A 1,153,433-nucleotide genomic window follows, 5' to 3' on the forward strand; every position below is an offset into this window, starting at 1 on the left:
GTGACCTTGGAAATTGCTGATTGTTCTGGTGAAACGGAAAACGCGGAATGTGAGGTGGAAAAGTCTGTGGCTGAACATTTGAGAAACGTTGGGCGCTGTGGCCTGGAAAATTGTGGTTGCTTCGTCGATTTCGCCACTCCCCTGGTGGGTTTGATTGATAGCTCTGCCCGTGCTCAACACTGCGCTGTGGGAAACCCGGTCGCGAGACGGCCTGCCCCCGTTCCAGCGCGCGGACAGTCTGGACCCTGGGTACTAAGGCCCGGAGATCAGACAGACTACACGCAGCAGGAAAAGCAGCAAGAGCCGCCCGCGTCGGTGCATTCAAACCGTTCAGCACCGTATCGAGCACATCGCGTTCTGAGAAGTCAGAGACTAACAATGCTGAGGCGGCAGAAATGGCGTCGACAAATTCGGAAAGAGATTCTGAGGGTCGTTGAATCCTGTAGACCATGGAAGAAATTATCGCATGCCTGACTTGCGCAGGGAGAAAAAAATCCCTAACACGCGAGATGACCTGCTCCAGATTGATGTGATCGGCGATTCCCTTGAGCCAAAATGACCTTAACTGTTCCGCAGTGCGGGGAAGAATCGCTAGCAAAACATCTTCGTCGTCAAACAAATCCAATTTTGATATTTTGGAAGCTGCAATCAAAAACTCGGCCAATTCACGAGGCTCCGAACCAGTAGTGACTGGCAAGTCCCTTACGAGATCGTCTAAAACCCTGTTTTTGCTCTGAACTGGGCGAGGGGGGGAACGACTCTTGGTCATGGCAGAAAAAACCTGTTGACCGACTGCGATCGCAGTTTGCTGAACCAACTGGGTTTGCTGAACCAATTCGCTTGAAGAGAATTTGCGCTGTCGGTGCTCTGGGTCGCGGCGCCGCTTGTGCCACTAGAGCCGGCGTCGTTTACCTCCTGATTCGTGCCGGGAGACTGAGTGGTGGTCAGGACCTGAGGAGATTTGTCGTCAGTTTGATTTGGAGCAATGGTCGTTGGACAGGTCAGGTCCGGCCTGGCATTGATGGGCAAGGGCTCGGTTCCGCCGTTCAATTGCAATGTTTTCAAAAATTCGCTTAACAAGGTCCTATTCACTGACAAGGTCGCTGAGGGTGCAATCCCCAAAACATGACACTGATTTGTCGCATCCTGCGCATTGAGAGTGCATACCCAGGAAGTGCCTGTTGGCAACTCCTCGGGAGAATATATTCTAGAAGGCATGTCGCCTAAACAACAAAGAAGCTTACAAAACAAATAAATATTTCTCTAAACACTAAACACCTACCGCCTACGGTTACCCCTTCACTTTCTCACTCGAAATTCAAAATTGAACAAGGGGAACCCCAGGCAACGCTACCGACACAAGAAATGAGGAATCGCAAAAAAAATAACTAAGCCCAAAAAAAAAATTAGCCTATGACTCAATCGCAGCTAGGTAATTCTCTGGAGCACACAAAAGTTTTTTTGTTTGTGACAAATTGCAAGTGCTTGCAATGAGGGATCAATCATTCTTGCGTGAGAGTTGGAGAAAGAGAGTTTTCTATTGATGGAATCAACGTCGCAAATGCGTCGCTATTTAAATGAATGTCATCACGACGCATTGACCTTCCATAATAGGCATGAAAATATTGCATGTGATTCAATTCGTCGGGGATGTCTATTACCTTAGTAAACTCTGAACGTAAAGTGCGCAAAAAACTGTTTGTTTGATGCAGACGGTTGATTGCTGAAAAGGAATTCCTTATCCTTGGATAATGCGGTAACGTCGTAAACACAACTACCATCCCAGGATAATTCCGACGTAATAATCTCAGAAAAGACAAAAAGGAGTTCTTAAAAACTGTAATTCCAACATTTGCTAAAAAATCATTATTACCTAAGAAAAACAACAGTGGCATGTGTGGCTGTATCGCAGTACTATTTAACTTAACAAAACTCTTGAGCTCGGATATTTTTGCTCCAGAAATGCCCTTGACTAAGATTGGTTGTAATCTTCCAGTTGAGTGTCGATTGGTTTGACAAAAATTGTAAAATCGAGTGGCATAAGAGTCACCGATTACCTGAATATTTAACGAAGATTTTTCTTGGTTCATGACCAACTCTTAAATTCACCTAACCTAATTGCAACTCGGTGAAACCCAAAACTGCTCAACCGACTACGAATAGAAGTGTAGATTCGTCGAATTTACCAAAGGCGATTGCTTAAAAAAAAACCCCACTTAACAAAATACAATTATACATAAACTGGCACAAAACCCTCCTAAATGTAGGCCTACACACAATTAAAAACTCTACTCAAAATGTTGTATTGGACACAAAACAAAATTTTTTTCTAATGAAATTGCAAATTGCATTCAAATATCTAATTTCCTTGCTTCAAAGTAAAATATATTTGTCGTAGGCTATGTCTCGAATTTCCAGCTAAAATGGGTAACCAAATTGTTATGAGTATACACACTAACTATACTATCTGGCCCATACCCCAGAGGTCCGTGGATCGTAACCACGCTCTGCTACCATATGTAGCGGGGGGCCGTTTGGTGAGGGGGTGCGGGGTTAAGGTATGGGATGGAGGAGGGAAATTCGGGTAATCAGAAGGGAATAAACAGGGTAATGCTAATAGGTTAGGAAAAGGTGTGTCTGGACCCAACTTAATTTCAGCGTGCTGAATCTGCTACCAATACAATTAGGAAGATTGCTGGGGACCAGAGGGACGGAGACCTTTTACCCAGATCAGAACACTTGCCTAGCCAGCTTTGATTTGAACTAATGGAACTAACTATTTAAATATAAACCTATCCTTCCACTACGAACTGAACTTGGGTAATTACTTACTAATTATTGATGAGCAAATGAGTGATATGTAATTGAATACTGAATGAGAAATAAGTATGAATTGATTTAAACTATTAAGTTACATTCTGGGAACATGTGGATTAGTATTCATGTTTCGAAAGGTTGGTGGCAGAGTGCCACCAACCGGCTAAGTTGTCAATTCCTACATTTCCATAGTCGGGTGAGCCAGAAGGGCTCCCCGCTAGTTACCTGACTTAGCCAGACATTTTCCCTACTTAATTTCTACATATTAACTAACTATGATAACTTATCCCAAACATCGAAGAGAAGTCCTGGATTTTACGGAGAGGTTTCCTGTGTAGAAGCCGGTTGTCGAAGAAGGAGGACAAGACTAGGAAAGGTGGGGATAGAGCATTGATGCAGTCGCGGTAGGCAACGAGATGAACATGCAGCCCGGCTTCGCGAACTGCACACACTATAAAAAATATAGCGTGCCGCTATGCGTCACAGTACCTTGGTAGTGCATTCATTTAGAAGCACCCACCACCTTTTGGTGTAACAATTTTTGGAGCAGTGTGCCTGACTACTCCTAAGCCTAGGCTACTGCTAGTCATAACCATAAGCCACTTTTACACGAGGCCAATCAGTTGGTGGGCAGGTTACTTGCTTCATGTAACTTGAAATACATTAAGTTTTTTAAGAGAGAGGCAAGGAACCTGCTTGATCTACTGGACTAGTCTCGCATAAACGCGGCTTAAGTGTGTTTTATTTATTCAACGGCAAACGCAGCCAATTTACAAATATACAACATGCAAAGATGGTTTACAGACATAGTATAACTAGAACTAGGATTATAATGCAAAAGCCCAAGAGAACATTTAACGTTCTATGGTTATATGTGTTCAATGTTACATTAAGATATTGTTTTTAAATTTTAATAACAAACAATACGAATAGAAATTTTTATACATCATTGTTACGAAGCAAATAAAAAAAAGTAAATTTAAAATTCCCATGTTATTCTAAATGGAGAAAAATAAACTGTTGTAGTTTCCTTGTTTATGAAAATATTTTTAACTTTTTTTATTTCTTGTTCCCCAACCATAAGAGTATAATTTCGTTAATTACCTTACCAAATTAAAACCTGATCAAACCCAGACAGCACACTTTCTCCTCAGGGCTTCCCACGGATATTGCGACAGGATATGCAAGATATCCCATAGTGGTCCTATGGTCAACCTGGGATATCCCAGGATATCCACAGGAATGCGTAATGTCCCCGCCCGGGGATGTCCTACGGATAAGCTCACAGCATATCCGTGGGACATCCGAGGTCATCCCAGGGTAGTCCTCAGGACATTCTCAGGACATATGGGACTACTATGGGATGTCCCTGGGATAAAGTGTGGTCTGGGCCTGAACATAAAAAACACAAAATAATATAGATTTAGTATGAGAAGCTTAATTATAAGTTTAGTAAATTGATTAAATGGTTAATAAACACAAATTTTGAAGAAAAAACGAGAAAACAGTTTTTGGCCCAGACGGGTCTCGAACCTGGTACCTCCGCCTTATGAGCCTCTTACCTTTCCTCCTGAGCTATCTGCGCTTGATGATTATGGGTGTTTTCAAGTGGTCAAAGAGTATCCGACAGTTGCAATGGTCGCAATACTTGTATTTTTGATACTACAGTATATAATATGATTCTGTTAATCTGTTTAGGCCTCAAGTAGTTGAATTGTTTTTCTGGTAGTTGAAGAGAGTACTGGTATTAGAATATAGATTATTTAATTACCATCAGATTAGCACTGTTATAATTGATTGTTATATGATTAAAATTAGTTTTTGATTGTTTTATTAATTTAAAGTTGAAATTAAATTCACATTTCACACAACTATGATAGAACTCTAGTTTTCCTGAACTCAGTGGTAGTAATATGTCAGTAAAGTTAAGTCAGCCCTTGCTAGCCACAGTATTAACAAGACATATTTTCAATCTGGGAAACCTTAAACTTTTAAAACAAATTATAAAACCTCAACATCTTAATGCGTGGGAATCTTATTTTTAGAAAAAAAACAGACCAAAATTATTTGTTAAATAATGAAGACGGCACAATTATAAATTCGGAATTACTGAAAATAATTATACCAAGAACAACACCGTAATACATCCAAAATTCAAAAGATTAATTTTTATAATATTTTTTTTTTATTTTTCCAATATCCTTTAAATCATCTGTTTTAACTTTGTTTAAAATTAATTTATCAAGTAAATATTTACTTTTTGTACTAGAGTAAACACAGCCTGAAGATGGAAACCTAGTTTCTGAAAGCGCTAGTGAAAAATACAAATTATTATATATTGGCCTTGTTGAACATTTAAATTTAGATATACATTTCATCTAGTGGTAGTATTTTTTTTCTTCAGCTTGTTACCGGGACATTACAGGATATCCAGTGGATTTTGTACATGTCCCGGGATGTCATGGGACATTCTGGGATATCCTATGGCATTCGTACATATCCCGGGACTTTACAGGATATCCTGAGGTTAACTTACAAATCCCGGGACATTACGGTATATTGTAGGATATCCTGTGGATTTCGTACTCGTCCCGGGATTTTGCGGGATATCCTGAGGATAGCGTACATATCCCGAGACATTCTCAGGACATATGGGACTACTATGGGATGTCCCTGGGATAAAGTGTGCTGTCCGGGAACTGGTCGATTTCAAATCACTCAGCCAGTTATTTGGCCACCTGGCTAGTTTGAAACCTGACCAAATTGGATGGATTTGGTCATGACCAAATACCAATGATTTTATTGGTAACAATTTTTCACGGCATTTTAAAAGAACCAAAGTTACCTCTTCCGTATCTTGACCACATTGCAAAAGATTTTTAGTGACTAGCACAAAAATTATCTACTGTAGATCAGAAACAGGAATGGACTGTATAAAACTTTGAGAAGAATAATTGGCGCACCCCGGTTCGTATCCAACACTACATTTAATTATAAACGATTTCAAAATTAAATCAGTCAAAGAAAAAAATACAGACCACAGTAAAGTACCGAGTTATCATTACATTTAATTTCTTTTATTTATATCCACTATGGCAGATCTAAGATGGCGGCCAAAAACGAGTTCCCTATTGAAATGAAGTACAACCCACAAAATAAACATCGGTGGTCGTCCCATGTCAATATCTAAAAAAAATTTTTATAAAATATGCATGTGGTATATTTTTTTCAAATTTGTCCAATGTTGGGAAAAGCCGCTATTCATTTTTAATTGTGATTTTAGGAGGTTTCTTGTAGACTGATTTTTGGCAACTTTTTAAGTACGATGGAGCATCAGTGTCAACGACACGTACATCGAATAATGCTTCCGTCTGAACCTCCCATACACCCCTACAAGCCAAGTCTGCTTTTAGTGCTGCAGCATCCAATGACCCTTGCTCAGAGATCATTGGTTCTCGAACACAGTTTCCCCATGCTAGCTTCATCAAGCTTCCAAGAGTATCCCTTACCTCATTATGTCTTCTTATTATCAACCCACCTGTGCGACAGTTAAGGGCATGTTCCATTCTGAAGTTTTTGCCACAACCATCACATGAAGAGGGGAGGTGTATTGGAGTTTTCCCATATCTTAGTGCAAGAGCATCTCTGAACTCCAGTGGGGAAAGATCTAAATTAAGTTTTTTTAATGGAATACATGACAGCCATTCACTGTGTTTCGCTTTAGTATTTGCTCCTCGCAAGATAATTTGTTGTTGTTTTAGAGGAAGATTTTGAATAGTCGATTTCAAAATGTTTTCTTCTTCTAATCTTCTCTCCTCTTTCAAGTCCTTTTTTGAGATAACCAAATGTTCTTCATGTTCTTGCATGCTTATTTTCCTCTTAGTTTTTAGAGAGTCTATGATGAATTTACAACATTTATTTGAAGCTCGGAACAATGCTTTTCCCTGAGCGGTAGGATCAACTAAACCAATTCCTCAATTTTTTACTTGCAGATGTAATATCTTTTGTTCATCTTGGTTTAGATGACAGCCAAATAAAGCAGGAAATAGGTTTTGTTCTATTGAGTTTTTTATCGGATAAAAATTAATGTCTTCACTTTCATCAACTCTTTGAAAAAAAATTCCATTCAGCTTGTATGAATTTTGTGGCAACAGTAAGTGCAGATTGTGGATATTTTTCAGCAACATTCGCCAGACTTACCAAATGACTATTCCACTTGTCTACCTTCTTTTTAATAAAGAAATCATTTTCTGTTTGGTCACATCCAATAAATCCTCCTAAAAAACTACCCCCAGTAACAATCTGTAATCCTGATATGTTGGCTAGGTCTAATATGTTGATGGTTCAGATCCTACAATCAAACGGGTTTTGTGAGCTTGTGGGTAAAATCCATTTTTAGGCCCAATTTCTTGTAATTTCTCCCACCATTTCATCACATTATAAAGTTCTCCTTGACATGATGAGTCATCCGCATACCATACTTGGTTTGTATCTGGGGTGGTTTTTAATTCATAAATTAATGGCAAAGTGGCTAATCCATACAATATTATAGATAATGGGTCTCCCTGAGTAACGCCTTCCATGCTATACAGTTGTTTTTTACTTCCTGGCATAATAAGTGCAGCCTTACTCTGGTATGTGTTGAAAATGAATCCTGCCATAACGCATGAACTCTGTTTATCCTGTTGAAGGCATTGTCAGCATCAACCATTATCATGCAGCTGTCTTCTTCAGTTTGACGTTTTTCTTCATATTGGTCTCTCATGAAATATTTGTGTAACTAGTGGTGAAAATGGCACTTTGCTGCACACGAGAGCAATGTTTACGCACGAGCCGCAGGCGAGTGCGGAATGATCTCGAGTGCAGCAAAGGCCTTTTTCACTCGTGTTACACATTATATTTCTCCTACAGTCACTATAAAGCATATAAATAATTAGTCTTTCAAACACTATACAACGCGTTTTTAGGTTCAGCTGGCAACACAAATGGTGCCCTAGAGAAAGTAGTACCCGCTGTCCGTATCACTCCGCTATTTTTCCTCGGCAAGAAATGTGCTCCGCGTTTTGAGAATATAGTTCCGTATGTTTTTGTAATTTGAAGGGGTTTCCGCGCCTAAAAAAATGCTTTAAAGGTATTTTATTGGTTATTAAGATCGTAGGAATGTTTTAAAAACGTTTAAAAGAAAAGTCCAGAAAGTTCAAAAATACCGAAACTATAAACACGAAATGACAGGTTAAATCGTAGTTATAATAGTTAGGCCCGGTTTCCCCAACTCATTTAAACCTAGTTTTAAGTTAAACGGCGATTTAAACTTAGTTTAACTTTGATTTGGGTTTCTCCAAATTTAAACTAGGTATTAATCTAAGTTTAAACTAAACCACCTCTCAACTTGGTTTAACTACTGGGGATAAAATAAACTGAGTTCAAATTAAAATTACAACAATAACATAACCTCAATTAATTCCAAAACAAATAGTAGGTGTTAAAACAGTAATAGTTGAATCAACTACTATAAATTAATTCAGAGGAAAATAGGCTTTGCTTAGGGCTAACTTATATTGTGAAGGCCTAATTAAGTTAAGTTTTATTTGTATTTTAATTTATTGTGTTTATTAAGTTCTTTTATTTTTACATTTAATTTTTTTTTTCAAGTTAGGCTAAGTTACTAATTACAGTATTTTCCCCTATATCTGGGTAAACTGAAATGGAAGAGTTGATTGAAATTTTTGAGGAAGTAGATGATGGAGATTTTGAAACTATAATACCCCGAACAAGAGGGCCTACAACAATCAGAGAGAGAATTGACCATTTTCATAAATGGAACGAATCGGAGTTTTTTGAAAGATTCAGGATGCGGAAGGAAACGGCGAGCATAGTTTTGAGCCTGATCAGAGAGAGGTTGACTACTAGGACCGACAAAAACCGCGCTGTGACTCCAGAAGAAAAGTTTCTCTGCACTTTAAGGTTCTATGCTTCTGACAGCTTCTTTATCAACATAGGTGAGTTGAGTGGGCTACACAAGTCAACTGTTAGTAAAATTATAAATGAAGTGTCAGTTGCAATCGCATGTTTATGCCCTCAATTCATCAAAATGGCTACGACTGAAGAAGATATCAAAAGAGTGAAAAGCGGGTTTTACAGTAAGGCGCGGTTCCCTAACTGTGTTGGTGCAATCGATTGCACACATGTCAAGATTCAATCGCCTGGAGGCCCTCAAGCTGAAGTCTACCGCAACAGAAAAGGCGTGTTTACTAAAAACGTACAAGCAATTTGTGACTCCACTCTGATGTTCAGGAACATCGTTGCTCGCTGGCCTGGCAACACACATGATGCACATATTTTCAATTCATCAAAAGTAAAGCGGGATTTCGAAAGCAATGAGTTTGGAAATGGAGTTTTGGTGGGAGATGCTGGATACGGGTGTACGAACTACATGATCACCCCTCTGGACAGTGTTACAACTCCAGAAGAGCAATTATTCCAAGAATCCCAAATCAGAACAAGAAATCCCATCGAACGATGCTTCGGAGTATGGAAACGGCGTTTCCCTGTTCTTTCCCTAGGGATTCGAGTGAAGGAAGAAAGGGTTGAAAGCATAATTGTTGCTGCAGCTGTTTTGCACAATGTCTGTATTTCTGAAAACGAAGCTGTCCCCCCTGTGAATGACGAAGTAGAGGCAGCAATTGCGGCCTTAGAAACACTAACTCCTCAAGTAGGCAGAGTTTGCCAACAAGCCCCAAGAAATGTCCCAGATCAGAACACTATTGTAAGGAACAACCTTATTAACAGATATTTTAGAAGTTTGCTGTAAATAAGCCAGTATCAACGTTTTTTTGTGAAATCCATTTATTAAATGTTTATTTTTTGTGTTCAAATATTTTCAATTTGTTGGCCATTTATAGGCCAGTAGGCCGTGTTAGGTTGTGTTGTATCTTGGTAACCAACTAGACTAAAAAAAATCCCTACCTTTGAGTTGTATAAAATCCAATTTGTAGATTTTAGGATGCAGCCTATATTGTATTTTTAAGTTGAAACACTGCTGACTAACCAAATCCAAGCGTGAACCTTTAATCATTAATCAAAATTAAAGATTAATAATAATTAATCAAATACTACTGCACTATGTTGAGGTTTGACGGCTGTAAGATTAAATAACACATCATAATAATAACTGAAATTTATTAAATAATGAACTTAATCATGCAATCACAATTTATACAAAAGTTTACACCATAATAGAGAGGAATAAATCAGCTATAGGTCACAACAAATGTTATAAATCACAGAAATAATTATTACAAGTCATAAAATGTTGTGATAGTGTTTAGCAACCTAAATTATTTAATTATTGCACAGATAATGATACAAGACCCTAGTCATCAATTTGAATCACAAGGGGACATTTACTTATAACTAAATATTGCAAGGGCGATTCTGAATCGGAATAAAATTAGATTGAATAAGGTAGATATCTATGGCCTATGCGGCATAATTGTTAAAAACTGGTGTAAAGCCAAAAATTAACAAGAATGTCTATGGGTCAAAGATTTAGCTGACCCTAAACATTATCCTAAAATACACATCATCACAAATGAATCAATAGATTGTACATGTAAAGTACAACAATTTTTATTACGGGCATAGAATCATTTGAAAGTCGGTAGGCTCGTAACGGTTAAAATTTAAAGTCCAGAATTAAAGTCAAATTGTTTTATACAGTCTATTGATGTAACGCTAGATCGAAATATTAAATTATTTGGCCAAGCTGGATTTTAATTAGCCTATTTTGGTAAAAGCTCAGTTCATGGAGTTGTTTTGAAATATTCATGAGGTTAATTAAATAAGTAGATAGCACCTGAGTACTGAAATTTGGAGGGTAGAAGCATTGTAGCCTCAGTAGCTAACGGTGGGACGCAGCAGTTAAGTTGGCACATCAGCAGAGGTTAGATTAGGTCCCGGATGACGCTTGGAGGTTGCACGACATTGTCAGTGTTGAACCCTTGTAGTAGGCTAGGTCTAGAAGTTCACATTCTCGTAGCTGTAGGTCAAGGTAGGAGCACTGGGCCTTGGACCACCATCCTATGCATTCTTCTTTTTGTACAAAACTTAACTGTAGAACATCTTAAATGGCGCAGTAGGTTGATGGAAAATGAGGCCTAACTTTCCGTTTCTGTCCCTTTTATAAAGTTTTTGGTCAGCCTTCTAGAAACTTCTATCCAGGCATTCAGCGTACTACACAGTGTACAGTTCGGCCAAAGTTTCTGTGCAGATCTGTTCCAGATCTGTTCGGGTCCAGGCAAGGGAGTTGGTGGGGATAATTTTGTAAAAACATTTCTGTCTTGCTACTCACTCATCACTAGCGTCTCATTTTCTTGGTCCGGAATGGATGAGAACCTTTTCTGCGAAGGAGTGGGGAATCGAGTGGGGAGAGCCCCTCACGTCGATTTAAGAAAAATGTTATATCTTATATCTAAACTATATTTTATAGTTTTTTAGCTATAAAACTAACTTTTTAATTATAAGGTAAACTTTTTAATCATAAAATTATTTTACAATGTTTAATTATAAAACTAAACTGTCATAACCTAACCCAACCAACCAAACTTAGTGATAATATAAAAAAGATATTTAGATAAAAATCGAATGAAGGTTTATTAATTTAAAAAAAATAGTTCTGTTCATCAATAAAATTATAAATGCCTCAAATTCTAACAAAAGATGTAGGCTACAGCTAAGCAGTATACACATTCAAGCAAAATGTTTTAAAAAAAAGCCTCTAGGACACCAGTCCGAGACGCTATCAACTACGCCACGAACGCCAATCCTAATACATCGTCTCGTTATGGTAATGGTGTTCCCTCAAGAGAAAAGTGACTCCATCTATAAAGAGGTTCTCATCCGTTGCTGGCTAGGAAAACGAGAAATAACTATAATGTAATTTGACAATGCCTATTCCTATGTACAACTTGGTCAATGGCAATAAACATTCTTATTCTAACTCACTCACCCCTACCTTCAGCACTGCCAATAACCAGTAGCTGTATGTTTTAGTTTGGCTAGTAGAGACCCGCCCACGCGCACAGAAGTTTTGGCCAAACTGTACCATCTGTCAACTTAGCTGTGACAAAATTTCTCAGTCCTGGCAACTGACATGGCTCAATCTAGGCCTAGGCCTACTTAAATTCATTATATAACACTGTTAAGCTCTATTCATTGTAATAACTGTTCAATTTCCAAATGAAGTTATGAAAGTCTTCTATTTTGAATTGTGTTATTTACTTACTCAAAACGCAAATGACACACAGAACATTTCAGAAATAAAAAGTACAATATATTTTGAAATTATTTAAAAGTGTAAAAAAAAAACATTGTCTTTACCAGTAATAATAATAATAATGGTGCAGAATGTAATACCAAACACCAAGAAGCATAATGCTGTTTTTTCTACAATCGAACACATGAATAATTTAGTTATTTTTTAAAAGAGCCAATTCCGTTGCCTGTTTTTCGATTTTCAAATTTAAAAGTGTCATTTTTTTTTGGTGCTCCTCTTCCAAATGCCTTAATTTAGCCTCATGCTCGTCTTCCAAAAATTGAATTTGTTTTGAGTACAAAGTCTTTTGAAGCTCAAGAACTTCTTTTTTGATGTTACTGATAGCTTCAACCTTCTTCCCAGCTACCGAGGCATCCAATACGGATTTCTTCTTTCTAAAAAAAAAAAAAAAATAGAAAAATTAACCTTATTACATTGAATATTATTGGTACGGTAATTTAATTCCACAATAATTGGGCGATTGACAAAAATTGTAATATTGTGGAAAGTTTGCCATTGTTTAACTTACAATCCAGAGTTGGTACTTTCAAATTAGTTAAGTTCCTGATAATGACAAACAAAATAGGCTACTATTTACAAAATATTTGACCTTTTTATCAACTCATGAAAAAAGTACGTTATATCGGACGAATAACTTATTCTTTATGATTATGGTAGGCTAATATTGTTTATGGTAATGCAGTTTTTCTGCGGAACTATACCTCAAAATGAAATAAAATTTATGTTACAGTCGAGTTAAGTGGCTTAAATTTTGTACTAAAATACAAGTGATATAAGCAATTGATTTTAATAATGCCACTGCAGATCGCTTGCGGAGCTAAGTTAAGTTAGGTTGCTGTACATTGTTATATTTTAGTAGGTATATTTAGTTACTGTAATCAGATAAGCTTATCATATATAATAACCTACATTAACCTAACCTATCCTAACCCCGCAGAGCGCTGTATTGTGGTATTCCTAATATCGTGGCCTCCGCATAATCAATAACTACCAACTTAGGCCAACCTTTGAACTGCCAATGGCGTAGAGGATGTCTTGCGAAGATCTCGCATGTTGAAGGGTTTAATATTAGCCCTAAACTGCTCCATCGGCTTGTCAGTTTCTTCCTCTTCTTCAACATATTCTTCAGTAGGCCTATCTTTCACAATTGGCAATGCAGGTTTTGGCAGCCCTATCCCTACTAGCCCGCCAAAAACCTTTTTGGTGGTAACATCAGCATTAGAACACTGATGCTGCTCCATCGAACTTTCATTTTCATCTTCATTCAGCATTTCTAACTCCAGCATGACTGGCAAGTGTTCAATGTCCATTTCGGTCTGTTCGGATGCTTTGTCCAAGGGGTTAGCATCAGAGTCGAACTGGGAACTTCCCCCAAACACGACTAGATCCCCTAATAATTCCTTAACTTTTAAGTCGGTGTCGGTTATCTCAACCTTTATTGGGGGTCCACTTCCAGTACCCATCGTGTATGATTTCTCATCGGCAAATTTTCTTTTAGTGGTTTTTTTAAGGTTTTCATACTTGTTTTTTAATGCTTTTGAGTCTCTGAAATAAACACCACTGGCTTCATTAAATTCAGCTTGTATGCGGTCCCATACAATGTCTTTGTCCCTATTGGACACATGGTCAGTCTTCTTGCACTCCAAAATGTCCCGATGACTTTTTACTAAATCCAAAAGTAATCTGATTTCACATTCTTTAAAATTTTTGCTTCTATCCTTATTCTTTTCCATCCTAGTTCAAAATCCACAAACTTTTAACTAGCCTAGAATAAGTTAACACTGATCAATTTCCTAAACTAAATTTAGAAATAAATACTGGATTTTTAAAAAGAAACTAAGATAATAGTAAGTAAAATAAAGAACTATCAATTAACAAATTAATACAAGAACTTAACGCCTGATGATAAAAAATAAACAGAACCTATTGTAACACTAGGCTTGTAGATTAGAATACGTACCAAGAACTCGAATGACGCCACGATATCGTTAGAACAGGATGTCCATGGTCTATTGTTGGCTGCCATTTGCTTTGCCTTCTGAATTTGATAATTACAAAATAATAATTTTTCTTGTTATAAAAGAAAACCAACTTGATAACATAACCTTAAACAATGATGTTATTCTAGCTGCATTCACACTTTGATCGTCTGCTCTACTGAGTTGTAGCGTAGCATAGCGAGCGTTTTAAGAAACACTAGCCCAAAGCCCACCGAAGATTGCTTACAAATACACATTCAGGATTGCCAACCGCTTGAATTGCCGTTTATCTTAAACGAAGCCAGTAAAATGTTGGAGAAACCGAACACACATTTTAAACGGAGTTTAAAAATAAACTAGTTTATTATAAACGAAGTTTAAGCCATTTTGGGGAAACCGGGCCGTAATCAGCTGCTCATAGTATTATTATCTTTAAGTGTTGCCAACCTATTTCCAAGCGTACACGGATTACGTGCATAATAGAACGACGCTGTTTTGTGTTGTTTCGTTGGAATCCTGATGTGCGGCAAAGTATAAACCGTACGGCAATAGTTATTTGTGCAACTAGTGAGAAAAGTGAGCAATTGACTCACTCGAGAGAAATCCTTACTCACGAGCCGTAGGCGAGTGAGAATGGTTTCTCGAGTGAGGCAATTGTACTTTGAACTCGAGTTGCACATTATACTTTTCCTACAGTTACCATAAAAAAATAAATTGGTGTAGAAACATAACCTAGTTTTACACAGAAGTGAACTTTTAATATAACATTTAATGTGAAGTGACAAATACAACAGTACAACAGCTGACCAGCTGATTTACAGCCAGTGCTGCCAACGTACTTCGCGCGCATACGACGTTGCCTGCATGTTACGCGCTCACTATTTCGTGCCTTCACGTTGCAAATCTGGAGTGAGACAAAGTAATTAGAGTGAGACAATGTTAACATTGTCTCACTGATGAGCGAATTGGCCACTTTGCTTTCTCAAATCAGTGAGAGAACATGTACATTGTTAGGTAACTGTAGGAAAAGTATAAACCGTACGGCAAAGTATAAATATGCAGCAATTAGCAGCTTTCTGTACTATAAACAGAACAAGGAAGCCAACTTTGTCGGGTGACTGTAGGAAAAGTAATTAACTGGCTGGGTAGCAGAGTGGTTATAGTGCTCGCCTACTAATCAACTAATCAGCTGAGCTGAAACCGGTCACCGCTCATCGGTGACATTTGATCACATTGACGGATTAAAGGTATTTTAACCTCTAGATTAATTTAAATTTGTGATCAGGAGGCAAAAAACAACAGAAATTTTTAATTAGTTATAAAATTAATTTTAAAATTTAGTATTATAAAACTAAACTGTCATAACCTAACCTAACCAACCAAACTTGCTGATATGAAAAATTTGTTGACAAAAAGTTAGTGCTACCAGCGGGATCCGAACCCGGGACATCCTGATCACCAAATCGAAATGCTACTAACTATGCCACGAACGCCGCTTACGGTAATCGTGTTGCCTCAAGAGTAGACATTAGCTACTAGAGATATGACGTCACTACACCTTTAGCCTAGTCCCTCCCGTGTGCCCATTCCTTCCGTTATCCGTTCGGCCGGCAGCGGCACGGCACTCGGCTCGGCAGCCATTTTCATTTTAGCTTTTAGCTGTCTGCCGTTTTTCACTTGGCTGAAGCTAGCTGACGACCATCTGACGAGTGCGAGATCGTAAAACTGTCTGTGGCAAACAAAAGGGTACCTTCTGTTCTCATGCTAATAGACCTGTACATAAGTTGTGGTGGAAGATGGTTCGGTAGTTATAGAATAAATTGTAACATTCAACGACTTGCACAACAATTGATTAAGTGGTATAAGCAATTAGAATTGATACATTGTATAAATAGTAGTCAAGTCTCGAATATTAAACCACTATATTATAGATTTATTGAACGAGAGCCATACAAAAAAGACACGGAATACGGCGTGTTAAGGAGTGGTTTTTGAATATCTAATAGAATAAATTGTAACATTCGACGACCTGCACAGCAATTAATCCAGTGGTATAAGCAATAGGATTGATACGAGTTATAAATAGTAGTCAAGTCTAGAATAGTAAATAACTAGAATATAGATTAATGAAACGAGAACCATACAAAAATGACGCTAAATGTAGCGTGTTAAGGGGTGGGTCAGCACTTGTAGGATTAGCTGTTTGGCCCCACCGTCCACTCTCGGTAATGTGCCGTGTTGTAGGGTGGTTGTGAGTTGTGGAATAAATTGCAACATTCAACGACCTGCACAGCAATTAATCCAGTGGTATAAGCAATTAAGGTTAATACATTGTATAAATAGTAGTCAACTCTTGGACAGTGAACAACTAGAATATAGATTTATTGAACGAGAGCAATACAAAAATGACCCTGAATATGGCGTGTTAAGGGGTGGTTCAGTTGTTATAGAATAAATTGCAACATTTGACGGACATGCATATAAATTAATCCAGTGGTATAAGCAATTAGGATTGATACATTGTATAAAGTGTAGTCAAATCTTGAATAGTAAACAACTAAAATATAGATTTAATGAACGAGAGCCATACAAAAATGACACTCAAAATGACGTATTAGGGGGTTGGGTCAGGACTTGTAGGATAAACTAGCGGTTTGGTCCCACCGTCCGCTCTCAAATGTGCCGTGTTGTAGGGTGGTTGTGAGTTGTGGAATAAACATAGTAGGACTGATACGTTATAATAATAAGGTTTGATTTCGGTAGCTTGACATCTTGGTGGTTGTAGATTGTCGGCTGCTGATTGTTGTAGATAATGTTTTTTGGCCACTTGTGTATGAAAACAACTAGATTCGTTATTGAACACAAAGCTGGTTGTTCATACATAAATGGCCTCTCGTGTGAGAGGCGCTAGGTATCTGAAACAAAATTGATTAATATATTCAATGATCTTTGCACACAAACAATTATCTAATATATATATATATACACTATGTAATACCATTCCTATATACCTTTAATACGTTTAATACCTGCTGCGACGTCGTTGGCCAGATTAACTTCTGGATAGACTGTGTCAAGGATGAACTAAAAATAATATATACACTATATACAAAATAATTACAATTTATAATTTCTTAGTCCTTTTATTTAATTTAATACCTTAGAATTGATAAACTAAATCTTTATTGTCATAAAACTATTTTACATAGCATCGACAAACGTCAAACGTCCAAACAATCTAATTAAGCAATAAACAAGTAGTATAATCCTGCAAAACATAAGTTAATAAATCTTACAAGTAAAAAACATCAACAATCATTTTTGAAGAATTCAAAAACCATTTACTATTCTCAATTTATTAAACCTTTATAGTCCAAACAATCTGATTTAGCAATAAACAAGTAGTATAATCCTGAAAAACATAAGTTAATAAATCTTACAAGTAAAAAACATCAACAATCATTTTTGAAGAATTCAAAAACCATTTAGTATTCTCAATTTATTAAACCTTTATAGTCCAAACAATCTGATTTAGCAATAAACAAGTAGTATAATCCTGAAAAACATAAGTTAATAAATCTTACAAGTAAAAAACATCAACAATCATTTTTGAAGAATTCAAAACCCATTTAGTATTCTCAATTAATTTATTAAACCTTTATAATAAATACTGTATGTAGTGAAAGCAATGTGGTTGTCTAGTTGCCTTCAAATTTTTACTATCGTCGTGTGTTCGCACTCAACCCAAGGTCACAAACTGTGAAATAGGCATAATACAAACCCAAACTCGATTTTATACTACCTCAGATCCTACTACTTGTTTACGTTCTCCAGAAGAATGTCGTTCAAAACTGCCATCCCTTTTGTATTTAGATGTATCAGGTCTTGTCGCCTGCTCTGGCCGTATCCCATGGTACTGAAAGAATGATGTGATCATTAGTATAATGTATAATATACCACATATGCGTAATGAGCAACTTAATATGAAGGGCTTAATATGTTCCAGTTTGAACACCAAAATAATATAAGACACTGAACAATGAGTATCACCATTATTTTATTTCCTAAAAGATACTTATTCCAAGATTACATTTTTTTCTTTTCATTTATAATCAAAATAATTTAAAATGTTAATGTTCCAGTTTGAACACTAAAATAATATAAGACACTGAACAATGAATATCACCATTATTTTATTTCCCAAAAGATACTTATTCTAAGATTAACAGTTTTTTGCTTTTCATTTATAATCCAAATAATGTAAAATTTAACTTTTGAATAAACTTACCTTTCGTAGCAGTCACGCGTGAACACCCCTCTTAGGTCGATGGGCTTAACACCTGAAAAAATTCAACGTGATTTAAACTAATATTTACACAATATAGTAACAAATATAATTCAATTTGGCAAGTCCCCATTCACTAACATTAGTAAGATTTCCACGCACGGCGATTTTACAAACGGCCCTCGAACGATTTCTTGTGAAGTCTAGAATATGAAAATAATGTTTGTTCTATATAGTCTTTTACATACAAATATATATTAGTTATTCCAAACAATGTTTTTAAATAAATAAAATGTATCCAAACTTACGACAAAGGTTTCTAGATAATGAGGTAAAAATGTAAAACATTTTCCATATAAATTTCAAATTAAAAGGAATTACCCTCTTTCTCTCCAAACGACATGATGTAATTGTTGGCCCATGGAAGAACATTTTGGTAGCGACTTCTCGTCGTCTCGTCCAGCGCCTCCTCTAGCCTTGGAATCTCCGGCACGGTGCAGAAGTACACTACTCTGTACCGCTTCCAAGCTTTCACCATCACTTTCCTCAAGGAAAACTTCAGTGGCTGCTTGGCTGGACTCTAAAACATACTCTTGTGGCTTGTTATTTGCTAAACACAGTACAAAGGTTATTTGAAATAAAATTGTCAAATTTCGAATGAAAAGTAAAATATCTGTAAACATGGCAATACGTAGACAAAACCCCGCTCCAGCGTAAGTCGCACGGGGAAACGTTAGTTCTAGGGGTTTGAAGTTATTTCCCAAAGCTTAATAGTCAGTCCTTGGAGTCTAGACGTTTATAGACTCGTAAAACCATTAAATAATTTCAAAGATAATTTAATATCTCACTCTCACCTCACAGTATACTAGATACTAAAATTATAGGAAGAATAATCAATAAGTAGAATCCCAATTATAAACCAAGTGTTATATTGTGTGCATCTATAATTTTTGGAAAAAATACCTCCGCTCTAGGCCTATTATATGAATGTTAAACGAAAGTAGCATTAACTACTACTACAGATAGCAATAACACAAATGCTGCAAAGGTTAGCGATATTGATGGTTGTATACAATAGCCCCTGAAAGTATTCACATCTTGAAATGCAAAGTCATTCGTCATCGCTACTCACAAGTCTAGTTCTATCGGAGCAGATCTGCAACACATCATTCGTCCCGATCATAATTACTGCTACGTCGTTGCAGGAGTTCCGGATCCAGGGATTCACCAACAGCTCTTTGGCAGTCTGTCCGCTTCTACACATTCCCCAACATGAAGGATAGCCTGTAACAAATCCCCTGAACAATAGTATTTCGACTTGCTGTACTGAAAATATGTCCCTGTTTAAGTAAGTTATGTACCAATCACTAGTCCATTTTATCAACATTTGTTAATGTGAAATATATAAAAATGCGTACCCTGATAGTTAGGAACTGAATCGGCATGTCGAAGACTGAAGCGAAGCATCATGGAGTCGCCGATCAGGTCTGCTCCTAAAAACTTAGGATTAGTAGTCATCTTAGAAAAAATTAGATCAACAACCAATCAGGCCTATTTGAAGTGGTAGTAAATTAGTAACAATTAACTATAAAATATTAACCTAAGGCGTTGGAACAGCTTCCAATGTCATACAAATGTTAACTAGTGATAAATTTACGTAAACAATATGAATGCAATAATAATTATTATTCTATGTAATTACTATTAGTTGATTACTATTACAAAATTACACAATAATTTAATAGTAAACAGCCACAAAAACTATGAAATTACTTATAAGTAGATAAAGTAAATCTTTATCACATGTGATAGTAAAAAGCGTATTAGGACAATAGCGCAGTGAAAGACAAAGGACTAATGATTTCTTAGAACTGTGTCACCCTTTTTATACCGCAGTTGACGGTAAAAGGGAGGGGGAGGGGCGTCGTTGTAATCTTCCGACCAACCAGCGACAATGAAGTTCCCCCTCCAAAATGGATCGCGCACGCCTATCGCCCGTTTCCCGTAACTCAGTATAAACAAGTAATTATTGGTAATTATTGTAATTATTATTACGAAAGTATGAATATTAAAGTGGGAAAATGCATTTTTTTACTAGATTTATACTTTATAATTACTAGCTGTTACCCACGGGCTCCACCCCGTTTACTACATAAGTATTAATACAACTATTGATTGGTTAAGTTAAGCTGAAATAAACAAAGCAGAATACAGTAATGGTAATACAAACAAATAATAACAGCTGAGGTATTTTTAACATTAGGTAAATGGAAAGTTCCCATTGTAAAGCAATTACGACCTTATAGGACAATTTATGAAATAATGGATAATGTTGCGCAAGGTTTCTCGTCATGACGAACATTTTAAGTATATGGTTTATGAGGGTGTGACTTGTAGCTTTCTCAAAAGTTCATGGGTACTTTTGGCATTATATATAGATTTAATTACTAAAAAAAATTAATCAACAGAACAAAGTTTGTTACGTCATCGTGTTATCGTAACTAAATATTAAAAATAAGAGAATTTTTCCAAAAATATTTGTAATTGGCGTAAAAATAACTAACCGTTGTCCCATAAAAATATTTTCAGTAATTTCTATACAATTTGCATTCTGGTTAATTAATTATACTTAGCAATATTCCTGGCAAAATAGGTCTACAGGCATACCATGTTAGTAGGTACATGTATACAGCAGCTAGCTACCGTGGTAAAAAGCTATTTAATTAAGTCCATAAGAGTCGTGTGCAAATTGTTGGCCATTTGAGTATGAAGACAACTAGATTTGATAATAGACACAGACCTGGTTGTTCATACAAAAATGGCCTCGCGAGAGGCACTAGGTAATCTGAAACATAAAATCAATTAATATGTTCATACAAGGATATAGGTATATGTTTATGTATTTTATTTTTTTATATTTTTTTACTTTTTATTATTTTTTTTACTTTTTATTATTTTTTTACTTTTTTTCAATGTGCCTAAAAGCTATGGTTTGATCAATTCAAACCGCGCACCGCACTTATGCCACCAGGCTGCTGTTAGCCCCTCCCCGGAAGCCTTTGCCTCCGAAGTCGGTCTCCCCAGGGGCCGTCAAAGCTAACTGCATACAATGCATAGTCCCTGTGTGGCACAGCCCTCCATAGTGCGCCCTTACATAAAACTTAACCTACTATTAAGATAATGCTTCTTTAAGGCAGTGCTATCGGTGGATCTTTGTGGTTGCAGAAACAATCGAGAATAACCATGTTATGTGATAGAATAATAAGTGTTGTATGAAGTTTGAAAAAAAATTAACACTTCATTAAACAGGCTGTTACTAGCGTAATGCTTTAACTTCCTGTCAATATTAAAAGCATTGCTGTGAAATCAATTAATTATTATCATGAAACAAGTGGTACAGTAAAAATTTATGAAACACTTATCAATAAACAGGCTGTTACTAGCGTAATGCTTTAACTTCCTGTCAATATGAAAAGCATTGCTGTGAAATCATTGAATTATTATCAGGAAAAAAGTCGTACAGTAAAAATCTATGAAACACTTTTCAATAAACAGGCTGTTACTAGCGTAATACTTTAACTTCCTGTCAATATTTAAAGCATTGCTGTGAAATCATTCAATTATTCTCATGAAAAAGTGGTACACTGAAACTAGTTGCCTATGATTACGGATACAATCAATACCTACCACAACTAGACTAACGTAGTAAACACAGATGACAAAGAAACTGGTACTCATTTGATTTTATAGTGTCATAGGACACGTTTGTTTCCAAGCAGGGATAGTGCAGCCAACGTCGACAAAGTTGGCATTGGCACCAATCGTGTCGTTTTTTTTCACCTGATCCACATAACAGACAGAGGCCTGTCATATTCGAGGATTTCAACAGGACACGGAGCTGCAACGATTTCCTGAAATCAGTGGGATCAAAGGAGCCAGGAATGTTAGTCAGACGCCCCATCCGCGATAGTTGTGACACGTAGAAAATGACAAATACTCCACAGTTCCAAGTGTCATGGGCTGGTTGGTTTGGAAATTGATTGGAAACAATTGCAAAGTTTTGAATGTCTATGAAATCATTACAAGCTATAGAATTTCTCTTCTGAAAAAAACGAACAACTAGAGAGCATTTACTTTTTGTGTACTCCTCATCTCTTCCATACGGATCGAAATGGGTCATTACTTTGTTTTCAAGGTCAACAACAAACAAAGAGAAATGATCAAATTCATGATAAGGCATGAAGACTAGTGACATTTTACTGAGTGCTATCGAAACTGGCTTTAACGTTACAGCAAACTTTTCTTTTAGGGCTAGCACTGTCTCTCCAATAGAAAAACAAAATTGATTGTTCTTTACAAAAGTTGCGTTACAAAAATCAATGATGGTGGAATTAAGCCTTTCATTTCCTGTTAATGTCCTAAAGCTGTTTTGACTTAGTCTTTCATCAAACTTCCCCATGTTCTTACTTTTGACAACTGCAACTACTAGTTCTTTCTTACTATTAACAATGGGGTGGTAATGATCAGGGATTCCAACCAACCCATTATCAAGCAAAGGAATATTCGCCTCTCTATCATGCGCAACTAGCGAATAGCACAGCCACCTGTAGACGTCAACATCAACGTTACCAAAGTCGTCTCCACAGTGCAAACCTTTTTTAAGGACGGTCTCTGTATAGAACAAAATGTAAATTCCACAGTTGAAACTATCGTATTGCTTTGGATAAGCCAAAGTACAAGAGTTGGTTGTCCAGCCATTTAAATTAATAATATTTCCAGATTCACTGTTCTTGTTTAGATGATCAAAAAAAGTTAGAATGTTACTTAAAACTGATTGAATGTGTGTTTCAATTAAGCTTGGATCAAAACAAAAGATTGATTTTAATTTTAAGTTTACAACAACAAGGCACCAATGATGGTTTTCATTTCGGACGTTGAATGGGATGATCAAGTACATTGCTCTAAGTAAGGATTCTACTGTGATAAAGGTACAACCAATGAAATCATGGCCGCCACCAACAATCCAGTAGCCAATACTTGAAGGAGTGCATACAACTTCTGTACTCTTTTCATACTTTTTGATCAGATTTCCCATTACAGCATCAATTGCTAAGTCAGTCAAAAGACCTTCATTTTCTAAGGACTTAAGATCATCTTTGTTTAACTTTAATTGTAATGGACCAACAGAGACCTTAGGTGAATGGGTAATCGGTTGAAAGGGGGTGGGTGAGTTTGGGATTGGTTGTTGTGGGGCGTCCGGTGTTTGGACGTCATCACAGAGGGTTGCGACGGGAAGTGCACTTTCAGAGTTACTGAGTGAAATAACAGTAGACGAGGCATCAACAGGTAGGATGGGAAGGGTGGCATCAGGTAAGGTGTCGGGAATGGTGGCTACAGTAATGCAAGATTTCATACGTTGTGACACAACATCAAGTACAGTGCTGTTAAAGAATGTTTTACGTTTTTTCTGCCTTTTTGCCCACACTTCCCTAACGTCCGGATCGTCTTCTTTCAACACTAGCTTCTTGTTAACCTGAAATCTTTCTTCTCGTTGACGTTTTCGGGACTTTGTTGGGCGATTACAGGCAAATTTAGGAATGTTTAAGGTCAATTCTGTACAAATTGAGAAGATCCTTTCCTTAAGCATTTTGACAAATCTTCCTACCTTTACATTGGTTTGATGGTCCAATATACTTTCCTTCACCTGCTTAAAATGATTTTCAACATTAGCATTGCTGAATCGGGAATTCGGATTAAGATCGTTTGTTGAGTGCTTAATCACAAATCCAGACCACAAAGGAGCATATGGCATGTATCTATTTAAAAACAATGTGGCAAATGTGGGACAATAAAAATGGTTGATTTCAAGCGGGGTCTCATTAATACAACAATCTGAACTGTTTTCCTCAATCGAACTCAACACATCTTTTTTTATCTCCATCCCAACGTCAAAAAAAGGACTCTTTTTGTAAAGAGGAAACCCTTCTTTGGCTGAAGAACTATTGGCTGAAGAACGAATCGACCGATCCGCGCCCTCCAAACTTCGACAGTCACCATCACGAACACACAACGCGCACTAACAACGCACAATGAAACACGAAAGAAACCACTACAACTTATGAGAACTCACTACAGTAGTCTAAAGCACAATATGAACTAATAATGATTTAAGAGTTAAAACCTCCTACCTAGACCATTACCCCTTCCAAACGCACGTGCCTGATGCGACAGCCAATAGGAAGAAACTCCGCCCCTTACTCATACATCCTAGAGTGTACTCGTCACTTGATTGGACTGTCATGTAGTACTGGTGTAGTGGAACAAAACATTTATTTATTTATTTTATGATGTCCTAATACACTATCTGCAAATGATAACATCTGAAAATGTATATTACAATATGTATATTTTTTAAATTGATTTTAAATATAACTGAGTTTTTGTAGGTAACAATTATCGATACCCTTGATACCGGTACTTTTCTCTAGAATACATGGCCACAATACAATCAATAATTATAAATAACTTTGATATCCGATAGCTTTTTGTAAGAAAAGCCAAACCAAGGGAGATCAACTGCCTCGGGACTTGATTAACGCGTTTAATTGGTCAAATGTAGCCACCGAAATAACTAGAGTCTTAACTAGGTTCTCGATCCATATAGCATAAGACAGAAGTACATTCAGGGCCGGATTTAGCATTTTTGCGCCCCTAGGCCCAAATAATTTTCCGCCCCCTAATCTGGTGACAGTTACTTTCCTTCAAACCTTTATTAAAAACTATATCATGCCCATTGACCTAAGTTAATTGCTTGAATACCACTCCTCATTGGAATCATTGCAAGTTTTTTTTTTTAAGGATTGACTTGTTTATAGAGCCTTAACAAAATGCCGTCTTAAACACTTTAGCAATTTTATGCTTTTAATAAATGCTCACGTTTGTGGCCGTGGGACTGAAACAAAACAACTCAACCCACCGAGCATTCCTGAGAAAAAAAAACATGGCCATTGATTCCAATTCCAGGCCAAAAAACATGAACTCCATACAGTACGGGATACTATAGATTAAACATACTCCTTTAGTAGATTTGTCATCATTTTGGATTAGCTGAAAACAATTCTTGTTATTTAATAGTACCTAGTATGTTTGATCTATGTTTAAACCTAGTTTATCCAAAATAAAACGATCTAATCATCAACAATAGGTCGTCTCCTGGTTATATTACAAGAAATTGAAACACACATCATAGAACTAACCCTAAAATAATGGAAACAAAATTACGTCAAAACTAACGTCCAGTGTCACCAACATGAACTAGACATGAAAAATTTTTGAATTAACAATGTCATAAGAAGTCGACTTGAGTTATATTTAATCTATGGTCGTACTGCATCTAGGTTATATATTTCCAAAGCAAAACAGAGAAATATTCCGGCCAACCGTCGATCCTTAGGTCTGAGGAGAAAATGACAGCATTATTGGTGCTTTGGAGGGTATTGAATTTTTCTAAAATCTAATGCAAACTGAGATTAATATTTTTTGGTTACCGTAATTTTAAAGGTGAATTCATCGTTGTTTTAATATTCAACACAACTTATTAACTTGATCCTGCAGATTGTTGTAAACTAATCAAAAGTCAAAAGATTAGTTAATAACTTTTGTTTTGTGAGGTGAGGGTAGGCCTAGTAACAATGTCTAGCACGCATGCGCCCCTAATCACTCTGATCAGTAGTGCCGAGCCCAAACCAGCATAGTGGCAGTGCAGTGGCAATACGATGCGTACCATCTTGGGCGCTCGTCAACGTCAACATTCCTACAGCCTACTCCCGTATAACCAATGTTCGTTACCAATTTTGTAACGAAATTGATGCGTAATTCTGAAAAATAGTTTAGATTTCCTAACAATTATTTCTTCTTACGAACTTCAGAATCACAATGCTTTGGAGTTTTTTTTATCAACTGTGACTATTTATTTTTTTATTTTTAGATAACCTAGGTATAAAAAAAAAATACTCTCGGCCGTGCGCCCTCTAGGACTTTGCGCCCATAGGCCCGGGCCTATCGGGCCTATTGGGAAATCCGGCCCTGAGTACATTGTAGTTCTGTTTACTTTTTACAAAAGAGAATTTAAAATTTACGATAATATGTCGTTGAATGTAACAATTATTCCATTAGACCTTGGTTGGTTGTACCCCATAACAACACGCCCTAATCAGTGTCATTTTTATATAGCTCTCGTTCAAAAAATTTAAATTCTAGGCCTAGTTGTTTACTATTCGAGATTTGACTTCTAATTATATAATGTATCAATCCTAATAGCTTATACCACTGGAATAATCGTTGTGCAGATCGTCGAATGTTGCAATTTATTCCGCATCTCACAACCACACTATAACACGGCATTTCCGTCGAGCGGACGTGGGGCTAGTTTACTCTAAGTCATGACTAATCCCTTATCACGCCATATTCAGAGTCATTTTTATATAGCTCTCGTTCTATAAATCTATATTATAGTTGTTTACAATTCGAGACTTTACAACTAATTATATAATGTATCGATCCTAATTGCTTATACCACTGGAATACTCGTTGTGCAGTCCGTCGAATGTTACGTTTTATTCTATAATAACTTCGAACAACCAATTAAAACGCCATATTCAGTGTCTATTTTGAATAGCTCTCGTTCAATAAATCTATATTATAGTTGTTTACAATTCGAGACTTTACAACTAATTATATAATGTATCGGTCCTAATTGCTTATACCACTGGAATAATCGTTGTGCAGTCCGTCGAATGTTACATTTTATTCTATAATACCTTCGAACAACCAATTAAAGCGCCATATTCAGTGTCTATTTTGAATGGCTCTCGTTCAATACAATTATATTCTAGTCGTTTACAATTCGAGACATGACTTCTGATTATATAATGTATCAATCCTAATTGCTTATACCACTGGAATAATCGTTGTGCAGGTCGTTGAATGTTGCAATTTATTCCGCATCTCACAACCACCCTACAACACGGCTCTTTCGACGAGCGGACGTGGGGCTAGTTTACTCTAAGTCCTGACCAACCCCTTATCACGCCATATTCAGTGTCATTTTTATATAGCTCTCGTTCTATTAATCTATATTATAGTTGTTTACAATTCGAGACTTGACTTCTAATTATATAATGTATCAACCCTTATTGCTTATACCACTGGAATAATCGTTGTGCAGTCCGTCGAATGTTACATTTTACTCTATAATACCTTCGAACAACCAATTAACACGCCATATTCAGTGTCTATTTTTAATGGCTCTCGTTCAATAAAATTATATTCTAGTTGTTTTATATTCGAGAGAGGGCGGCAATTTATATAATGTATCAATCCTAACAGCTTATACCACTTAATTAATTTGTGCGTGAATCGTCAAATGTTACAATTTATTTTATAACTTCTGAACCACCCCTTAACACGCTATATTCAGTGTCATTTTTATATAGCTCTCGTTCAATAAATCTATATTGTAGTTGTTTACAATTCGAGACATGACTTCTGATTATATAATGTATCAATCCTAATTGCTTATACCACTGGAATAATCGTTGTGCAGGTCGTTGAATGTTGCAATTTATTCCGCATCTCACAACCACCCTACAACACGGCTCTTTCGACGAGCGGACGTGGGGCTAGTTTACTCTAAGTCCTGACTAATCCCTTATCACGCCATATTCAGTGTCATTTTTATATAGCTCTCGTTCTGTAAATCTATATTATAGTTGTTTACAATTCGAGACTTGACTTCTAATTATATAATGTATCAACCCTTATTGCTTATACCACTTGAATAATCGTTGTGCAGTCCGTTGAATGTTACATTTTACTCTATAATACCTTCGATCAACCAATTAACACACCATATTCAGTGTCTATTTTGAATGGCTCTCGTTTAATAAAACTATATTCTAGTTGTTTAGTATTTGAGAGTGGACGGCAATTTGTATAATGTATCAATCCTAATAGCTTATACCACTAAATTAATTTGTGTGTAAGTCGTCGAATGTTACAATTTATTCTATAACCACTGGTCCACCCCTTAACATCCTATATTCAGTGTCATTTTTATATAGCTCTCGTTCAATAAATCTTTATTATAGTTGATTACTATTCGAGACTTGACAACAATTTATCCAATCCATCAATCCTCATTGCTTATACCACTGGATTATTCGTTGTGCCGGTCGTTGAATGTTGCAATTTATTCCGCATCTCACAACAGAACTACAACACGGCACTTTCGACGAGTGGACGCTGGGGCCAACAGCTAGTTTACTCTAAGTCCTGACCCACCCCTTAACACCCTTTATTCAGTGTCATTTTTATATAGCTCTCGTTCAATAAATCTATATTCTAGTTGTTTACGATTCCAGAGTTGACTGCTATTTATATAATGTATCAATACTAATTGCTTATACCACTTGATTAATTGTTGTACAGGTCGTCGAATGTTATAATTTATCCTATAACTCACAATCACCCACCAACACCCGGCCCATTCGATGAGCGGACGGTGGGGCCAAACAGCAATTTTTATCTACACGTCCATAACCATCCCTTAACACGCCATATTAAGTGTCATTTTTGTTTAGCTCTTGATAAATATATATTCTAGTTGTTAATATATAAATATACATTAATGTATAAATATATATTTAGTATAGTTGAAGTAATATTTGTCTTGTCACTTATTGACATATTTGGCTTATAACTAATTTATTAGCTACCTTTCACTCATGGAATAATTCCATACAACCATAAACAAAAATCTGATTTTTAGTACAACAACGTTCCAAAAGTAAGGAAATCCCGTCACCATCGCTTCAATATTAGTCATTGTACGCGAATGTGTTGACCTGCAAATGGAACGTTCTTGGAAGGGTCGGGCGCATACTTTAGAATATTACACATACGCTAGAAATGAATTCCAATCATCTCTACTGCATCTGTTGTAAGTTATGTTGTCCTACTCAAATATTTGAGGTCAACAAACATTTTTACTAAAACCCATAAGTTTGTCAAATTGTAGCTAAAATAAATTCATAATTAATATAATAAACTAAATGAATTGGTACAAAAATTATTATTTGACAAGCAGAATTATTGTATCTGATGAAAGATGTCTGAAGCTTAGAGGTCTACTATATTTTGACTTCAGCTCCATTTCCCTCGGCCTGTCGTAAATCATAGGGGCAAAAAACCCAGGTCGTCAGATAAACTCGTCAGCCAGCTTCAGCCTGGTTAGCCGTTTTCGTCTTGTCTTCGTCTTGGCTTTCTTTCTCTGTTCTCGTTCTCTCAGTTCTCTGTTAAACACTACTTCTCTCTAGTCAGTCCTCCTAGTCCTAGTCTCTGTTCTTTACTTCGTTGACGAAAATGACGACGTTCTTTTGGGGTTTTCAGTTTTAGGGTAGTTAGTTATGCAATAATTGTCGTTTTGGTTTAGGAGTTTTTTTATAGGCCCAGTTGTTGATTCTTAATTTTTGTGCTTCAAGTTGAGCATAGTAGGGCCATTGACTATGAATCCTTAAGGATTCATAGTCAATGGTAGGGCCTAGGCCAGATTTCAGATTATCGGCCCAAGTTACATTGAATAAGTTAGGGCTACTTTGTGATATAAAAAATAATGTTAGCCTAGGCTATGACGCAAAGAGTTGATTGAGTATGCTATCCATTTCGACGGCAAGCTAGCTTAATCCTTTGGCCTTTGATTGAAGTGTGCTGAAAATGTAAGTTTAGACTCAGGCTTAAAACTGTTAAACTTAGGCGGGCATACTTCCATATCTGTTGGCGCAAACAACCGAATGAGTAAGTTTAATATTGATTATTCGATTGTTTAATTTGATATATCGTTTGGTTAGTTAGGTTAGGTTAACCTTCCCTACCTATCCAACCAAACGATATAGGCTACCGGTATCGAATAATCAATATATCAATCAGTATTTTCATTTGGTTGTTTGTGCCAACAGATATGGAAGTGTAGGTACCCACTTAAGCTTAGGCTTATAAGATTATTGCCATTTATTAATAACAGGCCTAGGTGTTTTAGCCTTTGGACCAAATACTAGGCCTAGGCCTAGGACTAATTTTATCTTAAGCTGATTGTTCAAATATGAGCTGTAGACGCCTGTTCTTAAGTAAGTTTAGGCCTAATAGGGGTTATGAACTGGAAACCATTTTTCCTAGCAGCGATCCTCTAACTTCTAAGCAAGTTAACACGTCAACTTTAACGCTGACCCAATTTGGTTGACGCAGCATGATAGCATGGTCCGTTGGAAAATCATGTCGGGCTGGCACGCAGCCTTGATAGTGTTTTGCTGATCAGCCCCTATATGACGTATTGACATCTAGTGTCTCCTGATTGTAACTTGCTACTACGTCAGGACACATTCAATGCCTATTAGATAGTGTTTAGAATGCTGTTACAGTCGATTCATAAACAAGCGTGAGTTGGCTTGAAATGTGCTGACCCAGCTGGGTCGCCATAGGCCTAGGCCTAAATCTTTTCAACTTGTTAGGCTAACTTAAAAGTTAGGCCTACTTCTTTTTTACACATCACATTAGGCCTAACTTACTTGATGATACTTGACAGTAAAAGACTAAAATAGTTGAGTACAGTTTCTTAACTGGGCTATGCTAATATTGATTGAAACCTTGATTTGATTAAGTTAAACAGCTCAAACTCCGAACGGTTAGAGGAGGTTAGGTCATTCTATTGTAGGCTATTTTTATCCTATTTGGTTATATCCAGGCTTGATAAATTGTTTTACAAGGATTTATTATGAACGAATATTCAATTTGATGTCACAAACAACAAGTATCTCTTGGCAAATATTGTAAATTAAATTAACCTAGTACAAGTGCTGGACGTTTAAACCATGAATAGCCCAATACTGAACGGCGTACGTCCCAAATCCGCACGCTGGCTTCCCAAATCCGAACGAGTCTGGTCTCCACTCTACACTGGATTCTTTAAATTGAACCACTTTGAATTTTATTTTTAAATGCCGTTGGTATAAAAAGTAACATACAACATGAGCAGTAAGCGACGAAATAACTCGCAGTAGTATCAAACTACTAACTACTACGGCCACCAAGATTATGTGTTTTTGCCCAGTCGATTTAACAAAATATAGTATAACAATGCACAGTCCAAGGGAAAAAAACAAAGTAATAAGCTCATTAGTGGAATGCAAGTTACTGGTTTGCGTGACAGGACCTACCTCGATAGATATGCCTTGGTCTGCGTTGGTAAATCCTAGGCCGTCAATGATGTTCTGCAGACCCTGTTCGTCCACAGAAGAGTTGCCGTCTGCAATTATCCGGCCCTCGACGATTCCGGCCTGGTCACTTCCGTCTTCATCAAAGTCGATTGGAAAGGCCAGCATGTCGTCCACAATTTTTTCTTCAGCAGGTGTTAGGGCTGACGGCCGTTTAGGATCCGGAGTTGAAGTTGTAGAAGGGTCAAATGGAGGTTCGTTTTCTTTCTCCGGCGCTGAAATTTCACTTTTTAGGGTGGTAAGCTCATTCTTGATGGAATTCCGCACTTGAAATAATGACTTGTCTTCAACTTGGGTTTTTATCAAGACACAAGGCCATTCTGTCCCAAAGAATGTGTCAAAACATTAAAAGAAGTAGAACGAAAGTATCTCCAAAAGTAATCAATGACTATTTTGATGAGTTGAAGGACACTGTTACAGATGTTCCTCCCGATATGATAATCAATTATGATGAGACTGCGTTGTCCTTTTGTTGTGCAGCCCAGTCTGCACCAGGAAAGTTATTTTTAAATTTTGATACATTCTTCCCTTCTCTATCCAAATGATACTTAACAAAACACCGGACATCAAATGTACTCTGAGGATAACCCCATTCACCACACTTAGATAGGCTAGCACTGATTTCTTGCTCTAACTTTGAGTCCAACGCGGTCTGTCCCCCTTTCTTTTCAAAAGTAAACTCTCGTCCACTTCTTGCTTTTTTTGCGTATCGGTGCAGCGCTGATTTTGAGATTTTAAACTGCTCTTCAGCTTTTCTAATAGACATGCCTCTTGCCACGGCATCTAGTGCTCGTTTTATATCTTCTTCATCAACAGGGCGGTGATGTTTGGCCCCCGGATCTCTTTTATAAGTCCTCGGCATCTGAAATCAAACGACACAGATTAGGCTAAGTCTTAAAAATATACTTTAAGACTGCATAAATATCATTATAAAAACATGTAATAAGCAATTTCTTTCATTGAAGGTAACCTACGCAACAAACTATTTTATGTTAGATCACTTGGCTTTGACCACAAACAATGTCCCCATTCACCCCTTTTTTTCTTCGAAGTACGCTTTTTTTGTTTTAAAATTTGTAACATAATAAATTATTATCCTATTTCTACTTATATTATGTTATTTTACTCACCTTGAGGTATTTAAAAAGGCTAGATTAGTCTTGTTTCATAGAAACATCAACTTTTTTCACACCACAACAAACTTTTGAGGTTATGACAAATTCCTAAAAAGAAAACAAAACACAGAAGTTGTAAACATAGAGTAATAAAAGTCAACAAAGTTTTTTTCAGACACGTTTTCGTAGGGTATGTTACAGTCCACTCTTGGTAATTCAAACACTTGATAATTCAAAACTTTCGATAATTCAAAATGAAGGCTCAGTCCCTAGAGAATCTCTCAATATTTCAAATTTTTACCATGCATTTTGATACACTTGGTATTTCAAAGTCCAAATAGAGGGCAGGTCAATTTGTAACACGCAGTAATTCGAAGTTTCGTCGAAAAAACACTCTACAATTAGAAGTAACTCAGTAATTCGAAGTTTCGTCGGTTAACACTCTTTAATTCGAAGTCATGCTGTAATTCGAAGTTTCGTAAAAAAAACACTCTATAAATCAAAGTCACGCAGTAATTCGAAGTTTAGTCGGCAAAACACTCTATAATTCGAAGTGATCTCTTCCTGTTATAACAGGAAACTATACAGTACAGTACATCCTGTTCCCATGGTAGGCTAGTGTTGGGCGTTTTGATGTTTTTTTAGTTAGAGCAGTAGTCTGAGTTAGTTCGCTGACTTGTTTTTCTAAGTTGGCAATCCGATCTCTAGATTGCGCGACATCTCCTTGAGCACAAACGTAGTTGTCGACAGCTGATAGTTCAGCTATTGGCGAAATATATAGCGCTAAATAACAGATTTCTTTGCAACTACAGTAACTGAAAAATAAGCCGTTGATTGTTTAAAAGTGTACTAAAATACGGTATGATGTTTTATTGTAATGTGCTGTACCTTTGTATGTATTAAACAAACAAACTCTCTGTAATTCGAATGGTTTATTTTTCTCCCGATAAATCGAACTCTTGATAATTCAAATTGATATGCTTGGCCCACCAATTTCGAATTATCAAGAGTCTACTGTATGGCTTAACTTTTGACACTTTGTTTACCACTATTTGATAAAAAACATGTATGTAACAAAATAAAACACAAAATTTTTCTGTTTTTGTCCCTAATCACCTCGGCGTCCTTATTCACCCCATATTACGGTACCAAACAAATCAGAAATAATTATCATAGAGTAACTCATTTTCAGAAACAAAATCACTCGTAATTAACACAATAAAAATTGTAGAAACACACGACAGTTAACCTCCAATAGCACTCTTATAGATACCAACACAGATGATGCAATGCCACTTTTTCCAACAAAGTCGTACCAAACACGAAACTCAAAGTAAAGCAAAAGCAGTTTCTACATGTAGCCCGATTCATGACAAATTGTCTCATAGGTTATATGTCCCATTTGGAGGATCAGCTGGCCAGTAAACAAACATTTAGCAGACGTCCGATATATCGGACCTTGGCGGTTTTCGCAATAGCGCCGCTATCCGATATATCGGACCGTGGCAGCAAAAGGGTTAACCCATTGGAGTGATAAGCACATTACAAGCTGCCCCTAAGGATCCTATTACATTTCAACAAAATGTAAGGTTTTAATTAAAAACCTATTACACTCTTGTTTTTCAACCAAATGTGGTTTATATTACATTTTTCTTAATCCTTAAGAAATTCTCTATACCTTACAATGCTTTTTAACATTTTTTTCAGAAATTTTTTTTATTAATGTTATTCTCACAAATTTATAAAAATGTATACACAATTTTGAAAGTAAGCCATTTTTTTCATTCATAAAAGTGTTGGAATGCTTTAACTTTTATATATTTGTATAGAATATTTAATTCTCTACATAGAAAACTTTGATTTAATTAAATACAATATTTAGTTTTTTTTTTTCAAACAATATTTTCTAAAACGCTACAAGTGGTAAAAAGTTGGCAAAAACGTGCCCACTTGTCTTTTTTTAATTTCTGTAGGCATACATGTCTTGGTTATCAGAATAAACATAGCCAAGTTTCTACAAAATGTAGCCCTCAGTAGGCCTATGTATTTAATTAGATTTCTTGGTATGTAATATGTATACCTACAAAATAAAACTAATAAACTAGGCTAACTTAGCATGCGGTAGCGGAAAACCAGTAAGCTATTTTAGGCTAACTTACCAATGAGAGAAGATGTAAGTAATTTCCATTGTCATGTTTATTATAGTAACTGTTTAAAACATTTTTAAAATTCATATTTACACTATTAACAGTTCTTCTAACACTATTCTTCTTTTTCTAGTAGTCCCTTTTGGCGTGGTACGCTTCAAAGCACGTGTCCATATGGAGAGCGACTTGGCATTTCTTGCATATGTATTGTGTCTCTGACCGCATATCATTCTTAAAACAAACTTTGCAGTTTCTTGTGGGACGGTTGTTCTTTTCAGTTGGAGGAATAGCCATTGGAAAATGTGCCCAAGCTTTACTTTGAAGGCGCAGGGGATTGTCCTGCAAAGAACGGCGCCCCGGAGAACTTTTTTCTGGGAGTGTGACGTTTTCAATCATTTGTTCAACAATATTCAGTCTGTAGTCAGAGTAATGCATTTTCTTTTGATGAATTTTCCTCCAAATACAGAACAAATTGGAAATCGCCATGTCAATCAGATAACATTTTTTTTATAAGATTGACACAGCACCTCATAATTGTGTGGGATGCCAAAAACTGGTCTTGTACATCCACACCTAGCATGCACTTGTCTTCTCCAGTGTAAATTTTAAATGCAGCACAATATCCCGAAGAAGATTCACACAGTTTATAAAACTTTACACCAAAAAGGGGTTTTTTTTTTGGATTGTATTGAATGTAGCTCAAGCGAGCTCTAAGTTTCACTAAACTTTCATCTATTGCTACATCTTGTTCCATTGTATAGAAGTCCATAAACTTATTTTCTAGGTAGGAAATTACCGGTCTCAATTTCTTCAATTTATCTTTTGGATCTGTAAAATCAGGATCAGAGAAATGCAAAAATCGTGAAATAAGACAAAATTGCTTATATGTCATGACTTCTGAAAAAATAGTTGTTTCTACAATTTTCCTAGTCGACCAGTACATCTTTATCCTTGGCTTTTTTTACCTGGCCCATTAGAATATAAAGTGCCAGATATGCTTTTATTTTTGGCACTCACAACTTCTCATTAGCAAGCTTTCTTCTATTAGGGTCATTCAATTGGTCCTAGACATATATTTTTTTTTGGGGGGGGGATCACCGGGGGGCCTGGGGGGTAATATCAAAGGAATACTGCAACATTACAACACATTCAAGCATGTTTGATTTACAAAAACACCCTTTTAACTGGTGCCAATGTGCATGCTAAACAGAAATTGTCCAAAATCAGACCATGAACCAGAGAACTTATTTTATCTAAGAAGTGTTTGAACTAGCACCCAACACGACTGCATTATACCTGCACAGCAAACAACAGTTAACCTACACAAAGTACACTACCCAACTAACGATGCCGTCGGAGTCCCGTCACTGCTACCGCCTGAATAGTTGGTTCTCAGTGTTTTAATTTTTTTCTACGCCAGTGGCATTTTACAAGGGGTCAATGTGAGGATAAAGTTTTTTTGCAACTTTTTTGTGGTTGTGGTTGTGCCGGGAATTAAATCCGTCCCTTCCGCAGACCGCATCTAAGTCTGAGACACTACCATTGTTCTTGTTTTGTGGCTAGCAACATACCAATTGGGTAGTGTTATTCTTAAATATGATATCAGGTGCTCTAAATATGAATGATTTAATAATGGAATTTTAAAAAATCTCCTAATCCGTCAGGTGCCACGGCTGTTTGAACAGAGTATAGTGAGCAGAGTTATTCAGTTTACAGTCAGCAGAGTCAGGCAAAGCAGGAAACCCATTGTTCGCCTTCCGTTCCGTTTGGTTCTACAGTATTTCCAATGGTTTCTAGCGTACGTTATACACGAAATTTGACCTAAAGAAAGAGGAAATGACACTTATATGTAAGATATTACCTATTAAAGTGTAGTAGCCTATTTTAACTTAGTTTATTGTTATGATGACGATTTCTTATTAAAGCTGATTGCTAATATTAATACTTGCAGAAATATCTTTTTATTCTCTCACAAAGTCAAAATCCCGGACATTTGAAAGTATTGCCAAAAATCCCCCCGGACGTTTTTTTTGTACCCAAAAAGAGGACATGTCCGGGAAAAAGAGGACGTCTGGGATCCCTAGGCCTACTTGGTCCAGCCCTAGGAAATTCAATTGACTCAGGAAGAGACATAGATGTAGGCCTAGTTTCAATTGACTCAGAAACCAAAGGTACAAGACTAGACCTATCGCCTTGCCCCATTTCGATTTCAATGTCCATATCATCAATAGGTACTTCATCAAAACCTACACTATCACTTACAGCCTCACCTTGGTCTCTGTCTGAATTGGCTAACCCATCTTCACCGTCTGATTCCAAAGTGTCCTGAGGATCCAGCTCTTCAATTTCCCCAAAACAATCGCCTTGGTCTGAATTGGCTATCCCATCTTCACCATCTGATTCCACAAGATATTGAGGATCCAACTCTTCTACTTCCCCAAAACAATCATCACTAGAATCACTACTACGTTCTTGGTCACTGTCGCTTTCTTCAAATAAAATTCTATCTATTTCACTCGAATAAAAAAAATCGCCCCTACGAGCCATCATATAACCTTCAACCAAAACATTTCTGAAAAATAATTCGTCTTCTGTAATAGAACAACAACTAAAAACTAACAAAACACTATTGAAAAAACTGACACTTCATTGTTTTATTCGTCATAAAATCCAATATAAACACACTTATTATTATTTGAAAATGTAGACACACGTAATGTTTACAAACATGATAACACAATTTTGTTGTTTACAAATGTGAAATCTGACTAATACGCCGTCACTAAGCTAGCGACGTAGTGACCAACAGCTGCGAACAAAATTGGACCATATTACGCAATCAATATAAATATTACAGTGGTTTAAATACCTGCATTCAGTAATCCAATATGCTGCTTGTGGCAACTATAGTTTCGGTTCACAGGGAACCGTCTTCAGGCCGTACAAGGCGTCGTTATTCACTTCCATATATGAAGGTCGTCATTTAATAAATAAGTACATAGAACACGAACACATGAAAACGCACATTGACACAAACATTTAACATTAAAAAGACCGAGTACTCGGGAACACGAGACAGGTGACGCGACCGGGTGGAAGTTGTAGCTCGAACTGGTGGTCAGTGGTCTAACGGTATGACGTCAGCCATTGTCTCCTTATCACTGCCGGCTCGCATTCATTCCTTCTCTCTTCCTCCCCCATCCAGTATTTTGATTGCGGTGTTATAAATGGAATTCGATTGGAATGAGAGTTTGTCATTTAAAACATTTTGACCATCTGTTTTGACTGCCTTGTATATTTCAAATTCTTCATAAGTGTTAATGGTTGATCGGTCTTGGGAGAGATGTAAAACGCCCATATTACTATTTATGTTTACATAATTGTGGTTGAGTGAAATTAAATGCTCTGCGAAATTTGAAGTTTGTGGGCCTGTAGTTTTCTTGGGGATATGTTCTCTGAACCTCTTCCTGAAAGAGCGTGAAGTCTGTCCGATGTAATATTTTGGGCAATCCCTACAGTTTAATTTGTAAACCCCAGACTTGTCATAAACAGTGGAATCCGTTTGTTGCCGCTCTTTCAATAAGGATCCGAGCTTGTTTGTAGTTTTAAATGAAACTGTTATATTATTTCTGGTCATGACATTTTTAAAAGTGTGGCTTAATGACAAACCATATCTCTGCTAAGTATGGTTCGTTATATGCAGATTATGAGTGAAATCCCAACACATAAAAGTCGTAAGCACTTGAGATCAGACGCTTTCTAGATTTAATAGCAAGCCAAACATTGCGTTTGAGTGCACCCCCAATGGCATCTACGGCTCCTTTGCCATGTGATAGTGCGAAGAACAACCATTCCACATCTATGCTGAAATCTTTTTGCAGTGAGTATAGCAGATGAGCTGTGTACTTGTTCTTGAACTGCGATGAGGGGCCGTCTGAGAAAATAGTCAGTTCTTCAAGTTTTGGAAACCTATTTTTTAAACCTGTGACTATTTTATAAAGAAAAACCTTGAAGGATAATTTGCCATGTGACAAATCGTCACTGATAACAGTGTACGAAGTGGTTTTATCCCCAACCCATGCACAACTAGTGGACAATGTCACTTGTTCATGTGACCAGTGTGCGCTTTGTATCTCATCTTGTGAGATAATGGAAACATTTTCAGCAAAATCGATTTGAAGAACCCCAAAACTAGGTATGCCCTTCTTTCTCCTTATATCAGTTTCATCAGCCTGTACTCTTTTCACAAAGCAATGAACTTTAAACACTGGAAGCTGCTTCTTTATTTCAAGGATCAACAGTGAAACTGTGCCATAACATTCAGTTATTCTAGGCCTTTTCTCAATGTCTAACCATTGTTTCAATTTGATTTTTTTCAGGATCATAGTCTTCAGTATCCTTATCTACCAAAAACTGCTCAATATCCACATCTTTACATTTAATGCAGGTGCTTAACATGCACTCCTCATTGTTAAGACTACAAACGGCCCGGCTTATTACATCACTACCATTTGGGGTGAAATCAGTTTCCGTTACTCTGTATTTATCAGTGATTCTAACAAATAAATGAAATTTGCATGGTATTTACACATGCAAACAGTGTGTGGTATGTCTGAAACCAGCAAAACATTTTTGGGCCTTAAATTATAAAAAGCTGTTTTCTTAACATGTCTCAAATTAGTCTCTTCTATGAACTGTTGGTACAGCTCTTTTACAGACATTACAAAGTATCGTTTCTGCAAAAGTTTGCGTTTTTTGGTCTCTGGATCCTTTACTGATTTAGTATCCCTTTTACCAGGAGCTTGATAGCTGATATCTTCTCTACAATAAAAATTAGTAACAATCTGCCTATCTTCATCAGAAAGTATTTTTTTTCCTAAACAGAGGCTTCTTTGCTGACTGCAACAACTCTGGGAATTCATTGATTAATTTTCTTACAACAGCTTGCTTTTTAGATGGGCTTTTGGGCAGATTTTTTTAAAATTTATTGAAAGCTTTCCCTAAACTTTGAGGTTGTTTGAATGATCCAAGTTCTGAATTTAGGATACGCCCCCTAGTATTAGGGTAGTATTAGGGTATTAGAGGTATTAGTATCCTAGGGGGTGCTGAATTTAGGCCTACCTTCTTTTTTTCCCTTTGCTTACGCTTTCTTAACGTTTCTTGTTTCCTATATTTCTTCTGCAAATCTGGCCTTCCTTTCAGCTCTTCTCGCTGTTTTCTTCGTAGATTATTCATTCTTTGCCTTTCCTTTTCATGATACGCAGCTAGACGCTCTGGATCTGCTTTCAGTTTTTCGAAGTACCTCTGTTTCTTTGTTTTATCATTCATTTTCTGGAAAAACTTTCTTTGAATGAAAAGAAACCACGTCCCTCCACAGCGGGTGTAATTTAAAATTATTTCAAAATTAATTACAACAAACTTAAAATAAAAATACATTTATATACAAATTATACACTATGTACAAAAATGTCTACTGACGGGAACGAAACTTATGACATAACTTTTTCTTTGAATGAAAAGAAACCACGTCTCTCCACAGCGGGTGCACAAATTTGGACAATGTCTGTCAAAGGTACGTCAATGTCGAAGTCGTCTTCATCAGGCCATATAAATTTGTTTCCTTTACTACAAAGAAATTTTATTCTGGCTCTGTCATTTGTAATTGATTTTTATTTGGCCAGGAAAATATTGCTGTTTCCCTTCCACATCATAAGGGACGACGACCCAGCTATTGGCCATCAGATTTTCAAGGTCCTTAGGGGTTACAATGGGAATTTCTTCATCCTGGGAGTCACTGTCACTGTCATCTGGTGCTGTTGTCGGTCGTTTGTTGTTACTTCCTTCTTGTTTTATTGTGTTCTTTACTTGTCGTATCATTCGCCGCCGTTCCTTTTCTTCTTCCTTTTCCCTCTTCTTAGCTTCTCTTGCCTCCATGTACTGTCTGTAGCTTTCTCCCGTAATCACAGCTGGTGTTAGGTCTCTTCTTGACTTTTTTCTTGATTAATGTCGGGGAGGGATATTGCAGGCACCTTTTAAAAGGTGATGGCATACTAATGGATGTACAGCATTTTGATGGAGTGGTGTATGTTCCTGGTAGGGGCATTCCCGAAATAAAAAGTAAAAAACATAACACTTCAAATAAGCATCTTAATGTAAAAAAAAAACTATGAGTTGATAATAGAAAGATATGAATGTTTAACTTAATCATCTCGTTGCGTTGGTCTAAAGTATGTCTAATGAATAAATCCTCTAAGTTACCTGCAGAGCTCGTAGTTTCTGTTTGGCTGCATGATGGCTGGTTGTTCTCAGATGGGAGTTCACGTATCAATTCAGGATCAGGCTGCTCAGGAACATTGCTTTCAGGCATGCTCTCCAATATATCCGTGACAGACACCTGCAACAATAGGCATGTTTAACCATAATAACTTGGATGATAAAAAATATTTCACTATAATGAACACAGGTGGTTGATATGAATTTCTAACAGTGGTATTCAAGGGCTTGCTGTTAAGATGCGACCACCAACACGCCGCCTTGCATGTTAGCAATGAATTGCTGCCCCAACAACTTTGCCACCACGACAACCCCCAAATCGGATAAATGTGTGGTGTCAGGCTGTCGTGATGGTACGTTGTTGGGGTGTTACCTTTATGTGCTCCCCGTTTTCAACCGTGTAGGCTATCTTAACTTTACTTAATTTGTTTTAAGTTGCAGCACGAATGTTAAAATGAGTCTTGCATTTTTTACTTATATTTACTGTGTAATGTAACTTAATCAAATTATTAAACGGGACCTACCTCGATAGATATGCCTTGGTCTGCGTTGGTAAATCCTAGGCTGACAATGATGTTCTGCAGACCCTGTTCGTCCACGGAAGAGTTGCCGTCTGCAATTATCCGGCCCTCGACGATTCCGGCCTGGTCACTTCCGTCTTCATTAAAGTCGATTGGAAAGGCCAGCACGTCGTCCACAATCTCTTCTTCAGCAGGTGTTAGGGCTGACGGCCGTTTAGGATCCGGAGTTGAAGTTGTAGAAGGGTCAAATGGAGTTTCGTTTTCTTTCTCCGACGCTGAAATTTCACTTTTTAGGGTGGTAAGCTCATTCGTGATGGAATTCCACACTTGAAATAATGACTGGTCTTCAACTTCAATTTCTCCGCGGGTAAACTTCTGAACTTTCTCAAGCCCCATCTTAACCTCGAAATAGCTCAGATGAGCTCGGATTTCTTTGGCCTTTCTTTTAAGATTATTTGTCTTTGCAGGTGTAGTAGTTTTTTTGAGGATGAGGTTGTAGTGAACTTTTTCCGGGTCAAGGGTATCTGGGTGAATATTTCTAAACAGGTCAATTTTAAGACAAAAAATGGCAATCAAATTTTTTTTAAATTATTTTTTTATATTTTCAATTACATTTAACTATGTACTACACTACTTCAAAAGGTGCACTCATAAAAATCATTATTACGGGATATATAAAATATTTTTTAATTATCGCATGCCAGAGGAAGGACAGCAATGACCAGAGGAAAGACATTTCTTTAAATGACAGACTTTATAATGAATAAGTATATATAAATATATATATATATATTCAAAAATTAAAAGTTTGGTAAAATATAAACACACATATCTGTTTGAATGTAAATTTATTTATATAAACAACTTAACGGTAACAAACCCATATAAATCATAGTATAATTAGGTACGGTAGAGTATAATTTTGTCAGACTGCAATAAATCTAACAAGAACGTTACTTGAAAATGTAAAATGCATGAATATAAAACGCAGTTGTCACTTAAGATAAAAAACAACAATTCTCAAACTTATCAGTCTTTTATAAGTCTTATAGTGTTGACAACAAGTCTTTTTCATCTGTCTTACTATAGGCTAATTTGTCAAAGTGCGTTTCAACTGCGGCAAAAAATAAAAACCCACCTCATTGGCACACTTCATAAAGGGTGTACTAAATGTTTGATTATGTAGTACAGTAGATTTAAGACTTTTCAAAAACATCTAACTCAGTGGGAAAACGGAAATATACTCGTTGGCCTCTTAATACTTTAGTAGACGGCTTCAAAATACATCTAATTTCCTCGAATGTCACGACAGAATGGTCGTTTTCATCGAGTCGAAACAGCTGTTTTGAGTTAGGTAATTTACTGTTAACTATTCTAAGAAAATTAACTTTTACTTCCCCATCAAGTCTGTTACTAAGTCATGCTGACATACAGCAACATATTTGTACACGTTTGGCTTTTGTTTAGATTTGATTGTTGATTGTTCTTGAAGCTCAACAATAATGTACGTTTGGTCTTTAATTTCACTGGCTGAAAAGCAAGTTTTGGAGTTTTCCTGTTCCAAAGGTAACTGAGATAACAAACAGGGAGGTGTGCATTTGCGAGCATGTCCACCAAAATTCAAGTGATAGTAACACAAAGACTGTTGTGGAGAAGATTTCCTTGTGTGTGTGTTGTGAGAAACACATTTGGATTGACTTAGATTGTTTTTGTAGATGGATTGAATTTCATTAGACAATTCTGATGTGTTATACGTGCATGATTAGTTATACGTGAACCCTGTGTTTCTATGGAAGAAACAGAGGTAGTGGAATTTAGATGATTAGTTGTGATATCAATAATTTTGTCAGCCATCTCCGAAAGTTTATATAAGTTTTCATCACAAATTGAAAGAGTAGTTTGAGCATTGATCGGTAGTTGTTTCAACCAAAGAGCTTTTAAAAAATCGTCACTCACCTTATTCTGAGCCAGTGACCTCATTCTACTCAGAAGTTGCGAGGGTTTTTGGTCCCCAAGTTCCATACCTGTCAGAAGGGTTTGTATTTTTTTTGTGTCACTTTCATCATACAAGGAAATTAATTTAGTTTTTATTGCTATGTATTTGTTCTCTGCTGGTGGATCTGTGACAATCTCAGAGACTTGAGAATATCAGCGTCAATAGAACTTACCACCGTGTCGAACTTGGCTTGATCTGAGACAATTCGTGATCTTCGAAATTGAGCTTCAATTTGAACGAACCAAATTTTTGGGTCAGGTTTCCAGAATTGAGGAACTTTAATAGACAAGTTGGCTATTTCTTGGGTAACCAAATCTTCATTAATGTTCATGTTGTCTTATAAGGCTTCACCAATAAAGTAAATGATAAAAATCAATAGTTGTATGAATTAAAAGTTGTATTAAAACAATGTAAAAACTGAACTGTTTACAAATCAAAAATTAATAATAATAAAACCAACATATGTTAAATATTTAGTTAAAACAACTGTCTTTTAATATGGTGGTAAAGGCCATAAGGAAGAGTAGACACTACAATATTAACTCGTGACTTGAGAAGAAGTTTTACTTCAGCTAAATTTGCTGACATTGTGGACTTAACTGTTCGCTTGACACTTTTAGCGAATTTCCCGATAGGGAAGTAGCTATTACCGTAGGTCTCATGGTAAGACTTAGGCCCGGGACCGATTTACTTTTTCATTTTGATGTCCCCAGAGGCCAAAAACACCATTCGTTCAAATTTTTATATATGTATATATATATATATATATAGATTTATATATATATGTGTCCGTGAACACGATAACTTGAGTAATTTTTATCCGATTTTGATGAAATTTGGTTTGAAGGTGTAAGTCGGGATAAACTTGAATGAGTTCGCGATCCATCATGATCGGACCATGGGAACAGGGTTTTATGGGGTAAAAATTGGGTTTTCTCACTTTTGACCCTCAAAACACAAAATTTCCAAATTTTTCTCTAAACCTTCTTAAAGAGCTTAAAAAAACAAACAGTTCAGTATATCAAAGTGTTTTTGTACGGTTATTGGTTACGGAGAAAACTAAAAAAATTGTAAATTTAAAATTCTCATGTTATTCTTATGGAGAATATTTTAAAATGTTGTAGTTTGCTTGTTTATGGATCTCTTTTGATCAAACTTGGAAAATAGCCTATATTCATTTTATACTAAGCAATAATTATTTTACTTAAAACACACACTTTATTAGTTTCCTTGTAGCAGCAAACCTAGGTACTCGTTAAACCTAATGTTATTTAAATAGATCGATTGAAAATCAATTCAGCCAAATGGAAATTCGCTTAGACGGCAGGTTTGCTGCGGCGGGGGTATTTTTCTTTTATTACTCTCTTTTCCATTTAAGTTGATTGAAGTCCATTTAAAGAAATTAACATGAACATTTTTGTCTTCCGTTGTATATAAAATTTCTAATGATTTGCATTTGGTGCACTTGCTCGTCATGCATTGTTCACTTTCAGTAGAACATACTACAGATTTTATAAGTTCTGAAGTATCCTTGTATTCTATAGCATTCATTTTCTTCAAAGCAGAAACCAACAAATTTACGTTTTCTTTTTTAATACACGCACAGGTGTCACGATCTCTTGATGCTGGAGGGGCAACCCAACACGGCCTACACCTTGTAAAAGTTGTATACGAAATGCTGCAGTTGGTTTCATTCCTGATTTTTTTGTATAGATTTTTTAAGTTGTCTAGCAAAAGTCTCCTTTATTTTTTTACGCCCCCTCATTTTACATAATCTTTTTTTCCAAGTAGCATAGAAACGTCGTCTCCTTCAAAGATTTTTTTTATCTGTCTAGCTTCAACAACTTTTACCGTGTTGTATGTTTTCTTCTTATAGGTTTTAAAGCTGTCGTCATCACTTTTGTTATTTTTGCGGGTATAGCTGTAAAACTAGGAATAATAGATTCATTTCAATTCTATATCATTTCTATATCATCGTTTATCATTTTTTGGCTTCATTTTGAATTTTATATTTCCTTACAATGCTACCAATACTGTTTATTATGTGCCTATCTCTTCCTATTGCTTTCACCCGCTTAATATTTTTGGTTAATTGCTTTTCTAAAGCATACCCAACAAAAAGTCTTCTACGGACGTATAAGCGAACGTAAGAGCGGTAAAGTGTAGCTACGATAGTACACTCACCGGGAAGGATGTGTCTTACTTCGCTGGTGGCTAGGACGAGACTGACTCACTGAACTCTCCGTTGCTGCTTGCTCTTGGCTTCCCCCACCCCGCTCAAGGTCCGACACTAGTGCCTGGCGAGGCAGCGGCCGTTACGAGAATCGTCTTGGAGTGAGGAGGGGTTTACTTAGCCCAGTAACTTTCCACTCCTATTGTTGCGACTTCCATAATTCCAAATAAATAAGACAATCCTCTCTCCTCATTTAATACGGCTTTTATTCTGTATAACGTCAAAATTTTAAGGTGTCTATTTTGACCGTTAAATCCTTTTGGACCATGGAGAATCACATTCTGAGTCTTCTCCAAAACTTGGGTCATCCAATCCAAATTTATTTAAGTGTTCTTTAGATAATGGTTTGTTTACATTTAGCAATCATAACGAGGAAGTCGCCAGTCACCAGACGAGATAAGGAGCTCTGACTTGACCTTTGAGCTAACACTGAGTCCAGCTTATCCAGAATGATAAGATAATCTTTTTTGCTAGCTACCTGTTCTTCCAGGAAATTTATTTAATATTTCATCACTTACTTGTAATTTATTGTGTTACCCTTTTCCACAAGGCTATTAAAGTAATCAGAAATTTTTTACACATTTTCTAGACCAAATTAAACAAAGTGTATTTCACTGAAAAAACTCACAAAAAAAGAGCACATAAAACAGTCAACTTTACTTATGGGACTCTACCCCCACCAGGGTCATTCCACATGAATTCAACCAATGGTTTGAACCTTCATATTTCAAAAGTTGATGATTTTTGGTATACATGTTATACATATAATAGTACATAAAAAATACAACAAAGGTTCAATTTTTTCTGAGTTACCGTTTTTGAGTTACGGTTGTTCAAAAACGCAAAAAAAGCACAAGTTCACAATCTTAAAAAATTCACAGCTTAAGAACTATTAGACCTAGAGAGCCCAAATTTGTGTTGTTTTCTTTGGCTTTAATTTGACATACTACATGCCTCCATTTCCTTGATTGTATTTTTTTTTTTAAGTGTTAACATGTTTTTATAAATCTAAAAAAAAATCTTTACATCTAAAACCCAGATTTTGAACACAAAATTCACAGCCGGAAGTAAAACTAAGTATTTTATTTTATCTTAGTATTGTAGAAATTAAAATATTCCATCATTTTCTTAGAGTATTTTAAAGGATTAAGTAACATGCAGAACAAGTTTACCTGACAAGAAGTGCTCTTGGTAAAAACTTCTTTTATTTGAAACTTTTTCATCCTTAACAATTGGTTACATGCGGTTGGTACTTCTTCCAAGAAAACAAAATATCCATTTACTGTTGTTAAAATATCCATACTAACTTAGACTATTGTTAATTTTCACTAGCATTAGAGACTATAAACAAGTTCATAGTATATTTACAGTTTCGTTAATTTACATCTCACTAAACCTCCATACTCCGATAACGTTTCAAAAATGGATTTTTCTATGTTTTCAAAAATCTTTCTAGAGCATATGTTTCAGTTTTCAGTTTTACTCAAAAAATATACTCTTCCTGTTGGTGTCACTGGATGAACTAATTCGAAGGAATGTGTTGCTTGGTATTATTAATGTGTCACTTGCCTTGGGGTAGTAAAGTGAAGGTGCTGGACCTAAGAATGTAGAAAGCTGACTTTGAATTCATTAACATCACTTTTTTCAAGAATGCAAGCTAGCCACCAAGATTCCTCATATAAGACCATAGATAAAACATACTCATAAGACTGTGACATAACCTGACTCTATATTTTCTATATCTGTTGGTGTTAAGTAGTCAATGGTTGTTGTAGTTTCTGTTTGATGTTTTGAGCTAGAAAAATAGGGCTTTGCAAGAATATTGTTTTTTGACAATGGTGTAAATGTATGGAGTTTTTGAGTCCCTTCAATTGCTTTTGATTCTTTAAACCTTGAAAAAAGTTTCGTCTCAGCCTCTGCATAATCATCATTTGTGCAGTATTCAAAATCAATTCCAGTGATGTTGTCAACAGAAAACTGAAATAGCTGCTCTGGGGTTAAAATGTGTTCACTGTTATGCCTCTGTAAGCTGGATTTGGCAGCTTCTCCTTTTTTGCATTTTTTAAAACAACCGTAACTCAAACACGGTAACTCAGAAAAATGTAAAACTTTGTATTTTTTACCTGCTTTATAAGTAGAACAAGCCTACAAAAAATTATAAAATTCTAAATAGGTCAGGTTCAAAACAATTTTATTTTTGGTTGAATTCATGTGGAATGACCCACCATCATTTTGTCAAGTCCGGGTTAAGGTTACTGTGGTCTAAATTTCGGGATTGTGATAGAACTGTGTTCGTTCCTTACAAACCTCGCAGTCTGTAGCACAAGTATGTTGTCCTCCCTGTACGTTCTGAATTGTAGAGCAGGGTCCTGTATGAAGACCACAGGTAGTGTGTCTTCGCTCCAACGGGAGCAGGTTCGGACGACATCCAGGCTAGAAAGGTTGTGCTAGCTGGCAGCGAATTGCAATTTTCGGTACGGTGATAGCCTGTTTTTCCGTTAAATGTGGAATTAACTTAAATGGGTCATTCTCCACAAAACGTCGAATTCGACAAGGCAAAAAACAAAATTATAAAATTTTAATTTTTTAATTTTTAGTAATCAGTTTGTGTTCAACTAATATTCATTATTTAGACCATATAGCTCGCCCAGATGATACTTGTCCATTTTTTGCTTAAATTAATGTTTTTATTTATAAGTGTCCACGGACATGACCGCAATGTCCACGGACCTGATGTTTTAGGGAAATTAATAAAACTATACACACAATTAAAATAATTACACATTTATTGAAAGTAAAAGAAATACTTTGTAAAAGTAAAGGCTCTTATGTTTATAAAATTTGAAGAATAAGTAAGAACATATTTAAGAACTCTACTGGGACAACCACAGCATCAGGAAAATAAAACTATTCCGTCAAGTGTAAGCTTAATGAGTACAGCAACAAACTATTAATGATTTAGTTCAACAATTTATATTGTTGGGGTAGGTTTTCAAATACATACAACCCTCTGGAGTTTAACAAAGAAGGCTCTTTCAAAATAGATAATACTTCATCATTACTGACACAAGCCTCTGGCTCGGTTGAAAAGACGAATTTGTTTTTGGTGTCAGTACACCTTTTCATAAATCTCACTAGGTAACCCTGGCCTAGGCATTTTGAAACACAAGCTTTTCTACTTATTTAAAAGAAAAAAATATATTTTTTTTTTTTTTTGTTTCCACGGAGTTGTGACATGTCCACGGAGTAGAGACGTAACATGCGTTTGCTCTTCAATTGGGTAAAAATGTTGATATTCTTAGTATTTTTATGTAATGTTAAAAGTTTATTATCTAATGCTTACAAACAATGTTTTTAAATTCTTTTTAGGTGCTTCGTCATTAAAATCATTAAAGCAGGGAAGCGCAACAAATCTGTTTAAATTGGCGTACTCAAGTTTATGTAATTTATAAAACATTCATCATTTGGGAGGCTAAATCAAAACTAAGCAATAAATTAAGAACTCATTTAATGTTTACTGAAACTACATACATAGGTAACAAGTCTTTATAACAGGATATAAAATTCAAGAAGCTTCAGCTAAATAGGCCTACTACTTGAAAGCTAACCTAATAACTTGTAATTCTCAGGCAATTGTTTGAAAACGTACTGGCCTCTAGAATTTATTAAATCTGGTTGCTCCAAAGTAGCAACAACCTCATCTTTGGTAACTGATGCTTCAGGCTCACTGGAAAAAAAGAATTTGTTTTTAGTGTCAATGCACCTTCGCATGAATCTTATCTGGTAACCCCCGTTATTGAAACATTTTGTGACACAACCTGCATAGAAGTTCAAGGTTTTTTTCCCGAACACTTTAACGACAACAAAGTCATTGGTTTTCACATTGAGCTCTGGAGGGTTATCTGGATCAGAATCCGAATCACTGTATATGGCAGAGTATATTGGCTTTTTCTTCCGGAATGTCTTCTGTTTCTTAGCTGTAAAACAGTGAAGGAAAATCAATGCGTTTTTGTATTTGGAAAGTTAATAAGTAAATAAGTCTCGTAGGTAACTTATTTACTATAACTTATTTGGTGTAATCAATGTAAATTACACCAAAAAACCCATAGTTTATATATGAAAAGCTAAAACCCTCAGCTCCGTGGACATTTACTCAGCTCCGTGGTCATTAAATTGACCATGGAGTCCATGGAGCTGATGTCCATGGAGCTGAGGGATAGACCTTTAGCAGTAAATTTTGAGGTTATCACAGGGGGATGAGAATCACAGAATTATGTATTCTAGAGAACCTCATTCAGATACCATTTTTCAAAGATCTTTCTTTAAATATATTTATAAGTACAAGCCTTCTAATAGCTCAATGAAACTGTTGTAACTTGTAAAATTATTCATCTGTTCCTTTGAGAAAAGTAATAAATTAGCAAAATAAAAATCCAACAAAACAAATTAAAAAGGATACACTTAGCAGGTAGATTAGTGCAGACATTGTCATCACCTCCTTCTCCATCATGGTTTTTATCACCTGAAAAACTGGTTAAGGAAAACATTCAAATAATCATGCTACTTTAATATGCTTGGATAAAAACTGAGTGTGTCTTAAACAATAGTAGGAAAACCAAAACAAAATACAGAAAACAAATAAATTGGAACAGTTGTAAAGGTAGTTAATCGAACAGTAATTTATATGAAAAAGTAGACAGTAAAACATTTAGGCCCCTAACAGGTAAATTGAAACAGTAAAATCCTATGTATACTAATTTCCAAAGGATAGATTTGGGGGTTTGAATCATTATCTTCCCAATCTCATAGTGGTCGCATTCTTGATTGGCTTCACATAGAAGACAAGAGAGTCGTCTAGCTGAGATTTCATCTTTCATTTTTCTACTCCAGGCTATTTCGTGGACTTTCAAAATCCCCTTAAATTTTGGTAGTTCTAAACCATGGAATTCTGTATCTAATTTCAAGATATCTTCAGTATCTACTTTGAAGAGATGAACTCCTTTACAGTTTTGTTCTAGCACTCGTATCAAAGCATCAATACTGGGAATGTCTTTACCCCGAGCTACAACACAGTCTGCAGTTCGCTTAAGGACCCCACCAACCCCATCTGGGGCACCTTTCCCATGGTTGGCCTCGGAGAAGTGCCAATGCAATGTCTCTACATTTAGTTCTCTCGCTATAAATTTAGCAGCTAAAACAAACATCTTCCTGTTCCTGTACTGATTGGTCGGGCCATCACTCAAAAAATGAACTTTTTCCAGATTCGGAACATACTTTTTTATCTCCGTGAAAATAGATACTAGGTGGCCACAAATGGCGACAGAATCATGTCTTCTGTTTTCAGATAATGTGCACAGAGTCTGGCTGACAGTTCCATTTATGCCATGGTAATACAGTACAGAGGTGTGCATTGAAACTTGATCTCTGCTTCCTCCAAAGTGAAATGACTGGATCTCTTGGCCAAATTTGCAATTATAATTCTCTGAGAAATCTATATGCAAGAAAGCTTCATTTTCTTTTAAGGTCTTCTTTATTTGTCTGACAGCATGGTGTTGATGAATTATGTTATTAACATGCTGAACAAATTTATCAAACATGCTTTGAAACAAAATTTTCAGTTTTTTCTTAGAACAAGTTATTTCTTCCTTTGTTGTTTTCTTGCAAATCTTTTTTCTGCCTTTCATCTGCACTTCAACTTTCTTGTCAACCCATTGATATAAAGTGACACTGTCCTCTTCATTGTAATCTAAAAATGCTACCTTGTTTCCCTTACACTCCATGCATTTTTTCTCCAAACATTTCTCCTTTAAATATTCATTTTCACAAGTAATGTTCTTTATTAGGTCTTCAGGCGTTCTTTCTCTGATCATCTTTAGCGTGTTCATTTTTGAAACAATAAGGCTCATGTTAGTATGGATTTTGCAGAGACAAGTTTCCCTTGACCTGCAGTGAGGAATGACAATCCAAAACGGCCTTAATCGGCAGAAATGAGAATAGCTTATTTTGTTATGTTCCTCATAGCATGATATAAATTTTGTATACAAGTTTTTTAGTGAGTCGTTCAACTCCCTTTTCTGCTTTTTAGTTTTTGACCTTGTTATCGTATCTTTTTTTCCAGGGCATTGCCTGCTGTTTTCATCATCTTCCAGGAATGTCAATACATCCTGGCGTAGTTTGACTTTTTTTAATAAGTCTCTTTTTCTTACTAAATGAACTCCAGCGGTCCATTCTTGACCACTGATCTGAGTCCTCCAGGAAGTTAAGGATGCTACTTTATGGGACAGCTTGTATTTTTTAACAATTTTCCCACTGAGAGATTTTACCATTAGCCTTTTATGGCTGAGTTTTCTTTCTTTGGCAAAATTACTTTTAACTTGCATTTGCAAGACTTCAGAAAATAAAAGCTGTTTTTTTACTTCATTAGAACACTTTTGTCCGTTCAATAGTTTTTCAATTTTCTTCCTGGGCGTTAGGTCCAATACTTTGGCTTTTTTCAATCTATTTAGCCTCTGTTTGTATTTTGCCAATTTCCTTAAGAGCTTTTTATTTTCATCAGTTAGAGATTTCATTTCTTTTTTCATTTTTTCTCTGTTTTTTCTCCTCTTCTTTTTACCACTGTCAACCCTTGATGTTGATACCTCAACTTCATTTGAAACATTTAAAATAGGCATTGGGCTGTTAGGTGGCGTGTTATTCAAAAGTTCTTCCTCTATTTCTTTATTTTTTTTCAACCGTTCCCGGTAAGTCTGGGAACATTTCTTCCAGCCTTTTCTAACTTTTCTCTGTTCTCTTTCTGTCATTTCATGAATACTTTTTCTACTCCTTTTTTTCCTATCCCTATCTTTCTTCTTCTCTTCTTCATATTTGTCTGGATCAGTTTTTAATTTTTCCCTTGCACGTTGCATGCTCAACCTCTTTTGCTCTTTCCGTTTTAATAAGTATGCGTCTGAATTTTTCTTTTTCTTTTTGCCTGGCATTTTGACTGTCAAAGCCTGAAAAAAAATAAAAAAAATACCTAGAGGGTAAAATTGTAGACAATTTTGCTTTCAAATTAATATTCATGTTGAAATTTTTTAATCTTTCATGTTTTAATCATGAAACAGTTTATTACAATGTCACTTTTCCTCCAACTTATACTTTGAATTTAAGTTTTGAACATTCAGTTAATTTTGTATTTTAAAATATTAATAAACATAAAATATAAATTGTGTACTAAGTGTAATTAATGACTAAGTTAAGGCAACCAAATTGGCTTAAGTAGGCCTAGTTAAATTTTCTTTGTAAAAATTGTAATAAAATTTCTTTTAAGTTATTCTATAAATTGTGACAGAAATTAAATGTGTAATTTAAACTTTCTGGCATTAATATATGTTTGGGTGATAAATAATTAAGGGAACCTACATAAAAAAAGTTAAAATGTTATTATTTATTGACTTTCCTTTTAAAATAATGTCCGTGGACATTTTCATCATGTCCGTGGACATCGTGGTCCACGGACATGATGTCCACGGAAATGATGCCAAGCATGAGAATGATTGTCTACACCCAAAACCTTTTAGGTTATCTTAATAAAATGACTGTTTTGGTTTGAACACCTGTAATAGGATAGTACAAAAATAAAAACACAATAACAGTACAATTGTGTTTACAGTAATACTGACCACAGATCTGATGAGATGATCTTAACGTTGCCTCCTTTTCTCACAACAACAAGCAAAACAACACAAATTTCTTCACAGCACAACTCAAAGAACTGAATATATCCAAGATGGCTATCCCTCTTCTTGTACAAGTACTGCATTAGTCAAGTTCCACTACTAGAAAAGTCATTTAGAGACTAAAATTCAATTGTCCACAGACATGATGACAATTTTAGTGACAAGAGTTTTATAGAAATTTTGATAAAAATTATTTAATTAAAAATAAATTTAAGGGGGTGAGACGATTACTAACAGTTAATTATTGCAATATAATTATTTCCATAAGAAAAAAACATCTTTTTTTATTTTTTATTCACTTGCTAACTGTTAGAAACATGGTAGGTGACAGTCCACGGACATGACTTGTCATAGTCTGTGAACAAGAAATCTATGATAATTTTTCAAATTATTGAAAAAATAGCATATGTATGCTATAAAACAAATTTAATTAAAGATATTTTGTAAATATGAAAATCAAAGTCTTCTATATAATTTTTTTTTTCACAGGGATACTTAGTTTTTTGCGTTTAGTGGAGAATGACCCGTATACGTTGTCATTTTCATATATACCTATGATGTTTGCTGAGAGCCCTATTTTTTGTAGCCTTCGTGAGAAGCCCGGTCACAGACACGGATGGATATCGCTCCATTCATGGGGAGTGTACCTTGTAAATACTGGGAATTTTCATCGATTAGAGTAGCCTGTGGGTTTAGGATAGGGACTGTGACTCCATCGAATTCTTCTGATTCAATCTTTAATCCGAGGATGATCTCAGCATCAGACGCTGAAATGTGGGGTGCCGCAAGGATCGATCCTGGGGCCTCTACTTTTTCTCTGCTATATTAGAGGTATGCCAGGAGCGATTCCTGGAAACGGCGGGTCTATGTGTCCATTTGCTGATGATTGAAATGTGCTAATTCCGGGATGATCAAATCAACAGATTTAAAGGTTTTTAGGAGAGTCTTTTATCCACTAAAGAATTCCTTGACCGAAAAAATCTGCTTATTAACACAGAAAAATCCAATTTTATATCATTTTCCACTAAACAACGTAGACAAAATTTTGAACCAAACATTTGCATAAAATCAGAAAGATTAAACCAAGTAAAGCAAACAAAATGTCTTTCTTTGACTAATTATCGATAAACATCTATCTTGGGAGGGCCATGTGAATTATGTGGTTGAAAAGGTATCTTCCGGTATCCTTGCTCTGCGACAGATGTTCAGAATATGCAGTTTAGACACTTTAAGAGTTGTTTGTTTCTCATTAATACATTCACATATTTCATATGGAATTGTTCTATACAGGGCAACAACAAAAACTAATTTAGATAAAGTACTAATTAAGCAGAAAAAAGCTATCAGGGCGATGAAAAATCTTAAAAAGAAAGAGCTAGTCAAGAGCTTCTTTCATGAATTACAAATATTAACAGTTTATAGTCTTTATATTTATGAAACAATAATTTTTTCTAAACAGATCCAATTATCATCCATCTCAACAGGACAACTAGTATATAACACCAGATTAAAAATTAACCTACCTCGGCATAATCTCGGATTTTACACTAAAAAGACATCTAACATAGGGCTAAAATTTATCCAGTCTATACCAGCTCACATCCAAAAAGAAACAAAATTTAATAAATTCAAGCAGCTCTTAAAAGGATATTTTTTAAGAACTTCCTGCTACTCAGTAACAGAATTATTTAGTATTAGTAAAAAAACAGTTACAAGCCTAACTTAATTTGAATTCCAAATACTGTAATCCTTAAAGTCACCGTTTTGGTAAAAGTAAAAGTAAAGTAATTTTAGAACTCTTTTTATGTATTTAATTTGCAGTAAGCAATTTTGAATTAGCTTATGACTCTATTCAAGTTCATGTAATGTGAAACTATAATGAATAAAGAATGTTTTGACTTTGACTTTGATGATGGTATGGTTCAGGAGACCGAATGTGCGGTTGGAACCAGAATACATCAGCAAGGAGGTACGCTGATGGGGAGAACTTCAGATAATCTACTGGACCTTTTTTGGGATTGTAATTTGTAGGAGTAACGAGGTACTTTGCGGATCGTGTGTACTTTGACTGGGTACTTGAGAGTACCTTGGTAGGTTAGGCCGGAAGCAAGAAAGTTGATCTTTGATGCAAAGTTCTTGTCGTTAATCTTCTTATATGAGTGTTTCGGATTTACTGTTAAAGTAAGTGCGTGCCAGGTTGGAAGGGTGGCTCTTTCAAGGGAGTGGCTGAGGATGGTGAGGCCTGAAACTTTGGAGGATAGTTGTCCAAGGTTTTGGGACGATGGTTCTACTGACTCTATGTGGTGGCTGATGTTTTCAACAAACTCGACGATAATGGGCACATTGGCGCGGGTTCCGACGGTCAAGTAAAGTTAGGGGTTAACACTCTAGTTTTCAATGGTTGGGATGGCGATGGGGTAGTGTGACATGGTTGGACGTTCTGTGAGGACATGACCAATGACTGGCATTAGTGCATTCTCAAAACTGGCGCGAAACCAGTTATTGTGGCTGCAGGTATCGTTATCTTCAGTGAATTGGATTCCGATAGGTGGAGGACCAGGTGGAGGGGGTCCATGAGATCCGGGCGGTCCAGGGGGTCCAGGTGGTCTGGGCCGTCGAGGTGGTTCAGGCGGTGGTGGTGACCCTGCAGGTGGAGATGGTCCAGTACTTTCGGTGGTGCAGGTGCCAGAGCTGAAGGTGGAGGTGATCCGCATAGTCCAGTCGATGGCACAGCCCCAGAAGTCGAGTCGACACCAGGGCCAAAGGCAGGTAAATCGCCTGCAGCAGGTTCGGTCGTCTTCTTAGGTTTACCCCCTCTTAGTATGATCGTCGAGGTGACTGGAGTATTTTTTCTCTTGCGCTTTTTTTGTTTAGGACTGTCCGATCCTGAAGACAGAGCGTCCAGGTCCTTTTGAGTGTGAATGAACTCATCCTCTGAGTGCGAAAAGAGTGAGGATAAATCCGAGTCCTCATACAAAAACTCTCCCTCATCGAACAAATCTATATCGCTTAGACAGCATATTCTTCGTTATCAGTGTCCGCATGATTCACATTACTGATAGCTTGAATGGGTTCTGGTTCCAAACTGTTAGGCCATTGTTCATCACCTAGGCCTACCGTGTCCTCACCATCACTAGGTTAACTGTCCTGTAGTAAAAATTGTCTGATTCCAGAGAAATCTTAAGTCGTCCATTATGTATAAATAACAAAAAGTCACATAACAAAGTAATATAACCAACAACATAAGTAAACAATAAAATATAAATGCGAAACTTGGTGAACACTCATTCAAAACAAACAAAACGCAACGCAGCAGACGCCGTTACAGAGAATGTAACAGCTGAACATCGCCAAAAAACGTCAAAACGAATGACGTCACCAAAATTAGGGTTAGAAAGCACTATAAAAAATCACCTGTTTTCGAAAATTCCTACACGCTTATATAGAAACGCCCGATGATGTTTAATATATGAAAAATAAAGCCCGTAATCTCATCTTTACAACGGTATAGGTTATTAGTAATTTATTCCATCGTAACACGGCGAAATATGTGTTTGAGTGTGCCGATGACAAATTCGGCTCACCAACACTTGCCAAATTCAGATTTGCATTTTACAACCTTTTTTGTTTTCTTCTCATTGTTGATTCTTTCTTATTCTCTAAGTCTTTCGAGCATTTCACTGTCCGTCACAAACCTGACAAGAGAACACACATGTCCGTCTCCGTATTGTGAAAGTCTAATCTGAGCACTTTTCCTCTTGTTGGGGTTCGATGGTGGCGTTGTGGATTTGAAAAATTCTAAAAATGCGTCTTTCATGTCTGTTGGTGGCACTTGTGAACTGCTTGAAGAGCTTGCTTCTTCTTCTAATGGATAACTGTAGTTCTTTAGAGCAGTGAGCCTTCCCAGGCAAATTTACCTCCACAGATTCTAAAAGTCTCAGGTCTTCAGGTGAAGTTGGGATTTTATTCATTTGCTCTTCACAAGCAAGATTAACCAGTCTGGGCACTTGACTTGTTCATGCATCTCGGCGAGGAATTAGAAGAGGCTCTACTTGACCTTAGTGGAAGTATCAAATAGACGATCAAAAAAAAAAAATATATGGCGATACGTAGGATTTGGGATCCTACTAGTCGCTGCAATTGCTCCAAGCAAAATAGGCCTTAACGTTCGAAGCAAGATAAACGCCTGGCAAACATTGGACGTTCCTTGTTCCAAAATAACTGTCTCACATCCATGATACCTTTGATTGGCGGTAAATCACTAGGAACTGTTCCATTCATATCGGCTACCTTACTTTCTTCGATATCCTTGACGATTATTTTGGTGTCCCTGCTGCTACTGAAGTTGACCAAATCTTTTGCGCTGAGAAGTCCAATCAATAAATCATTTATTTATTTGTATATATAAATATATATATTTATACTCATTTTTATATGTGTATATACGTCCGTGAACGCGATAACTTGTTTAAAAATTATTTTAAGGGCTGCTGGAATTAGGTATAAATAAACCTTCCCACTCCTTCTAGCTTAATTTTTTGCCATGTAACAATGTTGTATTTTGGGAAGATTCAGTTGATTTTGTGTAAATACAGATGCATTAGTTTTATATATTAGTTTTAAGTCTTTATTTAACCATTGACAATATTTCGTTTTGTTATGATGTACTCATATGTAACTCAATAAATAAATAAATAAATAATAACTTTTTAATGTCCGATTTTGATGAAATTTGTTTTATAGGTGTAAGGCGGAATAAACTTAAATGAGTTCACGAACATGCATGATCGGAAGAGCTTAAAAAAACAAATAATTTAGTATATAATGTTAATTTAGTATATGGTCTCGTTATTTTTCAACTGTTGTCTGCTAGCAGCTTGCTTGATCCCTATCGCTTGATGATGAGTAAATAACACGATAACAAACACTGAAGAAGAAAGTAAGGCAGGATAGGAAGTTTGTCTTAGATAGAAATGAGTACTTTATTAATAATTTGTAAAACATACTAACTTAAATCATTGAACAAGTAAATTTTGAAGTGTTTAGCTTGTAATGTGTGCTTTTTTTTTAGTTTTTTAGTAAATACTAAAATAGGGGACGTCATCAAGATGGTGGATAGATCAGTTCGGCATCCATGTCGTGCGTGTTCTAAAGCCGTGAATAAAATTAAACCCGGTATTAAGTGTGAAGGATTATGTGAAAAAGTATTTCATGTTACTTGTGCGGGGCTAGGAAATAATGATTTTCGTGCTGTCCAGGATCTTGGTGACAAAATACGATGGATTTGTACGGATTGCGATGCAAGGTTAGCCAAGATTAAAACCTGTAATTTGACAATCGATGACTATTGCAACCTTTATGAATGTGTTGGCAAAATATTTTCCGTTTTGAATGAATTGACAAGTAATCATTTGATTATAAATGAAAAATTGAATTTAATGATTGACGAAAATAATTGCAGGTTAAATAAAAATGTGACTAAACCGGAAGATGACGTCATTATTGATGTGCAGACAGAACCATTGACAGAACATCATGATTTGAGCAGGGTTGCCATTCGTACTCATATTGAAGAACTAGATATTGAAGCGGATTTAAACCCAAATGAACCAGTCCAGAACGACAATACGTTAACTAATGTTGGTAATACGTCTACTGAAAGTGATCGTCCTTTAGCTGGGAAGAGTAGTGACGGATCCGCATCAGCTGCAAGCCTGGCAGAATCGGGATTGAAAAACAGTTATTCTGAAGTAGTGAAAAATGTTAACACTAGTCTGAAGGAAGATGTTGCAAGTAAATATCTTGGCGAAAATGATGGTTTTATTTTTCAGCGACTAAGAAAAGATCGTAATGTAAATAGGCCTAATCATAACAAGAGGGAATCTCGCTTCAAGAATCTTGAAAGTAGTAATGCTGGACATGAGCAGGTTAGGCCTAATAGGAAAAGTTTAGTACCTGCTAAACAACATAACGTGTTGCGAAATAAAGCGATCATAGGTAAAGCTAAATCTGCAGGACCACTTGTTGTGGCAGAGAGGAAGTCTTGGTTATTTATTTCTAGGTTGGGTCCCAGTGTAAAGGCCGAGTATTTGGTTGATTATATTAGTAGCTTGGACCAAATTGAGAGCACTCAGATCCGCTGTGAACAGATCCCTACTAAGAATAAAGAAGATTATTCGTCATTTAAGGTAGGTGTGCCTTTTGATCTTGCAGAGAAACTGCTCGATAGTGACTTGTGGCCTGAAGGAATTCTAATAACTAGGTTCTTGACGCCTCGTAACCGCAGACATTGGTCTAGGCCTAGCCTTGAAAACAAAGATAGAGATAGGCTTGACTCTCAAGGTAGTGCCTCAAAAAATGGGCAATAGGCCCTAGGCCTAGCTCATCTAGCCCTCGGATACGTAACTGTAATATTAGGTTTAAGCTTGATTTTATTAATATTAGGTCAGTTTTTAACAAGATTGAGGACTTGGAAGTTATTTTGCATAAGGACAAAAGCGATGTGTTGTGTGTTGCTGAGACATGGTTAAACAATGACAAGATTAATTCTTTCAAAGTTTCTGGCTACAAAACAATTTCTTGTTACAACAGACCAAACCGCACAGGTGGCGGTGTTGCATTGCTTTTAAATACTGACTCTAGGCTATGTATAAAGCCTCTGCATATATGTGACCAAGACAATATTTGTTGCGAAGGAACATTTGAGTTTTGTATGGGCCTACTGAAATATGAACATTTGAAGTTTATTATAATTGTAATTTATAGAACCCCGATGAAAGAAAATTATCTGGATTTTGTTGACCGCCTTGATTTATTGTTGTCTGTTCTGAGGAGCAAATTTGACTATCCCTTTTATATTTGTGCTGATTTAAATGTAAATAACCTTGAAAGCTCTTGGGAAAGGGATTTTTTAGAGGACCTGATTGAAAGCCATAACCTCAACAGTATTTTTAAGGGGCCTACCAGAATTTGTGGTGATTCAATCACTCAACTTGACTACCTAATTGTTGACAACTGTATAGCCAAGGAGTTTCATGCGCCCCGAGCTGACCCAACTTATGTTTCTGATCACCACTATCTGTCTGTTTATGTATTGTGTGACAGTGATGCTAAAATTAAAGAGCGCAGGACCTTTCGGAGGAAATTTAACGCTACCACTCTGGACACATTTCAAATATTAACGAGAAATGAGGATTGGGTGCATGTTGGCATTTTGCAAGATTTAGATATTGGCCTAGACATTGTTTTTGATAACTTTTATGAATTGTTTAAATATATCTTTGATGTAAGCTTTCCTGCCTTAACCTGTAAGAATAGAAATGAACCTAGCTCTTCTTGGATTGGTAATGATGTTGTACTCTCGCATGAGACTCTTTTGCAAATGTATTGGGACACAAGGTCGCAGGGTTGTTCAGAAGATGTTAAAAGGGCCTACAGAAGGGCCAAACGGCAGCATTCGTCTCTTGTTACTATGACAAAAAAGTCTTATTTTAGTAATAGAATTCTAAACTCAAAAAATACTAGTAAGGAGTCATGGGCTGTGGTCCGTGCACTTTGTGATGAAGATTATGAAACACATACTAACTTAAGCTTGAAAATTGATAATGTTGTTGTGACAAACCCCCAAACAATTGTAAATCACTTTTGTGAGTTCTTTTATGAGGAAATTTCTAGGTTGGCAAATGACAATTGTGCTCCTGAGCTCCCTGTTGACTTAGGTGAGGGACGCTTTTTTCTCACACATACTACTGTTGCTGAGGTGAGGGAGGTGGTAAATTCACTGGGATCCAAGAAAAGTTCAGGTGTTGATGAGATACCATGCAGCCTCCTCAAGCTTTGTAATGAAAATGTTATTGAAGCCCTCGCAAATTTAATAAATAAATCCTTTGAAACTGGCTGTTTTCCTACAAAGTTAAAAACATCTAAAGTAGTACCTGTGTATAAAAAGGCTGATCCACTTGCCGTTAGTAATTATCGCCCGATTTCTGTGCAACCATGTATAGGAAAAGTAATTGAAATCATTTTTTTGAAGAGATTCCTTAGGTTTATAGAATTAAATAATATATTGACTGAGAGTCAGTTTGGGTTCCGAAAACATATGTCTACATCTGATGCTGTCTTTGCCCTCCTGAGGAACATCTATAACCACCTGGATCTTTCTGAGAGCCTTTTATGCCTGTTTTACGACATGACCAAGGCCTTTGACCTACTAAACCATAGTGTCCTGCTTCGTAAACTACTTTCCCTGGGAATTGCAGGAAGACCTCTGCATTGGATATTCTCTTATTTGAGAGACCGCCACCTGGTCGTATCACTCAAGCATTTGGGGAATGATAATACTCTGCGCACATATAAGTCGGCTCCATCCCCTGCCATGAATGTGGGTGTCCCACAGGGATCAAACCTAGGGCCTCTATTGTTCTTGCTCTATGTTAATGACCTACCTGGCTCCATAACATCTGGGAATGTGTGGCTTTTTGCTGACGATGTATGTCACCTAATCTGTAACTCTGATCGTGTCAGTCTTATTGAAGATGCTCAATCTAGTCTAATTGAAATGCAAAATTGGTGTAACGAAAACTGCTTGATCTTGAACTCTGATAAGACAAACCTTATAGAATTTTACAATAGGAAAAAACCTGAACCAGCTCCTCAACTAGTGCTAGATGGGGTTGCACTCACTTCCCGTGAAAAAGTAAAATATCTTGGCCTGCACATAACTGAAAATCTAAAGTGGGATGTACATATTAATTCAATAGCTTCAAGATTAAGATCTGTAATCAATTTAATTACTAGGCTCCAGAAATTGGTCCAGACTGACATTTTGTTAAAAGTTTATTATGGATGTTTTCACAGTATAATATCTTATGGAATAGTATTTTGGGGAGGTAGTACCATGGCCAATAGGATCTTTCTCCTCCAGAAACGAATTATTAGGAGAATGTGTGGTGCTCAACGTCTTGCTCACAGTAGGCCCCTATTCAAGGACCTTGGAATTTTAACCCTCCCATCACTATTTATTTTAGAATCTGCCATCTTGGTGAGAAATAATCCGGACATCTTTTTCACAAACAATCTGGTCCATCAGTACAACACGAGAAGAGCTAATCAAGTACATGTACCCCAAGTTAACTCAACTTTGGCCAGCAAGAGCCCATATTTTAGTAGTGTCAAGATCTACAACTCACTACCAAGGAACATTATCCAAGAGCAAAATTTCAATAAATTTAAGAAGATGTTAAAAGAATATTTATGTGAAGCGGCCTATTTTAAAGTAGAAGATTTGTTCAATTAGGCCTATTATTGTTTTTCTACCCATTTGACGACCACGTCGCAGGAGCGATGCTAGTGGGACATCATCAAGTATCAAGTAAGTAAGTATCAAGTATATCAAAGTGTTTTTGTACGGTTATTGGAGAAAATTGTAAAAATGTAAAGGAGAAAATTAAAAAAAAACTGTAAATTTAAAATTCCTATGTTTATTCTTATGGAGAATAATGTGAAATGTTGTAGTTTGCTTGTTTATGGATATATTTTGATAAAACTTGGCAAATTTATTAAATTTAAACTAAGCTATTAAAATTTTACTAAAAAAAAACACACTTTATTAGTTTCCTTGTAGCAGCAAACCTAGGTACTCATTTAACCTAATGTTTTTTTTTATAGATTTAATTAAAATTAATTCAGACAAATGAAAATTCGCTTAGTTGGCAGGTTTACTGCGGAGGGGGTATCTTTTACTTCTTCGCAGATCTCTTTTAATTTGTTGGCTTGATGAAACATTCCAAAGACTTTTTTTTAATTACCCTGCTCTTAATGAGATGCCCTTTTGATTAGAGATAGTTTTTCCTCTTTCATTACTTTTTTTTACTTTTCAAGTCAATTTTTCTTTGCTTTTAGAAGCAATGAATGTATAAAACGGGTTTAAATAACAATGAAACATAAGCTTATGGAAATTTAAAAGCCTAATCTGAATTGTACATACATTTATCCATTAAAAAAAATTCTACAAGAAGCATATAAAACTTAATTAATTTGCAATAAAATGACCATATGAAATTGAAAATCCCAACCCTGGATCATACATACATTAATCGAATCAGATCAGAATTAAAAATCTGACAAGAAACAAGAAACAATGAACATAAAAGAGAATAAATTAACAATGAAGTATAGTCTTTTAAAACATATTCTGAATTGTACATCCAATCAAAAAATACGGCAAATACATTGAACATTAAAAAGGATTAGTTAAAAATAAAAACATAGCTTTTAAACATCGTCTCTGAATTTATTTACAGAAAGAAAGCAGACGGTTCATTTCCTTGATTTGTGAGCATAATTCGTTTGTAATTTGATCATTATTGATATTTGTCACTAAGCCTCCTTCCAACTGCATCAGGAGCAGAGCTTCCAAATTCTCATCGGTCATCGAAGCACGGATTCTTGTTTTTATGAGCTTGAGTTTAGAAAATGCTCGTTCACAGCTCACTTGTGTCATCGGTATAGTTAAAAGAAACTTGTATGCCTTGTGTAATTGCGGATACATAATAGAGTACATGTTGTACTGATACAGCAATTTGTATGGGCATTTAATGCAGGACTGACATTTTTTGTAACTTTTGCACTGGTAAATTTCTTTCAGTTCATCATCCGAACTGGCGCTTGGAATGTCAATGTCAATGTCCTTCTGGTATATTTCGGTTATGTTCAAGCTTGGCCATTGATCGATAAATAACTCTAGTTCTTCCGGAAGTTTGTCTTTTTCTATGTTAGGATCGCAAAATGACCCTTTTCCATGACAAAATTTCAAAGTCCTATAGTAAAAAAAATCTTAGATGCATGGGACTTATACCAAGTGATTTGGAATTTAATAAGGAAATCAATATAAATATATAAAACTTTTCTATGTTAGGATCAGAGAACATATTTTTCATATCCATGCTCTGGAATTTTAGTTTTTCTGGGCTCGGTAAATCTGGCAGGATCAAAACATGAAAGATCGAGGTAGACTCTCTTTTGATCAGAAAACCGTGTTTCCATACTGACGTTGATTCGGTCTACAATAACATAAAAGATATTGACTTTGAAACTCTCTTCATTTCTGAACATAGTTTTTAGGGCTTCATGACTTTCGTTAACAACGATCAGTGTACGCACTGTAGGCCAATAATTTTCTCTTCTACTGTACTTCTATTTTTAAAACATATCGTAAAACAATCGCACACAGGTCAAAACCAGAGACATCTGTGGTGATTGGTTGGTTTGACATTGAGACTCTTAGTGGTCGTGAGTGAGTGAAATTGAGACTCGAAATATGGTGCGACTTCATAAACGACAAGTTCTTGCAGAAGTTTGAAGCGTAGATATTAAAACAAAATAATCTAACCAACTAGGGTGAGGTGGGGTAAGTGCACTACGTAAAATCGAAAGTTAAAACTTTGACCTAGTCTGAGCACATAATTTTAAATGGTAGAAACTTCATATTTTTTCAAGAATGTTCTCTATTAGTCTTTAAAAAAAACTCTTAATTTTTATTATTTTTATTTTTTCTACCCAGTGTGTGGAAATAGTGGGGAAAGTGCATTTTTTGTCTCTATATCCCATGGTAAGTGTATTAGGAAAACAGTGAGGTTAGATCATATAGAACTTTTTGAGAGCTTTCTAACACTTTTTACAGAACTGAATTATCTCTTACAGTTTTTGTGGTAAGATTTCACATACCAAATTGGGTTTATCCATCTCCTGGTAGTGGGAATAAATGTTTTTGTTAAAAATGGGTATCCTTAACTGTCCTTATCACTTATTAAACATTAAAACAGTTTTATACGTTAATAATAAAGTTATAAAAAACACTTACTCACTCTAAAAGTCACTTATTTTTGATATTTACTCATTTTGTATTTACATTTTTTACATTAATTTCTATTGGATGTTGTATGAGGAGAATTGTATGTTAAAAACAATTTCTTCTCTGCGACCCAGTCAAGGTTCTGTTTAAATTTATATAATATCTTCAACTTTTACCTCGCCCACATCCTCATTATCAGGGAATTGGAAGATGCTGATCTTCTTGTTAGGTATTTTTCTCACATACCTTACTATTGGGTTACCGTCAGTATTAATTAACTGATTGAATTATCCCCACAAAATGTTTGACCGTTTTTTGTGGCAAACTTTACTAATACCCAGTCATTAGTTTTCTTACATTTTCAGGGTTGACTACTGTTGACTTCTGTTTCTTTTTCATATTCTTCCTCCCTTTGCATTTGAGACCACGATCTTCAATATCACTTGACTCGTCGCTTTTGAAGTTATTCCATCTCTATCTTCCATCTTCTTCTTTTTTAGCGAATTTCCCTATAAGGAAGTAGCTATTGCCGTAGGTGGCACGGTAAGACCTAGGCCCGGGCCCGATTTACTTTTTCATTTTGATGTCCCCAGAGGCTAAAAACACCATTCGTTCAAATTTGTATATGTGTATTAAACCCCGTATCTGAATTTATTTACAGAAAGAAAGCGGACCGCTAATCCTATCACTACTGCTCTCTGCTTCCGTGGTGAGTTACGCAAGGATCTAACAGTTGTCCACACAGCTTTTGACAAATTCTGCTTAAAGCTGTATGGAGTTGCAGGTGAAATATTGTTGGAGCAGCAACCTTTGATAAATTTGTAGGTTTTGCCTTTGCTCTCTGAAGTATTTTTATATTGCGTTCATAAATATTTTTTGCGCAGCTCTTTCTTTATCCGTCAGTTTTTTATTTTTTATTCTGCCTGATCTCTACAATACGTTTTCTGCCCCATTTCCAAATATTCATTAGGATTGGCAGCTTTCTGTTTTTCTCTCATCTTTTCATTCTTGACGCACTTGTAAATTTCAAAGAATCCACTAAGAACAACCTCGGTGAAAATTTAAATAAGCTAGGTTTATGCTTCATTGAGCCGTTTCCTTATGGCTCAACAAAGGCTAACATAAAATTTTGAATTATACCAGTTCCCACACAACACAAGAATATCCTTGGAATGTCCTGGGGATATCCCAGTGGGATATGGGGGATATCCTCTGTATATCCCGCAATGTCCTCAGGACTCCCTATGTCCGCCCAAATCCTGATCCTGGGATATCCCATATCCTTATAAACATTCCCAAATTTAATTGAATATGTTTTGGATACCCAAATAAGTAAAAAAAGCATCCAGAGTTATCCCATACTATAATATTCTGTCACAGCATTACTAGAGGACTACCACAAAAATATCCATGGACGATGCAGCAAACAAGCAGACTAAGTGAAACTCTGGTTGCTAGAGATTATTGAGCGGAGCGAAGCGAAGCGAGCGAAGCTCTTATACTACACTCCTGCTTTTGTTTTTTTAGTTGGAACATACTAACATATGAATACAAAATCTATCCAACTGGTTTATCTGTACAAAAAATAAAGATGAGTTTAAACCCAAATATCTCGTTTAATTTTGTTTGTTTTAACAAATTTTGTTGTATGGAAAAATCATTTTTAAATAGCTTTATACATTTAAACAAAACTATTCATGTAAGCTTTAAGAAAACAAATTATTAGCGGTTTGTTTTTTTAATTACATTTTTGACATCATTCAGTAAAAATTATACCCAATTACTATTGAACAAGTTCTTCTAACATTATCTTTCTAATATCATCTTATAAAAATAAACAAATGATTCCTTTCCTTTGATATGTGAAATGGAGAAATTGTGAAATAGTGTGATATGGAGAAATAACACTTTAATCATTTAAATACAAATTTACGTTACTTCAATTCAAAATTGTGAGTACAAAATTGATGCAACTCATATGGACATTTTATAAGGCGTGAAAACAGTTTTGTTATTTTCTAAATGGAAAGCATACAAAGTAGTTTTTTTTTTTACTTTTGTTTTTTTTTTCATAAAAGAGCACATTTATCTTATTACCTTAACATTAATTGGTTTATTTTTTATGATGTGAGCTAATCTTGTATGTATTTATAGTTAATAAGCTATTAATATCTTAGCTACATTTTGTATGATTATATGCCAAGAAACACTCATAAATAATTACCGATAGGAAAGTTTCTGTGAGGAAGATGTTCTACTAATAACATTAAAAACATAGTAAATGCGAAAAAGATAATATATAATCACGGAAACATGAGCCATTCTGTAAATTTAACGTTTTTCACTGTGGTGGGTAGGGTGTTTTACAATATTTTAATAAAACAAACCTGTTAAAGAAATCTCTGTATTTCACATAAAACATAGAAACATACATTCAAAACCATATGTGATGTGGAAAGCGAAAAGCGACTTCTTGTCAGATATGAAAAATCTTCAGTACGGCCGATATAAGAAATTAAGGTCAAAACAAAAATATCAAAATTCTGGGTTTTATCGCTTGTTATACCTCATTTAACATAGAACAGGACAGTATCGGTTAAAATATCGAATTCAAGATGTTGAAGGTCGAAATAAAATATATAATTTTGTTATCACGGTCTGAGAAAAGGTACCTCTTGTTGCTCAATGTTATTTTGCCATAACAGCAAGAGGTCCCATTTCTAATATTCACTTTTTAAACAGACAATAGTTCAAAAAATGAATTGTCTTGCATTCTAGTGGAAATTTAGAGAACTACAACAAATTTCAGTTTAAGGAGAAGAAAATATCTCACAAATTTTGCGGTCCCGACAAGAGGTACTTTTTCTTATCTTATGGAGAAATAACATACGGCCGCCGAAACGCGATTTTTACGTCTTGCTCCAATAAAACAATTATTTAAATAAAAACTACTTGGAGTTACAACAAAAATTGGTATTGCCTCCAAAGAGGATATTATACGCTTTCTTTTGATACCAAATTTAAATGCAAAAAAAAAAACTATTTTTATGTGTAGGCCTATTTGAAATTTAAAATAAGTTTTTCGCAAAATGACCCTTTTCCATAACAAAATTTCAAAGTCTATAATAAGAAGACTATAATAAAAAAAATCTTGGATGGGACTTATACCAAGTGATTTGGAATTTAATAAGGAAATCAATATAAGTATATGAAACTCAAAATCAAAAATTCCTGACAAGAGGTACCTGTTTGCTTTCCCCATCACATATAAACTTATTAATAAATTGTTGGAATCTTCTTAATACTTCAATACTTTTCAACTTCAAACATCTTCATCTGCTACTTCTTCTGCAGCTTAGTTTTTCCTGAAACACATGCATTGATATTTCATGTTTTTGCTTGGTAAAACCTAAAATTCATGGCTATTGGTCCCAGGTCTAGGTGTTACCATGAGAATTTTTATTTATCCATTAGTGCGATAACCCGAGCCAAAATGATCCAATTTTGATGAAATTTGGCACAACCGTGTAAACCTTCATATTCGAACGAGCTCACGAACCAGCATGATCGGATCATGGGAATGGTGGTTTATGGAGGGTCTTATGGATTGAAAATGGATATGTCTTATTTTGACCTTAAAAATGTAATCTTTGCAATTTATTTCTAAACCATTTTAGATAAAAAGGGATAATTCAGTACAGTAGAACCCCGGTTAACTGAAATAAAGGGGGGAGAACTGTTTCAGATAACCAATTTTTCAGGTAACCCGTCATATGCATAAAAATATCGTATGTATTATCACGCTTAGTGTGTAGGAAAAATGAATTTAATACTTAAAGTACATTTGGGGAATTTGATATACATTTTGATATTGGCAACACTGATTAGTTTTTGTGCTTACCACTCACAATACCTTTCCCCCACCCCTCCCTGACCCTCTGGTAGAGACAAAAAGTCATAAAACTAAAAGGCAGCTACTGGAGAAAAATCCAAGATGTAATAGAGAAGGGAATACTTACGCAGCTTCTCACCACTTTTCCACCACTTTTTTAACTGGAAGCTCAATTTGTGAGTTAGTGGCTTCCTTAAAATGAGCACGTACAATATCTAAACAAAAAACAAACCACTGTAGCCTATCAATTCTAAAATTATATTACTTAGGCTGTACAAAACATATTTATAAAGGTCCTATAGGTCCCCAGTGAGTTAATTACTTTCAAACCGTACAATTCTGCAAGACCGGATCTGGGTCTTACTTGTCCCTCAAAACCGTATGGGATCTCACTTGTCCCTCAAAACCGTATGGGATCTCACTTGTCCCTCAAAACCGTATGGGATCTCACTTGTCCCTCAAAACCGTATGGGATCTCACTTGTCCCTAAAACCGTATGGGGTCTCAACAGCAATTCCTGTTGGTACAGTTACCCGCTGTTCAAATAAAATAGCATTGCGGAGATAGGCTGTCCGAACCCCCTTAGGTACAGTGGACCGGGGATGTGAGCGTGTATGTCTACTCCTGAACTACCGGGTGTCGCATATTTGGGATGTGATATTGTTTTCGTATATTTCATGTGCTGCAACCCTTTTTACCCATACGCAAACAGCATTTTGAAATGTAAGATCTGAAAAAAAATAATAATAATAAAACATTTTATAAGAAAATAGTTACAAATCTAGTAAAACTGTAATAGGCTAACATAAGAACCGGTGTCGATGTTAAGCTAACTTCTCATTTCCACCAATGTGTAAATCTGGAAAAAATTTCAAATTAATAACACTATAAAGGAACGTTGAGTATATATTCATATTTAAATTGCCATATGATAAATTCAATCTTGATATTTTTACTTTTAATTGCAACAATGTGTGTATGTTACCACAACCACACCACTATTGCTCTCATTTTCAACCACAATTCGCTTAACCCCCTTAGCATGTTTTGCACAAACTGATTCAATAGACATTATGGAGTAAAGTTTGCTTCTCAATCGTAAATATTTTTTGAGAGCAATTCCTCCAAACTTATCTTTTATTCCCTACCTGTTTTTTACAAATTTCTATGTTCTGCCTAATTTTCTTAAACACATCATCACACATGATATGTGTATAGAATTTTTCAGCACCAAAAGTCTTATGGAAGATTTGATTGTGATACTTATACATCAATTTCTTAGATAGTTCTAGAACAATAGGACATATATTAATTAATAGGTTTAAACAAATTTACTTAAATTTTTCCCAAGTGTACCACTACTAACTCGTTTGAAAATATGGTTCTATCAATAAAGGTTGGATTTAAAATTAGTTTTGTTAGTCTACTAGTGTTGTTACAATTTAATTGCATGTTTAATCTATTTCTAATTTTCTCCATGGTTTTACCGAAAAATGAGTTATTTATTAATTTAAACAATTCCTTTTTGAAAGTATTGCTAGCAGCTGTTCTTAATTCTGTATTGTTTTCAATGTATTTCGATAACCCTTTTGACTGACGATACTTCATTGCTCTATGGATTTTTGATAAAATCAATCAATTTTTTAATGTATAATATATTTCTTTAATTTTCCAAAGTAGTTGTCAGTTCAAATTTTCCTTTTGGTTGTTTCTTTTTTTGTGCACTGTCTTTTTTCTGCACTGAAAGGAACATCTGAATGTTTCTTATGTAAATATGAAGCATATTCTAGATCAACTTCCAATATAATACCAGTTTCGTCCGTCTTTTTGTTTGATAAAATGTCATCTATAGTAAGTACTTTATTTCTTCAGTCTTACTGGTTGATAAAATATTATCTTTTAAGTACTTAATTTCTTCATTTGTACACCACTCAAAATCTTTGTATGTTTTACTTTAAGACATTGCGTATCCATATAAATTATTCACGTCAAACTACATTAGAAATGAAGATTTACCATTAAATTTCTCATGATGAGTAATATTTGTTTAAACATACTTATTTTTTGCTTCATTAAATCGTTTTGTTTTGTACACTGTGTAATCCCACCTCTTATGCCTTTTTCTAGCATTAAATAGCTTTCATAATCTAGTATATGATCTAGGGTTATGTTTGTCATTTTAAGACATGCATTCCGAGACAAACCGGGTGCTGTATAACACCAACCTGGATCGAGATTATAATTTGTACTACAAACAGCTCTAAAGTTTTCAAAAACATTAGTTAAAATTAGTACATCGGTAAGCAAATATAAATCGGAATATGATCCTATCGTTTGAATATTAAAAGTATTTCATACATTTCTAGTATGTTCATATTACTGCTGAGGAATATCTGAATTAGTTATTGAACTATATAAAACTGCTGAATTGGAGTTACAGTACATATCGAATTTCAAACTTTGGACATACTTTTTTGCTTAGTGAAATCTATATATATAATAGAGAATCTATATATATAATAGATAAAAAAATAAATAACTGGTAAGTTTAAAGATGTAAAAACCAGCTGTTACCCGCGGGTTTCACCTCGTTTGACTTCAATAAGTATTAATACTATTCAACTATTGATTGGCTAAGTTAAGCTGAAAAAACAAAATAGAATAAAAAATAAGAACAGCTGAGGCATTTTTAACATTAGGCATATGGCAAGTTCCCTTTAAAAAGGAATTACGACCTTGTATTACAATTTATGAAACTAGATAACATGTTGCTCGAAATCGAGCAAAAATGCAACTTGTAGTAAAATAATGAAGAAAAAACATGAACAGCCATACCTCAATCATAAAGTAACTCTAAAGTAATTTATATGACTTATAGGAATGTGATAAATATTAAAAAAATTATGAAAGTAATCTACGGTACAATATCTATATAATTAATACGCTACATGAAACTTTGTCGGTTGAACTCCTCCGCCATTTCTTAACCGATTTTATCCATTGACGTCTCATTGGAAAGAGCGTGTCGCGTAGATTTGCAAACTGGCCTTACATTTTTTTTGAAGTCCCTTGGGCTCTGCCCCAGTGGCTTTGAAAGTTTCCATGTTATCCTTATGGAGAACTTAATTGTTTACATTTTGATCAGCTGTATAATTCAATTGCTGTTATTTATTTTTCAATTCGAAACGCATTGAGTACATTATTTATTTACTATTTGAGTTTGTGTAAACATAACCCCTAAGACGGATGGTATTAGTATGGTTGTATCTTAAATTTGTGTATTTATTGTTGTTTTGTGTTGCTATGACGGATCGTGTTAGCATGATTGTAACTTAAATTTGTGCATGTATCGTTGTTTTGTGTAGCTATAATTTGTTTGTTTGCTGTTTCTTTCTTTTAAATGCCTCCGACGCGACGACAACGAAACATAGGCAGGAGGCGTAATCGTGACAACGACCGCAGCGCGTAAGGCTTTATATATATATATTCCAGAATATATATTCTCTTTGTACTGTATTTTGAAATTGGCTAGTATCTATCTATCTATCTATCTATATATATAATACGTGAAGCCGTTTTTTGTTAACGCAACTCCTCCCTTATTTATCGACCGATTTAATCGTTTAAGGTGTCAAAAGATTCGTCTTAATATGTAGTTTTGCAATAAGGTTTTAGAATTTTTAAATTCCTACTCTTAAGGGCGTGAGACCCTCTCAAAGGTCGGGTTTTCTCCATAAGAAATACACAGAACAAATTTAAAAACAAAAAAACAGCTGTTGATAAGAAGAAACTCATTAGCTTTTTATTGATGTTTGTAATATTCTGTAGGTTAAGACCAAGTTAAACAGTTAATAAGTTTTGTTGGAAGAACATAAAATGCCTCAAGTTCAAAGAAGAAATATTAAACACGGGAGGAGGACACAATTAATAATAAGATATCTTGTGCGTATGAGGAGAGTAGAAAGAGAGTGGCCTGGTCTGTCAGATACCCATCCAGATACACATTCACTTGGTAAGATGAATAAAAATTGCCAGCTCCGCTATGCAACTTACTTTGGAAGTGAAAAAATATACAAAGCTCATAGTGTTGTCACGGTGGGAAAGTAAACTTGCCTAATGTCAGATCAAATGAATGCATGCAAGAAATGTTTACTTCAGACACTGACAGATCGAATTATTTCAAAACATTTAGTAGAAACTATAATAATGCCTTGACTATGATAAGTTCAAGTACCCAGTAAGTTTATCCCAAATCTTGGCGGACCTTATGTTTTTATCGTAAACTTTTGTATTACTCTCTCTACTGCAATTGAGAAAAATCGTAAATGTATTGTTTACTACTATGTTATGTTGTCAGTTCCTCGGGCAAACTTATAAAGGTTTTTTGACTGAATTCACCAACACAATCCAGACATTTCAAGTAAAAAATAATAAGTTTCAAAAACTCATTTGCTATTGAGAGTTTTAGTGGCAATATTAGACCATACATAAGTGAAGGAATTAGTGTTTATGTATTGGACGATCAAGTAGTTACGGTCAAGTTTATTTTTATGATTCAGGAGAGCAAATAATATACGCTGTTCAAAAAGAGAAAATTAAAATTGCTATCCAAATATTATATTTACAAGAGTTATCCAACCTATTTCGACAAATGTATCCATACTTTCAAAACTTTTGGACAGGTATTAAGAGAAACTGCACTGAACAACATGACTCGTGAGAACGTTCTGATATGCGGGGCATATACTGTGACTGACAGACAACACGTTCAATTATATAAACCAACTAACCAACTTTCAATGGTGTTGCTGCTTTAGCCTATTCAAAGCAGATTATGGCTGTCCAGTTGGTAACCCAGAGTTTGTGGGTAAAAAATGGAGCACATGAAATGGTTGATATCACCCCACTTTTCAGGTTACTCTACGGAGAAAATTCGTTTGATTAGAGGGAAGTCTCAAATCAAAGAAATAAAATGACCCAAACTTAAATTACTCAACACAGTCTATCAGTAAGGCAACAGTTTTCTTTAATTCTCAATGCTGGAAAAACTTTGTTGTAACAATATGTTAACTCGAATTGAAACAGATTGTTTAGCATTCATTAGAAGTAATCAGTTAAAACTGAGAGCAAAAATAATGTAGGTGAACCTTTTATGAGGCAAATAGAGATATTTAAAATTAGTTTCTAACAAGTGTTTAAACAACTCTAAGATGTAACTAGAATTGTTCAAATTTAAGCATAACGTTTTCCTCGGAGTTATGTTTCATACTATGCGGCTCATCGAGCCGCACGGGTTCTCTAGTATATTTCTATTCTGTGCTAGGTTTAACTGTTATATCATATTTATCAATATTAAAATTCTGACAGATAAAGTGGGATATAGCTGCTGGAGTTATGCATAAAAACATGTAATAAACTAGGACATATAAATTGTAAATTACGACTGTTATGAACCGCACCTCTGAATCTAATACCTGTTAAATGACGGTGGTCTCCAACCTTGATTTAATCCTGATAAAAGTCAAGTTCACATTACATTTAGTTGATGAATTAAATTGATCTATTTCCTCGACAATCAAATCCTGAATTGGTAATTTCCTATCATAAATTTATTTAATTTATAAAGCCTCTTTCAATTTTTCAACAAACACTCTGGCAGAATCAGGACCTTAATAATGTCAATATATCATTAAGATATGACATGAATTACAGTAAATAAAATTAAAATGCAATTATTCTACAAAAAACAATCTCATAAAGTATTGGGTGCTAAGACATAGACAACAAATACATAACCTCTTAATCGCAATTAGTAAATTAAATCAATAAAAATATGGCGTCGACTCAAAAAGAGCAATTTTTTGCCGAAAGAGAGGAAGAAGATAGTGCAGTCAACCTCCACTCAACAGCTCGATAGGTGGTGAGTAGTTTTGGTTGGATAAGTCCACCGTCAATCGTTTCAAAAATACGAAACGATTGGACATAGAATGACTCAACACTCAACTCAACAGTCAACCATTTCAAAAATAGGGCCCCAGGTGTGAAGTACCATTGTTGAAAAACAAGCTAGAACAAAGGAAGAGAAATGTGCTTGTGGTAGAAGGGTCGATCCAAATGAAATCAACCAATAACAAAATATTTGATTGCTGACATAGTTTATTTAATTTTTATTTGCTTTTTTTCTGTTACTATATACTGTATATCTGAGAGCACAAGACAATATTTTCCAAAATTTTTTCATCAATGCTTTGTCTGCTAGCGGCCATTTTGTGTAAGAAGATTGCGCATTTCACGCGTTTTCAAGGGTTAGCGATTTGAGGGAACCTCCAAACAGGCTTTGCCTTGGAGGCCCTAGATTTTCTCCAGTAAAGTTATTGATCTTATTTGTTTTAATTACAATAGTAAAAATAACAAAACCAAGTAAGTTAGTGTATTTTATATAATTTTTAGTTTTGTTTTATATATTCAGTATCACATTATACAGTGATGGACTTTATTTTTTTTTTTATCGAACTAGATATATATATTTTGTTGTTGTTGTTGATGTAATACACTGTCAGTGACTATTGTAAATATTGTTATATTTTTTGGAGAAAATAAAATATTCTTATTCATATTCTTAATACTTTTTTGTAGCTGAAGATAAGAAACAGCTGATACATGTTGCATGTTGTTGTTAACAATTTGCAAGTGTGTTCAATATGATATGTGTGTTTCTAACGTTATGTGCTTAATCTGTACCATTAATATCAGAGAGTAAAGTGGTGCATGGATTTCATAACCATTATTTGCCTAGAGGCCGGAATATTAAACCACAAGTGGCTTTGCTGCTAGTAAATAAACATAGTCTTACTTTTCAAGTTTCGCATCCACTTCTGCGTGGCAGATTTTCTTTCTTGCAGAGTGACATGTCCAGTCATATCATGACTTATCAAAGTGCAGTATCTGGCACTAGAATAACTTTCAACAAACATAGTCTTACTTTTCAAGTTTTGCATCCACTTCTGCGTGGCAGATTTTCTTTCTTGCAGAGTGACATGTCCAGTCATATCATGACTTATCAAAGTGCAGTGTCTGGCACTAGAATAACTTTCAAATTTTCAGCCTGGGAATAAGAAAAAAGATTTAGGACCAATGTTTCCTTACACACATAATTAATATACAAATGTATTTAAATATTAAATGATAGAAACACCACATTGCATTGATACACATCAACATATTCTATAGCATTACCATAAATGTTCACTAATCATGTTTGTTGTTTGGCTTACTTGAATGGGAAAACTTTAAAATTGAAAAGCAAGTCAAGTGGCTAGCTCTAGGGGCTAATAAAGTAGGCTAATGGACCACAAAAGATAACACTGATTTTGTTTCTTAATTAAACCCTTCTAGGACTATATACCCGCAGGTGGATATATCAGCTAGCATTTTGTGCATAGCGGACGGTAGGCTATATCTGCTTATCTTTTGGGCTCCGCGGAGGGTAGGCGGATACATTTGCCTATCTTTCTGACGGTTATAATCATAGTTGATTGTCTATAGCATCATTAAACTTTGTAAAAACGTCCATTTATTCAATTATATATTTAACCGATTTACACTAGGAATGTGTATTGTATACAATAATGTACCATAATGTTGCCATTTTTACGATATTTAGATTTGTGTTATAAAGAGTTGCAATATGTTTTGCATTTTGTGACCTGACTGCGATCAGGAGACTGTGACATCATATCGTATGATTTCAATAAAGCTCCCGGATTGGCTACAACCCATCACGCCACTTTTCTCTCCACGTTTAACCGCCGATCCAAAAGTTTCCTTGCTCTCCAGTCCTCAAAATTCCAGCAAACCGTAACCATGTAGTCGGCTGGGTTTTATTTAATTCCCCAAATGGTGTTTTTATTTTTAATGATTGCAACCCAAACGTTTCAGTGGCGACGAAGTACGACGACTCAACGCGTGAAAAGTTTTTAAGTGATTTAAGTGACAATCGAAGTGCACCGTAGGAAGGTACGTGTGTTTACTGAAGAATTCGGCCAAGTTAATTTCGAACAGTGAGTGTGAGTGTGAACATTATTGCCGCTTGATGAAAACTTTATTGATAACTTTGGAACTGTATTAAATTTCAAGATGTCGTTCATCGGTGAGATCGGTCCTTTTGATAATTCAGAAGACACGTGGGACTCATTCATCGAACGATTTGAGTTGTTTGTTACATGTAGTCTAATAACCTTTTTTATTTATTAAGATATCAACTTGAAACAAAAATCATCTAATTCTAAATCAAACCATCTACAATTAATGTTATGACCAAAGTTTTTGTATCTTGTAAGCAAATTACTTAAAATTTGACTGAAAAATTAGGTTTCAATTAGAACAAATTGCCGACTTTATAAATTTATTTCCTATGGAAGGGATGAAAACACATCTTCAATATTTTTCCCCATAAGGATGTAACTGGTGCTTACACTTTGTAAAAATTTGAGATCTGTCATTTCCCTCCTTTACGTTTTACGAGCCTTAAAATATTGTCGTTTTAGCAAAAAATCGGTATTTCGGAGTGCTGTATCTCAAAAAGGACTAAACTTAAAAATTTGAAATTTTGTCAAAATATACTTCTAATAGATAATAATTTAAAATATAAAAATTCAACATTGTGTTTTGAGAATTGTAACCGAATTCCCAACTCCATTGATCAAAAGGGTGAAGCCCTTGGAAGCGCAAAATCAATGGTGGGATTCCGGCACAATATTGCTGAGGTGGAGGACCAACAATGACAACACAAGAGCTGGCTGGACACAAATATAAATTTATTCATTCAAAGATATGTCGCTGGGTGAAAATGCAAGTGTTCCAACTCCACTTTCTCAAGTTTTGCAAAAACTTGAAAACAAACTTTGATATTCTGTTGAAATCACATGATTTGCACTATTTACAATTAAATAATTCCACTATATTTATTAGTAACTGTATTCTAGTGAAAATTTACCATGGCAACTTATTATGTGATTTAATATTAAAAAATTATGTGTTTTTAAAGCAATGTTGGAGATAGAACAGTTGTTTTTCATACTACTATGGGTACACCTGTTCTATCTCCAGATATTAAAAATTATTAGCCTACCTAACAGTGACTTCTATGTCAAAATAAGATATTTAGTACAGATCATATTTTTTTGAAATGGTATTTTGTTGATAGGTAAAGTAAGAAAACAAGTTGTTAAAATAAAGAATAATTTTATTATGCCGAAATGAAACAATACAATAGCACGGTACCTAGTAAAAAGAACATTAAAATACAATACAGGCTAGCAAAGGCCTACCGGTAATTAAAAGACAAGGATCTTTTCAAGTCTTAGAATTGACTTATTAATAGTTGGTTAGTCTTAGTCCTTCAAATAACAGCTCAGCTATTCGTAGTGTTCCGAAACAAAGTTTCATAGAATGCTTTGTCTACTGCTGGCATAAACTTCAACATCGACTGCAAGGCTTTTTTCTTCTCTACTTGCAGAATAGGTTTTGAAGTGATAGGGTTGACAGAGGGAAGGCTAGGTCTCGTCTTAGCTTGAGCTTGAGGGCTAGTAGTAGTTTTTTTATTTAGCTGGCGAGGCGATTTTGAAATGTTGTCACGCCCTCTCAGTCCATCTTTTGCAATGTTGCATTTTACTAATTCTTCATTTAAGAAACTTGTTTTATATGTTACATCAAATAATTCGGTATTGGTAACAGTTATTTCTTTAATCTTAGTGTAGGGGATGATGGAATAGTTTAGTGACTTTGAAGCAGATTGAAAATCAAAAAAGTCTGAGGGTTTCATTTGAATTATATTAGTTTTTGTTGAGCTTTTGTTGGCTTTGTTTACCAGGACCCTTACCAATGAAAGGGGACTGAATATCTCTAAAGGTTTTAACCACCTCTCAATTTTGCTATGTATTGCGTCGACTTCTTGGACAACTCCATGACCTGGTTCAGAAAAACGTTGTACAATTTCAATTACTGTAGGGTTTTCCTTTAAAAATGATTTAAGTGCCATGCTCATTATGGAGTTTTTGTTTTGTGGTACGCATGAATCGGACCACAAAACAAACTTTTTGATTTCTCTGTTTTGAGCAAATACATGGTTTAAAATTTTAAAAACCGCACTTGCAAGATGGTTACCAGCTCTACCTGAAATCAACTCATGCCAAACCATACAATATAATTCTATTTGGCCCTTGTATGTTACATGTGCTGTAAGATTGTAGCAATTTAACTTTCTTTTATAAAAAAAGTTTGAAACTTCGGCCTTTGGAAGAGCAAAAACATTTTCCAAGTCAAAAGCTATAAAGCAGGTATTTGAGTCATTTACAGCTTTTATTGACACAGCTCTGTCTTTGTCTCGAACAAGTTTGACTGCATCCTTTTCTGTTTTGTGTAAGTTAAATCTTTCTGTTTCTGCCTGACTCGGTTCCAGATTACATTTAAAAGCTTCACAAGTGTCGCAGCGATCTTTTTTAGGCTTAAAAAACTCTAAATTGAACTCATGGTTAAAAATATGCCTATAGAGTGACTCTTTTACTGGATTTTCTACTGATGCTGAGTAAAGTCGATACATTTCAGCCAGAGATAAATCCCCTTCTAGGTATTCTTTGGTACTATCTTTTCGACAATAATGAGCCTCTATGCGGGGAAACGAGTTAATGTGGTCACGAACCTTTTCCTTCAACTCATCGTCAATATGACTTTTAGTATTTTTACCTTTTAAAGGGGATCGGGCCGTACCTGTTTGAGAATCATACACATTCTGAAAAAAGTAATATATCCTCCTTTGACTTATGTCCAAAGTTTTAAAGAAAAATTCTTTGCACACTCTAACGCGCATATCTTTTTCAGTTCCCAAGTAGTAGAAATAAGAAAACTTCCTATTATTTTCGTGTAATGTACGAGACCTTTGCTTAGTGTGTCTTTCGACAAACTTACTATAAAAATGACTTTTACCTGTATCACTGAGGGACCAGAATTTGTCGTGAATTTGTTTTCTTTCATCAGCACTAACTTGTGTGTCACATTTAAACTTGCATGCTCCTTTGCAATCACCTTGAATCCGTCTAGCTCTGTGAACCTTTCCTTTTCTATCTTCATATTCTTTTCCACTCTGTCTTTTTCTCTTCCTTACTTCCATTTTCCAGTTCTTCCTACAGACGTTTCTTTTTCGGCTCCTAACTTTTTTTCCTTGGTCACACATTTCATCACTCTCACTTCCTGGTGAGTCACTTATTTCCATATCACTATCACTGTTATCAATGTTCGGGGAGTCACTTAGGCCTATTTCCATACCGGTAGCATTAACACTGTTATCAATGCTCAAACTAGCAACAGCCTCTTCATCATTCACTTTGCTTTCACGTTCTGCATTATAGATACTACAGACACCAGAACCATCAACTAAAAGCGTAACTTCTTCACCAACTTGGATATCGTCTATAATGACACAATTATCATTGTGATTTGAATTGGCGGTGTCAGGTAATCCTGGGTCATCTTCAATGTCACTAAAATAAAGAAAATAAATAAAAATAACTGTGTTAAAACTTTAATTAAGCACTACTTTAGTAAACAAGACAGGAAAGCACAAATAAAAAAAACTGAACTTTCAATTTTAACAATAATTATGAATCACAGATTATGACCTCTTAGGCCCTATCGTACAGGTCACAACATTAAATGAATAGATCTAGGCCTAGCCTGTACTCCCAGATAATAACTAAAAGTTTAATAACACATTATTGGTATTGTTTGTGAAGCAAAATAACCTAAAACTTAGGCCTAACCTAAACAAAGTAAAGTCCAGAATATAAGGAATTAAAGAATATTCCTGTAAGTTTAGTAATGTAGGCATTCTTACCTTTCCATGAGGAATTCGTCATTTAATAGGGACATAATATTTTCTTCATCTAGTTTCGACATTATGTTAAATAACAGAAAAGTTACCAACATTTAACTCATAAGAACATAACCCATTCTCGCAATGTCTGCAGAAGGACTGAAGACTGAATTAACTGTATATTTGTATAAACAAACAATAACAATTTATTTGGAAAGCATGTGTTCCAACTCCAGTGAATACTCGATTCCTATTGGTCAGTGCCAAAAGTAGGGATGCATGTGTTCCATCTCTGGAGATAGACCACTAGCATTGTAATTTCTTCTGATTTTTTTGGAAATGGAACAAAGAGTAAACTGAGTTTTACCCATAAACCGGCTGTTTTTTGTTTTTTTTGATGTTTTAACATAGAGAAAGCATTGCAAATAGTTCAAAGTGATATATAACTCAATTTCTCAAAAAAATGGAGATGGAACAGTTGCATTCTCAACCAGCGATGTATATATAAAAGTAACAATAATAAATAACAATAATAAATAAACATTGCCCTAGCCAAGATATAATAATTCAAGTTTTAAAAATATTTAAAAATTTCTTTAATAAAAATACAAATTAATTTAAAATTGAGAATCGAGTTAAGTGACATTAGGCCTAAGTGACATTTTGCAAAAGCATTTAGTATACTAACTCAAACAAATTTAAAACAAATTAGCTTAGGTGGCCACCTTATAAAAATCATTTAAAACAATTAATTTAATGCCTTTAGTCCTAGGCCTACATTAAAATAAATAATTTTTACATTCAAACGAACATGAAAAACATTTACACATATCAACAAATGTGGTCGCCTCGCAAAAATATATTCCAAGCGGTTAACATTAACCGTCAAGGGCAAAAAAAAATTTTACCCTCAATCAAGGGGTGTGAAACAGAATTAAGAGAAAAGAATTTAAAATTTGAATAAAATATTAAGGATAAATTAAATTTAGAGAATGAAAGCCTAATTTGTTAAATTGCAGGTAAAAAGATTACAAGGTTTAGTTATATAAGTTAAATAAAAAAAGTGCCTATGTTGAGTGAGATTTCTTCATGATGGATGAGACTCTCCGAATGGACTGGACTGACCTGACCGTAAAACCTCGCTGTTGTCCAGGTGGGTTAGCAGGGAGTAGAAGTGAGCCAAGGGCATGGTGGCCGCTCCCCAGACACGGCAGCACGGTGTTAGGCCGGAGTAACTGTAGTCCTAGCGGTGTAGGTGGGTGGTGCACAGGGAGTGGTATGGCGCAGTTCCATCAGAAGTCAGTCCCACCGGAGAATGCTCATAAGGGTGCAGGTTCTAGCATTGTAAAGGTGGCAGGCCGCAGGTGGAGTCACCGACCCTGATACAAAGTATAGATCACTGACCTGGCCTAATTAAGGCTAACATGTCTCAGAGTCCACAATTTAGTTTGCACTAGGTCTGAATAAATCAAAAGAGCGTAAAACATTCTCCTTACCTGCAGTCAGCGACCACATTTTTACAAAAGCTGTTCTAGCGTCTAGCCTAACCAAACATTGTTTTCTAGAGAAAGGTAACATGATCTCACATGAATGAAAATGCATGAATGTGCTTGCTTACTATTCACAAGTTTAAGAACAAACAAAATGGATATTTAAAAGGTTATTATCTTGGCTAGGCTACTGTATTTGACCAGAGCAAAAATTTAGGCTAGCAAAAGTTACTAGCACAAACAAAATTAGAACTAGCCTAGAAACGTTTAACATGATTGGGTCCAGACCAGCTCACAGTTAAACACAAAAAATTACACAAAATGACTCAAAAAATTACACAGAAATGACGTTAACACTTTAACTTGGTCTTTTAACCTTAAACATGAAAATTGGCTCAACCTTTAATATCACTTGTACTGACCAAGTTAACTCAACGAGGCATGCACATTGTGTTATCTAGTGGACTCGAAACTCTCAGAAAACAGTACAATAAACATCAAAATGACTCTATAAAACATTTCTGAACGATAGTGAAACAGTGAAAATGAAACAAAATGAAATAAGCGAGGACTAGGCCTGGCGAATTCAACTTACCCGTGGTATGAAAACTCTACTCGCAGAAATGCTCCATTCCGAGCAGTTGGAAACGGGTCTATGAAACTAAAAACTTCAGGGTTCACAAAAGAAAACTCTTCCGGAAGAAAACCCCGTAGCCTTGGAACAATCTCAAACCCAAAGTCTGACAAAACGGGAGCCACAAAGTCACACGAACGAAACGTCAAGCAGAACGCAGCCAGTAGTACCAACCACGCAACAAATTAAACAGTGCCGTTGAGCATTGAGCACATACACACGGCACAGAATAAGTATTTTTTTTTCTTTTTTTTCTTAAAAGCCGATCATCATACTATGTTGCAGATATGGCGATTTCCGAATTGCCACATTAAAAAGAGTAGAACAGAAAAAAATAATTACTTAAGCCCTATATACCTTTTTCAGCATATTAAAAGGCCTAAATTGTATCCTAACTAACTTAAATAAATGAATATATAAATAAATGGAATCGTGTAGAAATGTTTAAAAATTCCAACAATGAGGACTAAAATATATTTAAAAAAATGTGTGTTGAAAACTAGATCTGTGTTAGCCTACTTACATTTTTGTTTATTTTTCTTGACTTGTGTAATACATGTTAAAGTAACAGTTACAAAATATTTTTGGTTTGTGTGCATAACAGTTCCTGGAGAGTTTTGGCAGAACTAACTTTGCTAATCTGTCCAAAAGACACCACTGTGTTGTGTAATCGCGATATTTCTTCAGATAACTTGATGCTTATGTTGTAGCCTCGACCTGTCATAGTTGTAAATTCCATTGGTAATAACTTCCTCAAAATCTTTGTCTCTGGTACCCAAACTCTGTCATCTTTAGAAATCTTAAATTAAGTATGAGGTCCATGGGGTAGAAGAAATTAATCAACAAGTCAGCGTTTTCAAGACTCACATCTTTGACTTCACCAATCCACCAGTTATGCTCATAAACACACACTACAATGTCATCTTCTCTGAAAAATGTTGTTTTGAAATATGGCAAAACAGAAACTCTGTGGTCACTGTAGGTGTCACTTCTTGAATGAATATAACACCGTATAGTGCTAGGATTCTGTGGAACAAACTTGTGATATGACCTTGTTTCTGGAACCTTTTCACAGGTTTTAAATCTTTGAATCAGATTTGCTTCATTTGATTCTACTTCTTCTTTTGGTACTAATATGTAGGAAATCCCTTTAATTTCTTCAGAACAAAATTTAAACATTTCTTCTGCCGAAGTTAGCTGGTCTGTATATGGTCTTCGCAAACTTGCCTTAGAAACAGCCCTTTTCGTACACCCTCCAATACCGTCACAGGCATTCTTGCCATGGGACGTGACAAAAAAATGCCATTCTGCTGAGAGACCAAAGTCTTTTAAATGATGAAAAACATTCAAATAGTTTTTTTTTTCTTATATTGACTGCCTGCTCCATCGCTAAAATAAATATTTTTTTTACAGTTGTAGCAGTTTTTTTTACATCCTCAGTCAAATGTTTTTGGAAACAGTGCGCAGTCACAGTACTATGATCCAGGCAGTCACTTATAATACAAAGGCTTCGGTGACAAATTTCACCATCATTCAAATAATAATAGGCAAAAGGGTGGAGTGTATCTTGGGGGTTATTCCAATGATAGCTCTGGATTTCGTCCTGAACGACAAAGGTGAAATTCTCAGAAAAATCTCCAAGAACTATGCAGATATCTTCAGTCATCGAATCTTTCAAGTCTTTTAAGTGCTTTGATTGTACTTTGGAGATAAGGTGATGTTTCTTTAGAGACGTTAGCTTCTCTATTAAAACTTCTCAGTTATCAAGTTCGCTCTATCAGTGCTAACCCATTGTTTGAATGTTATTTCATCTGGAAGTTCGAGTTCTTCTAGTTCATTTTGGAGAATTTCTTTTAATAAGTCAGGTCCTGGACATGAAGTGCATTCATCAAACATACAATCTTCGTTTTCAGTACTGCAGACCATAAAATCGAGTAAATCTTTGTAGTTTACATTTATTTTCAATCCCTCAGTCATAAGTTTTACATTCTGGTGGTATCGACATACGCACACACTATGTGTACCTGAAGCTCCTGGTAACACACACCATTTAGGTCTTAAGGCGCAAAATGAAGAGCGACCAATAATGTATTGAGGATATTTCTGTTTGAATTGTACAAATAACTCATTCAGAGTTTAATAAGAGTAACCTCTTTTGTTTGTATTGTTTTTTTTTTTCAATAGAAACACAATCTTTCTTCCCTGGACAAACTCTGCTATTGTCATCATCTTGATAAAATTCAATTACAGTGTTAACAACCTCTTCACTTAAAGGATTGCCTGTTTTTTTGGTCAAATCAGGAAGAATTCCCTGTGTTTTTACTAGATTCCTTTTTAGACGTACCAAATAATCACTTACTTAAAACTCTTCACAAATCTTTTTCTTTAACCAAGACACAGGTAGCAAACTAATAATTTTTATTTTTTCTTCCTTACTACTTAAGGAACATTTTTCTTTAAGTTTTTCTATTAATCTGTCATATTCGCTTTCATTAGAACCACTAGTAGAGGGGAGTACAACTTCGGTTAACTTTTCATCAAATGAAGTTTCTAGTTTTCTTTTGATTGCATTAGAAACTTTAAGAGTTTTCTTTTCTAAACCGGAGATTCGTTGGGACTTGTGTAGCTTTATTATTTTTGAGACTGGGGAAAAACAGAATTTAATTTATGTAAACTGTCAGTCTCACAAAATTCTACTGAATCAGCAGCAAATTCATTGTCATAGTCTGAGGGATTTTCTTCAGCAGTCTGGGATCAAATCAACATCAAATTGCTTTGGTCTTTTAAGATAGTCTAGCTGAATTTCTCTTAAATTTTTTTTTACTGCCTGCCTATGTTGCTGTACTGGTAAAGGATTGCAGCAAACTTTTCCAAAAATATGATTATATTTATCAACATATTTTTTAATTATATTATTATTAAATTTAGCAACTCTTAACTTTAACAAGATTTGTTCATCTTCAAGTAGGTCACTTACGTTAAAGATCTCCTTTGAAAATGGCAAGTAATATTGTTATGACAAATTTAATTGGAAAAAAACGCCGACACTACACTCCATTGTCTTGTATTTTTGACATAGTAAAAAAAACACAATTCTTAACAGCAATTTAGTTATTAATAAAACACGACTGGCACTGGTATAACAAAACCACTTACTAGCACTGCTACTGAATAAATGAGCTACAGCAATGGCAGTAATCCTGTTGAGACTTGCAACTTTCAGGTCCCAACATGATTAATTAGAGTCCACATCCAGATATCATTCTCCTGAGAAGTCTTGTTTCTTTCAACTCAGTGTTGAAATTACTTTAAATATCAAAGTATATTATTTTTATATAATATGTAAAGGTATTATGGAAAATAAATATTTAAACTATATTAGTAAATCGCCATATCTCTGACATAGGATGATAATCGGCTTTTAAGAAATAAAAAAAAAATACTTATGCTCAAAACACAATAATGAATTTTTTTATATTTCAATTACCATCTATTAGAAGTATATTTTGACAAAAGTTCAAATTTTTATGTTTAGTCCTTTTTGAGATACAGCACTCCGAAAAACTGATACTTTGCAAAAACGACATTATTTTCAGGCTCGTAAAACTTAAAGGATGGGAATTACAGATAAAGTTATTAGACTTATTGCTAACCCTTGAAAACGCGTGAAATGCACAATCTTCTTACGCAAAATGGCCGCTAGCAGACAAAGCATTGATGAAGAAATTTTGGAAAATATTGTCTTGTGTTCTCAGATATATATAGTAACAGAAAGTAAGCAAATAAAAATTAAATAAAATATGTCATTAACACCCATTAGTTGATTTCATTTGGATTGACCCGGAAGATCTAGATAGAGATGGATGTGGGAGCCAAGTCTCCAGTGATTAAATAGTCAAAAGTCTAGAAAATCAACATTCGTAGCATACATAAATATCGATGATAAAGAGTTATTAAGAAAGAAGATAAGTATTCAACAGAAATTGGTAATATCAAACTCAATAAACATTTAAATCATTAATTTCCAACCACCATTATACCATTGTGAATAGCCTAAATTCAAGTGACCGTTTCAAGCTAAGAACTTCTAGCCTAAATTTTTGACTCTCATTATTTAGTAGCCTACATTAGTATAAATTAAGTTAATTAGCCTATCAAAATGTCATACCCGGCACGAACCAACCCCTAGATTAAGATCGTTGCTCTCTAAATTGTTATCTAGCCCATCCATCTAAAGCCTAGACCAAACTATAAGTTAACTGACGTAGCCCATGAGATTATTGTAAAATAAGATATAGAACCGAAATATATCTTATTGTAATTTTATTGGAATTTCGATTATCTATTTTTAGGTAAGTTTATATTGATAAATTGAGTAAAAACATGGAGTAGGCTGCAAAATGGCGTCTTAACGAGTGCGCTATTGAAAATTCTGATCTAGGCCTATTGTAAATAACTTAAGTTAAGATAATTACTACCTTTAAACACAGCTTAACACAAAATAAACCTGCAAATGGACATTTAATAATATACAAGTCCATTGGGACTAACCATTTATTTAAATTAATATGGAAGACGATAAGAGTTGTGCCGAAACCGAAAGTTATTGTGGAAGTTAAAGAGAGTGGAGAAAAAAAACGACAGTGAATCAGACCCAGACGATAATTGTGGCGACTTAGCGAATGCTAATAAGCAAGATAATTTTCTGAGCACCGTAAATGACATACACATAAACGACACGAACACACAGCACAACGAAGGACACGATTTAGAAGACAACATTCGTACACAAAGCGTTACTACAGACAATGACAACACAGCGTCGACAGCGACAGTAGACGCACAAGACAACGCCGCCATGAATTCTGCACCGAATTCACAACAGCCAATAGGAGTCAGAGTACAGGAAATGGTGGAACGAGAACTAGACAGAGCAGAAAGATTTGTCATAGAGGAGAAGAAGAACGGCGGGGATGAAGATTCGTCGTCACAACGCAGCTGGTCACAACGACATGCAGACAAATCAGCTGATGTAAGTGACGTCACTATCAGAACCACCGCATCGACAACGAATACACACACGACTGCAATCACAGACATCGCATCATTGCCTCCAACCACTGCGAGTAGAATAAATATTGATGATCCTATTCTTCAATTAATTTGAATGGTTAAACAGAATAAAGTTTCACAAAACGGAACATTAAAATTAGAAATAAAATCTTAAATATCATATATAAAATTACAAAAATGATCATTAAAGATCAGAAATTCAGCATAAGATTCAACAGTGCTAGATTTCCCTTAGTAGTTATGGTAGGAGAGGATTTTATGGAGAATTGAAATGAAATTGAAAATTTTCATATATATGTATTTGTGATTGGAGTGGTACATGTGAATGAAAGTTGAGGGTTGGTGATGGATATTGTAAGAGAAAGAGAGAATTGAAGAGTGATAGAGAATGAAAGAGAAAATGGATGAGGAAGAGGGTAATGAAAGAGAGAGGGATAGAGAATGTGTAGGGGTGTGAGTGAGTGAGAGAGAGAGTGAATGAGAAAATGGGGGAGGAAGAGGGGTATTGAAAAGAGAGAGAGAGAATGTGGGTTGGGAGTGAGAGAGAGAGAGAGAGAGAGAGTGAAAGAGAAAATGGGGGAGGAAGAGGGGTATTGAAAGAGAGTGAGAGAGGAGATAGAGGAGTGATAGTGATAGAGAGAGAGAGAGAGTGAGAGGGTGATTGTTCATGATGATGATGATGATGTCATTGTGGGGGTTCCTGTTATGTTATGGGTTCGTGTGTGTGTGTGTGTGAGTGTGTGTGTTTTTATTACTGCTTTATTCTGTATTACTTGGTATAGTTTATTATCAATTACTCATTACTTAGGTGTTGTACATTTTAATAGATAGTAGTATGTTTTTGTAGTTTGTAAAATTAAAAGATTTGGGTAAATTCTTTAGTTGTGGTATGGTATCTTTCAATGTCCTGTACCCGTATGTTTTACTTCTTACTTTAACAAATTCTAGAATGGGATTATTAAGAGATGTATCTTTAAATTTACCTAAGAGAGTATTAGAAATGAAAGGTTGATCTTTTGTAAATGAAGTAGAAACACTAGTGAATACTTGTATTGCAAATGAATCATTGTCTGTGTATATTAAATTGAACGGTGGGAAGTACTTTTTCAAGTTATTGTAATACATGTGGTACATGTATCTCTTACTTAGATCTAGTATTGAAAATCCTACAGGTATGGGTTTCTTGCACTGGACCCTTTTCTTTTTCATGAATATGAATGTTAAACTTGCCTCGTCACTTATCTGTATAATAATGAATTTCCTCAACCTTCAATGGTATTTAGGAAAATATTATAGACTAGTTAGGCTGTGTTAAGTTTATTAAAACAAACTTTTGTTTAAATACTTAAAATACAATTGCATGCAATGTAGTTTGGGTTTTTTCTTTGAGATCTAGAATTTGTGATGCTGTTATAAAAACTATACACAAAACAGCAGTGTGTTGCTATCCTTGTGCTTAACATCTTGAACTTTGTGCGAGAGGGTTGGTTTAGATATCCACAAATATATCAGGGGTTTGGATCACTTCCCCTTATAGATATTTGTTATCTCTAAAGTTTGAAGTATAGATTCAAATAAAGATACTCACTGAAGAGGTATTTGTGTCCGGTAAACTTGCAGTTGTTGATGCCCAACAATATTCGGTGCTTGTCTCCTCTAGATTCGTGCTTGTCTCCTCTAGATTCATTCTGGGTTCTGACTGCATCTGAATAAATCAGAACAATATCTTTGTTAATTTTAATGAACATACTGTATAATAAACCTTCTAGATGCGTGTGAATATTGTAATCTATTTTGTTTTCAAGCTATTCAAAGATTTTTTAATTATTTGTAGGCTTGAATAACCACCTTTAAAGTTATTTTATGGTAAATTACAGTGTCAAACCTCATATACCTGTTTTTTATGATCTAATCTTTTGATTTTTACAATAGGCCTGGATCTTGATACTTGTGCATGGGCTTTTTCAGCCATTTTTTGGGTAAGACCCAATATTTACATTTGTTCGACTATTCTGTCAAACATATAACGTCTCTCCTCTTTTGGTGTTTTGTCTAACCATTCGAAGTATTTATTGTTGAGTATAACCGCCATTTCTAACACACCTAGAACAAAAATATAACTTATTAGTGTAGATAGTCATTTTAAATCAAAATTTCTCTATTACCTAAAAAACTCTTATAAATGTAAAACTTGTTATATACATTGAATTTTACTTCCGGAATAACATACTAAAAGTCCTCGAAAGATAGTGCTATGGTTGCCATCTTGAAAAATGGTGTCTGAAAATAATTTTTTCCCCTATAACTTAAAAACTATTCATACTATAAAAGAATATTAAATGTAAAGAATGTTCACCAAAGAAAGAGTTACAACTTTTGTATTATGAATGTTTCAATATAATTAATCATTTAGCCTTAAATGTAATATTTAGAAAATAAATTTGAAAATTCATAAAAAATATTAATTGTGATTAAAAGAGGTTTTAAATAATCTATTAAAACAATTATTTCATTATTTGTATTTAAAAAATGGAATTTCTTGAAAAGTTTCATAGCTTACTATTGACATAACTTTTCCATTATATTTATATTTGTTGTGACTTTTAAATGGTACACTGTTGGTGTTTTTGTTTATAGACTACCACAATAATCCCATACTGAGTTTATTATGGTACAAGGATAGGATTTGGTATATATGTTTTATTTACATACTGGAATAACATAACAAAAGCCTTGGCAATAAGACATTAAATACACATGTTGTTTTTGTGTTTTTGATAGAGTTTTTTTTTTAAAGAAAGCTGAGATATCAAACAGTTGTTGCTTGGGGACTATTAAAGATAATTAAATTATTTTAAACGTCAAATAAAATGAAAAATGAAAATAAAGAGGAAAAAATAAAGCATTTTTCTCATTATTTGATAAAATTCAGAATGATTTAGTATAATTCAGATTTTCATCAATTTTATAAGTAAGTAAGACAATTATCACTGTATCCTGTTAGATAATTGCCCTAACCTTATTCATCATATGGCTGAAGTTTTACTGTTTGCCAAGAGTTTCTGTGTTATTATTATTATTAGGCTCTAAGCTAGTTTATTATGGGAGTCTAGCAATAACATTTCAAATTTCATAGAAAATATAAATTGAAAGAATAAGTTATGTTACTAGTATAAAAGTGTTCACAACATTCTAATTTTTAAATTAAAATAATAAAATACATTTTTTAATAATATACTTAAATTTTGTTAATGCAATTCATGTTTTTTTACAATTGCAGGCAGTTGCTCCCTTTATCTATGGCAGTTGTAATAGATAAAGGAGTCTAAGTCTATTTTAAGAGTTAACTAGTCCTGGACTTATTTTTATGAGTTGGAGTGATGAGTTACTTAAGAAACACCATCATTGGTAGCCATATTTAGTCCCATAAGAACAACATTAACTTTGTAACACTATAATTTGATTCTTGTTTAAAAATTCCAGAAAAAAATGATTGTGAAATATCTACCACTTCAGACACAACAGATTAAATATATTATTGATAGTATAATGACCTTTCTTAAATCCAGTTTGAAATTATAAAAATTATTTTATTTCCAACTATCTACTTATTTAATCTATCATTCAATAAACCTGAGAACCTTTTACAAACATAATCAATTATTTTACTAGATTGCTTCAATACATTGAGGATTGAATTTTGGTGGCATATAGCTAAGTAAAATAATCAGTATTTCATCAACAATATTTTCCTCCTCTATATTAAATAATCTTAAGTATAATCTTTGCTCAATATTTTCCTTTTGTATTATATTGTGTAAATTGTTAGTGTACTATGAATGGTTTGTTACAAACATATGTGTAAATTCTTTTATTTACACTTATGATTTTGTTCAACTAACAAAGTAACTTATCTATCCATAATGCCTTTATTAAATTTTCAAATGGGTTGTGTAAAGAAATATAAATTCTCCTGAAGTAGTCCTTCCTAGACAACTATCATAAACTACATTTATAAGACTAAAAGTCCCCAGATTTAAAATTTAGACAAACTCTTATGTTAAATTTCAAGTATATATTACAATCAAATAAACAGATATAGTTCATATTAGAATATAACAAAAGATTACCATTTAATTTTATATTATTCAACTTTTTGGATACCAACAATTGTTATAAAGTATAATTCTAATATTTTAACATATAACTAGGCCTTTATTAAATTTTCAAATGGGTTGTGTAAAGAAATATAAATTTTCCTGAAGTAGTAACTGTCATCAACTACATTTATAAGACTACAAATCCCCAGATTCAAAATTTAGACAAAAATTTCAAGATATATATTACAATCAAATAAACAGATATAGTTCATATTAGAATATAGCAATGGATTGTCATTTAATTTTTTTATTAAACCCTTTGGATACCAACAATTGTTATTAAGTATAATTCTAATATTTTAACCTATAACTAGAACCTGTGCTAATTCAAAGTAATAAATTAAATATAATATCCAAGAAATTATCAATTTTTGATTTAATAATATACTATCTTGAGCTTAACTTATCAACCTATACAATTATTTTTAGTCTAAAATATAAAAAAAACATAAAAAATACTGGAGCAATTGGTTTGTAACCATAGAAAAACTTTTTAGAGAAACCCTTTAGAAAATGATTTTAATGTTTGTTGTTTACTTTGTGTTTACTTGAAAATCATCTGATTTAAAAACTTGATAGCTTAAATGAAAGCCAATATTTAACTAAAAGTTTTTAGACCAAAATATATAGAATTATAAACTTATAACTGGTAAAATGTATCTTAAATTGAAATAAGTATTCAAAAATGAATCAAATTATATTTTTTGGTTGAAGAAATACGATAGGTAAACATTTGCCAATGTTTGATATTAAATCTTTTTGTGCATACTTTTAATTTGGGACTTTAAACATGAAAATTGGTCAGGTAGAAGAGCTAAACAAACTTGAAAAAAAAGAAATTAAATTTAACATATATATGAATTATATGGACAGTAGATTTTGTATACATAAACCAAGTGAGATTATAGATTAATGTATGCCGATGTTTAATGATGAATCTATGCTTGTATACCTTTAATTTAAGACCTAATCATGAAATCGGTCATGTAGCAGAGCCAAACAAATTCAAAAAAGAAAAACAATTATGTATAAATAGATACTTATTTTGATATCTCTAATGTTGTACACTTTAAAGAACAACCATAAATATTATTTTGTAGCCCTAAACAAATTAAATTTAGTAATTTGTTTTGTTAAACCATAATTTAAATTATAACAAAATTTTTTGTTGTAGGTTGAAACAGTGAAATGGATAAAATATTAACTTACCACAGAAATCTTTCTTGTCCAATATGTGGGCAAGGTTTTTTAACTAGATCTACAATGAAGGTTCATTTATTATTACATACTGGAGAGAAACCCTTTAAATGTTGTACAAAATAGATCAAGTAAAGAGAAACCTTATAAGTGTATTACATGTGGGAAATCCTTTACAACAAAGTACGGTTTGAGGTACATACAGTTCTTCATTTAAATTTGAAACCTTATAAATGTACCTTATGTCTAAAATCCTTTGCACAAAGAAGTAATTTGAATGCACATGCAATGGTACATACAGGGGAGAAACCCCATAAGTGCAAAGTATGTGAAAAATCCTTTACAAGAAACTCCTGTTTGAAGAGGCATATAGTTAGTCATACCAATGTCAAACCTTATACATGTACCATATGTGGAAAATCCTTTAAACTAAAAGGTTATTTGAACAATCATACAATGATTCATACAAGAGAGAAATCCTATAAGTGCAAGATATGTGGTCACGGTTTTTTAAGAAAGGCAGAGATGAATAACCATACAAAGGTTCATACAGAAGAGAAATGTTACACTTGTAATACATGTGAAAAATCCTTTACACAAAAACATAGTTTGATCAACATATATTGCTCCATACAAAAGAGAACTGTTACACTTGTAATACATGTGGAAAATCCTTTGCACGAAAAAAAAATTTGATTAGACATGAATTGGTCCATATAGAGTAGAAATGCTAGAAATGTACATGTGGAAAGAATTTTAAAACGTTTGCTCAATTGAAGTCACATTCATTGGTTCATATAGATGAGAGACCTTATAATTGTACTACATGTGGAAAACATTTTAAAAGAAATAGTGATTTGAAGTCACTTACAGTGATTCATGCAAACGAGAAACCATATAGATGTGCAATATGCGGAAGAACCTTAACGAGAGCATACAGTATGAAGAGACATATATTACGTTACATGTAAAAGTTTTAAAATGTATCCATTAAAAATTTCACATGGATAAATGTTTTTAAAACCAAAAGAAATAAATATTTTTAAATATTGAGGTGTTTACTATTTCCTAATCTATTCAATTTACAAAATAAATGTTAACTACATTATACTTCTGTTTTTTGCTTCATACTTATATAATTTGCTACTATTATTTACTTAGGATACTAAAAGTATTCATGTCTACATTTTATGTAGTATTGTAAAATCTAAAACCATTTTGAACTATATTTTGTAGTGAAGATTAAGTGCAGTAATTCCTTATTGTGCAGTTGTAGTGAACAAATCAGTTTATCGGAGATCCTGCCGATAGCGCTCTAACCTAGAAATCACCTGTCAGCCAGTGTATGGTTGCTGTCTCTAACTGAGTGTATTATACCAATTTGCTTGTATTCTTTTATTTGAATTATTCTTTGTCATCATTCCTTGACAATACTTTCCTTAACTAATATGTAATCAGCATATAAAATCAAATATTTTTCATTTTACATTTAAAATTATTTTATTATTTTCTAGAATTTAGTTCATGATTTTATCTTGAATATAACTAAACAATTTTCTGAAATACAGTCTACAATTTTATCTTTAAAATAACTAAAAAGTTTGGCATTTATTCTATAGTGTAGCAATGTAATAGTTGGATAGTAACAATACATTTTATCCTTGTTGACTTCTATCTATGTTCGGGGTGCTGAACATTCTATATATTCCACATTGAACTTGACGAATACCATTGATGGTAGGCTGCACCACTGGCTGGCAGAGCAATAGTTTTGTCTGACAATAAACATAGATTATGATGAATCTCCCTTTGTTATTTGTAAAGAAAGTGTTAAACTAAATCACAAACTATTTGATGATAATTTAGATAGTAGTAACTTGTTTTATAAGTTTAGAGTCTTACACCAAAATATCAGGAGCTACATTAAAAATATATAATTATACTTCAGGGTATAAAAAACAAATTTCATTGTATTATTTTGACTGAGGCTTGGTTAAATGATAATAGTGATTTGTTGGCTATTGATGGCTATAACATATTTAGAAGCTACAACAACTTGAATCAGAACGATGGAATAGTAATAATATATATAGATAACTCATTATCAATTTCCTGTAGCCAGTTATTAATTGGTGGTATCACTATGAGTATTTCCTTGACTTTTACGTGGGCAGGTGTGAATTATTACTTAATTGCCATATATCACAGCCCTGTTTTGTATTTACAAATCTTTATTGATAGTTTACATGAATATATAACAAATTCAACAACTTGTTCTAGCATGAAAATAATTACAGGTGACATCAACTCTGACATTTTGTACCCTCAATTAAATTATTTAGCAGACAATTACTTAGACATACTGAGTGACTAGGATTCATCCAGTATATAGACATAGTAACAAGACCAATAAGTAACACATGTATCGATCATTATTTTGTCAAACTTCCACCCAATTTTACAACCAACTCAGCCGTTCTACAGACCTCAGTCACAGACCACTACAGTATTTGTCTCAAAATTAAAAATACTGCCAAAACCAATCTGAGAGTAAACAATGACTCTAAAAAACAATCTATTAGGAACGTGTTAGACAAGATCTCCTTGTTCAAATCATGGATTCGATCTATACATCAATAGATGTCCATTCCACTGTAAACAATTTTAATGATATACTTATTTCCACTGTTAAACGTAATCCATCTACTGTTACCACTACTGTACTGCTAAAACGTTCAAGATAATTAACTGTCTCTTAAAATCAATACATCATTGGGACAAATTAAGTAGGCTAACCAGTATATTTAAAACATAACCACTAGTTCCACACTACCATAATGATGAAACTGCCAGGAGCTAATACTCAGTACAACACTGTCAATTATTGCTGGCCACAGCCTGTAGTTGAAGGTGGTTGTGATAGTGGGATATTGTTATTTTTGAGGTAAAAATAAGTTTTCCTCATTTTTGACTTAAAAGTTAAAGCTAAAAAACTAATAATTTATTAGGCTATATTGAAATGTTTTCATAGGTTTAATAATAAATAATAATATTCCAAAAACATAATAATTAAAACTTCCTATTCTATCCTTATGAAGAATAAGTAATTGGTTGTAATTTGTTTGTTTTAAAAATGTTGTAGAAAACATAATAAAAACAAGTTCAACTTTTAAAAATGATAAGATATATTAATTATCTTATTGATCTGTTATATGCATCGTGGATATTTCTTTATACTTTGCAATTGTTTAAATTCGAGCAACAGATACACTAGTTTATATTAATTATACTTGTTCATAATCACTCTATCTACTATATTAGCTGCATTTGAGTGAAACCTTAAGAGTAACCATTGATTTTGGTAGGTTTTACATTGTACAGTATTAATTAATAACCTACAGTGTAAAACATATTTATTTATTTTATTGACTTTATGCTGGTCAATCTTTGTTTACATAAAAATTGTTTGTTTGTCATAGTTGATTCAAATAAATGAAGTATTCTAATATTATATATAGCCATGTGGTGGATTTTAAACTATATTATGGATTTGGAAAGTATTTTTATTTTATGTATTCTTCCCGTTATTAAAATATAAATATAGTAGGCCTATATGTGTTTTATATATTACAATTTAAAGACCTATCTATTCAAAACATGGGGGATAACATGATAACTTTAAAGATTATTAAAACAAAACCTAAATAGAATTTTAAACATTTTTTATGTGATAACAAATTTGAATGCTTAAATCTACCTATTTAAAACCAAAATAATAAATATCTAAATTTGTTTAGTTTAGCTAGACTGGGAATTTATAGTATATATTTGATTAAGAAGTGGTTAATTACAACAACAGGAATTATTGAACCAGTAAGTAAAATAAAGTAAATTGTTAAAATTTTATATTTTTAAAAATGTATAAACATATACATATACACGTACATATACATATACATATGGGGCGTTTTAAATGTAGGTTTTATTTTGTTTTAGATAATAACAATTATAATGGATTCAAACATTCTAGATTTGATGAATATAACAAAGAGAAAAATGACAAAGGAAAAAAAATATTTAGAAGAAGATCTGCGAAAATATTTATTCCTAAAGAATTTACTCAGATAAACGAGAGAAATATATTGGAAAGATTTTAACAAAACACCAATCCTTTTACCACTTAATTCCTAATCTTTAATTAGGGGGGAAGAAAAAATAATATCTCATAATAATTTACATAATTAATGTTTTAATAAGATCCCATTTAAATTAAATTAAAGGTCTATAGGTTGTTTGTAAATCTATCAGTGGATTACTGTGATTATTTAAAATAGTATATATAAAAAATTTGGCTATTTATAAAATTAATTAATAATATTATTAAAAGTCTATAGGTTATTTGTAAATCTATCACTGGATTATTGTGATTATTTAAAATAGTATATATAAAAAATTTGGCTATTTATAAAATTGATTAATAATATTAATTGATTACTTGTTTGGGAAAATTACAATTTAAAATTGGATCTAAAGTTTTATTAGTTTTTTGTTTGACCTCTCTACACCGACATAAATTTAATCCACATCCTCCCCCTACCACAACTCTTCATCCAAAGTAGACAGGGGGGAGAGGTTGGGTGTATATAAACCACCATCCCATCCTTCCATCTTTAGTATAGTGCACGTGAGTACCAGTGTTTTGTTGGTAAGTTTTCTACATAAGTGGTAAACTGTTAAAGTTTTTTAAGTTTCTCTATTTGTATAATACATGTGTTTAAACCATTGTTGTTAGATAAAGAGAAAATTACACTAAAAAAAAGATACATTAGACATTTTACAAACAAATCTAGATTGTTTCGCACAATTATTAAAAATCTTACTAAAAATATCCAAAATAAAAATAAACATTTAGTAATCCATATTAAAATTGTAACAAGATCTAATCATTTACATAGCCAGAATATTTAATATTGTAAACAAAAAGCATAAATTACTACCACAACTATATTGTAGATTAAAATCAATTGTTCACCTTTTAAGAAATTTAAATATTAAAATAAGAGATCTCAGAAAGTTGAAATTTAAATTTTATTTCTTTACTTGTATACATAAATAAACTGTACAATGGATGGCTCTTTATTTATGAAATTGCCAATTGAGCTTTTCTATTTAATATTTCAAATGTTGCCATTTGAACAATCATAATGAAAACATTGAAAACAAACAAATCCATATAAAATTATGGATTGGCAACTCTTCCACTAATTCAGGAATTAAAAAGAATGCAAGATGTTTTCCAGACCTGGTATGCAGATGATTCATCTTGTCAAGGATCCCTTAATAATGTGATACAATGGTGGCAAAAACTTAAAGAAATTGGTCCAAAATATGGATACTACCCTCAAGCAAAAAAAACCAAACTAATTTGGAACCATGATTTTGAAATTCCCCAAAAAGTTATGAAACAAATGGAGGGAATTGAAGTTGTTCATGGCAGCAAGTTTTTAGGAGGCTTTATTGGCTGCGAGGAAGAAAAGAAAAAGTTTGCAACAGAAAAGATCAATGCTTGGACCCAGCGTGTTGAAAATATTGCTGGGATTGCTGAAAAACATCCTCAATCAGCCCATACTGTTGCTACAAAATCATTACAAGCAGAATGGACTTTTTTCCAGAGAGTAGTAAAAGTTGAACCAGAAATGTTCAGTCCAATCCAGCACACTATTAGAACATCACTTTTCCCCAATCTGTTTGGATTACAAGAAGGCCTATGTAAAGAAGAGCATGAATTACTTCATCTAACAGTAAAAAGTGGAGGAATAGGGATGGCTGATCCAATAGTACAATCGAAACACATATATGAAACGTCAAAAAGAGGGTGTGAAGTTCTCTTACAATCTCTTGCATTAAAAACCTCTTTTGAGTTCAGTGAGCATGAAGATGCTTTAAAAAAAGCATTAAAGTTCCATAGAGAACAAAAGAAAACTGAAGAAAACAAATTATTAAATGAAAATTTAAAATATTTTTTACTACAAAGGCAAAATGTAATTCTACGAAATGCTGACCCTAAATCAAAACATGGCAGCTGGTTATCCTGTGTACCATTGAAGAAATTAAATTTAGACATGTCACCCCAAGAATTTAGGGATTCCCTGGCACTGAGATATGGTCGGACACCGATCCATTTACCAACCAAATGTGATGGCTGTGGGAAAGAATTTAATACAGACCATGCCCTTACATGTCCTGTAGGTGGCCTAATTATCAAACGACACAATGAAATTAGAGATGCTTTAGGAAACATTATGGAACAGGCATGGGGGAATTGTATCAAAGAACCCCTTATAGCAGAGAATAGAAATGCAAACGGGCCTGCAATTAAAGCTGACTTGGCATGTAGAGGAGTATGGGAGACACAGAGGGAAGCATTATTTGATATCCGTGTCGTAGACACCAATGCTCCCTCATATGCTTCCAAACCTCATGACAATGTCATACAAAATGCAGAAGAAGAAAAGAAAAGAAAGTATATTTCAGCCTGTGAGAGCCGGAATGCCTCTTTTACTCCTTTGATAACATCAGTCTGCGGAATCCTAGGCAAAGACTTTCAAACACTAATAAGAGCACTAGCTGAGAGATTGTCAGAAAAATGGGTTAAGCCTTACAGCCTGGTAGTTAATTGGATCAGAACGAGACTGACTTGCTCAATTTTAAGGGCAACAAGTATGTGCCTGAGAAGATCTTGAAAAAAATGGAGATCTGCTCGAGAATTCGAAGATGGAGCAGGCATCCAACATATTTATTGAAAGAATCAAAATTTTTTGTAATATCTGTAAATTTAGATTTATTTGTCTTGTAACTATCTATATTATATCTCTTTATGATTTAAATTAAAAAAAAAAAAAAAAAATTTGGAAAGGTGAAATTGATTAAAGATTAATATTTTTGGTTGAAAAATTTAAAATATAACAACATTATTCCCAGGCCAAATTTTGACAATTTTACTACTGCATATTTACAGTCTGAATTAATTTATTCTCCTGAGTATCTGTGATCATTTACAGGTAATCAACTTTTTTTAGTGTCACGTCTACCCTTGTGACTGGGGGGGGGGCTCGCTTGGGTGAGAGGTGGCGAGGTGTTGAAAACAGCACAACAAAATCAGCAGACGAACGAACTATTTATTGAAAATTAAAAACGAACTTCCCTAACTTAAACTCTAACAAATCAAAACTAATAATATTCCCTGCACTAAAATATCAAGGTACCGACCGACCCTCTACCCGATCACGTGACGACGCGACGCGGATGTACTGACACTCTCTGTACTCGGAGACCTTCTCGGCCCCGTGTCTCGCAGCTCACTGCCTCTGTCGTCGTCCAAGACACCACGGCTCGGGGATGCTGTCTCAGCAGTCTTCTCGACTTGCGTGGGATATGGGCCCCACGTCACACTCCCCCTGCTTGAAGATCTGCTAGGGGTGGCTGCAGATCTCCCTCTGAAGAAGTCCTCGTCTCGTCCTGGTAGAACATGACAGCTCTGGGTGTGTAGATGTGGCAGTCTTTCTAGAACATCAGGGTGACATGTCTCCGCAAGCTGCTTCAAAAGGGCGGTTTCATCCGCACTACGCTTCACTAACTCCTTCTGGTGCACTGCACTGTCCATAACATTGAAGAACTGGTGTGGTCTTGAAGTCTTTGGTTAACTTCTAGTGAAGTAGGCGTCATGTCCTTGGACGGGAACATAATTGTTTATGGCATCACATCACTTGGCGTTTATATTTTTCATTTGGAGACACACTCTGGCATTCACTTAAATTGTCCGTAGTAACAGCAACTCGATGAATCACGAACGTTCGGGTATCGGAATCGGCGGGACCTTGCCTAGCTAAATTACAAAGTTTTCCAAGGGTTGAGCTAAATAACATTTATCAACTGCACCATTATAAAGCAAATAGAAATGAACAATCATACAAGGTCTAGTCTAGCTGACCAGTTCAATAATTACAAGTTTAGATTATGAATATACATGGTGCAGGTCCTATCGGGGCCTACTCTCTACCTACTCTACCTACTCTACCTACTCTAACTTGCCTAACCCTTAACAACAAAACTGGATATATGAGAATAAAAAGCGGATAAAGATATACTGATAACTTGGTACCTGGTCCCTTATTACAAACATAATTCATTAAGGTTCAATTAGTAAAGATCATGTTTCAAAGTATAAGTTACATACAAAGACAACAATATCATATTTTACAGTTAACATATGCATACACTCTCGTAAATATATTCAATTCCTAACACTAGAGTAACATTGATCATTAAACATCAGAAATAAATAATCTCACATAACCAAAAAGAATATATGAATGCCATAGATAGAACATACAACAGATTTCATGCGTAATATAACAAAATTATCTGCATAATATAACGAGTTACTAGTTATGCACTGTGTCGCAGTTATCACGATGCAACGTGACTTCTGCTAATCAGTCAGCATATCGTCAGCGTCTCCGGTGCGCCTCAACCTACGCCCGGTCGTTCGCTCGCACGCTAGCGCACGGTCAGCGTTCTCATTTCCTGTCTCTATCGCTCAGCTCTACTGCGCAACGTCTAGCTACAATATTACATTTTCCTAAACTCTAAACATTATCAAACTTTAGCATTAAACTCTTGGCTACTGATAATTATAAAATGCCCAAAACTTAAACTAAAATTACATGGATCAGTTCTACACATAAGCACATTTTTTTTTTCTAGAGCCTATATATTCTGGCAGATATCGCAAAATTACTTGAATACAGGGTCAACAATAGATCTCGACAAACAATCAACTTTACATTTAACAGACCATCCTATAGTATTACAACAATGATTACCAAAAACCTTAATAAGAAGAAAATATTATCTAACTCTAACAAGTACAAATTATTTTGACAGATAATTATTCAACAAACTTCCAACAATACGTTTAGCGTTAACCTCGCTCATTGCACTATTGCTTAGCACGCATAAATTTATATATTAGCCTAACTTGTTCTTTAATTAACTTTACAGGAATAAACGATTATTTGCCTACGAGTGTACTTGCATCATAATTAATGTTTCCTATGTGACTGAATTATGACCAATGTTTCCTTCTTCGTTCTTGCAGAGTGACATGTCCAGTTATATCATGACTTATCAAAGTGCAGTGTTCTGGCACTGGAATAACTTTCTAATTGGCACTGGAATAACTTTCCAATTTTCATCCTGGGAATAAGAAAAAAGATTTAGGACCAATGTTTCCTTCTTCGTTCTTGCAGAGTGACATGTCCAGTTATATCATGACTTATCAAAGTGCAGTGTTCTGGCACTGGAATAACTTTCTAATTTTCAGCCTGGGAATAAGAAAAAAGATTTAGGACCAATGTTTCCTTCTTCGTTCTTGCAGAGTGACATGTCCAGTCATATCATGACTTATCAAAGTGCAGTGTTCTGGCACTAGAATAACTTTCTAATTTTCAGCCTGGGAATAAGAAAAATGATTTAGGACCAATGTTTCCTTCTTCGTTCTTGCAGAGTGACATGTCCAGTTATATCATGACTTATCAAAGTGCAGTGTTCTGGCACTGGAATAACTTTGTAATTTTCAGCCTGTGAATAAGAAAAAAGATTTAGGACCAATGTTTCCTTCTTCGTTCTTGCAGAGTGACATGTCCAGTTATATCATGACTTATCAAAGTGCAGTGTTCTGGCACTGGAATAACTTTCTAATTGGCACTGGAATAACTTTCTAATTTTCAGCCTGGGAATAATAAAAAAGATTTGGGACCAATGTTTCCTTCTTCGTTCTTGCAGAGTGACATGTCCAGTTATATCATGACTTATCAAAGTGCAGTGTTCTGGCACTAGAATAACTTTCTAATTTTCAGCCTGGGAATAAGAAAAAAGATTTAGGACCAAAGCAATACATCAAGACATCAAATATTACATAACAACTAACGGTAGTTAACATGACATGTAACATATTTAAACATTAAAATCAGGACAATATAAACAAGACATAAAATATAACACAGTTTTTCAATAAATGAGGGCCTTCTACGACATAATCTTTCTCTGCAAGAGAAAAAACCCCTCCTTTCATCATGTGGTGCCAACAGTTTCTGAACAATCTCTTTCAGAGGTACTGACTCGCCGAAATCATCCTCGTCCGGCCAAACATATTTGTTATACCTTTTGGACAAAAATTTGATTCCAACAGTTTCGCCTTGAATCTTTTTTATTTGTCCTGGAAAATACACTTTTTTTACTTTCCACTTCATACGGAACAACAACCCACGAATTGACACTGAGGTCATGCAGTTCTTCAGCAGTGATTTCAACAGGTTCCATGCTGTGAGGATCAACATCTTCTTCCTTCTCTTCTCTGTCGCTCAAACTCAACCTTCTCCTAGTGACGTTGGCCTCTTAGGCTTTCGGTATCTTCTTTTCTTCTCTAATGATTCTTTTCCTCTCTAATGATTCTTTTCCTCTCTTTCTCGCTCTCCTCTAGTTTTTATTCTTCTCTTTTTTTCGCGTATTCCTTAAAATTTGCACCACGGATCGTGGAAGGCATTTTACCATTTAGAGGTGTTGGAATCGTTAAACACCTTTTGAAAGGCAATGGCAGGTTGGGATTGTAAGGTAAGTTAGAGAGTTCGGACGTTGGGGTGACAGGAAAAACCTGAGACGGTGAAAAAGTTGAAGGAGATGGAATCGTTTGTAAGAAGGGCGAAAGCACCAGGAAGAAGGGAGGAATGCTCTGTCGTTTGATGACTGTCAATTATTATTATCAATTATCAATTATCAATTATTTAAGATGGGGTTAGTATACATTTCATTTTAGATTTTCTTTTTTTGATAAGATACTTGATGATCTTGTCTTTATATATATGTGTGATCTATATCTTACTTCTGCCACTTCACTAATCAATGCTCCCTTGTTTAGGCTTTGATACAACTCCAGGTTATTGTTATTATTAATTAATGTCAGCTGTAGGAGTGTTAGTAGGAGTAATGATCTCATTGCTCGTGATGATTTCCAGTTCCTTTCCCTCAATGTTAAGGTCAGGGAACATCAAAGGGTCGATGTCGAACCTCATCTTCTGTTGTTGCCTCTGCCACAACCATGCCTTGCATTTCCTCTTCCTGGATATCTAGGATCGTTGGGGGGAAAATACTGAACTAGAATAACTTAATAGTTTAATACAGAGTTTTGTCACATATTGGCACAGATTGTTATATGGAAATATGACCTGCTTTTTACTTTATATTTTTGTTCTGATTTTAACAACTTTTTGAAGATTTTTCTGGATTTATCGTAAACAAATTATTGTTGCAATTTTTTAAGGTTTAAATGAGTATAGTACAATAATTAAAAGTTTATTTACTTATTCAGATACCAAAGCTTTTCATAAAATATTTTTCCTTTTTGACAATTTTGTAAGTAAGACAATTATATCTTACTTAAAATTTTTAACTAACTTAGGCCTATTTGTAATAAGAAAATGTGTAATAATTGATAATTAATATAATCTGCATGTTTAAGGTCGTTTAAAATTTTATTTATAGCTGTTATGTTCCTTTGATTCATTTTGGACATGACTTTTCATAAGCAACCTTTATTCAATATAATCCATGTTTTGCTTTGGCTTGCACTAAAACAAAAACAACCAATCAACCAATTGTATAAACAATTTTATTACCTCATCTATAGGGTCGGATCATCAATGTTTAAACATCCTGCAGATTCCTCATTGGCTGGAGTTGGGAGGTTTACCTTATTGGAGGATTGGATTTTGCCCTCCCGCCGTTTGGCAATGCCTGCTTGAGGGCAGCCACGTCCTCCTTCACTGCCTTTCAGAAGTCGTACAGAGACTCGTCTCTCAGAAGGTTTGGTTGAATCGCCGTATTTTTCCGATCCAATCTTAAGCGTATTGAAGGTAGTTTGTAAGGTCCTTCAGTTTGTTCTCGAGGTGGTTTATGCTGCGGACTGATGTTGGAGGTTATATACATGTCTTTGATATAGGTTTAATTGTGAAATATACTGTTTTAGTTCTGCAATGGTGCATCTTACTTGCTCCTTACGCATAGCTTTGTTGGGTAAATTGTGTTATTGTTTTGTGGGTTAGTATACATTTCATTTTAGATTTTCTTTTTTTGATAAGATACTTGATGATCTTGTCTTTATATATATGTGTGATCTATATCTTACTTCTGCCACTTCACTAATCAATGCTCCCTTGTTTAGGCTTTGATACAACTCCGGGTTATTGTAGCCATTGTATCTCCATGCTCTGACAGCTATTGTATCTATTGTCCTCGCTTCACCTGCCATCCGGACTATTTACAATGCATGGTCAATGATTGCACTGATTTGAGCTGATCTATTATCTCCTTGGAGATTCTCAAGTGTCCCATTCCCGTATTCAATAGATATTCTTCAAGCGACAGAGAAAGGGATGGCTAACTTCTTTGCCTGGAACTCTAATGCCGCACTTGGGGGTTGGATGATTTTACACCATGGTGCTAGATGTCCTATGGATTCGTACTTGTTTTGAGCCGCCTGAATAAGCGGTAAGTACTTCGTCCATCCCAAGAGATCTGGGTTCAGAACTGAGATCCGACTAGAAATAACGTAATAGTTGGAGAACTCAGCGAACCTAAGAAGGTTGACAGTAATCTCCAAGCCTTTTGCAAGGAGATCATTACCAAAGTACAGAGCGTATATGTTCAAATAGAGCAGCCTACGTACTTGGAAGTCGATTTTTACATCACTGTAAGTTCTTTCAGCCACTGATCTCGATACCGTTAGGTCATCTAGCATATGATCATCTTTTGATAACCCCAAGGGTGCGCTGTAGGTTTGTCTCCTTCTTTTCACCCAGAATGTGTAATTATTTGACCCTAACTGCTTCCCGAGCATGTTAGAGTAAAGGGCAATTGCATAGGCACATAATGGGCTGCGATGGCATCCTCGTACATTGTGAGACCATTCATTTCAGCTTCCGCTACCTCCTAATAAAAAACAAGAAATCAGCCATGCTAACTTTGATAACATGCACCCCACAATCTTCCAGTTCGATAATTACGGTTCTTCTGATAGATTGATTGATAAGGATTGCTAAGCTGCAATATATGGAGAGACATGAGTAGTTATCTGTTCCATCGAATCAAATTAACTTAATAGTTGCTTCATTAGTGTCTCTTTTCCATCTGCTCCACCCTCATGCGTTATCAAGTATAATTCATGTCTTATGAATTTAGGCTTTATTCCAATTTCTAGTTCTGGATTGAGATAGTTGTGGCTAACCCATGAGACTGTACATAACAAAGGTTTTTATTTTACCTCGTGTGGCAAAGCTATAACAGTTACAAAAAGACTGTTTTTAACATAAGTTATTAATACCATATGTTGTAATCATGAAAAGTAAATAATGTGAGTTGGACGAGAGCAAAACGATAATGTTAACTGAAACACCGAAACGGCACACGGAAGATTTCTCAGGTGCCGTTTGACGTCACTAACTGCTGATGTCACTTTGAGGGAACACCAATACCGCAACGATACGGTAGGAGCCATCGGCCTCGGTGGTGTAGTGGATTGCGTGTCGGGCTGATAATCCTATTGTACCGGGTTCGAATCCCGCTGGTAGCATTGACTTTTTGACAACAATCTTTTCATATCAGCAAGTTTGGTTAGTTTGGTTAGGTTATGAAAGTTTAATTTTATAATTAAAAAATTATAAAATTCAATTTTAGGCATTTATAATTTCATTTTATGAACAAAACTATTTTTTAGATTAGTAAACCTTTATTCGATTTTTCCATTATCGGCACGTTTGGTTAGTTTGGTTAGGTTATGACAGTTTAATTTAATAATAGAAAAATTATAAAATTGTCTGTTTCTTCAGACGCAGCAGTTAGTGACGTCAGCAGTTAGTGACGTCAAACGGTACCTGAGAAATCTTCCGTGTGCCCCACCGCTGAAACACAAATACTTTAATTTTTAAAATAAAACTTCTTTCTCGCTTCCACATTTATATACTTATTTAAATTAGAACAACGATTACTAGAACGTGAATTAGAACTAACTTATAACTCCGCGACAATTGGTAGCAGAGCGTGGTTGTCGATGTCTTGATCAGAATCTTCTGAGAAGTTATCGTTATCCCGTCCTGATTTTATGTACTTTACGATTTGGTTAGTATACATTTCATTTTAGATTTTCTTTTTTCCATTTTCCAAGAAAATGGCTTTGTCTTATTTTGACCTTAAAAATGTAATCTTTGCAATTTATTTCTAAACCATTTTAGATAAAAAGGGATAATTTAGTACAGTAGAACCCCGGTTAACTGAAATAAAGGGGGGAGAACTGTTTTAGATAACCAATTTTTCAGGTAACCCGTCATATGCATAAAAATATCGTATGTATTATCACGCACAGTGTGTAGGTAAAATGAATTTAACACTTAAAGTACATTTGGGGAATTTGATATACATTTTGATATTGGCAACACTGATTAGTTTTTGTGCTTACCACTCACAATACCTTTCCCCCACCCCTCCCTGACCCTCTGGTAGAGACAAAAAGACATAAAACTAAAAGGCAGCTACTGGAGAAAAATCCAAGATGTAATAGAGAAGGGAATACTTACGCAGCTTCTCACCACTTTTCCACCACTTTTTTAACTGGAAGCTCAATTTGTGAGTCAGTGGCTTCCTTAAAATGAGCACGTACAATATCTAAACAAAAAACAAACCACTGTAGCCTATCAATTCTAAAATTATATTACTTAGGCTGTCCAAAACATATTTATAAAGGTCCTATAGGTCCCCAGTGAGTTAATTACTTTCAAACCGTACAATTCTGCAAGACCGGATCTGGGTCTTACTTGTCCCTCAAAACCGTATGGGATCTCACTTGTCCCTCAAAACCGTATGGGATCTCACTTGTCCCTCAAAACCGTATGGGATCTCACTTGTCCCTCAAAACCGTATGGGATCTCACTTGTCCCTCAAAACCGTATGGGATCTCACTTGTCCCTCAAAACCGTATGGGATCTCACTTGTCCCTCAAAACCGTATGGGAACTCACTTGACCCTCAAAACCGTATGGGATCTCACTTGACCCTCAAAACCGTATGGGATCTCACTTGTCCCTCAAAACCGTATGGGATCTCACTTGTCCCTAAAACCTTATGGGGTCTCAACAGCAATTCCTGTTGGTACAGTTACCCGCTGTTCAAATAAAATAGCATTGCGGAGATATTCTGTCCGAACCCCCTTAGGTTCAGTGGACCGGGGATGTGAGCGTGTATGTCTACTCCTGAACTACCGGGTGTCGCATATTTGGGATGTGATATTGTTTTCGTATATTTCATGTGCTGCAACCCTTTTTACCCATACGCAAACAGCATTTTGAAATGTAAGATCGGAAAAAAAAAATAATAAAACATTTTATAAGAAAATAGTTACAAATCTAGTAAAACTGTAATAGGCTAACATAAGAACCGGTGTCGATGTTAAGCTAACTTCTCATTTCCACCAATGTGTAAATCTGGAAAGATTTTTAAATTAATAACACTATAAAGGAACGTTGAGTATATATTCATATTTAAATTGCCATATGATAAATTCAATCTTGATATTTTTACTTTTAATTGCAACAATGTGTGTATGTTACCACTTCCACACCACTATTGCTCTCATTTTCAACCACAATTCGCTTAACCCCCTTAGCATGTTTTGCACAAACTGATTCAATAGACATTATGGAGTAAAGTTTGCTTCTCAATCGTAAATATTTTTTGAGAGCAATTCCTCCAAACTCATCTTTTATTCCCTACCTGTTTTTTACAAATTTCTGAAAAAATTTGTGGGTTTTATTGTAATTACTAGTATCAAACACATCTATGTTCTGCCTAATTTTCTTAAACACATCATCACACATGATATGTGTATAGAAATTTTCAGCACCAAAAATCTTAGGGAAGATTTGATTGTGATACTTATACATCAATTTCTTAGATAGTTCTAGAACAATAGGACATATATTAATTAATAGGTTTAAACAAATTTACTTAAATTTTTCCCAAGTGTACCACTACTAACTCGTTTGAAAATATGGTTCTATCAATAAAGGTTGGATTTAAAATTAGTTTTGTTAGTCTACTAGTGTTGTTACAATTTAATTGCATGTTTAATCTATTTCTTTTACCGAAAAATGAGTTATTTATTAATTCAAACAATTCCTTTTTGAAAGTATTGCTAGCAGCAGTTCTTAATTCTGTATTGTTTTCAATGTATTTCGATAACCCTTTTGACTGACGATACTTCATTGCTCTATGGATTTTTGATAAAATCAATCAATTTTTTAATGTATAATATATTTCTTTAATTTTCCAAAGTAGTTGACAGTTCAAATTTTCCTTTTGGTTGTTTCTTTTTTTGTGCACTGTCTTTTTTCTGCACTGAAAGGAACATCTGAATGTTTCTTATGTAAATATGAAGCATATTCTAGATCAACTTCCAATATAATACCAGTTTCGTCCGTCTTTTTGTTTGATAAAATGTCATCTATAGTAAGTACTTTATTTCTTCAGTCTTGCTGGTTGATAAAATATTATCTTTTAAGTACTTAATTTCTTCATTTGTACACCACTCAAAATCTTTGTATGTTTTACTTTAAGACATTGCGTATCCATATAAATTATTCACGTCAAACTACATTAGAAATGAAGATTTACCATTAAATTTCTCATGATGAGTAATATTTGTTTAAACATACTTATTTTTTGCTTCACTAAATCGTTTTGTACACTGTGTAATCCCACCTCTTATGCCTTTTTCTAGCATTAAATAGCTTTCATAATCTATTATATGATCTAGGGTTATGTTTGTCATTTTAAGACATGCATTCCGAGACAAACCGGGTGCTGTATAACACCAACCTGGATCGAGATTATAATTTGTACTACAAACAGCTCCAAAGTTTTCAAAAACATTAGTTAAAATTAGTACATCGGTAAGCAAATATAAATCGGAATATGATCCTATCGTTTGAATATTAAAAGTATTTAATACATTTCTGGTATGTTCATATTACTGCTGAGGAATATCTGAATTAGTTATTTAACTATATAAAACTGTTGAATTGGAGTTACAGTACATATCGAATTTCAAACTTTGGACATACTTTTTTGCTTAGTGAAATATATTTCTATTCTGTGCTAGGTTTAACTGTTATATCATATTTATCAATATTAAAATTCTGACAGATAAAGTGGGATATAGCTGCTGGAGTTATGCATAAAAACATGTAATAAACTAGGACATATAAATTGTAAATTACGACTGTTATGAACCGCACCTCTGAATCTAATACCTGTTAAATGACGGTGGTCTCCAACCTTGATTTAATCCTGATAAAAGTCAAGTTCACATTACATTTAGTTGATGAATTAAATTGATCTATTTCCTCGACAATCAAATCCTGAATTGGTAATTTCCTATCATAAATTTATTTAATTTATAAAGCCTCTTTCAATTTTTCAACAAACACTCTGGCAGAATCAGGACCTTAATAATGTCAATATATCATTAAGATATGACATGAATTACAGTAAATAAAATTAAAATGCAATTATTCTACAAAAAACAATCTCATAAAGTATTGGGTGCTAAGACATAGACAACAAATACATAACCTCTTAATCGCAATTAGTAAATTAAATCAATAAAAATATGGCGTCTACTCAAAAAGAGCAATTTTTTGCCGAAAGAGAGGAAGAAGAAAGTGCAGTCAACCTCCACTCAACAGCTCGATAGGTGGTGAGTAGTTTTGGTTGGATAAGTCCACCGTCAATCGTTTCAAAAATACGAAACGATTGGACATAGAATGACTCAACACTCAACTCAACAGTCAACCATTTCAAAAATAGGGCCCCAGGTGTGAAGTACCATTGTTGGAAAACAAGCTAGAACAAAGGAAGAGAAATGTGCTTGTGGTGGAAGGGTCGATCCAAATGAAATCAACCAATAAAAAAATATTTTATTGCTGACATAATTTATTTAATTTTTATTTGCTTATTTTCTGTTACTATATACTGTATATCTGAGAGCACAAGACAATATTTTCCAAAATTTTTTCATCAATGCTTTGTCTGCTAGCGGCCATTTTGTGTAAGAAGATTGCGCATTTCACGCGTTTTCAAGGGTTAGCGATTTGAGGGAACCTCCAAACAGGCTTTGCCTTGGAGGCCCTAGATTTTCTCCAGTAAAGTTATTGATCTTATTTGTTTTAATTACAATAGTAAAAATAACAAAACCAAGTAAGTTAGTGTATTTTATATAATTTTTAGTTATGTTTTATATATTCAGTATCACATTATAAAGTGATGGACTTTATTTTTTTTTTTATGGAACTAAATATATATATTTTGTTGTTGTTGTTGTTGATGTAATACACTGTCAGTGACTATTGTAAATATTGTTATATTTTTTGGAGAAAATAAAATATTCTTATTCTTATTCATATTCTTAATACTTTTTTGTAGCTGAAGATAAGAAACAGCTGATACATGTTGCATGTTGTTGTTAACAATTTGCAAGTGTGTTCAATATGATATGTGTGTTTCTAACGTTATGTGCTTAATCTGTACCATTAATATCAGAGAGTAAAGTGGTGCATGGACTTCATAACCATTATTCGCCTAGAGGCCGGAATATTAAACCACAAGTGGCTTTGCTGCTAGTAAATAAACATAGTCTTACTTTTCAAGTTTCGCATCCACTTCTGCGTGGCAGATTTTCTTTCTTGCAGAGTGACATGTCCAGTCATATCATGACTTATCAAAGTGCAGTGTCTGGCACTAGAATAACTTTCAACAAACATAGTCTTACTTTTCAAGTTTTGCATCCACTTCTGCGTGGCAGATTTTCTTTCTTGCAGAGTGACATGTCCAGTCATATCATGACTTATCAAAGTGCAGTGTCTGGCACTAGAATAACTTTCAACAAACATAGTCTTACTTTTCAAGTTTTGCATCCACTTCTGCGTGGCAGATTTTCTTTCTTGCAGAGTGACATGTCCAGTCATATCATGACTTATCAAAGTGCAGTGTCTGGCACTAGAATAACTTTCAACAAACATAGTCTTACTTTTCAAGTTTTGCATCCACTTCTGCGTGGCAGATTTTCTTTCTTGCAGAGTGACATGTCCAGTCATATCATGACTTATCAAAGTGCAGTGTTTCAATAAACATAGTCTTACTTTTCAAGTTTTGCATCCACTTCTGCGTGGCAGATTTTCTTTCTTGCAGAGTGACATGTCCAGTCATATTATGACTTATCAAAGTGCAGTGTCTGGCACTAGAATAACTTTCAAATTTTCAGCCTGGGAATAAGAAAAAAGATTTAGGACCAATGTTTCCTTACACACATAATTAATATACAAATGTATTTAAATATTAAATGATAGAACACACCACATTACATTGATACACATCAACATATTCTATAGCATTACCATAAATGTTCACTAATCATGTTTGTTGTTTAGCTTTCTTGAATGGGAAAACTTTAAAATTGAAAAGCAAGTCAAGTGGCTAGCTCTAGGGGCTAATAAAGTAGGCTAATGGACCACAAAAGATAACACTGATTTTGTTTCTTAATTGAACCCTTCTAGGACTATATACCCGCAGGTGGATATATCAGCTAGCATTTTGTGCATAACGGACGGTAGGCTATATCTGCTTATCTTTTGGGCTCCGCGGAGGGTAGGCGGATACATTTGCCTATCTTTCTGACGGTTATAATCATAGTTGATAGTCTATAGCATCATTAAACTTTGTAAAAACGTCCATTTATTCAATTATATATTTAACCGATTTACACTAGGCATGTGTATTGTATAGGGGAGAGTGGTACAAGGTGGGACACGGTATATAGTGGGACATTCCATATAACTTTTTTTTCTTCAAAGCCATGTGGCCAGTTTCCATCCAAAAGTGTTGTGCCAAGGCCAACAGTGTGTTTTAAGTTAGTTCTGAAGTTTCAGCCATGTTGGATAGAACTGAATGACAGACTGCTGCAACCAAAGTCTCAAAAGTTACATTTCTGAGGTAAGCAATCATTATTTTCTAATGAAATTAGTTTGATAAACAGGTTAAATATGATATGTATAACCTTAAAAACCCTTCTTTGTTCAATTGAAGGAGGTTAGGGCTGTCTGAGCTGCACTGTTTGGAGTAAAACTTAAAAACAACATAACCCTACATGTGGTACAAGGTGGGACAGTTATTTGTGGTATATAGTGGGACAATGTTAAATAATGTGGTACAAAGTGGGAAATCGGTACATAGTGGGACAAGCAATGATAATGGATTTATTATGCTATTATAGCGATTCATAATAGGTTTTATATACAAGAATACCCATATTAATGTATGCTGGTCCTCATCTGCTTGGTAGGCTACCTAGATTAGGACCTAGGATTGTTTAATAAATAAAAACCTTAAACCCTAACGCTTCTCTCCAAGATTCTAGGTTTACCCAGAAACACCACCATTGCCATAATTTTGTCTTAGGCCTAGGTATTTTTAAACTACCGGTATATAATAGGCTACTTCTGTTTTCAATTAAAAAATTTCTTTCTCCTTTATCTATAACATCAATACTGTTTTAGCGGTGTCGGGTCGGTTTTATACGAAAGTAGGCCTACATTTAACTCATAAAATATAGACATACCTATTCATTCATATCATAGTCATTCATTAAATAACATTATAGTGGAATTTAAAAAAAAATGTGTTATTTTAGGTCCACTATGCCGAAGATTCCCCGCAAGAAGTTTTTGGAGCATGAGAAAGATGGAGCAATTTCGAGGCTCGAAAAGTCTCTGGCAATGTCAGATGCAGTCGACGCTGTTGTAAATAGACATTTCACATTACGGCAGGCACAGTTGAAATTTGGTGTGAGTAAATCAGCCCTTCAAAGACATGTTGTTAAATACAATTCTCGGTCTGAAGAAGAGAAGAGCACGTGAGCAATTCTCCTATTTGGTAACATTTTGCTTTGAAAATTAAATTTTTTTTTATTAATGTATTATGTATTTTTTGCATTATTATTGTATTCTTTGCAAGAAAATAGCATCAGCAGTACACTTTACGGTCTTATATCTGACTTAAAGTACTTAAACTAAACTTATGTCTAAAATTTTCTCATTACCGTCCCCTTAAAAAGTCGTTAATTTACAGAAGGAAATAATTGATTTTTATTTACTCATTGTAAATAATTACTTCCATAAAGTGTTTCATAACAATAAAAAGATATAATTCAAACAAATTTTCAAATAAGCTTAGTCTAGACATGTTTTTCAACAATAAACGTTAAAAAATGTAGAATATTTTTATGTTTTTTTTTTACTTTTTAGTACCTAGAAATTTTTTAATGAAAAAAAGAAGTGAGGTACTTTTTTAGTGACCTCATGCCATGTTTAAATCAAATATAACTAAATTTATTTTTACATTTGCTTTGTTACAAGGTGTGTTTTTTTAATAAAGGGACGGTAATGAGTGTTAAGGGACGGTAATGAGTGTTAAGGGACGGTAATAACAAGGAAGGAAGATGAGTAAAGGTTGGAGCAATGAGCACAAAACAGCAACAATTTGTAAACGTTATTTAATGAAGGAAATTACACAAAAAGTCAACGTTAACATTTAGAGATTGTCATAACATGTAGTTACTTCCTTAAGAATGTTGGTCGGAAGTTGAAAATTACGACTAGAAATTCGGTACGGTGGCTCCCTTAATTGGCAGAGAATGCCGTCAATGTCAACCGTTTGGTTATCTGGTATGGCGGGCCAAATAAAGTTGTCACCATTTTTCGCCATGAAAGAAATGCTGATTTTCCTCCCGTCTTTTTTTTGGACGATACCTAGGAAAAATGAAAATATGTTAATGTACATTGAGAACCGAAAATCAGAAATTCTTTGTTTTTGTAACCAGAACTCAATTTGAAATACATATAATGTTGATTGATGATGATATTATGATGAAACATACCTGGATACCAATCATCGTCATAAACGACGGCTACCCATGATCCTTCATCAACATTGAGGACAGACTCTTCTGGGGCTGGGATCTTCGCTCCTGCTTCCTTATTAATAGTACCTTAAAACTAGGTTAAGGAATAGTACAAGAAGGTAAGATATAAAACAGACTATAAGAGAAAGTGCATAGTAATTAAACAATGTTACTTTAGTTGTAAAAGTTGGAAGTAGCTGTGCTGGTAGTTATGTAGTTAGTTAGTTTATTTAAGTTATTGTAGTGTGTTGTAGTTATTTTATTACTAAGAGTAAGATATTTAAATTTAGAAGGATACATGTTGATTCTTTGCTGGCTGTACTCCACACTTCGGGCTGTAGTTTATAGTGTTTACAACTACTTTTACACTGTAGACAGGAAAGGTACCTCAAGTGAAGGGTTTTTTCTTCATCTTTTTCCCAAACAGCCTGTCTTACTTTTAATGTGTTAGGTACTGCTGGTACTACATTTGGTGCACTTTCCATCAACAGTTTATCAATTTTGTTGATATCTTCAGTAGAAACCCTCTTAATTATGACTTTCTTCAAGTCTAAGAGTGTTTTAATGAGCTCATCCTCATTAGTAATATCCTTGCCTTGAAGAACCACCTTATCCGCGTGGCTTTTGAGCTGGCCACCAACAGCGTCTGCAATCCCTTTGCCATGACCTGGCTCTGTATAGTTCCAATAACCTCTGTTCATTCCCATAGCTTTCAAAAAAACTGTCAACAAAAACAAGGCTTTTCTATTTATGTATTGACTTGTGGGTCCATCAGATTGCAAATGTATGGTGTCTACGTTTGGGTTTTCATCTTTTATAACTTTAAGGATGGGTTTTAGGTGGGCCCACACAGCACAGGCGTCATGTCTGTTGTTACTCGAAATAGTGGCAAACTGTTGACCTTTTGGACGATTGCTGGTAAAATAAACACCTGTGTGGATTGTGATTTCGGGTTTACTACCTCCAAAGTGTGCACTTTGGACTTCTGATGAGTACTTGCACGTATAGTTTTCAGAGAAATCCATAACAACCATAGCTTCATTTTGCATTAACTTAGACCTTAAATCTTTCAAAGCTTTGAACTGATGACACATATTAAAAACGTGTATTTTGAACTGAACCAGCAACTTTGTAAAATGTTCTTTTAATTCCTGCACAGAACAACGAATAGTTTCTTTTACTGTTATATTTGAAGTGATTTCTTTGCCTTTCTTTTGTCTAACGATGTTTTTCTTTCTCCACTGCTGGTAGTTTGTCATGTCTTCATCATTCACATCTGCTGGCTGTAGAAATACTGGAAGCTTGTCTTTGGATCGCATGCAATCACGGTACATGCAGTCTTTATCGTCCTTGTCACAACATACGGAGTTGAGTAGTTCTGTCAAATTTTTTCTTTTCACAGTTGTAAACGGTGGATTTTGTTATACTTGTTAATGTTTTCATGATGAATTGTGACGCAAAATTCTAGGGGGGGGGGAATAAACTAATATTCACCTAAGTCAGGCTAGGCCTACCCCTAGAACTGGCCACACTCAAATTTCTTCCCCGGAGTGCTCAGAAGGAGCCGAGAAATATCCAGGGGTCGATACGAAGTTGTCACGGCTTTGACTGATCAATTTATTTAAATTTAATCGAAGGCTCAGAGCTCTAGAAGCGCTCAGGAAATCCTGCAGACGCTCAGTTGGAGTTATATCATCCCAGCCTTCGTTAACGGGTTTTGGTAAATTTTGCCTAACTTTTAGTATGACTCTGTAGGGCTGACAAGTATCCAATCTTAAGCCAATGTGATATAAATACTCGTAATGAACTTTAAAATATTTAACTAAAGGTCTAGGTAAATAATATAAAATCGAATATAATGTAAAAGCAATTCCTACAGAGTCGTCGGGTTCTAATTAATAAAATTGGACGGATAATTTAACGTGAGTGGTTTAAAATAAATTTAATATTAATTTTCGTAGCTGATTGTCCAAATCAGCCTGCTCCCAAGACTTGATTCTTTCACCCGCCAAAGACGGGGTTTAGAACTTAGACGACTAGTCTCGGGGTATTAAAACGTTGAGTCAATTAAAATAATATAAAATAATAATTACTCGTTAAGCGAACGGAGAAATCGCAATTTCGAAACCAGTTAATTAAAATAAAATAAACGATCGTCACCGCTAGTCACTGACAGGCAGGAACTGGCGGGTCAAGACTCGAGTTACGATATTAGATTTGGATAATTCGAATCGGTAATTTAAGAAAACTAAAAAGTAAAATTAGTTAAGTATGCGTATCCTATAATAAAGATAAAACAAAAATAACATAAAACGTAAAAAGGAGCCTCATGTACATGTGGAAAATCCTTTGCACGAAAAAAAAATTTGATTAGACATGAATTGGTCCATATAGAGTAGAAATGCTAGAAATGTACATGTGGAAAGAATTTTAAAACGTTTGCTCAATTGAAGTCACATTCATTGGTTCATATAGATGAGAGACCTTATAATTGTACTACATGTGGAAAACATTTTAAAAGAAATAGTGATTTGAAGTCACTTACAGTGATTCATGCAAACGAGAAACCATATAGATGTGCAATATGCGGAAGAACCTTAACGAGAGCATACAGTATGAAGAGACATATATTACGTTACATGTAAAAGTTTTAAAATGTATCCATTAAAAATTTCACATGGATAAATGTTTTTAAAACCAAAAGAAATAAATATTTTTAAATATTGAGGTGTTTACTATTTCCTAATCTATTCAATTTACAAAATAAATGTTAACTACATTATACTTCTGTTTTTTGCTTCATACTTATATAATTTGCTACTATTATTTACTTAGGATACTAAAAGTATTCATGTCTACATTTTATGTAGTATTGTAAAATCTAAAACCATTTTGAACTATATTTTGTAGTGAAGATTAAGTGCAGTAATTCCTTATTGTGCAGTTGTAGTGAACAAATCAGTTTATCGGAGATCCTGCCGATAGCGCTCTAACCTAGAAATCACCTGTCAGCCAGTGTATGGTTGCTGTCTCTAACTGAGTGTATTATACCAATTTGCTTGTATTCTTTTATTTGAATTATTCTTTGTCATCATTCCTTGACAATACTTTCCTTAACTAATATGTAATCAGCATATAAAATCAAATATTTTTCATTTTACATTTAAAATTATTTTATTATTTTCTAGAATTTAGTTCATGATTTTATCTTGAATATAACTAAACAATTTTCTGAAATACAGTCTACAATTTTATCTTTAAAATAACTAAAAAGTTTGGCATTTATTCTATAGTGTAGCAATGTAATAGTTGGATAGTAACAATACATTTTATCCTTGTTGACTTCTATCTATGTTCGGGGTGCTGAACATTCTATATATTCCACATTGAACTTGACGAATACCATTGATGGTAGGCTGCACCACTGGCTGGCAGAGCAATAGTTTTGTCTGACAATAAACATAGATTATGATGAATCTCCCTTTGTTATTTGTAAAGAAAGTGTTAAACTAAATCACAAACTATTTGATGATAATTTAGATAGTAGTAACTTGTTTTATAAGTTTAGAGTCTTACACCAAAATATCAGGAGCTACATTAAAAATATATAATTATACTTCAGGGTATAAAAAACAAATTTCATTGTATTATTTTGACTGAGGCTTGGTTAAATGATAATAGTGATTTGTTGGCTATTGATGGCTATAACATATTTAGAAGCTACAACAACTTGAATCAGAATGATGGAATAGTAATAATATATATAGATAACTCATTATCAATTTCCTGTAGCCAGTTATTAATTGGTGGTATCACTATGAGTATTTCCTTGACTTTTACGTGGGCAGGTGTGAATTATTACTTAATTGCCATATATCACAGCCCTGTTTTGTATTTACAAATCTTTATTGATAGTTTACATGAATATATAACAAATTCAACAACTTGTTCTAGCATGAAAATAATTACAGGTGACATCAACTCTGACATTTTGTACCCTCAATTAAATTATTTAGCAGACAATTACTTAGACATACTGAGTGACTAGGATTCATCCAGTATATAGACATAGTAACAAGACCAATAAGTAACACATGTATCGATCATTATTTTGTCAAACTTCCACCCAATTTTACAACCAACTCAGCCGTTCTACAGACCTCAGTCACAGACCACTACAGTATTTGTCTCAAAATTAAAAATACTGCCAAAACCAATCTGAGAGTAAACAATGACTCTAAAAAACAATCTATTAGGAACGTGTTAGACAAGATCTCCTTGTTCAAATCATGGATTCGATCTATACATCAATAGATGTCCATTCCACTGTAAACAATTTTAATGATATACTTATTTCCACTGTTAAACGTAATCCATCTACTGTTACCACTACTGTACTGCTAAAACGTTCAAGATAATTAACTGTCTCTTAAAATCAATACATCATTGGGACAAATTAAGTAGGCTAACCAGTATATTTAAAACATAACCACTAGTTCCACACTACCATAATGATGAAACTGCCAGGAGCTAATACTCAGTACAACACTGTCAATTATTGCTGGCCACAGCCTGTAGTTGAAGGTGGTTGTGATAGTGGGATATTGTTATTTTTGAGGTAAAAATAAGTTTTCCTCATTTTTGACTTAAAAGTTAAAGCTAAAAAACTAATAATTTATTAGGCTATATTGAAATGTTTTCATAGGTTTAATAATAAATAATAATATTCCAAAAACATAATAATTAAAACTTCCTATTCTATCCTTATGAAGAATAAGTAATTGGTTGTAATTTGTTTGTTTTAAAAATGTTGTAGAAAACATAATAAAAACAAGTTCAACTTTTAAAAATGATAAGATATATTAATTATCTTATTGATCTGTTATATGCATCGTGAATATTTCTTTATACTTTGCAATTGTTTAAATTCGAGCAACAGATACACTAGTTTATATTAATTATACTTGTTCATAATCACTCTATCTACTATATTAGCTGCATTTGAGTGAAACCTTAAGAGTAACCATTGATTTTGGTAGGTTTTACATTGTACAGTATTAATTAATAACCTACAGTGTAAAACATATTTATTTATTTTATTGACTTTATGCTGGTCAATCTTTGTTTACATAAAAATTGTTTGTTTGTCATAGTTGATTCAAATAAATGAAGTATTCTAATATTATATATAGCCATGTGGTGGATTTTAAACTATATTATGGATTTGGAAAGTATTTTTATTTTATGTATTCTTCCCGTTATTAAAATATAAATATAGTAGGCCTATATGTGTTTTATATATTACAATTTAAAGACCTATCTATTCAAAACATGGGGGATAACATGATAACTTTAAAGATTATTAAAACAAAACCTAAATAGAATTTTAAACATTTTTTATGTGATAACAAATTTGAATGCTTAAATCTACCTATTTAAAACCAAAATAATAAATATCTAAATTTGTTTAGTTTAGCTAGACTGGGAATTTATAGTATATATTTGATTAAGAAGTGGTTAATTACAACAACAGGAATTATTGAACCAGTAAGTAAAATAAAGTAAATTGTTAAAATTTTATATTTTTAAAAATGTATAAACATATACATATACACGTACATATACATATACATATGGGGCGTTTTAAATGTAGGTTTTATTTTGTTTTAGATAATAACAATTATAATGGATTCAAACATTCTAGATTTGATGAATATAACAAAGAGAAAAATGACAAAGGAAAAAAAATATTTAGAAGAAGATCTGCGAAAATATTTATTCCTAAAGAATTTACTCAGATAAACGAGAGAAATATATTGGAAAGATTTTAACAAAACACCAATCCTTTTACCACTTAATTCCTAATCTTTAATTAGGGGGGAAGAAAAAATAATATCTCATAATAATTTACATAATTAATGTTTTAATAAGATCCCATTTAAATTAAATTAAAGGTCTATAGGTTGTTTGTAAATCTATCAGTGGATTACTGTGATTATTTAAAATAGTATATATAAAAAATTTGGCTATTTATAAAATTAATTAATAATATTATTAAAAGTCTATAGGTTATTTGTAAATCTATCACTGGATTATTGTGATTATTTAAAATAGTATATATAAAAAATTTGGCTATTTATAAAATTGATTAATAATATTAATTGATTACTTGTTTGGGAAAATTACAATTTAAAATTGGATCTAAAGTTTTATTAGTTTTTTGTTTGACCTCTCTACACCGACATAAATTTAATCCACATCCCCCCCCCTACCACAACTCTTCATCCAAAGTAGACAGGGGGGAGAGGTTGGGTGTATATAAACCACCATCCCATCCTTCCATCTTTAGTATAGTGCACGTGAGTACCAGTGTTTTGTTGGTAAGTTTTCTACATAAGTGGTAAACTGTTAAAGTTTTTTAAGTTTCTCTATTTGTATAATACATGTGTTTAAACCATTGTTGTTAGATAAAGAGAAAATTACACTAAAAAAAAGATACATTAGACATTTTACAAACAAATCTAGATTGTTTCGCACAATTATTAAAAATCTTACTAAAAATATCCAAAATAAAAATAAACATTTAGTAATCCATATTAAAATTGTAACAAGATCTAATCATTTACATAGCCAGAATATTTAATATTGTAAACAAAAAGCATAAATTACTACCACAACTATATTGTAGATTAAAATCAATTGTTCACCTTTTAAGAAATTTAAATATTAAAATAAGAGATCTCAGAAAGTTGAAATTTAAATTTTATTTCTTTACTTGTATACATAAATAAACTGTACAATGGATGGCTCTTTATTTATGAAATTGCCAATTGAGCTTTTCTATTTAATATTTCAAATGTTGCCATTTGAACAATCATAATGAAAACATTGAAAACAAACAAATCCATATAAAATTATGGATTGGCAACTCTTCCACTAATTCAGGAATTAAAAAGAATGCAAGATGTTTTCCAGACCTGGTATGCAGATGATTCATCTTGTCAAGGATCCCTTAATAATGTGATACAATGGTGGCAAAAACTTAAAGAAATTGGTCCAAAATATGGATACTACCCTCAAGCAAAAAAAACCAAACTAATTTGGAACCATGATTTTGAAATTCCCCAAAAAGTTATGAAACAAATGGAGGGAATTGAAGTTGTTCATGGCAGCAAGTTTTTAGGAGGCTTTATTGGCTGCGAGGAAGAAAAGAAAAAGTTTGCAACAGAAAAGATCAATGCTTGGACCCAGCGTGTTGAAAATATTGCTGGGATTGCTGAAAAACATCCTCAATCAGCCCATACTGTTGCTACAAAATCATTACAAGCAGAATGGACTTTTTTCCAGAGAGTAGTAAAAGTTGAACCAGAAATGTTCAGTCCAATCCAGCACACTATTAGAACATCACTTTTCCCCAATCTGTTTGGATTACAAGAAGGCCTATGTAAAGAAGAGCATGAATTACTTCATCTAACAGTAAAAAGTGGAGGAATAGGGATGGCTGATCCAATAGTACAATCGAAACACATATATGAAACGTCAAAAAGAGGGTGTGAAGTTCTCTTACAATCTCTTGCATTAAAAACCTCTTTTGAGTTCAGTGAGCATGAAGATGCTTTAAAAAAAGCATTAAAGTTCCATAGAGAACAAAAGAAAACTGAAGAAAACAAATTATTAAATGAAAATTTAAAATATTTTTTACTACAAAGGCAAAATGTAATTCTACGAAATGCTGACCCTAAATCAAAACATGGCAGCTGGTTATCCTGTGTACCATTGAAGAAATTAAATTTAGACATGTCACCCCAAGAATTTAGGGATTCCCTGGCACTGAGATATGGTCGGACACCGATCCATTTACCAACCAAATGTGATGGCTGTGGGAAAGAATTTAATACAGACCATGCCCTTACATGTCCTGTAGGTGGCCTAATTATCAAACGACACAATGAAATTAGAGATGCTTTAGGAAACATTATGGAACAGGCATGGGGGAATTGTATCAAAGAACCCCTTATAGCAGAGAATAGAAATGCAAACGGGCCTGCAATTAAAGCTGACTTGGCATGTAGAGGAGTATGGGAGACACAGAGGGAAGCATTATTTGATATCCGTGTCGTAGACACCAATGCTCCCTCATATGCTTCCAAACCTCATGACAATGTCATACAAAATGCAGAAGAAGAAAAGAAAAGAAAGTATATTTCAGCCTGTGAGAGCCGGAATGCCTCTTTTACTCCTTTGATAACATCAGTCTGCGGAATCCTAGGCAAAGACTTTCAAACACTAATAAGAGCACTAGCTGAGAGATTGTCAGAAAAATGGGTTAAGCCTTACAGCCTGGTAGTTAATTGGATCAGAACGAGACTGACTTGCTCAATTTTAAGGGCAACAAGTATGTGCCTGAGAAGATCTCGAAAAAAATGGAGATCTGCTCGAGAATTCGAAGATGGAGCAGGCATCCAACATATTTATTGAAAGAATCAAAATTTTTTGTAATATCTGTAAATTTAGATTTATTTGTCTTGTAACTATCTATATTATATCTCTTTATGATTTAAATTAAAAAAAAAAAAAAAAAAATTTGGAAAGGTGAAATTGATTAAAGATTAATATTTTTGGTTGAAAAATTTAAAATATAACAACATTATTCCCAGGCCAAATTTTGACAATTTTACTACTGCATATTTACAGTCTGAATTAATTTATTCTCCTGAGTATCTGTGTTCATTTACAGGTAATCAACTTTTTTTAGTGTCACGTCTACCCTTGTGACTGGGGGGGGGGCTCGCTTGGGTGAGAGGTGGCGAGGTGTTGAAAACAGCACAACAAAATCAGCAGACGAACGAACTATTTATTGAAAATTAAAAACGAACTTCCCTAACTTAAACTCTAACAAATCAAAACTAATAATATTCCCTGCACTAAAATATCAAGGTACCGACCGACCCTCTACCCGATCACGTGACGACGCGACGCGGATGTACTGACACTCTCTGTACTCGGAGACCTTCTCGGCCCCGTGTCTCGCAGCTCACTGCCTCTGTCGTCGTCCAAGACACCACGGCTCGGGGATGCTGTCTCAGCAGTCTTCTCGACTTGCGTGGGATATGGGCCCCACGTCACACTCCCCCTGCTTGAAGATCTGCTAGGGGTGGCTGCAGATCTCCCTCTGAAGAAGTCCTCGTCTCGTCCTGGTAGAACATGACAGCTCTGGGTGTGTAGATGTGGCAGTCTTTCTAGAACATCAGGGTGACATGTCTCCGCAAGCTGCTTCAAAAGGGCGGTTTCATCCGCACTACGCTTCACTAACTCCTTCTGGTGCACTGCACTGTCCATAACATTGAAGAACTGGTGTGGTCTTGAAGTCTTTGGTTAACTTCTAGTGAAGTAGGCGTCATGTCCTTGGACGGGAACATAATTGTTTATGGCATCACATCACTTGGCGTTTATATTTTTCATTTGGAGACACACTCTGGCATTCACTTAAATTGTCCGTAGTAACAGCAACTCGATGAATCACGAACGTTCGGGTATCGGAATCGGCGGGACCTTGCCTAGCTAAATTACAAAGTTTTCCAAGGGTTGAGCTAAATAACATTTATCAACTGCACCATTATAAAGCAAATAGAAATGAACAATCATACAAGGTCTAGTCTAGCTGACCAGTTCAATAATTACAAGTTTAGATTATGAATATACATGGTGCAGGTCCTATCGGGGCCTACTCTCTACCTACTCTACCTACTCTAACTTGCCTAACCCTTAACAACAAAACTGGATATATGAGAATAAAAAGCGGATAAAGATATACTGATAACTTGGTACCTGGTCCCTTATTACAAACATAATTCATTAAGGTTCAATTAGTAAAGATCATGTTTCAAAGTATAAGTTACATACAAAGACAACAATATCATATTTTACAGTTAACATATGCATACACTCTCGTAAATATATTCAATTCCTAACACTAGAGTAACATTGATCATTAAACATCAGAAATAAATAATCTCACATAACCAAAAAGAATATATGAATGCCATAGATAGAACATACAACAGATTTCATGCGTAATATAACGAGTTACTAGTTATGCACTGTGTCGCAGTTATCACGATGCAACGTGACTTCTGCTAATCAGTCAGCATATCGTCAGCGTCTCCGGTGCGCCTCAACCTACGCCCGGTCGTTCGCTCGCACGCTAGCGCACGGTCAGCGTTCTCATTTCCTGTCTCTATCGCTCAGCTCTACTGCGCAACGTCTAGCTACAATATTACATTTTCCTAAACTCTAAACATTATCAAACTTTAGCATTAAACTCTTGGCTACTGATAATTATAAAATGCCCAAAACTTAAACTAAAATTACATGGATCAGTTCTACACATAAGCACATTTTTTTTTTCTAGAGCCTATATATTCTGGCAGATATCGCAAAATTACTTGAATACAGGGTCAACAATAGATCTCGACAAACAATCAACTTTACATTTAACAGACCATCCTATAGTATTACAACAATGATTACCAAAAACCTTAATAAGAAGAAAATATTATCTAACTCTAACAAGTACAAATTATTTTGACAGATAATTATTCAACAAACTTCCAACAATACGTTTAGCGTTAACCTCGCTCATTGCACTATTGCTTAGCACGCATAAATTTATATATTAGCCTAACTTGTTCTTTAATTAACTTTACAGGAATAAACGATTATTTGCCTACGAGTGTACTTGCATCATAATTAATGTTTCCTATGTGACTGAATTATGACCAATGTTTCCTTCTTCGTTCTTGCAGAGTGACATGTCCAGTTATATCATGACTTATCAAAGTGCAGTGTTCTGGCACTGGAATAACTTTCTAATTGGCACTGGAATAACTTTCCAATTTTCATCCTGGGAATAAGAAAAAAGATTTAGGACCAATGTTTCCTTCTTCGTTCTTGCAGAGTGACATGTCCAGTTATATCATGACTTATCAAAGTGCAGTGTTCTGGCACTGGAATAACTTTCTAATTTTCAGCCTGGGAATAAGAAAAAAGATTTAGGACCAATGTTTCCTTCTTCGTTCTTGCAGAGTGACATGTCCAGTCATATCATGACTTATCAAAGTGCAGTGTTCTGGCACTAGAATAACTTTCTAATTTTCAGCCTGGGAATAAGAAAAATGATTTAGGACCAATGTTTCCTTCTTCGTTCTTGCAGAGTGACATGTCCAGTTATATCATGACTTATCAAAGTGCAGTGTTCTGGCACTGGAATAACTTTGTAATTTTCAGCCTGTGAATAAGAAAAAAGATTTAGGACCAATGTTTCCTTCTTCGTTCTTGCAGAGTGACATGTCCAGTTATATCATGACTTATCAAAGTGCAGTGTTCTGGCACTGGAATAACTTTCTAATTGGCACTGGAATAACTTTCTAATTTTCAGCCTGGGAATAATAAAAAAGATTTGGGACCAATGTTTCCTTCTTCGTTCTTGCAGAGTGACATGTCCAGTTATATCATGACTTATCAAAGTGCAGTGTTCTGGCACTAGAATAACTTTCTAATTTTCAGCCTGGGAATAAGAAAAAAGATTTAGGACCAAAGCAATACATCAAGACATCAAATATTACATAACAACTAACGGTAGTTAACATGACATGTAACATATTTAAACATTAAAATCAGGACAATATAAACAAGACATAAAATATAACACAGTTTTTCAATAAATGAGGGCCTTCTACGACATAATCTTTCTCTGCAAGAGAAAAAACCCCTCCTTTCATCATGTGGTGCCAACAGTTTCTGAACAATCTCTTTCAGAGGTACTGACTCGCCGAAATCATCCTCGTCCGGCCAAACATATTTGTTATACCTTTTGGACAAAAATTTGATTCCAACAGTTTCGCCTTGAATCTTTTTTATTTGTCCTGGAAAATACACTTTTTTTACTTTCCACTTCATACGGAACAACAACCCACGAATTGACACTGAGGTCATGCAGTTCTTCAGCAGTGATTTCAACAGGTTCCATGCTGTGAGGATCAACATCTTCTTCCTTCTCTTCTCTGTCGCTCAAACTCAACCTTCTCCTAGTGACGTTGGCCTCTTAGGCTTTCGGTATCTTCTTTTCTTCTCTAATGATTCTTTTCCTCTCTAATGATTCTTTTCCTCTCTTTCTCGCTCTCCTCTAGTTTTTATTCTTCTCTTTTTTTCGCGTATTCCTTAAAATTTGCACCACGGATCGTGGAAGGCATTTTACCATTTAGAGGTGTTGGAATCGTTAAACACCTTTTGAAAGGCGATGGCAGGTTGGGATTGTAAGGTAAGTTAGAGAGTTCGGACGTTGGGGTGACAGGAAAAACCTGAGACGGTGAAAAAGTTGAAGGAGATGGAATCGTTTGTAAGAAGGGCGAAAGCACCAGGAAGAAGGGAGGAATGCTCTGTCGTTTGATGACTGTCAATTATTATTATCAATTATCAATTATCAATTATTTAAGATGGGGTTAGTATACATTTCATTTTAGATTTTCTTTTTTTGATAAGATACTTGATGATCTTGTCTTTATATATATGTGTGATCTATATCTTACTTCTGCCACTTCACTAATCAATGCTCCCTTGTTTAGGCTTTGATACAACTCCGGGTTATTGTTATTATTAATTAATGTCAGCTGTAGGAGTGTTAGTAGGAGTAATGATCTCATTGCTCGTGATGATTTCCAGTTCCTTTCCCTCAATGTTAAGGTCAGGGAACATCAAAGGGTCGATGTCGAACCTCATCTTCTGTTGTTGCCTCTGCCACAACCATGCCTTGCATTTCCTCTTCCTGGATATCTAGGATCGTTGGGGGGAAAATACTGAACTAGAATAACTTAATAGTTTAATACAGAGTTTTGTCACATATTGGCACAGATTGTTATATGGAAATATGACCTGCTTTTTACTTTATATTTTTGTTCTGATTTTAACAACTTTTTGAAGATTTTTCTGGATTTATCGTAAACAAATTATTGTTGCAATTTTTTAAGGTTTAAATGAGTATAGTACAATAATTAAAAGTTTATTTACTTATTCAGATACCAAAGCTTTTCATAAAATATTTTTCCTTTTTGACAATTTTGTAAGTAAGACAATTATATCTTACTTAAAATTTTTAACTAACTTAGGCCTATTTGTAATAAGAAAATGTGTAATAATTGATAATTAATATAATCTGCATGTTTAAGGTCGTTTAAAATTTTATTTATAGCTGTTATGTTCCTTTGATTCATTTTGGACATGACTTTTCATAAGCAACCTTTATTCAATATAATCCATGTTTTGCTTTGGCTTGCACTAAAACAAAAACAACCAATCAACCAATTGTATAAACAATTTTATTACCTCATCTATAGGGTCGGATCATCAATGTTTAAACATCCTGCAGATTCCTCATTGGCTGGAGTTGGGAGGTTTACCTTATTGGAGGATTGGATTTTGCCCTCCCGCCGTTTGGCAATGCCTGCTTGAGGGCAGCCACGTCCTCCTTCACTGCCTTTCAGAAGTCGTACAGAGACTCGTCTCTCAGAAGGTTTGGTTGAATCGCCGTATTTTTCCGATCCAATCTTAAGCGTATTGAAGGTAGTTTGTAAGGTCCTTCAGTTTGTTCTCGAGGTGGTTTATGCTGCGGACTGATGTTGGAGGTTATATACATGTCTTTGATATAGGTTTAATTGTGAAATATACTGTTTTAGTTCTGCAATGGTGCATCTTACTTGCTCCTTACGCATAGCTTTGTTGGGTAAATTTTGTTATTGTTTTGTGGTTTAGTATACATTTCATTTTAGATTTTCTTTTTTTGATAAGATACTTGATGATCTTGTCTTTATATATATGTGTGATCTATATCTTACTTCTGCCACTTCACTAATCAATGCTCCCTTGTTTAGGCTTTGATACAACTCCGGGTTATTGTAGCCATTGTATCTCCATGCTCTGACAGCTATTGTATCTATTGTCCTCGCTTCACCTGCCATCCGGACTATTTACAATGCATGGTCAATGATTGCACTGATTTGAGCTGATCTATTATCTCCTTGGAGATTCTCAAGTGTCCCATTCCCGTATTCAATAGATATTCTTCAAGCGACAGAGAAAGGGATGGCTAACTTCTTTGCCTGGAACTCTAATGCCGCACTTGGGGGTTGGATGATTTTACACCATGGTGCTAGATGTCCTATGGATTCGTACTTGTTTTGAGCCGCCTGTGGGAAGTACTTCGTCCATCCCAAGAGATCTGGGTTCAGAACTGAGATCCGACTAGAAATAACGTAATAGTTGGAGAACTCAGCGAACCTAAGAAGGTTGACAGTAATCTCCAAGCCTTTTGCAAGGAGATCATTACCAAAGTACAGAGCGTATATGTTCAAATAGAGCAGCCTACGTACTTGGAAGTCGATTTTTACATCACTGTAAGTTCTTTCAGCCACTGATCTCGATACCGTTAGGTCATCTAGCATATGATCATCTTTTGATAACCCCAAGGGTGCGCTGTAGGTTTGTCTCCTTCTTTTCACCCAGAATGTGTAATTATTTGACCCTAACTGCTTCCCGAGCATGTTAGAGTAAAGGGCAATTGCATAGGCACATAATGGGCTGCGATGGCATCCTCGTACATTGTGAGACCATTCATTTCAGCTTCCGCTACCTCCTAATAAAAAACAAGAAATCAGCCATGCTAACTTTGATAACATGCACCCCACAATCTTCCAGTTCGATAATTACGGTTCTTCTGATAGATTGATTGATAAGGATTGCTAAGCTGCAATATATGGAGAGACATGAGTAGTTATCTGTTCCATCGAATCAAATTAACTTAATAGTTGCTTCATTAGTGTCTCTTTTCCATCTGCTCCACCCTCATGCGTTATCAAGTATAATTCATGTCTTATGAATTTAGGCTTTATTCCAATTTCTAGTTCTGGATTGAGATAGTTGTGGCTAACCCATGAGACTGTACATAACAAAGGTTTTTATTTTACCTCGTGTGGCAAAGCTATAACAGTTACAAAAAGACTGTTTTTAACATAAGTTATTAATACCATATGTTGTAATCATGAAAAGTAAATAATGTGAGTTGGACGAGAGCAAAACGATAATGTTAACTGAAACACCAAAACGGCACACGGAAGATTTCTCAGGTGCCGTTTGACGTCACTAACTGCTGATGTCACTTTGAGGGAACACCAATACCGCAACGATACGGTAGGAGCCATCGGCCTCGGTGGTGTAGTGGATTGCGTGTCGGGCTGATAATCCTATTGTACCGGGTTCGAATCCCGCTGGTAGCATTGACTTTTTGACAACAATCTTTTCATATCAGCAAGTTTGGTTAGTTTGGTTAGGTTATGAAAGTTTAATTTTATAATTAAAAAATTATAAAATTCAATTTTAGGCATTTATAATTTCATTTTATGAACAAAACTATTTTTTAGATTAGTAAACCTTTATTCGATTTTTCCATTATCGGCACGTTTGGTTAGTTTGGTTAGGTTATGACAGTTTAATTTAATAATAGAAAAATTATAAAATTGTCTGTTTCTTCAGACGCAGCAGTTAGTGACGTCAGCAGTTAGTGACGTCAAACGGTACCTGAGAAATCTTCCGTGTGCCCCACCGCTGAAACACAAATACTTTAATTTTTAAAATAAAACTTCTTTCTCGCTTCCACATTTATATACTTATTTAAATTAGAACAACGATTACTAGAACGTGAATTAGAACTAACTTATAACTCCGCGACAATTGGTAGCAGAGCGTGGTTGTCGATGTCTTGATCAGAATCTTCTGAGAAGTTATCGTTATCCCGTCCTGATTTTATGTACTTTACGATTTGGTTAGTATACATTTCATTTTAGATTTTCTTTTTTCCATTTTCCAAGAAAATGGCTTTGTCTTATTTTGACCTTAAAAATGTAATCTTTGCAATTTATTTCTAAACCATTTTAGATAAAAAGGGATAATTTAGTACAGTAGAACCCCGGTTAACTGAAATAAAGGGGGGAGAACTGTTTTAGATAACCAATTTTTCAGGTAACCCGTCATATGCATAAAAATATCGTATGTATTATCACGCACAGTGTGTAGGTAAAATGAATTTAACACTTAAAGTACATTTGGGGAATTTGATATACATTTTGATATTGGCAACACTGATTAGTTTTTGTGCTTACCACTCACAATACCTTTCCCCCACCCCTCCCTGACCCTCTGGTAGAGACAAAAAGACATAAAACTAAAAGGCAGCTACTGGATAAAAATCCAAGATGTAATAGAGAAGGGAATACTTACGCAGCTTCTCACCACTTTTCCACCACTTTTTTAACTGGAAGCTCAATTTGTGAGTCAGTGGCTTCCTTAAAATGAGCACGTACAATATCTAAACAAAAAACAAACCACTGTAGCCTATCAATTCTAAAATTATATTACTTAGGCTGTCCAAAACATATTTATAAAGGTCCTATAGGTCCCCAGTGAGTTAATTACTTTCAAACCGTACAATTCTGCAAGACCGGATCTGGGTCTTACTTGTCCCTCAAAACCGTATGGGATCTCACTTGTCCCTCAAAACCGTATGGGATCTCACTTGTCCCTCAAAACCGTATGGGATCTCACTTGTCCCTCAAAACCGTATGGGATCTCACTTGTCCCTCAAAACCGTATGGGATCTCACTTGTCCCTCAAAACCGTATGGGAACTCACTTGACCCTCAAAACCGTATGGGATCTCACTTGACCCTCAAAACCGTATGGGATCTCACTTGACCCTCAAAACCGTATGGGATCTCACTTGTCCCTCAAAACCGTATGGGATCTCACTTGTCCCTAAAACCTTATGGGGTCTCAACAGCAATTCCTGTTGGTACAGTTACCCGCTGTTCAAATAAAATAGCATTGCGGAGATATTCTGTCCGAACCCCCTTAGGTTCAGTGGACCGGGGATGTGAGCGTGTATGTCTACTCCTGAACTACCGGGTGTCGCATATTTGGGATGTGATATTGTTTTCGTATATTTCATGTGCTGCAACCCTTTTTACCCATACGCAAACAGCATTTTGAAATGTAAGATCGGAAAAAAATAATAATAAAACATTTTATAAGAAAATAGTTACAAATCTAGTAAAACTGTAATAGGCTAACATAAGAACCGGTGTCGATGTTAAGCTAACTTCTCATTTCCACCAATGTGTAAATCTGGAAAGATTTTTAAATTAATAACACTATAAAGGAACGTTGAGTATATATTCATATTTAAATTGCCATATGATAAATTCAATCTTGATATTTTTACTTTTAATTGCAACAATGTGTGTATGTTACCACTTCCACACCACTATTGCTCTCATTTTCAACCACAATTCGCTTAACCCCCTTAGCATGTTTTGCACAAACTGATTCAATAGACATTATGGAGTAAAGTTTGCTTCTCAATCGTAAATATTTTTTGAGAGCAATTCCTCCAAACTCATCTTTTATTCCCTACCTGTTTTTTACAAATTTCTGAAAAAATTTGTGGGTTTTATTGTAATTACTAGTATCAAACACATCTATGTTCTGCCTAATTTTCTTAAACACATCATCACACATGATATGTGTATAGAAATTTTCAGCACCAAAAATCTTAGGGAAGATTTGATTGTGATACTTATACATCAATTTCTTAGATAGTTCTAGAACAATAGGACATATATTAATTAATAGGTTTAAACAAATTTACTTAAATTTTTCCCAAGTGTACCACTACTAACTCGTTTGAAAATATGGTTCTATCAATAAAGGTTGGATTTAAAATTAGTTTTGTTAGTCTACTAGTGTTGTTACAATTTAATTGCATGTTTAATCTATTTCTTTTACCGAAAAATGAGTTATTTATTAATTCAAACAATTCCTTTTTGAAAGTATTGCTAGCAGCAGTTCTTAATTCTGTATTGTTTTCAATGTATTTCGATAACCCTTTTGACTGACGATACTTCATTGCTCTATGGATTTTTGATAAAATCAATCAATTTTTTAATGTATAATATATTTCTTTAATTTTCCAAAGTAGTTGACAGTTCAAATTTTCCTTTTGGTTGTTTCTTTTTTTGTGCACTGTCTTTTTTCTGCACTGAAAGGAACATCTGAATGTTTCTTATGTAAATATGAAGCATATTCTAGATCAACTTCCAATATAATACCAGTTTCGTCCGTCTTTTTGTTTGATAAAATGTCATCTATAGTAAGTACTTTATTTCTTCAGTCTTGCTGGTTGATAAAATATTATCTTTTAAGTACTTAATTTCTTCATTTGTACACCACTCAAAATCTTTGTATGTTTTACTTTAAGACATTGCGTATCCATATAAATTATTCACGTCAAACTACATTAGAAATGAAGATTTACCATTAAATTTCTCATGATGAGTAATATTTGTTTAAACATACTTATTTTTTGCTTCACTAAATCGTTTTGTACACTGTGTAATCCCACCTCTTATGCCTTTTTCTAGCATTAAATAGCTTTCATAATCTATTATATGATCTAGGGTTATGTTTGTCATTTTAAGACATGCATTCCGAGACAAACCGGGTGCTGTATAACACCAACCTGGATCGAGATTATAATTTGTACTACAAACAGCTCCAAAGTTTTCAAAAACATTAGTTAAAATTAGTACATCGGTAAGCAAATATAAATCGGAATATGATCCTATCGTTTGAATATTAAAAGTATTTAATACATTTCTGGTATGTTCATATTACTGCTGAGGAATATCTGAATTAGTTATTTAACTATATAAAACTGTTGAATTGGAGTTACAGTACATATCGAATTTCAAACTTTGGACATACTTTTTTGCTTAGTGAAATATATTTCTATTCTGTGCTAGGTTTAACTGTTATATCATATTTATCAATATTAAAATTCTGACAGATAAAGTGGGATATAGCTGCTGGAGTTATGCATAAAAACATGTAATAAACTAGGACATATAAATTGTAAATTACGACTGTTATGAACCGCACCTCTGAATCTAATACCTGTTAAATGACGGTGGTCTCCAACCTTGATTTAATCCTGATAAAAGTCAAGTTCACATTACATTTAGTTGATGAATTAAATTGATCTATTTCCTCGACAATCAAATCCTGAATTGGTAATTTCCTATCATAAATTTATTTAATTTATAAAGCCTCTTTCAATTTTTCAACAAACACTCTGGCAGAATCAGGACCTTAATAATGTCAATATATCATTAAGATATGACATGAATTACAGTAAATAAAATTAAAATGCAATTATTCTACAAAAAACAATCTCATAAAGTATTGGGTGCTAAGACATAGACAACAAATACATAACCTCTTAATCGCAATTAGTAAATTAAATCAATAAAAATATGGCGTCTACTCAAAAAGAGCAATTTTTTGCCGAAAGAGAGGAAGAAGAAAGTGCAGTCAACCTCCACTCAACAGCTCGATAGGTGGTGAGTAGTTTTGGTTGGATAAGTCCACCGTCAATCGTTTCAAAAATACGAAACGATTGGACATAGAATGACTCAACACTCAACTCAACAGTCAACCATTTCAAAAATAGGGCCCCAGGTGTGAAGTACCATTGTTGGAAAACAAGCTAGAACAAAGGAAGAGAAATGTGCTTGTGGTGGAAGGGTCGATCCAAATGAAATCAACCAATAAAAAAATATTTTATTGCTGACATAATTTATTTAATTTTTATTTGCTTATTTTCTGTTACTATATACTGTATATCTGAGAGCACAAGACAATATTTTCCAAAATTTTTTCATCAATGCTTTGTCTGCTAGCGGCCATTTTGTGTAAGAAGATTGCGCATTTCACGCGTTTTCAAGGGTTAGCGATTTGAGGGAACCTCCAAACAGGCTTTGCCTTGGAGGCCCTAGATTTTCTCCAGTAAAGTTATTGATCTTATTTGTTTTAATTACAATAGTAAAAATAACAAAACCAAGTAAGTTAGTGTATTTTATATAATTTTTAGTTATGTTTTATATATTCAGTATCACATTATAAAGTGATGGACTTTATTTTTTTTTTTATGGAACTAAATATATATATTTTGTTGTTGTTGTTGTTGATGTAATACACTGTCAGTGACTATTGTAAATATTGTTATATTTTTTGGAGAAAATAAAATATTCTTATTCTTATTCATATTCTTAATACTTTTTTGTAGCTGAAGATAAGAAACAGCTGATACATGTTGCATGTTGTTGTTAACAATTTGCAAGTGTGTTCAATATGATATGTGTGTTTCTAACGTTATGTGCTTAATCTGTACCATTAATATCAGAGAGTAAAGTGGTGCATGGACTTCATAACCATTATTCGCCTAGAGGCCGGAATATTAAACCACAAGTGGCTTTGCTGCTAGTAAATAAACATAGTCTTACTTTTCAAGTTTCGCATCCACTTCTGCGTGGCAGATTTTCTTTCTTGCAGAGTGACATGTCCAGTCATATCATGACTTATCAAAGTGCAGTGTCTGGCACTAGAATAACTTTCAACAAACATAGTCTTACTTTTCAAGTTTTGCATCCACTTCTGCGTGGCAGATTTTCTTTCTTGCAGAGTGACATGTCCAGTCATATCATGACTTATCAAAGTGCAGTGTCTGGCACTAGAATAACTTTCAACAAACATAGTCTTACTTTTCAAGTTTTGCATCCACTTCTGCGTGGCAGATTTTCTTTCTTGCAGAGTGACATGTCCAGTCATATCATGACTTATCAAAGTGCAGTGTCTGGCACTAGAATAACTTTCAACAAACATAGTCTTACTTTTCAAGTTTTGCATCCACTTCTGCGTGGCAGATTTTCTTTCTTGCAGAGTGACATGTCCAGTCATATCATGACTTATCAAAGTGCAGTGTTTCAATAAACATAGTCTTACTTTTCAAGTTTTGCATCCACTTCTGCGTGGCAGATTTTCTTTCTTGCAGAGTGACATGTCCAGTCATATTATGACTTATCAAAGTGCAGTGTCTGGCACTAGAATAACTTTCAAATTTTCAGCCTGGGAATAAGAAAAAAGATTTAGGACCAATGTTTCCTTACACACATAATTAATATACAAATGTATTTAAATATTAAATGATAGAACACACCACATTACATTGATACACATCAACATATTCTATAGCATTACCATAAATGTTCACTAATCATGTTTGTTGTTTGGCTTTCTTGAATGGGAAAACTTTAAAATTGAAAAGCAAGTCAAGTGGCTAGCTCTAGGGGCTAATAAAGTAGGCTAATGGACCACAAAAGATAACACTGATTTTGTTTCTTAATTGAACCCTTCTAGGACTATATACCCGCAGGTGGATATATCAGCTAGCATTTTGTGCATAACGGACGGTAGGCTATATCTGCTTATCTTTTGGGCTCCGCGGAGGGTAGGCGGATACATTTGCCTATCTTTCTGACGGTTATAATCATAGTTGATAGTCTATAGCATCATTAAACTTTGTAAAAACGTCCATTTATTCAATTATATATTTAACCGATTTACACTAGGCATGTGTATTGTATAGGGGAGAGTGGTACAAGGTGGGACACGGTATATAGTGGGACATTCCATATAACTTTTTTTTCTTCAAAGCCATGTGGCCAGTTTCCATCCAAAAGTGTTGTGCCAAGGCCAACAGTGTGTTTTAAGTTAGTTCTGAAGTTTCAGCCATGTTGGATAGAACTGAATGACAGACTGCTGCAACCAAAGTCTCAAAAGTTACATTTCTGAGGTAAGCAATCATTATTTTCTAATGAAATTAGTTTGATAAACAGGTTAAATATGATATGTATAACCTTAAAAACCCTTCTTTGTTCAATTGAAGGAGGTTAGGGCTGTCTGAGCTGCACTGTTTGGAGTAAAACTTAAAAACAACATAACCCTACATGTGGTACAAGGTGGGACAGTTATTTGTGGTATATAGTGGGACAATGTTAAATAATGTGGTACAAAGTGGGAAATCGGTACATAGTGGGACAAGCAATGATAATGGATTTATTATGCTATTATAGCGATTCATAATAGGTTTTATATACAAGAATACCCATATTAATGTATGCTGGTCCTCATCTGCTTGGTAGGCTACCTAGATTAGGACCTAGGATTGTTTAATAAATAAAAACCTTAAACCCTAACGCTTCTCTCCAAGATTCTAGGTTTACCCAGAAACACCACCATTGCCATAATTTTGTCTTAGGCCTAGGTATTTTTAAACTACCGGTATATAATAGGCTACTTCTGTTTTCAATTAAAAAATTTCTTTCTCCTTTATCTATAACATCAATACTGTTTTAGCGGTGTCGGGTCGGTTTTATACGAAAGTAGGCCTACATTTAACTCATAAAATATAGACATACCTATTCATTCATATCATAGTCATTCATTAAATAACATTATAGTGGAATTTTAAAAAAATGTGTTATTTTAGGTCCACTATGCCGAAGATTCCCCGCAAGAAGTTTTTGGAGCATGAGAAAGATGGAGCAATTTCGAGGCTCGAAAAGTCTCTGGCAATGTCAGATGCAGTCGACGCTGTTGTAAATAGACATTTCACATTACGGCAGGCACAGTTGAAATTTGGTGTGAGTAAATCAGCCCTTCAAAGACATGTTGTTAAATACAATTCTCGGTCTGAAGAAGAGAAGAGCACGTGAGCAATTCTCCTATTTGGTAACATTTTGCTTTGAAAATTAAATTTTTTTTTATTAATGTATTATGTATTTTTTGCATTATTATTGTATTCTTTGCAAGAAAATAGCATCAGCAGTACACTTTACGGTCTTATATCTGACTTAAAGTACTTAAACTAAACTTATGTCTAAAATTTTCTCATTACCGTCCCCTTAAAAAGTCGTTAATTTACAGAAGGAAATAATTTATTTTTATTTACTCATTGTAAATAATTACTTCCATAAAGTGTTTCATAACAATAAAAAGATATAATTCAAACAAATTTTCAAATAAGCTTAGTCTAGACATGTTTTTCAACAATAAAGCTTAGTCTAGACATGTTTTTCAACAATAAACGTTAAAAAATGTAGAATATTTTTATGTTTTTTTTTTACTTTTTAGTACCTAGAAATTTTTTAATGAAAAAAAGAAGTGAGGTACTTTTTTAGTGACCTCATGCCATGTTTAAATCAAATATAACTAAATTTATTTTTACATTTGCTTTGTTACAAGGTGTGTTTTTTTAATAAAGGGACGGTAATGAGTGTTAAGGGACGGTAATGAGTGTTAAGGGACGGTAATAACAAGGAAGGAAGATGAGTAAAGGTTGGAGCAATGAGCACAAAACAGCAACAATTTGTAAACGTTATTTAATGAAGGAAATTACACAAAAAGTCAACGTTAACATTTAGAGATTGTCATAACATGTAGTTACTTCCTTAAGAATGTTGGTCGGAAGTTGAAAATTACGACTAGAAATTCGGTACGGTGGCTCCCTTAATTGGCAGAGAATGCCGTCAATGTCAACCGTTTGGTTATCTGGTATGGCGGGCCAAATAAAGTTGTCACCATTTTTCGCCATGAAAGAAATACTGATTTTCCTCCCGTCTTTTTTTTGGACGATACCTAGGAAAAATGAAAATATGTTAATGTACATTGAGAACCGAAAATCAGAAATTCTTTGTTTTTGTAACCAGAACTCAATTTGAAATACATATAATGTTGATTGATGATGATATTATGATGAAACATACCTGGATACCAATCATCGTCATAAACGACGGCTACCCATGATCCTTCATCAACATTGAGGACAGACTCTTCTGGGGCTGGGATCTTCGCTCCTGCTTCCTTATTAATAGTACCTTAAAACTAGGTTAAGGAATAGTACAAGAAGGTAAGATATAAAACAGACTATAAGAGAAAGTGCATAGTAATTAAACAATGTTACTTTAGTTGTAAAAGTTGGAAGTAGCTGTGCTGGTAGTTATGTAGTTAGTTAGTTTATTTAAGTTATTGTAGTGTGTTGTAGTTATTTTATTACTAAGAGTAAGATATTTAAATTTAGAAGGATACATGTTGATTCTTTGCTGGCTGTACTCCACACTTCGGGCTGTAGTTTATAGTGTTTACAACTACTTTTACACTGTAGACAGGAAAGGTACCTCAAGTGAAGGGTTTTTTCTTCATCTTTTTCCCAAACAGCCTGTCTTACTTTTAATGTGTTAGGTACTGCTGGTACTACATTTGGTGCACTTTCCATCAACAGTTTATCAATTTTGTTGATATCTTCAGTAGAAACCCTCTTAATTATGACTTTCTTCAAGTCTAAGAGTGTTTTAATGAGCTCATCCTCATTAGTAATATCCTTGCCTTGAAGAACCACCTTATCCGCGTGGCTTTTGAGCTGGCCACCAACAGCGTCTGCAATCCCTTTGCCATGACCTGGCTCTGTATAGTTCCAATAACCTCTGTTCATTCCCATAGCTTTCAAAAAAACTGTCAACAAAAACAAGGCTTTTCTATTTTTGTATTGACTTGTGGGTCCATCAGATTGCAAATGTATGGTGTCTACGTTTGGGTTTTCATCTTTTATAACTTTAAGGATGGGTTTTAGGTGGGCCCACACAGCACAGGCGTCATGTCTGTTGTTACTCGAAATAGTGGCAAACTGTTGACCTTTTGGACGATTGCTGGTAAAATAAACACCTGTGTGGATTGTGATTTCGGGTTTACTACCTCCAAAGTGTGCACTTTGGACTTCTGATGAGTACTTGCACGTATAGTTTTCAGAGAAATCCATAACAACCATAGCTTCATTTTGCATTAACTTAGACCTTAAATCTTTCAAAGCTTTGAACTGATGACACATATTAAAAACGTGTATTTTGAACTGAACCAGCAACTTTGTAAAATGTTCTTTTAATTCCTGCACAGAACAACGAATAGTTTCTTTTACTGTTATATTTATTTGAAGTGATTTCTTTGCCTTTCTTTTGTCTAACGATGTTTTTCTTTCTCCACTGCTGGTAGTTTGTCATGTCTTCATCATTCACATCTGCTGGCTGTAGAAATACTGGAAGCTTGTCTTTGGATCGCATGCAATCACGGTACATGCAGTCTTTATCGTCCTTGTCACAACATACGGAGTTGAGTAGTTCTGTCAAATTTTTTCTTTTCACAGTTGTAAACGGTGGATTTTGTTATACTTGTTAATGTTTTCATGATGAATTGTGACGCAAAATTCTAGGGGGGGGGGGGGAATAAACTAATATTCACCTAAGTCAGGCTAGGCCTACCCCTAGAACTGGCCACACTCAAATTTCTTCCCCGGAGTGCTCAGAAGGAGCCGAGAAATATCCAGGGGTCGATACGAAGTTGTCACGGCTTTGACTGATCAATTTATTTAAATTTAATCGAAGGCTCAGAGCTCTAGAAGCGCTCAGGAAATCCTGCAGACGCTCAGTTGGAGTTATATCATCCCAGCCTTCGTTAACGGGTTTTGGTAAATTTTGCCTAACTTTTAGTATGACTCTGTAGGGCTGACAAGTATCCAATCTTAAGCCAATGTGATATAAATACTCGTAATGAACTTTAAAATATTTAACTAAAGGTCTAGGTAAATAATATAAAATCGAATATAATGTAAAAGCAATTCCTACAGAGTCGTCGGGTTCTAATTAATAAAATTGGACGGATAATTTAACGTGAGTGGTTTAAAATAAATTTAATATTAATTTTCGTAGCTGATTGTCCAAATCAGCCTGCTCCCAAGACTTGATTCTTTCACCCGCCAAAGACGGGGTTTAGAACTTAGACGACTAGTCTCGGGGTATTAAAACGTTGAGTCAATTAAAATAATATAAAATAATAATTACTTGTTAAGCGAACGGAGAAATCGCAATTTCGAAACCAGTTAATTAAAATAAAATAAACGATCGTCACCGCTAGTCACTGACAGGCAGGAACTGGCGGGTCAAGACTCGAGTTACGATATTAGATTTGGATAATTCGAATCGGTAATTTAAGAAAACTAAAAAGTAAAATTAGTTAAGTATGCGTATCCTATAATAAAGATAAAACAAAAATAACATAAAACGTAAAAAGGAGCCTAACTGGTGTGTTAGCTAACCTTGGTAATCAATCGTAGGGTCGTATTCGTAAGTCGTGTGTGAGCTAGTCGGCGGTCAAACAGCGAATAATTCTTGTCCGGCTCAAATCATGATTTCCTCGGTCGAGGCTTAATCGCTCTGGTGGTGAGTTTGAGAACTAGCCAACAGCTGATCGGAAATTCACCTGTCGAGCCGGTCTAGTTGTCGTCTGTCGTTGGTCAACAAACACCATTTCGAGGTTAAGTGATGTTGTCATCGGCGTTAAATATTCGTAAAATCGGTCGTTTTAACTTTATTATGTGAAACAAAGTGCTATTATGAATAAATATGTAGTTGTGGATGTGTTTGTGTACTTCACTGTGAATAAAAATAGGCCTACGTTCTTTGGCCCATAGCCCAAGCTATGGCCAACACATAGGCCTCGGAGTAGGCTATTGTGGTTAAAAATCGGGTAAGTTCTGATGTTCATTTATTCGTAGTACGTTTTTACCCCCCTTAAAATTTGGTACCTTACAGAATACAAAGGCATGTATCTCGTGCTGAAGGCTTAGGATGTACCACCCAGAAAGGTCGGTACCGACAAAAAGTAGCATAAGATATTTTATATTTCGTCTCACAAAACTTTTTGTGTAAATTTTGAAGGGAATTCATCAAGTATCTCTTTCTCATGGTAACTTTTTTTTTGTGATCACGTCTTTCCTCCCAGGAGCAACGCAACTGTTGGAATCATCTTCTAGGAAGTTTCGTATGTCCTTTACTTGCCTATGTCCAATGCTTGTACCCCTTTTTTTTCTTTGGTTAACAATCAATCTTTTGCCTACTAAGTCTGTTCCCCTGTACTTAACCTCCGATCTCTTCAAAAATGACCTAGCTTCCTTCAAGCATCTATATTTTTTCAACTCTTGGCCAGCAACACACTTATAAAACATTTGCTTGTCAGCTTGGCTAGTTAATTGACAAGCTTTATTTTTTAGCTGACTTTGTAAGGCTTCTCCAAACAGCAATTTCTTCTTTACTTCCTTCATTCCCTTTTCTATTATCATGGTCACTTTCTTTCTTGGGGTTGGTGATCTGTTCGTCTTTACTTTCAGTAACTTGTAATACTTTTTTTTCCATTTCTCGGTTAATGCATTAGATTTTTTTAATTTGCCTGCTTGTTCTTGAATTTTTCTATACATTTTACTTCTATCGCGTCTAACTATTTTACGTCCTGACAATTTGTTTGACGATGAAGACTGGGGTATTGGTAAAAATTCGCCAGGTGAAGCTGGTGGGCTATCATTTAGGATAAATTGTTCTTCATTTTTTTCCATTTTCTTTCTATCACTGTACCTCTTCCAATTTTCTCTCCACTTTTTCCGCTGCTTTCTTTTCTCTCTTTTGGTCATCTGTGATATAGGTTTTATTTTTCCTTCAAGTCTTCTTCTTTTGTTTCTGTTTCTCTCGTACTCTCTTGATTTTTCCAGCTGTTCGGGATCTGCTCTTATTTTTTCTCTTTGTCTTCTTTTCTTTTCCCGCTCATACTCGCGCTTCTCTTCTGCTGTTTTTAGCGAATTTCCCATATAGGGAATAAGCTATTACCGTAGGTCTCATGGTAAGACCTAGACCCGGGACCGATTTACTTTTTCGTTTTGAGGTCCCCAGAGGCCAAAAACACCATCCGTTCAAATTCATATATATATATATATATTTATATATATATATATATATATATATATATATATATATATATATATTTATATATGTGTCCGTTAGCGCGATAACTCGAGCAAAATTGATCCGATTTTGATGAAATTTGGTACAAACGTGTAAACCTACATTTATTCGAACGAGTTCGCGAACCAGCATAATCGGACCATGGGATCAGGGGTTTATGGGAGGTTTTATGGGGTAAAAATGGGTTTTTCTCATTTTTGACCCTAAAAACTTTAAATTTCTAAATTTCTCTCTAGACCATTTTGAAGAGCTTAAAAAAACAAATAATTTAGTATATTGAAGTGTTTTTGAAAGTTCATTGACTACGGAGAAAACTAAAAAAATTGTAAATTTAAAATTCCCATGTTATTCTTATGGAGAATAAATAAACTGTTCTAGTTTGCTTGTTTATGGATATATTTTAATCAAATTTGGCAATTTGGTTTATTTCATACTAAGCTATCAATATTTCAATTGAAAAAACACACCTCAACATCTTCCCCGTAGCAGCAAACCTAACTACTCACTAAAATTAATGTTATTTAAAAATGGAAATAAATCTGAAAATTTATAGGGAATATTTTAGTAGAAATCAAGCCGCGTAAATGGAAATTCGCTTAGTATGCAGGTTTGCTGCGACGGGGGTATTTTTCTCTTTTTTAGTTGCAGTTCTAACTACTATTTTAGGGGTTTTCGAAGCTGCTTGACCAATTTGGCTGCTTCCAGCCTTACTTATAGAATTAATTTCAGGATTCTGCAATTTAGTCTTCTCCCTGTAATAGAAGGCAAAGAATTAGGGCGTCTAAAATAGCCTATAATTATTATTATTATAACAGTTGTCTGCAATTTCGCTCACCAAATTAGTAGGTAGACAGCAGGCAAAATTCACTGTAAAAGTTGTTTATATTTAAAGTATAAAAATTCCTATAATTTGAAACCTCAAACGTTAAAATCCGTCTAGCTTTTATAGAGTTATGACTGTGAACGGCTTCCTAAACTTGAAAATGTTATAACCAATATATTTTTTTAATGCCAAATTGCTATTAAATTTATGTTACACATTAGATCTAATAAAAAAAATTATCATGCAATATAATTACTTTCAAAGGTGTTAATTTAAATCAATACTCATAACCGTCCCTTTAGGTCTCACTACCGTCCCCTTAAACTCGGGACAGTAAGGGGACGGTAGTGAGCTGTACTTAAGATTTGCTTTCTATCACAGAGAGGGTTATGTTTAAAACCTTCATTTTGTATGCGAAACATTTGTTCCATATTCTACATAATTATTGATAACAACTTTTTAGCTTGGTTTTAATAATCATATTTAAATTTAACCTTTACAAATTACACATCTGCTGATCGGGAAAAGGGACGGTAGTGAGTTTTGAGGTGTTTAAAAAATCATCAAAAATTGAAAACAGTACCTATTGAACCAATACACTTTTGTAAATATAGACTACAATCCTATACATACAATAAAGCAGTTCAAATAAATAAAATACTTGTCAACATCATTTTTTACAACAGGGAATGAAAATGTCACGCTTTGAGAGAATGACTCACCTACAACTTTGAGCAAAAATTTGGTTTCAAAAGAGTGTTTTCCGACACTGCATGGACACTGCATATTGGTCCATGTTAGAGCAATATTTATTAGATGCAGCTAATATGTGTTACGGGTTGACAGATATGCAAGCTAGAAAGTTGGCATTTGAATTTGCTTCTGCCAACAACAGAGCTTGTCCAGAGACCTGGTATCAGAACCAATGCGCTGGGAAGGAGTGGATGTTGGGATTCAGAAATCGCCATTCTCGTTTATCATTGAGGACACCTGAGGCCACAAGTTTGAGCAGAGCCACAAGTTTCAACAAACATAATGTGTCATTGTTCTATAACAACCTGAAAAACGTCATCGAAAAACATAAATTTCAAGCTGGACAAATATACAACTGCGATGAATGTGGTACTACCACAGTTCATAAGCCGAGAAAAATAATTGCGCCAACTGGACAAAAACAAGTGGGGAAAGTAACATCGGGAGAACGTGGGATACTAGTTACAATGTGTGCTACAATTTGCGCAAATGGTACCTATGTTGCTCCATTTCTAGTTTTTCCTAGAATGCATTTCAAGCCCCACATGCTAAATGGAGCACCTGCAGGTACGAGAGGCTCAGCTTGCCCAACTGGTTGGATGACAAAGGACACTTTTGAACAATATCTAGATCACTTTATAAAAGAAACAAGATGCACCAAGGAAAATAAAGTGTTATTGATTCTAGATAACCACGAAAGTCGGTTCAGCATTAACTCATTGCAAAAGGCAAAGGATAATGGCGTAGTATTGCTTACGTTTCCCCCTCACTGCAGTCACAGAATGCAACCTTTAGACATAGCATGTTTTGGGCCTTTTAAAACATATTATAATCAGGCTGCAGACAACTGGATGATGACTCACCCTGGCATGCCCATATCAATTTATGACATCCCTCATCTGATTGGTCTTGCTTTCCCTAAAGCATTTGTTCCCACAAACATCCTATGTTGCTCCATTTCTAGTTTTTCCTAGAATGCATTTCAAGCCCCACATGCTAAATGGAGCACCTGCAGGTACGAGAGGCTCAGCTTGCCCAACTGGTTGGATGACAAAGGAGACTTTTGAACAATATCTAGATCACTTTATAAAAGAAACAAGATGCACCAAGGAAAATAAAGTGTTATTGATTCTAGATAACCACGAAAGTCGGTTCAGCATTAACTCATTGCAAAAGGCAAAGGATAATGGCGTAGTATTGCTTACGTTTCCCCCTCACTGCAGTCACAGAATGCAACCTTTAGACATAGCATGTTTTGGGCCTTTTAAAACATATTATAATCAGGCTGCAGACAACTGGATGATGACTCACCCTGGCATGCCCATATCAATTTATGACATCCCTCATCTGATTGGTCTTGCTTTCCCTAAAGCATTTGTTCCCACAAACATCCTGAAAGCATTCGAGAACACAGGGATTCATCCCTTCAATAAAGAGATATTTAATGAAGCGGATTTTCTTCAGGCGTACGTTACTGATAGACCAATTCAGGAAACTTCTGAAAGAGATGCTAATGCTATTCCCACGGAAATATCTAGTGATCAACCATCCTTTGATGATAACACATTTACATCTGTCCTTCCTGAATTTCCTGAACTTTCGACCACTGGAACATCAAACCAAGGGTTGTCGCCAAGTCTTCCAGGACCATCTAATCGGGAGCCTTATTTTCGGGAAACACCACAGAAGAACCTGGATGTAGGCCTACAAAGGTTAGTCACGCCAGAAGAGGTTCGTCCTCATGCCAAAGCACAGGCAAGGAAAAGCCAATCCAGGAAAGGAAGAAAAAAAGGGAAATCTATGGTATTGACGGACACACCAATTAAAGACCAAATTGAAGCGGAAATTACTGAACGAGAAGGGAAAAAGAAGCAGATGATGGAAAAAAGAAGTGCCAGATGGAAAAAAAACAATTGCAGCAAGAAAAAAAGAAGCTTAAACAGAAGAATGGGAGAAAGAATTTATTTGACTCAAGAAAAACCAAAGACAATTGTGAATCCAGTGACAGTGACCCAGTGGATCTCAAAGACTTATGTGAAGATTGGTCTGATAACTTGGAATTTTCAGATGAAGAACAACAATATGAAGAATTCGACCCACAATTAGATGACGTTCAGGTTGGACAATTTATTTTAGTAAAATACGCAACTAAGAAGTCCGTGAAGCACTATGTAGGAAGTATCGAAGAGATTTTCGATGTGGAAAGAGAGTGTACCGTATCATTTTTAAAGAAAGGTACCGGTATGTCTCATAGATTTTTTTCCCCTGAAAACAAAGACATTGATACTGTGCAGTATAATGACATCGTAGCAAAACTACCGAAACCAATGATGTCTGGTGGGAGTGAGAGAGCAGCGCTACAACTGCAGTTTCAATTTAATTGTGTACCTTATAGATTAGGCTAACAACTTCAGTTTTTATATATGGGTTTTTACAAGTCTCATGTAGGCCTATAATTAAATTTTAAATTTTGACTGAAACTGGCTTATTTATGTATACCTCCTTTATATAAAGTGAGAAGCATTTTACGTGATAAAATGCATAACAGGGTGTCCCACTTTGTACCATATGCTGTCCCACTTTGAACCATAGGCTGTCCCACCTTGTACTAGGGTCGGTACATGTTGGGACAAGTGGTATAAAGCGGGACAAATGGTTTTTGGCCTTTTAAATATAAGTTTATAATTTTGAAAAAAATATCAATAAAAGTGTTTTAAAAGTGCTTTATTAGCGAATTTCCCTATAGGGAAGTAGCTATTACCGTAGGTCTCATGGTAAGACTTAGGCCCGGGACCGATTTACTTTTTCATTTTGATGTCCACTGAGGCCAAAAACACCACTCGTTCAAATTTTTATATATGTATATATATATATATATATATATATATATATGTGTCCGTGAACACGATAACTTGAGTAATTTTTATCCGATTTTGATGAAATTTGGTTTGAAGGTGTAAGGCGGGATAAACTTGAATGAGTTCGCGATCCAGCATGATCGGACCATGGGAACAGGGTTATATGGGGGGTTTTATGGGGTAAAAATTGGTTTTTCTCACTTTTGACCCTCAAAACACAAAATTTCCCAATTTTTCTCTAAACCTTCTTAAAGAGCTTAAAAAAACAAACATATCAGTATATCAAAGTGTTTTTGTACGGTTATTGGTTACGGAGAAAACTAAAAAAATGGTAAATTTAAAATTCCCATGTTATTCTTATGGAGAATATTGTAAAATGTTGTAGTTTGCTTGTTTATGGATATCTTTTGATCAAACTTGGCAAATATATTCATTTTATACTAAGCAATAATTATTTTACTTAAAACACACACTTTATTAGTTTCCTTGTAGCAGCAAACCTAGGTACTCGTTAAACCTAATGTTATTTAAATAGATCAATTGAAAATCAATTCAGTCAAATGGAAATTCGCTTAGGCGTCAGGTTTGCTGCGGCGGGGGTATTTTTGTGTAAAGATTGTTCTTCTATGTCAACTAATATTGGAGAAAAAAATGTTTTAATTTTTCTGTCCCAGTATGTACCACTCTCCCAATAATGTACCATAATGTTGCCATTTTTACGATATTTAGATTTGTGTTATAAAGAGTTGCAATATGTTTTGCATTTGTGACCTGACTGCGATCAGGAGACTGTGACATCATATCGTATGATTTCAATAAAGCTCCCGGATTGGCTACAACCCATCACGCCACTTTTCTCTCCACGTTTAACCGCCGATCCAAACATTTCCTTGCTCTCCAGTCCTCAAAATTCCAGCAAACCGTAACCATGTAGTCGGCTGGGTTTTATTTAATTCCCCAAATGGTGTTTTTATTTTTAATGATTGCAACCCAAACGTTTCAGTGGCGACGAAGTACGAAAACGACTCAACGCGTGAAAAGTTTTTAAGTGATTTTAAGTGACAATCGAAGTGCACCGTAGGAAGGTACGTGTGTTTACTGAAGAATTCGGCCAAGTTAATTTCGAACAGTGAGTGTGAGTGTGAACATTATTGCCGCTTGATGAAAACTTTATTGATAACTTTGGAACTGTATTAAATTTCAAGATGTCGTTCATCGGTGAGATCGGTCCTTTTGATAATTCAGAAGAAACGTGGGACTCATTCATCGAACTATTTGAGTTCTTTGTTACATGTAGTCTAATAACCTTTTTTATTTATTAAAATTAACTTGAAACAAAAATCATCTAATTCTAAATCAAACCATCTACAATTAATGTTATGACCAAAGTTTTTGTATCTTGTAAGCAAATTACTTAAAATTTGACTGAAAAATTAGGTTTCAATTAGAACAATTTGCCGACTTTATAAATTTATTTCCTATGGAAGGGATGAAAACACATCTTCAATATTTTTCCCCACAAGGATGTAACTGGTGCTTACACTTTGTAAAAATTTGAGATCTGTCATTTCCATCCTTTAAGTTTTACGAGCCTTAAAATATTGTCGTTTTAGCAAAAAATCTGTATTTCGGAGTGCTGTATCTCAAAAAGGACTAAACTTAAAAATTTGAAATTTTGTCAAAATATACTTCTAATAGATAATAATTGAAAATATAAAAATTCAACATTGTGTTTTGAGAATAAGTATTTTTTTTCTTTTTTTTCTTAAAAGCCGATCATCATACTATGTTGCAGATATGGCGATTTCCGAATTGCCACATTAAAAAGAGTAGAACAGAAAAAAATAATTACTTAAGCCCTATATACCTTTATCAGCATATTAAAAGGCCTAAATTGTATCCTAACTAACTTAAATAAATGAATATATAAATAAATGGAATCGTGTAGAAATGTTTAAAAATTCCAACAATGAGGACTAAAATATATTTAAAAAAATGTGTGTTGAAAACTAGATCTGTGTTGGCCTACTTACATTTTTGTTTATTTTTCTTGACTTGTGTAATACATGTTAAAGTAACAGTTACAAAATATTTTTGGTTTCTGTGCATAACAGTTCCTGGAGAGTTTTGGCGGAACTAACTTTGCTAATCTGTCCAAAAGACACCACTGTGTTGTGTAATCGCGATATTTCTTCAGATAACTTGATGCTTATGTTGTAGCCTCGACCTGTCATAGTTGTAAATTCCATTGGTAATAACTTCCTCAAAATCTTTGTCTCTGGTACCCAAACTCTGTCATCTTTAGAAATCTTAAATTAAGTATGAGGTCCATGGGGTAGAAGAAATTAATCAACAAGTCAGCGTTTTCAAGACTCACATCTTTGACTTCACCAATCCACCAGTTATGCTCATAAACACACACTACAATGTCATCTTCTCTGAAAAATGTTGTTTCGAAATATGGCAAAACAGAAACTCTGTGGTCACTGTAGGTGTCACTTCTTGAATGAATATAACACCGTATAGTGCTAGGATTCTGTGGAACAAACTTGTGATATGACCTTGTTTCTGGAACCTTTTCACAGTTTTTAAATCTTTGAATCAGATTTGCTTCATTTGATTCTACTTCTTCTTTTGGTACTAATATGTAGGAAATCCCTTTAATTTCTTCAGTACAAAATTTAAACATTTCTTCTGCCGAAGTTAGCTGGTCTGTATATGGACATTTCTTCTGCCGAAGTTAGCTGGTCTGTATATGGTCTTCGCAAACTTGCCTTAGAAACAGCCCTTTTCGTACACCCTCCAATACCGTCACAGGCATTCTTGCCATGGGACGTGACAAAAAAATGCCATTCTGCTGATAGACCAAAGTCTTTTAAATGATGGAAAACATTCAAATAGTTTTTTTATTCTTATATTGACTGCCTGCTCCATCGCTAAAATAAATATTTTTTTTACAGTTGTAGCAGTTTTTTTTTACATCCTCAGTCAAATGTTTTTGGAAACAGTGCGCAGTCACAGTACTATGATCCAGGCAGTCACTTATAATACAAAGGCTTCGGTGACAAATTTCACCATCATTCAAATAATAATAGGCAAAAGGGTGGAGTGTATCTTGGGGGTTATTCCAATGATAGCTCTGGATTTCGTCCTGAACGACAAAGGTGAAATTCTCAGAAAAATCTCCAAGAACTATGCAGATATCTTCAGTCATCGAATCTTTCAAGTCTTTTAAGTGCTTTGATTGTACTTTGGAGATAAAGTGATGTTTCTTTAGAGACGTTAGCTTCTCTATTACAACTTCTCAGTTATCAAGTTCGCTCTATCAGTGCTAACCCATTGTTTGAATGTTATTTCATCTGGAAGTTCGAGTTCTTCTAGTTCATTTTGGAGAATTTCTTTTAATAAGTCAGGTCCTGGACATGAAGTGCATTCATCAAACATACAATCTTCGTTTTCAGTACTGCAGACCATAAAGTCGAGTAAATCTTTGTATTTTACATTTATTTTCAATCCCTCAGTCATAAGTTTTACATTCTGGTGGTATCGACATACGCACACACTATGTGTACCCGAAGCTCCTGGTAACACACAACATTTAGGTCTTAAGGCGCAAAATGAAGAGCGACCAATAATGTGTTGAGGATATTTCTGTTTGAATTGTACAAATAATTCATTCAGAGTTAATAAGAGTAACCTCTTTTGTTTGTATTGTTTTTTTTTTCAATAGAAACAATCTTTCTTCCCTGGACAAACTGCTATTTTCATCATCTTGATAAAATTCAATTACAGTGTTAACAACCTCTTCACTTAAAGGATTGCCTGTTTTTTTTGTCCAATCAGGAAGAATTCCCTGTGTTTTTACTAGATTCCTTGTTAGACATACCAAATAATCACTTACTTAAAACTCTTCACAAATCTTTTTCTTTAACTAAGACACAGGTAGCAAACTAATATTTTTTATTTTTTCTTCCTTACTACTTATGGCACATTTTTCTTCAAGTTTTTCTATTAATCTGTCATATTCGCTTTCATTAGAACCACTAGTAGAGGGGAGTACAACTTCGGTTAACTTTTCATCAAATGAAGTTTCTACATAGTTTTCTTTTGATTGCATTAGAAACTTTTAGAGTTTTCTTTTCTAAAGCGGAGATTCGTTGGGACTTGTGTAGCTTTATTATTTTTGAGACTGGGGAAAAACAGAATTTAATTTATGTAAACTGTCAGTCTCACAAAATTCTACTGAATCAGCAGCAAATTCATTGTCATAGTCTGAGGGATTTTCTTCAGCAGTAAATATTTTTTGTAGCATGAAGGGCAGAGGGATTTGCCTGGGATCAAATCAACACCAAATTGCTTTGGTCTTTTAAGATAGTCTAGCTGAATTTCTCTTAAATTTTTTTTTACTGCCTGCCTATGTTGCTGTACTGGTAAAGGATTGCAGCAAACTTTTCCAAAAATATGATTATATTTATCAACATATTTTTTAATTATATTATTATTAAATTTAGCAACTCTTAACTTTAACAAGATTTGTTCATCTTCAGGTAGGTCACTTACGTTAAAGATCTCCTTTGGAAATGGCAAGTAATATTGTTATGACAAATTTAATTGGAAAAAAACACCGACACTACACTCCATTGTCTTGTATTTTTGACATAGTAAAAAAAACACAATTCTTAACAGCAATTTAGTTATTAATAAAACAAGACTGGCACTGGTATAACACAACCACTTACTAGCACTGCTACTGAATAAATGAGCTACAGCAATGGCAGTAATCCTGTTGAGACTTGCAACTTTCAGGTCCCAACATGATTAATTAGAGTCCACATCCAGATATCATTCTCCTGAGAAGTCTTGTTTCTTTCAACTCAGTGTTGAAATTACTTTAAATATCAAAGTATATTATTTGTATATAATATGTAAAGGTATTATGGAAAATAAATATTTAAACTATATTAGTAAATCGCCATATCTCTGACATAGGATGATAATCGGCTTTTAAGAAATAAAGAAAAAAATACTTATGCTCAAAACACAATAATGAATTTTTATATTTCAATTACCATCTATTAGAAGTATATTTTGACAAAAGTTCAAATTTTTATGTTTAGTCCTTTTTGAGATACAGCACTCCGAAAAACTGATATTTTGCAAAAACGACATTATTTTCAGGCTCGTAAAACTTAAAGGATGGGAATTACAGATAAAGTTATTAGACTTATTGCTAACCCTTGAAAACGCGTGAAATGCGCAATCTTCTTACGCAAAATGGCCGCTAGCAGACAAAGCATTGATGAAGAAATTTTGGAAAATATTGTCTTGTGCTCTCAGATATATATAGTAACAGAAAGTTAGCAAATAAAAATTAAATAAATATATGTCATTAACACCCATTAGTTGATTTCATTTGGATTGACCCGGAAGATCTAGATAGAGATGGATGTGGGAGCCAAGTCTCCAGTGATTAAATAGTCAAAAGTCTAGAAAATCAACATTCGTAGCATACATAAATATCGATGATAAAGAGTTATTAAGAAAGAAGATAAGTATTCTACAGAAATTGGTAATATCAAACTCAATAAACATTTAAATCATTAATTTCCAACCACCATTATACCATTGTGAATAGCCTAAATTCAAGTGACCGTTTCAAGCTAAGAACTTCTAGCCTAAATTTTTGACTCTCATTATTTAGTAGCCTACATTAGTATAAATTAAGTTAATTAGCCTATCAAAATGTCATACCCGGCACGAACCAACCCCTAGATTAAGATCGTTGCTCTCTAAATTGTTATCTAGCCCATCCATCTAAAGCCTAGACCAAACTATAAGTTAACTGACGTAGCCCATAAGATTATTGTAAAATAAGATATAGAACCGAAATATATCTTATTGTAATTTTATTGGAATTTCGATTATCTATTTTTAGGTAAGTTTATATTGATAAATTGAGTAAAAACATGGAGTAGGCTGCAAAATGGCGTCCCAACGAGTGCGCTATTGAAAATTCTGATCTAGGCCTATTGTAAATAACTTAAGTTAAGATAATTACTACCTTTAAACACAGCTTAACACAAAACAAACCTGCAAATGGACAATAAATAATATACAACAACATTGGGACTAACCATTTATTTAAATCAATATGGAAGACGATAAGAGTTGTGCCGAAACCGAAAGTTATTGTGGAAGTTAAAGAGAGTGGAGAACAAAACGACACTGAATCAGACCCAGACGATAATTGTGGCGAATTAGCGAATGCTAATAAACAAGATAATTTTGTGAGCACCGTAAATGACATACACATAAACGACACGAACACACAGCACAACGAAGGACACGATTTAGAAACCAACATTCGTACACAAAGCTTTACTACAGACAATGATAACACAGCGTCTACAGCGACAGTAGACGCACAAGACAACGCCGCCATGAAATCCGCACCGAATTCACAACAGCCAATAGGAGTCAGAGTACAGGGAATGGTGGAACGAGAACTAGACAGAGCAGAAAGATTTGTCATAGAGGAGAAGAAGAACGGCGGGGATGAAGATTCGTCGTCACAACGCAGCTGGTCACAACGACATACAGACAAATCAACTGATGTAAGTGACGTCACTATCAGAACCACCGCATCGACAACGAATACACACACGACTGCAATCACAGACATCGCATCATTGCCTCCAACCACTGCGAGTAGAATAAATATTGATGATCCTATTCTTCAATTAATGTGAATGGTTAAACAGAATAATGCCTTAATAGTTTCACAAAACGAAACATTTAAATTATAGATAAAATCTAAAATGTCAGAAATAAAATTATAAAATGATCATTTAAGATCAGAAATTTAGCATAAGATTCAACAGTGCCAGATTTCCCTTGAAGAAAAAATCACATCCATTAAAACTAACCAAAAAGACATGCGTAAGGAAATTGACTAGATACCTTTAACTCAAATTCAACATTCCAAAGAGTGCCTTACAATGAAAGAAACATTTAAATCAGAAATATATGAACGTGATACCAAAAAAAAGTGAAGATTTAATCCAGACCTAGAAGAACAAAAATCCTCAATGAAGACCATGATAACTGTTATATATCCCAAAAATCTATCTTTTATTTTAATATTAATCAAATGACTGGAATAATTTCACATTGTAAATAATTCAATGTTTATCTTTCATTATTAAGAAATAAACATGTATCAAGAGTTGTGTTCATATATTTTGTATTAATTTGTATTTAATAATTTGGCGACGAGGATGGAATATGACTGTGTTAGAACCGTAGAAGCTTCGCAGAGTGTAGTACACATGTGGCGTCTTAACGGTACGGCAGGAGGAGTATGTGGCCGTGCGGTAAGATGACCAGAGGTAGAACGTCTGGACTTCAACGGATTGGGTATCAGAGGACACCCATGGGAGGAAGGTCGTCGTATTCGGTATAGAATCACTGTTTTCAGTTCGAGTAAGACACATTGTGCCGTTAAACGTTCCGTTTAACGTGTTCGTTCGCATTTACGCCAACAATGTTGGCTGCTGCGTTTCATCGAGAGATAACAAGAGGTCTTCTTAAGAGGTCTTCTTAAATAAGTAGGGAGGAATTGTTATATATCCCAAAAATCTATCTTTTATTTTAATATTAATCATATGACTGGAATAATTTCACATTGTAAATAATTCAATGTTTATCTTTCATTATTAAGAAATAAACATGTATCAAGAGTTGTGTTCATATATTTTGTATTAATTTGTATTTAATAATAACCCAAAATAGTACTCAAACTCTTGAATGGCATTACTAAAATTTAATGGCAGAGGACATAATCCTAAACAATTCATTGCTAAGCTGCACAAATACTATAAAAAGAGTATACTAAGGAAAGATTAGTTTAAGAAGTTTGATAAAATTGGAATAAGTTGACATAATTTGAGACACAGTTTTTATATTTCCATAGTAACAATTATAAGTTGAAAACAATAACAAATAAATTTTAAAATTTCTAAATTTAATACATCAATTTAATTCATGCCTTTGGCACAATCTTTCAATGTTCTACTCGGCCGTAACCCTGACTATTGTAGCACTTCTTAGGATTTTTCACAAATGTACGACAATTCAATTTATACGTTTGTATTAGCTTATGGGTATTGAGTTTGTATTAGTTCATTGTTGTACCTATTGTGCTCCATTGTTATCTGTTAATAGATATTTCAGTATTTTATGTTAAATAACTTGTTTAGGCAGTATTATTCATGTATGTATGTTATATTATAATTTTTGAGTAAAGTTCGTGATTAATGAAAATCAATGGTTGATGATCATGGATAGTCATGGAAATTAATGAGAAATTTTCTGTGGACACCCTGTTGAATTTTTTTAGTTAAGTTCGTGAGTCATGGAAGTCAATGGTTCATGGTCATGGAAAGTCATGGAAATTACCGAACAAAATGTCTGTAGACATCCTGAAATTTTCCCCTAAATCTGGGTAGGCTTCCAACCATGGCGGCGTCTGTACCGCTCTGGATTATGGTTTATGTATGCATTGCAGAGGGGGTGAACTCCTACATTGCACGTACACCAGAAATATTATGTACGACGCCTCTGTCCTAATTTCTTCATGCACACATTACACTCCCGATTGTTCCTGTTTGGCAATTTACTAATGTCATGTGGGCCAGGAATGTCACCAGCAGGACCAGCAATTGGCAAGGAAGGGAGAGCCGCATTAGCGAAAGATAGTTGATCAATTATACTGCCAACAAATTTGGATCTGGGCATCGGCTTGTTGCTATGCTGACACTTGTACAACAAGTACGCGTTCAGCGTGGCCATGTCAGTAAAATTATAAACTATCTTCCGCCAATACCTGATCGAAGTATGAGTGCAAGATAGATGGGAAACACTCTTATCTTTTAGATAAACCCCACTCTAGTGTTTGTTATAAACCTGGCTAACAAGAGGCATTGTTGATTTGTGGCCACTCGGACTGGTAGGTTCAGTGTTTTCAGCATGTATAGCAGTGGTGATTAGGTGAACCGGTTTCCTGATTGCACGCTCCCTGTATTTCACAAAGTGGTTCGGATTAAAAATTTAGAGCGAAACTTTCATTTTGTTGTACTTTAATACCAATAACGTTCCAGAAATTCAAAAACAAATAATTTAATTTGAAACAGTGCCTATTCAGCTTTACATTCATATATATTTACCATTTTATATCACTCTTATTGTAACCTTACATTTTATTCAAAACATGTCAACAAGTTATACAATGATGTACCCAGGTTTTAAAATGGAACAGTGATAGCCTAAACTCAAAACACTTTCCTCAACTTAATTACGCTGGTTTTTTGTCTGAATTCCTAAGTGCGCTTAACTTTTCGAAAAGTTGAGAAGTCATAACTTTGGCGTTGTTAAAATTAGTTCAAACCAACAAATTTTTGTTAAGGTTTAACAAAAATTCACATTCTCTGTTTTGCACTGGTTTCTTTTGGTTGTGTTGCTAGCCTAGTGGTTAGCGTCTCGGACTTTAGTGCGGGAGGGACAGGTTCAATCCCCGGCACATCCACTAAGCATATATTCTCTCGTGACTCTCGTGAAATGCCAGTGGCATAGGAAAATAAATAAAAAGCAAACTAAAAAGCAGTTACACAAAACTTAACTTAGAAACTGAAATTATTTAATCAAACTACAGCAAAGTTCTTTGAAGCTGTACCGGTAACCTTTTTGATGAGCCTTTTTACTTAGGGTTAACACTAATACCGAAACCCCACCTTGGCTGACGTTAACCGAAACCCCCCGGTCTGTGAGACCCCATTTGAAAAATAATGGACCCCGCTTATTAAGAATGGAAGAAGTAAACTTATAATGGTTGTTGTTGTTGTGGTGTCACAAGGAATCGGCGCTTCTATTTTCTTTACTACATCTTCCAAGTAAATATGTGATGCAGTCGTCATTTTCGGCCAGACATAGTAAGCACCAGTTTTGGCCAGATGCATTACTTTTACAATGGCCTCGTTAGGTGGATTTACGGCTTGGACTTCCCCAGGATACAAGGTGGTGTCTTACGGAACAACAACCCAATCTTGTTTTGGTGTAAGGTCACTAAGAGTAATGAGGCTTTCAGGCAAACTATTAGGGCTGACTTCATCTCTTCTTCGCTCTCTGATTGATTTCGGGGTCTCTCAAGGATCCTAACTTTCAGTTTAGGTTCATTTCCAGCACTGGTTTCTCCATCCAAAATGTAGTTATTATTTTCTGTCGGTGCAACAAAATGCACCGAATGTGTGTTTGGAACTGCCTTTGCTACATTGATCTGATTTTAACATTCGGTGAGACATAAAATGTTACACAAAAACTAACGGTAACTTACTTTAAAACATGACATGTAACATATTTAAACATTAAAATCAGGACAATATATACAATACATAAAATATTACACGGTTTTTAATAAATGAGGACCTTCTACGACATAATCTTTCTCTGCAAGAGAAAAAACCCCTCCTTTCATCATGTGGTGCCAACAGTTTCTGAACAATCTCTTTCAGAGGTACTGACTCGCCGACATCATCCTCGTCCGGCCAAACATATTTGTTATACCTTTTGGACAAAAATTTGATTCCAACAGTTTTGCCTTGAATAGTTTTTTATTTTTCCTGGGAAATGCACTTTTTTTACTTTCCACCTCATACGGAACAACAACCCACGAATTGACACTGAGGTCATGCAGTTCTTCAGCAGTGATTTCAACAGGTTCCATGCTGTGAGGATCAACATCTTCTTCCTTCTCTTCTCCGTCGCTCAAACTCAACCTTCTCCTAGTGACGTTGGCCTCTTTGGCTTTCGGTATCTTCTTTTCCTCTCTAATGATTCTTTTCTTCTCTTTCTCGCTCTCCTTCTCTAGTTTTTATTCTTCTCTCTTTTTCGCGTATTCCTTAAAATTTGCACCACGGATCGTGCAAGGCATTTTATCGCCGTTTGACCTTTTCTTCTTTCCATTTAGAGATGTTGGAAACGTTAAACACCTTTTGAAAGGCGATGGCAGGTTGGGATTGTAAGGTAAAAGAGAGTTCGGACATTGGGGTGACAGGAAAACCTGAGACGGTGAAAAAGTTGAAGGAGATGGAATCGTTTGTAAGAAGGGCGAAAGCACCAGGAAGAAGGGAGGAATGCTCTGTCGTTTGATGACTGTCAGCTGTAGGAGTGTTAGTAGGAGTAATGATCTCATTGCTCGTGATGATTTCTAGTTCCTTTCCCTCAATTTTAAGGTCAGGGAACATCAAAGGGTCGATGTCGACTACCTCATCTTCTGTTGTTGCCTCTGCCACAACCATGCCTTGCATTTCCTCTTCCTGGATATTGTAAGCTTTATTTAAGTATTGGTAATTAATTTAATTTGATAGAGCTCGCTTCACACAAGTTTGAGGTAAAGAAACAGTAAAACACAGACATTCTGTTACAAGAGGAATGTAATAAAGCAATTAAGAGAAAATAACAATTACAGAAACATTGAGTACAAATTGAACTAACAAACTTTTGTAAAAACAATAATTATAAATGGCAAAAGACCAGCAAAGAAAGGGTATTTTAAAAGAAAGAACTAAACCCAATATCAAAAGATTGAAGTCAAAAGACTAGGGAGATGGAGTGTTTTGAAAAATAAAATAATAAATGAAAAGTATGAATTAGAAATATAAAAGTAAATTGTTAAAATGAAATAAAATTTAAAGGAAAACTAATAAAACAAAACTAAGTTTAAACTTGAACAAACTCTCTCTAGGGAGAGAGATACAAAGGTTTAAAACATTCTCTTTTAATTATTTGTGAGTGAGCAAGCAGAATTAGAATTCAAATAAATTATGATTACAATGGATTTAAAATGATACATACATATTTCACTTGATGTTACACAACCTAACTTCTGCCACTGAAGTGACAACAGGCCATGGGATCTAAATTTCACATTCACACACTACACACGCGCGCGACACTTCAACGGAACATATTACGATTTTGGAGACTGGAGACTAACTCCCGTTAAGCCGAATTCTAGGAGACTGCCTAACTCTTCTTCAGGTAATTTAGAGGGTCGTGAAGATGCCCGAACCTCTCCGCCAATCGGGTGGTGATACGTCATACAGTCAGGGTCTTCTTACCGCTGATTGGTTTCTGTGAGTCCACGTGGTTAGCACACGTGTCGATGCTTCCAGAAGTTTATTGACTTCTTTTCTGTCTCTGTCACAGGAAAACGGATGCGTAGCTTGCACTTACTTTAGGGAACAAGCCCAAACTGTCTGATCATTGGAAAAGTACAGTAAACAGGAAATGATGATTAAGAATGACAGCTACAGCGATTGGGTATTGAAAATAGGAAATAATGGGTTGAATTACAAAGTTCGGGAAGCTTGAGAAATATGAACTGAAATATGTTTTAGGGTTTCAGGAATGGTAAAGCAATGAAATGAAATTTTTAATTAAAATTGAGTAAGTAGTTACGATATCTAGGATCGTCTGGGGGAAAAATACTGAACTAGAATAACTTAATAGTTTAATGCAGAGTAGACCTGTCACATATTGGCACAGATTGTTATATGGAAATATGACCTGCTTTTTACTTTATATTTTTTTTCTGATTTTAACAACTTTTTGAAGATTTTTCTGGATTTATCGTAAACAAATTATTGTTGCAATTTTTTTAGGTTTAAATGCGTATAGTACAATTACAAGTTTATTTACTTAAGTCTTTTCATAAAATATTTTTCCTTTTTGACAATTTTGTAAGTAAGACAATTATATTTTACTTAAAATTTTTAACTAACTTAGGCCTATTTGTAATAAGAAAATGTGTAATAATTGATAATTAATATAATCTGCATGTTTAAGGTCGTTTAAAATTTTATTTATAGCTGTTATGTTCCTTTGATTCATTTTGGACATGACTTTTCATAAGCAACCTTTATTCAATATAATCCATGTTTTGCTTTGGCTTGCACTAAAACTAAAACAACCAATCAACCAATTGTATAAACAATTTTATTACCTCATCTACAGGGTCGGATCATCAATGTTTAAACATCCTGCAGATTCCTCATTGGCTGGAGTTGGGAGGTTTACCTTATTGGAGGATTGGATTTTGCCCTCCCGCCGTTTGGCAATGCCTGCTTGAGGGCAGCCACGTCCTCCTTCACTGCCTTTCAGAAGTCGTACAGAGACTCGTCTCTCAGATGGCTTGGTTGAATCACTGTATTTTTCCCAATCCAATCTTCAGCGTATTGAAGGTAGTTTTTAATGTCCTTCAGTTTGTTCTCGAGGTAGTTTATGCTGCGGACTGATGCTTGAGGTTATATACATGTCTTTGATATAGGTTTAATTGTTCAATATACTGTTTTAGTTCTGCAATGGTGCATCTTACTTGCTCCTTACGCATAGCTTTGTTGGGTAAATTGTGTTATTGTTTTGTGACGTAATTTTCCTGTAGACGAAACGTGGGAAATTACGCCACCTGTACAATAAACAAAGTCCCAACCATATTGCTCCTGGTAGTAGATTGTTCCTGTAAAACCTATCTCAGGAGGATGTTGTTCGGATACGAGACTAAGCACTGTTCTTCGTAGATTTGAATTTAAGGTAAAGGAATAAATTGTCCTTCCTGGGTGTAAAAGTCTTTCTGAAATATCGGAAGAAAGACATTAGTTCCATCCTTAACGATTCAGATGATATTCAGAATACTAGCTATTGGCTCCGGGACATCTTGCAGTGATTGTATTATTGCTAATTTAAGAAATTCTCATCTTCTTGTTAGACTACGTATTGCATTTAAACTCCATCCTGATCCACGTCCCATAAAATTACTTTCTTATTTCACTATCTTTCGAAAAACATCATTGTAATACACTTCTAATTCAATTGACGTAAATATGGGTTCATTTTTAGTTTTAAATTATATTCACGTTTCTCAGTCTCTAAACTATTTTTTATGTACATACATTCCATAATAACATTACACTTTATAGATTTGCACTCATCAACTTTTTCATCAATTGTGTCAATTACAAAAGGTTTGCAATATTCAAAAAAGCTGGGGTAATCTAAATGTTCTTGTCAATTTGGAAGGTGAAATGTTTGTTCTCTGCACTTTGCAGCAGATTCAATCATCACGATTGGATCATAGCCGAATACATTTATTAAGTGTCGCGAACTTTTAAAATGATTGTCTTGGTTGCGATACCATAAATCACACATGCGCAGCGTTTGAGTGTTAGTGTAGAAATGTATTTCTTCATTGTTTAAGTTTATATTGCTACTTGAACGGCACTTGCGAAATTTAAATTTAATTTTTAAGTTCATAGTCCACTTTGCTGACAACAAAACTACACAGTTATTTTTCTGTTTACTGACCATTGTTGTGGCGCTGTGAGATTTTCCTGTTCAGCTCGGAAAGTCGCTTTGTGTGGTCCATTGATAACGTCTGTGCCAGCGCTGACACCTGTAACGGCATCAGCTTATTCGGAAAACTTTGCCTGCACTGAAGTGATCTTCGTGCAGTATGGCAACTTCATTCTATAAGTTATCTCGTCCCGCTTGGTATCTGAAATAAATGAAACAATTAAATAGTGGAAATAAATTATTATGAATCGACGCTTGCAAGACGAAGGGGCGTATCTCATTTTTTATAACTTTTCAGGAGGGCAGTTTTTGTGATTTCGCGTATCTATTTGTATACATTGTGGCTTTATTTATAATTGGATTTTAATGATTTTTTTGTTCAAAATACCTATTGAGTGGCTTGTTTATACGATTAGCATAACTATTGCATAGACTTATTATTTTGCAATAAAAAATAAAAGGCGAGATATGCCCTTTCGTCTTGCAATCGATTATTAAAGGTCGGTCACTGCATTTGACTTACGCCCTATGATAGACACCAATTTTAACCTTACCTTCTGAGTTTAAGCCATTTTGGTAATAATAACAACACAGAAAGTTATAAAAATGTGTTTATTATATATATATATATATATATTTAGAAACAACTAAAAATATTACTCCTAAGTTGAAAAATGTACCTTAACCCTAAACAGTACTAAAATATTTTAATATGATAAAAATTTAACCTTTTGTTAGAATTACCTGTACATTTATTTTTCAATTATTATAATAATCATAGTAATAATAAAGAATAAAAATAAAATGTGTGTATCGTGTATGTATCAATACAAAATGAATGTCTGATACAGGAAGAAATTGGGCGCAGAATCAACATAATTATTTTCATCAATCCACCTAATGAAACTGACTTACATTTTAGTATGTCCTGTTAATTGAGTTATAATAATAACAATAGCATTTTGTACTTTGTAAAATAATTACTGCTAATAATATTACTTAAATGATAAAAATTCTCAAGAATATTGAGCACAAAAAATGGCATCAACCTCATTGAAAAATATGGAATTGGCTTAAAAATAGTACATCAAAGTGTCCTACTAAATATTATACAGGGTTAGTAAAAAGTGTGGAGACCCCCTGTTATTTTTTTAACGGCCCATACTAGAAAAACAAAACTCGGCACACCATTATGGCATGTTATGAAGTACGTTTTGGGCATAACCACCACTTGGTGTTAATCCCCAAAATGGGGGATTTTGGGGGAAAATAAAAAACTTCAAATACAAAGACCCATCGAGTGACCCCTCATTTTGAAGGTCCTGGTAAAAGAAAACCAACAACGCAAACTAGAGGTATCTATCTCAGTTCAGTACAAAATGGCAGCCAATTGAAATTCTCATAAGTTCCCAAACCCAAAATGGGGGATTTTGGGAGAAACTCAAAAATTTTAAATGATAAGCCCCATCGAGTGACCCCTCATTTTGAAGGTCATAATAAAAGAAAACTAACAACGCAAACTATAGGTCTCTATCTTAACACAGTAAAATATGGCAGCCAATTGAATATAAAATTGCAAGTTATTTCCGATTTCTAAAGATTTCAATCAGCTTCCATTTTTTACTGGATTGAGATAGAAACCTCTAGTTTGCGTTGTTAGTTTTCTTTTACCAGGACCTTCAAAATGAGGGGTCACTTGATGGGGCTTATCATTTAAAACTTTTGAGTTACCCCCGAAATCCCCCATTTTGGGTTTGGTAAGCAAGTAACTATTAGGCTTAAAAAGTACTTCATAACATGCCAAAAAGGTGTGTAGAGTTTAGTTTTCCTAGTGTGAGCCGCTACAAAATTTACAGGGGGTCTCCAGACTTGGAAAGCTGCAAGTTAAATTTAACTTCTGAGAATTTCAATTGGCTGCCATTTTTTACTGAATTGAGATAAATACCTCTAGTTTGCGTTTTTGGTTTTCTTTTACCAGGACCTTCAAAATGAGGGGTCACTCAATAGGTCTTTGTATTTGAAATTTTTGAGTTTTCCCCAAAATCCCCCATTTTGGGGATGTATACCAAGTGACGGTTATGCCCAAAAAGTACTTCAGAACATGCCATAAAGGTGTGCCGAGTTTAGTTTTTCTAGTATGGGCCGTTAAAAAAATAACAGGGGGTCTCCACACTTTTTACTAACCCTGTATAAGAAATATTTTTATAACAATAGCAATAATAATAAAAATAATCATAACTGTTAATTAACAAGTTAATAAATACTGCTACCTTAATGAACGATGAATCAAGATTATTGTACACCTGATGGAAAAAGTAATAAGCTAGACAGTGTCTGTCAAATATCAGTTCTTACCAATACTCATAGCTTATGAACAACATTATTTTAACCAACTCTTATGCTGGTAATGCACTGATGGACACTTTTTAATGTGGCAGAGATTTGTAGAACAAAACATGTTCCGGATTTTTTATCACTGCTGTTGGACCACTGCAAAGTTTCATTAGGTCATCAAACTTAGCCTGGGATAACGGAGGAGGTTGCTTGTACAGCTTCTTAACTTTGACACCAGACAGGAATGTTCCTTTCTTATCTGATTTGGTAGATCCAATATTTTGGCTAGAGCGTTTCAAGGTTATGTGGCGGTACTCCTTTTGAAGGTGGCTGGTTTTGAAAAAGATTCTGTTCTCACTTTTTGAAACCATCAATTCACGCATTGTCGTCCAGTCGACTTTATTCCCAGCATCATCTTCCCTGACCTTAAGAACCCTTAAGATTTCGGAGACTTCCTTAGAATCTAGGATTTCTTCAGTCAAGAGCTGTTTGACTTTGTAAGGGTTTGACTTCCTGGCCAAACGGAAAATTGGTACAAGCTGCGATGGAACAAAAAGCTCTCCAGAAGTTTCAATTGCGTGAGTAATGCAACTGTGAGCTGAATCGCCCTCATTCTGTCCATGGTAAGGTTCAAAGAACAAAAGAGCGATTCGGTTTATGTTCTTGAAAGTAGACATGGAGAAAAGCATCATTGTGGGCAATATAGAATTTTTATTTTGCCCAGGGCAACCATCCGCAAAAAGCGTGACTTCCTCTACGCCTTCACTATCTATTGTGTTTTAAAAACTATGAAGGCAAGTGGCAATTTCACATGAGCCTCGTTTAGCTATCCCTTTATGCCAGGTAAAACAATAGCAGTCTTTCGTTTTTATGTTGTAGACTGTGAAGTTAAATAAATGCAATATCTATCAGGGATTATTATTTCTATAAATAATAATCTTACAATGGTTATTCCAAATAATCCATAACATATTTATAATTAATATTGTTATTATTTAGCATTATTCGTTTCAACATTATTAATACAGTTCGTCTCTATCCAGATAGTATTTAAAATGTTATCTATACGATATTAATTTAGGTTTATAATAAAGAAATTTTCTAAATATAAATCTCAACTAAAACAATTATTTCAGTTTACATTTATGATTATCATTTATTCATACAAGTCTATTGACACATTTAAAGCTCATATATCAAAATTAGATACTAAATCTAAAAGTTATTATGAACAAAAATATTTTAAAACTATCTTACCTCAACATTGTCCGGTTTTTCAAAATATCTTGATTTAGTTATTAAGCTGTAGATAGAGGCACCATTAGGGATATCTTGTGCAGCAAGGTGATTGGTTAGACAGTGGTGGGTTTGTGGTTATCCAACGCATGCTTTGAAAACAACTGCAACCCCTGCTGTCATGTTTCCAGGGTCAGACAAATCAGCAGAAATGCTATGACCGAATCCTACAGTTTTATCATGCTTATAGCATCTAATGACCTCTGCCGTATGGGTTTCTCTTATTTGTATCGGCTCAATCAAATTTTTAAATGTAGCACGTGTTGACTCTTGTGTTCCTTTGCTTGAAGAGAGTCCATCGTAAGCATTTGTAGATAATATTCTTGACAAGGTGTCTCGTACTACAAAACCTAAGTTTTGTAGTATGAACCTTTGATTTAAATGAATTTCATGCTTTGTAAAGTGGATGTTTTTAAACCTGTTGCCCTCCAGATCAATGAGATGAACGTTTTTTATTCTCTTTGTTATTGATCCAATAAAGTTGTTCATTTCGTCAATTTCTCTGTGCACTGGATCCATGATGTCAGCATCGAACCTCCTGGGAACAGTTGTGATAAGTAACGTTTTATTTTGACTTAGAAGGCTTCTTTCCAGGATTTTTTTAAAGTGTTTATTGAAGTACACTTTACCATCGTCAGTTTGTAGATGCTTTATGGTGTTTTTTATCTCTTTGAATAATAGTTTCCATGGCTTTGGCAACGGATGAGCCCAATTTGTCTTTAAGCTGAGCGGCATCTGCTAAAACAATTTATAAATTTTAATTAATAATTGAATCCTTTATTTATTTTACTACACGGTCTAACTTTGATTAACTCTGCTTGATACAAATCATTTATTCCCGAAACCACAGTAATTCTTCTTGGATGCAGTTCATTTATAATCTTGCGTTTTAGATCCATGGTTCTATGTTTACTCCCTTAGGTCCAAAGTGCAACTGGAAGATTACCCGTTTTCAAACTATTTATGTCATGTCTGCTTGAGATTAATCATTAGGAAAGCATTATCTGGTAATAGGCATAAGGGAATAGTTCCCTTTGTTTTCTTGCCAACCCTATCGTCCTCAACAATGTTACGATTAAATCGTTTAAATGAGTATAATTTTGACATGAGCGAAACATGTTCTTCCATAGGTACACCATTCGTTTCATCCTTAAACTTGCCTGATACTTTTTTATTTTTCTCCTCGTAGTTGGAATGATTCTTTGGGTAATCGAAAAAATCAAATTAATTCTTGTGTGGAAAGGTTCTTAAATCTTCATACATATCCAGCGTTTGATCCAATAGTTGAAAGCGTCAGTATCCATGTATGTAATACCAATGTTGTCCCTTCCGTAGTAAGCAACCATCTTGTTGTAATAGAAGCCGTGCGTCTTAGAAATGTCAAGTATAGACATACCTACATACAGAGGACGATCCATCTTTACAGTTGTTTTATTCATACACACTGCAACAAAGCTTTCGTTTATGACAATCGACGTTATAAAAATTTGTTGTTGAACTAGTCGTGCATTTGTAACTAGTTTTACATTTTTGTGTTTTCTTTCGTTTTCCAAGGTTTTGCCAAAAATTGCATTATTAAAAAAGTCCTTTTGAAAGGACGACGTAGCTGCTGCTCTTCGTGTTGCATTGGAATCAATATATGGTTTTAACCAACAGGATTGAGAAAACTAGATGGAAAACAGAAGTGATCAACATAACGTTGTTTGTTAAAAAGTGTCATCGGTTTTACCAAATCTTCATCAGATGATAAAACGTATTCCTTGCTAAGAAATTTCCTCGATGATTCTTCCACAGGTTTCTTTTGTCCTCCACATATACCTTCTTCTTTCATTGGTTTCTTTATTTCACTGCCAATAACATCTTCCACCATTATGTTTACTTCAACCTCATTTTCAGACTCCATTGAAGATTTTGTCTCCATTGCAGGTGTTTTATTTGCTTCAGAGTCACTTAATTCTAAATCATGTCCTAAAAGGCTTTTGAGCTTTTTCGATTCACTATTTTCATTTGTTTCAATTTTCCTTTTTGATGGTGCAAAAACTGGTTTTGGGTTTGTTAATTTTCGTATACCCGGATCTTCATCCATCATCACCACTTGTCTTCAAACTGTGCGCTGAAAATCACAAAGAGTTAATGTGTTTGTACTCTCAATCTCTGCATTGAGAAAAGGCACTTTCTTAAAAAACATGCCTTGTATATATATATATATATATATATATATATATTGTCCTATAAATAAAGAGTATATGTGTTTCAAGTGTTATTAGACGTATTTCTATTTATTTTTCGTAAAAGTCCCCAAAATTCACAAAAAATAGGCCTTACCCAAGATAAAGGTTGTTGACAAGCTAATATGTCAGATAGCGTTTATTGATAATTGTATTAATAATTGATCTAAGAAAACTAACAAACAATTTAACTAACTTACCTGTTTCGTTGGTTGAGTCCTCTTTGTTTTTTTCTTTCGGAGTAGGTGGAGTTTTTAGTTTTATTTTCTTTCCACTCCGTAGAGCCATTTGCTGAAATGAAAGTTAGGGTAAATTTTGTGTACTGCAGCACTAAAATGAGTTAAAATAGACAATTTGAAATTGAAAATATAATATTTTTAAACATCTCTTATTTATCTATATTATTAATACGCTACAAGGAACTTTTGGGAACAATAAGGCTTTTAGCGAATTTCCCATATATCTCTTTTGACTAACGTACCACCTACCAAACATGTATACCACCAATATAAAGTGACAAAGAAAGGTAATATGGTGTTTTTGTAAACAGAACTATCTTTAATATAATATACGGTATATATTTTATGTGAAATAACATGATGTTGTATGAAGAGTCACTTTGATCATTTGTATTTTTAATTTCTAGAGCTAGATATGAAGAAAATATTTTTTTAAAACATTTCCATTATTTCCAACTGACCCTACTACAGTTTGAATGAATTCCTGGATGACCATACTTTTAACAGAAGACAATAATATTCAAGAAGATAAAGAAAAAGATTACGCCTCCCCCAATCTTGATGATTGCGGAGGAGAAGAACAGCAGTAAGCAGTAATGGCATTACGTACACATTTATACTATCATGGGATTTGGGATAGGTCTGTGCATGTTATTCAGATTTAACCTGATGTTTTAACCTGAGGTTGGAGTCTATGACTACAGTGAGGAGGCATGGTAAGGAGATGAACCCCATGCTCTCTTGCTTCTAATACAACATTTATAATAATATGAGTTTCGTGATTGTCCATCACAACCAGAATTGGGTCTTCTTTACTTGGTTTTGTATGCTTTATTAGATGTTTAACGACTAGCAAAAAATGTTCAATGGTCATCCAGCCAGTTTGATGGGCTAGGCCCAAGCTTTGGCTAACATGAATTCTTTAAAATTCACGCGTGGGAAACCAAAAAGTGGTGGAACAGTATTTCCATAGCACTCATGATATTACACATGGTAACTAATTGTCCACGTTCAGGAGATGTTGCTTGGCCGACTTGTTTTAAACCACGTTGGGCAATCACTTTTGGTGGTTTATGCACCGTTGTCACCGCTGTTTCGTCAAGATTAAAGACACGATCTGGGCTAAACTTATGTTTATCATAAAGACTCTTTAAGTTTTTGTAAAACTCATTGACGTTGGTTCTATTAAATGATGTGGATCGGCTTAAACTGGTACTCTCCGGTGTTCTTAAAGTTAGCTGTTGTTGCCGACTTCTGAATCCAAACCACCATTTCTTACCAGCTAATTTAGAAGTTTTCCATGACTCTGGAAATTGAAGGCCAAGTCTCTCTGCATACTCATAAGCAAGTCTTCTAGCTTGTAGTGGTGTTAAGCCATAATTCATTTTTCCAGCTTTTATTAAATAAGAGCAAAGCATTTCTCTTGCTCATGTGTAAACACTTTACGGACGGTGGTGTTTCTAGCAAAGCTATATTCTTCACCATCTTCTAATTTTTTAGCTTTTGTACATGGCGATCAAGGGTAGATTTAGAAATGCCTAAATATCTTGCTACTGTGCGTGTTTTGTGGCCCTGGTTTACAACAAAATCCACAGCTGTTTTTATTTCTTCCTCAGTTATTCGTTTTCGGTCCGTTTTCTTCGGCCAAACTCTCGGCATGTTGATTACTATCTGCAACAAAATAGGTTATGCCTATATTAGCCTGTACAGCTTAATAACTAAATCAAGATATTTTGAAATACCGGACAAAACTAACTATGATGTCAAAGACCTTACTGAAGATTTCAAAATCATGGGGCTAAGGCATCTAATATGCTCCCAATGGGCTGTATTCGAGACAAAATAAGTCCGGATCACTTTATAAATAACATCCTTCATTTTCAAAAAAGTACAAAAGCTAAGGTCACTATAGGTTGTTATTCGCCCAAACCTCTTCAGATGCTAAAGAATGGTTTGACCTACAAGGACTTCATACTGCGGTTGAAACAACTAGTAAGCGAGATACCTAAAACCAACAAATCAATTTCTACTGATGCTGAAGCAATATCCATTGAACCTGTAGCTGATGTCTTTGATCTTGCGGAGACTGCCATTGATTCTACAAACTGTCAACACCGAGACACCTACTGCATCCGTCATTCCTGTACCATCTCACCTTACTTCAATAACAGCAAGCCAGTGTGTAAAATTGATTGTGGCACCCGCCGACCTCTCATATAAGAAGGCGCTAGAGCAGAGTAACAGTGATAGTGCTATGAGTGATCCAGTATGTTCAAGCCTCAGTGGCTCTATGGTTCAGTCACCTCACAAGACTTTAAACTTGTTGTAGTTAAATTAATGGTCTTCGGAGCGATTTGAGGCCAGGGAGTAAAGTGTTCTATGTTTGGAGTCGTAGTCTTCAGTTCGGGAGGTGCTAGTTGAAAGACGGAAATTTTCGGACCCTACTTTTTGATAAACTTTCCTCTTAGAAGGGAGAAACTGAGCCAAGCTAGGGGGCATCTGGGATGTTGGTAATGCTGCTTTAGTGTTAACCGTTGACATGTTCAACGCTTAAGTTGTCTGAAAATCAAAACAAAATAAGCAGATTACAACAATAAATTAAAACGCAGAACAGGACAAAATACACAATAGGCCTATTTAAAATCAAAGCTCACTCCAAACAGGACTAAGCGACTCAAAGTCGAAAGAAATCTTTATCTGGAAGTCCATGGAGTTTCCCCTTAACAAGATAAGGGACAATGACCCAGTTGTTAATGCTAAGATTTGCCAGATCTTCGTGCTCAATACGTAAAGGGTTGTCTTCGCTTCCGGATGAGTTTGGTTCTTATTCAATGCAAAACTGTTTTACAGTCCGTTTCTTGAAGTTTACATTCTCTTGTTTGATGGCTTTCTTCTTTTCTCTTATCAGTCTCCTTTGTTCTTTTTCTTCATCTAGTGTTTTTCTTCTCTTCTTTTTGTTGTATGTACAATTTATAGCTGTCCCCAGTTATTGCAGCAGGAGTAGGATCTCTGGACTTCTTCTTCTTTTTCAGGGATGTGGGAGTTGGGTAAGGAAGGCATCGCTTAAATGGAGAGGGAATAATTTTGGTAGGTGTTGATTGATTGATTTGTTTGGTGGTGATAAATTTACTGTGGTGTTGATGGGTTGATAGGATGTGGAAGATGTGGGTGTCAAGGTTCCGAGGAATCGTTAGGTGTCGGTGTAGATAGTATTTTTGCAGTCAGAGTAATTGTACCGGTCGCGAGAAAGGTCCAAGTGTCTACAGGAGGTATCGCTGTTAGTAGAGTATACGCTGTAGTGAAGAACATCTTCTATCTTCAATCTTCAAGCGTCCTTCTTCTCTCTTCTATCTTCTAACGAGCGGGTCGGCACAGATAAAAAATCTGTCTCTTGAGACGACAATGTCCGAACTATCCCGACGCTGCCGCCAATTCTAAGGGCACTTGGACGATGAGATTCTGAGCCTGTGATCCCATCACAGCGCTGTTCAATGGCTCGTTCTTGAATATTGACGTCACGTTAATTTCCGCTTGGACTGCTCGAAGCAAAGCGGTGAAAACCGGAAGTTCTTGATTATCAGAGGCAGGGTATTGTTCATGAGAAAACCTGCACCGGTTAAAAACCTCAACTGACCTGCGGAATAAATTTCAGCTTGGGCATAGCCCAACATGTTCGGGCTTGGTAGTCCGTGTCCTTCATCATCAGGTTGCATGTCGGCGGGAAGGTCCCAGTCGACATGAGCTTGTCTCTCCGCTTGAGGTACATTGGATGCACGAATACATTGCATAACATTGCGTGCAAAAATAGCCAGACAAGGATAATTCCTATATACAAAGTGGTTCTCAGCTGTGACCTGACCGAACCATCCAATTAACTCATGTTCACTGACATGGTATTGCCTGTCACGCATTCTGAACTGAATTTCGCGTCCATAGGGCATAGTTGTGTTGCCCATGCCATTCATATATATAGCCAGCGGACCTGGCACCTCCAAACCAAGGTAATCGATAATACGTATGAAATCTTGCTCTGCAAAGCTCGTTCTAAAACCGTTCTTCATGTGGAGTTTTATCATACGTTAAAATACGGTGATAGCGCAATAGTAGCGAAAGCGAGCGAGTGGCACTCGACGCGCAAAACCAGGCGTAGTAGCACGTAGTTCGTCAAATATCTGTAAAGTCAATTCAGTAAACCCCTCGCAACCCACGAAATACTCAGGTGAGTTGGATTCAGGACGTAGGTCCTGTGAAGCTTCAACAAAGATGGCTTCTCTGTATAGGGGATCGTTCTTCTCAGCACTCTCTACTTTTAAGAGGTGCATGTGTGGGGGAGGGCCTACATTTGGTTTCTCAGAACATCTAGGTGCATAAACATTCGCACCGGCTCCTCTCTTGGGTTGTACCGGACGATTACTTCGTTCCTGTCCACCGCTAGGAGGGGCACGTGGATCAAAATTGTCGAAATTTTGAAAGGACTGGTTGTTACTGTTTTATTAAAATTTCCACGTACACGTCCTCCATAATTATGGCCGCGACTAAAGTTCCATCGGCCTCTGTTCATTATGATTATCAAGCACGGCGTCCGCCTCTAATGCTGCGTAGAAACACTCTTGTTGAGACAAGATAAAAAGGACACGAGATAAAGGGGGGCGGGGATAGTTGTACCGGTCGCAAGAAAAGTCCAAGGGTCTACAGGAGGTATCGCTGCCACCACTACTCTAATTAAGGGAGAGTAGACCCTAATGACACAACGGAGATAAAAAGAGATGATAAAATAATTATTCGGGATGATGAAAATAAAATAATAGTTTTGATGCTGAAAACTTGAACTTAAGGTTTATTTGAATGTTATAGAACAATGTGTGTATATATATAGAGTTTGAGAAATGATGTGAACAGTATGATTGTTGAAGCGCGATTAATACCTAGATGACAATGCCCGTGTGCCCCCTCCCTATTCCAATACGGGATCAAGTAACTTCAATGCTTTTCTTTGTTCTTACACTTGCATTGAAATCACGTGATTTACCGTTAGATAAGCCTAAAGGCCGAAAAGAACTAAGGAAACTGTTACAACTTAAGTTAAATACAAAAGGAAAAAAACAACTAAATATTACACTTAATTTAGGGACGGTGACACGCTACAGTAGAGCGTAGAGGTGGTCATCGTGTGCAGTGGATGTAGATGGCTGGTTAAAGATGTCAGTTGAGTTATTGTCGGATATGATTATCAGACTTGTCACCACTTCTTCTACTCCAATTTCGACTTCTACTCCAATCTCGATGACCATGCCGGTTTCAAGGTTTGCAAATCCTAGATAATCAACAAGAATTTGCTATCCAGTATCGTCCAATGACTCGTCGCACAAGTAAAATGCTGGTTCGTCAGCATTGAATACCCGCTGTGGCTCTTCAAAGATGTTTAATGTGAACCTCTTCAAACCAACCACGCAGTTGTTTTTCTGTGACGTTGGCCCGGCTGGTTGTCAATGTCCGCGTCATTCTTTTTGCAACTTCAAGCTGACGACCAAGTAACAGCTGGTACCACTTTTCACCTGGTATGCTGTCCGTGAATGGGTTTGGCCTTTTCAATTCCTTTATCAGTTTGGAGACGTTGCCAATAAGCTGCTCCTTCACAACGGGGAAGCCTAATTATTGAATAAAAAGTGGATTTTGTTAAAAAAAAATTGGTTTTAGGCCTAATTAATTATTCCGATTATTTTTTCCTCTTTATTGCAAATCAAGCTTTATGCAATCATAATTAACTATTTACAAAGACTGCACATCAAATATGAAAGTCAGTTATGTTAATACTCTTCCTAAGATCTGGCACTAACACCTAAAAAAGAACAACAACTTACGAAATCAGAACAATTGTCTTATTTTAATTCCCTTACCTCTCCTAGCCTGATGAGTGTCTTCTTCCAAAATTGACATCAATATGGCATCAATTTGAATATGTTCAGGAAGAGAGTAGTGGAAGATACTGTTTCCACGAACAGTTAGTGAGTCAAACTCTGCTGTTGGTTTATTCTTCAGCTTTAACTTTACATTCTTCAGTTGAGTGTGCATATAATTATCTACTCCTGCAAAAAGTTGCCAACTGTTAGCGTTACAAAATACTAATTTTTAATTTCTGAAACTTAATTACAGTAGAAATTTTACCCTAAAACAGAGGCTTGCTTCTTTTTAAATTTACCGGTTATTTGATCATGACCTGCTTTTGTATTATACCATTATCAAATTAGCTCATCAGAAAAATAGGCTAATACACAGTTTTTCAAACTTTCCTGGGAAATAAGCTAAGCAACTTAACATTAGTTGAACAAGTTATAAAAGGGTTATTAACTTAAGAATTGAATTGAAAGGTCAAGTTAACTTAGTTCAGTTATAATTTCTGAGTCTTCATTTTACCGTCCATTCCAAACCTTCTACATGAAAGCTAATTGTTTACTGTATCTGGGACCTGTTGTATGATAGGAGCTTATTTCCAAGAGCAAAGCAAAACCTATACCCTCTTCTTGAAATACTTTTAATGACCAAGATAACATGGATAACTTATATCACCCTAGACTTAATAAACTTGTATCAAGTTAGTCTAAATTAGCCTAAGAAAAACTTTGATATCCAAATCTGTCGCATTTACAACAAATATTGAACCAAAAACTCAATCTATACCCAACTACAATCCATGACTACTATACTTTTGATAATCATAACATCTAAGTTTAGTTAACAACCTAACCAACCACATGATTAAATGACAATATTGAAAAATATAGGCCTAATATGAGTGCTTAGGTAGCCTACTCAGGGACATATTTCCGAATATGCAGATTAGGCACCCACCTAGGGCGGCAAATTTTAGGGACGGCAACATTTGGGGGTTAAAAAATTAAAAAGGTGGTTTTAATCTAAAACAATAAACATTTAGCAAATAATTCTAGGCAAAACAGCCATTTGAAATATTTTAATTAAGTATAAAATAATTTCAGAACGCATTAAAGTGAAACAAAAGTCAATTGTTTATTACACGGCTGTGAATAAATTCCTCTTCTGGATGTGGCCGACACATTCTATTTTCTTAATTTCCATTTCATCACCATAAGGCTTACTCTCAAACATATCCACAAAAGCTTTGGTATCTCCGTCTCCAATGTATTTTACATACCGTTCGTTATACTGTGGGAGAGACCGATTGAAGATTTGTATTGCCCTTGCCACTTCCATGGCGCCGCTTGTCCCATGGTAGTTAGATGAGCATTTGTCTTCATGTGGCCCAGTACTCATGAACTTACTGCTACAATTACAATATTTTGAGAAAATCTCTACGTCAACTACCTTTCCTGTGTCAAGAGAAGTGGCAGAAAAGATTCCAGCGATCTATGTCCACGCTTCTGCCATGATCCATCGATTGCGACTGACAGGTCTCTGGATCCACCATTAGCAACTACAGCATCTGACACAGCTAGGCTCATTGTATTTTTAGCAACTGCCTCTGAAGCAGTATAAGTTAATGGGAGGGCTAAGGTTTATAATTCCACAAAGCTTTTCAGCCGCTGCCCTACCTTTTCCTATAGCCCGCATACCATAAACTAATCTAAGGTTCAAGTCATATATAGTTTCATACTTTTTTCTTCTGCCACATTGTCTAACTTGGCTTCAACAAGATCACAATTGATCATAGTGGCTTTGGTCTCGCAATTTACACATTTTAGAACTATTTCGCAGGCTAGTCCAGCGATATGTTTTTTAATGAGTTCTAGTTAAAAAAAAAACACACATTGCATACTGCAATCTGATCCAAACAGGACTCTTACCTCCTCAGGTTGATAATGTTGTATTCAAAATCATCATCAATTTCATCATTCAATAACAATGAGGGGGTGACTTTAGATTTTGAGGAAGATCAGGTAAGTGTAGAACTTCCATCTTCAACCCTTACTGGAATCCTAGGCTGTTCAATATAATTTGAGGTACTAGATCTAGGTTCGATTCCCACAGGTTCATTTTGATTTCCAACAGTATATTTGTTTCCATGGAATCTCCTTTTCTTAGTAAGCCGTTTACTTTTCGTCATTTTTCACAACACAGTCACAATCACTATACTGAAATCTGATCACTGTAAACACAAAGCTGACTACTAATTGGTGTTATTGTTGACAAATACACTAGCTGATGACAGAATAAACAACAATGTGTTTATAGCAACAAAAAAAGATTATACAGGTTAGCCAACATGCTGAATCAAAATCAATACATAGAATCTGAACGTGTACTACATAAAAGCTGGCAAAATCCCAGCTAACAGTAGATGTACTAATATAAAAATTATATATTATTGTTATCGTATCTTATTAATTTTGGTATCATTTTAGCCACAAAGTTCTAATCTATAAAAATAAAAAATAAGACAAAAAATTTTAATTTTTCGTGTTTTTAAGCCAAGTGGTCCCCTTAAGCAACACCTGGCTCTAGTGACGTCACTCCCTCATCGAACAAATCTATATCGCTTAGGGTTACAGCATATTCTTCGTTATCAGAGTCCGCTTGATTCACATTAGTGATAGCTTGAATGGGTTCTGGTTCCAAACTGTTAGGCCATTGTCCATCACCTAGGCCTACCGTGCCCTCACCATCACTAGGTTAACTGTCCTGTAGTAAAAATTGTCTGATTCCAGAGAAATCTAAGTCGTCCATTATGTATAAATAACAAAAAGTCTTATAAAAAAGTAATACATAACCAACAACACTAGTAAACAATAAAATATAAATGCGAAACTTGGTGAACACTCACTCAAAACAAACAAAACGCAACGCAGCGCAGACGTCGTTACAGAGAATCTAACAGCTGAACATCGCCGAAAAACGATTGGTAGAATACGTATTGCATTACTGCTAAGAAATTTTCATCTTCTTGGTAGAATACGTATTGCTGGGCCTGGTTTTCCGAGATGTGTGATTGTTCTCGTTGCAACACAAATGTTTAGTTTCAAACAAAGCCAATCTAACACGATAGAAGCTGTAGATAGAACAGACATCGTAGGGAGGGTTGTTATAGATAAGAGTGTTGCGGTAAATCTGGTGAACGGCGAATCCAAAACGACGTGTATATGTAGTTAAATTAATGGTCTTCGGAGCGATTTGAGGCCAGGGAGTGACGTTTTCTTTCTATGTTCGGAGTCGTAGTCTTCAGTTCGGGAGGTGCTAGTTGAAAGACGGAAATCTTCGGACCCTCCTTTTTGATAAACTTTCCTCTTAGAAGGGAGAAACTGAGCCAAGCTAGGTGGCATCTGGGATGTTGGTAATGCTGCTTTAGTGCTAACCATTGACATGTTCAACGCTTAAGTTGTCTGGAAATCAAAACAAAACAAGCAGATTACAACAATAAATTAAAACGCAGAACAGGACAAAATACACAATAGGCCTATTTAAAATCAAAGCTAACTCCAAACAGGACTAAGTGACTCAAAGTCGAAAGAAATCTTTATCTGGAAGTCCCTGGAGTTTCCCCCTAACAAGATATGGGACAATGACCCAGTTGTTAATGCTAAGATTTGCCAGATCTTCGTGCTCAACACGTAAAGGGTTGTCTTTGCTTCCGGATGAGTTTGTTTCTTATTCAATGCAAATCTTTTTTACAGTTCGTTTCTTGATGTTTACATTCTCTTGTTTGATGGCTTTCTTCGTTTCTCTTATCAGTCTCCTTTGTTCTTTTTCTTCATCTAGTGTTTTTCTTCTCTTCTTTTCGTATGTACAATTTATAGCTGTCCCCAGTTATTGCAGCAGGAGTAGGATCTCTGGACTTCTTTTTTTTCAGGGATGTGGGAGTTGGGTAAGGAAGGCATCGCTTAAATGGAGAGGGAATAATTTTGGTAGTTGTTGATTGATTGATTGATTTGTTTGGTGGTGATAAATTTACTGTGGTGTTGATGGGTTGATAGGATGTGGAAGATGTGGGTGTCAAAGTTGTAGGTTCCGAGGAATCGTTAGGTGTCGGTGTAGATAGTATTTTTGCAGTCAGAGTAATTGTACCGGTCGCGAGAAAAGACCAAGTGTCTACAGGAGGTATCGCTGTTGGTAGAGTGGGTCGACTTCAACTACGCTGTAGCGAAGAACATCTTCTATCTTCAAGCGTCCTTCTTCTCTCTTCTATTTTCTAACGAGCGGGTCGGCACAGATAAAAAATCTGTCTCTTGAGACGACAATGTCCGAACTATCCCGACGCTTCTGCCAATTCTAAGGGCACTTGAACAATGAGATTCTGAGCCTGTGATCCCATCACAGCGCTGTTCAATGGCTCGTTCTTGAATATTGACGTCACGTTCATTCCGCTTGGACTGCTCGAAGCAAAGCGGTGAAAACCGGAAGTTCTTGATTATCAGAGGCAGGGTATTGTTCATGAGAAAACCTGCACCGGTTAAAAACCTCAACTGTCCTGCGGAATAAATTTCAGCTTGGGCATAGCCCAACATGTTCGGGCTTGGTAGTCCGTGTCCTTCATCATCAGGTTGCATGTAGGCGGGAAGGTCCCAGTCGACATGAGCTTGTCTCTCCGCTTGAGTTACATTGGATGCACGAATACATTGCATAACACTGCGTGCAAAAATAGCAAGACAAGGATAATTCCTATATACAAAGTGGTTCTCAGCTGTGGCCTGACCGAACCATCCAATTAACTCATGTTCACTGACATGGTATTGCCTGTCACGCATTCTGAACTGAATTTCGCGTCCAGAGGGCATAGTTGTGTTGCTCATGCCATTCATATATATAGCCAGCGGACCTGGCACCTCCAAACCAAGGTAATCGATACTACGTATGAAATCTTGCTCTGCAAAGCTCGTTCTAAACCCGTTCTTCATGTGGAATTTTATCATCATACGTTAAAATACGGTGATAGCGCAATAGTAGCGAAAGCGAGCGAGTGGCACTCGACGCGCAAAACCAGGCGTAGTAGCACGTAGTTCGTCAAATATCTGTAAAGTCAATTCAGTAAACCCCTCGCAACCCACGAAATACTCAGGTGAGTTGGATTCAGGACGTAGGTCCTGTGAAGCTTCAACAAAGATGGCTTCTCTGTATAGGGGATCGTTCTTCTCAGCACTCTCTACTTTTAAGAGGTGCATGGGTGGGGGAGGGCCTACATTTGGTTTCTCAGAACATCTAGGTGCATAAACATTCGCACCGGCTCCTCTCTTGGGTTGTACCGGACGATTACTTCGTTCCTGTCCACCGCTAGGAGGGGCACGTGGATCAAAATTGTCGAAATTTTGAACGGACTGGTTGTTACTGTTTTATTAAAATTTCCACGTACACGTCCTCCATAATTATGGCCGCGACTAAAGTTCAATCGGCCTCTGTTCATTATGATTATCAAGCACGGCGTCCGCCTCTAATGCTGCGTAGAAACACTCTTGTTGACACAAGATAAAAAGGACACGAGATAAAGGGGGGCGGGGATAGTTGTACCGGTCGCGAGAAAAGTCCAAGGGTCTACAGGAGGTATCGCTGCCACCACTACTCTAATTAAGGGAGAGTATACCCTAATGACACAACGGAGATAAAAAGAGATGATAAAATAAATACTCGGGATGATGAAAATAAAATAATAGTTTTGATGCTGAAAACTTGAACTTAAGGTTTATTTTGAATGTTATAGAACGATGTGTGTATATATATATAGAGTTTGAGAAATGATGTGAACAGTATGATTGTTGAAGCGCGATTAATACCTAGATGACAATGTCCGCGTGTCCCCTCCCTATTCCAATACGGGATCAAGTAACTTCAATGCATCTCTTTGTTCTTACACTTGCATTGAAATCACGTGATTTACCGTTAGATAAGCCTAAAGGCCGAAAAGAACTAAGGAAACTGTTACAACTTAACTTAAATACAAAAGGAAATAAACAACGAAATATTACACTTAATTTAGGGACGGTGACACGCTACAGTAGAGCGTAGAGGTGGTCATCGTGTGCAGTGGATGTAGATAGCTGGTCAAAGATGTCAGTTGAGTTATTGTCGGATATGATTGTCAGACTTGTCACCACTTCTTCTACTCGAATTTCGACTTCTACTCCAATCTCGATGACCATGCCGGTTTCAAGGTTTGCAAATCCTAGATAATCAACAAGAATTTGCTATCCAGTATCGTCCACTGACTCGTCGCACAAGTAAAATGCTGGTTCGTCAGCATTGAATACCCGCTGTGGCTCTTCAAAGATGTTTAATAGGTCCTTGCTTTGGAGATAGGCGTGAACCTCTTCAAACCAACCACGCAGTTGTTTTTCTGTGACGTTGGCCCGGCCGGTTGTCAATGTCCGCGTCACTCTTTTTGCAACTCCAAGCTGACTACCAAGTAACAGCTGGTACCATTTTTCACCTGGTATGCTGTCCGTGAATGGAACCGCAGGGGGCCCACGCTTGCGTGGGTTCGTGGCCTGGGCGACCACGCGGACCCTAGCTCTCCCAGAGGGGAGGTAATTGCCCGGTGTTGGAACCGGCACTTCAGGTAGACCACAAGCTATGGACGACTGGACAAGCCAGCCTCTTTGGGTTGTACCCAAAGTGAGAGTACCCAGTGACATTCCCTCCATTCAGGGTGGTGGGGTGTTCAGCTCTGCTAGTGTTGATTAAGTTCATAGATCTTTTACCTGCCTGTAGCTTGTGGTTGTGACTGAGTCCTACCTGTAGTGTACGACTGACATTTTGTGAGGCATATCCTCGACTTTGGAAGTAGCCTCGTCCTGGGAGGTGAAATACCTAGCCCCCAGAGGGGAGGTAAATGCTCCGTGTTGGTATCGGCATTTTCAAGTAGGCCACAGACATGGACGACTGGGCATTGGGTCCCAGTGACATTCCTTTATCCAGGATGGAGGGGTGTTTAGCTCTAGGAGAGATGGAAGTACATCATAATCTCTAACCTACCTGTGTCTGTGGTTCTTTGGGCTTCGGCCTGCTTGTTGTGTGCGACCAGCATTCAGTGGGCAAATCCTCGACTTTGGAAGTAACCTTTCCTGGAGGTGAAAACGGGCAAGTACCCGCAGCTCACGGGGACACTCAAGGGCAACGTAACTTTCCGCAGTGTGAGGGCAACGGTTTGTAGGTACTTATGCAAACCAATCCCTGTCTCTGAGCACGGACGGTATGGTTATCTTGAGTGTGGGGGGTTCTTCCCGGAACCTCAATTGAGTCAAGGGTGTCGCCACCTCTGGTGGATAGGTTCATCCGGGTGGGTCCCACTTCTATACCTGCCTCCTTTTGGGAAACCCTGATGGCCTGGCAGTGATGTTGGGTCTGACGGGCAAACGAAGTAGATCGGGTGCTGGGTCCGAGCCCGCCAGGGGTATCTGGGGATCTATCGCTCTGGTTATCTCTGGTTTCCCAGCAATGGGTAAGGCCTCGATCGGGCAGCGGTGTAAATGGGAGGCTGACGGTCCCCTTCCTCCTGGCTATAGATGGCGGGTTCTGCCTGTCAGGGATTAGATAGGTCCCGAGTGTTGCTTGCACTAAATGCGTCGGGGCGCTCTACCATGGACCTCTAGGTCTCGACCTAGTGGAACCCAGGTGGAGTGACGCTTAAACAAGCAGCCGGAATCCCTGGTTAGGATTGAGGGGCAACCCTCCTTCCGAAGGGTCTGCTTCGGCAGCCGGCGAGCCTGATGACCTTAAGTCATCCGCCCATGATGTGCTAAAGGTTGATGCATAAGCTTCGGCCTACATCATGGGGCCCGGGTATGTCCTAAAGGATAGGTACCGGGTATGCAGTCAGGGGGCTTCGGCTCTCATGACAAAACGAAATGGAATGAAATGGAATGAAAATGGAATGTCCGTGAATGGCTTTGGCCTTTTCAATTCCTTTGTCAGTTTGGAGACGTTGTCAATAAGCTGCTCCTTCAAAACGGGGGCCTTGGCGACGTCAAACACCCATTTCACGATGAGGTCTTCTTCATCGCTGGAGAGAACTGATAAGCGTCTCACAGGAGCTTCTTCCTTATATTTTCCCGTCAGCTTATTATGAAGCATGGTTTTAAAATCATGAAAATCTTGGAAGGATGCTGCAGAGGTCGAGTATCCGTCGTTCTTGATGGCATTCAGCGCCTTTCTTACATCCCCCTGGGTATACCTCTGCCGCGATGTAGGACGGTTTGGTGCAGGCATCTTCCTGTTAGAACCGATGACAATAATGAATTCACTTCAAAATTATTAATGCAATGTGTGAGGAAGTCTTTGGGTAGGCTGCAAATGCGTTTACTAAGATGCGTAAAAATAAATATTTTGTATTCAGTGCAGTGTTACAGTGAGTGAATGTTTAGGAAAATAAATGCCAAATTTGTAAATCACAATAAATTTTGAAATTTTAAAGTAAATTGCATACATAATCCACGTTATTTGCTAAATATTAGGTCGTTCGGAATTAGGATGCCTATCAAGCTTTATTCCCGAACGCTCGTTCCGAATATGGAAAAGCGCTGTTTTGGCATGCCTAATTCCGAACGGCTTCAAATCATTATTAAAATGTACTACAACATCATGCCGACTATTTATTATACTAGCAAATTTGTTAACAACACACTAGAAGTGGTTAACACATTAGGATACATTTTAATCAATGTTTGGCTTACCTTCCTTCCTTCTTGACAGAACAAGTACATCCCAGTCGACCTAACTTCTGCCGCCTACCAGCTGACCACAGCCTTTGTAATTATCAATTCCAACGTTCCAAAACTTACTTTTTTGTGTGTGGAGTGAAATAGACAAACTAGTTCAACATACTGGATCCAGTAGCCAGTCATATTTCTCTACATCTCGTTTATTGATTTATTGTTTTTTTGTGGGAAATAAACTTCATTATTCACAATCGTTGGAGTCAGTGATATATGTCTTTTTACACAGCTTTCACCTCAAGCTTATTATTTCAGTTTAAAAAGAGGTCGTTCGGTAATTGGTTATCGTGCGGCGTTTGGGTGGGTAACCTTAAGTAAACAATTTCTATAATTTCGTTATTTCAAGTAAGATAACTAACCTATCCATAGTTTCAACCTGGGTTCCATAGTTTGATTACCTGTTCATTTAGCCAATTCAGGCCATTGAGTGTTTGAATGTCTACTGTTTTTATATTTAGCCCAAAAGCTTCAACTAAAACTTGATCTGGTTCTTTTGGCTTGAATGAGCTGAATGCATCAGATAATGCATCAGCTGTTCAATAAGAGGACCAGATTGCATTCACCAAACAGAATTTTTATCGTCTCTTAAGTAATCAAGTATAACACAGTGACAGTTATTTTTAAGTATAGTCTACTAATAAATCCCTGGAAGGAACTCTGGAGGCAGCTAGAATCTTAAATTTGTAATCCCCTAAAAACGAATCTATCCCCTCGTGATCTAATTAAGTAAAGTATCTGTCCCCAAAAGAATTCCTCTTAGGCAAATTCTAATAAGAAACATCAAGGATGTCTCTGAACAAGCCTTGTTTAACTAGGCTCGTGTCAAAAAATTAACATAAAACGTGGGCTAGGCATAGGCATAACTTTTAAGTCAGTCTTAATTCTTACCCATGATAAAACTATGGATGGCCAGTCCAGGATGGATGGACCAGTAACTTTATTAGGTCTATTGTCATGGCTTGTTTTAGAACTCATTATAAATTATTTATTTTAAGTTATCACACTCAAATTATTGTTTATGTTTAATCACCAACAATGAGATGAACAGATGAATAAAAAAGCGAAAAAAGTACGCCAGTACGGAATTTGTTTGCAGTAAAGAGGAAATTCAGAGAGGAATTTGTAATACACTCACGTCATCGATTATAGGGCAATCTTAGTGTAAGTGTATTTAGTGTAAGGGTAAAAATCGTCTCAATTGAGTACAGGATGGTAATAAAATTCAGGACTGACGAGGTTAAACAAACTTGCAAATCCCAATTAACTTACAATCCCCTTAAAACAAATCTCCCAAATACTAAACTCACGATTAAAGGACCTAACCCCAAGACAGAGAAACCAGTACTCACCCAACTCTCCTGGGCACCTTGCCCCGGGCAACTGACCCCTTTCTCTACCTCAGGTGGCCTACTTATTGACCCGACAGCTACTGAGTGCAAAGCACCCAGTGTTTACCAAAACACCTCCAGCACGCTTCCTAGTTGGCAAGGTCACTATCTACAATTCAACCTCTACAACCTCTAATTTACATATACAAATATAAAACCCATATCTCTCTTACAGGTTGAAAGTCCATCCGAATGCCAATGTGGTGTCGGTGTGTAAACATTGTGGATTGTGGTGTGTAGACAATAAACATTGTAGTATTTCTAGTGCATATTTAAGTATAAAAGGCAAAGCCCTCACTGACTGACTCCCTCACTCACTCATCATTAATTCTCCCACTTCCCATTTACCTAGGAGGCTGAAATTCGGTACACCGATTCTTTGGGCATAAATAGGAAAACTAAGTAGTTTTTATTCTGATAGGGCTTTCGGGCTCCGCTCCAGTGGCTCTGGAGTTTCCCATGTTAACCTTATGATTTTTCATATTTAAAAGGAATTAATGAATCTTAACAGCTGTTTCCTTTAAACAAGTTGGTTCCTTTTGTTCTATGATGTTTAATAGCATTAAAGTTACAAGGATTACCAACAGGGTGCAGCACTATTCTTTTTTTTATGACACCAGCTAATCTGCAACCAAAAGGTGAGTGAGTGTAGCGAACGAACTTCAACCACGACGTGATTGAGCCATCGAATACTTATGAAGTTAAACGGGCAAAGTCCGCGGGTACAGCTAGTCCATATATAAAGCCAAAAGTACCCGTGAACTTTTGAGAAAACTGCAAGTCACACCCCGATAAACCATATACTTAAAATGTTCGTCTTGATGAGAAACCTTTCGCAAAACTATACATTATTTCATAAATCGCCCTTTAAGGCCGTAATTTCTTTCCGAAGGGAACTTTCCATATACCTAATGTTAAAATAAACCCCAGCTGTCCTTATTTGAATGTTATTCTTTCAATTTATTTCCTTATTAAAATCAGGTGTAATTATTTGTTTGCATTTCTGTATTCTGTTTTGTTTATTTCAGCTTAACCAATCAATAATTTTATTAACTCTTATGAATTAAAACGGGTGAAGCCTGTGGGTAACAGCTAGTTGTTCTTACTTATGAATGGTCTTAAAACCGTGTTTACACAAGACGTCTATGGCTTATTATCAGAACACATTTCGCTGAGTGTCGTCACCATATATTCAAGTTTTTCGCTGCCTGGCGAACTTCTTCATGCATTACTAGTGGTAACAAACCTTGCAGTTCTTTGATCTTCCTTTCCTTTCTTGGAAGAAAGTTTATTTCAGCTTAACTTAACCAATCAATAATTTTATTAACTCTTATGAATTAAAACGGGTGAAGCCTGTGGGTAACAGCTAGTTGTTCTTACTCATGAATGGTCTTGAAACCGTGTTTAAACAAGAAGTTTTTGGCTTATTATCAGAACACATTTTGCAGAGTGTCGTCACCATATTCAAGTTTTTCGCTGCCTGGCGAACTCCTTCATGCATTACTCTTTGGTAACAAAACTTGCAGTTCTTTGTTCTTCCTTTCCTTTCTTGGAAGAAATTTTTCAATCTGATGGGCTCTGCAATCCCTGCTGGGTCCAGGAACTAGTCCTGGAAAGGACCACTGCGGTCTGATGTTGGAGGTTATGTACATGTCTTTGATATAGGTTTAATTGTTCAATATACTGTTTTAGTTCTGCAATGGTGCATCTTACTTGCTCCTTAACTGTTACTTTCTTAGTCGTAGTTTTTCCTTTTTTATCCCAACTTTGAATCTTTGGCATTGGTAGAAACATGTAACATCATCTTCTACAATCTCTGTTAGGTTATCAAACACTACAGTTTGGCTTTCACATCTGGCACACTCCCTGTAGCTACATTCTTTGTTTGATGCATTACACAAGATATACTTTATATATCATACCGAACAAATTTGTTTCATTTACGATTTTCAGTCGTTTCAACTTTGCACGAAGAAACTTCATATTCTCATGTACAATACACAGACACGTGTCACGAGCACTCGTTTATTGGACCAATTATAGACATATTTACATGTATTGGTTACATTAAAATAGAACAATATACAATGGCATTTATCTTACAATAATAAAATGCCTACTATGTAGTTATTAGGCCTAATAACTATATAATAATATAGTTATTATATATTTTCTATATAGTTATTAGGCCTAATAACTCATTTTACGTTCATCAATCCACCATGGTCTGTGTCTGTAAAATGGTGATTTTGATATTCTAAAGTTTGTTACACAAAATATACTATGCAGGTTTTCCAGGGTATCTTGCAAGTACCTTGCCTGTTTTTTTTTATGTTTTTCCTTCTGATAAAATCGTCCGGGAGAAACGATTGAATGGCTTTTTTAAGGTAGCCTATGCTGGTAGATTTTTTTTTCGTTCAAATTTCCTTAAACTATTGTTGAACATTTGTGATTTTTTCTGACCTTTTCAAAAATCCTCTTGCGTCTTTTAACCCCTTGACTCCCATGTATTCAATTAGCTGTGTATTTCCCCCAGCCCATGTTTTTTTTGTTTTGTAGACTTTTAATAATAAACTAGCTGTGTACCCGTTCTACGCACGGGGATCTTATAATATTCAGTTGAAACCTTCTTATATAAAGAACAGCAGTTGGTTTGCATATTTTAAGATATGCTGGCCAAACTATTATACATAGCTTCATTTTATGTTGTTTTTTGTTGTTCCGGATCGGTATGACAATCAATAAAAGGTTAAATTACCTCTGTGTCTGCCGGTCGATCCTATAACGGTAGGCTTACTTTTATTTTTACTATCTGATCTCGTTTGCATGGCTCAATCACGTCCTGGTTGAAGTTCGTTCGCTACGCTCACTCACCTGTATGTTGGAGCTCGTTCGCTGCGCTCACTTTCCTTCAGGTTAGCTCGTTCGCTACGCTCACTTGCCTTCAGGTTAGCTCGTTCGCTACGCTCACTCGCCTCCAGGTTGCAAATTAGCTGTTGTCATAAATGTAAAAGAAATAATAGTGCTAGTGCTGCACCCTGTTGGTAATCCTTGTAACTTTAATGCTATTGAACATCACAGAACAGAACCAACTTGTTTAATTGAAACAGCTGTTAAGATTCAATAATTTCATTTCTCATAAGGTTAACATGGGCTTCCAGAAATTCCACGTCAAAAATCGACAAAAACTTGATTTTCAAGGGTTTACTGTTAAATATCTAACTGTCTCATATTCGATGAAATACGTCTAAAACCATCTCATATATGTATAGTATTTGGAAAATAAGTTTCAGGCGGGACAGTGCTATAGTTATTGAGGAGTAGTTGTAATAAAGTGCGTATTTTAGCGTTACCAAGAGAATGACAGATAGACAGACAGACAGACAGACAGAAATTGAGATAAGGTTTGATTCGGTTTCTCTGACCTATGAAATGTAAAAATAACCAAAAAGTTCATTATTCTAAGCAATGTACAGACAAAACTCTAATTTTATTTATATAGATTCGTTAAAAAATCTAATAATGAAGTAAACATACACATATATATATATATATATATATGGGAAGCCGGGGTAATAAGAGACAAAACCATTTTTATTAAAGGTATAAAGGTATTGATTAATTTAAAATAATTGTATGGTGCACAAAAAAATCAGAAGATTATGATAATATATTCAACAATATTAACAGTTTTTTTTTTTTTTGTAGAAAAGATTATTGAATTTTTGGCTTACCCCACTCTCTCATACCCCGTCGGTGTATTGCTCTTGCTACCCATATGAAACCAATGAAAAATATGAGGGGGTAATTAAGTAACAAGTCCAAAAAATTAAAAAAAAAATCTTGTTGTCAAGGCTCCCTTGATGATGTTGAGGAGTGGTGGGAAAAGCTCTCAAAATTAGGTCCAAAATATTGGTACTTTCCTCAAGTTAATAAAACAAAATTAATTTTTAATCATGATAATATTTCCAAACAATTTAAAAAGAAAATATCAGGTATGAAAATTTGTAAGGGTAGCAACATTTCTGAAAAGATCGGTTTATGGACCCAAAACATAGAAAATCTGGCAAATATTTCAAAGAAATATCCACAATCTGCTTTCACTGTGTGACGTAATTTTCCTGAACGGCGACACTTGGGAAATTACGCCACCGATCTGATAAACGAGGTTCCAGGAATCCTAGTCTGGTCACGGGGGAATTACCCAGGATTCGATAGTGATTCGGATAGCCTAAATTTGATAGTCCTGGTTAACAGAGCTCGAGACGAACGTTGCGGGTTACCCAATCACCACACTCGAAATCACCACTCTAGTCTGGGGCTTGTGGGGAAATTAATAATTTCAACTTGACTCTGTGGGCGAATATCTAAATGACACTCTACTAGCTAACTTAACGAGACAACAAGTAAGCTAAGTAGTCACCCCGCTTACCCACGGAGTTAAGTCGTCAACCTGCAACAAACAAGGTTAGTACAAGATAGGCCTAACCTAGCCTAACTCCCACATTAAACAAAGAAAAAACAAGTTGGCTTAAGTTGCCCAGGTGAGACATGAAATGGGATAAACTGAAACAAAAAAAAATAAAACTGCTCCTTGAGCCTAAATGAAACTAAAACTTAAAACTGTCTCTCGTGTTCAACTTGAACCAACTTCGACAGAACTTGTCCAGCAGAAACCTGTCTGCTGGAACAAACTTTGAGACGTTTAGGGAACTTTAAAAAGGGTCTAAGAATCAAAAAAGGAAGTCCCAAAACGGATTATGAAACGTTAATTAAAAAGCTATTTCACCAACTGCAGTACTTTACTCAAATTGTTAGTTAAGGCGTATGACTAGGTCTGCGAATCAGGCCTAGCCTTCAAGATCAACCAAGTTTCGTTCACTAAAACTGGTCAAGTAATATACGAAAACCAGAGAAGTTAACTACGAAACTCACCAGTCGACGAAATTGTAACCAACTACTTTCCTGCACACGTTCACTACAAAACTATTCGAACTTAAGCTTTCAGAGCTTGCGAAAACGTAACTTGTGCGTATTTGCTTAAACGAAACAACGATTAGACCGGAATCCTCTAGACACAGAATGACAATTCTCCTTCTTCTCACCTTCGTCCCAGATTCGAGACGAAGGTTAACTCGCCCGTTGATTGGCTAGCAGAACCAAAGTCAGCTGAGACCCGTGTCGGCGAAGGCAGGCGCATGACAGCTTCCACAAGCTTTATAGCCGCCTCACTCAAAAGGTGGCTCAGCTGCTCTTATTTTCTCCCGTAGCCCGCCCTCAGACGCAGTCGAACAACCAAACAACCAAACTGACACCAACGTCGTCTGCGGTCTTGAGTTTGAGGTTGGTACGATGTCAGTTTAGCTTCGCGACTAGGGCACAACAACAGCTTACATTCAGCTGTTTAAGTTTTGTGGTTTAGCCGTTATTTTACCCCCTACACATTTGACCCGTGACAACTGTAGTGACTAAATCTTCACAAATGGAATGGACTTTTTTCAAAGGGTAGTTGATACTAAATCTGAAACGTATTTACCTATACAACAAGCAATTAGAACATATTTTTTTCCAAATCTATTTTGCTCAGAAGTAAGCTATGAGGAATGTGAGATTCTACATTTACCAGTAAAAAAGGGAGGAATAGGAATAATAGACCCAACAAAGCAGTCAAATTATAAACGCTTATTTTTTACACATTTTACCATGTTTTACAAAAGTTTCAAAAGTTATAGGCTGTACATATCAGGATAATATCAATACTAACTGTGCAGAGAGACTTTATAAAGAAATTATTGAAATATCTTTAGTAGTTTTGGAGATATATGTACCTTAGTGTAAAAAAAACAATTTCTTCGGAAAAACGCATCTAAACCTAAAAGTTTTATGGTAATACATAGAACACTTACTTCTAATGCATTCCTGCACCATATGAGGGATTGTCAGGGTCCTCAAGGTCTTCAAAACCATCTTCAAGTCTCTTCTTGGCAATGGAAAGTTTCTTTCGGCACCTTTTCTCGATTTCTTGTTGAGCTTTTTCTGCTTTCGCTATCCGGCGTAGATCTTGCTGTTTCATTTCTGTCACACATCTTGACCCTGGATTGATACCACACTTTTCCAACACATTACACTTTACCACATTGCCCATGTTAAAAGATGCCACAGCCTCATAAACCCCAAGTTCTAATGTATTGAGCATTACAAATGTCGTTTTGGGTATACGCGACCAAATTACGCTATTGAGCGATTCACTCGGGTTTTGAGTCTGCCCATGGAGACATTTTCTAAGAAGTGCTTCATTAGACAAGTCTTTGAATATAGGCTTGATTACCTTCATGACTGGTTCAGGGAGGTGAGTATGGGCCTTGTGGTCGTAGGGTTTACCCTCAGAAATGGCTTTCTGGTACTTGCACCAGGAGTCCAGACCCGTAGGACACGCACCATGCGATGGGGATTCATTGGAGGACATAAGATGAAAGTATGTGGCCCACACTGCTACTTTCATTTTTGCTAGGCTATCAGTATTCCTTACTATGGCTAGGCCATAGTAGGTTTGGATCTCATCAATGATAACTTTCGTTAATCGCCCGCGGCCACCAATCGACTTTCCGTCTGGAAGAAATTACCTACCCATTTTCACTTTTAGATTGCGCAATCTGGTTCCCATCCTTTTTCTGACATGAGCAACACATTCTAGTTTTTCAGGTATCAACTCATCACCATAGGGCTTTTCTTTCAAAACAGTTGGGAACGCAGCACTGTCCCCGTCACCCAAATAAAACTTGTACCTGAGGCCCCTCGTAAACTCCGATTGATAAAACATGTCAACTGCACCAGCCACCTCCATCATACCACTTGCGCCATTGAAGTTTGCCTGACATTTATTCAAATTATGGTTATTGTCTAACCTATTCTTACATCTACAGAATTTGCTATATACTCTTACATCAACTACTTTTCCAGTATTGGCAGCTATTGCTGTCAGCACACCGTTCAAAGATGAGAATCCGCGTCGCTGCCACGTGCCGTCAAAAATTGCTGTCACATCTTTGTCCCCATCATTTTCCTGAACACATTCTTTGGCTGCTTCTTTCATTGATTCTTCACACACAGACTTAGTAGCAGTACAAAGTAGCTTGTTGTACCTCTTGAACGTTAGAGGCCTGGGCAAGTTCATGACACCGCACCAAGTTCGCGCACCTTGTTCTCCTTTTCCAATGGACCTAAACGCGTAGACAGTCCTTACATTGATTTCTGCTCTACCACCAGCCAGTTGTTTACTATTTTTTGAGGAAACCTCATAGCCACAGTCATTACACTTGATGCAAACAGTAAGGCTTAGGCCTAACCTGTTACGTTTGTGTATCGAAAGAGGTCCACTACATTTTACGCACACCGCGATTTCAGACAATAATGTCTCGAGATCAGATAGATTTATGATGTCATTACAGTACTCATTATCATTCTCAGCTTCAGCCTTATCATAATGATCTAGGCTAGAACCAATTTTCCTTTTTGAAGAACTCTCTGAAGCCTCAACAATGTCAGGGGTACTCACATCAAAGTCAACTAGGCCTAGATCCTGGTTAGTGTTTGTGCTAGTACTAGGCCTAGGTGTTCTTTCTAAGTCACAAACCAATTTCCTTAGTTGCTGTACTTGGATACCATTGAAAGAACGTTTTCTTTTTTTGAAAACTCTTGTTGGTGCCCTAGGCATTTTGTAATATAGTATAAAAACAAACTGAACACAAAATCACAATAATTGAATATGTTTTGGTTTCACTAGGTTACAATAACAAACTGCTTGTAAACAATAAATGCATTTTGCTTTGCAGACAGCTGAGTTGAATTATATCAGTGCTGCCAACACGACAAGTACCTAATAGTTTAGCCAGTAGAATAAACCATCCACACAGTACTATAATGTAAACATTTTTATGCTTTTCAGCGGATTTCTGAAACGCAATCGTGAGTACATGCTATAATAAAACTTACCATAACTTTGGAAATACTTGTCAGATATTGATAATTTTAACATATTTTTAAAGCTAATTAAATTTTGAATAAAAATTAAAAAAAAAGTTAAAATTTTGACCAAATTTAAGGCCGACCCCCCTTAAAGAGCCCTTGATAGCAGAAGGCAGTCATATCAACGAACCTGCACTAAAAGCTGATCTAGCTTGTAGAGGCGTATGGGAGACTCAGATGGAGGCATTGTTTGATGTTCGTGTCGTTGACACTGATGCTCCATCTTATATCTCCATCCCTCATCAACAAGCTATAAAAAAAGCTGAAGATGAAAAAAAGAAAGTATACTAAAGCTTGCGAACAACTACATGCATCATTTACTCCTCTTGTCACAAGTGTTGATGGGATTTTTGGGAATGAGTTTCAAATGTTTTTTAAGGTTATGGCTGAAAAACTATCAGAGAAATGGAAAAAACCATACAGTTTGGTAATAAGTTTTGTAAAAATGTGCAACTGGAAAGGGATCAGCACCTCTTACTCTTTGATTGCTTAACTCTTCCCCTTTCCAAACTTTCAAATTTAACCGCCTTTTAAAAAATAAATTGAACCAATCGTCTGATGGTTTGTTGTTCCATCTTTTCTTTAATTTATTGAAGAATAGGAACTCTTTAAATAAATTTAGAGTCTATTGTTTTGTAAGGCCTTCGCCATGTGTAGCACATGTTTCCAGATACTTGGAAAGAGAAGCCTCGTCTTCTTTAGAAGATTCCTGTTAGTCTCCTCCTCCAACTTTGTTTCCAGTAGGTTTTATAATGTTTTCCAAGAGTTGAAGCAGGCACATTAATTTGTTTGCCGCTGTTCTTATGGATACCCCCTTCTTCACTTCTCTAATCGCTTTTTGCTAGTCTTCAAGGTCACACTGACACCCAAGATTTTAAAAATATATTTTCTAGGCATTTTCAAGATAAACGCTTAAACTTTGCCCATTTAATTCACTGATCACTCACTTTTCAAACTATCATGCAGTCAAATATTCACTTAAAAACCTGAAACAAATAAAAATATGTATATTTTGAGGGGCCTTACCCCTCAATATTTTCAAAAAGGGGCAATAAGAGACGTGGTCGAAATTCACCTTACTGATCAGTATTCTCCATCATATTGGTCACAAAATAACACCCAACTGATGTCACAAACTCTATCTCAAATTTTACAAGAAAATTTCATTTGGAAAAAGTCACAAATTTGCGCAATAAGTTTGTTCGTAAGGGATTTTTCAAAGGTTCAGAAAAGGAAAATTTATCAGTAATATTAGATAAGTTAGTGTTTGGTAAGGAAGATAAAATGTTTAAAATGTCTATGGTTATTTTCTGATAATGTTAACATAATGTTTAAGTGGTTTCTTTACACTGTCTATTATAACCCCTGTATTCTATTACCTCGGCTTCCCCTATGCATTTTTCTTGTTCAGAAAGAACAAGGGAATATAGAAATACCAATAAGTTGGTCCTAAACTTAAAAAAAAATTAAGTAGGATAATATTTTAGAAAAAAATCTTCTACTTAAAAATTGTAAATAAAGTGATTCAAATACATCAATTTTATATTTTTGTAATTAATTTTTATTTACATATTTATAGAGAACTAGCTGTAACCCGCGGGCTTTGCCCCGTTTAACTTCTTAATTTTCAAGATTATCTCGTTCGCATGGCTCAATCATGTCCTGGATGAAGTTTGTTCGCTACGCTCACTCACCTTTAGGTTGGAGCTCGTTCGCTACGCTCACTCACCTTTAGGTTGGAGCTCGTTCGCTGCGCTCACTTGCCTTCAGGTTAGCTTGTTCGCTACGCTTACTCGCCTCCAGGTTGAAGTTCGTTCGCTACGCTCACTCACCTTTTGGTTGCAAATTAGCTGTTGTCATGAATGTAAAAGAAATAATAGTGCTGCACCCTGTTGGTAATCCTTGTAACTTTAATGCTATTGAACATCATAGAACAGAACCAACTTGTTTAATTGAAACAGCTGTTAATATTTAATAATTCCATTTCTCATAAGGTTAACATGGGAAACTCCAGAGCCACTGGGGCGGAGCCCGAAAGGATTTTTGAAATAAGAATATGCCTATATGTTAATCGGGAATGCGAGCTATCATCATGCCAAATTTCAGCCCAATCCAACCAGTATTTTTCACGTTCACTTGTCACAAACATCCATCCATACATCCATACATCCAAACTTTCTCATTTATAATATTAGTAGGATTTACCTCCCTACATAAAAATGATAACACATTTAAAATAATGCAAAAGGATTTTTGTTGTAGTTTTGCAGACTTAAATAATTGTAACCTGTAATATATTGTTTAGTCGTGATTATTTTTTCCCTTACTTCCTTGCCTATTTATTTGGAGTTCTCCTCCCTAAACTTCCTTAAAAACAGTCAAAATAAAATTATTATTTATTTAACTGCCAAGAAAATTGTAGAGGAAATACAAAATAAAATATCAGTATGACGTAGTAAATAATTGATATCAAAGAGTTTAACCGATTTTGGCATCGGACCGAAATGACGCGGCCTTTATTTACTGATCAAAATAGTACTACACAATTCAAAATATTTATTAATATAAAAATAGTACAATAAATAGTAAAATAGTACTTTTTATATTTTTGGACATTTTTTCCAAACTCTGAAATGTAACATTTTTGTTTGATGACAGTTCTATACACTTAAGCCTTGTCTCTTCTAACTTTTTTCCTCCCCCCTCTGTTTTTGAACGGATTCACGCTTTTCTTCTAAATTTGAATCAGGTGACGCTGGTGGTGGTTATCCATTGCGACAGATTCTGCCTTCTTCTTTTGCCTTAACTTTTTGGAAATCTTCCACCTGCTTGTCCTTAAATTTCTGGCTTCTCTGGGTGTTTTTCCGCAATTGGCTTTATTTTTTTCATTTTTAGACGATAATATTGTTCCAAGTCTTTCTGGCGTTTACGCTGCAGCTGTTCTTCAGTGAAATTCGCCCGACGCACTTGTTGACGTACGGTCCCGCCGGAGTTTTTCCGCATCTTGCGATTCCTTTTTTGACTCATTTGAAACGAATCAAAACATACTGATATAAGACAACCACAAAACTCTGTGACCTTGGAACAAATAGTCCATCTGGATATTAATATCAATCCCTTTTTTGTTGTAGGCTAATAATTTGTCATCATTAGTTTTATTTTAAATTATACTTTTTCCGCTTTTTCGCAATTAAATTCAATAATAGTTTGTATTTATGTCACTTTGTAAAATAATATTAAACTGATAAAAAGTTTAATGTGAACGTCCTTTTATGAAAAAATTCATAATTTTGGGTTTTATTTCTGACATTTTAAATAAAAAAAACAAAATCCCAATTTATAACCTGCTATTTAAAGTATGGCTACTGTAATAATAATATTACAGCATATTTCACTATTACATGATTGCAATTTATTGAAGTACGGTATACCAGTACATCTGTTTTGTGACAACATATATTTTGACCACATTTTTTATATTAATACAAATTGCAGCATAAATAGAAATGATATACATAACAAACTAAATAGAGAACGTTTTGTTTAGTTTCACTCCATAATACACTTCGTATATTAACTGACACAACTCACTCACTCACTCACTCCCATGGCCATTTATGCCCAAGGCGGGATTTGGCCGCACCAACAACTGCTCTCCATCTCTCTCGATCTTCTGCCTCTTCCACTTCTGCCCCCACCTCTCTGACGTCCTTGGAAACACTATCCCACCATCTCTTCTTGGGCCTTCCTAATGGTCGTTTCCCTTCTGGCTTTCCTATACTTGCTTCTTTTAGTAATGAACCTCGTTCTCTCCGTAGTGCGTGTCCTGCCCACCTTATTCTCCTTGCTTTCACGTGTGCTACTACATCATAATCATTGTACATATTCCTTATCTCCCTATTATGCCTTCTTCTCCATTCTCCATTTTCTTGTATTGGTCCATATATCATTCTTAAAATTTTGTTTTCAAAAACAATCATTTTGTTTTCTTCTTTTTTATTTAAAATCCAAGTTTCAGCTCCATATGTTAATACTGGTCGAATTATACTATGATATATTTTTATTTTCGTTTTATGTGAGAGAATCTTTGAAGTCAACAATTTCTTACAAGAATACATACATTTATTGGCCTGAGCAATCCTATAATTTATTTCCATTTCTTCACTATTGCTGCTTGATATAATTACCCCTAGATATTTAAATTGTTCAATAACTTCAAAAGTATGTCCATCTATACTAATTTCATTTGTCCTCACTTCATTTGGCTGTCTCGTGAAGTGTATATATTTTGTCTTCTCATCATTAATCTTTAGGCCCATTTTTTCTGATTTTTTTATGAACAGTCTGGTTAGCTCCTCTAGGTCATTTCTGTTTTTTGACAGAATTACTACATCGTCCGCAAAAGCTAGGATGTTTATTTTTGTTCCCATTTCTAAACCTATATTTGTTTGTCTTACTTGTTGGAGGGCCTCTTCTAAGGCTATGTTAAATAGTATAGGTGATATTCCATCACCTTGCCTTACGCCTGTTCTTACACTGACACAACATTAATGATAAATCGTCATTTCTGATTCATAAATCATATTCGGTCCAGCATCACTCATGAGTTCCGCTCCATGAGTTGGGTCCACCTCATTGCAACCAAATTTGCAGGTTATGTTTTAACTTCAACTTTTGTTTTGGTGAGATCAAAACTATTATAAGACAGTTTTCGTATTACTATTAATAAATTATCCGACCGAAATGGCATGCAATTAAGGTACTGTAAGAATCTTACCTGTATTTTACTGTTTACCTCAACAAGCAAATGATTAAACATTGTCAGATATGCACAGTAAGCAACACAAACTCCTGAAAAATCAGTCTCCCGTCAAACTTGTCGTCTGCTGTGATTGGCGGGACTTTTGACGTTTTAAAATTCCACTCTTATACGGCAGTACTTGTGGGTACAGTGATACTTTGCGTGATAAAAGTTGTTAATATTTTTTTATGACTAAATTAGTGTCTTTTATGGCATATATGCCTATAATCTAAACATTTTAAGAATCAAAATCTTTTAGAACAAAATTAATAACGTAGTTTTAAAGACACATTACTAATTATTATTGGCCTAAGGTTGAGGTCATGGACCGAAATGACGTTTTTATCATTGATTTTCATATTTTGTGTATTTTAAACTATTTCAAAAGGAAAATAAAGGGTAGTAGGTGTAGTAACTACTAAGAACAAGAAGAAAACATGGCGACATCTAATTACGCACCTTGCTAGACTCGAAGTGACGATCATCAAGACGGAAAACTCCTTGACCGATCGGCAGCCAATCAGGGAGCTCCACGCCGATGTAGGCAGTGCAGCCACCCAGTAACTTAATCTGTTTCCGGTTACTAATAATCTAATATGGTCCTATTGCTACTATATTACACTCGCCACCATTTAGATTAGGCCCACACTACTGCTGTAAGACCACAAATAACATACTCTTCTAACATAAAACTTTCTCTTCATAATAATTTCTTTTTTTCATTTTTATTAATTAAACCTTGATTCCAACTTAAAAATTCTTCTCATAAAACTAAAATAAACTCTTCTCACTTCTGCCTGAATAGCTTAAAGGTCTAGCTTTTCAGGCTTTTGAATTGTCCTTTTTGACCTTCTAAGATTGGGCGGGCTGCACTGCACTACCGCAGGTGAGTCTTCATGTCTTGGCTGGACCGCTGCAGTCTCAGAGTCCTTCAATGGAGATTGCCGCCTGGGCGAAACTTGCTGCCTCTCCTTGTCCTCTGAAGTTTCCCCTCGCTCGGGAAGTACTGGTTTCATGGGAGACCTTGGCTCACAACTTGGCACTGCTATCCCCTCCTCTTCCATGTTCACTCTAGACCTGAGGTGGTCAGCATGGCAACGCCTAACTTTTCCCAATACACTAACAAGATATATTACAGAACTTTTTACCTCCAGAACTTTTCCAGGTACCCAATCAATTTTCTCCTGCCTGACAGTTTTGACGAACACTTTCTCTCCAACTTCAAAGGACCTTGCCCTTCCCCTATGCCTATCCGAACTCTCCTTCTGTCTGTCCAGGTTCGTGTCAATACGAGCGTTGAGGTTAGGTTTGAGAAGTGCAAGCCTAGTTTTAGGTTTCCAGTTGAGAAACAATTCTGCCGGGGTAAGTCCTGTTACAGTGTTAGGTGTATTTCTGTATGTCATTAGGAAGTTATCAAGTTAATGTTGCAAAGTCAGAGAACCAGTACCACCTTCACTCAACACCTGTCTCAACAGGTTCTTCTTCACTTCTTGAACGCACCGCTCGGCCGCACCATTTGACGCAGGATGATAAGGAGGTGATAAGACAAACCTTACTCCATTCTTCTTTAAGAATTCTTTGAACTCAAAACTTGTAAAAGAAGGGCCATTATCAGATACTAGAGTGTCTGGAAGCCCATACGATGCAAAAAGTGAACGGAGACGCTCAATGGTCTTGAGAGAACTAGTAGATTTCATAACAAACACCTCGATCCACTTGGAAAAACTGTCTACTAGTACTAACATTTGTTGCCTAGAATTAGTATCTTCAGCGAAATCTATGTGCACCCGTTGCCATCTGCCATACACACGGGGCCACTGTTGGAGAGGGACTTTTGGAGCTGCATTCCTCGTACACTGACAAATATAACAAGAAGACACTGTTTCTTCAATACCTTGTTCTATACCGGGCCACCACACATAGCTACGTGATAACAGCTTCATCCGTGTAATGCCTGGATGTTGATCATGAAGCAATTCTAAAACTTGATTCCTCAATTTTGTCGGAATGACCACACGGGCCCCCCACAGAAGACAATTACTATCCACAGAAAGTTCATCTTTCCTTTTTACATAAGGCAATAACTCTTTATCCACAGCGCCATGCCAGCCGTGCCAAACATAATCTCTTACTTTAGATAATATAGGATCAGTACCAGTGAATTTAGCAATTTCCTTAGAAGTGATAGGTGATTCGGTACTCACCGTGCTGAAGCAGTTTAGTACCTCCACGCATTCCTGAGTGTGCGAGATAAAGTTGTTTTCCAGTTCCAGTGAATCACTTGCCGGTAACGGCAACCGGGATAAGGCATCGGCATGTGGCACATCAGACGCCTTGCGATATCTCACTTCGAAGTCATACGAAGCCAAAATCAGGGCCCATCTCTGTAGGCGCGCTGCGGCTAGGCTTGGAGTTCCTCGCTTTGAGCCAAAGATAGTAGCCAACGGCTGGTGGTCACTCTGTAATATGACATGTTTTCTCCCGTAAATATACTTATGAAATTTCTTAGCACCAAATACTAATGCTAGAGCTTCCCTATGAAGCTGAGAATAATTTTTCTCACTTTGACTTAGAGTTTTAGAGGCGAAAGCAATAGGCCTCTCTTCGCCATCAATCAAATGGGACAACACCGCCCCCACGCCTCGAGGGCTTGCATCACATGTAAGCACTAGTGGCTTATTGACATCATAATGTACAAGAATATCAGAAGATAACACCCAGTGTTTACTCTGTTTAAAAGTTTCAGCACATTTCCTAGACCAAACAAAAGGAACATCCTTTTTCAACAACTCTACAACACTCCAACTCAAAATTTAGTTATTTTGTTACCCTAGCTATTTTTTTGTAGAGCAATGAGCTATCTTCAGGGAGAGGTTCTTTGCCAGCCGATTTAATGAGTGGGGTTGTTTCTTATCTGAGCTTATTATGATTTTGTATTTTCTTTATTTATGTCTAGAAAGATGAGAGCGTGTCCCTACAATAATAAGTCAAGAGTTTATGCTGTAACAATTAAATATTTATTCGACAAATTTATTAAATCTAACATTCAGTCTTATTAAATAATTATCACGGTGATCTTTCTCACTTAACAATTTGCAAATATTTAACAATTCATAAATATTTAACTTGAAATTGAAAAAAAATCTACTTTAAATTATATCACAAAATATTAATGACTCAAGAATTCCCTAACTCGCAATAATGTAACCCCTGAGAAAGAAATTAAGTTTAGCTAATAAAAACCCTAATATGTAGTTTAATTTGCCAACTTTCAGCTCTTACCAACTCCAGCACAAAGCCGAGTGTAGTGTTTGCCGAATGTAGCTTTGAGGACTCTACTCTTCCAGCTAAAAAGCCGAGTTAACAAGAGAGAAGTCTTCTCTCTTTCAAAAATCCCGCCCTGCCATGATACCGGAGTACGTACCGCGCAGAAAAAACTATATGACGTAATGTGATTGTTTTACTTCCTCTCACTCAATTCTCAAACCGGGCCGGGTGCCGATGTCTGTCAAATGTCATGTCCTGGAGGTTATGTTAGTGATGATTGTAAATAGGCATCCGTATAAAGTTATTCTTAATATGAATTTAAACAATCTTACAGTAATTAAAACAAATCACAGTTATAGGATAATTTAAATAAAAGAATGATTAGTCGGAGTCTAATTTAATTATGGCCTTTGATGAAAGTAAAAGTTGTATCGGCAGACGTTATGATATCGAAACGGTAAGTGTACGTATTGTAGGTTATCTTAACTTAGTCAATAATGAAATTTGACTTAAATCTGCTATTAATTAGAGAGGTATTTATTAGAATTTTATTTATTATTACCTTGAAATTACAAAGCATCAAGAGGATCGGTGTTTATTGCAACTGTGCAACAACCTAGGCTATTTGGAATAACGTCTTTCATTGGTTATTGTTTGAGCCTATTAGAAAGCTTGATAGTAATCTAAATTTGGTTAATTGAGTAGGCCTATTATATTATTATTACGGCGGTAAATTTTGGTAACGTCGTAATTGTCCCCTCAATTTTGTGACGAAGCTAATTGTTATTGCGAGTTTCACAAAATTCTAATATCACAGAAAATTTTTAAAATTTTAGATAAATCAGTCTTGAAATGAGCAAAAAATAAAATAACTAATAGGAACATGAAATCTTACAACTAATAATACATAACAGTCTTTAGGTTGGAGTCTTGAAGAGTCCTCTAAAACTCCAGGGTGAAATCCTCTTCTAATTCCATCTCCAGGACGTCCTCCTCAGGATGGGCTTTAGGCGGGCTGAAGATGCTGGTCACCGGATCAATCCTTTGAATGGGCTCCTGGACCTTCATCTCGTGCAGGATGCGCAGCACCTCCCGGTCGCTGGAGTCTTCAGTTGGGGGTCCCTTTGGTGGTATGTCGCAAGGATGCAAGACATACTTCCGGGCGACGATAGGGTAGCCCAGCACCCTCTCCATTTCTGTAAGCCTCTTCTTGGCTTGGAAATCGGCGTACTTAGTGATGTCCGCATCCTCAGATAGCTGCTCACACCGTCTACCGAGCACCTCTCGCTGCTTCTGAGCCTCCAGCTTCCTGTTGTTGATCTCCAGGAGATTCGCTAGTTTCGTTCTCGGCTTGACGCCTGAAGCAAGCTGCACTCGTCTCGGGTCGTCAAGTGGGAGCTTGGCCAGCCACTTTCGGAAGGCTTCGTGGTGACGCTTTCCTCCTTTCTTTGGAATGTAGAAACTAGCTGCTGCCATCATCTGTTTTGCAAATTCAAAAGAAGATTAGTGTTGTGTTTATAATAATACATTTCATAAACTTTTTTTTTTTTTTTTTTATTATTCATTATTTTATATGTATTGTTATTGTTTTCTTTTAAGATTATTTGTTAATTTAAATGATTTTGTTTTGATTGTTTTATTTTATTTGTTGTGTTTTATTATTATTATTATTTTTTACTACCCTCATCCTCCTTTGTATCTTTGGCAGGTTTTGTTTTTTAAAAATATTTCTTCAGACTTTCTGTGTGATATGGACCCTTTATATTTAAACCACTCAAGTCACTTAAAATGTAAGTTGATTTTCCAATCTTTTGATGAATTTTGTATGGACCTTCAAAAATTTGGCAAAGGCTCTTTGTTTCACCTAATATTGCTCTAGATATCGGTGCAGCTTTTAACAAAACCTTCTTTCCAACTTCAAATTCTGTTATCTTGTGTTGCGTATTCAATTTTCTAGCTCTGTTTTCTTTCTTTCTTTCGGCTCTAGTTTTTGCTAACTCTAGCTTAACTACCCAATTCTGGTCATCTTCTCTATGTAACCCTAAGACATTGCTCCAAAATCTAACATTCCTTTTATTTAGATGCAGTTCGTTTGGGGTGAAACCTGTAGTTTCGTTTCGTACTTCATTTAGAAACTCATTAATTATGCTGATGTACTCAGGCCAAGTTTTCTGATTATTGTGGCAATAACTTCTTAAGCATCGCTTTGTCTCTTTTATTATACGCTCTGCTAAGTTGGGTTGTGGATGTCTAATTGGGGAAAACACTGGAGTAATGCCTTCTACCTTTAATTTGTTTAGCCAGAGCTTGCTATGAAACTGTGTAGCATTGTCACTTTGTATTTTCTTTGGTTTTCCATAATTAGGGACGTATTCTAAAAATATTTTGTTTAGTGCAATCTGACTAGTTGCTCTTTTAGTAGGAAATAGTTTAGTAAATTTTGTAAACACATCAACTACAACAAACACATATTGTAAGCCAGATCTTCCCATTGGTAAAGGTCCTAGAAAGTCTACGGCCAAAAGTTCGTTCTTTTCAGTCACACTGACACCACTTGTTTCTCCAAAGTTAGTTTTATTATTTGGCTTGCATTTTTGGCATGTTTCACATCGCTTTAATATAACTCTGATTTTCCTGGTCATATTCTTGAATATAAAGCTCTCATTTAAGATTTGGTAACACTTCTGAGGACCACAATGTAAATAATAAAAGTGACAACTCCATATCAAACTTTCTACTAACACTTCTGGTATTACAACCTTCCATACATCATTGTTGTTTTTCTTTAGTAAAAGTCCATCTTCTATTTCATAATTTAACAAAGGTTTTGGTAAAACTTCACCATCCTTCTCTCTTAACTTTTGTTGTATTATGTTGTTATATTGTGGGTCCAAATGTTGATGTTCCTTTAAATTTTCTAAGTCTAACATGGTTTGAGTATTTGCTTGTCTTTTCACAGTTGCAACCACTATTTTTGGTTCATCATCACCATTTCTTTCCTGTGACATATCACTTTTACAGTAGCGGCTTAAAGAATCTGCCACTATATTATCCTTACCCGGACATCCCTCTATTGTGTATTGGTATTCTTGTAAAGCAAGGACCCATCTAGTTAATCGTGAATTGAGCAATTTGCAAGTTTTTATGAAAGTTAGTGCCTTATGGTCGGTTATTATGCGCACCTTAGCTCCCATCACAATCTGTCTGGTCTTCTGAAGACAGAAAAGTATGGACAGAAACTCCTTTTCAGTAGTAAATAAATTTAGCTCATGTCCCCTCAGAACTCGACTCAAGAAAGCGATAGCCCCTTTTGTTCCATCGTCCTTTATCTGGTATAGGTGTCCACCAATAGCTTTATCTGATGCATCACATTGTAATATAAATTCTTTATTCAAATCTGGGTGAATTAAGGTATTTGTTTTTAAGAAAAGTTCCTTAGTGTTTTCAAAAGCTTCCTGTTCTTTACTTGTCCAAATAAATTTATTTTTCTCATGGCCCCCACAAGGGTGGGGCTGGTGCAACTCTGGTCACAGGGCCCGGGCCCTCAGGGGGCCCGGGCCTACCCATTTTTTAAAATTTTTTCCCCATTGAAGATCACTTTACAGCAGATCATAAATTGAAGATAAAAAATAATATATATATTTTACAAAAAACAAAGTTAAATAATTTAAAATGCATTAATTCTAGATTCTGAGGTAGTTTATATTTAAATACTATAGTTGCGTATGTTCTATACAACATCAGAACAGCCAGCTCGGGCCCCAGTGGCCGGCTCCACAAACTCGCTCTACCCTTTCCTCCCGCCAGGCGCCTAGCCCCTCCTACCTCACTCCCCCCATAATAAACAAAGTTTGGTTTTATAATTGAACTGATAGTTTCAAGAATGAATCCTTATAGTTATAAGTTAAAATAAAATTTGTAAAGCATTGAAAAATTGACATGTACTATGTACCATAGCTAAGGTGACCAGACTTCCCGTTTTAGGGGGACTGGTCCGTCCCGACAAATCCTCTCGGGACGCTTATTTGTCCCGTTTTATCAACATTTGGTCCCGGTTGCACTTTTATGTTTGGTATTCCATTTTCCATTTTTCAATTAATAATTGCAATCTAGGTTATTTGACACAAACTTAAAAATTCTTTACTTTTGGAGTTTTAAAAATATGAAAGATTGTAATAATTTTGACCTAAGTTTTCTTCCTAATTCGCTCGGTATAATACTGTACTAAAGCATGGATTGGATAGCATCGGCATCGACAGCATCGGTCATTCTCGGCGTTACTCGTGCACATTTGTTATTCTCCGTGACTACTCACGCAAGTTCGGCAGCTCAGGCATCCACTCCCAAAAAAATGTAGTATTGTTAAAATTCTTGATGGAAATTGTCACTGAATAAAATATGATTTCATTGGTGTAAGCTGTTAATCTCGATTTACGTAAGTTTTTTTCCTACTCCATATTACAAAGTACAATATTATAGCAGTTAAGATAGCCAAACCCTTTTCCAGGGAAATAAAATAGACAAAATATTAATAGGCATGGAGCTTTTGTGTATTGATATAATAGTTTTAATTGCTGAATTCCTGTAATTTTAAGTCTTATAAAACTCATTGAAGAACTCTTTTCTTCCTTAAAAAAGGCTGCAAAAGTGTCATTTACCACTCAATTAAATCCAAATTTAATACCTAGATTGCCTTAAAAACTCACTAAAATACATGACATTTTCAACATTTTCCCGGGGGAGAAATAGGCTGGGGGGTATTCCATACCCCCCGGTTGGTAGGGGGGCCCGAGCCAGATCCTGGTAACAGGGCCCACAATTAAATGTGGGGGCCATGATTTTTCTTTGAAGTTAGTGCCAGAAGTGGTTGTAATGTCTCTGAGTACCTCTCGACGAATCTGTTATAATAATTTATTGTGCCTAAGAATCCTCTGAGTTCTTTCTGATTTCTTGGTGTTCTTAAATTCAAAATTGCTTCAGTTTTTCTTGGGTCTGCCTCCAATCCTTCACCTGTTACTATATATCCTAGAAATGGGACTTTATCTCTACAGAACAATGATTTTTCAAATTTTATTGTCATGTTAGCTCCCTTCAGCTTAAGGAAAATAGTTTCTAAGTGTTTTAAATGAGTTTCAAAATCAGGTGAGTAGCAAAGAATGTCATCTGCGTAAACCATGGTAAAATCATCTACCTCATCGTCAAATACGAAACTTAGAGCACGAACCAAAGCCGCAGAAGAAGTATTCAAACCGAATGGAGTAACACAGTACTGGTAAGTTTTACCCATAAATTGAAATGCTGTATACTTTCTTGATTCTAGTGCTAGCTCAATTTGCCAAAATGCACTAGACAGATCTAAAGTGGTTAACCATTTTGTTTTTCTTCCTTTGAATAACAGTTCGTTTATGCCTCTATTCATAGTCTGGGGTAATAATTTCATTTATTCTCCTAGCATCTAAACATACTCTCACTTCTCCAGATTTTTTCATAACTGGTACAATGGGATTTATATATGGACTATCTCATCTTTCTATGATTCCATCTCCTTCCATTCTAGCTACTTCCTTTTTCACAGAATCTAGATATTTATATGGGATTGGGTAAGTTTGTTGCTTAAATGCTTTGTCATGTTTCACCTTAATCTCGTGTTTATATTTTGTGCAACGGCCAGGTTGGTTGGAAAATACTTCATTGTACTTTGAAAACAGTTCGGTTAACTTGTCTTTCTGTTCACTTGTTAAGTTTTCCTGAGTATTTATACTTGTCATCATGATTTCGTTATTGTTAGCTGTGTTTTTCTTAGTTTCTATTTCATCCCAATCTTTGTAAAGCTTGTCATTGTTATGTATTAATTTGCACTCGATAACTTTACTACTGACCTCCTCTAAATTTACAGATATGCTTTGATTCCCATGGTAAATTGATATCTTATTTCTTCCAAAGTCAAGGTTCATATTCAACTCTTTGATTGTATCCATTCCAAGTATAATTTCTCTTATTAGTCTTGGTATTACTAAGCATTGGAGCATAACAGTTGTATTTAAAATTGTGGCTTCAAGTAAAACTATTTTATTTATACGTTTACTTTTCTGACCTGTAGCAGTAGTAATATTTACGTTTGTTAGAGGTAATTGACCTATTATACTAATCTTATCTTGATTTGCTTCCAACCATTCAGTTTGTACACAAGTTACGTTACTACCAGAGTCAATCAGTGCATTAATTTCTATGTTCTGTAATTTCAATTTTATTTCAGGACATCTTACAATTTTACTATTTAGATTTTCAGGGACTTCTAAATCTTCTGTTAATAGAAATTCTCTATCACAATATACATTTCCTATTAATATTTTTTCGAAGTTAGTATTCTTTATGTCTGGTTCCTTTTCAGTTTTTATTTGAATTTCGGGCGGTGTGGTTGTGTTGTGCACCGAGGCTTCTACACATTCTCTTAGATTTCCTAACAGTTTTGTGTTGGGGCCCGATTCTCTGAAAGTCTCGGTGCTTTCTCGTTTAAAGACACTGGTTGAGAATTTCCCTGGTACACCATAGAGCATACTCTTCTTTGCTCCTCACTAGGATATCTATATGGCTCCTTTTGTGGATAGTTAGGTCTTGTTTCATTATTTCTCGGTCTGTAGTTTGGTCTTTCGCCATTGATGTTATCTTTGTGTGCTTGTGGCCTATCATATCTATGGTGATAGTTTTGTTCTGTTCGGTTTCTGTTGTTGTATCTGTCTCTACGTTCTATTTCTTGTCTGTAGTCTTCATTTCCTACGAGGTGTGTTTTACTGCGTTGTTGATTGTAGTTTTGGTTTGGCTTAGAGCTGTTATTTTGAAATTTTAAGCTTTTATTTTTCTCTTCGTTGTCCTCACGGTCTAACAATTTTTCCATAGCACTGATAGTGGTTATGCCCTGGACACTACAAGCATCCTGAATCTTTCGTCCAAAATGACCTGACAACAAGCTTATTATTTCCTCCTCGTCCAAAGTATTGGCTGACATCGAACGTAAGAGAACCGCCTTTTCCATAAAGTATTCGGTACGACTTAATCTACCTCCTGGCCTATACTCTTCCATCTCTATTCTCTGTTTTAATCCACGTTGAGTCTCCTTACTCCAGTATTTATTTATGAACGCTTTTTCAAAGTCGTCAATGTTACATATACTATCCTTTATGATTTGCCACCAAGAAGCTGCGGTACCAATAAAAATTCCTTCAAGTACTTCCTTTAGATCAGAATCCTCAAAACCTATCATGTTAGTTCGTTTTTTCTCTTCACGACTAAGGTATGCTTTTAGTTTGTTTAGGAATATCATTGGGTTTGTTTGTCGTCCGTCAAATTGCAAGTGTTTTAACGACTGTTCTGGGGACCCTTGGTATGTGATAATTATTTCCTTACTGTTTGTAGCCTCAATATACCTTTCTTTTGATTTTTGTTCCCTAATGGTGTCATTAGTGATTCCTATTAAGTCACTTTTTATTGTCTCTATCATTTGTGTTACGTTAGCATTTTGGGATTCTACAAGTTCTTCCATCCGGCGCATAATTTTTATCTTTCTTAGTTCACCTTCTGATTTTACCCTCCTTAAATCATCATCAATATAATTTATTTTTTGATCAATTGTGTAAGTTACCTTTTCCAATTGGTTTTCTACCTGTCTCTTTAATAGTTCAATTGTTCTATCTATGGTAAAGCTAAGTTCATATTTAGTCTCATCTACTTTTGCATTTAGTTTTTTAATCTCATCTCTAGTTTCCCTCATTTCGCCTCTCATTTCATTTAGTATTAACAAGATCTTGTCCATAGTTATAGTTTGAGATTGGGATGGTTTACTGTCGTTTTCTCTGTTTGATGGTGTTTTTTCTGTTATTCTTTGTGTTTTATTTATCGTCCCATCTGTCCCCTCTATTTGTAAGATCTCACTGCTAGTGCTGTCACTATCGTGGATTGAATTTTCATAGTTTGGGTGTGTTTCCTGACCTATAATTTCGCTAGGTTTTTGTGTGATGGTTTGATTTTCCTCTGGATTTCGTCTTGTTAAAAATTCAAAAGCTTCATTACTTTCTAATAATTTATTACTCGGTTTGATACTCGAACGCAAGTTATACTGACTGGTGTTGTCTTCCATTATTATTTATAAACCTATTTATCAGATTCTAGACATTCAAAGTATGTTAGTTTAATTAAGTTTCTATGTTGGTTACTCCGTACGATTACTACGTTGGTTAATCGGCTGCTACGTTGGGCGCCATTTTACAACACTCCAACTCAAAATTTAGTTATTTTGTTACCCTAGCTATTTTTTTGTAGAGCAATGAGCTATCTTCAGGGAGAGGTTCTTTGCCAGCCGATTTAATGAGTGGGGTTGTTTCTTATCTGAGCTTATTATGATTTTGTATTTTCTTTATTTATGTCTAGAAAGATGAGAGCGTGTCCCTACAATAATAAGTCAAGAGTTTATGCTGTAACAATTAAATATTTATTCGACAAATTTATTAAATCTAACATTCAGTCTTATTAAATAATTATCACGGTGATCTTTCTCACTTAACAATTTGCAAATATTTAACAATTCATAAATATTTAACTTGAAATTGAAAAAAAATCTACTTTAAATTATATCACAAAATATTAATGACTCAAGAATTCCCTAACTCGCAATAATGTAACCCCTGAGAAAGAAATTAAGTTTAGCTAATAAAAACCCTAATATGTAGTTTAATTTGCCAACTTTCAGCTCTTACCAACTCCAGCACAAAGCCGAGTGTAGTGTTTGCCGAATGTAGCTTTGAGGACTCTACTCTTCCAGCTAAAAAGCCGAGTTAACAAGAGAGAAGTCTTCTCTCTTTCAAAAATCCCGCCCTGCCATGATACCGGAGTACGTACCGCGCAGAAAAAACTATATGACGTAATGTGATTGTTTTACTTCCTCTCACTCAATTCTCAAACCGGGCCGGGTGCCGATGTCTGTCAAATGTCATGTCCTGGAGGTTATGTTAGTGATGATTGTAAATAGGCATCCGTATAAAGTTATTCTTAATATGAATTTAAACAATCTTACAGTAATTAAAACAAATCACAGTTATAGGATAATTTAAATAAAAGAATGATTAGTCGGAGTCTAATTTAATTATGGCCTTTGATGAAAGTAAAAGTTGTATCGGCAGACGTTATGATATCGAAACGGTAAGTGTACGTATTGTAGGTTATCTTAACTTAGTCAATAATGAAATTTGACTTAAATCTGCTATTAATTAGAGAGGTATTTATTAGAATTTTATTTATTATTACCTTGAAATTACAAAGCATCAAGAGGATCGGTGTTTATTGCAACTGTGCAACAACCTAGGCTATTTGGAATAACGTCTTTCATTGGTTATTGTTTGAGCCTATTAGAAAGCTTGATAGTAATCTAAATTTGGTTAATTGAGTAGGCCTATTATATTATTATTACGGCGGTAAATTTTGGTAACGTCGTAATTGTCCCCTCAATTTTGTGACGAAGCTAATTGTTATTGCGAGTTTCACAAAATTCTAATATCACAGAAAATTTTTAAAATTTTAGATAAATCAGTCTTGAAATGAGCAAAAAATAAAATAACTAATAGGAACATGAAATCTTACAACTAATAATACATAACAGTCTTTAGGTTGGAGTCTTGAAGAGTCCTCTAAAACTCCAGGGTGAAATCCTCTTCTAATTCCATCTCCAGGACGTCCTCCTCAGGATGGGCTTTAGGCGGGCTGAAGATGCTGGTCACCGGATCAATCCTTTGAATGGGCTCCTGGACCTTCATCTCGTGCAGGATGCGCAGCACCTCCCGGTCGCTGGAGTCTTCAGTTGGGGGTCCCTTTGGTGGTATGTCGCAAGGATGCAAGACATACTTCCGGGCGACGATAGGGTAGCCCAGCACCCTCTCCATTTCTGTAAGCCTCTTCTTGGCTTGGAAATCGGCGTACTTAGTGATGTCCGCCTCCTCAGATAGCTGCTCACACCGTCTACCGAGCACCTCTCGCTGCTTCTGAGCCTCCAGCTTCCTGTTGTTGATCTCCAGGAGATTCGCTAGTTTCGTTCTCGGCTTGACGCCTGAAGCAAGCTGCACTCGTCTCGGGTCGTCAAGTGGGAGCTTGGCCAGCCACTTTCGGAAGGCTTCGTGGTGACGCTTTCCTCCTTTCTTTGGAATGTAGAAACTAGCTGCTGCCATCATCTGTTTTGCAAATTCAAAAGAAGATTAGTGTTGTGTTTATAATAATACATTTCATAAACTTTTTTTTTTTTTTTTTTATTATTCATTATTTTATATGTATTGTTATTGTTTTCTTTTAAGATTATTTGTTAATTTAAATGATTTTGTTTTGATTGTTTTATTTTATTTGTTGTGTTTTATTATTATTATTATTTTTTACTACCCTCATCCTCCTTTGTATCTTTGGCAGGTTTTGTTTTTTAAAAATATTTCTTCAGACTTTCTGTGTGATATGGACCCTTTATATTTAAACCACTCAAGTCACTTAAAATGTAAGTTGATTTTCCAATCTTTTGATGAATTTTGTATGGACCTTCAAAAATTTGGCAAAGGCTCTTTGTTTCACCTAATATTGCTCTAGATATCGGTGCAGCTTTTAACAAAACCTTCTTTCCAACTTCAAATTCTGTTATCTTGTGTTGCGTATTCAATTTTCTAGCTCTGTTTTCTTTCTTTCTTTCGGCTCTAGTTTTTGCTAACTCTAGCTTAACTACCCAATTCTAGTCATCTTCTCTATGTAACCCTAAGACATTGCTCCAAAATCTAACATTCCTTTTATTTAGATGCAGTTCGTTTGGGGTGAAACCTGTAGTTTCGTTTCGTACTTCATTTAGAAACTCATTAATTATGCTGATGTACTCAGGCCAAGTTTTCTGATTATTGTGGCAATAACTTCTTAAGCATCGCTTTGTCTCTTTTATTATACGCTCTGCTAAGTTGGGTTGTGGATGTCTAATTGGGGAAAACACTGGAGTAATGCCTTCTACCTTTAATTTGTTTAGCCAGAGCTTGCTATGAAACTGTGTAGCATTGTCACTTTGTATTTTCTTTGGTTTTCCATAATTAGGGACGTATTCTAAAAATATTTTGTTTAGTGCAATCTGACTAGTTGCTCTTTTAGTAGGAAATAGTTTAGTAAATTTTGTAAACACATCAACTACAACAAACACATATTGTAAGCCAGATCTTCCCATTGGTAAAGGTCCTAGAAAGTCTACGGCCAAAAGTTCGTTCTTTTCAGTCACACTGACACCACTTGTTTCTCCAAAGTTAGTTTTATTATTTGGCTTGCATTTTTGGCATGTTTCACATCGCTTTAATATAACTCTGATTTTCCTGGTCATATTCTTGAATATAAAGCTCTCATTTAAGATTTGGTAACACTTCTGAGGACCACAATGTAAATAATAAAAGTGACAACTCCATATCAAACTTTCTACTAACACTTCTGGTATTACAACCTTCCATACATCATTGTTGTTTTTCTTTAGTAAAAGTCCATCTTCTATTTCATAATTTAACAAAGGTTTTGGTAAAACTTCACCATCCTTCTCTCTTAACTTTTGTTGTATTATGTTGTTATATTGTGGGTCCAAATGTTGATGTTCCTTTAAATTTTCTAAGTCTAACATGGTTTGAGTATTTGCTTGTCTTTTCACAGTTGCAACCACTATTTTTGGTTCATCATCACCATTTCTTTCCTGTGACATATCACTTTTACAGTAGCGGCTTAAAGAATCTGCCACTATATTATCCTTACCCGGACATCCCTCTATTGTGTATTGGTATTCTTGTAAAGCAAGGACCCATCTAGTTAATCGTGAATTGAGCAATTTGCAAGTTTTTATGAAAGTTAGTGCCTTATGGTCGGTTATTATGCGCACCTTAGCTCCCATCACAATCTGTCTGGTCTTCTGAAGACAGAAAAGTATGGACAGAAACTCCTTTTCAGTAGTAAATAAATTTAGCTCATGTCCCCTCAGAACTCGACTCAAGAAAGCGATAGCCCCTTTTGTTCCATCGTCCTTTATCTGGTATAGGTGTCCACCAATAGCTTTATCTGATGCATCACATTGTAATATAAATTCTTTATTCAAATCTGGGTGAATTAAGGTATTTGTTTTTAAGAAAAGTTCCTTAGTGTTTTCAAAAGCTTCCTGTTCTTTACTTGTCCAAATAAATTTATTTTTCTCATGGCCCCCACAAGGGTGGGGCTGGTGCAACTCTGGTCACAGGGCCCGGGCCTCAGGGGGCCCGGGCCCTCAGGGGGCCCGGGCCTACCCATTTTTTAAAATTTTTTCCCCATTGAAGATCACTTTACAGCAGATCATAAATTGAAGATAAAAAATAATATATATATTTTACAAAAAACAAAGTTAAATAATTTAAAATGCATTAATTCTAGATTCTGAGGTAGTTTATATTTAAATACTATAGTTGCGTATGTTCTATACAACATCAGAACAGCCAGCTCGGGCCCCAGTGGCCGGCTCCACAAACTCGCTCTACCCTTTCCTCCCGCCAGGCGCCTAGCCCCTCCTACCTCACTCCCCCCATAATAAACAAAGTTTGGTTTTATAATTGAACTGATAGTTTCAAGAATGAATCCTTATAGTTATAAGTTAAAATAAAATTTGTAAAGCATTGAAAAATTGACATGTACTATGTACCATAGCTAAGGTGACCAGACTTCCCGTTTTAGGGGGACTGGTCCGTCCCGACAAATCCTCTCGGGACGCTTATTTGTCCCGTTTTATCAACATTTGGTCCCGGTTGCACTTTTATGTTTGGTATTCCATTTTCCATTTTTCAATTAATAATTGCAATCTAGGTTATTTGACACAAACTTAAAAATTCTTTACTTTTGGAGTTTTAAAAATATGAAAGATTGTAATAATTTTGACCTAAGTTTTCTTCCTAATTCGCTCGGTATAATACTGTACTAAAGCATGGATTGGATAGCATCGGCATCGACAGCATCGGTCATTCTCGGCGTTACTCGTGCACATTTGTTATTCTCCGTGACTACTCACGCAAGTTCGGCAGCTCAGGCATCCACTCCCAAAAAAATGTAGTATTGTTAAAATTCTTGATGGAAATTGTCACTGAATAAAATATGATTTCATTGGTGTAAGCTGTTAATCTCGATTTACGTAAGTTTTTTTCCTACTCCATATTACAAAGTACAATATTATAGCAGTTAAGATAGCCAAACCCTTTTACAGGGAAATAAAATAGACAAAATATTAATAGGCATGGAGCTTTTGTGTATTGATATAATAGTTTTAATTGCTGAATTCCTGTAATTTTAAGTCTTATAAAACTCATTGAAGAACTCTTTTCTTCCTTAAAAAAGGCTGCAAAAGTGTCATTTACCACTCAATTAAATCCAAATTTAATACCTAGATTGCCTTAAAAACTCACTAAAATACATGACATTTTCAACATTTTCCCGGGGGAGAAATAGGCTGGGGGGTATTCCATACCCCCCGGTTGGTAGGGGGGCCCGAGCCAGATCCTGGTAACAGGGCCCACAATTAAATGTGGGGGCCATGATTTTTCTTTGAAGTTAGTGCCAGAAGTGGTTGTAATGTCTCTGAGTACCTCTCGACGAATCTGTTATAATAATTTATTGTGCCTAAGAATCCTCTGAGTTCTTTCTGATTTCTTGGTGTTCTTAAATTCAAAATTGCTTCAGTTTTTCTTGGGTCTGCCTCCAATCCTTCACCTGTTACTATATATCCTAGAAATGGGACTTTATCTCTACAGAACAATGATTTTTCAAATTTTATTGTCATGTTAGCTCCCTTCAGCTTAAGGAAAATAGTTTCTAAGTGTTTTAAATGAGTTTCAAAATCAGGTGAGTAGCAAAGAATGTCATCTGCGTAAACCATGGTAAAATCATCTACCTCATCGTCAAATACGAAACTTAGAGCACGAACCAAAGCCGCAGAAGAAGTATTCAAACCGAATGGAGTAACACAGTACTGGTAAGTTTTACCCATAAATTGAAATGCTGTATACTTTCTTGATTCTAGTGCTAGCTCAATTTGCCAAAATGCACTAGACAGATCTAAAGTGGTTAACCATTTTGTTTTTCTTCCTTTGAATAACAGTTCGTTTATGCCTCTATTCATAGTCTGGGGTAATAATTTCATTTATTCTCCTAGCATCTAAACATACTCTCACTTCTCCAGATTTTTTCATAACTGGTACAATGGGATTTATATATGGACTATCTCATCTTTCTATGATTCCATCTCCTTCCATTCTAGCTACTTCCTTTTTCACAGAATCTAGATATTTATATGGGATTGGGTAAGTTTGTTGCTTAAATGCTTTGTCATGTTTCACCTTAATCTCGTGTTTATATTTTGTGCAACGGCCAGGTTGGTTGGAAAATACTTCATTGTACTTTGAAAACAGTTCGGTTAACTTGTCTTTCTGTTCACTTGTTAAGTTTTCCTGAGTATTTATACTTGTCATCATGATTTCGTTATTGTTAGCTGTGTTTTTCTTAGTTTCTATTTCATCCCAATCTTTGTAAAGCTTGTCATTGTTATGTATTAATTTGCACTCGATAACTTTACTACTGACCTCCTCTAAATTTACAGATATGCTTTGATTCCCATGGTAAATTGATATCTTATTTCTTCCAAAGTCAAGGTTCATATTCAACTCTTTGATTGTATCCATTCCAAGTATAATTTCTCTTATTAGTCTTGGTATTACTAAGCATTGGAGCATAACAGTTGTATTTAAAATTGTGGCTTCAAGTAAAACTATTTTATTTATACGTTTACTTTTCTGACCTGTAGCAGTAGTAATATTTACGTTTGTTAGAGGTAATTGACCTATTATACTAATCTTATCTTGATTTGCTTCCAACCATTCAGTTTGTACACAAGTTACGTTACTACCAGAGTCAATCAGTGCATTAATTTCTATGTTCTGTAATTTCAATTTTATTTCAGGACATCTTACAATTTTACTATTTAGATTTTCAGGGACTTCTAAATCTTCTGTTAATAGAAATTCTCTATCACAATATACATTTCCTATTAATATTTTTTCGAAGTTAGTATTCTTTATGTCTGGTTCCTTTTCAGTTTTTATTTGAATTTCGGGCGGTGTGGTTGTGTTGTGCACCGAGGCTTCTACACATTCTCTTAGATTTCCTAACAGTTTTGTGTTGGGGCCCGATTCTCTGAAAGTCTCGGTGCTTTCTCGTTTAAAGACACTGGTTGAGAATTTCCCTGGTACACCATAGAGCATACTCTTCTTTGCTCCTCACTAGGATATCTATATGGCTCCTTTTGTGGATAGTTAGGTCTTGTTTCATTATTTCTCGGTCTGTAGTTTGGTCTTTCGCCATTGATGTTATCTTTGTGTGCTTGTGGCCTATCATATCTATGGTGATAGTTTTGTTCTGTTCGGTTTCTGTTGTTGTATCTGTCTCTACGTTCTATTTCTTGTCTGTAGTCTTCATTTCCTACGAGGTGTGTTTTACTGCGTTGTTGATTGTAGTTTTGGTTTGGCTTAGAGCTGTTATTTTGAAATTTTAAGCTTTTATTTTTCTCTTCGTTGTCCTCACGGTCTAACAATTTTTCCATAGCACTGATAGTGGTTATGCCCTGGACACTACAAGCATCCTGAATCTTTCGTCCAAAATGACCTGACAACAAGCTTATTATTTCCTCCTCGTCCAAAGTATTGGCTGACATCGAACGTAAGAGAACCGCCTTTTCCATAAAGTATTCGGTACGACTTAATCTACCTCCTGGCCTATACTCTTCCATCTCTATTCTCTGTTTTAATCCACGTTGAGTCTCCTTACTCCAGTATTTATTTATGAACGCTTTTTCAAAGTCGTCAATGTTACATATACTATCCTTTATGATTTGCCACCAAGAAGCTGCGGTACCAATAAAAATTCCTTCAAGTACTTCCTTTAGATCAGAATCCTCAAAACCTATCATGTTAGTTCGTTTTTTCTCTTCACGACTAAGGTATGCTTTTAGTTTGTTTAGGAATATCATTGGGTTTGTTTGTCGTCCGTCAAATTGCAAGTGTTTTAACGACTGTTCTGGGGACCCTTGGTATGTGATAATTATTTCCTTACTGTTTGTAGCCTCAATATACCTTTCTTTTGATTTTTGTTCCCTAATGGTGTCATTAGTGATTCCTATTAAGTCACTTTTTATTGTCTCTATCATTTGTGTTACGTTAGCATTTTGGGATTCTACAAGTTCTTCCATCCGGCGCATAATTTTTATCTTTCTTAGTTCACCTTCTGATTTTACCCTCCTTAAATCATCATCAATATAATTTATTTTTTGATCAATTGTGTAAGTTACCTTTTCCAATTGGTTTTCTACCTGTCTCTTTAATAGTTCAATTGTTCTATCTATGGTAAAGCTAAGTTCATATTTAGTCTCATCTACTTTTGCATTTAGTTTTTTAATCTCATCTCTAGTTTCCCTCATTTCGCCTCTCATTTCATTTAGTATTAACAAGATCTTGTCCATAGTTATAGTTTGAGATTGGGATGGTTTACTGTCGTTTTCTCTGTTTGATGGTGTTTTTTCTGTTATTCTTTGTGTTTTATTTATCGTCCCATCTGTCCCCTCTATTTGTAAGATCTCACTGCTAGTGCTGTCACTATCGTGGATTGAATTTTCATAGTTTGGGTGTGTTTCCTGACCTATAATTTCGCTAGGTTTTTGTGTGATGGTTTGATTTTCCTCTGGATTTCGTCTTGTTAAAAATTCAAAAGCTTCATTACTTTCTAATAATTTATTACTCGGTTTGATACTCGAACGCAAGTTATACTGACTGGTGTTGTCTTCCATTATTATTTATAAACCTATTTATCAGATTCTAGACATTCAAAGTATGTTAGTTTAATTAAGTTTCTATGTTGGTTACTCCGTACGGTTACTACGTTGGTTAATCGGCTGCTACGTTGGGCGCCATTTTACAACACTCCAACTCAAAATTTAGTTATTTTGTTACCCTAGCTATTTTTTTGTAGAGCAATGAGCTATCTTCAGGGAGAGGTTCTTTGACAGCCGATTTAATGAGTGGGGTTGTTTCTTATCTGAGCTTATTATGATTTTGTATTTTCTTTATTTATGTCTAGAAAGATGAGAGCGTGTCCCTACAATAATAAGTCAAGAGTTTATGCTGTAACAATTAAATATTTATTCGACAAATTTATTAAATCTAACATTCAGTCTTATTAAATAATTATCACGGTGATCTTTCTCACTTAACAATTTGCAAATATTTAACAATTCATAAATATTTAACTTGAAATTGAAAAAAAATCTACTTTAAATTATATCACAAAATATTAATGACTCAAGAATTCCCTAACTCGCAATAATGTAACCCCTGAGAAAGAAATTAAGTTTAGCTAATAAAAACCCTAATACTGTATGTAGTTTAATTTGCCAACTTTCAGCTCTTACCAACTCCAGCACAAAGCCGAGTGTAGTGTTTGCCGAATGTAGCTTTGAGGACTCTACTCTTCCAGCTAAAAAGCCGAGTTAACAAGAGAGAAGTCTTCTCTCTTTCAAAAATCCCGCCCTGCCATGATACCGGAGTACGTACCGCGCAGAAAAAACTATATGACGTAATGTGATTGTTTTACTTCCTCTCACTCAATTCTCAAACCGGGCCGGGTGCCGATGTCTGTCAAATGTCATGTCCTGGAGGTTATGTTAGTGATGATTGTAAATAGGCATCCGTATAAAGTTATTCTTAATATGAATTTAAACAATCTTACAGTAATTAAAACAAATCACAGTTATAGGATAATTTAAATAAAAGAATGATTAGTCGGAGTCTAATTTAATTATGGCCTTTGATGAAAGTAAAAGTTGTATCGGCAGACGTTATGATATCGAAACGGTAAGTGTACGTATTGTAGGTTATCTTAACTTAGTCAATAATGAAATTTGACTTAAATCTGCTATTAATTAGAGAGGTATTTATTAGAATTTTATTTATTATTACCTTGAAATTACAAAGCATCAAGAGGATCGGTGTTTATTGCAACTGTGCAACAACCTAGGCTATTTGGAATAACGTCTTTCATTGGTTATTGTTTGAGCCTATTAGAAAGCTTGATAGTAATCTAAATTTGGTTAATTGAGTAGGCCTATTATATTATTATTACGGCGGTAAATTTTGGTAACGTCGTAACTCATAGAAACAGTTCAGCTTATCAGAGAGATTGGAAATAAATCTACCATAGTAATTAATGAGTCCTATATATGATCTCAACTCCTCCTTACTTGATGGTTCCGGGGCATCCTTGATGGCTTCCACTAGCCCTTCTCGTGGACTTATACCTTCAGCCGACAACCTATAACCTAAATAGTCTACAACAGGTTGTAAAAATTTGCATTTACTATCGTTAACCTTCACTCCGTATTCTTGGAAGCGTTGAAGAACTTGCTCCAACCTAGACACTGCTTCAGGGTATGAATGTCCGCCAATCAAGACATCATCAAGGTACGCTACCGTACCGGGAAGATTTTTAATTATCTCATCAATAGCTGCCTGAAACAAAGCAGGTGCACTGGATAGGCCATATGGCAAACGAGTAAGACGAAATAATCCTTTATGTGTTGCCAAGGTTAACAGCTCCTGTGAATCCTCAGCGACCTCCAGTTGAAGATAGGCTGTCTGTAAATCAATAACAGAGAACACAGAACAACCAGATAATGAAGCAAAAATATCCTCGGGTTGAGGTAAAGGATAGTGTTCAGTTTGGATAACTTGGTTTAACGTTACCTTAAAGTCCCCGCATAGCCTAACTCCTGTAGGCTTAGGCACAACAACCAGTGGGGTTGCCCAGTCGGAACTCAAAACAGGATAAGCAATTCCATCATCCACCATCTTGTCTATTTCCTCTTCCACTTGTTTGCGAAGAGCGAACGGCACTGGACGAAATTTGCAGAACTTCGGTACAGCTCCATCTTTCAAAATTATATGTGTCTTCACACCCTTGATTGAACCTAATTTTCCTTCAAACACAGAAGAAAACTTTTGCCTTAAATGCTTAACATCCTCCTTGGCCCTAGGCTGAACCGAGTCAGCTGATTGAAGTGAAGTTAGGTTAGGTAACTTGTCAATAGAGTTTAGGCTAGGCCTATTAAAAACGTGCTCGTCGGAGCGGTTTACAGTTTTATCTTGAGAAAATATAGACTTCCAGTCTAAGGTTACATGTTCAAGCCAGTTTCTACCTAGCAACATTGGTTGACCCGTTTGGCCTAACTCTACAATAACTAACGGCAAGTCCTGATAAATTTGGTTGGCCGCTTTTACTCTAACCAAAATCTGTCCCAACACACTTACTTCATTTCCTGAATAGGTAAGTAGTTTTACATAACAAGGCTTTAAAGCCAGATGTGAAAAATATTTCCGATACGACTCAAAGGGGCAGACCGTAAGGGCGCTGCCTGTATTGAGCTCCATGGTCACATTATGGTTTTCAATCAGCAACCCTACTTCATAACCCGCCTTTCCATCTCCAAGGCCTACACTATACAGACATAAGTCCTGTAAAACTTCCGATGTCTCTTCAACATTGTGAACCTTAAACACTTTTTTGTTAGTCCTAGGCCTACTATCAGACACATCCTTTGACCTACACACCTTACCAAGGTGTCCAATTTTTTTACATATATTACATTTAAAATTGATATAAGGACATTCATGAGCCTTGTGCTCTTTCGCACAACGATAGCATTTTAGCTTATGAAATTGGCCAACTAGGCCTACCTCAGGTGACCTTGAAAACTTAGCTGATTTAACTCCATGCTTGGCACTTAGGCCTACTTTACGTGGACCTAGACTCATTTTATTTAAATCATGAACATGGTTCCCTGAACCTACAAAAAGACTAGTTTGTTTTTCAGCTTGCTCTAAGGTTAGTGCTAATGAAAAAGTTGAATCCAAATCTTGTTCATCACTGAGAAGTTTTTGCCTAATTGCCTCATTGTGGATTCCAGATATTAATTTATCCCTGAGTGCATCCTTAAGAAAGGCTTTGAAGTTACATGTGCTTGATAAATGCCTAATTGCTACCACAAAATCAGCAATACTTTCATTGGGACGCTGAAGACGTGAGTAGAACGTGTAGCGTTCGGCTACCACTAACCTTTTTGGAGAATAATGTGCTTCCAACACCTTTAACAGATCCTTATAATCCTTGGAATCTACCGAATCTGGTGATACTAAGTCCGTGAGAACAGCCAGAGCTTTTGGTCCAATTACAGTAATCAAAATGGATAACCCCGATCCTTCCTTTACACTGTTGGCCTTCAAGTAGTGTTTCAGCCTCATTAAATATGACGAAATATCCTCTTCATGAGGGTTAAATTCCCCCATACTCCCTATTGAACGGGACGACATGGTTCCTCAAATTAATTTTTCAACACTCCGCACTCGCGAAAAAGAAGTTGAACATAATTTGACTACGACTGCGCCATTTGTAGTAACTACTAAGAACAAGAAGAAAACATGGCGACATCTAATTACGCACCTTGCTAGACTCGAAGTGACGATCATCAAGACGGAAAACTCCTTGACCGATCGGCAGCCAATCAGGGAGCTCCACGCCGATGTAGGCAGTGCAGCCACCCAGTAACCAGTAACTTAATCTGTTTCCGGTTACTAATAATCTAATATGGTCCTATTGCTACTATATTACAGTAGGAGTAAATAATAACACATTGATGGTAAAAAGGTACTTAATTTTTCAAATTTGTCTTTATTTTGACTTTTATTGGGGAATTTAATTAGCCTTCCTTGTGAGAATGACCCTTATGTATTATTCTTGTTCAGAAAGAACAGGGGAATATAGAAATACCAATAAAATGTAAAAAAAAAAAAAAAAGTTTGATCCTTTGGTTAAAATCCTTTTATTTATAACATTGAAATAGTTACACATTTTTTAACAAGGAATTTATTATTGCATATTTGTAGATAGTTTATTTCCCTACATATACATATATATGATGAACAAGTATTTGAAAAAGAAAACAACACATTAGGCCTAGTAATAAATTGCACTTACAGATGAAAACTGGCGGAGGGTATACAAGTCCTTCATACATGGATGCACACAGATAGGTACTTAACCGCAGGGTCTGCACATGTAGTAGGTGTCTTGTCGTTTTGGAGGCTGTCTTGTTGTGTATTTGCATACGTGACATTTTCTCCTCGGTTGAGGGTTCTTGTCTGCGGGAGGAATAGGCTCTGTAAAATGCCTCTGGGTAAGACAGGGGTGTTTCGCCTGGGGAGGGTCGACCTCCTTAATGTATCGCACGTGTTGGGTTGTGTAGTTCAAGGATATCCCCAACCAATTCCTTCCTAAACTCTGACAAATGCGAAGTAGTGCCAGTCGTCACTTTCTTCAAGATATAGCATTTCTTATTGCTACATCAAAAAAATGAAAAATTATTTCTTGTACCATTTTGATGGACTTCCCAGAAGGGACGTTAAAAGAAAGTTCCATGTCTACTGCACCCATATTCATGATACTTCCAATGATACGAGGTTGAGTATCATTTGTCCTGTTTCTCAGTTAGTTTTACTAGTCGGAAGCATCTTACTTATGTAGTATACTTAGAAGTATATTTCTTGTGTTGCAGGAACCCCTAGGTTTTGTGCCATTTCTTCAGCCCGCCGAAAAAGTTTTGTGTACTCATTTTCTCCCTCTGTCCTCATTTTAGAAAGGTTTTGCTGGGAAAGTTCTATCTTTTTCATGGCTGAACTCAAATCAATGTTTTTGGTTTGTAAGTATTTTGATGTAATGTAGGTTTGCGAAAGAATTTTACTCATAACCGTTAGTGTAAAGATGAATTCAAATTTGCACACGCGTGTATGGAAGCTAGAAGATTTAGAACTATTATCATCACCCCACTCAATAATTCTTTCAAGAGCCACAACAATGAAATCGAAAGACTCTTCAAACACACTTACAGCATCATGCCTCCCTCGAAGCACTGGCGCTGCATGTGTATTGTGTAATGTGTACGCACCCATTTTACTGTGTTTCTAGGACGCGCGTTGCAACGTCCCCGTGTGCCGTGTGTGCAGGATGTATAGCCATGATTTAAAACAACGTTCAGCATTCAACATCGTGGTCCGTGGGAAACTAAAAAAAAAAAAACAAGAAAAAAATTTCGGGGCAGGGCCCGGCCCCCTTGTCCCCCTCCCCTGGATTAGCCATTGTCGTTAATCGATCCTTCCAGTAAGTTAAAAGTATTGGTTAATGGAAAGTGGGTCGATAGCTTTCCTTCTAGCATACTCCATAACATCTGTTTTTTCAAAGATAATCTATGTTTTTTTTTTGTTTAAAAACCAATCTTTCGCAGGGATGTTATCTTTGAAGTTAGTTTGTATGTTGTTCTGAGCCGGCCCCTCGCACAGCCCCCAGACGACCAACTAGTGGAAGCATGCCCCCCATAGTGACAGGGCGAGTGGTCGCCCCACATCCCTAACTAAAATGTGAAAGGCCGTGGGTGAACCTCAAAGACAAAACAACATATGAACAAAGCCTATAATATAAAACAAAATTCAAACAAATACAAATGTAACCATCCAAAGAATTACTCAAATAATTTTTTTCCCCAAAAAATACCCTCTTTAACTTACAAAACTGGTAACTGTAAAAATCAAGCCCGGCCATAATTAAAAGGATTTTATTATTTTTTTTACTTTAAATAAATAACAATAACTTAAAATATAAATAAATTATTTTTGGGGCCCTTTCAAATAATAGTCCTTTTTTAAAAAGTTCATGACTAGAAGAGGAAGAAGGTGCAATGTCTTCCCGGGTGACCCTCTTCGGAAGCAGCAGTCGAATAAAACCTCCCATTTGGAACCTCATCTTAAGTTCTGGTAATCCGCTTAAACCATTTTATGCCGGTACACACACACACCGACTAGGACTCATGTGTGTACGACTGTTCGTGTCGTACTGGCAAACGACAAAGTCGTATTAACCTCACGACAGTTGTCGTATCAATACACAACAGCGAACTCTACTGGCTTTAGGACTACTCATTTGTGAGGATGTACTGCAAACTTTCAAACTCTGCATCCACCTTTAGACACACATTAGACCACGCCTTCTCTATTATCACTGCAATCGGGAATACTGGAGTTCCAAAGCGCGGGATGCTCTTCTATGGTACTTATAAAATCGCCAGTGTTCAAATTGTCAACGAGTTTTTGACTGCATTCTGACACTTCCGAACCCTTTTGTTTTCTCTTGACACCACCATTCTTCTGCACAGAAATCTGCATTCCATCAACAGTCTGCTGTACCTCTGATTCATTCGCGGCTTGTTCTTCTACCACAGTATCCATCACACCGACCTTCCTCTGCCAGATTGCAATACAGACTGATGGGGGGAGTCTGAGTTTCCCAACGTGTTGCCCCGCAGTCGTGTCCCGAGATGCACTAGTGTGTATACACCGACGTGACAGCCGTATAACGCCATGTCCTGCTACGACTCAAAACAGTCGTGAGCTCATACGACACGACTTGCCTGTCGGACCCCCAGTCGGTGTAGGGCGCGTTTCGAAATTTGTCGTCCACGACTTTGACACCTCCACGACTGCTGTCGCACTAGTGTGTACACCCCCTAGCGACTGCCATTGCCTACTTTGTTTCTCTACTATATACGATTTTTTGAGTCGTACATGGGCACGACAAAAGTCGGTGTGTGTGTGTGTGTATGTGTGTACTGGCCCTTACTGAAATCTGAGGTTTGGACGAAAAACAGTAAATATACGACACAATGGTGAAAGATAAAAATTTAACATAATTAAAAACTCAAATCCTTGACAGGCACGGTTGACAGTCGCGGGCCTTCTGTCGAACATGTGACAGACGGCGGGCATTGACTGCAGGTTTGCTGCAAGACCCAAAACGAAACAGTTCCGGAGAAAAACCAACACTCACACTATATAAAAATGACATCGGTGGAGCGTGTGGACGTGTCACGGGCCAGTTCCTTTAACATATTCACCAACAATGTTAAATACCTAATTTGGGCTTAACCCATACCCCCATTTTTCCAAAATTTTCAGTCAATTGGCTAGCCTAATTTCATTTTTCTTTGGAATTGTTGTGCTCCTACCAAAGAGTTTTACTCTTGACTACTCAACCCTTTGTGGTATTGATAAAGGGTAGACACAGGAATATTGTATTTGTTAGCTGTCCCTCTCACTGTCGCCTTTCCTGAATTTATCTCTTGCATGGAGTCACTAACATCTTCTGATGAGTATTTCTCACCTTTTCGGTTTTTCTTTTATAATATCTAACCATATTGAGTTCTAAACTATAATTTGAAATAGCTTTAAATTAAGAGTAGACCAATATGTATCAACTTTAGTTTCACTTTTCTGAACACACAAAAAATTCAGGAAACCTGCTGCACGGACGTCTTCCCTATCTGAAGTGTCGAGTTCATCTTGATCAGGCTGATAGTTGTCGTCGCTGCGGGGCTATAGTCCCTGTAGATTGGGAAATCGGAAGAGTCTGGATGTGATCTTCAGGAAATACAACAAAGTCCTCATCCTCATCACTAAACGGTTCAATATCATCCGCAGAACTCAGATTAGTTTCGAGTGATGGGATATAAATGAAAGTAATGTGTATTGTGAGTTTAATGTGTCTAGGCCTACCTGTTCCACCTCCGTTGCCAACAGGACGAGGAGCGACCCTGCTGGGAATCGGGAGCAGTACTACCTGAGCTGGCTTTGGTCACGTATCCGTTCGTACCCTCTTCCACCCAAACAGGCTCTAGAGATGGGCGTGGAGGCTCCGGAAGAACACGATTCGCCAAGGTCGAGGACTGGGACCGGCCACATCCTACACGCCGCGTACGGTTGTCAACGGACCATATGTTTACGTTTGGTTAAGGCTTTGGCTCACACCGAAGATATGTCGCCGCACCACTAGTGTTTCCGGGTCAAGTGAGACTACAACACGTATCCAAGATGCGTGTTCGTTGGGTGGAACTTGGACGAAATAGTCGGCGTGGAGTTCTAGCAGAGGCATCAGGATCAAGGACACTACAACGGGTGGCGTCGTCCTGTAATCCAGCTACTTGGAGGTCACGGATTGTGGATATTTATAGGCATGCGCTGTGGATGGGATACTCCCTGGTGTGGATTAACGTCCGCACTAGTGAGTACTACTACTATCCGCAGTACTATCCTGATAATTAGACCAATTCGTATATACCAAGGAAAAATGTGGTTCGGATTCCACTATAAACTGTAGGTCCCTTAGTTGCCATTAGCTGTTTGGGCTATTAATTAACAGCTGTGTCTAAGGAATGTCGGCCTTAGTCACTAACAAGACTACAAGATCGCGCCACTCATCCTACACTCATCTCCATTCATACTTGGCTTAAAATACCTACATAGTATGGTCGCCATTTCATAAGAAAGTAAAAGTAAAGTATAAAGTACACGACTAACTTATGTGGGGTAGGGAGTGGATGGAAGGCAGAGAAAAAGGAAGCGATAAGGACACCCACAGATTCCTAGAATCGAGATAAACTCTAGCGCTCCAACGCAAAGATTTTGAGACTTCCCTGTGCCATTATAAAAATTAAAATTAAAACATTATACTATTGTAATATTATACAAATTAGAATTAAACTATTATAATTATACTATTTTGATATTATAAAAATATTATATGTATATGTATAAACAATTGAATTATTTACAATATGAAATTATTCTAGTCATATGATCAATATTAAAATAAAAGATATATTTTTGGAATGTATAACCCTATACAGGGTGTTGAAAATGTCTGGAACCAACATTATATCTGGTGAGTGGTTAAAGAAAAACAACTGATATTTTGTGTACGGATATACTATGGTTTTGCCTATCTTTTGGTGCCTTATGACATTTTTTACCACTTATAGGGAACGTCCTGTGGAGGATGCAGTAAAAAGTTTTAATGGAAGCCTATGGTAAATGATACATCATTTTAAAGGCCATTTTTTTCTGAGTAAGGAGCCGCAAGTTCCATCTCAAAAGGACCACCCTAGCAAAAATGGCGACTGTTTGAAATTTAAAAAAAACATTGCTATTTTAATGGTCCGGATTTGTTTCCTTTAAATGCTATTACAAGCCAGCTACGAAGTACAGTAGGTATCACGTAGTGAACTGAAAAATGACTTTTAAAGTGTTGAATAAGATTTAAAATTCTAATTATTAAATTTTTACGTAGAAAACAGATAAATAAAACAATGACTTACAGATTTGTAAATGAAGTATGGCCAATCCAGTTCCGAAGTGTTTATACAAAATTATAGTAAATGTTCAAAATGTTTTCCTTCCACAGTCTGACAATGTGCACTTCGAGTGTAGAAATGTGATACAGCATTGTGAAAAGCTTCTTCAGAAATTTTGCGTGTTTCTTCCATAATTCGCTGCCTCAGATCATCTAAGTCACGTGGTTGTGTTTTGTAAACATTATCTTTCAAATGCCCCCAAAAGAAATAGTCTAGTGGGGACAAATCAGGAGATCTTGGAGGCCATTCAACTGCTCCCCTTCGACCAATCCATTGTTGAGGGAATTTTTCATTCAAGTACTGTCGTACTTGTATTCCATAGTGAGGAGGTGCTCCGTCCTGCTGAAACCAGATGGTAGGCAGGTTTTGGCCAAATAGATTCTCAATAGCAGGAAGTATTTGATTCTGGAGCATATTTCGATAAATCTCAGAGTTTAAATTATCATTTATAAAGAAAGGCCCAATTACTTGGCGTCCACATATGCCAGCCCAGACATTTAATTTTTGAGGATGCTGGGTATGAGACTCTACCATCCAGTGAGGATTTTCACTTGCCCAATACCTACAGTTGTGCCTATTTACGTGCCCATGCAGGGTAAATGAGGCCTCGTCAGAAAAAACTAAACAATTTAAAAAATCACGATTTTCATCACACTTCCTCATCATTATTTCGCAAAACTCCATTCTCCTATCAAAATCATCTTCATTTAGTTCTTGTAATAAATGGATTTTATATGGCTTAAAATTGAGGGAAGTATGTGGATTTTCTACAAAACTCTGCAAGGTATCCAGGGAATGTTCGTCGTCTGTCACACTTTTTGGTCTTCCAGATTTTGGACGGTTCTTTACACTACCGGTCTCTTCAAACCGTTGAACAGTTTTTATGACTGTTGCGTGAGATATTGGATTCCTATCTGGAAATAAATCATTAAACAAGTCTCGCACTTCACGAAAGGGCCTGACACGGTCACCATAGCCTCGCATCATTAATAGCGTCACACGTTAACGTTCTGTTAATTCCATTGCAGTATACAACAACAAAGTAGAAGAACACACTATTACCTAGTCTGAACTCCACTCAGGAACAGAGTGAAAAGTTTATCTAACGACCTTGGAAAACCCAACTTCCCAAAACATGCAAACATTTTTGTTAAGAGAAAGCGGCTGCTATCAGAACTTTGACCTGTTATTCTCATTCTACAACCTAATGTAATCCATTTACAAACAAATAATACAGTTATAAAACATAATTGTCTTGCTGTACATTTAATAAACACTTACTGAAAAAAACATTTAACTAAATTGTTTGTGTTGTTTTACTAAACTTATTTTTAACAGAAATACCAATAAGCTTTCAATTATTTTCAAAAACTTCAAACAGTCGCCATTTTTGCTAGGGTGGTCCTTTTTAGATGAAACTTGTGGCTCCTTACTCAGAAAAAAATGGCCTTTAAAATGATGTATCATTTGCCATAGGCTTCCATTAAAACTTTTTACTGCATCCTCCACAGGACGTTCCCTATAAGTGGTAAAAAATGTCATAAGGCACCAAAAGATAGGTAAAACCATAGTATATCCGTACACAAAATATCAGTTGTTTTTCTTTAACCACTCACCAGATATAATGTTGGTTCCAGACATTTTCAACACCCTGTATACTCGGCCATGTATATAGGGTCGAGTAACATATATATATATATATATATTATATATATATATATTATATATATATATATATTATAGTATATGGAATAACACTACACCATTTTTATATCTGAACCCAACTACCATCATAATTAACAGTGATACCAAAAGATCCAGGAAAGTCAAATGTTTTGTTTTCTAGAGTTATGGAAGCTTTGCGGACTTCCGTTCTGGATTTCTCCAGACTTTCATAGGCTGTTTGGGTGTAGGTAGTGTGAATCTGTTCCATATGCCTTACAAACCATTTGCTTCATGTTGAGATGCATAGAGAAAATCTCCATTCCTCTGTGACCTTTGCCTAAAGCGGTGAAAGCCAGCACAACCCTACGGTTTACATCGTACGGCGGCCTCGAAGAGTTTGCCACTGATTGCCCTGCTAGGCGCGAAGTATCGAAACTTGTTTCAGCTTCACATGATATGTATTTTTATAATGAAACTGTTTGCATATCCTTTAGTGTTTTCCTTTTTTACTTCCAAGGTTTTACTTAAACACTCAGTACAAGGAAACTGCCATAAATATGTAGTAAAAAGTACTACATCTTCCAACATGTATTCAGGTCCTGTCTCGTTTGTTTTTACATGTTCATTGTAGCTGTTATAGAACCTAAACCCTGTTATAGGCTAATTTTTAGCAATAGGCTCACCTGCACAAGCATTTTCAGTAGAAGTTGAAGGTTGATTGATAAATTGATGACATCTAGACCTAGGCTCCAACACTCTTTTATTTGCAGCATTAGATTATTCACACTGTTCCATCCTGGTTCGTTTATCATGGTTTATTTTGTTCCTTGCGTCAATATTCTGCTTAGTTTTCTTTATTCTACTCATGTTATGTTATAAAACATCCCGTTTCATTAAATAATTATGACATAACAGTCACTATAAATATGTAGTTTACAACAAAAGGTTCACTACAACAGCAGAAGTCACAAACTGAAACTAACTTCTTATGCATAAACAAAAGTTGTGTTTTCATTACAGATGGTCAAACAGCTGTTGGTTTAGTGAAGTCAGTACAAAGAGTGTATTTCATATGTACAAAAATGTATAAACCAACTAATGTATAGGAATTAAAAAGTGAGCTATTCCTCCTGGCTAGGCTAATATTTGAGAGGGTATGCAGAGCCTGATATATATATATATATATATTTATTTATTTATTATTATTGCAAACAAAACCATTTATACCTTGTCATTTGTGGGTTTTCTGAAAGAATACATATCATAGAAAAATAACGCGTAAAAAAATATAAAAAAATAATGACAATTTTCAGTAGGGAATCCCCTTAAGACATATAACCGTTGCTGATATGGTCATTCCAAAGGCCTCACAACTTGCTTAGGTACTCATTTCCGGTCTCTTCAAGACAAATGTCGACGTCATCAACACAGAACAACGCTTCAACAAACCTGGAAACCGGATAATGACCTTTTCCATTATATTTTCTTGTTGGAGGTGCTGTCTGAAGTGATGTCCTCTTCTTTGGGGGAGGAGTAAATTATGATCTTGGTCTTGCTCGTTTCTTTGTGTTCTTCAAATTTTCATGGTGGGAGATGAGCTCTTTGAACATAATCCAGCAATTGATTATGGTCACAATTAAAAAATAAACGCAATATCACGTTTAGCTTTTTGTATTGTGAGGGTAATGCACAATCATGCAGTTAGTTAGATCGACTCCACCCCCAATAATAGTTGTGTATTTATTATACATAATGCAACTATAGATTGCCAGATCACATTTACATACCTTTTGACTTTTTTGTCAAATCTTATAATGTCAAATCTTATAACTGTGTCAACTAATTCGACACCAGCAAAGTTTGTGTACATAATGATTTGTGTACAGCCCATCCATCGAGTCCATCCATCGCACTATTGTCATGTTATCTTCAGAAGCTGCAAAACTGAAGGGTAATTCTTCGAATAGAGCAAGATTTGGCAATATTTAGTTCTAAATATCACTACCACAATGAAGATAAAATCAATGGCTATCCAGTGGTACCACCCGCAACATCCCAAGACGAAAATTACCCGAGCAGGGTAATGAGTAGGGAGTAAATTTCAGTTCTGGCACACGAATTTTGAAGAAAAACACTGTCTTTTCTGGCACACGAATTTTCAAGAAAAACACTCTCTTTTCTGTTACATAGCTTTTTGTTCCATCAGGCGAGTGCTTGCTGAAGCTGAGTAATCTTCTTAATCAAGGTGTTCATGCCTCCAGCATTTGTAACATCCTTACCGTGAAGAACGACAGAATCAGTCCGTTCTTTTTATTGTGCCACCGATTACGTCCATCGGACCCTTTCCATGTCCGGAAACAGAAAACTTCCAGGTTCACATCTTTTAATGTATGAAGGTTCCGTGTAGGTAGGATAGGTTTAATGTATGCTCTTATTTTTGTACTGAGAGCTGGGCCCATTTGACTAGAAGTGAAAAATGTCTATATGTTTGTAATTCTCAACAGTTGACTTTAAAACCGGCTCCAGATGTGCCCACACTCCATATGCTGCGTGTTCTAGATTAGGTGAAACGGCTGTATTTCTTGAGGAAGGATTTGGTTGTGACAAACGATGGTGTGAAGGGAAAGCTAGATTTTTGGATTTCTCCGAAATGTACTGCTTGGGGCTCAGAAGAAAACTTTGTAACATAATATTTTGAAAAATCCATGTGGATTATGATTTCATTCTTGCCAATGTTTTTTTTAGCGCAGCTATTTGTTTTTACTGGTGATTACAGTCAAAGGTATTAGCTTCAATGTTGTTAAACTGCTCCAAAAATATCTTAACAAGATTTGTCAAAGAACACTGAAAAACTCCTTTTGTTGTGAGAGATACAACCTTCTTTACATTCTTTATTACTCTTTCTTCTTTTTTCTTTATCTGTTGACGATACGACGTTTGTTGGGAAAGATCGAACGTGCTTAGACCAAGTATCAGTTTTGACTTGCATTTTACACACTTTCTATACGTACACTTGTGGTATTGTGTCCTGCAACAGGCCATGTTCAACAGTTTTGTAAACGAATTACTTGGTAGAACTTTCAGGAAATATAGCTTGTCTATAACAAGTTTCACTTTAGCATGTTCAATGCAAAGGCATGTCTCTCTATCTGATAATCTTGGCTTAACAATGTGAAACGGCCTTAGTTTCCTAAATAAATCGTAAGACAATTTAAAATTTATAATCCCTTAAAAAACTTGAGATAGGAGTTTTTCATTGTATCCAATAAAACTCTTTTTTGGACTTTGGCTTTTTCGGGTAACTGTGTCTTTTTTGCCAGGACACATTCGGCTGTTGCACAAGCATGGCATGGTTCACTTTTTTCAATGATTTTTTTCGCTTGGTTTGAGCGAGAGCTTTGTTTTAAAACTCTATTTTCCTAAGCAATCATTTTTTTTTTGCCTGCAACGTCTGGTTCTTTCTTTAGTATAGCGCCTGACTTTTTTAAGTTCATGGCGTGTCATATTTTTAACATTTTTCCATTCCCCCTTCTCTTCTTTTCCTCCTTGTATTTCCTATCATAATCTCTTTTGGCTTCTAACTGCTCTTCTGTGTGCACGGACGGTATGGTTATCTTGAGTGTGGGGGGTTCTTCCCGGAACCTCAATTGAGTCAAGGGTGTCGCCACCTCTGGTGGATAGGTTCATCCGGGTGGGTCCCACTTCTATACCTGCCTCCTTTTGGGAAACCCTGATGGCCTGGCAGTGATGTTGGGTCTGACGGGCAAACGAAGTAGATCGGGTGCTGGGTCCGAGCCCGCCAGGGGTATCTGGGGATCTATCGCTCTGGTTATCTCTGGTTTCCCAGCAACTGGGTAAGGCCTCGATCGGGTAGTGGTGTAAATGGGAGGTTGGGGTTCCCCCCGTCAGGGTGCTGACGGTCCCCTTCCTTCTGGCTATTGATGGCGGGTTTGCCTGTCAGGGATTAGATAGGTCCCGAGTGTTACTTGCACTAAATGCGTCGGGGCGCTCTACCATGGTCCTCTAGGTCCCGACCTAGTGGAACCCAGGTGGAGTGACGCTTAAACAAGTAGCCGGAAACCCTGGTTAGGATTGAGGGGCAACCCTCTTTCCGAAGGGTCTGCTTCGGCATCCGGTGAGCCTGATGACCTTAAGTCATCCGCCCATGATGTGCAAAAGGTTGATGCGTAAGCTTCGGCCTACATCATGGGGCCCGGGTAAGTCTCACGACAGGTACCGGGTATGTAGTCAGGGGGCTTCGGCTCTCATGACAAATAATGAAATGAAAAAAAAAAAAAAAATGAAATGCTCTTCTGTGAACTGTTTTCTTCTTTCTCTTTGTCTCTCTCTGTTATAAATCCTTATTTCTTCTGCAGCTTTTTTCTTCTTTTTACTACTTTATCTGTTATCCATTGCCAGAAAATTCATTTAAATAGTAATAAAAATTGTTTTTTTTTTCAAACTAAGGGAATAGGAAGCAAAATGGGAGTTTATTTAAAATAATTAAACACATAACGCAAACGAATGATAGAGAGTATAATAAAAAATAAAGCAGTACTACCGTTTGGGGACCGCTATCGTTAGAGGTTAAGTGACGAGAGTACTTTTTTGTCCTAATCCTCTTATAATAAGTTTATCATGAAAAAAACATAAATGTTTAAAAATAAAACAACTTAATCAATTAATGATGTACCGTCAACCGGGGTTAGATTGACCCCTTTTTTAATGTTTTTATTGATTAATTTTTATTTATATTGATTAATACTCACAATATATTTTTTTAATGTTACATAGGTACTGTGTGAATACATTCCAAGAGTTGATTTGTTTTTTATGGTCATAGGTTAGTCATAATTAAAATAATAAAAGGGGTCAATGTTACCCCGTGTCTTGGGGTGACATTGACCCCCCCACATTTATCCTATTAAAAACATACATAATAAAGCCCTGGGGTCAATGTTAGTAGTGTAAAGTGCAGCTTTGACCCCTGTAAAAGGGGTCAATGTTACTTAAGAACAACAGAGTGGTAACAACAACAAGGAGTGGAGATAACTGATATTTTTATGAACACACGTTATATTTGGTGAAAGAAATAACATTAATATCTATGGAAAAATCACATGTTAGGATGTAAAACAAGATGAAACATTACAAACACAATTTTTTGGGACTAAAAGCCTTAAATTTCCTTTACTAAAACCCTCCCAGGAAATTTATAGTAGAATTTGCGCCCATCAGATTCAAAAGTTGCTGGAGGCAACTTTCCAATAACGTCGACAAATGGGGCAGAAAATACATCGTTTTCTTTTGGAATAAAAGTGGTCTTGTTACTATCAATAGAATTCAGTCCCATTACTTCAACCAACTGTTCATTTTTGTGTATTTTTTGCACAATACAGGCATAATTAAAATAATTCTTCCCGCGCTTTCCACCGATTACTTTTACTATTACAAAGTCATTTGGATTGAGATGTTCACATTCACATTTTATCAGCAACACATCTTCAACTCTAGGATCCTCTGAGGTGTCAAAATCGCTATCATCACTTTCTCGTAGAATAGGCAACTTCATTAAGCTCTGTTCCTCATCACTCGATGATGAATCTTCATGAGTTGGTAAATTTCTCTTCTTTGGTTGTTTTTTAACACCACTGGTACAGGGCTGTGGATCGTCTGGATCATCTGGAATACCTGCAGATTGTTTGAATCTTTTTGCTAGGGCAGAGATCTTTTCTTTTGAAGGTCTTTTAGGCCTAGTGAGTTGTTTACCGCTCGCTGGTACAGCTGGTGTCAAATGTGTGGCTAAAACAGCTTTGCCTGGGCTGATATCAATTTTCTTTTTCTTTTGATTTAAGAGAGCAGGAGACCTTTTTTTTCACGTAGTGTCTTCAGGTAAGTCACTAAAGAGGGACCGCGTCTCGTTGTCCCGCCGTCTAGTTGTACCTACGTCTACTTGTACCTCGAGGCCTAGGGACAACTAGTCGTAGGTACAACTAGACGTAGGTACAAGTAGACGGTGGCACAACCGACTAGTTGTACCTGCAGATTTTTAGGAGGTACAACTAGACGTAGGTACAAGTAGACGTAGGTACCCTAGACGTGTATCCCACCGACAAGTAGTATCATCTAGCTTGTACGGATGCGACCAGTTGTCCCTACGACTAGTAGTCCCTACGACTAGTGGTCCCTCCGTCTAGTGGTCCCTACGTCTAGTTGTACCTACGACTAGTTGTACCTACGCGTATTTTGCGTCCTTATAGTCTAGTTGTATCTATCCTTCAATTCGTTACCCTGTTTAATTGATTACTACACGAGTACTTTTTAATAATACCCTTAATTAAATCAGGACTGCAGTGTTCCGAGTCAATTGAGTATGATTTGCAAATATTTTTCACCGCACTAAGATGTTTTAGTAGTTTTACAGACGTTAATTGGAGGCTGAAAGCTACGCATTGCTGTACAGGGTCGAAATGACAGCTATAGTTGTAATTAAAATTATCCAGCCCTAGTACCGAAAATCGCTTATTTAATTAAAACATTTATATATAGGCTATCATTAAATATACAAGCAGTAAATCCTTAATGAATTGCAATAGACCGCTGCCTAGCAATTATGTATTACTATTTTTGCTGATTCCTTTAAATATTTTTTCACATAACCTTAAAGTATTTGCATTGATTGGTCTGCATTTCTTTTAGTTTACAATGGATTTCCCAGTGAACAATGAACAATGAAGTTGAGGTCCAGCGGTTGAAAACTCGACAAAAACCATGCAATGTACAGACTTCTCTATTTAACGTACACTGTAAATAATACATGTGATTGGAATATTTTCCATTTGTTTTGATTTTATTTTCATAATTAGTTGTTATTTCGTCACCAGCATAGCAAGCCGTTAAACCCATGTTAGTTTTTAAAAAATTGTAATTCTTTTTTATGTCTTTTTAGCCTATTTTAATTTATAAAGGCATTCTGTAGATCGACAGGAAAATACATTTCCACCGATATGCGGATATTTTCTCTGTGATGTTCACGAGCTGATAAAAAGGTTGTAAAGAAACATGCTTGCCTATATTATTGATATATTCTCTCAGTTTTGTATAGTTTGGTGAAAAATAGCAATCGTACTACGGGCCGATTTCATCTTCATCTTGAACTTAAAAATGATCCCGAGCTGACATATAAGTCATTTTCGGCCCTAGGTACGAAATATACTCTTAAATTATCATAGGATCGGTGAATACTAAACTCTATCTTGGAATTGCATACACTCGCTCCTATCTTTAAGTTTACGTTGTTGTCCTACTATCTTACAAGTTTTGTTGTAAGTACCTATATCATGTATAAATAAATGTAAGTGTATTCTGTAAAGCTATAAACAAATATTAGTAAAATAGTTTTCCGGCAAACTATCGTTGAATGAATTAGTTTTAAGTAGTTAAATTAACCTCGACTCGTGCTATATGTTTAATGGAGTTTGTCCGGCAAAATACCATAGTAAAATTAAATCAAATAAATAAAATCAAAAGCAATTCATAACAAAAGAATAATAGATACAGAATTAACGTAATTTCTGAAAATCGACAGGGCCCACATATGCGAAGCCGCGTGGGGACCGAGTTGACTCAATAATTTGCAATTTGTCATAGTCTTGTAACACAATTAACTACCACTATTATAATTATCAATACTGGCATTTCAATGGTATTTCAATACTGAACTTTATTTACGTTTGCGTAGAAGGTAATTAAGATGTGTTAAGTGTGAAATAAATTAATTTGTCAAAGTATATGCATCAACAACCAAACTACGCCAGTTTACGTAATATCCATAAGAATAACAACATAAAGAAACATGCTTGCCTATATTATGGACTAGCTGTTGTACCCGTGCTTTGTAACGCGAAGAGAACACGAAATAGAAACATTTTGATCTTTACATCTGTTGATAAAATAGTTACACATAAGCCTTTTAAAAACAAAATTATGCCTTTATGGTCTTAATAGGATAGCTGTTGTCATAAATGTAAAAAAATAATAGTACTGCACCCTGTTGGTAAACCTTGTAACTTTTTAATGCTATTCAATATCATAGAACCAACTTGTATAGTTGAAACAGCTGACAAAATTCTTTTATTCCTTTTAAATACGATTACTCATAAGGTTAACATGGGAAACTCCAGAGCCACTGGGGCGGAGCCCGAAAGGACTTTAAGAATGCGTCTATGTTAATCGGGAATGTGAGCTATCATCATACCAAATTTCAGCCCAATCCGACCAGTATTTTTCGCGTTTACTTGTCACAAACATACATCCATCCATCCATACATCCAAACATTATCATTTATAATATTAGTAGTATATATTTTCTCAGTTTTGTATAGTTTGGTGAAAAATAGCAATCGTACCACGGTTCGATTTCATCTTCCTGACTAATACCATACAAAAACACTTCATTATACTCAATTACTTGTTTTTGTAAACTCTGAATTTATTTATTTAAGATAATTGTTTAAAGTTGTTGTTTAAGCTAGTTAATGTTAGTTTTCTACAGAAAGGTAGAGTTTTAGTGGAAAAAACAATGATAGCAGATCTTGACAAGAAATAAGGAAAACCAAAGTGTAATATGGATAAGGACTGACCAAGGGACACAAGTAGCCTACATTGTTATCAGGAACAGGGATTTCTCAATGAGCTGCAGACAAGCCAAATTTTCCTGGCTTTTGTAGCAAGTTGTTTATAAAAAATGGTTGTAAGATTGTATGATTTTAAAGAAATAAAATAAATCCCTTAAACTGGTGACAAGTTGAAGGGGAGATACAACTAGCCGTAGGTACAACTAGACGTAGGTACAAGTAGGCGTAGGTACAACTAGTCGTAGGTACAAGTAGTCGTAGGTACAAGTAGTCGTAGGTACAAGTAGTCGTAGGTACAAGTAGTCGTAGGTACAAGTAGACGCAGACGTATGAGGTACAAGTAGACGGTGGCGTACCCGACTAGTTGTACCTGTAGATTTTTAAGAGGTACAACTAGACGTAGAGACAACTAGTCGTAGGTACAACTAGACGTCCGCACCATCGTCAAGTAGTACCTACAGCTTTGGACGAGGTACAACTAGACGCCTGTCACCAAAATGCAGCAGGTACAACTAGACGCCGGTACAAGTAGACATCGCCCCACTAAAGATTGTGCTACAGCTTCTTTTCTCTCTTCATTGTCTTGTTCACTGGGAAGTTTGGCCAACACAATCTCCTTTTTGAGCGGAAATATTCCACATGCTTTGAAACCTTGCTGAAGATTACTTTTAATCTTTTCATCTAGGCTCAGAATGAGCTCATTAAGGAGAGTGGGAAACATTGTTTTTGGCACAGTTGAGTAGCGAGGATTACTGAGTTTGAACTCTGTCAGTATTTTTCTCCAACGAGTTTTGAGGGGATGGAAAAACCCAACGTCTAGCGGTTGAGCTAAATGTGTGGTGTTAGGTGGCATGCATACAAACTTAATGTCATTTTCTTCACAAAGTTGAAGGACTTCACTTGTAAAGTGTGAACTTAGGTTGTCTCCCAACATTATCTTAGTACCTGGCAGGTTTCGAGCATGGGGAAGCATTACCTTCTTAAACCAATCAGTGAAAACTGTACTGTCAAACCAACCGTGCTTCGTTCTGTTGTACAATGTCCCTCCCTTACAGCATCGTTCATTGCAACAAGGTGTACCCTTTGGTCCTCCTTGAGTCCATGAATCATATAGATTTTCACTCTTATATACAACATAAATTGGCAATAACACACCAGAAGCAGAACCACACATCATAATGGTGGTTGAGGATTTAGTGTGGTTGATAACTCGATCCGGATATTTAACACCACGGCGAAAAATAAGTTTCTTTCTTCCTGGATCGTCTGAAAGGTTCGACTCATCATAATTGAATATAGGCCTATTACATGCTGGGATGTCTTTGGCAGTAGATTCTAGGTTAGAAAAATATTTAATAAGTTGGTCTTTTGTTACTTCTGCCTTGCTACGTGTGAGATTGTTTCCAAGTCTGGATGTTAGAATGTGTTTATTTCGCTTTATAAATGATAGGGCCCATTCATTGCCTGGGCAATTGTCCTGGAATCTTTTTTCTGTGCGTCCAGTTGATTCAAGGTAAGTTTTTGTTAAAACTTTTATATCACTAATATCCAGTGGAAATCCCCAATCTGCTGTAGTTGCAATAGCATTTGCCAACAGTGATTCTTCTTCCGATGATAATACTGTTGGACATCCAACTTTAATAGGTCCGTTTTTCCTCAAATGACTTTTTATAGTGTTTTTAGAAACACCTAGTTTCCTAGCAGCACCCTTTATTGTCTCTTGATTGTTTTTTATTAAGGAAATAGTCTCTTCCAAAATGTTTTCATCAACATCAAGGTATCTTCTGGTACCTGGTGATCTTTGATATGATCTAGGCATATTTACCACTTATATTCTTGAAAAAGGTAATAAACTAGCATAAGAAACTATATTTCTTACTAATATAATTCATAATCACACTTAATAATTCATGTCACATCTATAAACAATGAAAACAGCAACTGCACATCACTTGGACAAATGAATGACTAATGTTTTGTTTGGTTAAGGTTAATAAAAAACCAATGACAACAAAGAAGTTAAATCACATGTTAATTAGGAAGCAGTGTTGCCAACTTAATTTCATAGAGCAAAATAATTATGATTATAAATCAACCTTTTTAGTAGCCCTGTTGCATTATATACATATAGAAGTAAAATTAATCACACCAGAATCAATAAAAGCTATGTGCAATTAGTAATCTGCAATTTTATCGAGGGGTCAAAGTTACCCAAAGACAAAACAAATAGGGGGTCAATGTTACAAGACCTTAAAAATTTTTTTTTTTTTAATCAAATGTGATTTATTTGCTTGTAATAAGTGCTTAGATATTCCTAAATATATATGTATTTTACCATATTAAATCCAGATAGTGCCAGTATAAACAGTTTTTGCTGGGCTGAGAAAGTTTTTTGCTATGAAATTAAACAGCAGTTTTACAGATAATTTTAATATATTTTTTATTAAATTTATAAAACTAATTTCTACTAACAATTATATGTTTTCAAACTGCTACAAACCTACTGTAAATTATCATATTTTTTATTTTCAATTTATTTATAATCTACTACTCAAAAAATAAAATAATAAAAAAAATTGACCCCGGGGTCAATGTTACCCCTGGGGGGTCAGAATTACCCCGCTTGACGGTATAATTTCTTTACGATCCAGATGGCAATCATAACAATTTCAAAAGTTGTATCGGCGGTCGCAAAGTTTGTAGCAGCGGTTGCATTTCATTTGCACTTACGGTAAACTAAGAAAGACAGAGATCGCCATATTGGTCTAAAATGAACTTTTCTGACCACTTATTATCGATGAATAATAGCAATTGGCTTGGATAAAAACAAATAACGCACGAAAACTTAAAATTCGCAAAGATTCGCATGTGTTTACTTTTGTATCAGTTATTTTTGGTAATGTGAGGCAACGCCATAAGCAAGAAGGTAGCCTACTTTATCACGCTGCATTTGCATCTTTTGTGCTATTTTACTGTCAGGGAACATATGCTTAAAAATACTTACATCACTGCCTGCAGTTCGCAGAGACTTATGCGTCATAACACTTTGTAAAGCCCATATAATTTCAGATTGTGTAACACTGTCATTAAACAAAAACCTTTTTAGCCCACCAAATGTGTTGGCATCTTCTTGAGTAACCATAATAGCCGTATCCGTAGAGCTTGAAGCACTTGAGTCCGTCGTTGTTGCTTGCTGTTCACTTTCTAAGGGTTTGGAACCAGACGGGACTGATTGTGACTCGCTAGGTCTAGTTAAAAAAACATTAACAGAAGCAGACTGTTGACGAGATCGCATGTTTTTCGTCTGTCATGTGATTCGTAACAGCGCGGCGGCCCATATTGCTCAAATTAAATATATTTTTTTGGCCAACTTTGCACTTAGCCACTTTAGTGTTTAGTGGTACACGCACAAGCCACGAACTAAATTAAACTTCGTTTAGCCAATTCTCTTGAAAAACTGTCAGTTTTGACATTGTTAATATTAGGAAGAAACGATTAATTAACAATGTAAACTAATATGAGACTCAAAACCAAATCATACTGAAATAAACGGTATCAGCATTCTGACACATACTTTCTCCCATAAGCTTGTCAACAACTTTTTTACCATGTGTAAGAGGTATATACGGAGATGGGATTTGTACAATTTTGTTCAGAATTTAAAGGACTATATCATACTAACTATTTTTAAGGACTATATCATTATACTATTTTTTTTTTTGAAAATCGTTCGGGCCATTTTTGGGAAAATCCGATTTTCCGTTATTTTATGGGGTTTTATGGGAAAATCTTATAGTATTTTATAGAAAATTTTATAGTATCGTATATGTTCGTATTTAAGTCTGTTTCCAAGATTCAGTCCTTCATTGCTTTGGAGTGAATGGAGGGGTTCAATGTAGCGCCTGATCATCTCATTGTTTGAGTTTAATAAAACCTGATAATCTCCAATTGTATATCTCACCAACAGATGTGGGCTGGATCGAGGAAGAAATTAACTAATTTCTTTGTGATAGGGCGGGGAAAGTTGCTTTTTATATTTTCGGAATCAAAGGAACAACCCAACTTCGTTGCCATAGATAAGTTTTATTTAGGCTGTACCATCACGGGTCAAGGATGCTGTCTGAATGCCTGCATCATGTAACAGTGAAATACACTGTTTGGCCAATCTATATTGTTGTTCACCATTGATTCTGTTTACCTATAACAAAGTAACCGACTGGAATTTTCCAAGCAGAATTAATGAATACTAGGTAGAACAGCAACACCTCTGAAGTTTAAGTGGTTAATGTGTGAAACCTTCTTTCGTATGTTTCAAGAGAGTCGTCGTTATTAAGATTTTATTATATTTCTATTACACGATATCTTGGAAGTACTTCTGAACTGTACATTTTTTTATCACTTTGTTCCCTATAACTTTTCGCATCAACTGATTTTTTTTCTTTGAGCCTTCTACTGACTTTTTAGCTTGTTCAACTTGTTTTCGAAGAACAAATCCAATGGAAAGCTTTTTTTTACATTAGGTGACACCTTTTCATGCCCTAATAATATACTGGAGTCTAAACCTTCGCTGTATCATCGCGATGTTGTCCCCTGGCGCTGCGGAGTGGGGGAAATGATTCTCCCTCCACCTCCCCTCTAGACGGCGTCCAAACAAGCCCGCGTTGTTTTACATGTATAAACCTATGCTGCATTTTTTCAATAAGTTAAAAATGAATATTTATAAAATTAAACTGTCATAAACTAACCTAACCAACCAAACTTGCTGATAATATAAAAAATATATAAAATAATAATCGAATGAAGGTTTACTAATCAAAAAAATAGTTCTGTTCATAAAATAAAATTATAAATGCCTTGAATTCAATTTTAGCATTTATTAATTATAAAATTAAACAGTCATAACCTAACCAAACCAACCAAACTTGCTGATAATGAAAAAATCAAAAGAAAGTTTACTAATAAAAAAAAAAATCTAAAACTATAATAGCTCAAATTTAAATTTATAATGTTTTAATTAACAAAATAAACTGTCATAACCTAACCAAACTTGCTGATAATGCAAAAATCTTAGACAAAAAGATAGTGCTATTGAGAGGATTCGAACCTGGTACCTTCAGATTTATAGCCCAGCACGTTATCCATTAGACCACCGAGGCCGGTGGCTACAAACCGTATCGTTGCAGTAATGGTGTTCCCTCAGCCAATAGAATGCTCTGCTTCCCCCACTCCGCAGTGCGAGGGGACAACATCGTGATGATTTAGCGAAGGTTTAGACTCCAATCTAATACTATAGCCACTTGTTTCCTTGGAGATGGCGAACCAACATTTTTAGCTTTCTTTTTTTCAAATCTTTGATTTCTTCTTTTTGTTTCTTCACTGTTACATAAACTTTGGTGCGAGACTTCTTCACTTTCTTTCTGCCAGTTTTTCTTTGAGTAGATTCTTATGACGATTCTCTGAAGAATTTGGTGGAGTGTCCGCTAAGGCCTCTTCAAGAGCCTTCTTTTTTTGTCTCTTCACTCTCTCCAATATTTTCGGACCTTACTTTCTTTCCGTCATATCACCAATTTTTTAAATTTTTTTCTGCCCTAAGTTAAGACATTTGTTCTCTGTCATACTTTCGTTTTTCTCCAATTTTTTCTTCCGATAGTTGTTCTCTTCTATGGCGCTGTCGATCCCACGATAATTGTTTATGTCTTTCATATTTGGCAGAATTTTTGGAATTGCGAGACATTTGCTACTGAAAATAAAAAATCACTGTTTTTTTTTACTAAAGACATATCAAAAAAATGATTTTTTAAATGTTTCTAAATAATAGTCCTTTCAGATTGCAATTGTCAGCACACAAATTGAATACTCACAAAACTCAAGTCAAGTTCAGTGTTTCGGAAAATTTCCATTTCCCGAGTTTTTGGTGGAAAAATGATTCATAATGTTTTACAAAGGCTATATGTTATTCATATTTATTGAAATGCACTTAAAATATATTGAATTATTCCAGAAACTAAACTATAGGTGATAATCAATAAACAGAGAACGATTATAAACAGTAGTCTTTGGCCTTTAAGTGCACGCAATATGTTTTGTAAAATAGCTTTTGTCCACGTACATATTACTGTATTGAGAAAAATGTAAATTCATTGGTTATGGATACATATTATATAGATGTTGGCAAATGAGCCTTATTATTGTACTAGGGTGCCTCTTCAACCTCGCCCCCTTCACGATCTTTTTTACTAAAAATACATAATATTAGGAAATAAATCTGTTCGTCAGGCGCACGCCGACAGATGTGGAGATTGGTGAAATAGCTTATCTACTCGTCCAACATTTATGAAATTGTTTCTTTTTTAATGTAATTGAAGAAAAGACTTGCTACTACAAACCACAGACGCGAGATGTGGGCTTTTTGTCTATGGTTGTCTTTTTGTATTTTGCTCTACTCAGTTAGTATCACAACAATCACGTACAACTACATCAGCTCAACAACCGAAACAGATAAAACGTTGGTTGAGTTTATATTATTTTACACAGTGCGCAGGCGCTGATGTAATATTCAGACCTCTCTGTAAGTCCCAGATTAGTCGTGAGGCTAGACACAAACCGGGTCGTGGGCTTTCGAACGTATACGAGGAAAGTAGAAGTATAAGCTTTATATTTTGCGGAATTGCTGGTACCACTGCTACGTGTAAGAATGTAAAATAGAGTAAATCTTATTAATCCTTTCAGTGCTAGGCCAATAATTCGTATTTCTTAAGACTTTTTTTCGCCTTTCAATTCCATTACCTGTTGTTGAATTTTAACTCTATTGCTGTCACTATTTTATTAATTAGGCTAATTTTGAATTATGAGATAATTAGACAATATATAACAATGATAAATCCCGGTATTTGTAGTTAACATTAAATAAAACTTAGTTTTTGTTGTAAATTTCCTGGTTTTCTTATACATTTTAATGTTCTTATAGCATTGTTTGAAAACAAAATCTCCTAAAATCAAAAGACATTTATTTTATAATGTAATATTTAATTTAACTTTAATTTAGATGGACGAGGTTATCTCATTATAGCCATTTTAGGAAAAAATAATGTTTTACACTGTTGTGTTTCAACTGAAAAATATCAGTTAAATATTCCGTGACTAACTAGTGCTGGTACCTAGTAACGCATTGAACAACCATCTGTAGCCTTATCTGTTCGCAATCCTTGGCGTCAGCTGAAATACCGGTTTTTGACTCAGTCTTAAAATATCTAGAATGAATGAGAATTAGAACAATGAAATTATGGGTTACCAACATATACAAACAAAACTTGATAAAATCAGCTGTTAAATAATATATAAAACATTTATAACCCCATAAATTCTACGAACAGCAACTATTTCAATTGTTATCAAGACTTTATGGACGCACGGTAACGATTCAATGAAGGTAGTTTTATTAATGTTTCTTTTTTGATGTAATTAAAGAAAAGACTTGCTACTACAAACCACAGAAGTGAGATGTGGGTTTTTTGTTTGTGGTTGTACACTGATATTTAGGTGTTCTCAAAGTCTATATACTAGAAATTTCTCAACAATTTAATAAAGGTAGCTTTATCACCTAAATGTCCGAAAGAGATTGCTTTGAACTTGTTCATGATTACAATGATAATCCCGAGTTTCATCTTTGAATTATATGTCTGATATTGACGTAACCGAGAAGTTTTAAGGTCGACGTAACCTGCGAGATATGACGACGACATATTGTGCGTGAGATTAAGTTGTAAAATCATAGCGGTAAAGTGCTGATGTTCATGCCTGTGTAGTGGTTATTTAAGTCAGTGAACAGGTTGTAGCCGTTCCTTTTGCAGACGCAAGTAAACATAACTTTATACAACTTTGTTTATTCGCTCATATACTCATGAGCGATTTTAAATAGTTAAAATACCAAAATTAATCTGTTCACGATGATGCAAAATTTCTAGGTTTGTACGTAGATACAAATTTAAATTAGAACAAAAGGATTGAAAATTTAATTAGTACACTGAATTCGGTTTGTTATCAAATGATACGTTTAAGAAATACAATTGACTTAAAAACTCGTTTGATGTTCTGCATACTTCTATTAATTTTTCAATATAATTCCGGGGCTTTGCATCAAACATTGATTTAATTTTAAATGTTTGATGGTAGAAGGAAATTTTGATAAATTTTGTATTGAAAACGTTGAGCATAGTTATGATACTAGGATTAAAACTAACTTTCAACATCCGCGGCACCGTCTTTCATTAGTAGAAAAAACCCGACATACATGGGCAAAAAACTATTTAATAAACTGTCGAAGAATTAAAGAACAAAATATAGTTCAAGCATTTCAAAAGCAGCCTTGCTTATTTTCTTTTAAGAAAACCCTATTACAGTATAGATGAGTTCAGTCTTTTATAACTCCTTAGTCTTAAGGTAGTTGTATTTTGACAATGTCACCTGTTTTATAGCATTGCTATATTATAAAAACGTTATATATCAGTAAACATTTATTTATTTATTTTATTTATTTATGTTATCTTCCAAAATTTCTAAAATATTGTAGTAATTGTAAGGTATACCGTCAAACGGGACTACTTTGTAAAACCTTTTTTGATTTTTGGCTGTAACTTTTTTTGTTTTAAGAGATAAGACCATGAGAAAAATTTCAAATTGTGCATTTAAGTTAGTACTTTTGAGTGCTACATTTGAAAAAATCTATTAAATACATTGGCAAAAATTTAAAAAAAATGGTGGCTATGAAAGTAGCCCCGCTATGGGGCTACTTTGTATAATGAACTTTAATGCCTTGTCACAATGTAACCACTGGTTAAAGGGGTTACTTTGATACTTCTATTGAAAGCTGTGTACATTATGATTATTTTGGTATGACTCTGGTTGTTCTACTTTTTATAGTTTTTGATCTACTACAGGTTTTTTAAAATGCCGTTCCGAGATTTCCTAACTTTACAGAGGTTTAAAAAAATCATATTCAACCTAAAACAAAGGATTAATGTGCCAACAAGACCAGTTTTTAGTGTAAAAAAGACTAGAATTTAAGGAAAAAATTAGATATAGTATGTAAGTACGTATTGTATTGTATTTTGTCATAGCCGTGAAATAGTGCTTTAGAAGCAAGGGTCGCAACTCGCTTTCAAACGTCTGGTCTGCTGAACGATGCTCGTGATTTTATTAGATGTTTAGTCCCTGGAACTTGTGTTTGAACACAACATGTCCTCTTCTGTTCAGGGAAGGCTCACTTAAAATGTTTATGATGTCATCATATGGAACATGGTCTTCATCAACGTAGGCCTAATCTGGCCACTTAAAAACTTGTTCTGTGTCGGTTACTCTAATAAATCGGACCTCACAAACCTGATTATGATAATCAATACTTAGGCCTATTATCTGGCCAACAAAGTGAAGTTGACGTGCCTTTTTTTATATACTTCACCACTACCCATGTTAGAACATAAACCAATAAAATAAAGAGTGTCAAAGTAGCCCCTGGAAGTAAAAACCTTGGACAATTTTGTGAAAAATTTTTTTTCCCTTAGGGTACTTAACAATTTATATTAATATGTATTTTTATCATCCCAGATAGATGGACTATTCATTAAAATATGCCATAAAAGATTGATAAAAGTGGGTAGGTTGTGCACAAGGTTATTAAAAGAAAAATATTTTTCAATTAAAAAAAATATTTTAGGTAAAAACAAAAGTTTTATCATTGTAGGTCCCCGCGAGTCAAAGTAGCCCCGGTTGACGGTACATGTAATAAATAGTTAATTTTAATAAATAGTTTTTGGATGCTGACTAGAGCTCACTCCCAGAGTAATCGTTTTATGGAGTAGTAGTAGAGGTCGTTGAGTAGCAGCCAATGGGAGAGGCGTTAGTTGGACTCTCCCCTGAATCCTCTAATGTAAGAGGACATTAATTACAATTCCCCCATTTTACTGGTACGGCTCTGTAAGGAAATTTTGCAAAATTCTAGTGTTAGCCTATGTGGTTTGATTGGTACCTTCACGATTAAGTTGTTTATTTAAATTGGGTAGATAGTTTGATTCATTAAAACCAAATATTTGGCGGATTTATAAGCATTTAACTTAAGCATTAAATGGCCAAACTTACTGTAATTCACTTTCTTCCTTTTTTTTTGTTCCACCTCTTCCTCCGCCTTGGACTCCCCCCTGAATCCTCCAATGTTGGAGGATATTAATTACAACGCTCCCATGGTATTGGTACTGCTCTGTAAGGAAACCTTGCTAAATTTTAGTGTTCCAAATATGTTAGTCTAACAAACAATAAAACTGTATGCTCTTACCTAGATTTTTGGATATCGAGATTGTAAACGAACTTCTATTTTAAATGAATAGAAGAAAATGAAGGCTGGATATCTTTTTTGGGCTTAGACGATTAGGATAGTAAAAGAATGAAAAAATAATGATAATAATTTTAAACATTTGATGTTTTTTTTACAATTATAATGTCATCTTGAGCCTGCAGATGAGGATGAGTTTCAGGATCTTGTTGAGTGACACTATCTGGATAATTGTTAGTGAACTAGCCATGTTGAGAAAAGAAAGTATATTAAAATATTTACTTATATCTGTCGTGGTGTTTTCCTGTCAAGTGCCGATCCATTTTTCAGACAGTTCAAATATTCTCTTTTCTCTGCAATACAAATCCTTAATAGTACACAATGTTTCTGAAATTTTCACTTTAAAAAATGAATCAATTTGGGGTAGCTATGACAACTCATTTTTTACTTTTAAAACCTTTATCATCCCTTTCGCAAATAAAAAAATCATTGATTTTTTAAATCTTTAAGAATATAGGAAAAATTTATAAGCATTCTAAATTATTTGATTTGTATCTTAAATGGGTGGTTATAATTACCCCTCAAAAGGCTGAAAATTGTGGAACTTAGGTTTATTTCTGTCCCTTTTTGGGATGAAACTGACAACACTTTTTCATCACTATGAACATGTGGGGAAATTGCGACCAGCCGGTGCTTTGAAATTTTGCTGATGGTTATAATTTGCCAAACGCACAATTTTTATTTCCGTTGCGGTTTTTTGATACGGGCGAAATGAGAGAATTCTATTGGCTGTCTTGGAGTGACGTCAAGTCACTCTCTTCTCTTGAGCGAACACCATTACCGCAACGATGCGAATTGAAGCCACAATGGCTTCAATTCACATCGTAAACTGATAGTTAACTGTGTAATTGGCGAATTTATATTTGAGTATATAAACAAATATGAAGATTATCTACTAACCTAGCAAAACCATTTCATATTGGTTTGACTATAGGTATTAAAGTGGTGAATATAAAACGCTTGGTTGTGGGCAATTGCACTGAATCCATGACAAGTGTAGTACACCCTACCTAGATTGTAAAGTAAAATTTAATGATTTTGGAAAATCAACTTTAAAGGCATCTTGTGTGTTAAGAATGGTTTTCTGGGGTATATTAATAGGGTTTACAAACAATTTTATAATAATACAGACTTTCGTTATGTATAAATTATGTAAAGATGGAAAAATGATTTTGGAACTGCAATCAGTGTGATAATTATATGGTATACGGAAGCGAGGTAAGTGCCACTTCTGGATATGAAACGGAACCTACAATTAGTCCTTTTTCGGAATATGTAGTAAGTTCCAGAAAAACTTAATAGACGGAACTATAGCAAGGGCCGTTTTTCTGCGTGAAACGGCACTAGTTATGACATCGGTTTTTGAGATATCTAGTAAGTACAAAAAAATATTATTATACGGAACCGAGGTAAGTGTCATTCCTATTTGTAAAACGGCACTTACAAACAGGTCCAACTAAAAATGAATATTGGAGAGACAATCGGCGTAGTGATCCTTTCTGTCGCTACATTCTGTCTTCTCGTCGTCTTCCTCGTCGCCGTCACCATCTGTTCACTCCCCGTATTCGTTGTTGTCACTATTCTGTTGTGCCTGGTGAACCGAATTCGGAATACCCGCTTTTGTCCTCGCCGTCGCCCGTTTTGTCGTTCTGTGACAGAGGATTCTGGACATTGTGTGGATTTCGTTTTTTCGGATTTTGCCAAATCTCTCTTTGGATTTGTCATTTTCACTGTCGCTCAAGTGTTAAAGGAAATTGGTCCTCTGTTAGGATGTCGGTTTCGCGCGGTGCAGCATATAAAGGTTTATGTAACTGGATACGAACGGTAACATTAGCCCCCCACTACTAACGGGCTAAGAGTTAAAATTTGACTCTAGTGATTAAAGGCTAGCATGTGCTAGCCAATGTGGTGTTCAGGCTTTGAGAAATAAACAAGGTCATAGAACACCAAGTGATTTGTTTAATCAAATTTTTCCTGTTGAACCCCTAATTCGGAATACCGGGCTTCGTCCTCTTCGCTGTCAATCGTTCTGTTGTTGAATTGCGTTATAGGTAACTGGTTCCTTGTAAAGACGTCGAATTGGCTTCATCCCGCCTCGACCTCGCCGTCGCTCGTTTCGGAAAGGGGAATCTCTGATAACTGGTCCAATGATGTTCCACCGAGAATATCGCTGTCTTAATATAAGGCCCCAACCATCGCCTTATACAGTGGTAGCCAACCATACGAGTGCTACCTCATTGTAGTCGTCCCTGTACATCACATTTTTCAAATCTTGCAGTCTTGTCACTTCTGAGGGGTGAAATTTAAATTGTTTTTGCCTTAAACTAATCTAACTAATATAAAACCTTTGCCAAACTCCCAAATAGTAATTAGTGTCCATCCTTAGTCTTTGCGTTTCTTTGGGCAGCGTGGACGGATCGGTCCGGTGTTTTTGAAATCGAACTTTATTAATGGAAATGACACCGTGCGTCTTTTGCAACACGTTGGGATTTGGTCGTTTACTATAGCGAGTGGCTAATAAAAGTCGGTATCTGTTTACCCCACGCATACGTTGCTGTAGTTCATACCCCCGGGTATTATGATAGCAGTCAGTTCTTAAGTGTTGGTGATTGGATGTTCAAATCGCCTGACCTTTTTCGATGAGAAAAAGTTGTTGCCATTTTCGAATTTGTGTTTGTGTGGTGTCCCCTGTGTGCTGTGGTGTCCCGTGTTCCTCCTGTTCTCTTCAAATCTGGCTAAATGGGTGGAAATGACTGGAACACCTTTGCGGCCCCTCTCGTGTCGTAAACGCAGCTCGCCGTCGTGACAACTGTTACCCCCGTAGTACTCAAGATTTCATCCGCCCACTTACAAACCTTTAAATTGATTTGATAGTAGTACTCCATACTGTTGGCGTTTCACTACAATTTTGTCTGTCAGGTTTGTTTTGGCGTTCGATTTGATCATTACAGCACCGTTGTCAGCTGTCAACTCTTGGAAGTCGAAGATTAACGCAGCTGGTCTGTGACACAACAGTGTTTCTACGGCAACTCTTATGCAACCCACCATTTTGTCGTTACCACCTGCGTTTGCAAGTCATGGTTACCTAATTTCCAATAGTCATCAAAGCTCTGTTGCCGCTTATCTTCGGGAATATTTTCACCACATTTAAATTTACACTTATGAGGAAAACCTACCAACTGTCTTTCCCCATGATGTTTGGCTTTTTGGTCTACATACTCTTTGCACTGTTCCTTTGTACATGGGCTTTTGTGCGCTTCCATTGATGTTCCCTTCTTAATTTTTTTCCTAGATTCTCTCCTCCTTGACGGTGTTTGTTCGTCTTCTGCTGCGGGGACCTCAGCATCTAGTTCATGAGGCTCTGCATTGCTGGGTTCATGATGAGTCTTATGAGGTTGCTCAGGTAACCCAGGATCATCTTGCGCTTCCATAGATGTTCCCTTCTTAATTTTTCCTAGATTCTCTCTTCCTACCTCAGTTTTTCTAGCACTGACCTGAATCAGTAAGAAGTAAAAAGTAAGAAACGGTTTCCTCAAAATATAAAACCTTTTTATTTTCATGTAGATTTACTATTATGAAAATGTTCTTGCTCAGGGGGGTACAGACTCGCTGCCGCAACCCAAAAGTGGTGAATCCTCTCATTTAAATTTGGATATTTGGTTTTGAATAGATACTCACCTAAATACCCCACAAAATGAGTACGTTTCCGTCCGTAACGGCGTATTTTGTACTTTACACCTCGCCAGGTTATTTCGATGGTGTTAGTGTGGGCGTGCTTATGTGGGTTCACAAACTCTGTGGAATGGTTAACGGTTTCATGTAAAAACCCCTCGTTTTCCTAACAGTCATACGCACGCCAACAATCACTAATTATTTTAATTTCCTGGCAAAATATGCGTTTTAATAATAACTAATAAAGTGTCCCTGTCTCGTTTGTCCACTGGCATAAAAAAGGTTTCCTTTGTCGTTCGGTCAATCCCCCCAAACACCCATTGCCCCTCCACCAATCGTCCTCTGTTATATTTCCGTTTACTGAACTTTGCTTCGTCAATCTCAACCACGTGACCAACACCGCCTAATCTAATATCACCGTTGGCCACGTGATCTACAAACACTTCCCTGCAAAAACTGTACCAATTAACTATGCTCCTTGAAGACAACACGAAATTATGCCTCAGAAATGTCTGTCGTGGCGGTGGAACACATAATATGGTTGCCACAATATAAAAAATGTCAGTCAACAAAAGTTTGGCCCTTTCAAAAAAGGTTCCTTTTCTAGCAATCGCAACGAATCTACACTTAACTTTCTTTGCGTTTATTCTTGGAGCGTATCTTTTCCCACACCTAAATTTAAAATCCCCTTCCAAATCGTTCACCACCAACTCATTACCGTCAAAAGGATTGCCGCAACGTCTTGTACGGCTGTAAACCCCGTGATCAACGTAAAATTGTAAAATATTAAATTCGTCTTTCCTTATTGATTCAACATAACTAACTTCACACCCTAAACAACCACCTGCCATCTAAACTTCACATAAAGATATAAAAATTAAATTTAAGCAATTAATCTATAATCTTTCACACTTTCTATATCTCGAAAACTGGCGGAATAATGCGGAATGATTTAATAGGTCAGATTAATGCTCAACAATGCTTATTGCGGAGTGATATAGGTCCATATCATGTGTTATAAACGCTGTTTCATAATAAACTACAAGATACAAGCTGTAACTTGAAATTTTCCATTTACATTAGATATGAATTTAGCAATCAGCTGATTTACTTATAATATTAGTTTGTAATTCATGTTCAGTTGTAACTCTTTTCAAAGTAGTTTAGAATATAAATATTTCCATGCATCCAAACCCATTTAAATATACAACTGGATTATAATCAATGAGTGCTAATTAGTTCTTATTTATTTAGTGCTAACCTATTTGGTTAGCCCTATTAGCCTTAAAAACTACCGTAATGAGACTTATTAAATAAAATGTATAACCAACAAATTGGCACTATTTTAACCTAACCTCACCCAACCAAACTTCTCGTACAGTTTAAAATTCGTTTATATTTCGTCGATCTAAAGGACACCCCCAGGTTAGAGTATTGTATAGTATAGATACTATAGTCCAGCGAAACTGGTTTGTAGTATTATACCATGCAATACTTCCCTCCTTTATTTTGAGGGTGCGAGTTATAGGCTGAAATAAAAACACAAAAATATGACACACACACTTTTACTTAAGTAAAAACTATATACAATTAGTGTTTAAAAATCAAAACATTAGGGGATGATCCTACTGAGCCTGTACATTTCAGACTGTACAGTTTGGATGAGTTCAGCTCACTTAGGTCCTTTGTGTTTAGTATTTCTACAAATCTTGATGGTAGAAACGTCACCCGCTTCTCCCCATGAGCCGTGGTGATTTCCAAGAGTATAGCGGGCCGGTTAAATTTGGTTTGGACCTCGCGTGCTGCAGTGATTTTCGCCGGCTCTTGAATTTCCCTGATGGGAATTTTAGGGATCTGTTATGCCACCTCACACGACCTAAGTTTTGTTTGTAGATCCATCTGTAAGATACAGCGAAACTATAATTTATGGATAGGGTTTGTGGGTGTTGTGTAATATATATAATGGCATTGGGTGTTAACGTTTGTGTGTGTAATTGGTATATAGTTTTTTTCAATGTGTGTTGGGAATCATGTTCAAATTCCAGGGTTCAATTCCCCGCATATCCACTAAACATTTATTCTTATGACCACATGTGTGAAAAATATTAGCTTTGTGATTGGGCACTATTCTAACGGGGTACGATTATATCTACGAGCCCGCTACACGGTGAAGGACTCAAAATCACCGAGGTGGTCTCTAATTATACTCCAGGTTAGAAAATAAACAAAGTTATGATTTAGAGTATTTATTGAAAAATCTGAACATTAGGGGACCTTCCGGTCTTCCCGGTACATTTAACCTTGTACCCGCCAGCTGCGATCGTGTATATCTCAGCTTTAGTCATGTTCAAAGTGGTAGGAACACAATGTGTGGTGTCCTGTCAAATATTATGTCTAGAATCACACTCGTGCCGTACTCCCGGTGAGAATGTAGCCTCGCACCAGTGATTGGATAACCAGCTGGATCGATCAAATCTGTTATAGCTGCCCTCGGCGGACCTCTGCTTACTTCCAAGTTGTTCAATTTTGACTTGAAGTCTTACATTGTACTGTAAATTAAAACCACAATGGATTTAGTTGATGTATCTACAGACTGGAATTATACATATAATTTAGGACAACGGGTAATAGTTTATGACGAGTTGGATTGTCTAATGTGATAAATTCGAAAGTTATACACAAGTAGTAAAGTGGTTGTGTTTCCAAATTGTACGTGTACCTTTTCAAGTAGAGAACATAATTTGTTTTCGCTACTGTATAGTCAAGATAATCGTATGGGGTCTGCCAGCATATGGTAGGTAAATATATTGTGTATAACTTGTACGAACAACTGTTAGACTTATGTAAAACAAATATAGATTTAAAAGAGTATTATACCATAGACTAAGCAACACGTTTTATCTATGATTATACTACATTGATTAAACAAATATATCTTAACTAAAAAGTCTGTATTTACTTTAACGAATGTTATAGGGATTTATAAAATTGAATGTTGATAATAAATACACGAGTCCCCTTAAAGTATGATAATTGTTAGCAGGTTCATGTACACATGTTTAAAGTAAATCCAAAATGTATTTAATACACCACTTTGTATGTCAATAAAACAAATATATTACTAAAAATACGTTTGTGTAGTGCATGCAAATAATGAAATTATTGGATATAATCAATCTACGAGTGTCTCTAAAGTATGTAGCCTACATTTGTTAGGAGAACGGTTTACATACAAAGTCAATCTGAAACGTATTTGTTTATAACACATTGTCGATAAAACAAATATATCTTTACTAAACTTTTGATATATTAAACAGTTTTTAACATTTTAACAGTTTAACAGTTTTTAGTATGGAAATTATAGGAAATAAAACCAGACTCAGAAATGTACTACAACACTTGCATAAACACAAGGGTAATTTATGAAACAATGGACGGTTTTGTGCAAGGTTTCTTGTTATAACAATCATTTTTAAGTGTACGGTTTATGAGTGAGTGACTTTTAGTTATCTTAAAAGCTTATGGGGAATGATGTTACAAACTACTAAGCTTGTAGATTCAAGTGTAACGACAACAGGCAACTTAAAAATATACACTAGCCAAGTGCAAGGATAACAGTGTCTACATAGCCAGTCAGAGTAAGTTGTATAAACATATTTATCTATTTCAGCGGGATTGATAGCGGCAGTGATGTGCTGTGAGACGACTCGGTGATACGAGGTGGACTCAGCTGAAAAAGAAAGCCTACAGCGGTTGTAAGCGGCATTCCAGCTGTGTGACGGAGATGGGGTTCGGAGGGTTGTATACTTCCCATGTTAAATTTACTATTTTGATGACCCGTTTTCTCAGAAACAACTATAGGTACAATGTTGATTTTTTTTACTTGTTTTATGCTATTTTTTGGGAACTTTAACACAAGGTTTGTTTATTTAGTCAATTTTTTTCGGCTTTATGATTATCGGCTTTATCATATTTTTCCAAGTTTTTTATTGTAAAAATATAATTGAGCTTCATAGTACAAAAACCTTGTGTTAAAGTTTGCTTTATAGCTCCAAGAATATGTGGTAAAAATTTCAGATCTGTATCTCAAGTAGTTTTTGAGATAACGGGATATATGTAAAAAAAAAACTGTTATACGGAAAAACGCGATTAAAATCACGTTAAAGTTCAAACACATAAATTACGTGTGACTTACTATATAACTGACCTGCTTAGTGCATTCCAGCACCATAGGCTGGTTGATCTGGGTCTTCTGCATCTGCAAAAGCTTCCTCCAGCTTCCTTTTAGCACTCTCACGGCGTTGCCTGGATTTTTTCATGAGGTTCGACAGCATTCGTTCTCCCCTCTGCACGCGTAGTCTGTCCATTTCACTAAAGACAACACTTGTATTTTGGCTCACAGTTGCTCCAAGCTCGTTTAGAACTAGGCATCTAGTCACATTGCCTTTGTTGAAGCTCAAAACAGCATCATAAACACCAGCCAACATGGTTTGCATGCCTATAAATACTGTTTTCGGAAGCCGCGACCAAATTACGGCATTCACCGATTCATTCGGATTCTGTGACTTTCCATGAAGGCATTTTTTCAACAAAGCAGGGTTAGACAAATCTTTAAATATACTTTTGATTTCTAACATCACCACCTCAGGAATGTGAGTGTGTTTGTTGTGGTCATATGACTCACCTTTAGCTACCGCCCGCTGATATTTGCACCAGCTGAGTTCGCCTATATCGCACAGCCCATGTTGAGGTTTTTCATTTGATGAAAGCAGGTGAGAATATGTAGCCCACACTGCTGTTCTCATTTTATTTACGTCACTACCAGGTTTAGCTGTCCTCCTTATAGCTAATCCATAACATTTTTGGATGAATAAAATCCGCTCGTCAGTAAGACGATTTCTCCCACCGATAGTTTTACCATCAGATAATTTTTTCTTTCCAAATTTTTTTTATATTTTTTAGGCGAGTACCCATTCTCTTTTGGACATGTCCACAGCACTCCATTTTCTCAATAACATAGTCATCTCCATATGGCCTACTATCATTCACAGAACTAAACGCACTGGAATCACCATCGCCCAAGTAATTTTTGTACTTTACGCCATACTCCGGCTCTGATCGACGAAATATTTCAATTGCTCCATGCACTTCCATAGCACCACTAGTTCCTATAAAGTTTGCTTTGCAATTTTCTGCATGAACACCCAGTAATTTATCTTTACAGTAACAGAATTTACTGATAACAGCAACATCAAGAACGCAGCCTGTGTCTACACTTGTTATAGTTACCACACCGTTATTTGAGGTATGACCTCTCTTCTGCCAGGTCCCGTCAACCGCCACTGTCAGTTCTCTACATCCATTATTTTCTAAAACAGCTTTCTCAACAGCTTCCTTCATTACCTTTTTACATACATCCTTGGTGGCTTTAGCAATGACTTCATTATACCGGTCGAATTTCGCCGGAGGCGGCGGCAAGTTCAGTATTGCACACAATGTTTTAGCCGAGGATTGTCCTTTTCCAATTGTGCGTAGACCGTACACAAGCCTAGTATTGATGTCATACAAATGAGTACCTTTTGTAAGATTAGAATTACTGTACAATACCTTTGAATCACAACTTTTACATTTTAATTCACAGTTTGTTGCCAACCCACCTAACCTATTTATGCTGTAAGCAAGTTCTGCACCACAGGATTTACAAGCACTTATGTCTAATATACTACTAAGAAGAGATTGAATATTCACTATGTCCAACACACTTTGGTTGTCATACTCACTATAACTAAGCCTTGTGTCCCCTATCTTTTGTTTAGATGAACTAGGCCTATTAGGTAAGTCACCAAAACCTATGTCTGGAGTGTTCAGTAAACCTAGGCCTACTGCTTGGATCAAAGGCTTTTTTGGAACTCCTACATTCTTCCTTCGCTTGAAAACTCCTTTTGGTTTTGTCATTTTCGTAAAATAACGTTAAAATAACTGAAAAGACCATTCACTTTCACTAACAAAACACGGTAACTGTGGTAACACAAACTGTAAAGAAACACAGACAGCAAAAACAATCAGAAAATTGTTCCAGATGTTTCTGCTAAAGTCAGTGTGACCAACCAGACAAACTGAAATCACTTATTAACCGAATTTATAATACTGTATACTATACTATACTATACTATGTAATATATACTATATGGCATGAACTTTTAGACAAATTCTAGCGTACTGCTGCGTTGTAAAGCGTACGTGGTTTGGCGCGACTGAAATATTTCGGGAAAAAAGCATGACATTGATCTAATAAAAGTTTAATAACTTTTTTTCTACCTGTCAGATATGTATGCAGGTGGTCTTAAATTAATTCTAAGGTGTTAAGGATAACAAAAACATTAAAAACAAAAAACTGAAAAAAAAATTAACCCTCTGAACCCCCTTACGCCTCCGCCGGCACCGCTGCCGCTTGCAGCATTAACCGCGCCGTCACCGCTGCCGCTGGGGTCAGTTCCGCTGCTGTCGCCGCTGCTGCTTTGGCCACCAGCTCCACTGTCGCCGCAGCCATCATCATCGTGGCAAACCCCGCCGCCACCGCCTCCTTAACCACTCACTCGCTGCGACCAAAAAACGCTCCCGGTCGCGTTTATTTTTCTGTCGCCGGTGGTCGCTGGTCATGAGTCGCTTAGTGTGGCCGCCTCCATTTAATTTATTGCTACGCACTTTCATTCATTGTCGCCAAGTGTGGCCCTAGCCGTGTACAAAATAGCGGATATCTGATTATCAAAGTGATTTTTAGAAAGAATTTATTCTTGATTTTCTTTATCACTGTGATTGTGAAGAGCAAACAAATGAATATAACACTAACACGAAAGCATTTAAGCAAAGGTTAGGTCGAATTGCAATACTGATAACGGTTACGTGGTGTATCTGGCAGAAGATGAGTCATGACTGTTTTGTTTTCATTCTCATTCGCTTCAGTGCCATCTTGATGGATTATGGGGAATTTTGTGGCAGTGCAAATGGTTTTGTCCTGATTGCGAACAGTCCAGATTGCGAACAAGGGTAAAATCGTCCAGACTGCGAACACATCAAAAATGCAGTAGACTACCTGAACATTAGGCGTCCAGACTGCGAACAAATATTTTGGAATCCGTAAAGATGGTTTAGTCGCTGTTGTTGAGCTTGAGTTGGGAATGTGATTGAATGATTGATGTTGTAATGTGTTTGTAATGTGTAATGTATATACATGTTATTTCGGATGTAAGATGTATGTAAGTATTGTATTTTTTTAGTTGTTATTTAAATTGCTCGTTAAATTGATGTTTTTTTAGGTAATGATTGAGTTTGGAATGTGATATTGGCAAATGCATGTTATTTCGGCTAATTGTGTTAAACTATAGTATTCATATGAAATTGTTGTTTTATTTCTTTTATTCTGAGATTGTTTAGTTGTTGTAGTTGCTTGTTTAAGTCAACTATATTGTAATTCTTTTTTCACCACAATATGATGTTTTTAGCTGTTTTATATACGTCAATTGGTGGGTGGAAGTTACGTTTTGCTGGCCATGCCAGCTGTCATCGTCATTTGAGGACCGAGCAGGTTTTTACATCCCTATGGCCGCAAAATCAGCTGCCCGCCTACTTTCTCAACACTTTAATGCACATTAATACACAATCAGTATCTATAGCATTTCAATAGAATTGTTTTATTGTTACCGCTGCCTAGCAACTATGTGTATAGTAATACACATAGTATAGTAATGTGTATAGTGTGGTGAAAAATCGGGTTCGTACCACGGCACCAAAACTATCTCGAGTCAGCAAAACCTAATTTTCGGCCCTAGGTACGAAATATACTATTAAATAAACAACCACTTTAAATATAATCAGAACGGATTTGTGAATCTGAAAGAATCTGTCACAAGCGGCTCTACGTACAATTATACTACGTCTCATAAAGATATGTGTCTTCAAGGACATTCATCCTCTCCATTATGTATATTACCAGTCTTAAGTTGTGATTTTGGCTAAATCATTCTGTTAAGGGTTTCTATAAAAGGGTTGAAAACCCCGACAACTCAAAATGTGTTCGCAATCAGGAATCCTCCCCACCCCACGGACGACCCCCTCCACCTCGTAGAACCAAACATGTTCGCAGTCTGGACTGTTCGCAGTCTGGACTGTTCGCAATCAGGAGGACACCGTGCAAAGGTTAAATGAGTCTTCACTAGAAGCAGAATCTACTGTACTACCGCATGTCTTTGTGGCGTTGTATCTACATGTAACACCGTATATCATGAAGGGATACTTCCTACTTCGTGAGGCCATGTGTTTTTGGCAATATTGTAAAGGAAGACTCGTGATCGTAGCTAGTCTTCACTCACAAGTAGACGGTTGATGGCATCAAATCCTAGACAACGCTGTAGTCTGTGCTACTCTAATGCTGTGGTCGTGTAATCCACTATTGATATAATTCGCTGTCCAGTATTCATCCGTTGTAATGGTACAGATACATATTTGTCACCAGTTGAGGTTGCACTCCCTATTTGTTGTGGAACAGTTCGTCCATTGCACATGGTCAGACATAGTATATAGCCGGTTTACAAGCTAATTTCACCACCGATAACGACGCGGTTGTTCTTGTTGAGCTACAAATATTGCTCTAGAATAAACTTGGGAAGTAGCCACACTTTGGGCAGTAGACTCTTGGTAAACTGAGGCATTGGACGCCTTTGACAGGGACCTGAGTTATGTAGTGGTTCCGTGCGCCACCACTCCAGGCTATGTATAAGTGGGGGGTTTAACTAGCCTGCTTTCTTGCAATACAACAAAGCAGAGTAAACAATCCAGGTAGGAACACGGCTGCGTATTCAGCAGACGGAGTCTAGAAGCATGATTGATCGCTGCAGTACATGAGCCAGTCCAAACGTGTGACATGTGGATGGGCTGCAAACCCTCTTTACAAGGTGCAGACTCTAGATTACAATTCTCTATTTTACATATACATTACATTTCTATTATTCAACGAGAATAACTGCGTCGCTATCTGTGGTGAAGAGCTTATAAACCGACCAGGGTTGTTTATACTAGACAAGGGCTGGCAAGAGTAAACCCCCACTGTACATAGTCTGAAGTGATGCAGCCCGGAATTACTACATAACTCTGGTACCTTTCAAAGGCCAGTGGACGCCAGCGACCGATCATGCTTCTAGACTCTGTTAGCTGAATACGCAGCTGTGTTCCTACCGGGATTGTTTACTCTGCTTTGTTGTATTGCAAGAAAGCAGGCAAATTAAACCCCCCACTTTACATAGCCTGGAGTGGTGGAGCACGCAACCACTACATAACTCAGGTCCCTGTCAAAGGCGTCCACTGCCTCAGTTTACCAAGAGTCTACTGCCCAAAGTGTGGCTACTTCCCAAGTTTATTCTAGAGCAATATTTGTAGCTCAACTAGAACAACTGCGGTTCTATCAGTGGTGAAAATAGCTTGTAAACCGGCTATACACTATGTCTGACCATGTGCCATGGACGAACTGTTCCACAACAAGTACGGAGTGCAACCTCAACTGGTGACAAATATGTATCTGTACCATTACAACGAATGAATACTGGACAGCGAATGAATACTGAATAGTGGATGACACGACCACAGCATTAGAGTACAGCCTACAGCGTTGTCTAGGATCTGATGCCATCAACCGTCTACTTGTGAGTGAAGACTGGCTACGATCACGAGTCTTCCTTTACAATATTGCCAAAAACACATGTCTTCACGAAGTAGGAAGTATCCCTTCATGATATACGGTGTTACATGTAGATACAACGCCACAAAGACATGCGGTAGTACTGTAGATTCTGCTCCTAGTGAAGACACTTGCTCATTTTGCACTCCCACAAAATTCCCCATAATCCATCAAGACGGCACTGAAGCGAATGAGAATGAAAACAAAACAGTCATGACTCATCTTCTGCCAGATACACCACGCAACCGTTATCAGTGTAACAATTCGGCCAAACCTTTGCTTAAATGTTTTCGTGTTCGTGTTAGTGTTCTATTTATTTGTCGGCTCTTCACAACCCCAGTGATAAAGAAAATCAAGAGTAACATTTTATCCAAAATCACTTCGATAATCAGATATCCAATACAGTATTTTGTATTTTTTTCGTATACATTTTTTATCTTTCCATATTTTCAACCCATCTTTATTAAAATTTGTATGTAAGAAATAAATTATTTTGATTGAACTACAAATTTCAACATGTTGGTCATAAATTTAACTTAAATTACTACATTAGAAGCCATTTCACAAACACTCTAGGCTAACCATTTATACGTGAACAGACATTTTTATCTTATTCTTGAGCCACCCAAGACAATTACATATATTCAGCAATATTAGTTTTTCCGCTTCAAAATCCTTCTCCATTGAAACGACCCAAGTCTCCCAATTCAAGTTCCCATTCCAAGACCACGCCTTTAATTGCGGACATCATCTTCATTGTGCTCATCGCCTTGAGCAACTTTTGTTCGCATCTTGCTTCAGCCTCGATGCAGGCTTTGACTTTGACATAAGACGTCTCAATCTGTAATGTATCTGTAATGTGTATGTGTAATGTAATAAATTATATGTGTAACTTAAGAAAACTTATCAAAGCAAAATATAACAAATCGGTTTTGATTTGACTATACACTGTAGGCTTGCCGCAACACCTGCGTTATTAAATGCCCAATTTTGAGTAAAGCACCCCTATTTTTATGTCCAAATTCTACACCTAACATAACGACCATATATTTTGTTTATTTGAATGATCAAACCTCAATTATTGTAATATAACATTTCTTATGTGTATTGTAACAGAATCGTTAAGATTTAATTTATCTAAATATATATTCTAATAGGGCTAGCTTAATCCAACAGATCAAAAGAATAGTAATAGTACTATCCTGACTAGAGAATCCCTATAGTCATAATTTGTTAGTTTAAATTCCACTACTACCATTGCGATTTTGTATAACACATTAACTTAAGTGCAGTTCCCATATAACACATTTACATCAATTTAACAATAAATTGATGTTCAAGAATGTTGAACTGAACATCGGACTCACAGAGGAACTTTTCACAGTTTTCGCTGTGTGATACTGGGCACCATCATGCATAAAAATATACCTCACTTTGGGGACCACGTTTAGCTTGTAGGATCAGCCTCCTTTGCAGCACATTCAAATATTGATCTTGCCTCATGGTGTTTTCGACCATGTAAAGCCATGAACAGATATTACACTCCATGACAACCGATGATGGACGCTTCACAAATTCATAAATGCAGTTTTCACCAAACTCTCCATTTTAGGCCCAACGCACATACTGAGAAGTTTTCTTGCGGATTTTGAATACTGATTCAACAGAAAAACTTTAGCTATAAATGAAAAAAATGAACAGTAAAGGTCTCAAATTTGAGCCTTGAGGCACCACTGAGTCCGGAGCACATGAAAAGAGCCCGAAATTTTAATCCCCAAAAAGGTTCACTAATCTTAAGCATGGAAAGAGCCCGGGTTTCCACAGGTACCTGAGGAGGAGGACGCTGAGTCATGTTCTGACATTTATTTTTCTATCAACAGCGTTTCGTTTCGCTTAATAAAGGCCCACGCAAAATTATATATAATACAGGGTGCGGCATAAAAACCGATCCATTTTCTGCAGGGCACTGTTCAGCGAAAGGTCGTCTGAAAGTGGTGGGAGTAGGTTCGTTGGAAGTTGAACAATGCCTACACAATGCCATTTTTTTAGTCATAGAGCTGTAGTCGCCTGAGCTATGTGAGATTGTTATGGAGTTGTTTTTAAAAAAATTTCGATTTATTCATTGCAACTCAGCGGTATCTGCAGTTTCATGCATTCTTTCAATTAAGGCGACGTGGAGAAGTTCCATTGCGTATCACAATGCGATGGGTTACTAGCTTTAGACCAACGGCTTCTGCGTTGAAAAGGAAGCTTAAAGGCCGCCCAAAGTCAGATCGGACGCCAGACAACTAACATTCGATAGAGTTCGTGCTGCTGGGGAAAAAAGTCCTCGCAGGCCCACCCGAAAACCAGCGGCTTGCCGAAAATGTCTGACTGCTCGGTTACACGAATTTTAAGGTTAATTTTCATCCCTACAGATTAATTATAATAATAATCTGTTTAATTGTATCCATACAGAGAATCTCAATGGAACCTCTTCATGTCGTCCTAATAAATAAAAGCACGGAACTGCCACTGAGTTGCAATGACTGATTTACTACTTTTTAAAAACAACTAGATAACAACCCCACGTAACTCATACAACCACAGCTCCATGATTACAAGAAATTGCATCGTATAGGCTATCCAACGAGCCTACTCCCACCACCCACAGACAGCCTATCGCTGAACAGTGCGCTGAAGAAAATAGATCGGGCTCTTTTCGCACCGTCCTAGGGACCTTGGAGGTCCGGGCGCTTTTCAAGCGTCTACCTGCGTTTTTGGTATTTTTTCATGTGCGCCCCCTGAGTCAACTTCTAATTGTTGTTCAGATACAAATTGTGTCCCTCAAAAGATACAATTTTTTACCCCTGAGATATGAACGGAAGAGTTTAATGAATCCTTCAGACAAACCGAAGAAGTTCAATCTTAATAGCAAAGCCTGATGATTAACTTTATACAAGGAATGTTCAAAGTCGTTGTAAATTAAATAAACTTGATTACCACTATTAATAACGTTAATGTTAACGTTAATAATGTTGCACATAACATAACGAATACAACGATTTAATTGAGCACTTAAACATAGACAAAGAGAATAATTCTTTTTGTCTATAATCGTATGCACATTCATGTTTGTACAAATTAAGACTATTAAACGTGCAATAAAAGTACAAACGTCACAAACATCGATATACATATGATGTGCATATCTTGATCAATTGATGATCAATTTGACATCCAATTGTAATTCAATTAAGGTAAAATTAAGGTCCACTTGGACATTTAGTGAACATCATATGCACATTCATGTTTGTACGAATTAAGACTATTAAATGTTCCATGAATGTACAAACTACACAAACATCGATTATGATGTGTACCATATATTTAGTCCAATTGATTATCAATTAGGTATACAATTTTAATTCAATTTATTTTTTAATTGGATATTAAGTGAAAATAGTTTAAAGTATCTGGTTTAATTTATTATACATTTCAACTATTAATTTGACATAAAAAATAAATCTATTTTTTCAACTTTTGGTGGGTAAAAACTCATAGTTAACAAAAACTATTTATTATATTCTAAGCAAGTTAAAACCATATTATGTAGAGAAGTACAGAAACATTAAAAATGTAATAAAATGGAAATAAATGTTTCTTCGTCAACTGCAATCCTAATCATTATGATTAGGAGTTTTGGCAGTTTTTATATTATTAAACTTACCGCTATAAAATACACATCAAACGAAAAAGCAACTCAAAGAGTTTATGCCTTCCAAAGACACAACATTTAACAAAATCAATCCAGCAGAACTGCAGATTTAATTGTACACAGTTAAAAAGTAATCTCCAACTTTTTTTACCACTAGAAATTTGGAGGTTACTTGACGTTTTTGCATATAACTTGAAAATACTCAATAAACGTAGCCTAAATTTGGCTTAAAATAAAAAAGTTGAAAATTAATGTTTGCTATGTTTATTGTCAACATTGAAGACGGGGATATTCAATTTTTTTTTTCATTTTGAGACAATTTTTGGTACCTTTCTTGAGTATTTTCAAAAAATGCAAAATAGTAGATTGTAAGAAATTTTATTCTCTTTCGGAATATTACCTTCTACTTGGGTCTATTTCCTCACCATTTAAAAGTTATTTGCAAAAAAGTCAATTAACCTCTAAATTTCTAGTGGTAAAAAAAGTTGGGAGATTACTTTTTAACTTTGTACAATTAAATCTACAGTTCTGTTGGATCAATTTTGTTAAATGATGTATCTTTGGAAGGAGTAAACTCTTTGAGTTGCTTTTTCGTTTGATGTGTATTTTATAGCGGCAAGTTAAATAGTTTAAAAGTTATAAAGCTATAAAACTGGGTCATTAATTTTGAATAACCCTGTAGATTAATTATCGGTATGATTGTATTAAGAACGTGTAATATTATTGACGTGACAACAAATCAGCTAGGTCAAAAAACATATTATCTTCAAATTTAAATGTCCTTGGCTCCTAAAGGTGCCGACAGTTCAATTGGTTGGTATGAAAAACACAAAATGTGAACACACCGGGTTGATAAGGACTCAGGGTTCCGGCGCGTTAACCATAGCGTTTTGTGCATTACATTAGGTTAGGCTACTAATTTCTTTTTACTATTGTTAACATTAAATAGTTACATACTGTCACATAGTCATACTCCTGCAGTGGCTCTGAGGACGGAGGAGGCCGTTGGGGCGGGCTTGGAGCAGCTGATGAGCGTACAGAGCCTGATGGAAACGGAACGCGCACCAACCTTGGAGCGTGAGGAGCCCCAGCAGAAGTCGGTGCAGACCGCGACCGACCACGGCCTATTCCAGGGATGGGTACCACCGGAAATGCTGAAGATGGAGCACTGCAGCGGATTGACGAGAGAGGAAGATATCCAGCTGCACCTGGAGGACTTGAGTTTGCTCTGGTTCCTAGCGGATAGATATACCGACGGACAGCCAAAGACTAAGTGTCTAGGGATATCACTACATGTACCCACTCCGGTTCAGTGTTTGGAGGTACGCGGGTGTAGCAATCGATGCCAAACTCTACAAGAGGAATGATGAGTAACACTCACACACGGGCAAGGACTAGGAGCAACTGAGGATAAGTAGTGCTGGTTAGGAAGTGACTTGCGGAGGCGTTAGGAAGAGGGTTTGATAAGGCACCCACACTCGCTCAAAACCATGTAAAAATAACTGTAGTGCCTAACTGAAAATTCAATTAGATGCGTTGATATTTATACATTCTGGTGTGATTATTTTGGGTGTAATTGAAATAGAGTTGCTGATGTATTAACTGTATACGAAATAAAATGGGGCACCCTTATATTACTATATTAATATGGTAGATGTAATATGTATGGAAATGAGACCATTTTGTACAGACTTTGTTAATAACCTATGATTAACCTTAATTTTAAACTTTTCACTTTTGGATGTATATTAATATATATAAACAAACTTAATGTAATTGAAAATGTAAATAAACCAAATTTATCAACTATATTCTAAGATTTTATGCGTGGAATTTGATATTTAGCATATAATATTTGTTGACCTTACTGGAATATAATCATGTTCTTGTAAAGCCTAGGCATCTTGTTTATTGCAGTATTGAGTCATTAATTAATTGTTGCTTATTTTGCGATGTAGCTACTACTAATTGTGTTGAAATAAATTACTGCATCAGTCAGAGACTTGAGGCGACCACCGGAAGGAGGTCGCTATCCGACTACTGATAACAACCCACTCGCGATGAACTGCGACCGACAGCTGATATACACCACCATACTAACAGGCTGTTATAGGAATTTGAAGTCCTGAAAATCAAACCCAAAGGGTATTTTCATTTTTGAGGTATTTCCAAAGGGTATGATTTCCTCTTTCGGTGGTGCGAATGTGATGATGAGCAATGTATATTTATTAAATTCAGAGTAAGGAAACAATAATAAGTCAAAATAAATCTTTTACTATAACTCTTTTATTAATTTTCAAAATTTATTGAAAGTTGTTATAAAGACTTTCTATCTGCTGAAACGCGCTCGTCTTACGGAAGTGTACTTCCTGTAGCGATGTCCCCCACTGTCCTGCAAACCCACAACCAATGAGGGCTCTCCTTTTCAAGGACACTCCATATATGGTAAATACAATTAATAAGGAATTGTAGAGGGGATAACTGTCACAGAACTCTTCTTATAATTTTTAGACATTTATTCCATCATCAACTTTCGAACGAGTAAGTAATTCCTCCCCCCTCTCGTCTCTCTCTCACTTTCTGGTTCACCTAGGTATTCTCTATCATGTAGTACTTCTATGTTAGTATTTAAGATTCTGAAAATTCAATAGTAATTTATCCTTTTAGAGATATACTTGTATATCCAACTTAAGCATATAAACTTATTTGAGTGTAAATTTCTTGATTCAATTTAAAATGTAAAATAAAACTTGTGTGAATCTTTAACGTTTTATTTCTTCTTTGGTTTTATCTTATTAACTTATTCAACCATGCTGGTCAGGCATAACAGGTGTTCATCATGTTCTGTTTTTATTGCTGTTTTTTCTATTTCGTCGTCAGTACTTGCGAACTTAGCTGTGAACCTGTCACATTTATTACACGTGTCATTCTTTAGGGTTTTAAACTTGAGATTATAACAGTTGTAAAATTTTTGTTCAATAAAGAGAAGCTAACAACTTCATTTTTCCCCTTCCATTGACATATAACTCGTACATTTGATTTATTGTCATGTGTGGGGGTAAGAATAAGGCTTCCGTTTCCCTTCTTCTGTAATGTCGTAATCAAATATCTTGTATACTATGTATGTATTATTACAATTTGTAATCATAACACTCAAGAATCACATACAAAAAAGTTTTAGGAAACTGTATAACATTAACACGAAAAGAGACATGTCTACCAAAATTGTCATATCATTAATGGTAATAGTAATCTACTATTTTGTGAACATGGCGATCGGATGTCACCTATGAGGGACGGCACATAGGGAGTTAGTTGGAAATGTTAAAGGTAAACAAATGTTGGCATTCATGTAAAATAAAAGGTCTTGTTGAACTAAATACCATTGCGCAAACCAGACCTCAAATGAACAATCGAGTAAAAAATTGCATTTACTTAAAGATTCATTGAATTTGCAATGCTAAGTTGGAATATGCAAAGTTTGAAAAACTTGTACAACGTTCAGCTAACATCAATTTAAATATTTAACCTATAGACACTTATATGAATGTACACTAAAAATCAAAACTAAACAATGTAAATTTACTTACGGGGTAAAGAACACAAGCAACTTCATAAGCTGTAACGTAGTCACCAGCTTTCCAAATGAAACAGAATATTCCTCGGTTAAAGCTTTCCAAGCTTTTTTTTTTGTTTTAATTGTTGCAGGCGTTTTAGACTTCTCCAAAACAACAGAGTGAAGAGAGAGTAGCCTAACAAACAAACTAAGGTCGATCTCCTTATCTTCTGAATCTCTCTGCTCATCATCACTGGACGACATTTCCTAATCGTAACCTGGACTTTGTAACTTGAAAACACTCCGTAACTTGTAACTATGGCACGCTCCTAGCACAGTAGTGGGTGGGAAGTTTGTTGTGGCAGGTCCGTAAGCATTATCTAAGAAATGACTAGTGCCTAGCACTTGCTATCTCTAGCTTTTGCTAAGGCTTTTCCGGACTGGGTCTAGAGTTTGCTCTAATTTTAAGACTTTGTTTATTCACACAGATTTTGATCAAATGCTAACACTAGTAGATATTGCTAGCTAGCAAATGCTAGTTTTTATTCACTTCTTCCAAGGAGTGTCCAAGCATCTGCAAGTTTACAGATCCATCTCTGTCAAAACAACGCGTATGGGATTTAGATTTTTGTTTGCAGCCCACTTGATTGGCACAAGATTTTCGTGCCTTTTTTATAGCTGGGACCAGGAACTGCATTTTGTTTACTAGTGGAGTTAAATTGGGATATTCCAATGTGTTTTCCTAGGCAGGAGCACTGGTTGTATAATAGAACGTTGAGTGCATGATGGATGCTGAGGAATCTAGGCCTGAATTCTCGTAATCAGAAAGATCTTCATCTGCATCTTCAGGGTTGTTATCCATGGTCAAATATTCAGAAGAGACCCTGCGGTTTCCAAATGTCTTTAGTTTCCTTCATTCTCTTTCCACATTTTCGGAAGATGTATTATGGTACTGTTCCATTCAAACCTCTACTTCCGTCCTATTTAAACAATCAAACCAAGCACCAATCAATCCTTCACATTGAAGGAACATTTTTAAACAATATTTATAAAAAAAAATAAATTGTGCTAAGCCGTCGGTGGAATAAATAATTATTATTTAATACCTATGTGCACAATCGTCGATAATTGGCACTAGAGGAGCTACGAATAAACATACACCTACAATAACATTATCATTCCTTACATTAACCAGCAGACCTTCGAAACTCCATTCAACCATGAATAGCATCCAAACTGAAAGAGTATATAATGTGTGTCAAAACTAGTTAGTTGGTAAATATTAATAAATCAATAGTAAATTAGTAATATATCTTCCAGTCAAACAAATCCATAGCATTTAAGTACAAAAACATATGATTTTTTCCCTTTATCCTCAGTAAATTTAATTTTCTTTTTAATTAGGTAGAACAATTTCTTATTGTTAGTAAATTCATTTAGATCATAAGTATCAATAGTATTTTTACCGAATATTTAGGGAATATATCAGTGATAACAAAGGCCAAAATAATTAAACATCAAACAAAACAATCTCCAAATTCACATCTGAGTCAACGTATCATCAACCGCATATCACCTTCAAACCCAACGCATTTCATCCAACATTAAGAGAACACCAACGATATAATTAGCGCCCCGAATTTAGTAAGGGCTCAAGAGCTAATTGCGAAACTACGTCACATCACATCACAACAGTATACCCTCAAGAACTTCAGAACATTGCTTCAGCCTCATTCTTCAGTTTACACAACTTCATTCTTCCAACTACTCAACTTCAAGAAACTTTTCAAACTTCAGCAACCTTCCATATTTACCAGCAATTACCACATTATAACCTCAAATGAGCCAAACCAAAAGGAGTGCAGAAAACTGTTGGAACATTTCCACACCGACACCGATGTCACAACGACACAATATCACGGCGAGCACAATAAAAAATAAAAAAACTTCCTTTATCCTTTCCAAACCCCTAAATCACCCCAAAACAAGAAAAAGAAAAAAACAACCCCATCGGGGGGAGGATGTAGCGAATCGCTACAATAGCGCAAGTCACGTGACGCCGATGCGCGCGCAGTCGGTCCGGCAAGCACGCGCGGCGAGCCATCATAGTGTAGTAGTGTGTCGACCGCCTGGAGCTGTACAACTTGACTGGATAAGTAGGTGTAGCATAAGATGTCTAGCTAATATATATAGGGGTTGGGGAAGGGTGTAGGCCAGGGCAATTTATTAGGTTCTCGAATGGTCGTGGTCTGGCAATCAATTTCACAAATTTAGAATTCACATTTGGTAAATCTAGTTACCTTTTTCTCGAATTAGAATAAGTCCAGATATAAATTTATATATATAAATTTCTCTGTTCACAATATAATAATTAGATATATTAAAGAACATAAAAGCTGGCTGTGATAGGCAGCTAAGGTAATATTGTGCACTTTGACGAGTTAGATAGTTTCCATGCAATAGAGTTGGGTAACGATAGGAAATGTGCGTGATTTGGTAGTGGTTAGAGGAAGATATATAGGGCCCAGGTATCTTCATTTACACTCATACTACTCCACATCATCACACATCTATATAATAAATATTTTATTTTATTAAGTTGTTTGAAAACTCTAACTACATTATCGATTGGTTTTTCCTTGCCTTTATCAATGTCCAATGTAGTAAGTAAAGAAAGATTCGTCTACTTCAACAAACCTGCAGTTTTGTTCATTGAATATTTGAAAATTTGTACCCTAAGCGATACGAATCAAAGTTTGAGTGCTAAGTTTATTTTATTTGATTACCTCAGATGCCAAAATGTTGGCAGAGCTCACGTGTTCAGTGGCAGAATGGAAAGTCTCCAGCATAGGAATGATGCTCTCAACCATAGCTCACTGTTTGTACGTCAACTGGCTTGGAAAATTTCCCAACTCTGCTTCTGCTAGGAGTAGAGCTGACCTCTGTTCTTTGAGACGCTACAACATATGCAGCGTAATGTTCCAGCGAGTTGGCTCATCCTGGACCAACCTATGCTGCTTTACATTAGCAGTGATCTGGCACTTTTTTACACCCCTTAGTTGCACCACTCGAATGTTTGAAGTGCCCAACTAATTTCTTTGCAGTAGACTGTAAGTTAAAGAAAAAAACTGTACTTTAAAGCACAGAGTGTTTAAGCACCAACTGTAAAGTGTGTGCGGAACTGGGAATTTGGAGAATAATGATCCTTCTAGGGCAGAGACTAAATTCCGAGCATTGCCCGGACTACTGTGATGACATTGATATCAACTCCCCAGCTTCTATGAGAGTCTGTCAGAAATCTTTGTACATGTTCCACTGTATGATTAATTTATGGGAAGGGAATTAGCTCTAGACACATATGTCCATATTCAAACTCTTTAGTTAGAGCAAAGTAGTGCAAGGACAATGTAATAGGTATTTGCTACTGATGACCACATGTCTGTGGTTATTCCAATATTGAATGCTCCAACCAGCTCTTTCTTGTTCCTGAAAACCATGTTATACATATCTGCTATTTTGCCTTTAGAAAAATGTTTCCGATCATGGATTTTGTACATCGGTTCCAAATTAGCAATCAGGTCTTTGAATCCTTTATTTCAACTATTGAGAAGGGCTGACTTTCTTTACAAATCATTTGAGCAATCAAGCAAGATAACATGCTCTTTGATCGCCTGCTTACATTTTGAATTGGCGTCAACAAAGTCAGATAATGTAGGCTGTGTACTGGTTTTCTTGTACAGACCACTTGTATATTCCAAACACCACTCGGTGCTTTTCATCAACTTTGTATAGTTTAATACTCAGTTAAGAGTTATAACTATTAGGCTTACAAGAACTTGCCTTATCATTTGGTTCATAAAAACAATAAGGATGAAAATTATGCCAAAATAGTAAAATTAAACTAATTAATTTGTTTACTTAAAAACACAATAATATATAGTCAAAAACAAGTCATCCACTTGTACACAATGCAGCCTGAGGATTCATATATTAATATAGGCAAGCATTTTTCTTTAAAACCTTTTTTCTCAGTTCACGTGCATCACAGAGAAAATTTACGAATACTGTTAGATATATATTTTCCTGTAGATGTGCAGAATCCCTTTATAAATTAAAATAGGCTCAAAAATGAGCACAAAAAATTAATTCCTTCATACACTGGAGCAAAACTTTTTAAGACCTTTCCTACCAATTGAAGAGAACCTCTCCTAGCATGTTCAAGACTAACTTTCATCCGAATGGCATCCATTATATGAGATGGATGCAGTATAAACCTCATATAAGAATAAAATTAATATTTCAAAAAGCGTTTATACAGTCGTGATCATTCTTATGTAGTATGATAATAAATACTCAAGATAAACGAGAAATAAATGGCATTCCCATACGATAGTTAAAATGGTGGTGTCTTAAAAAGGTGGACGTTTGGGCTGGTACCGATTTAACAATTCAGTTAACAAATCGTTAATTAAGATGAGTGGAAATAAGCAAGGTGTGATAAATGTTTACATTTTCGTTTAGGCTTGTAATAAAATGTTGTTTGCTTTTCATTTTTTAAGATTGTTGCCTCCTCCTCTCCATACCTCCATATACTCTCCATGCTCCTTACCTCACCATAGAGTTTTATACCATTGTGTCATTTTACTTTAATTATTTTAGATCAAAATATAAATTAGATGCTTAAATATACACCACAAACAAAGGGAACATAAATGTTTTTGTAATAAAAAAATACAAACAAAAGGGGCATAAACTTGTTTAAATAAAACAAACTAACCTAGTAAGAAAACAAAATAAACATAAACTTTTGAAAACAAAACAAACTTTTTTAATATAATGATATAAATAAACTAAACTAATTTTTTATTAACACTTAATAACCCGGGCCGCCGAGAGGGTGAGTAAAGAGGGCAATTGAAAATTTTTTTTGTAAAAAAAATCAAAAGAACAAAATTAAGACTATGGAAATTAACTATTATTGGATTGTGTTGTATTGTATTATTGAATTATTGGGTTTTTTGTAACTAAATAGTTTTGATTTAATATTTATTAATATTTATAAATTAGAAAATAGATTTTAGGTTTAAATCTAACCTAACTAACCAAATGAAATAATCGATGTATCAAATAATCTACATATTGATATTTTTCATTCGATATTTTCATTTAAATGACTGTTGGACGTAAATTAAAATGCAGCTAAGTTCTGTTATAAGCTTAAAAACCTATTGTGAATTGAAAAGTTCTCTCGGTGGCCCAGTTCAGAAAACAAACATGTTTTTACTAAACATAACGTAAACCTAGGAGTGGCGAAAATATACTGATGTAAAGCACATACTGAAAATCGGTTTCGCCACTCCTAGGGTTAACGTAAAAACTAATTAGGCAGTGGAATTTCCTGTGGTGGAGGTGGTGGTCGGGGGTAGCCAGGATCTACTCCTCCTCCTCCTCCTCCATTGTAACCTTCTCCTCCGTAGTAGTTGCCTTCTCCTTCATAATACTCTCCCTCTTCATCTCGTCCATCATTACGTCCACCTCTATCCCCTCTGCCACGTCCTCCTATCAGTAGGCGCAACAGCCTAATGACAACTCTAGAGTCTTTGTACTGGTCTGCAAAGAAAAACACATACCGTTTGCATTTGTTTCAATTGGCTACCATAATTCACCTAATAAGGGGATCAAACTTAGTTCGTTACGGTATGCTTTAAGTGCAATGGCAAATTTATCCATTAAAGATTTCACTTAAACCATTGACTATTGGATACTGTAGTAGCCGTCCGATCTATAACAGTGAATTATAACTTAGTAGGTTCTGGTTTATATGTTAAAATATTTAGAGCCCTCAAATCACCTATTACCATCAGCCGCTACTGCATTTATGAGATATTTTAAATTACAAAGATGTGTTATGATACTCAGAGAACGGATCTTCTCATTTCATTTTTCTTTCCGTTGCGGAACTTGGGTACATCAGCTAGTTTTTTGTATTTACTGTTTTATAAATTGAAAATAATTAATAGACGTCATGAATAATTAATATGGGGCAATTATATTCTACAATACATAGATCCACATACCATAGAGACCAGCAGCCAAGCCTGCGTCACACCACGTGACGGCTGTTAATATTTCCCGCACCCCATGGCACACTGAACGATGATCATTAATGAGCATCGCTTTCGCCGTGTTCAGGGCTCTGTTCATCCTGTAATGAAAAAATCATGTAACAATTTCAGGACTTTATTGCATTCTATCTTCTATATTATATTTTTCAATTAAATTAAAGCTCGTAACACCTAAGCTGGCCCTTGGCCTAGCGCGGGCAGTGTAGGCGGGGGGAGGGTGGAGGTAGGAAAAAGACCGGACTGCAAACATTTCCGCTGCCTCACGGGGTTGACTCCCCCTGTATCATGTACTTGAGCGTCTTCATTTTGGTCGCGAGGGCAGTTGATGCAACCCGCATGACGGGACATAACGTTTTTGAAATAGGTACTAGTAGCGATCGGCCAAGTGCCAGCTTAGATGTCACGAGCTGTAATGAAATGTAAAATGAACAAAAACAATTAATAAATTTAAACAATATGTAAACACTCTACAAATTTTATATTTTTAGAACATGTTATTGAGTAGTAACCTAAATGAGAATTAAAATTAAATATAGTTCAATAACTTTTTAGGTAACTACCCCTATGACGGTTTACACGCTTATACAAAATATAATAAAAATAATCTACCATTATTAGTCATAAGTGGCAATCATGGGGCTATCAAAATGAATTTTAAGATTACTTCGTCACAAAAACCTTTTTTACTGGTGGCAATTAAGTTATTGTGGGTATTTTGTCCCACAATTACTTAATTGCCTTGATGTTTTGTCTAAATGAGGCTTACTATATAAAATGAAGTAATTAAAACGATTTAGTTTAGTAATTTACAACACACAGGCCACGAACTATTGATACATTAACAACGTAAAGAGTAAACAATAATGGTTTGCTCAACAAATGTTTTATTAAAATACGTCATCATTTTACTACCACAAACTAATATTTTGGAATCCAAACAGGAAAAGCAAAACTTATACAGCAAGACATCAATTAAATTGAATACGACTGTAATAAATAACGTGCAAAACCAAAGATAACTAATTTGTAAATAGTGATGTGTTCGTATGTAAAAATGATTCTCGATGAAGAAAGAACCACCGGTTCTCAGGAAAAGAACCAGTACCAAAACCCAAGGTTAGGTAGGCCATGTATTCTAGGTAAAAGTACCGGTATTAATGATCGTCGTCGAAATTTGGTTATGAATAAATTGTCTAAGCATACGAACCCAAGAGATGGGCAATTGGACAATTGCCTATATGGTCCAGCGATTGTAGCTCATAGCGGGGAGAAGACACATTGGAAAAGCGAGTTGAGCATAATCCTTAACCTCTGTTACAATCACAGAGGATCACAGACCTTCCTGTGGTGGAGGTGGTGGTCGGGGGTAGCCAGGATCTACTCCTCCTCCATTGTAACCTTCTCCTCCGTAGTAGTTGCCTTCTCCTTCATAATACTCTCCCTCTTCATCTCGTCCATCATTACGTCCACCTCTATCCCCTCTGCCACGTCCTCCTATCAGTAGGCGCAACAGCCTAATGACAACTCTAGAGTCCTTGTAATGGTCTGCAAAGAAAAAACACATACCGTTTGCATTTGTTTCAATTGGCTACCATAATTCACCTAATAAGGGGATCAAACTTAGTTCGTTACGGTATGCTTTAAGTGCAATGACAAATTTATCCATTAAAGATTTCACTTAAACCATTGACTATTGGATACTGTAGTAGCCGTCCGATCTATAACAGTGAATTATAACTTAGTAGGTTCTGGTTTATATGTTAAAATATTCAGAGCTCTCAAATCACCTATTCCCATCAGCCGCTACTGCATTTATGAGATATTTTAAATTACAAAGATGTGTTATGATACTCAGGGAACGGATCTTCTCATTTCATTTTTCTTTCCGTTGCGGAACTTGGGTACATCAGCTAGTATTTTGTATTTACTGTTTTATAAATTGAAAATAATTAATAGACGTCATGAATAGTTAATATGGGGCAATTATATTCTACAATACATAGATCCACATACCATAGAGACCAGCAGCCAAGCCTGCGTCACACCACGTGACGGCTGTTAATATTTCCCGCACCCCATGGCACACTGAACGATGATCATTAATGAGCATCGCTTTCGCCGTGTTTAGGGCTCTGTTCATCCTGTAATGGAAAAATCATGTAACAATTTCAGTACTTTACTGCATTCTATCTTCTATATTATATTTTTCAATTAAATTAATGAAATGTAAAATGAACAAAAACAATTGATAGATTTAAAAAATATGTAAACACTCTACAAATTTTAGATTTTTAGAACATGTTATTGAGTAGTAACCTAAATGAGAATTAAAATTAAATATAGTTCAATAACTTTTTAGGTATGTCTAACTACCACTACGACGGTTTACACGCTTTTACAAAATATAATAAAAATAATCTAACATTATTAGTCAAGTGGCAATCATGGGGCTATCAAAATGAATTTTAAGATTACTTCGTCACAAAAACATTTTTTACTGGTGGCAATTAAGTTATTGTGGGTATTTTGTACCACAGTTACTTAATTGCCTTGATGTTTTGTCTAAATTTGTTTATGAATAAATACAGTTACAGTTAGTGTTACCAAACTTTGTCATAACAATTTATATTTGCTTAGTCTGAAGAGGCTTACTATATAAAATGAAGTACTAAATACGATTTAGTTTAGTAATTTACAACACACAGGCCACGAACTATTGATACATAAACAACGTAAAGCGTAAACAATCTATGGTTTGCTCAACAAATGTTTTATTAAAATACGTCATCATACTACCACAAACTAACATTTTGGAATTCAAACAGGAAAAGCAAAACTTATACAGCAAGACATCAATTAAATTGAATACGACTGTAATAAATAACGTGCAAAACCAACGATAACTAATTTGTAAATAGTGATGTGTTCGTACGTAAAAATGATTCTCGATTAAGAAAGAACCACCGGTTCTCAGGAAAAGAACCAGTAACAAAACCCAAGGTTACGTAGGCCTTGTATTCTAGGTAAAAGTACCGGTATCAATGATCGTCGTCGAAATTTGGTTATGAATAAATTGTCTAAGCATACGAACCCAAGAGATGGGCAATTGGACAATTGCCTATATGGTCCAGCGATTGTAGCACATAGCGGGGAGAAGACACATTGGAAAAGCGAGTTGAGCATAATCCTTAACCTCTGTTACAATCACCATGTCAGTTGTTACTTTACACTTATACTTACAACCGCCATTGACGTGTCAATGAGTTGAAACCTTCTTTGTAAGCTATTGGTAATGCTATTTAAAAAAATGTAAGTTTCCCAGCCATATACATCACTGATTCAAGGTCTTTTTCCCGGTTATCATAACTCTTCAAGAACAATGTTATACACAAAGAATCCCTATTTTCATTCACGGTTAATCTACTCATTATTGCAATAGATATTAATTAAATCTGTTATGTGAGTAAAAAATTTTTAATCTCACTTGGTTGGGATTTGCTTTCAAAATATGATCGGAAAAGGTTGTTGTAGGGGAGAGTGGGGCAAGATGGGGTACTTATCATTAAAAGGTAAATAAAATAATAAAAAACTCAGATTCATGAAATATACATTGAAAGATGTAATTGTACATCATTAGTGAACAAATTGCATATAAAAAAAGTTCATCTCCATGAAGGTAAGTATTACTAAAATTTTTTTTTCGTAAACAGAACAAAAATTCATCTTACCCCACCTGGTGGGGCAAGATGGGGTTTCCAGTGGGGTAAGATGGGGTAAGTACGGGGCATGATGGGGTTAGTCACTGACAGAGTCCACAAACATGAACTGCTTCTTCATCTTCGTCTTCCTCTCCTGCACAAGAGCAGTGAGCCCACCGTTGACAAACGACACACTGAATCCAGCCTTCAGAAGATTGTGAATATAAATAACCGCAGTACAGGCATTCTGCATCTGAAGCTTCCGATGAGGATGAACTGTCCCGTTTCCGCTTAGCACTGGTTTTTGTCACTTTAGCTTTCTTTTTTACTTGTTTGCTCTTATCATGGTTTGATGTATCTTGCAAGGTTTTACTTTTTTTGTTATAAGAGGACAGGTTTCTCTTTTGTAGCTCTGCTCCATTCCACAAACTTCTTAAACCATGTGGAAAAAATCTCTGACTGCATCCAACCACTTGCGGCCCATGCCCCAGGTGGAATCATTCATGAGCTGGTCGTTAGTTCGAGCCCTTGGAAATACAAACAAAGGGGGCATATAAGAACCAGCAGCATTAAAACACACGTCAATGGTAACTGTGTTGCCTCTTTCAGCAGATGATAGCACACCAACTTGTTTTCTACCCTTTAGTGAGAGTATTTTTGACCTATGTTTGGGAACAACAGTAACGCCGGTTTCGTCGCAGTTGTAGATCCTGTCGGCTGTTAACTTATGGGTATCCACGAGGCGAGTTAGCAAAGTGAAGAAATTAGTCACGTTGGGTTTGTTGAAGGCTGCTGCCCTAGCCGCACTAGTGGGCTCTGGTTTTCTAAGAGTTAACTGGGGATGTCTAGCCTTGAACCCGATTAACCAGTCTTTTCCAGCTACTTTTTTTCGGTAGAAAAGGTATGCTTTTTCCCCAGCCTCTCCGCCCATTGAAATGCAAGTATTCTGAAATCATAAGAGGTAAGCCCAAACAGCCTTTCCTCCATTTTAAACAAATAATCAGTTAATAGGTTTTCTTCTTCTGCGGTAAAAACCGTTGTGATTGGCCCAAGGTTCTTAACTAAAATAGGATTACTATTTTGTGGATAAATTGTACCACTTGGGCCTACTGTCAATACATCATCAGTTGTTTCGCCTTGTTCTCTAGCCTGTTTCACACGGCGTTCTAACGTTGATTAGGCACTTGAAAAGAGTCTGCTGCTTTTTTATAGCCCATTTCACCCCTCATAACAGCATCTATAGCATTTTTCATTGATTCAGGGTTCCATTCCCCTCGATTGGTCTTCATTTTGTACGTTCGAACCATCTCGAAATTGTGATAAATTCTTAGACAACAGTGAATTACAATTTAGTAGGTTCTGGTTTATATGTTAAAATATACAGAGCCCTCAAATCACCTATTACCATCAGCCGCTACTGCATTTATGAGATATTTTAAATTACAAAGATGTGTTATGATACTCAGGGAACGGATCTTCTCATTTCATTTTTCTTTCCGCTGCGGAACTTGGGTACATCAGCTAGTATTTTGTATTTACTGTTTTATAAATTGAAAATAATTAATAGACGTCATGAATAATTAATATGGGGTAATTATATTCTACAATACATAGATACACATACCATAGAATCATGCCCCATTGATAAATCCCCATCTTGCCCCACTCATACCTTTTTGATATTTAATGGTTCGTTTCAGGTTAGGATTGGACTTTGAAAGTGTCAACATTCGGCACAAAAACATGTGTACAAGACAAACTATTCACTCAAGATGGCCGCCACCTGTTGGAAGCTTACTTTACTATACCCTACTGCTAATACTGCCATTCTCCGCTAGGTTGCAGCACTTACAAGGTCAGGAGCTCACCTACCCCATCTTACCCCGGTACCCCCTATTTGTAAACAACATTTGTAAACATACCAGTGACAGCTAGAAAAAATAATCTTGATCCGTTTTTTTATAGATGATTATGTGATAAAAATTGGACAAAAACTTGAAAAAATCGCACATAACAGCATTTTTTAACGCCCGTAAATTTATTTACAAAGTAATGAGGCCATATTTTAACATCATAAAACCAAGTAGTTGTATAAGAAGGGAATGACATGAGCTATCACCATGCCGAATTTAAGCCTATTTCGAATTTAAGCCAATTCCAATCTAAGCCTATTCCGACGTATTCAATATGTTGATTGCACAATCTGATTTCACCTCAGTTATAGCTGTAGACAAATAATTTGTAAATTCCAGCCTATACATTTGAATAACACACGATCTTAAATTGTGCAATAGTGTAAACAAGGATTTTTAAAGATTATTTACTAATATTAATACTGAGTAATGGATTTCTCTTAATTTAGATATTTTTCATTGTTATGACTAAGGGTACTTACGTATTAAACGGAGGCCACATTTTGTCAGCGCGCTGCGGCGGTTATGTTAGGTTGGGTTATCGTAAATATTATGTGTGTAGGACTTTCCTCGCTTCGTTATGAATCGATACCAGACGAGTTATACTTTCTATTATGATAACCCAACCTAACATAACCGCCGCAGCGCGCTGACAAAATGTGGCCTCCGTTTAATACGTAAGTACCTGACTAAGATTTACACTCCCTAATAGCAGTAATATGTATAATAATATCAGATAAACTTACTTTAGAGAGGTTGATGTTAACAATGAGTATTTTTAATTAGTATCGTGTGTCTTGAGATGTCCTGTGTCTCATCTGATTCTGATGTCGATGTATCCAAGTTTCCATAACATGAACGTATGGCGTCTCATTTACAGGAACCAGGGGTAACACTCCCTGTAGTAATCCCTCTTGAGTACAAATGTCATAAGCATACAAAATGTCAAAGCTCTAAGTGGAATATCTTCTGAAATATATGTTCCTAAAGAAAAAAAATGTAAGTATCGGGAAATCGCAAAAAATAAGAAAAAGAGTCACTAATACCTTTTTAAAATTGTCCGGGACCATAGGATGGGTAATCTACTGCCTCCTCACCTTCATTTTTCCTTTTTTTACTTCTCCTTTGTTGTCTTGCCTCCTTTTTAACCTGCAGAACTGCTCTTTCAGCGTCTCTAATACGATCATTGTCGGCTTTCGCAAAACCTGTGATAGCATTCAAGCCCGGTATTATTCTCAGTTCATGAAGAACTCTAGCCCGTCCCATAGTTCCATCGTTGAATGTTATAACTGCATCCATTACTCCAATTCGCAGTGTACTTAGAACTACAAAATTTCTCAACAAAATTTATCTTTGGTATCCTAGACCAAATAACGTTGTTCAGACTCTCGTTGGGATTCTGAGTCCTCCCATGTGTACATTTTGAAAGTAAATCTTTTTTGGACAATGCAGTGGGTTTAGTTTTTATTAATTAGTTTTAAATAAAGGAGACATTTTTTAGTGACAGTAAAAGTTTCTATTCTCAAAAACATAACAACAACATATTTGTAAACAGATGTAAGATAAACATGAAGAATCATATGTTATTTTAAAAGCATAGAATATTAAATATCTAAACATCTTCCCCTTTGACAAATTAAATTTTTCTTTTTCTTATAAAAAATGAGTTTCTTCTGAATTGTTTTCCATTTTTATATTGCACTACGTATGATCTTGGAGTTTCACCAACTTTTACTATGATAGCTGACTCCCAGTTCTTGGTCCGAACATCTTGTACATAAATGGGATCCTTTTCATTATATACTGTTTCTTGTTTTGTCGTCTTATCATAATAAGATTTTTGATTGATTCTTTTTGTCTGCATTTGATCTGCTAAGTTAACTATTAATTTGACATAAAAAATAAATCTATTTTTTCAACTTTTGGTGGATAAAAAACTCATAGTAAAAAAAAAACTATTTATTATATTCTAAGCAAGTTAAAACCAAATTATGTAACGAAGTACAAAAACATTAAAATGAAATAAAATGGAAATTAAGGTTTCTTCGTCGACTGCAATCCTATTCATTGATGGTTTTGGCAGTAGCACTTTTTGCCCTAAACAAATATAATAGATTAATTATCGGTATGATTATAGTCAATATTAATCATGCTGGGGTCTTGAATGATTAGGACTGCCTGTCAAAGAGCAGAGTTTAACATTATTCATTTTTTTTATTATTTGCATAGGCCTAAGGCATAATTTCAAAATTTTCTAATAAGAACGTGTAATATTATTGACGTGACAACAAATCAGCTAGGTCAAAAAACACATTATCTTCAAATTTAAATGTCCTTGGCTCCTAAAGGTGCTGACAGTTTAATTGGTTGGTATGATAAGCACAAAATGTGAACACATCGGGTTAATAAGGACTCAGGGTTCCGGCGCGTCAACCATAGCGTTTTGTGCATTACATTAGGTTGGGCTACTAATTTCTTTTTACTATTGTAAACATTAAATAGTTACATACTGTCACATAGTCATACTCCTGCAGTGGCTCTGAGGACGGAGGAGGCCGTCGGGGCGGGCTTGGAGCAGCTGATGAGCGTACAGAGCCTGATGGAAATGGAACGCGCACCAACCTTGGAGCGTGAGGAGCCCCAGCCGAAGTCGGTGCAGACCGCGGCCGACCACGACCTATTCCAGGGATGGGTACCACCGGAAATGCTGAAGATGGAGCACTGCAGCGGATCGCCGAGTGAGGAAGATATCCAGCTGCACCTGGAGGACTTGAGTTTGCTCTGGTTCCTAGCGGATACATATATACCGACGGACAGCCAAAGACTAAGTGTCTAGGGATATCACTACATGTACCCACTCCGGTTCAGTGTTCGGAGGTACGCGGGTGTAGCAATCGATGCCAAACTCTACAAGAGGAATGATGAGTAACACTCACACACTGGCAAGGACTAGGAGCAACTGAGGACAAGTAGTGCTGGTTAGGGAGTGACTTGCGGAGGCGTTAGGAAGAGGGTTTGATAAGGCACCCAAACTCGCTTAAAACCATGAGATACTTACTCTAGTGCCTAACTGAAAATTCAAATAGATGCGATGATATTTATACATTCTGGGGTGATTATTTTGGGTGCAATTGAAATAGGGTTGCTGATGTAATTAACTGTATACGAAATAAAATAGGGCACCCTTATGTTACTATATTAATATGGTAGATGTAATATGTATGTACATGAGACCATTTTGTACAGACTTTGGTAATGGCCTATGATTAACCTTAATTTTATACTTTTCACTTTTGGATATATATTAATATAGGGTGTTTGGTACGTAGTGTGAAAATTTTCAACCGGTAAAACTATATGGAAAATGCAGAAAAATTATGTAAATTAAATGTCTAATATGTAACTCCTCTCAGAATGGGAGCCATTTTAAGTTTTTTTCAGAAAAACATGTTTTTAGCTTTGTTTTTTGGTGAAATATTGACAAAAAATTTAAAATTTTCCAAATATAACACCATTTTCAAAATCTATGTAATATTTTAAATAAGATATAATATGTTTTGTTTTTCTGGTTGTTAAATATTTTGTAATGCAGCTCGAATGAATTTAAATATTTCGATTCGCAAGAAAATAGTAAAAACGAAAAGCTGCCTAGATTAAAAAAAACGGTATGAGCTAGAGAGTGTCAAATGTTACAAAAACTTGCCCATTTAATGAGGATTCCAACGATACCAAACAACCTTGGAAATGCATAGGGAAAGTGTGGATAGTCAAATGAATAATGTTGAATAACACGGTTGACCTAAAATTCTTTCTCCCGTCTTTTATAAATTAATAGCTTATAGAATATGTTTTTGTAGAGATACACCTTCCTTTCTATCATATATCTTATATCTGTTCCAATTAATTGTGGATTTCAATCTGAAAATATTCAAATTATCAGTGTTTGAAAATCTTATCTTGTTCTCTTTTCCTTATCAGTAGTGAATGCAGTTTTATTTACTGCATAGGAGAAAGCTAAGCCCTTATCAAAATAATTCAAAAAATAAATTCAAACATGATTTCTACATTCAGTTTGGTCAGTTTACCTGTTGTGGTTGTGTCTTAGCCATCATGGATTTCTCGTGTCAAGAATATGCAGAGATGCATTTTATCTACGGTTATTGTAATACTTGCTGCAAGAAGAGAATACGAAGCCCGATACCCGGACCGACGAATCCCTAGCTCATCATTCTTTACAAGATTGCATCAGCGGCTTGTGGAGAGTGGCACGGTTAAAAAACCCCTACAAGGTAGGTCTTGTTTTACATGATGTGGGCGTAGAAGAATTAGTCTTGGATATTGTTCGTGGCAATCCGGAAACTAGTAATAGAGAGTTCTCCAGAGAAATCGGAGTGTCTAATTGGAAAGTGTGGAATATTTTACACAAAGATAAAATGCACCCCTTTAATTTTACTCCTGTTCAAGCTTTGGAAGAAACTGATTTTGATCGTCGAGTTCAATTTTGCCGATGGCTGCTAAACAGTGACATGGAACAGTACAGTTTTTTTTTAAAAGATTTTGTGGACCGACGAGTTTTTGTTCACGAGAGAAGGATCTTTTAACTGCCATTATATGCACCAATGGTCCGAAGAAAAACCCAAGGGCGACAAAGGAACGGTCATTTCAAAGACGCTTTCGAGTAAATGTCCGGGCAGGTCTGCTTGGAGACCAACTGATAGGTCCCTTCATTTTTGAGGAAACGTTGAGCGGTGACAGATATTTGCATTTTCTACAGCACACTCTTCCGACTCTTTTAGATGAAGTTGATGTCGAGCAAAGAAATACAATTATATTTCAACATGATGGTGCTCCACCTCACTACACAAATGAAGTGAGGGATTGGCTAAGCCTGAACTACCCTACGTCGATTGGACGAGGTGGGCCGGTCGCTTGGCCCCCTAGGTCACCTGACCTCACCCCAATGGATTTTTTTGTTTGGGGCTGTGACGCAAGCGCCACAGCTTCATGGCGTTACGCGCTAGAATGCCGTTCAACGGGTCTTTTTTCTTGGACCAACCTTTTTTCTAAGCTCAGCGGGCTCGCCTCTTCTCTCGCCCCTGTCTGCCCGATGCCGTGATTTGACTAACTTCGAGTCTTCAAACTTCGTACAGAATGAACAATCATCAAGCTAAGTTAACTTATTAGTTTTAAGTAAAATATAAAAATATGTTAGGCTAGAAGTAAATTTCAGGGGGGGGAGCCACTGGCTTCGCAGGTACGCTGGAAAATGTAGTAAATAACTATCAAGTTTGATTCCGCCTAACGGAATCAAACAATCTTTTTCATGTTTCGAAATAACATGTTCCAAGAGATTAAGTTGCCGGTAAAATGGATTGCTTAGTTCATCTACCAGTTACAATTCAACCAATTCTTGCTTCAATCAGGTTTTTCTTATATATATATTTATATATTAGTTTGGAAGGTGCCAATCAAAATTAGGGTATTTAAGTGTGTTAGTTAAATAAGTGTAATCAAAGCTGGCTTGGGCTGTCTTCCTGGTCTGGGTAAAAGGTCCAAATCTCTGGGCCCCATTACACATTTCCCGTAATCTAAAGAAATACTGACAACCAGAATAGCTAAAAACCATATCACAAGATTACCTACACCACAGGGCGTTCTTAAAAACGAAGTCTATTCTACGCCCATTCAGTCTGAGCAAGAGCTAAGAGTCAGAATAACAGCAGGTGTGGCAAAATTAAGACAAAAAACTTCTTTCAAAGTAACTGTTGGAGAAATTAGGAAAAGGTCAAGAATGTGCATTCGGAACGGCGGTAGGCAGTTTGAACATAAACTTTGATTATTTTGAAGTGGATGAAAAACGTTTCTTTAATCATGAGTGTTTGTTTTTATTAAATAAAAAGTATTTTTTGTGTGAAAAACTGTTATTCCACAACACAAGACTTAAGTAATTTTCAGCTTAAAAACTGTCCATAATGACAAATAAAAGTTCTTTTGTTTTTTACATTGTTTTTTTTCAACTGATTAAAAATTGTCTAAGTCTTAAACATGAACTTTGATGATTTTGGAGTGAATAAAAATATTTTTCTGAACTCATTATGTTTCTTTGTTTTAATTAATAAATAATTTTGTTTAGTGTGAAAAACTTTTTAAAATATCAGAGATAGCATTTTAGGTCAATTGTGTTTTTCAACATTATTCATTTGACTATCCACACTTTCCCTATGCATTTCCTAGGTTGTTTGGTATCGTTGGAATCCTCATTAAATGGGCAAGTTTTTGTGACATTTGACACTCTCTAGGTCTTACCGTTTTTTAGATCTAGGCAGCTTTTTGTTTTTACTATTTTCTTGCGAATCGAAATATTTAAATTTATTTGAGCTGCATTACAAATTATTTAACAACCAGAAAAACAAAACATATTATATCTTATTTAAAATTTTACATAGATTATATAAACAAACTAAATGTAATTGAAAATGTAAATAAACAAAATTTATCAACTATATTCTAAGATTTTATGTGTAGAATTTGATATTTAGCATATATTATTGGTTGACTTTACTAGAATATAATCATGTTCTTGTAAAGCTTATGCATCTTGCTTATTGCAGTATTGAGTCATTAATTGCTTATTTTGTGATGTAGTTACTATTAATTGTGTTGAAATAAATTACTGCATCAGTTAGAGACTTGAGGCGACCACCGGAAGGAGGTCGCTATTCAACTACTGATAACAACCCACTCGCGATGAACTGCGACCGACAGCTGATATACACCACCATACTAACAGGCTGTTATAGGAATTTGAAGTCCTGAAAATCAAACCCAAAGGGTATTTTCATTTTTGAGGTATTTCCAAAGGGTATGATTTCCTCTTTCGGTGGTGCGAATGTGATGATGAGCAATGTATATTTATTAAATTCAGAGTAAGGAAACAATAATAAGTCAAAATAAATCTTTTACTTATAACTCTTTTATTAATTTTCAAAATTTATTGAAAGTTGTTATAAAGACTTTCTATCTGCTGAAACGCGCTCGTCTTACGGAAGTGTACTTCCTGTAGCGATGTCCCCCAATGTCCTGCAAACCCACAACCAATGAGGGCTCTCCTTTTCAAGGACACTCAATATATGGTAAATACAATTAATAAGTAATTGTAGAGGGGATAACTGTCACAGAACTCTTCTTATAATTTTTAGAAATTCATTCCATCATCAACTTTCGAACGAGTAAGTAATTCCTCCCCCCTCTCGTCTCTCTCTCACTTTCTGGTTCACCTAGGTATTCTCTATCATGCAGTACTTCTATGTTAGTATTTCAGATTCTGGAAATTCAATAGTAATTTATCCTTTTAGAGATATACTTGTATATCCAACTTAAGCATATAAACTTATTTGAGTGTAAATTTCTTGATTCAATTTAAAATGTAAAATTAAACTTAAGTGAATCTTCAGCGTTTTATTTCTTCTTTGGTTTTATCTTATTAACTTATTCAACCATGCTGGTCAGGCATAACAGGTGTTCATCATGTTCTGTTTTTATTGCTGTTTTTTCTATTTCGTCGTCATTACTTGCGAACTCAGCTGTGAACCTGTCACATTTATTACACGTGTCATTCTTTAGGGTTTTAAACTTGAGATTATAACAGTTGTAAAATTTTTTTTCAATGAAGAGAAGCTAACAACTTCATTTTTCCCCTTCCATCGACATATAACTCGTACATTTTATTTATTGTCATGTGTGGGGGTAAGAATAAGGCTTCCGTTTCCCTTCTTCTGAAATGTCGTAATCAAATATCTTGTATACTATTTATGTATTATTACAATTTGTAATCATAACACTCAAGAATCAAGAATAACATACAAAAAAGTTTTAGGAAACTGTATAACATTAACACGAAAAGAGACATGTCTACCAAAATTGTCATATCATTAATGGTAATAGTAAGCTACTATTTTGTGAACATGGCGATCGGATGTCACCTATGAGGGACGGCACATAGGGAGTTAGTTGGAAATGTTAAAGGTAAACAAATGTTGGCATTTATGTAAAATAAAAGGTCTTGTTGAACTAAATACCATTGCGCAAACCAGACCTCAAATGAACAATCGAGTAAAAAATTGCATTTACTTAAAGATTCATTGAATTTGCAATGCTAAGTTGGAATATGCAAAGTTTGAAAAACTTGTACAACGTTCAGCTAACATCAATTTAAATATTTAACCTATAGACACTTATATGAATGTACACTAAAAATCAAAACTAAACAATGTAAATTTACTTACGGGGTAAAGAACATAAGCAACTTCATAAGCTGTACCGTAGTCTCCAGCTTTCCAAATGAAACAGAATATTCCTCGGTTAAAGCTTTCCAAGCTTTTTTTTTTTTTTTAATTGTTGCAGGCGCTTTAGACTTCTCCAAAACAACAGAGTGAAGAGAGAGTAGCCTAACAAACAAACTAAGGTCGATCTCCTTATCTTCTGAATCTCTCTGCTCATCATCACTGGACGACATTTCCTAATCGTAACCTGGACTTTGTAACTTGAAAACACTCCGTAACTTGTAACTATGGCACGCTCCTAGCACAGTAGTGGGTGGGAAGTTTGTTGTGGCAGGTCCGCAAGTATTATCTAAGAAATGACTAGTGCCTAGCACTTGCTATCCCTAGCTTTTGCTAAGGCTTTTCCGGACTGGGTCTAGAGTTTGCTCTAATTTTAAGACTTTGTTTATTCACACCGATTTTGATCAAATGCTAACAATAGTAGATATTGCTAGCTAGCAAATGCTAGTTTTTATTCACTTCTTCCAAGGAGTGTCCAAGCATCTGCAAGTTTACAGATCCATCTCTGTCAAAACAACGCGTATGGGATTTAGATTTTTGTTTGCAGCCCACTTGATTGGCACAAGATTTTCGTGCCTTTTTTATAGCTGGGACCAGGAACTGCATTTTGTTTACTAGTGGAGTTAAATTGGGATATTCCAATGTGTTTTCCTAGGCAGTAGCACTGGTTGTATAATAGAACGTTGAGTGCATGATGGATGCTGAGGAATCTAGGCCTGAATTCTCGTAATCAGAAAGATCTTCATCTGCATCTTCAGGGTTGTTATCCATGGTCAAATATTCAGAAGAGACCCTGCGGTTTCCAAATGTCTTTAGTTTCCTTCATTCTCTTTCCACATTTTCGGAAGATGTATTATGGTACTGTTCCATTCAAACCTCTACTTCCGTCCTATTTAAACAATCAAACCAAGCACCAATCAATCCTTCACATTGAAGGAACATTTTTAAACAATATTTATAAAAAAAAATAAATTGTGCTAAGCCGTCGGTGGAATAAATAATTATTATTTAATACCTATGTGCACAATCGTCGATAATTGGCACTAGAGGAGCTACGAATAAACATACACCTACAATAACATTATCATTCCTTACATTAACCAGCAGACCTTCGAAACTCCATTCAACCATGAATAGCATCCAAACTGAAAGAGTATATAATGTGTGTCAAAACTAGTTAGTTGGTAAATATTAATAAATCAATAGTAAATTAGTAATATATCTTCCAGTCAAACAAATCCATAGCATTTAAGTACAAAAACATATGATTTTTTCCCTTTATCCTCAGTAAATTTAATTTTCTTTTTAATTAGGTAGAACAATTTCTTATTGTTAGTAAATTCATTTAGATCATAAGTATCAATAGTATTTTTACCGAATATTTAGGGAATATATCAGTGATAACAAAGGCCAAAATAATTAAACATCAAACAAAACAATCTCCAAATTCACATCTGAGTCAACGTATCATCAACCGCATATCACCTTCAAACCCAACGCATTTCATCCAACATTAAGAGAACACCGACGATATAATTAGCGCCCCGAATTTAGTAAGGGCTCAAGAGCTAATTGCGAAACTACGTCACATCACATCACAACAGTATACCCTCAAGAACTTCAGAACATTGCTTCAGCCTCATTCTTCAGTTTACACAACTTCATTCTTCCAACTACTCAACTTCAAGAAACTTATCAAACTTCAGCAACCTTCCATATTTACCAGCAATTACCAGGCTTCAATACATCCATCAAACTTCAGCAACCTTTAGTATTTCAACAACATTCCCAAATTCATCATCATCAAATATATACCCAACTTCACCAGCCAACATATCTTGCTCAACCCAATTTAATGAAATCTATCACTGATATACGCCCGCCCACTTTAGATCAGGGTTAGATTAAGCAAGTCCACCAAACGATAGTTATGTTTAGAATGTCTTTCAAAACCATAGTCACCTTTAGTTTAGAAAAAAAATAGTTAATAGTTTGTAAGCAAGACCGACACACATTATAACCTCAAATGAGCCAAACCAAAAGGAGTGCAGAAAACTGCAATTCGTCGGATTCGTAGCAACGCAGTCGGATCGGATGGCATTCCAATTCGTTTTATAAAAGACATTCTCTTTGCTATACTCCCAACTGTCACATGCATTTTCAACACATCACTAAGGCAAAGCGTTTTCCCTATTTCTTGGAAGTCTGCCCTTATTCGTCCATTAAATAAGATCCCAGCCCCGGCATCTTGCCAGGATTTCAGGCCGATCAGTATATTGCCCGCATTATCAAAAGGCCTTGAAAGAATTGTGCACTGCCAAATGACGGATTTTCTGACTGACAACAACATACTTTGCAGCTTTCAGTCTGGTTTTCGAACGGCGCACAGCACAGAAACAGCACTATTACGTGTGACGGACGACATTAGACAAGCAATGGAACGTCGGCAGGGTACAATTTTAACACTATTTGATTTTTCGAAAGCTTTCGACTGCGTAAATCATAATCTTCTTCTGGAAAAGTTAAGGGCCATAGGGTTTTCAAATGGTGTATTGGACTGGCTGGGATCTTATCTGTCAGGCAGGCGGCAATGTGTTGAGGTTGATGACGTACGATCTGACTGGGAGACTGTTACTTGTGGTGTGCCTCAGGGGTCAATCCTTGGCCCTCTACTGTTTGTACTATACATAAATGACCTGAGCTCAGTCCTCACACACTGTAAATACCATATGTATGCCGACGACTTACAGATTTATACGCATTTCTCAGCAAAATATATCAATGACAGTGTTCTAAAAATCAACGAAGACATCGAGAAAATCATTACCTGGACTGAAAAACATGGACTTAGACTAAACCATACAAAAACAAGACCAATAATAATTTGTCATTTACGTTTACGAAACTCAATTGACTTTGACACAGTGAACTCAGTAACTATAAATGGGACAGCTTTACTTTACTATGACAAAGTGAAAAATCTAGGACTTACTATAAACTCGACGCTTACCTGGGGAGATGCAGTATTAGACATACGTAAAAAGGTGTTTGCATCAATCCACTCACTGAAGAAGTTACAGAATTTTTTACCTTTACACATAAAGTTACACCTAGTAAAATCACTTGTCTTCCCTCACTTCACTTACTGTAACTCTGTGATCAATGACATGACTGTAAATCTCGCTGATGCTCTCCAACGCACTCAGAACTACTGTTTAAGATTTGTTTATGATCTGAGACGTAATGAGCGCATCACTCCTTTTTATGTTGATTCTAAATTACTAAAACTATGTGACCTAAGATCAATAAAAATTCTTATGATAACCTATTCAATAGTAAAAACAAAATTTCCAAAATATTTTTTAAACGACTTCAAATTTGTAGCTGAAGAAAGTGTAAGAAACTCACGTTCTGCTTCAGTAACTTTGCGTATGCCTCATCATAGAACGGCAGTTTATGACAGAGCGTTTGTTGTTTCTGCTTGTCGCCTTTGGAATGATCTCCCTCTAGCCATAAAAACCCTTGATAGCCGTCCCCGGTTTGTGACAGCACTAAAAAATCTGTTTTCTGGACGTATGGCCATGGTTGGTATATCCTAGGCGTGCGCTTGGTTGATCACTGACAGGTGTGCGTGTGTGTGTGCTAGTTCTTGCGAGTGTGTGTTGTGTGTGTGCGTGTACGTGTGTAGGTGTGTGTGTGTGTGTGTGTGGGTGTTTATGTAAGGTGGTATGTTTTAAAAGTGTATTGTTTCTTTTTACATTAAATATTGTAAATAGATTATAGTATTTTATTTGTATTGTACATTGTTTTGTTTTATTTGTATGTTTAGATTTGTATAAACAGGTTAAGTGTAAGAGAGGGCCATGTGGCCCTAACTTTGCCTGACTAAATAAATCATTTTCATTTCATTTCATTTCAAAACTTTTGGAACATTTCCACACCGACACCGATGTCACAACGACACAATCTCACGGCGAGCACAATAAAAAATAAAAAAAACTTCCTTTATCCTTTCCAAACCCCTAAATCACCCCAAAACAAGAAAAAGGAAAAAACAACCCCATCGGGGGGAGGATGTAGCGAATCGCTACAATAGCGCAAGTCACGTGACGCCGATGCGCGCGCAGTCGGTCCGGCAAGCACGCGCGGCGAGCCATCATAGTGTAGTAGTGTGTCGACCGCCTGGAGCTGTACAACTTGACTGGATAAGTAGGTGTAGCATAAGATGTCTAGCTAATATATATAGGGGTTGGGGAAGGGTGTAGGCCAGGGCAATTTATTAGGTTCTCGAATGGTCGTGGTCTGACAATCAATTTCACAAATTTAAAATTCACATTTGGTAAATCTAGTTACCTTTTTCTCGAATTAGAATAAGTCCAGATATAAATTTATATATATAAATTTCTCTGTTCACAATATTATAATTAGATATATTAAAGAACATAAAAGCAGGCTGTGATAGGCAGCTAAGGTAATATTGTGCACTTTGACGAGTTAGATAGTTTCCATGCAATAGAGTTGGGTAACGACAGGAAATGTGCGTGATTTGGTAGTGGTTAGAGGAAGATATATAGGGCCCAGGTATCTTCATTTACACTCATACTACTCCACATCATCACACATCTATATAATAAATATTTTATTTTATTAAGTTGTTTGAAAACTCTAACTACATTATCGATTGGTTTTTCCTTGCCTTTATCAATGTCCAATGTAGTAAGTAAAGAAAGATTCGTCTACTTCAACAAACCTGCAGTTTTGTTCATTGAATATTTGAAAATTTGTACCCTAAGCGATACGAATCAAAGTTTGAGTGCTAAGTTTATTTTATTTGATTACCTCAGATGCCAAAATGTTGGCAGAGCTCACGTATAAATATTTTATTTTATTAAGTTGTTTGAAAACTCTAACTACATTATCGATTGGTTTTTCCTTGCCTTTATCAATGTCCAATGTAGTAAGTGAAGAAAGATTCGTCTACTTCAACAAACCTGCAGTTTTGTTCAGTGAATATTTGAAAATTTGTACCCTAAGCGATACGAATCAAAGTTTGAGTGCTAAGTTTATTTTATTTGATTACCTCAGATGCCAAAATGTTGGCAGAGCTCACGTGTTCAGTGGCAGAATGGAAAGTCTCCAGCATAGGAATGATGCTCTCAACCATAGCTCACTGTTTGTACGTCAACTGGCTTGGAAAATTTCCCAACTCTGCTTCTGCTAGGAGTAGAGCTGACCTCTGTTCTTTGAGACGCTACAACATATGCAGCGTACTGTTCCAGCGAGTTGGCTCATCCTGGACCAACCTATGCTGCTTCACATTAGCAGTGATCTGGCACTTTTTTACACCCCTTAGTTGCACCACTCGAATGTTTGAAGTGCCCAACTAATTTCTTTGCAGTAGACTGTAAGTTAAAGAAAAAAACTGTACTTTAAAGCACAGAGTGTTTAAGCACCAACTGTAAAGTGTGTGCGGAACTGGGAATTTGGAGAATAATGATCCTTCTAGGCCAGAGACTAAATTCCGAGCATTGTCCCGGACTACTGTGATGACTTTGATATCAACTCCCCAGCTTTTTTAAGTGTCTGTAAGAAATCTTCGTACATGTTCCCCAGTATGATTAATGTATGGGAAGGGAATTACCTCTAGACACATATGTCCATATTCAAACTCTTTAGTTGTGTAGAGCAAAGTAGTGCAACGACCATGTAATAGGTATTTGCTACTGATGTCCACATGTCTGTGGTTATTCGAACATGGAATACATCAACAATTTCTTTCTTCTTTCTGAAACTCATGTTATCCATATCCGTTATTTCGCCTTTAGAAAAATGTTTCCGATCAGGGAATTTGTACATCGGTTCCAAATTAGCAATCTGGTCTTTAAATCCTTTATCCTCAACTATTGAGAAGGGCTGACTGTCTTTACAAATCATTTGAGCAATCAAGCAAGATAGCATGCCTGCTCTTTGATCGCTTGGCTTACATTTTGATTTGGCGTCAACAGAGTCAGATAATGTAGGCTGTGTACTGGTTTTCTTGTACAGACCACTTGTATATTCCAAACACCACTCGGTGCTTTTCATCAACTTTGTATAGTTAAATACTCAGTTAAGCCTTATAACTATTAGGCTTACAAGAACTTTTGTGTAGTGGTTTTCTTACGAATTAAACAAATTAAAGACTAAGACCAAGGTTGACAACGTGGGGATAGTGTAATTATTTCAGAGGAAAAAACAAATAACAAAAAAACATAGCTTATAAAAATCATAATTTGTGTGTTTCTTATAACTATTTGTATGGATAATACTACAAGAGAACACAAGAGATATATATGTCTAATATTAGAATGTCTAAGAAAAACATAGCTTACATAAAAAAAAAACTTATTTGTGTGTTTCACAGATTTTTTTTCCAAATATGACTACATAAAAGAATCCCTACACATAAAAAATATAATTCTCTTTTTTTATAGAACCTGTAAAGGGCATGACTACATAAAAAAAGACAACGTGGGGATAGTGTAATTATTTCAGAGGAAAAAACAAATAACAAAAAAACATAGCTTATAAAAATCATAATTTGTGTGTTTCTTATAACTATTTGTATGGATAATACTACAAGAGAACACAAGAGATATATATGTCTAATATTAGAATGTCTAAGAAAAACATAGCTTACATAAAAAAAAAACTTATTTGTGTGTTTCACAGATTTTTTTTCCAAATATGACTACATAAAAGAATCCCTACACATAAAAAATATAATTCTCTTTTTTTATAGAACCTGTAAAGGGCATGACTACATAAAAAAATAAGTAGAGTACATAAAAAAACCTAGTTTATTTGTTTTTACTGAACTGTTTTAATTTTCATGACTATTAAATACATAAAAAAATTGCCTCTAATCGTACACTTTTAAATACGTGTAATTGTGCTTGTGTATTAATTCCGTTTCTCGACATATCCTTCCTCTGCGGTTTATGGTTCAAAAACTTCAAAGATTGACGATTTTTGAATAATATGATTTTGAGATTGTTCATCATTTTTTTTTTTTTTTAATCAGTGTTGTTAAATAATAAAATACTGTTTCATTATTTGTATTTTTGCATGACAGTTTGATGAAGCAGATAGACATAAATCACATAGCGAGATATCATTGGCATTTAATAGAACGTAGCTTAGCGTAATTAAAGAGCAAATAGGGTCATTTGCTGCGTAGTTAGACAATTAACGTGGTAAAGACTACTTGTATATTCCAAACACCACTCGGTGCTTTTCATCAACTTTGTAGAGTTTAATACTCAGTTAAGCCTTATAACTATTAGGCTTACAAGAACTTGCTTTATCATTTCGTTCATAAAGACAATAAGGATGAAAATTATGCCAAAATAGTAAAATTAAACTAATAAATTGGTTTACTTAAAAACACAAAAATATATAGTAAAAAACAAGTCATCCACTTGTACACAATGCAGCCTGAGAATTTATATATTAAAATAGGCAAGCATTTTTCTTTAAAACCTTTTTTTTCACAGGTCACGTGCATTACAGAGAAAATCTACGCATACTGTTAGATATATATTTTCCTGTATATATTTTTCATCGCACTTTCATAATCATCTGCAAAATTTAAAATGTTTTAATGAATAAATAAATCCTTTAATTTCATTAGGCATCACAGTCATGCAACAGACATGGTTAATATAAACCTATTTGTGATAAGGTCATCTGTTAAGGATTTAATTTGCTGAGCGTTTGCCCTATCCGACTACTGATGGTCTTTACAATTACTCCCTCGTTAACAGCCCATTTGGACAGCACCTAAATAATATTACAAATAACAGCATTTCAAATTTTGATTAAAACAAATTGATAATAACAGTACAGTAGCATTGGAGATCGAGTTTGCGTGTTTAGTGCTACGGACTACGAGGGTGTTGATATAGGTGATTTGAAAAGTGGATAATATACGTGATACGGTAAATCACCATCAGCATGTGTTTTTTTTTTTTTTTGGTGTTTTTACATATGGTGTATGTTTAATTATTTACCTTAAGTTTAATTTTTTACCTTAAATTTTAATGTTTTCAAGTCTGAAATTCAGGTCAAAGAATGACAGGCTGTACAGAGCTCAGCCTAAGGCTAATCTTAATAACCCAAAAATCCTAGTAACCCCTGCACATGAAACAAAGTTAAAACATTGAAACACTATAATAAAGGTTTTAGTTTGGCATAGCGACTTTATATTATTTAAAGTTAGGCATAGCCTTCAACATAAGCGTAAAAGGACAAAGGTGATTGTTTTGTTTTCTTTCAACAAAATATCAATCAGTTGGCACTTAGGTTAGGTTTATTGAGTTTATATAATTTCATTGTAGGCTATAAGCAAATTAGTAGTTTTAATTTACGATAGTATAATAAAACCAATTAGGCTATGGCTAGGCCTATAACTTAAAGGATATTATACAGTTATATGCTTTGGAGGTTATGCTATTCAGTTACATTAACTTACCAAACCTTCCCTAAAAAAACTGACATGATAGGGTAACCAACAACATCAAATAAAGTGCCTTAAAGTTAGTTGATATCAACGGTAAATGTAAGCAGCAGATAAACTTACCAAAGTTCGGTGTCAGAACGAACGAAACAAATGAAGGGACCAGGATAACAAATAACAATAAAGAGTAATGTCTAACTGTTTCAGTTCACTGATACGTCACCGTCATGAAACGCCTGAAAACTTTTTCATATTTTACAATGGACAAGACTACTTCCACTATTGAAAGATAAATAAGCAATAAGCAAACGTGAATTCGCCATCTGAACTGAATCACTGTGATTGTAAAACGCAGGTTAGTCCATCTGATAATTTATACAATCATACATCACACAACATATGATAACTGGTCCCAGATATATGAAAATTATAATTTTATTTAAAACGCAAACAGTAAACACCACGATGTCCAAAAACGGTGTCGGTCCGTTCCGTCGTTGTTCGGTTGAGGTTGGTTGACTGTAGTGGCGGTGGGCGTAGATGAAAACACACCACAGAATACACACTACACATATACAGAAAACACACCACAGAATACACACTACACATATACAGAAAACACACCACAAATATAAAACGTGTTTGCATGCATCGGTAATAGACTAACCAACACAAGTAGACTTCTCATTACATTGTAAATTATTTTCAAGCTTGTTTTTAGTGTCTAGTTCTAGTTTATATCCGGTGACATTGACCGTTAGTGCCGACGAAAGTTTCTTTATAATTATTTTAGGGTTACTTTAATGATTTGTGCTTTACTGGTACAATAGCGTAGGAATTACAGCTGGTAAAAGGCTGGATACATTGAATATACTCAGAATAGACTTATCATGTAATGTAAAAATTTGAAGCCAAGCAAAACAGTAGAGTTCCACATCTTCTCACCAGAGAGTACTAGTGTATTCGTATTGGGTTAAATATTAATTAATTTAGAATCATAGCTAACAGCTGATTGATTTATTACTTGACACAGAATATGGATGTTTCCTATCGTTTTATGAAACAATTGGATACATCGTTTAACAGCTTCTAAACAATTGCAATACCTGTCATGTTAAATCGTTCCACAAATATTTTAAATAATATTAAATAGTTATACTTTTGTTAAATAAACTAAACTATAAAAAAATAATATAATATATTTTAAGAACAACAAAAAATTATAAAATAAATTTTATAATCTTTTTAAAAATTTCAAAATTTAATTCAAAACATTTTTTAAAAATTATTTAAAACAATTTTAGGCTATTCATTATGAAAAATAAGAATTTAAAAAAAAATTTCAGTCGTTTATGAACATGATTTTAAAATTAGGGTTTTCTTCACTAAACCATATTGTTAAGGAAATTAAAGAGGAAATAGTTTTAAAATCTTATATAAAAGATTTTCCTTTTAAGATTCTATAAAAAATAATTTTAAATTTAATTAATTAGTTTTAAAACTATGCTACTTAGAAGAGTAAGTTTTCGTTCTCTACTAATTTCTGTGATGCTGCCTTTGAAAATTTAAATTTAATAAAATTCATAATCACCCCTTTTTATGTTTTTTTTTTTTTTTTTTTTTTTTTTTTGTCATTAGAGACAAATATGAGGTTTGCTGATAGATATTGTGCCCAGAACAATGTATAATTTAAGAAAAGCCTTAAAACTGTCAATTTTCTTTTGTCTTTGGGTAAAATCTTTGTAATTATGGGGTTTTGAAAAAACACCGCTTTGTAAAATTGAAGGAGACAAAATTTACTACAATTTCATATGTAATATATTTTGTTTCTGCGACAAATTGTTACGCAACTAGAGCATACTAAAAATTACCAGAAGTACCGGTACCAAAAATGAAAATAAACGCATGCCGTTTTACATTAGATTTTCGTGGAAACAAAAAAAAACAGAAATACCTGAACATTACAATTAAAATACAAATGCCACATTATCAAAGCATATAAGATCTACGAGAAGTACTTACTTAACATAATGTTTCTATTAACATTTTTATTAAAGTATAAGTACTTAGTTTACTCATTCGTTCTTGCATACAAACTCTCACATTCGTTCTTGCATACCAGGTCATTCACACTCTCACATTCGTTCTTGCATACCAGGTCATTCGCACTCTCACATTCGTTCTTGCATACCAGGTCATTCACACTCTCTCATTCGTTCTTGCATACCAGGTCATTCACACTCTCTCATTCGTTCTTGCATACCAGGTCATTCACACTCTCTCATTCGTTCTTGCATACCAGGTCATTCACACTCTCTCATTCGTTCTTGCATACCAGGTCATTCACACTCTCTCATTCGTTCTTGCATACCAGGTCATTCACACTCTCTCATTCGTTCTTGCATACCAGGTCATTCACACTCTCTCATTCGTTCTTGCATACCAGGTCATTCACACTCTCTCATTCGTTCTTGCATACCAGGTCATTCACACTCTCTCATTCGTTCTTGCATACCAGGTCATTCACACTCTCTCATTCGTTCTTGCATACCAGGTCATTCACACTCTCTCATTCGTTCTTGCATACCAGGTCATTCACACTCTCTCATTCGTTCTTGTATACCAGGTCATTCACACTCTCTCATTCGTTCTTGCATACCAGGTCATTCACACTCTCTCATTCGTTCTTGCATACCAGGTCATTCACACTCTCTCATTCGTTCTTGCATCCCAGGTCATTCACACTCTCTCATTAGTTCTTGCATACCAGGTCATTCACACTCTCTCATTCGTTCTTGCATACCAGGTCATTCACACTCTCTCATTCGTTCTGGCATACCAGGTCATTCACACTCTCTCATTCGTTCTTGTATACCAGGTCATTCACACTCTCTCATTCGTTCTTGCATACCAGGTCATTCACACTCTCTCATTCGTTCTTGCATACCAGGTCATTCACACTCTCTCATTCGTTCTTGCATACCAGGTCATTCACACTCTCTCATTCGCACACCCTTTCATTCATACACCACCCGCCGTTTTCCTAGGCTCGAACAGCTAATTTCTCGACAGTTCACGGTTCAATTGCAACAGGATTTCGGTTTTGTGTAAACATTGTTAATAATAATCCATCAGATAAAATGTATAATAATATAATACGACAGATTAACATTTTGAATTTACAGGGGGTGGAAGTATTCGGGTGTCAATGGTCATCTCCATCCTAGGTAAATAAAACTTGACTAGTTTGGTTAAGCTGATTTTTCACTGACTTGTGATTGATATCCTGATTAAAACAATATTTAAAGATGGTTGAAGATGGTAATCAAACTTAATTCCTAGGTAAAATTAATTTTCCACGTACCAATCCAACCTAGTAGCTCTCTCTACACCGACGTTACAAAATCCTAATAAATGTGGGTGGCATCCTAATATCAATAATGGTTACTAGTGAGAAGTACAATGTATTTACTGAATTAAATTGCTAGACTGTATCCTCATATACAACCCAAATTACAGGAGCAATAATTTCGTGATGAAACTAAGATAAAATTGCGTTTCAGTGTGGAACAACTGAAGGCTTCTCCTCATCTAAAAACTCATCTTAAATGTCAAGGGTTTTTGGTAGCGGGAGAATTTCCTTGTGGAACCTACAACGATGGTGTTTTATTTTCCATTCTGTGCGTAATTTGTATACATAAGTACTTTCTAACAGCCGTCGTGGGGTAAAATATGTCTTCCTGTAAACATGTTTAACTCTCTGGATCACGTTTTTTACGATTGAAAAGGTAATACACCTCCTTGTACTGTCAATGATGCAAGTTTTTATCTGCGGCTAATGTTTAGAACCTGAAAGTTTGTTCTGTATCACTGGGGTTGTGAAGAGTCGTCAAATAAATATACCACTATAGGAACACGAAAACATTGAACCAAAAATATAGACGAATTGTAATACTGATAACGGTTGGGTGGTGTGGGTGGCAGAAAATAAGTCATTACTATTTGTTTCATTTTCATACGCTACAGTGTCGTCTTGATGGATCACGCGGACTTTGGTGGCACTGCAAAACGAGAGAGCTTCTTCACTTGAAGCAGAATCTACTACCACATGTCTTTGTGGCATTATATGTACGTACATGTAACACACTGTATCACGAAGAGATGCTTCCTACTTCCTGTAGGTAGCCATGTTGTTTTTGACCATATTGTACAGGAATCCTCTAGGCCGTTGCCAGCCTTCACTCCCAAGTAGACGGTTGATTGCATCACATTCCAGACAACGCTGTAGTCTGTGCTACTCTAATGCTGTGGCCGTGTCAACCACTATTGATATCATTCGCTGCCCAGTATTCATTCGTTGTAATAGTACAGATACATATTTGTCACCAGTTGAGGTTGCACTTCGTACTTTTTGTGGAACAGTTAGTCCATGGAACATGGTCAAACACATAGTATATGGTAGGAACGCGGCAGCGTAATCAGCAGACGGAGTCTAGAAGCACGATTGGTCGCTGCAGTGCATGAGCCAGTCCAAACATGTGGATGCGATGCAAACCCTCTTTACTATAAGGTGGTACAGAGTCTAGATTACCCTTCTCTATTGTCGTATCAATATTACAATTTTGCTAAGTATTTGTAGCTCAACGGGAATAACTGTTTGGTTATCGGTGGTGAAAGATCTTACAAACCGACCAGGGTTCTATAACTAGACAAGGTCTGGCAAGTTAAAACCCCCACTGTGCATAGTCTGGAGTTGTACAGCCCGCAACCACTACGTAACTCTGATACCTGTCAAAGGCGTCCACTGCCTCAGTTTACCAAGAGCCTAATGCCCAAAGTGTGGCTACTTCCTAAATTTATTCTAGAGCAGTATTTGTAGCTCAACTAGAACAACTACGTCGTTATCTGAAGTGAAAATAGCTTTCAATCTGGCTATATACTATGTCTGACCATGTGCCATGGACGAACTGTTCCACAAGTACGGAGTGCAACCTCAACTGGTGACAAATGTGTATCTGTACCAGTACAACGAATGGATACTGGAGAGCGAATTATGTCGACAGTGGATGCCACGGCCACAGCATTAGAGTAGCACAGATTACAGCGTTGTCTGGAATGTGATGCAATCAACCGTCTACTTGGGAGTGAAGGCTGGCTACGGCCTAGAGGATTCCTGTACAATATGGTCAAAAACAACATGGCTACCTACAGGAAGTAGGAAGTATCTCTTCGTGATACAGTGTGTTACATGTACGTACATATAATGCCACAAAGACATGTGGTAGTAGATTCTGCTTCAAGTGAAGAAGCTCTCTCGTTTTGCAGTGCCACCAAAGTCCGCATAATCCATCAAGACGACACTGTAGCGTAAGAAAATGAAACAAATAGTAATGACTTATTTTCTGCCACCCACACCACCCAACCGTTATCAGTATTACAATTCGTCTATATTTTTGGTTCAATGTTTTTGTGTTCCTATAGTGGTATATTTATTTGACGACTCTTCACAACCCCAGTGATACAGAACAAACTTTCAGGTTCTAAACATTAGCCGCAGATTAAAACTTGCATCATTGACAGTACAAGGAGGTGTATTACCTTTTCAATCGTAAAAAACGTGATCCAGAGAGTTAAACATGTTTACAGGAAAACAAATTTTGCCTCATGATGGCTGTTAGAAAGTGCTTATGTATACAAATTAAGCACAGAATGGAAAATAAAACATCATCGTTGTAGGTTCCACAGGAAATTCTCCCTCTACCAATACCTTTGACATTTAAGATGAGTTTGTTTAGATGAGTAGAAGCCTTCAGTTGTTCCACACTGGAACGCAATTTTCTCTTAGCTTCATCTCGAAATTATTGCTCTTGTAATTTAGGTTGTATATGGGGACATATTTCAGTGACAATGCATACATTGTACTTCTCACTAGTAACCATTATTGTTATTAGACACCCACATTTATTAGGATTTTGTAACGTCGGTGTAGCGAGAGCTACTATAGTTCGGCCGCTTAGAAAACGACCTGCGCGCTAATGCTAAACCAATGCTGGAGGAGGTCGCTTTCTAAGCGGCCGAACTATAGGTTGGATTGGTACGTGGAAAATCAATTTTACCTAGGAATTAAGTTTGATTACCATTTTCAACCATCTTTAAATATTGTTCTATCAGGATATCAATCACAAGTCAGTGAAAAATCTGCTTAACCAAACCAGTCAAGGTGGAGATGACCATTGACACCCGAATACTTCCACCCCCTGTAAATTCAATACGTTAAACTGTTATATTATATTATTATACATTTTATCTGAAAGATTATTATTTATCTAGAATGTTCTTAACTATGGAGTATATTCGAAAAGGATTATGGAAAAGGAATTAAAGAAAATTATCAAAAAGGATTTAAAGCTTATTAAATGAGGAAGTTTTTATCTAGTTGGACATTGCGTGGTACTAGGATAAAGTAAGAAAAAGGGGTCTTTAAACTTAAACAAAATAACTACTCTACGTTATTTTTACTTTAATTCGGCTAGGAACCGATGTATGTAATAAAATATTTGTTCATGTAACCTTGGTTTTGTAGCAAATTTAATGCCCTTTCGAATTATTTTTAATAACAATTGCTAGATTATATTGTTTTATTCATATAAAGTAAATAGTAGCAGAATGTCCAATATTGATAGAAAAAAATCTCAATTACGACCAAACGGTTCGAAATCGGACTATTAGCAACTTTTTTGTTCATTTTGATCAGTAGAAACCACTGGCGAAGTTATGGGCGTTAGTAGAAACTCACCCTGTGTTTTCGGATTCTCTACAGTTTTCCATGAAAGACTGACTAGTCGGAAACCGACTTTGTTTTTCTTTATATATTTATCTAGATTTTTCCTAAAACAAAGGTTCCGTTTAATATATATATTTTTTTTTTACGTTTACATGTATATTTTTTCGTAGTAAAATCGGTAAGCATCTTACAAAATGCATTAAAACGTATTTTAATAGTTGACATCAGTTAAAATGTTTTGATTGCCACATTAAAATTTGAAATATTTATAAAACATTACGTAATAGGCCAAAAGCAATTATTTCAGTTTCCTTCCCCGTATTCGCCAAAGTCTGCCACATGAAGATTTCATCCCAGGGAAAATCATCCCTTCATCCCTTCATTTCAAAAGGAATGAAAAATTCTGTCTTCTATAAGTCCTACATTTTTGTTACATTGATTGGCAACTTTTCATTGTAAGCTTTATTTTTAGGAAGGTCAAAGGTTTCTTTCTTGTTTCCGAGACAAAAAAATACATCTCGCGTCAAACCGTCGATGTTGGTACTACAGGCTACATGTTTAGGACTTTCACTTTCAACCTTGAAGTCATAGTATTTTGGGATGTGGAATTTTGTTTTCATGTGTTTGGGAACAGCTTTTCCAAAGGAATCGCCACTTAAAGTACTTTTTAATAGTAATCGGGCCACCAAGAACTGAAATCCACAAAATCTTCCACAATGTTTCATCTTGACTACTGTGTACTTTTGAAAGTATAATGATGCATTGAGTATGCCTTCAACTACTTCGTCAACAGTATAGTATATTTCTAGATTGTGAATTTGCCTTTTGATAACGCCAAATTCTCTATAGTTACATAAACGAGTGGTCTCTAAGTGCATTGTTGACTTTTTCTTCTATACAATCAAGCCACTAATAGTTGCCATACGCCAATGTCACATAACCGGACAAGATGTTCTTAAAAGCAGTTGGTGGCTTATGGTATAAATCAGTTACACATACAAGGAATTCGGTGCTCAATAATATGGCTAGACAAGGGTTTTATATCTAAAAAGGCACAAACGAGTGAATTTTTTGTGTTCCTACTACTGTTTTAGATTCGTTGAATCGAGGGTGCAAAAATTGTTGAATCCATTCATTATACTTTATTGTGTAAGACTCAATGATGTAAGGTGGGTAAATAACCAAAGTGGCACATGTATCCCCCATGATCAAGAATCCTCACTCTCCCCTATCTGTTTGTACTGTCATTGATCCAGGGTTTAATCTGCGGTTAATCTTTTGAACCTGGAAGTTTTTTTTTATACTAACAACCAAGTTGAAAAATCCTCTTTATCACTGGGGTTGTAAAGAGTCGTCAAATAAATATACCACTATAGGAACACGAAAACATTGAACCAAAAATATAGACGAATTGTAATACTGATAACGGTTGGGTGGTGTGGGTGGCAGAAGATAAGTCATTACTATTTGTTTCATTTTCATACGCTACAGTGTCGTCTTGATGGATCACGCGGACTTTGGTGGCACTGCAAATGACCAAGCGTCTTCACTTGAAGCAGAATCTACTACCACATGTCTCTGTGGCGTTGTATGTACGTACATGTATCACAATATATCATGAAGAGATACTCCTACGTCCTGTAGGTAGCCATGTTGTTTTTGGACATATTATAAAAGAAGCCTCGTGGTCGTAGCCAGTCTTCGCTTACAAGTAGACGGTTGACACCATCACATTCCAGACAACGCTGTAGTCTGTGTCATCCACTATTGACATCATTCACTGTCCAGTATTCATTTGTTGTTTTTGGACATATTGTAAAAGAAGCATCGTGGTCGTAGCCAGTCTTCACTCACTAGTCGGCGGTTGACAGCATCACATTCCAGACAACGCTGTAGTCTGTGTCATCCACTATTGACATCATTCGCTGTCCAGTATTCATTTGTTGTTTTTGGACATATTGTAAAAGAAGCATCGTGGTCGTAGCCAGTCTTCACTCACTAGTCGGCGGTTGACAGCATCACATTCCAGACAACGCTGTAGTCTGTGTCATCCACTATTGACATCATTCGCTGTCCCGTATTAATTTGTTGTACTGGTACATATACATATTTGTCACCAGTTGAGGTTGCATTCCGTATTTTCAGTTAATACTGCTTGTATTCTTCATAGCAAAGATATACATTCGCCTTGGTACAGTTTCTTTTACACTATAATTACCTATGTGAAATTAATTAATCTATTAATCATAGCATTAATCAACCACTTAAGTGATTTTAAATTTATTTTTTATACGATCTAATATATTTTAAGATATTAATCTATTAGTGTTATACTATAGAAACCTTAAATAATTGTGCTGAAGATTTATTTCCTAGAAAATAACCGTGAGAAATCTAGAAGGTCGGGTAGAAGAGCCAATTGAACTCGGAAAAGATAAACCACGTTTTCAAATATATAAGATTAACAAAATTAATCAACATATACTAAACTAAATAAGCATGACAAAATGTCATAAAAACAAAATAATAATGACAGCAAGCAAAATATTACATCAAACGCTTTTACATATAAAATTAATTACAAAAATATAATAATGTACTAGTGATAATTACATAGTTAGCCTTAAAGGATAAAAACAACACAAAATAATGTTAATCTCCCTGATTTACTCTCTTTTATTTCGCGGTTTTTTTTTCTCAGAGGAGTGGAGGTTTACCAGTTTCTGTTTAAAGTTAAAAGGAAAAGATACATCTTATATACAGTACACCCTTGAGTATCCAAGCCCTTGGGTTACCCGAGTTCGGGGTAGGCCTTGATTGTGTGTGAGTGTCTTTATGTAGGCTATATGCGAGTGAACGTACAGAGAGCTACACGGACTACACCTGTGATCCGATTTGGATCAAATTTGGTATATTACTAATCCAAATATCACTACAATTTTTTTTATTTCCTTGAATATTTGTTTGTTTATTAATAAAGTAGAAAAAAACTTTATCTATATAAAAACTTTACTTAGTACTGGTCAAGAGATTCTGCAGTTTTGTAATAAGGAATTTAGGTGTATTAAGTAAGAGTTATTAATAAGTTAATTATTTCCACATTGCAAAATAAATTATGAAATGTTTATTTTCGGGCCAAAAACGTTATTTGTTTATGTTTATGATCCACACCGGTATTTTTCTAGTTATCGTGATTCAACCTGTGACAATACATGTATTGAAATTTGTAACAAGATTTAATCAACGGTTTGTAGTATTTCAATTGAATCATAATTCTCACTGCCAATTAAGTTAATAAGACAAATCAAAATTAGTTTTGCATACTGATGTTTTTTTATTATTTTTTTAATTATTATTATTAAAATTAGTTGACCAAAACAGTCAAAAGTCGCAATCTTTGATCACACACAAAGTATCTGGTCCAAATGAGTATCAATTTCAACTATTAAATTGACATTAAAAAATAAATCTATTTTTTCAACTTTTGGTGAATTAAAAACTTACAGTTTGGACAAAACTATTCATTATATTCTATGCAAGTTAAAACCAAATTATGTAAAGAAGTGCAAACATCGAAAATAAAATAAAATGAAAATAAAAGTTTCTTTGTCAACCAAGCTACTAGTCTCTTCTGACCAGCTAGAGAAAACTAAATGCAAGGATGAGCTGCTAACACAACAACAACAAAATTACCAGGTGGGTAAATAACCAAAGTGGCACATGTATCCTCAATCTCCCCTATCTGCTTGTACTGTCATTGATCCAGGGTTTAATCTGCGGCTAATGTTTTGGACCTGGAAGTTTTTTTTTATACTAACAACCAAGTTGAAAAATCCTCTTTATCACTGGGGTTGTAGTAAAATAAATATAACACTACACGAACACGAAAACATTATACACAAATCTAGACGAATTGTAATACTGATAACGGTTGTGTGGTGTAGCTGACAAAAGATAAGACATGACTATTTTAATTTTTTTTTTCATTTTATGCTACAGCGTCGTCTTGATGGATAATGGGGACATTGGTGGCACTGCAAAATGACCAAGCGTCTTCACTTGAAGCAGATTCTACTACCACATGTCCCTGTGGCATTGTATGTACGTACAATTATACTAAGGATATCTAATAATTTCTCTTACCTTTTCCATGATGAGATGATTCTTTTTAAATGGGTCAATCTTAATGAAATAGAATAGTAGAAGTGAACTACGAGTGAACGATGCGTGTAACACAATACAGGGTGTCCCGGAACTCTCTACCAATATTTTAGGGCATTGCTCCTGGGTAAGAAACGTACCTAAATATCATATTTAAACTGTCCGGAAGTCCTTAGTTACTCACACAGCCGCCATTTTGTTTTTTCGGTTATTAATTTTTTTCTAAAGAATGGTTAAACATACGAAATGGAAACTTTGCACAAACATTTATGACAACTAAACAAAGCTACCAAAAAATTATAACGATTATTCAAATTCAAAAAACAAAATGGCGGCCATTTAATTTTTTTGTAAAATCAATGGTTTTTGAGTTATTTAAGAAATAAAATTTTAAAGGCTTAGGATAACCATATCGTCTGCGTAAAGTAGAGCATGTATCGGGATATTACCTAGATAAGGCGGGTGTGATTCTACATTTTCCAAATATTCTATAACATCGTCTATATATAAGTTGAATAAAGTAGGGGACAACTGGCAGCCTTGCCTTACGCCTGTGTGGGACTTTACACTTTCAGATACTTTAATGTATTCCGCTTTGACACAAAAACTTACTTCATCGTAAATAGTTTGAATTATCTTTAACATTTTTGAGCTTATTCCTTTACTTTGCATTTTATACCATAAGGCCTCTCTTGATATTGAATCGAAAGCTTTATTAAGGACCACAAAACAACAATACAGCTTGCCCCTTTTTTTTGATAGTTCTCTATCTATAAGTGTCCTTAATACAAATACATTGTCTATCGTTGAATAGCCCTGCTTAAAACCACACTGAAAACATGATATCTTTTCGTATTTGTTTGCCCAAGCCCTAATTCGGTTATTTAACAGTTTTGCATAGCACTTGCCTAACACTGGGAGCAATGCAATGGCTCTATACGAGTTGGGATCTTGTCTGTCTCCACTGCCTTTGTATAGACTGTATATCATACCCTTGCCCCATACATTTGGTACTTTCCCGCCATTAAATATTAATTCAAACATCCTTAAAGTTATATTTAAAAACACTTCGTTCTGCAAAATACTTTTTATAAACTCTGGACATATTCCGTCAACTCCACAAGCTTTCCCATTTTTTAATTCTTTAAATGCCTTAACCTGCTCTCCTCTGTCTATTTGTTTGTCCAACTCTGTCACGGTTTCTACAACTGTCAGCCTGCCAATGTCACGTGGCTCCCACTTATCTGTACTATCAAACAGTTCCTTATAGTGATCTAGGAGGGCTCTAACTGGTACAATATTTATCTCTCTATTAACACCTTTACCTCTCATAATTTTAATCATTTTCCAGGCCTCTTTAACATTGTTTCCCATCATCAACTGTTCTAACCTCAGACTCCATTTCTTACCCCATTCAGTCTTTTTTTCCTTACATAATGCTTTATAAATACGTTTCGAATCCAGATATTTACACAAATTTCCATGCGTTTTATTTCTGCGAAAAGTTCTTAAGTTCTTAATTGCCTCTCCACGCAGTGTTCTACATTGACTATCGAACCAATAATTTGTCTTTATCTTATGATTCTTGTTTTCAGGTTTTTCTACTTTAAATAATTTACCAGTTATATAAAACACAGTATTTATCAAACTGTTCGCTTGTTCTATATTATTCCTAACTAAAGCCTCATTTACACCTATCAACAGCATATCTACAGTCTAGCTGGAGTGTATGTCATTCACAAAACTCTCCCCCCTCTCCTCTCTCCACCTATAAATGCTGATATTGTTACAACCAACATCATCACCCGTAACATTAATCATATTTCTGAACATTGGCTCACCCTCAAGTACTATTTTAAGCATTATAAACAGAATGACTAGAAAATGACTAGAATCCAGAAAATCTACAACATTAAAACTATAAACTTTACATAACAGTGAATAGGACAAAACACAATAATCTATAACAGAGCACCCGTTTTCAGAAACATAAGTAAATTTCCCAGGCTTATCATTTCGTCTCCCATTCATAATCACTAATGATTGCGACTTGCACATCCCTATCAGCTGTTTACCTTGCTCATTGACAACAACATCACTACTTAGCCTAGGCTCTAAACTACTTATACTCTCATAGTTATTATCTTGAAGAAATTCAGGCAAATATTCACTTTCTACATCTTTACTAAATTCATTCATATTCCCTATTCTAGAATTCCAATCTCCTATTAATAAAAAATCAAAATTCTTATACCTTTCCTCGAATTTCTCCATCTCAGTTGCTATGTCGTCATAAAAGTTTACATTTCTATACTTGGACGTTACCGGGTGGTTATAAACAACACCAACAATAATTTTGTCACCTTCTAGTAAAAACCAAATTAGGCCCATCTTTCATTAAATTATCTAATAAAACAACTTTGAATTTTGATTTTACATACACTGCTATACCACCTGGAAAACGTCCTCTATTTCCCAACCTAACTTTAACTTTTTCATAACTTACATAACCATCTAACTTTAAGACTTCTTTACTAAATGACCATGTTTCTACTAACGCTATTATATCATGCTCTTTTAACAAATTCAACAGTTCTACATCATGCAATAAACGTTTTATTCCCTCTACATTCCAATAAAAAACAGACAATTTGTTACCTTTAACACTCTGAAATTCGTCCTTGAGTATATGGCACCCTCTGCTACTATCACTTCCTGTGTCCTATTTAACTTTTCCTCCCCCTCGCTGACTGTTCGCTCGTTGACTGCCGCCGCCCTCGTTGCTGCCGCCGCCCCCGTCGTTGCGTCCGCGTCCGCTGCCACCTTTGGGTCGAAGCCAGCCATCGATACGTCCTCGTCCTGGGGTCCAACTCGTCTCTTCTTGCGCCTTTTTCACCTTCTGCCTCGTTACTCTACTTGCAATCAGTTGTGTATCCTCAGCACCTTCTCTATCCTTTTCATCACTGCTCTCATCTGAATACTCTATCGACACAACTTTCTTTACCTCCCAATCATATTTATACAATTGTCCGTCTACTTTAAGCTTGTTGAAGATTACCTTAGCTTTTGCACCTTTTCCCTTAGCCTCCTTCATCACTGCCAGCAGATGCTTCCTTTCCTCCCTTACATTTTGACTAAAATCTTCGTTTATAAAAATGTCGGTGTCCTTTAATTTGCTTCTAGCCTCGAGAATCTTTTCTTTAATGCCGTAGTGAATGAACTTGACAATAATCGGACGTTTCCCTTTTCGATGGCCAAGACGATGAGCCCTTGCGATGTGGTCTCCAGTCACCTCGTCCAGCTCCATTACGTCGTTAATCACCTCCAACAACTTGTTTTTACAGTCATGCCAAGACTCATTGTCCTCATCACTTTCCTTTATTCCAAAAAAGATAAGATTGTCACGCCTGCTCCTGTTTTCTAAATCATCTTGTTTACCAATTAACTCTTGGATGTTTACTTTTAGTTTTAAATTATCTGCTTCTAAATGATCAATTCTCTGTAAGTTTTTGTTAACCTGTTGTTTTAAGCTATTTTCAACATTGTCTATTTTCTGATTTAGCTCCTTAATTTTTTTTTCCATTTTCTCCGTGGAATCTTGAATAAGCTTATACACATCTTCAATTGACGGTCCCGGGTTTAACTCAACTCCTCCGATGACAAGCAAATATATTAAAAAGAACAGACATTTACATTTCCGTTTCGACATTTCACTTTTTGCAGTTTTTGCACCTTTACTTGCTCCAAAAAACAAACCTATCCGAGCTCTCCATACAACAATCGAGATCCAATTTGCTTTACCTAGCGCTGTTTAAGTGTACCCTAAGGGGGTTGGATAAGGCCTATCTTAACAATGTTAATTTTAAAAGCTTTATGTACCTTTTTCTGAGCAACCTAGCCCTATCACCTTCAAACTTTGTGGCATTGTTATTATGACCTTTATAAACAATTAGAGCTGAAAATATTTTTTTTTTTATATAGGTAAAAAACGCGTTAATTAAATGAAAAAAATTAGATAAATGATTTTTTTAAATTGAACGTAAAAAGTAATTTTAGACATAATTTCTGCTCAAAATGTAAGGGACAATGTAAAGTACAACTGTGATTTACTTCAACTCAATCACATTAGGGGTTCCCGAGAAAAAGGTACATATGTTTAAAAAAAAGTAAAATGTCGGGAAATTGTAATTAAAGGTTAAATTTAGTTTCACTGACCTGAAACCTTGGATTAGTGGCACCCTGCTCCATAACTAGGGTCATCAGGATCCTCCAGCTCTTCCCACTGATCTTCTAATCTCCTCTTGGCATTTGAATGGGCTTGCCTAGCTTTTTTGGCCACTTCGGAAGCCATGCGTTGAGCTTTTTGCACACGTGTATTGTCCAGCTTCTTCATCGCTTCACAACAGTTTTTCCCAACAGCCATGCCCAGATGTTTCAAAACCATGCACCTATTAATATTGCCCTTGTTGAAGGAACTGATGGCATCATAAACACCCAAGTGCAGTGTTTTTAGGCCTACAAACACTGTTTTTGGTAGGCTTGACCAAATTACTTGGTTGACAGACTTGTTCGGATTTTGAGATCGTCCGTAAAGGCATTTCCGCAGTAAATCAGGTGCACTAAGGTCTGTGAGAGTAGGTTTTATCTTTTTCATGATGACAGAAGAAAGATGGAAATGTTTTGAATGATCATATGGTTCTTTTGCAGCCAATGCCTTTTGGTACTTACACCAACTTTCACTTCCCTTCTGACATATCCATGGTGAGGTTCGGCATTATTCGAAATCAAGTGATAGTATGTTGCCCATACTGCCTTTTGCATTGATTGTAAGTCTTTGGTATTCCTTAGAATGGCTAGACCATAGTACTTCTGAATGGCTAATATAGCCGCACCAGTCAGCCTGTTTTTACCGCCCATAGTTTTGCCATCCGTTTGTTTGTTTTTTCCTTCTCTTGTCTTCAAGGTCTTGAGGCGGGATCCCATGCGTTTTTGCACGTGACCTATACACTCTAACTTAGTCACAGGGCAATCATCCCCATAAGGATTACTTCCTAAAACACTGGCAAAACCATATACTAGTCTTCATATTTATATTATATAAGTTTTTGTCTTGAGGCCTAGTTGGAATAGAATTAGAGCTTTCAAAGTGAGCCAATGGTTGATTATTGCATCCAGTGCAAGAAAAATCTCCTGAAAAGAACAGGCCTACGCGATTCTTTACTTTAAAATCAATGGGTTCCTTACATAGTTTACAAACTGCTATTTCTGAGATAACTTTCATCAGTAGTTTGAAATTAACTATCATACATCAATTCACACTCACTATCAAGAATATTATTGTAGTTTTCAGAAATGTTACCTAACTTTACTTTGGAAGCACTAACAACATCTGCGTCAGGAGTAGGCCTAGGAGAGGACACATTTTCTAACCTATTTTCCACAATATCACCACTATCACAACTTTCAACCTCTAAACGAACTTTCTTCTTGCAAAACTTTCTCTTCATCTTCTTAAAGATTTTAGTACTTCTAGGCATTATGTAGATAACAAGCACAGTTTTAACCACGATTCACCAAAACAACAAAGATTTGTTTACGTTTGCACTACAACAATATTATTTTCATACACAAACAGATGATGTGAATAAGACTGTCAGCTAGAGTACTAACCAGGTCTACCAACTTCTAAAAACCAAATCATAGCCAGGTCGAACTCTATGTAAATACTATCATTAACATGTAATAAACACCACCGTTTCCCAGGATACGAAAATTGATTGTTTTGTAGTATATTATTCAAAAATAAATTTTAAATAGTTCCAGTCATCGGATTTTGATAGTTTTTACACCAAAATGTTCAGAAAAGGTCCTGGAATTATGAAATACAAAAAAATAAAAAATAGTAAATGTTTTAAGTGTATCCATAACCGTATCATCCGTCCAACTATGGTCTTTTCTTTTACTGGCATTTAACTATGTTTCATCTAAAAAATATGTCTTCTTTAGATCCACATTGTGAACTTTACGAGAAACCTAAATTTTGTTATAGCTACAGATGGTTTTTTTCTCCTGGTACTTTTCTTTGTTCAGTTTCGTATACTTAGAACCCAGGTCCATTATGCATTTTCTAACGGATATAAACCGCTGACAAATATTCCTGATTCCCTTAAACTAACCTTCAGTTTTCGTAGGGTCGGCACTTCTTTTTGTTCTTAGTAGGCAATAATATGTCGTCGAACAGCAGCTTAGTCGTAATCAATCCTGTTGGTCACTTGGCAGAACCTTAATCTTCCTTCCTTCCTTCCATGGATCGATTTTTGGAGTACGAATAATTACTTGATTGCAATCAGACACAGACTGTTGAACCTTCACCTGTTGAATACTTCCAGATGTTTTCCGCTCCTGTCATATATTAAACCAGTAACATAATTATGTGCCATAACTTCACGTATCTCTGATTTAATTGTATGAGTAAGACGCTGAGATAGACCAAAAGCATCCGCATAGCGCCATAAATAATTTTTCTCCCACTGAATAGTATGCTTTATCAATTATTTTATCTTTTATTTGGTTTTTAAATCGAGTAACATTTTCAGTTTTTAGATACAGGAGTAATTCGTTGTACTTACTTCTTCCAGATTGTTATTGACGATCAAGATTTAGACTTTTCCGAAAGTAAATTTGTACTTAGATTCCATTTTATCTAGAAGGAGAAAAAACAGGACTGGAATGTAGTGACCATTTTTCACTACAAATACAGTAAATAATTGTTTGAAGTATTTGCAGCAATAATCAAAGGTTCCATCAACCATAATAGAAGCAGCTGTTTTCAGCTGATCAACATTGGTTTTGCATCCAAAAATGATAATTTTCCAGTAGATAGGTCTCCTCTTGGTCAGTTATAAGGCTAATTTCTTCCAACAGATTCTGCGTATGTTTAATGTTCTTGGGCAACGGTGGTAAGGTGTTAATTTCTTATGTTTTGTCTTATTTAGTTTATGTCTCTTTCATTCAGAATACTACATTTGTACATGAAATTTCTGTTCTGATGATCTTGCATGGTTTGCTATATAAATCCTCTTCTACCTGTTTTTTGAAACTGTTTGATATAGCTTGTCTTGTATATTTTTTAACGTCAGGCTCGTGATTTTTTTGCAACTCTTGTTCAACAAAGATCAGTGGTTCACCTAAAGAAAGCAAAATTATTAAGGTATTTGGTTAAAAAACTACTATCGGCGACTTATTTACATATCATAATGTCAAGTACTCTCCGTTTAATTTGATAAAAAACAAATTTTCCTGTTTTAGTACTTTTGAACAACATATAGTGTTAAATACATAATTAAAAACATTTTTACTATTTCATAATTTGTCTTTGAACAGATAATTATTCGTCTTTTTAATTTCAAAATGACAATATTTCAGCAACGGCGAGGCGCGGCTGTAATAAGCTCAAATAGTAAAGCACAAATCATGATAATATCCCTAAAATAATATAAACAAAATGTTGTCTACACTAGCAATCGGTGTCGACAACATGTAACAATGCAATTACTCTTCACAGAGTTGCAAATGGAGACATGCACGTTCAAATCGCAGGAAAACCTCTAATGGTGAGGGATACCGTCAAGACCTTGGGTGTGGTACTTGACAGTGGCCTCACTTTCTCGGACCACATCACTTATGTTTCCCAGGTGGCTTTGGGAAGGCTGCGTGGTCTGTACCGATACAAAAACATCCTGCCAGAGACAGCCAAGCTGCAGCTGGTACAGTCACTAGTGTTGTCAGTGCTCCATTACTGTTTTCCTGCATACGGCAACAGCATCTCAAGGGAAGAGATGTCCGATTGCAAAAAGTGCAGAACTCCGCCATTCGTTTCGTTTACGGTATCCGTAAGCGTGAACGCGTATCCCCTTTTCGGGATGCTGCGGGGTTGCTCTCAATGGGTGCCGTGTGCAGGGCGCAGACTTGTAGCCTCATCCACCGGGTCTTGGTTCAGCAAGAGCCTAAGTACTTGGTGGAGAGGCTTGTGGCACGTGGGGAGGTGACTCAACATGTGACCCGGCAGAACGCCTTGCTCCACATTCCAAAAGTAAGACTAGAAGTGGGTAGAAAAGGGTTTTCTTACTTTGGCCCAAAGATTTATAATGATCTCCCTTTGGACCTAAAACAGATGGGGTTCCTGGCTTTCAAAAGAAAAGTAAAGAAAATGTAAAGTACTGTATTTAAGGTTTTATTTGTTCACACCCTGTATACAAGAAAGTGGCCGATTATGTTAAAAACTGCGCCATTTTATAAGCTTTCTAACCATATGCTACACTATTGAGGCTTAGATATTCTGTTGTTTGTTTTAGTGGTTTGAATACCAGAAAACAGGGTGTCTTTAACATTTAAAACATAGAAAGCCGGCATGTATTAAGCAAAAGTTGTATTTTTGTTTCAGCTTGAACATAAAAAACAGTAAAAAAGTTCCCTGTTTTCTGGTATTCACACCACTAAAACGAACAACAGAATATCTTAACCTCAATAGTGTAGCATATGGTTAGAAAGCTTATAAAATGCCGCAGTTTTTAACATAATCGGCCACTTTCTTGTATACAGGGTGTGAACAAATACAATAGACCAATGTTTTTTAAATTTTTATGAAACATCTTAATTTTTATCTTTGAAACTATTTACAATGGGGTTTTTACAACTGATCATCCGTCATTTTCTATTATTCTTATTCAAAATTTAATGTAGAACACGAAAATGACATTGTCTACTCAAATCCATTTACCGGTAATTGAGAAATAGCTGTATTAAGTTTGAAAACATAGTTATTTTTGAAAAACATAAAATAATTCTTTGGGAAGCTAATTTTTGGACTTGGAACCTTTTATATGCATCATTACACTGCATTTACTTTGTACTTACGCCAAAAAAATTTTGTAACACTGATGACCAGCCACCCTGTATACATACAAAACTGGAAATTCTTCTAGCACGGCCACAAACTCTTTATTTGTCTGTTCATTGTCGGTAAGCGGTATTACTCTATGATGAACACTCATTTTCTATACATGGGACACGAGTACAATATTCAAACCACTAATCTAGTATAATATAACCACCACTCGAGTATAAAAACCCACCACTCAACTCATAACATAAAGCCCATGACACACTATCGAACATGCCACCTGACCTGACGACCTGACCTGACGACGGACCCAACATCCAACTGACATATGTTGAGTGTTTCCTACACAGTGTCGAGCATGTTACCCAACAAGTCAGGCGAAATATTAGTTCTGAGATGGATTTTGAGACGACTGTACTGTTTGTGAGGGATTTTTTGTTTAAAACTCAAAAAGAAGAAAAATAGGCGATTTTGGTCAATACAGTGGTTGTTAGATCGAAACCAGTTTAGCCACATGACGCTCCTGGATGTACTGGCCACCAATGAGCCTCAAGATTGTAAGAAACATCTGAAGAGGAATGAGGATACCTTTGAAGAGCTTTTAAATCGTGTTTATCGATTGACGAGATAACTTTTCGTACACTCTCTTGGTCCGTTATAAATATCATTGGGTTGTAATACCAAAGAGAAGGCTCAAATATCTCTTCTTGGCCACTTCCGGTTTTCTCTGAAATTTGTACCTTTTTCAGCTCTCTCCGGAACCCCTTCTGGTCTCTGCGCTCCTGTAATTTCTGTACCATTTTGGGTCCGGTGGTACTTCAATAAGTATTGGCAGAACAGGGTCATTTGCAAGAAGGGGCGCTTGGTTGTCGTTTGGTACAAAATCATTGCTATACAATTCTAAATTTTGTAAACTGGTATCAATGTTCCCAGTAGGAAAATCAAAAATGTCTGAACTGTTATTTTGGAATAATTCTATGCCCATACCAATAGATTCAAGCGAGTATAGGCCTAAAGTAAGAAGTGGCACCAAACTACCGTTACTATCGTTTAGAGAAGAGTTTGAAGCAACGCTCGGATTGAGACTTTGTTCAACAGGTAACCTAATGGCTTGAAAATGGGTGTGGTTTGAACAGGCAGTAGTTTCTTCTTGAATATCTTCAACAACGTTTTTTTCCTCCCGGTTGTCTTCATTTTCATTCTCGGAGTCGGAATTCTCTGCTTCTTTAATTTCAAAGTTACTGGCATCCAGCATCTCCAACAGCTCATCACCAGTAACAAATTTTCATGGTCTCCTTCCCGCCATAACTGAACGCATCACTATATTTTTTTTTAATTTAATACAACAGCTAATCTGAACTAAGCAGCAACAGTGGTAGAACATTTGATTATTGAACGTTTGTTACCTTATAGCCTTTGTTCTTGTAGAAAGATATTAAATCCTCCAATATATTTCGCCACAGTGTGTGGCATCATCAGGGAGACGAGAAGATCTATTTACACATTTTATTTATAGTTTATATACACATCACCAGACCGTACGCTTACGTCGCGGCGGCTTCGCGAACGCGAGCGTGGGCGCGGACGCGCGACGGACACCTGTAGGGGATCACACTAGTACCGTCACCTTCTTTGTTCACTTACCTACTGCTGAGAAGGGTTGGTTTTGCGGATTGAGAGTCTAATCTTTGTTGGGGTGGGAAACTTTCATTTTTCGCAATATATATATATTGCGGGGTTGCCAAATCGTTCGTAAATTTACATTGTTGCCGGTTGGTGCTGTATTTTCTATGTCGTAAATGGTTTCAAAAATGACTGAACTGTTGTATTCTTCTTTTTTATTAAGTAGGTTGTCTGGTCATTTTTTACGTGTTTGCAAATTTGGTAGCTCTCTTGTACTTTAGCTATTGTTGGAATGAGTGTAGTTTAGTACTGTCAATGAATCAGGGAATGTTATTTTGTGGGTATGATTTTGTTTAAGATGCTTGGCCACTATTGAGGTTGGATTATTATGATGGGCAGTGTTGTGTTCTTTGAAACGCTTATCAAAAGTTCTGTTGGTATATTCTATGTATTGTTTATCAGAGGGAGAGCATATGATTTTGTATACACCTTTTTGCTCCGCTATCGATTGGTCTGTGCTGACATTTAAATTATAGTTTGGTACCGGGTTGGTTTTAACTTTATATGCTGGATTGTATCCTGCTTTTTTGAATATTCTTCCAATCTTTTCTATGGTTTTGTCGATGGCATGTTGGATGGATACATATTTAGGTTTTGTGGTTCCAGTATCAATGGTGTTATTGATAGGCAGTTCTCTATTTATTTTCTTTTTCATTTTGTTGATTATCGTGTCAACTATTGCAGGATTGTATCCGATGTTTTTGGCAATGTTTTGAATTATGTTTTTTTCTTTATTGTATTCATCCTGGTTTAGGTTGTAGTTCAGGAGTCTATAAACTAAGGAACGGAAAGCTGCCAGCTTTTGGTTGTATGGGTGGTTAGAATCTGCAGGAATTACAAGGTCGGTCTGTGTGGGTTTTCTGTAGATTCCAAGTTGTAGGCTTGAATTATTTTTGTATATCTTAAGGTCCAGGTAGTTTATGGATTTATTATTTTCTGTTTCCATTTTAAATTTAATATTTGTGTGTATTTTGTTGAGGTAATTGAGTCCAAGGGTAGCTTGACGTTCGTTACAATTAAGAATTATGAAGGCGTCGTCCACATATCTTGCATATAATTTAATTTTGTTAAAGAAAGGGTTGTTGAAAGACAGTATGTGCTTTTCTTCAAAATGCTGCGTGTATAGTTCAGCCAATGTGGTGGATAAAGGACCTCCCATTGGTAATCCTTTTGAGTCATAATATGCTCTATTATTATAGGTAAAGTAGTTTTGTTCGGTGACTATGGTGGTGATTTTGATTATGTCGTTTATTTATGTCGTTTTACGTCTACTGAAAAATTGTTTGAAGCAACTAATCTATTTCTTCGAATTTCCAAAGCTTCTTTTCTTGGGATATTGCCGTACATGTTTTCGACATCTAGTGTAGCTAGGGTGTACCTGTCCGTCACTTCTTTTGAATGTATTTTATTAATGAATTCTTTAGTGTTTCTATAGGTTGATTCTGATGTGTTTGGAATATTGTTTTTAATTAACATGTTAACATATTTTGCTATTTTGTAAGATGGTGAGGGGATGGCATTTATTACAGGTCTGATAGGATGCCCTTCTTTGTGTGTTTTAATAAGTGGTTTGAAGACAGGCGCGGACGGGTTAGGGTTGTATAAGAATTTAGTTTTCTCAGGATGAATTATGGAATTGTTTCCGAGAAATTCTTTGATTTCTTTGTTGTATTTTTTGGTTAGGTCTTCAATTTCTATTACATTATTATTTTCAAGATATTGTGTCACTTCAAGATCTAAATCTTCATCTTGTATGATAACTGTAGTATTGGATTTGTCGGCCGGGATAATTTGTGATTTGTTTTGAACAAGTTTCTGTTTTATCTGTTGGATTACTTTGCCTGTTGGTTCTTTGTGATTTCTAATTGGAGGATTTAACATCTTTCTACAAGAACAAAGGCTATAAGGTAACAAACGTTTAATAATCAAATATTCTAGTTCTTGTCACAGGGAAATACATCAAATAAGTGGTAGAACATTATAGCTATGGTACATGTGCTATACTATAGTATACTGTAAATTTAATAAAATTCTCCCATTGCAAACGCAAAGCACGAGTATAACTCCATTAACAATTTTATACTTATACGCCAACCCCGTACAAAGGACGGGTACTCTGCTAGTTCACTAAATAAAAGGCAGACCATGACTAATAGTAGGTTTAAAATACTTGTGGAATATTAGATAATGAGTATTGGAATAGATTATTTCAAGGTGGTGTTGTAAAAGAGTCTTGAATTGAGAACAATGTTTTTATAATCACAATAGTAAATACATCAGGATTAATAAAATTTAAAATAACATATGATTGTTGAGGAATGCAAATAGAAAATATATAACAGTAGGCCTAGGCTACAAAACCAATTTTTGTAACTTAAAGTTTTATTCTTGTGCTCCGTTAGGCCTAGGCTGCACAACAAATTATTATAGCTTTAAGTTTGATTCTTTTGCTCCGTCAGGCCTAGGCTACACAATAAGTTATTGCAACACAGGGTAGATTTATTTTTCTCATTTATCAAAATGTAGGCCTAGGCTACACAATAAGTAGTTATTGTTAACAAAGATTGATGTAATTTGCTATTTTTAAAATTTTGTCTTGCAGACCAAATGTACACTCTTGTGTAACAATACAGAAAACCTAACGTACGTTTAGAAACCCAATGTACACAGTTGTGTAGTATTAAAGAAAACACAGCCTTGGTTAAAAAAAAAAAAAAATAATAATAATGCACATGTGTACAAATAATTTTATGCTCTTGCTGTCCTTTTAAAAAACCATTTTAAACCAAAGATAATACTATGACCATATTCTATTGTTATTCCTTAACAGGATTAATGTATTTAAAATGGTAAAATCATAGTTAAAACAGAATTAACTTGATTCTTACCTGCATGCACACGATGTCAACAATCATGATTATTGAAAAAAAACCACCATCTTGAATAACATACTAAACAGCTTCCAGACTGAAAAAAAGATGGAGTAGCTAGCCAATAGTGTAAAGCATTGAGTAACAACTACGTTATTATGTTTCACTCTAACATTGTAAAAAGAATTAATTTTAATATGCACACAAATGTGTACACAAGGACCGAAGAGGATATGGCGAAATATAAATATTTCAATGAAAACCAAAATCTGCATATAAACACAAATGTCAAGTCTGTTCTTCTATATGCCAGTGAAACTTGGAAAATGGATCAGCGTAGTACTTCTCAGCTCCAGGTGTTTGTAAACAGGTGTCTCAAACGTACAATGAGAAAGTTCTGGCCAAACACTATTTCAATTTAACATCTCTTGGAGGCAACGGGGCAACAAAATATCAGCTTGGAAAATAGAAGACGGAACTGGAGGTGAACGGGTCACACTTTTACCTTTTAGCGAATTTCCCATATAGGGAATAAGCTATTACCGTAGTACTCATGGCAAGACCTGGACGCCGGACCGATTTTTTTTTTTAGTTTTGAGGTCCCTAGAGGCCAAAAACACCATCCGTTCAAATTCATATAGATATATATTTATTTATATATATATATATTTATATATATATATATTTATATATATATATTTATATATATATATATATTTATATATATACAGGGTGAGTTTTTTAAAGTGATCCAATAGCTAACTTTTTAATTACAGGACTTAGCACCTCACTTTAAATTTGAAACTTGCTCAGTTTTAAGTTTCACTCAAGAATACGATTTCAGATTTTTTCATTGTGGCCGCCATTTTCCAATATGGCTGCCAACTTTAAAATTTCTTATGGAACACCCTGTATTTTATTTTGTTTTTAGATTTTACCCTAAAAAATAAAACATTTTTGTTCTTGACATTTTTTCAATATCTCTAATAGTTAAGGAGCTACGAGGACAAATTGTTAAGTATTAACAGTAACAACACTTAAAACTAACATTGTAGTCTAGTCAAGATATGAATAAAAACCCCTTAACCTTAAAAAAAATTGCTCTAAAAGATTTTTTGATGGTTTTCATTTCCAAAAAGTATGTTAAATAACATACTAAAAGTCTAATAAAATCGGAGTCTCGGAAATTAGGTTTTTCCAATATGGCGTCCAAAAACTAAAAAAAATAATAAACCTTACTATTTTCCCTGTAAAATTTCTTCTGAACCTCCAATTTAGACCGAATTTAGTACAAACCTTTGAAATTGTATTATCTATAAACTATTCATGATTTAAGATAAAAAATATACAGTAAACGTGTTGTATGGGGTTGAAAATAGGTAAAAATCTGTTTTAAGTTGTTAGTAGTAATAGCTTATTTCAATTTTGGTCACTATAGGGAACAAAACTTTTTATCGCTAGTCTGTGCTATACCCATGTTGTAAATCCTTAAAAAATATATGCAATTTAATATTCTTAATCATTAAATTATCTTTAGTGGTGGTGGGATGGTTATAAAAAAACTATGTAATTCTTATGGGAATTATGAAAATTACCATATCTTAATTATTAGTTGCTACGCTTGGATAACAATTCATCATTCCAATCCTTTTATTTTGTAATAGTTCACAAGTAGATTATAAAAAAATATATGTATATAGTATATATATATATGTATATATATATGTATATATGTGTATATATATTTAGGTATGTATATATATATATATATATTAACAGGTATATTTTGGTAATACTGTTGTTAATCAGCTGTTTCTAAACTCCACAGGATTCGTTCCGCTCGTTCAATTGTAGTTAAGTAATAAAACACAAATAGTTAATTACAAAAATAATTACATGTATAATGTTTACAGGTTTATTTTGGCAATACTGCTGTTAATCAGATATTTTTCTGACTTCATATGATTCCAATCGTATTGTTGTTCATGTTTACAGTTATTTAGATCAAATTTAGTCGATTCAAGATATGAAATAAAACCCCTTAACCTTAACAAAATTGCTTTAAAAGATTTTTCGATGGTTTACATTTCCAATAAGTATGTGAAATAATATACTAAAAGTCTAATAAAATCGGAGTCTCGGAAATCGGGGTTTTTTCAATATGGCCAAAATTTCCAAATTTCACTAAAATATTTCCACAGACGAGCAAGCTTTAAGACTTTATTTATACTCCTTAAGAATAACATGGTCATTTTAAATGTACACTTTTTTATTTTCTCCGTAACCGTTAGGCATACAACAACGCTTCTGTATACTAAATTATTTGTTTTTATGATCTCTTCAAAATGGTTTGGGAATAAATTGCAACTTTTTACAGTGAAAAATGGGAAAATCCCATTTGTACCCCGTAAAAAATAGGAGATCTTAAGGATACTCAATTTTTGGACTTAACCTAGACACAAATGTTAAATATACACAAATAATAATACAAAAACTTTCTTCAGGGTTATATGTTTTTAGGCCAGTGTCACTAATGTAACCTGGACATTCTAAAATAAAAATATTTTTTCTTATGGTCTGGCAATCTATGGAGGAACGCCCAAAAAATTTAGATACAGTTCTGAAACTCTAAAAATGCTATAAGAATCATGCTATACTTAGACAAACGATAACTGTAAAAGATCAATTTTCAAAACTACACATTTTGACTGTCTGATCAATAAATATGTACTATAACTAGTGGCCTGTAGGGGCCATAACCCCTAATTTAGACTAAAATAAAAAACCATATATAAAAAGACAAATATATTCGAAATATGTTTTTAAAATTATCAATTTTATGTTACTTAAAATTAACAGTGTTTCTTTTTTTATAACTTGGTTTTCCTTCCATTGGAGTCGTATATTAGAGGCTTTTGATGTGTCAATGAAATACAATTGTAAAATAATGATTAAATAAATAACACAACATAACAATAATTGGAAACGTTCACACGGTTCATGGCCTGAGCCCGGAGAACGACGAATCAGAGCTGAAATCATACTGCCAAACATTGCACATCTTTTCTAGTTTAAAATTGAAGATTTGTTTTGTAATCTTAAAAATTCTGTTATAGTTTCCATTTTGAGAACCAAATGTATGTAAAGGTTAAAATAATTATTAATTATTATGAAGGCACCCCATTTCGCGGTAGTAAGTCAGAAATATATCTATGAATTTGTCCCTGAATTTTAAAACAAAATTTGAAAATTAGAAAAAAATGTTCATTCATATGAAACTAGAAATAAAATTTATATAAATTTATCAATCTCAGCTTCTATGAAAAAACTAAAAAAAGGAAACCTTCATGTGATCAACATTTTTGAATCATTTTTCTACCAAATTAAAAAGTAAAATAAACCAATTATTTCATAAAATAATTATTCCTAAAACTAAATTTACTAAATTTTTTACTAAATTATTTCATAAATCTACTCTACTGGCTGCAAGAATTTGCAATGCTCCTGCAACAAAGTATTTACCTTGTACTACAGCTTGTGGACTTAACCAGCTTGGAGAACAATGTGACAGTTCGTAAAGTGATCATAACAGTGTACAACTTGATGAAAATTATGAATTATTATTTGTATAATGCTCTACTACTAACCAAAAGAAAGTGCGACTATATTATACTATTACTAATATTATAAATGTGACAGTTTGTTTGTTTGAAGTTCAACCACGCATTAACTACTGGCACAGAAAACGTACTACTATAACCACTGGTCGGATTGGGTTGAAATGTGGCTTTATGATAGCTCAGATTCCCGATTAATACAAGCCTATTCTTATCTAAAAAATCCTTTCGGGCTAAAAATTTATAGATATTTATTTAAGTAAATAAAATATGTATGTTGAATTTAGCGAGCTTGTGATCTTTATTTTAAGACCTATTATTGGATTTTCAAGTAAAAAATAGTCATAAATTAAAATACCCCCATCACGGCAAACCTGCACCCTAAGTGAATTTCAATTTGTCTGATTGATTTTACACTAAAATATCACATTAAAAATATCACATTCATTCCATATTTAAATAGCACTACTTTAATTAGTACTTCGGTTTGCTGCGACAGGGAGGGTAAAAAAGTGTTTTTAGTAAAATGTTAAATAGTTTAGTATAAAACAAAAATGCATTTTCCAAATTTGATAAAAATATTTTCATATACAGGCTAACTACAACAAGTTTTCTTTTTCTCCGTAAGAATAACATAGGAATTTTAAATTTAATTTTTTTTAATTTTCTCCGTAACTAGGTATTAGGCCAATGACAACGCTTCAATGAACTAAATTGTTTTTTTTTCTGAGCCCTAAAATCGTTTCGAAATAAATTGCAAAATTTTTCGTTTTTAGGGTCAAAAATGGGGAAAACCAATTTTTACCCCATAAAACCCCCCATAAACCCCAGTTCCCATGGTCCGATCATGCTGGTTCATGAACTCGTTCAAAATAAATGTAGGTTTACATGTTTGTACCAAATTTCATCGAATTCGGATCATTTTTGCTTGAGTTATTGTGCTAACGGACACATTTGACCAAAATCTTGGACGCCATCTTGAATTTTGGACTTCCGAGACTCCGATTTCATTAGACTTTTTTCCTGGAAAATACACATAATTCTAAGTCAAAATAACCAATAAAACAATTTAAAGCAATTTTTTTAGGGTTCTCGTACGGATTTACTCGACTATTGTTTTAAAACATGCTTTAGAATTCATGCAACTTTGTATGAAAACTTTAAGTCCTCGTAGCTCCTTAACCGTTAGAGATATTGAAAAAATCTCAAGAACAAAAATGTTTTATTTTTTAGAGTAAAATCTAAAAACAAAATAATATACAGGGTGTTCCATAAGAAATTTTAAAGTTGGCAGCCATATTGGAAAATGGCGGCCACAATGAAAAAATCTGAAATCGTATTCTTGAGTGAAACTTAAAATTGAGCAAGTTTCAAATTTAAAGTGTGGTGCTAAGTCGTGTAATTAAAAAGTTAGCTATTGGATCACTTTAAAAAACTCACCCTGTACATATATGTATGTGTGTGTGTCCGTTAGCACGATAACTCAAGCAAAAATGGTCCGATTTTGATGAAATTTGGTACAAACGTGTAAACCTACGTTTATTCGAACGAGTTCGCGATCCAGCATGATCGGACCATGGGAACGGGGGTTTACGGGGGGTTTTATGGGGTAAAAATAGGTTTTTCCCATTTTTGACCCAAAAAACATAAAATTTAGCAATTTCTTTCCAAACCATTTTGTAGAGCTTAAAAAAAACAAATAATTTAGTATATTGAAGCGTTATTATGCGCCTAATGGTTACGGAGAAAATTCAAAAAAATTGTAAATTTAAAATTCCCATGTTATTCTTATGGAGAATAAGTAAACTGTTGTAGTTTGCTTGTTTATGTTCACATATTTTGATCAAATTTGGAAAACGTTTTTATTTCTTACTATTAGCATTTTACAAAAAAAAAAACAGTTTTACCCTCCCTGATGCAGCAAACCTAAGTACTTGTTAAACTAATTCTATTTAAATCGGGAATAAATGTTATATTTTTAAGTAGACATTTCAGTGTAAATCAAATCAGTCAAATGGAAATTCGCTTAGTATGCAGGTTTGCTGCGGCGGGGGTATTACCTCTTCTTTCTTCGCCACAATCCTCAGATCGGGGAGTCGTCAAAAACTCTTCACACGAACACTCTTCGGAAGACGGATGAATCAATAATTGAAAAGAAGGCCCTGGAATGGAATCCCCAAGAGTCTAGAAATAGGGGAAGACCCTGTGACACCTGGAGAAGGACAATAACGAAAGAAGCTTTGATTGTCGGGAAGACCTGGTGTCAGCTGAGGAATCTGGCGCTGGACAGGAATGGATGGCGAGCTCTTCTCGTTACCCTATGCCGTATACGTTATCATGGATGGATACGCTAAGGATCGATGGAAATAAGTCTAGTAACTCAAGTTTCTCCCTTACTTTAGTTTGTAAATTAACGTCGGATGATATCTTCACGTGTCAAAATTTCATCGGGGCTTGTGGTCACAATTGTCTATATTTTTCAGGGCATGGCTCCAAAGCATCTCCAAATAACCTCCTTGTCCCAAAGTTGTACAGTATGGCGCAAGCAACAATAACAATAGGACAACGGTGGGGACTGGTGCAAAATGTTGTTTTCGCGGAAACATCAAAATAATTAAATACATTAATCAAGCAATATGTAGTTCCTTGTAAATTTATATTGTGTGAAAATCTGTCCAATCTATAACATTCATGGAACTTGATAAAATATCTAAACATTCAACCTGTTCAAAATGTATCAGCCTGTATTTTGAGAATGTAGGAAAATGTTATTGCACTTAAGCAGTAAATAATTGACTTCCAGTACAATTCTCACAAAAACATCTGTTAACAGAGAGAATTCGCCTGAGTCTGCTCTTTAGTAGGCCAAACATTCTTTTGACCGTTGACCTGGTCCAAACAAAATCTCGATGATACGAATGCTCGGCTGGTGTTACTGGTCGTACAAGTGGTGTCATCATAAATCTGAAATGCATAACATTTTCCATCGATGTTAGTCGATCTGGTATTTGTCGATGCACTCTAATACAGAGTGCTTCAACTCTTTACTCTAATACAGAGTGCTTCAACTAATGCTGCGAAGTCAAACCTGCATCTTGAGACGTTTCTCCTGGCATCATCTTTTTGACTGGCTTGCGATTTCTCCGTTCTATGTCAATGTCCATTTCAGCACAAGTAATGGTTCCATATTCCAAAGCTTTATTTGCGTGCTCTTCCGTACTCTCTTCTAAAAATGGTTTCAATGTTTTTAGCTTCAGTTCGCACTTTTCCAAACTGTTCCATATTCCAAAGCTTTATTTGCGTGCTCTTCCGTACTCTCTTCTAAAAATGGTTTCAATGTTTTTAGCTTCAGTTCGCACTTTTCCAAACTAATACTTTGGATTTGGAGGTACTTTTGGGCGTGGTTTACCTCTACTAAAATGTGGTACCATAAATGCAAAAAACAAAGAAAATTAAAATAGCAAATGTCATCAGCTACTCCGGTGCTCCCCCGGTATCAAGATATTCAGAAGGATCACGTAATCCATCCACAGTATCGACCGGCGTTTCGAAGTTTTGCAGCATAGGTTGTACCGCATCATGGTGACCACTCCATCTAGTGTCACAGAGTCTCTTTACAGTCGACGCCTGCGGTTTCTATACATACCTCCCATCGATGTGTGGAACAAGAAAACATGATGTAAACACTTTCCGAAGCTCCAAAAAATGTGACACAAAAGAAAACACCGCATTCGAGCTAGATAAAATATCTAAATATTCAACCTGTTCAGAATTTATTAGCCTGTATTTTGAGAATGGTGTAAAGCGTTATATAATGCAAAAATTCAATTTCATCTTAACCGCTGTTACAATAAAAGGTAAAAATTTCTTATATGTGACTCAATTTTAAACTTTTTTCGTTTAGTGGCGTTTTAATTTTGATTGTACGAATGAATTAAGTGCTTTATTTTAGGTATAGATAAACATTCCTCTTATAACATAAGCCTACAGTTAACTAAACAATGGTATACGGCCGTCTGTTTGTTTGGCACTCCTGAATGTTAAAACATAAAACTCATTTCTGAAAATGAAATTAATTTACTAAATTGGTACAGAATAGCTCAGGAATAGTGTATATGTTTTGGATAACACTTATCAGAGAGTTCTATCACTACAGCAACAAAGCAGGTCCACCCACCCAAAGGGGATTTTGGTGTCACGCCATTCATATATGTAGCTCTTTACATAGATTGTTGTAAATTCACTTATATTTTAAGTTCCAGCTAGATCTACGAGGCTGAAATTGTGGAGTATTTACCCTGGTCCTCCCTGGTTAGCCACTTCATTAATGTATCTGGGATTCAAGATTAATTATTTTGTAAAGTGTTCAGTTTTGAGAGGATATGCCGGGTTGATTCTGGACTGCTTTGAAAGTGTCCATTTCTGTTTTCGTACAAAAATGAAAAAGTGAAAGGGTGAAATCAATCTTAAAATGTAGCAGAGTTAAACAGGAAGGAAATTTTTGCAGCATTATGAAAACAATGCAATACATAAATACTGTATAATGACGCACAGCAATAAATACAATTACTCCAAACCCCAAATAAATCACACCAATTTGGGAGGGTATTCTAAAAATGGTTAACATAGTGAAGAGAATAAGAGAGAGAGTTAACGGTTGAAAGTATTAATTATTTGTTATCTTATCTAAAAGCCCTTGTCTTTTTCTCCAAAAAACATTCTAAATGACATTTTAAAGTAAGATGGCAAAGGGGAGCACTTTTCCCCTATAACTGGCAATGCAAACGTTTGTACCATTAAAAAAAACCACAAGACATATGAAGTTGGTGTTTGATTTTCCTAAAAACTTGTACCTTCAGACGTAAGTGGAACTAAAATTATTAATTTTCAGTAATTAGAAATATTTTGTATTTATTTTTGGAAACTGTATTGCAACGTTAAATTTATGCTGATTTAATTTTTTTACAGGGGCATTGCTTAATTGTTTTATTTGATTTTAGTTCCAGATGTACAATGTAATTTATTTGTACTCAGAAAAAATGTCAAGGTGATATCTCTTATGGTTCCTGAGAAAATGGGACTTTCATGTTTAAAACGCAAGTTTCGAGAAACGAGGAGAATCCTAAGAAAAATCGTTTCACTTACCTTATTTAATACATTCCTGTGCCATATGATGGTTCGGCTGCCTCTTCTTCCTCAAACAGGTGGTCCAGCCTTCAAAGATTTTCCCCGGTTTGAGGCCTAATTACTTTATGTCTTGGCATTTACAAATATGGCCATCATTAAATGAGGTCTTTGCCTCTGTTAAATGTTTGTGAGTAAATTTTAGCAACCGAAGGACCATTTAAAAATACCTGTACAATTATATTGTGAGTAGAGTGTTCCATGCCTTCATTGCTGCGAAGTGAGGGCCCCCAATCAGTCTGGTAGTCTTCATGGTGTGGCGGACGAGGTGTTGAGATGATCACAATAATTACACTGAATTTAGAGGAATAAACTATACAAGAGTAAACAGAGAATATTAGAGCGTTGAGAGAATGACGTGGTCACTACCATGTCCAAAGCACATCTAACCCGACGCTGACGCTGCTCACTATCTAGCCGGTCGGGGGAGGGGAACATCCCGATCAAAGTTCAATTCTACAGGTGTGCTATTGAAAATGAAAACTCAAAGGATTGGATTGCTTACAATAAAATAAAATCTTGACCTCGATTCTAATAACTCTAGTAAAAACTAAAAAATCTATAATTTGTTTGGTTACAGAAATATAAAATAAAATACCCTGCAATGTGCAAATAAAAACCTTTTAAACCTTACATATTGTACTTAAATATCCAACAGCCTCATATACACCAAATTTCAATGTACTTATCTGAACATTGTTCTAACATTGTTCTAAATCCAAAACGTAAACGAGTGGTTGAACAATGTTCAGATAAGTACATTGAAATTTGGTGTATATGAGGCTGTTGGATATTTAAGTACAATATGTAAGGTTTAAAAGGTTTTTATTTGCACATTGCAGGGTATTTTATTTTATATTTCTGTAACCAAACAAATTATAGATTTTTTAGTTTTTACTAGAGTTATTAGAATCGAGGTCAAGATTTTATTTTATTGTAAGCAATCCAATCCTTTGAGTTTTCATTTTCAATAGCACACCTGTAGAATTGAACTTTGATCGGGATGTTCCCCTCCCCCGACCGGCTAGATAGTGAGCAGCGTCAGCGTCGGGTTAGATGTGCTTTGGACATGGTAGTGACCACGTCATTCTCTCAACGCTCTAATATTCTCTGTTTACTCTTGTATAGTTTATTCCTCTAAATTCAGTGTAATTATTGTGATCATCTCAACACCTCGTCCGCCACACCATGAAGACTACCAGACTGATTGGGGGCCCTCACTTCGCAGCAATGAAGGCATGGAACACTCTACTCACAATATAATTGTACAGGTATTTTTAAATGGTCCTTCGGTTGCTAAAATTTACTCACAAACATTTAACAGAGGCAAAGACCTCATTTAATGATGGCCATATTTGTAAATGCCAAGACATAAAGTAATTAGGCCTCAAACCGGGGAAAATCTTTGAAGGCTGGACCACCTGTTTGAGGAAGAAGAGGCAGCCGAACCATCATATGGCACAGGAATGTATTAAATAAGGTAAGTGAAACGATTTTTCTTAGGATTCTCCTCGTTTCTCGAAACTTGCGTTTTAAACATGAAAGTCCCATTTTCTCAGGAACCATAAGAGATATCACCTTGACATTTTTTCTGAGTACAAATAAATTACATTGTACATCTGGAACTAAAATCAAATAAAACAATTAAGCAATGCCCCTGTAAAAAAATTAAATCAGCATAAATTTAACGTTGCAATACAGTTTCCAAAAATAAATACAAAATATTTCTAATTACACATTCGTTTTTTATTCTCTAGTCCATCCCCATATGGCTTACTGGCATTTATTTCATCATATACTTAAGTGTCCCAATCACCTAAGTAATTTATGTATCTAACGTCGTATTCTGCGAGGGACTGGTTGAAAATCCTAAGGGCTCCCACAACAACTTCCATCCCTCCACTCGTTCATGTGGCCCTGTAGAGCAGCAATTAAAATTCTTTAAAAAAATCTCTATGTCAACCATCTTTCCTGTGTCCAGAGAAGTTGCAGAAAGTATTCCGTTCAACGGGGTGTGCCCTCGCTTTTACCATGATCCATCAGGGCAATAGATAAATCTCTGGAACCACCGATGGCAGCTACAGCATCTGATACTGCTTGTTTAATGGATTCTTTACAAACCTTCTCAGAAACGGTGGCTGAAAACTTTTAATACACAAAATACAAATTGATTTGATGGCTAAGATTCACTACTCCTCAAAGCTTTTCAGCCGCTGCTTTACCTTTACCTATGGTCCGCATACTATAAACTAATCGAACATTCAGATCATACAGTTTTGTCTTACTAGGCCTCCCTGTTTTAGCAATTTCTACCTGATCACAGTTTTTAATTATAAAAAAAATTAGAATTTTCACATTTAACACATTGAAAAGCAATTTTACACGCGAGTCCGGCAATATTTTTTTACTTATTTTTAGTTTGTGATTACACACCTTACAAACCGCCACAGTTTTCAAACTGGATTCCAACTTTCACAACTCAATTATGGTAGGTATATTAAAAATCATCAACCTGGTCATACAGTAATAAGGAAGGGGTAACCTTAGTCTTGGAAGAAGAGATCTTTGGACTGGGACCTACACTTTCTTCTAGAGTGTTAATAGAAGGCTGTTCAACATTAGAAGTACAAGCACCAGCCTACAATCTATTTCTTCACTTCCATTTGTACTAGTAGGTATATACCTTCGAATAATATTCCTCGCAAAACATTTTTTCTTAGTGAGACGATTGGTTTCAACACAAAAACTAAACACCATTAGTTACTAAAAAGAAATTCAAAGAATGATTGTTTACATTTAGTAAAAGGTAAGCAGGCAGAAACTGTGATATTATTACTGACGACAGTTTTTTGTTTTTCAGTAATGTAAAACAAATTGCAGGTTAGCCAACCAAAGCTTAGTATAACATTGAATAACAAGCGCTAAACGGAACTATTACCATACAGTATACATGCCAAAAATTCAAAACAAAGTTTTTTAATATTATTTTTGGGCACTTGTTATTGACTTACCATGGTGATTTTTGTTTTTAATCATGAGATTCTCGGCTATAAAAATAAGTAAATACCCCCGTCGCAGCAAACCTGCAGACTAAGCGAAATTCCATTTGACTGATTGGATTTGCATTAAAATATCTCCTTAAAAATATCACATTTATTCCCCATTTAAATAACATTAGTTTAACGAGTACTTAGGTTTGCTGCAACAGGGAGGGTAAAAAGTTTTTTTTAATTGTTTATAGTTTAGTATGAAATGAATGCATTTTCCAAATTTGATCAAAATATGATCATAAACAAGCAAACTACAACAGTTTACTTATTCACCATAAGAATAACATGGGAATTTTAATTTTAAAGTTTTTTGTAATTTTCTCTTTAACCATTAGGTGCATAATGACACTTCAATATACTAAATTATTTGTTTTTGTTTTTTAAGTTATACAAAATGGTTTGGAAAGAAAATGCTAAATTTTAAGTTTTTAGGGTCAAAAATGGGAAAACCCAATTTTTATCCCACAAACTCCTGTTCCCATATTCCGATCATTCTGGTTCGCGAACTCGTTCGAATAAAATGTAGGTTTACACGTTTGTACCAAATTTCATCAAAATCGGATGATTTTTGCTCGAGTTATCGCGCTAACGGACACATATATAAATATATATACACAGGGTGTTTTTTTAAAAACTTGCATCTTTATTTATGTAAAAACCGCAATGGATAGAAATATGCAGTTTGCGGGAATCATCTATTGACGTAGGTGGCCCAATGTTTTTGAATTCAACGTTACATTCATATTCCCCCCTTTCCCCCTCTTTCCCCAACTTAATTTTTTTAAATAACAAGGTACCCCTTGTGACATATCAAATAAAAGAGCATGAAAAAAGAAAATGTTTATTGAAAAAAAATTGAAAATCGGTTCATAAATTTGCGAGATATATCCCTCCCCCCTCCCCGGAACTGAATTTTTTTTTTATCGCAAGGTACCCCTTGTGACATATCAAATGAAAGAGCATGAAAAAAGGAAATTTTTGGTGAAATTTATTTTTCATTTGATATGTCACAAGGGGGGTACCTTGCTATTTAAAAAAAAGTTATGGGTTGGGGAAAAGGGGGGGGGATTATCTCACAAATTCATGAGCCGATTTTTAATTATTTTTCACCAAACATTTTCTTTTTTCATGCTCTTACATTTGATATGTCACAAGGGGTACCTTGCTATTTAAAAAAAATTAAGTTCCCGGTGATGAGGGGGGGGGGAAATCTCACAAGTTTATAAACCGATTTTCAATTTTTTTATTGTAAAGAAAGATAAAAAGAATATTTCCTATATTCTTTTTGTAAAGAAAAATAAATGTTCTTTACTATATTAAAAATATATCTTCTTTTTAACTGATCATTCCATCAACCAAAATCACCTCACACCTTTATGTAATACAATTTGGCTATTCCATACAGGTGTGAGTATTATAAAAAGTTGCCCCCTGGTGGGGTTTGAAAATGAAATTTAATTTATTTAGTCAGACTACTGAGGACGTTACAATCACAGAGCTGCGCAGTGGAAATAAAGATGTTAAGTGTGGGCCCTGTAATTAAATATCCCAGAAGTCCGATTTATGGACCGTGAGAGGTCTGATATGTCCTCCTGAAAGTACCTTCAATGATCTTAAATATAACACTTCTTAAGATGTAATAAAAAATACCAATCACTCTGAATGCAGAATACACTTTTTGTTGAAATTCTGTTAAACCATGGCTATGACTCTGTATTACTGAAACGATAATGTCAAACACTGATTGAACTAATATGTAATAAATTATGTATTGATTGACTATTTACTGATATTATACTTTATTGTAATTGTTCGGTTAAGCCGATTACCTTGACAAGATTAACACAGGAGAATTAACAAAATTGTTGAAAGAATAAGCTATGTGTATTGTCACTTCAAATATTACAAATATTACAAATAATCAATATTATATTCAAGTTTCTGCTATAGGCTAATTAATAATATTCAAGTTTCAGCTATAATTAATAATATTCAAGTTCCTGCTAATTACACTTCAATTTAATATGAGAGAGTATTGATTGTGGCCTTTTTGACTTTCTTTCCTGAGATTTGACAGCAGAGCCTCGGGAACCTAGATTTAATTTATTTAATCTGATTTAGGCTATCAGGCTTCCCAAATTAATGTATTGTCTACAACTGGCCAGTTGATCTTATATGCAAAGGGGCTATTCGTAGTTCAGTGTACAGCACACTTTGTTGCTCAGTGGCAAACTGGACCAAAACGACTACTGAGTCGTTTGTTTAATTTAATTTAATAATGTGACTTTTTATGGCGTTAATGGAAGCCTACCTTTATAGCCTTTATTGAAACCTAACCTTCAACCGGGACAATGCTCTGATTGAAACCTGAATTTGTACCCAATCAATTACTCTCAGAGATCTCTTTATGTATTTTTGAAATGATTTCAAACCCAAATATTTAAGCAAGAACAAATTGTAACTGTTTTACGTGACAGACAGCTGATATCCTAACGATATAAATTGAAGTTAAGTACAAAATTACAATATGAAATTTAACTGGTATAAAGATTTACCCAAACTATTAATATAATAATACCTACAAATGTATCACAGTATGTATTTTGAAATAAGTAAACGACAATGATTTTAAAGCAATGTGACTGAAATTACACACTAGTACATGAAACCTGCAAGAAACATGATTAAACAAAATAAATATGAATGTGGACAGATTGGCTACTCCTAATGATATAAATACAATTTACACAAAACATTTACTTACATACACAGAAGACAATTTTGACGACACATAAACATATAATTACGACACTGTACTTGGGGTATGCTCTACGAAAATGGTCAAATCTGACGAATTTTGCCGGTCGACGTCGAACTTAAAGACTCGTTTACTTAATCAATTCGTATTTTAGCAAATGTTATTTCACGGTTTAAATATCAATGCACTCCGGAAATCGAACAATTGATTCTTTGACAAAATACACGTTACGACTACCAAAAGCGAGTTTTGCGAATTGAAAAGGAGAATTTAAAGATTTCCGTACATCGCAGCTCAGAGCATAATCCCAAGTGACCGTTAGAAAGACGTCCACACAAGTCAGCAAATTGGTGTTCCTCCGCGCTCACGTGATTGGCCGTTGTTGGTCCTTGCCTTCGCGCGTTTTCTGTTTGATTTGAATTTTTCAATCGATCATTCATTTTGAATCGGTACATGATGCCCCCTTGCCAAAAAAATTGGCCCGAGCGACCACAAGGTCCGCAAGAACACTTCGTCCAACCCGGGACAATTTTCAAACCGGCGGCGCGACGCGACGCTTGTGACGGCGGAGAGACGTTTACACAACAGTTTCACATTTACACAGTTACAATTTACATACATTTAAACACGAAACAATTTCTTCACATTAACATTTTTTTTTTTATTAAATAATACTCATATAAATATTCAATATTAATATTTTCAAAGTGTGAAAAACATGCTAGGAAAAATTTTATTTTACAACCATTTTTCATTTTTTTTTTTTTTTTTTTTTTTGCTTAACATTTTATTTTATTTTTTTTTTCATTTTTTTCATTTTCATTTTTTTTTTTCATTTTCCATTTTTTCATTTCATTTGTTTGCCTTATTTCTATTTTGTACTGAGGGCGAGAGCGATTTGAGATGGGAGAGCTGACAATACCTGACACCAAAGCGTCTCACAAATTACCACTTACATCTACTCCACACGAGTGGTGAAAAACGCGCACGCTTTATCACACTGTAGAATAACCTAGCACTCAATGAAGCAGACAGCAGCAGTTCATTCATGGTTCACTATCGGCGATCAGCTGTTGGCGATGGAGTGGGGCGGGTGGGGTGGGAAGTAGGTCATCGACTCGTAGCGAGATGTGGCGCATCAGCTGTTTGAAACCTGTACTTGATAGGTGTACGTTGTCTGGCTTCCCATTTCGATACTTCTTGTTGTATAATGATAGATTCATTGGTGCAAATGGTGGGAATAGTTTATGGAATTTTATTGATTGAATGGATGGGGGATTATTTAAAGACTGGATAAAAATATTTAAGGATTTGATTTTGGGTTGAATATGGGGAGTATGTAAAGTGGGAGGGAGAGTGGTAATGTAGATGGTTTTGTTGTGGGATTTCAGTAAACGGATAATTGTCTTTATATTGATTTTAGTTTTCTCTGGGGCAATGGATTTGAAAATGTCATTAATTCCAATGAAAATTATGCACGTGGGTTTTAGCACTGACACTTGGTTTCTGATAGCGCACTTGAGATCTTGAGTAGTCCATCCGCCGTGAGCAAGACTGTGTTCAATCGACCATTGTTGTGTAGTTGATTGTTGTCCGCCGCCCACACTGACCAGCCTGACCCCCTGCGAGTCTCCCAAAACACTCACAGCGACGGGTGACATTTCCCTTCACACTGTACACTGTTGGGGAAAAATGGTTTGGTGTTACCGTCTTAAAATTAACAATATTGTGTTTAAAAAAACGAGTCGGTACACCCTCAAACAAACGTAGGCATTAACAACAATGTTTTTTTTCCTAATCTCTCGAATAGTACTTTTTTATCTGACATACATGAACTTTCGCAATGGATGGGTCCCGATTCAGACGGATTTTTACATTTACCTGATTTAATACTTTAATTACAGTATACGGTCCATCCCAAGTATGAGTTAGCTGATTTTATTTGCTTTGTTACTAGGCGTATATTTTTTGTATAATATCAGATCACCTTCAGTATATGGAGACGGTTTTCTATTTTTATTGTATCTCTCCTTTATCTTTTGATGAGCTTTCTTAGAGTGTTCTAATATTTTACTCACTCTATCCTCGGCTGTTTCAGTCGAGCATTCATCGCCAAGGTCCCAGTGTAGTTTGAGTGAATGGTTTAACTCTCTACCAAGGAATGCATAAGCTGGAGTCACACCTGTAGTTTCGTGTAACGCAGAGTTCAATCCCATACAAAGGAAAGGTATATTTTCGTCCCATTTCTTTTGGGTTTGAGAATGATAGATTTTGAGTATCATTTTGAGATTTCTATTTAATCTCTCGGATTGATTTGAATTAGGCCTAGCCACTGAGGTAGTTATGTGTTTCACCCCTAAACCAAATAAAAAACTCCTAAACATTTCGGACTTGAAAATGGATGCATTGTCCGATACAATGGTTTCTGGCAACCCGTGTTGTGAAAAAATCTTATCCTTTAACGCATTAATTATTGTCTTTGAATCTGCTTTTCTCATTGGAATAACCCAGCTGAACTTAGAGAATGAATCAATACATACGAAAGCATAAGCATTTCCTGAAACAGATCTTACTAGTGGACCAAACATATCGATGTGGAGTCGTTCAAAACATTTCTGGGGTGGTTTTGAGTTCATCAAACCTATCTGTAAATTCTGGGCTGGTTTCGAGAGTTGACATAGTTCACATGAACGTACGTAATTTTTTACGTCGTTAAAAACTCCATCCCATGTAAAATGCTTTATTAGGCGTGCTGTAGTCTTTTTTATGCCCCAATGAGATTGAATGGATATGTCGTGGAAATATTTCATCATCATAACACGCATTGAACTAGGTACCACAATCTTTGGGGAACATTTGATGTTTCTCTGGAATCTTAGAATGCCCTTTTTTATACAATTATGAGGTACAGTTATACCATTCTCCAGATCAGTGATGATTTTACCTAGGGTTTCATCCTCCCTCTGCTTATCACTGAGTGATTCGAACGTTTCTGGAAAATGTTGTAAAAAACAAACTAGATCAGGTTTTGGAGTGTTGTTTTGTTTTATAGCTTCCTCAGGTTCGAACATTCGACTCAGAGTATCACTCACAATGTTTTGGGTGCCCCTACAATGTTCGATCTTGGCAAAAGGAAATTGTGAGAGTCGTAGTTTCCATCTAGCTAACATTCCGGCACTTTTATCGCAACCCATCACATACGTAATAGCCATGCAGTCAGTTTTAATGACAAATGGTCTGTCTGTCAAATAATCTTTAAATTTTTCTAAACCGAAAAGTACGGCAGCAAACTCCTTTAAATACATGCTATATCTAAGTTGGTTGTTTGAGAAGGTCCGACTCGCAAACGCTATGGGGACAGCTCTACCATCTCTGATCTGTTCAAGGACACATCCGACGGAAAATTCGCTTGCATCACATGAAAGGACGAAGGGCTGCTTCAAGTCGGGCAAATGCAACACTTTAGGTGAAGACAAACACTCCTTCAATTTATTGAAACTTTCTTCCTGTTCTTTACCCCATTTAAAACGGACACCTTTCCTCCTTAGCATATTGAGTGGACGACTAACACTGGAAAAATCTGGAATGAATTTCCCGTAATACGCTGCCATTCCCAAAAATCGTTGAACTGCTTTTAAATTTCGTGGTCGCGGGAAGTTACTAATCACTTCGGCTTTGGTTTCGTCGACATACAATTTCCCGTCTTTGACGACGTGTGACAAAAATCGAATGCCGCGTTTCGCTAAAGTGACCTTGCTTGGTTTCACAGTCAATCCGGCTTCTCGCAATCGTTGTAAAACTTGTTTCAGATCGCGATAGTGTGTCTCTGGATCAGGACTATAAATACAAAGATCATCTACAAAATTGACGACGCACTTAAACTTCAGATCTCCTAACACCTCGTCGACAATTCTGCCTAGTACCTGACTACCTATTTTAATACCCTGGGGACAAGTTCGTGGTTGGTACAATGCGTACCCTACATTGAAAGCTGCGTATTTTCGACTGTCAGGATGTAACAAACACTGATAGTAACTGTTGTTAAAATCGAGCGTAGTAAAATATTTAGCACCTTTAAAATATTGAAAAATCTTATCAACTTCGGGCTGCGGAAAACTATCCATTTCGATGAATTTGTTTAACTCCTTGTAATTGACAACTAGCCTATACTTACCAGCTTCTTTCTTTGGACGTAGAAATGCACTTGAACTGAATTCAGAAACACTTTTCTCAATGACACCTTGATCTAATAACTCTTGTATTGTCTCTCTCATTATAACCATCTTATCAGGTAGTAAATGATAAGGTCTCTGACGAAACGGAACGATGTTATCGCTGAACTTGATTTTATACGGTTCTGTTTTCGCTGTACCTATTCTATTTGTTATGACGTCGTTAAAGCTGTATAACAAATCGTCAAATTTTGTTTTCTGTTCAGGAGTGAGGGGAGAATCGCCTAAATCTTGTTTTTCGCAACGTGGAATCTCATCTTCGCCTACTAAACAAAGAGAATGTTCGTTGTCAGCAAAGTTGAATTTTATTATTGACTTATTCAAATCTATTGACATCCTTGTGAAAGTCATGAAGTCATAACCCAAAATCATTTTGAACGGCAGTTGATTCACAACCCAAAATTCGTAGTTCCAGGAAAAATCGCCTAACTTCAAATGAATTGTAGCTTCGTATCTGACGGTGATTTTGTGCTGTGACGCAGTACCCATGGAATGACTTACCTTATTTACATTTGACACCAGTTGTTTATCTTTCAACATATTGAATAATTCTTTACTAATTAATGATCTACTACTCCCAGAGTCGATCAAAGCAATGCATTTTAATGAGCTGTCGAACGTAACATGCGCAAATGGCAACTTACCACTTAAGTCTACGGCTTCCATTTTGTTTTTGTTGGGGATGGTCGCGAGTTTTGTATGACACCGGGCCCCCTCGTCGATGTCATTTACCAGTTTAAAGAGCTCCTACAGTTTCTGGCTAAATGTCCTTCTTGATTGCAACGAAAACATTTTATGATTCTTTCGGCGGGTCTATTCCTGAGATCGTTGGAGTCGTTACGACGGGGAAAGGGTTGTCGGGGTCTCTGAGAAGGAATAATTTGGGGTGGGGGTGTGTGAAATTGTGGTGTGAAAACCGTCGGTCCAAAATATCGAGTTTCCGCCCTGACGGCACTTGTGACTCTTGTAGCTAGTCTACGAAGTTCTTGAATTGTGTTTGGCCTAGAATCGAACGAAAAATGAGATTTTGTTTCCGGCCTACATTTATTCAGCGCTATTTCTATGACGTCGTTTTCAGACAAGTTTGTTTTGAGAGCAAACGCAGTAGATAATAAATGTTCACAATAATCTGAGAAAGTTTCTTCGATGCGTTGTGGACGATCTAACTCTATTGACTCTATTTCTCTTCGTCGCATTGATGGGATAAATCTATCTAAAATTTCGACGTGCAAATTATTCCACCCTGATTGAGCACTTACGGACTCAATCCATAACTGAAACAACTGACCTTTGACCTTTGGTAAGAGCAATTTAATTATTTCATTGTCGTGGGACGGAGATACGTTAAAAATCGGCATTAAATCTTTAAGGAATGTAACCAACTCAAATTCATTCGATGCATCGACGTCCTTCAACTTCCTCAAAAGTTCCATTATTACAATAGAATCTGTTTTTGACAATCCCTGATGAACGAAGTTACCCTGCAATTGATTCGCCGGTACCGGAGCTACGAAACGAATTTGTTCGTGGTTCACGGCACGAGGAGACGAAGTGAAATTCGAAGGAATTGCATTGTTTTCGACCCTTGGTTCAATCGCGCGAATTGACGATCGTCGATCTCGAAAGGTTCCCTCATCAATCGTGACATACTCTGTGGCCGTCGAATCAAAAGTGAGATGCGAACGTGAGTGCACAGCTTGTTCCAACACGTCATTATCTAAATCCAACAAACAATCACTGTTCGACATGTTCAAATCGCCGACTACATTGTTCGCAATATGCTCTATTTCTTCTCCTACAAATGTGACGTGACCCGCGCGGAACGAATCGGTGGGGGGGGAGGGGAGACATGGTTGATACGAACGTTTCCTGTTTCTGCGTGTGATGCACCAGCCCTACCGGACACAAGCCCCTCATCTGACACATGACACCTGTTTGCCATCCTCTGAGCCCTATCGCTTGCCGTAGTTACGTAATTGGGACCGTACAATTGACGTCTCATTTTTGAATTGACAAAAGCTTTTTGAAATCAAATTCGCAAAAATGCAATCGACCTCAGTTTTATAAATTACACAAAATATTCCAATTTTCCCTATAAGTAAATATAAATAATCACTGACAAATAGACACAGATAATAAATAACCAAGTAAACACTGCAATATGAACGGGTATAATCTGTCTTAAAGATAACAAGTGACAAGATAATAAGATTCTGAGGGTCAATATCAATCTTATCTACGCCAATCCGTCCGTAGAAGAGCCAATCTGCCTTGTTACCAGACCTCTCAATATTAGTGCTATCACTTTTTGTAAAGAAAAATAAAAAGAATATTTCCTATATTCTTTTTGTAAAGTTTTAGATCATGTCTTTCAATCAACATTTTTCTGTTATCTTCAGTCTTTTTCCACGCAAACCCGATTTTGTATAAAGTTTTTCTTAAAGACCTTGAACTTTCTTTGAAATTTAAGTTTGATGCATTCATTTCTTCCATTATTTTTTTATTGTAATATGACTTTTGTGGATCAAGTGGTAAGTATTTATTAATCGCCTCAACTCATCTAGGTGGAATTAGCGCTGACGGTTTTCATTCTCTTTAGATTTTTTTCAGAGAAATACATGTTGGTCTTTTTTGGATTTTTTTGTTTCGGCTAAAATTCTTTCTATTGTTCGAGGGACCACGTTTGTTGCTTCTTGGACTTTTTCAATCGCTTTGTACTTAAGCATATTTGGTTCACTTCCTTGAAAGTAATTAAAAACATTGAAAACAATTGCCCGTGCCTTGCTATGTAGAATTTTACCTTTTCCCCCAACTTAAGACATTTTTTTCACGGTCATATACAAAAATTATGTTAAAAAATAAAACTATTCCTAAAGTAAGATCTTGTTTAGTATTTACCCATTGTTAACGAAAAAAATTCATATTGACTAACACAACTGATCACTTTAAAAAACATTTCCCTCCTAGGTTATTACTTTATAAAAAAAAAAGAAAATAAATAAAGTTTTAACACTTGAAACCACTATAGTCACTCAACACTGCGAAACGGAAACGATCTACTCGACATTTTCTCCAAGATGCAGCTGAGGAGCGAGTCGACGAATTTAAAAACCTGACCAATTGTTATGTGTTTCCTGGAAACTAAGAAATCCCACTAAGTTGTAAATAACGGTAAATATAGTCAAAATTGATAAGCACAGTTTATCACAGTTTGTGTGACAAAATATTACATCAAGCCATGATGAATAGGAGGAATGCGTAATATGCTGCGGCTTGTGCAACGTTTAGCTGTACGCATTTCATTGATATGTTACAATTAATTAACAACTAATTCCCTTATACCTAATATTATATAGACTATTATGTTAGCAATGGTGTTAAAAAATAAAACAAACATTAGTAAAAATAATTTTAATTTATTTTTGTTTTTTACAATTAATTAACAACTAATTCCCTTATACCTAATATTATATAGACTATTATGTTAACAATGGTGTTAAAAAATAAAACAAACATTAGTAAAAATAATTTTAATTTATTTTTGTTTTAGGTATGCCTACTTCATGTAAATAAAAGATTAAAAATAACAAAATAACAAAAAAAACTTAGCCTAAACTAAATCAATAAGCTTCGAACAAATATAAATCAGTACATATATACAGGGTGACAAAAAAGTTCGGAAACGGTTTAATATCTTGTAACGCTTATCTGGTCGACAACGTTCTTGTCACCTGGTAAAGCCGTTTATATTTAAATTTCGTCCAAATAGCTCAGCAAGCCAAGGTCCGGTTCTATTTGTTGGTTAAGGCTCAGACCCGTGACGTTTAGGACGATGTCCAACAGTTTACGTTTTCGGTCTCATCACAGCACACATAACCAACAATAAGATTAGCAAGGTGGTAAGATAACTTTAAACCGGATCGTGGAATAGGTTGGGGTTTTAAAGTCCGGTTAATCCTGATTACTAGGTCGGATAAATGACGTTATTTCCCAACGGTCGTTGGTCGGATGGTTGGGAAAGGTCGTTAATTTGAGAATCGGTCCCAACGGTCGTTGGATCGGAAGTAAAGTTATCCCGAGTGTAGTCGGTAGGGATATAAGGTCACTTCCCAACGGTCGTTGGATGGATAATTCGAGTTGGTCGTTAAAGGTAGGATCGGTCCCAACGGTCGTTGGATCGGAAGTAAAGTTATCCCGAGTGTATTTGGTAGGGATAAAGGTTACTTCTCAACGGTCGTTGGATGGATAAATCGAGTGGGTCGTTAAAGGTAAGATCGTTCCCAACGGTCGTTGGATCGGAAGTAAAGTTATCCCGGGTGTAGTCGGTAGGGATAAAGGGTACCTCCCAACGGTCGTTGGATGGATAAGTCGAGTGGGTCGTTAAAGGTAAGATCGTTCCCAACGGTCGTTGGATAGGAAGTAAAATTATCCCGGGTGTAGTCGGTAGGGATAAAGGGTACTTCCCAACGGTTGTTGGATGGATAAGTTGGGTGTCGTTAAAGGTAAGATCGTTCCCAACGGTCGTTGGATCGGAAGTATAGTTATCCCGGGTGTAGCCGGTAGGGATAAAGGGTACCTCCCAACGTTCGTTGGATGGATAAGTCGAGTGGGTCGTTAAAGGAAAGATCGTTTCCAACGGTCGTTGGATCGAAAGTAAGAATTATCCCGAGTGTCGTCGGCAAGGATAAAATTACTTCTCAACGGTCGTTGGATGGATAATCGATAATAGTGGGTTTGTATAAGGTATTGGGTAATCACGGGTCGCGGGTCTGTTCCCCTGCTTACAGAACCAGATTACAGCTTGAAATAATCGAAATATTAATTTTCTTTAGCCTAAAACAAGTTTGGATGATTCGATGCCAATTAGCCGCCTTTGCTCACTATTTAGGTTTACTATGGAATCCAGACGGACGTCTGCGGGAGAAAATCGATAATAAAATCGGACGGTCGTCTGCAGGATGGAGATTTGTGTAAGGGTAGGGTAAACAATTAGGAGAATGTGTATATACACTTGGCCCAATCAAATCTACACAACAATGCACACCAAATCAAGCAGGAAAATAATGCAAAGCAATTTATATAGTTGGATGATAGGCTATTAGTAATGCAAGCTATTACATTAGGCTACTACGTTAAGAAATTATTTCAAGCTCCAAGCAACTATTAATGTGGTATTTTACTGAAATGAATGATAACTGAGTCGAAATAAAATAAATGAAAGGAGATCATCTGATGTAGGATACTATGGTTCAAAGACTGATTACCAGATAGGAATGTAGATAACTGCGGTAGTAAGCGTTCTACTGTAGGGTTTAATGGACAGTGAAATTCAAATTATATGATTGGATAGGAAAACTATTGTGATTTTAGAATTTGTATAGGATTAGTAAGACCCTACTATCCGTTATACTACTTATACTTGTACTACTCACTCTACTTTAACTCGTACTACTACTTCGAACAACTCTTCAGCTCGTGTGTCGGTGTCGGAGGGTCGGAGGTAGACTGTTGGTCGTGGTTGCTCTCGTTCGGCGCTCGCCACTCGAGCCTCGGGCGCATGCGCGAGTGCCTCATGCGGTTCTCCCGCTACCGCCATTGCCAACTCGCTGACTCTTCTGAGCATGCCCGACTCTGGGGCCAGCTGTCACTTGTTAAGGCTGTGCGTCTAAAAATGTGAGCATTTTATTTATTTTTTATTTTGATGTTATATTTTTAGTTGGACCTTTAGAATGAGTTATCATCAATAAAATTTTTTTTTGGAGTTTTGGTTTAGGAAAAATTGAAGGTCAAATGTCGGATTTTTAGCCATAAAGGAACACACAAATCTTTAAAACGGTAAATGCGCAAAATTATTAAAAAATATTTTATATACTGTACTAATGCCATGAAACCATTGAGGACCTAAGGAAAAGGAGTTCAAAAACAGACTGAGTCTTTAAATAAATTTGAAAAAATGTTTGATTCTTTGTTTGAAGAAAATAAAAAACTACACCTACGCATAAAGGAACTTGAGCGGCGTGAAGATGAGTCAAACCAGTATTCTCGTATAAATTGTATCGAGATAAATGGAATACCCGAGATTGAGAAAGAAGATGTTTTAGAAGTGGTAAAAAGTGTTGGAAGAAGCTTAGACGTAGCATTAACGGAAGAGTCAGTGGATGCGTGTCACAGACTTGGACCTAAGCACAGAAGTGGAATCCAGCCCCGAGGTATAATAGTTAAGTTTACTAGAAGAATCAAAAAGGAAGAGTTCCTAAAGCAGAGAAGAGTTAAGCGCGATCTCAATACACATGACGTTGGTGATGTTGATCATCCTGCTGAAATTGTCTACATTAATGAAAGTTTGACCAAAGCAAGACGTGAAGTTTACAAGGAAGTCCGAACTCTAAAGAAAACTTATAAATACAGCTACGTATGGGTGAGAGGTGGAACGATCCTCGTACGACCAACGGAAGGCGCTAGAATAATTGCAGTCACTACAATGGAGGACTTGGAGAAGCTACCAAGACATGCCCCTGAACCTGCACCTGCGCCAGCGTCGCCGAATTCATCTGATTCTCAGGATGCGGCCTCCTCCGAACAGTAAACAGTATTACTTTCTTGGTGTTACTTTTTGTCTTTTGTGTTTTTGGTCTTTTATTCAGAAATGGAAGTGCAGTTGTACATTGAGGTTTAATCATTCAAATGAATAGTATTAGTTTTAATAATCTTTGTTCAAATGATATCGTAGTGTTACAGCAAAACATTCGTAGCTTAAGGAAAAATTTTGATTCTTTTGTCTCGGAATTACATTCCATTGATCAAATGCCTGATATTATAATTTTAACAGAGATTTGGATTGATACAAGCGAGGTAAATTTCTACAGCCTACCTAATTATTCAATGTTTGTAAAATGTAACTCTAATCAAAGATCAGGTGGAGTAGTTGTATTTGTGACTGATAGGATAACAGCTATCCAGTTGGACAGCACAAATATGATAACAGCTGATTGTGTGCATTTAAAAATATCCTTAATCGCCAATAATTCCTTTGAAATCTTGGCGATTTATAGATTACATCAATTCGCCGCGGACAATTTCGTTGATGAATTAGATACAATACTAGCATTAATTAAAACCGCTAACTTAATGATAAATGGAGATATTAATATTAACATTATTGATAAATCAATTTTATGTGATAAATACTTAATTAGAATGGCCAGTCATGGTCTAAAGTCACTAATCAATGAGCCCACCAGGGTTACAAAGCTAACAAAAACATGTATTGACCATGTCTTTTTACGAAGTAAACTAAACAGTAATTTCATTTGTGAAGCCCAAGTAATCAAAACATGTATAACCGATCATTGGTCAACTGTAGCTTGTATGAGGTACAATAAACCGGTTCAAGTTAAGGAAAATAGTAAAACCAAACAATTTTCAAAACTTTACATTGCACATTTGAAAACAGTTGTATGCAAAACAGATTGGAGTTCGGCCTTTTCAACAAATTCAGCTTCGACTTCCTTTGATTATTTTTCACAAAAACTACAACATTGCATTAATGAGTCCTATAAAATTATAAACATAAAATCAAACTTTAAAAACCCTTGGATGAATGCAACTATAAGACATAATATTAAAATTAAAAACAAACTTTATAGAGATTTCTTGAAAAAACCAAATGACCCAACATTAGAACAGAGATACAAACATTTTAAGAATTTAGTTGTAAACCAAATAAGATATGCGAAAAATAAGTACTTTTCAGACCAGTTAGAAAATAACATGAAAAATAGTAAAAACCAATGGAATTTGATAAAAGAGTTAACAGGTGCAAAGCATAAAGGTAGTACCCCAATTGTACTAAAAAATTAAATCGGGCAATTGATTGACAACCCCGATGAGGTTACGAATACCTTAAATAACTTTTTTTGCTCAGTGGCTGATGACTTGAGGAACGAAATCTTGTTCGATAAGGCAAACATCAATAGTGTATTTGACCCTTACAGGAATGCCTTTGAAAGGACCTCAACTAAAGATTCAATTTTTCTTTACCCAACGTGCGAGGAGGAAATAATGAAAATTATAAATTCATATAATGATAACAAAGCACCAGGTTATGACTATTTAACTCCTAATATAATAAAAACTATAGCTAATTTCATTGTACATGTTTTAGCCTACATTTTTAATTTAAGCTTAGCAGCTGGGGAATTTCCAGTTAAATTGAAAAAAAGCAGTCGTTATACCGTTATATAAAAAGAATGATAGATATAATCCAAGTAATTATCGACCAATAGCCCTGTTACCAATTTTCTCAAAAATACTCGAAAAAATAGTAAAAGTTAGGTTGGTAAATTTTTTAACTAAGCATCAATTCTTTAGCAAAAAGCAATTTGGATTCCAAAGCAAATTAAACACTTGTTCTGCTCTTAATGAGTATATGTACGTCTGTGGAGGTATTTTCGTAGACCTGATGAAGGCATTCGATATGGTAGACCATGGAATTCTGTTGGAAAGGATGTATCATGCTGGAATAAGGGGAGTTGCTCTAAAATGGTTCCGTTCCTACCTGTCAGGACGAAGCCAAACCACAAGGGCAAATAATTGTGTTAGTGAGGAAGGTCGGGCAAAACTTGGCATACCACAGGGCTCAGTTTTGTCCGGTCCATTGTTTCTGATTTTTATCAATGACCTTTGTAACGGCAAATTTAAAGGTAATTTAGTAGCTTTCGCTGACGATACAGCTCTGTCATACGAAGCAAACTCATTATGTGAGTTAAATACTAAAATGCAACATGATGTGAATGCTCTGAGGTGGTGGTTTACATCAAATTTAATGGTCATGAGCCCAAAAACCAAATATATCATATTCAACCTAACAAAACATACACACTTTGCAAAATCCCTGAAATATCACAACGTAACATGCCCTACAAGTTTTAACATATGTAACTGTCAAGACCTTGAGCAAGTAGGAAGCATAAAGTATTTAGGCTTATACGTGGACAGCCAACTTAATTGGAAAGAACATGTTTCATACTTAAAACTAAAATTAGTAAAATACATCCGTATATTCTACATGCTCAGAAGCGTATGTTATATACAGCTTCTTAGATCAATTTATTTCGCATTCAAAAATTGAATATGGCATAGAAATCTGGGGTGGGACATATTTTACCACATTAAAACCAATAATCACACTACAAAAAGCCTTCGTCAGAATAATACTAAACGAAACAAAAACCAAACCTTCTCTACCTCTTTTCCAAAGTTTAAACATTTTGCCCTTTAGAAACTTATACGTTTTTAAGGTTTTAAGAATTTTTTTAATAGATGTGATACACACAGAATGAACCAGGGCTATATCACATTAAGGAACGTGGGTAAAATGTATGTTCCGCGACCCAATTTATCCCACTTCAAAAAATATTTTTTGTACTTAGCACCAACGTTTTATAATCTACTTCCAAAGTATATTAAAGAGTGTAAAAACAAGAACCAATTCAATAAAATTATACGTAACTACTTACTTAACCATAATGACATTAATCAATTTTTTACTACTCTAATATAAAGTCATAGTGTTTTCCTTTGATAGTTATAGTCTTAGTTATAGTTTGTTAAACAATGCCTAATACTTTAATAAGACGTAAGAATTAAGGAAGTTAATATTGTTTCATGTGAAGAAGCCACGTTTATGTTATTTTTAAATATTGTGTAGTATAACTGTGGTACTGATCCGGCCAGGCACTCTCTACCCTACTACTGAGTTTGTGTAAGATTCAAATATAGATCCCGCACAGGTTTATAACCTCAGGGCTTTATTGCTCTATGATTCTCTTTATTATTATATCCCATGTTTTAAACAGTTAAGGTTTAAAAAATTTTGTGTAAGTTCATAGGCATATTTGTATAAATAGTATAACCAGAATTGTGTTCAATACTATTGTGATTGTTTACAATAACTGTATATTATGTACATTGAGCAATAAAGAATTTTTCTATTCTATTCTAATGACAACAAAACTCTTGACATTATTTTAAAAATTGAAATTCAATTTTTTTTTTTACCCACAGTTGAAAGCTATTTTTACATGGAAATCCCTAACTTATAATTTTGAAAAATAACTTAAGTTGTAGGGGCTTTTATGTTTTAACCGTTTAGCATATTATTTGTATGTATCAGTTTATTATAAGGCCATGTTGTATGTACTTTTAAAGCGATGTAAAACGGTCGGTAACCCCGGCACGCACACTAGAACGCAGGGCCGGATCTAGACATTTGAGTGGGGGCAAACTAAAATTTGCCGCCCTTCCCCACAACAAAAAATCCCTCACAAATTAAACTAAAATGGAATACGTAAACAAATAAATCAAGAAAAGTTGACTATAGTATTATAATTTATACAAATATTCACACTATAAATAACAATGGTATGTAGGTAGTAGGAGTATAGACTTTAGAAGCGTCACAACTTAATCTCTAATGATTACTTTACGACTCTTTTTGGAGGCAAATTCTTTGATCACTTTATCAAAGCTAATGTTTGAGGCTCGCTTGTGTTCGATGGTAATAATGCTAAGATCAGTGAGTCTTTGTTGAGACATAGAACTTCTTAGGTGATTTTTGACCAACTTGAGCTTGCTGAAACTCCTTTCTCCGGTAGCAACTGATACTGGTAGTGTGAGGAATATTTTAAGTCCTTTTGTAATAATCGGGTACATTTCTTCTAGCTTGTTTTTTAAAATGAGTTCTATCTAGTGTAGTGGAAGCACTAGACGTTTTCAAGTTATTATCTACTCCTAATGCAAAGCCTTTAAGACTTTCGATTTCAAATATCAACTCCTTTTTGTTCAAGTCTTCCTTATACGTATCTGCCAACTCACCAGCTTTGAGTTTTAAGTCATCTAAGGTCATTTCATTAATTTGGCCGCCATTCAAAAACCCGAACTTGTCATTGATATTCTCTAATGATTTAAATCTTGTGCTCATTTCCATGATCAACCAAGTATAATTAACTTGGAATACTGCAAATAGACATTCCATTTATGTAAACCGTCAATGGCGTACCATTGACTTTGGATAATGCAAATAGGCATTTTATTTATCCGAACCAAATGTATAATTGGCATTGGAAACTGTAATTAGACATTTAATATATGAGAACCAGATGAAACATAAACTTTGGTTCCTGCAAGTAGACAATTCATTTGCGTGAACCAGACTTATAATTGACTTAGAATACTGCAAATTTCCATTTTAGTGAACCAAATATACCGTTGACATTGGATCTGCAAGTATTTAATCTCATTTGCGAGGAACACATGTAAAATTGACTTTAGAAAAGTATTGGATTAATATGCTAGCTCCGCTCAATATTGCAAGCATACAATTGCATTGCACACCTAGTTTAGTTAATGAAACAGCTGGTCAGTACAATGAACTGATGTTTGTTTATTTACTCGAAAAAAATGTTTGTGACGTTTTATGTAGATTTAGGAGGGTTATGTTTGGTTTTAAAGAAAGTTTGTAGGTACACGTTTTGTAAAGTATTGCTCAAAGTTTCATTTTGTAATTTATATAGTAAGCTACGTGTAAAGAGGCTTGACTAAAGTTGAAGAATTATGGTAAAACATGTCATTCGTGAAGCATCAATATGAAGCAATTGATGCTATTGCTACACTTAGGTATGTTGTCATATTCTTTTGGATCTATTAACATAAAAAGTAGGGGTTTGAAAGTAAGCAGGTTTACACTTTTAAATCAGTTTATATTTTCAAACCAAATCATATAGTTGGGTTTGAAAGTAAGCAGGTTTACACTTTTATATCAGTTTATATTTTCAAACCAAATCATAGAGTTGCCGTTTAAAACACACATCAGAATTACTTTAATAGCTCTCTAGGTGACCTTTGCTCTAGGTCACATTTTCTTCCCGTTGCAAAGCACGGGTATAGCAGCTTGTATTCTTTAGTTTGTTACAAACTATTTGTTTCGATGCGTTTATCGGGATCATTTTTGTACCAGCTGTCTTCAAAGCATATGTTACTGGTGTGACCTTACTTGCTGTAAGGTACTTCTCGCAGCTTACTTCTTTAGTGAGCTCAAAGAATGGCTCAAGAAAGTCAACCAACTAATCACAGAAGTCTCATTCTTCTCAAGTTGGTAACACGCGGTCTGGATCATACAAACGCTAAGGCCTCTTTTGCTGTTTTTTTTTTTTTTTTTTTTTTTTTAATTAATCAAACCTCTCCAACATGAAGTACGTTGAATTCCATCTTGTAATTACATCCTGGAGCAAATATTTTGGTTGCTTTGAGGCTGATTTTTCTCAATACTTGACAAGCAGTATTACTCCTTTCAAACCAACAATGGATTATACTTTTTTTATCAAAGTACTTACAATTCCAGAGATGTCAGAGCGTGTTGAACAATCAAGTTCAATTTGGGCGCATAGCATCCAAAGTGCTTGTACTACAATGCATTTTTGACTCATGTTATTTCACACATTATCTGTTGATACCTTCTCTTTTAACTCCTAACGTTTACAACTGTTTGTAAATAATCTAATTATATTATTGAGGCATTATAAAAATCAATGACAGAGCATTCAAAAGCGACACCCTTAATTTCAAATAGTTGGTTATGTAGTGGAAAGTGACTGCTGCTTAGAAACTGTCATTTGTGAGAGATGTCCTGGGATCAGCAGTTAAACAAACATTCTTTACTGAATTAAATTCTTCTCTGATTTCATTTTTGGTCAACATTTTGGAAATGCTATCCATTTCCTGAAACAATACAATTCAATTCAAATTAATTTGAGCAAAGTAGGGATATGAAAAGATACCATTTGTATGAAATTTGTAGAGAAGCGTGATTTAACGTTAAGAAACAAATTCTATACATCTAAGTAGTTGATAATGCATATGTGCAATGCCACTATTTCCTCAGCTCGGGAAACACGAGTGATTGATGCAGTTTGAGAGCTCTCATCGCCACATGTTGGTACTGACGCCCACTCGTGGTCACTTCATGGACTGATTATGGAAACAGAATAATTTGGCTCGAAACAACCACAGCCACATAAATGTGTATTTGACGGATCAAGGACAGGTAGAAAACTTTATATTTTAAATAAACAAAAATCGTTGCTCGCTATATAAAACCTCTCGGGTAAAAATTCAGTTTTCTCAACTCTCCTAAAACGCACTCCTAAAGTTAAACTGTTCAAAAAGTGTATTAAATGAGTTTTGGACTGGGACTGAGGGGCTGAAGGGCCATTAAAACCTATAAATATGACCGGAAGTATTAATTTCGTAACTATGTCCAAAACATCATAGGTACACCATTTTACACAATTTCTCACTTTAGGAACTTTGATATGAACTTAATTACCAATAAACGATACCAAACGTAGTCAGAAAGTGATAACATTCAATAAAACCACTTACGCAATCAATGCATTCCAAGAGTCGATGACGCAATCAACTCTGTGTAGGGTAAAGCTTTTCGGCGGCTTTGAAAAAATGGTGGATGCGTTCCACCGGCGAATAGCGTTGTTTGAACTGGAATTCGGCTAAATATCCCACGAAGTGGGTTTTCCGAATACCATACCGGGGATGGTTGCCCGCACCTCCTTCCAAACACACTCAATATTGTTCCTGTGAACACCAGTCTCGGAATCTACGAAGTTCACAGAGTGGAGTTGACTTGAAGATGCCTGAACCCCTTGTGACGGTACAATTTCGTCCTGGGTCACAATTGTACTGTCGGCCAAGAATAGCTCATCTAAATGAGTATGTCCAGGGTTAGTAGTAATAATAATAGTATTTAGTTTTAAAATATGGGCTCAGACATGGTCGTTAAAGCATCAGCTTTCAGTAAATGACACATTCATCACTGTCCGGGTTAGGCCTTAATTTAAACAAATTAGTAATTTGGACTACTTGGCGTTGGTTCCGTGAGTGAAAAACTGGTCGTAATTAACTTAAATCTTAACTAAAAAAAAAAATAAACCTCTACATAATGGATATACCGTGTTTCACTTTTGGAATTAAAACCAACTATACTTCAACTAAACCGAATCAATTATAGGCCTACACGGGTCCGAGGGCTATTCCGCTCCTCGGCCTAACCCTAGTATTCGTCGCTAATGTACGCGACGAAGCCGTCTCGCTCGGAACACCACCCGCCACCGCACCTTCCCCCACCACCGCGCCGCCGTCCAAACGCTACTGCTGTTAGCTCCTCAGCTGTCTGGGAACGCTGTGTTCGCGGCATATTGTTGTTGTTATGACAGTGTCAAACTCAATCGGTTTAAAATCACCTTTAATAAATATTGATATGAACGAAGTAGGCTAGCCGTTTAATGTTAAATAGGTGTAAATAATGTGTCATTAATTTTTGAATTATTTCTAAAATAATTATTAAAAGTTACTAATACCTAGCCTATATAAGTGAAAATAAACATGAATTAAATTGATATCGTAACTTAAATATAAACTTATTACTTGTTATTTCCATTTATTAACTTAAATAACAAAAATAGGAAGAAAAGTGTATTATAATGCCATATTAAATTTAGAGGTAGGCTTATACTTTACATAACTATTTATATTATCTATTTACAATGAATACAGTATTTACATGCGCCTTCATCTTGGAAACTGGAACGAAAAAATTAACATTACAATTTGGCTATTTCAAATGAGGAAATATCTTAGTGTAAATTTTGTATAGGCCTATTTTGTTTATTTGTCACAAAGTTACTAAGCATGGGATATGTTTGTGGGTACTGGTATCAATGAATATATCTGGGGTATCTGTGTGTGTGTGTGCTCAAGTTTAAAAACTTTTATTTGAGTGAAAGATTTAACTAAAGTGAAATAACTGAAATGTAAAATACAAGAATTTTAACTTGGACATACAAACATTTTAACTTAAACGAGATAATAATATAGACTAACCAACACGCCGCGAACACAATAACAATAACACATAGACAGACTACAAAGACGACAGACGACACTAGTAGCGTTTGGACGGCGGCGCGGTGGTGGGGGAAGGTGCGGTGGCGGGTGGTGTTCCGAGCGAGACGGCTTCGTATATACGCGGGTCCGAGAGCTATTCCGCTTCTCGGCCTAACCCTAGTATTCGTCGCTAATATACGTGGGTCCGAGAGCTATTTCGCTTCTCGGCCTATCGTCTCGTAATATCCGCGGGTCCAAGAGCTATTTCGCTACTCAGCCTAAGGTTTCGCGAGGTACTCCACTTACCAGGGAGAGATGAGGTTAGCTATTCGCCCAGCACTCGAGTGACTACTCTAGAGGCGTGTCGCTGCAGCTGGAACTACATTTATCCACCGTTCCGAGAGTGGAACTCGTTCCACCGTTCCAAGCGGAACCACAATCCAGTTCCTTTTCCGCCGGAACTACTTTTTTAGCTGCAGCTGAAAACTACTGAGAGGAACGATTTGAATGTAGTTCCGCACAAACAGCTGCAGCGTTTTCGTAAATTTTGAAAGATAAGTTCCGTAGTAACTGGATTTGTAAAACACATATAGTTACGCCAAAACAGCTGCAGCTGGTTTATTACTAACCATGAATATAAAAGACATAAAATCCTTATCGGGCAGAGCAGCTGCTGTGTTTTGACTTGGTCTATCAGTACAAAGGCTTAATGACTTTTTAATGGTTTTATTGCAACTGGCAGCAATAAAATAAAAATACACCAGTCTCAGTTCTAGTAAAGTCGTGCTCGTGTACGTACATCTCAGTACAATAATTTATTGTTTTGATTAACATAAGTCAGTTTTTCCTATATTAATTTTTGAATACGGTATTTTGTGAAGGTGTCAGTGTTGTGTTTAGGTAAAATCGTTTATAGCCGCATTTACACTATGTAACAAATGTTGATGATTGATATTTGTGTAAAGTTGTTGTATAACTTGTTATATGACAATATTTTAACAAAAACAATTAAATGTATCATATGGTTTTATAACAATGACATGCACTAGAGTGTTTAAAAATATGTAATGTTAACAGAATTGTCTACTCAGCATACAAATTTGGGCATTATTATGTTTATAATCAACATGGTCAATATTTAAATTTCTTTTCGAATTTAGTTTGTTATAGTTGCAAAAATATTAATCTACAATAAAACAATAACTCAAAGTGCGTCTGACATTTAAACTAGCCTTACCACTTACGATATTATTTTTAAACCCAATATAAACTAAAATAATTGTATTTTTAACTTAGATAAAATGAAGTATTGTATAGATATAATAGCAATGTTACATTATTTTATTTTTTGCGATTACATTCCCTAGTAAAAGGTCATATAACTATGTTTAAAATCATTGTTGTGTTACAAAGTGTAAATGCGGCTTGAGTGCTAACAATTTATTTGTAGGCCAAGACACTTTAAGTTTGAACTTAAACAATGTTTTCGAAACATCGGAAGACCTGCAGTAGTATGTGGAAATATTTCACCATTACCAATGAAAAACTTAAAAACTGTAGATGCGATCTGTGCGGAATCACACTGTCGTACCGTTCAACTTCGTATAATCTGAAAAAACATTTGGAAAGAAGGCATGTGGGGGTCAATCTCAGTGCGGATCCAGGCCGTCCTTCAGAAACTACAACATCTGCTGAACAACATCGAACATCGATGGTATCTTTAGAAACAGCAGGTCCATCAAATTCTGTACTACAATCTTCATCAACATCTGTATCACAAGCATCTTCATCAACATCTGTACCACAATCTGCATCAACAAATACTGATGAAACTGCTACATCAGGTAATGTACCATTATCAAACCTTCCTCTACCTGCAACTACAAATATTCAGATAAGTCATTCAGAAAACCCCCGGAAAAAAGCAAGGCAAGGGAGTATTACAAGCTACGTCCCTAAAAAATTCACTCAAAGCCAAAAAGAAAAAAATGACTCAGCATTCTTAAAACTTTTTTATGGGGATTTTCAACCATACTCCATAGTAGAGGACATCGGATTTAAGGAATTTGTTTCTGCCTTAAATCCAAGCTATCAATTGCCCTCCAGAAAGACGATTTCCCAAAATTTAATTCCTAAAGAATTTAAAAAAATCAAAACCGTGTTATCGCTGAAAAAATGAGCAAAGTGGACAAAATTTGTTTTAACTGTTGACGCTTGGTCATCAAGTACAAATTAAAGCTACATTGCAGTTACTGGTCACTTTTTGGATGACGACTTCTTATTGCAGTCAGTTCTCTTGGACTGTACAGTCTTTGAGGGATCTCATACCTCAGAACACGTTTCCACAGAGATAAGTAATACAATAAAATCTTACAAATTGTCAGGAAAAATATCTGCTATTGTCACTGACAATGCTCCCAACATGGTGTCCGCGGTTACAAACTTTTTGAAACTAAAACACTGGCCCTGTTATGCGCACACACTTAACTTGGTAGTGCAAGACGCCTTAAAAAGTGTATCTGTTGTTGTGGAGAAATGTAAAAAAATCATTACTTTTTTTTTAAAAGAAGTAATACAGCAACAGAAAAACTTCCTAAATACCAAAAGAACTGCGGGATTAAAAATCCTAAGAAACTGTTACAGGATGTATCGACACGATGGAACTCGACTTATTATATGTTAAACAGATTTGTAGAGTTACAAGAAGCTGTCCGAAGTTCCATCGCTCTCATTGAAGTAGATTTGCCGACCTTAACAAACGACGACTGGAACATGTTTTCAGATCTCTGCAAAGTATTAAAACCATTTGAACAGGTAACATGCAAGATGAGCGGGGATAAATACTTCACAGGAAGTCAGATTGTTGTTTTAACAGTTGGCTTACAAGACGTATGCTCGAAACTGATATCACTCAATCTACACGCCACAGTCAAAGGAGTCGTCTCAGATCTATTAGTTGGCCTTCTTGAACGATTCGATAATATCGAATGCAATAAACTTATATCGGTAAACTCGTTTTTGGACCCGAGGTTCAAGCTCTATCCTTTTTCAAGTGATGCTCACAAAGATTCTACAAAGAAACTGGTCATTAAACTTGTAGCCTCAAAAATTGCTCAATCCACCACCCAGGGAAGACCTAATGACAACGACACTCCAGCTAGAATAACAGAACCACAAACAGAACTTTCCGTATTTAATTTTTTTGACTCAATCATCGGCAATGTAAGTAAAGACTCAAACAAAAGGTCTCCGCAGGCGATGGCAATCATTGAAATAGATAGGTATCTTGCAGAAAATCCCCTTGAGAGAGAAGGTGACCCGTTTTCATGGTGGAAACACAATGCTCGGTTCTATCCTAATCTAAGTGCTTTAGTTAAGGAGTAAATGAACTTTATCGCAACTTCAGTTCCCTGTGAAAGGTTATTTTCAAAAACGGGACTTGTTCTTAGTGACCGCAGATCTCGTCTGCATTATACCAAAGTCAGACAACTTGTATACCTTAACAGTAACTGCAGGTATATGTACCTTAATATCTAAATTTATGTCCAGAAGTTTTACGTTCTGCACTTTATTCCAATTTCTCTAAAGACGTATATTCTTATCGCATTTACATCGTATGATCGTGTGAACGGGTTGTACAATACTATAGGCTAGTTGTTGATTCCAAGTTGGTAAACATTAAATTTTCTTATTTAAACTAAAAGATGTACATTAGTTTATGTCCATCTCAATCTATTTTGATTTATTAGCGTATCATTGTATGAATTTGACTAACTATACTGTAATTAATTTATTTCAAACAAGATAATTGTTTGGTACTTGTATGATAAGTTAATTAATTGGTAAACCATTGTGTAGTTTAAAAACAGTTTAAAACAATTTTTAACCGTCTTCAATACAAACGTACATAAACTAACCCCTTCATATTTTATATTTATTAGCTTACCTTTGACTAAACTTGTTTAGACTATACTGTTATTAATTTATTTCAAACAAGAAGATGATTGTTTAGTACTTGTATGATAAGTTAATTAATTGGTAAACCATTGTGTAGCTTAAAAACAGTTTAAAAACAATTTTTAACTGTCTTCAATACAAACGTACATAAACTAACCCCCTTTATATTTTATATTTGTTAGCTTACCTTTGACTAAACTTGTTTAGACTAAACCGTAATTAATTTAATTCATAACAAGAAGATGTTTCTAATGCAGTAGTATGATAAGTCAATTGATTTTAAAGCTGTGTTTTATTTTATTGTATTATATATATATATATATATATATATATATATATGTATAAATGTTCTTCAACATAAACAAATTTACATGAATTTATCCTTTTATATTTAACATTTTATTAGGCCTAGCTTCCCTTTGTAACATGTTTAAACTGGACTATTTAATTCGTAGTTGAACAATAATTTAATAGTTGATTTCAAGTTATAACCATTTTATTTTTAAGTAAAATCAAGTAAACAATTTACATGATTTTATTTTCATCTCAATTTATTTTGCTTTATTAGCGTATCATTTTTTGAATATGTTTGAACTATACTGTAATAGTATTTCATTTTAACAAAAGGATGTTTGCTGTGTAGTTGTATCATGCAATAATTAAACCTTATTTATTATTAAGTACATTGTTTGTATTCCATCCCGAGAAAATTCTTATCTATTAGCTTCTATTTAATTTAAGATCTTAAAACTAAGCTTTACTTATGAGTTTGGAATTATTTTGTACATATATAGGTGTTATCTCTTGCAAAAAGGTTGATCACGTCCACCCTTTAAAGTGCCTCTTTTAAATATGTTCCAATACTGACATCGCTCCGCCGCAGCGGGAAGAACTAGCTGCAGCGGGCAAAACTAGCTGCAGCGAGCAAAACTAGCTACAACACGTTGGGGATATACTTTTGCACCGCTGTCCAACGCGCACTCGGTTCGCGCATCTCCCCCGAACTTCTACGGAGCCGGCCGAAGGCACTCGACTAATCACTGATCAGTGCAAGTGCAATGCCAAATGCGGGATGAAATTAATTCTTCTCTTCCACTTCCAACACTAGCTAGTGCTGGAGGACGTATTATATTTCATTTTATTTGAGTTGCTTAGACGGACCTTAGTGATAAATATATAATGTACATGCTTGACTTATTATATTATGATATACATTGGTAGGCATACTATTAGTAAAACCATTGATTTTTTATAAAAGCTAAAAGAAATACGTAATAATTTAATATTGTAGTTATGACAATAAAAAAACTGAAAATCTAAATATAAATTTTACTTACATAATTTGCAGTAATTTCAAATGACTCCATAAATTCCAAATTATACCGAAACAGCAATAAACTATTTAAAAATTGATAGTATATACAATATTTACATGCTCAGACTGTTTGTGTTTCTTGTTTTATTCTAAATTGTCCTCACACACCTGTAAAACACATAAAAAATGAAATAAAAAGAAAAGTTTCTATAAAACCAAACCAAACTGAAATGATACTCTGCTTTATTAGCAATTTTATAGCAATGACAATAATAACATTTACTTTAAATTAAATAGTGATTTTATGATAGGTTATCTTTTTTGACGCTCATTTATACATTTATAGGTTTTTGTATTATGAGTCTTAAAAAAATTTAAATTACATGCGTTCTTGAAAAAAATAATACGGGTTGCTGTTTTTCAATGCACTTTTAGTTTGTTAATGCTAGAAATTACTTACCTCCGGAGATTGCAACTGAAGCAATGCCTCCATTGTGATCAACTGAGATTCTTCTTTTGTCGGACGTTTTGAAGTCTTAGGCTTTGCGTGACGTTTTTTCGTGGTTTCAAAACGTCTTTGAGCCTGAATGTTCTTTGTTGCACTTGACTGCGTTTTGGGGAGCTTGACATTACTTTTTATCGCTCTCAATTTAATTTTAAAATTTGTCAGCGCTTGTTGGCCTACTCGGACTTCTTCCATAGAATTCATGCTGCTTATTATGGTTTGGAAGTCGTTGATCAACTGTGTTTTTAACGATTCAACTGGAGATACAGCAGTTCCAACTTCTTTTAAAATTTGAGTTTTTTCTTCTGTATCTTTATTTTCCTCTATTATTAGGTCTAGATTTGAATGATTGGGATCACTGACACTGACATACATTTCATCTGTCTCATGTGGCTTGAGTTTCAGGCAAAGGAAATGGATGTGTTTACACATATTCCATTTTATACATGCGTCAATGCAAGTACAACTGTATTTGTGAATACATGCTGAGCAGTGTTTGCATGTTATGCGGCAGTCGCAGGCCTCATCTACTATTCTAACAGTATATGTTTGTGCATTACTTGATGAGGATACTTCCCAAGTCCCATCTCCCGTACATATGACGTGAGAGTTCCTCATTTTTAAGGACCTCTTGTGACGTAGACGAAGTTCTTTTAACTTTGTAGTTACTTTTCCCTTTTCTATAACTGTAAGTCGATCAAATAACTTTTGTTTCGTCATTTGCATTATGGCATGTATCGACTTATCAAGCCGTTTCACTGTTTTCCCTTTCAAATATAGATGCTTGATCGTTCTGTGCATGCGTTCTAAATGCATGTTTGTGTTTATTCCACAGTTTTTTCTAAAACAGTATGCCCATTGCTTATAGCAACCACAATACTGGTCTCTAAAATACTCTCCATATTCTTTTGTTTCCTCATCTTCACACAATGATTGTACAATTGGGCTTAATATAGCTAAAAAGGCATCTTCGTCTGTTTCCTCCATTAGAGTTTTAAGCTTTTTGTATGCTTCCGTTTGTTTATCTTTGTTTTTAATTTTATTGAGATTCTTCTGCCACGCCCTATCTACGTGCCATGTGCAGTACAGACGATTTTTGACTCCACCCATTACAGAATTCCAGGCATTATAAAATAAATCCGCCATGTCCGACATAAAAACAGAAGGCTGAATATTTCCTACTCTACTTTTAATACAAGATAGGAAAGCCCAACAGTCTCGCTGTCAATGCGATTACAAATAAAAAACGCACATGGAAACCCCTGCCTCATGTCGTCAAGTACCATTAAGGTGACAACTTCAAAATCGTACGCATTTAAGCCATGTGTGCCATCAATACAAATACAGTCATTGCCATATTTTTTTAGGATCTCCTCCTGTGCTTGAGTCATGATACCCAAAGCAAAGTCTTCTTGTTTGAAGGAGGCTAGATCATGACAAGCTTCATTCTGAGGTTTGTATAATAATATACAATTTGTCTCTGAATTTCTTTCCTCGTGTACCCATGCGTCAACGCTAATGGCGTCATTTGAGTGACGAACGACATCTTGATTTAAAGAAAACTCAGTTTCAATATTGTAAAGATCTTGTTTTGTTAATAAATGGACTCGGTCTAGATCTTGCGTACCGATAGTAGAGCGAATATTTTCTAAAATGGCATCAAACGGCACTTGCTTACTCATTGTAGCGGCAATATTCTGTCTCTCTTCAAGTGTTAATGGAATGTGAGCCAGTTCAATTTTATGTCCAATATGTGTTGGGCAGTATTTGACAGTTACTTTACCATTATTAAAAAAAGTAACAGTCATCCCACAGGGGCAAAAACCATTTATTTTTCTAGATCCCTGAAGTTTCATTACCCTTTTTCTACCACATTCATTGGTTTTTGGCTGAAAAAATCCTGATCGGTTGCAAAAATATTTTGCAGTTTTAGTTACATTTCCCGACACTTTTTTCCGGTCAGAGGTCTTTTTGAAAAATGAAGTTTTGGTTATTTTTTCTTCATTTAATTTCCATTTTAAAAACTCATCTTCGGTGTTAAATTCGAGTGTTTCATCTTTAATTTGGATTTGGTGTTTTTCTAGAGAGTGCTGGGCAAATTGATTGAAAGAGAAAAAAGTAACCCTACAAATCGGGCAGGTAAAACTACCTTTAATATCATTGTCTGAGCTCACACCATGAACATTTTTTAAGTGTCGTTTCAAACAAAAATGTCTTTCAAAGTTTTTATCACAAAATCGACACAGCACCCACTTTGACAGCTACGCCACGTGCTCGATCGGGAGTCTTCGGCTGACCGTTTGGCAGATGCGCAACCTCGGATGCGCATTGGACAGAGGTGCAAAAGTATATCCCCAACGTCTTGTAAACTAGCTGCAGCTGGAACTGCTTTTGGAACGAGTTCCACAGCAACCTTGGAACTAGCTGCAGCTGTTTCGCCCGTGTAACTGCTTGGCACATCTCTAGACTACTCCCTGTCTTGTGCTGCTTATATAGGGGTCGCGACGCTGGCGCAGTGCGTGGCCGCTCAGTGAACTACAACCCCGCGCCATTTGAATTACGAAACGGTAACGGTCCACTCTCAATATTTTACCGTTACACCCCCTTCTTAGTTCGGGGTGAAACAAAAAACAACAAAAAAAATCTCTTCAGAAAATGTTTAATGCAACATCCCTGCATAAACAAACTAAGATCTACCTATAAGAAATGTCACTCATGACTCACGAATGTCACTTATTAAAACGAAACGAAAACTTCTTTTGAAACTAAAACTTCTTCTCTGAACAAACAAAACTTAAATCATCATCCTGCCTCCGGAACTAGAGCTTTAAGATTTTCTCGCGGATCCATGTCCCATCTTCTGCCCAGCGTCGGACTCTATCGGGGCTATAGAATGTATTCTATAGCCCCGGGACTCTAAAATGTCTGACTTTTCGTCGTCGTCGGTATCCAAGAGGTTCAGATACTTCGCCTTTTTTGGATTGTCCCCTCGCGTACGTTTCTCGCTTTACTTCCATCCTCTAGAGCGATTTGTCACATTGTTTCATTGTGATTGGGGATTGGGAAAGAGGTGATATTGGGTCTGGTGGTGGCTCGATAATGGAGGGGTCGTCCACCACCCGAAGATCATCCTCATCTACCATAAGCGTTAGTACTGGGGACACCGATACTTCCCTCTTGGGGTTCGTTTCAACAAATTTTGGAACTTCTATGAATTGTTTGTTTTGCCTGAAGCTCATGTTGTCTTCCATTTGGAAGACGACTTCTTTCCAAGCCGGACCCGTGATCCTCAAGCGCGTCATTTTTGCCTGTTCCGTTCCCACAAATCTTAGCTCGGTTTCCCTAGCTGTCGATGGCTCTACTATCTCAAAATTTTCTTGTCTCAGACGTCCCCTTCGTATAGCCGCGACTGTCCCCTTTCGGAGTGTCTTGACATCTTCGAGTATGTCCCGTATTATCCCGTTATTTGCCGATATTTGTTCCGTCACAGCACATACGTACACTCCACATGACACCGAGTCTTGCTGTTTCGATGCTTGCGGTAGGGTCTCAAGCATCTTCCAGTCGGTGGAATCAAAATTCTCGTACTGGAGCCGGGCAACTTCTTGAAGGAATACTAAGATTTTCTTCACTCCCTCTAACCTAGGAAGGTGGAGGGGATCATAATGCTTGTATAGTCTTGTCCCTAATGCGAACGTAGACCAGGGCCCAATGTTTATAACCCCTGCTCAAAACCAAATAATTATTAGTTTACTTGAAATTAAAATCTAAAAGGTGATGTTTGAACTACGTACTCTATGCTGACAACTCTGGACTACAAGAACTTGAACACGACTGAAATTATAAATCTACTTTATTCCCCTTTTCACCAATAAACTCAAACAATTAGGCCATAGAAAACACAAGAGACCTAGTTACTCAACCTTGAGTTAAAATTCCAGGATAATATAAATCCAAACAAAGCTAAGTTCAACAAGTCAGTTAATACCCTTGATATTCAAATTCAATAGTAGATGTAATTAAAGCAAGTGATTTTACACTTATTATCCAGATTCAATAATAGATAAGTTCAAAACCAGTTATTTTTACCCTCAATATTTAAATTCAATAAAATATAAGTTTAAACAAACACAAATTCAATAATAATCACAATGAACTGCAGGTGGCCACCGTGCTGGAAAACATATTAATACATAGAAATATACAAAATATAAATTTACAACAAAAATGCATGAACAAGATAAATATATATATATTCAATTGGAGTGTATATGGAGAACCTCTACCACACGCTGAAAGTCCCAGTTCCTAGGAGATTGACCACAAAATTCTTGATGTACAGTATATAAAGTATATAACTAAGATAAGTAATGTGATATACAGTATATAAATATATTTCAGTCAAAACAAAAATTTTTATGAATGTTCAAGTAGGCCTACAAGTCCAGTTAAAATGTTTAGATTGAGCTCAACCAAAATTTAAAACTATTTCTATCACTTATCGGTTGGTATTAGGAGATAGTGACGTATAAATGCGTCCGTATGAGCCGGAAATGAGGAATTGTTTCCAGATGTCCTCAGACTCTTAGAATTTCACAAAATCTGACTAATCAATTTGGGAGTGTCAGAAACTAAAGACGGGAAGTGGTTGGTCATTATTGTCAGTACCGTAAGATTTGCAGCCAGGTTGTGTTTTTACAGATGCTGCCGTGACTGGCCTTGAGCCACTTTGTACAGTAAACTGCGTCAGCTTAAAATGGATACAGTCCACAAGGGGCGAATCCATGCTGGATAACAAATGGTATGGCTATACAATAAGGTCGGAAAAAGAAACATCGGAGGGTTGCAAAATGTGTGTGCAATTTGGTTGCAATGCAACAAGAATTACACCTTTAGCAACAAAAAGCTCACTGGCGTGCATGAGACTAATGATCGTCAACAAAAAGCACCACAGGACATTCTGTCTTTTTATACTCGACTAGAGCATTCTTTGATTTGACTTCCTTCTAGTCCTTAATTCACAGTTTAATTATGATTTTTCAGAAATTTTTATTATTCACTGATTATTGCAGCTATTTTATGCGTACAGTATTTCTACACAAGTTTTAACTTAAAAACAAGAAATGCTTAAGTATACTGAAATTGGTAAGAAATAGGATGATTGAAGGAAGGATCATAGGCCCTATGATTGAAGGAAAAAAACACAGTTTTTTACAAAACTTTATTAAATTAGAACCAACTGGAAAGCACAAATGACAATTAATCGTTTGTAGCCTATTTCTTCAAATAAGTATGGTCTAATAGAGGGTTTGATCCTCCTAATAACTGCAAACGTTCCCTAGAAATGAGGGTTTGTATTTTTTCTTGTAGTTTAAGTCTGTTGACTAGAGGAAATTCACTTAGTTGGGCAGAGACATATCTACCCAATACCTCTACCTCGTCGATTGGGACTCTCGAAGTTGAAGGTCTGCTGTCCCTCAGATTTTTGAGTTTGTCGATGACCCCCTCAACCTTATTTAGTTATTGTGCAGTATTGTGTGCATGTACCCTCCATAATTGGCTAAGAACAACTTCTCCAGGTACATATTTCGAAAGGGGTTGGATTGATCAAGAAGATACAGGAAGTCGTATGTGCGTCCCTGGTTTGTAGCGCTCAACAGGAACAGCACTGCGTCATTGAAAACATCTCGAACAACCAACTCGCATACCAAAGGAGCTTCAGACACTAGAAGGTAATTAACAGAATTCATTAATGGAAAGAGACGTTTATCTTGTCTAAAATATATTGATAAAATACAAAAATTGAATTTTTTAAGACATAAAAGGTTCAGTCTCCCCTTAACTAGCTAGTATACTGTGAGGTTTGAAATTTTCTTCGTATTTTTAAATTTTTCTGTTGTAAAACCATTGCAAATTTCGGAGAAATTTCAGGATGCTTTATAAATATAATAATATAAGTCAGACATGTACTCATGTCAGCAACTCACATCAAGAAAAAGATAATAATTTCAGAGTGCCCAGTTGTGCTTGATTTACTACCTATATTTAATTTACTGCCTGAATTTTATTGATTATATTAAATAAATTGTTTTTCTACAATTAGTGACATAGGGCAGATAAATGATAGAATTGGTCCACAAATAAATGTTAAAATAAATTATATTTTATTGATTAATGTATATCAATTTAAAATGAAATTCAATCAGATAAGCTATTGCAGATTAATGATCAGAAATATTGTTTTTATTGAATATAATGGGCTACTTATTAATATCAAAGGAGGTCTTGTTAATATTAACTGTAGTTTCTTCTATCATCAAGTTCCATCTAGAATGCATAAAAAGATAGTGTTTGCTTAATTTTTTTCCGCAATTTTAGCATGAAAACTGTTGTAGATATAGTCCAAGAATTTTAGGGATAAAAAAGCCATTCGACCTAACAAATTCGGACTAAGTGGAAACTTTGCACAGTTGTTTAGTAAGCCTAAATAAATAAAATATCAAAAGTCCCCATAAATCCCGGCAGTGCTTCAGCCGCCATATTGGAAAATGGCGGCCAATTTCCACTTTTTTATAATATTTCACAAACTATTGGTATTAGAGAATTTTAGTGAATACAAAAGTTAAAGAACGTATAAAAATACATCTTTTTTATATTTCAAGGTTTGCTCTATCTCTAACGGTTATTGAGATAATTAATAAAAATTAGTATTCAATTTATAATTCCCATGTTATTCTTATGGAGGAAAATAAAATTGTTGCAGTTTGCTTATTTACGGATATACTTTGATCAAAATTGGCAAATTTATTTATTTCATACTAAGCTTATGACATTTAACATTAATACACGCTTTATTACTCTCCCCATAGCAGTAAACCTAGTACTCGTTAAATTTAAAGTTACCGTATTTAAATAGGGAATCTATCTTACATTTTAGGAAGTATTTTCCAGTCATGCAAATGGATTTTTTTTTTACATATTAACAATAGTTTTCTCTTATTAGTATTCAAGTTTAAAGCCCACTCACTATCTCATCACTACTATGTAACTACTTACATTGTAGGCCTACTTATTACTCCCGAATTATTTTGTCGGTGAATATTAGAAAATTCAACCTTAAAATCTGGACTAAATGCGGCTGAGGCACAGCCGGAATTTTTGGGGACTTTTTCCATTTTCATCAACTAGGCTTACTGTGCTTAACTGTGCAAAATTTCAATTTAGTCCGGATTTTAAGGTTTCATTTCCTAATATTTACCGACAAAAAATTATACCGGGAGTAATAACGTACCATGTAAGTTTTGAGTAGTTACATAGTAGTGACAAGATAGTAAGTGGGCTTTAAATCATAATACTAATAAGAAAAAATAATTGTTGATATGATGAAAAAATTAATATCCATTTGCCTGACTGTATGTTTTCTAAAAATATATCCTAAACATGTAAGATATATGCCCTATTTAAATAACTTTAAATTTAAAGAGTACTAGGTTTGCTGCAATAGGGAGGGTACTAAAGTGTGTATTTATGTTAAGTATTAATAGCTTAGTATAAAATAAATAAATTTGCAAAGTTTGATCAAAATATATCCATAAATAAGCGACCTGCAACAATTTTATTTTCTTCATAAGAATAACATTGGAATTTTAAAATTAAACTAACTTTTATTATTTATCTCAATAACCGTTAGAGATATAGCAAACCTTGTAATATTAAAAAGATGTATTTTTAGACGTTCTTTAACTTTTGTATTTACTAAAATTCTCTAATACCAATAGTTTGTGAAATATTGTCAAAAAAGTGAAAATTGGCCGCCATTTTCCAAGATGGCGGCTGAAGCACAGCCGGGATTTATGGGTACTTTTGATATTTTATTTATTTAGGCTTACTAAACAACTTGCAAAGTTTCCACTTAGTCCGAATTTGTTAGGCCGATTTTCCTAATATTCTTCCACTAATATAAGGAAAAAGATCGCTTGCTAAATTAACTTCACACAATACTTTTCAGTAAATAAATAAATTAATAAATCTTACTGTCACATAACTTTTACATAAAATAAAAATGCTATAAAACGAAATGCAAATACCTTAAGACTAAGAAGTTTTAAAAGACTAAAATAAACTAAAACTATAAAAACAAAAGTGGTATGAACAAAATGTTTAAGTAAAAAAGTTTAGTAAAAACAAACTTATTTTACAACCTGATCAGTTAAGAACTCATCTATACTGTAATAGGTTTTTTTTTTTTTTTTAGAAAATTAGCCAGGCTGTTTAGAAATGCTTGGACTATATTTTGATCTTTAACTCTTCGACAGTTTATTAAATAGTTTTTTGCCCATGTATGTCGGGGAATTTTCTACTAATGAAAGACAATACCGCGGATATTGAAAGTTAGTTTTAAACCTAGTATCATACCTGTGCTCAACTTTTTCATTACTTAATTTTCAAAATTTTCTTCTAGGTACCATCAAAAGTGTTTAAAAAATTGTTAAACTTGGAACAGTTATTACTCATATTTCTTAAACAAAATGCTTACATAAATGTTCTACATTGTGCAAATATCATTATTCTTAAACATTTTTTCTGAATCTTAAAAATTAAATCAATATTTGATGCAAAGCCCCAGAATTCAATTCCATGTTGAAGAATTGAATAGATGTGTGCATATTATAACATCAAATGAGTTTTAAAGTTAATTGTGTTTCTTAATCATATCATTTGATAAGTTTTAATGTTCCTTTAACAGGTAATATTTTTCTTATTTTTTCCCGTAGTCATGTTACATTAACTTTATATTTTATTCTTGGACAATGGTACAATGTTCATTAGAAATGTCACAAACAAATTAGGTAAACTACTGTTCCACTTACATTTTTTAAGATTATATAAATAGTACAGTTAAAAATTAGGGCTACAGAAATTCATAAAGTAATTTTTAAATTTAATGGTAAAATCAATCCTTGCAGCTGTAAGTAGGGTTTTATTGGCTTAAAAAATGGGACCGGTGGATTAAAAGAATCTCGTACATTGGTTCCTAGCCCATACCTGTAGACTCTTGAGGTCCTAAGGCATTGGGAAGCATTTAGCCCAGGCAGCACAAATATGTATATAATACGTATTAAATACTTTCGACCAGAGTAAATAATCGGTATATAATACGTATAAGAAAGTGAATAACATGCAGATAATATATGTATTTTTTTATGCGTACCAATACATATTTTATACACAAAACTAAATATATATATAACTAGCTGTAACCCGCGGGCTTTGCCCCGTTTAACTTCTTAATTTTCAAGATTATCTCGTTCGCATGGCTCAATCACGTCCTGTTTGAAGTTTGTTCGCTACGCTCACTCACCTTTAGGTTGGAGCTCGTTCGCTACGCTCACTCACCTTTAGGTTGGAGCTCGTTCGCTGCGCTCACTTGCCTTCAGGTTAGCTCGTTCGCTACGCTAACTCGCCTCCAGGTTGAAGTTCGTTCGCTACGCTCACTCACCTTTTGGTTGCAAATTAGCTGTTTGTCATAAATGTAAAAGAAATAATAGTGCTGCACCCTGTTGGTAATTTTTGTAACTTTAATGCTATTGAACATCACAGAACAGAACCAACTTGTTTAATTGAAACAGCTGTTAAGATTCAATAATTTCATTTCTCATAAGGTTAACATGGGAAACTCCAGAGCCACTGGGGCGGAGCCCGAAAGGATTTTTGAAATTAGAATATGCCTATATGTTAATCGGGAATGTGAGCTATCATCATGCCAAATTTCAGCCCAATCCGACCAGTATTTTTCGCGTTCACTTGTCACAAACATACATCCATACATCCATACATCCAAACTTTCTCATTTATAATATTAGTAGGATATGTATTGGATCATACATATTTCTAAACTATGAATATTAATACTAGGAATTTCATTATAATATTTACAACAAGGCTGAGTCCACACTAAATGATAGGACCTTTAAGAAAAACTAACCTCAAGCCATGCTGCGCTCCTCTTGGACAAATTTCAGCTGTGCCCCTGATGTGAACATCACCTAATTAATATTGGTTCAAGAATATTCTTATGTTAAACATATCGCTGGTAAATTTGAAATTTTTAGCCACGAAAAAAATTACTGTAGGCTATAAAAAACATTTAAATCACACTTTTTTATTAATTACCAGTTCTTTGTTAAAATAGTGCACAGCTCTTAAATAATGATTATGATCGTGTAAAAAGGAAAAGAGCGCTGAAACTGCAAAATAATAAAAAAACTTTAGTTGAATTGTTTGCCTGATTTAATATAATTTATTAGTGATTTGGTAAATATAATCACTGATGAAATAGTAAAACAGATAGTGACCTGATACATGTTTACTTGCCCGCATTTTCATGTGGCGTCAATTTTGTTGGGACTGTTTTGACACTCATATTGAACTTCAAAGGAAATGTGCCAATATATCAATTCTTTAGGTTCCAAGCCTAGATATGGCTCATTACCATTGATACCAGTGCAATTTAGGTGGCAAAACAGTGCAACAAACTTTACATCACCAGAAAAGCGTACAAAAAATGCTCAGGTTTTTGCCTTAACTGTATTGAGTTTTTTTTTTGTTTATTGTATCCAATGAAATTACATATTAGAAAAAAATACTCTTCTAAGATAAGAAACACATTAGACCGAGCTTATTAAGTTTTAAGACACAATTTAAGTATTCTTTAGTAATGTTATACACACCCACATATTCAGTTTTTGTTAACCATCAATTGTTTGAAACAGGGAATGGGCAAATAAATCATAGGCTGTTTGTTGTAAGAATAAGAATGTTATTTTCCATGGATTTTACAATATTTACAATGTCCAATTCCAATGTCTTACTGGCTATGATCTAAGTTACAGTAGATTTGCTTATAGTTATAAATCAAAACTTGTATATCTACAATATACAGTTGCTTATTTTGAATTATTTTCAATGTGAAACAAAAACTAATTTCTTACAAACTAAATAACCATTTATTTAAATTTTTGGTAAAAATAGATGTTGATATTTTTTGGAATTTTTTAGGTCATTTGGTATTAAGTTAAACATTTTTGGTGCAATGAAGCTGTAATTCAGTTTCCAAACAAATTTAAATACAGAACATGCTCTATTGAATTTTCTAAACTATGTCAATCATAGATACAAAATGAATATAATGAATTCAAAATGAGGATAAGAGACCATTAAAAGTCGAAAACCTGACGTTTGAGAGAGTTTCCAAATTTAGGCACTTAAGAATAACAGTTAACTCCATTAACATAACAGAAAATTAAATAGAAAAGAGACTTATCGCTGCAACTAACTGCTTTTGAAACATGTCAAAAATCTTAGGATCCAAATTACTGTCAAAATCCACAAAAATAAGAATTTATTAAACTATTATCCAACCGGTTCTCTTATATGGATCTGAGGCCTGGACCCTAACTGACAAGAGATTAATAGTCTTTGAGAACAAGATATTCTGAAATATTTTTGGCCTGATAAAAGAAAATGAAATATGGCGGATCTGGGAAAACAGAGAACTACGAGAACTTTACTAAGACCCAGATATAGTATCTACTGTTAAGAGGCCAAGATTGAGGTGGGAAGGACACAATATAACGAGAAGAGAAGAAAACTGTCTCCTGAAGATAGCTACAAATGGGCGACCATGAGGGACCCGACCACCAGGAAGACCCAAACTACGATGGGGAGACCAGGGGTGGAAAGACCTTCAGCGCATGGGGACATCAATTGACCAAGCAGCAGACAGAAAAGACTGGAGGCAACTTGTTGGCGAAGCCAAGAACCAACTTAGGTTTGAATGGCCAAGGAATGCATTAGCTGTAAAGGATTTTGCTTAGAAAGAGTTTGGCAATGATTTTTCGAGAATTGGATGACGACTTGAATTGCAAATTGCAATGAAAACCCAGGAAATTATTAGAAATAGAATGAGGTAAGGTAAGAACGTAAATGAATGAAAAACAGTGGTTTATTCCTTTACACAAAAAAAGCTTTTGACACAGTGGATCACAGTATTTTGTTAAACAAATTATATTTGTGGAATACTAGGAGTGACTCATAACTGGTTTAAAAGTTACATGTTGGATAGGCAGCAATGTGCAAGAGTAAATTCAGTTCATAGTGATATGGGGTGATTAAAAATGGGATCTCCCAGGGGTCGATGTTGGGGGCAATCCATAAATGACCTATGCGAAGCAAATTTTCATGGAAAATTAAATCACTCGGCCATGAGCAGTGACTTCAAAGCACTCCAAATCATAAGTCTGAGAAAAGATTTTAAATTCAATGATTCAATTGTACACCATAGTGCTGCTGATGGCATTAAACAAAAGACTGTGTGTGTAAAAAAATGTGCTGTAGGAAAATTAAATCACTCGGCCATGAGCAGTGACTTCAAAGTACTCCAAATCACATGCTTTTAGGAACTGAAAAAAAAACAAATACCTTTATTTTAAGTCTGAGAAAAGATTTTAAATTCAATGATTCAATTGTACACCATAGTGCTGCTGATGGCATTAAACAAAAGACTGTGTGTGTAAAAAAATGTGCTGTAGTTGGACAAAGAAGTAGGCCTACCATTAAGTATATAGGATTACACTTGGATAGCAAGTTAAACTGGAAAATGCACATTACAAAACTAAAAAATAAATCAATAGCTCTTACTATATGGACATACGGTAAAAAAACTTGTTCAACTACAGTAATTAATTAAAACAAAAGTTCATTGGTCATCAAAGTTTGGACGTTGCTGACTTTTGTTTCTGGCGTAGATCCTGGTGCCGGCTTGCCGGAATCACTCGCTCACTTTCTTCTCGAATGTTTTCAAGTCAAAATTCTTATGAGCTCTCTGAACTACCCCTTCAAAAATACAATTATACTATTAAAATTTAAAGATATAAAATTAAACATTTTCTAATAGAATATAATTTATTGTACATTATGAATATTGTTTTGGCTCATCAATATTGCAGTAAGACTATACCGTTGTTGTGATACAAGGGTTAAGATATAGTCTAAGCAGTGAAATTTTGTCCTTCATATAATGTAGTAAACTCCAAGCAAACAATAAAAATTGTCAATCATACAATCTATCCGTTTTTAATGTTTGACTAAAATTATTATCATCAGCAGCTTCTGTGTCAGATGACCAATTAATTGATGTCCCAATCCAATACAAGAAACTCGCCGACACTATACTCTTTCATTCATGGGTATTTTCAGTATGTGTAGGCCTATATAGGTTCTGCTAATCCTTAGATGAGACAAAAAAGGGCAGTCAACCACAGTAGACTCCCTCTTATCCGGACACCTTTTAACCGGACTACCCTCGGCGGAAATGACATCTCTTTAACTGGACAATTTTTATCAGCACTTTGGTTTAACCGGACTATATTGGCAGGAAGTGGGCGGTACTCAAACCACTGTTCTAGTGGGAAAGATTTGAGACCGATTGTGTATCTAATTACAATGCTCTCCTAAATTTAAGTAAAATACTGTATACAGTATACATTTAAATGGTCCGTTTTAACGAGTTTTTAGGTATGCTGGTTTAACCGGAAAACCTGTTATCTGAACTGTCCTTGGTATCGAGGAGTTTGGATAGGAAGGAGTCTACTGTATTGGAATATAAATAAATTTGTTTCATCATTGCCATTTATTGGCAGCAAGAATTTGTAAGTCAGCAGCTATTTATTTAATATTTTTATAGGCATCAATTATAAGATCTAAACTTGTCAGATAAGAAATTTAAGACCTTTTAAAAATTACTTAAAATAACAGTTGATCATGAAAATGGCTCTACATTCTGTACCTAGAAAAAAAAAAGATCTTACGTTTGATCAGTAGAACAAGTCTTAAATCCTTAAGACTTCTTTTGGTCCCTCCTCTGCCTTCCCAACTAAACTCTTTCCCCAGCTCGTTTGTGAAGATGCAGACCAGAATTCTTCTGGTTGAATCTTCTATACTCGCTCCACCAACTGCCCGCAGCAATCATGCTTTTAAGTGGCTTTTAAGTCGTGCTTTTAATTTTTCAAAATCATAAAAAATTCATTTTTTTGAATACGTGCATCTATATTATATTTTATTGGAAGTATATTAAACTGGCTGTAATAACAATGAGATTTTATAGTTATTAAACTAAAAAAGAATTATAGACAATAAAAAAAAAATTAATTTTGAAAGCACGGTTGTTTGTTTATACCAAATCATTTTATATGTAGTAATGTATACTATAGAAACTGTAGATATTTTAATTCCCTATGCAAAAAATGTTACTTTTTGAATTTTCTTCGACAAACAAAATTGTTATTAGGTTTTTTGTAAACACTTACATTTTGCAATAACATGTTATATTGGGGAAATGTAACACATAATTGCAAAATATTGTTTACAGTCACATTTTCTGAAAATTTACCATTTAATACAGAAATAGGTACCTAATTCAAATAAGTTAAATTTATTCTACTACAAAGGATACAATATTTGACTCTGTCTACTTACCTACGTTACTAGTTTTCGGTGTAAATCATCCTTTACTGTAAAAATGCATTGTTCTATTATTGTTCACTTGCTATCCAATATATAACTACACTACATTTACACTATTTACACCCTTCTTCAGTTTATGTCTCTTAGTTTGTTTTTGTGTGATATGCTTCAAAGCAGTTCTCCAAATGCAGAGCTACATCACACTTCTGACACACTCATCTGACTTCTGACCGCTTCCCGTGTTTATAGCACACCTTGCAATTTCTTGAAGGGAACTTTTTGCTCGCAGTTGGTGGGATTTGCATTGCAAAATGTGCCCACTGCTTGCATTGCAGTCTTAACGGATAGTCAAGAGAGGGCCTTCCGGGGTTGGATTTCTCTGGTAGAACAATTTTCTTCAAAATTTCTTCTATGAGATTTAGGTGGTAATCCCGGTAATGCATGTCTGCACGGTGAATTTTGCGCCAAGCATACCATTGTTACAGTCAATGATACACTTGGCTTTCATAACTACAACTGTTGTTTTCCCTTTCATCACTATCTCTTTAGCCACAGTCATATCTATTTCTTCATGTATAGTGGATAGCATTTGGATGACTTTTTTTATCCCTCCATTGCACAGCTATGATCCCATCTTTGCTCATTCGTTTGGCATCTCCTACCTCAAGTTTGGGCATATCGAATTTCTGGGGCATGTTTTCTCTTGGCTGGTTAGCTGTGCCAACTACATGGGTGTTATTTTCCAGCAATGCCTTACAAAGATCTAAAGAATTATACCAGTTGTCAATGTATAGGACATGGCCAAGGTTCAAAATGGGCTCTGCTAAATGCAGTACAACCGCTGAGCTGGCTGGCATATCAGAGGTTTTGTCTGAGCCTGTGTACATTTTGAAACCACTGCAGTATCCACTGGATGATTCGTAAAGTTTGTAGGTTTTAATTCCAAATCCAGCCTGCTTTTTTGGATTAAATTGGATGTAGGACAACCTAGCTCTTAGCTTTACTAGGCTTTCATCTATTGCAACATTTTGCTCAAGGTATATGTATTCATAAATTTGTTTTCGAGGTATGATATAACGGGTCGTAATTTTTTTATTTTGTCATTTGAGTCTGTGTAGTAACTGTCTGAGAAATGTAAAAACCTCATGCCGCCTCATAAAGTTTTTTTCTGCCGATTCGGATCAGACAATAACTTTTGTGCCTAATCATTCGTTTCAGTGGCAATCATGGCAAAAAATTCCTCACCTAAAAATTAATCCATGCACTGTAGTGCGTTAAGGTTATTTCCCAGTTTCCTACTAGAGATAGCGTTCAACCCAGGCGTGTTTGCAAAAGGGATATTTTTAACTTTATTACTACAGTCTTCTCATGCCCATCTAGACCTAGATTTTTTGCTCTTTTGTTTGGGCTGTTTAGGAGCACCTTCTCTCCGCTTCCTAACAGGTTCTTTTCCTTTGCCCTTTGGCCTTCTTTTCTTACTGGTTACAGTAGGCCTACTACTACTTGACTCACTAGGACCAATACCAGTATTCTCTTCATCTAACACCATTTCTTCCGAATCATTAGGCCTACCTAAATATCTCCTTGCCCCATCTCCTCACAAACTGGTGTGTCAAATTACCCTAGCCCTACCTCGTCATAATCTACCACTGATTCTTCTAAATTTCCACAAATATCCTCATCATGTTCTCTAAACACCTCATCAATATCAATGAAGCTTTCGCTGTCATCGGAGTCTTCTTGACCTAGGCTTACCTCACTCCTGATGTCCAGGTTTTCTGCCTCCTCAATCCACCCACAATCACTTGATTTATTACTGATAGCATCGTCGTCTGGTCCATCTAACAATCTATCAATTTAATTCGAAAATATTGAATTAAAGTTATTTAAGTGGCCTGCCATTGTAAAAGGATTACATCATTCACAAGAAACCACGCACTTATAACGACTTTTACGATATTTTCACAACTTCAACTTCACTAAACTGTTTACAAACAAAGAGTGACGAAATCATAGAGCTGTATTCCAGCTGGCATGAAATGAAATGAAATGAAATGAAAATACTTTTTTATTGAGGCGAACATTAGGACCACATGGTGTCATTTCTTACAGTTAACCTCTTATGTACTAAATATATACTAAACAATGTATTTTTATAAAACTTTTAAAACTATTAACAAAATAATAAGTAAAAACTAAAGTTATAAATCTTTGTCCCTAATATACGCATACACACACACATTCACTCTTTGCCATACCTAGGCCTAACGCACGCCATCCCACCAAGCCACGGTCATCCGATCGAGATAGTACGCCTTCAGCGCCGCCGTCAGTTGGGAACGGGATTCTATGCTCCTGATAGTGAATGGTAGTGAGTTCCAAAGGCGACATGCTGTTACTGTAAATTATCTATTACAAATTGTTGTCTTATGGTGAGGAATCTGGAGAGTTGATGAGTCAGAGCGGGTATTTCTTGCACCTCTTTCATTTAAAAATCTAAAATTGATCGCGAGATAATTTGGAATTTTGAGATTGATGGCCGAATGAGTTATATTAATAATGCGTATTTCTCTAACGTCAGACAGTTTTAAAAGAGAAGAATTTACATAGTACGGTGTGACGTGATCATCTCGTCGAAGATCATACAAAAATCGTATACAGTAATTTTGAGCTCGTTGCAATTTTGTTGCCAAAGCCACGGTCATATCATTAACCACGGTATTACAGTAATTGAAGTGGGGAAACACTAGTGACTTGATCAGTAAAAGCCTAATGTGAAATGGTAAAAGTCTGTGCATCTTCTTCAGTGTGTGGACAGCGGCAAACACCCTTTTACAAGTGTTAACCACCGTGTCAGTCCAGTCTAGTGTGTTGTGTATCGTCAAACCAAGACTTTTAACTTTGTCTTGGTATGGCAATACAGTACCATTCACAGTGATGTGAGGTAAAAAGTTTTGGTCAAGTCGGTTTAGTTGTCGTGCGTGGCCAATAATGATTGGTTTAGTTTTGTCAGGGTTAAGTTTTAGTCCATTCTTTGCTGCCCACTCCACAATTCTGTTGATGTCGTCGTTCATTGATGTGATTGTTTCATTCACCACACTGACTTTGAAGTGAGCGTAAATTTGTAAGTCATCAGCGTAAGAATGACTTACAATGAGCATAGTAACTAAATAGCAGAGAAGTAGAAAGTCAAAGACTTATAAACAAAAACATGCTCAAAGATTGTATGCGATAATAACAATCCTTATTCAACTGGACAAAGGAAAAAAACAAGTCTAAAATCGAGTCCTAAGTGACGTCATTTTGGAAAAAGTACATTTATTTTTTATATATAACCTCACATCCTTATTAAAGGTTATTAATAGCATTAAGCTGCGTAAACAATTAAAAACAACCCTAAAAAATATATAAAAACATGATGTCGTCATCACGGAACAGTTCCGTGATACGAATTTTGGACCCGCAACAGCTGTCACGGAACTGTTCCGTGATACAAGGCCAATGGGAAACAAGAAATGCTTAAGTATACTGAAACTGGTAAGAAATAGAAGAAGTATGATTGAAGGAAAAAAATACAGTTTTTTACAAAACTTTATTACATTAGAACCAACTGGAAAGCACAAATGACAACTGTTCGTTTGTAGCTTATTTCTTCTAATAACTATGGTCTAATAGAGGGTTTGATCCTTCTAATAACTGCAAACGTTCCCTAGGAATGAGGGTTTGTATTTTTTCTTGTAGTGATACAAGGCCAATGGGAAACAAGAAATGCTTAAGTATACTGAAACTGGTAAGAAATAGAAGGAGTATTTTCTATTTTCCCTATATCCGCCATGTTAAATTATGTACTAATTTCTCAAAAACTATAAAAGATACATGCTTCAAATTTTTTGGGTATTGACATTGACCCCTGAGACATCTTCAGACCAAAGGATTTTCTTTTATATGCATTAGTTTTTTATTTTTTTATATTTTTAAGTCCAAAATTTTTTTTTTTATTAAAAGAAATTATTTTTTTTTTTGTGAGTCATATTTTCAAAAATCCTTTGGTCTAAAGTTGTATTGAGATAGCCTAATGATGTGTGAAAAATTTCAGTTCTGTCGTACAAACGGTTACCGAGATACAGGAACATTTACGATGAAATTATGAGTTGCGGAAATCGAAGAAAAAGTGGAATAACCGATACTTACAGAGTTGTAGTGAGCAGCTGAGTAAGCTATACTATCTGAAGTTTCTCTATTGCACTGTATTTATTATGTTATTATCTTTTTAAGTTTTCCCTTGCTCATACACCTCTTTTAAAGCTCCTCAAAGGCTTTTTCCGATCCTCCTATCCGGCAAAATTTAAAAGAAAATTTGTAAATAATACAAGAAAAATTAATCTAGGATCTTGTTTTTTTTATATACATCATATGTATATATCTATATAAATGTATAAACATATTCTGAATGTGTTACAATTTCAAATATTTTATATCATGGTTGCTAAGATACTATAGGGTAGGTAAATCAACAATAACAGTGTCTATAGAAACGAATAGAAACACTTACGGGTAGTAGTGGCCGGGTGAGTAAGCAGGGTTGTCAGGATCTTCCTCAGCTTCAAACTCGTCCCCCAACAGTTTTCTCTTTAAGCTGACACTCTGCCTACACTTCTTCTGGACTTCTTCCAATGCCTTGTCTGCTCGTTGAACCCAGCGTTTGTCCAACATCTTCATTGCCGCTACACAGTTTTTGCCGGCAGACAAACCCATAAGTCTGAACATGATGCACTTGACCACATTACCTTTGTTATATGATGAAATAGCATCATGCACACCTAATTTTAAGGTTGACAGCCTGACAAATACTTTCTTAGGAATCCGGCTCCAAATTACGTTGTTCAGGGACTCCGCCATGTTTTGTGTTCCGCCATGAGCACATTTGGCGAGAAGGACAGGATTGGCGAGGTCCTGAAAAATTGGTTTCAATTCCTGTAGTACAGCAGGTGGTAGGTGGGTATGCTCTTCATGTTTGTATTCAACCTTTTCTTGCATTGCTTTCTGATATTTACACCATGTATCAGCGTCTGTTGGACACAATGCATGCATGGGTTTGTCATCGGTTGAGCCGAGGTGATAAAATTCTGACCATATTGCATTCATCATTGCTTGTACTCCTTTTGTTGCATTTCTCCTGATTGCCAGGCCATAGAATATCTGTATTGTGTCAATTGCATGCAGAGTCAACCTACCTTTACCACCTGGAGTCTTCCCATCAGCAAGAATCTTTTTTGAATTTTGTTGTTTGTATGTCCTCAAACGCTTGCCCATCCGCTTCTGGACGTGGCCCACACACTCCATTTTCTCAATTTCAAAATCTGGCCCATAGGGTTTCAGTTGATTTATTGTTTCAAACCCTTTACAGTCCCCGTCCCCCAAGTAATACTTGTATCGTATTCCATAGTTCGGTTCCGACCGCTCAAACATCTTTGTCACTCCCTGTACTTCCATTCCACCGCTTGTGCCGGAATAATTGGCAATACATTTGGGCCCGTGGTCTTTGTCTAATCTTCCCTTACATTGGCAGAATTTGGACATGACTTCTACATCAATTACCTGCCCAGTTGTTATGCTGGTGGCGGTAACAACACCGTTGAGTGATGAGAAACCGCGTCGCTGCCAGCTCCCATCGAAGGCACATGCAAGGTCTCGATCTCCGTCATTTTGTTTGACTGCCGTCTCAACCGCTTCTTTCATTGATTCTACACACACCATTTCAGTTAGGGATCCTAATATTTTGTTGTACTTGGCGAATTTTGAAGGTGTGGGCAAATTCATTACGCCTGCGAATGTCTGTCCGGTTTCCTGGCCTACTCCGATGCTACGCAAAGCATACACAAAGCGGATGTTGACATCATACACTTTGCTCTCTTCATTAGTAACACCAAGCTTGACTTTAGCCAGCTGGCTATTTCTTTCACTGCTTTTGACTTGACATTCAGTGCATGATAATGTGAGTGTACAAGCTAAGCCGATCCGTTTATCAACAGAAAGAACCAATGGGCCATGACAATCTTTACAAACGGCTATTCTAGAAATGATTTTTTGAACAGCATCTAGATCTACAATATCATACTGAAATGATTCATTATCAAACTGCTGATATTCTTTGAAAGTGCTGCTAAGTTTTACCTTTGAAGTACTTTCTCTTTCGCCACTAGGCCTAGGTGCAGGCGGTGTTTTGTCAAGGTGCCATCCAAAGGCTTTCCTCCGTTTAAAAATCATTGTCGATCTAGGCATTGTATGGAACAATAAACTAAACTTTCCACAAGTATTTACACGTAGAAAAGTTCACACAACACTATACTACAATAAAATTGAGGTTTCTACACTGAATAACAATGGTTTGGTTAGGATAAACACAAACGACTGCAAAACAATAAACAATAACACAGCTGTCTAAAGTAAGCAGTCAGGTGAGTTCAATGCCTTTATAATACTGTTGGCTGTGTAGCAGTATAACAGAAACAGTACTATAACAAATAAATAACAGCGTTAGTGTAAAAGAGACACAGGCTCGGTTGCGGCATGCTCAGTTCCTGATTTTGAGGCCTAAAGTATGAGCGCAAGCTGTCAGATATTATTTTTTAAAGCGAGTTTACCGTAAGAAAATATATGCATGTTATATATCATTGTAAAAAGGACATTTCAGTCTATTTATAAACCGCAAAAACGAAAAAGTGAAAAAAATAAAATTTTAAGTGGTCTGCTCCCCTTGTCTGTTGACTAGAGGCAAGTCACTTAGTTGGGCAGAGACATATCTACCAAATGCCTTTACCTCGTCGATTGGGACCCTCGAAGTTGAAGGTCTGCTGTCCCTCAGATTTTGGAGTTTGTCGATGACCCCCTCAACCTTATTTAGTATCTCCAAATTTATAGGCGTATCAGTTGCTGGAACATTCTGAAAAAACGCTCATGAATATTCATGTATTAAAATTCATAGTTGTACAAGATTATTTCTGTGTTTTTGGTGCCAAAAACAGAAGACAAATGGAATGAGGTTCAGAAGAATTTTGAAATTAAATGGAATTTCCGGTCATGTGTCGGCGCAATTAATGGTAAACATGTTGCTATAAAACGTCCGCCTGGAAGTTGCTCCGAGTTTTTTTAACTACAAAGGGGGATGCAGTGTCAATCTTCTGGCGTTGGTAGATGTAGACTCAACGTTTCTCTATGTTGAGGTGGGGACCAATGGAAGGGCCAGCGACGGAAGCGTTTTCCGGTTCTCATAACTAAAGGTTGAAATGGACAACAAGACATTACAGCTTCCTTATGAACACTTCAATTTGGGTGATGATTATCTGCTTTAAAGATCTAATTTCCTTATCTGTCAATAACTCTTTGCTTTGGTTTAACACCTTGTTCAGGATTTTTGCTAAATTGGCTGTGGGATCATTATTATTTTTCTCGAGTTGATTTTGGTTAATAAAGTTCGAAACTTAAAGGTTATAATCAGATTTGTTTAGGATTTTACCTTTGTCAGCCTTGGTAACAATCAAATTTCTTTTTTTTTTCGATGGATTTTATAATTCTCAGTTCATGTTTATGCATAATAGTTAGCTTCTTTTTTTTGGAAACTTTGTTTCAGCCTAATTATTTTATTTTATTTCTCATTCACTAGAATTCTAACGGTATTCTGAGTATTATTATCATGTATAAGGTAAATTGTATTTAAGGCCTTTGTCAAGAAGTTTGAGTTCATCCTGATCAAAATAACATTTGATGAAACTAGTCTTACCATTGTAAGGTAAATTGTATTTAAGGCGTTTGTCAAGAAGTTTGAGTTCATCCTGATCAAAAATAACATTTGATAAGTTAACAGTTCTTTGATAGTAATTATGCGTGGATTGTTCAACATCGACTAAGTGAGTTTTGTTGATCAAGTTATCCAAATTCTTACTCAAAGTTTAATTAGAGCTTAAAAATTCGAACTAAAGAAATCCATAAAGTAATTTTAATTTAATTATTAAAATAAATCCTTGCAGCGATAAATAGAGTTTTATTGGTTTAATTAAAGGGACCGGTGATTTAAACAATCTCGTAATACATTGGTTCTTAGCCCATACATGTAGACTCTTGAGGTCCTTAGGCATTGGGAAGCGTTTAAGTCTTGGTCTTCGTTGGAATTATTTTCACTGTCATTATAACTTTTGAAATCGCCAGGGCATGAGTTAATAATGAACTCCTGCAGACTGTTGTCGCTAAATCCTTTATTAGTCCAGTCTACATCAATGGTTTGCTTCACTTGCTGATCATATTTTGTCCACAATTCTGGAGTAACCTGGTTCACTGCATTCAAAAATAGTTCTTTCAGCCTAAAGGTTTTGTTCCTATCTTTGACGTACGACTTTAAGTACGCCCAGACCATTTCGATTGGGTTGTACTGACAATGGTAAGGTGGAAGTCTAACTACTTTGGAACCTTTTCCAGCAGATCTGGAGTCAATGGCGTACGTTGGGATCGGGTTTATGCAACTCACAAGTTGATATTTTTCTGGCTTACTTAAGTCTGTAGGTAATTGGATGTTCTATTCCTTTAGCCATTGTACCATGTCAGCTTATGTTGAGTTAGATCTTGGAGCTTTGCCTTTCTTCCTTGAGTGATAAAATCTTTTTTTAGAACTACATGAGCATACTGGACAGTGGAATGTATCAGATGAAGTTATGCCATTATATACATCATTACTATTGTCGCAAATATAAAATTTGCAGGTCACCCAATAGCTGTATCTTGCATGTTGAACAGGTGGAGGTGGTATTTAAAAATTGTTCAAGGTGGTATTTACTTTTAGGTTGTTAGATGACGGTAATAAAGTATCAAGCAGCTGTAATCGATTGTTGAGGCCTTGCTTGGACAGATTATTTTTTACATAGTATTGAAGAATTGTCATGACGGCAAGGTCTGTAGAAACATGACTTCCCTTGTACAATGGTTCTGTCGCAGTGACTGTTGAAGCATTTGGCTGACTATCATTACCACTAAAGAAACTTTGTAAGTCTGAATCTATATCACTACAATCACTAATGCTGTCATATAATCTGTGTATGAGATGGTAGACCTACTATCGTCATCACCCTAGTTCAAAGTTGGAGGAGTTATATAAGTCAACATCGATATTGCAAAGCTCACGAATATTGCCATTATCATATTGACGCACAACAGGTTCTTCAGAACTACTATGATTTCCCGATTGCTACCTTCTGATATTGTAGAGTAAAGCCAGCCCAATAATTATAGGGCTGGCTTCACCCTGTACGCAATAGTTGACAAGGACTGATACGCCGTAAATTGTTGTGGCTCCGCGATGAGTTGTTGTGTGTCTAGACTGTCTTAGACCCACTTTGGTTTTCCTCTTCACGTAATTATTTCTCCTTTCTTGATGCGTGAATAGTCCGTTGCCCCCTCCTTGGCAACGTGTATTAACGCAGCTGGAAAACTTTTTTTTTCTCCTTCCGGAATTTATGTATTTCGAAATCATGTATGATTTTTACTTTCTCCCATACATAGTATATGGAGAAAGTATTGTTTCGTCAAAATTTTCGAGTTTAGACGTACTCCTATTTTCAATTATAATTTTTATTATTTTCATTTTCATTACTTTGTAATATCGTGGTAGAATCATTTTTTGGAAGCCTATCACTACTGACTGAATCTTTTATTAAATTACTCCAGTTTTCCTCCTTACCAATACAAGTTTGTCTGTGTTTACCTATTTAACGTTTTTTTACTTGATTCCTTTAACAACCTTTACAAGACGATTGCATTTTAATCATCTTCATCAAAAGGCTATTTTCAAGGATATATTTTAACAAATTCAAATTATGATTTAGATATATCTGATTATTTAGAATCACAAAGAATTAAAACTCAAAAATTGATTGAAAAACAAGAGTTTAAAAATATAAAAGGGCGATTTCCTTTTACTTGTGAATATCAATGAAAATTTTCGAATGGCGAATACCAAACAAGTACAATGTATACAATAAAAGAGTACGTAGTATGATAGTTGGGATGCTCTTAGGAGTTCAGATGTCTTAAATATTGATGAGTTTATTGATGATCAGTTTAAAAAGTTTATATTAAGAGGAAATTTAAATCAACCATCAAAAGGTAGTGGCTGGTCATTAAATAGATTTTTAGAATTAAATGTAAAATCGAGTAAAAATAATTCACTAAATGCTGGGCCGTATGTTGAATTACCAAATGAAGTTAATAACAATAAGTGTTTTATACATTTTAAAAATAAAGATGATTATTGTTTTATGTATGCAATTAGATGTGCGATTAATAAACAGAAAATATTCTAAACAAGTTAAACAATATGAAAAAAGCTAAAATGATGAAATTTTACAAGGTTTTGATTATCCAATGACATTAAAAAGTATAAAATTATTTTGAAAAAGATCATTTAATTTTAAATATAGGTGCAAAATTATACATTGATCTGCTGCATCATAAAAATGGTGACAATTCACATTTTATTTTAATGAAACATTTGAGTAGGTTGGTTTTAACTCAAATAACAGCTAAAAACAGACAAAAAATACATTTGTAGTAGATGTTTCCATCATTTTACATATAATATCAAAGACTTGAATGATGAAGGTATAATTGGTAGTTTTTATGAATATGCCACAATCAATTGCCTTCTTTCCTTCTGCAACCTCAAGGAAATTTCTTAGCAAATCTGACAAGTTGTAAGCTGCAAGTTATGAAAAATCCCATGAGCATACTGGACAGTGGAATGTATCAGATGAAGTTATGCCATTATCTACATCATTGCTATTGTCGCCAAAATAAAATTTGCAGGTCACCCAATAGCTGTATCTTGCATGTTGAACAGGTGGAGAATAGGTATTTACAAATTGTTCAAGGTACTATTTACTTTTAGGTTGTTAGATGACGGTAGTTAAGTATCAAGCAGCTGTAATAGATTGTTGAGGACAGATTATTGTTTACATAGTTTTGAACAATTGTCATGACGGCAAGGTCTGTAGAAACATGACTTCCCTTGTACAATGGTTCTGTCGCAGTGACTGTTGAAGCATTTGGCTGACTATCATCACCACTAGATGAACTTTGTAAATCTGACTCAATATCACTACAATCACTAATGCTGTCATAATTTGTGTATGAGATTGTAGACCTACTATCGTCTTCACTAGGTTCAAAGTTGGAGGAGTTATGTAAGTCAACATCGATATTGCAAAACTCACGAATATTGCCATTATCATCGTGACGCACAACAGGTTCTTCAGAACTACTTTGCTTTCCTGAGATCCACCTTCTGATAGTGGTTGGTTGGGGGGGGTGTTTAGCTCTCAGTGACGCCGTTAATTCCGCCTCTCCTCATCTACCTGTAACTGTGGTTGTGACACTGTCCTACCTGTTGTGTTCGACTGACATTTTGTGAGGCATATCCTCGACTTTGGAAGTAGCCTCGTCCTGGGAGGTGAAAAACCTAGCCCCCAAAGGGGAGGTAACTGCTCTGTGTTGGTATCGGCATTTTCAAGTAGGCCACAGACATGGACGACTGGGCATTGGGTCCCAGTGACATTCCTTTATCCAGGATGGAGGGGTGTTTAGCTCTAGGAGAGATGGCAGTGCATCATATTCTCTAACCTACCTGTGTCTGTGGTTCTTTGGGCTTCGGCCTGCTTGTTGTGTGCGACCAGCATTCAGTGTGGCATATCCTCGACTTTGGAAGGAGCCTTTCCTGGAGGTGAAAACGGGCAAGTACCCGTAGCTCACGGGGACACTCAAGGGCAACGTTACTTTCCGCAGTGTGAGGGTAACGGTTTGTAGGCACATATGCAAACCAATCCCTGCCTCTGAGCACGGACGGTATGGTTATCTTGAGTGTGGGGGGGTTTTCCCGGAACCTCAATTGAGTCAAGGGTGTCGCCACCTCTGGTGGATAGGTTCATCCGGGTGGGTCCCACTTCTATACCTGCCTCCTTTTGGGAAACCCTGATGGCCTGGCAGTGATGTTGGGTCTGACGGGCAAACGAAGTAGATCGGGTGCTGGGTCCGAGCCCGCCAGGGGTATCTGGGGATCTATCGCTCTGGTTATCTCTGGTTTCCCAGCAATGGGTAAGGCCTCGAGCGGGTAGTGGTGTAAATGGGAGGTTGGGGTTCCCCCCGTCAGCGTGCTGACGGTCCCCTTCCTTCTGGCTATGATGGCGGGTTCTGCCTGTCAGGGATTAGATAGGTCCCGAGTGTTTGCACTAAATGCGTCGGGGCGCTCCATTATGGTCCTCTAGGGCTTGTACCTGGTGGAACCCAGGTGGAGTGACGCTTAAACAAGCAGCCGGAATCCCTGGTTAGGATTGAGGGGCAACCCTCTTTCCGAAGGGTCTGCTTCGGCAGCCGGCGAGCCTGATGACCTTAAGTCATCCGCCCATGATGTGCTAAAGGTTGATGCGTAAGCTTCGGCCTACATCATGGGGCCCGGGTATGTCCTCAAGGATAGGTACCGGGTACGCAGTCAGGGGGCTTCGGCTCTCATGACAAAGAAATAATAATAATAATAGTGGTTGGTAAAGCCAGCCTATGATTATAGCGCTGGCTTTACCCTGTACACAATGGTTGATAAGGACTAAAACGCCGTAAATTGTTGTGGCTCCGCGATTAGACTATTTGGAGAGGACCACTTTGATTTCCCTCTTCACGTAATTATTTCTCCTTTCTTGATGCGCGAATAGTCCGTTGTCCCCATCTTGGCAACGTGTATTAACGCAGCTGGAAAACTATTTATATTTTTTACCTTTCGGGAAATTATGTCTGTCTAATAGAATGCATTAATTTTTACTTTCTCCTATACATAGAGGAGAGTGGGGCAAGATGGGGTACTTATCATTAAAAGTTAAATAAAATAATAAAAAACTCAGATTCATGAAATATACATTGAAAGATGTAATTGTACATTATTAGTGAACAAATTGCATATAAAAAAAGTTCATCTCCATGAAGGTAAGTATTACCAAAGATTACATATGCTAACGCAAAATATATATTGCAGCTAAGCCATTTTTGTGATATCAAATTCCATGCGAGGCCTAGCGAATGTTTTTACAACCTAAGACTTAATATCCGACATGACCAGCTGTTATATATTTACGTATTTTTTGTTATTGTTTATTGTGTTATGGTTAACCTTTATTTGTGCTTTTTCATTCATTAGAAGATTTTTTGAAGCTAGAAGTTTATTAGATAAATTAGCAGAGTGAAGAACGTGTGTAGTTAATTACGATTGTGTCATGATGTGTACATTTTCCTGAACAATACCAGGTATTAAGAAGTGCTCTTTTATTGGTTGTCTATCTAATCGCATTAACAGTCTAAATTTAAGATTTTTCAAATTTCCTATTAAAAACAAGAGTGTCTGTGATAAATGGGTAGAAAACACAGCAAACGAAAAACTTAAAAACCTTCCTGACACTGCATTGCATTCACGTTTAGTGTGTGAACTCCATTTTGAAAGTGACTGCTACACAAATAATATAAGAAGTCAACTAAATAAGAATGCTGTACCAACACGACTGGTTATGGACTATGAATATACACCGGTTGTTACACAGCAGTCTGCTCTCACTGCTGCCTCTACAGACGATCACCACTGTCTCGCTGTAGCCGGTCCATCATCTAGTGATACGTCTACAGTCAATGTTGTAGGTTTTCAATTTCCTCTAACATCCACAGAAACCACATTTAATCCAATAGATACACCAGTAAATAGAGACACAACTATACCACTACATGACAATTTACCGACTTTGACAGCTTGCAACTCACTTGAAACCCGGAGGGAGGTTAGACTTAAAAAAAAATTTGATTGACAAAAAGAAAAACCTTCATCGCCTTAAACAACGCTATCGAAGAGAAAAACTAAAGCCCATGTCAAAAGAAGCTGCTTTCTTAGCTGCCAGTCAATATATAAAAAGCGATGCGTTGAAGACTCTTTTGAGAATGGAAATTTTCCACAAAAAGCGAACTAGCTGGAGTGAAGAAGAGAAACAACTGTCAATAGAAATGCACTACCGGTCACCGGCGCTGTACAACAGCTTACGAGATGACAAAAAAAATGTCCCTTCCAGATACCAGTACAATTTCAAGGTGGTGTAATGTTTTAGATTTAAACACAGGAATATCAGAAGAACTATTGAATTTGTTGAAACAAAAAGTCAGTACAATGTCAGAAATGGAAAAAAATTCAGTTCTGGTGTTCGATGAAATGTCAATAAAGAAGAGCTTATGTTATAATGAGAAAATTGATTTAATAGAAGGCTTTGAAGACCTTGGGATACTGGGACGTTCTGATCGGATAGGCACGCATGTATTATTGTTCGCCAATTGTTGATGGCGCCAATTGATTATTGTATTGTTGTTGATGGGGCCAATTTAAACGTACTCATCATGGACGTATTGAATGCACTTTTTTTCACGCGCGCAGTCAACGTGTTTTAACTAACATTCTCTCTTACCGCAACTTCAAAAATGATTTTTTATGAGGTGTTCCTTAAGCTCGAAGTTATCTTACTCTAAGTTAACTTATATAACTTAATATTGACGGTTTCACTTCTTGCTTTGTTACAACTTAACTCTAATCTACTAATGACGACTAACAGCTAGGGGGCCTGGGCGAGTCTTTTGTATATGACGCACCACATATCATGAAATGCATCAGGAATAATCTTATGAAACATGACATCAACTTTGATGGTGGAACTGCCTCTCGGAGGCACATTAAGGCTCTTTAATATATTGATTCAAAAGACAACAAGGCTAGAGCTGTTTGCAAACTTACTGAAAAACATATCAGTCCGAACACCTTCGACAAAATGAAAGTAAAGTATGCTACGCAAGTCTTCAGTCAATCTGTAAAAGCAGCTATGATTACGGCTGTGGGTACCGGAGAACTCCCTAAAGAAGCACTAGGGACTGCTGAGTTCATTGGAAATATGGACGAAATCTTTAACTGCCTCAACAGTAGAAGTTTATTTGACGCCAATCCGTTAAGGTGCGGTGTTTCAAACCACACTCCTCAAGGAAAACAGGTGATAGAAACACTTTCCAAGGCGTTGCCCTGGGTTGAGAATTTGGAGAAAATTGTTCCACGAAAACAAACAAAGGAAGGAAAGAACACTGAATCAAGACAAAACAAACCACCATGTTTTCATGGGCTTAAGTTAACAATAATGTCTGTACTACTATTGTGGAAAACTTTAACTGAAGAGAAATGTCAATTTCTCTTAACAAACCGGCTGACCCAAGATGTCCTGGAACACGAGTTTGCCATATCCCGGATGCAAGGAGGTTTTGACCGAAATCCTTCGGCAATGAAATTCAGGCAAAACCTTCGCCGTCGAATCCAGGTTACTCTCATGAAGCCTCCGTCTACAAGTAACTGTGAAGTTGATGACATAGAAGAAACTTTGATAACGGTTACATCGGCACCACAGTCAAATCAGAAGCCAATAAATAAAGAGCGACTTTCCGACATAGACGGAGAAGAAGACGTGGAGCAAGAACTAGAAACACGGACTTGGTGTATTGATTCAGATGTTGAGAATGAAGGCGGCCAAGAATCACATGCTCCTTATCCTAAACCTGACCTAAAATTGCATACACTTGAAAACTGTTCGGTGCGGTAAGTAATTTCCTATGACCAGTATGTGTGTGTTTTTTTTTCTTTTGTTAATAGGCTTATGCTAGTTTTTATTTTAAACTAACCATTTGTCTTGGCTAAAACAAAGCAAATTTTATTTGTCTTCAAATGAGTCGTGATTATTAATTTATTATTTATTCAAGCAATAATAAATTAATAACCATGACTCATTTTAAGAAAAATAATGACTAGCTTTGTTCTTGCCAAAACACAGCCATCAACAACAACGTTTACATCTCTCTGATCATTTCAGGTACGTTGCTGGATATCTAGTGTACGTCCTCAATAAGAAGTTTCCTTGCCAACGCTGCCGCTCTGAGTTAATGGAAGACATGCGGCTTGATGAACCAAAAGAGTTGTTAATATTGAAACGCTCTTTCAAAACGAAAGATGGCATGAGTCACCTAACCGCGCCCTCCTCCCTTATGGTCCAAGTCACTGACCTAATGTTGACCTTGTTTCAAGAAAACTTTGAGAGACTTAAAAGTAGACATGCAGTATTGAATACCCTTGTGAATATTGCTAGGTCTAAAATCTATCAAGTTGCAAGTGAATGGTTGGCAGTTGACAAACCATGTAGTCGTCATCGTGAGTTTATGATAAGATATTGTATGAAATTGAAAATCAAGAAGCAAACTTTGTGGATGTCTAAAGCGATGCGAATTCCAAAATCGGAAAAGTCAACAACATCACAAAAGGTCACAAATGTCCAAAACCTGTAATATTGATAAACTGTCAAGGGTTCTCTTAGTATAGGCTACGTTAAAAGTCAATGCAAAAAAAATATTAAAGCATTTTTGCTTACTATATCTCTTTAACCTTGTATTCTTTGAGTATTTTTATCCACGTAGTTTACATCAATAAATCCTTTTCTACCCTGGTCTCCTTTATCTTACCCTAGACTTTGTATTTTAAATGCGGAATGTTAAATGTTAGCTTTGTAATTGTACTTTTTGTAAAATAAAGTTATGGTACAACATTGATGACAGCTCTGTGCTTGTCATGTCGTTTGACAGCAGCGTTTCCACACGACCAAAAAATTATATGAAATTGTGACCATACAAAGTAGGTATTTTAAGCCAAGTTATATAGCTACCAAGGTATCAATCCAGCTTATAAATTGTTAAAAATCCCGTTTCGTCCTGCATGATTTTTTTCGTTCAATCATTAGTATTAAGTTATATTAGAAGTATCATGTTTTAAAAATTTATTTAAACATTCTAGCCAATTAGGATTTTGATAAATTATTTTAAATCAATCGGATTTAGTTTTCGAAAAATCAAGTAGAAAATAATAAAAAAATAGTCGTCACAGCCAATAATCCAATTTTATCCTGCATCCCATTTTAATCCCTAGAATGGAAACACTGATTGACAGGTCAGCGCGTTGATGTAGTTGCGAAGAACAGGTGAGTTAATCCCGAGCGCGACCGAACATTACCGTACTTACCCGAACTTGAATCGGTAATGCAGATCGAGACTTGACACAGCGCCTCTGTTGAGGGACCACCCAACTACGTGAAGGTGGCCCCGTCCAAAAACGACTTGGCACAAAATCGCGGTAAGCTGCAATATCTATTTTGCGTTAGCATATGTAATCTTTGGTATTACTAAAAAAATTTTTTCGTAAACAGAACAAAAATTCATCTTACCCCACCTGGTGGGGCAAGATGGCGTTTCCAGTGGGGTAAGATGGGGTTTCCAGTGGGGTAAGATGGGGTAAGTACGGGGCATGATGGGGTTAGTCACTGACAAAGTCCACAAACATGAACTGCTTCTTCATCTTCGTCTTCCTCTCCTGCACAAGAGCAGTGAGCCCACCGTTGACAAACGACACACTGAATCCAGCCTTCAGAAGATTGTGAATATAAATAACCGCAATACAGGCATTCTGCATCTGAAGCTTCAGATGAGGATGAACTGTCCCGTTTCCGCTTAGTACTGGTTTTTGTCACTTTAGCTTTCTTTTTTACTTGTTTGCTCTTATCATGGTTTGATGTATCTTGCAAGGTTTTACTTTTTTTGTTATAAGTTTTATTCTTTGGAACAAATTTTTTAGTCAAATTTTGTTTAGCTTTTTCTTTTTTCTTAATTTCTTTTTCTATCTTTAGATTAAGTTCTGCTTGCAGCTCATTTTTGTAAGGAGACTCACTCAAAACCGCAGTCTTGCCGTGTTTTCTGCTCCTCTTCTTCAAATGAAGGCCACTGCATGACGGAATTGGAAGAATATCTTCTGGAGTTGGGCATTTAGTACTAGGTGGCGTTCGCAGAGGCATCCACAAAATTGAGCGGAGTCATCAAGGGTTCATATTATATTGTTTTTGTCTTACTGCAGTAAAAACAGTATTTTTTCATGCATGCGCTGCGGGTCTAAAGTAGCATTTTAGCGAATTTCCCTATAGGGAAGTAGCTATTACCGTAGGTCTCATGGTAAGACTTAGGCCCGGGACCGATTTACTTTTTCATTTTAATGTCCCCAGAGGCCAAAAACACCATTCGTTCAAATTTTTATATATGTATATATATATATATATAGATATATATATATATATATATATATATATATAGATTTATATATATATGTGTCCGTGAACACGATAACTTGAGTAATTTTTATCCGATTTTGATGAAATTTGGTTTGAAGGTGTAAGGCGGGATAAACTTGAATGAGTTCGCGATCCAGCATGATCGGACTATGGGAACAGGGTTTTATGGGGGGTTTTATGGGGTAAAAATTGGTTTTTCTCACTTCTTACCCTCAAAACACAAAATTTCCCAATTTTTCTCTAAACCCTCTTAAAGAGCTTAAAAAAACAAACAATTCAGTATATCAAAGTGTTTTTGTACGGTTATTGGTTACGGAGAAAACTAAAAAAAATGGTAAATTTAAAATTCCCATGTTATTCTTATGGAGAATATTGTAAAATGTTGTAGTTTGCTTGTTTATGGATATATTTTGATCAAACTTGGCAAATTTATTTATTTTATAGTAAGCTATAAATATTTTACTAAAAACACACTACTTTATTAGTTTCCTTGTAGCAGCAAACCTAGGTACTCGTTAAACCTAATATTATTTAAATAGATCAATTGAAAATCAATTCGGCCAAATGGAAATTCGCTTAGACGGCAGGTTTGCTGCGGCGGGGGTATTTAATATTTAGGGAGTAAAAATCGTTTTTAGCCTCTATGGAGTAAAAATCAGCTGTTGTCAACTCAGTTGTAAATTTCAATTGTAAACGATTGCATGTATCGAAAATATGTATCGATTTGTGCTTCGTAATCATTTTAACATATTACAGTCTACAGTCTCTTCCCGTAGCATTTTAGCATTGCAGATACATTAATCCATTCCCAAACTCAACACTGCTCACCTTTACTACTTCCTTCACCACACCCTACGTCGTGGACCTGTTTCCCTCTCTTCCCATAGCATTTTAGGATTGCAGATACATTAATTTAATTGCCAAAGACAGTTCCCACACTCTGCGCTGTTAGCCTTACTACTTCCTTCACCATTTACTACGTCATTGGCCTGTTTCCTTCCTTTCTCATAGCATTTAAGTATTACAAATTCATTTATCCATCTGCTCAAACGGTTCCCCCACTCTGCACTGCCAGCCTTTACTACTTCCTTCACCACTTACGTCGTGGACCTGTATTCATCGCTTTCCATAGCATTTTAGTATTTTAGATACGTTAATCTAATTGCAACAAACATCCCCACTGTCCGTACTGCTAGACTTTACTACTTCTTTCACAATTTCCTATGTCTTGGGCATGCTTCCATCCCTTCTCATAGCATTTCAGCATTGCAGATACATTAAAACTGCTACAAACGGTTTCCAGTTCCCACACTCCACACTGCTCACCTTACTACTTCTTTCACCTGTTCCTACGTCGCGGATCTGTTTCCCTCTCTTCCCATAGCATTTTAAGATTGCAGATACCTGAATCTAATCGTCATAAACAGATCCCACACTCCGAACAGCTCGCCTTTACTACTTCCTTCGCCACTTCCCACATCGCGGACCTGTTTCCCTCCCTTTCCGTAGCATTTTAGGAACGTTGTGACCTTAATCTAATCGTCATAAACAGTTTCCATACTCCAGACTGTTCACCTTTACTACTTCCTTAACCTCTTCATACGTCACGAACCTCAAGCTAGTGTCGTCATTTGATTATAGTACCTGGGGACCGAGCTTTTCTCGGGGAAAATCATTAGTTCACTCTGAAAGCACCGTAGTATTGGAGATGCATAAATCCACACATCTACATCCTACACAATTTCCTACGTCATGGATCTGTTTCCCTCCATTCCATTGCATTTAAAGATTGCAGATACCTTAATCTAATCGTCATAAACAGTTCCCACACTCCGGACTACTCGCCTTGACTACTTCCTTCACCACTTCCTACGTCGCGGACCTGTTTTCCTCCCTTCCCATAGCATTTTAGGATTGCAAATACCTTAATCTAATCGTCATAAACAGTTCCCACACTCCGGACAGCTCACCTTGACTACTTCCTTCATCACTTCCTACGTTGCGGACCTGTTTTCCTCCCTTCCCGTAGCATTTTAGGTTTGCTGATACCTTAATCTAATTGTCATAAACATTTCCAACACTCCGGACAACTCGCCTAGACTACTTCCTTCACCACTTCCTACGTCGCGGACCTATTTTCCTCCCTTTCCATAGCATTTTAGGATTGCAAATACCTTAATCTAATCATCATAAACAGTTCCCACGCTCCAGACAGCTCGCCTTGACTACTTCCTTCACCACTTCTTACGTCACGGACCTGTTTCCCTCCCTTCCCATAGCATTTTAGGATTGCCCATACCCTTATCTAATCGCCATAAACAGTTCCCTCACTCCTGACAGCTCGCCTTGACTACTTCCTTCACCACTTCCTACGTCGCGGACCTGTTTCCCTCCCTTCCTATTGCACTTAAAGATTGCAGATACCTTATTCTAATCGTCATAAACAGTTCCCGCACTCCGGACTACTCGCCTTGACTACTTTCTTCACCACTTCCTACGTCGCGGACCTGTTTTCCTCCCTTCCCATAGCTTTTTAGGATTGCAGATACCCTAATCTTATCGTCATAAACAGTCCCCACACTCCGGACTGCTCGCATTTACTACTTCCTTCATCACTTCCTACGTCACGGACCTGTTTCCCTCTATTCCCATAGCATTTTATGATTGCCTATACTACTTCCTTCACTACTTCCTACGTCACGGACCTGTTTCCTTCCCTTCCCATAGCATTTTAGGATTGCAGATACCTTAATGAATTCAACATTTAATGAATAAACAGATCCTAGACTTCGCACTGCTACCCTTGACTACAATGTATCGAGTAATCTTAAGTATAATCTTTGCTCAATATTAACAAGTGATGTTTTTCCTTTTGTACTGTATTTGTAATTTCCTAGTATACTGTGGGTAGTTGGCTTATTATGAGCACATGAACTTCAAATCTTTTGTTTACTTTTTACTTGTTATTTAATTCAGTTAACATGGTTACCTAGCAACCCATAAGACTAATGTTAAAAAAATGTGATTTTCAGTTTCATTTTTCTACGGATTCCTGAGAGACTTTTTTAACGCCATATAGATGTTGGCACTCACCGATATGGTCTTTATCACCATGCAAAATTTGAAAACTATTGATTCAGCCGTCTAGGAGGAGTTTGCGTATTACGAAATGCATAAAAGTCGACGTATAAAAGCTTCGCTCGCTTCGCTCCGGAATTATGCGGGAGGAACGTTAGGAGGGCGTGGCTCATTGGGGAGCATTAACAGGGCGTTCAGACTTTCTATGTAGTCATGTGAGTTTGGAGCGTTATAAACCCTGTTACACGTCCTGATGATACAATCGTACTGTCGAGCTAGCTTCCTGACATTATTATACCTGCGGCCACATAGGGAGTAGTAGGCCCTAAAGAAGTTTCTTTTTCTTGTGTGGAAGACTAGTGTATGCTCAGGGTGTATGTCCTCTAACCTGTTAGTCAGGATTAGGATGCCTTTCTTTGAAATTTTGTCTAATATATATGGTTTTCTTAATTGGTTTGGTAGCTCGTCGCTCTGTATAATGGCTCTATGTTCAGCCTTCGCCAAACGGCGGAATCGTGCTTCCTCGTGGCTAGGAGGGTAATATACGACGGCTCCAGGTTGATAGTCTTCATGATTTTGGGGGTCAGGTGACGCCATGATTCTACGGACGTCATTAACTGAGTAGCGATTCTGCTTACCCACTTCAAAAGGATTAACGACTTGTACGGCATTTTGAAAACCTGGTATCATGTCTTCAGGTAAGGGGTCAAACCAGTCATTGACTTCGAGTTCATCAGATTCCCTATCTCTAATATGTTCGTGTGGAAACCGATAAGCGGTATTTTCCCACCGTCTCTGAGGCCTTTCGGGCGTGCCCTCGCCGCCGTAAGGTTGTTCTCCAGCCAGAAAACCGTCCCATAGTTTTTCCTGGAGTGAATCAGTTGTGTAAGAAAAATCACATTCGTCAGGATTATAGAGCTTGATGGTATACTGTATTCCATTACTTAATCGTAGCTCATCACGCATTTCATAAACAGTGCGTTCGGTTCTAAAGATGGGAGGGTACATGGGCTCGTTTATAGGAGCATCTTCATGTTCAGCTAATTGTATGTTAGGTTATTGGCCTGGAGGAGGAGTCGGGGGAGGAGTGTGTTCAGCCGATTGATCGGCTCCTTCAATGTTGGAATCGGTATTAACATCGTCTTCCGAAGGACCGCTGTTTCTAATGTCTGACATTGCTCGTTCTAGAGTTTCATTAAAATTTTTGCGTAAACTTTCTGTAAGTCCGGGATTTGTAGAGGGCATCGGTGTGGAAGTAGTGCTGGTAGTTGCTATTTCAATTTCACTACCAATGGAGAGTTCGACTCGATCCGTCGGTGCGCTGGCGACATCGGAAATTTCATCGACTGTGGCCTTTCTACTTCTAGTTAATCTTCTGAAAAATTCTCTTTCTTCTGCTAGTTGAAATTCTTGTATGACAAACATTTTCATTATAATCATCCTTGTTACAGTGTCTCTTTCCAACATCTTTCAAAAATGTAAAAATGTCATTTTTATATTTTTGGAAGATGTTGGAAAGAGACATTGCAATACTGAATAGGCATTGTTTATTGCCGTAGTAATTTTGGATATTTCATTGTCAGTGAATTTGCACAGCAATCTTGAGATGAAACATATTTTAACATCGATAAGAATCAAATCACAGCTTATTGATTGAGTATTCTTTGTAAAATATGTTTATAAAAACAGTTGTCATCATACTTTATCCCAAAGGGCTGTAAAAACTTTACTGTTGCTTAAACTTATGTTCAAAAAAAATCCTCAAGTAATTTACATAGTCTAAAACCTCCTGTAAAATATCAAAAGAAAAACTGTAAATCACTATTAAAATAATTTGGAATAACTTATTGAAAGGACATCAAACGATTAGTATGATATATAGGAGTACACAACTGACAAAAAGAACTTTTTGCACACTTGTATTTTACCAAACTGCAATGTTGGTAAAAAGTAAGAAACATGATACTCATTTTCCCGCCTGGTTTTTGTCTCTTGTTACTAGATGCAGGCCTAGCCCTTCGCCGTTTTACTGTTTTTGTAGAGACTAAAGTAGCAACTATGCTATCTTGCCTCTGTTTGTCAGGTCTTTTATAGAAGTTAGAATGAAATATTTTGTAATCTCTAGGCCTAAATTTAATGCAAGCAAACCTTTCATTGTCATGAGTACATGGTTGAAAATAAATAGGTTTCTTTGGTGGAGCATACCTGGCTTCTTTCAAAGATTTCCTTTTACCTCCAGAGACTTGTCTCTTTCTACTTCCGACACTATGTTCACAAATCACTACACTTCCATCTTCATCACACATTTTTCACTAATTATTTATTTAACATCAATAAAAATACTTATGATAACACAAGGGCACATATTTAAAGGCACACTTTATACAACAGCAAAGAGGTTATTATGTGACCAAAAGGGCTGCATCCATTGGCCAGTTGGACAAAACACGTTTTGCATTACAGACACCTGAGGACAAAACTCACTCTGCACGAACACCCAGTTTTCAATATCAGTTTTAAATGGGAAAAAGCGTATTTTGCCTGAAAAGCAATGTTACCCTGATAGTGAAAATGAAGAAAATGAATTATAATCAATCATCAGCTGAGTTTTGAAAAATATTGGACAAAACACGGTTTGCATTTGGCATTTGTTTCCAAGACACGTTTTCACATTTGAAATGTCAGATCTTTTGTCTTACGGACTATTTACAAAAACATTTCCAAAAATTTGAAAATAACATTTACTTCCTCGTGATGTACATGATATCCAGCCTGTGCCTTCCTTCCCTACGGATTTTGTTTTCTTTATGATTGGATATAGAATCTAATAGATTGGCTGTTAAATATGTGTTCACTATCACTTTCTCCCTTTCTTCTTGGTATTTGATTTTGGCGATGGTTATATAAGTTTGTTATAGAGCAATAGATTTCTTATTCTGTAAATGATTTCTTTTGGAGAAGGGTGGTAATTGAATTTCCCTATTCCTCGTAACTGGCCAAATAGGTTTTCAAGAGCATCTTGAGTCAGTCTTGCTGTGAGTATGTATTTTAGCCCAATGTGTTAAAGGTTGGGCTAATGTTTTAAAGGTTTTAAAGGCTAAACATCATGTTTAGCGAGGCAAAAAAAGTTATTTAAGCGAATTGTAGTAAGAAGGTTTTGGTGAGTTGTGAAAACTGAACGACAGTCCAAAAATCTAAAATAAAAACGGCAAAACACTCTCAGTTCTTGAAGAACTTCATTTTGTACTGGTAATCCAAAACACAAATATATTCTTCTGGCTGAAAAACTGTATCATTTTTCTTAATTTCTAGTTCTATTACCGCAAAAAAAGCTGTCTAGAGGCATAAAGGAATGGCCTGCAACGGGGTAAATGACCTCAACCCGTTTTGCAGTTTCTGGAGCTTTTCGAATAGCCATTTAGAACACATAGTTACCATAATAGAATTTTTTCTGGCCGCTGCAGCCATATGCCAACAGCCTAACTTATTTTACTTTTTCATTAGAAGTAGTATGTACTTGTGGTGGGCGTAGTGAAACTGCCCCGACGTTTTGGGTACTTTTGAAACGATGAAACTGCCCCGCTCATTAAAAAGGATTAGCAAGGGTCGCCTCGCAAGACTAGAAATGCTGAAATTGCCCCGAGCACCCGGCCAGGTAGTAGCTGCAGGATTGGGGATAAAAGGGAATTATTTTTGTCCCTGAGCCCTATCAGTGACTGCAGTCTTCTAAAGCTGCCGTCGACTGCTTTTCCTGCCAAGCCACAATTGTTTCTGTACCAATACCTAACCCAACCTAACCTAACCCAACCTAACCTAACCCAACCTAACCTAACCTAACCTAACCTAACCCAACTTAACCTAACCTAACCTAACCTAACCTAACCTAACCTAACCTGAAAAAAGCTATAAATTCCTGATATTGGTGGTAGTTATTAGAAGACTGCAGTCACTGACAGAACGCAGGAACAACAATAATTCCCTCTTTTTGTTTCTGTAGTACCAATACCTAACCTAAAATAAGCTAGTAATTCCTGATATTTTGTGGTAGTTATTATAAGACTGCAGTCACTGACAGAACGCAGGGACAACAACAATTCCCTTTCCCCCAGACCCGTAGCGGCTACCTGGCCGGGCGCTCGGGGCAAATTCAGCATTTTTGGTATGGCGAGGCGACCCTTCTTGATGCTCTGTAATGAGCGGGGCAGTTTCAGCATTTAAAACTTACCTAAAATATCGGGGCAGTTTCATCGTCCCCACTTGTGGTACCTGTGGTGTGTATGTATGTACCTGTGGTACTTCATCGATTGTTTATTTTATTGGATCCCTTGGCTAATTCATTTTCTGTCCTACAATAGAAAATAGTAGTTTTCGTTACTATTCTCTTAAGTAAGCTTTTTTGATAATTCGATTAAGTCCAAAAAAATATCATTTTAGGACGAGTTACGAACAATATTTTTCATTACACTGTCATTATGTTATAGCAGAAAATACAAAATATAGCTAAAACCGTTTAATTAAAAATGAACTTTTACTTTACCAAACAAATCGAACGGGTACCTAAAATGAAGCATTTTTAAGTATCGTAATAGCTAATTTGTTTTTGAGATAAGCTTTGACATAACTATATGATTCGATTTCGTAAAAATCTATCTTTAGGGACTCAAAACGATCCGTAAGACAGCTGTTTTTGAGACAGGTTAATGAAAATACGTTATCTTAAGTTATAGGATCTTTAGATTTACCTTTAACAATATGAAATTTTACATGTAGATTTGCCGACTGTATTACGTAGATTAGTCAGGTATTTTCGCCATCACTTGATTTTTCTGACAGTCGAATGAAAAACTGACGGTGTCTTCCGATTACTCGGTTAAAAGCTGAAAAAAGACTTGGCCTTTATGGAGTATACTCTTTTGTTTATCATTAAAGACGTCTTTTCATTTCATCCGTACTCAGTTTGATTTTTTCGGAGAACTGTAAGCAAGTTAATCATACGTCTACGGCTACTAAAAATCTGTTTTCAAAACACTACACTCTTCAACATATTGGAGGTCATGGTCTTTCAATTTAAATTGTCTTCTTGAAACATGATAAAGAAGGTTAATTTATTTTACAAAAACTTTGCTGATGTAAACAGTGTAATTTTCTTATGACGATGACCAAAATAAATTATGTCAATTACTTGTAGGCATTTACTTCTAATCAAAATTGTGCCCTTGTTTTAAATGAACTGTTTGTGAAGATTTTCAGTTAACCTATCATCCAACAGTAATTTTTTATAGTTACAGTCCTTGCCAAAAAACTTGCAGACTTCCTTTTTGGCATCCTTAATTTCTTTGTTCAAATAAACTCTTATAAAATATAGCTTTATCACTTCATACATGTAAGAGAATTTAAATATTCAGCAAACTTGATCATTCTAAATAACTTTACATCTATACAACTGTAACTGTTGAAAATCGACTACTACGTGATTTGCTATAGTTGCAGGCACATTTTCTTACATTTTTGTACAATAGTTTTGACCTCAGTACTGTTTTTTTTATGTTTGTTCATCGCATAAAAGGCTGGAAGCCATTGGAATGTAATTTACATGACATTACAGCCATGGAAAGTGAACATAATGGTAAAATGCCTCGTTGCTTACTCAAAAGTACAGTCCATTGGAACAATTTCACTTTTTCAAAGGAACTTAAAATTAGATTCACACGTGAAAGTCACAATACTATTGTTTATGTATTTATCATTAAAACATTTTATTTTCTTATCCTTTAAATGCCCAATTGTTTCAGGGAAATTTAAACTTTGTCAGCAGATCTTTGCAATTTTGGAAACAATTTCACAAAACTGCTGTCTGAGAGACAAGTGTAGCCATAAGGAATTTCGGTTAAAATTACGTATCTGACTTGATTCGTTTTATAGTTTGTATGCATAATATGTATGCATAATATTTATATTTTATAGTTTCCACAGCCATAATATTTATGGTAAATCTATTGAATCTCGTGCATCTTTACAACATGGCTCCATATTTTCAACATGGAAGCATACAAACGGCATCTTTTGTTTAGGTACTCACTAGGTTAAGCATAGGTTGAAAATTGCATATACTTTCCATGGCTCTATTTACTATTGTATATAATTCGATTTACTTGTGCATAGTAGGAAGGTCTGTAGGCTAGTGGTCACTCTTAAGGGAATTCCACTTTTGAATTTTTCTATTTTTTCTACACTTAAGTTAAATTACTTAACCTTTTCTAATATTAAATATTCTCACTTTTTGAAATTATAAGGGTATTTTTTATCATAAATAATTTCTTAGCAGTACTGCACAAAAATACTGTACATAAAACTGTACATGTACAAGTAGTGGTGGTAACTTTTTTCTGGTAATAATAAATGAAGGATTAGTATACATTAAGGTAGCATAGGCTACTTCAAACAGGTTCTAAACAAGATTAATTCAACTTGTGCTGTTAAATTTTAAACATTTCTTTAATCAAGGTTAACCTAAAACTATTGTAATAGTACATTTAAAATTTTGAGTTACAGAAATTCATAAAGTAATTTAAATTTTAATGTTAAAAGTAATTTAAATTTAATGGTAAAATCAATCCTTGCAGCTGTAAGTAGGGTTTTATTGGCTTAATAAATGGGACCGGTGGATAAAAAAAAAATCTCGTACATTGGTTCCTAGCCCATACCTGTAGACTCTTGAGGTCCTAAGGCATTGGGAATTATTAAGGTCTTCGTCTTCGTTGGAATCATTATCACTTTTGATATCGCCAGGGCATAAGTTAATAATGAACTCCTGCACACTGTTGTCACTAAGTCCTTCATTAGTCCAGTCTGCATCAATGGTTTGCTTCACTTGCTGATCATATTTTGTCCACAATTCTGGAGTAACCTGGATCACTGCATTCAAAAATAGTTCATTCACCCTAAAGGTTTTGTTCCTATCTTTGACGTACGACTTTAAGTACGCCAAGACCATTTCCATTGGATTGTACTGACAATGGTAAGGTGGAAGTCTAACTACTTTAGAACCTTTTTCAGCTGATCTGGAGTCAATGGCGTACGTTGGGATCGGGTTTATGCAACTCACAAGTTGATATTTTTCTGGCTTACTTAAGTCTGTAGGTAATTGGATGTTCTATTCCTTTAGCCATTGTACCATGTCAGCTTATGTTGAGTTAGATCTTGGTGCTTTGCCTTTCTTCCTTGAGTGATAAAATCTTTTTTTAGAACTACATGAGCATACTGGACAGTGGAATGTATCAGATGAAGTTATGCCATTATCTACATCATTACTATTGTCGCCAAAATAAAATTTGCAGGTCACCCAATAGCTGTATCTTGCATGTTGAACAGGTGGAGGTGGTATTTAAAAATTGTTCAAGGTGGTATTTACTTTTAGGTTGTTAGATGACGGTAATAAAGTATCAAGCAGCTGAAATCGATTGTTGAGGCCTTGCTTTGGACAGATTATTTTTTACATAGTATTGAAGAATTGTCATGACGGCAAGATCTGTAGAAACATGACTTCCCTTGTACAATGGTTCTGTCGCAGTGACTGTTGAAGCATTTGGCTGACTATCATTACCACTAAAGAAACTTTGTAAGTTTGAATCTATATCACTATGATCACTTATGCTGTCATAATTTGTGTATGAGATTGTAGACCTACTATCGTCTTCACTAGGTTCAAAGTTGGAGGAGTTATGTAAGTCAACATCGATATTGCAAAGCTCACGAATATTGCCATTATCATCGTGACGCACAACAGGTTCTTCAGAACTACTATGATTTTCAGATTTCCACCTTTTGATAGTGTAGGGTAAAGCCAGCCCTATGATTATAGCGCTGGCTTTACCCTGTACGCAATGGTTGACAAGGACTGAAACGCCGTAAATTGTTGTGGCTCCGCGATGAGTTCTTGAGTGTCTAGACTGTTTTGGAGAGGACCACTTTTATTTCCCTCTTCACGAAATTATTTCTCCTTTCTTGATGCACGAATAGTCCGTTGTCCCCCTCCTTGGCAACGTGTATTAACGCAGCTGGAAAACTATTTATTTTTATATCATTTGGGAATTTATGTCTTTCTATATCTATTCTATACTTATTTAATACGCAAGCAGGTTTTTTGTGACAATTACTCCTCCGAAACTACTTAACCAATTGAGATGTTTTTGGTGTCATTGGAAAGAGCGTAACGGGAAGTTGTGCAGGAAACTTTCTTTTTAAGGAAATAATTAGAGAGTGAGGCCCTGGGGCCCTTTAAAGTTTCGTATCTATCCATAAGATTAACATGGGATACAAAATTTGTCATGAAACTCCAGCTATTGTCAGAAATTAAGAGTGAAAGATTTATTCATGGTATCCATGGTAACAAAGAACAAACCCACAAAATTTACAAATGTAAACAAGCAGAACTAAGTTAACTGTCAAATTAATTTTGATTTCACAATTCCACACAGCTGGTTCAAACATATTCAATACTGCATGATTATTAGAACAGGAACGGTAGGGATCATAAACATTAATCAAATATGTCACTCGCCTGTATCATTTTTGTCTATGCCCGAATGTAAACATTTAACATTGATTAAATGTAACTGTCAAACTATATGTTAATGTCATTAGTATGGAATTCTTTCAACATTATTTGTTGATCGAGTTTGTTTCAATATTTTTGAACTGCTGTAATAATATTTTACAGGAAATAATTGTTAGATAAATTCATGGATAAAAGTAAAGATTCTTCAATCTTTGCTGTTATTAAAATTGTGTATCCGCAGCAAACCTTCAGACTAAGCAAATTTCCATTTACCTGGCTTAATTAATACAAAGATTAATTATTCCCTTAAAATCGTCATTTTTTTCCTATTTCAATAACATTAAGTTAATTTTAATATGAGTACTTAGGTTTGCTGCTACAGGGAAGGTAGGTGTGGTTTTGTTGAAATGTTGATAGCTAAGTATGATTGTTATTGGTTTGCAAATCCTGTAATAGGTACTTTACAATTGCTCGAATTCGAGAAACATGTACACTAGTAATGTATTAATTTAACTTTCTCCCATACATAGCATATGGAGAAAGTATTGTTTCGTCAAAATTTTCGAGTTTAGACGTCCTTCTATTATAGGTTATAATTTTGATTATTTTCATTTTCATTACTTTGTAATATCACTGTGGTAGAATCATCTTTTGGAAGCCTATCACTACTGACTGAATCTTTTATTAAATTACTCCAGTTTTCCTCCTTACCAATACAAGATTGTCTTTGTTTACGTATTTAACGTTTATTTATTTGCTTCCTTTAAACACCTTTACAAGACGATTGCATTTTACAACCGGTAGGTTGAGAAGGCACATATGGACTTCCAATTGCTTTAACTTCAGCTAAAAACATTTTCTATATATTATATATTTGAATTATCTAGGCCTACTTCATCACATAAGACTGTACTCTGATTTGCATTAACAGAGTGATTCATAGAAGGGGGTTTGCTTCATCTTCAGCTAGAAAAATATTTTTTAGACATAATGTGTTTGAAGGATCAACTTCTTCATAGGATTTAGTTTCACTTTGATTCAAGTTATCAGAGTGAGTTATAAATACTAACCTTGGATCACTTTTCGTAAATATATTTTGAACTGTGGTTGTTGTAGACTTAACGTACCAAGTAACATCACGTTTTGTTTTCAATATATTTAGGCACATTTGTGCTTATGTGGTTTTCATAAAATGCCATATTTATTATTTTATGATTTTTTATTGATATCCTACAAATGATCCATGGTACAAGACAGTCATGTACCATGGATCACACCCTCGTGTCCCTTTTTACCACTAACTTCGTGTACCTTGGATATAGAGGTTTTTAAAACAGTGACAGTTAAATAGTAAAACAAAAGTGTGTTTTTATTTATTTTACAGATATACAATATAAAAATGTTAATTGCACAAAGAAATAAACTGAAATACAAACATAGAATCTATATCAATAAAATTAGAGTTTTGTCTATACTTTGCTCAGAATTATATACTTTTAGGTTATTTTTACGTTTTATACATTAAAGAAGCAGAAACGAGTCTTATCTCTATTTCTGTCTGTCTGTGTCTGTCTTTCCCTTTGTCTGTAACACTCAAGATGGCATTTTACGCAATCTTCTCCGTGAAAACCAGAGTACCTATCAAGATCCAAGTCATTTTAATGTATTCACTGGATTGGCGAGAGTATCTTTAGTGATTTAAATATAGCCTCACTACTTTGTAAATAAAATTACGGACGTTCTAAAATGCAGTTTTGTGCGATTTTTGTCAAATTTTCGTTCAATTTTTATCACATAATCGTCTATGAAATAACGAACAGCTGTTCGGATCAAGATTATTTTTTCTAGCTGTCACTGATATGTTTACAAATGTTGTTTACAAATACCGCAACCATTTCGAATCACGTTTTGAAAACAAATCCCAACCAAGTGAGATTAAAAACGTTTTTCTTACATAACGGATTTAATTAATCGCAAGTGCAATAATATAGTATAATAGTGTAACCCTAAATGAAATTAAATAACTAGACATCGTCCAAATCGGAACCAGAAATTCTTTGAGAATAAAATGTTTCTTGAGTTTTGACAACCAGAAAGAAGACCTTCAATCAGTGTTGTATAGGGCTGGGACACTGAAATGATCGTCGCCAATAGCTTACAAAAAAGGTTTCCACTCATTGACGGCGCTTCAATGGCGGTTGTGTAAAGTGTAAAGTAAAAAATCACAACTGCAGTGGGTGATTGTAACAGAGGTTTAACAGAGGAAGTGCTAAACTCGCTTTTCCAATGTGTCACTTTCTGTTTCTACTCACCAACCTTTTTGACGACGATCCTTGATACCGGTACTTTTCCATAGAATACATGGCCTACCTACTTAAGAAATATAATTACAAATGACCAAAACCCCAACATTGTGTGATTTTCGTCACATTTCCTTCTAATGGTAATAGATATACTAATCATTGTTTAGAGAATGCGTAATCTATTAAATAACAAAAAGTTGTTTGGGTAAGGTTGTTTTTTTTTTTTCAAACTGACACCGATAAGTTTACGCTAGAACTTTTTACGAGAAAATCCAAAAGCAAGAGATCAATAACCTCGGGACTAGATATTAATGTATTTAATTGGTCGAATGTACTATAGTTCTTAGGTAGGTTCTTAAGTAGGTACTGGTTCTTTTCCTTAGAACCGTTGGTAGCTGCTAGAATCATTTTTACGTAGGTACCAACACATCACTGTAGTTTACAAATTAGTTATCGTTGGTGTTGCACCTTATTTATTAGAGCCGTCCGTATTCAATTTAAGTGATGTCTTAACTCTGTATAAGTTTTGCTTTTTCTGTCTGGATTCCAAATCCAAAAAAACCCGGTATGCTAAGAAAATGATAACCTATTTGAGTAAAACATTTGTTGGGCAAACCATCATGAATTGTTTACGCCTTTATATTGTTTATGTATCAATAGTTTGTGGCCTTTTTTGGATTGTTGTGTGTATGTCTATTGGTAACGCATTAATGTCCTTATTTCTCAGTGTTTCACGGAATGGACAAGAGCACCTTTGATACTGAAAATGTCAACCGGAATAAATTGTTAAATGGTGAGGTTGAGGTAGTACTTTAAATACGTTTACGTTAACCGATGTGGAAAGTAACTTTCAATTATAGGCCTACTTTAGGGCTACGCTTCATGAATCTATAAAACATTTTCTAGTTTAATCATTGGACATATGGACCATAACGATCCGGGTGACATTTAATTGCGAAGCACTTATTTTGGCTTGAACTGTCAGATACTGTATTTGCGAAGGTTTATATATAATAGTTTTGCCAGCATATCTGCAAATATGCAAACTAACTGCTTTTCTTAATCTTAATATAAGAAGGTTTCAACTGACTACTATAAGATCCCCGTGCGTAGAACGGGCACACAGCTAGTATCAAATAAACGCCTGAAAATTTGAGAAAGATGTATTTCACATTGTAGTTCGAAAAGTCAATAGGGAACGCATTTGCCCTAGTGTTCTTGAGGAACCCGACAATAACGTAGGTTTAGGTAATTTTACGAGAGTGTCTCCACTGGATACGTTAAATATTTCAGCAGATTCTTTTACAAATTTGCTAGTAGGTTGAATTCAATTGTAGAACTTTATCTGATATTCGAATCCATCACTGTCCTTTAAAACAATCTGTCCCACATAATGCTCTGGCTTACCACGTTTTCTCTGGAATCTTACGAGAACGTAATCAACTGGTTCAAAGGTTACTCTTTCAAACATTTCTTCCTCCTGCTGCTCATACATTTCTTCATTCATCTGTTCTAATAGTACCTCGAATGTCTCAATTTCAGCATAGGACATAGGATGCCAGAGAGTCATAATCTGTGTACACATTTCCATCAAATGGCTATATTCCAGGCTTTTTAAATCCTTGAATGATATTACTTGTACTGAACGCTCGAAGAAAGATTAGTCCAACGACTTCAGCAATAGAATATATATCAAATGTTTTGTCAGGATTGTTACATAGCCAAGCTTCTACTGCCTGATTATAATATGTCTTCAAGGGTATATAAATGGTTAAATCTAATGGCTGTAACATATGCGATGTGTGGGGGGAAGGTAAGTATTACCACACCAGCATATGAAGCAAGTTCTAAAACTTCCAATGAAAATTACGTTTCATGGTTGTCTATTATTAACAAGACACGTTCAGGCGTGGAGGGTTTAGTATGCTTAATGAAGTGTTTCATAAATGTAACATACAACTGTTCATTTGACCACTCAGTAAAATTCGCCCCACCAATTGTCCCTGGGGGAGCCCACTTTAACATGCAATCTTCAAAGTGCACCCTAGGGAAAATAAACATTGGTGGTATGTGATTACCAAGTGCATTAATGCAAAAAACTTAGCGTAACTAGCTGTCCACGTTCTGCAGAGGTCATGCAGCCAAGTTGCTTAATAACTTTAGGTGTAACTATCTTTGAAGGATTTTGAACCGTTGACGGACCACAGACGGAATCACAGAATGGACAAACAGACAAACAAACAGACATACAGACAGAAATTGAGATAAGACTCGTTTCGGCTTTCTTAGGCTATGAAACGTAAAAATAACCAAAAACTGCATGATTCTAAGCACTGTGCAGACAAAACTGTAATTGTATTTATATAGAAAGATATGGAAGAAAGTATGTGTCAGATTGCTGATACCGTTCATTATATTTAAAAAGATAGCTTTTTAATTGAATTGAAACCGTGCACTTTGTTAAATAATTCAAAAACTAACCATACCAACTATAAATAAGTTAATGACTTAATTATAAACAGAGCAAGGAATGCATTTAACCAAACAAAATCGAAACAGAGTTTCATATTCATTGGGCAGACAAAATGTACATAAAACAACTTTTTAGTTTCACCTTTCTTTAGTAAAATCATTTTGATTTAGATTACTTGATTGCTCCTTGTTTCTCTGTGGGTCTCAAAAAAGAAGATTGCTTTATTTTTTTATCTTGCGTTGGATGAGGGAGTGGACACTGTCTACTTCCATCTGGGCGTGCCCTTCAACTAGAAACCTCTGTTCTACTTTTACATCTTTTTCATTGGTGAAAGCCAGCAGAGCACAGGGTGATAAGAGGATACTGTTCCTCTTTTGTACAGCTCCGCAAAATGACAGGATTTTTGGAGTCATCACACGTAATATTTAAAAAATCTATAATGAAACTGACCTCAGTGTTAGCTTATAAGTCCGGATGTGTTCATTAAACCAGTAGCATGTTAGAGAGGCCACATCATAAACTGTAAAACTATAGCCTAGCAACTAACTTTTGTCTTGTAAAACATATTAATCCTTGTATATGAATATTGGACTAAAAACTTGATTTCGGCTTAACAACTTCTAAGTTTGAAGGTCTTTTACAGTGCAGGTTTTGATAATATGAGAATCATGGAATCGTAAAATAGTTTTGTCTTAAATAAGCCTACTCCTCACACGACATTTTTTCAATTGGGAGTTTAAGACAGATGGATATAATTTTGACTGATGTTGATGTTGTACATTGGAAATAGTTTTAAGGTTAAAAGCTGAAAGAGTTTATATTAAATTCAATAGATAGTTGTACCATATTGCCTCTGTATAGGAGAAAACCAAGAATTACTTTTTTTTTCAAAATCGCTTCGTTAACCACATATACTCCGTTTTATCCTAAATTATAATAGATCAATGTCTGTTTTTCTGTCAGATATATAATTACAGACAGACAAACAGACATAGCTCGTACTAGAATATAGGTTATCTGGAAACCCAGCTAAAAGATTTTAACTAAATTCTGGAATTGGGGATGTTTTGATAATTGACTTAAATAATAATTTTAATAATTACTAAAAGTGAAGAGGTATACCCTGAGTTATGAGCAGTTGTAAAATAAATTTTGTGAAAATTGTTTAATTTCAAAACAGATCCGAGGTATCCCACACCTTTTGACTCTGGTATAAAGCTGGAAATGTTGAAATGTTTCATAAGTTTGAGTGGTTCAAATGAAGAGCAGTCGAGTGGCAGGTAGAGAGCTCTCCAACGTCACCTGTTGGTACTAACCGCTAAAACACCTTTGTCATCAACATCACTAATGTGCTGCGGGTTAATATCATTACAGTTGTATGTATCATGGCGTTGGTCCACCATGTTTTACTGTATGATTTACTTTTATGAATCGAGTTCAATTCTTTGTAGGATGATCGATACACGTCGCTTTGACTGCAACTGACAAAAATCATTACTTTTGGTTCGAGGAAAACGATGAGATAGTTTTTTTATTGCAGGTAGTTAAATCGCATGTCCAGATATTTTTATTTGTATCATCATAGACAAAAAGAATTAAATATAGACCGTCAGCCGTGCTGCGGTTACCATAGGTTCTGGCGCACACATCTGGTGGCGCCATGTAGTTGCGGCGTACGAGCTACGTAACTACACGGCGCTCCCAGCGGTGTGCGCCAGAACCTATGGTAACCGCAGCACGGCTGAGGGTCAATATTTAATTCTTTTTGTCTTTGACATCTTCTAAAATGTTGATTTATATGAACTAAAGGTCACCCAGTGGTCGAAAACTCGACCAAAAGTATGTAATGAACAGACTTCTCTGGTTAAACCCCACCCTGTAAATAAAACACATGATTGGAATGTTTTTTTATCTCTTTATATTTCGTTGTTGTTTCGTCACCAGCATTGCAACCCATTAGGCCCATGTTATTATAATTTTTGTTTATTAATAATTTGTGCTTATCTTTGAGCCTATTTTAGATTATAAAGGGATTATGAACATTACAGTAAAATATCTTTATAACAGTATGCGTAGATTTTCCCTGCATCTTTTATGTTTATCAATTATAGAATTACGTATGAAATAAAATCTAAAATGAATTAAAAATTCATAATTAGCTTAAGCTGTTGGGTTGACATTGGTCAACCCGAACCAACTTTCGAGCTTAGTTTAAATGCTGAAGTCAGAAACTGATATATGACTCTAGGTAGCCAAATATTTTTTTCCTACAGTCACCCTACAAAGTTGGCTTCCTTGTACTGTTTATAGTACAGAAAGCTGCTAATTGCTGCATATTTATACTTTGCCGTACGGTTTATACTTTGTCGTACGGTTTATACTTTGCCGCACATCAGGATTCAAACGAAACAACACAAAACAGCATGGTTTTATTAAGCACGTAATCCGTGTACGCTTGGAATTAGGTTGGCAACACTTAAAGATAATAATACTATGAGCAGCTGATTGACTATTATAACTACGATTTAACCTGTCATTTCGTGTTTATAGTTTCGTTATTTCTGAACTTTCTGGACTTTTCTTTTAAACGTTTTTAAAACATTCCTACGATCTAAATAAACAAGAAAATGCCCTTTAAGCATTTTTTTAGGCGCGGAAACTACTTCAAATTACAAAAGCATACGGAACTATATTCTCAAAACGTGGAGCACATTTCTTGCCGAGGAAAAATAGCGGAGTGATACGGACTGCGGGTACTACTTTCTCTAGGGCACCATTTGTGTTGCCAGCTGAACCTAAAAACGTGTTGTTTAGTGTTTGAAAGACTAATTATTTATATGCTTTATAGTGACTGTAGGAAAAATGTAATGTGTAACACGAGTGAAAAAGGCCTTTGCTGCACTCGAGATCATTCCTACAACAATGCTCTCGTGAACATTGCTCTCGTGTGCAGCAAAGTGCCACTTTCACCACTAGTTACACAAATAACTATTTCCTGAAGATTCTATAATACATTTAACGAATTTTTACACGCCGATTCCGGTGTAATGTAATACTATAAAACACATGAACATTTATTATAAGACATTTAAACGAATAAATTGATTTCGTTTTACAGATAACAAAGGTAAAATCTGTGAAAAAATTACTAACTCATTTGAATAGGGTATGTGTCAGCAAATACAAATAACAAAAATCATAATTTAAAATACATGGTTGTATGAGTTACAATTATAACTCATTGTTGAATAATACAACTTCAACAAAATTTTGGTAGACAACACTTTTTTGAAAAGCTGCGTCGTTATTTTAATACATAAGAGTACAATATCTATTGTATAAAGCCTCGAACATGCACATTTAAGTTATCAGCTTCTCATAATTCCCAAGTTTTCCATCATAATAGCTGTTGACCAAGATCGGAACAACGAACAAAGGTAGGAAAGTTTAGGTGAACAATGCCGCCATCTTGCTCCAGCACGGCGCTTCCGCCTCCCATTGTGTGTTCCGACGCCTTTTGTGGTGATTCACCTGTGTTACTTACCTTACACTTACACGGATAGTTCAACAATAGGTCGACTTCTATGTTATATACGTTATGATAGTTTAAGTTCTGTTCCTCAGACAAGTCATTTCTATTGAAATCTTGCCTTAAATAATCAGTTGGATAGAAGATGAGAACTTTGATTTGGTTTGTTGAAAATTCCAATAATAGTCTTTATTTAAGTTCAATATAATTTTTTAAATACCTTGCACTATGTTAACGTTATTACAAACCATGCTGGAAAGATATTTATCTATAATGTGAATTTTATTTTAATTAATAAAATAATTTTTGATAATAACTAAGTGAGATTTCCATGTTAACATAAAAAATAGTTTTGGTATATGACTGAGGTTGTTTTAGCATGTGTTAAGAATTGTAAGTTAAACACGGTCCCTTTTAATTGCTAAAACACACGTTATTATTTAATTGAATTAAAGGTTTTTCGTCAATACAAGTACGTATGCACGTTAAGGACTAAGTTAACGTCAATGAAAATGTAAAAATACTTTTTCATAATCTATTTTGCTGCTGTTCAGTTGAGCATACTGTGCATGGCAATTATTGTGCAAAGCTGGTACACTTTAGGTTTCCTTGGCATGTGTGCCATTAAATGTGCCATCCAAATAGATTTCTTCCTGTTGTAGGTTATTCAGAAGCTAGCTTACAACACCTTTGGATTGTCATTTTATTGTTTAGCCATCGTGCTTTCCATTTTTGCAAAAGTTAACAAACTGGCAACTTCTTGAGTAACTCTACTAAAAAAAGATTGGAAATAATTTATTTCTAACTGAAGGTGCGTTTTACACCATAGCATTAACAAAGTAGTTGATTGTTGATGCTATTTACAGAATCATAAGCACTCTTACAGTCTGTTTCTTTTCATGGGATGAAACTATAGTGATGTTTTAAAAACAACCTTTATCATTTGTTGGTTTCAAATTTCACGGATAAGGATTTTAAGCCATCGATGCTGTCCTAAATCAATTGGTCCATCGCTGATATGCAAAAGTGACTAATATGGTTATATTGTTTAAAAAAACAACACTTCATCTCGACATTTCCGTCAAGTAATGATAAGTTGTCTTGCAGCTGACTACACTTATGTAGGCAAACTTGCGTCTACTAAATATTTTTTTATAACTTTCTGTTTGGTGCCTTAGGAGTTAAAAAAAAACTTATGTTACCTCCTACCCTCCACATTTTCCGGCTATGACGTCATCAATATGTCGACAAAGGATTTCTAAAAGTTTGTTAAAATGGCACCTTCATTATTTTCCTAAAGTACTTACTAGATTGTACAAAACTAAGGTCTAGTCTACATTTGGTCTATCTACATAAATGTAACGGTGTTCGGTCCTGCTCTTTCTTTTATACTTATCTTCGGGCTCAGCTTCTTGAATGGTGGATGCCAAAATGACTGGTTTGTTATCTGGCCATTTTGTTATTTACTATCTGCCATCTTTTCTTACAACCTGGTATCGTCTGCCTCCCCACCATAGTTCTGCATCAGTAAACAAAGCAGTTCCTGATGGGATTCTATCATTCTGCAGAGTACCTGTTCCTTGAAAACTATGCTATGATTATGGAGTTCATCCAGTAATTGAATTGAAATAAGTAGCAATTCATGAAAATCGATGTACTGTGAGGTAAGTTTTTCCAAACGAATACCTATACACAAGTTAGTATAATCTTCTAGAATAGAATCAAATTTTTCATCATACAGAAAAATGATCCAAGAGTAAGCCATCTGGTGCGCATGCCACACAGTTTTTACATCACAAGGATTTGGTTTCCCCTTTACATGCTGCTTGTTTGGGAACCACCCCAAATGACACCATTTGTTCGTCCATGGACACGTGCTTTCCTCGTTTGTTGATAGGGCTTCTCCTCAAACACCAATCCGTGGGTTCTTAGTCTTTTTACTCTTTTACTGGTAATAGATTGTAAAGAAAGAAAAGCTTTGCCGAACAAAAGGACATTCCTCTAATCTTTGTGAACCTACCGACACTTGGTTGTAACGGGGCATTCAGGTAAATTAACCTTAACTAATTAATTAAGGTAGGAGTTATTAATTATATTATTCCCACGTTACAAAATAAATTATAGATGCCTCGGACGAACTTACAGAGAAGGTTCGACCCTCATAATATAAGAAATTTTACCCGCCAACAAGGAAATTTTTCAAATATTGAAAATATTAACCACATCTGTCAATCGATCAATCAATTGTATGAGTATTCAACCTGTGGCAATACACGCATTGAAATGTAAAAAGAGGTGTAACCACAACTGGTTACAGTGTATCATGACATTATAGTTACCAATGTAGATATTCACGTGTGCTGTATCCTCTACAATGGTGGGATTCAACCCTAGGGAATCTTAAAATGTGGCTGGTCATATGATCTTATACTATTGCATCTCTATCTGCTCCTGCATGTTGTCTCCCACCTCGCTTTTCTGGTCCAAGGACTCCTGTTGTCGTTACTTTATCCATAGCAGTTCTTGCTGTTCTTTCGCTTATTCCTATTGTATTTAGGAAAAATCTCTTACAAACTGGTTCCATTTTTCCAGCCAGAGTTAGACAGTATAATTATAACGGCGTTTTCTCTTCTTGATTTATCTTGTCTTGTTGTTTTTCTTTTTTCTCTTCTTTTCTTAGATGTCTTGTAATGAATTCCCGCTGTAAATGTAAATTACATAATCCATAATAAGCCTCAAAAATGTCTTGTCTTTGTTGGTCTGAAAAACAATTGCATGACTTTTTTTCGCATAGATCACCCTTACATCTTTCCTTAACTGATCTTGGTGCAACTATATTTGAGGAGCCTAAAAGCCAAGGGGTACAAGTGACAAAAAGCGACTTTTGAGAAAACGTCAATCAAAGTTTTCAGTGAACCCATAATTATTTATAATTACCTGAATAGCCTAAATTTATAGTTATTATTATTGCCTGTTATTTAACCACCTGTAGTATAAAAATTAAAGTTGTAAGTATGAAAATAAAATGTTTATATCTGATAACATGATAAGGAACATCACTTGTACCCCTTGACTTCCAAAGGAAATTTGGTTGGCTTTTGGGTGTTAGGTAAATAAAAAGTAATTAAATTATTAAAATTTATTAAAATTAAAAAAGTCTACAAAGGGTATAAAATTGCTGAAATTAAACATTAAATCTAATTTTTTGACTTAGGACGCCCCCTGTTGCTGCCTCAATGTCTCTCCTTCTTCACTAGTCCAGAGGATCAGTGTCGCTGTCAAAGATGTTCTGTGCAGCTTCATCCTCGTCCAAAGCTTCATCCTGGTTAGTGGCATTTCCATCTGGGGCACCAGCGAATTGAAGACTGTTAAAAAAAAGCATGGTTGATCGGAGGGACATAGGGAAGAAGTGACTGCAAATTATCAAACTTCACCTTTTTTATTTTTGGTTTCTCGCTTGCTGGTTTTAGTGGTGGTAAGTCGTTAACAGGCCTGCCAGCCTTCTTCATGTTGAGCTTGTTAAATGTGGGCATGTTGAAACTCTCTTTGAAAAAGAGAGTGTAAGGGTCTGTTTTTTTGAAGTGCAAACACTGCATCTTACTAATTCCCGGGACAGTTTTTCTAAAGAAGGGCTCCAGGTAATTTAGAGTCGAAATGTCGCTGTCTTCCATTTTTGTGACATGGAATTGCTTGCTAGATTTCGTTATAACATTTGCCCATTCACTCGGTATGTAAATTTTAAAGATTTCTCTTGTGTGTACGGTAAGCCAGCATTTCTCAGTTTTTTTCTTAACTTCTGCTGGTTCTCTTTTGACCTTTTATTAGGTATGACTGCTTCCCGCAATGATCCTTCTAGTATATAGCTCTCTGGCTGTAACTCATTATTACCTTCTGATTCTACATCATTAGAACAATCATCATCTCCAATGAAGTGTTCATAGCACAATTACGCTATGCAATTTACACAGGCAGCAAAAACTTCACCGGTACAGTTCTTTGATGAACAATGTTGTAGAACGTTTTCTCTAGCATGGGAATTATGTTTCTCTGTTTCACTGTTTACATGAGGCTGGGTATTGGTTGATTTATCTTTATTATTACCTCTTGCCTTTTTTGGTTATTTCTTTTAGTTGATTTTGTTTTTTCATTGATTTCATTATCACTGTCATAGAATTCATTTGAGTCGCAATTAACTTTAGGATGATCTTTACATAGTAACAAATCACAAACACAAGTTTTCCCCCCTTCATTGTTGCATTTTTTTATTTCACACTTTTCTTTAAAATCTGGCTCGATATCAGAATCGTCTATATAATCACTGCTTTCTTCGTTTTCATCACATCCATTATCATTTATTATATTTTGGTATCCCAAATCGTCCTTAAACTTGCACAAAGGCACAAAATCGGCTAGTACTTCATCATCTGATTCACTTTCACTCATTTTTTTAATTATTACTTTTAATCAATACAGTTAATACACCATTACTCCTGAAACAAAAAGCAGAAGTCAATATTTGAAATCTAATGCCATCTTAAACAGTTGCACCACCACCAGTTACGACAGTTCGTGTTTGATACTGGAAGTTAGACCAAAACTTCTCAACACGAACTGGCGTAAGTCTACATACGCCAGTTCCTGATTTGCTGAAAACCTGAAAAATCATTTACGCCAACAAAACAAATGTACATATCTCGAAAGTGGGTTGAGATACAGTTACGCCACTTCGTGACATAGTAGAGCACATCAAGTAAGACCTATAGCCGGCGTATCTCAAAATCATAATATTTTCAGTTACGCCACTTCGTGTTTGGGCCGACGATGTGAATCATACTTCTCTCTGTCTATTAAAAGATTGTGTTTTTTTCGGTGGTCACTTACCTAACTGGAAATATGGCCTGACCCGTATTAATCACCATTGCGCTATGCTCACTCACATACACTCATAAACTAGACGGAACTTCTCTTATTCATATAAGTTCGTGGTACGTTACTGAGTGACCGTGGTCACATCTTAGAGAAGCAAGTGTCCCTCCACCGTGGGGTGGGGGAGAGGGAGTGTAGTGATATGACGGTGACGCTTGTTGGACTCCACGACGGTTCTAGGATTTAGTTGATCCGCTGTCACATCCACTCGGGTGGTGGGGGAAAAATATCTACATTTATTTTTATTCGATTAGAAAAGCCATTCCATTATTTACATCAATTTTATTTGCCGGAGTACTGGATCCGCCACTCAGCTGTCAAGTGTTACACGAATGGGTCATCTTTCCATCGCTGGTACAGCTAGCTTAGGTCTTATTGGATTAGGAACTGGTCTAATCGGGGCTATAAGGATAGTTTCGATCACTTCTGAAGCTATGACCATTGACCATGTCGTCAAAGAGGCCCTCCAGAGGTGGCGGGTCGACGTCCAACACCTCGTCATCCCACTCGAAGTCGGGAACAGTCGGCTTTGATGTCCTGACAGGGTCAGTAGAGTGGTTATCCCCAAGGTGCCGATCTCAACTGGAGGAGATTAGGGTCGGGAATGCGCTATTTCTCTGTATGTTCAGTGAGTGTTGGTGGGATGTAAAGAAAACATATGGAATCTTGGAAGGGAATACTCACTATAGGTCGGCCGCTTAGAAAGCGTCCTCCTCGTAGCATTGGTGCGAGAGAGAGATACCGAGCTGTGGGAGTGAGACAGAATATGGCTCTTCCCCCACTCCGCTACCACCCCACCATCACCCATTATTTTATTTTAACAAATCGTATGTTTTCTTGTAATTTTCCAAAGACTTTCGAATGACAATCATTAGGAATCAGCATTGAATATATAACACTATTTAGTTTTATATATCCAATATAGCGTTGTATTCAACATTAAATGAATATACTGTAGTAGTGTTATACAATATAACACTACTACAGTTAGTTATATTGTACAGTTATATGGTACCATTTAACCGAAAAACAGTAAAGCAGTAAATACTCGATTGGCTGATTGGAGGGGTGGGGGATGTGCGTGCACACACTTTCTTTTATACGCCTAGCCATCCTGGGTCCAGAGGTATTACCATGAGTACTACGGTAATAGGTTATACCCTTTATAGGAAATTCAGTAAAAGGCCGTCACTAAGATGTGTGATCGTTGGTGGCAACGCCATTATAATTGCAATCACGTTATATGCGTCTTACACAATCGTGGCAACATCAGCGATAATCTCCTGCGATTATCTCAGCTTCCATGACTCTTTGTGATTGCGGCCATATCTTAATCGCGGCGAGATTCATGATGATTGTCCCTATCGCGGCAACAGCCGTTGCGGTGGGTCCTGTATTCGTGATTGTTTGCTGTGGTCATGATTTTCCACTTCTTAAAACGAGAGAGGCCATTCGGTAAGCGTCTAGTAAATCTTTGAAGTTATTAAGAAAAACCATAGTCCGAGGGGATCCTACGAGTTTAGTAGTTTAGTGCTTGGGTATAGTGTATGTCATTTTAGTGTAATAAAATCTCGACAACTTACTCTATTTGTCGTTTTGTGCTGTTTTTGTTAAAATATATGTAAAAAGAATCTTGTCAATTTATTTGTAACTATTTATTTTCCACTAAGGCTACTTAAATGAGAGATTTTCAATTATATAAAACATAAGTAGGAGCTGCAAAAAAGGTTCCGTCGTGATTATCTGTATGGATAACACCATTAAACAGATTATTATTCTAACTAATCTGTAGGGATGAAAATTAACCTTAAAATTCGTGTAACTGAGCAGTCAGACATTTTCGGCAAGCCTGTTGTTTTCGGGCGGGCCTGCGAGGGACTGTTTTCCACAGCAGTACGAACTCTGTCGAATGTTCATTGTCTGGCATCCGATCTGACTTTGGTCGGCCTTTCAGCTTCCTTTTCAACGCAGAAGCCGTTGTTCTAAAGTTAGTAACCCACCGCATTATTGTTATACGCAACGGAACTTCTCCATGTCGCCTTACGTTCCCTACCGACCGTCACACTACCATCACTACTCTGTTACTGAGGGATGAGTATAGTTGGTATACTAGAGTATAGTAGTGTTAATTGAAAGAACGCACGAAACTGCTTATGCTGCTGAGTTGCAATGAATGAATTCAATACTTTTTAAAAACAACTCCATAACAACCTCACGTAGCTCAGGCGACTACTGCTCTGTGACTAGAAAAAATGGCATTGTGTAGACTTTCCAACGAGCTTACTCCCACCACTTTCAGACATCCTGTCGCTGAACAGTGCTCTGCAGAAAATGGATCGGTTTTTTGCCACACCCTGTACTTTATAACACTATGACTATATTCAATATTGAATACAACACTATATTGGATATAAAACGCTAAATAGTGTTATATATTCAATGCTAATTCGTAATGATTGTCATTCGAAAGTCTTTGGGAAACTACAAGAAAACATATGATTTGGTAAAATAAAACACGTTCAGCTAGCACGTGACGTCACTATGCACACATTTTGTGAAAACAGCAATTGGCGGAGAGGGGGAACGTACCCTCCCTCGCCGTTACCTCCCCTACATGCGCTAAAAATTTCGCGCAGGTCGTTTTCTAAACGGCCGACCTATAAACTAGATTGATAGCTTTATTTTGGCTCTTCTCCAGCTGGTGGGTTTGGTAAATATGAATTTTTCCCAGGTAGTCCTGTAAAACAGGCTTTTTGTCTCGTAGACTGGGTGTTATCTAAGCCAGGCTCTTCTAAAGCTACTGTTTATCTAAAATAGACTCTATTGAGGCTTTCGCTTTATCTAATCTTACTAATATAATAAATGTGAAAGTTTGTGTGTTTGTTAGTTTGTTTGTTTGAAGTTCAATCACGCATTAAGTTTAACCACTGTACGGATTGGGCTGAAATTTGGCTTGATGATAGCTCATATTCCCGATTAACATATAGGCATATTCTCACCTCAAAAATCCTTTCGGGCTCCACCCCAGTGGTTCTATAGTTTCCCATGTTAACCTTAAGTGTATAATAACCCATGTTAACAACCCAATGAATAATGAAAGCAAATTACAAGCAAAATATTGTGCTAAGTTACAAGTACAAGAAGGTTGCCCACACAGCATATTTCATTTTGCCTACCAGGTTGTTTCTAACGGCTAGGCCATAGTATCTTTGAAGATTGTCTATTTCTACGTCAGTTAGCCTACCTTTACATCCAAGGGGTTTCCCGTCACTGAGATCTACTCCGTTCATGTTTTTCTTCAGATTCCTAAGACGCGTTCCAAACCGCTTCTGTATGTCCGACACACCCGAGTTTTTCGGGCCGAGTTACAGCAACCACGTCACCATATGGCTTGGCTTCAAGAACAGACTGAAACCCATGGAGTCACCATCAACAAGGTACTTGACGTTTCGGACCCCAGTTTTGTTTCCCATCGCGCACATATCGCTTGCGCCCCTGTCACTTCCATCCCACCACTCGATCCCGTGTAGTTGGACTTACAGTTCATTTTGTGTAGTTCACGTTTTTCTGGATCATGCATGTACTGGTTCCTAGCACAAACAAGACAAAACTTTGACAGGCATTCAAAATCGAAGACTTTGCCAGTATCAAATGACGTAACAGTCATGATGCCGTTCAAAGATTTAAATCCTCGCTTTTGCCAAGTCCCGTCAAATGCGGCAGCTATGTCACTACTTCCACCATTCTCTTCAATGGCCTCAGAAGCTGCATTTCTTAGAGATGTATTACACACATCATTCAGAGATGGTAGAAGTTGCTGGTACAAGGACTGCATTCTTGTGTTTGGCGGAGCCAAGTTCATAACTGCATAAAACGTTTTACCGGCTTCGAGCCCTTTGCCAATAGACCTCAACGCATAAGCGAATCGTAGGTTCACTTCATGTTTTAATCTGAATGTCTCAGTGTTCAAAAAGGAGTGACTGAACTCACAAATACTACACTCTGAAACTAACCTATGTGCCAAGCTATTGGAGTATGTTTCGTCGAGCCGAATATTTAATTACAAGATCGTCAGAACTACAGATCTTACACTTTATAAGTTTTTTTTTTTTCTATGGTACCTGATAATATTTCAAGACTTAAAACTACATTTACATTACTCTCTACATAATCATATTCCTTTGGTAGTTTGGAGCCATAAATCTTCTTAGAGCTTGAACTCTGTTTGGGTTCACTCCTTGGAATGTTCAGGCCTGGTTCTGAATTGGTTTCAGAAGTTGGAATAATGTTCTCACTAAGCACTAAGGAATAATGTCATGCATGCACACACACACACACATACTCCCACAAATTATACTTTTGTTAATACTTTTGTAATATTTTACTGTCTTTTGTTATTATTTTCACAGTTTATAATTTGTTATCTTTGTTGCCATAGTCTATTTTGTTGGTCTTATTTAATCGTTGTTGTTATTGCCTGTTGTAAAGTTACCGTCATTACTGCTTGTTACTTGTTACCATTATTACTAGGCATAGTCTTCTTGTTGTTATTTATTGTAGTTTTCAGGTCCCACTCATGTATTTATTGCCAGCTTCCTTATTTATTATTATTGCACGATTTTTGCACATACACACTCACTCCACAAATTATTCTTTTTTAGTACTTCTGTAATATTTTGCTGTCTTTTGTTATTATTTTCACAGTTTATAATTTGTTATCTTTGTTGCCATAGTCTATTTTGTTGGTCTTATTTAATCGTTGTTGTTATTGTCTGTTGTAAAGTTACCGTCATTACTGCTTGTTACTTGTTACCATTATTACTAGGCATAGTCTTCTTATTATATAGTTATTTATTGTAGTTTTTAGGTCTCACTCATGTATTTATTGCCAGCTTCCTTATTTATTATTATTGCACGATTTTTGTAACCACTGTTATTAACTTATTATTTGCTACTTATGTATAGTTCATAGTTTGACAAAATTGTATTAATGGAGAAACCGTTGGAATAAATAAATAAATAAATAAGCCTAGGCTTAAACTGTTTACCATGATACTTTTTGGAATTGAATTTCTTTATTCTTGGCATTTCAGAAGAAAATTATAACCAAACAAGACCTTATTAATAAATACACTTCACTAAGTTATTATACTTCAAAACACACCAAATGACACAAAAATCTCACAAAGCACAGAACATTGTTATGCTTAGACCAAAAAAATTAATTAGTTAAATATTATTAAATTAAATTAATATTTAAATAATATAATATTATTATTATAACTATGTTAAATTAATTAATAATGGAGAAACCGTTGGAAAAAATTAATAAAACAAACACATTGTGTTTATACAACAACAACTAACGCTGTCAGCTGTCAGATGTAAAGAAAACATCAGCCAGGCTAATACAGTCAGAAAGAAAACCAGTGTAGCCAACGCATATCAATCACAAAACATAATACTGGATATGCAGTAATGTATATGCACGCTCATGACAGTGAGTGGCTGTAACACTCGGCTTTAATATTAATTTAAATTAGGGTAATAGAAGATAAATACCTATAAAACTATATATTCTGAACCGGAGATATATGTAGAATAAGAATAGAAAATAATAAAAAAATGATTTTTTGGCCCTAAAAGTGCGCATCTCCTCTTGTTGATCCTAAATAGACTCTATTGAGGCTTTATAAAGGCTATAAGATCAAATCAAAAACTTCTTACAAAAGACTTTTGTAATCTTTGTATTATCATTGATAAAACGTAGTCTCTTAGGACTAAGGGACTATGTTTGATCTATGGTATTATTTAACTAGTTGAAGTCCATTTGATGTTCTTTAATAATAGAACATTCCACCAATGTATTACCAAAGAATGTAGTTGAAAAATTCTATTATGTAGTGTTAGCAAGACAAATGCAGTACTACATACAACTGTGAACTATGGCAAAAATATGAAATCTATTCCCAAAATCATGTATTTTTTTAGTTTTAGCGAATTTCCCAATAGGGAAGTAGCTATTACCGTAGGTCTCATGGTAAGACTTAGGCCCGGGGGTAAGACTTAGGCCCGGGACCGATTTACTTTTTCATTTTGATGTCCCCAGAGGCCAAAAACACCACTCGTTCAAATTTGTATATATATATATATATATATATATATGTGTGTGTGTCCGTGAACACGATGACTTGAGTAATTTTTATCCGATTTTGATGAAATTTGGTTTGAAGGTGTAAGGCGGGATAAACTTGAATGAGTTCGCGATCCAGCATGATCGGTCCATGGGAACAGGGTTTTATGGGGGGTTTTATGGGGTAAAAATTGGTTTTTTTCACTTTTGACCTTCAAAACACAAAATTTCCCAATTTTTCTCTAAACCTTCTTAAAGAGCTTAAAAAAACAAACAATTCAGTATATCAAAGTGTTTTTGTACGGTTATTGGTTACGGAGAAAAAATTCCCATTTATTCTTATGGAGAATATTGTAAAATGTTGTAGTTTGCTTGTTTATGGATATCTTTTGATCAAACTTGGCAAATATATTCATTTTATACTAAGCAATAATTATTTTACTTAAAACACACACTTTATTAGTTTCCTTGTAGCAGCAAACCTAGGTACTCGTTAAACCTAATGTTATTTAAATAGATCAATTGAAAATCAATTCAGCCAAATGGAAATTCGCTTAGGCGTCAGGTTTGCTGCGACGGGGGTATTTTTATATTTGTTCAATGATTTAACTTAAGTGGCAACATATGTTGATAGTATGTATTAGTGGGAGTATTGATGGTACTGGCAACATATGTGGCTTTTTTTCTGATGAGGTTAATTTGTCCTAAAAAAATATGTTGATATAAAACTTTTTTAAACTAATCATTTGCTGAATTGGCTGGTCTAACTAGCCTAAAATTATGTACTGTAATGTACTGCATGGAGTTCTTGATGCTTTTTTAGAAACATTTTTTCTTCTCATATCAACAAACATCACCTCCTACTCATGTTTTTGTCAAGACATTCTTTTCCACAAATGTTAGTTTCCATACTGTTTTTCATCAATCACCTTGTCCTCATAATCACAATACTTTTAATAAAACAATCAACACTATTACAGTAACCTTGCGAAAATGCACAACGGTACAAAAAACTTTCTGAAGCAAATTAATAGGTTATGGCAACACATTGATTGAATAAACAATATAAAAAATAGAATGAGCCGATTAATGACGATACTGCCTCGAACGTAGATTAATTATAAGTTATAATAATTAATATTTTATTATAAGCCTGTAAGTTTTATTATGTAAAACATATTTGAATGTCTTATATTTTAACAATTAAATGATATTTTCACTACTATGAATAAATTTTGTATTGTTTTTTTATGTCCACTTTAAATTCAGACAAAATAACATTTCTGCAGATTTCTGGTAGTGAAAATTGTGTTTTAAGTTCAATGACGTTTAAAAGTATGAATAGTAGAATTAATTAAATACCCCCGCCGCAGCAAACCTGCAGACTAAGCGAATTTCCATTTGACTGATTGGATTTACACTGAAATGTCTACTTAAATATAACATTTATTCCCGATTTAAATAGAATTAGTTTAAAAAGTACTTAGGTTTGCTGCATCAGGGAGGGTAAAACTGTTTTTTTTTTTTGTAAAATGTTAATAGTTAGTAAGAAATAAAAAATTTTCCAAATTTGATCAAAATATGTTCATAAACAAGCAAACTACAACAGTTTACTTATTCTCCATAAGAATAACATGGGTATTTTAAATTTAAAATTTTTTGAAATTTTCTCCGTAACCATTAGGCGCATAATAACGCTTCAATATACTAAATTATTTGTTTTTTTAAGCTCTACAAAATGGTTTGGAAAGAAATTGCAAAATTTTATGTTTTTTGAGTCAAAAATGGGAAAAACCTATTTTTACCCCATAAAACCCCCCATAAACCCCCGTTCCCATGGTCCGATCATGCTGGATCGCGAACTCGTTCGAATAAACGTAGGTTTACACGTTTGTACCAAATTTCATCAAAATCGGATCATTTTTGCTCGAGTTATCGTGCTAACGGACACACACATATATATATATATATATAAATATATAAATATATAAATATATATATATATATATATGAATTTGAACGAACGGTGTTTTTAGCCTCTAGGGTCCTCAAAACGAAAAAAAAATCGGTCCCGCGTCCAGGTCTTACCATGAGTACTACGGTAATAGCTTATTCCCTATATGGGAAATTCGCTAAAACGTTTACCTGTATAAACTTTTTCCTTTACAAGATTGATGGACTCAGTGAAACATAGATGTCATTCCTTCAAATGACTGGATCCTTAGGTGTGTTTGTAGAAGATTACAATGGCTGTGGGAAGGACCAGGTCGCAGTGCGACGACACACAGGGCTGCCTGGAATAACAACTACATCCTCCACACAACACTTGCTGTGTAGTGTTGACATTCCATTACGTTATTTGACTACGGAACATTGTAATTACAGCTTCAAATATTGTGAAAATAACACAGTTAAAACACTGTAAATATTGTGCTTGTCATGATAGATGTAGGTGTTTTCTTGGTACAGCATTCTGAAGAGTATGGTTGTATTGCAATGTAGTTGTCTTAAGTTAACCTGCAAGTTAAACGATGTTATTCGAATATGATCCCTGATGTGAGAGGACTTAGTTAGCAACAAGATATGTTCGAAATAGTTATTCGATTCGATACAAGGGCTGATAGCGTGTATTCGATAATACACTCCGCACCAAGACATTGATTTCGTCACCACTAGACCTAGCGTTCAAGGTACTATAGTTATATAGTCAAGACTCGTCAACCAGTTTTGTTTGCTTTTTTGATGTGAAGGGGCATGTAAGATAAGTTTGTGTTAGGTTCGGTCCCCTTTGAAATGTAACCAAACTACTTGCATATAATTATTGCATGTTACACATCGAAATCACCTTAATATGCATAGGGCAAATTTAAATATGGATAAGCTCTCTTTTTGAAGAGACCCATCTATGATTTAAATAAGTTATACTCTACATTTTAAGTTCTCAGAGCAATCTTACTAATCCACTTTACCCTTGGACGTCACGGGTCATGTACACTATGTACTTAGTGAAGACTTGGGTCTTTGATGTGGTCAGACCGGCCATTACTGCCCACGGCTCTCGACCAAACCTTCCTTTATAGTGTTCCATGATTATACTTGCATCACAGCAAACTCGCCGTCATTCCTAATACCCAGGATGGGACGATTTTGTACAATAATTAAGACTGTTTTTAAACCTAATCCGAATAATTACAACTACCGTAAGACACTGTCTTATAACTACAACACCAGCTCGTAGTTGGTATCACTGTTTTCTTTACTTCATTGCCGATCACCTGATGTGTATTGGTGCATTGATATACAGGGCGAATCACTGAAAGTGTTACAGTAGGTAAATTGATAGGCGTTTTGCAAAGAACTTTGAAAGAACAATTTTCTTTCATCTTTTGTGACATTTTATTACATGCTATTTTACATTCAATATAAATCCCCACTTTTAAGTTAATTTCGGATTCTACGTAACATATTAAGGCATTTTATCTCGTCATTCGTAATAAACCTAACCCTTTCGTAGTTTTTACATTACCGTAGTACTCATGGTAAGACCTGGACCCGGGACCAATTCAATTTTTAATTTGAGGTCCCTAGAGGCCAAAAACACCATCCGTTCGAATTCATATATATGTATATATATAAGTTATATACGTTGTATATATATATATATATATATACTTTTGTGCCCACCCGGTTTGGCAGTCAGTGCGCTGGTAATTTACTCGGTGTGGCAGTCACCCGCCCGAAAGCCAGTCAGCTCTTCCATAAGCCAGTCAGGTATGGCTTCCCGTGCACTTTATACGTATGAAAACAGCAAACCGGTGCTGTTGCCTGTGTCGATAAGCGTAACTGCAATACCAATGCGGAGACTGTCTCATCGTGTGTTCTATCGTGGAGTAGTGTAGCCAGTACGGCACCCTACCCTACTTTGTAGCGGTAAAACCCAGCGGTCTGTAACCTTCGTTTACTCCTTGTTACTATTTGTGTTGGGATAGTGATCAACTACGTGTTAATGTTTAAACATGTCCATACTCCAAATAAATATGATGCACCTCTAATAAGGATCGTCGAATATTAATTAATTATAATTGGTTGAATCTTGATCCTACCCGTTCATCATCTCATATTTTAAGTTATTTTGATTTTTTTTACCTTCAGTTGAAATTTTAGTCAACTTCTCCTTTATACAATATTTTTTATCCTAGTATTTACAGTGTTTCCACGGACCGGGAACTATACGGAATTTCTTTATCTCGAGAAATATACGTGAATCTTGTCCGAGATACTGGAACTGTTTTTTACGCAATTGCGTAACGCGAAGGAGTAACTATTACATATGACAACGATATTATTCTATCTGATAAGAATAACCATGAAACTACACTCGAAAGATAAAATATTTGTATAATAATTTCAATTTTACAAACAAACTATTACAGGAATTATATTTTGGGACGGATGAATGATAAGGAAGCAACAAAAAGTGGTCACGAGTGCAAATACGGGGGAGGGAGGGGGGTACAATATAACGAACGCCAGAAACGATTATTTGTTTACTTTTCAGATTCCTTATCAAATCTCTCTCTCTCTCTCTCTCTCTCTCTCTCTCTCTCTCCCTCCCTCCCTCTCTCTCTCTCTCTCTCTCTCTCTCTCTCTCTCTCTCTCTCTCTCTCTCTCTCTCTCTCTCTCTCTCTCTCTCTCTCTCTCTCTTTATTATGGATTTATCTCAGAGTTTTTTGAAATATTAGCTGATTTAATTCCCATATATGATAATATTGTAATTTTGGGAGATTTCAACTTTAATCTTAATATAGATAGTGTATCAAACGATAAAAATCAATTCCTTGCTTTAGTAAATAGTTTGAATTTGCACATACTTCCTCTGAATCCTACTTATCACAGACCTGATAGTGATTCCTGGTTAGATTTGATTTTGACAAATGACTTGAACAGAATTAAATGTCATGGTCAGTTATCTGTATCTGGGATATCGTATCACGATTTAATCTATGTTGAATTTAATTTGAAAGCAAAGCTATTTAAGGATAAAGAATATTTAGTTGTACGTAGCTTTAAAAATATTAACCTTGCAGAGTTAAAAGCACAATGTAATGAGTTGCAGTGGGATAATTTGTATTTAACTGATTCACTTGATGAGAAAGTCGAAATCTTAGAAAATAATATTATTAGTGTATATGATAAATATGTACCTGAAAGAAAGGTTTTAAAAAGAAAAAACCCATGTCCATGGATAAACACTGACTTAAAATCAGTAATGAAAGAACGTGACTTATTGTATAGAAGATATGTAAAAAATAAAAATGAATTTAACTGGGAGCAGTATAGAGTGTTACGGAATAGAGTTAAGAGAATGTTAAGAGATGCTAGAAATAATTACATAGCTCAATTTCTACAAGAAAATAAACCTATTAAGCAGGTGTGGAAAACTTTAAAAAGCCAAGGAGCAGGAAAAGAGTCGAAGAGTATGGTTGACCCAGTAGTTGATGTTAATAGCCTCAATAACTATTTTTGCGGCATAGATAACAGTATAAATGATGATTTATTAGCTTATTACGAGAACCAAGGTGGGCGAGATAATTTTATATTTAGCCAAGTTGATGTTGAAACAATTGAAAAGGTAGTCTCAGACATTTCTAGTACTGCAATAGGTTGTGATGGTATAAGTCTTAAGTTCCTTAAGTTAATATTCGATGATATAAAACATGTTTTGTGTTATATTTTTAACTATTCTCTTATACATGGTGTGTACCCAAATCAATGGAAACGAGCTTTAATTTTACCTTTACCAAAAATCAAGTCCCCTAAAGAGTGTAAAAATTATAGATCCATTAACATATTGTGTATATTCGCTAAAATATTAGATAAATTAGTATATTTACAAATAAGAAAATATTTAAACGACAATAATGTGTTTTATAAGTACCAATCCGGTTATAGGTCGTCATACAGTACTCAAACTGCTTTAATTAAAATAACTGATGACATTAGAAAAGCTATGGACGATAGAAAGATTACAGTCCTGATATTATTAGATTTTAGTCGTGCATTTGACTGTGTTAGTCATACACTTCTATTGTAGTTATATGCGCTACCAACTTATGAATAGTTGTTTAAGCCTACGAACCCAAGAGATGGATAATTGGTCTGTTGGACGTATGGTCCAGCGAGCAGCACATAGCGTTGAGAAGACACATTAGAAATACGATTTGAGCATAATCCGCAAACCTCTGTTACAATCACCCATTGCAGTTGTCTCTAAACACTTTACACAACCACCATTGAAGTGCCGTCAACGAGTTGAAACCTTATATGTAAGCTATTGGTAACGCTTATGTAAAAAATATAAGTTTCCCAGGCATATAGAACACTGAGTCAAAGTCTTTTCCCCGGTTATAAACCCAAAACTCGATAGAAATTCTATACACAAAGAAGCTCTATTTTCATTTACGGTTACCCTACACATTATTGCACTTGCGATTAATTAAATCCGTTATGTAAGGAAAAACGGTTTTAATCCAACTTGGTTTGGATTTGCTTTTGAAACTTGATCTGAAATGATTGCGGTATTTGTAAACAATATTCAATTTAAACATATCAGTGACAGCTAGAGAAAAATAATCTTGATCCCAACAGCTGTTCGCTATTTCATATGATGATTATGTGATAAACATTGTGAGAAAACTTGACAAAAATCGCACAAAATTGGGTTTTAAACGTCCGTAAGTTTTTTTTACAAAGTAGCGAGGCCATATTTTAATAGCTAAAGACACTTTCGCCAATCCAGTGAATACATTAAAATGATTCGAGGATCTTGATAGGTACTCTCGTTTTCAGGAGAAGGCCGCGTAAAATGGCCTTTGGACCGTGACAGACGGAAGATAGACAACAACGGAATTGAGATAATAATTGATGATTCAGATAATAACGGAATTGAGATGAAACTTTTTTCGGATTCTTGAATGTTTAAAACGTAAAAATAATCTAAAAGTTGATGATTCTGAGCAATGTACAGACAAAACTCTAATTTTATTTATATAGATTAGTACCTGTGGTGATTTTTATTAGAAATTTATTGAAGTAAATAAACAGCAAAGTTAAAAACCATCTGACCAGTGTTTTTATTTAAAAAGTACGTAGGCCTATTTGATTGGCTTTGTTTTCTGAACTAAAATATCTATTTCCTGATCTATTTTTAGTTCCTGTTTTCGAAACATAATTTGGCAAAACAATTATTTATTCATTAAACAACTTGATCGAAAAATAATTTCTAAACATTGGAGGACAATTAAAAAACTTTTGAATTCTAATAAACCTAGCTGCCGTACCTGTGTTTTACATCAGAGAGGATTTTGAAGAGAAAAAGTTTGATACACGTCACATATTTCAAATCCCACTCCAAACACGTCATGTTAATACGTTTACTTCCTTAAATTAAGAATGTCACAATCTCCAATTAACAGGCCCGTAGCAAAAGTTAAAAGTTTCACAAATCGAATCGTTTCTACCTTTTGGACCGCAAAATCAAAGAACTTTATTGACAGCATTTAAAGCTGACTTCGTTAAACATTCTGTTATCTACATTCTTCAAAAATGTAAACATTGTGAAACTTTGGAATCCCATGGGGCGTAACTCAAAGAAAACACGTTAAATGTAATCGGTATATTTGTTAACCAGGTACAGGGCTACCTCTTGAATTGATATAGATAATAAATCGAAAAATAAAGAAATATAAGTTGATTGATTATTGGCTCTTACAAAAGGGTAAACAATCAAGGAACATGATTTAATTAAGTAACCACACATCACTGAGTCTATATCTTCATTCTTTCTTGTAAAAATCGCTTTGATTGTGGCTATATAAAATAGGGAAGTAATATTTCACTGTACAACGAGCTCAAAAAGCTCGAGAACCAGCAATAAGATGGAAATAACCGGCAGAACCTTTAACCATCCACTGGCTCGCTAGTCGCTACCCTAGGTCGGTCGGTAGCCGGGTAGCCCATCAATGGAACCCGTTAGGCTCGCCCCTACCTCTCGCCACAAAAGAGACAAGAATTTTGCCTTGTTCCACACGCCTTTGATTGTTTGAGGCGGGAAAACTATTTGTGTGCTACGGCCCGCGCAACACAGGATATTGTTTTCGTATTAGTTGGCCTTTTTCCAAGATGACCATGACCGTTAACTTATTTTATGGACTCCCTTGGAGAATAATTCAAAACTACAAAGAACATTTCTAATCCCACAGTATACTAGCTATTTAAATTATAAACACTTTGGTGTTTGAAAAATATTTTTGGACGATAAATTTTGCAGCTTTTTGAAATCATCCAAGATGGCCGCTTGCCTCCAAGGACTCAACAATAGGCCTAATTGTGCGACTATAAAGCAATAACTTCCCACCTTACGCTTGCGAATTAGTACGGTACATATTTGTATCCACAGTTGCCAGGACGACTATTAAGACGACCAAAGATTACATTGATATTTAGGTATTTAATCTGTAGAATAGTAATTGTTAAGTAATCTGGAAGACAACTAATTAAAATGAAGTGCGAAAGATGGGTTATGAGAGTGCTCAATGCCTGAAGCATAATCCATTTGTTTGAGGTGCGGATTTTCAAGCTTGTAGAACAAATAAATATCACAAAGTAGAAGGGCAGGGGTGAAAGTGACTGAAGTGACGGGATACCCGGGTGGATTTTCAGTGACTGGATTCCAGTGGTATGCGGTAAAATATATAGTGACTGGCTTAGCAGCACAAATTTTACGTGACTGGCTTTCCCATGCAAATGCGGTGGTGACTGCATTAGAATAGCATTTTTTACGTAATTATATTTTAGTATTTTTAAGAAAAAAAGAGATATATACGTTCAGATATGTCTAGGCTTAAGATATTTACCAACATATATTATATATATATCATAGTCTTGAAATATATTGGGGGGTGCAACTGACTGACTTCCAGTGTATATTTTATGTGACTGGCTTCCCGGGCGCGGCCGTGTATATATATATATGTATACATATATCAACAGTTCAGTTTGGCCAAAAAATGTCACGATCAAACGTTTTTTATTCAGAATAGCCTCGGGGAAAAGTGTCAGAGAGTCAAGGGAGACTAGGCCTAGGCCTAAACCACGTCAAGGTAATCTCCAACTAAAACCAAAGTCTAGTGACCTCACAAATGTAAATAAATCAAATGTATATAAAATAGCCTTTCTAAATGTACAATGTCTAAGGACTAAATTCAATTTGATGCCAGTCTTATGCTCTGAGTCATATCTTAACATCCTATGTATAAGGCCTGCCATACACGTTCCGTTCCGGCCTCAAGGCCTGGCCTTTAGGCTGGAACTGCACAGTTTGGCCGGAGTCGTGACCTCCCCACACACGCTCAGTCCGGAACTGCACAGTTTGGAGTTGGACGGAGTCAATGACCTTCCCACACATGCTGCGCGACCTGCCTTGGTGCATTCAGTCACTCGTATACTGGGTAGCTCTTGAGTGTGTGCTCGATTTTGTCTTGTGCTCGACGGTGGAAATGTCATCTGTGGAATATCTGGAAGGTATGGCAGTGGTTGTTTCTGTTATAGCAAGAAAAAAAAAGGCGCAAGAGGCGTGTGTGGACAAAGTCATGGCTGGAAAGAAGAAAGTTCAATCACGTAAACTTACTAACAGAACTTTAGTGTTATCCACGAGATTGGAAAAGTTATTTAAGAATGGACGAGCTAACCTACCTAGAGTTGTTAAGAATGGTCACTCCTTTTATTTCGAAACAAGATACTGTGACGAGGGAAGCGATAACGCCTCACGAAAAGTTGACGGCAACACTTCGATACTCGGCTACAGGCAGAACACTAGAAGATATTTAAAATTCACAACCAGGATTTCACCCCAAGCTTTAGGACGAATCATACCAGAAACTTGCTTGGCATTATCAAAAGGACTGAAGGACAAAGGTAAACAAACAATAATAACTTAATAAAGAAATAAATAGAATTGGTGGTAAATAAATATAATATAAGAGTCAAGCAAAATAAATATGCATACATAAGTGTTTTTAGCTACCAAGTAAAAACTTAATTCGACCTGTTTTATTCGAATACCTTGTATGATATTAATGTATTTATATTATGTAATATGTGTATTTTGACATTTAAATTTTATAAAATTTACCATTTATATGAACAGTTTTTTAATATTTTCATCAACTCATTAGCCTAATTATTCGTTCAAGTCAAGTTTTATGTAGGCACTTACTCGACTTGACTCTTAATGCAATTTGTACAAATCGAAGTTAGTTTTTATTGTATAACCAATGGAAAACGAATACATAGAGATATACACACAAATCAAAAAAGAATTATCAAACTTTAAGAGGTTATTGGGTTTAACTTTTTATCACCTTCATTTCACAATGTATAAAATGAATCTAAGTCAGTATAAAATTAATTTAAGTCATTTCTTATTGAATAACCAATGGGAAACAAATACATAGTTATTTACACACAAATAATAAAAAGAATTATCAAACTTTAAGATATTATTGGTTATAACTTGTATGACCTTCATTTCACAATGTATAAAATGAATAAGTCAGTTCTTATTGAATAACCAATGGGAAACAAATACATAGTTATTTATACATAAATCAAAAAAGAATTATCAAACTGTAAGAGGTTATTGGTTATAGCTCTTATGACCTTCGTTTCAAATCGTATAAAAAGAAGATTGCTGCCCCTCAGGTGCCGATGGGTAGTGAGACTGTTGTTGTTGGAAGAAAATTTGTGTTTGAAAACTTTTATCTGACGAATTTGATGGTGAGCGATAGTCAAAAGAGAACCCAGAATGTATCGAAGCATTTCTATTGAGAGATCCTAGTTCGGCTTCAAACAGACCATCATTAATTAATTTCTGGGCGAATATTCGTTGATCGGTTTTCAGTAGTCGCAGTTTCTGAGCGACATGTTTTGCATACACATAAAATTGGTCTTCTTTCTTGGCCTCATGTAGTCGTTGGTTAGTGGGTGTTAGAGGTTTCGCTCGCTTAAATGGCCTGGGAGTTACAGCTCCTGAAGGTCCAGCTGGAGTTGGCTCAGAGAAGCTCAAGTTATCAGCCTGCTGGGCAGATTGTTGGGCTGAAGATACCTGAGTGGTTTTTGGAGAACACGTGTTCTGCTCGACTGTCATGTTATCAAGACATTGTTCTTCCTGAAAACCAAAATTTTTATTAAATCCCACAATTAGTTAATAGTCGATTTCAGTCAAAATCCATCCAAAATCAAAATAAGACTGCCAATATGACGATTTAAGTTATATGTATGTGCTTACATGTGACAGCCAATATTAACAGCCTATATAGAATAGATTTCGTATATTAACACATTACAGACTTAAAATTTCAAACTAATAAAAAAAGCTTGTTAAATACCACGTTTTTAACTAACTAACTCCCCATCGACTTTGGTTTTGGAGGGGTCTATTGCAAAGCTGGTCCCATCCACATTGTACATTTGTTGAGGTTTGTCTTCAAGTTTCACTTTTTTTCATTGTGTCATTGAGCTGTTTAAAGTAGACACCTACAATGAAGGGATCAGTACTTTTTTTTTTCTTGCACATTCGACTCTTTCTGGGTTTTCATTGATAGCTTATGCCGTTTTTTTAACCCCAGGAACCAGTCCTTCCCTGGTCTGTCATTTTTGAAAGAGTTGCGGATGTTAATTTTACAACATATTCCTGCACAATATCTAAAACTTCAGTTTGGCTTAAATCACAACTCTAACGCTCTATAACTTTAATGCAGTTAGCCAATTTTGCTTCTTCATCTTGGGGGGGGGGGGGGTTTAGTTGTGACTCTTCCTAGGGTTTAACTTTTTCCTCTTCTACCACTATGGGGATGACGTAGTGTGGCCTCTGGAATATTGTGGTGTCTACCTCTAGCTGCCCCTTTCAAGGTCTTCTCCCGCAGCTAAATCTCTTACAGCGTTGTTTAAATCGTCTCTTGAATATTCAGTGGCTTTTTTAGTCTTTCTTTTTAAAACTCGAACCATGATTACTGCCACAAATTAATCACTTTGTCACTTTCAAAATGTTTCTATTTATTTAAATTATTTAGTCATTTAAACAAAACTTCTAGGCAGAATTTCTGTAAAATAAGCTAGGCCTGTTGGTATTCTAAATCTTCAAAACCAAACAGAACTCCTGGAAGAAATGATAAAACAAAGTTTACAATGTGACAGTTTTTCTTGTCATTCAAGCAAGTGATAAGGAAGTTTTCTTTATTGTTAGATAGTTCAGTTATTGAGGGGGACGACTTGTCCCATGGGAAAAAGTACACTTGCCCCTTACGTTTTTTCACACCACACAGGGTAAGTATCCCCCTAACTCCCCAAAACTGTCTTTTAAGGCTATAAAAATGTGGTTTTTTAAATTCTCCTTAAAAAAATAAGTAAGATCGCCAAATTTCAGTTAGGTATATATCAATTTTAAGTATTTTTGTTTTAAGTTTTCCTCGTGGCACTTGTGTTTGGAGTAGAAACGTAAGGGGTTCTTTTGCAAGATAATTGTTTAGTGATTACAATTCAAAAGAGCATAATTTAAAACACTTTTGGCCAAGTGTTAAATTTATTTATTAATAACAAATTTATTATTAGCTGGAAGTCCACCCGTGCATACTCTTACCCCTCGTGACTATTTAATAAATGTTGAGAACTCAGATGAGATATAATTTCCCTGACACCAAGATATGTTACACTGTCTTTGCAGTGGTGTAAAGCATTGAATAAAAATATATTACATTTCAAGCTTAACATAAACCGTTTGTCAAACCATAAATCGAGTAACTTGGTGTTTCACCTATGATATTGTTACTTCGAATTGCATTACGGTTTACGATGTACGGTACTTGTGAGAAAGGTAATTTTACATTCATATTCTGCCAGCAGTTTTCCAATACTTGTAAGCGAACTTCGACCTAATAAAGTTTGAATCCCTTTTATCAAAGATGGAAACTGCCATAAATCACTAACAACATAAGTGGTGCAAACTGGATGCTTAAACTAGTGAAGCAGTTTGGAAGATGTAAGACACATGATATAGAAAGTTATACGGTATTAAACCATTTGAACCTTTTAGTATACAATACTAAAATAAACATATTTTTGTCAACTTTAATGTTAACTTGTAATACTTTTTTATCTCGGGAGGTAGGTTGGTTTCCTTAATACAGTATTGATCAACGTAATAGGTTCATACAAAGCAGCTGTGTTTTCCAGCTGTCTCCACTTGTCTATCTTACTTACGTCCCCGTAATATTACTAAACAACTATTGAGATGTAGATGTAACTTGAAATATTATAACACGAACTAGGAGCCTGAGTAACTTCGTTACTTCAAAATCCATGACATATTTGATATATAGTTGTTAAGGGTGAAAACGATTATTTATAATCATATCCCCCATTATTTGCTTTGCGTTCCCTATTTTTTAATTAAAAAGCTGAGGTAATTAGAAGGTGAACATTTGGTTGTGTCAGTGGTCTCATTCTGTGTCATCTCAGCTGGGTCATCTGGATCTCTTTCACCCAACTGCCTTGTCTTTATAACTTTGTCAAAGTTTATAGCATTGATGTCAAAGGGGTAAACCCCACAAGCTCCGAATCCATTCTTTATGTTATCAGCGGATAGTTTCTCCAGAGCAGTTTTAAGTAAATTTGCAAATGTTACTCTAGAGACGTCCTTGGGATGATTTTCATATTTCCAGGTTCGAACGGTTTTTTCCAGCTTTGTTTGAAGGGGCCGAAGACAGACATATAACTTGGCTGAAGAAAGTGTGTGCTGTTGGGATGGAATGCAATAAGGACATTATTACTGTTACTGCACACATCACTGACTCCCAGTGATACGTGTGATTTTTACCCGGGAAAGGTAACTTCTCTGGCCTTCAAGTAAGGTATGAAGCAATTGCTTATGTACTTATAGAAGACCTCACTATTCATCCAGCCAGATGATGATAAGCCGATGCCCCAGCCATCAGGTACACTCTCGGCTATAGCTTTAGGCAGTCTTTTGTATGGGTAAATTATCATGGGGTGAACAACATCACCATTGGATGAAGATGTACACATGACTTTCAATTGTTCCTTTTCATTATTAGGCACTTGGATGTAACAGTTTCTGTCACCTCTTTCACATAGTAATTTCCCTGTTTTTGGGCACAAACGAAAGCCTGTTTCGTCACATTGAAGACTCTTGTTGGATCCGTCCATACATTTGAGAGGTTGTTCTCATTGAAATAATTTGAAATTTTGTCAAACCAATTTTCCAACCCTTTCTTGGTGACCTCAGCTCACGCCATAGTAAGGGATTCGGCTTCTTTTACAGATATTCTCGGATGGCTTTTAAGGAATCCCTTAAACCATGCATTGCCCGGCCGACTGTTAGGGAAAGCGTTTTCTTTATTGGCTTTCTTTAAAATGTGCCTGACACTATCTAATATGTTCTCTTTGTGCACAGGAAATCCTCTCTTGTAGTTGGAAAGTAAGTAATTTTCCAATATGGCCTCTTCAGCAGGGGTTAGTATTGTTGGAGGACCCGTTTTTGTGACAATTGGAATTTCCACTTTTGTTTTACGGAGGGGGAATGGTTATGTCTATGAAAATAAATGTTTAGGGGTCGATTTGCTGCACACAAAAATTCAACAAATTCTTTCAATAATATAGATACATTATGAAAATGTGCGCTGAATGGGGCACCTAACCTTATATAGCTTTGCTACTGATTAAAAATGAATGTTTCCTAACCTTGAACTTTGAAATCAAACCCGAAATGAACAAAAAACCTGGGTATAGGTCAAAATACAAAACATATTAAGATTTCTTTAATATAACTTACTAATGTCTTCTCTTTATGTAAAAGTGTAACAACTCAGCCATTTTGTTTGCTTTAGATTCCTTTCAGAAATAATAAAACCCTAAAAGTAAGGTAGAAAAACCAATTGTTTGACCTAAGCGCACCTGTCAAGGTCAGTAAATAAAATCGCTTATGAAGTTGTTGTGTTAAATACGTTTTGTATTCAATCCCAAAAAATACTAATGTTGCATATGTCAATCAATAGTGTTATCTTTAAAAGCTCATACTTAGTAACAAAAAGATTGTTTAAATCGTTCCCTTATAAAGAACAACAAGTATACCGAAGGAGTAGAACAAACAAAATCCCTAGACCATCGACGAGTCTTGTACGGCCTTTCCAGTGACCTGGTTCAACAAATTACCGTAAAATCCATGACGAAATTGTACTATTTGTCCACAAATCTGCACTCCTCAACTCACGAAAGGCATCATCATTCGTGAGTTGAGACCATAAAGTTGAAAAAATGTTCTGACCAGCGATTTTACGCCAATGCTAAAGATCACAATCAGGGAAGACTAACACAAATATAGTACAAATATAGTAAAGTGTCATGTTTGAAAAAAGAAAACTTGTTATATTCTAGGTACCTATGGAAGATTATACCAAAATTCCCCATAATGAAGTGAGCTCTAGCCTTTTTTCTGTTTTTGGCATCATTAAAAAAATCTAATGATCTTTCATTAGATAATATACATGTAACTTCAACCGAGAGTTCTGGAGATTTAAGGTGGTCTCTTTTCACTAATTGCCGCTAGAGCTCGCCTCATATTTATGTGTACTTTTGGTATAATCTTCCCTAGTTACCTAGAAAAATGCGTGCTAAGTTTAAAAACTTTCTGTTTTTTTGGAGTTTCGGTCATTAATTTATATATTTTTAAAGGACTGTAAGGTCTTATTTTGTAACGACCTTCTCCAAAATGACAGAGTTGATATTTCTATTACCTACCTTAAAAAAAGTTTGTGTTACGCTAACGTCCTAGAAAGAATGTTGACTGTGACTCTTGTCCACAAACATAACTGACACGTGATAAACAATGTTTGACGGAGTAGTTTTGTACTTATTACAATTAGATGTGAGAAAATTTAGCAATTTTATTCCAAACTAATTTTAATTCATTGGTTTCACCGCAGATCTGTTAGAATTTGAATTTTTTTAGTTTGTTTTCACCTACAGCCAAGTGTACAAGTAGGTAGGGTGCTGTATTGTGCTGCCCCTGGTGGCGTTTCGACGCTACTACGGGACGTAGCGACGCGCACGCCCCAACGCCGCGGTCCGAGCATCAGTTGGGGCGAAGCTGCGGCGCGACAAGCTTCTCCGCTATCCGCCTACCCTCCCTAGCGCTCGCATCAACCAATTATATACATTAATAAAAATACATTTCCCTTGATCTTCCATGTTTAGGTGGTTATTTACTGTATATTTACTGTGGTATATTTCACTCTGTGTTTTATGTGTCAGTGGTCTGTGTTTGTGTTGTTCCATGTGTTATCATACTGGGATTATCTTTTTGCTATGAATCTGCAGTGACGTCACACTGAACCGCTTTCTTCCTACTCTTAAAAGGTAGGGTACCTTTGCTCTAGTGTTGATGTGTTGTTTAGATAACCTTTCCTTAGCAGGTGTTACACACTATTGAATAGAACATTCACTGAATTACTTAGATTTAATTAGTATCCACAGCTTTTATAAACACTTTGAAGTCTTCAAGTAAACCTGTACAACTTTGTAATGTCAATTATGTCTAAAATAATGTTATTACTATATATTGGTTTCTAGGAACGAAATAGCTATTTAACTTCTTTATCTTAATGAGACATGTAAACATATTTTAATAACTGGTTCATACGATTTTTAATACAATGTATGACCATAGCATTGTATTTGCTTACTTTACGTACAGAGCTCATTTCCGCTTGATATATATTATAAATTAATTAACAACGAATAATCCACCTTTTCATATCACACACGACTTTTGCACTTTCCATTAATGTGATGATTATAATGCATGACATGACTCGTTCCTTTGCTAATCAATCAACTGTTAATTAAATCCACAAATTGATGTCACAGGTCGCCTGAAGCCATGCATCACAATTATGTTGATTTGACGTCGGAATCCCTTGAAATTGCAATATGCCGACGTATTGACACCTTTAATTTTCAATTTTAGTTGGCTCTTAATCGTAGGATTTTCACACTAAAATGTTTATGACGTTTATTAGGTTAAACGATTAGAGTAATGTTAATTAAGGCTTCAAGGTTAGCCATAGAACAATTTGCTTAAGATGTTTATTAGGGGTGAAAATTAATCTCAATTAACATGATTATTAATTATACCTATCAGTCGGCCCGTTCTAGGAACGGGCATTTTGCATTGTAATTTTAGGTACTGAATAGATTTTAGTAGGATTTAATTACAAGTAACAATGACCCAACAGTTAATAATTTTGATGCAATGCTCAAATGACTGTTTTAAGATTTTTTATTCGTTTGAACTATATGTTTTTAATCGCTTTAATGATTTATTTCATTATTCTTAATAATATTCACATTTTTTAACGTAAAACCGTTAAGGAATAAAAAATGTTTAAGCAAAGATAAAAATAAAATATTGTATGTAGGGTTTTGGTCTATAGACCAAAATATGAACGACAATTTTTTGCTTTTGTATATTTTCTTAAATAAATTTCAATTTTTTAACACGACTCTCTCTATATATAATGAAAATGTTAGTAGGCGTCCCTATATAAAAGTTATTTACTAAATAAATTTTTCTTTCTCCACCACAAGCAAGCTACTGAACACAAAGGATAACAATCAACAATTTCGGCTAAACCGAAAAAAACTTACCATTGAAAACTTCACAATATTTTTGATCTTGATGAGAGAGTATAAATGATTTCTTAGGATTGATTTTGAAGTTTTCAACATCACAATGAAAATTGTCTTCAGAATGTTTTCGTCCAATTTAAATCTTTTCCAAAATGTGTATAAAAAACTTGTAAATAAATATGTACAAGGTCTTAATCATATGTACATGGTTTCCTGTGTGTATTGTATAACTTATATGGTGTATTATTATTACATACATCTATTTCGGAAATATATTTAGTAACGAAGAAAGAAGCATAATATTCTTGACAATTTTTAATGATTATTTACACGAATAAAAAAAACATATTGAAAATATTACTGTTCTTCAATTTCGAAATACAATCATGTGTAATGAAAATGAATGACGTTGTTGCAGAGTTGTTTAAAGTACGGGTTTGAGTTTATATTCTTAAAAATAATGTAATTATTATTTTCTTTTACTTTTTACTTTCATTTTACTATTAAGTAAGTAGTCAGCTAAGCTTAGTATGTTATTCTAAGTAATGTTAACGTACTTAAGTTAATTCACGAAGATTATTTCAAGTCTTATGCAAAATTCCTTAAATATATAAATTAAATCATGCATAGTTAAAAGTCCTTCATGGTGTCATTACTACATAAATACTCATACTACACACATCATACACTAAACTTACGACCTTCCTATTTGGAATGAATAGAATGGTTTTTAGTAATAAGGCAAATTTAATTTAGAATGATAGGTCAAACTAAGAGTATATACTATTAAACATGAACAACTATAGTACAAACATTTTATTATAATTTACATTTTTACATATCCTTGTGTAAAATTAAAATTTAAATATAAATTTAACACGACATTTTATTCATGGTTTAATACATCCGTTGTCAATAAAAAAAAATAAAAACAGACAGTGGGTTTTAAGTATTTAGACAAATTTAATTTCAAATATTAGGTCAAACTAAGAGGTATGAAATATTAACAAAAATTATAGTCGCTTACGCAGGATTTGCTTACTTAATATAATTACTAGGGCTACATTAAAAGGGTTATGCCACTGACGTCCATTAGCTAAATCTAAAGATATGAATAGACTAAAACAACTAATAACTAATCAAACCCGAAAATTAAATATCGAGAAAGTAAATCAATCGTGTAATGTTTTAAGATAATCAATTTAATTTCACAACATATTGATTGAAACAGGTAAAAAATCTGCATGCTATTTAATAATACCCTAACTTTATCATTGACTATTAACAGCGTATGCCACGCATTGACAGTTGCTGTATTGACAGTAAATTATATTTCCTGGGCTGATTTTAACGATCCGTGTCCGTCTTGCAAGGCTGGGCCTCTCTTGAGTTTCATTTTCTCCTCACTTTCCTAAATTTCCAACCTTCTTTTTAACACTGTAAGTATTTGAAGTTTTTAACTTATACATTTATTTATGCTAGAGATTGTATTTTCACCACTCGATGGTCATGCTTTATAGGTAATTCCCATTCGGTAATCTTTTATTCCACTTGAACAATAAAGGTTATTAAAGATATACCTGTTTTTAATTACTGTAGTGGAATTTTTTAACTTGCTGATCGTTAAAAATACTGTATTTTTGTACATTGTTTGAATCTCTTCATACTTACACTACCTTCCGCTAAGGGCATAGGTTAGAATCCTGGTTTTCCATTATAAAATACCGTTAGATAGATTAGATGTCGGAAATTGAATATTTTACGAATCTATAGCATGGCGTCGTATTCTTTATTGCTTTTTATAAAAATAATGCACTACTACTAGGACACAAAAAAACCTAAATAAAAATACTAAAGGCTTGGGAAATCATTTAAATTTATTCTTGTCTTTCATTACGAAACTCAATAACTCAAAAGTTTTAGTTTTAGCTGCTATATTGGTAAATACAAATTAACATTAATTCCTCATTACCCACGCAGTAGTAAAGGGTTCTTAAAAACTTAGGATCTTTGAGGGAATTTACTATTCTTCGAGTTTAAATGAATATCATTTACTGCAGTTTTCAAGTTTCATATTCCTATAGGCAAGCATGTTTCTTGAAACCATTTTTTCACAACTCGTCTGCATCGCAGGGAAAATCTACGCATCCTGTTAGATATATATTATCCTGTTGATGTTTAGAATCTTTTATCTAAATTAAAATAGGCTCATAAATTGAAACCATTTTTTCACAACTCGTCTGCATCGCAGGGAAAATCTACGCATCCTGTTAGATATATATTATCCTGTTGATGTTTAGAATCTTTTATCTAAATTAAAATAGGCTCATAAATATGCACAAAAATGAATAAAAAATAAAAATTAAAATGGGCAATATGGGCTGCCATACCTTTGACAAAATATTGAAGAAATATAAAAAGAAAAAACATGAAGAAATTCCAATTACATGTTTTATTTACTACGTTTGGTCGAGTTTTCGACCACTGGGACTGACTTATGATGATTTATAGCAACTGTTATGACCTATTGACCTTTTTATAAGATAAACAATACAAGACAACAACATTCTGTCACTGGCTCAAACAACTACGTTATTTTTTAATAAAATAAATTGGTTACAGCTGGTCCATTTAGATGGTAAATCTTCCTCAGTATTCAATAGCAATGGTATGATCATGCATTCGGTCTGATGTTCAGATACTCCCAGTCATAAAATAATACATACCCTAGCACTCCTATTGATCTGAACGAAAACTTAATTTGTTTGGGCAAACAACAAAAACTCTTATTTGGAATCAAACGAATATTTTTAAATGATTTCACGTCATACTCAAGTAAAACAAATTCCATATTTTCTCATAACATATAAAAATGCCCATTACCCTGTTGAATCCCCTTAAGATTATCATAGAACCGTTCATTAAGGTAGGAAAGCGAATTGTAGAAGGCGGGTTAGTAGAAACTGTAGTAAGCTCAATGGTTCTCTGTAGTAAGCTTTGATTCCTTATATTGTTGAGATTATAGAAATGCCTTGCTTGTTTATAAAATAATCTTGATGGGATACAACATGGAACTGTGGTCGGTTCAAATTGTAGTATGTTGTATTGATTCTCGCGATTGAAATCCGATAATCCAGACACAACATTTGCATAATAAGATCCGCGATTCCATCCTTTATTTATATGGATTCCGGTAAAAGATGTTCTTGGTTTTATCACGCTTATCCCAATTTAATAATGAATTAAATTCGTACCTACTATTATTATAGTGTCTTTACCTTTAAATAAAACATTTTTAGTCATAAGGAGACTGGTGCTAATGGTTATTATTTTATTTTATTCTAAAATGTCTTAAAGGATTTATTTTATCCGTTTATGTCATAGTAAATTATAAAAATTTCAGTTTAGTATAATTTGTGGTTGGTATAATATATTATACATTATTTTATATAATATATATGCTTATGGATATTATTCAGTTTTTCATAATGATAAACGATATTTTAGGTCTAAAATATCCGTTCATTTTATAAATTTGAGCAAAGGTTTATCTTTTAATGTATTGCGGGTGATTTTAAATATGAAGCAGTGTTAAGACGCAGGTAAACTACTTAAAGCTCCCTTTTCACCTTTTACAAGTTTGTTAAATGTTGTTCAAAAGTTTCAGCTCCATCTTCCTAGAATTGTATTATGTCGCTCTTTTTAAATTCAATACTTAAAGTTAATTGTTTTCGTAGTTTGTTTTATAACTATGCAATTTGTAGAAATTGCTCAAACGAGTAAGCAAATTATAACGAGCATTGTAATATGAAGCCGTACAAATGTCGGTGACTGGGAAATGTATCTTTATTATAATTATTTTCACTCGCGCTAAAATTAACACTTCCATTTGTTATTCTACTGCGAGCAGAAGCAACATTTAATTTTAAAGTAAACCAACCACGTCGGTTAGCTAATATTATTAATGCGATAACTTGTACTATAATTTTGTAATATAACAAAATTGTTTGTTTGGATACTCAACATTGTATATTTTGTAAATACATTAGTATTTACCATGTTATTTGTTTATGTTGTTTGTAAATATTTACTTTTCAATTTTTGAAATATAAGATTCAATACAACACTGTGATGTTTTAGTTTAATAGTTATGGTACGGTTGACTAAATAAAATATAATAATTGATTTTAATCATGTGGGTGGTTAGTTGTTGTATAAACGAACAATTTTCGAAAAGAGAAACAAAAGGAGTTTTGAAGAATAGATAGTTAAGGTGAAATATGGAGTTATAAACCAGATCTACTCAATCTAACAGTGTGAACCGTATCAGATAAATTCAAGCAGTTTAAAGAATAAATCGTCAATTATTTTATTGCCACAAAAACATCATTAACAAATAGCACGTAAACATTTAATTAAATAAAATATGTGTTACTTCTCCTCATCATCTCCTCCTTGAGCTTGCAGTCCTCATATATTTTATGAATCCATCATTTCCTCTCTTTAAATCCTTATCTTAAATAGAGACTAAATAAGATGTGGGTTGTTGAAGTTTCTTCACTATTATTCCTTCGTCAATGTTTTATTCAATACATCTCGCAACATTTTTCCTACCCTTTAGTGAAGTTCTCTTCACGGTTTAAAGCTTTTCTGTCATAATATGACTTTAGGGATTTTCGAGTTTCCACCATTTTCTCATATATGCTGTCCCAAAAAATTTAGGGTTTCAATAAGGACTCCAACTTCAAGGGGAAGATGACGATGACAATTATTATAAGTTTTATTTAGTTACATGTTTCACATGCTATTTCTTTATGCTGTTTTTGTAAACATTTACTTTTTAGTTTTTGAAATATGAGATTCAATACAACACTATGATAATTTAGTTTAATAGTTACTGCCTATTACGATAAAATATTATTACTGATGAAACGTCGCCTTTTTAATGGATGTGATTGTCTTTTAATTGTTCGTTAAGGGTTTTTTGGGAGGAAATTGTAAATGAAGACCATAAAGCAATTTTCTTAAATAGTTAAAATTTATGTTTCTCTAGGCCTACTTATAGGCAATTAAAATGTATGTCAGAATACTACTTGAGTTAATTAAAAATACGCATTCCTTAAATACGTTCATTAAACTTAATGTATTTTTGTTTTAAACTCATTTTTATAGGTCCGCTGAACTTAAATAGGTCGCGTCAATTATTTTATCATTCTGATATTTTTCGACGTATATCATATCGAATAAAATTTTTGGGGTTTAATGCAATTATGAAATAAACATAAATTTTATCTACTGGTAGTTTTTTTTTCATGTTAATTCAATAATGTTGGTAGACTAAATTAGTAAAAATACATACCGGTTTTTTAGTTATTTGTAAAAAGGTAATATACACGTTTGGACAACCGCAAACAAACATATTGATAGTCAAATATAAAATTTAACTAAATACACTTCAAATCTTTGTATACGATAAAATACCATTGTTAACCAACTCTTCCCTCTTGATCAAATACAGCCATTCCAGTTATTGATAAATAAACAACCAAGAACGTTTAAAAAAACTGAAATAACTCGCACATGAGTGGCCAGTCTAACACAATGTTGGTGTTTAAACCACAAATGGTTTCTCGCAACACTGATGATTCAACGCAGATTTTTATCCAGGAAAAAAGTAACATTTTCTCCAGTACGTATTGTATCACTAATTCGCAATGCTTTCAATATAATTTATAACTATTTACACTGGTTTATGGGAAATACCAAAAATGAAAACTTGTAAATACTTTCGTGTATATTTTTTTAAGTGAGCATTGTATTGCTTCAATTTCAGTAAAATATGTTTTAAAATAATACAGTTTTTCAAATGTAACACTATAATAACTTTTATTTTGTAAATAGAGTATTAAGGACAAAGCTACGCGTTATACACTTTGCCACCGTTTAACCCTCTTCTAATAAGAATGTTTCACCACAGATCCTAAACTCTGAAAAAAGATACCAATTTTGCGAACATTGAAATAATATTAAGATTTTCATTATAAAACTTTGTCGTTGATTATTAATTCTAAAACTGTGTCGCTGATTATGGAAATAAAAAAAGGTTCAATAACCCTCGCTGTGTCAACCCAGAGATAGTATTAACAAGGCTATAGATATGTTATGATATAAAGGGGACACCCGTTCTTCAAAACTGAATTTTCTTTCCGTTGCAAAGCACGGGTACAGTAGCTAGTATTAAATAAAAAGTTGATATGTTTCCGTGCTCAATTCCAACTTAGGTTAATAATATATGGTTCAACCTAGATCCAACATTATAAGTGAAGATAAAAATATTTTACTGTAGATATTTCATTTCTGTTTATCGAGGGACGACCATACTTGGATATCAGATGGTAAAGATAGTCTTGTAATTTAATGAACGCCAAAACCTATTTACGTTATAAGGATTATCTTGTAAATGGCAGAGTTAAAGCTTAAGACACGAAGAAGATGTTGATTTTAGCTTGGAAGTTTGCTGAACAAGCAAGGAAGTTAATTTAATAAAGTGTAAAATTATGACTCCACTAATTAAACTATTATTTAATAAAATATTGAAGATATTACAATGTTTGAATTTAGTTCGATATTGCTAATTGCGAAATTGCTATTATATTGTCATATGCACACATTGGTTATTTTGTTATTTTTTGTGTTATCTACGTCAATGGGATTTTTTAAAGTTTTGCAAAAGAACTATATAAACCCTGGTCTTGTTACTCTCTTAAAATTACTATCAATATAATATATAACAAGTATAAATAATCACTACCTATTATGGTAATTTTAAAATGAAAGAGAAGTTTTTATGTGTTTATTATTTGAATTATATAATTCGATCAAGTATATTTTTTGACATTGTGCAAAGAATGAAGTTTCAATGTACAGTATTATTATTCGATCAGCTGTTTCAATATTTTATAACTCAAAACTGTTTTAATTTTTAATTTCACATAAAGTCATAAATAGATATATTCTTTGATGCCCAAAGTAGCCCTGCACTTTTTTTCTTTCATACACAATTTGTATCCACGAACTTACAAAGCCAAAGTAATTGGCTTTTGTCCCCGTGTGGTTAGTTATTAACAGTTTGTTAAGTGTTTCGTTATATTTAATTTATTTAAGTTCGCTGTCAAATACTCTGTCCAAATAAGGGTCTGCCACAAACTTCATAAAAATATTCATACGCCAAATTATTTTTGTTCTTTTTAACTTGGTGAGGTCAAGCTACTATATTATGTATGAATATGTTCTAATTAGAATTTGATTCACATTTCGTGGCTTTCGTGGTTTTTCCATGATGACAAACCACAAGCTTTCACCTGGCATGAATACGAAAATTGGATTTTGACTTTGTGGTCAAATAACTCATTCTTGTTCAATTATAAGGTTCCAAATGATAAACATCGAAAATCTATATTTCATTAGAAACAGCTTGTATACATATTATGCTGATTTAAACAGGTACTTATACATTAACTGGGTAGGTGCTTAGTTAAATAGTGCTTAGTTCAGTTGGCGAGTCGGTGGCTCGGTTGGTAGGGTCACGAACTTCGGGCCCAAGGCAGCGTTGTCGTGGGTTCGGATCCTGGCCACAGCCGCAAACATTTTATCAGTACAGTTCACCTAGTAACAGGAAAGAAAATATAACAGTGAATAATCAGACTCCTGGGTGCGTTTCGTTTTCAACATCAACAGATTTCTGAGCTTGACATAAGACAAAGTATCCCTTTGTGGCTATTTATTCTTTCGAAATGGCTGTCAATTTCGCCTTCACGTTGTTAAGACACCACAATGCAATTTTGTGAAAAAATTGCCTCGTTTTTCTCTTTGTATATCCATCTTTCTATTTATTAAGAAGATCTTTGTGTTTGTAAGACTTACTCATAAGTTTTAATTGTTAAGTAATGCGTTTTACCTTAGTAATTGCGTAAACCTTTAAGGGTGTTTATATTTCGGATGTCACATATTACAATAATATGATAGTATACCTATATAATAATTGATATTATGATAACTTACCTTTGCAATCCTAATGTTGTTGATCCAACGATATTGATTTCAAAACCCGGAGGTTCATCAGTCGTTATCTAGGTCGACTAATATTTTTCATTTATATGGTTAGGTTTATTGAGGATTTGGGTCAGGCTATTCTTAGATTTGGATGCGCTTTTGTACCTTTTGTTGATTAAGATTTTTAGGATAAAGTTGTAGACTCCACCGTGATATTTCAGATCAAAACAAATTGGTTTTGTTGGGAAGGTCTCTTTATGTTTAGCTTGTTCTTATGCCGCTATATTATTTTGCTTATAATGTTTGGGTTATAGCCGTTATATGGAATTTGTTTTATTATGTTAAACTGTTAATTTTAGTATTCTTTTGATAATGGGTCGTTGATGATTAATCTATTGACCACGATCCGCGTATTGGTGGGATGGTTTGAGGGCCGATTGATAACTTGATCTTTGGCTGTAGGTTTTCTGAAAATTTTTTATGCGTTTTTGCCATATTTTTGGCAAATAGTAAGGTCCAAATACTTTATTTATTGTTTTTTTTTATGTTTGTAGTGATGTTTAAGTTTAGTTGGATTTTATTGAAATGTTTGCTGAAAAGATCAATTCACCTGCGGTTGCCTTGAAACAACATCAAGATGTCATCGACATACCTATGATAATATAGTAGAGCCTTGATAACAAGAATCTCATGGGGATTATAAAATGAGACTTGTTATCAGGTTTTCTTCTTATCGAGGTTTGCAATAACATGTGATAAGAGGTCAAATAAATTCTAGGCTATTTAAAAATGACTCTTGTTATCAAGGGTGACTTGTTATCCAGGGTCTTTATTTTACCTTATATTCCATCCGGTTCTTGCCGGGGTTAAGGATATATTTGTTCTCAATATAGTTTAGTAATATTTCTGCCATCATTTTTAAAAGAGGTGTTCCCTTTACTTTGCATGTAGACTTGCATCAACGAATACGGAATAGTTTTGCTCTGTAATATCCGGCAATAACTGTAGCCAATGAGCCGTTTAGTAAAGCAATTGATCCTCGGTGATGTGTCCGTCAATGTCCAGTAGAGACTGTAGCAGGTGCGCCGTGTAGTAAAGCCATTGATCCTCGGTGATGTGTCCGTCAATATCCAGCAGAGACTGTAGCAGGTGCGCCGTGTAGTAAAGCCATTGATCCTCGGTGATGTGTCCGTCAATATCCAGCAGAGACTGTAGCAGGTGCGCCGTGTAGTAAAGCCATTGATCCTCAGTGATGTGTCCGTCAATGTCCAGCAGAGACTGTAGCAGGTGAGCCGTGTAGTAAAGCCATTGATCCTCAGTGATGTGTCCGTCAATATCCAGCAGAGACTGTAGCAGGTGAGCCGTGTAGTAAAGCCATTGATCCTCGGCGATGTGTCCGTCAATATTCAGTAGAGACTGTAGCAGGTGAGCCGTGTAGTAAAGCCATTGATCTTCAGTGATATGTCCGTCAATGTCCAGCAGAGACTGTAGCAGGTGAGCCGTGTAGTAAAGCCATTGATCCTCGGTGATGTGTCCGTCAATGTCCAGTAGAGACTGTAGCAGGTGAGCCGTGTAGTAAAGCCATTGTTCCTCGGTGATGTGTCCGTCAATGTCCGGCAGAGACTGTAGCAGGTGAGCCGTGTAGTAAAGCCATTGATCCTCGGTGTTGTGTCCGTCAATATCCAGTAGAGACTGTAGCAGACGAGCCGTGTAGTAAAGCCATTGATCCTTGGTGATGTGTCCGTCAATGTCCAGTAGAGACTGTAGCAGGTGAGCCGTGTAGTAAAGCCATTGATCCACGGTGATGTGTCCGCCAATGTCCAGTAGAGACTGTAGCAGGTGAGCCGTGTAGTAAAGCCATTGATTCTCGGTGATGTGCCCGTCAATGTACAGTAGAGACTGTAGCAGGTGAGCCGTGTAGTAAAGCCATTGATCCTCGGTGATGTGTCCGTCAATGTCCAGTAGACACTGTAGCAGACGAGCCGTGTAGTAAAGCCATTGATCCTCGGTGATGTGTCCGTCAATGTCCAGTAGAGACTGTAGCAGGTGAGCCGTGTAGTAAAGCCATTGATCCTCGGTGATGTGTCCGTCAATGTCCAGTAGACACTGTAGCAGACGAGCCGTGTAGTAAAGCCATTGATCCTCGGTGATGTGTCCGTCAATGTCCAGTAGAGACTGTAGCAGGTGAGCCGTGTAGTAAAGCCATTGTTCCTCGGTGATGTGTCCGTCAATGTCCAGTAGAGACTGTAGCAGGTGAGCCGTGTAGTAAAGCCATTGATCCTCGGTGATGTGTCCGTCAATGTCCAGTAGACACTGTAGCAGACGGAGACGAGCCGTGTAGTAAAGCCATTGATCCTTGGTGATGTGTCCGTCAATGTCCAGTAGAGACTGTAGCAGGTGAGCCGTGTAGTAAAGCCATTGATCCACGGTGATGTGTCCGTCAATGTCCAGTAGAGACTGTAGCAGGTGAGCCGTGTAGTAAAGCCATTGATCCTCGGTGATGTGTCCGTCAATGTCCAGTAGACACTGTAGCAGGTGAGCCGTGTAGTAAAGCCAGTGTTCCTCGGTGATGTGTCCGTCAATGTCCAGTAGAGACTGTAGCAGGTGAGCTGTGTAGTAAAGCCATTGATCCTCGGTGATGCGTCCGTCAATGTCCAGTAGAGACTGTAGCAGGTGAGCCGTGTAGTAAAGCCATTGATCCTCGGTGATGCGTCCGTCAATGTCCAGTAGAGACTGTAGCAGGTGAGCCGTGTAGTAAAGCCATTGATCCTCGGTGATGTGTCCGTCAATGTCCAGTAGAGACTGTAGCAGGTGAGCCGTGTAGTAAAGCCATTGATCCTCGGTGATGTGTCCGTCAATGTCCAGTAGACACTGTAGCAGGTGAGCCGTGTAGTAAAGCCATTGATCCTCGGTGATGCGTCCGTCAATGTCCAGTAGAGACTGTAGCAGGTGAGCCGTGTAGTAAAGCCATTGATCCTCGGTGATGGATGTGATTTAACACTTCTTTGTCGCTAGTTTAAGGCGACCAGTCTTTTGAATTTTACCAAGACATTTTTGTTTCCTATTCATCTTGAAATTCCTGAAAATATAATAATTTTCTTCTATCGCACATAATATTTTCCATGTTTTCCATTTTCCATGTGTAAGGGTTCCTAATATTTGGCATACAAAGGTAATTTAAAGTGGAAGAAAAGGTTTTTTTGTATAATTTTTTAATGCCGGTTGTATTTTCTTTAATTCTCAAACATCGTTGTTTCACGAGAGGACGTGGGCTGTGTAAGTTGTCTACATGTTACTCGACGCATTGAAAACGACAACTTTTATAGCATCATAAAACTCAGACTGAATTTCACGGGATACATTTACGTGATACATTGCTGCGGCTTCTGTTTCTAAAAGGACATTAAAGTAACTTGTAATTAAAGAGTGGCTAAATTATATCCCCATGAATAACCGATGGAAATCTGTACATTTTATGGTTTGCTAGTTATATTTTACTTTTAAAATTACGTCTATGTTTTTTTTATTTTAATTTAACATTACATCAATTATACAGGGTGTCCCGGAACTCTCTACCAATATTTTAAGGCATTGCTCCTGGGTAAGAAACATACCTAAATATCATATTTAAATTTTCCTGAAGTCCTTAGTTACTCACACAGCCGCCATTTTGTTTGTTCAGTTACTAATTATTTCCTAAGGAATGGTTAAACATAAGATATGGAAACTTTCCACAAACGTTTATGACAACTAGACAAAGCTATCAAAAAATTATGACGATTTTTCAAGTTCATAAAACAAAATGGCGGCCGTTTAAAATTTTGTTTCCTTAATAACTCGAAAACCGTTGACGGTAATTCTGAGCAATTACTTGGTCAACCCCAATTTTTTTCATATTTTACTACGGTCATCAGGAGGTTCTCAGAAAGCAAGAAACATATAATTCAAGGCCCGCAAGGCCATCGTACAGGTTGCCGAGCGATAAGAAGGTTCAAAGTCAAAGCTATAACAGTGGCTTGCGGGAGACGCGCGGATGGCCAGTTGTGACAGTACCGTTATGGCTATGGCTAGTGGTTCCTCCGACAATCCTTTTCTATGTGACGGCGCCTAACCCTAAGGCCCTAACCTAACTTATTATGTTTTTTTTTGTCTCAAATACATCTCTAAGGCCAATTGTAACAGTACCGTTACGTTAGGTTAGGTTAGGTTAGGTTAATTAATAACCTAACTTAACCTAACCTAACCTAACCTAACTTAACCTTGCGGGCCTTGAATTATATGTTTCTTGCTTTCTGAGAACCTCCTGATGACCGTAGTAAAATATGAAAAAAATTGGGGTTGACCAAGTAATTGCTCAGAATTACCCCGTTGGTTTTACAAAAATTTTTAGCGGCCGCCATTTTGTTTTATGAATTTGAAAAAATTTCATAATTTTTTGGTATCTTTGTCTAGTTGTCATAAAAGTTTGTGCAAAGTTTCCGTTTCGTATGTTTAACTATTCTTAAGAAAAAAATTAATAACTGAAAAAAACAAAATGGCCGCTCTGTGAGTAACTAAGGACTTCTGGACAATTTAAATATGATATTTAGGTATGTTCCTTACCCAGGATCAATGCCCTAAAATATTGGTTGAGAGTTCCGGGACACCCTGTATAAGTGCTGCTTCCCCAAATTATTCTAAAAGTAATCCTTATAAATAAGGTATATTTGTAGTTTGAAAACTTGTTGATCCATACACGTAATTTAGATCATACCGTATGTCCCATCCGGTATATAAATTTAAAACCTCTCTTTTTATTAGCTAGACGTGATGGGAACGTAATTCTACTTGTATACAGGGTGTCCCTCGAGAGGTGTCTCAAATCGATTACTGGAAAACGGCTTAACGTACAAGGATGAAATAAAATTATTTCCAACTAAATCGACCCCAAGGAATAACGTAAAAATATTTTTAACTTTTTTCAAATACAGGGTGTGCCAAAAACTGAGGGTCACTAGTTCGAATCTCGGAATTTTCAAATGTAAACATATGTCACGTTATACATCATTTTAAAGGTATTTGATAGACAAACATTTTGGCGAAAACCAAAATTAGTTATCTTTTTCCGTTTCAAAATGGCGGCAGTTTTTTTGAAAGAAATCTATATTTTTTTAATACTCTGTATTTCCTATACCAATGCATTTAGCACTTCTCCGGTTGCATTTTCTTACTCGTTATGAAATTAGCTTTACTGTGATATGCAACAAGTAACGGTTTTTTGAAATAATAAAAATTCCAAAAAAATTTATTTTTGAAAATTTACAAATGCTCATTGTTCAAAATTTTCAAATAGCAACATATGTCAAGTGGCACATCATTGTATAGGTTTTTCAATTCCTAACAACTTTGTAATTTACACTTACTTCGTATCTCTTTTAGTTTTTGTGTAAATAACAAAAAACCTAATTTTCCTATATCAAATGCATGTTATTTGGGTTTGACACTAAAGGCTTCATTTCATTTAGTGTTGAACCATGTCAAACCCAAATAACATGCATTTGATATAGGAAAATTAGGTTTTTTGTTATTTACACAAAAACTAAAAGAGATACGAAGTAAGTGTAAATTACAAAGTTGTTAGGAATTGAAAAACCTATAAAGTGATGTGCCACTTGACATATGTTGCTATTTGAAAATTTTGAACAATGAGCATTTGCAAATTTTCAAAAATTAAATTTTTTTGGAATTTTTATTATTTCAAAAAATTGTTACTTGTTGCATATCACAGTAAAGCTAATTTCATAACGAGTAAGAAAATGCAACCGGAGAAGTGCTAAATGCATTGGTATAGGAAATACAGAGTATTAAAAAAATATAGATTTCTTTCAAAAAAACTGCCGCCATTTTGAAACGGAAAAAGATAATTAATTTCTGTTTTCACCAAAATGTTTGTCTATTTAATACCTTTAAAATGATGTATAACATGACATATGTTTACATTTAAAAATTCCGAGATTCGAACTAGTGACCCTCAGTTTTTGGCACACCCTGTATTTGAAAAAAGTTAAAAATATTTTTACGTTTTTCCTTGGGGTTGATTTAGTGGGAAATAATTTTATTTCATCCTTGTACGTTAAGCCGTTATCCCGTAATCAATTTGAGACACCTCTCGTGGGACACCCTGTATATTTTTAAAATAAGTACTTTCTAATTTTTTCTGCGAAAATAAATTGGAACAATATAAAAATAACTATAATTATTTAATGAAAAAAAGCTCGAATACCATTTTTGTAATAACAACGTTGTTAATCTTAATATTCCAGAAATTGGGAATTTTTTCGTTTCTGAGCTAACATATTGAACTAAAGAAGTTTTTAATTCATATTAGAATATCGCGTGTAGGAAAATTGTGCATTTTAGAGTGCTACATTAAATTTATCACTTCTCTTGTAGGTTGAATTAGCTCACTTCGTATTATTTTCAAGAATCTTTTTATATGGTAGATGTGTCGATTAATATTTTCATGTATTGCTTCTTTAATATAATCAAATACATAAATCAGATTACTTCGTAAAATCAGTGTAATATCAGTATAATACTGAAAGTAAGTGTAATACCCTTGTCTTGAGGTAGTGTCTTTATGGTAGTCAATGGTAGTATCAAACAGTTTGTTTTAGTTATTAACTATAATATTTAGTATAACATTTACCTACACAAAACTTTTAACTTAGCTAACAAATTTAAGTTTCAATATTAATTATCTTTCATGTATCAGCTTTACCACAGTTATACAGTCATTTTCATTTCGAGCCAATTAGTTTAATTGGTGTTAAAATACGTTAACAGAGATGGCTTTTGTTAAAAGAGAATACAAACACTTCCTATTTACAAAAAGACAAAGAATTCTTGTAACTGTTGATCAAAGAAGGAGTTATTGTGAGTTTTGTGTAGTGGCAAGGCTTTCATGTTACTATGTGTTTATGTTTGGTTTGAAAATGTACGGAAAAATAACTCGTGTCTACGGATTGGTATCAAGTACCAAATACAACCATCAATGATTTAAAGGTTGGTGATTTACCTTATATTGATAATTAGTTTTGTTTAGATATTTAATATTCTATGCTTTTAAAATAACATATGATTCTTCATGTTTATCTTACATCTGTTTACAAATAAGATGTTGTTATGTTTTTGAAAATAGAAACTTTTACTGTTGCTAAAAAATGTCTCCTTTATTTAAAACTAATTAATAAAAACTAAACATGGCGCAGTCGTGCATTTGAGTGTATTTATATTTTGTTTGTGACTTCTCAAAAATGGAGTTCAATAAACCAGATAAGTTATCATTAATAGGCAATATGCCAGAAAATTTCAAGCAGTTCAAGGAAGACGTTGAAAACTACTTTATAGCCACAGAGACAATGAAGAAACCCAATCCTGTAAAAGTGGCACGATTGAAGAATTTAATGGGTAAAGAAACTTTACAGCTGTACAATTATTTAGTTACAGATGTCACTGATGAAAGTATAGAATCCATCATGGATGTTCTGGGAAATTATTGTTTGCCAAAAAATAATGAAATTATGGATGTTTTCAAATTTATCACGTGCAGACAATCTGAAGGAGAATCATTTGACAAGTTTCTAAGCTAACTTAAGGCATCGTGCAAGGATTTGTGATTTCAAAGATCAAGAGTCTAAACTAATGAAAGCACAGATAGCACTTGGAATTTTTTCCAGAGAAACCCAGGAACGTTTGTTAAGGGATGATGCATCAATAGACTAGATTATTGAATATTGCAAGAGTATTGAAATAAAATGAAATGAAATGAAAAATTCTTTATTTTACCAGGCAAAGTTAGGGCCACATGGCCCTCTCTTACACTTAACCTGACAAACTTAAATATAAATAAATAAAAATACAATGAAATTTCTTAATCTAATATAAATATACATATTTAACACATCAAGAACACGTTAAGCAAATATTCAATTTATTTAACTAATTTACTAATTTTTAAAAATAGTAATTATTATAAATAGAATATACAAAAGAAAACACACACACACACACACACACACACGCATACGCACCAGCACTCGCGCAAAGACGCAGAAGCCCTAGGACACGCCAGCCGAGACCATTTGCTCAAAGTAGAGATTTTTTAGTGCCACCACAGAGTATTGAGCTTGCTGAAAATAATCTAAAGATTATAAACAAAGAAAACGACCGGGTTCCTTTTTTCAGTACTGACCAGATAAAGCCAAAATCATATAACATTTCCGAACACCAATGTAGGAAATGTGGAAGGAATCACGACTATAACCAGACCTGTCCTGCATTAGGCAAATTGTGTAATTGGTGCAAGAAGCCAAACCATTTCAGCAACGTCTGTTTGAAGAAACGTGCTCCAGCAACAAGGCAGAACAAAGACAAACCTCAACCTTTGTATAATATTGATGAAAAACAACAAGAGGCTGAAGAAAACGAGGCTGAATTGATTGACTCTGTACACTTGGTAAACGCCGTCAAACAAAAGGTATGGTTCAAAAACTTACTGATAGACAATACCTTAAGACGGGTGCTGAGGTAAATGTAATACTTTATGATATCATTAAGAACTCTGGCTTATCATATTAACTAAGAAAAAGTAAGGTACGACTAGAAGCATATGGTGGCTTTAAGATAATACCTTTGGGAGAGATTACTGTTCAAGTAGAAACGAATGAGAAATTAGATATAATGGATTGTATTGTAGTAAAAGGCAGTTCCACACCTATCTTAGGGCTTGAAGCATGCACTAGATTAGGGTTGATACAAAGAATCGATGACCTAGGTAAAGTAAACTTGAATACGAGTGCTTGTAATGGCAAACAAAACATATGTGATATTTACAAAGTATTTACAATGTATTTAGTGGTTTGGGCTGTTTTCCTGACCAATGTTCTATTAAGTTGACAAATAATGCGGTACCTCAAGCCAATTCAGCTAGGCGTATCTCATTGAAAATCACCAAAAAATTTAAAGACAAGCTTGATGATCTCATAAATAGAGGTATAATTGAACAAGTAAATGAGCCTGTAGAATGGGTGTCAAATGTAGTGATAGTTGAAAAACCTGATGGCTCATTGAGAATATGCATTGACCCACAAAATTTAAATAAGTACATCGTTAGAGAGAGATACACGATTCCCACTATTGATGAGATATTTCTAAAATTGGGTAATAAACAATTTTATAGCATCTTAGATATAAAAGATGGCTTCTATCACATCAAACTAGACGAAAAATCTAGTCAACTTTGTAACTTCAGCACAATATATGGAACTTATAGATTTTTACGTTGCCCATTTGGTTTAAGTAATTTGCCTGAACTATTTCATAAGTGTGTAGCAAGATATTTTGAGGATATTCCAGGAGTAACGGTCTACTTTGATGATTTATGCATAGCTTCTAACTCTAAAGAAGAAAATGATGAAATACTCAAGAAAGTCCTAGAGCGGGCCAGAAGTCTGAATATTAAATTCAATATAAACAAGTTCCAATACTGTCTACCTGAAATTAAATATTTAGGTGTTATGTTTAGCAAAAATGGTATGCGTCCCGATCCAGAAAAAGTTGAAGTTATAAAAGCTTTAAAGAACCCTTCTAATAAGAAAAAACTGCAAAGTTTATTGGGTATGGTAAACTTCCTTCGATCTTTCATCCCTAACTTATCACAAATAACTTCACCTCTTAGGGAGCTCTTAAAGAAGAATGTTCATTGGCAGTGGACTGTTCTACTCTCAAGAGCTATCGATAATATTAAACAACTAATCTCTAGTGACCAGATTATTACTCCATTTGATATGACAGCTCCTATAATCATACAGTGTGATGCATCTCAAGATGCTCTTGGGTGCTGTTTGCTACAAAACAACAAACCTGTTTACATGGCGTCTAGGTCTCTTAACTCAGCTGAGGTCGGTTATGCCCAAGTTGAGAAGGAATTACTAGCAGTATATTTCACCTGTTCAAAACTACACGCTTATGTATACGGACATGAAGACATCACTATTCAATCTGATTATATGCCCCTTGTGTCACTAATGCAAAAACCTATCAATAAAATACAGAATAATAGATTAAAAAGACTTAGGCTAAAGTTATTGCCCTACAATTTCAAAATACAGTACTTGGCTGGAAAGTACATGTATATAGCTGATTTCTTGTCACGATGTGGCGTAAAAACAAATGAGCCAGTTGACCTCACCATGCTAGATATGGTACACTGTGTAACCGAAACAGGAATCGTAAATTTTTCAGATGAACGACTTGAAGAGTTCAAAAAAGAAACTGCAAGTGATGACGTTTTGGGACAAGTTGTGAAGTATTATGTAAATGGATGGCTTACATCATTGCCTTGTGGTGGAGATCTGGCACATTATTTTAATATCAGATCTGACATTGAGTTGAAATGATGGCTTACTGTATTTTTAAAACCGTATAATAATTCCGAAGAAATTGAGACCCATAATTATCAACCGACTGCATGAGACCCATCATTGGGAAAGGAAAATGAATTCAATTGTCTCAAATTTCTATTACTGGCCCGGAGTAAGAGCAGTTTAGAAGAACATTATTGACAGATGTAATATTTGTCAGAAATATAGAAGATCAAACATCAAAGATTCACTCATTTGCCACGAGATACCTAATGTTCCTTTCTTGAAAGTTTCCGCAGACATTGCTGAATGTGCTGGGAAGATATACTTGATACTTGTTGACTTCTACTCCAGATGGTTAGAGGTGGTCAAAATAAATAGTAAAAACAGTTTCTCCGTGAAGAACGCATTAGTCCAAATATTTGGTAGATTTGGGATTCCACAGATTATGATGGCTGACAACATGCCTTAAGATTCTTACGAACTAAGAGAGTTCGCAAAGGAGTGGAATTTTAAAATACAAACTACAAGTCCTAACTATCCTGAAGCCAATAGCTTAGCAGAAAAAGCTGTAGGTATTGCTAAAAAACTTATAAAACGTCCTCAGAATCAGGGCCAGATCTAAATTTGAGCCTACTTAACTACAGAAACAGTGTTGTTGCAGGACGTGATTATTCTCCAGCTCAGTTACTAATGGGGAGGGTATTAAGATCAAAATTACCTCTTCCAAATCACAGATTAGAGCCAAAGATAATTCATCAAGATGTAGCAGATCAAATGCAGACCAAAAGAAACAATCAAAAAAACTTATTATGATAAGACGACAAAACAAGAAACGGTATATAATGAAAAGGATCCCATTAATGTACAAGATGTTCGGACCAAGCACTGGGAGCCAGCTATCATAGTAAAAGTTGGTGAAACTCCAAGATCATACGTAGTGCAATATAAAAATGGAAAACAATTCAGAAGAAACTCATTTTTCATAAGAAAAAGAAAAATTGAATTTGTCAAAGGGGAAGATGTTTAGATATTTAATATTCTATGCTTTTAAAATAACATATGATTCTTCATGTTTATCTTACATCTGTTTACAAATAAGTTGTTGTTATGTTTTTGAAAATAGAAACTTTTACTGTTGCTAAAAAATGTCTCCTTTATTTAAAACTAATTAATTAAAACTAAAAAAGTTTCTATGACAATATTTAATAAGCTGAAATGTCAGTTTTTTTGTGATCAACCAACAGTTGCATAATTTAACGATTGTCATGATTTGATAATATAAGTTTTTGTAGCAATGTTTATTGAAAATTTAAATCGTAAGCTATATACAGGAACTTTTACCTCCTAATCCTAGCATCTGTCCCTTTTACTTACATTTTAGGTTATAACAATTCTCGAAACAATAGTGTAGATTTCGTGAAGATTTTGCGTAGTGTAAATTACAACTCCCCAATAACATTTATCTATTAAGTTTTTGAAGGGATATACAGGGTGATTGGTACTCAGTGTGACAAAAATGTTTTGGTGTAAGTACAAAGTAAATGAAGTGTGATGATGCATATCAAATGTTCCAAGTCTAAAAATTAGCTTCCTAAAAATTAGTTTATGTTTTTTTTAAAAAATAACCATGTTTTTAAACTTAATACAACTATTTCTCAATTACCTGTATATTGATTTGAGTAGATAATGGCATTTTCGTGTTCTACATTAAATTTTGAACAAGAATAATAGAGAACGACGGAGGATCAGTTGTAAAAACTCCATTGTAAATAGATTCAAAGATAAAAATTAAGATGTTTGATAAAAATTTAAAAAAAACAATGCTCTATTGAATTTTTACACCCTGTGTACAAGAAAGTGTCGGAATATGTTAAAAACTGTGCCAATTTATAAGCTTTCCAACCATATGCTACACTATTGAGGTTTAAATATTTTTTTGTTTGTTTTAGTGGTTTGAATACCAGAAAACAGGGAACTTTTTTACTGTTTTTACTGTTCAAGCTGAAACAAAAATACAACTTTTGCTTAATACATGGCGACTTTCTATGTTTTGAATGTAAAAGACTCCTCGCTTTGTAGTTTCAAACCACTAAAGCGTACATAAGCAGACATAAAGCTCAATGGTCTAGCATATGGTTGGAAAGCTTATAAAATGGCGCAGTTTTTAACATATTCCGACACTTTCTTGTATACAGGGTGTAAAAAATGCAATAAACCATTGTTTTTTAAATTTTTATCAAACATCTAAATTTTTTATCTTTGAATCTATTTACAATTGGAGTTTTTACAACTGATCCTCCGTCGTTTTCTATTATTCTTGTTCAAAATTTAATGTAGAACACGAAAATGCCATTATCTACTCAAATCAATATACAGGTAATTGAGAAATCGTTGTATTAAGTTTAAAAGCATGGTTATTTTTGAAAAAACATAAAATAATTTTTTAGGAAACTAATTTTGAGACTTGGAACATTTCATATGCATCATCACACTTCATTTACTTTGTACTTACACCAATAAAATTTTGTCACACTGAGTACCAATCACCCTGTATAACGCCGTAGCTTAGAGGTAGTTAGACAGATTAGTTACATATTGCTCGAAATTGGGACTATCTCCATTACTGAGGTAATTTCTAGTACTGTATGTACATACAACTTCTACCCCAACGGTATTGCATAGTGCTCAGATCACTATACAGACTATGCCCGTGGTTATACAGGGTGAATAAAAAGTCAAGACCCCCAATCTAATATTTTTCCAAGTAAATATACGGAGATATACTTTTGGAAGTCGTGCTATATTAGCAGAAAGTTTCATTTTATGATTTTGAAATTTTTGAGTGTCCCCCCAAAAGGGGGATTTGGGGGGCAACTCAAATATTTTAAACGTAAACCCCCTTCAAGTGACATTTCATTTTGAAGTGTTTACAAAAACTTAAAGAATGGTGAAAACTAGAGGTCGCTATCTCTTCTCTATCCAAAATGGTAGCCCGTCAAATGTTGTGGAAACTCAATGGTTAATATTGGTTCGTAATGGTAATATTGGCTACCATTTTGGATAGAGAAGAGATAGCGAACTCTGGTTTTCACCATTCTTTAAGTTTTTGTAAACACTTCAAAATAAGGTGTCACTAAATGGGGGTTTACATTTAAAATTTTTGAGTGTCCCCCCAAAAGGGGGGATTAGGGGGGCAACTAGGCTAGCTTGGTTTTCTTCTTATAATTTTTATTTTTTAGGTGTTTCCAGGTAAAAAGTGTTATTTAACAAGTCTAAGAGATTTTTTTACAGTAGCTAAAGACTAATTTAATGAAAAGGTAGTTTTTGAAAGGTAAAGTTTTAGTGTTGGGTATGTCGAGCGTTGTGAAAAAGTGTTATTTTGAATACTAAAATAATCAGCAGCATGACTAAAAATGTCTTTGTGTAAAATATAAAAATTATTGTTCGCGTAACCAATTGTATCTTGCCTTAAACCATTGAGATGAAAAATAGTTACTAACTCTAAAAAGAATACAGGTCTACAAAAACGTCTAAAACAAATGCTATACGATGTAAAAATCACAGATTTGTATGTATTTAATATTTACATATACTTTAGTATATACTGAAGCATATTTTACTCAGTATATTTACTGATTAAGTCTGCTATATACAGATTGTTTCAAAATTGTATGGACAATACTTGTGGACTTGTTCCTTGGGCTAAGACAAACATAAAATGCCATATAAGTATGGGTCTAAAACGCCTAGATTTCTGTCTGTTGGTCTGTAAGATTTTTTAAAATTATTTTATATCTTAGGAATTTTTCAAGATATAAATTTTAATATTGGCATAAATGTGTACCGGTATTTTAGAAGATAAAAAGAGCTAGTATGATTTCAGTCCAATATTCTCAAACCATTTCAATATGCCGGCAATTTAAAATCTGTAATTCAAATGTTATGAAACCGTAAATATTCTGAAAATTGTGTTTACCTGATAGAAGATCTAAATCAAATGAGACCTTGTTTGTTAAAATTGGATAACAAACAAGGTCTCATTTGATTTGGATTTAATTTTCCTATCTTTTTATCATGAAAACAGTTTTCATAATATTTACGGTTTTCATGAAATTTGACATCAAAGATTTTAAATGGCCGTCATGTTCAAATGGCTTGTCATATTGGAACGGAAATTAGTAAGGTCTCTTACCTTCTAAACTACACATTTATAGTGATTTTGAAATATCTATCTGGGAAAAGCCTAAGATACCTATAAAATCATTTAATAAATTACAAACAGACCGACGGACAGAAATCTAGGCATATTAGACCCATCCTTATACGTCATTTTATGTTAGTCTTAGCCCAAGGAACAAGTCCACAAAATATGTCCAGGCAATTTGGAAAAACACCCTGTATAATCATTCATTGGTATCAAGAAAATAAAGTGTGTTATAGAGAATACACTGCTTTATGGTGAGAATGGTAAATCGAGATGTGTGAAAATGTGAATGGTGAGAAACTGTAGCTGAGCCACAAGTTCTGTGTAAACACCGAATACAAGTACTAGTCACATCCACATCACAACTTGCATACATAAGTTATACAAGCTGGGGCTTCAACTGACGCTGGTGTTGTACAAGTTGTTGTACACAGTAGAAGAGAAATACCAATAAATATAATTATTAGGGTATTTCAAATATAATTCAAAAGATCAATTTAATTTGAAAATTTTAGCAACCCTTTTGTGTTGTAAAGACAAACAGGTGTTTTGCACACATCTGATGAAAGGTGTTTGCATTCGCAACCTGGAGAACAATAACACTCAACCTCCTGTAATGCTGTAGCTCTTATACATTATCACTACTGCCTTACACTTAAAACGCCACCAATAGTTACATTGCGATTGTATTATTATTTGTGTATGATGTAAAATTAAGAAGCCAAATTGTGTAGTTACAATTTTAAACTTATAATAATGCTACCAACATGTGTTCATTCTACTCAAAAATCTGCCAAGAAAATATAATATCCTTAACAACTGTTTGACACATAATCGACATCATTATCTATATGAGATTAGAAAAAAACAAAAAAAAACAAGCACATGATGAAAACACACAGGGAAGTCTTCGTGGGGTATTAAACTTGTATTATGTCCAATAAAATCTTATTTATAAGAGACACTATATAAAATATTCGTGTATACGTCACAACATAAACATTTTAAGTATTCAAACAATGTAAGAATTGTCGCTGTTGTTAGGATGAAATTAGACGATGAACGAATTTGTAAATTATTATTATAAAAAAAACTATCTTAGTAACCAATTCTCCGTAAAAATCCAATAGTCTTATAAGTCTAAAAAAAATGTTATGCCAAGGAGTAAGCTAAATTTTTATAGCCTAATACTTTAACTAAAAATGAAAAGAATTACCTCATATCTAATCCAGAAATAGCGAACCGTACTCTAGAGCTAGTTTACCCTCCAGTACATTGGAAGCGGCGCTTTTTGAGGATCAGTTTTGTTGATTTTTCAATATTATTAAATTCTCGACATTGCTCAAGGCCGAATGTTCGGTTTTCTTTAAGAACAATAAATATAACCTACCAATTTGGCCTTTGGACGATTTCATCATCTATATCTTTCCAATATAATTTCTGAATATTTATTAATTCATTGAGATAAGTATAACGTTTGAAGTTTCAAACCATAGTTCTAAATAAAAATAAACAATTTCATAATTAAGTTGAATTACCGCACGCAATGTTGGAAAGTGTTACAAAGTTTTGGGTTTTAAGTATAAATAATGTTATAGGTAAAATATAATAAGTTCGAATTAAGCATGTAGCTACTTAGAATGCTTTTAAATAATGAGATTTGAAATTCGACGTTCCATAAGCCGATTACAATCGTAACAGAAATGTTTAATTGACAGTCTGCGGTTTCTAAGGAAAGTTGAGTTAATTTTGCCTTTCTCTGTAACCATCAATCGTTATAATTCTCATTAATGAATTATTAATTACTTGTTTTTAAATTTGATCACTTTATGATAAAGTACACTGTTACAAAAATGTTTGGCAACTTTTGTTTTAGTTATTGAAAAAATGCTCATCTACTTCGACATGCATCTAAATTACATTTGTCCTTTTCAGTTGAACATTTGTATTTCCTAACTAAGTTAATAAAGCACATTCAAAAGTAAAGCGCAAATTAGTGTTTTTATATGTTATACATGTATATATTTACAACGTAAAAAACCCGTAATGACTGAAAAGATAAAGAAAAGTACCAACCGTTCTTTGTTTCCAAAGTATGGTCTTTTGATAAAGGTACAAACTATATTCCACTTAGTTACATTTCACAACTGTTCAGTATAATTTACATTAGAATTATACAGGAAGTAATGTAGGAGTATTTAAAATAGTTTGTCATTAGCAAAATTATACTGGAATAAAATATATTATATCTCATTACTAGGGTGTAAAGTTTACGATCCGAGCTCAAGTTTCGCGATAGAGGCGAAGTCGATGTCGGAAAATTATCTAGGGTTGAATGGACATTTGTATTACTATATTTTTTGTCATATTGCTACACTATTTAACAAACTAAGCTAGAAATTACCGCACTGGCTTGGCAGGTCTTCAGACTCATAGCTGGAGCTTGTGTTTGGATGCATTACAGCGGAATCCGTTTTAGCAGGATGCTTTAAAAGAACAAGTGAACAGAACCAGTCTTCAAATCAAGCTACAGAAAATATAACTAAATATAGCTACAGTTGCTATAAATAGAAGCCTAACTAAAGTAACAACTCCATAAGAATAACATTAAATTTCAAATTTACAATTTATTGTATTTTCTCTGTAACCAATAACGGCAATAACCGTAAAAAACACTTAAATATCAAATTATTCGTTTTTATGCTCTTTAAAACAGTTTCAAGAAATTAGGAAATTGTATGTTTTAAGGGTCAAAAACTGACAACAAATTTCTCGAGTCAACGTTACTTATCCTTTTTGTTATCAATATTTTGTAGGTGTATTGTAAATGACATTGCCATGTAAACTAAAAATAAAATAAAACTGTGGGAAACGCTGTGCTAACAATTTATCCTGTAGCAATTAGCTAATTGTTAGTTGTATACTCATTTTACTTGGCCTGAAAATTCTTAGCAGCAAGAAAAGAGGAACTATTGGCTGAACATTTATAATTCATTTTTAAGTTATTTATCTCATTTTAGTCATTATGTTTCCCATGTAGAGGAATATTTATGGGTATGGAAACTAAGTCAGGAATCAGAGGTGTAATAACCAGATCCTTGGAAACAGGACAAACTTCACGTTAATATTAAGTAGTATGACTTTAAAAACTAAATTGTTTACAAGTTACATTTTTTACAATCAAGAACTTGTTAACATGCCTTAAGTAACATGGATAGCCTACTAGGCTAACTAATATTAAAGAATCAATAAGCTTATTGGGCATTAAATACATTACAAGAATACACTCGTCTAAAGGTTTAAATAATTCTTAAATTTTTAGTAAAGTATGAAATTTACATTTATGGTATTCATCAATGCTGTAAAATGCTTTTTGTTTTAGCCAGTTTGAAATATTTTCTTAAAATTTTACTAGAGGTAGATTTCTTAACACTAAGGGTAACTTAAAAACAGGAATTTCTGGTAACTGTGTCTTCTAAATGATTTGTGTATGCAGATATAAGTTGTTACAAGATTATGTTTGTTTCTCGTGCTGTGTTCATGTTGATTACACTGTTCATTAAAATTGCTACTTTTTTCCAGAACTTAAAACTAAATTGCAAAAAATATAAATACTTGGTATGTCATTATTTTAAGACTAATAAAACTATCTATGCAGGATTCTGGATTTTTTTTTAAAGCCTACCATACAACGAATGACATTCTTTTGCCATTTGAATACTCTTTTCGCAATAGCGCTACAATTATTTACATAGTGCAAACGCATATTTAAGTAAGCCAAGTGTAACTAATACATTCCCCTGTTTCCTTTAAACCTAAGTCAAATTTCCCGCTTTAGAGTTGAGACTAATCGGAATAGGTCGAATATCATCGTGACCACTCGGCTCCTCAAAATTATTTCAGACTAGTAGCTAGTATACAACTATGTAAAATTATCGTTATGCTATACTAACAAACCTGTTTGTTTAAAAAAAAGAGTCTCAAGTAGCTGATTTTTTTCTCCAAATCTTTTTCCCTTTTTAAAGTTTTGTGACGTATAATTTGTTACCAAACGAAATCTTATTTTTAACAATGGATCGTTAGTGCGAACAATTCTCAAAAAGAGAACAATTCTCACTATTGCCAAAGCCAATATATATTTAAACTAGTAGATTTTTGATTTTTTAATAGTATATTAGACTTATCAAACTTAGCCACAAAATTAACAATGCCAATTCATGGCTAAACTTAAATGACAAACATTGGTTTAATTCAATTGAAAAAGAAAGGTGCTTTATTTAGACGGGTGTTAGGGTATACGAAAATAACGTTGGTAAAGAGTAGCTGAGCCAGACCTGAATAAGATGTAAAAATCACATTTACATTACATCTTGCATGCATAATGTATCCAGGCTTGAGTTACAACAGACGAAGAGCGTAGATATAACTTCGACATATTAACGATATCAAATACTACATAATTAAAGTCATTGTATTAGGCCTAATACATCTAACTAAAAATGAACTAATTTAGTCTGTAAAACATTATAACAATTTCCTTTAATAATGTTGAGTAGGTGTTTGGTTCACATGTGATGAAGAGTGCTTGCGTTCGCAACATAGAGAACAAAAGCATCCACTTCAACAACCCCTTGAAAATCTGATGCTTTCATGCACTACCGTTGCTGTCTTATCATCACTTACCAAACCAATTAAAACTATACTGTACATTCAATTGTTTGTTTCGATGTTCGATGTATAAAAATAATCCTGGAAAATAACCAATCATTCACAAATTATCATTAGAATTCCAAATAGAGTGAATGTTGATGTGGACGTCCACCTATTCTTACTTATCTCAATAAATATAGCATGGATCTGGATTGTAAATTTAATATCTAACATATCCGTTCGACAAATTATAAACATTATTTACATGTATAAATATCTAGATGGGATGTGAAGTAAGTAAAATGAGATCTCAAGTGTTACAGACTGCGATCATACTTCTCGCACGCTCGTGCAATTATAGTGGTTGCGCGAGATCGTGGGGACGTGCAGTAGTAAACAAATAGGTCGGACAAACAAAAAACAAATTGTAACTTGCCCAGCATGATCATACTACAAGTAGTAGTCACATGAGCGTACATGTTACTCCACCAGCAGATTCCTGCAACAAAATTTATTTATTTAGAATAATTTACCTTTTACAGTAGCCTTAGTTGTCAACAATTGAATTCTGTAGCAGTTCATTTGTCAAATCAATTAGTTTTGTCTTCAATGCAGTCTAAACTTCGGCTTTTGCTGCTAATACTCGTTGGAGCTTCATTTCACTCCAAAATAGAACACTTTTTGTTTCTAAGAGTTTACTTAGCAGCTCTTCAAACTGTTGTTGCCGTCCCTGCACCATTTTAATTATCAATTCTTCATAAATATAAGGGAAATGATTAGGATAAATAATAAGAACCAAATCCTTCATAACTAATTCAGGAAATTATGACGATAATTTACTGAATTATATAAATCACCTTCAGGTTCTACTGTTGTCCCCTATTTCAATACTTTTGCATATTAAGTTTCATTAAGTTATTCATGCAATATACCCGAGCAGTATTTTGTCAAGGTGAATTAAGTTTTCTTTTACAAACTTCTGTCTATTTAGAGATGAAGGTCAATCTTCATCAGATGTACTTACAGCGTTCCAATGTCAAATTGAAATATTAAGTAACATTTACTTATAATATTTCAAATAAATATAAGAAATGTTCATTAATAATTACGTAACTCTTTTACTCTTTAAACTAGTAACAAATTTGGGTTTACAGCCATACATACTGTTGCATATTTAGCATGTTATATATTTGGTAAAGACTGAGTTTTCGGTGTGTACATTAATTTTCTGGAGTTAAAGAGTTGAGCGCTGGAGGGTGTTTGCCGTCAGTTACCAAGGTAAACGGGCAACAACGGCAGCGAACGGCGCCGAGGCAAATGTTTGGCTTTGTATGTTTGATGGTCAAGTGGCCTGAGTTGTACAAAGGTGCCGTCGTTTGAGTTGGCTTTCTTCCATCTCAATAATACGACGAGTTTGTAGCTTATGACTGGTAATATTGTGCAGAGGAGATAAATGAAAAGAAAATTCTACTAGCACAAATTTGAATGTAAAAGGATATGGTTGAGTTTAAGGGTTGATATCAATGTATAAATTTCATACAATACTAAGCTTAGATTATACGTATTTGAATGCCACTTAACTGCTAAAATGAAATAGATATTAGTAAATAACAGATTATTTCATAATAGTCAGTCGCAGTCTGGAATCAATACCAGCAAAAAATTAAATAAAAGGTGTGTGAATATTTAAGGCTTTAACTCAATTGTGAATATTTACTTCTAAATGTTTTAAACTTGTGTTGTAAAGTGTGAAATGCCACATTGCTTGTAAAAAGTAATTTTACGCACGGTTCTGGATGAATAATTTCTCTGAAAATAAAAAAAATATAGCATTATATTTTTCATTCATTTTAACTGACACTAAAGAACTAGTCATAATATTATGTAGTTAATTACAAGTGTATATGTTTTTTTAAGAGTTTCGAAAACTAAATCACTACAAAATACCTGGATGGGGATTTTATACAAATCCAATCCCAAGATTACTGAAACTTTGGTAGTTCAAGTAAGTAGGTCCACTAGTAAAAAATAATTAATAAATAACCGACTAAATATCTTAAGCAGCGGTATTTTCGTTAAGTTTAAGTTTTATCGTTGTTTGTTTTTCACTATTTACAAAGAATAGGTAAAACGGAAGATAATTAAAGTACGCTATTGGTTTTACAACTTAGTTACCATTCATATTCACTTTAGTATATAAAATAATAATAATTCATAACATAAACCAGATACAATTACGGACTCGTGTTCTGGGTAAGATATTTGAGACGTACTCTACTAACTAATCGGTTCATTCGATCTTTTAAACGTCTATTTGACAAACCGACGCAATCAGCCCCCACGAGAATGAACCTTTTGTAGAAAACTCAAAGTGTCTTATTGTGTTAACACAAGCCTTTAACTCCATTCAACATTTGGACGTTTGTCATTTAAACACCAAAGACAAATGAAACTCAGCCTACTCGGTAGCTCAAGTAACTTTAACACTTAGTAGAAAATGTTTCATAAAGTTGCTTTTGTCTATAACATAGTGTAAATACGTGTTTCATCATTTTATCGTTTTATTAAAAAGATTTCCAATAAGCAAAAATAATTGCAATCAAATTTAATTATTAAAATATCAGCATTGTGCAAAAAGACAAAGTGAAAGTGACCTGTAAGATAGAATGAATTTAAATAAATTCAATTATATCGCGTAAAATCGTATTTGTATTAGTCCCTTTAAATGTTATTATTGCGTTTAAGTAGAAACTAGTTTACTTAACCGGTTAAAGCGTCTCAGTACAATTACCCAAGTATGCTGTGGATACATTAATCAAATTCCACTTGTCTTTTCTTCTCTTTCCAGACTGGAGTTCTAATGAGATATCAATCAGTGTAATAGTTACAGTATTGTTCCTTATTTAAATTTATCTCTAAACGATTATCGAAAATATATGTTGGTTTTCAATAATCTGCGCATTTTGTTTGATTAAGATTAATATAGTTGATAAAAAATAGATAATCAGAAATTGTCTCCAAAACAACAATGAAAACAAAAATATTTTAAATTTGAAACTAATCATTTTTTGATATAGGGGAGAGTGGTACATACTGGGACAAAAATATTAAAACATTTTTTTCTTCAATATTATTTGACTTAGAAGAACAATCTTTACACAAAAATAAAGCACTTTTAAAACACTTTTAACGATATTTTTTTCAAAATTATTAACTTATATTTAAAAGGCCACAAACCGTTTGTCCCGCTTTATACTACTTGTCCCAACATGTACCGACCCTGGTACAAGGTGGGACAGCAATATGGTACAAAGTGGGACAGCATATGGTGCAAAGTGGGACAATAAATGGTACAATGTGTGAGGTATACTTAAATAAGACAGTTTCAGACAAATTAAAAAGAATTATTGATATATGTGACTTGTAAAAACTTATAGTAAATAGTTAGTAATTCCCGAAATTGCTCCATATTCTGCATGCTCCAAAAACTTCTTGCAACAAATCTTCGGCATTATGGACCTGAAAAAATATATATATATATATATTTTTTTTAATTCCACTATAATGTTCTTTAATGAATAACTATGATATGAATGAATGTGTCTATATTTTAAGAGTTAAATGTAGGTCTACTTTGGCATAAAACCGACCCCGCTAAAACTCTATTTATGTTATAAGTAGGTAAAAAAGTAGAAAGAAATTGTTTAATTGAAAATATAAGTATTAAACAGTTTAAAAATACCTAGGCCTAACACAAAATTATGACAATGGTTGTTTTTCTGGGTAAACCGCGTTAGGGTTTACCATGAATAGTATGTTAAGGGTTTTTTTTTTTATTTAACAAACCTAGGTCCTATTCTAGGTAACCTACCAAGCAGATGAGGCACGCCATATATTTATATGGGTATGCTTGTATTTATAGCCTATTATGAATGGCTATAATAGTATAATAAATCAATCATAGTTGCTTGTCTCACTATGTACCGATTTCCCTCTTTGTACCACCTTATTTAACATTGTCCCACTATATACCCCAAATAACTGTCCCAACTTTACCACATGTAGGGTTATATTGTTTTTAAGTTTTACTCCAAACAGTGCAGCTCAGACATCCCTGACCTCCTTCTATTGAACAAAGAAGGTTTTTTAATGTTAGGCATATCATATTTAACCTGTTTATCAAACTAATTTAATAAGGAAATGATGATTGCTTACCTCAAAAATGTAACTTTTGAGACTATAGTTGTAGCAGACTGTCATTCAGTACTTTCCAACATGACTGGAACTTCAGAACTAACTTAAAACACACTGTTAGCCTTGACACAACACTTTTGGAGGGAAACTGGCCACATGGCTTTGAAGAAAAAAAAGTTATATGGAATGTCCCACTATATACCGTGTCACACCTTGTACCACTCTCCTAATAAATTTTTAATTGTTAATTTTTTATTCTTAAATTTTTTTCCACCCTCAGAATACTTCTTCTGGTTACGGTAGTAGACTTTCCTTAAAAAGGTAAAATCTTTAAATGTACATGTGATTTATTTACAGTCCACTAAGTGTTTAGGGAATTAATTATATTGTATAGTAGTATAAATAATGTTTTGAACTGTATAACTTTTAAGTATTTCTTATATTGTTGAATTATTCTATTATTATAATTTTATGACTTCTTTCTATCATCCAGTGACTTTTACATGTTATAACGTTTAAAAAAAAATCCAGATTCACACCTATACATTTTTTGATCAGATATTGTTCTTGTATATCCCACTCATTCAGTAGTCATTGTGAACTCTATATTCGTCCTGAAATTGTGATTCTAATATTCACAGTGAATATTAGAATCACAATTTCAGACAACATATGTTTAACCAAGTTTTGTCGTAAATATGACTTTAGAAATTCAAACCTTACACTTTCCGTTTTATCAAAGGGGGATGAATAAAAAATAGACACTCTACAGTTGTCTGTAACCAGTAATTTGTAAATTGGAATGAAAAGTGCAATAAAATTTTATTTATTAAACTGATAAAAAACCAACCAACGAAAAGGTAAGAAATGAAGAAGTGTATTGCATAATTGGACGATCTCTATTAAAGTATTCTACTGCCTGAAATCTTTTAATAGGTTTAATATGTGGAACAGGTCGATAACCGTTTAACCGGTAAAATCGTTTGAACCCTTGTCACAAGTGCAATAATTACAATACCACTCTTGGTCGCTAATCAATTTTACAAAACAATTTTTAAAGTATTGTTTTGCGTCCGTGTTTATTTAAATTAGAAGGTTGATTTAATACGTACCGTCAATAATTTAGATATCTAATGATGAAAAATCAACAGTGACCAGTTCTGTTCGAATTCATAGTATATGTATGATTATTTGTAGTATCTTAGCTAAAATGTGTTAACAATGCTTGCACCACATGAAGTCTGATGAATGTCCAGAGCTGAATGCAGTCCAGCTTTTATGTTGTTGAAGCAGTAAACATGCACTTAGGTTATGTGGTTCACTATAGTGCGCTACATTACAGACAGGCCTACGTTTTATAGGTTTAGACATTTTACTGATAAAAAAAACCTCCTGACCTTGTAAAATGTTTTTAATTCTTTATTCGCATTGAAATAGTTATACAATTTACCACTTTTTGTATATTTATGTCAGTGAGGGCAAGAATACAATAGAGCACACTTGTTACAAAATCTTACGTATAGAGATATTAAAAACACTAAAATGTGATATTGCTGTCCAGCTATATGCTAATAAGAAATTTCAAATTACAATTTTTTCCTGAAGTGAATGTGTTTTCCACAATAAATTCATTGTAATATTTTGCTGTCTGCTATTTTACGATAGGTACATTTTTTTATATTGCATGGATGAATAAAGATAGAGCCTTTCAAATTAAGCTAAAATTAAATAAATGTTAACCACATGTCAAAAAATATCAAAATTAAAATAATTTTTAATAAGTACGAATTTTAAACTTGACTACAATGTACTTCTAATGCATACCAAAATGGTTTTATTTTTGAAATTGTGGTCATCGATAAATCCTCTAATTCATAAACTATTATTGTCTTTATTTTGAGACAATTCATTTTACCGGTTGAAACGCAAAAATCTTTTTTGTTTCTTTGGATTGAAACCTTTAGAGTAATTATCTTGTTATTCCCTTAATACTGTAATCAAAATTTTTAGCCATAAACTAGAGAGAAAAAAATAGGGTTATAATTCCAAACAATTGAACGCAAACAATAGAATTGTGGTAAGATAATTAGTTTGCAAATAGCACTTGATGGCCAAAGTAATTTTGAGATTTCACCACTACAAATGTCTGTGGTCTATGAGTGCCGCACTGTAGTTCTGAGGTTTCTGAAATTCTATTTAGTTGTAGACAGATAAATATGATATGATCTGAACAAGATGCTTAGTTTTAATTTTTATTTGCAAACTTGTAGTATCATGATATGTTCCAGGGTGACGAGCATAGCTCGCACTTATGTCGTTGTCCGTCATGTGTCATTTTTGGTTGGATATTAATTACATTTATATAACCTTACGTTATGATTGAATTTCTTACTTCGATGGTTTTCAATATTATTTATGGTATCATGAATGTATTTTACACTGCGGAAACTTTTAATAGTACAACTATTAGTCAGGGGAGATAGTTACGTGAAAAAAACTAAATATAGTCAGATTGCTACAAAATTGCATATTTTTATTCAGAATTAAATGCTGAACATATTTTTTCACCCTATAGATAGTGGCGGATCCGCTTTAAACTTTTAAAATTAAAAATACAATCAATTCCACTCCACAAAGTAAGGTTCCTGATTGGTGGATTTTCACTCTGCTTCCAACTGGATCACGTCTATCGGGGTGAACTCATTATTTACTTCGGTTCATCGCAATCTTCTACCGGGTCTCCTCGTATTTCTTCGAAACTTAAGATATATATACCATACTCTTAGAAATATCTTATACAAGTAATTATCAATTGTTCAAGTAAACAACTTATTAAGCACAATGTTAATTACTTAAGCATATTAAAGCTTAAAACTTTGTTAACATTGTATTAGTATATTAACTATTCAGTTTTGATCTTAGACAAATATCTTTATTTGAAACCTTGGACACGATCGATTTATTTTTACTCGTACTATCGTGAACGAAAGCTACGTTGATAATATTTTTGTAATTATTATTCCAGACATAAGCAGGACATACACGTTATAGTTATATAACAAAAATCATAATTCAAGGAAAATAAAAATTGAGTTTATTATGGTAGTGGCATCATTGAAATAATGAGGTTAAAAGCATAAAATGTGGCTTTAAGAACGGAATGCTGTTCTATTTTCGATATTTTATGTTTGTGAAAAATCACTCTGTGTTTCTTCCTATACCAATGCATTTAGCCCGTCTTCGGTTGAATCGTCTTAGTAGCTACGAAATAAGCTTTACTGTGAAATGATACAAATAACGGGTTTTTTATAATAAAAAAAAGAATTATCAAAATTTTCAAATAGCAACATACGGCAAATTGCTCATCATTTTATATGTTTTTTAATTCTTAACAACTTTGTAATTTACACTTACTTCGTATCTCTTTTAGCCTTTTTGTAAATAACAAAACACCTAATTTTCCTATATCAAATGCATGTTATTTGGGTTCAACACTGAATGAAATGGGGCCCTTCTCAATGTTTGAACGAATATTATCTTCCTCCTGTATGCACGAATGTCCTGTAGTAGAATATTTCATTGTTATTTGAGTAATGTGCTTGTTCTTTGTCAAAAATAAAGCAATGGCATACGAAATTAGAGAGTTTCTATTTTGAGGCACACAGCTTATTACTTTCACGATCTTTCTTCGTTTCTCATGAAGGTTTTGTTCAACAAGTGAGATTCATATTTAGCAACAAGACCTTCACTTAAAAGGTTTTCTTTACTTGACATACATAAATCACATATATCATACTTTGGTTATAGAAAATCTAAGTTTCATTCGCCGTTCAAAATTATCCTGTACATAGAAATCCAAAGGGGTTTAGCATTGTAGCTTCTTAACAATGATCAAGGTAAAGATCATACATTATGCTGATGTTCAAATCAGGGCTGAGATATTCTTTTGGAGTTTTGTGCTGCTATAATGCGATTCGACTTTTGAAAAGACTATGTACAACTTTCCAACATCTTTATCAGCTTTTGGTATACTATATTTTGTTTTTTCCACCTGTCAACTGATTTTGGTACTTCAGTTCGTTTATCCTTATTGTTATGTACATTGTAAATGGTCTTCTGGCTTACTAAAATAGTTTGGAGGAAAAAGTGTTTGCACAATCTGATCTTTTTGTTGTCCAAATGGAAAAAAAAAATATGAAAACGCATTCTTTTTTCGTGGATAATTATTATTATTTGTCCCTATAGTATCCTATATACCCTATATATATATATCCTATATACTATATTTCGCACTTGGTTTTTTTTTTATGAAATATGTTTTTTTTTTTCATTTTCACCTATTGCATAGTAGCTCAGCATAATGGATTCCCTGTCATCATTACTTATTTCATCAAAACATTTGAACTTACATCTAAAATCCGAATGTTTCTTAGCTGGAATATTCCTACCAGATGTGCTGGTGCGTGGCTTTCCTTCTTTATGGTTTAAGTTAAGTATTCGGTAAGTTTTTGCAGTTTTGGAGAAGGAGTGAATTCATCTTCACTGTCGTCATCATTTGGTACAGGTAGGTATTATTCGCCACTATTATTATTATTTTCTGAAAATATACTATTTTAGATATGTCGCAAATCAACTTATTTAATGCATAATCATACATTTAGGTTTCTTGTAAGATACACAATTTAACAACAGTACGAAACATAACCTCAATAGTGACAACAATATTTTCACAGCTGATGCTGCAGATAGAACTGTCTGTTTCTCAGGTTTGCCAACTTTTGTAGATAGAACTATATTCCGATACTCATACAGTATCTCATAAACTATTTAGAGTTTAGTTATGCAAATATTAAATATTTTTAGAAATAATCTTTGGGTGTTGAATGCTGTAAAGAAATAAAAAAATGGAAAAAAAATTAGATGGAACCCTCTGGTTCTCACGTCTCGAACAGTAAAACCCGAAGCAGATCGATATAATTGCCGTATAATCGATATAATTACCGAAGCAGGTAAAATTGCCGTTTACCTGAATTAGTTTATTGAGTACTTAGTTCTGTGTGCTAATGAAGTGTCTCAAGCAGCTCATTTAATTCTTCACATTTTCCTTCTTTTTCAAGTTTGACTTGGACTTGTTTCCAATCAAAATTATATTTTTTTAATGTATCTTTAATGCTTCCCTAGAGTCATTTAATGAGGTTTGTTTCTATTCTAGGGTTTTCTCCTTAGCTGCTTGCAGCTAATTTAATCATCTAAAACTTGCTAGGTTGTGGCTAAGCCATGAGACTGTATATAACAAATGTTTTTATTTACATCTGATTAAGACAGATGTTTTGTTGTGATTGTAAATAAACTATTAATTTTTTTAATAAAAAACTAACTAGAAGAAATAAGTGTTCTTTATTCTTTTAACTTAAACTAAATTTTTTCCATAAAACTAATCCAATTCTTAACTTCTTGAAACTAAACTACAAAACTTTACTTAACTAAATTTATATACACGCATCCACACTTAAAAACTTCTTACTAGACAAGAAAACCTCAATCCTCACCTATCAATCATAATGTATAATTTCGTGTCATGGTAGCAGAGCGTGGCTAAAACTTTTAACTGCATCCAGTAATCCTCACCTATAATTTCAGGTCATATGTAGTGACTTGAAGCTTTCATCGGTATTGTATACAATCTGATTGCAGTAATCTTACGTAATAGTCAAGAATGATTGCTCAAAAAAAATATAACCATTCTCACTATTTTCTAATCCAATCTATATTTAAACTAGTCGTTTTATTGATCTATTGTATCAGATTTATTAAAGAATTATCTTATAAAAATCAATATATCCACTGCGCAAAAACAAACATCTTTTCTACTCAACAACTATGCTAGAGGGGACATCATCCTGTTTTCTACAAGAGATGCGGCTATGGACTTCCGACAGATATACAAAACCAACCACACAGACCATAGCCAGACAAATTCAATGACACCACAAATACACACACACCCATTCCTTTACATAACACCCAACCTTAATGATAATGTACCCAACCTTAATGGGTACAACAAGCAAACTTGCTTAGCTCACAGGAACTTTCCAAATATCACATCAACATGGAGAAAATCGCAGAACCACCCCTTCCAAAGCATAAAAACACACTACAAACTAACACAAACCAAAGTTGCACACCCCTAAACACTCCCGTCTTCCAACATATTTTTTTAGAATAACACCCTCAACCCAGAGAAAGGTTTAAAAACCAGCTCAAAGATGTAGCTCATCCCCTCCAAAACTGTACAGTAAAATTACCCTGATGATCGGGGTTCTAGTGATTATTTTTGCGATTTGTGCGGTATGGTCAGATAGTCCTGATGTTATAACTTTATTTTTTTTATTTGTTATAACTTTAGGTTTTTATTTGTTGATCATCAATAATTGAGCATATCCAGTCTATTGATGTTTCTGAGTCACTCGTACTTCGAGTGGGAGGTATCCTCAGTCTTGAGATATTGAAGGAGGTTAGGAGTTCTTAATTTTTTTTCGTTTTCATAGTCATCATCTAGTTTGATTGCATTGATGCCCCCCGTTATTAATATTTGTTTATAGTTAGTGAGCACTGTTTCCAGTTGTTCAGAGAGTATATCGATGGCTTGGTCTAGGTTTGCACTTGGTGGCCTGTATACTCTGAGGGCCAGCAGTGTATTTCTGTTTAGCTTCAGTTAAAAAAGCACAGTTTCACAAGCCAGTTCTGTTTCCTCGCTACTTGTGCATATGAGTGATACATGCTGTCCCCACTTCTTACGTAAGCGACCACTCCTCCTTTGACATGGGATTTCCTTGAGAAGCCTCCAATAAGTAAGTAATTTTCCTCCCACGTGTTTTGCAAGTTTTGTTGTGTTACGCCGTGCTCTGTTATTATTATCAAGTCCGGGTCTTCATCTTGGAGCTATCAGTTTTTTTTTAGATAACCAATGTATGTTTTGGTGTAGAATTTTAAGTCATTGTTGGCTGTTAGGTGTTTGGAATTTTACTGTACGGAGTGTCGGAGGGGATGTGTTAAATCTTTGAGCTGGTTTTGTGTTTTTCCCTGGGTTGAGGGCATTCTTCTAAAAAATGATGTTGGGAGGTGGGAGTGTTTAGGCTACAATCCAGGTTTATGCAAGCAAGGAACTATGCATCCAAAGAGAAGTGGAGATTAGGAGAGATCATCAGTCGAGTGGGCAATGTCATGTACAGAATAAAAATGGACAATGGATTGATATGGACCAGACACACTGACCAGATCCTCCCTAAGAATTAAGAGGGGAGAGTTGATATATATTCAATCTTGTATCAATTAATAATATTCTATTTTCCTATATTTTAATACCAGCTGATTGGTTAATTATTTATTGTTTTCTGTTGTGAGTCAGTTCTACAATTTAATGTTTTTGTTTCAGTGTTTGTAAATTTTACAATGTTCAAATATTTTTCTCAAATATTCATTGAGATAAGTAATTAATAGATGGACGTCCACGTCATAACATCCACTCTACTGTGAAATTCTAATGATAAATGATTGATTATTTTACAGAATGTTTCTTATACATCGAAACAAATAATAAAAAATGTAATGTACAGTATAGTTGTAAGTGGTTTGTTAAGTGATAATAAGACATACTACGGTAATTCATGAAAGCATCAGCTTTTCAAGGGGTTGTTGAAGTGGATGCTTTTGTTCTGAAGGTTGCGAACGCAAGCACTCTTCATTAGACGTGAAACAAACACCTACTCAACATTATAAAAGGAAATTGTTATGATGTTGTACAAATTTAGTAAATATTTAGTTAAATATATTAATACTCAGACTTTATGCAGCACTACACCAGCTCGCTTCCACAAGAGTATGTAGTGTTAGTAAATCTTAACAACAAAATGTTGAATTTGATACTATTTTACCATAATATCGACTGTTAAAACGCAATGAAGAGTCTACAAACTTCGACCTGCTAATACAAGACCAGAGAGTTGAGGCCGTGACTAATTATACTGATAATTCGCTAGCACCTGCAAGTACAGAGTAATTTTACGTAGAGTCTAGCATAAATAATTTTTGTGACAGTAAAAATGATATATTTATTATTACCATAAATTTTTACTGAGACTAAAGAACTAGCTATACAACTAGGTCGTGTATCATGAGTGTGTATGTTTGTCGGAGTATACAAAACTGGAAAACTACAAAAATACCTCAGGACCAAATCCAATCCATCAACGGTTGTCGAGACTTTGCAACTTAAACTAAGCAGTCCCACTAGCGAAAAACAGTTGATAATTGGCCGACTAAATTTCAACAGTAGTGGTATTTACTAAAACGTCCAAGCATTATTTTTCCCGTGTATTTTTTTTATTTCATTTATTTATTTTCTTTTACTATTTACAAAGTGTATTGAATTATTAGTAATTCTAGTAAAGCGGATAAAGATTAAAGTATTCTTAATATTACAACTTAGTTTATCTAAATAATATTCACCTAAATATTTTAAAGAACACATTTAATTATAATAAAAATAAGGAAAACTTACCAACTCATGTTCTGGGTAAGATATTTGAGACCTGCTCTACTAACTAATCGGTTCATTCGATCTCTTAAACGTTCATTTGACAAACCGACGCAATCAGCCCCCACGAGAATGAACCTTTTGTAGAAAACTCAAAGTGTCTTATTGTGTTAACACAAGCCTTTAACTCCATTCAACATTTGGACGTTTGTCATTTAAACACCAAAGACAAATGAAACTCAGCCTACTCGGTATTTGCTCGTGTTACTAAATCAGTAACTTTAGGGTTGTGGCAATGTGGTTAAATATCCGGACTGACATAATAACAAAATGGTTTTGCTATACCTTTTAATTTCAATATTTCTTTCTCTAGAGAACTCTTTAAGTAATTTTTACACTTCTGTGGAAATTGTTTAATAAAGTTGAATTTGTCTATAACTTAGTTAAATATGTTTTTAACGTTCATCATTTTATCGTTTTATTAAAAAAATTCCCAATAAACAAAAATAAATGCAAATAAATTGAATTATCATATATTATAGCATAGTTTTTTTTTTTTTTTTTTTTTTTTTTTTTTTTAAGGGAGAGGAGGGAAAATGCTTTTACGCACACAGGTAGCCAGCCTGTAGTGTGAGACTCCTGAATCTATCGCAGACTACTCACTAAAAAACCCCCTCTACTCTGTTGGACACAGACCTGGAATTGTTTGTCACATTACTTCAAGTCAGGCCAACATGTTACCTAAGCCCTCAGGGCTCTCACCGTTTATGGCATTTGGATACTTTATGACCTACACCGCATCCCGGTCAAGGTCGAGCTTCTTGGCGCGGAGAATACCCTGGATGTAATGTGACACACAGGTCCAATTGTCCTCACCCTCCGTCATCATCGGTATGACCGTGTCCACCGACAGCAGTCCTACTAACTGTTGAGCCTCCAGGCGGGGCCTTTCCCAACGCTGGCAGTGGAAAAAGGTATGTTCCACGTCATCGGGAATGCCTGGGCAGTATATGCAATCGGGTGACACGGCTTTGCCCATCCTGAACAGGTACGACCGGAAAAAGCCGTGACCCGTCAGAAATTGGGTGAGGTAGAAGTCCACCTCTCCGCACCGCCGATTAACCCAAGGTCGGACTTGCTTTATCAGTCGCCTGGTCCAGCGTCCCCGAGTCTCCTGTTCCCAGCTCTCCTGCCACAGCTGGTAGGTGCGGGTGCGTTCCTCTGTTCGTGCCTAGTCCTCCCCACGGCGCTGATAAATTGCTTTTATCTCCGCCGCCAAAAGTTTGACGGGGATGACTCCAGCAACCACCAGGACGGCGGGTTCGGACACTGTTCGGTAGGCGGATGCAACTCTTAGTGCTGCCTGACGCTGCACTCGGGCAAGCCGCATCCTATATACCTCCTTATTTAGAGCGTCTGCCCACACCTCAGCACCGTACAAGAGCACAGACTGGACAGAAGACATTAACAGCCTTCTACGGCTGGACCGAGGCCCTCCGACATTGGCCATCAACCGGCTAAGAGAGGAGACCACCCTAGCGGCTTTGTCCGCCGTACGGAAAATCTGATCCCGCCAGCTAAGCTTGCTGTCCACCATAATCCCAAGGTACTTGGCAGAACGAACGGTCTGGACTTCAACGGCCCCTACCCTCAACGGCACGATGGTGTCAATCAGTTTTTTTTGTTAATATCACGATCTCAGTTTTGCTCAAAGCAAGCGAGAGACCGTGGTCTGTCATCCATGCGTTTATAGTACGCATAACTCGGTTCAGCTTTAGCTGAGCCAGCTCAACGCTACGTGCAGCTATCAAAACTGCAACGTCGTCCGCGTACCCAACCAAAACAGTTTCCTCAGGCATTTCAGACCTCAGGAGGCTGTCATACGCGACATTCCAGAGGTCCGGGCCGAGTATGGAACCTTGGGCAGCACCGGAAGTGACACTCATCGTCCGTGGGCCCTCTGTAGTGTCATACAAGAGGAGGCGGAACCGGAGATAATCCTCTATGATACGCATGAGGTATGCCGGGACGTGGAAGGTGTTCTCCAGAGCATCCAGCATATCACACCACCTCGCCGAATTAAATGCGTTTCGCACATCGAGAGTGACGAGCAGCACAACCCTTCGAGAGAAGTGGTTAAAATCCTCAGCTCTCATCACGGCTTGCTTCACCTCTTCAACAGCGTCAACCGTAGATCGCCCCATCCTGAATCCATACTGCCGAAGGGACAGGTCCCCCGCAGCGACCACGGCTGAATTCAGTCGGGAACGTATCAACTTCTCGAGGACTTTTCCAGCCGTATCCAACATACACAGAGGTCTGTAAGAGGATGGCAGGTCTGGGTCTCCCTTTCCCTTCCCAACAAGCACAAGCCTAGCTGTTTTCCAGCACGAAGGGAAAACTCCTTCGACTAGGCAGGCATTGTACATGCGCAAAAGGATCAAGGGGTTAATAGTCAAAACCTTTTTGAGAACTTCGCCGGGTACCCCATCGGGTCCAGGAGCCTTATTGTTCTTCAGGGATAGGACGGCCGCCTCCACCTCTCCAAGACTAAAAAGTGGTACGTCATCCACCCTTCCGAAATCCCGCAGTGGGCGCAACGTGTGAGCCGGGAAAAGGGACTCGACTATCCTCTCCATAGTGGCCCCATCCATGACGGAAGGTGTTATAGCATAGTGAAAAAGGACAGATTAAAAGTGACCTGTAAGATAGAATGAATTTAAATAAATTAAATTGTACTAGTTCCTTTAAACGTTATTATTGAGTTTAAGTAGAATCTAGGTTACTCAACCGGTTAAAGCCATTAGTCTCAGTACAATTACCCAAGTATGTTGTGGATCCATTAATCAAATTCCACTTTTCTTTTCTTTCCAGACTAGATTTCTAATTAGATAACAAGCAGTGTAATAGTTACAGTATTAATTCTTATTTAAGTTCATTTCTAAACGATTATCGAGAATCTTATGTTGGTTTTTCAAGAATCTGCGCATTTTGTTTGATTAAGACTGTCCGCAAAGATAAAAAAGCATGGCTGATTCCTTTGAACAGAAAGTTTTACCAATGATACTTTGTTTAAGAATTGTTTAACTTATATTTAGAAGCACAATTATTTTTAGTCGACGTTCTGTACTTGTATTGCACATCTCCAAATTTAATTTTAAATGTTTTATTACAGCTGATAAAAAAAGAGAATCTAAAATTGCTCCAAACCATCAATAAAATTAAAAATATGATACATTTGAAACTAAACGTTTATTTATACAATCAATTATAAAATCAATTGTGTCTTTCATAGCTTTTTGTTTATTTTAATCCATTTTTTAATCTTTTAATTTTACCATATTTTAGGGCTAACTGTGTTTTTTATTAAAATTTGATGAAATGTCTGTACCTATCCAAAATGTTGAACATTTGTATTACCTGAAACTAAATTATTTGTCTCATGTGTTCAATTTAATCCCCAACTACTGTAATATTTTCATTTTAACATATTTAAAGGCTACTTTTAGCGAATTTCCCATATAGGGAATAAGCTATTACCGTAGTACTCATGGTAAGACCTGGACGCGGGACCGATTTTTTTTTTCGTTTTGAGGTCCCTAGAGGCCAAAAACACCATCCGTTCAAATTCATATATATATATATATATATATATATATATATATATTTATATATTTATATATTTATATATTTATATATTTATATATATATATATATGTGTCCGTCAGCACGATAACTCGAGCAAAAATGATCCGATTTGGATGAAATTTGGTACAAATGTGTAAACGTACGTTTATTCGAACGAGTTCGCGATCCAGCATGATCGGACCATGGGAACGGGGGTTTACGGGGGGTTTTATGGGGTAAAAATAGGTTTTTCCTATTTTTGACCCAAAAAACATAAAATTTAGCAATTTCTTTCCAAACCATTTTGTAGAGCTTAAAAAAACAAATAATTTAGTATATTGAAGCGTTATTATGTGCCTAATAGTTACGGAGAAAATTCCAAAAAATTGTAAATTTAAAATTCCCATGTTATTCTTATGGGGAATAAGTAAACTGTTGTAGTTTGCTTGTTTGTGAACATATTTTGATCAAATTTGGAAAATGTTTTTATTTCTCACTACCTATTCACATTTTACAAACAAAAAAAAGTTTTACCCTCCTTGATGCAGCAAACCTAAGTACTTGTTAAACTAATTCTATTTAAATCAAGAATAAATGTTATATTTTTAAGTAGACATTTCAGTGTAAATCCAATCAGTCAAATGGAAATTCGCTTAGTCTGCAGGTTTGCTGCGGCGGGGGTATTATTTATTAAGTTGAAGTTTATCAAATATCTGTATCGTGTTTTTTTTAGGTTTTAGGGCACAGCCCTGTCATTTTAGTGAAGTATGCAGTAGTGTAAATAAGAGAAAACGACTAAGTCTTTTTTTTTGTTTCATATCATGGCTGTACTGTACATAATAAAACTAATTTCTCTACTACGAAATGAATTATTATTATTTTTTAATTTCATATCATAGGTACATATCTTACTTGAATTCGTATAAGATTAGCCTTATAGCTGAGTTAATTCATCCAGTTTGAAAAAAGATTGCCAAAAAATTGATTTCAAAATCCGTTTAAATGGTGCTATTTTAATTAATCTAAAAAACATTATTACGACGCGACAGTAGTAAAAATGTTTTGAGTAACCTGTGTTTTACGCTATTCAAACTTGAATAGCGGACATTTATCGGGATCAAATATTACGTTTTATGGTATTGTTTGAAAGCTTAGATCATGGAGCAGTTTTTAAAAGTATTTGCTGCTCTTTAAAAGCTTTTTTGAAATAAGTTTATTTTTACTTTTTTTTTAAATTTTAAAAAACACAAATTTTTATTTCCATTCAATTTAATAAGTAGCTATGCAGATTTAGGCAAGTTGAAATACGTGTATTTTTATACAAAATTTTGTGGAGAACGCGATGGTACAGTTAATTGTTGATGAAAGTTTTAAAATAGCCCGAAAAATGCAACATTTTTGCATTTATGTCAATTTTTTTCAAAAAACTTAAAACAAGTCATTTCTGTGGGTGTGTATGAGATATATATTTTTAAACCACGTTTACGAGTTCCATTTATACTCCTCTTATACCCAATAAAAAGTTTAACGCTTATTCGCGACCACCCTGTATAATAGATGTTAAATTGTTTTTTTTTTGTACCGAATTATTGCTGCTAACTTAAAAAAATGTTCGACAGCCACCCATTTGTACGTATTTAACAGGAATTTGTTTCTATTAAAGTAATCAGTAATAAAATTTTAAAAAGTGCAAAAACGTTTGATTTATTTAGGCAATTAAAAATCATCACAACAAAAAGGTTAGACATGAAGAAGTTTATTGCATGATTAGACGCTCTCTATTAAAGTATTCTACTGCCTGAAATTTTTTGAAGAAATTAATAGGTTTAATATGTGGAACAGGAAATATCATTTCAGCCGATAACCGTTAACCGGTAAAATCGTTTGAACCCTTGTCACAAGTGCAAGAATTACAATTCCAATCAAGACCACTCCTGGTTGCTAATGTAAGTGAACAAAAACCACAATCAGGCTTTAAGACAATTCAAAGTGTTATTAATTATTAAACTAACTAAAAAATATTGTTTTTGTCGTCATACTTAGAGTAGATTAAGCGTAAATAGGGAGGTTATGCGTTGATTTTATGCTTACCGCAAATAAAATGTAGACATCTAATAAAAAAAAAAAAATCAACCATGACCAGTTTTGTTCGATGTTAGGGTAGTTGTGTAATTATTCGTATTATCTTAGCTAAAATGTGTTAACAACACAATTGCTCGCACCACATGAAGGCTGATGAATGTCCAGAGCTGAATGCAGTCTAGCTTTTATGTTGTTGAAGCAGTAAACATGCACTTAGGTTATGTGGTTCACTATAGTGCGCTACATTACAGACAGGGCCTACGACGTTTTATAGGTTTATACATTTTACTGATAAGAAAACCGTCTGCCCTTGTAGAACCTTTTAAATTTTTGCATTAACATTAAAATAATAATACACTACCACTTTTGTACATTTTATAAGATATCAAATTTAGAAAATTTTTATTTTTATCTATCCTAAGAATTATAGATGTGCCATTTGATTTTATCAGTTTAACTTTTATAAGATTTATGTCTTATTCCTATTGGACGTCTTGGCTATGACGGTAGTTGATAGATACCTTTATTAACAATATAAACACCTTTATATGTAACTAGCTGTGTGCCCGTTCTACGCACGGGGATCTTATAGTAGTCAGTTGAAACCTTCTTATATTAAGATTAAGAACAGCAATTAGTTTGCATATTTGCAGATATGCTGGCAAAACTATTATATATAAACCTCCGCAAATACAGTATCTGACAGTTCAAGCCAAAATAAATGCTTCGCAATTAAATGTCACCCGGATCGTGTTGGTCCATATGTCCAATGATTAAACTAAAAAATGTTTTATAGATCCATGAAGCGTAGCCCTATACTAGGCCTATAATTGAAAGTTGATTTCCACATCGGTTAACTTAAACGTATTTAAAGTACTACCTCGACCTCACCAATTAACACTTTATTCCAGTTGACATTTTCAGTATCAAAGATGCTCTTGTCCATTCCGTGAAACACTGAGAAATAAGGACATTAATGCGTTACCAACATACAACAAAACAACACAATACAACAATCCAACAAAGGTCACGAACTATTGATACATAAACAATATAAAGGCGTAAACAATTCATGATGGTTTGCCCAACAAATGTTTTACTCAAATAGGTTATCATTTTCTTAGCATACCAGGTAAGCTAAGATTTGGAATCCAGACAGAAAAAGCAAAACTATACAGAGTTAAGAAATCACTTAAATTGAATACGGACGGCTCTAATAAATAAGGTGCAACACCAACGATATCAAATTTGTAAACTACCGGTTCTAAGGAAAAGAACCAGTACCTACGTAAGAACCTAATTAAGAACTATAGTAAATCGGACCAATTAAATACATTAATATCTAGTCCCGAGGTTATTGATCGCTTGCTTTTGGATTTTCTCGTAAATGTTATAGCGTAAACTTATCGGTGTCAGTTTGAAAAAAGCAACCTTACCCAAACAACTTTTTGTTAATTAATAGATTACGCATTCTCTAAACAATGATTAGTATATCTATTAACATTAGAAGGAAATGTGACGAAAATCACACAATGTTGGGGTTTTGGTCATTTGTAATTTTATTTTTTAAGTAGGTAGGCCATGTATTCTATGGAAAAGTACCGGTATCAAGGATTGTCGTCAAAAAGGTTGTTATGAATAAATATGTAGGCTTACGTACCCAAGATATGAGCTATGGGCCTATTGGCTGTATGGTCCAGCGATTGCATCACACGGTGAGTAGAAACAGAAAGTGACACATAGGAAAAGCGAGTTTAGTACTTCCTCTGTTAAACCTCTGTTACAATCACCCACTACAGTTGTGATTTTTTACTTTACACTTAACACAACCACCATTGAAGCGCCGTCAATGAGTGGAAACCTTTTTTGTAAGCTATTGGCGACGATCATTTCAGTGTCACAGCCCTATACAACACTGATTCAAGGTCTTCTTCTTTCTGGTTGTCAAAACTCAAGAAACATTTTATACTCAAAGAATTTCTGGTTCCGATTTGGACGATGTCTAGTTATTTAATTTCATTTACGGTTACACTATTAGACTATATTATTGCACTTGCGATTAATTAAATCCGTTATGTAAGAAAAACGTTTTTAATCTCACTTGGTTGGGATTTGCTTTCAAAACGTGATTCGAAATAGTTGCGGTATTTGTAAATAACATTTGTAAACATGTCATTGACAGCTAGAAAAAATAATCTTGATCCGAACAGCTGTTAGTTATTTCATAGACGATTATGTGATAAAAATTGAACGAAATTTTGACAAAAATCGCACAAAACTGCATTTTTGAACGTCCGTAATTTTATTTACAAAGTAGTGAGGCTATATTTAAATCACTAAAGACACTCTCGCCAATCCAGTGAATACATTAAAATGACTTGGATCTTGATAGGTACTCTGGTTTTCACGGAGAAGATTGCGTAAAATGCCATCTTGAGTGTTACAGACAAAGGGACAGACAGACAGACAGACAGACAGAAATTGAAATAAGGCTCGTTTCTGCTTCTTTAATGTATAAAACGTAAAAATAACCTAAAAGTATATAATTCTGAGCAATGTACAGACAAAACTCTAATTTTATTTATATAGAAGATAGATACCTTTTAGTTTAAAGTGAATTGTGGTTTTTAGTTTCATAGTTAAAATAATTATGCAGAAGTCCGTAATTCCAAACAATAAATATTGCAATAACATTTCTTAACGTGGTTGATCACGTGGTACAATCAATTCCTCTCCACAAAGTAAGGATCCTGATTGGTGGATTTTCACTCTGCTTCCAACTGGATCACGTCTATCGGGGTGAACTCATTATTTACTTCGGTTCATCGCAATCTTTTACCGGGTCTCCTCGTATTTCTTCGAAACCTAAGAGATATACTATCAATGTATATCTTCAAGTAATTATCCATTGTTCGAGTAAACAATCTCATACTAGACAATGATTGTTACTTAAGCACATTTGAGATAGTTTATGGTAGTGGTATCATTGAAATAAGGGGTTTTAAAGTTTAAAATTATGTTTCAAGAATGGAATGCCGTTCTATTTGTCGATACTTTAGATTTATTCTAGGCTTTTTCTTAAAGGCTTAGTGAAACTAACATTGAATAAAATAGTAAATTTACTACTCTGTCAAGTTATAAACATTTCAGACTAACAATGTGTAACATCACTTAGTGTAACGTTGAACATCTTAATTGTCAGGTAAAACATATTTTTTGTAACGAATAACAAATGTGTATATAGTCCGTCCTTCCACACTAATTGAACATGTATGTAACATGTAAGCTTAAGTATACTTTGATGTATTGTAATATTGGACTAATATTGTATTGTAATCTCTATAAAATAAGGCAATGAGGGCAACTGAAACATTAATGCCGAAATGTATGTAGCATTAACTTATAATGGACAGAATATATCACGAGGACAATTTTAACACAAACTGCAATGTCTGTAGGGTTAGCCTCGGGTGGACAGAAGTCATCATGAGGACAATTGAAGTGGTTAAATTCACAATGTTGTTAGTCGCTCCCTTCTGGGGCTACGTTCCCACTCCTAAATAGAATAATACATTTATCTCGGACACACAAGTTAATATTGTTTTACGTCTATGTAATTTTTACGATTAGCTGCAATAGTTTGATCATTAAGTCGAATCAAATTTGTATTTTCCCCCGTCTATTTTGTTGTTTTTATCACCTAGACCTAGGATCAAATGAAATCAAAATATTCATCCTGATACTTTTTTTTATGGAAAAAAGTTATATTTATTTGTTACACAAATCTTAAAATCTTGAGCAGAACAATTTGATTTCAGACCTGCAACATGGCTTTAGGCAGGGTAGGTCTACGGTTACTGCAGTTTCAGACCTAAGAGAGGTGATACAAGACGCTTTTGAAGCTACTGAGTACATGGCCTTGACTGGGATTTGTCGAAGGCTTTTGACGTTGTATCTCATCAGATCCTTTAAGATAAGCTGAAGAGTTATGGTTTCGGGGACAACGCTCTCTCGACACTTGTTTCGTACCTGGACGGCCGTCATCAAATTATCTCCCTTAAGGGTGCAATGTCCGAGGCACTCAAAGTTGAGTTCCCCAAGGCTCAGTATTGGGGCCTGTTTTATTCCTAGCAAGGAAGGGCTTTAAGATTTGCCGATGAAACGACTCTCATTACAATCGGAAGAAACCCTAAGGCAGCAGTAGAAGATTCTGAACTCTTGTTTGCGACTGCAAGACAGTGGTTCAGTCAAATTAGGCTAAAACTTAATGAAAATAAGACACAGAATTTGATCTAATCTCTGTCGCCATCGCTTGAGCAGGTGTTGAGAAATGTCTCACTGCTTGGATTTGCTCTCGATTCCAGTTAACTTGGGGAGACCACATTGATTACATCTGCAAGAGGTTATCGAGGGTCACCTACCTCTTCCGGAAACTTACTAAACTGGCCCCCAAATCCTACCTTATAGTGGTATATCATGCCTTGTTCCATAGCCACGTCTCATGGTCTACAGCTATGGGGCAATGCACCTGACTGCCTGAAAATCCTAAGGAAGCAAAAGAAGGCTTTGCGAGTTATCACTGGTAGTAGGAGGCGTGAACACTGTAGGCCGCTTTTCGTAAGGACGGGCATACTGACGGTCTACAGCAACTACATCCTCTCATCTGTAAAATATTTCCATGATAACCTGGGGAAATTCAACAAAAGGATTTATGTGCACAGCCACAATACTAGGTGCAAACCAAAATCGACATTCCTTTCCGCAGGCCAAGCAAAACCAGGGATGCTTTCCCAGTGATGGCCCTAAAGCTCTACAATAATCTCCCTGACATAAACAAACAGCTCGAGGGTAACAAGTTTGCCTCAAATCTTAAGAGCCTCATGAGAGAAAATCCCTACTATAGCTTTAAAGAGTTTTTCGAAGTAAACGTCGATTCACAAGACCATTGTCCACGCCATCTGTGGGACACGTATAACTCCATCTTTGAAAGTTTTGTAAATAGCCTATTGTAAATATGTTCATATAATTTATTATTTTGGTCGCAGCTTATCCAGTGTTACTAGTCTCAGGCTAAGAATAAGGTAATCAGGTAGACGGATTAAGTTATGTGGGATTAATTAATTTGTCTAATTGAAAAATTGGTAATTTTTGGCACTGAGCTTTTTTACGATCTTTGTGACCTGGTTTTCTGGGTAAAAACGGCATTCGCCGAAAAAGTGTTTGAAATGGACTTAGTTAAGAATAAAAACACATAGCTTAGGCCTAACTTAAAAAGTGAAAAAAATTTAAGCCCGAAAAATCATTGATTTTAAGCGTTTTTACAACGTTCAAACGCGTTTTTCAGGGTGAAATGAGTGCCAAAGGAAAGGTGCTTAAAATAGCCTAATTTTGGTAGATAGTTTGCACTGGAGTTTACGTCCTACATTTACTATTATACATTAACTAAAATGCAATACAAGTTTAACATAAATGGAATAAGTTCAGTATTACTGCTTAGCACTCATTATAGAACTAAAATTATTGGTCAAGAATTAGGCGGTGCTAACTGATAAGTTTAAACTACTTTTAAGTTAGCATGGAATGAGTTTAGCCTAAAGCAATCAACTATTACTAATTAATAATTATTAATAATAACTGATAAGGATTGTTTAACAGGCCTTTGGCTTGCTTTTTTACATAGACCGATTCTTTCTCAAACAAATCTTAGCTACAGTAGGCCTAGGCCCTTAATAATAATTTCTCTTGTTTCCAAACACATCTTTCCTGAACTTCTTGTAGAAAATGAAACCCCTTCTGACAACAAATCTAGCTTAAAAGCATCGAATTAGCTTTTCGATTTTAGATAGCCAGATACTTTATCTGTTGTTAACTTTTTAAAGTTTCTCAAGTGTTTTACGCATATTCTCTCTATTTTTGCTTCGATTCGAGGTTAAAACTTACAACATTCTGGTAACGGAAACAAGGCTACTATCTTCATCTCACTTCACTCTTGCTCGTAACTTACGATAACAAGGTCGGTTCGATTCTACACTACGATTAAAAATTCGACATTCAGTTGATAACAATCGAAACACAACCGAATGATACTATAGTCTATTGTGTACCCAGCACTATACCTTGTGTTTCATATAGTATTAGCATAAATAATAATCAAATGGTTTTGTCGATTTACAAAAATTCTACGTTTATTACGAAACATATTGATATATTTTATTACTAGGCCTATTAGTTTTTTTTTTTATAATGAACAATTTATAAATAACGTTCTCAGTAGTTATATACCAATATAAAATAAAGAACAAAAGGGGGTAGTTTAGTGAGCGCTTACTATCTATTTAGAGCGAGTGTCTGTAAGAGTGGAATTCAATTAATGAATCAGCAGCAGTTCTTGGCTGAGATATCTCGCTTTGTGGTTTTGCTTTGGACTGAAAATTCCCCAATATTCCAGATATTAGCTCATATTTGACTAAAAAAATATTAACATCTATCAAACGAATTGTCCGACTACATTCAAAATGGAGCAAGAAGTCAACTGCTTGTGCTAGTACACTCTTTTTCTATTTTCCGAAATGTGAGGCATTTTGTATAGATGTTCAGCGATAGACTTCGATGACCAACGTCCTGACGAGAAACACTGTGAAAAAATACTGAAACTATGTAACATTATCCTTGGATTATACTAGACGTAGGCGATGTAGGCATAAAAACAACCATGACACAAACTGTGATGCAATGTCTGTAGCGTTAGCCTCGGGCGGACAGAAGTCATCATGAGGACAATTGAAGCGGTTAAAATCACAATGTTGTTAGTCGCTCCCTTGGGGTGACGTCCTCCTCCTAAATAGAATAATACATTTATCTCAGATTATAGTTATTATTGTTTTACGTACGGTGGAGTAAGTTTTGAAATGTCTACGTATAGCTGCAATAGTTTGGTACGTTAAATCGGAACTATTTTGAAAATGATTTAGTGATTTTTGGTTATGAAGCTCCCATGTTTAAAGAGTTAAAATATTTATCTTTGTATTTTTTACGCTAAAAGATAGTAATGATTTACTCTTTATCATCATATCCATGACAAAAGATCCACTTTTCACGTACCTTTTTATTTAATTCGATTACCGAACCAGTTTGCTTGGTGTTGTTTTATTATGTTTATTTTTTTACTGACTTATCGGGCAAATTTGAGCTATTCTCGTTTCCATCTTCAACTCATTGCAAAGATCATTGAATTATAGAAACATCTGCTCCAGTGTCTAACTTAAAATAAATATCATGCCCATAACATTAAGTTACAAGGATTACAAGGATAACAAGGGTTTACAAGGATTTCTTCTATTGTCAATTCCCCTAAATAGGTTTTAGGTTTTTTAGATGGTTCATCACTTTATTCCACATCTGAAACATGTAGACAGATTGGCAGGACAATCATTGCTATTGTTATGCCCAACAAATCCACGTTTGTTACATTTACCTTTCTTTGAACTGCTTTGATCTTGACTTTTATTGTAAGAACTATACCTAAACCGATGTTTAGTGGATTTATTAATCCCCTTTATTGACAAACTCAATTTCTGGTGATTCCCTCACTACTTATTGTTGCTGTTTTTAAACTCTCTTCCTGTCTTGCTTTCAAAATTGCTGTACTTAAAGTTATTTTGTCATCTAACTGTAAATTTTGAGGAAGTTGATCATTTACTCCAATTCCTATCAAATCTCTAATTAGTTCATCTTTTAATTCCCCAAGTTTACATCGCTCTGCCAGTTTGTGTAAACTATTTATAAAAGAATCAACAGGTTCCTCCTCAGACTGACGTCTTTTTATAAATTTATCTCTCTCATATACAATATTGTTTTTGAAACCTAAGTAAGACTTAAATCTACCCTTAAAAGTGTCATAACTCTGTAATTGTTCATGTTTTAATCCGAAAGATGTTAGAAGGTCTTCTCCTTCATCTCCTAGACAGTATAAAAGCATATTAACTTGATTTTCCCCACTCTTACTGCCTAATACTGAAGCTAATCTAACCCGTTCAAATTTTCTTATCCATATAGGCCATTCAGAAGGTTCCCTGAAATTGAAAGGTTCAGGGGATGACAAGTTGGTATTGGACTGTACAACTCAATGCTTCAGCCATTCTTAGGTCATAAATGATAAAATTCAAACGGTACAACCTTCAGCATTTTCACGTATCTTGGTAGGTTTGTCTTTTCAGGTAGGTAAGTCATATTTAGTTAAATTGTCACCCTCCTCATGGTCCACATAAAGACACCTGGCTTCGTAGTATATCAAGCACCAGGGGATGTAGACAAAATGATAGTCAATACAGCGCTGAGAGAAGCAGAGAAGGGGCTTGGAGCTTCAGTGGTAAGTGACGACACTGACTAGTTAGGCCTATTAACTGCTCTTGCACCACCCAATATTTTTTAAGCTGGTGGCACCTATGAAAGGCAATAAGGAGAAAAAAGGTTTACTGAATTTCAAAAATTAAATAACACATTGGGGAAATTAAAGAAGTCCTGCTACCAGTGTACGCATCCACAGGATTTGATACTGTGTCAGCGTTATTCAACAAAGACAAAAACACACCCTTTAGAAAGGTACAAGCTAAAAAGGCTCTCCAATCAAAACTCCTAGTTTTTAACGATCCTAATGCTGACGAAGATATCAAAACCTCTGGCTGTTGCTACTAACTCTCCTAAATAGAGCAGTTCCAAAACTGGATAATCTTACGCCTTAAATAAGTAGTACCCTTTCCTCCAAAATTACCATTGACAACATTACGATTTCGACAATTTATTGTGTTTCATATTGTAGTATTATAATTAGATAAATTTCAGATTTATATAAAAAATCCTACTTTTCTAAGAGAAGTACGATAAATTACCTTTAGTAATATTCTAATCGTCAATCGTTGACGTTCTTGGTTCATATACCAATATAAAATAAAGAACATAAAGAGTAACGTTTTGTGAACCCTATAATTATCTATTTAGAGCGAGAGTCTGGACGAGTGGAATTCAATTAATGAATCAGCAACAGACCTAGGCCGAGATATCTCGCTTGGGGATTTTTCTTTGAACTAAAAATCTTCCAATATTCCAGAGGTTACGAATGTCGTGCAGGTTTACAATGAGCTAAAATCAGCTTTGTTTCCCCATAAAAATAATACCATCCGTAAAACATGTTGTAGGAGTAAAACAAAAAAATTTATAATGATTTACATCCAAATAATAAAAAATTGAAACTTTTATGAATGTATTTATAAACTCAAGCAAGTTATGCAGAGTCGGGTCAGCAAGAAGGGTCATTGTGTAAGGGTTCGATTTTGTGGACAGCCCTCGGCGATAGGCTCACCTCTATCTCATGGAAATCGACTTTGTAATGGAAAGGCCCAATAGCTTTTAGTGAATTTGCAAATTTTAACTCTTACGTAAATTCGTATTTTTCTCTCATACTTCTTAGATTTTGTATGAAAGTGTAAAATTTGTCAACTTTTTATAGCTTTGGGCAAGTTAATTTCTAACATTTTTATATTTGTTTGTTGTTGTGTAATATTTTTATTTGGACACCTATATTTCCTAAGGTACATCTAATATAAGAGAAGCGATCAGTGTAATAAGGTGTTTTACAAAGCTATTTACTAATTCAAACACCTTTGAATAAATTTTTTTTACAAAATAACCGATTCAATAAAAGTTGAAATAGTAAAAGCCCACCTTCAAGAACACCATATCAATTAAAGCAAAACGGATTTGTTTCGTTAACAGTAAAATAAAGTAACAAATAATTTTTAATGTGACTTATGGTCTTATTTTACTAAATCGTATCAATCTTTTTACATAACTAAGTTGACTCCCTACTTTTTGGTCATCCTGTATAAGAAGCATTGGTATCAAGAAAACTCCCTATAATACTAATTTAAGAATTAACATATATTTTTTTACTACCAACTTACTGCTAAATAGTTCTTATAACTAAATAAACTACTGTAAGAGAATCAATTAAACGTCAATCACGTCTTCCTCAGTATACAGGCTTAAAAAAGCTCTCAACTCAAATGTTTATTCACAAATAAAAATTCTTCGACTTGGTTTTTGAGATTGACTATTTCCTATCTTTTCTTTACGAATAATTTTAGTATCTCAATACTATGAAATACCTCCTTTGAATATTAAAGTTTAGGATTTGACTTACCAGTGAGTATTTAGTTGATATTGGTACATTGTGGGGAAATCACGGTAATTAATATCAATTCGCAACTTAGATAGCCGATGTAGAAACCCATATCTTTAAACCTCATGTACATATGAATATTCAATTATGTATGATGTATATTTAGCTTATAATGGAGCTACACATAATGAACCATAAGGAAATGTGTTAAAAAAAACATTAATTTAAACTTATTTTTAGTGTGCATATTCCACTGGTTATGATTTTTACATAAAACTATATTTAATATAAGAATATTGATATGTTCATTCAAACCATAAGGAAACAGTTATATACGTTTTTGGAAGAAATAGTTTCGAGAATAGATTTTACACCCTTAACTGATTCTCAACAATTAATATTTCATTACCAAATTTAAATTTTAATAAGCCTAACTACTATTGGTAATATTTTAACATATGGAGACAAAAAAAAATCGCAGTGGTTTTTCAGACAACCCAACAAAGAGAACCGACGTACATCACAGAGAACATTACTAAGGTCGTTCAAAGCTTCGCAAACAAAAAACTACCCAGCATTACTGTACCAATATTAGAAAACACGAGGTTTACATTTTAAATAGTTTTCTTTGTAGTACATGTGTTTTGATTTACATATTTATTTCTACTTTGTTCGCAAAAGTCTTGCTTTTGGTTACCCCTCATTATGAACCTAGAATTTATCCCTGCTACTTTTGTGAGATTTTTTTATTTTTCAAGGCTCTGTTTATTTTTTTTTTTCAAAGAATCTTTATGTATTTATAAATAAAATCGGAAAACCATTATACACCGTTGGTTTTAATTAAGAAGAATAAAATATTCAAAGAGTTTTAGTATTCTTTTGGACAAGGTGTTGTAAATTGTATTTAATTGTATGTTTAACCTTAATGACGGCAAGATATATATTCGCAAATATGTCACCGAATTGTTTACAAAATTTTAAAGGATTGCTTTAATGAATCTGATAATTTTTTCCGATAACGAAAGGTAGATTTAGTGTTTTTAAATGTTCAAAAGTGCAAACGGAAATCGTACATAAAGTTTATACTTTTAATAAACAAACATCAGTACAGTAAAATATGATCAACTGATTACAGTCAAATGGTATGGTTAAGTCTTTTAAATTAAATTCTATAACCAATTTTGTATGGTTTGACACTATTCATGTATATAAAATTTATAAAGTGAATAAAGATAATTTGTTTTGGTTTTATTGATGAGTAACTGATTCATTATTCTTTTACATTTAATTTGCACTGATCGTGCTATATTATACGAAGGTCGAAAGAAACAATACCTCTGTATTGTACTCAGGAAGCAATCATCTTTCGAGTATTGAAAAAATGATCGGTCAACACCTTTTTACCAGCTGTAACTTGGCTAAAGCAGACTTATCACACAGTATTACCATTAGACTTCTCATCCCATTGTAAATTTTGAAGCACGTTTTTCGTGTCTAGTTCATGTCCGGTGACACTGGGCGCTAGTGTCGCCGAAATTTTGTTTCTATTATTTTAGGGTTAATTTCTTGATTTGTGCTTTACTGTTTGGTTATATAACTAGGGGACAAGTTATTGTTTATGATTAGATCGTATTTTTTGGTTAAACGAGGTTTTAAATGACTGTAATAACGGGAAACAAATTGTAAACAAAACATGACCTCTACATAAACCGTACAGAACTAACAATAAAATTGTCTTCAGCTGTTTCATAAGGATGAGAAATCTAGTATTACACTGCATTGGGGTAGCTTCAAAACTGAAATATGTATTGTAGGTTGTAGGTAGTGTTTATTAATTGCAAAAGGTACACAAGGATTAGCACAGGATCCGGTTAAAACATTTTCGGTAAAAACTACATGACATATTTTATTTCTTTAACGATCTGGATTGTGTACAAAAATATTTCAAGCTAGAAACTTGTTAAAAATCTGTTGTAGTTTGTAATTTGTCGCACATCGAAAATAAGTTTCTAAACATTTCTACAGTTTACAATCACAATTAAAAATTTACTCCATCACGGGCCAAGTCCTCAGAGTACGACCCTAGCGCTGACTCGGTGTGAGTTGTTGATGCGTGTAACTGCTAACTGAAATTCAGCACTTCACTTTTTACCGTTTCTCTTATTTTGAACTTTATAACTTTGATAAATAATTATTCTTAATCAATTCCCATGTGACTAAAGATCTTTGTAAAGTTGTGATGGTTTGGTGGAGAAAAATCATTCAGCAGCACGTCAGAAATGGAAATTAAGCTGTTTCAGGGGATACGCCTCCTCCGGAAGATTTTTTCCTATTTCTAAAATGTAAACCATAAATAGTAATTTTTTAAATTTGTTATAATAAAACACAAGGATAATTAACAAAAAAATAATTTCATACCCTCTTTGGTGTTGATCAAATATAAAGATATCATCTTTTTTTATCGTTTTTTGACGGTAAAAAAAATTGAATAACATTTTTGTTTTAGAGAATTTCCCATATAGGGAATAATCTATTACCGTAGTACTCATGGTTAGACCTGGACCCCCCTGGAAAAAAATGTTACGTTATTCCTTGGGGTCGATTTAGTGGGTAATAATTTTATTTCATCCTTGTCCGTTAAGCCGTTTTCCGTAATCAATTTGACACACCTTACGTTTGACACCCTGTATACATGAACAACAAATAGTGTTTTTTTACTAAACCACAATACAAACCAATAATTAACTTCTGCTAATTTTATCAGAATATTTGTCTTATATCTTAATTTACCAAAATTTATATTTAGATGTTTTAATAAAAATTACTTTAATATGGAGCAACAAAATTGGAAAACCATTATAAACATTGAGTTTTGGTTGTATTTAATTCATAGTATTTGATTGGAAAAGGAGTGTTGTAAACGGTAGGCGTATTCATATTTTACTCATGATTATGTATATTTAATATCCTATTTTTCAATTACTAGGTTCTGCCTAACTGCTTTAGGTGAAATATACAATAGTTGATAGAGACAATGCCTATTCACTTCAAAATTGCGCAAAGGTTACCACAGGTTCCGCATTTCCGGTAAATAACTACACTACAATGTTTGTAACAGAATATAATATATCAGAATATATCTAGAATATAACATTATAGCTAGAAATATAATATGAGTAGTTATATTTATCATTGCAGGGGGGCAAAATTCCGTTCCAAATATAATTTTCAAAACATTTCTGGAGTGTAAACCAACAAATTTACTCCATCACAGATCAAGTCCTCAGAGAACGACTGGAGCGCTGACTCGGTGTGAGTTGTTGATGCGTGTAACTGCTAACTGAAATAAAGTATTTCCGTACCTCTAATAAATTTTTTTAATTAAAAAATTAAAACTGAAATCAATGCGACAACGTTTTTATTTTAATCTTGTTAAGATTTGTCGGGTGAAGAAATGCAACATCCAGCACCGTATCAAATGTGCATAATATTTTTTCTATTTGTTCTGAAATTTGTTTAGCGTTCACACAAACTACTCGTTAGTCCCACGCACTTCTTGCCGAAGTCCCTAGCTCTTCAAGAAGTGTTCTATTACAAACTAGCTAGATATGAAAAATGTTTCAAAATTATAATAGTGTAAAACCGCAATTAAAGGGGCAAAGATTAAAATCAAAGATTTAATAATGATTTAATTAAGTAAATTATTATATCATAAGATCAAAAATTTAAGAGGATACTACAATTAGTATGTATCAGTACTTTTTCTTCTTCTTCTTCTTCTTTCCTCCAAGGATTAGGCAGCGCCTGTTCAGTACTTTTTTTGATAAAAATATCATATAGTTAAAAAAGTTGTTAAATCTGGTGACTAAATTTGCAAAATGTTTCATAATTTAGTGTTACCCAAGGTTGAAGGAGCAGATAGATAAAAGAAGAGTTAGTATTTGAAAATGTTACTCTTCGAAATTTTCCCGGGTTTAGACCCAAGACTAAGAGGCGTGTCGAATTTCAAGTTCCCAGATTTTTTGGAGGGGTCTGGAATTCGTATCCTGTCTGTTGCATATGCTGCTGCAGATCCATGTTAAAAATAACAAAAAATAACTCATGAAATATCAACAGTAAAATAATTCGTTAGCCTATTTTTTCATTACGTCATTTTCAAGCCTAAATTACCCCCATGTTTCCCTCTTTCTGTTCCATAATTCATGACGAATTTTGCAGTTTTGATGGTTTATTTCACATAGTAACAGTAAAAATATATTTGAAAAGAATAAATACTACGGTTCGTAACAATGGAAGGTTGAGACTAATTTCAATTTTCACATCCTCACTAAATCTATTTGCTTTTGAAGGCGAAGCTATGTTTCCTCATGCGGAAGAGTTTCATTACAGAAAGAGCGTTTCAAGGGAATACATAGATTGTATTGTGGTGCGGCATTGGGACCTTATCTCCTTGTTTTGTTTCAACGATGAGTTTTAATTTAACCTATCTTGCAACACCATCTCGGTCTGTAACATGTTTATTTTATTACAAGAATTTCTTTCTTTTTCAACTAGGTATGCAATGCAGTTGTCTGCTTGAAATACTGAGCGGAGCTAGCATATGATGCATCTTTTGTCACACAATTCACATTAAGAAAAAGACTAATTAATAATTGGGGATAGTTATACAAAATTAACTAATCACACACTTTTCAAAAAAAGTTCTATATTTCGGCATTTAGCCTTCTTCAGGAACAAACAAACAAATAATTAGAAGTCTTTACCACTCATCATATGGTTTAGCTAAAGATTTTGTATAGGCCTAATGATTTAGCCATTTGCCAATACTATGAAGAAAAGTTGTTATGAATATGTTAGCTTTAGCTGTATAAGGGAACGCAGACGTACCAGTTCTCTAAATTTTGTCTCCTAACCCGCATTATGGTTGATAAATTTTAGAAGGTGGTCTTGAGCAAAGCCTGGTTCAATTATAAGATCTTCAATAGACTAAACCCGTGACACTGCAAAATATGTAAGACCCAGGCCAAGCTCTGGTGTAGGTACCAATGTTAACTACAGTTTTTTCACAGCGGTGATTCCCTGAGCTGTATGGACATTAATTCAATAGGCAACTTGGTGAGGAAACTGTCTTCTTGTACAGGACACATAGTTGTTCAGCGTCCAACAATATATAGTGATATCGGGAACAAGAGCCATTGAATGTTGTTGAATGGTATCAAGTTAAAATATTGGCAGGTCATCCGTATTAGATCTATTTCGTCCATAGACGATATCAACTACATTTCCCAGACTACTGTTGCATACACATTGGGACGTCTAAATGTTTTGGCGTAGTATCTTGAGAGAGCTGCAGAGTCTTCCGCAGTTCTAGGGCTTCATCATCTGATGAACTACATGGGATGTTATGTTATTACAGGATCTGATAGTTGGGCTGTTATGCTTTTGTTAGCAACGCCGTTTGGTGAATAATCGTTTTTTAATTATTCTTAGTCGGATAGCCGGATAAGAGGCCTTATACCATTTGCTCTAAATATTCTCTTTGCACGAAAAAATCAGCAAGATACTAACAAATTTTAGTAGGGGTATAAACCAAAATCCAGTTGAGTAACTTACCGTGCCAATAGGCTATACCATATAGTTGAATAAATACCTTTGCTGTTTCTATAAAAAAATTCTTAAACCTAGTCATATAACTTAAGCCTATTTTCACTGGAATTTAAATTAAAAATATATTGTTCACTTATTTTTTTGCAGTATAAAGATTTATTCACAGGCTACGATAATTCTGTACACTCAAATGAAGTGAAACTTAAAGTTGGGGTCACATTTCATACAACCAACATAACGTTAAGCACTTTGAATAACTTTTATCTCCAGGAAACCTTATTTTAAATCACTTAAGCAGTTCAGGAGTATTTTTTTTTTTATAAGGAAGGAGTGTAGTATATGAGCTTCGCTCAGTAAATTTGCAAATCGCTATTGCTATAATACTAAACAAATTTTAGTAGTGGTATAAATCAAAATCCAGTTGAGTAACTTACCGTGCCAATATGCTATACCATATAGTTGAATAAATACCTTGGCTGTTTCTATAAAAAAAATGCTTAAACCTAGTCCTATAACTTAAGCCTATTTTCACTGGAATTTAAATTAAAAATATATTGTTCACTTAATTTTTTTGCAGTATAAAGATTTATTCACAGGCGACGATAATTCTGTACACTCAAATGAAGTGAAACTTAAAGTGGGGTCACATTTCATACAACCAACATAAAATTAAGCACTTTGAATATCTTTTATCTCCAGGAAACCTTATTTTAAATCACATGAGCAGTTTAGGAGGAGTATTTGTTAAAAAAAGGAAGGAGTATAGTATATGAGCTTCGCTCAGTAAATTTGCAAAACGTTATTGCTATAGTTCCATTTAAAAGTGCTTATTGAATAAACATTAAAACCCAATGAAATTATATTTTATAAGTGACGCTATTAAATATTCTACTTTATCCGTTAATTTTTAGAAAAGTAATATGTCTATGTAACATAGCGAGTTACGCTTCCCTCGAACTCCGAAAATGTTATAAAAAACTAATACTATGTTATGTTTTCCTTACAGGTACGATCCATTATAAGAAACATCCATATGTGGCAACGTTATTAGAGTATTGGTAAGTAAGTTTACTGTATCCTTATAATAATCTATAATAATTTATAATAATCTATAATAATACTACAAGTCTTGGTGTTTGGTGATGTTACTAATTATGGTACCAAAAGAAAACCTGTACTTTCCTTGGGGGACATTGTAAAAAGAAATCTCAAAAATCCAACTAAAGTATAGGTCGTATCTTTTCCCAAAATTACTTAAAAGACAAACACTAACCGTTGATTCATGTAATATTTTTTGGTGTTGAGTTTCCTATGAAGTTTTATTTAAGTATGCTAGGACCTGTTTCTTGATAATAATATTAGAATTAGCCTGTTATAAAGTTAATACTTAATGAGAAATCCTTATTTATTAACAATTTTAGTATGGTTCGATTGCGATATTTTGGTCTACATATGTAATCTACTGATATGAACGTATCTCTCTTAGCTCTGATGGTGTGTCTCGATAACCCAGGAGTGTTTACTTATAAATGCAAGAACATGTAGACTAACGAACAGTCGAGGTGCGCCTTGGTTGATCTTAGTCAACAAAACAATAGTATACAGTAGTAGAATTCTGGTTTGAAAAAGATATAAACAATTATAAAATTATTAAATTAGTTAATGAAAAGAAGAGGTTTCGACAGATTCTACCATTTTCTGTTGATAGTTAGTTTAAGATTTAATGTTTTGTTTTATCATTGGAATAATATGCTTCAACAAAATAAAGTTTTTAAATGTTCTTATTTAAGTTTGTAAAATATTCTCCTTCATTTGAAGCAATATTTGATGTAACAGAAGGTTGTACTAAAGACTGAGTTGTTACAATAGATGGTATTAATAGTTTTCATTGTTCTTTGTCTTCTCCATTAAATAATTGAAGAACTATGCACTTTAAAATTGGTTCCAATCCGTAACGATGACATTGACGTTATCATATCAATACTGATTTCTTCTTTAACTTTTATTAATTTTCACATTGGATATTTTTGTGTGTTATTTTTCGCATTGAAATTGTAAACTTTATTCAGTTGATTCTTGCTTGCAGTTATTTTCTTAAAGTTCAAGTATTTCACCCGTTCTCGTAGCCAATGCCATCTATACAACAACTTAAAATAAATATATTGAAATGATGTATAAAGCTGAAACACAAAAGAAAACATTAAATAATAAAACTTAGCTAACAACAAAAAACAAACAAAAATGACTAGTATTTTTTAGACGGGGTTGCAAATTTTTCAAAAATAATATCATCCAGTATCTCATCATATACAAAAGTGAAGTCCCTCATCATGTATCTAACAAAGAAAGTTTTGCAATGTAAAGTACAAGTTACCACCTTTACTGTTTGTACAGTACTTTGAAAACCAGTTTTCTTAAGTTAGATATGGTAAAATGAGCTTACCAATAAAGTTTAGGAGTAAAGTTAGCGAGTTACCTTTTACATCAAAGAGGCTACATCACTCAAAGAGTTTGCTTCGTTTGCAATGCCTGATTTAGATCAAATAAGGGAAGACACTTCCTTAAACATTTTAGGATTTGATAGTATTAATCCTGGAGAATGACGAGTAATGGTTGTATCAATATATACACTATTGATAGGTTTATTAAATTACGGTTTAACTTTATTTTAAGTGTGAAATGCACTTCTCCTTAGGCCTAAATAAAACATGATCTTTTTTGAAAATATTATGTTGGGCGAATCTTAAAGAAATATAAATTAATTTACGTAACTAACTGCATTCAATACATGTAATGAATAACATTTTTATTATTTTTTATTTTTTTAACCGTACCTTTCAACTGCTTAGTAGGTTCTTCAGTTTAAAACCCATCCCAGCTGCTAATAGAATAAACTGTTTAAATAATCTAAACACATTATCTAAATCATAAAAGGTTACTCAATAACTGCTGGGCTCAGGTATTAGTTACTGTTTTAGCTGCATAAAGAACCTAAGAATTGTTTATTGCAATTCCTAATTCATTATGTCTCATGAACCAATCCTATGTGTTCAATTAATCTGGTAAATCGTTATGTTAACAACGATATACGTAAAGTGATATGTATTTTAAGGTTAAACCATCTCCATTATTGTACTTGGTCCTATTAAGTTTTTATTTCTATTCAGATTAGTTAAGGCACAGAAATAAACATTTAAGAACAAGGGGAAGTAACAACTATGAACAAATGTGTAATGTTAACAATCGAGTTATTACAACTTTGCTTGCTTAATAAGAATTGTTATATTAAGTAAACGCGTTTGTATGAAGATTATGTTAAGCTGATATACAGGTTGACTGATACTCATTGTGACAAATAATTGTTTGTTGTAAGTCCAAAGTAAATGAAGTGTGATGATGTATACAGGGTGAATCTCGTAAGGTGTCCAGTATTGATTTCAGACAAACCGTTGGTTCTACGACGATGAAGTAAAATTATTTCCCACTAAATCAACCCCTAGGAATAACGTAAAAATATTTTTAAAGATTTTTAAATACAGGGTGTACCAGAAATTGAGGGTCGCTAGTCCGAATCTACGAAATATCAAATACAAACGTATATCATGTTATACATACAATTAAAGCTCTTTTCAATCCAAACCATTTGGCGGAATCGGAATTTGATTATATTGATTCATTTCAAAATGGCGGCTGTTTTTGTGAAAAAAATTAGTATTTTTTGAACACCCTGTATTTTTCTTAAAAATGCAGATATCTTGATTCTGATTCAAATATCGCATTCCTAATGAGCTAAGCTTTATTTTGATATGCAACACTTCAATATTATCTCCAAAACAAAAAGTTTCAAAAATATCAGTTTTTAAAAATATGCACATAGCCAAAACTCAAAAATTTCAAATAGCACCATATGTCAAATAGCGTATCATTTTAAAGGTATTGCAATTCTAAGAAACTTTCAAATTTAAACCTTATGCGTATCTATTTTGGTCTTCGAGTTATCAACAAAAAACATGTTTTCCCACATTAAAACGCATGTTATCTGTTATGGTTATTGTGTTATCGTTGTGGTTACCACCATGTTAACAAATAACATGCGTTTTAATGTGGGAAACATGTTTTTTGTTGATAACTCAAAAACCAAAATAGATACGCATAAGGTTTAAATTTGAAAGTTTCTTAGAATTGCAATACCTTTAAAATGATATGCTATTTGACATATGGTGCTATTTGAAATTTTTGAGTTTTGGCTATGTACATATTTTCAAAAATGGATATTTTTGAAACTTTTTGTTTTGGAGATAATATTGAAGTGTTGCATATCAAAATAAAGCTCAGCTCATTAGGAATGCGATATTTGAATCAGAATCAAGATATCTGCATTTTTAAGAAAAATACAGGGTATTCAAAAAAATACTATTTTTTTTCACAAAAACAGCCGCCATTTTGAAATGAATCAATATAATCAAATTCCGATTCCGCCAAATAGTTTGGATTAAAATGAGCTTTAATTTGATGTATAACATGATATACGTTTGTATTTGATATTTCGTAGATTCGGACTAGCGACCCTCAGTTTCTGGTACACCCTGTATTTAAAAATCGTTAAAAATATTTTTACGTTATTCCTTGGTGTTGGTTTAGTGGGAAATAATTTTACTTCATCATCGTAGGACCAACGGTTTGCCTGAAATCAATACTGGACACCTTACGAGATTCACCCTGTATAAGAGGTTCCAAGTACAAAAATTGGCTTCCAAAAATATTAATAAAATAAAACAATACACAAACTCTAACTTTATACCTGTATCATTTCCATGGACTGTTAACAGAACTAATTTATACCCCACGCATCAATCTGCAAAATTGTCCTACTCATAAAAACTTGAATTGAATTTCACATAGCCACTCAACCTGTGTAAAAGTTAAAAGAGTTTCTTGGTTAAGTGTGAACCTTTTTAGGTGTATAACATTTCAGAAAGGTGTTAAAGTAGAGTTGAAAGTCAACGATGCATTAGCAAGACAGGTCATATCTTTGTCACAAAGAACAGATAATGTCGTCTATTAGTATTCAAAGCCATCCATTCCAGTTGGACCACTACTTCTTGCTACATCTACTTCCAATCTCTATAAGCGATAGGCGGATGGTTTCAATCAACTAATCTCATTTGTTATTACATGCTGGTTTTTTATTTTAAGTTTATGAACTAAACACTTGACGGATTTTCATAATTATTATTCTCTTAAAAGCAAGATGATTTTAGAAGGAAGTTAAAAACGAAATCACAAGTTTCGGGTTTTAAAATTTAATTTTGATTTGATGAAAGTTAAATAGCTGGCGTTAAAATTTTAACTACGTTTCAGTGTAATATAATTTGGCTTAATGAACAGCCGGCTTTCATTTTGCAAACTGTTGATAAAATGTTTATGTTTTAAAATCGTTTACAAAAGATGATCGTTGATATATTTTATGATCACACTTTTTTCTCCCGTAAAGGTTTTGCGTTTTTAGGAAATGTGTACGCTGAAACTATAGATTCCTAAATGTTTTATGTAATTAAGTTTTGTAGTAAATTCGATTTTCGCCCAAAATAACGTTCAATTTCCGTGAGTCCTATTAAAAGACATCTCCAGACTGGAGTCTACATTAGCAGAGGCTGGTGATAGAATAGAATATATGCCAATCTTGTACGGGACCAAAACCTCTTAAGGTTTCAATGGCACTGGACGTAAGGGAAGTTAAGTAATAGTATCAAATGTAAGGCGAAGGCGGTGTAGCTACTTATAACCATAACCAGTGTGGAAATTAGCCTATAATTTCTCCTCCAAATCTTTCCTGCGGACTAAAAAAGTCGTTGTTTTATTGTAAAATTAATGAAATTTAAATGTACCGTATATAATTGGTTAAAATTAGGTTCCCACTTTACATTGGTTCGTTAAAGATGTCAGAATTTGTCTTTATGTAGCTTCTATAAGTGTGTAGTAATGTTTTTGTCAGGAGCACTCGTTGGTTCTGATTTAATTGTATTGGTAACTTAATGTTTTTAGTGTTCGCCTTCAATTATGAAAGTCATTAGGCTGATAATTAATTATGTTATCTGACAAATGGTTGACGTTTTGATAGTAACAAAAACACGGTCTGGACCGATCTTCTACTAAAACCGATAAGATATGACAATAGTATTATCAGTAGACTTTAGTTGAATATACTAATAAAAAACTACATACCGTACAGATAATCTAATAAATTTTTAGATACCCGTATGCATAGTGTGCTGTGCTCTATCATTAAAGTTCATAAATATAATGTATGTAATATGATGTGGCCTATCTTTCATTTTAGGCATTGTTTATGTATCTTTCCACAGCTAGAGAGTTAAAAAAATTGTTGTGGTTTGAGAAAAAAACTTCGATCAACTATCATGTTTGCGAAAGCTTACACAATAAGTAAAATAAATTCATGTTAGAATTGCATGTGGTAGTACAGAAGAAATCGCTCTGGCCTCAAACTGGTTTAGAAGTCATTTTGGCGACAGCTCGAGCAGATTGACTATAATTTGGTTAGCTTTCCCCACGGGCTTCTCATTCTCGACCCCTCGAATGGGTAAACGCCTAAATGTGTCAGCCTAGAGCAATCTGTGGCGCAGATGAGAATTTTGTTAACCAAGAAATCTTCCCCGCCGCATTTCAACTAGACAGTTTGAGCAGTAAATTAAAGGGAAATCTTAGCTTGAAAAATTGATGAATAAAATAAATGTACAATGAATAACTACACAAAAATATAGTTAATTTTGTACAAATAGGCGATGCAATTGTAGTTAATATTAAAAAAAAAATATTGACATAACGGTTCCATGTATAAAAACTAAATCATCACGGATGGAGTACTTAAAATATGTAAAAAAATGTATCTAATAGAAAGTAATTTAAGCCTCCAACCAGACAGCCAGATAACAGAAACAGAACAGTGAATTAATGAATTTTACTTAATTTGAAGTCGTAAGTTGTAAAAAATCAATCTCTTTGATTCATATCAAAGATATTAGTATTGGATCATAAATTATCTTGAAATAATGCTACAACGGTCAGTCTAAGTGGAATATTTGTTTAAAAGACTTTGTTGATATTACGTACACAAATATTTAGACACATTGTTATAATGTTATATTGTTCCGCAATAAGTGCGTACTTTTGCACCTTTGTTTTACAAAGCATACACAATGAAGGTACATGTCGAGAGTGAGTAATGTGGTTTGAAGCGTGTAAATAATCAGCTGCTCGGCTGCAATAGCACGCGGCGCAATCAAACAATAGAGGCGGGGATTGTTTGATCAGCTCTCGCTCAAGCTTCATATTGTTGTTGACATCAATAGAATAAATTACAAACCCAACAAGAACTGTCAGCTCATGTACTAGCGAAAATACTGTGGTGCAATCGTATAGAGTTTTTCCCTTGTAAATTCGTAGAGACCTACATTCAGATTAAATTACGTACACTGTAAACTTGTATCGTCGTGGTATCATAGTGTATGATTATTCATTTACAGCTTGATAGACAAGTTAAGCCCATTGAGTCCTGAGGTTGGACACTTAGGGATTTCATGACTACAAACTCGTTAATTGAATCCTACTCTGGTCTTCGTTCCTGACGAACGGATAGATCATATTATCGGGAGTAGCTCAGATTGTTGCTAACGAGGAGATGGATAATGAAAACACACATAAAAGTGTGTTTTCATTATTTTTCAATTTTTTTCATCTACTTGGGGTTTTTAGACAAAATAATCTAATGACAGCTAGTTATTATGTATATTTTTAAAATTAAGTACTGTCGAAAGAAATCATAGAACATCAGCAGTCAAATATTTCATAGTCTGCATATAAAACTTTTTATTTTGAACAGATTTCAGCATACGATTTAAGGTTTCATATTAATGTTGATGGGTGAAATTATTTTATAACCAATATCAATGATTTCCTCGTTGATCTTCAACCATGGTACAAATGTTTTTTTTTAGAATGCATTGTATTTTTAAGAGGAAATAAAAATATTTAGTTATTATACGTGGTTTCATTTATTGTCATGTGGAAATGTTTCTACGAAGTTACTGTTGCAATTAGTGTTAAGAGATTCTTAGGGCCCTATTACACTTGGTCACCAGGCGACGTCACCGGTGGCGTCACCGGCGACCTGACTGGTTGGTGGGCACTGGTTCTTACGGAACCTATTACACTAGGGTCACCGGTTGCGGCATCAGCCTTTAGTGACTGCCCCGTGACCAGACGAGTAACCACTGGTGACCAAATTTGTCACTGGGTATTGAATCAAATAGAACATATTACACACAGGCACCGGTGTTGCGTCACCACTGTATTTGTGTTCTGAAAGTTCAGATTGTGTCCAGTGTAGTGAGTGGACGTAATGTCGGAAAAAAATGAAGAAATGATACTTCTTGCTCTTTTATTGAGGAAAAGGAGGAGACGAGCAAGGAAAATGCACGTGCACCCCCAATGCAAATGTAGTGATATATTTTTCACCACTACATTTTACACTAGACTGGATTCCTTTCACTGAGTCGTCTTCCCTTTTTCCTTTCTCTGCATCTCTTCCCCGTTTATTCACTAATGTTTGTTCACTGGACATTTTTTTTACTGAAGATGTAAGACGTGGATTACAGTGAACTTTGTCCCTCAACGAGGTGACAGCGCTGAATGTATGTAGACACTGGACTGGAGGAACTTTGGGGGTTGGTCTCACTCCTGGTGACTTCTGGTGTCGAGACTGGCTGTCCGTACATTACGGACGTCGCCTGGTTACCAAGTGTAATATGGCCCTTAAATTAAGAATTCAACAAAAAGATGAAACCCCCTGTTTCAAAGTTATTTTGAGATAAAAAGCTGTATACGTAGATGTATATATGTGCATTACAAGTAAAATCAATGAGGAGTCACTTCTCCTACTTTGAACTTCTTATAATCAAAACCTCTATAATTGGTCTGTTTCAATTACATATTAAATGGTTAAAATTTACGTACTTATTATTAAATTTATAATTAAGCAATCCTTCCGTAATTATATATTAATCACAAAAATATTTATAGAATCTTGAAGAGTCTAGAATTGTTAATATATGATAACGTAATACTAGTTTCCCATAATGTTTCGCTCGACTCAACTTGTTTGTTGTCCTTCCAAACAGAGAATCAGTGCTTGTAACTTCTGACAGAATTGACAAGGTGGTCGTTCGTATTTAATCCTAGTTTCTATCCAGAAAATTAAATATATAATCTTAAAATCCAATACATTTTACTTGAAAGGAGTTACCCTCTGCGTTAAGTGCGGTAATTTTACCCCTGGTGGTGATATAACAACAAGGTATGTTGTGTAAATTAGTAAATGGTACATACAAGTTTATTACTGTCACGATAGTAAGACTGCTAAGTAGTGGTGATAAGTAAATGTTCTGTTTCGTCCCTTCAACATATCATATTTGGAAGCACAAAAAAAGTTATCACACAAAACAACTCAGTAACGAATGTGAGATTAAACTAAAGTAAAACTATATTACTCTTTACATAATTTAGGCTTCCTCAGTGAAAAGTTTGTTTCAACACAGATGTCATTAAGATTTGAAAGTTCTAACATCCACAGAAATCAATATTTAAATGCCATTTAAATTTGTAAATAATTTTAGTCTGTATCAGTTAGTGTATTGCTAAAAGTTTATGTTTTAAATATAGGCAAAAATCTTTTAAATGTACAATTCCGATGTCACGATCCAATAATGTATAAACCTACAAAAGGTTAGGCCGAAACTATTTCAGTTATTGAGGTTAACTGAAAAGACTGTTCAAATGTGATTGGTATTTTGATTTAAGGCTGTTTCCCACCAACTAATTCAGTCCCCCTAACTAATATTGCTATAACGATAACTGTTTTGCAAAATTGTTTTTATTCTTATACCATTTATTTATATAGAGCAATAAAAGACAAACGTCATACACATGAAGTATTTATTTTTTATTTGGGTTAAAATAAGCACAAAGTGGTCCCATTTTAAATTAATTAATTGATTGATATATTTAAAAATCATATTAATCGTGGATGAGGTATATCAGCTTTATCGTATATACAACTTACAAACATGGACATCTTGTGACTAGGGTTGACCAGCAACAGTTGCATTAATCTGTGTTAGTTGCCCTTTCGCTGTCACAGTCATAATTAATATCCTACCACTTGGAACTTCCCTCTTACAAAGGGTCTCTCACGATCAAATGACACATTCGAGTAGTTTATTGTGACTAGGGTTGGCCAGCAAGAGTTGCATTAATCTGTGTTAGTTGCCCTGTCGCTGTCACAGTCATAATTAATATCCTACCACTTGGAACTTCCCTCTTACAAAGGGTCTCTCACGATCAAATGACACATTCGAGTAGTTTATTGTGACTAGGGTTGGCCAGCAACAGTTTCATTAATCTGTGTTAGTTGCCCTGTCGCTGTCACATTCATCATTAATATCCTACCACTTGGAACTTCCCTCTTACAAAGGTCCTCTCAGCATCATTTGACAAATTCTAGTAGTTTATTGTGACTAGGGCTGGCTAGCAACAGTTGTATTAATCTGTGTTAGTTGCCCTGTCGCTGTCACAGTCATCATTAATATCCTACCACTTGGAACTTCCCTCTTACAAAGGTCCTCTCAGCATCATTTGACACATTCGAGTAGTTTATTGTGACTAGGGTTGGCCAGCAACAGTTGTATTAATCTGTGTTAGTTGCCCTGTCGCTGTCATATTCATCGTTAATATCCTACCACTTGGAACTTCCCTCTTACAAAGGTCTTCTCAGCATCATTTGACACATTCGAGTAGTTTATTGTGACTAGGGTTGGCTAGCAACAGTTGTATTAATCTGTGTTAGTTGCCCTGTCGCTGTCACATTCATCATTAATATCCTACCACTTGGAACTTCCCTCTTACAAAGGTCCTCTCAGCATCATTTGACAAATTCTAGTAGTTTACTGTGACTAGGGCTGGCTAGCAACAGTTGTATTAATCTGTGTTAGTTGCCCTGTCGCTGTCACATTCATCATTAATATCCTACCACTTGGAACTTCCCTCTTACAAAGGTCCTCTCAGGATCATTTGACACATTCGAGTAGTTTATTGTGACTAGGGTTGACCAGCAACAGTTGCATTAATCTGTGTTAGTTGCCCTGTAGCTGTCACAGTATTCATTAATATCCTACCACTTGGAACTTCCCTCTTACAAAGGTCCTCTCACGATCAAATCATACATAATTACGTAAGAACATAATCGCAAAATAGTGCTAGATAAAGATAAGTATACACCACATAATATACATAAATCTTTTTCTAGCACTATTTTGCGATTATGTTCTTAGTTTCTAAATGCACAATGTTAAAATGGGCTAAAAATAATGTTATAAAAAGTTCTCATAACTTTAGAATGGATCAAGATTTTTAAAAACGAATTGCAGCATCGTATTCAGCATAAAAATCTAGTTTAAAACGATGGGTCACAACCCTACCTTTACATTTGAAAAAAACTTTGTATCCAATATGGCGGATCTAAGATAGCGGCCAAAAATTTATACCCAGTCAAAATGAAGTACTTACTACTATACAATGATCTGACGTGGTCCGGAGTTGATATCTTAAGAAATGTAGAAAAAAGTAGGGGGGGAACTCATTTAAAACTCACCCTGTATGAATTTAACTTTGAATGTATTATCATGTAATATTTAAGTGGACGTTTTGTCGTATAACGTCACCCACAATCTGTTCTATTGTTCTATCTGCTATCGAATGATACGATCTTGTAATAAATACATTGGTCAAATGGTAAGCCGGATCCGCAGTTATTGAGGTTAATTGAAAACACCGTTCAAATGTGATTGGTTTTGGATCTAGGCACAATAAATTAGTTGAATTATCCACCATTGGCAATCAAGTGTTTTTTTCGATAAGATATTGTAAAATTGTTATGAATCATCAACCCGTTTTAATGGCTTAATGTTATAATTTTGCACCACACATGTGGTTTGTCTTAAACTCCTTCATCGCGTAAAAAATTACCCCCTACTGCAGCCATTCAGCTCTTAGTATTCGGTGGAATACTTTCTAATAAATACAAAACGTCAAATTTAATCTTGCAAGTTAATACATTCAAAGTTAAATGCATATCAACATTGTTTACCTCTTGCAAACCTTTTACATACACAGTGACATTGAATGTTGATACAGTAGCGCCCTGGATAGGAAAAAAAACATCCGTCCCACTGTATACACAAACTTAAGCCATGTACAGTAAACATTTGAATTACTTCATTTAAGGTATATGCATTTGATATTTGTAGACTGAATTAATACGACGCATTGAAACTATGCAAAGATAAAGTAAATATGATTTTCACATCCACACTAAATCTATTTGCATTTGAGGATGAGGTGAAGCTCTGTTATGATCCATCATGCGGAAGAGTTTCATTACAGAAAGAGCGTTTCAGGGGAATACATATATTGAATTGTGGCGCGACATTGGGGCTGCGTCCTTGTTTTGTAGCTGCAATGAGTTATAATTCAGACCTTACCAGAGTTTCAATCGCGTTGCATTTGATCATTTTTACCTTTGCTTCGTACTGTTCGTTTGCCAGGGAGTGATCTACAATACAGGATGAATAGGTTAAATTTAATCTCTATTAGATTATTTGAAAAAATATGCTATAAGTAAATAATGAACTGTTGATAAGAGAACCAAACTGCAAAATATATAGGCGTACATGTTAGTCCTTAAACTTTATATGCGTAAAATATTTAATGAGATACTTTAATGCGGAACTAGTTTTTCCTAAAAAATTATTATATGATCCCTGCATGACCTACTTCAAACCCGAAAACAAAAACGGCCACAGCTTAAAAATAAAGAGAAACTTCAACCACATGTTTCGCGAGTAATTAACGTCAACTTTAGTTCATTAAATGTTAAAAAGCGTTTAAGAACCGCTGAATACAAAGATTTATTAAACAAATGTTAAAATCAAACTTTTCCAATTACAGATTTTTTCTTTACAATTATTTGCGTGTGAGTAAAAAAAACACAAACCAATATGTTATCTTTGACAACGTTATATTTGTTCAGATTCAATCTTTCCTTCACGCCTTTACGACGAGCACTTCAAATATAAAACCTATTACGGTTTGGATTGAATCTACAGCGTTTGGATTTCTTCAACTTGTTTTAAAACGATTGGCAAAAAAACTGTATACTATGTTCAACTTATAGTGTCGTAGATTTTTCATGGAAAATTTTATGAGAAAAACTTACTTTTTTCTATTTACTTGATTTCAGGATATAGGCCTGAAAATATATTAGTTATTTCGAAACTTTATATTCAACAAACAAACTTTTTTTTTAACTTTATTTAATTTACAATCTGTTCAAGTTGAACAATAAGCAAATGATATAAATAGTAATGCAAAAATAACTTGAAGAACATGAGCTAGTGATTGACCACCGTCAACACTAGCAAACAAAGAGAATTTTGATAACACTTAGCCGAATCTGAATGGTAGGTCCAATATCGTATGTCGCTTCAGTCTGTAAATGGTGTTGTGATTGTCCAATAAATTAAGTGCAAGATGATTTGAATGATTTTCCAATTTTATAATGTATTTTTCACTATATTTTGTAATTTCTTCTTTTACTGTTCGAATTTGAAGATCATTGTGAAGTGTTCTGTTGGTAACAAACCAAGGAGCTTTGACAATTTTACGTAATAATTTTGATTGGTAACGTTGAATAATTTCAATGTTTGAGGTACTTGCTGATCCCCAAAGCTGAATACCATAAGTCCAAATTGGTTTTAAAACTTTTTTGTACAGTAACAATTTATTTTGTGTACTGAGTTTTGATTTAGATCCAAGAAGCCAATTAAGTTTAGTTGTTTTTAAATTTAGATGTTGCCTTTTAGTCCAGATATGTGCCTTCCAATTAAGCTTTGCATCTAAGTGCATGCCCAAGTATTTTATTTCCGTTACTTGAGGGAGGTGAATATTGTTCATGGATACTGGAGGACATGTAGCCTGATTTAAGGTAAAAGTAATGTGTGCTGATTTATTTTCATTAATTTTGAACCTCCATGTTTTAAACCAATGAGAAATTTCATCCAAGTGTAGCTGTAAATTTGCTGTAGCTTGAGCTGGATTGTCGTGGACAGATAAAATCGCCGTGTCATCCGCAAATGTAGCAACCATAGTGTTAACACTTTCTGGTAGGTCCGATGTATAGAGAATATACAAGTATGGTCCAAGCACGCTTCCTTGGGGGATTCCTGATTCTATAGGGTAAAGGTCAGTTAAGTAATTTTGATGTTTAATTTGGAAAGTTCTGTTGGTAAGATATGATTTTAAAATAGGAAAAACTGAATGGGGTAGTAACTTCTTAATTTTGAATAGTAAGCCAGAGTGCCATACTTTGTCAAATGCCTGACTGACATCAAGGAAAGCAGCAGAACAAAATTGTTTGTTTTCCAAACAGTTTCGAATTGTATGAACAACCCTATGGACCTGCTCCACGGTGCCATGTCTCCGTCTAAACCCGAATTGGTGTCCTGGAATGACGTCGTCTTCTTCAAAAAGAGCTTGTAGTCTTTTGAGGAACAATTTCTCAAACAACTTGGACACTATAGGCAAGAGACTTATAGGTCTGTAGGAAGTGATTTCATGAGGAGGTTTTCCTGGTTTTGGTATAACAATTAATTGGGCTTTCTTAAATTGAGTTGGTATGTGGTCTAGTCTCAATATAGAATTAAAGAGAAATGCAATAAAAATAATTCCTTTCCTTGGCAGTTCTTTTAACATTTTCCCAGTGATAGAATCGTAACCAGGAGATTTTTTCGGATTTAGCGATTTGTCAATGGTTGCCTTAATTTCTGTAGGTCTGAATTTTTCCAGAGGAAAGTCAAGTTGAAGTGGAGAGTCCAAGAATTCTATTATTTCTTCCTCATTATTGACCACACCTACATTTGGCTTGAATACAATGGAAAAGTAATCCCCGAAAGCTTCAGATTTTTCTATGTCACTCTTGGCCCAGCTTCCATCCGATTTACGAATTGGCGGGATTGAAATTTGGGGTTGCTTCAGCTTTTTTGTTACTTTCCATAACGAGTAATCCGTAGCTTCCGTAGCCGACAAAGATTGAGTATATTCTTCAAACCATCGGTTTTTTGTGTCGTACAATAATCTTTTCAAATTCCGTGCTGCTCGGTTAAAGTTGGCCTTATCATTTGGGTTTCTTGAGTTTTGCCAAATTCTTCTGAGTCGTCTCTTTTCTGCTATATTTTTCTTGATATGAATTGGGTAGCCTAGGCCTATTTTCTCTGATTTTTCATGATTAGGTAGAGGTGTGGATTCTTTGGCAGAATTTTGAATACAGTCAACAAAGTGATCAACAGCAGCTTCTACATTTTCAGGACTACGTAGCTGTATGTGTAAATTTAAGTTTTGATTTATAAAATTTCAAAATTGATTCCAGTCCGTGTATTTATTGAAAAATACGTCCCCTGGTTCTTTGTGAAATATTTCGGTACTTAAATTTAACATAACTGGTGAATGGTCAGAAGATAGGTCAAGACAAGATTTTACTTCAGTGTAATTTTGGTTAATACCTTTTGAAATAAAAAAGTCTAACAGATCAGGGATTTTTCGCATATCAGTGGGCCAGTAGGTAGGTTCACCAGTTGAAAAATGGGTGAACTGATTGTCATTCATTAATCTTAAAAGCTGTTTGCCTCTGGGTGTAGCCAAACGTGACCCCCATTCTTGATGCTTTGCATTAAAATCACCCCCTGCAATAAATCTATTACCAAGAGTGTTGAAATACTGTTCAAATTGATTGTAAGTTATAACATGCCTTGGAGGGCAGTACACAGCTGAAATTGTAATAGGACCAAGCCAATCTTCTAAAACAATGGTGGAAGCTTGAAGATAATCTTCCTTAAAACATGGTATTTCATAGTGTTTAATCGTGTCCCGAACTAGGATTGCAGTTCCTCCATGTGCAGTGTTGTCAGGATGATTAGTGTAGTACAATTTGTAATATGGAATTTTGAAATATGTTCTATCCGTAAAATGAGTTTCCGAAATAAGCAATACATCTAATTTGTGTTGGGTAATGAATAATTGAACCTCTTGGCTATGCTGAGCCAAGCCATTAGCATTCCATAATGCCACTATAAGGAGAATATTCATTTTAGGCGGGCAATAACAGTAGTAAGAAGATTAAGTAAGGTATTAATCTGTTCTGCTTGTTTAGATAATATGCTCTCAAAGCGTGAGAAACAATTTTTTATAGTCTCGGGACAGATTGTGAGGTTCTGTGGTTTGTTCACTAACATGATGATTACTGGTGTGGCCAACTTCACTACCATTCCGCGCAGTTTGAGCAAATGTTACCCCTTCTTTTACTAATGAACTTTTAGGCAAGGTATTACTGGTATTAGAATTGTCTTGTGTAAGACTCTGAAGACCCAGATTGATTTGATTATTACCAAGAGTCTTTTTTCTGAGAGGGGGGAACTGCTTATTTTGTATATCTCTATAAACAGGGCAACCTTTGTAATTTGCAGAGTGCTTTCCTGAGCACAACACACAAGACGGGGGTAAATCAGGTGGTTTAGGGCAGTCTTTGGTATCATGTTCCTGTGTGCATTTAACACAACGATACTTGTTGTGACAGTAAGATTTAGTGTGCCCATACTGCTGCCAGCGTTTACATTGGACAATTTCTTTCTTTTTCTGAGGTGGTTCAAATAAAACCTTAGCATTTAAAATGAATTGTGTTTGAAATATGTCCTTATTATTGTCGCTTGGCTCTAGGTCTATGAAAAAAAGAGACATTGGTTTCTTCGGAAATTTTTTCCTTACATTAGTTATATTCCTTACCTTGTGTCCATTTTCCTCAATAGCAGCCTTCAAGTCGTCGATGCAAGTTGAATAGTGCATTCCCTTCAGTACGACCTTATAAGCACGTTCCTGTTTCAGCTGGTATGTATGGAAACATACATTCAAATCTGTCAGCCCAAGCACTATTTTCCTGTAGTCATCAGAGGTTGCAGGAAACAATTTAATTTTGTCTTGGGGAAGGCATCTGTAGGAATATCCATCGCTTGTCACCATCGTATTCAGAGATCTGATCATGGGTGCAACGTTCGTAACGCCGGGAAGAAATATTGGTGGTGGTTTTGACTCTTTAGGCTTGTTAGTCACAAGTTCATCTTCCATTGCTTCGGAGGACAGTGGTGCAAAATTGTTTTTGAGAGTAATTCCTTGTGAAGAACCAACATTCTTTGCTGTGGTTTGATGAATGCGATGGCGTTTTGGTCCATGTTCTGGTAACAGCATCAAGTTTCTTTTGCCGTTTCTTGATACAACAGTTTGCCAGTTGTTTTCTGAGTCTTCTTTATCACATTTGAGATCATCTTCACCGGTGATTTGAGAGTTTGGTATCTCTAGAATAACACTTGGTTCGTCTATCAATTGAGTATAGTCATGATCTTGTGCTGGTCCCGTTGCCATAGTTACAATAGGAAACTGTACTAACCTTAATATAATTAACAAGTAAAAATGGTAAAAAAGTCCAAGAAAATTGAAACAAACACGGTTTTTGTTGATTACATCGTAAGTATGATCACTTTAGAACAAATTGAAACAAAAACCAAACAGAAATTATACTGAAATTAAATAAAATAGCGAATATTTTCTGGAGGAAAAAATAAACCTGTGTTCCTGCAAAAGCAACAGCTGGACTCCATAACAAACAAACTAGCAACTCTTTTTACTCTTTCCAAAGACAACGAAACAAAATTCAATCAGCAATCTAGGTAGCATTTTCTTGGTTATAGGGTAGTTTCGTTTCTACTTAAATTTTTTTTATGCATTTAGAGGTGCTGCCAAATATTCTCTGTTTTAAAATAACTCCCTTCCACAAACCGCATAGAACTAGTTATAATATTTTGTATTTAGAAAAAAAGAAAAAAAATACTGCAAACTTTGACATTTTTTAAATCTATTGGTCCTCGACGACAAGTTTTGTAAACATGGTGAGGCCATGCGTATGTAATAACATGAATAAATATATTTGAATTTGAAAACATTTTAAACAATAACGAAATAAAATTAACATTGTGACAGAATAATATTTGTTTTAATTTAATTTGAATATAAAGACGCCTCGTGTCTTACTTCGTAGTGAAAGCTGCGTATAGCAGGATTCTGTAGGCTGATAAAAAAATGTTAATGCGATATGTTTTTGATTTCTGCCATTTAACTTGTTTTGTGCTGTTTTTATTAGGTTTTTGGCAAGACGTATTGAGGAATACTTACTTCGTAACATCATGAGATTTTTTAGAAGGTTGCTAAAAGATAATGTTTTTTGTAAGATGTTAGATATATTAATTATTTGTTTCAGCTGTTTTAACTGCTTAAGATACTCGCTAAAACTTTATTTATAAACCATCATGAGCTAGATTCTACAAAACCAGTATTTACGGTTGAGTTATCTATCAAAAATCCAAAATGACGGACATCTAAAAACGAAAAAACAAGTTTTTTTTTTTAATCGGCCATAACTCAAAATACGGTAAGAGCTAGCATAGATTTTAAAGAATTTTCATGGTCAGGAATTAAATTTTCTAAAACCTTATTAAGCGTTTTCGGAAAATCGCCCTCCTTCACCCCTAAAAACCCCTACTTAAAAAAAATTGGTAATTGTATTTCAAACTTAATGGTCTTCACCATTTATTCCTGCTTAGGTAATCTATTTTTACAAATATTATTAATGCTTTGTATTTTCCTTAGTTTACTTTAAATTTTAGGTGCTACATGTTTTTTATTACTACCTTACTCCACCTTTACCTTACTCCATGATGACCACTAAAACTTAAATTAAATGTCAAAATATGAAATATTTTACGACTTATACGAGCCGGAATGTTATTTTTATGGAGAATAACATTGAATAAAATGTTTCTTTAATTACTTTTCGGACTTAAATTTTTATTTAAATACTCCCTACTTGAAAGAAAAACTCCTTTAAGACTCATTTTAAAATTGTCAACCCTTTAAACAACAAAACAGTGCGTGGAAGTCAGTAATGTAGTTTCAAGATTTGGTTCTCGCTCTTTCTTTTGCTACTAGAACTGACTACACTTACTAAATCCTATAAATGCAATTATTATGTGGGTCGAGTGGTATGGTATTTCTCCAATATTCGTTCCTTGTATTATTATTCACACGAGATGGGTTTCGCTTGCGTTACCACAGGATCTATCAACCAGGGAGATCCTAGATTTGCTGTTAGCATCGACGCTCAGTGCGTGGCGAATGCGGCCTGCGCGCTAGCCTGGAATGTGTTTGATAACGGTTTTAGTACCCGTTCTATAGACGAGATTCTCATGGCCGTTGATCGTCTGTACATGAAATCACGTCATGAGTATCACGTCGTTAGTAAATATCTGTTTCCCGACGAGCTTGTGCGGGACATTGAAATTGGTAACATGCGTGTATCCATTGAGGATATATCGTACTCGTGTAAATGGCCTTAACACCTATTTAGAATACCAATTTTATAAAAACAGTTTCTTTTTTTATTTTCAGTGACAGATGGGTTCAGAGCTTAAGACAGTCAATCAGTACATAAATCTCTGAATTGAGAATCAACGTTCAAGGGCCAGAACGTTTTAGTCCAGTCAATAAAGGGATTGTAGAGGACATGGAGAGGGGGAAATTTTTTTCTGCGCGAATGTGTTCGGGGTGGTTAGAAGATAAAAATACCAAAAGTCCCCGCCCCTGACCCTGCTGCTTCAGCGGGGGGAGGGGGGGAAAGACCCCATTTTTTAGTTTTTTACTTCTACACTGAAAACCGTGCATCGTACGGAAAAAATGTAAATTATAAAAAGAAAGATGATAAAATTCTCTACAAGAATGGTCATATTAATTTCTTCCGTATATGCATTGATTAACAAGATATTCTCAAAATAATATAAAAATTCTTAAATAAATTGATTTTTCACGCGTTTTTGTCAAATAAGTTTATATAATCCATTAGCCTGTTGTTATTTCACATCAATCAGGATAGAAAACAGATTTTGAACACTAACCTATGTAATATAATATCTCAATCGTATATATTGTGTTAAAAATAGTTTATATAAATTTAAATAAGTTATGTATATTTTGTCATGGAAACAAGTAATTTTGGCATAATTATTACACAAAAAATTAAAAAGATTATGTTTGTAGCTATATTTGTCCAGGTTTATTTATAGCAATTACCGAAACCAAGACTCAATATTATTGTTCATGGTCTGGCTCACTTGGGACGAGAGGGTCCGACTTCTGTCCCAAGAAAAAAATTCCACATTTTTTTCGGTGGGAAGGGGGGGTTAACCACTGAAGGCCCTCCCCCGGAAATTACATCCTGGGACCGCCACTGCTACTGACTTTTTTAATCTGTAGCGTCTTTCTTGGTCAGCCATCTTCGTGCTGTTTTCTGAATTGCTATATCCGTCAAAAACAACAATGCATTACCTTACAAGGTAATAGGTATCCACATACCTCACGTATCCATCACATGTCGCAGACACTGAAGATCCTCTTTGCCATATGTAATATCCGGGGGAGGGCCTTCGGTGGTTAACCCCCCCTCCCCCCGAAAAAAATGTGGAATTTTTTTTTCTTGGGACAGAAGTCGGACCCTCTCGTCCCAAGTGAGCCAGACCATGAACAATAATAGTGAGTCTTGGTTTCGGTAATTGTTATAAATAAACCTGGACAAATATAGCTACAAACATAATCTTTTTAATTTTTAGTGTAATAATTATGCCAAAATTACTTGTTTCCATGACAAAATATACATAACTTATTTAAATTTATATAAACTATTTTTAACACAATATATACGATTGATATATTATATTATATAGGTGTTCAAAATCTGTTTTCTATCCTGATTGATGTGAAATAACAACAGGCTAATGGATTATATAAACTTATTTGACAAAAAACGCGTGAAAAATCAATTTATTTAAGAATTTTTATATTATTTTGAGAATATCTTTTAAACCAATGCATATACGGAAGAAATGAATATGACCATTCTTGTAGAGAATTTTATCATCTTTCTTTTTATAATTTACATTTTTTCCGTACGATGCACGGTTTTCAGTGTAGAAGTAAAAAACTAAAAAATGGGGTCTTTCCCCCCCTCCCCCCGCTGAAGCAGCAGGGTCAGGGGCGGGGACTTTTGGTATTTTTATCTTCTAACTACCCCGAACACATTCCCGCAGAAAAAAAATTTCCCCCTCTCCATGTCCTCTACACCCCCCTTTTGAGCATTACTGGACTATTTGTACATGTTAACTTTCCATGAACTTGGTGGGAGTATGATGGAATCAGTATTTTGTTTATTTTGCCTTTTTACAGACAGCTGATTTTTTTTTATATTTATAAAGTCTACCCGATTTGGTTTTCAACTTCGTTTTCTCCTTCCGCGGCTTCAAAGTAGACAGGCTCTTCCAGAGCACCTGTGTCTAGTTCCCGAATTACTGCTGTGTTTTGGTAGCCATTTAACTTCCAATGCCTTATTGCCATTTCGTTGACTGTTCTCGCACCACCAGCGATAGCCACGATCTTCAAGGCCTGGTTCACAATCCTCTCGGTAGTAGGGTTAATGCTAACACCCTCTATTTGGTTTGCCGTTGAACTCCCGTATTTGGCGGAGATGGCACGTGCGACGGTAAAGGGTACGATCAATTTATCGGAGCTAAACTCCTGTACTTCTCCTGCCGGCAAGACAAATTTTGCCCAAAGGTCATATGACCAAGTTGCTGGTACTTTGAGTAAGCCGCACAAATGTGCGGGGTAACTTGCCGATCTCGTTCCAGGCCAATAGAATGCCATTAGTTGACAAGATCCAAGTCAGGATCATAAGGACGTTAGTGAGCACCGCATTCCGGAGTAGATTTATTGCAACAGAAAAGCCATCCTCTTAGATCTGAATTGCGGGACATGGACCACATCATCGCGAAATGAAGTGCTCTAAAATCCCAGTACATACGGACTTCTTCGTAGAAGTAAGATGCTATCTGGAGGGAAGGGCGTAGATGTACAAGTTTACTGTCAGTAATAGACAACCCAAGAGGCTTGGAATTGGAAAAAGACTTTAACCTCTGGTTCATCCAACCCTAGTAGTTATTTGAGTTGAGAGACTTCCCAATGAGAGTGAAAAATAACCCCGATCGAATTATGTAGTGAGAGGGACTCATACGTTAGTTTCTAATATCAAAACAATTGACTGTAGCATACTCACTATGAGTCGCTACAAAGAGTGACAAAGAGATATCTTCTGTATTTGTGCTATTTCTTTCACAAAGAGAGAGTAAATACGGATTAAACCCTGGAGCCATCAAGCACATAAGGGAGTTTAGAAGTGCAAGTGTTCCGTATTGCAGCACCTTAGATCCTCGGAAGGTCTTGAATATACAACGAGCTAGGAACTCTGGGTAATCTTCTTGATCTTCATATAGGATCTCCATAGAGGGAGGCCTTTCGCTGGGATCAAGTGCTTCCCAGAGCTCCTGAATATTTGGATCATTCTCATTTGCATCTTGACTGTAATAGGAAGGTCTTAAATCACAAAATCTGGGCTCTGGGCTGTCTCCTGCCTCTTTATCCATAGATAAGTATTGTGCACTGGCCTCATTGATTACTGCACTATTTTTTCTCACGAATGGAAGCGAGGAGCCCCACTGCCTGATTTCCCAAAGCCTTGTGTAGAGTCATATTGGGGACTGTATTTCCTTGTGTTGGCGCACAAGCACCAGCCACTCTGGCAGCCATATCTTGAGAGTTATACTATATAGTGTAGTTGCTTTTGTACATTGTGAGAGTTTTGTAAACAGTTTTTGTTCAGATTCTTAAAAGAATTGCAGTATTATATCAGTTAAACTTTTATTTCTTGTTAGGAGAGTTTCTATTTGGTACCATATATAGCATTATGCTTAAGTGAAATATATGTTTCGGTGAAAAATGCTGAAAACCTCAAATATTCAACATTTATTTTGTTTATATTTGTGCAGAGAAGTCAATAAATAATAATAATATTCCTACAGCTGTTAGTTGAAACCATTTTAATGAAGCTACAGACAGTTCTTCACGAAAAAGTTGCTTCATATTGATTAATAAACTATTTCTTGCCATGGTGCCTAAATAAATTACATTGAAAAATCCATTTCGTTTTGGTTACTATAAAAAAGGTATTTCAACGTTTGACCTTTTTTGTGTATAATTCTGTTTTGAGTATTGAATATTCTGACTTATAAAAACATACTGAATAGCTGTATGATATTGACAAATAAAGGTGTATTGTGAAAACCAAAGCATTCGTAAAAGAGGTCCAATCTATAATATTAAAACGAAACAGTGTTTTTTTTTTTATTTCACGATTCTGAATCAACCACTCGACGGATTTTCACGATTTTTGTGTTGAAAGAAAGATAATTTTGAGAACTAGGGAATGTCGAAGCCATAATTTTAGTTTAGGGTCCCAGTTTTTTAGTAATTAAGTTTTAATTTTTAAAAAGTCTAGCAGCCGACGCTAAGATTCTAAACTAGCTTTTGGCATAAAATAATTTGCTTAACATAACAGCTGTAAACATTCAGCTTTTATGTCACAAATTCAGCATTTGGATAAAAATGTAAAGACATACTTAGGGTTGACTATTTATACTATATGTAATGCTAATCATTGATACGTTCAGTTCTTCTGTAAGAGGATGACAGATTAATTAAATATACATAGTAAAATACTAGGATGTTCAAATAATCTTTTAAAGCAATCTTTGTAATCTTCGATTTGTTTTAGAACAATATAATTTGTTTTAACTAACAGCTGGTTAAATATAAACTATGGAACTATGAGGTTAATTTATTTACTCTTATTTTGTCATTGATTATAGGAAATAAGTAAGATTAGTAGAGCTAATTAGACCTCAGTTTAAACCACAGTTTTAACCAAAATTAATCAAACCACAGTACAAATCGAGGCTCTGTACACGAGTCTTAATAAAAAAGGATAAATGCAAATTATTTTACTGCTCCACTTTTTAAAGAAAGATTAGAAAAAATAACAATGTTTACATGTCTTAATTCTTAATGGTAGCTTTTTGTTTACAATTAATGTTTGTCTGCTTTAACTTTGTTTGGATTAGGCCCGGAAATATTGATCTCATAAAATGAAAATCAAGAATAATCAGGAATCACGATTTTAAATTACCACTACAACCTCAGCCGGGTTTTATACAAAGATAAACAGATGGATGACATAGATTGAACACAACGTCAACATTAACCTAGGATACTGCAATTAGACAAACCATCCTTTTATGAAATCGTGTTCAGCTGTGGTTACGTTTAGGGGCGCCTATATCAGCGCCCCTAAACGTGAAAATATCACTTTTATTTCAACTATGAATATATTGTAGTTTAAATTAACTAATATGGGAAATTACGATGTACGTTTACTCAATGAGGGTGGGTAATTATCAAGGATAGAACTGATAACGGTATGGATAATAAACATTGACAATTACGTCATTAGCTTTACTAGCGTGTTTACTATTTATATTCCCGCTACATGTGACAGTTCTTTTTTTCAAATGAATGTTATTTGAACCAAACAGATGTTTCAAAACAAACTGTTATTGTTTTTACTTTTCTTTGTTTACACTTATTTATTTAGCAATTAATGCAGTGAAATTGATATAAAGGATAGGTGTGACGATTATGTTAGGACACCAAAGTTAAATTATGTGTACTGTGAATTATATTGGATATTATCGTTTTATTTTAGGTCGTTTCTATTCAGACCTACTGGAAATTGTTTATGGTAGTTGTATTGTGGTGATAATAATTATGGAAGAGGCAGGTATGCTATGGAAGATGGTATCGTTGACTAAGTCTATACACTTCTCAATTGACTACTCTCTCTACCGTAGGCTACTTATAATCAGTGTGCGTCTGTGAGAATCGGCTGCAAATCTCACTTCAACGATTTTCACATCGTAAAAATTGCAGAAGTGCTCTTTTATTGTAAAATTATCGGATTTAAAATGCATATCGTATAAGCCTATGATGGAATAAAAACATATTTGGTCACACAACATGTGTTTACAAGATGATTTTTCACATTAAAACTGCAAGAAACTTTGCCTTTATTTGTGTAAACTAGCTGATCTGAATTGTACACGGTTTTAACTGACTACTGAATTCCCGTACGTAGGACGGGCTAACACCTCGTTATAAATTAAATGCAATTATTCCTTACAGGACCTAAGAAGTGTGAGAGTGCATAATCGTCAATTGTCTTAAAAGTGTTAAATATTTCAATTACTAAACATGCATTTGCAGATGTGGAATGTTTATTAATATTCTCCACCCATTTACTATATTATATCAATACTATTATGCCTGCTTCGGAAAGTCCAAGAGGAAACTGATTTGCAATTTCGAGTACATCTTGAGCAAACAAAACCACCTACCCCTTACACCACTTTTAGCTGAACCAGTCTTTCATATACATATTTTACACAGGTACTATACGCGATAACAACCAATTTTCTACTTTTGAGAGATTTTTTAGTGCTGGTGGCTGAGGAATAACATTGATATTGTTCCAAAAGGCTTGAGACGTTACTGTATTTCTTTTTATAATGTAAAAGTACACCGATTGCAGGAAACGATAATGTCTGGCATTTCAATGTCTCTAGAAAAGACATTTATATAGTTTTCATTAGGCCTAACGAAATGGACAACTCTTGTGTTTTAGGGGAAATCTAAAAAATTTAATTTTTATACCCATTGATTATGTAACCTGAACAGGTGACTCAAGCAGTTTTAAGATAATGATTGTTCTGGGATAATGATAGAAAAATCTCAATAGTAATCAGTAAATAACAAATTATACAGTCACTAAAAATCATGAAATAATTTATTTTTGTAAAAAAATACAACCGACTTCAAACGCTCTAAAAAGATTGAAATAATTTTAATAAAGTAAACTTTTTTATTAGTCAAGCTCACGTATTTCAAGTCAGCGCGGCTCTAACTGCAAATATGAATAAAATAAAAGATTGAGAGCGTATTTTGAAAATCAATAATTTGTAGCTGGGTAACATAAATACAGTATATAAAAAAACATACTGAACTATTTTGTTTTTTATATCAAATGAAGTATTTTCTTGTATTTTATGTTTACATCAGAATGAATGCACTATGAAAATAACACACATACATGTTCTATATGAATAGGAAAATGATTTATTTTTTATATTATGATAGGGAAAAGAAGCTAGTTAAATATTAAAACGTTACTTTGCCAAGCTAGAAACATTGAAATGCATTATAATCTTTTTTAAATACTCGTTAATGCCACTATAAGATTATAATTTATTATCTTATTTCAAAAAAGCTATGATGGTATCTGCCGATCTTTGCCTACAATAATTAACACCCAACGCATAACTATGAAAAAGACATGCGGATTAACACCTTTAGTTATAGATAGTCTCCTGCAATGTAGACATCCTCTTTAAATGTTGTATCAAAAATCATCATAGAGCCGCGCCGACTTGAAATACGTGAGCTTGACTAATAAAAAAGTTTACTTTATTGAAATTATTTCATTCTTTTTAGAGCGTTTGAAGCCGGTTGTATTTTTTTACAAAAATAAATAATGTTCTATGTATTTGAAAAATTGTCATAATTTTTTTGTAGCTTTGTCTTATAGTCAGAAATGTTTTTGCAAAGTTTCAATTTCGTATGTTTAACCATTTTCTAAAAAAAGAATATTAAAGGATAAAACAAAATGGCGGCTGTTTGAGTAAATAAAGACTTCCAGACTGTTTGGATATGATATTTGTATACAGGGTGAATAAAAAGTCAAGACCCCTCCCCCTTTAATATTTTTCCCATTAAATATACAGAGATATCCTTTTGGTGGTCGTGCAATCTTAGCAGGTAGTTTCATTTTGAAACTTTTTAGTGTCCCCCCAAAAGCGGGGATTGAGGGGGTAACTCAAATATTTTAAATGTGAACCCCCTTCAAGTGACACCTCATTTTTAAGTGTTTACAAAAACTTAAAGAATGGTGAAATTTAGAGGTCGCTATCTCTTCTCTATCAAAAATGGTAGCCCGTCAAATGTTGTAGAAAATCAATGGTAAAATTGGTTCATAATGATAATATTGGCTACCATTTTGGTAGCCATTACGAATATTAATTAATATTACCATTACCAATATTACCATTACGAAACATTTTTTCCATTGATTTTCTACAACATTTGACGGGCTACCATTTTGGATAGAGAAGAGATAACGACCTCTAGTTTTCACGATTCTTTAAGTTTTTGTAAACACTTCAAAATGAGGTGTCAATTGAAGGGGGTTTACACTTAAAATATTTGAGTTACCCCCTAAATCACCCCTTTTGGGGGGACACTCAAAAATTTCAAAATCATAAAATGAAACTTTCTGCTAAGATTGCACGACTACCAAAAGGATATTTCTGCAAAAATATACTTGGAAAAATATTAGAGGGGGGGTCTTGACTTTTTATTCGCCCTGTATGTTTCTTACCTAGGAACAATATCCTAAAATATCCGACACTAATTCTGAAACACCCTGTATAATAGTCTTAAAATTGGAATTCGTGAAAAATTATAGTAAACTAGCCCCACTACATCAATGCTGACAATTCACCATCCACTAACTAGTTTGCTACATTTTGTTCCCTTTGATTGAGAAATCGAAAGAAGGATTCACACGCGTACAACCATTCAAGTATAATTTTGCTGGATTAACTGTGTAGTTGACAATAGACAGATAAACATTCCTGTGAAATCACTGTAATTCCTTGTTCATCCAACGATATCGTGTTTCCCTCTCTCAATTCAATGAACGCATTCCGAGAATCACATGATTCTGAGTGAACAAACATAACACGTGTAACTTTATATTGTCTTTGGAGTAAGACCAACAAAAAACCTAGCACCTAAAATCATCTTAGTAATTTTTGACGAAAATTTTTAATCGCGCTTACCGCACAATAACAAGTTATCTGAGACGTTAACTTATAGTTTGTGTCAAAACACACGCCCTACATACATTATTTGATTTATTTTGTACATATACTCACCTAATGATGGTTATTTAATGTGTAATTACGTTGTAATGTGTTTCCTTGCCAATTATCGTCGTGCGAATAATGTAGATAAGCTAATCATTAATGGCCGGATTAATACATTCTACTCTCCATAACCTACATACCTGATGTATTAGCATAAATTTCCACCAATAATCCTTTGTGTGAAATAATGAAAACTAACCAGCCTTGATTACACGTTTACTTAACAGAACGAAGAACTTATGTCTATTACAGATACATTTTAAATTTAAGCGTTCCTGTCATGGATTATATTTTATTTTTAAGAGGCTTCCTTAGAATTTTGTATTTCGCATATTGTACTGTACACAACTGAGGGGTTAGTTAACAATAAAAAATATTTATTTCTTTGTTAACTATGGTGTTACTTTATCACAATGTATGTCCACAGAGTAATTCAATCGGTCCTTGCAATTTTAAGAGAATGTATTTTGTGTTTACATTGCCTAATAATTGACCGTAATTTCAATTCTTAGGTTAAGCAAAATTTGTTATTGAAACCCGATACTTAAAACAAAGCCCGATACTTAAAACAAAGCCCGTATGAAGTGTATATAAATCTAAAGAATAATTTATAATAAATATGTGAATAATACTTGAAAGGGTTGAAATCAGGGACCGATTGAAAGCCGGAAGGGTGTACTGTATTTGAAGAGGATCGCACTACCAGCTTTGCAACCAAGTCGATACCGTGTCTTGCAGTTTTTCACCTCTTTGTTTTACTTTTTTTTTATTTTGCTCGTAATATTCAATGCTGCATGTACAAAACATCCATCGTGTGACATGAAAAGGCTATCCATGGCAACACTAAATCGTATAACAAAGACACACAAAATTAAGCATGGAGATACATGTGACATTCACAAAACGAAAAATATAAATAAGAGAAAATATGAAATTAGGGGTACAACAATAGTACACACTAAACTAGTATTTAGTATATGCTAGTGTATTATAATCATGTCAGTTCATAGAGAACTGTCGCAAGGATCGAGTTGATATATACAGTTTACAGGATCATGAGAAACTATCCCGTGTACACCGCCTTACATTATTGTAATGCTCTCCATCCAGGAGGTCTCGTAGCAAGGAATTCACCATGGAAAACTTTTGCTTCACTTTTTCCAGAGTGAGGCTCGGAATTGGGAAGAAGAAATATTTCGTACTTTGTTCCAAATGCTGTAAAAACGACCTCTCTTTTGACATAAAAACATAAAGTACCTTGTCATAATTCAAGTTAAAATACACGAATAGTACCCTGATTTATTATCCAATATTAATTTTTTTTATGAATTGTCTTGTTTTTATTTGTTGTTTGTTTTTTGTATTTCGTTTGTTTGTTGGTGCCATTTATCATTAAAGTTGTTCTGAAACATAAAACCGCGCAAACTGAAAATTGCTAAATAGTTATTTTTTTTATTTGTATTATTTAGTGAAACTGGAACGCACATCATCAAAAAGGATAACAACATATCAGTAATGAGAGTAATCTTAACTTTTAAGTCTTAGGCTGGATAAAAAAAGATGATGAGGACTAGTATGAGGTAGTCGTAATACTATTAGAACTGTAAGAAGACCATGCATGATAGAAATACTAAGTAGTTAAAAGAATAGACTCTACTTAGCATTCCGATGTAGATTTTTTCCATTAAAGAATCCAAGAAGAAAAGCGCCCAGTGCGCAATGAGTCCAAGATGCGCGTTTCTATAAGGAGGATGTCAGATTCAGATTTTCGGCGCCGAGTGTCTGGCTCCGGTGTGGTGGCCATAATGCAAGCAGGTTGTAAGCGGTACCATAAATAAATAAAACATAGGCCTACTCCCTTAGTAGTGATTTCCCATCATTATTGAACTGCTAAAGCTAATTACATCGTTATTTCTGTCCAGTACACTGTAGATGTCGTGTTTTAATTGCAATTGGTTTCTTGATATTTTAGTCATTTAAAAATCCCGTTTAACCAATAAACGGTATAATCACAAACAATAAATTCATCCTCTCGTTATATAACCAAACAGTAAAGCACAAACCATAATAACTCTAAAATAATAGAAACAAAATGTCGTCGACACTAGTCACCAGTGTCGCCGTACGTAAACTAGACGCAAAAACGAGCTTTAAAATTAACATTGGGATGGGAAGTCTACTTGTGTTGGTTAGTCTATGGCGGTACCTTTCTGTTCCGGCACCGAAAACTGATCAGTCAGAGCTTTCAAGCGAACAGGCTAAAGCGTTATTGCGTCTAAAATAAAAATGGAGAGAAAAGAAGTTCAATGTTATTAATAAGTTAAGAGCTATTCACCGGGAATACGTGCATCTTTTCTTACAACTCCTTGCAGAAGAAAAAAGTCGTTTTTAATAATATTTCAGGATGAGTCCGGACACATTTGATTTTATTCTAAAAAAAAATTGAACACAAGCACACCCAAAAGCTGGGCGAACTACCACAAAACCCCTATTCTACCGCAAGTTACTAGTAGTACGCAAGTTGTTTTAATCTTTTTTTTTAATCTTGGTTGCACAATATCGTTTAACACACATCTTTTGTAGTATGGTCATTTGGGTTCAATAGTGTTGTCTCCGTCATCAGATCTTGGTGGCTTTATTTTGCTACATTCAACGACGACGATTTTGTGACTGTGGGTGATGTGATCTCCCACTTCTTGAGGAGCTTCGGCTTCTTTTGAGGCCATGGCTTCTGGACGGGTTAGGGCCTTCGCCCTGGTAGCTCAGCTACCTGTCAGTTTGTTGGTTTGTAGGTTAGTCTAGTCGGCCATCTGGGGACGGAGTCTGGGGACTGGCAGTTGCAGCATGTCCCTGATGTGCTGCCATGGGGTGGTGTCTTGAGTCTTCTCAATCTTGGTGGTCAGGGCGTCGACGAATTCCCGGATGGTGGGCGTCCCAGTAGACCTCCTGACGATCTCGCTGCGGACGTACTGAGGAGTACCGGTGGCCTTGCGGAGGGCTCTGGCTTGCAGTGCCAGAAGTTGTCTGCGAGACGTCCTGCAGACTAGATGATACCACGCCGGAGCTGCGTAGGTGAGCACCGGACGTAGTAGGGCCGTGTAGAGGTGCAGCTTCATCTTGGTCGGCAGGCGTCTTGTCCTGAACAGAGGGCCGAGGCTCCTGATGGCGCTGGCAGCGAGTGTCCGGAGTCTATATGTATAGTGACGTTTGGAGTCATCGTCAGAGGCTGGTCGAGGAGTACTCCCAGGTACTTCACCACCTTGTTCCAAGGTACTGGGCGGCGGTCGATGGTGAGGTCTGCCTGCCGTCTGGATCTGGTGAAGGAGATCGCCTCGCACTTGTCCGCATTGACTTTGATCCTCCACTTGTTGAGCCAGGGATGAAGGAGATCCAGCCTTCGCTGGATGTAGATCCGTGATATCCGCAGGTTGGCGGACGTGGCGGTGAACAAGGCATCGTCCGCGTAGAGTGACAGCTGGACTCTGGGCGTTTAGGCGTTTACCCATTCTAGGGGTCGAAAATGAGAAGCCCGTGGGGAAAGCTAACCAAATTATAGTCAATCTGCTTGATCTGTCGCCAAGATGACTTCTGCACCAGCTAGAGGCCAGAGGGATCTTCTAAAATCTACACTACAGCATGATATTGCATTAAAATTTTATTTTAAAATTTGCGAGTCCTTCATACTTTTGTTTACAACCTTATACTATCAAAACACAGTTGTTTTCTTTCTTCAAAACGACTTAATTCAAATAACTCCCCATATAGCACCATAATAATGTCACTGTACTAAAGTTATAAACATTTCGATTATAATCCATTTGGCCTGGTTTCGAATAAAAAGTGTTGTAAAATTGTATTTTTAAGAAGCTAATTTATAGGGTAAAATATTCATTTATGTTTGCTACAAGAGTATCAAGACAACCTTTGTTGATAAAATCTCTTGACCTATTTTCTTCAATGCAGTCATCAGTATGATTACATTACTAACAAAGGGTATGAATGGGAAGGGGTGTGATAAGGGTAAGTATTACCATTGTTAAATAAGTTCCCGATCAAACAAAAGATTAAATGTTTTTGTAAAATGTTAAAAACGATACTAGTTGTCTTATGATTTTAATGAATTAAGACCATAACACAATGTATTAAGGTAAGATTTATAATGTTGTTTTACGTTGATTAATACTTCTAAGAAAGCCGATTTTATATATTTATGAATAAAACCCCCTACATATTAGTTTGAAAAGAGCGCCCCAACCACAAGATCAAAAGAAGGGTTAACAACCAGTCAAAAGTGGGTAAGCTTTGTGGTTGCCAAGTCTTTGAACCCTGAGCTTAACTCTCAACTCTCCGGATCCCGGGACTCTTTGTAAGGATTTGTTAAACAACGGAATCTTGTTGTTTTTTGTCTTGCTAATCGAAATGTTAAAAAACTATGTACCAAATAAACTACAACAAGGTTACACTGCTTTTACCCGATATTGAAATCTCTATTTAGCTCGTAAAGTCGATATCAAAATTTTGTTTTGTATTACTTGTACAAGTTGTCTTAGAAGAATTGAATTAAACACACGTTCTCATTGGTTACGTGGATGTTTACAATTTTTTTTATAAATTAGCCAAAATTAATTTATAACGAATGTAATTACGCCTATAACGTCTTTAAACGTTACAATTTATAACATTTAAAACTAATAATTAATATATTTCTAAGAAATTCAAGAGTTAGTATTGCACCTAAGTTCCGACACTATTACCTAAGCAGGTGTGTAATTTGCTGGTTAATTTATGTTTCATTGTATTTGAAAAAAACTTTAACAAACTTAATGTTTTACAGCGGAATTTATGTTTTAATTTTAACCATAATAAATCGTCCAGAAGCATTATTTTAAAAATTCATTGGTGGTCAAATTTATTATAAGCTTAGTTATCTAATTATAAAAGTCATTTAACTTTAACCAACTAGATGTTAGAAACAAGATGATTGTTATTTTTTGTAGACACAATCAAACCAAACATTTTAAAAGAGACCCGTAGTACGTGAAATAAAAATCTAAATTAGTTTATTTTACAAATCCTTAAATTCTTGAAGTTGACAAAGGAGTAATGTTTGCCCCTTTTTAAACTAAGTGTAGCATAGAAAATTCAAACAAACTCTTTGAGAAATAAAGATTCTCTTTGACGTTAAAGGTAACTTGTTAACTCCACTTCTTAACTTTATTGGTAAGTTTATTTAACTGAGCTCGCATCCGTAACTGAAGAAAGCGGTTTACAAAAGATTTGCTTTACATTGAAACTCCTGTTGTAAGATTTAACAAATGTAACCATATAAAAATTACATGGAAAAATCATTAGTTGTATTTCAATTATTATTTTAATAAATTTAGAAAACGACGAAGAAAATAAGTAAAGTGCAGAGCTGAATTTCAGTTAGCAGTTTCACGCATCAACAACTAAAACTAACTCAGCGCTCCAGTCGTTCTCTGAGGACTTTATCTGTGATGGAGTAAATTTGTTGGTTTACAATTGAATAAAAAATATTTACTAACTTACAGTGATGGCAAGACATCTATCCTGCTGCAACGGGAAGTATAAATAAAATATAACTTTAAATAAGTTTTTACAGATTAAGAAAGTATTTTTTTTTATTAAAAAGGTTCTCATTTAATGTTATTTCAAAAATAACATGGTAATGCAAATTTAAAAATACAAAAATATATAGTTGTTCGCTGTCTAAAAGCACCATTTTACAAAGAGTACCCCAGCCCACCGTCGGAGCCTCGCCCTGGAAAAGATGAGTAAATCACTCTGGTATTTTTAGGGGGGGGGGGGGGGGTATTATTCTTCCGACTCCTCCACAAGTCAAAGCAGCGAGGTCGAAACGGAGGAAAGCAGTCCCAAAGCGGCCGGTATCGCAGGCGCGAATCTCGTCCAATGGTCCAATACATTTCAAGTTGAATTGCAAGGGAGGAGGAGCGTTGGATTCCCTCGTTTACAACCTGTGTTGGTTGTATAGAAAAGAAAAACCAAGAAAAATGGCGATACCGCGCCAAAACTAAATAATCTATGTCAGAAAGCACTTGTAAAACAGAATGTTCAAAATTTATGCACAAGGAAATTAAATGTTAAAAAATCTATGCACAAGGAAATTAAATGTTAAAAAATCTATGCACAAGGAAATTAAATGTTAAAAAATCTATGCACAAGGAAATTAAATGTTAAAAAATCTATGCACACAGTTGATTAAATGTTAATTAAATTACTAATTATCATATTTACAAAACCATACGGAACATTCCGGCCGCTTTGGGACTGCTTTCCTCGGTTTCGACCTCGCTGCTTTGACTTGTGGAGGAGTCTGAAGAATAATCCCCCCCCCCCTTACCAGAGTGACTTATTCCTCTATTCCAGGGCGAGGCTCCGACGGTGGGTGGGGTGCTCTTTGTAAAATGGTGCTTTTAGACAGCGAACTACTATATATTTTTGAATTTTTAAATTTTCATTACCATATTATTTTTGAAATAACATTAAATGAGATCCTTTTTAATTAAAAAAAATTTTTTTTTAGCGGCACTTCTGATTATAGTCAATTCCAAATCTGCCTCACCTTCGTTGTCATCTTCTGCCGTACATCTATTAGTGGTATGAGTCAGAGATGAGAAAAAAGCATGGTACTCTTCAGGAATAACTTTAGTCACACAAAGATCCTGCAAATCTTCCTACATGGCTGAAGTTATAGGAATCCGGTTCTTATACGCTTGCTAAGGGACAGGCGCAATTGCAGAAGGATCTTCTAGCATTGACTTGGCAAGTCTGGGTGACTTAGTTCTGGAATTGCTTGCATCTTCTGGGACTCTTGTGACGTTCAGCTCTTTGTAATTATCCCAATATTCAGTTTTGAAAAACAAAGAGTTTTCTTCAATTTTTAAAAACTTAATACAGCTAACTTCTGTCCAGTTTAAGGTACTGAAGTCTTCGGTGATTTTTTGTTTTTAAACACTTTATTGGTGTAGGTTTTGAAGTTTAAAAACTCTTCTACAGACATCCGGTTAACATTATAGGTGTCCGCGGAAATGGCTAACTCTAGAACTCGCTAACCCCATGTTAAACGCCCTATCTTCAAATCTGGTCGATGAGAGGAACTCGCTAACTTGTTCGGTTTTGGAATTGGCTAACTCCGGAACCCGCTAACCCGCTCTATAGCCGGGTTAGCGAATTCCGTCCTCGTACAGAAGTCGCTAACTCGGTCCCTCGGCGGAACTCGCTTACTACCAATCAGAAGCCTCGTGCGCCGTCCAATGGGAACCAAACACGAAGATTTTTGGCCAGTGTTGCCGAAAGTGTGGTACCTACGATCGTATCGGTACCATAATGTCGTATCCTACGAATAATTAGGAGTAAGAGCAATGTAGCCGATAAAATAAATATATACATTCAGAAGTATGTTTAATATTATTCTTATGATTATTATTAGGGTGGAAAATGTACTCTTACAATAGACAAACCGACACAAGTAAACTTTACACCCCATTGTAAATTTTGAAGCTCGTTTTTTAGTTTACGTCCGGTGACACTGATTGCTAGTGTCGTCGAAATTGTGTTTCTATCATTTTATAGTTGATTTCATGATTAGTTCTCTACTGTTTGGTTGTATAACTAGGGGACGTGTTATTAGTTATTATTAAAACGTTTTATTTGGTTAAACGAGGTTTTAAATGACTGAAAACAAGAAACAAATTGTAAACAAAACACGAGCTCTACAGACAGTGCACCGGATAGAACTAACAATAAAATTATCTTGATCTATAAGGATGAGAAATGTATTAATATAAGGGAGTATGTTTTATCTATTGTCTTCTTATTTAAATAGTGGTTTATTTGTATGCAAAAAGATACTGCACATTTAATTTGGATATTTTACAGGTTATGAAATATCTATTTTCGTAGTCGGTCATTTGTTTCTTTTATTCGAATTGATACCATTTTGTATACTGGGCTTGTAACATTGAACGCTTGTCCTTGATAGATTATAATATTTGATTCTTTAAAGGCCTATTATATCCGTCGTGCGAATGTGTTACACTTGAGATACCTAGGTACATTAATTAACAAAGGAAATCTAAAACGTTAACACTGTACAATTTGTTACTCTCTTTTTTACAATGTTTTTACTCTTGGTTGCACAATATCGTTTAACACACATCTTTTGTAGTATGGTCATTTGGGTTCAATAGTGTTGTCTCCGTCCTCAGATCTTGGTGGCTTCATTTTGCTACATTCAACGCTGATTTGATCCCTTAAGTATTTCCACTTCTTTCCATGTACGGGTCCTGAAATCAGTAGGAGATTTATAATGTTTTTCCTTAATTACAATGGCGTAGGAAATTGTGTTCAGGTTTTTGTCAACGGGCATGTCATTACGAGGGTTGGACTTTAGTTTTAGTATGGGAAAATATACAGTGGCTAATAATGTGAAAGAGACAGTTATTGCATATAGGAAGAATTACAACCACTTTAGACGTCGATTCCATCAAAAGAAGATTACAATAATATAGCTGAGGGAATTCCCCACACTGACTTTTATTATTTTTTAAATATTGATATTATTGAGAATTTTATGTATTTTCATAAAAGATTAATAAAACTTCGGTTGAAAAGATAATATTTTAAATTGTTCAAATAAAACCATACAATATTTTACAGTGGTTTAGTAACAGAATAACATAAAAATACAGATAAACTCCGTATTATCTGTGGTTTGAAGTATCCGAGGTAGCCTCGGACCCGAAGACCACGAATAATCGTTGAACTGTGTTTGTGATTCATGTACACTACCTCCTGCATTAAAAGTAATCTTAAAATAACTATACAATATACCTAGCATGTGCTGTTGGAATTTGAATTTCTACGGATTTTTTCAACAGACATTGATGATGTTACTATTGGAATGTCCTTCCTTGTGCTTTTCCCATATTAGTGGATTGGGACATTGAATATATACCCTATTAAATATATGGTATGTATTTAACGATTGCGATGCTTTTTCGATGTCAATTCGTCGATACCCATACGTTTGGTGAAAGAAAAACATTTTAACTTTCAAATACATGAGTAAAACTAATAAGTGCGATTGCTTCCGTTTACTAGCCTTTTGGACGCACCCTCGCTGACAGCACAGCTCACTGAATTATCCACGTAGGATCTTGGTTTCGTTGATAAACATTGTTTTAGTTGATAGAAGGTGTAACATAACGTTCTATAATTTGTATTTTTTACTGTCGTTTATTTTATTATATTAATTCAAGGGATCATTAATTCAAGTGTGTAACGTTGCCCTATAATATTTGGCTGATTTTTTATATTTTTTATTAATAGCATGTTTTTCTTTTACAGGTGTGTACCGTTAAGTGAAAACTCAACAGTTTACCACATTTACATAGAATTGGTAAGTTTATAGAATAGACATTGATATCATATTTATTTTGTGAAATCAGTCGTAGTGATTGTTATATATGGTATTAAGAGGTAAAATTGTGAGAAATACCTTTAGATCCTAAAACTGAAGATCCATTAGGGTTTTGGTAGAACAGGAACAAGATGAGCAGAGAAGCGATGGCTCTGGCCAGAGTGACGAGAATCGAAGGACCACAGATGAAAGATGATGTTGAGAAATGACTATTGTTGTGTAGTATGTAATTCTTCACTGATTTAAATTAAAACTCTTCTTCATTAATAAAAAGAAAGCAATTCACTACTCATGAATATTCTGGACTGTACACGAAAATTTACAACACATCTACTTTAAATAAAAATATCTTCTTGGATCCTAGCTTGACACTTGGTACTATAAATTTGGAATCCATATTTAAATGAGAAATGATGAAATAATGCACTTGGAGCGGTAAGAGAGAAAGAGAGATTAAAATATTTAATATGAACTAAACCAAAAGGTAAGCACTGTGTACTGTGAGAGAGGTGAGTCTAAACTGAACTGACTAGTACGAAGTGCTGTAGTGAACTTTGGACAGTGATGTCATCATATCAGCTGTTGTATCCTTTCAATAACTGAACTAAAAACTTGACTTGAATGTTAATACTACTTGATTAATTGTTTATATTTGACTGTATATAGTTCATATGTTATTAAATAAATATTTTATTAAATGTCCTTAGTTGAATTACTAAATATTTAACAGTGATCGTAATTGCAAGACTTCGTATTTACAGTTGTTACCAATTGCGTGGCGTAAAATACAATATTTTTTTAGAGAGAAGTTCTAGGAAATAATCCAATTAAAGGTTATCGTTAAAATTATTTAATAGAGTGTTTGTCTATTAGTGTTTGATGTTATCATTATATTTATTTGTGTTATTTCCCCTGTTAAAACTTTTTGTTAGTAAGCATTAAAAATCTTAAATATTTAAACATATAAAAAATAAAATATTTTGTTTAAGTTGCAAACGAAGTTTATTTTAATGAGTCTGATTAAAAAGGTTTAAATTGACTCCTTTTAAAAACGATTATTTTCAGTTTTCTTTAGATCCTAAGTAGAAAACAACGTATTGTAGAGATAACTGTGTGATAGATTCTTATTATTAAAACCATTTTAGTAAGGTTAAATTACCCTTTATTAACTAAAGCTTATAATTACAATAACAAGCAGATTGACAAACAGTCGAGGTGCGCCTTGTTTGATCTTGGTCAACAGGGTTTGCATTGTTGTGTCACAACCAAAGTAGTTTTCTGTCATTTGGAATAATGGGAATTTGGAGTTAGGCCCTAGTTGAAAGGTAGTTTTAAATTTTCATTCAAACACCTCTACCTCCACTTCTGTCTCTTTCCAAAACACGATTGTATTTTATGAGGTTGCATTATGAGATGACATATCGACATTTTTAAACAGCTTTTTGGCAACTTAAACCTTTTTCGCAATCGAATCTTTGGCATAACCCTCAGCAACTGACGACGATTTCCAGCCTCCGTGTCTTTTTAGGTTTAACAAATAATTCCCTCCCTTAACCAATATTGAAGAACACGTTCTGCGTAGGGCGTGTCCGGTGTAGCTTTCAGGGTTGTCGAGTCCAAGGTACTGATCTACTCTCTTAGGGACGTTAGCTAACGTATTTTTAAGAATATTTTGGGACGTAAACTTCCCCTGCCTGTACCCAATAAAAAGTATCTTACTAGACATATTAGATGGCCGCTGATTTAGGTATTTGCGAACTAATTCACTAGGGCTGAAAGGGCATTCTTCGTCGATAACTGTAAATCCTCTTCATGTATGTTTACCACCAACGATGTTTTAAAGTAATGCTTCTGGACGATTTATTATGGTTAAAATTCAATCATAAATTCAGCTTTGAAAAACGAGTGTTAAATTTTTTTATATTGTAATCAAACACAAATTAACCAGCAAATTACACATCTGCTTAGGTAATGAATATTTTACCCTAAAAATGAGCTTCTTAGAAATATAATATATAACACTTTTTAGTCGAAACCAGGGCAAATGGATTGTACTATAAATGTTTATAACATTAGTACAGTGACATTATTATGGTGCTATATGGGGAGTTACTTGTATTGAGTTGTTTTGAAGAAAGAAAACAACTGTTTTTTAATAGTTGACGGTTGTAAACGAACGTATGTACGATTTTCTGTAAAAGATGGACTTGATAATTTTAAAATAAAATTGTAATGCAGTATCATGCTGTAGTGTAGATTGTAGAAGACCCCTCTGGCCTCTAGCTGGTGCAGAAGTCATCTTGGCGACAGCTCGAGCAGATTGACTATAATTTGGTTAGCTTTCTCCACGGGCTTCTCATTCTCGACCCCTCGAATGGGTAAACGCCTAAATGTGTCGGCCTAGAGCAATCTGTGGTGCAGATGAGGGAGTTTTATAACCTTGTCATCCCCCGCTTCATATCAACCAGACAGTGTTTTCAGTAACCTATACAATATTTTAATTCTTTTAAAACAACAATACTATCATAGTGTTGCAAATTGTCACTAACAACACACATTTACAAATTAAAAACTTAAATACAAAAAATAACAACGCCGTTTAAAAAAAAGCTATCTCATAACCACAGCTCATATTACGCTTTCATAAACTTATTAGTTTGCACTTAACTAACACATAAAATAGGTTTTAAATTATTATAAATCACAAGTATCAAACTAAAATGCTTAGTGAGACTCCAGCTTAATATGTTTGTAACCGATCAAGTTCATTAAACTAAGAAATTAATAAATCAAATTAGAAATTGTATGGAGTTAGATAGGTACGTCGGATAGTTTTATATATGCATTTACTGTAGTAGAAAGACTATTATTATTTTCTAGGTAATGGATGTCAAATCTATACCGTACACCTTATAGACGTGTATCCATACTACACTGACTTTAGAGCACACAGTCAAAATACATGATATTCTGACGCGATGCTATTGTAACTCACTTAATGCATTCACCCACCATTGTTTTACAAAGCATTCACAATGAAGGAACATGTCGAGAGTGAGTGATGTGGTTTGAAGCGTGTAAATAATCAGCTGCTCGGCTGCAATAGCACGCGGCGCAATCAAACAATAGAGGCGGGGATTGTTTGATCAGCTCTCGCTCAAGCTTTATATTGCAAATCTGCATTTCCATATATGTTATCAAGTAACGTTTTTGGTTCAAGCTTATGTGATTGTTCACATCTGTAAACTTAAATGTAACTAATTGGTAACGTCGTAGAAAAACACATAACGTTGCGTTGAATCTACAACAACGAACTTCAGATATCAAGAATCGGTTGATTAACCACCCTTATACAGGGTGGGGCAGAGTGGACTCCATGATTTGATCGGTTAACTGTATAAAAACCATACAAGATTATTACAAAAGCTTTTTATTTCTGAAATCTAAATACAATGCCATTTATTTTTCAATAAGTTTTAAAAATGATATCATCCAGGTGAAGACCTTGTGACGTAATTTTCCTGGCGGACGACAAGTGGGAAATTACGCCACCGGTAATAAAACGAAGATCCCAGGATTCGCCCTAGTCTGGTCGCGGGGAGTTTCCCAGGAGTCGATAGTAATTCGGATAGCCTAAATTTGATAGCCCTGGTTGTCAGAGCTCGAGACGAACGTTGCGGGTTACTAAACACCCTACTCGAAATCACCACTCTAGCCTAGGGATTGTGGGGAAATTAATAATTTTGACTTGACTCTGTGGGCAAATATCTAAATGACACACTACTAGCTAACTTAACGAATCAACAAGTAAGCTAAGTAGTCACTCCGCTTACCTACGGAGTTAAGTCTTCAACCTGCAACAAACACGGTTAGTACAAGATAGGCCTAACCTAGCCTAACTCCCACAGAGTCCGAATTTACTAAAACAAGAAAACAAGTTGGCTTAAATTGTCCAAGTGAGACACGAAACGAGAGAAGATTGAAACTAAAAATAAAACTGCTCCTTGAGCTGAAAAACGAAAAAACTAAAACTTTAACTTCCTCACGTGTTCAACTTAAACCAACTTCGACAGAAATTGTCCAGCAGAAACCTGTCTGCTGGAACAGACTTTGGGACGTTTGGGGAACTTTAAAAAGGGTTTTAAGGATTACAAAGAAAGTCCCAAGACGGATTAAGAAACGTTAATCGAAAATATATTTCACCAACTGCAATACTTTAACAAATTAGTTGGTTAAAAATGTTTGCCTAGATCAGAGAGTCAGGCCTAGCCTGCGAACTTCGACAAAGTTCTGCCGAAACACAAGTGACGGAGGAGTATTCGAAAGAAAAACCTAAGTTGTCTAAGTTTATTACACAACTTACCAAACGAAGTAATAATACTATAAAACGATTGTTCGCGCACTCGATGCACCACGAAACTTAATGTAGGCTAACTTTTAAACGACGAACGAAAAGCTCTTCAAATTGAAGACGAACGAACTAGCGATTAGCGAATGCTTCAAAAGCCGGGAATACGAATGACAAATCCTCCACAATTCTTATTCTTCTCTTCACCTTCGTCTCAGAATCGAGATGAAAGTTAAAACGCTCCCTGATTGGTCAGCACAAACAGAGTCAGCTGAGTCCCGTGTCAGCAAAGGCAGGCGTATGACAGCTTTAACATGCTTTACAGCTGCGTACCACTCAAAAGGTGGCCCCGATGCTCCTACTTTCTCCCGTAGCCTGCCCTCGGACGCAGTCGAACAACCAAACAGACACCAACGTCGTCTGCGATCTTGGAATTTGAGGTTAGGTGCGATGTCAGTTTAGCGTCGCGACTAGGGCACAAAAACAGCTTACATTCAGCTGTTTAAGTTTCGTGGTTTAGCCATTATTTTACCCCCTACACATTTGACCCGTTACAACCTTGACGAGCGATGCACATATTCAGCCGTTCAATGAAGTTTTCAAAAACTCTACGCAGCATATCTGGCATTATTCCAGTGATAACATCAACAATTGCTTCCTTAAGGGCTTCCAAGGTCCTTGGTCGAACTTTGTAAACCTCAGTTGCAGATTCGGTCGCCCGTACACTTGTAATCCATTTCCTTAAGGTTTTAGCATCGGGAACACTATCATGACAATTCAAACCAAACCGTCTACGAAATGCACGCTGGGTCGCCACCACACTATCCTTATTTTTAAAGAACGTTTTGACTACAAAACCACGATGCTCGCCAGTTTATGGCATGGTGACTACTAACAATGACGTCTTTCCCCCCACCATATGAAACCCCTCCCACTCCGCTAACTCGCGCGCACGCTCTTCAGCGACTGATTGAAACTAGGGAGTCCACTCTGCCCCACCCTGTATTAGTTTTCCACATCCGTGAGCTAATTTGGGGCTGTTACTGCTCCGTCGATGTTGGTTTTTTTTTAATTGATCCTCAAACCAAAATAATAAAAGTTTCTGGTTTAGTTAACAAAGATACTTAATTAATATTGATATTCTTAATTAATCACAAATTATTCATCTTAACTATAAAAAAATGGACTATCATGTTTAAAATGCTAATGCCCTCAAAGATAAACTTGTAGCAATCCAACAAATATATCACACCACTCATGTCGATACCAACAATTGTTTCGAAGTTTTTAATACGGCCAGGCTATAACAAAAAACTAGACTATTTAGGATGAAATCTCACCGTACACAATTTCTAAGATCAAAACATACAAATGCCTAATTTGATACTACCAGCGCAACACAAAGGGCAACGATAGTATCCAATTACAATTCATCAGACTCACTCCCACAGTGGTAACGTATGAGGCCGACGATTCAGGTGTATCTGGCTCCAGACCTGCTTTTTGCGTTATCGTATCATTTTGATCATCAGTAGTTTTGGTGAGAAAATATACACAAAGCTTGAACTATTAATAGAACTGACAGCTGGTGCACCGCAACAGTATGCTGTAGTTAGAAAGAATTCTCCACAATTAATCGAAGGTTTCGACAACACAGTACATTCTGGAATTAGTAAGAACAACGTGATACGTGAGTAAAATATCTCCATATATTTTAGAAAATCAGTACGTTTAATATTATTTTATTAAACAAAGAAAATACTAACAGTATAGTAATTAATAAATGGTATAATCACTTGATATGAGTGTTGAACAACGATTGTTATTAAACATTCCAGCAGCGTGTGGTTCTCTTGTTATGTAATACAACCACCAGGGTGATCGTTTCAACAATTTGTTAATCGCTCAAAACAGAACAATTAATCAGTGCTTCCTGGATGATATTTTCGCCTAATTATTAGCTCCACGAACGAAATTAGTAGGTAAGTGTATTTATAAGGGCCAGAGCAATATAACCTATGTATTTGTGGTTCTCATTGTTTATATTACGTAAAAACATTTTGGTTTTATATGTGCTAGTTCGGTAACTTTAATTATCTTGTGATTTCAGAAATGGGTTCCCTACAGTTATTACTGATTAACTATACTGTGTTACGTAACAACAGGGTGTTTTCAAATTAACACTGGAGTATTAATTAATTGTAATTAAGGTGGTAATACAAACACTTACTCCAACATATCCCACTTACTTGTACGAAGCATGAAAGTATGTTAAATTTATATATAACTTTATACAGAAAGAAGTTGTTTAAAAAAAATCATCCAATTGTTGACAAACGAACAGTTCCTAGTTTCAAACACTCACATCTGATTTCAAATGTAACTTTTCTTTGTCATAGTATTTTTCTTTAAACGTTTGTTAGTTTTGATAGTTACAATTCCTTAGATTTAATATTTTTTCATCAAGGTAATATTTCCTAGACTAATAAAAATAAGTTTACACAACTGATCAACCCATTTACAACAAATAGGTTCAAATTCTGTCAATATCACTTATAAATAAATTACACACTCATCTGACTCACGTGTTTGTTTAAAAAAAAACCAACGAAAACACTTTTACAAAAGCCATGCTTTCATTTATATATACAGTGTTTTCAAGCAGTTGATTGCATTATTTTACACCAACAACGTGGAATCGAAGTGTCGAGGAAAGCTATCAGATTAATTTGTTTGGTTTCCTTCAAAGATGTAAGGTTAACCAGTGTCACGTGTATTCACTCAGAAACCTGCGATTCTAGGAATCGTCTATTGAACTGAGAAAGAGCAAACCAATATTGCCAGATGCACTTGAGTTTCTAGTGATCCATAAAAATGATGCATCTAAAGTGTACAAAAGTATTTAGGACGAGTTGGTATTGTTAAATAAAAAGATAAAAGTTTTTAGTTCAGATTTGTATTAAATTTAACTTTTCAGATATCTAATTTTTTGATTTTCCCTTTTTTACAACCCTTTTTGTTACCTAAAACTAAATATTCTCGAATATACTGTGTTAAAGTCATGAACAAGACTAACAATTATAATTAAAATTAAAGTTTATTTTTTAAGTTTTTTTAGTTAGTTTTGTTTTAAATAAACAAATTCTCTAATACAATAGCTATGTTACAATTCATGTCAAATATATGTTCAACAATATTTAGAGAATAACAATGAAGAAGAGAATAATAACAATTCAGTGAATTAATGGCCAATCGATAGTGCAAAACTGACAAACTAACTACGTTCAAACCGAACTATGTCACTTAGAAAAGTATTTTTCAGTTTTGGATCACATATATTCAATAAACGTTTTCAATAACGCGTTTTCAATATGGAACCATATACTCAAATCCTTTGAAGCCATTTGAATCTGTTTTGGTAATTGTATCATGATCTTATTAGATTACGTAATATATGAATGTTTACATTAAACTTGCTGACATTGCGTGTAATTTTAAAATCAGCATTTGTAGAAGAATATTACATCACGTCAATGTTTCTAGGGTTTCATTTTTAAAGATTTGCGAATACATAAGTCATTGCACATACGGTAAATGAATACGAATTTATATTTTTCAAGTTATAAAATATAATTAAAAAGTATAATAAACAGAAGATATAACATAGCATAAAAAAATAAAATTGAATTAAAAGATACGTTTACTGAGAAGGCAACGTCTAGAAAATACTACAACAGTTTAAACCAAGGTTGACAGCTTTGAAAAGAGCATCCAGGGAAGAAGAATGCACATTCCCACAATGGAAAATGTAGAGCAGAAATGTTTTCAGTTCTTTTAGAATGTAAAAAATAGACAATCCAAAGAACTTTTGCCAGAATCTTGATTTTTTTAATGTTATTGTAGTCCTACTCTTCTACGGTTTTAGTTTCTTTATAGTTTTATCGATTGTTCTAATTTTATTGCACTTGTGTTTTTACCTCAACTTTGTCATAAAAAAATAACTACATATCTGTTGGTCCACTACAATCCTGATTGTGTTGAAAAAAGGTCGAGCAAATATGTGTCTAGAAAATCCCGAGGATTAATAAAATTGTATTTGACAAGAAAGCTAATTAAACCAGATGCCTTGTATTAACAAAAATAAAATGTATAAAGGTATCCATCTTGTATAATAATTTCAGTCTTATCAATCTTAATTATGTTTTTGACCATATAAAAATTAATGTTTCTGTGAGAAGAATGAATGAACCACAATATGTCTATGGTAAGGTATTTTCCTCATTCAAGTACCGTAAAAGACGCACGTAATTATCATGCACAGCGAAGTGCTCTTAAAAATAAATAAGGAAATATTTACAAATTGTATTGTCAACTTTATTCTTTTTTATCCTTTTTAATACTTTTACATTAGGATAGTATAACGTGCAATATAAAAATGCTGAGTTCATGGTTGGAATTAAAATGTCCTACTCAACATGAAACACTTTCGCTTAAAATATATATTTTTGAACTTAATCTTTGCCATACGTAGTGGAGTGATAAGCAAGGACAATATCACAGTAAAAGCCGCGATATTAATGGTCGTGGAGTGACAGGCGACAGCCTCCAACGTAGATTAATAAAGCAGCTCTACTCTCTGCACTCTCTTGGTTCCTAACTAGATTTCTGAACTGAGACCTTTGATGTCATCTACCAAAGTGGACAAAATATTAATTATATAAAAAATATAGTTGCCACGTAAATGAAATAAACCCTGAATGCTATACTTATGTAAAAAATTACTTTTAGATCGGTTTATTGATTAAACAAGGTCTCCTCTATAAGGTTTTTAGTATTTTTCATGTTTCAATAGTAAAAAAATCGAATATAAATATCAAAACAAATCCATTCTAAAATCGTTAAGAGAACAATTTTTTTATAAGTAAATCTTTTATGAAATGAAAAGACGTTGAACCGGAATGATTACCAAAACCCTGTACGAGGGCCAAGTTAAGGCAAGAGCAGTGCAAAACTCGATTTCTCATTCAATCTGTAACCCCAGACATTCCCGGGGACGCCTCAGTCCCTCGTACTGATGTCTGTAAACACTATATATATATATACATATTAGTGATTAGATACAGGAGTCATTACTGGTTATGTAAATTTCATAAAAGGTTATTTATGTTATTTATCTGTTATAAACGCATGAATATTTTTTTATTTAGGGTGATTTAAATTGAATAAACAAAATATTGCCTCTCAACATGTAATTCTGTAAACACTATATATATATATACATATTAGTGATTAGATACAGGAGTCATTACTGGTTATGTAAATTTCATAAAAGGTTATTTATGTTATTTATCTGTTATAAACGCATGAATATTTTTTTATTTAGGGTGATTTAAATTGAATAAACAAAATATTGCCTCTCAACATGTAAAAAAAGTATTTGAACCCTTGATACGTCAGAAAATATTTTTTTGGGAATGGATGTTTTAGAACGAAAATACTATTTTAACCATGCAAGTTTAATTTGCTACAAGATTTGATCAAATCGACCACATGGTGTGTTAAACTGCAAAGTTTTTTGGAGTATCCAGCTTACATGAAACTAAAATACATGGCTTAAATTTCACATACTTCAATGCTAAATCGTCTTCTAAAATTATCTCTACACCAGAAGTAATATAAACCCAAGGTAACAACTGGTGAGTATTTGAGATATACCCAATACCCATTCAAATAATATTTTAAATATATCTGGCAATATTTAAATAATTACTAACCTAAAACAAATTGAATTCATTGTACTAAGTCTCTTGATTAGTAAATTTAGTCTCTTCACTCAATATCATTGGATTGACATACCTTTACAACGTTAGGTGTATAGTTGTAATTAACTGTTTAACTAATAAAGCTATTGAAACTTTATAGTTGCATTTAAATACTTATTTAACAACGCCAATGCCACGGTTGGTAAAAGCTCTTTTGGTAATTTGTTTGCGTATAGTATTAAAACAAGCTTAAAAAATGCAGAAACAATAGAATCTATTCAAACAGTAATAGGTTTTGTATTTGCAGTGCTCTTCTGTAAAGGCGTAAAGGGAGGATAGAATCGGGACAAATATAACGTTGTCAAATATACCTATTGGCTCGTGTGTTTTAATTTACTCTCAGTGTAAATCGTTGCAAGGGACAAAAGAATAATTAAAACAGATTGTTTTCAACATTTCATCAATAAACTTTTTTATCCCTCCAAACGTAAAACATTTAATTAAACCACTTTTGAAAAGAAGGTAATTGCTCATAAACCTGTATATCATTGATATTCAGTTTATTTTATTTTTGTTTTTATTTTATTTTCTAGATCGTTTACGACAGTAATAAAAAAATAGGGAGAGAAGATGATGAAACGAGTCATTAATGAGTAGGATAAAATAAATTTTGCTTACGAATATGCTTTTTTATTTATTCTCCACGGCAATAACTACGATGCAATTAATTGACTTACATGTGAAAAAAAAACAATAAATAAAACAAGGATAAAATAATAATAAAAATACATGGAATGTTATATTAATGTAATTGGTCTTAGATAAAAAAAATTAAAAAAAATTAAAAAAAGAGAATAAGTCTTTAACTTTAGCACTTCACGTAAATAAGGATTGTTTGAGGGTTCAGAATACAAGTGAACCAAGTCCACTTAAGCTACTTTTGAGCCACAGAGGTTTAAAGTTAAAGCTTCATAACCAAAGTAGCTGTTAACATTTCTTAAAAGAATATATATAGTTTAAGAAGTTCAAGAAGTAACTTCGTTTGGCCTGGTATTCACATAGCTTTTATTGGCCAAATTTCATCTTATAACCCCAAAAATCCAAAATAGTGGACTTGGTTCAAATGTATTCTGAAGAATTGTTTGGAAGATAATGAACCAACCCCAAGTTTTGTTAAATACACTTTATTTTTACATCTGTTGTTAATAAACTTTATTTTTACATTTGCCTGGAGATCAAATTAGAAATATAAAAAAAATATCACTTCGTAGTTGAAAGGAAAAGTTAATTGTTGACATAAAAACACTCATCATAGGTGTCATTTCCTTCAGTCACTTTGTCGTCCTGGGTTTAACGAGTTGTCTGATTCTGAAGTATCCATGATGAATTGGAGGTATGTAAGGCAGTAGGGACAACATGTCCTCCTTTTTTTTAAGTCATTGGTCTTATGGTTGTGTGGTGACTGTAACGCTCTGAAATTCAGCAACGCCTACATACAGACTAGCGGACTGATCACCCGCTAAATATTTCATCTCAGTCTTTAAGCGCGCATCGACTGCCTGACCGCATTCTGAATTTCATTTCGTCACTGTAAAATATTTTATATAGTACGCTTCTACCACTTCATACTCTTCGCTCCAACGGTTGCTACATCCCATCTTCACTCAATCGATAAAGTTGTAGACCTCTGATTGGTGGTTGGACTCAATAATGAAACTCGATGGATTTGTGGACTGAAACCGACGCTTCCTCCCTCTTCTCCTCTAGCCATGATTTAGTGACGAAGACAAAAAAATTAGAAGTTGATTTTTTTTGTTAATCAAGAATGAGATGTCATCTAAATTCAACTAAATTTACTTAAAATGAATCACCCTCGAGGGATATGTGCGGGGCATGCTGGCTCGTGAGATGTCCTTGTCTGCTGGATGAGACCTGGTCACCTATACAAGACTAGGCCTGCCTATCTTCTAGCCCTTCTAGTTGAATCGCACTGGAATCCTGTTTGTCTCGCCAAATACAGTGTTGTGAAAGGACCTGATACGCCTTACCGCTAAGTAGACCAATTAAGTTATCCTAAACTTCACTTTAAATTCTTTTTTTTTTTTTTTGACAAATTGATCTCATAACTATTACCGGTATCTAACTTGTATTTCTTTTACTGTTCATTGCTATTTGTCTTAATTTATTTATAAGTTAGACAGAGTTATTCAACTTAAGTTAAGGTGGCCACCAATATTTAACTATGTTTTAAACTCATCTTTGATTGAGCGTTGAGTTATTGTTATCCCATAATTATGATATGAAATCTGTTCGACTATCGTTAACTTTTGTGTCAATATCTTGCTTTGGAGAGTTGTAATCCTCTTAAATCTTAATTTGCTTATTAAATTATTGTAATTCAAATTTTAATTGTTGTGTTTTCACTATATTAATAATATTCCTACTGTGTTTAAAATCAAACTTTAGTCACTCCCTTACAAATTAATCTTACTCCTCACGCTCATGCAAAAAACCATTAGCGACATTAACACATTAAATTGTCTAGGCTTAGTAAATGAGTGAGTCTGAATGATAAGCTAAGTGGTCCTCGAGGGTAAACCCTTTAATCTCAACCCTGTACTGCCATTGGACTTCCTTGTTGGCCGGTGGACGTTCCGCAGTAAACAAGGTGGCGCCTTCCCGAAGAGGATCCTTTCTGACATTGTGTCTCTTTGAAAGCATTCAGTAATAACCCCCCCCCTTCTTAAAAAAAAAATTAAAAAAAAGGTTACATGACCCTGCTGTACAGTTAACAAGGTTTGCACTTCAAGGTCTTCCTGGCTTACCTTTTGTAAGGGAGTAGGGACAACATGTCCTCCTTTTTTTTTGAAAGTCATTGGTCTTCTGGTTGGGTACAGCTGACCCTGCTGTACAGTTAACAAGGTTTGCACTTCCACGGGTCTTCCTGGCTTACCTTTACTGGTCTTTTTCGAGATGTCCAAGGTTTGGAACCCCGACATTTCATTGAAAGATTCATTTATTTTTATTTGGAAGGGTGCTCCTTTTTCAAATCACAACCACCGTATCTTAAGCCAATTGATTTTCCTACCTTCAGTGTCCTTTTTCCTGTTTGTGATTGAATCTTCGAGGGGTTTTGTGGTCAAACACTCTTCTCGTTGTAGTTTTACAACTTCAAACTGAGGCTTTTTAACTTTTGCTGTTTTAATGATATTGTACCAGTCATCAGGCACATTGATGGTCCGATTTTTCTTACTTGCTCTCTCTATTATAATGAATTCGGTATCATTGGGAAAGAATGAGTGGCCTGGTATCATTCATTTTAAATCGATTGTTTCCACATCCAATAGAGGGCCTTGAACTAGATTCAGAAGAGTAAGGCTAGTTCTGATATTCCTGTTTTGCCCAGTGCATGAGTCAGAAAACAGAACAACGTGTTTGAATGCCCTGGCATGCTCATACAAATGTTTCCTAAGGCATGAAACTAGATCTTCCGATCGCCTTCCACCATTAGTCTCATCCCAGACGTGCATATAGTCAGTGTTGTTATTTAAACAATGAATACCAAAGTTGTATACATAAAGATTCCTCATATAGTAGGCTATTGAAGTTGTGAGTTTGGGGAAAGGCAATGCATTTTGAAGATCAAACGTGCAAATATATTGTTTAACCTGCGAGGCTTCCGCGGCATCATTTTTCAGATCTGCGCGCGCTTGTTCTGCTCGCCTTAAGTGCAGTTCTCTTTCTGCCCCTAAGTCGGCTGTTTTATCTCGTCCGTTTCAGCACTGATTTTTTGAAATAACTTGTCACAGTTGCTGCAAGTGTCCTTTGAAGGAGGTTTGAAGTGCAAGTTAAATTTTTGGCTGAAGACTTGGTAGTAATATTTTTCTTTCACGGGATTTTTGTTCTCACTTTCATATTCCTGTTTGTATAAATCATACATTTTTTTAATATTCAAATCTGGATTTAAGTATCTTTTGTTATCATTGTCCTTTCTTGTGTAGTGGCTTTGGTAACAGGGAAATGACTTTATGTGTTCAACAACATCTGAGCCGTCAATTTTACGCGACGATGCTTTTCCCCTTGCGTCAATAACCGCAGCAACTTCAGTTTTATTCAAACATCTGTATAATCTCCCCCAACTTATTTGTAAAATGGCAAGAAAGGCTTTAGGCCTAATTAAAAACTTAGCCCATTGAAACAATTTAAGGGATTTAAATTTTACCTTTCTCCCTTGGGTTGAGTCAATTCACCAGCAATTATTTCGTTTAGTAGGCCCTTGGGCTGACGCCTCCGTTTCAATTTGGCCGTCAGAACAGGCTTGTTCGTCAGATGAAGTGTCACCATCTAAAAAAGAAAAATATATGAAATCAGATGTTTACTGCAATAGGTCAGGCCTTTCTGTGATAGGCTTTTATCAATTTATCATAGACTTGTCGATATAGTTATAAAACATTAGTCCATGTCTTTTTGCTTAGTGCAAATTAGGCTAGGCGGTGTTATGAGAGGTTTCAGTTATAATGTATTTAGTTGAAAAAGCGATTGATAAATTAACCAGTATAATTATCTGGGCCTTTTAGTTTTATATTTAAACATTTTGAGCATAACAGGGTATTTGGTTTAGGCCTACCCTTTTCAAGAATATCAAACACTTTGAGTAGCAATCCTAACCTAAAATATAACAGTATTGTATTGACCTGTGTCAAATTCCTCTGGCGACCACTCTTCACCTGATCCAGATGAAATATCCATTGCAGAATACAATAATTAGCCAACAAAAATCATGTAATAAACTGATAACAGCTCTAAAAAAAAGGTTAGAGCACGTCGACACAGAACTGTACACAGTAAACAAACATCACCTGGACTTGGTTCAGTAGTATTCTGAAAGAAAATGACAATCTTTCACTAAACACCAGAACTTGCTGCTGCCTAGTGGATATTATCGATATAATTATTTAATTATTAATAATAATTAAATATTATCTAGGATATCTAGGACTTGGTTTATTATTGCACTGAAGTTCTACATAGTTGGTGCATGTTATAGCGTTGCTTACTAAATAATGGCAAAAAGTGGACTTGAACCACTTGTATTCTGAGCCCTCCCTTAAATTGTTTGTTTTAACGAGTAAAAAGAGTATTCGGGGATTTTTAATTATCGTAGTAAAATAATTAATTTGTCTTTGTCAGTTGCTTGAAGCGTGGTTAAGATAATCAGTTGTACGCCTACTGTACCGATAGTTCATTTTAATTTTAAATACTGTACCATCCTTCCCAAATTGTTTATCCAAACTTTGTATATTTAAATGGCGATAATACCTGGTAATATTGATTTCTACAAAGAATCAATGGTATATTTAGATTCAAGAGGTAAAAAAATTATAAAACATAATATATAAAACCACGTTTACGTTTAGGTGCCTATTTTACTTGGAAGTATCATGATTGTAGTATAATGATACTATTAAGTTTAGTAACGTGGTATTACTGACAGGTAGTGAGTGATGTATTATAATTATATGTACATATATAATCAAGTATTCAACTACTTGAACACTTGGATGTCATAGCTCATACGAGAACTGACAAGGACCTGTCTTCATGATGCTATGCTAGTTATTTTACGTTATTTTAGTATATAAATTTTATACTTTTCATTTTTAAGGACATGTTCCTAAATTACTGGCTAACAAATATATAGTGAAATTGAGATTGAATTCCATGAATGAATAATATTTTCTACTATCTTATCTTAAAAGAAAATAGTCTATAGTAATCGTAACAACAGATTATTAAATCTCAATAAAAATATTAAAGATGATCCGTTCTATATTTTGACGGACTCAATAACTCAAGTTTCTCAACTGGCCATAAAATCATCAGTATTGACAAGATAATATACAGCAACTAACAAAACTTGTGTTTTTGTTTATCGAGAAGAAACAAAAAACACAGCTGGAAACAGCATAGGACAAAATTTTAAGTATTCTAGTAATTGAAAATATATTTGGCTTTAGTGTGTCTCCAAGACCTAATAGGATTTGACATTAAATTTTTCCCCCTTTTGGAGTGGCTGAAACGCATGTTTTAGGGTCTTAGAACATTAACATGTGTTTTTTGAGTGTTGTTTGTTTTGTTTATGTTGTGTGTTTACGTAGGGTATATATATCCGTGTTGTACTCAATTACTTTGACCTTAATTATATTAAGTGTTTTTTTTTTCTCTTAAAACAATCAACAAAGTATTTTCTCGCTTTTCACTCTAAATATTCTCAACAACTCTAAATTTCAAACCTTAAGACCCATAATAATATTTATATTTAACCATATTATACAATTATATTTATTTATAAATAATATTCATACAAAGAAAAACACATTTATAGATAAATCTCTTCATAAACACCTTTGGTCCTACTCGAAGCTGAAGTTAAATTATTTTCTTGTATCACTTATTCCCTCCTCTCTTAATATTTCACAACCAATATTCTTTTTTCTTCTTTAAAATATATCTTTTCAATATTTATTTTTTGATAGTGTGTGCAGATAGTTATGTTAAGTATAACATGTTGCAAAAAAACAACACACTTGTAAAAAAAATACAATAACGAGAAATATGTTCTCTGTATTTATTGAGCATGTTGAATAGTTTGTTCAACTGTTGTGTGGGACTTGTGTCAACTGTTTTTTTTTATATTCAATATATTGTAGGTAAAGACTAGATAGATTTACATAACTATGTTTTACATTTAGTAGAATAAAATTAATAATATATGTTACAAAGCGAGATTGTGTTGTGAAATAGGTTGGATTGAAACTCATTGTAGAAACAAAGCAAGGACGCAGCCCCAATGTCGCGCCACAATACAATCTATGTATTCCCCTGAAACGCTCTTACTGTAATGAAACTCTTCCGCATGAGGGATCATAACAGAGCTTCGCCTCATCCTCAAAAGTAAATAGATTCAGTGTGGATGTGAAAATCATATTTATCTTAACTTTGCTCATTACCAATCCGTATTTAATTCATACTGAGGATATTGTTTGTTTTAAAGGTCCTTATACGTAAAATACAATGATCCTAACCCAAATGTAAATAGAAAACTGAGCCAGAAATGGCAGTCGTTCAAACATGTTTTCAATTTCCAATGAGGAACGGCTTGGAAAAGCTTATTCACATAAAACGAAAGGTTTTTATCAATAGATTTCTTCGCCGCAAACTCAAAAATGAAATTTGTTGGCAATTTTTTTTTTAAATCTGCAATTATTACACCACGGGTTTTTGGCAAAATTAAAAATTCAAGTCTTTGAACAGCTGTATCTTTTCCATTTCAGTCCGGGTCACCTACCGGGTGGTTCTCTTAGGAGTTTGCGTATAACTGCATAATGAGTTGAATTAATTTTTCTGACCTGTCACTTTTTTTTAGACTAGTAGAATTGTCTTTAATATTTTTTAAAACATTTAATTATCCCCATTTCCTCCTTTCCTTGTGTACTGGTGGCCTTGGTCTTGCCCTGTGTCATAGCAGTCATAGCGAAAGTAGTAGACCAGCTGAACCAAGCTACCTCGCTTTGTAGATGTTCATAGACTACAAGCCTATTTTAACCTTTAATATTCTAAAGATACAATTTGGTAAAAAGCTACGCTAACATTATGATAATGTTTATGAAATTGTTTGTGCCGGAATTAATACAATTTTCTTATTATAAATTACATTGAAGTCATGACATTATTATCATCTTACAGAATATTGCGTCTAAATAAAGTAACATCCATTATATATCTTTATTGTAATTATTGTGTTACCAATAATATCCTTATCCAATAAATTTTAAAACCACATTAAAGAAAGTAAATATTTTACTGATCCTAAAATCCAAATACCAATCACATTCGAACAGGCTTTTCAATTAACCTCAATAACTGCAGCAGTTTGGGCCTACCCTTTTGCCGATGTATTCATTAATAGATCGTAAAATCCAATTCAATTGGCAAATTAGATTGGCGATATTCAACAGAACAAATCTTTATAAGCTTACTAATAGAAACACAGTCGGATTCATTCCAAAATTGTAACCACTATATTTAATAAGTTTGAATTTTATTGTCAGTACGTACCAAACGATCTCATTTACTGTTATGTTGAAGTGAAAATAAAATATAATTTGTTGAGTTATATATATATAAACTCATAAACTCACAATCAATTCAATTCCATAATTTATTTGTCATAGAGTCCCCGTCTACGTCCTTGTGTCTATAATTCTTTTAAAAATGGCACATATAGATATATAAAAAATCTTTTTATGGTTTGGAATATATTTTATATCACTATGATATGGCCAAAGTATATTATAGTTTTTGTGTTAGTAATTTAACACTTTTATCTAAATAACTGCAATTCAACTCACCTCTAATAATGGTCTCTCATTTTACCTACATTTCAATAATATATACCAGGAATTTCTTATCTTAGCGTGGGTTATTCTTTAGTAAGGTAAAATGTAGTAACAATACAGTAGTTACTACATTGTTAAGATATAAGGTAAAATAGACGATTGTACGAAAACGTTTCGAATTGTAGTTTTAGAAAATAATGAATAAAGATATTTGAACAATTACACTTTTATACTCTAAATTGGCCATCGGTAAGCCATATCCTCGTTAGCAACAACCTGAGCTACTCTCGAGAATATGATCTATCTGTTGGTCAGGAACGAAGACCAGAGTAGGATTCAATTAACGACTCTGTGGTCATCAAATCCCAGTCTCCAGCCTCGGGGCTTCACTTGTCTAACAAGTCATCGATCTTTATCATGATGTGTTAACAATATTATGTATTACTGAAAAAAAAATTAATCAACGATTACACTATGTAATTTGTCATAAATCTACAAATAATGTTTGGTGCACAAGTTTTTGTTGACTCGATTACAATTTTTTATTAATAGTGAAATACATATTATGCTTCTAAAAAAAATAATAATCAACGATTACACTAACTATGTAATTTGTCATAAATCTAACAAATAATGTTTTATGCACAAGTTTTTGTTGACTCGATTACAATTTTTTATCAACAGTAAAATACACTACTCTTATAGCTGAACGTACCTCACCGTTATCATCAAAGAAACAAGTATAAAACGAAAGATCAGTTTTCCACCCAAAAAGCTTTCTTCACAACGAAGTAGAAGGTTTGACTTAGTAAGTATGTTGGAATAAAGTGATATAAAATTTCATATTGGTTAAAGAGCAGAAAATATTTCTACTTTAGAAGATCAAACGCAAAGCAACGGAAATTTGAGCAAGAAACTTTTACTTTTCCTTTGATGTTAAGGGTTAGGTTAACAAGTTGTATTTTCGGTTTCAAACTAAATTCGTTGTACTAATCTGGCTACTTTATAGGATGTGCTTGAAGATTTATAATGTCAATATATTATTGTTTAAATAACCGTTACTAACTTGTTAATAATAAAACAATAATAATCGTTTCTTAAAATACAAGGAGTTCAAGCATTAAGGTTCCAAAAAATAACTTTAGTTTTCATTTGTCATTTACCAATCGCTATTCTTATAATACACGATTCAACTGACTAAAATCTACTTTCCTTTTCTGTCGAGATGTAAATAAACTAAAATCACTGCGAGAGGCAAAGCTCAAAACATTTTACTTAAGGGATTTAAAAGAAAGTGCCGTCATCACTATAAATTGAAATGGCGGATTAGAAAATTGAAAACTAAAACTTAGTAGGATAGTTATTAACTAATTGTAAGCCAAAACCATTTAGGGAAATAAGTTTCGTATTTCATATGAACAAGCTCCACATTTTAAGTTTTTTTTTATTATTTAAGAGATTGGCTCTAGAGTTTTAAGGTATGAATTTTACAGTGCAATCCAACATTCATTTTGATATATAAAACAGATAACTTGAAAAATTAAGTACTTCCATCTTATTGATATTTTATATTATTTGATGTCACAGCCAGAAACAAACCTGCTGTACAATCGATATGATGTTATTTGAATAATTCAACACATTTAAATTAAATTCTATATACTACTCGAATGTGTCAAATGATCCTGAGAGGACCTTTGTAAGATGGAAGTTTCAAGTGGTAGGATATTAATGATGACTGTGACAGCGACAGGGCAACTAACACAAATTAATGCAACTGTTGCTGGCCAACCAATAAACTACTCGAATGTGTCAAATGATGCTGAGAGGACCTTTGTAAGAGAGAGGTTCCAAGTGGTAGGATATTAATGATGACTGTGACAGCGACAGGGCAACTAACACAGATAAATGCAACTGCTGCTGGCCAACCCTAGTCACAATAAACTTCTCGAATGTGTCAAATGATGCTGAGAAGACCTTTGTAAGAGAGAGGTTCCAAGTGGTAGGATATTAATGATGACTGTGACAGCGACAGGGCAACTAACACAGATAAATGCAACTGCTGCTGGCCAACCCTGGTCACAATAAACTATTCGAATGTGTCAAATGATCCTGAGAGGACCTTCGTAAGAGGGAAGTGTAAGTGGTAGGATATTAATGATGAATGTGACAGCGACAGGGCAACTAACACAGATTAATGTAACTGTTGCTGGCCAACCCTAGTCACAATAAACTATTCGAATGTGTCAAATGATCCTGAGAGGACCTTCGTAAGAGGGAAGTTCCAAGTGGTAGGATATTAATGATGAATGTGACAGCGACAGGGCAACTAACACAGATTAATGTAACTGCTGCTGGCCAACCCTAGTCACAATAAACTTCTCGAATGTGTCAAATGATGCTGAGAAGACCTTTGTAAGAGAGAGGTTCCAAGTGGTAGGATATTAATGATGACTGTGACAGCGACAGGGCAACTAACACAGATAAATGCAACTGCTGCTGGCCAACCCTGGTCACAATAAACTACTCGAATGTGTCAAATGATCCCGAGAGGACCTTCGTAAGAGGGAAGTTCCAAGTGGTAGGATATTAATGATGAATGTGACAGCGACAGGGCAACTAACACAGATTAATGTAACTGTTGCTGGCCAACCCTGGTCACAATAAACTATTCGAATGTGTCAAATGATCCTGAGAGGACCTTCGTAAGAGGGAAGTTCCAAGTGGTAGGATATTAATGATGAATGTGACAGCGACAGGGCAACTAACACAGATTAATGTAACTGTTGCTGGCCAACCCTAGTCACAAGATGTCCTTGTATGTTAGATGTATATTACGATAAAGCTGATTTATTAATTGTAACTAATCGACGGATAGATTGTTTTAATTTTCTTATTACAGGCATAAGTAGAATTATTTTTTTATTGTTTAAGCTACGTTTGTTTTAAAGTAAAATTTTAATCACATCTTGACATAGTAAAAAAATGTCATTTGATATGTATTTAGTTGATTTAACACCCTGAGTTAATTAGTGTATCTGCTAAGGACCAAAGCCATAAGCATTCTTCATATTATAATTCAGAATGAGCCATTTTATTTTACAAAAAAAAACAGCTTAACTTCGGTGATGTTAGTATGTTTAGGAGACCGAGAAGCTACTTATATATGACATCATGATCACTAACAAGCCTCGAATATATGACGTAATGGTCGTTAGCATAACAATAATAATGTTACGTCACTGTCGCTTGCATAGCAACAAGAATGTGACGTCATGCGTGTCTGAGGAACAATATCAAAATTCCACGGATGTAGCTGACAGGGAAGAATGGTGTCATGTGTCTTCTTGAAAACGTAAACAATTTCACTTTAATATGCGACATTACAGTGATTAATAAAAATGAATAATTAAAAACGCCATTAGTTGAGTAAGTTCCAAATAACACCTGAAATATTAATGGGACTGTTTTTTTGTGAATTATAAAATGTTAAAACGCTAAACCGCGTACAACTTATGGTTGTAAAACATAACAAGAGAGATACACGCTTGTGGAATGTTTAATCCACTCGTATTGTTCAATAACACTTGAACGAATCGTGGGATTTTTCAATGTTTTAAAATTATAAGTTTAGTGTTTTCAGGTTCTTTGGTGTTGTATATTGTCATATTGGTTTGAATAAGTTTAAAATGTGCATTATTGGAAATCAATATTTTTTGACAGAAATTATATAAAATGTCGAAAACCAATTGAATAATTTATAATGAAGGAATATGTTATTTATTTTATATTGAATAAAATCTCCCTACAGTTATGAAATACCTACCGTATATGAGGTGAACTACTGTAAATAACACACCGTGGTTCTTGATTGTATTTTTACTAAATTTATTTGTAAGTTGAATTTTATGAATGTTTTACTCTTAAAATAACATTTAAGTCGGACATCTGATTTGTTTCAAGAGTTTGTATTGTTGTTTGCACAATATGTTTTAGTTATATTGTAAAAAAACCTACGCCGAAAAGACCCAATATCAATTAGTGTAATTAATTGTTTGGAAGGACAGAAATAAAAGTCCAAAACAATTTGCACAACTACTACAATTAGTTATATTTAAAACATTTATGATTATAAACCCTTTATTATAAACATTTCATCGCTTTAAAAATTGCCTCTTCGTTAAGTTATGGTGAGGGTAACTAGTATTCTGTAGCCCTTATTATTTACATTTGACTAGCAATATTCACAAATCAACATTCACGAATGTTTACACAATTTGTAATGGCTTAAATCCTACTTACATCTGCTGTAAATAAAAAAAATTCTCGCATTACCTGATTTTTATTACATAAGCTAACTGTTTATTCTATTGATGTCAACAACAATATGAAGCTTGAGCGAGAGCTGATCAAACAATCCCCGCCTCTATTGTTTGATTGCGCCGCGTGCTATTGCAGCCGAGCAGCTGATTATTTACACGCTTCAAACCACATTACTCACTCTCGACATGTACCTTCATTGTGTTTGCTTTGTAAAACAATGGTTGGTGTATTCATTAAGTGTGTAACAATAGCATCGCGTCAGAATATTTTCCTTTTTTTAACATCGCGCTCTGGAAGCAATATTACACTGGCAGTCATAAATAAATGAGTTAATGAATTGAGCTGTTTTTGGAAGCACTACTAGGTTTAGACCTTTTAAAAATACATAGATTTTTTTTAACACTGTAATTGTACAGTTAAACCTGGTATACTTTGATTTACTTAATATTGTTATGAATAGATTGCATTTTACTTATTACAGCAAACATGGTGGTTGATATGAAGCCGGTAGACGAAAACTTCCTCATCTGCACCACAGATTGCTCTAGGCTGACACATTTAGGCGTTTACCCATTCGAGGGGTCGAGAATGAGAAGCCCGTGGGGAAAGCTAACCAAATTATAGTCAATCTGCTCGAGCTACTGCTAGCTAGTGGGTTTACATGAGTTTTGCAATAAAACTAAACACGTTTATTGTACCCGTAATGTGATTTTAACACATAGTACGTTTTACTGCACTAATTTTAGATAAATTTGCACTATCCAGTTAACACTTTTTGGCATGGTATCGAGACGGTACTTTGTACTTCTCCAGTACAATTTAGTATAAAGTTCTAAATGATCTACCATATTTCAATATTTTCTAACATCATCCATGTTGATAGAGGTTAAGGATCTTTTATTCACAGCGCCAGCTGTAAGAATGGACCATGAGCTCAATGAGGTCCTAGGTTCGCCCTTAATGAAGAAGCATTTTTTTTTACTTCTGTAGCGTATTCAAAAGTCGATTTTAGAAATAATAAAGTGGAATGTATATTATATGGGTTATTAATTTAATTTTGACAACAGAAAATAATTATAGGCTTTTGGTTTAATTTTTAACACTGAACTATAGTTATGTTACCACTTTGACGTTCTAAAAGTCTTGAAAGAAGATCTGGTCGATTGTTGTCTAGTTGAGAAGATATGTTTGATGTATGTCCAAATGTTCTCACAGTACACAGAATTTAGAGTCAAATTAAAAAGGGTTCATTAAATGCAAACAAAAGGAAAAGGTAAATGAAACAAGTCAAAATAAAAGGAGAGAGAAATGAACAATGTTACACAAAGAAACGATATTACGAGAGAGAAAAATAGCACTTTTTGAACCAGAATGTACATTTTCAAATTTTTATTATTGTATTGTTGTTGACATGTGGGGATTATTTTAATATGCTAGGTCAGCTGACCTTTTAAATACTGAACAACTTCATTTTATTAAAGTAAGGACATTAATAGCCTATCTGACCTTTTTCCAAAAAAAAAAAAAAAATCAATAGTATTCTTGTTCTTTATCATCGGTTTTTATTATCACAAAGGTATGATAAAGAATATATCAAAATAATAATGATTAAAGTAACAGTAAAAACATTTGGATACTGTTTATTACACGTTTTAGGAACCACATTTTAAATATCAAACAAATAATTTCAAATGTGTTTATAAAATCAACCAAGCCACAAGATCAAAAGAAGGAATAACAACCAGTTTACCATATATATCTCATAAAATCTTCTATTTCGCCATGTATTGTTAAAATCATGAAAAAAAGTCATAGATAGTGGCGTATTCCCTTAAGGTCACAAAGTGGTAGAAACAGAGTTTTTTTTTTTTTATGGTAGTTCAAGAGGGTGCCACCACATCTGTAATTGCTCTCTATACAATACATACACAACTAGATTATTGTTACTGAACTAAACTCAAACAAATATATAGACAATTATTTGTTTGGTCTGGTTCCAAATAAGTATATTATACACACATATTACTAAGGATGTACTTTATATGGTAAAATATTCTAAACTATTTCAAGCCTAGCAATACAAACTACATGGATAAAACCTATTTCACCGCTTTTTATTAAAAGTAGTTCTCAGTGTTATTTTTTCTCTTTAGAAAAATATGTCCACTATTATAAAAGTTGACAATCATACAAGACAGATTATTTTTTAGGGGAATAAAATACTAGAAAACACAATACTAGTTGTACTCGTATTACAGTTAGTTGTCGTGATTAAATTCAGACTGCAACTTAAGTCCCTATTATAAGGGTAATTGTAGGTTTATTCGTTCACCTACAATGTAGTATTCAACAAAATACTCCATATTGGTAAACAAAAGCGCCCCAACCACAAGATCAAAAGAAAGGATAACAACCAGTCAAAAGTGGGTAAGCTTTGTGGTTACCAAGTCTTTGAACCCTGAGCTTAACTCTCAACTCCCCGGTTTCTGGTGCACTTTGTAAGGTATGTTAAACAACGGAATATGAGTTTTAATCTTTTTGTATCGAAATCTATTTTAGTGAAGAAATTAGTAGTCATTCGAATAATTTCAACCAAGATCCTAAAACCGCTTGGTATGAAAACACGCTAAGCTGTGAGTACAGTATAAATCAAATTACTATTGACATTTTGTATTAGAGATAACTCGTAATTTGTAGCAGCATTAAATTTAAAATATATTTAATGTAATTACGTGAAGTGCTGAGTGAACGTGGTCTAACTTTTACGTTCAGCAATTCAATTCAATTCTTTCAGACAACGTCGCCAGTTTTTTTGTGCGAGTGTAGAATAGTGTGAGATGATCTCTGTAGTTTTGTAACTAAACAGCTGTTTCTTAGGCAGAACCATTATTTAAATGATCAACGGTTCAGCATTGAGCATACTGTGAACTACTAGTATGATATGACATTGTATTATTTTGCTTTTTTGCACATAAACTCACCCAATCATATTTATTTAATGACTACATACACCTTGAAATGTGTTCCCCTTTCATCTATTTCTTTGCGTGTTGTAGTATAAATTTATCATTAGTCGCTGAATTAATACATTTTGCTCTATCTGACTCATATACAAAACACATTCGCAATAATTGCCTTCAGTAATAATCTGTTTGCAATATTTAAATTCTATATATTGATAGGCAACCATGGTTCTTAAAAAACGTTTCCCTTTGTAAATTGAAATATTCAAAAAAATAAGCACACTAAATAAGTTAAAAATTTTTAAAAATAACATGGGCTTACGGGTTGCTATGTTAGTTTTATCATGGCATCTTTGTATTTGTTAATTGAATTTTAATGAAATCAGGACATGATTGAAATTGTTTCGTACCATCAGCTTCAAACCAATTTCTTACTTTCGTGTTATAGATTTTCGTCCCTTTTGTGATCATTTGTCATGAAATGTTTTAACATTTTAATTAGTTGATTAATTCTGCTATAAATTTAATCCTTTTTATCTCATATATTATGTCCGTATGAATTTGAATTATTTTAATCCTAAATTCTGACAGATTGATTCAACATTTCTCGACAAGTATGTACAACACATAGTGTTAATAATATAATAAAAAAGAAGTTACAATACAAACTGTGAAGTTACAGTATGTTACAAAAGAATATTGTCATTTCTTAAAACAGAACACAATATAAAATGTTTTAGAAATGTAGGGAAATATTATGTACCAATGTTTTGTTACGTTGATGTTACTTTTGTTTGTTTTACTTAAAATTTTTGTGTGTGGATGTTGTTAATGATCTAATACTTTTGGCGTTCAAAGTCACTTTGCCCTTTCTTTTACTAAAATTGTGTATAATATATTTTTTACAGGTGCGTTTTGTTGTGAGACAGTCCAATTGATGACTACATACTCACCGTGTCGGTGAGTCAGTTGTCTATAATATTATAAAGAAGTATCCCTTTGAAGTTTAGTTCAGGTTTCAATTTGTATTAGTGATGAAGACGTTTTTACTGGAAAGATATCAAACAAGTTTTCCAATTGCAGGATATTACAGTTTTCTTTATTTTAATGTAATTGAAATGAGAAAGAACTGTCAAGGTGAACCAGAAGGAAAGATATAGCAGTTTTATTGACTTCTATTGATTTTTCTATAAGTTCAACTTAGGTTTTTGAGTCACATTAACTTTGTCCTTGTAAACTGAGCTTCTTGTTACTTGTAGAACCTTATTTAACTTAGATTGCTTTCTTTTTTGAGTTGCAGACAAATTTACGATCTAAGATGATGAGAAAGAATGTGGGCTTCACCGTGTAAATTTTAAAAATATGAGATTTAAAAGTATGGATCTTTATAATAATGAGATTTACGGTTTAATTTGCTAAAGGACTGAAAAAATAATGCATTAAAAGTATGTCATTTGTATTGGGGATTCCATTAAAGCTTTAGTTAATTTAAAATACATTTTTACAATTCATTGACACACTTCCTAAAAATGGCCGTGTTTTCACCAGATCGTAAGTAGATTACAACATGTGTGAGTACAACTCTCTCTGAAGGATTGCTGCCGCCGGACCTGTTAAAATGCCTACCGAGATATCGTTACCATTTATAACCTACAACCATATTATACTGCTATAATTCTACCTCTGTTGACTTATGACGTTCCTCGCCAACCATGAACTGTTTACTCATAATTACAATAACAAGCAGACTGACAAACAGTCGAGGTGCGCCTTGTTTGATCTTGGTCAACAGGGTTTGTATTGTTGTGTCACAACCAAACACTAAACCATCAATGGTATGTGTCATGGTTTATTTTACCATCATTTGGGTCTCGAAAGACGGAAGGGAATTGAAATGAGATAGCCACATTCTAAAAGTTGTAATAATAGTCAAAGATATAGTGTTGACACAGTCTCCATGCTCGACAGTGGAGCTAGACTGAGCAAATATTCGTGTTGTACTAACTGAGAACAGACCTCAACTACGGGAAATATTCACATGAATAAATAATTCGTTCAGAAAATGTAGTCCATACCAATAGTGACATAAAAAACCCTCTTTTACACACTATAACTTGAATGCATTTAAATGTTGTTGGATTCCAATTTATTTGTGCTCAATAATTGTGACAATAATTTTATCGTCAAAAATTTTTACAGTCAGCAATTCAATTCAATGCAATTTAATTTATTCAGAAAAAGAAACATTACATATAATTTTTATATCAAATACTCTGATATGTTATATATAGTAATAAAATGAGTAGTAAAAAACGTATTAGGAATATTACGCTAATTAGTTGCACTAATGCACGTATGAAAACAACGTAACAATATAATTTAACTTTTAAAAGATGCAAGTTAAAACCCCTAAATATTTTTGAACTTAGTGAGAATGACATCTTACGACATAATCTTTATCTGACGAATAAAGAAAATTAATACAAAATTAAAAAAGTTCTTTTAGGAAAAAATAATGATTTCGGTTTTAAATATATATAATCAAAAGTTTAAAAAAATACAACTGAAACTACACAACAAAATTTGTATTTGAAATAATTTGCTTCGTTTCATTTTTATGGACGAAAAGGCAAAACGAAACGAATTCACCCTGACTAATATACAGGATGAATAAAAAGTCAAGACCCCACCCCTATAATATTTTTCCAAGTAAATAAACATAGATATCCTTTTGGTGGTCGACCAATCTTAGCAGGAAGTTTCATTTGATCATTTTGAAATTTTTTAGTGTCCCCCAAAAGGGGGATTTGGGGGGCAACTCAAATATTTTAAATGTAAACCCCCTTCAAGTGACACCTCATTTTGAAGTGTTTACAAAAACTTAAAGAATGGTGAAAACTAGAGGTCGCTATCTCTTCTCTATCTAAAATGGTAGCCCGTCAAATGTTGTGGAAAATCAACGGTAAAATTGTTAATATTGGCTGCCATTTTGGATAGAGAAAAGATAGCGAGCTCTGGTTTTCACCATTCTTTAAGTTTTTGTAAACACTTCAAAATGAGGTGTCACTTGAAGGGGGTTTACATTAAAAAATTTTGAGTGTCCCCCAAAAGGGGGGATTCGGGAGACAACAAAAAATGTTTCAATAAAAACCCCTATCAAAATATTAGAGGGGGGGGGGGGGTCTTGACTTTTTATTCACCCTGTATAAAACTCCTATGACTTTATATAGGGTATAAAAAAATACTGATATATAAAAAATACTTTGGGAAATGATAAAGATTTAGCAAGTAAAATACAACGGCGGATAATATTTTAGATTGTTTAGGATAAGCAAGGATCCTTGGCTCTTTATCCTGATCTGTAATATTGCACACCCAAAAAGATGGATATCAAGAAAAGTAAACATATCGTCAGCGAATCTGTTTACTAACTTTGACCTAAATAACTGCAAATTATGGTTTGCGATGAGAGAACCCTATATGTACTGTAGTCGCCACTAATACGTGATTCACGATTAATAGTGATATCAAGGACGATTTCGGAAGTGAATTACATTCAGAAATGACAAAATGTTAGATAAATTTTAACAGAAGAAAAACTTTATTTACATTTAAAACAATTTAACGTATACATTAAATACTAAGATAAAACAGTCTTTTAGAAATAAATAAAAACCAGTCCTTCAGTAAAGGTTAACGTAAGACATAATTGAGTAACATCACACTCAAATATATATAATAAAGTGTGGTTTGTATTGTACATTTTCTTAAACAAACTAAGACATCTAATAGATATAGTGTGAAGGTTTCGTCCCATCACGTCCCACGCAGATTATTGTTTAAATATGTAGCACGAGATCTTCTTAGGTATTGATGCCTTCAACAAAATGGATAAACTATTTCGTGGTGTAGTTTATAAAATAATAAGTCATCACATTTATTGTAATCCTATCGTAATCAGTATTCCACTTATAATTTTACCAATTGTTGGATTATTTTAACCAATTTAGAGTACTCTTGTTGTGTTGTTCACAAACACTAATGATACAATTAAATGGAGCATTAGGCTGATTATAGTGTTTGGCTTTAAACATCAAATTCAAATAAACTTGATTAAAAAAAAAAAACACTTGACGTTACCAATTGCATGTGGTAATAATATAAGCTAGTAAAACTTTCATTACCAAAATAATTTAATACCATGAAAATATAAAATAAGTAGTTTTTTAATGTTTTTAACGTATATACAGGGTGTTCATTTGAAAACTTTCCATATCTGTTGTGTGCAAAGGTAAGGCTTTTAACACTTGTTTGTTCTCAATTCCCCCTAATTTGGACATGCCAAATCCAATAAAATTATTTTCAATTTTGAAAAATGCCCCAAAAGGGCCCAATTTGGGGGGTAGGGGTGCTTTTTGAGAAATTTTCAAATGTAAACATGGGTTGTGTGATACATCAATTTAAAGCTCTAATCACCCCGATCATTTTGGTGCAAAAAAAGTTTAATTATCTTTAACCGTATTTACAGGGTGGGTCAAAACGTTTTAAAAAAGGACTTTGAAGTTAAGTACCGTATTACCCTAACTACTGAACGGAACAGCACCAAATTTCTTTCCAAGCTTATTCTTGAGCTACTCGTTAAGATAACTTGTAGTAAGGGCATTTTCCAAGTTATTATCTAATTTAAAAAAAATCTCAAATTTTAAGAATAAAAGAAAGCTGAAAACTAAAAATTCTTAAATAGCAAGGTATAACAAATTTCATACCACGTGAAAGGTCCTTTTTTAACAAACATTTTACGTATTTAAGTTTTCTTTCTATCTCTTACCGTTTAAAAATTGCAATGGAAAAACATAATTTTCTATGGTAAAATAACTAGTTTTCTAATAAAACACATTGCACTTTGTACAACGATGTAGTAGGATTCATAACAAATTGATCGACTACTTTTACGTGTGTCAGAATTCATCCTGTTCTTTTCTCATTGGTAACTGAGCCAGTTTCAGAAAACTTCCTAACTAAATCATTTACAGCCATATGACTCAATGTTATACCTGGATATCTATTGTTAAAAACTTTGCAGTTATCCTGGAACACTTTTGTTGTGACCAATAAGTAAAAATAAAGTCTATTTTTTTAAGTTTACACCATATTTGATTAGGTACTACAGGAAATGGTACTTTTGAAATTAGTACTACCATTGACTAGTCAATGGTACTACAGAAAGCGGCCCACGCTTGGGGTTTTCTCATCAGCTATAAAACTTGTTTTCCACAAAGTAAAACGTAATGACTTGTTTGCCTATCTGCCTAAAAATAATTATGAATTGTTTCCTTCAGTTATTGCACCACTTAATGTGTCTAGAGACGAATTTTGGCTGTTTTATTAGAAAACTAGTTACAATTTTACCATATAAAATTATGTTTTTCTACTGCAATTTTTAAACGGTAAGAGATAGAAAGAAAACTTAAATACGTAAAATGTTTGTTAAAAAAGGACCTTTCACGTGGTATGAAATTTGTTATACCTTGCTATTTAAGAATTTTTAGTTTTCAGCTTTCTTTTATTCTTAAAATTTGAGATTTTTTTAAAATTAGAAAATAACATGGAAAATGCCCTTACTACAAGTTATCTTAAAGAGTAGCTCAAGAATAAGCTCGGAAAGAAATTTGGCGCTGTTCCGTTCAGTAGTTAGGGTAATACGGTACTTAACTTCAAAGTCCTTTTTTAAAACGTTTTGACCCACCCTGTAAATACGGTTAAAGATAATTAAACTTTTTTTGCACCAAAATGATCGGGGTGATTAGAGCTTTAAATTGATGTATCACACAACCCATATTTACATTTGAAAATTTCTCAAAAAGCACCCCTACCCCCCAAATTGGGCCCTTTTGGGACATTTTTCAAAATTGAAAATAATTTTATTGGATTTGGCATGTCCAAATTAGGGGGAATTGAGAACAAACAAGTGTTAAAAGCCTTACCTTTGCACACAACAGATATGGAAAGTTTTCAAATGAACACCCTGTATTTTAATTGGTTCGTAAAATTATTCTTTATGCGATGATCCAACATTATTTATTTTGCAAAAACAATGATCAATCCTTATTTGTCCTTATTTTTTTATCCTCGCATATTAGTAATTATTAGTTATTTATACATCATATTTTATTTAAATCTAAAGATATAGTATATTCAGTATAGTAGGTCAGTATAGTAAAACATACGGATATTGAAAAAAATAAACTTTGAGGAAACCCCATATTTTAATAAAATATAACAAAATAAATAATTTATTGTATACCGACTATAGAAAATATTTGACACTAAAATTGAAAGTTATGATTTCAATTTAGACCATAAGCTTTCGTGGTAGAAAACTAAATATGGCAACTCGTTTATTCGATTGTGTAATTTGTTCACCAGAGCGAAAGTCCATTCTTATAAAACAATTGCATCTTGCTATTTCTACAATGTCCATTTTCAGTTCATTATCAGCGTTGTGGGTTTGAGGACTGAGGATACAGATTGGTTCAGAAATTGAGTTTCACTCTGTTGTTGCAGAATACCTCTCTAACTAGTTCTGATTCCGAATCTTATTGTGGCTTTAAATCAATGGACTTTTTTCAAATAATCAACCAAAGTATTTATGGAGTCACCTAAGTAGCCGATTTTCAAAGAATTATTTGGAAATGGGTTTTTGGTGAACGTCCCTTAAAAGAGTAGGGGGTTTCCCTAACTTCTCATTTATTGAGGTTTATTAATGTTTTAATAATTTTTATTTTTGCTAGATAATTTAAATAATAAATACAATTCTTATAAACGTGACAACTTTTTAAATGTATGATTTATATTGCGTATATAAAACCATAAGTAGCAAACATCTTAAATAATCGATTCCTTAAGTGTCTAAAAGTCGCTATTTAACAAATCATTTGTAAATGTATAACACAACTTGAATGATTTTTAATGAATTTTAGAAACATGCTTTTTATATGAAATTAACAGCCACAAAGCAAAGTTCTCGTTAAGTTATATGCGAAATGTCAAACAGATTACCTGGCTTACAAAGGTCACTCCGACGGTAAAGTTATGAAAAGGTACATGAAATGCCAGGCAATTACGACGTTATTATAAAAAAACGTCCCTAACTGCAGGGGTATACAAACACGTATTAAATCATTCTGTATACATTTTGTTTTATTATTGTATTTGGAAATAAATGTTATTGACGTATTTACAAATAAAATATATAGATAGGATGTTTAACACGTATTGTGATGGATGTAATTTCTTTGTAATCCACATTATGATGTGTAATAATAATAAGCATTTGAATTAATCTTTCATTGTTATTTAGTAATCGACATCACAAATTAAATCAAGTAAACCGATTCAAGATATGATTATTCATCCTAATATAAATTTTGAAACCTACTATACCTTTCATATGGTACAGTTACTTTGTACATAGCCTAAAACATACATTATCTTAAAAAAAAGAGATTTTTAAATGTTACGTCTATTACTTTCTGGTATATAAAATAAAACTACCTGAATTTAAGTTATATGTATTAGTCCTTATAATTTTATAAAAATAAGTACTGCCTAGAGCCCTAACTTTTTTACTGATTGTTATTGAGGTTGTTAATTTGCTTGTTTTCAAACACACAGGCTGGACTCAGTTCCCGTTATATGTTGATTTTAGATAACGGTTGGATAATAACAGTACCAGGGCTAGATACCGATGTCTTACAAACAAAACTATTAAAATGCTACAAGCAAACGAACACAGAAAATAAAATTTTTAGTTGACTAGATATTTGTACGTAGCAACAGTAGGAGCCCTGATTGCAGACAGAATCGCCCTGAACAGTGGACGTGTGATATTAATGATCCACATCTGCCACGCGACATTGCCTAGCGTTGATTGATGGAACTACTTCAATGTAAAATTATATTTTAAGTTTTAGCAAAAAGGGTATGCCTAATTTTTTGTAAAATAAGGATTTTGTTTTAAGTACAGATAAATGCGAATTTGCATGTCTCATACATTCAATGTACTAACGTTTTACTTAAGTTAATACAAAGTCAAGTAATCTATGTTCTACTATTTTACTAATGCTTTGGACAGTGTATATCCCAAACAGATTTACTATTAAGCCTGTTCATAATTTAAGTATTTTCTATCAAGACTAAAAAAGAATGTTTTTATAAAAGTTGAATTGATTTACCTTACATCGTATTTTACGTGAATTATTACGTAGGTTTGGTTACAGGTTGGTATGATGAAGTGAATGTTTAAAAGTACGTATACGCAGTGCAGTCACCCTTTATCATTTTATCATGTAATTTTCAATGTGTATCATAACTTCTTTGTAGTGTTATTTATGTTGTTTAATTAACTTTCGTGTATTATTTAAATACCACCTAGAAGACGAAGAACCGTAAGTGGCTGGAGGGAACGGCCACTAGCATCACCAATGGAACATTTGACGAATACAGAGCGGCAGTGGCTTACATTTGAATCAAGAAAAGGCTGGCCATAAAGGAAATGTTCGCTTCGCTCATTTGCGAAATCCGCCATACTTTCAGGAATTTATTGGAAATTCCCAATCTAAAAAACAAGGCTGCGCGCCATTATTTGGATGACAATAGTCAATTCAATTCCGCTCCGCCGTTGCCATAGTCAGCTCTAAGGCTTATTAAGATAAAAGGATCACGCGTAGGATCTATAATTTCAAGATCCATGACACGTTTTACCACCGAGTAAACACTTATTTCTCAAGAAGATCGTGATCCTAAAAAAGCACAGATATATATGGGCATATTTATATGTACGACGTTGACGCTGGACAAAATGCATACAAAAATATAACGAAAATGTTATCCGGGAAATAGGGTCAGGCCTTGAAAACACCAACCCATTTGTCCAATCTTTCATGACTGTAGTAGAAATTTGTAGGAACTAGAGCTCCGAGGAGTCAAGTGAGATTCTTACTTTATTCTTTTGTTTACAAGTCGCAGTTTTGCTCGATTTTGAGCAACGGGCTATCTAGTATTTGATTACATTAACTCGAAAATAATTATTTTGGTGCTACTTTCATCTGATTTCTTGTTTCGTAGTTCAATCGGAAGTAATATTGATAAAGAATATAGTACGAGATGACACGTTGTATTTTAGCTACAAAACATTCATAAAGTTCAATAAACTCCTCCCTGTTCAACTCCTGGAATGGAAATCTTTTTCGTACGAACGAAAGTATGCAAAACAAGTTTTTGATACTTGCACTCACATAGTATTTCAACGCAAAAGGAAAGTGATGGTTGCTTTCAAATTATGAAAATAGTTTTTCCTTGGTGTTCCGGGTTATAGACCATGAGCCACCAATATGAAACCCTCCCCCCCCCCGTGGGAATTTATGACTTATACTTTTTTTTGTTGGTATTACCTACCAGATTAAGAATTCAGTTGTTTGCCTCTTTTAAATTACAGCGTATTCCGGAAAATAAAGAAAAACTGTTAAATTTAAAAACTGTTTTATTTAAATTACAAAAGGGTAGCCTGCGTTAATTACTGGTGCACATTTGCAATATTTTTTATGGACTTCTTTAGTATGTATTCAAAGGCTTTAAATGAAAATAAAAAAAAGTTAATAAAATACCCCCGCTGCAGCAAACCTGCAGGCAATGCGGATTTAAAATTGGCCTGAATTGATTTTCAATTAAATCTATTTAAATAACATTAGATTTAACGAGTACCTCTAGGAAAGAGATTTTAAGAGATTCTATTTAAATTAAATAAATTTTATTGAGAAATTTTAGACGTAATTTTTACTGGAATGTAAGGTTCCAGTAAAATTAACGTCTAAAACTTCGTTTTCCTCATATCAAAATCGGATTTGCGACAGTAATTTTCTTGTTTAAATCTCTTTAAAATAATGTTCTGATTGATATGGGTTGCCTTTAAAAAAAATTAAGTTACTCTTAGCAACCCTGTTTGTGGGTGGGGGGTGAATTTCAAAATATCACCAAAAAGAACCTTACATTACCCTAGAAACGTGTATTTAAGCTTGTTTGAATTTATGCATATTTGTGCTGAGACCATTCATTATTTAGCAGGTTAACCCGTTGTTCCTTACTTTTACAATTAGCTAGGATATTTTTCCAATCCCGTGGGATCTTGATTTTGGACCTCTCATTAAAAACGTTTCTCCAAATCCCCTTCTCTCTTTCAATGTTTTTAATAGATACATCTAAATTGGTATCCGTAATAAAGTATATCCTGCTGAATTTCGGAAAACGGCCGAAGGCAATCTGTGCTAGTTCACCAGAGGTTTCTGGAATATTAGTAAGAACCTAAAAGTAAGCCATACCGTCAATTACATACATACATTCTTCAATCTTGAGAGGTTGGTCTATACCCTTGTTCTCCAAAGCATGGAGCAGTTTGGCCTTTTCTGTTTTGGTTGGGCATCCATCGACAGTGGCTGATGCCCATGGTACTGGATCTAATGGGTATGTCATCAGCTTCTCAAGGTTAATATCACGTTCCTGGGACAGCAGTAAAACTCCAGAAAAATATTTCTTATTGCTCTTATCTCAACTAATCTGTTTGCATGCAGCTTTCTCTAGATTATATACTTTGAGTAAATTGTCTTCCACCGATTCGGGTACAGGTCTTCCAGCTGATAAACAGACCATCTAGGAATTCTGATCACGGTTTTCAACTTCAAGCAGAATAATGCATTGTTCAGAAGCATCAAGTACAGTACTTGCAAAATACTTTGCTCACTTCGTTTCATTTCATTTGCTTGCATGTCACTGAGAACAATCTGATCACTTCACCATACTGTACTTGCATTTTAAAATTCTAACTTGCTGTGGGCCCGTCCTACGCACAGGAATCAACAAATTAAATCAAATCAAACTAAAAAATCTATCCTAAAGGACCCATGCTGCACCGCGGCGTTAAAATAAATATCATATCCAAGAAATAATCAAATTTATTATTTTTGATTGTGTAATACAGTATTTTAAACTTAACTGATTCAAACGATCAATAGCTCAAATTAAAGCCTATAATTGACTGATTATTTTGAGTCTAAAACATATAAAAAAACGTAAACAATACTTGAGCTATTGATATTCAATCATAGAAAAACCTTATAATTTTTTTATGTTGGATGTTCACCTTGCGTTTGCTTGAAAACCGTCCGATTTGAATAACTAATATCTTAAATGCAAGCCGGTATTTCACTGAAGGTTCTTAGACCAAAATATATAGGGTTATATAATTACAAATGGTAAAATACTGTACAATTTAAATTGAAATACGAATTAAAAAATATATCAAACCTATGATTTTTGGTCGAGTAATAAAGTAGATAAATATACGATGATGCTTGATGTGAAATATATGTGTGCATACTACCAATTTAAGACCTCAATCATGAAGATCGGACGTGTAGAAGAGCCAAAAAAACTCGGAAAAGAAGAAAAAAACAAATTTAACTCCCTTTAGAAATACATGGGGGGTAAATTTAATTTACGTATAAGCCAAGTGGGACTGTCAATAAATATATACTGATGCTTGATGTGAAATCTGTGGGTTCATACCTTCAATTTGAGACCTCAATAATGAAAATCGGGTGGGTAGAAGCGCCAAACGAACTCGGAAAAGAAAAACCAAATTTAACTCCCATAAGAAATACATGGGAAAAAATGTTGTTTACGTATAAGCCGAGTGGGACTGTAGGCAACTATATGCCGATGCTTGATGTGAAATCTGTGCGTTAATACCTTCAATTTGAGACCTCAATCATGAAAATCGGTCGGGTTGTAGAGCCAAACGAACTCGCTAAAGAAAAACAATTTTTTTAAATATATATATTCATGATATTTTCGTGTTTTCCGGAACATGCTGTAATTCACAAGTGGCAAACACCTAAAACCTTAAAGTACATGTCAATGCAAACCAAAAAATGTATACGTCGAAAATTCCCACCGGGGGGGGAGGGGGGGTAAACGCCAGCCTCCGCTCTATTAGTCCTTATATAATCTGTTAAAGATCAAATCCAAAGTTACTTTTACTCCGAGATACAAATACAAGGCACAACACCGCTGTCGCGCCACAATACAATCTATGAATTCCCCTGAAACGCTCTTTCTCTAATGAAACTCTGCCGCATGATGGGACACAAGTGTTCTTCATTTTATACCTCGGATCGAATATTAAGCTTGTGAAAATCTGTAAAAATAAAGATAAAGAAGTCGATTTTGCTACAACTCCTTAAATAGACACTACGATAGATGCATTGAAATGTGTTATCAAGTTGATACAAGTAAAGATTTACTTTCCTTTGAAATAGCGTTGTCAGAAAAGTAAAACAGGAGAATGGGAAACTGAAAATCCATAAATAACAATACCTAATACTTAACAGTTGGTATTTACCAACATGATGTTTAAAACCAAGCAAGCCTCCAAAAAATATATTTAAAAATAATATAAAAATGTTAGTCTATGTTTAAATTAACCTGTATAGGGAACTGCAGAGCGGGTCTTAGAATAGCAATCTAAAAATATAAGTATTGGAATAGTGTAATATATAAATAAGGAAACCAAAGCTAAAGAAGATCCCCAACGATGGTATTGGACGTAGTATTTGTATTGTAAGGAAATCTTAGAATTGGGAATCGGCCAAGAAGCAACTTAGAAACACAGCATATGTGTTGCCATGCTGTATAAGTAACAATACACATACGAATTTAGACTAATCTAGGTACTTCTTATTCATTTCTTTTGGTATACGCTTGGGCGAACATACTTTGGATTCTTGTTCAATCATATAAAACCATTTTTTTCCCATAGGTTTTTATTTGCTAAAAAATTCAATTGACAATGAACTATATAAGACTGTGTATATGAACGAATAGAACTATTGATAGTAGAATTCTCACTTTATTCGTTACAAAAATAGTATCTTATTAGACGTATCCAGTGTTTAGATATTTAATATTCTATGCTTTTAAAATACCCTATGACTCTTCTTCACATTGTCTGCATGAGATGGATTTGAAAGCATCCTAAATTTCCTTCTTTTTCGACAATAATTTCCGAGAACGTCCATGATGGATTCTATGGCTTAATCAGTAACATCTGTAACTAAATAATTGTACAACTGCAAAGCTTCTTTACCCATTAAATTCTTCAATCGTGCCACTTTTACAGGATTAAATAAATGAGACATTTTTAACAACAGTAAAAGTTTAGTGTTTATAAACATAACATAAAACTTATTAGTTAACAGTTGTAAGATAAACTTGAAGAATCATATGGTTTTTTAAAAGCATGGAATACTAAATATCTAAACATCCGGTAAGTACTAATTATTCTGCTACAATTCTCTGACCATAACCTGATACTATAAAGTGTGAGCAAAAGTAATAAATCAAATATCACTACCAAGTTTTCGGAGCTACGTGCTTAAGGAACTCAGAAAACTTTGATCCACCAAAGCCCCGGACATCTACTGCTATATACCACCTTCTTGGAATTGATGGTTCGCTCAATGTTATTCCGCGTTATACTGTATTTAGAAGGCAATCTTCGTAACTTAACTGTTCAGTAACAACACTGAAGGTAATCATTTTCGTCTTATAATTACAATACATTAGACATAAAAAAAATTTATATTTGTTAAAATTTGATATTTTAAATGTTTTAAAATGCATGTTGCTCGATAAGTGCGTATTAAAATGAAATATACGATAACTCTTGGTTGCTTTGGTCTGCAAACGTTCTTATTTCAAATCTCAATTTGGTGGATCTTAAAATGGTTTTACTAGATTACAATATCAAATTATTGAGAGGGGTTATTTGTTTTGAAATCCTTTCACACCGATTCATATGTATACCATCTACCATATGAATAATCTTTGTCACGTTATTCAGTATGTCAAAATAAACAAAAAATGTAATATAACATGTGTCTTACCTAAATCCGTTTTCGGTCTATTTGTCTGTATGTAATTAAAAAAAACATTCATAACTTCTTAGCTGTGTAAACCACAGCGTTGATATTCGGTAAAAATGTTTATCTTAAGGTACATTTTGCTTGTAGATACTGTTGCTAGAGCCGGGAGCTGCTGTTGCTAGAGCCGGGAGCTGCTGTTGCTAGAGCCGGGAGCTGCTGTTGCTAGAGCTGCAGTCGCGGGGTACTGCTCCAAGACCAGTCAGGAGTGACAGTAGAATTTCCGCCAGAGGATGTTATTGAGATGCAACTAAATAAGCACACCCAAGCCTTTGAAGAAAACAAACCTCAGGGAAACCCTCAGCTTGGCTATTGACGAACGATCCAAAGAAAGGGACATTATGATAAAGGAGCTATTAACCAAGCCATTTCTTTTTTGTATTTGTCAAACCGTAAAAAAAACTTCCACCATATCTCCAACAACGGGCAAGACTCTAAACATTGACCCACGTATCTAACTTGAGAATGGAACTGTCTGCTAGACTACCGTCTGGCAGTGTAGCGGTGTTGCAATCCCCTTCATCTTCAGACTTCAGTGCCAATTCCTCTGTTCCTGCTTAATATAATATTTTACCGACCTAGATCAACCTCCTTAGATATTTATTCGTCAACAGATGATTTGTTAAACGAAGTATGATTGTAAATAGCTAATATAGAGATTTAATAAAATTGAAGATACAAAATTAACTCCTTGTTAAAAAAGGTTTGATTTATTTAAGTATTTTTTTCTATTCCTTATTGTCTGTGAATAATGGTCTAACTGAAATATTAATGATCATATAAAATCAACTGTGTTGTATATTCATAACTTACACTTAAATAGCTGACAAAATGTTTTTTTATATTTTATTTTTTTATATTTAAAGTTCCCTGATTCGTACGACCGATTAAAAGTTTTTAGGAAGAAAGTTAAAACAAAAGTACCGGTAGATATTTCATCAATGACCAGCAGTTGTTATTTTAACTTAATTAATTATACATTCATACTTTTTGAAATTTTTTAGGTATTTTGTACATTTCCCATCTATTAGTGAAATACACATAATAATTTTTAACTATTTCAAACTACTCCTAAAAAACATAGTACAAAAATGTAAGCAAGTACGTACTAAACTTGCCTTAAAGTTATGCAAAGTTTCTCCTCCGGTGTTACAGGGTACTAATTTCAATTGGTGGACGACGTTGTTATGTCACTTTCAATAATTAAGCTAAGCACAAAATGCAATTGGGCAATATCTAGCCTAAAAACTACACAAACTTCTTGATGTCACTGCGTAAGTGGGTTTTCATCAGTCTCTCAAAATATCCCTCGTCGCATCTGGTTTGAAACATAGCGTGTTTCCGTTTTCTAGACAACGTTAATTGGTCCACCAATGCTTCATCATCTAACTCCTCACAGAGGAGATATTTTACTATCCTCTTTCGTATACTCATACCGTGTAGGGGTGCACACTTTTGGGGTTAGGTGCACTGACGGTTCCACGTCTCGGTGGCGGCAGGAAGAAGTTGTCGTTCAAGCAAAACAGTCTACCACCCCGCGACTGTTGCTCTAAGCAAAACGTACCTTTATTGACCACCATGTTTGTGCAAAATATTAATAAAAACTCTCGAACGGTTCAAAAATGGCTTTTTAAAATATTTGATGTCAAAATTCCATGAAAGCCGTTAATATAACAAAATATTTGCAAGATAAGTAAATTTTATACAGATTACAACGATATATTAAAAGCTTAGTTTTGGACAAAGAATAACTGATAAATAATTTTTTCCTGCCATACCTTCAGTTTTAATCAACAAGATATGTGAACGTTACTTTAAACATACAGTACACACTATAGATAAGATTTGCTAGATCTCACTGTGTGAAGCTTTAATTAACGTAGGATCAATATTATCAATAATATTATTTAGCTTGACATTGAGTAAACTTGTAGAAACTGACAAGCAGTTTTTATTTTTCCATGTAAAGAGACATATTCAATCCAAATATTACGAAGCAATTATTCAATTAGTTTTTCAACTTTCCAAATCCATAGAATTTACAAACTCGAAAAATCAAATGTATACTATTCACAAATGGAATTATAGGTCTTCGTTGTCATATATTGTGTTATGAACAATTTATGCCACATACTCAGTCTATAAATGCAATATTAATTTTGAAACACTTTTTGCGCTGTGAACAGTTAGCTGCAGCACATAGCTCTAGCAGATATTAAGATTTTCCAGTAATTAATCACTATCCAGGGATTACTGCATAATTATTTATTGTTCAGATAAATTTATATTTAGTAATTTCTCTCATTCTATATTAAAACAAATATGTACTATATTTACATTTCATTAATAAATACAACATTATAATTAATATATATAAACCAACCTTTGGCTCGTGCAATGTTTGAAATACAATATCATGGATTCTATAACGTTAACGCGTATTTGATAAACGCTCTAGAAAACACATGTAAGAAAAATTCATTGAAAAATGTTTATATTAACTTTTTATAGTGAGGTAAACAAAGCTACTTATTATTACCTTATTATTACCTTATTACCATCTTCTTGGCCGTTGACCCATCGTATAATGGGAATATTATAGATAATTATAGTCAACGAACCGAGACTAGATAGTTATTATAACTCCAAATAACTATACAAAGAAAAATTCTTCCTACCTCAGAAACGTAAAAGTATGCACAGAAAAATAGAGGCTAAATGTTGAATATAGAACAATTTAACATAGTTATTTACCGTTATTATTTCGTGTTAATCCATTATTTTACTTACAATTGTTATAAAAATCGTTTATGCATAAATAATGTCCTTAAAATTTACTTATAAATAAATAATGTACTAAAACACGTTTAAATAATAAAATCTGTGATTGAAAACTAAAAGGGTTCATCAAGTTTACGTAGGCCTTAAATATCAGATACTACCGCAATTGTGGTAGATAATATTTTATAGCCATCTCCTAATAGTTAGTGAGTAATGGCAGTCTGATCAATTATCAAGTAGCACAGATTGTTGTACCAGCTCATTAGTTGGCGTATTTATCCCCCGTTTATGGACACCTATCACTTATGTACGTTTATATAAGTTTGAAATTTACTAAACGTTACACAATACAAGCATATTCCGAAACACTCGTATCAACTCAACAAACATCATTATTATGAAAATGATTTGCAAAGTGTTTCTACATTACATTTTCAAACACATATGTTTTCATAAACATACATGAGTTTACGATTTAATCTAATTCTAAATGATTAGACAATTTTTGAATACAGTGAATTAAAACAGTTCAACTGATAGAGAAATGCTTTAAAGTTTTAACTAAGTTACACTTATACTCAGGTTTAATATAAAAATATACTGTAAATTATAAAGGGTTGTGAATTTACATTTATGAAACATACCATTTGAAATTACTTTTGTTTAAGTAAAATACATTCTTAACATGTATACAAAATTGGTTATTCATGAGGTAAATTAGAGTGAGGGGAAAACATTGATTGTAGCAACATTAGTGCTTAATCACTAACAGATTAAACATTTGTAAAATGCTTACGTTATAATTACGTGTCCAATTCGTATACGTTTTAATTATGAAATTGGATGAAAAAAACTTGAAATCAATACAATATTCTTCTAAAATATTTTCTGTAAAATAATGTATATGTTTTTGCATAAAATTTGATCCTATAATCTTCTTTAAATGTATTTAGCACAAATAGGTCTAGAGCAACAACACTCCTAGTTGTCTGCCAAGCTTGCGACAAATGAGTTTGTTAATGTAATATACGGGCAGTTCTTTTACACGCGCTTTCCGTTCATGGGAAACACAAAATTATCTATAAGCTCTTTTTGTCTTTAACAGCTTATAAAAGTGAAAATACATGATGAAGACTCGTTTTTTTTTGTAGTGCATGGGAGTATTGAAATAAATAGTATTGTAATACATGTTTAAACTTATTTGTATACAACGATTAGTTTTGTAATTTGCTTTAAAAAACGATTCCTTAAACTTTAAAATATTATGAAAAGTAAATAAAAGAAACGTTTTATAACACTTAAAACATATATTTTTACGCTTATACTGTTACTCACAAGACGGTAAATATACAAAAAGATGGTAAGTGGTGATTGAAATCGCGCTAAAAAGCGTAAATATACAGTTTTAAGTGTTATAAGATGTTTCTTTTATTTACTTTCCGTAAATTTAATAACACGTAGTGCTGATCAAGAAGTTATTTCAAAATATTATTTAATATCTCAGTGTCAAAAAGGTAATTTTACAACTCCCTAACTGGAAGGGATAAGACTTAAGATGAAATGGTGTGATTACTTAAAGACTTTAAATCTTTCTTCTTGTAAATTTTAGTAACAGCTTATTAAAATTCCCCTTTGCCTGAAGAAATATACTTAATTAAAACATTATCACGTGATTAATTTTACATTGATGGTATGCACTATCTACGTTTCATACAGAAATATGTTATATATTTTAATTGTGACATTAAAAAATATACTGAAAAATCCTTACAGTACATCGCTTAATTGTTTTAATGTAAGCAAGTTAGTACGCTTTTATTGATCTTCCAGATTTGAATGATATTTAATCAATGTTGAGATAGTAAAGAAGTTCCCAATTTTGTTTAGATGCGTTTGGTATTTTTATTTTGCTGTTTTGTTATTTAAAATAAATCATACTCTATGATGACTATTTGTGTTAAGTGAAACCTTCTAACATATTCTACAATAGATGCTTATAAATCTTAATTGCAGATGTTGAAAACGATCAGAGCAGGCGAAGTCAACAAGATTGATATTAAAACCATGGAAGGTTATAAAACAAGGTTCCAATACCTTTAACAGTCATTATTACTAGAATAAGTTGATCAATTAAATGTATATACAGTGTGGTAGAAAAGTTCCAGAACGGTTAAATATTTTAAAAAATAATGTAGATAGAGCTAAAATACTTGGTTCAAAGTTGCAGGGCATAAAACTCTATTTAACACATATTCAGTGGTTCAATAACTCTTCAGGAGGACGGCCCACAAGGAGTCAGAAGAAAATCTTAAATGGAAGCATAGGTCAATATGCACATCAATATTAAAGGTCTTTTTTAGTAGAATACAATGCCGCAAACCGCACTTCAAAAGGTTGATCCTGCGCAAAATGACAGTTGTTCAAAGATTCATTTAATTTACATTGCTATTATATGCTTTCTCCTCAGGGGGCACAGCCCTAGGAATCGGAATAAAATTGTCAACGTAAGAATAGGTCGATATGCACATCAAATTAAAGGTCTTCACTTTTAGATTACGATGCCGTAAATTCAAGCTCAAAAGAATGCCAGAGTAAAAAATGGCAGTCATTCAAAGATTCAAAATGGCGGATTCAAGAAATCTTTGATCACCTGCATTTTGCGCAGGATCAACCTTTTGAACTGCGGTTTGCGGCATTGTTATTCTACTAAAAAAGACCTTCAATTTGATGTGCATATTGACCTATGCTTCCGTTTAAGATTTTCTTCCGACTCCTTGTGAGCCGTCCCCCTGAAGAATTATTGGATCACTGAATATGTGTTAAAATAGACTTTTATGCCCTGCAACTTTATTACGAATGAAAAACTAATGTTATTAGTTGAACAAAGATTTCAACGTACAACTGTATGTTGAGTATTAATACAGAATGACACTGACTTGTTGCAATTGTTGTGAGGTTAAGAGGAATGTCAAATTGAACGCTATATCTCATGTCAAACAAAGTTACTTGGTGTGATGTTTTGACAGAACCCTTTCTTGTCAAACGTTGCTGTTTCCTGTTATTCTCTTCTTGATTATTCAATCTAAATAATGAAACCTAATATCTAAGTGTTCTTGAATTGTGGATATGTGTGCGAAATTTAAATTTTTTTTTATATATACGAGTACGTGTATTTATTTTTTGGGTCCTTATTTTTCACCCGTAAATATAATTTCGAACGGCTTTTTTTATAATAACGTTACGAAAACCAGTTTTGCTATAGTCCAACGTGGACCATGGAAGATAATTTTTGATAACACAATACCTGTTTACTATGGGGTTAATTAAGAAATGATTTATGGATGAATGTACCTTTAGAATTATGTCGGACGTAGTGAGCGGCAAGGATGCGCCGCGGGGTTGAGTTGTGATGGTAGGTGGTAAAATGTCCTCAAGACGAAGGCACAACACTTGACACTATCTTCTTATGTTGAAGTCTTGATCTTGATGTCGGAATAACGCACGTAATAAACCAGGCAACCGACAGACTGGGCCAAGTGTCCCGATGCGACGCTAAAACTTCGCAAAAATATCCTTCCGCCAAGTTAACCAATGGGCATTGTGCTGACCCCACTAGGTTCAATTGAAAACCCCTACTCTCTCTCTGTCGGCGGCAAATGAAATACAAATGCATAAATTATATACAGTACAAGAAATAAAAACATTTTCCTGCAAACTTACTTAACAATACCAATCAGGCTGGGTTTGAGCCGACAAACTGGCCTTTTTTTAATTTCTTTTCCAGTCTTCAAGCTCTACTTTTATCTATTAAACCAAAAATATAATGCAAAAATATAATATTATGTTTGCTTTTAATGATTTTAAACCGAGTAATTTTCATTTTTGGGCTCATCTGTCATTATACATTATTTATTATTAATTATGCTATAGTGTGTTGATTAATACTATTATTAATACTATTATATTACTAATACTATTATTAATACCTACTACAGAAATGTGCCTAACTACTGATTTATTTATTAATTGATATTATGTATACATTAATTTATTTAATGGTTCTTATTGAAACTACATTTGCATTTGCACTGTCTTGAAAATTATACATACATTTAATGTACCCTTTGTGGAAAAAATCAATAAATTGTGATGATAGTATAATGAATATCGATAAATAATTATGCAGCTTGTTCTGCTCTCTTAGCTACCCACATTACCAAGATAATAATAATAGATTTATGGTTGTGTGAAGGAAACTAGAAGGTGAAATGAAATTCGGCGCGAAGCAGGTGAGGGCCAGGCCTCATTAGGAACCACCTAGATATTTCTCTTTCCTAATTATATCCGCTGTTTTTGAAATTGAATTTCCTCAGAAAACATGCTTTGATTAAGGAGTGATATTTTTTTTTTAATTTCTAGGTTTTTTGGTATTTTTTATGCGGTGAAGTATAAATAATCGCGGAAACACATTTTAAGTAATTCTAATTCGTTATTTTCAAAGATACTTAATATATCCAAATGGAAACGATAGGAAATCTCCATGCAAACGTTTGTACAAAAGTATGACAATGTTAAACATCAGGAAATAAGTACTCATATTTATTAACCCTTAATTCATAGTAATAAACCACATAATAACACTTAAAAGATTAAAGGGTCAAGTTAAATTAAGGGTCAAGGGGCTTAGTTTGCGAATGGAAATCTAAATGTAGATTTACACACAAAAGGTAGTCATATATTGAAAAAGTTCTTAAATATTCTTCTGCTTCACTTTTTTATTGGAAGGTTTTGCTATGGAATATGATCAAACACTCGATGCATAGACCAACATCACATTTGATAAACATAAGCCTCATAATGGAGGAACAACCCCTACCTGCACAGTGCACACCGTTTAATTTTCTTTTCATGTGTGTGGACTACCAAATAGCCAAAGCCATCATAATGGAGGAGGTCTGCAACTATGTTCCAGAACAAAGATCTTGTGGTTGATTGCCTCCCAAAATATTGATTAATGCTAAATATTATTGCAGATTAATCTAAAATTTTGGCTTAGAGGTTTCACACTGTAGTAATCACGCAAAGATAGCACAGGCATGTGGACCAGAACATCCGTATTCTTATTCGAGAAATTAAGCTGTTGAGCATTAAGATTGGCTGTAATTTGAAACATATAAATGTTTATCAGAATGAATTTTTAAATATTTCTTTAATGAAAGTTAATTTATAGACAAACATACGGTTATCTAAGCTCTTTAATTTTATAGACCTAGTTGAACGGAACTCTTAAACGTGACTGGAGCGTTTCGGAACACTCTGTATTCAAGAAAAACTTAGTTGTACGTCAACAAGTTAAGTTAAACTAATATTTTTCATATTTTCTCCGTGCATTATTCTCCAGTATTAAACATACAACAACCCATCTGTACATTAAGCTCTATGATAAAAACATTATAAACAATATCATAGTAACAAACGTGTTTAATTTCGCAAGAACGAAGTGCTAAATTTTTACAGCTTATTTTCACGTACCATTAGTATAATTAGTTTACACATGAGTGGATATGGATCGATACAATTGCAAAATATGCTATCCATATTACACATAAGTTTTACAAACAGTATGGGCTCTAGATGTTCTATCAAGAAAAGTTAAAACCAATCAGAGATTGCGATGGGATTTATGTTTGCGAGTGGCTTTGGTTCTGTGGGAAGGTAGTGAAAGATTAAGACTGGATCACTAATAGCTATGTGATATTGAAATAATGCCTATTATGCTTTCAATTTGTTATCACAGTAAATATTGTGATAAGACATAATCATGGATTAATTTAGTTATAATAAGTAATAATTGCAAGTCTCATTCAAATTGCAAGTCTAGGAACCGTTAAAACTTGTAAAATAAATTCTTGAAAATATCCACCAGATTTCCTCTATGGAAGCGATAACCCATGAATTTTAATTATATTAATAGCTTTTTTAATTAATAGCAATAATGATAATCATATTTTAAAGGATATTGCCACCAAGCGGTAAAAGTTAGCTGTTTCAGTGTAAGTGTTTTCTGGTCAATCAAAACCTCAAAGAAATTTCAAGGTAATCTCAAGCTTCAAGTATAAATTAATAAATCACGTACACTCAAATGACTAGGTAGTATGACTTTGCTTGATTTTGAAACATTAAATAGAAAGCACCTAGAAAATGTTAATTTCAAACATTAATATTATATTGGCAACATAATGGGAGTATTTTTCTGGAATTAAAAAAAAACAACATTGGTCTTTTTAGCCTCATTCTATAAACAAAATAATTTCTCATAAAATAAAATAAAACGATTTGACCTTTGATGGATAGTAATAAAACACCACGTGTTTTTAAAAATTATAAAAATAAAATTCCTTCTTACCTATCAAAATAGAGACTGTAAAAGCGATCACTTAGTTGGGAGTAATGGGAGTACACTTTCAATCTGATTGGCTTATGAATCTAATTTTACACTTACAATCTGTTCTGAGAAGTAAGCAATAGTGTCAGTGGTTGATATTATAATTTAGGAGTTATGAGTTAAATAAACGTCTATTAGTTCATTTCTCTCATATATTACAGATCGACGTGTTTATAACCTCAATATTATCATCAACAGATATCGCGTTTGGAAGCATACTTCAGTGCATACAAGTAGAGATAATATTTAATAATACAACAAAAATAATGCTGTTTTGAGTCAAAACATTCAAAGGCACTATGTTCTCTTTACGCTTTTATGAAAATTACAGTAAGAAATTTAGTTAAGAAATGCGTACATTAAATGGAGTAAAATTAGTTTAATAAAATAAAATAGTCGATGTTACGCTAATAATTCTTTTCAGAATCAGACATTTAAATTTTAAGAGGCTTTTAATTATCTTCAATGGATGGCTGATGTAGACAATGACATTGCTTCAATTGGACGAAGCCTGAAAGTGTCACTCATTCAGGAAGTAATTATCTACAAAGTTTAGTTTTTTACGTTATTTGTATCTCATTACGATATTTTAAGAGAATTAATAGAATAACCTCTTAAACAGCATTGTACGTGTTATTAAATTTACAGAAAGTAAATAAAAGAAACGTCTAATAACAATTAAAACATATATTTACGCTTATACTGTTACTCACAAGACGGTAAATATACTCCTACAAAAAAAAAAATGGTAATTGGTGATCGATTTCGATTGGACACTCCAATCATCATCAGACCCAATAGGCTAATCGAAATCGATTACCACTTACCATATTTTTAGTATATTTGCCGTCTTTTGAGTAACAGTATAAGCGTAAATGAATGTTTTAAGTGTTATGAGACGTTTCTTTAATTTACTTTCCGTAATTAATAGAACGACAACAATTTGGCAGTACTTTGGTTTATTTGTAAATGATCTCTTCCTCATTATTAACTAATTTCGTAAAAAATTGCGCCAGTAAAATTTGTTTGTACTTATCTTTATGTATACAAAAAGTGTCGTAACTATAAATAACAGTTTTTTTTACAAATTTAAAAAAAAATATCTACCAATGAAACATAATTGATAACCATTGATTGATTTCCGGCTACTAAAATTTATTTTAGTTTAATGCTTGTACTAAGTATTTTTATATTAAAAACTAAACAGAGAGCATGAACGGAAATATGTGAAAAGAACTCTTGTATGGAAACACAATACAATACACTTTAACCATCCACTCGAAGCCACGTTTGCTTACAAATGATCGGGCTTCTTTGCTTTAGATGTTTTCTGGTCAGTGTCATGCAGTGAAAGTCTGTATACTCTTGCACACTCTGAATATTCTGTGAAGTTAATACACATTTGAATAAAATAAAAAGCAATATAATTTTAACACCTTTAAGACATCTTGTTATACAAATTGACAATAACTTCGGTTAAAGCAGGCTGTTACTCTCCTGGGACGAAACCCTTTGTTTACTTTTATTCTGTATACAGGGTGAATTTTAAATGAGTTCCCCCCCTACTTTTTTCTACAATTCTTAAGATATCAACTTCGGACCACGTCAGATCATTGTAGTGTAGTAAGTACTTCATTTTGACTGGATAAACATTTTTGGCCGCCATCTTGGATCCGCCATATTGGATACAAAATCTTTTTTTCAAATGTAAAGGTAGGGTTGTGACCCATTGTTTCAAACTAGAATTTTACGCTGATTACAATGCCGCAATTAGTTTTAAAAAATCTTGATCCGTTCTAAAGTTATGAGGACTTTTTATAACTTTATTTTTAGCCCATTTTAACATTGTGCATTTACAAACTAAGACCATAATCTCAAAATAGTGCTAGATAAAGATAAGTACACACCACCATTTATTGTCGACCTATTATCACTTTGTTATGACGGATGTATTTTTTTGGCCGCCATCTTGGATCTGCCATTTTGAAATGTGATAAATTAATTTAAATATGAAGGTGGTGTTGTGACCCATCATTTCAGACTACTTTTTTATAATGAATTCAATGCCGCAATCTGTTTTTGTTTCTCAGGCTTTCTTGATGAAATATTAAAATTATCTTACTTAAATTTCCAATATTTCAAAAAACAAATATGAAAATGCAAAACGGATTGCGGCATTAAATTCATTATAAAAAAGTAGTCTGAAATGATGGGTCACAACACCACCTTCATATTTAAATTAATTTATCACATTTCAAAATGGCAGATCCAAGATGGCGGCCAAAAAAATACATCCGTCATAACAAAGTGATAATAGGTCAACAATAAATGGTGGTGTGTACTTATCTTTATCTAGCACTATTTTGAGATTATGGTCTTAGTTTGTAAATGCACAATGTTAAAATGGGCTAAAAATAAAGTTATAAAAAGTCCTTATAACTTTAGAACGGATCAAGATTTTTTTAAACTAATTGCGGCATTGTAATCAGCGTAAAATTCTAGTTTAAAACAATGGGTCACAACCCTACCTTTACATTTGACAAAAAAAAATTGTATCCAATATGGCGGATCCAAGATGGCGGCCAAAAATGTTTATCCAGTCAAAATGAAGTACTTACTACACTACAATGATCTGACGTAGTCCGAAGTTGTTATCTTAAGAAATGTAGAAAAAAGTCGGGGGGGAACTCATTTAAAATTCACCCTGGATAATTGTGACGGTCAGGCAGTTATTAAGCATATATATATATCTTTTTGGAGTATCATGGGTACCAGCCCAAAGACCGGTTTTGGTTATAGGATTGGTAATAGGTCAGCGGAAGCGGGTCGCAACTCCGCTACATAGTCTTGCAATTTATTTGGGTTTTGTTGAGGTCACAAAGTATTGGGTACATCGATTGCTACATCACGTTCGTTCGATTGTTTTGATCGTGGCATGGAATGTGTGGCCTGATTGTTCTGCTGACATGAGGTGTCATCATTCCGTCTGACGTGTAGGACCGCCGAACCTGGGGGACGGATGAGTTAGTCGGGTTTGTAGAGTCCGTGAGCCGCGGTTAGCGCTATCTTCCCCTCCCCCGCGGGTGTCTGTGGGGGTGGGCATGTCCGCTTCCCAAATATGTTCACTTTTAAGTCTATGAATTGATAGTAAACTCATAACAAATAAATCTTTTCTTTCAACATAATAAATCAAGTGTTTGAGTCTCAACTCAGCATTCAATCATTGAGTTTCTGCCCTTCCCGTGCGTGGTTGCTATATAATTGTATCAATTGACGTATAAACCAAAACCAGATTGTTTACTCAAAAAGCACCTAATTTTTTTCTTGAAAATAAGTAAATCCTATTAATAATAGAAATAAGGACAGCATGTTAACTCAATGGTACATTACATTACCTACGATACACGAGTAGTTTTCCGATAGTATTCAATCACTCGATCGCATTTATACTAAATACAATACACCTTTAGAAATGTCCTGGTATACAAAAATGTTAACAATTTTACATACTACTTGATATACGTTTTAACACATGTTTTCCAACTCTTGATTAATAAAGAATTATTTCTCTTAAAGATATAAGCGTAAGAACTAATAAGTCTATTCATGTTCCTCTAATAATTTTAATTGTAACTAGCGTCTTCAACAACATTCAGGATTTGTCATTTTTCAAGCTTTCATACTAAAAACAAAATGACGGTACATAGCTCAAAGGTTTTCTAAACGAGCCCTATTCCGATGTGTATATTCTACATCATGTTCATAGATGACAATTTTACCTTTTTAAGATACAAAGTACTTTTATTCGCCATCTACAAAGGACTCTGAATTTTTTAATTCTTAGAAATGTTTTACTGAATGTAAATTGTTAATCTCCTCTGCCGTGGCACCTGAACCTTTCTCATTCAAACCCTGCTTTATCTGCGTATCGATTTTACCTCATATTTGGCAACTTAGTTAGTTTTCGAATTTTCAATCTTTCGTAATTTGTCAAAATTTATTAATTAAAATGTAAAGATCAAAATAAATATGTTTAAATATTGATAAAGTTTTAGTAGTTAATATCATAATATTAAAATCGTGTTCTCCTTTAATCACCAAATCATTTGTCTGTTTTCACGTAAGTTTTATATTAAATATGAATACATTATTGTGTTTGTTTTATTCTGTTAGCGATGTTTTTAGAGATTGGATGAGATGCTTTCAGCCGAACATATTTACAAAGGCCCAATGCTTCCTTTCAATTTTCTAAGAGTTGAAAGGTTTTATTTTGGTCTCAATGTGTATGTATAATTTTAACTGTAAAACGACTATTTATATTTATACATCATAGTATATGAAACATGTTACTATGGCTAAAACCATTACAATACTTTTAAAGGGTCCGTATAAAATGTATCGACCTTTACAGAAATGAAAGTGCCACAGCATTATCAGAAAGAGATAAAGCAAAAAAGATTGGAACCAGTAAATCATATTGTCCGAGGTATAACAAGAAATTCAGTGTTTGTGACCAGTGTTGGGCACAAATGAGTTTCCTAATGTAATATACAAGCGTTCAACACGCCTTGGCTGTGGACATTGTCGCTGATTGGGCGGATTCTCATCTCGCAACCTTACTTTACTTGATGTTTTAAACGAAATAAACTATTTGTACAAATATTTAGTACCTATAAAAATACAAGAGACAATTCTTCACCTTTTAAATCAATTGATGATCTAGTTTGTAGACATTTACTAGGCAGGATTTTTATAAGAATTTAGTATAACACCTATTAAGTTAACAATATTTGCAGAAAACCAACTTCAGCGTCCTTTATTTAAAACAGATGTATTTTTTACACTAATAAACTCATATTTAAAAGCTTGGTATAAAACCTAACTTGTTGTGTTGCATTCTACCTCTTAATAAATTATTAGTAGGTGAATGTCACCACATTAGTGGTGAACATACATCTAAAATGTCAACAAAACAATTTGGACTGATTCGTATGGATTTAAAACGTGCACTGTTTTAAAATAAAAAAATGAATATTGCAACTGTATTTAAATAAATGCTGCTGTCAATAAACAAATAATTATTTTTTTACACAGCGCCTATTTTCCATATTTAATACCTATGCATATTGTTTACCCTAAAGTGAAAATAATTTTCTCTTTTTATTAAAATAGTACAATATTGATAACAGAAATTCAATATTGTGTACTGCAGTATTGAATATTTCTTACAATCAACAGTTATTTTTAATGATTGCCTCCAGGATTGATTATTACAAATATAAATAGGTAACGTACCAAACGTACCTAATGCCATCAAACTTAAAGTTAGTCTATGGCGACTTGACCATTTGTGTATTGACGACGATAAGATGTCCCAATAATTTTAAAAAGGCAAGGGACTTAACAATGAAACCGCTGATGTAGTCGCCATAGACTAATTTTAGGATTGATGACGTAAGATATTTAACCTATTTATTTTGTCAATGATTGCTACGAAAAAAAATATTTTTGGTTAATCATAATGGTAAATTAGAAGAAACATGTTGTCAGTATATAGTTTAAATGTATTTGTTAGATCTGATCTTATAAATTTAAATATTTAAATTTCAAATAATGTTTTCTTAAAACGTATTACGTGTATCTTAGGAAAGATTTTCAAACAGAATGATTAAAATTCCAATTTTTTTTATTTGTTTTAAACTAGGTTGAAAATGTGTTTTTAATTATTCAATTTATCATTCGACTATTTTATAATTGTTCTTTGTGTTTTCCATGACAGTAATTATTAATTGATTTACAACTTTAATAAGCAGTGTTAACCCATGATGGACTAAATAAATGCATTAAACACATTGCAATCAATCCCGAAATGTTTTTTTTTTCGCCATTAAAGTCTACAAAACGTTTAGCTATTAAAACGTGCATAACTGATTAGTGATCAGTAAAGTGTGATAATTGCTTGAATACGCCAAACTAACGAGCTGGTACAGCAATCTGTGCTACTTGATAATCGATCCAACATTCATTTACCCACTGAATATCAGGAAATGGCTATAAGCATAAATGTGATGGCGGTAAATATCTGATATTTATTGCCTGCTTAAAATACTTCACGAAGATTTCAATATTACATTAAGCATATTAATTGATAATATTTTATCAGCATACGTTTGTATTCAATTTTGTCGATTTACATTATAGCATAGACAAAAATTTCTTCAAAACAGTGTTACCATTTTAAAGAATAAAAATTACTTTCACACAATCATTACTTTAGATAAGTTAGTTGTAAGGTTATGAACGCATGATAAACTCATCACACCTTGATTATTCCTTACTAATGTCAAAATGTGTAAGTTAATGTAATAAAATAGAACAGTTAAGCTACAAACACAACTGTTAAATATATAACTGACACACATTGCTAAACCATCAATCACAGGAAGGTGGTGTATAGCAGTAGACTTTCAGATCTTCAGAGGATCTAAGTTTTCAAAGTTCTTTAAGCACGTAGCTCCAGGAGCTTGGAAGTGGTATTTGATTTATTACTTTTGCCCACATTTTATTTAATATCAAGTTTCGGTAAAAGTAAGTATAAAAATCCCGTAGTCTTCACCTGTATAAACGAAGTAACTTTCCCACTATGATATTATTAATTAGGGGTTTCATTGATATTAATTTGTTATGTACACGTAGCGTATTACAAATGCTTGCACAGCGTAATAAAAATATCGTAATTAAGATTTCGTATCAAGAATATATTTTTTGATGATTCAACAAGGTCCAAAACCCAGTTGTTGTCTTTAAAACTACTACCTGAAATCGCAAGGAGGCCAATGGTGGGTTACCACGCCTAGAAAAATGTTATACATGGACATAAGCTTATCTTGCTTACGTTTCTTCTTGGCCATTCCCAAGTCAACGATTCCAAATTGTATAAAAGGGGTATCTGATTTGTATGTTTTTAAGTTAATGGTTTAAATTTTCGTCATTTATCTTAGATCCATTAAGCATATTATTTTTATTTCTTCTTTTACTTGTTGTCCTGCCAACCTGTAGCCCCTTAAAGATGGTTGAGGAATACATGTAATAACATCAAAACGTCATGATCCTTATGTCTCATTGTCCCACCTCCTACTTTTTACAAGTTTTACTTGTTTACCCTAAAATATCACATTTAATGGATAAATTAAACTCCTTTTGACTTACTGAGCACTAGCTGAACTATATTTCGATTCAATTGGCCGCGCTACGTTTTCATTTAGTTAACATAAAATAAAGAATGTAATAAAAAAACCAAATTTATATTTATGGCGTGTCAATATCCCAATTAATACTTCTTTTATGTTTTTGCTTAATTTCCCTTTAATATTATATTTAAATAAAAAAAATAATTATCTTCAACTTAATGAGCTCTAGCTAATCTAGATTTTGCTTTAGTTATCAATTCTAGATTTTCAATTAGTTAACATTCGATTCATGGAATAAAATGGAGAACACTTGTGTCCCATCATGCGAAAGAGTTTCATTAGAGAAAGAGCGTTTCAGGGGAATTCACAGATTGTATTGTGGCGCGACAGCGGTGTTGTATCTTCGGTTTGTATCTCGGAGTAAATGAAACTTTGGATATGATCTTTAAATATTTGTAAAATATAACAGAAGCGCTCAGGCAATTAAAATCTATTTACAAAATTTAAAATGAATCTACCAAATATTCTTTAAAGAGGTCGAAATGTAATGATACCGTTAACTGTTTAATGCAAAAATTAATGTAATACATAAAGGTAGGTCAAGCTGTCCAAGATAACAAACAAAAAAATTAAATTTTAATAGTATTAATTTCCTTCCACTCATCAGTGGCGGAGTTTGTAGTTAGTTGATACCATTAAACCATTAAATGGCCAATTTAGTTTCCATGCCAAGATGTTGGATATCCTAAACTGAGGATTTCAACAATATTGTAGACTTACACACTTTAGTCCCCCTCACTCTTCTTACGTTTTAATGTTAGCTTACGGCATTGAGGGATATCAATTATATCAATTAGTTTGGAAAGACAAAATTTACCACTCATTCAATAATCATTTGCTAAAAAACTTACATAGAATGTTTTAACACAAGAATAGATATTTCCACACAAATATAAGTGTCACATTACCAAGTCCAATCCATAAATTGGAAGGTTACTCTAGAAAAGAACTACACAAGGAAGAATCCTTGTGACACTATTATAAATATATTATACTGTCTGAGGTTTGCATTCCTTCACAATATTGTTTACTGTAAGCCATAATATCGCTGTGGAGATCAAAAAACTACTGTAGCAAGGTTTGAGAATAATTTCGTGATTTATTACTTCCAACTCAAAACCAAACTGGATCAACTGTTACGTGAGTGAGAAACTAAATATTTGTCTGATATCGTTTTACCTTCTGGATTCTCTTAATAATCTTTGCAGCATGAACGAGATCAGACTTTATCTGACGCCATATGTTCATGTTACGTGATTTAAGTCACTTATAATGATCATTATACCATTAAGTTTTACAGTCCTATACTACAGTTTCTATTCGATGGATAATGAATACTATATAACAGACTTGAATATTGAAACTTAAGGACAATTTTATGAGCTACTACAATATTTTTTATGTTACCGTGTTGATTTAAACTGTAATACCCTCAGGGAGACTAACATGATAATTATTAGGGTAACTTCGGTAGTATAACTTTCAAAGTTTTGTAGTTTGACTTAATTGAAAATGTCAGCTCTATCTTCCTTTATTCAAACTATTAATGAAAAACTATTAAACTGGCTGTTAACACTTAATTAGTCACCATACGTTTTTGTTTATCTTTTAAATTTCTTGATGGCTACGTTGAGATAATAGTAGGTAATAGTTTAATGGAATAACTATCATAAGCTGGGCGATGATTCACATTTATAAACACTGTTTTAACAACTGATTTGTTGTTTTATTCACTAAAAGGATTGAGTTATTTTATTTAATAACACAATCCTTTTAGTAAAAATAACATTTGAGCTTTACAGTGGAGTAGTTGCGTATTAATATACTGTATAGCTTGTACGAGTATTTGTGTTAAACACGTCAACAGACGTTTAAAAACCTACCAAAATTCGTAGTTAAAAAGAAAGTATGATATGCGAATTGCTTTTGTTTTCGTACTAAAAATATATCCAATGATTTAAATAATGAGTTAATCGAAGTTTACAACAATGTTTTCCAATGGAGGTAAACCGTTCAAGTTTACAATTTCATCAAAGTATATTTTACGGCAAAGTTTGAAATAAAAATATATCATAAATACACGACTTGTGAGATAATCTTCCTCAGACCAATAGTTTCGTCATGTGGAGATCATAAAACTATTGCTGCAAGTTTCGAGAAAGATTTTGCGATTTATTACTTCCAACTCAGAATCCAACTAGATCGAAGAATACGTGAGATAGAAGCTAAATATTTGTAGGATCTCGCTTTACCTTGATTTCTGAATCCTTCTGACTCTGACCTTTCTATGTAAAAAGAATATGGTGAATCTGTTTGCGATCTACATTTTCCAAAGAATTAGTAAAAAAGTAGAACAGAGATTACTTGACTTCGTATTTACTTGAGTAAAACGGCACGTATTTCAATGTATGATATGATAAGTCGCATTTCTTATAATCTGTACTGACAAAAGATAAAAAAAATGGGCATACAGCTCTCTTTCCTATACTCTTTTGGTAAAACTTAAAATATAATTTTACATTGAAGTAGTTCCATCAATCAACGCTAGGCATTGTCGCGTGGCAGATGTGGATCATTAATATCACACGTCCACTGTTCAGGGCGATTCTGTCTGCAATCAGGGCTCCTACTGTTGCTACGTACAAATATTTAGTCAACTAATACTGTAATTGTGAGTGTGAATACTATTGGAACTATAAGAAGTTTTGTAAGAGGCTCCAAAGCACACGATCTTTAAAACTACTTAATATTGATTGGTTTGCGTTAATCTTTTGTGGAGATAGTAACTTTGTCTTTGCAATCGTCACTAAAAATTCTAATTTACCTGCAGATAATGAAAACATTGTGATTTTTAGTTGTGATATCACAACGAAAACATCATCAAATTGCATTAATGTTATGTGAAACGTTATGAGTATACAACTAAGTAATTTTTTTGGTATTCGAAGTATCTAAGGAAGATCGAATAGGAATCCGTTGTCTATTCCTTATTCACTACCAATTTGGTTTCAATTTGAAGTAAAAAAGAATACCCGAATATTGAATTAAATTAAGATGGCTTGAAGTTAAAATGCGCAATTTTAAAATAATTGATCTTTAAATTAGGAATATTAATTGAGCAATCGCAATCGACTTCAGTTTTTAGGAGAGCTGATAAAGACAACGACATTCTGCCAGCTAAACGAAGCCTGAAAGTGTCGTTCAGTCAGGAGAGATAATTCTAGGATGATTCTTTTTGGCCTTAATTTCATCTTAGTAATTTGTAAAAGAAAAAGTAGTAGTTATGTTTCTAGCAATAACTCAATATATTCTGGACTAAAACTATTTTTAAACTAATACATAACAGTGATAAATCAGATATATAACGGATCCATTCCTTAAAGATAATGTCAATAAATACAAAACTACTCTCTGTAGTTGCTACCTATAATATTCCGTATAAAACAGTTACTGTAGTAGTTTATGATACAATTGAAAATAACTAGGTATAAGTTATCTGCATTTATACTAATTGGTATACATGACTTAAAAAGTCTTACGTTATTATCTCGATAAACTATTAATTCACACCTCTCTTATACAACTTTAAAATTTTGAATTTCTATCTCCCGAGTGTACCATCATATTTCAGCTTGGTCCTATGTACTGAATATTGTATAAATTACGCATAAAAAGAAAATAAATTTGTTAAGGATTCTGTGTTTTTTGTATGGAAACACAATACACTTTAACCATCCTGTAGAAGCCGAGTTTGCTTACAAATAAGCAAGCTTCTCTGCTTTGGATGGTTTCTGCTACTGACCAACTGTTTCGACTGACATTCGATCAATTTTTCAAGCTCTGAGTACTCTGATGAGAATTGAAAAAAATATTCTAAACTTTGTTAATGTAGATAAAAAGAATTATAATAGGCTATTTTATGGGAGTGTATTTATTAATAAGATTAATTACAACTTATTAATAAATAGTGAACGGTGTATTAAATATATTTAACTAAGGTGAACTAAGAAATATTGAAGTATGTCTTCAATCTTCGTTTTCTTACCATAATGTTCAGAAATGTTAATTGTTGTATATAATTATTTTTACAAATAAATATTTCTTAAATTGTGGATAAATCAAAAACGCCTTTTTCCAGTTAAAGAATTCCAGTTTGAGCCCATATTCGAATAGATTAATACGTAAAATGCTTTATAAATATTTGAATAAACACTAAAAGACGCATTTTTATGATAAATACAACCAGTGAATCACATGGAAACTGTAATGTTGAGACAATCTGCTGCCTCGGGACTGTGAATTGTAGCCAAGCGCCAGGAAGCCCAGTTTATGGGCCTAAGCCGACCACAAAATGACTCTACCAGTTGCAATGACTACAGTACAATGTGAACATCTCGGCTCTACCTGAGAACCTTAGTTTTAATTAGCTGAAAGGTAAAAATGGGATATTTGGCACAGTGGCTGGATATAGAATATTTTTATTATTTTTTTTTTGGGGGGGGGAGAAGGTTAAGTTAAGTAATTTAAAATAGACTCGCCATGATACTTTACAGTTTTGCTGCGGGAGTTTGCGCTAAATGTTACCTTTACTTTACCAAGATCACGCTGTATTATATTGTTGATTGTTCCATTAAATCATTAAAATGTTTCCATTGTTAATCAAGCCAAATAAATAAAATAATATACCTCAATTATTAGGACTACTAAATTTTTACATCGGTCAAGATTTAACAGTATGTCAAGTCATCTGTAAACACTTACTCCAACCTAAGGAGTCAAAAGTCAAATACGTGATTGTGACTATCATGTTCGGAGGGGTTCTAACCATAAGCATTTTTTTGTTGTTCTGACATCAACGCATAAATTGGCAAGACCTATTATCTTCTTTTTGTGTATACATGCATTTGTGATGTTTACCATTTATCATTTAAACATTTGATTTTTTTAAGGTATTGTTTTGTGGAGGCCTTGTAAGAAAGGTTTAATAAGTTTACAATGTAACAACATTTGTATTATTGATGGTTTATCCAACTGTCAATGAAAGAATATATAAAAGGGAACTCAATATTTATAGATGTACAGTACACACTAATTTTTACTAAACAAAGTCCAGGTTTCTTGGTACACTTGCAAACTTATCAAGAACCTCATCGTCACTAACTTAAATGTCTCTGTGATAGAAAGTAACGCAAGCCCGCTAAGCCTACTTTCAGATGTGCTGTTCCTCAGCTACGTCTTTAGTCTTCTCAGGCTTGAGAAAGTTCTCTCTACACTTGTGACGGAAACGGCAAGAACGGCTAGTAATTTCAAAACTGTATAAATGTTCGGGAAGAAAGACTTGTCACATATTTCAATTGAACTTATAGCCGTTTTTGGAAGATTCGAAGGATTTTCTCGGCTCCACTTTTCTTTCCACAACATAAACTCACTTTGCACGATCTCTTTTTACTTGACAAATCTGCTTCGTAGAAACTAAAAGCAGCTTCCAATGAATCAAAATCTTTTTTGACACACAATTGTGGAAGGATGTTTTGTAAGGATGCAACTGTTTCCTTGTGAGTTTCAAATTGTTCTTTTAGCGAGTTACAAAAATCGTCTAGGTATGGCACATAAATAGCTCGTATATAGTCTTCTTCTACTGTGGTATAGGGGACGTTGCTCCGTTATTTTTGCAGTCGAAAAATTCTTTGAACCTCTTCCTTAATGTCAAGTTTGGCAGCGAACGACTTTATTTCATTATACAAGGCTGTAAACGAGCCATCAGCGATTGCCCTCTCCTTCGAAAGAAGCTCTAAGACATTCGTAACGTTATTCAATGCTTGTGTAAGATATATATTTTTCTTTTGAAGCTGCTCAGATAGGTTATGCGTGGTTGATAGCATCCAGCTCAAAACAACAAGATTAACGATGAACGCAAATTGACTGATAGCAGTACATAGGGTGTGGGCCTTAGATGCTGAGTCACCTACTGATTCCTCTTCTATTTTGCCAAGGGAAAAAAGGATAGGCTCAAAAATGTCTTTAAATAAAATCACTGAGTCATGCCTCTCTACCCAACGGGTTTCGCACAGTGAAATAAGTTTCTTTTTCTTTTGTTCGGGACAACACTCAGTAATCATAGATTTTAATATTTGTGTTCTTTTCGCTGACATATGAAAGAATCTACATAATTCTTCTACTACATCAATAACGGTTAATGGTAATAAGGTAAGAACTGTAACCTTCTTTTAAATACATATTTGTATCTAATATTTATTTGGTATAAATGTCTGAGTGTATTATATCCAGTCCTTTGCATAGCTTTCAAAGGCCACAACGAAGTTGTTATGAGGTCACAGATTTGTACGCTAATAGAACAAGCGTTTCCATAAACTATTTCACGGTAGAATAATGGGATAAAATTACCAAATTGACTTGGAATAGCTGTGTTTGAGTCGAGTATCGTGGTACAATATGTGATTACATTATTTTATCACGTCACGGTTCGTTTCGCGTGTCTGGCCATTACATTAGTTAAACTTGCACTGTACATTTATTTCACTTTATTCGTAGGTTTGACAATTGGCATGCCTCGAATTCCACCATAGCCTAGAAGACGAAGAATGAAGGCCTAACATACAATAAGGGAATTAGACGAGAAACTATCCCTTAACCCACGCAGCTCGCTGGGCATGTAAGACTCATTGGCTCAACATAAACTACAATGGACAACTAATCACATCTTGATAAGACAATGTCAGTCAGCTCATGATTGTCTTCTATTGTCTATTGTCTTGGATCAGTAATGTTTTACTGCCGGAACATAGGAGATTAATTGGTAAGGATTGAATGCAGTCTGGCATAATCTCTATGCTAGTAAAATTTACTGTAGATTAAGATATTGAAGTCAAGCTTTACACAGCTTCCTCTTCTAAACATTGGGTGAATAAAAACGAAGTAAAAAATTGTCATTAATTTTTTTTTTCTTTATTGACACCTCAGTCGGAATCACTAATTACTTAAAGACGCGATTCCGTCCAACCACTAATGGAAAGTTTTAGTTTTTAATATGTTTTGAACTAAAAAGGGTTCTGTCAAAACATCACACCAAGTAACTTTGTTTGACATGAGATATAGCGTTCAATTTGACATTCCTCTTAACCTCGCAACAATTGCAACATGTCAGTGTCATTCTTTATTAATACTGTATGTTGAAATACTGTATTGTTAATCAAGTTGTATGCTGAAATCTTTATCCGTAGTAATAACACTTGTTAATAATTTATGACTAAATATAAATTGTTGTAATTACTACTTATTAGTCATGGTATGTTCATTACATTTCATTGATCAAACTATTTGAGCAATTATCATAATTATAGGTTAGGTTATGAAATAAGCACACGAGGTAATTATAAATCCGCAAAAAAACAATCCACAAGAACCTATAGTAAAAGTACCCAACATACAAATATTTTATTCGAATCACTGATCAAATATGACAAAAACCATGCTAAATACCTGAGGACAAAGTTAAGCTCTTGAATACTCGGCACCATCATGTGTACACCAGTGTTCGTAGGCCTACAGTTTTTTCCCTTCTTGATGTTCTGTGTCCTTTTTATAAAAGTTAACGCGACCAACTCAGCAATGGCTTAAACCTTCTTCAAATTGTGACATGATGATGATGTATATACATCGAAACGCTTAATTCAATATAGAAGTAAAAGAATAACTAGGCATTAACATGTATTTCAACTGTTTTACAATATTTATCAACGTGATTTGGAAAAACAACACAACATTAAACAAGTTTATTGGAAAACGATTTACTTCCCTAAATGATCTTATTAATGCAGAACTTCTAATTAAATACAATATTAAGACAGATTAACTGACAAAACACGATTTTATATAGAACTAGCTCTAACCCGCGGGTTTGCCCCGTTTAACTTCTTAATTTTCAAGATGATCTCGTTCGCATGGCTCAATCACGTCCTGGTTGAAGTATATAGTATTTTTCGTGCATTTTCATGCAAGTAACAACAAATATATTGCCACAGTAAATTGTTGTCTGAGGTATAACAAGAAAGGCAGTGTTTGTGGCCAGTGTTGGACACAAATGAGTTTTCTAATGTAATATACAAGCGTTCACCACGCCTCTTGACTATGAATATTGTCGCTGATTGAGTGAATTTTTTCTTAACCTAGTTTTGGCAATCTTTTCCATAAATACCTTGTGACAGCGGTTTTACCAAGTCAATTGAAAAGTAAACACTATAAGTGTAGAGACTCCTAAGCTTGACGTTGGTTCCAATTTGACTCATCAAAAAATTGCGCACATTCAGAGACCTGAGCTCTGGACTCTTAGGTTCAAGGCTTAAGCTTTAGGTTTAAGGCTCTTAGGTTAGGTTTCAAGGTCGTGCTCTACCGACTAAGCTATTAAAAACTAAAAGTACAAAGACCAAGACTAAGGGAGTTTTTTTACAAGCTGAGGTGCAAACCCTTCGAGCAGCCGAAAATAACAACATATTGACCGCGGTGGGTTGTTTCTAATCACCAAGAAATGTAATAATATCTAGCCTTTAAGTATGTGAGTGGTAGGACACTTATAGAAAAGATTGACAACACAGGATCCATGGAAAAGAGGGACGCCAAAGATAGGCGTGGTGCGCCGGGCTGTCGCGTCGGTCAGGCGTTCATCGTGTTTGTGTGTATCGTGTTTTTCATATTAAATGCAAAATAAGAATTCTCTTTAATTTAATTGGCCCAACTAATCTAGATATCGCTTTAATTATCCATGCTAGATTTTCAATTAGTTAACTAACATTCGATCCAAGGTATAAAATAACGAACACTTGTGCCCCATCATGCAGCAGAGTTTCATTAGAGAAAGAGCGTTTCAGGGGAATTCATAGATTGTATTGTGGTGCGACAGCGGTGATGTGCCTTGGGTTTGTATCTCGGAGTAAATGTATCTTTGGATATGACCTTTAATAAATTGTGAAATATATTTATATCACTGAATTGCTCAGACAACTGAAATATCTTTACTAAATTTGAAATACTGAATAACTACAATACTTCTTTTTCGTCATCCTTCAGCAAAATCAGCCGGTTTGTATGCATGCGTTGCTAATCTAAAGTAGCTCTTTTTCTCCCTAGGGAGTTAAAGTCTGCTGTCGTTGACTCATTTGTTAACTTCAATTGTAAGCAATCGCCATGTATCGTACGTATAAATTGTTTTAGCTTATCGTTTAACAATTGGTTTAGGCTTATTGTTGCCCTCGTTGTCAATAGTTTGACATATCGATGGTGTAATGTACACTAACACAATCCCAATCGTAATAGACGGAATTTGTAAAACCCTTACTCAACAGCTGGTTGTTCGCATTACCAAAATTTAAAACAAGTTCTAATTACTTTGTCTCACTCCAGATTTGCAACGTGAAGGCACGAAATAGTGAGCGCGTAACATGCAGACAAGGTCGTATGCGCGCGAAATACGTTGGCAGCACTGGCTGTAAATCAGCTGGTCAGCTGTTTTACTGTTGTATCGTTAAATGTCATATTAAAAGTTCACTCCTGTGTAAAAATATGTTACGTTTCTTTACCAATTTATTTGTTTTATGGTAACTGTAGGAAAAATATAATGTGCAAATCGAGTGCAAAGTGCAATTGGTCACTAGTTCCACAAATAACTATTTAATTATGGATTTCAACAATTTTTTAGACTTCCTTGCTTTATTCCGCTCACTCATCTAGCTTTTTAGTGTTCGCTTACGGTATTGAGGGATAGTTTGTTGACAGAAAAAATGTACCACTAAAAAAAAATTGCTAAAAACACTTTATACAAAATTCAAATACAGGAATGGCTATTTTCACACAAAAAAATAAATACTAGGTGGCGTTCGCAGAGGCATCCACAAAATTGAGCGGAGTCATCAAGGGTTCATATTATATTGTTTTTGTCTTACTGCAGTAAAAACAGTATTTTTTCATGCATGCGCTGCGGGTCTAAAGTAGCATTTTTAATATTTAGGGAGTAAAAATCGTTTTTAGCCTCTATGGAGTAAAAATCAGCTGTTGTCAACTCAGTTGTAAATTTCAATTGTAAACGATTGCATGTATCGAAAATATGTATCGATTTGTGCTTCGTAATCATTTTAACATATTACAGTCTACAGTCTCTTCCCGTAGCATTTTAGCATTGCAGATACATTAATCCATTCCCAAACTCAACACTGCTCACCTTTACTACTTCCATCACCACACCCTACGTCGTGGACCTGTTTCCCTCTCTTCCCATAGCATTTTAGGATTGCAGATACATTAATTTAATTGCCAAAGACAGTTCCCACACTCTGCGCTGTTAGCCTTACTACTTCCTTCACCATTTACTACGTCATTGGCCTGTTTCCTTCCTTTCTCATAGCATTTAAGTATTACAAATTCATTTATCCATCTGCTCAAACGGTTCCCCCACTCTGCACTGCCAGCCTTTACTACTTCCTTCACCACTTACGTCGTGGACCTGTATTCATCGCTTCTCATAGCATTTTAGTATTTTAGATACGTTAATCTAATTGCAACAAACATCCCCACTGTCCGTACTGCTAGACTTTACTACTTCTTTCACAATTTCCTATGTCTTGGGCATGCTTCCATCCCTTCTCATAGCATTTCAGCATTGCAGATACATTAAAACTGCTACAAACGGTTTCCAGTTCCCACACTCCACACTGCTCACCTTACTACTTCTTTCACCTGTTCCTACGTCGCGGATCTGTTTCCCTCTCTTCCCATAGCATTTTAAGATTGCAGATACCTGAATCTAATCGTCATAAACAGATCCCACACTCCGAACAGCTCGCCTTTACTACTTCCTTCGCCACTTCCCACATCGCGGACCTGTTTCCCTCCCTTTCCGTAGCATTTTAGGAACGTTGTGACCTTAATCTAATCGTCATAAACAGTTTCCATACTCCAGACTGTTCACCTTTACTACTTCCTTAACCTCTTCATACGTCACGAACCTCAAGCTAGTGTCGTCATTTGATTATAGTACCTGGGGACCGAGCTTTTCTCGGGGAAAATCATTAGTTCACTCTGAAAGCACCGTAGTATTGGAGATGCATAAATCCACACATCTACATCCTACACAATTTCCTACGTCATGGATCTGTTTCCCTCCATTCCATTGCATTTAAAGATTGCAGATACCTTAATCTAATCGTCATAAACAGTTCCCACACTCCGGACTACTCGCCTTGACTACTTCCTTCACCACTTCCTACGTCGCGGACCTGTTTTCCTTCCTTCCCATAGCATTTTAGGATTGCAAATACCTTAATCTAATCGTCATAAACAGTTCCCACACTCCGGACAGCTCACCTTGACAACTTCCTTCATCACTTCCTACGTTGCGGACCTGTTTTCCTCCCTTCCCGTAGCATTTTAGGTTTGCTGATACCATAATCTAATTGTCATAAACATTTCAAACACTCCGGACAACTCGCCTAGGCTACTTCCTTCACCACTTCCTACGTCGCGGACCTATTTTCCTCCCTTTCCATAGCATTTTAGAATTGCAAATACCTTAATCTAATCGTCATAAACAGTCCCCACACTCCGGACAGCTCACCTTGACTACTTCCTTCATCACTTCCTACGTCGCGGACCTGTTTTCCTCCCTTCCCGTAGCATTTTAGGTTTGCTGATACCTTAATCTAATTGTCATAAACATTTCCAACACTCCGGACAACTCGCCTAGACTACTTCCTTCACCACTTCCTACGTCGTGGACCTATTTTCCTCCCTTTCCATAGCATTTTAGGATTGCAAATACCTTAATCTAATCATCATAAACAGTTCCCACGCTCCAGACAGCTCGCCTTGACTACCTCCTTCACCACTTCTTACGTCACGGACCTGTTTCCCTCCCTTCCCATAGCATTTTAGGATTGCCCATACCCTTATCTAATCGCCATAAACAGTTCCCTCACTCCTGACAGCTCGCCTTGACTACTTCCTTCACCACTTCCTACGTCGCGGACCTGTTTCCCTCCCTTCCTATTGCACTTAAAGATTGCAGATACCTTATTCTAATCGTCATAAACAGTTCCCGCACTCCGGACTACTCGCCTTGACTACTTCCTTCACCACTTCCTACGTCGCGGACCTGTTTTCCACCCTTCCCATAGCATTTTAGGATTGCAGATACCCTAATCTTATCGTCATAAACAGTCCCCACACTCCGGACTGCTCGCATTTACTACTTCCTTCATCACTTCCTACGTCACGGACCTGTTTCCCTCTATTCCCATAGCATTTTATGATTGCCTATACTACTTCCTTCACTACTTCCTACGTCACGGACCTGTTTCCTTCCCTTCCCATAGCATTTTAGGATTGCAGATACCTTAATGAATTCAACATTTAATGAATAGACAGATCCTAGACTTCGCACTGCTACCCTTGACTACAATGTATCGAGTAATCTTAAGTATAATCTTTGCTCAATATTAACAAGTGATGTTTTTCCTTTTGTACTGTATTTGTAATTTCCTAGTATACTGTGGGTAGTTGGCTTATTATGAGCACATGCTAAAACTTCAAATCTTTTGTTTACTTTTTACTTGTTATTTAATTCAGCCAACATGGTTACCTAGCAACCCATAAGACTAATGTTAAAAAAATGTGATTTTCAGTTTCATTTTTCTACGGATTCCTGAGAGACTTTTTTAACGCCATATAGATGTTGGCACTCACCGATATGGTCTTTATCACCATGCAAAATTTGAAAACGATTGATTCAGCCGTCTAGGAGGAGTTTGCGTATTACGAAATGCATAAAAGTCGACGTATAAGAGCTTCGCTCGCTTCGCTCACTCCGCTCAATAAATAAATATAAGTGTCACTTTATAAAATCCTAACCACAAATTTTAAGGTTACTCTATAAAAGAACTACCAACTCCTTGCGACACTATTACAAATTTATTATACTGTATGAGGTTTGCACTCCTTCAAAAGATTGTTTATCGTGAACCAACACTTCTATGTGAAGATCATAAAACTACTGGAGCAAGGTTGAGAATAATTTCGTGATTTATTACTTCCAGCTCAAAACCAAACTGGATCAAATGTTACGTGAGCGAGAAACTAAAGATTTGTTGGATATCGTTTTACCTCATGGATCCTTGTAATAAGCATGAACGACTTTATCTGAAGTATTTATATATTAGTCCAGTAAAAGATAAATACTTGTGTATTTACTATATACAGTACTGTATATAGTGGAGGTTAAAAAAATGTTCAAAGGATTTCTCATTTTTTAATACCTCCACACACAACACAAAAAGTCTACCGAAATCTGACTCGGAAAGTACCTGATATTAAAGCGTTCCAATTAAAATAATAAGTGCTCCACAAAAAAATCTGTTAAACATTATTGCTATATATGGCATTATGGTTTTTAATGTTTACAAGGGTGGCAAAACAAAAAAATCAACTTAAAATATGATTATATTTAATTTAAAGTCATAATATTGAAGTCACCAAAGTACGTTCCATGAAGGGAAGAGTAAAAAAATACATTTATGAATGGGTTGTAGTATATCAATTTTAAATTTTACAAAGGCCAGTAAACTAAATATGCTAAAAATGAGATTTTACACTATGAGACGGTGGCCTGAGATGTGGTAGGCCTACCGGGGCACATGGGTTATGTGTACATTGTTAATTGAACATGGGTCAATTATTACATTTTCCTTTGGTTCAAAGTTTTTAGTCGGGGTTTTACTAAACATAAAATAAAATAAAATACTGTTGTTTAAAATATCTAATAGAAAATATGTAAATGTTTTATGTAAGTTGATATTTTTCATCAGTTTGCACTAAGTAAACAACCCAGCACATAAATGGCCATTTAGTTACCCACTTACAGCTAATATAAATTATGACTGATACAGTTTGTTAAAAATTAATTATACAATTATTTCACACACGATTATGATTAACTTGTGGTAAAACACATTATTTTCCCCGTTTTCTACGCCACGTCATTTGTACATAGAATTATTTAATATATCTTCTTTATAATACCGACATAATTGTGTGTTAATATTAGTGCATTGCTGATCAAGTCAATGACCTGGATGGAACTAGAGGAGAGTTATTTAAGTGTCTGAATATGATATGAATGTTTGGATTAAGTCAACAACGTGAAAACTACTTCACCAATTAAGCTGAAAATTTCCATGAATAGAGCCAATATATCCACAGGCTTATTGGAGATAGTAATATTTTACTTTAATACTCTCCTAGGGCTCTGTCCTGACAGCTTAATAATCTTATGATTTTTTTTGGGTGTAACCATGAAAAGCCAAATGAAATGACACCCAACCCGGTACGGAAATCAATAGTTCTAATTATACTTAAGAAGTCAAACGGGGCGAAGCGTGTAACAGCTAGTATTATATAATATTGGAATATTTGAAAATAAAATAAGTTTAAATTCTTATTTTATACCTTATAGCATTGTCAAAAGTGCAAGAGTATTTCTGTATGAAACAGGCCAGAACACATTTATAGCAGAGAAACTCGCTCATTTGTAAGCAAACGTGGCTTTGAAAGGATGGTTCAAGTGTATTGTGTTTCCATACCAGGGTGCTTTTCACCCATTTCTCTTGGATTCTGTTGAGTAATTTAGACAATACGGACCTATATACATAGGACCACGCTGAAATATTTTTTTTTAGATCTTGGTAATAACCAACTATTAATTAAATTCAATCTTCAAAACTGCTTAAGATTGGATAGCGTTAATTGTTTGTGTGGTGATAATAACTTTATGTTTTTATCGAAATCGTCACACAACAATTCTAATTTAACAGCAGGTGATGTATATATCGTTATTATTAGTTGTGATGTTGTCTAGTATACCAATGTTGAATCGAAAAAAATACTAAATGTGAATTGTGATGAGTAATAACTGCCTAGAGGATCCTTGGAAATATACTATGAAAATATGTTTGGTAAAACAGTTTTCATTAAAACACATTTTCAACAGATAGTTGAGTTTAATTTACCATCAAATTCAATTAAATACGTGGCCGTGTTACTACGAAACATTTAATGTGAGTACAAATCTAAAGCACACAGGGTAATATTTCAATCTCACGAAGTTATTTGTCATTCAGTCTCAATCTTTTACTGCCTTCCGTCACAACCAACGCGACTCGCAAACATAAAATCCCATTACAATTTCTGATTGGTTCTACCTTTCTTAATGGAAACACAGATATCTACACAGTTTGTTAGTTCATGTGCAACACGAATAACTATCTTTGTCCTTGCTTGTAACTCACAGTGTAAACATTTTATTCATGGAAGTAATACATAAATAAATAAAGCATCTTTATTAAGTGTTTCTCTGATACACCAGGTTTTCAGAACTACTTTCGTCCCTGTACTACTTAAATGTTTTAATCATTTGGCCTTTATAAACTTAGACAATTTCTAAACGTTTTTTGCAAACATTTGTTTAAGAGATAATACATAGGTTACATACAATCGGTTTTGGTGGCAAGAATGTGTAGATATGTTAAAGCTTTCAATGTATTGCTGGATGCAACATTTTCAGGCCGTCTGGTTCATTGTACATTGAAACTCAAATAAAGGAGAAGCTCTTCCTCTCAAGCGCTAAATATATCACTGCTTAAATAATAAGAAGTTTATTGGAATAAGAATATGAATATTGTCAGTCCTCATTTATCTGAAAGTTTAATGGATTACTGAATGAGATCTTAACAGAAAACAAAAACCTGTTTATTAATATGTAAGCATCATTAATTTCAAAACATATGGAACTTAACATAGATTAAAGCGTGTTTTCTTGGGAAGATTCAATTTCAAAAACAGCGGAAATAATTAGGAAAGAGAAATATCTCGGTGGTTCCTAATGAAGCCGGGCCTTCACCTGCTTGGCGCCGAATTTCATTTTACCCTCTAGTTTCCTTTACACAACCACAAATTTATCTTAATTGTCTTTGTGGTATGGGTAACCAATGCTGCAAAGTAAGGTGCACGGTTATTTGTCAATTTTAAAGTACCTGAACGTAACTAAAACAAAAAAAATAAGCTACAAAATCTTAGCCTTACTTATTGCTAGCTTTTTTCCTCTGGCCGCATAACAAGCTTTTTTCCTTGATCACTTTTTGGTGAAATAAAATGTTTTAGGTTGTCTAATTTTTTTTATTCATTGCATTCTCTAAAAATTGGATCTAAAATACTAATTGTAGGATTTATAATTTTTAATCTAGTTTCCTTTCCATGTTAACAAAGTATAAAAGTAGTACCTGTGACCAAAATCTAAATACTGCTCTCTGATTCGCTCTGTAATCGGATCGCAGGTTCTACTCATGAACATAAAATAACCGAAAAAATCCTTTAAATCTATTAAAGAACACATACTATTACCAATGATATGTTATTTGTATAAGTTAATTTAGTTATTTTGAACACATTAGCTTAGCATTACTTACTTAACATATTCTATGTGATTTGGATATTTCATTATCGAAGTAAAGTATTAAGAGTATAAATGATAGAACTTAATCTTTGAATGAGTTTGAATAAGATAGACAGTATAGAGTATGAGACATTTGGGACTATGCCATCCACATCATAGCTCATTATGTCAAAACAGCATTATGACAAAACAAAATGGACTTTGTTACAACGCCCAAATAGAAGGATATATTTATATTTTTTCTACTTTCTGGGTAAGTTAAGTTTGTTATTTAAAAACTGTTAACATCCAATATTTATAAAACAAGAAGGATAATGTTTTATTTTTTTATTCTTGGAAATGGTTAACTCCAACAGAAATTGATAATCTCCTCTGTTGAGGCACCTGAGTCTTTGCTAAATGAATTCCTCTATTATCAGTTTATCGATTTTCCTTTCATTTTGAAACTTATTTAGAGTCAACATTCCAGATTTGTTATGGCTCTTTGTAAGTGGGATTTTCTAAAGTTTTATGTAAGCTATATTTAGGTGTGTGTTTAAACACTCATCAAAATAACAAATATAGTTTTCAGTTGTACTTATTTTATATAAAATGTTAATACATTACTAAGTTCTTTCTTTTTTAAAGTGGTCAATATTTGTTTGAGGGTAAGTCTGAGATGCTTTCAGCTGAACATATTTACAAAGACCAGATTCTTCCTTGCGTTATTCTAAGAGTTGAGAGCTTTTATTTGAGGCTATAGCATTATTGTACTAATATAATAAATGTGAAAGTTTTTGTGATTGGTTGTTTGTTTGATGTATACTGTTTGTTAGTTGTCGGATTGGGTTGAAATTTGATATGATAATAGCTCACATTCCCGTTTAACATATAGACATATTCATATCTCAAAGATTCTTTCGAGCTCCACCCCAGTGGCTCTAGAATTTCCACGTTAACCTTATGAGTAGGTTTTGTTATTCAAAAGGAATTAAAGGATTTTTCCAGATGTTTCAACTACACAAGTTGGTCCTATGAATTCAATTGCATTAAAAGGTTATAAGGTTTACCTACAGTACAATTAATTCTTTTTGAATTAATGACAACGGTTAATTTGAACCAAGCAGCAACAAAAAGCTGTGAGAACTTAACTTTTTTTTTGTTTAGGTGCAGTAGTAGAAATTATGGCTATGGTATATGTGCTTTAATAGTATACAGTAAATTATAGTAAACCAAATTTTCTTATAACGTAGGTCTCCTCTCGCAGTGCAAACGCAAAGCACGAGTATAACTGCAATAATAATTTTATATTTTACGCCAACCCCGTACAAATAATGGGTAAGTTGAGCTGCTAGTCAACTTATAAAAATAAGTAACACAAAGAAAATTGGACCACTAAATCGAAATGTCCGAGGTATAACAAGAAAAGTAGTGTTTGTGGCCAGTGTTGGACACAAATGAGTTTCCTAATGTAATATACAAGCGTTCACCACGCCTTGGCTGTGGACATTGTCGCTGATTGGGCGGATTCCTCTTTTATAACCAAAGTCCATAGGATAATTTCACTCAAAATGAGCTATTGAAACTAATCATAATTTGTTTTAAAAATAACAACTATATAAAATATAAAATTCCCACACTAGTTTATATGTATCAAATGGCATTTAAATAATATTAATACTACTTTTATAGATAAAATGAATAAATCAAATCTCTGACCTGTTAATCCCTAATTTTAACTTAAACATTATTTTTAGTTAATGTATAAGAAGCACAACAAAGCCTAGGAAGTACATTTAGTACGGCGGTTTAGCTAGGATATTAAAAACTATTGTGCACTTTATGATAAAAGCACCAAATTTGGCACAGAGGTAAACCGATGTAATATGATCAAATTTAGATGTGGAGCCATCGGCCAACTGCCCCCAAGCGGCCGTGGTGGCCATTTTTCAAAATGGCCGCTACTGTATGGAAAAAATACAATAGAAGTAAGATAGAACTGTCAAAAAACTTCCGATTTTGATGAAATTTGGCAAAAACGTGTAGGATAGCATCAGTGAGCTTGAACTCAAAAATCAGAATGATCGGACCATCGGATGCGATAGCACCATATGTTTTATGGGAGTTGACATTAAAAAAAAACGGGTTTTTGCATTTTTTACAAGAAAATCTTTGAATGATGAAATTAGGACTTATTCCATGTTAAAGAGCTTAAAAAACAAACAATTTAGTTTTTTTGATCATCAGCTTAGGTTAGATGGTTGCGGAGAAAATGTAAAAAAAATTCCTTAAAATTCCTCATGCTATTCTTATGGATACGTTGTCCTATGTTATTCTTATGGACAATATATATATTATTACATATGAAGCTTATTTATGAATATATTTAGATGAAACTTGGTATTTGGCTTTATGTGGTTATGGTAAATAGATATTTGTTTAAAATACCTTAGTTGCAGCAAACCTGCATACTCAGCACAATGTAAAACCTGGCAATATATCAGCTACAGTAATAAAATTAATATATTTTAAGTTAGCGATTTTATCACTTTCTTGATAAAAATCGGTTAGACATTCGCTGAGTACGTAAGTACGCAAGCAACAAGTTAAATATCTCAAGAACGACGTGAACCTCTTCTCTCGTCTGTACATTGGATGCCAGAACCGGGATGGGAATCTAGACGAATTCTTCAGACATGAAAACCAAGCTTTCCCTCCTGCACTATCGGATAGGGTTAGCATCCGGTTTGGTGTGAAGAGTGGTCTTCTCGCATGTCTAGAAGACCTCAGTCCGCCTAGGTCTGAGATTCCTTCAACAAGCTGCATTGTCCTAGGCGGAGCAGTCATGATCCAACCGCTGAAGCCTGCTACGGCAAAGACCTTCAACGATTATACCCAATAAGTATTTGTGCCTCACATACCCTCAAAGCTTCATCACGCCACGCGACTGGACCTAGTGTAGGACAATAATACATTTTTGAAGGAATTTACATACATTTATAAAGGAATTACAATATTTCATTGTGATAAAAAACTTGTATATGTGATAAGGTCTAGGTAAAGTGTGATAATTGATTGAACGAGTTGGTACAGCAATCTGTGCTACTTGATAATCGATCCAACATTCATTTACCCACTGAATATCAGGAGATGGCTATAAACATAACCGCGATGGCGGTAAATATCTGATATTTATGGCCTACGTACGTGATGAAGGCTTTTTATTCATACTCAAGGATTGTAGTTGGTATTTTACATTACAAATCATTAATGGTTCACTTAAAACGCGTTATTACACACAACTGACAATTCAATATCTTGATTACAATATTTGAATAAGTTCGGTAAATGGTTTTACCTACGACCGTTTTTTTAAAGTAGCCATTTCAGTCCAGTTCTTAGAATTGAAAAGTTTCACTTTACAGCTGTTTACATTCATATCCGCATAGTTTCATTTCATATCCGCATAGTTTTCTCATATCCACACAGGTAACGGACCAATGAGGTTCAAGTATTGAGAGAAAAGAATTAAAATTGTAATGCTTCGAACGTCAACTAATCAGCTGATCAGCTGATCAGTTGACCAATTTAATTGTTGATCCAACTTGTTCATGTTGATACTCGCGTATTCTTAATTAAGTTGGTGGAAGTCCAAAAATAAATGAAATATTTGCCGAATTGTACCTGATACAATATTATTTATGGTAAGAATGCTGCTAGCAATGTAATATTTAACGAAGTTTAACAAACACGTAATTACAGGAAATCAGCTGATTATACAACAAGTCGTTGCATCACTTTCAGTGGCAATGACAATACACGAAAACATAACCTCTCTAAAAAGTTATCAGTAGTGATTGTTAGTAATTAAATCCAGATTGATAGTAATTAAAAAACGGTCGTAGGTAAAGTAGTGTACGCAACTCGCGTTAATAGTCTTTACGACACTCTTAGAAGTTTTTAAGGCACTCGCCGAGGCTCGTGCCTTAAATTTTCTACTCGTGTCGTAAAGACTCACTTAACGCAATCGTTGCGTAAACTACTATTACATTATACTAATTTACTCTTTGGGTCCCAAAGAAATAAATATGTTATTTTTCATCCGTCAGTTCTAATTATTCATTTGTATAATTAGTTCTCCGACTTAGTTGACTATAATTATAACCTTATTTTACAAAATAAATAGTTAAGTATTTAAAGAATCCTTGTAACACGATTGGTAACAAAAGTTTTTTTAACACTAACCCAAATACACACTTTAAAGTTAAATAATACTTGTTATTCCTTATCTAACAGTCTCAAACCAAACGTTTATTTACTATTATTCTAATTATAGCCCTAGCAGAAATTAAAACCTGGAAGGGATTAGAATGTAATAGGAATCGAGAGAAATGAATGAATATCAAATTATATTCAGCTGCAATCAATAGTTATAGTTTAATCCCAAAACTAATTACTGAAATATCGGAATAGCTGCTAAATTTGGGTCGTCACCGGTAAAAGGTGAAACAGGATTGATTGATATTTTATTAATTAAAAATAAAATTTAGCTGATTATAAAAGTTTACGCATACAGTATAATAAAATATATTCTAATAATAGGTACTGATCTTGCCATAGATAAGGTAGAAATTATATATTAAGTGTTATTGTGGTTCATCAGCATAATATGCAAATAATCTGGCCGTAAGTTGGGTTTAATATGATGTCTTCACTGAATTTTATAGACACAAAGTGTCAATATTTTACCAATAGAATCGTAGAGTGTTGATTGAGATATTTTTTACTGAAGACTTCGTCCGGCAATAGATTTTTTGGGCTCCTGGTGTAGAGTTGTCTAATTTCTTCGACTTTGTAATTGGCCAGGTGAACCAAAGCACTTCCTGTGTCACAGAATTGATCAGACTAGCAAAGAATTGCTATGAATCGAGTGGATTTAAACTTAGTTTAACATTCGATCACACAGTGCCTTCTGTTGCGTCATAACCATAGTACGTCGACTGGTGTCAGGCATGTAAATGAGTCACATTAGCGGCCTTCCACCATGCACCATTATTGCGCATGGCAAGGTCAACATTTCCTCCCTTGATACACGGAAAACAACACTTAGATATTTCAATTATAATTTTTTTTTTTATGTATCTTAGTTATTGTAAATAGTCCGAATAACCGTTTAACATCTATCATTCTTTTTCGGTGACACTTTCTAAGTGAAACAATCGATTCTTCATCATTATCTCAACTTATATGATATTGAATGATAACTTTAATTCTTCAACCATCAGAACAACAACAAGAGCCATAAGTTTTTCCTTAAAATCGATACTTAGTTACAAAGCATAGCTATACAGAAAGACCTCCTACAACTAGTAGCTACATTGATAGACAAGTGTTATTGTTCCTAGTTGTGCTCGCCTCAAGAGACTGGTCTCAGCCGCAACTTAGTAACTCGACTACAAGTGTTGAACTACTACTTGTGGTAGGAAACTATCTTACACTTCTCAATCATAAATTTAATTTGTTATAAGTTGGTGAGACTGAAATAAACCGCTGTAATTGGCAGTTTCTATTTTTGTACAATTTATCATGCAGATAAACTACTGTTATTGTTTACGGTTTTTATTATTTACTTTAAATTACTCTATAAAAACAAGTGCTATAAGCATTGAAAGTTTTCCTCCATTCATTAACCAAACTGTAAAAATACTTTTTTACCCGAATGTAATCTCAAAATGCTGATTTTGAAATTTGGCAATAAAAGATGTTGTTGCTCTCTTCTAATTTTAGTTTACTTTAGATTTTTATTAAAATAACAAAATGTCTTAATGTTTAAAAATTAATACACTTGCCTAAGATTTGTTTTCAATGTTAATTCCAAGACCAACCCTCACAATTACAGGGATACTTTGTGAGCCGAATCAGATACACTAAGTCAGAAAATATCGGGGCGTGGTGGGTATAAAAGTTCAAGGGCCGAACTTGTGGGCCTGGAGAAAAATCTCTCCAACCAACCTACCTTTTCAGCTTTTTAATTCTGCTGTAAACCTTTTGCTTCGAATCCATTTTAATCTGTATGGATTTAACAATATAATAGATAATTTTTATGTCTCTCAAACGAGCAGAACGTTTCCTTTACTTGTAAACAATATCCTTTAAATTTATACACGATCTTTATATATTATACACGTTTAAATATTATGCACGATATTCACGTGCAAACAGAAAAAAATATAAATCGAGGTCTACAGAGCATTCTAAAGGTACATTCAACCCGTAATACTGGAAAGGAATTCAACAAACGTTCGGATCAAATGAGGCGACGCGTCGCGTCTGTCAACTCGCCTTGAGCTGCTCCGGGGCGTAAACTACTTCCTGTGAGCTTTCTCATACTAAATAAACAGGTTTGTCGAATACATTAGGAATATCTTATTCCACGAAACTTCAGTTTAGCTAGTAATCGAAACTTTATTGTTATTAAGCTAGGTCACATGCATACGAACGTATAACTTGTCAAACATTGATAAAGTTTCTATTAAGTATTAAATATTTTGATTATTATCTTGGAACGTTCTTAGATTCTTAGAAAATCGTTGAAATGAATCTTGTGAAATGCATCACCAACAAGTTTTCCTCATTCAGTTCAAAATTAATATCGATGGCTTGCCTGTAGTGTTTCTAGTAAGCTTCATTAAAAGCAAAGTACGTACTTCTGGTATAATTTTGCTACTCTATGTTTGGCGTATTTATAGAATACGCCTTTTTCTTAATACATAATAAGAAAATTTTTTTACAAATCAAATGTATGATAAAACTAAATTTAAAAAACTCGTTTACTGATATCTTTTCAAAGTAATAATTCCCCCCCTATTATTTGTGATACTCATATAAGCATGACCAGTGTGTGAAGGTTCCATTGTTGATTTTTGAACCTTACTAAATTAAAAGAAATTCGTAAAATAACTAATACCGGATACTATCGTTTGATAACAAAAACATAATTGTTGAAAAAGTAACTAATTGTTGCTTGAATAACAACCTATTTATGTTTTTATTTTGAGAACTAATTTGACCTTTCTGACTTATTTTTCTAAACACAATGAGGACATGCTGTTGTAGTAATGCAAAACCCTGTGTCACGTTTGTTACAATATATAAGTTGGATAGTTTCTTATGAGACCCTAAATACATAATAAAGTTTTTACAATCAGGATTACCCTCTGAAATATAATTTTTCACCACACTATGATGTTTTTGGCTGTATTACATACGTTAATTGGTGGCTGAAAGTTACGTTTTGCTGGTCATGCCAGCTGTCATCGTAATTTGGGGACCGAGCAGGTTTTTACAGGCCGGCGCCGCAAAATCAGCTGTAAAACATGAATGCATTTTAAATACACAATCAAAATCCATAGCATTGCAATAGAATTGTGTTATTGTCAACGTTACCTAGCAACTATTTATTTTTATTTTTGCTGATTCCTAAAATTATTTCTTCGCATAACCTTAAAGTTGTAGTTGTGTTGACTATCAGTGTGCATTATTATAGTGGTGAATAGTGGTAATAGTGTGGTGAAAATAGCGTTCGTACCACGGAACGAAATGGTTTTGCAGCTCTCGATCGATTTAAGTTCTCGACTTTGTCTCGAACTTAAAAACTATCTCGTGCCAGCAAAACCTCATTTTCGGCGCTAGGTACGAAATATACTATTTCGTGGCGTCAACAAAAATTATGAAAACATCTTTGAATCCCTACTAAAGAATTATTATTAGTTATTATTATTTTTGAATAACTTCTTGATCAGCATCGTACGTCTTATTAAATTACCTGAAAAAAGCAAAAATTTATATACGTCTAATAACACTTGTATATACATGTGTACAATTTACATGTGTTATTAGACCTATGTATATTTTTGCTTTTTCAGGTTATTATTTTTACACCAAATTAATTCACAAAAGTATTCTATTATGGAATACGATTTTCGAAATCAAACGTGTTTAAAAAAATAAGTAATATACTCAGGTACGCTGAAAGCTCCAACTATTGCTTTAGCAACTTCTCTATAATTGTTCAGCTCTCACGCAATGTTTACAAACACAACGGTGTGAGTTACATGCTTCAGTTTGAACCCTACGACTGGAATACTAAATACAGTTTATATTATTCTGCCGGTTGATCAACTTTATTTTTAGACTGGAACCCTTCGACCTGTACTTGGAAACACCTAGGGTCATCTGGGAAAGTATTTTGTTTAGGAGATTTAGTAAAAAAGATTTTGTAAATTTACTCTAGCTTTTTTTGTTTATGATTAAGAAAATGTGGACGCTTTACATGAATCATCATCAATAGCATATTCTGATTCCATCAGACTAAACATACAACTTGCAAATCTGATCAGCAAATATAAAAAAACGTCGAAGAGGTTTGCGACAATCTACTTTGTAGTGTTTAACAGAGTGTTTTAGCTCATTTTGTTATACCTTCCAACATGTAATAGTTTAAATTTAATCTTTGATTCTTTATCTCTTTCAGGTTGGTGAAGCGTTTGAAAATGGGCTATTAATCCAATTGTAAGGTAATACATGAAAACTCATTTAAACGTGTTTTTACATTTACCATATAAAAAAAGTAAAATAAAAAATATAAAGTTTCTTCACGTAAATTATGATATTAAAATTAGTATTTTTTTAAAGACAAAACCAGAAATTGGTACCATTTTAAGTTGGTTCTTAATAAAATTATGATTGTGTGCATATATATATATAATCTGTCACTTTATAAGTGTACAATTTAGAGTAAACCATAAAAAAATTAAAAAATTAATTAACACATTTGTAAAAAATATACAGTATACATTGCTAGAAAAACTGGCAGTTTAAACGGATTTTCTTATGATTTCTTTGTTTTTTGACACATAAACAAAACAATTTTCACATGACAAATTTTACAAAATACAGCAAATAATACAAATTAACAAATTAGAAGACCCTTTAATGCTTACAGTTTGGATGTTAGGTAAGCTGTAAGTGCAATCATAATGTGAAGTAAATGGATAGTGTTAATATAGTTTCAATCAAATCGTAACCATGAGTAATCAAACAAAAATGCAGTTGGTGCTCATATAGTCATTAAATGACCAAAGGGCTGCAGACGTTTAGAATTGTTATGATCGTTTAACAATTTCGCTAGAGGACATAAGTTACGAATATTTTTATGTCGGGTCCAAGACAGTTACACTACTAATCAATGTGTCTCATCTTCATAAATAAAAAAATATTGTTGCTTTAGCATGAATACTGCTGTCGTCGTATTTAAAAAATAAATATCAATAAGTGAGAAAGCGAATGTGAGTTAATTTAAATCTTTGATTTTAGTTTAGTTTAAATGTCATATGCCAATCAGTAGCTAATAGGCCTACTGGTAAATAAAAGTAAGAAATAATGGAAAGCACAACATATATTGGATTTGAAAATCTTAGATATTTGGTAAATATATTTATAATACATATTGATTCATGTTAAACGAATCTAACAGCGTCCAATTTACATATTCTGTTAACACTAATAAGTCACTTAAATCAGTATTGACAAAACATTTTGGGTTAATTTTAAGCATTATAAGAAATCGACAAGGTCAAGAGGCAAATGTTCTTATTAACGGCTTATGTGTCTGTAAATTATCTTCTCCGACTCAGCCATAATTATTTTTTCTCCTCTTATAGCTGTTTTGTAATTGATCTCTCCTTTTCCTTCATTAATGGAATCTATAATGTAGCTGTAAATTACAAAACTATTTGTATTAAGTTTCCAATAATAAACTACAGTTGATAGCTGGGAACAATATTGGCATAGCTTACTTTCATTGGCTGAAATCTTAAACAAATATCAATACCCTAATACAATACCCTGATTGAAGCTGTGATCGATTTTTGTTTTGACAAGCCAGCGCTACAAGGCATATTTAATAGCAATTCACTGTTATGTAATTGAGGACTAAAACTATCAATTTTATAAGTCTACAAGTATAAGTTATTGGTGAACTGCACAACAGAATCGTGGATAACAGTATTAACAAAATTTGTTACAAGAGATCTGATTGAAAAGAATTCTGTAACTGTTCGTGAAAAACTAAACTGAAGAACCATTAAGCTTACAAAAGGTGATTTCAGTAAACAATTCAATTCAATTCAATTATTTAAGATGGGGACGCCACTATGTGCGTATTTTAACCCAAATATGAGTGAAGGATGAGTGTAGGATGAGTGGCGCGATCTTGTAGTCTTGTTAGTGACTAAGGCCGACATGTTCCTTAGACACAGCTGTTAATTAATAGCCCATACAGCTAATGGCAACTAAGGGACCTACAGTTTATAGTGGAATCCGAACCACATTTTTCCTTGTAATTTACGAATTGGTCTAATTATCAGGATAATACTGCGGATAGTCGTAGTACTCACTAGTGCGGACGTTAATCCACACCAGGGAGCATCGCATCCACAGTGCATCCCTATAAATATCCACAATTCTAATTGATTTAAACGTGTATCATAACAAATCAATTTTAAATGAAAAACCTTCTTGGGCGTTACTGGTTGCATTAAAGGTAAACAATAGTGTAAGGTTATCAACATCATAATAATTTTTAGTGTATTACAGTTTTGTTTGTAAATGTAACATGTATCTATACTTGAAATGCTGATGGATTAAAAGTATAACACATTTCAACAGTTTATCAAACAAAACATAAAACAAACTTAACACTAAGCCCTGAGAATTACTGTTTTTTGTTACATTCATCAAACTCAAAATTTGTTTCTGATGTAAAGATTTGTGACATTCAGATAACCACATTTAAATTGTTGAAAAACTAAAAATGTATCAAAGAGATTTTTAACGATAGAAAAACAATAACAATAATATCTAGATTAAAAGTTCAAGATGTAGGCCTACTGGTATACATCAGTTATATTTGTAATAATGTCGTCAATGGCATTTTCTGACGCCACTCTAGTAGGGAAATCAACTTTATATTCCAAGTTATGTGATCTTAAAACATTAAGAAAAGCAGAATAAATTTTATATTTTTTTAATACATTGATATTAAAATCGCCTGCAATAACAATATTCTTAAATTTACTAGTTAAAATACTACACATAGAATCAAGCTTATCCAGAAAACTTTCAGTCAAGCATTGTATTGGGGATCTATAAACACAAACTAGTACAAATGTAAAGTTAGTAACATTTATCTCAGATAAACAACATTCAAACTCCTTTTCCATGACGAGGTTTTGAATAGCAGGAATTTTAAGATTTTTACTTTTAATGTTTATACTATAATTTTTTACTAGTATTAAGACCCCCCCCCCTCCTAGGGAACAATTTATTGTAAAAGAGGAGCATCTTTTGTATCCCTCGATATTTAGAGAGAGAATTTCAGACTGATTCATTTTATGCTCAGATAAGGCTATTATATCTGGTTTTAATTCTTCCAGATTAATTTTTAAGATATTTAAACGTGATGACAGATGTTGTACGTTTTGGTGAAATATTTTTAGATCAGGAGGTTGAATGTTATTTGGGGGTTGTAAATTATGGAGATCTAATTGAGCCTGAGAATTTTTTGATTTAGATTTAGATTTAGTTTGACAATTTTGTAGTTGCAATTCTTTTTGAGAATTTTCCAATTGGGTTTTGGTTGAAGAATGTGAAATGTAACTATTTATTTTCTTTTTTTTTTACTATTTATATGTGTAAAGTAATGTTTTAATGCTGAACTAATTTCATTGTCATAATAATCTAGTTTAAATCTAAAACCACTGTAGGCATGCACATTTCACCAACACTAGATTGCCCATGATTCTTTTCACTACCACCATACACAGCTTCATGTGCAACTTTGTTTGCACTTTCTTGATTTGAAGATGAAGAGGGCTGCTGGGACTCAGATGAAATAATTAACCTAAGGTTGGTGTTGAACTCGCTGTATGTGAGACCATTCCACTGATACAAATAACGACCACTTGTATCAGAGATTGATTTCTTATATTTTAAAAAGTCTTTATAGTTCAATCACTACCAGATAAATTTAGAAAACTGTATCTACCGGATTATCCGTCTAGAAGAATATTTCTATTGAAGGAACCAAAGAATACACGAGGTATTACTTGAGACTTTGTGTCTTCTCCAAGTCTGCCTTAAGCCGAACCGTCAATTTTACTCCCTTCCTATTCTCTAAACGAACAAAACGAGGATTTAGAGTGATTGTGAAAGGGTGTGCGACTATTGTTAAGACTTTATGATTGTGCATTGCGTCCGAAAAGAAATACGTTATTAATTAATTCAATTACACATTTTATTTAGATATGTTTTTTTGTATTTAACATTAATAGAGATTTAAACAACAAAATATAAAATTTATTAACGTTTAATTTCATTTTTTTGCTAATTTTGTATTAAACGTAAGGTGTAAAAAAATACATTACCTTTCCTAAATGCCAGGCTTGCTGTCTACTGTTTTAGATAGATCTTTTTATATTTAATGTGCGCTGAATAACAGAGGAATGTCCACACATTTGATTCCAAGAAATATCTTATAAACGAAAGCGAAAACAACAAAGAAGGAAGATTGTAGGGTAAAAGAAAGGTTCGATGTAGAAGAAATTGTTTTGAGCCGCCGATTGCCCAAGGGACTGAAGAATCACTGTTCTTGAAAATGGTGATCGCTGTGAGATGTTTGGTTTGAAATATTTGGCTTCTACTTCAGATTTGATTTTTCAAGGAGTTGATGCGTCACAACCTTTCCAATTAAATTTCTAAATTAGCGGTTAAAAGGTTTTTTTTTAAATATGGAAATATATATTTTTATGATGTAAAAGTACATGTAATTTTAACTTCCATGTAGATTTAAAGTTTTGATTTTAATCGACCCAAGATGGCCAACTTAATTATAGTTTTTTTTAACTAAGCTAACTCATACATACATTTCCGAATATCATAATCAAAAATACTTGGTAAAAGTGTCAACCATCTCTTTTCGGCTTTTCCAGTTTTTTTCTTCTCCTTTTCCAGTTTTTTTTCTCCTTTTAGACTTTTAAATACATCCAACGTGCAATGAAAATAAATAAATTACACAAACTTAAAACGTTAGAAGAAATTGAAGCATGGTCAATATTTTAGAGCAGTTTTTACAACCGTTTTAATAAGGCAAATTATATCAATAATATACACAATTGAATTATCAATCACATAACACTTTGTGGTCTAAAAGTATTGTATTAACTCTTCTGTTTTTTGCCTATAAATATAATAGTAGGAAGAAGAAGAGTATTTTGTCTAAATTATGCATAATGCAAACCTTCATTAATATATTTACTTAAGAAACGTATTGGTTTTTATAGACTATAGTGTATAACAGCTTTTATAACTGACTGTATGACTGCCATTAGTACTTCCCTTGACCTATTCTCGCCATTCTAAAGGTTTTAATTGCTAAATTTTCCGTAAACTCAGACAATGACGGTATTTAATAGTGTAAGGTCACTTGATGTGTGGTGGTTTTTTTCTCATTTTACAGACAATGTCTATTTATCCCGCTTAGGATAAATTATTTTTTTTCGAATGAGGAAATTTACCGAACCTACTACAAATTAATTTAAGTAAACCTTTCAATTAGTGGTCGGGTGGGATCACGTCTTTCGGTAACTCGTGATTCCGACTGATATTGTGTTCCCAATGAACACGTCGCCAACAAAATTCTTATTTATTACGTTATAGCTTTTGCATCTTAAATAATCGTATTTTTCTTAACTTTAATGTGTTTTTGAACTTACTAGTCATCAAGAAACCTATTAAGAAAATTGGTACTCTTGTACAAACTAAAGCACCACTTTATTGTATTAACACGTACAAGCTAAACACGTCGTATGTGTAATATTAAATCATCTTTTATAGCTTAGGCAAAACCAACAATTGGAATTTAACCTCTAAATCGGATTGTAGAAGAAATTCAGTTTGACTCATCAGACAAACAAAAACATGATATTGTTTGATAAAATTATTGACTTTGTTTTGATCCTTCTCGTGTTAAAAAGTAGAAACTGTGCAAATATTTACAAACCTCAATTTTGTAACCTACGGTAAATAAATAATAAAATACAGATCAAGTCAGACTCCACTAACCCTCGTATCAATTAATCCCCTATGTTAAACGTTCCTGTTCCAGATCCAAGACAACAGACAATAGTAGACAATCATGAGCTGACGTTGTCTTATCAAGATGTGATTAGTTGCCCTTTGTAGTAAATGTTGAGTCAATGAGTCACTTATATGCCCAGCATGCTGCATGAGTTATGGTATAATGTCCTCAAATGTTTTAGGACTGAGAATATTAAACGGACTCTTATAGAAATCTTCTTAAGTATGGTGGATGAAAAGGATGCGTTACATACAAAATCTAGTTACGAAAAGAATTTTTACTGTAAAATTGTTTGGATATCATTTTTTCAATCCATAGATACACATTTATTACATTAATATTTACTTCACTTTAGATATTTACTTCCAGTATCACTTAGCAATTTCCAGTAAACGGTTTAAACATTTTGTATCATTAAAACTTGTCTCATCATAGGTCAATTAATAGCTTATTAGTTCATGAAAACGATTATTTATCTTCACACCCTGTTAACGCAACCTTAAATGAATTACTAGAACCATAGGTTATTCTTATATTGTACTGGCTCACCTCTTGCTTTGCTTAAACACCTAAGTTCTACACAAAAGCCCGAGGCCAATAGTACGGGGGAAATCCTACATTAAATGAGGGCACCATAATCTTTGTTTACCTTGGATGTACTGATTAGAATCCCTTTAACTTTGTTTCTTCACGCTGATAGTTGCGTTTTTTTAGCCTGACGTTCACATCCACAATTCTTTTCGACTAATTCTTCTGTCCTATGTCAGGTGGTCATTCTCTAAACTATATTGAAGATTGAAAAACGCAATAGTGGAACTTACAAATAAAGTAAAATAAAAAAATAATTTACACTACAAGTCTAACTAATGTAATGGTCAGACATGCGAAAGCATCAGAGGCGTGGTAAAATAGTGCAACAACTGTATCGTGATACCAGACTCAATCACAGCTATTACAAGTCAATTTAGCTAATGTATTCCATTATTCTACCGTAAAATAGTTTCTGGAAACACTTTACCTATTTGCGTACACATCTGTGTCCTCATAACAATTTTTACTTGGCCCTTGAATGTTCTTACATTAAAGGCTCTGAAGAATACGGGATATTATAGCTTTCGATATTATTATTAAATCCATATTACATACAATATGTACTAAACAAAGGTTCTACTTCTTACCTTATTACTCTAATCGTTATTGATTTAGTAACGTTATTGTTCTTAAATCTCCTCAGTATGTTCATTGAAAGTTATCATAACTATTAAAGTAATTGCCAAAACCCCCATGTTAATCTTTCAGTTATTTAAACTAAGGTTCTCAGGTAGAGCCGAGATGTTCACATTGTACTGTAGTCATTGCAACTGGTAGTCATTTGGTGGTCGGCTTGACCCATACACTGGGCTTCTGGCGCTTGGCTACAATTTACAGTCCCGAGGCAGCAGATTGTCTCAACATTACAGTTTCCATGTGATTTACGGTTTGTAATTTTGATAAAAATGCGTCTTTTAATGTTTAGTTTATAGCACTAGTACTTTTTGGTCCAATAAAAATAAATTCGATTCACTTGATTATTCAGGCATACATTGAAGTAATATTACTAAGATAATTTAAAAAAATTTCTTTTTACAATTCAGTAATGAGATATAACATGAGTGCAAAAAAAGGAAACTTTCTAGATAATTACCTAAAAGCTCAATTAATATTCGCTATTTAAGCTTTTTAATTCTGACAAGAATAAGTATTTTAACATTGTTCATTTTATCTTCAAGTCTTCTTCTTTATTGGTTTTATTCAATATTCGTGTACACTTCTGTATTTAATTACCTCATTTTACGTATTTTGAGTCTATAACATTAAACTGGACCTTTTAAAGCGTAAATCTTTCTTTTTTCAATTGTAAGTTATTTTCTATGTCATGTAAGCTTTGTAGGCATCTTACAATTCAGAGCCGCCGTTTTTTTGCAGTACAGATTTATAACATCAAATCATATCCACAAATTAATGAAATTTAACCTGTAGGCCTACCAGAATTACTTAAAAGATGGTTTTTACAGTGTCTCTTTTGGTGTATTAGAAGGTTATACTTCATAAAGGCACGGCATGCGTTGTGGTTAAGGATAGGAAGGATAATTTAAACTAATTGATCTTGATCTGAAGATAACAATTTTGTTGTAAATATACTGTATTTAAAGAACAATCTTTTATCTAAACATACTTTCTACGTTATATTGTTTTCATAACAATACGTTATATTGCTACGTTATATTGTTTTCATAACCTTTTATAAGAATTGAACATGTTTACAAACATGTTGTGCTACTTGTTAACAAATCATCATACACAAACACTGCTCAGCATGTCGCTAATGTGAGATTTATTTGATTCTCAAAGAGTATTTAAATAAAATGAGTTAACATTTTCCATTTTGTTAATCCAATAACATTGTTGGACTTGTGGGATTGTACCAAATGTTTTTATAAACAATGAAAATCATATAACAATTATCATTAATCTCAATAGATGTTCAGGCTATAATTAAATAAATACTTAACTTTTTAACATATAAAAATCTAAATTCATTATAAATTTTTAACGCTCGTTTGGAGTAGTTTACTTTGCTTAAAATAAGTACGTGCTATGTCAGAACGAAACATTTACTCTTGAGTGCAAATCGAAAGCACACAGGGTAATATTTCAATTTCACGAAGTTATTTGTCATTCAGTCTCAATCTTTCACTGCCTTCCGTCACAACCAACGCGACTCGCAAACATAAAATCCCATTACAGTTTCTGATTGGTTCTACCTTTTCCGATCTACAATCAGATACCCATACAATTTGTTAATTTATTTCTAACATTTGTATCCTATTTTACTATTGTTTGTACCTAACATGTGTAAACTATTTAACGTATTGGTAGAAATAATTCAAAATACTAGACTCCCAATGAAACGACGAGTATACGAATATCGTCAATCAATTTTAAGTCAGTTAGGCTAGTGTAGAGAAACATGAAAAAGAAAACGAGTAGTTATAAAAATAATTAGTCTTCTGGAGCTTTGAAATAACACTTGAAATAGAAAAAAATCAAAACTCTAATTAAAAAAAAAACCTCTAAGAATTAACAAAAGAAAAGTTAAAACACAGAACTAACGGTTTACGGCCTTTCATTTTAAACTCAATAAATATATTTTACAGTTTCACACGTTTATTGGTATAAATAAATACTACCTAGCATGGCAAGTTAAAATAACCGGACTGTGTTTTATTCAGTTATGTCATTCAAAACAATGATTTTAAATATTGTTTGTGACTATAATATTGTGGTATAATTAACTCGTCAAGTAATCCAAATGTTTTTGATGTTAGGTTTAAAACCTGAAATTCACACGGTGAAACATGTAGGTTTTTAACCTAACCTCAAAAACATTTGGAATACTTGACGAGGTAAAATAACACGCATACAATATTTACTATATTTTCTGATAGTGCTGTGTATTTATACCACAATATTATAGCCATTCATAGTAATCCAGTGGCCATGAACATAGAATTGATTTTTTGCGACTAGTAATGGACAGGGCGTTCTGATACCTTGGCACCAACAGTAATGATTAAATATATTTCAAAAAACTTCTAATGACAATCAAACAAATGATCGAAATACTTTTTACTTATCAAACGGTCCTGGTTGAATGACAAGTCAACTAATCTATTTTTGAGCCGTATTCGTGTACTTTGTTGGCCATTTCAGTAGCCATGGCAGCAATATTTGGCTCAATTGTGTTCCTCCATAATTCTGGAATTCTTGGTTGGTTTGCGGTAAATTTCCCTGTTCTCTACCAACTTTCGCCGGATCTGTGTTTAAACTTCCATGAGCTGTCAGTCTTTATAGGCTTCGAGTTTCCACATTTATCAGGTTGGTATTAATACATGGTACAAGTTGGATTAATATGGTTTTTGTAAGAGCAAAGAAGATTTTTAGTTAATACATGCTTGATCTCAGTCAAAATCATTATCACATTAGAGGACTTATTTGGTATATTCCCGGTTAACAACCCACCCTGTATTAACCCCCCTATAATCATCTAAATTAACAATAAATATTAAACATGTATAAGAAAACGTAATGACATTCATTTTTAATTCCTACAATATTCATCAGATAACGAATTTTTGTTATGGAAAACTAGGTTCATTCATTAGTTATTTAATAATCAGTAAGTGGCAAAACATAGCACTGTCTTAAAAATAGAAAACATATTGTGATAAAACTATGAATATTGTTAGTCCACATTTATATGATGTTGTTCACCCGTCTATATCCTAATATATAAGAGTTATTTATTTTAAAACGACTGAAACATAACCTAAATTGTAGGATTTTTTCTGAGAAAGAATGGATTTCAAGAGCAGCAGAATTAATTAGGAAAGAGGGATATCTCGGTGGTTCCTAATGAAGCCCGACCCAAACCTTTTTGGCGCTCAATTACATTCAGCCCTCCAGTTTCCTTTACTCGACCACAAACTTTGTATTATCGTACTTGTTATGTGGGTAACTAAGGCTGAGGAGCGAGCTGGTCTAGTGGTTAGATCGCGGGACTCCGGTTCCTGGGGTCCCGGGTTCAAATCCCGCCAAATCATCAATGGAATTTATCTAAGTGATAATGCCTAAACCCCTAGGTCTAGCCTGAAGTAAAGTGAAAAACAATTCCGGATGCCAAGCGTCCTTGAACAGTTTAAAAAATAAAAAAGGCTGCAAAATGATCTGCAAGGTTATTTATAGATTTTTTATCACCTTGAATTACAAATATAGATAAAACATGAGCTACAAAACCTCAGTCTTACCAGTTTGGCTTTCCAGTTTTTCCCGACGATATACATCAAGCTCATTTATTTAACCATTTTTAAGTAAAAGATAATAATCCAGGATTACCTCAATTTTCACGCATTGTTTCCTCTTAAAATATGGTTGAAATACTAATTCTAAAATACAGGTTTTTAATTGCCCGTATCTTGTCATAAGTGCTTCAATACGTTGAAACTGTTGACCTTTTTGTGTTATTTAACTAGTTCGGATCGAAAAGATATAGTTGCTCGAGTTCCCTATTTCATACTTTTATCATCTTATAATCAAATGGCTCCAGATTTAAGTGTGACGATTATCAAATATAGATATATTTAAGTCTTTTAAGATTTGGCCATAAAATAAATGCCTTTCTAACTACAAAACCTTTTTAAATATTAATAATACCAATATTTCTCTCCTTTCCTTATAAAACACGCTAAGAACTATGCAATGCAATTATAAAAGCAATACTAGAATAGATGTTTGTATACAAGTAAAACGTCCTGAAGATAACAACAAATTAAAAAATTAATTAATTTATCAGACATGGATTTTAATACGAATCAATCAACATTATTTGGAATGAATTATCAAGAAGAGAATAACAGGAACCAGCAACGTTTGACAAGAAAGGGTTCTGTCAAAACATCACACCAAGTAACTTTGTTTGACATGAGATATAGCGTTCAATTTGACATTCCTCTTAACCTCACAACAATTGCAACATGTCAGTGCCATTCTGTATTAATACTGTATGTTGAAATCTTTGTTTAAAGTTGTGGATCCACATTCATGAAACATTCCTTGAATAATCTTGTTTCTAACCTCAAATAAACGATTCTTGGATATTTCCCGTGTTCAGTTACTAAGTACCAAGATAACATTAGTTAAATAAACAAGTCCTTTAAATAACTTGAACTGCTAGTATAACCAATGTTTAGTACTATTTTTTTCTAACTAATGTCGTTCGTTACTATGTATTATCAACGTGTTATTTGGTACATCACTTTGACGACATATTTTATTTGCGTGATGTAAAAACTACATGGATAAAAATAATTTTTTATGTCATTGTAATTTCCATACTGTCATGAAATTTTATTATTGAAGTAATAAGGAGAATAGAATACAGGTTAAACCCTAATGGCTTTACTAATGGTACTAAGGGAGAAGCTTTTTTAAACCATTTAGTAACAAATAGATATTTTCCAACTGTTCACACTCCATAAGTGTATCCAATTAACTCATAGGTAACGATCAATCGCCCTGTCTTTTTTTAATACCCTCAAGGAAAGATAGGTTTCGAGGTTTTTTTTTTACATTTGTTTCATATTTTAATTTAGCATGGATATTTTTTTTATCAAAAATATAATAATAATAAAAACGTTTTTATGAAACCATTGTTGTGAATCTTCTTCGTCCTGGCCCCTAATTCTTGCTGATTGCAATCCCCTATTATTAGCTTATCGATAATACCCTTTATTTCGAAACATTGTCTTTTACATTTACATTTGAATTGATAGTGATGAATAGATTATATTTTCAATTTCGACAACTAATCTACAAAGAAAGGCCAACTTAATTACCGTTGTAATATTTTATTCTACATTTACTAATCACTGTTAAAATTCAAACGTGTAAATATTCTGGAAAAGGTCTAATGTTTTGTTGAAATTTCAGAATGTATTTTCGCCTCTAAATGTATGCAAACACATCCCCTAGTTTTTCTGCCAAGTTCAACCTATGTTCAAGCCATATGAGTTTGCTAATGTAATATTCCGGCAAATCCTTGACATGCAATCCCATTTATAGAACTATAAAATAGTGCTGTGGTTTTTATACTATCTGTAAAAAGAAAACTACAACCAAGTAGCCATGGTTGTAGTTTTCTTTTTACTCGAATAACCAATCTAATTGGTACTACTCTTTTTGAGTATATTCTTTTTGTTTGTTAATTGTTGTTAATATAGACTTCAACAATATTATTCAATATGGGGATATCTCGTTAAGTTTCTGGGAATAACAAAATAATTACGTCGTAATTTGTGAGATCATACGATGCAAGACGTAAGGATGGTATTCAAATCTGTGCAAAGTTTTAATTTCTAATAATTTATTAATTTTGTTATTTGAAAATTCTGTAAATAAATCTATTAAATTTACAAATATATTAAACATGGACTTGTCCTACGAAATGAGAATCCGCCCAATCAGCGACAATGTCCACAGCCAAGGCGTGTTGAACGCTTGTATATTACATTAGGAAACTCATTTGTGTCCAACACTGGCCACAAACACTGCCTTTCTTGTTATATCTCAGACAATACGATTTACTGACTTCAATCTTTTTTCTTATTTATCTGATAATGCTGTGGCTGTTTTACTTCTGTAAAGTTCTATTGATTAATGGACCCTTATAAGGTAATTTAAAATTATTATTTATAAGTAACTTTAAGGGTTTACATGACACATCTTTTATTACAATCAGAAGTATAACACTATGTAATAATAGGAAATGTGAAGGGGGTTTCTTCTGAATGAAAACATACTTGAATATGTATACTTCCTCTGATTATGTTATATATCATATTATATTAAGTTATATAGTAAGATATAATATATGTTACCTTTAAAAATGGTTAAACTATGAATTGAGGCCAAAATTAAAAGCAAGGAAGGATTGGGCCTTGTAAATATGTTCAGCTGAAAGCATCTCAGCCTTTACCTCAAACAAGTATTGACCGCTAACATTAAGAAAGAACCAAGTAATGTATTTCAATTTTATACAATATTAAAAAGACAATTTAAAATTATAATTGTTAGTTTAAGGAGTAATGGTTAACTTTTCAATGTTTTTAACACACTATTTAATTTTTGTTAAGATCTTATAATAATATTATTTTTTACATTTCCTATCATCATGATGGTAACCTCTACTGTTAGTAAGCAAATCATACTTTTCAAACGACACTACGCTATTTTCAAATATTAAACCCTTCTCTTTATGAATTTAAAATATGATTCTTATTGAAATATCTTTAATTTTGATCCCTGATGTGATAATTACAAAAAAAAATTAAAGATGCCGTTAAAAAACCTTCTACATGACACTGTTGATTATAACAACGTGCATTTGTGATAAGTGCTCAGTTTGATGGGATAAATGCATGAATACGCCAAACTAACGAGCTGGTACAGCAATCTGTGCTACTTGATAATCGATCAACATTAATTTCACACTGAATATCAGGAAATGGCTATAAAACATAACCGTGATCATAGTAAATACCTGATATTTATAGCCTACGTTAACTTGATGAAGACGTTCCATACTTAATGAAGGATTTTAAATGCTATTTAAAAATTTAAAATCGTAAACAGTTTACTTAAAAGACATCATATGTAAAAATATTAATTGTACAATATTAGAATGAATAGCTATGATAAATGGTGTTATGTTCAACTTATATATTAGTTGATATTAAAGACAAATTTATAAATTTAAATTATTTTAATTATTTTTTAATTTATTTATTTTAGATCGGTCAATGTAATTAAGTAGGGTTTCAACCCTCTTTTCTGACTTTGATTACCATTATTACAATCATACCTTCCCAAGTCAATAGTTAAGTAATTAAAGACCCTTTGTCACACTATTGGTAACAAATGTGTTCAAAACGTTGACCCAAATACACGCTTTAACTTAGGAAAGTCGTGTAAATTCATGTCAAACAATCCACAAGCTGAGCTTAAATTTATTTAATCTAATTATATTCATGCAACCCCAACAGATATTAAATCATGAATTGGATTTGTTTGTGAAATTAATATAAGAGAAACGGAAAAATATTAGATTATATTTAGCTGCAATTTATAATTATGTTGTAATTTCAAAAGTAATTAGCGGAATATCCTAATATCTCCTACATCTGGGACGCCTCCGCAAAAAGGTGTAATATAATTGATTGATATTTTATGATTAAAAATTATATAGGTATAAACTGTAATAAATATTTGAATCTAGTTCAATAATACTTTCCTTGTAACCGACCATTCAGAACCATTTCGAACGTGTATTCTGTTTCATTACTTCCATACAATTAATAAATCATAATATGAAAAAAACTAATTTTGTTATATTGCTTACATTTAATTATGCATGAATGAAACTTGTGTCCTATATAATTTCAAATTTACTTAGGGAAGCTCTAAATTTGGATTTCACTCTTATTTGAATCAATTTATTTATATTTAGCTAAAATCAACTTCTTGAACGAAACAAATTTAAAAACCCAATCAATAGATTTAGTTTTTCTGGACTCCGGATACAAAAAGACAACAACACAATTGAAAAATATTAGGAATGGACTATCATGTCCTTCAAACACCACAAAAGAGGTGTGTCACCCAATTTTTAAGGTAGTTAAAATTGTATGTTTCTACAATTTATGGTTTTTACAATATTCTTACAATATAAGAATTTTACAACATTTGTCATAGTCCATAGTTCCTCAAACAGCACAGCTTTACACAAATCTCCTCCTACATCTCGTAGCTCCACATTGATAGACAAGTGTTTGATTCCCAGCAGTGCTCGCCTCAAGAGTCTTGTCTAAGCCGCAAATTTTGCTTCTCAGTACTTGTGCAGTAACTAGTACATGTAATTTGAAAATATTTTACACTTCTCTTACAAATATACTTAAATAGAATTAGCTTACGTGTGACAACAGAAAGCAATTTAAATAAACCTAGACAACATTCTAAAGGTACATTCAACCTGTAATACTGGAAAGGAATTCAACAAACGTTCGGATCAAATGAGGCGACGCGTCGCGTCTGTCAACTCGCCTTGAGCTGCTCCGGAGCGTAAACTACTTCCTGCAAGCTTTCTCATACTAAATAAACAGGTTTGTCGAATACATTAGGAATATCTTATTCCACGAAACTTCAGTTTAGCTAGTAATCGATAACTTGTTTTTGTCTCTTCACATATAAATAGATCCAACTGTTGCGACAAAGTTTCTATTTCACAATTACAGTACCAAATTTGTTGGTTAACATCTTGGGTCTTGTTATATTATTATTATAGCTAGTGATTCAACTTTTTTAGCTAATAATATGACAAGGTATACTTCTAATTGGTATCAAAACCGTATTTTATGTTACATTTAGGCCTACAGCTTATTTAGTAAGCCATGAATGAAAGATAAAATACCTATTTTTACTCTTTTTTCCAATTTTCAACGATGGCCTTGCATGTATACAATACATCTATTAAAAAATTGAATATGTATGTTTTAAATATTAGGAGTGTTTTTGTGGAAAAAGAAAATATTTGTTATACAGTAGTTAAATTAAATAAAAAAGTGATTTGATTGAAATAAATAAATAAACTTTTGTTCCTTATTATTAGTGATCCTTACAATCATATGTTAGCAATGTATGAGGTTTTCATGAGTTAATTTTTAGACTTAATTTAAGGGTAGCATAAAAAATTACAGATTTTTTAAAAACTGGTTTTGTAAAAGACTATTAATAAAAAACTTTTTATTTCTCTATAACTATTTTTACCTCACCGGAAGACTTTGTAAACGTAACGAAACCTTGATGGAAAACCCCCGTTTGATGTTGGTAACAACCTATAAATTGGTCTGTTTCCTAGAACACTCTCTAAAATAACCCTGTTATCCTAAATACGCAATATAAATGTGGGCTAAAAGGTAATTCGTCTACATTCGACTTTTTGCATCAACTCATCATAAAAACGTAGGTAGTATTTCGACACCAAAACTTAGTGTTACGGACACATAAGTTTATTGCTTTACAAAATACATATTAAAAATCAAAAATGTTTAAAACATTATCTACTCAGGGACGATGGAAGCTTTAGCAACTTCCCAATAATTGTTGAGCTCATATGCAATGTTTGCAAACAACGGGGTGAGTTTATGCTTAAGTTTCAAACCAAGACATGACTAGAATATTAAATACAGTTAATAATATCAACACACGCCTTCGCATATTCACTGAAATTATTCTGACGGGTTATAATTCTATGTACAGTTACTACATTTGGGAAATTACTCGAATATCTTTTTCGTTAATATGCACACACAAAAAAAACTCCTTAAAATGACGTTTATTTTTAATATTTGGTTTCAGATTCGAACCTTCTGACTTATTTGAGAACATCAAGTGCATAGCTGAAATAAGCTATATTTATAAATAAAATGAAAATAGTTTGTCAAAAGGTTTCAGGGAAAAATATTTTGCAGTAAAATTTTTTTTTTACAATTATTTAGAAAATGTGATCACTATACGTGAATCATCATCTATATATTTTGGTAGGATATTCCAATTGTAATTTAAAAAAATCACATGACCAAATAAGTACGCGTTGTAAAAGTGTGTAAAAATCCTCTGTTGATTGTACAAAATTTTGTATTTGTAATATAGATACATTTGTTCAACACGTTACTGTTTTAAATTAATAATATATTCTTTATATGTTACAGGTTGGTGAGGCGTTTGAAATGAGCTGTAAATAACATAGTTAAGGTAAGACAAGTAAAATCAGTGAAATGTGTCTTTAAACTTGATTCTTGAGCATTTTAAAAAGAGTTCTAAAAAAATTTTTACAAAAATGTACAATACAAATTTGGTTTGAACCCAACTACATAAACGTTGGTTCCCTAAAAAAATCAACCATAGTTCAGGAAACGTAGTACAAAAAATGTGTTACTCTTCAACAGGGAAATATACGACTGTATGTCAAGAATGTTAACAGTTAGTTTCCTATAACACGAGAACCTGTTAAGAATATGCCAAGAAATCGCATTAAAATAAATTAAGATAAAATAGATCAATTTGTCTTCACGTATGTTGTATTTAACTAAATTACGAATTGTTTGGCTTAATACTATTATGCAACAGTATTAAACTTTAAACTAATATTGAGAAATTAGAACATATACAAGGAAATTAAATGAAAACGCAATGTTTCAGATATTTTATACACATAGAAAGGTAATACATTTAATACGCGATTAAATCCGATACTATGCAATGTCAAAACACTTTTGCCGTTGACAGTTTGTTTATTAAAAGCGTTTAGCTTTTCGAATGATTTGCTTTCGACCGCAACCATTAAAAGGCAAGAAACCTTTTTAATTGTTGAAAATGTTTTTATCTAGCCTTGTTTATCTAAAGATGAGTACATAAGAAAATATGTTTTACAATTTAATTTCTCAACTCCCTTTAAATTGTTATTTTTGATATGGTTATAGTTGTAAAAGAAAATCAATTTTCTGGGTCGTTTTAAGATGATAGGCAGATTAAATTTTTATCTTAATCCGAATAAATATTTGCAAATCCGATAAAAGACCCAAAGAAGACATCAAACAACTGTTCTGATCAAATGAAGCGTATAGTCTGTGAAGTTCTGCAGCTTCTGCTGGTTCTAGACCCAGAAGAAATATTTTACTTTTGACACTACATAAACAGATAGTCTTTTTGTTTAACTAAGCATCCTTAATATTAACACTGGCTTGTACCTGCGGCTTCGCCTGCGATGGTATAAAAACCATCTTACAGCATAAGAATTAAACAGAGTATTACAACCTAAATCAAAACAGGTGACAGCACTGGATACTTGAAAGTTTCCTAATATTTGTTAACTTAATCATTTTATTAAGGTCTATGTCTTTAGTTCTGTTACGGTGGCTTCGCCAACGATCACAACAATAAGTTATTAGCCAATTATAATTTATTATACAACGTTACGATTTAATTTCTACAGCGATTAAATTACAATTACAAACTAAATGAAAACAATCCAACATAAAAACTATTTCTTTAATCTCCTACTAAAAAATCTTACAACATAAAATCTTGAAACTAAAGTGCCACGAATCTTCAGTTTCTCCAAGGTATAGTTCTTTCATATCGGAACTTCTAGTACAGGTAAAGAAACTTTTCCACCAGAACCTTTCCATTCCAGCAGGCTCTTTCCATTAAGGCTCGTCCAAACCAAAGTGGGAAAGTGGCGGGAAAGAGGTAACCCACACCGAAGCTGCAGGTAGCGGAAAGCGGGACCACTGTCTCCTCATTTCTATTATTCATCCATTATTGTCAAAGATTCATCATTCATTACATCCCAAAATGCAATGCAATTAAATAAAATGTATTATTACATACTTAAAAAATGCAATTAGAATTAGTTGTAATAACAACACTATAATGCAGCTTAATAATGTATTTTTTCCATTAATTCAGTAGTATTTACCTGTGTATAACCCAGTACTTAAAAATAACTTCTCAATATTACATTATGAGGAACACTTCATTACAATTTATAAATGTATTATAAACGTCGAGACTGCATTGCTCTAGTGTAGTTGGTGCATCGTTCACCTCCCGACCTGTGTTGCTTGCATCACTATGGATGTAACCCATGGACGATGACGTTGAAGCAGAAGAGCGACTACAGTAGTTCAAGTCTTCCAGTTCCTGATTTGAGATAATTTCTGCGATTTTTTATTTTGTCAATACTTGACCTCTGGGAGAAAATATTTAGATAGTTTTTTGCAAGCATAACGTAATCTATGTCTTCCATGACCTCTCCACGAATACTCTTCAGAAATGCAATTGCTTTGTTACACATCTTGGTGGGTCTTTCTGCCTTCCTTTTCCTTTTTCGTATGAGCTAAATGATAGGTTACCTACCCCCAACCTGCTTATCTAGCGTTATGATAAGCAATTTAAATGATATATACATTAATCTTTCTAATATTTAAGAAATCTTCTAATTTGCAGTAGACTCTGAATCATATAATACCCTCACGAGGTACTTTTAAATAAGATCCAACACATAAATATTTAAATGAAATTAATGCTTTAACATAAGTACTATTTTTTGTTACATGCAAGTAAATTTTATACCCTAGTGCTTAAAAAAGGTAAAATGTTGTAAAAAAATATCTTTATATTTCCTCAAATTCACTAATCAATGTAATTTATCTTTAGTTTTGAAAAGTATGGCGTGAGCGTTTTACCTTGTTAACCATAGTTTAGAAAAAACCTTTGAAATGAAGAAACATGTGTAAATTTCATGTTGTATGTTGTTTTTCTGAATCACTGATGATAAAAAATATATAAGGTTACATTACCTTGATCGCCAAGTGATCCATGCAAGTCCAACAAATTGGATTACGCGCGTTTCGACGTCAAAGCGTCATTGTCAAATCGTACAAAAACTTTCTAAACCATATGGTCACGTCACAGTCTTTCTGACACACACAAAAAACACATTACCGGTACAAAAATACATTTAAAAAGGTAGGCCTACTAACTATATTTCGTGGTAAACGCGACAGATCTGCTAGCATGCCGAGACTCGACTGATGGTGCGCCGCTTCCTGGTTTTTTTATGTCTAAATTTGGAGTATGTATTCCAGTTTGAAAATTTATATTCGGTGTAATGATTTTTACCCTACAATAAAGATGTATTTTTATCTCAATATGTTACAACACTACTAAAATTAATAAATCTATTAGTATTTAGTAAAGTTATTGAATTTATATACGCAAATTAGTAATTACTAAAATATATTTCTCGCTAGAAATAATAAGACAGGTTCTCATTCATCTGAATGCTTAGTATTGTTTTATGTATTTTTTTTTTTTACTAACGAATTAAGTTAAAAATCTTAAATAAATTATGGGTTAAACAAATTACCTTTGTACAAAACACTAACTCAACTTAAGATTATTACAACTCTTGTGTTATGTAATACAAAATGTGGGACAAAACTCAGTTGAGCTGCTGCTGAGGAAGTCCAGTTTATGTGTCCGGGTCCGCCACGAAATGACTCTTCTAATGTAATAAAGATCGTAAACACAACGATTCTCGTTCCTTCTTTCAGTAAAGTTTCGGGAAATCAACTAAAAGAAAAATGATTAAAATCTGTTACTTACTAAATGGTACATAACAAAATTAAGGAAAGTGAATTAATTCTTGGCAAAACCTTAACTATTGCGATAACTTTACTATCCTTTCTTTACCTCGAGAATTCACATAATATCCTGAGTGTTAAAGAAATCTAGAATCTTCGTTTCCGTTGTACCATGTAGACATTTGCATAATCATTAACTTAAATAAATTCATAATATTCTAACAAATACAAACTTATAATAATTTAAACTCCAATATACAGAGGCGAACAAGAATAGCAATAACATAAAATTAAATCTCAAAGTTAATTATCACAGGACACAACAACATTTCGTCTTTTGTATAACATTGATTGGTAATAAGCCAGTCACATAAGCAGATTATTTTAAATTATCTCATAGAAACAAGTCGGGCAGTGTCATGTAGTTTATTGAAAAATTTCACGTGGTTAATATTTTATGTTACACATAATTTTCTACACGTATTTTGTTTTACGTATTTGTATTTTGTTATTTTTTTTGTTATACGTATAAACATATTAAATGCTCAATATCTAATCTGTTTGTGATTGCTTTGTAAGAAGTACCTTTACCGTGAAACTTGTTATGTAAGACAATAATATGATAAATACGTAAATGTAAAAAAAAAAAAACTTTCATTGTACTTTTTTTTATTACATTGATGGGGTTTTACTTGGATAATAAGGCCATAATAAAAGAATAATCAATTTTAGTTGGTTTAAATTTTTCTTTTGTGTTTAGTGTCAATAACACCGTGGTGCTATACTTCAGGGAGAGGGCACCTGGAACTGGTCAAAGAGTCAGCTGAGGCCATAAGAAGGTCTTCGGGCTAAGAAGGTTGATCTCGATCGGCCTAAACAAGAGGAAGAAAATAATAAGGAAAGTCCTAGTGGCGTAGTTAAAAGGCCTTGCCCGAAGTAATGTGCTAAACAGTTCCAGGCTAGTGTCCTAGGAGATGAGGGTTTTTAGCGGGTAGTCCGAGGACATTGAGCTTCTCAGTCTGCGCAAAAGTGTTTAACCTCCTCTCCCCACACACAAAAGACATGTACTGTAAACCTTATTAGAATTTATTTTATTAATGGATATTTATAGGCATGCATTGTGGATGCGATATTCCCTGGTGTGGATTAACTTCCGCACTATTGAGTACTACGACTATCCGTAGTGCTATCTGATAATTAGACCAATACGTATACACCAAGGCGAAAATGTGGTTCGGATTCCACTATAAACTGTAGGTCACATAGTTGCCATCACATACGGCTATTGTTAATTAATAAGCTGTTTCTAAGGAATGTCGACCTTAGTCACCAACAAGACTACAAAATCGCGCCACTCATCCTACACTCATCTCCATTCATACTTGGCTTAGAATACCTACTGCACTTTGTATGGCTGCCATTTCTTTGAAAAGTATAACTGTGTATATCAAAACTGTACCTAGTTTCCAATTGAAGATTAAATTTATAGTTGAAATTGTAGGCAACGAACTGTGTAAATTAAAACGTAAGTATTGACTTTAAAACCACAATCTAAGATAGTTAGTAATCATAGTACATATTGACGTACATTTTGAGATAATAATTTAAATTATTAAAGCAATACATTTTAAGTACTGGCGATTTCAAATACATTTTACTAAAAATTCCTGAAAAGAGTAGTTGAAATCAGTGTTAGCCAAAACAATGTTGTTCATTGTAAGCATTATAAGGAATTATCTGGAACGAGAAAAGGCAAATATCTTTATCAACGGCTAATGTGTCTGTAAATTATCTTCTCCGACTCGGCCTTAATTGTTTTCCTCCTCTTGGAGCCTGTTTGTAACGGATTTCTCCTTTTCTTTCAATAAAGGAATCCATAATGTATTCGTATATTCAATGCTTTATTTTAAACAATAATCAACAATTACTCTTTAGCAACGTTAATATTGACAAACCTGAAATTTTAAATCAGTTCCAATAACGTAATATCTTACACTGATTAGTGCTGTGATTGCATTATGGTTATGACAAGCCAGCAATACAATATAGATTAAATAACAATTATGTCAATTGAAACCTATAATGTTTCTGTATATTAGATAATGTAATAATAATTTGTTTCGCTCCGTTGTGTTCATACAACAACCACAATAACGATGTTTTTATTATATATATGCTTCGAATTCACATATATTTAACACATTTATGCTTGTGCATGTACTTTCTTGTGTACAAACCACACATTTATGGAGCATCTTTAACACATATACATAAGCATTTAACGAAGCAAATTCCTTCTAACAGAATTTTTGGCAAAATATACCTTGTCTCGGCTTGACTAAAACGCGAAATTCACGTTCTGTCATTTTGACGATCCGCTATCGGTAAAACAGTGTCACCTTAAACACTTCCTTAATACATTTAGCATTTGTTAACTTACGTGTTAAACAAATTTTGTCAAATATTCACAGCAAAAACAATATTTTTCAAAATATAAATCATAGAATATAACTTAATTTTTTTTGAACATTCAGTTAAAATTAAACGCATTTCTAAATGAGATGAATCAGTAAACAACACTTTAAAAGGTTTAAAAATTGATATGATCTTTTTCAATAAGCCCTCATTGGTATAAGAACACAATGCAATAATTTATGCTTAGGTCAAGATGAGCACTTAACGTTAAAGAAAGATTTTGTTCTTTTAGATATTTTGGTTGTTTTCACAAAGTTTGTAATAAATTAAAACAAGCTAGGCATTTATGGTTTGGTATTCTATTTACTTAGGATGCTGTTCAAGGAAATAATCGCGTTTAATTCAGCGTTGTTACTGTTAAAGATATATAAGGAGATATCAGGAATGTAAAACACGGCTTAGATTAGGTCTCAAATTAAGCTTAAATGTTAAAGTAAAAATATAATAAATCTGTTTTATTGAAGTTATTAAAACCGTTATGCTGGATTACATGTTCTACTTATCACAATGATTTATTTGTTTCATTAGATTCCAATAATTTTAGTATAACCTTGTACAACATATTGAATAACTCATGTCATAAAAAGAATTCCTATATTTTAAAAATCTATATAATAAAGGCGAATTTTATATTGAAGGAAACATTACATGAGGTATTATTTGAGACTTTGTGTTTTCTCTAAGTCTGCCTTAAGCCGAACCGTCAACTTTACTCCCTTCCTATTCTCTAAACGAACAAAACGAGGATTTCGAGTGATTGTAAAAGGGTGTGCGACTATTGTTAAGACTTTATGATTGCTAGAGCCATCGGTGTGTTACGGTAAGTTTCTTGAAAAAGAGGACAGTTGACATTTAATCAACAAAATTAAAGAATATACTAATTTGATCCCATACTCACTGTTAGGTTTCGAAAGTTCTAATGTACCACTGAGGAATGGAATTAGGATTTCTGTTGTAAAGATTTGAAGGTATTAAGCAAATAACAACCAGAAGTTTCATATTTGATTTGCATATCATCATGAAATTCCGTAAACGTTAAAACTTCCCATACTAACGAACGTGTGATGTTATATTCAGACTGTTAAGCATAAGAAATTCACTCGTAATTCTAAGCTAATCAATAATGGACCCCAGCGAGCTAAAGGCGAGTTATACAGTATAAGACCATTAAGGTTTTCTTAGGCTATATAGTAATAGTTAATGGTGAACGCTACTTAGCCCAATTGAACAGTGTTTTTGTTTGTTACTTTTATAACAAGTATTTATTCACTATCCTCGTTATTTCTCAAATAATTTTGCTTAGAACTTTGTAGATTTAAGTCATTATTTTAAATGAATAAGTTTTTTTTAATGGGGCTAAACAAAAACTTAGCTAATAACAATATTGATATTTTAATGTAGTAAGAATGATTAAGTAGTTTATATCCCCTATGTCAATTTTGAGATGAGTATTTCTGCTTTAACCTTAATTAAGAACTTAGACATCGTGAAGTAGAGTTTTCCGTGAGGTTATTTCCTCCTAAGATGTCCTGTATTTTACTTGTGAAAGTAAGACTCAAAGTTCTACTAATCTATTTAGGATTACGGAAAGACTTATAATTTATTTAATGGCTAAATATGAACCATAAAAGCAAGGCATACGCTATCTATTATTATTGTTACTCACTTTAATGTTAAATGATCGATAAGTGCCAAAGGAATGTCCACACATTTTTTCCCAAACAATATCTTATAAACGAAAGCGAAAACAACAAAGAAGGAAAATTGTAGGGTAAAGAAAGGTTTGATGTAGAAGAAATTGTTTTGAGCCGCCGATTGCCTAAGGGACTGAAGAATCACTGTTCTTGAAAATGGTGATCGCTGTGAGATGTTTGGTTTGAAATATTTGGCTTTTACTTCAGATTTGATTTGAAAATGTGGAAGTACTCGTTTTGTGAATAAAAACACTTAATTAATGACACAATTATAAATAATATATTTGAGGGCTTTGACACTTTGCCTTCTTTTTAGACCAAAATTAAAATTATTGTAAGTTTTTTTATATAATAGACCAAGTTAATGACCAAACAAATATTAAAAGGTTAGGAGTAATAAAAGTATGGTCATACTATCAGACTACCATTAAAACATTTTTACTCAATGAGAAAAGTTACATTTACTCGTATTATTTACAAAGTTTAAGTATCTTAATCAGATCTTTACGTGATCTAAGATTGTAATAAGCGATGGTAATAAATGTTTTTGTTCTTTTTTCAGTAGAAATAGTAGACCCAGAGGGTGAACTGTCTTTAATATAATTTAATGAATTGTGAATACCCCCATGAATCGTATATAACAAGTTTTTTTTACGTATAGATAATAGAGTTAGTTAACCCTTACAGTGCGTTAACTAAGATTTTTTTAGGAATAATTTTAGGATAGTTAAATCAGTTCTTACCTTAGTACGCCACACCCTTCCAATTTTTGTAAAATATAATATTTGTGTCAGAATTTCCCGTACCTTAGATTCGGATAATATCGATATTCTTGTTAGTGTGAGGTCACTCACAGTAGTTTTTGCTTATTTGATAGACAATATATATTTATTCCGCTTAGGATATAAAATTTTAGGGCGATTTATGTAATTGAACAAACTTACACCAACATAACAAACCAAACCTTTCAATTAGTGGTCGGGTGAGATCACGTCTTTCGGTAACTCGTGATCCCGACTGATATTGTGTTCCCAATGAACACGTCGCCAACAAAATTCTTATTTATTACGTTATAGCTTTTGCATCTTAAATATTTTTTAAACTACCTAGCAAAAAAGAAACTGTTTAACCTAACATTTACCTTAAACAACTTTGATCATAGTATTATTATTGCAATGCCAAATTGACCTACTATACATCACGTGTGTAATATTAAGTCACGTTTCGTTGTTTAGGCAAAACCAACAATCGGAAGATTGATTTATCCTCTAAATCCAAATCCAAGTTGTAGAAGAAATGTATCAATTAAGTAAACAAAAACTTGACAAATGTTAACTTTATTTACTTTGTTTTGACCTACCTGATGTTTGAAAGTGGAATTGTGTATTCTTCACAAACTTTAATATTCAAACCTAAGGTAAATAAATAGAATAAAGATTAAGTCAGACTACATTAACTCTCGTATCAATTAATCTCCTATGTTCCGACAGTTAAACATTCCTGTTCCAGATCCAAGACAATGGACAATAGTAGACAATCATGAGCTGACGTTGTCTTATCAAGATGTAATTAGTTGTCCTTTGTAGTTGATGTTGAGTCAATGAGTCACTTACATGCCCAGCGTAATGTGATTGCTGAATGGGTTAGGGCATAATTTCCTAAAATATTATACAACCGAGACCTTCGAAAGAACTCTTATAGAAATTATATTAAGTTATTGTAGACGAAAACAAAGCGTTACAAAAATTATAATCATGGTAAAAAAGATTTCCATAATAACTGAGTTAATATAACTCCTACCTACAGTCTGTAGATATTATTTAAATTTGTCCTATTTCCTATAAATTTACTTGCAGTATCAAGTACTCTTAGAAAATCAGTAAACCTTTCCAACTGTTAACTTGACCAACCAAACTTGCTGATAATGGAAAAAATCTAAGGACGGTTTACTAATCGAATCGATAGTTTCAATTATTAACGAAATATTGTTGCGGTATTAGTGTGATATTATGGGAGTATTGCTGGAGAAAGTTGTTCAACTTTCAGTTTTGAGCAAAATGGTGGAAGTAGCTTATGTAAATTATTGTGAAAATTGCCAAATGATTTTGTTGGAGACGGGTGCGTTGGATTTTGACCGGGTGGTGACGTTTTGTTTGGACCATGGAATTTTCCGCCGTTCGGTTACTCGTCCTAACTTTAGTAGAGAGTGTACATTGGACAGAGTCAATTTACGGTACCGGTCCCATTAAAGCCGACATGATCCGAAGAGAGGAATAAAGAGGCATAATCTTTGTTAAAGTGCGCGGACAGGAACCTTTTTAGAAAGGTCCTGTCTCCCTCTGGAAAAATACGTGCAGCTGGTGGCAGTCCTTCTTCTTGTGAAACCCCCACGACACTACATGATCAAGGACGAATTAGGGGTATCCGACCACTTCGTCACCATTTCGTCGTCGATTGGTACTCCTTCTGCCGCGAGGTGTGTATCGATCATACCTAAAGTAGTGTAAGTAGTGTAGAGTAGTGTATCGACCATGATCGAAGGACTAGATAAAATCGTGGAGATTGACGAGGCTAAATTCGGCAAAAGAAAGTATTACCGCAGTAGAGTTGTGGAAGGACAATGGGTTTTTGGAGGTATAGAGTTGCGGGCAGGTCGTAGCATTTTAGCCCCGGTGGAAACAAGAGATGCCGACAAGCTCTTCGCAATCATCCAAAAATGGATAATCCGAGGCACGACCATTACTAGCGATGGTTGGCGTGCCTATAATTGGCTACAACACAATAGTTTAACTCATTTTTATGACAGCTAACCAATCTGTAAATTTTTTGGACCCTTAATCTGGTACGCACACCAACACAATCGATCGTCTGTGGAGAGATGTGCTCCATACAACTCCCAGATTTGGTGTGAGGATAAACCATTTAATCTGATTTGGCTGAGTATATGTGTAAGGTCAAATACCCCTACAAGAACAGACTCCATGAAATTCCCGTGAAGCCGCTCAGCTCTACCCTCCACCACAGTAAACCCCCAAAGACCTTTGTACATATTGTATATATTTGCTTAACCTTTGAACTATTTTAACGTTTTTGAAAGCATTTACGAAATAGTTTCCTAGTTTTACCTACCATTCCAAAAGATAAAAAACAATATGGTGTAACACAAATAAAACCCCGATTACCTAACCTTTACTTTACCTTCCTTATCTAATCTTACTTCAAAACACTTAATGAAGCCACAAATCCTCATAAATCCCGATCTACCTTCTAACGTAGGCAGATTTATGCCAGTCTCTACTATTTTGCAATTAGTGGAGAGTAAATTTAACTATTAAATATGTCAAAACTAAAGTTGTACAATACACAGTTGTAGTGTATGTTATCGTAGGGGTGTGAGCTGGTCTAGTGGTAGAGAGCGGGGCTTAGGTGCCCAAAGGTTTTAGGACAAATCTCGCCAATTACCAATGGGTTTTATCCATGTGCATAACATATCAATGGTGATATATATGTGATAAACATTAAATTGGTTGATTTATATTCTGACTTGTAAACATAGTTGTGATGTCATACCTTGTTGTGTCTATATCTTGTTATATCTTATATCTTGTTATGTCTTATATCTTGTTATATCTTATATCTTTTTGTTGTCATATTGTTAATCTATTTATTGAATATCACTTCAAGTTGGCTAAAATTGCTTCAACAATTGTATATTTTTAACTTAAGTCTTATAAAGTTTTTGTCATATTTATGTATTGGTTTGACCGTTGGTATCAATAAATTAATAAATGACAAAAATCAATCAACAATCAACAATATACAGTTTTGTTAGAGGTGAATAAAACAGGTTTTTATTTATCGTTACTCGTTAGAATCTTAAATAAGGGAATATTACTTATTTTTAACGGAATTTTCCCTTAAATTGTAAAATAAATTAAATATTAATAGCTATTATAAAAAATATTCCGCACATGCCTAAATTAGATCAGTGTTCAATCTGCGTTTCATTTTGTTAACATACGTACTTACCATGGATAAAGTTCGACAAAACCTACGAGATATTATCGGATAACATATTATTTAGAAGCGTTCAGATAAATGGCTTATTTAACCATTATTTCTAATCATCTGGTAACACTTTAGGAGCCCAAGAGTACGTAGTCACCGGTCCGGCGTGCGATATATATTTTTGTAATTTGTAGTGGTTTCCGCACCTTCAAAAATGTTTATAAGGCATTTTATCGTTTATTAGGATCGTAGGAATGTTTAGGAAGGTTTAACAGAAAAGTCCAGATATTAGGTTGCCAATATTTATTTTGTTCGGTTTAAACACATATATGAACGTACCGCGATTACGGTTACGTTTTTGTTACGGCTTTTGTTTTTGACAAATTAAAACGCGATTTTAAGGGTGAAAACGGCGTTTCCCCCAAAAGTGCCAAAGGGAAAAAGTGCTCAAAATAGCCTAGTTTAGGTAGATAAGGTAACAAAAAATCTATAAAACATAAGAAACTATGTGTTCAGTATTACCGTAAATTATAAATACCCCATTTTTACCATTCAGTTAATTAAAACTAAGGTTCTCAGGTAGAGCCGAAATGTTCACATTGTACTGTAGTCATTGCAACTGGTAGTCATTTGGTGGTCGGCTTAGGCCCATAAACTGGGCTTCCTGGCACTTAGCTACAATTTACAGTCCTAAGGCAGCAGATTGTCTCAACATTACAGTTTCCGTTTGATTTACGGTTCGTAATTTTAATAAAAATGCGTCTTTTAATGTTTAGTCGAATGGTTATAGAACATGTCAACTATTTATCTATCCGGTATAACAGGTATAACTTACTAAAGAATTAACTCCTGACTCTAGTACAAGGAAATTCAAAGGGATAATGGATGGTTAATAATACAAATAGAACAAAACAACCTCGTCCAGAAAAATTTTTAATTTTGGTTGCAATACCAGTGCAGTAGGGCCTGTGCCACCGCTGTAATGAGGATCAGGTATCTGTTCCATCGAACCTCTTGGGCTACTCCTGGTTCAGGATGCCTTGGATGTGAACTTCCTTGTTCCTCACTGGTTTTCTTTTGGGCATTTTATTTCTTTCTCAAAAGTTGTATATGTTTCACCTCAATCCCACTGTTTAAATTGGCTCAGCATGATTTTTAGTCAAACCTCCGATAAAATAAATGGGAAATTTATCGACAGACAGCATTATTCTATTGGTTTTACTGAAGAGAAATAAGTAGTGAAGAGAAACAACAGTTTTGTAGGATGTTTGACTTCCTTCTATTGTTGTAATGATGAATGTAGGATAAAGCCTTGTTTGAGAGGGGTGTGACACAATTGTTTGGAGCACTCAAAGGATTGTTGCGTGGGGGAGTTGAGTACTAAAGGATTAGGCACATCGCTAACATGATAAACTGGCTGAAACCTTCCATTTTTTAAATTATAGAAATTATATACGGTTCTCGGTTGTATTTATACTTTTAAATATCAATAAAAAAAACAGCTGTTTGCAATAATTCTCACAAATTACAGTTCTTGCTATTAGTGGCATTTTATTTTATTACCTTCTACTCTCTCTGATAACCTTGCTCTTAAGGTCTCTTGAAACAAATTGACATAAATTGCGACTATTCGCGATCTACCGTTTATGTTTCACCTATTCTCCTCATTAGATAAATGTGAGAAAATAGGAAATAATCAATCGGTTAAATTATGTTCATGTTGGGCTAAACAACGGCGAACTAAATTGAAACTTGCTGATTGTTCTTCTTTTTCTGTACTATCGAAATTTAATTTAAGAAATATACACCGGGATATTGACATAGATTGAATACAACTTTTTGATTCCTTTCATTTTTATGAAATTACTAGTTTGTTTTTACAATGCTGCATGTTGGCATAGTGGTTCAAATTTGATAAGTTTAAGTTATATTGCATTTATAAAAGAAAAAATCAGGCTTTACACTTTGCCACACCTACAACCAAGAAATTACCACATACATAATTTAGAGTGGAGTTTATAAAAGAGTGGACCTTTTTGACCGTCTAGACCCCATTGCACCAATGCACTTTTGAAAAGCTAACAGTCATAGTAATTACAAAGATTTGAAATTTGGATTCGCTTTTGTATTTAGTCATTTTTATTCATAAAAAAAACATACCAAAAACATTGTAACTTAACTGTACTGGGTGAGCCGGTAGCTCAGTCAGTAGCGCCACGGACTTCGGCTCTTCTCCTTTATCTTTATGAGCACACCCTGGCTGTTTGCGTTTACCTTGTGATTCGCCCCCTTGGCTCTCTTTTATCTTTATATGCCACCTTGGCTCTTTTTTTCTCCATTCGCCTCCTTGGCTCTTTTTTTCTTCATTCGTCCTTTGCTCTTTGTTTCTTGATTCGTCACCTTGGCTATTAACCCAGTAACCTTGTTATAAAAATCAGGGTCTACCTTGCATGAAATGGGGTAGTAGGTTTCTTTTTTTTATGTTGTTTGTAATAGTACCAAGTTGCTAAATCCAAATTCTCGACCTCGGCGACCTTCCGGATCACCTCCAAAAAGCTTAAAAATCGGCAGAATTACGCACTATTTTTACGTTTGTCCGATTTTGACCCTTAAGCATCACTTTTTCATACAGAACAACCATAATCATTTTTAAAGTATATTAAATTACCTATCATATAAGACCAAAATGGTTATTACAGGCCTAATAGTTTTCAAGATATGACTCCACAAACAACGGCTAAAATTACCAAATTTTGAATTTTTTTTAAGTTTGGCTAACGTTAACCCTTAAGCATAACTTTATCGTTATTTTTCATTAAAACAACCATAATTACTTTGAAACTGCATTAAATTACTCACAATTTAAGACCAAAATGGTGATTATAGGCCTAACACATTGAGAGATATGCCTCTTCAAGGTTTATAAAATCTTCCATAAATGTTTGTATTTTAAGATTCAACTTTCAATTTATTCAATTTGGTCAAGTTTTATAAATGAACCATAACAATAAATAAACAAATTTATTTCATTTCAAGTACAGATTGTGTAATAACAATTTATTTTTAAATTAATTTAAAATTAATTTATTATAAATTGAAATAAATCTATTGTATCTATCTACATAAACACACACGTACATTGTTACAATAATTGGTTCTCGGTCAGGCCTGTGACGAACGGTATTCATTTTTACGTAGTTTTGATTTTAAATTAAACTGTTTACAACATAGAAATACCTAATAATGGCTTAAATACTATGATTTTGAATACAGATATGGCTTCTGTAATAGCATAAAGAAAGTATAAAAGGATTACAATCATATTTTTTCCAAATAAACCCCATTTAAGGGGTCAAAAACATTACGTAAATTAATTAATTTGGCCTAACACATTTTGTGTCTTAAACTTTGAAATGCTTAAAATTGGCTTAAATATTATAATTTTTAATACAATTATGGTTTTTTTTAATTACATAAAAAGTGTATAAAATGAATACAACTAAAAGGTATACAAATAAAGCTCATTTAATAGGTGAAAAACATTACGTAACAGATTTTGCGTAACAGATTTTCTGATTTCAACTTTAAAATGGTAAAAAAGCTTAAATTTAATAATTTTGAATAGGATAATGGTATTATAAATTACACAAAGAGTATATAAATGAAATACAATTCTAACTTAAACAAAAAATCATATTTAATGAGTGCAAAACATCACGTAAACAAAATACTCAAATTATTTTTGCTAACATTTTACTTTATTTGTTTATTTCCTTGCAGTTCCCTATATTTTTAACGCTTGAAAATGCTTTATTACTGAAGGACTATATACTTAATGGTATAGAACCAATTTAGACTATAAAAAGTCAATAGTTTGCTTCATAATTCAAAAACAAAGTCAGATTTACAAGAATTTAAGCGAGTTTTGTTGTGCAAACCATACATTATTTTTTAATATTTTTCAAATTATTCACGATTGACTTTTTAAAACCTCATATATCAAAAGAGTACTAGTTGGAGCAAGGTAAGAAACTAAAAAATACCAATAAAAACCTATGGTTTACGCAAGAATTAAGTTTTAACATAGGAAAGAGCTAAAGACCACCCACAGTGCCAAGGGGACTATGGACACCTGTGGTCACTATTACCATAGAAAACGTACTACTATAACCCAGAATGCCAACCGCATGGTAAAAAGCATTAAGTGTTTTGAGAGAGCTTTGCCTGTCAATCGGTAGGCAGCGCCACCAGCGTTGCTATGCTATTGCTATTGTTGGCTGCCTACGGATTGACAGGCAAAGCTCTCTCAAACCGCTTAATGCTTTTTACCATGCAGTTGGCATTCTGGGTTATAGTAGTACGTTTTCTGTGCTATTACCTACAAACAACCATGATATGACTCATGATGACATATAGTTTTTTTTGTCAGATATTGTAGATATTTGAATCATATACATCCTGCAGTTAATCCCATACTGATGGGTTGAAGCGTTCAAAAGTTATAGGACTTTGAAATTTCAAATTGAGACAACTTTTTTCACCAAAAAAATCATATTTTTGGTCTTAATTTCAATTAAATTCTCGAAATTTGTTACAATTTGTCCTCTTGATTTAATGCTTAAAGGTAAAGCATACCTAAAGGTTGTTTAATCTTATTCCTTATCAAGAAATTGTGAAAATTCATAGGCATGCAGGCAGGCAGATCCAGTGTAAGAGTTCCTTATCAGGTTCATGTAAGGATACCTATACCCATGTCCTTCTAGTGTCAGTGCTGTAGTTTGAACAAGTTGGTCCTTCCCCCCACTACTGCTCAATTCATACAGCACAGACAGGACAGGAGGTCCTGAGGAATGCCAGTAAATCCTGGCATAAAAGAAGTAATATATTGCATGGCAGAACGACAGCAAAGTTGAAACCTTTTTTCACTGTTGCATCTTCATTCTTTATATCAATTCCTCTTGATAGTACTGTATAAACATTTTAATTACAATAGATTTCTTCCATAAAAAACGCATAATATGTTGTTGAAATGAAATAAATTTGTTTATATTCTTATTATGGTTCTTTTATAAAATTTGATCAAATTGAACAACTTGAATCTTAAAATACAAACATTTATGGAAGATTTTATGAACCTTGAAGAGGCATATCTCTCAATGTGTTAGGCCTATAATTACCGTTTTGGTCTTAAATTGTGAGTAATTTAATGCAGTTTCAAAGTAATTATGGTTATTTTAATGAAAAATAACGATAAAGTTATGCTTTAGGGTTAACGTTAGCCAAACTTAAAAAAAATTCAAAATTTGGTAATTTTAGCCGTTGTTTGCGGAGTCATATCTTGAAAACTATTAGGCCTGTAATAACCATTGTGGTCTTATATGATAGGTAATTTAATATACTTTAAAAATGATTAGGTTGTTCTTGATGAAAAAGTGATGCTTCAGGGTCAAAATCGGACAAACGTAAAAATAGTGCGTAATTCTGCCTATTTTTAAGCTTTTTGGAGGTGATCCGGAAGGTCGCCGAGGTCGAAAATTTGGATTTAGCAACTCGGTACTATTACAAACAACATAAAAAAAAGAAACCTACTACCCCATTTCATGCAAGGTAAAATGCGTTAGGTTACTGGATTATATGGTTATCTTCATTTCCAAGGGACCCCCTCGGCACTTCCCCCCTCCGAGGGTACCTCAACCTTTACCTTGTTTTACTGATTCTTCTTTGGGTTGAGTGATATTGGTTTTTTCCGTTTCCCTTTTTTTAACTGTCTCCACCACCACCACCAGAGCCATGCTGCGCCACATTTCCTGTAAAATAATTTTATAAATTACCTAGGATGTATGTTTTTTGAGCTAGTAGTGTACGCCCTTCCCAGGAATAGACAGGCGGAAACACTCCTGGGATAAATATGTAAAAAAAATAAACAATATATAATCCAATCAATGTTAATGCAAAACAACTTATCCACCTCAACTTTAAATATTTCATACATCACAGTGAGCTTCGACTTTAAAGTGCATCACTCAAGTAAAGGTTATGAGTAAGATCATAATGTTTTTGAACCACACAGTATTCAACTTACTTCCAACTGTTCATCAGTGAAGTCGCCCCACACTGGAACATGTTCACCCTCCTCGTCGCTGAAATCGACTAAATCAAGATCAAAGTCAGCAGGTTCTGACATCCATCTGAGCATCAAAAATCCAATTGCTGCTAGACAACCAGCAGATGCTAGCAAAATCAGCTTATGGTTCCTGTAAAGTTGGTGGATTAACTTATAAGTATTATAGGAAATAATTAATGGAATTGAGTATGCTTTAAGTAGCCCGTAGCATAGCTTATCAATTCCAATGCGGTTATGTATTTTTAGAATACTAGTCTTCAAAGATCGGATCGCTGAAAGGTAAACAATCGCACTAAGTATATTAAAAGGTTAACAGGATACAAAGGATGTATGATGATTATAAAATACCAAATACTATTGCTCCTCTTACGTTGAATGTACTGCCGTTCCATAGTTCATACAAGTGCAACTTTACCTAGTGTAGTACAATCACAGCGATACACTTACAGTTAAAAAATAATATAATATAAATGTAAAAATATAATATAAATATAAAAATATAACATAAATATAAAAATATAATATAAATATAAAAATATAATATAAATATAATAAAAATATAATTACTTACAAAATAAATGATAAAGTCATACCAAAACACGGTGAATTCAAAGGGTGTGTATTAGGTTTAAAGAATTATACTGTGTTGGAATAATTAATTAAACTTGTGACATCGTTACATGGCCTTTCCAAATATGTCGACAGTGTGAAGAAGTCCTAATAGTTCTTTGACCTTTGCGTGGAAAACTCGTGCAACTATATCTGGACGGTTGTTAGCTGTTTCCCGAGGGTGAATAGTACTTAAAATACCTGACCAAGCAGATTGCAAGTGAAAGTGATAAATAAGTCTGGTTTTCCAAAATTCCCTTACTATACCATATTTCTTGGACTTCCGATGAAGGAGAAGGTAGAATGACGATTCGTCCAAATTGAAGATTTTCCTGTTCTGCTTTAACTTGTGTTGCACTAAGCCCACGTAAGTATCAACTCGTAATTTACTTTGTTCTTCTCTTATGTATATCTTTCTCCATCGACTCGATAGTAATAGTCAACGAATATCTGTTAAGTTAGTTTCCCAGCTTTAATAACTGGATTAAAACTCCCCAATGGTGGATTCCCTCAATCGTAATTCTATGCAAAATAAACTCTCTCATAGTTACTCTTTGTCGAATTTTAGTGCGACGGCTACCTTCAATAGGCATATCTATGTGCCAACTGTTTCTCCACATGGCTATATTAGAGCATAGCACATTGGGTCACAATGCATACTATAGTAATGAAGTTTCTGTAACCCACCTTCTTTCTCATGTAAATGTATGCACCTATGAGAAGGTGGTGCTCCATCCGATGTTTCAAAAACTGCAGCCACTTCTGAATTCTACGTTGATCCGCAGTGGGTTCATTGTAGAATCTCATCACAAAATTGAGTTGATAACGATTTTCATTCTGAGCTAATAATTTCTCTTCTTGAATGTTGCTATGCATTGTTTTATAAGATTGCACATACGGGTTGACTTTTCCAATTAGGGTACTTAAAGTAAAGAGAACGTCATCTCGTAGAGACACGTTAGCATCGTAGACACGTAGACACGTTTAATGCTATTGAACATCACAGAACAGAACCAACTTGTTTCATTGAAATAGCTGTTAAGATTCAATAATTTCATTTCTCATAAGGTTAACATGGGAAACTCCAGAGCCACTGGGGCGGAGCCCGAAAGGATTTTTGGGATAAAAATATGCCTATATGTTAATCGGGAATGTGAGCTATCATCATGCCGAATTTCAGCCCGATCCGACCAGTAGTTTTCGCGTTTACTTTTCCCATACACACCCACAGACACCACCTCTTTTTTATAATAGTATAGATAGATAGATTAACTACAGCAAAACCGTTGACAAAACCTTAAATCGTGTGAATAAAAATGTATATGCTCTAAATTAAGTGGAATCAGTTCAAACAAATCACATTTTTCAACAATTAATTTAAAACAATAAGTTATAGTAACTTTTCCGTTGAGCTGATGTTGCCATTTGCTGATACATTTAATATTTGCAAAAGATTTAGCAGTTTGGTTGACGTAATCTGATAAATAAAAAAACTCAAAATTTATGACAGCTAGCCTGACCTTACTACTGGACCGAATTGCACGCGGTTGGTACCAAATAAAAGGTATTTACCTGTTGATGTGCAGAGTCTCTTTATAAACTAAAGTAGAATCACAAATAAGCACAAAAATGAAATATATAATCAAGTTGTTCCGATTGTAAATTTCAAAATGGCGGCCGTTTGATATTCTTCTAACTTAAATAACTCAAAAACGGCTAATTTTATGAGAAAATGTCAAGAATATTTTTTTTCATTTTAAGCAAAATAAGGGTTCCCCGACTAACTTTGCCTTATTTTTATACAAAAAACATTATAATTCAGTAAATTTTTATCCGATCTTTTTGATCTTGGTATTGCTTGATAGGGAATTACAAAAGCTAAAAAAGAGTATTCTAGAAAGTCTCTCATAAAATTAGCCGTTTTTGAGTTATTTAAGTTAGAAGGACTCAAACGGCTGCCATTTTGAAATTTACAATTTGGAACAACTTTATTATTTTTTATATTATAGGTCTTGTGTACGTTCACATGGTTAGCAAATTTTATAATCATCGAACGATAAACTTATATTTTATAAAATATTTTTGTATATAAAACAAAATGGAGGATAGCTGGGTAAATATGCATTTTCGGACATACCTTCACATAAACTTTTTTACCTAACCCGCCATGTTAAACTTCCCTATCCTAAGCGTGATGTATACAACTTCCTTACTTCTCGAGTGATGTAAAGTATCAAAAAACTCACTCGGTGATGTAATGAAACCCATTTAAATAACATTGAGTGGATAACTTAAAAAATATAACTCTATGGAGCCAACGACGTTTAACGCTAGAAATCAGCTGTGTGCTTGAATTTTATTGTTATTGTTATGTTTTGGAGAATTTTCCTAACCTAGCTTTTGTTTGTAAATGAACCTTACTGTTATAAAATGAGTGAAATGGGTAATGAAAAATATTGTTCGTAACCTCCTGTATATTGTCGGGTCAGGTAAAATCTTGTACGTTACACGTTACGCAAGAGCGTGTTTACATCACTTCGGTGAATTATGCAACTCGCCTTCGCTCGTTGCACAACATTCACCTGCGTGATGTAAAAACGCTCTTACTACACTTGTAATGTAAATAGCTATTACCTAACCCGCCATGTTAAACTTCCCTATCCACAACCGTGATGTATATAACTTCGTTACTTCTCGAGTGATGTAAAGTTGGAAAAAACTCACTCGGTGATGTAATGAAACCCATTTAAATAACATTGAGTGCTTAACTTAAAAAATATACCTCTATGGAGCCAACGACGTTCAACGCTAGAAATCAGCTGCGCGCTTGAATGTTATTGTTATGTTTTGAAGAATTTTCCTAACCTAGCTTTTGTTTGTAAATGAACGTTACTGTTAGAAGATGAGTGAAATGGATAATGAAAAATATTGTTCGTAACCTCCTGTATATTGTTGGGTCAGGTAAAATCTTGTACGTTACACGCTACGCAAGAGCGTGTTTACATCACTTCGGTAACTTTTTTCTTCCTTTTAGTATAAGGATTCATTTCGCAAAGGCCTGAAACGTTTTTTATGGACACCCTGTATAGTGGGTTAAGTGTAAATAAACATTAGTCTTTAAATTAAATTCTTCTTTGTTACTTTTAAACATCTCTTTGTATTGTGAAATTCGTAAAGTTTCTGAACTACGCTACAAGCATAAATGTTTGAAAACACTTTAACTTATACGTTTTCAAGTACAGTCTTATAAATGTTTCGTGTGTTGTCTTCCTTCTTCCTATTTCTTTCTGCCCCCACAAACAAATTATGAAAAGATTTAATCTACATTGTTTTAGAACAAATTACTGATGAAGCGGTGGTCTTAGTTTTCTCTTCATTTTATTGCATGAAAGTAGCATGGTATAACGTAGCAATTCTTTGTTACCCAGAATTGTAAAAGAAATTGAATTTTGTAATTACACAATCACAGAGCGAACTATACCCAACTAAACTTAGCAAAATAAAGATAAGAATTACTTACATGTGGATGGAAATCAATATTTAATAAGTACACTTTCGAACTTAAACTGAGATTTGTTACGGTTAAAGATATTTAATAGTCAGCAATACCAGTTCTAGTAATAAAAATGTGATTATGATTTATTAGGGTGGAAACCAATTAATTTTAACTACCCGATGTGTTCCATTTTGTTAACACCCTTTTTTGATAAGTACGTAATTTAGTTAAAAAAATCCCTTCAAAGTTTAATATTATTATTTAAATGTTTTACATTTCTATTCAAAGTGTAAACTTAACATCAGCTAGTTCCAAAAAAACTATGGTGTTGCATGTTTCGGTGGAATTCCATTATCAAACACCTCAGGCCAGGAAATACATTACATCCGCTTGAGTAGCTTCAATGTTTTGAACATGCACTTTTAAAACAGGACACGCACCGACATAAAATATACTCATGTTTTTATGAACAGAGTTGTTTGTGGATTTTTTCAACGCTGGTATATTTTCGCAAATCGTTATTTGTCATTTTTGCAATATGATGACTGGTACAGTGAACATAAAGTAAACATAATGTCTACTAGACCATGAAGTGCAAAAAATATCAATAAATTTAATTTAACAACCAGCTAAATACCTGCCATTATATGCTTTACAGACATAATATATTATTATATTATATTATATTAGTTTTATGTATTTTTAATTACTGTGTCGAATGTATCAAGACGGTAAATAAATGTACACATAACTTATATATTTTTTTATACGCTTGCAAATCCTTTTAATCTAGCATCATCTGTCCACAAGGCTTTCTCTTCTAGTGATGCGTAAAGCGAAGAGAGGATTGTGCTGGTTCAGTACAATAAAAATGAACTGATAGATTTTAAGTAGTGAAATCGGGAAGCGAACCCTAGACCTCGGTGCCTTGGTTTAATGGCCCACTGTTGCTACCGACACTAAATTTTGCCTAATCTTTTAATTCAGAATTTCTTATTTTGCTCCTGAATTTTTACTTTCTCCCCCTATACCATAGTATATGGAGAAAGTACCTATTGTTTTCGTCAAAATTTTCGAGTTTGAGTTTTGAGTGGATATATTCGTTTTGGGTCCCCCTGGACCCAAAAAAGTGGTTTTTGAAGTGATGTCTGTGTGTGTGTGTGTCTGTGTGTGTGTCTGTGTGTCTGGATGTGTACAGAGCTAGGGACTACACCTGTGGTCCGATTTCAATGAAATTTGGTATGTAGGTTCTAATCCGTGGTATCTCCAGGCGTTTTTTTCATTTTTTTGAAATTTTGATTTTTATGGGGATTTTCCCATAAAAACCCATAAAAAACTGGAAAAATCAGATTTTCTCAAAAATGGCCCTAACGATTTTGATAAAAGTTTAGTATGTTGTAGCCCTTTAAATTCTGAACAAAATGGTACAAATCCCATTTCTGTAAAAATTACGGTTCAAAAGTTATGGTAAATTATGTTATTTTCCCTTAAAACCCCCATAAAATAAAAAAAAAATAGGATTTTAGACAAAAATCCGGTTTTGATTTAACAGAGTATATTATGATCCTTACAATTTTGATAGTTTTTGTCATTTTTTAGAAAATTTTATTTTTAATGGGGATTTTCCCATAAAACCCCATAAAAAAACTGGAAAAATAGGATTTTCTCAAAAATGGTCAAAACGATTTTGATAAAAATTTAGTTTGTTATAGTCCTTTTTATTCTAAACAAAATGATACAAATCCCATTTCTGTAGAAATTACGGCTCAAAAGTTATGGTAAATTATGTTATTTTCCCATAAAAATCCCCATAAAATAACGGAAAATTGGATTTTCCCAAAATTGGCTAGAACAATTTTGATAAAAATTTAGTATGTTATAGTCCTTTAAATTCTGAAGAAAATTGTACATATCCCATTTCCGTATATTTACTCTCACCGCTTACTCATGAGAAAGGTTGTTGACAATCTTATGGGAGAAAGTATGTGTCAGAATGCTGATACCGTTTATTTTATTCAGTCTTTTGTCCCCGAGAGTAAGTAGGGACGTCTGTTTTAACACAAGTTGACAAGGAAGGTACGCATGTTGTAGTGTTAATCACATTACAGACCTGGCCACCACCGCGTCCGCGTCCGATAACGGAATTAGAACACACAGTTAAACAAGACGAGACTCCTGGATAATCGTCTCCTGTGCCAACAATGTAATCTACTTTACAAACAAGAATAATGCTTGTGACTTCTCTCATCTAATATTTTGTGTCATGCAAATATATTTTAAGGATATAGTTTATATTCTATTACGTTGCCTTGTTTTATTATGACCCTTCTCCACATCCTAGGACGCAGAACGCTAGGTTCTAACTCGGAACTGATTTACACATTACTTCATACTATTCCTAGAAGGTCGCAGCATTATCACATAGATAAAATCCATTGGGCGGGATTTAAACCAGGAACTTTGGGATCTGAAGCCCGAGTTCTACCACTAGACCAGCTCGCTCCCCAGTGTTAGAAAGTTTGCCTCAGTAGTAAATTCACTTTGTACTAAATATTTTTTCTTAATACGTTACCTTTTCAAATGCATGTGTTCCATAATAAATGCATATGGAGTAACTTAGGTGTTATAAAACTTATATTTTAAAAACATTATTTAGAGAAAAATCTCAAAAAATAAAGATGGTGCGCAAAAAAAGCAATAATGTCACAACAATGGCATATTGTTAAACATTTCCTTACACATAAAAATTCTTGAAAATTCATAATTCTGGAGGAAAGAACAAGACAAAAATCTAAGGTCCATTAAAACAATGCTTCTTCTAATAATGAGTATGGTTTTTTTTTAACATCCACTGTATTTGATAAATCTTGTTAAATGAACAATTTAGTAAGGTCATAACAGAAATAACGGAGAAAAATGAAGCTTTCTGTAGTTGAAACAAACACTTTCAGTGAATTCCATAAACTAACAGGTATACCTTTATAAAAATGAAATTTTCTCAGTTTTTTGTGCTATAGCCCAAAAAAATTTTGATTTTTCTAAAGTGAATTAAATTTCAACTCTTTGTCATTTGTAACTATTTTATAAATCCTATGTTTTTTTTTTAATAACTATGCTTTGAAAAATAAAAATGGCCGCCATTTTGAAATTATGCAAAGTAGAAACTTGATGCTTTGCAAAAAAAAAAAAGTTCCTATAAGTCATCATACATGTACCAAATTTGAAGTTGGTACCTTAAGTAGTTCTAAAGTTATGGGAAGCTATGTAAAAATACATACACTGACGGAAAACGAAGCGAGACAGGGCATATGTTTTATGATACTTTTTTTTACCTAAGGAACATGCTCACGGAGTTTCGAAACACCCTGTATAAGTAAATAAAATTGTAATTGATTGTTTGCATCGAACTCCTCAACGTCAGTGTACCTTTCAATACAATTTTGATTACTTATCGTACAGAGAACCGAAATCCAACAAATAATTTCGACGGCACTGCTAAGTTAAAATGACAGAGGAGGGGTTGGCTGTTCATTGGAAGCTTTAGATGCAGCTGTGAAAGCTTTCTTCTGCTTGGTTTTTTACTTTTAACTTTCCAACTTTATTCGGTGTAAAAGCAATGTTGTGATGGCTTATGTAAACTTTCTTTACTTATATTCTTGTAAAAAAATTTTAATCTGGTTTAATTTTAAAGCAAAAAGTATGGTTTATTAATTTACATTTTCTTTTTGCTTCAATTAAAATTGCAAAAACTTGTTGATTTTCAGTGTTGGAGCTGTTTAAACGAAGCCCGGAGACAAAATGTCCCTACTGCTTATCAGTCATACTCTAGATAGTTACAATAAAATATGTTATCCTTAAACAAATATTTCTGTCACATATATTTCAATATTTTAATTTTTTTTTTAAATATTTCAATACATTTTATGCATGGAATTACATGTCAATATTAAAAAAGTCTTTTACAATTCTGACGGACACTATACTACAACCGATTATATTGTCAAAGAATACCGTTTACCTGAAGGAATTGATAATTGATGTAATGGCTTAAAAATATATGTATCCTATTAAAAAATAACCTTTTAACAATTACATCAAGCACAAAACATATAACTAGTAAACAAGGCAACTAACATTTAATCAAGTGTTAATATAAGGTCCAGTAATACAAACATTGCATTCTAATAAACAACAAATAGTTTATTAGAATGCAATATTTGTATTATTGTAAAATAAGTAGTAAGTAGGTGCTGTAGTACGTCGTGATAGAAGTAGTTTATTAATTAAAATAGTTTCTTTAATTATGCCCAAGTTTTAAAGATGTATTGTTTGATCGTGCAAAATAAAACAAACAAAATAGTTATTTGTGTAACTAGTGGGTGAAGTGGCACTTTGCTCTAGTGTTACACACTGTATTTTTCCTATAGTTACTATAAATCATATAAAAAAATATTCTTTCAAACACAGTACAACATTTTTTTATGTTAGGTTAGATTAAATTAAAACACTGAACGAAATGGGAAACGCTGAACCAGCTGATCGTAGTCGTAATATATTTTTTTTTGCCAACTTATTTTCAAGCGTACAAGGATTACTTACATAATTCAGGGTGTTTATTTTAAACTTGCATCTTTATTTATGTAAAAACCGCAATAGATAGAAATACGCAGTTTGCGGGAATCATCTATTGACGTAGGGGGCCCAATTTTTTTTAATTCAACGTTACATTCACACCCCCTCTTTCCCCCCCTGCTCCCAACTTATTGTTTTAAATAGCAAGGTACCCCTTGTGACATATCAAATGAAAGAGCATGAAAAAAGGAAATGTTTGATGACAAAATTTATCTCACAAATTTATGAACCGATTTTCAATTTTTTTTCATCAAATATTTTCTTTTTTCATGCTCTTTCATTTGATATGTCACAAAGGATACCTTGCTTTAAAAAAAAATTAAGTTGGGGGAAAGGGGTGGAATGTAAATGTAACATTGAATTAAAAAAAACTGGGCCCCCTACGTCAATAGATGATTCCCGCAAACTGCACATTTCTATCTATTGCGGTTTTTACATAAATAAAGATGCAAGTTTTAATAAAAAACACCCTGTATAATAGTAGTGCATAATTACGAACAATAGTGCATAATTTCGTGCACGCTTTTTGGTTGGAATACTGGTGTGCGCAAAAGTAAAAACTCTGCGCTAAATTAAGGCTTTCTGTACTATAATCTGTGCAAGGAAGCCCACTTTGTCGGGTGACTGTAGGACTGTATCCCTAATGTAAAACCAAATTGATTTCATGCTTAAATTAGGGTACACCACGTGTGGATAAAAATAGAAAACATAATAAACATTTCTGAAGATGGCTATCTGCAACGAAGCCGATAAGTTAGCAAACAATTTTTTCTCCTAATATTTCTATCTAAAATTCACACGTTCCAGAACACCTAATACTTAGTTTTTGTGATTGTGACAGTGGAAGCCTTAATTTCTTTATCCACATTATTGGTAGCAGGCTTCGCCCAGGACTCGTGCACAATAAAATTCATACAAATCATTTAGTGGATGAGTACAAAAAATAGCTATCGTCTATTTTAAAGTATAACTGGTGTTAATCAAAACTACTTTGCTTTACAACCCAACCCCACTATATGGACTGGGATAACACAGGACGCTTTACTCTACAGAAAGAAAATCGTATTACAAATACAAATTGGAATCCTCCGCATGAGCTGCTCGCATATCCTCCCTCACGATGTGCTACAAATATATATTCTTTACGCCCCAAAAGAATTTTATCGTCTAAAAATACTCATAATCAACTACGAAATACCTTGTTGAAAGTGATTTGAATATCATAAACATACAATATAATCTTTACCCTGGCGGGCTCAAATCTAACTTTATAGAAAATATATAATTCGTGTATTTTACATAATAATAAGGCACGACGTTTAAAAAACTTTAGGTTTTCTTCCTACGGTGACCATGTTCATTTTAAACGATGTCAACCATTTAATGGAGTAAAAAACGTATAGTTAAATACGTTTGAGTTGATGGTAAACATTTAGTTTTGGAAAATCATCAAATTTACCAAAAAGATGTTCTTGTTTAAATGGCCACCCGTCAATCGTTCTTGCAATAAGAATTTTCAAACTTAGATTGGAATGATCGATGTTAACGTTTAGCCTAAATAGAACACAAGTACTTCCTACGTTCGTATGTAGGACACAAGAAAATGTCTCAGTTTGGATTTAATTTAAAAATAAAACGTCTAATGTAACCAACTCTTTGACATTATTGAAACAATGAAACTGAATCTCTAGCTTAATCCAAGAAAATATCCGCCCATTGAAATGAAATGTCCAATATAAAAAGATTTCATAGTATGTTCTACTATAATATTAAACTATATTTTTATATTCAATTATGTAGACATACAAATATTCAATTATTTTAACAATTATTTGTAATACTAGCATTGACAAATTTGTATGTTGCATTAAAAAATTATCTAACCTGTTTCAATTAGTTAAAGAATTAATTGGGGCACTTAGCTATAATTGGAATTGAATCTGGTATGTGACCCTTATCGTGACCCATATTATTTCCTGCTGACCCCCTAGCTATACGGACAACGATGAGACTATGTGTCGTCATATTATATAGATTTTACATTTCTTTACTATTATAAGAGTATCAGCTCTGTTATCGATATTAAATTTTATATCAATATTGTACATTGATTGCAGTCTTTCAACATGTATTTCTCTGATTAAACTAACAATGGTTTTCTATGATAATTCCCAGCGTTGATTAAAATGTAAACGCTGCCATTTGTACTAATGAATGTTTATTTTATTTGAAACCAACGAAGTTTCCGCGATGATCACTTAACTGCCTCTAAACAAATAGAAACTCCGATTAACCATCTCTAAATAGATAAATAAATTTAAATTTGTAAATCACTATTTATGGAAGCGAAGCAAATGAGTAATACAGTGCATTTATAGATAATTAAGTTGTTTGTTGTGAATAATGGTGCATGAGTTTCGTTTAAAGTAAACGCTTCGTATCAATATTGGAGCAAAGTTATTGTTTTAACATTTATTGGGATCGTATAATACAAATATATTGAAAATAAAGTAATTAGCATTATTTGTTGTTTATTCAATACAATGTTGTTGTCGTCATAAAGGTTTCTTTAAATATGTAGTTTTTCACGTACATTTCGGACTTACCTATGATGGTATTAAATTCACTTTGTCGTTTGTGCTATAAATAAATTCCATCAAAGCGTTAAACCTTTGATATGTAAATTGCAGCTGGACGTTAGGTAAATTAATAAAGAAATTTAAAGAACTTTATAATGTGTATTTAACTCATTTATGTTTCGTTGATAAACATGTAGTTGAATGCCATTCTCTATCCAAATAAAATTTAAGTTGAATTTAATTCAAAATGTATTTAAATGTGTGAATTGCTTTGAAATTGCTGACTACTGTTAAAACGAATATAAAACAGATTTAATCATACAAGTGATTATTGCTTTAATACTGAACGTTGCTCTGTTCTTGATTTCAAGGACAAAATTAAAATATGTTTTCATTTAAAAATTTAAACTGAAAAACAACTTACAGTTCAAAATAAGTGCAGCAAAACACGCCATTTAAATATACCAGGATTTTTATGTGGACAAAAGGTGACAAACCTATTGTTAGCAGTACACTATTGTAATGGTAGCAAAAGCAAATTTAACATTTGTCGATTTCATAAAACTGAAAACCAATTCGCCGGTCTCTGAAGATTTAATTATGAACTATGGTTTATTTCTCAGATAGACCAAGCTGGGTTAAATTGTCTGCCTTTTCAATAACCAAGCAATGCAGACATGTTGCTTCAATGCTTTGCGAAGACCGTTTATTTATGTAACATAGCATTTATAGTGGATTGAATGTTTATTATGTTATGTCTAGATTCAGAGTTATGATTATAGATAATGAATTCTATAAAAATATCGGTTCACATATTTTATTACGTCACAAATAAAATATTCAAACACATAACGCTGTAATTTGCTAGATATTACTTGTTATCTTGTTGATAAACAAATTATGAGCTTGATAAGAACATAATTAATTCAAAAAACATATGTCTATGTTATTCTTTGTGGTTGGTTTAGTAGGAAATAATTTCATTTCATCATTCCAGGACTAACGGTTTGTCTGTGATCAATAGCGTACGTCTTACGAGATACACCCTGTATAACGTATAAGATACTAGAGTTAACATTATATTTGAACACATTAAAAACACCTATAGTCAAAATACGTAATCTTTAAGTATATCAAAATTTAAAGCCATTTTACCAGAGAGCCTTCGTTGACTTGCGATATAAGCTCGTGAATTCTCTGCTGTTTTCATTTAATATGTAAACGAACTTCAAAGTTTAAATAGGTTTGGAGAGCTTTCATGATAAAACTTGCTGGATGGTTGCGATAAGTTAACTTTTCAGGGCTTATCAGCTTCCCGTGATGGTTTAGAGAGAAGACCAAATACAGAACTTTGCTTACCACGTTGAAGAATGCTGGTGAGATGACAAATACTTAAAATTGGCTTTAAAAGTAGGTTCATAGTTATTGGCATGTAGTTTCTTAGTGATAAGAAAATTATTTTTTGGCACCAATTTGATAGAAAGGTTTACAGAAAGTCGTGTTGACAAAAAACTTTCAAATAGTGTTTTGAATTCAGGTGCAAGTCATATATAGCAAATCACAAGTATGGCGTTAACTTTAATTTACAGAAAAATGAATTACATTATCACAAAATCCTTATTACTCAATTAATAAATTTACCTCAAATTCTAAAATCTCACAACCCTTCAAGAACTATTCGTTCTGTTATAAGTATTCTATTGGTCATATATTTTAACAGCCAATTCATATATAGGGTGTCCCACGAAGGGGTTTAAACGTTTGATTTTATATTACGCGCCCATTCATGCACCGAACTTTTTGAAACTTTACACAGTTTACAAGGTAGGTTTTAAAAATATTCTGGAAAAATTTCAACTCCCTAACCTTAGAAGAAACAAAATGGCGGCATATTGAAAAAGTTACTTTAAAACATTAAAAAAGGTATTTTTGGTTTTATAAAATATTTTTATTGTTACTTTCCAGGGCAATATGACTTTTAAAAAAGAAAAAATTAGAACATAGCCAAATGGAAAACTAAAAATTAATCAAATAACTAATAAATAATAATAATAAATAAATAACTAATAATAAATCATGAAAGTAGTTTTTATAGAAAGCACATTGGTAAATTTGTCAATAAGCCGCCATTTTGTTTCTACTAAGGTTAGGGAGTTGAAATTTTTCCAGAATATTTTTAGAACCTACTTTGTAAACTGTGTAAAGTTTAAAAAGGTTTGGTGCATGAATGGGCACGTAATATAAAATCAAACGTTTAGGTACAGGACGATTACAAAATTATCTTTATATAAAAATCAACACGCTTGTAAGTGCAACTATTGTATTTTTTTATAATTAGGTATTGTTGTAATGACGTATTGTTCATTGTCACATATAATAAAACTTGAAGACGTGTTGATGCTAATAATGTACTCATTTACTAGACATTTACTGGTATTGAAAAACATATTAATCTTAATTTATATCGATTGAAAACTCTTAATCACGAAGATGATAATTAAAGTGCCTAATTAAAATCAGCAATCCCTTGACAAACTGTAGTTTTTATGCATCTCTTAAATGAGCATATTTCAGTTACAAACAAAGTGTAAAGTGTAATACGAATCTTTATTTATCTACTGAAACCAATAACTAATTTACAATTTTCTATTGCAAATCCTATCAAAACATAAAATCTAACGTAAATAATTTTCTTAATTACATTTTATACAAATAACATTACAATATTTTACTTGAATTCGCTAAAACATCACCAACTGTAACGATAATACCTCTTTTCGTATGGATGTAAACAAAATTGTATCATGGCCATCTGTTTTGAATGTAAACTTGAAAAATTCTTTTGATAATATGGATTTGCGAACTCGTATATTGCTTCGGTAATTTTCCGTTTTTCTATGACTTCTATGACGCAAAACGGTGCTTCTAATTAAATTTAATTCGTATCAATTAATGATTATCTGATTAAGAATAAACAAGTTACTCATTCTTTAAAAAGGTCTTGTCGTGCCAAAGCAAACAAAATATTTAATTGTTAAAATATATCATTGTAAATGGCATATTTTATTGAAACAAAGCTGGAAGATATAAAATAATATTGTATGTTCAATAGTGAACTCCATCAAAACAGAACTGTGAATGGCGGTTTAATCAAAGAACTAGAAGAATCAATGTTTGGGCCAACTGATCAGAATAATCTTGATTAATTAATTTTGCATTTACAGGTAACGGCACTCTCATGCTCCGCACTCAGTACTATTCCAAAGCTCCGCATGTGAGTATATTACCTGTTAAACAAAAATGCATGCTTAACCGAAAAGAGTAAACAATTGTTTTTATAATTTAGTCGGAGCATTTCTAAAATCACTTGTAAAGCATGAAAATAATGAGTAACCTCAACATACATCATAAATAAGACTTGTATTATTGTAAAACCTGAACATTTATTTTTTTAAGCTGCCATAAGTGAACTTTGTACCTTTATCTTACATTCTACGCTCATACCCAGCTGCAAAGAACGGATAAAAATTAGTTTTCAATAACCTCTCATCTCCCATTCAGTAACTTTAGGCTTTTGTTTTTGTTACTCGGTTAGAAGGACCGCTCAGACATCATTATTATTATACAGGGTGAGTTTTCTAAGCTGTCCTAAACATATTACAGACCAATGGCCGTTCGTCTGTAATCTGTTTAGGACAGCTTAGAAGACTCACCCTGTATAGCTAATCTAGATAAAACTAAGCAGCAAACATGTAAAATTATATTTATCAACATCAAAACTCTCGGTTATCGCACCTAACTTTTCAACAGTTTCTGTTTTTGAGAGTTGTCGGAGGGAAAGTGAGTGAGAGAGTAACAAATAATCTCATTATAACTCAGAAATTGTGGAGTCTCTCTCTTGTAACATCTTTAAATATTCCTCAACAATCCTTAACACTTCCAAGGAGAACATAAAGCCTGTGTATTTTAGTTAAGAGATAGAAATACACAGAATTTGTATGTAAAATATTTAGACAACTTTAACAATAAGTTTTAGTTTGAAATAATGTGAAGTTTATTATTAAAAATACCTTTCGGAAATGCAGGTGGAGTATAATTCTATTGACCCAATGTAGTTTTAATGGAACATTAGTAGCGGTTCAACAGTGACGCTATCCAAGCTATAACTTGGGTCTTAGATTATATCTCTGAGGAAGATCGTGATTGGGCATAAACTACCTGTGTTTGTGTTTGACCTAGTTTTCATAACGAATTCAGAGACATCTTTATCATGAAATGACACTTCAAAATGCTATAAAATGCGTATACTGTATTCAGGCGAACATTCATAATTTAGTACTATATGTTCAATCCACCATTGATAATAAAGAGTTTCAATTAATATTGATGGAAGAACATTTTATTCATTATTTCAGCCTTATAAAATAAAAGTTTTTGTACAATGAACATTTTTTTTATTTTTTATTCAGTCCATTAATTATTTGAAACAAAATAAGGTAAATAGCATATAAACAAAAGTTAAATCTTCAATTGATTATCGGTTAATAGGAATATTTCAAAGAAAATGCTTCTACTTATAAAATGTGTAAAATGTGAAAATGTGTAAAAATGTGTTATGTAAAAAATGTGGAAACACAAAGTCAGTCCATCTATTTTTTGTTGGATGTAACTAAAATGTTTACTTTAAATCCAAGTGGTATTTGAAGAGATAAACAGTTCCGCCTTACCTCTGCTAAGACGTTGGCAAATGCGGTTCATTTGCAAGAAACGTTTTGAATGCCCCAGGTGCGGAATTGAGGGCACCTCTATGGAGCTCATCTCTCTATTCATATAAACATGCAATTTATTATAATTATATCTATTTATACCATCAAACCATCATAAATATATATTTTTATGATTTGTAAAACAAGTTTAACTTTTATCTATTGAGCGGAGCGAGCAAATCTCTTATACTACATTCCTGCTTTCGTTTTACAAACACTCCTCCTAAAAGGCTGAAGCGATTCGCATGAAATGTATCACAGTCATAGTAACCAACCATGGGAAGGTAAGGTATAAATCTTAAATGGTACAAATCGAACCACAGGGCTTTTTCCCTATACGAATTGAAACTTTTAGAAATTTAACATTGTCTTATGGGTTAATTGGTCACACTGACAGCATTTGCATGATAACAATAAAAAGGTTAACAAAATAATCATTACATATAGTTATCAACAAATTATCTAAACTAGCACATTAAGTTACTCATTCAGTTAGAACAACCGGATTGATATCGTTGAGCACAATATCATACAAACTGAATAACTAGGCTTATGTACCATTGACGTAGATACAACCAATGGTCATTCCATTTTTGTGAACCAAATATACAATTCAATTTGGATACTGCAAATAGGCATTCCATTTATGTGAACCAAATATACCATTGACTCTGGATACTGCAGGTAGAAGTCTTATTTATGTGCACCAGATTTACCATTGACTTTGAATATACTACAGGTAGACATCTCATTTATGTAAAACCGATGTATCATTAACTTGGGAAAAGTAATTGATTAATATGCTTGCTCCTGCCAAATAATGCAAGTAGACAACTGCATTGTGAACCTAGTACGTTCTAACTATTCACGCAAAACAACTGTCTTCAGAAGTGTTCACCTTTTTGCAGAAAATATATTTGTTAATTTCCATCGAACAATACTTATTATTACCGTTGTTTCGATATCTTTAAAATGCTTCTGTTCGAGATCTATATTTTTAATTTGCACAAGGGCAATTTTTAAGTTACACTTTTCAAAACACTTTACAATAGTAGCCTACAGTTTGGATTTAATAAAGAATTCCCCAATACATTACAGGTCTTGGATTCACAGATAATTTAACATTTAAACCACCTTAGAGAGAGCCCATACTGAAAACTTCAGGTTAAATAACGTGCGTTTTGCAATCTCAAAATGATAATATCCTTTTATGAAAGATTTATATTTAACAAAGCCATTTTCTCCACACAATTAATATATGCACAGCCGCTTTACTTATTCATATATTTTACATTGCGGTTTGTGGTCTGGCTTAGAAGTAGAACAGCCCTGCATAGAATTATTAATACTTGACATTTACTGTTGAACCTTTGAATTCCAACCTATTTTTAAGTCAATTGGTTATATCCTTTAAATTTCCGCAAGATTTTATAGAAAGGTAAAACCTAAATCCTGGGACGAAATTATGCAATTTAGTTTGATGAGCATTTTTTTTCACCTGCGAAGAACATGCTGTTTTAATATTTTTTAATGTTTAAACATGCGAAATTTCAGTTATACTTTTAATAGTTGCATAAAATAAAAAACAACCGCCATAAACTAGCTGAATGGTAACATTGCTCCTGTACAATCGTAGTGCAGCGGTGTAATCGTATGAAAGGGGTTTTCCTGGTTTGATAATGGACCTAGCTCTTCTTCTTGATTAAAGGGACTTTAAAGGCGGTACTAGCAAAAGAAACAGCGTATAATAGTTAGTATCAAAAATGTAGAGCATAGCCTACTGGGTATTAAGGCATTTCACACTATTCTACAATCATATTTCACTCACACACCAGTCTAAGCAGCATCAAACAACAGTACAAATAACAACATTCTAAGTGAGTAGTTTATTTTGTATTGTTTCTAATTCATGTGTCCAAACCACCAGAATTCTTCTGATGCCGTCATGTTAGTGTTTTTTCCAATGTCCGCGTTGTGGCAAAAGTGACACGCGCTGATGAAATTTGCAATTCATATTCTGACATAAACCTCAGCCTGCTTTCAGCAGTTTTGTTTGGACCACAAAAATATATTTGTTTAGCTGTTAAAAGCTGTCCATGTCACAGGTTTTTGATAGTTATACATTTGTATTGAACAAAAATATAGTTTTACGCGAAATTTTAGTATTCTTTGTTTGAGTAAGTTTTAAATCGCTATAGTAACTTTTGTCTGATACGCAATTGTGTTCACTATCTTTTTCTAATATATATTTTATTCGAATCTGGCTTTGCTTTTTCTGCATGAAGTTACTGAAGAGTGAGATACTTAAGGAATACTAATTGCAAATGGTGAAACGATTTTATGCGTGACAGTTACATACCTAACCACTGACTTGAAGACCGTTTTGTGGTATGGATGACTTGAGCCAAAGATAAAATCGTTATTAGATATCAAAATAAATTAAAAACCTTTATTTTACAGAAAAACATGCAAAAGCCTGACTTTTTTATGCCAATTCAACTAATAGTTAAAGCAGTTTGAATTTATTGGTTTTTAATGGAAAGAGCTATTGCGTTTTAATACATTTATTGTAAAATAAAAACATAGCAAGTCATTTTGGGACTTAGCAGTGTTATAGTGATGAATTTTATGATAAATTGTAGCTTGAACAAAACGTGTGTACGTTGAACCATTTTAATCATGGCTTCACTGTACGTTCTGCTTTATCATTACACCAGGGAAACGATATTGCAACACACAGTTTAAGCCGGAGAGGATGCAGATAATCACTTCCTACAGACTCCCTTACACGTCTGAAACTTTGCATAACACAAGCAACAATACATTCGTTATACAGGGTGGTAAAAAAGTTCCAGGACAGTTAAATATTTTAAAAAATAATGTAGATAGAGCTACAATACTTGGTGCAAAGTTACAGGGCATAAAACTCTATTTTAACACATATTCAGTGATCCAATAACTCTTCAGGGGGACGGCCCACAAGGAGTCGGAAGAAAATCTTAAATGGAAGCATAGGTCAATATGGACATCAAATTAAAGGTCTTTTTTAGTAGAATACAATGGCGCAAACCGCAAAATGACAGTTGTTCAAAGATTCATTTAATTTACATTGCTATTATACGCTTACTCCTCAGGGGGTACAGCCCTAGGAATCGGAAGAAAATTGTTAACGTAAGCATAGGTCGATATGCACATCAAATTAAAGGTCTTCACTAGTAGATTACGATGCCGTAAATTCAAGCTCAAAAGAATGCCTGAGTAAAAAATGGCAGTCGTTCAAAGATTCAAAATGGCGGATTCAAGAAATCTTTGAACATCTGCCATTTTGCGCAGGATCAACCTTTTGAAGTGCGGTTTGCGGCATTGTATTCTACTAAAAAATACCTTTAATTCGATGTGCATATTGACCTATGCTTTCATTTAAGATTTTCTTCCGACTCCTTGTGAGCCGTCCCCCTGAAGAGTTATTGGATCACTGAATATGTGTTAAAATAGAATTTTATGCCCTGTAACTTTGTACCAAGTATTGTAGCTCTATCTACATTATTTTTTAAAATATTTAACTGTCCAGGGACTTTTTTACCACCCTGTATAATACAATGTTTGACTGAAATAAAAACATTAGTTTATTAGAATGTTGATTCTAACTGTAGGAATTGTTAACGTGGCTGCGTAAACCATGTTTTTGTAACTATCAAACATCGACCTTTGTTAGATATCGTTATTAATTGATTATTGACAAATGGAATCTGGGTCTGGTAAAGATCTTGCTTTTCAGATTTAAAAAGAGTTATCAAACCACTTGGCTACCTAGATGGTTTAGTTAAAACTTAAAATATTAATACAATGAAATAATTGTGGAATTTTATTTTTATTGCATTTTGCAGCTTACAAAAACAATGTTATAACTAAATCCCATAATTATTTTTTTATATATTACATTTTAATGTATAACATAACCATGCATTACATGTTAATGTATAACGTAATGAAAACGTTGTGCAAATTTAAATACAGTTCTTTCATTGCAAAAGAAAAAATACGAAAAACTTTGTCGTAAATTCCAGCGTCGAACGTTATGTATGTTTTCAAATCTACAGTAAACTTTCCAAGAGATACACTGCCACGTTTTCACCTTTAATCTGATTTCACCGTTCTTTCGTTTTAGCAACTTCGGTTTATTTGTAAAATACGTCTCATAAACCTATATAAATTTAATTTCTCCCCATCTCCATAAATTTTTTTATAGGATTACACGTGAAGGAATATCATCAATACAAGCGTGGACTTTCCTTCGTTAAATGAAGGTACAACATATTTCGAAGAAACATGGAGAAAATCTTACATACTATTTTATTTTTTAATTGACATTGTTGTTGGTATCCAAGTAATTTTGTGGTACTAAGAATGTGTGTACTAGAAAATAGTGGCTATCGTAGTCTTACAGGAAGTCATAGATGCAATCAAAGTGTGTTTTGCATTTTAGGGTCTTTAGAACCCTAAACAAGTCCAATTATTACATTCGTACATAACGTGGAAATGATATTTCTAAGATTGAGAGTTTTACATGTAAACCATCACTCATTTAAGTTATTCGCACATCAATTAATATTTTATATCTTAGTTCGTATGCTGCGGATATTGTCGTCCTTATAACAGCAAAATATGTATAAAAAGTATGAAACTATCTTGTGTTCATACAGAGGGCTAACGGTTAAAAACAGCTAGTTTAAAGAAGACATATTCAAAACAATGTAGGACATGGTTTACGGTATTGTTCTAATTGCGTAATACGTTTGAACTTAGTAATAAACATTCTTAATGGCTTGTTTTAGCTTTTTTTGTTTTAGTTCATAGTTAGATTGCCTAAAAGACCTAATTTAGCAATAAGTAAAATATGTAAGACTTTGAGAATAAGTAATAAAAAGCAATTAATACAATTGTCAATAAATTCGTGGAAAGCAAATGTTATTGTGATTTAGGCAGAATAAGATTTTTGCGTTCTAGTTAGGAATTAGTTTCAGCTGCAGAAACACTACTTCTACCCCTCCAAGCTACCTCCCCTCACGTACGCAATTGGACTCTTCCAACCACAACACAATTTGTGCGTCAGTAGAATACAGTATTTAGCTAGTGGCTTTACCACGTTCCACCATTAAATATATAAAAAAAAGTGTTTTGCCGGATAGATAAAAGTCCAAATTCATGTACGTCCAGCGTACGAACCGAACAATATGTATCGGCAGTTTGGATACAAATACTTCAGCAATGTAAAAAAAAGAAAAAGGTATTTTGACGAAGAAACAGTGCAATAAAATTGCGGGACAGCATTACAGCAACGGGTAGATTAATTACTATAGGTAAATGAAACTGCTTCCCAGGTAACGTCGCAAATGTGTTAATAATTTGCGACCATGGCCTTTTAAGCAATAGTCTGCAGACTTTTTGGAGCAGGGTTTTTTTTTTGTTTTAGTAAATATAATAGATCTTGTAAATATTGATGATTATAGTACTACAAACAATACTAATTTTGCTAGTGATAAAGGAAATCCATAGAAATACTGTGTCAATAAAGGAGTTCAATATACAATTGAACATCATCATCTTAATTATTACCACCTCATTAATCCTTTTTTTCCTTAAATTCCATTTGACTGCTCATTGGATCTACAGATGGAATTTGACCCTTGACTATCACATAAGACAATCAGAGACTTGATTATGTAGGCGTGTGAGTATTCAATTGTAGTCTTACTATTTGTAAAGTGGCATTAATGCTGTACAATTTATAAAGCCATAATAATGAACTAATACACAGGGTTTGTCCAAATTTTTGATTTTTGAAGGATTTTTGAAGGGGGTGAGTAATATCATAGACTAACCAACACAAGTAGACTTCTCATCCCATTGTAAATTTTGAAGCTCGTTTTTCATGTCTAGTTCATGTACGCCACACTGGGCGCTAGTGTCGACGAAATTTTGTTTCTATTATTTTAGGGTTAATTTCTTGAGTTGTGCTTTACCGTTTGGTTTAATAACTAGGGGATAATTTATTGTTTATGATTAGATCGTATTATTTGGTTAAACGAGGTTTTAAATGACTGTATTAACGGGAAACAAATTGTAAACAAAACACGACCTCTAACATAAACCGTACAGAACTAACAATAAAATTGTTTTCAGCTGTTCCATTAGAATGAGAAATCTACTAAGGGAGTATGTTTTATCTATGGTAATATTTAATTTTAAATGTCGTATTTCAAAACGTATGCCTTCCAATAAATAAGCTTAATTTATTTTGCTTTAGTTATATATTAAATACTATTTTCTACAAGGAACACTGAAGATAACAGCTTAAACGTTTACGTTCCTTGAATAATCTTGAGAAAGAAAATATTTAATAAAGCTTAACTAATTATTGTCCTTTAACCGTATTTAATTTTACAAGCACTAACATTTTATTATTAAAATCAAACCTTACCAAAAGGAAGCAAAAAGATTTTGAAATAAAAATAAACTTTTTGAAATTTTATTCGTATAGACAATCAAGTAATATAAGTGTAAAACATTGTCAAATACAAAGCGTTTGTCACATAAAATTAAAATTCGGCTAAGATAAAAGGGCTACTGTAGTTTTTTCCATTAACTTTTGTAATATTTCAAACATTGCAAAATGAGTGAAATTATAAATTTACAAAGGCTGTAGAGATAATTAATTAAATATCGATTTCCATGAACTTGATGGAATGTTGTGCATACATAACAAATTAAATTCTATACAAAGATGTGAAATAAAACTTTAATTTTGGAGTTTAATGTTATTTTTTTATAATGAACTAACCTTTATGATGGTTATGTACCCCTAAAATTAGTTGAAATATAAGTATATTTTTGGCCATATTTTTAGAAACTACTGTTCATTGGTTGAAAATGTATAAATCCGTTTTAGGAATATGTCTATTGTCAAAAAATGAATTGTGTTATTATTTGATTTTTAATCTGATTTATGTTAGTCAGTTTACGTTAGTCAATTGTACAAATGCTAACCAGGTACGCCAGCCGCAACAGACGGGCTTTTTGTCCATTGTTGTATTTAGTGCTAAGAAGTTATTTTTTGTACAAATATTTGTAAATGAAAGCACTTTTTCATTCATTCATTCATTCATTGGTTGAAGATATAAGTCTAGTATCAACCAATTAAATTTAACCTCTTGGTTGTACGTTGATATTGCATTTACTTGCGTACGTTTTCCCTTAGATTGCTTTTACCATCCAATAGGTTGAGACCAAGGCCCCACTTGAGACGCTGTGTCACAGCTGTTATTCAAGCTGAATAGTAATAATATAAATTATACATTGATTATAACTAATTGATTGATATAACTAATTGATGCAGAGTTATAAAGAGATTTTGTGAATGAACAAGAGACAGAGTCCGATTTTGTTTCCATGGATTACACTGGCTCCTCAGGGCATGCTTAAACGTTGAGGTCCATTTTCTTAAAACGGTTCGCGAGTATACAAGAAAAATACATTTCATAATTCTAAATCTTTACACGACTTAAGAGATAATTTTTAGTCTACTTAAGCTTTTCTTTACACTTTAAAATTATATTAATTTACTCGTGTGAAAAAATACGTACTATTAATACGTAAAATAATTATTGTTAATTTGATGATTTAATTTTTAGTTACAAATTGAGAGTTGTGAGTTACATTTCCATCAAATATCCCTCTTCCATGTTTACCACCCTAATCAGATCATTAGTTATTGTTGCAATTAAAGTTATCGAGAGGATTTGTTATATTGATCATATTGAAAATAATTATTCACTCACATTGACCACTACCCGAACTCTTACCATCGGAACTTTTTTGTGCATTCTGTAAATATATTTGAGTTGTTTGTACACTTATAATATTTTTTTGAATAAAACTAACATGATTGGTCAAGGGTAGATTGAGACTCACATCTTGGGTGTTAAAATATACAGTTTTTGGTGTCAAATGTGTTTATACTATGCTAAAAAGGTATCCCGTATTTTTTATAAGATCAGAACTTATTATGCACGTGAGCATAAAAAAGATCGTCTTGTGTTTATTTTGTTGTGAACTGATGTTCTTGAAATGATTATTTGATAGAAAAAATATAAATTGAATGAAAAAACACCGATGTGAGCAAAAGAATGTGTATTGAATTACTGAAAACTGTTTACAAAAAATTTATAATGAATATAACATATGTTAATAACAAAAGTACAAGGGAAAAAATTATATACAGACCAGAAACTATTATCAGCAGGCATTGGTTCTCCTACACGAGTGATGCTGTCCACAGCCAGGGTCAAGGTAAAAGACTGCTGGGGTGAGTATCAATACTTAAAGACAGAACAACCTTGAAAGCAAAAAGCCATATCAAACAGTTAAGGTTTTTAACCAGGGAGAATCCAGACATCCCTGTCGATGTTCTGATGGGAATCTTAATAACTGACAACTACAAGCTTAATGAAACCGTTCTATGGATTGAACAATGCAGAAGAGCGGCTGAAAGAGTGAACGACGGAAGAGTAGTCGAAAGAGTAGCGCTCAAAAATACTAACTCTACGAAGAAAAAAATTCTTCACTTTGAAGTACTGATGAACAGGTATTCCAGAATACCAAAGCTAACCCTTCTGGGTATTTTAATATCACACAAATTCATACTTCAAGATACAACAGAGTTCATTGAAGCATCCAAACAATTTTGTGCACGATAAAAATTAAAATGTTTTTTTAATATATAAAAAAAAAAATTAACAATGAATATAACATATGTTAATAACAAAAGTACAAGGGAAAAATGTATATACAGACCAGGGGATAAAATTAAATGCTTTTAAAATTACTCCCCCGCAAAAAAGTTATTAGGTGGGAACTTTTATCAACTTGTTGATTGGTCTTTTTATTATTCCGTTTTGAGTTTTCAGTTCTACAACTCTTACAATGATAATACAACTAGGGTGGTCTGCCGTTACACTTTAGACGCATAAATGAGCGAAGCATTATTTAAAGATTGTCAATGGCTAAAGCAGCTAACACCCTACAATATGTTCCCTTTCAACAGATTCACCGTTTGTTTGCCCGATTTAAGTTCTAAAGAATGACAAATTTATCTGATAGTTCATACTGTACCTTTGTAGTGAAACCATCCTGACCATTTGCTTGTACTTTGTAAATGGGCATATCAGGATGTACTAGTGCAATCAACATTTGTTCTACAATCGTCAGGTCAGTTAATTCGTTCGGGACACTTGACACATCCATATTATTTAACGCCGTGAATTTAGTTGCATTTGAACGACAACGCGAACAAATCGGTGATTGGTTTGAAGCTGTTAGTTGTTGGCGAAGACAGTTAGTGCAAGTGTAAAATTTTAGTACATCTAATTCATGTTGGAATTGATTAGCTAACTGCCTATCATTATCAGCTTCTTCCGCCACTGCTTCATCTGGTTCTTCTTGTTCACGACGCCACTCTCTTACAATATTTGCATCACGATTACTAGAAAAATACCCGGTATGGATCATAAACATAAACAAAATGACGTTGTTGGCCCGAATCCTATACTAATAGCATTGAACATATGTTTTAGCAGTTCCATCTAACCAATGTTAAATAATGTTTATTTTCGGGCCAAAAACGTCATTTGTTGATGTTTATGACCCATACCGGTATTTTTCTAGTAATCGTGATTTGCATTATTGGTGAAATGGTGCGACGACCAATATTACGACGTGGCCTTTGAGGCATGCTCAAAACAAATATAGCAAAACTGTTACTTCCATTGATAAACTGTTACATTCCAACTTTAACCTAGGATTACAGTAAACATTGAAATGTAAACAAAACAGTTACAAACAATTAACATATGTTTATCTTATTTAAATGAAACGAGATTAACCCATATGTCATAAACCCAATATAATTTTTCTTTCAACTTACATTAAAATAACAAGCGAAATTGCGTGACCCTTAAAATAAAATCCAGAAGGAAATTTCCAAATATTTTTTACCAAAACATTGTGCTCAGTATTCTTTAGCTGTTGGCCAAATTTCATATCAATTGGTCAAGCCATTACATTCTGATGCTCTTACAAAGAAGTTACAAAGTGAGGGAAAGTGAGCTTCGCTCAATAATTTTGATGTTAGCAAATGAATTAGTAATACATCCCACTCCCCAGTCTTGTACCCAAGGTTGTTTAATGCCCTCACATTTACATTGGTGATGTCTAATAAAGATTTCAAATCTGATAGTGAGTTTACATTGGGCAATGAAAACAAATCTTTAAGGTGAGTGTTGACAATTAATTTCTTGTTGCAATACCTTTCTTCTAAGAGTTCAATCGCAACTAAGTAGTTGGACTGAGTCAGGGGCAAAGTTGAAAGGGGATTTAAAGGTTCGCCTTTCAAACATGACTTGAGGTAGAAAAACCTTTGCACATCTGATAAACATTGATTTGCATGAGTCGTTGATTGGAATAGGTCGTAAAATGAAACCCAATTTTCATATTTTCCATCAAATGGTTGTAAAATGAATTTAGGTAGTTTTAAAAAATTTGATTCTTGTGACACATTGCCAATTGAACTACCAGAACTTGAATGATTCAAATTAGGCCTTGAAAGATTCTTATTTGTATCCAAAATGCCTTTGAAAGCTACTTTTACCGTGTAATATTTTCTTCAAATTCATCAAAACTGTTGTCAGTTTAATCTAAAGTGATTGCAACTATTATGCTATGAATGTCTGTGAATTCACTGTACAACCGTTCTAACTTTTCATTTCTGATTTCAATATCTAATAAACTACCTGTATTGATGTCAACATTGTTCACAATGGTCTTCATTTTTTAGAGAGAGGCTTCGATTGAAGCTCTCTTGTTTTGGAGAAGCCTAAGTTCTGCCATGATTGTTTCTTAAGGTTGAAATAAAAATTAAAACTTACTGTGATGATTCAATGAACTGTAGATAAATAAATCCAGTTCGAAGGACCATGTTGATTTTGTTGTGAACTGATGTTCTTGAAATGATTATTTGATAGAAAAAATATAAATTGAATAGAAAAACACCGATGTGAGCAAAAGAATATGTATTGAATTACTGAAAACTGTTTACAAAAAAATAATAATGAATATAACATATGTTAATAACAAAAGTACAAGGGAAAAATGTATATACAGACCAGGGGATAAAATTAAATGCTTTTAACGTCTTGAATGCAATTCTTAAATATTTTATTTTTCAAATTGTAGTCTTAACTTTCTATTATTGTACTTCTTTTCAAAACTTATTAATGATTCTTTTGAACAGTTCCTTATTACTTGGATAATACAGCCGCTCAAAAGAGTTACAAGACTCTCATTTATTTTAAATTTTATCAAACAGTTAAACGATTTTAACTTGAAATTAAACTAAAATCAATGACTTTCTTGTAAAGTTTGATATACTAAAAATGTGGAAGAACAATGCAATATTATCAGTGAAAGTCTTTGTTTTCTGAATGAAATGAATTGCAAATTTTATCAGCCTGACACCCGTTGGTTCTCATGACACTCCAACTGTGACTTAACATAACGCCCTAGTGAACGTGTTGTAATCAAATAACTGTTTAAAGAATTATTATTGTGAGTCGGTAGCTAGAAGGACTACGTATCAACTCGTCGACAGTGATATCGTGGGTTCGTGCTATTGTGTTCACTACTATATTTTATCAGTATACTTCACTCTTAAACTCTACCTGATTTTCCCTTGCTTTGCAGTATACTTTATACGCCCATGCCAGAAGCGCAAGAGTACGGGCAATTGTAATATCTAATATCTAGCAATCACTATACAAAATACAAACTACCGTACAGAAAAAACTTTGAAATATACAAATCCTTACTCCATTGTTAAATTAAGCTCACGACATTAGTTTACGTTTATTATTACCTCTGTCACTCTCGAAGGTTTTACAAAGTGTAATTGGTCTTGGAGTAGCGGATGTTAAAGTGAGGTGAGAGAGCTAATTACTGGACTAATACAGTTACCACACTAATAGGCTCATTTGGCAATGCAAACCTCGTCTGCCTCGCTTAGTAATTCCATGTGAGCGTGTTAACATGTGCTGCTATATGCATATATTTATTGTGTCGTTCGAATATCTGAATATCTGTTTGGTTTTTAGATAAATTTGCTACCTTTAAATCTTGGTTATAATGAAATAAATTGCTGTTTCTTTACTCAGCCACCATTTATCAATAAGGCATAAGTAAAACGTTTATCATTGAGATTCCTTTAAGCCACAAGTTACGTTGGATAGGGACAAGAACAGGGTTAGAGGTGTCTTTAACATAAAGTAAAGTAAACATTCTGATGTTGGAAAACTATATATAGAATCTGTATTCGGTAGAGGTATCTATTAACTTCACTCAACCCTTTACAAGTGTATGTGCACTCGATTAATTAATTTCTATTAAGGGGGATACGCCACTATCTGTAGGCCATATTTTTAGTTTTTTTTACATTTTCCAAAAGTTGCATTTTTAGATAGGCCATTTAAATGTGAACATTTAGCTAAAATTGTTTGCCAATCTGGCAACTCCTTCTAGTAAAAAAAAAAAAATAAAATATAAAACGCCGCAACCAGCAATTTAACAAAATTTTGGACTTTTTTTGTTCCTGATATTTACACTTTTAATTTTGTATCATAATTATGTATTATGAAGGTATAAAGTAGGGTACATTTATTTAAAACAAAATAAGTACTTTGCTATTTTTATATATAATACTAGCTGTAACCCGCGGGCTTTGCCCCGTTTAACTTCTTAATTTTCAAGATTATCTCGTTCGCATGGCTCAATCACGTCCTGGTTGAAGTTTGTTCGCTACGCTCACTCACCTTTAGGTTGGAGCTCGTTCGCTACGCTCACTCACCTTTAGGTTGGAGCTCGTTCGCTGCGCTCACTTGCCTTCAGGATACCTCGTTCGCTACGCTAACTCGCCTCCAGGTTGAAGTTCGTTCGCTACGCTCACTCACCTTTTGGTTGCAAATTAGTTGTTGTCATAAATGTAAAAGAAATAATAGTGCTGCACCCTGTTGGTAATCCTTGTAACTTTAATGCTATTGAACATCATAGAACAGAACCAACTTGTTTAATTGAAACAGCTGTTAAGATTCAATAATTCCATTTCTCATAAGGTTAACATGGGAAACTCCAGAGCCACTGGGGCGGAGCCCGAAAGGATTTTTGAAATAAGAATATGCCTATATGTTAATCGGGAATGTGAGCTATCATCATGCCAAATTTCAGCCCAATCCGACCAGTATTTTTCGAGTTTACTTTTCCCATACACACATACACATACAGCAACCACCTCTTTTTTATAATAGTATAGATAAAATAATAAATTAGTGTAGTTATGGGAATTTTTCTTCTGCCAACCACCTGTTACACCACCTGCGATTATCTCAATATATAATATAAAATAATAAATTAGTGTAGTTATGGGATTTTTTCTTCTGCCAACCACCTGTTACATCACCTGCGATTATCTCAATACCGTGTTTTTTTAGGTTATTATTGTACAAAAGTTAGAATAACTCCGTTAGTACTATACTTATAGTATTCAAATTTTCACCAGACCTTCTTTATATAGTAATAAAGGATTGAGTGTATAGTAAGCCCTATAGCATTACATTTACTGCAAATATTTATGTTTACGCAAAATTTTTAAAATTTGTTTCAGCTTTTTTATATTTTGAATAAAAGGTGTCCTAAAAATTTTGTTTTTTTAGTTACCATAACGATTATACACAGAATTGCTCATTATTTCATCCTGAATCAGGAATAAATAGAATATGACATTGTCATTCCGATCAGTAGTTGAAAAGTTATTCTCAATAACAACTTCTTAAAAATTTTGGTGAAAAAAAAACTAAAAACGCATATTAATATAGTAAATAAGTTATAAATTCAATATTTTTTTACCTAAATCTTCTAATTAAGTCGAGTATAAACCAAACATACTAAATAGGTTGACAAAAAAAAAAAAAAAGTTGGAGAAAGAGGCGTATCCCCTTAATAAACTTCCAAAGGCTGTTTTAGTCCTAAGCACTGTCGAAATTTTTATCAGCTGATCTTGAACATTTAAGAGACTTTTTAAGGCTAAGATTTCCTTACCGCCTGCATATAGAATATGTTTTAATGGTTGCTGTTTCCGTGGATGCATGTGCTGCATAATGCATGCTTGTCGCAGTGGTGCATAACATACTACGCAACCCTGGGGACTATGCTGCTAAACTGACATTAAAGGATGCCTTGACACACGTTTTTGCTATTAAATATAGTATTCAATACTCAAACAATAATTGTAGCATTCAGTGTAATGAAAAAAATATTCCAAACGTTTACTGTCTTAATCAAGTATATTAAATTTGGTTAAGCGTGTCTTTACATTAATTGTTACATACAACCCGTATTAGAGACTAATTTAACTACTTCTGTTGTGTGACGTTTTTCGTGACAGAACTTTGAAATCTAAGAGCTCGTGACAACATTTTGTCGATTATCATTGTAGAGGACATTTCTATAACAAATTGTATCCGTTAAAACATCGCCTCAAACATGCATACTTGGCTAAAACATGATACCGAAGTAGAGGACAGTACTAAACCGCAAGAGTTTTACTTTACAAAACAGATTCCTATGGATTCCTATGATGATGTATTGTATTTAGTGTGGAGAACGTTTAACATGTTATGTTTTTTTTCTGCGGATTTGGCTTTACAGTTTAACCGTCTTATCTTGGACACAAAGACCAATTTTACAGTCGAAATAGATCCTTAAACTGAGATATCCATATATAAATCCCAAAGTACCCATGCACTTTTGAGAAAACTACTAGTCACATCCCCATAAACCATATACTTACGATGTTCGTCATGATGCCTTGATAGTACCTTGCGCAAAACTATCCATTATTTCATAAATTGCCCCTTAATGTCGTAATGCCTTTCTAAAGGGAACTTTCCATGTACCTAATTATTCAATGAATACTTATTGGAATTGTGTTTAAGTGTGATTAGAATCTATTCGAAGAAATCCTTAACATCGACTGCAAAGCCACATTTATCACTAGTCAATAGTTAGAATCTCGAAAATATTATTCAAATAAAACAAATTACAAGTAAAACTTTGATTTAATAAGAGACAACAGGTTTGTTGGCTTGTACATTATGTAATGTGAAAACTAATAGGGTTTATGCTTATAAAGTTTGTAACTGTTTAAATCCTTGGAATTTTCCACATTTGTAACTGTAGCAAGGATTCCTATTATTTTAGTAACAATTCCTACATTCTAAAGCACAGCAAACACAATAAAAAAGTAATATACACAATGTAAAAAGTTCAATCAATAAATAATCACCAGCAGATGTGGTCCATTTAATTAATTTTGTTTAGAAAAATACGTAAAATGTTAACGAGTTCAGCTTGTTTAGGGAAAGCAGACAGAATTTAATGGCTGTTTACTTAGAGACTGTAAACACTTAGCTACATTCACTTTGTTAAGGAGCCTGAATCGAGAAGTCATTTCAAAAAAGAAAATTAATTATGAAAGAGAAAATTAATTATGAAAGAGTATTTACTAGTAAAAAAATACTTTTTTAATCGTTTTGTACAATTCGTAAGGATATTTTTAACATTGAAGTATAACATGGTCAGGAACCAGGGTTTATTGTTGAAATAATCTCAAGAACCATAAAAAGGCAATTTAAAATAAAATAAAATGAATAAACTAAATTAATTCTTTAGTGTTTAAAACTGCAGCAAAATTACGTTGCTGTGTTTTTTTGACTGTTGATATTAGGGGTTTTCACAACTAAAAACAACAACGAAAATTTTGGTTGTTGCCCACTATATTTTAAAGATAATCTTAAAATCATAATAACAAGTCCAGCGTGTAAATTATATAATTTAATATAAGCATGTCTTATAGTACTCTAAGCTAAAATTTCTTTGCGGAAATATTTGTTCTCCGACTGGTACCTCCGATATTGGTACCTTTAGAACTGTAGTATACGATTTTCACTGAACTTAAGATACCGACATTATACAGGGTGAGGCAATGAGAACGCCACAATTTGTTTTAGCTGTCACATGTTAATTTTTGCAAAAACGAATGATCATCTGTGCTTATAACATCAATTAAACTATATCACTTTTAGTAAATATTATTCCTGAGGCTATTAACACTGAGATTTTGATGTGGAAACCTATTTTTAAAATAGTGATTCTTGTGCAAAAATCCAGATATTGTTTGGACCACATTCCATCCTTGGTCAACATGGCGCTGTTCCAGATTGGAAAACAATGGTGAACTGGGTAAAATTATTTAAGATAAACGCTTAGTCCTTAAAAATAATCGATAGGTTCCGCAAAACTCTTTGTACACAAGCAAAATGTTAAAAAGAGTGCGAGTCGCAGTAACTGAAAGTCCAAAGAGATTTGCCAGGAAGCTTTTTTTGTTGAAAGCTTTACTTTGGCTCTTTATTGGGAGGGGGGGGGGGTTGTTCCAATAAGCTACTTGAAGTTAGAGGTTGTTCAAAATCACCCCACAGATTTGCTTGAACCGAAGCTAGGAATTGTCCAAAACCTTAAGTGATTCCTGAAGAAATGCTGGAGGAGTATTTGATGTAGTTTTCAAGTGCTTAAAAAGGAATGTCAAATAGGGCAAGGACGTCACTTGCAGGATTTCTTTCACAAGAAATGAAAAAATGTCTTTGTTAAGTTAAAATGGCAAAAGATGAGCTGTATTTTGATGTGCTATTATCCATAGGGTGAATATTATTGAGTTTGTACTACTTATAAATTGGGGTGCTTTCATTGCCCCACCCTGTATTACACAGTTCACCACATATTTGTATACAGTCCCTTATATCAATCAAATGCTATCATATCTGAAGTTAGCTATTTGGTCGGGCTTTGGGTAATAATCACCATAATCATAATGTTAAGGTTGTTCCTTTACGATGATTCAGATAAGTCACTTTATTCCTTACAGCAATTTATAACATTGTATTTATATTAACATTAGTTTAAACTTTATAGGTAGAAAAATGAACATATTGAAGACGAGCATTGTTTTCAGAAAGAAGCCTACTTCAATATATATTGTGAAATACTATCACGAGTTTTGATAGAAGATTGAATAATATTTGTGTAAAATCTGTTATCTTCTCGATGATTGTTCATGTTGCTAATGCTGTCAGAACTTATGCTTGTAATCAATTCAAACTCATATGGATAAACACTGTATTGTAACTGAAAACTCTTAATTATACGGTAACTATAAACTTTATTTTCTCAGTACTGTTTCCATTAAAGACGGAATGCCTCCGGACTATTTGCTGCTCAGAGACAGGCAAACTGCGTTCATTACACGAGAAAACCATTTGTGAACAAAGTTAAGATTTGAACTGAGTTTTATAGCTATGTCTATAGTCTTTTGTAAAATTAATGTCGCTTTACTTTCTTGTTAGTTAGGGCCTACTTTAGGGTTTATGTAATTTTCGGTTGAGGTGCGATTTATAAAACAAGGTGTATGAATAACAAATTTTCATTTTTTGTTCACAGAAAACTCGTCGTAAATTTTCTTGCTGCCTCTGCAAGTGATGTAGTTTATATTTGCTCAATTTGCTCATGATATAGTTTAATTTATGAATGTCTCTTGTTGGACCCTTTGCACAGTTTCTTAAAATCCGCACTTAATATCTCCCATGTCTTCAAAATAAAGAAATTATTGTATATCATCAATCTTACCCTTACTCAATGTCCACAAAGATCTGGAACAAAGGATCTAAGAATTGTTTGAAAATTTTCGTTTACCATTGACTCTGTTACTAGAGACACAAGATTGAAATACCATAATGTCACACTAACCACTGTACGGTCGAAGTAAAGTTTATTTTGAACTACGCCAGCCAGCATTCTAAAATTTAATGTCCCTATTACCATTTCATGTAAACTGTTGTTGTTTTGATATTTAGTCATATTGTTTTGAGATTGAACAGTAGATGGAAATATTTATTTTGCGTTTACTCTGATAGTTATATACGCAAAAATTTTGGTTACATAGTAACAACATTACCTTTAAAACATTAAAATATTTTAACTTTCAATTGTACTAGCAACCGAGGTCACTTTGTGACTTCCAAATCCGTGATATATTTGATATATAGTTTATATGAGTGAAAACTATTATGTATCATCATATCCCTATTATTTTCATTGCGTGCGCGATCTCTTCCAATCATCTTACAAAAATTACAAATACTAATGCAACATACAATATAGACATAACATCTGACGCAAGTCATTCTCTGCTTTACATTTTATACAAATAACATAACAACATTTTACTTGAATTCACCGAAACATTACCAACTACAGATAACTCCATTTTCGTATAGATGTTAACAAAATTGTATCATGGCCAACTGTTTTGATGTAAACAAATCTAAACTTGAACAAATTGAGATGATTGACAACAGAATTCAGCACAAACAATGCAATTTTAAAAGCCTATAGGATGAAGGATATTATCCAAACCCGCAAAAGGCACATCTAGAGGATAAGACCTTTAAATTTATACCCAATATGCCTATAAACTAAATATTTACGGGTTAATTAGCTGCACACAAAACAAATCTTTTTATAATATAAATACTAAGTTTAAGGTAACATTAGAATGGATTACATAAAATTCCAAAGTACCCGTGAACTTTTGAGAAAACTAAAAGCCACACCCCCATAAACCATATACTTAAAATGTTCGTCATGACGAGAAACATTGCACAAAACTATACTTTATGTCATTAATTATTGCCCTTTCAGGTAGTAAATCCTTTCTAAAGGGAACTTTTCATATATACCTAATTTTAAAAATACCTCAGCTGTAATTATTTGTTTGCTATTCTGTCAATTTATTACCTTATGAAAATAAGGTGTGATTTTTTTGTTTGTATTACTGTATTCTGTTTTGTATATTTCAGCTTAACTTAACCAATCAATAGTTTTATTAATACTTATGAAGTCAAACGGGGCAAAGCAATCCAACTTAACATTAATAAAACCTAACACCAACGACTTAACTGTAAGGTTTCTTTGATTTAAAATTAAACCTTGGTTTGGGCACTAGACCTACAACCACCGAAAATTTCAAGTCTCTAGCTCATCTAGAAGTGGTCTAGAATTTGTATCCCCAGTCAGTTACACATCGGATTGTATAGTATTTAGATATAGTTATTTAGATTTAGTAACAAGTTGCTTTTAAAAATTAATTTTGTTCTATTAATTAGCGATATTTTGTGTCATGTGACACTAAAATAATCCAAAATCTTGGTTTTTGAAAATCGTACAATATATATCCATACTTCTGCAAGTCGTAAAATAGAAATTTAGATGTTTAGTTTAATTGCTTAAAGGTTAATGGTGTAATGTTTTAAATGTGTAAACGGCATTTATTTCAGCTTTGCTATCGACAAGCCTAAAAGTGCGTCACATGTGGCTCATTTATCCGTTGCCATCAGAACAATCTTGAGTGACGGTGCTGCGTTAATTAATGCCAAGAGTTTGCTGAAACGACAGAGACAATGGAACAAACGATATAGAATGTTGTCTTGTACAACGGTTTGAAGCGGATCACTGAAATGTCTATTGTGCTCTTTTGGTTTTGTGTTAAAAATTTTAACCACGAAAAATATTTACTTACTGTCGACATAACAACCGTGGAGCTAATAAGCGTTGGACTTGAACCTGTTAAATTGTTAAGCAAGTGATTTTAGGGAATGAAAACATCCGAATCCCGGTGATAAAACGTCAATTAACTGAAAGGTACAAAGAAATTAACATTCTAAATTCCTATAATAATGGTACAATACCTCGTCAAGTAGTCCAAATGTTGATTGAGGTTAGAAACCTACATGTTTCGCCGTAAATACGGCATCGTCAGGGTTACAAAAATGAAGACATCGATGTCACACGCACACAATAAATACACGGATACGAACATTTAATTACGGAAAGACAAAGTAAACATTTAATTGACATTGATAGGCCTATCACACGCACACGACACGGACGGTCCCTGTTGACCTGCGCCGGGACCGTCCGTGTCGTGTGCGTGTGATAGGCCTATCAATGTCAATTAAATGTTTACTTTGTCTTTCCGTAATTAAATGTTCGTATCCGTGTATTTATTGTGTGCGTGTGACATCGATGTCTTCGTTTTTGTAACCCTGACGATGCCGTATTTACGGCGAAACATGTAGGTTTCTAACCTCAATCAACATTTGGACTACTTGACGAGGTATTGTACCATTATTATAGTCATATAAAGTAATCCAGGGGCCATCAACATGGAATTTAATTCTAAATTCAATTGCTTGTCAATCAACCACAAGCTCGATTAGTCTACATAAATAAAATCTAGTCGATTACGGCTGTGCAGACCATTTTCACTTGAGTTTCTTGTGTGCATTCGTCAGTGACAGTTCGTACGCTTTTCTGTCGTACTATTTGACCGTACCTGACTGTTGTCGAAACATTATTAAATAAAGCATTGTGTTTATGATAAACTAATCATATTTGTGCAGTCGAAATGTGCTAATAGATCAAGTTTGGCTCGAGAATATGTATTTGAAATGTAAAGTTATCTGACAAAGAAGAATGAAGAGACATAACACAATGTTGTGCTTGGTGGTGAAATTGGAAGTTTACATAGGAAACGCACAAAAATTGTGAAACGTTGTACAATAATATTCAAATGACATCAATCTAAGCTAGAGTATTATTTAACTTGCGACAACTATCTTACTATTTGGTTTAAGACAAACTATCTTACAAATCATTATCCCTTTGACTACTAATACAACAACTTCTGTATCCAATAGTCAATGATTATACGTTTTAACTTGGTTTGCATTTTAAAGCTATTCCATATAATTTCTTACAATGGCCTTTAAGCGACCTCCTCCTATAAAACCTTCGTCTTTTTCTAGATTGGCTAATTCTGTTGTTAGAGACGTATTTGATACGAAATAGTTGGCTATTTAGAAATCGTCAACGAAAATAGGCATATAGTATTTAATTTACTCATAATCTATACTCCTATATACGTTTAACTAAATAAATATTTAAAATATGCAAAGTGATGCAGTCAAGTTGAGTGATTACATTCAATTATGACTGCGCAATATACAAAGAAACTGGATCTGTGTTTAAACCAGAGTTAATGGCAGTAGAGCGAGGGAATTGCTGCAGTAATAATAAACAGAAACAGAAAACAACACGATAGCTTAGGGAATAATTCCGTCCCAATCTCGACGTACAATGTTGCAACGGTAAAAGTTGCTCTTTTCACTTTGTTAGCTTTGATTATAAATTTATACCTTTCAGAGTGTGTAGTGATCACTGGAGAATGTTGTACGTTTTTAGTCAAAGCCAAAATAACCAACGTCTTGCTATATAGAACTCGTTTTTCATTTCCAGAATGCAGAAATATAAATGAAATGAAAATTATTTGTAAGGTTAATCTTTAAATACCGGTACTGCATTTTTAAATTCTATAATGTTGAATGTTTCATAATTTTTCGTATCACTGCTGGAAAATTTTCACATTGCCACAAGTGTAAACAATATGAAATAGAGCTCATTTTCGCTCGCTAAATTAGCTGATTTCATGATTGGCGTTTCAATAAAACACTAACATCCGATAATGCATCTACGAAAGTGATTGGTTTGTTAAACTACACCAAACTTACCTAATTACAGAGTATTTCAATAAAACACTAACATCCGATAATGCATCTACGAAAGTGATTGGTTGATTCCAGTTATTAAACTACACCAAACTTACCTAATTACAGAGTAATGTGTTGTAGTGGTGTGATTGTTAAATAAAACTACTGTGTTGGTGTGGAGTGAGAGTCAGATGAAAATAGTACATTGATTTTCCGGTTTATAGTTATTTGAATTCACTCTGGTAGTGGAGTAGGCCACAGGTCAGCCTTAAAAGGTTGGCGTGTAAATGAAAGTGACTAAGTTTAGGGTAAATTTTAGGCAGTTGTATACTTTAATACAGTACAATATAAGTAAATACATTCCTAATGAAAAATTTGACAATATAAGTCTAACTTAAAATAGTAACTTGGCCAAAGAGGTAACATTGAATTTGTTTCCAAGTACATCAAGGTTTAAATATGAAAAAGGAATTCTAAAATCTTGGTGAACTTTTCGGAAAGTAAACCAACTAATGAAAAATGCTTTGATAGCTTATATTTCTACCTAAAGCAAGTCTAAAGCACCTGCCACATTATGGGTAACCTATTCAACGCTGTAATCAACGCTTTAAGTCAAAGGAAATATTGAAATTAGCTAATGTTACAAACTCATTGCATTTCTAAAACAGGAAAATTTAATTAACAAATATAAAAAGTCTAAAATATTGAATAATCATGAGGTTACAACATTTTTGCTAACAGCTCATGACTCAAAACGTATACAATTCGTAAATTTTCAATTACAAATCATGAAGAGGGTGACTTTTATTTTTTTAGTATTTTGTAGGAAATATCGTAACCTAAGACCAACAAATGTAACTCAGGTAAACATTTTTTTTTATTAAGGATGGCAATGGTAAGTGCACGAACCAAAATATTGGTATAAATACAGTGACCAGAGGATCCTAAGTTTATAGCCGAGTTCTTAAAACTACAAGAACCTCAACTCTGAACATTGTTTCCGCCGTACATTTGCAACATTCCCAACAAATGCAGGAGGTAACCTAACTCAAACACACGGGAGCTGTAGAGTAGCACAGGGGCAGAAGGGTGCGTTGAAGATGCCATTAGATACGACATTGACACGTCCGTAAAGATTTTGGGACGTTTTAGAATTATTGAGTTTAATAAGAAATAGGAGCGTAATGTCGAGCCGACGTCATTGTCTGGAGTGATGATTCAGCGAAATGAGCATTTTAACTTTGATATTAAGATTGTCAACAAAAAAACTAACCTTGGAGGGCAGGGTCCTCGGGCCGAGCAGACCTATAACTTTGTCACTCCTTAAATACCTGTAACGGAATCAACTCCAATATTATTATTACTTTCGTTGTCGTATTAACCTTACCCGTACCGTTACTACTGTGTGATCGATTTAAAGGGAAAGTAATGCTAATGTATATTTTTTTAAGTTTATAATATCTTTTAGTGGAAAGCCCAATATTGATGGCAATAAGTCAATATTTAATTATTGACTTTCACTAGAGGGAAAATAACTTTATAAAAACAAGGCTAATAAAGTAATATAAGTTGTAGGCCAGGTTATTACTCACACGAGAGCTCTAAGCCACAGCATTGCAACTCTCACATCAATGTGGCTATTTAAACTTCTGCAAACGAGAGTCTCCATTAGACAACCGGGCTGATTGAGTGATAGCTTTTAAATCACCAAACAAAGTAAGTTGCAACATTTGCACTTAAAAAGTTTAATTGGAATTTTCAATTATGTTTGTTTTATAAATCAACATTAAAATACGTTAAGTAAACTTTAGATGTTAGAGTTAGTCAAATTAAATAATTCCATGGAAAAAATCTAATACTAAGAATGAGTTTAAGACAGAAACGTAGTTTATGTATGTTATATTAAGTTTAATGTAATGCAATATAAGTGCAGAATAAAGTGGAGATGACCAATTGTAACTAAGATCAGTTGTTGTTTATAGCCATGATATTGAGTAAAAAGCACAATGTTCTTTGGGTTATTTGGTTAGTTTGGTCCAGTTTTCATATAACGTTACTCACTGCCTTTTCTTAGATTTAAAGCCACAAACAGCTATGTGGTTTTTTAACATTTCAATTTATTAGATTTTTTAGTTTAATTGGAGTAGTCAGTAGAAGCTTAGTGATCTGTTATTTATTTATTTTTTTATTTAACTTTAGTACAAACAGTTCTTAGGTGGCTCGCAATTACATAATTATAAATAAATGTAAAACCTAATAAATGTTTAAATTTAAATTTAAAATTTAAATTTTTCCTACCTACCTATGATAATACAACGTTAAACATAACATTATTGGCTTGATCTTTATCAAACTGTCCGTAACGTTAAACATAACATCATTGGCTTGATCTTTATCAAACTGTCCGTAAAAGCTGTCAATGTTGTGGACCGGAGACAACGAAGTGGTATTAGACAGGATTACATGCGGTCCTTGTCCGTCGGCTTAGCATAATGTATGTGTAGCATGGACTGGGAATTGCAAAGTGTTCAAATTATGCGGGACCCCTGTTGAATCTCAGTATACTGTCTTTCCAAATCACATACATCAACATAGCTTAATACATACTAACATACCTCCTACTACCAAACTTGCTTTACCAAATTTCATTCCACTCTTCCATTAATAAAACTAGCTGTTACCCACGGGCTTCTCCCCTTTTGACTTCATAAGTATTAATAACATTATTGATTTGTTAGGTTGGGCTGAAATAAACAAAACAGAATTCAGTAATACAAACAAATAAGTACAGCTGAGGTATTTTAACATTAGGTATAAAGAATGTTGCCTTTAGAAGGGAAATACGACTTTAAAGGGCAATGTATGAAATAATGGATAGTTTTGCGCAAGGTTTCTCGTCATGACGAACATTTTAATTATATGGTTTATGGGGGTGTGACTTTCTAAGCTATAAGTAAATATAATTTCTTTTGCAATGTGAAAGTGTAGTAGGTTGAAGTGACACGACGAATATTTCTTGTTTAAATCGGCATGATTTTACAGGTATGATTTTACAGTTATATCATGCTGTGCAATACACTTATTTCAAGTGGGTATGTAATTCAGTGTTTTACATAATTTGATCACCTAACATCCAAACAAATCAAATGTAAAAAATCTGTTGAAACTAAAATATATTTTAACATAACTTAATCTTATGTGTAAGTAACGTTGGATAAAGATGTAAACAGTAAAGTCAGTGGTCTCCCGGCGGGGCAGGCTCGCTATCTCTCCAGTTATTAACACTTAGACACAGTTTATCTCAGCACGAGCAGCGCTGCATGACATAGTAATATTGGGTCATTAGAGTTCAACTAGATGAGTGTTGTACGAGCTGGGCGACATGACAAACATCGTTTTTGTGCGTCTGTTTTATTCTGAGTGTTTTAAGGCGTGCAGTATTTCTACGACCAACAAATACACCAAATAAACTATTTTCTGGAAACTAAACGTTTCATCAATCATTACTGTCATGTGTTGTATAACGTAATTATTTAGTTTAAATTTTTAACCGTGTTTAGCTTGCATCGAAAACTATAGTCCATTCAAAAGATTTAAGTGGTTTGTGGAAAAGGTAACCCACCCCTTTATTTAATTAATTAATGTGTGTTGCAACTAATTGACATTGTTGCAAACATTGTTTAAAAGGATCTAGTGGAAGGTTAAATTTCTCCACCTAAAACCACCTAAATTTGGTGAAGGAAGCATATCACTTTGTTGATGGAAAATTTAAACTATGGGTAGACAACGTATTAAGTCATAAATGGAGTCTAAGGGTAAAAGAAATGGATTGTTGCAATAAATAGAACACTTTTTCCAAGATGGAGCTGAGGTTTTGCCATTGACTATTGGACACAGAAGTCATAGGTTATTAGTTTTGCACCTCGATATAAAAACTCAACCAGGTGTAGCAGATTTCATGATTATCATATTTGATTAAATGTGTCCCGCCACCCCTATGGGCAAAATTTTCAAAATTGACCATAATTGTTGTTGCCCTTCATATCTAAGAAGGTTGCTGCAAACAGATTTCAAATATCTCAAATGGTTGAAAAGTTAAGGGAGGGTGCAAGTTACTTTTCAGCCACCCTGTATAAAAAATAGTGTGAGACTGAACCACCCTTTTCTGTTTCGGCTTTCACCCAGCTGAAAGGTTTTCGATGCTGGTAACAAGCTGATCTAGACATTGTTGGATTTATTCCTTGTGGTTGTTTCATGAAGACGGAATAAAGAGATTTTATCTACTAAATGCACATTATTTGACATTTTTGGTTATATTGCTGACTGATTTTATTAGTTTGTAATAAAAACTGTAGGATACGTAATGCCAAGGCAGTACAAGTTTTAATTTCCATTAGATTTGCATTGGGCGATCAGCTGATTTACTAATAATATTAGTTTGTAGTTTATTATGAAACAGGCCCACCTTTGATCAGATTTATCCTAGGATGTTAAACAGTGACAACATATGATTTTTTTTCTTTTATGTTAAAATCATTATAATCGCAAAAGAAAAAAGAAAATGTTCCACATTTATTAATGGTAAACCGTATGTGTATTTAAAAGGTAAGAGAAATCAGAGAAACCTATCAGACCTATATGCACAAAGGGGAAGGTGGATGATAGAGGAGAAGAATATTAATTTCATTGTGCTTAAATTATAGAATTCAACACAATGTTCATAAAAGCCTAAATCGCTACAACAAAGTAACAATGAACTGTACAATAAGTGATTGTGAAACTAAATATAATACCAATTACTTAGCAAGACTTAGTTAGGGTTGGCGACTTGAGTTATTAAGAAATTCGCACTTGAAAGAGCCGGGGCAGTGAAGTATTAGACAGCATGAGCCAACTGCTGCTTTTCTTTCAATCTCATTTTTGTTAACAATCTCATAAACTGTTTAATCTGAACCCTGCAAAGCTTCGTGTAGCGACTGTTAAATGTTTAAATCAAGTTTATTACAAAACCTCGGTTTTCTCGTTTTTTTTTTCGTCGAATGCAATACTGTGGAAAAGAGCGATTTGTTCGCAGTATATTTTATATTTTTGTCTACTGTTGAAACTCTATAATATTTAATATTGAAGTTAATAAAAATATAGATTAATCATTGTATTGTATTTTTTAATATTTTACCTATATAAATAACCACCAATAAATATTAGGACCGCACTACGGTGATGATATGTAATCTAAAGTACACACTTACCCAACCGTAGATGTTTTACTAACTTTTGCTATAGTATGTCACAAACTGTAGATAATTAACATCTTTAGTGTGTCAGTAACTATATTTTGTAAACTATGATAGATTAAATCTGTTGTATATTATAACAATGGTATGCTAGGGTCGTCAACTCAGTTCATACATGGAGTAACTAAACTTATTTTATAAATCAAGATATACTATCAACATCCCCCTTCTTTAAGGAAAAAAAACTTTACTTGTATTAGTACAATAAAATCAACAGCCCACAACCTTGTAAAACAAAATAAATCTTAGTTTGAAAAAAACCACTAACGATACATTCGAAAATGTTGAATAAGAATAATTGAAAATTTTGTAAGATAAATAATTGTTAAAAGCTATTTAGAAAATGTCTGCCTCCAATAGTTACATGTTAGTTTAAATTTATCAATTTAGATAAAGCTAATGAAGTTTTGAACCTAAATAAATTGCGCCCAGAGTAATTGTGCGATTGATTGATAAGTTAATTACCTGTTCGATACAAAAGCCGCAGTATTGTGTTGATCCACCTCCTAACACTATAATGACCTTAATGTAACCACGAGCATATTATTTAATAAAATATTTAATCTCTTACATAGTGCAATTTGTTATTAGTGGTCGCAAAATACCCCGGAGTGTACAAATGATCGGTAAAGTTTATGTTAGCAATTTCATACAGTTTATAATAAGTTTGCACATTTAACTATCACGTGACCTTAATTAGTGACACAAAGTACAAACAAGTGATAGTTATAACCAATCCATTTGTTTTGGTTTATGTAATCAGCTCTGACAAACAAGGAGCGCACTTTAAGGCGAAGGAAAAAACCCATTGTTGGATTTGTCCGATGTTATCTTTATCAAGCTTTGAGGCGAAGATTTTCTTAATTAAAATATCTTATCAAAGCTGATAATAATTTTGCCTTAAGCTTACTACTTGATTTTACGTTAATTCTTGGAGGGTAGGTTTTTTATGTTTAAGCAAGGGTCAGAACTCTCTAACTATAATGAAATTAACGTTGCAGTCAATCAGGGTTCTATACTATCATCTCTTCTGTACAACGTCTACACGGCTGTTCCCCCTCAAAATGAACACACAAATTGCCACATTCGCTGAAGACAGCGATATTAAGTTAATTAGAAGACCTTGTTAATGCGACTAAAATCACATAAATGTTTTAAACGAGTAGTTTAACAACTGGTGGGTGAAACTTAACGCTGCAAAATATTGTCATGCAACATTTACATTAAGGTGAGTCTTTTGTCGTTCAGTGTACATAAACAATTCCTCAGAGTGATAGTACTCGTTATCCTGGACTTCACCTAGATGAGAGGTTAACCAGCAAGACAGAGATTGCAACGAAACAAACTGCCCTTAGAGCCAGGCCCAAACAGTATTTTCGTCTGCTTCACTCCAATTCAAAATTACGTATAAAATCAATCATTATTACTTAAAAAAAATCTTCGAAACCTTTGTTAACTTATTGAATTCAAATTTCGTGTTCGGAAATATTTTCCACATAAATAAAATCCAAATTTGTCAATACAAAATCCTTCGTTTACTATCTGGTGATATCATGTAAGCAAAGAGACTCTCCACCATGATGACGGCTTGAAAATCGTCCTTAAGACTGCGAAAAAATGCTACTTGAAGTTGTTCACCAAACTTGATGGACACTCAAACCAATTAGCACAAGACCTCTACATATTGAGGCTGCCAGGTTTAGTTCGCAGGCGTCTACGAAAAAAACCCGGTTTAATTTTTATTTCATTGCTGTATCTCATACGTAACAAAAATACTGTATTGGCTAAATTTCCAGCAAGCATATCAAATATGAAAGCCCCAAAGCATATAAGCTTTAATGCTTAGTTGTAAAGATTAAAAAAGAATATATTTTTTCCTTGAAATGTCTTCGAAAAAGGTACATATTGATGTTTTACATACTAAGTCAACATATGCATTAGACAATAGTATTAGCCGAATTAGACTGCTTTAATTGAAGTAATACAATACACTACGTAAAAAATATTTTTGCCAGGTAAACGTTCCAATCAGAGTGAAGTAATTCTCCTCTCCCATCACCACCCAAATGTGACTAAAACACATTAATCATTACCACCTGTCACCTGTGTAATTAGACAAGCAATTAAGTGTGCCATCGGTATTTTCTATTCTGACTAGAGCAGTATTTAAATAAAAAAAGTCTTAAATAACGTATTTAATTAATGCTAACTTCAAAACATTGTTTTAACATATTCTGCAACAAGTGTGTTATACATTAAAGCTTATCTACCGATATATTTATATTTAATAGTAAAATGGACTAAGCAACACAAGGGGGTATGTTTTATCTACGATAGTAATATGAAATCAAAAATATCTTTCATTATTGAAAACATCAAAGGCAGAGGATTTACCTGTGACATAGCAAAGGTTAATGCACGTCTAGAACCTCTGGTATTAAACCTTTCCAGAAACCCTCTCGCTTTCATCGATCCATTAGTGTCGCTTTGTGCTACATGATTGAGTTTGTTGAAGCCCCATCTCTAATCTTTCACATAAACATTTATATTAATAACCTGATCCTTTATAATTAAATAAGATATTCACTGGCTTGGGTGTATGCATACTTTTAAACGAGTTTTAAAAATTGATTAAACAAAATTCCATAAGCCGATTCATGCCGGTCTGGTTAGAATCTCTGACCGATATCGGTTGTTTTTAACCCATACATTTTATTTAATTGACTGTTCACAACAACGACAACCCTATAACTCTACAGACTGTCCCAAAAGTCCCGGACCGGTTTAATATTTTCCAAACGACAACAGATAAATCAATAAGATTTGGTACATCAACACCACACCTAAAAATCTACTTTTTTAAGGAAATATCAATTTTCTGTCACATCATGGGGACGTCCCGCAAGGAGTCAGAAGGAAATTTTAAATAGAAGCATAGGTTGACATGTACATCAAATTAAAGGTCTTTACTAGCAGAATATAATGCCGCAAATTTGAACTCAAACGGATAACCGAGTCAAGAATGACAGTGGTTCAAAGATTTATTTAATTTGCATTGCTATTATACGCTTACTCCTCGGGGGGCACAGCCCTAGGAATCGGAAGAAAATTGTTAACGTAAGCATAGGTCGATATGCACATCAAATTAAAGGTCTTCACTAGTAGATTACAATGCCGTAAATTCAAGCTCAAAAGAACGCCTGAGTAAAAAATGGCAGTCGTTCAAAGATCCAAAATGGCGGATTCAAGAAATCTTTGAACGGCTGCCATTTTTTATTCAGTTATCCGTTTGAGTTCAAATTTGCGGCATTATATTCTGCTAGTAAAGGTCTTTAATTTGATGTGCATATCAACCTATGCTTCTATTTAAGATTTCCTTCTGACTCCTTGCGGGACGTCCCCATGGTATGACAGAAAATTTATAGTTCCTTAAAAAAGTAGATTTTTAGGTGTGGTGTTGATGTGCAAAATCTTATTGATTTATCTGTTGTCGTTTAGAAAATATTGAACCGGTCCGGGACTTTTGGGACAGTCTGTATATCAATACGTATAATTTTCTATTGGATACAAATATCTCATTTAGGAAACACTCGTTTCACATAGACTCTACAAAAAAAATGTTATAAGTAAAACTTATGTTAAATTCATAAATTACATTCGCTATTAGAATATAAGAATTCAACAATTGCCATGACAATTACATAATTTGATAAAGCTGAGTTAACAGAATTAAACCGATTATAGAAGTGTCCCTCATGAAAAAAGAAGCAACTTCATTAAGTCTTTTTATGTCTCAAATATCAGTGGGAATTCCCTAGGAAGCCTTTAAACATCGAATGTGATGTTCATATCTCAGAGGGCGCAGAACTTTTATTGCTACTTTTCATATGGCTTCAGCAACCTTCTCATTTATACTTTATCTAGATGTTTTATCCTTTTTGAGACAAATCAAATATAATGTGTACCTAATTGCAGCTTTCCTGATAATTTAAAACATGTGGACCGATGAAAGAAAATCTATCAAAACTTTAGAACTACTTATCACATTGAATGTGATCTGAATGTGTAATATTGCACTCAGCTCATAAAAATACTCATAAATTCTCATTAATATCAATCTGGATTTTTAACAGATATCAGACATTATTTTAGGTTTTACAAAGTGTTATTAACATTATTTTGAAGGGAGCTAACAGCATAAATAACCTTTCTCTTTTTGAATTCTCTTTATCGTTTATCTATATTTCCAAACTGAGGCCATTTTCCGTTGCTCTAACATTTTTACCAGACCTGACTTTAACATTTGACCTGTTTTAACATTACATTCATTATCAAATCATCGAATTTTAAGTATGTTGTTTTATACAATTTCTTGTTATATGCTTTATTTGGAAAGGTGACATTACAAAATGTTCACATAGGAAAATGATCAGGACCAGGACGGAGACTCATTCAATCGCAATGTTCTGCAGTTTCAAAGGCTCAATAATTACGATCAGGGTTGAAAGCGGACGCAGGTCCTGATTCAGCGCGCTACTTTGTTCCGCGACTAACCAACACACACTGATGTGCGTGATGTCCAATGTACAATGTGGCGCAACTTGGTATATTATATAGGTCTGTAGTAGTTAATGTTGCATTATACCGTTACAAGAAGCAAACTGTGATAGTTATTTACTCAGTTCTTATTTAAAAAATATTCTGTCTGTTTTACTAAAACGTCGCTCACGGAAGATAAGTAGATTTATCTCGTAGTATAGTGGAAGGGTAAAGTCGTTGACGAGAGTAACATTCTTAACCCAGCTGCGTTAACAGCCTTGTTGCTCGACTGTAATGCAATACTGTAAATTCAACTTGGTAATGTGCCTTTATTAATAGTGTATTTTCTTAAACATTTCACGTTCAATTTAATTGTTTCAGTTAGGTTCAATTCACCATATTGAAATTATTATATTTAACTATGTTAATAATATTTTTTTATCGGCATTGAACAAAGATTTTAAATTATATCCAGGGTTTTATCCAGAGTGTATGTGTATATGGTTGGGCATATACGTAATTTGATTAAGAATTCTATTTAACACATTCGTTACACAAATAGTGAGGAAAGTCAACCTGCTTCAGTGAGGATGGATCCAGATGATGTACACAAGCAGCTTCTCCAGATACTCACATGTCACATCCCTCGGGTGTGCCGAGTCAAGCTGATAACATTTGCAATTCATACGCTCTAGGAAGCTCAGTCTCTTTACACTATTCGAACTCTCCAACCATTATCTTTCTACTGACTTGATTTAATTGTCTGGAAAGACGTTAATTTATGAGTTAAAAGTGAAAGAAAGAGCACTTCAGAAAATAAACCAAAAGATTGGAACAAAAACCCCTAAAAACTAAGCTCGGCCTGAACTTGTGTAACAATATTATTTTTGTACTGCGATTTTGGGATATGACACGACTTCACATTTATTTGGCTTTGCCAAAGGAATTAGTTTTAAAGATCTCCACAACAATGTCTCTACAACTATAAAATCTCATCCACGTCAAATAACATTCTGGTTGTGAAGTGTGGATGCCGAAAGATCGCCGATTTTTTAACAGGTTGTACAGTCTCTCAACTTTGCATTTCCCGTCCATTACAAGGATGAACGTACTGATAAAATGTTTGCGGCAGTGACCAGGTTCCAAATACACGACATCGCTGCCTTGGTCCAGAAGTCTGACGCTAATGACTGAGCCGCGGTCATCATCAAATGAGTGATGCATATTCAGAATGCCGTGGATCGTGCATGAACACCGAATCGATTATCAGCAATGAGTTGGCTATCCCCAGGGAGTTGTGTGATGATTAAAAGTTTATTTGTACATTGTTTCAATACTAAAATGTAAACTTATGTAATTTGATCAAATTAGTGTATTAAGCGTAAATTTTTACATAAATAACTAACTGTGCAGCTTGACAATTATGTTTATCTAAAAAAATTTAAGTTATATTATTTAATTTTTTTTAGGTGGGCTGTTTTTTGGTAGTTACTTTTTTATATAGGTAGTTGTATTTGTCATCATTTTAAAGGTAGTTTGCCACAATTTATTCAAATTTAATCCCGCTGTTTAAAATGTTGCACAGTATAAATGTATACATAAGGCATTGGTTTGGAGTGTTGTTTTTTAGAATAATTTATTAAAATATGACTAGCATTCTTTATAATTTAACTAAAACTGCTTCAGAGATAATAACACACCTCCACCAGAGAAATCATGGGAAAGATATGAAGAGGAATACAGAAAGTTTACGAACTGGTACAAACAAATGTTTAAACCAGTTAGTAATTAACACAGTATTGTTAAACAAAGTATTGCTTAATATATCTAAAAGATATATATATTCACGTATAATTTTATAATACATATTTCCCTACAGTTACTATTTTATTGTCACAGCTGACTTATTATTATTATTTTTACTGATTCCTCAAAAATATCTGCATGTAGCCTTAAAAGGTTGTAGTTGTTTTCACTATGTATTTATTGCGTGAAAATGGCAAATACCAGAACCATTAAAAAGAAAAGCAGAAGCAATAACTGAAGACGTTTTACCATATTAATCTAAGGAGAGGTATAAAGACGAATTTTATAAGTTTGAGTAGTGATTAAAAAAAACCTTTCGCCCTATGGATGAAATATACTTATTGTGCCCTCTTACTTAGATTTCAACTATGTCCTGGACCTTAGTCAGGAGCAATACAGGCAGAATCTTGGTGAGACCACAGTCAGGGATATCCTACAGGCAGCTGGCATCATCAGTCAACCCACCACTGCACCACCAGTTCCAGAACCGACAAAGTGTCAAGCAGGGAAGGGGAGTGGTTGCCTGTGGAGACAAGCATTCTACAACGATGCGCTACTTTTTCAGTGGCGGGAGGTATTAACTTTGCTTCGTTTCATTTAGTGGACTGGGGTTGCTGATATTTAGTTGGCTTGATGCTTTGGTATTAGTAAAGTTGTCAATTTTGATGCTTTTTTCTTCAGTTTTGTCAGTTTTGATGGCGCGGGTCAATTAAAAAATTGTACACCCGAAGTAATATTTTTTTACGAAAGGGTTTTTTGACCCATAAACAAAAAAAAACAATAAGCATTATACACAGACTGTCCCAAAAGTCCCGGACCGGTTTAATATTTTCGAAACGACAACAGATAAATAAAATATTAATTAAAATAACACTATTATTTGATTTGGTTTTCAACAGACTTCATTGAACTTCTAAAAGATGAAATTTCATCTTTAAGTATATAAGGATGGGTATACAGTATGTATCAGTCAAGCTCAGGAATTCGGCTAATGTTGTCGATTGTGGTAGTAAAAGAAAGAGCGAGAAACAAAGTCATCTCTCATATAATATAGTTAATATAATTATGTTATACTATAAGAAAGCAGAGTATTTGATTCGACTGAGCTAAAAAGTACAGCTAGAATTTGCGTGAGCAATAGGGCACCTTCAACGGTTTTTGAGAATTGATCAAAATCTAGGCTACTATCAATATTATTTTACATTATCTTCATGATTAATATTAGCATTGTTTGAGGAACATGAAAAAATCAAGTAAATTTTGGGAATCCATTTTACGGAACTTTCCGCCAGTTGTTTATTTATGGTGTATATAAACACCACCTGGTATTTATTAATTCCATAATACAAGGTCGAACTCTAGTATCGGCAGTTACCAGCATCCTTGGACATCGCTGCCTTCGAGCCGTAGTCCGTGTCGCTACTGACTAAGCCACCGACTCAAATCAAATTTAAGTCTTATAAGACCTGAACAACGCAATATTGTATTTTTAGAACAGCCGAATTTAGCCATAATGTCATGTAATGTAATTGATTTTGGAAAATGAAACCATCATAATGAACAATAAAAATTATTCACGTATACATACAAAATATAAAGATTATGATTACAGATAACATTAAAAGTAAATAAATAAATCTTTACGAGTTCTCTTTTATGATTCAATCTATCTACCTTATAAAGGTCAAAAGTTGAAAGCCAAGTAAATACGGTGTGGAATCGAAGATAACCAATATCTTTCACTCCAAGACTCTGGCTCTGTTTCACTGAGCAGAAATATAAAATATCTTGCAATATATCCGGGCAGAAGTGAAAGGGATTGACTTATGAAGATTTTCTCAAATTTATAAATAAACGATTCGTTTTCCATAAACTGAATTGATATAGATTATTTAATGGTGAAAAAAGTTGTTGGACTTGAGCATAGTATAACTTACTTATAACTGCTATATATTTTCAAAATCTAATTTTAATTACACTTCACACGTCCAACCTTTCCGTCTAAATAATCTGTGAACATCTTATCTCACCTCTAACCCTAAGAGTGTTTATACTTAATCTTAGTGGCTACTTAAATATTATATAGCCTATAGTAAATTTAGTTTTTGCAATGTAAATTAACTTCACTCTTAACAACCAAATTCTAAGGATTGATTTTCTTTTGTATAACTTATTCTGAAATGTAAAATTTAAGACATCTGGTTTACTAAATTAATAAAACAATCTTTTATGTTCTGAGAATTCTTCTTTAGTTATTAAAATTAAATAATATCCACCGATCTACACGATTAACCTGAGATAAGAGGAAGGCTTAAAGTAAAACTAATAAATTAAATATGTAACTGGTGTGATTGACTGGGTGGTAGGCCTAACACTAGTCAACAATTAATTTAAAGAAAAGTTATGATGAAAACTCTTCCCTCTCTTCAGCATCTGATGATTACCAAATGAAATTGGAAGAAGATATACAACAACAACATCAGAAAACAGATATTTCCAAAGAAGAGTTGGATGCTAGTTTGATGCCTCCTCCCTCTCCTGTAGTTATCACGGTCCCCCCTCCCATAGACTCAGTGGTAGCTACTGCACCAAAACCTGCATCCGTCCAACCAGCCAGTCCAGTGTTGTCGGAAGAGGAGGCTAAGGCTCGTGCTTACTTTTTACTTCTCTCCCTCCTCTTGTGGCGGTTCGGCCTCCAGATCCGTCTGAGACGACTGGCCTCCCCTCCCCTTCTGCCTCGCCACGTTCCCCTTTGATGATCATATCTCCTGCGATGTCTGTCTATTCAGATAAGAGTAGAACCTAAGAAGAGAAAACGTTCGACATCACAGCTGCCAGATTCTGCCACAATCCCTACATCTGCCAAGACTGTCGCTCTTAGTTTTTACTCAAAGATGACTCCTGAGATGGTCACAGCTGCTACAAGTTGTCAGGTGAAGGTCACACCTATAATCAGCCGAGCCAAGATGGCCACCACACCTCAGACTCAGAAGGTAATAATTGTATCAAACACTCCTTCGTCCATGATGCAACGTTCTTTAAACGTTCCTATGGGGTCTTTGAGTCCACCGACCATCCGTGGTAATCAATCTAGAATCCAGACGGTTACTGCTCAAAATTGTGGAACAGTGAGACCTAAAATGGTGACTGTGCAAGCTAAAAGTAAAGCCAAAGGCAGCAATGTGGTAAGCCTTCAGTTGAAAAATCCAGTCACACTGAAACAAGACAATGTTACTGTCGTGGACACAAATTTGAAAAGACTATTAGGACCAGCCAAGATTCTGCCAAAGCCATCAGGATCAATGTTTATAGTGAACACCAGCCATGGGGGTCATAAACTAGCTACAGCTATAGGTGGTAAGGAAGGAGGAAAGCAGAACGTTGTAATTGTCCAAAAAGGAGGCAACCAGAGAACACTGACATTGTCTAATACTAACAAGGATTTGATGCAGAAGCTAATGTCTAAGAAGTGTGTTGTTATCCAGTCTTCAAACATGGTGCCGTAGAACAACTCTCCCAAACCACTGCCTCAACCATCGACATCTCAAACACAACCTCTCTCCCAAACACAACCATGAACATCAACATCTCAACAGCAACTTTAGCAACAACAAACACCCCTCGTCACATCGGCATCTGGTAACACTGTAGTCCTGGACCTTAGTCAGGAGCAATACAGGCAGAATCTTGGTGAGACCACAGTCAGGGATATCCTACAGGCAGCTGGCATCATCAGTCAACCCACCACTGCACCACCAGTTCCAGAACCGACAAAGTGTCAAGGAAGGAAAGGGGAGTGGTTGCCTGTGGAGACGAGCATTCTGCAACGATGCGCTACTTTTTCAGTGGCGGGAGATATTAACTTTGCTTCGTTTCATTTAGTGGACTGGGGTTGCTGATATTTAGTTGGCTTGATGCTTTGGTATTAGTTAAGTTGTCAATTTTGCTGCTTTTTTCTTTAGTTTTGTCAGTTGTGATGGCGCGGGTCAATTAAAAAATTGTACACCTGAAGTAATATTTTTTTACGAAAGGGTTGTTTGACCCATAAACAAAAAAAAAAAACAATAAGCATTATATATAACTGAACTTTCCAAAAATGCACACAAATATATTAGCTGTTTTAGTACAAAGATTTTGACATAAAGAAATTTTGTGAAAAATGTAACATTACAGAAAGCTCCTGTAACAACAATAGCCCAGTGACAGCCGAGGGGCAACAGATAGGATTATACGCTTCTTGTCCGGCATCAGCACTAAATCCCTTTTGCTTTGTATAATGCATGTGAAGTGTGAGCACAGTTTGTGAAGATGAGTTGTAATTATTTTACATTTCTCGGGAGTCCCATTAAAAATAATATATTATATATGTCATCTTTTGAAATTGTATCTGTTATTATAATAATTATTAACATTAAGTACGATAAAATAAATAACGGAAATACTAGTCATATTTACTATGCCTATTATTTAGTTGGTGCGTGGGACTTCGGTTCCTGACGCCCCGGGTTCAAATTCTGCCAAAGCACCAATGGATTTTATCTAAGTGATAATGCCGCAACCCCTATTTTTTTTTTTTTTTTATTTATGTGAGCCAGCTATTTTATTTTTTAGTTTCATTCGCTTTAATTAAACATTTTTATTTCAGACTTTTTACTTTTGATTTTAGTCCAGAATTTAATTTATAGTTTTAAATTAAAAGTGTAAAAAGAAAGTGTATGCCAACCCCGTAGACGGTTCTATGAACCATTACGGTTTTAGTGTAATTCATTGTGGCTTCCTGCGAGGAGCCTAGGTTTGTAAGGAAAATCTTTTGTTCAATAAAGCACTTCTTTCATTCATTCATTCATTCATAGTACGGCAGCTTACAACCCCTGATGTTGTTGACCTGCTATCACGAAAAATAACGAAGACGTCTATACTAACTCAAAAATATTAATATAAGGCATGATGATAGGTCAAATTCCCGATTAACATATAGGCATATTCTTATCTTAAAAATCCTTTTGGGCTCCGCCCCAGTGGCTCTGCAGTTCCCCATGTTAACCTTATGAGTATTCATATTTAAAGGGAATTAAAGAATTTAGCCAGCTGTTTCAACTAAAAGAGTTGGTTCTATGATACGCAAAAGCATTAAAAATTTATAAGACTTACCAACAGGGTGCAGCACTATTATTTTTATACATTATTTATGAAAACAGCTAATTTGAACTAAGCAGCAACAAAAAACTGTGTTACACAATGAGAACTGTCAAAGTAGGATTGTTTACAGTTATGTTTATGTTTTTAATTTCATGAATAATTTATGATATTTTACGAATTTTTAATAATCTATCTTTCTCTATTGCGTAGGTGAAGTAGTAGAACATTATGGCTATGGTAGATGTGTAATACTATCGCATACCGTAAATTTGAGGAAGCAAATTTTCTCAAACCGTGTTTTCTCACATCGCAAACGCAAAGATTGGGTATAACTGCAATAAGCATTTTATACTTATTTGCCAACCCCGTACGAAGGACGGGTACTCTGCTAGTATTTACATATTTAGGTAATACATTGAAAAATAAAGAAAAGATAAGTTAATTGATTAATTGATTATATTGGCTCTTATAAAATGATAAAAATTTAAGAAAAAAAATTTTGATTTAGTTACCACACATAACTTGAGTCTATGCTAGCAGCTGGGAACTAGAGATGCTAAAACAGCTCTTATGCGAATATTGGGCTCTTTCAGGTGGTACATATTACCATAACAAGAATAGGATTTGTTTATAAGCCATTAACACCGATTTGAACAAAACATTGTAAAATCCTTTATCAAACAATGGGTCGCTAGTGTCACTCACACTACTACCAGGGTCGCTTCTGGCACGATTTTTGCTGGGTCGCTTCTGGCACGGTCGCTTCCGGCACGTAATCCTAGGTATACCCTGAAGTAATGTGAAAATTGATTCCAGGCTCGTGCCTAGCGTCCTAGAAAAAGAATGCCTATTATTTAAATTGTCAATGTTGTTGTCTCAACACTGTTAATGTAAATCAATAGAGTTTTTTTATGTACAAAAATGTATCATATTGAGAAACCACCCTCGACGTCTTCTTTGCTAAACGTGCCCTAATTGATTCGACATTACGAGGTAAAAAATTGTTACATATGTTTTTCTAATTTGCGAAAAGATCCCCACCATAAATTATAACGTTGTTTCATAACACGATCATATTTAACTATGTTAATTAATTAATAACTATAAAGAAACGATTAGAATTTCGATGGCACTTTAATTTAAACAGGTTTCATTAAATAGACGGGATCAAGTCATCATCAATGCACTTATACACATGAATTTATGTTTTGGATTGAAAATGCAATACATTTTTATTAAAGATTAATGTTTTAGTCGAAAATGCCATCTGAAGTGACATAACGGCAAATGACAGGTTTGGACGTCAGAGGTGTGGCGTTGGACAAATCAGTGTTATTTAACTGGCAGTTTATTTCGCCTAACAGAACATTTTGGAAAATAAAACTTTTGTTCTGAGTTTTGTTCAGTTACAAAATTAAACTTAGGTTCAAAAAAGTATATCAATTTACGTTTCAAATCAATGTTAACTGTTAGGCAGCTTTCATAAAACTAAATGAATTCGCTTTTGGACGACAGTGTTTTTAAGTTTATTTTTTTCTCTAATTATATTGAGAGAAATTACTAGCTAAAATACGATATAGTGTATAAGTATAAATTTTCTTTTTAGTGTTAACTGTACTTTCATAAATTTAACTTGTTTTGTAAAATTTTTACTTGAATTCCTCTCTTAAAATATAACATTATTAGTTTTTGGATTTCAGTCCTCTTTTAAATTACAATCCATAGTTTCATTATATCTAACCTTGAAAGTAGCTTATTTTAAGCTGTCACAGCACAAGAAAACAACATTTTCTATAAAACATAGCATAACCCTCATTTTGGAACAGTAATGTACTACATATACATCACAGTCAAGCACTGTGTTTAGCTAAAGCCGCACTAGATATGACGCAAAGAGTGCAAAATTACCTAACTAAGTAAAGTAACGCATATACATCACAGTCAAGCACTGTGTTTAGCTAAGGCCGCACTAGATATGACGCAAAGAGCGCAATATTAACTTACTAAGTAAAGTAGTTTACCTGTGAAACTAGTGTGCAAATTATTTTTTATCGATAGAACAATTAAACCACAAATAAACCAAACAACTTTAATTTATTATAAGTGAAAAAAGTAAATGGTAAGAAATATACTGTTGTACTTTTAATTTAGCAACGCTCGTATGGGCCTATGGGGGTTGTGGCTTTTAAAAAAAAAAATATGTTTAATACCAACAGATCAACATTATTGGTCGTACAAAATAGAGGGATATTTCTACCAATGTAAAGCTTGAAGCTAAACGATTACTGTTGAAAGTATTGCAAAACAAAACAATAGCTGAAATAGCGATAACGTTTCTGATGCGAACTCTAATATTAATAACGCAACCGCTAAAATAAGCATAAACTAAAACTTGCAAATTTATAATCAAAAGTTACACAGTGAAAAGAGCAACTTTTACCGTTGCAACATTGTACGTCGAGATTGGGACGGAATTATTCCCTAAGCTATCGTGTTGTTTTCCGTTTCTGTTTATTATTACTGCAGCAATTCACTCGCTCTGCTGTCATTAACTCTGGTTTAAACACAGATCAAGTTTCTTTGTATATTGCGCACTCATAGTGCAATAACTCTGCCTCACTATCTAAATATTACAACAGTTTATCGTTTCAAATTCCCATAAGATTATGCGTACCGATTAAAAGCGTTTTAGAACGTCAAACTTTATTTTTTTGTATTTTCAAACTGTTACTCGCTCCCTTTTTCAGCTGAAATTGTGTGAAATAAATATGAAACCACCCAGCAGTTTATTATTACTTTACTTTTGTGTGCTTAGTTTTTAATTATATACCTTATTGATGAGGCAGTTATTGAAAACATAGACAAAAATTAATTTAACAAAAACCCTTTAAAAATTGTTTGAATTTTAAAGACTAACTAGCAGAGTACCCGTCCTTCGTACGGGGCTGGCATATAAGTATAAAATGCTTATTGCAGTTATACTCAAACATTGAGTTAGCAATGGGAAAGGACACCGTTTGATAAAATTTGCTTCCTTAAATTTAGGGTATACTATAAGTATTACACATCTACCATAGCCATAATGTTCTACCACTTCACCTAAACAATTAAGAAATATAAATTATTAAAAATTCACAAAATATCACAAATTATTCATGAAATTAAAAACATATCTGTGAACAATCCTACTTTGACAGTTCTCATTGCGTATCACAGTTTTTTGTTGTTGATTAGTTCAAATTAGCTGTTATCATAAATGAAATGCAAAAAATAATAATAATGCTGCACCCTGTTGGTAAATCTTATTACTTTTTAATGCTTTTGCATATCATAGAACCAACTTTTTAAGTTGAAACAGCCGACTAAATTCTTTAATTCCTTTTAAATATGAATACGCATAAGGTTAATATGGGGAACTACAGAGCCACTGGGGCGGAGCCCGAAAAGATTTTTGAGATCAGAATATGCCTATATGTTAATCGGGAATGTGAGCTATCATCATGCCAAATTTCAGCCTAATCCGTCCAGTTGTTAGTGCGTGATTGAACTTCAAACAAACAAACAAACAAATAAATAAACAAACACACAAAATTTCACATTTATAATATTAGTAAGATTCAATTTGTAGAAACCAATTTTACTAATCCACTTCAACGACTGGTAGAAGACAACATTGTTGCGTTCGTTTGTTCCATTTTCTCTGTAATGTCAGCTAACTCTAGGCTGTAATTAACGCAACGCCGTCACTCAAGATCACTTTGAAGCGAGGATACGTCCCACTCACAGTTCATTGTTTTCATCTAATATATAAAAGTATTTAGTTGTGTAACCCACATTATAGGCCAGTCAATAACAGCATTCAACATCGCAAATGCGCATGTATCTACGATTTTTTTTATATGTTGTTAGGTACCCTAAGAGTAGTTTATACCCAAGTTTGCAACCCTGGAAACCCTGTGCTACTCCAATGATACTCGAAAAACTGCAAAATTCTGGCTCTTTTTTTGTTTTATTGAAAAAAAAAAAAAATTGAAGGAGGCGTTTATCAGGTATATGTGTCGTATAGTTTTTTAAAGTTAACTAAATTTGCAACAATTGGAACCCAGTTTGAGCCCTTTAAGTCCATTTCTTGCGGATATACAGTTAGGACAAAATAGGACATTTTTTTCAAACATTGAAAGATTATGAGTAGGCTCATTTGTCAATATGCATACCGGCTGAAGTAATGGTCATAGAAAAAAGTCTTTAGGAAGTATTTTGTAGATAATTTAACAAGCTTTTATTCAATTCCAAAGTTGTGTGTGAAGGCCTTACCGTTTCACAAAAATTTTAAATATAAAAATATCATATTTTGCGTAAATGTACTTTTGTCCGTAAAAGTATTCAACAAGAGAGTTGATGTTGATCTCCTTACTATATTCCAGAGGGTCTGCCTTACAGTTTCACAAAAATTTAAAATATAAAAATATCATATTTTGCGTAAATGTTGTATTTTTGTCTGTAAAAGTATTCAACAAGAGAGTTGATGTTGATCTCCTTACCATATTCCAGAGGGTCTGCGTTACAAAACAATCAGATGAACAATTAATTGAAGAAGCATTTTGCATATGCGAGCTAGCACCGTATCAACTGTCCTTATTCAATGAGGAAGGAATGCGCAAGGGCACAAAATCTTCCTTCTATTCAACATTTACACCGCTCAAAGCGTTCATAGTGATTGATGGTGGTTACATCTTACTCAAGGTTATCTGGCATCAAAATTATTCAGTCAGATCCATTGTGGTGGGATACGTCAGCTATGTTTTACTTTTAACCACTTTGGTAAAAACATTGCTGTGGTGCTTGGTATTTCAATACATAAATTTTAAGAGGACGCCGATGCTGATACAGTGTGGACTGCCAAGAGTTCAATGTTCGATCAGGTTTTTTATCATTGGGGAGGATGTCGACCTACTGGTGCTCCTCAACGGATTAAGCTCTGAACAGACGAACGTGTACTTCCAGAAAGGCAGGGCTCAAGTGTTCTATTCTATGCCTCTTTTGCCAAGGACAAAATTGCAACAACATCACTCCTATCGTCCTAGATGAGGATGTGGGCCACCCAACATCATTTGACGACCCAACTCAACCTCCAGAAAACGTTATCCCTCCTCCCCCCTCACCACGCCACTGATCTGACCAGACCGAATGAAACCTGGCCCTTCCAAAAGGGCGAAATTCTAAACACTTTTTGTGCTTGAACGTTATGTATAATTAATTTATTTTTCAGTTTATTTCTTAGTAATTGTTTGTTTTTTAGAAGCCATGTGTTACATCTATAAAATGTCAATTTCACATTCTTGCACGCTTTAAATTAATAATGACAGTAGCCAGTACCTAAAGTCAATTAAAAATCTTTTTCACTCCTCCTGCTCCCAGTTCTTAAGCTAAGTGGCAGTTGATATCAGGGCCTCCGACGATACCACTGTGGATGGAAAATAGGCGATCACTGACTGGAAATGGAGGGTGGTTGTTGAACCAGATCTTTATTTATTTATTTTTTTTTTGTGTCTCTCGCAATTTGGGATGCCCTCATATCAACGTGCTGTTCTGATGTTAGAGTCATAGTTTCAGTGAAACGTCCCACCTCCTCGCAAACGTTGAGCATGGAAACCAACCCTACTGACCAGCGCGCCACCACACTGCTTGATATTGCCCGACCATGAGTTAGCCCCCCCCCCCTTTCCCCCTTGCACCCTGGCTTTTCATGGACCTCATCAGTACGTGTTCCATGGTCAAATCTGTCCACAAACCAGACCAGAACTTATCAGAGCGACGTATTGTAAAGGATCCCCCTGTGAACGTGCGATATTCGTCTGACTTAATGTGCTTTTTTAGGCCAAGCATGTCTTGAAGGTAGAGTCCAAATCTTTTTAAGAAATACAACCCAAAATACAACATTTACGCAAAATATGATATTTTTATAGTTGAAATTTTTTGGCCTAGACACACCACTTTGGAATTAAATTAAAGCTTATTAAATTCTCTACAAAATCCTTCCTAAAGACTTTTTTCTATGACCATTACTTCAGCCGGTACGCATCTTGGCAAATGAGCCTACCGATAATCTTTCAATGTTTGAAAAATTGTCCTATTTTTTACTAACTGTATATCTGCAAGAAATGGACTTAAAGGTCTCTAACTGGGTTCCAATTGTTGCAAATTTAGTTAACTTTAAAAAAGTATAGGATACATATACATGATAAACGCTTCCTTCAGTTAGATTTTTTCAATAAAACAAAAAAGAGCCAGTATTTTACAGTTTTTCGAGTATCATTGGAGTAGCACAGGGTTTTCAGGGTTGCAAACTTGGGTATAAACTACTCTTAGGGTACCTAACAACATATAAAAAAATCGTAGATACATGCGCATTTGCGATGTTTGCCTTTTTTCGTGTAGATATTGACTGGCCTATTAAAATATTATTGGTTTTGTCTAATAATTGTCATACATTTTAAATAAAATAACAAGATTCTATAAAATGCAGTCTTTTATACCAATTAAATATTTTACGGCATTGCTTTCTCCTTCAATCACATTCAAATGTCACGCCGTTCACAAAATTAAGGTGGTTTTAGGCATAGACAAATGGTTTTAAGGGGAGGAAATTTATCCCCTATACTTGATTCTACATTTATGAAATAAGCTGAAGCTGGTCAAACGACAATGAGCTGCAACATACATTAAGACAAAGAATTGGTGACGGGAGTCTCCCTCAAATCACCTATATTTTGTGGACGGATTAACCTCAGAAGTATATTTGATTGGTCAATATTACAAACTAATATGTTTACAGTTTTTAGGAAAACTAGCAACCACTTTGTGACTTCAAAATCCGTGATATTTTTGATATTATTTACGATTTGTAATTAGTTTTTCCATATATTACTGAAACATGTAATATGAAAACACAAAATCCTATCAAAACCCAAAATCTAACTTTAATAATAATCTTCTTTACTTTTTATACAAATAACATTTCAATATTTTAATCGAATTCACTAAAACGTCACCAACTGTAACAATAACCCCAATTTCTGGTAGATGTAAACAGAAATGTAACATGACCATCTGTTTTGATGTAAACAAATGTATATACGGAAACTTTAGAGCTGTGACGAGGTATTTGCATTATTATATTATAGTCATCAATTCAGCTCAGGGGCTAAATCATGTCTATTAATTAACTGGAAAAAATTCAGGTTATTTGAAACGTAATTCAGTACAAACTCTGAAATTGTAAAAGCCTGTAAGGCGAAGGGCTTTCACGGGATATCATCAAAACCCGCAAAAGGCACATCTAGAGGCAAAGATCTTTAAATGGATAAGCAAAATGCCCATAAAAATAACATATATGGTTCTATTTGCTGCACAAAAAAATCAACAAATTATTTTAATAACATAGAGCTATAAACAGAGAGACATTATTAAATTCATATACTTTCGGAAAAATTCAGTTAATAATTCAACAAAACCCTTAAATGTGAACTGCAAAGAGTCAAAAAGTAGATCGAATCATTAATTTGAAACTGTCAAGTTAAAGTAATAGCTATCAATCCATTTATCCTCATTTCGATACATTACCATTTGAACTCCACTTGGGTTGTGTCAAATTGAGAGTTTAAGGTGTCAATTATTTTCTGGGTTATTCTAGATTCGTCATTTTCATTCGATCCATCGTAAAAAAATTGAGAGGAAGGACACTACAGATCAAATAATATTAGTTAATAGACAAGTTTAAATTTGTACACCATGAGAGTAGGTTAATAGCTTTTTAATAGGTTTCACGGTTAATGTTTTCGGTTTTTATTTTTGTTTAGTATGTCTTAAGTACGGAGAGTTGCATCATTACATAATGCCAGGTTTTGCTACTTTCAAATAATTAAACAACGTGCACTAAGTGTTTACAGTCCCTAACTAAACAGTTTAGTTTTGCCTGCTTTCTCTAAACAAAGCAATCTCTCTAGTCCTAGTCACAAGGATCATTGCACTTAACTCAACCTTTTTTAAGTTACTTTTCATCTCGTATCTATATTTTTTTGACATAGAACTCTTTAATTACGTGGGGATCCGTGCGCAAATGCGCATTTTCATAGGTCTCGAAACTTGTTTCTAAAGCAAAATTAGTGCAATATCCTTTAGCTTACAAAAATTATGTTTCTAAGACAGCTATTTGGATGAATCAATTACCCATGTGTATTAAAATAAAAGGTATCAGCGATCTAACACATACTTTCTCCAATAAGCTTGTCAGCAACCTTTATCATGAGTAAGTTGTTGGATTATCTACGATATTGTAGATGGAAAATCTCAAAAGTTACAATAACTTTTGAACAGTAATTGTTACAGCAATTAACAATTTACACAATTAACATACAGCACACTAATTTGTGAAGAATTATAATGACTATTACATACTAGTGGATGTTGTTAATCAAAACCGGTTTTTTTTCAAAAAATCCGGTTTTTTGTTATTTTATGGGGTTTTATGGGAAAAAAGTTACAGTAACTTTTAAACCGTAATTTTAACGGAAATTGGATTTGCACAAATTTGTTCAAATTTTAAAGGACTATAACATACAACAGTTTTATCAAAATCATAAAAAAATACTATGTATTGGAGGAGAAATTAAAAGTGTTTTATTTTTCAAAATATACCAGAAAGAACGATTTACCCACGTCAATCAGGTTACAGTTACCAAAGTTAGTCTATTAAAAATCCATTTTCATAAACTCGTTTGTCTGTTGTTTATAATGTGGCTGTGGTTAAACATTCAACATATTCATCATGGGTTGTTAAAACAGTTTTGGAACGGCTTTTGCATTATTATTGTATACAATATTGTATTAGTTTGCGTCCGTTATGCAATGTTATATAATATATTCAAATTGACAGACGTAGTTGTAGCCAATAATAACACATATGGAAATGCTGCCTGTGTGTTTCTGGTCCCCATGGTTCGCAAGTGGTGTTTTGTTGTACTCTAGGCTTACATTGCCAATAACTCTTATAACAAGTTCACTAAAAATAAACTCTACTAAGACTACCTTTATTATTGTTTGTCTGTTTGTCTGTTGTTTGTCTCTGCTAGGAAAATTTCAGAATAAAGTTAGATTTCAACCAGGAAGATTTTCAAAAGACTCTTATAGAAATAGAACGGAATCAGTTGATTTTCCGTTTCGATGCTTTATATGTAAAGCGATTGGGCATAAAGCAAAATTTTGTCCCAAAGCAAATAAAGATTAACAAAACGTAGCGATTGCTAAGCTAGAAGAAGTAGGACTTAATTCTTCTGTACAAGATGACTGTTATTTTGGAAACTTGTCAATGAAAGATATACAGTGGTGTTTGGACAGTGGATGCACTTCACATATGACTCATGTGAACAGTAAATTTACCAAGTACAAGCCTGTAAATGGAAGAAGTATATCTCTTGCCAACAATTCATCAACTGATGCAAGAGGGGTTGGAACAGTTAATATGAACATTTTAAATGGGAGTACAAATCTAAGCGTTAATTTGTATGACACTTTGTATGTACCAGAACTTCGAACAAATCTGATGTCTGTAGCTAAAATTACTGACCATGGGTATCAAGTTTTGTTTAAAAAAGATTCTGCTTTGATAATAGATCAGAATGGACAGACAAAGATCCATGCGAATAGGTTAAATGGACTTTATTACGTACAAGAGAGTAGTGAAGAAATGAATATAAGCTGTGAAAAATCAAGTCTATTGTCTTGGCACCAACATTTTGGACACTTGAACTTTGGAGACTTGAAAAGAATAATCAATTTAAATATGGTTAAAGGTATTAAAGTGAACACAAAAGAGCTTATTCCACAATGCGAGGTGTGTATTCAAGGAAAATTTACAAAAAGACCCTTTCCTAAAAGTGAAAGAACATCTGAAGTGCTGGACATTATTCACTCTGACATCTGCGGACCAATGAAAACTGAGTCACATGGAAAATCTCAATATTTCATTACTTTTATTGATGATAGCTCAAGATGGGTTGAAGTTTATTTTTTGAAGAAGAAAAGTGATGCATTAGATTCTTTCAAAAGGTACAAGAACAAAGTAGAAAATTTTACAGGAAGAAAAATTAAATATCTTCAAACAGACAATGGAGGAGAGTATGTTAAGAGAGAGTTCGATGGATTTTTGAATTGTAATGGTATTCAGAGAAGATTAACATGTAGCGGAACGCCTCAACAAAACGGAGTGGCTGAACGGATGAATCGTACATTAAACGACATGGCAAGATGTTTGCTAATTGAAGCAAATCTTCCTCAAACGTTTTGGGCAGAGGCAGTTGCAACAGCAGCTCATGTTAGGAATAGATGCCCATCAGATGCAATCGATGGTGTATTACCATATCATAGATGGTATAGGAAAATTCCAAATGTTTCATATCTAAAAAAGTTTGGTTGTAAAGGTTTTATCCTAGACAAGACAAATGACGAGTTTCAATCAAGAGCAAAAGAAGGGATATTTGTTGGTTACTCAGATGTATCAAAGGGCTGGAGGATGTGGTTACCCGAAGATAGGAAAATCATTACAACTAGAGATGTAGTTTTTGACACATCTTCCTTTCCACATGTCGATGCAAATCATACTAATTCAAGCTTTAGGGTATTGCCTGTAGACAGTTTACTCCAAAGACATGAAAAGGTCGAAGAAAATCAAAGAAGTGTTCAAGTTGATCAACCAAAAGGTACTGATGAGAAAAATGTACTTGATGATAGGCAAACATTAACAAATGAAACTAAAGAACATATGTCAAATGAAATGGAAGAGATTGAACATGACGAGCCATATATGATTGATGGGGATAATAATGGAGATGATCATCAGAATAATGATATTAACTTGAAAGTAAGAAAATCAGAAAGAAAAACAAAAGGTGTTCCTCCTAACAGACTATCATTAATAGCTCAAGGAAATGTGATTGAGCCAAAATCTTGGAAACAATTGGAGAAATTGCCTGAACCTGAGAAAAAACAATGGGTTGTAGCAGCTCAAGAAGAAATGGAAGCCTTATTAAAAAATGATACATGGGAACTTGTAGATTTACCTCCACAGAAAACAGCAGTTGGATGTAAATGGATATTTAAAGCAAAGTATGGAGATGACGGTATGGTTGAGCGCTATAAGGCACGTTTAGTAGCCAAAGGTTACTCACAGAAATATGGAGAAGACTATGATGAAATATTTGCTCCTGTTGTTAATTCAACAACAGTAAGAATTTTACTAACCATAGCAGCGACAAAAGATCTGACTGTGCATCATTTTGATGTAAAAACAGCCTTTTTAAATGGAAAGTTAGAAGAAGAAATATATATGCAACAGGCCGAAGGTTTTGTGAAATCTGATAATGAAGATAAAGTTTATAAATTAAAGAAATCAATTTATGGGCTAAAACAAGCAGCTCGGGCCTGGAATGAAACACTGAATACAACAATGATGAGCATAGGATTTGAAAAAAGCAATTCTGACCCTTGTTTATATACGAGTAATACTGATGGAAATTATACATACGTAGTGGTTCATGTTGATGACATTTTGTGTGTTGGATCAATTGAAAATGTCAAGAAAACATTTCAAAAACTGACACAATGCTTTGAAATGAAAGACTTAGGAGTTGTTCACAACTACTTAGGAGTTGAAATTGATAAGATGGATGGAGACTTTTACATTCACCAAAGAAGAAAAATAAATAAAGTCATAATTGAACATGGGCTGGAAAACAGTAAACCAGCAAGAACACCAATGGAAGTTGGATTTATCAACTCAACAGCTATGTCAGCAGATCTGCCGGATAACAAAATGTACAGGAAGGTAATAGGATCACTTCTTTATCTTGCTGTGACATCAAGACCGGATATTTTGTCAGCTGTTGGAATTCTAGCTAGAAGAGTTGAAAAAGCCACCCAAAGTGATTGGAATGCTGTAAAGCGAATAATAAGATATCTGAAAAGTACCATTGACAAGAAATTAAAATTAGGGGTGGAAATAGAATTGAAATTGTCATGCTATGTAGATGCTGATTGGGGGGGTGACTTAGCAGATAGAAAATCAATCAGCGGAATGATGTACAAGTTAGGAAACAGCACTATAAACTGGATTAGCAAAAAACAGACCAATGTCACTCTTTCTTCAACAGAAGCTGAATTCATGGCCGCAAGCTTAGCCACTCAAGAAGTAGTGTGGTTAAGACTATTGTTGAAAGATATGGGCTTCCCCCAAGAAAATCCTACAGTAATATTTGAAGACAATCAGAGCTGTATCAAGTTTATTGAAAAGGAAAAGATGAGTGCTAGAATAAAACATTTAGATATTCGAAAACATTACGTCCGAGAAATGATAAATAAGAACGAAGTATTTCTGGAATACTGTCCAAGTGAAAATAATCAAGCGGACCTTTTAACAAAGCCACTTCTAGGGCAAGTGTTTAAAAGATCACTCTTTTACCTAGGACTTTACTAGGCATGATGTTGAGAGGGTGTGTTGGAGTTACAACATCATCCAATTTACTTATTACCTGTTTTATAAAATCATATGTTATATATCTAGTTTTGTTATGATTATAAGTAAATAAAAGTTATTATTGTGTGAGTGTTATTAAAGAATAGTTGATTCAATTTTAACACTCACAACACAAAGGTACCAGGTTAAGACCCGTCCTGGCAGAAAACATTTTGTTCTATTTTTTTTTTCAAAATTTGTTTTTATGAACTATTTAATAAATTTACTCAACTAATAATTATGCCTTTCATACTAAATCTGTATTTAAAATATTTAAATCCTTTTTTTAAATAATATTTTGTAATAACATTTATAAAATATTAATACAAAATATTTTATTACAATAATTTTAAGATACAATGGGGGTGGAATAGGATGCATTTTAAAAATATACTTTAAAGATTACAAAAAAAATATTTATAAAACATCCTGTGCTGTCTGGGTACGATAACTCAAAACCTAAATTTCATCGAACCTTTGTTTAAACTAAAGTAGATTTTTTTGTGCAATAGCCCAACATTGGTAATTTATTATACTACCATCAACCTGTTTTTTTGGAGAGCATTAACGTTTCTTAACAAAATTTACTAAGGACGTATAAACATAAACATATTAAATAAATACATCAGCGTATTACGTAATGGGTACAAACATGAATAGGCCATGAGTTCTTGAGTATTTTATTAAATACTTGAAAAGTGGGTAGAGCCTCAAGTGTAAAGCAGACAAGACAGTTATCTAAAGTAAAAAGATCAGAGGGCTTTAAATTTACTAAAAATATACATCCATCACTCCAGGTCTCAAAAATGAATAACGCATCCCCTCCTTCTCGCCGAGTGCCAAGAGTAGTGGGGCGGGGACTGAGCAAAGAATGATAAAATCACACCCTCTGATTTGAACAATTTGTAAGGAAGTAACGAAACCTATAAAAATTCAGCTATAATGAACAAGTAAATCATACTGTTTCCTGGTAAGAAAATAAATCAAATATACATTTTCAGACTTCATTTTAAAAATTTTACGGGGCAGAACCCCCAAACCTCCACCCTCAGAGGTAGCACAACCTGATTTGCACACCCTGTTAGGGTTCCCAGTCCTGAAGTAGGCCTACATGACAGTACTTGATTATTTTATTTTGTCACTATTTATTTATTTTATTTGAGTTAATGTATGTTATTTTATAAGTTATGTATAAAACTTTCAATAAAAAAATCAATAACTAACTTTTCTCAATTACAGATAGGCTTTTCGGTTGAGAGTAAATATAGCTTATAGTAATATGTGTGCTGTTTGTATTCTTACCTGGTGACGATCATCAACCACGATCAAGTCGGTTATTGAGGAGCATAACCAGACTATTAAATAATACGCCAGTATTATTAAGAAAAAGACTGCGTATTTCAATATCTGGCAAACAAGTTACGTGGGTTTTAATATGTTCAAGTATTGGATGAAATTAAGAGATTGATATAACCTGTACATTGATTTCTTATCAAATATTGAATCAAACGTAATGAACTACTAATTTTGTAACTACCTAATTGTTTTGTAATAAAAGATTTGCTTTCATTAGAATAACTTAATTCCCCCGCTGCAGCAAACCTGCAGACGAAGTGAATTTCCATTTGTCTTATTTTTTTAGTTCCACAAATCTATTTAAATAATTTATATAATATTTAAATTATTTGTTTTTTAAGCTCTACACAATGGTTCAAAGAAATTCTATGTTTTGAGGGGGAAAAATGGGAAAAACTTCTTTTTACCCCATAAAACTCCCTGTGAAACTCTATTCCCATGGCCCGATCATGATAGTTCGCAAACTCTTTAAATAAATGTAGGTTTACATGTTTGTACCGAATTTCATAAAAATTTTATATTTGCTCGAGTTATTATGCTGACAGATACATTATGTATATATACTAGCGGAATACCCGTGCTTTGCTGCGGAAACTTTCAGATTGGTTGAAATTTTTTATTAATTAGTGTTTTAAGTTCCAACAGCCTTCAGTCAAAAATTCAGCTACAACCTGTTTTGCTCCAATCGATGTCATATTAAAGTAGCTATTATAATGTCTCACCCGGTCCATAAAGTGTGTATGCTCAGGGTGGTTGCACATGAACAGACTGCATAAAGGTTTAGGTTGGTGCTGCAAAGGTAGTAGCTGCACTTTATACCACCATTGCAGTTACATTCTCAAATTTTAAACCCCCAAAAATACTTTCGAAAATACTAATCATTGAGAAAACATTTTTCCCTTAAAAGGCTATAACTAAAAAAAATTGTAAGAGTTAATAAAGATTTCAAGACATTTTCAGAATCAGAAATTAAATTTTATACAAAACACTCTTAGGCGTTTCCAAAAATTTTCCCCTTCACCCCCCAAAACGCCAAATAGTTCTAAATTTTACAAATTGATTTTATTTGAGACACGTTTTTAATTATTTATATTTTTCGGACATGTAAGTTATATGTACCAACCCAATGCCAAACCAATGTGTGTTAATGCTCCAACCCTAATGGAAAACTCACGAAAGTGACATTTTTAAATTTTCACCCTCTCAAAATACATTAAATAAATACATCAGCGTATTACGTGATGGGTACAAACATGAATAGGCCATGAGTTCTTGAGTATTTTATTACATACTTGAAAAGTGGGTAGAGCCTCAAGTGTAAAGCAGACAAGACTACTACCTGTGCAATGGTCTACTGTCAATCATTCACAGACTTGTTAGGTACTTGACATCTGACAGTATGGCATACTAAATATCCTTAATATTTAAGAAATTAACATTTTCTAATATTAACCCCCCCCTTAACAAATAATTCAACGGCCCCCCCCTTAACAAATAATTCAACCGCCCCCCCTTAACAAATAATTCAACCGCCCCCCCTCAAAACAGTTCTTATACTATTTACTCTAACCCCCCAATATTTCTTTATAAAACACTTCTGGTGCATTGGACTAAATAATTATATACAGGCACAATGTAGCAGGATTGTCACCCCTAAGTTTCAAAACTCTACATTCTTTAAATATTAATTAACACTATCCTTAAATGTTAACTCCCCCTCACATATTAGAAATCCACCATTATTGTTTCAAATTTGACACAGACTTGAGAAATGCTTAGAGTGCTATCTAGACCACTTCTAGGTGTGCTACGGACTTGAAATTTCACCGGCTTCATGGTGATGGCCTCTCACCCCTTCCTAAATTTCTAAATTACGACCAACAGCTAAGGGGCATGCAACACACAACACGCTAACACTATTTGTTTTGTGACATCTGGATGAACGAGCATTGCTTACTCGAGAACTCTGAATTTCTTTACCATCATGCCGAATGCGCATTCTACTATCGTACGAGCTCTGGAAAACCTGTGGTTGTAGATTTTTCTAGCATTGCTCAGAAGTTCTAATCTTGGAAATGGCTTTATCATCTTGATATCAAAAGCGTAGGCATGGTCAGCTACAAAAACGTAAGGAAACGGAACGTTTTTGTTTGGGTACATCATTCGGGGTGCAGGGAGATCTTAGCTCTTATCAGCGAATCGCTGTCCAAAACTCGACGAAAGAAAAACACCGGCATCATTGTTCTTTCCCGGTGCTTCTACGTCAACAATCAAAAGGTTTCCTTCAGCATCTACTACTGCTTGTAGCACGATAGAGTGATAGTTCTTATAATTATAGTAGGCTGATCCACTGTTCCATGGTCCCTCGATTCTAATGTGCTTCCCATCTACTGCGCCACAGCAGTTTGGGAAGTTCCACAACTATTCAAACCTTTCAGCTACCGATGTCCATTTTTCAAGTGTAGGTCATCATATACAACGGAGACAGTACTTCCCAAATATAAGCACGTGCCTCCACTACTATTTTTACAACTGTCGTTACTCCAACTCGAAGATTGTAATGGACTTATTGGAACCTATCCCCAGTAGCCAGAAACCTGAAAATACCGAATATAATTAGCATACAAATAGTTTTTAATTAGTTTACTATTTTATTGTTTTGTTTTAGCTAACGAATGCAAGGCCAAGTGACACGTTCTGAGGTCCTCATACACGAGATATCACCTGAAAAAAATTCCAAGTGGATTCTGTGGAAAATAGAAGAAGTGGTATTTGGCTGACGCTATGAGCTTTCTGCTGCCCTACATTGGAAATCCAAAAAGTACAACCAGCAATATGGTTCGAACACGAACAGATGGGAGCTGTTGGAGTGGTAGAAGAGAATTTACAACAACACACACAACTGAGACCGCCAGTACCTTCAGTATTAATTCATCTTCAACCACACCAACTGATGAATTGAATCTGAGAAAAAATAAACCAAGACAGCTGCGGTGGTAGTGGCTGAACCAATAGCTGCATACATCAAATCAATTGTCCAAAACAAACAAGCAGAAGAACCATCCTATGATGAGCTACTTTCGAGTCCTTCCCCACATGCCATTTCTCCTGTAAAACCGATCTATGAAACCATACAGCACGTTTGGTTAGGTTTGGTTAGTTCATGACAGTTTCATTTTATAACTAAACCTAACCCAAACTAAACTAACCTAACCGAACACCGAACCAAACCAAATCTAATAATTTAAGTAAATAAAAAAAAATACTTACCTTTTTTAAAGCACTTAAACGCCCATAAGAAAGTGGTGAAAGTTTATTGGGCCGTGGAACACATAACTAATGCATACAAAACACATTATAGTTATTTATTAGTGGTACACATAATATTTACACAAAATCAACCTTGCCAATCCAAATGCAGTCCTGCACACTCGTTCGACCATGAATCGAATCAACTATCCTAATTTGTTGGTTGATAAAGTTCGACAGTGGCCTTAAAAACTCATGAATCCTTTTTTCATGATGGGGAAATCGGCTTTTGAACACGTATTCTGCCAAGTAGCCAACGAAATGGCTTTTCCGTACACTGAACCTCGGAACGGAAAGGTGAACCTCGCGCACTGTCTTTCAATAGTGTTTGTGTGCGCCCCGGTCTCGGGATCGACGAAATTCAAACCGTGTTTCGCAGTCATATGTTCGTAGCTTTCATTTCCTAAATAATTATAAGCCCTCTAGTAGTCACTTTTAATTGTGGTTCCTGGCAGCACCCATTTATTATTATTTCCAACAACGTCGCGGCATCCCTCGTTTCAACTTGAATAAAGAATGATTTGCCATTTGATCGCTGTATCTCGCCAAACACCCATTTCCCCTCAACAATACGTCACTTTTGGACGGCCGAACTTTGTCTCGTCGATTTCAACACATTCACCGGATCCATCTACTACGAAATGATCGGAGACACCGAACTCTCGCTTTATAAGATCATGGCGAGGTGGTTTAGATTGCAAAAAAAAAAAAAAAAAAACAGACAGAAGTTTCTCGATAAATGACCCTTCCCTCGCCGATTTCTTGAAATTGCAGCACTTCTTGGCCTGCCGCCGAACCGATACCTTTTTTCGCATCGGAAGGTCAATGCCTCACGGTTTTTATGACGATTTAATGTTGTGTCTCGTAAATAAGCCAACAATTCGATTATCGGACCAGTCCATGGTCCATGGCCTTCTTCTTTCCATGTTCTTCTTTTCAGTGCTTTCCCCGCCTTAAACAAACGTTTTAAAGGTATTTTATTGTTTTTAGGCTCGTAGGAATGGTTTAAAAAGGTATCAAAGAAAAGTCCAGAAAGTTCAGATTTACCGTAGTTTTAAAACATAACAGCCGATTGAATAATTTGTTTTTGTTATTTATAAAAGCATTGTTGTCTGAACGTTTCTGCAAGTCTTTACTCGTTGCTTCTAGGAAAATTTTCGGGTTTTAAGGCTTTTACTTGTTGGGGACTGTACGGGTAAAGTTTCTCTCCTTTCAAAACTCCCTCACAGTGTTCTTACTACAACCAAGTTCTTGCCCTACCGCTCTACGCCCATATTAGCCGTGATCAACATGTGGCGCAGCTAGTGGAGCCGCCGGTGGTGACGCCGGTGACCCACAGCGTTTGGAACCTGGACACTAGTCGCGCGACACATTCGTAGCTCGCTCAAACAGCGGAATTCACCACAACACTCTACTGTCAAACATGACGTTGAGTGACTGCATCCACAATTTGCACGTCGCTATTAGCACTAGACATTGTTTATCTAAACTAAAGACAACTAAAAACGCTAATGACACAAAAAGGAAAGAATACACTGTTAAAAAGGTAACTGGTAAACACTAATGGAAGTCACTAATGAATATAACAGCAATATGGCGAGACACGTCTCAATCGACTCAAACCACGATGTAGACTGTGTGTGTGACAGGCTTCGTTTTCACGTTAATAGCGCATGCGAGCGCAGTCAGTGGTGTCGCATGTTGCCCACGGCTAATAGGCTCCATATACTGCAATGCCCCCTGACTGCCTGGACACTAAAACGGTCGCGACACATGTTGCCGGGCAAAATCACTCCCGGCAACACCTCGGGCAGCTTTTTCGGCGGCGCCACCGGTCTCCCCGCGGCTAATAGGCGCCATTTGACTCCATGCCCATCTACATGTCTGAAACCGGCGGCTCCACTGGCTGCGCCACATGTTAACTCACGGCTAATCGGGGCCAAGGGCCAAGGCCTTAACACTTACCGACGGGTCCGTCTCAAACCGATCAAGAATGAGTTCCTCGAACTCAACATCACGAACTGATGTATTACGCCCAGTGTCACTCATATTTACCTTAAAGGTTTCCTTTTCCTTCAATCTGTTGTATACAGTACCAAATGTCTTATGGTTAGGACATTGCCTGTTCGGATAGTGTTCTGCATAACATCTCGCCGCTCCTCGAAGTGCCATGATCCAATAAAACAAAAAAGGTCATATTCATTTTACACGTAAAATCAATACTTAACGAGATACAGGGGGTATAAAAAAACTTTCAGAAAAATTTGTTTTATTGTGGTAAAGTGATAATTTTATATTAGATCGAGTGATATAAACTGATAATAAATGTAGTAAATACTCGTATATTCAATACAGCTGTAGTAAAAAGTGATGAAAGAGGAAGGCGGGGGGCTGGAAGCCGAGAGACAAACCGGTGGTAACTATTGTTGAAGTCAATTTATTGGCTGGAAGTGGGTGGATCTCGTTCAGGTCAAGCAGAGTAATATGTTGAAGCGCATTCATAGAACCATCCCATGTCTTTAGATCTAGAGCACCTGTATCGCCTATTTCAGTGGCAGATGATGCTTTATGGACTTTCTTGTCCTCCCGAGGCTTTGATAGAGCTGAAGCAGGGGTAACACACTTTATACCACCCATGCTGTGGAAAGTATTGAATCCATCGATGGTTGACGTATTAAAATTGGCATTGTCGAAGACATATTGACAAAATATTTCCTGTGGAGCAGGCTCTTCATGGTGGTAGACGAGTGATAGCTCTATCTGTTGAGCTGATAACAGGTTCCACTGAACCACAAACTCGCGAGCAGTTGAACAAGGTTTTTAGACCAAAACTTTATGTGTATATACAGAGCAACACTGTGTAGGAGAGAAGACATAAAAGATCGAGGGCAAATCGCAGCGATCAGAGCAGTTATGGCAATCAACTTCTTTCTACTTTGGGTTTTGATCTTTTATTTGTTGAGCTTTCTATAAAGGCCCGAAGTGATTCAAGTACCATTTCTTCTGCACTACTACTGAATTGGTCAGCAGGTGGGAAAAGGCAATTTTCATATGCCATTGTCTAAATATCTTTCATAATTATTTTAAATGCGCTTTTGACAATCCTCTATCGTTCTGATTCTGTATCTTTATAAACTTTGAAACATACCACTAATCATTCAAGATTTTTTTCTCCTGTAGCACCAAAGCACACAGCAGTTTTCTTATTGCTTATCTAGCTCAAATTAATGCGATCCTTGTATTTATCCTTCATCCTATCTTTGATTGTTTCAAAGGTAGGTTTTGGTCCTGAAAGCTAATGAGGTAACTGATCCAAGCAAACGAAGTAACTGATCCAAAGTTGACTGGTAGTCATCATTTGCTTCAATATATTTGAAAATCTAATCCATTGCTTCGGAAAACTCTTCATCCTGAGGCCGCCCCTTTTTCTCGAGGCTCCTTCAGATGCTATACAATTTTTTCTGGCAATCTTCGTGGTATATTGCACCAGCAGTGAACAGGTCGGCAACTGTACAGATGTGTCTAAGGATAGTGTCCCCTATTCAGTCTAGAAAGTATTTTTCTGCAACATTTATGTACAAAACCACTTTTCTTGTCTCTGAAAGCATAACTTTTACTTTGCATTTAATAATCCTTGAGTATCCCTTTTTCACCAACCTCAGAATAATTGTCAACCACAACACTGTCACAAATCAAACATGTCATTGCCATTCTTCGAGTTTAAATTTTACAATTTAAATCAATAAGCTTATAAGTTCGTTGCTTTAAACCCTTTAAGTATTTAAAATGTAAAAAAATAATGAATCAACAACATTTTTAAGGTCTCTTGTGAAATCTAAGTGGTTAACTAATAAAGAGTAAACATTTTTGACAATTAGCTGTTTATAGGGTAGCTGGTCATCAGTGTTACAAAAATCCACAAAAAAAATACAAAAAAAGTACAATGTCAATGGAATTCATGATGTATATAAAACATTCCAACTCTCAAAATTGGCTTCGAAAAAAAATTATTTCACTTTTCGTTTTCATAAAATACTCTTGTGTTAAAACTTAAGGATACAATTTCTCGCCCACTACTACACATATCAAAGCAACTGATACTATGAACATGTTCTACATAAAATTTCCAAGAAGAAAAAAAAACAACTATTTTGAGGTTTAGGGAATAAAACAACATTTTAAATTGTGTCAAAGTAAAATATTACTATGTTTTTTGAAACTTATAACATCTTTTGTCTATTGCACTTTTTTACACCCTGTATACGAGGAAGTGTCAAGTTACATAACAACTGCGCCATTTTATAAGCTTTCAAACAGTATGCTACACTAATACTTTTAAGTTCAACTTGTGCTGCCTTTACTTTACTGACTTTACTTCAGCTGTTTACTAGCATTGTTGTAATTATAAACAACAATACCTAACTTGACCTAAGCAATAATGCTAAATTCATGTGTCCAGAGAGTTACGGGACCTTGTATATTCTTCTTAAATTACCGAAATAATCCCGGTTTCGGCTTGTTTTTATCTTATCAAAACTTTCAATACTGTTTTACAAATTATGAAAACATATATTTCTGATGGTATAAATAGATATAATTATAATAAATTGCATGTTTATATGAATAGAGAGATGAGCTCCATAGAGGTGCCCTCAATTCCGCACCTGAGGCATTCAAAACGTTTCTTGCAAATGAACCGCATTTGCCATCGTCTTAGCAGAGGCAAGGCGAAACTGTTTATCTCTTCAAATACCACTTGGATTTAAAGTAAAACATTTTAGTTACATCCAACCAAAAAATAGATGGACTGACTTTTTATTGAAAACTGTTTTTAATTTCTATTTCTTAAGTAGATGGATTTTATTGTAAAATTTCTTATCAACCGATTGATTTTAATAACAACCTATTTATCTATGTTTTGTTTCAAATGGTTAAATTCCACGTGAATTTTGATTTCAAAATGATTACTGAATACAACGCTTGAACCAACGTCAACTGAAGTTTTCATCATCGATGGTGGATTAAACAGAGTACACAATTAAAACCATTTATTTATGAATGTTTGCCAGAATACAGTCCATGCACATAACTTTTGAGCTGTATTTCCACGATCAAGTATGTCTGTGAATTCGTTACAAAAATTAGGTCAAGCACAAACACAGGTAGTTTATGCTCAATCACGATCTTCCTCTGAGATATAATCTAAGTTCCAAGTTATATCTAACTTAATACATATAGTTATAATTACCTTGGATATCATTCACTGTTGAACCGCTACTAATGTTCCTTTAAAACGACAAATTAAGTTATACACTACCAGCAATCCTGAGGTTTGAGGTATTTTTGTATAATAAACATGACATTATTTAAAACTATAACTTTTTCTTAAAGTTCTATAACCATTTAAAATAAAAATTCTGTGTATTTTTATTTCTTAACTAAATTAAACGGACGCCATGTTCACCTTGGACGTGTTGGGAAATATTTATGGCGGGTTTCTGAGTCAGGGATTTAGGACACACGGACTAATTTAAAGCGGGTACTTAGTTTAGTCAGAGATTAAAAGAGCTCATGATTTTCAAGGGAAATGTAGGGTAATTCGTGCCGCCGTGCTGGCAACACTATCACTGCTGTCAGTTTGATGTGCGCACTGCTCTGAAAAAGTAAACAAACAATGATCTCAGCTAAACCTTGGTTTTGAGGAGGTTAACCTTACCTAACTAACCAAACGATATAACGATATTTTCATTCCAATGAGTGTAGGACCTAAAGTAAAGTGCAGCCATAGTTTGAATATGCTAATTGCAATAATGCTCAGGTAATTCCAACAGGGAGTCATAAGTTACCGGTACTAACTTACTGGCCTACCCTAGCCTTTTTTAAAAAAAAAACTTGTCGACCAGGAATGAAATAATCGAAATATTGAATAATCAATTATTTCATTCGGGTGTTCTTGACAACAGAAGTTAGGGAAGTCTCTTTCTTTACACACTGTCTAACTTACTTAGATAACTTACTACTCTAAACTAAGTTTTGCTTTTCATCAGCACTAATCCTTGTTCTCCTAATCACCTGGAATATTCTATTAGACGTGTTTAAACTGTTCCTAGACACCAAAACTAACTTTCTCAAATGACTTTTTAGTTGTTGAGGCTTCCTTTGACCCCTACAATTTCATATATATCAGCAATAACCATCTACCATATAACCTAGAGGACCAGTGGGAATTAGAGGTTTTGGGTGGGAGTAAAAGCTCTTGATGCAGTCTTTCCTCAGTTCACGGCATATTGCCAATGCCACTTTAGGCACATAGCGGCATGCCAATGATTTTGAAATATTAGTTAGATCGCCGGCTTCCCGCAAAAGTGTTCCACTTGCAAAAAAGCCCAACGCTACCAACACTTTCTTCCACAAAGGTAACCTAGTTCCCCTTGTGGAAAAGCCTTCCAAACTAGGCCTTATCAATTCAATTAGTTCTTTCACAGAGTTATTTTAAAAAATCTATACCTAACTTATCCTTGAATTCATCCTCACTTAAGTCATCAAATGGATTGTTTTCCCGCTCACGACGAATTCGCGGCCCAAGAAAACGGTAAAAATCATGATAATCAATGTAATCCATAATCATCTTAAACTTTAACAAACAAAAATGGCTTAGGTTAAAAGTGGACGACTAAAATTAATCCTACCCCTATGCAGGACTAAAATCTAGCATGTTTTAGTCCGTGGACTAAAGCATAATTTCTTTAGTTCAGACTTAAAAACTAGTTCTTGACTAAGATTAGTCGCTGACTTATAAGTACTCGAATCAGAAAGATATTTTTCTTTATCCAGTACTAAAATTAGCTTTAGTCTAAGACTAGTGCTAATACCTGAATCAGAAACCCGCCATTAAAGATGTTACAAGAGAGAGCCTCGCTAGCTTCTGTGTTATAATCAGATTATTTCAGTGTAGAATTGCTAATAATGTTCCATTAAATGACATTGGGTCAATTGAATTATACACGACCAGCAATCCTGATGGTTGAATAAAAAACATTACATTATTTCAAACTAAAACTTATCCCTAAAGTTCTCTAAACATTTTATATACAAATTCTGTACATATATGTTCCTTAAGTAAATTAAACAGGCTTAATAATTTTTACTATGCCTATGTAAATAAATAAAAAATTGCAACCGGATTTTTTAAAAATACATAACCGAAATACCATACCTTCATGGCAAATTCCATTTATTTTTAAAGGTATTGCGATTCCAATGCACAACTTTCAAACGTAAACTCCATCCTTATTTATTTTGCTGGGTTACAAAAAATAATTAAAATGTTTTCTTGGTGTACGAAAAGCATATTAATTGTAAAACGTTATGTGTTAAAAGACCTAATTTGATACAAATGATACTGCAAGACATTCTTCTAAAGCCATGAGTTTTAGTTAGTTCAACATGGGATAGGGATTAGTTTTGTATCAGATTATTTTTCTCTATTTCAAAATAGGAAACATATAGACATACCTAACGAGAATTAAGATGGGTTAATCTATATATTAATAACCGATACTATTTTTAAGACATGATTTTATTAAAAGCATACATTCAAACCAAGTCTTTGAAGCTTTTGTTTTAGCGTATTCTAAAGGTTTTTTTAACAATAATAAAAGTGGACTGTTTAAGGGGTTATTAACTTAATATTGATAACAACAGAAAATAATGATGGACTTTTGGTTTAATTTTAAAACTGAATTATAGTTATGTTACCACAATGACGTTCTAGAAGTCTTGGGAGAAGATCTGGTTGAATGTTGTCTCGTCGAGAAGATATTTTTGATGAATGTCCAAATGTTCTCACAGTACACAGAATTTAGAGTCAAATTAAAAAGGGTTTATTAAATGCACACAAAAGGAAAAGGTAAATGGAACAAGTCAAAATAAAAGAAGAAAGAAATGAACGATGCTACACAAAGAAACGATATTACGAAAAAAATATTGCACTTGGAACCAGAATGTTTACATTTTCCTAAATTAAATTGTTGTATTTTTGCGTGGGGATTTTGCAGCATACACTTTCTCTCTCTCTCTCTCTCTCACACACACACACACACACGATCAGCTGACCTGCTAATTAATACATCTTGGATATTTCAAAGGAACAGTTTAACTTAAGATTGGAAATGGGGCTTAATAAATTCAATTACGTACCAAAAAGCGTTGTTAATCGATCGATGAAAGTGAGAGGGTTCTAGGAACGGTTAAATATATCATAGGTTTAAGACGTCCATTAACCTTTTCCCATGTTACAGGTAAATCCCTCTGCCTTTGATGTATTTAGGATTCTTAAGGGTTATTAAGGATTACTTAAAACATTATTGTGACTCGTGGAATATACTTTGGTAAAGTAATATTTCATATCAAGCACTGGCGTTGATACACGATGTTAAAAATAGTTTTTCGAAGTAAACGGTCCAATCAGAGTGAAGTAATTCTCCTCTCCCATCACCACCCACATATCATGTGACTAAAACACATCAATCATTACCACCTGTTTAATTTGACGAGCAATATAGTGCCCCGTCAGGTTTTCTTTTCTACTCCTGATTAAAGCATTTGCCAACTACAGGTTTTTCCAATGGCTTGATAACGCGATTAAGGTCTCGGATTGTATAAAAATTATGGATATTTATACAAATAACCAAGGTAATTCAAAATAGGTGATGACTGAGTAGTGTCCATGCGGACAAGTTTGGAATTAAACATTGATATATATATTTTTTTACTTTCCGACCATTGTTGTTAAATTCATGAACTGATGCTGACAAACTGTCGTCAGATTGAAACATTTCCAGCATAAAACAAATATTTCTGACACCTTATATAGTAAGTAGATCTGCATATTATAACATCGCTTACTGTACACGTTTTTCCAATTATATTCCCAAAATTAAACTTATCCACCACATTGGGTGTATAGTGTTCTTAAAAAGGTGTAAAGTACTCAAATTGACAGTTTGCGTACTGTAATGAACATGTAAAAAAAAAAAAAATACTCCAAAAGAAATTAAACTTTCATTTTGGATAATTGATCCAGGAATAGTAAAGTTTAATAAGGATTGAATAATTTGAAATCTTTATTCAGGTAACTTTATTTTGAACTAAAATAAGTTTGTATATTAATGTTGAGTCAGTTTATCTGTATAAAAAACCGAATTTTATCAAACGTAACTACGTGATAAATATGATGACGAGAATATTTAATGAAATCGCGTTAATGACAACAAAGGCGCGTTTGATGACAGGAATGTGTAATCTCGCGAGAGGGATTTTCTGTAATCTGATGGATGACGTGGACGAGGACCGGTCACCGAGCAAACGCAAACAAAATAATACCTCGTTGTTATATTATTCTTACGTTCTTGTCAAAATAGTTCTTGCTCTTGAGACGTTTAAGTCTGTATATGTTTACTTTTTGTAAAGATTTGCAGCTCCATTTCATTTTTAGTTAACAAAGGTTTAGATCTATAGGACAATTTTATAGCAGAAATGTAAACTTTCCCCATATATTTTGGTTAAAAATTACAAGTTCTAGAGACTAATTTGAAAACTATGTGTCATAGCATTGCATATTTCAGGGTCTTAGAAGAATATTAATTGTTAAAAAAGTCATAAAACTGTATGCTTAGAATATTCCTTGTGCAGTAAATTCAGAAATTTTACTCTAACTCAGTAGTATTGCTAGGAGTTATCTTAGGTAATATATCATCAAGCAACCGTCATTATGATTGATTATATATGTATTTATGTATGTTTATATATGTATATATGTATTCGTACATATGATGCTGATTTTAGATTAAAAAAGTTGTAAATGTTTAAAATAATGACAGGAAGAATAAATTCCTCTTAATTGTCTACGAAAAAAAGACCAGATTTTATTTATTTGTTATTCATATATCAAAATCATATTTTATATTATTTTTATACTCTATAAAGTTTCGGTTTATCCTTTGCCTATGTTTTACAGGGAATCTAAACACGTTATCAAACTTATATTTATCGGAAAAAAACTTTTCATTCGAGTAGAAAAACGTACTGATTCAGTTTGCTCATTACTGGCGTTTTTATCCTAAAAAGCCAGTAAACAACAACTTGATGAATGAATGTGAGAAGTGATTACCAGCAATGTTGTTCGCTCCGGTGAGTGCGAGATCATTGACAGCCGCTCTCTGCCACGTCGCGCTGTCGTGCGCTCCGCCGGGCTTTACACCCAATTAAAAACTGAGCACAGCGCGCGACAACATGGCTTAAATGAATAATTACTTCTGTAATGTAACGTCAATGACTCTAAGATGTCATTATTTACATTGCAAATTATGGAAGGCACTGGTGTTGTGACGATTAAAACTTGAAGTATAAAATGTAAAATAAATATTAACCATGGGTATTAATATCTCAATTTTAATTATATATTTGATGATGCATACAGTACAACACGACATTAATTATCGATTGGGTGGTTAAACATTTTAAAGTAAAACGTTAACAAAGTGGTTATATTGCTTGTTTTACCAAGCCACGTTGATCAATATTTACTGAGAATTCTTTCCCATTATTACGGGTAGATGTGAAAAACAAAGTAAAAACGAGTCAATATTTGCATACGTTTACTACGCCACACAATGAGGCTGGAATTTCATCGCCCGCTATCGTGTAATTACAAAGCATTTGGGTTGTACTAACCTCAATGCTTAAAAATATGCTATAAGCAAAATAAATACTATGTTTTGTGAGTAATTAGTCTAAATATCGCATCACCAAATGAGGTGTGACTATCGCTGCGACTTGTGGTTACGATTCAGTGACATTTACTACGTGAAGTAATTTTTTTTATAACATAGGTAACAAAACAATATTATTGTTCGAAACTCCGATCAAATTGTCGTTTCCGTCTCTTGACGTCATGGCTTGATGGAGAATATGTCGATAGATTGATAATCCTAGCAGAAAGGTCCTTCAGATAATTATGAGTATATTAGTGCTAATCATCACAAACATTTGGCTGGGGGCCATAACTGTTGAGTTTTCTGTTTATGAAAACCTTACAAGAGACCTTGAAATCCCCCTTTCCTCGCACCTCCCTCACCAGTCAGTTTTTTTAGTATATTGTTTAGGGCCTTTCCTTCGCAACTGTACCAAATTTGGCAATAAACAGTTAAAATAATACCTCACACAATACCCTAATTAAGTGCACAGTATTATAAGTAAGTGCAGGCTCTAGATTCGCCAAGGTCCGCGACTTAACACCTCTGAGCTAGTTTGTTGACTTCTAGTTTATAGAATCAATAGTTCAGAGATTCACAATTCAGGTAGTATTAAACGTATTTTGTAGCATACAAAAGCCATAATAGGTCATAGTTCTAATACGAAATTTATTGAAGGTAGCATGTTCTGCATCTCACTGATGTTTATAATATACCATAGCTTATATTAATGTCTACAACATACTACAGATTTTAAATAACTACAGCTTGTTACATCTATATATATAAAAGGCAAAGCCCTCACTGACTGACTCACTCACTCACTCACTCATCACTAATTCTCCCACTTCCCATTTACCTAGGAGGCTGAAATTTGGTACACTGATTCTTTAGTCATTAAATAGGAAAACTAAGTTGTTTTAATTCTGATCGGACTCTCGGGCTCCGCCCCAGTGGCTCTGGAGTTTCCTATGTGAACCTTATGAGTGATATTTAAATGGAATTAATGAATCTTAACAGCTGTTTCAATTAAACAAGTTGGTACTGTTCTATGATGTGCAATAGCATTAAAGTTACAAGGATTACCAACAGGGTGCAGCACTATTTTTTTAAAAATAATTTATGACAACAGCTAATTTGCAACCAAAAGGTGAGTGAGCGTAGCGAACGAACTTCAACCTGGAGGCGAGTTAGCGTAGCGAACGAGCTAATCTGAAGGCAAGTGAGCGCAGCGAACGAGCTCCAACCTAAAGGTGAGTGAGTGTAGCGAACGAATTTTAACCAGGACGTGATTGAGCCATGCGAACGAGCTCACTTATGAAGTAAAACGGGGCGAAGCCGGCGGGTACAGCTAGTACTATATAAAAAGCTATCAAACCTTCTACAGTTCACTTAGAATGTGTTGTGGAGTAAACATCGGCACAATGCAGTATTGAATATTAGTGGATATTTTATATGGGTAAAATGTATTAAAGAAAATCAAACATGCAAATATCCCTGATATAAGTTATTACGGGGTTTCAATATTAAATATATAAAAAATACTCTTAATAAATCCCTCTTTTAAACAGTGCTGCACTCGACAAAAAGAACGAGGAAACCGAGGTTTTGTAATGTGAAGTTAACCTAATTTCAACATTTAACAGTCGCTACACGAAGCTTTGCAGAGTTCAGATTAAACCGTTAAGGCGATTGTTAACAAAAACGAGATTGAAAGAAAAGCAGCAGTTGGCTCATGCTGTTTCATACTTCGCTGCCCCGGCTCTTTCAACTGTGAATATTTTTAATCACAAGACGCCAACTCTAACAAAGTCTTGCTACGTAATTGCTACTGTAATATATATTTACTATCAGTTATTGCTGTATTTACATTGAAAAGATCTTCAATTTTGGAATTTTAAATCTTAAAATCTAATTTCATAAGCAGGAAATCTGCTCCGCATGATTGGATTGTTCAGTACATAGTTAAACATAACCTATCCCTATGATCTAGGTGTAATTGATTTGTGGTATTCATACATTCCCTAGATCTTTGCCTCTTTTTGTGACTAAACAAGGTAATCTCTCACTGTAGTTAACGTGTTTCAACAAAGTGTCAAAATGAATAATAAATCTGACTCACAAACGATATAACGTAATATGACAATTATTATTGATGAAAATCTGATGTACAGATGGAGGTAAAACAGCTTATTTTGTTATTTATTTACCATAAAGAGGTTATTTTATGCTATAAAACTCTCAAAAGAAAACAGATCTTCACTCTAAACGATGTTTGTCATGTCATCTGGCTCGTACAACACTCATCTAGTTGAACTCTAATGACCCAATATTACTATGTCATGCAGCGCTGCTCGTGCTGAGATAAACTCTGTCTAAGTGTTAATAACTGGAGAGATAGCGAGCCTGCCTCGTCGGGAGACCACTGACTTTACTGTTTGTATCTTTATCCAACGTTACTTACACATCAGTTTGAGTTGTGTTGAAATTGAATAAACTTATAGTTATAACTTATATAATTTTGGTATTTAAAAGCTATTTAGATGTTAAATGAGGCCAATCATGGACTCAATAGTAGGATATTATTGCAAAGATTTAATTGTACTGAAGTTATTTAAGTTCCTGCAACTCGGTAATGCCCAAAAATTACATTTAATTCGTTCTGCTTGAAAGGCCCAATGTATGGATATAGCAATATTTAAAAATTGGTATAGCACGGTGCAATTAGACTTACACCTCAACATTCAAATTAAATGTTGGAAACTGATCCCTCGGACTTAAAAGTGTTTGATATAGCCCGCGTTATATTTGATATTGCTTCGAATTTAATAGTGTTTAAGCTTGTGTCGATTATGATGGTATGTAGGGTATCTACTTATTGGAAACGAGTAGCGAGTTAGACAAATATACCATTTGCTTGATCTGCTGACCTACACAAAACATGTGAATTAAACAGGACAGGTTGTTCGATCCCAGACAGTGATTAGTACAACGATAAACGTCAAAGAAAAAATCCCTAAGTAATTAGTAAGATGTAGTACATACGATAGGTGGCACAAGGTGACCTTTGGGGACTCGAATAATGCCTTTATTCAAGGTGGTATGTAGTTTAAATTGGGATTCATAACACTTTTGGTCGATTAGTTAAATCTTGTACTTTTATTTATCCAAACAGATTTTTTATTTTTTCGTATAGGTTTATTTGTTTAATAATTATTTTATTTCTTTACTTTATTTGCTTTTTGACCTCCAGAGGAGTAGCATAAACTGTAAACGCCCCAAAAATGATTATAATTGTAGTGAATGCTCGCCCCCAGTATGCATGAAATATCATCACTAAATGAATTTAAGAGTTTACATTTTCGATGGTAACGGGATTTAAGAATAACATTTTATACAAGCATGTTAGGCTGGTACAGGGATGCACGAAGCTATGTTGATGCATGTGATTTGGAAAGACAGTATAAATGAGATTCAACAGGGGTCCCGCATAATTTGAACACTTTGCAATTCCCAGTCCATGCTACATATACATTATGCTAAGCCGACGGACAAGGACCGCATGTAATCCTGTCTAATACCACTTTGTTGTCCCCGGTCCACAACATTGACAGATTTTTACGGACAGTTTGATAAAGATCAAGCCAATGATGTTATGTTAATATGAGCTTAAAGCAGCTAATTTTAGCTACTCTGGTCATATATTCTACTAGCTTGCCCGACAGACGTCGTCCTGTCCTAATGTGGTTTTATGTCAAATGCTCGTTCATTTTCAAGATGAGCTCGTTCGCATCGCTCAATCACGTCCTGGTTGAAGTTCGTTTGCTACGCTTACTCGCCTTTAGGTTGGAGCTCGTTCGCTGTGCTCACTTGCCTTCAGGTTTAGCTCGTTCGCTACGCAAACTCGTCTCCACGTTGAAGTTCGTACGCTACCCTAACTCACCCCTTGGTTGCGAATTAGCTGTTGTCATAAATAAAAAAAAATAATAGTGCTGCACCTTCTTGGTAAACCTATTCAATGTTTAATGTTATTGAACATCACAGAATAAAATTGTTTAGTTGAACCAGCTGTTAAGATTCTTTAATTCCATTCGAATATAAGTACTCATAAGGTTAACATTGTGAAACTCCAGAGCCACTGGGGCCACGAAATTGATAGTGCATAAACCTATTCCATGATATTCTACACGTATGTACCAAGTTTCGTGGCAGTCGGTCCAATGGTGTCCGAGCTCATAACGTTAAACATACAAACTTCCTCTTTTATAAATATAGATTTTCAACTTACCCTCTCAAAATGTTGTCGTATTTTCAACTTGAAATACATAAACAAAGAAAGTTATTTTCTAATCGAATTTAAGAATCATTTTAAGGTCACATATTATTGTTATGTTGTTTGAAAGCCCTTAACGTGTAGATGTGCCTTTTGAGGGTCTCAAGTCGGTGCCTTGAAGTATTTTTTCAGGTATACTGAATGATTTGAACTACTTACTATATAAAATTACTTAGAGCAGTGATATTCCCCGATACTGTCCATTGAAACATGCAGTGTACCGATGGTACACTGGTACAGCAGCTCGTCATTTTTAACAGTTTAAAACTACTTATCAAAACATATGAAACCTAGGAACTTGAAACTTAGTACTAGTACTAAGGTTGGTTTTATGTTTTGATACACCAAAACAAATAAAGCAATCGGGAAAATCACTCTACGTATGTTAAACAAGCAATTAAAAAGTGAGATGTAAATTTAGGGTAATAGGATGGTACACTGGTACAGCAGCTCGTCATTTTTAACAGTTTAAAACTACCTATCAAAACATATGAAACCTAGGAACTTGAAACTTAGTACTAGTACTAAGGTTGGTTTTATGTCTTGATACACCAAAACAAATAAAACAATCGGGAAAATCACTCTACGTATGTTAAACAAGCAATTAAAAAGTGGGATGTAAATTTAGGAAAATAGGATGGTACACTGGTACAGCAGCTCGTCATTTTTAACAGTTTAAAACAACATAAAATGCGTTGGTGATACATAAGTGTTCTGATAATTAAACCCGTACATCTAAAGACTAGTGTAAATTTAGCCCTTATTAGAGAAGTAAAACGTAATCAAACCGATTAGGTTTGTTAGAAATAGCATAAGGCACAACAAATATTGAATAAACATTTTTTGTCTTATCTGTTTTAAACCGATTAAAAACAAAAAACTATAGGTACAAACTTTAGATAATTTAATTTTATAAAGTATCTTGTTCGACTTTGAATCAAAATTTTTTAGCTTAAGTATGCTGTATACATAGATCGTTCTGTAATCTAAAAGCTATCTAATCTAGTAAACCCGGACGACCGTCTAAAATAAACTCTCGTTTGCAGAAGTTGAAATAGCCACATCGATTTGAGGGTTTCCGTGTTGTTCATTGCGCTCGTTTGAGTAATAACCTGGTTTATGACTTATGTTACGGTAGAAAAATATTATGCGGTAGAAATATCATGTGGCATTAGACTTGTGTGAAAACACAATTGAAAGAAATTATTGGGGGCTGGAGCAAAGTTGTAACTTTGATGAAAAAGTGAAATTTTTTATGTTGTAAATATGTGCCGAGTTTGGGCAACGCGTTAAAAAGGTATTTGGTGGGTTCCAGACCTTTGCCTAACCCTGTATAAAGAATAGATACACACATATGTTCATACAAAATTTTTTTTATGAATTACGTAGTAAAACTGATTAGCTAGTCTAATACTAAAACAGTATGCTAAAACGAATTTTAACCATAGGAAAACCTAACAACATAAAGTTTTGTAAAAGATTATAATGTCTTCTAACACTAATTCACAAGGAATTACGTTAGCTACTATAATTAAGTCACATGAGAGAGTCATGAGAACATAACTTAATATAAGTCTTTACAGAAAATCATTTTATGCTATTAAACTTACGACATTACGGTTGCAAAACAAGGCCGTTAAAGGAGAGGATTGAAAAAAGAATATTACTTTCTGCAACAACTTTACCCTTCCTTGGGAACCTCTCGAGATAAATCGTCTTCTACTCGCTGGGCGATGTTTCTTTGTTAAACTTAGGCAATAACGTAATAATATAAAAGTTAAGTAATTAAATAATCAAGTAATTTTCCCAATTAAAACAAGTACAAAATAATACAAATTCTTGGAACTACTTATGTTTTTCCAAAGGTAAAATATTTTGAGTCTTTTTCACACAATCTCAATTTCCTCCCTTAAAATGCACGTTTTCTTTTTACTTATAAACAATGAAAGTAGTTAAAAGTACTGGTTTAATAGTAAATTATAGCTAGGTACGAAGTAATCTAAGTAATAATTAGTTTTAGAGCTAATAACAATACTATTTCTATGTTAAATTGAAATTAAATTTTCCGTGGAAGCTAAATAATAATTATTCATTTACTCGTATTATTATAATAAAAAATAGTCATTATGCATAGTCTGAGGTGAGACAAATTAAATACTATCATATATGTTAGCACTGTTTAGTGTGTGAATTAGCAAATCTTATATTCAGGTTATTACGTTAGATAAGTTAATCCATTTTTTACCGTCATAAAATTATGTAGTTTTGTTTACATGTTATCTGTTCAAAAGAAAAAAGGTCCTAAGAATTCACGCTAAATCCATAATATTTTCCGAACAAAAATATATGTTAATGGATTAAACAAACCCTTTTAAATATATATTTCTTACAGTCATCATTCGGTAAACTCCATCGACTGTCCTTTTGATTAATGTCAAAGCTTTGCTTACTGATTTACTGTGATTGGCGAACACGAAATTTACTTTGCAACAATTAGAGCTTAGTTTGCGAACTTAGCCTTTGAGACGAAGATCAGTTTCAAGTATTTGTAGAGGGAATACAGAATGGCATGCAATGTGTATTATCAAATGTTGAAATTAATCTTTGTAGATTGTATTTTTGTATACGTGTAAGTGGCCTTCATCCAAAGAACATAAAACACGAATTTATTACTTAAAATTTAATATTATTAATAACATGTTACAAAGTTATAACGATCTTAGAACACAATTTTATGATAAAAAACCGAAAAGGTTTATGTTCAAATATATCTCATCAAAGTTTTACTAGTTACAAACTGTTCTAACGAGTAACAACATTTTGCAGCCTACATGCTCTGTTCCACCCCCTAGCGTCGACTGCTGGTTCATTAGTCTCCCAATATGCTGACTCGATACCCACCCTTATCAGTGTTGTTACATAGGCAATGGAAATTTATGTTTTGTTTCGTCTCGATGAAGCCCATTGTTCCGTAATATCCATCCTTCCCATGTTAAGTTCATTTTATATTTGAAATTTGATAAAAAGTTAGGTATACGCTTTAATTTATACATTCTCTTATATATAATTATTTATCGTAAACAACCTGCAACAAAATTTATTAAACCTTAACATTGAATTTTTACTTACAAAATCGTACACGAAACCTCAATGATGAATTGTTGTTACTTCTGTAAAGAACTTGTTTTAGTTACGGCGTAAAATAGTACGTTACTACGCATTAAATGGTTTGATTTATAAGCTTTGCTTCAACTTGTTTGAAAAATTGTATTTCTTGTTATGAGGTATTATGAAAACGTTTAGTATAATTAATAAAATTCAATTCCTTACGTGCACCACACACTAATGTGTTAAAATTCCATATTAATGAAACACTGAAACATTTTATGTAGTAATGTAAAATAAGTGGTAGGCTATTTATTTATTTTTTAAAGTCTGAAAAAATATTAGCACATTTGCAAAAATAAATTACTTTTTAATAAGGCCATAAAAGTTAACAAAACTCTAATACGTTTTAAATTTGCTGCGTACAGTAACATATTAACAACAGTTTCATCAACCCACCAGCATCAACGAACAATGACAACATTCAACGTACCTCACTGAATTGAATTAATATTTCTTTGGAGGTTTCAGCTAGAACAATACACCGGTAATTCTGGTTTTCATGATACAAAGAATGATATGATAAGGCATTACGAGTTTTTGCTCTTGTTTCTTGCGGTAAATTGCAAGTTTTTGTTTTCCAGCAGCGTTTTCTAAAGGTAAAATTATGTTTAGCGGAATATTTCAGCTGAATAACTTCATCTGAACGTTAATAAGTTGTAGATAATACACATTTAAGGTACACATTTTTTGTTTTGTTTTCCAAACCTTGTGACATTTTTCGTTGTTGAAGCATTTTGCACAATATTATAAACTGTATTCTTTTGTAAAGAGTCTTTTTTAATATTTAATTTTCATAGAAATATTATAGACATTTTTTTTATAGTATTAACTATCGTTGCCATTTTTTGCACCACACAAAGCATTACTTATTGAGGGAATTGGATGAGTTTGTCATTGGAAAATGAGCCGGTAAGTAAAATTAATGTATTAATTAAATTATTTAAATTTAATTTAATTAAAAATTAATTTAAATTTAATTAAATAAAATAAAATAAATTTAAATTAGTTATTATTTAAATTAATGTATTATTAAGTCCAGTAATTATTCAGGGTGTCCCATAACTTTCTGGACACAAGTATATAGCGTTATTTCTTAGGTCACGACAAACACATTTCACCATAGGAACATAGGTATGTGGTGCCTAGTTGTACACATAAATACAGACAGACGGAAAACTAGGCACCACAGACCTATGTTCCTATGGCGAAATGTGTTTGTCTTGACCTAAGAAATAACGCTATATACATGTGTCCAGAGAGTTATGGGACACCCTGTATAATTACTGGACTAGATAATACATTAATTTAACTAACAGGCTCATTTTCCAATAACAAACTCATCCGTTTCCCTCAATAAGTAATGCTTTGTGTGGTGCAAAAAATGACAACGATAGTTAATACTAAAAAATATCTCTGTCATTAACCCTTTAGGTGGCAAGAAACCGGCACCCGTCTTCTTTAGGGTTTTTTGTTTATATATACTCCACTGGGCCCCTATAACAAAAAAATATTTTTTTTTACACAAAAATACCGTTTTTTCTTTTTTTATGGGTGGTCAAATAATAGACCACTGTCACATAAGATAATAGGAAATTAATATAATAAGCCGCAAAAAAAATAGATTGGTATTTTTTGTCATTTTACGTGTTTTATCTCGTGCATTTCAATATCCGTGTCAGGTTTTAAAATATCCTTAGGATACTCTGCTCTGGTTTGGAGTATTGTTCCGCAAGCAAAAGTATAATTTTATGTTAATAGATGGATTAGGTCAACAGAGCTGAAGAAATTGTCAAAAAATACACAATATCCTAAACCAAAGTAGCTAGTGGTATATCTAACACAACCCTGCTACCTACACCAAAGTAGCTAGTGGTATATCCAACACAACCCTGCTACATAAACCAACGTAGCTAGTGGTATATCCAACACAACCCTGCTACCTAAACCAAAGTAGCTAGTGGTATATCCTACAAAACCCTGCTACCTGAACCAACGTAGCTAGTGGTATATCCAACACAACCCTGCTACCTAAACCAACGTAGCTAGTGGTATATCCAACACAACCCTGATACCTAAACCATCGTAGCTAGTGGTATATCCAACACAACCCTGATACCTAAACCAAACTAGCTAGTGTTATATCCAAAACAACCCCGCTACCTAAACCAAAAGAGCTAGTGGTATATCCAACACAGCCCTGATACCTAAACCAAAGTAGCTAGTGGTATATCCAACACAACCCTGCTACCTAAACCAACGTAGCTAGTGGTAAATCCAACACAACCCTGCTACCTAAACCAAAGTAGCTAGTGGTATATCCAACACAACCCTGCTACCTAAACCAACGTAGCTAGTGGTATATCCATCACAACCCTGCTACCTAAACCAACGTCTGATGTCCCATCAGTTTTCTTTCCTGTGTAGACTTCAAAATTAATGACAAATTCTGTAACAACACAAGCGCATGCCCATACCTTTATTCCTCTTCTTATTGTCTTCATTGGCATATACTGTTTTCAAGTAGTTCTGCCTATAAAGGCAGTCATACTTAAATCAACTGATAGGTATCTAGACGGAGAAAATACCGTTTGATACTTTTGTAGCAAATGGTCAATTAGAGGTCTGATTTTGAAAAGTTGATCAAAATCGTGTGTGCCTCTTGGTGGCATACATGTATTGTTGTTCAAATTAAATTAGTAGTGTAATAATTGTAAAAAAAATTTAACGTAATAAAAAAACACAAATGTAGTAAAAACCAATTTAGTCATTTCAAGTGTCTGCACATGTTTTCAGCCAGAAAAAAGGCAGTAAGTAAAAGTTATAACATTATTTTAATAGGAAATCAAGATTGTCATCAGAAAACGCTTATAATCGGTACGCATAATCTTATAGGAATTTTAAACTATACCTTGTTGTAATATTTAGATAGTGAGGCAGAGTTATTGCACTATGAGTAAGCAATACACAAAGAAACTGGATCCACATTTAAACCAGAGTTAATGACAGCAGAGCGCGGGAATTGCTGCAGTAATAATAAACAGAAACGGAAAACAACACGATAGCTTAGGGAATAATTCCGTCCCAATCTCGACGTACAATGTTGCAACGGTAAAAGTTGCTCTTTTTCACCGTGGAACTTTTGATTATAAATTTGCAAGCTTAAATTTGTGCTCGTACTAGCGGTTGCATTTTTAAATTGAAATGTTTTACCACTATATCACCTGAGATCATTGTTTTGCAGTATTTGTATTATTTTTTTCTCTAATGCATTTACATTCGCAGAAAATATTCTTCACATCGAGAAACAGTCACTTTTAATGCTTCTAAGAAGAAAAGCAACAATATTTCGGACTGTAAAACGATAACAACACTTTTTAGTATATTTAATTTTAACAATAACTCTTTATTTCCAATTATCCTTAACAAGTTTTAAATTAACTAATTTAAAACTTGTTAGCGATAAGGTTACCATCAAAATAAATTTGAAGTGATGCATGTTAACGTACACTAATTGAACGCTTAGTACAGTTTGTAGTTCTCTTTCTAGTCAGTGCAGTATTTTAAAGGTTATGTTTAAATGTACCGGTATATATTTAAATACTTTATCGTCTACAGTTATTTATTAAACAAATTCTCTTTACCATATTCAAAACTATCTAGTATACATTGATAAGTTAACATTAGGTTTTATGGCGCAATAATATCAAACTCGGAATTTATATTTTATGTTTAAAATACAGTTTTAGTCGAAACAAGTAGTTTTACAGATGTACTTACTGACAATTAAATAACAGTGATTAGTCCAACGCCTCACCTCTGGACGTCCAAAACCTGTCATTTGCCTTCTTGTCACTTCAGATGAAATTTTTTACCTAAAACATCAATCCTTACGTTTTTGTACATCGAATGCTTGATCCTGTCCGTCCTCTAATTGATCTACCACAAACTCGACTTAACTACTAATTAGTTGTATAAAAATTATTTTACACTTTAATTACAGTGTTAACCCAACTTCAAACTAAAGCGGTACAACAAATTATATTTTTAATTTCATCAAGTATAATTTTTTGTATCTGAATCGTGCAAAAAATAAGTAGCTTATTTGGTTTTCTCTTATATTTTTGTATTACGTGTTCGTAAAAAACAATTAAATTGTTCCCTTTAATTGTCTTTTGAATATTACTTTAAATTTCTATTATAAATATTTTTTACACTTATGCTAATCCTAAAACATCAATTAATATAACTTGAAATTATATAAGATTTTATGAGTATATATGAACGTAATTCTATTTAAGTAATCTGCATTTTCCCATTTGAAAATTTTATTTTAATAGATAGAAAATCGTAGATTTAGGGTCGACAGCTTAGTTGGTAGGATACTTTGATTATACGTGAAGTGTCTTTTTAAATGTGATAAATTATAAAAACCTTTAATAATTAATTAAAATGTATTTAAATTAATTTAATTTACGTATACGGTATTGAAACATTTAAAATAATAAATAATTTGTACGCCTAACAAATACTTAATTAACAAAATATTATTTAAGAGCATTCAAATTGACCATTTATTAATATTTTTACTATGATAATTCAAATAAAATCCTGGTGAAATGTAAAGTAATTATAATTTATCTCCACATATTGTGCTCTCGCTTCACATGCATTATACAAAGCAAAAGGGATTTGGCGCTGATGCCGGACAAGAAGCGTATGTAATCCAATATGATGCCCCTCGGCTGTCACTGGGCTATTGTTGATAGAAGCTTTCCTTACTGTTAAATCTTTGGCACCAATTTTAAATACAGGGTGGCTGAAAAGTAACTTGCACCCCCACTTAACTTTTCAACTATTTGAGATATTTGAAATCGGTTTTTGGCAACCTTCTTAGATATGAGGGGCTACAATAATTATGGTCAATTTTGAAAATTTTGCCCTTAGGGGTAGCGGAGGTAGGTTGTAGTTTAAAATTTTCAAATAGCAAGTATAGTCGAGTTTGGTATCATTTTACAGGTCTTGACGAAACACAACAAATAACATAAAGAAAAAAGAAATCGGACCATTAATAACAAAATGGCAGCTAAAAATGATTGAGACAATGATTATTTAAAGTAATTTTGAACTGCCATTTTGTTAATAATAGTCCGATTTCTATTTTCTTTATGTTAATTGTTATGTTTTGTCAAGACCTACACAAAATTATACCAAACTCGACTATACTTGCTATTTGAAAATTTTGAACTACAACCTACCCCCGCTACCCCTAAGGGCAAAATTTTCAAAACTGACCATAATTATTGTAGCCCTTCATATTCAAACAAGTTGACGCAAACCGATATCAAATATCTCAAATAGTAACAAAGTTAAAGAGGGTGCAAGTTAATTCTTTTGCCACCCTCATGGTTATTTCGATTTGAAACGTTTTAGGGTGCCATTTTGTTATTAGTGAGCCGATTTTGGTTTTATTTATGTCAATGTTTATGTTTCGTCAAGACCTGTAAAATGATACCAAACTCGACTATACTTGTCATTTAAAAATTTTGAGCTACCCCCTTCCCCCGCTACCCCCTACCCCCGCTACCCCTAAGGGCAAAATTTTCAAAATTGACCATAATTATTGTAGCCCCTCATATCTAAGAAGATTGCCGCAAACCAATTTCAAATATCTCAAATGGTTGAAAAGTTAAGTGGGGGTGCAAGTTACTTTTCAGCCACCCTGTATAAATACAGGGCTTCTTGAATCATATGAACAAAATTTGTCACGCTATTCAGCATGTCAAAAATAGACAAAAATTTAATATAACATTAGGACACACGTTTATCCCATAAACCACTATTTTTGTGCTAAATATGAAAAAAAACATTCTTCAACCCTATAAAAATGGCAGCTTTTTAAAATATTCGATGTCAAATTCCACGAAAACCGTTAATTATACAAAAAGCCTCAATTTTTAACCGGTTCAAGAGCTTTTATTCATATGTTGCACAAAAATAGTGGTCAAAAAGAAATGTGGACTGAATTTTCACGCTGTAGCACAAACTTTTAAGGAGTTATGAATGTTATTATGTAAAAATCACATACAGATAGATAGACCGAAAACGGAATGGGATAGGACACATGTTGTATTACATTTTAGTTTCTTTTGACATGCTGAATAACGTGACAATGTTGGTTTATATGGTCGCAAGACAATAAAGATATTTCGAATATATCTGGAGTTATGTATAAACAGTGAAGTAAAATATGAAATAAAATTATAAATTAAACATTCAATGTACTTGTAAACACATAGCATATTAGGTCTATGGTAAAGGTGCTTAACGATTCTCAATAGTACATAGTCGTGGCCTAAGTAATATTTGTCAGTTCCAATAAATCATTAAAATTGTCAACACTATTTTCAGAAACATTTATTCTGTAGCTAGAAATTAAAAATCTGCTTACTAATACTATTAACTTTGTGTTAAAGCAGTCCAAATTTCAATTAACCCTGATGATGACAGGTGTGACTGGTCGAAATCAAAAGCCATTGTCTACATTTTAGAATTATTTTACCGTTTTGCGGTGGTTAATAGTATGAAGCAAAATTCTTCATGATATTGTATTGTTTGAGTTTAAAGTGTACGATTGCTAGCCATTTAATGTTCGTGAACCCATTGATGCATTACTAACAAAGTAAGCTCAACACCAAAACCCAGATAAGGATACACACTATACCGTAGTGCTACAATATTTTCATTCTACATTATCTATTTACAGTTTACAAGTGGTTTCATATTGGCACTAGGTTTGCAATGCAATGCTCTTGAGCTATACCTTTTTTTGTTATTTGTGGTTATTTTCCAGTTTCATAGATCTATAGAGATACTTTGCAATCATGCATAAGCATGTGGTTAAAATAGCACAACTGCACACCTTTGGAAAATATATTAAAAATAATCAAATCATTTTGGTACATTTTTAACTACTTTAAATAATAAAAACTGAAGCTAGTGATGAAATCAGCCACAATGTAACGTTTATTTGTATATTTAGTAAAAAAAAAGATTTATTAAATATAAATTTTAACATATTCTCTAATATCATAATATGAAAATAAATAATAGGAGTAAAATATAAGATGCTTTTATTTAAATTTACTTCGCTTAACTTACAGAATACCAGATATTGAAAGTGGTATAAGGTTTATGATCCGAGAAACTGAGTAAGAGCCAGGTAAAGACGATGATGCGGATAATACCGTTTTATTGTTACCGAAGGCTTCCATAGGTTTAAATACGGCTCTTTGCAAAGGATCCAAGGTATATAAAATCTTGCTTATATATTTTTTTATCAACCAATCTTTTCTTACCAATACGTATTAAATGAAATATCTGGTTACATTTTTTCAAATATGTGTTGATTATTTTTTTTTTAGTGACATGAACGTTTTAGTTCATTTGGTATCAATAATGGTTTCTAGTATTAATAATCTAAAACATAACGTTTATTTTAAGACTAACATATAAAAATAGCGGGAAATACACAATGGTAATTTTAATCGAACAAGTTAATATTGTTTAGTTCACTATTGTAAATTGATTTAATTTTGTTTTGGATAACAGTCATTTTCTCTTGGGAAAATATCAAGAATTATTGAGAGTTAAGATCTTCTATAATCGCTTTCTTGAACGTTTGAATAATTTATATAAAATGCGTTAAGTTCAAATGATAAAATTATCACAAAAAGTTATATTTAGGAGATTAGCAAAATAACTATTATAATGAATTTTTTATATAGCTTACTGCAATTAGGTACTTTTATTAGAAAATAAATTAATGAAGAACCAAATAATTATAATGTATATTATTGATTTATCGTTGGACATTAGTTTTCTATATCGCTGTTAAAATAAATATGACTTTTGAATAAACAAAATAATCATGAATTAGATCACAAAAATCTTAATAGAAAGTTTTGTTGTGAAAACAGCCTAGGAACACAAAATGATGTGATATTGTAAAAATTAAGATGACAGACGGCAATTTTTTTTCTTTTGAAGAAAGATTTTTTGTAGTTTGACTAAGCTGCAATATCTTATGAATAACTATTCTTATTATTTTTCTGCTTTCTTATGCGATAAAAAATCCAAACAAAAGTTTTTTGAAGAGTTTGGCGGCGAGTTAAATTGAACTGATAATATGTAGCTGCGGGAGATATAATCCGAACCCACCACATCACTGCTACGAAACTAAATTGCATCGTGGTACCTACTGAGCCACCGATTAACTAAGCATTCATCAAACAGAAACAATGAAACATTTTCATAATGTATTTAGTGAAAATCTACAATAAATAATATTGCTAACTATTATTACTGACGAAATCGCGTAAACTATCAACAAAAATGTAGGGACGTAATTACTGTGTATGATATAAATCCAAAGCCAAGCTTGAACAGTTTGCCTACTATTTTAAATTATTTACCTCTTAAATTATTTAGTTTAAAGTTTGGAGTTAAAATTATTAATACAAACATGGGAGTAAAACACTTTATAATTATATTACGCTTTTTCAGTCCTAAAATCTTCTCTTAATCGTTCATTAATGACATGAATCAATTCATGGAAAAGGAAGGGGGTTTCATAAAAGTCAATCCCTTTCACTTCTGTCCGGATATAATACAAGATATTTTATATTTCTGCTCAGTGAAACAGAACCCAAGTCTTGGAGTGATATTGGCTATCTTTAATTCCACAACGTATTTACTTGGCTTTGAACTTTTGATCTTTATAAGGTATGGATTGTATCATATTACAGAACTTGCAAAGCTTAACTTATTTACTACCTTCATATCTTCAATCATAACCATTCTTTATCCTAATGATTAGTCTACGTATGCATAGTAAATTACATCGTTCATTAATCAACTTTTAATGGTTTGAATTTCTTTAATGTTATATGTTATTTGACAGTAAGGCTAATTTTTACGTTTCAAAATTATGATTCTCACTACTCTATAATAAAAGATAGGTTTACATTTCACTTTCAGAATTACATATAATACTTTATAAAAACGTAAAAATGTATTCAGGTATGAAGTCGGATCAAGTTACTTTAACAATTTTTACTTTATCACTTAACATAATAAGTAACAAATAAAGTTATTTATTTATAATTCATAAAAACGTAGATAACTTCTTAAATTAACCATGTTCTATTAAATAATAAAACAGTTGCTAAATATTAACGTCAATAATATTGTATAAATAATGTAAACGTAATAGTTGTACAAATATTTTATTAACGAATCCCATTAGTAATATTAATTTTTAAGGTACTAGAATAAACAATTAAACAAACTTATTTTACAGAAATTATTTTTCAATATTTGTTAATTGTATAGTGACGACTTTGTTAACACAAATTCAAGATATAATTTTTCTTGACTGGCACTAGCCAACTGTAAACGCTATTCTATTGTGAAGTATTTATAAATTGATGAGGTGCCTAACGTAGCCTTAACTACAAGCATCTTAGGCTTACACCATCTCTGTGGAATATCTTGTGGTTATGACGAGTGTCTTCAGTTCAAGAAATCTAAATTACTTGGTGGTTTGAACTAAAGCTCACAATCTGGCTAATGTACGTAAGGACGTATCCCAACAACTAACAGTCAACAATCAAACTGCATCAATGTCCATATTTGAAGATTTTATATTTATAAATGCTCGTTAGTAAATGTTTATTCGCAAAATTTATTAATTAACGTTATTATTATCAATGTTTTTTGCAACATAAAATTTGCAGAAGTCTTTTAACCTAATCTTCTGCAGCAGTTTAAAATAAAATTTGTAACTACCATTTTATACAATATTTACTTATTATTTGCGTAGCAAATTAAAAATAAACTCTTTTATAAGTGGTGTAAATATTTCAACATGTGTTAATATTTTATTATTATTAGGTAGATTGTTTATCTGTTAAACGTTATTAAAATACTGAAAAATAACTGAAAATAAATATTGAATAATAAAAAAAATAATTTAATAGGACTTGGTGACTCCTTAATAGTTTACTAGAATATAACCTAAATTACACAATCTAGAATCTCCATCGATCCCATAAATTTTACAACACCTTTTCTTGCTTGGATAAAAATAAATAAAAATTGTATAGCTTCATACAATTTTCAACTATACAGAATCACATCAATGATGGTTGGATGAATTGTATGAGTGAAACTTGTTATAAAATAAATTTTAGAAAGATATCGGGTTATCGCTCTTTAGAGAGCTGTGAACCGCAACACGGAAACTCTCAAATATATCTGGTTATTCCAACTTCTGTTAACAAGAGTTTTTATTAAATTTTACAGTTGATGTTATATTTAGAAAAAAACCATATATATAAAATTAAATTTCTAGTGTTATGATTACAACTTAAGAAACTATCATAAAATGTATTAACATTCTCAGAATATTTTCAAATAGTGTTTTAAAAGTGCATTTATATAAGTTGCCATGTTTAGAAAATTATGTTTTGATTATGTTGTTGTTTGATTATTGTTGTTGGTTATGCATTTGTTTCTAGCCTTACATTAAATTAGCTCCATTGTGAGGCTAAAATTCTTGTCATACCGGGTTTATTTTGGAGCGTGCAAATCAACTTTAATAATTTAAACATAGACAAATTACCAATGAACTGACAATGTTCTACCATATTGTGCAATAAAGCTAATTTCTTGTGGACCACATTACGATCACGGCTGATGAATTTTTGCATTGTTCAGGCCTTATTGGGCTAATGATTATATTTTTAAGGGCATTTCTCATTGGTGTCAGCTAAACTATCACTCCAGGACTTTTATCGTTAGATGTTAGCAAAACTATCACTCCAGAACCTTTCTCATTAAATGTCAGCAAAACTATCTTCCAGCACCTTTCTCAAAGATGTCAGCAAAAATATATTCCAGCACCTTTCTTATTAGATGTAAGCAAAACTATCTTCAATAACTAAATAAAATACCTACATCCGTATAGTCGCCATTTCATAATAAAGTATTAAGTATTGTGAACTTATCGACCCTCATGTGGAAAATTGACAACTAGCGGAAAATTCACAGCAGTGAATGCTCGGACTTAGCTTTTTTTACGTTCCTCAAGCAATGCTAATGTTAAAATATAAAGTAAGCACCGAACGATAATGATGGTAGATTTCGGACGTACAGTTGAAAACGGTGTCCGAGTGTTGACTGGACTGTGAGCTCTGCCTACTCAAATATAACTACCAAATAACTTGTAAAAAAGGAATTATAATTTTTTAGTTTACCTTCAAAAAATAAACCAGAATGAGATAAGTTAAACTATACATAACTGATAATATAATTTTAGAACTATCCATGTTAAATCAAGTCAGTAGAAAGATAATGGTCGGAGAGTTCGAATAGTGTAAAGAGACTGAGCTTCCTAGAGCGTATGAATTGCAAATGTTATCAGCTTGACTCGGCACACCCGAGGGATGTGACATGTGAGTATCTGGAGAAGCTGCTTGTGTACATCATCTGGATCCATCCTCACTGAAGCAGGTTGACTTTCCTCACTATTTGTGTAACGAATGTGTTAAATACGATTAGGTAATATTAGTAAACTCCTAGACTTATTTAAATACAGTAAGATGGTACTGAAATTATTTTCTGCGCGGAAAAAAAAGATTGCTCGGATAGAATATATACACTTATGTTAACTGTTATGAGATTGAAGTACAAAATGAAACACTTAGCGTTAAATGGGGTTGACAATAAACTGCTCCAAAAGAAGAAGATTATAACGGTTTCATGATCAAGTTACAGTTAAGACAGGCATATTACCCAGTTGAATTTATTGCATTACAGTCGCAAAACAAGGCTGTTAACGCAGCCGGGTTAAAGAATGTTACTCTCTTCAACGATTTTACCCATAACCTTACCTTTACCTTTACCTCCATAATACGAGATAAATCTACTTATCTTTCCTGAGCGACGTTTTAATGAAACTGGTGGAATATATTTGAATTAACGAACTAGTGAAATATTGTTATTTCCAGTACCAGTAAAATTTTACTAAATACGTGACATATTTAAAAATGCCAAACTCTTAAGAAGAAAAAAACAGGATATGTTAAATGCATGAAAAGGTATACATTAAATAAAAACAAGTACTTAATTTCCAAGGTTTAAGCGATGAAAAGTATAGGAGTATCAGAGTTTTCGCTGATTTGTAATTTAGTATAATTTACTACCCATTCATAAAGTTGTTTGAACTGTTAATGATAAAACAATATATTAATAAAACTAGAGCTCTGAATATTAAACAATTAAATACAACGAAAATAAAAAGAGGATGGATTTTATATCAAAACTTTTGATCCATACAACTTTTAAATCACTTTATCCTAAACTCCAATTTATTATGTCAACTGTAATGAATAAGAATCATTATATGAAGTAAATGACATTAGTATTAAATTTACCAATATCATAAAATCTTTTATTTTACGATAACAGTCACTAAGCAGAATGTTTTTTTACCACAAGCTTTTAAATCGATATATAATAAAGCAAACAAACCTTTTATTAGGGCTAGGCCAGCTCGATGACAAAAATATTTAAAAATACCCCCGCCGCAGCAAACCTGCAGACTAAGCGAATTTCCATTTGACTGATTGGATTTACACTGAAATGTCTACTTAAAAATATAACATTTATTCTTGATTTAAATAGAATTAGTTTAACAAGTACTTAGGTTTGCTGCATCAGGGAGGGTAAAACTGTTTTTTTTTTGTAAAATGTGAATAGTTAGTAAGAAATAAAAACATTTTCCAAATTTGATCAAAATATGTTCACAAACAAGCAAACTACAACAGTTTACTTATTCTCCATAAGAATAACATGGGAATTTTAAATGTACAATTTTTTGGTATTTTCTCCGTAACCATTAGGCGCATAATAACGCTTCAATATACTAAATTATTTGTTTTTTTAAGCTCTACAAAATGGTTTGGAATGAAATTGCAAAATTTTAAGTTTTTTGGGTCAAAAATGGGAAAAACCTATTTTTACCCCATAAAACCCCCCGTAAACCCCCGTTCCCATGGTCCGATCATGCTGGATCGCGAACTCGTTCGAATAAACGTACGTTTACACGTTTGTACCAAATTTCATCAAAATCGGATCATTTTTGCTCGAGTTATCGTGCTGACGGACACACACACATATATATATATATATATATATATATATACTAGCTGTACCCGCGGGCTTTGCCCCGTTTAACTTCATAAGTATTCGCATGGCTCAATCACGTCCAGGTTGAAGTTCGTTCGCTACGCTCACTCACCTTTAGGTTGGAGCTCGTTCGCTGCGCTCACTTGCCTTCAGGTTAGCTCGTTCGCTACGCTAACTCGCCTCCAGGTTGCAAATTAGCTGTTTTCATAATTTAAAAACAAAATTATAGTGCTGCACCCTGTTGGTAATCCTTGTAACTTTAATGCTATTGAACAGAAACAACTTGTTTAATTGAAACAGCTGTTAAGATTCATTAATTCCTTTTAAATATGAAAAATCATAAGGTTAACATGGGAAACCCCCGAGCCACTGGGGCGGAGCCCGAAAGCCCGATCAGAATAAAAACTACTTAGTTTTCCTATTTAATGCCCAAAGAATCGGTGTACCGAATTTCAGCCTCCTAGGTAAATGGGAAATGGGAGAATTAGTGATGAGTGAGTGAGTGAGTGAGTCAGTGAGGGCTTTGCCTTTTATATATATATATAGATATATAAATATATAATTAAGAAAACTGTAGTGATTAGGGCTACTATTTTGATACAATAATGTTTTTATAAATATATAAATATATATATATATATAATATTAGTAAGATATATGAATTTTAACGGATGGTGTTTTTGGCCTCTAGGGACCTCAAAACGAAAAAAAAAATCGGTCCCGCGTCCAGGTCTTACCATGAGTACTACGGTAATAGCTTATTCCCTATATGGGAAATTCGCTAAAAGAAACTTATGTATAAAAAGTAAATATTATAACCAATTGACATCATTAAGTTTATAAAATCGAGCCTGATGTCCTGATTGAAATTTTAACCTAATTTATCTTGTATTCGGTGTTTTCAGATTCCGCATTCCCCTGTTTTACTTTGTTTTATTACATTTCCTTATTCATATAGCCGCCTTCCGTAAAAGACTTACTGGGGTGAAATTTGATAGATAAGCACAGAAAGACCCTTACAGAGTACATGCTATTTGACTTTGCTATTTTACGTCTAATTCGCAATTAACGAAAGACCAATTATATTACAATTCTATATTTTGGAAAGATCTTTTTTGGACTATATAAGGTGTGTGAGTACCTAAGTTTTTTGTCCCTTAAGTTAAATGAATAGCAAAATAATGATTACTAGCTAAACAATAAAATGGACAGATAAAACTAAAGTTGTTTACAAAAAGTGCATGAAAACGAAGTTAACTTCTTTTAACATACATACATATTTTTAAATCAAGTCATGAGTTGCCTATTTTGCTTTCTTTTCACCTTTATAGTTAAATGATTATTAAGTATTTTAAATTTATTTCTATGCCAGTTCACTGCATTAATTTATTGTTTTTTACAGGTTAGTTGAATTGTCAAAATTACTGGGATAGAACTGTAAGTATGTCATTGCTATAATTTATTGTTGATTTTCATTAAAATAATATGTTAAGTTCTTAACTAATACTTTATTTATTGTTCGTTGGATTAGATTTTGTAAATGAACTAACTATTTAGCATTATTAATATAAATCCAATTTGTGATATTGATATTCTATTGTATAGATAAATTGATATAGTAGTTTTGTAAAGCTTACTCCATCACATCTACCCAAGATTATTCTAATACTACTAATCAGTTACGTAACTGGTTATCTTTGCGTTAAGGTTCCCAATCAAATTTCATGGTATGTCCACTGTGAGTAAAAAACTAAAAAATAAAATACATGCATTCCGAAAAATAAAATATTGTTATACACTGATTGGCTAAGTTAATCGAAACACATAAATACATAGTTTTAGCCTATAGTTTTTATTTGTTTTATGAAGGGACCATTGGTAAATTGTAATTGTCTCTCGCACAACAAAGAAGACGTGATTGTTAAGTTTACTGTGATTAACAAGCACGAAATGCCCTTCGATACAATTAAGGCTTAGTCCGGCTCTCGGCTCTTGGAGCTAAGCTTCTTTACTTAACAAGACTAATGCTGATAATGTTTTAGCACAGTTAAGATTGGCTTATCACTTTTCAAAACGATATTACACCTTGAACAAATCACAAAACAAAAATATTGCTAAGATTTAGTAAGCAGAAAATAATTTGAAATGCACTTTAAAAGGTTGCTTTATTTGATAAGCAGATTTAACGACCAAAAACCAAATACTCTCTATGCATATAATAGTATGCATATAATAGTGAATTTACTAAAAGCTATCGTTTTATGTTCACTTGTTTTATGTTTTCCCCTTTTTCAAAATAATTAATAGTCGTACAAAAGTGTGTGGTTGTTCATTTTGTAACGAAAAAAACGCCACTTATGTTTTTTGTAGAGTAAAATATACATAATGGATTATAAACTACAGAGAACTATCTCACTCCCTTCTTAGTCTAGAGATAAGCACTCCTAGCATAACCAGGACGGAACACCATGCAGAGCACTGGAATTAGAATCGGAAACTCTGTATTCTTGATAAATGCGGAATGGCGTCAAAAGTTATAAAACATGTTTATTGAAAGAGTATTATGATTTTGTTATTAAATGCACGTTCAATATTTTTTAAGATATGGACATGTTTGTTAGAAGTACTCTATGTCTACTATCTACTATCTAATGTAATCTATTTACATTTATTTGTTTACATTTATCAGTTCTTTCCAAACCATGTTAAATAAACCATCTATTGTATTTCATCTCGTTTATTGAGTAGAATCTGATCCTTATTACAAACTATTAATGAAAACATTATTTATAGCTAAGAGGTCTTTTTGAAGAGTGTAAAAGAACCTAGCACCTGCAGCTGAGGGTTTTTATTACAAAACTCTAAATTTTGTCTCTTGATTTTTGTGTAGTTACAATGTCTAGTATTGTACTTAAGTGCGGCTCCCAATATTTGAATTGTATTGTTAGTCACAGTTGTTTCTCAATTCTATGTCTTTAAGTTGGTTTACTTCCTCGTTGGGGTTATTATTGAGCCTAATGAGGTGGAATTCAGTGTTAGACCACAACAAAGTATTTATTACAATGTTTTTCCCGGGAATCTGTGGGAAAGGATGCCATCACACAGCTGATAGAGGAAACGCTGTTATGTGACCACAACATATAGGCCACATTCAGAGTCATTCAACTGCTGTACAACTACAACCTTATCCAGTTTGACACCTTCCTGCCCAATGTTTTGCAGTAATATGTTAACATGCTTTCTGTTGATGTCTTGGGCAGAGTCGTAATGCACCGCTCTTTTATTCATTTTACCTAAAAGTAGCAACTTCAAAGCGTTCCCCTGTTTTAAAAATTATCTACCCAAATTATTAAGTTGCTATTATTTATAAGAATTTAAATTAATTTTTAAAAAACAACATATCATTAAGCGTGTTCTCAACATCTTATTTAGTTTGTAACTTAATTGATTGGGTCATACCCCAAACCTCTGGTTTACTAACCTCTGGTTAGTTCTGGTTTGGATCAAGTACTTTTGTTTTTAGAACAGCATTTTCAGTAGCTAGGTCATCTCGATATCTGAGAGCATTTTCAACCTCAACCAGGTGATAAGATCCTTCCCTTGACAGTTTGGAGTCAGCCAATTTAAGATCCTCTTTTATGTTCTTCAGATCCTTTAACTTACCACATACGGTATCGTATTTCATCTCAATTTGTACTGCTAGTCATGTGTTTCATAGGCGAAGCAATTTATGAACTTAGATAAATGGTATCAACAATTTGATATTGTAATCTCATTATCATCCTTTATTTTTTTTCAAACAAAAGGTACACGTACCACATTGTACATTGGACATCACGTACATAAATGTGTGGTGGTTAGTCGCGGAACAAAGTAGCGCGCTGAATCAGGACCTACGTCCGCTTTCAACCCTGGTCGTAATTATTGAGCCTTTGAAACTGCAGAACATTGCGATTGAATGAGTCCGTCCTGGTCCTGATCATTTTTAAAAGGACATTTCGTAAGTTTACCTCACATACGTGCAATCTTTCCTTTCGGCATTACGTCCTCGCATAAATATTGTAATGAATATTACAAAACTTAAAACAACCTCGATACGGTGAGCAAATATTTTTTAGAACCAAAGTCTTTATCGGAATACACAATCAACTTTTATATAAGAAGATTCCCTTTCAGCAGGAAATAAAACTCTTTTTGGTAGATATTTGTTGCTATGGATGGTCGGGATTTTTTGTAAAGCCAAAGTCTTTTCTAAACAGCCTAGCGAAAAATCTTTCCTCACAAACAAAAATTTGTTTTCACAATTTGTTAAAATAAGAGACATACATTTACAAATATAAATACATTTCACTGTTTTATAAACAGTGTGCCACCTTACGCGAGCTTATTAAACAAAACAAAAAATAACTGCATCTTTGGTAATGTGCCAATCTTGGCACGCCCAAAAATGTTCATTGTTCCCTGGATCTTTGGCAATGTGCCATTTTTGTCACACTCAAATTGTTTAGTTTATAAAAAAATAATTATTCATATTTAAGCTAATTGCTGACCTGGGTTATGTTTTCTCATCTTTATTCTGTGAAAATCACTTAGATATATAAGTAAACAGCCTAAAATATTGAAATAAGAAGTAATTTACTAACCTTCTACACTAAGCCTCCTTACTTCCTTTTCTATATGTTGGTCTAAACTTATAGTAATTTCCAAAACATCCACTATAGTGCCCAAAATTATAATAGCAATAGGCAAAGAACCTTTGGACACCGTTAGTTGTAATTAAAAAGTTAACAGGTGAGCGTGACATTTTTTTGAATCCTCATGTGCCGATAATGGCACGCTGTTAAATTAAGGGTTAATACTGGATAGTAGGGCTTAATATTAAACGTTTATATATTTTTTGTAGCAAAAATTGCAACAAACCAGTAAACATTTGTTGAATTCCTAAGTAGCTTTAAAAACAAATGCTATGTAAGTTTTGCATCAAACACGATAAACATTATTGTACCCTGCAAAATAATGTTTAACCTACCTTAGACATATTCGTTTGGAAAATAATTTATATTGGGAATCTTTATTGACGTTGTAAAATGTTATCACAATATAACTTACAATTTCAGTAATATTTGATGCCTGTTAAGCAAGGAAAACTATTTAAGGTTTGATTTTGACTAGCTTGTACTTGTAGAGAGCAAAATCACACAGCCAGATCAGATGCTATGAAATACCTTCTTAAAAAAAGACTATTTGACAGTTTTCAAAAAGTTAAACTTATTAATGCCCAGGCCAAATAATTATGATGTTTTGATGGATTTGCTTTTATCAGTCCACACTTTTATAAAACCTGTTTTTACATATTTATTTTTTGTACTTGAAATAATTTGCAATTTTATAAAAATATACAGACTGTCCCAAAAGTCCCGGACCGGTTTAATATTTTCTAAACGACAACAGATAAATCAATTAGATTTTGCACATCAACGCCACACTTAAAAATCTACTTTTTTAAGGAACTCATATCATGGGGACGTCCCGCAAGGAGTCAGAAGGAAATCTTAAATAGAAGCATAGGTTGACATGTACATCAAATTAAAGACCTTTACTAGTAGATAACAATGCCGTAAATTCATACTCAAAAGAACGCCTGAGTAAAAAAATGGCAGCCGTTGAAAGATTTCTTGAACCTGTCATTTTGAATCTTTGAACGACTGCCATTTTTTACTCAGGCGTTCCTTTGAGCTTGAATTTACGGCATTGTAATCTACTAGTGAAGACCTTTAATTTGATGTGCATATCGACCTATGCTTACATTAACAATTTTTTCCGATTCCTAGGGCTGTGCCCCCAAATGCAAATTAAATGAATGTTTGAACCACTGTCATTGTTGACTTGGTTGTCCGTTTGAGTTCAAATTTGTGGCATTATATTCTGCTAGTAAAGACCTTTCATTTGATTCACATGTCAACCTATGCTTCTATTTAAGATTTCCTTCTGACTCCTTGCGGGACGTCCCCATGATGTGACGGAAAATTGATTTTTTTAAAAAAAAGTAGATTTTAGGTGTGGTGTTGATGTACTAAATCTTATTGATTTATCTGTTGTCGTTTAGAAAATATTAAACCGGTCCGGGACTTTTGGGGCAGTCTGTATAAATACGAAGGTCTTTGAAGCCGTATGAAAAGTAGCAATAAGTGTTCAGCGCCCTCCTCTGAGATATGAACATCACATTCGATGCTTAAAGGCTTCCTAGGGAATTTCTAACTGTGTCTGAAGCATAAAAAGAAACTACTTTTAAGGGACTTAATGAAGATGCTTCTCTTTCAACAAAACTGCTTAAATAGTTTGTTAGAATCTACAAATTTGATTTTATCAAAGGATCATGCTTGAGTTTTGTTAAAATATTTGATTATTATTACGATAATGGCTTTTAGACAATGATAAGTTTTCTGGCACGTTTGTTGTTGGGACCTTAAAGTCTAGGTGTTTTTACAAATATCTAGATGCAATGAGATTATTGTGCGTGTTAAATGTCTGGTTAAACAGAAAGTTAGGGCACATTTAGTAAACAACTGAAACAAATAATTCTTAAATTGCTAGAACAAAATGCCATCATGGTTATAGCAAGAATATTTCAAATATATTAGTAAAAAAAACAAGAATTTTTATATTATTTTTCCTTGTAGAACACAAGTAAGGAAACAACTTGCTGGATTTTAACAACATACATTCAGACCAGTGGAAATTAGTAATATTTCGTAATGATTACATTACCAATATAAATATTTACGTAAACGATTAGAGATGGGGCTTCAATAAACTCAATCATGTAGCACAAAGCGACACTAATGGATCGATGAAAGCGAGAGGGTTTCTGGAAAGGTTTAATACCAGAGGTTCTAGACGTGCATTAACCTTTGCTATGTCACAGGTAAATCCTCTGCCTTTGATGTTTTCTGGATTCGTAAGGGTATATTTTTATGGATTACTGTAAACATAAATGTTATAAAAGGTGGCTTTGGCAAGGAAACTCTTTGAAATAATACATTGTTGACGGAAATATTTGCTTAGAAAATATATTTTTGCCAGTGTAATTTTTGTAGAGAAGTAAAGTCAAACACCTTTAAGTGAAAGCGTTCCAAACACATTGCAGTAACTGTTTTGTGGATATGACGGGAATTGAACCCGTCACTCCCGCACCGAAGTCTAACACTGCCCACTAGGCTAGCAACACAACCAAGTCATTGTCGCAGAGAGGTTATAGCACAAACCTTTAAATCTGAAGGTCGCTGGTTTTTATTCTAAGTAGCATGATTCTGGACTTAGACGCTATTCGTCATTTGATTATAAACTAATAATAACATTTAACAAAATAGTTGTACCAGGGTTTGGACCGTTCAAGCCCAACCTTATTCACCTTATACACTTGTCTCAAGCAAACTATCTTGTTTGTATTTGTAATTTATTCGTACATTAAATAAACATCAATAGATTAAACATAGATTAAGTACCAAGTCATGATAAAAAAAACCTGAGTAGATATAATACCAGAATATGACCCCACTTTCGGCGTTTTAGAGGCACTTTTAGGGCACTTTTTATAGGGGAAAAATGAGAAAAAAATGGAAGAGCTTTTTTTGGCCACTTTTTTTAAAGACCCAGCTCTCGACCTATACACCCCTATATAAATTTTCTACTTTTGTAATACTAAAAATCACGTCTGGAAATGGTGAGCTTTTTTTGGCCACTTTTTTAAAGACCTGGATCTCGTCCAATACAAGCCTATATAAATGTTCAAACTAATTAAACTCCATTAAAATTTCAAATCCACATCCATTCCCATGTATATTTTCAAAATCATGTGAGGTTTGTGCGCGAACTCGGGCACGCTTATGGCTATGTGTAAACTATGCCTGACTCAAATGAATGACTGTGAGTGTAACCTAATGACCCCAATCAAAACCAATTGTCAACATTCTCTGCCTGTCTGGCGCCAGTCTGTCTGGGGCAGGTTTAGACAATTACCAAATATGTTTGATTGATTGACCTCAATTATTCAATTGTTCAATTTCAGTTTGTTCAATTTCCATTGTTAAGTTCTAAATTAATTTAGACAATTTTGTGGTATATAAGGGGGGCATTCTATTGAATCATCACTAACTCTTCCACCTGGATCTTCTTGTTTTGGTAAGTCTTTGACATCTAAGCTAGACTATTGTAATATGTTGTCGCGTGTCGGGTCATGGGATCAATTGGTGACGTAATTGATGCTTGTACTCATAGGCCTACTCTGTATTTCTTTTAACTTAGGAGTGTAGCTAATTTCCCGAGTCCATTTTTCAAAACTTAGCCGAATTGAGTCACTAAGGAACTTGTAAAAAATGTATATAAGTCTATTTTTAAACACTTAGAGTATTTTGAACAGTCACTAAGGAACTTAAAATGTATATAAGTCTATTTTAAAAAACTTAGCCAAATTCACTCATGACTTTGAGTCAAAAGTTTGCACAAGTTATTATTTAAAAACTTAGCCGAATTATACTCACTATATAATTTTGTCGAGTTCCTTTTAACATAGGTAACATAGTCTTCTCTATAACTAACACTCACTCTGTATATATGTAGACTCAGCATTCTGAATTGCTAAAAAGTATTTTTACTTAAGATTTTGGATTTAGTTTTGATTTAAAAAATTGCAATTGCCAAATTTTATTGTATGAAATTGTTTTGAATATTAAAATTTAAAATTCTGATTTAAATTATTATTTCCCATTAATTGAAATTGTCTAAAATGTAATTTCCATCATATAGAAGATGCTAACTTTGTTTTTTAGTTACATGTCAACTGTGTGCTGCTTCTCTATCCAAAAAAATAACTTATTTTGTTATTACTATTTTTAAGTGAGTCAAAATTGTGCACAAGTTATTATTTAAAAACTTAGCCAAACTTCATGCACCGGGGGACTTTGAGTTAAAAGTGTGTACAAGTTATTATTTAAAAACTTAGCCAAATTCACTCACGGGGGGGGGGGGACTTTGAGTCAAAAGTGTGTACAAGTTATTATTTAAAAACTTAGCCAAACTTCATGCACCGGGGGACTTTGAGTTAAAAGTGTGTACAAGTTATTATTTAAAAACTTAGCCAAACTTCATGCACCGGGGGACTTTGAGTCAAAAGTGTGCACAAGTTATTATTTAAAAACTTAGCCGAATTATATTCACTATATAATTTTGTCAAGTCTCCTTTAAAATAGGTAACACTCACTCTGTATATATGTAGACTCAGCAATCTGAATTGCTAAAAAGTATTTTTTATTTAAGTTTTTGGATTTAGTTTTGATTTAGAAAATTACAATTGCTAAATCTTATTGTATGAAATTGTTTTGAATATTAAAATATAAAAATCTAATTCAAATTATTATTTCTCATTAATTGAAATTGTCAAAATGTAATTTCTACTATATAGAAGATTCCAACCTATTTTTTAATTACATATATAAAAATGAAGACTACATGTCAACATTGTTTTGCATCGCTCTCCAAAAAAAGCAACCTGATTCGCCACTACAAGGTAATACATAAAATGAAGGTGAAACTGTGCAAAGTTTGTGATATAATCTGTGATAATAACATGGCTCTAAAATCTCATATATTACAAACTCATAAGACTTGTAATTTCTGTAAAAGAAATGTTGTTGGTCATTTTAAAAGACATGTAAATTCTTGTAACAAATGTCCATATACAATGATTAAATTTGTTGGTGAATCGATTAAAACTGAACTTAAAAGTACTCTTCAGTCTTGTCCTCTACCAATAAAATGGACTTTAGTAAGGAGAATCAAATTTTTAAAATATACAATAGATCAAAATGGAAAATTAGTTAATGAGAAAGAATGTATTGCAGATTTTAGAAGCCTTACTACCTTAACCATTGAGAAGAGAGATTTAAAGCCTCAAATTGAAAATGCCCTTTTAAAGATTGACGCTTCCATACACAAATATCAAGCCGAAGGCAGTGGATGGATTTATGACCATACTAAATATTGGCAGTTGCACGTTTACAAGTATAAGCCCCTAACTCCAAAGTCATACATTCCCACACCAAAAAGTATTAAATTGACAAAAGCAGTTTTAAATATAAAGAATGTTGATAATAAATGCTTCCTTTGGTCAATTTTAGCAGCTTTACATCCAAGGAATGCTAAACATGCTAATAGAGTCTCTAACTATGCACCCTACGTAGGTAAGTTGAACATGACAAATATAAAATATCCCGTAAAAATATCTGACATAGATCAATTTGAAAGAAAGAATAATATAAGTGTTAATGTATTTGGAGTTGAAGACCAAAAATTTATATATCCATTAAGAAGAACCAAACTGAATAGTAACACTCATATAGATCTATTATTATTACAACAAGGTCGTAAATCACATTACTGTTTAATTCGTGATTTTAATAGGTTAATGCTACGGTCAACAAAAGATAACAGTAAAAAGCATTTTTGCAAGTTTTGTTTACAACATTTTTACACCAAAGATAAATTGGAGTGTCATATAACATATTGTAAAAACTTTGATGTCCAACGAGTGGAAATGTCTAAACAAGATACATTACAATTTAAAAATTATAAATATCAACTTAAAGCCCCATTTGTAATTTATGCTGATTTTGAGTGCTTTATAAACTCTAACAACCATACTCCATCTGGATTTGCATTTGTCGTAGTAAAAGATTCTAAGATTATTTCTGAAGAGTTATATAGTGGCGAAAATGTTATGGATGTGTTTTTCGAAAGGTTGTTTGAGACTTATGACTTCATTAAAAATCAAATGGCAATATATATCCCCCTTGTAATGACTCCTGAGCAAGAGGCATCTTTCCAAAACTCAACACATTGTCATATTTGTGAAAAGCCTCTATATTTTGATAGGGTACGGGAACATTGTCATTCAAATGGCCAATACCGTGGAGCTGCCCACAATGATTGCAATTTAAACTATAAAGTAACAAAGAAAATACCAGTATTCTTTCATAACTTAAAAAATTACGATGGACATTTAATTATGCAACACTTGGGAAAGTTTAATCGTAAATTAAATTGCATAGCCAAAGATATGGAAAAGTACATTTCATTCTCTGTTGATGATTTAGTATTTTTAGATTCCTATAACTTTCTGTCCCTTCCATTATACAAATTAGCTTCCAATTTAAATACATTTAGATTCATAGACAATCCACTACTACAACGCAAAGGCGTATTTCCCTATGAATATATGACAGGACCAGATAAGTTTGCAGAGTCTCTACCTCCAATTGAAAAATTTTACAGTACTTTAACTAAAGAACATATCTCTCCCAATGAATATGAACATGCTAAAAATGTCTGGACCCATTTTAATATACATAATTTACAAGAATATCATGATTTATATCTTAAAACAGATGTATTGCTACTGGCTGATGTGTTTGAGACATTTAGAGACCTGTGTTTAAAGGATTACAAACTTGACCCCGTACATATGTATTCACTTCCAGGACTAACATGGGAAGCTTGTCTTAGAATGACTGGTATAAAATTACAATTATTTCAAGATATTGACATGCATTTGTTCATAGAAAGTGCAATCAGAGGAGGAGTCAGTATGATTTCTACACGTTACGCTAAAGCCAATAATAGATATATGGGCAAACATTATGATCCCAATCAAGAAAGTGTGTATTTAATATATTTAGATTGTAACTCGCTATACTCCACAGCTATGTGTGAGACACTACCCGTGGATGGATTTCGTTGGACGAATGAGATAGACTACAAAAACAATCAAAATGATGAGTTTGGATATATCTTAGAAGTTGATTTAAAATACGATAAAAGCTTACATGATTTACATAATGACTATCCATTAGCACCTGAGAAAATGAATGGCAAATTAATACCTAATTTAAATGACAAAACTAAATATATTTTACATTATAAAGCATTACAAAAATATGAGGAATTAGGTTTGGTTGCTACAAAATACTATAGAATTTTAAAATTTAGACAATCAAAATGGCTTGCACCCTATATTAATTTTAATATTGAAAAACGCAAATGTGCTAAAAATGATTTTGAAAAAGACTTTTACAAATTGTTAAATAATAGTCTCTTTGGTCGAACAATTATGAACCAACGCAAGTTTCGTGATATATATCTCAAGGATGAGTCACTATTAACAAAATATGTCACTAATCCAAGGTTTGACTGTAGCAAAAAGTTCGATAACAATTTACATGCTATACATTTAAATAAATTAGTTGTAAAGTTTAATAAGCCGATATATTTGGGAATGACCATTTTGGATATTAGTAAAGTAATAATGTATGATTTCCACTATAATTATATGTCAAAATTTAAGAACAAAAGATTTCTTATGACTGATACAGATTCTTTAATGTATTCTATAGTTACAGAGGACTTTTACAAGGGAATAGAAAGTGACTTGCACTATTTTGATACCTCTGGATATAGTAAAGACCATTTCTTATACTCTGATAAAAATAAAAAAGTCACAGGCAAGTTCAAAGACGAATTAGATGGTCATATTATGTATGAATATTGTGGTTTAAGACCAAAGTTATATTCTTATATTCCTCTAAAATGGTTATATGAAGAAGACAAGCAAGCTTTAGAGGTGAAGAAAGCTAAAGGAGCTGATGGTGCTACAGTTAAACATCTCCTTAGACATCAACATTATTTGAACTGTCTTGCAACTGGGCAAGATTACTATGAGAATGTGACAAGAATTAAATCTACAAATCATCATCTTCAAACCTTAACCATGAACAAGAAAGTACTATCATTTGACGATGACAAAAGGTTTATTCTAGAAGATGGCATCAATACGCTTGCGCTTGGTCACTATAAAATTGATCAAACATAAATCTATATTTGCCATTATTCTTTGACCTTTCTTTGTCTATTACAAAAAAGCCATATTTAGTTTTATCCCAGCATTGGTGGCAGAGATTTCTAAATTGGTTAAATGAAAAGTCATTACCAACATGATTGTTATATACATGTTTTAAATTTAAATCATCTTGTTTAAATAATATTAGGAAATTTACATTATCACGTAAATGTTTGTGTACTTTGCTGTAAGATTGACACAAGTAAAAACAGTTAATATTTTTATGTCGACCCATTGAAAAAAATTGTGTAATATTTTGACTATTTATGTCATCAAATACAACAACTGACTGTGATTTTACATCATTTGGTGTGATTTCACAGTCAGTAAACGTGTGTAATTTCACTTCGTCACACAAACTAAATATTTCAATTATTTTTTTATATTTTTCTTGTTCTAAAGATTTAGATATTAAATATAAGTTTGTAAATTTTAATCCTTCCTTTCTTACAATTAAATTGTAAATTACAACCGTCTTCCCACTTCCACTTGGACCACAAATAACACATCGAATATTGGTAGGAAATAGACCCAACTTCTTTGGTATATTTTCCTTAGTATGTACTATTTTAAATTTATGTTTTTGTTGAATAAAAGACATTTTTTATATAATAAAAATGGTGAAAAATGATAATAAGAAAACATGTAAAAAAGGCAAAGGTTTATTCTTAAAGCCTTACAGGGGTCGAGGGCTATTGAATACTCTTATAAATAATCTTCCATTTCCACTTCACATACCATCATATCGGTACTGTGGACCTGGAACGAATATACGTCAAAATCTAGCCAAAAATGTACCTCCAAAAAATAAGTTAGACTCTTATTGTAAAGAGCATGACATATTCTACATGAATAATCCCGATACCGCTGCTCGGAACAAAGCAGACATGAGATTAGCAGACTTAGCTTGGACTAGAGTAACGGCGAATGACGCAAATCTTGCTGAAAGAGCTGCAGCTTATGCGGTGACAAATTTGATGAAGGCAAAAGCAAAAATGGGAATGGGATTAAAATTTAATAAAAAAGATGGACAACTACCAGCTGTTAGAGGCCGCAAAAGACGTGCCTCACTTCCGGGGGGTGTACCTAAAAAACGAGCTAAAAAATCTAACACCAAAAGTAAAAGAGTGCGGAATAGTTAATTTAGACAGTTCATCTGGCACACATTGGACAGCATATCGTAAAAATAAAGATATTGTAATTTATTTTGACCCATTTGGAATCCAACCTCCAAAAGAAGTAATTAAATATTTTGAGGGACATAAAATATTCTATACAACCGATCAAATACAAGATTTAAATAGTTCTATTTGTGGAATTTTATGTTTATCATTCATAAAAAATTTTTGTTTATAAAAATGGATTCATTTACAATAACATTTTCGGGTACAGAGCCAGAGCTAAAGTCAGTGTTCTTTCCTCCCATAGAATTAAATGATGATTATGTAATTGGATTAGTTGATTTTCAAAGTTATAATTCTATATTTAATGTGAAAAAACCTCTAAATACTTTAACATATTACAAAGTAGAGAAAAAAACATTACCAAAGGGAGAGATCTTAGTTGATGATTTAAACCAGTTATTAGATGGTAAACTTAAAGTTATAATACATAAAAATGGAGAAGCATTAATTAATACTAAAGTCAAACTTTTATTCAAAGGGCTTATTCCAAAATTAAATAAACTTAAAGGCAACAAATTAACCATTGGAGAAGGTGATGATGTTTTCTATTATGACCACAAAGCTCCAGTTACAATAGAAATTTCTGAAGGAACATATGAGGTGGTTGAGCTTGCAAAGGAAATTCAAAAGCAAATCCCAGACTTTTTCCTTACAGCTAATAATAAAACTATGAAAGCGACATTACTTTCTAGCCACGTGTTTGATTTTACAAAACCATGTTTAGGGTCTGTTTTATTGGGATTTAAAGGTGTTTCTACTCCTGGTGTACAGTTTGAATCTACAAATAAAATAAACATTAATAATGTAAATGTGATTAGAGTAAAATGTAATATTGCAAACGGGTCCTATTTAAATGGAAACAAATCACACACCATACATAGCTTTTATCCAGAAGCTCCTCCTGGCTACAAAATTATTGAAGTTCCAAGAAATATTATATATTTTCCTGTAAATAAGAGAAGTTTAGATGTTGTCAGTATTACATTTGCCGATCAGCATGACAAGGCAATTGACTTTAATGGAGAAGAAACTACAATTACTTGTCATATAAAAAAGATATGAGAATTTATAAGAATTTATCTATAAGTATACAAAATGCTAGGTTCCTACGATCAATAGGACTAAAGTTAAAATTTTCTATTAATAAAAATGGAAGATTTTCTAGACGTTACAGGGAAATCCCAATTCGACGATAGTGTGGTTAAAATTACAAATCACTCCTATGTTCCCCATAACACTTTAGCAATAAATAATTCTGATGAAATTCGAATATGTATTAATAATCAAGATTTGCTAACTCTCCCATGTAGGAGTTATCTGTATATTAAGGGAGAAATTGAAAATCATGATAAAGGTCATTTTATAAATAATGCATTTGCATTCTTATTTGATGAAATTAGATATGAAGTCGCAGGTAAAGAAATAGACATTGTAAGAAACCCAGGAATTTCTAGTCTTATGAAAATATTGAGCTCTTACAATAAAACAACTAAATTGTCAAATGTGGCATTTGATTCTGACACGAATTTAAAAGAGTTCCATAAAAGTGGCAAGTTTAGTACTTGTTTGCCATTAGAACTGTTAATGGGTGTATTTGAGGATTTTAATAAGGTATTAGTAAATGTCAAACAAGAATTGGTGTTGAAAAGATCCAAAAATGATTTGAATTGTATATTAACAACCACTAGTGCTCCAGCCAGTGGTACTGCTGATGCAATTCCCAAAATTATACTTAACTCAATTCAATGGGTGATGCCACATGTAATACCATCAGATGGGGAGAAGTTACAATTACAAAAGATGTTATTGCAAAATAAAAATTTGCAAATTGCATTTAGAAGCTTAGAGTTGCATGAACTTCCATCATATCCCAATACTACAAGACATACATGGTCAGTAAAGACATCTTCAAGTTTGGAGAAGCCTAGGTATATTATATTTGGTTTCCAAACAGCTAGGGATAATAGTGCACGAAAAAGAACTGATGAATTTGATCACTGTAAGTTAAAAAATCTCAAAGTATTTCTAAACTCTGAATATTATCCTTATAGTGATTTAAATCTCGACTTTGAAAATGGAGATGTCTCTAAAGCTTATGAGATGTTTATGAGGTTTAGAGAGACTTACTATAATACTATCCCAGATCCTATGATTAGTAGGGCTGAGTTTATGAAGAAATATCCACTAATTGTAATAGACTGTTCTAGACAGAACGAAACAGTGAAGGAAGGAATTGTTGATATTAAATTAGAGATTGAAACTGCAGAAAATGTACCAGCAAATACATCTGCATATTGTTTAATAATACATGATAAAGTGTTTGAGTACAATCCTTTGTCAAATGAGATAAATAAAATGTAAATAAAAGATGAAAAACATTCAACAAGAATTGGTTGACTCTGCAAATCAAATACGAGAGAAATATAGAGCTTTAAAACGTGGCAAGTTTCTAGAGGCTGAAGAGAGGTTTCAAACATTCCAACCTTTAATAGAGCCATTACAAGAATTAAAAAAAATCGCCAAAACAGAGAGGCCTCGAATGGAGATTCTCCCAATGACTCCATCTAGAATACCAATAATACCAAGATTACAACCATTACAGCAATCCACCCCACAGAAATTAGATTTTGGTCTTTTAGCATCAGACTATTTAGGAAATTACCTCAGTAAAAGTAGTATGACAGACACTACATATGGTATTAGACGAGAAGCAAATAAATTTTTTATTGGAAATAAGGAAGTTGACATTGCCAATGATGATGTTACAATTGCAAATAAAACCTACAAGGGGACAAAAGGTTTGTGGCAATTGTTAACTTTAAAAGAACCTGAGGATTATACTCCGGCTGATTTGCAAAATTATAAAGAAATTTTGGAAGCTACAAATGGACATTTAAAGAGTTACAAAGATGGTGCACCAATTTCAAGTAATAGACATACTAAATATCTTAATATAATTAAACCTCTATTTAAGTCTGTTGGTGAAGGTTTGAGACAAGTGACTGGTAATAAAATAGACTATATTTATTGGGATGATCCTAATGAGCTTGTAGATAGGTTAAGACTTCTTTGGCTAAGTCGCCAAGCCGGTAACTCAGGAGTGGATAATGAAATAGATTCCATTATTGAGGAATTGAGAGAAAGTGGAATTATTTACTAAATAAAAATATGTTTATAGATAAATTTTATCGTTTATATAATCCATATAATAAGCCTGCAGAACCCAGGGCTAGTAGTGAACCTACTTTAAATTTACAAGACGATAGTTGGAATGGTTTAAACCGTAAAATTGGTAACGTTAAAGATGGGGAGTTTGTAGATGATGTATCAACTTTGGGACAGACATTAACTAGAAAAGGTGATGTCTTCTTACAAGGTAGAACTAAATATGAGTTTTTAGAATCTAAGAATAAAAATTGGAATGCTAAAAAACAGAAAATTACTAATGTGGAAAAGGGTGAAAGTTTAGATGATGTGCCCACTTTACAACAGACTTTAATACGAACAGATGGTGGTACATTTGTACAAGACAATAATAATTATGAATTTTTAGAATCAGAGAATGGTGTTTGGAATGCAAAGAAACAGAAAATTAGTAATTTGATGGAAGGTACAGATAGTAAAGATGCTGTGAATGTTTCACAAGTTCCAAAAATGGAAGCAGGCTATTGGAGTTTTAATAGTAAAAGGTTAGTACGTGTTAAACCTGCCATTGATGACACTGACTGTGTTATAAAAGAACAGACTATAACTTTTGATAAAAAAGAAAAATGTTGGGATGCCAAAAAACAATTTATAAGAAATCTACCAGAGGGGGAACATTTGGATGATATTTGTCTAATGTCACAATCTATGCATTACGATGGATCAAAATTTGTATATGGAGAAAAAAATTTTAATTTGATGGAATATAATCCTGATTTATTAGTTGCTGACCCCACATCTTTGAGTGGATTTAAGTATATAGATAATAGACCATATATACCAGAAAACTATGTATTTAAAAGAATGGAAGATAATCTATTGATTGGGGCTAATGGTGATGTATTTAGAGTTACAGGAAAGGATGATGTTATAAAAAATGAATGAAATTGCATACGAGCTTCATAAGCCTGCAAGAAAGAATTTCATTAGAAGGTCTTTTAAAGTATTGGGTATAAACGAAACCATACAAATAGATTTAGTTGATATGCAAAACTATGCTAGAGAAAATTCTGGCAATAAATATATTTTAACTTTAATAGATACATTTTCTAAAAAAGCTTATGCTGCTCCACTAAAGAATAAGACAGGGTTAGTGGTTACAGAAGCCATTAAAACCATTCTACCAAAGGGGGTTAAAAACATTCAATCTGACAATGGAAAAGAATTTTTTAATCAATATTTTAGCAAACTAATGAAAAAATTAAATATTAATCACTATCACACATTTTCTACAACTAAGGCTGCAATTGTGGAGAGGTTTCAGAGAACTTTAAAGAATTGGTTATATAGAGAATTTAGTGCTCAGGGGAGTTATAAATGGTTGGATTTACTTCCAAAGTTAATTCGAAAATATAATAATAAAGTGCATAGATCTATAGGAATGAAGCCTAACCAAGTGAATGTTAAGAATAGTAAATATGTGCATGAGAGGTTGACTTCTAAAGTAGTGCAAGTTAAAAAGCCAAGATATAAGGTAGGTGATAGCGTAAGGATTTCCAAGTATAAACATGTTTTTAGTAAAGGTTATACTCCAAATTGGACAGGGGAACTATTTACAATAGCAGAAGTTAAGAATACAAAGCCTGTGACTTATATCTTGAAAGATGAAAATGGCAATATAATCAGGGGAGGCTTCTATACAGAGGAGTTGTTAAAGACCAAGTATAAGGACATGTATTTGGTAGAGAAGGTAATTAGGAGAAAGGGTGATTCGTTGTATGTCAAATGGCTTGGGTTCCCAAGTAGCCAGAACTCATGGATTTCCACTAAGGATGTCCAAGGGAGCACATCATGAGTCGGGAGCATGCCCGAGTTCGCGCACAAACCTCACATGATTTTGAAAATATACATGGGAATGGATGTGGATTTGAAATTTTAATGGAGTTTGAACATTTATATAGGCTTGTATTGGACGAGATCCAGGTCTTTAAAAAAGTGGCCATAAAAAGCTCACCATTTCCAGACGTGATTTTTAGTATTAACAAAAGTAGAAAATTTATATAGGGGTGTATAGGTCGAGAGCTGGGTCTTTAAAAAAAGTGGCCAAAAAAAGCTCTTCCATTTTTTTCTCATTTTTCCCCTATAAAAAGTGCCCTAAAAGTGCCTCTAAAACGCCGAAAGTGGGGTCATATTCTGGTATTATATCTACTAACCTGTGCCTAGCACTACTTACTTGAGTCAGAAGAAGAAAATAAGGGCTGACGCACTTAATTGCTTGTCAGATTTAACAGGTGACAGGTGGTAATGATTAATGTGTTTTAGTCACATTTGGGTGGTGATGGGAGAGGAGAGTGACGTCACTCTGATTGGATCGTTTGCTTTGGGAAAATATTTTTAACATCATGTATCGAATTGGCTCAATTGAGGCAGTGAAGTTCGTTTACCAAAACTAGCTAACGGAAGAGTCAAATTTATATGGGAACATTCAACATGTACCTGTGTCCAATTATTCAAACATAAAACAATATACTGTAACAACTTGTTAGTTTCTAAATTGAACTTTGTTATTTATATATTTTGTATGATGTTGTGGGAAAGTAGTTACTGGTATGATTTTTCCTGTATCAATTTATTATTTAAAAAACTACTAAGATAAGTAATACAATGTATAACAAGATCAAAAATTGTCAAGTCCCGTTTACTTCTACTGGGTAACTTGCGACTGGTCAAATTCTGTAAAACATTGTATCTACATCCAAACGCTCATTCATAGAACAGACATTAATCAAACAGGAGCACGAGTTCTTCTAAATCACTTGATTGCAGAAGAAAGAAAGGCAAAACGTCTTAAAAACTCGAGGAAACGAAAAAATGTCAGAAGTCCTCTGATGAATCAACTTCTTAAACGGAGGATTACTAATCTTATTCGGCATTTTTATAGTTACCCTCGAATATAGATTTTTAGTAAACTGAGTGTGTATGCATAAATTAGACAAAATTAATTTTGTTACCGGTATATCGTTAATTATTTGACTTACCATTTGCCTATATGATTTAATTATTTAGTTTTACCCATACCATCGCCTACATTGTCTTTCGTTACAAGTCTTTTGGGTGAATATTTAACCTGTTGATTGAGCAAAGCTTATTAGTATAGTATGGAAAAATATAAATTTAGTTCAAATACTTCCACATTTACTAATACTACTCTTATGCTCATAATAAGTAAGTACTGAACAACATCAACAAGAACAATAAGGTTACTACCAAATGAAAACATCACCCTTGTCGGCTTTTCCACTAATCAATTACCGGTGGATATCTAATACATATTGCGTACGTTCAGCTAAACATTCAATAATAGATATTGCTAACAATAATTTGTGAGCCACCGTGGATTGCAATACCATTATTAGCGAATTGAACTATGTGAAGGGTTAAACAGTTATTTAGTTAAATAATATGGTAATGGTTGCATTAAGGTTATTACAGTGTTAAGAGGTGGATCAACACAATGCCGCAGCTTTTGTATCGAACAGTTAATTAACTTATCAATCAATCGCACTATTACTCTGGGTGCAATTTATTTAGGTTCAAAACATCATTAGCTTTATCTGGATCAATAAATTCATAAAGGTTGCAGTAGTCTCATAAAATCCAACGAGATCTTTAAAGTTTGCCTGTAAGTGTAAAGGTAAAGAGTAGTAGCAAGCAACATTTGTAATGTTTCTAGCAATAGAACATAGATTATAACGCCTCCTTGTAGAAAAATTTTAAAATTATTTATAAATTCTCTAAATATTTTTGTAATCCGTACCATTTTGGGTACACATTGTCAAATTAATATGAATTTGGAATTTAGGAAAAGGTACATATGTTGTTATATACTTACGTATATAAAACGTACGTTATACTTACGTAGTTTTTCTAAGGGAGAGGAGAGAAATACTTTTACGCACACAGGTGGCTAGCCTGTAGTTTCGAGACTCCTGAATTTATCGGACTTTACTAAAAACCCCAATCTAATCTGTTGGGCACAGAGGGTAGCGCGGTAAGAGGGGTAAGTGAGGGTTGGGAGGTTATACAAATATTAAGGTCGATCAAAGATTAAATTAACGCATTCTGGGAGTACAAATAAAGAAAAAAGTAAAAAGTAAGTACCTTTTTTTACTTTGGTGCTTTCCAATAGAGCTATTTTAATGGATACACATTTTGTACTTTTTTTAGATAATTGTCATAATGACACAAAATATTGGTTTTGACGAAAGCAAGCTGTGTATTTCTAATAAGAAAACACCACCTATTGCTCAAAAATGAAATGTTTCCATCGTTGTGTATACTTAGTCTCAAAATCAAATTCGTCAGCTATAAACATGAATAATATTTTTTTTCAAAATTTACAGTATCTCAAGTTTAATTAGGAATTTTACTGCCTTTAAATAAATCATATTGATGTTTTTTTTTTGTTTTTTTTTTCAGAAGAGTTGTTTGTTTGTTTAAAGTTATGTGTTCCAGGTCTTACGGTTTTCATCAAATTGATCTAAATAGAAACACATAGGTGAACAAAACATAGGTTGATTAGTCATCAATATACGCTCCTCGCCTAGTTCCAGGTGGACCACCATTTTTTTCTGACTCGTTGCCATTGTAAATTTCTTTAAACATAAAATAAGACTAACATTAAATGGAATCTGTTTTAATACAAATTCAAGGAAATTAAAACAATAAACAAATAACTGAGCTCTTAAAAAATAAAATCAATTTAAAGACAGTACACTTAATCACCAATTTCACAAAAAAAATTAAATTTATCATAGGGTTTAGCATGTTTGTTATCACTGCTAATGTTCTAATAACTTAGTATACAATTCAATAAATTATCCGTACACTTTAGATACTTTTAGAATTCAAACAGTTTTAAATTGTAGAAAGTGGTAATCTTAAATTTCCTTGCTAAATCTCAAGAGGAGCGTGATTTTTATCATAATGTTTAAATAGATATGACAAATTTTGAATGTATACAAAGATTTTCCATCTTAGTAATTATCAAACAGCTATTTTCGTAATGTAACTATTGTTGACAATAGCTTCAGTAGCTTACTTTTTCCATTATAAAGTTGTCCAATAATATTGAATTTTTTGTATTATTTAAACTGTCTATTTCACTAAAAGGAATTTACAAATTTGATCATTAATTCGATCCACTCCTTGTCATTCTGTTAAAATTGCTTACTTAAAATACTTTTTACGGAGTTTATTACAACTGGCAAGTTTCAAATTACCTTAGCATTTATAACATATTCCATTTCAATTAATTGTAGAGTAATTACTTATGTTGGAATTATCATCATATTGTATTACATATAAATAGATTACAGACAATTATTAATAATGAGATCGGAATTCCCAGTTCGCTGTATCAATATCGCTGCAAGCAATGGTCATGTTACAAACATTCACACAAACACTGCAACTTAACTTGATTGATTAACTAAATTGATTGACTTTATCAAACATTCGATGGATCGTACAGTTGATATAATTTATTAAAGAGAGGAATACTAATTAATCATAAAACCGCAGATCATATTATTCACTATTTATTTGTCTTATCTGACTTTTTGAATTTTAAACAGGATGTATTACAACGGATAGTGTGAACTTTCCTAGTATAGTATAGGCTATTACCGTATAGTCTTTCCATAAGTAAATGATTACTTTTTTAATGTTAAGCAGTCACTTTAACCTAGAATTTCCTGGTCCACACAGACATTGGGTCATTGTATGGATGTTATCCAGCAAGGCAACAGGTGAGACGGTTGTGCTTGAGTGAACTGCACTAGCAAAATTTTCAGAATTATGCCTACTCACTTAGAATTATACCTTTTATTACTCTTTGGGTGAAATTAATTTGCTAGTTAGCAATATCTACCAGTGTTAGCATTTTGTCAAAATCGGTGTGAATAAACAAAGTCTTAAAATTAGAGCAAACACTAGACCCAGTCCGGAAAAGCCTTAGCAAAAGCTAGGGGTAGCAAGTGCTAGGAGCTAGTCTTTTCTTAGATAATACTTACGGACCTGTCACAACAAACTTCCCACCCGCTACTGTGCTAGGAGCGTGCCATAGTTACAAGTTACGGAGTGTTTTCAAGTTACAAAGTCCAGGTTACGATTAGGAAATGTTGTCCAGTGATGATGAGCAGAGACATTCAGAAGATAAGGAGATCGACCTTAGTTTGGTTGTTAGCCTACTCTCTCTACACTCTGTAGTTTAGGAGAAGTCTAAAGCGCCTGCAACCATTAAAGCAAAATAAAAGCTTGGAAAGCGTTAACGGAGGAATATTCTGTTTCGGTTGGAAAGCTAGTGTCTGCATCACAGCTGTATGAAGTTGTTACAAAATATGAAATCACTGTTGAAAAAAACAGGTTTTAAAGTTATTGTTAACAAACCAATCAAATTACAAGAGTAGGAAAAATATTTTTTGGCTTTAATTTATGAGGATAATCTAATATACAAGAAAATAACTGGTTGTATGTCAGTTAGCACCGGTGAATTGTGACGACCATACTAGCTCGTCAGTAACTGAAGGGGCGCCCAATTCTGATGGTGAAGAGGTGTTGGCAAATGAGCCTATGCACAATACTCCACTCGACAACATTCGGAAGTGTACAACATGTGAACACCAGAACACCTATGAAACCTACGATACTAAGGATTTGTCTACCCCACAAATTCAACTTAGCGTACTACTCCAACAAATGAAAATAAATAAAATGAGAGAAGAGCGAGAAGCTTTGGAGTTTGAAAAAAGTAAAGAAAAAAGTTGCTGACAAAAGCACTGAGACTGATGAATCTTTAGGTTATATTTTATTGCCAATCGAAGTAACTGAGAAAATATTTCACATAATAAAATACAGTTTAGCCTTTGAAAAATATATTTTGTTTTATGATTTTCATAAACATTTGTAGTTATACATTTAAGAAATTATAATCTGTTTCAGTAATTGTGTGTGTTAAGTCTATGGTAAATAACCCCTTTTATTCACACCAAAGTAGGCAAAAGCTAGAATAAAACCTGGATTTAGCAAAGGCAAGTTTTTATTCATTTCATACATTTGATATTTTACCTAACCCGCCATGTTAAACTTCCCTATCCCAAGCGTGATGTATACAACTTCCTTACTTCTCGAGTGATGTAAAGTTGAAAAAAACTCACTCGGTGATGTAATGAAACTCATTTAAATAACATTGAGTGCTTAACTTAAAAAAAATATACCTCTATGGAGGCATCGACGTTCAACGCTAGAAATCAGCTGTGCGCTTGAATGTTATTGTTATGCTTTAAAGTATTTTCCTAACCTAGCTTTTGTTTGTAAAAGAACGTTACTGTTAGACGATGAGTGAAATGGATAATGAAAAATATTGTACGTAAACCCATGTATATTGTCGGGTCAGGTAAAATCTTGTACGTTACACGTTGCGCAAGAGCGTGTTTACATCTCTTAGGTGAATTATGCAACTCGCTTCCGCTCGTTGCACAACATTCACCTGCGTGATGTAAAAACGCTCTTACTACACTTGTAATGTAAATAGCTATTACAACTGTGCCTAAATATACAACAACAATCTTCCATAATTTTGAGCGCACCTAGATCATGATGCCATTTTGTATAAACAATATACTTCATTTAGTACTCATGGAGCGCATTTTATAAAATTAGTATGAGAATTTAACCAGTAGTTATTCAAGATAAGATATCTGTTAAATGGAAATTTTACCTTTCGTAAAATCCTCTTTGGTAATGTTTTAGGGACTTTATATGCTCAGGCGTAAAAAACTGATTAATAATAGGTTGTGATGTAAATACTAACATAGGTTAACGAATTATATACACATGTAAAAATAACGTTGGGTCCGTGTATCTTTATAAAAAACAGATTTTTATCAAACGTAACTGCGTGATAAATATTGTGACGGGAATATTTAATGAAATCGCGTTAATGACAACAAAGGCGCGTTTGATGACAGGAATGTGTAATCTCGCGAGAGGGATTTTCTGTAATCTGATGGATGACGTGGACGAGGACCGGTCACCGAGAAAACGCAAACAAAATAATACCTCGTTGTTTCAACTGTGCAGCATTATACGGTGGGGCTTACGGGCATGTTATATTATCCTTGCGTTCTTGTGAAAATACCTCTTCCTACAATTGTCGTAGTTCTTCCTATAAATACACTCAAATAACAGTGATGGTTCAGTTAACGTGAAGCTATATGGTTTCACGTAGTTTTCTACGTACACTATTTACTTGCACCAGTATTTTGTTAAGTCTGTACTACTATGTTTTTACACTTAATTATAAGTTTACAAAGGGAGTTATTAAAAGGGTTAAGTTATTAAAGTTATTTTATTTATCCCTTGACATAATTTATTAACATATTCTAGGAAGTAATTCAAAATTTTTTCTGTATTTTCTCTTTTTACGTTACTCGACACTATATGAAGTAGATGGACTACGAGTTTTTTCAAAAGGTAATGTTCGGGGGAAGGCACTCTATACCTAAAGCAGTAAATTCTAATTATACAATTGGGCGAGGCAATGAGAACACCCCAATATAAATGGTACGGATTTAATACTATTACCACTATACATATGTCTAGCTCATTTTATTCGATTTAAACTTAATAATGTCAATTTTTATATCTTGAAAACAATATCTTTAAAGCTACGTCCTATAACTAGTAGACATTTCTCGAGTCGTTTGATAATCCATTAAATACTCTCTACATTAATTTCTTCTTTCGCAAATATCTGAAGTGACTTTGGAAATCATAGAATTTTAAACAACTCCGTAGAACGAAATCACTGACGACTATATTTGTTGATTGGACTGGCCAACCCAAACGTTTAACAATGTGGTCATCAATCGATTGGCTGTGTATGTAGTTGCTTCATCTAGATTTTCAACATTCATAAATTCGTTTTAGGTTAAAACTGTTCCGTTAAATATCACCCAGTGTCCTATCGTTTTCTAATCTGGAACAGCATCATGTGGACCAACGGCGGGTTCTAAACAACCTTTGGGATTAATCTCTATTTTCACTTTGAATCCCTATATACATTTTAGGCTAATTAAAAGGCCAACTAATATTTGAGGTTATAAGTTAACCAATCCTAAAAGCTTTGCATGAAATACATCAGCATGCCGAAGCACAATTACACTTTTCTTTCCGATTAAAATTTTACACTTAAACATAAAAAAAGAACTTGTTCAGATTGCTAATTACTGGTGTTTTCACCCTAAAATATTAATAAACAAACAACTTGATGAATGAATGTGAGAAGTGATTACCAGCGATAGTGTTCGCTCCAGTGAGTGCGAGATCATTGACAGCCGCTCTCTGCCACGTCGCGCTGTCGTGCGCTCCACCGGGTTTTACACCCAATTTAAAACTGAGCACAGCGCGCGACAACATGGCTTACATGAGTAATTACTGCTGTAATCTAACGCCAAGGACTCAAAGAAATAACTTATCAAATGTTACATAACGACATTCTTTCCAACGGCGAGATCTACAGATATGCAGTTAGAAGCAATGGAAACAAAGTTTTATGGGATTATGTCTTTGTGTTCTATGCTAAATGTTGACACAATAAAGCAATCCATGAATTTATAAAAACTACAAATGTTAAAAATATTTTAAATACAGATGGCTGTGGGAAACAAGTTGATGCATCTATAATATTTAAAAATTGTATTTTATATCTTAGGTAAAAATATAATACTCAAGTCCACATTGGCTGGACTGTTTATACACTCGGTCGTGGATCTATTAAGACATATAACATGAACATTTATTTCAAGTTTCAATTGTAACCTAATATTGAATAATTGCACTATTTAATTTTCACCTGAGATAAAACATTCATAATGTATTTGTTTATTGTGTATCAAAGAGCCTGTTTACCAACTATTTGATAAAGTTAAACTTAAAATTGAAACTATCTGCTATTCTTCAACTGGTTATGGTTAGAACAAAATCCAACGAAAAACAGTTGCTATCGTTATTATCAAAGCGATATATCTGCTGATACAATATTTCCACAAATATAACTCCGCTACTCTAAACCATGAGCTGGGAGTTTTAGTGATCGCTCTACCTTAATTTTAAAAATACAAAGCCATTATTTTGTACTACTTAGAATTAACTATTTCTGTTAAAAATGTACAATCTGTTTTAGCAAGCCTAAAATGATTACATTGTATCTCACACTTGTCATTAGTGGTTTCTATTTTCTTTCTAATTTTAAATATAATTTTATGTTTTAATGATTTTTTTCAACTTATCTGATGGTAATATTTTTAATTCTAGACTTCTGATTGGGATACATTTATCAGATCAAGTGATGAGTTTAGATCATTTATACTTTACATTTCGGAATATTACAAAATCAATAGATATAAAATAAATGTGTGATATTTTACCAAAGTACCAAAGTGATATGCAAAAGTATTTTACGAACTTACAGAATTTTTTTAAGAATTTGACTTGACACATGGCTTTATTTGAAGGGGGCGTGTATTCTTATCCCCTTTCTTTAGTAAGCAACATTTTCAATACGTACTGCTCCTTCCTCGACAGCTTCATCTTCATGGTTGTCCAGTTCGTTTTCATACTCAAACACGTAGATATAAATATAAACACAATCGATATAAAATAAATGTGTGATATATGGTTTGAATTGTCCTAATACAGAATTTGTACTTTTAAAACCATTATATTGAGTATTTAAGTCAAAGAAACTCATTCCTTTTGCCAAATCTTGAGTTAACAGTATACTGTTTCTTTTATTTTGTTTTTTTTTGTTTTTACGAAACGGTTTTGCAATAAAACAGTGTCGATATAAGTCAATAGGTGTACATAGTGTACATGTTGATCAGAAAGGGAGATTTAAATGTAAAATCAAAGGTAGAACAAAAAAAGAGATGAAAGTAAATGTGGCGTTCATGCGTGTGCAGTAGCGTGCAATGTCTGACTGTAAATTTGGTTTTATTCGAATCAACAAAAGCTAGTTGTTTTACATTACATTTTATGTTTTTCTGTGCATTTTCTGAAACTTAAAGTGCCTTAACTGCCCATCCAGTTAGACAAATTCGTACAGTTCATTTATGGTACCATAGTATATACCAACACGGTATTTCATTCCCGATGTAGTGTGTGTTATTTATATCTGTAAAATGTATTTTTAAATAACTTAATAAACATAAACAAATTCAATATAGGATTATTAGCCTGAACACCCATTGTTAGAAAGTTCCAATAACAAATACTAACAAAAACACTCTACGTTAATCCCTCTTTTAAACAGTGCCGCACTCGACGCTAAAGAACGAGGAAACCGAGGTTTTGTAATGTGAAGTTAACCTAATTTCAACATTTAACAGTCGCTACACGAAGCTTTGCAGAGTTCAGATTAAACCGTTAAGGCGATTGTTAACAAAAACGAGATTGAAAGAAAAGCAGCAGTTGGCTCATGCTGTTTCATACTTCGCTGCCCCGGCTCTTTCAACTGTGAATATTCTTAATCAGAACTCAAGACGCCAACAAAGTCTTGCTAAGTAATTGGTATTATATATTTATTTCCCGTTTCAATTAATTGTATGCTTTGCGTTAAATTATATAGATTGAGCAGCGTAAACTCTATATCCTACAACTATTTGTTCCGCCTATTGATCTGTAAAGAAATATAATGGGTTATTTTTATCTGTCTTAATATTTCAGATATTAAGACACATATGGCTTACCATTACAACTTTTTTTTAACTTGGTTAAAATTAGTATTTATTTTTATAAAATACTAGCAGAGTACCCGTTCTTCGTATTGGGCTGGCGTATACGTATAAAATTCTTATTGCAGTTATACTCGTGCTTTGCGGTTGCGGTATGTTATGGTATAGAACATCTACCATTGCTGTAATGTTCTACCACTGCACCTAAACAATAACAACATTAAATTCTAATTTTCACAGCTTTTTGATGCAAGTTTGTTCACATCTGATGTTTTCATAAATGCAAAAAATAGTGCTTTTAATTAATAATATTGAATAATTGTTAGTAAACCTTATAACTTTTAATGCTATTTAATATCATATAACCATCTTATGTAGTTGAAACAGCCGACAAAATTATTTGTTTCCCTTTTAAATATGAATACTCATAATGTTAACGTAGGAAACTCTAGAGCCACTGGGGAGGAGCCCGAAAGGATTTTTGAGATAAGAATGCGTTTATATGTTAATCAGGAATGTGAGCTGATTAATCATCACAATAAATTTCAGCCCAACTAAAGATAACTAATGAGAATAAAATGAGCTTCGATTTTCCTTTGCAACCTACTGTCCATTTAAATCCTATTTTCAATATACAATATTTTTGAGACTACAATTTTACGTATAAATATGTTTATGGGATGTTAAAAACTGGAAAATTTAGATTAAACAGTGAATTTCAATAGCCGAAGGGGGCTATAAACTCCGAATATCCTCCATAGACAACCAACGCGCTACCATAATATTGACAGTAAAGGCCGATTACATATTACAGTGTACTTGATGACCACGACAGCACATTTACAGTCACCTTTGTTGCTGTGTCAATCATGGAAATTCCTGGAAACCTATTCTTGGCGATTATTCCTATATTATACCTATAGGGTGGCTGAAAAGTAACTTGCACCCCCTCTTAACTTTTCAACCATTTGATATATTTGAAATCGGTTTGCGGCAACCTTCTTAGATATGAAGGGCTACAATAATTATGGTCAGTTTTGAAAATTTTACCCCTAGGGGTAGCGGGGGTAAGGGGTAGCTCAAAATTTTCAAATTGTAAGTATAGTCAAGTTTGGTATCATTTTACAGGTCTTGACGAAACATAAACATTGACATAAAGAAAACCAAAATCGGCTCACTAATAACAAAATGGCGCCCTAAAAAGTTTCAAATCCAAATAACTATGAGGGTGGCAAAAAAATTAACTTGCACCTTCTTTAGCTTTTTAACTATTTGAGATATTTGAAAAGGGTTTGCGGCAACTTGTTTGGAGATGAAGGGCTACAATAATGATGGTCAGTTTTGAAAATTTTGCCCTTAGGGGTAGCGGGGGTAGGGGGTAGCTCAAAATTTTCAAATAGCAAGTATAGTCGAGTTTGGTATCATTTTACAGGTCATGACGAAACATAACAAATAACATAAAGAAAATAGAAATCGGACCAATAATAACAAAATTGCAGCTACAAATGATTGAGGCAATGGTTATTTAAAGTAATTTTGAACTGCCATTTTGTTATAATTGGTTCGATTTCTATTTTCTTTATGTTAATTGTTATGTTTCGTCAAAACCTGTAAAATGATACCAAACTCGGCTATACTTGCTATTTGAAAATTTTGAGCTACTCCCTACCCCCGCTACCCCTAAGGGCAAAATTTTCAAAACTGACCATAATTATTGTAGCCCCTCATATCTTAGAAGGTTGCCGCAAACCGATTTCAAATATCTCAAATGGTTGAAAAGTTAAGGGGGGGTGCAAGTTACTTTTCAGCCACCCTGTATATAGATTTACCTTCAGCCTGATGTGGGATATTAAGTTAACTGACGTTGGATTGTGAATAAAATAAGTTATTGTAACATCAATATTAAATCTGTAAACGTATTGCCGAGTTTGTCATACATTTTCTTGTAAAACAAATCACAAAATTATTTACATGTCTCAATTATAAGTTGTTCTGGTTGGAAATATAGGCATGGTTGGTTTTCTATACAATTCATCTTAACCATTTTATACAAACCTATCCTGGTTGTCAAGGCGGGCTTATCGAACAATCTGGCGGGAAACCACTCAACTCTTCAACATCGACTATAGCTAACTGACTCTAACGAACTTTCTGCTCTGCTCAACCCGAGTAGAGCGAGGCAAACTTTATTTATTGCGCTGTTTTAACCCCTTATAAATAAATAAGAAAGTAAAGATTGTTTATAAAGTGCTGATATCTAAAATTCACAATACCTTTGAGATGTAAAATATTTTTACGATCATTCCTTAGAAAAGGAATGTTAATTTAAGGCAATAATAATCTAAAGTAATATCATTGAATCTATTTACAATGGAGTTTTTACAACTGACCCCCCGTCATTTTCTATTATTCTTATTAAAAATTTAGTGTAGAACACGAAAATGACATTATCTACTCAAATCCATTTACAGGTAATTGAAAAATAGCTGTATTTAGTTTAAAACATATTTATTTTTTAAAACATAAAATAATTCTTTGGGAAGCTAATTTTTAGACTTGGAACCTTTTATATGCATCATCACACTGTATTTACTTTGTACTTACGCCAAAAGAATTTTGCTACACTGAGTACCAATCACCTTGTATTACAATTTTGCATTCATTATGTTCAAGTATTTAGTAATATATCATATCAAATGATATTATTGACTGGCCTGTTCAAATAGTGATGCCTGAATCCCTTTGTTGTTTAATTAACTGTTATCAAACTCAATCAACACGTCTAGAACAATCCTTTAACACCTTTGATTCGTAATATTAATTGACACGTACAGTAGTCGCATTTTCTTATAATCAATTTCTATTGTGTACTTCTTTAAATGTGTTTATTACACGAATAACATTTATAAAAACAGATGTGACTTCCTTAAATTTTTAATTACTAACACTAAATCATAATTAAGTATTTACTTGACATAAGTCTCGATAAAAAGAATGAAATATAAAACTATAGTTATCAGTTACATGAAAAATCTTCTTTAGACCAGAACAGACTGAGAACCCCTAAATGTAATTTTCTAGATATCTTATATAAACGCGTTTTATTCGACTCCAAGGTTCACTTTCTTTAGGCCAATTGACTAGATGTGGTTTACTTGGTAAATTTTTAGCAAACAAGTTACATGAGGGACACCATATAATAGTAGTGACAATTCAAACAGAAGTGCAAACTAAATCTATCTGTGGCTTTAACAACACACCATCATGATGTAATACACTTCAAAAACTTCTGGATCCAAAATCGTTTTGAAACAAACCCTAAACAATATAAAATATAGCTAGCTGTCAACACAACTCAAACTTCTCAACCTAATTCACACAACGACAACATAGTTTATAAGTTGTGCATTAGTGCAATAGGTAATAAAAAAATATATAAGTAAGACTAAGTTCTCGTATGATTATCATTTAAGTTAGTTAAACATTATTTATATGAGTAGGCCTACAGGTGATAGAGATTTACCTTTAAACCCGTAATTCTTTCTTCATTTTGGTGCCAAATACCACTGACTGTATTTTTAATAATTGGAAAATTTAATTATACATCATTTGTAAACCTCCAGTATTTATTTATTGGCCACGAATATGATATTGCCTTGCTACAAAACTTTCTAAATAAACTAAATCATTCAACTCGAAACTAGGTTTATGTCATGTCACCCGGCTAGTTTGACACATTTTTTTTAGCTAATTTTGTCAATACTTTCTACTAATATCTCTAATAACTCTTGGTAACAGACAGGTAACTTCATGCTAAAGTTATTTTTGACTAACAGACACACGCCAATCAACGTCAGAGTCGCAGCCTGAGGATGAATGATTGATATTAAAACGTGAAGTCGCATGGACTTGTCTCGGTAACGTACACATTGCGAGCAAAATATGTTTTAATCTGCAGGTGAAAAATATTTAACGGGTTAAAGTAATGATTTAAAGTAATGTTCAATTTGTAAGGCAACCGACCACTATCTTGCAACGTACCGGTTAGTGAGTAGATTAATAAATAATGGTATATTTCATCTCTAGGGCGTAAAGTGACTCATTTTAACCCTTGCGCTCGGGTTTTTAGTGAGGGTAGAAAAACATTTTCTACCGGGGCTTTAAACTACTTTGTCATATTGTAGCATTATTGAACAAACTATGTTATCTCAAAACGACTTCGAGCTTGTTTTCAATTGTGCTATTTTAAACAAGCAGCTGTTTATTAAGTGATTGAATTATTTCGTCTATTACATTGTTTTTTTAGTTGATGTACATTGGTGTACATAACTACTAACAAGAATGTGGAAATAAGTGTCAATCGATTAAATCAATTGATACATGACTTACATCCATGTGATGCTTACAATCGAAGTTTACAACTATCTGAGATTACAACAGCTAATTTAACTCCCAAATCTTCTATTAAGCCATATATTTATCAAATCATTTTGAAAAAGTTATAAAAAATTTGAGATTTATAAAAGTCTAAATAATTAACGATAGGTGCCATTAATTTGTAAAAGGCCTTTAGCTTTTTACCATCCATCTTATAATTAAAGTAGTAATAAACAAGTTTGACCAAGTTGTTATTATGTGTCATTTTATTGGTTGTAAAACAATCCAGTTACACTCCAGTTTTTACTGCAACAGAATATTCCCGCGATCGTAACGAGTGTCTATTTCCCTTTTCAATTATATTTTGATGTTGGCAATGCCATAATAATGAATTTACTTTCACAACCACCATCAACAATATGAAATTATGATTAAAGGTTTAATACTGTTAGATAAAAACATTGATGAAAAATGCAAAAATATTTAACCGATATAATATTTTGACTAACTTTCACAAACTATGTCTACATTTGAAAAATTTCACTTACGTATGATACCTAAAACCACCCTGGCATGAAGCCCAGGGTAGCTGGTGAGGTGTGATTCAGGCATCCATTAGTGACAATAGTAAGTTGTTGTCCATTACCTAAAAAATATATACATCTGTAGTTAATGCAAACTTAACAAAATACTTTATGTATTTTGATAAAATCAATTAAACAAAATAATAACAAATAATCAATTAATAACAAATACTAGTTTAAGGTACAGTACAAGAGTTTGATTCAGAGAAATTAAAAATACCCCCGCCACAGCAAACTTGGAAACTAAGCCAATTTCCATTTGCATGATTTGATTTTCAATTAAATCCATTTCAATAACATTAGGGTTAACGGGTGTCAGGACTTCTACAACAACTCTTCCAGGGGGAAGGGGCTACAAGATTGTAACCCAATAGCTAGGCGCTCGATCACCACCTACGGCAATGGAACGCCACCTCAGTTGCCGTGGCTGCTGTCATCGACACGTTGTTCTAAAGCACCCAGCGTGATCAGCATTGGAATTCCCTATATAGCTAATGGGAAATTCACTAATGCCGCTAACTGCCAAGTAGCGTAGAAACCAAACTAAGAAATCATACAATTGTTTTGAATAATCTATAAACTTAATAATGATTATTATGATAATAATAATAATAAATATAACAGGGAATAAAACTATTGTAACATTGTTTAATTGCAGCTGACTTTTAAGTTGTTATTATTATTGTTTTTGTTTTTAGTTGTGGCTCATGAATAAGTTCAGTTCTATTTTATTAAACTAATTTATCCATCAATTTATGTATTTACTTCAAATATAAAACTGGCGAGGAGGATGATTTTATGAAAAACTTAAGAGTGCAAGATAGTTTATTCAATTCCACAGTCTAATTCATTATAATGTCTGAAGATACATTACCAGCAACTCAATCCTATGTTGGTAAGTCAACCTAGATGTGAAAAATGTAACCCTAATTCATGTGACATTGATGTTTGGAATATTAAATACAAGGCAAATTTATGTTTGAACAATATTACATATGATGATATTAAAAGATGTTTATTCATTGACTGCCTGGATAGTACAGTTCTTAAAACATTGGTAACTATTTGCAAGCCAAAAGATATTTGTGAATTCACTTATGAACAACTTTATGAACTTTTGGTAAAGCATTTCAAGCCAGTAAAGTTTAAAGTTGCTGAAAGAATCAAATTCTTTTCACTGAAGCAAGGTGATGAATCTTTGTCCACCTTTGCAAGTAACTTAAAAGAATTAGCCAGCAGTTGTGATTTCCTTGGTGACTTTTATCAAGATGCTCTCATTACATCCTTTATAATGGGCATAAATGAAGATTCTATTAGAGCTAATTTATTTCAGAAAGATTACACAGATTTCAATACTGTACTTGAATTCGCTAGAACATTTAAGTTCAGTTATTACCATTTCAGCAAAGAAAAATCTGATTTCATTTTCCGATTATGAGAGCAATGGAGAGGTTCTAGTTACAAATTCAAACTATTTATGCTATTCTTGAGGTGGTAACCGTTTTAGGAAACAATGTAGATTTAGAAATGCAATATGTAATAATTGTGATACAAAAGGTGACTTGGCAGAAGTTTGTAAAATTAAAAATAGAACTGAACTTATTTATTCATGAGCCACAACTAAAAACAAAAACAATAATAATAACAACTTAAAGGTCAGCTGCAATTAAACAATGTTACAAACATATCACTAGTGATATGTTTGATATTCTTGCGCAGGCAGAAATATTTAAAAGCTTGCGAAGTAAATGAAGTTCCGTTGTCTGAGACGATTGTTCTAGGTATGCCATATTTACACAACAAATTCTTGAGCACTTCTATTGTCTTTTCTGTTTTAATAGAGGACATAGGTACTATTTCTGTCCATTTCGAGAAAGCGTCAATCACTAAGAGAAACATTTGTCCGTAAAATGGTCCAGCAAAATCTAAATGGATTCGACTCCAAGGTTCACTTTCTTTAGGCCAATTGACTAGATGTGGTTTACTTGGTAAATTTTTAGCAAACAAGTTACATGAGGGACACCATATAATAGTAGTGACAATTCAAACAGAAGTGCAGTCCGAGATTCCCATTACTTGTACTGAAATCGCTGAGGAGTCTGTTAAGGACCCTGTTTTGAAGAAGGTGATGCACTATGTAAAAGTTGGTTGGCCTCCTAAGTGTTCAGATGAGAACTTGAGGCCTTACTTTTCTAAGAAAGATGCACTGACTCTACATAATAACTGTCTTCTGTAGGGAATAAGAACTGTTATTCCACCTAAATACCGAACCTACATCATGGACCACTTGCATGAATCTCACAATGGCATGGTCAGAATGAAGTCTGAGGCTCGGGGTCATGTGTGGTGGCCAGGTATGGATGCTCTAATTGAACAAACATATCAGAATGGTTTTACGGAGAAACATTTGTCTACAGCGAAAAATATAATAAGAAAATGTAGTAATTCTAACTTGGAACACGGCCGTATAGATCACAGGGACATTCCTATTCATTATCGTAATACTCAAGATAAAAAAGATTGTAATCCTGGGGAAGATATTTATTCTAAAATTAATCGTAACAAGAAGCAATGGAAAAAGAACAAGTTCAGCAGCAATGCACAGGGACTCCGAGATATAAAACTGTGCATACAGTGATGGGAACAATTTATTGTTGCTAATATTTATGTTATTCTGTTTGTTTTTTTATTCGAATTTTGGCTGGATATTTGATCAATAAATGCTATTCACATTTTTCTTATGAAATGATTGTACACACCTCGGTTGTCTGGAAAGCGTTGAAACTAGTTCATTATGTAAGGGCAACATTAGTACTGGATAAACCAATCTTTACTTTGCAGTAAATCAGCCTTTCATTTGATTTCCCAAATCTTTGCTTTGTCAAAAACTGTTCAGTCTATGAAAAGCAGTGGCAAAAAACTTTCTGTTATAACACAGATAAAAATTTAGTTTTAAACACTTTATTCAGTGTTCCTGTTATAAAAGTTATTTACCATTAAATGGTTTGGAAATAAGATTTTAACTTGCACCAACTATTTGTAGAAAGGATAGTCCTTTATTTAGATGCATTATTAATTCAAAACTTTCGTGTTCAGTCGGTATTTTTATAAATTCTTAATTTCAATCTTTTAAATTTTGAAATAAATATTTATTACATTACAAAGTAAATTCCATTTTAATTTTGCATTAATATTTGAATTCAATGACTTTGAAAATCTAATATTGTCCGAAGAAAAGTCCATAACAATCATGATATTGTAACACCAATATAACGTTGCAAATGGAAGCACTTGAAATGGGATTCTCTAAAAGCTCTGTGATCCTTGAGCAAATGACGGAAATAGACGATTGCAGAGGGTCGTCGATTTTTATCAATAAAACATCAAACAATCGACAATGACTTGCAATGGAACAGGGGTTGAGATTTAATCTGGAACACTCCACTTTTATTCACTAAATACTTTTTTATCCAATTGGACACTTAAACTGGTACACCTTTTATCTAGTAACTTAATTTAACTGGTATTAATTTAACACTTTGTTATAGGTGTATCCAAAAGTTAGGATGAGTGTTGAATAATAATATGATAATTTAGGACCTACTTAGATCTACTGGTTAATTAGCCAGGACCTTGTGGAACTGATTTCCACAATACTTATCCCCAATACAACAACATTCTTGTTTCCCATTTATGTATTTTAAGCTTGCAACTAATAAACGATATTATTCTTATATTGTTGAAACATGAAGTAAAATGTTTACCAAAAGAAACATCCACTTAATATGCATATGAGGTGAAACAAGCATAGGAATGTATATATTCAGGGCGGGCCCATGCGCAAATTTTGCAGTTTAAAAGGGTCATAAAGTTGTTACCGAGGCAAAATGAATTCAGTACAATAATAACAGATTGCCTTATCAACATTATGTTTGCTTAGAACAGACATTAGCTGAGAACTAGTAATTTATAATAAATTTGCAAATACTTTATCTACACTAAATAGTGATTTACTTACTACAATCTGCTCACAGAGTTGTACAAATGTAGCCTATTTAAAATACTTAAAAAAAAAACATTTTCATAAACTGTTTCGTATCTTGTTTACGATCTGACTGTGGTTAAACGTTAAACTGAATCTGTTGAATCCAATTCACATTTGCAACTGTTACAAAAATCCTTCTCAGCATAGCCTTGGCCTTAAAAAGGGGTTCTAGAAATTAAATATTAAACGTGAGGGAATGAAGCTCGAAAGAAAATTATATTTTTAATTTTTAATCGCAGATACATAAGATGAAAAATGACACCTCACTCTTTTAAAAACTGTTAAGAATGATGTCTGGAGAAGGCATGTTACAGGGAAACCTTTTATTGTATTAAATACATAAATCATTCTGTTAAATTATGAATATTTTACTTTCAGTCCCGTAAAATCTGCTCTTATCATCAATTAAATATGACTTAATTAACACAGGGTGAATTTAACAAGGTATATTTTTACAGACCTAAAAATAAACTATCCTGAAATTAATGCTTGGATTTCAAACTAAACTTAGCCACAATTAGTTAGAGGTATGACAACGTTGTGGTGAGAAGCTAATAACTCGATATTGTCTGTGGTCACTCTAGTCTTACTAGTAATTAAATCTCATTATGATACAACAATAATAATTGTTGTTACACATAGTTCCTCATGTTTGAATGTTATACTGTATACGTCAAATTACGAACTAATTTTGTATATAAATCATATATTATTTAGAATTAAGTGTGTAGTAGAATTTTAATTTTGTAATTTGTGGACCATGTGAAACAGTTATAACTGAATGTTTATAACGTAATTGCAAGATTACGTGCAATTTCACATGTGGTAAAATAAATTATGTCCAAATCGTGTTTGAATAAATTTAAATGTAATTATACTTAGCACTAGGTTTTTTGGGAAAATTTAAAATAGTTTTATTTAAAACCCCAAGGAAACGTTTGGATTATATTGTGATTAACATAAAAATTAACTGATAATTGATAACAGATTACTATGAAAACATAATAGTGTTGACTTTTCACCATCAGTCAGTTGTGCATACGACTGTAATCTTCTGTAAACAGAATAAAATAACAAATGCTACATTTGTTAACACTGCAGAAAGGAAGTTCAGAGAAGCACGGTGGTAAAAGAAGTAATGAGATTTTGATGATGTTTGCCTTGCATAGGAAAAATTCTATAGGAGTCATACAAAGGCACAGTATAAAGTTTCGGAAGAAGAACACGATAACTTGGTTGTAGTTGAGTACATATTGAGTATAGTTTCATAAGTTAACGTCATATAGTACCGTTCATTTCGTGATCAGTTTCATTGTTACACAAGGCAGAACCTAAGACCCTTAAATATAGAACTTGAGTATCAATATTCACCAAAAATGTGATACGGATTAACAGATTGTCCAAAAAATCTTCTCGGATTTTGGAACAACATAAACAAGTACAAAATTGTTCATATAGAGGAATTTCTTACTTATTTGAGTTAAGAAAGCATAATATGTTTAATAATTGTCTGGGTACCGGGATTGGTTATAGTGCTCGCCTTCAAATCTGAAAGTCGCTGGATCAAATCCAAGCGAGATCCTTTCCAGACCCAGATTCCATTTGTCATTTGGCCATGAATTAATGATGCTAACAAAAAAGTCGACTATAGATAGGAACAAGACCATGGTTTGGACCGTTACTTTTCATAACGTAAAAAACGACACTGGCGTTAAAACACACAAAATAAAATACAATGCACATGCGATTCAACGGCATTATATTGTTTTTACGCCATGCCACTAATTTAAACAGAAGTACCTTTGAAATCATAACAAAAAACGCAAGTATATTTAAACATTTAAAGCAAAGCTGTCACCAATTGACAAGTAAAATTAAACTTAACCTTTGCGTCAGTCATTATGATTCACGTCAGTCAAATAATAATTGTAAATTTCCACGTGGCCAACAACGTTTTAGCATAGTTCAGGTAAATAGATAAACATTTTATATCCTGTCATTCATTTAGCAGGAACTGGCATTCTATACCATTATTAGGGGTCTAAAGTTTTTTTTTCATGAAATATTTGTTACGATCAACAGATGTAAGTAATGAATAGAATATAATATCTTTGGAATTAACTAGTTACTTTATTTATGTGTTTATTTTCCTTAGTTTTTTAACACTAAGTTAATATGGATAAGGTACAAGAAACTTTGATACATATTATGAAGGCGGAAATAGGGTAATTATTAGCCAAACTTTTGATTAAATAACTTAACTCTAGAATTTTCAAAGTAATTGATCACTGAGTAATTGTGTTTGATGTTCCAATTGCCAAACCTCGAATCCCTTTGTTGTTAGGTTAACTGCTTTTGACCCCGATTAAACACAGCCAATCCAGTGGTTTTTGTTTCAAGTATATGAATCAGGGATTAAAACAAACTATCCTAATGAACCCATTTGTGTACGGATTAATTAAATGATTTTACAATTCACAGTTTGGTAAGTCTGTCTTTTAATTCTTTATATCTGTGTATCACCTGTTTAAAATAAAAATCTAAGAAAATCTGTTACATTTCATCATATTTTTGGTACGTATGTAAACACTTAATTGTACCTAATAAGCATAATGGTGATTATTTTGTTGCAGGAAATATCGTCGGTTTGGGTAAATAATCTGGGTTATTATATTCCAATGGATACAGTCATCAATCTCAGTTTTCCCCAGACTTGTTATTGTTCGTTTATTTTTAAAGCCTCGTGAATTTAAACTGACTAAATTAACCCTTAAAATAAAGGACCACTTTATAACATTTGAAGCTACAAATCTTAATGGAAACTCAATGGATAAACATTAAATAGCACTACATTATTTCAAACTGTAATATTAGTGTTAATGTAATTATATCATAATTAATGTAAAATAAATATTTAGTTGCCTAAGAAAGTAAATATTTAAAGACAATTTTAATTTAAAGAGGAGAGACATTTTATCACGAGGTTTTTTCAAACCTAACCTTTCTAGCAATATAACAATATTTATTTATTATAATCATAGGGACTTTTCTACCACACTGTATTTTAGCAATACATTAATAGTCCTTTGTAAATCCATACTTTATCTAGATCTGAACTGAAGATCACATGATACAAAGGAAGTTTTTGATATTTAACATAATAATTTTAACTCAAAAGGGTTTTTAATCTTGTTATTGTAACATAGATAAAAATAAGTATGGTTTCAGAACCTAAAAGTGGTAAAATGTTGTCCAAATGATCTCTTTTGTGTTTTCAAAGTTCATAATCGTGGATATTAGAATTTTTAGTTAAAAGGACTTCATTACCTTTTGACAAAATCGTAATCAAAACACTTAGCGTAGGATAAATACAATAAACTAAAATTTAAGTAGATTTTTAACTGCAGGATATTATATTACCTTCGAGTATTTTGAATGACAGTGATTTGTCTGTATTTTTGGCTTTTTGGTTTATAAAGATAGTGTATACCTTTTATTTTTTCATATTTAATTGCAATACAATAAGGGTTTTCTACTTCCTTAAAATATATTGGCTTTTTAAAACATTACATTTTAAGAATTTATTTAGAATTTATTAGGAATTATTTAGGTGGCTCACAAGAATTCTTGAGAACCACCTAGTCATCATTATTGGATAATTCAAACGATTTTAGAATTTATGTAATGCATCTTGTGGAGTGCGAAATGGTCAAATAGTTGCTGAAGACAATTTAGTGTGCCGTGAGAGCTCTTTGATGCACGTGTCTCCGGGGTACTTGTGTTAGCAAACAAAAGCTTACGGCAAACATCCAACTCTTGGTTATTGTTTCAATTATAAACACTAATATTATTTTAAGAGTATTTGTTTGCAAACAAATAAGACTAAATGCAAAACTCTATTTTATAGTAAAGCTTTATAGGCAAAACACCTCTGGTTTGATAGATAAATAAATTAATGAATAAATAGAATATTTTCTTTATAGGTAACGAAAATCAATCTGCATAAAATAAGACAACATAAAGTTTAAATCAAAATTTCATATTTCTAAACTGTGGAAATAATTAGAGTAAATGGTTGGTAGAAAGTTAAAGTTAAGCCCAAAATTTTGATAATAACAGAGTAAGATTTGGACGGTGTACTCAGGGTAAATCCTTCGCCATTTATCAAAGCTCAACTTTCTTTAATGTAAATAATTAACCTTTCCAACCAACATAATATCTAAAACTTCAGTCTTTATTTTATATTGCTGTGAATATTGCCTTAAAGATAATTTCAATGTTTTAGGGCTGTGAAAATCAAAATCTTTCGGCTTACCTTACATAGTAACAACCATCGATGGCTTGCTAATTGAGCCATTTACAAACTAAAGAGTTACAAAGCATAATCAAGAACAATAAAAGGACCTAAGATACCCATACCTATGATCAATTATCGTATTGACCATTAAAAGTGTTCTGAAGTTGATATGTTAAAATCTATTATTTGTTAATGAATTTTTCCTTTATAAGAAGATAAATTGTTTACTTATGGGTGGATCTGGGACTGTATACCTAGTAAAGGTCTTAAAGTTAAAACGCTAATTGGTAAAGTTTGCTTTAGAACTGGTGTTATTGTGGGCTGTTGGAAAACACTCATCAATCAGGATTTTAAAATTGGGGTCGTTCCTTTTATTTCCAGCTTAGCGGTCGAGTGGATCAATCGTTTGGTCGTTTAGTGTTTAACCCAGTGTGATGTTGCATACGGTTATCACTGGCTTCATTTTCGTTCAGATATTTTCGCATTTGAGTATTTTAATCTTTGTGCACGGAGGCTGGTTTTACTTTCCCTTCTAGTTAAGTGTTTTAATGATTGATTTGCCAAAAATAATGATTCCTTCTTAAGAAGATTGAAGAAAAAAATTGTATTATCTCCTTCATCTTACTGTTTATTCCATCAAACTATCTGTGTTTGTCAATACCACTTTTATTGTCTAGCCATTAGTCTTTTACCAACGACGATATAAGTATATTTCACTAATTTTGATTATAAGTATCAAACATTCAAAGCATATGACTATTGGGAACAATTTGCTTATTATTTTCGCTTCATGTAATGATAACAATGTGGAATTATTATAATTGTTATATTTATAAAAATATGTAATACATATGGGAAAGGATATCATCGATTCTTGGAAATGTTTGGAGCGAATAATTTTTATTCTAATACGTTAAATTAAGACAAAAAATATTCAGTGTCTGAAAGTAAGTTTTTTTATGTGTGTACAATACTCACTTGAGCCGTATAAATATGGTAATATGGTTTTGGTAATGGTGTATTGTATGTAATAAACAATATCTAAACTTGACCATATAAGCACTTTTAAATGTGTTACTTAACTACATTTCTTTAACTGTAAATGGTAAATTAAGATAATCAGCCATCGTTAACAAAACGTGATATATTTGTTTGGAAGATTGTGGTGGCTCTTCAAACACTTTTTATGAATCTATAATTAATCTGATTGTATCCATTTAGCCTGTTCAAGCAGTTTTGTAGGTTAAATGTGCTATTTATCCTTTCTCTTTTTGACTGATACATCTGAATAATTGCATGTTTTTACATGTAAAATTTTAAGTAGAATTAACAACTAAGGTTTAAGACGAAAGTATAAAATCTTTTGCATCTTAATACTATACTAGAAATGTAAATTAGGCATATTTTTTATTACAATTTGTTTCAATTATCATTCGGGTCTAATTTGTATCAAGTATATTGTGTTCTGTTTCCACAAAAACTATACAAGCTAATACATTAACCAAAAACGAAACCCAAACAGTTTCTTTGTTGGTTATAGTTAACATCACTTAATGTAATTTGTTCTAGGTCACTATTCCAAAACACGATAGTTGGATATATTGTAAATTTGTATTTAAAGTCAAATTCACATTCATGTACTTTCCACATTCATCTACTATTGTACAAGTGAATGGAATGGGGTATGAATGTTCGAATATGCGTATTTTTTCTACAAACAAAAAATGAAAATGGACAAAGAAGCAGGTTAAAGGAGATGTTTTCAACATCTAACAATTTCTATTGAGAAACTTATAAAGTTTAAGAAGAACTTGTCGTCCAAGCCGTTGTTGTATGACGAATGGCTCTTTGAACTCTTTAAGCTTTCAGGTTAAATCGTTTGAGATGATTATTTTCATGTATAATATATTGCACTAAAATTAATCCTCTATGTAAGAACAATGTTATTAAAAGTAGAACTCCACTTTGTAAAACACCGTTACACAGAACAGTGTGAAGTGTTTGTGCTGATAGGCAGACAATGGAAATCGATTACAGATTCTATTCCATTTGTTTTCCAAATAAATAATGGAAGTAGAACTGGTACTGCTATGTCGATTTTCATCAGTAAAACACTAAACAAACGACAATGACGGAACGAGAGAGTAAAATGGAACAGCTAAGACTTGAGTGGTTCTGGAAGCGTAGAACACTCCAGTCAATTCAATGGGTAGGATTGAAAAACTTTCGCAAAAATAGCTTTTTAATTGTATTCAAGCGTACTGTATTATGAATGTTTACGTATGCAATTTGTAAAAATCTATATTTTGAAATTATGAACGTAAAAGGTTTTAAAATATTTTGAATTTAAAATATGAACTACCAAACACTTCTATAGTGATAGTTTGAATATTTTCGGACCTGAGTATAATTTTATTGAATTCCTTAAAAAAAAATTATCCAAGATAAGGTATTCGTGTAATACATACGACATTCAGGTAAGGTATTCTGATATATAATTTATACAGGGCGTCTCGCATACAGTCAAACAATAGTTAACTTTTTAATTATGAGTATGGCAGCTATTTTCTTTTGAAACACTCCCCTTTATTTTAATTTATTTTTTAAATTTATTTCTTATGTTCAGAGTTTTTTTTATATGACCACCAATATGGTCAACAACATTGATACCATTGATTAACATAATTGATAACACTGTATTTTATGATGTTTTTAAAAAGGAAATAGATTTATTGATAAGTTTTGTTTAAATGGTTAATTGCCTGTAGCTAAATATTATCACGAACACGATTATGGTTTTGAGCTTTTTGTCACTGAAGAACTACCACTTACTAAAGCGTCTTTAATTTGCTCTATGCTACATAAGTGATAGGATTTGTTTGACATTGGATTCAGTCAATATGAATCCAAACCAATGTATCAAACTATTATATATGTAGTAGAGTGACCGACCAGGAACTATATCGGTAGACCAACATTTTATTTTTTAATTACCGTACTGAAAGTAGGCTTTATTGATGATTTACACCGGCATTTCAAATCGTTCAGCATTGAAATATTACAATAGCGGAAATGAGTCACTTTGCCGTAGGCTTTTCGTATTGATCATTCAATCGGCTCCACATTCTATGCATCGGAAATGAAAATCCACCTCCAATGAAATACTTTTGCTACATTTAAAAAAACAAGACTGGCAGGCCTGGTAGACATAAATTGCGTATTTGTTGTTTTGCTACCTCAAGAAAATCGTAATTTTTAAATACATTTTTCAAAATACTTGTTCTTATTTTCAGTTTTCTTACATAAACTTTCACTTAAGTTAAGTTATATAATTAATCCAATAATAATATGAGATTCGATACGTTGTTAAAACGACGATATACCCTACTTTTAAAGCGACGAACATACACCAGGTTAAATTAACTTTTATTCTGTTCTGAAAAATCCATTAAATTTATTAAATTTCTTTAATCTTTGGAAAGAGTAACGAAAAGATTTTGTTTTTATAATGAAATCAACAACATATTTGTTAAAAAAAAAACTGTGTAAGAAAATGCCAGTTTGCTCACCGAAATATGTTATACCGTATTGACGTAAATATTTAGCGCTACGTCATAGCAAAAATCAAGCACTGTTGTAGTACAAGTTTGATAACTCAGCCATCTCAAATTTGTTTTTAACCATCAAGGTGTAATTATGCCATAGAAAACAAGTTTTTTATACCTAACTTATTTGTGACGGGTTAAACGAACTTTGACACAAAAAACTGTAAATACCCAGCATCTTGAAAGTAATATTGACGAGCTTACGTTTGTCAAAGTTTCTTCGCTTAAGAGAGTGGTAAGATACACATTGGATCCAAAGTTGAACTTAAAGTTTCTATCTGAAGTAGAATTTGAGTTACTTGAACCCTTATAGAAGCTATAAATAAAGAAACGAAAAACCACTTATTTGATATTATTTATACTTTATTTATTTATAGCCTTGACCTCAGCATGAAATCCCTAAAGTGTGTATTCACATTGGACTCTTCATTTTCACTTCAATATGCGGACATTAGTATACAATGGCTCAATAAATTCCAATTTTTTTACTTATTTTATCCTATTATTAAGCCATATGTGACAAAATAGCATTAATTTAATTATTTTAAAGAGTTTCCATTATAGGGTATAAGCTATTATACAAGGTATCATAGTAAGACCTCTCCCCGGGACCGACTCGGTTTTAAGTTTTGAGGTGCCCAGAGGCCAAAAACTCCACCTGTTTAAACTAGTTGAACGTGTCCATAACTATATATAATGTGTATATATTAATGTGTGTGTGTGTGTGTGTGTGTGTGTGTTCGTTAGTAGGATAACATAAGTGAATTTAATCCGATCTTGATTAGGTACAATAGTGTAAACCTAAGTTTATTCTAACGGGTTTCCGAACCACCATGATCGAACCATAGGAACGAGGTTTTATAGGCGGGGAGGGAGGGGGGTGATATGGGGTAAATATGGGTTGTAATTTCTTTCTTTACTATTTCTTTACTTATCTATACTTTACTATAATATAGTAAACTAAATCGTAGTTGTTGTAAGCTAAATGGTTACGGAGAGATAATTTAAAAAATCTGTTAGTTTAAAATTTTCATGTTATTTCGTTGAAAATAAGTTAACTACTGTAGTTTGCTTTTAGATGGTAGTTTGATTGGTCCAATTTTTGTATATTAATTTATTCTACATTTGACTAAAACACATTTTATTACCTTCCCTTTAGCAAAAAACCTAACTACTCATTAAACTAATAAATGTGACATAAGTAAGGAGACACTGTACTGAAAATCCAATCAGGCAAACGGAAATTTGCTCAGTCTGCAGGTTTGCTGTGGTAGGGATATTATACCGCTTACTATTGATGAATCTATCCCAAGGCATGAAAATTTAACTGATTCGTTAACAGCCTTAAATATACGTAGTGTTTGTTAAAGAGACCGATTAACGTATTTTTCGAACTTAGATTAAACAGCATATAAGTTATAATTTTAAAATTTTCTGATAAACATCTAGATAAGTCAGATGAAGTATCCAATTGATAAAGATACTCGTAATAAATTGCAGCTTATATACGTTATAAATACCGATAGCGTTAGTCAAACGCAATTTAATTATCTTTTACTGTGCTTAATTCCACATTTGAATGGCACTAATATAAATAGGGAATTGCAGTGATTGAAGTCACATTTCATGGATCATTTATCAAGTATCGGCTGTTAGCCCGGTTGATCCTGAACTTTTTACTTAAATATTTACCAGGAAATATTGATTTAAATTAGTTTGTGTCAAAGATATATATTTTTGTTATTTCCTTGTTATTTTATAACGTTTTACGAGTAATTGTGTTTTTTTCTAGAGCATAATATACTACGGTTGTCTATAAAGTTCGCGAGTATATCTTCTTCAGGACTAGAACCCTAAGAAGTAATTATAGCTTCAAATTAATCTACCAAAGTTGTATTCTAAATATAAAGTACAGAATATTGAAAATATAAAGCCGGCTCCCGCTTTTGCAATTAGGTTAACGGATTGTGTAATAATATCTTTTGACTTTGACGCGAAATAAACTTTTGCAGCATTATTATCTTTGAACATTTATTATACAGGGTGAATAAAAAGTCAAGACCCCCCCATCTAATATTTTCCAAGTAAATATACAGAGATATCCTTTTGGTGGTTGTGCAATCTTAGCAGGAAGTTTCATTTTATGATTTTGAAATTTTTGAGTGTCCACCCAAAAGGGAGGATTTGGGGGGCAACTCACATATTCTAAATGTAAACCCCCTGCAAGTGACATCTCATTTTGAAGGGCTTACAAAAACTTAAAGCATGGTGAAAACTAGAGCTCGCTATCTCTTCTCTATCCAAAATGATAGCCCATCAAATGTTGTGGAAAATCAATGGTAAAATTGGGTCGTAATGGTAATTGGTTGCCATTTTGGATAGAGAAGAGATAGCGACCTCTAGTTTTCACCTTTCTTTAAGTTTTGTAAACCCTTTAAAATGAGGTGTCACTTGCAGGGGATTTACGTTCAAAATATTTGAGTTGCCCCCCAAATCACCCTTTTGGGGGGGGGGGGCACTCAAGAATTTCAAAATCATAAAATGAAACTTCCTGCTAAGATTGCACGAATACCAAAAGGATATCTCTGTATATCTATTTGGAAAAATATAAGATGGGGGGTCTTGACTTTTTATTCACCCTGTATGTATATAATGTTATACAATAGTTATTACTGTACCACATTGTATATTGTAGTTCATAGTTGTATTAAAAATAGTTTAATGTTGTGATCTCACATGCCAAGAACATTCCTATTCCTACAGTTACAATTCATAAATAATTATTTATAATTTGTAACTGTAAAAATTGGTATGTTTATATATTATATCTGAAATATAAACTCAAGAAACAAGTCTATAACTACTATTACTATCATAGAATAAATTGATAAAGACACTACTTCATAAATAATTCAGGTTAATAGATGCTTAGGTATAAGAATTGTGTTTAGTAAAATTAAACTTTGATTTATAAATAAAAATTCACGATTGCAAGTAACAGAATTTAGACTTACATCATATATAATAAAAAAAAAAAAAAAAAAAAAAAAAAATACTGCGTCTTCCTATACAATATTAAATTTTTATGGAAGTTTAGGTAATCTCAGATACAGTACTTTCATTTATTGAAAAAGTTCAAATGCAGTAATAATTAGTCGAACCTATCTATTGCATAGTAAAATAAAACATCAATCAAAGTACTTCTCTCATTGCCTAGAAAGTGGTCTGGGAATGATATTAACGTTTATCACTATAGTTTGCTGTATTCAAGGTTACTCCGATGATGGTTGTGTTATATTGAGTTTTCTAAGCTGATGACTGCAGACGTTCCAGCCCTGCTCGCACACTAAACAGGTGATCAATCTTGGATGTTCCATCATATAATCTGCTTCTAGATTGAATGTCTTTTATATGATTTTTTTAGCTATAAGAAGTTTGAAGATTAAATGGTACATTTTTTATTTAGCTCTTATTTTTCTCATAATTGACAAACTTTAATTCAAATGATAATAATTAAACCTAAAATATCTTAAATATCAACTGACACAGTGTAAGAATTTATTTTTAGATCTTAAATCAATTAAACTTGCGTAGTAAAATAATATTTACCGGTGAAGATTTTTAGCGTTTGATTCTCTAGTGTACATCTTTTAGATGCAAGTTTTGCATTCGGTTTTTCAAACGGATAACGTGATAAACAAGACCTAGTTATTATTTCGCTGTGAATACTCTGGGAACATTAGTATATTAAATGGTTGAATATGTTAACTGCCGATTCTTAAACCAGCTTTTGGCGTTACATTGAAAAATATCTACTGTTATCGAGGCATTAACACATTGTTCTGTATAAAAGTATTTCTCATTGTTTCTTTTTGATAATAGTTGTGCGTGTAGTTTTTAATCTCATTGCTGGAAGCATACGTTTTTGAGTATTTTTTCTGACGTGTGCTACCGTTGGTAACTGACAGCTGAATTACTAACCAAATAACCAGAATATATGTGTAGTATTCGTAGAGTGGTTATTATAATAATGGCGATTTTTTTTACATACTAGTACTACTTTACATGCTAAAATTTAAATTAGCTTAATTAAGTTTGGTAGTTGGAAATCCTTTCAAAGATGTACCCGTTACCTCCTTGAAACTATACTAAAATCATTTACGTCTTCAGTTCTTAATTTTTCTGTAAATTTGAATACTGTATGTACATTTTTTTTAATCGTCATGTTTTGTAATACAATTCAGTCCACATAAATACTGAGCATTTTGCTGTTGAATTCCTATAATTTATTTGGACAAATAGAGGGTTAAAGTACCTTTAATTATTATTTAAATCATAATCCAGAAACATAACACCATCATGAAGAATAGAATTGGCATTTATTAAATTTACACCCTCTTAGTTTTTTTTTACTTGTGTAATTTAGAATTTCAATTACAGAAAGTCTACCAGGGGGTTTGAAAGATCTTGTAGAATAATTTGTTTAAGGCTGAAAGATAAGTGTTGGTTTTGTCTTAATTGGTCTTCCAACGTAAATTGTTAAAGTTTAAAAAGGTTTATCCGCAGTGCAGCCTCAGAACTTAATTACGAATGAAGTCTTTGTATACGAGCTCGTCTTAAGTATCTAGGTAACATAGCTTAGCCTCCTTACAACGAGCTACTGTTGATCCAGTGATAACAAGACTATGATTAGAAGGATGGGAAACTAGTATAACAATACATCTAAAGTAGTAAGATCACAAGAGTAAACTATGATAAAGCTTTAATGCTTCAATCGTCAAAAGTCAAATTTAGCTCTTATCTTATTCACACAGCCAATCAAATCGACGATTTAAAATTTCAATTAAAATTCCATTAGAGCGTTTGCACAAAGCTGCCACGAGGCAACAAACTCAATCTCATTTATCAGGTGCAATTAATGTTTAGGACTTTGTGATATGATGGATTAAATAAAGTTACAGTTTAATTAGTGTTATTGTTTATTTAATATAAACTACAAGAAAGACAATTTTTAAAAATGAAAATATAAATTAAATAATAAATAACCCAATACAAGAATAGACAATTAGGACTACCTGTTCATAGTGTAAATGTTTATTCTCTACCAAGGATGTATGTATACTGTTGAAGATTGGACTTCTAACTTAGAACTTGGCTTAGGGCTCAGAGGCTTTAGATCAGGTTCATACTTGGGGATCGGGAGCTCTCAGACAAAGGCCAATCAATGGAAATACAATACAATAGTACATGCAAGGTCTAACTATACATGCAACTATACCAGATCTTAAATAATTAGAAGAGATATTTGAGTTAACTTAATTGCAGTTAATTGTTCTTTTTCGTTCTATCTCTTGATATTAAAGCTTATTTAGTTTTGATATATAATAAATAAATAATAATAAAAACTACGAAATGAGATCAAGTAATAGTTTCCAAAAATGATGGATAAGCAGCAACGATTTGTAAAAATATAATCTGTACCTCATAGAGACAGCAAAACCGTATAATTATTTGTTTGAATTTTTCTCATTAAAACATGCCCAACTATCACTGAATTTTATGTGTTATTTAAGTTTACGTGTATTTTATAAACTTGTTCAAATCAAATCAAATCAAATCGTTTATTAAGCCAGAATTAACAAAATATTGTACAATTTGTATTGGCTAAGTCATCATTACAACTATTTACAGAGGTCTTATGCAGTACTAAAAGCTATACAGTTCTATATACATATTTAAGCTACATCACTATTCATCGAGCTGATTTTATTTACAAATTCTTGGACGCTGTAACAGGTAAACTTTATCAACAAAGATTTTAATTGCTTTTTAAATTTTAGCAGGTTTGGTTCAAGTTTAAGAGGAAGTGGAAGTGAGTTAAAAAGTGTTATGCCATTGTACAGTAAGTGCTTCTTGAAAAATGTTGTTGAATGTTTAGGAATTGGTAATGTGTGTGAATTGCGCAATGTGTATTGGTGTTTTACAGAAAAGTCAAATTTAGAAAATTCTTGTTTCACAAATGTTAAAGATTCAAGAATGTAAATAGATGGGAATGTCAAAATTTTTGAATTAAAAAAATATTTACGGCATGATTTACGCCTTTTTAGAGAGAAAACAGTTCTCACAGCCATTTTTTGGAGTTTAAACAACATTTTAGTCTGCTGGCACTCGCAACCCCAAATAGGAACGGCGTATGCTAAGTGAGGATAAATTAGCCCATAGTATGCCGTCAACAATATCTCCAGATTCTCATTGTTCCTGAGGTTACGCAGAACGAAAATACCAGAACTGAGTTTTTTGGAAATGTAATTGATATGGTCATGAAATCTAAGATTCTCGTCTAAGATCAACCCAAGGAACTTGACATTTGGCGTAGGGTGGACCTCAGTTTCATCCAGAAGGAGACTAAACCCACTGTTTGATCGGTTTGAATGATTTGATAAACGGAAGTTAATGAGCTGTGTTTTGTCTGTGTTGATTTTCAATAAACTGTCGCCAAACCATTGAATTATAGCGTTTGCATCCAAAAAACTAATTTGTTCCAGATTTAGAAAATTGGAGCTAGAAACTGAGAGAGAGGTGTCGTCGGCGAACAGGGATAACTTTGAGGAGGTTATGCAGGAAGAGAGGTTGTTAATAAAAAGAAGGAAAAGGACTGGTCCCAGGACGGAGCCCTGAGGTACCCCCCTAGCAACAGAATTCTCAGCAGAAGGGTAGGCTCTAACGCACCCAGCCTCATCAACTGCTCTTATTTCTACGTATTGCCTTATGCCACAAATGAATGACCTGACCCAATCTAAGGCCGATCCTCTTACGCCCACATTACTCATCCTATCGAGCAATAAGTTATGGTCCACTGTGTCGAACGCCTTGCTCAAGTCAAAAAACAAACCAGCCGAGTAGTTTGCAGCATCTAATTCACAAACCACCTCATTTATCAGTTGAAACATCGCTGATGTAGTAGATTTACCCTTAGTAAATCCATGCTGGTTTTCAGATATAATCTTATTTATTGTCAAAAAGTCCCATAGCCTAATCACCATGATTTTTTCAAATATCTTTGAAAATACAGACACAACTGATATGGGCCTATAACTGTTGCAGAGCTTTGGATCTCCCTTTTTATATATAGGCCTGACCACTGACACCTTCAGCGCATTAGGAAATGATCCACTGGTGAATGACATATTAATTAAATGGCATAGAGGTTTTACCAAATACGATGCAACCTTTTTTAGTAAAAATGGAGATATTTCATCAGCCCCTGAAGACTTTTTGTTTTTTAAGCCTTTGATAACATCTAAAATTTCTTTTTCGGTAGTTGGATGTAGAAAGATTGAATTAAAATATTTCTTATTTATATCTGTATTTTTGGATGAAGCTGCCTTTGAGTCTTTGCCTGTGTCTGAAAAGAAATGGTTAAACTCATTGGAAATGTCTTTAGGGTCTGTGATGTCTTCACCATTATCAGTTTTAAGAGATATTTCGGTGTAACTTTTTTTGGCTGATGGTCGTTTATTGTTTATTATATTCCATAGAATCTTAACTTTATTGTCTGATTTGTTTATTCTGCGTAGAGTGTCTTCTGACTTAGTTTTTCTTATTAGGCGTCTATACTGATTTTTTAAATTTTTGTAATAGTGAACCAGGTAGTGAGAAGATTCAAGATTTTTTGTTTTATTGTATAGGGCAAACAGCTGCTCCTTCAATTTTATTATCTCAGGCGACTGAATCTTTTTACTATACGTATTTTTATTGATTTTATTGTGCTTTTTTGGGAAGGAAATTTCGAATGAATGTTTAACCTTGGACAGAAATTCGTCAAACTTAGTTTGCAAGTCTGCTGCATTAAAAACTTCATCCCAATTTTCTTTAGAAATTAGGTATGTAAACAAGTCAATATTAGAGCTGGAAAACAATCTTTCATACTTAAAACAGGCTTTCGGAGCTAAGGGAGTATTGATATGTAGAGTCGCTGTTTGAGCGCTGTGATCTGATAAGCCTGCGGATATTACAGACCCCTTGACGTTGCTTATGTTTGTAAAAACGTGGTCTATGAGACTACGAGACCCATTGACTTCTCTAGTATAGGTTTTTATGATATTATGCAGATCAAATGATGCCATGTATGATGTAAGCTGATGAGCGAGAAGTGTATCACAAGCAAGATTGATGTTTAAATCACCCATAACTAAGATTGCAGAGTGGCGATTATAATACTTGTTGATACATTCAGTTATTCTACTAAAGAAGTCTGTGTGCGTGTTTGAAGGAGGTCTGTATGTTGCCAATAACAACATTTTCTCATTATTGTCTACGGTTATTGACACAGCGGCAAGTTCACAAGTGCCCTCTTTGGAAAACTCACTACAATCAAGGGGCTTGCAATTGAGACCTGGTTTGGCCCATATGCCCGCACCACCACATTTCATTTCCGATCTACAGAACGATGTTATGCATGTGAATTCGTTTATTGTAGAGTTTTCAGCTTCTTCTGCTTTTAAGAAGTGCTCGGTTAAACAAATAAAATCTGGACACTCATCTTCTACAAATATCTCCAACTCATTTATTTTACTCAATAATCCTCTTATATTTTGATGTATGAACTTAAGACTTGTGTGCGAGGACCCCACCCTCCTCTGAGATAGGTTGCCCATGGGACTTCGGGTGGTTTTCGTGCTTCCCCTAAAAAATGTTTATTGACAAAAACACGATTGGTAGATGATCTATGGGCTTGGAAAGAACTGAATCTATTATTAGTAGGAATTGTGTCGGAAGGGATTTTCTGTGACTTTAAGGTAGGGGTAGCAGGAGGGGGGCAGGTGATTGGGGGACGTACTCCAGGTGGAATTGTTAAGGAAGCAACTAATAGTTCGGCTAGGGCTACTTTTCCTCTCATGTTGAGGTGTAACCCATGTTTGGTGAACTGGTGGCGGGATAGAGACTGCAGTGATACAAAGGAGACATGTTGGTGACGATTTGACAGGGATAAGAGGTCACTATTTACTCTGTCCACAACAGGGTTCATGGAAGGAGAGTCATGTCTAGGTGGTAGGCCAACAAGAATAATCTCAGGATTTGACACAATTTTTAAGAAAGAATCTAGCTCCGGCAAAAAACTGTTACAGCGTCCAGTCACATCAAAATTGTTGGTACCGTAAATGTTTAAATTGTTATCGTAAAGATTTATGTTTCCCCTTTAAATAATGATCTATTTTTACTCTAGAAGTGGTAGATGTATTAATTTTGTTATATTGTAATGGAAGAAAAACGTCTAAGAATTAAGTATTCCAACGATGCAACTGTCATACAATTAAAAAAAAATATTTAAAAGCAGGTCAAGTATGATTTGATTTAAAAGTTTAACCCCGCCGTTATTTGCTTTATCCATTTAAATTAGCAATCCCTCCTAGTTCTTAAATAGCAATAAATATTTTATCACGTATTATAAACTATCTTCAGTTGTGAGAATAGTAGGATGATTACAAACTCTCTTCTAGAATTCCTCATTACACAACGCTATGACATTGCAGCGAAAAACATTTTGCAATTGTATGCTATTATGAAGAAAGGGTATTTAACAAGAGTTTACGATTATCATGAATATGGGTTAAAATGTATTGTAAATCATTCTGTCATTTATTGGAAATGTAATATGAGTACTTCATTTTAAGTACAAATTCTTTTAAAACATAATCAGTTATTCATATCTTGTTATGTTTAATAAGGTATGCAGTCACTCTGAAATAAATAATTAGTACGTATGCACAAATCTAAAGCTACAACTGCTGTAATTAATAAATGCTTCCTAAATAAGTAATATAACCATCTACTTAGGTAATATTACTCAATTGTTAAGTAGTTAGCAAAAGGTTTCAGTTTTGCTCCAAAGCTGAGTTTAGTTCGTACAAGAATAAATTAATAGCCTAAGGGAAGTTTAAATAACTGTTTTCTGCGCTGAATTCTAACGTTTATTTACTGTTGATGAAAAACTAGATCTGGATTTCATTGCGACACTTTTATTTTTAGAGTGGGATTAACAAACTGGATTAGCACCGTAATCATTACTTAACTTTATTTTCCGTCGGACTACTTCGAAAATGAGTTTTTACAATACAAAAATTCAGGGTGTAAAGTAAATAAATCTCTTTTATACCTATGTTAGCAGATGATGTCAAGGATCTGTTGTATAATTTAGTTTCACCTCTAGAAAAAGATAAGCTAAGATACCACAATGTATAAGGCAAATATGATTCCTGGTAGTTGTGTTAAGGCGAGCTTACTTACTGTTAGTGCATTGACTTGTTGTAATTCAATCTATTCCTGAATATCTATTGGTTAGTGTAGAAAATATTTGTAATCTTAAGCTTTACATTATACTAGACGCAGAGAATACAATTTACCAGTTTTTTGTAACAAAGAATAATTGCACATAGGATTATAACATAATAGTTCACTTAAAATATATAGATTAACTCGTAAAAACAACGGTTCCTATTTTCAGTGTCAACTAGTTTCAATAATACTTAATTTAGCCCCTAGTGATCAAATATACTGTTTTTTTGTACTTTTTTAAAGCATGTTTTACAGAAGTATTTGTATAGCCTATAAATCCTTGGAATTAAATGATTTGCTAGTGACGTAAATATTTGACATAATATGTGTGTATAGTCATATAAAGTAAACCATTGCCGTAGCTTCCTTCCAGTAGTTTAGACTAGTAATCTGATTCTGAAGGGATTGTAGTTTCCGGTGACGGAATTTAGAGCCTTTTGGAAAGTAACTTACCGCCATAGAGACAGGTAAGTTTTGCCAAGATTAATGAGCCAACAATTAATATTTTAAATTATGTAAAGTAAACAGTATTCTGGAATCTGCAAGGTAAAGTAAGAAAATTTGAATAAGAATACAAAACTTTCTCCTAAACTTATCAAAAGATCCCAGTCCTTAAAAGAACACAAATACCCTAATAATTAAGTTTGAGCTGAAACAAGGCACGTTGACATTATCGGATTTTCATTGTTATCAACTTTGCAGCTGAAACAATTAATTATCAAACTTCTTAATGGGCTGTCTAAGTTTACCTGGCGGGAGGCAAAAACGAAATTAACCTGTTGCTAATATCTTTATGTGAATGTAATTTTAAAAAGAAACTTAACTAGACACGATACATATGTACCTTGTCCTTATGCTCTTTTTTCTATGTGTTCAATAAAACGATCCAAATCCTTTGTATCCTGATCTGCAAGTATAATTGAAGAAATATTACTGCTTGAATCCTTTAAAAGATTCAAATTGAATTTTTCTAAACAAATTCTATATCAGGTCTTTATGACCAGGTAATTGTAAAGTTTTTTTTTTAATCGGTTGCATCTTGAAGATGTATTAATTTATACATTAATGACAACGAAGTTTACGTATAACACTATACTCAGAGGTATATTCAATCTTTGAAGGTCGCATCTTTTGGTATAAGATGACAATTTTGACAAATTACTATATTGGTTATTGACATTTTCATAGTACAGAAATATTATGAACAAGTTTAGTATAATAATAATGATTTTAAAACAAAAAAAAATCATTATTCGTAAAATTTTTCTAAAAACTAAATTGTAATTAAATGACAAATTTCGTCATAAACACATAATAATGTGGTTTTATGGTTACCAAATGGAGATATTGATAACTGCTGCAGACAGATTTAGGATCGAACTAACATCCTTTAAATTATTTCGCAATAGGCAATTCGTTGTATTTTCACTTGAGAAATAATAGTTTTTCCATTTCATACTCAATAAACCAAATCATTATTAGTCTTTTTGCAATCTTCCTTGTATAAGTGTTTTGTTAATTTAACGGAACTATTTTATTATCTGCCACGAAATGATAAACGTTAAGCTTGTTTAAATGTATGTATTTACGTTATACAAATGTTCTGGAGGTATAAACAATTTAAGCACTTAATTAATATCAAAGACGTACAAAGTACATGACGTGATACACGCTCGTTTGGTACTTGTAACTTGTTCTTTGATACTCGCAACCTCAAAGGGTTATGCAATCTACAAAGAACAACCACATCGAGAATATGTTCTACACATGCATGATTCAACTAAAAGATTTGTGTAAAAAGGTTTGTGTAAAAGATTATTATAGACTTTTCCTTATTTAAAACTTACCTTATGACTATTAATGATTTTCTTCTTTAGTTGCATACATGTTTGATTATTTTATTTAAATTAATCAAGACTCTTGACTATATTCCTGAAACTGTATTATCACCAATACTTAACACGGTGAGTCTACTATTCATTCAGAAGAACTGTTTTACTGTTAGTTGTCTTACTCCAAGATATATATGCTGACATTATATTAAACTTTATTCGACTTATAATAAAAACCTGTTCAAAAGTCTCAATTGATTTATGTACGGGTAAATTAATTTTAAATGTATATAAAGCCAGAAAGTATGCGGTCAAAATTACTTTATTCTCAATATTGTGTGATTTTTTTACATAAACATATTTGTTTTATTGTTGTTTTTGTTTATTTGCTATATAAATTTACATTTCCAAAGATATACAATCTTGAACCCACTATTAAAGTAACTAAATTATGTATTTTACCACCCATAATCAAACAATTGTTAATCTCCCGATTTTAATTCCATCAACCAAACAAAAAATCGCAGCTCTGAACTTATTATTGATTAAAGCCTCAAGCCTAAACAAGAAACGGCTTTTAAAATTATCGGATTTTCCTTAGTTATAAACTCCGAAATCTTGTAATTAATTACTAAACTTCTTGAGCGAATACTTGCTTTTATTGTTTAAAACAATGGAGGGGAGTAAAATATTTGCTTTTCAACAATTTTGCAGCAGATTAAGGTAATAATAATGGTAGAATTCCAATATAGAAATATATACTTGTATCTTTTGATCATAAAATTCGAATATTTACAATTTTCTTTATGTAAAATATAGTTTAACAAAAAGTAAATAAAAAATAAAAAAAAGTAATAATAAAAAATTGGATAAAAAGGTAAGTAGTAAAACATATGTTTAAAGAAATCCACAAAACAGCTGATCGTTAGTAATATAGAAGTGCATTGTTACACTTAAACCTTTGTTTGCTCTTCCCCTTGGAGTGCTGATCGAATATAAAACATGTATTTAGATACTTTGAAAACCTATTTGAGATGTTTATAATGCACTTTAGTAATCCAAAAAAGATTTTTTTTGTCTGAAAATTTGCACAAATATTATAATAAACATTATTGATAATAATTAATAAGGAATTAATCAAACATTATTGATCGAATTAGGAAAAACTACCTTTTTTAGAAACTAGTTTTATACATTAAAAAGTTACGTAGTATTCTTTTTTATTGAGTTTTCATAATGTATTAATTTATAAAATCCTCTCATCTATTTAAATCACAAAAGTCATACTATTATTTTACATTTGCCAACTAATTACATATAACCTACATATAAACTATTAAATACTGGGAAAAGCATTACTTCAAATTTAAAATATGAAAGTTTACCACAAAAATAAGATATAAACTAATTTGTTAAAAAATTACAAAATCAATTAATTATGTAAAGGAGTTTTAGTTGATTGTCTCATTTTAACAACCAGTGAATTGTGATAACAAACATGCTATAAATCCTCAACAAGTTTTACAATTTCAAACATATTTTTATAGTTCATAAACTGCGATACCAAAACATTATTTCCACAAATGCAACACGTTTTGATACTAGTATACAAGAACATTCTTCTTGTAAAACCATAAATAACAAGACCGAGAAAAATACTAGTGAGTCTAAAGCCTCTTGTGGTCGGGGACTTCAGTTTCAAACTCTGGACATTCAATAATTAATGACCAAACTTCTTAATCGCTCTGAAAGTTAAGCGAGTTCTATGGACGACAAAGAAAACAGGATAACTAGTGTATTTTCTTGTCATCTACTTAACATTTTAAATACACAAAAAGAGGTACTTTCCGTAATATTAGTGATATTTAATAAAGCGCTTAACATATCATAGTTTTGTAAACAGTTTTAAATCACAAACAAAGGCTAAGTATGTAAACCTTAAAGTAAAATATTTAATTAGTATTCATGTATTTTGAAATAATAACTATGAACAATATTTTGTTCGTTAGAAGTGGTTAATTTTGATATTTAATCTTATACTATCCACCAATGCATCTACTCAGTCTTCAAATGAAGTTTTGTAGTAAAGTTTGAACACGTTTGCCTGCATAAATTTATTCTTTAATACTTTTAATACTTTTCGATGAAATGGCGACCATACAAAGTAGGTATTTTAAGCCAAGTATGAATGAAGATGAGTGTAGGATGAAAGGCGCGATCTTGTAGTCTTGTTAGTGACTATTGCCGACATATTCCGTAGACACAGCTATTAATTAATAGCACATACAGTAATGGCAACTAAGGGACCTACAGTTTATAGTGGAATCCGAACCACTTTTTCGCTATGGTATATACGAATTGGTCTAATTATCAGGACAGTACTGCGGATAGTCGTAGTACTCACTCGTGCGGACGTTAATCCACGCCAGAGAGTATCGCATCCACAGTGCATGCCTATAAATATCCACAATTCGTGACCTCCTAGTAGCTGGATTACAGGACGACTCCACCCGTCCCAAAATTATAGGACGAGTTCATCAAATATATAACTAAATGACAATTGGTATTTCATTAGATTTTTGCATCAAACCCCTAGAATAATCGAGACAGGTGCTATCAACTTTGTTATTCATCAATTTATATTATAAAATCATAAATAAATGCTTCAATCATGAGTAGTAATGCTGTGCACATTTATAATATATGACAATTTACTCCTAACTTAAGAGAACCATCAATTAATTTTCTAGGTCACGGTATTTTCGCCGAGTCAAATATCATGTTTGGTAAAATATGAATCCATAACTTGAGGTTGCAAGACAAGTGTTCTAGCTAATAGAACAACCAGATAGATCTCGATACTTTCATTCTAGGGCATATTTAATTAATGTATATGTATCTCCATTTACCACTTTGGCCTAAAGTAATGCAATATCTCGTTGCTCAATTACATAGTACCTATAACTGAAAACTTATTAAGACTTTTACATGTAATCTACGGGTCGTATATAAAGCTAACATGGCCTACTCAGTCTGTAGCAAACTTTAACTTCAGTGTTGTGTTTGTGGGGTAGTATTTGTTATCACTTTGGCACTCTAAACCCATCTTAAACAAGGATATAGGAGAGGATTGCCCGATATCGGCTCACAACACGACGAGAAATGTTCAGCAATAACATTCTGTTTGTAGCACTGAACCTCCTTTAGAGGAAACTTCTAGATTACCATAAGAAACCGACCACAGTTGTATGGTTTGGTTATATAATTCCTTCTTCCAGTATAAAGTTTTTTAGACCATCACATTAATGGTAGTATTTTAAACCTCTGTTATTAAATAAAACTTAAATTTTACGCAAGCAAGTATTATTTAGTCACATAATTTACACTTAAGTTCAGAATGTTAAAACACCTACATAGCCCTACTTATCTTCCAACGACTAAAACTTTTGTGTGTTATAATCAAACAATAGATGTACTAACGTTAAAAAGCATAAAAAAGTAATATCAAGTAATTAGCCGTCGAATCACTTATAGTAATTATAACAGTGGCTTGATTGACCTTTTACTGCCTGAGTTTAGGTAGTTATCTTTCTATGTTGCTGGTTTAACTCTCACAAGTATTTTTCATCAGGCCATAAGATATCTATTACCATAAGACATCTATTATTTAGATTTTATTGTTTATATCTATTCAAAAACACACACGAACAAACTTAAACGGAAACGCAACATTTTGCCAATCATTTTAAAAGTGAAATGTGCAAAAACCTACACGGTGTCGCGGACTGGTTTATATTTAATAAATAAAAGGAAAAATAATACCAATACACAAACTTATTTATTTTTTATTTTAAATGACTTAATAAAACAAAATTTGCTCAAATTTGTAAAACAAAATGATGAATATGTTTGATTTGAAATTGTATTGGGTTCAAAATGGCTAATAGGAATTTCAGGTGTATTCATATTTCAGGAATTTCCTCAAATATTAATAAAGAAAGACTCATCGTGTCGATCTAGTGAAATCTTTAGAAAAGTTTTGAAACTGTAATAGCATAGTTTATTTAAATTTCCATCAGGAGTTTAAACGTTTCTTAATTCACTTCTGCAGGATGACAGGGCTGTCACTAAAGGTATGGAAACATCAATATTGCGGAATTTTCTTTCATGGTAAGTAAATTATCATGGTCAGTATCACTGTTTAAGATTTTGCTTAAGGTATAATCATTAAATTTGCATTCTATCATCACAGTATTAATCATGAAAAAAAAACAACTGTTATATCAGTTACATGGTTTAATAAACCTAAAAGGAGTATATTTAACGGTAAAAATTATAAGTTTGATATTAGTCAATACTCTTGAAGTGGTCTGAGAATGTGTGGTAAGGAAGACACATTCAACTGTTTACAGTATGACTTTGGCTGCTTTACAGACCAACGCTGGAACCTTACCAAAGCTCTTAGGGGTTTACAATAACAAAACATAAATATAGTTAAAACATTTTGTACAGAAAATGATACTTTGGCTAGTTCTTTATGCTGTAATTCGCAGTGTACTGAAATAAATTATCTACTCAGTTGGAGGAAGAAATGTGTTGTACTACATACTAAGAACAATCAAATGTGAACTTTATAACCAATAAAATACACTTAAATGCCACACAGGGAGTCAAAATGTATTTTTTCTAGTAGGTCAAAAATAAGAGGTATAGTTAAAATAATACTTTCTATCATTTCAGCCTCTGGATTGCTTATATAATCAAATAAATAGTAAAGTCTTACCTTAGCAATCCTTATTGTGGTGGTCCGATATTAATTTCAAACCCGTAGGTTCATCATCAGTCGGAAGTTTAGGTAGACCAAATTTTTTTATAAAATCCACCCGATGGGTTTCGTAGAAATGTTGACATTTAACACGAAGACACACATTACAGTTGACATAAATAATATTCGTAGTTTAGGGATAAAAACCATGGTTTTATAAAACAGTGGGATAACCTCACTTCAGTCAGGGAACACGCTGCCGGCAGAACTGCCGGCTCTTTTTATTGAGTTCTGCCGGCAGCGTGTTCCCTGACTGAAGTGAGGTTATCCCACTGTTTTATAAAACCATGGTTTTTATCCCTAAACTACGAATATTATTTATGTCAACTGTAATGTGTGTCTTCGTGTTAAATGTCAACATTTCTACGAAACCCATCGGGTGGATTTTATAACAAAATTTGGTCTACCTAAACTTCCGACTGATGATGAACCTACGGGTTTGAAATTAATATCGGACCACCACAATAAGGATTGCTAAGGTAAGACTTTACTATTTATTTGATAATACTTTCCTTTAAGTTTTAGCAATTGTCATAAATGTATGAAATTAAGGTATTTTAAAACGGATAGTTTAATTTAACAATAACATTACTGTAATAACAACATTTAACTAGTTTATAGTACATGCATCGGATTTCTAGAATTTAACTTCTTTTTAAATAATAAAGCTTTTCATTAATTATATACTCGTAGAACATTGAGGGCTACGTTTGATTAAACATGAAAATCAATTTTTTTAAACCATTAGTGCAAACGGATAATCTCTGAACTGATTTTATGATTATTCACCTCCGAAAATATTGGTATAATTTAGTATTTTGTTAAAACATTTTAGGATTAAGTTGACCGTTAAATAAAAAAGCATTACCACTGAAGTAAATTTGGAATTAGGTGCTGCCTTTGTAAGCTTCATTATAAAGGATTTTATTAAATGACAGAAGGAAATATTTTAATTAAATTTGAAAGGAGGTAATAGCTATTTACATTACAAGTGTAGTAAGAGCGTTTTTACATCACGCAGGTGAAAGTTGCATAATTTACCTAAGTGATGTAAACACGCTCTTGCGTAACGTGTAACGTACAAGATTTTACCTGACCCGACAATATACAGGAGGTTACGAACAATATTTTTCATTACCCATTTCACTCATCTTATAACAGTAAGGTTCATTTACAAACAAAAGCTAGGTTAGGAAAATTCTCCAAAACATAACAATAACAATAAAATTCAAGCACACAGCTGATTTCTAGCGTTAAACGTCGTTGGCTCCATAGAGTTATATTTTTTAAGTTATCCACTCAATGTTATTTAAATGGGTTTCATTACATCACCGAGTGAGTTTTTTGATACTTTACATCACTCGAGTAGTAAGGAAGTTGTATACATCACGCTTAGGATAGGGAAGTTTAACATGGCGGGTTAGGTAAAAGAATAAATACAAGCAAGAAGGTACTTAATCTTAATAAAGATCTCAGGGCTACGGATTGCTCAAGTTTTATTTAGATTATCTGCATTGCAGTCTGTGTATAGCTTTCTTAATACTAAGCCAATGAAACCGTTTAACTATGTGCTGATTCCTGAATATGAAAGTTACTATTCAAATTTTATGTTAGGACATAGATCGTGGACCATTGCTCTTATCGTTTTCAGATTCTCAGAAGTAATTTAAAATTACTTATCCGTAGGTAAGATTAATTTCGAAAATTCAGGTCATATGTGTAAAGGAGCATCTATAATAATAAGTTCGCGATCTAGTATTATCCGGCTATTTGATTTCAGTTTCATCCCAGTTTCATCCTCTGTTTTTTTTTTTCTTTACTACTTTAAACTTTTGTTACAGTCTAAGTAAATTGAGTAGGTATTCTTCATTGTACTTTATTGAAAAGATTTATGCAATTTATGAGACACCAGTTAATGCTATAAGCACCTAATGTAACGTATGAGTATTTTTATTTGTTTAGATTTTAATTACTTTGAATTAAAACTAAACAACAATTATACTCAAAATATGATTCCATTAAATCAAATTTAATTTTAAATCCTGTCTAATTGCTCATTAGTCTCTTAAAGTGCTAACTGGTGCAATAGCGTCGACCTAACTTCCTTTGTTTTACGGTCAACTATTACAGAACTCAATTAAACTGACTCAACTCTTAACCTCTGCTTAGGTTGTCGTTTAGAAACTGTTTGATAATTCAATATAACTTTAGATTTATGATATGGACAAATTTAGACTTCCTATGGGTTCAAATTGGACGTTTCGAAAAACAAGGTTCTAAAATAATTGTTTTTAATTGACTATAACAAATAAGAATGGATCTTTGTACTAAGTACTCCTTTCAGATTGAATAGAAATTTATACATTTGTAAATTAAAAATAAAATATGTTATTAATAGCAGTTTAAAGTTCTACACTGTAAATGAAGATCTGTTTTGTCAAAGAAGTAAGAAACGCAGTAAAATTTTATTTTTGCATCTAGAGGAAACGTGGCCAAGTTTATTGAACTCGTAAATATAGTCGTAATCGAGGTTTATGTTCTACCACACATAAAAAACTTCTCTAAAACGATCGTCACATTCATATGGATAGTTTAGTCTCTAAAATCTTCTAGGTATTAAAAAAATAATTTTCTTGCAAGTAAGCAAAGAGTTTAATGGTTCAAATCGATATCCATTTGAATTTGCAACAGAATATTAGCTCACCTCTACCTTACAGAAAAAATTATCTCTATAATTAATAATTACCTTCTTATAAGCTATTGCCTTATATTTTTATCATTTATCCTTGAAAGAGAGGATACATTAACCTACCTAGCCAGACTCTTTGCCAGATACTAGTAGAGTTTGGCTGATATACAGAGCAATGCTGAACCTACAAAACATATTGTAGTGTATATTACTTGTATAATTTTATTTTAACTTTAACTTTGACACTGGTTAAGTCACGGAATTAAAATAGCTATTCCTACAGTTTCCTGACAAAGTAGGCTTCCTTGCACTGATTATAGTATGCAAAGTAGCAAATTGCTGCATTCACGTACTTTAGCCGCACTCCAGTATTTCAACCAAACAACTAAAACAGTGTGCTTTTATTAGGCACGTAATACATGTATGCTTGAAAATAAGTTGGCAACACCTAAAGATACTACGACCACGATCGGCTAGTGCAGAAAGTTTTTTCTAAATTTTAACAATCAAATATCAAAAGAAACAACATTGAATCCAGATAGGCCTACTTGAACAAAGTTTTTTTTAATAAAAACATTTCATGTTCTTATCACTCTAATGGAAACGAAGATAAATAATGTTCTCTTAATGTTATATATATAGAAAAGAACCAGTTAGGGTCGTATTTGTTTTATAGTGTATGTCGAGTTTTAGGTAAATTAAGTTTTAGCATTAACTATTGCATACAGAAGAAGACATCCGATCTACATGGTGAATAAAAAGTCAAGACCCCCCCTCTAATTTTTTTCCTAGTCAATATACAGAGATATCCTTTTGGGGGTCGTGCAATCTTAGCCGGAAGTTTCATTTTATTATTTTAAAATTTATGAGTGTCCCCCCAAAAGGGGGGATTTGGGGGGTAACTCAAACATATGTAAACCCCCTTATAAACCCCCACTTAGTGACAATTCCTTTTTGAAGTGTTTACAAAAACTTAAAGAATGGTGAAAACCAAAGTTCGCTATCTCTTCTCTATCCAAAATGGTAGCCAATATTACCATTACGAACCAATTTTACCATTGATTTTCCACAACATTTGACGGGCCCCCCAAAACCCCCTTTTGAAGGGACACTCAACATTTTCAAAATCATAAAATGAAACTTCCTGCTAAGATAGCACGACCACCAAAAGGATACCTCTGTATATTTACTTGGAAAAATATTAGATGGGGGGGGGGTCTTGACTTTTTATTCATCCTGTATATGGACCAGCTGTCGCCATTCTTTTACTATAAAATAATGCAGTTGGGTGAGCCAGTCACAGAATGCGCTAGTGTCTAAAATTCTATTTTCTACCTTTTTTTTATGTTACTGACATAGCTGATTGGTCACAACAGTTGCTATAGTTCATAATATTAAGTCGTTCCATCAGTTTGACTTGGTAAAAACTATTGTGTATTCGACAATAATACTCAAGTTTCGTTGTTGCAGCACGTGCAAGGTGGAGAAGGCTATAAAGTTGTGATACAAAACACCCACGTGAGGTGAACTGTCGTATATCAGCATTTTATTGCTCACACATGCATAAAACACACGTCAAAACCTTACTGGGGCCCTTCCTTTAAATGTAACGTGTTCTGTTGCGAGCAAAAGGAAATAAAACAAAATAAGGGAAATGTGTTATTTACTTGCTTTACTGAATACGTTCCATGCACAGAACTAAAGTCTATGTGGATGGGCAAATGCAAGGTTAGGTTAAAAGAGACAGCCAAACTCAAAAAAAAAAGGAATAGTAAAGATACAAGATAACGACAATCATAGAAAACTATTTAAACGGTTTTAAAAAGAAAAAGCCATCTTAAGCTCTAAAATATTTATATGCTATGTTTAATAAGTGTACTTGCTATTAGGCAAGCTCATAGAGATGCCAGTGGTGTTTCAGCAATTAGTGTCTGAGAAGCCGAGTAGGTTATAGTGCTCGCATTCAAATCTGTCGTTCGTTTGTGAGATTTCAAGTGAGATATTTTCCAGTCTCCAATGCAATTTGCCATCTATCAGACAATGATGCTATGTAAAAAAGGTTAATGATAGATGGTATCATGACCAGAGTTTCGACCGTTCCCTTGCAAAAAAGAGTTAAATAGGAGCTACGAACAAATTGAAAACAAATGTACACAAAAAATAAAACGTTACCTCCAACGAGATTTGTACATACACACGTCACATTTTCTCGGCGATCTATCGATCCATGGTTCACTAGGCTCAAAGATACAACTTGAGGCCCAAAGTTTTTATATTTATTTTTCTAAGATCTGAAATGTTGTGAAAACTAAATTGGCGACTCAAAATTTCCATTACAGATTTTGAATTTTCTTTTAATTTGTTAGCTAAGCTAATATCAAATATGAAGTATTAATTACACGTTGATAAGGTGTTATCATAGAACAATAAAAATGAAAACAAACTATAAAAAAGAATTCTAACGCCTATATGAAACACAATTGGGAGCAAAAAATAAACAAAGCCACAACATGCTGTCTACTGCTATATCCCTACCACAACCTCCACAAGCCAAATGCACGAGGTCTTTTACGCAACGCTGTATTCGAATTGAAACTTAATTAAACATCTGATATTTCAGGGGCTAAAACGGAGATGTTCATATTTATAAACGCTAAATTACAAAACAGTTTCCCATTAAGGTTGGAATAGGATCAATGCAAGCTTTGTGATTTATGTACTTTGATTAAAACCATTACCGGGCTTAAATGGTGCATACATCCGGAGTTTTCAAGGTCAATGATTTAGTGGCGTATTGGATAATGTGAATTATCATCATTATGTTCAATGCATTGATTACGTTCAATAAGGCAATCGTTTAGTTATTTAAAACCCTACTCAGTAAATTGTATAAAGCTCTTTTTCCACCGAAATGTAAAGTTTTTTTTATCCAATTCACATTTTGTTGTTACTTAGCGTAATGTAGATTATTAACCGAAGTCGAAGTGACCTAAATCTTGTTTTTCTGCAATTCACTAGGATTTTTCTTGATGGATCACTGGCGTGGTCAACTGTTTACGTGTCAACTTTGTGGATTGCCTCAGCTTCGTGGACAGACTCAATCGTATAGGAAACTCTTATAATTAGAACGTATATATTAGGGGATATGGAACGTAACAATTAGAATTACATGGCTATTTTCGGTATAATGAATCAATTGCAACTGCTATTTGATTGAGGCCCAAAAGTGTTTTCAACTTACCCGATAACTAATTTAATACTTTTAATGTATTTAGTTCCTTTGACGGTTTAACAATCTTGTAATACCACATCACTTTAAACAATATGTATGGTTTTCCCTGCTATACAAATAATACTGTCGAAATATATTATAAAGGAAACCATGTGCTCAATATTGCTAAATTTGGTTAGCGTAGATCTGTAAAGATATTTTATGCTGACTTTAACAATCCGAAAGCTTACCGTCACACTTAATAATTATTATGTTATAAACCATAGGATTGTCAAAGCATGGTAGAATAGCCAGTCACAGTTTTAACAAAAAGACTCGTTGTTAAAAAAGAAAGCAATATTCCAAAGCATGAAAATATCGTGATATTTAGTCTAGGAAGCCAAAACCTCCCGGACAGGGCTGCTATAGGACCTGGTCTTCTTCAGTCTTTGAAAAATCTTTGAGTGATGTTCCGGGGATTGAACCCGTCCCTCCTGCGCTGAAGTCTGGAACGGTAACCATTAAGCTAGCAACTCACCCTCATGTGAAGCCGCTCGAGCTTTTAGTAAATAATTTCAACGCATCTGTACAGAGAACGAATCAAGTTGGCTGAATTTACAGGGCAAATGAACGTGCAAGGAAATACAGTAGCTTGTTTTCTGTCTGAGACTGATATAATCAATGGTTTATGTTCAACAAAATCTTAAAAGTGACAATTAAAATCATAAAAAACATGGTTATTTTCGCTTTAAAGTGTTATCCAAATAGACCGTACAAGGAGTCCTTCTGAGGAGACCTGATCGAATTCTTATTTCGTAAAATACATTCGGTTATATTGGAAGTTATATTTACTTATTTCCTCTCAACGGTTACACAATTTTACAGCAAATACATGACATGTTGACATGTTAGTTGCCAATAGATCACTAAAGAACCAAAGCAACAGTAATTAAAACAATAAACATACATTAAATATAACAATTAATTTACTTTTTAAATGAGGTACTTATATTCGCATGTTGAAATATGTAAGCCTAGCAACCAATACAAACTTGAAACTATTTGCATATATAATAATTTCCTACATACACATTAAAATTTATAACATTATCTCGTTAGGACATAAAAACATACACGATCAATAAAAAATGCGAAAATAAAACACCTGATTAAATTCATCAAGTTGTTTTATTTGATTAACAATATTACCGTTGGCAATGGTAATAAACTCAATTAGGCCACAACTGAACTTTTAATTAGTGAGTGTAACACAGCGATGTTTGTTTGATACAAACAATGTAATTTTTTATATAAACTTGTTTTCGTAATAAACTTTAATATCCAAAATTGCGACTGAAGTAATTAAATATGATGATGATAGTGTTTTGTTTATTCACTTTACCCAAGCCCAAGAAAGATATGGTGCTAATTCTTACTTTATTATGAACGGAAATCGTATTCTATCATCACTAGGAACATTTGATAAACATGAAGTTGTTTGGAGTATTTGCGTCTCAGGAGGTCATTAAAGGGTAAATAAAGCTGAGTCTTTCACGTTATGTTTTCTAACGATAGAATTAAAATAGGTGTTCTATTTTCATATCATTTACCATTACTACATAATCGATGTTCAAAACTGACACTTTATATTAAATAAATTCGTCTTAAAGCGCAATCGGGTAGTGAGTGTACAATGTGTTTATATTTTGTTAATATGTATTCAACACTTGATGATAATATTATCAGTTCTTCCTTTTCATTGTAAAACTCTTTATTTCCAATATGTTAATACTAATTAATATGTTTTATAGACTTTTGACTTCTAACTACTGTATATGTAAATATAAGACCTTTGATGGTTAATTAGTATAAATTGGCTTAAATCTAAAGCCTAGTTTTTGTAACCGGTTTATTACAATATTATTTTTTTGGAAAAAAACAATTTTTATAACTATAGCGTATTTTAAAAGTATATTAATGAAGTTTATCATGCAACAATTGAACAGTTATCTAAGTTTTGTAATTTCAAGAAAAGATTAACGATCAAGCTAAATTGGTTGAATTGCAGACATTAAAACAATGGAATTGGCATTGTTTCCTGATGTTGGCAGGCGCTCTCTCTTTTGTACAAGCATCGCGTTCATTTATAAAATAATTGTATTTTACAAAAATAATGTTTTTTCTGAAGACAATTTACCAGAATATAAAATAACACATGCCATAAAACATTAGCCACTTGTGGATACAGTTTCGGGTGATTAATTCTTATAACGTTTTCTCTCTAATTAAGTTAGTTTAATTTTACCTAAAATTTATATTCGAAAGAAAATCACTCAAGGTGAATAACGTAAATGTCTTACCAGCGGCGAGGAAAACCACAGAATGGTTGACGTTAGCTTTGTTAGTTTTTCTATTTATTGTGCTAAGAATTCATTACATAACATAGTTTGGGTTGATTCAATAAAAACATAAATCTTTTGAGTGATTTTGTTCTAATCAATATCAATAGTAATAAATATATCATACCATAATAATTTTGTTGATTTTAAAAACTCAAACAGACAATTATCGTTTCACCTGATTATAATTTACTGAGAAGGGAAATTAGAATTCCATCAACTTGAGTTAGGTTATTAATAGTTTCAAGATGGGATGTTCGATGTTCAAAGTTGTGTTAAATAATAAAAAACTCGATACAAAATTAATATTTTCTGGAAGATTCTAACACAAAAGAGCAGCCATGCACAGTTACTCTGTAAGACGAAGCTATGCAAGGTTTAAGTAAATGCTAATCCACTTCAGAGCTTCCATGTATTGAACTAATCAAGTTGGCTCGACGTTGCATCACTGTCTGTGTATTAGCTTAAGCAGTTGATACCAGCTGAAGTTTAATTATGCTTGAAGTTGTTCAATTTAAGCCTATATTAAATAATGTTAGTAATTTTAAAATTTTCGTATGACGGATACTTTTATAAACATTTCAACAACTGATAAGATAGCAACAAAATCATCAATATAGAAAAAAAATTAAACGAAATTACTTAGTCAGTTAGTGTCCATGTATCCATTAATTAATTAAATAGATGTATTCATTAAATAGATTTTATAACATCTAAATAGTATATTAGGTTGATATCTCCCGCGTAAAAAGCTACACCAATACGATCCTTGACAATTTTTCAATTAAAATTGTGAGGGCTTTAGCAGGATTTATTCCATAATATTCTAATGTCATTGTATATTGTTGTAACTATACGGTTTTTTTATATTTTCTGTATATTATCAATTAGTGTACCTAGACCATTACTAACAGGCAGTGTTTTTGCCAAGCGGTTCTCTCTAACTGCAGGAGCTTCATGATACATGGTCGCGCGCTCCTGGACAGCTAACTATTTATGTACAAACTTTGTAATGGTCCAGAGTTTCTTGGGGCCGCTCCAGAATCCGTTACAAAACCCGTCGCAAGATTACACCAAGTTAACTGTAAACGCTACAATCATAGGATAACGCATTAGCAACAAAACCTTAGCTGCAAACAAGTTGTGGTAATAAAGATTGTAATATTAAAGTTAAAAAGCAGCATATTATTTAGAAGAGAAATTGAACAGTTTTAGTTGTGAACAGCACTAATAACTGTCAACTTCTATTATTGAATTTTAAATTAAGGTATATACCAATAACGTCAAACTGCATTTTTACTTTCTCCCTCTATAGTTACATAGTATATGGAGATAGTATTGTTTTCATCAAAGTTTTCGCTTTTTAGTTTTTAGTGCGTATATCCGTTTTCGGTCCCCCTGAACCCAAAAAAGTGGTTTTCGAAGTCATGCCTGTGTGTGTGTGTACAGACCACACCTGTAGTCCGATTTTTATGGAATTTGGTTTGTAGGGACAAATCTATGGTGTCTCCAGTCATATTTTCATGTTTTTTTTTATATTTTTAGTTGAGATTTTATCATAAAAACCCTTAATAACAAAAACGTTTTTAGAAAAAACATTGGTTTTAACAAAATTAATGTGTTGTGGTCCTTATAATTCTAGACAAAATAATGCAATCCCCATTACTGTAACAATTACGGTTCAAAATTTATTGCAACTTTTGTGATTTTTTCTACAAAATATCATAGTTAGTGTCAGTTTGCTGATACCGTTTATTATCTTTTTTTATTATCTATAGCCTTTCACAGCTACTTCATATATCTGCATGATAACATAAATATTTCATCAGTTAAAGTTGCATTTATAGTATTTTAGCCAATTCACACACGTTTAAAGTTCCTTTTTTGTTTATTATCTGTAACCAAAAAAGAAGTGTTAAAAAATGCCGAATTGACAACTCATGACTGTTATTGACAACAACCATGCACGTTTTTTTACAGTGAGAATTGCTATGTTAGGTTGCAATATTTCTTTGAACACGCATCAATGGCCACAGGAAAGATGTCAATCACTCTTTGACACAATCTTTTAGCTTTACATTCAAAAGAGTTGCTTTTATGTCCTTGGAATATTTCATTTTTCAAGCTGGGCAATACTTATGTCACAAACCTATGCACACATATCATATAGAAAAAAAATATTTAATATTTAGTTTTTATTATTATTATATATATATATATATTATTTTCTTTGCGTATGTTAAAATCTATACTAAATCCACACGTTCATAAAAATAATGTGTTGTCTTTATTTAAGCTTTTAACTATTGGAAAGAGTATTTTAATTAACTCCTACCATTATTGCTTACAAAATATTTAATGTTTACAGTTGACAAAAAAATCCTAAATTGTGCAATTTCATTTTAATATTTTACGCTATCACACTGCGTATCGTATTCGTCTATAACTCATAATACAAACTGTATGGTAATATTTTACCGGATCCTAGTTCTTTATTTCGCAATATTTTATTTTGAATCGAAGCTAGACAGCAAATCCCTGTTCTGTTTCATAACTTCACGCCGGTTGGATTAAATGACCACATAAGTCTTTGCATGGCGTACAGATTATGACTCTTGAGTTATAAGCACAGCGCTTGAATACTCGCAAATTTATCTGCAGTAAAGAGAATATTTTCCGCAACAAAGCTGCACATTTGGGACTCAGCCAGATCACTCTCAACTGCTAAAGTTGTGTATTTACGTGTCATTTTGTGGATGAATTTGAAATGTTACATTTTACGTAAAGGGGGATGAACAGATGTTTTTATCAGACCTTTGCTCAGTAAAAGATAAAATAATGCTAAGCTTCACATATGAATGTTTTTACGAACTATACGAATTCATATTACAGCTACAACAATAGTTTAATTGGTTAATTTATTCAGTAAACTGTTGGTACCACCCCAATAATATCTAATCGAAATATAAATTTATGTTTGATCATTGAAATAAAACAACGAAAAACTTGATTATTTACAATCAACCTGCTCAACAAATTTTAGCATTCAGAGTTGATTATTTAAAATTTAATGTTCTGCAGTTCAACTTATTAAAAATTATGTTATGTTTTTCTGATTTTATGTAAGTACGTAATAATTAAATATGTATTATTTAATGCAAAAATCTAATATAGTAACACAGTAGAGTTTATTTTAGTCCAAGTATTTGTCACATCGAGTTAACAGCTCAGTTCATACAGTTGTATTGTGTTTAAGTAATTTAACATTATTTGGTTGTGATAATTATGGGCTATTGTGTTTGCAGATTAAATTGAACCCTGATGTGTCTAATGCATATTATCTCAACAACACATTTGCACCATGCTAATTCCATGTTAGAATGAATGAAGTTGACCTTTAAAGATGTCTTTCTGTCCCATTTGATAATTTATTAAAAGTTTCCGTCGACCTCATACTCTTGTTATTAATTTGGGTTTGAAAATATATTCATAATAAAAAAATAATTACCAGGCAAATAATATTTTGTCACAAAATAATCTTAAGTTCTTTAAAGTTTTGTTTATCAGTTTGCTTAGTTACTTGAAACTTACCACCATTTTGTATTAATTCGCCTTCTTTCGATTACAACGTCAGAATTATAATATCGTCAACTAATTGTTTTTTCTTTTACAGGTGATTTGGAGTGCCCTCTTTTAATATACTGGAAGTTATAGGTAAATATTACAAATATATAGTTATATGCCTACTGATTTAAAAGGTATAGGATTTTAGAAAATATGATCAAATGTCTAAAGAGTCCACAAATATTTACCGTACTGGGAAAACATTTTAAAAGAACATTATTCAGTTTTCTAATTTTGTTTTTGTCCAGGAAAGGAGAAAATGGATTTAGTTTCAATTTCGCGCTAAAGAAATCTACTTACTCAGAAATGATCTAAATATGCCTCTGAGCCTTTCCGTAAATTGATAAATTAATAAGTATGTTTAAATAGGAGTATGTCATCGTTTTGATTAATCATCCGTAAGGTCCATAATATACTTATTCTGACGCTTAGTAATGCTTCAAAGAAACAAGATGTATTTCTATGGCAGTTCCTTTTGAAGGCACATTTTTTAACATGATGTATGCAAGGATGACATAAGGAACGAGTTTGCCACGTTGAGGTGACGTTTCCCGTGACATTGGCCTAGTTGACAGCTGCAGAGATTCTCCCGTACAACTTGTACAAAGTGGCTCCATTGTTGGAGAATGTTGTTCACCAACTATCGCACTGAAGCATCTTCACGGATGATAGGCCTAACTCATGTAAACTTGGCTACAACTATTCTGCTTGTAGATTAACTTGGATTGGTTCTTGAACCACTGGTAACTCTGAATAGCTAATTAAAGTTGGAATTTCGATGGTCCAAAAATAAACCATTCTTGGATTGGTGTAATTATGTTATTTGCGACAAAAACTTTTAGACAACGCCACGATTTCATAATAGTATATTACGTTACTTGTCCTGAAAATAGGTTTTTACATGACTAGTTTGGTCGCTCCCTTGTGAGACGAAGTCGATTGTGGGATTACCATACGAGTATAGTAAACACATTTTGGATGTGTGACGTACGTTATTTTACGCCATACTAAATCTAAGATAACTTATCAATGAAAACTCTGTACAATTTCGGCTAATTATTCCCACCGATTAAAGGGCTAACGAACACTACTTATAACCTCTAAGAATGGTTATAATTTTGTCTATAACCATTACCAAATATAATCAGCTGGTTGGTGTCCGGTAAAAACTCAACACAGTACAGTAGTACGTAAATAACCCCCATTTGATTAAGCTGGTGACGAACAGTTGTTTTATGGACTAAATCTTTGCATTAGAAGCTCTTTAAAACAGTATAGTGCGGCTTAAAGAAATGACAAAACATTAAATTGTTACTTACTAATACGAATTCTTTGGTGATGTAAACTTGTTCATCGATGGTTAAATACGTTCAAACTACCTTTTTATGTAAATTATTTCTTGAAAACCTAATTTATTATGGCAATAGAGATTTTGAGAATACAATTTTAAATATTGAGTTCAGAAAGTAGATTATCAGTTGGGTTGAATAATATTATCATATTCACTTACCTGTTTTAAATGGGATAAGGTGTTTGAATTATTACAGAAAACTACAAATTTTTAATTTATTAAGCCATAAACTAAACCTCTAGATAAATAAAAAGTTTGACTCGACACATTAAAGTAAAAATCTATTATATTTAAACAATAAATAAATTACATCTAAATTATAAACTGAGATTTTTTCACTTTTGCATAAATAGATTCAATGAGTATTAAAAATTAAACGTTTAATTAAAGAAGAAAAAAAAACTTATATAAAATAATTAAATCTCCACGTTTCGTTACACTAACTTCTTTGTTCAACCAGCTTTGAAATAATGAATCCATTAATATGCTTTCTTTTTTTGCAGTAAATGTTAAAAAAAATATAGAAAATGTAAAATGTTTTTTATCTTATTTTAAACAAAAAATGTTGTAAATGGTTTACAATTTTCAAAATCACTATCGTATTTTAGCGTAATAATGAAAAGTATTGTAGACTACTTGTACAGGAAGTAATATTCTGCCACTTATTTAACTTATTTACTACATAATTTAAATCTAACTACAATTATACTCACAAAATGATTCGACCATAAAACCAAATTAAATTCAAATCCTGTCTAATTGCTCATTAGTCTCTTAAAGTGCTTGCTAATGCAATAGCGTCGACCTCACTTCCTTTGTTCTACGGTCAACTATTACAGAACTCAATTAAACTGACTCAACTCTTAACCTCTGCTTAGGTTGTCGTTTAGAAACGGTTTGATGATTCAATTAAACTTTAGATTTATGATACAGACAAATTTAGATTCCCGGTGGACATTCAGTATACATTTTTATATTTTAAAATTTAAAGCGGAAAATTTGGTATAACCCAACAAAAATTAGTGGTTTACATTTTGACATTTTAAGAGAAACATTTTTTTGTTCAGGATAGTAAGAAACGCAGTAAAAAATGTATTTTTGGATCCAAAGTAAACGTGAGCAAGTTTATTGAAACTCGTAAATATGGTCGTAATCGAGGTTTATGTCCTACCATGCATAAAAAACTTAACAAAAACGATCGTCAGGTTCATATGGATAGTTCAGTTTGTGATATCTTCTCTTTATTTTGAATGATGTTTTGAATAAACTTGCAAGTAAATAAAGAGTACCCAGATCAAATCTTTATCGATCGATACAAATCTCGTCAAATCTGTCTCACTCAAAAATTTTAAATGATCATCTTCTCCTGAAAAAATATTTCATATTGTGTTTAGTATTAAAAAAAATTATAGAAAATCTAAATTAGGCCTAGCTAAGCGTATTTCATTAGGACTGCAGCTTATTATCTGGAATTATCATTTTATTTGTTTTTAGGACTGCTTTCGAATAAAAACAATTGGTGTACCGGTATATACCTTTTATTACAAACATTTATGCACATTGATTTAGGACAGTTAGTTTCTGTCATACAAGTAATCATATTAAGTCTCAGTCATATTTAACTGACGTAAGTTTTGTTTGTCGTCTTTTGAATACTGTATGCGTATTTTCAATGTCAGAGTATAATGTTAAAAAAAGTCTTTATTCGTGATGAGGACCTTCTAATGAAGCAAAAGATATATAGTACCGAGCCTTAAGATAAATACACAATTTTCTCAGCACTAGTTACTCCATCAATGAAAGGTAAAACTAATAGTATTGCTATTACCATTAACATTGCTATTGCTGCCTGAAGATAAATACTTCATTTATTCGTCCCTAGTTACTCCATTTATACAGATTAATCCATACCAATCGTCAGTAAATATAATACATTCCAAAACACTTTTTGCACATTATTGGTATTCTTGAAAGAGAGGATATATTAACCTGCCTAGCCAGACTCCTTTCCAAAACACTTTTTTCATATTATGGGTATTTTTGAAAGAGAGGATACATTAACCTACCTAGCCAGATACTAGTAGAGTTTGGCTGATATACAGAGCAATGCTGGACCTTTGCCAAGAGGGGACGGGCCCTTATACTCTTGATGTTTTAATCTCATTATTAAACAAAATGACCTATCGTTTGCTGAGCTATAACATATTTAGTAGTGTATAGCCCTATTGCTTATATAATATTACTTTAAGGTATTTGAATAACTGTCCAATAACATTTTTTTTTTCTTATATTTATTTTGATATCAACTTTCTAATTAAAAATGTAATCTATCAAACAAAACAACTTCGAGTCTATAAACTCAAACAAAGGTTTCTTAATAAAAGGTAACTAAAAAATATTTATTTTTCTTGACACTCTAAAAATAACGAAGATAAATAATGTTCCCTTATCCTTATTTCTGGAGAAAAACTAGCTTGGATCATTTAATCATCTATTTTTTCGTTAATGTTAATGATGGAGAATATTTCCTACAATTGACCACTGTTGAATTTAAAATGATTATTTAACCATCTATTAGTGTTTTTTCTATCGTCGAATTTTCTCGAATAAATTAATGTTCCTTGCACAGGCAGATGTTTAAAAAATGTAATAATTAATGATTTGGTCAATCAACTTTCTTCCTTAAATAAACTTGATAATATATAGTTAATAATATTTAATACTAGATAATACTTTAAAATACTTATATGAAACTTAATTAAGTCTACATTTCTTAGAAGATTTGTTTTAACTTTTTGAACGTTTAAAGTAACTCTAATAGACTTAAGTTTAGGCGTTGCAGCACGTGCAAGGTGGAGAAGGCTATAAAGTTGTGATACAAAACACCCACGTGAGGTGAACTGTCGTATATCAACATTTTATTGCTCACACACGCATAAAACATACGTCAGAACCGTATTGTAACGTGTTCTGTTGTGCACAAAAGGAAATTGAACAAAATAATAACAAATTACAGTCTTAGAAATAATAAAGAGATTAAAAATGACGATGACAGGAAAAATAGTAAATGTTTATTTAGAGAGAAACCCAAATGTTAATCCTAAAATATTTATATTCCGTTTTTAACGAGTAAACTCTCTGCCATTAATTGACATAGGGTAAGCTTATAGATATGCAAGTTGTTAACAAGAGGCTGGGTGGTGGAGTGATTGTAGTGCTATCTAAACATGTTGCATAAAACAGACCTACAAATATGAAGCTCACTGGTCGGATTTTAAGAAAGATTTTATTCATACCCAAAAATTTTTTAGTGAAAATTTTTGTATGTAATTTTTCATTGGGCCATCAATGAATGATGCCATGAAACCAAAGCATGAATTTTAGATACTCACATAAGGGTATACAGGGTTCGGACATTTCCCTTACTAAAAATGTAAAAATTAATGCCAAAGGTACACAAACAATAAATGAATCGTTGGCTCCAACGAGATTTCTAGATACTCGAGTCACATTTTCCTAGACAGTGCTCCAAAGGTACAATTTAAAGCCCCCAGTTTTTTATCTAAAAATCTGAAATGTAGTGAAAAAAAACGGTTACATTAAATTTCAATTAGAGTTTTTGAAATTTTCTTTTAATTTATGACCAAGTTTGTGACAATTATAAATTACACGTTGATAAGTAAAATAACCATCAAATCGAATAAAATAAAAAAAATATTAGTAAAAAAACTTCTAACGCCCAAACGAAACACTTTTAGGAGCACTAAAAAACAAACCACAACTTTCTGTCCTTTGCTATATCCCAACCACAAAATACTCTAACCAAATGTGGGAGGTCTTTTGCGCAACGATGTATTATAATCGAAACTAAATTAAACATCTGATATATGTTCCGTCCTAAAACAGAGATATCCATGTTTATAAACGGTAAATAACAAATCAGTTTCCCATTAAGTTTGGGATATGATCAATACAAGCTTTGTGATTTATGTCCTTTGATTAAACCATTACCGGGCTTAAATGGTTCATACATCCGGAGTTTTCAAGGTCAATGATTTAGTGGCATATTGGCTAAAGTGAACTAATATCATTATGTTTGACGCAGAGATTATGTTAAATAAGGTAATATTTTAGTTATTTGAACCCCTTCAGTAAAGTGTATTAGCCTCGCTTTCAATCTAAATGTTAAGTTGTCCATCCAAATTCATAATTTATTGTTGTTTAGCGTAGTTTTCATTATCAACGTCAAAGTGACCTAAAGACCAGCTGTGGTTTATTGCAATTTGCTCGGCCATCAAAGCAACTTGATGGATCACTGGCAAGGTCAACTGTTTATGTGTCAACTGTTTATGTGTCAACTTTGTGGCTGGCCTCAGTTTCTTGGACTAGATTGTATAAGAAACCCTTAAGTTACATGTTAACTCTCAGATTGGCGAATAAATTACAACTGGTATTACAATGAGGCCTTTGATTTTAACTCAGAAGTAGACTTTCCTGAATTGAAAATGTATTTAATTCCGTCGACCGTTTTGTATTATTACAAACACGTCATAAAACAAATCAAATGCTTTAGATTTACTTTTCTGACAATAATGCTGACAAAATTAATAATAAAGGGAACCACGTTTTTGGTAATGCTAAATTTGGTCAGCGTATTTATAATGATATTTCAAGTTGCCTTAAAAATTCAATAACGCACTGTCACACTTATAAGATTTCGTAAACCATATGATTGTCGAAACGTGGTAGAATAGCCAGTCATAGTTTTAACAGAAAGACTTGCTGTTAAGCAAGAAAGGAAAATACCGAGGGATGTGAAGCCGCTCGTGCTTTTAGCGAAGATTTTCAACTTCAGTGCGTCTGTACAGAGAACGAATAAAGATAGACAGTGTACAGAGTAAATCAACGTGCAAGGAATAAGTCAAGTGTACTTGGATTTTTGTCCAAACAGATGTAATCAATGGTTTTTGATCATCAATACTTCCAAAATAGCAACTAGAATTATAAAAATAAAAACATGACTACTTTTCCCAGTAAGGTTTTAATAACATATTTTTTCCTCATTCGTGCTTAAGTGTCCATCTTGTGAAATAAAATTGGTTATCTTACAAGGAATTACTGGTGAAGTAAGTTGCTTATACAATTTGCGTATTTGCGTGTTATTGATTTAATTTGAAAATGTTTGTAATGTAAATAAATGTTTATATTGTTAATAAATGTTTGTTTGCTTGGTAAACATAAAAACATTTACGATAAGTAAAAAAGTGCGATGATAAAAAGCGAAAACCAGATGATACACCTACTGATTATATTCATCAAGTTGTTTTATTTGATAAACAAAATTATCACTGGTGGTGGTAATAAACCCAATTACATCTGGACTGGTAATGAGTGTAACAAAATGAAGTTATGCAATTTGTCAACAAACAATGTTTAACATAAACTTTGTTTTCTTAATTAAATGTATATGTACTCACTCGGAGTATAGTAGTTGAATAGGATCATAGAGGTATTTTGTTTATTTACCTTACCCAATTTGAAGAAAATCACGACTTTATTATGAATGGAAATTTTCCTTTACGTTCTATCCATTCTTTATTATGAAAGGAGTTAATTTAATGACGAATTTATCATTTAATTACTGGGTACATAATGCGATAAAAGTAAAGTTATTTTACCGTCTTAAAGTCCTAGGATTTGACCATAGTGTATGAAAAAAAAGAAGTACAGACCCTTACCCACTCAATATTTGTAAAGAGGCTTTGGCTACTAGAAGTGTGGTTTACGTTTAGTCAGTATTAGTCAAGTAGTAGAACTAGATACATTACTATCATAATATTCAGTATGACAATCGCTCAGTAGATAATTCAGCGGATAGCTTAGTAAAATATTTCCCTCCATTCTGTACAAAGAGCCACAAGATGAATTATTAAGCAGCTTAAGCAACATGCGATGTTGTCAGGCCGGAACTGGGCCCAGCTGTTCTCACCTAGAGGAGTGCTGATTCTACATATGAATACACGCTATCTAAATGTAAGAGGTTTTATGTTCATTGTTGCAGGGCTTATGTATTTGAAAGATTAAAGTTGCAACTGATTAAATTATTACTCAAGGTAATGAAGACTGAATGTAAAGCTTTTGAATCATTGGTGGATCTATTGCTGCCGAGACCAGAGAGTAGCCCAACTAGGTTATTTACGTACTATTACATTATATTGACCGTGTTTAATGCACCTACCTAAGATATTTCAACACATTGTCTATCTAATGACTAAATATAATAATGGAATGAAAAGATTAAATGGAAGATTTGATCCTTAAAATAAAAAAAAATCCTGCTCGACGTCAGGTTTACTTAGTCCCCCAGAGCTACAAAAGGAATGATACTCATTAGAAGTAAGTATGCTAAATTACTATTTTTATTACATTACACCACGAGTGCGTTGTTATTTCACTCATGTTTTGATTGTCAAAATGTTTTTTTTTGAATTTGTGTTTATTATATTTATTTTACAATTTATTTAGTAAAACTATTAAAGCTGTAAACGCAATTCAAGGTGTATTTAATGGTTCTACCCTTGTATTGACTTTATTTCTGCTCAGGAAAATCATTTTGCTACTTTTCTGGAATTGCTCGACATGGTCGGGTTAAAAATAAGGAAACCGAGATAGTTTAATTCAATTAAGACTTGGAATGCTTTGTTTTGCTTGATGAAGACTACATCATCATTAATTACTCGACATTGACTAAATTCTCCTAATGGCGTTACATTAGTATTTGAGATTTACAATTAAATGACATAGTATTTAACAAACAATTCTCATTTATAGATATCTAAAACTGACACATAATTCGAAATCATTTGTTATAAAACACGTTTGAACGGTACATTATGTTTATGAATTATTAATATGTTTCCCTTAAGATCTACTTAAAAGCAACTTTTATAACAATGACCTATTTTCAGAATGTAACTAAGAAGGTTATAATGCAGCAATTGAACAGTAATCTAAGTTTTGCAATTTCAGCAGAAGATGAACGATCAAGGTAAATTGGTTGAATTTCAGACATTAAAACAATGGAATTGGCATTGTTTCCTGATGTTTGCAGGCGCTCATTCTTTTGTACAAGCCTCACGTTCATTTATAAAATAATTGTATTTTACGAATATAATGTTTTCTCAGGAGAAAATTTGCCAAGAGAATTAATAATACATTCCGTTAAGCTTATCTAGTAACTTGTAGTTAAAGTTTAGGGTAATTGATTTAATAAAGTCTTTCCTATAATTTGGTTAATTAAATGTTACCTAAAATTTTATGCTCTCGCCTTTTAATTTATTCCAGTTATACTATTTCCATTCGCCTAAAAGTCCTTAAAAATAAGCTTATCGCAAGGTGACAAAATAATAAGTCATGAATGTATGTTTTATTCAGTTTTCTCGCGTGCTGTAAATGTATTCAGAAAAGAAGGAATTACATTAAGCGAAAGAAAATCACGCAAGCTGAACAACGTAAATGTCTTCACAGCGGCGAGTAAACCACAGTATGGTTCATGTTCGCTTTGTAACATTTGCCATTTATTGTGCTTTAAATTAATTAACATAGTTTTGGCAAATTCGATAAAAATACCGTTTTTTTATGATTTGGTTTTAATCAATATCAATAGTAATGGAAATATCATACAATAATAATGATTAAGCAATAAAATTAAATCTATATAGCTATGCCCTTTGTTATACTAAGAACCATTCATCCGTTTTTCGACAGTATGTAAAGAATATTTATTTTGTTAATTTTTACATACTTAAACTGAAAATGATCGTTTAGAACTACCTGATTACAATTTACTGTAAAGAGAAATCATAGTTCCACCAACTTGTGTTAAGTGATTAACTTAAAAGTTTCAAGAAGGGTTATTTTTGTATATATAAAGTTAAATTATATTATGTTCGACACAAAAATAATATTCCAAGGGAGATTCTAACACAAAATTACAGTAGCAGCCTGGCATAGTCACTCTGGCAGACAAAGTTGCTTAAGGTTTAAGTAAATGTTAATCTACTCCAGAGCTTATTGTATTGAACTAATCAAGTTGGCTCGACGTTGCATCACTCTCTGTGTATTATCTTAAGCAGTTGATACCAGCTGCAGTTTCACGTAACTTCAACATTTTTACTTTTTTGAGTCCTACTATGAAAAGAGAACATAGTTAAGCTTGAAATTCCTTTGGGTGTTATTTTTCAGACTAATGAAAACCTACATTTTATTCACTAAGTTATCGTTCGAATAAAGTCTTAGTCATTGACATAAAATGAAAGACTGATTAGATCAAATCACTTGCATCAGTAACCACGTATTAACAAAATTTCTTCATACAGCATTTCGTTAGCTGAGTGTATATTTTAAAATAAAATTAAATGATTAACAACCATGAAAAAAGTGGAGCTAAATGATATGAAAGAAGTTTTGCGCACATTTTTCATCACGGTTGGTTATTAACATAATTTTCATGACTTTTTAGGAAATGAATTCCGATGTAGCAATTATAAGCTTTGTAGATATTTTCTGTATATTATCAATTAGTGTACCTAGACCATTACTATCAGGCAGTGTTTTTGCCAAGCGGTTCTCTCTAACTGCAGTAGCTTCATGATAGATGGTCGCGCGCTCCTGGACAGTTAACTATTTATGTACAAACTTTGTAATGGTCCAGAGTTTCTTGGGGCCGCTCCAGAATCCGTTGCAAAACCCGTTGCAAGATTTCACCAAGATAAGTGTAAACGCTACAAACATAGGATAATGCATTTATATATTACATCACGAAATTATCTTATCACAAAACCACTTAGTACGATTTTAGTTCAATAGTCACAGGTGAAAGGAATTATTTAAACATATAAACTGAACAAACTTTTTAATAATGATCTGTTTGATGGGTGTAATATCGCCTAATAAGGCCTTTAAATTTCCATTCAATATGTTTGTCGAATGCATTCAATTTAATAGCAATTTGTCATGAATGAAATCTTGTTTACAAACATTATTGGTAGGAATATATATTGTTTCAATTAAAAAAACGACAGAATATTTTTTTATTTGCTTACCTAAGTTGATTTGTTTATTTGTACAGATAATTATTTCTTTTACATATTTTTGCATCTAATTGTTTTTTAAATGCATTAAATTTTTTAAATGCAATTTAATAATGACGTCCAAAAGCTCCTTGTAAGAGGTGACATCGTTTATGCCTATATCCATTACTCGTTATGTGCTAATACTTTACATTATCGGTTATAGTAAACCACCAGACCTAAGATATTTTAAATACGTTTTTGTCTGTCATCTGCTGACAAAAACATAGCCAGTTTGACATACAGTACTGCAAGAATATTTTCCGTCGAAGCATAAATGATTGAGACCTCGTCAACAACTACCAAGTGAACAACTCATTGTCATCTGCTGACAACAACAAAGTAAGTTGTTTTACAGTGAGAATTGCTATGTTACTTTGCAATGTCTCTTTGAACACGCATCAATGGCCACAGGAAAGATGTCAATCACTCTTTGACACAATCTTTTAGCTTTACATTCAAAAGAGTTGCTTTTATGCCCTTCGTACATTACATTTTTAGAGTTGGTCAATACAAACAGCACATTCACTCGTGGCTTAATACATGCAACAAGTAATTCATACCATAAAAAGGGCAACTTAACACAATAGAAACAACAAAAACATATTTTAATTTTTTTAAATTTTGTATCGTTTATATTTGTGTAAATAAATAATTATACTATTCCTCGTCTTTGAAAAAAAAATCTAAATGATATAAGTCGTCAGTATTTATCTTTATAATCTTTTTTGCAAAAGATATTTTACTTTAATTCCACCATTATTATTTATAACAGCTTAATGAATGTACAGTAAGCATACATTTTTATTGGTTAAAATTTGTTATGTACCTATTTAAATCGCAAAAGAAAAACTAAATCAAGCTATATTTTTATTTTAATGGTTTATACTTTCTTATACTACATTTCATATTAGTTTCGTGTGTAACTCTTCATATCGCAACATTTTATCTCACAACGAAGCTAGACAGCAAATCCCGCTCTGTTCCATAACTTCACGCCGGTTGGATTAAATGACCACATAAGTCTTTGCATTGCGTACAGATTATGACTCTGAGTTAAAAGCACGGCGCTTGAATACTCGCAAATTTATATGCAGTAAAGGGAATATTTTCCGCAACAAAGCTGCACATTTGGGACTCAGCCAGAACACTCTCAACTGCTAAAGTTGTGTATTTACGTGTCATTCTGTTGATGAGTTTGAAATGTTATATTTTACTTATAGGGGGATGAACAGATGTTTTTATCAAACCTTTGCTCAGGAAAAAGATAAAAAAATATGCTTAGCCTCACATATTTAGTTTTTAATGATTATGAAGAATTCACCTTATAGCTGCTACAACAGTTTAAAACTATATACAACCTTTGATTAATACCAATAGTCAATGATACAACTTAATATTTTAAGTCTTTAACCTGAACTGTGCATATGTAGTAAATGCCTGATTTATTATTATGGAACTAGGTTACAACTCGGACATTTAAGACTCTGGACTTCCAACGTAGTACTTCTTCATACAGTAATTCTAATTAACTGTAAAAATATTTGGTTTATTATAACTAATGACCTTCTAAATAAATTATATGGTGAGACAACTTTAAATAAGCATTAAATTAGGTTAGTTATTTAGTAAACCGTTGATATCACCTCGATAATATCTCACTGGAAATATAAATTTAAATGTTTGATAACTGACATAAAACAAAGATAAACTTGTTATTATGTATAGGCCTAATGTGATTATTTTCAGCATTCAGAGTTGATTATTTAAAATTTAATGTTCTGCAGTTCAACTTATTTAAAATTATGTTATGCTTTTCTGATTTTACGTAAGTACGTAATAATTAAATATGGATTATTTAATACAAAAGACTAATATAGAAACACGGTAGGGTTTATTATAGTCCAAATATTTGTCACATCGAGTTAACAGTTCAGTTCAAACAGTAGTGTTGTGTTAAGTGATTTAACATTATTTGTTTGTGATAATTATGGGTTATTGTGTTTGCAGATTAAATTGAACCCCGATGTCTCTAATTCATATTATCTCAACAACACATTTGGACCATGCTAATTCCATGTTAGCTTGAATAAATTAGTGTTTAATATGGGTTTGACCTTTAAAGATTGCTCAAAGTTTATATTAAAAAATTAGTTGAATTTTCCGTCGTCCTCATCCTACTTATATTCATGTTTGCAATGGATGTACACTTATTATTATTCATTGATTATAAGTAAAATACGATCAAATTATGATTCTAGGCAGCATTTTCCTTAATTTTTAAAGTTTTTCCTTCATTTATAAAACATGTTGGTTAAAAACCAATGCCAAGCTGTCTATTTCAGAACCAAATTAAGTTATTTTAAATTTTATTAAAGGATTTTTTAACCGTCTAAACCTTTTTAACAACATGTTTTTATTATTACACCTTGTTACAAATACAACCATAGAATATGATATCCTCAACCAATTATCCTAAATTGGTTTTCTTTTTCCAGGTGATTTGGAGCGCCCTCAGAATAATTCATAACGAGTTTTAAGTAAGTTTTAGCAATACATATTATTAATATTGATTCCAAATGTGTAGAGTGTTTAACACATAAACATTTTTTGTTAAACTGAACCAATATTTTGATGAAGGAAGAATACACAAATATTTACCGTACTGGGAAAATATTTTAAAAGAATATTATTCCGTTTTCTAATTTAGTTTTTGTCTGGGAAAGGATAAAAGGGATTTAGTTTAGATTTCGCGTTTAAGAAAATCTACTTACTCGGAAATGTGAACTAAAATATGCTTCTGAGCCTTTCCGTAAATTGATAAAATAATAAGTACAAAATATCTAAACCTCTTGATTCTACAGTTCAAATGTCCTCAACATACTTATTCTGACGCAAAGTAATGCTGCATAGACACAAGTGATTATTTCTTCCTTGGAAATATCCTATGAAATAATATTTTTTTAGTTGCAACATTTCTAACATTCATTATGTATTCACCTATGATAAAGTGAACAAGGATGACATGAGGACCGAGTTTGCCACGACATTGGCCTAGTTAACAGCTGCAGAGATTCTCCCATACAACTTGTACAAAGTGGCTCCATTGTTGGAGAATGTTGTTCACCAACTATCGCACTGTAGAATCTTCACGGATGATAGGCCTAACTCATGTAAACTTGGCTACAACTATCCTGCTGTAGATTAACTTGGATTGGTTCTTGAACCACTGGTAACTCGGAATTACCTTTAGTGATTATAATTGGAATCTCGACTTACAGGCTCAAAATAAACCATTGTTTGTAGGGTGTAATTATGTTATTTGCGTCATCAACTTTGAGACGATGACATAACATCTATAAAATAATTTATTTAACACTTAAGTGTTACCAAATAATACGACCCTTGGTAATGTTGGTAATGTAAAATTGTTCATCAAGGGTTAAATAAGTTCAAACAATCTTTTTACGTAAATTATTAAGTACATGAAAACCAAATATATTGAGCCAATAGAGATTTTGAGAATACAAGTATAAATGTTAAGTTAAGAAAGTAGTTCATCAGTTGGGTTGAATAATATTATTGTATTCTCTTTGTGGTGGTAAACCTGTTTTAAATAGGATAAGGTATTTGAATAAAATTACAGAAAACTACAAGTTTTAAATTTATTTAGCCATAAACTATACCTCTTAATAAATGAAAAGTTTGACTCGACACATTTAAGTAAAAATCTATTATATTTTAACAATAAATAGTTAATACCTAAATTATAAACGGAGAATGTTTTTACTTTACCTTAATTAGTTTCAATGAATATTAAAGGTTAAACGATTAATAAAGGTAACAAATCTGAAATAAGATCATTAAATCTCTATGTTTCGATTAACTTACATCTTTTTTTAACTAGCTTCGAAATAATGGATACACAACCAGGCTTCTTCTTTTCCAGTAAATATTTGAAAACCTATAAAAAATAAAAAGCTTTCTTATCTTATATTAAACAAAAAATGCCGTGAATGGTTAGGTCCATTGTCGGTTACGTGGCAAGATATGAATTATGATTAAAAAAAATTCCCCGTCGCAGCAAACCTGCATACTAAGCGAATTTCCATTTACCCGGCTTGATTTCTACTAAAATATTCCCTATAAAGTTTCTGATTTATTTCCTATTTAAATAACATTAATTTTAGTGAGTAGTTAGGTTTGCTGCTATGGGGAAGATGTTGAGGTGCGTTTTTTTCAATTGAAATATTGATAGCTTAGTATGAAATAAGCCAAATTGGCAAATTTGATTAAAATATATCCATAAACAAGCAAACTAGAACAGTTTATTTATTCTCCATATGAATAACATGGGAATTTTAAATTTACAATTTATTTAATTTTCTCCGTAGTCAATGAACATTCAAAAAAACTTCAATATACTAAATTATTTGTTTTTTTAAGCTCTTCAAAATGGTCTAGAGATAAATTTAGAAATTTAAAGTTTTTAGGGTCAAAAATGAGAAAAACCCATTTTTACCTCATAAAACCCCCCATAAACCCCTGATCCCATGGTCCGATTATGCTGGTTCGCGAACTCGTTCGAATAAATGTAGGTTTACACGTTTGTACCAAATTTCATCAAAATCGGATCAATTTTGCTCGAGTTATCGCGCTAACGGACACATATATAAATATATATATATATATGTATATATATATATATATATATATGAATTTGAACGGATGGTGTTTTTGGCCTCTGGGGACCTCAAAACAAAAAAGTAAATCGGTCCCGGGTCTAGGTCTTACCATGAGACCTACGGTAATAGCTTATTCCCTATATGGGAAATTCGCTAAAACTGAATAAATCATTATGACACCTTGATTATACTATTAGGAAAATTCAATAAGCATATTGACTTAACAACCATTGATTTGAATAAAGTAATAACTTCTTGATCAGCGTTGTACGTGTTATTAAATTAACGGAAAGTAAATAAAAGAAACTAGTTATAACACTTAAAACATATATTTACGCTTATAGTCTTACTCACAAGACGATGAATATACATTGTGAGTAAAAGTACAAGCCTAAATATATGTTTTAATTGTTATAAAACGTTTCTTTTCCGAAAAAAATATATAGCTTGAACAAAAAGTCAATACCCCTCTATCTCATACTTTTTAAGTAAATATACAGAGATATCCTTTTGTCGGTCGTGAAATCGTAGCAGGAATTTTCATTTTACGATATTAAAAATGGTAATGCCCCCCGAATATTGGGGATTTTGGAGGAATTCAAAATGTTCTAAAGTAAATCCACTTAAAGTGATATGGGGTTCTCAATTTGAAGTGTTTACAAAACCTGAAAGATTAGTAAAAACCAAAGTTCGCTATCTCATCTCCATCCAAAATGGTAGCCCACAAAATGTATTGAAGCCTACACATTAAAATGTAAGGACAAATCAATGTAATGGTAATATTAGCTACCATTTTGGATAGATAATAAATAGTTAAGGCTGGTTTTCAAATGGGTTTCTTCTTCATCTTCAAGATGTTGTGAACACTTCAAAATGGGGTGTCACTTTTTGGGTACACTCAAAATTGTTAAAATTACTATCATATTTTAGCATTGTGATGAAAGTATAGTACTTGTACATTAAGTTATTTTCCGCCACTTGTTCCACTTCATTACTACAGAATTTCCTTCTACCTACAATTATACTAAAAAAATGATTCGACCATTAAATCCAATTTATTTGTAAATCCTGTCTAATTGCTCATTAGTCTCTTAAAGTGCTAACTGGTTCAATAGCGTCGACCTCACTTCCTTTGTTCTACTGTCAACTATTACAGAACTCAATTAAACTGACTCAACTCTTAACCTCTGCTTAGGTTGTCGTTTAGAAACTGTTTGATAATTCAATATAACTTTAGATTTATGATACAGATAAATTAAGATTCCCTGTGGACACCACTTGTACGTTGCGAAGAAAAAAGTTCTAAAAAACCTTTTCTTTAATAATCATAAAAATGAACGAGAATGTTATTTTAACTTATTATCAAATAGTTACTCTGTTAAAATCACTAAGTAATTTATCGCTTTGTAAATGAAAAGTTCGTAATTTTGTACAAGACAATAGAGATTAGCGGTTTTAAGTTTGATATGGTAATGAAGATCTGTTGTGTTAATAAAGTAAGAAACGCAGTAACATTTTTACTTTTGGATCCAAAGTAAACGTGACCAAGTTGTTTGAACTCGTAAATATAGTCGTAATCGAGGTTTATGTCCTACCATGCATAAAAACCTTCACAAAAACTATCGTCACATTCATATGGATAGTTCAGCCAGTGATATCTTGTCATTATTTAAAAAAAATGTACTTGCAAGTAAATAAAGAGTACCCTGGTTCAAATATATGTTGATTAAAATTATATAACAGAATATTAGGGCACTTCCACCTCCGAGATCATTTTGATAATAATTTTCTATTCTTTCTTTCTAAATAATTTTAAATAATTATGTGTTCCTAGGAAATATATTGCCTAGTGTGTTTAGTATTAAATCAATATTAGCTAATCATATTTCATTAGAGAGCGCGCAACAGATATATCACTTTCTGGAATTTTTTACTCAGGAATGCTTTCTAATACTAATAATTGGTGAATATACCTTCAATATACCAAGTAATCAGTCTTAGCCATATTTAACTGACCTCCAATTTTGCTTCTTTTAAATATGTTTATTTAAATTTTTGAGAGTGAGTGTATGTAGGAAATGCGTTATTCGTGACATCTAGTACTGAGCCTGAGGATAAATACTTAAATTAGTCGACAATAGTTACTCCATTAATACAGATTACTCCATACCGATCGTCAGTAAAAATGATACAATCCAAATCCCATTTGTATTGCATATTGTAGCCTCCCTTGAAAGAGAGGATACATTAACCTACCTAGCCAGACTCTTTGCCAGATACAAGTAGAGTTTGGCTGATATACAGAGCAATGCTGGACCTTTACCAAGAGGACTGGACCTTATACTCTTGATGTTTCAATCTAATTATTTCTACAAATGGAGCTATTACAAAATATTTCGTAATGTATAGGCATATTACTTATCCAAATATTATTTTAATTATAACTTTTTCCTTAATAAATTGCGGAATGTGAATAACTTTCCAAGAACGTTTTTTCTTACATTTATTTTGATTTTTACTTTCTATTAGATGTTCTCAGTAATTCAGATAACGTATACTTGGATTAAAATAACTACTTTCGTATGGTTGCCATTTCAAATTAAAATATTAAAGTATGATTTACTTGCTAGTAAACATAATAGTTTTATATTATTATTTTGGTTTAAATCGTAATCCGTATGAATTGTGCAACAGAATATTAGTTCACGTCTACCTTAAAGAAACATTCTAAATAATAATCTCCTGAAATCTTAAATTCCATAAACATTCTTAAACCTTCTAAAAACTATTGCCTTATGTGTTTATCATCAAAAACACTAAATTTGCTTATCATAGTTAATTAGGAAGGACGTAACAGATGAAACTAGACTTAATTTAGTTGTAATCGAAACTGAATTAAGTCGATATTTGTTAGAAAAAAAGTTTAAACAATTTGAATTACAAGTTCAAGTCAATAGCCTCGATCACTGTTTTCTAAATAAGATTTAACAAAAAGAATCTTTCATGTTCTTGTAACTCAAAAAGTAATAAACATAAGTATTTTCGCTTAAGTTTATTCCTGCAGAAAACACTAGTTCGGTTATTCTTTATGTGATGAGCTTTAATTCAAGAAGTAAATGGGCCTTTAAACATTCCGATTTGTACTATCGGTATATGAAAAATTGTAGGCCTACTTGCATTTTGATTTCCAATACATTATGTTTACCGTCTATGAAAAATTATGGGACATCTTTCTTAAAATTGATCATGTTGTGGTCAGATTGATAATCAATTTAAAAATGTATTCTTGGTCTATGATTTTTTCCTCAGTAATGAAATTCAACGCAGTCCTAAGGTGTGTCCTGAAGTTTTGAAAGTAAAATAAGTTGTCCAACCTATTTTTCTTACAATAAAATATAAAACTTGGTTATAAAACAATGTTAAGATTTATTAAAAGATTTGTTAAAGCGTTTTCAACGTCAAATGTAACTCTACACAGACTCAGTTTTGACGTTGCAGCACGTGCAAGGTGGAGAAGGCTATAAAGTTGTGATACAAAACACCCAAGTGAGGTGAACTGTCGTATATCAACATTTTATTGTTCTCACACGCAAAAAACACACGTCAGAACCTTACTGGGGGCCGTCATGTGATTTAATGTGTTCCGTTGTGAGTGAAAGCAAATTTAACAAAAATAAGGGAAAAAATTTGTTCTAGGAATAGATATGTCGTTATAGGAAACAATAGTAAAACTGTTTTTAGATAGACAAAATAATCCTGAGCTCTAAAAATATCTATATGCTAGGTTTAACAAGTAAACTTTCCATTGGGTGTCGTCGGGTAAGTTCATAGAGATGCCGTTAGTACCAGGGTGTATCGTTTACTACAGAGTGTCTGGGTACCCGGGTGGTTACATTCCAATCGAGATCATTCCTAGACCCAGACCCAATGACAAATGATTGGGATATCAATGAATGATGCCATGTAGAGAAAACCAATGTTACACAAATAGTAACATGACTATTGCTTGGACCATACCCTTACAAACTAAAAACTTGAAATGAATGCCACAGGTTTGAAAATACGAAACTTAAACATGAAATCCTCTGACATCCTCTCATCATATGGTTGACTAGGTAGTGCTTCAAGTGTTCAACCTGAGGTACACGGTTTTATTTGATTTTTTCTAAAAAGTAAAAATTGTAAAAAAAACCGGTCACATAAAAAAAATTGTTTTTAAAGTTATCTTAAATGTTGAAGATAAGTTTACATTTGATTACAAATGATTATGATTAAATAATCAAATCGAGCACGCACAGAATAAAAAAAACCTTCCATCTTCCCAACGAAACACCATTGGGACTACAAAAAAACTAAACCAAGCCACAACATTCTGTGCACCGCTATATCCTCACCACAACACACGCCAGCCCAAACGCGTGATGTCTTTTGCGCAGTATTCTAATCGAAACTAAATTTAACATCTGATATATGTTCCGTTCTATAACAGAGATGACCATGTTTATTAACGCTAAATTACAAAACAGTTTCCCATTAAGTTTAGGATAGGATCAATGCAAGCTTTGTGATTTATGTCCTTTGATTATAACCATTACCGGGCTTAAATGGTGCATACATCCGGAGTTTTCAAGGTCAATGATTTAGTGGCTTATTGAATAAAGTGTATTATCATCATTATGTTTAGTGCAGTTGATGCGTCCAATAAGGTAATTGTTCTTTGTTTAAACCCATTCTCAGTAAAGTGTATAAGCCTTTATGAGAATATTGTTATGTAACATAATGGTTTATAAGACTAACTATACATCATGATTTTTATTTTGTTTATGTGTCTGCATCAAAGTTTCATGATGTTTTCTGTAGGATAGTTGTCATGCATCTAATTTATGTTAGTATGTATTAGTGCCTTGTGTAATTGGCTGTTTAAGCTGTATAAAGAATACAGCTGTTTAACTCAATAAAGAATTTTGAATAATCTTGAAGTCATAGTAACCTAAATACCGTGTTTTTCTGCAATTCGCTCGGCCATCAAAGCCACTTGACGGATCACTGGCGCGGTCAACTGTTTATGTGTCAACTTTGTGGCTTGCCTCAGTTTCGTGAACACTCATTCGGATAAGAAAGCTTTTAAATTACGTGTTTTAAGACTTTAAACGTATTTATATCCTTTGACAGTTTAATAATCTTTTACAAATACATCACAAAAAAACATCTACATGCTTTTCTTTACCACACAAATAATACTGTCGCAATACATTACACAGGAAACAATTTTCTCAATAATACTAAATATGGTTAGCGTAGGTCTGTAAAGATATTTCTAGCTGACTTTTGAAAACCGATTGCTCACTGTCACACTTAATCATAGTAAGATTTAATTAGATGGTCACGGCTAAGTAGAATAGCCAGTCAAAGTTTTAACTGAAAGTCTCCTTAAAAAAAGAAAGTAAAATACCGTGGGTTGTGAAGCCGCTCGAGCTTTTAGTAAAGATTTTCAATTTCAGCGCGTTTGTACAGAGAACGAATCAAAAACGGGTCCGTGTACAGAGTAAATCAACGTGCGAGGGATATATACTTGGCTTTTTGCCTGAAATTGACGCAATGAATGGTATATGATCATCAATACTTTTAAAATATCAAGTTAAATTATAAAAATACAAACTTGTATACTTTTCCTTGTAAAGTGTCAACCAATTAGTCCGTAGCTCCTTCGTGGTTAAGCGCCCATCATGTTAAATGCATTTGGTTTTCTTACAAGTAATAACTTTTGAACTGAGTTACTTATATTTAAGTATTAAAATTATTATTTATATGTATATGTTTGTAAAGATAATTATACTACGTAAACATTTAAACACGCAAGGACGTTATCTCGTTAGGATAAAAAGAAATTAAGATAATTAAAAAAATGCGACGATAAAGCAGCGAAAACTAGATTAAACACCTACTGTTTAAATTAAGTTGTTTTATTTGATAAACATAAAATTATCACTGGCAGAGGTAATAAACTCAATTACAACGGGACTGGTGAAATTAACGAGTGTGACAAAATAAAGTTATTTAAAATAAAGCTAACAATGTTTACATAAACTTGTTTTCCTAATGATCTTTTTATTATCTTTTTTAAAGAGGTTAGTTTGGTAAAAAGCTTTATTCTTTTACCACTGGGAATAGTTTATAAAAATGAAGTAGTGTCCAGTCCTAGCGTACCTACATGTGATTTTAAGATTTAATCGATAATTTAATAAATACATTAAATACCCTTACTACCCCATTCAACCATATCTTACTATCTTATCAAGATTAACTTATGACTAAGGAAATGGTGATATGTAGTGAATGTTAGTACAAGTCAGTGGTATTTAGTTTGAATAACTCATTACAAAATTAAGTAGACAGCTTAGTAAAATATTTCCCCCCATTTTGTACAAAAGCCGCAAGATGAATTATATAAGCAGCTTAAGCAACATGCGATGTTGTCAGGCCGGAACTGGGCCCAGCTGTTCTCACCTGGCGGAGAGCTGATTCTACATATGAATACACGCTATCTAAATATATGAGGTTTTATATCTATTGTTACAGGGATTTCGTATTAAAAAGATTTTAAATTTCTACGAAAGTCATTGGCGTGTAGTCCAACTTGGCGATTTAGGCTTCGTTAAATTTTTTATTTGATTTTAAACCATTTGAGAACCTATACATTATAATAATGACGAAAAATTTTGAATCAAATAGAAGATGTGCTCTTAAATGTTTGATGATAACCTTAAAATAAATCATCTTTACTTAGACCCTTAAAGAGTTGCGAAAGGAATGATAATCCTTAAAAGTAAGTACGTTGGATTACAAATTTTCGTTACTTTATACGATGTGTACGCTGGTATTTTTCTCTTACTTTAATTTGTAATTTGCGTTGCAAACTGTTTTTTTATTATAATTTCACAAGTTGTTTGTCAAACTATTTAAGTAGTTAAACTAACAGACTTTGAAAATACTATAAGTAATAAATTGATTCCACAAATCTTCTTCGTTTTATTTTACTCGTGCCGTGAAAGTGTGAAATGTCAACCAGGATGAAAAATAGTAATTTCTGGATGTCCCATCTGTTTTGTGTTTGTGTTATGTTGCGATATAATGCTGCATTGAGTGCTACATTTATGCATGGTTTATAACAGTTAGATTGATAGGTATACGTGTATGTACAGTACCTAGTATTATCTTTGCTCAGGACTGTATTGTGACCTTTATGAAATAACTCTACATAATCGGGTTGAAAATAGAGAAACAGTATTACATTTTAATTGAATTAAGACTTTGAGTGCTTTCTTACTGTATATAACATTATCAATTAATCTAGATTAATCTGATTTCCTTCATAATGACGTTTCATTAAAAGTTGAGAAATTAAATTAGATTATGTACTATTTAACATATAATTCTCATTAATATATACAGTTATTTTTATCCAAAACTAACACTTTATTTTCAATTAATTCGTCTGAGAGCACAATCGGGAGGTATACTATATCTATATACTATTAATGTGTTTTAAACATTTTAAGTTTTTAGTTCTCTAATTTTTATAAACGTGAATGATTGTAATGCAGAGATCTTTATAATAGAATTAATTATCCATAAATAAATTTATACTTCAAAATTAAATAAAAAATAACCTTTTATAATTACGTATTCTAATTACGTATTCTATTTACGAAGGTTATCATGCAACAATAGAACAGTAATCTAAGTTTTGTTATTTAGAGAAACGATGAACGATCTAGTTAAAATGGTTGAATTGCAGACGTTAAAACAATGGAATTGGCATTGTTTCCTGATGTTGGCAGGCGCTCTCTCTGTTCTACAGGCCTAACGTTCATTTATAAAAGAACTGTGTTTTACGAAAATAATGGTTTCGCTCCTCCAATTATAAATTGACCACAAGGTTGCAAAACATTTCTCGAAATCTTAATAAGCAACATTGACTTTTAATTAAGCGTATGGAATTCATTAAAATTACAACTCGTCTAAAATGTTGTTAGTTTAATTTACAGAATAGATTTAATATTCTAGCCGTTATTCCAATGTTGCTATTTCCAGTTCCATGCTAAATCGTAGGTAAAGATAAGCTTATCGGAAGGTGACAAAATAATAAGTCATGAATACTGTATATGTTTAACAGTTTTCTCGCATGTTGTTAATGTATTCAGAGAAGAAGCAATTACATTAACCGAATGAAAATCACGCAAGGTGAACAACATAAATTTTCCACGCCTTTACATTGGCGAGGAAAACCCCAGAATGGTTGATGTTCGCTTTGTAACATTTTGAATGCATTGAGCTTTGAATTGATTAACATAGCTTTAGAACATTCAATAAATGTTAAATATTTATGTGTGATGTTGTTGTAATCAATATCAATTATATCAGAAAATTCATGTTAAAAAGAGCAGCGTTGCATAGTTACTCTGGCAGACAAAGTCGCTCAAGGTTTAAGTAAATGCTAATCTACTTCTATGTATTGAACTAATCAAGTTGGCTCGGCGTTGCATCACTCTCTGTGTATTATCTTAAGCAGTTGATACCAGCCACCAGTTCAATCCTGCTTTAACACGGTTAATTATACTAAGGAATATTAAAAATTTTACGATTTTCATATTACAGGATTCTTTTATAAACATTTCAGTTACTGATAAGACAGTAAAAAAAATCGACAAGCAAGAGAAAGAAATTAAACTAAAACACTAGGTCGGGTGCTGTTCTTTTTTTAAATACATAAAAAAGATTTTATAAAATCTAAATATTATTTTCCGGCTATATGACCCGCGTATATGGCCAAGCCAATAATATCTCGTACGATCCAAAAAAATAATGAAATTAAAATTGTGAGAAATTTAGCAGTAATTATTCAAAAGTATTTTAATCTCGTTGTATCTCGTAGTAATTATAATGGTTTGTGGATATTTTCTGTATATTATCAAATAGTGTACTTACACCATTACTGGCAGGCAGTGTTTTTGCCAAGCGGTTCTCTCTAACTGCAGGAGCTTCATGATAGATGGTCGCGCGCTCCTGGACAGTTAACTATTTATGTACAAACTTTGTAATGGTTCAGAGTTTCTTGGGGCCGCTCCAGGATCCGTTGCAAAACCCGTCGCAAGATTACACCAAGATAAGTGTAAATGCTAACGCAAATGCCTCGTAACCACTTAGTACGATTTTAATTCAATAGTCACAGGTGAAAAGATTATTTAAAAATATTGTTAACTGTAAAAACCCTAGAAGCATCATATTAGATATTTATTTACACGCGATATTATCACTTCACTAAATGATTTTGTTGAATTTCAGTTCATTAGTTTCATCAGTTTCATGTAAAAATAAAATGTTTGATAGAAATTGAGAAATAAACAACAGTTTTGCATAAGCAGATAATTAAGCAACGAGCAAAATAGTAATTATTTGCTGGCTGTAATATAACCTAATATTAAGCTTTACACTTTCATTCAATAAAATTGTTTTGTATAGTGCATTCAATTTAATAACAATTGGCCGTTAATAGACCCAAATCTAACATAACTAAACCTAACCTAGCGGTAACCTAACCTAACCTAATCTACGGTAGCCTAGGTTATGCTATCCCTTACCAGAATTAGTGAGTGGGCGGGTATAACTCCCCGGCGGCTGTGAAGAAGCAGTGAAGGCGAAATTGTAAGGAAAAGCGTTCTTTAAATAGGTACTCGGCAAGGTAACCTAAGAAGTGGTTCTCAGACCTGCCGTACTTTGGGATAGCTGCCTGGATATCCTGCCAACGTCGCTCAATGATGTTGGTATGCGCGCCGGAATCCAGGGCCGCAATGTTGTTGCTGTGGTTTACTTTCAGGCACTTGAATCTGCTTCTTGGGCTATAGTACGCCCGCCAACAATCAGTGATGATGAAAATTTGGACAGAGATGAAAAAGCTCTCCCCAGTTCCTCTGACTACCCCTCCCAGAACCCACTGCCCTTTGATCAGCCTACCTCTGTTATATTTTCTTTTTCCGAATTTCGCCTCATCTATTTCCACAACGTAACTAGGTCCACCTAACCATTTGGGATTTTGTTTGTTGTGGAACAGCAGGACCTAGTAACAAAAAGAAAACCAGTCGACGACTGTGTTCTATCCTCCACACTTTGAGTATGGGCAAGCGAGTGTGATCAAGGAAAGTTCTAACTCTCCAGTTGCAACGAACCTTTTTCTGCATATTCAGCAAAATACGTTTACGTTACCGGAACTAAAGGAGGTCTTAGTCCAACTGCGATATCTCGCCCCATTTGGGACAGTCAACTTCTTCTTTAATCAAAAACGAACAAAATATTTGAATTAGAATATTTTAAAACAATATTTTAATGCGAGACATAAATTTTCTGAGAACATGTTAATAAAGGTTGACAATTAAAATATATCAAGAGTACAACTCAATGTCAGTTACTGAAAACAACAATCTACGTTGTTTTGCAGTGAGATTTGCTATGCTTTGTTGCAATATCTCTTTGAACACGCATCAATGGCCACAGGAAATATGTCAATCACTCTTTGACACAATCTTTTAGCTATACATTCTAAAGAGTTGCCTTTGTGTCCTTGATATATTTAATTTTATGAGTTCGTCGGTAATCATACCATATTCACATGCATTACAATGCATACTGGTACGAAAATAAGTACAATGTCATAACTGTAAAAAACGTAGTACTTAGATGTTATTCCTATTATAATTGCCATCAATTTTAATTGGAAAATTTACAAAATACAGTACTAGAATTTAGCTCAAATTTTTATTAGATTTACTTTCTCACATTGGGTTGATTCGTGCATAGCCCTTTTTGAAAACCGTATTCTATTTCGATACTGGTTACTCATTCTTTATTTCGCAATATTTAATCTCACAACGAAGCTAGACAGCAAATCCCGCTCTGTTCCATAACTTCACGCCGGTTGAATTAAATGGCCACATAAGTCTTTGCATGGCGTACAGATTATGACTCTGAGTTAAAAGCACAGCGCTTGAATACTCGCAAATTTATCTGCAGTAAAGAGAATATTTTCCGCAACAAAGCTGCACATTTGGGACTCAGCCAGAAACACTCTCAACTGCTAAAGTTGTGTATTTACGTGTCATTCTGTTGATGAGTTTAAAAAGAGAGGGATTTAAAGTAGTGGGCTTAGCAGAACTTTGCTCCGAAAAAGATCAAGAGATAGGCTGGTCTTACCATGTTTAAGAGCATCATATAAAAGTGTATATTTGTTCTTTGAATTGAATTTAGACTATGGCAACTACATGTTATTCACCTTAAAATCATATTTTTGTACTTAATGAATATGTTAAGACTGATATCAAAATGGCTATAGTTATTTATTTTGCATGGTCCCGATGGATACATTTTACTTGAATTTTTTTTTTTTTATTATTTTCTGCGAAGTAATATTCTACCATTAATATCCTTGAACTACAAATCACAAGTGGTCGTGGAAATGTTCATAGATTTGATGAACATTTATTGCGTTAGAGTAAGTTAACATTATTTGGTTGTGATAATTATTGGCTATTGTGTTTGCAGATTAAATTGAACCCTGATGTCTCTAATGCATATTATCTCAACAACACATTTGCTGACAAATGAATTAAAGTACTGTAATCGTTTAATGTGTGTTTGGTATTTGAAGATTACTTACAATAAACATTTTATGAATTAGATGATTTTCCCGTCAACCTCTTATGATTGTTATATTGGTCTGCTGTAAAATATCTACAAGCTCCGGAATTGACTGTCGTTTTTAAGATTTTATTCTAGATTTATAATTCACGGAAAAAACACAACTGTAATAACAAGGTAAATAATTATCATTTTGTATTGTTAAACTTTGTTTCAATGACAACAGACTTATAATATTATAAACTAATTGCTTTTCTTTTACAGGTAATTTGGTGCACCCTCTTTTGAGAATTCAATACAAGTATTAGGTGAGTATTATTGGCAATACATTTTATAACAACTTATTCCTAAAGTGTAGGATTTCCAAAATATACACATGTTTTTAATAACTGAACTAATAATTTTTATGAAGAAATAATCTACCGGTTTTTAACGTACTGAGAAAATAATTTAGAAGAACGTAATTCAGTTTTCTAATTTATTTTTTCCCTGGGGAAGGAGAAAAGGGATTTTGTTTCAATTTCGCGCTGAAGGAAATCTACTTACTCAGAAATGCAAACTAAAATATGCCTCGGAGCTTTTCCGTAAATTGATAAAATAATAAGTATATATAAATCTTTAAACATCTTGATTAGTCCGGTTAAAATGTCTTCACTATACTTATTCTGACGCATAGTAATGCTGCATAGACAAAAGTTAAGTTATAGTTTTTCCTTAGAAATAACTTAAAGATACGACTTTGGAACATTCATAATTTATACACATATGATTTAGTGAACAAGGATGACATAAGGACCAAGTTTTCACGTTGAAGTGACGTTTCCCTTGACATTGGCCTAGTTAACAGCTGCAGAGATTCTCCCATACAACTTGTACAAAGTGGCTCCATTGTTGGAGAATGTTGTTCACCAACTATCGCACTGTAGAATCTTCACGGATGATAGGCCTAACTCATGTAAACTTGGCTACAACTATCCTGCTGTAGATTAACTTGGATTGGTTCTTGAACCACTGGTAACTCGGAATTACCTTTAGTGATTATAATTGGAATCTCGACTTACAGGCTCAAAATAAACCATTGTTTGTAGGGTGTAATTATGTTATTTGCGTCATCAACTTTGAGACGATGCCATAATATCTTTAAAATAATTTATTTAACACTTAAGTGTTACCAAATTATAAAAAATACGACCCTTGTTAATGTACACTTGTTTAACAAAGGTGCAATAAGTTCAAACAACCTTACTATGTAAATTGTGACCAGAAAAGTTAATTTATTTTAGTCAACGGAAACTACCTTACTAGATTGATCTGTTTTAATTTATAGCCTGCAATGCTCAAATTTTATTTAAGTCAGTAGGCCATCAGGTGATTTGATAGATATATATCGTGACAGTAAAACTGTTTAAAACATGATAAGGTATTATAATAGTTACAGAAAAATATAATTTACAATTTATTGTTGCTATAAACCGTACCTCAAGACATTAAAAACTAACTGTATAACGTCAAACATTGACCTCTATTTATATTGAAATAATAAATTTCAACTGCTATTCGCTTTGGCGAAAAATTTCAAAACTATTACTTATTCAAACTGTTTTATCATACTAATCAATCACTGTTACACATTTTATCTACTAACGTTTACGTAACAAGACGGAGTATTTTTTCATATAAACTTAATAATTATGAAAACACGTTTTACCTATAGAGGACTATGTAATTCCATTGTGTGAGCCAGTCACAGAATGTTTGTCTTAAATTATTTTATACCTTATTTTGTTGCTGACCAGGTTGATGGGTCATAACAGTTGCTATAACTTATCATAAGTCATTCCCTATGTTTAACTTGGTTTAAAAGGTTGTGTATTCGGCAGAATTTATTAATTTAGATCAGTGCAATCTGTAGGTGGCTCACATCAACTACGACAATTTTGTTTAAAAAGCTGGCTACAAATTTAACATGTGAATGAAATGTCTAAGTTACTTAAAAACGGTTCGTTACTTAATATATACTTAATATCAAGTTACAAAATACCGGGTTGTTGTATTTATGTTTTATTTGAACTTAAATTAAAAGGTTACATGTAAAAAACCACTAGCTTTCTACAATGGAAGTAAGTACTTATCTAAACATTTCGTCCATCCATAGTTATTTGTGTAACTAATGTGCAAAGTGGCACAATAATTAGTCTTTCAAACACTATTCCAAATGTATTTAAGTTGATTTAAATCCATGCATTGAACAAAATTAGAAACGCAGCCCTAGTTGATTGTAGTCGTATTATCTTTAAGTGTTTTCATTTTTTTTCAAGCGTACGTATTACGTGCCTAATAAAAGCACGCTGTTTTGTGTTGTTTGGTTGGAATACTGGAGTGCAGCAAAATTAAAATGAATGTGGCAAAAGTAAGTAACTGCGCAATTAACAACTTTGCGTGTTATAACCAGTGCTAGGAAGCCCACTTTGTTAGGTAACAGTAGAATAGTTATTTGTGTAACTAGTGGTGAAAGTGGCACTTTGCTGCACACGAGAGCAATGTTTACGCACGAGCCGCAGGCGAGTGCGGAATGATCTCGAGTGCAGCAAAGGCCTTTTTCACTCGTGTTACACATTATATTTTTCCTACAGTCACTATAAAGCACATAAATAATTAGTCTTTCAAACACTATACAACACGTTTTTAGGTTCAGCTGGCGACACAAATGGTGCCCTAGAGAAAGTAGTACCCGCGGTCCGTATCGCTCCGCTATTTTTCCTCGGCAAGAAATGTGCTCCGCGTTTTGAGTATATAGTTTCGTATGTTTTTCTAATTTGAAGTGGTTTCCGCGCCTAAAAAAATGCTTTAAAGGTATTTTCTTGTTTATTAAGATCGTAGGAATGTTTTAAAAACGTTTAAAAGAAAAGTCCAGAAGGTTCAGAAATACCGAAACTATAAACACGAAATGACAGATTAAATCATAGTTATAATAGTCAATCAGCTGTTCATAGTATTTTTATCTTTAAGTGTTGCCAACCTATTTCCAAGCGTACACGGATTACGTGCATAATAAAACCACGCTGTTTTGTGTTGTTTCGTTGGAATCCTGATGTGCGGCAAAGTATAAACCGTACGGCAAAGTATAAACCGTACGGCAAAGTATAAATATGCAGCAATTAGCAGCTTTCTGTACTATAAACAGTACAAGGAAGCCAACTTTGTCGGGTGACTGTAGGAAAAATATATTGTTTAATAATTAAAAAAAAACATGCGATACATTGTAAAATTTCCATGTTATTCTTATAAAAAATATTTTAAAATGTTGTAGTTGACTTGTTTATGGATATCTTTTTATCAAACTTGGCAGATTCATTTATTTCATACTATGCTATTGATATTTTGATAAAAAACACACTTTATTAGTTTCCCTGTAGCAGCTAACCTAGGTACTCGTTAAACATAAATATTAATTTAATAGATTACTTGAAAATCTATCCAGGCAAATGGAAATAGATCGCTTAGTCGGCAGGTTTGCTGCAGTGGGGTATTTTAATCTTATTAATTCGTAAAATTGTCCCTGAACATGTTTCTAAAAAAGATTATACTACATGTTATACTGTTATTCCCGTTTAATTCATTTATATGTTAGAAAATACCAACCGTAATAAAAGGATTAAATAGGATCATTTCAACTCGGTAAAGAGTTCGTACAGACGTTGCTACTTAACAAAAATACCTCCATTGATTTTTGGAGATTCCACAAACTTTCCAAGAACTAATTAGCTCATTACTTTGAACCAGGCTTAGTCCAAACACGATTAATTATTTAGAACTAAGGGCGTAATGAATCTCTTTCTGTAAATTTAGCTTCCAATGGTACCATTCCTAACTATACTACGGGAACTTCTTGCTAACTTTTATCATTAAGCCTCATGATGTCGAGACAGTTACTAGTTTCAATTACTAAATTACTTAAGTAGTGTAAAACTTTCATCAGAGCTAACATTTTACGTATCTATAAAGACACAACAATATTGTTAAATGTTTGTAACGTATTCTGACGACTCTACCAGAAGTAGATCCTTTTGTAAGCCGGACGATGATGGAGTTAGTTTTGTAATAATAAAAATAAAGATAAACATCGTACAGTTATATTCACTTTAGAACAAGAAAACTATTTAATACAATCTATTATTTATAAAACCCACATAGGGTATAAGAATACAACTTGTAAAACATCAACATTTTAAGGGTTTATAGTTTTATCACAACTATTCTAAGAATTTAAATGTTGTTTGTTACAAAGCATAATTTAAGGTCACCGTTTCCAACCCAACAACTCTGAGTTAGGGTAAAATTTATGAATAACTTGAGGCAAAATAGAAGTGAAATACTGCAAAAACAATGTCAACTGTGTGATTCAATATTTCCAACGAAGCCAATTTATCTTATACGGTAAGTCCCTTCAATGCCGCCTCTCGCTGTTTGTTTGAGTATTTTGTGTTATTCACCGAGAGCTTTTTAGGGTTGATTTTGAATAATATATTGTTGCGTTTCAATATTTGAGCTTTGTAGATATGTAACCAATATGTGATAAATTAAATTTAACTTATACATTTCCTAAGTTATTAAGGAATCAACCTTTTTGTTTATTAATCTTTTTCCTAATTTTGGACCTTGAAAATATTTTTACAAGGAATTTTCAGACAATATCTTATATTCGTAGACATATCTTCGTATCTAAACATAAATATGATAAATAACTGTTATAAAATCCCCGATTATTCAATGAGCCGTATTCATAAACTTTGAAATTACCCTTTGCCCTAGACTCATGTAATCTTTTCAATTATGTTCTTTTTTTGGGACAATAATTTAAAACTAATAAAATTCATAACTTTAAACTTCCGCCATTTCGCATTCTGCTGGAGTAACTTCAAAGTTCGAATGAGTATTGATTATGAGTTTTGCAGTGTAAGCAAAATATGTTTCAAAACGTATATGAAATAAACTTGAGAAACACAAGGGTAGTACTGAGAATAAAATATCACGGCAATGACTCGTTAAGTGAAATTATAATCTGAACTGTTATAGATTTTTTAAATACAATTTTTAGCAAACTCATATTTCACACAATATAAAAAGAATCTAATAATTGTAAAATTATAATTCCTAGCGCACACAAATGTTATCCTTTGATGATTAGCAGCCATCCTTTGCACTTCCTGTAGTTGTTACAAAAAAAAAATAAATTGAGAATCTAGTAACATTAAACCCAATTATTCATATTGAATAATAATTCCAATCAGTGGCGAACATAGATTAATGTACTCAGGTTAGGTTATTAATTTTAAGTAGACACTTGTAAATAATCTCAGTTTTGATGCTCATATTCACAGGGTTTAGAGATTTGCGATGAAGGTTACTTTTACTTTACTGAGATCATAATTTTTGAAATTAAATCATAAAATAAATATTTATTGCAGTATTTATAGGCTATCTGTCTAGATTTTTATTGTTTTGGAAGGGTCACCTTGGCCGCTCATGTGTTCGCCCCTGGCACCATTCACTAAGGAATAGCAAAGTATGTACCAACTAAAACATGAAGAAAACTTCCAGTACATAGCAAATCACAATTCCATACCCTTTGTTATATAGGTTAGTGGTAAAAATACTATAGAAAATGACATTTTAAAAATTCTGTTTGCGATTAAAACTTTACAATGGGTAAAAGTGGATCTGAGTTTTGTTTGTTACGGCACATAAAAATACTGAAGCGAGGTATTTAATTAAAGCTTTAGCGGTTCCATTAGCCGACTCGGATTCTAAATTCTTTACTTCCTTCAGAACCTCTGAGTTCGTTCAGCTATAATCTTTTCCTGGTGATTGGTAACATTTCAATAGTCAACTCAAACAATTAAACTTTTATACAAGTTCTTTTCTTGATTTTGTATTACGATCATCGTCAAATAACTAAATAAAATTGTAAAATAGAATATTTTTTTGTAGTTAGTAGAAGATTTCATTACCCCTACCATATTATAAATAAGTGTTTTTGGTAGTCCACCAAAAGCAATAGTAGCCTCATAGGAGTTCTAAAAATGGTTGTCATAGTCTTTAATGTTTTATACAATGGATGTAATACATACTCAAACGAAACCTCAAGCGTTTCCTACTTCATATTTAACTATGCAAATTTGCTTTAAAAGATTAGTTACTAATTCAAGTTATAGTTAAAACCTAGTTAAACTGAATTAACTGTTATAACTATAAACAAACTTCGTATTGTAACAAGTCCTAAACTGGCCTTGTTATTGTTTCCATGAGGCAAAATGTAATTTACATAATCTACCGGGTGCCCCGGAACTCTCTACCAATATTTTAGGTCATGTTACTGGGTATGAAACATATCTAAATGTCATAATTAATTGTCCGGAAGTCCTTAGTTACTCACACAGTCGTCATTTGGTTTTTTTTTCACTTATAGATTTTTTTCTTATAAATGGCTAAACATACAAAATTTAAACTATGTGGAAACATTTAAGACAACTAGACAAAGCTACAAAAAATTATGACAATTTTCCAAATTCAAAACAAAATGGCGTCGTTAAAATAAAGTGTTTGTAAAATCTACCATTTTTGAGTTACTTAAGAAACAAAATTGTAAGTGGCCACCATCTTGTTTTATTAATTTGGAAAACGTTCATAATTTAATTGTAGCTTTGTATTGTTGTTTATTTATTTATTTATTATTCCCCAAAGGATTACACCATTTCACAATATTTATGTATGCAATTTGTAAACAGATGGCATTTACAATAATTGAGGATTAGACATGCAAGGTAGGTTTACAAAACTAAAGAAGTAACAAAAATAAATTAACACTGAAAGTTACAACTAAAACAAAATTTGGAAGTGAGCTGGGGTGTGGTTTTTCAAGTGAGCAAGGAGACCTTCTTCTTGAACGGGAGGAGCTTCTTACAGAAGAAGTTCAGTTGGATAGCCGCCGTGCTACCAGCCTTAAGCAGATGGAAAGTTCCACTGTTAAACTAAACAATATTATCAGAATTGCGAAAAATTGGTTTTCTTCTTTTTTTATAGTATAAGTTAAATTAATTATGAAGTGCCTATGACGGAACGAAGTGTTTAAAGAAATCAAATTCTTAGCTACAAAAATACATAAATGTTTTGAACATACTTTTATTTGTCGCTTTACTGAAACAGAGTACAAAATGCTCTCAAGATAAACTGCCTTGGTTATAAAAATTGAATCAGTAGACTTGGCATTGTTTTACTCATGTTGACAAGGGTCTTTTCAGTCATTCAATTTCGCGTCTCCACATCAGATAGATGTAGGAAAACGTTTATTTGAATGGACGTATGCTTGGAATCATTTATAAAACCGTTTCAACAAGAATTCTTATATACATATATAAATACATCTACGTACACATACGTTTAAATCCTTATTTTAAGTGCGTTACTTAATTTTTTTTCCTATTTTAAGTACAATAATGAACGTCTGTGTTTACAGTATACATTGTCGATGGTTATTCCATGTATAAGTTTTTATGAGACTGGACCAGAAATTAGTAAAATAAACTAAATCAACAACATACAAGCTCTCTTAGTTTTATTATGAGCTAATATGTATGGGAATTTTTATCTTTAATCAAACTTAAACTGTTAATCAGTATTTTTAAACCAGGTTCGTTGACTTATTCCATGATAAACTATTTCTTATAGCTAAATAAATAACTTTAAGTCAATTCTATGGAGTTTGACAACTTTATGATTTAATTTTGTCTACAGAAGTATTTTTTTTCGTTTCTAATTTTCATTAAATATGTTTAAATTCTTAGTAAACTAAAATCATATAAAAATGTATTACGTCTTTGGATACAACACGACGAATTAATACTTGTAAAGCTATTGGGAGTCAAGGCAATATTTTTCCAAAACATAGCTGTAAGTTTGGGATTTGGCCAGAAACACTCTCAACGGCTCAAAACTAAGTATTTACAACCCATCTGCAGAGATTATGGTGAAATACTGACCCAAGTTTCTCAAAATAAATTTGTAACAATTTCACAATGGTCGGTGCCATTATAAAATTACAAATACTGTATCTAAAAAAAATGCAAAATACGAATACCGATTAATGTATTAGGTAAAGAATCAGTGAAAAGAGGACATTGGTTCGATAGTTTCTTAAATTTAACAGTAAAGAAATAATTTATCTTTCGATTTTGGATCAGTAACTAAGTAACATAATTGAAGAAGGTATTTTTGTACATATGGGTACCTAGTTTGAAGAGAAATATAAATAAATATCTAACTTGATCATTGATTACGTTCTTAAATAGTTTTTTTACAAACATTTCAGTAACAAAACATCGATCGTAAAACTAAATATTTGTAAGCACACAAATTCATAAATCCTGTATTTCAGAAAACCCCTCAGTAAACAAAAAGAATCTATTTTAAAACTTTATCCTGAAATCTGTCTTTAGTGACAAGAAAGGCTAAAAAAATATATGATTACTTAAGTTGAGTAAATTCTTTTACTCAACGTATTGAAAATAGTTATTTGTGTAGTGTGCAAAGTGGCATTTTGCTGCACATGAGAGAAATGTTTACGCACGAGCCGCAAGTGAGTTTGGAAAGTTTCTCGAGTATATCTTTCCTACATTTACTTTAAAGCTTTTAAATAATTAGTCCTTCAAACATTATACTATACAACACGTTTTTAGGTTAGGTTAAATCCCAGCAATGAAGGAAATGAGAAATTTGTACCAGCTGTTCATGGTCGTAATACCTTTAAGTGTTGCCGACTTATTTTCAAGAATACATGCAAAGATTACACATGCTACGCAAAATTTTGCGTTAGCATATGTAATCTTTGATACATGTATTTAGTGTCTAATTGAAGTACACTGTTTTATGTTGTTAAGTTGTAATACTGGAGTGCGGCAAAAAAGCGCGGTAAAAGTAAGTAAATGTATCAATTACCGGTAGCTACTTTGGGTGCTATGATTAGTACAAGGAAGTCTGTTTTGTCAGATAGATGTAGGGAAAAAATGTTTTGATTTTAGATATGCTAAGCTCTACCCTGAAAATCTATCAGAAGCGTAGATGATATCGGTGCTCGGTCTCTTGGGTTCGTTCATCATTTTATATTTCCTTCGGTTGCTTTCCTTATGATGTGTTAAACGTACTTTGGGGCGTCTTGAATACAGGGTTAGTAAAAAGTGTGGAGACCCCCTGTTATTTGTTTAACGGTCCATACTAGAAAAATTAAACTCGGCACACCATTATGGCATTTTATGAAGTAACCGTCATAGCCGTCACTTGGTGTACATCCCCAAAATGGGGGATTTTGGGGGAAACGCAAAAATTTCAAACACAAAGACCGATCGAGTGACCCCTCATTTTGAAGGTCCTGGTAAAAGAAAACCAACAACGCAAACTAGAGGTCTTTATCTCAATCCAGTAAAACATGGCAGCCAATTGAAATTCTCAGAAGTTTAATTTATCTTACAGCTTTCCAAGTCTGGAGACCCCCTGTAAATTTTGTAGCGGCTCACTCCAGGAAAACTAAACTCCACACACCTTTTTGGCATGTTATGAAGTACTTTTTAAGCCTAATAACCACTTGCTTACCAAACCCAAAATGGGAGATTTTTGGGAAACTCAAAAGTTTTAAATGATAAGCCCCATCGAGTGACCCCCTCATTTTGAAGGTCCTGGTAAAAGAAAACTAACAACGCAAACTAGAGGTTTCTATCTCAAATCTAGTAAAAAATGAAAGCTGATTGAAATATTTAGAAATCGGATATAACTTTAATTTTATATTCAATTGGCTGCCATATTTTACTGTGTTAAGATAGAGACCTATAGTTTGCGTTGTTAGTTTTCTTTCATTATGACCTTTAAGATGAGGGGTCACTCGATGGGGCTTATCATTTAAAATTTTTGAGTTTCCCCCAAAATCACCCATTTTGGGTTTGGGAACTTATGAGAATTTCAATTGGCTGCCATTTTGTACTGAACTGAGATAGAGAACTCTAGTTTGCGTTGTTGGTTTTCTTTTTCCAGGACCTTCAAAATGAGGGGTCACTCGATGGGTCTTTTTATTTGAAATGTTTTAGTTTCCCCCAAAATCCCCCATTATGGGGATGAACACCAAGTGGCGGTTATGCCCAAAAAGTACTTCATAAAATGCCATAATGGTGTGCCGAGTTTAGTTTTTCTAGTATGGGCCGTTAAAAAAATAACAGGGGGTCTCCACACTTTTAACTAACCCTGTATTTAATTAAAAACAAAATACTTGATATACTTTGGATAATAGGACACCATTATCTGCTTGGTACACATTGTAAAGAAGGGCAACAGTTTGGGAACTAGAGGATACGGAAAAGAGAAAGAGTTTGTAATTTACCGCATGAAGTAAACTTGTTCGGCACTGACCCAAGAAATTACTAAAACTCATTACAAAGTTTGAACATTAAGTAATCCCTCGTCAGAACATCTGATTTCATAAAATGTTAATTTAAAATGTGATCTGACCTTTTATATACAGGGTGTTGAAAATGTCTGGAACCAACATTATATCTGGTGAGTGGTTAAAGAAAAACAACTGATATTTTGTATACGGATATACTATGGTTTTACCTATCTTTTGGTGCCTTATGAAATTTTTTACCACTTATAGGGAACGTCCTGTAGAGGATGCAGTAAAAAGTTTTAATGGAAGCCTATGGTAAATGATACATCATTTTAAAGGCCATTTTTTTCTGAGTAAGGAGCCACAAGTTTCATCTCAAAAGGACCACCCTAGCAAAAATGGCTACTGTTTGAAATTTAAAAACCCACTTATAGAGAACGTCCTGTGGAGGATGCAGTAAAAAGTTTTAATGGAAGCCTATGGTAAATGATACATCATTTTAAAGGCCATTTTTTTCTGAGTAAGGAGCCACAAGTTTCATCTCAAAAGGACCACCCTAGCAAAAATGGCGACTGTTTGAAATTTAAAATTCAATTATTTTCAAAAACTTCAAATAGTCACCATTTTCACTAGGGTGGTTCTTTTGAGATGAAACTTGTGGCTCCGTACTCAGAAAAAAATGGCCTTTAAAACGATGTATCATTTACCATAGGCTTCCATTAAAACTTTTTACTGCATCCTCCACAGGACGTTCCCTATAAGTGGTAAAAAATGTCATAAGGCACCAAAAGATAGGTAAAACCATAGTATATCCGTACACAAAATATCAGTTGTATTTCTTTAACCACTCACTAGATATAATGCTGGTTCCAGACATTTTCAACACCCTGTATAATATTTGTTTCAGGGAAAACGAAATAATATTGTGAGCATCAAATGCAACTATTACTCACTTAGCTGTGAGAATAAATAGTTAGAAAAATCTGTTTTATTAATTCATCCAATTTATGTTTTTCCATATAAATTTCAATGCTTGTCTTTAATGAATGGACTACTTTCTATGTATGAATTGAGTTTTATGTTTCCCTATAGGATTTCATATTAATTTACCCTATTGTCTTTTGGTGCTTCTTTTATTTCTGTTTTTTTCCCCCAATCAAATAGTGCGAAAAGTGTCGTTGACTTTTACCAAAGTCCTACCTTTTACTTGCCTTCTTTGTAATTACTGTTTCAAACAAATAACTAATTAATTCTATCTCTTTTAATATATTTTTTACAGTTGGTCTCTCATGAATTAATTGTGTAGTTTGTTTTATTATTCCTGACAAACTAAAGAAGCTGATTCTGATTACAGAATCTAAAACTAACTATATCCATAGTTTTCTATGTATCTACGAACAAAATAAAACAGTTCATGAAATGATTTATTCTCATTATATTACATTTAAAAAGCATTATATTAATATATCAGAAAACACATTCTTCGATGTTTCTATTGGCTAGTTTATTATTATATAAATTAGACTTTACAATGGTTTTAACAGAATTAAGTAAGGATAACTTGCGTATCTCATATACAGTATAACAGGTTACAGTGGAGTGTCTGGCGGCTTGAATACATTGTCTTAACAAGAGTAATACATCGAAAGCGACAAATTGGATTGTGTAGTTATACTAACAGTGTGTATGGCAATGTTTCACATCTTCATGTTTACATTACGACAAAGCAGTAACATCTCTTGGAAAGTTCAAAGCATTGTATGCTATTAGTTTCGCTTGACATTAATAATCAACGTTCATGATTAAGAAGTGAGTCAAAATTACTTCACGAAAATGCCTTTAATGTGTTTTTGAGTCTTTCAAAGTACGGATTCTTCCTGTTTACCAGGCAATATCAGTTTGACAATTAGATTATTGAATAGACATTGTTGTTCATATTTTAAAATTTTCATTGAAATTATTAACAATAGCACACTTTGCTTGGGGTATAAATTTAAACTACAAGCATGAGTAAATTCCAGACACTAATGGGACGGATTGTATGTAGATTTAGTAAAATACTTGGATTGATTTTTTGCCTTGGACAAGGTTTTTTTCATCGCAACCCAAATTGGAATTAATGTGAGATACTGATGAGAATAGTTATTTGTGCAACTAGTGAGAAAAGTGAGCAATTGACTCACTCGAGAGAAATCCTTACTCACGAGCCGTAGGCGAAGGAGGAATGGTTTCTCGAGTGAGGCAATTGTACTTTGAACTCGAGTTGCACATTATACCTTTCCTACAGTTACCATAAAACAAATAAATTGGTGAAGAAACATAACCTATTTTTACACAGAAGTGAACTTTTAATATAACATTTAACGTGAAGTGACAAATACAACAGTACAACAGCTGACCAGCTGATTTACAGCCAGTGCTGCCAACGTATTTCGCGCGCATACGACGTTGCCTGCATGTTACGCGCTCACTATTTCGTGCCTTCACATTGCAAATCTGGAGTGAGACAAAGTAATTAGAGTGAGACAATGTTAACATTGTCTCACTGATGAGCGAATTGGCCACTTTGCTTTCTCTAATCAGTGAGAGAACATGTACATTGTTAGGTAACTGTAGGAAAAACAAGATTTCGTTTGTACATCTGTTTTCTTTACTTCATTGCCAATCAGCTGATATGAGTTCCTCCATTGTTATCCGTGAGGTTTAGTGTTATTGGGAATTTATTGTAAATAACACTTAACATGTGTCAAGTGTCAAATAGAACATGTGTTTTAGAGATAGTTGATTTATTAGAAAATAGGATCAAACATGGAAAGTTAATTCCAAACCTTTCTTGACCAAGATCAATTATCAACACTTAAAGTATTTTCCTACGATACTTAGTCTTTGAGCTTGCAAACACTGTTGAGACATTGGTTAGAGGGTTGATGGTTGCTTTGTGCATTCAAATGGAGCATAGTATGATGTCGACGTTGACATATATTACAAGATCGGAGAGAGTTGCAAGTTCTGACATTATGTTGACCCAAACAATTATTACACAATAAGTTGCTTTGTACAAACTTTAGTCTATCTGCTGGGGTTAAATTAGAAAATCTATAGCATTTGTATATGACATGATCACACGAAGAGCAGAAGTTACAATTATTTTGTGCAGTCAGTAGGGCAGTGCGGTTTTGGTAAGATCCACGAGTAGACTTGAATGCTACTTGATTACTCGAAGAACTCCTTTGCATACTGGCGTTGGTTAAGATTCTTGAAGGTACAAGTGAGAGATTGGCTGCCTCTAGTTGATTGCATTGGGTTTCAATAAAATCAATGAGTTCCTTGATGGTTGGTACCTGTTGTGAATCAGTCCTATCATGTTCAAACTTGGATCTGAAATCATTATCAAATTTCCTGAGGAGATATATAGTCATAAATATGCTCTCATCTTTGAGGTCCTCGTTTAAGGCACGCAAGGCACTAATGTTTTCCTGTAGGGGTGACACAAATGATCTCATTTGTTTTACAGAGCTATTATGTACAGAAGGCAAATCAATGATATTATTTATGTGAAGTGTTATCAATAGCCTAGAATTGTTGTAGCGTTTAATCAGTTGCTGATAACCAATATGATAATTGGCAGCAGTAAAGGGCAATGATTTTATCAAATTTAATGGCTCTCCATGTAGACAAGACAGTAAGTAGGTAAATTTCTCGACACCCGAGAGTTTAAAGTTTTTGTGAACAGTGCTTTCAAATCTATATATTTAATACACAGTTGTAACACTGTTTTCTCAGTAATTACTGGACCGATCTACAAGATTTATGCCTCAAATTAAAGGGGATAGTGTGTAGATTTGCCGAACTTCCTTAGAATTTACGTTTTTTCTAAGGGCTACGACCTACAGCCCTTTAAAAGTCGAGTCAATACAATTCTTATTGAAGAATATAATACACAGTTTATAAATTATTCATCAGCTGTTAAATGTTTGTCAGACATTTGTTATTATTTTTATAACCTCACTTTCAGTATGCAATTATTAAACTTGGAGTTTCTAGTTTATAAACACACGATTTTGATCAAGGAAAGTGTATTTGTTAACTTATTTTTGAAATGTTTTAGCTTTCTTGCAAAGTGATCTGAAGGAAAGTGGTACCGGTAATTGAGTTTATGTTTGAGTATGGAATGTGAAATAATACCCAGAGTAGGGGACGGAAACTTATTGTGTGGATCAATATAATTTATTCTTCATAGCCACCAGAACAATCATAGGGAAATCCGCTTGCAAGTTGTACAGATAATTGCTAATGAGCGGGAAACAAGCAAACATTTTGTAGTAGGTGATGCATCTTACTCAAGATCAGTGTTTGACGTTCAGCAGTACCAAATTATACCTTATCGAGATGGCGAGTACGCTGGGATACGTGGAACTACAATTTATCGGTTAACTATACCCTAACAATTTTTTCGAGTACACAGGGAAGTCACAGTAGTGCTTGAGAAACTGTGACTTACAATTTCGGTTCTAGCGAAGAAGTATGTGACTTGATGTTTTATGGCAATGTTGACTCGGGTTATAATAGCTTTATACTAAAACTTTATCATTAACCCCAGGGTGTGTAAAGTACAAAAAGAAAAAGAAAAGGTACCTTGCGTAAAGAGACATACAGAACGAAAAACACGTAGAGAACCATAAAAAAAGTAAAGAGCAGTGATGGTGTTCAATGTACTCTGGAAATAAAAAAAAAAAAAAAAAAAAAAAAAACACCGACTCTTTTGAATTGGGTCGTTAAATTGGATTTGTTACTACTGCAAATCTACGAACTTCGAGTCAGGACAGACTAACAGGGATACAAATATATTCTCCTTATGATATCACAAGGGGAAGGTAAAATTAACTCCTTTATTAACATTTTGAGTTCACGGAAAATCTTATCAACGGGGTTACAGCGACTATAATAGTATAATAAAGTATTAAGGGTCAAAAGAAAAAAAAACTATTTGAATAATATAAGATCATACAACTCTGCATTTGAAATGGTGAGTTCTAAGTCTTACTTGAATCAACACCTTTCTGGTAGTCTATATCATTTGAAGATGCGGGACTCCTTTTACCATCGGATTGGACTGTTAATACCCTCTAACATTGAACCAAAGAATGCCCAACTTTATACAGGGTGAATAAAAAGTCAAGACCCCCCCCTCTAATATTTTTCCAAGTAAATATACAGAGATATCCTTTTGGTGGTCGAGCAAACTTAGCAGGAAGCTTCATTTTATCATTTTGAAATTTTTGAGTGTCCCCCCAAAAGGGGGGATTTGGGGGGCAACTCAAATATTTTAAATGTAAACCCCCTTCAAGTGACACCTCATTTTGAAGTGTTTGCAAAAACTAAAGAATGGTGAAAACTAGAGGTCACTATCTCTTCTCTATCCAAAATGGTAGCCCGTCAAATGTTGTGGAAAATCAACGGTAAAATTGTTAATATTGGCTGCCATTTTGGATAGAGAAGAGATAGCGAGCTCTGGTTTTCACCATTCTTTAAGTTTTTGTAAACACTTCAAAATGAGGTGTCACTTGAAGGGGGTTTACATTTAAAATTTTTGAGTGTCCCCCAAAAGGGGGGATTTGGTGGACAACTGAAAATGTTTCAATAGAAACCCCTATCAAGTGACACCTCATTTTGAAGTGTTTAAACAAACTTAAAGAATGGTGAAAACCAGAGCTCGCTATCTCTTCTCTATCCAAAATGGCAGCCAATATTAAAAATTTTACCATTGATTTTCCACAACATTTGACGGGCTACCATTTTGGATAGAGAAGGGATAGCGACCTCTAGTTTTCACCATTCTTTAAGTTTTTGTAAACACTTCAAAATGAGGTGTCACTTGAAGGGGGTTTACATTTAAAATATTTGAGTTGCCCCCCAAATCCCCCCTTTTGGGGGGACACTCAAAAATTTCAAAATGATGAAATGAAACTTCCTGCTAAGATTGCTCGACCACCAATAGGATATCTCTGTATATTTACTTGGAAAAATATTAGAGGGGGGGGTCTTGACTTTTTACTCACCCTGTGTATAGGGACGACGTCAACAGAATGGGATCAACGATAAGTGAAATGCGACCGACTGCTGATGCGTTATTTACATGTAAGTATCTATCTTTATTTCGTAAAACAAATGAACAAAACACAATCAATATAAGAATATACATGAACAAATTATCTCCATAGCATCAGAAGGTTATTAGGTTATAGCATTGCGCAGTTGTATACTATTTATTTTTCAAATGAAACTCGAATTAATGTAAAACATTAATTTGGTTAAACTAATATATCGGTTTGGTTAACATAAAACAGTTTATACAGACCAACTATCAGTTATATATTTCATGTACAAAATTAAGCAGCCCCTAAATGAAATACAAATGTAAAACGTATTTGTTAATTGTTATGTCTTTTATTGTTGATAATATTCCCGTAGCGGAGCACGGGCGGTTAACTAGTAAGCTATAAAAAGCTATCCATTTATCAGCTTGGCCAAAGAATTCACCTAGCTTAAGAGTAGGGAGTTTTACACCTGTAAATTCTACTGTACCGCTATTGACACTAGAATAAGATTGGTCCAGTCTGGGATCCGACTTGGGAACAAGAATCGCACAGAGGCTGTGGATTTTAATATAAAGATCAGAGATTTCATCTTGGGGTTTAACAACATCAGCATCCTTAATATCTTCATCTGGTTTATCAGCACTATATAATTTACTAACCATTGACTCAAAATCATTACATTTCTTTGTAGTAGTTTCATCAATAATTTTAATTTTTGGTAAATCCGCTTCGAGTAGAGGATCCGTCTTCTCTGAGAATGCAGTAACTTGTTGTTCAAAAGAATTCAACCTTAGTTTAATCAGAGAAGCTTGCTTAGTAAAATTACAGAAGCGCAATGGAGGCATTTTGTTTGCATAAATATTACAAGGCAAATAGTATGCCTCCATTGCGGGAAAGTTACCAAAGGTGTCTCTGTTGACCCAACATAAAGGGAAAATGATACCAACCAATGAATGTCAACATGATGGTAAATATAAACATACGATCGTAATGAAGAATGAGGGCCGTTCTACAGTACACTTGAAGCTTACGGTTTCTAAGGTGACCCATGAGGGTGTGTTGTTCCATTTTGGAGGGAGAGAAAAGCAGACCGTGACAGTGATGGTGGATCCAGGTCAGATAGTCAGACAACTTGTGCTGTATAAGACACCTCCCATCTTTGCCCAAAAGTAAAAAAAAAAACAAATATGTTATGGATTGTTTTAGAATTGAATTAGTTACGTAATTTAATTAGTGGACTGTATGTATTATGACGTTGGAATAAATTGAGCAGTAAAATGACACATCTGAAACTTGAAAGAAAATAATTAATGAAGTCTTATCTAAAAGTAAGATTGAAGTATCACTCACGACCGATCCTTTCTTCTCTGTACGAAGCGTGGTCGGCGGCCTGGAGTGTGGAGTGTAGAATTCTCAGGGGCCCCTGGGTCCAGCGAAGATCATCCTGCAGTAGTGGATAAAGTCGTTCACGGACACAAAGATAATCCCGGAGGCGAGACACGATAATTATTGAATTTAAAACCGATCACGGTATAAAGATAGTTCAAGGCACAAACTGGTGCGTGATAAGCGGTAGCGGGCGGGAATGTAAGTAATGACATTGACGAGAAGAAGAGATAAGAGGAAAAAGGAGTAGGTAGTGCTACGTCACTGGCAGGATTGCCAACTAGGAAAAGAGGAATAACTAGCAATGAGTCTGTGCTTATGTATGTATGCCAAAATGGGCTGAACTTTAATTAAACTTGATTTTGTCCTTTTTATTTATTATTATTTACACAACAGGATATTTATCAAATATTTGCTTGACAGGGTTTTCAACTTTCGTGTTTTAATTTACCATGTATTGTTTCATAACTTTACCCATTTCAACAAAATCGTGAATCAATGAAAAAAAGGCAACTTGACTCTAGATCTTTTCATTCCCCAAAAATATATCCTGCAAGGGGAGAGTGTAGCAAGGAATAAGTAATGATTAACCCTGCGTAGAGTGGAACTGCATCTTGGAGGTCAGGTGGGTATGTGTAAAGTTGAGTCAATATTTAATGTGACTAGACTCATAGTTGAGAATTTATTGTGAGCTTCACGTGAAAGCTATCAACTTGAATCTTTTTATTTTAAATCTTAAATGCAGCATAAAATATAGGTTCTTCAAAGTTGTGCAAGGAATAACGATAATTCTGGTGAAGTGAGTGGAATTTCTATTAAGGAAGATTCATTATAGTACTACACTAATTCAATTTGATTGGGTATCGAATGTATTTTTCTGTTATTTTTGTTTAGATTTTAAATCAATTTGGATAAGCCATTGGCATGTACTGTATGTATAAAATAAAATAAAGTCGAAGCTGTATCACAAATCCTAGTTGTGAGGTTACAAGACCTATTTTTTGTCTTATTGGTTCTCCGGAGACCTGTTGACACAGTGAGCTACAGTAGTAGTTAGCAATTTCCTGAGCCAAACAACTAGCTTGTTACTGGTTAACGGTAGAGATCATCTATAAAAAGAAATATAAAGCCATAAACCGTGAAGATATGACAGTAAAGTATATCTGATGAAACTACCAGTAAATTAGAATTGTTCTTTAAGAATGTTTTGCAGAATTTCGTATACTTATTTCGTTCAGTTTTTAAAATGCGTCAATACAAATAAAATAAAATAAATTTTACGATCTAAAATTTAACTTTTTCAGAAACTCTGAATGAATCTGGGTAATATTTTTTTTAACGTAATTGGCCTGAAAGAACAAAATGAACGTGTTTCAGGAATCTTGAATTAGGTGATAACAAGAATGTCCATAACAAATTTTAATGAAGGGTGTTTGCCATTTTGAGGCTTCAAGAAAGATAATTATTAGCAAATAACATCACTCAATGTGATTGAGATACTTTCACGTGTGGTAATAGCTCCCTCGTTTGGATCGATTGAAATTCCTGAATAAATTATTTCGCGAGGCTTTGAAACAGTTTTAGGTCGTTTTCCACGATGTGAGAACATATCGTTGTTCTAATATGATATGCAACATAAAATTTATGTATTCATATTTATAGTCTTCACATGTATGACAGGAATAGAAGCACAGATGTATAAATAGTTCTAGGCACACATTGGGTTAATAGCAACTGGGTCTAATTCGAGCAAACCAAGAATAACAAACAACTTGTTTTCCTTTGGGTCGCTTGGTCTCAAAGCTCCTTCATATTTATTGGAATCCAGTTTGTTGTTATTGGGTTGCTTTATGATCACTATATTTTTAACCACGGGATTATTAATGATCAATGTTTCACATTCTGCTACGACATTGGTGACGAGAAATTGAGTTCCCTTTTACATATCTGTTAAAATTATCAAGAGATATTTTTATATCGACTAATAAACTAAAAACTATAATTTGATAAGTAGAATTGCATATATATACAGGGTGTTTGTGAACTCTCTCGAAAAAAATTCACAGGAATATTCCTTAGGTTAATACATGAATATTTTACATTATAAACATGGGTCGCCGGAGCCTCGTTTTCCGTCTGTCTGTATGTATGTGTTTTTTTATAAATAACCTTATAACTCGAGTTTGAATTAAGGTACAAACTTTAAATTTGACACACTTGTGTATTTTAACGTGTACACAAACATGCAAAATTTCATTTCGTTGACTATAGCCGTTTCAAAATGCCGGCCATCTAAAATCTTTGACCTCAAATTACATGAAAACCACTAGAGTTACAAAAAAATACAAGGAAAACAAAATGTAGGAAATTTTATGCCAAATCAAATGACACATAGATCTTAAAGATCGGACGACAAACAGCTGAGTTATTTTTTTTAATAATTAATAATTTCTTTGCCGGCTTTTAATTGTTAGATAGGTTTAGATATTTTTTTGTTTGTTTTAGTGGTTTGAATACCAGAAAACAGGGAACTTTTTTACTGTTTTTACTGTTCAAGCTGAAGCAAAAATACAACTTTTGCTTAATACATGCCGACTTTCTATTTGTTAGTTAAAGCACCATGCTTTGTAGTCTTCAACCTACTAAAGCGTACATAAGCAGACAAAAATCTCAATGGTGTAGCATATGGTTGGAAAGCTTATAAAATGGCGCAGTTTTTAACATATTCCGACACTTTCTTGTATAAAGGGTGTGAAAAATGCAATGGACCAATGTTTTTAAAGTTTTTATCAAACATCTTAATTTTTATCTTTGAATCTATTTACAAAGGAGTGTTTACAACTGATCCCCCGTAATTTTCCATTATTCTTATTCAAAATTCAATGTAGAACACGAAAATGACATTATCTACTCAAATCCATTTACAGGTAATTGAGAAAAAGCTGTATTAAGTTTAAAAACATAGTTATTTTTGAAAAACATAAATTAATTCGCTGGGAAGCTAATTTTTAGACTTGAAACCTGTTATATGCATCATCACACTGCATTTACTTTGTACTTACACCAAAGAAAATTTGTCACACTGAGTAATCACCCTGTAGTTATGATACTTAAAATTATTGTTACCAATCGCATTAAAACCTGAAAATTACCAAATAGCACTAGAGTTATACAAAACCTCTGAACCGTACAGTAAAAATTATTTTTTCCAAAACGCAATAGAAACTACAAAGCTAAATTTATATCAAAAAATGTATTAATTTGTTACACCTAAATTCGTGGCAACTGATCGACAAATAATGCAAATACGAGTTTCAATTTGATAATATCTCTTGTTTATTTTAAAACATAATGTAACTTAAAATATACAGTAAATGTAATAAAAGGGTTTTCATTACTTCCTAATAAAACTTTTATATCAAGACCGCGCTACTGAATCCAAATGGATTAAGTCACTTCGCCGCAGATAATTTAATTTACTGTTGGATTAGAAGTTTCTTAGTTCGTATCTTAACTACCTTGGAATTTCTACTTGTAAGCGTAATACAAGATCCGTTTTTATTTCGCAGGTAACATATTATTTGCTATTAAATAATTTCATTTGACATTATTTTTATTACTTTAGTTCTTAAGAATAACATTAATAAATTCTTTTATATACAATTAAAACCTATATCGTTATTTTATCTATAACATTCACTTACCAGGCCTTATTCTCTGCGGAACAAATCTAAGTACAATAATGTCGTTAATTTAATATTCTATTAAATTAGGTCATTTATAATGTTTGATAAAAATACTACATCGTGAAAATATGTAGGGAAAAATATTTTATTGTCCGCCTAAGGAAAGAAACGCTGAACGCTGACATTTATTTATTGCTCTCTTGTAAGCATTCCTGAAGTATTATTGTGTTTATTTTCACAAAAACTATGTGTTTACCCCCATTACTACTAGTTTCCCAAGTAAATACTTATTCCTTATACCTAGGATGTTCCACTTATAGTATAAATATTTATATTTAACATATATTAGTTATTTATATATAGTATAGTAGTTATATGTAGTATAGTAGTATATAGTGTAGTACATATATATAGTAGTATTTACCTACGTTTTTAGTTTGATTAATATTATTTCTCCCCTAAATGGTTTTAGTGATACATGGTCCATACTGATGCATGGTCCATACTGATGCATGGTCCATACTGATGCATGGTCCAATACTGATGCATGGTCCATACTGATGCATGGTCCAATACTGATGCATGGTCCATACTGATGCATGGTCCATACTGATAATTATTTCAGATAAACGACATACAGTATGAAGAAGGTCAAGAAGGTCCTGATGGATCACGAGATGAGAGTTATCAGATGTTAACGGGTGAGTTGCTCCAGGGCGAGATAACTCACTTGGCGGCGCGAACTAAGTGGTGAGAATCATGCTTCGTTATTGTTTAAAGTTGTAATAAGAAAATTCACTTTTGCTTAGATTGTAGAAGAGTCTCTATTACTTACTCTACAGAGATAGTCTTGGGACGGTCCAAAATATCTGATAATAGGTGGAACTTGTAAAACATGTAATATCTCGTTGAAAAGTAAATTTTTTTATTAAAATTTACATTATATTCCTTAAAGTTACACCAGATTTGTTAGGCGATGTTTCATTTTCTGAAAGGAACTAATGATGATTATTACCTTAATATATTTAGATAGAAAGGTTTTTGTGAATAAAAAAACCATCTTTATTTGAGGGAGTTAGCTTCACTATTGGCAAAGTGTGTTAACATAATGAAGAGTTTAAATTGGCAAATCTTTTTTCTACAAGAAATTTTTTTCTCACATTTATTGCCATTTCATAATAATAAATCGTCCGAATGTATTGTTTTTACAATTGTAAATAAATAAAAATTTGGAAAAAAATATATTAAAAAAAGAATTATTATGATCAGTATTTTAGAAAAATGAAGGGCATCGACAAACCTTTAATGAACAAAACGTTCAGCTACTGTTTGTTTATTGAATGAATAACTCACGAGTCCTCGGCGTCATTGTGTACTGTAGCGCTTGTATATCACTTGGAAAAACGACCGGACATGTCAATGTCCTGGCTCTGTCAACTGTTTAGATCTTCATTTGTTAGTACAATAGATTTAAATACGTAATAAAATCAAATTAATTAATAGATGGGATACACCTTAAATCCATAAATAAAAGGGTAGGCCGAAAGAGATATTATAACAAGACTATGTTGTTTTAAAAACTCTAAAAACTCTGAGGCTACGCTATCGCCTTGAAGCCTGAGTAAAAATATAAACAAAATCCACAAAATGTGAATATTTGGCTACTATACGAACATTTTCAAATATACTTCTGCATACTCTTAGTGGAATTGCACTATGAAAGTTTGTTAACTATTAAAATGTACAAGGTGTTATTTTAACGCAACCTAAATATTTTACAAACGGTTGACAGAGCCAGAACATTGACATGTCCGGTCGTTTTTCCAAGTTATATACAAGCGCTACAGTACACAATGACAAAAATAGTATACGTATACGTACAAAATAGTATACGATTGCGTAAAGTAAACTAAATGTCAGATCAGAACTGTTAGTAGTTCAGCGAAATAAGATAGACATCTTATGCATAACAATATTAATGAAACAGCGTAGACATGTCCCCATAAACAATGTAAACGTATAACATACTTACTTTGAAACACTGAAAGTCATTACAGTATAGAAATGCGATACCTTATTTACAATATCCTTGGAGAAGCTACTAAGGTTAAACGTCAACGAAAAAAAAACCGGATCTTGACAATTCTTATTCCATTAATCCTATTATCTTCTTTCATAAAATAACCTAATACTCTTTTCTTTCATTTACCAATAATTTTGAAATCTTATGCAAACATTTGTAAATATCAAATTTTTAAGGATTCCTATTCATAAAAGATTTAATATGCAAACATATATTAAATAAAAAATACTTCTTTATAAAAATATATATCTTTTAACTAAATTACTCATCTAAACAACAAACAACGTATTTATATACAGAATAAATTAATTCATAATCTAAGAGGAAAATACACTACTTGTAGCATTAATCGAGGTGACTTCATTATTGTAAAGACTAATAGTACTGTTGGCGGTTATCTGTATCTTGGTGTAACCCAAGATATTATATCACATCGTCAGGTGCACCACAGAGTCATATACGAGGCGTCAATATATCATGGTTGTTGACAACCAAGTCCTCTGGTATTTATCAGCAACATATACAATTAAAAAAACTGTTACAAAATTGTGTTTTGTTTTATTATAATTCTAAGAACGTAAAACTTAAACTGGTGATTAGGTTTAAAAAAATAACTATTTTATCAAAATGGTTAGCAATGTCAAGGGAGGGTACTACCCCAAAGATCTTTGCATTGAGACTTCAACTTTGAATAAATTGCCCCTATTCCTGGCTGCTACCAAATGGTAAAATCTGGTAAATTTTTTTACATTTATTTTTTTAGGTCCAGTACATAATCCTTGTTTCAATCTTATGCAAATAAAAAATTAACTTGAAATGTAACTTTTGAAGTAACTTACTAATAATAATTAATTTGATTTTAATTAAGCCTCCATCAAATTGTATTTTATCATGTTTTTATAGAATTGTTGTAAATACTATCGACATAGTTGTTTTATAATTTCCCCTTAGAATCTATGTAGTCTAAATTTAGTTATACTTTGTTCATTACCAAGACCTCTAGTAACTGTGTGACATAAGTTTAGATTTTATTACTCTCTGGGATAGAGTTAAAGTTCATTAATTTGATTAGTTGTTTTGAACTAAAATTAAATTTTAATAATAAAAAGTTTGATTAAACTTTTGACTTTGAAGCAATAAATATTTGCTTCGCACTACAACTTATTATTTTTTTAGTTGAAAAACTCCGATTATAAAATAGTGATATAGTAAGGAAAAATATTTTATATCTTAAATATAATAAATACTTAAGTAAGTTTTGCTTTTAAATACATATACATACCATGAAGGTAATGATTCATATAATTGCATAGCTATTAGTATACTAGTTCCCAAAGTATTTTTCTTAACTTTGGGAACTAGTATTAAGCTATGCAATTATATGAATCATTACCTTCATGGTATTTATTTATAAATTTCCCATTTGAAATTTTATAAAAAAATAGTGTAAGAGTAGTAAAGGAACCTGGCAAGTTATAAAGAAACACGAATTATAAATATAATTATTGTAAACATCTTAAATAATATTACTATAAAATAGTCACATAATTACAATATTAAGTCAACTTGTCTGTAATTAGAAACAAAAATTGATGGGTTTTTTTCTTTAAGAAATAAAATGAGACTGAGGATAGTAACGAGTAACATTGTATTGGTTAAAGTTGATAACGTCTTACTTTATACTTTAAGTCGCAAAAGAATTAGGCTTCTTTAAAAAGGGGGTTCTTGGCAACACTCCAAAGAACGCCCACGTCATATACTTACTTGTAATTGAACCTATTGTAGACCACCTACGTGAAACTTCTCGGTGGGAGGGGGAGGGGGGATCTCGACCGGGCTGGTTATTGCTGCAGACTGCATGCAGTAGAATATACCGATATCAGTAAAACTTTGCCACAGTTTGAAAACTTACTAAGCTTTTGTGGGGGTGTTTGAGTTGTTGATATTATATTTAAAACAGTATATTAAAAAAGGTAAGCATTTATTGCCATCCATTTTTCTTTAAATTTAAATAGTATTTTGGAAAGAAAGAACACCAATTAAACTTGGTTATAGTTACATTTCCAATAATAACAAGTATCATGATACAAAATGTGAACAAATAAGCTCCTTTGTTGAAGCTGATGATGAAAGGCTTTTTCTTGATTGAGAATAAGCCAATGTTACTTATGACACGTAAGAAATGTGCATACATATTTGTTGTGAGTAAAATTAATTAGAATTGGTTTTTAATATTTAAATGAAAACCACGAATTACATAAACTTAAATTGTGTCTATCTAAATACTTCTTACGTAACATACAAGTGCAATTCATTACTTTTTAAATGGCTATCTCAAGACACTAAAGGACCTAAAAGTACCTTAGCTAAGAATTTAATCTATTATTTTTTTTTTATATTTATCAGCTGACTTATTTGTTTGTTTTTGTTATGAGTTTTTGGGATTGGTATTAAAAGAGAGTTTATGTAATGTTGGTTTTTATTTGATCTTTACCTTACATATGTGTAGGCTATTATACTATCATTTAAGACTCAAGTTTTTTACATGTGTAAGGACGCAAAACGCCGCCATGTTTTAATGAGTCAACTGAAGGTTTCCTGTATTGGGAATCCGGTGTACGACTAGGCGTAGTTACGTTTGACTTGTTCGATCACTAACTAACGTCAAACGTTGAGCAAAGTCCCTGAAGCAAACACCAGAGGATATAAGTGATAATTGTAACTGTTTAGTACTTATTTAATATTTAAAATCAATCCTAATTTACCTTTTTCAAACTATCTGATTTCCATATGTTACTATAAATTTAATTACCAAATGTTTTATTATTAGTAATTGTTATCATCATTCTACGTGTTTCTTTTGTTAAAAGCAGTTATACTATTTTTTTCAATCCATTATTATTTGTTTTTACCTATAAAATACCGTCCACTCATTAATTAACGCACAGCAACCATGATAAATAATGATACTTAACCCTTTGATATTTGGTAGACCGACGAATTGTATGTGTTTATAATATTCTCTCATCTACTTAAATTTATTCATTATACTGTATAAGATCAAACAAAAAAATATCAGATAGATTACTTTTATTTTTCGTCTGTATCACATAGGTATATTGCTTAGAGTTAATTGAAATGTATTTGGATTACTCTTTGTTAATTTAATTGATCAGCTGACTTTATTATTTTTGTTCTTAGTGTTCTGATGCTTAACCAAATACAATGTTTGTTTAATGCTCTTGAATTTTACTAATCAATAGAATAGTTTGACAAACTGAGAAGCAAACGTAAGATGTGTAATGTCTTTGATTACTCTTTGGTAATCTAATTGATCAGCAGACTATTAAAATAACTTTGTTTATTATTTTTGTTTTTAGCGAATTTCCCATATAGGGAATAAGCTATTACCGTAGGTCTCACGGTGAGACCTAGACCCGGGACCGATTTACTTTTTCGTTTTGAGGTCCCCAGAGGCCAAAAACACCATCCGTTCAAATTCATATATATATATATATATATATATTTATATATATATATATATATTTATATATGTGTCCGTTAGCGCGATAACTCGAGCAAAAATCATCCGATTTTGATGAAATTTGGTACAAACGTGTAAACCTACGTTTATTCGAACGAGTTCGCGAACCAGCATAATCGGACCATGGGAACAGGGGTTTATGGGGGGTTTTATGGGGTAAAAATGGGTTTTTCTCATTTTTGACCCTAAAAACTTTAAATTTCTAAATTTCTCTCTAGACCATTTTGAAGAGCTTAAAAAAACAAATAATTTAGTTTATTGAAGTTTTTTTGAATGTTCATTGACTACGGAGAAAAATAAAAAAATATTAAATTTAAAATTCCCATGTTATTCTTATGGAGAATAAATAAACTGTTCTAGTTTGCTTATTTATGGATATATTTTAATCAAATTTGGCAACTTGGCTTATTTCATACTAAGCTATCAATATTTCAATTGAAAAAACACTCCTCAACATCTTCCGCGTAGCAGCAAACCTAACTACTCACTAAAATTAATGTTATTTAAATAGGAAATAAATCTAAAAAATTTATAGGGAATATTTTAGAAGAAATCAAGCCGGGTAAATTCGCTTAGTATGCAGGTTTGCTGCGACGGGGGTATTTGTTATTGTTCTGATGCTTAACCAAATACAATTGTTTGTTTCAATGCTATTGAATTATAATATTATTTAGTGATTTTCAATTAACACTTATTATAAATATTGTAATTTTATTTTTTTCAACAACCAGTTCCATTTTATTATTCTAAATAAGTTTTATTTTTTTACATGTTCTGAAATTTTTTTAAAATACTAATGAGTTTGTTTAGTTGGAAGAAAGAAATCAACTAAATACATAAAAACTATACAAATATTTGACGAAACATAAACCAACTTATTTTTAAAGTCAGCTGATCAAATAAATTAACAAAGAGTAATAAAAGACATTAAATTAATAGTATGTTAGTTATTTTTAATTTTTACCGAAAAAAGTATAACAGTTCTTATAAAAATTAAATAAAAAAATAAACATAAGTAAAAGTTATGCTGTTATTACTTTTGCTCTGATTAGTTTTGGATATGCCTTCCCAATAATGTGAAGCTATATTTGTTCGACCTAGCGGGGTCAGCACACAGTAGATGACTCGTCAACACTTATCAAATATTGACGAGACACAACCTCACGTTCAGTAGACCTCTAGGCTACGATATCTCCGTGTACAGACTATATAGTACCTAGCACTCCTCCCATCTATTTCATCCTGACAACAAAAATAATGTATTGTATAGTTTATCCATACCTGCTCAATGAGTCTTCTCTAAACTTCTGTATTTTCTTAAGGCAAATCCAAATATTTTATTTAATCTTTATTACGTTAAAATCTCCCAGATTTAAGAAAGGTATTTAAGTAATACTATAACAATGAACGCCACTTAATCACATATATACCAAAGGATTTCTTCAGTAATGTGTTAATCACAGAATTTTACACTGAGAGCTAAACAAACGTGCAACTATGTATTACTTAAATGGCATATAAAACCATTTTTAAGGATATCTATTTTATTATTTTAGAATAATCTTTTTAGCTGGTCGGCCAAAACATTTCGTACTAAAACTAAAATGGGTATTTATTTTCTTCTTTTAAAATTAATTAATGAGTTTGTTAATTATCTAATTGATAAAAATTATAATTTTCATTATATTAACTGTACAAAAATACAGCAACGCTTTTTCCATAAAACACAAACGTTATAATATTTATGGCAAAAAAATTGTTTGCACCACTTATTGATTTCTTGTCACTACTAGTATTGCAATGACAAAGATAAAACTATCTATTATTCTCTGGAACCCAAACTTATATCTAAACATCTATGCAATGTATTTTAATGTCACATTGAACACATAAAATACCAGAATATCGTGATGTAGCTTCGATGTCTAACACGTCACGGTCGTATACTAGAGTTTAGTTGAAACACTATGTTCTACATAGGGATATCTGATTCAATACTTCATGTTTAAATAAATATTCTTTTTTGAATTTTTCAGATTTTTTAGTAGTGATTTTATTAAACTTACAAGTTAATCTTTACTTTTATCAGTAACAAATAACATCTTTTCAAACAGATATCAAATTAATATTTTTCATCGCAAGATAAAAAATAAAGTGCATTGATAACGTCAAATAAGAGATGGTTCATAATATGTAAATCTTCAGCAATATTAATAATATGAATGGAAATATATAAGACGTCAAGAGAGAGATGAGAATAAATATCAGAGTATAAAAAATTTAAAGGATAAATATCAGTTAGATTTTTGTATGGACTGTATATCATAGTTTACAAAATTGGCATATGTTTTGAAAAGGTTTTCTGGTAAGCAAAACATATGTAGTGTCCAAGCTATTGAGTCACAAAAGTAACATATGCGGAGGGAATCTGTTTTATTGTGTCATAACCATAATTATATGGCTTCCTGGTAATCTCTAGACGAACATAACGTTATTTTATTTACAAATCTAGTGTCATGCTCAAACACATACTTATTTATCTTAGAGCAGTCGAAGTTCTTATAGATAAATAAACTATATTTGTACAAACTTTCTACGGTTAAATTTTTAGGTCAATAAAAATTGGTTTGTAGTAGTTATTTACGTCTACCGACATACAAGAGAGATTTCCTCTTTGCAAAGATTAGTGTTCTGCTCTTTGAATTGTGGTACAATTACCATTCAGCAAACAAATTGTATGCAGAAAAAGTTGAAGCCATAAGAAAAACAAAACCTCAAACCTCCTTTTTGGTGTTGAGAAGAAACTTGAAAAGGTTAACTTAATTTTAAAATACATGCATACACCTAACGAAATTCGTATACTTAAACCCATTACTGTCCTGCTTAGTATTAAAAATGAATAGTATTAGCATTATAGGGTGAATAAAAAGTCAAGACCCCCCCCCTCTAATATTTCTCCTAGTAAATATACAGAGATATCCTTTTGGTGGTCGAGCAATCTTAGCAGGAAGTTTCATTTTATCATTTTGACATTTTTGAGTGTCCCCCCAGAAGGGGGGATTTGGGGGGCAACTCAAATATTTTAAATATAAACCCCCTTCAAGTGACACCTCATTTTGAAGTGTTTACAAAAACTTAAAGAATGGTGAAAACTAGAGGTCGCTATCTCTTCTCTATCCAAAATGGCAGCCAATATTAACAATTTAACCATTGATTTTCCACAACATTTGACGGGCTACCATTTTGGATAGAGAAGAGATAGCGACCTCTAGTTTTCACCATTCTTTAAGTTTTTGTAAACACTTCAAAATGAGGTGTCACTTGAAGGGGGTTTACTTTTAAAATATTTGAGTTGCCCCCCAAATCCCCCTTTTGGGGGGACACTCAACAATTTCAAAATGATAAAATGAAACTTCCTGCTAAGATTGCTCGACCACCAAAAGGATATCTCTGTATATTTACTAGGAGAAATATTAGAGGGGGGGGTCTTGACTTTTTATTCACCCTGTATGACAAAGATTAACCGACTATTATTTTGGCTCCTCCAGCACTACCACAAGCACCATCTATACCAGTGGTGAAGTACTTTTGCAACGATATCAGGATAAATAATTTAAATACACAACATTAGAGCTGGTTGAATATTAAATTAATTAACCCTAGAGGTTGAAAAGATTGATTTGAACCACTATACAATATGGACTATCACAGTAACCATCCTTCTTATACCTTAATATTCATACCTTAATATATTTTTTTTTAACAATTTAATGTCCCAATAAAATACTAATTTGAACCTAAAAACTAACAGTTTGTAAAATAATGAGAGGCAAAAAGGAAACAATTTTCACACCGTGAATTATTCATTCGCATAAAATATTACTTGACTGCGTTTTTACTTTTGTATTTCAATCATAAAATTGTATTAATGACTTTGCCTATTTCTAAAAAAGGTAATTGTTCCGTAGTACACTAACCTATAACAAAGGGAAGGGCAACAAGAAATGAAATAAGTAATAATAATCCTTGCATAGCACGAATCGCATTCTTCACATACATTCAAGTCCCCATACGAACGTAAGAAACATTTAGAGAAAACTTAATTTTTATAAGGTGACCTCGATTAATTTGTTGACTCGTTAATTTGTTGATTTGCAAACTTTTACATCGAACGCTGTGTCGACAACTGGTGTTCTCCAGAGACTTGTTGACACAGTGAGCTAGTTAGTGATCTCCCGAGTCAACCGAACTGGCTTGTTACTGGTTAACGGTTACGCTTGGTGATTCCCAAATGAGGAAACCAGGGATCTCCTACAGAAAGATCATTCAATTAATGGTAACCAAACTTTAAATAATATTTGTTAATAAGTATTATAAAGAAGTAATGGTTGAAATATTAGGAACATTTTAATAGCCTTGTATTGCCAATTTATAGTGCGTATATTAGCCTTTTTTTCATTTTTGGAACATTTCAACAATTATCATCCTAGTTACACACTCCTTGTAAAGAAAGCTTAATTAATGTATCTATAGAAAAAAAAAAAAAAAAAAAAACACTATAGGGGTTAAATTATTTGGCTCTGTGTTAGTGTACTGATGTTGTTATTGATGTTTTTTAAAGTCAAGTAATGACTAAACACTAAAGTTTGAAATAAATAGCTAAGAAATCTCAATAATTGACGGCTTCTAAATTCAAATCGTAAATTAGATTGTTGATTTCAACTTACCGCTCTAAAATTTGTATTTGTGTAGGACATAAATGATGAGATTCATAACACAGATTATTAGCAGATAGCACATAATTTGGACGTTGTCTCAATTAGTAATGGATAATTCTTTCTGGTAAATTCACTAAATCACTAAGCCTACTGCTAAGTTGTTCAAATGATGAACGATAAAAATAAGTCATACACTCGGTTATTAAGTTTTATTTTCATTATATACATGTTCGTTATATACATATGTTAATGCGTAGTCTAAGCATGTACGGCATTGTTTGAATTTATAATTTCCTTTACAATGGTAGTGATAAAGGTTTATGAAATTTACAGAATAATAAAAGCACACATTTTGCTAACAACAACGAGGTCTAATACGCTGAAACTAATAATAACAAACAAACTTGTTTTCCTTTGGGTCGCTTGGTCTCAGAGCTGCTTCATATTTATTGGAATCCAGTTTGTTGTTATTGGGTTGGTTTATTACATTTTTTATTTTTCCACCTGATTATCCAAACTAATATTAATGATCTGTGTTTTGCAGTCAAAGACAATTGCAGCTAAAGATGACTTATCCGTTTATGCATCTTTGAATTATCAAATAAATAAAAAAACAATTACAGGACTAATAATAAGAAATTATAATATTAAATATGTAGGCCTGTATATAAAAAAAAACAACAACAGTATTTCATTCAAATACTTTTTTTTATTGTTTAAAAATAACTCGTGTTTCCCCGGATCAATTCACAATTTTCCGGTATTCAACTATACATTTTAAATCGACTTTTCTTTTCGCTTTTGTTGTAAACGTTGATAAGAAAACTGGTTTATCCACCTTTTTTAAACCGAAATGGTTTACTAACTATAAGACAAGTTAACTTTACATATCCAGCTATAATTATATTGAGCGTCAGATATACTAGGATAGCTTCAGTAAAGGAAAACAATAGTAATTTCGAGATTAACTAAATAAGGGTGACGGGGTGTTATTCTACTGAATACGACGCTTACTGAACATTTGTCTCAATACTATAAAACTATATAGATGTTCATACATTTTCTGGCACAAATTTCCTTTTTTAATACCAATTCCTAGTTTTTCCAGGTACAATGTCAATAACGCCAATTAATGTCTTAAAAAATCGAAATCCTTAGTATTTGCATAGCAGTTTTAGGAATTACGAAGTTATAGTTCGGCCGCTTAGAAAACGACCTGCGCGCTAATGCTAAACCAATGCTGGAGGAGGTCGTTTTCTAAGCGGCCGACCTATAGTAAGGTTATATCACTAGCATTTTATGTCATTGCTAACTCATTACTATTCCTGTGATAGAATAATATTATAACTTGAAATAATATGATATGAATATTTTGTTTAGCGTTTAAAATATTCATACTTCATCGCCTTCTCTAGTAATTTTGTAAAATACAGATCTGTTTTTTCAATCACTTCATTCATACATATGACAGAAGTAAATAAGTACTTGTGAACCTTGCTGAAACTAAATGTTACGTTTCTTATAGTGTGCAACATTTTTTTCAGTATCAGTGTAATCAGACTGCATAATATCAGTTAAAATAATTGTTTCAGTTAAGGAAGACTTAGTGATTAATGAATCATTAGCAATTCTTTTTACTCCGTATATTACGATAGTACATCTAATGATAGTATAACTCATTCTCAATTATTAGGTGTTCTAATGAGTTAGTTAATGAGACATGAGACTAAAAAACATTACAGCTTTAAGTTTTAGTTTTTGTAAATAAATATAGTCAACAGACATTTTTAAAAATAAATCTACAATATCGAGTACACGTAGGTGAGAGATCTTTGCGTGTTAAGTTGGTGTTTAAGTTGTTAACTCGATAATCACGCAAACTAAACACCTACACTTCGTTGTGGGAGTTGTAGCTTCATGTCTAGTATATTGGGGTTCTCGGCTATAATTTACAGCCGTATGTGAACTAAACTCTAAATATAATTATTGAAAGTAATATCAATAGATCTATTAGATTCAATAGATTTCTATATTCAAAATCTTATATTAATTTATTGTTATTTTACTTGTTAATGTCAAATAAAAGCCTCAAAAAGAGACGCCAAATATTATAATCACCAATTCTGGACCATAGGATAATCTTATACCATAGGATAGGTTGAAAATATATCTAATTCCGTATTAATCAAGGGATACAGAACAAAAAAGCACTTAATTTAACTGGATATTTAATATAGTTTCACTGGCATTAAATGAATAATTAGCTATTAAGTGAACACAATTTCCGTAGCTTTTTCGTATGTATAAAGTATTTAACAACGCAAAAAATACAATTCACATAGTAGGCCTATACGCAAGGAAATTGCTAGAATCTGATAGGAAAATTACCTTGAAAAAGATATATATAATTTGGTTCAGAATAAAACAATTTCTAAAACGTTTATTTACCGCTCAAAGCTTATACGTACTGAGACACACGTAAAACAAAAACTAGTCTATATTCATTAGATGGATAAGAGCGACATTTCCCAATGTTCATGAAATATGGAAAAGAGATAGGCGAGATGTAGGACATAGTGGTCCATGTAACCTTTGATGTACGACACTGACGTGTTCAGCATAATAGCCAGAGAAAGTGACGTTTGATGTATTTGTGGCAAATACAGTCTGTCGTTACAAAAATCGTATACCTAAAATTTTGTATATAGCCTAATGTAAATTATTTTTAAAATCTGTTGTAAATTTCACATGGTTTTTCATAGGGCTTTTAAATCACATAGGTGACAGGGTGTTTATTTATTTATTATTTAAATGTTTGTACATACGCACTTTTTATGTTCGTGTCGTGCTTGTTTTAATTTTGTTTTTGAATATTAAAAAAACTTTGAAATTTTCTTGGCAAACGAAAGATGTAAGCTAGAGAGCAATCTTAATCGTTGGACAATTTGGCGGTGGTTCATAAAACATATTTTTTTTATAAATATGAAATATGATTGATGCTGTCAATCAATCTCATCCAATCTTGAAAATTATACTTATGTGTTGATTTCCACTGAGTTGTATTGCATATAACAAAATATAATTATGACTAAAACTATTTCTGTCTCATGAACAAACTTTAATTTTACGATGGCTTAGTATGACAAAGATAAGTATGAAACATTCTTGTTACACAAAGATGCCTGTAAACTCCAAGTGAAACTCCAAGTTGGTTGGAATGGCGATCTTCCTACACAACTCTCGCAAGTGTCTCCATTGTTGTAATAACCACTGCAATGTGATGTCTTGGTCAAAATACTTACAAAATGGGTGTTAGAATTTGTCAATACAGTATCAATTTCTCTTCAAATTAGCCCATGTATTACAAACATAATAATCCCTAACATGGGGGTTTATTTTAACTTCAACGCATTTACTTATGTTATGACACAAACAAACATGTATTTAAATATACCATTAATATACACTTGTCAGTATTTGTCACCTGAAAACGCAGTCCATTTGTAACTTGACTTAAGACTGTGTATACCACATATCTTGAAAGACACAGACATTATATTTAAATATTGAGGATAATAACTGTTTTTAAACAGTAAAACACATATTTAATACAATTCTACAAAATCCAACACTTATGAGTAATATTTAAGGTTTTATCTTACAGCTATCTGTCATTAGTTGCCAAAAGTCATACAATGAGGTTTTAAGTAGTTTAGGTTTTTTTATATTTGACAATGGAGTGAAACTTATTACAATAATTTGTTAACGTATGTATGATAACAACCAGTAGTTATAGATTATTATTATTGATCCATTTTTATAGTGCAAAGGTCTGGCTACAAACAATTCTCTCCATTTTCACCAAAATAGTTAGTGGTTCGAGAAATACATATTCTTATACAGTTTAATTCCAAATATAATTAGTGACTTAACTCATACTTTAAAATTGTATTTGCAACTTCTTTAAAAAGGACTACCTGAAAAAAAAGGATCTGACCTGAAGGTTATAAAAAGCCTCTATAAAGTTACCAGTTTAAATCCATTTGTTCTTAAGTACAGCATAAACCGAAATCTGAATATCTGTAGATAAATGTTTAATCTAAAATAATATCAAAGTAAGAGCAACAGCTCGTCCAAAATATTTTGAATACGAGAGAACTACCTACAATTAAAAATGCTCTTTTTTATCTTAGAACTAAATCAAACTTTAAATAAAAGGTGTTTCTTTACACACTAATAAAGTTTTATTTCGAGAGCTAGACACTAAATTAAAATGTATTAAGTTACTTGGCCACAGATAATCTAATTTACTGTTAGATTAGAGGATTCTTGGATCGTATCTTAAAATGAAATTTGTCCTTTAACCGTAGATAGAAAATCGGTGTGTTTTCATAGATAACTTTATTATTTGATATCTGGTTTGAAGGAACCAAATTTGCCATTTATAGTAACTCAGTCCTCCAGTAACATTACAATTTTTTTTAAATAAAAAACCTACATCTTCTATGAATCATTCTAATCTATAAATATTTTCCTAGAAGTACTTTTTCTTAATACCTCAAAACTGCTACTTCAAGTGTAAATATCAATAAGTAAGTGATGCTTTTTTTTACCTACGTTCGTTCCTCAGTATGACGTTTGATTCTTTAAGACCTAATGTTCTTTTTGATGGATAGAATTACTGAACAATCTATGGATGTTTTAAGATAAACGTTTTATTTTCAAATCCATAAGAAGCCTGATGGATCACGGGATGAGAGTTATCAGATGTTAACGGGTGAGTTGCTCCAGGGCGAGATAACTCACTTGGCGGCGCGAACTAAGTGGCGAGAAACACACCTCGTTACTCGTTATTCTTTATGAATGTATTCCAAAACCAAGTTTACCTAAAATTTCAGATTTAGAAAGATGTTAGATGGTCTTATTTTTCGGTAGAGAGCTAGTTACTTTAGGGTTATTAACATCTGATAAAAGGTATAACTTTAAACATGTGAAATGTGGTTGAAAATGGAATTAGCACTTTAAAGTTAAATTGGAAGGCTTTTTTTTATTGAAACCGAATTTGTTAGTTGTTATTTCATTTTCTTAAAGGGGCATCTATGATGAAATAAAAGGGTTGAAATTCTCGTTTGTAGCCCCTAACCTGTTGGATATAATGTAATACTAAATTAATACTTAGCCAAACCCGTCACAGATAACAAAAATTGTCAAATAGCACATGTTTTAGTGTTGAATGTCCCTTGCTAGCTGTGCGGTCGGTCATTTTGATTAGAACAGCCCTGTTTTTAATTGTTTCAATGTCTTTTTTTGCACTTTTCGTAATATTTTCCGTGCTGTATTGTGTTGACCCTTAGACGATGTCTACAACTGATCAACGCTACAAGTACCTGAAGATAGCGTTAAAACACCGAAACTTGTCCTAATGTGATTGTTTAAAGTTATTTTGCTAATTTACTATTTCTAACAGCTGTTCTCATATTAACTATGTTATATCTTGTTTACTTTTGTTCAGTTAAAGAAATACAGTCTACTAAGAAACATTATCTAGCTATTCCCTTTTTATTTATCTATCTACATCTACATTTTAATCAAAGTTTATCAATGTATCTGAATTCTTTAATCAGATACACATTTCGTTGAGCTAAGCCGGGTTTACTTAAGTAATTTAGTCTTACATTTATAACAGGTTGTTACGAATGGAAAAACTTAATTTGAAGAAAAATCACCCAATGTTCAAGTGAATCAATATAATGAACAGAATATAATGAAATTGAATTAAAATAAATACTTAATATTTTCTTTAGATTTTTAAACATACATTCTCAATTGAAAACAATCAGTTGTTTATATTGATTGTTTTTACATCTCTAAGCTAATTTTAAATAAAAATATATGAATAAGGACCATTATAGACAGAATTGAAGCCAGTATTTCAGGTAAATAAAGGGCATCGACAAACTTTAAATGAACAAAACGTTCAGCTACTGTTTGTTTATTGAATGAATAACTCACGAGTCCTCGGCGTCATTGTGTACTGTAGCGCTTGTATATCACTTGGAAAAACGACCGGACATGTCAATGTTCTGGCTCTGTCAACTGTTTAGATCTTCATTTGTTAGTACAGTGGATTTCAAAACGTTGAAGGATCAAATAAATTATTACAATACATTGCACATTGCAATACATTGAGTGGCATTGCAAATAACATACTGCATCTAACATGTGCCGTTGTTTTTAACTGGTTTCACTAAAAAAACTATACATATTTGTAGACTGAACTATATCAGTAACTGGTGATTAAAACTACGGAGTTATTATTAAATATATATACATACAGTGTGTAAATTAAGTATGGAAACAAATCTGTATTTTTTAAACCAAAATAGATAGAAATATTTGGTTTGTGGCATTGACTGTTAACCAAGGTTCCGGAATTTTTTGCATCAGAAAAAATTTTTCACCCCCTCAGGGGGGGGGTAGGGGTAGGGGGTAACTTAATTTTTTTAAATAGCAACCCCTATTGAGTGACCTCTCATTTTGAAGGGTTTGTCAAAAGAAATACAATGCCGTAAACCTGAGGTCGATATCTTACCCCTAACCAGAATGGCGGCCATTTTAAATTTCGAGATGGGCAAACGAAATCCAGTGTGGATACCCATAATTTACCTTTTAAATGGGTTACATTGGGTAAGCCGAACTCCAGATACCATTATTGGATTGAAAAGTGGATGTTTTTATCGTATTCAAAATTTTGCCCCAGCCCCGTGCAGAATGATAAAAAATCCGTTTATCCTAAAATAAATGGTGGTCAAGAACCAAATGTCAATTAATTATGTTTATAATTATGTAATAAAATTATAAAAAGACATTTTATAAAAATTATTATAGTAATTAAGTAAGAGAGGAAATTATGAAATAGTAAATTGAAATTTTAGAAATAATTTAAGTAGCTTTGGTTATCTCAGCTCCTTCGAAATGCAGATGCACAACGTAGTTTAAAAACGGTTTCTAACTTGGGATTTCCCATTTACCCTTTCTTATCAGTAGCTGTTTGGGTTTCTAAAGGATATTCTTTCGATAATGTTTCATCTACTCATTCTGGTTTAGTTAATTTTGTAGAGAGAGGTGTATTCAAGTGCTTCTGTAGTTTTGTTTAACAATGGTTCTTTTAAGTACACAGCAAAAAATTGACATTCTCCGCATTGTTGGGTATGGGGATAGGTCACGTACATATCAAGAAACTTGTGAGTTATTTAATGAACTGTACCCAGATCATCAAATAAACCGATCTACGGTAAGTAAGATCTGTACTAAGTTCTTGGAAACAGGGGATGTAGCAAATAAAGCTAAAACTGGTCGACGTAAATCAGTTGTAACAGAAGACATGAGTAGTATAAAACACGGGGGTAATCCCGTGACGTCATAATTAGGTAATTGGTAAGTATTTTGTGATTGTGGAGCAGCGTGAATTACGCAGCGACTCTGGCGATGTATGTTGTGGATTGGTTGGTATTGTTATTAGGTCAAGGTTGTTTGAATGTGTTTTTTTTAATGTTCAGCTTTAATGTTTCAAATATACCATGTACTGGATTGTAAAAATATGTATTGTTCCATTTAACTATCCATCAACTAGCTGTCTCATATAATCTTCGAACTCTGGGCGGAGAAAGTACGAGGTACTAGATACTTGTGAGTTCTGTATCGGTGACATAGTTACGTCTACTGCGTTTTGTTCTTGAGTGTTTTGTTCTTGAGTGTTTTGTTCTTGAATATTATTATTTGAGATATTCGATGTTGAAGATATTTTGGGGTCTTGAATAGGAGCTGAATTTCTTGCAGACATGTTTTCCTGACGGTAGCTAAGAGTCAAATGATCTGTAGTTTACTCTGTTAACACTTATATAGTGTTTACAGAAATTCTAAATGTTTGCACAGAGACGTTTCAATCTTCCGAGAGATGATTCTCACGGAACGACAACAGATGTGAGTGTTCGCATGTGTGCGCCTATAAATAACTAGGCCTACTCGTTCTCGCGGGGGACCGACATGTGATTAACTGTTATTGCTTTACTTTTTCTAGCGTCACTGATTACGCTTAGCGGTGTTACGGCTTTTTGTTAATGGATTATTTTATCTATGTAGGAGGTAAGTTAACCTATTATTGTTTCTGCATTGTGTTCAAGATTGTTGTTTGACGCGCAAACTAGACACGCTTCATTCGTATTGCGTACTGCTTTGTGTCAAGCAATTTTATCCTGTCACATTTTGTAATTTCCAGAGTTTTAATTATATTTCCCTGTTGTATTTTAAGTTTAAGTGTTTCCAGTTTGTGATACACGTCGCCCCATTGTGATTTGTGGAATATTCCCTAAATATACAGGTAATTAATTTTTCTTGTCATATACATATAGTATCCTAATATATATTAGCTTTTACTATTTATTTATAAGAAGTTCACTCCTTAATCATTACTTAAATTAGCTCAACTATTTGTATAAAAGATCCTACCACTATTTTGTCTAATCATTTAAATACAACCTTTCTCATAATATAAAAACGAAACTAACATATCTTTCAAATATAATCCTAATTATATGAAAACTTTACAAGACTATAAACAAATATTTCGGTAAATCTGCACTTACAAAACACTTATCTTAACTCAAAAATTCTTTTGCTGTATGAATACAACAATATACGTTACAACCATTTTTACCGCCTATTTTATAATAATTTTCTACAGAATAAAACGGCTTTCGATTAGAAATAGTTTAGGTATTGGCAGTGAGTTTTTAGTCTTTTCACGTGATATAAAAATTTGAGGCCAATAAAATAGATGAAGTTCAGGACCATCTCACTAGAGTTTACTAGTGTATTTTGTTGACTATTAATTAAAACTAATGCAGTACATAGCAAACAGCTGATTGATTTATCACTTAACAGATTGCACTACGTTTCTTTTTTGCTTCAAATTTTTACATTACTTGGGAAGTCTATTCTGTGTATAGTCAATGGTTTTATGTTTTTAAGAAAATTGGTATTCCAATATCGCTAAATCACTATACGTATTTAATGTCTCACATTTTGTAACAGATGTTATGTAAACCGCAATTAATCTTTCTTGTGATATATACAAACAAAAAACTATATCATTTACCTCAAATCATTATATTATAATAAAAAATAAATGATTTAGGATAAAAAAATATCTTATAATATACATTGTCCTTGCCAAAATAAATGTATGTTTATTCAAGTTCACCTCATATTTTGTTGTAGTCCTAATGATAATATTAATTACCTTTTGTTGTTTTTGTATTTGTTAAAATATGGACTGATTAAACTGAATAACTAAACATTTTTAAGATTGAAAAAATGGTTACCGATTTCCTTAACTAACAATGTATAAACGTATAACTTGTTCTTCACAAAACGAGATATCTAAATATGACTCTAATACATTAATTATTAACTTGTTTGGATTATAAAAGGTAAAATGTGATTGCCTAAAATTATACTTTGTTTTTTATTGAGGATTGCTTTATTGACATACGTAAAAATTTCTTCACTATCTAATAATCATAATAGAAAACTATATATTTTACTTAACAATTTTTATATTAAATTATTCTTTGTTCTTTTATCTCAAATTGCTTTCTCACGTACATGAATTGACTCACTTTTTGTTACGCTCTTAAATTATAATATTAATCAAGGTACTTCTCATAGTCAGTTGCTGACTTTATTAAAATATAGCTCGATTAAATTGGTTGTTTTTTATAAGATTTTCTTAACATATGACTTGTTCTTCTCAAAATAAACATATAAAATGGTTCTAATACTTAATTGCTTAATGTGTTTTTTTTCTTCTAGAGTTAACTAACGCAGCTTTACTTGAAACACGGAGTATTCCTGATTTACTACAGGTAATTATTTGAAAAATGTTAGTTTACGCATAGTTCAGATGGTTTCTATCTCTTTGTAATCTTTCCTTAAAAAATACATGTACAACTAAATATATTTTAGTTAATAGTATTTGTAAAATGCTACGATTGTTATGTGTTTATTTTACTTAGCTCGGTTAATAATTTAATTGACTTCATATCTCGTTCTTGAGACCCAACTAATATTGTTTCTTGTTTTATTGAGCATTCTTAAGCCAAAAAATATATTTTAAATTGTAATTTGCATCTCCATAAGCATTATAAAATCACGTATCTTGTTTTGGATTATTAAAACGGCTATTCTGCTATCTTTCAAGTAATATTAATAATTAATGGCTGCTCTTGCTAGTCCCCCAATACACCTCATATCCTTTGATTGGGTGGGTAGACCACGCCTCCAGCAAGCCCCGTCCCCACTACACTACCTGTCCTGTGATTGGCTGAGTAGACCACGCCTCCACTTAGTCCAACCCCCACCAGAGCGCACAAAACTAGTTGAATCTCTTTCAAACTTCACTTCATCTTGTGTACTCGCACGGTACACATCATGTTCCGTCTCCTTTCAAACCCTTGTCTATCTAGGGTTTGAATGAATCTTTGTCTATCCTTCCTTAATCATTTGCGTTTCCTGAACATGCGACAGTGGTCAAACCAGGTTGCATTTCTATCCATCCTTAACTTGCGGCAGTGGTCAAACCAGGCTGCATTTAAATCCTTCCTTAACTTGCAAATTGGAAAAACCATTTGCGTTTCCTGAACATGTGACAGTGGTCAAACCAGGTTGCATTTCTATCCATCCTTTACATACAGCAGTGGTCAAACCAAGTTGTATTTAAATCCTTCCTTAACTTGCGGCAGTGGTCAAACCAGGTTGCATTTCTATCCATCCTTAACTTGCGGCAGTGGTCAAACCAGGCTGCATTTAAATCCTTCCTTAACTTGCAAATTGGAAAAACCATTTGCGTTTCCTGAACATGTGACAGTGGTCAAACCAGGTTGCATTTCTATCCATCCTTTACATACAGCAGTGGTCAAACCAAGTTGTATTTAAATCCTTCCTTAACTTGCGGCAGTGGTCAAACCAGGTTGCATTTCTATCCATCCTTAACTTGCGGCAGTGGTCAAACCAGGCTGCATTTAAATCCTTCCTTAACTTGCAAATTGGAAAAACCATTTGCGTTTCCTGAACATGTGACAGTGGTCAAACCAGGTTGCATTTCTATCCATCCTTTACATACAGCAGTGGTCAAACCAAGTTGTATTGAAATCCTTCCTTAACTTGCGGCAGTGGTCAAACCAGGTTGCATTTCTATCCATCCTTAACTTGCGGCAGTGGTCAAACCAGGCTGCATTTAAATCCTTCCTTAACTTGCAAATTGGAAAAACCATTTGCGTTTCCTGAACATGTGACAGTGGTCAAACCAGGTTGCATTTCTATCCATCCTTTACATACAGCAGTGGTCAAACCAAGTTGTATTGAAATCCTTCCTTAACTTGCGGCAGTGGTCAAACCAGGTTGCATTTCTATCCATCCTTAACTTGCGGCAGTGGTCAAACCAGGCTGCATTTAAATCCTTCCTTAACTTGCAAATTGGAAAAACCATTTGCGTTTCCTGAACATGTGACAGTGGTCAAACCAGGTTGCATTTCTATCCATCCTTTACATACAGCAGTGGTCAAACCAAGTTGTATTTAAATCCTTCCTTAACTTGCGGCAGTGGTCAAACCAGGTTGCATTTCTATCCATCCTTAACTTGCGGCAGTGGTCAAACCAGGCTGCATTTAAATCCTTCCTTAACTTGCAAATTGGAAAAACCATTTGCGTTTCCTGAACATGTGACAGTGGTCAAACCAGGTTGCATTTCTATCCATCCTTTACATACAGCAGTGGTCAAACCAAGTTGTATTTAAATCCTTCCTTAACTTGCGGCAGTGGTCAAACCAGGCTGCATTTCTATCCTTCCTTAACATACAGCAGTGGTCAAACCAAGCTGCTCCTTTCAAGCCTTTGCCTATGTTATATGTCTAAAAGTTCTTCATGCATGTACTGTTTAGTCTTTCTTGCTAGATAATTTGCTTTAGTAGTTGTGACTTGGTGTTAGTGGTTTGAATCTTTGCATGTTTTTTTTTAAATAACTAATGACCTTGACCTACTTGTATTATTGGTTATTTGAAACTTTATCTTTAAAATAGTTTCTCTGCCCACATGCAACTCCTCCTTTTAGATGTACTTATTCCCCCACCTCTTTACCACACTCATATCTTCCCCCACTCTGTCTATCTATATCCCCCACCACTTAGGGTGGGTATAAATGAGAGAGCATATTGGTTAATAACATTATTCTGTTGCCAGCCTGCAGAAAAGCCATGGACCCCTGCTTAAGAAAGACTACCAAGCCAATGAAGCCAGTGGCAGGCATGAAGAGATCTAAACTTCAGGAGGCGTTGACTGGAGGTATTAAGAAGATGAAATCATCAACTCCTTCTGAAACCCTGGTCAACAAGACTCTGTCGCAGCCGGGATCCTCTTCATCTGCTTTGTCAGACGATGCAAAGAAAACAACTACAATATCAACTCAATCTTCCCTTGCCGCCAAGACTCTTTCGCAGCCAGGCAAGACTCTGTCGCAGCCGGGATCCTCTTCATCTGCTTTGTCTGACGATGCAAAGAAAACAACTACAATATCAACTCAATCTTCCCTTGCCGCCAAGACTCTTTCGCAGCCAGGATCTTCTTCTGCTTTTTTTGAAGATAGATTGAAGAAACCTTCTTCTGGTAACACTTCGTCGAAGAAACGGTCTGATTCATCGTCTTCCTCTTCTTCTTCTTCGTCATCATCTTCCTCGTCTTCTTCATCGTCCTCGTCCTCTTCTTCTACGTCATCGTCCAAAAATCAAACAATTAAGTCCCCTCTATCCATGCTTCTCTCTCCCATAATTCTCTCCTTGCTATCTCCTATTAAATCTCCAGAAAAGCTATCCACTCCCAAACGTAAGCCATCTCCAAAACCTCAACCACATAGCCTAACTCTTCCTAATTTAAATTCCTCCTCGAACCAAATGCCTGACATAGATTCTCCTGAAATTACCATTCCAAACCCCCCACCCAAATCCCTCCCTGCTGCACCCACCGTTGTTAGAAAACTCTTTACTAAAACTGAATCCTCAAAAGAATCCCTTCCCCCCATTCAAACCCTTCTGAAAAATTGGTAAAACTCATGGCCAAAAGACGAGCTGCATTTAAGCCCAAGCCACAATGTTCTTATATTTTCCAAAAAGGGGTGAAAAAAGGTGAGCGTTGTGAAAAGTCCTGCTTTTCTGATGCTAATGTGTGCAGCCTCCACACTAAGGGGAAAAGCAGGATGGTACCCACTCAACCTAAAATTATTAGCAGCAAACCTGTCGCTACCAATCCTCAGTCATTTGAAAGACCATCAATAATCGTCAAAAGCCAGGCTCAGGAAAAATCTTGTACATCTGATCCAACACCGAGCACCTCACGTGTTGTTGTGATAGACAAGATTTTGCCTAGCCAACCACGGACGTCAGGCTTTGCTCGACCCTGTCGTCCACCACAAATTCAAGCTAAAAAAACCAGAATTGATAGGCTACCCAAAAACCGTAAATTCGAAATTCTTCTGATGACACCAAACGGTGAAGTCATTTTAAGAGAAGGAAATGACAGGTTCCGACTTAAATTACCCAGAGGCATGACCATCCCGAATACAACCCACCGATACTACATAATTCGTGATCGGTCTTCGGGATGGGCATCTGTAACATTATAAATTGGTTTAGTTTCAAATTGATCTTAATTATCCTCTAAATTCTCCTTTAGTATGCAAAAATTGGGAACGCATTTGTTATAGCCTAACAAATGCGTTCCCAATTTTTGCATTTAAAGAGTGACCTTGAGATTTTAGAAGTAGATTATTTTAATCAGAGATTTCCATCTAATTTATTCATAAAACATTAGAAACAAATTTGTTATATCCTAACAATGTGTTCGCAAAGTTTCATGTATAATATTTTGATAAAGTTATTTTAGAAAACATATTGATTGTTCAAGTTGTCCAATATTACATCAACATTTTTCTATATTGTAAAATTAACTATTCTAAGGACATTTAAAAGATATATTATGTTTATCTCGTGTTTTGCAAAAAGATCTTCATTGCCATTGTGTATAAATTAAGTGTAACACTTTATGATATAACTCAATATATTTTCATAATCCTCAAAGGCATCTAGGCATACAAACACAAAATTTATTTGCATTAACTGTTTAAGGTTAATTCCTTTACATTTCATCTTTGTTAACAGGTTTACTTGAATAGTAGTTGTACATTTTATACTTAAGTAGTGTTGAACTTTACAAGACATAGAAAACAAACATATAAATGGTTAGCAACCATAATACTTTGTTACCATTCGTTTTTTAGTATGGAAATAAATATGATAGAAGTTTCTATGTTTGGTTTTTCTTATTAAAACCCCTACTGATCCATTTTTAATATTGCAAATTACTAAGACGTAAAGATGTATCGTTTTTATGATCAATACAGTCGCGGAAATTTTATTAGCTTAATAACTTTGTCCAACAATTAGGTCAAGGTTAAACTGAAGAGTTTTTAAAAAATAATAAAATCAGCTACATATCTTCTGATTCACTCTCTGAACTAAAGGATAAACTTCTTCGAAAATTACCACAAAACTTTTTAGTTGTTGTCAAATTTATACTTAAGTAGTGTTGAATTTTATTAGACATAGCCAATGAATATATAAATTATTAGTAGCCATAATACTTTGTCTACATTCGTTTTGTAGCAAGAATAGGAATAAATATACCAGAATTTTATATTTTTAACATTGCAAATAGTTTGTTCTGCTACGTTACCATGACTTAAAAATTGCTAAGATGTAATATGTAATGATGCTATTAGCTTGATTAACTGTGTCCAACAATTAGGTCAAGGTTAAACTGAAGAGTTTTTAAAAAATGGTAAAAAGCTACATATTTTCTGATTCACTCTCTGAACTAAAGGATAATCTTCTTCGAACATTGCCACAAAACTGTAATACTCGACAAAGTTTATTTTCTCCATTTTCAACTTCATCTGCTTGAACTGGAATCTTTGGTGTTTCACAGTAGTCCGAATGAAATTCATTGTTCGGTGTGGGTTGACCTTGTTCGTTGTTCACATCCTCGTCCAGTTGTTCTTCCTCTAGCATCTCTTGCAAGTCCTCGTCGTTTTCTGTATCACTTTCATTTTGTGCTTCATCAAAATCAGTCTCCCAGATTCGAGGCTCTACTCCAGTAAGGTTCGTGTGGTCTGTAGGAGGCATTGCGAATATGTAAGCTATAATGCTGCTTCCTGCGTTATTATAAAATCCCGCCCACGACCCCCACCACCACCATAAAATACTTATGCCATTGGTGAAAAGGGTTGGGGTATAATCCCCCCCCCCTTATTGAATAAATGGAGTGGGGGGTTATACACTGTGTTATATATATAAGTCACGCACGCAACTGATATCATTCCTATGAACACAACCATGCAGTGTGTAATGTAGCTAGTTTCCTTAGTAGTGTCTTAAACTACAAAAATGTATCAATGTGAAAATTGTCATGAGTCTTTTGAGGATGAATTTCTCCTCAATATTCATAATGAACTCTTACATATGTCTAATGAATCTTCAACACCTATGGAATATGAAGATTTGATTGAAGACCCCTTCTTACAACAGAACAGACCAACAGTTATACAGTATGCACCACCAAACCAACAATTATCAGTAGAAATATTAGCCCAAGCATTTCCTAAAGCCATAGTAAACCATTTCAAAATTTCTAATACAAATTATGATTTGTCAGATTTTATTTTAAAAGCTAAACCCCTTATCATAAAAACACTACAACAGGAACTAACCAGACTTAATTTTATCAAATTTGGCTTGCTCTTGGACACTAGATTTACAAATGTACAAAATGAGGTGTCCCCTCGGGGGTTTATAACACGAAATAAATCCATCATGGTAACCACTGATCTGGAGGCTGAAGTCGACAGTTGCTTGGAAGAAATTGTTGTTAAAATATCTGAACATGAAGGAAGAGGATCTGGGTGGTCTTTGTTAAGCGTAGACAGCTTAGATATACGTGTACATAAACATGGGTATGGTGATAGAGGTAGTAGTTTCATCCCACTGCCCAAAAAGATTGCTAATACAAGAACTTGCATAAATGTTCAAAATGGAGACAATGAGTGTTTTAAGTATGCTGTTTTAGCAAAGTTTGTTGAAGACAGGCACGCCTATAGACCAAGCCGTTATTATAGTGAAGTGGCTCATAAATATAATTTTACAGGTTTGGTTTACCCAGTGTCTTTAAAAGATATCAAGAAATTCGAAAAACAAAATCTTAATTCATCCGTTAATGTGTATGGATTGGATGAGTCTAATAATGTGTTTCCTATTCAGATTACATCTCATGAACGTAGAGACCATACAGATCTTTTACTTCTTACAAATGGTAAAATCTCACATTATGTTTACATAAAAAACTTTTACGCACTTTTATCAAGACAGTTATCCAAAAGGAAGATGAGTCTCACCATTTGCAAACGGTGTTTTTGCTACGCTGCCAAACCATTTCATTTGGGGGGTAAGGAATGGTTACTTGACCACCAACGTCTCTGCAATAGTAAGGACGAAGTAAGGGTTAAATTACCTCACCCTAATAGAGCTTTTATTAAATTCAAGAAAACGGCTCAACAATATCGAATACCAATTGTTATATATGCAGACTTTGAGTCATCGTTAGTTCCTTTAGTTTTAGATGAGTGTGATCAAAGCAAAATTAAAAAAATTCAATTTCATGAACCAAACAGCTTTTGTTTAATGCTTAAATCAACTTTGGATGAAGATCATTTACGTCAGTACGGGTTAACAACCCAACCACTTGTATATCGCGGTGAAAATGCTGCTAAGTCATTTGTAGATAACCTTTATGATATAGCTAATAAGGTGGAAAAACTGTATAGTTATGTAGTTCCAATGATTAATCTTACACATGATGAATTGACATTCCATGAAAGTGCGGATAGATGTTACCTTTGTGACTGTAGTTTTACAGAAGACAACAGGCGTGTTCGGGATCATGATCACCTGACTGGTTTTTACAAAGGCCCTGCTTGCAACAGTTGTAACATCAATTTTAAATTACCAAAGTTTATCCCAATAGTGTTCCACAATTTAAGTGGATATGACTCTCATTTCATAATTCCTGAATTAGGTAGAGACAAAGGGGCGATTGATGTTTTAGCTACAAGTACGGAGAAATTTATTAGTTTTTCGAAAAAAGTGGGTAAAATAAAATTAAGGTTTGTAGACTCTTTCAGATTCATGGCTTCTAGTTTAGAGAAATTGACAGCTAATTTGCAAAGAGAACATTTTATTGAAAGTCAAAAGATTGTCGCATCTGATCACATGGATTTGGTTCTTCGTAAAGGAGTGTACCCTTATGATTATATTGATAATCCTGAAAGATTTAACGAGACCTCACTACCACCCATTGAGGCATTTTACAGTCAGTTAAATGATTCTAATATTGACCCTGAAGACTATCAACATGCTTGTCAGGTATGGAGTGAGTTAAACATGAACACCTTAGGCGAGTATAGTGACTTTTATGTGAAGTTAGATGTAACACTTCTTTGTGATATAATGGAGGAATTCCGTAACACCTGTATAGCGGCCTACGGATTAGACCCTCTACATTCATACACCTCGCCTGGATTAGCTTGGCAAGCTATGTTAAAAGAAACAAAATGTACATTACAGCTGTTAACAGACATTGATATGGTGCTTATGATTGAATCTAGTATCCGTGGGGGACTTACCCAGAGTGTAACAAGGCATGTCAAAGCAAATAATAAACACATTCCAAACTTCAAGAAGGAGGACCCATCAGTTTATTTAGGGTATTTTGACGCCAATAACTTATATGGGTGGGCAATGTCAAACCCACTTCCATATGGTAATTTTCAATGGATTGATCCAATATTATTAGGTGATGTAACAAGTATCCCAAAAAATGGAGACACCGGATTCATAATGGAGTGTGATTTTGAATACCCATCCACACTTCATGATCATCACTATGATTTACCTCTATTAGCTAAATCTGAAATACCACCAGACGGAAAACATCCTAAGCTGATGATGACGCTTAACGACAAGGAACGCTATGTTGCCCATTTTTGGGTTGTCCAACAAGCCATCGAACTTGGTCTAAAATTAAAAAAGGTTCACCGTGTTTTACAGTTTAATCAATCATGTTGGTTAAAAACATACATTGACTCAAACACAAAAAGAAGAGCTGCAGCATCATCGGCTTTCCAAAAAGACTTTTTTAAGCTGATGAATAATGCAATATTTGGAAAGACCCTAGAAAATAAAAGAAAACATAAAAATGTTAAGTTAGTGTCGGATCCCAAAAAGGTAGAAAAACTTGTAAGACAACCAAATTTTAAATCATCTATTATCATAAATGAAAATCTTGTTTGTGTGTCAATGGACAAAACTACTATTAAAATGGATAGACCTATGTATGTTGGTATGTGTATACTTGACATTTCAAAAACACACATGTACGACTTTCATTATAACAAGATGGTTTCATTTTACGGAAGAGACAATATTGGAATTATATATATGGATACCGACGCATATCTTTATTGGATCAAAACTCATGATATGTATGAAGATTTACGAACATTTATGTATAAAGACGATTTCGACTTTTCCGACTACCCGGTAGATCACCCTAACTATGACAATGGTAAACACAAAAAGGTGTTAGGAAAATTTAAAGACGAAACAAACGGAATCCCATTAGAAGAAGTAGTAGCACTAATGTCAAAACTATACTCATTAAAATTATACACTGAAAGCACCGACAGCGATATTGGTGTAATAAAAAAGGCGAAAGGAATTAAAAGTTCATATTTGAAGAAGAAACTCAAGTTTGAACATTTTAAAAAGTGTTTATTTGAAAACCAAGTTCATATTGCAACTTTCAAAACCATTAGAAGCTTCAACCATAGACTATATACGATTGTGCAAGAGAAGATTGCAATAACATCCAATGATAACAAAAGATACATACTGGAAAATGGTATTGACACACTTCCTTTTGGACATTATTCAATTGTAACTAATTAACCCAATAAATACAAGCTGTTTCTTAGCTTATCCTATATATCACATTTCTCTGTCCCAATATCCTCCCCGTAAAGAAGAGGGGGGGGGGTTTATGCCCCCCCTCTTTTTACACATTTTAAAATGACCTTGACCAATATAAATAATTGATAAATATCAGAGATATCCATTACTCCGACTGAGCCGTACGACGGATGTTATGATTGAATATGGTTTCTAAATGGCAAATTGTATCTGAAATTCATAAACCTGCAAGGAAAAACTTTCCAAGGAGGAATACAGTTCTAAAAGGTATTAATGACTTATACCAAGCAGATCTAATTGAAATGATACCTTACAGTAAATTTAACAAGGGATTTAAATATATACTGACCGTGATAAACTGCTTCACAAAAGTTGCTGATGCCATGCCTTTGAAGGATAAAACCGGAAAAAGTGTGACCAAGGCTATGGAGACTGTTATCCAGAGGGATAATAACGTTATCAAACATTTGCAAACTGACGATAGAAAAGAATATTTCAATAAGGACTTTTCAGTGTTAATGAAAAAATATAATATAAATCATTATTCAACAAAATCTGAAAAAAAGGCCGCAATTATCGAAAGATTTAATAGAACGATAAAAGGAGATTTGTTTAAGGAATTTTCAAATAGAGGTTCTTACGTGTGGATTGATATTCTTGGAAAATTGTTGAACAACTACAACAATAGGTTTCACAGAACGATAGGTATGACCCCAAGTGAAGTAAATGAAAATAATTCAGAACAAGTTTTGAACAACATTAAAAGAAGCACACGTCCAAAGGTTGAAGAGATTTTACCACATAAATTTGTTGAAGGTGACAAAGTCCGTATAAGTAAATATAAGGGGATATTTAGTAAGAAATACCTACCTAACTGGACGAACGACCTTCACTGTTTATAGAGTGCAACCAACGTACCCAGAAACATATATTTTGAAGGACAATAAAGGCCAAATTTTACATGGAGGTTTTTATGGTCATGAGATGTTAAAATCTTCTACAGGAAATATTTACCTTGTTGAAAAAGTTTTAAAACGTAAAAAAGATAAGGTTTTGGTTCGTTGGCTTGGTTTTGATAAAAGTGAAGACTCTTGGGTGTCTAAAGAAAATATTATATAAAAAACGTCATTTATGAAACAACCTTCACAGAGTGATGTCATGGACATTATACACAATGGATATTCTTTTGAAATTGAAAATATAGACAATTTAACTGTGGATAATGTAAAACTCAAAGAAGGTAAACATGGTAAATTATTACCAGACAGTGTAAGGTCTATAGTAAGTGGACCGTCCAATTGTGGGAAAACTAATGTTGTATTTAACTTGTTAACAAACCCACATGGTTTGCGGTTTAATAATGTGTATATATTTTCCAAATCATTGGCTCAACCTAAATACCAGCTACTAGATAAAATAATATCGGACGTTAAAGAGGTATCTTTATTTAAATTCGATGCAAGCAGTGAAATACTACAACCTGGTGAAGCTAAACCTCATTCAGTATTCATATTCGATGATGTGTCATGTGAAAACCATTACACGATAAGAAACTATTTTTCCATGGGGAGACACAACAGTATAGACTGTATATATATTGGTCAAACATATAGCAAAATTCCAAAACAATTAATAAGGGATAATGCAAATGTAATTATAATTTTTAAACAAGATGAGATGAATTTAAAACATATATATAATGACCATGTTGGTGTTGATATGTCATTTGAAATGTTTAAAAAAATATGTTGTAAGGCTTGGGATGAAAAATATGGATTTGTTGTAATTGATAAGGATGAAAGTATTAAAAACGGGCGATACCGAATAGGGTTTGATAGGTTCGTTATAATGCACCAGCAGTAACATATTTTATCCATTAGTAGATTGAATTTCATGTTGAGAACATGGGTAGCCAAGAAAAGCTTGTAAAGGAAATAAAAACACTAAGTGATTCCATTAGAAGAAAAAACAGGGCTCTAAGAATGGGTATAAGTGAAAGAGATAGGTATTTAGAAACAACATTTAAACCTATTATTGAACCCATAAAAGACCTGTCACACACGTTTTCTAAATCAATTCAACCTACAGATAGTGAAATGTTACTACCTGTATCGAAATCAGAAGTACAAGATGGTTTAGAACCATTAACGACCTATAATGACTACGAAGATTCAGAAGAATTTGAGGACGCTGAGGAGACTGATGAATCAGATCAAGATTCCAGAGAAGGGGACAAAACTTTGGAAATTCCTCAAGAATATGAAAGTATTAAGAATGCGGATATTAATCCATCTGAAATAAGTAAATTGGGAGAAGATATAACTTCAAAATCTGTGCTTGGAAGGAAGTACTTATTAAAAATGTTACATTCTACAAATGCTAACAGAAAATACCATGTTTATGGTGCTAGACTTGAAGACAACGGGCTAATGATTGGAAATAGTAAGCTAGACATTGATGAAAATGATGTTATACACGTAGGAAACAAAAAATATAAGGGGACACCTGGTTTATTCGAACTTATATTTAAAAACAAGCCTGGTAAATATAATAAAAAAGATTTAGTTTTATTTAAAAACATTTGTGCTAAAACAAACCTTCATAGAAAAGGTTACAACTCAAATTTACCAATACATAGAAACCAATCTGTTAAATACACAACTATCATATCAGAACTATTCCCGTCACAAGTCAGAAGAGTTAAAAGAAGGGCAATCTCATCAATCGACATTGATACAATTCATAAGAGAAAAAGGAAAGATGATATATCAACTTATTCTGGAGAAGGACTATTTAAAGACTGCTCCAACACTAACGTAATATATTACAACAATGCAAACAAATTAATCGATAGAATGAAATTGATACGTGAAGCTATTGAAGCTGGTCATTCAGGTTTAGAAAACGAATGGGTAGCTTTGGTTGATGAACTGCGCAATCGAGGGATAATTGAGTAATACTAATAAATGCTATATATTTATTAAAATTACAAAGAAGTATTTGTTGTGTTACTACACTGTATTGTTTGCGTAAGGAGCTTTCATATACAATTACCAGTGTTTATTAAACAAATCGTATAAATTAAAAGGAAAAACTATTTATTAGTCATTCGTTGAAACATATTTATAGAGTGCACTCTTCATTTGTGATTTTACTATAAAAACAAATGTTAAACAACAACCGTGCCATTCGCAATCGGGAGACCTTCAAGAGAGGAAGGGGAATAACATCGACGGCACTTTCTATATTGACTAAACCAGTTGGAGCATTAGTCAACAAAGCGATTGATTTACTGCCTGTGGAATTGCATTTAATTGGTGGTTATCAGTACTGTGGTCCTGGAACAAAATTAAAAAAACGCCTTGCTAGAGGAGATCCGGGAATAAATAAGCTCGATCAAGCTTGCAAAGAACACGATATAGCGTATTCAAAATTTGGTAATTTAAAAGACCGATCAGTAGCAGACAAAATACTTGCTGAGAAAGCTTGGCAACGTGTAAAAGCAAGTGATAGTAGTATTGGAGAGAAAGCAGCAGCGTTAGCAGTAGCGGCAGCAATGAAAGGAAAAACAGCTTTTGGTGGAGGAAAAAGGAGAAAAGGAAGACATAGTAATGTTAAGAAACGTGGAGGAAATATAAGAAGGAAAAAAACAGAACTTCTCATAGAAAAAAAAAGAACAAACCTACAATTTGGTCTATGATAAAGAACGGAGGAGGGTTATACCTAAAGCCATACCGTGTTTATTAAACAAGAGGAATAAGTTGATAATTCCAGATAAAGCCTTAAGCAATATTGAACTTTTACGATACGCTAGCTGTTTACGCATACCTTTCTTCAGAGGTGTTTTTATGAAGGATGAACTACCATCCGTAGTAAATAATAACGAGACTGGTATAGTGAATCTTGATAATGCTAACGGTCCTGGCACTCATTGGGTTTGTTACAAAAAACTCGGTGAAATAGTTTACTACTTTGACAGTTTTGGAAACTTACCACCTCCGAAGGAACTTCTTGAATACTTCAAATCTTCAAAAATTGTATACTTTAACTATGATGGACAACAACCAGAAGATACATCAATATGCGGCCATTTGTGTTTATAAATAAGTGGTAATTAACCTATGAGCATTCAGTTATGTCTCAGACCCTAACACTATCAGGTAGGAGCTCTGTGCTCTCTATCGATTATTTCCCGCCTATTGAGTTGAGTTCTCTTGATGAGTATGAAATCGGTCTTCTCAGTTTTGAATCGTACAACTCAATACCAAACGTTGATGAAACAAACAACCTGTTTCATTTCGATAAAGATAAAGTAATAACTATTCCGAAAGGTGCGTATGAGGTGCAGGACATAAGAGACTATATACAAGAAAAATTCCAAAAAATAACAACAAAGGAAAAGAAATACTATATCCAACTAGGAACCAACAACAATACTTTAAAATCTATGTTAAAGTGTACTGTGGAAGTAGATTTTTCTAAGCCTAATTCCATCGGAAAACTATTAGGATTCGGTAGTATTAAAGCCGAACCTGGAATCAGTTATTACTCAGAAAACGTTGTAGACATCTTTAAAGTAAACACAGTAAGAATAGACTGTAATATAGCCACCGGATCATTCATTAACAACAAACAAGGTCATATGATTTTCCAATTCTTTCCCGCTGTACCACCTGGTTATAAACTGGTAGAGATACCTAATCCTGTAATTTACTTGCCAATCACTACCCGGACAATCAGCAACATTACACTAAAAATCATGGACCAAGACAATAGACTGGTAGATTTCAGAAATGAAAGAATTACAGTTTGTTTACACTTAAAGAAAAATAAGTAGTGTGAAAAAAACCTTTTTCAATTGTGTTTTAATATATAAGTAAATTTCTTTTGGAAAATCATTATTATGTTTGTACACGTTGAAAGTTGAACACCTGAAATGATAAGGCACCACATAATTGATAAATTCGGCCACTCTTTGTATACACAAAAACGTGAGAGACAAGTAGAGCTAGAAGATGATAACGATGAAGAAGATACTAAAAGATTTAGGGTTGCATCTGATTATGAAACAGCACGTCAACCGGTAACAAAAGGTTAATAAACTAGATTTAAAAAGTGTGGAAGAAAAACTTGTTCACATAGATGAAAAGTTGGACAAATTGAAAGAATTAAGCGATCGATTTTCCACATTAACACAAAACTTGAAATCTTCTAATGATGGTCTTGAGGAAGCGGTAAAAGAAGTAAAAAAGACAATTTCTCCTCCTGAAGGATGTTGCTTTGATGCTAAAAATAGGAGAATCACTAATGTTGCTCAAGGAATCAACAAAGATGATGTAAGCACTGTTAGCCAAACATTGACATACGATCAGGAAAAAGACATCTTTAAATGCGGAGATAAGGAATTCGACTTGGTTGTAAATAATCCATTAACTCCTGTAATAATAGCTAAAGATAGTAGTATAAGTGGATTTGCATCTTATCGTGGTGGAGATTACAAATTTCGCACACATGTATATCGGGTAAAAGATCGGCTTATAACATACATGGGATCAAAGTTTGTTTGGAATGAAGAAGAACGCATGATCAAACCTGAATATGATGGTCAACAAACTAAAAATATATCGAAATATCATTCTGAACCCTCGATATCAAATTAGGGAAACTCTTGACATATCCTGATAATAAGTAGAAAAAATCAGATACTTTACAGAATGAATAGTAGTTATATTATATCAAACATCTTCATTTATATTTTAGATGAAACCAGGACCCCTTTGACTCTAGAGGGTAAGAAAAACTTCTGTTCATTTTCTTATGTTAACCCAGTTTATGAATAATGGGATTATCCTTTAAAAAGAAGAGCACTGGTGATTTAAGAGTTAGTAGGCCACCTGCATCAGAAGAGTTAACAGTTGAAAACATTAAATTTCTACAGGATATTGGTCTGCATGTAAATAATAATGGATATACTGGATATAACGCACGGTCCAACTTTCGACGAGACTCTATGGGAAAAAAGAGTATCACACCCACAACCCCTACGCTTCATCGAAATTAAACAATAACGATGAAATTAGAATTCCAATCCAGCAGCAAGATGTCTACACTCTTCCTTCTGAGAGTTGTTTGTACATCGAAGGAACAGTAACAAAAAAGGATGGCACTATTGGAACAACCATTCCTTTCGTTAGTAACCCGATGGCGTTTCTTTTTGATGAAATAAGGTATGAAATTTCAGGAGTTACCATAGACTCTACAAAAAGGGTAGGGATATCTAGTACACTGAAAGGACTATGCTCATTATCACCAAACGCAAGAAATCTACTAGCGGTTGCTGGGTGGGTTAATCCCAGTTCAGATTCCATAAAACCCAATGCAAATGGTAATTTTGATTTTTCTGTGCCGTTAAGGTTGTTACTAGGTTTTGCGGAGGATTACAATAAGATATTGATAAACGTAAAACAAGAATTGGTTCTGTTGCGATCTTCAAATGACAAAGACCTTATTATAGCACCTCAATCAACGACTGAAGAAGCTCTGGAATGGAAATTATACTTGAATAAGATAGTTTGGAGAGTCCCACACTTGAAACTGGCAGATGAACACAGGATTACACTTTTAAGGCAGTTGAAAGCTGATCGTGATATCGTTCTACCATTCAGAAGCTGGGAATTGCATGAATACCCTATTCTACCGGAGACAGAAAGACATACATTGACTGTAAAGACTTCTAATCATTTGGAAAAACCTAGATATGTGATAGTTGGACTGCAAACGGACAGAAGAAGTAACATAACTGCTGATGCAACATTATTCGATCATTGTAAACTTAAAAACTGTAAACTGTACCTTAACTCTCAATTCTTTCCATACGACAATTTAAATGTTTCTTTTAAAAAGAAGCGGTATAGTCTTTTTTTCGACATGTATGCAAGATTTCAATCTTCATATTATGGCAAGGCAAACACACCATTACTATCACCAACTGAATTTAGTTCAAAAGCACCTATCGTGGTTATTGATTGTTCAAAACAAAATGAATCCGTTAAATCTTCTAGCGTGGATATTAAATTAGAAATGGAGTTTGAATCCAACATACCTTCTAATACAAGTGCGTACTGTTTGATTCTTCATGACAAAATTGTAACGTACACACCTTTAACCGGTATAGTAAAGATGGTTTTATAAGCCTCAGCAAGACAAGGTATAAATAGCAGTCACTTAAGCAAGGATTCAGTTTATATTTGTCAGTGGTTGAAGCAACATATGATACTGTAGACATGAATTCTTTAACGGACAAAGATAAAAGCAGTACCAAAGTGGAAAAAGAGGTGGTTGTTAGAGAAGAAGAATATGACGCAAAAGTTAAGCTTTGTGAAGATGAATTATCATAGTTTCTAAAATTCCATACTCAAGATAACAATGATATGGACAGTTGTGAAAACAGTGTTTTTGTAACTAACTCAGCGCTAAAGAGGAAGAAAACCCCCGAAGACGACCTTCCTCTTAATATGTTAACGGATATTTTCCTCCGTATATTTTACCCCATTTCAAGATGTATGTCTAAAGGCATTGCAATCGGATTAGTGAAGGACCTATCATACGCACCTAACGCAATTTTAAATCATGGAGCAAAAATGTTGGTTTTTTCGGAGCATGCTTGAGACTTGTTCATAAAACATTTGCACTTAATCGAATGTTATTTGGCTAAAAACATGTTTGGTAAAAAAAACGGCTGTTCGGTTATTGGATTGTGACATAGAAATAGATATTTATAAGTATCGTGGAGGACAGCAAATACGTTTCAGAGACCTATCAAAACACGATATTAAGATTCAACTAACAAGAGAAGAATTTTATGTTTTGGGTTGTGCCGCTTCACCTGTAACTAGATACATGAAACAACTAACATTTTCAAGCTCTGTAATAAAAGAATATTTAGTGGATGCTATGGATCAATACCTTGACTCCCAGATTCTACACGGACCGATCGATACATCAATTTTTAATCGAATCCCCTATGAGGTTGAAATGTAGCGGAGTATAAAAGACTACGAGATCAATAAGACTACAACGGATGACGTAAAAGAAAATATTGAAGAAACACAGCCAATCTAAGTGTGTTTTAGTTTGAAATAAAAAAAACTAATTTAAACTCGTGGGGTAGGCCTACTTGGGGATGATGCCCACGTTAAATATACATCAACGCGCCTTAACTGTACGGCCTGGTATAAATATAAAACCTACCGTGGTGTGGAAATAAGTTACTTGACATTCTTACCATGGAGCAGAGGGTATGGTTCTCAGACAAAGTTAAAACAATAGAAGAGAAACCCTGTGTGATTGAGTTCCAAGCTTTTCGTGGAAATACAAATGAATATGTTGTTAAGGAGTTAGTAATTTTAGATTTATTAACGTACGTTGTCTATCCCTTTATGTTTAAACCACCACATTCTTTTAAAAAACTAAATTCTAAAGCCAAGTTAACTAATAAGTGGGTTACTAGGAATTTTCATCACATTGCATGGAATGAAGGATTTTTAGATTACAACACTGTAGATGATGTAATGTATCACTTTTGTGCGAAATTCAACCGTATTTACACTAAAGGTTTGGAAAAACGAAGCTGGATTCAAAAATATACCATTGGTAACGTGATTGATGTAACGATTGACTCAAATTTTAAAGTGTGTTATGACGGTATTTGTCTTGCAGGCAAAAACAAATGTCATCGTCAAGGTCAATGTGCTTTAAAAAATGCATACCGTATAGCATCATTCCTAAACCAAAAGGAGAGCTGCGGTAGTGGGGGAATCGATGGGTATAAATATGAGGAAAGTGTGCAGACAACACATCAGTATTGTTCCAACCTAGGACAGGAAAACACCTACAGCTTGACCAATAAAGATGGCATCTCAACTCCAGAACCTTGTTGATCAGTTCAACACTCATTCAAAGTCAAGTGTTTTAATTACTAAAAAGTGTTCAGAACTTAAGGAACTAAAACATTATATTGTGCATAGAATGAAGAAAATGGAAACATCTATTGGGGACGCTATTCTAGTCTCCTTAAGCGATGCACCTTTTACTCCAGGAGATGAACCAAAGTTCCAAATGTTTCTTCCAAAACGGTTTGTCAGCATGTTACAAAATGAGGATCTACGCAGCATCGAACCGGGCTCTCTCTATTTGGTATCTCATGGAGTTAGTGGGAACAACTCTACAGAACTCTCTTTGCACTGTTGTTAGAATAAGAATATTGTACAAATGATTGTATATAAATAAAATATTATAAATTATCATGTTAGTATTTTGCCTAAAATACTAACATGATATTTTTTAAAAACTGATATGGATGACCTTGACCTAAATCAGAAACAACATTTTTACAATCGATTACAAACTAGCTAACCCCCACCCCTCTTCTTTGCGTATAAAACGTTGCTAACAGTTGGGTTTCAATCATTTGGATTGCAGCGAGCCATCTACTCTCTTAATATGTCCGCAACCATTTTGAAGATTAAAATTGCCTTTCCGAACTATACTCACTTTCAAACTAGGCTAAATGCTTTTGAAAAAAGTTTACATAACTCTGTCGTAAACAATTCCAAATGGGAATTATCCGAAGCAGGGTTTTTTTACACTGGGAAGAATGATGAAACTATATGTTACTACTGTGGAGGAGGATTAAAGGATTGGCAAGAAGAAGATGATCCGTGGCAAGAACATGCACGATGGTTTCCAAGATGCCCCTTTGTGGTTGTTAACAAGGGGCAAGACTTTGTGAACAAATATTCCAAGCGAATAAATAAAAATGTGATAGTTAAAAAGAGAAGCTCAACCAAAGGCGTAGGAACAAACGAACCTGTGCAAAAACAAGGATCGGAGTGCATAGTATGTTTGTCCGCAGAGAGGGAAATTGTGTTTTTACCTTGCAAACATTTTTGCAGCTGCATCATGTGCGGCCTAAGTGTTGACAATTGCGTTTATTGTAGAACCCCTATTATTTCTGTGATGAAAATATTTATGGTGTAATACGAGGCCCTTTAAAAAGATTAGTGGTGGGGGTAGCTAGGAGGGGGGATGGACTTTACCTATAAATACAAGAAGATAGTCCTATGCCTTCAATCGTTATGCGGACTTCCTAGAGGCAACTTCAGCTCAATACAACAATTATGTCTCTCAAGGTGAAGTTTGTCCAGTACGACGATGTTCAACTTTCAACCTACCATGATATAGATTTTTTGCTGAAGAGTTGAGAGTTCTACTTGCAAGTGGGTATGCAGTTACAGTAACAACAACAGCCAACAGCACTCTGCTTCCAGACTACGGAGCTTACAAACCACCATGCCCCAATCGAAGAAAATTTGAAACCGACCATTCAGCATTCAACATATATGGAAGCAGCAGCTCTACGACGAAGAACGATTCCAACACTTCTTAGATTTAACTTAGATTTAACTACTTTACATTATTATTACTATTGTTGATTGTAAAAAAAATAAATGAATAAATAAAAAAAAAAATATTCTGCACTATTTATCCATTAGTGCAGAATATTTTTTTAAAACAGATTCAGATGACCTTGACCTAATAACAATACCAACCAATCCACAACATACATCGCCAGAGTCGCTGCGTAATTCACGCTGCTCCACAATCACAAAATACTTACCAATTACCTAATTATGACGTCACGGGATTACCCCCGTGTTTTATACTACTGACATGACACTGAATGTGCTTTTGAGTATTCAAGAAAATCCCATTACATCTACTCGTCAGCTCGGTAGTAATCTAGGTTTAAGTCACACTTCGGTTCATAAAGCTCTGAAAGCCGAAAAATTTCATCCTTATAAGGTACAGCTAATTCATGAATTGAACGAGGATGATTTTGATCGTCGAATTCAATTTTGTGAAGAAATGATGCAGCGGTGTATCCAAGATCCGTTATTTAAAACAAAAATAGTATTTTCTGATGAAGCCTCATTCAGCCTCAATGGACACGTCAATAGACAAAACTCGAGGTACTGGTCTGATGAAAATCCACATTGGGCTCAAGAATGCCATACACAAAACCCTCAGAAGATTAACGTTTGGGCAGGAATAGTTGGATTTAGGGTAATTGGACCTTTTATAATTGAAGGTAATTTAAATGGTGATCGTTATCTGGACCTGTTGCGCGAGTCTATTGTACCCGCTATTTCAAGAGAGTTTCCTCCTGAGGATGAAGAGCATGCCGTGGATGAAAGTATTTGGTTTCAGCAAGATGGCGCTCCACCCCACTTCGCTGTAAATGTAAGGGACTATTTGGACCAGACTTTTCCAGATCAGTGGATAGGTAGAAGGGGTTCCATAGAATGGCCTGCAAGATCTCCCGATTTGTCCCCTTTGGATTATTTTTTATGGGGATATCTTAAGAGTAAAGTGTATGTAAATCGACCAGAAAACTTACAAGAGCTTTCAGAAAGGATTCTGGCGGAAGCACGGGCAATTGATCAGCAAACAATTGGCAGAGTATTAAACGAATTTTACAATCGCTTAGGACTTTGTCAAGTTGCTCTTGGCCATCAATTCCAACATCTATGAATTATTCAGGTAATAGCAGCAAACATTACTTTAATAGTAATACCTTTTGTCTGTGTGTGTGTTTTACAGTATTAAATTAGTTTTATTATGTGTTATTATTTATGATGTGTATTATTTGTGCTCTAGATTATTTATTTCCTGTCTTATCTGTACTTCAAACAATTCGTTTGTGACAGGTTTAGCGGTACAAAAGCTATAAAATGACTGATCACTCAATAGGGGCTACTATAACAGGCATTCAACATTTTTAATTGGTGAAATGGGCGCTTTTTTACCCAATCAAGTTTTCGAATGCCTGCCATTTCGTCTAGGGATGACATATCGACCTAAGATTTGTGCCACTGCTTTTGTCTTGACAAACCCTTCAAAACGAGGGGTCACTCAATAGGGGTTTGCGTTTAAAAATTTGGGGCTGCCCCAAAATCCCCTATTTTGGGGGCTGGGGCAAAATTTTGAATACGATAAAAACATCCACTTTTCAATCTAATAATGGTATCTGGAGTTCGGCTTACCCAATGTAACCCATTTAAAAGGTAAATTATGGGTATCCACACTGGATTTCGTTTGCCCATCTCGAAATTTAAAATGGCCGCCATTCTGGTTAGGGGTAAGATATCGACCTCGGGTTTACGGCATTGTATTTCTTTTGACAAACCCTTTAAAATGAGAGGTCACTCAATAGGGGTTGCTATTTAAAAAAAATAAGTTACCCCCTACCCCTACCCCCCCTGAGGGGGTGGAAAATTTTTTCTGATGCAAAAAATTGCGGAACCTTGGTTAACAGTCAATGCCACAAACCCAATATTTCTATCTATTTTGGTTTAAAAAATACAGATTTGTTTCCATACTTAATTTACACACTGTATATATTTACAAACTTCAATGAGAAATCTTACAGTAGGATCTTACTTCTATAATGGCTCAGGGTTTAAATAGTTTGTATTATAAGTGAATGTAAAAAAAAAATTATCATCTTGTGTAAAATCCATTTTACGATTGAGTAAACTAAATGTCAAACTCATAGTCGTGCTACCAGCATCAGATTTCAGATCCCGAAACGTTGTGCATTTGTAATTTACCATCGTGATAGACAATGTCTTCAATAAACCTTTAAACAACATAAACACACCATCACCAACCAAGAAGTTCAAACAAAGAATAGTCCTGTTAGTTTTTCAGAGAAACAACAGACATTTTGTCCATAACACTATACAGGGTGAATCAGACCAACCGTGCACAACGGTTTGGCCCAACAGGCGTAAAAAATCCACCTTTTTTATTGGAAACAGCCATTAATTTTTTTTGTTACAATTTTTAAATGTCACTTAAGGGACTTTTTTCAATGTTGGGATCATTAAAAGTACAAATATATGTCCGAAATGTAATTTAAAAAATTAAATACTCGTCGAAAATCAAACACATTTTACAAATTTTAGAAGTAGGAGGTTTATTTTGGACGGTGAAGGAGTGCGATTTTTTAAAAACACTAAAGAGTGTCTTGGAGAAAATTGTATTCCTAACCATGGAAATTCTTTCAAATATTTTCTTGTTCTTACAGTTTTTGAGCTATAGCAGTTAAAAAAACGCGTAAAAAAAGGGGGAATAAAGGGAAATTTTTAGGGGGTTTTAATTGGAAAATGTATTTTTTTTGTGGATGGTTTGGGACCGAGACGGATCCCCACAAAAAATGTCAGATCCCTAGCTATTCTAGAAGTGGGTAAAAATTTCTATACCTGAACAGTAAGTTTCCCAAGCGGTTGTATATCTCATTAAAGTATTTGCGCAGGTGGTCCGATTCACCCTGTATATGAAACAGCGTAGTCATGTCCACATAAACATTAGAAACGTAGAACATACTTCGCTTGTCACTAAATTTTTATTTCAGTATAGAAATGCAATATCTTATTTCCAATATCTTTGAAGAAGCTCCGAGCTTAAACGTCAACGAAGAACACAGGATCTTAACAATTCTTATTTCTTTAATCCTATCATCTTCTTTGCAGAAAATATCCCCTCGCTATTTCTTTATTCATCTATGCTTTTAATTCCAATGTAATTTGTATAGGTATCCCGTTTTTCAAATAATTAATATATAAACTTATATTTTCTTTGAAAAAATAACGTAGAATTTTACTTTACCAATATGCAGTTTAAACATTATTGAATTTTAAACTCTCATGGCATGGTTTGAAACTCAAATATTTTATACTGACTAAATATCTAGAGTTTTGAAATACATTATAAACACAGTTGAGTAAATGTGTTGTATAAGTGTGTTTTATCTTTTAAATTATCTGTATAAACGTTACAAATATATCTAAGCATTACAAATTCAACTCTAAATTAAAATTATCGTATTTTTTTCATTTAACTCAAAAAGTAAATCAACTTATTTCGTTTTATGCAGTCATTAAAATTTTAACTTGATTGTTGTTAATTAAAAGAATATCTGAATTACCTAAAATAGAATGCAAATATTATTTCGATTAATCTAATAAATGATTTGATAAAAATATATCATCAAGGTTGCTGAGAATGCAGGAGAATCACGCGGTGCTGATAATCTGTTCCACATCTCCAGCTTATATAGTTTATTATAATTCAAGTAAAACTACAAAACATAACCTTATTAAACTATCTAGCTTTTTTCTTAAAAATAAAAACTATGAACTTAATGGAATTGTTTACTGCTGACATGGCTAGCCATTACATCAGCATAGAATACTTGACTTGTGGTCTTTTTGACAGTATGGTACGGTCACCGTGCTTTACCGTTATTGTCTTTGTGCTTTGTTGTATGTTTCATGTAATACAATACACACCATTAACCTTTAGTATAACATTTCATTTCATTTTCCCTATTTCATTTGTAGTGTGGTAATGTCCTCCATTCTCATTTTTACTGTTTGTCCCTCATCACCTATTTTGCATAATTTCATATCATCCAATATGAAAGAATATTTCAGTGTTTTGCGTCAATAACTATTTAGAAGGTTGGAGATATATTGTTCATGCTTTGTAACCATGTTTTTTTTTAACACTCTTACATATCTAAAAAGAATTATCTAATTCAGATCAATTATACAGTATAGCTATAAACATCAAACTATAAACCTATCAGTATTACATGTTTTCGATCATGAAAAAGTAGTCACTTCAAATATTTACTTTGAGCAGTTTAAAGAACGCGGAAAACGTTTTACCTAATTATTAGGGGTTGATACCTGATGGCAATTTTATCAAAAACCTTAAGTATTTATATTGAATAAAGATTTTGGAGGTATATCGAGAAAGATTTTTGTAACAAATCGATTATTGAGAACATGAAGCGAGTTTCGCGGTTTTCAAAAGGCTATTCCGTTTTACGCCTCATTTGGAGAAGGTTATTTAAGAAGAAGGTTTATTTGGAGGTTCGTTAATCAATGAATTCAAATAAATTCCTATCCCTTCATGTTACCAACATGTTCTTTTACCTACATACAATTCAGTGGCATAGCAAATACAGTGGTCGAGTGAAGTTATTACACAAAAATCTATATAATTTAACCCCCTACAATCAAGACAATGTTGAAACACCATACTGGTGTTTTCAATTTTGAAACCAACTTTGTTAAATGCAAAATTAGAATAAATAGTTGGGTTTTTACAACCCCATTAAAGTATAAGCTAATAGTACTGTTAGGGGCTGTCTGTGACTGTGTGAGCCTAAGGTTGTGAACCATATTTCAGGTGCACCACAGTGTCATATACGTGGCGTCAATATATCAAGTTTGTTGACAACCAAGTATTTACCAGCAACATAGAAACAAAAACTGATATTCAAAAGTATTACTTTTTGGCAGTGAAAATTTGTTTTGTAACACTATATTTTTTCTAAAAGTAAGGTCTTTTAAAATCAGTAAAGCCCGACTTATAGCTATAGTCAAACGATGTAAGATTTTTACAAAATTGATAAGTAACTTATTTTGATTACGAGACTCCATAATTTGTACGAATTCTTCTATAAAATTAAAATTAGGTATAGCGAAGAACATAGTTTTCAATCGTCTTTATCTGATGTATCTTTACTTTTGCTGTTAATATAACATATTCCCAAAATAACATTGTAATAATGAACCAGTTTATGGATTTCCTTCGATTGAAAAAGTCACTCATAAAAATAGCCTACACTTTAAAGGCTATATTTCAAATCGTATTCAATTATGTATCCAATTGTTTATATGAATATTTAAATTGCTTGACAACTGGTTTCAAATTAGACAACCGTAGCACATCTTTAAGTAAATTACCTACTATTTTTGTAAGAGTTCTGAGTTTATAAACAACACTGTATCTTAATACTGATTTATTGTTTTCTGTTGAGAATAAGCCTAAAAAGTTTATAAATGAGCAAATAAACTTCTGAAATTAATTATTAACAATTATAAAAAACAATTTTGTTTGGGCCAGTAAGTGTGATGATTTCAATATGGAAACTGATATGTATGACTATAACATTAGCGTAAACACTTCCTTCTTCACTTAGCTATCAAACTGACAGTAATTGCAAACAAACCTCGTCCAAATTGATTAAATTACTTTATTGTAACAAGTGTTTAATTATCTGTGTTTTTTCAGGTAAGCTACCCCAAGTCACAGCCAAACTACCCAATGAAATCAGTGAGAATGATAAGATGTAAAGACAGGTATTATTACACTTCATATTATTGTAAGTTTATGTGATATATAAATAACGAATAGACTCTCTAAATGAATCAATACGAATAGTTCGCATGTTTTAATGCAGCTATAAAGTAGACTCATCACTAATGATTCATTCATTTTAATTAGCATCTCTTGATTTTCACCATATTTTAGTTTTAATGTCATATCTTAATGTAAAACTGCATTTGCTTTATATAATTTAAAATCAATTGTTTTCGTTTCATCTATACTATTATAAAAAATAAATTCTAAAGTAAATTAATTTTGAATATTTAAATTCAGTAAAAAGGAGCACTCATTTTCAGTGCTTCCCGAGTGCTGCCGGATCTTGGCTGATAGCTCCATTTCACAACTAGCTTAGAATTTCGTTTCAGCTTTTGTATTTACAAAAATAAATTTAAGAAATACTTGTATCAAAATCATGTGATTATTAATCTTATAAATGACAATGTATTGGTAAAAAATATAAAAAGTAAATTTCAACACTTTAAAACCTAAATTGTTCGTTTTTAGATAAGGTTTTTTTAGAAAATTTATTCCTATCAAAATTCTTACTATGTAAGATGGAAGGATTTACAATTTATTGTCTTCGATTTATTTACTGAGAAGTATGACTTAGTTTTGTGATATTATCCATAGTTAAATTAAAGCAGTTTTGTAGAAAGCACAACTCCTTTTTTGCTAAATGTAAAAATATCTGAATGCGTTGTGAAAGTTATGTGAAATAAAGATAGTTTACCATCAGGACACTCAATCGTATCCACGCATGAAATACAGTTCAAAAAGGCTTTAGATAAAAAAAAATCATGCAATGTTTAGACTCCAAGTAGTTTTATTATCCTAAGTAAATAATACAAGAAAATATAAGTAATAACTACCTCCGGACAGAACAAATTGTGGTTGAAATTTAGTCTGTAAATCGGATGAAAACGCAAATAAAAGTGTAAACATTGAGACACTTAAATGTTTGATGTACATTTATATCTTACTAGCTGTACCCGCAGGCTTTGTCCCGTTTTACTTCATATGTGAGCTCGTTCGCATGGCTCAATCACGTCCTGGTTGAAGTTCGGTCGCTACGCTCACTCATCTTTAGGTTGGAGCTCGTTCGCTGCGCTCACTTGCCTTCAGGTTAGCTCGTTCGCTACGCTAACTCGCCTCCAGATTGAAGTTCGTTCGCCACGCTCACTCACCTTTAGGTTGGAGCTCGTTCTCTGCGCTCACTTGCCTTCAGGTTAGGTCGTTCGCTACGCTAACTCGCCTCCAGATTGAAGTTCGTTCGCTACGCTCACTCACCTTTTGGTTGCAAATTAGCTGTTGTCATGAATAAAAAAATAATAGTGCTGCACCCTGTTTACCACCTTTGTAACTTAAATGCTATTGAACATCATAGAACAGTACCAACATGTTTAATTGAAACAGCTGTTAAGATTCATTAATTCCATTTAAATATGAGTACTCATAAGGTTAACATGGGGAACTCCAGAGCCACTGGGGTGGACCCCGAGAGTCTGAGTCTGATAAAAACAACTTAGTTTTCCTATTTAATGCCTAAAGAATCAGTGTACCGAATTTCAGCCTCCTAGGTAAATGGGAAGTGGGAGAATTAGTGATGAGTGAGTGAGTCAGTCAGTCAGTGAGGGCTTTGCCTTTTATATATATATATATATATATATATATATATATATATATAGATTTTTAAAAACATCCATCTATTTTATAGATTAATCCAGACATGTGTTAATCAGTTAAAATTTGTAAACAAAAAGCTACCATATCAAAATAATCCAAAAACATTTATGCATTGTAATGATGCTTCTGTTTCCATCAAAATATATCAGTAAAACTATCCTTATAAACATAAAACTTTAGAAACTCGGGAGCTAACCCTGTACCTCTTAACCTCTGCTTTTTGAACTGTCAAATTCAAATATTCACAGCTGACTTCAATTAATATTTGACTATTTACATTCTACCAAAATGTAAACATTGAAAATTGGGCGTAGCCTAAGGGGAATATGAGAAAAGGAATGGGCCCATATGTTAACCAAGTTTATAAGCTACCTTCATACGCAATTTAATTTAAGTAGGTTCAGTGGTTCTGGCGTTATTTAATAGCAAACACAGAGAACACACACTCACACAAACCATCTCATTTTTATATTAAGTATAGATATATTTTTTATTAATTCGTTTAGTATAGTATGGGATAGCTTTCCTTCAGTATTATTGTTTTAAGAGCGTAGTATCTATTTTAGGTTTGCGACAATTAAGTCTTAGGACGACTTTATAACTTTAAAACGAAAAGAGATAGCACAACCAAATGTTGCATATCATTATTGGTAATAAGCTACTTTTTGTGTACATGGTGATTGGATGTCACCTATGGGGGATTACCCATAGGGAGTAAGCTAAACATCTTAAAGGTAAGCATAGGTTGATTATACATTAAATTAAAGGTCTTGTTTAACTAGAAACAATGCCGCAAACCACAAATACGTGTATTTATACATGTCCCTTAGTTATCTACTTTTAATAGTCCCATAAATATCAATACACATTAGTTCATATAATATATGATAGTCATCAATACCTATCTAGTTCATGCAACGAGATCATCCTCACTTAGTAACAACTTTTGTTTAAAGGATTTTTTAGATTTACGCTACTTTGTTTTTTGCTTTCTCATCAAACAAATTATTTATTTTAGACCGTATGCTGGCCAATCAGCTTCGCACAATATGTGGTGTATGATTAGCAAACAGTGTGATTTCTGTTGCTAGATTGACAAGGCTCGCATTGTTTTGTTGTAATATTAGGATTGCCTGGTTAATTACATTTATCACATTGTTGAGTCAGATTACGCAAACATAGTGACGTTGCATTAACCAATTTCAGATTCAAACCTCTGATCAATAACCTAGCTAAATATAATCGTGTTATGTAAGGGTTTATCACGCAACATGCCAATAACAACACAAACCTGTATCCAATAAATATGAAACAGCTTGGAGACCTAGCGTTCCCAGCTCAGTAAATTACATTTTTCAAATACATTTGTTGTTAATGAACTAAATTAATAAATATGCATTTTTTTCATTTTTTATTCGACTAGGGTTATAGTTTTTTTCAATATTAAGTATTTTAAGCCTATTAAAATTACTTTTATCGATTTATATTTTACCTGTCAATAATACTATTTTCTGAAGAATAACAGACTAAACATTAATACGCAAAAGCTTAAATAATTGAATTAATATTGATGTAAGGGTATTTTCAATAGACTGTTACCAATTCAACATACATTTATTTACATGTGTAAGGCCGTGAATGCCGATTCATTTATATTTCAATGTGATAGCTGAAGGTTTCCTGTATTGCAAATACAGCAGCTTGACTAGGCGTAGTTACGTTTGACTTGTTCGATCACTAACTAGCGTCAACTGTGCAGCAAAGTCCTTGAAGCAAACATCTGAAGATTCAGCTCTGAAAATAACAATTAATTGTTCTTTTGTAATCATGGCTTTGGCTAACGCGTTAACTAAGTAACACGAACCATAAATATTTTTTTTTTGTTATTTAAAGTTATTTTCGGGTGCTTAAGATTGTTCGTCAATCAAAAACGTTTCAAACGACAATTCATGAACTTTCCTATTAATTTCATGCTGTAAACTTACAATTGATTACCTTGTGTCGGAATTGCCGAGAGACACAAAAGAACATCGATGTAGTATAGAAATATGATTTAAAATTAAATTTAGCAGAATCTTCAACTTTCTTTGAATAGTTGATTGCCAAACTATTGATAAAAATCCTTAACGTTTTTTTATAAAAATGCGATAAACTATTAATACAATTCTGTCATCATTTACATGAAACTTCGTTAAGGTTATGATGTTATTTATATCTAATAACTAATTGGTCTGCTGGGCCCGAATACCCTATATTTCAAATAGTGAAAACTATCTATTGATTACAGTTAACGTGTATCTAGGAATCTGCGCCATGTATATTATTTTAAATTTCAATATCAATGTCACATGGGAAACATAAAATACCAGAATATCGTGATCTAGCTTCAATATAGGACACATCAGAGTCATATACTAGAGTTTAGTTGTAACTCAAAGTCCTACATGTGGGTTTTCTGATTTAATATTTTATACGGATAATACATATTCTTGTTTTAGTTTTGAGTTATAGTGATATTATCATAACCCAATGGTTTAATTTACTAGTATCAACTAAAAGTTATAAATTATTTTTAAAATATATGTCTTTAATTTGTTTCGAGTCTAAAGTCAATCCATCGACCGATGGGATTGCAAAGTCCCTGCGCTCGTCCCTGTCCTATTGATGGACCGTCAGTAGATCTTAAAGTCGAATTCATCAATCTTGAAGTAGTCGCCTTTACAATTCTTCTCCAACAAAAGTTTCTAAGGGATTTAAGCTATTAGATGTGTTCCAAATACACATTGTTAACACTACCAGTGTATAATAAGAAAAAATCAAAAGCTTGAATCTCATAGCTACTGTTTACACTTTGATAAGTTATATTCTGAAATCTTGTGATTACACCGTTGAATAAGTTGATTGCCCTATGTATAAATTATATATGAAAGATTTTGCCTTTTTCTACGAATGCAAAATAATATTATTTTAATACGGTTAGTTTATATTAACATAGACCCACAAAGTCATATAAAGGTAAGTTATCCAACTGTGACAAAGTTTTACTGATATCGGTAAATTCTACTGCATAGGCCTATCAAGATCTCCCCTCACCCTTTCCCCACACTGTATTTACATGTAGGTGGTGGTACAATAGATAACATTTTCATGTAGGTGTATCAAGTTGGCATTCCTGAAGTGATGAAAGTTAATCATTTCCTACAGAAGTGAATTTTTTTGATTTTGACAAGGTCAACTCTAGCTTAGTACCATGTTACTTAAAGAGTACAATTTTTTTATGTAAAATAATTTCGTATTATCATGTATAAGTTAATACTATCCTAGAATATTTCACCATTTAATCATTTAACAACGCATTTTTAGGCTGGGATTTCATACAACTGATTTATGTACTGTCATTAACTTGTTTAAGTATGCTGTTAATATAATTTTTTTCTTATTAGGGCTGTGACCCATAGTGGACATATTTGTAATATTAATTATCGTAATGTACATAAAATTGCATGTCTAGATAGGGCATCAACTTTTAAAGGTTATCCTAATAAAACTCAAATTATTTGACACAATGTAAAATGACAAATCGATGCTATTTTAAATATATTTTTAAGATTTATAATTACCAATACATACACGATACCCAAAAGGATTCAATTCATTATATATTCTGCTATATATTCTGTTTTCATTTTTGTTGATATTGTTACATAATTAATCCATCATTTAGTCACAAAGCAAAAACAAAGACATAAAATAAATAACAAAGTAATCAACTAAAATTATAATAACAATAGTTTACTGAAATTGTAATATTGGGTAGAAGCCAGAATGAAGATCACTTACACAGGGTGAAGAATCATTACTAAGGTCTTTGGGGCGGTTCCAACCTCCTCTTCCTAGAAATGAACCTACATTTGACTCATTCGTGTAAAATGCATAACTAACTGTGGGGATTTCTATAAAAACTCACCCGATATTGATGATATGATCCATTCATAAAGTTGGTATTAAATAATGAATTTTAATACGTAATATACAGTTTACGAAAATGGTTTTCGTTACTCAAACTAAATTTCGCTGTCCCTAAATAAATCGTCTAAACATCGATTAAAATGATAATATTATACTAATTGTAATACACTAACAGTAACACTAACGTTATGATGGTTACTAATACTAAAGTAATCAAATCAAGTTATATCGAGTTAGTATGAACAGGTTATAGTCCTAATTGAAACATAATATTTTGTTTTCAGGAACACATTTTTGTCACTTATGAAATATCAAATAATAATTTTAAAATGTATCGGTTTTTGTTATCGTTTTTTATGTTGCTGATAAATAACAGAGGACTTGGTTGTCAACAACCATGATATATTGACGCCACGTATGTGACACTGTGGTGTACCTGGTGATGTGATATACAACCTTAGGGATACGTAGACACATACAACCACCAACAAAACTATTAGTTTATACTTTATAGGTGGTACACCTACAAATTAGTATTATGTTATAGACATGACTATGTTATAATTGAACTTCTCTATATATTTAAATTCAATTTAACAGTGTGTACTCCTATCCTTCAATTGAGTAAGACAATAAGTTTATTCTTTTCTTAAAATACTGTTTATCATTTTACGGTAAGAAAATTGCAAAAAAAAAAATATTGTTTTTATGAGAAGAATCTAAAGCTGCCGTTGTAATAAACACATGTTTACCCTCGAACACGTGTTATTACAAAATCATTTAAATGTTTGAAATTCTTCTTTACTTCGTTATTCTCTAGCGTTAAGTTATCGTTAGAGGCATTCCTCCTTAACATAAGGTTTTCTCCTGTTATTTAACTCAATACAGGATTTAAAAGTAAACATTTTATTTTTATCAAATTATATGTTGCGTGGACTAGGACTAGGTAGGTTCTTTGTTCGTTAGCACATACCACGATAGTATTAAGGGTATTAGGTAGGATAACTAAGAAGACAGAATTAAGTTTCATTTAAATTTCTTTATTTACTGTAGAAACAATGAAACCTATGATATTGTTGAGCTACAAGAAAGATGCTGTGTAAAGAGTAAGTCCCTGCAGGAGAGATAACTTTTACGTATTCTGACAACGTGTGTATACGCGTTAAATAAGATTAATGTTCGTATTTCTTGCAGCAGTGCGGCAAAGATACATATCTGAATACACATATTGGGAAAACTTTGCAAAGATTTTTGCTTTTAGTTGAGTACATGTTCAGTTTCAATGACACACTTCTAACTCATAATAGCTATTTTACAATGCCATTCCAAACGTAGTGTAGCTGTCTCGTTATCTATGCTTGCATTTTAAAATTTTTATAAATAAATTTGTAAGTTGGGTGACATTGAATGGTCAATGACATATCACCTTTTTAAGCTATGTTTTCTCCTCGTACTTTTTTATCCGTGCACCGTTTTTACTTCTTGAAAATGATATTTCTTGTTTTATTATTATGTATTATAGATATTTGTTTGTATTATTGTTCATTGCTCATTATGTTACAAATCATACAACGTCATAAATTAAAAGGCACACTGTTTCCATTGTAGTTAGGTATGAGAAATGCCGATTTCTAAATAAAAATACTATTTTTTTTAGTTTTCTTGTTCATAAATGAGGGCAACCCTATTTAAGATAATTCGATTATTTCATTTCCCCGTGTTCCATTTAATAATGGAGTTTTCTGGTGCGGCAAAAATTGAAGTAGCGTATTTTAATAATTTTAATATCCGTATTTCATAGAAGAACGGTCACATTACGAATCTAAATCATAATGTTTCTTTAAATTCGGAATAAATATATCCTTCAATAGATTAATTAATGTCAATCATTACACGTTGAATTAGAAAATTTTGGGTTTTATCTCGTGTTTTATCATATTACAATCTTTTAAACTTGTTGCGTTATATCCAACAAATGATCAAAGATTATCATTTTTTCTGTTGCATTTATTTTTCTCATTCCTTGTGCTTTAATGTAATCGCATGGTACGGTTCATTTGAACTATTGAATGTACACATAAAAAAGTTCAAAAACAGTTATTAAGCTGTAGAACCATGCATCAAGTGGTAATCCTGCATGAAAATACAAGTAGGCCTACATTAACTCTTAGAGTTGAATACGTTAGTTTATATATTTTAATATGTTTTAAGAGTATAAACAATATTTGCAATGGTTTTATATATCAATGTATTCTCCAAAATAATGTCCTTAAATTTACGGGTTATTAACCCCAAGTTACTTAGGGTGATTTAAAATTGCTTGAGCCTATTTCCTAAGTCATAAATACAATCAAATTATTTAGTGAATTTGGGTAGTTTACATATCTTTTTCAATATAATATTTTCAAGGTAATATTCGTTTAAAATTATATGAGTTAATTTAATATGTTTTAAGAGTATAAACAATATTTGCAATGGTTTTATATATCAAGGTATTCTCCAAAATAGTGTCCTTAAATTTACGGGTTATTAACCCCAAGTTACTTAGGGTGATTTAAAATTGCTTGAGCCTATTTCCTAAGTCATAAATACAATCAAATTATTTAGTGAATTTGGGTAGTTTACATATCTTTTTCAATATAATATTTTCAAGGTAATATTCGTTTAAAATTATATGAGTTAAAGATAATAAATATTTTGAAATGACCCAAAAATGTTAATCCATGCAGACTGCATTTAATTGAAGAAAATGTTTAATACTTAAATAGTTTTAAAACGTAGTAGATGTGAGGGAAGAAAAATTTAGTGTAAAACATTTTTTTACTTAATTTAGTTTTAACATAAACAAGCAACCCTAAGCTGAAAAAACGCAAAAAGATGTAAAGGCAATGCGTATTATACAGATACTTGCTTTAGGCAGGTGATGTTGAAGGGACATACAAATTGTCTAACGATACTTGGTTTCTGCGTTATGATTTTAAATTAGATAACATATTTTTTAATATTACAAAACTTAAAACTACCAATATTTATAGACAGTAAAGATGGATGAAAAGAATTATGGTCTTATTATGACCTAAGATCGATTATAGTTGGTCATTAAAAAGTGTTATACACATTAATCAGGGCATAAATCCATTTTTCGATTGCCTAACGAAAATTGCTAAATCCTACATAAGACGATGGTTATGAAAAACCCGTAATCTTAGCTAAAATTGGAGGACTGAACTTATATACTTAGAAAATCTGGCCTTTTAGATTAAGTATTATAACTCTTTTTAATGAAAGTTTTATTTGAATTCCATCATCTTACTGAGTTTTGCTGACATTATAACTGGCAAGGAATCAATCAACCGCACGTAACGGATACTCAGGTTAATGGAGTGAGCAATCGTTTGGACTAATGGCATCAGATACGAGCAACCGTTTATAGCCATTACCCTTTATTATAAATAACCATGCTTTACAGAAGATATATATTTTTACAGTATGATTATCTAACATGTTACATTTTATAAATGTCAGATGGTGATGTGTGTAAGTATGTTAAGGGTAAAACTTTTGTCACAATATCAAACCATTACCCTGTTTTAATTTACAATTATTAATTCTCCTTCTATGTATGTATGGCATAGAACATAATGCTAAAAGTAAGCGATCTAAAAAATAAGTGACTAATAATAGGTTTATAATTGAGGTTTAAAAATATAATCAAAATAAATCAATTTTTAAATTGCAAGAGTGAATTTTAAAAGACATTTTAAATCAAATTTGGTAGTTTAATATGACCACAATCCTCTAAATCCACAAAATAAAAGAGTAAACAAGTTTAAAACTTGAACACATTTAGGTTGCACACAAACATTTATTCTTCTTGATTTAATTGCTAGGAGCCAATATGAAAAGGAATTAGTGGAAGTGATTTAATGTTTGTGTTTAAGTATGTTCTTACATCTTCAAAACAATTCTTTTTTATACAAGCCTTTATTCCATGTGTTTTTTAAATGTAAAGAAAAACCATCCCTCATAAAATAAATAAAAAAAAGAAAATGTATCCTACAAAAAACTACTATATTCAATGTTCTTTACGCACTCAATAAAAAACAGTTAATCAAAATAATTACCGATTTATAAACTTTTAAATTCAATTTAATAACACAATTTTTAAGTTATATACAAGAGGTAAAGTAACCTTTGGATTTACAATTAATTATAAAAGATTTAGGATAACTTGAACCGAAAAACGTAACTTCAACTCTGGGACGTAATATGTGAAGAAATAAAAATTGCAATGGATCGCATACAACACACTTAAATTAAGAAAATCGTTATAGCAATGTGGCTAAATTCACAATTAAGCAAAAAATACTAAATGAATTAAAAATGTAAAGGTAATTGGCCTGCTAATCACACAAAACATAAAGCAAAGATCAATGGCAATGATAACGTGACCATATCCCAGTATCAAAGAGACCACAAGTCGCCTATCCACCGGTCCATGCTGCTGCGGTCTCGCTGTTTTGTAATTTTGAACCTTCTCATGTCAGTGGTAAACCATTTTACCAACGAATTACAATTAATGAAATGTGTGACTCGTTGAGTAATTTTTATCCAACTTCAGCATTAATTAAAATTCCTATTTGTTAATATTTTAGTAGTTAAAGTTTACGTATACTAAATTTGTAATCCATTGATATTCAACTGATAGAATAACACGTGACTTATTTTAATTACTTAATAATATTGTATTAATTAATATCCCAAATTCAAGATATTTTAAATGCTTAACAGTTGTAGTGACATTCAATATTATACAAGAAATTATACAGTATTATAAAGTATAAATTATTTATATAGCATTGGTTTAGCATTAGCGCGCAGGTCATTTTCTAAGCGGCCGAACTATAGTTAACGTTTAGTACACTATTGAAAGAGGATGCTTATGAAAATCATTTACGGAAAACGCTATTTATTGTGAAGGGTTTTTGTAGAAAGACGATAATACGATTTGTAAATATCTTTGTTTGCCTCAAGAGCGTTTAAGCCCCAAGCTACTTCAAAGATATTGGAAATGAGAAATAGCATTATATACAGTAATGGAGTTTATCGTGATTCATGCAGAGTGGGTTTAATCCATGGGAATGTGTATAAGCTAATCCCTCATTACTTTTTAAAACAAATACATGCTTACCATATTTAATATGTTCACGCTGTTTTTTTATAGTTTGACTATATTCAAAACTGCATCGTTTTTCCCTCACTTTAGTTCAAAGATTATTTTGATATACTTTCTTAACAGAGGTCTCAGTTGAGTAAATCCCAGTACAATGAATTTTGTCATTCAATTTTCCAATATGATGTATTGAATGTAAATTGAATTATAGTCTAGAAAGATTGTGTTTAACAACAGCTTTGAGTAGTATTTTATTCACACAAACTATGATACGCACCAAACAATTTTCTGCTAACTTTTCGTTTTGGAACTACTGCACTTCTAACAAATGTATATCCATACACAGCACAGAACTACGGTATTGACGTGTTAGGTCGTACTTCTAAGTGATGTACAAGCCCTACAGAAAACAATCACTCTGACGAGTTCGTGAGCTACTTTTTCAATAAACATACAATAGTTCTTCTATCTTGTATTCTTTATATGTTTTAGTTAACTATAGTAACTACAGCCCATAAAAAAAAATATAGTTGTAAATAAGTAAAGAAGTTAAACCAATCTAGGACTTTAACCTTTACATCTACATAGTTCAATCAATGCTATTTTTGTGTCACACTTAGTTTCAATAATTATGCAAAAATGGCACGAACGAAAATTTCTGTATTCAATATTATTCTTGAAACAACAGTACAGGTTATTTATTTTTAAACAACAGTTGTTTAATCTTTAATCAAACACTAAGTAAAAAATATAATTAATTCTGAAAAATCCCGGATTTAGGCCTTAACATTAGCACATATTCAATATTAAACATACAATATTCTATATCCATATTCTCATAAACGTTTTCGTGATTAAAAAAGTATATTTTGTATGTAACTAAGTTTAAAAAATAACTAGGTTTTTAAACTTAATACAGCTATTTCTTAATTACCTGTAAATGGATTTGAGTAGATAATGTCATTTTCGTGTTCTACATTAAATTTTGAATAAGAATAATACAAAATGACAGAGGATCAGTTGTAAAAACTCCATTGTAAATAGATTCAAAGATAAAAATTAAGATGTTTGATAAAAATTTAAAAAAACATTGGTCAATTGCATTTGTTCACACCCTTTATACAGGAAATAGTCGGAAGTGTCAGGTGTTAAGAGTGTCGGAATATGTTAAAAACTGCGCCATTTTACAAGCTTTCCAACCATATGCTACACCATTGAGCTTTATGTCTGCTTATGTACGCTTTCGTGGTTTGAAGACTACAAATCATGGTGTCTTTAACATTTAAAACATAGAAAGTCCGCATGTACTAAGCAAAAGTTGTATTTTTGTTTCAGCTTTAACAGTAAAACAGTAAAAAAGTTCCCTGTTTTCTGGCATTCAAACCACTAAAACAAACAAAAAAATATCTAAACCTCAATAGTGTAGCATATGGTTGGAAAGCTTATAAAATGACGCAGTTTTTAACATATTCCGACACTTTCTTGTATACAGGGTGTGAACAAATGCAATTGACCAATGTTTTTTAAATTTCTATCAAACATCTTAATTTTTATCTTTGAATCTATTTACAATGGAGTTTTTACAACTGATCCTCTGTCATTTTGTATTATTTGTATTCAAAATTTAAAGTGGAACACGAAAATTACATTATCTACTCAAATCCATATACAGGTAATTGAGAAATCGCTGTATTAAGTTTAAAAGCATGGTTATTTTTGAAAAACTTAAAATAATTTTTTGGGAAGCTAAATTTTAGACTTGGAACATGTTATATGCATCATCACACTTCATTTACTTGTATTTAAACCAATAAAATTTTGTCACACTGAGTACCGATCACCCTGTATACTAGTCTGCGATTAAATAATAAAAAATATCAATAAGAAAAAAATATGGGGAATCAAACAATACTTAAACCGTACAAGTAACTATAGAGTTTTCTTATAAAAAAGTGTTGTGATTTACACCTAAACAATAACGAAGCGTGTTTCTCGCCACTTAGTTCGCGCTGCCAAGTGAGTTATCTCGCCCTGGAGCAACTCACCCGTTAACATCTGATAACTCTCACCTCGTGATCAATAAGGACCTTTTCTTATGTTAATAACTTTATCGCGTTGTTAAATATTAATCAGATGATGTATTGATTTTGATAAAAACCGATTCAAGCTAAGGCAGAAAAGTAATAAAATCAGGGAAAATTAACGGGAATCAGGAGAAAATACTTGAGGCTTCTTTACATATTTTCACACTATTTTTACTAATGAGGTGAGAGGTGATTTACTGCAAATTAATTTGAGTAATTTTGTAAAAAAAAAAAAAAAAAACTATGTTCGTAATAAAAATACTGTAGCAAGGGTAAACAATTCAGTGTTTACTTTTTTCTTCTTTTTTTCTGAATACTTATAAATTTTTACAGCATTTATTGAAGTTCACCTTGCGTGAACGAGACGTGATATTAAATTTACGAAATTATCGGCCTTACTAGCACTACGAGAATTTAAATTATAACTTTCCTATTTAAGGGAAGAAAACAAAAGTCTCTACTTTAAGAACATTAAAGGGTTTGTACCAACGCTTGAAGTAGAAATTCCAAATTAGTCAAGATACGAACCAAGAAACTTCTAATCCTCCAGTAAATTAGATTACCCACATTGAAAAGACTTAATCCATTTAGATTCAGTAACCCGCTCTGGAAATAAAAGTCGATTAGGAAGAAGAAGAAACCCTACTATTACATATGCTGTATGTTGACAGAATGTTCTAGCTATATTACCGTTCTAGAAAGATTTACCGATTATTTTGGTTTGTTTATTATGATAAATGTTTGGAGATTTGTCTTAATCTATTGATAAATATGTTTTTATAAGAAACTTTCTATTTTATTACCAGTTTACGCTTAAAAACCAATTTGTTTTTCTCGTGATTAAAAGCTCATTTTACATTAATTAACAATAAACTTTAAGAATGGTGAATTTGGTTACAATTGGTTTTTAATCAGATTCTTGAAGCTAATTTTATATCAGACAATTTTGGTACCACTGAAGGATATTATTTCCTTTTAAAGTCTATATTATCACCATAAACTGTAAATGATATGAAAATATATTCACAAATACATCTACTCGAAATTTAAAACACCAGAAACTGAGGGGTAATTGTACTACCTTCCAGTTAGGCATGCTTGATAATTGGTTTAGAAGCAACTTGCTCGACATATTACAATAATACTTTTTAATAATTGACACACAGTTTTGGCCACAAATACATCAAACGTCACTTTCCCTGGCTATGATGCTGAACACGTCAGTGTCGTACATCAAAGGTTACATGGACCACTATGTCCTACATCTCGCCTATCTCTTTTCCATATTACATGCACATCGGGAAAGTTGGACTTATCTTGCTTGTACATTTGGTTTGTTTTTGTTGGTAGAACTTTACATCACTAGTTAAACAAACGCAAAGTAAAAAAAGTTCAACATTAAAGTAACAATTAACATTAGTACTACTTTATTAAATACAAATTTGGAGAATAATTTAATAAAGTTGTGAGGCTTTGCTTTATATTGATACTACATGCTATGTTTAACATTTCGAATTTAAATAGAATTACAAAAAAACTGTTATGTTTAATCAATGTTAAATCATAAGTCTACACTATACTAGAAGATGTGTCATAAATTTCGCTGCAAACAATAGGTGTTAAGTTCGGGCGATTATTGAGTTAGCAACTTAAACACCAACTGAACACGTGGACTGAATATCATCTCACTGCCAAACGTGTAGATAGGCTACATCCCTTAACACATCTAATTCACAACTGAGATATGGCTTTAAATACATATCTTCTATATATTAATAGGGAAACATGTTTCTTTAAAACCTTTTTTATCAGCTCGTGTGCATCGCAGGGAAATCCTGAGCATACTGTTAGAAAGATATTTTCCAGTAAATGTGCAGAATCCCTTTATAAATTGAAATAGATTAAAAAAGAATTATAAAAAACGTATTTGAATTTTTTTTTTTTAATTACATGGGTTATATGGGTTGCCATGCTGGTGACGAAATAACAACAAAATGTAAATAGAAAATGAACAAATGGAAGAAACTTCAAATTACATTTTTTATTTACAGCGTGGGGTGAAAATAGAGAAGCCTGTACTTGACATATTTTTGGTCAAGTTTTCGACCACTCAACGACCACTAGTTTTATATTCATTTATAAAACAACCATTTAACCCATTTTTAATACACTGCAAAAGAATATTTGGATAAATTACATTAACCAAATAATAACCTCTGAGTACAGTATACTAACGATTTTCCTAGAGCCAAGCTAGGTTCCTTTCTAACTCATGAAGTTAGCAATTTGGCTGTTCATAACCTAAAAAGAACCATTGTTGATGTTTATTTACATTCAAACTAATTATTTCAACTTGTTCATATTCGCAACCTTTAAAATAATGGTTAAGCACATTTTAGATTACCTTAATTGTAATAATAAATAATAATGAGAATCTGGCAACCCAGGGTAAACTGTTGTTGGGTATGTTCCAAGCCTGGTCCTCCTCTCTACGTTCATGAACAGACGAGTCGCGCACGCAACCGTTAAATATTTACAATTTACTGTCACCTCCAGCCATGCGTCGCAGCTGATGTTGGCAGATTATACCCCTAGTTTCCGGTTAAGCTTTTAGATTTAGTAAGAATGTAGCAAGAATACAACCAAAAAACATTTCAATTAAGAGAACAACCTCCAGCCAGATGCAGATGACTTAAAGCCAATACTCGAATTTAAACGCTCAATGTCCTCCACAAAATGGAACGGCAACCGTAATCAAAGTGAAAAAAGTGCTTGAATTAACTGAAGAACTGAGTAAACGTATTTTTCTTCCAATGCTAATTAGTTTCAAGTTTACCTAAAAATAAAAATTAAATTATTAAGTAACATGTGGTTTTATAAACTATGTATGCACTATTTATGTGCATTATTGAAACATAAAACAATTTCAACCGTGGCATTGACATTTAGCAGTGTAATGTGATTATAATTTAATTGTCTCCTAATGGCAATTGCATTTATCATTTATAAGTGTATTAATGTTAATGCAAACACACAGTACATTATCTAACGTCATATCTAAATATTTTATCACATTTAGTATCAGATATTAGTATAATTACAAAGCTATATACAATCATGTTTTGTATAAAACATACCAATAGCAACACAGACCCGTAATCAATAAATATGAAACAGCTTGGAGACCTAGCATTCCCTATACAGTAAATTCCGAAATTTAGTTAATTTACTCTAAAATAAAAACTATTCTTAATACTATTTAATATCAAGAATCAAATCAGTTCGAAACTTTAAATTTTAATCGATGATTGGATTATATTAGTTTACAATCTTATACTGCAGTCTGAAGTACAGGACTATTGCATTGAATAATTAATCTAGCCGTTGTAATGCACTATGCTTAAACTATTTTCTTATTTTAAAATTCAGTCTTTCATATTTATTCAAAACCACATTTATAAGGAGTAGAAATGCATGAATTACCCCAACACAGCTATATTTGACGAGACAACTGACGGTTTCATGTATTGGGAATACCCCAGGATGACTAGTCGTAGTTATATTTGACTTGTTCGATCACTAACTAGCGTCAACTGTGCAGCAAAGTCCCTGAAGCGAACATCATTTGGTTTAGCCTCTGTGAAATACAAGTTTCTCGTGATAGTACTGATAAGATTATATGTGGAGTTTTAATTATGTGATTGTATTCATTACTGATTTCAATAAGTTCTAAATGTTTTTAATTACCAACATTACTTGATTATTTTATTTGAATAATATTAGACATAAATTATCATGCCTGTCTTCAAAATGGTGAATCTTAATTCCTTTAATTTTAATAACACGAATAAAGATGCACTTTTAACGAATTTTATCGAACCAATGTGTAAGTGTAAAAACTAAGAAATGTTTAATAGTGCGAATTATAATGTCATTCCACACTGAAACTAAGCCTATTGTTATATCCTCGTGTTTAAATAGTATCGAATCAATTCTCCGTTGAATCGAAATTAACTGACTATATTTTTTATGAACTTTGACTGTGGTTTTATTGAGACAATTATAAACAATAAATGACGATATTACCACAAAACGTATCCTAATTTAACCAAAATTCATCTTATTATTGTTTTCATTATTTAATATAATATGTGCTTAGTTCCAATAAACCTTAGTAAAACAAATCAATACATGTTCAACCCCGTTTAGTTACGATTAAGTAATGGTTACCTGGATGAATCATAAACAGTTGTATTGCATAACCTACTTACCAGTTTAAAATAAGTAATATTTCTACTGACCCAAAATATCCCAGGAAAGTGCACAGAAGAACTCTCGTCAACGGTTATCAAATATTGACGTGACACTACGGTCACTGTATCTTACTAGACCTACCCTACGATATCTCCGTGCACAGACTTGTAAAGTGCCTTGGACAAAAGAAACCTGTTTTGTTATAGTAATCTATGTGCACTATGAATTCTCAATGTCGATATTGTTGATAATCCTTTAAAACTCTTATGGAGTTTTACAATTAAATTAATTTTACTTTTAGGATTTTTTTTATCGTGTGTTCATTTAGTGTGTTACACTGAGGGATGCACTAATAAACTATGCCACGCTGAAATATGATTAACATTCTTTGATTCACATTTAGTTTAAAATTTTCAAAAGAGTCAATATCGAATTGTTTGCTTAAATATTTCGCAATATGACTCAATAACGCATTTATTTACTTACGGCTGTAGCCACTAGTACCCTGAATGGTACTTGGCTTCCCCAACACCTCCCTGCCTCCATACATCTCTTCCTTTTGCGTCCTCCTTCCTTCTTCCCAATTTTCTTAAGTTTGCTTCTACTTAGTCTCACCATCTCAGTTTCGGTCTACTAAGGGGTCTCTGCTTTCTGGGTGGTTCTCCAATACTCTCTTTGGTAAATAGTTACCTTCTTTTCTCAAGATATGTCTTGTCCATCTCATCATTCTACTCCGTACCTCGGCGACAATATCTATATCTTTATACGATTCTCTTAGTTACCAATACACTTTAATCTCCATTGCCTATCCTCAAAAGTCAATATTTTATTTTCAAATACTATAACTTTATTTTCCGTTTTTATACTTAGTCATTTAAAATCCGCACCTTCGTGGTAAAAATTTTTGACATTAATATTTATTTATATATCTAGTATTTAGCTTTAGATAGAGTTGGATTTAATTTGTTATAGTATCAAAATAAAATAAAATCGAATCTATTTCAACAACAGTTTTAGTAACAGAATAATAGATTAAAATAATAACAGTTTTTTAAGAAGCACTATTTAAGTTTATTTAGTAAAATTAATATATTGAATTGCCATTTAAAATATATTTTTTTTTTCAATTTAGCGTGAATATTAAGCCTAAACTTTATCTGAGGATCATGCAATTTTTATAATAACATGACACCTCAATAAAATTTGTTTGATTTTAAGAATTCAAATAGTTGAGTTTAAAAAGTAAGATATGAACCAAATACTTCCAAGTCAAACACTCTTATAAAAGCTTAGTAAGTTTTCAAACTGTGGCAAAGTTTTACTGATATCGGTATATTCTACTGCATGCAGACTGCAGCAATAGCCAGCCCGGTTAAGATCCCCCCCTCACCCTCACCACCACCCTCACCCTCACACCCAAAAGTTTCACTTAGGTGGTCTACAATAGCTCCAATTACATTTAATTGTATTAAGTGGGCGTTTATTGAAATTTTGCCAAAACAACTTTCTTTAAGAAGCATAGTTATGCAATAACATTGAGTAAATAGTGCCTCGCCAATGAAAAACTGTTCATGTAAGTGTTTTTTTCTCATGAATCGCCCAACGACACGAACGAATTTTTTTATTATTATTTTGCTACAATACCACTTTTGGCACTGTTTGCTAAAACGTTTGTTTGAAATGAAAATTGACAAAAATAACATGAAGAGTTTTATAACGACTCTTTTATGTCTTTAAGTACTTATCCAAGAAAACATACTATAATAAAACTTTATATATTATATGAAAACAACTCATAATATAACAAATGGATATTTCAAATCTAACGGTTTTTTTTTGTATTACCTTTAACTTTTACGATTCTACGACTTGTTCTATACATCACAGGTAGAATTTCATTTAAACTATAAGTAATGTTTAGTGTTTGTTTTGATTTAAACTGTTATATATTTTTCATTTAAACTCTATCCAGGTTTAAAACAAATATTTAAAAAAGCTATACGAGACCAAGACATACATATTGAACACACATATACGTATTGGATACATATTGTTGTTATAGATTAACAATGCATTTTTAACTAAGTGGTAAAAAAAACATAAGTCAATTTTATGATAAAGGCATGGAATTGTTAGAACTAACACGTCAAATTAGGTATAAATTCAAACTACTATACTTCCATAAATGATACGGATGCTTTGAATTACACAGGGTGAAGTTGCACCACAATTGTGTTTGGTTTGTATTCATCAAACACTTCTTACAACAAAATAACTTATATTTAGCTGTGTAATTTTAATACACACTGAATGGTAATGATAATCATTGAATAAATTCAATTAATAATTATCAGACTAGTACAAATGTTGGGGTAGGTCTGATTAATATGAGCCTAATATTATTCTAATACAGTTATGATAGAATGTAGTAAATAGCATCTTCATTTTACGTTTTTGAAGGAAAATTCTTAGTAACAGAGATACATCCTGAAATCGTGTGTATACGCATTAAGTAAGATGAATGGTATTGTTTCTGGTGGTAGTACGACAAATATACAAATACCTTTATCTGGCAAAGTTTACAGCTAATCTTATCTTGGATTTGGATATTTTGCTGAAATTGATTGGTAGTACACATTCTTTCTCAAGACCCATAAATAAAAAATAAACAAATATATGTTTACAAAAAAAACATATCTTTATGTCCCTCATCCTCTAGCCTCTATTTCCTAGTCTTGAAATACCCTCCAAAATAAGGTGCTTATAGTTTCCGAGCCGTTTGCATTGGGACACTTGAGTTACAAATGGTAGTTCAACAGCAGTAGATTCTATCGTAGATCAAATATATTTCTCTAAATTTATTTTTTAGCTTATCTTAATCTCACTAAATTATACTAGATTAAGATTATAAACAATATCACGACTTTTTTTCTTAGTTATGAACATTGTAACCTTGAAATATAATCTATGAAAAACGTTGTTCATCTATTCAATTGAAAAATAATTAAAATATCAGTTATATTATGTTTTATTAATATAAGTCCTGATTTACTGACGTATGTTTTACATGTAGCATCAAGTTTTAGTTTAAGTAGGCTATACTAAATGGTAACTATTGTTATACCTTCAGTTTTATTCTTTTATAGTGCAGCACCTATTTAACACGGTTACTGTACTATATGTAGTACTACTGTTACATTTTTATAATTCGTTTTTAAACCTACTTTTACAGGCTTCTAACTAATGCAAGAATGAATTATATAATGCGGAATTTACAGAATTGCAAACAATGCCTGCCATGGTAAACATGGGGAAAGTTAATGATAATCATTTTGAAAATGGTAACCTAAGTTAGTGATTATTAATCGCCGTAAAACAATAGATGTTAAACGCTTGAGTTTCTCTTGGCAACTAAATGTTCATTTCACATTGAAGCTACATAATAATAATAATAATTCACTCTCCTTAGCGTACAAGTTCTAAATATTAACTTTTTATTTAAAACAAAAAGCAGGATAACAAATAAACATTTTTTCCAACATTAAATTTTACCTATTAATTTATTTAACGTGTCTATATGATAAGATTTTCTCTTAACAAAAATAATAGTACGACAGTATCCGACTATGAAGTGCAAATGTTGGTCAAATTACCATTGTAAACTAGTTATATCGAGCTGATCGTATTATCACCTTAATAAAAACAATAGTTGATTCATTGAAGTATGTTGTTATTGTTTAATGATAAATAATGAGAATCTGGCAACCTAGGGTAAACTGTTGTTGGGTCTGTTCCAAGCCTGGTCCTCCTCTCTACGTTCATGAACAGACGAGTCGCGCACGCAACCGTTAAATATTTACAATTTACTGTCACCTCCAGCCATGCGTCGCAGCTGATGTTGGCAGATTATAATCTGTGCGGGTATACCAGCTTGATGTAGGTTACATAGCCTTTAGTTTCAGCGAGGATATGACACAATAACATATCCCCTAACCTTGTAATGTATTGGTGAGATTCACTCGAATGTCTGAGACCCCAACCAAGATAACGTATTGATTAAAAGTGTGTTTGATTGCAATAACTTTGGACTTGTTCTATCCTGCAGTTTTTAGATTATTCTTTACCTTGTCAGTCTAGAAGTTCCTTTCATGTTTGATTACAATATAAATGTACAAAAATATAGGGTGGAGTACCCTATTATCATTGAGAATATCTCTGAACCAAACAAATACAACGAAAAGACTAGTAATAGGTATCAGTAACAAAATCTGCACTCTCAAGTAAATATAAAATTTTTTTTACGTTTTTTAAATAAACTTGAATTGCAGAATCTTGTGGAGTTTTGCTGACATTATAACTGGCAAGGAATCAATCAACTGCACGTAACGGATACTCAGGTTAATGGAGTGAGCAATCGTTTGGACTAATGGCATCAGATACGAGCAACCGTTTATAGCCATTACCTCATCTTTATTATAAATAACCATACTATATGGTTACTGGAAATAAGTAATGGTGCGATTATTCTAAAAGATAATTTGAACTACAAAGTACATGAACTTACAACAAAAGTATTTATGAAGTATTGTATGAATTAACAATAGGGGTTTACAGTTGTTACTATGAAGACTATTGCATGCATTTGGTTGTTAAAATGCTTAGAACAAAATAAATAAATTTTTTTCAAATCCTTTTTAATACCTTGGACTTCTGAAAACCTTTGGCATTTTGTATAACAACTCTTTCTGAATTATTTTTCCTTGAAACTAAAATTATTGGAAACCAATTTACCTTCATAAATGTTATTTCGCAAGTTCAGTGAAAAAAAATTTCATCAATATGTTATTGAACAAAAACTCACCGGCTATCAAATTCACAATGAGTTTAGCATTCAGAGATCCCAAATGTAATAACATAAATGGGTGTAAAATTCGGTCCATAAAAAAATAAAGAAAAACAATAGACAGGGTCTAATGAAAAATTAGGAATCACACTAAACTTTTGTCCTTGTAAATTAATGGTTATTGGAGTACACACTATCATACAAACCTTAAGCAAAGTTACAAGTGAAGTGAATTGAAGTGGTTAGTGAAGGCAATAATAACGTTAAAGCACAGTGACCATATCCCAGTATCAAACAGACCACAAGTCGCCTATACAGCGATACATGCTGCTGTGGTCGTGCTGTTTTGTAATGTCAAACCTTCACACGTCAGTAATCAACCATTCCTTTAATTACTTACAATTGATAAACTGTAAAACATATTTAATGAAACATTTGTAAACTTTGAAGAATTTCGAATCTAAACTAAATGGTCGTGACAGTAGTTGTAAAATTCATTGCTTTTGTGATAAAAAAGAAAAATAATATTTATTATACAGTTTAAATGTTTAATTCGTGCTGTATTAAGGCCAATATTAGTTGACTGTATATACAATGTAGAAAGTAAAAATGTTTAATCCATTATTAATGGGCCTAACTCTATTAGATTTATTATTTAAAAACGATATATTTAAGCAGATATTCGACACTATTTTAAGTTTTATAAAATAAACGTTTTAAAATACAGCTTGTTTTTTATTAATCTAATAAGTTTAGATTTTTTAATCCCTTCAAACTGTGTGCTCATGCAAATTGTCTGCAAGTTAAAAGAATCTGAAAATAAAAATAAAAAATCACATTGAGATTTTTTTTCTTTGAAGAAGATAATAGGATTATAAAAATGTGAATTGTTAAGATCCTTGTTTGCCTTGGGCTCAGGGCTGTTTAAGCTCCATGCTACTTCAAAGATATCGGTAATAGGATATTGTATTTACATAGAAATGGATTCTTGTAGGAATGTAAAAAAACTATCGCATAAGGTAATTTAAACCTGTATTTCTGTAATACATGAAAAATGTACCATTTACAGGTGTAAATAAAATAATCAGAACTCAAAATAATGATACTTTTGATATTGATAAATACAATTTTTCTATATTATTTTAATATTATTTAGAAGTGCATAGCGTTTAATGTACGAAAACGCAGTGTTAATGTAAGATAGTGTATTTATATGCTTTCAGGAGAACTCTGCTGTGCTATTTATCAATATTCACGATTTTGGGTGAATTAAATCATAGTCTAGAAGCCTAATCATCTACGTTTCACATATCATTTGCCTCATAATACACACACTTAGTAAATTTACTCATAACAATACACACTTATACGCTACAGAAACTTTGTCTTTCCTTAAATCCATTTGTTTTAAGTTTAGTACTTCACGAGATAATAGAGATATAATCATGACACAGAGCCAGAACATTGACATGTCCGGTCGTTTTTCCAAGTGATATACAAGCGCTACAGTACACAATGACGCCGAAGAGCTCGTGAGTTATTTATTCAATAAACAAAGTTGAATGTTTTGTTTATCAAAGGTTAGTCGATCCCCTTTCTAATTTCCTGAAATACTGGTAATACTGTTATTTGCTATTCCATTCAAGTTTGTACATACTCATCATTTTCATAGTTGAGGTGTTACATCTTCAAGGAGAAAACACGCTCATTGTACTATGTTGAATAAATCCTTTAGTCTTGTCAGCTACTTCAATTTAATGAAGAGAAATCGTCCCTGACATCACAAATTGTTGAATTACTTATGACGAATTAATAACGCAATTTAATTCCACTATATAAAAAAGAGACTATTTAGAGACCAAATAAATATTCGTCTAAAAACACTTGAAAACATATATTTACGCTTATTCTGTATTAAACAACAACACTTATACTGCACTACACACTTATACTGTATTTATTGTACTAAACAAGGAGGTAAAATAAAAATTTATATAAAAGGTGGTAAGTGGTGATTGATTTCGATTGGACATTCCAATCATCATTTGACCAAATAGGCAAATGCATTTTTAATAATTGTACTGTATTTAATAATGTTGTAAACCCGAACTTAGAGGAAGAAAGACAATGGATTGGGTTGGTGAATATAATATCTAAAACTAAGGTAAACTGCCGCAAATGAGCTGATAATAAAGTTACCTCTAATTTGTGGACGAAACCTATTTGATATGGTTACCTAATGAAATCAGTGACTACTTACCGTAAATAAATTAACAGCTAATCAATCTTACTGCTTTTCTGTCCTTTGTCTAATCGAAGTATTTTTAAATCCCTTTGGAAAAACTTTAAGTTTATTATACAAGATCTAAAAACATCTGATAGAATTCTAGAGTAGTAATGTCCCTGTCTAAGAGCTCTTGTATCGTGGAATAAAATATAAATTGAATTAGACTACACAATGCGCAGCAAAGACATCTTTTTACTATTTTGCATTAAAAATATTATTTCTAGCTTGAAGAACTTCTACTGACTTTGCGTTTCCAATTCAATTTCACTTAAATCAATTATATGACAAGCCGAGTCCTAATGGTAAGTAATCAATAAAATTTTATGAAATCTTTTCCTATCTGTTTATGCTATTTTGTTTTTTTGTTTCACTTGGCAATGCAAATGATAATATGATATACACGCATATAAGTAGCCTACACAAGCACATTATATGCTGTATTGACAAGCTGGGGATTGTGTGGTGATTGTAATGGATTTGTCTCGTCGTGTCAATGGCGTTTATCACATTACTGCGTTGAAATTCACGCAAACACAGTGACATTGCATTAACTGGCGCCACATCTAAATATCTGATCAATAACCAATCTAAATATAATCATGTCAGGATTTATCATGCAACAAGCATATAACAACACAAACCTGAATCCAATAAATACTAAACAGCTTGGAGACCTAGCGTTCCCAACCCAGTAAATTCAACTTTTTCGTTTAATTTAGTCTGAAATACCTCAACCTAACCTAACCTAACCTAACCTAGTATCAACAAACAATTTAAAAAATATTATATTGAAATGAAACTGTTCTAAACTAACCTAACCAACCAAACTTGCTGTAACATTTCAAAATTCCGTTTGATAGCCTATTCCCCATATGCCTTTTCTGTTATCAAATGGAATTTTGAAACGGTAACTTAGCCTATACAGCAAGTTTGGTTAGTTATGTTTGGTTAGTTTAGAATAGTTTCATATCCTAATCCAATATATAGGCTATTATTTTTGCCTAAACAAGGTTAGTTCTTAATTTGTAATTTAAATGCGTTTGAAGATATTAAAACAGAAGGAATACCAATCGTGAAGTAAAACAAAAATATCGATATATCGAACAGAAATGAATGTTCCCTTTAACAGGAAAGTACCAAAAAATGTTATGTCAAATCAACTAATATGTTCGACTATATTAGTTCATATTCATTTTAATTTTTGGATTGATTTAATCAGTATTTTGGATTATTAGCGTCGCATTCACTGTTTAAGCTACCTAATCATGTTAGGATTTTAGTTTAAAATTATTTAAGCCCAGTCTACAGTTATTCAAGTAGTTTTTTTGTAAGAATTTACTGTTGACAGAAAAAACATAAGTGCTGTACTCTGCTATGTTTTCCAAGCCAACTGAATGTTTTCCTATTGGGAATACACTAGAACGTCTAGTCGTAGTTACGTTTCACTTGTTTGATCACTAACTAGCGTCAACTTTGCAGCAAAGTCCCTGAAGCGAACATAATATGATTCAGTCCTCATAAATGATTACTGTGGTCATGATAATACTTTAATATTTAATATCAGTATTTACTTCTTGTCTACATTTATGCAACATTTATATACATTATACATTTCTATTTAGAAGTATTTTAGGTTGGCTTGGATAAAATTATTCATTCAGTTTTGGGGTAAAATGATTACATTGAACATTTACTATTACTCCTTCAAGTAAAATATTTCAGCAATGTTAAGTAAACTTTCAAGTGCTGTTCGCCGAATCAGTTGTTGAAGCATGTGTAATGAACCAATTTTTATTGTTTGTAATAAAACTAAACCCAACGACTATATTTAACTGATGAATTTTATTTTTAACATCAAACGTATTTTTACAGCTTAATAAAATCAAACCCAGAGTATGCTGACGGATATTACATCACTAGCTATTTCGACCCAATATTGTATCTGTGTTTGAATTCAATTTAATTTCAATTTAATAAAACAAGAAATAACGTTTCTAAAAAGGTTACAGTAAAGCTATTCTACGTTTTTAAGGCTTTGAGAGATTTCAAATATTATTATGAATGTGATTCATGGTTCATGAGGTATATTTATCCGACCCACAACAGGACAACACATATCAGATGTTTCGTTAATACTTATAAAATATTAATACACTACGATAAAAGTACGCCACGTTCCCAAGACCTCGAGCATATGCTATGTTCGTATCCATGATTGTATAGTACCTTACATTTTCCCTCTCTATACTACTACTACTCTATACCCGTCAATCAATATTAAAATATTTCTATTCAGTAAGCGGATCCCTTGACTGAGGGGTTGTTTCTGAAATAAATTTTAATCATCCCCTTTTGCTACTCAACCCTATTAAAAACGCGATTTTCATTTTAAAGAATGTATTGGAATAATGTACGAAAATAAGTTTGATTTATCTCTATTTTTGTTTGTGATATTTGATTCACTGAACGTCATCAATAAATAAGTATGTATTTCTGAAACATCAATTCAAATGATTTATTAACTATACGCCTAAGCAGAGTTTCGAAATGTCCTTAGTATTTTGTATTAAATAATTCATCATCTAAAGTTTCTATTTAAAGTAAGGTAAAGATGAGAAAAAAATATTACAAAAGATATAAAAAATTAAAATGGCTTAACAAAATTGTAATATTGGGTAGAAGCCAGAATGAAGATCACTTACACAGGGTGAAGACTCATTACTAAGGTCTTTGGGGCGGTTCCAACCTTCTCTTCCTTAAAATGAACCTACATTTGACTCATTCGTTTAAAATCCATAATTAGTGGTTTAAATCTAATAAAATGTTAAATATGTAATGTTAAATAGTAAACTGCAAATCATTAAAAATAAACTGTATTGACCCACCTGAGTTTTCAAATATCCCCCCACTTAGTTTTGCAAGTTGCTGATAAATACATAGGACTTGGTTGTCAACAAGCATGATATATTGACGCCACGTGTATGACACTGTGGTGCACCTGGTGATGTGATACACAACCTTAGGCTCACAGCCCAACCTCAAAGGGTAGGTCAAACTGGAGTTAGGTCAAAAATCTATCACTTTAATTCGATTTCATTCTTACCACATTGGTTTCAAATGCTATTTGTCTGCAAAAATCCTACTCAAAGGCGTATATATTAATAGTATGTGGCCTAAATATATTTGTTGAAATACTTTAGCTGCCCCTTCATAATTGACTCATTCAGGTTGTGTAGTTTGAACAAAAGTCATTTTTCTGTATTCAAAGTCAATGATTTTGCAAATGTAAGCGAACTTTTTTTTGAGAACGAACGAATTTGTTTTGAGATATAAAAACTCTTTTTCAGTTCAGAAAGCTTGAAATAAAACTTTACTCCGGAATAAGAAAACTACAAAGCTTCCATAAATATGAAAGTCTCTTAACGTGCACCTTTTTTGATCAGAAAATCCTCGAGACAAGGATTTTATTTGGATCATATCCGTTCACTATAACATTAATTAACTGAGTCCGCCCTCTGGTTTGGATTACGACGTTTGTGATATAATCCTGCAAAAGCCCACGTCGACAAAAGACTGCCTCATTCGAACGTAAATGTTTTCTCAAAAATAATTTCTAAATACCAATAATAAAAAATGTATTAATTTAAAATCACACATTCGTTATGATAAAATTTAAATTAGTTTACGAGAAATGTTAACCACATGTGATAGGTTTTAAGAGCAGTAATCCATCTCAAGAATATCAATCATTAATGGTTCGTCATCAAATTTAACATTAAACACCATCTAACAAAAAATGTTACGTTGATATATTTTTTGTACATGTTTCAAACAATGACAGCTCATCTACAGCAGTAATCATAAATAAAAATATATCCATTCGAAAGTATTTGACGGATGCGTACAGCAAAACCTACAGTTAATAATCTAGTGTAGGCACTTTTGGTTAGTATGTGAGTAGATTTTCTTCGAATTATGATTTTGTAAAACAACCCTTAAATGTATCATCAATTCTATCATCTAACAGTGTTTTGCTGACATTATAACTGGTAAGGAATCCATCAACCGCACGTAACGGATACTCAGGTTAATGGAGTGAGCAATCGTTTGGACTAATGGCATCAGATACGAGCAACCGTTTATAGCCATTACCTCCATATTAATCGATAATAAATTGACAGGATCATATATTATCAATTTATTATTACAAAAGTTGATTGAAGTTGATCTAGAGAATGAATATGCTGTTCTAGTATACGTCAAGTTTATCTAGCTTGTCTAAACCGATAGTTCGTGTTGATTTTATATCGTGGAGCTAATGTTGAAATAAACTAGATTTTCATGTAAATGAAATATTTTTAATAATCGAATAAATGTTCTCGATTAACAAGTTTTTTTATATAATGCCTAATCCAAACTTTATTTTATTTATAAATTCTTTGGAGGATTTAGTTACATAAGTAAAAAAAAAACTATAGTAGTTTTTAATTGTCTGCATCTATATGTACATGATCATTGGGTTTTTATTTTTTTATCTTCATGAAAAGCTAGGGTTTGTCAGGAAAAGCTATTATACAAGGCACTAAATTGGTAGTCCTCTTCCGTTTAGGCCTATATTTGAGTTGGAATACTCTTTTTTGTGTCCTCATATTTGATTGGTCATATGATAGTGTAACGTTATAAAAATTACTCTACCTAGCATTTTTCAATTTATGTTGTGTTAAAACTCAATGAAAACCATTGAAAAACCAGAATTTAAAAACATTAATTATTAAAAATCTTTATGATACAGACATTTAGTTTCATCTGTTTTTTGGACAGAAATTAAAACAAAGAGAGGATTTCAATGTTAAATATCACAAATACAAAGTAACTTAACTAACAGAATTGTAAATGTAATGGTTATTGGAGTACACACTATCACACAAACCATAAAGCTAAGCTCAATGGCAATGATAACGTTAAAGCACAGTGACCATATCCCAGTATCAAACAGACCACAAGTCGCCTATCCAGCGGTTCATACTACTGTGGTCTCGCTGTTTTGTAATGTCAAACATTTCCATCCCAGCGGTAAACAATCATACAATAATATTACATTTTGGGTTAAATTCAAGTAACTTTAACGGCACCAGCTAACAGGTACCGTATTAGTATCACCAACCGGTTAACAGGTGCCGTATTAGTATCACCAACCGGTTAACAGGTGCCGTATTAGTAGTCACTTATCAGCTAACAGGTGCCGTATTAGTAGTCACCAACCGGCTAACAGGTACCGTATTAGTAGTCACCAACCGGCTAACAAGTACCGTATTATTAGTCACCAACCGGCTAACAGGTACCGTATTATTAGTCAACAACCGGCTAACAGGTACACAATAACAGGAATTATAGGTGGCGTAACAGGAATTAGTAATCACGATCCGGCTATCAGGTAACGTATTAGTAATCGACAACCGGCTAAAATGTACCGTACTAGTAATCACCAACCGGCTAACAGGTGCCGTATTAGTTATCACCAACTGGCTAACAGGTACCGTATTACTTAAGACAAATCGGCTAACGATTACCGACACTCCTAAATCTATTGTAACTAATTATCCAAGTACTTACAATTTGAAGGACTTTGCGTTCATCGAATTTTGATTTTTGAATTATATATTTACAAACACCACGCCTGTTTGATATTAATTTTTGTCATTATTTTATCGATACAAAATTCATAATTTTGTTGTGTTATGTGCTTTTTGTGTGTACTTTTAAATTTTAAGTTTAATTTAACATTTTGATTACTTAGTGGTATTTCACATCCACGTATGGTTACAATGTGTAGTTTACAGAATGATATTTTTAATACGCTCAGTTCATAAAACAAGCAAAGAGCAAAGAGCAATCTTATCTTATCTTATCTTCTACTATCAAATTAAATTACCAAATTCAACGCTAAATATATTACCTGGTTTCAACTATTTACGAGTATTTTGAAGCGAAATAAATGCCTTATTTCAGCCTTTAATGGCGGATTGGATTGCAAAGAGCAAAGAGCAATCTTATCTTATCTTATCTTCTACTATAAAATTAAATAACCAAATTCAACGCTAAATATATTACCTGGTTTCAACTATTTACGAGTATTTTGAAGCGAAATAAAATGCCTTATTTCAGCCTTCAATGACGGATTGGATGTTTGAGTTTAACTGCAATAACATGACGCCATATGTCAAAAGATAATCATATTTACTCCCTGAAATGTACACATTTAATCACCATTCTCCCAATCCAGTGGACGCCATTTATCAGATTTATATTACTCGGTTCAATCCCAAAGATAAACTACTCTGATACTGTGTCGCTTTTGGGCGTAAAATATTTCAATCAGAATTAAACTGTTTCAATAATCATAAGTGAACTAAAATATATCAGTAACTGTGTCTTTTATTAGACTATAACAAACATCGAAATATTTATGAACGTTTGCTTTTTAGATGGTTTCAAATAGTTTTAAGTTGATGGGATTTAATTAAAAAATATATAACAAATATTAAATATTTTGTACTTATACTGTAGTATAACCTTACATTGTAAACTTCGGAATTTTGTACCAGAGAGGCATTTGCCTGGGAAGAGCAATTATTGACAATACAGTATAATTAAGGACCGTCTCTGCTCAAGGTAGAAGGTAATCATCAAGGCAACTCTGTAGAAGTTTCCGCTTTGAGAACAAATAGTTTACACTCGATAAGATGCAAACAGTTATAGAGTTAGCTTAGATATCTATTGAATTCGTCCCTCATATCAGATATCTGGGTTTAACCAAACAATAGTCAAATAGATTGTCATGCAAGTTTATCTAATGCAGTATATGTTGAAACTCCCTAAAATTTGATCGTTGAATAACTTTGTTGTTTTGTCTGTTTTCTACGCCAATGGCAATTTTCCTTTTTGAAAGGAAACTGTCCTAACGCTGGTTTTAAAACTATCTAATGTCAATCTTTTTGTTAGATAGCATAGTTAATTTAGTGCCCAGTGACAAATGGCATCTGGGTTTGAAAAACTATCTCGCATGGAATCGAACCAGAGAACTTCATATTTGAAGGCGAGCCCTATAACATCTTGACAGTTGTTGACCCAGACAAGTGTAGAGGAAATCTCCAGCTATAAATATATATATTTCGTGTTGCTTATCATAAGAATCTTATAGGGTGTTTTGAAACTCTCTTCCGAAACTCCGTGGGCATGTTCCTTAGGTCAAAACAAACAAAAAAAATCATATAAACATATGCCCTATCTTGCGTCGATTCCCGTCTGTCGGTGTGTGTATGTAATGTATGTTTTACATAACTTCCCATCACGTTTTCACCACTTAAGGTACCAACTTCAAATTTCAAATTTGTATAGTTTCAAAATGGCGGCAATTTTTTTTCAAAGCTTAATAACTTAAAAAACCATAGGATTTATAAAAATGTTACAAATCACAAAAAGGATGGGAATGTGATTACCTTTGCAGGAATGTTAAATTTCTATTGGATCGCAACACAAATAAGGGAGAAAATTTCATTTTTCTTCTTTATTTGTGTTATGACAACAATTAACTAATTAATTATATCCAATTAATTAATTAACAATTGTACATTTCTGTAAAGGAAATTACATTTCAACCCTTTTTGAAATTTGTAATTTTTTTATAAATCCTATGGTCATTGAGTTATTAAGCTTAAAAAAAAAATTGGCTGTCATTTTGAAATTATACAAAGTAGAAATTTGATGCTTTGCAAAAGAAGTTCCTATTAGTGACCAAACACATACCAAGTCTGAAGTTAGTACCTCCAGTGGTTCCAAAGTTATAGGAAATTGTGTAAAAAATACTTACTTACCGACATACGGAAAAAGAATCGAGATAGGGCATATGTTTGTACGATATTTTTTTTTTTTTTTTTTTTTTTTTTACAAAAGGAACATGCCCACGGAGTTTCGGGACAGATTTTCGAAACATCCGTAACTGTGTATCCATTTTATGAAGATCCATTATAATGACTTTCAAAACCAATTAAGATTTACTTTAACGCAGTATAGCAAAGAAACAAATGCTGCAAACCAGTGGATGATATTTAAGAAGTATCTCGACGAAGCTACCTGGTTATCTCATTGATTATTCACGGGTAGAAGGAGAGAAGATGGTAAGGTGAAACCTGCGAGAAATAAACATTCGTTTACACACTCGCTGTTAGTGTTTGATTGCAATGATGTTTGCATTACTAAGCAAATATTTAGCAGTACAGAAACAGTCCTTTTGAAGTTATCATTACGGGTTTTATAAATAATTTTATTTTTTATTTATAGTAAGTAGGTAATGTATAAGATTACGTTATTTGTAAACAATTGTTGTCCCGTAATGTGTTCTAGTTGATTTTCTATTAACACACGAGGATTTGTTCGTTTTATTTTGGCACTTGGATGTTAAACTTTCTAAAAAGAAAAAAAAATTAAAATATAAAAAGATTGTAAAATCTAGGGTTGTCATAAAATTTTTTGGGATTTTAACTGTCTGTGCAACTATTATAAGACAAATACAATATTTCATATTAATAACCTTGCATCCGGTAGCTCAAACAGTTTTGTTTACATTAATTGAAACAGCTGTGTAGATTGTTGTGCGAATCGAAAACCTACTTATTCTTTTGAATAAACTTCAAGTTGTACTTTCTTATAAACGTGTTTTCTGCCAAAAAAAGGCTAAGTGTGTAACAAAGTGAACTAAAGTCAGTGACCCTAGGATAACGTCCATTTAGGATGTAAAAAACATAGTTTATTCTAAGAAGAAAAAAACTCCAAATTTAGCCCATCTACTAGAAAGAACCTGAGACGCAGTCTCATTGAAACAAGAGAAATTTGCAGGTGTGGGCTGAAATAGATCATCGTCTGAACGTCTATAGAGCATGAAATGGTTATCAGGTTGAAGCTTATTAGCTATGTATTAAATCTTGTTGATGTCAGGAATTCAACAAAATAAATAGTTTTTTGTATCGTTTCTCGTTTTCTTTTTATTTCATAACTAAACCATGCCATTATTTAGTGAAAACCCTGTATAATAACTTCCTGCTAGAATAATAAAATTAAGTCACCGGATTGAAAAAAGTAAATATTTATATTCTTTTCTAAATACTATTCCTTTCTCGTAGGTGTGTACATTGCAGATAGTGTTTAACTGAAAGATTCATTTAGTTTAACTATGTTTTTATTTAATACTGTGTTTTAACGTACTAATTCGGAATAAACAGAACTATGTGTGAAAGAGTGAAAAGTAAGTTGAAAGGTAGGACACTGAACTGCCAGAGTCGGGAAATAGTAAGCAAAGTTTATCAGTTTATGAAAAAAGAGGCTGACGATAAAGCTGTAATCCCGAACAGCAGAGGCAAAAGGGGTCTCGGAGCTAGTTATAAGAAAGATTAATGGTGAAGTTAAAGCACTACTAAATACATGATGACGGTGATAGCGACAAAATCTTTTGTACTCCTAATAAATTGAAAGAAAGCAGAAAAAACCCCGTCACTGGAGTGGACTATTTTGATAAGGCTTTGATAAGACGCTTGGTGTATGAGTTCCACATAAAAAAATACTACCTACAGTTTCATTACTACACGAGGAACTAAAAAAACAGATAGATTTTAAAGGATCAAAAGCAAGCCTTAGGAGAATTCTGAAGGAACTTGGATTCAGATGGAGGAAAACGCAGAACAACCGCAAAATTTGGATTGAAACCAACGAAATCCAGGAAAAGAGAATTTAAAGAGAATCTTGTGAAAATAACCAAACAACAAAGGTTATAAATTTAACGACAATCAGTAAATTAGGAAAGTCCACTTATTTTACAACCGTCTTCGTCAACGAGTAGCCCATAAGCGATAGAACTCCACATTTCAGCGAGACAGGAGGCATATGGTCGTAGTTAATAAATAAATCGTTCTCGTGTTCTTATTTTCTCCTCCAATCCAAGATCCCGATCTTTTTCTTAGCACTTTACTTCAGCAAATGAGGTGATCAGCATGAAGTGATCCAAGTCACATATTCTCATTCTTTCACATTTCACATCTTTTAGTATGTTAACGCCAAATACCAATTCAGGCCCTTTAGTCATACCTTTTTGTCATTGAGTTTGGAAGTGACGTATATCGTTGTATTTTTTAACAATTTTATGTGTATTTAGTTTGTTTTCACACGTTTTCCGTCGGTGGGACCCGTCACATTCTTCTAATCCCTGAGAACGGTAGTAATGTCACCTTGATTAACTTGGCCTTCCAATTTCGACTTGAGGTTTCGATTTTTCGTTTGAATTATGTTGTTGTTATGTTATGTTATTATGTCTTGTAACATAATTAGAAGGATTCTCAAATTTTACACCTAATAATGATAATGAAAGGTAAAAAAAAAATGAAAAATATGTGTGTATATTAAAAAAAAAAAAGGAAACGTGAAAACAGGTTAAGAATATCAGATACAAAACATTGTTTACAAGTAAAAAGGTAAACAAACAAATAAACGCTAACAGCGATTTTATGTGACAGCAAAACTGACTAATGTTTTTAGAAAAGAGCCCTCTCACCCCCCCCCCCCCCACCACCGCATCCACACTACAGCTGTACAGCCACGAGCACAGACTAATGGTACCATCAATAGATAAAAGCTAATAATAGTTTACCCTTTTATTTAAAAAAATATTAGCCTACATATATTAAGGTCAACGTCTTCGGGCTATATTATGTATACATAACGCTCAGCTATACAACAGTTTCTATAATGTTTGTAATGTAGAAATTGAACGAGGTTGACTTAAGTTCCGGGATAGAAATCATCCACACATAACTGAACCTTTTACTGTTGTTTTACCAAGACAACAACCTATCCTAATTTAAAGATCATTGTTAAATTTTGTTAGTTTTAGTGTGTAGACTATTGTATAATCCTTAACTTCTCCACCAATACAATGCAGTGTAGTGATAAGGAAAAGTCTTCGGAAAATATTTTGTCTAGCCAGTTGTACTTGTATATCTTTGCAATTACTACATTTTAATACTGTATAGGTGTACCATTAATGATTTTAAAGTTATTTTAAATGAATATAACTGTTTCAGAAAAGGTTAATCTATCATATATATATATATATATATATATATATATATATATATATATAGTACATAGATGTACTAGACCACTTAAAAATTAGCTGTATCTTAATATATTACAATTTTTCACTGCCTGTGTCTAGTCTTACTGCGTCATCACTAAAAATGTAGATTGGAAACCCACAACTGTGATACGTCTTTGTACGTTTTTTCTCCTAGGACGCTAGGCACGAGCCCAGGATTGTTTTTCACATTACTTCAGGCTAGACCTACGGGTTGCGGCAATATCACTTGGATAAAATCCATTGGTGATTGGGCGGGATTTGAACGAAGACCTCAGGGACTTAAGTCCCGAGCTCTAACCACTAGACCAGCTTGCTCCCCATGTCGTTGTACGTTAGAGCAATTTAAAAACTTAACTTTCACAAAAATATTGAGTTTTAATTAGGACCAGTAGTGCAATGAACAAAAATACCGTAATCATTTTGATCTGTTTATCGCCAATAAGCAATTAACTTAAATTCCTGTCTGACCGATGGATTAATACTATTTCTGTTTTATACGTTAGTTTCGACGTACACCAGTTATTCGCAATTTCGATATTAATCACTCGTAAAAGGAATGCAATTATCTTTAGGTATATATATTTATAAACGGTTTTTACTCCAATACAAATTAGATTTGTTACGTTGATTCGGTGGCATTGGGCTAGTTTACCTAATGAACCAAACAATGGATAGGAGATAGTAAATAAAATGTATAACGAAAAATAACAGCTCGGATAAAAAGAAAATACTGAATCATACGAAGGCTTACGTGGTTTGCTAACTAAGAAATTTCTATATTACATAAATTAAAATATGAATAGTCAATTACAAAATAAATTTGTTTAAATAGTTTTCTAAGCATTAAACGTTAAAATATATCTTAGAAAGTTATTTCTACGCATGTCATAATTTAAATATACGATAGTGGAAATGAAACGCGGCATTCCTAAATCACTACAAATGGTGCGGATTTAATATCCCACGAATATTAAGCACGTGATTTGAGTAAGTATTTAGCGAGCTTGAAAACCAAGCAGTTAGAATATCTAAGCGAATCCGTTAAGGCTAGAGTGGGTTTTCCAAGACTTTAAACATTTTAGTATTACCAAAATTAAAATATTTTACATATGTTATTATATTTACTATGTGCTTATCATATTGCTTGTAACGGAAACATATATTTCATTATGAACGTCATTTGATATATTCTACATAATATTTTCCCTAATTACATAATGTTCCGTTCGATTGTATAAATTTTCTTTATGAATTTTAAGAGATTATTAAACAACAACAAAATTATATAACTGAACATTTAATGTAAGTTATATAAACTGTAATACATAATTTAATTATGTTATGCTTAAATGTACAATTTTCTTATTCTTGAAAATAGAGAAAATGTTTTAAGATGAATTGTGAATATATAATTTGATATTTAAAACATTTCAAAGTAAACAATTATATAGTTACAGAGTTATGGTTGTATTATGCATTCGAAAATATGACAAACTAAATTAAAATGAAAGTATCTTATAAAATTAAAATTCTGTAAACTATAAAAGCACTTCTTCATCATCTTTAAATTTTATTCCAAATAAAACTTCTTTCCCATACTAACAGGCTGGGTTTATTAATAATTTCCTGCAACCAGTTCTTTATTTATTTTTTTTTTTTACTATATAAATCTACTCGTTTAAGGGCCTTGTTGGCTGTTATAACGCATTAACAGTTGTGGGTCTGGTTAGTGGCATTGTAATAGAGATTGTTTTTCTACCTTTTACGTACTACATGAAAATTATACCCTGTTATTTGAACCCACGATTTCTAAGCATCGAGGTATAAGGTTTTAATTCCTACCAATATAATATTATGGATAATCCATAGTTGATAGCTTATTGATTAACTTACCATAAAGTAAATAGGATAAGTAATATGAGAACCATTTAGATCGTTGGAAATATTATTTTCTAACTACACCTAGCAAGTAAACGTGCAGAGTGTTGAGAGATTTTCGTTCCACCAATCGCAACATTTCGCTTCTATGTATGCGATTTGGTTTTATAATATTATTCAAATCCATACGTCTCTACAGGCCTCCGACAAAATATTCCAATGTAACGTTTTCAGATATATAATAGAGCATTTGAATATTTTTTTTTAGGGAAATAACCCGGTAAAATTCTGAGTACTTTAGTTAGGAAAGGTAATATTCGTATGAAAATACTATTGCTACCATTAAGATTAGTATTCTCATAAAAATTTCAGATCCAGCCAATAGAATCCACATCACCAAATTTAAGTTATCCTAACTAAGACTTTAAACTTTCACTCATACATATTAAGAATGTTAAACCACACAAGAATTGTCAATAGCACTAGTTTTTATTAACATGTATGAGGAGTATAAAAAAGAAGAAAACATTCTTCGAAAATAAGAAATGTCAAGTAGGCCTTAAGTAAACATGTTTTGATAGTTAACGATTTTGACGAAACTCTAAATCCAAAGGGATTAGGGATTACTTTCCCAATTATTCCTTATAACTTTAATAATTTAATGATTGAAAACATTCCAGATTTTTTCTTTGACCCAAATATTAAAATACATAAGGGGCTGGTTGTAGAGATTTGTTCCTGTTGTTAACCATTCAAAAGTCGGCTTCATCGGAAGGCGAAAAACTAACAGTTGTTTCTATATATTTTATTGTAATGATAAAACATCAATGTTTTATACATAAGTTTTTCTTATATTTAAATGTTTTTGTGAAGTTAATTTAAAAATTAAATTTAGGAAGATACGGTAGCTCAAAGCCTTACAAAGTGCCTCAAAGAAATGAAATATACCCAATGAAGATAAATAATGCGAAAGGAATTCTATTCGTTGAGAAATGTTTACAGACGCGATTGCGAGACAGAGAGCAGATTGACTGTTTAAGTATTCCAGACGACTGTGAGACGCAGAGCCGGAATAACTGAATGCCGACGTCGATCCAAACTACTACGCACGAACGTGGAACGTATAACTACATGGTTACTGTCCGTTACTTAAGATCTGGTAAAAGTAAAAAAAAAAACTTTCACGTGATTTGTAGTCTTTTATAAAAATAATACGCCGAAAATACAAAAGTATGTATAGTAAACATGGGAGGAATTTGGAATCAATATCATTTCCACACTTTCCCACAAAAGGGAAAACTGGACAAGGTGTTGCAGCACTTATGTTTCCTAATAATAAGCCGAAACTGCTTCCGACACATAAAGAAATGTATCGACGCGGAAAAGCTGTTTCAACTAATATCTTTTCTGAAAATATACTTCACACGGAAAATATATTATTTATCACATGTTATAGACATTTTAATATTTATGTTTGTTTCAACCAAATTAGGTCTTTTAGGTTTAGTACGTAAAATATGTTTTACGAAAGGATGCAATTAACCTTTAGAAGTACATTATACTTGAAACAAGATTAGTCAAATTATCTCCAACAATCCATGAATGTGTTATAAGAGGAGGAATTCTACATAATTAGAGGACATTGTTGCAAATAATGCTAGATGTATGTTCGAAAGTTTTAATTTCTTAATTTATAATCCAGTTGTGCTACTTATGAACAAAGAGTTTTAGGTCCAATATAAGCTAGTGCTAGAAGCGAATGCATTAGATCGTAAATAGTCATGTATTAAGAAATTACTGTACATAAGTGTATTCGATGGAAATATTAAGTAGATGTAGTGAAAATAAAGAACACGTAAAACCTTTTGCCAAATACCTATTATCTATATCAAATAAATGTCAATTCCTTGCCTTCATGTTTCATTAATAAGTATTATTTTCTCACCTACAATGTTATTTTATAGTTAACAGGTTTATCATGTAGTTAATATATTTAGTAGAATCTAGTCTCGGATGGTGGCGTCGTCCTGTAATCCAGCTACTAGGAGGTCCTAATTGTGGATATTTATATGCATGCACTATGGATGTGATGCTTCCTGGTGTGGATTAACGTCCGCACTAGTGAGTACTACGACTATCCGCAGTTCTATCCTGATTATTAGACCAATTCGTTGATTTCAAGGAAACATGTGGTTCGGATTCCACTATAAGCTGTAGGTCCCTTAGTTGCCATTGGCTGCATGGGCTATTAATTAACAGCTGTGCCTAATATGTCGGCCTTAGTAACTAACAAGACTACAAGATCACGCCACTCATCCTTCATTCATGTTTGGGTTAAAATACGCACATAGTGGCGTCCCCATCTTAAATAATTGATTGACTGATATATTCAGGTTTTAATGATTTTTGATCATAAATGTATAAATAAAGACATACCTTTATGATAAAAATAATTAAAACCTGAATATTAATATATCATAAAATATACCAACATCAATATTTAAATGAAAATAAATTATCTTAGGAACGCAATAGACTGCTACACGAAACAACAACTTAAGTAAAACCTTCTAGCCATTCAAGGAATCTTTCCACAAAATGAATTCCCTGTTTCAGTATTCCATGCAGCCTCCGCCAGGACGCTCGGAATGTACAACATACGCAGTTATTTTAACATTTGTATATTCAAAACTCCGAGCTTGAACAGAATCTTATTTATGCCAGATATTAATGTGAGGCAATCCGTGGATATTAACATTAGCTCTAGGAGTATTATTTGTGCCTCATATAAACTATTTCGGTTGTTCAACGTGGATTTCAACTTAGTTTGCGAATAAAATGAATAAATTAATAATTTAACTTGAACAAACCGTCTAAACAAAATAAGCACTACATCACAATGTTACAACTACATCACAATAGTTTGGAACCAGATTACCCCTAGGTAGTAGTTTTAACATGAAATCATCCATATTCTTAAGGTAATTTAAGAGTTTCCCTACTTCAATAACAAGAGTTATAACAACTGTCATCTAGTAACACAAGATCCTAGGGATTGATTTGTACTTCATTCTAGAGCGATATTGTCCAATTAAGAGGGGTTTCCCTCAGAAGCCTTCTTCTCTAATGAAAGAGTTGATTAGGTTGGCTCATAATCTGAGAACGATATCTAAAGATTCGATGATTCCTATGAATATTGAGCGGTATAATACTCATTTTAATCTTTTTTTAGTTAGTCTTAAAGTATGGACATAAATAAACTGCGTGACTAAATATATGTAATAAAAAAAATCTACTTTTGTTATGGGTAACTGGTGAATTCTCAACGCACTTCTTACAATAGAGTTGACGACGATTCCAAATCCAGTAATACATACAAGACATATGAACATTTACTTTTATATCTTCAAATTGGTGAAAGGAAAGTGGAGACAACGGTTGGAATGACAATAATAGTAAAATAGCAAATGTATTTACGTAGATAAATATTTTAGACTGTCGAGAGGAATAAAGAAACAATGATTGGTGGACTTGTCTATGTACTGAAGTTAAATTATACAGACACTGTTTGGGTATTTGGGAGAAATGTTAATACATATGATGAGGGGATGACGATGAGTAGAATTAAAATGCATATATATATTCGTTATAGTTACACATTTTACATACGTTGTTAATATTTGTGTGGCAGTTACGCATACCTGTATAATACTGTGTGCTAAAATTTGTATTGCTATTGAGTCACTGTAATTTTTAACTAATAACTTACAGTTGATAATCCTCTTTGTATTAGTTATGCATTTGAAAGAATGATGAATAAAAGAACACTTGTATCTTGAGCTAAAAGGAAAAATAATGGTTTAGATAAGACTGATACGAGATGAAATACATATAAAATGCCCAATATATCAGGGTAACCAGAAACTTCATTTATTAGATAGTTAGATATAACCTAGGCAGTTTTCAAAACTTTCCAAAAAATAGTTAAACACCTACCACCTCCCCAAAGTTATATATATCTTAGTATTATATGAAACTACAGTTTTGAGAAAATACAGGATTTGAAAATCTTTATAGGAAAGAGTATCAAATTTTTTAGATAACACTATGATTCGATATAAAATACATATAAATGATCCAGATATATATAAGTACATATTATTTGATATCAAATGTATGAGAAAGACACAAGAAGCCCAACCCGTGTTTGAAACTTCCAATAGCACAGTGGACACAATGGTTGAGATGACGACGCTGGTAAAGTCTCCATCGCTTCTGATCAATAACGTTTCATCCACTTTGTCACAGGATGTGTCCTATTAGTGAACGACGATTACGCCACTGAGATAACTAAGTGGAGGTCTTCACTCATCCTTCCCCTTCCTATTGAGACATTTCCTCATTTTGTTTGCCTAATGAGACATTTTATAATCAATATTAACTTTGAAGACCTAGTTACAGTTAACTGTTATATTTTCTAAAGTCATTTAAATGGAAACGTGACTTTAATATGTATGAGGTTGTTTTTCCTTTTTTAATTTTTTAGAGGAATTAGGTAATGAAAAACTAATAATGTTATCAAAAGTTTAATTGAAATAACAAATCATTACTTTTTATTTAGAAGTTATTTGTTCCTTTTCAGCAAATTTACCATACAGTGCTAATACCGTCTTGTGGCAAGACCTGGTCCCAGAACCGATTTATTTTTTTGTTTTGTGGTCCCTAGAGGCCTAAAACACAATCCATTCAAATCCTTATATGTTTCCGTGTACATTAGCACGATAACTCGAGCAAAAAGTATCCGATTTTGATAAAATTTGGTACATACAAGTGAACTTAGGTTTATTCAAAGAAGTTCGCGAACCAGTATGATCGAGCAATGGGAACGGGGAGTATCTTGACACGTTTTATGCGTTTAATGGTTAATAAATCAAATTGGAAAACTATAAATTTAAAATTTCTATGTTATAATTTTGGGAAATAAGTACATTGCTGTGGTAACCTTTTTTGAGGATGAAATATTGACAAAATAAAAAAAAAAGATTATATACTAAACTATTATCATTTTACTTAGAAAATATTTTATAACCTTTCCTATAGCAGCAAACCTAAGTACTCCTTAAACTAATGTTATTTAAATAAAGAATAAATTATTAGTCAAGATCATTTAAAACCTTTAAAAGTGGTAAATCCATATGTTTGAATTAAATTTACTGTACAGTGTACATCACTTAGGTATGCACTATCAATATCGTTCCGCATATAAATTAAGGTCACAGTAAACTGTATTTTGCTTTTATTTTTAACAGCGTTTTGACTGTCAAATGAAGGTATTTTTGACACTCAATTGACCCAATAACGAGGAAACCTATTTGTTTTAGTCTACTGTTTGTGTTTGTTTATTCAAATTATTCGTTACAATTCAGACAGTGATAAATGGGTTGGTTTAATACATATTACATTCTTTTGTGTTCGCTGCCATTTATAATTATCAAGCCCCAATGATTGTTTGGAAATGTCCATCATGCGGGAAATATAGTTGAGCTTTTTTTAATCTTAACTCTTTCAATGCGGCCGTCATGTTTACTCTTGAACATTCCACTTATCTCAATGATAAGGAATCAGTCGCCGGCGACTGACCCGCACGCAATGTTTTAATAGATGATAATACAATGTATCCATCATGTTTAGTAAATACATATGAAATATTGTCATTTTATACGTTCTTTTATTTAATATTATGAATTTCGTTAACATTGAAACAGTAAGTGGTGTTTATTAAGAGTCATAAAAACCTGGTTGTGAGATACTTTCCGTTATTTAAAGGGAGGAAAATACATAAAATGCAGTTTTCAAATGAATTGGCTGTAGTTGGATAGGTAAATTATGGATTAGTAAATTAAGTAAATTAGCGAAATCGTTTCCAGACTCAGATGCCGTTTGTCATTGCGTTATGAATTAATGATGTGATCTAACAAAAAGTTTGACGTTAGATAGTAACAAGACTTGGGTTTGGGCCGTTTACCTTTAAACTAACATACAAATAAAAAGATACCTACAAATGGTATTAAAATTATTACTGTAACCTTTTTACATAGCTACCTCTAATTTAAATGTAATTTAAATGTTTTAAATGTAGAATATAAAAAAAAATCACCTTGATATCAAACATATACACATTTTACTAGACTGATTGTTTACTAACTCATTAAAACGTATGGATATGGTACTATCAAAATATATACAGACTGTAAAATCACGTATACTACTTTAGATTAACGTCGATAACTAAATGCAACACATGTACAGTCCCTATAACAAGCAAAAATAGTTTTACAGCTATTAAAAACGCCATATGATATGTAGTGGTAATGCTCGTTAAGTAAATAAAAAAAAAACTCTTAACAGTATTCTTAATAATAATGGAACTTCTGTAATAATAATGGATAATGGGAACGAGGAATTATCAGACCTTCCATATTATACAATCTAAACATCGTTTTCTGATCGTACTCTGAGTACAAAGTTAACTTCCTATTAAACCAAATGAAGCAAAAACGAATTTGTTTGTAAAAGTAATTTCAATGGCTGCAAATGCAGAAAGTTTAAAAAATACAACAAAACTTTCAACGAACAAACTACAATACAAATTGACTTGAAAGTGCTAAAAAAATAACTTTGTCACTACATCACGGTAATGTTTGCAGATTTCAAAAGTTATTTATGGACGATTTTTACTTTACCTCCAATTCTTTATAATGTAAATATTTCTCAAGTATTTTACTAGTATCATGGTTTTCTCGTTACGCAAGTAACTTTCAGTAAATCTATAAGTATGTAAAATTACACAAGAATACTTTTGAAGTACAACTATGAAAAACTGTACTTAGGAGTGTTCAACAAATATAGAGACTTCATCCCTTCATCACAAGAATGTTTACAGTATAATAAAAAATAGGGTCAACCAACTTTTATTTTGCCCCCGATTCTTTAAAATGATTTCTCAATAATATTTATGTGCTATCCTAGAAGACTAAGCTAGGGACACAATGAGTGAATAGTTTAAGATATAGATTAATCATGAAGACTCGTTGCCTTGTTAGTTAAAGTTACTGTATACTTATTTTCAATATTTACTATAAAAGGACATACAAAATGATTGATTTCAGCATTTAAAGTACTTACAGAAAATATTAATGTATATTTATATGTGTTAAAATAGTCACAAAAGTATAACAAGTTTTTTCGTTACAATTCAACGGACAATCAATATTGTCTTAAGCATTTGAGTAAGCTATCAAACTGCAAAATATTTTAGGAGTATAACGTGTTTATATCGTATTTAGTCAAACATCATTAAGTTTGCAATGTTTTAAAAATTTAGACTTGAGACGAAATTTGGAGACTGTGTTTTTAACTACATACTCTGTGTCGTTTTTAATTGAATTAATTTGACGAACATAGACTAAGCTACAATGTACAATTAACAACTTTAATACTGCACAATACATATATCTTTACAATTTTTCACGTTTATTTTACCGCAAAAACAGAGATCTGAAAGTTCAGGTACGTCGTTAATACAGTGTGTGTGTGTGTGTGTGTTTTTTTTAACGCAAACTAATTTACAACACTGTTTAAGGTAAAAAATAGCTCATAAATTGGTATCGCTGTTTTATCTTCAATATTCACAATAAATACGCCATAACACCAAACCCTGTAGGAAACAAAGCAACAACGCATTTCAGCAGCTAATGAAGCAAACAAAACAGTGATACCAAATTATAAGCCAGATTTGTCCTTAAACGGTGTACCTCGGCACTTGCAATGTCGGTTGCATTAAATAACATCCTGTACTATAATGCAAACACATAGTCATTAATAAAATAATTTTTTTAGCAGTGAGTGAGTTTGGAACACCACGATAGCGGTGGATAGTAGATATTTTAAACGGTCATTGGAATCATTCCAAATCCCACCCTTCGGTAATGACCCTTCAGTGTAGTAGATATCGCACAGGACAGTGTAGCACGTACAATTTACTGTCTTCTCCATTCACGCGTAGAATCTACCCTTGGCAAGTGTTGGGCAAACAACATATCTCTAGAACCTCTATGGTGTCTACCACGCAGTTGAACAAAATAGAGGTTTATTAGGCCGTCTCAGAAACGGTGCCTGCATTAAAATTCTATTCTAAGTTCTTTTTCATCAGATTTTTCCATATTCATTTTACACTTAATTAAATATAATTTAATCTTGAGGAAACTGGTTGTCTTCCATCTATTCCATGTTATACACAAATAGGGCAAATACTACAAAAAGAAAAAAAATATTAATAAGGAAAAGACACAATTTTGAACGTTTAAAGCTACTTTTATTCATAAGAGATTGCAAACCAGCATGATAACCCTATGGAAACGGGTCTTTACGGGGTATTTTATGTAGCTAGCGAACTAGCATAATTGAATTATGGGAACGGAGGTTTTTTTTTTATTTTTTTAATCCCCAAATTATAAAATTTTGCAAATCCTTTTAAAATAATTTTGTAGAACCTAAAAATCTTATAATTTAGTACTTCAAAGCAATGTTGTATTTTCAGTAGGTACAGAGAAATAAAAAGGAAAAACACAATGCTTTAAATTAAATTTTTTAATCTTATTCTTATGAGATTAGTAAATAAACTGATGTTGTTTGCTTGTTTATGTGCATATTTGGATAACAATATTTCATACTAAATATCGTGTAACGTAATTTTACACTTCCACCAAACTATAGCAAAATCGATTACAAATAAACTGGAAAAGGTTAAGTTAAACCTTTGTTAAATAAAATGTAAACCGTCTCCAGTATACAGTATATGGCATTCACATAAAGCCTCCTTAATTTTATTTTACCTATATATTTAACCTTTTCTAAAGATTAGTTCAACACAAATTTATCATAATCCTGAAAATGCTATTTTCTATATTCTAATTAAGGTTGCATGGAAATATAACATTAAAATTAAATATCAAAGTAAGTAATAAATTAAATTTAAACTTACTTAACCAGCCGATCTTTTTCTGATATTAAGTAATTTGGTGTATGACGCAGCGAAAACTTTATAAAAGGAAAAGATGTTCAGTAATAGGTTTGGTAAAGGTTACGTTCACAAGCGTCCTTTCAATGTAGACTGCGTTTTCTCCCGAATACAACGCGTACGTTCATGTTTCGGCCGACATTTATTTTTTTACCTGAGTGTGAGTCTTTCTCTATGTACTATAATGTTTACTTTGGAAAGTGGCTTACTAGCGGTAATGTTTACGTCCCTGTCTGTAGCCTGATGATGATTTTTCACAGTTTGTTGTTCCGATATCATGTATTAATCAATTACTATTATAGATTGCGTTGATCGATTAGAGGTACTTATGTTACAATTTTGCTTATGTTTTATTAATGCAACAACGAAGCCTTCAAAATAAACAATAAAATACTCAGTTTTAATATTAATCTCAATATCAGAGTTTGTTGCCCTCGTGTTTAAACTCTAAAACGGTCGAAGAGGCAGAATTATGGGCTTATTGCCTTATTGTTTCAATAAAAGGGTAAATCTAATTAAGTAAACTCCGGGAATGTTTCTGAGTTTCATTGTAACGGTAACCGTTTCTGTTAACCCAACTTCTCCGGTTATATCACAAGTTTTAATTAAAGCTGAACTGTTTCCATTATGAATTGCAGCTAATCCTGTCTGATTTCTTAATTCTCAATACTAAAATATTTCTAGTCAGTGAGTTATTCTGTATTTTGTCAAGACAATGTTTTAATTTATTCAGATTTAATGTAATACTTCTTAAAGATTAACAAAAATAAACGTCACTGTATCATAAACACTACACATCGTTAAATTGATTATTCAACAAAAATAGGGATTCATATCATTGTATTAAAAACATTAATTGTAATCTCAATTGGTTTATCAGTTTTAGACAAAGATAGATAGATTAAAAAATAATAATACAAAATAAAAACGTTACAATAATTGAGGTCAGGATATTTAGGATTGGAATGTTTCAACGAACGTTTCGTACATAACATAAAAATACAAATGAACAAATAGTGCTTATTTAATAATGTCCCAGCATCGTACATGCAGTACATTGTGCAATTACTGGCTCATTAAAGTATTTTGAAAATATAGACCAGTTGAGTCATTAAAGCAAAAATGGAAAAGTAAGGTAGCTTTGTATTTGGATTGTTAAGTTTTTATATTAAACCTTTGAGAGAATAAATAATCTTTTGCAGACAATTTTCTGTGTTCCATTTCTCTCCGCAATTTAATATTTTCTCTTTAATTTGATAACCGTAAAGTGAACGACGCCATATAGATTGTTTGTGAGGTAGATTAGAGAATAGGAATTATTATTTTTGATAGTAAAAGTTATTACATAACAGTAACAACTAAAATATATAATTTTATATATATTTTATCGAAATAATTGGAAGAAATCTGTACTAGGCTCAGTAGCTGTAGTGTATGGGACAAACTATGATTATGAAAAATATCAGTAAGTTTTTAACTATTATTGTTTTTATTAGATGAGTAAAAAAATACACCTTATAAAAATTTCTGATTGCAGTCTTAGTCATTTACTTGTACGCTTTTTTTTATGTCAAAATCTTAATTTTTCATTTAAAAAATTAGGTAATGCATTTTAAACCTTGTATTTGTTTTACCTACTTCTTTACTTTACTTTTATTTTACTTCTGCTACTGAAATTCCTTATAAAAATATTTCCACGGCCGATTATGCTACTGAGACCTCATCTCAACTGGATAGTTCAAAACTTACAAGTCCAATAGTGCTAGCGTCTCAAGTATGGTAAAAACTTATCGTCAATGCACTAAGGTTAATTTATAAACAAATTTATATAATTTTTGATAAGTTTTTTCTGATAACCATACTTGTAGTAATTGTTTTATTTGGCGAATTTTAATAAAGGATAAGAACAAGGGTATTTTTCAATTACTGTTTTATCCAATTTTACTCATTAAAGATTAACAACTTGAGATACTCAAATTATCAATAAAAATTTTCAAAGCTGTTTTTTAAATTGTAATTTAAACAAAATGTTGCCATTTTAACGCTGATTCGAATGTTTTTGTTACGAACGTTTATTACAAGTGCTAAACATTTTTGGTTGATGAATTTCTAAAGGGGAATTCGTCCAACCTTTAACAATTGATATTTTTGAAATGGTTAGGTTGAGGAAAATATTATAACACTCAAAACATTCAAAACGTATTATTTTTCTACACCAAAGTAAGAACTAGAGATTTAAATTTTCAATGAAAGATGACCACAACATTAAACAAACTGTGAGTTGTTTGAAAATCCTTTTACTTACTTTTGAAAACGATTGAATATGTTGTGTGATAGTATGTATATTTTTCTATTATGTCTTGTCACCAATAGAAATAACGTTTAGGGCCACGTAATTCCACAGCGGATACATAATTCAAGTCGGATCATAACTATAAGCAATGTACATCACGTTTAGCAATCACCCTGCATGGGTTTCATGTACAAACTGTATCTCACGTGTAAGTGAATTCACAGAAGCTGGGTGTTGATAGGTTTCTGCTTGTTGCACTAACACAAGTGATAACGCGGTAAAGGCAGATAGGTTACCAGAGCTATGATCAAAGACCTGGCAACTCAGGCCAAGCGTTCCGTCTGCATTCATATTAAGTGGAGCTTTCAGTTTACTCCAGTTTATATTTATTGCACTTCGAATCATAACGTTTCCTGGTAGCAAAAACATTACCAAGCTACGATTACAGCTGTATTTAGTGTAATGATTGTAATCATGCTGCCGCGAATTGGCTTCAATACTAAACTATAAGGAAATAGAACACCAAAATGTTAGAGGATCATTTGAAAAGACGACTTGAAGTATCGTATTTTGTACAAAAAAGATCTTTATAGTTAATTGTTAATACCCACAATTGCATTTTAACTGTCCTAAGTGCATTAAAACTTAAATATTTTTTATTTCTTTAACAAGAATTCTGTTGAAATATATTTTACGAATTACTAGATTTGAAATGTTCATATGTTTTAAAAGTTTAGTATATAATTATTTTGATGTTATGTTTGTTTATTTTGACACCAATGGCATTTTTACCCTTTTTAGAAAGGGGAATGTGCCAAACCATTGACTATTGGATACTGAAGTAAAAATCCCATCTATAAGCTCTCGCAATTCTTGTTAACAAAAAGGAATATAGTTAGTTGTGGGAGCCAGTCACAGAATGCGTTTATTTTGTGTTGCTTACTTAGTTGATGGGTCACAACAGTTGCCTTCGCTCACAACAGTTCGTTCCATCAGGTTAACTTGATAAAAGATTTTCGTCTATTCAACAGAAATTAGTAACTTATATCAGCACCTTTGGCTCACATCATCTTCAACAACTTTGATAACAAAAAATTGTGACAACTTTAACATGGGAATATAATATCCAGTTTTATCAACAGCCAAAGGAAAACCTTGGAAGAAATACATTTTTTTGCTAGCATTTTAAAGTGATAATTTAGCGAGTTTGCATATTTGTTCTGAATCGATCCTGAATGTGACTGAAAATTCATACTCGAATGGCTTCTTTACATACTTCCCTGAGAAGTTTACATTGATGTTTTTGCTGACTAAAAAACTTCAATAAATATTCTCTACTATCAGAAATTCTGCCTGCAAGAGTCATACAAATTTGTCCACTTACTTTATAAAAATTATGCTTGGTGTTAGAATGTGTAGGTTTTTGATAATCAGGTTTTAACTAACAAACCAATGAAATTAGACGTTTGATATATGGCGCAATAAAGCCGAGTCCCGCAAGCTGAGGTGTAGGTACCCTGTACATCAGGATTAAGGTTCGGCCCAGCCATTATCATACATCATCCTCGCCCCTAGTTAATGAATGGCCGGATCCTCCATAATGAATGCACCTGAGCTGGTAAAACGATTTAATTTGGACGGACGGTTAGAATATAATAACAAAAAGTATACTGATAATGCTATATAAAAATTGTTTCAGCAATCTAATACGTACTATCTACTATTAAATATCAACAACCCTTATGATGGGTAAGCGGTGGGAGTAACAATGTTGTTTTATAGGGTACCACTGAAGCTGCACCAACTTTTAAACGGTAATATTACAGCAATAGGGGTTGTACCAATTCATTTAGAGGTAAAAACACATTAAAAAATTCCAAATTTTAATTCGAAATTGGTCCAAACATATTTTTTTATCAGATTGTTATGTTATTGAGTTATATGTTAGGGCTATATGAGTTATATGAGATTAATAGAAATATCACAATTTAATAAACAAATTAAAAATGGAAAACACGCCTTGAGAATTACCCACATTCAAAATTTTATCGAAATTGGACCACAGGTGTGGTTTTAAGCTCTGTACACATTCATACACACATAGACCTACTTCCACACAAAGTCATTTAATAGGCTCACAGGAGACTCGAAAATGATATATCGACCCAAAATCCAAACTCGAAAATTATGACGAAAACAATACTTTCTCCATATGTATGAGAAAAAAACTCACTGGTACATATTTTATTAACATACTTTACACAACTTTATATAACTACTAGCTCTTACAACTCACAAAAACGCAAAGACCCAATAGTACTCCAGAGTATTGTTGGATCAAACGTTTAAACTTTGCGAAAGAAGATTATTTGTGTAAATGATGCCCTGGACTGCAGTTCAACTAACGATAATGGCGAGTGTAGTAACCATATTGTCTCGCTACAAAGTTTTAATTAAGTCTGTTGTCACGATTCCCTTTTTGGAGTTTTATCTGCGACCACTCCTCTCTTCGTGAACCATTCACAACAATTGTGTGCAAAAAGCGGTTGTTTAGTATGGGAAAAGTAATATATTAATTAGTATTTCTTTAAACTGCTTATAGTGAAATCAATGCATAGATATTCCACTGACTATTGAGTAAATAATTTCATTTTCTTAAATTGAATTGATGGTTTTATATATTTAAAGTTCAGCACATTGATATTCAAACTTAGGTGATTAGTAACTGGGGTTTCAGACAGTAAAATATAGAGAATTACAAAACAAATGTTGATTTTAATATTTGATAACAAAAAATTACATTAAATTCGCATTCATACTTCAGTATAGTGTGTATGATGGTTCTACCAGCCTTCTAAGAATTTAATACATCAAGTTAAGCCTTTTAAATAATTACTCTTGAAAAACTTATCAATATGTGGAAATAATTGTGATCTCGAGTATTTGGTTGGTGTGTGACAAATTTCACTCATATTAAATACTTTGAATTCTTTATATTAATTTCTCTAATGGTAAAAAAATGTATTTTATAATTGGTTTGAAACGCTTTTCCAACAAAAGTTTACCTTAGGGTTTTTTGTGGACACTACATAGTAAAAATTACAAAACTGGACTTTTAAGTTTAACACAATATTTTGTGAAAATCATTATTGCTGAGGCTGAGTATATCACAGTATCAGTAATCTCATCTATAACGGTAATGCATCAAACCGCCAATGGAACTGCGCTAACTGAGAGATATGAAACTGATAAATGACTTTGCACGGGAGAGGGGAGAAATCGTGAAATGGTAAAGGGGGAGATTGTGATAATCGTGGTAATATACGACTGGTGTAGTGGTCGTAGTCAGTCTAGGGGGTTACAACTAAATACAGCAATAAAAATACAGGTAGATCGGTACTCAGTGTGACAAACATTTTTTGGAGTAAGTACAAAGTAAATGCAGTATGATGATGCATATAAAATGTTCCAAGTCTAAAAATTAGCTTCCCAAAAAATTATTTTATGTTTTTCAAAAATAACTATGTTTTTAAACTTAATACAGCTATTTCTCAAGTACCTTTAAATGGATTTGAGTAGATGATGTCATTTTCGTGTTCTACATTACATTTTTGGTTTGATTTCGTGAAAGCAAATACCGATATTTATATTTCAAACTTTAGAACGATTGTTCAATGTATTTGCATAACACCCATTATAACGCACACGAATATATACTTTTACGTCACTCCTACAACATTGTATCAAAACCCAGGCTATTTTACCCAGGCTTATTTTATTTTTTTTTTAGGTTTTTACTACTATAAAGGAGAATCTCGAGGTGTTCGAAAAGTGGAAGAGGAAAATGAGAATTGTAGCTGAGCTGTCTGTCAGTCTCATCGTTTATTTACATCTACAGCAAAAGTAGAAGAAACAGTTTTTGCTTACTACGAAGTATTGTTAAAGTTTTGTAAAGAAGAAAATTGTACATACACGATCTAAAGTATTTAAACTAATGATTTACGTTGACATGTCAGTGAGTGTAAAATAGTAAAAGAGTACTTTAAACGATTGATAAACAAATATTCATATTTTACGTTTTATTCGCGAACATACTAATACAAATGTAGACCAAACAAATAGATGAGCATTATATTAATTTACACCAGTTCAATATCACAGGAATAGGTACAAAACATCTTTACTTTAGAAGTATTAACTAGGTACAATTTAATAAGGATAAACGAAGGATAAGAAATATTCAAGTCATTACATCCACTATTATCTGAAGAGTTTAATTCCAAAACATTGTTACGCTTTAACATCTTTAGACATCTATAGACTGTCTCTTCGTTATTAAACATTTATTGGACGGGAATATGCTTGCAAACATTTCAGCTTAGATATTACATTGAATCTAATGAGCAATACTAAGAATTTACGAAGTAGCAATAATATTAAATACTCAGCAAGGTCAATATTTGTATCTTATGCTACTTTATTAGAGTCATTGTTACGCTATCTAACCTAGACTGAAATACATTTTATTAATTTTCTTAAACGTTTATTACTTTCAATCAGTAAATAAACGTTTATTCGTTTTAATTAATAAATAAACGTTCATTAATTTGAATTACTAAATAAACGTTTATTACTTTGAATTGCTAAAGCTATAGACAAAAACAACACGCTTTATTTTTAATGAGTATGTTTATATTAAACGGATTTTAATTTTACAAACTTCAGTGATAGACACTCCTGTATTGTTCAAGACTGGCTGATATGAGAGAGGTTGCTCATTACAGTATGAGTATCAATGGTACTACAGCCACCACTGGCTTATTGCCTCTGTGACGCACTTCACTATATTTAATCATCGCTTAGACCTACAGACAGGTACCTCAACTAATAACTGCCAAAAAGGAATCAATAGTGTATTTTGATTGGTAAATAGTTTGTAGATGTTATTAGATAATTTCATGTGTCCTAAATAAATGTTTAATTCACAATATATTTTTTCGTAATAAAAGTATTTTAAAATATCTTTTTTAATACTTTTACTATTGATTATGTATAACTTCTTAAAGTGATTAAATTTCCATGCCCAATCCTCTAATTTAGTAGGTTTCTCTATATCTGTGATATTTTAGCTTGTAGTTTTTAGATATATCGTAAATAATATTTATGTTTGCTTTCACAGGTAAGCCGAGCGTATTCAAATCCATTGGGGTAAGAAATTAGCAATACTGTAATTTTTAATTAATTATAATAACTTGATATTTAGTTAGTCTCTTGTATTGTTATTTTTTTTATTTGTATTTTATGTATTGCACTAACCATAAAATTGTTTTCAAATCAATTTTGAACCAATATTACTAATTTTATATTTAATACAAAAACATATCAAAAGTTACCCACGTGATTTTGTTTATGATATGTTTGTTATAAAAATTCGAAATATTTAGAAACCAGCCCAGGTATTGGATATGGTTGAGTATTAAATGTGTAAATTGAATAGAGGATAAAAGCGCTATTTTTTTATTTTTTTATTGTAAGACGATAATATAAGAGCGAAGATTAAATAATTATTCTAAATACTCATTTCAAGACAACTAATTGGTATAGTAGTAAGAACTGAGTACCGCGTGTGTATTATATTGTTGAAGAAGATATAATACACATACGGTATTTAGTTCTTCTGAACACCACTATCCTTTGCTAAACTATATTTGCAAATGGCCGAAATGCCATCTCTGGTATATGAAGACACCCAGCAAATGTTTGAAAGCATTGTGAACAGCATTTGAGAGGGCTTCCTTTTCCTTTTTGACCGACAGGTTTTTAATCGCCGAGAGTCCTACACTTAAGGATAAATGCACGTAGAATGGTGCATAATACTGTTTCAAATCTTGCTAAAACCATGCACAGTTTTTACATTACTTTAAAATTTTATTGTTATGACTATTTTATACATCTTCACGGAATATGATTCATTCGACCCATAATTTGTAAATCCTTCTTAGACAGTATAGCCTTACTGGTAATTTTTACCTTCTCCGTGCACCCTCTCTAAATGTAGGAAATAACGCCCTGATTCAGAAAATGATAGGGTTTTTCTCCGTGCAAAACGTCGGAAAACCCCAAAAAACGGAAAACTAAAAAAAACAATAATTTTGCGGAAACAGGTTATGTGGGTACAAATAAACCGGTTGAGCGAGCTGAACAAAAGTCTCAAGATCCGATGGATATTAACGGAGATACATCAACGGCAAATAACTAAGCTGCTACCGGAAAGCGTTGGTTAGGTTAGGTTGGGTTAGGTTAGGCTATTAATAACATTGGTAATATTAGCAACCTAACCTAACTGAACCTAACCCAACCTAACCTAACCGGCGCTTTTCCGGTCCTATGCCCTAGTTTAGTTATTTTTCCGTTTCCCGACGCGTTTCCAACCGTATCTCCGTTAATATCCATATTTCGGCGTAACAATAGTTTTCCGTTTTCCGTGGTTTTCTGATTTTTCAATCATTTTCAGAATCAGGGCGTTATTTCCTACGAAAAAAAAGAACATTTCATTTTCCCATGGTGTACTGAGAAGGTACGAATTACCGCATAACTTGTTTATAGCTCAATGATGTCAGACTATGCAGCCATATGAGCACACTAAGGTCCAGTTATCAAGAGTTATGTTCGGTCAGTGTTACGATTCATCATACTCCACAGACCAATGAATATGTTAATATACCTCGGGCTTAGGACACCCACTAATTAATGCATCCAACTACGTATAGCTTTTGTCTGTAGTTGCAAGTTAGCCAAATCCCTTTGTTAAGTTTATGTTATGTATGGATATGGGTTCTAAGTGTTCGTAATAAGGTAATAAAAAATCATTATTGCTTTTTGAAATCTTCTTGAACCATAGTATCACGAAAACATAAGTCCGCTCTCATGTTAACTAATCCATGTATTTAATGCTCTCCTTACAATTCTTATGAATACAGCTTTAAACACATTTGTGCATATTTTGAGATGAGTACTGAAGGAGGGCAAGGGTGGAACTAAACGTGTACTGACACTGAATATGTTCAGTGTTTCTTAAATAAGGACAAGTTATTTATACTTACACTTTTAGAGAGCTGGGTCCTATTTGGAATCATCAAGTTTGGCCCATTACACGCTTTTAAAATAAAAAAGTCGCATGAGGAACCAAAATATATACGCCATTTAACAAGTGGATATATACAAAAATATAACTAAAAAAGAACGTACCGCTTCGATTAATTCAATATTGTAAATACCATCCCTAAAGACTTTCTTAAGGAGTAAGGATACAGTGTAATTAGTTTTGAACTTAAGTATTTAAAAACATTTCAATACTGTACCAGATCATGTTAGGATTCTGCGAACAAATTACATTTCCCCAACTTAAACATTTCTCCTATTTCAGTAAATCTCAGTGATCTCAGTTCATCAGTAATTAACAAAGTTTGTTTGAACTTAATTATGCAAGTACCACAAAAATGGTACGCTTAGCAGCGATTTCATAAAATTATCATGTTACTAATAATATTTATTCTACGCAAACCTCTGTGCTTTCCGAAAGGTTTACTTTTCTTTCACACTCAATGTGTTAAAGCTTACTTATGTAGAATTAAGATACATCGTACCACGTAATAGGGAACAAACGTTTCTTGTTCACCACTTTTGTTCCCTAGTCTGTTGTAATACATAGGTACAGCGCAAACTATCTTAATTTTATTTAAGTCAGAAGCACATAAATTTCTATTCAAATTTATTTAATGTCTATTTTTGGCAAGTCTTTGTCACTGCATCAATATAGGTAAACCTCAGAAATGCATACAAAGTTAGTTGCAAGGCTTTGGTTACAACACAAAACAGTTTCCAGAATGTATTATTCAGAGAATATACACTGAAACCATTTATGCTATAAAGAAGAATCTTCGATGTGAATATTTTGGATATTGCACAAGGAAAAAAATACTTGTTGGGTTTGTATAATGTTCAATCCCCAAATTACATTTGTAAATATTATTCACCTTTGACCAGTTAAAATCCAAAATAAAAATCTGTCATTATAATAATTTTATAAAAAAGTAATACTATCTTGTGGTTTAAAAACCATTATTTTCCAAGATAAAAACAATTAAGGGTTATGAAAGTCGGAATCACAATTTTCGAAATTTAAGTTTAGTTGTACTTTATAGGTCTATATAATATCTTGTAGCCTATGTTTTACCGCAGTGAGTTTGTGGTTTCTTCATTATTGAAAACAAATATACACTTATAAATTTGGCTTATTATTAAAAATATCATGCTAGCAACGACACCTTAAGTGGCGTGAAAATCTAAATAACTAACTCCTAGGCCCAGATAGCACTTAACTGATTGTTACTAAGTTCATGGTTGCAGATTTTGAGCAGTTGCAAAATTTACAAAAGTACTTAATTGCTTGACGTAATACTTCACCACAAGGATCTTAAAGTGAAAGGTAAGCTGATAAACAAGTAAAGGATGAAAGGGAAGCAAATCTAATTAATTGGATTCGGCGATGTTTCCGAGCACTTGCCTTTCCGGGAACGATAATTACCTTGTACAGGCCAACTTGTCCGGTGAACAAAAGTTTTAATTAAGGGTGAACTGTTCTTTTTATCTTTCATTCACAATTACGCTGTTCTTACTGCAAAGCTAATTTCTAGTGGAGTACCTTATCTACGAGGGGGAGGTTTCTTTGAAAATAATACAGAGGAAAAGCCAACTCTTGACCCTATCTTATTTTTATATTTGCAAATGATTTTTTAAATAGATGTTATTCCTCTAGTTTTGCTTTTATTTATACTTCTTTGAGTTTTAAATGTCTTCTAAGCATGCCTATTAAGCACTTAAACTGTAAGGATATGGATAGTTACTTCATTATATGTAATATCTGCATAATACATAACAATAAAGGTGTCTTAGTCAGTTTATGTTAAAAAATTTTGTTGAAAAAGTAATATGATTATAAAGAAACAGTAAAGATAATGTGCCACTATTTCCTGACGCACACTGATTTCAAAAGGCCTACCATGTTCAACCAGGGTAATTTTTATTTTAATATTTGTGTGCCGGAGAGAAAACTATATTTTTGAAACGCGATTATACTTATTGTTAACCAAAAAAGTATTTTTGTAGCCCTTAATTTGCAACATCTGAATTATGTTACAATAGAGGAGATTTTTTTGACAGTTAGGCAATACTTTCACTACGTGTGCATAATCTGATACGCATTGTTATATATAGTAAAAAAAGCTGCGTAAAATACAGATTGCATTTCCATTCTCTTTTTTCTAAGAAAAAGGCAAGGGGTATTACTTAGTGTAAAACAAATTATTTCTAAATTCTCAGAAAATCTTTTAGTATTTTTATTTTTGTTCACGCTGTACTCTGTGTTACAGGTTAGTAGCCCAATATATCCTTACTGCTTCTAAGTACCCTACCAAGGAGTAATATTGTTTAGCCAAAAGCAGTTTCTTAATCTTGCTCTGCTGGGACGTTGTACGTTTAAGCAGCTATTGCCAGAATGATGTATATTTTCATTAGGAACTTACATCGCTCGTTTACAAACTTATACTACTTACAAAGTTGTATGCGCATACTTCTTGTCTTATTTCATACAAATATACAATGGTTTTTATACAGTATAAACGGTGGTTGAAATAATATATTGCTGTGAAAAGGTAAAACTTTGAGTAATGTTATAAGAGAATTCAACTAATACTGTAAATAGATATCTTTTAAGATGGAAAGAAGAATAAGACCTTGCAATCGGACTATGTTGGTCACATCTGAGAGAAACATTGCAAATATACGTGCATTAGGTACAAATATTGAGTGAATATCTGGTCGTAAATTTAGCCGTTGGATGTAAAAAGTTTAGACATTCTCTGAAGAAACATGACACAGTTGTAGAATATAAACAAGTAGAAACTATTAGAATAGTTTGATCGATTCCAATGATTACACAACGACAAAAGAGAAACATTCAAGTGACTTTCTCGACCACTCTTATTTATTTAAGAGGGATCATATATCTTTTGTATGTAGTTGTTTAGACGTATCGCTAAAATAAATTAATAAATTAAATTATTTTAATTTAAATAGGCTGTAATTTAAAACCATATTACTCTTTCACCAAGGAATATAGGAAATCGGAACAAATTCAGATGCTTAGTTCGACAAAACCTATGTTAACAACTATTTTATTAAGCCTATCATAGATAAAAGTTACGTGCAATAATATCTTATATCCCAGTATAGACAGCTTTGTCTCAAAATATTAAAACGGGGGGAAAATAATTTTAGAAAAGGTTTAAATACCTGCTATTAAGCAATCCAATTTTGTTGTTAGCACAACTAGTTTCGGTGTCTGTGTGACACCATCATCAGGCTGCACAAGGACAGTTTTCTTTCTTCATACGAAGAGCGTTATATAATACTGTCTCAATTATATGACGCTCTTCGTATGAAGAAAGAAAACTGTCCTTGTGCATTAGTGCCTTGTGCCTGATTATGGTGTCACGCAGACACCGAAACTAGTTGTGCTAACAACAAAATTGGATTGCTTAATAGCAGGTATTTAAACCTTTTCTAATATTATTTGGCAATCCGGAGGCTAACAACTACAATGAAGGAAAAATAATTACTGTCTCTAAGAAAATAATTTCCATAGTTAATACAAAATACAATGTTTAGCCTATGTTCTAAAAAAAGGTCAACAAACGCTGTTACTTGAGATATAATGGAAGAGAAACAATAATTTTATTTCTGCTCTAGCGATATTGCTAAGGGTAATAACCAAGAGAAGCCAACTTGGTGTTGACTACTCCTTGAAATGAGATATCCTTATCTCAACATGAGTCTCGAGTGCTCGTCTAGATCGTCTACTAGAAGAAAAATAATGATATTGTCGAGCAGGAACAAACTGATTAAACATGCTTTCATGTTGTCGAGCTTTCTTTTGTATTATTATTGTTGCTATAACTATGAGGAAGATCAATATATTGTTACATAGTTTATTTTTGTCCTATGACGATATTCTCTAGCCAGGCATAGTTTTTCAAATTATTTCAAGATAGACTTAGGGGTTGCGGCATTATCAATTAGATAAAATGCATTTAGAAGTGTTGATCAGAATTGACCTAGCCTGGAATCGAACCGGGCACCTTTAGATTGAAGGCGAAAACTAAAACCACTCGGCTACCCAGACAATTAGTACTACAAGATACATATTACAAAGATTAGCGTGTTAAAAATACATTACTCTGTTGAATTAATAAGAATAATTAAAAGTCGTAGGCTAACCAAAGTTTATTAATAGATATATTTATGTAAAATAAAAAAAATCTCAATTTCTATCATACATTTATTTTAAAATGTGATAATGAACTATATGACTTATAAAGTTAAATTAATTGAATTGGCTTAACTAGCGTTGAAGAGCGCTACACCATTATATCGTTCAAGTGCAGCTGAGCACCATCACAAGTTGCTGATTGTGTGAAATTCCAAATAGCTTCACAGAGGCGCTTAGTACCTCAATTATACCAGAGTGTATCACAGACAAACGTAATGACCGTTCCTCATTGTTTGAGAGGTATACAGTCAGTGAATGTATTAGATACATAAACAGTATGATATCATTTAAACGCATTCATGTCTTCTGAATTATCTCATTGGGTGGGTAAAAGACTTATTTTGTTGGTTTTGTAATGTTTTTATTTTATTTTATGAATGCCCTGTTGTACCAATAAACGCCGAAGTAATAAAGGGCTTTAACTAATACTCGAAATTTTATTCAACTTTGTTGTTAACTCGTAGACTATTTTAACTATGCATTTATCGGGGTTTTCAATGTACAGACGACGTTCTTCTATTCATTACTCTATTGTTATAATGTTGTTTGTGAAATACTAGTCCCCTCACTTATTTTCTAAAACCTTTTTACACAGTACGAGGTTAAACCTGATAATCAATCAAATATTGTTTATTCATGTGTTTAATTTTTTTAAATTAAAATAGTATTATTCTTCACTAAAGCCTAATGTGACTATAATTTACACGAGCTCAAAACATTAGTGACTGTAGAATGAACACTTTTGATCCATATTATCCACGAGCTTTATTTTTCATCTTACTGCATCTTCATTCGAGATAAGTAATTCATAAACCTAAATTTCGTAAATTTTTTTTAAAGCAGTCTCAAAAATTTATTTCATTATATTTCACATGCAATGTGTGTGCAACGTGTTAGTGTTATTTTTGTACTCCACAAGACTTTCGAAATTATTTTACATATAAACTTCTCACTCACTTCTTCTCTTTTTCATATAAGTGTCGATTAAGGACTTTTTATTTTACTGTATCTTATCTTGCATTTTGTAGTTCAATATATTAAGTGACACAAAAAAACTGAGAAAATGTTAATAATGATGCGATTAAATTTGTATTTGTAGGAAATATTATATTTTGAATTATAAACATAAACATTTGAAAGCCTGGAAAAATTACAAAATATTTTCTTGACTACAGCTAACTCATTTGCCTCAGAATAAATAAATAATTTCTTCCTGGCATAATATAAAATGTGTTTTATGCTGCAAACAGAAATTGAGTTTAATATTTAACCACGAAATATACTATATTTATTATGTTATATATATTTTATATTTATCCAATATTGTTTATAAATTCGGAAATGTAGACGCAATTAACCTTGCTAAAGGCTAGTTGATCAACGAGTTCAAATGCCATATAAGATAATGACCTTACTCCGCTTAAAGAAAGACATTTGCTTACAAATTCGAGTCACGGAGCTCCCTTACCAGGGCCAATTTGCAGATAAGCACCGTTCTGGCAAAAGTCAATTTGATCCCTGCGGCTTCACTCTGCACATATTGGCTGGCCTATATTGCCGCTTCAACACCTACCTAACCCTTCATCACGACGCTCCTTTATGTTCATATACCCGTATTGTTCTTGCGGAGGTAGAATCAAGTGATTATAATAAAACCTGAAAGAACAAATGCAGAAGAAAATGATTGCAACAAATAGACATAAGAGGTATGCGGCTAGTTCCGTAATACTAATACATGTTTTTATTAGCAATTTAAACAGCTTAAATTTGAAAAATGAATTTTTAGAAATCTATGTTCTTTGTTGAACTACGTCGTTCAATTAAAGTAAAAGCTTTTACATAATTTTGTAAAGAAATTGCTATTTTCGATGATAGATAATTTTAAAGAAAATAATTTGGTACTTTGGTACTATACGGAGACACCCTTGTACAAGGTGCATATGTTCGGTTGGGTTATCATAATTATGTTTGAAGGACTTTCCTCGTTTTGTTATGATTCAAACGATAGCAGATGAGTCTAATTTCTCCCTTCAAATCCCTTCCAAGTAGTCCAAGGTCAGGTCGTTGACCGCGCGCATCACCTGTCACCGCCTGTATCTGTGTCTGTGTCCTAAATGATTTATTGCCTTGCACTAGCTTAGTTTTGTTTCCATAATGAGTGACGTTCTTTTGAACGAAACAGGGGAAGTCCTACAATCTTATTTATGATAACCCAACCTAATATAACCGCCGCAGCACGTTTATACAGGGTGTTTGTGAACTCTCTCGAAAAAAATCACAGGATTATTCCTTGGGTTAATACATGAATATTTTACATTATAAACATGGGTCGCCGGAGCCTCGTTTTCCGTCTGTCTGTCTGTATGTGTAAATAACCTTATAACTCGAGTTTGAATCAAGGAACAAACTTAAAATTTGACACACTTGTGTATTTTAACGTGTACACAAACATGCAAAATTTCATTTCGTTGACTATAGCTGTTTCAAAATGGCAGCCGTCTAAAATCTTTGACCTCAAATTACATGAAAACCACTAGAGTTACAAAAAACACATGGATAACAAAATGTGGGAAATTTTATGCCAAATCAAATGACACATAGATCTTAAAGATCGGACAACAAACAGCTGAGTTATTAATTTTTTAAATAATTAATAATTTCTTTACTGGCTTCTAATTGTTATTGTTTATTCATTAAAATAATCTGATACAGAGTACATTACGTAACCTTAAACAGATCTCAATAGTTAAGGTAAATATAGGACACTTAATACATTTACCATCTAGTAAAAAAACTAAATGTTGTTGTTAGGGCAAACCAGCTGTCTTACATTGTTGTAACAATTTAGAAAGGATCAGATGATTTTAAAGAATAAACAATAACAATTAAAAGCCAGTAAAGAAATTATTAATTAAAAAAAAAAAACAAACTAATAACTCAAAAAAATCATCTGATCATCATCTCAAAATCATCTGTCCAACCAGCTGTCTTACATTGTTGTAACAATTTAGAAAGGATCAGATGATTTTAAAGAATAAACAATAACAATTAAAAGCCAGTAAAGAAATTATTAATTATTAAAACAATTAATAACTCAGCTGTTTGTTGTCCGATCTTTAAGATCTTCTTTAAGATCTATGTGTCATTTGATTTGGCATAAAATTTCCTACATTTTGTTATTCTTGTACTTTTTTTTTTGTAACTCTAGTGGTTTTCATGTAATTTGAGGTCAAAGATTTTAGATGGCCGCCATTTTGAAACGGCTATAGTCAACGAAATGAAATGTTGCATGTTTGTGTACCACGTTAAAATACACAGGTGTGCCAAATTTAAAGTTTGTACCTCGATTCAAACTCGAGTTATAAGGTTATTTATAAAAAACACATACATACAGACAGACAGACGGAAAACGAGGCTCCGGCGAGCCATGTTATAATGTAAAATATTCATGTATTAACCCAAGGAATAATCCTATGAATTTTTTCGAGAGAGTTCACAAACACCCTGTATAAGGGTGGCCTCCGTTTCAACTCAATACTTACTTCAACTCGCTGCCTTCTAGGAGGCAGAACTCAAAGGCCGCTAATCTTAATCATGTCAAATTTGGACAGTCAGTCAATTAAAGTACCTATGTTCTTCCCAATTATATAGTTATTTTTGGTCTTCGGTAAAAAAAAAATCTCTCTAAAAAAGTGGCCTCCGGATGATATCAAAGTACCAATAATTGTTTCTCAAGCTTTAATTAAGAGCATCAGATCATTTTCCATTGCCAAATTTACTCTCCCTTGCTCCTAGAATCGAGCGTTTATCATTTCTCAATTCACTCACGACGTGCACTAGTGTTTTCGAATTGATTTAATTTTAAAAATCGTTATAGTTGGTTTATACAGGGTGGTAAAAAAGTCCCTGGACAGTTAAATATTTTAAAAAATAATGCAGATAGAGCTACAATACTTGGTACAAAGTTACAAGCCATAAAACTATATTTTAACACATATTCAGTGATCCAATAACTCTTCAGGGGGACGGCCCACAAGGAGTCGGAAGAAAATCTTAAATGGAAGCATAGGTCAATATGCACATCAAATTAAAGGTCTTCTTTAGTAGAATACAATGCCACAAACCGCACTTCAAAAGGTTGACCCTGCACAAAATGACAGTTGTTCAAAGATTAATTTAATTTTCATTGCTATTATACGCTTTATCCTCAGGGGGCACAGCCCTAGGAATCGGAAGAAAATTGTTAACGTAAGCATAGGTCGATATGCACATCAAATTAAAGGTCTTCACTAGTAGATTACGATGCCGTAAATTCAAGCTCAAAAGAATGCCTGAGTAAAAAATGGCAGTCGTTCAAAGATTCAAAATGGCGGATTCAAGAAATCTTTGAACATCTGCCATTTTGCGCAGGATCAACCTTTTGAAGTGCGGTTTGCGGCATTGTATTCTACTAAAGAAGACCTTTAATTTGATGTGCATATTGACCTATGCTTCCATTTAAGATTTTCTTCCGACTCCTTGTGGGCCGTCCCCCTGAAGAGTTATTGGATCACTGAATATGTGTTAAAATATAGTTTTATGGCTTGTAACTTTGTACCAATTATTGTAGCTCTATCTGCATTATTTCTTTTAATATTTAACTGTCCAGGGACTTTTTTACCACCCTGTATAGATGGGATATCTACTGCAGTATCCTAGTTAATGGTTAAGTCGAAAAACGCTTTTCCGAGCTTTGAAATAACTATCCACTGCAATCATAAATAAGTAATGGAATTTAGTATGTATATATTTGGTTTACATAGTTTGTAGAAAAACCCAAAGAATGATAAGGAAACCCTGTGTATTATGTTATAAGTTATATTTTATGTTTAGTTTTTAAATATAGCAGTTACAAACATATGATTTGACGTCGCGTAAATGACCTAGGTATACGTACATGAAACAATATTCAAAGTAATAAATAAATTGTACAAATGATCGATCGTAAAAATAAAAATAAATCAAATAAAATATTTTCCTTTTTACCTAGACATTAACAATGTACTATGTAAACATTATAATTTGTTCGGATTTAAAATGCAATATGCTGTGCTAGAGTATAACTAGACTGCGGGGTTATTAAAAACCTAAGCACGTTCCATAATACTCAAGGGATAATAAATTAGAGCGCTAAGACCTCTTACATAGATTTATCACTGCAACGATTCATTTGGTGAGATCTCACTAGTTTCCTCTCGCAAACATCAACAGTCCTTAATTATTCTTTCTCTTTTTCAACAGAAAGAGCTCATTAATTTAGATGGATATATTTATAATACTCAGAATGGAAACTACTAAGGTAACTGATGAAATATTTAAGTGCATTAAAAAACTTGTTCAATTTATTCAGACCATTAGTGTACCACAGGAAACTTTATGTGGTCCACCTACTTTTTTTATTGTCTATGAAATTAATAATACCGAAACAAATTATTTTGTTATTACCTAGTAATATAAAAAAAAGGTGAATGTAAAATATAAAATCCCACAAAAATAGGATTATAATAAAACTCTAATACACAACCAACACATAAAAAATTTAGTTTATAAAAGTGTTGATGTTTTATAATTGGTTTTATAGTAAATGTCTACTTCTAAATTACTAATAGTAATTAATAGTAAAATTAATATTGGTAGTTAAATTTCAATAACATGTGATAGTGTATCACTGATAGGATAATTAATATTTTTCAGTATCTAAAACCAAATCGTGGAGGATATATAGTAAATTGTGTTTGTAAAGAATTGTTAACAGCTAATAAAATTGAAGCAGGTTTTAATTTATTTTGTTAATCCTCATGGGATCTCTTCGTACTCATAATCTGAACTGAATCAGGAATTGTTATTTGGGGGTGATGAGTTTTAGTATATTGTTAACCTGTACTTTCAAAGCACTCTTCTATCAGAATACTATTAGGGGCTGGTACTTTTTTATTAACAGTGTAACCGTGGAGGAATCGTCATAAATGTAAAGAGAAAGTATCACCGTCAAAGGGGTGTTAGTGAGAGTTTGAAATTGTTAATAAAATAATTATATAATTTAATTAAACTTTGATAACTTTTCTAAAACACTATAATTAATTACTTAATGGTAACGATGATCAATTCCAATCTACATGTTATGCTATAGCCCTTCTATTAATAATTACTTCAAATTTTAAGCTGACTGTAACTATTTATCCCCAACGTATATTTTTATTGGAAGTGCTAAAACTGCAACGTTCCTGCCAAATTGTGCTAAACTTTGGGTACAATTGAGAAACTGCTTGCTGAAATTTATTTTGGGAAATCGTTTGAGGAAATGTTGTGAAGGCATATAATATCAACATAATTGTGGGAAACATTAAAAATGCAGTGGCTCTTACAACTGCATACTCGATCGTAAATAAATTCGATTCATACACGTGTTCAATGAAGAGAAATCGGAATTGGTTAAATTAATTTATCAATTCGTCTGAGCTTTTAATTATTTACATAAAAAAATAACCATTTTTCATGTGGACACAAAAGCATTACTCAAAGGCTTTTATGTTACCATGAAATGGGAAAAGTTCGTGCACTAATGGCCTTAACAGCCAGGCGAGGCAAATTTTCATCGACCATAAATTTTGTTAACGTGCTTAAGAAACCGCGTGTCAATTCTGAATAGCAACGATTGTTTTGTTGTATTGAGTCGGGATTATTTGTTATTGGTAACAAAATAATATTACCTTAAAATTCTAGGTCCCCTTATCACGGAGTGAATTCCCTGCAAAACATCTCTAAAGGTAAATATGCTTAGTGATAGTTTACACTGCTATGCAATTTGTTTGCTATACATTCCCTGCAAGTCTTGTTAGTAATATAATGATTACTGATAAGTGTGATAGATGACGCATGGACTGGGTTGTTAAAGGTTCAGTCACATTTAACTATACCCCTGCTGCAGCAAAACTGCATACTAAGTCATTAACAAACCGTTTTTAAAATTTTTACCCTACAAGTTGTATTATTAAAATTACTGTTTGTTTACAATAAAATGATAAAATTTTACCTTCAAAAAGTATTTATATTTGTTGCTGATACATAAATAATAAAAAAAAACTATTTGGAAAAATGTAATACAAATATATTTAAAAACACAAGAATTCACATGGGTAAATTAATTTTTTAAACGTGAAGCATTAGATACTACAAGGTTTTTGAGGAACCTAACTTAAAGGGCATTGACCTATGACCAAATTTGTACCACGAAGACTTCGTTAGTTTATAACTTACTGTAAAGAGATGTTTAAATAATGAAAAAGAATCCACCTATACAGGGTGTCTCGGAACTCTCTACCAATATTTTAGGGCATTGCTCCTGGGTAAGAAACATAACTAAATATCATAATTAAACTGTCCGGAAGTCTTTAGTTACTCACACAGCCGCCATTTTGTTTTTTTCAGTTATTAATTTTTTTCTAAAGAATGGTTAAACATACGAAATGGAAACTTTGCACAAACATTTATGACAACTAGAAAAAGCTACCAAAAAATTATCACGATTTTTCAAATTCATAAAACAAAATGGCGGCCATTTAAAGTTTTTGTAAAATCAATGGTTTTTGAGTTATTAAATGAATATATCAAAATGAAAGAAAATATTAAATGGCCGCCATTTTGTTTTATCAATTTTAAAAATCTTCCTAATTTTTTTGTAGCTTTGTCTAGTTGTCACAAATATTTGTGCAAAGTTTCCATTTCGTATGTTTAACCATTCTTTAGAAAGAATTAATAACTGAAAAAAACAAAATGGCGGCTGTGTGAGTAACTAAGGACTTCCGGACAATTTAAATATGATATCTAGGTACGTTTCTTACCCAGGATCAATGCCCTAAAATATTGGTAGAGAGTTCCGGGACACCCTGTATGTCCAGCTAATAATGTTCTACTATCGATAATCAATTAATCATAGGCCTCGAATTCTAAGCGAGTGCCATATCTGTTATTCACATGTCTATGCAGCCTAACCTTCGAATGCCCGATATAGACTTAATGTGATTCTCATCCAAACATAGTCATATTTAGTTCAAAGCTGGTGAGTCGGTGGCTCAGTTGGTAGCGTCACGGACCTCGGACCCAAAGCTGCGAGTCGTGGGTTCGGATCCTGGTAACTCCCGCAATCATTTTGTCAGTACATTTCACCTTCGTACTGTACCGGCTCACCCCTTGCTTTGCTGGATACGTTCCACCCACAGATCTATAGTCTATGTGGACGGGCAAATGCCAGGTTAAAAGAGACAGCCAACCTCATAAAAAACCTATCTTAGTAGTTCAACTGATTATGGCATTAGTTACAGTGCAATGTATTATTGGATCTGTGGGACAGAATATACGATATTCGTTCATTTAAAATATAATTTTAAAATATCACATCATAAACAAAGTTGTAGGAAAGATAATTTATTCCCATTTTAACTAAGATAACATAGTGCCAAAACTTTAAACCAATTGACCCTCAATGGACTTTTCTTATGAACGCTTTGCACGTATAACTAATGAGGACGTATCATTAAAGGAAGGCCAAATTTCATCTAGATATCAAATGGGGTTAAAGAGCAGTAACAGACCTAACGAAGTCTTCGTTGCAGAAAATGATCATTACGGTTGCAAAGCTGACATCATTAAGCTGCTTCGCTCCATTGTGGTATCGCATCACAAGTAACAGTATCTTTGGATGATAATGATCGTATCATTCGTCCGTCGTATAAAATGTCTTAATTGATAACAGTGTCCTAAAAGACTATACAGGGTGGCTGAAAAGTAACTTACACCCCCCCTTACTTTTGAACCTTTCCATATATTTGAAATCTGATTGCGGCAACCCTCTTAGATATGAGAATCTAAAATAATGACGGTTAATTTTCAAATTTTTCCCTTAGGGGTATCTCAAAATGTTCAAATGGCAAGTATAGTCGAGTTTGGTATCATTTTACACGTCTTGAAAAAAAAAAACTATTGACATAAAGAAAACGAAAATCGGGTCAATAACAACAAAATAGCGCCCTAAAACTTTTCAAATCCAAATAATCATGAGGGTAGCTCCTCAGATCTAAGAAGGTTGCTACAAACCGATTTGAAATATCTCAAACGTTTGAAAAGTTAAGGGGGGTTGTAAGCTACTTTTCAGCCACCCTGAATATTATATAGTTATACTGAACCTATAAGGTATTTAGGGTACTGAAATAATACATCCGAATTAACAAAGCGCATAGCCTAAAAGATGTAGTTACAAAACAAATAAAAAGCCACAGAAATAGAAACAACACAATCTTAATCCTGAATTTTATAGTATGTAAACAAAACAATGTAAATTATAACCATATTCGCCAAGCCACGTAAGTCCAGGTTGCAGTGCTAAGCTAAGTTAACAACGTCAAAGTTTAACAAGATAAGCATACAAGATGACGCTAGTTTCAATAAGCCTCTTATACGTACACTACTACATTGACCTTCCTTCTCCCAAATACGTTTATTTGTTGTCAAATATCTGTAAAACAAGTTGTGATAAAGTAATTACTCAGTAATTATCTTATATTTGAAAAAATAAAAACATTGCCTTCTCCTAGTTCACATGACGAGTATTTTCTTTTAATTTTATTTGTGTACCATTTAGAAACCCCTTAATATAGTTGCAGGCTAAAGAGGACATGTTCATAGAACATCCTCAGTCCAGTAAGGTTTTGTCTACCTGGACTGAAACATCACGAAACAACAATATAGTGTTTGCGTAAACATCTTTTTAGGTATTTAGACTAAAATCTTTCGCTTTTTAAACTGATGAAACTTAATTTAGTTGTGTAAAATAGGTCAATCTTACGTTATCTTGCCATAGGAATAAATTAAATTTAAAAAATTGTATCAAACGTTCTACCTTTGTACACTGGGGTCAGTTGTTATTTTGACTAAACCAAGAGCATCTTAAGCCTAGTTGCCAAATAAGCTGAACCAAGGAGTAGAAAAATACTATTTTCGATAACATGATCTTGATGACGACTTTTAAAACTTCTTTCGAGTACGTTCTTCATACTTAATTTATTTCATGGTCACAATAAATAAAATTTAATTATCTTAGGATGTGTAAATTCGTCAAAAAGTTAACTATCATAAAATGTGTATTAAAATTTAATAAAGGCACGAGACAATCTTTTCGCATACAATCAGTCGTATCGGTATATACAGCAATCAGTGTTTGAGGATTGTCACTGTCAAAGAGCTTCTCTACATCTCATCTTGTTAGTGTACGTAAATCACTATCTACCATCATTCCTTTGTTACAAGCAGAACTTGTTAGTGAAATAAGACAATGTAAGGAAAATACTGTTTATTAACATCCACCAAGTGAAGCAAGCTTTTTAATGTGACTTGCTGATACCACTCTTTGTCAACCCATGGTAATAATATAGCTGTATAGCTGGTAAAATGAAACGTATGATTAAAATATTTTTTTTATTTCATCTTACTATTGTGTATCGAGAAGGACGTACAGTAACAAAAATTGTCAGTAAAAAATGCGTTGGAACAGTTTGGACCAATGCAAATAAAGCTGTAAACTCTAAAAGTGGTCGAAACGCCAAGGGTGCACCTAATTTAATGATAAATATATTAATTTGTTTCGTAAATAATGGATATGATTAAATGTATTAAACAGTAGATTTACAAATAAAGTACATAATTTTGATTAATTTTTAATAGTTTGTAATAAATTCAGAAAGCATGTGTTTTAAAGCCCTGATGGTAAATGTAAAAACCAATTTTGAAATGTAAAAAGGATTGAAGCCATTAAGAAACGAGATTTCAGTTGATAGATAAGGTCCCAACAGCAGCCTGCTTTCTGTGAAGAGTCTATAGCAACTTTAGTGTTCGTGGTTTTAAGTAGTTAAATTGACAGCTGGTAATACATGTGTGACGTAGTGTAGGCTATGTTGTAATTGTAAAATCAACAAAAAGATAAGTTTTAATCGTTTGTTTTAGTATTCTCAATTGGATTTTTGGATGGTTTTCTTTAAGCTGTTATTAACTATCTGGAATTTTTACCAGTACAGTACTGCTTGTGTATAGCAAAATCGTTGATATTACAAAAATGGTATAAAAACTATACCTTATTAGAACTTATGTAACGGAATTGACCTGTAAATTACGATCAACTGAGAGGAAACTAAATTTGTGGAACCCTATTCCACATAAAACACAGTCTACGCTTAAAATGATCATGGAAAATTGTAGTAAGACGCTATAAAAGTGAGCATAAAATCGAGTAGTGAGCCAAACAAGTCGTATTGATTACATAGATCCTACGACCTGGCAATGCATTTTGCCTATACAAAGGCTGCGGTTATTATTCAAGCGAGGCTCTTAAATAAACATTTATTGAATTTATGACCTTTGAATATTTGTGAGCCCAGGTCACAGAGACCGGGTGAGCGCTTTAAACCGATTGTACTCAAAGGATTTCAAAGCGTGACGTGAAAGTGGTTGTGAAAAACTAGGATTAATGCACATTATGGTGTAAAAAATAGAATAGTCAACATTAATTTTAATCGTTGTAATCGCTAATGGTGAGATATATAGACGTCTAAGTCCCTACAGTGGTAGTAGACCACTGTGTGGTATTGGGAGTGTCACTGAATGTGGTTGAGGTAGTAACTTGTCGAACCTGTGGACAGTCTTCATTGTAATCGCTGAAGACAGTCAACACCATGACTCCGGTAATGAGAACGACACCAATCACCAACACCGCCAGGAACAACGGCACAGTGAACACCAAGAACTTCAGTGTCGTGGCCTCAGTGGTCCCCCAGTAGGGCATACAGATGATTTGATGGCTGACTGATGAAATTTGAAGTAGATAATTTAATTTTGATCTAACTAATTGTGCTGTAACCTAGTAACATTCTCTTTATAAAACTGGTCAAAGGCAAATCACATACTATCGAGACGTTATTAGAGATACTTCGAAATTGAATTATATTTGTTTTACATGTATTTTTAGTCTCCTGATATACGAATTCGCCATTTTACAGGAAAATACGGGACTTATGATCACTAACTAGTAAAGTACATTAGTAGTGAATAACCATAGAAAAAAGAACAAGTAATATAAACGACGGAATAAAAATAACCTCAAAAATGAACTCCTATAAAAAAAACTAGCAGATTTAACAACACAATACACTTTTAGCAACAAGAAAAAATAACAGCGGGATAAAATCCAATCATAAGAATGTGTTGAAATGTTGGTTCGATGAGATGATAGCTGTGTACTGGTCAGCTGTTTCTATAGCCAGTTTGATTTAACAAAAGCCACTGACGTTTAACGGGGACAAGCCGGCAACTTTTGATTACTGGACACACCTATTGCTCACCAGAGTAAGCTATGCTATAAATATTGTAAATTGTACCATGTGAAAAGCATTTCTTTCAGGATTTGTAACATACCCTGTAGTTTAAGATTACATTTGAAATACAAAATACAGATTCCAGACCAACCTTCCCGGGTTCGTATAGAGATCAATAGTCTGCTACACAAAGTAAACCTTGATATAAGCTTGCTGCAAGAGAAGGTTAGTTTATAAATACAATGATGATGGAAAGAAACAAAAAATACGAGCATTAAAATTTACTTTTAATAAAACTTAATTTAACTTAGACATATCCTGCAAACCCATAAGATAATTTTAACTAAATGGTCGCCACAACCATTGACTATACCACTACCTATTCGAGAATGGGATATTATGAAGATTATATGTTTTGCAATTAACCTGTATTGTAAAAATGACACCGTCTAACCATTCTATCGTATAATAAATCTAAATAATGTTATCTAAAAAATCTTTTACAGCATCATTTTAAAAGAAGATAATTGGCCAATAGGTTTACGATCGGGTTTGCAATAGAGCCTAAGCCTTATTTTAGTGCCTTTAAGTAAGCTGTAAACTTAAGTTGGCTAATTAGAGTACGTTAACTGTAACTCAATATAAGGATTTGTGTTTTAAAGCAAACAAATAAACTTTACTATTTCCTGAAGTCTATAAACTACGAAACAGTCACATACACTACATAATCAGTAGGGGAGAAAAAACAACGATATGCGAGTTATATTTTTAAATTTGACATATAATATAAATGGAAGCCTATGATTGGTCGAGAGCTCGCTGTAATGAACGCAATCATTGTGTAAAGCCGCCACTGAACCTCCATTAGTCCTTTATTGCTCCTTGTCCACCTTTTGATCTATCACAATGTGATTGCCCTTGGCTGTAACTATCCATGCATGACTCACTTACCAATGAAGTTCCACTCATCATTAGTGTAGGCGCATGGCTAAACAGTCGTGGTGATTTGGATATAGGCTTACGAGATTATGAATGATTTTACCTACGACCGTATTATAAATTAACCTGTTCAATTCAGTTCTTAGAATTAAAAATTTTCACTTAACAGTATCGTTTAATTTCTTTACAGCATTATTTTTTAATTAACAGTACAGGTTTGGACCAATGAGGTTCAAGGATTGAGAGAAAATAAGTAAAATTGTAATGCTTCGAACGTCAACCTATCAGCTGTTAAGACCAATCTAATTCATTATAAAATGAGTCACTGGTTGGGACAATGAATCGTTGCATCACTATTCGTTGCAATGAGAGGTTATAACCAAAAACATACCTTAAATTGTCCACTCGTGTATCAAAGACTACCTTTACGCGATCGTTGCGTAAACTACCATATTACCATCACTCATTTCGTCAACAGCTCATTTCGTTAAGGCCGATTCGGCATTACTGTCGTCATCAGACACATAGAAGATTCAGCTGAAACAGCATCATCACATGCGAGAACACATATTACGAACTACATTTAACATTTGAAAAAATATGAGAATTATATCGAAGAGACTTGATGCACCCGGGTTGACATAATCGGGATTTGAACTAGGTGCCGACTCAAAGTCTTGTTATCTGTTTTGACTGTGACGACGCTGCTTCAACCGAATCTTCCATGTATCAGATGATGGCATTGTAATGCCGAAACATTCGTAACCCAAGTTACAAAAGATTGAGCTGTTAACAAAATAAACCCCGATTTAAAGAAGGGGGGCTCAGGGGCTATAATATGGATTTATAAATAGCCTAGCACTCTTTATTTTATCCGAAAAAACGTCTGGTTACCTCGCCGATAGCTAGAAAATAAATCTCATTGGCAAAACAAAATGGTACTGACACTGCAACTATTAACCTAGATTTCTAATGCATCAATGTTTTCGAAAACAAGGAATGTTTATTTTAAAAAGCGCTCGAAGTATTGTAAACTACTATTAACATGGGTTTTCCGCGGAGTTTTTTTTTTATTCAGTATAAAAAAAAAACGACTCAGGTAAAATAATTTCATTTTATAAATAAATCATTAACCAAATTCGTTTAAATATCAAACATTGTATACGATTGAAAATAGATTAATTGTTTTTGTTAGTTGCTCACACTATTTAAGTATATAGTCTATTTAATGGAATCTTACAATCTGACGGTTACCAAATATTTAAACTGAACTTCAAAAGTAAATATTTAAATTATGGTAAGTAAATACTCAACTTAACTAATCAATACAAAACTCAAATTAAATTATTTTAAAGAATTTATTTTACTAAATCATAGTAAGATTATTATCGGCAATAATAAGAGGAACTCTGTTAAGTAAACATCTTTTATTCATGTAAAATTGTGTTGAAATTCAAAACGGCTCTTCCCTTTCACTACGCTAATTGTATTTCAAACCACTCTCTTAAATTTCAATATTCTAGGGATCCTAATATTTTTGCACGTAATTTTACCAGTTTTCCCAAACTACTCTAACTTGCATATTTTAACTGGAAAATATTGTTTTTAGTTTATCTTTGTTTATTGGGAGTAAAGTTCGATGATATCGAGATAATATCTTGACTTAAATAAAAATTTAATGTCACAAATTGTAACAGATGATACTATAGATAACTGCAAAAATGCAAGTACTATAAACGATTAAATAATCCACGCCTTGTCAGTTTTACATGCAACTGTGTAAATACACTTATCTAACTTATCCTCCACTACATAATTGTACAAATTTCTATTGTTATATTTTGTATCAGCCACATTTATTATTTTAAAGTGGAAATATACCTCTATTTGTGTTGAAGTGTGTGTTATGTAATGGTTGGGGGCCACCAGGAAATAACACGGATGAAGGTAGTCTGAGTTCCGGCAGATATGAGATATGTGTTTCCGGTCACCGCCAGGTCATACACGAGTATTGATCTCAGATAAAACACACAACACGTCCACATATTGATGATAAATATTATACAATTTGTTAGTTAAATCGAAACTATAACCACAGAATCGCTGGAATATATGATAAATATTTGCTTGGAATATTAAAGAGGCAATCTAACTTAAATGTATCGAACATTATTCGAAATTTTCATACTTCATATGTTGTACTTAGTTTTATAAGATAGGACAGGTTGGGTTGGTATACGAGAAGTTTTTACTGAACCATAACAACCAAGACACCACCAAACAAGGCCATAGTATATATTCAAATATATTTTAAACAACAGATCTTTAAAAAGTAAATAATGAATAGCTAAGAGCTCGGTGTGCAAATGTCATGAAATATTCATCTCGCCTGCAAACGCCTGACCTAATTAAACATACAGCGATCAATATGCATTAAGTTTTACTAAAAAATACTATATTATATGAACCTGTGTCTTATATGTAGGTATACGGTATATTTTATATGTTATATTTACATCATATATTTATATAAAATATCAATGTATATTTATGCGTACTTAATAAATCACGAAATACAGTCATCCGTCTAGTAACTCACAAATATCATCTAAAAACTTATCGTTAAATTTGTTATTAGTACATTGTAATTATGTTATTAAAAACATATTATAATTTAATACGTGGCAAACAATTGTTGAGAAATACTACTGGACTTAATATTTAATTAGTTTTGTGATCCCTTGTCGAAACTGTTTCCCCCAATCAATACATCAACAATGTTCCTAATTAAGTTCAAGAACTGACTTTACTCATTATTCTAAACATTGTTTATTTATTTATTTGGTAGAATTAGTTTTCTCTTACCAATTTTGAAACAAGTGCCTCTTATCTGCTAATTCAGATCGGGTTTATTTTACCTTTTGTATCTGAATATATTAAACTTTATTTTATGACTTGTACATTGTTTCTGTTATAAGATGTGTTAACCTCAAATAATAAAACTAGATACATTTTAACATAACAGTCTTTAATAAAGAGTGTTTGGTCGAAAGTAATATGCAAGATTGTACTTGGTTGGTTATCAATAGTGCAAGGGTTCTACTGTACAACAGCGTGCAGCTATTCTAGTCAATGATGTATTCACCGATGGCCCTCTTGAGCCTCCGATTGGTCATAAATAGTCAATACCATGTGTTTGCCATTGTCTAGTAACTCACTGCACACAATTCTCTGCACATACCGGCAATGTAGGCACAAGAACTTACATTTCAAAATAACAAAATGTGAATCAATACTATGTGAAGTTGACTTTTTTACATTTTACTTTTTTGGTTGTTCAACGGTAACTCGGTATAGGTTTTTTTATAATATCAAATTTATCTTATATTTTTCAACGTAGTAAGGCTAAATTTACTTATTTGGCAGTTGAGTAAGTAACTATTGAAAGATTCTAAAAAATATGGTTAAATACTTTTAAAGCTTAAATTTCCAAATCACCCATCTACATATAGTCCGGTCATTAAAGAGAAATATATAGTGGAGGTTCAACAAAATTGTTTCAAAGGTTTCTCAACGGATTTCACAACTTTTATACCTCCACACAACACAGATAGTCTACTGAAATCTGATTTGGGGAAGTACCTAATATTAGAGTATTTAAATTAAAATAATAACTGCTCCCAGAAAAAAGTAGTTAAAAACATCATCAGTATAGGGTGTAGTATATAATTTTTTATGTTTACAAGGGCGGGGAAACTAAATCTGCAACTTAAAATGTGATTTGACCTCATTTGATCCCACAAAATAGTCGCCAAAATATATTCATGGAGAAAAAACTAAAATAAAACTTACCTTTGGATAAAAGGTGTAGTATATGGAACTCAATGTTGACAAGGGTCGCAAAACCAAAAAAGCAACTTAAAATTTGATTGTATCTAATTTAAGGCCATCAGATGGAAGTGACCAGTGCCAAAATATGCTCCATGGAGGGAAAATATAAAAAAAAAACTTACCTTTAGAAATATTTTGTAGTATGACGTTTTTAGCTTTTACAAAGGCCAGTAAACTAAATGTGCAAATTAAAAGACGGTGGCGTAAGATGTGAAACCGGGACCCATGGACTATTGTTACATTTGATCGTAACAATAGTATTTTAAAATAATAATAATAAATCAAATTCAATGAACACTTGTTGTTTGAAAAGGGAAAAGGGAACTTGATCCTAACCTTAGTCGCTCCTACTTTTTACACACGCTCTTTCCGGATGTAATGCCACATCGAGACCCTATGGAATAGGAAATTCCAGTTACGAAAAAAATACCATGATCTCAAGGAATTCACTGAATTGTTCATGGTGGCGTATGTCAAGCGTAAGGAAATTTAGCTGTCTAGTAATAAGGCCATTGCAACCATATACGGTTGCAAGAATGGGCCAGATTTGAATTGTAAACGTGCTTCAAATTTCACGAAGGTAACCTCAAGAGCCAGCTATATGCCCTCTGAACACCTACCACTAATAACAGATAATGGGAGGTTTCATAGCTAACGGGGCAAGTGCAGGCATGGCTAAGCATCAAGATTGATGCGACATAGTGGGGCTTGGTTTAATGCAAAACAGCTAACGAGTCCATCACGAAGCCACACAGAATGGTGTGCCTGCCACACCAGAGGCTCTAATGAAGATAATCAAATTCAACTGTTATTGAATATCTACCAAAAATACATGTTCATGCAGAAAAATGGTCTTACATGCAGCTTAGCATGTGGTCAGTGTAAAGGCTGTACAAATGGGCAAACCCATTATTCAAGTGAAACAATTGAAGTGACAGAGTAATACAATTTCTAAATACCCCCGCCGCAGCAAACCTGCAGACTTAGCGAATTTCCATTTGCCTAATTGGATTTAAACTAAAATGTCTCCTTAAAAATATCACATTTATTCCCAATTTAAACAGAATTAGTTTAATGAGTACTTAGGTTTGCTGCAACAGGGAGGGTAAAAAAGTTTTTTTTTTATGTAAAATATTAAAAGGTACTGTGGTTTAGTAAGAAATTAATGTATTTTCCAAATTTGATCAAAATATGTTCATAAACAAGCAAACAACAACAGTTGACTTATTCTCCATAAGAATAACATGGGAATTTTAAAATTACAATTTTTTCGAATTTTCTCCGTAACAATTAGGCGCATAATAACGCTTCAATATACTAAATTATTTGTTTTTTTAAGCTCTACAAGATGGTTTAAAAAGAAATTGTGAAATTTTGTGTTTTTAGGGTCAAAAATGGGAAAAACCTATTTTTACCCCATAAAACCCCCCATAAACCCCCGTTCCCATAGTCCGATCATGCTGGTTCGCGAACTCATTCATGTTTATCCCGCCTTACACCTTCAAACCAAATTTTATCAAAATCGGACAAAAATTACTCAAGTTATCGTGCGGATGGACATATATATATATATATATATATATATATATATATATATACACATATATATATATATATCTATAGATATATAACAATTTGAACGAATGGTGTTTTTGGCCTCTGGGGACATCAAAATGAAAAAGTAAATCGGTCCCGGGCTTAGGTCATACCATGAGACCTACGGTAATAGCTACTTCCCTATAGGGAAATTCGCTAAAATGTTACAAATGACAGATATGTGGGTCTATCGTTCAACACCTCAGTCAGTTAGGCTAGGGCCACACTTGGCGACTTTGTCGCGGCGACTTTTTTTCACGCGACTTTGTCGCCGCGACAAAGTCGCCAAGTGTGGCCCTAGCCTAAACAGTATTAAAACAAATGTGCATTAAAGGAATGAATTGTTTTCGGGTTTATTTATATTAAAACGGACTATTTTAAAATACCATTATTATATTCTATGTAAAAATAATCCATGTGCCCCAGTATCCCATCTTACTCCACCGTCAAGTTGCATATTTAGATTACTGGCCTTTGTAAAAGTTAAAATCTACTTACTACAACCTATTTCTAAAGGTAAGATTTTTTTTACTTTTCCCCCATTGAGTGTATTTTGGTGACTTAAATCTTAAATTAACTCACATTTCCGTAGTTTAGCAATTACATGGTTAAACAATACTTATTGTAATTGGGAGCATATTAATAGTATTGGAAGCAATTTGATAAGAAAGAATCTATACAGACCTGAGCTAGTTGAGAATCCCATGTTTATAGTGCAGAATATTCAGTAGGTTACGCGTGTTATCGGCTGGATTACACAGTAGATCCACACAAACGTGTGATAATGCATTGTCAGACATGCAACTGCATAGGCTGCAATTGTTCATAGCGAGTGTCGAAATACAGCTTTATTGAATTTATAACCATCGAATACCCAAAGTGCTCACCTAGTGAATCGATAAGTAAATTGTCCTCTCAATGTGAATCTGGTAGTTTGGGTACAGTATACTGGGTTGAGATGAATTAAATAAACGTGTCTTTCGCTAAGAAGTAATAGCAACGATAGCTTCCATTTATTTTAAATGATGTATCTTATAATTTTATCTTGGTGGTAGTGAAGTTATGTAAGACAAATATTATTTTCATCATGACAGGAATCTTTTATGGGCCCAATCATGTTTTCTCTGAGCACTACTTCCAATTGAAGCAGGTATTTTTTTTTTGTTTAAAAATTCTTTCTGTGTTCTAAACTGTATTGGATCAAACTTGAGTCCGCGGCACCTGTAGCGAAAATTTTAAGCTTTTAGGTACTCTATTATATTGACTTGGTGCGGCAATTTCAATACTTTATGAAACAACTAATATAGCACTTGCTTTACTGCGTTTAATAAAAATACCTTTAAATTTTCAAGCGAAATCAGTGACTTCGGTGTATAACTTACCTAAATACAACAGAAGCACCCTGTGATGTCACGATAGAGCATGAACTGCATTTCGGGTTTATTACTGAGTGTAAGTTTTTACAGCTTTTTTGTTTTACTTCCGGCAATTCGTTGAGCACATAAGTTATACAACTTAAACCATTCTAAACGCTAACTTATAATTATACGTAAAACATTATTAAAACGTTAACTTCATATTTTTACAATGTTTTGTTTTTGAAAACGGTGAGTTGTTTAATTTTCCATAAATTAAATCGTTAAACTTAAAAGGTCTTTTTATGCAATTCTTTGAAAAAATAACCCAAATAGAAAACAAATTTGTAACTTCTTATCCATTCATCTCCAAAGATGTTTATTTTAACTATCGGTCTGGTCAGTCTTGGTGTTAATAAACAGCACTTGAGCTAAAGATATAGTTAGGACGTTACTGCAGTAGTATTCTAATAAAATATTGATTTTTATACAGAATTTCATTATGATATTCCATAAATCCATAAATTCCATAAATGGTAAGTATAAATATACTTTTTGCGGTAAAAATACGAGTAGGTTTGATAGGCTATGATTTAGGATTATTGACTTTATACCTACCAGAAAAGGGACTGGTTTACTAAGTTTCATAACAAAATAATATAGGTTTATAAGACTGGGATAAGCTTAGATGTGGTATGTCTCAGGGGTCAATCCTTGAGCCTATTTGAATCTGTTATTAATAATACTGTATGCGCATACCTTGTACTTACTAGGAATAATAACCAAATATGTACTGTGCTGTATACAGGGTGAGTTTTAATTGTCCCCCCCCCAACTTTTTTCTACATTTTTTCAAATATCAATCCCAGACCACTTCCAAACATTGTTGGGTAGTAAGTACTTCATTTTGACTTGGTGGTCATTTCCGGCCGCCATCTTGGATCCGCCACATTGGATGCAAAATTTTTTTTTATGTAAAGGTGGGGTTGTGACCCATTATTTTAAACTAAATCTTTACCCTGATTACAATGCCGCAAACCGTTTTTAAAAATCTTGATTCATTCTAAAGTTATGAGGGCTTTTTAAAACTTTATTTTTAGCCCATTTTAACATTATGCATTTACAAACTAAGACCATAATCTCAAAATAGTGCTAGATTATACACTACCAGTAATTGTCGACCTATTTTCACTTGGTTATGACTGATGTATTTTTTTTCGGCCGCCATCTTGGATCCACCATTTTGAAATGTGATAAATTATTTTAAATATGAAGGGGGTGTTGTGACCCAACACTTTGAACTACTTTTTTAAGCTAAACTCAATGCCGCAATCCATTTTTTGTTATCAAGTTTTATTTATGAAATATTGCAATTTTCTTGTTAAAAATGTCAATATTTCAAAATAAAAAATGGAAAATGAAAAACGGATCATGGAATTAAGTTCAGCTTAAAAAAGTAGTTCGAAATGATGGGTCACAACACCCCCTTCATATTTAAAATAATTTATCACATTTCAAAATGGCGGATCCAAGATGGCGGCCGAAAAAAATACGTCAGTCATAACTAAGTGAAAATAGGTTGACAATTACTGGTAGTGTATACTTATCTTTATCTAGCACTATTTTGAGATTATGGTCTTAGTTTGTAAATGCATAATGTTAAAATGGGCTAAAAATAAAGTTTTAAAAAGCCCTCATAACTTTAGAATGAATCAAGATTTTTAAAAACGGTTTGCGGCATTGTAATCAGGGTAAAAATTTAGTTCAAAATAATGGGTCACAACCCCACCTTTACATTTGAAAAAAATTTTTGCATCCAATATGGCGGATCCAAGATGGCGGCCCGAAATGACCACCTAGTCAAAATGAAGTACTTACTACCCAACAATGTTTGGAAGTGGTCTGGAATTGATATTTGAAAAAATGTAGAAAAAAGTTGGGGGGGGGACAATTAAAACTCACCCTGTATAGTAGTAACGTTAAGTAACGCTCCCCCTTGGAAATTGTTGTTGTTAACTCGAATTCACAACTATGTTAGTTGAACTCCTCACGTTGTTAGGCAAGGGGCAGATTCCAAAACAGTAATTTGAATCTAGATCTCTTTACTAGGTCTTATAGTTTTTTTTTTTTTTTTTTTTTACGGGGAGGAGGTTAAAATGCATTTACGCACACTGAGGTGCTCAATGGCCACTCAGTAGTGCCGGACTCCCGCGGGCTCATTGTCCCCGGACTACCGGCTAAAAAACCCCCTCGTCTCCTAGGACACTAGCCTGGAACTGTTTCGCACATTACTTCGGGCTAGGCCTTTTATACTACGCCCCTAGGGCTTTCCTTCTGGTTTCCTCAGAAAACTAAGGCCGATCGAGGTCGACCTTCTTATCCCGAAGTATGGCTTCAACGAACTGCTTTACACAGTTCCAGTTTCCTTCCCCCTGTATCATAGCTCCAACGATGTTGAGAGAGAGAGAGAGAGAGAGAGAGAATAACTTTTAATCAAAATCGTTAAGATTTGACAGGCGTCAGAGTAATGTTATTGTTATAATAGGTGAGATTGTGTAGTGAGTGTACTTCAGATAATAGGTTCTCTCCAGTTCATGAATTCTTTAACAGAATAGAAGGGACGTTGGGAAAGCCACTGCTTCAGGTGAGATTTTACTTGGTTGGGACACACAGACTTCAGTTCTTCTGGTAGAATATTGTAGAATCTGGCTCCGGTGTAGGAAGGTTTCATCTCGAAAAACTTCCTGTGATGAAAGGGCAAGTTGAAATCTCCAGCATGTCTGGTGTTGTAGGAGTGAAGATGGCCATTTCTTTTGAGGCTTCTGGAGCATGCGGAGTCCACAGCTTCTAAGATGTATATGGCTACAACAGTGAGTATTCCCCAATCCCTGAAAGTCGTTCTGCAGCTATCTCGCCAACCCAACTTTGCCATTGTTCGTATGGCTCTCTTCTGGAGAAGTAGGACTCTTTCCAGATTGGCGCAGGATGATCCTCCCCAGAGGGATACTCCATAGTTCATGTTGCTCTCGAAGAGAGCGTGGTAAGCGACTCTTGCTGTTTCCAATGTACTGGAGGCCATGACTCTTCTGATTGCGAATAATGCGCTACTTAACTTCATGCAGAGGATATCTACATGGGGTATCCATGTAAAAGTGGAATCGATGGTCATCCCTAGATGTGTTGTAGAGCTCACGGTGTCAAGGTTCGGCAAGCCAGGAAAGGGTTTTTTACCGAAAGTCAGTTGCTTGGTCTTGTCTTCGTTAAACACAAGGTTGTTATTTTGACAGTCGTCTAATGCAACATTCAGAGCAATGTAGGATTTGACTTCGAGATTTTCCAAGGACTTGCTGGAGGATACGATTACAGAGTCATCTGCGTACATAAAGCACTGTCCATAAGCGTTGACACATTCTGGTAGGTCGTTGGTGAAGAGAATGAACATCACTGGTCCCAAGACAGAACCTTGAGGGACGCCTCTTGTGACAGGAAGTGGGCTGGATCTAATCATCTTCGATACTTTTCCGTCTGTCCGGTGGATTTCAACTACTTGCTGTCTGTCTGAAAGGTAGCTAGAAAACCACTTCAGGGCAATATTTTGAATTCCCAAGGCTTCTAGTTTTGACAGGATCAGATCATGGCCTAAGCAGTCAAATGCCTTGCTTAGGTCAATGAAAATTCCGGCGACGGTCTCCTCCTCTTCTAGGCAGTCTATCACATGTTCACAAAGGTCCACCAGAGCTGTCATAGTTGAGCGGCCTTTGATGAAGCCGTGTTGTCTTTTAGTCAGGAGATCATTTGCAATCATGTATTCAAGTAGCCTGGATAATACAACTTTCTCCACTATCTTAGATACTGTCGGCACCAGTGATATTGGCCTGAAATTGCCAACTTCATCCCTTTTCCCTCGTTTATGTAAAGGGTATATCTTTGATTGTTTCATTTTTAAGGGGAAGACGCCTTGGGCCAGGGATAGATTTGATATGTGAAGAATGGGCTGAAGTAATTCGTTTTTACAATGTTTGACCATTCTTGATGATATGTCATCCAAGCCAGTTGAAGACTTAGACTTCAAGGAGTCTATGATAGTTTTTAATTCCAGTTCGTGAGTTGGCATGAAGAACTCTAGTTTTGAATTAACAGCTTCTTCCTTGGGCAGTTGAAGTGATTGAGGCGCAGAGTTGTCCAAGCCTAGGGTTTTGTCTGCGATCGTTGCAAAATAATCGTTAAAGTGTTGAGCAATTTTTTGAGGGTCCTCCTGGCGGGTATCATCTATTAGAAGGGATGTAATTTCGGCTTTTGTAGGTTTTGTGGATTTCCGCTCTTCATTTATAACATCCCATACAGCTTTGCTCTTGTTGTCAGAGTTCCGGATGCGCTCCGCATTAAAATCTCGTCGAAGTGAATTCAACTTCAAGTCATAAGATTTTTTTCAAGTTATTGGCTATTAACTTGTCTTCTGCACGCCCAGTTAAAATATAACGGTTGTTTGCCGCCAAGAATCTTTGCCTAAGCTCTTTAGCACCTTCATCATAAAAACATTTATTATTTTTGTTTTTCTTGGCTCTTGATTTTCTGTATGGACAGGCAAGATTAAGGTTTGTGGTAAAGATGTGCATGAACTCGTTGTAGGCCTCATCAACGTCGTGTTTGTTGAGTACACTTTCCCAAGTTTCTTGAGAGAGCTGAACCTTCAGCTGGTCAAGATTACGCGCGGTCACCATCCGTCTGGTGTGACTTGATTGCTTGGTGATAGTCGTAGATAGGCGTATGGAGCATAATTGTCCGGTATGATCGGAGATGCCGGTGTTGATCACTTCGACATTGATCAGGTCCAGATCAAGGTTTGTGCAGACCGCGTCAATGGATGTAGAAGAAAAAGTCGAGATGCGAGTTGCAGGTAAATCAATTCTCTTGCAGTCGTATGATGTCAAGATTTCTGTCAGCAGCCTCTTCTCAGTCGAAGGCTTGAGTCCGTCGATATTGAGGTCTCCAATGACCAGGGTGGATGAGTTGAATACAGGAAAGGTGTCAATAATTTCAGCAAGAAGGTTTAGGGCTTGTTTAGTTTGATCCAGAGTGTCTGCGGGTGGTCGGTAAACTCCCAGTATGTACAGATATTTTGAACCACAAAGGCGCATCTTTACGGCTGCTACTTCACAGATAAGTGGTATGCTGTGACCCTCTACTTCCAGGTCAAAAACTTCGTTAGATAGCTTGTCATTTTTGTAGATGGCTACCCCACCTTTGTTGAGGTTGTTTCTTCCAAAGGAGGCTATCAAAGTGTAGTTTAAGAGTCTTGTGTTCATTATTTCCTCGGGTGAGTTACCATGTTCAGTAAATACTGCTATATCTGGATTTAGCATGTGAAGAAGATGGTTGATTCTATTTATTTTATTGTTGATCCTGTCTGTGTTTTGATGCAAAATCTTTAGAGGCTTCTGTGTGGAATCTCTGAATTTTGTTTTGGTTGGGATACTCCTAAAAAAGAACTGTCACTTTTTATTTCATCAGGTGGAGATACAATGGTCCCATCATAAGTCTGTCTATTGTTGTTTGATGAGGAAATTGAAGCAACATGTACAGCTTTAGCAAGTGGTGAATGTTTGTTAGTACATGTGGTAGTTTGCAGATTATTGGTATCGGACATTTTAAAAGTAGTGTAGAATTGAATGTATTTTGAGTAGAACTCTTCTATAGATTCATTGGGTGGTCGTATAATCGCGTTCAATGGTGGAAGCCTAGCTCGAGGTTCTGATGTTGCGTCATCTTTGGATGAAGAAATGTTTAAATTTATTCTATCTGGTGCTACGTTTTCAGTATTGAAGGTGTCAGTTGCGATGGTATCTTGATGGGAAAGAAGGGATTCATGTGGTGTTCTGATGATGAGATCAAATTTGTCTTCGAGCTTCGCCAATCCTATCTTTAATAACCTTATTTCATTTTCAAGATTTAGCTCATTATTTCTTGCTTTCCCTGAAGACTTGTGTTCCTGCTGAACTTGTGATGGGCTGTCATTAAGAGGCAAAGAAGCGTTAATGAAAGCGGGTTGGACGATACTATGGACGTTGTGCTTCCTTGTAGAAACTTCCTTTTCAAGAACGCAAATTTTTTTTTCGTAATTATCTATAGTGCGTCGTAGGTCTTGATCATGCTCCTCAAAAGTTACTTGAAGCTTTCTTCTGAGATTCACTTCATTTGTACATTGCTTTTCTGCTGCGTCAAGTTTAGTAAAAAGTTCCTCTTCTCTGTTAGATAATATTTCATTCGCTTTCATCAGTGACTCAATTTCGGCTTCCATGGATAAATTTTTTGCAGTAAGAATAGAATTCTCTTTTTTTAGTTCTGAATTTTGCATTAATAATTCAGACCCTATTTTTGCAGATATTTGCAACAAATCTTCATCGGCGAATTGTACATCCTGGGATGACATCAACTCTTGAAGCTCTTCTAAAGCAACTCTATTGTTCCCTATGGACCGCGACGAAGTGTCCAATAAAATATCGATTTTGGAAGTGTTTGCAAATATATCACATGTGGGGCAAGTCCAAGCAGTTTTGCTTTCTGAGATGTCATCATAGTGGTCAATAGTCATGCCCATGCAATCTCGATGGTACCAAGTCAGACATTTTCCTTCGCAAAAAACAGCATCTTCCTCTTCAAGGACATGTCTTTCACAAAGAGGACATTGGACACTTTCATTTGGAATTATTTTAGACTCTTCTTGTTGAGCGTTATTATCATTATTAATTAGCTTATAGGGGTAATCTGACTTCTTTTTTGATTTTTGTCTGGTCTCCATGGGGACAGTTGGTGTACGAAATTTTTTAGTTTTATTCTTAGTAACAACTACAAAACTAACTAGTTTTGTTTGGAATCGGGCATGGAAATAGTGTTATCCACTACTTATAGTATTCGAAAACGGCCGAGGAGGAAATCAAGGTGGCAGTGGCCCAAGAAAAAATTTTCGTGGAGCTTGCTTAGCGATGCTATCTCTATGGATGACAGGTGGATGACAGACGACAGACGATATTGTTATTTACTTGGAGGTTATAGAGGTTAAATTCCCATGCGGTAGAGGAATCGGGGTGGAGTTTTGAGTTTTGTGGGACAAGTTGCTGTTAAATTTCAAATTTGAACATTTAGCAACTTACGATTTCGTTGGATGTAATGCATATGATGGTTTATGTTAAGATGATATGTATAATTTTCGAATATCCCTCCAATCCCTCTTCGCGCACCTCTCTAGATGTGTCCGTAGCAGACGATACGTTGTCGGGAGTAATGTCGACGCCGATCTCGGAGATCAAGGAGGCTCGGCGGACATGCCACCTGTCGCAGAAGAAGAAGGTATGCTCAGCCGTGTCTGCAATGCCTGGACAGTACATACAGTCCGAGCTGGCAGCCCTTCCCATTCTGTGCAAAAAGGCCCGAAAGTCTAGGTCTTATAGTAAACAATCTTGTTTTACAAGTATTGCCAGAAGGAGAAGTCTCAATTCTAAGTTCCAAAGATTTTTCTGATTTAAAAAATAAAATTAGGGATCATTCACACTGCTATTTTGTCACACTGCTAGTCTGATATTTTAGTCACAATTTAGTGAGTAGCTTGCTACCATAAGTTTGATAATACTATACAAAGTATTTTAATTTGCCTAACTGTTTGTTTCCAGGTAGGGGTCATCGATGCATTTCATCAAAGTATTGTATATGTAAGTAATAAATGATTATCATCATTATTATTTGAGCTTAGTAGGGGAGATCTAAAAGTACATCTGGTAAGTTGACTTATAGTCCAGTCATATTAGGATATTACGTAGAAATAATTCCCTAAAAGGGGAAACTTTGCATATATATAGTACTAGCACCCAGTAACAACATATCAAAAATCAACATTGGTGCATGCTGTGCTACGGCCGCCATCTTGAAAAATGGCCGCCGATTTTAACTTTTTTGACCATATTTCACTAACCGTTGGATGTACAAAAATATTGTTAATACAAAAGTTGAAGAGCTTAAAAAAATACATATTTTTACTATCTAAACTTTTGTCATATCTCTAACGGTTATCGAGAAAAACGTAATAATAACAATAATAAATTAATAATGACAACACCTTGTTTGATTTTTGGCAATTAAACACTAAAATTGTCCCCTAGGTTTTAAAGTTTTCTTACATTTTTGAAGACATTGAGTTTTATATATTTAGATATATACGTAAAATCAGATTCACTGATTACTACGCTTCTATGTATGGTCAGAAGTTTGGTTAGAAGTGTGGCAATGTTCTGACTGCAGGAAATATTACTTTATGGAGAGAGAAAAGGTGCAGGTGTATCAGCTACACAGGTGAATGGTGTTGCTCAGCTGATTATAAGTAATTAGTAGTAAAGAATCATAAAAATAAAGTTTAAGGGGATCCGCCACCAGTAAAATGGGTGTTTTTTTTTATTTTTGACATTTTTCAAAAAATGACATTTTCTTATTGTTTATGCTTTTGACAATATCCATGTGAAGTATCATGCATATCTGGCAATATTTACTATTGGTACCTTGACCACAAAACAAAAGTGATAAATTTTCGGATTTTTAGTTTTATTTTTTTTATCATCTATATATTCTCTATAATATAGTAAAGAATAATTTGTATTTACAAAAATGATATATTTATCACATCCTACATATAAACACTTAACATTTTGAATGCTATAATGCACCTAACCTATATGAATATATTATGTAACCAGCTGTTTGAGAAAACAGTTGGTTTGGGCAAACCAGCTGTTCGCGAACTTTGGACGCAATTTCCCAAAAGTCTTGTTTTTTTTTACATATTGTTGAATATAATCAAAAGTATTTGAGCTAGCCTATTTAAGTTTTTACCACATCACCCCCATACTATGAACTATATTTAGTGGTATAATAAGCCTTGTACAATCAAAAATAAATATATTTTTAAATATTTTTGGTAAAATTTAAGGTAAAATATTTTACACTTTATGAAAATTGCTATAATTTTTGTAACTTTTGCGTTACCATGGTTATTATACCATTAAAGTTACAGTAGGTTGTAAGGAACGTGAAAATACGGTATTTACTCAGGGGAGGTATAGAAGAGGCTACGATGACAGCTGAGGGCTTCTTATTAGCTGAGGGAACGCCATTACCGTAACAAAACGTTCGGTAGCCATCGGCCTCGGTGGTCTAATGATTAGCGTGCCGGTCTGGTATACTGTAGGTCCCGGGTTCGAATCCCGCTAGTAGCATTAACTTTTTGTCCAAGATTTTTTTATTATCAGCAAGTTTGGTTGGTTTGGTTTGGTTATTACAGTTTAATTTTATTATTAAGTCATTATAAAATTTTAATTGAGCAATTTCTAGTTTTATTTAATAAACAGAATTATTTTTCCGATTACTAAACTTTTGTTATATTTATCAGCAAGTTTGGTTAGTTCGGTTAGGTTATGATAGTTTAATTTTATAATTAAAAATAGTAAAATTGAATTTGAGGCATTTATAATTTTATTTTATGAACAGAACTATTTTTGCGATTAGTAAACGTTTATTGCCAAAGTGCTCTCTACTACAGCGCTGTTCACGGAGGAATTTTGAACTAAATGCCTCATTTGTACCTCCCCTAAGTCAGACCCTGAAAATACTTACTTTTTTCAAATATATTAATAAATGAAAAAGCTATTTAAACTTTTCTTCCCCCCCACTCCGAAATTTATATATGTATATATAATATATATGTTTTTGGTCATATTCCTATTATATAAACGCTAAATAACTAAAAATAAGAGGAAAATAAAAATATTAGCTTCAATAAGAATATTAGGTTTGGTGGTGGCGGATCCCCTTAATATTTTGAGGTTTTGTTGTGTTTACATTGCATCAACAATATATTAAGGGAAAGTTAAATATCTTTATTATTACATAAGCATTTAATGGAGGGCAAAAGCTGTGTTATATGCAAATCAAGTTTACAAGAAGGTGAAATTGTTGAAGTTAAAAGAGGACTGAGCTCTCTAGTTGAAGCTAGTATGGAAAGAAATGACGGAATTCATACACTGTTTTCATCAAGTACGCAAATTACAGTGCACGTCAATTGCCGAAAGAAGTACACTGCAAAGCAAAATATTGAGGCACGGAAGCGGAAACTTGCAGAGAGAGAGAGATTCTAGTCCAGCTACGTTACGATGAAGTAATGTCATTCCGTTCGATCTTAAAACACATTGCATATTCTGTGCGGAGGAGACTGATCAGCCAAACACCAAGCTACCAAAGAGTAGACGACGGGCTTAGACAAACAGTGAGTGTTTTCAATGACAGAGATGCAACCAAAGAGCAAATTGCAGTAGCAGGAGAAACTTTTATCATTGCATTGTATGGTAAATCAGAGAATAAAACATTGGATGAGCATAGGTTTTATATATACCACCAATACACTGCTAAGAAAAGGCTGCAAGCACATTTTGATTTGGCAACGCTACCCCCAACATCAGCTGCTGCTTCCCAACACAGCTTCCGTGTTTATCACCAAGTTCAAAAATGGCTTGGACTTGGACATGATTTAGATCCGTGTCGGTGGGGCTGGAGTTTGGTTGACAATTCACTACAACCTATTCCAATTACTCTTCCACCAGCACCCGAGAGAATTATGCACGTCATTTCTTGCAACTGTAAGAGGTGTTCTGGCTATTGCGAGTGCAAAAGGGCAGTCTGCGTTGTTCAGCAATGTGTGGTAAATGTGAGGGATTGTCATGCGAGAATTCGCCTGAGGTGGACATTGATGAATCCAAGATGGTCGAACAAGATGAATAAATCAAAATGTTATATTAATAACGGTTTTACTTTTTCATTGTAAATAATTATGTTCAAATATAATTTTAACTAATAAATGTATTTTATTTTATTCATAAGTATGCTAAAATGCCAAATCTTTGGAGATTAAAGATCGTGATAAATTGGATTTTCGACTTGATCTGCAGAAATTCAAACAAAATTCAAGTTTTGTTATTATTGATTTAAGTTTTCTCGATAACTGTTAGAGATATGACAAAAGTTTAAATAGTAAAAATATGTATTTTTTTAAGCTCTTCAACTTTTGTATTAACAATATTTTTGTACATCCAACGGTTAGTGAAATATGGTCAAAAAAGTAAAAATCGGTTGCCATTTTCCAAGATGGCGGCCGTAGCACAGCATGCACGAGTGTTGATTTTTGCACTATGCAGTACTATACATATGCAAAGTTTCCCCTTTTAGGGAATTATTTCCAGGTAGAGGGGTATTTTTACCTAATATGACTGGCCTATTATTAAAGACTGTTCTTGGTTTTGAGTTCGTAGTAATATTCGAATCAATTTCACCCCATAAATTCTTTTTTCAGATTTATTAAATAACTAAAATTAAAACTGCATGTCGTTATAACATATAACTACACATACAAATAGAACACAATTAGAACCATTTTCCTCCATTTCGAATCAATTTTGAAATTTATATATTTCTCTTCACGGACAGTTAAATTAATTATGATGTTTGAGGTGGTCCAACAAGAATTACAAACGATTATGTTTGTACACTAGGTGACTGAATAATAATGTATTGATTCACCTGGATTTCGAGGAATGATGCATCACATGCTCGTCCTATTCTTCCTTCCGGTGTTCTAGATTTGCTAACCCCTTTGTTTTCGAGTCAACTTCCTGTCTATAACTTTTTGTTTGAGTATTTGGCTGTAAAAAGGATAATGCTGTTTAAGGTCCTGAAGTTAAATTTGCACTACCTTGTTCTAATAACACAAACAATACAATGCTTGGTTTATTTAAAATGCGCGTTTTCTTCCTCGGAAATTGTTATCAACTTGTTTAATACAGTATTAAGAAAGTAATTTACGATTTTGGATACTTTACATAAAACTAAGAATATATTTATGTGCGAGAACAAACACCACAAAATCAAACTCTTCACAAATTCCTTTCATTACCTGGATTCGGGACATGAGCTCAAACGACGCAGTACGGTGTTCTGGATAAGTATCTTTACACTTTATTTTAGTAATATCACCCTTCATTTCCTTACTTTAATTTGAATTGGTAAATATTTATTTCCATTTCCAATTTTCTTCCTACATACTGAATCAGTCAATAGAATAGGGAAGGCAGTCTCTTGAAGCCCAATATTTGGCTTCTGGACAGATCATGTTCATGAATTTAACCAAAAGCAAGAATTCCCTCTTACAACTAGGTGTAAAACATGAATTAGCTAGTGTATTTGTGTTGTGACATTTTTCATTCAGTACATTTATGCACTGTTAAGTACAAATTCCAAGCAAATAATAATTATTGCTTTTTTCAATGTCTGTTTTTTCCATTTTTTTTGTTAAAGTTATTATTTTATGACCGATTATTGTATAATATTTATAACTGCACACCACTAGCTAGGGGTTTGTGTTTTATATGAGATCAATACTCGTGTATGACCTGGCGGTGACCGGAAACACATATCTCATATCTGCCGGAACACAGACTACCTTCATCCGTGTTATTTCCTGGTGGCCCCCAGCCATTACATAACACACTTTGACCATTAAAAGGATGAGTAAATTTTATAACACAAACTACTGTATGTTCAAGAATATAATTATAAATTAACTTTGTTAAAGCTTATCGAAATAATTACAGTAATCCAATCTTTGCAACATAATTCTATTTGAAACAATAAGAGTGTAGGTAAATAAAAGCACTTCGTAAAACAGGCGTATATGTTATTTTTTTATGGAAGCTATCAAAGTACTTCTAACTACTATATCCTTTGGTTTCAGCTTTGTAGTGTAACTAATGTATGTATTGCATCTGCACTGCAGTGTGCCAAAATGATATATTCCCCCATTTGCTCGGCCATTTTTTGTTTTCTAAAATTTAGCTAGGGTTATAACAGCTACCGACTTGGTCATTCTTATAAACATCATATTCTTGTTCTTCATATTCTAAAAAAATAAATAAAAAATAAAAAGTAAAAAGTAAAGTAAAAAGTAAATTTCTATAAAAACAAATTTTTGTACTGACATACACCTAGCAAGAAAGTTGTCGGGAATTTTATGTTAAGGGGTTTACATTCCTTACTAAAATTGCAAACATGAACCAGACGATTGAAGATACACTTCAAATCCTTGATTAATTGTTAACACGTGTTTATTTTGACCCACGAAACAAGATAGGTACATCGCGTAATTGTTTTAGAAAGTTATTACACAAAATTAATAACTGTATAAACAACGTGTGGCTTTGTGGTCTAAAAGTAAAATTTTGGGGCAACCAGTTTTCTTTTAGTTACATTACTTAAGTGTTAATTAGTTACCAATGTTTATATTAATCATTCTAAAAAATCTCAAGAAAAATAAGATTTATTATGAGGTTAATTTAGTGGTTACATTCACTGATAAGTAAAATCTCTATTCCTTAAATTACTAAAGGGAATCTCTATGATCACTGTTTCTTAGTATTCTTAATCCTGGGAAATTATACAATAATTTTACCTAGAGATATTTGCATGTACGTATATCAATTGCTACGTATAATCTAATACCTCTTTGAAAGCGCTTTTGAATAAGATCAGTTTTAAAACCCGCGCCCGATTTCAATAGCCGGGGACCACAAATATTCAATGGCCATAAATTCAATAAACGTGTATTTAAGAGCCTCGCTTGAATTATCGCTTTTGCCTTTCTATAGGTAATGCATTGCCAGGCAGTGAGGTTCTGTGCAATCAATACGACACGTTTGGCTGGTTTTATCCTTCATATCAATATAGTTTTTAATCATTTTATCATACGTTTTCTTAAATTATTCCTCATCGATATTACAACCCATGAAGATGTTTGTTATGTTCCTTGTATTTATTATGTTACCTTGATTTTTATACCAAAATAACTTTGAACATTCCGATAAAAATAAAAATAAAAATGTCTTTACATTTAAACCTGATAAATAATTTAATTGTATTGATTTTCTAGTACTGTTACTTATCATTGTTTTACAGATCATGTCTTATCTAAGGTTTTAAGCACATACTTGTGATGTGAAACATTTTGCTTTCACTCCGATTGGTTACACAAATTAAAAATATGTGCTTCAGATTGTGTCATGGATAACAGTTTCTTCTTTGGTTGTTAAACCAACTCAGTATCTAATCAATGTTTTTCTCTTTTCATGTTCACCGAGGTTAAGACGTTATTACGTTTTTAGGGAATAACTTTAATTTTGTCCAGCTATACAACTTTTATTTTATTTTATCATCACATATGACAATGTATTACTTTTGAGCATACGTTGCAATAGTATATACGGTGTTCTAGTAAAGCAACACAAGCAAATATAACCTTTTCACCACACTAAGATGTTTTTAGCTGTTTTACATACGTCAATTGGTGGCTGCAAGTTACGTTTTACTGGTCATGCCCGCTGTCATCGTCATTTGGGGACCGAGCAGGTTTTTACATCCCTAGGGCCGCAAAATCAGCTGCCCGAATATTAAAACATAAATGCATATTAAATACACAATTAGTGTTCATAGCATTGCAATAGAATTGTTTTATTGTCACCGCTGCCTAGCAACTATGTTTATCATTATTTTTAGTGTTGACTATCAGTGTGCATTATTATTGTGGTGAATAGTGGTAATAGGGTTTAGTGTGGTGAAAAATAGCGTTCGTACCACGGACTAAAATGGTTTTGCAGCTCTCGATCGTTATAAGTTATCTCGAACCGGCAAAACCTCATTTTCGGCACTAGGTACGAAATATACTATTATGATATTAACCTATCATTGAATAATTAAAACCTAAACTAATTAGTGCACCCAATACATTAGTTAATTACCTCGAGCTTCAAAAAGGCACTTGTTTTTAATAATCTTTATATTTAATTTTTAATATTCATGATTACAAATTTAGTGATGTAGCATTACTTTTATATATTTGACTGGTCTGATACAACGATAAAATATGAATACATTATGTGAATTGTTTAATTCAAACAGTGAGTTAGATCGAATGCTATCTGCTCGCATTTGTGTCTTCAATACAAGCGGTTTCCTTGTACATCGTCTATACATGTTCATTCGACCCAATCTCTTTTTACTATACAAGTAGGCGTCACCATAAATACATAGTTACAGAATGTTTGAGACAAATCGGTAAAGAACTAAGTAAAAATTTAATCTTAAAGATAGAAACAAAAGTTCAGTTAATTAGTTTATTTCATGTAGGCTTCGTGTAACTGCGTGTACATTGTAGGCTTATTTGTCTTTGATCAAACAATTAGATTCACACAGGAACCAATACAGCTACTGTGTGTCAAGCTGACCGGGCCACTAGAGCGTGCGTCGTGTAACATGGTTAAACAAACCATAAACATCCATGTTGAGTGACAAAACTGCAAAAGGGTCAACAATATGATCAGTTGGATAAAAATAAATGGGGATGATTCGAAGAAGGTATGCCCCTAAATTGAAACAAACCCAGCTATGTACAATGTTGTCTTAAAATTTCGTTCTTTATATTCAGAAATCTGTAATAGAAATGTCGTTGAAAAATGAGTCTCCAACCAAGATTATCATAAAAAGTAATCTGACAATAAATAAAAAATAATAACAACTAAAACTAGAGTAATGAAAAGAGAAATCAAGATTTTGTTTTCCTATTTGGTTGCAACAACTTTTCAAAATAATTCAATACAATGTAGTGCCCAAGTAGTTGGCCTACTATGTAATCATTGATGACGGGTTAAGCTACTATAATGGCAGCGAGAAGCGTGTCCTTGTGTAATGTAGTTAGCTTAATGTATTTTAAGGCTTAATCCAATACTCAGCATATACAGAAAGTCTGCTACCGGAATTTTGTTTTTGAGTTTTTGGAACCATTTCAGATTAAGCTGAAAAGCTTCACTATAAACCATAGAAAACATCATCAAATAATATATCCATAATGTAAAGTATATATTGACCAGGTTTAAATAAATAACAATACAACCATTTTTTAAACCCTGGTGAATGCATTCCACTTAAAACCATTAAAATTGCAACATATTACAAAATCAACTCCTTTAATTAACAATTTATTTACCCGGTATGTGCTAATTAAACCTTAGAAAATATTCCCGTTGACCTACAATAGTTAATGAAGTGGAAACTATTTAGAAAATAATTAATAAGGATTTAATGAATCAAAAGGAGAGCGAACGACGCCACGATGAAGCACTAATGGAGGTTCGCTGGTTGAGGCATTGAACAAGAATGTTGATCGCTGCCACAGCTGATCAATAGAGACTGGTATTAGCGTTCTGTTGCTAATTGCACGGGAATTATTACACTAATATGGTTGGAATGTAAAATTCATCATTACGTAACGATAATATGAAACAATTTATCAAACATTTTACAAGCGTGTAGTCATAGATTGATCACTAAAATGACCCTGACTTGAGTAATTTATTGCAAGAACAAAGAATGTTCCAGTAACATGTTACATGTTATAAAATTTTACTTTCTTAAATAAATCCCCTAAACTTAAATAAATAGTTTTATTTCTTCGTTAATAGACCTTGGCGCGGTACCGCCATCAGTCGTTGTTTCTAAAAAGATTTCGTGTGAATCGGGCGAGTTTGTCAATATCAGTAAACTGTGTAAATAATGCGTGTCCGAATTCTTATTAGTTTTTTTATTTTATACAACAACTAAAACAACCTACCTACCTGTTATATGTGACTAACACTCTCAGTGCGGGCGGTTTTAACCTGTGCTACGCAGCTGAAGATGTATTGTGATCGATTTTAACTTTAGTTTAGTTACACCTCAGCAAGTTATCAAAATAGTCAAGTCACTAAGCGATAAAAAAAACGGCTGGTTGGGATGGGATTTAAACTACTATGATAAAAAAAGTAATTAAGTTTGTTGCTGAGCCATTGTCCATAATCATCAATCAGACTTTAACCAATAGCACTTTCCCTAATAATTTGAAGTATGCAGAGGTGAAGCCATTATTTAAAAAAGGTTCTAAGAGTAATTCAGATAACTACCGACCTGTTTCTGTCCTGCCTTCTTTTTCAAAGATATTTGAAAAAATTGCATTCAATCAAATGTCCTATTTTCTGGAATCCAATAACTTATTAGCTGATGAACAGTTTGGTTTTAGGAAAAATCGAAGTACCACTTCCACTGTGGCTCATTTTGTAAATTCAATAACACAGAGCTTGGATGGGTCACAGAGCACTATTGGCGTGTTCTGTGATCTATCCAAAGCCTTTGATAGTGTACACCATCAAATTCTTCTTGATAAATTATCCTCCTATAGATTCTCAGAATCAGTTATTTTGTGGTTGAAATCATATTTAAACGATCGCTTTCAAAGAACAGTTATTATTAAAGAAAACATTAAGTATGCTTCTGAATGGGAAAAGATTGTTATGGGGGTGCCTCAGGGCTCTATATTAGGACCGTTATTGTTTTTGATGTACATAAATGATCTACCTAAGAATGTTAAACCTAGTTTGTTGTTATATGCTGACGATACGACAGCCATCATTAAATCAAAAGACAGTCATGAACTAAGTTTAGCCTTGAATCAAGCTCTTCAAGATCTGTCAAAATGGTTTAAAGTAAACGGTTTAAAAATGAACCACATTAAAACACAAATAGTAAAATTTCAAACTGCACAGTGTAGTGACGATCTTGAAGGCTTTGTTTATTTTGATAATGAAAAAATAAATCTTAGCAACACAGCAAAATTTTTAGGAATTGATGTAGATAGTTTATTGAATTGGAAGAATCACATTCATAACACCTCTAAAAAGTTAAATTCAGTATGTTTGTAAATGTTGGTCTTAAGAAATGTTGTTGATTTAAACACTAGACTAATGATTTATCACGCTTTATTTTCGTCAATTTTACAGTATGGAATAGAGCTTTGGGGCGTCACATCTAATTCGTATCAACTTCTTAAACTTCAAAAAAGAATACTAAGAATTATGACTGTTAAACCCGTAAAACATTCTTGCAAACATTTTTTTAAAGAACTAAAGATTTTAACCGTCCCTAATTTGTATATTCTTAAATGTTTATTGTATGTGAAATCAAATTTTGAAAAACTCCACAGTGAAAATAATCGGCACAATTATAACACTAGATTTCATACAGATTTTCAATATCCTATACACAGATTAAATCTTGTGGAAAGGACACCTTCTCATATGGGTAAAAGATTTTTTAACAATTTGCCTGGGTACTACAAATCTATAATAGGATTAGTATCTTTTAAAGAACAATTTTTTGAATTTTTGTTGGAAAAGAATTATTATAGTAATGATCAGTTACTCGAAGACAAATCAATGTGAATTGTTTGTTTTGTTACTATGTATTTATTTTTACCAATATAAGCTAGTTTATTTTAGTATAGTTTGACAATGTCACCTGTTTTGTCTGGCTGTGCCAGAACATAAAAAAAAAAAAAACGTTTTGTGACAATAAAGATGACTTTGACTTTGATACGATACGCGTACTACTACATAATTCGACTATTGACACCTTAGGCTACTGAAAAAATGTTTCGCATATAGTTTAAATAATATATGTTGGAAATAATCTTCAATCGGTTAAATGGATGGTACCTATTTTCTACTAGTCATTGATAAATATTCTATACTGTTGTCCCTTATATGTCAAAATATCACTAGATAAGAATTGAAGGAAAAAAACTAACAACATCTTCTATACAATCTTCTTTCAATGCAAAACAAAACTATTTCGTAATAACAATATTTCAAAACAATGTTTTTATAAACATAGCCCCTAACTAAAAAAAAATGTGTTTACACTTATTAATCCAGTAAATGATCAATTAAATGATAAGGTAACCTCACATTTATGGTTAAGCTTGAAAGGTTTGAGTTTACGCTTTATCATAAAACCACTGACTGTTTTAATATTTGTATTTAGGTTAAGGTTTATACAGATTTTACCGGGTTTCTTCAGAATTTTACGGGTTTGCTCTTTACGGTTTAACGTAGAAATATACTTTCGATTTACGATTACGTTGATAAGAAAAGAGCTTAAGTTATCTTTCCAACAGCTAGAATTTTTCAAAACCTTTTGACAGTTTGTATTCATAGATTACGCGAATAAAATAAACACTATTCGTTATCCTTTTAATGTAATTGTCTAGGTAAAATATACACATACTTAAACTCGTCTTAAATGAAGCTTGATAAAACATTTCTATTCTTAAACTGGACATAACAGTAATTACTTTGGGTATTCGACTGCTATGAAATCAGTGTCTGGGTAAGTGTTGTAGACAATTACTTGCATACATAACGTATTTGTAGTATGACTTAACTACCACCAAGATCGAATAAAATTGTACAATACATCATTTAAAGTAATAACGAAAGCTATTGTTTATATTAATTCTCAGCCATGCCACGTTTCTTCAATTCATCTCAACCCAGTATACTGTACTCAAACTACCAGATTCACATAGAGAGGACATTTATCGATTCACTAGTCGAGCACTTTGGTTATTCGATGGATAAATTCAATAAAGCTGTATTCAGACACTCGCTGTGAACAATTGCAGCCTATGCAGTTGCATGTCTGACAATGCATTATCACACGTTTGTGTGGATCTACTGTATAATCCAGCCGATAACACGCGTAACCTACTGAATATTCTGCACTATAAACATGACATTCTCAACTAGCTCAGGTCTGTATAGATTCATTCTTAATCAAAGTGCTTCCAATACTAATTATATGTTCACAATTACAAGTATTGTTTGACCATGTAATTGCTAAACTACAGAAACGTGTTCCATGTCTTTGATATAATTAATTGAAATTCAGTATTGAAATAATTTGTAATTCACGATTAAGTTTTTAAAGGCTGGTAGAGCTATGCAGTTTCATAGATTTTTTTTTAGTAAAATATATATTACCTATCAACAAACGATTTATCAACAAAACTATTTATAAGATATTTATAAACCAAAGACTTTGTACTAAGTATTGGTAACGGACATTGAGGCTAGTAACAATATTGTACGGAGCCTCCACGTAGACGAAGATTGTTGTTTTCTTTTGATACGATGGTTTCGGTAAGAGCTCCTTTTTATGTTTTGTATGCTCCCTTCTTAGCTCCATTGCCGTGTTTTATTAAGTGATCAACTGTTATGATCTTTTCTTCGTTAATACTAAAAATAAAGTTTTAGAATATAACATTTCCAATGTTGTTTTGAGGTTATAAGTTTTATTCGGTACATATTTTGGGAGTAGATAAATAACTCCTAAAATATAGTATTTTTTTTATTTTAAGCACTTAACAAAATGTTTTAACAGCATTTTATTGTTTTATGTATTGTTATTACGTAAAATATACAGTTTTTTGTTTGTTTTGTGGTTCAAAACATGAGAAAAAAGTAAATTTACACATTTTTTACTTTCCACTGATTTTAATTAAACATTATTTAAACACAAAATTTGTATATAGTTTAACTCTGCACGAATTTCCTTCACATTTACAATCCAACCATTGATTAAGCTAATACAGACCAAAATAAAGGGTTACATAGTCAAATATCAACCGAAATAACCACCCCCCCCTAATTTTGAATTTTGTAAAATACCGTCTTATTGCAGATTTAAATCATTCAGGAACACCATATGCAAAGTTACATAATTCTAAGTCATTTATTTTGTGAGATATATTTGATTATCTCTATGGTGTTTACCTTTTATAAGTATAGATATAAAACAGTCGAACGATCAATCAAGACTCATCAAAAGTAAGTGGTTACAAAATACCCAAGTAAAGTATATTGCTGAAGAACTTGGATAAGAAAATTATCAGCCAATGTATCTGGAAATCCCACATACAAGCGACTTGAAGCGTTTTGACGAAGCAATTACATCGAAGTAGCACAATAAAATAGTTTTAATTAAAGTCTAAAACTTCAAGAATTTAATATATCTCTTTCGCCCTGTATTGTCAAAGGAGATAATTTTCACATAGGAGTACGTGAAGATCAAATGAGCGATAAAACTCATATCTGGTCCGCAATGTTGAGGTCTCTTTGGTGTGGTTTATTAACCTTTGTTCAGACGGTTGGTCTGATATTAGTTGAACAAATTTATACGACCTCCACATCATCAAAATATTGCAAGACTAAAACTTATAAGCAGAACTGAAGGTATGAATTATTTATTTTTCAACGAGAGAATCTGTACGTTTAAAAATGACTGACAGACGTTTCAAAGACTCATGGCCGGTTTTTATTAGATATAGAGGGAAAAGCAGTAGAAATTACGGTAACTGTAAATCAGCTGGTAAGAAGACGCGTATTACATATTACAAGAGACCAGTGTCTACGAGTAAGCGGCTTATTGTACCTAGCGTCCTCTTGTATGCTTATCTAGTTAAACTTTGACGTTGTTTACACATAATGTTTGCTTGTCAACTGCATAGTGAGGTAAGAAGGGACAAGATACATATTACAAGAGACTAGTGTCTACGAGTAAGCGGCTTATTGTACCTAGCGTCCTCTTGTATGCTTATCTAGTTACACTTTGACGTTGTTTACACATGATGTTTGCTTGTCTACTGCACAATGAGGTAAGAAGGGACAAGATACATATTACAAGAGACCAGTGTCTACGTATAAGCGGCTTATTGTACCTAGCGTCCTCTTGTATGCTTATCTAGTTAAACTTTGACGTTGTTTACACATGATGTTTGCTTGTCTACTGCACAATGAGGTAAGGAGGGACGAGCTACATATTACAAGAGACCAGTGTCTACGAGTAAGCGGCTTATTGTAGCTAGCGTCCTCTTGTATGCTTATCTAGTTAAACTTTGACGTTGTTTACACATGATGTTTGCTTGTCTACTGCACAGTGAGGTAAGGAGGGACGAGCTACATATTACAAGAGACTAGTGTCGACGTGTAAGCGGCTTATTGTACCTAGCGTCCTCTTGTATGCTTATCTAGTTAAACTTTGACGTAGTTTACACATGATGTTTGCTTGTCTACTGCACAGTGAGGTAAGGAGGGACGAGCTACATATTACAAGAGACTAGTGTCGACGTGTAAGCGGCTTATTGTACCTAGCGTCCTCTTGTATGCTTATCTAGTTAAACTTTGACGTTGTTTACACATGATGTTTGCTTGTCTACTGCACAGTGAGGTAAGGAGGGACGAGCTACATATTACAAGAGACCAGTGTCTACGAGTAAGCGGCTTATTGTAGCTAGCGTCCTCTTGTATGCTTATCTAGTTAAACTTTGACGTTGTTTACACATGATGTTTGCTTGTCTACTGCACAGTGAGGTAAGGAGGGACAAGCTACATATTACAAGAGACTAGTGTCTACGAGTAAGCGGCTTATTGTAGCTAGCGTCCTCTTGTATGCTTATCTAGTTAAACTTTGACGTTGTTTACACATGATGTTTTCTTGTCTACTGCACAGTGAGGTAAGGAGGGACGAGCTACATATTACAAGAGACTAGTGTCGACGTGTAAGCGGCTTATTGTACCTAGCGTCCTCTTGTATGCTTATCTAGTTAAACTTTGACGTAGTTTACACATGATGTTTGCTTGTCTACTGCACAGTGAGGTAAGGAGGGACGAGCTACATATTACAAGAGACTAGTGTCGACGTGTAAGCGGCTTATTGTAGCTAGCGTCCTCTTGTATGCTTATCTAGTTAAACTTTGACGTTGTTTACACATGATGTTTGCTTGTCTACTGCACAGTGAGGTAAGGAGGGACGAGCTACATATTACAAGAGACTAGTGTCGACGTGTAAGCGGCTTATTGTAGCTAGCGTCCTCTTGTATGCTTATCTAGTTAAACTTTGACGTTGTTTACACATGATGTTTGCTTGTCTACTGCACAGTGAGGTAAGGAGGGACGAGCTACATATTACAAGAGACTAGTGTCGACGTGTAAGCGGCTTATTGTACCTAGCGTCCTCTTGTATGCTTATCTAGTTAAACTTTGACGTAGTTTACACATGATGTTTGCTTGTCTACTGCACAGTGAGGTAAGGAGGGACGAGCTACATATTACAAGAGACTAGTGTCGACGTGTAAGCGGCTTATTGTAGCTAGCGTCCTCTTGTATGCTTATCTAGTTAAACTTTGACGTTGTTTACACATGATGTTTGCTTGTCTACTGCACAGTGAGGTAAGGAGGGACGAGCTACATATTACAAGAGACTAGTGTCGACGTGTAAGCGGCTTATTGTACCTAGCGTCCTCTTGTATGCTTATCTAGTTAAACTTTGACGTTGTTTACACATGATGTTTGCTTGTCTACTGCACAGTGAGGTAAGGAGGGACGAGCTACATATTACAAGAGACTAGTGTCTACGTGTAAGCGGCTTATTGTACCTAGCGTCCTCTTGTATGCTTATCTAGTTAAACTTTGACGTTGTTTACACATGATGTTTGCTTGTCTACTGCACAGTGAGGTAAGGAGGGACGAGCCACATATTACAAGAGACTAGTGTCTACGTGTAAGCGGCTTATTGTACCTAGCGTCCTCTTGTATGCTTATCTAGTTACACTTTGACGTAGTTTACACATGATGTTTGCTTGTCTACTGCACAGTGAGGTAAGGAGGGACGAGCTACATATTACAAGAGACTAGTGTCTACGTGTAAGCGGCTTATTGTAGCTAGCGTCCTCTTGTATGCTTATCTAGTTACACTTTGACGTTGTTTACACATGATGTTTGCTTGTCTACTGCACAGTGAGGTAAGGAGGGACGAGCCACATATTACAAGAGACTAGTGTCTACGTGTAAGCGGCTTATTGTACCTAGCGTCCTCTTGTATGCTTATCTAGTTACACTTTGACGTTGTTTACACATGATGTTTGCTTGTCTACTGCACAGTGAGGTAAGGAGGGACAAGCTACATATTACAAGAGACTAGTGTCTACGTGTAAGCGGCTTATTGTAGCTAGCGTCCTCTTGTATGCTTATCTAGTTACACTTTGACGTAGTTTACACATGATATTAGCGTTCTATACCCCCCATTAGTGGAAGGTACATTATTTACGTAAACAGATCACACAATTGATATGATTTTAATAAAATTGTCTTTCTAATACTGTAGCACTTGACGTTATAAGTATAAAAATGTAATAGGAAACAATCGTTTTTATAAATAACAGTGTATGTAGTTCCTCCCACAGATGTATGATCAGTAGCAAATGATGCGACAGCACAACAGTGCAGAGCTGCGTAATGATGACGGCTTCATAATGATCATATTCTGCGGCGGAGACTTCGTTACGTTTGTTACTGATCTCAACCCCATTCGATATCTAGTTTTAATTTGGCCCTTCTGGTAGATTTATTAATACGCTCAGTATGTCAGATACATTACTTTCGGTTTTATTTTAGTTAACGGCCTAATTTCAATTAATCGATTTTATTTAAAGCTGAATCATTTACTATGAGAGAATCTATCCATACATACAAGTGCCTTAGTTGATTGTTTAGACATTTGTAGTGGAAACACAAAGATTTCAAAAGAAAGAAAGAACTGTAACCTTGTGCAGAACAGGTAACAGATAATATTGGGTCCAATACGCTTTAGATCGTGATATAAAGCTTGTTACGAGTCTTCGTATCTTCAGAAATAGTGTAGAGAATAGGTGCAATGTATTCCTAGACAAAGACTGGCTGAGTGTGTTGGCTGTTTATGGCCAATCGGTGGCTCAGGAGGGGGGGGGGGGTTTGATACATAGTTGAAGACTATTTTATCAACACTGTTCATTTAGGTGTGTTGCTATGAGCAAAAAAACTTCCAAGTAAATAAATTTCACTAGAATTTAAGATATCAAAGAGGGTTTCAATATTTAGATATTACATTAAGGTATGTAAAATTATGTATAAAGTTCAAGAATATTAGTTTTTGTTTAACTGTGAACAGCTTTTTAGATCAAGAACAATGAAAAAATGTAATATATCAAAGTATGTTTAATTATAATATAATTCAATATATAATATAATATAATATATTAAATTTTAAATTAAATTTTTATTTTTATGATTTTTAGATTTTTGATATTTTGTTTCTTATCTCTCTACAATATTAACCAATTTTATACATGTTAGTAAACTTTTCAACAGTATTGAATATTTAGGTGTTATTCAGCTACTAATATAATTAAATATAATTCGGTGATTGAAAAAAAGAAGAAAAAACTGTCTTCACGATAGTCAACAACGAAATGGGAAAACATTGATTGAATTGTAGAATTGGTTCAACAATCAAAGACCAGACTATTTCATAGAATCTAGAGCACAATAACTTTTTATTTGGTTTAATATAGAGCATAAACCTTTATTTATTTAAGCCTATTGAAGATGGAACAATATTTATTATGGTATACTGTTTCTTTAGGTCTTAAAATATACGTAAGCTACATAAAGAAAATAATCGACTCGAATGTATAAATATCTCTATAAGAAATTAGAATAAGTTCTCATAAATGAATCTTTTAAAAATTATTTACGTACGGCACTGAATGCAACAGTAGATATAATTGGGATGCCATAAGTTCACGATTTTATCTAACCACTATTAGATAGGCAACTTAAATGAAACTACTCATGCATAATGCATCCAAATATGTTCCATACCATAAGCTTTTATCATTGACTATTGGATACTGAAGTAGACGTCCCGTCTATATGGACCTGCTAATTTGTTGTTAAAAAAGAACGTTGTTGTGTGAGTCAGTCACAGAAAGCTTTTATTTAAACTTAGAGTTGTGTTTTCAGAAGTAAACATTTTTAATAGTTGAAAATGATAATGATATAAAGGGTAAAACAAGCCAAACGAGTCGTATTGATTGCACAGAACCCCTCGGCAATGCATTACCTATACAAAGGCAGCAGCGATAATTCAAGCGAGGCTCTTAAATAAACATTCATTGAATTTATGGCAATTGAATATTTGTGGCTATTGAAATCAGGCTCCGGTTTCAAAAGATTTTATTTTAAAGCACCTGCAAACAGATATCATATGTACAAACCGATTTCTTTTGGTAAATATTAGTTTTGAAAATAAAGAACACAACAAACAAAAACCTAGTTATTGAAATGACCTTTAGTAATTCGACAAATTAAGTTTTCACTTCCTATGAAACATGCAATGAAACCCATTCAAAAGTAGGTGTACTATTTGCTGTAGTATGTAGGTGGTATGTAGGTTGTCTTACAACTTTCTAAGAAGAATTAATGTACAAGGTTTATTCGGTAACTATTTCGATTAATTAAAATCCTTACTCCGAAGCAAAATATAACTTTACACTTATTCACAATAATATACAAACTGTCCATGTTTACTGTACAATAGTACATGCTACACAACACTATAGTTGTAACTTAATGTAATTTATCAAGAAAATTATTAAATTTTTAGTGTTGAAAGAATGGAACAACAGCCAATTTGCTTATATACTTCTGTCTAAGGGTTAGCCAGAATCATCTAGTAAAATTGCAACAATCAGTTGTGTTTAGCTAATCACATTTTAAAATCATTAAAAGGCACTGCAAACTAATCAATATGGAACCGAATACATCCACAAAATAAAATAACCACTAAATATTCGGCACCCAACTATATCATTATATTTAGGATAATTGAACTAAAGCTTTGTTCAAACATAAATAGGGAAAATATAAATCACAATTCATTTAAAATAAATTTTAGTAATGCAACGTTCAAGCTTTTTTTGTAACAAATTTGAACAAAGAGTAAAATTTTCCGACAAGTATTACTTTATTTGTGCCTTAGACTACAGATAGAGCAGGTAGTACGAGACACAACAATAGCGTATCAGGGTCATGAGGCTCAGGTTTACACAGTTCCCGTCCGCCACACAAAAGAGACCGCGACATAAGCTCAACACAAGTAGAGGGGGTAATCCGCATGCAACGGAAAATAAACACTCACTATTGGCTAAATGCAAGTTCCCGGAAAGCTGCAGGTTGTACAGTTTGTTTGGATCATCCGCTTGAAACTATCACATCGTATTGTTTCGTGGTGTACTTACCTTTTTTCTTGTATTGCTTAGTAGGTTTCATTCAGTAAAAAATTGTGATAGAATCATAAATCATCGGAATAGTCTCGAATATCTATTAATTAAAAAAAATCACTATAAATCTAAAACATGTTACATGAATGTTGTCTTAGAATGGCTGAGGGGTAATCGTTATAACATGTTTACAGGTAATATAATACTTTGTTCAAATTAGTGTTTTAGTCAAATACAATTAAAACACACTAATACCCACTAATATTAATAATGACGTACTATATAAGTAATTTGTAAATGTATGATAAACGAACAGTTGGCCTGAGTAAAGTATTGTAAAGACATGTAAAAGTAATACAAATCTATTAGATGTTGAACACCTGCGCAGTATGTAAAAGGCTTAAGTGAGAAAGCTAAAACCCTCCAACACATAACGCTCGTGTAGTTGGTTTGAAAAGTGCCAATCGTCTCGACAGCCAGCTCGTGTTTTACAGCTTCAGGAGTAGCAGTCAAATTGGCATTTACTGTCAGATATATACGTTTGAATAGGGACATTGGTGTACCTAGCATAGGTGAGTGGCATGTGTACTAGAATGTATTCCTTGCAAACTAAAGTCAACTCGGTATTGAAACCCGCATGATAAAATCGAATAGCATTATAACCCTTATTTCCCTTACCTGTACATAAACCAGTATTGAAGATCAGTTGAGAGATGTTCTCAGGTCCCTCTTCTAACTTTTGGAGCATGTGATTGGCAAGCTCTCTCACTGTAATGAATGCCATCGTTGTATGAACTTCCATTAGTCCTTTATTGTGACCACCTTTTGATAGATCAAAATTTGATCGCTCGACATGTTAACAACTCTTTGGACGTTTAATTTGAATTCAAAACTTTTCTTTGTATATTCATAAACAAGGACAATAAGAAAATAAGCGCTTAAAATCCCACCCTTTGTCAATAATATTACGATTCTGTGGTTGGATATGAAATGAAATCTATATTTTTATAGGCAAAGGCAGGTGGTTTGTGGCCTTATTTAATCTGTTAATCTATCTATCTATGTTAGAATGTGTCTCTGAAACTGAAGCTAGAAGGTCACTGTGTTCTAGAGTGCTCCATTACTTCAAAGCAACGTTGGCAATAATAAACAGTAAATTAATTAAATTGTTTATAAAAACGTCTTGCTATTGATTTAAAATCTGTTGTTTTGAAACGATCTTCAAATATCGTCTTATTAGGTTGAATGCAACAATACATGTACTAAGTATCCCTTGCAATCTCATGTAATACGGGGTGATTTATTTCTGAATGGTTATATTTAAAGGAATGCATGCAACAATTGATCAAATAATTTTATATTTTCCCTAATACGGTCTTCTATAACTGCCATATAGAAATGTTTATAATGTAACTTTTATTGTAATATGTATTCATTTCATTGATGAAACACTTATTTATTCAATTATTTTGTTCAGTAAACTAAACTGCTGTATCCTTATGTGACTTTTATGATGCAACATAATGTCAGAGCTGCATGGGAAAATGTTACATTTAGTAAATTGCAGTATATCCAGGCCACTGGATGCACCGTTTATTTTTTGTAGCTGCACCATAAAGCTGCATGAAACCAAATTGTACGGAATTTGATAGGTAAAAGCACTTAGATCAAATTTCATGCCCATATTTCTAGAGTGTTTTTTCTTTTTGTTTACCCAAATTATTGTTGAAATAGAGCTATGTTTCAAGCGTTGCGGTCTAGTTATTATCATAGACTAACTAGTAGACTACTTTAACGTAGATTATTTATAACGAAAAATATTTTTGAATTACCTTTTGAAACATCGAAAAATATACACTATATATTATTTGAGTGTGTTCTATAAAATATTTACCAAACCATAAATGTATTTTCAGGAGTTAAAGTGTGTGTTATGTAATGGCTGGGGGCCACCAGTAAATAACACGGATGAACGTAGTCTGTGTTCCGGCAGATATGAGATATGTGTTTCCGGTCAACACCAGGTCATACACGAGTATTGATCTCAGATAAAACACACACAACACGTCCACATATTGTTGATACAACCATAAATATATGCACAAAACTGTAGACCTTTTATCCCTAGTGGATGAAACTAGTAGAATAACAGTACATACAAAACCACTGTAAAAGTTTATTGATCAAACGAATTTAATCTAACAGTTTAAAATACAGCTACAGCTCCGTTCTGTGACATCAATCCTTCACTTTGTTATACCTGTTAGTCAACCAGCCTATTTTTTTAGTTTTGAATATATGTATAATATTGCGTTAGAATAAAGAAAGAAATGTTCCAGTTTTATTTTTATTATTATAATGTTTTATAGCTTAGTTATTTCCAATACTACTATCATCATTTTCATTATAATTTGGAGATTTATAATTTATTATTAATGCATTTGAACAAGCAAATTGAGCAGATGGTCCATAACTATTGTTTTTGTACAATGTAAAAAATGTCAAACTATTGATGTGAAAATAAATTCAATTTCTGATCGATTGATACTTGCAGCTATAAGCGATATGACTGACTGCAAATAGTTTCACGAATTTAATATTTGAGCGATATTAATTAGGAACCATTAAATTGTTCTGAGAAATATATGAAAGTAATAATTTTTCAGTCTGAGTAGAAGTTTATTCTGGAAATAAAAACTGTTTAGATTGTTGTAAATTAAACATTATTAAAAGGACTGTCAAACTTAAAACTAATCTTAATTTTATAATGCATTTTAAATATCGTGTAGTAATAGAGTAAAACATTGTTGACTTCAACTGAAACATCCTTCACACGACAAGAATAGATAATCTAGCAATGCAATTATTAAACTAAATATTGTATTATTAGAATAATTTTTAATTTTAGCGTTTCTAAAAGCAGTCACAAACATAAACTCTAAAATATTTGTTTGTATTTTTACTGGCTTAACATTCTGTAACTCTTTTAGGGTCTTTTAAAAAGCCAACGTCAAAATGTAATTTTGCAACAGTGACTGATTGTGGAATAAATAAAAAAATATCCTATGGTTTAATGAAAGTTATAGTTCACGTTTTAATTTTCTATTATTACATTCAACGAACTATGGGGTCTAAAAAATGTACGATGATGTTTTTGTTTCTTCATACTACAAGAATATTCCATCGATTTACAAATAAAGTACCTGGCTGCTTTGGAATACCTACCAAATTTTACAGTACAATGTATCATCTTTGAATGTAGGTCTTCATTTAAAATTTTCTCATCTTAAAATCTAATCTTAAAATTCCACCTTAGTACGATTTCTTACATTCTTTACATACCTTAACTCAAACATTCTATTGATATGAGTTAGCACTGCAAAGTAGCAAGTATAGAAGCAACAACAAATATTTTGATACTTGTAATAATTGGCCTCCGCTGTGTCTGTAGTCAAACAAGCCTAGCGTATCGATTCTGGATGGCCTCCAACCCCGAGTTGACTAGTTCACTCTCACTCGGAATGGCCCACTTTTGGTAACACAACCCCTTTTATAAAATCAAGTTGAAATATCATGATTTGTCTATTAAAAATACTAATTTTAGATTATTTAATTCAATGTTGGACTTCGTCACATTGTTTTAGAACACGAGTAAAAATACACGTTGTTGACTATAATGGTTGGTGATTTCGTATACATTTTATGGCAATATGATTTGAATTTCCTTCGTTAGCGTATCACTTAATGAGTATTCTGTCATGATCGATGCATGACAGAATAACTGAACATATACGAAAACAGATTAAACAGTTTTCAAATGTAAATCCAAACGAGGAAATGTTGTACAACATGTCTAGTGAGGAATCAAGTTGTGAGCCAGTCTCGCCTTAGACAATTAGACGCCTCCACTCTCAGTTAATCCATCAACCGAGCTGTAAGCACCGAGTAATAATAAATGATCTTACTGAACGACGATGCCTTGCTGTTTTCGCAGTCTCACCATCAACAAAAGATTAAAGAAACATTTTACTTGGGCCGCGATTTTCTTTGCAATACAAAAGTTCATCTTAAACGACAAAACGTGAGATATACGTCATTTATGGTTGAAGACAAAGTATGCGATGTAGACTATTAAAACACTTAATGTAAATGCTAATTTTATATTGGTATTTGAGAACCCATTCTAGAAATCGTCAAACATAAAAGGTTCTTAGAACTGGTTATTTAAATATGCGTATTAGTTTAAAAAATCTTTAAGTACAAAGTTTAAATGTTATATCAAGCGATTCAGTAAATGAATTGTTTCAATTTTTGTACCGAATTAATAATTCTGTGACACTTATTTTTGCTAATAATTAACAGATTTCAGTTGGCGTTTTAAAGTTTGCAATTATTATTGCTATGATTTCTTAAGATACAAGTTTCAATATAAATATTAAGGTGAGAAGGTATTAACTTCCGGGTTTGTTTATTTAATATATTTTTAGAAGCTGTTCGGTCTTCGCAATAGCGTGATGATATTTTAATGTGTTAGAACGGCTTAGGAACCATTTAAGCTGGGTTTTCCTAGGCACGGAAGCGGAGAGCGGAAAAGAAATTAACATAGTGTTCCGCTCCGCTTCTAATGTGATAATAGTAACATTAAATTACCTAAGGCAAGTGGAGTCCGCTCTCCGCGTTCCTCTCTCCGCTCTCCACTTCCGCGCCTAGGAAACCCCGGCTTTACCCATCTAAAGCATATGGGTATATATTGTGTATATTTAAACGTTTCTATAGAAACATTAATAAAAGGTTAGTCCATAATTGAAACCTCTTGATATACGGTAGTTGTTTATTGAAAAAACAACTTTGAAAGCGGATTACATTTGTAATGTAAAGCAGGTAGAACATACCTGCAATAATAATACCTACCTAACAATTTGTCTTACCTACAAACAAAATTATAGTTAAGTAGTTATAGTTTGAAAATTACTACTTATTTCTTAGAAAAGCAGAGAAAACAATTCTATTTGGATATATTGCATTATGAATGTAAATTCTCCCTTTAAAGAAGCTGCATTATTGTCAGACGTGAAATTAGATCTTGTTAATGGAAAAAATGCGACAACTCGCTGTCTTGTCATGATCTCCAAGCGTTGAATTCCAAAGGTTTATTTTGAATATTTCGTTATATATTTTATAGGAATTATTGAAAGGTTTTTACTGCTTTTGGTCATGCAGAAACGCGACTGTTGTGAACTTAAGCTAAATAGCAATTGAATTTTGCTTACACTTCTTTCAATACTTTTCAGCCCAATACTTGTTTACAATTCTTTTCACGATTTGACTGAGAATCAGGTAGATGTTGATGATATAAACTCAATTTTAAGGTGTTTTTTTTCTGTAGACGCAAATTGTTTTAAAATGTTTCTTATAAAACAGTGCGTAAATAACCACAATACATATAAACTTATAATGGTTAAAAGTGAGCGTATGTCTGAGTTTTACCTTTGACTAATTATTTTACTCAATCACATAAAAAAACAACAGAACTGACTATTTTTAAATTTACGAGAATGCACATAAAGGTCCTAATGGTAAGTCTTTAAATGTAGCAACTTGATGCCTGGATCGATGGAACTCATAAGTAAAAAATAACACCAGTTTTAGAATCAAAATGGACGAAATTCAATCGACTGAGTGCCGTATTTTAAATAACTGATCAATGTCCAAAATACCTTTTTTTAACCGAATAAAACTGACAGGATGACTTATTATAAGCTATAGCATCTGTTATGTCCCTGTTGTGCCCTTAAATATATTAAATTAAAACCCATTTTGTTAGAGCCACTTCTTTCATTGTATTTAATAACAAAAACCAAAACTTAAAGTAAACATGAAACAATAATATATCAAACCAGATGACAAGCAAATAAACAAACTATTAATGTAGACCTCAGGACATCTCCCTCTTAAAGTTCTTCTATGAACCTCTTAGCAGGTTTAACAATTCTGGTAGGTCTGTGTATGGTTGAAGAATGATTATGTAGGTTGGATCTTGGTGTATGTGTCTGTCTTGGAGGAAGTGTCTGTGTATGGGGGTTTTCTTTATCAGGATTTTCTCTTTCTCCAGAGGAGAACATAGGGAATAAGAATTTTGAATTCCTGATATATCTTCCTCCCCTTTTTGTTTCAACATTATATTTCCTGTTCTCTAACTTCTCCTTGATTACCCCTTCTTCTCTTCGGTCCGATACCCAAACTTTAGCGTTTTCTGGGTAATCCTTGACCTGGGTCACTCTATGTCTTTTATTGAACTGTTGTTCCTGTTTCCTCTTTTCTTCCATTTGTCTAAGTCTATATCTATTGTGATTTGGAGTGGCTGGAAGTAGAGTTGCTTTATTCACTGGTAGATTTGTTCTTAAATTCCGTCCCATTAATAGTTGTGATGGGCTATAACCACATTCCTTTGGCGTCGTATTGTATGCCAATAAGCCCAGATGTCTATCCTTACACTTCTTTAATATGTTTTTGAAGATTTTCACACCACTTTCAGCTTGACCATTGCACTGATGATGGTATGGTGAACTAGTTTCCACTGTGAAGTCGTATTCTGATTTGAATAGTTCCCATTCTTCTGATAGAAATTGCACACCTGAGTCTGATCTAATTGACTCGGGGATGCCATGCTTTTCAAACGATGTCTTCATTGATTTAATCAATATTGCCGTTGAACAGTTAGATACCTTATATACATCGATGTATTTGGAATAATAATCCATGAGAATTATGTATTTATCATTGTTGAATTCACAAAAATCTACTCCGATTTTCTGCCAGGGTCTTTCAGGAACCTCTGTAGGAATCATAGGATGGCGAGGAGGCACTCTGTCAGCAATGCATTGCGGGCAATAGGTTACTTTTTGTTCGATGTGATGATTAATTTTGGGCCACCATACTGACATTTTAGCCCTTTCTTTACATCTTTTAATACCTTGGTGACCTTGATGAATATTATCTAACATTTCTTTTCTCAAGGATGGAGGAATCACTATTTGATTATTTCTCATAAGTATATCTTCATTGATCGACAATTCTGCTTGATGATCCCAGTATTCTTTTAATCTTTCATTTAATAGGTTCTTATTTTTAGGCCATCCTTGAATTGTAATATCTAACAATTCCTGTAATTCTTCTCTTTGATTTTTTATTATTACATCTAATTTATTAGATGATACTGGGATTGATTGAACTACTGTTCTTACACATGCTTCTGCTTCTTCTGCAAGTTTCTCAATATCTTCCTCTTCAGTTTTGTTGATTGGCGCTCTTGATAACGTGTCGGCAGTTGTTAATTGTTTTCCTGGTACCCACAATATGTCGTACGAATATCTCATTAATCTCATTTTAAATCTCTGAACTCTTAGCGGCAGTTCATCCAAACCCTTACTACTTAAAAGAGGAATCAGAGGTTTATGATCAGTTTGAATTTGAAACTTCAATCCTGTTATAAAATTTTTGAAACGTTCACATGCCCATACTATTGCATAAGCCTCCTTTTCAATTTGTGCATATTTCTGTTGAGTCGGTGTTAAGCTCTTTGATGCGTAGGCCACAGGTTTTAAATGTCCTTGATGTTCTTGCAAAAGTGTTGCACCCAAACCATAAGCTGATGAATCGGCCGAAATTATAGTTTTCCTTTTCAAATTGAATGGTATTAAGGCAGGAGTTGTTTGTAAACTCTTTAAGGCTGTTTTAAATGATTGTTCTTGACTAGGACCCCAAACAAAAGCCCTATCTTTTTTTAGTAGTTCCCTCAGTGGTTGAACGATATCAGCAAGGTTTTCTATGAATTTTCCGGCATGATTCAACATCCCTAGAAATCTCCTAACACTTCCCACATCACTGGGTGTGGGGAAATCGATTATTGCTTGTAAGTGTTTGGGATCTGCTTGAATCATACCAGAAGAAATAATGTGACCTAAGAATGAAATCTTTGTTTTTCCTATTTCACACTTGTCATTTAAGGTAACTCCTTCTTTTTCCAATTCTTGTAACACTTGGTCTAGTCTGCTGTCATGCTCGGGTTTACTTTCTCCGGTTATTAAAATATCATCCATATAACACAAAATTCCTGGGATGTCTCCAATAATACTTTTCATCCTGTTACAAAATATTTCCGGGGCTGTTGAAATTCCGAAGGGAAGTCTTTTAAAACAAAATCTACCAAATGGTGTTATAAATGTTGTCAATTTTGAGGAACCCTCATCTAGCGGTATTTGCCAAAACCCCGAATTAGCATCTAATTTTGAATACCATTTGGAATTCCCTAGACATCCAAGTAAGTCCTCAACAGTATTAAAAACGTTATTTTCTCTCTGTAAATGGTTGTTTAAAGCTGAAGGATCAATGCATATTCTTACACTGCCATTAGGTTTAGGTCTTACCACCATTGGATGACACCACTCCGTAGGTCCGCAAACTTCTTCAATGATTCCCGCTTCAACCATTCTTTTAAGTTCATTTTTCACTTTTTCTCTTAATGGAATAGGTATGTTTCTAGGAGTTTTTAACTCCATCGGTACCGCATTTTGTTTCAGTTTAAGTTGAGCTCCTTTCTTCATCTTACCAATCCCATTAAATAAACTTGGATATTTATTCTTGATCTTCTGTAGGTCTGTGTTGATATTCTGGTTGCTACAATATTCACTTGACTGAATGTCATTTTTAACTCCTCTGATGACCCTTAAGAACCCTAGGGCTGAGATGCATGGTTTCCCAATCAATGCTTCCTCTTGACCATTGATCACATATATTGTTTGACGAGTTGTTTTATTCTTATACTGAATTACACCTTCAAATTTACCTAAAACTGTTAAATACTTCCCCCCAGGTGTTTTTAAAACAATGTTTGATTTAGTCAATAATTTGTTTCTAGCCATTCTTGGAGGCACAATCGTCACGTCGGCTCCACTGTCAATCTTGAAATGTTCCAATTTCCCATCAAGTTTTACATCAATTTCAAATTCATTCTGTTTATTGTAGTTCCTTGTTGTCGCTCTTATTTTCTTAACTTCAGCTCTGTTAATGTAATACCCGTCCTCGCTTCTATTATCCTGTTCCAATCTGTTCTCGGTATTTTCCTGAATTTGATTCAGGGTTGGGTTTCTGTATTTATTGTTCTGATTTCTGTATTTATTATTCTGTCTCTTTTTACAACATCGGCTGAAGTGTCCTTGCAATCCACAGTAGTAGCATTCAATATTCTGAGCAGGACATTCCTCCTTAGGATGCCTCTGTCCTCCACAGTAAAAACAATTAGAAGTATATTGTCTTATGTTTTGTTTCAAGTTCGGATGTTTTTTCACTTGGTCTATTTCTGCAAATTCTTGTTCTCTTGATCTGTTAACAGTAATTTGTTGGTTCTTTATAATTTCACTTTGTTTCAATCTATTTATTGTTTCATGCAAGGTTAGGTCAGCCATCAGTTGAAGTTCCTTAGATAACTTTGAATCTGTTATTCCAACAATGAGTTTATCCCTAATAAGGCTGTCTTTCATGTCTTTGTAATCACATGAAGAAGCTAATTGATGTACATCTGTTATAAAATCGGATATCGGTTCATTTTGCTTTTGTACTCGTTGATTGAATTTCGCTCTCTCATAGGTCAAATTCACCCTTGGTGTAAAATACTTATTAAGTTTTTCCACCACTTTATCATAAGTCTTTTCATCTTCTTCTGTTACTCCTGCTGCTATTAATACATTTTCTGCATTATCACCCATGGATATTATAAGGAAATTTACTTGCTTTTCTCCATCTATTTGATCTAAATTGGTAGCATTTCTGTACCTATTGAACTTTTTTAACCATGGGCCCCAATCTTCTGGTTTAAAGGAGTATTTATCAATGAAGCCCAATGTTGCTGAATGTTGTGTCATTTTAGATGTTTGTCTTCTTACTGTTATATCTGAGTTTTCTGAGTCTGACATTGTAATGCAGCATATATATTAGACACCCTGTTACTCAATTTATTGGGTCTTTACCGCTGCCACCATGTTGTGCCCTTAAATATATTAAATTAAAACCCATTTTGTTAGAGCCACTTCTTTCATTGTATTTAATAACAAAAACCAAAACTTAAAGTAAACATGAAACAATAATATATCAAACCAGATGACAAGCAAATAAACAAACTATTAATGTAGACCTCAGGACAGTCCCTTTAACTAAATAAGTAACAGAAAATAAGGTCGAAAATATAATTTTAAACACAAATTAATTCTGTGACTGACTCAATCCACTCATATTTTTAATAAAAGATATTGGATATTGATGGTCCATGTAGATGGAATGACCACATCCGTATACAAAAGTCAACGGTAAATTTCTTTCAATTTTTTTACCTAGGACGTTAGCCACGAGCCCGGAATTGTGTTCCACATCATTTCAGGCTAGACCTAGGGGGTTGCGGAATATCACTTAGATAAAATGCATTGGTGATTTGACGGGATTTGAACCCGGGATCGAAGTCCTGCACTCTAATCACTAGACCAGCTCGCTCCACCGTCCATAAAAACATTAGAGTATATTGAAATTAAATTAAACATATTAAATAATGCAGATTGTTTGATTATTTATTTTGTCTATAGTTTAAACACAGAGGTAGAACTTTATACCTGCTACAACGAATCACTTAAAATTAAGTGACGCTTAAATTAGTTAACGTTTTCGTACTATGTTCGTTGGCTTATGTTATTGGTTGGTGTTTGATCTACATTGATAACATTTGTGTTTTAGTTAATAATATGGATATATTTCTTTAACGTAAGGTAGTGAAAGTTTTGTAATATTTTTATTTACTCTATGTCGTCAAGTTTTTTTACCTTTTCATTTCAAATCATGGAATGCTTATACGATAATTTGGCTTTTAAGTAAACCTTTATCATTTAAAATTAGAATAATTTAGTCACCGTATTTTCGTATATTTATCAGGGCAAATTACATGTAGCCTAATACTTTTACACCACTTCTTCGCATAAAATGCAAAAGCAAGAGCACGATGACTGCAATAAGAGCGTTGCAATTATACGTCAACCCCGTACGGAGGACAGGTACTCTGCTAGTGTATGAATTAAATTGATTAGTGTACATAAATATATTATTTATTTAGCATATTAATTTATGGGATTACCTTAGTCTATTTCAATACGACATTTTATTTGAAAACATCCTTTTATTAAGATAAATATATTAGCATCAAAGCAGACTTATGACTTAATATGATTTTGAGTTGGCATTTGTTCACAATAAAGAGAATATTTCCAAATCCACATTTTTTTCTACTTTGAAGCGAGTGCAAAAGAGCAACAAACGCTTACTTCAAAGTTTCTGTCGAGAATGGCAATGTCGGCATTATTCACTGCAGACCTGTTTCGCTTTAGATTTATTTTACATAAAAACTTTTTTATACTTAAACAAATTCTTGAGAATGCAATGAAAGAACCATTAGGTCTTCATGAAAGTTAGTGTGCGTAGGTGAAATAATATATTATTTCAACATTTTAATCAGAAAAGTGAATTTTGCATTGTTCATTTAAATAGGCATATTAGTCTGTGCTGGTCATGACATATAAAAACAAATTTCTTTCAAAAAGTAACACATAGCTTTTGAATATCATTCTTGTTTTTACTGGTGTAATGTATTTATTCAGATACATCAAAAAACATACTGAACATAATTTGAAATGATTAGGTATTTGAGATAAAGTCTTTGCATTAAATTTATTTGCATAGTACAGTAAGCCTCACCGTTTGATTAAAATATACCATTGTGTTAATTTACTACCAAATAATTTCTTACAGAACTTCAGAGACTTGCATTTGTTACATTTTATCCAAAATATTGAATAGGTTTAAAATGGCCAATTTTAACAAACTGAGAGGATAATGTAAACGTTTTAAGCGCTGCGTTGTATGGTTAAGTATTCAAGATAAACTTCACAAGCGTGCTTACCGCAGTGGTGTTTGGTCATGAGTCAGGAATTCATGTCCTGTATAGTGAATACAAAGCACCATAACGAGCGCCATACAATGTAATAACATATTGTGTTAAACAAGTTTTTATCTAGTCTAAAAGGGTTAGAAAATGTAATAGCTTAGCTTATTTTGTAGATACTTTAAATGTTAATTATATTGGAATGGAAATTACTTATCTGACTTTAAATCCTAACCAAACGACGGATATGAATAATAATGTAAATATGTTGTTTTTATTTAAATAAAACTGCATCGATAAAGAAAGACACCTTTTGGAACGAAGTTAAGTCCCAATGATTGTAAAATATTTATCATTTTATAACTGTACCCAATGTTTATCAATTTAGTTCACTGAAGTGTAACAAAATTCAAGCTTATTCAAGCGTAACCTTATTGTATTTCAAATATTATTATTTACGCAAAGGTTGATTTTAATTTGGTATGGGACAGCGACGTTGGTATTTAACATTTTATGGTTCGATGTTATTATGAATCAAGGTTTGTCAAAGCTATATATTACTTTTTTTTTCATCAATGAGTTGGCAGAATAGTAAGTTTATCAAATAAATTAATAATTATCTTTAGTACAAGGGCTGGCCTAATTTAGGGCATCTGAAAAGCTCCAGTCACATCCAAACAAGCTACTTCAAATTTGATACTCAGGTATTATTATTTATTTCATCCACTACTATTTGAGCCGATCCCCACTTCTATGGGACGTTTGGTTTGTCCATAGTATTTGAAAACGTTATGAAAGAAAATTGATGCTTCGGATAAGCAAAAATCGCGTACTGCGATTAGATATGGTCTTAGTCGTTAACAATTTTTGAATTCCATCGCCAGTTAACGGATAACAATGAAGTAATGTGATTAGACATAGGAAATAAGTGCAAATACTGGAAGGAGTTTGAAGGTAGTCTTAAACATTTGTAAGATTTTTTCTATCCAGACCGACCGTTGTCAGACTGTAGTCAAAGCTGAAGGAGATTTGCGGTGGGGCTGAAAGAGAAAACAATTTCAAACTAATAAGGAACGTCTCAATAAGAATATCAAGAACTGTGATCAGCTCAGGAAGTCTGAAACATGCCAATTAACAAGTAAAGTTTCATCACATCTGTGTATCGATAGGAACTGCTAGTTTATATTGAATGCGGCGATTCTTTAGCTTAGCTTTCACAGTTACGTGAATTAAAATGAAGTATTATTTTATAAATATCTTCAGGTCTTATCACAATATTATAGACAGTGAAAATAAAAATGAAATGGAATAAAGAGTAACATAGTACCTAGTGTTACATAAACTGCAAAATAATCAGTGAAATATTGTTCAATTAATTAGTAATGGGTCAATATATTAGTATGTCATGCTTTAAGTATTGGCTGACGTAAGCCAAGGAAGGTTTAATATTTTCTAATAGAAAACATGATGCAAAATCTTGTATACAAATTATAAGGGCTTTTATTCACTGTGCATAAGGTGTTCTGTTTCAAATCAAAATTTGGTTACATTTTGCGAATATCAATCTACTTTCCAACGAATATTTGTCGAACCCATCCTGAGGGTGCAAGCTTTGATGGGATTGTGTCAACACAAAGAGTAGTTGTGTTGTCACAATAAGATGAAAGTAATATGAGTCTCAGAGGCTCTAACACAATCCCTTTTGAAATTAAACTGGATATTTGGTATCTTCTTGGAATTTGGCATGTTTAGACAAATAAAAATGTAATTAAATAATATTAACTTAAATTTATACTTTAACGTTAAGATAAAGCATGAATAAAAACATAAATATAAATACATTTTTAGGGGTAGAAAGCCGATTTTAACAGTTTTTTCTTGCATCAGTGTGTATTTGATCCTATTTAGCTACAAACGTTGATAAAAAAAAACATTAAAAATATTTTAACTCCAACATGCAGTATTTAAAAAAAAATCTATATAAATAAAATTACAGTTTTGTCTGTACATTGCGTAGAATCATGCAGTTTTTGGTTATTACGTTTCATAGACTAAGGAAGCCAAAACGAGCCTTATCTCAATTTTTGTCCGTCTTTCTGTTTGTATGTTTGTCTGTCTTTTCTGTCATTTTGTCTGTAACGCCAAAATGTCATTTTACGCGGCCTGCTCCGAGAAAACTAGAGTACCGATCAAGATTCAAATCATTATTCTGTATTCACTGTATTCGGTGAGAGACTGTATTTTAAAGACAATTGCAAATAAGATATAGCCTACAGTAAAAATATTTTATTACACGTAACGTTGAATTATAGGTTGGACAAGTTTTGGTTACTTAGTTTTATACCCCACTAAAAGATGTAGAAAACATGAAACCGTTAATTTATTCAGTATAAATAACTACAAATATTCCTAGCTTCAATGTCATTTAAGAATAGTTGGACTGACGAGTTCCAATATAGCTTTAATAATGATTATTATTTTTACTAAAAGGTACGATACAGATTCGCTGTTTTAGGTACTCTTTTGTTAATCAACCCCAGATTGCTGATTGAAAACAATACTCAAGCTTTTGCGCCAAAGAAAAAAAAGTAACAGTCATTATTACAGACCTGCATTAACGTATTCGTGTAAAGTCCCACCAGAGAGGTTTAACGGAGATCTACATCTACAATATTTCATGTAAGATTTACTTTTTTCAATCTTTTAAACATCCTAATCTGTTACTTAAACCACACTCTGGCAAACTTCTCACGTGTGTTAAACCAACATTACCAGTCTAGACAGTTGATTAAACAAAGCTCGGTTCAAATATAGCTTTCCGTTCTTCGTTTCCATGGCAACGTCGATAACAGAATCGTGGACCACATAAATAAATAACAAAGTTGTTGTGAGCCTTGATATATTTATTATCTCATTTGATACGCTACTGAGAAGGATAAGTTTACTCGAGTCATTTCCTGCGAATGTAGTGGCTAGTTTGAACAATTACCGAGAAGACAATATAAACCAACACGTCCACAACTATTGTACTATTAACACTTCAAAGTTGATTGGCAGTAAAATGTTTTTAATAGATTTATTTTAATGAACCTTTATTAAGTTAAAGGATTTTTAACAATAAAACTAAGATAATAATTATTCTATTCTTACAGTAAAACTTGACGACTTTTTGAAAGTTCTATGCCCTTATTATGAAAGTCATACCAAACCAACTAGCTACGTATGTGTATAAAAAATTTGTAGTTGTAACAAATTAATTTGTAGTTAATTATTGCGCACGTTTTTTTTTTTATTTTATGAACAGTTATACGGTTTTTATAAACACAAACTTGGTTAATGCCAACAAACACTCATTCTATAGACATGTATCTATGGCATAGATCTTCAGTTCTGTATTTTTAATTTATATTTTCAGAAAATAATTACTCTTAATTTACGTTTAAATTAAGTTTTTTTAATTAAGAATTAAAATATATTGTTAACTATTTAATTTTGGTAAGAATGTTGCTACTTAGTTTCAATGTTACAAGGAACAATTTGCAACTGAAATAATAATCTATTACAGGTTTTACAAGGTTTTTTTTATCAACTTGCTAATTCAAGTCAAGTGAAAAGTAAATTTAAAAGCCTCTTTACCGGGTAAGCCGCTCCAAGTGTAATTAACTTTTAACCTGCTCTTCTTAACCCACGTGTCTTTTATAAAAAGGTGGTAAAATGAGGCGAGGAAATGTTTCCGTTACACATGTTTGCGTCTGAAAGTGTACACATGTGTTTTTATATTACAGAATATTTCGAATATGGTTGGAGCACAGTAGGCTAAATATTTACTAAGGCTACTGATAGATACAAATATTTGCAATACATTTTTAAAAACAAATCGCTTACCATTAAAAGTTCAATGGCAACAATATTTTATAGACAGGAGCAAGCTGGTCTAGTAGTAGAGGGCGGGATTTCGGCCCTGAGTCCCAAGGTTCAAATCCTGTCAATCACGAATTGATATTACCTAAGTGATAACGCCATTACCCCTTCTAAATCCAGCCTAAAGTAATTTTTAAATATAGTTCCGGGCTAGAACCTAGGGGAATGAAAATTAATAACAAAAATAAAAATACATAATAGTAATCTTTCAGCGAGTCAATATAAAATCCTCAAAACCAAACACTCAACTCATGAATTCTGAAAATCAATAAGGTAAACGAAATCAAAACGATTAACTTGAAACCCAGCTACTCGTTCAGTTTCTGGTTTTAAGCTCAAAACCATTTGATCGGATTCTCATTGTTGTTTAATAGCTCTTGAGATTTTATTGAAAACTTTTGTACGCCTGCTTAACGACCCAGCAAGCAAGTCGCTGGGTCATTAAATCTCCGTTTATCGTCATTTCGCTTTTTGTTTGAACCAGAATGTCAGTTTATTTTTCGATCAAACTCCTTGAACATTATAAGAATCGCTCTGCTTATAAGTTATTGCCTTTATATTGCTTACCTGTTATAGGAATATGATAAAAATACACCTTCACGTCTTCTTTTTTGTTGAAAACCGAAAATATGCTATTCAACAAGTTATTCTGTAAAACAAATTATGATCACAAAGAAGCCTTAAATTCCCTAGAATGGATAACCGAAGCCTTACCAAACACTGTACATAGTTGTTGAAAATTATTTCTTTATGGATTTGTCAGCTAAAACATATTTAAGTTGTAAGCAAAAATACATTGAACACGTGTTTTAACCGAACATTCAAGTGCATTAATAAAATGATTTTTCATTTCTCAATACGATTGTTGTTGTTGGATTGTTGCAATAAGAGAGAAAATACTTCCGTTTGGTTAGAGAACAAAGAGACTAGTCCAAAACACATTTGTCTCTGGAAGAGTCTAATTTGTTGACTAAAGAAACACGTCTTGTCGTCCTTTTACAACTTGTCCCTAACACTTTGTTAACCACGAAACAACAACATTATCTGTATTGTTTCTCAGAAGATTATTCCATTAATAGTTTTCGATAAAAAAATTTAAAACATGCAGTATTTTTATTTCATTTTTATCTATGCCATGAGCATTTTAAAATGTTTTCGGGGGGGGGGCATACACCCTTGATTATGATAATATATTGCGTCAAACTAAGTTCGATCTGGTGTGGAATCGAACCAGCGACCTTCAGATTTAAAGGCGAGCACCTTTACCACTTAAGCCAGATATTTGACCTACATTTACTTTACATTACCTAAATAAATGTGTTATATCTACATTTAACTAATTATAACATTTATGATAATATTTTGTAACAAATATGCCTCATACGCATTGCATTATAGACTATTTATCTATCGTTATTTATTGTTTTTATTCCTTTCAAAACTTGAATGTAATGTGTTTCAACTTTACTAAATTTGGAACGCTCACAAGAGGTCAAAGATAGGTTAAATTACGAGCACGAAATAAATGTCTAAACATAAATAAATGTATGTTTATTTAAATGTCAGTTTTACACTTATTAATTTTGTCCAACTTAATTATTTAAGTGTGTTTTCAGATTTTACCTTAAATCCTGAGTGTTAAAAAGAAAATTATTATACTTTCTGTCTTTAAACAAAAAATAAGAACAATATTCCAGCATTTAATTATTTTTAGCTACCAAACAACCTTTGTTTCCTCATCAAACGAGGTTTAAAACCCAGTGAAGCGTTAGATAAAAACCGTATAAATGTCCAGACATACAATTGCTGTGATGCTCACTGGTACATAACAGGACAGGGAGAATGTAGGGCATCAGGACGGAAGCGAGCACTAGGTCAGTGTTATAGTTGTGATACACGGGTTGAATTTACACTGTACATATATTAATATTCAATGAAATATAACGGGGAGAGCATATTAGATGTGGAATTAATTAAAACTCATGAATATAAAACTAAATTCATACAGAATGGGAAACTAGTTTTTAATTGAATCAAGGAAAAACACATAGGCAATAATCAAATATAGGAACATAAAAGTATGACTTAAATAAAAATAATAGTCACATGCTTCCTTATATCCAGACCATGAGTGAAAGTCCAACAAAATATACGCAAGCTCCCTCCTGAAGAATGAGTATATTGGCCAAATAAAAATTAGTCAAACAGACTGTTAAATAGCAGAAAAGATACGTTAAGTGAGATTATAACAGCTATGTGCAGCAACGTTGCGAAACCACACGTTGCTGACTTATCTTAAATGTTTTCATAATGAACATAATATACTATCTGTCGTGGATATAATCAAAGTAAGAATACGTGTCGGACATTTATTTCTGTATTTACACCACCTTTACTTTGTAAGAGTAGTAAAAATCTAATCTGGGAAATAATAGTAACAATTTATTTACCCCTGAAAAAATGTCAAATTAGAAGTAGGATGCATTATCAAAATGGTTATCTCAACTAAAGCGAAAACTAAAACTGGCTTCTCTAAAATTTATCTTGTGGCTTAATAGAATCTTGGATTTCCTGGCTCACTTTGATTTAATTATATGCGGTATGTAGTACTTGTGTGTGACTCTGTAGGTACAAGACTATTGACTAATGAATAAAATGGTGATATAATAATAAGTACCTGGGGACCGAGCTTTGCTCGGGAAACTTTATCACTACACTATAGTCTGAGAGTATTCTTTGGTCAATGTAAATCTATCCCAAAAATAATAATTTGTTGTATATTTTTTCTTGACATCTATTTAACTTCTATTAAAATAATAATATCATAGTTTACTGAAATGATGAGATAGAAGAGTTTTTAAAAATTTGTTTGGTTCCCTTAAAATAATAATATCATAGTTTACTGAAATGATGAGATAGAAGAGTTTTTAAAATTTTTGTTTGGTTCCCTTAAACGGCCCAAACTATAGAAATTACCTAGTATTTTTCACACTGAATTCGAAAAAGGCAATCAGCAGTATGAAAATCTTCATAAACTCATCCTTTTCAAATGTATGTTATTAACTGCATATTTTCAAAAATACTTTTGAGTAAATTACGATATTTATCAAGGTAAGGTTAAAACAACAGGTGTTCAACCAAATGTTAAGTGGATTGGTGCATAAAGGTGGTTTATAAATGTGTTTCAGAGTGACGATAGAAATGCTGTTTTCAATATGCTGAGATGTTTCCGAATACGGTTTCACAGTTCAGTAGTCGGACAAAGGAAGACATCTTCTCACGGCAAAGATGCTTTGTACCCCCATACATGCATTATGCAGGATCACATCAAAGGCTTATAACGTACATGGGTTCTAAAACATCCTGCGAGTTATGGGGCTGCATATCAATCAACTGTGTTTTACGGATAACCAGAGTAATAATGTAGAAAAGGTTTCTATTGATGTTTTGTTAAGTATACTATGGAATAATATTTTTACATGAAATTTCTTATATAAGGCATTTCACTTTGTATATAGCTTGAAAAACTTATATACTAACAGCGCTGTTAAAAATGAATAATAAAATTAAATTAATACCAAACAGCTGTAGTGTTGATGCCACAGTGGATTCGCCAACTTTTTGAACGTACTTTATAAGCAATAACTTCCGCTATATCGTTTCAAGATTGACGGACGATCTTGCATCTGTTGATGGATCTAGATCCACAAGAGACCTTTTCATTTATTTTTTTTTACATTTTTACTCGAGGAAAGAGTGTTTAAAAAACACAATGTGTAGTGTTAGCAAATCAACTAAATAATTTGTTGTTATGATAAAGCCTATTACATTATTACAATTCCCCACGTAGGTCCAGATATAAATGAATGAATGTGATCTAAATTTACCACTAACTAAGTTTAAAGATTATTGGTTTAAGGTTAAAAGAGGGATTTTTGCTTTAGTTCTCATTATTACACACATTAAAACGGTAAAGTACTAGCTAAACTTAAGTGAGGTAACAGAATTCATTAGGATGATATTTCACTAAATGTTCAATTATTTTATTTATATTGATTTTCAGTACATCTCGCCACGAATACGACAGAGTAGCATTGCGTTTTATACGACATAATTTAACAGTTCGTCACCAACAGTAAAGTTGTGTTTCACCAACTAACACAGCGCTTATTGTTGCAGTGCCAGGTTGGAGCGAGGCCCCTCACTCCCTCCATGTAGCGTAATCAATGCTCCAAATACGTCCCTCAACTAGATTATTACGCTCCTTAGTTGGTTACGTTCCCATCTGGCAACTATATTATGGGTTTAATAGTTTTGGATTATTGAACATTTAGTTGCATATTAGCTATGGCATAATAAACGTTATGCTATGTTAAACACTACTGTAGGTATTTAATTAAAGTAACTAACAGCCCTTCATTATTAACTTTGTCAAGATATACAGATGTTTCTTTTTGAAAAGATTATTAGATTTTTATGCAAATGATAATATGAGCTGTAAAGTGCTATAATATAAGTCCAATACTATAACTTAACATTTAATATATTTTTAATGTCTAAAAGTTGATTGAGTATATTAAATTTATTTTATGCGCCACCTACAATAAAACTGGAGGGAAATTTCGGAGCTATATTTGAAACATACACCACTTAATGTTTGTTTTCTAAAAAAATATTGCTTAATGAATGGTGCTTTCACTATATAGATATGTGTAGATCGTCTTACGAGCCTAAAGGTTTCTTTTCGACTCCAACTTGTACTATACCCTTGGCGTATCCGCAGTCGTTATACTTTCATTAGTATTTAAAATATTTAAGCAATTTAAGACTAACTGATAAAATAAACAATTTTGTTTTTATGAAATATTTTTTAGTTTTTTTACAAAATATTTGCAGGAAATGTAAAATCTCGTAAATTTCATGCATATTACAACAATAGCTTTTAGCTTAAAAAAATTAATAATTTTATTATAATACCATTTTTTTTTGTCTTCTCCATTTAAACAATATTAAAAAGTATACGTAGTGGTTGGTTGACCAGGATTTGCTTTTAAATATTAATAAGACTCACCGTCTTGAAGTAATCCAGTATTGTTGGTGTATCGGCTTTATAAAGCCATCTTCAGTACTTCTTGATATAGGTTATTTCATAATAAATACGCCAACATCCTTGTTCTTTTCAACTTGTTACAATACATTTTAAACAACAGTTGACAAGAACAAGGCTATTCGCATATTTATTATGAAATATATAACTTTAAAAAGTAATTTATCAATTTAATATTGATGGAGAAAACTGTAGGTATATTAACTGTAAGTATGGAAGACTGTAACAGTTCAAAGAGAGGTGACAACAATGAGATAATTTAATGCATAGTTTGAGTACAGCCATTGTTCCTATAAGCCAGTATGTTATGCAAGGGGTTTTTATAGCTCGAACCAATACTTTTGTAACATTTTTACAAGCTTCGCTCTGAGAGGTCAACGTAGTCGTTGCTGCGCGGACAGAAACTGATGACATCCGGAGCTTGACAGAGGATCGCCTTCCGGTGTCCGAGGATAGGCTTCAAATGTCAAAACTGATATCAGAAAACAATCTAAATTGTTAACCGATATCTATACAGTAAAAATATGTACAAGTGAGATAAAAATAACTAAATAACAATGGAAAAGTGAGAAAAATCTTTATAACTGTATCTTACATTTCGCCCAACTGGATTTTGGTTGATTTAAACCAGTTTCCACATTTTGTTGGTAGTTATAAATCAAGACGATGTTTTCATTAGACTATACGGACAATCTATGAATAAATGCTTTATTATTTATAAATATTACAATATTAGGCGTATCATTAAAGTATTTTATTTTATGGGTTGATTGACTTTTAAAATATAATCAATGCATCGCTTTGATATTATGTAAATCAATTAAATATATTTGCGTTACTTCTAAATCTTATATACTACTACTACTGTCTATGAGTTTAAAATTATCACATCACGAATATCAAAGAGCGAGAGAAGAGAGGAAATCCAAGAGGCCATGATTTCAGAGTTTCTGTGGGAAACTTTGCTTAAACCAACAGATGACGCCAACTGTGGTTGTGGTCCAAAGTTTGTAAGACGAGAAAGCTCTTAATAATGTTTACTTTAATACATCAATGATAATGATATATTAAAAGTAAATTAAGTTAATGATACACTTAGAATCATGGATAATAGTTTGAAATATTGATACTTACTTAACATATAAGCTATCAAACGATTTCGTTTGTAAGTTTTGTGATAGATATTCTAGACATGTGGGATAATCGTTGACTCTATTGTACAAAAGATGCTTAGTCAAGTATCATCTCTCGAAAGATTCGTAAAAAAAGGTTTAACTGGTTAAAGAATTGTTCTATGTTGTTATCACACATAACTATTCATTTGTATGATAAATGAATTTGTCGTCATACTGCAAAAAATACAGTTCCAAAACATGCGTTGAAAGTCGCTCTTTTACTCTCTAGGGAGAAAACAACCTTTTTAGTCGCAAGGGAGTAAAATTCAGCTGTTGTAAACTTCGATTGTAAGCAATCACACATATCGAAATCATGGAACGATTGATTTCAATGCTTATAACTTATTGTTGCATTCTTGTAATAGTTTGGCATATCGATAGTATAATAAACACTAACTAAATCGTAATATACGATTTTATTGAATTACTTACTAAACAACTAACTGCTTGTTTGCATTAGTAAAATTGAAAACTAGTTGATGGTCGTTATGAGAGATTTTTTTAACACGAAATGATTTTAGTTTTCCATCTAGTTTGTATGATAATGTTGCAATATGACGAAAGGTATAATTCATTACACAGGCAAACATTTTCTGTCCATCCTAGTGACTTATGTATATTAATTTATATGTAATTTATCTAAAGCAACAGTATCATCTTATCATTGAGTGAAACATGTTCCAACAAAGTGTTTACTGTTAGAATAGTGTGACATTTTACCAGTTTATTTTTGTAAGAGTCATGTAATTAATGCAAAGTTTGCAATTATTATGTAATTCCTAATCACCAAATATGACAAGATTGTTTCAACAATGTTGGTTTGAAGTGGACTGAGCCCTGCATCTTGATTATTGCTCAACGTCTACAATCCAATAAGTTTATCAACAAACCAATAGAAAGTTTAATTGCCTGTCAGCCGTGACATTTAATCAAGTACATCGAGGACCAGCCTGAATCAGTTTCTAGAGGCTTTGTGCGCTGCAGAAATTAATGCGAAGTTTAACTAAACCGTTATAGTAAAATCAATACCAATTTGAACTCTCATGGTTGGATACCAAACACAGCTGTATTAACTTTTATGGTGTGTTCATTTTGATGATACCGTATTTGGTTTTGAATACCTGCATTTATTTACGATATGTATTTGATAGATAGAGTTAAGAGACTTACACTCCAATTTAAACGCATGGGAAGTTTTGTCACTATTAGCATTAAGTCACAGTTATTGGGGCTACTGTTAGAGATCAGTTTGACATTTTATTTTCCATCTTCGTCTAACTGTTGGAAATTTAAGTCGAGACAGCGCTGTATTAGCCACTTGCTTCAACAGTGTAGGTTGATTTGTCTAGTTAGCCTAAATGATAATAGTTATGCAAGTAACCGTTAACTATAAGTCATACCCTATCCACATGAATCAGCGGCAAGGAAGATTTATGTGGTATTTATGTGTGTAACGACAGAAACGATGATTATGTACATAGTTTTTTATGTTTTCAATAAATGTTGACTATTTTAACGTCCGGATTGTTTGTTGCAGGTGGAGGTGGTAATGCCGGTGTGGAGCCCGGACACAAGATGACCAGTGCGAGTTGTATGAGAGGATGGTTGCCGGGCCCGCTGGACTTGTCCTCTTATACGCCCTGATGGTCGCCTCCGCCCCTGACTGGACTGACTGTCCCATGTCGTGCCGGTGTAAGTGGACGTCCGGCAAGAAGTCTGCGCTGTGTCGGGACGCGGGGTTCACCACTATCCCTGATACTCTAGACTCTGATATGCAAGTGCTCGATTTGACGGGGAACTCGATTCCATATCTCACAAAGGACGCGTTTAAAAGTGTAGGACTATTGAATCTGCAAAGGATATTCCTGAAGGGAACGGGAGTGCGCGAATTGCATCGAGACGCGTTCAAAGACTTGACTATTCTAGTAGAAGTCGATCTTTCCGATAACCTTATCCACACGTTGCATCAGGAGACATTTTCGGGTAATGGCCGTCTACGTGTTCTGTATCTCAATGGAAACCCGATTACAGAACTCCGATCGGGTCAATTCCCCATGTTGCCTCATTTGAGGACACTCGAACTCCAACATTGTCAAATTAGGATAATCCACAGAGACGCTTTTCTTCATTTATCGGCCTTGGAATCCCTCAGCTTAAATGGAAATCGTCTCAAGCAAATATCCGAAACAGTGTTTCTACCAGTTTCGAAACTAAAAACACTGTCACTCGATGGCAATCCGTGGAAATGCGATTGTGAACTAAGAGGTTTTCGTAACTGGTTGCTGTCGTCGAACCTTTACTCTCATCCACTCATCTGCACAGCTCCTGCTATACTCGAGAGTAAGCACTGGGAAGACGTCAAACCTATAGAGTTCGCTTGTCCTCCCACGGTCACCCTTAGCGAGACCATGGTCCAGCAAGAGGCCGGAGGAAACGCGACGTTCAGGTGTCAAGTGCGTGGAGATCCGGAGCCAGTCATTTCGTGGCTATTTAATGGCAAGTCAATAGGTAACGGTTCCGTGAACCAAGACCAAGTGCTCTTAATCGAGGAGGAGGACGGGGACGTGATGACAGAGAAGTGGACAACGCTTAGCTTGATGAACGTGAGCGACAGTGACGCCGGCGAGTACACATGCATAGCACGGAACTTGCGAGGGATCGCTGCGGCAAATGTCTCGTTACTGTTGCCAGAGGTCATCATCGCCACTACACTCAGCAAGAGCGACCCTTGGCTCATGTGGATAGTCTGGCTCATCTTCGGAGCCACTGGAGTCGTGTTTATATCCATCCTTTCAGCGTGTGCATACAGACTACGAAAGTGCAGAAGTAAGAAACACCGCAGAAAAGCAAAAATCAAAGAAAGTGTCAGTTTTACAGACCAAGAAAAGAAGCTACTCGATGTGAGCATTGCGACTAGCACTGACCGTCCTAGCGGTAGTTGCGACGGCTTGGGGTCCCAGCCGGATATGGAACTGTTGGAACAGTCACTGCAGTCCATCCCACTAGAACTTTGTGACCAGCCTGTACACATCACCATAGAGAGCCACGCGCCGGACCAAGCGGTCGTGTTTCCACCGCCACCAGAGTTCTCCACCAGTCTTCTGCCTCCCGGAGCGTTCGGCAACATCTTCATCTCCGTGTCTGTCAGTCAAGACCCCAACACCATGGATCCACCGCGGTATCCGGACCTGCTCGACCTTCCTCACAGGAAGAGCGTGAGTGTGGCCGCTGGGCCTGACGCTCCGTTCTTCGCCACTTTGCCACGGCGCCAGTCACAGCCCAGGCCGGCCAAGGACCCGGACCCGCTGCTGAGGATCGGTCCCCACTACGACGGCGTCGGTCCAAGAGTGACGGCCGCCGGCAGCTCCACTCTGTCTCTGCCGGACTCAGCCGCTGCCGAGGATATCCCTCCGCCACCGCCGCCGCCACTCTGCTCTCCCATGACTGTTGAATATGTATCATTATGAATATAAATCATTCTTTTTATACATTTAGTCTTAATATTTTATTGTAAATCGGTTCTTGTTCAAAGGAAATTTATCACAGAGATCGATGTTACGTCGTAAACTATCGAGTACTAGTCTCAGATCTAAAAATAGTATTTTGTTATGTTTTGCAATAGTTTAATGTTACTAAGATTATTCATTCAATTAACGAGTGAAAGTAAGTAGATTGCGAAATCCCTTTGATACAAGATTGTCCTTGAAGGTAAATATGAATAAAAACCATGACACTAGTGGTTCTAAACTTTCCCTTACCGCTTTGATTTTGCATACCAGTGTTTTATATCATGGTACTCTGGAATGTTTTACTAAAGCTACATTATAAGTGTACCTATAAAGGTTCCGTGGATTATTGGCCGTAACAAAATTACATTCAGTAGGGAAGTTTAAAAAGCTAAATTGGTAAATGTTTTTCTTTTGCGGTAAAAAATAAAAAGCCAATAACCATAAACAAATGAATGATTAAGAGGGTTGAATATCCAATTTAAAATTCAAAGACATATTTTCTAGTAAAGGACACTGTTCACTTATTAATAAAATACCGTGCATTATATAATAATATGAATGTTGTTTTGGAAGCAACTTTTCAATCAATCAAGTATGCCTTTTTAGGAAAAAGTGGACACGATTATTTTATATACACTAAATTGTTTGGTCAAATATTCAAGATGTATAATTTCATATTTTTTACTGTAATTCTTGTTTATTGATTTTAAGTTGATTTTTCTTGTTAGTATATTTTTAATGTTCTTACGATAAAACCCGTTTTTTTTATAACGAATAATCATCAAAGGTTTGAATTTAAGTATACAGAGTTTAATGTAATTTACCTTTAAAAGTTTGTTAGTGTCAATAAGTAATTATTTTAAAACATGAACTACCTGGGTTATCTTTTGACCGTCCATTAATTGGGGTTTTGAATATCGAGATAAAATGACCAAATACGCAGTAATACATCGATCTAATAAAAAAATACCCCCGCCGCAGCAAACCTGCCGACTAAGTGAATTTCCATTTGTCTGAATTGATTTTCAGTTAAATATATTTTAATAACATTAGGTTTAACGAGTACCTAGGTTTGCTGCTACAAGGAAACTAATAAAGTGTGTTTTTGAGTAAAATATTGATAGCTTAGTAGAAAATAAATAAATTTGCCAAGTTTGATCAAAATATATTCATAAACAAGCAAACTACAACATTTGACAATATTCTCCATAAGAATAACATGGGAATTTTAAATTTACAATTTTTTAAATTTTCTCCGTTACTAATAATCGAACAAAAATACTTTCATATACTAAATTATTTGTTTTTTTAAGCTCTTTAAAAAGGTCTAAAGAGAAATTAGGAAATTTTGTGTTTTGAGGGTCAAAAGTGAGAAAAACCAATTTTTACCCCATAAAACCCCCCGTAAAGCCCCGTTCCCATGGTCCGATCATGCTGGTTCGCGAACTCATTCAAGTTTATCCCGCTTTACACCTTTAAACCAAATTTCATCAAAATCGGACAAAAATTACTCAAGTTATTGCGTTCACGGACGTATATATATATATATATATGTCTATATATATATATATATACATATATAAAAATTTGAACGAATAGTGTTTTTGGCCTCTGGGGACATCAAAATGAAAAAGTAAATCGGTCCCGAGTCTAGGTCTTACCGTGCCACCTACGGTAATAGCTACTTCCCTATAGGGAAATTCGCTAAAATAATAATGCTAATACATAAAGTGTCTGTACGTTCTATTTATTTGATTACTCTTAACTCGCAGAATGTTTCTGCCAAACAATATTTTCATTAACCTTTAAACATAAATAAGTAATTTACGAAGCATACAAAAATAATACGAAGCATAAAAATTTTTATTGTGCAAAGGGTTTTAAAAGGTGGTTAGTATTTAATAAATAGATTCAGTACCTATGATTTAAAATGTTACAAACTATTGCAGTTTTCTTTAACGAATCCTTGGTAATATGTAAGCAAAATACCTAAATCGGTATACTTTTGTATTTTTCATACCCATAATAGATTATGCGGAACCATAAAATTAGTTATGTCATTTAAAAATTTATAAATATGTAAAGAGAACAACTATACGTGTTGATAAAATTTACAATGTAAATTCGTACCATCTTCTATAAACCTATACCGTAATATATTTTCTCATCAACCTTTAATTCTTTATACATGTAACCTTTGAACCGTTTTTCTCGTACACTCGTTTGTAGCACCTGTATACACTTGTATATAACTGTTGTTTGACATGAATCCTGGTAAGTTTTGTTGTATCTTGCATATCCCTTTAACATTTTGTTACATATTTTCAGATTCAAGCTGAATATAACTGTAATAAAAACTAATTAGCGTTAGATGTAGAATGATTATTTAACGTTGGTTAGCTCAAAGCTTTTTTATAATAAAATAAAATTATAAATTTGATAATATGTACTCATGGTATTTTTATTGATATCCTTGTACTTCATTCTTGATAGGGACACTCATTTCATTCCACCATCAGAGTTGAATTATATGGAAATGCAACAAGAACAGTAACTGAAGGTGTAATTCTGCAAACCTGCTAGGACAGCCAGCTTGAACACCCGCTATGGGTTTCTAGCTAGTGAAGGAAAGTCAGTGACATGACCAGTCATTTAAGGTTAAAATTCAACCTATGAATAGTAAATTAATTAACTTTTCAAACTCTGCCAACAAAAAGATAGTTTCACTGAGAAAAGACAGTATATTGGAGAGATAATTTGGCTCTGTAGGTAATTTATAGATAAAAGTGTGGATAGCTCCTCAACATGGTACACCAGGAAATTTAAACTCTGCACACCTCTATGACTAAAAAATGCACCTTTTTGGTTAATTTGACAATTTTTCCCAGGGCCATAGAATGGGATGTTTTTGAGGCAGCTAAAAATGTTTAAATGGAAAGCCCAATGTCATCTGAATGACCTTTATTCAAGAAGAACATCATTGAAAACCATACGTCTCTAACCTAACCCAGTTAAAATGTTGATCGGTTTAAATAAAAACCAGCCTGAACCCCCAAAACATGTATTTCAAACAACCATTATATCGTTCTAGGTTGTGTTAGGTTGAGTTATCGCTTATTTTTCTTTTATACCGGCCTCTAGAATGAGGTTTGACTTGATTGGGATTAACATTAAAACACTTTAGACTGCACACGTAATACCCCATTACACTCCTTGAGAAAAATTGCCATATCAATCAAAAAGTACACTTTTATATTTGTATCATTTTATTGGATCATTTTATTTCTAACCAATTGAAAAGTTACGGAATTTCCCCGCATTTTAAGTTATCAGCCTGTAAAAACGCACAAGTGTATTTTCAATTAATGTTTGTATTGCCGCCATGTTGTACTGCGTTGTAATACAGATCTCTAGTTATCGCCGATATAAATCTTTTTTTCATGAAAAAAAAAATGTAATTTGATTGTATGGGGCTAATACGTAAAAACAAAAATATATAAGTCGCCTCCAAAATACCCCATTATGGTTTCCATAAAAAGGGGTCATATCAACCAAACAGTGGATTTTTATTCCATAAAGAGGTGTGCAGAGTTTAGTTTTTTTTGGTGAAAACCGTTAAAATTATGAGTTCAACTTCATACTTGTACCTAGCCCTGAATATATCTCAGAAGGAGTACATAGCGTTGTGATTCTACATTTTTCAAAAAGTAAGTAGCTAACAACACTTAAAACACAACAATTTACTACACAATTAACAACAAAAGAGCAATAAAATGTTGGGAATGCTTATGTTGTAGTTTTTATTTGATCAAAATTTTTGTTTATCTACTCACAGACATATGATTCCTACAACGGTAAAACAGTAAAACTCCAGTTGTAATTTAGTGCTGTGAAATAAATTATACTTATTAACTTTGTATTTTTATATGAATATATTTAATATTTAAAACCTAAGTAGGTAACAAGCTATAAAATATAAGATAGGAGTTTCGCCTAGAGAGTCACAATGATTAACCAATTGGCAAGTTCAATTACTTGTAGCTTATTTAATAAGATAAATTACAGGAAATGGAGCAATTTCAAAATATTTTTATCTTGCATTACCCTATAAATATGGATAGTAAAGAAGGTTTATCTCTACCCAAAATACATATTTTGTAAAATAATAAGCTCATTTATACAGCCAAGCTTATACATACTAGTACAGACTAAAACATTATTTTCTTTAGAAAACAACTTCACAACTTTAAAAACTCATACAAATGATGACATCAAATGCCAAGAGGTACAAAGCAGCAAACATTTCAATTTTCCCCAACTTAATGGTACATTGGTATAAATAAAACAGGATTTATGTTTCTTAAACAATTAAATAACATTCCGTGCTGCATTTTACGTAGCAATAAAAGGGAGATTAAACAAGATTGTTGAATACTCTGTGAGTTTCAGCATAACGTGGTTTGCAATTTACATGAAAGCGTACACATGTTCCGTGAATTCTACATTTACATTTTGTCTTTTTGTATCTCGTACCTTTGCCGAGTATTTAATTTAATTTAACTTTAATTTCCTTTTCTCTGTCCATTTTTAATTGAAATACGTTGGCAGATAAGATTTTTCAATTATTTGAACTGAAATAAAAGAAGAATATCCTCTTTAAAAAAAGAAATTTTCCGTTGTTAGCAGTTTTTAGTTTATACTTCCACAATACTGCAAAAAAAGTTATAAATTATGAATTAGCTAATTATTTCTGTATTTCATAATAATATTCGTAAGTGAAACCAGATAAGCATATGTTTCGGAGTGTTTTTACAAATAATGATAGAACCAAGAGAAAAAATTTCCCAAAAACGGGAATTTTCGGCAGGCTACATAATCGAGCACACAGTGAACGTACAATTAAGTTAGACGATAGTTGGTACAAGACACCTGAATCAACATTACTTAGGGGCGGTTTCTCCAAATATGTTTAAACTAAACCAAATATAAGGTTAAACCTAAGTTTTAATGTTTAAGGGTTGGTCAGAAGATCGAAGTAGTAGGGGAAAGCAAAGGAAGAACTACTCGACCTTTACAAGAGAATGTTTGAAGAACAAATAAAAATGCAGAAGGAAGAGCATAGTATATGATAATGGAACTACTCCAAGAGAAAGAATATTAGTTCAGTTAAAAATAAAAAAGGAAGAGGTAAAAAAAATGAAGAGGTAAAATAAAAAAAAAACTGTTGAATTTAAGTGGAGATGATGCATAGGTACCGGTAGTTATCACTATCTCACGGTGTTAATAAAAAAATATGCTAACTTACAACTATTTGTTAATAAATTTATTTTAATTTTATTACAAACTAGTGTACCTGTTGCTCGAATTTGAGCAATTGCTAAGTATTACAGGCATTATTTTAAAACGAATAACAGTCAAAATATTGGAAGGCTTTAAAAGATTCGACTCAAAGATTATGACGGATCGATATAATCAACATTTCTTATAAATATTATTTTCTACAAATAGCCTTACTCATAGCCGCATTAGGTTTCCAGAGACATAATGTGTCCAAAAGCCTAAAAGCACGACTCCCTTCCCCATACCACCCTGAGCGATAGGGAGCATTGAGATTCGCTCTCCCCTCCATGGGCAAGTTTTCATTCCTTTTCTTTCTTAGTTTTAGTTTGTTCCTTTTTTTATTTAAAAGCCTGTATGTATCCCTGGTTTTTTCTATTTCCCTAGCTACTTTTCTAAACGTCTCAATTGTTTCCCTGTCACTCATCATGTTTTTTTTCTCATCTCTAGACCGATCTTATCAAAGACTTATTCCTGTTCTCTCATATTTGTCTCCTAAAGTTAACTAATTATAATTACGTGACTCGTGGTTTTTATTTCTCCACATCTATACTTCCTCTTCCACCAGGTGAAATCTCCACAAATTCGCCTTTAAATTTTCCATTTCCTGTGACAAACTGTGTTTCATAATGGCCCATCTCCCAATCTTGTTCCAGTCTATTTCTGATGTTAGGTAGGCCTATATATATGAACGTTTACCTTTAAAACGTTAAGATAAAACACTCCGCTCCCAACACATTTGCCACTCATCTGTGTTTCATAATGGCCCATCTCCCAATCTTGTTCCAGTCTATTTCTGATGTTAGGTATATATATGAACGTTTACCTTTAAAACGTTAAGATAAAACACTTAGCTCCCAACACACCTGCCACTCATCTGTGTTTCATAATGGCCCATCTCCCAATCTTGTTCCAGTCTATTTCTGATGTTAGGTATATACACGGGTGTTGAAAATGTCTGGAACCAACATTATATCTGGTGAGTGGTTAAAGAAAAACAAATGAAATTTTGTGTACGGACATACTATGGTTTTACCTATCTTTTGGTGCCTTATTAATTTTTCTACCACTTATACAGTATGGAACGTCCTGTGGAGGATGCAGTAAAAAGTTTTAATGGAAGCCTATGGTAAATGATACATAATTTTAAAGGCCATTTTTTTCTGAATAAGGAGCCACAAGTTTCATCTCAAAAGGACCAACCTAGCAAAAATGGCGACTGTTTGAAATTTAAAAACCCACTCATATGGAACGTCCTGTGTAGGATGCAGTAAAAAGTGTTAATGTAAAAAGTATTTTTAAACAAATAATACAGTTATAAAACATAATTGTCTTGCTGTACATTTAATAAACACTTACTGAAAAAAAAACATTTAACTAAATTGTTTGGGCTGTTTTACTAAACTTATTTTTAACAGAAATACCAATTAAGCTTTCTATTTAAGTGGGTTTTTAAATTTCAAACAGTCGCCATTTTTGCTAGGGTGGTCCTTTTGAGATGAAACTTGTGGCTCCTTACTCAGAAAAAAATTGCCTTTAAAATGATGTATCATTTACCATAGGCTTCCATTAAAACTTTTTACTGCATCCTCCACAGGACGTTCCCTATAAGTGGTAAAAAATTTCATAAGGCACCAAAAGATAGGTAAAACCATATTATATCCGTACACAAAATATCAGTTGTTTTTCTTTAACCACTCACCAGATATAATGTTGGTTCCAGACATTTTCAACACCCTGTATATGAACGTTTATCTTTAAAACGTTATGATAAAACACTCCGCTCCCAACACATTTGCCACTCATCTGTGTTTCATAATGGCCCATCTCCCAATCTTGTTCCAGCCTATTTCTGATGTTAGGTATATATATGAACGTTTACCTTTAAAACGTTAAGATAAAACACTCCGCTCCCAACACATTTGCCACTCATCTAATATATCTTCTCTTCTGTTTCCGATGTAGTCCTACCAGCCTCCTTGTCTTCCAAAATCAACAGCTTAAGCAGCGATTATCCAACAGTCTTAAATTGAATTTGAAATCTTCAGGTGGCTGTTGGAGAGCACACTTAAACCCAACACGGAAGGATTCGGCTATCAATGACAATAGTATTATTTGTATTACGTTCGCGTCTACCAGTTAAAGTTCGTTGGCCTCCCCCTATTGGCCGTCCTGGTCGACGTCTTATAGTCTCCATGTCGAACGTTTTTTTGGTTATGTTTTGATTTTGTGCAATTGAAAATTGGGTTAAAACAGTGAAACATCAATCTTTTCAACTAATCTAATAAATCCTTTTAACACATGTCTCCAATTTTAGTATAACCAGCTGTTTCAAATATTAATGTCAATTTCAAAGTATTCATCTGTTAAAATGTAAACAAACCTTTTCTCCCTAAGAATAACATGGGAACTATGAAGGCCACTGGGGCAGAGCCCTGATGGAATCCCAAAGTTGTTTTTTTTTGTTTGATGTCAAAACTACATGCTATGACCTTTCTAACGACACCTTGGACATAGTGATTGGTAGCACCCCCGCTCTAAAACAATTATGACAAAAATATACTTAGCGTATTAAATACAGGGCGTTTATAAAAGAATCATCAGGCTTTAATGGCATGTACCTCATCCAGTTCTTGTCCCACATTAATATTTGAAACATGTGCTTAAAAAGCATGATTCCAAGTTTTATAATCAGCTATTCAATAGTCAGTCTTGGTTTTTTCCTTAGACGTGTTTGCATCATTTTCAAAATGGTTACAATTCAAGGAAACAAATGTTGACGATAATGACCTGACCCTTCTAAAATGGCCCCTAGATATCCTGATCTTACGGTGTGTGATTTTTTCTATAGGAGGAAGTAGTAGCCGATCATGAAGAGCTTGAATTGCGGCCAATTCATCAGGAGGAACTGGAGGAGTATCATCACCTTTCATCTTGCATATACAGTAGTGTAATATTACTGTAGCAATACAGACGCTTTCCAGTCTATGTAACCTTGTTTTCCATACACAAAAACAACGTTCAATAAGGTTTCTTGTACAGATTTATGATTCCTAAAACAGCTGCTCCTCTCGAAGAACTGGATTGTCCAGAGGTGGTATAAGTAATTACTGCAGGCATAACTACTATCTCCAACCAACACATGATTTCCATACAGTCCATTTTCCAATTCTTGTTTTAGCCGACAGGAAGTAAAGATGTGGGAATCATGGGTCGAGCCAGGCTGGCTACTACATTTGTAAGGCGGAGGGAACTATCACACACACCTTGTACGTTTATTGAGAAAACACCTTTACTATTCCTAAAATACCCCGCATTGTCACCAGCAGGAGACAAAATCTTTACATGAGTGCAATCTATAGCGCCTTCACAGTTTGGGAACCGAGCTATTTCAAAGAAGCCAAGTTTCGTTTTTGACTGTGCTTCTTGTGATGATGACATACTTGTGATGATGACATATGATGGCATACAAATGAATTGTGGACGTAACCGTGCAATAGCCTCTGATACCTGTTTCACAATTTTTCTTGCTGTTGATTTATTAATGTCATTTCAATTCATATACATAAAAAAAAAATTCACTTGAAGCATAGAACTTGAGTGTGACTAGAAACTTCATTTCAGGAGATATTGTCCTGTTTTTAATTGTTGCACAATCAAATTCCTTTTTTATCAATTCCAACACTATATTGGCAGTTCTCTTCCTCGTCCTATATCTGACAAAGAATTCTGCTTCATCCCACTTTGTAAAATGATAAATTCTTTTTCGAATTTTTACTGGTCCTCTTCTAATTGGAAGTTCTTCTTCAAAATCTTAATCTTCTATCACATCTAGGATATCTGATTTACTCCATTAGATGTTAGGACATAGATTATGAGGCACAAATACAAAAGTAAATAACTAAAGCGAGAAAAATGTACAATGTACACAATCTGATGTACTCTGGCTAAACTAAATTAAGACTTTATTTGTTTTTTTTATTTTATGTAAACAATATTTGACAAACATAACATATGTAAGAAATAACCTCAGGTTAGATAGCTGACATCTGTAGTTTAAACTTGACTCACTGGTTTAACCATAGTCCTGAATGCAGTTAAACCAATCTTCGGTAAGCTTTTCAAAGACATTAGAGAAACACTTTTCAAGTTTAAACCATAGCTTAAGCGCCAGCATTGGTGTGAACGGATTTTTTGAGAAACCGGCATAAACTATAATTATCAAACATTTATGACAACTGTAATGGTCCTTTATAATGTGCACTTCATTATTTTAACCTTAACATGATTTTACTATTTTTATAATTATAACAGGAATAATAATTATAATCGTTAAAATTGAGTACATAAACTCTAAGTTCCCTTTTATTTAGTTGCTTGCCTTGTGTCCTTGAAGTCCAATCATCACATTAATTACAAACAAAATAAAAAGTATTTTTTAACAGTTCTTAGACAAAAATGTTTAAATATACGTAATGAAACTCCATTTGATTAAGCTGGTGACATACAACTGTTTGCTGATCTTAATACCTGTGTGGGGAAGTTTGTTAAAACAGTGTAATGAGGCGTAGAATTAATATCTATAAGAACTTTGTTTTGAAGATAATTAAATACGTTGAAACCTTTTAAACAGGTTTTAGGTGGTCGAGGGCTTCTGTTCAACTTTCTCTTGACCATCCACATAATAAGTGTTGTATTATGTAGAAATTAATGGGTAGATTACGTTAATTTTATTTTTTTTATAAGAATGTAGTATAATAGGTTATATTTGTGTGTTCTATACAGGGTGATTTGTACTTAGTGTGACAAAATTTTTTTGGTGTAAGTACAAAGTAAATGAAGTGTGATGATGCATATCAAATGTTTCAAGTCTCAAAATTAGCTTCCCAAAAAATTATTTTATGTTTTTCAAAAATAACCATGTTTTTAAACTTACTACAGCGATTTCTCAATTACCTGTATATGGATTTGAGTAGATAATGTAATTTTCGTGTTCTACATTAAATTTTGAACAAGAATAATAGAAAATGATGGAGGATCAGTTGTAAGAACTCCATTGTAAATAGATTCAAAGAAAAAAATTAAGATGTTTGGTAAAAATTTTAAAAACAATGGTCTATTGCATTTTTCACACCCTGTATACAAGAAAGTGTCGGAATATATTAAAAACTGCGCCATTTTATAAGCTTTCCAACGATATGCTACACTATTGAGGTTTATGTCTGCTTATGTACGCTTTAATGGTTTGAAGACTACAAAGCATGGTGTCTTTAACATTTAAAACATAGAAAGTCGGCATGTATTAATCAAAAGTTGTATTTTTGATTCAGCTTGAACAGTAAAAACAGTAAAAAAGTTCCCTGTTTTCTGGTATTCAAACCACTAAAACAAACAAAAAAATATCTAAACCTCAATAGTGTAGCATATGGTTGGAAAGCTTATAAAATGGCGCAGTTTTTAACATATTCCGACACTTTCTTGTATACAGGGTGTGAAAAATGCAATAGACCATTGTTTTTAAAATTTTTTTCAAATATCTTAATTTTTATCTTTGAATCTATTTACAATGGAGTTTTTACAACTGATCCTCTGTCATTTTCCATTATTCTTGTTCAAAATTTAATGTAGAACAAGAAAATGACATTATCTACTCAAATCCATATACAGGTAATTGAGAAATCGCTGTATTAAGTTTAAAAGCATGGTTATTTTTGAAAAACGTAAAATAATTTTTTGGGACGCTAATTTTGAGACTTGGAACATTTGATATGCATCATCACACTTCATTTACTTTGTACTTACATCAAAAAAAATTTGTCACACTGAGTACAAATCACCCTGTATATAGTGGTTAAACCTAAACAGTTTGTAATTTGAAAAAAAACATTGTAAAATTGTGGAGCCTATCCTGGTGGAAGAGTGGACCTTCGGTCTAAGCCAGGGCAGGATAAATCAATAGATTATCAAATTATCAATCCACATAGGTCTCAGGCCTTTTTTTTATCGTATTCAGCAAAGTATGTAAATATTGTAGTCAAGGAGTGAGCCGTTAGTCATGAATGGAATGGACTCTTCAATGACGGATACTAGGGCATGAATACATGACGTGGTTGCTGTTAACTTTTAGGTCGTCGCGTTACCGAGTGAGCCAATAATTCATACAAAATATATTTTAAATAGTAGACTGATTGAAAGTCGTACAAACAAATGATAAACAATCCTAGAAAATAATTCTAGTACTCAGACTCAGGGGATTTTCATAATATTGAAGATAAATCCAAACAAAAAGCAATCCAACCTACGCTTTCATCAACAAAATAAAACACTTGAAACATGTTAGTCACATGCGGACGTCACCGAGATCCGGGTTAATTTGGCGGGAACTCTCCGGCGGGAAATTACTCGCTCGTGTTTTATTGTGGTGATGAGATCTGACTTGTTGTAATTAGCATGGAACATTTATCGAGATTAAACATTTACACACCTCTTTTTATTAAAATAACTGGTATTGCTCTTGAAATGCCAATTTAAGCTGTAAATTTAAACACGGTTATTTGTCATAAATAGATCTTATTTGTAAATTATCACTGAAGGTTTACAGGGATTAAATATTCATCAACCCACTTTTTATAGAACTAAGTTTTTCATCAATTCAAAACTTTTTATCAATCAAAACATCGTCATTAGTGAATTAGCACTATGTTTTGATAGATAATTAGGAATTATATCTTAACACTTATATGATGATAAAAGATTTTTTAAACCTTAATTAGTGCAACTAATTGTAAATATGAAACCGCTGGTTGTAGGAATATATTTTTTACAATTTTTAACAACATAAATATATTTTTATGGAGCAATTTCATATATTTATTTAACTCAATAAGCATATTCGTTTCAAATAAATTATTAATTTAACGAATTTAAAAATGTAATGATTTATTCCTCGATATATACTATCATTTATTTTTCCTGCATTTGATGGCAAAATGTATATTTGCTTTAAAAAGTAGGATTTTAACTATATATCTTCTTTGGAAAGCTTAGTTTCATGATGAGCAAGTTCAAAAAATAAAATATTGTGAACGGACTTATTATGGATTCTGTTATAGTGCAGGCAGAAACTCAAACACAACACACACTAAGGAAATGGTGATTTTTTTTTTTCTTTAAGTAGAGCAATATTCAAGTATAAGGTAATAAAATATACGAAGATCCAATTTTTTATGTTTTTGGTGCTTCATCAATAAGTAAACAATTACTTGTATTTTATATTGGAAAGAGCAACAAAGTTTATTTCGTGTTAAACCCTTATAAATGATTCCCTCTTTCAACAGGATATCAGCTGATTAAACAGACCAGAAGGCTACAATCGTTATAACCAACCTTATCACCTTCACCTTGACAACATTAAATGAATTGTCTTATTTGCACAAATTTGTTAACAGTGTTAAATGTTATTATGTAACATATCAAGTAATTTAATGGCTACATATGTTCAATTGCATCATGCACATATTATTTATTTAATTATGGTTAATGCATTGAAATAAATCTATTGTTTTTACAAATGAACGTTATAAATAATACAGGAAAGTAATAATTAACTTTGCAAACCTTTGGCTGAACGCCAATCATTACCAGGTCCGCATGGCCGGAAGCTAAGTTATAAATTCAAACACCGAATCGGTCTGGATACCTTACTGTCACTAATAAATTATGATTTGGTATAATTTATGTAGATTGAGTTTAAAACGATCCCAAATTACGGATTTCGGGATGAAGTAACAATAATCTCATTTGTGATTTTATTAGTCGAACTAATAAGTGGATATTTTTGTTTATGCATAGTTTTCTTTATATACGAAATATAATGTGAATAAAATTTTGTATATACGAAAAATCTTGAATACAATTTTAACAATCCAAGACATCAAATCGTTGCATTTAGAAAATTACTTGGATTCTAAAATATAAACTCCATGTGTGTAAAAAACACTTGAAAAACTGTATATACCTTTCTTTAGACGATTGAACATTTATTATAATAATTTAACCTGCTATAATTTACATTTTTTTTTAGGTTTTGTGTTTTTTTTTACAAGAATTATATTATACCGGGTGTCCGAAAAAGAACTGAAACATTTTAAATGCAAATACTGATACCAAATAAGAGACTATGTTTAATGTTTTATATATGTATTTAAAGCTTAAATTCTCAAGTTTTCTTAGAAACTTAGTATAACTTGATATGAGCACCATTACTGGGCCGGTATGAATCTGAGAGAAATTTTACCACTTCCCAGGAATTGGTCAGTACTTCAGGGGATGTTGCACCAACACATGCGACTATTCTCTGTCGGAGGTGATTCAGATCCCAAATCTGCACTGAGTAGACATCATTCTTTACCACCCCCCAAAGGAAAAAGTCCAGAGGAGGCATATCTGGACTCCTGGGAGGCCATTGGATGGGCCCTTCACCGCCAATCCACCGATCGTCGAAACGAGTATTAAGCGCTTCTCGCACACGCAAACTGTAGTGTGATGGGACTTCGTCCTGTTGAAAATAGTCAGGGCCATTCCCCATCTTAATGTCACCCAACGATGGGAAAACATACTCCTATAACAAGTCACATTGAATAGCACAGTTTATATCCCCTGAAATACTGACCAAAACCTGAGAAAATGTCAAATTTCACTTAAATCTATGCCGGGTCACTAATGGTGCTCATATCGAGTTATACTAAGTTTCAAATAAAACTTAAGAATTTAAGCTTTAAATACATATATAAAACATTATACATAGTCCATTATTTGGTATCAGTATTCGCCTTTAAAATGTTTCAGTTCTTTTTCGGACACCCGGTATTATTTAATGCCTACTTATAATACATATTTTCTTTTTTAATTTTTAACTTAACCAGAGCAAATTCAGCATTTCAGTTAGAGCTAAGACGGTTGAACGTCTTTTTAGCAAAAATATTTACAGTTCTATTTTAATAACAGTGTAAACGTTTACGTATAAATGTCAATTTGTCACTCCGAGAGTTTAAACTGCTCGAGCAAGTCGCCCTGCCGAGCAGCAAACACAATTTCCTTATATTTGCTTTTACGATTACGGTTATATTCGCAAAGTTCAGGAACGAGTAACCTTAATGTTTACCGATATTAAATGTCAACTCTCGATCATTGAATGAACTGTTGTTATTGGAAAATAATAAAACTGACGAAAACGTGTTATAAGTATTGTATTTCGTTTTACATCGACACAAAGTGATGTAAAAATAAAACCAAAATGGAAGGAAATCATTTATAGTTTCTTTTTTTTATTAGTGAATAGCATGACGTTTTAGTGGATGAATAGCAAAATTGATTTCATTCAAACTATTTTAATACTGAAATTACATTAAGAATTTTATTTATTAGTATCATATATTATATCAATTATTTAAGATAGGGACGCCACTATGTGCGTATTTTTAACCCAAATATGAGTGAAGGATGAGTGGCGCGATCTTGTATTCTTGTATTGTATTGATTGATTGTATTGATCTTGTATTGTAGTCTTGTTAGTGACTACGGCCGACATGTTCCTTTAGACACAGCTGTTAATTAATAGCCCATACAGACAATGGCAACTAAGGGACCTACAGTATATAGTGGAATCCGAACCACAGTTTTTCCTTGTTATATACGAATTTGTCTAATTACCAGGTTAGTACTGAGGGTACTCGTAGTATTCACTAGTGCGGACGTTAATCCACATAGCATCGCATCCACAGTGCATGCTTATAAATATCCATAAATCGTGACCTCCTAGTAGCTAAGTTACAGGACAACGCCACCATCCCAGTTTTAGTTCAGGATCTTAAAGATAGAAAGGCATGATGCTTAATTTTCTCCACAACTTTGTTACAGTACTCTGAGGTGAAAAAACCAAACTATGTTGACCTCCCTTTACTCCATCTACATCGTCATGAGTTAAGTATGGACATTAATCTTATAAAGACCCGAGAACCTGTTATGGCACATATTATGTAAAACAAAACAAAACAAAGCAATAAGTAAAAAGCACAATATCCAGTTGTGGAAAGGGAATGACATTCTCTCTTGTATTAAACATCGTTAAAAAAATAAGAAAAATCAATTGATATCCAACAGAAAATTGGAATCTATATTTCGAAATGATCTCGCTTGGAATCGATCCAGAAGATTGGAAGCCAAGCAAGATAACAAATTAGATATCTAGAAAGAGTGAATTCAAACATACTTTCTTCTATCTGAAAGTTTGTACTATTATTTGGAATGAGGGTGGCAACTTTGTACATACTTGTAACGCTTCCAAAACAACTCAAAACTAGTTTCAGCACACGGCCTCTTTCAATTAAAATATTAAAATTAAATGTATATCAACATTTTATATTCAACATTTATTTTGGTTCTAGTTACCACACCTACTAGAATCACATCTCCTCAAATTTATCTTGGATTATCTTAAGGTCAATAAAAATTTGAAGTCACTAATTTTCATAAATGAAGTATTGTATACAGTTAATAAAACCACTCTATCAATAACCATAATCCATAGGTTATCTTTCGATAAATTGGTTGCAAAAAGTCATAGCTCTAATTATATTCTAAAGCCTGACTTGACAAATTACCTTGTATCGTTAAGTCAGATTAGGTCATTGGTTCATATTTAGCACAATAACAAAATACGTATAATGTAAATAGTTTAATATCAAAGACGCAATTCATAAAGTAGTCATGTTAGTCTATTAGTACATAACAGGTATGGTGATGGCCATTTGTACTCTATTTGACTTTGCCTCAGCAATAGATTATTTAAACAAAACAGCAAAAATATTAGTCATTTTATCGTCATAATGAGTCTGACTATAATTTACACAAGAATGTTTCAGTAAATTAAAAAATGTTATACTAAAATGTCGTGTGGATGCACTGTAGTTGAACAAAAGAGGGAATAAAAGCTGCGATGTGTTGTCACTTATTGCGGCCATCAGTTTAATTCTTTGAGCCAACAGTGGCTAATAGTCATCACTAGTGTCGACAGTTCACTCTACACATGCATTTGGTTTGCATATTTTTCATCCTTTCTCGTTTCATGACTTTAAGAGTGCTTGAAAATGTTAAAAAATATAAAATTTTTACTTAAACAAAATAAAAGAATCTTCATACTTAAATTAATCTCCTACGATATTTATGTATGAGGCATAGGTTTATGCTCGGCATAAAACAACAGCAACAGTCAATATTTTTTCCACATTTTAACGTGAAATTGTATTACCTATAAGTGGTGTCCATCTAATTTGTCGAATAAGTTTTTAAAACGTTTCTTAATTCATTAGTGAATATTTTGTGATCGATGCTTTCCTGTTAATATTTATATGAATTGTTGTTTGGTTATACTAACAAAAAAAAAAAAAAAAAAAAAAAACATCAAATAATGTTATTTTGAGGAATAGGGGTATAGGCTCTTACCATACGTCTCATGGTAAGACAGGTTTTCCCCTTTTGATGTCCTCAGAAGGCCAAAACACGATTAAAATTCATATTTTTTGTTCTTTTTCGTATATGTGCTCTTTAGAGCTTTACTATAACTTGAGTAAAAATGTTCCAATTTTAATAAAATTTGGGATAAACGTGTAGGCCTAGACCGACATTTATTTAAACGAGTTTGCTTACCAGTTGATCAGGCAATATGACCGGGTTTTATGGGAGATTTTACGGTGTAAAGGTTTATTTTTTTTAATTTTTTGGCCCTCAAAACATTTTGCCATTTATTTCCAAAACATTTTGTAGTGATAAACATATTTAGTATACTGAATCGTTGTTGTGCACCTAATCACTACAGAAATTTTTTTTAAAAATTTAAAAAAAAGAAATTACAATTTTTAATTTTTTTACATATGAAGACTAACTAAGTATTTTGGTTTTCTTGTTTATAGGTATAATATGGTCAAAAACAACTATTTATTTCATACTATGCTAAAAAAAGTTGATATCCTGGCCAGTAACAGCAAATCGAACTGAAGATTTGACATTTTTAAGAAGATATTTTTGTAAAAATCCAAATTGGCAAATGTGAATGCTTATTCTGCAGGTTTGTCACGGTGGGGCCATTTTCCTTTTAAAGTGCTCCATGTATCATTATTATAACGATCTCTTTGAGTGCCTACATCGCTAAAGAAATCGCTAATTATGCTGCCTTTAGGAGTTTTTGACCCTTTACGGCTTTTAAAATGGCAGCATTACAAAGGTAAATAAATAAAATTTACATTTTCTTATTATATATGCGTAGTTAGAGTAATTAGTGTAATGACGAGTAATTGTAAATTTATATTTTTTTTTACTTAAATAAAAAATTTTAATTTAATGTTGCATGAGGCTTAATGGCTAATATCCATAGTGTCAGGGAAAGAAGTGGTTAAGTGACATTAAATATGCAAATGACTTTCCGCTTCGAATAATAATTATGTTAGACACTTCCTAGTGAGTTAGTTTACCATATTTTTCCTCTTAGTAATTTAAGTAGATATGGGCTGCCTTTTATTGTTCAAGATTCTAAAGTCTGTTAAATAAACGTAATATTTGTTGCTGAGATTGTACTGAATCATTTTTTTAATGCAATTGATGTATCTACTAATTATTTCGAAATAAAAAAGTATTGGTATTTTAACAGATTCGTTGTAAAATCCGGAAGTGTTTAAACTGAAAGTGAATAACGAACAATCATTACAAAAACTTTGAGTTAACTGTTGTTGCTCTTTTACAGCTGCTGCTTAGTTTTAGACGTCTTCTCAGAGTTTCTTTTCTTGTTTAGAGTTGTTTAGTCTTTGAAATGACGTCAAAATCTTATCAACTTTCATAAATTGGAAAGTTCTGTAATAACTTTTACTTTTGTATAACATTTATTAATGATCGATGAAAGTAAATCGACAAATAAGTAAATGAATCATCGTAAATAATATAGTTTAATGAATATTTAATTAGCATATTAATATATTTTTAACCATTCTCTTGACTCCCAATGCCTTTTCCTTGAAGTATTAGGATGAACATAGGAGAAATACAGGGTGAATAAAAAGTCAAGACCCCCCCCCATCTAATATTTTTCCAAGTAAATATACAGAGATATCCTTTTGGGGGTCGTGCAATCTTAGCAGGAAGTTTCTTTTTATGATTTTGAAATTTTTGAGTGTCCCCCCAAAAGGGGGGATTTTGGGGGTAACTAAAATATTTTAATGTAAACCCCCTTCAAGTGACACCTCATTTTAAAGTGTTTACAAAAACTTAAAGAATTGTGAAAACTAGAGGTCGCTATCTCTTCTCTGACCAAAATGGTAGCCCGTCAAATGTTGTGGAAAATCAATGGTAAAATTGGTTCGTAATTGTAATATTGGCTACCATTTTAGATAGAGAAGAGATAGCGAACTCTGGTTTTCACCATTCCTTAAGTTTTTGTAAACACTTCAAAATGAGGTGTCACTAAATAAGGGTTTACGTTTAACATTTTTAAGTGTCCCCCCAAAAGGGGGGATTGGGTGGGCAACTAAAAACTTTTTAATGTAAACCCCCATCAAGTGACACCTCATTTTGAAGTGTTTACAAAAACTTAAGGTATTGTGAAAACCAGAGTTCGCTATCTCTTCTCTATCCAAAATGGTAGCCAATATTACAATTACGAACCAATTTTACCATTGATTTTCCACAACCTTTGACGGGCTACCATTTTGGACAGAGAAGAGATAGCGACCTCTAGTTTTCACCATTCTTTAAGTTTTTGTAAACACTTCTAAATGAGGTGTCACTTGAAGGGGGTTTACATTTAAAATATTTGAGCTACCCCCCCATCAAGTGACACCTCATTTTGAAGTGTTTACAAAAACTTAAGGTATTGTGAAAACCAGAGTTCGCTATCTCTTCTCTATCCAAAATGGTAGCCAATATTACAATTACGAACCAATTTTACCATTGATTTTCCACAACCTTTGACGGGCTACCATTTTGGACAGAGAAGAGATAGCGACCTCTAGTTTTCACCATTCTTTAAGTTTTTGTAAACACTTCTAAATGAGGTGTCACTTGAAGGGGGTTTACATTTAAAATATTTGAGCTACCCCCCCATCAAGTGACACCTCATTTTGAAGTGTTTACAAAAACTTAAGGTATTGTGAAAACCAGAGTTCGCTATCTCTTCTCTATCCAAAATGGTAGCCAATATTACAATTACGAACCAATTTTACCATTGATTTTCCACAACCTTTGACGGGCTACCATTTTGGACAGAGAAGAGATAGCGACCTCTAGTTTTCACCATTCTTTAAGTTTTTGTAAACACTTCTAAATGAGGTGTCACTTGAAGGGGGTTTACATTTAAAATATTTGAGCTACCCCCCAAATCCCCTCTTTTGGGGGGAAACTCAAAAATTTCAAAATCATAAAATGAAACTTCCTGCTAAGATTGCACGACCCCCAAAAGGATATCTCTGTATATTTACTTGGAAAAATATTAGATGGGGGGGGGGGTCTTGACGTTTTATTCACCCTGTATAACTATCTGCCTTAATCATAGCCATTTAGTCTTTAAAATATCAATTCATTAGTTTGGAATATTGATAGTATTATTATATTATCCATATGCAAATTCCAATTGAAAACCTTTCGATGAATTGTATAATTTGAATTACTATAAATACATGATTCGTTTGATTATTTTTTTGTTAAACTCAAAATCAAATGTAATTTCTGATATTATGTGTCCTTACAAGCATGGAAATAATATATTAACTTATTTTGTTTGTAGTTATAACGAAACAGCATCTCAACTAATAAAAACCGAAGATTCTCATAAGAATAATACCTTGTCTTATTCACCAAGGTTTTTTAAGACCAGAGTATTCTCTTGATATCCAATCCAACTGCAGAAATAAGAGAAAACGATCATGTTTTAGAAGCACTGGAAATAAACAATTTGATTTCGGACTGGAGTAAGTATATTGTGTAATGACTGAGAGTTTAGAATGGGAGTGTCCTATTATAAGTCTGGTGACTGTAAAGCAAGGTTCAAATGTTAGGAACGTATTCAATGAGTGATATGGTTTACATATTTAGCTCTGTAATAGAGTACATTTTCCTACTTATCAGACTTGTAGGTGCAGCAAAGCTTCAATTCATGGAACACATTCAATGAGTCTGGGTTTTAATGGCTTAACGCTTTAGGTCTGTGAAAAGGGATTGTTTTTAAATCCATTCCTTAATGATATTTCTTTTTCCTCTCTTCTGACAAATCATCTACCTATTCATGTGAGATTACATTTTATGTTACTAACTTTTGTTTTGAAAATGCAAATTAAGTTATTTTATACAAAACCAAACATGTTAGTACCCTGTAAAACCATTTGTTTAACTTTTTCCCCTCTCATGAAGGTAGTATACATTTACACTTGTGATCGTCATATTCAAGGATCGTCTTAGAGGCAACACCATGTGTCTTGACGAAGGAATTTTCAATTTTGTTGAAACACTCAAACTTTGCCCAAGCACTAACAAAGCTACTGCGTTACTTGTCTTGTTTACTCGCATTGTTCCACAGAAATATCTGGGATCCAGCCAGCCCGAGTCAAGGATTTGTTTGTTGGCAATCCTCCTATCCTGGTGTTCTACATCTGTCTTTATTCTCTTTATATTTCCTTTCATCTCCTTTGTTTTCAATGTCTTTGAATGGTATAACGTCACAATGAACAACATATTTGTCCAATAATAGTTTTATTTGCAATTGATAGTAATTGACGGTTGAAAATACTAGAGATATACCCTGTATTAGTAAATTGTTAATATACTTTAAATATTTCTAAACCAAAAGATGATTAAATGTTACATACATTTAGAGCACTATATATATTTAATAGCAGAGGACCTGTCCTTCGTACGGTTGGAATATAAGTATAAAGTACTCATTGCAGTTATGGGAGAGGGCACGGTTTAAGAACATTTGGTTCTTTTAATACGTTATTCTATAGTAAAGCACATCTACCATAGCCATAATGTTCTTACCACTACACCTAAACCATGGAAAAAGTAAAGTAAATATTTTTGTTACTAGTTCGTTCAAATTAGCTGTTGTCATGAATGCATAATAATAGTTTTTTTTTCCCCCTAAGGACGCTAGGCACGAGCCTGGGATTGTTTTTCACATTACTTCAGGCTAGACCTAGGGGTTGCGGCATTATCACTTAGATAAAATCCATTGGTGACTTGGCGGGGATCGAACCCGGGACCTCAGGGTCTGAAGTCCCGCGCTCTAACCACTACGCCAGCTCGCTCCCCAATAATGCATAATAATAGTGCTGCACCCTGTTGGTAAACCTTATAACTTTTTAATGATATTTAATATCATTGAACCAACTTTGTACAGTTGAAACAGTTGACAATAATTTTTAATACCTTTTAAATATAAATACTCATAGGGCTAACATGGGAAACTCCACAACCACTGGGACTCAACCCTGTCGGTTTAGTATTTTTCGCGTATACTTGTTACAAACATCCATCCATACATCCAAACCTTTTTCACTCATAATAATAGTAGGAAGTAGGATATTAAAATTGCTTTGAAATGATACTTTTTATGAATGGTTTTATGATTTTCATTCTTGATATTACGCTTATAACAGATCACTAAGAACTATGATACGATCCTGAGTATTTGAATAAATGTATTAATTGGTGAAAATAACTTGTTTGTTACAGTGAACATACGAATACACATTTCATGTCTTCCAAGTTTTTTTTTGCGGCTAGTTTAAAAAAACGGATTATTTTCCTACAGTAAAATAGTACAGTACATACAACTCTCAGATCCCCTTCTAAACCGATGCAACATGATTGTGTCAATTAAATGGGCGGTAATGACATCCTAGAAAGTTAAAAACTATTTTCTACAAAGAAATGTCCAGGAATTCCAATTACAATGATAAACCTTATTTTAAGCATAAATACATTTGTTATTAGTTATAAACTAAATACTGATTTTTTCTAATCTTTAGTCACCACAAATCGTAATATTTTCAATTATTTATTAAGCAGCTTGAGTAGTATCTGAACACGACTACGGAGTGGGGTATATTCCTACCGACTTAGCAGAGAGCAATTCCCTGTTCAACTGCTAAGTCCTTACCAAATTGAAACTTTGTTGCCACAGGCTAGAATATAAATGTCCTTATGGAAAGTATTTTGTTCATTTTCAATTAAAAATGACATCGCTAAACGATTATTTCTTTTTGATGGAATCGTGTTGAAGCTGTAGTTACTATCATATTATCACTTTCATAAATTAATACAAAAGTTGTAAATTTTAACCACGATTATTATTTAAGTCGTGATTTATTGTAACTCTCTTTCATATGCTCACTTGATATCTTGAAGCTCAATGCCCTAACATTCTTGTTATTGTCATTTACTAACATAAACATTCTGTATTAATAATTGGTATAGTTTATTTTTTTAACGTATAGCTTTACTCACGTTGTTGATAGAATGGAAACACAACTCCCACAACCGTACATGCTTTCTGGGTGAAATTACGATGGACCACTAGTTTTTACAGTTGTACATCCTTAATAAAAATTACTAGTTTTTTTTATCTCTGTTCATAATTTCGAAATGGTAGAGTTAGTATGGTTTGAAAATTTAAAGCAGGATAGTTCCCGAGATTTAAGTGCATATTACAAATTTATTACAACTGTTACTACTAAACCGGTTAGGTCAAATTTTGTTGCTTAACCCCAGTATACTGTATTTACGTTTGATTACTTTTAACTTAAAGTAGTTTTTCTCGTACATGTACTTTTGGACAACCAAACTACAGTTTTCACTAACATCTTTTCTTAAAGTTATTAAAATAGATCACGGTGCTTTGTAATATAATCAAATAGTATTAATTCACTATTGGGCGCACCAACATAAGTGCTATAAGTGAGTTCTAGCCAGTGTGTTCGATGGCTATTGCGATACTATACTAATAATGTAATCAGCAAATATAATAATTAGGTCTTTATTATTTTTAACCATAAACAAGAGCAAATTCAATTATCATCTTGAAGATATCCAACGCCATAGTGTAAATGCAAAAATTATGTTTGTCGCAAAAGTAGTTAAAAGCTTTTTTCCAGCCCATGTCAAACTCATTTACTTGACTATTTAACTGTTTATATCCTTAAGTTTTCAAAACCCAACTTCGTCTGCACTCTCTAGCGCTCATTTTACATCAGCAAAACACCCCATAAGTAGTGTAACTTACTAATCGCTCAGCCATGTGTATATTCTGCATACCAAGACCACAATATCGGAATAAATTGAAAATCTATTGTTTCTACAAGTTAAGCCTCGTGTACTACAGATTTGCGTGCAAAGAAACTGAGTTCCTAATCAACTAATACAAAACGCCATAAAACTGCATCGTTTACAGATAGTTGTAGTTAAAACATTCATCGGATACTTGAAACCCCTTGTTTTTTAGGTATTCTTAGTTTATACAGTGTGATTGAAAAGTCCCGGAACGCTTAAATATTTTAAAAAATAATGCAGATAGAGCTAAAATACTTGGTACAAAGTTACAGGGCATAAAACTATATTTTAACACATATTCAGTGATTCAATAACTCTTCAGGGGGACGTCCCACAAGGAGTCAGAAGAAGATCTTAAATGGAAGCATAGGTCAATATGCACATTAAATTAAAGGTCTTTTTTAGTAGAATACAATGCCGCAAACCGCACTTCAAAAGGTTGATCCTGCGCAAAATTTTGCACAGGATCAACCTTTTGAAGTGCAAATTGCGGCATTGTATTCTACTAAAAAAGACCTTTAATTTGATATCAAACTTGACCTATGCTGCTATTTAAGAATTTTGTCTGACTCCTCGTGGGCCGTCCCCCGTAAGGGATAAAAAATTTTAATAGCTTAAAAAAGTAGACATTTATGGCTATTATTGATATACCAAGTCTCATTACTTTATCTGTATTAGTAAAAAAAATATTAAACCGTTCCGGGACTTTTCAATCACACTGTATATTAAATGGCCTATATAACTTTTTTTCACCCTAGAAAAACATTTGTTATGGTAGAAATTTAAAACTGGACATTTATAAGAACCATTTTTCTCGTTTAGAATTTAACATAAAATGTGAAACCTAACAACTATCTTATAACCGTATTGATTATTCTGTCTTTAAATAAAAAAATAAACTTTATTCCATTTCAAATGTTATTGTGAATGCTAAGTTTGTTAAGTACATTCGCATTAAAGATTTATTCTACTAGCATAGCTTCCATTGTAGCATCTGGCATTTTTTCAGTTGTATCACAACAAACTCACAATAACAGCTTATTCTTTGATTTTGTACAGTTTTGCTCAATCATGTCTAAATATATTTTACAATGTAGAAGCGAAAATCACAAAATATTTTACATCTTATGGAATATATGTTTATCAAATACTCCCTTTGTAAAACATTTCAAGAATGTGGCCAAGCTTTAATAGATTTTCTGCTTTATTAAATAATCTTTAGAAATCTATCGAAATCTAATCTATCAAAAAATACATAAAACTATTTTCTTATTATTGTTATTTTTTATTAGGTGTAAAAGAACATGTTAAATCCTGTTTATAAAATTTATAAATATTAGGTCCCGTTAAAATTTATCAGATCAACTTGTTTTTAAAAATCTAATTTACAACGCAATGGCAGATGGAAACCCCATACTACAATTTTATTACATACCTTGCACTAAACAATAAAAGTGATTTGTTAGTACACAAAGTCGTGTTACTAATTTATTCCATGCTTAGGCCTAACTATTTTAATCCATGTCAAGTTAAGTAAATACCTGCAAACAGTAGGCCTACAGTTCACAGGCTGCCTTAAGGATCTCATTTTGATACTAAAGTATTGTCATCTTTAAGATTGACTTAAATATCTTTACCAAAACAGTTTATAATTGTTACAAATTGCGTGTAGGTATTCGCACCGTTTTCAACACGTATTGGCAATCCTCCTGATATAATTCCATCGTAAAATCTAAACAGACTTAACAAATATATTCATCTAGCTTTGCTAGAAGCTAATCTGTTAACAAAGTGATAGTAATCAACACCAGTCGAATGTCACTTGTATGAACACAAACACAAGTTATGCAACATATGCAATGTTGTGCCACTCAGTGTTCAACAACAGTCTAAGCCTTTGTCCCAACAATGCCTGATGCACTTTCCTCTTCTACTTTTTAGAATTACATTCGCTAAAAGAAACTGAGTGGTTTAAGTATTTCCCTTCCAAAAAGTCTAAACGACGTAAATATTATAATATAACTTGTAGAGTTAGATATTACTATTTGTTGATTAGAGATGTGATGTTTTTTGTTCATCTTGGGGTGTTCTGGTCCTTAATTAGATAACATGTTATCTTTTACTATTACCTTTGAATTATGTTACTGCTATGATTATTGTTTCGCAATACTGATTTTAAATTACAAGTAGTATTGCTATTGCTGTTGGAAATTATTAAAAAATATTTATAAAAAAAATAATAAAACTCAAATATAGGAATTTCTTTTTTTTATAATAAATTATATTTACTCTTTCATTTACACAGGAATGTAAAAAGCTCAATTATTTGGAAAATGTATACAACTTTGATTATATGTTAAAGTTAGTGTGTGCAGTTTATGCATTCATAACGTCCACTACATAGTACATATTCTCTTGATTTTCAAGTAATATGATTTTCAACTGGTTTTATGATTTGAATAATAAAAGAGCATTTTCAATGTGTTTCCTCAAATCGTTTATTTTTTAATCTTAGTTAATAAATACAGAGTGTTAAAAAAATGAATCAAAAGTAATTGCCATAAACACTTTAACATTAAAGATAAAATGTTAACTTTATATGCAATGTTTTCTTTAACTTCGTTTTTTCCTAACATGGCTTCACTGCCTAACCTCTACATTTTCTCCGTTATTTGCTCGAAGAAAGTCAAGACAGTGTTCCAGCTCTGACCACACATTGTGGCGTATTTCGTTGGATATTTTTCCAAAGGTTCCCCATATCTTTGCTTTAAGTTCATCTATGTTTGAGATGAACAATCGATAGATATACTTGATATTTCACAAACCTCCAGTCTAATAAAATCACACCACAGATTTCTCCTCTATAAACATTTCTAAACACTGTGCTTGCAACTGCACCTTCACATTGCAACTTCATGTTTTGAAAATTAAAACATGCCAACAACAATGAAACAGCTGATTACTGTTAAATTACTAAAAGAACTTACGAGACGCCATCTTTAAAAGTAGCCATAGTTAACCTTCCTATGACCCTTGGTAACATGTATATTAAGCTATAGGTTTGATCCATTATTTTTAGTTCACCCTGTATATAATTTTAAATATTTTCTTTATTACAGGACTAAACATTATTCTTAATAACCTTTATTGTGTATTATTTATATCAAGCAATTGAAAGGGGGAATTGTTAAGATATATATATTTTTTCAATCAATGGCTTAGTAGTTTTGTTATCCGTATTATAACCTAAAAAATATTCTATGACTAAAAAAGTGAGGGAGATAAACGTCTTACGCAATCGTACTAATTTTATTTTTATTTTTCTATTGGGTCTGATTTTGATTATGGTGGCCAATCAAAATCAACCTCCCTTACGAACTTTTATATATATAAACAAAGTAAATATATATATTTGAAGTTATACAATTTAAGAATATAAGCAATTTAGAGAATTTATAATAGTTCCTACATTCCATGCCAGCATAACATAGTGAGAATCATAACTAGAACTAATCATTAAGATAGAAGATCTGTTTCATATAAGTCTTACTATTTATGACATTTGACAAAATTTTAAAAAACAAATGTTGATGATAAAAAAATGTGTTCAAATTCCACGTCCAATGTAAGTCAACGTTGGTAATAAGCGCCTAATAATGTTTCTGTAAGAGAGAAAGTTGGCAATGAGGAACCGGAAGTCGGTCCTTCATCGTCCTCAGGAAGTCACTTGTCGCTGACCCCGGCCTAGATGACGAGATATCAGAGGAAACATAGCTTGGCCTTTATAATTTACGGAAAAAATTGAGGACTCATTAAAAAGCTTGCGTAAACTAGGCATTATTTGTAAGACCCTTAGGGAATAAACAAGACTAACTTTGAAAAAATATATATTTTGTACAGACTTAATTAAGGTAAACCAAGTTTGGTTTTGAAACCATTAGCCAATTGAAGTCCAAAATTACAAATATTTCGGAATGGGTCCATTTAAGAAAACATAAACATTTTTTTAAATCTAATTATAAATCTAACAATAGGCCTAGTGTTAGCTTAAATGGCATTTATTTAAAACTAAGCTATTTAGATACCGAAGTACAAATCCCATCTACATGGATCATCTGGAGACAATTCCATTATTTAAATACAAGTTCAAATAGTAGAATGAGTCTCTTCAATTGTGTGCTACAGTCAATGCTTTAATGCGACATTCACACTATAAGGATTTTCTTTTCAACACATTTAACTGTGAGTTATTCGTATGTTCATGCAAGATATTTGAAAAGATCTCGGGTATCGAGTTTATCTTGTTGTTCCTGCGAAGTTACCTTTCGGCAAAGTCAAAGTCTTACCATTATGTATAGCCTTACCTTATAACATTAGTTAGGAATAACAAAGTTTTAACGAGTTTCCAACGTCAGTTATAAGCATTGTCTGGTTTCATTAGGTATTATGCCTTAGGTTGTGAGTTTATCTTCACTTACTTGTACTATACCTGAGCTGGGTCAATAATTAAAACTTTGTTAAGACCCACAAGCCACAATAAAATAACTGAAACACGTACATATATTTTACAAAGTAACGGTACTAGGCTACCGTTTGTTAAGTATTTTATAACCTTAAAGTGTCAATGGTTTTTGCCATCCTATACGTGTGATGGTACTCGACTATTTGACGCTGAAAGGGAATGTAACTATATTATAACTTTAAATCCACAGATTGAGTGGTATTTAATTAAAATCCAGTGAGCTACAACATAGCTTACTAGGCTTTACCTTCGTCAAACAACAAAGTTTTTACCGTTGTTATGGCCGTTTTGGCATTATAATACCGTCTTTAAGCACATGCTAATCCCTCAGCTAAGCTCAAACCAGGCGCAAATCTTGTCACAATGGTTAAACATTACAAAAACCTAAAAGGCCTGCGTCACGGTTACGGTTTTATTGCCTATCTGGGCATTCATTCAGATGTGATCTGAAGATGTCATTATAATGCTGAAATAGCTGTAACGACATTTCAATTTTTTGAGCTGTTTTGTAAAAACACTTTTTAATAATAATATTTTTGCTGTATACAACAGATAAGATTAATTAGATATAGATAGTCCGATCAGATAAGGTTATAAGATAAATTTTATCTCAAAGGTTCCCATTTAATTCAACCTGTTGTATACAGAACCGAATGTCTTGTGGTTAGGTCATTGCCTGTTCGGATAGTGTTCTGCATAAAATCTCACCGCTCCTCTTGCTATGCCACGAGCCATTAAAAAAAGTAGACAGTATCACAGTACTCCTCTCATGTGTAAGTATTCATTTTGCTCACATTCAGTACTAAACAGCCAACTTAATAACGTAAAAACACAATAAATAATGACTCTAACTAGGTTGTAATAATCGTAAGCAACTAATAAAGACTTGCATTACTGTTCAGACAACAATACTTTTATAAATAACAACAACAAATGATTCAATCAGCTCTTATATTTTAAAACTCCTGATCGACGAATACCAGATGAATGTAAAGATATTTAGACAATGTAAAAGGAATATTTGCATTGTTTAAATGGAGAAAAGTGGTAATTTATTACCAAAAGAACACGTTTCTCTGTTATTATTTATCCATTTTTAACAAATAAGGTATCATTACAAATTGCATCAAATTTACTAACTTTTTTGTTTCTGATATCGGTTTTTGTGAAATTTGGCATCAAATATTATAAATGGATGCCATTTTAAACGGGTGATGATTTTTTTTGTATGGTTTTAAACGAAAATATGTCTTAATAAGATGATCATTTTGCAAAATCTCAAGGCTGTATCTCAAACCATTTATGATTTATTAGTTTTCTTCTTTTTTATTACACATAATTACAGACAGGCGGAAAACTAGGCACCACAGATCCATGTTCCTATAGTAAAATGTGTTTGTCTTGACCTAAGCAATGACGCTATATAAAAGTGTCCAGAGAGTCATGGGAAACCCTGTATATTTTAAATTGCTTATAAGAAGAACAACTTGCAATTTTATTTTAAACTTCCTAGTTGTGTAACCCAGTAGTTGTTGGTCTTGCTTTGTATCTTGAATCATTTGTTAAGACATATTACTTGCAACGATACCCGAGATTAGAATAAGTAAAGTCAACAATATTTTGAGGAAATTGTGATGAAGAGTAGTAATTATTTAAGACTAAGTCCTGACAACAAAGGAAACTGTAATCACTACTGTCGAGGGATGAATAGAAAATCAAATTGTGTTGTAAAGAGAAAGTAGCCCTATTACTTCTGTAAACAATGTATTGTCTTACTTATTTATGCAATTGTAATTTTTATAATACACAAATAACCTATAGTAATTTGAGGTTTGCTTATGAATGAAAGAGATAAATTATGCAATTAGAAAAATCAACACCTTCTGTTAAAACATTATACAATGTAAAGTAAAACTTTTTGTTCGTTTTTGTTTATTTACTGTCTAATTCTGTGGTAATTGTATAACTACAACAAATTTGTAAATAAAAAAAACTATTGTCAATACTAATGTTACTGATTTTCAGTAGATCACATAGACACAAAAATTGAAGGACAGCAATTTAATACAAAGAAATGTTAAGTAATCTTTACAAGTTTCGCTTCCGTTACATTATTGTTCCTACGATTAACAATCAACTGATTTGAACTGATTTGTTTTGTACTTGTACAGAGTTTATTATATTGTTATTTTTCTGCATGTTTTATCTGTTTTCTTGAAGTTTGTTCTGCCTCTTTACTTAAGTTTCACTCGGCACTGCTTTGCATCATTGTATTGGTCCTATACCGGTTTTGTTTTTCGAATACTGTATCTCGTTTTGTCAACTTGCTCAGATAGTTTGTTATTCATAGTTAGTTATTTATAGTTGTTATTTATAGTTGTTATTTATCTTTTTATGTCTTGTTTTGAAGTTTTGTATTCCAGTTTTTTTTCACTACTCTTGTACTGACCTGTGATTTTTTTTTCTGCTTCTGATGTAAGATCAACTGTTTATCACTGTCATAAAAGATCACTTTTTAGCTTTTAAATATGTTAACGTAATGAATATGCTAAAATACTAAAAAGATTTGAATGTTCATTAATATATTTAAGTATGTTATTATTTGAACAATACGTTTTTTTCGTATTTTTTTATACTTACTTTAAAACGAAGGGCCAAATGGTAAATACTTTAATGTCAAATTATTTAATTTTTGGTTTAGTTAATTGTTTGACTAGAAAATGTTCATTTAATCTGTAACAATTCATTCAACAAACTATTAGTTTTATTTATTTTCCATATTTAAAGAATTAGTCCATTGGAATAATACAAATAATTTCGTAGTCAATTCTTGATGTTTACAATTTTACACAATTGCATAAAACACATTCCAAATTACATATTCATACATAATAGTCCTCGTTAAACAAGATACCCAAAGCAACAACTTTAAAACTTCACAAGACTCGTTCGTATAGAATAATAGTTCAAGAGATACCTTTAAACGCATGTTAACTCATAATGTGAATGAAAATCCATCCTTGGCGATATAAAGGAAGGTTTCAAGCCCATCCATTTGGCGAGCACGATCAATGATATAAGTTTCGACAAACATAGTTTTTATCAGAACAGCACTTTGTTATCACATTTCCACTTCATGTCCTGATTAAAACGCTTTTGAAATAAATGAGCCTATGACCTTAGTTTTAATTTTATTTTCCTAATGTACATGATGCAAATACCTACATACTTGGTATAAAATGAGCCTATGGTATAGAACAGAGCATCCCTTAATTTCATAAGCTCGCAAATAAACTAACTGTTTGTTTGTAATCTTATAAAACTGTGAATGTGTGTCAGGAAATAAGATAACTTATGTCATTAAGTTTTGTTGTTGTTTGATATTCCTTTTAAATTTCATACGTACATTTGACAAACTTATATTTTATTAATATAAAAGTTTTACTCCGTAAAATTTCAAGGTCAAGAATTTAAAAGGAATAACAACCTGCTTCTTTTGCCCGAAATTATGCGTTTTCTCACTTAACTCAGCACACATTATGTTATTAGATATAGTTTAACAAACATTTCCAATTCAACAGTATTTCGGAAAATAATATTTTGGACACAAAAAGCATGAACCGTTAACGAGCGAGACAATGCAGTTAATGTGCAGAAGTCTAAAACATTTGCTAATGGTTTTATTTACTGACACAGCTCTGAATAAAGATTTTAATCAGTTTCCATTCTTAAAACAATCGATTAATATCGGTATCATCACTTTGGCTTTTCTATTAGTTATACGGTATCCGTTGAAAGTTTACAGAAACATACTGACCCCTATATGAGCATTTAGATTTAAAGGAATTTCTATACGACATTCGCTAATGTTTTTGAAATACATATATTTCCATATTACGTGCAGCTAGGATTAATTACACATTTTTTTATTCAAGCACGAAGGAAGTCACTATAAACTCAATACACACGAAAGATATGTCACAAGAGGTGTTTAAAATGCATGTAGAATATTCTGTGAAGGCTGAAGTAAGTATTCACAACACTACGGAGATAAGAATGTTGCCGCAGTATTTGGCCAACATTGTGGCTCTTTACCGACTGCAACTCTAAAACTTTAAGATACAAGCTGCAACGTGTAATTATTAGGACTTGTTCTTTGATGTTGTTGCAGTTTATTGTAATTGTTTTTATAATATGTTGTGCATTGTATTGTTTATAAGTATTTTTATGTTTTGATTCTTGCAAAGTATATCTGTAGCACAAAAGTGAAAAAGTGTAACCCACCGTCAAAACAGTGAATAACACATGCATTTTACCATACCTTATTAAAACTTTAAAAGACACTCAGTAAAATCGTTCGGTCAAAACTAATACCAGGTATCCCATAATACTCCCCCCCCGTGGTTAATTTTTAACTTCTGCATATATTCAAACGAGCTACAAGATACAAGTTACTAGGGTAATGTAATAGTATATTACGTTACTAGTCCTGAAAATAAGTGTTTACCGGACGATTACCATACAAGTCCAGTAAACACATTTTGGACGAGTTACGTACGACAGTTTACGCCATGATACTAAATTCGTAAAAATCCATATACATTACCACCGACTAAAGGACTAACAATCACTAGTCATAACCTCTAAGAGAGGTTATGTTTTTGTTTATAACCACTCATTGCCACCCAAATACAGTATAATCAGCTGATTGGTGTCCGGTATAACTCATTACAGTACAGTAGTACCATAGATAAAACATTTCTTAGTCTATGGTAGTACGCAATGAAACCCCATTTGATTAAGCTGGCGGCAAACAGCTGTTTTCTGGACAAAATCCTTGCGTGGGAAGTTGGTCAAAATAGTGTAGTGTGGCGTAAAGTACTTTTTGGTGTTAATTTAAAACTCCCCACCATAGGGGTTGCTGGGGGTTACCTACTTAAATTTTTTTGAAGGCAACCTTTATCAAGTAGCACAACATTTTAAAGAGCATTAGCAAAGAAAATTAATTCCACAAATCCTACTTTGATACGACGTGTTTTTAAAAGGTTATGCCTAGAAATGTTATACGTTAATATATCTGGAACTTTACATTCAATCATATTTATTTTTTTCTGTACATTTTACTTTCTCCCCCTATACCATAGTATATGGAGAAAGTATTGTTTTCGTCAAAATTTTCGAGTTTGAGTTTTGAGTGGATATATCCGTTTTGGGTCCCCCTGGACCCAAAAAAGTGGTTTTCAAAGTGATGTCTGTGTGTGTGTGTGTGTGTGTGTGTGTGTGTGTGTCTGTGTGTCTGGATGTGTACAGAGCTAGGGACTACACCTGTGGTCCGATTTCGATGAAATTTGGTATGTAGGTTCTAATCCATGGTATCTCCAGGCGTTTTTTTCATTTTTTTGAATTTTTGATTTTTAATGGGGATTTTCCCATAAAAACCCATAAAAAACTGGAAAAATCGGATTTTCTCGAAAATGGCCCGAACGATTTTGATAAAAATGTAGTATGTTGTGGCCCTTTAAATTCTGAACAAAATGGTACAAATCCCATTTCTGTAAAAATTACGGTTCAAAAGTTATGGTAAATTATGTTATTTTCCCATAAAAACCCCATAAAATAACGAAAAATAGGATTTTAGAAAAAAATCCGGTTTTATTTTAACATAGTATGTTATGGTCCTTAAAACTTTGATAGTTTTTTCATTTTAAAATTTTTTCATTTTTAATGGGAATTTTCCCATGAAACCCCATAAAAAAACGGAAAAATAGGATTTTCCCAATAACGGCCCGAACGATTTTGATAAAAATTTTGTATGTTATAGTCCTTTATATTCTGAACAAAATGGTACAAATCCCATTTCTGTAAGAATTATGGTTCAAAAGTTATTGTAAATTATGTTATTTTCCCATAAAACCCCATATAATAACGGAAAAATCCGATTTTCACAAAAATGGCCCGAAAGATTTTGATAAAAATTTAGTATGTAGTCCTTTAAATTGTGAACAAAATTGTATAAATCCCATTTCCGTATATTTACTCTTACCGCTTACACATGATAAAGGTTGTTGACAAACTTATGGGAGAAAGTATGTGTCAGAATGCTGATACCGTTTATTAAAATTACCATAATGTACACGTGACCAGGGTGATGTCACGCGCTTTTTAACATGATTTTGAATTTCATCACCCACCACCAAATAGGGGTTGGTATTTAAAAAAAATCAAAACCCCATCAGCAACCCCTATTTGGGGGTTGGTGATGAAATTCAAAGTTATGTTAAATAGTGTGTGAAATCATCTTGGTTCACGTGTACTGAAGGTGATTTGAAAATTTACAGCCACGAAAAAAATGAAAGTGAATGAATGTAAAGTTCCTTTTAAATTAACATAAAACATTTTTTGCCGTTATTTTTTGAAAATTCGTCGTATCAAAGTCGGATTTACAGCAACTCTTTAAAATTATGTGCTACCTGATAGTTGTTGTTTAAACATTTTAAGTTACCCCCAGCAACCCCTATTTGGGTTGGGATGAATTTCATAATACCACAAAAAATACTTTAGCTTACCCTAGTAAAAAGCATTAAAGCTCGTTTGAATATATGCAGCTGTTCGAAAATTAACCAGGGGGGAGTATTATGGGATACCCGGTATTAGTTTGTACATAATTCACATTTAAAGGGGTTCATATTAGTTTATCGGACTTAGTTCTGTCTTCCAAATTGTGTAACAAATCATACAAAGTTTACATTAAACACTGACATAAAGTGATTGAACTAAAAAATCTAAAAGCGAAAACGATTTGGTAAAATACTGTATCATGTTGAATTAAATCTCGGAATGTAGAACAAACAATAGAGTCGGAAATATTTGAAGAACACAAAAGATTTCATGGCATTGTTCACTAAGTGTTGTAATTTACAAAACACAATGGACACGCGATGCCCCAATCGTCTCCTGGGTATGAGGGAGCGACTGACAGATTCTGTTTAACTTAATTTAGTGTAAGCAATTTTAATTTTGAGTTATTGCAGGCTTTTGGTCAAACCAAGTGTTACAACCCAGTTGTAAATACAACATAGTTGATAAATCTTGTTAAGGTCGTTGCGAGTAAACTGGGGATTATAATTGAAACTTAACTTTGGTTACAGGTTTTCATGCTTATTTGCTGCCCACCCTATTCACATAATGGGGAAACTACTAAACTATGTAGTATCGGAAAATTGAGTGTTTTTCTAGCTTTTTTTGATCTGGTTAACACGTGTTATGTAGTTGAAATGACAAAATATGAAATATAGTTTAGACAATTTGTATTAATCTAAAAATGGTTATGTTCATTTTTCTGTTGATTATGTTACATGTCATTAATCTAGTGGCATAAAGTCATTTAAGGTGAATGATAATTGATTCAAATTCAAAAATATTTTTTAAAGAAATTTCAACAGCTTGGCCTCGTCAACGGCCACACAAAACTCAACGGCTTCACAAAACTTGTCGTCGAGGCCCAAAACTCAAACTTTTGTTATATGCATAATCCTTAAATTTTTTTTAACAAAATGTATCTAAATATTATGCTTTGTGGCAAGCACGTAACTTGAATCAGAGTATTTGGCAGCAAATCAACAAAAACTGTAAATTATTTACGCAAAATTTATTTGTTGCTACGGTGTTCTATTTGGATTGCGAGTGCATTGTATTTTGTTGTCTTTGTTTTTCAAAGTCTGTTTATTAGTTTTTAGAATATACAATAGTCACGGGTTTGAGTAGAAATACGTTTATTTCTTATTTTATAGTCAATAACAGCATTGTTTTTTTTTATTTTGCCAGTTTGTAGAATAAATTATAAAATCTTCCTGTGCTTTTTGCCTCGTGATCAATTATATTCCATTTGTGAACTAAAACAGAAGTTACTTACTTTTTCTAAGTATTAAAAAAGATAACAAATATCTCATTTAAAATGGATATCATAAAATATTATCTTTTATTTAAAATATTATCTTAACTAGAATAAAAGTTACCAGTATCATATTATTTCAAAATAATATACAATCCCCGTTGTAATTCTCAGAAGCAATCACAAGAGCTATCTGGTGGGTAGCGAAAGTACTATTTACCTCTTGAACACAGCCTACACCTCTTTAAACTACAACTCGAAATGGAAAATGTTTGGAACATTTCATGATTATTTAAATCAGAAATAAATATTTATATCTTCAATTTTAACCATAGAGTATAGCTTTCCAACCTTATTGTTAATAAAACATTTACAAACAATAAGAGTTACAATTAATATTTATAGTTCTAATAAGACGAAGGACAGCTTAAAGTTTACATGCATATTGTTACAAATATTGGTATTTTAAAATTACAGGATTACGAACACAATATTGTAGTCCATAAGTAATGAACAGGCTTTTGTGGTGGTTGTTGTACATAATGCGACAAGCTAGACTAAAGCAGCATCATTAGTTATCAGGGCTTCAGCGGTTGATATAATAAACCTTGACAAAGCCTTGTTAATGATGTGCGTCTTAAAATATTTTCCAATTGACTGTCTGTTTTTATAGCACACATTATTCACGAACAATTCCAGTCTCCAACCTTTTGAAGGTAATAAAAATGACCAAATTATGAATTCACTAGGATTTTGTGTTATCAATAGCCTAAAAAATTGTGTATAATAAGACATAAGTTTGTATTTGGAAACTGTTGAATTCGAACGCGTGAACCTCTAGTTTTGGTACATATATTTAAAAACCCATTGAAATTTTTTTATAGCTATCCCATGAGTTTGGTTTAGTAGGAAAAATATATTTTTTTTCATTCCATCCCTAAGATCAATGGTTTGTTTGAAATCAATAGTAGACACCTTACGCGATTTACCCTGATGACGTAATGGTGCCATAACGAGTATTCGCTATAATAATAGTATAGAAAAAGAACGTTCACATTTCCAGGTAAATGTTCCACATCCACAGTAACAGCAAGGTTGTTTTATACAAACATTCAATTACGTAGTCATCAATATATGCAAACTAAACTAACATGTTCTTCTCTACAAACAAGACAGAGTGAGATTCAAAATATGACACGAGATGCCAGCAATGCGGCAGTCTGAGTTGAGACAAACTTTGTCTTTAATTACTCGGTAATCACTCGCGCTGGTTCCATCACAAGTTCTAACTGGTAATTACATCTTCCAAGAAAATATAGAAATGCTAATGATTAGAACAAAGTTTGTAATATTTATCTGGTAAAGTAAGACAAAATGTTGGAACAAGAAAGTTTTAATTGTATCGTATAAGCTAGAAATAGTTGCTTGATTAATATAGTGACCCTACCGACTGGTAATTATGCTTATAGAAAAATAAATTTTATTTTTAAAAGGATGCCAGCTGTATGGGGTTCATTTAATATTAATTAATACAAAATTTAAAAAATTAAAAATTCATTTAATATCGGTGATATAGTTTAATATCGGTGATATAATTTAATATCGTTTGATATAATTTAATATCGGTCATTGATATAATTATTCCATAAGTTAAAAGCCCCTTTTTAACTCTCCTCAAAACACAAGAATCAAAATGACTAAATATGCTAATAGTAGCTGGTTATTCTGTACATAACTACTGTGATTTAAACTCTCGTTTTGTCAACCTTTGTTTATATGTTAACATATTTATTTGGATGTAAAAAACATGCCTCTGTACTTTGAATTTAAATTCAATATTTTATCATTACCTTATTAAAATTTGAATTTTAAATCTAACCTAATTTTTAATACACATAAATAAAATTGTAATCCCAGATACGTAAACTTTGAAATTTTCGTTGCAAAAAATACTCATATCTATGTATACAAAACTCTCTTCATTTAACAACAACAACAAAAAACGAACAACGCAAAAAAATACAATTGACGGTGAGTGCTTTATTTTGGAATCGCATAACAACTTTCTGTTCCTTGGCCATTCATCTTGAACGTAAACTTTTGTTTCATTGTTTGAAAGAATCCTTTTGAAAGCAAGATGGGATTTTCCGTTTGACCTATTGTTGTATTCAATTTATGAAGTAAGACGAGATTTTTGTTCGTTTTATTTCATTTACTACGGTTACTTCACAACAGTAAATCAATATAAAGTACTATATTCTAACAAGTTTTAGTAACTTATACAAGTTCAGTAACATGAACTTCACATGTTTGCACTAATAAATGTTATAATAACACATCAACTGTATCTTGTACGAATAGATGAAAATGTAAAAGAAGCGTTTACCACTAAAAAGAAATTAAAGAAGTATTTTTTTATTTGGTTTATTTTTTTTTTATTTTGTTATTTGAAATTTCTAGCTTTTAGTTTTAGTACAGAACAATAAATTAAAATATATCGGCACATTTGAATGCGTAACTAAAAAAAAAAAAAAATACAAGTGGTGGAAGTGGTGGTTGTGATTTCAAACAATTCTCGATAAGAAAACTTGTCCCACGTTTAAAATTCTTATATTACAGCTAATCTATATAAATGAAGTAACCTTATCATCTTATTTATTAGTCTTTTTTATTTTAAATATATGTATTGTTTTTTGTTTTAGTTTATATAAGTATGTTGAGCACATTAGCATCAAAGATATATGCTACTAGCACGGATTCCATTGTAGAAGCTGGCATTGTTTCGGCTGTATCTAAACAAACTCACAATAACATATTTTTTGTTGTTTTAGGAATTCATTTCTAAATAGATTGTGCAATTTACAAGCAAAAATCACAAACGTTTAATTTCAAATCGAATAATATTTCATTTGAAATTCTCTTTTTAATCATTGAAAGAATTTTACTAACTTATTAAGATAATGTGCTTTGATTAATGTCATCTTGTTTCATTTTAAAATCGTATTTGGTGTTTATTGTAATATTGTTTTAAGATTCGTTGTAAATTAGTATCTTTAATCTTATTATCGCTAATTTATAACATCGCCTTGTTCATTAGGATCTTTCTCAATTAATCAACCCAATGTCAGATGTAAAAAAACCATACAACAATTTTATTCCAAACTATATTGTACACTAAACGAAAAAATTATGTCTTAGGGTAGTTTATGCAACATCGATAACTTATTAAAATAAATTCTTAAAATCTTGATTAAAAAATATGTGTACAGATGAATTGTGAAATAATTTAAGCCAAGATCTTTATCTTTCAGTGGTTAAATTTTTAACGTAAAGCTCCAATCTTACAAGTCGAAAGCGTTAAATTATTAATCCAGTTTGATCCCTGATCACCTCTTAATTGTAAATCAATTAACGTAGTAAGTTTCACAGATAGGCACAAGGAACAAACTAAAAGGTACCAAAGCATTTTCATCTTCAAGATGCATATATTTCACTGAAATAGTTGATCAGTACAATCATTAGATTGTCTTGTGTGGGTATTCACACTATTTACAATATTTATTGGTTGTCTAATAGTACTTAATTGTATAATTGATTGTCATTTTCATGTAACGTTAGTACAAACAAACTAATTTTTTAACAAAGTGATAGTAATCAACACCAGTCGAACGTTACTTGCATGAACACAAACAAACACAAGTAACATATGCAATGTTGTGCCACTCAGTGTTCAACAACAGTCTAAGCTTTTGTCCCAACAATGACTGATGCACTTTCCTCTTCTACTTTTTTGCATTCCATTCGCTAAAAGAAACTGAGTGGTTTTAATATTCCTCTTCTATAAAAGCTTAACAACATAAACAAAAACTGGTACTAATGTAACTTAGATAAAACTGAGTATCAATTATAGATTTGGATGTTTCTTCAATAAATTGTATTACATTCTCACACTCATTTAAGAAAAACTAATATATTTTTGAATTAAATGCAATAAGATTGTGATTATTGTGAACAAAATAGTGTCTTCAAATTGAAAATGGTTATGCAATTGCTGTTGGAAATCTTTGAACTTGTCTAGTAACGAAATATATAAAAAATACCCCCGCCGCAGCAAACCTGCAGACTTAGCGAATTTCCATTTGTCTGATTGGATTTAAACTAAAATGTCTCCTTAAAAATATCACATTTATTCCCTATTTAAACAGAATTAGTTTAATGAGTATTTAGGTTTGCTGCAACAGGGAGGGTAAACAAGTTTTTTTTCATGTAAAATGTTACAAGGTACTGTGGTTTAGTAAGAAATTAATGTATTTTCCAAATTTGATCAAAATATGTTCATAAACAAGCAAACTACAACAGTTGACTTATTCTCCATAAGAATAACATGGGAATTTTAAAATTACAATTTTTTTGAATTTTCTCCGTAACAATTAGGCGCATAATAACGCTTCAATATACTAAATTATTTGTTTTTTTAAGCTCTACAAAATGGTTTAAAAAGAAATTGTGAAATTTTGTGTTTTTAGGGTCAAAAATGGGAAAAACCTATTTTACCCCATAAAACCCCCCATAAACCCCTGTTCCCATAGTCCGATCATGCTGGTTCGCGAACTCATTCAAGTTTATCCCGCCTTACACCTTCAAACCAAATTTTATCAAAATCGGACAAATATTACTCAAGTTATAGTGCGGATGGACACACACACACACACACACATATATATATATATACAGGGTGAGTTTTAATTGTCCCCCCCCCAACTTTTTTCTACATTTTTTTCAAATATCAATCTCAGACCACCTCCAAACATTGTTGGGTAGTAAGTACTTCATTTTGACAAGGTGGCCATTTCCGGCCGCCATCTTGGATCCGCCATATTGGATGCAAAATTTTTTTTTTCAAATGTAAAGGTGGGGTTGTGACCTATTATTTCGAACTAGATTTTTACCCTGATTACAATGCCGCAAACTGTTTTAAAAAATCTTGATTCATTCTAAAGTTATGAGGGTTTTTTAAAACTTTATTTTTAGCCCATTTTAACTTTGTGCATTTACAAACTAAGACCATAATCTCAAAATAGTGCCAGATAAAGATAAGTATACACTACCAGTAATTGTCGACCTATTTTCACTTGGTTATGACTGATGTATTTTTTTCGGCCGCCATCTTGGATCCGCCATTTTGAAATGTGATAAATTATTTTAAATATGAAGGGGGTATTGTGACCCATAATTTCTAACTACTTTTTTAAGCTTAACTTAATTCCAAGATCCGTTTTTCATTTTCATTTTTTGATTTTTAAATATTGATATTTTTAACAAAAAAATTGCAATATTTCATAAATAAAACTTGATAACAAAAAATGGATTGCGGCATTGAGTTTAGCTGAAAAAAGTAGTTCGAAATGATGGGTCACAACACCCCCTTCATATTTAAAATAATTTATCACATTTCAAAATGGCGGATCCAAGATGGCGGCCGAAAAAAATACATCAGTCATAACCAAGTGAAAATAGGTCGACAATTACTGGTAGTGTATACTTATCTTTATCTGGCACTATTTTGAGATTATGGTCTTAGTTTGTAAATGCACAATGTTAAAATGGGCTAAAAATAAAGTTTTAAAAAACCCTCATAACTTTAGAATGAATCAAGATTTTTAAAAACAGTTTGCGGCATTGTAATCAGGGTAAAAATCTAGTTCGAAATAATAGGTCACAACCCCACCTTTACATTTGAAAAAAAAATTTGCATCCAATATGGCGGATCCAAGATGGCGGCCGGAAATGACCACCTTCTCAAAATGAAGTACTTACTACCCAATAATGTTTGGAAGTGGTCTGGGATTGATATTTGAAAAAATGTAGAAAAAATTTGGGGGGGGACAATTAAAACTCACCCTGTATATATACACAGGGGTGCAAAAGTAGGTATACAGTATTAAAACATTATAGAAAAGTATATTCACTCATATAAAAAGAAATTGATTTGAAGAGTATTAAGACACCTAAATTAACTCTTAAAAATTTTGTAATTGATAAAAAACACTCACTTCCTTGTGTGTTGTGTGTTGTTATGTGTTGTGTGTGTTGTGTGCCTGTTTGTACTGTATACCTACTTTTGCACCCCTCTGTATATATATATATATATATATATAGATATATAAAAATTTGAACGAATGGTGTTTTTGGCCTCTGGGGACATCAAAATGAAAAAGTAAATTGGTCCCGGGCTTAGGTCTTACCATGAGACCTACGGTAATAGCTACTTCCCTATAGGGAAATTCGCTAAAAACATGATTTATTTTCATATTTTTTACAGTTGATTAATATTTACTCTTCAATTTTGAATCGAAAATAAAGTTAAATAAATAAAGTATAAGTACTAAATCATGAGGAGATGTGAAAAATAAAATTATATACAGGGTGAATAAAAAGTCAAGGGCCCCCCAATCTAATATTTTTCCAAGTAAATATAGAGAGATATCCTTTTGGTGGTCGGGCAATCTTAGCAGGAAGTTTCATTTTATGATTTTGAAATTTTTGAGTGTCCACCAAAAAAGGGGGATTTGGGGGGCAACTCAAATATTTTAAATGTAAACCCCCTGCAAGTGACACCTAATTTTTAAGGGTTTACAAAAACTTAAAGAATGTTGCAAACTAGAGGTCGCTATCTCTTCTCTATCTAAAATAGTAGCCCATCAAATGTTGTGGAAAATCAATGGTAAAATTGGATCGTAATGGTAATATTGGTTACCATTTTGGATAGAGAAGAGATAGCGACCTCTAGCTTTCACCATTCTTTAAGTTTTTCTAAACCCTTCAATGTGGGGTGTCACTTGCAGGGGGTTTACATTTAAAATATTTGAGTTGCCCCCCAAATCCCCCTTTTTGAGGGGGGCACTCAGAACTTTTAAATGTAAATCCCCACTTAGTGACACTTCGTTTTGAAGTGTTTTCAAAAACTTAAAGAATGGTGAAAACCAGAGTTCGCTATCTCTTCTCCATCCAAAATGGTAGCCAATATTACCATTACAAACCAATTTTACTATTGATTTTCCACAACATTTGACGGGATTACCATTTTGGATAGAAAAGAGATAGCGACCTCTAGTTTTCACCATTCATTAAGATTTTGTAAACACTTCAAAATAAGGTGTCACTTGAATTGGGTTTACATTTAAAATATTTGAGTTGCCCCCCAAATTCCCCTTTTTGGGGGGACACTCAAACATTTCAAAATCATAAAATGAAACTTCCTGCTAAGATTGCACGACCACCAAAAGGATATCTCTGTATATCTACTTGGAAAAATATTAGTTGGGGCGTCTTGACTTTTTATTCACCCTGTAGAAGAGTAATATTTAATTTATTACGGGTATTTTATGCAATTGTAACATCGATATTTCCATATTAAACGTAATATAATTTTTCAGCTCCCTTGATGGTTTTAAACAAAAGTATTGTAAGACTGCCTAATGTTTCTGTAAGAGAGAAAGTTGGCAATGAGGAACCGGGAGTCGGTCCTTCATCGTCCTCAGGAAATCACTTGTCGCTGATCCCGGCCTAGAGGAAGAGATATCAAAGGGAACATAGATTTGCCTATATAAATGAAGAAAACAGTTGTAATGGTTAAAATATCACGAGTTCAGAAAACGATTGTTCAAACGATTTTAAATGGCCCGCGCGGGATCATTAGTTCCAAGAGTAGCCACGAACTGCGCTAGCGTCGTGACACCTATAAATACGACGCAGGTCGGCTTGAAATTACAGTTACTAGTCAGTCGAGTGCCCGCCCGGCAGCAGGTGGGCACATCTCTCCCTAGTGGGGGATTACCCTTAGATATTCTATCGTAGGCGTTAATACTTTTCGATGAAATCGCGACCATACAAAGTAGGTATTTTAAGCCAAGTATGAATGGAGATGAGTGTAGGACAAGTGGCGCGGTCTTGTAGTCTTGTTAGTACTAAGTACATACTCCTTAGTACATATTCCTTAGACACAGATGTTAATTAAAGCCCAAACAGCTAATGGCAACTAAGGGACCTACAGTTTATAGTGGAAGTTAGGTAGGACACGGCGAAGTAGCCCGTTAAAAGTCGGTAAATAATCTCAAATACATTGTTGCCGCACAAGTCCGAAAGAAAACCCTCCTCACAAGCGTGAAAATCCCGCTTTTCCCTCTCTAATCCAGGCACTCTGTAAATTAAACTGAGTTTAATAATATAGTGTTAGAAAACAAGTTTTCCAATAATTGTTTCACCTATAACGAAATGTAACACTCAAAATATGTTAAATGATGTTTACACTTATATGTGCTTTCAATATTAGCATTACTGAACAGATGCAAAACATATTCAGTGAAAAAATATGATGCTATTACAGTAATACGAAATCTTTAAAATTAGCTACATGTTAAACTAAACTTATTGTCCTGAACAAAATTTCCTCAAAACTCTTAGGTTATGGGGTTAGAGGTATCAATAAATTAAGACAGGAGTTGTTTGTTTTCTCTTATTTAGGAACCATACAAACGAAATTGGAAAACAGTGTACACAAAAGCACAAGTAAAAAATATTACTTTTGTTTTTAAACGAGCCTTAGCCTGATGGACGATGTTACCTTTGAGAATCAAAGTGCTTTTACAATAGAAAAGTTAGTGGTATAGTGAACTTATGGTACTTTCCTGTTAAAGGGAACATTCATTATTATCGATGATTTTTTCTCGATATATCGATATTAACAAATTGAAACACATCAGCTGACAACTACGATAAATATTGTTCAGTATCAACAAACAATAATGAAATGAAACTGTTCTAAAAAAAAATAACCTAACATAACTAACCAAACTTGCTGTGTAACATTCCATGTTTAACTTGCCTTTTCTGTTATCAAAAGGAATTTTTAAATAGTACAACAAGTTTGGTTGGTTATGTTAGGTTAGCTTCTAGAACAGTTTCATTTCTTAATCCATATAATAGACTATTTTAGACTAAACAATATCAGGTGTCAATACGTAATGGATCAGTAAACAAAAATATCGATATATCGAGAAAAAAATCATCCATATTAATGAATGTTCCCTTTAACAGGAAAGTACCGAACTTATTTGTAAACAAGTATCATTGTACTGAAAATAAAGTTTTGGTATGTCAATGCTTCTTTTCATAACCAATACAATAAATTGTAATAGTATTAAATATTATAAAGTTTTACAAAGAACACATGACAACAACTATTACATGAAAATTAAATTGAGCTTATCAAGCCTACATCAGTATATAAAACAATTAAGTAAAATTCTAGTAATACAAATCATATTTAAATTGGCTGGATAGGCCTACTGGGCTACTACAGTTTGTTCTTAAACTAATTTTGTATACACAGTTCAAAACATCACAAAGGACTAATACGCATACCCACAAAAGATAAAACTGAATTTAAATAAGCAATAAGTAAGAAGTTTTATTGATCCAGTGGCTATGACTATAATAAGGTGTTACTCCTACTTAGAAACAAAATAACATAGTACATTTGTTTTATTTATGTTTGCCATAAAAATACGTCTATGATGGACTTGGAGGTGAGAAGAATGTCTATAATGTAAATGAAGCTAGTTTTTCAGGCAAAATTAAAGGCATCTTTGAATATCACAATCGCCAGAAGGACAATTATTATAAAATTTTAAGGTTCGTTGGTAACTTTTGCTACTGTTTATGCAATCAGCTGATAATGTTGGATTGAATTTGAAGTTATACTCCTATCGCAATTTGAAAAATTCAGTCTTACAATAATTCTGAGCGCCACCTCAATTATTGGCCTAACACTTGCTGTCTTATTACAATGGTTACATTGGTAAACCTATCTAATCAACCTACTAAGGGTGTATATAATTATATGAATAAATAAATCAAATAAAGTAGCCTACAAACAAATTGACAAAGGTAATGAGAGCTACTAAAGGTAGGAAAATATAAATAATAAGAAAAAAAAATAAACAACAGTTTTAGATACATCCTAAACCTAACAAATAACGCCTTAATAAACTATAACTATAATCAAGTAAAGGTGTGATGATTTTGTAATTTAGAATAAAATAACAATGAGATCAATTATTTTAGTTTTGCAAAATTAGCCTTGAAAATAGTTAAGAACAGCACCTCAAAACACATAAACCACTAACTATGGTCTATATTGGTAACTTCCAATCTCAATCATCATTTACTTATTGGACAGCATTTCTATAGTGGGTTCAAAATTCAAACAGCCTCCTTGCACTTCAATTCCCTCCTTACTTAACATTAAACTAACTAAAGTGTCATTATTCAGCCTATTCCTATGAAATGTTTTTATGTTATTCAGATCACTGAAGAGCCTTTCCACAGTCACATTAGAAAATGTCAACACCATCACAATAACTGCATTAGTTTAGTCACATTCTTGAAGAGTGGTAAGCCTGTAGGTCCATTCAATTTAGAAACTTTCCCCCTGTACTTGTCAGGGTAGAGGTCATTTGTTAGACCTATACTTTCATGCTTTAACAAAGCGTGATTTCTCCACTCCTGGTGTCCACTTCTGACACTGGTGTCTACTGAAGATTTCAAAATAGGAAATTTGTTGGCAATGGCCGTGTCTAAAACCTCTTTGCAATTTCAGGATCCAAGATTTCAACCATGCTGAAAATTGGATCATCAAATAAGAACCTTTGTTTGATCTGAGTTACAGTCTCCACATAAACGTTTTTGCATGACTGGAAAAAAAATACGAATCTTGTTTCACTTTTACGTCTTTTCGTAAGATTTGTATGCTCTACGATGCTAAGAGGCCTAAGTATATTTTACTGTCCTCGACAAACTTGCTGTTATCTTTGTGGTCCAGGGGGGAAATGGGTGTGCTCCTTACTTCTGTGATTTTCATGTATTTGCTACAAAGAGTTTTAAGTAGGTTTGTCGCTTCTGGCTTGAATGGTCTTCAAAAACCACTTCTGGGAAATATGCTTTTAAAGGTTCATATTGGCCAAGAACCCTTGTACACAGGCCTCAAGGGAAAGCTATCGAGTTTTTGAGGGTGAGAGAATTTGTAAAATCTCTACATTGAAAAATTTACTGATCGGGGTAGCTTCATGCATGCTTTTGATGCCACTAGGTGGATTAGGTGGCTAGGCTAGAGCATTTTACAAACCCGACGTTTGGGTATTCGCTTCTAAGCATTGCCACTACCGAATGGTTTTCCCCAAACTTAACTTTTGTAGTATCACTGGAAAATCCAACTAGGTTGTCTTGACTTACGCCATCCTTTCGGAAGTTCAATTGCCGTACCTGAAGCCATCTCAACTATGTCAAACAACTTACTTTGAACCTTACTCTTTTCTTCATTGTAAAAAAACCGTAAAGCACATTGTTTTACAGACGATCTTTTGGTTATTTCATCCATAACTACGCTGAAAAAACAGTATAGTGATGATAGGGTATCGTCAAGTAATTTTTTGAACACTTTTTCTAGGTTAGATTTTATTGTTTTTGTTGCTTTTGTCCTCTTTAAGGCTGAATCGTGAGTGATTTTTGAGTCCGGGAACAGGGTGTCCATTATGGGGTGAAAGTGTGTCCATCAGATGTATAGGTAGATTATGAGCACCTATCAATCCTGCCAATTTGACTTCTATTCAGCCCTTTTTGCTTTTGAAGAGGCTGATTGGTTGATCATTTTGTCAGTTGGACCTCCTGTCGATACTGTAGCTAGGTGTTTAGAAGAATTAGTGTGCCTTCTTAACAACAACAATATTGGTAGAGCACACTTTGCAAAATACTCTATCCTCTCCGGTTCTGGGGACTTTGGATTTTGATATCCAGCTTTTAAAATCTGGATTTTCAAGCCATAATAAGACAAATTTTTTTTCTGAAAACAGTAGTTTCTTACTTTTAGCTGGGTTTTCCTCAGCCAAGGATGAGCCATCTTCTTGTTCTTCTTCACTGTCATCACATACTGTAGAAGTTGATGGCGCAGCTGCTTGCTCCTGCTGCTCAATCTGCAACATGATAAAACATAAACTATCCATCTATAACTTATCCACACATATTTATATACAGGTTGTTTTTTTTAACTTACTTCTTTAATTATGTAAAAACTGCAATATATAGAAATATGCAATTTGTGGTAATCATCTATTCACGTAGAGGCCACAATTGTTGTGAATTCCAAGTTAAGTTCCCATTCACCCCCTTTCTCTCCCTACCCTTAACTAAAAAAAATTAAATTGCAATGCACCCCATATCAAATGAAAAAGCATGGAAAAAAATGGCGCAAACTAGAGGTATCTGGGTCTTTCCTATCAAAAGTCATGGCAAGTCAAAATTTATATTCTTCCCCTTTTTTGTGAAAATACATTTTTTTAAACGGCTATAGCTCCACAAGCCATAAACGGTAAGTGCCAGCAAAGATTTGAATGAATTTTCATGATCAAGAATGAAATGCTCTACAAAACACTCACAGGCATATTCCGAAAATCGCACTCCTTTGCCTTCAAAAAACACCCTACTTCAAAGATTTGTACATTTTCTCAGATTTTTTGTGGTTTTTTTAAGGTGTGACTTTATTGGCATGCTTGTTCAATAAAAAACCCGTCAAAATCCAAGTCCAGAATCCTAACAGTCTTTTCGTTGTCGTAAATGTATTTATATTTGTATACACAGTAATTAATTTCAGTATACAAACATGAACTCAACAGCTTTGCTGTATTAAAGGTTATGTTATGTTGGTTAGTTTGTTTTGTTTCTGTTTGTACTTCGTTTGCCTATTTTTAGTTTAGCAGTGCTGTCACAAACCAACGTCTAGAGGAAAAATCACTAAAACGTAGTAAAACATCGTAAAACATAGTAGGGTAGTAAAATATCCATAGAAAACAATTACATCTCTTGAAGTGACAAACCGATCGTAGGATTCGTAGGCGTAGAAGTAAATGGAGTGAAGAGAACAATAAATGGTAAACAAAAACATCATCGATCATTAATGAATGCACTATATCATTACCTTAGCTCATACTCATAAAGTGCTCCTATTGAGTCACAAAGTCAAAGTGTCTAGATTTTCCGTAGACATTCTCAAATATTTTAAAATACTTTACAATAGTACAATACTTCGCAACCCTACTCCGCACAAAAACCGTAACTACGCACAAAACGGGAACACTGGTCAAATATGTAATTTGATTTATGTATAGCCGATGAATACAGTTTTTTTTTTTTATTTTAGAAAACTATTAAGAAAATTTTGTAAATTAAATTCGAATAAGAAAATTTAAGACCACTAAAAAATTACCACAAATCATTCTAAATTTTTCTTTTGTTTGGAGTTTTTCATATGTGCTATGATGGATGTGTCATTTTGAAAACTGATGCTTACCGAGTACATCTGAGCCCAAATATTTCAATTTATAACTATAGTTATTACTACCCATCATGGAAAATCTCATTCGAACGAGCTATCCGTGGACGATAGTGCAATTTCGCCCATGGGATGAAATTTCACCGTCCCAAAGTTAAAATGGCTTTTCAAGTGCTGACCTATTTAAATTATCTGTTCACAATTATTTAACAAGCTACCATCATAATACACACACAACTTTACTCTGTGTACGTGTATAATCACCCTAGCAATTTGAATGTTATCTTAAACCCTTAACAGGTTATTCTTGAAGTAATATTAAAGTATTTATAGCAAAGTAAATTCAAGTTTTTTTTAAAATAGATGGGTTTTTATGTCGTAGCTAGTTCGCTGTTTACCTTTATCATATCTTTCTGCTTTGCATGGTGACGATTTTTGAACCTTACAAATGAAGGTGAGTTCCGTCACGAAAGATCCATTCCTAGTCTCGAAATCGTTTTCACGCTCAACTTCGACTCACTCACGACAACATTCTTAAGTGTACTTAAATGTGATCCAAACACCATATTGTGCATCTTGAAAGCAGATAATAATATTAGTCATAACAATACAGTTATTTTTATTGCCATTCCTCTATTATTACAAATGTGTGACTTTTATAGTTTTTATACCCATTACGACCTTTATATTCTCGTTCTTAACTTAGTTTAACTCTAAGATATTTATTTAATATTATATGAGTATCCTTTTATAAAAGTTTTTGCTTATGCGTGTTATTTGTTTATTTATTTATTGAGATGCTACAATAATCAATGGTAAAAGGTTCTAATTAACTAATACACATAACAACATACAAAGTGTACACAATGTTATTACAGTGTGATAATAATACAAAGACATACTAAAATAATTATAATTCTTTAACACCAAAATAAAGTGTGTAATATATAACGAGAATATATAAGTAACATTTATAGCCTGGGTGAACATGTAACACCAATACCAAAGTATAAATAGTTTCAATTGTTGACAAAAATTGACAAATCCTTAACATTGTAAACATAATAAGAACATAAAGTATACGCTAACTTATAATATGCTTTCATTATTATTTTTATTTTGTGCTGCATATACTTTCTCAGCTGATTTGATATGATAACTTTTTGAGAACTTATCAACTATGAGTGATTTGTTCGTACAAAAGACGATGGAAATGGTTTCTGGTATCGAGTTTATCTTGTTGTTCCTGTGAAGTTACTTTTCGGTAAAGTCAAAGTCCTTAACAATATGTACAACCTTACCTTATAACGTTAGTTTGGAATAACAAAGTTTTAACGAGTTTCCAACGTCAGTTATAAGCATTGTCTGGTTACATGAGGTATTATACCATAGGTTGTGAGTTTACCTTCAATTAAACAGATTTTTTATTCATCCTATGATACCTCAGTTTAATCAATAATGTAGGGTTTGACTAAGACCAATAAATGACTCAAGGTACTATTTCAAAGTTTATTGTGTGATTTAATTATACTGTCTAAACAATCTCATTTGCCCCTCACAAGGCATTTTATGTCACCTCGGGACCTCAAATGCCCAAAAAATTGCAAGCATACATTGCAAATCCGCCATTTTCTCTAATTTTATTATTTTCTCTTGAACTAGTATTTAGTTCTGGTTCTTCGAGCTATTAAACTTTTTATTTCACTAATTAACCGCACGTACATTTGGTCCTTCGAGCCGGATTTGAACCAGCGACCTATGGATCAAAAGAAATCCATTTGCATAAGAAGAGTAAGAAAAGTTAAGAATCACTTCTTCAATAACGGGAGAAAGTTAAAGAGACAAGTTGAAGCCAATTAATTTGTAAACAAAGATAGGGCATGAAATTGACATGAACATGGATTCGTCGATGTTCTTCAGGTATGTATTAAACGCTGCTAGGTAGGCCTATGTATAAAAAAAAAAATAGTTCAGGAAAATAGACCCCACTGTGGTGGGGAATTCGAGCGGGCATAGCTATCTCATTTGAATATTAAAAAGAGGGAGAGTCAATTTACAATAATTAATTTTAACTGGGACTAAATTATATGACACTATAAATAGATAGCGAATTAGTATACACATTAACATAATAATTAATTTATTAATTAATACTCTAAATATATGAATATCGAACATGATTTGATAGAGTTATTTTGAGTAAAGTGTTTATAACCTCAAATAATTAATGGTTTTTAAGCCTTGTGACTGTACTTGACTGTTTGTAATTGACTATGAAATAAAATGTAATGATATGATTTTAAACTAACAGATTGAGAGATATTTAACAGGGGTTCCTATTTAGCGAAACAAACTTTTTCATCGGTCATGGATACATTGTAAGACAACAGTTTGATATTTATTTAACACTAGCAGTAAGCCTTTACACAGCCATGAAGGCAGATAAAATTGACTAATTAGCTAGTTATATAGAATGAAAAGAAAAAGAAACTTAAAATATTTCATTCGTTTGTATTGTTAGTTAAACTGTGTAAATAGTCAAATAAAGGCCCGGACAGTACCAGAGAATGAAAAATACTCAATATTAATTATTTTGTGATATTTACTAATTTTTAGGTACGTAATTTACAGAAAGAAAGTTTTTGATTCCGAAAATAGTTTCCAACATATTTTAAAGTAAATTTTGCAAGCGTAATGTAAATTTTACATATTGTTATATTGTAAATGGAATCAATACTAGTTTAAATATTTTACTGCTACATAATAGTAGGTTTTAAAATCAAAGAGATACGAAGAAAGACAAAAGTCTATTGTTGGTTCACCAGACCGAGGTCTAGTTTATTTGGGACTGGAGCCATCTTATAAGCTTCTGTAAACCAAGACAAGGACTCTGTCTACAAGTAACTAACTGTTTATCACTGTCATAAAAGATCACTTTTCATCTTATAAATTTGTTAACTTAAAGTAAATATCGAGATATTAAACACGCTTGAATGCATTTATTGTCAACCTAATTATTGGCTTCTTTTTTTCTTTAAACAACCGTTTCAAAACGGAATTCGTTTGATTTTTTTTTTATTTCGGTAAAGTATATTATTTGATCATATGTTCAGTTGTAAATTACTCAACATTTTTACAATTTTAGTTATGTCGTATTCATGAATTCCATCCAATCAAATACTACAAAAACATAGTTAACACTTGTGCTGTTTACTTGTGCTTACTTGTGTTTACTTTTGCTGTTTTTTTATGAAGTGAAAAGAAAACATCACTTTCCTCTACATTAAGAACATTTTAATATTTCATATATACATTTTAAGTTGAAGCTCAACATAAAAAAATACGCATAATCTTGAATTTTAATAACTGATTTAGGTAAAATTTTACTGATTTAGTAAAAATCATAACCTGAGGAATATTAATTTAAAACATTCAACCTCATATGAATTAAAAATCCACCCTCGGCAATAAGAGAAAGCGTCCAACCCATCCATTCGGTGAGCACGATCAATGATTCAAGTTTCGGCAAACTTAGTTTTTATCGGGACAACACTTTGTTATCACATTTCCACTTCATGTCGAAACTAAATGGGTCTATGACCTTTATTTATCATTTTATATTTAATGAAACTGTATACAGGGTGATTGAAAAGTCTGGGTACGGCTTAATATTTTGAAAAATAATAAACGTAGACCTACAAAACTTGGAATCAAGTCATAAGCATATAAATCTATCTAGAAGAAAATCTTAAATGGAAGCATAGGTCAATATGCACATCAAATTAAAGGTCTTTTTTTAGTAGAATACAATGCCGCAAACCGCACTTCAAAAGGTTGATCCTGCGCAAAATGACAGTTGTTCAAAGATTCATTTAATTTACATTGCTATTATACGCTTTCTCCTCATATCAGGGGGCACAGCCCTAGGAATCGGAAGAAAATTGTTAACCTAAGAATAGGTCGATATGCACATCAAATTAAAGGTCTTCAATTTTAGATTACGATGCCGTAAATTCAAGCTCAAAAGAATGCCTGAGTAAAAAATGGCAGCCGTTCAAAGATTCAAAATGGCGGATTCAAGAAATCTTTGAACATCTGCCATTTTGCGCAGGACCAACCTTTTGAAGTGCGGTTTGCGGCATTGTATTCTACTAAAAAAGACCTTTAATTTGATGTGCATATTAACCTATGCTTCCATTTAAGATTTTCTTCTGACTCCTTGTGGGACGTCCCCCTGAAGAGTTATTGAATCTATGAATATGTGTTAAAATAGAGTTTTATGCCCTGAAACTTTGTACCAAGTATTTTAGCTCTATCTGCATTATTTTTTAAAATATTAAGCCGTACCCAGACTTTTCAATCACCCTGTATGTATTTTAAGGACTTTAAAAAGATTAATTGCACGGTTTAGCAACCGCACCATTAATGGAAATGTGGAAAAGAAAAGAAAACTTTGAACTTTAAAATAGGATAACCAGTTTAAATTCTCTGGGCAACTAAGTACAGTACATAAGCGGAGCTCATGTTTGTTAAATACTCTTACTTTAAAATAATAATTTATTTAAAAGGGTAATTCTATTTCCTTACAAAACCCTACTTCTATTTGTAGTCAATAGATCCATAACAATCAACATAGCATAGCAATAACATCTATTACTTGTTATTATTGATAAAAGAAACGAAATTTTGAAATTTTAAAGAAATTTAGCCTAATTAATTCTTTAATAGTTGTCAAGAAAGTTCTTAGAGACAGAAAGCATGAATCGTTAACGAGCGAGACAATGCAGTTAATGTGCAGACGTCTGGAACATTTGCTAATGGTTTCATTTACTGACGTTGCTCTGTAAGATTTTAACCAATTTCTATTCTTAACATCATTTTTTTGTTTTAGAATTGTGATCGTTTTAAATTGTATTCATAAGAAATACAATAGCCTACAAACGTTTCTAGAAAGAATTTTTTTACGTATTGTGTAAATTTTTTCAAACAAATGAAAATTCACTTACAGATTGTACAACAGAAAAAGATTTCAGAAGAGGGGTTTACATTGCACGTTTATATGTAATATTTTTGGTGAAGGTTCAAGTAAATATTCACATCGAAACCAAGATAAGAATATTGCCGCAGTACTTGGCGTGCATTGTGGCTCTTTACCTTCTGCATCTCTCTATTCACGGATACAACATTGAGACACAAGCGGCAAAATGAAGTTTTCATAACTTCTCTGTCATGTTTTTTATGTCATGTTTTATATATGCTGTTAGTTTAGATAATTATAAGCTCAGTATGCGCTTGGTTTCTCGGAACAATGAAAAGCCTTGTGAAAACATTGCATCCGCAGCGTGTAAACAAGTATTTTTAAATTCATACGGCATATCATAGAGAGATTTCTCTTGAAAAAATTCAAAAAAATTTAAAAACGCAATTCGACATTTATATTATAATTTGTTTACATAAACCTTGACTGCATTTACCAAACCTTTATCTTTTTTTAATTTAAAACCAACAGATGTGACAGTGAATTTCAAATTTCCCGCGAGATAAGTAAATCGCACATCTGCCGTGGAGTACGTCAGGCGCCACCGTCATTTAGCTGCCTCCCCACCACGACCTTGAGAGGGAAGGAGCTCTAGGAGGTGACCAGAGGACATTAAGTACCGTACCGTCAAGCAATCAAGATATAAGTTTTCGTTTGTGTCGTAAGTGAGTGTAGTGTCGACGATTACCGACGGGGCCATATTTCCAGATGGGTAAGTGTCCCTCTAAAAGTCGTAAGTTTTAATTCTTTAACAAACTCAGATGTTAATGTCAATTTTCTCCAAGTTTGTCTCGATTTTAATTTTCCTATATCGAGCCCATAAAGTATCGAACGTTCTAACCCTCGGTTAGATGCAATTGTCTCTCACCTCGAGGCTCTAAATTCTTTTAGAAAATTTACATCATATAATCGGGCGGAGGCATATGTCTCGTCGGTTCGATTATAAAAGGTCCTCTTAATTTCAAGTAAGAAATCATTTTGTTTAGTTTTTATTAAGTGAAAAGTCAGTAAAATTTTATTTCGGAATGTACCATTTTGTTTTTCTGTAGGTTAAGTGACGATAAAGTATAATTTTATTTTCAGGGAGTGTTATTGTATCATATATTCGTCAATTTGAAGTCCCCTTTTAGAATTGCTATTCAATATTAGTAGCATTCTAATAACTCAAAAGTGTGTAAATTATTAAGTTGCAGGTTGTGTTCCGTGTGGGGTAATTATCTCGCATGGCGACACGTTTATAGAGGGTGTTAGGTTATCGTTTATTCTTTAATTTAAAGCCCCTTTTGATTGTGATCTTATTTGTGTATTTTAAATGAGTATTTAGATGAAATGTTGTGTGACACGTAATATTCCGTGTGGGGTATATATCTCGCATAGTGATATTACCGTACGTTTCAGATTAATCTGGCTTAACACAATCAGTTTATTAGGCGTTTAGTCGTAAGGTCGAGCTAATTTTCCTCAATATTTTGTCTCCGAAGTGCGGTGACCTTTTTGGAAATTTTTACGTGTTAATCCGCGTGAGGCACATGTCTCGCGCGTCGATAGTCTATTCAAATTAATTACACCAGCCTTCAGATTAATTGTCGTATCGAGTCGTGTGGGGCATTTGTCTCGTACGACACAATTTGTAAATATATGTTTTATAGAATATCGGGAGGGGCATCTGTCTCTTCACGAAATCCAATTTATCATTCACCTTGTAATTATATCGATTCATTGTGTATCGGTCATCTTGAGATACCGCTTTACATATAATAAAGTGTTCGCCCTGAGGTGTGAAGTGTGTAGTGTAGGTTTGGTGCGAGAAAGGAGCAAACTGTATATCGTTCTGATTGAGTACCTATAGTTTGAAACACCTTTCAGTGTATATTTCCGTAGTTGTAATGATAATGCAATAAATATCGATTACTAGATGTGGTTACAATTGTCATCTCCTGAGATATTTCCTTACCTCCAGACAAATTTTAGTGTTACCATTAGGGTCGAACCTTCTCTATGGGTTTATCCGAGGCAAATAAAATTTATTTTGTATTGTGGGAATATTTGACATATTAATATCGTATTACAATTACATAATATTCCCATTACACAGAAAGAGTGAATACATTTTCAACATTATGCACTGCTCCACCAGCGTGAACGTTTTATGAGCCTCAGTGAATACAGGGTGTTTATGATTCATCAGGTTTTAAATTTTTTGTATTCACCTTAATACAGAAAAAATTTTAAAGAAAATTTCTAAAATTTTACTTAGATACGCCTACAAGTACTAAATGTCCCGTCCCTTATTAGCCATGGAACGAAAATCTTTAATAGATGTGTGCCCTTACACTTACCAGTATCGGGAGGCTGATTGAATCTACGGTGATGTAAATGCGTTCACGTAGCTCTCGAACGTTTAGAGGCATTGGAGGTTGATGTGGTACAGGTGACAATTGTGTCTTTTAGAACGATTTTAAAACTGTTAAACGAAAAGAGATATCACAACCGAATTTGCCATATAATTACTGGTGTAAATGCGTTCACGTAGCTTTCGAACGTTTAGAGGCATTGGAGGTTGATGTGGTACAGGTGACAATTGTGTCTTTTAGAAAGATTTTAAAACTGTTAAACGAAAAGAGATATCACAACCGAATTTGCCATATAATTACTGGTAATTGTAATCTACTTTTTTTGCGTACATAGTGATATGATGTCACCTATAGGGGGACGGTTAAAAATTTCAAAGGTAAGCATAGGTTGATATGCACATATAATTAAAGGTCCTGTTGAACTAAAAACAATGCCAAAAACAAGATTACAAATTGTCTATCGAGTAAAAAATGACAGTTACTCAACAATTCATAAATTAGCAATGCTATTATAAGCTACGTCTTCAGGGAGGCGCCCACTAGAATACGGAAGAAAGTCATAAACGTAACCATATGTCGTAAATCGTAAGTCATAACGTACGCAGAGGGAATTTAGAATACAATTGCTACAAATTTGAGCTAAAAAACATCCGAGTAAAAAATGGAAGCCCATCAAAGATTCAAAATTGCAGATTCTAGAAATCTTTGAATGGCTGCTATTTTTGACTCATATTTTTTTACTCTAATATAACAAAAAACATACATGCATATTTTTTATATTTGAATTCAAATTTTCAAATTTGTATTTTACTAAGAAAGGCGTTCAATTTGATTTACATATTAACCTATGCTTACATTTAAGATTTTTTCTTCTGACTACTAGCGGGCCGTGCCCAATAGGGTACATCCGATCACTATGTACACAAAAAAGTAGTTTACTATTTCCAGGAGTGATATGCCAGGCTGTGATATCTCTTTTCGTTTTAAAGTTATAAAGTCCTCTTAAGGATAATTGTCACCCTGTATAATATAATATTACAATTTTAAAATGCCTACTTCTCACGCTGCGCATGTATCCAGCATAAACTTGAGTAAAATAAACCTAAAGTTTTCTTTTGCATTTTAATAATTTCGAAGACTATGTAAGCAAACCCAATGCAAGAATTAGTATTGAACTACTGATTACAAAGCTCTTACTAATTTGGTCGTTTTACTGTTTTTTTTTTTTTTAGTTTTGTTAAGTTTTTTTTCAAACAATACTAATTCTATATTCTAATTTTATTTCTAATTCTATCTAATTTTATATTTAACATAATTTAAAGTTCTCGACAAGATAAAAGCTATAATATTAAACACCTCAAACTGGTTATGAAAAATTGGATATATCTGTATCTAAATATATTTGTAATATAAAGAATTAAACCGACGATAGTCAGGGATTGCCCACTACTGATAATTTTTGCTTTAATCAATTTTGACGTAATTTTTTTTAATCGTTAGTCTGGTAACGTTGTACAGCTTAAGTGGATTTAAGTTTCGCATTAGTATTGTTGGAGTTCCTTCTTTTAATGACAGTAATGTGTTGGGTTGATGACAAATTGAGAGGCATTTGAATACCCGAGATAGCACGCACGATTATTAATCACTTAATAATTTATGTTAGATTGTGTGGGTATAGAACGAAAGATAAAAATATTAAGGCATTGTCATCCCTTTTATTGTTTATAATACTTTGATAAAGGTTTTTATGTTTTTAATATTTAACATTGGAGAATTTAAACGTTGTTGAGTGCACAGGTTTGCTGCGATTGGGGTTTAATACATTTGGACATATTCAAAAGTGAAATAGTTTTCTGTGCTTGACTCTGTAGAAACACTGTGGCACTATTACAAATCATGACTAATAATAATACATAATGTTGTGATTATTCAAACCTACAAAACAGTTGGTGAAAGTAAACATCTGCTTTTAAATTATATTTATTTGTAAACATTGTAGATCAAAAAGTCTGAAATTGGCCCACTAAAAACCCTCTGGGGCAGAGCCCTTTTGACGGATCTGCACCAAACTTCACTCGAACCATCCTTGAAAGATGCTTAATAATGCCTGAAAGTTTCGTTACAATCTGTCGAGCGGTTTTGGAGTCCATAACGTATATACACACACACATACACACATAGTTCCTCTTTTATAGATATAGGTGGGTGTAAATTGTTCAATATATATTGAAAAACGTATACTGTATGTGCTAAATAGCGTATATACGTAGTGCGTTCATAGTACATGTATTTGCATTTAAACACCCTATCGTCTAAATAAACTGGTGCAACGTAAAATATAAATTTAATCCCATAGCTAATTTAATTGGAAAAATTTAAATGTAGAAACGTTAACAAAACAACATCTACAATCTTGTCATGCAAAACCAGTGTATGTATTCATTCGTACAATTGTATACGTTTTGAGGAAACAAATTTGGTTTTAACTTTGAGCCTTATATTGTAGCAAGTAAACTCATACTGGTTCGTATATACTTGCCATAAATCTAGATTAATCCATAAAAAGATTTCTCAATGTCAACTGCGGAGGTTTTAGATTGTATATATTATCAACAATAATGGTAACGTAAGTGTCAAACTCCTTGGTCATCAATTACTCAGTTTGACAAATCTCCCCTGTCCGATATGAAGGGTCGAGAATACCAAAGTTTATCAAATAGCAACTTAGGACAACTCTCCACTTGTACATTTTGTACTAAAGTAATGTTAGGATCTCGAACTCGTAGAATCTCTAATCAGTGCGATCTTTCGAATATATAGAAAGAATCGAAAATATTAGCTTTTCTTATATTTCAATTACAATTTATTAACTCAAGAAATATTACGGATCGATGAATAACTAAAGAACCCATTTTTTTCATCTTTTCATATTCCACAATATTCTTTTTTTCTCTACCTGCTTTTTGTTTGCGAACAGTCTATTCTTTGTTGTGTTTTACTTTATCTTTAATGTCATTTCCACTTCGCAGACGTAAAAGCAAATGGCATCTGTTCTTTGTTTATTTTTGCTACTTTTGCTGTTAGATCTTGTGGTTTGGGGTTAGATGTAAATGTTTATTTCAACATTTACTTGGCCCGGATTTTTACTTGTCCCGGGTTCAGAGAGGAGAACCTCTGAACCTACTATTTCAACGTTAGAACATATGTCTATGTTAGGGGAAAATCAGGAAGGTTATTGTTGGTCTTGTTTATTCCTATATCGTCAAATGACACCAAAACATGGGACAAGTTAAATATTTAATCAGTTATCTCTTCATGATTTGTTATTTCTTCATCTATCCTTTTTCCTCTTTCGTGTATATATTCAATAGTTTTTGTTCGGATCCTTTAGTATTTTTTTCTTGTCTTCCAGGGTGTTCTTTTATTTCTACTTCTTTTCCTCTTCTCTCTACTTCTTTTTCTCCTTCCTCCACTACATCATTTACTTGAGTTAATTCTTTGCGTCTTATCGTGTTTTCTGTTTGCATAGCTGTTGATGAAACGGTGTTATTTAAATTGTGCTCTTTAATGGTTTTCCAGATAGTATACACACCTTTTTGTTCTGAATCAGCAGACTCTCCATTTTTTCATGAATATTATTGAAAAACTGAAAAACATCTTTGGGAACTTCACTTTCAACTATTTGGAGTGTGGTTTTGTACTCAGTTTGAGAGATCTTATTTCTATCACATTGAGCGAGTCTCCTAAGTTGCTCAGGTCTAGTAGTGGAAATGAATTTAGTGTAGTCCACCGCATTTGGATCGAAAGGGTTCAAACCGCAGGTTTCAAATCCATTATTTACTGTATTTTCAGCTATACCCTTAAAGGCTGCTTGGAAAAGGGGGGCAAAGTTAGCCTTTGTTACATGTGTAGTGGTCTGTTGCTTTTACTTTATTATTTGCTTTCTTCAAGCAACCTTAAACATTGGGTCTAAATATTGAAACATCACATGGTTGTATTGAGCAAAAGGCACATTATTAATATGTGATGAGCAACGCAAAATTTATAGAGTTCCGTATTTATGTGTGATTTGTGTCCATCTAGCAAAAGTAGTACTGGCAGTTTCACATTTGATCGAACGATACTGTGATGAAAAATAATAAACTATTATGGGTTCAACAGCTTTTCCTGCAGCAGAAAAGGTGCAAAGGACAGTTATGCACTCCTTTTCTGGTCCAGGTGTGACTTCATAGAAGTGCTTGTACGCTTTTGATCTTTTCTTCTGTGACTGATGCTCTTTCTTTTGAAATTATTTCAGTGTTTATTTCAGGATGTATCTTTTGGAACAGTTCAAGCCTTTTTCTTCCAGGTCTATCGTATGTAAAAGGATTTTCTCGTCCTGAATCCTTCATGATTTTTTGTACACTATCTTTCACTTCTTCAGGGTGCATGGGAAACCCTAACTTAGCCTTGGCCAGAATCCAATCTTTTAGGAGCAGTTCTTCTTCATTAGTATGTACGGAAGCGTTAGCCATTTTTCTTACTATTGGCTGATTTGAATGGACCTTCTTAATCAACGTGCCTTTAGGAATACCATAAACCTTTGATGCTTTGTTAGCGGATATTTTATCTAATTGTACTTCTTCTATTGCTTTTAAAAGCTGATCCAAAGAGTATTTAAACCATTGGTAAAGCCTTTTCTTGATACTAATCTCAACATCTGGTTCTGGTTCATCAAGATCAAGAGTGTTGTTGTCGGGTTCACCCATAACGCAAAAAAAAAGTGAATTGTGTTCAAGGGGAAAATGAATGTATTTCGGTGATATTTTGTAAGAAATTGGGGAATGGCAGTTAAATTACAATTATATTAAGCTAATTACCTAAGATGTCCTGAAGATTAAAAGGGTTCCAGTAAGTTTGTTGGAACACAAAAACACTAAGACACAGAAACTAAGATAAACTCACAAAAACTAACTAAAATAACCAAAAAACCGCAATATTACATAACATTAACGTCACAACACTAAAAACAAAACTGGTAAACAATAGCTGGCAACAATGAAACAATAGTAAACACAGCTGAGAAACTTAGCCAAAAACAATTTCAAGGATGTTTGAAGATAATAGCAAGTGAATGACCGGTCTTGGTTCAGAGAATGACCATGAACGTTTAACCCACCAATCATACCGGTCATTTACTGGTATCAGTCTTTTACCTAATATTTTTTTATTTATTTGTTTTTCCTAGGACATAGTTTGCCTTAAAAACATTATTGTCACCATTTCAACAAATATTTAACAGATAGTGCACATGTTGCTCGAATTCGAGCAATTGTAAAGTATTACAGGCATCATATCAAAACTAAAATCAGTCATAATTTCCGATGATTTAAAAGAGCCAACTCAAAGATAGTGTAATCAATCACTCCACTCCAGTTATCGAAACTGAAAACGATCTCACTCCGAAAACAAACACTCTTGTGTGTATCGTGTGTTTATATGAACAGCTGCAATTAATACAAATTATTCGTCTGTTTATATTAACAAAATATTTTCTTCATAAGAAATACATTGGGATTTGGATGGCCTGTGGGGCAATGCCCGATGACTTTAGTTACAGGAATTGGTGAATGCTATGAAGCCTACACAAAAAATACTTCATTTTGACACATCGTTTGTAAAAATCCGTCAATTATTAACGGAGGAGTAGTGTTTCGTAGTAATCACCTTCACATATTATATATGTATAAGGATATCCATCGAATGACCGTTTCGGTAATTCACTGTTTATAGCCCTATTTACGTCCCAATTTGTGGCCGCACTTAATAATAATTTAGGGTATTATAGAATGTAGACGAATTCAATTTATTTAAAATTGCAGAGTAATATGTTCAATATTATTTAAGTTTAACACATTTTCTAAATATTCTTAATTCACAGAATAAGTGTAGACTTAGCTATACAATTGTAAGGTAAGTGACTATTGTACTAAGGTCCAAGTCATAGGTCGTTGAACACTCGGCATAAAAAAATGTTACAAAAAGATGTTAGCTCCTTCAAAATAAAACCAATAATAGAGGGATTTTTTAAAAAAGAATTCAGAGCTGCTTTTAAGCTAATTTGTAATTGGATATACAATAATAAACGCTTAATATAGTTTATTTTTTGCAAAACGATCATTCACTGGGGGGAGGGTGGTCTTTCACTGGTGCACTCACCCACCCTATTATTTAAAGGAGAAGAATTTATTTCACCTACACACCAAGATGCAGGCCAATACAAAAAAATATTCCCTGCTCGAAAAAAATATCTTCAGCTACCATTATATTAGAGCAATGATTGAGAATATGGATAGTTACAAATTTTCTTAAATAAAAAAGAAAAGAAACTGGTGTTGTAGAATTTGTTGAATACTGTTTTTTACTTAAAGTAATAATGTTCATGTTTTTGTTCTTTCTGCAATATATGCAATATTCGTCCAGGGAAAGGCTCCGGAATGGTTTGGAGTAGCTTCTCCATACCTCGCATTCTCTTCAAGATTCTCGAATAGAATGGTTGAGGTCCGGATTGGGTGTGAATACTTCCCAGTGGGGAAAAAGGACAACACGGTGCGCATGGCGAAGATCTCGCAGTATGGCTTCAACCCCTCTCACCACCCCTTCCTTGATGGGATAACGTACCCTCCCCATAAGCGATCAGCCTTAGCACAGTCGGTAGGGCCGCTCACCAAATTGAAAATGTTGAACATGTCAAAAGCCACCACTGCCGATGCTGATCGCTGGGTGAAGGCTGCCACCAGGTCCCTGGCTCATCTGCCCAAGATAGAAGACATCGTGGAGCGAGAAGACTCAAGACTCCTGGACCTCAAGAGAGATTCGCGCCCCTAGTCTGTTAACCTCCAGAAAGTTCATGAACCGTAGGGGACTCTGAGACTCTTTCAAGGGTAAGGGTTCTTTTGAAACTAAGGTCACCTTCGAACTCATCAAGATCCTCCAATACGCAGAACTTTCCCAGGCTCTCCCAACCGATTATATATCTGGTGGAGCCCAACAATTGGTCATTAGGACTGTCTTCGCTGGAAAGAGGTGTGCAATCATGAGCGACGTATTCCACGACAAATTGTCGAAATCAGCCAATATGCAATTGGGTAGAGGGGGGATGCAGGCAACCTCTACAATGAGCTATCAACCTACAAGGCCCTAGTGTACATACGAGCATTGGAGGAAGACGGCGTAACACAAGGAGTAATGAACTGGAAGAAAACTGAAGACTGAGACGAAGTTACTGGACCAGCGGACAAAGTGCTGAGATTATTTATGGCTCAAGAGTGAGTAGTGAACAATGAAAATACAATTAATCTGATTTTACGAATTGATTAAACCTAGACCAAGGGATATGATTAAAAAAGAAAATTGATGTATTAATACATAATTAATTCTGTTCACAAAATACCTCAAATAAATATAAATAATATAAATAAGTATAAATCACCTCAAATTCTAACACAATATGTACAGTTAAGAAAATTTCGGACCATTTTATCAAATGGGTAAACCCAAGTTTTGAAAACATTGCTCAATGTTTAAGTGCACCTTCAAACTCACCCCTGCTCTGTCACACATTTTTACGTCCACACATCACTCCATTTACGGCCATAAACTAGACCAGTTTTAATAGCGGCTGATTTTTTTTTCAAAAAATAAATATTTAAGGTTGCTGCTTAAGATAAATACATTTTAGCCATACATTCGTTCCGCAACCATCTTATCAAGTAATAAGCGTACAAGTTTTGAAGAGATTCGATATAAAGCCGTTTAGTTAACTTCCGTCTGTTAAGTTCGTTTCTCCCTTGGGTAATCTCAGTGGATGCAAGTCTAGAAACTTTGTGTATCCTCGGTCCACCGTATCTGCAAGGAGCTTTGTCAAACTGGATAATTAATGACCAAGCTGACTTCCTAACTTACTTCATTATCTTAACTAATTGTACTTTAGTTTTGAAGGAATATAAAAACAAGCACTGAATGATTTAGATAGAATATTTGACGTTGTCGGGGTTAAAAATGTAAATAAAATTATTTTAATCTGCGTAGTTTCAAAGAAATTGTCAATTTGCTTAGTACATTACTGCACATTATGTTACATTGTTGGTAGTAGTATGTAATGGTAATCAATATGTTTGAATGATATTTGGTAAAGGCCATAAATTTAATAAGGTGTTACGTTATACTGAACACGATTCAGTAATAATTGTCTCAGTTGTAAGACTGCTGGATTTAGCTTAGGCTTATAGCTTTTTGTACATCGTATTCCTCAGCCGGACAGATTGGTAGCTCTGACAAGATAATGAATAGATTAAAAATGTGCTTGACATATGTGCTGGTAGAGAATTACATATTTCCTGGAATGTTGGACAATATTTGGTTCTCGCCTGAATTCTTATTACTACATTTGATTAGGTCTTTTAATCTGCCACGCTTCAGCATTTTCAGGAAATAATAACCCGATTTTTTCTCAGTGGTATTATATTAATATTTTGGTGCTAAAAATAGATTGTATTTTGGTAGTCAACTCGTTACCACTTAAGATTGATATCAGGCGGGCATGCAACCCCCTCTTATTCATTTTTCAGTAAAATAAGAGGTATACAGGGTGTCCTCTTGAACCTACCTATAAAATCATACCGTATCAAGCACTGATCTGCAGTGGTTTTGTACCTAGGTCAAGCAAAATGAGAAATAGTTAATATCTACAAAAACAATGTCTGGCTAATTAGGCACTAAACAGAATGTAGTTAATTAAAAAGGTACCTAATGATTCAGTACCTAAATTCAGTAGGCCTATTATGACATTTTTTACGCTATTCTACATTTAAAATTTCACTTACTCATCACGGCTAGTATGGTTCTGGATGATAAATCCGGGTATTGTTGGACCACTGTATTGTATCTATTGATTTTCAGGTTCACGCTGGGCTTAATCCCGTTTCTCAGTGTACATATCAGTCGGTTGTTGTCCATTCCTAAAAAAATATATACATCTGTAGTTAATGCAAACTTAACAAAATACATAAAGAATTAATAACAAATAATAGTTTACACAGGTAGCCTACAAGAATTTAACTCATAGAAAGTAAAAATCCTCCCGCCACAGCAAACTTGGAAACTAAATCGAATTTCCATTTGCTTGATTTGATTTTCAATTAAATCTATTTCAATAACATTAGGGTTAACGGGTGTCAGGACTTCTACAACAACTCTTCCAGGGGGAAGGGGCTACAAGATTGTAACCCAATAGCTAGCATTTGGGTTTGACATGGTTCAACACTAAATGAAATGAAGCCTTTAGTGTCAAACCCAAATAACATGCATTTGATATAGGAAAATTAGGTTTTTTGTTATTTACACAAAAACTAGAAGAGATACGAAGTAAGTGTAAATTACAAAGTTGTTAGGAATTGAAAAACCTATAAAATGATGTGCCACTTGACATATGTTGCTATTTGAAAATTTTGAACAATGAGCATTTGTAAATTTTCAAAAATAAATTTTTTTTGGAATTTTTATTATTTTAAAAAACCGTTACTTGTTGCATATCACAGTAAAGCTAATTTCATAACGAGTAAGAAAATGCAACCGGAGAAGTGCTAAATGCATTGGTATAGGAAATACAGAGTATTAAAAAAATATAGATTTCTTTCAAAAAAACTGCCGCCATTTTGAAACGGAAAAAGATAACTAATTTTGGTTTTTAACCAAAATGTTTGTCTATCAAATACCTTTAAAATGATGTATAACATGACATATGTTTACATTTGAAAATTCCGAGATTCGAACTAGTGACCCTCAGTTTTTGGCACACCCTGTATTTGAAAAAAGTTAAAAATATTTTTACGTTATTCCTTGGGGTCGATTTAGTGGGAAATAATTTTATTTCATCCTTGTACGTTCAGCCGTTATCCCGTAATCAATTTGAGACACCTCTCGTGGGACACCCTGTATAAGTAACCTAAAAAAAGTGTATTTAGTCGTCAGGGTTCGGTGCTAGGCCCGATCCTGTACTTGTGGTACAAGAACAACATGCCGGTAGCCCCCTCAGAGTTCAGCTGTCCCTCTATGCTGACGACGCACTGTTCACAGCGACCTCTGCCAACCTCAGGATGTCAAGAGTCTACGTCCAACGGCAGCTGGTTGTAGGCTGGTTATGCGCATATTGACGATTTCAGCGTGAACAATAAATATAGGTAGTAAAATAACTAGACATTATTTAGTGCCATATTTGTTTAATGAGTTTAAGTAATTTTAAGTCATACTCTTCCTTGAAATCTGAATAAAAATAGTTATTTGTGTAACTAGTGGTGAAAGTGGCACTTTGCTGCACACGAGAGCAATGTTTACGCACGAGCCGCAGGCGAGTGTGGAATGATCTCGAGTGCAGCAAAGGCCTTTTTCACTCGTGTTACACATTATATTTTTCCTACAGTCACTATAAACCATATAAATAATTAGTCTTTCAAACACTATGCAACACGTTTTTAGGTTCAGCTGGCAACACAAATGGTGCCCTAGAGAAAGTAGTACCCGCGGTCCATATCACTCCGCTATTTTTCCTCGGCAAGAAATGTGCTCCGCGTTTTGAGAATATAGTTCCGTATGTTTTTGTAATTTGAAGTGGTTTCCGCGCCTAAAAAAAAAATGCTTAAAAGGTATTTTCTTGTTTATTAAGATTGTAGGAAGGTTTTAAAAACGTTTAAAAGAAAAGTCCAGAAAGTTCAGAAATACCGAAACTATAAACACGAAATGACAGGTTAAATCGTAGTTATAATAGTCAATCATCTGCTTATAGTATAATTATCTTTAAGTGTTGCCAACCTATTTCCAAGCGTACACGGATTACGTGCATAATGGAACCACGCTGTTTTGTGTTGTTTCGTTGGAATCCTGATGTGCGGCAAAGTATAAACCGTACGGCAAAGTATAAACCGTACGGCAAAGTATAAACCGTACGGCAAAGTATAAACCGTACGGCAAAGTATAAATATGCAGCAATTAGCAGCTTTCTGTACTATAAACAGTACAAGGAAGCCAACTTTGTCGAGTGACTGTAGGAAAAGATCTTTAATTAATTGTTTAAGTTTTCAGAATTTATCTTTGTTAATAGTTATAATTCTATCCGTTGTTATTGTTAAATATTGTTTAAATAGTTTAGGTAAAACGTGGGATTGTTACTTACCTGTAGTAATGTGTAGTTTTTTTTCAAATATTTATTTAGGGTTGTATTAAAATTGTTGTTAAGTTATTAGTTTTCCTATTATTGTTAAAACAAGAAAGAAATAGTAATGAAATGGGAAAACTTTTCTATTCAATACAACAGATTGGGAGAATAGCTTGTACCAGATAAGAAACTGACTGGAATTTTTGTGAATGGACTTTTGAAATGGAATCTATCTATAGCTGCGGACAAGCCTACTGAGGCTTTTGTAGCTTTGTATATAAAATGTATTTGGTTTATTATGTTTTTTGCATGAAAAATAAATAAATGAAAAGATTAACACAGTAAGACACTTACTTGCTCTTCTCCCACCCTTTTTGTAGTTGTTTAATTGTTTCAAACCACCGGGTGGTCTCTTGGTGGTAAATTACCAACTATTATTCAAAACTTAAAATTAAAAGAATACAAAATAAAATTAAAACAAATCCTTACTGAAAATCCAATTTACTCTATTGAAGACTTCAACAAAAAATGCAAAAAAATTTAAAGAGTTTTATTTAATACCATAACTAATTGTACTGTCGATACAATCTATATTGTCAAGACAATAAAGTATTTATTTATTTATTTATTGAGGTCTCAAATTGAAGGTATTAACGTACAGATGCACATCAAGCATCAGTATATATTTATCGACAGTCCCACTCAGATTATACGTAAATGAAATTTGCCCCCGCCATGTATTTCTAAAGGGAGTTAAATTTGTTTTTTTTTTCTTTTCCGAGTTTCTTTGGCTCTTCTACACGCCCGATCTTCATGATTGAGGTCTTAAATTGGTAGTATGCACACATATATTTCACATCAAGCATCATCGTATATTTATCTACTTTATTACTCGACCAAAAAACATAGATTTAATATATTTTTTAATTCGTATTTCAATTTAAATTGTACGGTATTTTACCATTTATAATTGTACCCTATATATTTTGGTCTAAGAACCTTCAGTGAAATACCGGCTTGCATTTAAGATATTAGTTATTCAAATTGGACGGGTTTCAAGCAAACGCAAGGTGAACATTCAACATATAAAAAAATTGTTTATTTTCCGGAATACGCTGTAATTTAAAAGAGGCAAACAACTGAATTCTTAATACCAACAAAAAAAAGTACAAGTCATAAATTCCCACGGGGGGGGAGGGTTTCATATTGGTGGCTCATGGTCTATTAGGCTCAAGGTTATTAAAAGAAAAAGAGGTTGCCTCAGTCGCGCATATGACGTCACCCGTTGACCCGGACGGTGCTGCTTTTAATTCACACAGCTGTCACCTGTCAAATTATTTGTTATTGTTGTTTATTTTTCATTCATTTATTTGTAAACAGATTCACCATTCTTACTAGGAAAATACGTAGTTTCTGAGTGGCAACTTCAAAAGTTGTTGTGCTTGTTAAGTGCGATTAGGTAACCTTTCTGCGTTATATTATTTTATTGTTTAAGTTTATATTTTCATTCCGGTTTTATATTTGTTGTGTTTTATATAATATTTTTGTTACATTTTATCTTTATTAAACTAGTTTGTTTGAAATGCCTGGTGAGCGATGTGCTGTTGCGGTATGTAACAATAGTCGGGTAAAAACCCGTGATTTACATGGTGACAGGCCTAAAATTGTTTATCATCGTTTTCCTAAGGACGAAGAACTATGCAAGCAATGGGCCCACTGTTGCAAACGCGTAGGCGTAGATCCATTAAATCCTCGTACTTCAGTTGTTTGTTCAGAACATTTTACTGACGATTACGAACGAGATTTAAAAGCGGAACTCTTAAATCTGACACCAAAGAGGATTCTAAGCCCTTACTTTTAAAAAAGTGTTGTACATGTGCTGGACCTAATCTACAGATTTATGTAAATATTTAAATACTTTAATACTTTTCTTTACTTTCTTATGAAATGGCGACCATACAATGTAGGTATTTTAAGCCAAGTATGAATGGAGATGAGTGTAGGATGAGTGGCGCGATCTTGTAGTCTTGTTAGTGACTAAGGCCGACATTCCTTAGACACAGCTGTTAATTAATAGCCCAAACAGCTAATGGCAACTAAGGGACCTACAGTTTATAGTGGAATCCGAACCACATTTTTTCCTTGGTATATACGAATTGGTCTAATTATCAGGATAGTACTGCGGATAGTCGTAATACTCACTAGTGCGGGCGTTAATCCACACCAGGGAGTATCCCATCCACAGTGCATACCTATAAATATCCACAATCCAAAAAATTTTTTTTTTTTTTTATCAAATATAAAATAATTGATTCAATTTTTGGCAAGACTTGTTGATGAACAGGTGCTTGCTTCCTGCCATTTTTTATGTTACCTCTTTTACCGATTGTTCTCATATTTCTTTGAACAGATTGTAAAATAAATTTTAATAAAAAAAAAACTTACACAAAAACAAACAACAATAGGCCTACCAAATAATTTGACAGGTGGCAGCTGTGTGAATTAAAAGCAGCACCGTCCGGGTCGGCAGGTGACGTCATATGCGCGACTGAGGCGACCTCTTTTTCTTTTAATAACCTTGGGTTAGGCCTAGACTCTAGAGGGAAATAAATGTATCCCCTCCACTCAGTGGCGGTTCCAAGGGGGGGGGGCTACAGGGGCTAAAGCCCCCCCTTGGACCCTGGAAAAATAAATTTAAACATACTTTTCGTCCTTAAAATATGCAATCTCAGAAAACAGACATCAATGTAGTTTTTATTAAACTTAAAAGCGATGGCAGGAGTAGTATTAAGTCCCACGTAGATAAACTTTGTGGGCACTAGCATAACGAATAAAACAATATTACCCTATGGAAAGTTGTACGCATTATCTAATTTTTACAGCAGTCAACTGTTGACATGCTAGGACAAAGGGAAGCGCCGAGCGCGCGAGTGAGAACGGGGAAACAGCTGATTTCCTTAAATGTTCCATAGTTAGTTGTTAAATTGTCTGCTAGCCTCTAACTTTACACAGGCATCAATCAGCAATCAGCGGTAGCCCCACAAGCTATTACCATTGACTATATAAACACTAGTGTAAAAGTTTATATAGTCATGCTATTACTGAATTCGATACTATCCATATTGTGACAGATCTATGAAATGGAGAAAAACGTATAGTTAAAAAACGTGTCTACTTGCTTGCATGACATATAACAGGGGAAATGGGAGGTTTTTATGACAATTTGGCACAGTTCTAGCCTTTAGAAATGGCTTTATAAATTCACTAAACGGCTTTTAGGAGATGGATTCGTGGTCTACAGTAGGCCTATGTTTTGAAATTCATGAATGCAAGTTCGTCATAGTTTGAGTTTAAAATGTCTACTTGCTCATGACAAAGACAAATAACAGGTGAAATGGGAGGTTTTTGGACGGTTGGACACAGATATAGACACTAATAATGGCTTTAGAAAGTCAGTAAACAATTGTTTTAGGAGGATATGGCCGTAGCCTACAATATGTTTTGAGATTTACGAATGTAATCGTCATAGTTAGTTTTAAAAATGTCTACTTATTTGTGAGAAATAAATAGGGAAATGGGAGGTTTTGCACACAGTTCTAGACGTTAAAACTGGCTGTAGAAAGTCGCCTAACGGCTTTTAGGAGGATATGGCCATAGTCTACAGTGTGTTTTGAAATTCATGAATGCAATTGTCATAGTTTAATTTTTTAAATGTCTATTTGCTCATGACAAACAACAGGTGAAATGGGAGTTTATGGACAATTGGGCACGGTTTTAGGTGTTAAAAATGGCTTTAGAAAGTCACCAAACGGCTTTGAAAATTCCAAATTTTCCCGCCCGGATCCCCCTGTTTTATTGGGGAGTGCTCCCCCCAAGCCCGCCCTTGACAAGGTCCTAGAACCGCCACTGCCTCCACTTGAACCTACCTATAAAATCATACCGTATCAAGCACTGATCTGCAGTGGTTTTGTACCTAGGTCAAGCAAAATGAGAAATAGTTAATATCTACAAAAACAATGTCTGGCTAATTAGGCACTAAACAGAATGTAGTTAATTAAAAAGGTACCTAATGATTCAGTACCTAAATTCAGTAGGCCTATTATGACATTTTTTACGCTATTCTACATTTAAAATTTCACTTACTCATCACGGCTAGTATGGTTCTGGATGATAAATCCGGGTATTGTTGGACCACTGTATTGTATCTATTGATTTTCAGGTTCACGCTGGGCTTAATCCCGTTTCTCAGTGTACATAGTAGTCGGTTGTTGTCCATTCCTAAAAAAATATATACATCTGTAGTTAATGCAAACTTAACAAAATACATAAAGAATTAATAACAAATAATAGTTTACACAGGTAGCCTACAAGAATTTAACTCATAGAAAGTAAAAATCCTCCCGCCACAGCAAACTTGGAAACTAAATCGAATTTCCATTTGCTTGATTTGATTTTCAATTAAATCTATTTCAATAACATTAGGGTTAACGGGTGTCAGGACTTCTACAACAACTCTTCCAGGGGGAAGGGGCTACAAGATTGTAACCCAATAGCTAGGCGCTCGATCACCACCAACGGCAATGGAACGCCACCTCAGTTGCCGTGGCTAAAAATTATGCCAACCACAACTACTATACTATTGCTGTGTAAAGGTATTGCCAATCTATGTTATTCCTTAATTGCTAATATAAGTTGGGAATTTCTTTCACCTAACTACCGGTAATGCCTAAGTGTGTGACCTGTCACAGGCCGGGCAAGGTCATACAGGGTGGGGCAGGGAAGTATCCCTAATTTTGAAGGTACATTAAAAAACAACCAAAAATGTTAGAACCAAACTTTTTATTGAGATTAAAAGGTTACATCTGGGAGTTTATTTTAATATAACTTAACTTGGTTTTAAACAGCGTATTCTGCAAGTGGTGTCCCTAATCTTAAATGCATTGCTGTATTCTGGTTCTGGAGTTCATAATAACTTTGTGAAGCATTTGATGTGGAATGCGGCAAAATTCAAGGTGAATTGCATCCTTCAAGGTATCTAGGGTCTTCCCTTGAACTACCCTAGGCTTAGCATCACTCCAATAGAGCACATTCTGCTTATTTACCGCTCCAGAAATATGGAAGTGTGCCTCGTCACTAAAAAAAACCCGAGCAACATGAGGTAGTCCCGCAAGATTTCACATGCCTGCATTCGTAGCCAGTCCCGTTGTGTGAGTTCTTGAGCAACTACCCTCTTGTATAGATGGAGGTGTAGGTCCTCATGGAGAATAAGAGGCACAGTACGATTAGACGACGCCACCGCGGATGCATTCCTTCAAGCAGAACTTTGATGAGACTGCAAAATCGATCTTCTGACAAGGTCAATGTTTTCAGGACTCCGGACGGTTCTTTGAGCTCCAAATATCCTTCGCAATACACCACCACATACATGAAAGTAATTCACCCACACCAAATTGGAACAGCTTTGCGACAGGCCACCCGATAACAAGTTCGCAGCCAACGCTAGCTGCACAGCAACAATAGACTGATTTAAAAAAAAAAATACATCTCGAGTGCAAAAGCACATTGCTCACTCGAAAAAGCCATGTCTACTACTGAAAGTGATATTCTTAGAAATTCCCAAAACAAAAGCTTCATTTGAGCCTAACTCCATTCCTCCAGCACACGCCCACTACTCACAGTGCCATCTTAAAAGTAGGGATATTTCCCTGCCCCACCCTTTAATTATGAAATATATTAAATGGTTGCTTAATAAGTCATATTATATTAAAGAAACACAATTAGGCTACTTACAACATATCGAGGACCTACCACTTAAGCTACAAAAACAAAATAGCCTAGACCTATGCAAGTTATCTCACGCAATTGGCTATTAACAGATATTTCTTTTGCTAAACTTCACTGGGCAAAGGTGGATAATTGATCCAATGCAAACCCTTTATTAAAATTAACAATATAGGCACTGCATTAAGCTGGGTTTACACTAAGTAGCAAAACCTGTTATACAACTTTTGCTATATAGGCCTAACATTGTTATATAACTTTTGTTATGTGACGGCCTGGCATATTTGCCTCAATCTGTTGTCATTTGTTAACTTTGAGCTTAAGCTGATTGGCCTTACTCCCTAAACCTGGCCCGTTGGCTATCACCGAATATCTGCTAGGTTGATGTGTCAACCGTATTTAGCAATATTGTATTTTATTTAACTTCATATAAGTCTTCAAGTAAGCCTTAAAACTTATACTCCAATTCATTTCATTATTCTGTAGCCCTACAATAATCCTATCCAGACGTCGTGGCTTGGCCGGATATGGCTGGCGGAGATCAGGAGGTTCCGGTGAAGTTTTTCAACCATAAACCAGTCACCCAGTCGTGTACTGGTTTATGGTTGAAAAACTTCACCGGAACCTCCTGATCTCCGCCAGCCATATCCGGCCAAGCCACGACGTCTGGATAGGATTATTGTAGGGCTACAGAATAATGAAATGAATTGGAGTATAAGTTTGAAGGCTTACTTGAAGACTTATATGAAGTTAAATAAAATACAATATTGCTAAATACGGTTGACACATCAACCTAGCAGATATTCGGTGATAGCCAACGGGCCAGGTTTAGGGAGTAAGGCCAATCAGCTTAAACTCAAAGTTAACAAATGACAACAGAAAGAGGCAAATATGCCAGGCCGTTACACTCCCCCCACCTCAAGTTCATGCCGTCCTCGGCATGCAGTCTGCCCTTCCAACTGGGCTCTCTGCCGCAACTTCAATCTACTGAAGTACATTATACAAATTCTGTCAACGTAGCTTTCTCTGTCTCTAAGTTACGCCAAGATTTGGAAAGGACTTTGGAAAGTATCTGTCATGTGGCTTGGGTGGATTTAAATTTTATCTATTCCCAAAAATTTAAACCCCAATCGAATTTTGATCATACGTCTCTTACTCTTTTCTTCGAATACAATAGCAAAAGTTACTAAACAATTATCCAACGCATTAAAATTAATAGTCCTCCCGAATTTACAAAGATTACTTAAGTAAATTACTACAAAAAAACTTAACTACATGGTCCACTCGACCATCAATCAGAACAATAACGGTAACAAAAAAAAACACTTACTGCACTAAATACAAAACAAAACACCCAGAGCAATTACCGTATTGAACAAAAAGAGTCCACAGTTAAGATTTACAAGGTACAACAACATAAAAGGTAATATAACTTAGTAAAACTTAACCCCTCATACTAAACTTTAACAAAAAAACATTTCATGCAAATTCATTATGTCTCGTTAAATTCATGTCTCGACATTAAACAACCTAATGCATTAACCCCAACGATGATACAACATGTATCCCTAACACTTAACATGTATCCCTAACACTTAACATGTATCCTTATCAAACATTTAACCCCAGCACACAGCATCGGTAAATCAAATTGGATTGATGCCCAATTCACAAAACAAAAACAAACTAATTAAACAAAAAAAACTTACGATTGCATTTTCCGCAAACTACCTTCACAGTGACTTAATTACACACCGCGGACCAGCAGACTGTCAACAAATTTTAGACTCATGATTTTAATTTTACTATATCATTCATAGGTAAGGCGTACTGAACGCTATCATTTATATTCACTTAGTCACAAAGATAATGTGTGCGCTCAGCGCATTGGTTTAAATTTCGAACGCTACTCACTCGCTCTGGAGAAGCCGCACGAGCTTTCACTTGGGGTCGTTCCATTACTCAGCCACCCCTGTGCATGACCAGTCTACTTGTCCCCTTTTACATTAACCTTTATCTAACTCACTAACATAAGAGTAGACACAACTACACAAACAACCCACGACACAACATTTTAACCCAAATACTGCTGTAGTTACACCAGAAAACTTAACGTTTCTAGGAGTGCTCACTAGCCAGGGTTAGAGAGCCGGCTATTCTCTAAACAAGGCCTATCCAGGCTTATGCCAGATAAATTCTTCAACATATTATTTATTATTTGAAATTTCATCTTTCAAAACTAACTGGTATGGACGAGTCTACGATCCAGCCTATTTATTCGGGTGGGTTAGGAAAAGGGTATAGGGAAGTTAGTGGGAAACAGCACTGTTTGAACCTTCTCGTAGCTCCTCCATTCCAGCCCTACAGGTGGAAATCTCCATTAATTTCAGGTATTTTATCAAATACCGGACGCACGGTTCAAATGGTAAAAGATTTTTGTTTTTCTTTACTAAAAGTTGAGCACTCGTTACAACAATCAATATCGTAGCCTAGTATCCTGCGATAGCATTACAACCGCCTAGGTCCTTTGTCATTGAAACACCTAATGACCCAACACAAATGAACACCACACCTAAACGATAACATAATAACATAAGAACGAAACGACAGTCACAACACTCATCAACTACCTAGATCAACCTAAGTGAAGTTGTCCATAGGAGATCTCCTGTCAATAAGTAACACATTAGCGGTAGACAAGTTTTTCGAATTTGTTACACTGAATTACTTCATGGCCATGAAACTTCTTCCACGAATTCACGCTCTTGCAGGCGCACTATTCCGTTTTAGTGTCTGGCTTTCCGTATAAAAGTCTTCCCGCCGCGTTTACCCGGTAACTTGATGTCGAGCTCGTTCGAAACATGGTACCATTTACCTGGTTTTGGTGATCACCTCAGTCTATTCTTACTAGCGCTATTCACTTCCACAGTGACTCGTGACTGGTTTATGGTTGAAAAACTTCACCGGAACCTCCTGATCTCCGCCAGCCATATCCGGCCAAGCCACGACGTCTGGATAGGATTATTGTAGGGCTACAGAATAATGAAATGAATTGGAGTATAAGTTTTAAGGCTTACTTGGAGACTTATATGAAGTTAAATAAAATACAATATTGCTAAATACGGTTGACACATCAACCTAGCAGATATTCGGTGATAGCCAACGGGCCAGGTTTAGGGAGTAAGGCCAATCAGCTTAAGCTCAAAGTTAACAAATGACAACAGATTGAGGCAAATATGCCAGGCTGTCACATAACAAAAGTTATATAACAATGTTAGGCCTATATAGCAAAAGTTATATAACAGGTTTTGCTACTTAGTGTAAACCCAGCTTAATGCAGTGCCTATATTGTTAATTTTTAATAAAGGGTTTGCATTGGATCAATTATCCACCTTTGCCCAGTGAAGTTTAGCAAAAGAAATATCTGTTAATAGCCAATTGCGTGAGATAACTTGCATAGGTCTAGGCTATTTTGTTTTTGTAGCTTAAGTGGTAGGTCCTCGATATGTTGTAAGTAGCCTAATTGTGTTTCTTTAATATAATATGACTTATTAAGCAACCATTTAATATATTTCATAATTAAAGGGTGGGGCAGGGAAATATCCCTACTTTTAAGATGGCACTGTGAGTAGTGGGCGTGTGCTGGAGGAATGGAGTTAGGCTCAAATGAAGCTTTTGTTTTTGGAATTTCTAAGAATATCACTTTCAGTAGTAGACATGGCTTTTTCGAGTGAGCAATGTGCTTTTGCACTCGAGATGTATTTTTTTTTCAAAAATCAGTCTATTGTTGCTGTGCAGCTAGCGTTGGCTGCGAACTTGTTATCGGGTGGCCTGTCGCAAAGCTGTTCCAATTTGGTGTGGGTGAATTACTTTCATGTATGTGGTGGTGTATTGCGAAGGATATTTGGAGCTCAAAGAACCGTCCGGAGTCCTGAAAACATTGACCTTGTCAGAAGATCGATTTTGCAGTCTCATCAAAGTTCTGCTTGAAGGAATGCATCCGCGCTGGCGTCGTCTAATCGTACTGTGCCTCGTATTCTCCATGAGGACCTACACCTCCATCTATACAAGAGGGTAGTTGCTCAAGAACTCACACAACGGGACTGGCTACGAATGCAGGCATGTGAAATCTTGCGGGACTACCTCATGTTGCTCGGGGTTTTTTTAGTGACGAGGCACACTTCCATATTTCTGGAGCGGTAAATAAGCAGAATGTGCTCTATTGGAGTGATGCTAAGCCTAGGGTAGTTCAAGGGAAGACCCTAGATACCTTGAAGGATGCAATTCACCTTGAATTTTGCCGCATTCCACATCAAATGCTTCACAAAGTTATTATGAACTCCAGAACCAGAATACAGCAATGCATTTAAGATTAGGGACACCACTTGCAGAATATGCTGTTTAAAACCAAGTTAAGTTATATTAAAATAAACTCCCAGATGTAACCTTTTAATCTCAATAAAAAGTTTGGTTCTAACATTTTTGGTTGTTTTTTAATGTACCTTCAAAATTAGGGATACTTCCCTGCCCCACCCTGTATGACCTTGCCCGGCCTGTGACAGGTCACACACTTAGGCATTACCGGTAGTTAGGTGAAAGAAATTCCCAACTTATATTAGCAATTAAGGAATAACATAGATTGGCAATACCTTTACACAGCAATAGTATAGTAGTTGTGGTTGGCATAATTTTTAGCCACGGCAACTGAGGTGGCGTTCCATTGCCGTAGGTGGTGATCGAGCGCCCAGCTATTGGGTTACAATCTTGTAGCCCCTTCCCCCTGGAAGAGTTGTTGTAGAAGTCCTGACACCCGTTAACCCTAATGTTATTGAAATAGATTTAATTGAAAATCAAATCATGCAAATGGAAATTCGATTTAGTTTCCAAGTTTGCTGTGGCGGGGGGATTTTTACTTTCTATGAGTTAAATTCTTGTAGGCTACCTGTGTAAACTATTATTTGTTATTAATTCTTTATGTATTTTGTTAAGTTTGCCTTAACTACAGATGTAATATTTTTTTAGGAATGGACAACAACCGACTGATGCGTACTTTGAATGACGGGGTTAAGCCCAGAATAAATCGACAACTCAATAAATACAACACAGTCGTAAACCAATACCCCGATTTATCCTCACGGACAATACTAGCCGTAATGAGTAAGTGAAATTTTAAATGTAGAATAGCGTAAAAAATGTCATAATAGCACCACACATTTTTTAAGAAGATTTGTAAGGAATTATTTTCAGTCCAGTTGAGGGGGGGGGGGCGCCAAAATAGATGTTTGCCCCGGGTGCTGAATATCCGAGTTACGTCCCTGGGGATCCGGGCGGGAAAATTTGGAATTTTCAAAGCCGTTTGGTGACTTTCTAAAGCCATTTTTAACACCTAAAACCGTGCCCAATTGTCCATAAACTCCCATTTCACCTGTTGTTTGTCATGAGCAAATAGACATTTAAAAAATTAAACTATGACAATTGCATTCATGAATTTCAAAACACACAGTAGACTATGGCCATATCCTCCTAAAAGCCGTTAGGCGACTTTCTACAGCCAGTTTTAACGTCTAGAACTGTGTGCAAAACCTCCCATTTCCCTATTTATTTCTCACAAATAAGTAGACATTTTTAAAACTAACTATGACGATTACATTCGTAAATCTCAAAACATATTGTAGGCTACGGCCATATCCTCCTAAAACAATTGTTTACTGACTTTCTAAAGCCATTATTAGTGTCTATATCTGTGTCCAACCGTCCAAAAACCTCCCATTTCACCTGTTATTTGTCTTTGTCATGAGCAAGTAGACATTTTAAACTCAAACTATGACGAACTTGCATTCATGAATTTCAAAACATAGGCCTACTGTAGACCACGAATCCATCTCCTAAAAGCAGTTTAGTGAATTTATAAAGCCATTTCTAAAGGCTAGAACTGTGCCAAATTGTCATAAAAACCTCCCATTTCCCCTGTTATATGTCATGCAAGCAAGTAGACACGTTTTTTAACTATACGTTTTTCTCCATTTCATAGATCTGTCACAATATGGATAGTATCGAATTCAGTAATAGCATGACTATATAAACTTTTACACTAGTGTTTATATAGTCAATGGTAATAGCTTGTGGGGCTACCGCTGATTGCTGATTGATGCCTGTGTAAAGTTAGAGGCTAGCAGACAATTTAACAACTAACTATGGAACATTTAAGGAAATCAGCTGTTTCCCCGTTCTCACTCGCGCGCTCGGCGCTTCCCTTTGTCCTAGCATGTCAACAGTTGACTGCTGTAAAAATTAGATAATGCGTACAACTTTCCATAGGGTAATATTGTTTTATTCGTTATGCTAGTGCCCACAAAGTTTATCTACGTGGGACTTAATACTACTCCTGCCATCGCTTTTAAGTTTAATAAAAACTACATTGATGTCTGTTTTCTGAGATTGCATATTTTAAGGACGAAAAGTATGTTTAAATTTATTTTTCCAGGGTCCAAGGGGGGGCTTTAGCCCCTGTAGCCCCCCCCCTTGGAACCGCCACTGAGTGGAGGGGATACATTTATTTCCCTCTAGAGTCTAGGCCTAACCCAAGGTTATTAAAAGAAAAAGAGGTTGCCTCAGTCGCGCATATGACGTCACCTGCCGACCCGGACGGTGCTGCTTTTAATTCACACAGCTGCCACCTGTCAAATTATTTGGTAGGCCTATTGTTGTTTGTTTTTGTGTAAGTTTTTTTTTTATTAAAATTTATTTTACAATCTGTTCAAACAAATATGAGAACAATCAGTAAAAGAGGTAACATAAAAAATGGCAGGAAGCAAGCACCTGTTCATCAACAAGTCTTGCCAAAAATTGAATCAATTATTTTATATTTGATAAAAAAAAAAAAAATTTTTTTGGATTGTGGATATTTATAGGTATGCACTGTGGATGGGATACTCCCTGGTGTGGATTAACGCCCGCACTAGTGAGTATTACGACTATCCGCAGTACTATCCTGATAATTAGACCAATTCGTATATACCAAGGAAAAAATGTGGTTCGGATTCCACTATAAACTGTAGGTCCCTTAGTTGCCATTAGCTGTTTGGGCTATTAATTAACAGCTGTGTCTAAGGAATGTCGGCCTTAGTCACTAACAAGACTACAAGATCGCGCCACTCATCCTACACTCATCTCCATTCATACTTGGCTTAAAATACCTACATTGTATGGTCGCCATTTCATAAGAAAGTAAAGAAAAGTATTAAAGTATTTAAATATTTACATAAATCTGTAGATTAGGTCCAGCACATGTACAACACTTTTTTAAAAGTAAGGGCTTAGAATCCTCTTTGGTGTCAGATTTAAGAGTTCCGCTTTTAAATCTCGTTCGTAATCGTCAGTAAAATGTTCTGAACAAACAACTGAAGTACGAGGATTTAATGGATCTACGCCTACGCGTTTGCAACAGTGGGCCCATTGCTTGCATAGTTCTTCGTCCTTAGGAAAACGATGATAAACAATTTTAGGCCTGTCACTATGTAAATCACGGGTTTTTACCCGACTATTGTTACATACCGCAACAGCACATCGCTCACCAGGCATTTCAAACAAACTAGTTTAATAAAGATAAAATGTAACAAAAATATTATATAAAACACAACAAATATAAAACCGGAATGAAAATATAAACTTAAACAATAAAATAATATAACGCAGAAAGGTTACCTAATCGCACTTAACAAGCACAACAACTTTTGAAGTTGCCACTCAGAAACTACGTATTTTCCTAGTAAGAATGGTGAATCTGTTTACAAATAAATGAATGAAAAACAAACAACAATAACAAATAATTTGACAGGTGACAGCTGTGTGAATTAAAAGCAGCACCGTCCGGGTCAACGGGTGACGTCATATGCGCGACTGAGGCAACCTCTTTTTCTTTTAATAACCTTGAGCCTAATAGACCATGAGCCACCAATATGAAACCCTCCCCCCCCCCCCCGTGGGAATTTATGACTTGTACTTTTTTTTGTTGGTATTAAGAATTCAGTTGTTTGCCTCTTTTAAATTACAGCGTATTCCGGAAAATAAACAATTTTTTTATATGTTGAATGTTCACCTTGCGTTTGCTTGAAACCCGTCCAATTTGAATAACTAATATCTTAAATGCAAGCCGGTATTTCACTGAAGGTTCTTAGACCAAAATATATAGGGTACAATTATAAATGGTAAAATACCGTACAATTTAAATTGAAATACGAATTAAAAAATATATTAAATCTATGTTTTTTGGTCGAGTAATAAAGTAGATAAATATACGATGATGCTTGATGTGAAATATATGTGTGCATACTACCAATTTAAGACCTCAATCATGAAGATCGGGCGTGTAGAAGAGCCAAAGAAACTCGGAAAAGAAAAAAAAAAACAAATTTAACTCCCTTTAGAAATACATGGCGGGGGCAAATTTCATTTACGTATAATCTGAGTGGGACTGTCGATAAATATATACTGATGCTTGATGTGCATCTGTACGTTAATACCTTCAATTTGAGACCTCAATAAATAAATAAATAAATACTTTATTGTCTTGACAATATAGATTGTATCGACAGTACAATTAGTTATGGTATTAAATAAAACTCTTTAAATTTTTTTGCATTTTTTGTTGAAGTCTTCAATAGAGTAAATTGGATTTTCAGTAAGGATTTGTTTTAATTTTATTTTGTATTCTTTTAATTTTAAGTTTTGAATAATAGTTGGTAATTTACCACCAAGAGACCACCCGGTGGTTTGAAACAATTAAACAACTACAAAAAGGGTGGGAGAAGAGCAAGTAAGTGTCTTACTGTGTTAATCTTTTCATTTATTTATTTTTCATGCAAAAAACATAATAAACCAAATACATTTTATATACAAAGCTACAAAAGCCTCAGTAGGCTTGTCCGCAGCTATAGATAGATTCCATTTCAAAAGTCCATTCACAAAAATTCCAGTCAGTTTCTTATCTGGTACAAGCTATTCTCCCAATCTGTTGTATTGAATAGAAAAGTTTTCCCATTTCATTACTATTTCTTTCTTGTTTTAACAATAATAGGAAAACTAATAACTTAACAACAATTTTAATACAACCCTAAATAAATATTTGAAAAAAAACTACACATTACTACAGGTAAGTAACAATCCCACGTTTTACCTAAACTATTTAAACAATATTTAACAATAACAACGGATAGAATTATAACTATTAACAAAGATAAATTCTGAAAACTTAAACAATTAATTAAAGATCTTTTCCTACAGTCACTCGACAAAGTTGGCTTCCTTGTACTGTTTATAGTACAGAAAGCTGCTAATTGCTGCATATTTATACTTTGCCGTACGGTTTATACTTTGCCGTACGGTTTATACTTTGCCGTACGGTTTATACTTTGCCGCACATCAGGATTCCAACGAAACAACACAAAACAGCGTGGTTCCATTATGCACGTAATCCGTGTACGCTTGGAAATAGGTTGGCAACACTTAAAGATAATTATACTATAAGCAGATGATTGACTATTATAACTACGATTTAACCTGTCATTTCGTGTTTATAGTTTCGGTATTTCTGAACTTTCTGGACTTTTCTTTTAAACGTTTTTAAAACCTTCCTACAATCTTAATAAACAAGAAAATACCTTTTAAGCATTTTTTTTTTAGGCGCGGAAACCACTTCAAATTACAAAAACATACGGAACTATATTCTCAAAACGCGGAGCACATTTCTTGCCGAGGAAAAATAGCGGAGTGATATGGACCGCGGGTACTACTTTCTCTAGGGCACCATTTGTGTTGCCAGCTGAACCTAAAAACGTGTTGCATAGTGTTTGAAAGACTAATTATTTATATGGTTTATAGTGACTGTAGGAAAAATATAATGTGTAACACGAGTGAAAAAGGCCTTTGCTGCACTCGAGATCATTCCACACTCGCCTGCGGCTCGTGCGTAAACATTGCTCTCGTGTGCAGCAAAGTGCCACTTTCACCACTAGTTACACAAATAACTATTTTTATTCAGATTTCAAGGAAGAGTATGACTTAAAATTACTTAAACTCATTAAACAAATATGGCACTAAATAATGTCTAGTTATTTTACTACCTATATTTATTGTTCACGCTGAAATCGTCAATATGCGCATAACCAGCCTACAACCAGCTGCCGTTGGACGTAGACTCTTGACATCCTGAGGTTGGCAGAGGTCGCTGTGAACAGTGCGTCGTCAGCATAGAGGGACAGCTGAACTCTGAGGGGGCTACCGGCATGTTGTTCTTGTACCACAAGTACAGGATCGGGCCTAGCACCGAACCCTGACGACTAAATACACTTTTTTTAGGTTACTTATACAGGGTGTCCCACGAGAGGTGTCTCAAATTGATTACGGGATAACGGCTGAACGTACAAGGATGAAATAAAATTATTTCCCACTAAATCGACCCCAAGGAATAACGTAAAAATATTTTTAACTTTTTTCAAATACAGGGTGTGCCAAAAACTGAGGGTCACTAGTTCGAATCTCGGAATTTTCAAATGTAAACATATGTCATGTTATACATCATTTTAAAGGTATTTGATAGACAAACATTTTGGCGAAAACCAAAATTAGTTATCTTTTTCCGTTTCAAAATGGCGGCAGTTTTTTTGAAAGAAATCTATATTTTTTTAATACTCTGTATTTCCTATACCAATGCATTTAGCACTTCTCCGGTTGCATTTTCTTACTCGTTATGAAATTAGCTTTACTGTGATATGCAACAAGTAACGGTTTTTTAAAATAATAAAAATTCCAAAAAAAATTTATTTTTGAAAATTTACAAATGCTCATTGTTCAAAATTTTCAAATAGCAACATATGTCAAGTGGCACATCATTTTATAGGTTTTTCAATTCCTAACAACTTTGTAATTTACACTTACTTCGTATCTCTTCTAGTTTTTGTGTAAATAACAAAAAACCTAATTTTCCTATATCAAATGCATGTTATTTGGGTTTGACACTAAAGGCTTCATTTCATTTAGTGTTGAACCATGTCAAACCCAAATGCTAGCTATTGGGTTACAATCTTGTAGCCCCTTCCCCCTGGAAGAGTTGTTGTAGAAGTCCTGACACCCGTTAACCCTAATGTTATTGAAATAGATTTAATTGAAAATCAAATCAAGCAAATGGAAATTCGATTTAGTTTCCAAGTTTGCTGTGGCGGGAGGATTTTTACTTTCTATGAGTTAAATTCTTGTAGGCTACCTGTGTAAACTATTATTTGTTATTAATTCTTTATGTATTTTGTTAAGTTTGCATTAACTACAGATGTATATATTTTTTTAGGAATGGACAACAACCGACTGATATGTACACTGAGAAACGGGATTAAGCCCAGCGTGAACCTGAAAATCAATAGATACAATACAGTGGTCCAACAATACCCGGATTTATCATCCAGAACCATACTAGCCGTGATGAGTAAGTGAAATTTTAAATGTAGAATAGCGTAAAAAATGTCATAATAGGCCTACTGAATTTAGGTACTGAATCATTAGGTACCTTTTTAATTAACTACATTCTGTTTAGTGCCTAATTAGCCAGACATTGTTTTTGTAGATATTAACTATTTCTCATTTTGCTTGACCTAGGTACAAAACCACTGCAGATCAGTGCTTGATACGGTATGATTTTATAGGTAGGTTCAAGAGGACACCCTGTATACCTCTTATTTTACTGAAAAATGAATAAGAGGGGGTTGCATGCCCGCCTGATATCAATCTTAAGTGGTAACGAGTTGACTACCAAAATACAATCTATTTTTAGCACCAAAATATTAATATAATACCACTGAGAAAAAATCGGGTTATTATTTCCTGAAAATGCTGAAGCGTGGCAGATTAAAAGACCTAATCAAATGTAGTAATAAGAATTCAGGCGAGAACCAAATATTGTCCAACATTCCAGGAAATATGTAATTCTCTACCAGCACATATGTCAAGCACATTTTTAATCTATTCATTATCTTGTCAGAGCTACCAATCTGTCCGGCTGAGGAATACGATGTACAAAAAGCTATAAGCCTAAGCTAAATCCAGCAGTCTTACAACTGAGACAATTATTACTGAATCGTGTTCAGTATAACGTAACACCTTATTAAATTTATGGCCTTTACCAAATATCATTCAAACATATTGATTACCATTACATACTACTACCAACAATGTAACATAATGTGCAGTAATGTACTAAGCAAATTGACAATTTCTTTGAAACTACGCAGATTAAAATAATTTTATTTACATTTTTAACCCCGACAACGTCAAATATTCTATCTAAATCATTCAGTGCTTGTTTTTATATTCCTTCAAAACTAAAGTACAATTAGTTAAGATAATGAAGTAAGTTAGGAAGTCAGCTTGGTCATTAATTATCCAGTTTGACAAAGCTCCTTGCAGATACGGTGGACCGAGGATACACAAAGTTTCTAGACTTGCATCCACTGAGATTACCCAAGGGAGAAACGAACTTAACAGACGGAAGTTAACTAAACGGCTTTATATCGAATCTCTTCAAAACTTGTACGCTTATTACTTGATAAGATGGTTGCGGAACGAATGTATGGCTAAAATGTATTTATCTTTAGCAGCAACCTTAAATATTTATTTTTTGAAAAAAAAATCAGCCGCTATTAAATCTGGTCTAGTTTATGGCCGTAAATGGAGTAATGTGTGGACGTAAAAATGTGTGACAGAGCAGGGGTGAGTTTGAAGGTGCACTTAAACATTGAGCAATGTTTTCAAAAACTTGGGTTTACCCATTTGATAAAATGGTCCGAAATTTTCTTAACTGTACATATTGTGTTAGAATTTGAGGTGATTTATACTTATTTATATTATTTATATTTATTTGAGGTATTTTGTGAACAGAATTAATTATGTATTAATACATCAATTTTCTTTTTTAATCATATCCCTTGGTCTAGGTTTAATCAATTCATAAAATCAGATTAATTGTATTTTCATTGTTCACTACTCACTCTTGAGCCATAAATAATCTCAGCACTTTGTCCGCTGGTCCAGTAACTTCGTCTCAGTCTTCAGTTTTCTTCCAGTTCATTACTCCTTGTGTTACGCCGTCTTCCTCCAATGCTCGTATGTACACTAGGGCCTTGTAGGTTGATAGCTCATTGTAGAGGTTGCCTGCATCCCCCCTCTACCCAATTGCATATTGGCTGATTTCGACAATTTGTCGTGGAATACGTCGCTCATGATTGCACACCTCTTTCCAGCGAAGACAGTCCTAATGACCAATTGTTGGGCTCCACCAGATATATAATCGGTTGGGAGAGCCTGGGAAAGTTCTGCGTATTGGAGGATCTTGATGAGTTCGAAGGTGACCTTAGTTTCAAAAGAACCCTTACCCTTGAAAGAGTCTCAGAGTCCCCTACGGTTCATGAACTTTCTGGAGGTTAACAGACTAGGGGCGCGAATCTCTCTTGAGGTCCAGGAGTCTTGAGTCTTCTCGCTCCACGATGTCTTCTATCTTGGGCAGATGAGCCAGGGACCTGGTGGCAGCCTTCACCCAGCGATCAGCATCGGCAGTGGTGGCTTTTGACATGTTCAACATTTTCAATTTGGTGAGCGGCCCTACCGACTGTGCTAAGGCTGATCGCTTATGGGGAGGGTACGTTATCCCATCAAGGAAGGGGTGGTGAGAGGGGTTGAAGCCATACTGCGAGATCTTCGCCATGCGCACCGTGTTGTCCTTTTTCCCCACTGGGAAGTATTCACACCCAATCCGGACCTCAACCATTCTATTCGAGAATCTTGAAGAGAATGCGAGGTATGGAGAAGCTACTCCAAACCATTCCGGAGCCTTTCCCTGGACGAATATTGCATATATTGCAGAAAGAACAAAAACATGAACATTATTACTTTAAGTAAAAAACAGTATTCAACAAATTCTACAACACCAGTTTCTTTTCTTTTTTATTTAAGAAAATTTGTAACTATCCATATTCTCAATCATTGCTCTAATATAATGGTAGCTGAAGATATTTTTTTCGAGCAGGGAATATTTTTTTGTATTGGCCTGCATCTTGGTGTGTAGGTGAAATAAATTCTTCTCCTTTAAATAATAGGGTGGGTGAGTGCACCAGTGAAAGACCACCCTCCCCCCAGTGAATGATCGTTTTGCAAAAAATAAACTATATTAAGCGTTTATTATTGTATATCCAATTACAAATTAGCTTAAAAGCAGCTCTGAATTCTTTTTAAAAAAATCCCTCTATTATTGGTTTTATTTTGAAGGAGCTAACATCTTTTTGTAACATTTTTTTATGCCGAGTGTTCAACGACCTATGACTTGGACCTTAGTACAATAGTCACTTACCTTACAATTGTATAGCTAAGTCTACACTTATTCTGTGAATTAAGAATATTTAGAAAATGTGTTAAACTTAAATAATATTGAACATATTACTCTGCAATTTTAAATAAATTGAATTCGTCTACATTCTATAATACCCTAAATTATTATTAAGTGCGGCCACAAATTGGGACGTAAATAGGGCTATAAACAGTGAATTACCGAAACGGTCATTCGATGGATATCCTTATACATATATAATATGTGAAGGTGATTACTACGAAACACTACTCCTCCGTTAATAATTGACGGATTTTTACAAACGATGTGTCAAAATGAAGTATTTTTTGTGTAGGCTTCATAGCATTCACCAATTCCTGTAACTAAAGTCATCGGGCATTGCCCCACAGGCCATCCAAATCCCAATGTATTTCTTATGAAGAAAATATTTTGTTAATATAAACAGACGAATAATTTGTATTAATTGCAGCTGTTCATATAAACACACGATACACACAAGAGTGTTTGTTTTCGGAGTGAGATCGTTTTCAGTTTCGATAACTGGAGTGGAGTGATTGATTACACTATCTTTGAGTTGGCTCTTTTAAATCATCGGAAATTATGACTGATTTTAGTTTTGATATGATGCCTGTAATACTTTACAATTGCTCGAATTCGAGCAACATGTGCACTATCTGTTAAATATTTGTTGAAATGGTGACAATAATGTTTTTAAGGCAAACTATGTCCTAGGAAAAACAAATAAATAAAAAAATATTAGGTAAAAGACTGATACCAGTAAATGACCGGTATGATTGGTGGGTTAAACGTTCATGGTCATTCTCTGAACCAAGACCGGTCATTCACTTGCTATTATCTTCAAACATCCTTGAAATTGTTTTTGGCTAAGTTTCTCAGCTGTGTTTACTATTGTTTCATTGTTGCCAGCTATTGTTTACCAGTTTTGTTTTTAGTGTTGTGACGTTAATGTTATGTAATATTGCGGTTTTTTTGTTATTTTAGTTAGTTTTTGTGAGTTTATCTTAGTTTCTGTGTCTTAGTGTTTTTGTGTTCCAACAAACTTACTGGAACCCTTTTAATCTTCAGGACATCTTAGGTAATTAGCTTAATATAATTGTAATTTAACTGCCATTCCCCAATTTCTTACAAAATATCACCGAAATACATTCATTTTCCCCTTGAACACAATTCACTTTTTTTTGCGTTATGGGTGAACCCGACAACAACACTCTTGATCTTGATGAACCAGAACCAGATGTTGAGATTAGTATCAAGAAAAGGCTTTACCAATGGTTTAAATACTCTTTGGATCAGCTTTTAAAAGCTATAGAAGAAGTACAATTAGATAAAATATCCGCTAACAAAGCA

The 1,153,433-nt window shown here is 33.7% G+C and overlaps 9 protein-coding genes across 9 annotated transcripts; 3 read left to right on the forward strand and 6 right to left on the reverse strand.

Annotated features, from left to right (window-relative positions):
* The first annotated feature begins 8,668 nt into the window (after positions 1 to 8,668).
* Positions 8,669 to 9,628, forward strand: LOC128984570 (putative nuclease HARBI1). Its single transcript, XM_054403909.1, has one exon. The coding sequence runs from the start codon at positions 8,669 to 8,671 to the stop codon at positions 9,626 to 9,628; it is 960 nt and encodes a 319-aa protein (XP_054259884.1).
* Positions 9,629 to 40,654: 31,026 nt separating this feature from the next.
* On the reverse strand, positions 40,655 to 53,967 carry LOC128984571 (uncharacterized). Its single transcript, XM_054403910.1, has 7 exons — positions 53,687 to 53,967; positions 51,031 to 53,017; positions 49,876 to 50,002; positions 49,675 to 49,752; positions 41,800 to 42,334; positions 41,261 to 41,396; positions 40,655 to 40,968 (listed from the first exon to the last, which is right to left on the reverse strand). Exons 2-7 carry the CDS (start codon positions 53,000 to 53,002, stop codon positions 40,655 to 40,657), a joined length of 3,162 nt encoding a protein of 1,053 aa, XP_054259885.1. The 5' UTR covers positions 53,003 to 53,017; positions 53,687 to 53,967.
* A 24,690-nt stretch (positions 53,968 to 78,657) lies between these two features.
* LOC128986756 (uncharacterized) lies at positions 78,658 to 81,543 on the reverse strand. The gene is made up of 2 exons (XM_054407271.1): positions 81,377 to 81,543; positions 78,658 to 81,023 (listed from the first exon to the last, which is right to left on the reverse strand). Exons 1-2 carry the CDS (start codon positions 81,466 to 81,468, stop codon positions 78,899 to 78,901), a joined length of 2,217 nt encoding a protein of 738 aa, XP_054263246.1. The 5' UTR covers positions 81,469 to 81,543; the 3' UTR covers positions 78,658 to 78,898.
* A 116,949-nt stretch (positions 81,544 to 198,492) lies between these two features.
* Positions 198,493 to 199,089, reverse strand: LOC128984572 (uncharacterized). The gene has a single exon (XM_054403911.1). It carries the CDS (start codon positions 199,087 to 199,089, stop codon positions 198,493 to 198,495), a length of 597 nt encoding a protein of 198 aa, XP_054259886.1.
* A 15-nt stretch (positions 199,090 to 199,104) lies between these two features.
* On the reverse strand, positions 199,105 to 201,205 carry LOC128984573 (uncharacterized protein K02A2.6-like). The gene is made up of 2 exons (XM_054403912.1): positions 201,174 to 201,205; positions 199,105 to 200,440 (listed from the first exon to the last, which is right to left on the reverse strand). Exons 1-2 carry the CDS (start codon positions 201,203 to 201,205, stop codon positions 199,105 to 199,107), a joined length of 1,368 nt encoding a protein of 455 aa, XP_054259887.1.
* Positions 201,206 to 907,543: 706,338 nt separating this feature from the next.
* Positions 907,544 to 908,617, forward strand: LOC128984574 (uncharacterized protein DDB_G0271670-like). The gene is made up of 2 exons (XM_054403913.1): positions 907,544 to 908,168; positions 908,514 to 908,617. Exons 1-2 carry the CDS (start codon positions 907,544 to 907,546, stop codon positions 908,615 to 908,617), a joined length of 729 nt encoding a protein of 242 aa, XP_054259888.1.
* Positions 908,618 to 1,044,074: 135,457 nt separating this feature from the next.
* LOC128984575 (uncharacterized protein K02A2.6-like) lies at positions 1,044,075 to 1,045,508 on the reverse strand. The gene has a single exon (XM_054403914.1). The coding sequence runs from the start codon at positions 1,045,506 to 1,045,508 to the stop codon at positions 1,044,075 to 1,044,077; it is 1,434 nt and encodes a 477-aa protein (XP_054259889.1).
* Positions 1,045,509 to 1,045,600: 92 nt separating this feature from the next.
* On the reverse strand, positions 1,045,601 to 1,048,094 carry LOC128984577 (uncharacterized). Its single transcript, XM_054403915.1, has 2 exons — positions 1,046,526 to 1,048,094; positions 1,045,601 to 1,045,606 (listed from the first exon to the last, which is right to left on the reverse strand). Exons 1-2 carry the CDS (start codon positions 1,048,092 to 1,048,094, stop codon positions 1,045,601 to 1,045,603), a joined length of 1,575 nt encoding a protein of 524 aa, XP_054259890.1.
* A 13,750-nt stretch (positions 1,048,095 to 1,061,844) lies between these two features.
* On the forward strand, positions 1,061,845 to 1,064,326 carry LOC128986443 (leucine-rich repeat-containing protein 24-like). The gene has a single exon (XM_054406818.1). It carries the CDS (start codon positions 1,061,905 to 1,061,907, stop codon positions 1,063,768 to 1,063,770), a length of 1,866 nt encoding a protein of 621 aa, XP_054262793.1. The 5' UTR covers positions 1,061,845 to 1,061,904; the 3' UTR covers positions 1,063,771 to 1,064,326.
* Positions 1,064,327 to 1,153,433: the final 89,107 nt, after the last annotated feature.

This window comes from Macrosteles quadrilineatus, unplaced genomic scaffold, assembly GCF_028750875.1.
Source record: "Macrosteles quadrilineatus isolate MER2022 unplaced genomic scaffold, UCM_ALF_1.0 Scaffold_2__2_contigs__length_208266976, whole genome shotgun sequence".
NCBI classification, from domain to species: Eukaryota; Metazoa; Arthropoda; class Insecta; order Hemiptera; family Cicadellidae; genus Macrosteles; species Macrosteles quadrilineatus.

Bases quoted from the DNA above. Each gene is read 5' to 3' on its own strand.
- LOC128986443 (XM_054406818.1), top strand. From the start codon at position 1,061,905: ATGGTTGCCGGGCCCGCTGGACTTGTCCTCTTATACGCCCTGATGGTC.
- LOC128986756 (XM_054407271.1), bottom strand. From the start codon at position 81,468: ATGTTGGTAACTTTTCTGTTATTTAACATAATGTCGAAACTAGATGAA. The intron at 81,024-81,376 runs GTAAGAATGCCT...TCTTTATTTTAG, and splicing joins GACGAATTCCTCATGGAAAG to TGACATTGAAGATGACCCAG.
- LOC128984577 (XM_054403915.1), bottom strand. From the start codon at position 1,048,094: ATGTCAGACTCAGAAAACTCAGATATAACAGTAAGAAGACAAACATCT.
- LOC128984570 (XM_054403909.1), top strand. From the start codon at position 8,669: ATGCGGAAGGAAACGGCGAGCATAGTTTTGAGCCTGATCAGAGAGAGG.
- LOC128984573 (XM_054403912.1), bottom strand. From the start codon at position 201,205: ATGACATTTGACAGACATCGGCACCCGGCCCG. The intron at 200,441-201,173 runs GTTTGAGAATTG...TGTTTGGTCTAG, and splicing joins AGACATCGGCACCCGGCCCG to GAAATGTGCTGAAACTTTTA.
- LOC128984574 (XM_054403913.1), top strand. From the start codon at position 907,544: ATGGACCCCTGCTTAAGAAAGACTACCAAGCCAATGAAGCCAGTGGCA. The intron at 908,169-908,513 runs GTAAGCCATCTC...TAATGTGTGCAG, and splicing joins AAAGCTATCCACTCCCAAAC to CCTCCACACTAAGGGGAAAA.
- LOC128984575 (XM_054403914.1), bottom strand. From the start codon at position 1,045,508: ATGAGATTAATGAGATATTCGTACGACATATTGTGGGTACCAGGAAAA.
- LOC128984572 (XM_054403911.1), bottom strand. From the start codon at position 199,089: ATGACATACAGAAATACACCTAACACTGTAACAGGACTTACCCCGGCA.
- LOC128984571 (XM_054403910.1), bottom strand. From the start codon at position 53,002: ATGCCAGGCAAAAAGAAAAAGAAAAATTCAGACGCATACTTATTAAAA. The intron at 50,003-51,030 runs GTAAAGGAGTTC...ACTGTTTTACAG, and splicing joins ACGAGTGCTAGAACAAAACT to CTAAGAAACAGAAGACATTC. The intron at 41,397-41,799 runs GTAGGTCCCGTT...CTATTGTTGCAG, and splicing joins ACCAAGGCATATCTATCGAG to GTGTCTGTCACGGATATATT.